We start from the raw sequence: 1,153,433 nt of genomic DNA, 5'->3' as shown, positions 1-1,153,433 counted from the left end.
TTGACTTGATTAGTACTTGGAAGGCCAAAATTATAACTAGAATGGAAAGAAAGAAAGAAAGAAAGAAAGAAAGAAAGAAAGAAAGAAAGAAAGAAAGAAAGAAAGAAAGAAAGAAAGAAAGAAAGAATTGATCCCAGGACAAGGCAATAACATACCATTTCTGTTCAGTATTATTGCCAAGAAACCTACATGAAGCTGTTGAAGTCATCATGAGTTGAGCTTGAATCAAAGGAGACTTTAAGTTATAGGAATAATTGGCAAAGGACCTCTCTAAAGTTCTAAACAGGTAAAACCATGAAATGCTGTAAGATGGAGCTACATCCTACATGGGGACTACAGAATTCTTGGGACTCAAATGAAAAGGATCTGAATAATTCTCAGAATTCCACTAATGAGGAAATGTAATCACAATGATTTCACTTTAAGCAGTAGTTCCAATGGGAAAAAAGTGAGCATGCAAGGTAGAAACCTTATTTTTATCTATGAATTATATTATAGTATGCCATATTGTTATCTTTTGTTACCCCAAACTTCAACTAGAGTAATACTAAAAGAAGGATCACTTTGAAATCCTACTAAAGTTACTAAGCTTAATATTTTATAAATATTATAAAGTTATATTTTATAAATTTTATAAATCCATAAAATTTTATACTTTATTTAATAAATTATATTATTTAAAGAGGACTAGGAGCTTTCAGCTTCAAGATAATTCCACAAATTCATGCTTTCTGCAATAATGGTTCCACTACAAATAAATAAAATCAATAGTGATCATTAACACATGAGATTCAGAGTAGCTGTTGAATTTTATCTACAAAGGGAACAATGAGTTAAAATAATCATCAGGAAAAAAGGCTGGTATTTTTTTTATATAACATCTAAAACATCAAGCTGGCAAAGTATTGAGTCATACAGCTGCAGTACTTTGCACATTTTTTTTTATGCATGGAAAAGACCACTTTTATCCTTTGCTTTACTGTATTACTTCTCAAGATGCAAATCTCCTTCTAATGTTTTTCAACATTTCTCAGCAAATTGAGATGAGTACTTAGGAAACACAATGATGCACCAGATACATTTCAAATGACCGTCAGTTTGACCATAACTGTGTTGGGGGTACAAGGGGAAGAAAACATTCTGTTTTAAAATTGTATTTTTTTTACTTGTTTACATGTGAGTTAGCATGCTGTACTTCTAAACAGACATTTGGATTGAACTACAAACTTCGTTTTTTCACCGGTATGTACACAGTTTGATTGCAACTCATTAGAGTTGCCAAAGAAATGAATCAACCTCCCATTTTCATCTGGATCTCTTTATACTCCATTATTGTTAATGATTATGCACAGTATTACTAGCCTTTTACCTCAAATACCTGAATATCTTATTTCAACTTTTTATCTCCACTACCAACAATTGTTTCAACAAACTGATATAATCTATAATGTCTATATCAGTTTCATCCCTGGCAAAGTAGATTCAATGGAGCCATCCAAGAGAGCTGGAGAATAGCTCTGCCCAGCTCATTTTGGACTGGACCTTTTCAAACTGAAAGTGACCATTTTAGAGGTGAAGCTTGCCTCTCAGTAAAAATCCAACAGGGGGACCAGCTTTTTAGGATTATTCTAAGATTCCATTCAAAATGTCAACATTGACTTACAAAGCTTGGCAACAAACTCACTTGAAAATTGTCTATTTATTTTCCTGGTTGCTTCTCAAAACTGTCACACATGTTGATGGGTAATCTCCAACCTCCACATTCCATGCAGCCTCCTTGAGGTGTTGGTGAAGGTCTCAGAATGTTGTCCTCCTCTGCCCTTGAAAATGAGGGACAAATAGCTTGGAAACAATATAAAAGGAAGAGGATCAGAGAAAAGAAGTTGACCAATAAAAAAAAATCCAGGATAGAAATTATGATGTATGTATAATTAAACTATGGAAATATTTGGTAGTTCATCAGTTTACCTTTTAAATTTCACCATTCAGTATTTTCAAATATTATATTTGATGATGAGTTGGGTGCATAGTGGCTTGATTATAGATATTACTGAATTAGAACACTTCTTTGCAATGTTCTGATCTTCAATTTTTGGAAAGAAAGGTTGAATTTTTTCCTGCTGACTCCATGGGCCATGTTCATATTGTGTTTAGCAACAAGACAGACATGATTGTTACTGACTTCTTCTGGGATTTTTTTACTTGTCAGTCTAGTATACAACCCTGATATTTTGAGATGCTCTCCATCCAAGTGCTAGGTTTGGTTACTTTCTATGACAAATATCATCTTTTTTCTCTTTCTGTCAACATGTGTACTGTCCAGTCTGCCAAGACTTTAGCATGATTCTTCTGGACCTCTTGGAAACTTCCAGCTATCTTCAGAAGGACAATATTACTTTCATTTGTTCTGTATTTTAAAAAAAAATTTCTATCCCACCTTTATTACTTTTATAAATAACTCAAGGTGGCGAACATACCAAATACTTCCTCCTCTTGTTTTCCCCACAACAACAACCCTGTGAGGTGAGTTGGGCTGAGAGAGAGTGACTGGCCCAAGGTCACCCAGCTGGCATTCATGCCTAAGGCGGGACTAGAACTCACAGACTCCTGGTTTTTAGCCTGTTGCCTTAACCACTAGACCAAACTGGCTCTCTTTAATTTGCTAAATATTAATTCATAGCTGGTTTTTGGTAGCTTGTTTTTTTTTCCTTTGGGCTCTATTCCTTTTCTCCACAATTCTTAAGAGCAGCCCTTGGCTCACCACATAAATCTGACCTCAACTGAAAAAAGTTGCCCATCCAGGGCTTATGGAGTGAAGTCACTTCTAGTAATCCATGCACTGAAAGACATGCTGTGCAGGCTGCAAAGAAGTTGCCATGTTGTTTAATGACCATGGGGATTTAAATCCCTGTTTTCCAGGATGTTTGTGATGGCAAGCCAATGTAAATTACACTTAGTTTGATGGAATTTATTACTCTCACTGAAAGGGGATGATAAATCTTTCAATTAAGCAGCCTGTCCAGATTTTTATGCTGTTTCAGAAAGATGCCCAGGGAGCTGCATGGAAGTGTGACTTACATAACCAGAAGTCCTGCCCAAAGTTTTATATTACTTCCTATAAATGTAGATTGACTCTATGGTTATGGATTCATTACAAGTTACCTTAGGCTTTCTCCCCAGAAGAAAGATGGGATTAAGAATCTCAACTATGCAAATAAAATATAGATTGACAAGTTTTATATCTGCACTCAGATATGAGGAAAGGGGCCTGTTTCTAGACTAGTCAGCCATGGCTGTTTGGTTAGGCTCAGTTGTTCAGCAAAAAAAGGTGAAGTGATAGAAAGTTTTGTGAAGGAAGGGAACCTTTCATTTGCACACAAATCTGTAATTCATGTCTCTCCTCCATATCACACCTTATTGGTCATTTGAACATTCCTATGATCAGTAAAGGGATATATAAAACTCTAATTCTTTGCTGCCATTTAGTGGTTGTCCATATTTTTGCAGCCCAGATAAAATATACCTAAATTCAGAATACAGTACAGAGGAAAGGATCCAGCTGTTTTTCCTACTGAGGGCTGTATTTCTTAGGGGTGATATTTTGGAGCCTAATGCCAATGGTGGGCAGGGCCAAAGCAAGCAGTAGATCAAGCCGGATTCAAAATGAAGGGCCTTTTCAGTGCCTTTTCCTCTTTCTAACACTATCTATTCATTCCCTTCTTCTCTTTCCAGCATTTCTTCTTTGTCTCTCAGACAACAGGCACAGGGAATGGACAGCTAGCTCCTATCAAAGTTCTGAACTGATCACTTGCAGATGGCTTTTGAAATCAGACATTTGTCCCAGATAAAAATCAAACTAAGCTTATGCACTCACCTAAATGCCAACATTTCAGTAACAACGGTGACTTCTCGGCAAACACAAAATCTGTGCAAGAGGGCTTGTAGACTCACTAAAACAAATGCTCCAGTATGTGTTTCTTCTAGAACCACTATTAATTCTCAGGGAAGTGTCAGTTCCACAAAAAAAATTGTCTGTGTTCTCATCTGGCATTCCATATTTTATTTCCCCCAGTTTGGGCTCTTTTAATTGAAACTGAAAAAGAAAAGACCTGCATCATTTACTGGATTGCCACCTCCGATATTCCAGCTCATTACTGTGCTTATCGGCCTTATCTTTCTACACCAGTCGCAGATGTCAAACTGTGAAGATATTTCTCTCCAGCAAATGCTTCTGGCTGCTTGGCAGAATGCTCAGGCATCTGGCTGGCAGCTTTGGAGTTGTCGTTTACTCTGTCACATAGACACTCTGAGCTGATAGACTCTTTGGTCTGTCTCCTTTGCTGACTTCTCTTTGGCATTGGGCACAAGGATATCATTTGTCTTTGAATGTAACTAGTGTGTGCTTGGATACATTTGTTTTAATCTGCTAGTGATAATTTCACTGGTAGCAATAATCTCATGTGATTTAAGAAAAGAGGATTTTAAATTTCAAGCCAGCCAAAGTCAAAGGGATAGACCATTTGATCATGAGCATGGGGATTTTGTTGTTGTTGTTGTTCTGGGGTGGGGGGAGGGGAAGTGACACCAGGATGTACAGCCAACAGTTTTTCTGTTGCAGTTTAAAATGCCCACTTAGGACTTTTGACTAATTGACTAAGTTATGACTGGAATTCTTATAGATATCCGTGTTTAACTTCACCTCTGAGACTGAATTAATGATCTGGTACATGGGCATCTCTCAACACCTTAAGGCCAGATAAACCAGTGATTTTGCCAGTGAGACTCAGGTGTATTGGGCTTTAAATTTAACCAGAACCATTCACCAACAGCTCATTCTTATTACAGTATCAATACCTGGTGATACCTCCTTAATAGGAATGCAGCAGCTGAACAATACACATCCTCTTTATAAGTTTTTACACATGGTACATATTAACTGTAGTAACTGAAGTTAAACAAGGCATGCCATCCTATACTTAACTCCCTAACTGTTAATAGTGCTAGGTTAAGCATTATTCCTCAATTTACTTATCAGAAAATCAGTCATCAAATGCATCAAAGAAAGTCACCGAAAAACTATACTTCTGCTTGCTATGTGACTTGCCCATCCTGTACTTATGAAGTCTATACCTAAAAGTCAGACCCCATGAGTGTAAGTAGGTTGACCTGCAAGAAACAATCAGCATAAGGTCTCCCTTCCTCTGTAATCACAAACTTTGTGCCTTCTCCTCTATGTCCCTCAATCCCCACAACCAGCATACTCATATGGGCATAACACCCATCAATGGCATCTAGGTCCTCAGATACTCTAGCACTCATACATAGGTTACAATCTCACAGTTTCACAACCCTCTCCCACAACACAAACCAGATATCAGCAATTTGGCAATGCCACTCACTCTGGTATCTTCAATGAACATACATACATACATCCTTCCAACACATATCCCAACCTTCAAAATAACCAGGAAGAAACTGTTAAAGGCACCCTCCCATTAATGTCAGTAACATCTTCCATCCCAGTAAACCATCACTGATAACGTACACTGAAACCTTCAGTATTCCTTCCACCCCCTCACTCTAATCACTTGCTAGCTTGCCTCCCACCTGAAATAACCACCTAATCTGATCCAGAGGCTGGCTTTGCCAAGGCACCCACTATTCACCTGGATCATCAGAGCTACCACCATATATTGGGAAAGTGTTGCGGGGGGGGGGGGGGAATCTTCATCTCTCTCTTCCACAGAGCTCTGGTTAATACCTGCACTTCTGATGTTCTTTACAAGTCTCAATGTCACATCCTGGTCCAGAAGATGGACAGATCCAAAAATTCCATCAATTCCACTTAGTATTCAAGTTTCCAGAACTCTAGTGAGGCTCTTCATCCAAGGTTCCAAGCCTCCAGAGATCTTCTCCTCTAATCATCCTATCTCTTTCTGTTGTTGTTCCACCAATATTAGTAATCTCATTAGAGATCACTAATGTCGTGGGAGGACATTAGTGATCTCAATGTCCTCTCATGACTGCAGCTTCACAGAGCTGCATGGCCAAATCAAGACACTCACCCTCTGCCAATCTTGCCACTTCAAATAGATTAAATTGCAGTGTTATAAACTAGAGAAAGAATGCCTCTGATCTTCCATCCCAGTAAATCATCACTGATAATGTACACTGTAACCTTCAGTATTCCCTCTTTCCTCAGCTTCTACCATCCACCTCTGTTTCAGCTCCTGAGCTCTTGATCTAGCTCTATCCAAGCCAATGGATACAGTCCCCAGCTCTATGGGACCAAATCTGGGAGCACTCCCTATGCAACAAAAATATCCATCAGCATTCTCTTCATACCCCAAAACCATCATTTTAAAACTCTCCATCAACAAATGTATCAAGAAATCAGACACAATCTTCAGAAGTGGGGGGGGGGGAGCGTTATTTCTGATGAATCAGCTCCTTAAAGCGGCTGGATCATTTTTCGAGCTTGCATGGCAACCTGAAAAAGAAGATGAGCTCTTTCCATGAAGAACAGATAAGTGTGTGTGTGTGTGTGTGTGTGTATGTTGGTCGTGAGATTTCAATCATTTTTTGTTGTTGCTTTAAATTATTTCTTGGCATTTGTAATTACCCTGCAACACTTGCAGTTATGGGTTTGTCTATTTAACAGTGATTAATCAGAAACTATTTTAAAAAGACAATAAATATACCAATAAAAGTGATTCACAGTACAGAATTAACATGCTATTGCTGGCTTCTATTACTATATACAAAGTTCAATCCACAGAAATGTTTTCATTTCAGTGAAAATTACTGTCCTTACCTGAAAGAAAGAAATAATTTAGCTATAGATTTTCTAAGGATATGGTAGCAGAGGCAGTTAAGCTTTTTCTTTCCAATATTCCTGGGTTATCTTCCACTTGGGTAAATACAGTATATGGGAATTATGTTAAGATAATTAACATGTAGCTTATTAGCACTACATAAAATCAATACTGAGCTTTTAAATATGGCCTATAATCCTTCTTCTAAAACTAGGAATGGACAAAGCAGGTTATTTCTAGTCCATCTCTGTTGTGCATGTATCGAGATGTTAGGCTAGTCAATCCAATTTCTGCATAGCATTAAAAAAAAAAAAACCTCCATGAAATCCAGAATATTGTTATTCTCAGATTTCCCCAATATATGCATCTAGGAGTCCAGGATTCATAATGATATCTACATTTCAAGATTGTGAGAAATATGTAATCTGAAAGGTCTAATGTGCATTCATTCAGGAAATACAAATTAGATGAGTTGACAACAAAATTCAGGCCAAATTAAATACTTTCTCATTCCTCAAACAGAGGAATATTTCTAGCAGACCACACAGGTAAGGGAAAGCACATTTCAATTGTCTTCCCTTGGAAAGTCCATGTATCCTATACGTTGGTATAGAATACAGGGAACCTCCCTGATTTCAGATTGTAACAGTACTTGTCCCTATAGATTCTGAATGAAGAATGTATAAGCAAAAGGACAGGAATAAAATCTGCCGGTGTCATTTTATCTTGTTTGGACAGGCAAATGCCTATATTTATGACAATGGCCATGTCTCTCATATGTGGTTTTTTTCAGTTTTCTTGAAAATAGTGTTTGGACCAAGAGGCTGTGGAAAGAAAGAAAACTGTAACCATAAGCAATATATTATTCATATTGCACTTTGTTTAAGCTAGCAAAGATATATGTTTATTTTCAAAATACGCTAACTTTTTTTTTCTTTTTGGTTTCTTCATGATATTTTTTCCACTTGGAATCTACTGGGGAAAAAAAAACACTAATGCTAATGTGTCAGACCTTATACCAATACTTCTTTATTTTCACACCAAGATGAATTGGGTACACATATGCTTACACCTACTTTTACAGCCGTATGTTGATGACCCATGATATTTATGGGCAAAAGATATATAAGGCACAGCAGTTCTGCAATAAAGTTTAGCTATATTTGACAGTTTTTCCAATTTTAGGCTAGACGTTTCGCTACTGAAATTAGTTCTTCATATTAGATGGTAAAATTCTGGGACAACAGATTTGACCTCAGCATTTGACAGTTGTGATTAAATGAATTAATTATTGAAACTAAGTTCAAGTTTATCCAATTCAGTTGGAAGGAACCTTTTGCATACTGTCAAATGCTGCTGCTGCACAACTGCTGTGATATATTGCCAAACATTGATTGTTCACATGTCAGCCACTGTCAGATAGTCACTTCTTCTGCATGCCAGCACCTGGCCCTCAAGCGAAACTTAGATAGAAAGCAGTTCAAGGTTGACAACCAGCAGGAATAGTAAATCTCAGCAGACCAAGTCATAGATTGCTTCCAGTCATATGAAGTAAAGCTCTTTCCAGTAACCCAGTTTTAGGGGGCAAAGCAACTGGCATTTTCAACTAAGTCAAGGGTCAAGGTTTCTGAATTGGCTTTCATAACTCAATGCACAATACAGAGAATGCTGGGTCCAGGAATTATAGACAGTTGTTCCAATGTCACATTATTCTCAGATAGGTACTTAAATACAGGAAGCTTCCTCCTTTTGTCTGAGCACAGCCAGAACAGGTCAGACTTGCTTCCCCATCCCAGGCTACTTGAGGCATTAATCTAATGTCAAGTAGATTGTCCTGCAATAGATCTCTCCCCAGGTAATTAGGCACTCCTCCTTTTTCCACCTTCTGGCTGGATAAGAGAAGGTTCCCACATGTCAAGTGGACAAGATACTGGCTGAGCTTGTGGAGGCACAAGGAGGGACTAGGGAGTTGTGTAACACAATTTTGCCTCACAGCTGGTGTTGCAGCCTGGTTTTTCTGAATCTAGTTTAATAAGTGTCTCAAGTTGTTTTTCCTCCTCATCTGAGGATGATTTGTAGGCCAAGGGCATGACAACCACCTGTCAGTTACTGTCAAATGTTGTAGTGTCTGCAGAATTTTGGGTTGAAAAATGCTACTGTGGAATATGAAATATTTGCAAATGTTTCTACATCCAAATCACAATTGCCATGCATTTTCTCCATGTGGTACCATCAGCATATTAAAACATACTGCCAAGAGCTGAATATATTAATTGACTTTAGAATGTGAGAACAGAAGGGGTTGTTGAAGAATTTTAATAATGGGAAGGATCAGAAAAAACAACCTCCAGTCTGAAAATGACTGGTACTTTATGTCCAAACAAGGACATGTATATGATAAGGATGGGCAAGGGCTGCACTTAACATTGTTGTCAGGGCTGGGAATCACAAATTGCCTCAGGCCATATCACCCAAATGGGTAGAGCAGGGTTTGGGAAGAGGAGATTCACTCCCAGCTCCATTTTAGAGTGATGACCAGTATAAATCTCTACAGGGATGGAGGACTAGTTGGTTTAAGTTCCTGGCAGACTATTATATTGAAGTGCAAGATTCTGACAGAGGCTTCCCTGGTCAGTTTTATTAAAAGGGAAAAAGGGATTAAGGTAGGTAGGTAGGTAGGTAGATGATTTATAGATAGATGATAGACAATAGCATTAGTCTGTCTGTGTGTGTCTAGATAGAGATCAACAAATGACTTTTTTCACTTGTATGACCCAAATAATCTCTGAGTTCACTAGGATAGAACTTTCTTCAATTTCTCAGTAACAATCCTTTGATGAACAGGAGACAACATATAATGATAAAATACTTGTATGTCCTGGGCTTGCAATGTTCAACTCTTCTTTCCCAAGCTCTGAGAAGTCCATTGCAGGCTATTATGGTCCAACCTGAGTGCTTATGGATCTGGGTGGTTTTCTGAATCCATTGAGAAATTTCCAATGCCATTTGTCAGAAAAATGGTTGATGATAGTATTGACCCTAAGCAACAAATAAGCCTTTCAGTTTACTAGGCAGAGTGATGAAGAAGATGAAACATCAGCTGCAGTGCACGTGGACAGTCTCTCAGAATGGATCAGACTGTATGTGCCTACCTGAACTTGGTACAAACTCCAGCACAGTAGAATCAGTTAAAGGGGCTTCTCTGCTTCCATTCCATTCAAGGGTGTCTGCAGGAAGAGTAAGGGAAGAAGAAATTAAATGTGCATCACAACACCTCCATGCAAGCTATGTCTGTCTAATATCTGTGTCATGATATTGCATGCAAGTACATAAGGGATGATGATTTCATGATTTTGATGAAAGCTCAGCTTGTTGTGGATGTCCCTGATTACATCTTCCCAGAACAGGCTGGAAGGAGCCAGAACAGTCAGTGGCATGCTGTGAACAATTTGCATCATTCTTTGTGAACAGTAATTTGCCATACAATTTACACTATCTTGTCCCTGCTTTCATTCAGCAAGGATGTGAAACACTGCGGGAAACCACCTGGAGATTTTGAGTGGGTTACTATCAGCAAGTTGATGATACCCAACTCTATTACTCCTAACTATCCAATTCCAAGGAAGCGAAAAGTACCTTTGAATATTGTGTAAACTGGATAAGACAGGACAAACTCGAATTAAATCCTGACAAGATGGAGTTGTGGATAAATAAAAAACAGGACTCAGGGACTAAGGTTCAGCAGTCACTATAGCTACCCTTGAAAAGTATCCAGAAAGTGCAACTGGTACTAAATGTGGTATCTAGACTGCTAACCACTGCAAGATACAGGGAATATACTATGCTAAACTATGATATTATGCTAAAAAATATCTGTGTTGGTTGCCAATTGCTTACCAGGTACTATTTAAAGTGTTGATATTGAGCCTTAAAGCCTTCAACTGCTTTAGGGAATGCCTGTCACATTATAGACTTGCCTTGTTATTAAGACAGAGAAGTCATTTTGAAGATATCCTGATTGACAGAACCTCTTCCTTCCAGCATGCAGGAGACAGTCTTCTCCCGCATTCTTCCCAAATCCTCCTTTGGGAGATCTATTTGGCCCATTATCTCCCTGAAGTTAGGAAATCTATAAATAAATACCTCTTTCACCAGGCTTGTATTAATTAGATGACTATTAAACTCTGGTTTCTCTTCAGGTCATATATCAATCTGCATTTTTAATATTATTTTTTAAAAAATTGGTAGCTTCCTTGAGTGCTCCCTAGAACAGAAAAGCTGGTTATAAATCAAATAAATAAAACATGGTTTAAAATAATCCTTGGTTAATCATGACAGATCTACTTTAGGGATTAAGCTGCAGTTTCCTTCTGCTTTTTCTCATAATGGCAATATATATATACATATATATATATATATATATATATATATATATATAATCAATTTTTAGTAATCATGGTCAGAGGAGGCTTAATAGGCCACATAAAGTTGTCAGTATGCACCCATGGGATTAGAAATCCCCATCTCTGATATACAACCCTCCTTAGATTGGGTCTTCCTACACCTACTAAAAAATCTTTAAGGGAAGGGATGGATCCAAGGATTCACAAAGGTGTTTCCCCACCCCACCCCCGAATCTGTCATTTTCCATCAATCCTGGTTGACACTGCAGGTTGTCTCCTCCCTGCAACACTGCTCAAGAGCACAGAGAAGGATGAGTAAAAGGGTGTATGACTGATCCTGAAGAAGCAACAGGGGTGATCTTTGGATTGAAAAATATTGTTTTCCCCCACCCATAGCATAAAATAATAGGAATGCTCTAGCCAGAACCATGGGGATTTTTTTTCTCTCTCTCCAGCCTTGTGAGGGTAGCATAGAAATATGCATTACCAGCTACCTCACTTATGTACCCAAAAACTGGCATCTCCTGGCATAGTAGCAATGTTCAATCTATCAACATTCTGAAAAAGATTCTTCTTTTGAAAAAAAGAGACCTCTAGATACTTTTTTTTTTAAAGCAAACCTTCTATAGTATTCTCTTAGGGACAACATCTGGAAGGCACGCTTTGATTTGACAATGCTTTGAGCACAGTAGCCCTTTGAAGTCACTTCACAAAGCAACACAGGACTCTGCTTCCAAATAGTGAAGCCAGATTCAGTGTAGCTTTGCTTCAGGTTGACAAAGTATCTGCTTTGGCATGTCCATTTGCTGGAAGAGACAGTTGGAAGGAGTGCAAAGTACTCAGTGAGGTGAAGAGCTTTGCTTCTGTGCCTCAACAAGGGAAATTGCATCACTGCTCAGTGCAAAGGACATTGCTGAGGCCAGCTGCAGCCACTTTACGCAGGCTTAGCATTCTCCTTTCAGGTTTGAAAGTATTGTCAAACAGCCTCACTGGACTGTAACAGAAAGAAAGTGCTTGCCTTATACCATGGTTATACTCCCTGAGATATTCAGATAAAATCATAAGCTTACTTCTTGTTTTTAACAGTTGTTCCATTTTGTCTGGCCAAATTGGTCCAGAAGTTATTTATCTCCTAACAAGATCAAACACTATAAATATATGTTCTATACCATTTAGGCACAATGTCAGAACAAATTGATAATTCTGAACTCCAATTTATTCATCAGGTACGGTGGCCAGCATAATCAATTCAGTCTTAAGATGTGTCATTTTCTAACCTGAATCCCTAACAGCTTTGTAGTATAAGCTTAATAAATTGCTCCTTTCACCTTCAGAATAAGATGAATTTAAATCAAAGTCACAGCTCTACCTTGTGTTATTTGACTTTTTGTGCTTAGAACTGTGGTACAATGGCATAAAGAGGGTCTCTGATGATTTAGTTCAAAGCTCAGCATTATATTACCTTATTGAAACCCCCACATTTTACACAAAAGACATCATTATGTTGTTATATGAGGGAGGGAGATGGAGCTTACTTGCTTTAAATGCATTGCATGCATAACCATAGAGAAAGCATGGCAATAGAATTGTTTTGATGATGGCAGAGTTTATTCAAGCCTAGTTTGATGCAAAGTCTGAATCATGGAGGATTTGGGAGGATCTGAGACTAAACTGCATGCAAGCCTCAAATCCCAGAATGTCTTCCCCCACAAGCTGAAAAATATTACCATGTAGAAGGGGAAGCTCTGTGTCATTCTGCCATCCTGCAATCATTCCTATAAGCTTCTAGCACCACCCTCATCATTCTATCACCCACATCATGATTCTCAAGGACAGGGACACTGGTCTTGGTGTCAGACAGCATTCTCCCTTCGGTAGCTTTGTCCATTCCCCTGAATTAGTCTGGGATAGTGGTTCATTTAAGCAGTTGCCAGTTCTTTAACCCGAGCACAGAGAAACTTTTTACCTGACAGTTCATTTGAACTAATTTTAAATTTGCTCAGAGTTATCCAGAAACTGGGCATTGGCAGAGCAAAATGTGGGCAGATCCAGAAGCAAAACTGGATAGATGAATTATAAAGAATTTGTACTTTTCATTTGTTATAAAGCAACAGCAACAACAAACATTTCCTTCCACATTTTGTACAAATCCCTCTCCACTCATTTCTTCCCCCAACAACTGAGAGGACAAACCAGATGGAACAGATCAGTAGGGCAGATAGTGAGGAGGCCTGCTATGAACTGAATCAGGAAATCTGAATCAGCCCTACATGGCATGGGGCCAGTCTACCCAAGGGATTGCCTCTTCCCCATTACGTCAACCTGTCCCACCTGAATATGCAGAGAGGGCATGTTGCGGACCCCGTCGGTAAGAGAATTCCGTCTGGCGAGGTCCAGGAGGCAGGCCTTCTTTGCAGTGGTGTCTGCCCTCTGGAACATCTTGCCCCTGGAGGTGAGGTTAGCCCCATCACTCCTGGCTTTCCAGAACAATTTGAAGGCCTGGCTCTGCCACCGGGCTTGAGGCAGGGAGGGGAATAGTTATGTCTGGGGATGGCTAGTGCCCTAAAATTGCTCCTCCAATGCAAGGATTGAATTGGATCATAGCCATCCAGACTTTATTTTTATCTATATTTATTAGTTATTTGTAACTGTATTTTATATAGAGTATTTTTTATATTGTAATTGGATGGTATATTTATTGTTTTACTGATTATTTTGGTGTAAACCACCCAGAATCCCTCTGGTGGGAGGAGATGGGCAGTGACAAATTAGACAGACAGACAGACAGACAGACAGATAGATACATAAATCTGGACTGAAAGGCTGTGAAGGCCCAGTTGGTCCATAAGACAGATCTTCCCCAACCCTTAAAAATAGATTTCCTCAATTCACCACAATCTTAGTCAAATTGATCACCATGGAGAAAGTGAAAATAAATAACAGAAGTAACCAGACAATTGGGAAGAGGAGCCTTACCTAATCTAATGCCTATAGGTATTCGAGTTTCCAGCTAGCATGGCCAAAGACCAGCAGTTCTTGGGGACACCAGATTAGACAAAGCTGAAGTAGCAAGGCAGCTGCTCCTGGTTGCAGATGATGGAAACAGAATTCTCCCTGGCCATTTACCTTTAATTTGCCACACAACTTCCTCTGAACTATTTTGACCTGCTCTGTATGACTGAAGGAAGATGGTAAACAGTCTCTGCCACCCTGTCACGTGATCTCCCAGGTATATTGATTGTATTTGTCTGATAACCTGAGCAAGACCTGAGAGGACAACCAGATAAGTTTTTTTGTTTGCTCCCCCCTGCTCACCAAGACAATGATTCTCACAGAGGGAGGAGGGAAGAAAAGTTGAAATGGGCTAAGGAAAGGACAGGAAGCAGTTAGAGTCAGAGAGAAGGCAAGGAAGAAAATGCTTTCAAGCAAAGATGGGCTTAAGCAGTGGCAGACCACTAAAGAGATGAAGGGTCCTGGGTGAGTCAATGCATTAAAGAACAAGAAGACACAACAAGGGATTTGCCTACCCAGCACAGATACACAGAGGAGAAGGACTGGAAACAATGAAAGGAAGATCAAGGTTGTGCTAATCATGAAAGGTTGCCAGTTAAGTTTTAATTAAAGCCCTTGATTAATTCTTTGGGGAATTTTGTAGCAATTACCTATTAGGGTAGGAACACTATTATATTAGCAGAAGCATCTGCAGGTAGGGAAATAGTTAATCTCAGAATTGTAGGAGCTATTAGGCAATTCACTGCCCTCTATATTCTTCTGAAGGCAGGAGGCAGCTGAAGCTCTGTTTCCATGTATTAGTTGAATGCTGCTTGCACAGTTATCTGGATGAAAGAGTCAGATTAGTAGACTAATAGAGAAACCAATGACTTCTTTGATTATGCTACAAATAAAGTAAAAAAAAAATACTTGGTTCACAAGAAGGTCCTTGTGTGCTGTCTTGTCCCATCAGTCTTAAGAATGTGGTGGTAGAGGAATGAAAAGGCATGACCAGGATAGAAAGAAAAAGGAATTTGAAATGCAGAAGATCTTACAAGCCTGGAGCTGGGGATGAAGCCAGACACATGATCTTTTGCAGACTAGTTGATGGGCTAATAACAACAAAAGCAGACTTAGCCAAGACAAAGGGAAGAGTTGCAGGATTCACAGACCGCAGTGCTAGGCCAAAAGCTGACAAAACACTTCCTTCAGCCGGGGACAGAGAAAGAAGCCCCTGGGGCTAAACCCAAGGGCATTCCTCAAACTGTAGCCCCAGCTCTGCCAGAAGAGAATGTGGATTGAGTCAAGGCTGTCTATGAAGCAGCTTCTTTCCCTGGATAAAAGGGAACTCTCTAGGCAGAGAATTGAAGAAGAAAGAGGACTGAAGGGGGTTAGAGCTGATGATGTTCATGGTTGCTTGTGGTTTATCTCAGCTGCCTATTATTTTTATGTTGCTGTTGTTGAGGTTTTCCTACTAACAGATTAAGCTACTATTATACCTAATCATTTGGCCGGGTGAAAAGGTTGCAAGTGATTGTCTCCTCTCACGTGCTTCATGCAAAATAGCCTGGGGGGAGGACCTGCCCGGACTTGTCTTCTCACTTCTTCCTCTTTTTCTCTCTGCTGGAAATGTAGCTCAGCAAGGCTTGCTCCAAACGGAGCTAAGTACTTTAAATGTTTTGCTTTTGTTTTTTGTTTTCTGTAAATAAATTAGTTTTATAGAAATGCTTGGTGTGTGACTTTTTTGACCTCTCCTGGGCTAAAGGCTTTCCCAGCATCTGCAACAGGTTATGGGCCCAGTAAACAACGCAGTAAAACCCAGAGAGAAAAGAGAGGTCAGCTCCACACCTCATGCACAGTTTAAAGGCAGGTAGCAAAGACCTGTGAAGATTTTCTTTGGAGCCACCTGGAGATTTTCCAGCAACTGCCGGTCTGCAGGACTTAGAAGCTAGCTGAGGTGACTTGCAAAAGAAGGAAGAAGCCATGGCTGCCTCCCAGCCCTCAGCGATGCCTCTGGAGCGCCTATTAGAGACCAACTATTTGAATTGGGCCCTGAAGATGGAAATGTATCTTCGCAGAGAGGATCTTTGGCTGCAAATTGGTGAGCAAAACCCCCAAAATCCCAGTGCTGAATGGCTGAGACAGGATGAGCGGGCTAGAGCCACCATTATCTTGGGAGTTGAGGACAATCAGCTAGTCCACGTGCGAGGCATGCAGTCTGCAAAGCAACTTTGGGACGCTTTGAGAGACTTATATGTAAAGGCAACAGCAGGGAGTAAAGTTACTCTGACGAAAAAGCTGTACAGAGCCTACCTTGCAGAAGGAGATAGCCTTCCTGAGCACCTGCATTATATTCAGCAGCTGTTTGTTGAGTTGCAGGAGAGAGGAATGGAATTTACACCTCTCACAAAATCCTATATCCTCCTGTCCTCACTAAATGAAACGTGGGACACGCTGATTTGTACCCTGGAGGCTATGCCTGAAACAGACCTCACTCCATCGTATGTTACACAGCGCTTACTCGCTGAATGGGAGAAGAGAGAGGAAAGATCCCCCCCCATCTCTTCTGGAAAGCTGCAAGACCAGAAAATGAGGGAAAAGAAGGGAAAGGAACCTGAGGGCACAGCGCTAGCAAGCCAGAGATGCTTCACTTGTGGTTCAGCTGGACATTTGCAAAGAGACTGTGCCATGAGACCCAAGAGTAGAAAGACAGAGCAGAAGAACACAAGGGCAACACAGAAGAAGGCTCTTCAGACAACCCAAATTGCACAGGTTGCTGAGAAGGGTAATTCTGATGTATGGGTGTTAGATTCTGGGGCCAGTTGTCATTTATGTAATTGTAAAAGCTCTTTTGTGTCACTGTCTAAAACTGAAAGACAAAGTGTATCTTTGGCTGATGGGTCTGTGACCAAAATTATGGGACAAGGTGACTTGTATTTATCCTGCTTAGGAGAAACTGTAAAAGGTGTGTTGTATGTGCCAAATTTACAATCAAACCTTTTATCTGTGGCACAATTGGCTGCAACAGGGTGTATCATAACATTTAAGAAAAATGGTTGTGAGATACGTAAAAATGGGAAATTGTGTGCTACTGGTATGTTAAAAGACTCCTTGTACATTGTGCAAAATGCAAGGAAGCCAAGCTGCAAGGCTGCAGTTGGCAACACACCATATCATGACCAATGTGTACACCTGATGCACAGGAGACTTGGTCATGCTAATTACAAGTATATAGCACAAATGCCACAGCTGTGTGCTGACCTAAAGATAAAACCCTGTGATAAATACTTAGATTGTGTAGTTTGCAAAGAATGCAAAACACTAAAAGCTCCTGTGAGTAAGCACAGTGACAGAGTTACAACTAGACCTTTGGAAATTGTACACTCTGATATTATTGGTCCTTTTGCTCCAAGTCTTGGACAAGCAAGGTATGCAATGACCATCATTGATGATTTCTCAAGATACACATTTATCTACATCTTAAAACATAAAGATGAGGCATTTGAGAAATTTAAAGGTTTTGTGACATGGGCAAATGGAAAATTCCCTAGGCCTGTATCTGCACTCCAATGTGATAGAGGAGGAGAATACCTTTCTCACAAATTCAGAAGGTTCCTAGTGGAAAAAGGGATAGAACAAATTCTTTCTAACCCGTACACCCCTCAGCAAAATGGTGTTGCTGAAAGAAAGGGCAGAACCTTGCAAAATGCGATGGAATGCATGTTAAAAGATTCACGATTATGTTTTAAGTTCTGGGGAGAAGCTTTATCGACTGCTTGTTATGTTCAGAACAGGTTGTATAACTCTATGATTCAGGACACTCCATTCCATTTGTTTTATGGTGTGAAACCAAAGGTAAGCCATCTTAGAGTGTTTGGTAGCACTGCATGGGTTCACATTCCAAAACAGCAGAGAAGGAAAGGAGGCCCCACAACAAAGAAAGCCATCTTTGTTGGCTATGAACAAAGCCAGAGGAGCTACAGGTTCATAATGGGAGAGAAATTAATAATTAGCAAAAGCGCTTCTTTTGCTGAACAAAACTGGGGGAGATTAAATTCTAGCTCTCCAGTTGAACTGACCACCACAAGAGAACAGCAAGGACTTGCTGATGGTGATCTTTTGCCTGATGAGGACATTAAACCAGAAAAGCAAACTGAAGATCTGTCTGATGAGACAGATGCTTCTCAGGAAAGTGATAGGAGTCAAAATTTAAGCCCTGTATTACCTCGCAGATCTCAGAGGAGTAATAAAGGTGTTCCTCCATCACGTTTTCAGGCTGAAACAGTAAAGGCTTTTCACATATTCACAGAACCTGAGTCTTTAGAACAAGTGAATGCTTTACCACCTGAGATTGCACAAAATTGGCATTCTGCCATGCAACAGGAATTAGCATCCTTGAAAGAAAATAAAACATGGAAACTGGTAAATCTACCTCCCAATGAACGCTGTCTGGGTTGTAGGTGGGTTTTCAAACTGAAAAGGGATGCTGATGGCAAAATCCAAAAATATAAAGCAAGGTTGGTTGCAAAAGGGTTCACTCAAAGGAAAGATTTAGACTTTGACAAGACTTTTGCACCAGTTACTAAAGGTGAATCAATTAGATTACTGTTAAAAGTTGCTGCACTCAAGGGAATGTCAGTTAACCACTATGACATTCAAACTGCATTTCTCTATGGTGATTTAGACCACAGATTATACATGCAGCAACCCCCTGGCTATGAAAAAGGGGAGAATCTAGTCTGTGAACTGCAGAAGTCAATCTATGGGTTAAAACAAGCTGCTAGATCCTGGAACCAAAAAGTAGATGAAAAACTGCAGAATTTTGGTTTTGAAAAAGGAAAAGCAGATCCCTGTGTATATATGAAGAAGGACAAACAAGGCTGTATGTATCTCTGCATTTATGTTGATGATTTGCTGCTGTTCACATCAACAGAAAAACAAAGGCTTGATTTTGAAGCCTGCATGAAAAGCCATTTCATATTAAGAAGCCTTGGAATTATAATAACCTAGGTTTGGAAAAACACAGGAAGAAGGATGGTAGCTTTCTGTTAAACCAAAGGGGAGATAATGGAAAGACATATAAAGGTGTCAGAGAAGATTGGTTATGCATCTTAATCTGTAGTGTAAAAAGGGGAGTGTTGAGGTTTTCCTACTAACAGATTAAGCTACTATTATACCTAATCATTTGGCCGGGTGAAAAGGTTGCAAGTGATTGTCTCCTCTCACGTGCTTCATGCAAAATAGCCTGGGGGGAGGACCTGCCCGGACTTGTCTTCTCACTTCTTCCTCTTTTTCTCTCTGCTGGAAATGTAGCTCAGCAAGGCTTGGTCCAAACGGAGCTAAGTACTTTAAATGTTTTGCTTTTGTTTTTTGTTTTCTGTAAATAAATTAGTTTTATAGAAATGCTTGGTGTGTGACTTTTTTGACCTCTCCTGGGCTAAAGGCTTTCCCAGCATCTGCAACAGCTGTTGTGTTGTGTTTTGAACTGTTGTTAGCTGTCCAGAGTCACCATGATAAGAAAGGTGAAGCCAAGTTATTGGCCTGCTGGAACCACAAATATGGAACAGGGCTTATAACACAGCAGAGAAGCTGCACAGAAAAAAGAATATTATCTTAAAATAGCTTCAATGAGCATGCCAGAGAAATACAGGTTATGGATCTTACACACTCAGCCCTCCCAAGCATAAAGAAACACACACTTAGACAGATTAGGTTAAGATAAGTAAAATAATTTCTTACTGACTTTATTGTTGATTCTGTTACATCCATCTTGGTAGAAAAGAAGAAGTTCCTTTGTTCTTCTTTTCATTCTAAATACTTAGTTTGCCCTAAACTCTCAGCCCTACAGCTGCCAAGAGCTGCGTGGAAGAAAGGGGCAGAATCCTTCATCAAGGCCCGTGCACATGGCCATGAAGAAGAGAGCAACCTGCTTGATCAGTTGAAAAAGGGGAGAGAGGAAGTGGGAGTGGCAACAAACAGCTTCCTCAGAGTTGCATTGTGGGACAACTCAATTCACATGCTAATTCACATGCTAATGAGGCATGGTGGATTTGCCAGGACTTCCAAAAAAAGGTGGCCAAACAAATTGAGATAACTAAATAAATCTGAGTCAAGAAAACACATTTGATAGTTACACAATACCCAGAATCAGTGATGTATTACTGTAGATCAGTTAAGTTGGGCTAAATATTTCAGTACCTTGGATTTATCCAAGGGCTAGTGGCAAATACCTCTGGAGGTAACGTTGAAAGCGAAGACAGCTTTTGTGTAGCCTCAAAAACTGTTCCAGTGTATAAAGAATGTATTTCGATTGTCATAGAATATCTGCAAACTTCCATAGACTAATGGACATAATTATTCCAGGCAGAGGAAAGAACTATGAAGCTTTTCTGGATCATATTGTGATTCACCACACTACCTGGAAGGAATATTTGCAGAAATTAAAAGATGTTATTTCCAGGTTTAAAAATGCTGGCTTTAACCATTAACCGACCCAAATGCCATCTGGGTTATTCTGAACTGTTATTTGAGCTACATAATTTATCAACAGGAAATCAAACCTTAAGAAAAGAAGCTCCTTGCATGCTGTGTTTTGTCTGGCTGATCTGAAGAATTCACCACATTTTATGTTCCAAATGTTATAATGTTCTATTGCTGTTAAGCGAATCCGTATGGCGTGGTAGTTAAGGTGTTTGACCAGGACCCAGGTTCAAGTTTACACTTACCATGGAAGCTCATTGAGTAACTTTGAGCCAGGCACTTTTTCTCAACCCAATGAATTCATGAATGAATGCCATGAATTCATGAATGAAAAGTGCAATATAAATCCAACAGATAAATAAATAGATAGCAAAGAGTATATTCTTTAACAGTGCAGCCTCATTAAATATATCAAAACTAGAGCAAAATCTCCTTTGTTTTCTGTTTGGAATTAGCTGTTGTGGAACCTTAAAATAGAATGCCCAAAATAAAATATGTTCTATCATTATGAATGACACACTTACATTGAAAAGTTGCTGCCTGTTCTTGTGGAGTGCAAATTGCTTGTGATTCTATGATCTGTGGAGCTCAGTTGGATGGTTCTTCATTTGTTTATTTTACAACTGAATCCCAATTTAATATTTGTATCTCTATGTAGCAGCAGTACAATGCTCCTTCTCTCAGCATGTGACCTTTCTACATGTGTCTGTATATGTCTGTAAAGGGTGGTAAGCTTCAGCTACCAAGGCCTTTACTATCAGCATGCAGGAAATGATTCTTTGTGCATTCCTGCATTTTTAAAAGGTTGATTAGCCTGTCAATTGGGTGAGACTTCAACTGCCTTCACAGTTGATAGAAAACCTCCATTTCCTATTATCACTGTGCTGACACTGCTTAAATGACTTGGGATTTTATTTTATTTTTTATCAGTGGAGCCAAATTCTTGTTACAGGCATTAAAAGCCAGGTACCTTGATACTCTGTGCTTGATCAAAGCTTCCTTAACTGAATGGTAGAAGATGAGTTATACAATGAAGCCAAAAATTAAGTTAAAATATCATGCATAATTGAAAATTTGATCAATACCTGGAATTTGACATTGTGATAATGATTTCATCTTGGCCTTAAAGCAGCTTCTGTTTTAAGCATCGACATTATCATTCACACATTTTTGCAAACATGAAAAACTGATCTTTGCAAGTAAGGTAAAAAGGGAGAAACAGAAAGAAAGAAAGCTGAGGTTTTCCATAGCTCGCTGGTGGAACTGCCCAGAATATCTGGATCTGAACGTTCACCTCCAAACATGGATTGGCTCACAAATGAGCCACTTGAGTGGTTAATCTGGAGAAAATTGTTGAGAACGCCTTAGTCAGCAAGAAGAACAAATCACTCCGTGCTAAATGAAGTAAAACCAGGCAGCTCACTGGAAGCACTAACAATAACACTACAAACTAAGTGCACTCACTGGACACATGCTGTGGAAGCGAGAGCCTTTGGAGAAGACCCTGATATTTGGACAAATCAAAGGCAACAGAAAAAGAGGTCAGCAGAAGACAAGCTGGCTAGATACTCATATCATGAGCAGGAGCTTATAAAAACTCAGAGGAAAAGTTATTGACAGACAGTCCTGACAAACTAACCTGGGAGTCAGGTGGCATATAAATTTAATTAATTAATTAAACTATTATTCATCACCTCATGAAGAGTCAGAACTGAATCACTAAACAACAGCAACAATAACAGTTAAGCAATCCTAGGTACAAATGGTGTTTGAACTGGAAACCAAATGTATGTGCAGTTCCTGTGGTAGTGGGGGAGTGGGGGAAGTAGCTACAATTGGCATAAAACTGGTCTTTTAATAGCTGATAAAACAACCAGTGCCTGAGCAATTTATCAATCTATTTGATAAATCAATTGATTGATGTTGGAGGTCAGCTATAGATTTATCCAACTGCAGAAATGTGTCCATGGTCACTTCCCCACTAGGAACTGATAGCATTTTCTAGAATCATCCATTAGATCTCTTCAGCAATAGCTGGGTAAGGCTATAAAGTCTTTGTTAAGTCATGGTGAGAAATGGCCTATGATTAAGAAAAAAAATGGGTATACCCTTTCTATCAGCTCTACAATCATGTGCCCATTAATGGTGTCTCTACTTATTTCCTAGTTTACTAGAAAAATCAACATTTGTCATGCATTTTGAGGAGCTTGATTCCTGAAATAGATGTTTGTATATTTATTTTGTGCTCTTTTATTTTGTTTCTATAGCATTGCTTAATTTATATTATTTGACCTATTCCATATAATAACCTCCATCTCCATGCCTGACCCATATCTTTATTTCTACTGACACTTGACATGTTTTAATCCCCAAATGTATTGCTTTAAAGGGGAAATAATTTACTATATTCCATTCGACTAGGTCCCTTGGTACGAAATTTATCACCTAAGCTTATTGATCTGTATACAAGATTTTGTGTATGTTTGTGGGAAGTTAAATTAAACTATTATTTTTTGTCTCTCTTAAATAACCCTGTTGAGAAGCAAAATACACCTTTTGGGAGATTGTGCAGCTCTGCCTAGAGAAAAGCTTTTCTTAGAAATCAGGAAGAAAAACTATTCACAAAACTAGGCATTCCAGTTTACCGTTAGAATTATCAGCTATAGCAGCTCCAATAATGTGATCCTGACCAAAATATAAGCAAAAAAAAAAGGAGGAAGTATCCATATGTAATATATGTGTGCATAGATAAAAATATACACTTCCCAGCTGGAAATATTTCATTTTGAAATGAATCTGTGATATGCTATTCCTTTAGGTATTTTTTTTCACAGCTAAAACAAATACAGAGAATGTATTATCAAAAGCTCAGACATTTCTCCCATGTTTTCTGATCTACTAAAAAAAAAAAAAGAAAACCTGGGTAGCAAATTCTCAACATTAAATATTTACCACTGTCTAAACACTTCGCTCAATGCATCTTCACCCAGCACTTCACTCAGTACCCAAGTAGGGATATGCATAGACAGAATCAAGATGTAATGAATTTGATTCAGTATGTAATGTTTCAACAGAAATGATTTTAAATTATGACTATTATTTACTAATGAGTCATATGGCACATTTAACATATCCTGAGAGTGAAAGGAATAGAGCCAATTGCTTGAGTCTTCCAAATATTTAGAATCACCTTTTCCCATACGTGTCTTCTATAAACTTCAATCAAAGGTTGCAGATCTGTTTTGTAGCCTTTCTTTCACTGAAACAAGATTTGCTAAGACAGGGAGCAGGATTCCCCCCCCCCAGTGGGGGGAGCACAGAGGAGACGAAGGGTCAAGACAGGCATCCTTTAGGAGACAGATTAAGCTACAGATGTGTAGCTTTTGACATACTTGGCATCTTGCTGTTAGATGTTATTGTATGCCACCCAAGGTCACCTTGTGTGAAGTAGGCAGCCATATAAATTTGATAAATAAATAAGTAAATAAAGATCTACAGCTGTCAATTCCTTGTTGTATGTTGCTCTAGCTGCATTTGCATCTGTTTTGTGACTGTATTTTTAATGTTCTGATTATCTGTTGTCTTAGCTACAGATTGGAAAGGCAATGCATATTTTTTTGTTTAAGTCAAATAAAATAATAAATCAAGGAAAGCTTTTATTTATTTATTTATTATTCAAATTTCTATCACTTTCCAACTCCCCCCAAAAGGGGGACTCTGGGCGGTTTACAGTAAAATTTACAGTTTAAAACTATCAAGCACATAAATTACAATACAACCACCAAGATAAAAAATGAATATAACATATAAAATCCAAGTGGTACAGATTTCATTTGGTAGGGAGGACTCTATGACACCAGCCACCCCCAGGAAGAGCTATTGCCCTTCCCATCCAAGGTGAGGCGGCAGAACCAGGTCTTCAAACCCTTCCGAAAGGCTGGGAGTGAAGGGGCCTGCCTCATCTCTGGGGGCAGAATGTTCCAAAGGGCGGGTGCCACTGCAGAGAAGGCCCTCCTCCTGGACCCCGCCAAGTGGAATTCCCTCACCAATGGGGTCTGTGCTGTAGCATGCCCTCTCTGCATGACCGGGTGGAACAGTTTGATGTTATGGGGATGAGACAGTCCCTCAGGTAGCCTGGCCCCATGCCATGTAGGTCTTTAAAGGTCATAACCAACACCTTGAATTGGACCCAGAAGCAAACTGGCACCCAGTGCAGCTCGCGCAGTAAAGGTGTTATATGTGCCTATCTTGAGGCGCCCATAACTGCCCACATGGCCGCATTCTGGACCAGCTGAAGCTTCCGGATACTCTTCAAGGGGAGCCCCATGTAGAGCGCATTGCAGTAGGTGATATTAATCTTAGATATAGTCATGGAGGTAAGTAGTACTTTTCACTGTATTGATAAATACTTCATAGTAAATGAAGTGGAATTACATTATAAGAAACCCTGTGCTTGCAGAGACACCCTTCTGTTTTCTTCCTTTTTGTAAAGTTTGCAGTTGAGCTCAATTGTGGCAGGGCATTGCTGTTATGACATCACACAAATGGGTTTTCCAGCTTTTTGAAGGGGTCTGTGGTTTAATAGAAGGCTTTCTAAAACAAAACCACAACATTTAGGTGCATTCAGCCAACATGATTCTATTTCTTTTTTCCCAGAAACTATGTGATCAGATTTTAATGATATGCTCTCTGAAGGCTCCATAAATGATAAAACTGGACTAAAGTTTGGTAGTTTACAGTCTAGATCAATTGTTTGCATAACACTGTAAAGGCAAACCTGTTCACTGAACAAGTTTATAGGCATTTATCTATGTATAATTTTCCCAATTAGATATATAGTGTATATTCAGACACATAGCACTCTAATGAGTGAGGTCATTAAAGGTAAAATATCACCTCTCCCCTAATGATTTTCTAAGAGTGATCAACTGGTATTGCCTTAGGTATATACTGTATACCCATGCATAAAGTTCAGAAAGGAAAGTGGTATTGTGGAATTATCGTCATTATAGTTATAGTTTAGAGTTATCAGCTATAAAATGTTCCATCCTTGGAAACAAAGCAAAGCTGGGGCATCTCTGAAGCCTCTGGAACTTCTTTAGGTTCAGTAGTTAAGTCAGAACAGTAGTTTGGGGAATCATTGTTTTACTTACCTGGATTTTGGTGTAATTCTAATTATTTGTTTATAATTCTTGGAGGGGTAAGATGAGGAATTGTCAACAAGATCTGTTTTTATTACAAGTCTTGAAAGATTACATGAGTGTTTGCACAATAGTACAGCTTTTACCCCAGAAACAATATCTGGTCTAATAGATAAGTGATTAGGTGATATTGTTTGTTCATTCCCTGACAGTTTCTAAAAAAGTGGAAGTTTGCTGAAAATGTTATAGTATTGCAAAAGCTTAAAAGCTGTTCAAATATCATCATAATATGTTTGTAGTTCCAAGTAAAGCTGGTTTTTGGAAGCTGAATATGAGGTGAAATCATTCTAATATTTTGTTTTGACAGTTTTACTGTTATAGCTCCTAATGTTCCAATAACTTCGGGAAAAACTTTTTCTGGTTTATTCCATAAGCTCTGTGTTTCAGTTGTTATGTCCCAATATTTTACAATCATTTCTAGTTCCCTTTGAGCTACTCTACTATCATTTGGTATTGCCACAACTATAAGTAAAATCAGATTTTCTTTAATTACTGTGATGTGCTACATACTGTATTCTAGATGCCGGTCTGAATTTGGAAGTCCCACAAATGTTTGCATCATTCTGGAGCATATTTTCAATATTATGGTCATACTTTGGGGAATCAGATCCATAGTTTTTACTTAAATTCCAGTGAACTATTTTTGCCACAAAACCATGCCTTGTTTTATAATCTGTCTGGACACTTTTGCTACAGCTGCTTATTAGGCAGTTAACAGTCTTGTCTTTCTCTTTGCATAGCCTACATTTGCTGTTGTTTCCAGTTTTTTTTTTAAATTGTTTTGTGACATTGTTGCTAGTGCTTGTTCTTGTGCTGCAGTATTAATCCTTCCGTTTCCTTCTTGATGAATCCAATCTGAAGCCATTGTCAAGTTTTATTACTGTTCACCTTGCCTTCAGTTTCTTTCATATTTGGACCATGCAGAGATTTATCTCTCACAATTTTCATTAACTATTCTAGCTGTTTAGTTTTGTATGCCACCTTTAATTCTGTCACTTTCAAAATGTTTTCCTTGCAGACATTTATTAGCATTTTCTCTGTGCTTGCTTCTATGTATGTATCTGGGCCTCTGATTTCATATTCCACTGTCTGCTTTATTTGAAACAAACCATGACCACCGATTTTCCTTGGCGAATACACATGAACTATTTCACTTTTTGGGTATAATGCATCATGGATTGTCATATGCTTTTGGATCTTGTGATCTAAAGCATCTGGTCCATTTGGTGCCAGCTGTGTAGCTTATTACAGAGATGGTCCAAGTATTAATGGCTTAGATTGTATTACTTCCATTCACCTACAGTGTTAATTTTTTCCTAACTTGTTTTATATATTTGGAACTTTTCTAATCTGTTTTATATATTGTCTTTTTCACTTGGGCATGCAAGATATTACTTGCTTCTAAAAGACCATAATATTTGTATTTTTTCTCCAGTGTTAATGCTTTGATTTTAGTGCCATTCTATAATTCAATTCCATCTGAGTATGGAATTTTTTCATTGTTTAATTACCAGTGTGGCACACTTGTTCAATCCAAATCCTGTTTTGAGGTCATCATTAAAGATTCAAACTGTATTTAAAAGTAATTATACTTTTACATATAGTTTCAAATTATCCACATAGAAAAAATGGATTTTTTTGTGCATTGCTTGGATAGTGTGTAGCCTAATGGCACTCAACATTAATTTTCAGTTTTTTACTTAGGCCTGTCCTATAATTCATTCTTTTGATAACTTTACTCTGCTTTCCTCTATATCATTCTTACACTTGCCTGCTCCTTATGGCTTTTTGAACTGGCCTCTGTGTGTTTCTACTTCCCTCCATAAGGGAAGAGTTAAAAAAAGGCTTTTGAAGAAAGGGATCAGGCTGCATCACAGTCCTTTCCATTAAGCGAAGGTCCCCAACCCCTGGGCCGCAGACCAGTACTGGTCCATGGCCTGTTAGGAACTGGGCTGCACAGCAGGAGGTGAGTGGTGGGTGAGCGAGCGAATTTACAGCCTGAGTATTTACAGCCGCTTCCCATCACTCGCATCACCGCCTGAGCTTTGCCTCCTGTCAGAGAAAGCAAGCCCATTGGCTGTTATCTCCAAACGGCACGAAGAAAAAAGAATAAAAGGTCAGGAAAAAGAGGAAGCACTTGAATCATCCCAAAACCATCCCTCCCCTGGTCTGTGGAAAAATTGTTTTCCACAAAACCGGTCCCTGGTGCCAAAAAGGTTGGGAACTGCTGCCTAAGCAGATCAAGGAAAAACTGCAATCAGCAGCCTGGCTAAAAGGGAAGAGGTTTGTTTGTTTGTTTGTTTGTTTGATAAAGCAAATAAATTCTTCCAAACAAGGATTAGGTTGGTTTGTTTCAGAATCATGCTCCAGATCTGGAGATGAAGTCAGATGTCCTGACATAAATTAGGTATTTCTAGATCTCCAGATACAATTCTCCAAGCAAATCAGTCTCTGCCAAGCAGGCAGAATAGATGAGTATATCCTAACAAATATGCTATATTTACAAATTGCAATATCATATATGCAAATATAGATTCAGTCCTCTCCCTGATCTCCAGAAAAATGCTGCAGACATCTATAAAAGCCAGAGAAGGGAAATCAGTGTCCTCATGCAGGAGATAAGACTTTTTTAAATTTGAAGTATCCTTTTCTTGCCTTTTCCCTTTTCCTGGTCCAAAAGCACAAAAACTTTATTTCAGTAAGGTCGAAGGAAAAGCAGCTAGGGTACTGCTATAGGTAAGGAGGGGAAAGAAGAGAAAGTAAAATAATATTCAATTATATATTTTAAACCAATAAAAATGCTTTTAACTGAAGATACTACTGATATAAATGCATCAAAGTAGGTATATAGTAAAAATGTCATTTCTTTTCTTCAAAAACATTTTAAAGAGTGTTTTCTAGGTTCTGATTTAACTTATCTTACCTTAATAATAGCTGTCTTAGATAAAGTATGGTCTTATTTTACTTTTTTAGCTCTGTACAAGAGTCAAGGCTCTGATAAATAGTTTTATCTGTCTGCCATAGTCAATCTTTCCTTATTATTATTATACATATAAACAATAATGCTTATAATTTATTCTGCATCTCATATAATTAATATGTGAAGTGTGAAGGCATTAACTCTTGACAGTGAATTTCATGTATTTACTGATATTTTGGGGAGGAGCTGTGCTTTACTCAACAATGCTTTAATAGAAACAAATGTACTAAAATATCACTATGGCAAATTGAAACAAGAAAAGGAGGAGGAGGAGGAGGAGGAGGACTTGATATCTTACTTTTCTAGCACTTTCTTTAGCACTGAAGAAATCTTGCAATCCTCAATTTTCTACTTGAGTATTAACTAGTTGCAATTCATGAAGGTACTAAATGAAAATAAAATGAGTCACTGTTATTTTGGGGATAAGAAACAAAATTAGAAATGATGCTATTATATCAAGCTGTCAGCCCTATGAGGCAGACCAGACCAAGAGATAGGCTCCACAGAAGGCTAAAAACTACTTTTATTTAGATTGGTAGATTAGTAACATAATCTTGCAAGGCTGATTGTGCTTCTCCTCCTCCATCTTTTATATTCCTGTGAATTAGTGGAGTGTCTGTCTGAGATGTTTTTGTAATTCTCCCACATCGTTTGGACTCAGACAATGTTTCACTTTTTGTTGCTTTGGTACAGATCTTCCTTTTCGTTGTCAAGGTCATCCTCTTTACACAAGCTTGACTTTTGGGGGGAAAGGATGCATGGCTATCATATCGAATGGCCATATGAGCCCCCTACATTGGGGATATGGGGGACCAGGTCCCATGTGTTATATCAAATACTGTCCCTGCAAGTCATCTTAATTTCCAAAATGATTTGATATGTATATGTATATGTATATGTATATGTATATGTATATGTGGGAGCAGGGCTTGGGCAATTATTGTCTTAAAAAAATCTTAAAGTCTGTAAAACATGAAGACTTACCCCAAAGAATTCTTCAAAGTGTTAGCTTTTATGTAATAACTGAAATGACTCATGTTAAGATCTAAATTTAATCCACTGCATGCAGCCATTCAAACCATTCAAACCAAACTACAGAGAAATCTATCCAGAAGTAAAGTTATTTTCTATGTGATCAGTATGTTATATCCTTACAACCATTAGTGTATTTTGTTGGTGTGGTTGGGTGCAATATTTCATCAATAAAAACATGTTAAAGCCATGTCATGTTCTTGTTAAAGCAGACATTTCCATGTATGGTTTACCATCGTTAGATGAGAGATAGACTAAAATGACTTTCAAAATACTTTTTTTATAAAACCTGAATTATATTAGAGATGTACAAAATTTGTCAGTCAGTGAATTCTGCAGAAAGTTTCATTTCATCTGCACCACAGTGTTCCCTTAAACATGGTATTCTGGACAAAATTGAGCACAAACTCTGCCCTTTGGAATAATAATGTGATATCAAATAAGTTCATATGGAAGAAAGAAAGTATATTTTATATGAACAAAATCCTTGCCAGTCAACTAAACATTGTTCTCAGATATATTTCCTGGATAAGAGCTATTTGGAGCTTAAAGTTCATAGTTAAAAACCTGAAGCAAATATAGCTGTAAATCTTGCTATGTAAACTCAAATTTTATTCATTTCTAATCGAAGGCAAAGAACAAATAAGAAGCAAAAATTGCTGAGCACAACCACCAGCTGGCAAATAGATCAAAGTAATATTCTCCTAAAACACTTTTTGTGCATATTCAGCATTTGCTTAATCAAAGTGCGTAAACATTATTTTTTTAAAAAAATATTCTTCTGCCATTTATTACAGGGGTAGAAGAAAGAGACAAATGATCTGAGAAGCAATGCTGCCAACCATATGCAAGTACAGAATAAATGGAAGGTTGGATTATGTGGGAAGGGGAACCCTTTACTGTAAAGCATTACTCAGGCTGATGGTTATACACTTTGGCAAAACACCATTTTTCATGCCCTGACACTGATAGACTGTCCCTTTTTTTTTTTAGATCTCAGCCTGTAGCAACCAGTTACAAAAGTTGAAAGTGTCTTGCTTGAGGTTCAGTGGTATGGAGTGGTGGGAAAAAGGTTTCGCAAAAAGTATTGCTGACACCTGTCAGAGAAAAGAGAACAACTGTTCATTTGGCTGCCCCCCTCCCCCACTTAGCAATTCACTTTAAAGTAATACAAATCTACTGTATGTGATAGAAATCCTTTCTAATGGATTGTGTTTACAAGAGGTGTATATACTGTATACAGTATATATAGTATATACATACATACACTATCTATATCTATATCTATATCTATATCTATTCCAGAACTAGCTATATGTCTTCTTTGCACAGCCCAATCCGTGCCTTGTTTAACAAGAAGGATTAGAAGTTTGTTCTGGAGACATAACTATGCAGGGGAGGGAGTTGTTTCTTTCCCCCAAATCTGGATCTAGCTGATGGAGGAAAAAGAAGAGGGAGAATTCTGAAAAATAAAATGTCACCAGGCCAATCTTGCATTCAAGTGTGTTTCAATAATAAAAATTGATTATCAGTACTTTTATCCTTTTTATGAAAGGAATCATAATGCAAAATTGAACAGAGATGGCAAGAAAAGCACAATATATAGTAAAAGTTCTCAGTTGTATTGTTTCTACTGTCATCTTGCTTAGAATACAGTCCTAAAAGGTAAAGGTTTCCCTTGACGTAAAGTCCAGTCGTGTCCGACTCTAGGGGGCGGTGCTCATCTCCGTTTCAAAGCCTTGGAGCCGGCGTTGTCCATAGGACACTTCCGGGTCATGTGGCCAGCATGACTCATGGAACGCCGTTACCTTCCCGCCGAAGCGGTACCAATTAATCTACTCACATTTGCATGTTTTCGAACTGCTTGGTGTGCAGAAGCTGGGACGAGCAACGGGAGCTCACCCCGCCGCGCGGTTTCGAACCGCCGACCTTCCGATCGACAGCTCAGCGGTTTAACCCGCAGCGCCACCGCGTCCCTTAGAATACAGTCCTGATGACACCCAAAAGCTATAAAAGTGTCTTGTCTTCAAGCCATCCTGGCCAAGTCATGGCACTGATAAGACAAGAGATGTTGAAACAAGTGCTTGAGACAGTTTATCTTTGTGAGTTCCAGGGAGAAATTATCTGATCCTTGTACTAATGTGAGCTTTGGAGTATAATTACCTTTTGGCTGTCACACTTTTCTAAATTTTGTAATACATGTCTCAGCTCATAGAAAAAGCAACCAAATATTATAACTGTGATGAGCTTCCAAGAAGGAATTCAACTGGAAATGCTGAAATAAAAACTGATCTGGATTGGAGTCGACCCCTTCCACTGGATCAAAGCAGCTGGCCAAATCAAGTCACCTCTGAGATTGAGTGATTAGAATATCCAAAATCAAGGTACTGTTTCAAATCAATGGTTTGGATTGAGGTAATATGTTGAGACGAGGTGGAACCACTTCTAGCAAGCCTACTAAAGATAGGCATATTTTATATAAATATATGGAGGTAAATACAGTGATAAATTATTATTTTGTGAGAAAATGCACATTTAAACAGGTTTAAATATGTGTTTACTCTAGGAATCCCACCTCCTAAAAATGTAGGCTTGCTCAATTAAAAAAGGAGAAAATATAAATTATTTTGCCAAACTGCAGTGATCAGTTGAGGGAATTTTTGTAACTCCCACCACCACCCCAACTGATTAAATGAAACAGCTGAGCTCCAGATAAGAAATCTAAAAGTTAGACAATACTTTTGTAATTTTGAAGGGTTTTTTTATTGCTCACAGCTAATTAAAATGGAATTAAGTATTACTCTGACAATTGACATTTCCCTTTGAAAAAGTAATTTCTTTTGTAATTAATATAAATGTGTTATTATTCTTTCCTTTAAATTATCATTGATGCCATTTGTTAGCAGATTAATATAAGAATAATGAAGCCATTGCGGGGGGGTAGGGGGAATGACAGAGAGAAATGATCAGTGGGTTAATTTTAACTTTCAAGTAAATTCTCAATAAAAATAGATTTATCAGAGAAGCTTATATTTGTCAGATTGATTTCAATATTTTTGATCAGTTTTCTCAGTAGCTGGTTGTTTTCTTTCAAATTTTCAAAGGAATTAAAGGATTGATGCAAAGTTAAACCTTAATACTGCAAACTGGGCAAGCCAAGTTGGTTTTGGCACAAAGAGAAGCTTGACCGTACATGTGCTTGTTTTTAGCTTTAATAAGAGTGTCACATCTCCCCCCCCCCCTCTGTTCAGCACAGGAAACAAAAATGAAACCTTGTGATGGCAAGTTTCCATTCAGTTCACCAAGGTCATGATTTCACTTTCAGCAGCAGAACGGTCCATCAGCAAAAATAAAACTGAATTTGAAAAGCAATTTCAGAGATGTGCTGCCATGCAAGGGAACTTAATGCACCACCGTAGTGACATACTGGAATATTTGCTAAGATTCTGTCACAGAAGATAGAAAGAACTAGCAAAATGCTTCCCTAAATTTCAGATACATCATCTCTTTGGATAATGTTCCCTTGGCGTGACAAGAAGTGACTCGCAACTCTGGGCACATGTTTCGATTTTGAGATGGAACAGATCACTCACTGACAGGCACTTTAAGTCATCTGCCTCCATGTTGGAAATTGAAAGCGACAATATTATCGACTGTAAGTGTAGAGCTGTTAGTAAATACAATCAAATGCAAGGCAGGGGAAGAGGAAATCTGCCTGACAAAGGAGGATGCCCCCTTTTCTGACAATAGTTATTAGAACACTAATTACAGCTTCCAGAAACTTTGGAATTTAATAAATAAGTTCAGTAGGAATCCCACACAAATATTTGTATTGGATACTTGCAGATTTATTCTGAATGATAACTTCTCCCAAAACTTAATGGCCAAGTACTATATGGTGCAGACTTATTTGGCAATTTACTCCTGAGTAGCCAATATCCAGAAGCCGTGGCTTCTGTCTCTGGGTTGTTATTTTACTTTTATAATCTGTAAAGCCTCCTTCAAAACAAAGTTTTCCCAAGGTACTGTAGCTGACCTTGTAAAAATGCAGTTTAAATTCTGAAGTAAAAAATAAACTAAAAATAAAAATAACAGGTAAAAGGCATAAAGGATAAAGAGTAAAACTGAAGAAGGAACCCTATTTTTAAAAAGTCAGGTTCCCCGTGACTATGAAGATATTTCTCTGTTAGCATCCTGAGAGAACTGGAAGAATCAAACTGTTTTCACCTACTTCCAGAAAAATAATAAAGGGGGCATCAGGTGTACCCCTCTGGAACAATATGGAAGGGCTGGGGACAGTGCTAAGAAAGTAAGCTGTTTTCTGCAAGCATCATATTGTTTTCTACAAGTATCATACTGTTTTCTGGCATCATATGAGCATATGGCCCAGATCCAGTGTAGAATTCTAGCAGTCATTTTTTATTCTAAATGAAATTGCTGGGCATCTTCAAGGGAGGCCCCATGTATAAAACACTGCAGTATCTTGTTAAGAAATGACCAAGACAAGAATTACTGAAGGCAGCCTATTTATTTCCAAATAAACCAATAATTATCATGCTGTCCTAAACACTGAAGGTCATTAATGCCCCAGTGGATTGACTGATTCTGTGCCATCAAGTCAGTATTAGTGACCATATTCAGTAGAGAGATTTTCTCCAGGATGACCTGTCCCCAACCTGGTCCTTCAGGTCTTCCCATGGTACACTCATCACCACTATAACTGAATCCATCCACCTTGCTGCTGGTCATCCTCTTCTTCACTTTCATTCCATCTCTCCTAGTGTTATAGACTTCTCAAGAGAGCTAGGTCTTCATGTAATGTGTCCTCAGTATGATAAACTAATTTGGTTATTTGTGCCTCAAGTGAGGACTCTGGGTTGATTTGTTCAACGATCCTTTTTCTTTTTTTGGTCTATGCATGGTATTCTCAGGAATCTTCTTTAACACCAAAAATCAAAATCATTCATACTTTTTCTATCCTGCTTCTTCAGAGTCCAACTTTCACTTCCTTAGAGTGTCAGAAAACCACTGCCTGCACTATTCTGATCTATGTAGGTATAGACACATCACAGCATCTGAAAATATCTTTCAAGGCCTTCACTGCTACTCTACCAAGTGCTAGTCTGTGATATATTTCTTGACTGCTGGTTCCTTTATTGGTGATAGTTGATCCTAAAAGGCAGAAGCTATCTATCACATTACTATCTTCATTGTCAGTTCTAAGGTTGCTTGTTGCATTTCTTGTCTTTGGTTTATTCTTTTCATTTAGTCCCATTTTTTCACTGTGCTCCTTGACTTTCATTACTAGAGCTTCCAAATATTTGCATTTTCAGTTATAAGTGTAGTATCATCAGCACAGCATAGGCTATTGATGTTTCTTCCTCCAATTTTAAAAATCACGCTAATCTTCTTCCAATCCAGCTTCCTTCAGTGTATATTTAGAGTATATTTTGAATAAATAAAGGAGAGGGTGTATAGTCTTGTTTCACTCTGTTCTGAACCTGGAGCCAGAGGGGCCTTATTCTGTCTGGGCTGTGGCTTCCTGACCTGTGTATAGGTCACCAGACCCTGCCCACCCTTTTGTACAGTCTCTGGGTGTTGGACTTGGGGTGGAAACATTGTGAGGAGCTTCTGGGTCTTCACATTGGCAGCCTCCATGTCCTCCTTTGGCCAGTTCACTATACCTGCAGGGTATCTGATGACTGGCAGGGCATATGTGTTGATGGCAGGGATCTTGTTCTTCCCTTTGAGGTGGCTCTTCAGGACCTGTCTTATCTTTTGGGGTTACTTGGATGTTGCTATCTACCTTCCATACATACATACACACATAAATATACACAGCCTACCCCCTTTTGGAGCACAAATTAAAACATCTGTCTTAATCTTGAAAGCACTATACAATTGGGCCCAGATCATCTGAAAAATAGCTTCCTTCCATTTCCTATTCAGAACTCCCATTATCCATTGAGATCCTGAGATTTTCTCCAATTATCTCTCTAATGAAAGAGCCTTTCCAGTAGCAACTGAAATGGTGATTCTAATCACTAGTTATTCAACTAGTGCCTATCTCATTTTTTTTAAATCATGAAGATCTTTTTGTTTCTTTCAGATATTTTAAGAACTTTGGTGGGTAGGCTATTTGGTGTCTATGACTTATTTAGAATAGAATAGAATAGAATAGAATAGAATAGAATAGAATAGAATAGAATAGAAGAGTACTTTTTATTGTTATTCCAGTATATACCAAGGTGCACATTAAAATGAAACCTAGTTGCAATTGGCTCACAAAAAATAATTACTATAATATATAATACATATTCTTTTCTTTTCCACTCCCCTAATCATTATCCCTAATAAATATCATGGTCCTACACACAACATGTGCCACAATGAAGTAAGAGGGGATTATATTCAGGAGTCTAATAGCTCAGGGGACAAAGCTATTACCTAATCTAGCTGTTCTGCATTGAATGCAGCAGAACCTCTTCCCAGAGGGTAACAAGGAGAACAAGCCACAATGGGGGTGGGAGGGGTCACTGACAATATTTTGGGCTCTGGACAGACAGCGTGTATAAGCTTTATCCTGAATGGAAGTGAATTAATTTACTATGTTTATATCCCACCCCAACCTGACATCTCTTGGCAACTCATGTGATATAAGAAGAAAATATTAAACTATCCACAATATGATGAAAATAGCCTTGTTTCTAGTGCTTCATTTCCATAATAAGCCAAGACACCAACCAGGATCGGCTTCCACAAAAAGGCTGCTCAGGAGCCATTGTGTCCTGCACCTGGCTTGCCTTCTGCCACCGGTGGTTCATGAGGTACTGAACCAAACTGCCCATCAGGAAGCTGGGAAATTCCCCAGGTCTTCCCTGGAAACCATTTGGATCCTTTAGGCACCTGAGGCAGGCCTTCCGAATAGGTTGCTTTACCCCATGGAGATCACATGTGGCTCTTGATCACACCTGGATCAGGGCATGATCTGACCATAAGAATGGGCTGATGGAAATCCTCTCCAGATCACATAATATTTGCTCCAAAATAAAAATAATATTTTTATATGGTCACCTACATGTGTCAGAGTTGAGACTATTGAGACAAGGCCATGGTTGCCATGGAGGCCATAAAGTCCTGGGCCTTACCTATGACAGTCCCCAGGGCAAGGAGACTGAAGCCCCCAACACCAGAAGGTAGGGGTTCTCTACCAGCAGCCCAGACACCAGCTCCAGCAGCTTGGGGAGGGATTGTGCTGGGAAGTATGGCAGCTGGTACACTAATAGGATCCCGAGTTTGTCTCTACAGCCCAATCTAACATACCACACCCTGAATTTCAGGAACATAGAGGCTAATCACAGGTAAGGTGTCACTCACAATCAAAGCCATCCCCCTTCCATGACCTTGGCATCAAGGTTGCTGATGGACCAGAAACCAAGGAGGGGAGATTTCTGACAAGGTAACATCATCATCTTAATCCATTAATTTCAGTCATACATGTCAGATCTGCTGCCTCATTCACCACCAAGTTGTCTTATTATTGTTGATAGTTTTATTTATTTAGTTTGTGCTGTGGTTCTATTTAATTTGTTTGAAATTAGGAATTTCTTTCATAGCATATACAGTTTACTGTATATATAATAATACATATGTAGTAATAATAATACGGTTTACAAAATATGTAATAAATATATTTTATTACATGGGGAGATTACATGGAAATCTAAACAACACTGCTCAGGAAAAAGGGGACGGTGTGACACTTACAGAAAGAGATTTTTATTATAAAGATACTCATGATCAGCTAGAGAAGAAATAGTAGCAGCTATGAAAGGAAGAGCTTAGCATTTCAGATCCAACTGGATTTTGGAAATTACACAGACATGTTCATTTCTTGCAATATCTTCCAGGAGAATTCAGTGACTAAAAGCATCAAGCAGTCATCCAGATAATCAAAATTACTTCCATCTCCCCAAATTACCTCCTAGAGGAAGAAATCTGAACTTGGAAAAAAATAACAATATTTCTAGTAGAATAATGATTTATGAAGAAATGATTTTCTTCAAAAAACAAGATGGGATTAAGAGATCCCAACTTGTACTGTGTCAAAATCAATTTGAAAGACAAAGTTGACTCCCAGGATTATCTTCTTTGTGCTGTTCAAATTATTTATGTTGGAAGAAAAGTGAATATGAATTGCATGAATTGTTCAAGAACAGCTGGTTCTACAGAAAAATAATTGCTGCCAAGGTCAGAAAGATCAATGGACATTTGCTGTATAAATACTGCTTGTGCAAGACGAAGCAACCTGGGGCTGGCTGAATTTATGGACCACATTTCCCCAGATTCCTATCCATTTTAGATTGGAGAGCTTTGCTTGCATATTCAGAGCCTAGTCTTTCTTCCACTGAAGGATGGCAGTCCTTCCAATGACTTCACTAAAGCATTCATAAAAATTTTATTCCTCCTTCATTCTGCCGATTATTCTTTTCATCTAAGGTCAGAGTAAAATATATAAAAGATTTGCACTCAGGAATGCCAAGAAAATATTAATGTAGAATAAATTTAAGAAATAGTCTAGAAATAAGCTCATATTAGCACTTCCAGAACTAAGTTCAGACATCGCCATACTACACGCATAGCACTGTGCATGGGAGTCACAACGTTGCAAATTTATTGTGTGCTCCTCTTCGATCTCTCACTGCCTGCTTTTGGTTTGTGAGTTTGCTCACTTTGGAATGTGCCTTTGTCTTCCCAGAACACCTACTCTCTGACTTCCTACCTGATAGGATGTAGGCTTCAGCTGTTTCTTCTGGAGGACAATGTTTACATTCTCCATGTGTTTTACTTCAGATCTTATTATATGACATTACTGAATGTAAGACTGGTACCCTTAAAGATTACGTGTAATTGGTTTAGACGATCATCACAGGAGTATCATGGCAAGAAGGATTCAAATGAGAGCTAAAGTAATTGGTATTTGTGATAGCCAACTGGGCTGAAAACTAGTGTTGTAGAGATAGACAAATCTACTAGTTCCTGTTCCTCTCGCTTTTGCGTTTCTGCAATAGTCCGTAATTTCTTTCAACTTTGTATGAACATCCATAAACCTATTCTTCTGCATTACTTGAGATGTATGCATTTTGCCCAACATATAAACTCTTCCAAAGCTATTTTTTAAAAATATGTTTTTTCTTAAATCAGTTGGTACTATTTTAGGGCAGTGTAGAACTTCAAAAGAGTCCCTCACATAAAGTTCAAAGGCCCCCAAAGAAAACATGTAGTGTCTGGAAGGGGGAGTGAGGGCAGAGTTGCCCAAAAAGTCGAGATGGGGGTTGCAGCAGCACAATCAAAGCCATGCCCCTTTATACCTTTCTTATTGTTTCTGAAGACTACTTTGCATTCTTCCTCCATTTTCTATACATGCCCTTTTTTCTCATCAGCATTTTAAAGTCATCTGCATCTGTATATGCTGCCTTTTTGGATTTTTCCCATTTTTCCTTCTTGTGGGATTTTTTGTGATTGTGCCTTCAGGATCTTGTTTTGTAGAATTTCCAAACCTTCCTGGACATTTTTCTTTTTCAGGATTTCAAATAATTAGATCCAGCCTACTTTGCCTCAAAATTCATCAAAATCCATTCTTCTGAAGTCCAGGGTGCAGGTCTGATTCTGCTTAGTTCCTCCTCCTCTGGATATCACCACCTCAGACTGTCATTTTAAAATAATGTTGCTGATGACTACTTTATATGCCTGAATGTTTGCATTTCATATAAAAACCTGAGAAACAACTTAGCATAGTAGAAAGAACTTCAATGTGAAGTGTTTATATTTCTCCTATGTGTGTATAGTGTGTGTGTATATTTAATTACTTTCCCCCAATTTATCTCTCAGTGGGGGATTTTAATATAATTTACTATACATGGACGCACACACATATGTAAGTTCTATTGAGTTAAGTAGGGCTGTTTTCTGGCAAAATTGTGTAAGATTGTAGTTTTAGACTGACGTGTTATTTTCATGTTGATTTCTACTTTGTGAGAAAAAAAACAAGTTAAAAAGTTAAAAATAAAATAAATGATTTAGGTATTCATCACTGATTCCTTTGGGGGGATTTTTTTGAGGTACAGAACACATGGTCAAGATATAGAACATCAGAGCTTGAATTAAACTAGAATAATATGATATTTTTCCTACATTATTTTTATTCATTTTTAATTGCAGCAGATTGTGCCTTACCAAGTGATCCACAATGAGATGTTACATAATTATATTTGGCTTGTCACTGATATTTCTACCATCACGCATTTACAAAAAAAAAAGGCATTAGCTCTGTCATTCATTACATTTATATTCCAGGCTTGTGCAAATTCTCTCCACTTCTTCATCCAAATTACCAATACAAATGCTGAATAGAACTGGGCCCAAGATTGTATCTTGGGACACTCTGCTTGACATCTCACTCCGGTTTTATGGGGAACTACAGATAAGCCATAGTTATCTGTCAGCATTTTACCGTTTTTATTGACCAGCTAACATACCGCTTCTTTTCTGTTCCTTTTATTCTGAAGATACCCAAAGAAGCCCTTGTTATTATTTTTAGCGTCCTTCACTAACCTGATACCATTTCTATCATTGTGGCATACCAGAATGGTTCCTTGGTCAACTGTCCCTGTTTCCACTTGCAATATGTTTGTTTGTTTGTTTCAGATCTAGAAATGTTTGCCATTTACCATTTAATATCTTCTTTTTGAGGAATTCCAGCTCATTTTGAAATCCTTTTCGCATTTGTTTTTCCTGATGTGAAATCCTCCTTATCATTGCTCTAATTTTTTTAGAGTTCAATCTATATATTTGATGACACTCAGTTTTTTCTTCTTTTGGAATCAAGAACTTCAGTAAAACATAGCCATTCTTCCCAATATTTCTGTTATGTTTATTTCCTCAATTATGTCTTATATCTTGATGAGTATTCAGTTAAATATAGTTGATCCTCTTGGGCCTTCTTCCATTCTCTGAAAGAGAATATTGTCAGCAAGGTAAGTATGGAACTTTCTGGAAGGACCCTGGTGGCAGAGTTCATCTTATAAATGGTTAATTAAAGGTCTCCCATCACTACTACATGCCTGTCTGGAAGATTTACAAATTGCTTTTGGAGGCATCATCTTCTTGGTTGGGCAGATGATGATACTTTTATACAGCCACAGAGATGACCTTGGAGAAACTAGGCAGAGACGACAGTTACATAAACAAAAGCATACTTTAAGCCCCAGAAACAGAGAACACTTGAAAAAGAAGCTCAGACTGGCTCCAGCCTAATTCTCCAGGATATAAGAGGGAGGGAAGGGAAAACTGAGTCAGGTTTCAAGCGTCTGTCACTATAGCCAATAACAATAAAGTGTAGTTCCAGTCAAACATGTAGAAGCAGTTTCCTGGTCTGGCCTACCTTGAAGGACTAACATGATAAACACCAATAGTGGTATTGCTTTCATTCATTTCTCTACTTATTTTAATCCAGACGCTCTCTATAATATTGCTACATTCATTCACTTAGATTTTGGAGCAGATGGGAATACTGTGCAACACCTCCCCGATTTCTATTCTTTCTGTTCCTTTTGAATAAACTACATCCTTGGATTGCTTTCTTCTAGTCACGGGAGTCAATCCATCAAGTTTCTATTATACTTAATGAATTATATTCCCAATTCTGGGCTGCTTTATTTTTTTAATCCTCTTATAGGGATTGGAAAGATAGCTAAGAAGACCTGTTTCTCATTCATTCATTCATTCATTCATTCATTCATTCATTCATTCATTCATTCATTCATTCATTCATTCATTTGTGGTCCAAGACCAAGTCACAGAATTTAAAAATACAGCCCACTATTAATACATGCATAAGCAACTATACTGTATATAGTATATACATATATAAAAGGAAGACACCCTGTAAAGTTAACATTTTATGATTTATAGAAAATGATTTCTATAACCTAAGTGTCATGTTCACCATTCCAATGTTGCCGGTACATCGTAACGTTTCGCATGTCATTTGGCTGATGCATGTTTCGTCTGGGAGGGGAGGAGGATTCCATCTCGTGGGATTGTTATATGTTAGCAGCTGGATTGGAATGTGTTTGGGTTATCTCGTGTGTTCAAGGTTCCTTTCCCAGGACATCAGCAGAAACGGTTACCAGCACCTGGGGCGGGGGGAGTTTGCAGTGGCAGGGCGAGGGGAGGGATTACGTTTGAGCCAAGGGTTTTTAGTTTGTATTTGGTGCGCTTTTGCTCATTCTCAGCTTTCTCTGTATTTGCATACTATTCTTTAATAAATCAGATATCGTTAAGTTCCTGCTTGTGAGTCTGAGTCTATTAGAGTAGGCAATCATTACATAAAGCTGAGAATCTCAAAAAAAATTCCGTTAGCCCCTTTCCAGATTTATTTTGTGAGGGAGAAGTGCTAGCAATGAGCAAACCAAATCCCCAAACCACGGAAAGCGAGGAATTGAGTGAGGGGGAACCTTACTCCACAGTGATAAGAACAGAGAGTCCCTCCTCGAGAGCTCTCAGAAGTTCAAGAGGGGTCGAGCTCCAGCCTAGGAGAAGAGGAGGTGGGAGGTAAAAGAGCCCCTGAACCGACTGGTAAGTCACCAGACAAGCTGATCACCTGGGATGAAACACAGGGATCCCTACCAGGGACGTCCAAAACGTCTTGGAAGCAGCGATACCCAATGTCCCCAACCGTGGTGAGGCAGGAGGGAAAGGAGGATTCCTAAACTCCTGACCGTATAAAACTGGTGGAGGCCAAATTGGAGTGACTAGAATTTATGTTTCAGAAAATGTCCATGGACTGGGGTCCCCGGGAGAGGAGGAGAGAGGAGTCTAGTAATAGGCATTCGACTCCTTCTTTGCCCCCACCTTCCCCGGAGGAAAGGAGTAGGACCCAGCGCAGAGAGGAAGCAAGGGCATCAAGGGTGAGAATTTCAAGGTCTCCTCCTTGAGAGCGGAGATCCCTGGGAGCTAAAAGGAAGCCCGACAACCCAGCTGTGGCGAAGGGACTGCCCGGATTGGGGGTTACAGACTTTACCATTAAATTTGATGGAGATCCAACTAAGCTATGATTCTTCCTTACCAATGCAAGGAGTTATATGGATGAATGGGAACTGTATTTTCGTTCAGAAAGAGCCAAAATTAATGCCATTGCTACTAAGCTCAAGGGGCAGGCTGCCGATTGGTATGTGCAGTTATGTCAATTGGATGTCCCTGAGCTGGAGGAGTTTGAAGAATTCCTGTGGGCATTGAAACTACACTTTGAAGACCCATTAGCTAAAGAAAGAGCAAAACAGGTGCTGAGGGAGCTTTGCCAGGGGCCACGATCGGTGGCAGACTACGCTCTGGAATTTAAGGCTCTGGCTGGGAAGGTTGAGGATTGGTCCCAATCTACATTAATAGAACTTTTTAAGGATGGTCTGAATACGGAGGTCCTGAGGTGGTCGCTCGGCAGGGACGACCCAGATACCCTGTATGAATGGATACAGCTGGCAGGGAAGGCTGAGCATGCCCATGAAACCTTCACTCACAGGAAGGTGATGAGATATTCTGGGCTCAGCAAGGGTTCCCGCACTGCTGCGCCCACTGGCAAATCCAGTCAATGTGCCTGGGAGGAGGAGAGGGAGCGCCGCTATGTGAAAGGGCAATGCCTCTGATGTGGGAAGGAAAGTCACCGAGCGGTGACGTGCCTGAAGGGCAAGACCAATGATCATTCGGGGAAGCCGACGGGGAAATCTCCCTCCCTACCCAGGAAAATGAAGGCAGCCATGGCTGAAACTGAAGTGGAGGAGGTTCCTTACTTCTGGGGCGAGGGAGAGCCCGATCTACACCAGTCGGTGGGAAATGCCAGCCACCTGCTCTAAAGAGTGCCTGTGGGCAGGTGGTGGAGGATGGGCGCGAACATATTTTGGTGAGTACCAACTATCCCACACTGACCGTTAAAGTGAAGTTAGGCTCCCGCACAAGAACCATTGAAGTTTGGGCATTGATCGATTCAGGGTGTTCACGTTGCTTGATGCACCCTGACATGGTGGCTGCTTTGGAGTTACCCAGCTTTCCACTGCAACGTCCCATGATTTTCACCCAGTTCACGGGCATGGTGGCATTGCAAATGGGCAGCCACCGTGAGGGGCTGCCGTTTGTGGTGGCGCCTGTGGGGCATCCCTTAGTCATTCTGGGGATTCCTTGGTTGGTCCAACAAAATCCATATATAAATTGGGTGCACAGGACTTTGACTTTTGGGGATGGTTTCTATCAAGCCCCTGGGGAGGACGATGCTCCAGAGGCTGCAGTGGGGAGGGTGGCGGCAGCAACCTCGCATTTCACTGTCACACCACTGGAGGGGTTGCCAGAGCAATACCAAAACTTTGCAGATGTGTTTGGTGAGAAAGAAGCGGACCAACTTCCACCCCATCGAAAAACTGACTGTGCGATAGAGTTGGTCCCCGATGCTCAACTGCCCAAACCAAAAATCTATGCCATGACGCAAAAGGAACTGGCGGCATTGAGGGAGTTTGTGGACAAAAACTTGGCCAGGGGTTTTATTGAACCAGCAAATTCGCCAGTGGGTGCCCCTGTCTTGTTTCGAGCGAAGAAGGATGGGACATTGAGACTTTGTACAGATTACCGCAGATTAAATGTGGTCTCGATATTAAACAAATATCCTCTGCCATTAATAAAAGACATGTTAGCATATCTGGCTAAGGGGAAAATCTTCTCTAAGCTGGATTTGTGGGAAGCCTATTTCTGTATTCGCATACGGGAGGGGGATGAATGGAAGACTGCTTTCAATTGTCCACTGGGTTCTTTTCAGTATAAAGTTTTGCCTTTTGGGTTGGCGGGGGCACCAGGGGTGTTCATGCAATTGATCAATTAAGTTTTACATGAACATTTGTTCAAGGGTGTACTGGTCTATTTGGATGATGTTTTGATTTATACTGAAATGGAGGAGGAACATGAGCGCTTGGTGAAACAGGTGCTTAGCAAACTGAGAAAGGCTGAGCTTTATGCTAAGCTTTCTAAGTGTGAATTTCATCAGACTCAGCTTGACTACCTGGGGTACAGGATCTCTGACAAGGGCATTGAAATGGATCCTGTGAAGATTCAAGCTACTTTGGGGTGGGAGCGCCCGTGTACCCGCAGGCAGCTCCAAGGTTTTCTTGGGTTTTCCAACTATTACCACCAATTCATCCAGGGGTTCACAGAAATTGTTTTGCCTCTCACTGACTTGTTACGTACAAAGGGGTTGGGGGACACACGTAAGGTAAAGAACTCGGGGGCATTGCTCAATTGGACACCTGAATGCCAGTTGGCTTTCGACAAACTTAAAAGCCTGTTCACTGCTGAACCCATTCTTCAACACCCTGATCCCACTAAACCCTTTGTGGTTCAAGTGGATGCTTCCGATTTCTCAATTGGAGCGCTCTTGCTGCAAGCGGATGCTGATGACCACCTGAAGCCGTGTGCGTATCTGTCTCGAAAATTTTCCAAGAGGGAAAGGCGATGGCATGTTTGGGAGAAAGAAGGTTTTGCAGTCAAGGCTGCTTTGGAGGCATGGTCCCACCTCCTTTTGAGGTTTGGACTGACCGTAAAAATTTGGAAGTGCTCAGCACGCCCCATAAGCTCAGTCCTAAGCAGATCCACTGGGCTCAATTTTTCAGTTGCTTGACTTTAACTTAAAATTCATTCTGGGCAAGAAAAACTTCCTAGCTGATGCGCTTTCCCGTCTACCCCAGGATTCAGTCCAGGCACCTGACGTTGTGGGTACAGTGTGGACAGCACCCCAATTGGGGTTGCAAGCTGTCACATGCAGTCAGACTCATGTGCAGCTGCCCCCAGCTTCGGTTTCACTGGCTGGGGGAAGGACGCCAATTCCCTCGCAATTGCAACAACAGTTCCTGCTAGAGCTGAAATCTGACACTTGGTTGCAAGCGAATAGAGACAATGTTACATTTGACAGAGGCTTAGCTTGGAAGCAAAACCACCTCTATGTCCCTGACAGTTTGCGAAGGGAAATTTTGCTTAGGTCTCATGATGATAAAGTGGCTGGTCATTTTGGGTTTGTCAAAACTTTGCATCTGGTGTGCCACCAATTTTGGTGGCCCACATTCTGTCATGTTCCTTGTTTCAATGGTTTGAATCCATCGTAACATTTCTCATGTCACTTGCTTGTTCCGTGTTTGTCATTTGCGAGGAGGGGAATTTCAGCCCTGCCGGGCTGCAATCTCTACGCTACTCTGCTGGAATGTGTGTTTGGGTTATGACATGTATCCAAGGTCACTTTCCCAGGCCGATGTGGGACGGTTGCTAACACCTGGGAGGGGGTGGTTGCCATGGTGGGGTGAGGGGCGGAATTGGGTTTGAAGCGAGAGTATTTGGTTTGTATTTCGTGCGCTTTTGCTCATTCTCAGCTTTCTCTGTATCTGCATACTATTCCTTTAATAAATCAGTTATCTTTAAGCTCTGGCTTGTGAGACTGAGTATTTCGGAGTAGGCAACCATTACATAAAGCTGAGAATCATAATTCAATTTTCTGCTAGCCCCATCCAAGTCTGGTGCTAGCGATGTCAGAACTCAGGCTGCAAGAGAGCGAAGGGGGCGAGGAAGAACCAGACACCACAAAGGCGCTTGTGGCACCGAGCTCCCGAGCTCAGAGGGCAGCCCGCCGGGATAAGCGGGGCACTCAGAGGGAAGACCAGGGGTTACCGTCTGAAGTGAGTGGCGCTACAGGGGATGACTATCGAACCGGGGAGGAAGGAAACTCCGAGGTCGAATCACCCCAAGCGTCCTGGGAACCGGAGATCCCGTTGTCACCTACGGTTGTGGTGACCAAGGGGCCGTTGGAAGAACTGGTTACCCCCGCACGCATAAAAGCATTAGAGGGAAAAATTGAATCCATACTTGCCCTACTAAAGGAAACCCCCCGAGGGTCGGGGTCCCCGCGAGAGGGTTCGGAGGAAATGCCAACCCGACAGCCCAATCCGGGGGCGAGGTCCCCATCACCCAGGGGAAGAAGTAGGACTAGGGTTTTCTGACAAGCGAGGGGAAGAGAGTCGGGAGTGACCAGGGAAGGGTCACAGATTGTGGGCAGGCGATCGTTGGCTTTCGCCGAACCAGTTGAGCCAAAAGAGTCGACAAGAACCCCTCCACCTTTCATGGTAAAGTTTGATGGTGATCCCACCAAGTTGTTCTTCTTCATTACCAATGCCAGGAATTATATGGAGGACTGGGGGTGAAGTTTTTGCTCAGAACATGGCAAAGTCAATGCCATCGCCAACAAACTAAAGGGGAGGGCAGCGGATTGGTATGTGCAGCTATGCCAAGCTGAAGCCACGGAATTGGAAGAATTTGAGGAGTTTTTGTGGGCACTAAAACAGCACTTCGAAGACCCCTTGGCCCAGGAACGAGCAAAATGGGCGCTGAGGAAACTTTCCCAGGGATCTCTTTCCATTGCGGACTACGCCTTGGAGTTTAAAGCCCTGGCTGGAAAGGTGGAGGATTGGTCCCAGTCCACTCTAGTGGAAATGTTCAAACAGGGACTGGAGACGGAGGTCCTCCGCTGGGCTTTGGGACGCGACGATCCGAAAACATTGTATGGGTGGATTCAGCTGGTGGGCAATGCCGAAAACACCCTAGAGACGTTCGCACATGACAAGGGAAATCAAGTAAAGGTGCCCGTACCTCGGGATTCCCAAGCCGGCCCAAACCGAAAAGTTGGGAGGAAGAAAAGGAACAGCGGTTTGCGAAAGGTCAGTGCCTAAGATGCGGGAGAGAGGGACATCGTGCAGCTGCGTGCCCATGAAAGTGATCCGAGGAGCGGCCAGGGAAGTCATCCAGCAAGTCCCCTTCGGGGCCGAGGAAGGTGAGGGCTGCCCGCGCGGAGGTCGATCCTAACGACAACCCATTCAGGGGAGAGGAAGAAGAGCTGGATTTCGAACAGCCGGCAGGAAAAGGCAACCACCTGCTCTGAAGGGCGCCGTAGGGCAGGTGGAAGGAGATGGGCGTGACCACGATTCGGTGAGTGGGAATTTTCCTACCCTGACGGTCAAGGTGAAACTGGGATCCAGTACTCGAACTGTGGAGGTGTGGGCTATGCTTGACTCAGGCTGCTCGTGCTCGTTGATGCACCCCAATCTCGTAGCCGCCTTAGACCTCCCCAGGTTCCCGTTGAAGCGGCCAATGATTTTCACACAATTGGACGGGACTATGGCTGAGGGGAAACCGGTCACCCACTCCACAGGACTGGTGGCACTACAAATGGGTAGTCATTGGGAAAAATTACCCTTTGTCATAGCGCCGGTGGGGGGCCCATTAGTCATTTTGGGGATGCCCTGGTTTGTCAAGCAAAATCCTGTTATTAACTGGCTGCATAGGACTGTGACATTTGCTGATGGATTTTATAAGGTGCCAGAGATGGATTTATTGGGAGACAATGAGGGTGGATGGGCAGCCACAACCACAGTACAGACGCTGGAGCCGCTGCTGGAGCAATATCAAGACTTCGCAGATATGTTTGGAGAAAAGGAGGCAGATCGCTTGCCGCCTCACCGAAAGACGGACTGTGCTATTGAATTTCTGCCCAATGTAAAATTGCCTAACCCAAAAATCTATGCTATGTCCCTGAAGGAGTTGGCCACATTGAGGGAGTTCATTGACAAGAACCTGGCCAGGGGTTTTATTGAGCCAGTTAACTCTCCGGTGGGGGCACCTGTTCTTTTTAGACTGAAAAAAGATGGGTCCTTGAGGCTATGTACAGATTTCCATGGGCTCAATGCAGTTTCAATTTTAAATAAATATCCTTTGCTCCTCATCAAAGATATGTTATCACATCTGGCCAGAGGTAAAATTTTCTCAAAACTGGATTTAAGGGAAGCCTATTTTCGTGTTCGCATAAGGGAAGGGGATGAGTGGAAAACAGCGTTCAACTGTCCCCTGTGGGCTTTTCAATATAAAGTGTTACCTTTTGGTTTGTCGGGGGCACCTGGGGTTTTTATGCAGCTCATCAATGAGGTCTTGCATGACCACCTGTTCAAAGGGGTATTGGTATATTTGGATGATGTATTGATTTATACTGAAACAATGGCAGAACATATTCACTTGGTGCATCAAGTGCTTGCTAAACTGCGAAAGGCTGAGTTGTATGCTAAACTTCAAAATGTGCTTTCCATCAGTCGCAAATTGATTATCTGGGCTACAGGATTTCCGAAAGGGGCATTGAAATGGACCCTGCAAAAATTGAAGCCATTGTCACATGGGAACCCCCACGCACGCAACGCCAATTACAAAGTTTCCTTGGTTTCGCCAATTTCTATTGCCCAAAATTTTGCAGAAATTGCCCTTCCCCTCACTGACTTACTGAAAACTAAAGCTCAGGGGGATACGCGGTGTTCAAAAAATCCAGGCGCGCTACTTAAGTTGGCTCCAGCCTGCCAACAGGCGTTTGACGTGCTTAAACAGCTATTCACAACTGAACCCATCCTAAGGCACCCAGACCCGACTAAACCATTTGTGGTGCAGGTCGATGCCTCCGACTTCTCTATCAGAGCCCTTTTGCTCCAAACCGATCACTCAGGCAGTTTGAAACCCTGTGCATATTTGTCTTGCAAATTTACAGAGACAGAGAGGAGATGGCATGTTTGGGAAAAAGAGGCGTTCGCAGTAAAAGCAGCCTTGGAAACTTGGCACCATTTATTAGAGGGGGCTTCTCACCCTTTTGAAGTTTGGACCGACCATAAAAACCTCGAAGCCTTAAGCACTAGCCGGAAACTCAGCCCTAAGCAACTCAGATGGGCTGAATTTTTCAGCCATTTTGATTTCTCGCTTAAATTCATTCCAGGGAGGAAAAACTTTTTGGCAGACGCCTTATCCCGCAGACCCCAAGATTCTGGCCCTGCGGCACTAGTTCAGGGTACAGTGTGGACTGAAAAACAATTGGGCTTGGCTGCGGTGATGCGCAGTCAGACGCGCGCCCACCCGGCTCAACGGCCGGCTATTACTCTGCCTTCCAGTCCGGGACGTTTGCCAATTCCCTCCGATTTGCAACAACAATTTCTTTTCCACCTGAAATCTGATACTTGGTTGCAGGCAAACCTAAACACTGTTACTTTTGATGGGGACTTTGCCTGGAAAAATGATCGTCTTTATGTACTGGAGGCCTTACGAAAGACGATATTGGTGCGCTGTCATGATGATAAACTGGCTGGACATTTTGGGTACCTTAAGACCCTCCATCTCACCCGCCGTCAATTTTGGTGGCCAGCTCTCATCAGAGATATTAAAGCGTATGTAGCCGCTTGTCCTGTTTGCGTGGCAACCAAGCGCAAGGTTGGAAAACCCCAAGGCTTGCTGCAACCTGTGGCTAACCCTGCCTATCCTTGGCAGGAAATCTCCATGGACTTTATAGTTGACCTACCCCCCAGTCAATGTAAAACAGTGATTTGGGTGGTCAAAGACTTCTTCTCCAAGCAAGCGCATTTCATCCCCTGCGCGTCCATTCCCACCACGCAACAGCTGGCCCGCCTATTCCTTGTACACATGTACCGCCTTCATGGGAGCCCCTCCCATTTGGTGAGCGACAGAGGCTCACAGTTTACGTCACGTTTTTGGCAGGCATTTATGAAACTGGTAGGAACCACACAAGCCCTATCTACGGCGTGGCATTCGGAGACAGATGGATCTACTGAGGCTGTTAATTCCACACTGGAACAATATCTACGTGCATTTGTTAATTATCAACAAGACAACTGGGTGGACCTACCTCCCTTTGCTGAGGTTGCTTATAACAACGCAGTTCATCAAAGCACTGGCCAGGTTCCTTTTAAAGCGGTGTTCGGCCGTGATTTTGTCCCCATTCCAGAACTCCCGCACCCGCAATCTCTACCTTCATCTCTAATGGATTGGGCACAGAATCTGACGGACTCTTGGCAGAAAATCCAACAAGCACTGCAACATGCCCAATCCTCTTATAAAAAACATGCGGATGCAAAGCGCTCCCCCCAACCTACATTTAAAGTGAGGGATAAAGTCTATCTCTCCACAAAGTTTATCAAATCACCACAGCCATCCAAGAAGCTAGGTCCTAAATTTGTTGGTCCTTTTCCTATTGTTGCACAAATAAACCCTGTAACCTTTAAATTGGATTTGCCACATAATCTTAAACGTTTGCATCCTGTTTTTCATTGCAGCTACTCAAGCCGTTTCTCCCATCCGACCAATGGCATCCCCAACAATCACCTCCCCCACCCATTATGATTGATAACCAGCAACACTTTGAAGTCAAAGAGATACTCAATTCTCGACGCCAGCGGTCTGCCTTACACTATCTCATTCGTTGGAAGCATTTTCCACATCCTGAGTGGGTCGCCGCTCACGATGTCCGCTCTCCGGACCTGGTTGCTCAATTTCATGCTGCTTATCCGGCCAAGCCGGCTCCTTAGCAATTTTTTAGGGGGGCAATATATCATGTTCCTCGTTTCAATGGTTTGAATCCATCGTAACGTTTCTCATGTCACTTGCTTGTTCCGTGTTTGTCATTTGCAGGGAGGGGAATTTCAGCCCTGCTGGGCTGCAATCTCTATGCTACTCTGCTGGAATGTGTGTTTGGGTTATGACATGTATCCAAGGTCACTTTCCCAGGCCGATGTGGGACGGTTGCTAACACCTGAGAGGGGCTGGTTGCCATGGTGGGGCAAGGGGCGGGATTGGGTTTGAAGCGAGAGTATTTGGTTTGTATTTCACGTGCTTTTGCTCATTCTCAGCTTTCTCTGTATCTGCATACTATTCCTTTAATAAATCAGTTATCTTTAAGCTCTGGCTTGTGAGACTGAGTATTTCAGAGTAGGCAACCATTACACATTGAGACATGATGTAAAAAGTTATGTTGCTTCTTGTCCTGTCTGTGCCATGTCAAAACGGAAGGGGGGTAAACCGCAAGGGCTGCTGCAGCCGGTGGCCAGCCCCTCCTGTCCTTGGGAGGAGGTTTCTATGGACTTCATTGTGGATTTGCCTCCTAGTCAGAGAAAGACTGTGATTTGGGTGGTAAAGGACTGCTTTTCTAAGCAAGCCCATTTCATTCCATGTGCTTCTATTCCGTCTGCTCAGCAATTGGCCTGCCTTTTTCTAATCCACATCTACCGGATTCACAGGAGCCCCTCCCGCTTGATCACGGACCATGGGACACAGTTCACTTCTCACTTTTGGAAGGCATTTTTGAAGCTGGTGGGCACCAAGCAGGCGTTGTCCACTGCGTCGCATCCAGAGACTGATGGATCTACGGAGGCTCTTAATTCGACCCTGGAGCAATTTTTGAGGGCATTTGTCAACTATCAGCAGGATAATTGGGTTGATCTGCTACCTTTTGCTGAGGTGGCTTATAACAACGCCATCCATCAGAGCATAGGACACACCCCTTTCCATACTGTTTTTGGGTGGGATTTTGTTCCCATTCCTGAGTTGCCTCAACCCCCCACACAGCCCTGCTCCACTTCTGATTGGGCTGCTCAACTGGCTGATTCGTGGCCAGTGATTCAGCAGGCATTGGCTGATGCCCAATCTGCCTATAAACTGCACGCTGATAAGCGACGAGCCCTTCAACCTGCTTTTAAAGTTGGTGATAAGGTCTACCTTTCCTCTAAGTTCATTAAGTCCCCTCAGCCCTCGAAGAAGTTGGCTCCTAAGTTTGTTGGTCCTTTTCCCATTGTGGGAGTTGTGAACCCTGTCACGTTTAAACTGGATTTGCCACACAATCTGAAATGTTTACATCCTGTTTTTCATTGAAGCTTACTCAAGCCTGTCAACCACTCAGAACATTGGCATCCACAACCCCCACCTCCTGCTCCTATCATGATTGACGGACAGCAACATTTTGAGGTGAAGGAGGTCCTTGATTCTCACCGACTACGTGGCACTCTGCAGTACCTTATTCAGTGGAAGCACTTTCCCCACCCTGAGTGGGTGTCTGCCCGTGATGTACAATTTCCTCTCTTAGTTCGACGCTTTCATCTCACTTATCCTCTCAAACCTGCTCCTTAATGTTTTTTGGGGGGGCGGTATGTCATGTTCACCATTCCAATGTTGCCAGTACATCGTAACGTTTCGCATGTCATTTGGCTGATGCGTGTTTCGTCTGGGAGGGGAGGAGGATTCCATCTTGTGGGATTGTTATATGTTAGTAGCTGAATTGGAATGTGTTTGGGTTATCTCGTGTGTTCAAGGTTCCTTTTCCAGGACATCAGCAGAAACGGTTACCAGCACCTGGGGCAGGGGGAGTTTGCAACTGCAGGGCGAGGGGAGGGATTACGTTTGAGCCAAGGGTTTTTAGTTTGTATTTGGTGCGCTTTTGCTCATTCTCAGCTTTCTCTGTATTTGCATACTATCCTTTAATAAATCAGATATCATTAAGTTCCTGCTTGTGAGTCTGAGTCTATTAGAGTAGGCAATCATTACACTAAGTCTATAAATAAAATTGTGCTACTGCCTTTGAAACACCTGGGTATTGGTCATTTTATAAGAATACCTCAGTCTCCTCATCATGAGTGGTGTTTATCAGACTCAAGAGCTGGTATATAAGATCACCTAAGCATCCTTTCTAGATCTTTACCATACATTTGTCCCCACATGGATTAGCATGGGGTACCTATTTTCAATGGACTTGATAACTCTGACAGCTGTTTTGTCATATCCTTGTTCTGTGCTTCTGGAATTCAGCACACTTTTCAACTGATGGATGTGATCTGCACATGTTCTTTTTCTTTTTTTTTTCTCATAGCAGTGAGCCACCATTTATCATGATTCTTCTCTTTATATATTTTAAGAATGCAGTTGTAGCAGTCCACCTTGTTTTCAGGCAGAAATATAAATATGCATGAAGCATAGCAGGTTACAACTGCAGTTCTGTTCATCTTCACTTTTGCTTCTTATGGCCACACGTGTAGAAGACTTCGATTTCTGTGGAGTCCTTGGTGCTCTCTGAGCATTGTTTTTTTTTTTTTTTTTTGCAGATGTTTCATTGCCAGACTAGACAACATCTTCAGTGTGAAGAGGAAGCAGGCCTTGCTCTCTGTTTATATACCGTGGCTTGTCCAGTTTGTGTTGGTGGAGGTGTTGTTCTCTTCTTGGGAGTTCCTTGACTGGGCTGTTGTTTGCTGCTTGCTTGATTGACTGAGTTAACAGTTCTTTGATTAAGGTCTATTGTGCTGTTTGATTGTTCATCTGGTGTTAATCCTAGTGTTAATCTTTGCATATCTGGGTGTTGATTGCTGGAGAAGAGGTGTCCTGGTCTTTTCGCTTTTCTATTCTCTTTTGAATGGTATGTAAATGTTGTTTACCTCTATGTGTCTGCTGATGGCTGTCTTGTCTGAGTGCCAGGCTTCCAGGAATTCTCTAGCATTTTTGGATTTGGCTTGCTCTAGGATGCTCATCTTCAGCAAAGCATCGTTACCTTGTCATGGTGCTGGAGCTTGAGCACCTCAATGATGCCATGAGCTAAACTGTGAAGGGCCACCCAAGAAGGGAAGGTCATGACAGAGAGGTCAGACTAAATGAGATCCCTGGGGAAGGTAATGGCAACCCACCCCAGTATTCTTGCCATGAAAACTAAATGGATCAGTACAACCAGAGATATGTCGGTATTGTTAATGTTTCCTACTACAGATTAAGGTTGCTATAGTAACTAATCATTTTGGCCGGGTGAAGAGGTTGAATTTAATTCTCTCCTTTTCACGTGTTAATGGTTGCATCGCCTGGGGGGAGGATCTGCCTGGACTTGTTTTAGTTTCTTTTTCTCTTCTGTGCAGACATGTAGAGAGTCAAGCTGCTCTCACTGAGAGCCCAAGACTTTTAAATATGTTTTGTTTCATTTTGCTTTCTGTAAATAAATTATTTTTATAGAAATGCCTGATGTGTGTGACTTTTCTGATCTCTCCTGGGCCAAAGGCTTTCCCAGCAATCTGCCAACAGGTTATGGGCCCAGTAAACAGCCCAGTAAGCTCAGTAAAACCCACAGAGAAAAGAGAGATCAGCTCCACACCTCATGGACAATTTAAAGGCAGGTAGCAAAGACCTGTGAAGATTTTCTTTGGAGCCGCCTGGAGATTTTCCAGCAACTGCCAGTCTACAGGACAAAGAAGCCAGCTGAGGTGACTTGCAAAAGAAGGAAGAAGCCATGGCTACCTCCCAGCCCTCAACGATGCCTCTGGAGCACCTATCAGAGACCAACTATTTGAATTGGGCCCTGAAGATGGAGATGTATCTTCGCAGAGAGAATCTTTGGCTGCCAATTGGTGAGCAAACCCCCCAAAATCCCAGTGCTGAATGGCTTAGACAGGACGAGCAGGCTAGAGCCACCATTATCCTGGGAGTTGAGGACAATCAGCTAGTCCATGTGCGAGGCATGCAGTCTGCAAAGCAACTTTGGGACGCTTTGAGAAACTTGTATGTAAAGGCAACAGCAGGGAGTAAAGTTACCCTGACAAAAAAGCCATAAAAAGCCTACATTGCAGAAGGAGATAGCCTTCCTGAGCACCTGCATTACATTCAGCAGCTGTTTGTTGAGTTGCAGGAGAGAGGAATGGAATTTACACCTCTCACAAAATCATATATCCTCCTGTCCTCACTAAATGAAACATGGGACATGCTGATTTGTACCCTGGAGGCTATGCCTGAAGCAGACCTCACCCCATTGTATGTTACACAGCACTTACTCGCTGAATGGGAGAAGAGAGAGGAAAGATCCCCCCCCCCATCTCCTCTGGAAAGCTGCAGTACCAGAAAACAAGGGAAAAGAAGGGAAAGGAAGCTGAGGCCACAGCACTAGCCAGCCAGCGATGATTCACTTGTGGTTCAGCTGGACATTTGCAGAAAGACTGTGCCTTGAGACCCAAGAGTAGAAAGACAGAGAAGAAGAACACAAGGGCAACACAGAAGAAGGCTCTTCAGACAACCCAAATTGCACAGGTTACTGAGAAGGGTAATTCTGATGTATGGGTGTTAGATTCTGGGGCCAATTGTCATTTATGTAATTGTAAAAGCTCTTTTGTGTCACTGTCTAAAACTGAAAGACAAAGTGTATCTTTGGCTGATGGGTCTGTGACCAAAATTATGGGACAAGGTGACTTGTATTTATCCTGCTTGGGAGAAACTGTAAAAGGTGTGTTGTATGTGCCAAATTTACAATCAAACCTTTTATCTGTGGCACAATTGGCTGCAACAGGGTATCTCATAACATTTAAGAAAAATGGTTGTGAGATACGTAAAAATGGAAAATTGTGTGCTATTGGTATGTTAAAAGACTCCTTGTACATTGTGCAAAATGCAAGGAAGCCAAGCTGCAAGGCTGCAGTTGGCAACATTCCATATCATGACCAATGTGTACACCTGATGCACAGGAGATTTGGTCATGCTAATTTCAAGTATATAGCACAAATGCCACAGCTGTGTGCTGACCTAAAGATAAAACCCTGTGATAAATACTTAGATTGTGTAGTTTGCAAAGAATGCAAAACACTAAAAGCTCCTGTGAGTAAGCATAGTGACAGAGTTACAACTAGACCTTTGGAAATTGTACACTCTGATATTATTGGTTCTTTTGCTCCAAGTCTTGGACAAGCAAGGTATGCGGTGACCATCATTGATGATTTCTCAAGATACACATTTATCTACATCTTAAAACATAAAGATGAGGCATTTGAGAAATTTAAAGGTTTTGTGACATGGGCAAATGGAAAATTCCCTAGGCCTGTATCTGCACTCCAATGTGATAGAGGAGGAGAATACCTTTCTCACAAATTCAAAAAGTTCCTAGTGAAAAAGGGGATAGAACAAATTCTTTCTAACCCTTACACCCCTCAGCAAAATGGTGTTGCTGAAAGAAAGGGAAGAACCTTGCAAAATGCGATGGAATGCATGCTAAAAGATTCACATTTATCGTTTAAGTATTGGGGAGAGGCCGATGTAGAGAGCATTGCATGCTATGCTGTTGGCTGGCAAACCACGACAGCTGTGCAAGATGTTTATTTACATTGAACCTTCCTTGAACTTCCATAGTGGATAAGGTTGTACCAAAAACTTTCCTCACAAGGCAACCCGAGCTGTAACCTGAGCTGTGCCAGGAGGCTATCAGATATGCATTGGTATGCATTGCTAGTTAGACCAATCAGCCTTCTGCTATGTGAATTACTGTTTTAGTGTACTTGCTTAGCTGGGGGAAAATAAAAGAGAGCTTACGGCTTGAATCGGGGCTCTCATCCCGAGGAAGTTGTGTCTGTGCATTCTTCCTACATTCTTCATGAGAGACCACAAGCTCTCATCCCGAGGAAGTTGTGTCTGTGCATTCTTCCTACATTCTTCATGAGAGACCACAAGCTCTCATCCCGAGGAAGTTGTGTCTGTGCATTCTTCCTACATTCTTCATGAGAGACCACAAGCTCTCATCCCGAGAAAATTTGCAGCCTGTGTATCCTTCATGAGAGACCACCACAGGCCATATCTACTGCCTCTTATGTACAAAACAGATTGTATAACTCTGTGATTCAGGACACTCCATTCCGTTTGTTTTATGGTGTGAAACCAAAGGTAAACCATCTTAGAGTGTTTGGTAGCTTGGGTTCATATTCCAAAACAACAGAGAAGGAAAGGAGGCCCCACAACAAAGAAAGCCATCTTTGTTGGCTATGAACAAAGCCAAAGGAGCTACAGGTTCATAATGGGAAAGAAATTGATAATTAGCAAAAGCTCTTCTTTTGCTGAACAAAACTGGGGGAGATTAAACTCTAGCTCTCCAGTTGTTCTGACCACCACAAGAGAACAGCAAGGACTTGCTGATGGTGATCTATTGCCTGATGGGGACATTAAACCAGAAAAGCAAACTGAAGATCTGTCTGATGAGACAGATGCTTCTCAGGAAAATGATAGGAGTCAAAATTTAAGCCCTGTATTACCTCGCAGATCTCAGAGAAGTAATAAAGGCGTTCCTCCATCACGTTTTCAGGCTAAAACAGTAAAGGCTTTTCACATATTCACAGAACCTGAGTCTTTAGAACAAGTGAATGCTTTACCACCTGAGATTGCACAAAATTGGCATTCTGCCATGCAACAGGAATTAGCATCCTTGAAAGAAAATAAAACATGGAAACTGGTAAATCTACCTCCCAATGAACTCTGTCTGGGTTGTAGGTGGGTTTTCAAACTGAAAAGGGATGCTGATGGCAAAATCCAAAAATATAAAGCAAGGTTAGTTGCAAAAGCGTTCACTCAAAGGAAAGATTTAGACTTTGACAAGACTTTTACACCAGTTACTAAAGGTGAATCAATTAGATTACTGTTAAAAACTGCAGCACTCAAAGGAATGTCAGTTCACCACTATGACATTCAAACTGCATTTGTCTATGGTGATTTAGACCACAAATTATACACACAGCAGCCCCCTGGCTATGAAAAAGGGGAGAATCTAGTCTGTGAACTGCAGAAGTCAATCTATGGGTTAAAACAAGCTGCTAGATCCTGGAACCAAAAGTTAGATGAAAAACTGCAGACTTTTGGTTTTGAAAAAGGAAAAGCAGATCCATGTGTATATATGAAGAAAGACAAACAAGGCTGTATGTATCTGTGCATTTATGTTGATGATTTACTGCTCTTCACACCAACAGAAAAACAAAGGCTTGATTTTGAAGCCTGCATGAAAAGGAATTTCACATTAAAAAGCCTTGGAAATATAACAAATAACCTAGGTTTGAAAAAACACAGGGAGGAGGATGGTAGCTTTCTGTTAAACCAAAGGGGAGATAATGTTAAAATAATGTGAATGGAAAGACATACAGAGTTGTCAAAGAAAATTGGTTGGTATCTTAATCTGTAGTATAAAAAGGGGAGTGTTAATGTTTCCTACTACAGATTAAGGTTGCTATAGTAACTAATCATTTTGGATGGGTGAAGAGGTTGAATTTAATTGTCTCCTTTTCATGCGTTAATGGCTGCATCACCTGGGGGGAGGAACTGCCTGGACTTGTTTTAGTTTCTTTTTCTCTTCTGTGCAGACATGTAGAGAGTCAAGCTGCTCTCACTGAGAGCCCAAGACTTTTAAATATGTTTTGCTTTCATTTTGCTTTCTGTAAATAAATTATTTTTATATAAATGCCTGGTGTTTGTGACTTTTCTGATCTCTCCTGGGCCAAAGGCTTTCCCAGCAATCTGCCAACAGGTATACCATCAGAAGATGAGACCCCCAGGTCAGAAGATGGTCAAAATGCTACTGGGGAGGAACAGAGGATAAGTTCAACTAGCCCCAGACGTGATGATGCAGCTAGCTCAAAGCCAAAAGGATGGCTAGTGGCTGATAGTGCTGGTGGTGAACGGCGAATCCGATGTTCTAAGGATCAACACACCATTGGAACCTGGAATGTAAGGTCTATGAGCTAGGGCAAATTGGATGTGGTTATTGGTGAGATGTCAAGATTAAAGATAGACTTTTTGGGCGTCAGTGAACTGAAATGGACTGGAATGGGCCACTTCACATTAAATGACCACCATATCTACTACTGTGGACAAGAGGATCACAGAAGAAATGGAGTAGCCTTCATAATTAATAGTCAAGTGGCTAAAGCAGTGCTTGGATACAATCCAAAAAACGATAGAATGATCTCAATTAGAATTCAGGGCAAGCCATCTAACATCACAGTGATCCAAATATACGCCCCAACCACAGATGCTGAAGAAGCTGAAGTAGAGCGGTTCTGTGAGGATATGCAGCACCTACTGGACAACACGCATAAAAGAGATGTTATTTTCATCACGGGAGACTGGAATGCTAAGGTGGGCAGTCAAATGACACCTGGAATTACAGGTAAGCATGGCCTGGGAGAGCAAAACGAAGCAGGACATAGGCTGATAGAATTTTGCCAAGACAACTCACTCTGCATAACAAACACTCTCTTCCAACAACCTAAGAGACGGCTTTATACATGGACTTCATGAGATGGACAACACCGAAATCAGATTGACTACATCCTTTGCAGCCAAAGATGGCAGACATCCATACAGTCAGTAAAAACAAGACCTGGAGCTGACTGTAGTTCTGATCACGAACTTCTTCTTGCACAATTTAGGATCAGACTAAAGAGATTAGGGAAGACCCACAGATCAGCTAGATATGAGCTCACTAATATTCCTAAGGAATATGCAGTGGAGGTGAAGAATAGATTTAAGGGACTGGATTTAGTAGATAGGGTCCCGGAAGAACTATGCACAGAAGTTCGCAACATTGTTCAGGAGGCGGCAACAAAATACATCCCAAAGAAAGAGAAAACCAAGAAGGCAAAATGGCTGTCTGCTGAGACACTAGAAGTAGCCCAAGAAAGAAGGAAAGCAAAAGGCAACAGTGATAGGGGGAGATATGCCCAATTAAATGCAAAATTCCAGAGGTTAGCCAGAAGAGATAAGGAATTATTTTTAAACGAGCAATGCATGGAAGTGGAAGAAGACAATAGAATAGGAAGGACAAGAGACCTCTTCCAGAAAATTAGAAACATCAGAGGTAAATTCCAGGCAAAAATGGGCATGATCAAAACCAAACATGGCAAGGACCTAACAGAAGAAGAAGAGATCAAGAAAAGGTGGCAAGAATATACAGAAGACCTGTATAGGAAGGATAACAATATCAGGGATATCTTTGACGGTGTGGCCAGTGAGCTAGAGCCAGACATTCTGAAGAGTGAGGTTGAATGGGCCTTAAGAAGCATTGCTAATAACAAGGCAGCAGGAGAAGACGGCATCCCAGCTGAACTGTTCAAAATCTTGCAAGATGATGCTGTCAAGGTAATGCATGCTATATGCCAGCAAATTTGGAAAACACAAGAATGGCCATCAGATTGGAAAAAAACAACTTATATCCCCATACCAAAAAAGGGAAACACTAAAGAATGTTCAAACTATCGAACAGTGGCACTCATTTCACATGCCAGTAAGGTAATGCTCAAGATCCTGCAAGGTAGCAATTCATGGAGCGAGACTTGCCAGATGTACAAGCTGGGTTTAGAAAAGGCAGAGGAACTAGAGACCAAATTGCCAATATCCGATGGATAATGGAAAAAGCCAGGGAGTTTCAGAAAAACATCTATTGCTGTTTTATTGACTATTCTAAAGCCTTTGACTGTGTGGACCAGAACACATTGTGGCAAGTTCTTAGCGGTATGGGGATACCAAGTCATCTTGTCTGCCTCCTGAAGAATCTGTATAACGACCACGTAGCAACAGTAAGAACAGACCACGGAACAACGGACTGGTTTAAGATTGGGAAAGGTGTACAGCAGGGCTGTATCCTCTCACCCTACCTATTCAACTTGTACGCAGAACACATCATGCAATGTGCTGGGCTTGAGGAATCCAAGGCTGGAGTTAAAATCGCTGGAAGAAACATTAACAATCTCAGATATGCAGATGATACCACTTTGATGGCTGTAAGTGAAGAGGAACTGAGGAGACTTATGATGAAGGTGAAAGAAGAAAGTGCAAAAGCTGGCTTGCAGCTAAACCTCCAAAAAACCAAGATTATGGCAACCAGCTTGATTGATAACTGGCAAATAGAGGGAGAAAATGTAGAAGCAGTGAAAGACTTTGTATTCCTAGGTGCAAAGATTACTGCAGATGCTGACTGCAGTCAGGAAATCAGAAGACGCTTAATCCTTGGGAGGAGAGCAATGACCAATCTCGATAAAATAGTTAAGAGCAGAGACATCACACTGACAACAAAGGTCCGCATAGTTAAAGCAATGGTGTTCCCCGTAGTAACCTATCGCTGCAAGAGATGGACCATAAGGAAGGCTGAGAGAAGGAAGATCAATGTTTTTGAACTGTGGTGTTGGAGGAAAATTCTGAGAGTGCCTTGGACTGCACAGAGATCAAACCAGTCCATCCTCCAGGAAATAAAGCCAGACTGCTCACTTGAGGGAATATTAAAGGCCAAACTGAAATACTTTGGCCACATAATGAGAAGACAGGACACCCTGGAGAAGATGCTGATGCTAGGGAGAGTGGAATGCAAAAGGAAGAGGGGCCGACCAAGGGCAAGATGGGTGCATGATATTCTAGAGGTGACGGACTCATCCCTGGGGGAGCTGGGGGTGTTGACGACCGACAGGAAGCTCTGGCGTGGGCTGGTCCATGAAGTCATGAAGAGTCGGAAGTGACTAAACAAATAAACAACAACAAAATAAACAACAGGATGCTCATAGTTTCCCAGTTGAAAGTGTAATTAAGTCTGTCCATGTGTTGTGAGATTAAGTTTTCATCATGTCTTCTGACTGCTAGTTGGTGTTTGTGGATGCGCTCTGCTAGTCTTCTGCCTGTCTGTCCTACATAATGGCTGCTACAGTCCTTACACTATATGTTGTAGATAACTCCTGTTTTTTTTCTTCTTGGGCTACTGGGTGTCATGTTCACCGTTCCAATGGTTTGAATACATCGTAACGTTTCACATGTCACTTTCCTGTTCCGTGTCTGTCATTTGTGGGGAGGGGAATTTCAGCCGTGCCAGGCTGTAATCTCCTTGCTGTTCTGCAGGAATGTATGTTTGGGTTATGACATGTATTCAAGGTTGCTTTCCCAGGCCGATGTGTGACGGTTGCCAACACCTGGGAGGGGTTGGTTACTATGGTGGGGTGAGGGGCGGGATTGGGTTTGAAGCGAGGGTATTTAGTTTGTATTTCGCGTGCTTTGGCTCATTCTCAGCTTTCTCTGTATTTGCATACTATTCCTTTAATAAATCAGTTATCTTTAAGCCCGAGCTTGTGAGACTGAGTGTTTGGGATTAGGCAACCATTACACTGGGTCTTTTGGGTTACTTAGGATGTTTTGAAGAGTTTTAGTTGGTTTATGTGCTACGGTGATGACGTGTGGTTGTAACAGTCTGTTGGTAGTTTCTGAGATATTTCTGATGTATGGCAGTGTTATCCTTCTCATAGCTTCTGTTGGTTGGGTTGTAGTGGGTTGAGTGGTCAGGCACTTGTTGGTTTGGTAACCTCCCCAACCTCCCACAAGAAGAGCTGCGTAAGAACATTATTCAGATGAGCACTAACACACTGCAGCAACCCAGAATACCACAAAAAGGAAACATCACCTATACAGCATCTTCCAGCAAAATGGATGCCCCCCCCCCACTTTATCAAAAAGTGCCTACTCTCTCTTCTCACTGAAGATGTTGCCTAGTCTGGTAATGAAACGTCTGCAAGAAAACAACAAGGCTCAGAGAGCACCAAGGACTCCACAGTTCAACCTTGTGCTACAAATATCCGCTTTGATTTGTACTTTGATTTCCTCTTGTTTCCTTCTCAGGCTCTCGAGTTAATCAAGTATACACCATAAGAAGGAAATTTTGTTTAAGTCCTCTTTATATTTCCTTTCTGAGTTCTACTAGCAAACTCTTATTTCCCCCCTTAGTGTGTTTACTCGCTAGAACCGATGCCCTTTTCCTGATATAGCAGAAAGCTTCTGTAATCGGAATTATAGAAGTGGTAAGCTTCTCTAATTCTCTGATCTACAGTAATTGTAAAGTAATATACTGTACATTTGGGAATAACTTCATTGTGTTAACCTTTTCTCCTATGCACTTACTGCATTGAGACTGACATTCTCTTTCATACAGAAGTTAAATGTAAAGTTTGATCCAAGAGTATGTTGAGGAGTAAGAAATGGGGCTAGATTTAACATTAGCCTTGCCTTTTTATTCCCAGAAGAAATAAACTATTAAATGTAAGACATAAAACCTAAGAAGTTATCTTAATATCTTAAATCTCTCATTCCTTGTCAAGAGATTAAATTTTGCCCTGAGAATATAGTTTTGATCCAAGAGTTCATCATGGAAGAGACAGTCCATTCTTTAAGAGAAAATAGCTCTGAGAGGTGTATTAGCAGTCTGGTGTGTAAAACACCCAGTGATATAAAGAAAAGCGGTATTCTCTGCCCAGTAGTCTAACATCAGACATATTATCCAAGAGCCACAAAGACAGCATTCATTCAGCTGAGTAGCAAAGGAATCATTTTGCTTTGCTCTTAAAAATATGGCAGAGTGTGGGGCGAAGTAGAAGGAAATGAAAAGGAATGAATGGGGAGCTGAGGCAGACAACAGAGAGACAGGGGTCTATGTGAGGATTAATAATATATGGATTTAGGGAAAGGCAGAGAAGCTCATACACACAAATGAACAAGCCAGGGCAAAAAAAGAGCAACTGAATAATTTGTCTTTCTCAGCCTCTCTTCAAATGAACTTTCAGCTTATTACAAAAACGTTCTTGCAGGGAGAAAAACATATAACATACATACACACACATGCACACACACACACTTGCAGATAGTGCAGATAAATAACATAAAATCATATCTGCCCCCCCAAAAGGTATAGGATTTAATTAGGTGATAAAAGTCATGGCCAGCTAGTGCCATCATACCACATAACTCCATCTCCTCAGATCTGTCCATATTGGAAGGAATAATTGCTAAATTGTTGCCAGTGTCAGACACACCCCAAACAACACTGAATCACTGTATCATTTAAAATTGCTGCAGATCAGTTCAGATGCTTCTAATTTGATTGGACGTTTCAAATCAATTCAATGGCTCAATTTAGAAAATTGATTCAATTTGGCAATTCTTTGAAATTGCTGTCAAATCGCATCTTCAAGGCTGAACTTTGCATCACCTTGATATCTACCGTGTTCTTATGCTCTGGCTTTTGGAACAACCCTGTCAGAAATTTTCATAGACTGCCTAAATAGTATGATATGATTTATCAGGAAGCAAATGGCAGGTGGGTGGAATGTCCTTCCCTGTGGTTAAACTCATGGGGCACTTGCCATCTCTCAGCCTAAGAACTTTACAGAATGTTTGCCTTGAGCTCATCTGCCGATGTCATCAGTTTACTTTTCATGCCCTTTATATGTATGATTGATTAACATATTAAAAGGCACAGAATCCCTGGAATGTTAAACTGTTTAGTTTTCCTCAGTGCAAACTTTGACTCCCTTCCCTCAGCCACTGTTTCGGTCTTTCTGAAATAATGAAACAAAAAGTTTTGTTTTATTTTAAAAAAGGCTTTGGAGTGATTATATCCCATGTGTTTTGGTCATTCTATCTAGCCCTACATTTCTATTGTCCTTCACTGGCATGGTACCTATGACTGCTGTATAAGTGCTTATTGCATTGTAATACATATCACTTCACAGTAAAGATGATAAGCCTGTGAGATTGGCTAGTGAACAGATGGTGATTGGCCTATTAGTGAATTTCTGCCTATGGAGAAGTAATTCATTCTGTGAAATTAAATATGGCATTTACTCACTCTTCCAAAAAAAGGATCAACCTAGACAGTGACCGCCAGTTTATAAAACCATGGTTAACAATTGGGAGCAAGCTGTCAGCCCCAGTTGGTAGACTAGACCAGAAAACCAACTCCACAAGAAGGCTAAAACTACCTTTGTTGAGACTGGCTACAATAACAGAATATTGCAAAACTGATTGTGGTATACTTCCCTCCCCCTTCTTATACCCCAGTGAATCAGGGAAGCAGCCTGAGCCAGTTCCAAATATTGTCTTATTTCTCAGGACTTTTAAAAAAAATGTTTCTGCCCTTTTCCTAGGTAATGGTTCTTGCACATCAAGGTCATCTTCCTTATACTCTGCTCCAGCCAAGGATTATTCCTCTTTACTCATTTTTTCCCCCTTCCTCACTTGGGGTCCTAGTTGTCATGAATCATCACTGAATAGATTATAAAAGGATCAGAATTTAAAATCATGGTTTGGCACTACAATCATATCCTGCTATAAGCTGTCCATAAATGTTGGCTTAATGGCCAATAGTCTTGAGGGCAGGTAGAATTTTGTTCAGGGACAGGTTGTAAGAGAGGGGATCACTGATTCTCCACCAACTGTTTCCCTGGCATTAAGGACTGGCATTTTTACCACTCAATTGGGCCAAGGATATGGCAGGAGCGAAATATCCTCTTCCATGAAATGACACCGGCCCTCTGCCCATTTTGTAGCTAAACACATTCAGTTTCTGCATCCAAAGACAGAAAGAGCTGTCTGATGACGTTCTCCACATTGCCAACTAAAGTTTGACTTCAATAGATGGCCTGTGCCTTTTGCTCCATGTAACTCTCAACTACACATTTGTGCCTTGCCATGTGGAATAGCAATACCTGAGCTAAGAGTACTTGGCAACAAGCCTCCTGCAAGTTTTTGTCATGTTTAGATTGCTACTTGTTTTGCCTCTTTATCACTTCTTCAGCAATGGAAATGTAGTGTTTTGCTGAATTAAACATCTACGCCTGCTTACTTTTTAAAGGTCCCAGCTACTGGATTTCTTGGCAGAATTTCAGAATCTCCTTTGGGATAATGCAGTTGGGGCAAAATGAATGGGAATGATTAAGTTTTCCAATAAAGTAGAAGTAAAAAACCTTACCTACCTACCTACCAAAACTGGGTGGCAGTAGATTAATAGGTACCACTTCGGTGGGCAGTCAACGGCGTTCCGTTTAGTCATGCCGGCCACATGACCACGGAAGTGTCTACGGACAAACACTGGCTCTTCGGCTTTGAAACGGAGATGAGCACCGCCCCCTAGAGTCGGAGATGACTGGACTTAATGTCAAGGGAAACCTTTACCTACCTACCAAAACTGGGTGGCAGCTGAGGCAAAACTGAGAGAGCACTGAGTCTTGTGGGCTGCAGGCTGAACAACCAGGATGTAGGTAAAGAGAGTCATCTAGGCAAGAATGTCCACCTTAGAAAGTATTCAGAAGCAGATCTCTGAGATTTTTCATATGATTTACTAGCAATACAATCCCATAACCTGGCCCAAATCCAGAGATCAGCAGGTAAAACTCTTCATTTTATCTTTTTCTCCCCTTCCTCTTTTTTTTTTAAACCAGTAGCTATTTGTCTTGAATTATTATCCAAACATTCTGGCCAGTCTTATAACCTCTGAGATGTGTAATCTGTAGCATTTATAATGAAGTTGCAAGATCCAGGAGGAGAGAGACTCCCTTTCACAAAAGGAGGTGGCAACACATCAACTGCCCCAACAAAGTAAAAGGTAATGTTAACAGCATGAATTAACACACCAGTACAAATAGATTTGTCTGAACATTTACTCCATAAACACAGGCTTCATGGCTTCAAAAGTTATGGCCTTGTATGCCATTTGGAAGGATGGTAATAGGCTTAGACACAGTTAGGTGGTATAAATTGCTTATCTTGTTTTTGATCCAGGCCTTCTTTTGATAATTGGCATAGCATGATGTGTCAGGGAGCAATTGCTCAGAACAGCTCACTTTTGACTCTGAAAATCTCATTCCCCTCTTTTGAAGTCCATATATAATTCCTATTAATGTAACTGAGCCTTCCATGTGACATACAGTAATTCGAAAAGGATGAGGTCTCCTTTCAAAAATGTCAGAATAAGCATGCATGAGCTCTCATTTCACTAACCAGAAAGTGGCTTGAATCTCTTTCTTTGCTCTGTGATGGGTTTAGGCAAAGGAAGAAGTGCAGACATTTGCTTTTGAATGCAGCAATTTACTTTATAGACAAGCTGAATGGCTCTTTGTGCTTCACAGATTATCATCCTAGACTAATCCTAACTTTGGTTTGAAGGTTCCATTTAATTGAACAGCATCTAGGTTTCACTTCACAATGGATTCCACTACTCTCCCTTTCCTTCTGATATTTATGTACACTTTAATATATGTGTTAGGGCCTAGCAGGCAGAATTTTTGGCTGGTATTTTCTAGTCAGTATGTGAATTCGGCATCTTTCCCAAAAGCTACTAGTATGGGAATAATGGAAACAAAAAACATTTTCATTTAATTTTCATTTTAATTGTTTGCATTTCATTCATACATCCCAAGCCTACATGCAAAGTGGACAACTGATAGCTGCACTTTCTCCCATTCTGGAGGTCCAAAAGGGGAAAAAAAAAGGAAAAAGTCTAGCAACGGATACAAATAACAGGAAAACTGTACACAAAATACGTATCTTAGGAAAATGCATACAAATGCATACAAAAATTCATACAATGTTTGTTCATTTTTTTCTTAAAAAACAAAACAAAAACCCAAACTGCACATTCACTGGGTGTGAATGTCTTAGCAGCGTAAAGCTGTAGGCAAGTTGGCTTCTCTCGTAGTAGTCAACCTGGCAGATACTCAGTTTGAACAGCAAAGTAAGTGCAGCAACCAACATCATTTGAGAGGCATCAGCAGTGGACAGAAGCAATTGATCTGGATTGCTTTTGTGCGAAGGGTTCCAACTAATGAATGCCTGACTGGGGTTAGGCTAACAATAGAAATGAGATACAAGGTGCCCATTTTTGTTGACAGTTTTATGTTTTAGATAATATGGAGATCTAACTAGAAAAGGAAACTATAGAAGAGTGTGGGAACAACATATTTGGGCTAGACTTTTTAAAAAATCACATGGGCAATTTTGAAAAATTATAGTAATTAACTGCAGTAACACCCACTACAAATTAGAGCTAATCCTGGTGGAATTGTAGTATTTATACCATCAAGCAAGGCAGCCCTGAAAAGTAATTATATTCTAAGTTATTTCTCATCATTTTCAAAATGGCCTGCAGCCATCCAGAATATACTGGCTCTAGACACACATATATAAATACTGTTAAAAGTGGGCAACATTCCCTAAGGATATAACTTTACCAAAGTAAATGGATTTACACCAGCAAAGCATTTTGCCCAATATAAACTTTAACAAGGATCTGGGGAGTAGAATATCCATCTTCTAAAGCCAACATTGCCGTGGCAGTTGTGTGCCAGTTTGACCTCTGGGTGTTTTGTGAAGCATTTAGAAATGTCACCATAACTCTTTGAACAAGGAAAAATGAGCCAGTAGGTATTAAGGATCTATTTTCTTGTTTAACCAAGCTTAGAAAGGACCTCCTGATTTAAAAATTCTGAATAGTAATCCTTCATATTCAATACTTTTTTTGGAAGGCAAAGGCAATATTATCCTTATTCTAGAATATATCGTCTTTCTCTCCAATTTGTCCATCTTTTTAAAATCAGATTGAATGGTATGAAGGATAACAGTTACACCAGAGTAAGATATCATGCAGTATATTGTCAAACTAGAGTTCTATCTGGTTTTGCTACACTGTACAGCTTTGTAGATGCTTCTTTGTCTGGGTCCTTGTTAAGCCTCTCATATATACTTGAACTTAACTTTGATTCTATCCCTTTTACTAGAGTAGACAAAAATATGGAGATACTCTTACAACTATTCTTTTCTGTTTCTGTTTACTTATTTTTAGCAAAAATCTTTCAGCTCCAATTGCTTTTTCAGGAGCAAAAATGCTATTCACATCCTCCCACTTCCCAAAAGCAATCTATCAGCACTGAGACTTTTCTTTGAAATCATAATGCTGACCTGCAGGAAACTCTCAACATGTTCAGTAAATGTCATAGCCAAAAACATTTGAATTAAAGTGATTTACTTAAAATGCCTTTAACTTTTTATTGGGGAAGAGGTTGAATTTACTCCTTCCTTCCCTTAAAAAGATTCCCTGATACAAGACTAGTTTTAATCTGGGTGCCCCTAGGATTGCCCTACTGATACTTCTGATTTACTCAGTATATAATCTGAATATTCCCCAGCTAAAACAGCTTTTTCCTACCTCTCTCTCACAGTCATATTCAGGGAAGGCACAAGAGGGCTGTCTCAGGTCTTCTAAGGGGTAGAGTAGACCTTTGGTAAATCATTGCAGAGAATCTCACTGGTTACTACGCCTTTCTTAATGTACAAAAGAATAGGAGTACTCTGGGATCCTGCAGGTTGCCATTAGCACTCCACCTTTGAATATTAGCCCAAATAAGGTCATATTAAAACCCATGGCCTCCTAAAATATATTTTTTCTAGTTAAGTATGCACTGATTAGATTTGATCATGTTTTATCTTTATTTCCTCACAATAACTATCTTATTAAGTCCTTAGAACCTTCCTCTACCCTCTCTTTTTTCTGATGGGTAAAATTGTCTTGGTCATAGTAATTACTGTTGCCTATGTTATATGTAGGATATGTGATATTATTCGTTGGTTTCTTTTTATTATATCATTTTAAATACAATTTACAGAGGCTGACCTATTCAGTTCAATCATGTCCAATTCTCGGAGACTGCCTGGACAAGTCCTTGCAGTTTTCTTGGCAAGGTTTTTCAGAAGTGGTTTGCCATTGCCTCCTTCCTAGGGCTGAGGAAAAGTGACTGGCCCAAGCTCACCCAGCTGGCTTTGTGCCTAAGGTGGGACTAGAACTCATGGTCTCCCGGTTTCTAGCCTGATGACTTTAACCACTACAATAAATTCATATCACTGCCCATCTCAGTAATGACTCTGGGTGACATACAAAAAGTTAAAAGCCAGACTATAATGAAACAATGATCCATATACCTGAGATCCAGGTTCAAGAGGAAACACTCCCAATTTGCCAAGTAACAATAAATCAGTCAACCATTCAACTGACAGAGTTTGTTAATGTGCTAGCCCAAATGCTTGTGGGAACAGCCAGGTTTTAAGTGCCATATGAAAGGCTATGGTGGGGGGTCATCCAGGCTCCAGAGAGATGCTGTTCCACAGAGCAGTGCAACAGAGAACATACACCTTCTGAAAAATAACATGGCTTGATAGAAGGGACCTGGAACATGTCCTCCCTGCCAGATCTGTAGAATACTCATACGCAAACCAAGGAATTTCATTGCCAAAGCCAGATAGAGTGTTCAGCAAGGAGAGAACAAATCAAATCAATAATAGTTACTTGGTCAATGACCAGCAAAGAGAACTATGCTCTATCCCAGGCTAGGGAATCTTTTAAGATCAGTTGGCCCATTTTTAATGTTAAGACCATACAGTAAATATTCTCACAACGTAACTTTCATTCAAAGGCTTGCCAATGCACAAAATGGCTGCCCTGATGGGCATGGGAAGACCCAGAACAACTAATAACCAGAATACAAACTGGTAAAGATATTACTCCTAAGGCCTCTAGCCTTTCCCTTCCCAGTCCTACAAGACACTTCTGGTCACATTTGTCTCTGGGGTCTAGCTTCCCATGATCCTCCATGTTGTGGAAATTCTCTCTTCCTTTCCAAATTGACAGCTAACTCTCTCTCTCTTTTTCAGAAACAGAGGTGGTGCTAATAAGCTATGAAAATATAGGACTTCTCGAGGCATTCTACTCTGTCTCTTAATTTTTCACTAACCCTCATGGCCACAAAGGGGTAGAAAAGGGACCAAAATGGTTACATTTCCTTACCTGGGATAATAGAAACCACAAACTACATGCAGCCATGCAGCATTCGAGATTTTTCATCTGTTCTGTCCTCTTCTTCCTCCTTTACCAGAAAGGTAGAAAATGGATATGTTAATCATCTGTAAGGTTCAGTTGCCAAGGTCAAGTTTCAAATTTTAGGATGGCTCAGATGTATGATTGGTGTATAAGAACATGCCACACTGTCAGATGATCATCTTTAGGGAAGGAAAATCATCCACATTTACTGAAGTTCTTCTCTTCCACATTACTAAAGACACCATCTAATGATTTGGCCACCTATTTAGTATGGTCTGAATATAAATTCTGCAGTGCTTGAAACAGCAAGTGTTAGGGCCTTTTGTAACTGTGCCCATTGGCTATGAACCAGTTTCCTACTACAGGTAGTCCTCAACTTACAACCACAATTGGGACTGGAATTTCTGTTGTAAGTCGTTGAGGTCATAGGTTGAGTCACCACATGACCAGACCCAATTTTATGACCATTTTTATGACAGCTGTTAAGTGAATCACACAAATCACAATCACTGTCGTAAATGTGAGCCAGTTGCCAAATGGCCAAATTGCAATCACATGACCATGGGGGTGGCATGACAGTCATAAGTGTGAATATAGGTCATAAAGCACGTTTCCAAGGCTGTCGTAACTTTGAACCATTGTTAAATGAACGGTCATAAGTTGAGGAGTACCTGTATTAACCATAATTTTAACAAATGGAGGAAATTAAAACTAAGCCAAAAATTATATACTTGCTGTTTCATTTAAATGTCCTTGAATGCTAACAATGTTCATTTCTATGTTCCCCTGATTTTTTTTCCCTATCCTAGAGGGTATCCTATAATTATAATACAGTTGTTTTCCATAGTCAAATGTACTATATTTGTGTTCAAATGCTCACTAAATAGTAACTGGCATTCTTCAGTGGGCAGATGGGAATGAGGGAAGGACAAAGATGCTATTAGGGTTCAATTTGTAGTTGTGGGGAGGATGGGGATGCATGAAAAGGAGTAGGACATGCTAATCAAGGGTAATAGTGATCATCCTGAGACATTATAATGTATGAAGGGAGGAAAGGACAAAAACTTCAGAAATGAGGAAAGAATTGTGGGAGGCACAAATGAGAATTGCTTTATGAACAGTTGAAATTGAGAAGTGGGTGGAACAGCAAAGTGCCATCCAAAAAGAGAGAGAAAGTTTCAGAATCATAGGGTATTGAGAAACAAGTTGAATCTCTAGCACTACTTAATGATTACAAGACAGAGAGAGACAGAGACAGAGAGGTCACACATGTATTGGAAGCCAAAGGATGTAACATAAAATATATAAGATAGGTACTAAGAATTCTTTCCCATTGGCTTTCTCCCATGAGGAAAAAGCACCCATTGTCTCCTCTGCATGAAGAGGGAGGAAGAGAAGAAAGTCCATCAGTGGAGGGATCCTCACAAAGACTTAATTGTGCAAAGGGGGTTATAAAAATCTCCTTCAAATATTGCATTTTGAATATATGCATGCAAAGTATTTTAAATCATCTGGACTAGTGAAATAAGGCTGATCAAGTATCCTGTAAATAAATGGGATAATCCACAATGCTCTCCTCACAACTATGCTTGGGAAAGGGTAGGTACTCACCACTGAGGTTTTTTTCACCTCCATATCCAGTTTTTACCCTGGAAATAAAGGTGTTTCCTACAAGGGGCTGAAGCAGGTAAAAAGGAGCCAGCTGTGCTTAGGGCAGACTAGGCCATTCTGTAAACGCTGAGCAATCTCAAGGCTGAAAAAAGAATAGCCAACAGTTCTGTCTTGAAAAGGCAGGAGGAAAAGACTAAACCGTGCTTGTGTGTGTATGAGAGAGAGAAGAGACAGAGAGAGAGAAGTTTTTGTGTTCTGGAATAGAGAGGACAACTTTTCTAAGCCACGTCAGACATGATGAAGTCTCTTCTGTCAGTTCCCTCCTGAATGACAGCTTAAATTCCTGGAGTACAGAGATTTACTGCTGTGTCTGGTGTGAAATCTGACGTCAGCAGCAGTACTTCACTCTGGAGCTATGCACAAAGTCTTCAGGCCTGCCGTTTTTCTATGCTCAACCAATCAAAACTTCTCTGCAAGAGAAACAGAATCCAGTATATAGTATTTCCATTCAGCTCTTGCCAGCCTTGCCCCTTAACTCTTTGCAGTGTTTCTATACTATGTGAGTATCCTTGATTCTGCTTTCTGTATATGGGAAGAAGGAGAAGGATTGAAAGATTATCCAGTTGGCAAATTGGGGAGAAGAAAAATCAGGACTTCAGCCAGCCCTTATATATGAATCAAGCCATGCATTGGAACTGCAGTGCATATTTTAATCAGTTTTTTCCACTCCTGAAGACAGATACTAGCCTGTGGGTTCAAAGTAAATATGGAATTGTTACTGGGATTTTGTTAGCTGTGATCCTTTAACACGTTTATATTATTATTATTATTATTATTATTATTATTATTATTATTATTATTATTATTATTATCAGCTTCCTTAAAGAACTTTGTCTGATCTCCATATTATAAACTTGTGGGCATATCTCAGTAACAGTCAGAATTAATCTGGGGAGTGGAATAAATTCAAAGTACTTGGCTTAATTCATCTGATATATCATGGCAAAAGTGAACATGAATTAAAGGATTTGGCATAATAAACCAGTCTGAAACTTTCTGTAGATCTAATAAGTATTTTTTTTATAACTATTTTGTTGATCCCTTTTTTTATTATTATTAACATGTCTCTGTGTATTTTATTTTTAGATTTTTTTATCCCACTTTTATTACTTTTATAAATAACTCAAGGTGGTGAACGTACCTAATACTCCTTCCTCCTCCTATTTTCCCCACAGCAACAAGGCTGTGAGTTGAATTGGACTGAGAGAGGGTGACTGGCCCAAAGTGTATCTTTGAATAGATAGATATAGATGAAAATATGTTGTTGAAATGAGAATTCTTTGACTATTAGAAACCCACACATTCTGTTTTGATTCTTCTTTCTGTTTTTCTTTCTTCTACATGCTTCTGGTGTAACTGAGGAATACTAAAAAGGAGACAGCCATCTTATCAGCCAATCAGTTGTTCTGGGGAGGGAGGACACAGGAAGTTCCAATATTCAGAATGCCTCTGCCCGTACAACTCTGAGCAAATTGTGTCTATTGAGCATGTCCTTCTACTGTGCTGATTCTACACAGAGATTCAAAGTGAGGTTCTCTCTACTTACAACACTGACAGGTGGCTGAATCATGTGTCTTCTTGTAATACCTCCATAACAGCATGCAAAATTCACCAAGAACTGTTATTAAGAGTTACTAAAACAGAGATTGATTATACCCATATATCTGTTTATATAATTTCTAGTTATTTAGCTGTTTATGCTTTACTGCTTACTACTTCTGAAGCAGACTTCCAAAATCTTGATTCAGTTCTGAATAGTCCTTCTCCCATCAACATTTTCTGAAGTGAAAGCACAAGAATTCTCTTATTGATTTTGTGAGTCAAACTGTAACCTATCTTCTTCTTTAACAACAAAATCTTATACAAAGTTTATTCATTATACTGTGGTTTGAGTGAGATTTATTCCAGTTTAATGTGTTTGGTATATGTTTGTAATCTATATGTTTGCAGGCCTATGCTCTCTCAAAAGAAAACCTCTTACGTTTAGCAAAAATTATGACCAGTAAGTATCAATAGAATAGCAGCCTGAGTACCCTACTCCCAAATTATTCAGGACAGGAGCATGCAATTTGGGGTTTGTTTGTTTTTTGGTGAGAAGTCCCTAGAAGTGTGCCAGAGGACACACTCCTAAAAGTACTCAATAGTATAAAGAAAAATACTACACTTACATTTGCATTTACATTAAATAACAGTCTTCAGTTGCAGTGGGTCAGATTTGCAACCCCTTTTACTCTCACTATTCTGGCATTAAGGACAAGGGGAATCTTCCTCCAATACAAGTTTGTGTGTCAGCCTTCTGTGCGAGGCAAAAAGAGGAGACCAACTAAAATGGAACAATTGGCAACTCTATCAACTAACTGTGAAATCTGGAACCTGGAAAGAAACAAACTCTGCAGGTTATGTTCTACCTCACACTGTATAAGACAGTCTTGCATCTTTTTCAAAGGCCTAAGTTCCCATTAGGTCTTTGGGTTGCTAGAGGGCAGAATAAAATCTAAATGTTAATTAGTTTAGCTTACTGTATATTTAAATGTAATTAAAAATATAGTTAATATGATTACTCTCCATTCATGGATATACTAATTTCCCTTTCTGTCACATTGACAATTACCATTTCAGGAGCTTCAGATTGTGCATTTCTGATTGACCTTAGAGGTGATGGGTAGAACTTTGAACTGAACCCAGAAATGAACTATTAGCTGACCTCGATATAGAATTAGAAGAATAGCCCCTAGGTAAGCATTTGCATATTTATGCAAAAGGGAAGAGAACTGGAATGGTTTCCCACCAACAGAGGATGATGAGACTTGGGGGGGGGGGGAAGCTTAGCTGCTTCCATTGCCATATTCTTAGATTCTTAATGAATCTTCATGAATCTAAGAGGATCCTTCCATTTTAAAGGTAAATTATTGGGGGGAATCTAGTTCTTCCCTTCAGGTAAATACAGTAATCATATTAGCTATCAGAAAATAACCAAACCAAACCTGGAAAACTGTCCAACTTCATATTTATCATGGAAAATCCGAAACTGTGAAATTGTTACTGTGCACTGTTGGCATTTCCTTGTTTTTGCAAGGAGTAAGCCATTAAGTTACCATGGTAACAAATCACTCTGGCAGAGTCAGAAAGTCAAACTTAAGTATCCTTAGTTTTGCGTGTGAAAATATGACCATATTAGGTAAAGCTTTTAATTGCCCTGGAGAGGTATTTGCCTGGGCTTGTTAGTTTTGGTTTCCTTTCTATCTGCCTTCCTCCCACTCCTCTCTGAGTGCGTGTCAATGCACAAACTTGTAAATATGTTTATGTAAGAAGCTTTCTGTAAATACATTTATTTTTACAGAAATGCCTGGAGTATGATTTTTTTTCTGATCTCTTGGGCCAGATGCTTTCCAGCACTCTGCCACAGGTTATGGGCCCAGTAAGCAGCCCAGGGAAACACAAGAGAGAGCAGAGAGATCAGCTCCACACCTCATGCACAATTTAAAGGCAGGTAGCAAAGACCTGTGAAGATTTTCCTTGGAGCCGCCTGGAGGTTTTCCAGCTGCTGCCAGTCTACAGGACAAAGAAGCCAGCTGAGGTGACTTGCAAAAGAAGAAGCCATGGCTGCCTCCCAGCCCTAAGCGATGCCTCTTGAGTGTCTATCAGAGACCAACTATTTGAATTGGGCCCTGAAGATGGAGATGTATCTTCACAGAGAGAATCTTTGGATGCCAATTGGTAAGGAAACCCCCCAAAATCCCAGTGCTGAATGGCTTAGACAGGATGAGCGGGCTAGAGCCACCATTATCCTGAGAGTTGAGGACAATCACCTAGAGCACGTGTGTGGCATGCAGTCTGCAAAGCAACTTTGGGAAATTTTGAGAGACTTGTATGTAAAGACAACAGCAGGGAGTAAAGATACCCTGACAAAAAAGCTCTACAAAGCCTACCTAGCAAGAGGGAGATAGCCTTCCTGAGCACCTGCATTACATTCAGCAGCTGTTTGTTGAGTTGCAGGAGAGAGGAATGGAATTTGTACCTCTCACAAAATCCTATATCCTGCTGTCTTCATTGAATGAAATGTGGGACATGCTGATTTGTACCCTGGAGGCTATGCCTGAAGCAGACCTCACCCCATTGTATGTAACACAGTGCTTACTTGGTGAATGGGAGAAGAGAGAGGAAAGATTCCCCCCCCCATCTCTTCTGGAAAGGTGCAGCATCAGAAAACAATTCCCTTCCCAAAAGAAGGGAAACGAAGCTGAGGCAACAGCACTAGCCAGCCAGCAATACTTCAACTGTGGTTCAGCTGGACACTTGCAGAAAGACTGTCCCTTGAGACCCAAGAGTAGAAAGACAGAGAAGAATAATAAAAGGGCAACACAGAAGAAGGCTCTTCAGACAACCCAAATTGAACAGGTTGATGAGAAGGGTAATTCTGATGTATGGGTGCTAGATTCTGGGGCCAATTATCATTTATGTAATTGTGAAAGCTCTTTTGTGTCACTGTCTAAAAGTGACAAAGTGTATCCTTGGCTGACAGGTCTGTGACCAAAATTATGGGACAAGGTGACATGTATTTATCTTGCTTGGGAGAAACTGTGAAAGGTATGTTGTATGTTCTGTGAACTGCAAAAGTCAATCTAAGGATTAAAACAGGCCGCTAGATCCTGGACCAAAAATTAGATGAAAAACTGGAGAATTTTGGTTTTGAAAAAGGAAAAGCAGATCCATGTGTATATGTGAAGAAAGACAAACAAGGCTGTATGTATCTGTGCATTTATGTTGATGATTTGCTGCTGTTCACAGAAACAACAGAAAAACAAAGGCTTGATTTTGAAGCCTGCATTGAAAGCCGTTTCACATTAAAAAGCCTTGGAACAGTAACAAATTACCTAGGCTTAGAAATACACAGGGAGAAGGATGGTAGCTTTCTGTTAAACCAACGTAGTCAAATTCAAAAGCCCCTAGAGGATTTTAACATGAAAGACGGTAAACCAGTCTCTAATCCTATGATACCAGATTTTCAGAAAGAAATAGGAGAAACTCAATTAACTGAGGCAGAGAAATATAGATCTGCAATTGGAAGTTTACCGTACATTGCAAATCACTCTCGCCCAGATATCTCAAATTCTGTGGCCATTTTAAGTAGACAGGTAGAGAAGCCTACATCTACTGGAAAAGCAGCATTGAAGAGGTTAATCAGGTATTTGCAAGGAACAAAGAATTACTGCCTGAAGCTAAATGCCTGTGGAACAGAGAAATTGCAGGCTTCTGCCAATTCTGACTGGGGAACAGATGTCAGTGACAGGAAATCCACTTCTGGGATTTTAATTCAATTTGCTGGGTCAAGCTTAGGCTGGCATTCTAGAAAGAAAACACTTGTTGCTCTTTCCACTGCAGAAGCAGAGTTTTATTCTCTAGCACAAACCTGTAACGAGGTTGTATGGTTTAAACAGTTGTTAAAAGACATAGGCATGGGAGTGAACCAGCCTATAACTGTTTATGAGGATAATTAAGCTTGCATTGCAATGGCAAAATCTGAAGCTTGCAGGAATAGGACAAAACATATAGAGATTAGATATCAGTAGATAAAAGATATGATAGCCAAAGGGGAAATAATATTAAAATATTGTGAATCAAAAGACATGATTGCTGATATTTTAACCAAACCTCTTGCTCTACCAAGACATACAGATTTGACAAAGGAAATTGGTGTGTGTCTTACTCCTTAGCAAAACAGAGTGTTGGCATTTCCTTGTTTTTTGCAAGGAGCAAGCCATTAAGTTACTATGGTAACAAATCACTCTGGCAGAGTCAGAAGGTCAAACTTAAGTATCCTTAGTTTTGGGTGTGAAAAGATGACTATATTAGGTAAAGCTTTTCATTGCCCTGAAGAGGTATTTGCCTGGGTGTGTTAGTTTCGGTTTCCTTTCTATCTGCCTTCCTCCCACTCCTCTCTGAGCATGTGTGAATGCATAAGCTTGTAAAAAATATGTTTTTGTGCTTTCTGTAAATACATTTATTTTTATAGAAATGCCTGGAGTGAGATTTTTCGGATCTCTCGGGCCAAACGCTTTCCAGCACTCTGCCACATGCACTAAATGCCATTAACATTATCATTGTTGTATTCCTAGCAGGGAGCAGTAGGTTTGTGATGGCTGAATGACTCTTCTATTGACTGTGCCCATGGTTGGGGCTGGGGTGAGGAGGAAGCGTGGGAAGTTTGAAGATGCAGATCTTCATCTACATACAATTGATGTCAAAGAGGAATAGAACAACCAGACTTGGACTTGACAGCTGAACTTCACTTGAGCTTCTGCTCTTGCTCCTTCAGCTGTCTAGTTTATCTGGATTCACCCAGCAATAGCCCTGCCCCGTTGCTTTACCAAAAAATGGCTTATAGAAAGGGAGGTGGGGTTTGTCAAATCATAGCATCCTCTAATTATTCTCTCTGGGAAGTAGGAGGACTGGGAGGTCAGGAAGCCTAATCACTATTTGATTAGATTACACACTGATAATTTTTACTGTCTGCCTTTTCTTATTCCTTTTTGGAGAGTGCTGAGGGAGCTGCCATGGTGTTGATCTCCCCCTCTGGACAGCAGCGAGGATAATTTGTTCCTTATGTGTACATCTGCATATGATATTCCCACCACCACCACCACCACCTCACACACAGACGCTTATACACAGAGATCTACAACACAGAATAAACTACCTCTGATACACACTGAGGAAACAGCCAGCTGGTCAAATCTTCACTTTCAGGATAACTTGGACAAGATTTATGCTTAAACTCTAGTGACAAGACATATGTTTGCAATTCAACATGTCCTGTTCAGTTCAGCTTTGAAAATGTTGAAAATCTCATTCCCCCTTCCCCACCCACCTACCTTTTGGCTTCTTGTTTATGGCTTTTGTGCTGATACAATTCAGCATGCCTAAAAAGTACTAAAACCTTCAATTTTATGTAATAACTTGTTAGCAGATTGCTAGGAAAGCCTTTGGCCCAGGAGAGATCAGAAAGGTCACACACCAGTCATTTCTATAAAAAATAATTTTATTTACAGAAAGCAAACATATTTACAGGCTCTCAGTGAGAGCTGCTTAACTCTCTACATGCCTACACAGAAGGGAAACTGAAACTAAAACAAGTCCAGGCGAGTTCTTCCCCCCAGGTACAAAAATTAACATCCGAAAAGAGGACAATTAAATTCAACCTCTTCACCCGGCCAAAATGATTAGATACCATAGTAACCTTAATCTGTAGTAGAAAACATTGACACTCCCTTTTTTATACTACAGAATAAGATGCAAGCCAATTTGCTTTGTTAACTCTTTGTGTCTTGGTACAGCAAGAGGTTTGGTTAAAATATCAGCAATCATGTCTTTCGATTCACAATATTTCAACATTATTTCTCCTTTGCTTATCATATCTGTGATATATTGATATCTAATATCAATATGTTTTGTCCTATTTTTGCAGGCTTCATATTTTGCCATAGCAATGCAAGCTTGATTATCCTCATAAACAGTTATAGGGTGGTTCACTTCCATGCCTATGTCTTTTAACAAATGTTTAAACCATATAACCTCATTACAGGTTTGTGTTAGAGAATAAAACTCTGCTTCTGCAGTGGAAAGAGCAACAAGTGTTTGCTTTCTAAAATGCCAGCCTAAGCTAGACCCAGCAAATTCAATTAAAATCCCAGAATTGGATTTCCTGTCACTGACATCTGCTCCCCAGTCAGAATCAGCAAAAGACTGCAATTTCTTGGTTCCAGAGGCATTTAGCTTCAGGCAGTAATTCTTTGTTCCTTGCAAATACCTGATTAACCTCTTCAATGCTGCTTTTCCAGTAGATGTAGGCTTCTCTACCTGTCTACTTAAAGTGGCCACAGAATTTGAGATATCTAGGTGAGAATGATTTGCAATGTACAGTAAACTTCCAATTGCAGATCTATATTTCTCCACCTCAGTTAATTGAGTTTCTCCTATATCTTTCTGAAAATCTGTTATCAAAGTAGAGACTGGTTTACAGTCTTGCATGTTAAAATCCTCTAGGGGCTTTTGAATTTTACTATGTTGGTTTAACAGAAAGCTACCATCCTTCTCCCTGTGTATTTCCAAACCTAGGTAATTTGTTACAGTTCCAAGGCTTTTTAATGTGAAATGGCTTTTCATGCAGGCTTCAAAATCAAGCCTTTGTTTTTCTGTTGATGTGAACAGCAGCAAATCATCAACATAAATACACAGATGCATACAGCCTTGTTTGTCTTTCTTCATATATACACATGGATCTGCTTTTCCTTTTTCAAAACCAAAAGTCTGCAGTTTTTCATCTAACTTTTGGTTCCAGGATCTAGCAGCTTGTTTTAACCCATAGATTGACTTCTGCAGTTCACAGACTAGATTCTCCCCTTTTTCATAGCCAGGGGGCTGCTGTGTGTATAATTTGTGGTCTAAATCACCATAGACAAATGCAGTTTGAATGTCATAGTGGTGAACTGACATTCCTTTGAGTGCTGCAGTGTTTAACAATAATCTAATTGATTCACCATTAGTAACTGGTGTAAAAGTCTTGTCAAAGTCTAAATCTTTCCTTTGAGTGAACGCTTTTGCAACTAACCTTGCTTTATATTTTTGGATTTTGCCATCAGCATCCCTTTTCAGTTTGAAAACCCACCTGCAACCTAGACAGTGTTCATTGGGAGGTAGATTTACCAGTTTCCATGTTTTATTTTCTTTCAAGGATGCTAACTCCTGTTGCATGGCAGAATGCCAATTTTGTGCAATCTCAGGTGGTAAAGCATTCACTTGTTCTAAAGACTCAGGTTCTGTGAATAAGTGAAAAGCCTTCACTGTTTCAGCCTGAAAATGTGATGGAGGAATGCCTTTATTACTTCTCTGAGATCTGTGAGGTAATACAGGGCTTAAATTTTGACTCCTATCACTTTCCTGAGAAGCATCTATCTCATCAGACAGGTCTGCAGTTTGCTTTTCTGGTTTAATGTCCTCATCAGGCAAAAGATCACTATCAGCAAGTCCTTGCTGTTCTCTTGTGGTGGTCAGATCAACTGGAGACCTAGAATTTAATCTCCCCCAGTTTTGTTCAGCAAAAGAAGCGCTTTTGCTAATTATTAATTTCTCTCCCATTATGAACCTGTAGCTCCTCTGGCTTTGTTCATAGCCAACAAAGATGGCTTTCTTTGTTGTGGGGCCTCCTTTCCTTCTCTGCTGTTTTGGAATGTGAACCCATGTAGTGCTACCAAACACTCTAAGATGGTTTACCTTTGGTTTCACAGCATAAAACAAATGGAATGGAGTGTCCTGAATCACAGAGTTATACAATCTGTTTTGTACATAAGTGGCAGTCGATATTGCCTCTCCCCAATACTTAAAAGATAAATGTGAATCTGTAAGCATGTATTCCATCGCATTTTGCAAGGTTCTGCCCTTTCTTTCGGGAACACCATTTTGCTGAGAGGTGTAAGGGTTAGAAAGAATTTGTTCTATCCCCTTTTTCATTAGGAACCTTCTGAATTTGTGAGAAAGGTACTCTCCTCCTCTATCACATTGGAGTGCAGATACAGGCCTAGTGAATTTTCCATTTGCCCATGTCACAAAAGCTTTAAATTTCTCAAATGCCTCATCTTTGTGTTTTAAGATGTAGATAAATGTGTATCTTGAGAAATCAGCAATGATGGTCATTGCATAACTTGCTTGTCCAAGACTTGGAGCAAAAGGACCAATAATGTCAGAGTGTACAATTTCCAAAGGTCTAGTTGTAACTCTGTCACTGTGCTTACTCAGAGGAGCTTTTAGTGTTTTGCATTCTTTGCAAACTACACAATCTAAGTATTTGTCACAGGGTTTTATCTTAGGTCAATTTTCCATTTTTTCGTATCTCACAACCATTTTTCTTAAATGTTATGAGATACCCTGTTGCAGCCAATTGTGCCACAGATAAAAGGTTTGATTGTAAATTTGGCACATACAACACACCTTTTACAGTTTCTCCCAAGCAGGATAAATACAAGTCACCTTGTCCCATAATTTTGGTCACAGACCCATCAGCCAAAGATACACTTTGTCTTTCAGTTTTAGACAGTGACACAAAAGAGCTTTTACAATTACATAAATGACAATTGGCCCCAGAATCTAACACCCATACATCAGAATCACCCTTCTCAGCAACCTGTGCAATTTGGGTTGTCTGAAGAGCCTTCTTCTGTGTTGCCCTTGTGTTCTTCTTCTCTGTCTTTCTACTCTTGGGTCTCAAGGCACAGTCTTTCTGCAAATGTCCAGCTGAACCACAAGTGAATCATCGCTGGCTGGCTAGTGCTGTGGCCTCAGCTTCCTTTCCCTTCTTTTTCCTTGTTTTCTGGTACTGCAGCTTTCCAGAGGAGATGGGGGGGGATCTTTCCTCTCTCTTCTCCCATTCATCAAGTAAGCACTGTGTAACATACAATGGGGTGAGGTCTGCTTCAGGCATAGCCTCCAGGGTACAAATCAGCATGTCCCACATTTCATTCAATGAAGACAGCAGGATATAGGGTTTTGTGAGAGGTGCAAATTCCATTCCTCTCTCCTGCAACTCAACAAACAGCTGCTGAATATAATGCAGGTGCTCAGGAAGGCTATCTCCTTCAGCAAGGTAGGCTTTGTACAGCTTTTTTGTCAGGGCAACTTGCTGTTGCCTTTACATACAAGTCTCTCAAAGCGTCCCAAAGTTGCTTTGCAGACTGCATGCCTCGCACATGGACTAGCTGATTGTCCTCAACTCCCAGGATAATGGTGGCTCTAGCCTGCTCGTCCTGCCTAAGCCATTCAGCACTGGGATTTTGGGGGGTTGGCTCACCAACTGGCAGCCAAAGATTCTCTCTGTGAAGATACATCTCCACCTTCAGGGCCCAATTCAAATAGTTGGTCTCTGATAGGTGCTCCAGAGGCATCGTTGAGGGCTGGGAGGTAGCCATGGCTTCTTCCTTCTTTTGCAAGTCACCACAGCTGTCTTCTTTGTCCTGTAGACCAGCAGTTGCTAGAAAATCTCCAGGTGGCTCCAAGGAAAATCTTTACAGGTCTTTGCTACCTGCCTTTAAATTGTGCATTAGGTGTGGAGCTGATCTCTCTATTCTCTCTGGGTTTTACTGGGCTTACTGGGCTGTTTACTGGGCCTATAACCTGTTAGCAGATTGCTAGGAAAGCCTTTGGCCCAGGAGAGATCAGAAAAGTCATACACCAGGCATTTCTATAAAAAATAATTTTATTTACCGAAAGCAAACATATTTACAGGCTCTCAGTGAGAGCTGCTTAACTCTCTACATTCCTACACAGAAGGGAAACTAAAACAAGTCCAGGCAAGTTCTTCCCCACAGGTGCAAAAATTAACAATTGAAAAGGGGACAATTAAATTCAACCTCTTCACCCGGCCAAAATGATTAGTTACCATAGTAACCTTAATCTGTAGTAGAAAACATATTAACATAACTGTATACAGAATGTTTTCTCTCTTTCTTCCAGGGCCAGACTATGTGAAGTTAAAAAAAGGAGCTTAATGTCTTTTCCTTCTTTCATCTTCATGTTTAACGTTAACTTGCATTTTACAAACTCTGATATCAATGAGATATTTCTTCTCTGAATACCTACTTCAGATGAGTGAATAACAGAACTGAGGCAGGAGAAGAAAGGATAAACCTCTCCCTTCCTGGCTGCTTGAGTCAACCTAGCTGGAAAATGTAGATTAAGTCAGATGTTATAGATTATGTGTAATATGACTCTGTGCATATAAAAATGGAAGTACTGTGCCCTCCTTTCTTTGATTTCAGTACATTTATAGATCTAGACTTGCTGATTCTGCATATTGAATGGCAATCAGCACAGAGAATTGCTGGGGTTGTTTACCAGGTACATCCATACACATAGTACATATTCTTTTGCTTTCCTGTCCAAAAAAGTTATCCATCTGAATTGTGCTGATGCATACAGTATACTGTAGGATTTACAGAAAAAGACGTAAAATAACTTCAGTGAAATTCTCATCTCATGGATGGATTAGGGTATTCTTGCACATACTTTACTTAAGAGGTAGTTAAGATATATGTGAGAATGTGTGTTTATGAGTGTGCAAGAGAGAATGTGTAGTCTTTCATTGCATAGCCATCACTCCAACACCCATAGTTTACAGCCATGCTTCCATTAAATCCCAAAGGAGATGGTCATGAGGGAACTCCCTTATAGGGCTTTTTCAGAACAGAATGGAGCAGCAGTGAGAGAGAAATATATACAAGAAAACAGGGAAAAAATCCCATTCTTTCTGCCTCCTCCAAATAATAAAGCAAGCTCAGGGACATGCATGAAACGAATTCCAAAGAAATCTTAAAGCACCATGAGAATGAAGTAGGAAAAAAGAATCTATTTTCATAGGGAAGAAAACTTTCAGGAGTTTGGAGGTCAGCTTTACACATGTTATTAATAATAATCCTGAAATCTAACTAGCTAGTTTATTCCCACCATCAGGAAGGCTGAGAGAAGGAAGATAGATGCTTTGGAACTGTAATGCTGGAGGAAAATTCTGAGAGTGCCTTGGACTGCAAGAAGATCAAACCAGTCCATACTCCAGGAAATAAAGCCAGACTGCTCACTTGAGGGAATGATATTAAAGGCAAAACTGAAATACTTTGGCCACATAATGAGAAGACAGGACACCCTGGAGAAGATGATGATGCTAGGGAGAGTGGAAGGCAAAAGGAAGAGGGGCTGACCAAGGGCAAGATGGATGGATGATATCCTAGAGGTGACAGACTTGTCCCTGGGGGAGCTGGGGGTGTTGACGACCGACAGGAAGCTCTGGCATGGGCTGATCCATGAAGTCATGAAGAGTTGGAAGTGACTGAACAAATAACAAACAACAAGCTTATTCCCACAACATCATCCAAGCTCCTAAAAATGCTGAGAATGGAAATAACCATACGTAGTCCTTTCACACGATCTTGATTTTATTTCCTTCATGCAGTATGTGTCAAAAATGCTGCTTTGAAACATCTACAAAGGAGCTGAGGTAGTATAGATTGGGGACTTTAAGGTGAGGAATGTCATGAAGTAGTTCACCACACTGTTAAGCACTACGTCACCATGAACCTTTTTTCCCTGCTTATGAAGGTATAATTGAAGTAGCAGCAACTAGGTTGAGAGATTGGTTTACATGTCTGGCAACCATGTGGAGTAAAAGCCAAACCATTATTCCCTTTTAGGGAAAAATCATTTTTTTCTGCTCAAAGTTATAGCCAGAGCAAGAAGATCTTGGGTATTGTTGAGTAATAAAAAGAATGATACAAGGAAGCAACTCATTATAATATTACCAAAACTGTTCCACAATGACTTAATTGTAATTTGTGCAGCATTTCACAATGATTTAAACTGGTTATGTACAGACTTGAAGCATTTTATATTTTATAATACCAGGAATCAAAAGAGAAATGCTACAACATTGTCAGTAAAAATAATAATGACCATCACTGAATCAATTGTCTCTCCTTTGGTAGTTTGTTATATGGATATGATCCTAATTCCATATGAAGATAATGCACTCACAAATAATTCATAAGTAAGCTAGCAGTAGTCACTAGTTGGTGAGTAATGTGGAGACTGGAAGCTTCATAATTTCTTTGTCCTTTAAAAACAAACAAACAAAAACCCTGTAGATCTAATAGAACGTGGAGATAAATAGCAGCACACTTTCTTCTTCTCTGGGCAGAAGACTCTAATGTAGAAAGAAGTAGGAAGTAGGCAAAAGAGGTTATGATTCAGAAATTGGTACAGTATTGGAGAAAGATGACCATCTCATGGTGGCCATTGTTCTGAGAATTGTGGAGAAGAAGAGGCTCCCTGAATCTTATCAGGCTCCATTTTCAATGCAGTATTTTAAACTCTAACCCAGAGAAATGATGAAGGATAAGACACATAAGAGATAGTATATGTTAAAGATTCTAAAACCCATGAAAAGCCTTCATAAACTGTATTGTTTTGAAAGTGCTGAGCCAATAGAGAGTACATTCCACAGCTGAGCCACAACTTCAGAAAGTAGAGCCACTTTGAACAAGCTAAAGGTCTTTCTAATTGGGTGAATGATGTCTTTCGCTGAAAGATTCCACAGAAAGGAAAAAAAAATACATTTTCAAAGTGTTTGGGAAATTTATTTTATTTCTCCAGTAGCAAAGAGATAAAAATACATTTTTGGCACAGTAAATTCTGATGTACAGTATTTTCTAATATAAAAAAAAGCATTGTGTATAATTATCATGTACAGATCAATTTGCATCCTTGAGATAGAGTCATATTTGGAAGAAAAAAAAAAAAGATGACCTGTTCATATATTGCTGCCCTCCAAAGAACTGGGCATCTTGTGCTATAGATTTCTAAATAACCTTTCTCCTTCCCCACTTGTCCTGTTCCATCTGGAGCCTATCCTAAAATGAGTTCTATAATTGGATTCTGTTTGTATCTTGTCTTTATTTCCTTTTTCTTTTTTCTTTTTGTAAAATCATTAACCTTAGCTACCAATACTGAACCTCATAAAGAAAGCTATAGATAGTCTATCATCTAATAATAATAATATAATAATAATAAACTGTTACTCATCACACATTTTATGCACAAATAAAAATTTGAGAATAGATCCTGGTTTGAGCAAGGTCATCAGGACAGGGGTAAAAAACTTCCCTCACTACTTAGGATATGAGCAAAACATCTTCTATTTCTTTTTAATACAAAGGTATGTTCACCTCCTGAGTCAGAGCAGGAAAGAGGGGAAAAACTGTCATGCATTTGAATGCAGGTATTTTGAATGGAAAAATAATTGTGCTTAATTAGTGGATTATGAATCATAACATGCATTATGCTATCTCTTACGTATTTCTTTTTTTTAAGATAGTAATTACTCACATCCCTGTTCTTAATAATACTTTGATTCTTTTTATCAATATTTTGCTTATTTCACCAGTACTTTATTTTTTAATTATCTAAAACAAAGTGACACATATTTCTTTATTCAAACATGACTTTAAGAAAAAGATCTCTATCACTGTAAAGTCTTTTTTTCTACTTCAAAGGCCAGTGTATTCTGCATCAAAATGTTAACACTTCAGTCTGTTCTTCTTAATCACCTTAACCCTCTCTCATTACAGTGAATCCATTTCTTTTCACCAGTTCTTCAAAGCTTGTGCCTTCGTAGGTTGCTTTGAATTTACAAGGACCTTTCAAAAAATTAGCTTTTAATGGCCTCAGAGAATGTTCTAGCTTCCCACGTGAAAGTAATTCTTGTTTAAAGTAGGTGATATTTACCTTGCCAATCACCAGAATTATTGGTAAGCTTAAGAGCTGTTGTAGTTAATGAGGTAACAGATGCTTAGATGTCTTAAACAACTCAAATGGGCAATGTCAGCCTTCTTCAAGCTGAGATCTTTCAGATAAGTCAGGGGCATCTTCTCCAGCCAAACGGATGCCCTTGAGATATGTTGAATTGCAATTCCTAGTTCAAGCTAAAGGAAGTACATGTTGGGCTAGGATATCACACGTGCAATTCCAATTCCATAATATACCATAAACAGGATTGATCATGGCTACACTTATCTGACAAGGCAGATTCCTTTTGCAGTTTTTGTTTACAGTAGAAATGTCCCTCCCCGCCCCGCCCCAGTTCTTGGAAAATGTGCCTTCCAGAGAACAGCAGAGAGTGAGAGAGAAGACAATACTGAGTGAATTTATGTACTATGGTAAACACTGGTTTATTTAGCACAATTGGTTTATTTATTAGATCCAGCACCCAGATGGTTTCCATGCCTACAGGAGGACTAGAACTTACAGTCTCCCAGTGTCAGCCAACTACTGTAGATAAATCAGACCAGGAGACCAACTCCACAGGAAGGCTGTATTGTGATTGGTTAATAATTATATAACTGAATCTTGCAAGTCTGCTTGTGCGGTGCCTCCTCCCACTTTTTATATGCTAGTGAATGAGGGAGGTATCTGCCTGAGCAGCTTCCGAGTGTTATTTCATTGCTCTGGACTTGAAAAATGTCTCAGCTCTTTTTGCCTAAGTACCAGTTCTTGCATATTTCCATCAAGGTCATCTTCCTTACTCTCTACACCCAGTTTCTAGTCCAGCACCTTAACTACTGCACCAAAAAAAAAAGCATACTAAGCCATAAACTATGATATACAAACCACATGTGCTAGGTTCCCACAATACAATAAAGAGGCTGCTGCAGCTGGTCTGCATGTGTTGCTAGCTCATTGTTTTTCCTGCTTGCATCCTTCATAGGAGAAAAGAGAAAATAATAATGTCCAGGAAAGGATGCTGGTGGCTATATATAACATTATACTAAGAAATCTAGGCCACAGTAGTCTGACTGATTCACTTATTAACACTTAAGGTGTTGAACTAAGGAGTAAGGAGTAAGTAAGGAGGCCTAGGTTCTAGTCCACCCTCAGCCAGGAAGCACGTGATTTGGTGCCAGGTGCTCTGTCTTAACCCAAACTACCTCATAGGGGTGTTGTTGTGGGGAAAAACGGGGGGGGGGGACACTGCTATGTATGCTGCTTTGAGCTCCTGAACAAACTGATATAAATCTCATAAAGAAACTATTATTGGCAGCAGTTAAAATAAAGCACAGAACCAAGCTTAAACCAGAGAATCAGAAACAATTAAAGGCAACAATTAAAAACAACAGTCAAAATCAGCCATTAAAAGTCTGCCAATGGTTGGATGCTTTGCATAAATTTGCCACTGAGGTCTTGGATTTTTTTTTTTTTTTTAATAAAGAACAGACTGGTGAGATACCAGAAGATGATGCTTGTGTCGGCACTCACATTGCCTCGCCTGGTTACTGGGACCTGGGCAACATGAGTTTTCTTTCAGTTAGCATAATCCTTATGAACACATCCTAACCCATTCCGGGATGTAATGCCTTTAGTCTCATGGCTACAAATTGGTAACTACCTACAGGCAATCTGCAAAATGATGCACAGGACCTAAAACTGTGTAGAAAATATTGCTGAAAGCCTGAACTGCCAACAATATGGCAGATGATAAAATAAGCTTGACAAATGCTGACCTCCTTATTACAAATAAGTTCTTGAAAATATGACAGAATGCTGACTGGAAGCAACAGCAAAGAAAGGAAGGATTTGTTTTAAAGACATCTGAAATAAAAAGAGCACTTTGTGGTAAGTGGAACAAAGATGTTGGATAATTAAAGGATAATCCAGCATGTATGTCTTTTATGGAATATACAAGTGTACCATTTAGTCTGAAGTGAAAAATTAACATGAATTCATTCACAGATGTTGGAGAATATGCTGGGATCAGAAAAAAAATCCATTTGTTTTATTCGTCTGCTTTTAGGATAGAGTTCCAACCAAGCCATTTTCCAGCCTGAAACTGTGTTGGAGTCACATGGCCATTCCTGGAAGTGCTGAAAAATTAGGCAGTGTCTGCTTTCTTTAAAGAGCCTAAGACTCCTCTTAATGGACCAGTTTTTTTCAACATGAAAAATAGGAATATCCCCAACAGATAATTACAGATAATTTTAGGAAATTTGGCTCATTCATAGTTTCAGATAGATCAACTTTTGTATTTCACTGCAATCTCAGCAGTTAGAATACAAGGGACTTTGGATATGACCAAATGTGAAACTAGATTAAATTTGTCACCTGATAGGAAGAAAAGGAGAATCTCAAAAACATATAACGTTCTATTAAAAAATAAGACAAAAAATTTAAATGGGTTGAAAGCAATATGGGAATCAGATATAAAAGCTCCTTCACCTATGACTTTATGGTTATCCACTTGGAAGAGAAAACCATTGCAATCATTTTCAGCCAAATTAAGGAAAAGTCAGTGCAAGTATTTTATAGATGGCATTTAAACCAAGGAACTTACCATTATAAATTCTAGGATAAGTCCCATGTGTACCAGAAAATGCAAAGAAATAGATACATATGTGGTGAGCTTGGAAAGTTGTTCAATTATTTTTGGCTAATGTTTTCATTAAAAATAGGACAAATCACAACACAGGCTATTACAGTAGACCCTAAGCTGGCCTTTTTGATAGGGTTTTGTTTGTTTGTTTGTTTGGGGGGATAACTCCAATCATACCACAGAGCATAAAGATTTAACAGATTTTGTTGTTGATGAAGATGTAATAGATGTCATGAGTACCGATGGGGAGCAGGAAGGGGCCCCTATCCAGGGGGGGAAATGCACATGTAGTTTAGAGGCTTTGAACGTTCCTTCAAAGGAACTCAGAGCAGACCCGCCTTGAGTTTTGGGTTCATCTGTGTGGGTTTCTCAAGCTCATTCAATTTGGCAGGACTCTATCTTCTGGAGCATTCAATAAACACTAGAGACCAACTCACTGTCTGGGTGTGGTACTTCGCTCTAAGTTAGGACAATAGTATGTGGGAATGACCTTGGAAGACTGGGCAAAGAGATGCTGCCTAAGGAATGGTCAGTTAACAGGGAGCATAGCCCACAGCTGCATAGTGGATGGAGCAAGAAGCTCAGGAGGGACCCTCCCTAAGTTATTGGGCTATAAAGGTGACAGCAGGAGAATTGTACTTTTAGACTTGCAAGATTCTGTTAATGTAGCCTTACAATAAAGTAGAATTAGCTCATCTGGCCGTGTTTCCTGTCTGGTCTACCTAGGAAGGTGACACTAGATGGAGAAGTAGAAGGTTGCAGCCAGATACTATAGGTAGTGGTAATATTTTGGAAAACAAAAGGATCTGAATATTTCCATATGGTGGCAAATATGTTTCCTCTAATGGATATGTTATAGACAGAAAAAGACATAAATATTATGGCAATTCAGAAGAATTTATTTATTTAACTAATTGCTACAGCTGCTGTTCTCAGCACTCAGAAAAAAAAATAATGACTTTTTCTCCAATCATATAATGATTGTTTGTTACAAGCTCCCTTGATGACTTAATTAAATAAGGTTATGTATATTTTGCTTTTATATTCTCTTCACTGTATTGTAAATAGCAGTAAATAAAGCAGATTAGAAAAAAGTTTAGATGAGAAAAACCTGTCTATTACTTCTTAAAGCTTCTAACATAAGGTCAATGTCTATCTGCTTGATCATGGATTTTTTCCTTAAGGAATGATGGATGCTACCTGGAATTAATTCTGATTAATATCTAGCTATCCAGGAATCCTTGTGGAATGAAATACAGAAATTCAGTCCCACCAGGATCCTTGGCAGCTTTTGTTTTAACCTATACGGGAAAATTTAGAGCAATTTTTCCATTATAAGGACAATTTAATTTATAGAGCTGTAGAGAGTGCTATACATTAGACCTGAATAAATTTCTTGACAAATTCTTCAAGGAAAAAAGTTGGCTTGGACAGCTTTATATTTGTCTTTTCTTATGATTTTCAGCTGCCTTACTAAACAAATAATCATATTTATTCTAGTCATAGCAAGAAACGTGATTTAAAAAAAAAAACTTGTCTCAGGGAACAATCATTAAGGCTTTGACTTACAATAAGTCTGGTCCCTGGCATTTAACTAAACCTGTCAGTTGTATATTCATTCCTGACATGGCAAGAATCAATGTAACATTTTGTTTTTCAGAAGTTGAGAAATATGGTGTGCATAATTATATGTGACATTACTGTGCCTACAAAACGTTTACTCTATTTTTTTATTTCCTTTTTAAGGAAAGGAAAGGAAAGGAAAGGAAAGGAAAGGAAAGGAAAGGAAAGGAAAGGAAAGGAAAGGAAAGGAAAGGAAAGGAAAGGAAAGGAAAATAAGAGAGAGGGAGAGCAGACTTGATGCTTGAGTAGTTCAACATTTTAGCTGTTGCTTGGCAAAACACTTGACAAAATACATCCTATGAGAGCAAAGCAAGTACTCTGCTGGATTAGATGAAAGATAGGGGGCTGAATCAGTTTATTTCCAGACTGTACCATTTTTGCAAGTAGAAAGCCTAGCATTTTTTTATTTGCTATGAGTAGTTAAAGACTATTTCTCTTGATCAGATAAAAAATATTAAAAGAATATTGTCTGAATGTGACCTAAAATGCCATCTCCTGTACAGGCTATTAGTTCATATACTTGAGAACACTAGATTAGGAAGGCTGGATGTCCATTTTCCTCCAATTGTACAACTTTTTTTGCTCTGTCACCAGTCAAGATACCAAGGGAGTTCCTTATTAATTCTGCTAAAAGTAAAAATGATGGTGATGACCTTCTGGATGATCTCTATAGAGGTCTAGTTTCAGAGTTAGCAGCTCTCAAACAATAATGCATTCAGAAGGGCCTATCTCCAACAAGTATGTGGTACGGTGGTTAAGGTGGGCAGACTAGAGCAGGGGAGACCCAGATTCAAGTCTAACTTTAGCTACTCAGTGATTTGGGGCCAATCATTCTCTCTCAGCACAACCTATTTCATAGAGCTTTTCTTGTGGATATAAAATGAAGGGACATCCCCATTTAAGCAGCTTCAAGATCCTGGGGTAAAGTCATAATATAAATCCTACGCTTAGCACAGAATTGGACAAGATGACCTCTGAGGGTCTTTCCAGTTCTATGATTCTGTGATATTATAACAAGTAACAAATTAAAAATAAACTGTTCTAATCATGCAGATAGTGATGCTTCTGAATAACAGCCAAGTAGGTGCTTGGTTTGTACTAGATTCTTATCATCTCTGATTACTCTCAATGCAATGTTCAACTCGCCATCAATATTCAGAATGACATTTGGGATAATCTAAAATGGTAGCCAGCCAGCTTGGACTAGAGCCAATTGCAGACTCAGCTCCTGATCAGATGTTCTTCTGGGGAGGGGGCAGCACAGTTTCTGAGAGAAGGCCAAGTTAGCACTCCATTCTGGACTTGTTTGTTTGTTTGTACAGTTTGGAGGCCACCCAACTCTCAGGGATTCTGGGCAGCTTACAGTGTAAAAAGTAGGAAAAGTATAAAGGCAAAGGTGCCCCTTTCCCCATCTTTGAAGAATGTTAAGCATCTGTGATTATCTAATGTAACGGAGAAACAGCAGAGATTCAAAAGTGTGGGTGCCATTAACTTTGAATATGTGTTCATTTCATGGGGGAGAGGAATCAGGAGTGGTTCGACTGTGTGAAGCAGCTTTGGCTTGCACTAAACAAAGTCTTTCCCACCATGAAGGCCACATGATGCAGTTCATGGGGAGAAAAGAGGTGATGCAATTTGTCTCAACAAAGCACACTTTATCAACAAAGCACACTTTATCACTTTGCAGCATCTTTATCACTTTGCAGCATCTTCCAGCTATTCTACATGTGATTGTATGCTTGAAGCAAAATAAAGCAGTTTTTTTTTTTTTCATTTGGCTTTTAGAAAAGAGGGGGCCACCCTGCTTCATGAAGCCATTTTGAGGGGTTTTTTTTACTTAAGGTTTTGTTGATGCAGAGAACTCCTTTAAAGAATTGGACAGCCTTCGTGGTGGTGTTAGTGGCTGGCGGGTCAGGGTGGAGAACAGCAATGCTGAAACTTGGCTGGTGGTGATAACCCTTTCACCATCTCCATAAGGATCAAGGGTTTGATAGCTACAGCATCATACTGAGGTCTCCACTCTGACCCTGGTGCTGAAGCTAAGAATAGCCCAAGCTTTAGAGAACAGGGATAGGGTGAAGTAATTGGCTAGACTAGGCAAAAAAATATACAAATGTATAGCTAGAGTTATAGTATAATACAGCAATGAAATTACTGGTTATTTTCAATATACCAAACTAGTGCTGTATAATGTTTATGAGAAAATATGTTTTCATTTTGTTTTATTCTTCATTGATGATTCCTGAAACTTTGTATACTTTGTATACTTTGTTTTTCAGCTAAAGGTAAGTATACATATATGCTACAATGAAATAAATGTTTGACCAGTAATAAAAAGCAGAAAATTACAGGGTTTTTCTCTTTGATAGCAAAGATAAACAGTATTGTCTGCTTCGCCACTTCCTATTAGCAGAGCTAGCAGTATATGCTAGCACGTTTTCCAGGGTTAATAACAGAGATTTTTTTTAAAAAAAGAAGTCTATGAGTTTGATTGCAAATCCTCTCCACTTTCTAGGACAGTGGAAAAGTTTGGACTGTGATTTGATTTTCAGAGGATACAAGACACCTCAAAGAAAAATGAGAAGTTAACAAGTAGCATCCAATTACAGTTAACATCTTAATCTAAAAATCATGTACATATGTGCCTATTTGATATATCTGAGTTGAATCTATCCCAAGCTTTCCACTTTAAGCCTTGTTAGATATTTTTTTCTGGTCCACAAGAATCAAATTACACATGTATTCCAGCTTCCTGAAGCAACATCGGAATACAACAGCTATTCTTTGAGATTCTGCCAACTTCCTCCATCGAGAAATTCAGTTGTATAATATCTTAGACGTTGCTGTGCAAGAAATGTGTGTGGAATTTAAAAGCTTGATCAGGAGAAAGACCTTACTAAGTAGTATTGAGCTCCTTTCAGATTAAAGAAATATTTTGCAATTGGCAGATGTTTCAAAGACAAATTTCAGGTATAGTCATGCTATTTGACCTGTCTTAAATAGAAGCCCTCCAAATCATGCCCTGGTCATCCGCCATATAGACTACTATAATGCACTCTACATGGGGCTCCCCTTGAAGAGTATCCAGAAGCTTCAGTTGGTCCAGAATGCAGCCACGCGGGCTATTCTTAGCGCCCCTAGATTGGCGCATATAACACCTTTACTGCATAAGCTGCACTGGGTGCCAGTTTGCTTCCGGGTCCAATTCAAGGTGTTGGTTATCACCTTTAAAGCCCTACATGGCATGGGGCCAGGGTACCTGAGGGACTGTCTCATCCCCATAACATTGGCCCGCCCCACCCGATCATGCAGAGAGGGCATGTTACGGACCCCATCTGTAAGATAATTTCATCTGGCAGGGTCCAGGAAGCAGGCCTTGTCTGCAGTGGCCCCCGCCCTTTGGAACATCTTGCCCCCGGAGGTGAGGCAGGCCCCATCGCTCCTTTAGGAAGGCCCTGAAGACTTGGCTCTGCCATCTCGCTTGGGACAGGAAGGTGGATAGCCATCCTTGGGGGTGGCTTGCACCTTAGAGCCCCTCCCACTGAATTGGCATCTTACAGCCACTTGGATTTTATATTTATCTGCATTGTATTTTATACTGGTAAATTGTTTATTTATTGGGTTTTAATGTTTATTGTTGTGGTTTAAATTTTATTGTAAACCGCCCAGAGTCCCTCTTGGGGGAGATGGGCAGTAACAAAATTTGAATAACAAATAAATAAATAATAAATAGCAATTCCCATACTATTAAATAACAAACATTACTACTATTGCTGCTGTGGCAACTACTATTACCACTGCTACCACTGTTCCTATCTTTTTTATACAATAGCTATAACCGCAAAGTGTTTTGTTTGGTTTCAGCTTAGGATCCTACAGAAATTCGTCCATTGTGATTTAGCTCATAGATCATGGTGAAACAAACAGGGGCATTTGCAGGGGGTTCAAAAAAGAGGCCCAATGCACAAGAAAGTGGTAGGGTCACTGCTCACCCAATCACACAGTCACTGCTGCCATGTTGATGTTTTTAATGCCCTCTGGACACCCCTTCAAACAAACCATGGTTCAGTAGTGTCAACCCAGCATGATCATCTCTCTCTGTCCCATAAGCTTGATGAAACCAGAGCCTTGATCCCTACAGAATATTTTAATAATAATTTAAGAATGAGGAAAGTATAGATCAATTGGCACAGCAAGTGTAAATGGCCTCCCTAGCTTTTTATATATAGAGGGGGGGGGATCTACTGATATGTGCAGGATCACAGTTCCACAGTATATACCGAGATAGACCCTTTCAGATACCCTGCACTGTGTGGAGATGGCACTGAGAGAAAAATGGGGATGAGGCATTGAAGACACAGTTTAACAGTAGTACTGTTTTTTCCTCAATAGGCAATTATAGGGGAGAAGTGGGCTCAGTGGCTACTCAAACATGGAGTGCCACAGGGATCAGTCCTCTCTCTCCTCTACCTACAGCTTCACTTTTAAAGAAGAGGAGGGAGAGAATTGATCCCTGTGGCACTCCAAGTCAGCTTGGATTAAGGAGTATAACCTTGAAGAAAATAGGCAGAGCTGGTGGGAAAACATGAACTTAGTTCAGGAAACTAGGAAGGTGTGAGGAAAAAAATACACCTCATGATTGCCCTGCTTTTACTCTCTTTGGTATAAAAGGGAGGGAAGCCTTTCAAGATTATGTTACTGTAGCCTGAATCAATCGAGTAGAGTCCCAATATTTCTTGTGGAGTGTGTTTTGTGACCTGATCTATCCTGAAGGCCTCCTACTCTCTATTTGGAGAGGCAGAGAACCTTGCCTTTGACCATGTGTATGGCATCCTGTCCTTGGGGCAGTCCACTGTCCATTGAACAACTTGTTGAAGCTTTATTGCAACATAAACAACAAGTGGATCACTGGTCACTCAACACACAGAGAATTGAATGGAAGTGGTTCCAACCTTGCCCAGTTCTATATTCAACATTATTCCTATGTAGCTACTTACTCTTTCTGTATTGCCAATGAGCTGGTGGTCTGTCAAAGCTCACCAAGTTAAGTTATGCTTGAGACACCTGAACCAGAGGCCTTACAGGTCACACTCTCATACTACATTAGTTTTTATTATTTCAGTTTTAAGGAGCATAGCAATCAGAGGACAGTGAGGGACACATTTGACAAGCACAATAGACTGCCTCTCTAAGTTGCAAACTTGATTATACAGTATATAGCAGTGTCCATAAGTAGTAGTAGTTGTTATTATAATTTGATATTTATCCTGCTTTTTATATATATAGCTCAATATTATATACAGTAAATATCATTACATCATCAAACAAAGATCCAACTTAGAACTCTCATTGTGACATTAGACAAGGTACATAAGTCATGGCATTTGCATCATGATGCTTTAACAGAAATAATCTAATGTTAAGACAATTAACGTTTTGCTCTCACATAATTATGATAGTTGTCTTTTTGTTCTTTCCTACAAAGAATGTTGTCCTTTTGATTGTATAAATCCCTGAGACTGTTTGGCAGTTTTAGACAGTCAAAAGCCCTCTAGATAAGAAAGCCCTGTTTGATCCTCTGCCATTTTCAATATGTCAGCTGACAAAATTTGGATGTATTCACCACAAAGGGAGAATATTATTGTTGTAGTTATTTATGAAGACTAATACAGCTGTTTGCCGGCCATTATCTCACAGACAAAATAATAGAAAGTGTTTTGGAGAAAGTGTTCTTTAATCAAATGCTCTAATGTTGCTTTTCTAACAGTGTATCTTCATTGCATTTGGGCAAATTCAGCTAAATAACAGATTCCTCTGTTTCACATGTATGGCTGCATTCAGAGAATCACCAGTGGTGATTTCTTTTAACAAATGGTGATTTGGTTTTGTTTTAGCTTGCACTCCTTTGTTCATTAATTAAAAATCTGGATTGATATTATAATTTGGGTCTGCATTTAATTGATCGTATATTGCTAATTGTTCTGCATTCCATTCCTGTGCAAGTAATAAACAGCTTTTTGTGTGTGATTACTTGTTTACTTAGAAATACATACTTTGACAACAGAAAAGAAGGCCATCACTACAACTCACTGCACTCATATATAAGGCTCTCTGGAAACAAGTAAGCTATCTGGAAAACTCCTGTATCTCAAGATGACTTCTTTAGCCAAGCATCAGACTGATCTGACAAATACGGTTCTCTGGATTGTATTCTTTTCACCCTCCCATCTATTCATCCTGAAAAATGCTGGGCCTGGCATCTTCTTAGCTAGAAGATGAGGGTGATGATGGTTCCCCATTTTAATAGGTTGCACTGTGACAAAGGGCACCCTGATGCTCAGTGTGAAAAGAGCAAGGGCTGAGTAGCCCTCACTTGTTGTCTTCTGCAGTATTTTAAGGCACCATATCTCCTAAGTAGTTTTTGCTTAAGTTCCTGTTTGGCTTTCAATTGAATTATCGGCCTATGTGAATTGGCAATACCTTGTCAAGTTATACTGGCAACTAAATTCATCTCTGTGAGGCACTTTGTCTTTTGTTAGGGTGCAAAGGGAATGCAATTTCCTTCATTGGGCATTTTGCTTCACTTTTTGGATGCAGGGAACTGTGTCGCTTCATTAAGTTTTTCAAACGTTTCTTTGGTTTGAAATATCATTAAAATAAATTACCTCTTTGTAACTTTGCACATCCCTATTGAATGATGGTTCAGTGCCATGTAGACTAGACCTACATTAGCAGTTATATATCCCTTTGGATCATTGTGACTGATTATGTTTGGTGAATATTATGAAACCTCTTAATTGCAAAGGCACCTCATGGCAATGTCAGTGGAGGTGGGTTTTGTGGTAAGGCTTGGCCCCAGGTCCCCTTTTTGCAGTCCTCACGTCTCTTCTCAAATGATGATTTCTGAAAACCAGTCATACAGCTTCCCACTGTGTTTTGTGAACAAATGGATGAAAGCTGTAATATAAACCCTAAAGTAACCATTTCACAGTTAAAAAACAAAGAGAAGCTCCAAAATTCCCCCACAAATCTCTTGTAATATCTGATGCACCCCCATCCACTTTGCAATTCTTAGCTTCTCCCAAATGCTTAGAGTGGTCCTTTGGCACCAAAAGATTGCCCATCCCTCATTGGTTTTACCATTATTTATTGAATATCTCATAACTGGCTGGTTCACAGAAAGCACTATGCCATTACTATAGCTTTCAAACTGGAATGATTTGGGTTAACACAAAATGCTAAACCCAAACCCACTATTATGGCTTAATGTGATGTTTAAACCAGTCACAATCCTCTTTCTAAACAGAATATATACAGATGGTTAATGGTCTGATCTGCAAAATGCAAGTGTATTTATGCTTGCCAGCTTAAAATTTAGATGTAGCAAATAGTATAAGCAAGATGAAATTCAAGAGGGAGCCAAAGTAGGGAAAATGGAATTCAGATAAATGAGGAAGGGGTGAAAACAATGAAAGAGTCTCAGAATCCAACTGAAATATTTCCCTGTACATTAACAGGTATCATACAATAAAAGTAGTCAAAACCTCTTTTTTTTTCCTTTCAAATGCCAGCTATATCCATGTTCTTGTGAGGTCACAGGTCTATTTATGGAAGCTTCTCACACTGGTTGTTTCTATAGAAGACTTTAATTTTCACTAGGCTGGTGGTATTAAGAAATCAAGATTTGTTGTACAAATAGAGCTATGAATTCTTACAATTTCAGTGGCAATTAACCATTTCATTTACCCTTCTTTTCAAAAATATTTTAATGAACATATCATATTTTGTTAAGAACAAACTGGAGGAGAGAAGGCAATACATTTATAACACCTCTGCAGTAAAAGTTCATGCATACTTTGCATTTATCTAATGCATCTGATAGCCATTTATCTGTATAGGACATAATATACCTATGCATTTGATCTGAATGTATAAAGTCCACTGAATATAGCTCAAACACAGGTCTTTCTCAGATATGATAGCAGTACATTATTATACTGAGATCCAGTTTGGTGTAGTGGTTAAAGATGCTGCATTAGAAACTAGGAGACCATGAGTTCTAGTAACATCTGAGGCACAAAGCCGGCTGGGTAACCTTGGGCCAGTCATTCTCTCTCAGCCTTGGGAAGCAGGGAAGGGCAAACCACTTCTGAAATCTTGCCAAGAAAACCGCAGAGACTTGTCCAGGCAGTTATCAGGAGTCAACACTGATTTAAAGGCACACACATACATTATTGTACTACTTATACTTGTACCCTTTCACATATCAGTGCTAAGTAACACTATGTTGAATACAAAGTCAGTAGCTGGAGACTCAACATTTCAAAGTAATTCAAGCTGAAGTAACCCAGGTTTACTACATCTCCTTTTGCTTGAATAAAACCTTGTGAAACACGAAGGCTTGCAACATCCTTGTGGGGGGAGATGGGCGGTCATAAAAAAATTGATAAACAAACAAACAAACAAACAACAGCTGTACTGATGGCCTCAAAGATACCATCTTGCTGCTGTTATTCTCAGGTTCTAGAAAGAAAAGAAAAGAAAGCTATAAATGAATTTATAACTGGGATTTGACTGCAGAATACAATAAAAGACCAAAAAGGTAGAGAGGACAGACTTTTAAAAGTAAATGAGTCATGTGCTCAGATCACTTTGAAAGCTTACATTTCAGAAATTTAAAAGAAACATACAAGGAAAGAATATGCAGTTGAAAATTAAAATGTATATTCACTGAGCACTGAGGAAATAACTTAGCTTAAAACTTTTTTTTTTCTTTTTAGCATGGTGTGTATATATATATGTATATGTATGTATGTATATGTGTATGTATGTATGTATATGTGTATGTATGAATCTATATGTATATGTATATATGTATGTATATACCATTCTTTAAGCACCACAGAACAAATTTAGAAGGTTTCAAGGGTAAAGGTGTAATCTTCCAGCCACAATCTTCAAAACACTTATTATCTAGATTAGTTTCACTGATGCACCGCAAGGCCATATGATTCAGACCCTACCTCCTAATAATTATCAACAGTTCCTCTCAACAACTATAGCTAATTGGGGAAGGAAGGAAAAAATTTAGACCTGAAGATATATTAGAGAATTAATTGAATAAAGCAGAGTCTTTAAACAGAGAATTAATTGAATAGAGCAGAGTCTTTTAAATGGGATATATTCTGATCCCCCCCACTGCTTCCCCCCATTTTTCTTAAAAGTCTCCTCATAGGAATTCAACTTCATCAGCATCTGAAGCAAAGATTGTGTCCATTGGCAGTAATCATTTCTCTGCAGCACACAGCCCACTAGTTCTATTGTCAGTGACACTTAAAAACTGTTGATGTGGAAGGGATAAGGTTATTTAACAAGTTATCTGCTTTGGGCAAAGTTAATAAGTGTCCTCTGGAATCACAGTACCAGAGGGACCTTTTAATCTTCTTGCATGTTTTATTCTGAGGGAGCTCTTTCAGAAAGTACATCACAAAATTATGAATTATCCCCAAGTAAAACCATGATTGAAATATACAGTATGTTTTTAAATTTTAATATCTCTGGAATCTGCCTCTCTTTTAGAAAGTCAAGATGGCATGCATGTTTCCCCCTTCCTGTTGTACTTTTATCTTACAACACAGCAAGGTAAGTTAGGCTGAAAGATCATTATTATGCCCAGTGAGCTTTATGGCAAACTAGAAATGTGAATGTAGGTCTCCCCAATTGTACTGTATTCCATTATAAGCAGCAGGGTTCATCAAGACAGCATTTTCTAGCCCACCTAATTCTGCTACTCATGCATACTGACTAAGAAGATGCTTGCTTTCCTGAAGTGGAGCTCTTCTGCTGCTTTGTAAACAACTTCTATGATTAATATATCTCCCAGCTTTTCATGCATAAATTGTGATGTCTAAGATTTCAAATTCACTATATCCAAGATAAGTAGGAGAGCCATCATATTTGATATACAGTATATGTTCTCAGCTGTGGGAGGAAAATAAAAATGGAATGACCTATCCATAGAGAAATGCCAACAGCAAAAAAAGGAAGATTTGCCATTAATAACCTTCACTTGTTGAATAGGAAATATGTTATAGTGGTTAGCTAAGTAAGACTGCCCATTTCTGCTGTGTGATGAGCAAGAATGGCAAGGAATTTTTTTTCACAACCCTTAAGGTAAAGGTAAAGGTTTCCCTTGACATTAAGTCCAGTCATGTCCAACTCTAGGGGGCGGTGCTCATTTCAAAGCCGAAGAGCTGGCGTTTGTCCGTAGACACTTCCGTGGTCACGTGGCCGGCATGACTAAATGGAACACCGTTACCTGCCCGCTGAAGCAGTACCTATTAATGTACTCACATTTGCATGTTTTCGAACTACAACCCTTAGATACTAGGAAAAGGTGAAGAAATATAATAGGTACTTCTAAATATTTAAATGTATTATTATACACCACCCAAAGAGATCATGGTGTTGACCAATCTTATCAATGTAATAAATAAGTTCCCATTGGATCAGCAACAGGCCCATACTTAGCCTGTGGATTGGTCGCCTCTAACTTCACTGAATATCTATCCTAGAAATTACATGACAAGAGTGAGTTTGCTGGGTACTTTTATCCTGAAGGAAAGGAGAACACAGCACAGGCCCTGCTATTTTATAGGACTTCGGAAAGAATTAATCATGTGTAGACTTCTACTGTATGATCAGTAAATAATAACTCCTGAGCTGATCTGGTCTCATCATCACTGGGTGGCAAATTGAAATCCCCAATCATCAAAAGCCTTAGGGACTCTATTACCAACCCAGCAACAGAATTCAGCAGCTCAGGCAGGGATGCTGCTGGGCAGCAGGGAGGACAATACACCAGTAGCAATCCCAAATGTTCCCTTGAGCCCAACTTCAGCCAGAGCACCTCACATCCAGTTATCTGCAGACTGGATCCCTTGAATGCCTATAACAACTCACAGATGGCAGCCACACCTTTTCCCCTCCCCTGGGCTCTCGGCTGGTACAGAACCAAAACCTATGTGGGCCATATCCAAAAGGGGAACACACACACCCCCGTGATGTTATCTTGGATATGGGCAGTTTTGTTACACATTGACCTGCCATTCAAAAGCAGGATCTGGAGCCCAGGTCCACCGAGAAACCAATAGGCAGGTACTGAGGGTAGCAGCCAAGGACCAGACAGTGGGACTACTTTCAAGCAGTGGACCCAACATCCCTAAGTGCAGCCCAACATTGGATTCCCACCATATCTCCCTCTGCCTGTCATCATCATCCTTCCGCCTTCCCCCTTCCCACTATCACCCACTACTCTTCCTTCCCAGGCCTAGGCATATATATCCAATCTCCCTCACAAACACCCCATAAGACAATCCCCCTATAACCTACACAATCCCACCAGGAACTCAGGTCACCCCCAACTGCACCTGCCCATAGCACATGGTGATTCAGGGGGAACTATCCAGGTTCTACCCCCTGAGCAAATACCCTTAGCAAAAGGCTCAGGGCAGCCATAAAGCCAATGTCCAAGGGGAGCAGGTGACAGACAACTGAAGGCCACAAAAGCCAAAAGGTCCACTGTACTAGCCATAAAGTCCACCAGGTTGGCTGTCCTCCACTGTGATACTGATGTCAGAGTCCTCACTGGGCCTAAAGGACTCACCATGATTTCTCTCAAGCCCATAAGCCATGCCCAAGGTGCAGCCTCAATCTCACCACTGGTGCCAGCTCCACCAACCCAGGCACGCCATCTCCAGCCTCTGGACTCCAGCATTGCTGCTATCCAGGTCCCCAGAGCTGCCATGATAGCCCCTTGTTGCCTCCATAGCCCTCTATGTCTTCTGTGGTTGCCAGATCTCAACAGCTCTGCTTCTGTTCTCTCCCTTGCTCTCTATGACCTCCAGCAGCCACCAAGACTCCGGGTGTCTCCAGAGCTCCATGACAGGCTCAGGAGCCAGTAAGGACCATACTGCCCCCAGAGTTCCTGCACTAGCACTGTGGTGGCAGGGGCAAACTCACAAAACACACACAAACATACAAATCACAGGACAACATCCACAGCCTCAGCACACAATCCATCCGGTCATATTTTTGATTGTACAGTAAATTGATGTACAGTATCTGTAGCATTTCTTTTCAAGCCAATGAAGTGTTCAATTATACACAGGGTTGAGGTGGGGGACACTGTTGTCACCAAAGATGAATCCAGCAAGGAAAATCCAAGTCCATTCCGCTGAAATCTAGGGGGATGAGCTGGAGGTGTTTTGCAAACCAGAGGCAAGTTAAAGAGACTTTTATGACTTCCAGAATGATAGATTTGTCCCATTCCTGTCAGACTTCACTCAACAGGAAGGACTAAAACCATTTAGGTGGTTTCATAAGAAATCCAGAAACTTCATTTTGGGTAATTTTTATGGAAGAAAGTTAGGACGCCATAACCAAAAACTGTCAACAACTGCTGTCTTTCAGAAACAAGCCTGATATGGAAACAATATTCAAACCTTCTTGCATCTCTTTCTCCTTCCAATCCTATGTAAAGGTCTATTTAACCCTCTCTTTTGAGCAGGGTGGCCTTCTCAACTGTCAGATTTGTTATAATTTGCAGCCATTAGATTTGTTATGACATGGTTTGTCACTGCCTGTATGAGAACTAATTCTCACAACTCCAAGCATGATAGTTTCCTTGCTTTCAGGGAAAATGAAGGTCTGGGGGAAGGAATAGGCCATTTCAAGAAAAAAATGGAAATAAGAACTTTCTATAGCAGGGACCCAATCCATATTCTCTCATATAGGAGGGAGAGGTTTTTTGACTGAAGGCAATCTGATCATTAGAAGCAGAGAGAGTTTGTGATGGTTGTATAGATCATACTGGTGTGTAGATCATATGGTTTATTTATTTAGTTATTTATTTACTGATTATTTATTTAATCACAACTGTATAACCACCCATCTCACATAGTGACTCTGGGCAGAGTACATAATAATAATCAAAAGTACAAAAGAACATTAAAACAACCAATTTGAATTAAAAAAAATAAAAACAAGATAAAAACAAATAAAAAACAAAATGGCAGCAAAACATACAGAGAGTGCATTCCATTAACTGTCACACAGCGATCTAGCAGGCTCCAGTCTATCAGGGATCCCTCAGCTAGTTGGCAAAACCATGTCTTTAGGGCCTTCCGGAAGGTCCTGCAACATGCCTGTCTTGCCAGACCTGATGGGACTGGTAGATGTAATCTGGGAGAGGGGTCCCTCAGGTAACCTGGCCCCATGCCATGTAGGGCTTTAAAGGTTATAACCAACACCTTGAATTGGACCTGGAAGCAAACTGGCACCCAATGCAGCTTGTGTAGAATGTTTGCAGAACTTGGAGCACACATAACTGCCTGTGCTGATGCACTGTGCACCAGCTGAAGCTTCTGGGCAGTCCTATGTAGAGCATGTTGTGGTTGTCCATTTGGGAGGTGACTAGGGCATGAAAGACTGAGAGTAGAGACTCCCAATCCAGGAATGGGTGCAACTGATGCACAACATGAAGCTATGCAAAGGCCCTCCTGGCCATGACTGCTACCTGCTCTATGAGCAGATGTTGTGAGTCCAGAAGAACTCCCAAGATGTGCACAGTGCAACCCCATCCATAGGTGTGTTTGTATGTGTATATAACAATATGTTTTTGTTGTTTCCTTTTTCCTTATTTCTGCTTCGTTCTGTATCATTTGTCCTTTTTTAGTTTCCTTTCCTTCTTAATTTTTAAATATTATTTAATATTCCTTTGTATATTAAAGCAATAAAATTAATATATCTTTACAAGACATTTTAAAAAATCCATTGGAAAATATAGTTGGCCAGTTCTGGAAGCCAAATTCAGGGTCTCATTGTATAATGAGATAGTTCTGCTAGGCATAACAGTTAGATTTGTTAAGTGCTGGGGAATATTTTTGGGACAAGCCAAACTGGTACATTAGAAATGGAACCAAGCTACTGACAAATAACATCAAAAAGGTGGCACAGCAACTTTTAAAATGATCTCTAGGGGAAAGTTGACAGGTTCTGGGCACATTCAGTTAAGAAAAGAGTGGATGGTTCAGAAAATATTATACAGGATACAGCCAATATTGAAAGGGGTTAATGGGTGGGCATGACAAACAGAAAATGGAAAGGAGGCAAAAAGTCAATGAAAAAGGCTCACAATAACAACATTTGCAAAAGCACATAGTGTATAAATTTTTCTATGCCAATGTTAGAAGACTCAGCCAAGGTGGAAGTGTTAGAGTGCTTGGTTGCAAATGAGAACACAGATGTAGTAGGCATATCAGAAATATGGTGGAATGGAAACTGTCAGTGTGATATAGTCATTTCCATATTAAATAAAGATTTAAATCATTATAAAAAAAATAGGGAAGGATGCACAGGGGCAGGAGTTGCTCTTTATATAAAAAAATGTTACAAAATCCAACCTATTAGAAAACATTAGAAGACAAAGTTCTCCCACAGAGTATAAGTGGCTATATAAGATATAAGACTTATAAGATATAAGTGGCTATATCTAGCCATAAATTCAGAATAGATCTCAGGATATGCTATCACCCACTTGAGCTTCACATAGATTGGGTCTATACGACTCTAGCTCAGAAAAAAGGTAGCCAAGGGAAACATAACCAAGGTGTAGAAAATCATGCATAGCATGGTAAAAGTAGAGATGTTTTTCTTCCTCAAATCACTAGGAACAGGGCTTATCCAATGTAATTGATTGGAGAGTGATTTAGAACAGTAAAAAAAAGTGCTTTTTCATACAGTACATAAAAACCTATGGAATTCATTACCACAAGACATACAGTAGCAACGTCCATTAACTTGGCTTTAAAAGAGGACTGGAGAAATTCATGGAAGAAAGATCTATCAATAGCTATTAGTCCTGAAGATTTAATGTTATCCTTGGGATGGGGGCAACATGCCTTCAAATACCATTTACAAGAAAATCAATATAGGCAAGCCACCCACAGATACCTAGCTGACCACTGGGAGAAACAAAAGGCTGGACTAAGATGATCCTTATGTTCTTAAGATGGCAATCTTGCAGGAGAAGTGATGTTTCCATATGGTAATAAAACTGGACTGTGCTTAATTGGATTTGAACTAACCATGGCAGGTGCCGATATTGGAAACATAAAGGGGGCCTGGTTGATAATCCTAACTGTGACTGTGGGAACATCCCGCAAACTTTACATCACATCATGATGGAATGTCCCCTCAGAAGGTTTCCTGGCTCCCTGCAAGAACTACATCATCTCGAGGGTACTGCTGTCCAATGGCTGAACGATCTAGATATCCGGCCATAGGCTTAGATACTTTAGTAACTGCTCATACATAATTTATTCATCATTGTATTCATCATTTGTATTGTGTGTTTTTTTAAAATAATTTATGTCCCAATGTCCTATATTTTATACACTTTTATATACTGTTTCTGTGATTTTTATGCAACAACGCTGCATTCTGCTATGCCATATGAAATAAATAAAATAACCGTGGTAAAAACTGCAGAAGAAATGATAGTAGAACATGTAGAAAATAGGTGCATTTTCTAACAACTAATAGTGGAACATGCTTGGAAGACTGCCCGAAACCTACCAAAAGAATAAGCAAGAACATAAAAGAATCTTGTTAGGCAGAAAAACAAATCAAGGGTAAATTTCAAGAAGTGGAGAAAAACCAGAGAGAGATGAGCTAATACTGCACAAAATTTAATTGTTTCAATTCCCTCTGTACTATGATGGTTTATATACTTGTGTTAACTCCTTCTGCACAATGTTTTTAGCTGTAATGGTCCACATAATGCCATGATTTACATTCCAAAAGCACTACTAGTTGTTTAAAACCTGTTGTTATAAATCTGTTTTATGTATGTATGTATGTATGTATGTAACAAAAAGACCAAATTTTGCATCCCTGATTTGTATCTTATCCCAAAGGTTCTTCTTGGAAACAAAAAGTGAGATGGAAACTTATGACCCTCTAGATATTTCTCAGTACATCTTCCAACAGTGTTACTCAGAATTCTAACACTTAGAGTAAGTTGTTGGTCCACAATATTTGGAGGACCAGAGATTCCCTATCTGTACTGAAAAGTAAGCAAGGCATCGGATAATATCAATCTCGCCTTAAAAATCATGCCCCAGCATTACCGCAATCCATTCCCTTTGGGCTATGACCTTGGATTATTGTTCCCAATTAAACAGCAATACTTACTTAAATATATAAAACATCCACCCAGGAGTCCAGAAAAGTAGCTAGGTCAGTGCTTATAGTTGTTCAGCTGGATTTCTGAATTAATTTGTAATCTGGAAAAACACTGTTTTTTCAGAGACTAAACTCATGAGCAGAAAGTGCCAGTGGTCATAAGTATCCAAGGCAGATTTGAGTTTGTCAAAAACAATTGATGCCAGGGCTGATTTTCAAATATATATTTCAGACCTTCTGGCCTTGACACAACTTCTCCCTGCAAAAGCATAAACATGAGAGAGAGGGATGGGAATAACTGATTGCTTTCAAAATGTGGACTCTAATTGATAGTGCACTAGACAACAACTATAACATATGTTTCTAAGGTGTGTTCAAGCCAGTAAATTCATGACAAAATGACATTACTGGCCTATAATGGACTCTGGTGGTTTTCTTCATGTTGAGTTCTTTGGGGGCTTCAGTTTAATGAGATGCTGGAAACAATGTTGTCAACACCGCTTACCGGAACTCAAACTGAGCCAGTAAATATTGCTTGCTGCTATTTGGCCAAAGTGATGATTTCAACACCCTGCCCTCCAGCCAAGCTCTTGGTCTGCCTGAAACTAAGATTGGGGGATGACAAGGAAGAGAGTTAATGGGCTACATGTTGATTAAATTGCAGGTGGCAGCTGAACAAAAAGCGCAAGTTATGCCACAGGTCAAGGGTCCATTAAAAAGAAGGTAGAGAAAACCCTAGCCAGTGAAACAATTGGATTTATATTTCCAACAAAAGAAAAAAGAAGTGAAAGAATCTCATCTCAAGCAACAAATCTGTATGGTTGGATAGTGCTGTTGCTGAGCCTTCCCCCAGGTGTGCACTCCAACACAACTGTCCCTATTGCCTCTTCATCACACAAGTAGTTAGGTATATGGTAAAAGTGTGAGGAGAGAAGGAATGGCCATTGCTTTGCTTGCTTGTCTGTGGTAGTTTAGGAAAATTGTTTGCTGTTCTTAGCGTTTGTCCCCTTTAGTTGCAGGATCTGCTTGGTTTTACACTGTGTTTATCTAGTTCTTATAGAAAAGTGGTCAATGCATGATGGGAGTTTTGTTGCTTTTCAACCAGCTTGTCACATACCCTGACACTGAGTGGGACCTAGAGGAAGTGACTTGTCCAAGGTCAACCATCCAATTTCCATGTCTACGAGAGGGCTGGACCCTGGGTCTCCCCACTCCTAGTTCAGCACCTTAGCTGACCACACTGGCTCTCTGGTAATTCAGAAATGTCCTCTTGATTGTTCAAACCATAGGACTTGTACAAACAGTTCTTGCAGAAAGCTCATCCTGGAAGCTCTTTTGCTTTTATGTTTGTGCTATGAATTGTTAGAATGCTCTTCTAATCATCGGGGGATCTGACAGCTCTCCTTTAATGATTTTCAGATATTTTAGGCCAGATGCCTAACTACAAGGTTTATATTTGTGCTCAGAGGTTGTCAGCCCACAAGGTAGGCCAGACCAGGAAATCAACTCCATGATTGGTTATAATAACATAATCTTGCAAGTCTTATTGGGCTGTACCTCCCCTCCTTATACCCCAGTGAAGCAGGGGCAGGGGGGGGCACTTTCTGAGTTATTCAGATATTATCTTGTTTCCCAGGACTTAAAGAATATTTCAGTCCACTTTGCCTAGGTAACAGTTCTTGCATATTTTCATCAAGGTCATCTTCCTTATTCTCTAAGAGATGTGGCCTAAAATACAAGGTGGTATATTTTCAATCATTTTTGAGGGAAAGAAAAATATGCATCATCATATATGCAATGCAGAGTCACTTTTCACAGATTAACTGACAAGCACATTTGCTCACCATCTTGGGATTTGTTGGGCAGGTATTGGAGGTAAATAGATGTTGACCTGATTATTTTCACACAAATACCATGTTGAATATCTACACTGTTGTTACTGAAGGAGAGTAAATATCTGGATAGTATTTTCGTTTTAGTTTTCCTCTTCACATTCATTTTTTTCTTTGTGCCAGTTACATAGAGTTGGGGGACAGGGACAGTCAGAACCAATAATCATACATATTTATTTGCTAATTTATATAGAATACATTTATGCAGCCTTTTTTGAAAACTACCAAAGGATCTTAAGCAAAGGATCATCGCCTTGCCGTACTGCTGGAGCTTGAGCGCCTCAATGATGCCATGAGCTAAACCGTGAAGGGCCACCCAAGACGGGAAGGTATTGACAGAGAGGTCAGACTAAATCGATCCCTGGGGAAGGTAATGGCAACCCACCCCAGTATTCTTGCCATGAAAACTAAATGGATCAGTACAACCAGAGATATGTTGGTATACCATCAGAAGATGAGACCCCCAGGTCGGAAGATGGTCAAAATGCTACTAGGGAGGAAGAGAGGATGAGTTCAATTAGCCCCAGACGTGAAGACGCAGCTAGTTCAAAGCCGAAAGGACGGCTAGCGGCCGACGGTGCTGGTGGTGAACAGCGAATTGGATGTTCTAAGGATCAACACACCATTGGAACCTGGAATGTAAGATCTATGAGCCAGGGCAAATTGGATGTGGTTCTTGGTGAGCTGTCAAGATTAAAGATAGACATTTTGGGCATCAGTGAACTGAAATGGACTGGAATGGGCCACTTCACATCAAATGACCACCAGATCTACTACTGTGGACAAGAGGACCACAGAAGAAATGGAGTAGCCTTCATAATTAATAGTAAAGTGGCTAAAGCAGTGCTTGGATACAATCCAAAAAATGATAGAATGATCTCAATTCGAATTCAGGGCAAGCCATCTAACATCACAGTGATCCAAATATACCCCCCAACCACAGATGCTGAAGAAGCTGAAGTAGAGCAGTTCTATGAGGATCTGCAGCACCTACTGGACAACACGCCTAAAAGAGATGTTATTTTAATCACGGGAGACTGGAATGCTAAGGTGGGCAGTCAAATGACACCTGGAATTACAGGTAAGCTTGGCCTGGGAGAACAAAATGAAGCAGGACATAGGCTGATAGAATTTTGCCAAGACAACTCACTCTGCATAACAAACACACTGTCCTAACTACCAGGAAACACACTGAGACAATGACTTGGTCTCTAATATTTATTACTAGTACTTAACAAGAATCCTAACAAACTGAGGAAGCGTGGGAAAAACCCAGCCATATAAACCCCAAAGGTTAAGGCGGTCCCGATCTGTGTCTCTTTGAATGGCTGAACAGTTCCTCAGTGCTACGCATGCGCTTGACAGTCTGGGTGGGAGCCCCCTGCTCGCCATCCTTACTCATGACACACACTCTTCCAACAGCCTAAGAGATGGCTTTATACATGGACTTCACCAGATGGACAACACCGAAATCAGATTGACTACATCCTCTGCAGCCAAAGGTGGCAGACATCTATACAGTCGGTAAAAACAAGACCTGGAGCTGACTGTGGTTCCAATCACGAACTTCTTCTTGCACAATTTAGGATCAGACTAAAGAGATTAGGGAAGATCCACAGATCAGCTAGATATGAGCTCACTAATATTCCTAAGGAATATGCAGTGGAGGTGAAGAATCGATTTAAGGGACTGGACTTAGTAGATAGGGTCCTGGAAGAACTATGGACAGAAGTTCACAACATTGTTCAGGAGGCGGCAACAAAATACATCCCAAAGAAAGAGAAAACCAAGAAGGCAAAATGGCTGTCTGCTGAGACACTAGAAGTTGCCCAAGAAAGAAGGAAAGCAAAAGGCAACAGTGATAGGGGGAGATATGCCCAATTAAATGCAAAATTCCAGAGGTTAGCCAGAAGAGATAAGGAATTATTTTTAAACAAGCAATGCATGGAAGTGGAAGAAGACAATAGAATAGGAAGGACAAGAGACCTCTTCCAGAAAATTAGAACCATCGGAAGTAAATTCCAGGCCAAAATGGGTATGATCAAAAACAAAGATGGCAAGGACCTAACAGAAGAAGTAGAGATCAAGAAAAGGTGGCAAGAATATACAGAAGACCTGTATAGGAAGAATAACAATATCGGGGATAGCTTTGACAGTGTGGTCAGTGAGCTAGAGCCAGACATCCTGAAGAGTGAGGTTGAGTGGGCCTTAAGAAGCACTGCTAATAACAAGGCAGCAGGAGACGATGGCATCCCAGCTGAACTGTTCAAAATCTTGCAAGATGATGCTGTCAAGGTGATGCATGCTATATGCCAGCAAATTTGGAAAACACAAGAATGGCCATCAGACTGGAAAAAATCAACTTATATCCCCATACCAAAAAAGGGAAACACTAAAGAATGTTCAAACTATCGAACAGTGGCAGTCATTTCACATGCCAGTAAGGTAATGCTCAAGATCCTGCAAGGTAGACTTCAGCAATTCATGGAGCGAGAATTGCCAGATGTACAAGCTGGGTTTAGAAAAGGCAGAGGAACTAGGGACCAAATTGCCAATATCCGCTGGATAATGGAAAAAGCCAGGGAGTTTCAGAAAAAACATCTATTTCTGTTTTATTGACTATTCTAAAGCCTTTGACTGTGTGGACCATAACAAATTGTGGCAAGTTCTTAGTGGTATGGGGATACCAAGTCATTTTGTCTGCCTCCTGAGGAATCTGTATAACGACCAAGTAGCAACAGTAAGAACAGACCACGGAACAACGGACTGGCTTAAGATTGGGAAAGCAGTACGGCAAGGCTGTATATTCTCACCCTACCTATTCAACTTGTAAGCAGAATACATCATGCGACATGCTGGGCTTGAAGAATCCAAGGCTGGAGTTAAAATCGCTGGAAGAAACATTAACAATCTCAGATATGCAGATGATACCACTTTGATGGCTGAAAGCGAAGAGGAACTGAGGAGCCTTATGATGAAGGTGAATGAAGAAAGTGCAAAAGCTGGCTTGCAGCTAAACCTCCAAAAAACCAAGATTATGGCAACCAGCTTGACTGATAACTGGCAAATAGAGGGAGAAAATGTAGAAGCAGTGAAAGACTTTGTATTTCTAGGTGCGAAGATTACTACAGATGCTGACTGCAATCAGGAAATCAGAAGACGCTTAATCCTTGGGAGAAGAGCAATGACAAATCTCGATAAAATAGTTAAGAGCAGAGACATCACACTGACAACAAAAGTCCGCATAGTTAAAGCAATGGTGTTCCCCGTAGTAACATATGGCTGTGAGAGCTGGACCATAAGGAAGGCTGAGAGAAGGAAGATAGATGCTTTTGAACTGTGGTGTTAGTTGAAAATTCTGAGAGTGCCTTGGACTGCAAGAAGATCAAACCAGTCCATCCTCCAGGAAATAAAGCCAGACTGCTCACTTGAGGGAATGATATTAAAGGCAAAACTGAAATGCCTTGGCCACATAATGAGAAGACAGGACACCCTGGAGAAGATGCTGATGCTAGGGAGAGTGGAGGGCAAAAGGAAGAGGGGCCAACCAAGGGTGAGGTGGATGGATGATATTCTAAAGTTGACGGACTCTTCCCTGGGGGAGCTGGGGGTGTTGATGACCGACAGGAAGCTCTGGTGTGGGCTGGTCCATGAAGTCACGAAGAGTCGGAAGTGACTAAACAAATAAACAACAAAACCAAAGGAGTAGATAGGATTATTGGATTATGTTTTAGAATTTTAACCTTTAAAAGCAAACTTATACAACCAATTAAAATGACTAAATTAAAACATTTGTCTTGCTACAAGAAAGGCAGGGAAAAAAATCTGATGAAACTAATTACAAATGTATGTAAAATTTGTTCCCAGACCCATTAACCAACAGCTGATCAGTCCATAGCAAGATAACAAGTGACAACATTTATAATGGGCACAGCAAGACGGCTGCATTAAAAGACATTCCCCCAGTGCCTGATTTGGCAGAAAAATACGCCAGCATAATTTGTGCTGCTCTTACAGCCAAGATCTAATCTACCACAGTAACAGGATTTGCAAGGAGTCTGGTCCTTACAGCTTTAATGCAGGACTATTTGAGGACAGACATCAGTGGATTCACCATACATTTCTTTTCCCACCCACCAATTGCTCTCTTAAATGTGGTGGGGCAGTTTGAGCGAATGTGGAAAGCTGCCTGGAATGAGGGTTAAGCCAGATTTCAAGTTGCTGTAGTGATTGCTTGCTAGCACAATATTGCTCCCCCTGGTTGATCTGTCACTTGAGCTATTTCTCAACTTATTTATTTATGTATTTATTATTATTTTAGTAGATTTATATGGCTGCCCATCTCAGATACATGACTCTGGGTGACTGACAATATTAAAATAGTAAAATATATACTTTATATATAGAGATAGAGAGAAAAAAAAAATAACCCATAGCAACTGGAAAAAAATATATATAAAGCCATAATTTAACCAAGAAGTGGGCTCTGTCCTACACCTGGGGCCCCAGACTCAAGCACAGAGACATGACTTCAAGGTCTTATAGAATTCCAAAAGGATGGGTCAAATCTAATCTCTATAGGAATCATAATCCAGAGGGTAGGTGACACAACAGGAAAGGGTCTCCTCCTGGGTCCCACCAGCTGACACTCCTTAGCCAACAGGACCTAGTGCATGTCCCTCCTGCTAGACTGGATGGGATGGATAGAAACAACTAGAGAGAGAGAGTCCTATAAGAAACCTGGGCCAAGCCATGAAGAGCTTTAATGGTGACTACCAGCACCTTGAACTGCACCCAGTAGCATACCAGTAGCTAATGCATCTTGCATAGCAGCGGTGTCACATGTACCAAGAAACAGGCACTGCTAACTGCCCATGCTGCCACATTCTGCACCAGCTGAAGCTTCCAAATGCTCTTCAAGGACAGCCCCAGGTAGAACACATTGCAGTAGTTCAATCTGGAGGTCTCTGGGGCATTAGGCCTCTCAATCCAGGAATGGACACAACTGTTGCACAACCTGAAGCTGTGCAAAAGCTGTCCTAGCCACAGCTGCTACCTGCTCCTCCAGGAGGAACCATGTGCACCAGTTCTGTCTGAGGCAGCGCAACCCCATCCAGAGCCAAGGATGGAAGGACCCCAGAAACAGGAGGTCCAAAAACCCAAAGCCACTCAGCCTTGCTAGGCTTGAGCTGAAGCCTGGTGTGCCCCATCCAAACCACCATAGCCTTTAGCCACTGGGATAGAACCTCCATGGCATCAGTCATGGGACCTGGGTGCAGCTATAAAGCTAGGTATGATCAGCATATTGATGATACCTCACCACAAATAACTGGTGACCTCTCCCAGCAGTTTCAAATAGATGTTAAACAGAAAAGCTGTGAAGGTCAAGAATTGGTCTTGGTCTCCTCCAAATTTTTCTGATAAGCTCACATAAGAACAGGGAAACACTGGGTGTGCTGCTATGGGTTGGGGCAAATTCTGTCCAACTGTTGTGTTAGTTTCATCATGGCATTTTGTAAATTGGTTATTTATACATCCACTTGCTGCTGGTGTTGCAACAACACTGCAGTGAGATGCTTGGCAGATAGCAATGTAAAGCTAGCACAAATTATTCTGGCATAGATTGGAGGCCGTCTCCAGAAGCCAAAGCAGGATTTTCCATAATGGGTTGGGAGAATGACCTTGAGAAACAGGAGAGGGAACTGCAACCAAGACAATGGTCAGATAAAAGAAATTTGAGTCCAAGGCAGAAATGTGATTTGAGCACCTTCCCCCTCCCTACCTTTATCTACAAGAGAACTAGGGAGGGTCAAGTCTGAAACATTTTCTCAAATAACATTTCTGCTTTGGACTCAGCTTTCTTTTATCTGACCATTGTCTTGGTTGTGACTATTCCTCATGTTTCTCAAGGTTATTCTTTCTGTCCATCACAAGTAAATACTTTATGGATTGGTGCCTCAGAGCTTTTTTATAGATTATTTTCTGGATAATTTGGAAGTTGCTGTGCTGTTCTTTCCTCATGCTATTATTTATGTTGTAAAAAAGGAGCATGGAAAATATTTCAAAAATGTATTGTAGTGAAATCCAGGAAACCTGTATCTTAATCCCATTCTGCTGAAGGAGAAGGAGAAGGGAAGAGAGAAGGAAAAGAAGGAAATAGTGATTTATTATAATCCTAGACGGAAACTTTTATCAGATCAAATATCTGCTCTTGGATCAGTTCAGAATGTCACCAGCTTTGAATCTTAAAATTCAATTCAAACCAGATCTTACTGGATTTACAAGCTCCTAGCCAATAACTTACAGCCAAGCCATTATCTGATGTGCCAAACTCATCCATGATAATGCATGTGACTTGGCCAGTCCAGAGCCTTTGGTAGACAAGCAGTTCAGAACAGCTGGTCATCTGTCATGATACCTCAAGTTTTGTATTCTCTCCTCTGTATCATTGCGTTTTTAAAAAAATGCAGCCAATCAAGTTTAAATCAATCAAACAGCCAAGAAACTCCCTGAGGTTTCTTTTCAACACACCTTAGAAGTTCTGTCTGTTATTATTTCGGCATCAATCTCTCCTCTTTTACTCACTCAGTCACTTACATAGGGACATATGCTGAATGACTCCCAGCTCCATTAGCTTATGTTGTAACTACTTAAGCTGTTCCAAATCTATGATCAGGGACACAAAATAAAAACAAATGATCTCTTTTTTAGGTGGAAAGCAGTAACTCAACGGTAAGAGACAACGGCCTTGAAGAATTAATTTCTTTTTGCTGATGTGGTAATAATAAATGAAATAGAAATAGAAAAATAGAAAATAACAGGAAAACATTGCCATTGTGACTGAATCATTTTACCAGTTTGGAGAGGAATACAAATTCTGTGATTTCATCTCAGAGAAAATGAGGCTATATTCTTAAGTCACTAAATCATCAGAAAGTGTTAAATTCTTACTGTCTATTAATAAAAATAAAAGGGTTGCAAAGGAACATTTCTTTAGCTGATAAAGAATGAATAACATATGTTGTAAACCGCCCAGAGTCCCTCCAGTGGGAGGAGATGGGCGGTGACAAATTTGATAAATAAAAAATAAAATAAAATAAACATTTTCTGCAGCAGTGGGCAATTCCTTCTGTGAGCACAGAAATGCATAGGTACTGTAAATCCTATTGACTTTTACTGGAATTTCTTCCAATATGTGCATGTAGGATGGCATGCCTGAAATTTCTTCCTTTAAAAACTTTGTGGAGATAGTGAAGTTGCATAGATTTGCATTGTAGCACAAACATTTTGGCATAAATATTTTGCACTTCCAAACAGTAGAATGCAATTATTGGTTGCTGCTCTTCTCCAAATTCTGCAATGTTTAATTTAATTGAAATGGTTACTGAAAAAAGTGTAATAGGGAAAAGCTGGTTACCAGCCTTCTTCTCAAGCGTTAAGAGATATTTCCTTGGAGCATTCACCCTGGATGCTTCACTCAGAAACTATTACAGAACTAGAATAATTCTTTCAAGGCTGTCTTAATCATATCTCACATGAGTACTTATTAAACCAACAATTTTACTTCCCTAATAATGGTCCTAGTCACCCTTTGTAATTTGGGATAGGAATCCTACCAAGTTATAAGCATAAGGCTGTGCCTCAGAATTATTTCTCCAAATGCATTACCTTTATTAAGACTCAGGTGCTTTTCCCATTCTGTGATTTTATTAAATTTATTGAACTTTTGTTGGCTTTACTCAAATACAGTTACACACACACACACACCATTTTAAATTTAGGTCTGGGGGATGGTAGTTGCCACAGAAACGTCTTTTAAAGCAAACTCCAAAAAATGTTAACCTCTTGTGCTCATCTGAAGAACATCTTATGAAAAGTGGCTTGGAGTTTTGCTTGTGCTGCAATTTTAGTGACCTCTCTGAAAAGATGGAGTATAATCTCTTTTTTTCTGACCTTCTTCTGGAATGTTCTGTACAAATGAATGCTGCAGTTGGCTCCACTGACCCGTCCCCCACAACCAGCAGGGTCAGCACCTAACCTATGTGCCTTTAAACAAATATTAGTAGGACCTTACATATTTTACTCTAAGCTACTGAAAGTCCTCAGATGCTGGAGTCATAACAATATTCCTAAGCAAATTAAAACAGATAAATCTGTTTTTACTCTTCTTATACACTACTCTGATGCATATTTCTCAACATGGGAAGACAGATTAAAGTGGATAAATACATAATTCTTGAATAAAGTAAGAATACTGCATATTGGGAATTCTCTTCAATGGGGACATATGTAACATAATAATAAACATTTTTATTAGTTGTACACAAATTATTGGTACACATGATCTAAGCAAAGTTCTGTAGGGTACTTCCCTGTACAAGCATAGGCTAAACTATAATGGTAGATGTTGTGAGCATATAGCAGGTCCAAACCTTAATATAAATGCTCATCTGGTTACATGTAAAAGGCTGTGAGCTGTAAGCATGTACAGTACAATGTGGGTGAAACCACATTTCTGTAGCTAAATAGATCCAAATACATGACTAGGCATGCACACATACAGACACACATGCACAGATATAGCAGTCACAATGGCTCCTAAAAATCACCCTATCTGCAGTAATCAGTCTTTAAAACAACTTCCATTGACATACTGGAGTTTACTATAATTTTATTAAAGCTCTATTAGAATGATTTGCTTTCATTTCTTTTTATTACAACTAAACTAGATACTCCTTAATGAAAATTAATAGTGGCAGTTGGTAAAATGCAAATGGTTCTTAAATATACAAAAGAAGAAGACAACAGGGCTATTTAATGAAACATCTCCCAAATAACTCTAAATATGTTTTACTCAATTACCTTTGCATGCACAAAAGATAACATACAAAAAGCTGATAACTGCAAAATGAATACACTACAATCATAAATTCAGAATAAACAGACAGATATTATTACAGGTATAACTCAATCCTATGTTCTGTCCTACTAGAGCAGATTCATTTAGCCCCATATACAGTGCAAAGTCAATATTTATGGAGCTGTTTGTTATATAGATTGCTATCCAAGTTTTTTTTTCCCCTACTGTTTCAAAATTTGGTCTGAAAATCTGTAAATCAAAGTTGCTAAGAAAGAACATTACTGATCAAACTGGATTGATACTGGTTGTTCAACACATTTATAGAAGCATATAATGTTTTAACTTAAAGCAGATGGTAGTGTCATATAGGAGCTTTTTCTGTTCCACAGTCTTACATGAATACATAGTATAAGGGGCTCCACTATTCTGCAGCAAGAAAAACACAAATGTTTCAAATATAACTGCTCCACACTTTGTAAAATTTGTATAAACCATTTAAATATCCCCTTTGAGACATTATGACCATTCTTAGTCTTTCTATATGAGCTCCAAACATTTATTAGTTTGATTACTGTGTTCTGCACATTTTCAGGCTTTACAATATTGATTTACAGATGGAGTCACTCTAACTATCCCTGGGATTTCAACCATGGATATATACCATACATTTGTATCAGAACTTTATTCAATTCCACTCCTGTTAAACCTTTGCATGGAATTGTCCTGTTCATTCTATTCATGTGTTAAGTTAGCAGAGTCATTAAGTTCCGGTTAGTACAAACCTTCTGCTTGGTTTTGCACCCTCCTGAAGCACTCAAATCCCTACACACTTACTTGTCTTTCTCCTTGCCCAGATTCCAAAGCATGCTTGAATAAATAGGATGGATTTCAATAATGCCACAATATTTCTTATTTCCAATATTAGAAATGACAATTTACTCTTACCCTGCATTAAGTTTCACCATTAGTTATGCAGAAGAGGATTATAATTCTTTATTCTGTAATTGTTAGGCTTTCAGTGAAGGTCCTTAATAAAACCTTTCTGGGCATCTAGTATATAATATCCTGGAAAAAGGCACTAGCAAGCTCCTTCTGTATTGTTGCCAAGAAAACTATGTGGATGTATATTCATTCAGATCTCCAGAGTCAAGCTGTTCCTGAAATAGTCTTTACTTTTAATATATAATGTATTGGATCACCTCCATCTACATCTTGGTTGCAATTCTCAAAAATGTTGGTGGGGCAGTACTTCCATTTGACAAAGCTGTGATTTTTTTTTTTTTTCCACAGCAACATTTGTTCTTCAGTCAGTCAAAAATCCTATAGTATTTTTATTATTAGTTTAACAAACAAGAGGCAAACAAACTAAGGGGTAGTGGTACATATATTCATAGATATTGTAAACTTAAACACTTCTTTCTTCACAGATTTAATTTTTCAATGTTTTCCACAGATGTACTAGGAAAAAAATAGTGAAGTGACCAGGCCTTTTAGTTGACTCCTTTTCTCTCTAGAACATTTTTAGAAACTTAACTATCTTCCAATAGACCAGGAAAAGGCCAATTGGATTGACTTTGCCTGTTTTGATTTGCTTAAAGGATTGCATTCATAATGGCTAAATGAAATTTAAGTTACATGACTTTACATGCATGACTTTGAAAGGTCAACTCAATATACTACTGAATTCTCTACAATATAATCCTCTCCTGGTTTGTACTGTCTCTTTTTGAAACATTCATATTAGGTGTTCTGTACTTTCTCTTGGTTCTCTCTTTTAAAGAATTAATAGGAAGGAAGGAAGGAAGGAAGGAAGGAAGGAAGGAAGGAAGGAAGGAAGGAAGGAAGGAAGGAAGGAAGGACATAGCTTGTATTGACCATCGATATTTCTCTTTGCATTACTTATGGTCCCCAGACAGCCTGGAACAATTTCACTTCTACTTTTCCCATTGTAGTGTTTAAATGGTATGTTAGTTATAAACACAATACATGTCCTTTGTTTTGTAGGTACTTTATTCAATTGTATATATCCATCACTCTGGTGTTCCTCTATTAATTAAATATTTTTCCAAAACACAATGCAAATACTGCTATATTTATACTTCCCAACATTTTCTGGAAAGAGCAGATAAGTAATTTTTATTTTACTTTGGAGAGAAGTCAAATAACCTTTCACAATTTATCATTACTATAAGAATAAATACTTGATGTTTCTTGTGTCTTTTTTTTTTTAATCGTTTCAATTGTGTCCAGTCCTTGGAGATTGCCTCGATAAGTCCTTGCAGTTTTCTTGGCAGTTTTTTTCAGAAGTGGTTTGCCATTGCCTTCTTCCTAGGTCTGAGAAAAAGTGACTGGCCCAAGGTCACCCAGCTGGCTTTCTGCCTAAGCAGGACTAGAACTCACAGTCTCCCTGTTTCTGATGCCTTAACCACGACATCAAACTGGCTATCCTCATGTGTCTAAGAAGGCTTAAATAACTTTAATCAGGATCAAATCAAGCCTATCGGAATCTGAATTAAAATATATTTCTTCTTGTTAAATCTGTTAAAATCTTGTTTGGATTATGGAGCTCTCTACCACATTAGTTTAAGGGGTTAAGAAATGCTGCCTTAATGGGAAAGTCTATTGTAGCTGCTACCAAATTAAACAACAACAACAAACTAACCGTTATAGCTTGGTTTCATGATATAGCAACAGTACAACAATTATAACTGCAAGCAAGTATATAAAGCAAAGAAAAATAATATGTTTATTAAGGAATGATTTACATAATGGTATAACATTTTGCTTTTCAACTGGAAATGTTTTTTTAAGTACTCTACTGTTTTTTCATCCATAGCAAAAGGGAAGAATAAAACAATAACTAAATACAATAATAAATGATAATATATTAAATAAATAAATAAATAAAATAGCCCACGATATAACTAAAGCATGGGGGGGGGGGGGAGAAATGAGGACAAAAATATTAAAACATACTGCATATACAGTAGCATATATATGAAATTAAACCTTGACCACTCACAAATAATAGTATTGATCAGATTTCCCATGACAGTGGGAAAAAGTCTCTCAGTTCTTATACAGACAGCATAAACATGTTTTCCATCCAGGATTTTAGGATGGGTACACTAGAATCTGTCCACTAGAGTAAAACAATCTTTTTAGCTTCTGCCCAAAGTTGCCCATGCTTTAGTAAGTGATAAAATTTTGGTATTATAATTACCAAAATGATAATGGTATATAAATCAACATCACATTTACATCTTTGATTCTTATTGATTTTCTGAATACACTGTTTACAGCCTTATGAATATTAAGGTAAGACAGTGTCAGTGTAGAAAAAGCCCAGAACGTATGAATCAGTCTGTCTGGACATGTTGCACATCCAACATACCAGGTTAAAAGCCACATGTATAAAATCCCATTCAGATTTAATGAACTTTTAACAGGCACCCTTTTTACCCATTCATTCATGAAATTGAGGGTTTACTCTGTATTTATTGTTTATGATACCATTCATTTTTGATGAAGGACCATTTATAAATATCCTGAGATCTAAAATAAATTATTTATGAAGCAAAGCTTGGACAGTACAAGAAATTGAAAGACTATCCCAAGAATTGTAAGTAGAAATTTAGATGGAATTCTTCAGCCATTTAAAACTCTGATATTCAAAATGTATCAATGACTTTGGGGGGCTCGAGGAGCCACAATCGTAAAAGATAATGTGCTGAAAACAAAGAGATAGATAAAAACAACAATAATAACAACAACAACAACAGGGCATTGCAGTACCTGGAGACAGCAGAATAGAAGAGAATGAACTGGAGAACATCATAAAATATAAAGACTTGCAAATAGAAGTAGAACGACCATGGCAAAAGAAAGCAAAGGTAATACCAATAGTAAGAGGTGCCTTGGGTTCAATTCCAAAACATCTGGAGCACCACTTGAAAACCATTGGAATCGACAAAATCACTATCAGTTGAAAATGGCAGCTTTACTTGGAACAGCTTACATCCTGTGACAATACTGTTAATATTATTAAACAACAACATCTGCTTATCTCAGGTCCTTCAGAAGGACTTGATAGGGGACAAAAATGCCAAATCCTGTCCTGTTCAGACTATGAGGTGGCCAGACAGGTTTATTATCAAAACCACTCTTTATTAAATAACTATTTACAATAAATAAGTCCTTATGGTCAAGAGGTAGGCTGGTTCCAATCAATACCACCTGGATAACAACAGAGGAACCAGCAAGGTTGCAGGAGGAGTCTGTGGTAAAACAGCTGAACAGAATTTGCTGACAGGAGCTGAAAAACTGGAAGGAGCTAGGGCACGTGGCACAACTGGAACTGGAGATGATTGTCCACGATCTGAAACACCACTTGAACTAGGCTGGCACCAGGAAGCTGGGTGAGACCAAACTGGAACCACTGGGCAAGGCCTGGCTCTAGAGGCAGGACTGGACTGAACTAGGTGACTCAGGCTGGACTGGGTACATTGGGCTGGAGACTCAGGACAAGGCTGATAACTTGAAGCAAGGCTGGAGCTTGCTGAAATTCCCAGGCTGGGCTGGGAGCTTGGCACACGACTAGGCTGGACTGGAGGTTCTTGACTAGGCAGAGAGCTCGAAACATGCCTGGACTGGACCACAGGTTCTAGACAAGGTTGAGAACCCAGTTCGCAACAAGATAGATCTGAAATTCCTGAACAACTTTGGGCAACCGGGACACGACTAGACTGGACTGGAGATTCTAGGCAAGACTGGAGGTCGAAAGCATGACAAAACTGTACTGGAGACTCTGGACAAGGCTGGGAGCTGGAAGCACAGTAAAGCTGAACTGGAGATCCTGGGCAAGGCTAAGGACTTGGAGCACAACGAAGCTGGGCTGAAGATTCTAGACACAAGGCTGGAAACTCGAAACAAGGCTGGAAGTGCACCTGGAATGCACAGGATGACAACAATGAGGTCTGAAGCTGGACATGAGGCTGAGGTTGCTGGGTTTGGCAGGGAGAAGATCCTCTGTGGCAGCTGTTGCAGAATCCAAGTCCTTTCCAATAGGAAACACTGGCACTGATTCCCCTCCAGCTACAGATGAGGTTTCCGATGTGGGTAAGGACTCTTCTGCTGGAACTGTGAGCTTGAAGGATCGATTGTCTCTGGCAGCTTGCTCTTTGCACGTCAGCCTTTTATGTCGATCCCTTGTGCTCCTATTCCCTTCTGCAGCCAATTGGGCTGCCTTCTGCTTTTCATGCTTTTCTGCATGTCATTCATGTGCGCTGATTGGAGGATTCAAATCCTCCTCCGAAGACTGGCCAATCAGCATCTGTGGCTTTTCCTATGCTGCTGAGTCATTTCTGGGTTTTGCTTTCCTGGTTTCTGCCCGGTAAGTTTCTGTTCCCCTTTCTGACTCAGAAAGAGTTTTGTTTTCTGAGTCAGAGGTTGGCCAAAACCTCACAAATCCAGTCTAAACATCTGGATGACTGTATAATCAACTATAATACTTTCATTAATATTAAATAAACACAGTTACTATGTTTACTCCTACAGAATTTAATAATCTCTCCTAAGCATCATATTACAAATTAAAATTTAGCAGCAATTTTTTGAGGAACAATGAAGGCTAAGTTAAGCCCTGGCATCTCAGATTGGGCAATCACATCAGAATACAGTTCCTAGATCATTTGCCTGGCTAGATGGGTGTTCCTATTATAGCTTTGGCTCACTAATACTAACACTTTGTAATATGTGATCCAAGATATGGGAACTTGTGCATTTTTAACAAGGGCTATGAATTATCTAAGCAAATATTTTTAAGAGATAATACTTCTATTATAATTAATTAATTGTGGCTTATTTTCATGGTTTTTATTTTTTTTTTATTTTTGTTTCAGTAGAGTGATATAAATGAATGCAATCTTGATGTTCATTTATACCTGCAGGCCAAATCAATGAATCCTTGATCTAAGCATTAGATCCACATGAGTAGGTCTATGTAATCAGCTTTGTTAGAGAACTCCAGTGCTGGAGCTTCTAAAATGAAGATATCTGTACATCTTCCTTTAGTTATGTTTGAATGAAAGGTTTCCCACTGAAACCAATAGGAGGCAATAACTTTATTCTAGCTTCACCAGTCTGGGAGAAGAAGTGAATCATTTATTCATAGCACAAGCCTTGATCAAAGATCCGTTGCCTGTTCCTGGACTTTGACTTTTTGAGATTAGAGCAGCCTGGCTCCTCTGCCTGGTAGGGATCAGAGGGAGCTTTATTTACTGGGTATCTCTCTCCAGCCTGATGTTTTTCTCCAGATGTGGTGGGAGAAATCTAAATAATCATATGGTCACTGGGATGACCTCCTAGAGACCATGAAACTGCAATTTTAATCATACTTCAACTAGAATAATTTAAATCAATGGAAATTAAATCAGACATCATTCAACAAAATCCCATCACATTAGTTGATTAAACTGATATAGTGGTTGCTCAGATCCTAAAATCCATGGTAATCCTGAGAAAGCAAGGATTTTGATCAAATTTCCCAATTTCCAAAGACTTCTTCAGTTATTTCTGTGGATTAAGAAAATCCATAGAATGAAAAATACATCCAGAAACATGCATTCATTGAGACACAAGTTCTTCAAGATTTGGGCAAAATCCTGCTGTCAATTGTATTAAATTATTTGTTGTTTTGCTTCAGTTAACTGTGATAGACATTCTGATTTGTGTTGCCTCTCTTTCTCTCACAGTAAGGCTGGCATCCTCCTTCTGCACTTTGCCTTTTCTTTACCAGATACTGAGATGCAAATATTAATTCTCTGTTTTATTCCTCCCTAGAATCCATCTGCTTGTATTAGATGCAGCATAAACATCGACATCTATTAATCTAAATAGTTATTTGTGACTTCCAATGGCAAACACCCATTTATACAAAATCCATAAATTCCAGAGATATCATAGAAGCTACTTATGAGAGCAGAAGAATAAATCAATTAGCACTTTGTAAAGTGAGGTTTTTTTGCACCAATTGGCAAAATTAAAGTTACCATATCTTGGTTGCAAAAAATCTGGACAAGCAGTAAATAAATGGCAATAATCTCATTTCCACATTCCTATTTCTTTGAAATTGGATGTGATACTAGACATGGATAAACAGTGGGTCTATACACAGCAACCTCCTTGTTGTAGTTACCAAATCTTGCTTTTAACCAATTATTAACCAGAAAAATATTGTTCTAATAATCAAAGCATCAGATAATGATATTTCCACTATTGTTCCACTTCAGGCATTTTAAAGAAAGAGATAGGGAGCTCAGGAGAAGCTTTACCAATGTTCCCCTTCCTAAAATTCCACATTTAGCATTACCCTCTTGGATTTTATATGTATTTATTGCATTTTATAATAATTGTTATGTGTTTGGTTTTATGAGATTTTAACGTTTAGGATTATAGTTGGATTTTATTGTAAACCACCCAGAGTCCCTCTTCTGGGGGAGATGGGCAATAATTAAATTTGAATAATAAATAAATAAATAATAATAAATCACCACTGGTAAGAATTCTGAGAGTTGAAGTCCACACATCTGGAGGGTGTCCGGGCTGGGGAAGGGTCATTTAAAAGAAGGAAAAAGGATGACAGGAATCCTAGAAGTTAATTATATGGTGAACATCTAAGTCTAGCTCCCCCCCCACATTCCTTTGTGAGCATTCCAAAAACCTCAAATTCTTTTTTCCAACCCAACTAAACTTCACCTATTATTAGAAATTAACTATACACAGTATATCCACGTTAACACTTAAGGTATATAGTGACAAATTCAAATACTTCACTATGGGAAAGAAAGGGCGAGATAATAGGCTTTCAATTAAGTTGTAAGTTTTTTAAAAATATGTATGTATTCTATGGTACACACATTGTCTCAGCAATGAGATGCAGGGCATTGTTCAAAACTAGTTAAAAACCTTTCAGTCTCCCCCTTCCTTCCTTTCCATATTTTTTTCTCAGATTAGATTATTTTGATGCTATTTTCTGACTAATGAATGGCAATTTAACACAACATTTATTGGAAAATAAAATCACTGCTTTTATACCCTAAAACATAGCAGCTAATTACTTTGTGACTTCCGTGAGAAGATGTCAATTCTGAAGTTACAATATATTTGACAGCACTTGGGAACAATGAGCATGTAGGCATTTTCCAACAATTAGTAATTTTGTACATTAGCAATATATTTCATAATTGCATATCTTCCTCTTATTAAAACTGGTCTGTTAGAGGCAAAAAAATTAGTCACAAAGTGGAAAAAATGTATGAATATAATTTTTAAAGCTGATATTCAACAGTAAGTATCCTATGGTTAAGATAAATAGTTAACAGATATCTACTGCTCTTATTTGAAGATTGGAGGAATCCTAACTAGGCTTTTACAATTCCTGAAATTTATATAAGGCAAGTTTCACTAAATTTATTTCTTTTGCTAGTAAAAATTGTAGAATTATTTGAAAAATATGTAAACTGAACCACCATTTTGAAGAGAGAGAGAGAGAGGGAGAGAGACATTTACTTATGATTGAGGCAATAACTTCATCAGGCTAATGGAGGTTTATGAAATTGAAAGTTGAAAAATTCATGTTTCCAGGAATATTTCATTAGGCAAGACAGTTTAAAAAGATGCCAAATGAGGGGTCGAAAGGGGGAGAGAGAGGGGAGGGAGAGAGAGAGAGAGAAACAATGTGAATTGTACTATAATTTAAAAAATTGATGGTAGGTTGCAATTTAGTAGTTTATCAATGAATCTGTACGCAGGACAGAGCGAATTTGATACCATCTTCACCGGGATTATATTCTCTGAAGATACATACATTCCTTCTGTTAGATAATGCTGCTTGATTTCTATGATTTTACCTGGTAAACAGTGTAGATTATTTGCACTTTGGTTAATCCCTAGTTGAATTGCTTTCCTCCAACCAAGTGGTTTATGATAGAAGACAGAGGCAATTCTATCTTTAACAGTTGGGTTCTATATATTTCTAGGAATAAGAAATATTTCATTGGCTTTTGTTTGTTTGTTGTTGTTTTTCCCCAACTAGCATGTTTTGGAAGAACTGTGATAGCACTTCTAATGGGCCTTAATTTACACAACTGCAGCTTTTCACAACAACCTACCTGATAATATCTCTTAGTACAGTTATAGCCTAAACATCAGTTGCATTTCTCTTGCCTTCCTCTGCTTCCTTTCCCCTCTATTTTTAACCATCTTTTCTATTTGATTTCCCCCAAAGATTCTAAAGTTTATAAAGACTCTCAATTTTCAGTTGGCCTAATAACAATTTGGCTTGTTATAAAATTTGGATTTTTTTTTCTGTCTGAATCAACATAGCTGCTTTTGCTTTTTATTTGCCTAAAATATGTTCTTTCTGCTAGCCAGCTGAATAGTATTAGTATCTTAAAGCTGCCTGAATTACTCTATCTGAAGAAATGTTTATTCATGAATCCCTTAACAACAAATTTTGTTAAGAGACTGGATAACAACAGAAAGTTTGAAGGATTTCAGTTTGATGAATATAAGCGCTTTCAGTCTGCTAGCCCAAGAAAAGGAGAATCAGTTGGTGTTTAAAGATTATGGACATAACATTGACATTAAAAAGTGTACTCTTTTTTTTTTGAAGTATCATCTTCAATCTTTCTAGCATAAAATAAAGATCAAGTATTATTTTTTCTCTGTGTGTCTCAAATCTCCACTACTGAAATCTGCCAGAAGAATTGCGGTTTAAAAAAATATCAAGTATTCAATAAGAATGCTGTAGTGGATTGGAAAAATGGAAATGCTTGCCTCTGAAACCTTAAGGGGAAAATATTTCTTGCCCTCCTTTTAGTAGAATTGTCACTTGGATCATGACTGTTATGCTGAAAGCGAATTCCTGTTCCAGGGCAGACTACTGATGCATTTATTAATGTCACTTTCTAACCCATATAAAGGAGTAAGACAAAACAGGCAGGCTGAATAATCATTTGCCATGTCCTCTTAAAAGATTAGATATTTCACTGCATCCAAATCAGATTTATGGAGATGGATGGTGCAGAAATGCTATGAAAAGCTGGTGCTCTACATGGCCTTTCAAAGGTTTTTATTATGGAAAAGGCTGTGACCAAACCAATCTCCATCCAAAAAGATTAAGTAAGTAAAAACAGAAACTGAAGATACTTTGGCAAACACAGATATACACTTCAAAGCAGATGAAGAGAAATCTGTCCAAACGGGTGAGTAGCCAGCACAACGCCATTACTTTAAAAAGGCCTATGGAGAAACAGGGCAAGTAAAACCTACTTTGTGATTTTCCAGAGGACATGCTGTCATCTTTGACAAAAGCAGCATGCATACTACACACTTTAATTTTCAATATAAATATACAACAAAATTCTACTTGTGGCTTTTTTCTGAGATGCCAATTCAGGAAGTAAACTGGAAACAAGCTGTCAAGACTGAATGAAACAAAGACCCTCATATATGTCACCCAAAGCAACATTTAACAAGGTGATATTAAAGCCTGTTTTTTGTTTGTTTGTTTTGTTTTCTAAAAACCCCTTTTTGGATTTCAACCCATTCTTCTGCTTTGGGTTTGGTGATGATCTGATATTCTGTCTGGGCCATGTTTACTATGGCCCCCGATTCCTTGCTTCTTTTCCTGTCCTGGACCATTAAACAAACAAGCAAACAAAAGAACATTTTTACCAGTTTGTGTGTCACTTCATCTAGAAGGGAAAAGTGGTAGAACTCTGGTCAATTTCACCAGGAAGAAGAAGAGGAAGAGGTTTTGGCTAAGGCTAGTTTTGGCCATTGAGGATGGTGACCAGAAGCAAGATGGCATTTCTGCCATAGTGCACAGTAACCAATTGGAATATAAGTGCTTATTACGATGAAATACCATGAACCAGATTGTGCTGCTTAAACTGGCATAAGTCAGAAAACATTACTTTTGTCATGTAATAAGGAAAGACAGGAAGAGGCTGTCTCCTCAGTGGGCTGAATGCAGGTAGAGTATGTGTTTCATTATGTGTTCCTACCTTTGAAAATGGACAATAGGCTGTACTTATGCTGGGATAAGTTGGTCATGCAAATTACTCCCCCCACACACACACATATATGGAATGCTAATATGCCAACTCTATTTTCTTCTTCTGTTGCTCCCTCAGAGATACTTACTTAGTATTTGGGTGTCCTCTAGAAAGCTGTATGCCTGTACTGATGATTCTTAAAAAAAATAAAAATAAAAAGGTTGCATAATTCTATGTCCATTTACCTGAGGGGTGATCCCATTGAACTTAGTTTGGGATTACTTCACATAGACATGTACTGGTGCTCCTGTTCAGAGTTTTGAGAAATACTGTAATGCTGTCTGTCCAGCTTTATTATCCAGTTAATTTGTATCCAACCTTTCTACTTCGGTAGTTCTCAAACTGGACAGAGAGAGAGAGAAAGAGAAGAAAAAGCAGGGACAAGTACAAATGCACTACAGCAACCCCGAATGCAAGAAAGGAAACAGACCACCTATACAACATCTTCTAACAAAATGGATTATCTTCTCCAGAAAACCTCAAAATGGATACCCACACAACTTTATCATGCCTGACCACTCAACCCACTACAGCACAACCAACCCAAGCTAGGAAAAGGATAACAATACCATACATCAAAAATATCTCAGAAGCAACCAACAGACTATTACAACCACATGACATCACCGTAGCACACAAACCAATCAAAGCCCTCCAAAACTTCCTAAGTAAACCAAAAGACACAGTAGCCCAAGAAGAAAAATACAGGGGTCATCCACAACATACAGTGTCAGGACTGTAGCAGCCACTGTGTAGGACAGAGAGGCAGAAGACTAGCAGAGTGCATCCACAAACACCAACCAGCAGTCAGAAGATATGATGAAAACTTCTTAATCTCACAACACATGAACAGACTCAACCACAGTTTCAACTGGGAAACTGAGTATCCCAGACCAAGCTAAATCCAAAAATGCTAGGGAATTCCTGGAAGTTTGGCATTCCGATAAATCAGCCATCAATAGACACATAGAAATAAACCATGCTTACACACCATTCAAAAGAGACAATAACGAAGCTATGAAGAAAACAAAGAGACCAGAACACGTCCTCTCCAGCAGCCCACACCCAGATAAGCAGGGATTAACACCAGGCAAACAATCAAACAGAAAACTATGCCCTAATCCAGGAGCCACCAAGGAGAAAAACCACAACCCCACCAACACTGGAAGGGCAAGCTACTGCATATAAAAAAGGAGCAAACCCCATACTTACTAGCACTGATGATGTTACCTTGTTGGGTAATAAAATGTCTGCAAGCAAACAACCAAGCTCAGAGAGCACCAAGGACTCCAAAAAGAGTGTCTGTGTGTGTATGCATAAATTAAAATTAACACTAAAATTGATACTAAAATCATGTAATAATTAAAAACCTGGACAAAGAAGTGCAAACCGTACACATTTTCTAGATGCTGAGAGAATGGGGACCTTAATAAAAAGGCTAAACATAATTCTTTTCTATGCAACTTCCCTTAACATATTATTATCCTACTTTTATATGTATATAAAACTCAAGGTGATGAACATACATAATACTCCTGCCTATTTAATATATGTTGTTTTCCTATGCATCTTGTCAATGTACATTTTTGCACAGTTATCGTTGCCTAAACAAGATTTTGAGGCTGAAGCCCATAAATCACTTCAATTATATGCCCATCCATGCCTTGACATATACTACTTTGGCTGATCAACCCATTTGTTTGGAGGAGCAAGCTATGGAAAATGCCTTTTCTATTCCTAGACAGATGCCACGATGCTGTTGCTGGGATGGTTAAGAGGTTCAAGGTAGCTCCACCCTAGAGCCTTTCTGGGTTATTTTCCCTTAGGTTAGTTGAGCAAGATTCTGTCTATAAGGTGAGAACAATAAGTAACTAGTGTTAGAATACTGGCTTAGCATGGTTCTTGGCCTGGTTTCCTGACAAAGAAGGAGTATTAGGTATGTTCACCACCTTGGGTTATTTATAAAAATAATAAAGGTGGGATAGTAAGTAAGTAAGTAAGTAAATAAATAGAAAAACAGTCAAGACTCAGATAAAGAAAACATGCTTCTTACTATCCAATCTCATAGGCTGCAATATTACAGAAGGTAAAGAAAAGGTATACATTATCCCAGTACTGTCATTTATATAACTAATAATGTAGGGGAGTATTAATATAAAATGCAGCACATGTGCAAGACATACTTTGAAATCAATGAAAAGAGAGTGGATGAAATCAGCCATTAAGCTAACTGCCCATAGGAGATAAACTGAAGAAAACAAAAAGGGGGAGTGTTTAGACACCCCCCCCCACAAAGAGATGCACAAAGCTAACAAAGTTGCATGGATCTGTGAGAAAGATTCTCCACACAAAGACCACCATACTAAAGTATACTCTGTCTCAAACCCATGTTTTGTTGTTGTTTACAAATGACCCTCCTATTTCTAAAGGCGGGGGGAGGGAGGGGAAGATGGAAGAAAATATGGAAGGAAGAAGCTAAAAAAAGAACTAGCATTTTGGAAATATGTGACCTTTACAGGATTACCTCATTAGCGAAGCTTGCTATACCCAGGCCTGTTGCTCAGCCAAATGGGTCCACTGCTTACAGTTCGATTGTGTTTGTCTCACCAAGTACTCAGTGATCAGATGATGTGGAGATATCACGGTTAGTGGAGCTTGGCACATTGCTACTCATCTAAAGCTGAATTTTCTAGGCTCTTCCAGAATAAAAAAACCAAAGCATTAGATGTGTGTCAAGTAGGAATTCTGCTCACACACAGTCTACCAGTCTAAAAAGTGACTACTCTCTGCAGCAGTACAATTTTGTCCCAAATACTGCAACTTAGAACTGCCCAAAGATCCTGCTTGCATTTTAATTCCTGTTCATATCCTATATGTGGATTTTTTTCCCTTTCTGTTTCATTTATATGTGACTGCAAATGAGCCATATATGTGAGAAAGCACTTGAAGCCTTTGTGATTGGCAATCCAAATGCAATTAACAGAATTCAGATGCATAGCTGATGGTTTCATATCTCATTATCAAAAAGATGGATTGCATTACTCCTTCTGAATGATTTACACAACACTAATATGATCACACTTTATTTTCTATACACATAACATTGAGAGGAACTATTAAAGTTATATATTTTATAAATACAGACATAATGATAGTGAACAAATGGATCTTCTCTGTTAAATTTACTATATTGAAATGATTCCACAGTTGAAATTATTTAACTAAGCTTTGGATTATTAACTCTTCTCTCTTGAGGTGACATAAAATAATTCTCACTCAAAAAATTATGTTGCCTGCAACATAACAATATATAACTTGCTATCAACTTCTTTAATACTGAATAGTAGGAGAACTGTAAATCCATACTGCTATCAGTAAATTTTTGTTTTGTTTACATGCTTACCATCATGCAATCAAATTTAGACAAATGGAGATTAATTAATACAAAAGACAAATTCCAAGATGATAGTAGGTGTGTTATGGTTTCCACCTCTTGCAAAATAACTTGAATGTCATTTAATTGCAACATTTAGCAAATGAAAACACAAATACATTGATTACACTAAGCAGACAAGTGGTTTAAAGCAAGATGTTTCTCAATAAGTAACTGGTGTTCTGTTCAAAATTATAGTATCAAAGTAAATGGGCTGTATGGCTTTTTCAGAGATGCTTATTCTCAAGATTGTTGCACTGGCTAATTTTAAACCAATTTAGGATTTATTTCCCCAATGTCATCAGAGAAAGCAGCACAACATATTTTAATAATTGCATAGGTTTACTGATTCAAGATTTGATGCAACTGCCCCTTCAGTACACTTCTCAATATCTGCACAGTGCCCCCAGATATTTCTTCAATCACACTGTTGTAGTTGTTGTTTCCAGGCAAGTATTTATGTCCTAATTGGGGTTACTAGGACAGTATCCTATTGTTGTCCCATTCTAGAGAGGCTACATATTCATGTTTCTGTAAGTTAGTGCAGGAGAGAGGAATACAGAAGTTAGCTCAGAATGATAAATGGAACAGAATTATCTAATCTTGTTCTCCATCTTCATCCATTCATGCCCTCCCCTACATACTGTTCCTATGATCCTGATGCTTTGGTGAATGTAAATTGCCACTGGAGGGATGGGCCACAAGACCGCTTTTGCCCTTGGATCATTACACTGTAGGATCAGGGCAGAGAAATCACCACTGATATCTGAGTCAATCTGCAACTGAACTTCTGGGATCATGTCTTTGCCACCCAATCCAGTCTGTGCTGGAATCCTAATGTCCAGAGCTTTAGCATATGGCTCATTCACTCTTATAAGGAGTGTGGTTCCCAATCCTTTCTCTAGTTCTCAATTGTCATCATATGCATTATCATATGCATCACTCACATCAGCAAAAACAAAAACAGATCATAGTTATTTTCATTCACTTAGCGATTGTTCAGCTACAGGTTATATATATAAAGAATAATCACACTTGTAACCCTGAATTTCCTGCCTAATTGTTTCAACTGAAGGATTAAAATAGGGTAGTAGTAGGCAATTTGCTCCAGGTGTAGGGGCAGGTATAAGAAGAGCTGGTGGCAGTCAGCTTCTTACCTATTGAGATAAAAGCCAGTAGCAAAAATGTTAAGAGCTGGGCTACATTGTTGGAGAGTAAGTTGTATGAAGAGATAAATTGACTAACTCCTTTTCCTCCTTCTTATACTATTCATCAGAACAGGATGCTAGTTTCTGGTTAATCTAAATCTGGACATTTTTATATATTATATAAATTTTATAGGTTTATTTCCCATTTGGAAGTGAGATATTGGGATAAAGTGCTTTCTTCTTGTCTCAAAAATGTTATCTTTGAATATTAGCCTTCTACAATACCTTCATCCATCAGATTGCACAAAAATTGGCTACTGATCACTGGGTCACATTTCTCATATTCTCCCTGCCATTCAGTGCCCATCTTTGATGCCATCATGCTGGTCTGTAATACAGTGTCTTTTTATTCATTTTGGTATGCCTTCTTACATTATTCATGTTTGCAAACAGATCATTCTAATATTAGTTTTCATTAAGCTGACCATTTGTCATGTAATACACAATCATTGTGAACACATTCTAAAGTTACTTTCTGCTCAAACATGGATGTTTTCTAAAGTTTGGTCAGGCTCTATATGTCCTTTTAAATTTTGTCTTATCGTGGCCCAAATACTGTATTATTATGATTGATCCCTCAGTCAGCCAGTTGTTTAGACTGGATTTGGCATTTTGGTCCACTTATCGAGTCCTTCCCAAGTACCTGGGATAGGCTGATGTTGAATATTGAAGGTATCGTTGCAGGATGTAAGCTATTCCAAATAAAGCTGCCTTTTGCAATTGACTGATAGTGATTTTGTCAATACTGATGGTAGTATCTTTGCTTTCTTTTGCCACAGTCATCCTACTTCTATTTGCAGGTCTTTATATTTTGTGATTTTCTTCAGTTCTTTCTCTTCTATTCTGCTATCTCCAGGTATTGCAATGTCTACTTTTTTTGTCTTTCTTATCAACAGTTGTTAAGTCTGGGGTGTTGTGTGGCAGATGCTTGTCTGTCTGAAACTCCCAGAGCACTTTAGCTTCTTCATTTTATGTAACTTTGTCTATTTTGTGGTATTTCTTACAGATTTTCCAATGCACAATTGTTGCTATTTTGTCATGTTATTTGTTGTTGTTGTTGCTGTTATTGTTATTGTTGTTGTTATTGTTATTATTATTATTATTTAAACTTGTATGCCACCCAACTCTCAATGACTCTGATGGCTCACAACAATCAAACAAAGAAACTACAATAAAATCAATAAAACATACAAGATAAAAGATACAGTAAAAGATGGCAGGCATGATGAAGTGAGGGGTCTCACTCTCCTTTGCCATGTTAATGTTTTGAGCAGCAATAAACAACATACTGATTCTGTATTTAGGAAAAAATAAGCATGATACTCTTAGCCAACCCCTTTTCATGTGTATTTCTAGTTCTTCCCTAGGACTACCAGTTCTGGACTGCAAAAATCTGGATGACCACTAAATAGAAACATTTTCTGCACAGGGTGTCCTTGTTTAGTGACTGCCTCATTTAGCAACCATTTTCAGTTATGATAGTGATGAAAAAGTAACTTTATGACCAATCCTTGCATGTATGACCTTCACAAGTCTGTAAAGCAAAGGAAAGCTGAAGTAAGATATAAGCGCAGTCATGGTTTCAACGGGCAACTGCTTCACTTAATGGCTGAGTTGCCTGTCCCAACTGTGATCACTAAATGAGGACTACTGTATATCTTTCTGTATCTGGATTTTTTGCAGCTTATATTTGAGGCCTGTTGTCAAGCTATATGTGGAATAGGGCCAGGTTATTTGAGGGACCACCTATTTTCCATGATTTCTGCCTGGCCTGTAAGAGCTGGCTGAGTTGGGAAGATCCAGGTCTTGTCAGTTAAACAATGCCATCTATCAGACCTAGGAAGTGGGCCTTCTCTGCCATGGTGTCATCCCTCTGAAATAAGTTCCCTCCATAAATCCATGTGTCTCCCACTCTGCTGGCATTCCAGAAGACCTTGAAAACTTGGCTGTTCTCCCAAGCTCCCCCCTCCATTAGATGGGTTTCTGTATGAGTTCTGTATATATTTATATAGCTATATAAATTCTGTATGGGTTTTGTATACATGGGATATATTAATTGGATGGACACTATCTTGTTTATTTATATTTTATTGTGTTTTTTATCTTGCTTATTTGTTTGATATTGTGAGCAGCCCAAAGTCATTTTGGAATTGGGCAACACCTAAATATAAATAAAGACAGACAGACACACATACATACAGCAAGCCCCATGCAGCTTGCATGGGCAAGTTCAAGGAAACAAGAACCATACAATTTTCAGTAAGGTCTTTTCAATGGTAGTTGTGGGTAAATGCAGAATCTTGGAAACTGCAAGAACTAATTTACCACCCAAATTTATACTGATTTCCTTAAGGCAGAGACTCTTTGAGTGACTTGAAATGCTCCTTCCCAGATTTAGCTCCACCTGGGCTAATTTACTGTTTATTTGATAACATGTCCTCTGACTCATCCAATGCTCTCTCTTGACTGTGTGTATCTGTGTTCTGTTCCATTCCTTCCCCAGCTTCTCCACAATCATTCACAGCTATCCTCCTCACCATGGTTTCCACACCTATTCAGAAATAGAACAAGGCTAACAGCAATTGGGCAGTTTTAAAAAACTACCCCATCTGAGAATAGCCCATTGGAAATACCTGGCAATCCTGACTACTGTTGCCACACCTATAAAGAGCATGGTTACAACAAATACTCTGTGATGTGACTTTTCAACAATTTCTAGCAAAAGCTCCTATGACTCAGAATTTGGTTCTGACTCAGAGGGTTTGTTTACATAACACACAAAACTATGATTTACTTAACATGGTTTATTGAATAAATCATAAGTTGCTGGAATGCTCAGAACAGCCAAAGATTTAAAAAAAAATCATCAGTGGGTTCATATAACACACTAAACTATAAAACATGGTTCAAAAACCATAGCATTCACACAACAGTCTAAGCCATAAATAAGCAAACTATTTCATGGGTTAGTGGTGTTTTGTGAAAGCAGCAAATCTTCTAAGCATATTTGAAGCCAACTATATCTGAAGAAGTTAAAGAGAATAATTTGCCACATGGCTAACACAAACAAACTTAAAGTAAACTCTGATCAAGCAGAAAAACTTTGTGTTGGCAGACAACTCTGTGCAACTGTTGCTTCCTTGACTATATTCTGGAGTGGGTGGCTATATTAAATCTAACAGAGAAATAATAAATAATCCTTAAAATAATGCAGTTGGCTCTTTCAGTGCAATGCATAGTAATAATGCATTTGGATAGGTATTGGGATGAGATATGCTCCTCAATGGCAACACCCAAATGGGCAGAAATATGCTTTTTTTCCATTGATTCCCCTTTTCATTATTTTTGCAGGCAGAAGAAGGCATTGTTCAGGTTCTTTGATGACCAGTGGCAAGGTAGATGGACTCAGTTACATTGGTGACAGGTGCACCATTGAAAGACCCAAAAGACCAAGTTAGAGACAGAACTTCATGAGCAAAAATCTATCTATGGGGTCACTAAGAGTCAATGCCTACTTGAAGACCCATAATCAATCCATTGACTATCCAGGTTTCCTTTGTCATTCCCTTTTTTCTGTTGTATCCCAGTCACATTTTTGCTAACTGCAAAAAGAAAAAGAGCTTTAGGATCACTTAACATGGTTTTGCCAGGTGTGAGGAATGACCTCATGGCCTTGTTCCAATAACACTGAAGTGGTGCATTTGGTTTGGCCTTTTTAAGGATGGGAAGAGGTGCCCTCTTCCACACCATTTAATTATACTTCCATGCACAACTTCTTTTATGGATCTCAGAAGATGAGATGGCTTTTAGGATTCATATGAGAGAAAGGTATTAACTCTGGCCTTCAGAGAACCATTGGAGGAGGTTTCCCAGTTCAGCAATTTGGAATTAGCGGCTCATACAAGAAAAACCTTTCTAAGCAAAGGAAAAGTTGATGGGGGGGATCTCTCATCTTCTGAGATCCAAAAAAGAGGTTGTGTGTGGAAGTATAATTAATACTTCTGCAATCTCCCCACAACATTCACAAATCTATTGTGGTTGATTTTTTCTGATCATCTTTCTTCATACTCTGCTCCTGACTTTACATCTCAGAGAGATTCTAAATTTTGTTCAGAAGCTTGCAGCATATGAAAACAAGTTGTTCATAAAGCTGTATAATTCAAATAAGCAAGATTCAGGCATTTAGCAGTTAAGGAAAAAAGGACAACTGAAATTGTTTAAATATCAGTTAATTGGATAATTAGATATTAAGGAGTATAGTTCCCTTTTTATTTCTTTATCTTTCCCTTTTACCTTGCCTTCCTTGTATGTAAACATACGCTACTTTTAAAAATCAATAGTTTTAATGCATATGCTTTTTTGGATATCACCAGTCATAGACTGTAATGAACATTGAGTGATTGCTATTGACTTGTTCATACTGAATATATTTTAGCAGTAACATTGTGTATCCTCCAATCATTCTCTGCTCTGTGCCTCCAACGGTTCTTAGATTTGAACTGCTCTACAAATATTTGATAACAAATTATCCCATACTCTGAAGTTTCTTTCCCCAGAAGAGAACTTAACTTCCTTCGAATTGGAAAAGACAATTGCACCAATGCATCAGTACAACCCACTTACAACCTGGAAAGTACAATTTTCCAAGAAGAGCAATACTGAAAATAAAGTCGTATGCTTCAGGCAAACATGTTTCAATCAGCTATGCTCAGCGGTGAAAGATACACCAAGACAAGCAAAGAGAAAGGATTGATAACTTTTTTAAAATGCTTGACAGATCTAGGCTGAAAGTTACTAGTGTTTAGACTTAAGCATTATTCAAAATATAAGTGGAAATTACATTATTTCAAATGGAGAGGCCTAGAGGCACCACACTGGGGGAATTAAGAAAATTAAATATCATGGTAGAGTCACAGTAGTGAGATGGGCAGCTACATAACTTAAATAACCAAATAAATAAATGCTATATTTATGTATTTGTTTGTTTGTTTGTTTGTTTCTCAAGTTTTATCACCACCCATCTCCCCCCAAAGGAGGGGCTCTGGGTGGTTTACAACAAAAGCAAAGTTTAAAATTCAGTACCATTATAAATACAACAAATATGAATATAAATAGACAATAAAAATATATAATGTGATAAAATCCAGATGGCTAAAGATTGTATCTCAGTCTGGGAGTATAAAGGGCCATTCTAGGGCACTAGCCATCACCAGGAATGACTATTCCCCTTCCTACTCCAGACATGTTGGCAGAACCAGGTTTTTAGTTTTTTATGGAAGTCCAGGAGTGAGGGGGCTTGTCTCATCTCTGGGGGGAGAATGTTCTGGAGGGCAGGAACTACTGCAGAGAAGGCCTGTTTCCTAGACCCCATCAGATGGAATTGTTTTACAGATGGGGTCCATAGCATGCCCTCTCTGCATGACCAGCTGGGATGGGTCAATGTGATGGGGGTGAGATAGTCCCTCATGTAACCTGGCCCCATGCCATGTAGGGCTTTAAAGGTGACTAACCAACACCTTGAATTGGACCCAGAAGCAAATAAGTAATTACTTAAATTTGCAAAGTTCTCTGCTGTTTGTAAGTAATTAGTCAACTGATCCTGTACTATGTAGCACATTTTTCCTGTATTTTTTCATACACACACACACTTCTTGGACTTGGGGCATTTAATATATATTTTGCCTTATATTAATTAAACTCAGCATAAGGTAAAGATTTCTTCATCCTGAAAAGAGAAAAAAAATGCAAGATTTTGTTAGGTAAATAGTTGTTGCTTTATTAAATTTATTATTGCCCCCCATTCAAGAAGATACTGGGCATCTTACAGTATCCAAACATACAATTAAAAACAATTTTATAAAAAACATGAAACAAGACATGGCAGCCCAGACTAAAAACAAACATACTAATAAAAACACAACAGGGCTTCCACAAGCACACTGACCCTGGGCCTGGGAACAGGCTCCAGAACACAGGAAAGTTAACTTATTCTTTTCCTACCACAATCTCAATATAATTTGCCTTCATTTTTTAAGAAGGCGGTTAGTTTTCATAATGAAGGAATTATAATTTTGGCAACTGACATATCTAGTTTCAAATGACTAACTTGAAATGAATGTGTCACAGAAGACAGTAGTAGCTGTAGACTCAGGGTAGATTCTGAAGGCTTGTTTGAAAGATATTAAAGTCTATTTCATTATTATGAAGGAGGGGGAAGAAGAATAAAAAGTTGTGGAGGTATTTATTTTGCTTTCACTCCAATGTAACCAGACAACATCTTAAGGAATAATATATAAGGCAATGATGAAACCCATATAGGGAACCTGTGGCTCTCTAGATGTTATTAGATGCCAGTTCCCATCAGTCTCAGCTCCTCCAATTAAAAAAAAATGCTAGGTTTTTTTTTTTTTTTTATCCCAATGACAGCACACTCCTCAGACCTGCTACATGAAATATTGGAGACATAATTTGCTCAGTGATTCCTTTCTCCATCTGGATAGCAAGTCAGGTATGATAGTAAGTTAGATTGTAGGCTAGAATCTGGCTCTCAGAATTAGATGAAAGCATATGAGAAGCAATTCTTGACTTCTGCTGAAATGAAAGTATCCATGACTGTTTTAAAAGGGATGTTAAATAAGGATATACGTTTAACATAAAATGTAGTTCTGAATATAGTGATTTATATTTATCACAATGATTAATTTGTCATGTAGGACCCAGGTACATGAAGCTGTTTGGTTTTGTAGATAAGAACATATCTATAAATTTTAGGATCAGGCCAATAGCCCACCTATTCGAATACCTTGTGTTCACTGTGCCCAATGTAGATGAATTCAGAAAGCTCAGAAATAGGAACAAAAAGTTTATGTAGCCCTCTTCCATTGTTAATACTGAGCAGGTGGTATTTAAGACATGTGTAACCGGTGATTAAGGAGGTCACCATTGGTAGATGTAGCATAGGAAGTAGTGGTAGAGTCCTTGGTGCTCTCTGAGCTTGGTTGTTTGCTTGCAGCTGTTTTATTACTCAACTAGGTAACGCCATAAGTGCTACTACTTCATTGTCTACATCTACTACATCATCTACTACTCAGTGCAGTTGTAGGTAGAACCAAACAACTTAGTTCAAATCAATTCTCAGGCAAGTAGTTCATTGGATAACCTTGGGCAAATCATTATTTTTAAGATTATCATATAATCTGAAAAGAGAAATGGAGATCCATATGCTACCCTTCATTCCTTGGTGAAATGCAAATGGCCCTGAAAGCTAGACTATCAGAAAGACTTAACAAAGAAAAATTGATGCCTTTGAATTATCATGCTGGAGAAAATTGCTGATAATACCTTGGCCTGCAAGAACAAATCATTCAACACAAGATGATGTAAAACCGTACTACTCATTGGAAGCACTAATAATGAAGCCAAAGCTAAAGTATTTTGACCATGTAATGTGAAGGGAATAATAGTTGGGAAAGACCCTGATACTCTGAAAAACTGAAAAAGAGGCTGACAGAAAATAAGGTGGCTAGATACTATCCCTGATGATACAAGCAGAAGTTTAACAAGAATTCAACAAAGCAAATGCTGACAGGAAATCCTGATGAAATGATGTCAGTTGAGTCAGAAACAACTGAATGACTGAACAACAACAAAGGCTGCAATCCATAGGGAACAAGCACAATTAAACACAATGCGACTTATTTCTGAGTAAAGATTGCATTGTTAATCATTCATTTTACAATTCCTAAGGTTGTTTCAAAAAGCCACTTTAGGATATAGTAATAAGACGAGTTGAAGGCACTATAAGTAAGTAAATATGAGCAGATCTGTCTGTCTGTCTGTCTGTCTGTCTGTCTATCTATCTATCTATCTATCTATCTATCTATCTATCTATCTATCTATCTATCTTCTAACTTCATGTCACGATCCTTTCCTCCAATTTCTTCTAATCTGAAGCCTAAAGGTAAGAAGAAATCTTGCAATGAACTAGATCACTGTCTATCTTGTTTAGTAATTTCACTGGAAAACAATTGGGGCAGTCCACTCCCATAAGACTTTGCAGCAAGACAAATGCTAGCATCAAACTCCAGCAGTGGTGTGTAGCAAGTGTGTTACAATTGACCAATGGCCAGTGAATTATGGAAAAATGGTAGATATCTCAGAGACTGGCAGGTTGAAAACATGTTCTTCTTCTTGATTCACAATTTTTTTTTAATGAACTGTATTTTACTTCATGTTGAATGTACTGCCTTTTCCAAAAATCTCATGGTACACACTATGAAGTGTTTATTATTCATCCACTTCTAGGACATTGAAATGCCATTGACAAATTAGTTTGTTAGAGTAGAGTGGTTTACCATATTTAATATTTTTGTGAATTATTCCTTGAGTCTATGTCTACATATTATCTTAGCAACTAAACCCTGCCATTTCTTTGAGAGGAGATCAAATACTCTCAAACCAGGTTATAGGAATGTTAGACAACTCTGTGTGTGTTTACTGTTTCCTTGCTTTTAATATACCTGTGCTGATTTCTGGGTATAGATAATTGACTCTTGGGATGTAATAAACTTTTAAGCGTGTATTTCATTACCACCAAAGAAAGCTATTTATGGTCCAATTGTACTGCGACAACTCAAGGAGTTATGGGAGCTATAGATAATAAGACAAACATTTAGGTTAAAAATGCCATTCTCATAAAAAGACTTTGCTATTTACTGCAAAACAACAACAACAACCTGAAAGATTATTAACAAGAAATAAAGCCAACAGTCTGCTTGAAGACATTCTGGGGTATTGAACATATAACACACAAGTTGATTTTATAAGTACACTGAAACAAATCAAACTCTCTTCCAGCAATCAATTTCTAAACAAAACCGGATAATGCAAGAGAGGCATAAACAGAAAAGGTTATATATTATCTTCAAAGTAATTACCATATACAAAAATTCCATATATATTCAATATATGGTATCCACCATCTTATATTGGGAGACCTAGATTCAAGTCTATCTACAGTTATAGAAACTCACTGGATGACTTTGGGCCAGTCACACTTTCTTAGTCCCACCTAAATGGAGGAGCAGGTATTATGTGTACCTCCTTGACCTCCCATGAAAAAAGGTAGATTAGAAACCTAATAAAATAAAAAGGCCTCTTATTTGGTTGATTACTACTGATGACAGAAATAATGGAAACTAGGAAAAGAGGGAAATAATGCACTATATTTCCAATTCACTCAGCTTTTTCTGTTTATTTATTTCATTTATATTCTGCCCTTTGGTGAATCATCACACAGACACATGATGAGTTCCTGTCTAAAAGAAGCAGGGCTTTGGGCTACTCCTTTATTTATTGTTTGATCTCTATATGGAAGAAAATGTCTTACTATTTTTGATCAGACTGGAAGTAAGTTCACAATTCTTTTCAGACGATGGCTGAAACACCATGATGGAGAAACTTGGCAAGCCACGGATCCCATTACACTGGTGGCCTGCACCATGAATTAGGCTCCCTGCATTAATCAGTAGTTGTAGTTGCTTAGTGAATTCCTACTTTGCTTCTCCTTAATTCCTACTTTATTCCTACTGTGATTCCTGATTCCTTCCTTGATTCCCCTTAAAAAGAAAAGGTCATACAAACTACTTGTGTAGCCAAAGACAGACCTTACAGAATTTATATATTACAGACCTTATAACTTATATACAGAAGTTATATATTGTTGCTGCATGTTGGAAGGTGTACTGGAATTTAACTATATATATATGCCCAGACAAACCCATATCATCATTATTGTATTGAAAAGAAAGCCTGTGCTAGCTTCTCCCAGCCTGGCACCCCCAGAGGTATTGGGGTTACAACACCCAGCCAACACGAGCTGTAGGAATATGGAAAGTTTTAATCCCAAGGTCTGGAGGTCACCATAGCAGATTTGCAGCTTTCAGTTCGTTGCTCTTTGATTTCCTTTGGTTTATTGAGTATTACCTTCTTAATGGGTAGGCTTCTTTTAAAAGAAAATTGTGAACTTCATAATAGATAAGCATTTTACTAGTCATCCTGAGGTCTGAATCCACATTGACAGCTCACTGTATTGTCTAAATTGACCTGAAAAGACAATTGAATTCCTGGGAGGAATCTAAGAAGAGACATGCACAGTGATTTCCATGAATGCAGTGGGAAGGAGGATGAACAACAACAACAAAAAATCAACTATTGACATATGGATAAAGGTAGAAAAAAGTATGCTAAGGAAATTTACTGTGAAAGATCACAACATTTCATATTATTACAGTGCATAAATGACACTGCAGTTTTCTCCAGTTCAGTAGAACTGTATAAGTAAAATGTATTTATAACATTTAAGAATATGTAAAATGGACAGTGTGGGTGAAAACAGCACCCAAGGAATCTGTCTGATTTCCTAAGCCTGCAGAGAAGGCTTTACTAAAGGTATAATTACTGCTCATGTACCATAACTAATGAGTGCTAGCTATTCATTATAAGCACTGTTTACTTTTTGGTTTTCATAGCAAAACTAACCACATACTGCCTGCTTTCAAAATAAATAATTCATGGGTTCACTCCATAATTACCATGTTATGTTTGTGACGCCAAGCCCTCGCTTGTGTCTCAATTGTCATTAAAAGAGAGTATACATGGATGGGTGATACACATTTCAGAGAAGCAATGGTAAAAAGTACACAGCTAAAATGAACAGAAAAAGTATAAAATGTAGCAGCTAGAATTGGACAGAATATTCCTTCCTTCCTTCCTTCCTTCCTTCCTTCCTTCCTTCCTTCCTTCCAGCAGAATTACCTCCATACTACTGATGTTAAATTTCGTAACCTAATCTGCACATTTTAGATCATTGTTGTTGTTGATTTCATCCAAGCACTGTACAGAAATTAAAATATGCATTTACTTAGCAGATTTATGTTCTAGATTTCTTCCATCATGGAACTCAAGGTGGTTTGGATGAGTTTCTAGGATGTCTTGGAAACTCAGTGCCTGAGGTAGTTTTATGAGATGGGACGAGGGAGTAATTGTTAAAACTTTTGGCTCTTGCTCAAGAAAAATGCCTGGTGAGGAGAAGGAAGAGGAGGAGGACTATACTTGGATTCTACGTGCAACATGTCTGTCCTCAGATCAGAATAACCTTTGTAATTGGCCATGCCAATTGAGATAAGCTGCAAAATAGGAAGAGATTTATATGCATGTACATATATATACACACACACACACACCATTCAACATACCTCTCCATACCGTTCTATCCATGCAAACTATCCTTGCTTCCATTGCCTTTTGCCCTTTATATTTCTCACATCTCTCTTTTGAGGACCTCATCAACTCCAACTAACTATGACTTCTTCAGTCTTCCCCTTCCTCTCAACATGTTCACTCTTCCTTTATATAGTGGTCTTGTGATTCAGTCCTCATTCTTTCTCTCTATATGACCAAACATCTCAATGTACTTATTTTGTACTGGTCACTCATTTTTATATTCAATCCACATTTATTCAGCATCCATTTGTTCTTGATGTTAGAGTTTCTTAAGTACAGCCACTCCTCATTTAGTGACTACCTTGGTTAGAGACCATTCACAAATACAACAGTAATACATGGTAATTAAAAAATCATTTTCTGACTAATGCACACATTTATGACCAAATTTTGTGCACCTGATAACAAAACTCTTCAGTGTGAAACTGATTAAGTATCACTGTATCTTTTCTTCTCTATACATACTATATGTTTCTCATTTTTCATCCTCATTTTTGCAGCACATATTCTTTTATATGCATTCTTTCTCATCCACAGCTTCTTTCACTTCATCCCTCCACCAAGCATTGATTGTCACACTATCATTAGCATAACTCCATACATTTCATTTCCACTCTGTAGCATAAGTATTTTCACTCTGTTCCAAGTAGTTTCCATAGTTCCACTTTCTATTCATTCTGTTGGGAGATTAATTTATCTTCTTTCATACAGGCCTCATACTTTTTCTTCTTCCAGTTACAGTATTTGGGTTTTGGTTCTTTCCTTTTTCCTTTTTCTACTCTCATGTTTTCCCAAGATCTACTCTTGACATTAGCAAATGATTAGCAAATGATTCCCAATATCTACTCTTGATATTAGCACATTCAGAATCTCTCATCACCCTTCTATTACTTATGAATTGTCCTAACAGCCAGGAAACACACTGAGACAAGGAACTGGTCTCTAATATTTATTGCTAGTATTTAACAGGAATCCTAACAAACTGAAGAAGCATGGGAAAACCCAGACATATAAACCCCAAGGGTTAAGGCGGTCCCGATCTGTGTCTCTTTGAATGGCTGACCAATTCCTCAGTGCTACGCATGCGCTTGACAGTCTGGATGGGAGCCCCCTGCTCGCCATCCTTACTCATGACATGAATTCTCTCATTATTTCATTATAAAGAATCAAATCAACCATGCAGATGGATTTGTATTAATTCCTTTGCTGTGCAAATTTATGAATAGTTTAATGCTTCAGACAGATATCTGAAACAATAGATTTTTTTAAACAGATAACCATCAGTCACCTTTCTCATTCTCATTCATTCTTGAGTCTCCAAATAGTACCATTCAGTTGTGGTATATTTTAGCCAGAATGGTGCAAGTTCAACAGAAGTTCAGTTTTCTTTCAAACATACTTTAGCTGTTCTGCATTAGCTACAATCTCCCATATCGATACTCTGTGATTCTGTGCTACAGTCTCCCATGCTAGTCCCAGCTGTCTCTTAAGTCAACTTTAGAAATTCCAGTCCAGAATGGAATGGGTTAGTAAGGGACTTGATTGGTGCTTGATGTGGACTATGGCCACCTCAACATCTGATTGGTTGTTCCATTGTTTGTTTTTTCCCCTTTCCATCTTTGCCAGGAAAGCAAGCCTTGCTGGTTGGCTGCTGCATGGACCCATCTACCAGTGTCTGCCTTTTCCTTTGGGACTTCTTCTTTCCTCACTAGTCCCTCTGCCTTTACTTTACTTTCCAAGATGTTTACACACATGGATGCCTTCAAATCCATACCCACACACCTTCCCACACTATCTCTTTTAACACTAACACAGATCCTTATGGTATCTTTGCATCTCCCATGCTACAATTATCAAAGCAATAAGGAACAGTTTTTTCTTTCATTCTTAGGTTTCTCTGTAGGTCCATGGAAACTCTGTAGCAAGGAACAACTGATAGTTCAGCTTAATAGAAACAAAATAGTAATATTCCTGCATTGCGACTTAAAGATGTTAACAAGAATTAAGAGAAGGGAAGCTGATAAGGGGAGTACACTTCACCCAGCCTCATTAGAAAACAAAAGGGTGCTCACTGGGAGATGAAATGTTTGAATGGAACATGAGGTTCTAGAATGGAAGGCCACTGTTAGATCAACTCCAAGATTATTTTTTAAAATGTGGAAAATGTAGCCTTGAATCCAGGGTAAAATGGTTGCAGAAGGAAGTGATCTGTCGCTGGAAGTGAGGTGGCATGCCAGGCACTGCAGTAGTCATAGCTTAGGCTGTTATAAGTGCTGGAGAAGATACACTCTGAAGGGCTTAAAACATCTCAGGTTGAAAAAAAATTGAATCAAAGTTCAAAAACATGAGTTACACCCTGCATTTGCAATGGGGTGCAAATGGGAAGACGATAACATCATTCCTGCACCCAGGAAACAGTGAAATGCTATGCACTGACATATTTAATATGCTGAACTTTATATCAGGTTAAAATTCAACATTATTTCAACATTTGACTATTTATGTTTTAAATAGCCCCTTTTTTTCATTCTTTCATACGTAATTTGATGTCAAAATGGGTTGGATTTACTGGGTTTGTTTCATATAAATGTAGCTATAGTTGTGTTGGTATTTGTTTTTTCTGCTTTTGGCTGTAGAGAAATTAAGGTTACTATGGCAACAAATCACTCTGGCAGGGTGAACAGGTCAAACTTAAGTATCCTTAGTTTTGGGTGTGAAAAGAATGACCATATAAGGAAATTGCCTGGAGGGAAGCTTGCCTGGGCTTGTTAGTTTCATTTTCCTTTTCTACACAACCTCTCTTCCCAGTCCTCTCTGAGCGCATGTGAATGCACAAGCTTGTAAAATATGTTTGTGTAAGAAGCTTTCTGTAAATACATTTATTTTTATAGAAATGCCTGGTGTATGATTTTTCTGATCTCTTGGGCCAAATGCTTTCCAGCACACTCTGACAAGTTGTAGTTACTGAAAGATATGTCCACTCTGCTTTTTAAGTGAAGTCTTTACTATTTGGTAAAGACTCTACAACATTGTCCAAGGTGTAAAATATAAGTTTGTTCTACTTCAGTTAGGTAAATATGGGGTGGGGGGTTATATCTAACCTATTTCCTGGATATGAGGAGCTATCAGAGAAGAAAAAAGGATCTATCTTCATGTTCAGTAAGTCACTCATAAGGAAACAGACTAGATCAAGCTAAGGCCTATCTAAGTATGTCACCCAACCAGTTATTGAAAATCTACAAGCCAGGCCTGTGTAGCTATAGTTGTATTGGTATTTGTTTTTTGTTTTTTTTCTGTTTTTGGCTGTAGAGAAATTAAGGTTACTATGGTAACAAATCACTCTGGCAGGGTGAACAGGTCAAACTTAAGTATCCTTAGTTTTGGGTGTGAAAAGAATGACCATATAAGGAAATAGTCTTCTCTAAAAAAAGCATGCTACCTCTGCATACTGAAGATCTCTTCTCTAAGGCTCTGAAATTGATCTACCGTGCAGTTGTATATAGTCTACCATTGTAAGGGCCTCTTCTCTGGTCTGCTTTTATGGTACACTGGTGTTCTTATGGAACTTGTAAATTATTGTCCAAGGGTGTAAAACATTGTGCCAGTTACAGCATTGTTATTATGTTTTAACTAGAACTAACTTGAATGAACACAACTTCACACAGAACATTACAGGATATTGAATTGTATCCCTTCAAAAAACTTGAAAACGAAAATGGTACTACTAAGCAAAGTGAAGTATATGATTAGCACAGAACATTTCATGGCTTCAGGGTCAATAAAATGAACTAATAAGGAATAATTATTTTAACACATTAAAGTAATAGTACAAAAGCCTCCAAAAGGGCTTTTGTGTTGATTGTTTTGTTAAGATTACAGTTTTGGCAGCTTTGGTTTTATTGATCTGATTCTTGTATTTATAAATATTAGGATTATACATTACATGTACCATTGCTGCTGAATAATAAACCAATAAATTATAAATTCAGATCACCAGACTTTTGCTAAGGGCCTTTCCCCAGTACTAAGATTTAGTACTATTCACCCACCCTTGAGTTTGCAGACGAGTCAAACATGACTTACTGACTGAACAACAACAAATACCAGGATATAAATTGTTGCCCCATTGCCAATCAGTATCCTGATTCCAGGGGGTCCATTCTGGGTGATGTTTTGGTATTATGCATGGACAGCGCAGGATAGACAAAGTGATTGGTTGAGTCCACAAATCAGCTTGGCTGGCTAAAACAATCTAGTACAATTCTGGTTGCTGAACTGAGGGGAGGCTGGGTAGATGGGACCTAAATCATGTTATTGTTGTATATCAGCAAAGAAAGTAATTCCAAGCAGGCGTGTTTTGAGAAATGTCTCAAGATACATCTTCTGTGGGATAAGAAGAGCTATCAGAATCCATATGGAGTTTCTGGGTCAACATAGTGCAAAAGAGACATACAATGTGAGAGCAAAGTTGGTAATACAGGTGGGAGAGGTGTGATTTTTTAAAAAAATATTATTTGATAATCCCAAATCATGGGAAAAGTACTCAAATTGTTATATAGTAGGGTTTCCATAGCAGGCTGAAAGAAATAGGCTGATTTGATGAATAGCAGAGAAGTAGTGTACTTGAATGAGACCCAAAGCACTTCTTCCAAATAATTCCTAAAAAAAAAAATAGATTAGATTAGATTAGATCAGATCAGATTAGATTAAATTAGATAGAGATAAGGGGAGAGAGGGAGAGAGGGAGAGAAGGAGAGAGAAGGGGAGAGAGAGAGAGAGAGAGAGGGACAGATTGATTTAAAGGGAAGGTTAAATCGATTTTCCACCCTTGGTAGAGAAAATAAAACTGGATCAGAACAGGAGCTTTCTCTGGATCTTTCCAAGAATATTTTTCTATAGTTAGAAGAAGGTGAGAGAGCCAAGCAGATGGAGCAACCAAATGTTTTGATATAGCTACATTCTAGTTAGGCAGCCAGCCGTCATATTTAATTCCTGCCTCTACTCTTAATCATTTCACTTTCACTTTGCAATAGTTCTGGAAAAATGGGGATGGACAAGCTAGATGTGTGGGTGAGTCACTTTGTATGGCAAAAAAGCCTGGGTGAAGAGTGATTGCCTGGAGCCCAAAGATCTCATAGGTAGCCTCTGTCACCATCAATGCTTCAGCTATGAGTTAAGTCAAAGATATAAGGACATTTGTAAAACCATTTGCGAGTGACCCTCTTTAATCTGATTTTCTCCCAGATACATGGAAATAGATTGGAGACATAGGGGTAGCAAAGAAAAGGATCAATGGCCTGCTTTTCTATTGAACTACCTTTGCCATCAGTCAAAAGATATCCAGTTTTTTCTATACTCTGCATCCTGAGGTTTCTTTTCTTAAAAATAAAGAGTGAAACTGACAAAATTAGGCTATCCAGGCTTAGAAGAAAAAGGGAGGAGGAGGAGGAGGAGGAAAGGAATATAAACCAGTAATGAGGAATCTTGAAAAACAAGACTCTTAATATTGTCCTTGATAACAAAAGGAGGTTTGCTTCTCTTTGTTCCTTTACTGGAATACGTTCATTTCAACTTAGGTAATCACGTAGGGAAGAATACAAAGCTTCTCCCCATAGGCTGAAATACATAAAAACTTTTCTCAGCATAAAGGTGAAAAAAACAGCCTGCTCTTGTAAAAGAGTAACCTCAGTCTCTTCTTCCATTTAAAAGTGTGTGTGTGTGTGTTTGTGTGTGTGTGTGTGCGTGCACACGCACACGCACATTTGTCTAGTACTTTCAGGACTGACTTTATTTATATTTCATGTTTTGTCACTGCCCATCTCACTAAGAGCAACTCTGGGTGGTTTACAATAAAATTAAAATAACTACAGATTAAAATACAATAAAAGCAAAATTCTTCATAAAAATATAAGTATAAAATATAAAATCCAAGATGGCAAATCCAAAGATCTTAATTTAAATACATATAATTCCTTGGGGCCTCTTCAACCACCCCCATGATTGATTACCCCCCTCCCACCCCAATTGAGATGGCAGAGCCAGGTCTTCACCCCCTTTCAGAAGGCCGGGAGAGGCTTGCCTCACCGCTGGGAGCAACATATTCCACAGGGTGGGGGCCGTGGCAGAGAAGGCTCTCTTCCAGGACCCTGCCAATCAACAATCTCTCATAGATGGGGTCTGTAACATGCCCTCTCTGCCTGACCAGGTGGGATGGGTCAATGTAATGGGGGTAAGGCAGTCCCTCAGGTAACCTGGACCCATGCCATGTAGGACTTTAAAGGTAATGACCAACTTTCTGAATAACAGAATGGCAGCAGGGAAAGCTAACCAGATCGGAGGGGGCATGTCCACCTCAGCCTGAAACATCCAACAAGCACATGTGTGTTCACCCCCACTCATGGTCATCAGATTTCCTAACGAACAGGAACAAACCCAAATGGATATTATACTACATCTTGAGGCTTCCCTTGTATGATACCGAAATAAGGGGGAAATACTTCTTTAAAATTGTACAACTAAGGATGGCTCACTCATGAGCTGGGAAAAGATGATGGGGGCTGGGGAAAAGATAAAGGCAGCATCATGGTGTGGGGGACTACTGAAGCCTTGGCTTTGTTAAGTGCAAGTCAGGAAAGACATTAAGATAGATGATGGCAAAACACATCCTGAAAAAAGGATGCTTAGGTTCTGCATTTAGGTACAGAAAATCCCAGACATAGGCATAATATTAAGATTAAGAATGGAAGGAGGAGATATTCCTGCTGTGGCAACTATCCCCACAAAAAAACCTGAGGCAACTTATTTGATAATAGGCAGGATGCAACCAAACAGTGTGATGTGGCTGATGAACAAGCAAACACAGAAACAGAAGCATGATTTCCATAGCATTGTATGGTTCTACTTGCCATTCATTCACTGTATTTACAATATGGAGTCCACTGCTGGATGCCAAAATTTAAGGACATTGTTGATAAACCAAAGCTTTCCAAAGACAGTATACTGTAATGATACTTCTTGGAACTACAAGGAATGATTGAAAAAGCTGGATATTTGTAACCTGGATAAGAAAAAGAGTAAGGGGAGACCCAATAACCTTGTGTACAGGTCTCCCATTTGGGTCAGAATTATTCTCTCTTTTTTTTTCCCAGAACAGATCTTTGCATTTGCAACCATTTTTTTTTTTCTCAAAATAGATCTACAAAACAGATCTACAACCAATAGATATAAAGATGTCAAGAAAACAGATTCTGCAGGGATTTCCAGTGGGGACATGGTGGACTGAACATCTGTGACCATGAGCTCAGTGGGTGGAACTGACAATGCAGCAGCTTTTGGGGGCTCAGGCAGGTTTTTCCTGAAGCCCAGGAGTGTTTTTCTGGATAAGGAAAACACCTGGAATCACCCCATCTGTCCTTGGGATGGCTGCTTGCAACCAAAAGATTGCAAACAGCGTTCATGCTCGATTGGTAAGAGCTAGCCGGGAGGCTGGGACATCACCATTTCCAAGCCATGCTGTAGTTTTAAAGGGACATTAAGACCAGCCACCTCGTTTCTAAAAGTTTATATTACTTTTAAGTATGTGTAACCTAAGAAAGGCTTTCTACAGCAAGGAGAAGCTGGTTCTCCTGGTGCTTATCATTATTTTTGGGATTAATTTTTTTAAAAATATATCTTTTTAAGTTTTGGACTTTGTTTTCCCTCCTAATATTAAGGAGGATTGAGAATAAATAATTGTCTCCCTGTTATTATTTTTGTACTAAATTTGAAGATATTAGAATTTTCTAACGCATTGAATCGGCTGTTTTGAACTTTCAGTTTTCTGCTTCTATTTTCCCTGGGGAACTGTCTGCATATCTCCTTTTTGCTTATGTATTAGATTAAGATTATTAAGGTATAATACAAAAAAGTTTGGTTTTGGGTTTAATATGATTAAGATTATTTAAAAAGTTGTATTATCAATTATACATCTCCATCCCGGGTGAAGTAAGTGATGCTGTGGCCACCCTTTCCAAGTGCCTGGGGGCTGTGGGGGCCTGGATGGGGGACAACAGGTTGCGGCTGAACCCGGGGAAGATGGAGTAGCTGTGGATTAATGGCTCCTCGATTTCTGGGAAATTGTCACCTTTAGTTCTGGATGGGGTTGCACTGCCCCAGACAGACCCGGTGCATGTTAATATGTTTTCTACTACAAATTAAGGTTACTATGGTAACTAATAATTCTGGCTGGGTGAAGAGGTCGAATTTAATTGTCCTCAGTTTAAGTGTTAATGGTTGCATTCCCTAAGGGAGGAACTTGCCTGAACTTCTTTTACTTTCAGTTTCCCTTCTGTGTAGGCTTGCAAAGAATATGCAGCTGAGAGAAATCTCTTCTCTCAGCAAATAGCCTTTTGTTTTTTGTGAATAAAATTATTTTTATAGAAATGCCTGGTGTGTGACTTTTCTGATCTCACCTGGGACAAATGCTTTCTGGCACTCTGCCAACAGGTTATGGGCCCAGTAAGCAGCCCAGTAAACCCAGTCAGCCCAGTAAAACCCAGAGAGAATAGAGAGATCAGCTCCACACCTCATGCACAATTTAAAGGCAGGTAGCAAAGACCTGTGAAGATTTTCTTTGGAGCCACCTGGAGATTTTCCAGCAACTACCAATCTACAGGACAAAGAAGCCAGCTGAGGTGACTTGCAAAAGAAGGAAGAAGCCATGGCTACCTCCCAGCCCTCAGCGATGCCTCTGGAGCACCTATCAGAGACCAACTATTTGAATTGGGCCCTGAAGATGGAGATGTATCTTTGCAGAGAGAATCTTTGGCTGCCAATTGGTGAGCAAACCCCCCAAAATCCCAGTGCTGAATGGCTTAGACAGGATGAGTGGGCTAGAGCCACCATTATCCTGGGAGTTGAGGACAATCAGCTAGTCAACGTGTGAGGTGTGCAGTCTGCAAAGCAACTTTGGGACGCTTTGAGAGACTTGTATGTAAAAGCAACAGCAGGGAGTAAAGTTACCCTGACAAAAAAGCTGTACAAAGCCTACCTTGCAGAAGGAGATAGCCTTCCTGAGCACCTGCATTATATTCAGCAGTTGTTTGTTGAGTTGCAGGAAAGAGGAATGGAATTTACACCTCTCACAAAATCTTATATCCTCCTGTCCTCACTGAATGAAATGTGGGACACACTGATTTGTACCCTAGAGGCTATGCCTGAAGCAGACCTCACCCCATTGTATGTTACAAAGCGCTTACTCGCTGAATGGGAGAAGAGAGAGGAAAGATCCCCCCCCCATCTCTTCCGGAAAGCTGCAGTACCAGAAAACAAGGGAAAAGAAGGGAAAGGAACCTGAGGCCACAGTGCTAGCCAGCCAGCGATGCTTCACTTGTGGTTCAGCTGGACATTTGCAGAAAGACTGTGCCTTGAGACCCAAGACTAGTAGAAAGACAGAGAAGAAGAACACAAGGGCAACACAGAAGAAGGCTCTTCAGACAACCCAAATTTCACAGGTTGCTGAATAGGATAATTCTGATATATGGGTTTGAGATTCTGGGGCCAATTGTCATTTATGTAATTGTAAAAGCTCTTTTGTGTCACTGTCTAAAACTGAAAGACAAAGTGTATCTTTGGCTGATGGGTCTGTGACCAAAATTATGGGACAAGGTGACTTGTATTTATCCTGCTTGGGAGAAACTGTAAAAGGTGTGTTGTATGTGCCAAATTTACAATCAAACCTTTTATCTGTAGCACAATTGGCTGCAACAGTGTATGTCATAATATTTAAGAAAAATGGTTGTGAGATACGTAAAAATGGGAAATTGTGTGCTACTGGTATGTTAAAAGACTCCTTGTACATTGTGCAAAATGCAAGGAAGCCAATCTGCAAGGCTGCAGTTGGCAACATTCCATATCATGACCAATGCGTACACCTGACGCACAGGAGATTTGGTCATGCTAATTCCAAGGATATAGCACAAATGCCACAGCTGTGTACTGACTTAAAGATAAAACCCTGTGACAAATACTTAGCTTGTGTTGTTTGCAAAGAATGCAAAACACTAAAAGCTCCTGTGAGTAAGCACAATGACAGAGTTACAACTAGACCTTTGGAAATTGTACATTCTGACATTATTGGTCCTTTTGCTCCAAGTCTTGGACAAGCAAGGTATGCAATGACCATCATTGATGATTTCTCAAGATACACATTTATCTACATCTTAAAACATAAAGATGATGTCATGTTCACTGTTTCAATGTGCACTGTACATCGTAACATTTCACATGCCATGGTGCTGACGCGTGTTTATGGTGGGAGGGAGCTGCTGTGAAACATTGTGCCAAGCTCTGTATCTGTGGAATGTGTTTGGGTTATGTGGTCTACTCAAGGGCTTTTCCTGAGGACCATCAGGAGCCATTAGGAGCACCTGGGATTGTGAGCCTGAGAAGATTCTATGGGGGGAGGGATCTCATTTGTACCGAGGGTTTTTTAGTTTGCATTTGGCACGCTTTTTCCATTCTCAGCTTTCTTTGTGATCCTGCATACTATTCTTTAATAAACGAGATATCTTTATGAACCTGTTCATGAGTCTGATGGTGTTTTAGGATAGGCAATCATTACATAAAGCTGAGAATCACCAAAGTTGTACCAATAGCTCCTGCCAAGATTAGTTTCTTGTGAGGGAAAACAATTAACAATGGCCAAAGCCAAACACACGACCGGGAGACTCGAGGAGCCAACTAGCGTGATGCCCAAGTCAACGGTCAGGAGCAAAGAATGGAGCCTCACCCCAGAACCTTCAGCTTCACGGCAGCATTTGAGTTCCAGCCCAGAGGGAGAGGGTTCCAAAGAGGGGAGAGCACCAAAGCAACCGGCACCCAGCGAATCACACGCAGAGTTGATCACCTGGGATGAAATGGCAGAACCCCAGCCAGGGACGTCCCAGGCGTCCTGGAAGTATCGGTTCCCACTGGCACCAAATGTAGAATCTACCATGGTATCAGAAGGGAGTCAGCCTACCGCGCGAGGGAGGGAGGAATCTCAAACCCCTGAAAGGCTAAGAGTGGTAGAGGCCAAATTAGAATCGATGGAGTACATGCTAAAAGCCCTGTCATGGGAGGGGGGGGCAGCCAAGGCGTGAAGGAGATTCCAGCTCCACACAATCATCCTCCATCCCCTCACCCGGACCACTGGCGGAGCGGAGCCAGAGATGAAGCCGGGATGAATCTCCACGCTGCAGAGCCCATCCATCAGTGTCCCAAGACAGGAGAACTGCTGTAACCTAGGGCCCAACCACTCAAGCAGCCACTAATTCAGCTCCAACAGGAGCGGGGGTGAAAGACTTTTCTGTCAAGTTTGATGAGGATCCAACTAAGTTGTCTTTCTTCTTCACTAATGCTAAAAATTATATGAAACAGTTTGGACCCTGCTTCCCTTCCGAAGAGGCTAAAATAACTGCCATTGCCACCAAGCTGAAGGGACAAGCAGCTGATTGGTATGTTCAATTAAGTGAGGCCAGCTCCCCTGAGCTTGAGGATTTCGAGGAATTTATGTGGGCGTTAAAGCTGCATTTTGAAGATCTGCTAGCCAAAGCAAGGGCTAAAAGGGCACTGAAGGATCTTAGCCAGGGCCAACTGTCTGTAGCTGATTATGCCCTGGAGTTTAAGGCTTTAGCTGGGAAAATTACCGACTGGTCCCAGTCTACCTTAATAGAACGATTTAAAGAGGGACTCAATAGGGATGTCCTGCGGTGGGCGTTGTGCAGAGACGACCCAGAGACATTGTATGAATGGATCTGCCTGGCCGGCAAGGCTGAGCATGCCCAGCATACCTACATGCAAGCCAAACAACCTGAAAAGCCACCAGCCACCATAAGGGGACCCCGAAGTGCCACAACTGCTGCCCAGCCAGGCTACAGAGCCTGGAAAGAGGAGAGAGATCGGTGCTATGCAAAGGGTCAGTGTCTCTGATGCAGAAAGGAAGGACACCGAGCAGCTGATTGCCCAAAAGTCAAGGCTGGAGACCGAGCGGGCAAACTGCCGGCCAAATCACCGCTTTCATCGCGGAGGATGATGGCAGCCAAGGGGGTGGCTGATGCTGAAGAAGTACCCTACTTCTCGGGAGAGGTTGAAGATGACTCCAAGGAACTGGCGAGAAATGCCAGCCACCTGCCTTGAAAAGCACCTGTGGGCAGGTGGAGGAGGATGGGCACGAAGATGCTATGGTGAGTGCTGACTGTCCAACTCTAGCAGTAAAAGTGAAATTGGGCTCCCGCACAAAGACTACAGAGGTCTGGGCTTTAGTTGACTCTGGGTGTTCCAGGTGTCTGATTCATACTGATCTGGTTGCTGCTTTGGACCTGCCTAGCTTTCCCCTCCAGCAGCCTTTGATCTTCACACAGTTGGATGGTTCAACAGCGGGGGGGGGGGGAACCCATTTCACTGGAACTGTCATGATGCAAATGGGCAGCCACTGTGAGTCTTTAAAATTTGTAGTGGCACCTGTTGGCAATCCCTTGGTAATTCTGGGGATTCCCTGGTTGACCTATCGAAGCCCATATATAAACTGGAAACACAGAACTCTGACTTTTAAGGATGGGTTTTACCAAGCCCCTACAGTGGAGAGAGCTTCACGTGCGGGGGTTGGAGGGCTGCAATCGCCATGCCGCGCCCTATCTTGGCACATTTAGAAGGCTTGCCTGATCGATACCAAGACTTTGCAGACATTTTTGGGGAAATGGAAGCAGATCAGCTACCCCCCCCCATCGGAAAACTGACTATGCAATAGAGTTGGTTCCCAATGCTCAATTGCCCAAGCCAAAAATGTATCCAATGACTCAGAAGGAGCTTGAGGCATTACGGGACTTTATTGACAAAAATCTGTCAAGGGGGTTTATTGAACCTGCAAATTCCCCAGTTGGGGCCCCTGTGCTTTTCTGGGAAAAGAAGGATGGCACACTTAGACTTTGTATGGACTATCAGGGGTTAAATTCCATCTCGATCTGCAACAAATATCCTCTGCCACTAATGAAAGGCATGTTAGCCCATTTGTCCAAGGGCAAGATTTTTTCCAAGCTGGACCTTTGTGAAGCCTATTTTCGCATCTGCATATGAGCTGGAGATTAATGGAAAACTGCTTTTAATTGCCCATTGAGTTCATTTCAGTACAAAGTCCTCCCTTTTGGGTTAGCAGGGGCACCCGGGGTCTTCATGCAATTGATTAATGAAGTGTTACATGATCATTTGTTTAAAGGGGTCCTGGTTTATTTAGACGATGTTCTCATTTACACTGAAACCGAGGAAGAACACGAACGCCTCCTCAAATAGGTGTTAAACAAGCTTAGAGATGCCAAACTCTATACCAAGCTTTCCAAATGTGAATTTCACAAAGCCCAACTTGACTATCTAGGCTATAGGTTATCTGACAAAGGCATTGAGATGGACCCTGAAAAAATTCAGTCGATTTTAAATTGGGAACGCCTGCGCACCCGGAGGCATTTCTTAGGGTTCAGTAATTACTATTGGCAGTTTATCCAGGGATTTGCTGAGATTGTTTTGCCCCTTACTGACTTACTACATACCAGGGGTTTGGGAGAAACACGCAAGGTGAAAAATCCTGGGGCAGTGCTGAATTGGACACCTGAATGCCAGGCAGCATTCGGAAAGTTAAAAACCCTTTTCACTGCTGAGCCTATTTTACAGCACCCCAATCCTGATCGCCCCTTTGTGGTCCAAGTTGATGCTTCTGACTTCTCAATTGGGGCTATATTGTTACAGAAAGATTCTGAAGATCACTTAAAACCCTACGCTTATCTGTCCAGAAAATGTTCTGAAACTGAACGACGGTGGCATGTTTGGGAAAAAGAGGCTTTTGCTGTAAAAGCTGCTTTGGAAGCCTGGCAGCACCTCCTGGAAGGCACTAAATGCCCTTTCAAGGTTTGGACCAATCACAGGAATTTGGAAGCCCCCCGCACTCCCCAGCATCTCAGTTCTAAACAAATTTGCTGGGCTCAATTTTTCAGTCGCTTTAACTTCCAGTTAAAATTTATTCCGGGAAGGAAAAACTTTCTGGCTGATGCTTTGTCACGTCTGCCTCAGGACTCTGACCACATGGCAGATATAGTTGGGACTGTGCTCACTGAACCACCACTGGGCTTGGTTGCCATCACCCGGAGCCAGACCCATGCGCAGGCAACCCCGCCCCTGGCTCCATCTGGGAGGCAGAAAATGCAAGTTCCTTGTCAGTTACAAAAGGACTTTCTCCATGCACTGAAATCTGACACTTGGTTGCTAGCTAATAGAGACAATGTTTCTTTTGAAAACGGTCTGGCATGGGTGGAACACTGCCTTTATGTGCCTGAAACTTTGAGGGCTGATGTTTTGCAGTGTTCCCATGATGGCAAACTTGCTGGACACTTCGGTTTTGTCAAAACCTTGCATTTGGTTTGCTGTCAATTTTGGTGGCCGAGCTTAAGGCATGACGTGAAATACTATGTTGCTTCCTGTCCTGTTTGTGCCATGTCAAAGTGGAAAGGGGGTAAACCACAGGGGCTTCTGCAGTCAGTGGCCAGCCCATCCCATCCCTGGGAGGAGATTTCTATGGATTTTATTGTGGACCTGCCTCCCAGTCAGAAGAAAATTGTCATTTGGGTTGTAAAAGATTTTTTCTCCAAACAAGCCCATTTCATTCCATGTGCGTCCATCCCATCAGCCCTGCAATTGGCCTGCCTCTTTCTCATCCACATCTACCATCTCCATGGTAGCCCCTCCCATTCAGTCAGCGACCGCGGGACACAGTTTACTTCCCAGTTTTGGAAATCATTTTTAAAATTGATTGGCACCAAACAGGCGTTGTCCACATCATCGCATCCTGAGACTGACGGGTCTATGGAGGTTTTGGACTCTACCCTTGAACAATTCCTTAGGGCACACATAAATTACCATCAGGACAACTGGGTTGACTTGTTGCCCTTTGCTGAGGTAGCTTACAACAATGCTGTCCATCAGAGCACTGGGCATACCCCTTTTTGTGTGGTTTCTGGTCATGACTTTGTTCCCATCCCTGAGCTGCCACAAACCCCTCCCCAGTCCTGTTCTGCCTCTGACTGGGCTGTTCAGCTGGCTGATTCCTGGCCAGTGATTCAGTAGGCTTTGGCTGATGCACAGTCTGCTTACAAATTCCAAGCCGACAAACGCCATTCTGTGCAACACGATTTCAAAATTGGGGATCATGTTTATCTTTCTACCAAATTCATAAAGTTCCCACAGCCCTCGAAGAAGCTTGCTCCCAAGTACATTGGTCCTTTCCCTATTGTTGGGATTGTCAATCCAGTTACTGTTAAGTTGGATTTGCCTCACAATTTGAAATGCTTGCACCCTGTTTTCCATTGCAGCCTTCTCAAGCCTGTCCACACTCTTCCCACTGGCATCCCCAACCTCCTCCTCCTGCTCCGATCATGATTGACGGGCAACAGCACTTTGAAGTCAAGGAGGTCATTGATTCTCACAAGCTTCGAGGCACCCTCCAGTACCTGATCCATTGGAAACACTTTCCTCATCCTGAATGGGTGCCTGCTCACCACATTACCGCTCTTGATTTAGTTAACCGTTTCCACTTAGCTTACCCTTTGAAGCCTGCCGCTTAGAGTTTTCTTTCTTTTGGGGGGGCGGTATGTCATGTTCACTGTTTCAACGTGCACTATACATTGTAATGTTTCACATGCCGTGGTGCTGACGCACGATTATGGTGGAAAGGAGCTGCTGTGAAACATTGTGCCAAGCTCTGTATCTGTGGAATGTGTTTGGGTTATGTGGTCTACTCAAGGACTTTTCCCGTGGACCATCAGGAGCCATTAGGAGCACCTGGGATTGTGAGCCTGAGAAGATTCTATGGGGGGAGGGATCTCGTTTGTACCGAGGGTTTTTTAGTTTGCATTTGGCACACTTTTTCCATTCTCAGCTTTCTTTGTGATCCTGCATACTATTCTTTAATAAATCAGATATCTTTATGGACCTGTTCATGAGTCTGAGAGTGTTTTAGGGTAGGCAATCATTACAGATGAGGCATTTGAGAAATTTAAAGTTTTTGTGACATGGGCAAATAGAAAATTCCCTAGGCCTGTAACTGCACTCCAATGTGATAGAGGGGGAGAGTACTTTCCTCACAAATTCAAAAGGTTCCTAGCTGAAAAGGGGATAGAACAAATTCTTTCTAATCCTTACATCCCTCAGCAAAATGGTGTTGCTGAAAGAAAGGGCAGAACCTTGCAAAATGTGATGGAATGCATGCTTACAGGTTCACATTTTATCTTGTAAGTATTGGGGAGAGGCAATATCTACTGCCTGTTATGTACAAAAGAGATTGTATAACTCTGTGATTCAGGACACTCCATTCCATTTGTTTTATGGTGTGAAACCAAAGGTAAACCATCTGAGAGTGTTTGGTAGCACTGCATGGGTTCACATTCCAAAACAGCAGAGAAGGAAAGGAGGCCCCACAACAAAGAAAGCCATCTTTGTTGGCTATGAACAAAGCCAAAGGAGCTACAGGTTCATAATGGGAGAGAAATTGATAATTAGCAAAAGCGCTTCTTTTGCTGAACAAAACTGGGGGAGATTAAATTCTAGCTCTCCAGTTGATCTGACCACCACAAGACAACAGCAAGGACTTGCTGATGGTGATCTTTTGCCTGATGAGGACATTAAACCAGAAAAGCAAACTGAAGATCTGTCTGATGAGACAGATGCTTCTCAGGAAAGTGATAGGAGTCAAAATTTAAGCCCTGTATTACCTCGCAGATCTCAGAGGAGTAATAAAGGCGTTCCTCCATCACGTTTTCAGGCTGAAACAGTAAAGGCTTTTCACATATTCACAGAACCTGAGTCTTTAGAACAAGTGAATGCTTTACCACCTGAGATTGCACAAAATTGGCATTCTGCCATGCAATAGGAGTTAGAATCTTTGAAAGAAAATAAAACATGGAAACTGGTAAATCTACCTCCCAATGAACGCTATCTGGGTTGTAGGTGGGTTTTCAAACTGAAAAGGGATGCTGATGGCAAAATCCAAAAATATAAAGCAAGGTTGGTTTCAAAAGGGTTCACTCAAAGGAAAGTTTTAGACTTCGACAGGACTTTTGCACCAGTTACTAAAGCTGAATCAATTAGATTACTGTTAAACACTGCAGCACTCAAAGGAATGTCAGTTCACCACTATGACATTCAGACTGCATTTCTCTATGGTGATTTAGACCACAAATTATACATGCATCAACCCCCTGGCTATGAAAAAGGGGAGAATCTAGTCTGTGAACTGCAGAAGTCAATCTATGGATTAAAACAAGCTGCTAGATCCTGGAACCAAAAATTAGATGAAAAACTGCAGAATTTTGGTTTTGAAAAAGGAAAAGCAGATCCATGTGTATATATGAAGAAAGACAAACAAGGCTGTATGTATCTGTGCATTTATGTTGATGATTTGCTGCTGTTCACATCAACAGAAAAACAAAGGCTTGATTTTGAAGCCTGCATGAAAAGCCATTTCACATTAAAAAGCCTTGGAACTGTAACAGATTACCTAGGTTTAGAAATACACAGGGAGAAGGATGGTAGCTTTCTGTTAAACCAACGTAGTAAAATTCAAAAGCTCCTAGAGGATTTTAATATGCAAGACTTAAACCAGTCTGTACTCCGATGATAACAGATTTTCAGAAAGATATAGGAGAAACTCAATTACCTAGGTTTGGAAATACACAGGAAGAAGGATGGTAGCTTTCTGTAGTATAAAAAGGGGTGTGTTAATACATTTTCTACTACAGATTAAGGTTACTATGTTAACTAATCATTCTGGCCAGGTGAAGAGGTCGAATTTAATTGTCCTCAGTTTAAGTGTTAATGGTTGCATTGCCTAAGGGAGGAACTTGCCTGAACTTGTTTTAGTTTCAGTTTCCCTTCTGTGTAGGCTTGCAGAGAATATGCAGCTGAGAGAAATCTCTCCTCTCAGCAAATAGCCTTTTGTTTTCTGTAAATAAAATTATTTTTATAGAAATGCCTGGTGTGTGATTTTTTTGATCTCTCCTGGGCCAAATGCTTTCTAGCACTCTGCCAACAGTGTGTAACTTGGGGGTCCTCCTGGACTCACAGCTCCAGCTCGAAGAGCAGGTGGCAGCCATGGCTAGGAGGGCCTTTGCGCAACTTCATGTTGTGTGCCAGTTACGCCCCTTCCTGTAGCGAGAGGCCCTTGGAATGGTCACTCATGCCCTGGTTATCTCCCACATAGACTACTGCAATGTGCTCTACATGGGGCTACCCTTGAAGAGTATCCGCAAGCTACAGCTGGTGCAAAATGCAGCCACATGGGAGATCTTGGGTTTCCCAAGATCAGTACACATCACTCCTTTGCTCCGCAAGCTACATTGGTTGCTAGTATGCTTCCGGGTCCAATTCAAGGTGTTGGTTATCACATTTAAAGCCCTATATGGCACAGGTCCAGGTTACCTAAGGGGCCATCTCCTCCCCATCACATCAACCCGCCCCACCCGGTCATGCAGACAGGGCATGCTACGGACCCTGTCTGCAAGAGAATTCCATCTGGCACAGTCCAGGAGGCAGGCCTTCTCTGCAACAGCCCCTGCTCTTTGGAATATCCTTCCCCCAGAAGTGATATTGCCTCTCTCCCTACTGGACTTTAGGAAACAGCTAAAGACCTGGTTCTGCCATTATGCCTGTGGCAGGAGAGAGAATAGCCATTCTTGGGGATGGTTAGTTTCTTAGAAGGACCCAGCTCTGCCTGCAAATCATAAAGAACTTCTAGCCATCAAGGTTTTTATTTTATTTATTGTATTATGTATTATACTGCTTTACAGTTTTATATTTTTATTTATGTTTTATTGTAAACCGCCCAGAGTCCCTTTTGGGAGATGTGTGGTGATAAATTTGATTAATAAATAAATAAAATAAATAATGGCAGACAATTTATATATATATATTAGCTTGATCTTTATTATAGTAGACAGGACTATATAGAATAGTAGTAGGAAGGAAATAATAAAATAAATTATATCTTTGGCGGGGAAGATAAAGGAAGATATATATATAGGGAGAGAACAACTGCATTTAGTGATTTTTATAATGTGCCAATGGAATGATTTGTAGAAATAATGTGATTTTGGTTTAATATAGAGTAAGGGATTGATTATGGAAAGTTGTTGTGTATTCTTGCTGTTAAAAGTCAGAAGTCACCTCTTTTTTGTAATTTTGAAAATTTTCTCTTGTTTCTACACTTTTTTAGTTTTTTTCTTTTTTTTCTTTGTAGTTTTTTTGTTTTTCTGTAGCTTTTATCTTTGCTTGAAACTTAATAAAATTCTTATAAAAAAGAAAAAAGAAAACAGGTTTTGCACAGAAACAGTTGTTCAACAAGGTAACAGACTGCTCTGGGAAGTTGAGGGTCGGAGATCCTTTGCTGGAGATCCATAAATAGAGGCCATCTGTCAGGGATGCTACGCTTGCATCCCACACAAAAGATGCTACCTCGAATGAGAGATTGAACTAGTTCTAACTTTATGCTTTTGTGGACTTTTATGGAAAAAGATATCACTTTACACAGAGATCAGTAACCTTTTCTTTCTATAAAAGGGCTCATTATTCAGGAGTAATATCTTGAAGCCATCAATCAGTTGCCAGATGGAACTGAAATGCGTTGTGGGTAGAACAAGAACCCAACAGAGGGAGACCACCTTTTCTCTTTCTGTCTGACATCCATTACTTTCTGCTTCTGATACCTTCCCTTGTCCTTGTTCTTGTTCTTGTTCTGACTCTCTCTCTTTTCTTGTACAACAGGTTGCCAAGAAAAGGGCAGGTCACTTTTACCACAGGACTTAATATATTGCTTGCAGAGTATATCCGAAATTAGTCAAAGGACTGCATGAAATTAGACTGACAGTCTCAAGTGGCCTGAAAGCCACAGATTGCTCACTTCTGGTTTAAGACCTCACCTTTTATACACATTTACATTTTCAAGTGCATTTGAAGAATCAGGGAATGATGTAATTATTATTAATGCATCCTTTTATGTCCTTCTGTGGCTTTACAGAAATTTACTTTCTTGTGCTCTTTTTAAACTGTGAGTACAGAGAACTATTTTTCCACCCTGCTGCAGCAACTAATGACAATGAGGATAATGACAACTATTAGTTTTCTTTCCAAGTCCATTCAGCGTTGCTTACAATTGGTAGCAGAAGTGGTAGTATTTCATTGTCAAATGCTAGATGTTTTTCTAATACTCAAAAGGGCAATCACTGCTCTAATAATCTCATAGTAAATGAGGGGCAAGGACAGGAAAATTACATCCAAGTGAAATGATTTACCATTGGCAGCATGACAGAAATTGATCTTATATAAATACTTAACCATGTAGGAGCTTGAAATATAAACTAAGAGAAATTGTGTGATGTATGGAAAGAGGTTTTTGGAAGAAGTCGCAAGATTAATTCAAAGCACTCACATCAAGCTGAGCCATAATGTCATTTGTTTGGATTTGACTTAGTGTGAGACATTTTGGTTCCTTAACACTAATATTTGACTTCACTCATCCATTGTGCTCTATTTATCAAGTCATGTGTGAATGATCTCACTGGGTGAGATGCTGACAAACAGAAGAGGTGCAATGATGGTTCTGCTCCTCCTTCCTCAGAGGGAAGTTCCAGTCTGTGGGGATGAGGAAGGAAAGGTTAACCTGGTGGCCTCTGATGTGTGGGGTGCCAGAGGGGTCAGTTCTCTCCCCCAACTCTTTAAATATGAAGCCCCATGTTGAGGACATCCAAGAGTTGGAATACAGAATCATCAGTATGCAGATGTCCACAACTGAGTATTGCTATCCTGAGCTGTAAGGGAGATGCCACTGACATCCTTTCCCACCGCGTAGAGGGAGATAACAGGCTGAAATTGAACCCAACTAAGAGAGAATTCTCTGTTGTCACCAGGGTTACTCCTTGGATGGGCAGGCAATACCTGTGAAGGAGCCAGTTCAGGACTTGGGGATTCTTTGGACTCACAGCTCCTGCTGGAATAGCAGGTAGAAGCCGTGGCCAGAAGGGCCTGTGTCCAGCTTTGAGTGGTATGTCAACCTGTCTACAGTAACTCATGCCTTCATTACCACCCAGTTAGATTACTGTAGTGAGTCTTACATGGGGCTACTCTGAAAGGCTACTTGGAAATTGTGTCTGGTCCAGATACACGTACTTACTAGCCCTTAACTTTTAGAGCACATAACACAGATTTTTGCAGAGCCTATGCTTGATTAGTACTAAGAACAGTTTAAGGTGCTGGTTTTCACCCCTGAAGTCCTTTATGGGATAGCACATGAATGCCTACCAGACTGCTTACTCTAACCAGCACCAGCCCAACCTATTAGAATTTCCAAGGAGAAGCTACTTATAATTCTATATTTCTGAGACTTTTGGTGGTTTCCTTAATTTTTATTGTTGATCATTATCTTTATTTCTATTTCTTGTTTGGTGTTTTAATCAGACTGTGTCTTTTTTATATAATATTTTTTAAAAAAATTAAAGTTTAAAAATACAAAGATAAAAAACAAATACAAACCAAGAAAAAGATAAAAAATAAAAACTGCAGTGAGGTAAAAAGAGAGGAAGGCAGGAAATATAAAGAAAAAAGAAAACAATAAATAAAGAAATGACTTCCCCCTTCATCAAGACCACTACAAACAATTTCAGTAACTTACCACCTTCTCTAATATTTCAGCAAAGATCGTTTCATCCCATTTGTTGTTTATTCATTTAGTCGCTTCCGACTCTTTGTGACTTCATGGACGAGCCCACGCCAGAGCTTCCTGTCGGTCGTCAACACCCCCAGCTCCCCCAGGGACAAGTCCATCACCTCTAGAATATCATCCATCCATCTTGCCCTTGGTCGGCCCCTCTTCCTTTTGCCTTCCACTCTCCCTAGCATCAACATCTTCTCCAGGCTGTCCTGTCTTCTCATTGCATGATGTGTTCTGCATACAAGTTGAATAGGTAGGGTGAGAGTATAGAGCCCTGCCGTACTCCTTTCCCAATCTTAAACCAGTCCGTTGTTTCCTGGTCTGTTCTTACTGTTGCTACTTGGTCGTTATACAGATTCTTCAGGAGGCATACAAGATGACTTGGTATCCCCATACCACTAAGAACTTGCCACAATTTGTTATGGTCCACACAGTCAAAGGCTTTAGAATAGTCAATAAAACAGCAATAGATGTTTTTCTGAAACTCCCTGGCTTTTTCCATTATCAAGCGGATATTGGCAATTTGGTCCCGAGTTCCTCTGCCTTCTCTAAACCCAGCTTGTACATCTGGCAATTCTCGCTCCATGAACTGCTGAAGTCTACCTTGCAGGATCTTGAGCATTACCCTACTGGCATGTGAAATGACTGCCACTGTTCAATAGTTTGAACATTCTTTAGTGTTCCCCTTTTTTGGTATGGGGATATAAATTGATTTTTTTTCAATCTGATGGCCATTCTTGTGTTTTCCAAATGTGCTGGCATATAGCATGCATTACCTTGACAGCATCATCTTGCAAGATTTTGAACAGTTCAGCTGGGATGCCATCATCTCCTGCTACCTTGTTATTAGCAATGCTTCTTAAGGCCCACTCAACCTCACTCTTCATGATGTCTGGCTCTAGCTCACAGTCCACACCGTCAAAGCTATCCCCGATATTGTTATCCTTCCTATACAGGTCTTCTGTATATTCTTGCCACCTTTTCTTGATCTCTTCTTCTTCTGTTAGGTCCTTGCCATCTTTGTTTTTGATCATACCCATTTTGGCCTGGAATTTACCTCCAATGTTTCTAATTTTCTGGAAGAGGTCTCTTGTCCTTCCTATTCTATTGTCTTCTTCCGCTTCTGCGCATTGCTTGTTTAAAAATAATTCCTTATCTCTTCTGGCTAACCTCTGGAAATTTGCATTTAATTGGGCATATCTCCCCCTATCACTGTTGCCTTTTGCTTTCCTTCTTTCTTGGGCTACTTCTAGTGTCTCAGCAGACAGCCATTTTGCCTTCTTGGTTTTCTCTTTCTTTGGGATGTATTTTGTTGCCGCCTCTTGAACAATGTTGCGGACTTCTATCCATAGTTCTTCTGGGACCCTATCTACTAAGTCCAGTCCCTTAAATCTATTCTTCACCTCCACTGCATATTCCTTAGGAATATTAGTGAGCTCATATCTAGCTGATCTGTGGGTCTTCCCTAATCTCTTTAGTCTGATCCTAAATTGTGCAAGAAGAAGTTCGTGATCTGAACTACAGTCAGCTCCAGGTCTTGTTTTTACCAACTGTACAGATGTCCGCCACCTTTGGCTGCAAAGGATGTAGTCAATCTGATTTTGGTGTGGTCCATCTGGTGAAGTCCATGTATAAAGACGTCTCTTAGGTTGTTGGAAGAGAGTGTTTGTTATGCAGAGTGAATTGTCTTGGCAAAATTCTATCAGCCTATGTCCTGCTTCATTTTGTTCTCCCAGGCCATACTTACCTGTAATTCCAGGTGTCGTTTGACCGCCCACCTTAGCATTCCAGTCTCCTGTGATGAAAATAACATCTCTTTTAGGCGTGTTGTCCAGTAGGTGCTGCAGATCCTCATAGAACTGCTCTACTTCAGCTTCTTCAGCATCTGTGGTTGGGGCATATATTCGGATCACTGTGATGTTAGATGGCTTGCCCTGAATTCGAATTGAGATCATTCTATCATTTTTTGGATTGTATCCAAGCACTGCTTTAGCCACTTTACTATTAATTATGAAGGCTACTCCATTTCTTCTGTGGTCCTCTTGTCCACAGTAGTAGATCTGGTGGTCATTTGATGTGAAGTGGCCCATTCCAGTCCATTTCAGTTCACTGATGCCCAAAATGTCTATCTTTAATCTTGACATCTCACCAATAACCACATCCAATTTGCCCTGGCTCATAGATCTTACATTCCAGGTTCCAATGGTGTGTTGATCCTTAGAACATCAGATTTGCTGTTCACCACCAGCACCGTCGGCTCCTAGCCGTCTTTCGGCTTTGAGCTAGCTGCGTCATCACGTCTGGGGCTTGTTGAACTCATCCTCTGTTCCTCCCCAGTAGCATTTTGAGCATCTTCCGACCTGGGGGTCTCATCTTCTGATGGTATACTGACATATCTCTGGTTGTACTGATCCATTTAGTTTTTACGGCAAGAATACTGGGGTGGGTTGCCATTACCTTCCCCAGGGATCGCATTTAGTCTGACCTCTCTGCCATGACCTTCCCGTCTTGGGTGGCCCTTCACGGTTTAGCTCATGGCATCATTGAGGTGCTCAAGCTCCAGCACCACGACAAGGTAACAATCTTTTGCTGAAGTTTCATCCCATATCTCACCTTTTACCTATTAACAAATAAAGCCTCATCATTCAGTCTTAATCAGCAAAAGTCCATTAAGAGTTTCTCTCTCTCTCTCTCTCTCTCTCTCTCTCTATATATATATATATATATATATATATATATATATATCTTAAACAGCTAAATCGATTTCATATTCCTTTACTTTACACAGTAACTTATCATTTTCTCTAAAAATAAAACAAAAAAACTCTTCTTCCCATGTCATATCTATAAACAAATCTTTAAAGCCTTGTCATTCAAGCTTAATCAAGAAAAATTCATTAAGAGCTACCAGAAACAAGACATTTAAAATCTTGATTTTTAATCTCTTCAGATGGTGTTCCACAAGTTCATTTCTTACCATTTTCTCTTTGTCTCCTCTCAGAAAGTCCTTTGCAAGTTTAACACTTTCCTTCAATTTTAACCCCGTAACTTATCACTCTATCTAAAAATACAACAAAAAAATCTCTTCTTCCCATATCTTGTCTATAAACAAATCTTTAAAGCCTCATCATCCAGTCCTGGTCAAGAAAAACCCATTAAAAGCTACTAGAAAAAATATTGTATGTGTGTGTGTGTGTGTGTGTATTAACTTTGATCAAATAAGTCAACTTTATATTCCTTTATTACTTTTAAAAATCTTGATGTTTATGCCTTTTAAGTAATGTCCCAAGAGCTTATTTCTTTTCATTTTTTATTTATCTTTTCTCAGGAACTCCTTCATAAGTATAACACACCTCTTTTGTAAACTCAAGAAAGTTATTCAAGTCACTCTTTTGAGTTGAAATCCATACATTCAAGTCATTCTTCCAATTTATTATTTGTGTGTCCCTTTTAGCTATTAAAACATCAGCTGGTTCCATCTGTAGCCTGCATAATATCTTTGTCCTTATTCTTGTAGCCTGGCCTTTTTAAATTCATATCCAAAACAGCCTGATTCTCAGTTGTATCTTCTTCTATCTCCTCTTTTAAACCATTTTTTATAGTAGTAGACAATCTTAAGAGAAAGTTCTGAATACATTCTTGCCAAAAATCCTTGAATTCTTCCAGAGTTAAAATACTTTTCTCCATTCTGTATTAGTGGGTGTCTTCTCCTTTAATTATAATCTTTAATTCTTTCTGGTTGCCTCTAATGACCAGCCTTCAAGGTCTCCTTTTATTATGTTTTTTCTCTAATTCACATTTTCCATGGAAAGATTTCTTACACTTAGATTCAAAATCATCATATATTTTAAATAGGGTTTTAAACAACCCACAGGAAGGATTCTTATAATTTGTTTCAAAATCTTATTTCCAGTCAATCTGGCCCCTTTGTCCATTGTAACTTTCAAAAATCAACATTCTAATCACACTTTTACTATTTATGTCAGAATTTTTTTTTTTCTTTTAAGTTCTTAAACTTACGTGAAACTTCTTTCCAATAGAAGAGAATATATGTAGCTTAGGATTGACCTGTGGAGTCCTTGGCACTCTCTGAGCTTGGTTAATTGATTGCAGACATTTCATTACCCAACAAGGCACTACCAAGGAGAGACCCACACCCCCAGCGACACTGACAGGGCAAGCCTCTTCATATAAACAGGGAGCAAACCCCACACTCATTCACACTGAGGATGTTACCTAGTCAGGTAATGAAACATCTGCAAGCAAACAACCAACTCAGAGAGCACCAAGGACTCCACAGAAACCTCTTTCATTGAGGATTGAAGAAGAATCACCTGGTGTAATGAAACTTGCCCATCTGAAGGTTCTTAATATCCAAAAAGCAGTTAACAAGCCATTTTCAGGAGTGATTAACAGAGGAAGTGGGTGAACCCAGTGTCCATTTGAAGGCGCTGAACTCTGACTTAGGCAAGATGATTTTCTCCCAGATCCCAGAGCTCTGAAGCCTACCAGAGACTGCTGTTTTATTTTCTCCTCTCAGGGAGCCTCTGTAAGGAGCACTTGTGAGCAATCCTGGTCCTCTCCTTGATCTGGAGAGGAGTTTGGGTAGCCAATCCATTTACCAGCTCCTGTTTCTGCCACGGCCGTCTGCTTTGCTATCTGCGGAGCCATCTTCAGTCCACCATTGCTTCTCCAGAAGTACCAGCCTGTGGCTCTTTTAACTATTTCTGTTCTACATAAGACATCAAGAGTTGTTTGATTGTGGTGTGGTAGAAACTTGATAAATAAATAAATTCCTCTATTATTACATTTACCCAGTCCAAACTTTCTTGTGCTTCCATGTTTCTTCATTTCTCTAACTTCTGCATTCTAGTCACTATTATGTCCTTTCTAGATGTTGTGTTTAGCACTTCTTACAATACACTGTAGAATTCTTCAATGTTTTCCACTGTTATATCTATCAAAGGTGCATAATCTGTATAATAGTTATATTATATAATTAAATATCCACTAATTGAGATGATCCTGTCATTCACTGAGTCACAACTAAACACATACATACTTAGATATTCATTCCTTTATATGGATTCATGTCCTGTATACACACACACACACATACATACACATACATACCCACATACACACACACACACTATATAAATAAAATAGTACATATATAATTGCCTATATAATCATTTGATTTAATGTAGCTCATTCTTGCCCACCTAAGTTTGCTTATTCCGTGAAATATTCATTTCTGCTTTGACAATTTCAAGTTTTTCTTGGTTCATGCTTCTCACATTCCATGTTTCAGTTGTACATGTCCTTGTAAAACAAGGCATTTTTTCAATACTGGCACTATGGGCGCACTGTTGGTTTGATTTCCTGGGGGGAGAGCAGATTCAGGCTGCAGCCAAGTCATAGGTGTCCCAAATTCCATTCATATGCCAGGTGAAAATCCAAAACAATGCAAATAGATTTTCAGTTACAGCATCAGAATGAAACCGGGGGTATCTCAGCCACTCTGGGTGGCATATACACCAAACAGAGGAGATATATATAACAAGGATGAATAACCCGATCAAGATCACTATCAAAAAACCAAAAATATACCAAAAAAAGCCCAAGATGAAACTCAGTAAGGTGCCCACTATTAGTTAATCATGTGGAATCTGGTCTATATTTTTGTTTTGGTTTTTTAAAATAAAATTATTAGCTGAATGATAAATTCAGGTAGGTTCAGGAAAAAAAGTCTTCAGATTCTCCTTGTTGTTTTGGTTCCCCCCCCCCTAATTTGCAGATAAAGATAGGTCTTTTATTGAATCAATACATTTGCCTTATTGATTATATAAATAAGATAAATGAAAAGTAGAAGGAATGAGAGGATATCGTATTATTTGCAGATGGCATAAATAAGTTTTGTTTACTCAAAGTCAGTGAAACAGCACATCTACTGATTTGCTCTAAAAACTGTAAGGAGTAAATAAAGAAATTTGGCCAGACAGTTATATTGTACATTTCAGTTACACATTTCATATCTACCATCACGTACTGAAAGTAAATAACTGTTTTACAATTAAAGTCTCAGATTATACAGACAATCTGACTGGGTAAGCTACAATAAAATCCCTGTTATTCAAGAAAATCACCTTCCCTATGGCCAGATTGCTCCCGGTTTTGTAAAAGAGGCCATCATAAGCTGTTGTGAATGTAGTCTTTATGTCAGTTCATATACACTGCCACATGCCCATGAATGAGGGATGGCTCCTGATCATACACAAAGTCAGATTGCCCCAGCCCTTCCATATGCTGGAGATAGAAAGGATGCAGGTTTATAAAACAAAGGGTAGAACTCTGGAGCGGTTTGTAGAGAGAAGCTGATAAAAAGCAGAATTTTCCATCTCCCAGGCAGCCCCTGATTAATAATTTGAGATCTCCAAGAAGCTGGAGAAGTCCAGGTAATTAAAACAAAGGAACATCCACTTCAGGAAGCTTCTATTTCTGCAGAAATAGTTAAAACATATAGCCAGGAATTTGCTGTAGTTTTCTATTTCTCTTTTCTGTTTCAGGTTATGTCTCTATGTATTTGTTTGTTTATTTATCTGTCAAACTTCTATCCTGCAGTAATCCAAGCAGACTTCAGCAGCTTACAACAAAACAAAACAATACATGTAATCATATAAAAAGCTAAATACCTAAAACACCTAAGCATCATCATACCCCAAACATCTTCTGGAAGAATTCCATCTTCAGCTCCTTCCAGAAGGCAGACAATATCAGAACTAAACAACCCACCAACAGGAAGCCATTCCAGAGTGCCAGCCCTCAATGGAAAATGTGTCTGAGCTTCTGAAAATGGGGAAGAATAATCTGTTCTCTCAGCACAATCAAATGGATCAGGTTGACTCCTGTGGAGACAGGTGGTCCTGAAAGTTACTTGGGACAGTGCCGTCAAAGATTAAATCCAGCATTTATAATTGCACTCAAGTGAAGAGGAAGACAAACAGGGTCTACAATATAGGTGCAATATGATCCCATCGATTAATGCTGGTGAGCACCTGGGCCACTGCATCTGGCACCAGTTGAAGCTTCCAGGTGGTTTATATAGGCATACCCATGTACATTGTGTGGCAGTAGTCTAAGCAAATGGTGATGAGGGCATGAGCCACTGTATCAAGGACTCATGTCCCAACCTCTCACACAAGGGGCTGTCCAACCACAGGTAGACCAAACTGATCCACCCTTCCCAAGGGGTATAGTGAGATGTAATCCTCTCTGCTAGGCCCCAGGGTCATCCTTGCATCAAAAATAACCTCTAGCAGTGATGCAGCAGACCTCACTGCACCAGAGATCCTAACTGTCTACTCCATCACAAAACCAAACCAAAAAGCAGCCTCAAAAAGACCATCCATACCCCCAATAAACCACTCCATTCCTATCATTTCCTAAACCTCACTCAAACTGACCACCCTCTCTGACACCGTCATATTTCTCCATAAAGTTTAGGGAACTGGGTACAGTTTCAGCCTTTATTCATTCTTCAGGCTACAGTCACAAAGATACAGTGTTTTCTTTAGCATCTTCTTCTGATCTGTCATACTTTAAAACTTCTCCAGTGACTTTTTGGAGATTCTGACCGAGAGTGTTTTTGTTTCATGGTTTGTCCAGTGTATTCTGTTTTCTTTAGGCTTTTTTCTTATTTAACTAATGTATCACCATAACCTGGGCAGCTCTGGGCAGACCCAAGCACCAGTCAACTTCTACAGTGTAGAAGAATAAAGACGAATATTTAGAATTAAAAGGGAATTTTATATTTTATGTTTTCTTCTTTTAAAAAAAAAAAATGAATATTTATTTGTTTGCTTATGTTTACTCTTCTGTGAGATCAGTTTATCTTCCAAACTGGGAGAAGAAGGGCTGAACATTCTTTCACTTAATGTGGCCAGAAAATGGCATTATAGAAATTATCAGGTCTTGTATTATTATCTTTTAATCACCAGAAAAGCAGCACCAGGTACTGTATAAGAGTTCTAGGTCAGTCATACATTGGAGTTGGGGGGTGAATGCCAAGTGAAGCACCCCCTAAAAGATTGATGGTGCAGCAGGAACCACCAAAGTGCTTTCCCAAAGCAGGAGGCAAGACCAGAGTCTGAAGACCCAGTAGGCTTCTAGAGCAGGAGGATTTAGTCACCAGTTTTCCCCCCTGCAAGTCTCAGCCACTTGCTACACAAGCTATAACATAATATTATCCAGAGCAAGCATTTACTACAGTATTCAGATAAAAGGTATGCAATTATTATAATTTGAATAGTCTGATATTTAATTACCAAACTTATTACACAATACCTCCACATTTAGAATGGTGTGTACCATAGGCCTTTGGCATCCTACATGACCATCTGTGTCATGACTATCATGGCAATATAGTCTAGTTGCAAGCATAGTGTGCACAAATTGGGCTAGTGGGAATATGTAGGTTTGGGAGGCTAGTAATTCTTTCCCTAAATAATCAACTGAAACAAAGTCACCTTCAGTCTTTGGTGTTCCAGCTGGGTAATTGTTCCAAAGTGTAGAACTGTTTAAATGACAAGGCTTTCCATCACCCACATTTCCTAATTTCACACTTGAAATCGAGCAAGACTTGAGTAGGCTGTTTAACTGTTAAAGTTACCAAGACTCTATGGGTATTTCTGTACTGCAGAAGTGCAGTGCTTATAGAGAACCAACAGTCAATACCTTTCCTAGAGGTGTCTCAACCAATCATTCCTTAGCTATCGTCCAACAACTGAGATCAAAGCAAACTAGAACCACATCTGCTGCAGCAGTCACTACTTGTAAATGGGCATGTCCTATTTGCAAAAAACAAAACCAGCCCAAATCTGGTGCAAGAAGAGGTCATGACTTGGCTCAATCAAATGTTGAGCATGACTGAACAGTAAATGTCTATGTGGAGGAAGTGGGGTGTCAGGTGTCCTCAGGCAAATCTGAGTTCTCATCTGGAAGTGTCCTTTGTCTCTGCTTATGCCTCAAATCCTGATCCCTCCTTTGACTGGTATTTCAGGCTCCCATCATCTGCATATGGTTCAACCATCTCCACTTTAGATTCTCCCTGCTATGTTGTATGCTTCCAAACATACTGAAAGTATGCTTCTCTTTGATAAGATTAAATACATACATACATACATACATACATACATACATACATACAGTTGTAACTTGTTCCTGAAGTTTGGTGATAAGTTAGTCCTATTACTTCTTTCCTGTCTATATCTGTAATGTTTACTGCATGAGCTCAAAGCATTTAAGCATGATACATACTATTAACGATAAGACATGTTTAAAGCACTTTTTTAGGGGGACAGAAACCACACCACGGTTGGGTGGGGAGGACTCCTGTACATAATGAATAGAATATAAATTACATAGATCCATAAATATAAATGAATCTATAAGAAAGTAGCTGAAGCAATGAGCTGAAAAACAAAACCTTGAAAGAAAGCCATCCATTTTAAAAAAGTAAACAAAATAGGTGAGATCTGAATCACAGCCTCTGTATACAATCTATACATCTAATTTTGTTTCTTACCATATATACTATACCATCATTTGTTTCAAGACTTTCTCATAGTATATTAGTTTGAGTATTCTCTTATTATATTAGAACTGAGCTTCACGTTCATCAAACTGCTTGTAATGGGAAGGTACTGAAAGGCAATGGCAAACCACCTCTTAAAAAGCCTTTCCAAGAAAACTGCAGGGACTTGTCCAGGCAGTCTCTGAGAATCAGACATAATTGGACAGATTAAAAAAAAAACTGGATTACATAGTGATGAAAGAAACTGCGTACAGGTACTCCTCAATGAAAGACAGTAAGTGGGACTGGGAACTCCCTTGCTAAGTGACACAGTTGTAAAGCATGACATCACAAGACAGTGCTAACTTAAGGCAGTTCCAGCAGTTCCAGTTGCGGTTGTTAGGTGAATTCCACACAGTCATTAGGCATGACATCACATGGTCACCATTTGCGACCTCCTGCTGGCTTCCTCATTGACTTTGTTTGTTGGAAGCCAGCTGCGAAGGTTGCAAATGGCAATCACATGACTGCAGGATGCTGTGACTGTCGTAACTGTGAGCTGATTGCTAAGTGCCCAAATCACAATCACATGGCAACGGGGTCACTGTGATGGCTGCCACTTTGAGGACCAGTTATAAGTCTCCTTGTTTAGCACCGTCATAACTTCAAATGGTTGCTGAATGAGTGGTTGTTAAACAAGGACTACCTGTATTAGCTGTACACTAAAATATGTGCTTAGTTTAGGAAAACATGTTATAGAAATGAGCTCTTTAGGGTCTGATCAGAATGTTAGTCCACACTATAAACAGTCCTTTCTCTTGCTCTCAACCAGTAGTTTGTATCTTTAAATAAGGCCGTTAGCTCTGAGTCTGTACCAGCATTAGAAGTCTTCTTGCTTGGTAAACTTTTATAGAATCAGATTATAATTATCCCTTTGCATGTGAACAAAACAGTACAATGTTATACATATTGATTCAGAAGTTAACTCAGTAATGGGGAAAAATATCTTTGGTTGAAGGGCATAATTTAAGATGCCTATAAATCCTGGGCCTTTTAAGGTGTAAAGACTTGTTCACTCATGTATATTTTGATGGCTTTATATGTTTGGCTCCATACATTCACAATGAGCTGAGGAGGAATGCATTCAGACAGATATTAAATATAAGGAACTTTTCTAAGTAGTTAGAAGCCCTGATGAGTTTCCTTTAATGATTTACCATAAGGCACTTCTTCAAATTCCACCAAAACAATAAATGTGAGGCAGGAACATATAATCTAATTGATCTGTACAATATTTCAGGATAATGAACAGGATTATTAAAAGCAATAGAATGCTGGCACACTGTAATTATGAAATGTTGGGGGGGGGAAACTCTCATCTTAAATATGAGCACTCCTGTGCTTTTATAATGCTATTGATATTGACAGCATTTAGTAAGTAGCTCAGGAATTCACCTTAAACCATCATTAGCCATAATTAGAGGAAGTTATAAGATGTCAAAATAAAAATATTATGGAATTAGTTTGATCTTTATTCACATTGGCATATAGGGTTTTCATTGGCATCTTCAGCAAATTTCAAGGTAAATATTAAAATTGTTCTTCTGATAAAATTGAAAATGTTTAAAAGAAGACTCAAATACAGACACACACAGAGGGCATTAATATGATTAGAAACATTTCTCAAGGAGATCTCTAAGGGCAGAAGCTCACCCAAAGCAGGCGTGCAGTGCTTATAATGACAACACTTAAATTGCCAGGGACTGTACTCCAGAAAGCAGTACATAGTGCTAGGAGAAAAACTAAATTTGATTTTTATAACTAATTAACTACCACTACTATTTTTAAAAAATCCTGCCTTTTCAACGTAATTTGGTAACATTTGGCAATCTCTGGGGGCTTCCCCTGAAATTTATGCAGCACAGAAGGGATGCTATGTGCAACTCTGACTTGAAACTCAGTATCTCATGCTCAAATAAAACATATGTAGCATTTTTACTTAACAAGATTAATAAAATTTCCCAAGGAAATCCTTACTTTCTCTTCAGAAAGGTTCAGAAGTAAGAAGAAATACAGCTATGTAGCTCTCTATAATCTGCCAGACAAAAAAGCACATTTTAGCTTATTGAAAACAGTTAAAAGGTAAGCATACCAAAGTATTTCTGCTGGACTGTGGTCATAATCTACAACAAGTAGCAGATGAGAAGGTGAGAGCATCACTCCATATTAATAACACTGCAATCATGCACTGTACATACTGTAGCTGGAGATCTGCCCTCCATGCATAAAAGCCATGATATCAAAAACAACAAGCACACATTTGAATTATGCTGATCTTTCTTTTCCTCTACAATAGTAAGAGAATTATACTTCATCCGTTCTCGATGGCCTATTGTGATGGCTGGCAATGGGATAGAAAAACTGTCAGGAATGATGCAAGACATCAAAATGTAAAACCTTGTTACACCCATAAAAGGATCTCTGCTGCCTCCATTCATCTGCACTGTTCAGAGCAGATCTGTGTGCTACTTGAAATAAATGCTTGCCAATAAACCTGTTCTCAATTTCTTTCCTATTTGAGATTAACATTTATAGCCACACGTGGGAAGCAATGTTCTTCTGACTAATATCAAATGTCTGCTTTTCCCCCACACTCCAGCCAGCCTCTTACCTGACAAAAACTAGAGCCTCTCAAGGCTACAGTTTCACTATTCCCAAAGATTAATGTTGCTAGGGAGGAAAAGAGGAAAACATTATCACTCCCCCCCACCATGTTTGATTACAAATTAAAGCAAAGCTAAACATGAAGTATCAAGCCCCAATAACAAACCATTTCAGCATGCATAACTGCTCACAGTGAGCATGATCAGTAGGAGAAGCCAATATTAAACATGCAGTTAAGAAAATTGAGATGGGATCAACACTGATAAGAACATCGTAAATATGACAAAAGCCATATTTGCAGTTTCTCTGTTGTTTAAATGTACAGCTCTGTGAAGAGGAAGTATGCTCTTGATATCTAACACTGTGTAGCAATCCAAACACGGCTTTTACTCTAGAAAAAGGAAAACACAGTGGTTACTGCAACGTAATATAGGGAGAAATGGGGATAATACCTGGTGAGGACAATACTATTTGATGGATCACAAAAAATCTAACTATGTTCCAAACATATTTAAATATACCTCAGATCACAGCTGAGTCTGTCTCTTCCTGCTGTGAAACCTTGACCACATCTTTGGGACCTCTACAATTCAGGTTTTCAGTACTTCTTAGTTACCCCTGTTCCTAGGATGAGAGAAACTGCCAATAGCCCCCAGACAGTTGCTTCTTTGTAGGTTTTCCTCGATTAAATTTGACTTACCCTCCCAGAAGCCAGTAGATTCCTAGCAGACATGGTGTTGCTTAGAGATTAGTTTCCTAAAGTGCAAAAAAAGAAAAAAAAGCATAGATAACATTTTTTGACTTCATTCAAACTGAAGTCAGTTTCAATACAACTTAAGCCACCTATGTTGTCACAATCAGTCGGAAACCATCCCCTCATTTGGGCAGAACAGAGGCAATTGATTTATTATTTTGATTTATATGCTGCTAATCTGACTACAGGGCAGTCAAGATAGAGCATCTCTCTGAAGTCTGCAGATATGCAGGGTTAGCTATGACACAGAGAAAGTGAGCTAAGACAGCAGTTCTCCTCTGTCTTTTTCTACCATATTGCAGTTCAACAGACATCAGATGGAAGAACTAAATGAAACTAATATTGTGCATTGTAAATCGGCCTAAGCATATTGGGTCACCCATCCTTTAAAAACGGTATGATTGGTACCAGGCACTTTGTCAAAGCAGGTCATAATTTTATTCTATCTCCATGAAATATGAAATAAAGAAAAGGGTGGAGGAAGAAAAAGGGAGCAGCAGGAGCTCAGGAGCCTCAGATTGTATACACTTATGCACCCTAAACCTGGGGACCCATTCTCAAACTAGGCAACCAGAAGGAAAGACAACTCTATTTTGAACTGAGTCTGTGACTGACATTGCTTAGGTCAGGGTTTCTCAACCAGGGTTCTGTGGCACCCTAGGGTTCCATGAGAGGTCACTGGGGTTCCCTGGGAGATCACGATTTATTTAAAATATATATTTCAAATTCAGGCAACTTCACTTTAAAGAGGTATGCTTCATTCTTTATTTTTAATTTAAGAACACTATTAATGCATATATACAGGCCCTGAAAAACGTTTCAAGGGTTCCCCCAGGATCAAACAGTTGAGAAAGACTGGCTTAGGTAGACAAAATAATGCTATCAATGCACAAAGCAAGGGAAGATATCAAATTTGGAGGAAAAAACTTAAGAATTTAACTTTTGTTGGGAAATATTAAGTGCTTTGCTCAAATTATCTTTTTTTTTACTTTTTTCTTTCTTTTTTTTTTTTTTTTCTTGAGCTTGTCTGGGTTTTATTTTTCTCCAAGCTGCTATTTTCAGGTTGAAGAATGGGTATAAATGCTTTAAAATGCAGTGTTTAAATAAGTATTGAACTCTGGTATTTCAGAAGTGCAAATAATATTTAGGAAAAATAAACCCTAAACAGGTACCTCTCCTCCCTGAAACAGCTCACCCTGGGATGCTGGCTGAGATTAAGGCAAGACAAGAAGGCAAGGGAATAACTCCATCTAACTTAAGAAGAAATAAAAATACTAGCCATAGTTCACATGTGAACTTAATACTTTGCATAATTCATGAATCAACCCTGTGACTTTTTTTCATGGAAATTCTTTCTGTCTTTTCTGTGGCTGAGCCAGCCTTGTGGAATGGCCTTCCTCTGGGAGATCTGGAGGGCCTCAACTCTGTTAGCTTTTCAGAGGGCATTAATGATTTGGGCTGGGAGGTTGAACGAACCCAGTTGTCTGGTTGTTTGCAAATGTCTCAGTAATCAGAAGTAAAATGGCTTTTTCAATCCCAGGCATAAGTTATGGTATGTTTTTTTTTTTAACATTGATTTTACAAGTCATGTTGCTGTTTCTAGTTTTAATTCTGTATGTCTCTCAGAGTCACCTTGATAAGATGGGTGGCTATATAAATTGTTTCAAAAAATTAAGTAAATAAATAAATAAATATGCAACCATGCCATTATATTCCTTATAAATGTATAATCTGTATTACAGGGAAGATGTGCTCTTCACAACTATTACATCATATTTGGGTTTAAATCTTTTGATAGTTTTTGAGATCTGGGCACTATGAAAATGAGTTTATTTTGATCCAATTGATGTTACTGCTTTAATGAAGAAAAAGGTAAAGGTTCCCGTTTAGTCATGTCCGACACTAGGGGCGGTGCTCATCTCCGTTTCATGGCTGAAGAGCCAGCATTGTCCGAAGACACTTCCACGGTCATGTGGCCAGCATGTCAATCATGGAAATGCTGTTACCTTCCCACCGAAGCAGTACCTATTTAGCTACTCGCATTTGCATGCTTTCGAATTGCTAGGTTGGCAAGAGCTGGGGAGATTGCAGGAGCTCACTCTATCATGTGGCACTCTGGTCTCGAACCGCTGAACTTGCAACCTTCCAGTTGACAAGCCTGGCATCTTAACCGCTGAGCCACCACACACCTTTTTAATGAAGAAAAAGCCCATCAAAATAAACCTAATTTGATAATTATACATTATCAATACAGTATATTTCAGAAGTTTCATGTGATTCATTCCTTTAATGAGGGAGCTGAGCTGCATATTTCAACATGGTCAAAAAGTCAAACTAGTTTTTCCTATTCTAAAGTCACTCTGAACAATTGCAGGTTTTGGTGAGAAGTTTCAAGGACACAGGGAGGGAGACTTAAATTACCAACTAATGTTACAGCTTGTCTTTATAGTTACTTTAATTTTGAATGTGGATAATTGATTTGATGGGTGAGAGAAGAGATAGGAATGAAGAGTATATATCACACAAAGGTAGACCTGAAAATGTCACGACCTGATACGGTCAACATATTGACACACTAAAGTACATGTGGGAGGCTAATTTTTAACTGGCTTTCATGGAAGAGATATTTTAAAATAGGTTACTAAGTGTTGGAGTGGGGTTGGGCAGGGGAAAGTATAACAGCCATTTTGTACCTTTCTGCTGCAAACCTGGGTCATGGGGGGAAAATAACCTACTGAAAATCAGTGGTTTTGCAACCATATTTCTGCAGCACTCTTTGTTCTGGGAGCCATCAAATGCTTGCTGAAAAACTAGCAGAAATATTGTGTTAAAAGGAGTAATATCCCAAATGCAACCTTGATTTGTAATCTCTCACATTTTCCCAGACAGCAATATAATAAACATACAAGGACGTACTGACAGACAGAAAGAACATCTCGAGGCTGTGCAACTTTGTGAATCTTACAAAGGCAAAGCGGTCATTGCCCACAATCCCACTTAGGACCTGGTTTCATTTAACCTATTCAGGCCTCCAGTGAAGTTGTGATTCAGATCACCAGGTTAGTGCAGTTACAACCTGTCAGTTAAGGAAGATCAAAATAAATCTAATGGTTGACTCTAAGCCAGGGCTTGTCACATATATACTTGTACTTAAAACTATTACATCTAGAGACGGTGTAGATGTTTGCTTCCTAAAGACTTGAATATATATTCTGTATATTAATCATTTTCTATCCATACACCTGATGGTGTGTCCATTTTCTATCCATACACCTCATCCAGATATAAATATATGTAATGGTAAGCACACACTTTCATTTTTACAGGGATGGTTTGCAGAAAAATGTGATGTTAGAGCCCCACTGATTTTTCATGATAGGAAAAAAAAGTGTGTGTGTGTGTGTGTGTGTGTGTACCTCCACACTCAACTCTTTCCTGCCATCAACTCTATTACACCTATTTTTCCTCACTAGTTATTTTTTTTTTCCCTATAGGATTCCACCCATGCATATCATAACCACATTTCTGAAACTTCTCGGAGTAAAGCAGTTTGAAGAAACAACAGCTGAACTGCAAACTAGGAAGGGTAGGAGAAGGTTATGCAAGTTTTCTCTTCCCAGCTAGTTTGTCTACCAAAATCTGCCTCTTTCAACTACTCTTTCAGCAAAGCCATCCATTCAAGCGTGTATATATGCATTTGTGTAAACACACAGGCATCATGTAGAAATGTTCATTTTGAGTTGAAAAGCACATATGCTGGATGAATGGCTTTTACTGCTGCATTGCTGTTGATTTGTGTGCTTGCTAGACCTTTGGGCTAGGAGTGTTGACAGGAGAAAGGGAGAGTCAGCTCTATTCATTAGGTCTCTAATCCCATGAAACTGATCCATGGCACATGAGACACTACAGGTAAAGGGCTGTTTATCCCCACTTTGCCAGCTGTTTACCAAACCTGGCAGCTGATCCCCAGCCCACTGGAGGAGGAAGCAACTGAATCCGTATTTCTTAGCATGACTTAAAATCATCTGATAAGCTCTAATCCTGGTGGGTATGGTGGACAGCCTGGTCTGAAACAACTGAACTCTCTCACTTCCCATAACAAAATGGATCTGGAAGACCCCAGGAATCACCTGACTAACACTGACCAAATGGTCAGCGAAGTATGTCAGATTGCATCCATGGCAAACCTCCTACATCTTGTTCATTGCTCAACAAGAAAAAGCCACCTTTAAGCTACTTTAGGAATACACTGGTGATGACATAAAGGAAACAACATAAGAATACAGCAAGGGAAAAAAAAGGAGAGAGAGAGAGAGAGATTGCCAGGGCATTATGTGATGTGGATAGCTGCAGGTAGGGAAAAGTTCTCAGGAATGGTCAGCAAAGCTGACTTATATTTGGGAGAAATTCAGCAGAGAAATGACTCCTGAACAAAGGTTGGCCATTGAGCATCGAGATCAGGGAGCCACCTAATTCAAGCCAAAACCAATATCCCATTTGCTGTAGAACTCTGGCTCATAGTTTGCTGCTGTGAAATTTTAAAAACTGCAGTCTTCTCCCCAATCCTTTAGAGATAATATGTTTAATCAGAGGAAACAATGAACCCCAATCTGAAACTGTAACCCTTAAATGAGACAAAGCTTCATAGGACTCAATGGGACTTCAAGAGAACAGGAGGAGGGCTGTTGTACTGACTCATCACATATCAGGCTTTTCAACCAAAAGTAAACCTGCAAGCATTTATCTAATGTTCTTTCCTGTCCACGAAAACATTATTGCTTTCATTGATTGATGTCCTCTTCTTTTGCTGGTTTAAAAAAAAAAAAAGTTAGATTCTACACAAATTTATTTTGATAACTCACATGATCAGACATCGTAAAATCCACTACCAATCCAGAGACTATAAATACTAAAAAGTTGTCAAGTCCTATCATGGGATTGTTATATACTGTATATTTCCCTCCTTTATTTAAAGCTGCCTGTTGCTAGGTTTCACAAATTGACTCAAAGAAAGGGGAAAACATCAGGCCTGTCAATTGGAGCTGATCTGTCCTTCTAAAGCTCCAGCAGACTCCTGATTTTCAGTACCTGTCTGGATTTAGATAATTCAGCTCCATGCTTTCCTTCATTTATAAGCCAATCTTATTTGGGTTTACTTGGAAGAAAGCCACAGTAAGTTCCACTGAGTTGCTCATTAAATAAATGTACAAACACAAGCAAAGAAAAAAAAAATGCAAGAGAGGAGAAGGGGAAATGTCTGTCATCAGTTGTTTAGCATCTCATATGACTGTGTATTCAGCAGCTGGAGAGAGATGAGTATTTATCTTTGAAAGACAATGTTGATACATACTTTGTGTTTTAATGGGCAAAAGAAAAAAAAATCTGTATTGCAAATTATATAGGTAGAAAGGTTAAACTGTTAAATGGATCAATAGGAATACAATGGTTCTTCGCTATTGTGTTGTAATAGGTTTGTATGTATGTGAGTTACATCACATTTAATCCTTGTTCCAAGCCATAGATTGGCAGATTGCTCCCTGATCCCATTATACACACACACATATGTTATTATTATCATCAGCCCAAATCAATCAACTATAGGATGAAGGCCTCTTCACTGATTTTTTTTTTTGGATTTAGAGGCTGTGTGATTCCCAGAGACTCTGGGTAGCTTACAAAAACAATAAAATGAAAAAAAGGACATGTATTTCCAGAACAAACAACCCAATACATCAAAAGAATATTAACAGAGGTCCACAGCCATCTCAACACTAGGCCTGGGAACAGAGCCAGGTTTTCAGTGACTCATGGAACAGCTGCAGGGTGGAAACTCTACTCATCTCCAGAGACATACTATTCCAGAGGGCAAGTGCCATGACAGGGAAGACATGCTTCCTAGGTCTTGACGGATGACATTTGTTAATTAAAGGGATCAGAAGCGTGCCCAAATTTTCTGGGCAGGCAGAAACCTTCAAATAACTAGGCCCCATGTCATGAAGGGCTTTATAGATGATAGACAGCAGTTTGAATTGCATCCAAAGCAAACTGGCATTCAGTGTGCCACTTAGAAGATACAGGTGGTCCAGAATGCAGAGTTGTTTGCAATAATATTCCAGACAGTGGGAGCCACAGCAGAAAAGGCACATCTCCTGGGTCCTGTCAGATGGAACTCTTTATTGGACGGGACCTGTAACATACTCCTCTTGCTAGACCTGATGGGGTGGGTAGATGTAATTGGGATGAAGAGGATACAGAGGTAGAAATTGATAAAATATATAGAATAAATACAAGATTTGCAAGAATAAGAAATGTTCCAAGGGATATTTTAATGCATTTTGCCAGGAAGAAGACAAGTGTTCAAGTTTTGCAGCGGCATTTTAATACAAAACTGAAGATTGATAATACAAATATAATTGTTCTTAAAGAAATTCCTATTAGAATTTTGCATAAGAGAAAAAAAATATTCTTTTTTGACCGAGAGATTAAATTTTTGATGGGACAAATTGGAAGGTGTGATTTTTACTTTTAAACCGCAAAAGTTTCAATTGATTTTTGTCCAGAAGGCAAGGGAATTTCTAGAAAAATTCAAAGAGGAATTGGAGGAGTTTCAAATGGAGGTGTCAGAGGACACTATACAACAACTCCAAAAGATGCAACAGGAAACTGAAAGGGATGACGCTGAACTAGGTGCTAGAGGTATCAATTTTTCTAAATTCCTGGTTTGATTATGGATTACAAATGCTTCACTTGGAATCTAAATGGAGCAAACACTCCCCAAAAGAGGGGAAAAAATCATTATTTGAAAAAATAAAACAAGATATGATTTGCCTACAAGAGACACATATTAGGGGGAAAAGAGACATAAATTATTTGATTTATAAAGAATTTGGTGAAGAATTTATTTCAGAGAGAGAGAGATGTTTTGTATATAAATCCACAACAAAAAAACAGAACTTTTATTGACTGATGAGCATGGTAGATTTGTTGGAGTGGAAGTTAATATGCATGGGACTAAGACTTTGATACTGGTAATGTATGCCCCAAATGAGGACAAAGTATTGTTTTATAAATGACATATGGAGAGTTTAATAGGTTTCCTCTTATGAAAATTGGTGTTTGATGAGAGATTGGAATGGAATGATTTCCCCACAACTGGACAGAAGTTCTGAGAAAAATATTAAAATCACTCAAGGCAAATTACCAAAAGTTTTCTTTGAGTTGATGGACAATTTAGGGCTGGTTGATATATGGAGACAGAAAAATGGCAACTCAAGAGAGTATACCTTCTTTTCTGAAAGACAGATCCTTTTCAAGAGTAGACATGATCTGGACTTCAAAGAACTTGGCCACTAAGGTTTCTAAAACAGAGATATTACTAAAGACTTTTTTGGATCATAATCCTGTGAGTTTGGTTTATAAAAGAAAATTTAATTCTTTTAGATGCAGACTAAATGAAATGTTGCTACAGAAAAAAGTAACAGTGGACTGTAAAACAAAATTAAAAGATTTTTTTTCAAAATAATTTAGGGAAAGGCATTGATTTAAGAATGGTTTGAGATGCAAGAAACACTTTTATTAGAGGTTATTTTATACAACACAACAGTGAACTTGAAAAGAAGAGTCAAGAGAAAACACAAACTATTTTGGATGAAATAAAGAGAAAAGAAGAAATTTTCAGAGAAGATAAGTATTTCTCAACAAATTAAGCTTTTACAGTGACAATTATCTATGTTAACAGTAAGTGAAATGGAAATAAAAGTGAATGATGTAAAGCAAAAAATAAATTAAATTTGAAATAAACCAAGGAAGCAGCTAGTATATAAAGATGAAAAGAAAAAGAAAAGAAAATGGTATTGAAATTGCAAGAGGGAGATACTGTATTAATGGGTAACACAGCCATACAAAAACCATTTCATCAATATTATTCCAATTTGTATAAAGGAAGTGACATCGCTCTAGAGAAAATAGATGAATATCTAAAGAAATGAAATTTCCCAAGGATTACAGAGGAACAGAGACAGATTATGAATGGACCTATAACAACAAGGGAAGTTTCTGAAGCTATGAAAAAGATTAAACTAGGAAATGTGCCTGGACCAGATGGATTATCAGGTTCTTATCATAAATATTTTGTGGATAAACTTTTACAACCTTTACAAAACATGATGAATTCTATCCTAGAGGGAGGAAAGATGCCAGAGAGTTGGAAAGAGGCCAGTATAGCATTAATACTTAAAGAGGGACAAGATTTGACTTTAACAAGAAACTATAGGCCAATATCATTACTGATTAATGATTACAAGTTGTTCACAATGATTCTAGCTGATAGACTGAAAATAATTTTGTAAGAATTTATTCATGAGGATTCATGTGGGTTTTTACCCAAAAGACAGTTAAATGTTAGAAATGTGTTGGACATTTTGGAATATTTGAAGCAAAATAATGAAAAACAAGCTGCACTTATTCTTTTAGATGCAGAGAAGGCTTTTGACAATTTGAACTGGGCTTTCTTGTTCAAGGTTTTGGAATATATGAATTTTGGAGAGAACTTTATAAAATGGGTAAGAACGATTTATACTTCACAGAAGGCACAAATAATTGTTAATGGAGATCTAACAAAACCGTGTGAGATACAAAAAAGGAACAAGACAGGGATGCCCACTATCTCCTCTTTTGTTTATTTTGGTTCTTAAAATATTGAATAGAGATAGAAGACAAGATGAGAGGATTGTGGGAGTAAAGATTTAAAAAGAAACGTATAAGTTAAGGGCTTTTGCAGATGACTTGGTATTGGTTTCGAAGATCCTTTAAAGGGAATTGAAATATTAATGGGCAAATTAAGAGAATTTGGTGCATTAGCAGGTTTCAAGATTAATACACAGAAGACAAAGATGTTAACAAAAAAATGTGAAAATAGAGGATCAAACAGAATTGATGAATAAAATGGATTTTAAGATTGAGAAGAAGGTAAAATATCTGGGCATCACTATGACCAATATGAATTGTATGTTATTTCAAAATAACTATGTTAAGAATTAACATAACATGTTAAGAATGAAGTTTAAAAAGGTATGTTAAGATGGGAGAAACTACAACTGTCATTGCTGGGGAGAATTTCTGTGATAAAAATGAATGTCTTGCCTAGAATGATGTTTTTGTTTCAGACAATAACTGTTCTGACAATTAAACAGTGGCAGAAGGATATATCTAAATTTGTGAGCAGGGGAAAAAACCACAAGTTAAATATAAGGTGTTACAAGATGCAAAGGAAAGAGGAGGATTGGGTTTACCTGATTTGAAATCGTATTTTTCAGCTTGCTGTTTGATGAAAGAGAGGATGTTGCTGAGAAATAGAAGGCTTTTGGAGTTAGAAGGACATGACTTGAGATTTGGACGGCATGGATTTTACTTTATTGGTACAATAAAGTCAAGGTTAATGTGGATTTTAAAAATCATTATGTTAGATGTGCCATATTGAGAATATGAAATAGATACAAACCCAGTTGTTCCTGAAAACACCTTTCTGGCTCTCAGTACAAGAAGCATTTTATAGGCAAAAAATAATAGGCAAACACAAATGGCTAACTTATCGTGAAATATTAGAATTTTGTCAAGGGGAATATGAAATAAAATCAAGAGAAAAACTGGTGGCAGAGGGATATAGTTGTCAATGGCTCTATTATTTACAATTATTAGAAAGATTTAAAGTAGACAAAATAATGTATGGTTTTGAACATTGTAAGACAGAGTTTGAAATAGAACTGTGTACAAATGATGAACAATAAACTTTTATTAAAATTTGAAACAGAAGAATAAGAAGTGAAAGAATCTATGATGGTGGGCTAAACATTTTGGTTATAACATATAGATGGAACAATGGGAAAATATGTGGCTGAAAGGATTGAAATTTACACGATGTCATAATCTTAAAGAGAATGTTTATAAAATATTGTGCCATTGGTTTATTTCACCAGAGAAATTGTCTAGAATGTATAAAGGCACTTCAAATACATGTTGGAAATACAAACAAGAAGGGACATTATATTGTGTTTGGTGGATGTGTAAAAAAGCTAGAAATTTTTGGATTCAAATACATATACTGATTTACAGGATTTTAAAAATTAATATATAATTGAGACCAGAGGTTTTTCTTTTGGCATTGATGGACAAACAGTTGGAAAAAAGTCATGGAACTTTGTTTTTGTACATGATAACTGCAGCAAAATTATAGTATGCACAAAGATGGAAAGATTCCGCGTTACCCACAATGGAGGAATGGTTGGTGAAGATGATAGAACTTGCTGAGATGGCCAAATTGACTTCTTTGATGAGGGAAAAGACAACATCTATATGTATTACTGACTGAAAACCCTTTATAGATTTTTTTGCGTGAAACAGAAAGAAAATGAACTTATGATTTATGGTTTTGATGATTAGACAGGACATTGTAACAAAGAGTAAGAATTAAATTGTGATTGTACTTATAACTGCTGTAAAGAAGATGGGAAGCTACTCCTTTGTATCTTTTTTCGTTTTCTTTTTCATTCCTTTTCCTTTTCGTTTTTTCTTCCTTGCACTTATAGCTTTCTCCTTGATTCCTCTCCTCTCCTTTCCTTTCCTTTTTCTTACTTTATATTAGTTTACATTAGTTTTTATCTTCCTTTTTAAAAATATATATATTTGATAAAATTATTATTATTTTATTTTTATTTTTATTTAGAAAGAGCTGGCTGTCAGGTTGATAAGCAACCATTGTGTATACAACCCATAGCTGCAGACTCCTTCTTTATCAGAGATTAGTACAATCTCTGGTCCACTGTAAAGCTGTGAGAAAAGGACTCAGAATGTCCCAATCTACACATAGCTATATTGGTTCTAAACTGAAAATAGTGCATTTGCTGGAATTCTTGGATCACTAATACTTTAATCTTAATTAAGTTTGGTCAAGAAAACGCTTCAAGATTCATGCTTGGGAAAATAATTGCTTTTGGTTCAGACAGCTACCAAAAGGTTGACAAGGTTTTCCCCAAAACTGGGATTGTCCTAACAAACCCAGAATGTCTGGCCACCCTGAGTTAGGAAGGCTGTACCATGTCAGAAATGACTCTTCTGAATCTCTTCTTATTTACTGTATCTGAGAGATTTGGAAGCACAACTTGACCCTGCAGGTCACAAGCTTCAGCTGGAATATATCTAGTAGCTTAAGGGAAATCTGTATTGGAATCTGCTCCAAGTTATTTTTGCTGTTCCACAGTCTAATGGTATCTTATGTGAGTGTTAAAATTGGGTTCAGAGGTCTCCATGATCAAACAGACTCAACCAGTATTGTACATTGAGCACTGATTTGGTGTGCAGTTCTTCTTTGAGAAGTCACAATGGGAGCTGCAGGACATTCAGTGCTTTTGTGACAAGCATGTTAAAAATCCAACTGCAAAGTCTTTGAAAAATCTACAGTAGCTTACCACTTGCAAATTTGATTTGGAAGGAAAAGAGAAGATGTGAGGCTGAAGCCATCTCAAAGTCGTGATCATCACAGGCTGCAGCCATTTTGTTATTTGTACAGACAACCCAACCACCCATGATGATCCTGCTTAATGTGTGAAATCCAGTAGTTTCACAATATAAACGAAGTACAGCTACTGGTCATAAATCATTTTTGTCAATCATCAATGTGTATCAGTATGCCTTTGCTTAGTTAGCATTTTTCCATAGATAAAGGAAAACAATAATTTTAGTTTACCAGCCTTAGTGGAATTTAAATGTCTCAACTGCTACCTCAATTATACCTTCAGACATATTAAATAAATTTATGAGGCCCATTTTAAACACTTTGGATGACTCCACCTGAAGTTTTTAATGGGCAATCACCTTGCATCACAAGCCAATTTTTAGGTGTGGGGGATTTCAAATGATGTTGTCTTTCACTTGTCACAATGCAACACTTGCTATATAATCCCTCCCCCTTAAATCACAAAAGGAGGAGGAGGAGGAGGAGGAGGAGGAGGAAGGACATTACAAATACTAGAAATTGTTTGGCTGGAAGAAACTTGAAATCTTTAATATGCCTGTAACCCAGGGAACAATTGAAGCAATATAGCATTGACTAAATGATAGAAGATGCACATCTTAAAAAGAGCTAGACTAGAGTCCTCCTTGATATGTTAGTTTTCTGGGTGCACTGATGTTATTTTCTAAGGAAAAATCCTTATTTATGCAAATTCCCAACTGATACACATTCTGGACACAGAATTTGCTTCTTTAATGAGAAGTAAATTTATTTATTCTATGCCTCATTTTCAAGATAACGTATACTGAAGTACAATAGATGATGATGATGATGATGATGATGACGACTATATTTTCATTTCATGTTCAGATTTGGTTTTTGAGTTATTTTTCCCCCAAAAATAAAATATTCACAAAGCCTTTTGAAGATCTGTCAAGATCTGTCAATACTTACCTTTGTTAATCAGTGCTCCTGACTTTATTATTAGGTAAAATCAGCAGAAATTTTAGCATTTTGGAATGGTGGCAATTTGTCAGTTATTTATCTTGGATTTATTTTTACTATCCAGGTGTCAAGATGGCCTGCCTCTCAGGCATCATAAAACTCACCTAGTCTTGTGTATTGTGCACTTTGACTTGAAGGTGATACTGGCTGTTCCACATCTGGCAGCAAAATCTCTGAGGCAGACCTTGGTCAGATTGTTTATGGTTCTCTACTACTTGGTAACAGATTACAAGAGACAGAAATCTGTCAGATCAAATACCCGAGCCAAATGTTATGATTACATTCATCACAACTATATGTGATTTATAAATTAATTCTGTTACGCAGCTGGTATCTGCCAAAACAAAACAAAATTCTCTGATAGTGTAATGCCTAGCGCTATGCAGATCTTCAAAATTTTAACGAAGGTTAGAGGAAAACTTACCTTCCAAGTTGCTTGTAAAGCAACATGGCTCCCTCCCTGTTAATAGCAACACAGAGAAGCTGTGCTTTTTGCTTCAGCTACTTTGCTGGCCAGAATTTGTTACAGCCAGGAACTCAGGAAGCCTCTTCAATTCCTGGAAGAAGCTTCTGCCCCAGTACAGCAATGGCACAGAAGCCTTTTCCAGCTTCTTCAAGTGCCTGGCAGAGGCCAGGAAGTGATGTGAAGCCCCTTGCCAAGGCAAACTGCATCTCCTCTTCATGTCACACAGTCCTAGTAATATCAATGTGTTAGTACAATACACTAATTTGGGTCATTTGCATTCACCCAATTGCTTGGGTTTTAACAACAGATGGAATCATAAATGAAGTACACTGGTAGGTTGGCCCAACACACTGAACCCAAATTAGCCAATCATATTTTAGCCTAATGTGTTGTGTGAACTAATCCAAAGCAGGGCTCCAGAGTGGGGAAAAATACAAAATTTCATCTATATTTACAGAATGGCTTTCCTCAGTTGAATTTTGCACTTTCTCTCTCTCATTTACCATGTATTCAGAATATCACTTGGTGGCCATGAAGTATAAGACATGCTTCTTAGAAGGTAAAGAAAAAAATGAACTCATTTAGGTTCTGTGATTTTAATGGTGGAAAGTTAAGCAGATGATCGTGTCCCACAAGAAAAAGCAGCATGAACACCGAACTACTATGCCATACGATTAAAAAAAAAAAAAAAGCAGCAGGTTTTAAATGGGCATAATTTGGTAGGATTTCACCATCAGTGAATTGCATGCAGTTCCATGCAAGTAAACTCCTCCAAATTCAGTCAGACTTGATGTCTGTTCAAGTTCTATTGAGGTCATTAATGCTTACATTCATGTATTATGAGCCTGCAGTGGAAAGGAAGCAAGCTCTTCATCCCATAAGTATCTAAAATCCTTGTGCAAGTACATCCTTCTTTAAGAAACATCAGATTTTTTTATTTATTTTTTTAAATACAGTTTTCCAGATGAGGTATCTGATCTTTCTATCTGTTACTTTATACAGTGCTTCATTTAACTGAGCCTCTGAAATGTTATTATCATTTTAATGGTTTCTCGGCAGCATGCGTGCTGCTTGACAGGCTGGTATAGTTAAAATACAGCAAATTGTACTTCAGAGGTGCAGAATGAGTGTAGCTACTTAATTTGCAAGGTTTCACATTTTTTCAGGGGATATGCTATCCAGGTAAAAATAAAGAAAACTATGAAATAAACATGCAATGGCTTAACCTTTGGCAGTGTCACTTGTTCATCAAGGAGTGACACCTTGTATTTTTTTTTTTTTACCTTAGCTATTATGTGTTCAGTCCATCATTGTGGCTTCCTAATGAACGCTAATTAGTGGTATTTTACTATGTGTTTTATCTCTACTCTTCAGTTAATAATACACCTTTAGAAAGCCATTGATCTGCTTTGGCTTGAGGATGCAGAAATAAAGTCACATATGGCCACTAAACGGAAGACATAAAATACCCTGGATTTTATAGAGATAGAGCTGTTACTCCAACTGACATTGTTATAAAGCCACAGTACTCCACCAGCAACTCCCAGTGGTCCCCATAATAATCATGTTAATGTCAGAATCCTACCTTCCCATTGCTTTTTATAGGACTCATCTTAACCATGCAAGCCTTTTAGTACTACCAGAGAGTATTAACAGCATGTTTCTGCCACCTGAAAGAAAATTTGATTTTCCCCCCTTTTTTAAAAAAAAGTTTTGTTTCTCAGCTGCCAATCTAAGTAGCTACTAGAAAATGAAAGTGACATATGTAGCAGAGCATAGAGGTGTTTACGTAGTTTACATAGCAGTTTCAAGGTGTACAACAACAATGATTAAAGCGTGGAATGGTTTATTTACTTGTTAGAATGCGGCTGGGCTCATGCGTTATGCAAAGGAAAGATAAACTTTCACTTCCAATTACTCTCATGGGAGTTAAGTATCATTCAATATTGATAGATGGAAACAACAGCTAAAACAACCTGGCTTGCAAATTACACAACTTAATTACCTTGCACAATAACTGGGGCACAACCAAATGATAATGAGCATGAAATGAGAAGGTGACTTTCTTGGAATTCCAGGGCTTTAAGGAAAAGGGCTCACACTCGGTCATTGTCGGAGAACCCTGGGTCAATGCCTTCACTGTTCAGATTGAAAAAAAGGGGGGATAATATAATGAAGTAGCTTTAAAACAATGGATAGAGAGAGAAAGAGAGAGGGAGGAGGAGAAATACAGAGGTATCCACAAGGGGTGGGGTTCAAAAAGGTCAAGATGGCATCCATGACCAGACAAAAAGACCTGCCCCTTTTAGTGTGCAGTGAAAGATGATAGATAGATTATATATATATATATATATATATATATACACACACACACACACACACACATATACACGCACATACATACACATACATACATACACACACACATACATACATACACACACATATACACGCACATACATACACATACATACATACACACACACATACATACACACACATACATACACACACACACACACATACACATTCACATACATACACACACACACAAATACAATATTGATGTGAGCCATACCTTAATAATTCACACACTGCAAGAAGGAAGTGATGAAAGTGAACAAACAGAGCCTTTCTATTTTTCTGCTTCCAAAGAAAACTGCCAAGCTTACCCATCATTGCCTATTTAAGACTCTCATTTAAATCAATGGATTTTGAACATGCTTAACTGTGGCTGGATATTCCATCACTTTAAGGGAGAGAAAGAAGGGGACCAGTGAGCTAAGTCTTATACTGTAATCTGGAAGAAGTTCAGAGGATGGCAACCAAGGCGATAGGGGTTCTGGAATCTAAGCCCTATGAAGAATGGTTAAAGGATCTGGGTAGGTTAATTCCACAGAAAACATGACTGAGGGGATAAATGAAAGCCATCCTCAAATATCTGAAGTATAGTTCTTAACTTTTATCCTGATACAAAAAAGCTGGGAGGGATGGCTAAAACTAAGGAGAGAGCTAAGAGATTCAAAAACATCTAGACAGGCTTAAGCAGTGAACTGAAATTTTACAGGGACAATGTAATATTCTGCATCTGAATAAGAAAAATGAAAGACAAAATTTAGGATGGGGAGACCTGGCTTGTCAGTAGTATGTGTTAAAGAGATCTGGATGTCCTCACTGACCATAAATTAGACATGAATCAATAGTGTGATAGAGCTGGAAGAAAGGCAAACACTATCTTGGAGTGCATTAATAGGACACAGAGTCCAGAGCACATGAAATAATCTACTCTGTCCTGGTTAGACATCCTTTGGAATTCTTTGCCCAATTCTCCACACTGCTGTTCAAAAAGGACAGTGACCAAGAACAAGCTGAGAGGAGAGCTACCAAGATGTTGAAGGGTCTGGATTCCATGACCTACAAGGAATGGTTAGAAGACCTTTAGCCTATAGAAGTGATGACTAAGGGGAGTCATGATGACCAAGGGGAGTCATGATAGCAGTTTTCAAGTATCTAAAAGTTGGTCACTTAGAAGAGGGACTGGACTCACTTGCCTCAAAAGGCATCACCAGAACCCATGAATTAAAACTACAAAGAAGGAGATTCAAGCTAGACATCAGGAGAAACTTCCTGATCTCATGAACTGTCAGCCAGCAGAACAGCTGTCAGATGAAGTGGTGACTTCTTTTCTGGAGATCTTCAAACAGAGGCTGGATGGTCACCCATCAAAAATGCTGTAATGGATCTTGCACCAAGCAAAAGATTGGCCTAGATGACCTCTCAGGTTGCATCCAACACTACGATTCTATGAATGTTCTAGGCAACATCTTTTTAGACTTTCTAGCAAATTAAATGAATATGAGGCAAGGTAGCTTCTTCTTCTTTCTTTCTTCTTACTTTTTCTCAAAACTAAAAACTGGAAGTACAAATGATAATTTGATTCACTTTCCTATAGTCAGCTTCAGCACAAGTACCCTCCCCTGCTTTACCCACTTCCCTTTTTTTTTTTATCCAACCTCTTCTTGTCCTAGTCACTCAGCCTGGATTCTATCTCCACTAAGGCACAGTTTGTCCTGTGCACATTCAATTTCTAAGGCTAATTTTCCTTTCCAATGAATCCTTCTCCCCCAAAATCCCATTCATTAAACCATATTTTAGCCATAGTAGATCATTTTATATTCCACCTTTCCACCAAACATAATGTTCAAGGCCACTGACAATAACACTTGTATCAAGTTTGGAAACCATGCCTCCTTCTGCCATGAAACACACCTCCTTAGAGTTCACTTGAAATATGAAGATCTTTAAAGCAGCAATTTCATTTAAATTAATTTCTTTCCCTTTGGTTTTCAGTGGTCTTTTAGAATCCACTTGCCTTGACATGGCAAGTGGATTCCAGTTGATGTGGAATCTTAATGCTATGCAAGGTGGAGCACATAACCTCTGATGCTGCACTCTGAGTGCTGAGGAAGACTGTGTCACCTCCAACATGCAAACCAAAGGGCCAAGGCAGATTACGGCTGCTTTGTGTGGTATTTACACCTGTCTTGAAAGCCTCAAGAGTGACAAAGGGATGAATCCCACCCCTGCTCTCAACCTTTCAGTGCAGGTTTTTCATACTTTTTCAAGTATCAAATTAATTCTTGGCTACAGTTACCAAAAATTCTAAAGCCTTCTGCTTTCTTGAATCCAGCAACTCAACTTGTCTCTTAGAGGAAAACTTTTTTTTTTCCTGTAAAAAACTCCAAGTCCATCAGGCTTACAGCCAGAGAGTTAGATAGTTCACACATGAGTGCACTGCACCACAGCATGTAAAACCTTTAATAAAACAGAATTTGCCAGAGCGACACAGCATGCCAACCCTCCCCAGTCTTATGAATTACCCAGCTATTTTGTTCTGAACTTCCTGAAAAGTTCACAAGCCTTGAGCCCAGCTTCCACCGTTCTCGTTAAGTCCCTGCTGTGTTGAGGATGTCAAAATACATTAAGCTGCTAACTACAGCTGGCTTGATAAACTGAGCTATTTATTTTGGTGGATTTTATGTATTTGTCCAGTTTTACATTTTTAATGAAATGCCTATGGCTCAACTGTAAAAGCTATGAGGTTGATTCATCCTTGGCTTAAGCCAATTTTTACATTGCTTGCAATTCCATGGAGTTTGACTGCATTATTCTTGGTTTACATTGCTTAACTGAAAACAATATTGAGTTCTTCCCTTTAATATGAGGCAGGAATCCATCTTTTTAAAAATGCACAAACACCATTCCACGGTGTTATCTCAAAAATTCATTAAATACTTAGCTAAATGCATAAAGTTAATAGCACATATAACACTGTTCTCCTAAGATCTGGTTCAATTTTCTCCATCTGATTAGCTGGCAATTTGTACAATTACACCTCAATAGATGCAATGCTGATTTCACTATTTATATTATTACAGCACTAAAGCAGGTACAGTTCACAATTGCTTCTCTGCAATATTAATAATCAACCATTTTTGTACACCTTTTTCAATTCCCCAGCTTGATTAGCTAACAATCTACACTAAAATGCTTGAGTTAAAAAAGTCGAGCTAATTGCCAAGGATCTTTTTCCATTTTTGTTTTCTTTACTTTAAAAGCCTACTTTACATTCCACTGGTTTTATTAGCATTAATGATGTTCCAAAACAGTGATTTCTTTCTGCCACAAAGATACATATTTCTTCCCATCTGTTAATATTTGTCATAGTTAAAAACCATCATTTAAAAAAATAGCTCTAAAATATCAGCCTTGGGAGCAAGCATCCAGGGAGCTGTTGGTAGAGCTGCTATTTTTAACACTTTTCACTGCTGTAGAATGGACCTTCTTGACATTAAAGCCATTGTTTCTGATGCATGGTTGGCCAGACAAAATGTCTGGGGCCAATTTCACTGCAAGGTGGAAGGATATACAGTATCTCTTCTGACTGCAGATGGCAATTTACATGAGTTAAAGGCCCTCAATATATAAATGTCCTTGCTGGTATGAAGAAGTCATGAATGCTTCATGAAGTTTGGAAGGAGTCAATGCACCTAGAAAAAGGGAGGGCCTTCAGTTCTGGCACAGATTTTGACTCCTCCTGCACATGCTAATACGATGTTACCTTTGCCAATGGCTTCTGGAAACTTGGTTTTTAATATTCTTATCATGCCAGGTTACACAGAAGCAAGAAGAGAAACTCCTCCTCCTTTCCACTTAGTGCTTAGTGAAATTTATTCCAAGACAGTGAAGAATTTAGCAGTGGTAATATTCTGTATTTCATGTGAGTATTATGATCCCCCTTTAAGTTCATCTGTCTAATCTTGGAGCAATATGTTTGGTAATTATCCAGCTTGTTTGGCCTGTATGGATCGGAAAATATTTATTTAAAAAATGTGAAAATATCAGTTATCATTCCTCCCCCAGGTCCAGTTTGTAAATTATCAATCCACTCAGCCCTCCATCTTCCCCAAATTCCAAACAGTCTCCTGCATGAATGATCCATTTTGGGAAGCTGCTTTCACAGCAGTTGGGTGTGAAAGAAGGAAGGAACTTTTGTTACTGTCTTTTCCTTCTACTACTTGCCATGAACTCACATCCATGCCTCACCTGATTGTGTTACTTTAGATTAGATTCTTCTAATTAAATAATAACAGGAGCTTTTAGCTTGCTGAAAAGTTGGCAGCCTTTTGAGGAAGGCCAAGTCAGGACACCAACACCACAAAGGTGTCAGTAATGCTACTTTATTGTTGTAGGGTAGGCTTGAAAGCCTCTCCAAGTTTCTCTCTGTCCTATCTTACACTAAACAAAATGAGGTCAGGATCATTTTGATTTTTTTTTAATCTCACATTTTCTCTTTTCTCTTTTGTTGTAGGGTATAACAACAGAATCTTGAAAGCCTGTCAGAGCTTCCCTCTGGCCACACATACCAAACACAATCAAAGTGGGGTTATTTTGAGTTTCTTTATCACACTTCTCTTTCCCAGGACTGAGTTGCCATTTTTCCTCCTTTAACAGTTCCTGCATACTTTCATCAAAGTTACCTCTACATTCCTTTACAAAAAAATAAACCCAGAAAATAAAAGTAACATAAAATAGCAAGAAGCTGCAGCAAGGTACCTATAACTAGCTATTTATATCCCATGGTAGAAGCGTAGAACATGCTGTTTCAAAGATTTCCGCATTTTGATAGGACAGGATACTTCCAGTTTTTGATATTTTATCAACTTCATAACTTTAGCAGAACTTACAACTACAGTATGTCTTAGATTCTCCCTTTTGCTCTTTTGCTCTTCCCCAAAGCCTTAACTTTACAGTAAGACAGGCAACCTGAAATTCAAAATTTATCATCCATAACCTGACCATGTTCATTGTATTCATTTATTACCATTATTTCTAACTAGCCTTCCAGGAGAACAGTTCTCCCAAAGCTGATTACAGGTGATGTAATCGTTTGCAAACAAGAGTACAGTAACTGTTACTTACAAGTAAAGAAACTCTTATGATCCTTCTGATAGAGCAGTTGGCAGCAATGACCCTGTGGGGGGACAGAAGTGACCAGTTAAGCAGGCTTCTGTGATAACTCCTTACCTGCCTACCAACCTCATTCTTCAGGGATCCTTCTCATAGGGAGGATAGAAAAATCATTATTTTTCAATAATTACCATACTTTGTTCTACTTAAGTCTGATTAAATCCACACAGCCCTACATATATTTATCTGTATAAATTAAGTACAAATGATTGCAGTGTTACTGTCTTCAAAATACTGATGCCCGGTAGGCCTCTGCAAAGAACACTGCACTTTGTGCTCTGGGGACAACTCTCTTCTCCTTGTTGAGGTGATGTGATTTATCTTGATGAGATGCTTCATGTTGTCTCCTTGGGCCTTTCCCTACTGTTGAGTTCAAATGCTATCCATTCACCCTTAATTTGGCAGCAAATGATACCTGCATGAAACATCTTGCTCCCCTTCCCAGGGCATCTGTTGGGAGTCACCACCAAATATTGCTGTTCTGATTAAGCAAGTTCAGGGCTTGGTAGGCAAAGCAATTGGTTGAGTCCTCTGGTTTTTCTGCTCTCTCTTATGATCACATGATCAGTTGGTAGAAAAACCATCTGCCAGCCAGGGCACTGTACCTGGAATGGGGTAGGTCTATCAGCTCTAGGAGCCTTTGTCAGTACTTCCTCCTGTTCAGGGCCAGCTCTAGACATTTTGGCACCCTAGCAAAGTCATACTCGGGCAGCCCCTAAGGTTTGGCTCATCTTCTGATTTTGTTAGGAATTTCAAAAAGGCACCCTCTTGTTTTTTTCTTCAAGTTTTTGAGCTTTACACTTAACAATTTTCAGCCCTGGATTTTATTTTTTTTTCCTTTTCTCAGACATTTTCACACAATTTACACTGCAAAAGTATTTAACCCTTGAGCACCATTATTGCTTTTCACTTTTTTATTTTGTTTCTCAGAACTCTGTTCAATTTTGGCACCCCTTAATGGTGGCTCAGTGGTTAAGACGCCAGGCTTGTTGACCGGAAGGTTGCAAGTTTAGCGGTTCGGGACCCCAGCACCACATGACAGAGCGAGCTCCTGCACTTGCCCCAGCTTTTGCCAACCTAGCAATTTGAAAGCATGCAAATGCAAGTAGATAAATAGGTACCACTTCAACAGGAACATAACAGTGTTCCATGACTGTCATGCTGGCCACATTATCACGGAAGTGTCTTCAGACAACACTGGCTCTTCCACCATGAAATGGAGATTAGCACCACCCTCTAGTGTCAGACATGACTACATGGGAACCTTTACCTTACCTTTTAGGCCAGTGCCTACTGGGCCTTAGGCTAGAGCTGGCCCTGCTCTTGTAAATCGGGTTGGAAAAAGGAAGTTTTTTAAAAGACGGATGAGAGACACAAAGTGGGATGTCACAAGCAGGACTTTTCTCTAGAATTTCTTCCCCTTTCTTTTCTTCCTCCACAAATGCTAACTTCCAGAATCCTCCATGTTTTGTTGGAGAGCAATGGTAGTACTTGTTGTTATCATTCTACTGTTACACTATTTCAGCCTTGTGTTAAATTGGTAAGGGCTATAGAATTAAAGTACTTACAGTATTGCTGGATGACCAGTTGAAAGTTATTGCAGAATTCTGGTAAATTATCATGTAAAATTATTGACTGTCTGTTGCTTCCATAATTCCATGGAGGATATAAAAGGGGACATCCATAAACCATACTATGCTAACATGATTTTATGTGGAAGGGAACTACTTGCACCCAGATAGACCAAGACTATTTGCCAAAATACAGCTCTGCCATTCTTGTGCCAATTGAAAGGACCACCAACACTGTACTATGTCCTATTCTTTAGAGAGACAACAGCAGAATGGTAGTGGGCAAGGCTGGCTGGGGACTTGGGGAGGCTGAAATAGTTAAAAGTGGCTCTCTGATCCTACCAGTTACTGGTCACCTGACTTAGTTTTTAAGGCGCTGGGCTAGAAACCAGGAGACTGAGAGTTCTACTCCCGCCTTAGGCATGAAAGCCGGCTGGGTGACCTTGGGCCAGTCCCTCTCTCTCAGCCCAACTCACCTCAGAGGGTGGTTGCTGTTGTGGGGAAAATAGGAGGAGGAAAGAATATTAGGTATGTTTGCTGCCTTGAGTTATTTATAAAAATAATAGACAGGATAGAAAATAAATAAATAAATAATGGTAGCTGTAATGGTAGTATAACAATCAGATATATCTTGGACTGTCATGGACTGTAGGTTTCAGGAGGGGAACACTACTTAAACCTGTCTTAATCATGAGCTGGGAATGGAATGAAGGGAACATCATGGGGAGATGGCAGGAAAAAAAAATGCTAGGACATGTAATACTATGGTTAGGGCAAGTGGGACAGACCCAGCCAGTAGTTTCAATAGCTGAAAGAGGCTTTTGCACATCTGCTTCTTCCAGCTGCTGGAACAGTCATCAAAGGCCTGAGAAAGGTGAAGTGAAGCATCCCTTCAAAATTCTGCACAGCTCTGTTTAGCATCCTAATCTTGGTCTTATGATCCAAAAGCCCACATTCCATATTAATGGTTTTCTGTGAAATTAGAATGGCACAAGATAGATGGATTACCTCTGAACTACAGCTCAGCAATTGAGAGAAGTATAACTACTCATAATGGTGATTATAATATTAATGCTTCCTTAATATTATAATTGGGAACCTGTTCTTTATCTCCAAAAAGCTGTAGCTCACCAAAGAAAAAACATAAACAGGAGGCAATTATACCAGGATTGGAAAGTTGCCTTAGGGCAGATATAATTGGTAAGCAAGGCTTATATATGAAGCCAATTAAGTGTTTTCCAAGGCTGGGTTCACACAACATACTAGGTAGACCTACTATTTTCTTGGCTACAAAAATACAATTAACCACCACATGTGGCTCTCTTTCCTACTATCTAGTGATCGCTCAGAAATTCAACTAGTTTTTTTCTTTTTTTTTTTAAGTAAGTTAGTAGTATGTGCTACAAGCCAGAGTTGATACTGTGGTTTTCAGTTAGGGAAAGGGAAGAGAGATTTAACAATCCTACCTACTTAAAAAAAAAAAAAAAAAAGCAATGATGGAAATATCTAACCTATTGCTTTTCTGTCAGCTCCATTTACTCTATTTATTTTAATGTTTATACTATATTCTGTTTTTTTAAAAAAATGTGTTTGATTGAAAAGAAGAAGACAGGCAAGACAATTCGGCAGCTAGAAAAATATGAATAAGAAACATATATTGATGAAAATGCTATACTCAAGAGCAAAATCTTGTGTGATGCAAAATAAATTCATAGCATGTGCTAATTTAATTCAATTTCCCAAATTCAATTTACCAATTTATTGTTTATATAGACCTTTCATTATATAGAGAAATAAAATGCAATCACGATCTGTATTTACTCAGCTGCAGTTTTTAAATATTTTGTGCTGTCCCAAATCAATGCATTTCAATAGGTTCTGTTGCAACTACCTATTTAAGGCATCTTGCAGTTTATATTCATTTAGTACTGATTTATATTCATTTAATGCTGATTCATCTTCCAAAGTAAACAAGTTGCTCCAAAGGGCAATAACAGCCCACTCCACTTTAGATTAATACGAAAGCTCCTATGAAGCTTCTTCAAAAGCATTGTGTGTGTTTTTTCCCTTCTCATTTTGAATGGCATCATACTTATACATTTAAATTCACTGTGATTCAGGTGTGCATGTAAGGGGGAAAAAAAGAGTAGATAGCTTGATCAGCATCATAGAACTAGATTTGTTACCTTTTCTTACCCCATTTTATATAGGGTAGATTGAAATGCAATAGTTACAATTATGGGAAGCTGCTGTATTAGTTGATTTTTTTTTCTCTAATCATTAACTATCATGCTTTATCAGCTCCTGTTTTTTTCTTTTAACAAAAACTTGATATGTAGCAATCAGTGCTTCCTCTGAGAACAGATTTGCACATGATCTACATAAATTCCCTGAAACTGGTATCTATTTAGATAGAGAAAGAACATCTCCAGGGGCATCTGTGTCAAAAAAAGTCAAGTTGGCAATCACAGCTGTGCAATCAAAGGGAATGGGATTCAACTGAGTGGACATAGCCTCCATCTTGATGTTTTTTTACACACACACCCCAACACATCTGTTGCCTCTCATGCTGACTGTAGAAGAAGAATATTCCTTGGGACCACTGCTGGGGAATCAGAGTTAAATTCCTCTTCTCCATTCCTGCTCTGTCCTCATTAACAGTCTTTCTTCCAGCTGATGCTTTTTACATTTCTCAAAAGCTACCCATAAAACTCTAAAATTCATTAGTTATGTATGTCATGTGTAGTAAAAGCTTTTGGCCCATTGCAGCTAGAGCTATTAGGCAAAGTTTTTATCAGCAGCCTTAACAAAGAATATGTTAAGGTGTTTAGATCCGTGTGCATTGCTTCAGTTCTTTCACTACCACATAGCCTATCTTGTATTTAGCCTCAACCTGTTTCCTGTCTCTATTTTCTAACATGTACAGACCACTTCTCCCTGAGAAGTAGCTCATCTATGGACCTCTGGGTGAGATCTGAGCAGGACTGAGAGCAAGCACCTTTATTAGTATGCAGATTAATTAATCTGAGTATATACAGCCCATCACATTCTTGCTAATCGTAGTTGCCAATATGTAGCTGTGGCTTCAACAGCAAATTGATATGATGCTGGGAAATTATATTGTTTATCCCACAAGTATAAAACCTTGAACTGCTGTTTTGAAGGCCAAGCTATGTTCTTTCATTTCAGTCTGGTGAGATCAACCCATTACTGCACAATGTTTATATTTAATTCATGAGAAAGTTTCTTCTACTTGGACATGAAATGATGTGAGAGAGTTCATAGAAGTAAACTGCATATGTCAGGGCTCACCAGCCGAAGGCCCCAGAGTCACATGAGATATCTGCTCCTTGCATACCCCACACTCACTAGCACTGATGATGTTACCTAGTCAGGTGATGAAATGTCTGCAAGCAAACAACAAGGCTCAGAGAGCACCAAGGACTCCACAGTTCAACCCTGAGCCTCATATATTCTGTTCTATTGGAACCATCTCCCTCTCTTACCCCTCCATTTGGAATAATGCCCATCACCCAAAGATCAAATATATCCTTTGACCAATGAAGTTTTCATATCACTGAAGAAAGTTGTTGGAATATTCCAGATGTTTTGTAATTGCTAAGCTAATTGAACAGGTATTTGGAACCAGGAATGAACTAGATAAAGACAAGAAGAAAATAAATTTGGACAAAGAAAAAAATATTAACTGCTTCTAGATGTGGTTGCATTCCTCCATAATGGTCAGGATTACAGTTTATGAGCCTCCTGGATATATTTATAATTGTAATTAAGAATATAGGGTTTTTTTCTTGTATTATATTTTCTCTACCTTTATGACCCCTATGCCTTCTCAATGTATTGAAAATGCAATTCCCAGAATTCCCAGTCATTGTTTCTTTATCTGTGTTAGTTGAGAAGTCTAAAAACTATAGTCCCAACATAATCGATCATGATTATGTACCATCAAGTCGTTTTCAACTTCTAGTGACCACATAGATTTTCTCTGAGGGTACAATTGAAATGGTGAATGTTGTAGCAGCTTGACTGCATACTAACTTAACTGTTTACTAGTTTCTTTCTGTATTCAGTTCACAGTATCCAAATATTAAAAAGAAAAATTGCAGCAAATTAGACTTTTGTGTAAATGTACATGCAAAGGATTGGATCCTTAAAGTTGTAAACAATCTTGGGTCATAGTATCTCAAGGATTCATTGGCCAAACACACCTGCTCAGAATATTGATCTCTTTTGAATTCTTTCCTCTGCAGAAATATAGTAGATATGCATGAAAATAGAAGCATTTGGTTTGCATCACTCTGATTATAGTGTAGGCTCCAAAGGGGTTAGCAGACATATGGTTAGGTCACTGCCTGCTTTAGATAGGTGGTGAAAATGCTTTAAATAGATTTCCCTACTGAACATTTTTCTGCACTGGAATTTTTGACACACATTTTATACTATGAATCAGCTTGAGTGTAGGACCTATTTTAAGGTACCTGGAGAGTGTGTGGTTGGACCCAGAATTGGTTAGAGGAGTTTCAAAGGGACTCAGATGCATACTCATTGCCACACAGCCTGCCCCCCTCCCTCTCTCTCTCCCTCTGTGTGTGTGTGTGTATCAGTCTGGAAGCCAATCAGTGCTGGGATGATGGGATTTGTTTGCTAGCAAGTGAGCTTCAGATTATGGTCTCAGTCTGGTTGCAAGCCATTTTCCACAGAAAGATGGAATATAATTTAAATAAGATTTTTGGTAGACGGGGTCAAAGAAGGGTTTGTGGGTTATTTTGTTTTGTTTAGTGGGGTGGGTTTTTTTGTTTTTGTTTTTTTGTTTTTGGGGGGATACAGCTTTTGCAGAAAGAAATGGCTAGTTGGATTTTATTTCTTCTCCCTCTCTCCCTCCCTCCCTCTCTCCCTCTGTGTGTGTGTGTTTGTGTGTGTGTTGAATTATATACCTTGTGTGTGTGTTAGTTTTGCTGTAGTACTTGTTTGATGGTTTTATATCTCCATGGGGGGGGGGGGTAAGCTGCCTTCATGATTCTTTCAAAGAGGCATATTTAAATAAACAAACTTGGCATCTCTTTTCCTCCTGATAATAGTCAGCCAAATTACCTATTGTCACCTGATTTACTGAGCTATTTGAGCAGAAATGCACTGATTAGTTTTATCAACTCCATTAAGTTTTAGCTCTTATTTGTGCATGTGGGGCTGCTCTCGAGCCTACCTCCTTACTCTCTTAATCTGTGCATGAATTCCTGCAAGAGTTGGATTAGTGGTGAGTTTTGACTGAAAGGAAGGCAAGGGACAGAATGCCAAGCAGCATTATTTCCAGCCACACATCCCAGGGGTTCAGAAGCACCACAGTCTCATGTTCTGGATGACCTAACTCTATTGCCCTGACAATGGATTTCCAGGGCTTTAATTTAGTTTCACAGAGATGCTGCCTGGAACAGCCTTCAGCTGTTGGTAAGCAGTGTTTGAAACTCTTGTGCCATCATTCTGGCACGGAATCTAGGGGAAATCTTTCTCTGCTATGCATTTCTGGGCCATACAGCCATGGAAAGCAGCAGACAAAAGGGGAAGGGTGCCAGTAGGCCAATCTCTCAGCCAACTGCAAGCTCTTGAACCTGTGTAGGACAAATTCTGCATTTCATTCCATAACTGTCATTAGGGAAGATGGGTATGCATGGTTTGGGGTGAGTAGGTTAAGGGTCAGTTTTGGCTCTTTGGTGATGAGTGATAGGAAAAAAACTAAATTTATTTATATTTATAATATTAATAGGGTTATGCTTAGTATTTTTTCCATTCTGTCACATTTACAATTCCAAATCGGTACGACCTTTTGGAGGGAGCGGGGCTCTTGGGGCTCTTGCAGAGCTGGGGCCTTGGGTTGTACAAGGACAAAAGAGTTTTCGTAGAAAGACGACCCAAGCCAAGAAAAGCCAATCTTTTCTTGAAGCTTTCACAGCAAGCTGAATTGGCTAATATTGTCACACAAATACGATGTAAAAAGATATGGACCTTTCTATGCTCAAGTTATTTATTGTTTATTAACAGGTTTTGAGATTTAAGCAAAAGAATCTTGGAAACCGATCCCTTCCAGTTATGTGATGGACAGATGCCAACCACTTCCTTTGTTTCCTTTCTTGGACTCTTTCCTTCAGCCCAATAATGTACATTTGGTTGTGTAAACTAAACTGCTAACAATAATCACTTCCATATCTACAGTATTGATTTTATCTATTAATATTTTATTATGGAATTGCTAATATAATTGCATATATTATATTCACAGACCCAGAGAGACATATTTAGAACTTTTTATTTATATTACTAAAACTCCCTGTTAAATCTTGATCATTTTATTATGTTTATCCTGAGAGTCTGCCTACCTGATTCACACATGGCTATTTTAAAATCATAATGAAATGTTTATTTGAAGCAGCACTGAAGGATCTACCGGTTTTCGGTAAAACCTCACAAGTGTGCTAGTAAAACTTGTGAACTCATCTAGTTTACCTACGTTAATGGCATAATAAGAAAGGACATCACTTGATTGGAAATGTTACCTTTGTAATGTGTGCATACTGTAATAATGCCTCGATCCCAAAGCACTGGCAACTAATGAGAGAATGAAAACTGTATGGCCCCTCTGAAGACATAGCTGTCCCCTAGACAAAGAGTGTAATATGACAGCAGATTAGTGCCACTCCAAATGATTATCTGTCCAGTCAAAAATAATTGCCAACATCTAATCAGCAGTCATTACCTTCTAATTTCACTCAGTATCATTCTCATGCAAGATTGTCAGAGGGGAGGTATCTGGTATTTATATGTTCTTAATTTTTGTGACATGCATGAGAGTTTTTTTAGCAAGGAGATTTGCTGACTGACAGAAGAGGCTTTGTAGGTGCAAGTCTATTTGGTACTCTGTCTGTGAATAACATGGCAATCTTCTTAGTTTCAGAGTTTATGTCCTGCAGAAACTCTCAATTATGAAGCTCATCTGGCCATTTTTATTTTTTTTTTATTTTGCTAAAATCTTTAAGACCTTTCTTCTTCATTCGCATTGTCTCATTTCTGGTTGATTCACTTATTCTGAGCTACAAGTCTTAAAATACGATTTTCTAGCTGGTCTTTGCCTACCTATTGTAGTCTTTTCATTATTTGTTTCCTAAATAAAATGAGCCCTTGAGAAATCTATGGCTACATTACATTATGCAGAGCCAGGAATGTGCCAAAATACTTGAAGGGGGACTTCAGGTGAGCATGAAGTTGAAGCAGGCTTTATTCAGGCAAAAAACCTTCAACGTTAAATTTGGAATAACCATTTAAAAAGCGGAAAATATTATCATTCCTTTCTTTGAAAATTCCTGGTCCTCTACAACAAAAGGAAATAGAAATAGAAAAGGTGAATATTAAAAGAAGGTTCTTCCCTTATGCTAGAAGCTAGCCTATAACCCATCAACATGATACAGGTTGGGGATCATACTGTATGATAGGTTGTTGTCATACCATTGTAGCCTTTTGGGTGGGACAGAAGACAGAGAAGAAGAAGCATTTTTTTTTTCCTGAGTTGTTATAACATCAGGAAAGGTGTGTTTGATGTTCCAATGTGGGTGGTAAAGGAGAGAGACAGCAGTGGTGCATGATGGAATAAAGGGAGGGGAAAATCGGAATGTCCTTTGAGTTTTACTTCCAACTTGAATGATGTGAATTCAACCTCTCCTACTTGCTTTGTCTCAACTGTGCAGCTGGTAAATGTCAAGCTGCTAAAATTAAGCACCCTTTTGAATGATTCAGAAAGACCTACGCTGAATCCTGTTCTATGTGTGAAGCATTTTGCGGGCAGTATAAAAGACTGAAATAAAACATCCTGCTGATAAGGATTCATAAATGTAAAGAATGCAGAATGGGAACATGCAACTGCTTTGACAGAACTCTACATTCAAAAGGTTTGCAGACAATATTTGGATTTCATGACTTCATGTAATGCAGATCAATTTAATTTGATCTGAGAGTCAATCAGGAGCCAGTCTGGTCTAGTGGTTAAGGTGCTGGGCTAGAAACCAGGAGTCTATGAGTTCTAGTCCTGCCTTAGGCATGAAAGCCAGCTGAGTGCCCTTGGGCCAGTCCCTCTCTCTCAGCCCAACTCACCTCACAGGGTTGCTGTGGTGGGGAAAATAGGATGAAGGAGTATTAGGTACGTTCATCACCTTATTTATAAAAATAATAAAGGCATAAAAATAAATGAATAAATAAAACTTTACAGACTATAAATTTGATATGATGTCAGATCAACTATTTTATTTACATGCACACTCACACATACACACATAAAAATAAGAAGGCAAACTTTTCATGTACTGTTATAGGAGTTTCAAATTGGGAACTTTGGATTGCTATATGTAGATCTTAAGTGCAATATTTTATACAAATGCATGAGTGAATGAGTGAGTAGCTGCTGTTTGCAATGTAATCTGTTGGATTTTCAAACTGGAAGAAATGAGAGGGAGAGAAAAAAAGCTGGAATCGTTTTTGGAAGCATGCTGTCCTGAGGTAAGGAATGCTATTAGAGAAATGTTGGAAGCCTGTAGGATCATATACAGTATGACTGTGTGACACTTGTTGTTTTCCAATGATGTAGGTTTTAGGAGCTAAATTGAAAACTATGGCAGAATATCTGGAAGGGAAATACATTTTTGATAATAGGAAAGGAAAGCTTTAGGGGGAGGTGTTTGTTTTTCTGGGACTGATCAACACTAGTATTTGTGAAAACAGCAACAATAAACTTCCATGATACCTTTTAGATTGACACATTTGTTATACTAAGAATTTTTGACAGGAAAAGCAGACTAGGTGGAGAATGTGATGATATGCCTATTTTTCCAACAGCTAGGTTGACCAGCCAGTTAAAGAACATATAACTCATTGAGCATGTTCTTTTCATGCCATTTATTGATCAATTCTGCAAATGAATAAAATAGGTGTTCAATTGTTTCTGAGGAGAAAAGGCAGTTTCCTAGAAAAGGCATTCCATTCTGGGTCTGAGAGAGAAGGAAATTATTCTGTTACTGTGGCATTTGCCACATATGGTCACAAAAACTTAAATTAAAAGTAGTTAACTATGGCTTGTAAATCTGTAATCCTACACATTAAGAGCAATTTTCATGGGTCTCAATAGATCTTACTTCTGAGTAGAAATTAATAGACTCCATTATAAATAATTTGCAAATAAATAATTATCAAAGTCAGCTTCTTCATTAAAAGTGTTGTTTTGTTTTGTTTTGTTTTGTTGGTTTTGTTTTCTGAATGTCACCTAGACATGTTGCGGAATATTTTTCAGCATGAAGAAAAGAAATGTTATGGCATTCTCTGGTGACTGGCTTTACATGAGCTGCATACTATCTGTCGGTGGGGACAAAACAGGCACCAAGTTAGACCACCAACGTATACAACATGCATGCCTGCACACATGTAACATTCTCCCACACCAACCGTAAACATAGCACATGTAATTCTTGCCATTGCTACTCAACATTTCCTGGTCAGAAAAAATGCCATTACCTTGACAGTTTAGATGATTTAGGGCAATATACTGTATTCCTGCTTACCAATTCACTTCAGGTAACTTCATAATTTCTACGTCTTCTTCATTTTTGGCTTTTCTTCTTTGTCCCATTGCACAGAAATCTTCAAGGCTTTAACACGCCTCTTTTGTAAATCCAATAGGAGAAAATTATCCAGGTCACTGTCTTAGTTTGTCATTTATATTTTCCTTTTAAAACCTCAGCCAGTTTCTGTTGTAAATCCAATGAAACATCCTTTTTATAAGTCATCCTCTTGGCCTGTCAGCCGTAAATCCACTTTCGATACCATCTCTGTCTTGTCAGATAAGATTTGTTCTACATCTGTCACTTCTTCAATAACATCTTTTGGACATAGTCTATCCATAGAAGCAGACTTCATTACTGACATTGTTGATATCATGGCTATTTTCTGACTCCATTCCTCAAAAGTCCCCTTCAATATTTTCATCGTTATAACATTTTGCAACATTTTACAGGCTTGTGAACTTTTTCACTACCTAAAAACTTTAGTCCCTCTAGTGTGTAGTTTTTGAAATCATGAAATTGCTTATCTTTGTTTTGTCTTGTAAAAACCGAAATAAAATCTATTTCCCATGAGAAGATGTTTGTTCTTTATAAATTCCAAAATCTTATTGTAAAAGTTTCAATATTCCAAGTTTATCTGAACCGTTAGTCCATTTATAACTTTCTAAGATCAAAATCTTATTTCTCATTTTCCATTTCTTGTTATTTTCCTCTTTTGTCCTTAACTGAGATCCTTCATTCCTTTGTATGGCCTCATGCTTTGAATAGTCATGTAAATATTCCAATGTAAAGTGGTCCATAAGTTCACTTTATGGTGGTAAAAGGTACACCCATTCCCCCATACAACACATGTGGATTCTGCTGATTGACTCTGCAAAGGGCACAATTACAAGCAATTTTCAAGTCTATGTGGGTATATGTAATTGATGTGTTTTCTGTTTGTAAGCATGTCTGTGTATATTTATGTGTGTATTTGTCAAGGGAAATGGGTGACGTGAAGGTTGCTTCATTTTACTCTCAGCTATATGGTCTTTGTGTCTGGATGTGTATGTGTGTATGTTGAAGATCCCAGATAGGCTTCCAGATTACAGCAAGATTGGTTTGTGTACTTAATTTTAAGGAAGCTGTACTCTGGAGTGGCCTCCTTATCTTAGAAAATCCTTGCTTGAATTACAACAAAGGAATATTTATTTATTTATTTGTTTGTTTGTTTATCAAATTTTTATCACCACCCATCTCCCCCACATGGGGGACCCTGGGCGGTTCACAATAAAAACAAATTTCAATAAAATCATAAATACAACCATTAATCAGTCAGCATAAAATGCAATAAAAGTCCAAGCCATGGCAGATCTAATTCAAACGATAAGGGCATAAAGCTGGTCCCCGCAGAACTAGGGAATCAACCAGCCCCAAGAATGGCTCTTCCCCTCCCTATTCCAGGCAAGGCGACAAAACCAGGTCTTCAGCTGTTTTCTGAAGTCCAGGAGGGAGGGGGCTAACCTCACTTCTGGGGGAAGGATGTTCCAAAGGGCAAGAGCTGCTGCAGAGAAGGCCCACCTCCTGGACCCCGCCAGATGGAATTCTCTTACAGATGGGGTCTGCAACATGCTCTCTCTGCACTCTATCGTGGATGGGCTGATGTAATGGGGGTAAGACAGTCCTGTAGGTAACCTGGACCCATGCCATATAGGGCTTTCAAGGTCATAACCAACACCTTGAATTGGACCCGGAAGCAAACTGGAACCCAGTGCAGCTCGCGCAGTAAGGGTGTTATGTGTGCTGATCTCGGAGCACTCATCACTGTTCATGTGGCCACATTTTGAACCAACTGAAGCTTCTGGTACTCTTCAAGGGTAGCCCCATGTAGAGCGCATTGCAGTAGTCTATATGGGAGATGACCAGGGTGTGAGTGACCGTTCGAAGGGCCTCTCGCTCCAGGAAGGGGCGTAACTGGCACACAACACTAAGTTGTGCAAAGGCCCTTCTGGCCACAACTGCCACCTGCTCTTTGAGCAGGAGTCATGAGTCCAAGAGGACCCCCAAGTTACGGACCGAATCTGTCTGGGGCAGTGCAACCCCATCCAGAACTAAAGATGGCAAATTCCTAGAAGCTGAGGTGCCGTAAACCCACAGCCACTCCATCTTACCAGGGTTCAGCTGAAGCCTGTTGTTCCCCATCCAGACCCCAACAGCCCCCAGGCACCTGGAAAGGGCAGCTACAGCATCACTTACTTCCCCCGGGATGGAGACATATAACTGAGTATCATCAGCATACTGATGATACCTCACCCCATGGGGACAGATGATCTCACCCAGCGGTTTCATGTAGATGTTAAATAGGAGGGGAGAGAGTACTGAACCCTGCAGAACCCCACAGAGGAGGGGCCGTGGACCTGACCTCTTCTCCCCTACTAACACCAACTGGGACCAGCCCTGGAGAAAGGAGGTGAACCAGCATAAAACTACGCCGCCCACCCCCAACTCCCTGAGCTGACCCAACAGGATACCATGGTCGATGGTATTGAAGGCCGCTGAGAGATCAAGGAGAGCTAGGATGGATGCACTGCCACCATCCTGCTCCCACCAGAGATCATTCATAAGTGAGACCAATGCTGTTTCCATTCCATATCTGGGCCTGAAACCTGGCTGAAAGGAGTCTAGATAATCTGCTTCCTCCAGGATCCTCTGGAGCTGCAATGCCACCACCTTCTCAACCACCTTCCCCATAAAGAGGAGGTGGGAAACTGGACGAAAATTATCCAGTATAGTAGGGTCCAGTGATGGTTTCTTGAGGAGGGGGCGCACCAGCACCTCCTTAAAGTCCACTGGAAACACCCCCTCCTGCAAGGATTTATTTACTATCAACTGGACCCAACCACATGTCACCTCCTGAGCTACCTTCACCAGCCAGGAGGGACATGGATCTAATTGACAGGTGGTGGCATTTACAGTTCAGAGAATCTTGTCCACTTCCTCCAGTCCAACAGGATCAAACTGTTCTCAGATAACTGGTACATTCCCCAGGCATCTCCACAGACCCTGTCTCACACTTGGAGTCCAACTTAGAATGAATCCGAGAGATTTTATCCTGCAGATGCTCTGAAAATTCCCCCGTATGGCCCTGTGGATGATTTTCCAGACCCCCTTTCCCCAACAGGGATCGGGTGATCCTAAACAGGGCTGCTGGGCAGCATTCTGCAGATGCAATAAGAGTGGAGAAATACTGATGTTTCTCCGTTCTTACCGCCACAAGGTAGGCCTTAATCGCAGCTCTAGCTTGTGTCCGGTCAGGTTCAGTCTTTGTCTTTCTCCAGCGGCACTCCAAGCGTCTCTTAATCCTCTTCAGAACCCTCAGCTCCTCCGTGAACCATGGGGAGCATCAAGTTCGATGGGATAAGAGAGGCTGCACAGGCGCGATCCTGTCCAAGGCCCCGGCTGCCTCCCTATTCCAGGTAGCGGCCAGGGCTTCCGCTGGACTGTGCAGCAAGTCCTCGGGTATAACCCTCAGCTCCCTCTGAAACCACACTGGGTCCATTAGTCGCCAGGGATAGGCTGATCTAATAGGTCCTGCCTCCCTGCAGAGGGGGGTGGCATAGGAGAAACTCAGGGCGACCAGGGCATGATCTGACCATGACAAAGGGGAAAGGTTTAACTCTCCCCTCAGATCACATTGCCACTGCTCTGACAAGAAAACTAAGTCTGATGTGAGGCCACTGCTTTGAGTTGGGTCCCGAATAATCTGAGTCAGGCCCATGGCTGCCATGGTGGCCATGAACTCCCGGGCTGCCTCTGAGGCCTGCCCTAGGAATGGCAGATTGAAGTCCCCCAGAACCATAAGTCTGGGGAACTCCACCACCAAACCCGAGACACCCTCCAGCAGCTCAGGCAGGGAGGTTGCCACGTAGCAGGGAGGCTGGTACAGCAGCAACACTCCCAACTGCTCTCGGGCACCCAACTTGAAGAACAGGGTCTCACAACCAGTTACTTGTGGAGCAGGGCCCCTGAAAGGCACCAGAGACTCTCTGATGAGGACTGCCACCCCTCCTCCCCTGCCCTGGCAATATATTGTTTTGAGAATACTATTGTTCCATAAATTGCAGAAAACATCAATACATTTTTAAATGTAGAACTGCTCTCCATAATCTCACTGACACTAAAAGTAAGTCAAGAAAAATACCTCAATAAGACTAAAGTATGGCCCTTCAGTGAAACTGTTATAGTATACAAACAGGCACAGTATTTTGCTCAAGTAGGTATTGCACTAAGTGTAGAAGCTGGTTTAGAACATAAGGTGTTATCATATGTATCTATTTTTTTTGTGCTTCTATTTAGGTTTATTGTATATGTATGTCTCATGTTGGTATAAATTGTGTTGTTCTTTCTTCTCTACTCAATGTAGGCATTGCTATCACAGTTCTCATTACCCCTTTTGGTTGCTTTAACCTCTCCACCATTTTGCACATCTGAAGGGGAGGGAAAGAAATCGGGGAATGTGGCAGTAAAAGGTACCCCCACACACACACATGTCAGCAGCATTCTCTACCAAACCTATGAGATTCCCCCCCCCCCCCGGTGTGAACTGCTTAAAGTGGTCTTGTAAGAAAGCATTCACAGTAAGCTGAATTGACCCTGAGTGGTGACAGGAAGAAGAATCAGTCTGGAACCTGTGGTCCAGTAAGCCAATTTATTTCTATTCACTGACCATATCTCAGAGGTAGTATAGCTGACATGCTGACCTCATAGGGAAGGTTGAATAATAAGAAGGTAACCCAGATGGTTTTATCAAAAACATTCCAACATTATGCTGTAATTTACACTGTCTGCCTTTTCCTTTGTCTTGTCTTTGCAATGTAGTAGGCTAAGGATATTGTCTGCCCCAGCCCAAGAACAACCAAGAATCAGTCCAGTCAAACTTCAGTCCTTTATTTGCTCACACCATATAGACAGAATCTTGCCAGAATAAAGCTACTCTACCTACCCTAAGGGGAAATAACCTGAGAGAGCTCTAGGGCACGGCTATTCTGAACCTCTTTGTTTTCCCACCATTGCTTCCCAGACTGTGCCTCCTTTTACCTCTTCCACCTTCTTGGAATGTGCTCCCTCCTTCCTGAGAAGCAGTGGCACCGCCAAAATCCACCACAGGTATATAAGCACTGGTTCAGCTTTTGCTCAGGGCTGCTCAGCAAGCTGCCAATGCTTTGCTGGGATCCCGGTGTACACAGTATTGTATGCATGCTAATAAAGTTATGTTGTATCTTCAAAGTGATTTGGTTGCTTTAGGTGAGCCAGGTTTTGGCCACAACTTAGTCTTAAAATATCCAACTTAGTAGAGTTTGTTTAATGTTGTAAGTTTCAGGTTTTCCATGGTTTGTACCACTTAAGCATTCCACGTTCCAGTTGAATGTATCCTTGTAAAACAAGGCACTTGTAATGATTGCCTTATCCCAACGAAGTCAGTCTCACCAGTGTTTAGTGAATAAAACTGATTTATTGAAAGGATAGTATGCAAATACGAAGAAAGCTGAGAATGAGCAAAAGCACGCCAAATACAAACTAAAAACCCTCGCTTCAAAACCAACCCCGCCCTTCCTCCCTCCTAGCAACCACCCCCTCCCAGGTGTTAGCAACCGTTACTCACATCGGCCTGAGAAAGTAACCTTGAACAGAGTCACTAACCCAAACATATATTCCACAGTTGCAGTAAGAAGATTACAGCCCAGCACGGCTGGAAATTTACAACCTGCAAACACGGGTTAGAACAGTGACATGCGAAACGTTACAATATATACAGAACATTGAAACGATGAACATGACAGCACTCCTCTTTCAGACTTCATTATGGTGTGGCCACATCATCTCCTCCAGAATGACTCATTAAAGTTCTACATTCTTCACATGTAACTAGAGGAGTACTTGCTGACTAGGGAGCCTCATCATCTGGCACCCACACTCATCTAAATGTTATATCCATGTCCATACAGTTTCCTTGACAACAACAGAGAAATGTTTTGCCATTGCATTATTCCTGGTTTGATTTTGAAGTTCTTTCTCCTAAGTAAGCTGGCTTCTCTCAGATGTACAGAGCCACAACTGCCTTTACATTGTAGATTGTTCCTAACTTCACTTCCCCCCTCTGGACTTTATCAGCAAGGTTAAGTCTACCAGGAGCTCATGTTCTCATCAGCATCAGTCTCAGAGTTATAGAAGTCATTGGGTAATTCCCTGAGATGATAAATTGTAAGAGATACAAAAGATGTTCCTGTGGATTTGTTTTCTTTTTTCTTCCTCCTCCTCCTCCTCCTTCTTTACAGGGAACAAGCTTAATAAAAATGGGAGAAAAGGGAATGGAAAGATTAGGAGCAAGGGAGCCTCAGAAAATGTATTTGAAGGTGCACCAAATGGTTGGAGATAGCTATTCCTAAAGCAGCCATCTTTCCTGAGAGGCACTTCTTGGCCAGGGATCTGTTAGGGAAATAAGACCTGAAGCTAGAGACTTGTCAACAATGCCCTAGTTTGTTTTATTTAGGATTGCACTCCTAAAGAGGTGAAATACATGTTACATTAAGCAAATTACTCTGTATTAGTGCCAATGTCTGAAATTTCTACTTGGGTAAGCTTTTTTTTTTTTTTTAAAGTTATTGTTTGAGGAAATGTCCATAACATAAAATGAAAACTAATCTCAGTAAAGTATTTACCCCAAGCAGAAGGCCTAAAATGTAGGCAAATTGGCTTTTTAGATTTCAGTAAACCAATCCTCATCATAATCTCAGTATCATTTGTTTTATTGGTACAATCTGTAGGGAAGTTCTTCTGTGAGAAAACAGGCAAAGAGGGGCATTTTCTTCATGCAGAAAAGCATCTGCACAATTTAACTTATCAACAGCAACAGTGCTATCAGTAATTTGTGTTTTAAGCTTTCACTTAAAACAAGAATTTTGATGGATTGGGTTGTTGTTGTTTGAACTAACCATTTCTAATATTTACAAAGTTAAAACGTTTTAAATATCTCCATGCTATTTTTTTTTTAAAGTGTGATTAGTTTAGGTGTAGGTCCAGGAGCATCCACAGTGATAATCACTAGGTTCAAAATGGTATGTATGTGATGCACATTAAAAAGAGGTAGAGTTTCAATTGTCTGGTTGTACCTGCCATTTTGAAGCCATTGATCATCACTGTGGGTGGCCTTGTGTTGGTCAGTTTAATTTTTTTTCCCTTTAATTTGGATCTTTAATGTTATATGTTTGTTTTTAATTAAAGTTATAGTGTTTTTCATCTGGCTGTTAGATGCTTCAGATGTCTTGTCAAAACAAATGGTATATGAAAGGTTTCTAGTACTAAGTACATGACATGTTCTTGTAATAAAGTATCTTTCATTGTGGCTACCAACCTGTGTCTCGTGTAACACAAATGAAGCAGAGGCATTGAAAGTTATCAACAAGACTTCATAGGGAAATGAAAATAAAGAGAACACAGTATCTCTTTATGAAAGCTCTCTTGATCTTTCACAACACATGCTTAAAAGGATGTTTTGAAGTACAGCAAGCAATGTGAGATGGTAGGTCAAAGTTTAATAATTGCACTGTTTGTCAGGAGTACAGATGGCCATAGCTCATTTCCTCAGCAGCTGATAGTCATTTTGATTACAATGACATAGAAATATATTTAATAAATAAATAAAAGATACTAAATGCTTTCAAAGTTTTGGTATGTTGAGTTTCTTTGGAGGCTATTGTTTCTGTACAGAATCTTCAAAATTTCTTCCTAAAAGTTATTAACAAGTTTGTAAGCTAAGTTCACGTTCAGAAGGAGCTAAAATATTTGTCTCACAACTGCTCTCCATTTTTCTTTTATATTCATCATTTACTGCCAAGTATCATACTTTATTTTAGAATTGTTACATTGTTCTCACTTTAAAAAAAATTAAGCAGAACCAATCAGGAATTTGTCAAGTAATCCAGGCTGATCCACTTTAATCCTCATTTTGTGGGCCAGATTTTCTTCAGCAGTTACAGAATGCCGCAGATGAGGAAGCAAGATGTGCCTGGTGAATATTTGAATATTGTGAAAAGATCAATATTCATTTATTTATCACTTTTATACTCTGAAGGACTGTCAGCAGTTCACAAAGATACACTATGCAATTGCAGTTAAAATTTACACAGTCTGATTAAAAATTAAACCAAAAGCTATATAAATATGTAAACATAACCCCAGTAAGAACCAATCTATGAACCTCAGCCAAGATGACATCACAACCCAAATGTTCTCAGGAACAGCTCTATTTTGAACTGTTTCCAGAAAGCAATTAAAGGGAGACCCAACCTGATTTCTACCAGTAGGCCATTCCAATGTACTGGCACTGCCACTGAGAAGCAATGCCTCCAAGCCTAGACTCCATACAACAGACTAAACCTATAAAAAGAGCCTAGAACAGATAGAGTCATTGGTCTACCTCCAAATGGATGATATTAAAGTATCAGGTAGTATTAAAAGTAGGGTGGACTCGTTTTTTTTAAAGAATACCACTACATTAAAGCATTATTGTCAGCATCTTAATACATAAGGAGTTCTACTTAATATTGATCAAAATCACTATTATCCCAACTGCTAAATAAAATGCTCCTCTTATCCCAAACCCTTTCTACATATTCATGATACCTGTCTCTGCCTCAATCTGCCCCTTCTTGACCAAGTTAATTACATTTTCATAAGTAAATATCTTTTCATTGTTATAAGTGTATTGCAATAATCAAGACAGGTGGTGACAAGGTCATGAGTCACCGTAGCACTACCATGGTAGTGCTCCTGCCATCCCTCTCAAGATACCAGTTCCACTCACTCTGGCTTCTCCTTCCTAGGTGATCTCTAAGCCAAACAAAGTCCAACCTTCCAGACTGCAGGCCCAAACTCCACCACTCCTCTCTGTCATCATCACCACAGATCCCGGCCACATTCCACCACTGCCATTGGTGTCCAGCCACCAGGACCCAGTAACAGTGATCACCTCATTCCTCTGTTTCACTGCCAGTCCAACCCCACCATTGCTGCTGCTTCACCAATGCTGCACTCTTCACCGGCACTCAATTCTGCAGCGTTGACAGCATCATCAACAATGGCATCCATTATACCCAACTGTTCTATTGCTGTCACTACCATTGTCTCCAGTCAGACTGGCAATGGTGGTTGCTGCAACCAGCCACCTCAACAGCAATGTCATCACCATCGCTGCTGGTACACCTGAATGTCAAAATTTACATTTGCTGGCACAAATGTCTGTAGCCAGCCACACTGACATCAAAATGATGGCATATGTATTGTAATATCATCACTGAAATTATGTAATTAAGTACTTGCACCATGCTATTTGATGCAAATATGTATGTAGTATCATTTGCATCATGATGAACATATCATTTGCTGCTGTGCTCACTGAAACAATTTTCTCTACAAAGCAGAGAATTGTATATACTATTTGTTGCCTAAAATATTCTATATACACACAAATTGTTTTGCTTATTTCAGATCATTCTTTTAATAAATGTTCTCATACTGTTGTGTAAGAATGTAAATATCCATGTGGTAACCATGAGAAATAGTTAACCCATACTTTTGAGCAGGGTGGTTCCTTTTTTTGGCCATGAGGCTAGAGGTGATGCCAGGCAGTAACTCAGAGATCACACATAGGTACACACACACACACAGAGACGTACATGCACCAAAATGTATTATCTTCTAGGATATTCAGTGAAAAGAAATGCTTTCCACCCCAATCAGGAGAGATCACATGCCTCCCAACTTGCCAAACATTTGTTTGGCATGCTTATAGGAGTTCTACAATCTGGTGAATGAGATCATGCCGGGCCAGGAAATTAAAGCCAATCATTCTGACCCTCTTTCTCCAGCATGAAGGCAACGCTGAATTTTAACCACCAGAGGATAGAATACACAGAAACAGAGAGAAACTTCATCATCCAGCCTTAACTAGAAAGTTTTTCACACCAGTCTAAGCCTCAGTTCTGCGCTATGTAGTTTGGTCTCCTGATTCCATTGCACTCTTGCTCTATCCAGCTTCTCCCGCTGAATGCTTCTCTGCCTCACAGACTGCTCTGCCAGATGTGCATCTCTGTGGCAGGGCAAAAGCAGAGATGGAAGAAACTTAACAGTTTTTATTGCCGACATTTCATGACCCTGCAGTGTATATGTATCACAGCTTCTGTGTCTGGCATTTCCTGTTCCTACAAAATATACAGAAGCAGTAAAAATCCTTTTTATTTAAACGCTAGGCCGTAGCTATTTCAGAGAAGAGTGAGCATGGATTATAGTGACATTATACTAAAAACCTATTGAACCAACAGAATTTTTTGCCTTAGGTTAAAAAAAAATTCCCACAGCAATTCTGGCTACTGTAACTTAGAACTATGCTTCATTAGATAATGTGTATCCCAGCAATGTAGATATCTATTAAATAATAAATTAAAAAGGAATAATGCTTCACTGAGAGCAAACTATTTTAAAAACTGAAGCACTCTGTAATTGCTTAACAGTTGGCTTACTAAGTATACAAAGATCATCATAAACTTGTAAGATGTTTCAAATATGTATACATACGTATTAGATGCCATATTTTTGACCATATCTACTGTGGGCTGAAACTAGAATACGAACTGAATATTTTTGCTTGACTGCACAAGGAGAAACTGTTTGAAGGTTCTGTTGCATGTTTCCTTGATCTTTCAAGATCTAGTTCTTGAAATAAGTCAGGGTCGAATTTGAGATATAGATTACCAACCTTAGAGTTGGTAAATGCCTCTTTGAGGGAAAATGCAGTCTTTACTGTCTTGAAAGAAGTGATGGAATACCTTTACTGAAGAAACATAATTTAGATTTCATTATTGTTGATAATTAATTAATTAATTAATTAAACAAATATATATGGCTGCCCAACTCACAAACAGTGACTCCAGGCAACTTACTAATTGCTATCAGAAGGTAAATATGTTACTTTTTGCTAAGACGTAGGAGTGTATACTGGCTTCAGAACTGCTAGGTAAAGCTGATTATTCAGATCTATTCCAAACCAGTTTCAGGCCTGGTCTGGGGACTGTCAACTAAGAAATGCATGAGGTAAATATATGCTTACTAATGTTTTTGCTTTCAGGGCTCCAAGACATGAGCACCTATAGGTCTGCTTACATATGTTGATATAAAAAAAAAGAAAGCAATGTGCAGTCCTTGATTCTCTCTGAGCTTGGTTGTTTGCTTGCAGACATTTCATTACCTGACTAGGTAACATCATCAGTGCAAATGAGTGTGGGGTTTGCTCCCTGTTTATATACAGTAGCTTGCCCTGCCAGTGTTGGTGGGGGTGGGGGTTTCTCTTTGGTATTTCCTTGATTAGGGTATTGTTTTCCGCTTGATTGTTTGTCTGGTGTTAATCCCTGCTTATCTGGATGTTGGTTGCTGGTGAGGATGTGTTCTGGTCTTTTTGCTTCCTTCTTAGCTTTTTGCTGTCTCTTTTGAATGGTGTATAAGTGTGGTTTATTCCTATGTGTCTATTGAAGTTTCATTTGTGTGAATACCAAGTTTCCAGGAATTCCCTAGCATTTTTGGATTTGGCTTGGTCTTAGATGCTCACAGTTTCCTAGTTGAAAGTGTGGTTGAGTCTGTCCATGTGCTGTAAGATTAAGGAGTTCTCATCATGTCTTCTGACTGCTGGTTGGTGTTTGTAGATGCTCTCTGATAGTCTTCTGTCTGTCTGTCCTACATAGTGGCTGTTACAGTCCTTACACTGTATGTTGTAGATGACGCCTGTGTTTTTCTTCTTGGGCTATTGGGTCTTTTGGGTTACTTAATTTGTTTTGGAGGGCTTTAGTTGGTTTGTGTGCTACGGTGATGCCGTGTGGTTCTAATAGCCTGTTAGCTGTTTCTGAGATGTTTTTGAAGTATAGTAGCATTATCCTTTGCATAGTTTGTGTTGGTTTTGCTCTAGTGGGTTGAGTGATCAGGCACTTTTGATAAAGTTGTGTGGGTATCCATTTTGTGGTTTACTGGAGAAGATGACCTTTGACTTAATCCAGCAAGTTCTTGTATCATGGGTCTTCATTATCAGATCTTAAAGGAGAAAAACCACATAGAGAGAAACATTGTTGCCAACACATTTATTTATTGTTGACTAATTTTATGCAGATAAGGAACAGAACTCCAGCTCATCCCAGAACTCATCTTCTCTAAGTTGATAACTTATTGAAGGAAAAGAGGCAAATGTATTGCACTTAACTTTTATATGCTAGAGAATAAGCAATTGTAAGTGTGCATAGCTTTTAATGTAGAAGCAAGAGACTTTTCTCAAAAGGAATAGGTGTAAAACAAGCCCTAGCCTTCCCCACCACCAACACCAACACCACCCGCCTCAAAAGCCATGATCTACTATAGAATAGTAGATAGTATACTACTATACTATTTTCATGAAAAGTCATTTTTGATCCCCAAGTTGTTATTTGGGAATGCAGCTTATTTAATGCTTGCAACAGAACAATAAATTGCCCATCAGCTAAAAAAGAAAACATGAGCAAAGACAGTTTGAAAAAGTTACTGTTTTTATTAACTAATTCCTAAAGAATCTGGAACTGGGGAGAACACAAGAAAAAAGGGATGATCATTCCATGCAATTTAAATACTAATAGCCAATAACATCTGAAAAGGGCAGTTTCATCCTGGTTTTACAAAGTGAGTCCAATATATACCAAATTGTCTCCTATAATCACTTTCCTTCCTTGAAAGCAGGTGAAGACCCTTTTCTTGCTCTGTCTTCTCCTGTTGGCTGGATGAATGTTGTAAGCAAGAGTGGCCTCTGCCTAATCCCATCACCTGGCAAGGAGATGTGCTACCAGCCTTCATGTTGTGGTGCCTCAAGATAATTATCAAATATATACATTTGTTAATATATAACAACTGGTGTAACAGCTAGAGTGTTTGAACCTCCCATCAGCTCTGACAAAAGCCATGTTAGCTGAATGGAACAAAAAATGGAATGGAACCCAAACTGGAGTAGTGAGAAGTAATTGGAAAAAAGTTACTGTCAAAATCCATTAAGATATATTCATGTCCAAATTCCTACTTGGCTCCCAATAATGGCCAACTAACTAATCACCCAAAGAGAAGATGGGAAGACAACCAGACCAAAAGAGATTGGAGGGGCCCTATACCGTCCTGATAGAGAGAGGAATTGTCAAGCTTTTGTTGGATGTACACTTTCATATGTTCAGTGAAGGCCAGCTCATATATTGTTCTTAATCAAGGAGACACCAACACTATCTTTATCAAACACCACTTATTTGGGGACCTCAGTAGTAACTCTTACAAGTTCCTCATCCCTCTGAGGTAACAAAAATGCTCATCAAAATGGATGCTTCGACCCACTTTCATCCTCACCTAGTTGCTTCAGCAATAACATATTATTCTTCCATGCTAACACAATTTTGCATGCTTTCACAGGCAAATATGAAACATGATTAAATCTGCAGATATGTTTCATATATCAAATTCTAGATATTGGGAGATGGAACTATTGGAACACCTTTTTTACATCTTTAGCACTAAGGGTGCTAAAGGGTGATAAAAAAAAATACAAGGAGAAATCAAACATGCTTTCCATACAATCCAGATTTTATTTTCAAAGGAACTGAACAATTTACCAATCAAAATCTGGGAGCACTGATGCACAAATAAGAGGGGAGACAGCATTTGCAAGATGGTGGAGCATTGATTGAAGAAAAATGGTAATAAAACCAGTTGTAATAGCTTGATGGCTGTGGAATTTAATTGCTACAATTAGGAATAAGTGTACTTCTCCCATTCTGTTCCTATATTACTTCATGAGGTAATTCTGTGTTTTAAGTTGCACTTCCTGATTTTCTGTTTAACTGGGAAAGTATATAAAACTAATTCCAGAACTGGAATATTTACTTTTGTGGTTTTCTCAATGTAGTCCCAGGAAATATTGTTTGTGTAAAAGTGTTAAGGAGATTATGACAGTGGTGACATGTTATCTTACCCTGCCACCACCACCTAATATCTCCTGAACTGTATTTTCCTGGGACTGCTTCTTAAAAGTACTGCAAGTATGTACCTTTCCCACTTTGGATCTTAATTCTTGCACATCCCTGCTGATGCATGTCAAATAACTTGACTTCTCAGGCATTTGTTTGTCCTCCAAGAAATGACAGTGACAAGAAGTACACAGAACTACACTGAATGGCTTGCAAATGGATGCACAGGCTGGCCCACTTAAGTCTCAGCTGGATTATAATTCATGACTTTCCCAAATGGACTTTATAATAAAGACCATAAACTGGCTTTATTCTATGTTAAATGCTCCTGGATAGTATTTATCTTGAACATATTTATCTTTGAAAAGTGTTTTCACAGAAAAAAGGAACACAGCATCTAAAGTCACTTAGTTTATCAACATTGCCATCACCAAGCAGAAGGGCACAAAAATGGCAGGCAAAGGGTAGTGTAAAAGGAGTCATCTTATAATAATGAAGGAATGTACAGTAGGTCGGGGTGACAGCAGAGACTAATGTGCCAGCCTCACAGTCTGGATTCAGGTTATTACTTGCCTGAATAGATCACTTGCTTCTATAGATTTGGTTTTTTTCCTGACTATGCAAAAAGAATTAATTATTCATGAATGATAATGCATCTTTGTACATATAATCTTTTGCAAATATGGATTTGGGGCTTTTGGTCTGGTTGGCTAGGAGCCCAGTGATCTCTCATTTAGGGTATTTTAATAAAGAAACTTGTTTCAGATCTCCATTGTTTTGGTTTATGTCTTGGTAAATCTCTTTTTTCCAGTACATGGAAAACACATACATAACCATGACTTTTCTGAAGAAAGTTGGAGTATGTGTGTGAATGTGCGTGTCTGTGTGTATGTATACATACACATACACATACACACATACATATACATATATACATACTGTATATATGTATGTATATGCTTTACATAATATAAAACCAGAGCTTTCCTGATTTTGATGGTCCTCAACTACTATACCCTTTTTCAAAATTGGAGACTTCGTGCCTCCACCCAGTTTTGGACTCTGAAGAAACCAAGTTCCAGCACCCTCCCCCGGGAAATCCAAAACAACAACAGCAGCAGCAACATGTTCAGTTCTTGGTTATGAGCAACAAACAGATTCACTATTAATACTATTCAAACTGCTTTGCAAAAGTCCACAAGCAGAAAAACCCTATTATGGGGGCCTCTCTGTTCTCTGACCCTGGAGTGAGAATAACATTCAGTCCATATCTTGTCCCTATAGCAGAGGCCTGTGCTGAGGAATGGGCAACTAGCCCCCTTCCCTGCACACACATTCAATGAATACTGTCACATGCTCCAAGTCACCTCCTTGCCCCAGATCCTTTTGGAGCCAGCCTCTCAGTGGAGGCTTGTGTCTGAAAGCAAGAGGGCATGTTCATCAAGCTGATCAGCCCAACTTCTCTTCTCTCTCTGGTTTGTGTTTGCTCATCACTACCTTGAGATCTGCTGCCATTGAGCATGCCAGGCCTCCCCCCGCTTGAACTCTGCTCTTCGTTTCACCATTCTTCCTGTGTGCCTTGGCTCTCTGGCCACCATCCCTAGCTATTCTGCAAGGGACTCCCCCCACTTCCAGCTGCCTTGCCAATGCCTTCCCTTGGTTGACTCTTCTCTGCCAACCAAAACTTCTGCTTCTTTGTGCTCCCATATGGCTGCAGAGAGACGAATTCCAGCTAAGTATACTCTCCGCACTCCTCATTGCTGTGGAAAGAAGAATCTCTGTCTCCCTTGCTCAAGCTCCTTTTTCTCCCAACTCTTGTGTCCCTACATCTCTTCCCCACCCCTCTTCTTTGCTATGGCTCCCATTTCTTTGTCAGGCTCTACATTTGCTGAGCGTGCACAATCCTAATCCCAACCCCACCCTTTTTTCCTCTCTCCTCTTGCTCACTCCCTTTCTCTCTCTCCTTATTGCAGCAACAGTCTATCTTTTCCTCTGATCTATTTCATCCTAAATACCCTGTCCTATCTCCAGAGTCCCATTTCCTTTATTTCTTCTACAAATTAACCTTCTTACAACCTCCTAACTAAGGGGTTGCAGTTATAAATAAACCAAAGCAAAGTTACCTTTTAAGCTACTGAAAATTCTCACTAAATATGCTTCTATTAGTGTATAGCAGGGGTGAGTAACACCCCATTCCCCCAGTTTAAAACCAGGGGCATCCTTGAGAAGAGTCACAAAAGTCATTGTGGTGGACGTAGCTGGCTCTTTTCATGTGTCACACAGACTTTCGAAAGGGCAGGGCTTCAATCACACAGTCCCAACCACCAGCTTGACTTTTTCTGCCCCTGAAGACACTCCTGTTTACTGGCTTCTTTTTTGCATTTAAGTCCATCCTTTTTTTGTTAAAAAGCAGTATCACAGTATTCCACCATTCCACACATATTTGTGTGTAGGCATGTGTGTATATGTGCAGAATCCTAAAATTAAACTTCATTTAATTACAAAAGCAAAGAATGTATATGTATATACATATTTTCTATTTCTGAAAAAATAGAAATTTTTGTTTTGCCCATTAGTATCACAACATCCCCATGCCCCAAATGGGCAGTGTAATCTTTAGTACTTCCCTGTTCAAAAGTATTTGATACTCCTGGTATGTAGCAGAGTGCATTCAAGTCCTTTAATTTAATTTAATCTAATCTAATCTAATCTTCAATTTAGGTGCCATCTGAATCCAGTCGACTCTGGATGGCCCACAATATTACAGCAATAAAAACAATATGAATAATAAAAAATGAAAGAAGAAAAATAAGAGGAAGAAAAATAAAGAACAAGGTAGCACTCCGGCCAACAACACACACAAAGCATCCCACAAGGGGCTGAGAAGGTCAAAAACCAAAGACTGTCACAAACTTGCATTTTTAAAAAACTGTACATACGGGAGTTGTGAATAAAATTCTGTATATTATGGAGAGCTACGTACAAAACGCTGTATTAGGTAAAGTTACAAACAGCAGCGAATGCAGATTTCCCAAGATTGTGTTGCGAAAGTTTCTGCAGTGAGCTCCTCTGTGCTATTCTGGGTAAGGATTTGTCTCTGGTGGCTTTTTCTTCTGCTGCTTTTCTTGAATGCCTGAGAAATGTCAGGAAGAAGTTTACGCAGGCAGTTTCTCCATCCTCCTTGGACATGTTGAAGAGCTGTAAACTCAAATGCTTCTACCTCTTCCTTTGGGATGAATGGATCAGTTATCAAAGGATCTTCTTACAGTTCTACCAAAACTACAACACATATGATTAATAAAAGTAATTTATTCTGGAAATTTTGTGTGGATTAGAAGAAAAACTTGGATCTGAGTCTGAATGCAAAATGTATAGCCAGCTGGATTTCCAAAATTCACCATAGACAGACAGACAGACATGGAGCGAAAGAGAGGGAGAGAACTATATCGTAGGATTAGAATATATGAAAAAAAGCTAATGATTATATTTCAGATCCCAAATTCCCAAATTGGTCTAAGAGTCTTCAATTTAATAAGACAAATTTCATTTAACATTTTTACACCTAATGTTCCACTTCCTAAATTTGGAATTGGGCCACAGACTAGTTTTAACACAAGCCTTTACATTTTTACAACCACACTGTATTCTTGATTGAAATATAAGTTTTACTTTGAAAGATAAATGGCATGATATAAAACTTATATTGGTCACATTGAAACTTGGCTTCTTGAATAGTAAAGAGGCAGCATATAGATGGGGGTATAATAATAAATAAATATTGATAGTAGAAATAAAGAAAAATGTTTATGACAGATTTTTCTTTAAAAACGTGTAAGCAACCTCAATTATATTGACACTTTCTCCCATTCTCTGTTGGTCTTAAATATTCTGAGAAACACTCAGATGAAATGAAGATAAACAAGCTGTGTTCCTTGTCAATTCTTTTTAAAGAAATCCTTAATAGTGGTTTAGAAAAAAGATCTGAATAAACAAGGAGGGTGCATTTCTCCATAGGCTTCATGGACCCTGTTCTTCTACCTGGGGGTTTAAGAGGCAAAATGGATGCCACGATGTTTATGGCACCCATTTTGCCCCTTAAAGCTCCCTTGGGAAAAACACCACCCACCCCAAAAAGGCTAAACATTTCAGCCATATCCACTTGAGTACCAACAACATAATATAGCTGGGAATACCCCCTATGGTTTACTGGGAAGCCACAAAGGCAAATGTATCCTGGGTTGCCTATGCCTGCAAATAAACAGGTTAATGATTAGTGGTCATTATTCAAATATAATTATGTGCAATATTGAAACAGCACTGAGAAATATACTCCCCTTCACATTTATAATTCAGTTACAAATACATGCCCTGTTTATCCATAAAATAAAAGGCTGGATGTTTGCATCCAGATGAGCATTTCATTTGTATTTGAGTTTTCAATCAAGCCAGGGAATCCCTCAGCTGGGAAGCCTGGTACGCTGAAAAGGTTTCTTGGCCTTCTTGGAATGACTGTTGGCTGTACTTTGGGGGGCAATATGATTGCAGGTCCAACCAAATCTAATTATGGGTTGGACTAATGACATGTTAGGATAACCCCACTATCATCATGTTGGCTTTCAAACTGTAATAGTATGTGGGAATAACCTTGGGAGACAGGAGGAAGAGCTGCAGACTGTACAACTGTCAGGTGAAAGATATCTCAGCCCACAGAAGGAGGCATGGGAAACATTTCAGTAGGGACCCTCCCTAGTTTTCCAGAGAGTAAAAAGGAAAGAAGGGGAGAAATGCTTTCAGTCTTACAAGATTATTTAATGTAATCTTACAATAAAGTTGGAGATAGTATTCATTGTTGTGCTTCTTGTCTGGATACCTTCAAGGGCCAATAAAATAAAATCTGAGCAGCTTTAGAAAAAGGTGCCCAGACATGAATACTGAAATTTTCTGGAGCAATCATTCCGTGGTCCCTTCTGGCAATTCTAAAGTTGTGTCTTTCAATTCAGGCTGATTGGAAACAAGATAGATGGAGGATCAGTAGAATTCCAAAAATATTCTCAGAACCCAACAAAGCCAAAGGCACAGAAAAAGAGAGAAAACACAGCTGAAATTCCAGTAAATGGGAGCAACTTCCTCAGCTTTCTGTCTATGACACTGATCTGAGATTCACTCACTCTCTTAAATGCATATCTTTCTGGATTTTTAACGGTAAGAGAACTCACCAGAGAAGTTAAAATAATAAATGACAGGGATAATTTAAATAATTCCATTATTTCTCTAACTGCACATAGAATGATTACATATGTGGTTAAGTTATACCTTGTTTATAGGGTCATCAGTACTACCCAGTACTGAAATGGAAATGCAGGGAGGAAGTTACAATATGTAATCCCTGAAATGGTCAGGACCCTGTTGCAAAGTTTTACCAAGGGCTGATTTGCATGACCAGCTTGGCCCAATGCCAGGACAGACCACTGATCATTTCTTGAAGTTAGGAATGCATAAGGTCACCTTTTTCCTGCACCAAGTGCACGAGGAAGGAAACCTCCACCTGTCTTTTTCTGCTATGCATCCGAAATAACTTTTTCTCTGTTCTTCTTGTATTTTTAACCAGGTGAAATTGACGATGGTTCTTCCACTTTCTCCTTCCACCACAAGCAACCCGAAAAATGGTAAAACTGAGGTCGTGTCTTTTTACCACTCCAGGTAAAATAAAGAAGCAGGGGAATCCACCAATCAAGGGCTGTGCTTAGTGCAGTCTGGTACGAAAACCTGGTCATCTGTCTGGCCAAAGTGAAGGAAAAGGCTGAAATCGAGAAAGGTATTTCTTAAACCAGGTACATTTCCAGCCAGCTTACATATGGGAGAGAAGCAGCTGAAGGCTGTGGTGTAGAAAAGCCCCAAGAATGCAAAGAGGAAATTGCACATGCTTTTGTTATTAAAAGAGAAGAATCATGTCTTGGTGAATATAGGAAGCAAAAGAGAATGATTTATATAATAGAGACCATTTCACCAAATATATAAAGCACATTCCAGTTTTACCCAGCATATTTACAACAAGTGGCTTCTTATAATGAGTGCATGCAGGCAATCATTTCTGAGACAGCACTAGGAAGGGTTATTATTTACAATATCCATTCCTTACAAATGAGACTGAACCAATATGCATATAATTTGAGAGGAATGAGATGATATTAAAAAAAGAGGGAGGGAAAATGCCATGGTATCCATTTACCAGCACATTAAATTTAAGTTGAATGCCTGACAATTCTCTGTATAAAACATTTTTTCAAGAGATATGAACAAAGTGGCAACATTAATTCTATAAATAAATTTTGCAGATTATTAGGAAGTAGTTCTTATAATAAAATGCACTGCAATTAATTCTCTGTGATATAATTTGTAATCCATAGACATTTTTGAAAAGGAGTATCTACTTTATTAGAGTAACTGTGCCTTAAAGAAATCTTACAAGATGTTTTCCCATAGTTTCTCTCTAATATACAATGAAATGGAGGATCTGTGGCCCTCCAGCTGAATTACAATATCTAGCATGGCCAGCAATGATAGGCACATGTAGTTCTGGAAATGGTAGGATTGAATCTGGGACCTTCTGTATGGAAAGCAGGTACTGAGCTCCTGAGTACCAAGTTCTTCATTCATTGGGACAGTTCCTGAGATAGAAGACTATGGAGTTTGACAAGATGCTATTTAATGTGCGTGTGTCGAGGGGGGGGACCAGATTGTGGTGCAAGTGGGCAAACAAAATCAACCTCATTATTGGAAAAAAATCTGTTTGATTTTGATCTAGTCCTTGGCCTTCTTGAAGATTTCTTACTATTCCAGATCAGGGGGTAAATTACTCTTGATCAGCATCTATCTTTTGAAGTACATGCACCTTGAAATAGCTAATAAGAAATGGAGCTTTGTTTTGAGAAGGAGGTAGGCAATGCTATTAATTCCATCACCTCTTTCAGGGTTGTTGCCATCAACAGACTTGTGAAAGATCCTAAAAGTTTCTTTCTTGGTTTGGTTTTACATAATATTTATTGCATTTTTATAAACTGTTTATATTGCTTGCAAGCTGCTTTGGGGGGATTGCTATCTTGAAAGGCAGGATATAAATCATTGTTAACTCATACATATATAAATAAATCCATGCTGTGTCTTTATGGATTCCAAAGTATTCTGTCTGAGTGGAGTTGAACAAACTATTGTGTGCCATCCCCAGTTATTTTCCACCATCAATCAAATGCAGACACAATAGATTTTTTTTTTTTGTCAAAGCTGATAGAATCCAGAGGACAATGAGATAAAATTGAGAGAACAATCCCATGCTAGTTTACTCAGAAGTAAGCTTCTTTGAGTTCAGTAGTCCTTGATTCATATATAAGATTGCAGCGTTGGGCCATTCATACTTATTGTTGAATTTAGTGGGATTTCGTTTTGGTTGACTGCATGTGTCTACTCGGTGAAATCATCCTCATGTGACTATTCAGTTGCAAATCTCATTTAACTCAATGAGATTTATTCCTAGTTAAGTCTGTAAAAATAGATGTTTATCCATTTCTGATTGATTGATACTTATACATACTGTACATACATTAAACACTAGCACTCTAAGCAAGCAAAATTCTCCTTTATAACTGTTTAGCTACTATAGGTTCATTTTTTATGTCAAACTGAAATGCTGAGCTTTAAAGGTGTGTGTGTTGAACTGGCTTCCTAAAAAAGAAAACACAGGAAATATATCCCTGCTACTCTTTTAGCCTTAAGTAACTTTTTCCAGTTTCTGTATTCATTAGTTCTCAAGTGTTTACATAGAATATAGTAGGTAAAATTTAATATAGCTGAAATGCACTCATTAAAAGTAGACCAAGTAAGAAAAACCTGGAGTTTGAGCTGATTTATTTTGAGTCATAGGAGAAAGTATCACATTTCTGAATCATCAGGCATATGCTCCTCTTTTCTGTCACAAAATCAGAGCATAGGATAAAGACAGATGCATTTATGTAGAATAGCTGCTTTCCATGTCCATTTGCAAGACATTATCTGTAAAAGCAGAATTTTGGTGATTTGCCATTAATTTCTTTTGATTTCTGTTTCAGCACTCATGCTGATTCATAAAATTAGGCTTCACTTCTGCTGAAACAGGTTTTGGTTTTGCTGAAATGCATTCTTGATCTGTCACTAGTCCATTAATTCCATTGTGATGGGCAGCTGTTCCTCAAAGTCTCCGACAGATATCTCCCACAATCCCATGTGAAATCTTTAGTTGAAGTTGCTGGATACTTAAGTGAGAGTTCCATATGGATGTAATAGCATGTACTCCACTACCAAATCCAACTCCCTCCCCTACTGTTTCTCCCCTGTGTGTTGAGATGTCCACCCAAAGTACATATACACATCTGCAGAGCCTAAATTCAGCTCTGGGATTCCCATCCGGTACATGTGTAATTATGACCATCCCTAACTGATTCTTTTACCTGTAGTTCCTTTATACAAGCTGCTCCAGAAATTCAGAAGCCTTTTCAGAACTATTTAAGAAATCCTACTGGAAAGCGAATGGTTTAGCACCAACGCCTTCCTCCTCAAGAAATCCTGCTAGAATTCTCCATAAAGGGATCCTACACATCATTTTCTGAAGTAAAAAAAATGAAAGTAGGTAGGCCACGCAGGTTATTATCCATAAGATGATTTCCTAAATATAAAGAAAGTAGCTGCAGATACAGTAAATGTAGTACAGACACAATAATTACAATAAAAGCAAAGGTGATGGCTACTCAGGTATGGGAAGCTCCATCCAGTCTTTCAGTCTTTAAAAACAGACACACTTGCAAACCTGGCCATGGTCTACTATGTGGCTGGCATGTACCCAAAGAGGAACTTAAGGCCTTGCCTTGGGCAGCATAACAGGTGGGAATGCAACCATTGGCAGAAGCAGGCAGATAGCCCCAGTGCAAACTGATTAGGGCAATGCTACCTTTTAACAGCCCAAATCTGGTAGCCCTTCTACTGATGCCATCTCCCATCCCTTTTCCACCCTGAGAATGACTTGTGTGGGCAAATCCTGCCACCAGGGCAACTCTGTTCCCTTGAAGGTAGCCCTTCATTTTTTAACTGATCACTAATGTTGGAACGAGAGGCCCCATCTGAGAGGTTCATCTTGTGGCCCAGGAAGCTCTCTGGACACTCCAATGCAGGCAGTGTGAATGGACGACAAATGAGGTCGTGGCCCTTTCTTCCCCAGCATATTCCACTCCCAATTCAACCTCGATTTGCTAACCTACCCATGGTCAGTGGGGTTTGACCTGTCCCCCTGCAGAGGCTATTGGATGCATTTAGTGTGGAGCAACCTGATATTTTGCCATTAAGTATTTAATCTGAATAGACAGTTTAGGATTGTACTGTGCATAAAGCCCAGGAAATTCAGCATGACTTTCTCCTTTAGGAAATGTGTATACTCTTGCTGTCTTAGAATGATGAAAAATTATTTACCCACTAAATGGTGCTCTAAATGAAATGTCACCCTGCAATAGAGGCTTTTACTCTGGAAACATAGTATTGCATAGTTGAGAAATCAATATTGTTTTTTCCCTTGTTGCCTACTTCCAAGAGGACATCAAATCTGCACAACACATGATACTTTACAAAAATGCTGACAAATCTCCTCTTTGCCACCCAGCCTAGAAGCATTCACATCTTAAGTGCACCATAATAAAATGGCCCAGATTTCTTTTATCATTTGTCAAGTAAAAAAGCATATTTTAGCTCTTACTCATTTGGAGTAAAACAATAATTGATGAACACTAGAACAGCTTTCTGGGGCATGTTGAACATTTGACAAAGTCTAAGTAAACTAAGAAACCATCTCAGATATTGATTTTCCATGAAAGGGTACAGACTTATCTTTCTTTCTTTTTTTTGAAATGTTCTACTTTTCTACCAAATATAACCAAGAAAATCTAAAGGAAGAAGAGAAAGCATAAGAAAACTGTGGAGAAAAAAAAGATAAAAGACAAATGGTTGCTAATTTAAATGGCTCAGCTTGCTGTTCTGACCCTTATTAGTGGAAGGGTGGGGAGATGGCTTCAGAAAGCCTGCTTAACACCAATAAGTAAGACATTAAGATTAAGTATTAAAGAGAAGTATTAAAGATTAAGCCCCCTTTGTAATCCTATAGATAAATGTTGCACAAATTGCTTGAGGATTCTTTCAGCATTTGAGCAGACCCCCTGTTGTCAAATGATCAGGAACTTTTCTGATAGGGTATCCTTGCTTGTTGTAAGACTGAGCCACAAGCTTTTTAACATGATAGCAATCACAGTCGCTGGAAATACTTGATCGTAATTGTAAAGAAAGACATTGCCCAGCTGCTATCTTTAGCTGATAAGTTTCATACAATATGACTGCCTGTGGGGTGTTTCAGCCATTGATTTTGGGTCACATTTCCTCTGACAGCTGCACCATCCCTTATTTTGACTCCTTTATAAGGAGATTCCAGACGTTATCAGTCTCTACTTGATTAGATTGACTCACATCTGTTCGTTTTAGAAATGTATATGGATGCACAACTGTACAGTGACTCTGGTAGCATAAATTAAAACATTGATAGAGTTAGGTTTAGGATAGGGACACAGACAGACAGAACCCACCACCCATTCTGACCCAAAGCCTGGGGACAAGCCAGGTTTTCAGAACTCTTTTGAACATGGCCAGGGTGGGGGCCAGATATATCTTGGGGAGTGGGCATGCTCCAGAGAGTATGTGCTGCCACAAAGAAGGCATGCTTCCTAGGTCCCATCAGATGACACTGTTTAATGGATGCGACTTGGAGCATGTCAACTTTGCCTGTTCATGCAGGGCTAAATAGTGCAACTCTTGTGTATTACTGTGTGGTTTCCACACAGGCAAATTGTCACAATTGATTAAGTTCTTATAGGATAGAATTGCTTTCATTCAGAAGAGTCTCTTTCTCTGACTTCTAACACAGCAATCACACACACACAGATACACACAGAGAGAGACTGAGAAGGCTGGGGAGCAAATTTGACTGAATTAGAAAATTTATTCATTAATATACATCCAGAATATTGAATAGTTAATATGGAAAAGCAACCTAATATTCCTTGGTAACTATGTCAAACTATTCTAAGTTAAGGAACATGAATTTGCTACAAGAAAGTGATTTGGGCCATGGAGGCCACCCGATTCATTTAACCAAAGCATAGAGAAGCAACCTGATTTGCTTCAACAAAACAATGTGCACCTCTGAACCCTCTCCCCCAGGCCTGGCTTAAGTGTTTCCAAGCAACTGCCCAAGTTTCAGGGCATTTGCCAAAGTTGATCAGCCCAGGATGAGCTTGAATATGTGTATTCCATGGGGGTTGCAAACCAGAGTAGTCTGAAACCTCCTCAGCAAATGTCAAAGCTGGGGGTTTGAGAGCTGGGCAACAGGAGCTCCATGGGCAGGGAACAGTGTCCTATGCATACCAAAGGCACTCCAAAGACCCTGGAACTTTCTTGGCATGTGCTGAGGGGGCTCCAAGGCTGGGCAATATCAGTGCAGGGTCTGGGTGATGTTGCCACACATGCTTTCTTCCTGGCTGCTGAGAATGCTCCATGGACTTCAGGGAGGCTCCTGGGCATCTGAAGCCCAGGCAAATCCTTTTTTACTGCCCCCACCATCCAGTCTGGGAGATCCCTGTACTGAGCCTCCTTTTCAGCCTTCTCTTGTTGTAGGAGCTTTTCAGGAGAAAGTCAAGAGGGAATCCAAAACAGACCAAAGTGGAACTCTTTGTTTCAGTGGGATTTGAAGGGAGAGAACAGTGTTCACTGCAGAAAACAGTTCCGAGGAAGAACTTTGTCCAAAGCTTTATTCAGCCCAATATTGAAGCAATCCATTTGCAGCAGTAACTGCATTTCTGGGAAAGTGTTTTTTCTAGTTTGCCCAGATGTGATCTGTAGCAAGCTCATCATTTTTATTTTTATTTAATGTAATCCATCCAGGGAACTTTGATTATTGAGTAAATTATAAATACAATAGATAGATAGATAGATAGATAGATAGATAGATAGATAGATAGATAGATAGATAACATGTTCCAGCTATGACACGGTTCCTTACGGATCCTATTGATTGGATTTTACATTATGGGAAAAATCATATCTTTATTAATTTGTTGACAAACTATAATGGCTAGATGGTTTGCTTAGGTAAGCTAATATACCATCCTAGTATGTCTTGTAGTAAAGATCAGAATATGCAAGTTTTAAATCAATACATATTTTTGAGCCAGGTCAATATTTTCATTCCAGCTTTATTTATCCATTTTAGAAAAATAGCTAAACCCTTAAAGTCATGTCAGCAATAGGTTAATTTTGGATTGTAATATATCAGTGACAGTACATTATTACATTATGCATAATATTATTCATAAGTAATACTTGTCCAGTTTTGTATATGTTACACAATGTTTCCAAAAGAAAGAAGCCCTGATTATTGGGCAGCTTATTTATTTGTTAAATTTATATATAGTACTGCCACATCCTGTGATTCTTGGTGGTTCTCTTCCTATTGCTAGTTCCAAAGTATGCTTTTTCAGAAGTGGCTGTGTATTTAGAGAGTTGATTTATAATAATATCCACCAGTAAACTAGAAAACAAGGGTGTCTATAGGGAGGATCAAAGAAAGTCAAAATGGCAGACATGGCCACATGATCAAAGCCCCGTGCCTCATGTGTCCAATGCACATAAAAAGGGATAGGGGTTCAATTGCAGAGTTATGACCAACATCTTGACTTTTTTAACCCTCCTGGTAGACACCCTGCTCTACCACCTAATTTGCAGTTTAGAAAACAGACTGATTGGGGGGCTCTCCCACCAACTTTACCATTTAACTTGGTAATCAAATCTGAACTGTGCTGTGGAAATCCAAATTTCTGTACCTTCCATAGTCGCTCAGTGAAAACCAGCAAAGTTTCTGTGATAGACATATTTAACATTTTGATTTTTTTTTTCCTTTTGGAAAAAAATACATTCCTGATTCCTTGTTTATTACTTTGCACACTTGAACTACATTTGCAGTCTAAGTTGTCCCTTGTGGGGGAAGAATCTTAAGCCTGACAAGTTTCCTTCCTGTTATGAGTTGCTATGAGTAATTTTTATGGAAAAAATGATCTGTAAAATAGAAACAGTTCTAGTTAAGAAAGCTGCAAAATGTCAGGGAGATAAGTGCAGAGGCTAGAGAATGATCACACGACTCTGCCTACTTTGTCTCTGTGCTCAGTTAGCTTCACTTTTGCTCTGGGTGCTGCTTCAGTCACTTCATCTCCTAGTGAACAAGACATGCCAGGATTGGTGCTCAGAACAAGGTCACCCAGGTGCAATTCCCCAGGTTGCCTCCTAATGCCACAGGTTAACCATACAATGAATGAAACTGCCCATCAGATCATTAGGAAACTCCTTAACACCCTCCTTAAACCCTCTGGCTCCATCAGGCACCTAGTGAAGACCTCCATAACAAATCCTGATCTGGACAGGTCCTGGAAGTAGTTCACCTTAGTTGAAATAGGAAATGTCCTAACCATCACAACAAACTAGATGTGATGCCCTTCATATTCAGGTTCCAAAGTAAACATGAGGTCCAACATAGAGGAATCAGCAGAATCCAACAGTTTAGTCAGAATGAAGAAATGAGCAGGACAATGCAAGCTCCACCCCTTACATGTATGGATGTGTTATCACAATGCACATAAAAAGAACAGAGCTTGCAATATGATGTTACAGAGGTTGTTTTGTCATTTGCTTCTCCCCACAGATGCCTGTGATCTAACATATGACCATCAGTAACTGTCAGGACACAACTTTCTTGGGACAACTCCATGGTCACTGTGGAAGCCATGAACTCCTTACATTTTTTCTGATCTGGCTCCCAAGGCATAGAGATTGAAGTTATCCAATTCCATATGTTGAGGGGAGTCCAGTACCAGCAAGAGACCAGATCAAGCAGCCAGGAGAAGGATCCACTGTGTTTGTCCTTATAGCCTAACTTAATTCAATCACTTATATCCCACCACCTCAAGAGGAGGACCCTTGATAACAAACAAGTTTTATTTATTTATTTATTTATCAAAAATAGAATTTAAAAGCCATAAAGTTTCCCCATAAGATCAACACTACCTTCCAGTCCTCTTCCTAACTCCCTTACAGTTTTTGGCAGACCCCAAACCAAGGATATCTTGCCCAAACTTCTCTTGGTTATACAAGCCAGGTCCACCCACTCATCTACAGTCAAATTGTGACTAAATGTGGTCTTATTATCCAAATGTGGATTTGGAGTTTACTAGTAGCAACTTAAGGTAAAAATTGCCAACAATCCAACCACTAGGACCAAGATAAGGGTGTCTGGGCAGGAAGTGAAGATCAACATCACATTGTTGATTTCCCATCCCCTCAAACAGCTGACCCAGCATGGTCCCCATCCTCCTTGACCTGTAACACCAGATAATGTTGCCTTTAGCCACCAAGAATGTGGTCTTACACTGGAAACCAGGAGATAATGAGTATTACTCCTGCCTTAGGCATGAAAGCCAGCTGGGTGACTTTGGACCAGTCACACACTCTCAGCCCAACTCACCTCAAAGGGTTGCTGTGGGGAAAGTAGGAGGAGGAAGGAGTATTAGGTATGTTCCCTGCCTTGAGTTATTTGTAAAAATAATAAAGGCAGGATAAAAAATAAAAAATAAAATAAAAATAACACAATCATCAACCACAATACCCATAACATGGTTAGGAGATTATTCCCAACACCCTCAATATTTCCAACCAACTACTCATAAAACAATTCCCCCAAACAAAAATACTCAACCACCCAATAGTATCATTCACGCACACCCACTTTTCCCCTAGAGCTACCAGCCGTACTACATGTCAACCTCATAAAGATGGATTCTCCTCCTCAAGAAGCCTCCTTTTACTAGACTCCTAGGTGAGGATGGAAATCTCCTATCCACTCTCATTTCTTCCAACTCTCCATCTCAAGTTCAATTATATTATTATTATGATTTCCAATGTTCTACCTCCCACACAGATGGCAGGATTGAAAATCCAGTTCTCCTTTACCTGAGTCTACCAAAACAATCCACTATGAAGTTCTGCCAGCCACAATCATGCCAATCTTTTAGTGGGCATCCTGTAGTTCCAGCAGACTTCACACAGAACTTAGTCCCAGTTGGGGATACTTGCGGCCCTGAATCCAACATGATCATCTGGTGGCGTTCCAAATAGGATTCCAGAACTAGACATGCTGAGGCTATCTTCTTACTTCTGCCAATGTTCTGGGATACTTCAGCTGGGCCCTCTAGCCTTCAGGGAGCAGCAGATCAATGGCCTATCAGTCAGTTCTTTCCCAGCACACAAAGGCTGTCCTCTCCCTGCCAGCCATCAGTGGAGTATACATGTTCTTCTCACAGACACAGAAATATCAGCCCCCAAGAAAAAAGCATCAGTTCTGCCACCATCAAGGCACCTACTCTATCAGACCCAGAACCACCAAACATGATCCAGGCAGGTAGCTTCAACTACAACTGTCCTTTCTTTTTTCACTACTTTCACTCTTTACTTGTACTTTTTACCACAGGTTCTATTCTCCATTCTCCTCATTTCACCTTGTCTCTCTGATTAACTCTAATCCAACAAAATAACTATAAAATAATCCACCAATAATAATAACCTGACATTGAAACAAAACTTCTAAACTCCCCCAAACACTTTCCTTCCTCACTCACATCAAAAAAGGGCTAGCATACCAATTGCCATCTTTGGAAAAAAATAGATATTTAAAATAACAAATAAATGTTGTAGATGCATACCTTTTGAATTTTTTGTTTTTGTTTTGTTTTTATTGTATGGCATAGCTGTTCAGTGTTCATGCTGCTTTTTCTTGCTGGGAAATCCTTGTGAGGTCCAGCAGCCAGATATGTAGACTATTTAGCCGTGACAAGTCATGTTGCCTGGGTTGCACCACGAGGAGGCTGGTCTACATTGCACCGAGCTGGGCTGAGAGAGAGGGGCTGGCCCAAGGTCACCCAGCCGGCTTTCATGCCTAAGGCAGGACTAGAACTCACAGACTCCTGGTTTCTAGCCCAGCACCTTAACCACTAGATCAAGCTGGCTCTCATAGAAAGGTATGAAAAGAAAGTTATTCTTCTCCTTGTCTCACTTTCACACAGGCTCTCTTCCTGAGTCCCAACCTGGTATTTCAATAACTTATAGAGAACATTATGTTTCCAAAACCTTTTCATGCTTAATAACAATTAATTCTTTGTTCAGAGAATTGCTTGTCTAGTTCCAGCTGATATTTGACACTGGTCATTCTCTTTTAAACAATAATTTTACAAGTAAGTCACCTTAAGTCCCAGTGGATTGAAAATATGGTAAATAAATACATTTTTAAAATCCTATCACCTTACATAAAGTCATCTTACAAGAACAACCCCTTCCATCCCTTACTCAGACTGATCTTATTCATTTATTATTCCACTTCTCTATTCCTAAGACATTCATATTACTATCAACCTAAAGTAAGATATGGACAATTAACCAATTAACCTCCATCGCCCAAACATGGATTAAAAGATTGTTGGTAGACCGTAATAATTCTGACTGAAGAGGAAGCTCTTAATTTTGTTCCTTAAAACAGGAAAGAGTGAGAACTAAACACAGCTCCAGTGCAAAATAAGCGCAGCTTCCAAGTGAACTATTTCCTTGTTGTGGGGGGAACTGTCATGGCTGAGCAGAGATTGAAACTTTGTAATCAGGATAGACTTTGCCCTAATTTCTGTGGGCCTTGCAATAAAACACTCCCTGATGCTCTGGATCAGTCTGTGGTATAGCAAAAATAATCCTGTCCCTGTCTGCTGCCATAAACGTTTTAGTGAGTTTCTCCTTGTAATAATTAGGTATTCCAAAACTTGTTCAGCCTTGAATAGAGGTGATTTGTCCTGTTTTGTGAAAAACGTACGATCCCAAGTCTAAATGGTGGTCTTTATAGTTCCATATCACATCAAGTTTGCCTAAAAGAAGGAGGATGTCAGAATGTCAAACTCATTTAAGTTCCATGGACTTGAGTTAGCTTTGTGCTACCGAACAACAGACTGCAGTTCATGCTGTTCTAATGTTTACCAGCTCTTTCTTAACACTTAGCACTATCTCTTGAGTTGTATGGAGGATTTTCAAAGGTCTGCTCAACGTTATCACAGAAGCAGCGTTGATTTTGTATGTGTTGTTTCCTTTAGTTCACTCATTTCAGTACATTATTGGTCTGTGGATATATGTGTCTCCATCAGGAACACCCTTTTATTGGCAACTAAATATCTATTAATATAATCATCACAGAGAGCAAATCTCTCTGTTTACAATCCATATCAAATGCAAACATGAATGCTTTTGCATGTATTGATCCATCTATTTATCCTATCCTATTTTGCATGAATAGATTAATTTAAAAAAAAAACCTTCACCATATTGCATCATATTGATGCAAAGATACTCCACTTACCATTTGTAGAGGATACATCCAGACAGTGTCACCTCCATCTCATTGCCACCTGCTGCTGAATTAGCCTGGAGGACACGTTGTGGGGGGCAGTGTGATTTCCATGGACTTGATTTCCTGCCCGCTCTCAAGTGGGAAGAAATCATGACAAAAAGATCTTGCAGGTGAGTCCACAGATTGAACCAGTGGCCCAGAGGAAGTGAGAGTCTGGGTATCTTCCAGTAAAGATGGGAGATAATAGTAACCATGTCAGTTTGGGGAAAGGAGAAATCTCTTTGTGAAATTCTGAATTAGTTCATGTACCACGGTGATGGATTGGGAAATACAGATTTTAATTTGGGTGGTGGTGGTGTTGTTTTGTTTTATTTTTAAACATGACAAAAACAAATTGCTCTAAACTGAGTAAACCTCCTTATTTGTGGATTATTGACAAGGGAGATTGCAACAGTTTTTCCAGAGCTCTAAAGGCTTGTTATTTCAGTACAGCCATTAAAACTCTACTAAGCCTGTCTCTGTGATTAAAATACTCACTGTTTGTGGAGACAAAACCTCTGGTGTGTATATCTGATGGAAACCAGATCTGGGCTGCAAAAGTGAGAATCAAAGAAAAAAGCTACAGTTTTTGGTATGCCTTGCTACCATCTGGTGGTCATCCAGATTATTGGAGTTCCCTTTGGACTCTTTGGGGTCTTTGCATTGCTTTAGAATCAAGAGAGAATCACTCTTCTTTTCGAAAAGGTAAAGGCAGTATGCAAAATGCCAGGATGCTTTTTTTTTTTAAGGCAAAAAGGGTGTGAGTACTTTTTCTTTCCCTTATATGTTGGGTATGAAGTGAGTGTATTTTATTCCCTCCTCCAAGAACATCCCACTGCCCTCCACTGCCCCAGCTCATGGTGATTTTCTGTAGGCCTTGTTTAGTTTTACCTTTGCCTCTCCCCCATTCTACACACCACAACAATACGCAACCATACAGTACCTATGGCATAGTTACATAAACAGCCAGTGTGCTATTCCCTGTTAAGATAAACAGTGTTTTGTAGAAGAGAGAAAAAGAATAAGAAACAGTAAGCCAAATAAATTAAAAGCAAGAAAAAGAGGAAATAGCAAGATCTATTCAATTCGTTCTTTCTATGTGACTAAATGATCTCACCATGCTTCTTTCATACAGGTCACTGACATTTGTATTCAACATATATTCCTTCAGCATCCATTTGTTCTCTTTATGACTTATCGTACACTTCTTAAGTACTACATTCCCAGTGCATTCAGCTTTTGTTTATCCTGATGTACCCATCTCTCACCTTCATTATAACAAGTGGGCAGAGGCACACTGTTTTCCATTTCCCTGTTTTGTTTTGTTCAACTAACCTTTGTTCTTCACAGTGGGCCACATGCTCCCTACTATCTTTCTACCAGCATTTGCAGATCTCAACACTTCCCCAGCTTTAGTAAACATTCATGTTTACTTTCAATAAACTTTAAATTCATTTACTTTTTTCTAGTTTATCACCATTTATGTAGAGCTTGCGATCATTCACTCCATTTTCAAATTCAATAAGCTTGATCTTTGAAACAGTAATTTTCAGATCCATACTCCTCCTTGCATCATTCACAGTGAGTAATTCAGGTTCTCAGCTAACAAATAATACGGCATCATCTACATACAAAAGTGCAGGCGCATTTATGTCCCCAGTCATCCGTCCACCACAAGCATTTGTTACACATTTATCTAGAAATACATTCCAAAACCAAGCAGGCAACTTGCTTACTCCCTGCTCAGTTTTGAACCATTTGCTAAGCATTCCATTTGGTCTCACATGTACAGTAGGTGTTACTTCCATCCTATACTGCTCTTATCACAATCAGCAACCAACTTCAACATGATACTTACACAAAGCATTCCGTAATACAGTCCTATTCACTTTACAGTATACTTTCTCTAAATCAACAAACATACAATACATTTTCCTTTTCACATTGAGTCATTTCTCAGTGATTTGCTGAAGAGTAAATACTTGGTCTGCACATTCCTTGTCCTACATATAACTGCACTGCACTTTCCAATTTTGCTCATAGTTACTTCTTGTACCTTTTCCATCAGAATCCTGCCAAATACCCTCCCAAGCACACTTAAGAAGTCAGTCCTTCAGCAGTTATGACATTCATTCTTTCTCCCTTTATCTTCATGTAGCAGAACAATAAGATCAGGTACACATTCAACAGTTGCCGATCATAAGCAGATCACAGCTATATTTTAACATATCTCCAGTTAGACCATCTACATCAGCAGCTTTCTCTTTTTCAACATCTTCATTGCATTTATTACTTTTTTCATCATTTTCTTTTTTTCTGGGGCACTAACATTTACATCATTTCTTTCAGTTCCACTCTTAAACATATCATTACCATATACATTCTGTACATATCTCTAAAATGCTCCCTCCCCCCCATTTTATTTCAAATAATTTCATTACTTTTAATTTTAATTCCATTCATTCTGCTGGAGACTCCTTGTTTAGCCTGTTTCACCCACTTCCAAAACATTTTTACTGCCACCAAAGGCATTCTCTATTTTACTGTTTTAATCTCAACCATCCCTTGCTCTCTTTGATTATATTCATTGCAGCTAAGTTTTTTTTCTTTGTACACACCTCAGTATCTTTCTCTCATCCTCACTGTTGCAGCAATTATTGCCTTGTATTCATTTTTTTTGCACTTACAGTCTCTTTCATTATTTTACCAAGCATCCTTTTTTCATATTTCCCATTAGCTTACTCCACAAATTTCTGTAACATAATTGTTTCCACTATGTTTCAAGCAGCTTCTGCATCCCCTTTCCTTACATCCTCTTTTCATTCATTCTGTTGGAATCTTCTAATTGTTTTTCATTCAGGATTTATGCTTACTTTTCTTGCAGTCATTTTACTTTTAATCTTATTTCTTTCACTATTTGCTTTTCTTCATGTCCATTTTTCCCAAGATCCACTTTTGACAATATCAAATAATGGTATGTCCACAATCAGAATCTTTTATCAGCCTTATGCTCCACTAATTCTCTCAGTCTTTCATCATAAACAAGTTAATGTTTTTGCATATCTATTTATTCCTTTGCCAGGTATAGGTATGAATAGCTATGTTACCTATTTAACACTGATCTTTTCTAAGAAGATACTCACCAGAAAACTCACCATTCTTATTCACTCTTAGGCTTCCAAATGGTCCAGTCTTTTTATCTGTACATCCTTCTTTCATTCCCACCTATCATTCATATGACCTAACAGACTTCTTCCTCCTCCTGGATGACATTCATTCACAATAGTGCATAATTTTCCCAAAAGCTAAATTCTGGTCTTCCATTAGCATTCTGTACTACAGCATACTGTAATATGCAACTATCACCAACTTACTGATTCCTATTTTCTTTTGCCATGTCAGCAAAGGACATGAATTCATACTTTCTGACATACATTTTAATCCTTTCATTCAGAATTAAACTTAAACTTTCACTTCCCTGCATATATTCCTCAATTTTACCTAGTATCTAGTTGAAAATTGCCAGGATGCGTGTTGTTTTACTATCATAGCTAGCAAGAGGCTTTTAAATGCAACTGAGAATTGCTATTAGTAGCTTCATGACCATCCATGTATAGCGACTCCTTTCTAGAGAGAGAGCAGAGGATCAGTAAAATAGATAGTATATATTCGTAAAAAGGAGAGAGGAATTGTGAGGATGTTGTTTGTTTCATTTTATCCCCTTTTTGCAAGAAGTGGGGATGAGGAATTTTTGTTGCTCCAGTTTATTTTGAACAGAAAGGTAGCATATCAATCAATCAATCAATCAATCAAATGAGTTGTACTTTGCATCTGTTTGCATAGACATCCAGTACAAATGGTAAAGACATCAAAATAACATCCTCATGTCATGCACACAAATGATGCAAATTACATACTTTTGCTTCAGCAAAGGATCGTTACCTCGTCGTGGTGCTGGAGCTTGAGCACCTCAATGATGCCATGAGCTAAACCGTGAAGGGCCACCCAAGACGGGAAGGTCATGACAGACAGGTCAGACTAAATGCGATCCCTGGGGAAGGTAATGGCAACCCACCCCAGTATTCTTGCCGTGAAAACTAAATGGATCAGTACAACCAGAGATATGTCGGTATACCATCGGAAGATGAGACCCCCAGGTCGGAAGATGGTCAAAATGCTACTGGGGAGGAACAGAGGATGAGCTCAACTAGCCCCAGACGTGATGATGCAGCTAGCTCAAAGCCGAAAGGATGGCTAGTAGCCGACGGTGCTGGTGGTGAACGGCAAATCCGATGTTCTAAGGATCAACACACCATTGGAAGCTGGAATGTAAGATCTATGAGCCAGGGCAAATTGGATGTGGTTCTTGGTGAGATGTCAAGATTAAAGATAGACATTCTGGGCATCAGTGAACTGAAATGGACTGGAATGGGCCACTTCACATCAAATGACCACCAGATCTACTACTGTGGACAAGAGGACCACAGAAGAAATGGTGTAGCCTTCATAATTAATAGTAAAGTGGCTAAAGCAGTGCTTGGATACAACCCAAAAAATGACAGAATGATCTCAATTCGAATTCAGGGCAAGCCATCTAACATCACAGTGATCCAAATAAATGCCCCAACCACAAATGCTGAAGAAGCTGAAGTAGAGCAGTTCTATGAGGATCTGCAGCACCTACTGGACAACACGCCTAAAAGAGATGTTATTTTCATCACAGGAGACTGGAATGCTAAGGTGGGCAGTCAAATGACACCTGGAATTACAGGTAAGCATGGCCTGGGAGAACAAAATGAAGCAGAACATAGGCTGATAGAATTTTGCCAAGACAATTCACTCTGCATAACAAACACTCTCTTCCAACAACCTAAGAGACGGCTTTATACATGGACTTCACCAGATGGACAACACCGAAATCAGATTGATTACATCCTTTGCAGCCAAAGGTGGCGGACATCTGTACAGTCAGTAAAAACAAGGCCTGGAGCTGACTGTAGTTCAGATCACGAAATTCTTCTTGCACAATTTAGGATCAGACAAAAGAGATTAGGGAAGACCCACAGATCAGCTAGATATGAGCTCACTAATATTCCTAAGGAATATGCAGTGGAGGTGAAGAATAGATTTAAGGGACTGGACTTAGTAGATAGGGTCCCGGAAGAACTCTGGACAGAAGTTGGCAGCATTGTTCAGGAGGCGGCAACAAAATACATCCCAAAGAAAGAGAAAACCAAGAAGGCAAAATGGCTGTCTGCTGAGACACTAGAAGTAGCCCAAGAAAGAAGGAAAGCAAAAGGCAACAGTGATAGGGGGAGATATGCCCAATTAAATGCAAAATTCCAGAGGTTAGCTAGAAGAGATAAGGAATTATTTTTAAACAAGCAATGCATGGAAGTGGAAGAAGACAATAGAATAGGAAGGACAAGAGACCTCTTCCAGAAAATTAGAAACATTGGAGGTAAATTCCAGGCCAAAATGGGTATGATCAAAAACAAAGATGGCAAGGACCTAACAGAAGAAGAAGAGATCAAGAAAAGGTGGCAAGAATATACAGAAGACCTGTATAGGAAGGATAACAATATCGGGGATAGCTTTGATGGTGTGGTCAGTGAGCTAGAGCCAGACATCCAGAAGAGTGAGGTTGAGTGGGCCTTAAGAAGCATTGCTAATAACAAGGCAGCAGGAGACGACAGCATCCCAGCTGAACTGTTCAAAATCTTGCAAGATGATGCTGTCAAGGTAATGCATGCTATATGCCAGCAAATTTGGAAAACACAAGAATGGCCATCAGATTGGAAAAAATCAACTTATATCCCCATACCAAAAAAGGGAAACACTAAAGAATGTTCAAACTATCGAACAGTGGCAGTCATTTCACATGCCAGTAAGGTAATGCTCAAGATCCTGCAAGGTAGACTTCAGCAGTTCATGGAGCGAGAATTGCCAGATGTACAAGCTGGGTTTAGAAAAGGCAGAGGAACTAGAGACCAAATTGCCAATATCCGCTGGATAATGGAAAAAGCCAGGGAGTTTCAGAAAAACATCTATTTCTGTTTTATTGACTATTCTAAAGCCTTTGACTGTGTGGACCATAACAAATTGTGGCAAGTTCTTAGTAGTATGGGGACACCAAGTCATCTTGTATGCCTCCTGAAGAATCTGTATAACGACCAAGTAGCAACAGTAAGAACAGACCACGGAACAACGGACTGGTTTAAGATTGGGAAAGGAGTACGGCAGGGCTGTATACTCTCACCCTACCTATTCAACTTGTATGCAGAACACATCATGCGACAAGCTGGCCTTGAGGAATCCAAGGCTGGAGTTAAAATCTCTGGAAGAAACATTAACAATCTCAGATATGCAGATGATACCACTTTGATGGCTGAAAGTGAAGAGGAACTGAGGAGCCTTATGATGAAGGTGAAAGAAGAAAGTGCAAAAGCTGGCTTGCAGCTAAACCTCAAAAAAACCAAGATTATGGCAACCCGCTTGATTGATAACTGGCAAATAGAGGGAGAAAATGTAGAAGCAGTGAAAGACTTTGTATTCCTAGGTGCAAAGATTACTGCAGATGCTGACTGCAGTCAGGAAATCAGAAGACGCTTAATCCTTGGGAGAAGAGCAATGACAAATCTCGATAAAATAGTTAAAAGCAGAGACATCACACTGACAACAAAGGCCCGCATAGTTAAAGCAATGGTGTTCCCTGTAGTAACATATGGCTGCGAGAGCTGGACCATAAGGCAGGCTGAGCGAAGGAAGATCGATGCTTTTGAACTGTGGTGTTGGAGGAAAATTCTGAGAGTGCCTTGGACTGCAAGAAGATCCAACCAGTCCATCCTCCAGGAAATAAAGCCAGACTGCTCACTTGAGGGAATGATATTAAAGGCAAAACTGAAATACTTTGGCCACATCATGAGAAGACAGGACACCCTGGAGAAGATGCTGATGCTAGGGAGAGTGGAAGGCAAAAGGAAGAGGGGCCGACCAAGGGCAAGATGGATGGATGATATTCTAGAGGTGACGGACTCGTCCCTGGGGGAGCTGGGGGTGTTGACGACCGACAGGAAGCTCTGGCGTGGGCTGGTCCATGAAGTCACAAAGAGTCAGAAGCGACTAAACGAATAAACAACAAAAACATACTTTTGATTGCAGCAGTATTACAGTCTAATAAATAAATGATACATGTAACATCACTTGCCCCCTCTTCCCACCTTTCCATGTCCATGTCTGATTATTAGCTCTTTGAATTATTAAAAAGTTGATTCCCACAAGCTTGAGGTCTGCCCCTATTGTAAACTAGTTTTTCTTAGCTCCAAATGGACTAACTCAAGTGGCTTGTATTACTGATACTAAGCTCCACAAAGCAGCTAAAGGGTGATGTGGAAAGGTAGCTCTTTTTGTTTTTGTTTGTTTGTTTATTTATTTATTTGATTTCTATGGCCACCCATCTCAAACAAGTGACTCTGGGTGGCATACGATCATAAAATTAATTAAAACCAAATATAAACACAATACAAAAAATAAATATATATAGCAACTGAGAAAAATCATAACCAAAGATGTTAAGATAACTAGGAAAGAGGGCCCTTAACACACTTGGGATCCCAGGCCCAGGCACACAACCAGGTCTTCAGGGCCTTATGAAAGGCCAACAGAGTCAGGGCCATCCTAATTTCAGGAGTGAGAATATTCCAGAGGGCAGATGCTACGGCAGAGAAGGCACATCTCTTGGTCCACACCAGCAAACACTCCCTGGCTGATGGGACCCAGAGCATGTCCATCCTGCTGGACTGAACTGGACAGGTAGAAACTACTGGTAGAAGACAGTCTCTCAGATAACCAAGTCCCAAACCATAAAGAGCTTTAAAGATGACAACCAGCACCTGGAAACACACTGACAACCAATGCAGCTCACGAAGTAGTGTTACATGTGCCAAATATCCAACATGATTTACTACCCATGCAGCTGCATTCTGCACCAGTTGAAGCTTCTGAATGCTCTTCAAGGGCAGCCCCATGTAGAGCATGTTGCAGTAATCCAGGTGGGAGGTCACAAGGGCATGAGTGAACGTGAGCAAAATCTCTCGGACCAGGTATAGGCGTAGCCCATTTAATATTTTCTTAAAGCATTTACTTCTGCTGTTACTGTTTTGCTCAAACATTTCAAAGTATGTCTCAAGTGATGCAGCAGCAGCAGCAGCCTGAGATTTCATCCTAGGAAAAGGATGAAAAGCATCCTAGGCTTATTGATTACAATCCACAGAGACATCATGGCATAAAGAAACTATTCAGGGTACAATTCCCCCAGGATGAAAGATGCTCTGATGCTGTGCACCAAGAGAGTTGTTCACCACCACCTGCTCCCTCTGCTGTACAGGAGCCCTTTAACAGGGGCATTTCATGAGGGAACTGCCTGAGCCTTAGCAAACAGCATGGGCCTGAACCTATTCATTCACTGCTTTGTGCTGGCCTCTAGAGAGAACTGCACAAGATTTCCACTGTCTAACTTGGTCTCACCTGACTTCACCACCCAGAATATAAACAACTCCGTCAGTGCAGCAGCAGTCGCCAAGAGGCATCATTTAAATGGTGCTCTAATTCCTATGGCAACCACTTATCTATCATTTATCATTTATCATTTATCTATCATCTATCTCTATCTATCATCTATCATCTATCTATCGTCTATCTCTATCTATCTATCTATCTATCTATCTATCTATCTATCGAAAGTGTAGCTTACAGACAGTGAATCACACAATGTAAAAAGGCAGTTGCTAGGTGTGTGGGAGGGGAAGTGTGTGTGTAAGATAGCTCTGAGACATTGAGTTCCTGATTACATTAAAAGCAGCAGAAAGACTGTATCTTGCTAACTGACATTGCCCAGTATTCAAACAATATTGTGTAATTTTTCCCTCCCCACCCATGGCTGATAAACTTAATTCAAATAAAGGCCTGTCTCCCTCTCTCACACATCTGGAAAAACAAAAACTGGAATAATAAACAATGTTGCTCTGGGCTGCTACCACCTTTCTTCCAATCCTCCTACCTGATATGGGGGGGGGGGGCGATGAAGAAGAGTTACTTTAATTTTCTATTTCAGAGTGGATCTGAAGAAGATTAATGCTGTGTCCTCTGAAGATCCAGAGATCTGTATTGATACAGTATTTATTACAGAACTCTCTGCTGCTGTTTGCAAGCTTTCCCAGATGTTTCTTCCATTCATCTTAGGGATTGGTGTGCTTTATTTTAGCTCTATCTTTCATCAAGACTCCAAGTCACTCACATTTTTTTAGAGCAGCAGGATGATGTCCTGCTAACCAACCTTTTCCCTTAAGCCACCTTCTCAGCTAGTTGGCACTATTAGATGCAGAGAGGGCAAAAGTGAAGGCAGAGTGTAGATTTATTGGGGAGCTGGTTTCCTCCCTCCTCCTTTTGCTTGTCTCAGTTATGTACACTGCCTCAGGCATGTGTAATTGAATGTGAGGTGAACCTCCACATGGCTTAATGAGTCATATTACTGCCCAGGCAGCAGAAAGGAAGTTGACAGAGCAGTCAGCTAGGCCCCAAATTATTTCATTAATCGCGGCCCAGACTTCCGTTCCTCCTGGGACAAGAATGCTGCAGAGTGTGGAATGATGGCAATTGTAATGCTCATCCTCTCCCATCTCATCATTAGGATGCAGAAGAGGAGGAGAACATGGAGGCAGTGTTTCTCTGATGAGTGAAAACAGGTCTCTTCCTCTGGGAGAGCAGCACATGCTTTCAGAAAGAAAATGATGGCTCTGTTTTAAATGGTTCATTACTGTATTTTACAATTACAGGAAATGCATGGATTTCTCTCCCCCCCTCTCCCTTCCCCTTCCTGGTAGCTATATACAGTATCAAAGCATCCCTATTACCAATTTCACACCATGGGCAAAAAAAATTAAAAGCCCAAATTTGGGGCTAAATGTTGCCTTGGGAAGAAGTTGCCAAATATCATTTGGGGAGTCTCGGGAGGCACATATTGTCCTGGGGTCTCCTTACGTGCCCTTCTGCATTTCAGGATGCTTTTTGCTGTGCTTGGATCAGCACAGTTCTACAGTCCTAGGGAAGTGGAGATGACTCATTTGCTGGAATTCTATGGGCAGAGAAATGGCTGCAGATCTCCCCTGCCCATTGATTTTTCCCCAGCAATAGCCCTCAGCTATTTGCAACTTTTTCTTTCCCCACTCTATCAGGAAAAGCACAAGGCTGGCTGGGATTCAGAGATACCAGGATTTATAAATTTCAATTTTGCTGTGCATCTGAATAATTTCAAGTAAGTGACTCACTTTCAATCAAACGTAGAGGTTATTACAAGGATCAAAAAGTCTATCCTGAGCAACCTGAAGGAAAATAAAAGAATGGAATACAAATAAAATGAGTCTGCCTGAGGGAAACACATATCACCTTGCATATAATTGACCAAATTTGCATGTTGCTTTTATAATCAGTTAATTTTAATATATTTACTTCAATATGTACCTATATTTGCTCTGTTACTAAAACCTTTGCTTAAAGAAAAATGTAAAACCGTTCCAGTGTTAACTTGTGAAGGCTTTAAAACTCCAAGAATTATTGCCCAAAGAAACATGCTCTGTCATTTTGTTAACTATTACAATTTGCAGTTAGCTATAGTAATTAATCTGTAGTATTATCTAGTCAGATGAAGAGCTATTGAAGTATTTTTTAACTATTATATTGATTGTTGTATAAAGAGCTGAGACGTGGTAGAGGTATGACTCCAATACACTGGACTACTTTTTAGAAAAGGTCTGTAGTTCATTGATTCAGCAGGTGTGAATTTGTATGTCAATGCCAACATAGGTTTGACAGAGCTGCTGATGCTCTAGAAGCTGGAGGGAACAAGGGTTTGATTCAGGAATAGGATAACTTTTTCTGATATCCCCATCCTTGCTAACCACTTTCAGGTGCCTGTTATGGCACTGCAGAGCAGAATCATAGAGAACAATGAGAGCCAGTATGGTATGGCAATGGATTAAGAGTGGGATGAGCCAGGTTCTAGTCCACCTCAACCTTGGAGCCTTGCTGAACGATTTTGGGCCAGTCCTCTCTAGCCCAACCTACCTCACAGGACTTTTGTTGGGAAAAAGAGGAGGAGGGAGCACCTTGTATTCTGCCTTGAGTTCCTATAAAATTGTTAGCTGATGATGGGGTTGTTCTTGTTTTACTCCCATAGAGGGGACAACAAACCTGCATAGTGTTCTGTCTTAATAGCCAACATAATCCTTTAGGTATTGTACAATTTGACTTGAGTAGGGACCTGTAGAAGGATAGAGCTGCCATATCTGGACTATAAAAATCTGAGTTACACCTAGATGAGAAAAAAAAAAAATATTGAGTTTCCTTTACCTCTTTATTGCCATCTTTTTTGCAACCAAGATATGGTCATCCTAGGAAAGGAGTTATTATTTATTGTACTGTCTCTAGCATCAAAACTTTGGGCTGTCTGTCTTGTTTTGCATTCTTCAGAACTGTAGCCTCTACCAACTCTTTAACTGAATTTTATTTATAATACTATTGGATGAATGCAAGCTGACCATAGAGAAATGTATTTGATAACCTTTATCTTTTAGACTGCAGATCTTAAGAAAGCAGTGATTGCTGCTGTTCATTTCTATATTGCAGGAGCCTAACATCAGCTTTTGGGATCCGACAAGGTACAAATGAAAATGAAGAGCTAGGCAGAAATGCACTTTTATTGTGAATATTTCCATATTTTTGAGATGACTGCAGTGCTATCAGCCATAGAAACTCACTGGGTGACTTTGAGCCAATCACGCTAAGTCCAGCCAACTAACAGTGTTGTGGTTATGGGTTAAAATGAAGAAAGATCACTATGTAAGTCATTTCAATCTAACAACAACAACAAAATTGTCAGTGGCCCAATTCTGTTGCAATATGTTGGAACATTCAGGAGAAGCCCTTTACTGTAATGTAATGTAAATAGGTTCGTTGTTGTAACCACGTAGGAATGCAGTAAAATAGAATAAAATAACAATAAAATAGTGAAATTATAAAATCGAGTAAAAGAAGAAGTATTAGATGTAAAAAGGTTACAACAAAATAAAGCCAAAGCTACAACTAAGAACTTAAGTATTCTTTTTTCTAAGTTTAAATGACAGCAGAGCAAAAGCGGCAATTTGGTTGCTGACAAATGGAAACACATTTGCAGGAAGTTAGTCCAATTTTTCAAGGTTGGAACCCTTGAGTTCATCTGCCATTAATAATTTCGCCCTGATCTCACTGTAAATGAGGCACTGGAGGATATAATGGATAAGGTCCTCCATTTGACCAACACCACAAGGACAGAGGCATTGTTCGACAGGGAGCTTTACAAAACCTCCCTTCGAGATATGCGGAGGGGATTGTCTGTAGGAGAAGGGATGTTAAAGCCCTTCTCAATGAAGCACTGGTTATGTTAACCAGGTTTTGGGAGAGGTTTCTATGTTTTTTATAATGATGATACCAAGATGAAAATGTGGATGATTGTACTACAGTAGTATCTTTATTACCATCCCTTTCAAAAAACCAATCTCTAATATTTCCTCTAGTCTAAGATCTATGTTCTTCCAAAGGTGGTAGGGAATACATTTGTAGAATGTGTGACAAAATTTTAGTCCATTGATTCCCAGCTGTGTAATGGAGAAAACAGAGTTTGGCAAGATGGGATTCTTGAAGGCTTTCTAGTTTCTTATAATGCCCCAACAATGCAAGATGTATTCTAATGGCGATGGAAGGTAGCCCTACCTCCATTCTTAAATAGACAGCAGGAGTGATCCTTAAATAGGCAGCAGGGGAAGAAGAAGAAACTTAGGCAAGACCCGCCCTGACCACTCAAGTGATAATCAGGGAGGGCAGGAGATTTGTACTTTCAGACTTGCAAGATTCTGTTAATGTAACCTTACAATAAAGTGGAATTCGTTCATCTAGTTGTGTTTCCTGTCTGGGACTGACATCAATCTTGCAAGTCTGAAAGTACAAATCTCCTGCCCTCCCTATTTATTGCTTGAGTGGTCAGGGTGGGTCCTGCCTAAGTTTCTTCTTTAGGCCATTACCCTCTCATGGACTCCCTGTCCTTTTATGTGATCATTCCCTAGGCAGCATCTCTTCCCTCTGTTCTCCAAGGTCACCCTCTCATTCCATCACAGGGGGAATGATGTTCCAGAGGGTGAGTGCCATGACAGAAAAGGCTTGTCTCCTGGGTCCCACCAGCTGTAACTCCTTAACAGATGGGACTCACAGCATACCCCTGCCATATTCTGCCAGACCTGATGGGACAGGCAAACATAATTGGGAGGAGGTGGTCCCTCAAAGAACAGATAGGCATGAAGTTATCTCTGGGATATTGGTGGCTTGGATTGGGAGAAACCCACCATGGTTAGCTTTTACCCTAGAATCTCAGTACGTCCTGGCCATTATAGTACAGCATCAAAAAGTAATTGGAATTTAAGTAGATGTATCATCATCTTTGAAGATCATGAAATACATTGTGATACTTAGGCAGGTTTTCTGGGTTTCGCTGTGATTGATACAGAGGGCTTTAGATGTTTCCTGTTCAAATGACAATTGTTCAAAGAGCGTTTACAGTTGTCTTTGCCCATTATACTAGCACTAATGCTCAATGGTTGATGAACCAAATGAGCTTATGTATAAAATAATTACTCCATAGAAAACTTCAAATACAAATAATTGGCACAAAGGCTTGAAGAAAGACTTTTTCTAAAAATGTAATAAGATTAAGCAGATCTTGGAAGGAACACTTGCTGCAACAAAGATTTGAGCAATGCTTTGCTTTGATGCATAACTGGAAAGAATACCAGAATACCCCACTTCCAAGGGGCAGAATGGAGTAGCTGCATTACTGTATTTCACTCATAAAAAGTAGTCGCTGACAAAGCAAAGTAGCCATCTGAGCCATTCTAACCCCAACCAGCTGTTTTACTGCATTGAGACACACTTCTGCAAGGCTACACCTTATTGAGGCAGATTGGATGCAGTCCCTACAGATATATATTTTTAGAAAAAAATATACTGCATGCACAACCCTTCTTGTGTTTTATCTCATGTTTATTTGAGTACAGTCATGGTGTTAAATGTGTGTTCTGTTTTCCCTTCAGAAACTGGTAAACAGAGCAGACTGATTTTAGAAATCCTTTTTATAAAATCTTTATTAAAAAAAACAATGCAAACTTTCATCATAAATTCAGTTGGATTGGCTCAGCAAAATATCCCATAGACTGCAGTAATTGTAGTAAAGTGAATCTAGATTTACTCTGCCTGCTCACTGTGATTGTATCTTGAAGCTCACTGTGCCACAGCCATTAAAAGGTAAAGGTAAAGGTTTCCCTTGACATTAAGTCCAGTCGTGTCCGACTCTAGGGGGCGGTGCTCATCTCCGTTTCAAAGCCGAAGAGCTGGCTTTTGTCCAAAGACACTTCTGTGGTCATGTGGCCGGCATGACTACACAGAACGCCGTTACCTGCCCGCCAAAGTGGTACCTATTAATCTACTCACATTTGCATGTTTTCGAACTGCTAGGTTGGCAGGAGCTGGGCCTAGCAATGGGAGCTCACCCCGTCACGCGGATTTGAACTGCCAACCTTCTGATTGGCAAGTTCAGCAGCTCAGCAGTTTAACCCGCAGCGCCACCGCATCCCTGCCACAGCCATTAGGCCCATGAAAATTAGGTTTCATTGCCAAGAGAACATAGTACCACAACCATTGGCTTCTGATGGCCCAAGAAAGACCCACAGGTAGGAAAGCAGAGTTGTTTCCATTGCAGGCCAGATGTTATCAGCAAACTCCAGTTGACAGACATTAGAACCAAAGCACTTCTGAACACACTGGGGATTTTTTTTCCTCCATGGTCTCTCTTTATTTCACATTCTAGTACTTCGTTCTTACTGGATGCTTGCAATAGGAATCATTCTGGTTTGCTCAGAACATAAATAAAAATGTATTTAAACTGAACATACAAACAATATGGATATGCATGAAATTGATGTGGGAAGGAAGGGAGGGAGGGAGGGAGGGAGGGAGGGAGGGAGGATCACTCTACGTGTGCAGTCATGCAGTATTGGCTGATACTAGCACTCAGCTTTCTACATATCTCATATTCTTAATCAGATTTCTCTCCTGCAGCAGAGAACTATATCTGAAGTTTCCCTAACCAAAAATATGTTTTAAAAGCAGTAACCCCATTGGGTTTCATTCCCTTCTTCAGGGATTTCCCCCTTCCAGCTGCTAGTTTCTATGCTGAATCCAAGGGCTCTCCTGATGAGAAGCTTGTTGACAGCCTGATAGCTGCAGTGAGAATGACATGTCATTGCCATTGTCTTTCATGTAATACTGATGCAGCCTCTTAACTTTGAAATGTACTATGCTATTTTTAAAGGCTTTTCTAAAAAATTTGAATGTAGAAAAGTGTTTTTTTTTCATGTTCAAAACTTTAGATAGAACTGGAAAGACTTCACCTTATCATGTCAGTAAACCATTGGCATTCCCAGGAATGGGGAAGGGTAGAAGGAAACAGGAGAGGTCTGAGTGTTGTGACAGTGCAACACAAGCCCTGCCCCTTTTCTATATGGGTCATGATCCTGCCCCCACATCCCAAAGGGGCGGGGCTTTCAAAAGCTGATAAAATCAATGAAAGCCTGCAGATGCTGCTGCAGTAAACAGCAAAGCTTTCTCTGTTAGCCATGTTTAATTAAATACATGTGTGTACAGAAGTAACATAGGGGAATGGATTCAAAGGTGCCTTTGCACTCAGAATTATAGCTCCATGAAATATGCCATCAACTAACATATTATAGATATGCGTATGTAAGCTTTTTTTCCTCCAACCTTGGGAAAAAATACTGAAAGCCATTTTGCAGAAGTCAAAAACTACAAATGATTCACTGAATTATATAGACACTATACTCCTCATTTTCTTGATTCAAACTGCAATATGACCTCTGACTTGAATATAAACTGGGTTGGATTCCTTATTTTTTGTGGGGGATGTGGGAGGGAGGAAGAGGGACCAGTAATAAAGCTGAGGGTCCTCTTGACTGCCAAGAACTGAATTCTAAATCACTAATTTAGACAATGCAGCCTTTGACCATGGTGCATTTGGTATTAGTTTGGTTAAGGAGAATAGTAACTGGAAACTAAACAAGAAAGCCAACTTGATGCCTGCTTAGCTTCTCTGAAAAACCTTAATGGGACAAAAGAGAGACCACTTTTAGTTACAAAAGCAGAATGTGTCTCTTGTGCTTCCCTCTTCCCTTGTCTGCTGAAAAAGACTAAGAACAGGAAGGAATAAGCAAATGGAATGTGCACCATCCTGTCACTTCCTATCAAAATAAGCCTGAGAAACAGCTAGCTCTGGGCTTCATGTGCATTTACATGTAAACTGAATTTAGAGAAGCCTTATTGATTTGGTTTGCCTTTCTTGCTATCTTTTCCTAGTCCTTCTCTTGATGATTTTATTTCTTCTGAACAGGAATCACTCCGAGAGATGGCAAGGGGATGGAGATGCTACCTTACAGATTACCCGTTCTTCCTTTTGCTCCTGCATCCAACTGACTGAACCTCCCAGCAGCCATCATACAATATAATCATAGGATATTATGTTCCTGTAGCTTGAATCAATTATTTTAAAAAGCCTTGGTTTTTAAAGTAGCCTGTGATCCGTTCTTACTAGCAACATGTAACAACTTCTAGCATCTTTTGTTTGCTTGTTTGTTTGTTGCATTTATATCTTGCCACTATCCAGATCAATTCTTTTGGCCCAACCATCATTGGTTCAAATAAAACAGCAATGAGGAGAGGCTATATATCACTTCAATGTTTGCTAGGCAATGCTGCTGGGGAGAAGTGAGTTTAGTCAGTGAAGCCACATAAATACAGGTTATCTCCAGCCTCCCAGTAGTTTGTCAAAACTTGAGCAGGAATTGGTTGGGTGAGACCATGCATAAGGCCTGAGGTTTGTTACACAGGTATCCATTAGAAGCCACAATGATATCACATACACAATCACACAGGTGACAGGACTCATGCAATTTGTGTTAGCTGCACATGGCTTCTAACAAATAAAGATTGTTAGTCTTCATTTGCACAAAGACATAATGACACAAAAGATTTCCTTCCACACTCTCCTTGCGTGGATGTCCAGGGTCCAATACCATGTGCAATGACCTCACCTGCAGATTTCAACTGACCTGGTACTGCCTTCTTTGTCAAGACCCATCCTTCCCACCCAATGATCACTGACAGGAAGAAAAAGCTGGTTTGGAAAGGAGACCAGAAAGCTTGGTCTGATTCAAAACGTTATTCTTTTTCTTTCTTTGGTTTTCAGAGGAACCCATCCCATTTTTTCTAAAATAACTTTGAAAATGTCAAGCAAGCAATCACTGACAATTGCAGATCTTTAGATGAAACAAAACAACCCCCTGAAAAGCAGATAGATTCAGAGAAACACATTCCATTGCAAAAAACATCAGTAGGAAAGTGTTCTGCTTGTTTTTGAAAAACTGCATGGCAAAATTTCTTATCTGAAGAAAATTGTAAAGTCATTTGTTTCTCATCACAGTAAGTACATGAAGTTGTATTAATAAGTTAAGAAAACTAACAATATTAGTTACCTCCATAATTACTTAATGTAGAGGTAAATTCAGACAAAGACTGAATTCAACCAAACACAGGTTAGAGCCGCTATTAAGGCCTACCTTGTGGTGATAAAAGCGGTGAAGCATCAATACTTCTCCGATCTTATTGCGTCCACAGAATGCCACCTGATGGCCCTGTGTAAGATCACTCGATTCCTTTTGGGGAAGGTGGGTTCAGTGACCCACCTACAGGGCTGTGCAGAGGAATTTGCTGAGCATCTGCAGGACAAAATTGCTCGGATCCACTCCAAGTTAGACTCCAGGAGTGAGGCTTGGTCTGAAGAGATACCAGGAGAACAGGCTTACCCAGTTATCTGGGAGCAGTTTGATCCTGTTGGACCTGAGGAAGTGGACAGGAACCTACGGACGGTGAATGCCACCATGTGTCATCTAGACCCATGCCCCTCCTGGCTGGTAAAAGCAGCCTGGGAGGTGACATATGGTTGGGTCCATGCGATGGTTAATACATCCTTGGGAGAGGGGGTGTTCCCAGCTACCTTTAAAGAGGTGTTGGTGCACCCCCTCCTCAAGAAGCCATCGCTGGACCCTACTGTTCTGGACAATTTTCGTCCAGTCTCCCACCTTCCCTTTGTGGGAAAAGTGGTTCAGAAAGTGGTGGCTTTGCAGCTCCAGAGGGTCCTGGAGGAAACGGATTATCTGGACCCCTTTAGTCAGGTTTCAGGCCCGGTCATGGGACAGAAATGGCATTGGTCTCACTTATGGATGATCTCTGGTGGGAGCAGGATGGTGGCAGTGCATCCATCCTTGATCTCCTTGATCTCTCAGTGGCTTCCAATACCATCGACCATGGTATCCTTTTGGGTCAGCTCAGGGAGTTGGGGGTGGGCAGCATAGTTTTGCACTGGTTCACCTCCTTCCTCCAGGGCCGGTCCCAGTCGGTGGTGATAGGGAGCGAGTGGGGTGCCGCAGGGTCCGCTCCTTTTCGACATCTACATGAAACCGCTGGGTGAGATCATCTGTCACCATGGGGTGAGGTATCATCAATGTGCTGATGATACTCAATTGTACATCTCTATCCAGGGTGAGCTAAATGATGCTGTGACTGCCCTCTCACAGTGTCTAGGGGCTGTAGGGGTCTGGATGGGGAACAACAGGCTTCAACTGAACCCTGGTAAGACAGAGTGGCTGTGGGTTAATAGTTCTTCCATATCTGGGACATTATCATCTCTGGTTCTGGATGGGGTCGCACTGCCCCAGACAGACCTGGTGTGTAATCTGGCGGTCCTCCTGGACTCATGGCTCCTGCTTGAAGAGCAGGTGGCAGCCATGGCCAGGAGAGCCTTTGCACAGCTATGTGCTGTGCACCAGTTACACATTTTCCTGGATTGGGAGGCCCTTCAAACAGACACTCACACCCTTGTTATCTCTCATATAGACTATTGCAATGCACTCTACATGGGGCTACCCTTGAAAAGTATCCAGAAGCTTCAGCTGGTCCAGAATGCAGCCGTGCGAGCTGTTTTTGGTGCCCCCAGAAGGGCACATGTAACACCGTTGCTGCACGAGCTGCATTGGGTACCAGTTTGCTTCCGGATCCAATTCAAGGTGTTGGTTTTCACCTTTAAAGCCCTACATGGCATGGGACCAGGTTACCTGAGGGATCGCCTCTTCCCCATTACATCAGCCCGTCCCACCTGATTGTGCAGAGGGGGCATGCTGTGGACCCCATCTCTAAGACAACTTAATTTGGTGGGGTCCAGGAAGTGGGCCTTCTCTGCAGTGGCACCCACCCTGTGGAACATGTTGCCCCTGGAGGTGAGATTGGCCCCATCGCTCCTGGCCTTTTGGAGGAATCTGCAGACCCGGGTCTACCACCTCGCTTGGGGTGAAGAGGGGAATAGATCTACATATTGACCACTCCTCCCACACTTGGACTGCTTTAGATTCTTTTGCCACTTGGACTTTTTAAATTTTTTACTCTTATATTATTTATTATTGTAATTTTATATTGTGGATTTTATTATTGTTCTTTTAATTGATTACTGTAAACCGCCCAGAGTCCCCCAAAGGGAGGAGATGGGTGGGGACAAATTGGATAAATAAATAAATACATACATACATCTTCATGCTCCTAATAATGTTCAATATCACTTTTATTTTCTTAAATGATTTGTTCTAGAACCTATACTGCTTTTGAAAAGCCTTGAGAATTCTTTGTTATATGGCATTCCCAAAACATTGAGATTCCCAAAACACTGAGAATCCAACCCTATATCTATTTCCTTCAATGATATTCATACTGAAATTTCTGGTTCTTACTTTGGAGCAATCATGTTCTTCTGTCCTGCTGAAATTAAATAAACTTTTATTAATCCTTCATCTGAATTAAAGCTGAGAGCCAGTCTGATGTAGTGGTTAAGGCACCAGGCTAGAAACCAGGAGACTGTGAGTTCTAGTCTCACCTGAGGCACAAAGCCAGCCTGGTGACCTTGGGCCAGTCACTCTCTCTCAGCCCCAGGAAGGAGGCACTGGCAAACCACTTCTGAAAAACCTGCCAAGAAAACTGCAAGGACTTGTCTAGGCAGTCTCTGAGAATTGGACACAATTAAACAGATTTTTAAAAAATTAAAGCTACAATCCTATGGTTCCTAATGCCAGAGTAAACCACAGTGCATCAAACAGGACTTACCGTTAGAGATATATCTTTAGTTTAGTTAATAATATTTAGTTAATTTGGAATGTACTGTGTTCATTAATAAGTCATTCTTTATAAGAAAATGGCAAGTATATATAGTAAAGGTATGGATTTACCACTTTTATCCCATTTAGACTATATGATAAATAAATACATACATACATACATACATACATAAATGTTATATAATAACAATCTCATACTTTATTTTTATTAAGTTTACAAAATCACAGACTTTGACAGTCTATTTTATTAGCTTCTTCATTTATTCTTGTTGAATACAAAAGTAATCCAAAGTAATTTTCTATGTAAAATGCCTAAGCATCTAGTGAATTATTTTAATACAAAGGTAGGTAACATTTTTGCAGCCAGAGGCTGAAATCTTCTTTTAGAAAATGTTGGCCTTCAGGGGAACATTAATATATCATTGGAATGAGTCCATATTTCTGGTCCTCTTGGGTAGGGAGGGGGGTAGGGAAGGGGGGTTAAGTGATAATACTAATGTTTTAAATCTCACAAAATCAAAAACATACAAAACTCCCTCAAAGATTATTCCTCCCTCACAGACGTTGCATTATTTCTACCACTCATTTTTGACAATGCAATATAAAGTGCTCAGGGATATGCAGAGAATGGGTTGAGGGCTGCATATGACCAATATGGATCAGGATGCCCAATCCTGCCTTAATCTAACAGTAACCTAGTTCTATACTTTCCTATATTATTAAAAAGCATTTTATGAAAGCCTTAATTGAACAACCCATGATACTAGAAGATTTATATGGCCACTCATCTTACGAAGCACAACTTAGGGCAGATAATAATAATAATAAGTGCCTCAACCAACATTCTAAAAGACTTACAACAATAAAATCCCTGGGCTCCAGCCTCACCCTATCCCAAAGCTTGGGGGAAGATAGATAGCAGAAGTCAGCATCTATGGGCACATATGGGAATGACCATGACATATGGAAGATTGTGACTTGGAATGTAGAAGTAAATGGTAAATAACATGACATAAGGAATAACATTTTAAAAATAAAAATAGGTATGCTATGCAGGTATATGTAGAACGATGTAACAGATTTGAATGAAGTGGTTTGATCTTAAGGAGTGGATGAGCTCATTCAGAAAAATGCAAGTATAAGTTTAATTATGAATGCATGTGCTAAAATGTATTTTAGAAAATATGAATTGGAGTCATCTATGTCAGGAAGGCCTGGCGTGCTATGCTCCATGGGGTCACAAAGAGTTGGACATGACTTAATGACTGAACAACAACAAAAATGTTATTGTGGGTATATATAAAACTAAAAATCCATAAGTTGATGACAGTTGTAAGTTAAGTGATAATAGAGGAAAAATGAGGTTTGAGGGGGAAAAAATAACATGCAGCATTATGAATGAATGAATGAATGAATGAATGAATGAATGAAACTGTAATGATTGCCTACTCTAATAGACTCAGACTCACAAGGAGGAACTTAATGATATCTGATTTATTAAAGAATAGTATGCAAATACAGAGAAAGCTGAGAATGAGCAAAAGCGCACCAAATACAAACTAAAAACCCTCGGCTCAAACGTAATCCCTCCCCTCGCCCTGCCGTTGCAAACTCCCCCCCCCCCGCCCCAGGTGCTGGTAACCGTTTCTGCTGATGTCCTGGGAAAGGAACCTTGAACACAGGAGATAACCCAAACACATTCCAATCCAGCTGCTAACATATAACAATCCCACGAGATGGAATCCTCCTCCCCTCCCAGACGAAACATGCATCAGCCAAATGACATGCGAAACGTTACGATGTACCGGCAACATTGGAACGGTGAACATGACAGAAACAAAATATTATGTCGGTGGTATGAATGGATGCATGGGAACTCTTTTTTCTTTAGTGAAAGAATGAGACACTTAGTGAAGAATATGACACATTCTGATTTTGGACAGATCATTAGTTGAGAGTATCAGGAGTGATCCTTGGAGAGAAAATGGACATGCAAGGAAAGGGAAAGGTGAAAGTAATTAGAATGAAAATGGAATGTCTATAAAAAAGAGTATTTAAGAGATGTGTACAGGAATGTTAGTGACATGTTAAACAGTAGAATTTAAGCAAATGATATAAATGTTTATAGGAAAAAAATGATGAAAAGGGTGCTGTGAGGGTGTTAAAATAGCAAAGCTGAAGGTTTAGACTGTAACTAGAGAAATATTAAAATATAGATATAGTTTCTCAGAGAGTAGCTGATACTATTTAACATGTCTATGAATACTGAATCTGTGCCCAATTATTAGAAGAAAGCTGTTATTTTGTTCTGTAAAAAGGCAGTATAAATAAAAGACAAATAATCCTATAAAGTTAGCAAAAATCAATGCAAAAACGACAACAGGATTAGTTTGTTAAGTGTTCCTGGGTATGTGTTTGGCAGAGTTCTGACTGACAGGCACAAGAGGTGACAATTAGTAACATTTGGGAACTGCGATGTGATTTTATGCCAGGCAGGAGATATGCACAGCAGATTTTTAGTGTTCAGCAAGTCATAGAAAAATGTATGAATGTGAGAAAGAACATCTACTGATTTACAAGATTCTATTATTATAGCCAATCTCAATAAAAGCAATTTTAGCCTTCCTGTAGAGTTGATGTCATGGTCTAGTTTATGTAGTGGGGCTGGCATCAATCCTGCAAATCTCATTGTGCTATATCTCCTCTTTTTCTTATAGTTCAGTGAATTAGAGAGGGGTCTGTCTGAGCCACTGTTCTAGACATCCTGGACTTAAAAAATGCTTCAACACCTTTTGCCTAGGCAACAGCTTCTGCATATCTCCATCACAGTCATCTTCTTTACTCTCTACAGGTAGACATACATGTGCACAGTAAAACAAGAAGACATACAGTAGCTTCAGAATTAATGGGTGTTGAATAAATGTGAACTGAATACAAAAGTGAGAGACCAGAACAAAAAAATAAATTGAAGTGGCTTGTTCTTATAAAGGGAATTACTGAGAATCAAACTTCAGGACAAATATATGAAGGAGGAGTAAATGGGTTGAGAGGAAGGGGATGACCAAAGAAGTTATGATTGGAAGAAGCGAAGGAGATTTTTAAGAGTATTTCATAAAATGGGTAAAATCAATTTACACGGAAAGCACATATAATTTTTAATGGAGTTCTAACAAAACCATGTCAAATACAAAAAGGAACAAGGCAAGGCTACCCACTGTCTCCTCTTCTGTTTATTCTGGTTCTTGAAATACTGAATAGAGATATAAGACAGGATGAGAGTATTGTGGGAATAAAGCTTTAAAAACAGACTTATAAGTTAAGAGCTTTTGTAGTTGATTAGTGTTGGTTTTGGAAGATCCTTTAAAGGGAATTAAAACAATAATGGGTAAATTAAAAGAATTTGGTCCATTAACAGGTTTTAAGATTAATAAACCGAAGATGATGATGTTAATAAAAATATGACAATACAAGATCAAACAGAATGATGACTAAAACAGGTTTCAAAATTGAGAAGAAAGTAAAATATTTGGGTATTACTTTGACAGATATGAATTGTATGTTATTTCAAAATAATTATGTTAAGGTATGGAATGCAGTTAAAAAAGATATACTGAGATGGGAGAAAATACTATTGTCATTGCTGGGAAGAATCTCTGTGATTAAGATGAATGTTTTACCTAGAATGTTATTTTTGTTTCAGACAACTGGTTAGGCTGACCATATTTCCTTGAGACAAAAATGGGACATTGGAAGGCAAAACAGAATGGGGCGCAGGAATGAAGGTTGACAGCAGGTGGAAGGGCGAGGCAGGTTCAGAGGTGACGGTAACCTGGGAAGGTGCAGGAGTGGGAGGTGTGACAGTGGTTGGGTCCAGAGAGGCTAGTCCAGGGGTGGCATTGGGCAGAGAGGTTGCAGGAGGGCTGAGGGCAACAGCGAGCTGGGACAGGAGGACAGGAACGGAGGCAGCAGGGGGCTGGAGAAGCGCAGGAGGGCTGCAGGTGGCGGCGAGCTGGGACAGAAGGACAGGAATGGAGGAGTCTAGTGAACGGTTGTCCCTGACAACCTGTTCCTCTCTGGCGCACCCTTTTATTTTATTTTCTTCCCACCGTTTTTGGCCTGAGAGCCAATCGGCTTCTTTTCTACTGGGCGTGCTTTTCAAGCCATCTTCCACTGCACTGATTGGCAGCAGCAACTCTTCCTGTCACTTACTGCCAATCAGCTGTTCCTGTGGTTCCTGCTCTAGGTTTCCCACCAGATTGAGAACTACTGCCAATGGGTAAGTCAGCCTCCTTTTCAATTTCAATTTCAATTTTTTCCCGCTTGTCCCAATAACGGCTCCAACGTTTTTTAAAAAACAGGACAAGATTGACATTTATATTAAAATGATGGGGCAGTCGGGAAATGTCAACTAAATGGGACTGTCCCATTCAAAATGGTATGTATGGTCAGCCTACAACTGGTGCACCATATAAACAATGGCAGAAGGGCATATCTAAATCCATATGGCAGGGGAAAAAACCACGAATTAAATATAAGGTGTTATGCAAAGAAAAGAGAAGGATTGGATTTACCTGATTTGAAATTGTACTTTGCTGCTTGTTGTTTAGTTTAGATGAAAGAATCAGTGTTGCTGAGAAATAGAAAGCTTTTGGAATTTGAAAGACACGATCTGAGATTTGGGTGGCATGGATATTTGTTGTATGATAAAGCTAAGTTTAATGTAGATTTTAAAAAACTTTATGTAAGATACGCCATATTCAATATATGGAATAGATACTAACACAGGTTTTGTCCAAAAATGCCTCTGTGGCATTTTATAGATGAGAAATGATAAGTAAACCTACATATATGGTTAACTTACCATGAGATGTTAGAATATTTTCAAAGGAATATAAAATAAAGCCATCTCCTTTGGAGGGAGATGGGCGGTGATAAAAAATTAATACATAAAATAAAATAAATAAAATAAAGAGGAGATTTAATAGCAGTGGGATACACTTGTCAACGGTTTGCCTATATACAATTGTTAGAAAGGTTTAAAATAGATAAAAGAACGTATGGCTTTGAACATGGTAAGACTGAATTTGAAATAGAATTGTGTACAAATGATGAACATGTGATTGCTAAAACATATAAATTGTTATTGAAATATGAAATGAAAGAAAAAGTGAAATAATGTATGATAAAATGGGCAAAAAATATTGGTTACAACATACCAATGGAACAAAGGGAATATGTGTCGTTGAAAGAACTGAAATTTGCATTATATTATAATCTTAAAGAGAATTTCTATAAAATGATGTATTGTTGGTATATGTCACCAGAGAAATTGTCTAGAGTGTATAAAGGTACTTCAAATTTATGTTGGAAATGTAACAACATGAATGGACATTTTTTTCATCTCTGGTGAACATGTAAAAAAGCCAAAAAAAATTGGATACAAATACATATACTAATGCAGAAGATTTTGAAGATTTACATACAATTGAAACCAGAGGCTTTTCTTTGGGGATTGATGGACAAACAGCTGGAAAAAAGTCATGCAACTTTGTTTTTATATATGACAACTGCAGCAAGATTATTGCATACACAAAAGTGGAAAGGCTCAACATTACGCACAATGGAGGAATGTTTAGTGAAGATGATGGAATTTACAAAGATGGCTAAATTGCCTTCCTTAATTAAAGACATTTTCTATATTCATTGCTGACGGGAAGCCCCTTATAGACTTTTTGTGTGTAACAGAAAAAAATGAACTTATAACTTATGGTTTTGATGATTAGAAAAAAAATAGAAAATAGAAGAAAGAGTGTTTTTTGTAACCATAGAATAAGAGGTAATTTTGTATTTGTAATTATACTTGCTGTAAAGGAAATCATAAGCCACCTCTATTTCTGTTTTTTTTTCTTCTTGCACTTTTGACTTTCTTCTTCTTCTTCCTCTTCCTCTTCCTCTTTCTCCTCTTTTCTTTTTGCTTTGTATTAATTCTTGTTTTTTTTTTAATTTTCTGTTTAAAATTCTTAATACTGTATATGAAACTAAGGAGATTTTTAAAAAAGAAAGAGATGAGAACTTTAAAGAAGAAAAGCAATGTATGAAGTGTTGTATGGATATGAGGGAAACAAGGATACCTTGAAATGACAGATAGGTATGGGCATGCATCATGAGTGGTATTAATACAAACTAGATTTGCTTCATCCCATTTCCTTTTCTTATCAATTAGAATAGGATGATGGATATGTACATATACGTTGTGTATGAGATGACATGGAACAAGTTTATACATGAATTGCAACCACAATCCAACTATCCAGAATGAGACCGTACAGCTTTGGCCAAAAAAAAAAAAAAATCAGCAGCAGTGGTATGATGCTCTCAGTGCCTGTGACCTCTGTCCCTTGTTAAATATTGGACAGTTCTGTTTTCTGATACAGCTCCCACTGGAAACTCCCGCTTTTGTGAATATGTTGGTCAACTCAGAAAGGCCTGAACATTTGATTATGATTCAGTCTAGGAAACTCGTTTAGCCCTGAATAGGTTCTAGAGTTACAATTCGTAAAGAAAAAGGCATTCCATTTAGATATGAATATACTGTTGCATATTGAAGAACAGAATTGGTATTTGAATTCCATAGCCTGGATCCAATATATTGGAATCTGGGGGAGGCAAGTACTGTATGGAGGAGTGAGAAATCAGACATTGCTGCATCTGCTAAACTAGAGACGGAAAGCAATCCTGCAATTATTTCCAAATATGTTGGCATTCTTTTATAGTTTGTTGGAAAAATAAAACTCAAAAGCTGCAAGTCTGAATTATGTATTCAGTGTTTTGTGTTGGGCAATATCTGTGAAATATTTGTATTTTTAGAAGAATAAATAAATCCAAACATTACAGGAAAAAGACACAACTTTGGTATATCTAGTGTAATCTCTTCAAAGTGGTGGTTCCTGAAGGCAATGATCTTTCCCAGCTCTGACATCTTAAATTCTCTTTTTAAAAAAAGCATTCAAGGATCTGTACACTTTTTTACAAAATTGTAAATAAAGAGCTACAGGTAAAATATAGAACAAGAATCTGAACTCCTTATCTTATATGAAGAAAAACAAATCCAAACAAACACTTCATGAAAAGTGTATTTTGGGGGTTGGTAAGCAAGTTTGGAGTTTTGAAAGTACATCATAGGGTTACAAAATGGCTGCCATAGGGGTCTTGCCCATTCACAAAATGGCTGCTCTTCTTGATGTGGCAAGTTGCAAAACAGTCTTGTATCAGAAGGCAAACTGATGAAGCTGACTCTTATCATTCTTATTATGTCCCCAGGATGCTTCCTATTTCTTCAGTTTGCCTGACTTTTTTCTTTTAACTGAGTCTTCTGAACATTTAGAACATTTCATTTTCTAAGAATACCTATGGGGCCTATATGGGATGCAAAGGCATTTTTGTAAGTAAAAGAAATGTAGTGTTATGCCCAACTTTGGTTCCAGGGTAGACTCATAAACCTTCCCTCTTTTCTGCTCACACAACATTTAGTGGATCCATGTTAAGATTCAGTTAACCACACAACACTTTGAGATTCCATTACAAAGGTTCTTCATGAGCCCTTACTTGGACTCTATTAGACAACCCCACGCTCAGGCTTCCCACATTGGAGCCCATAAATCACCACCTAGTCCAGAGATCTCCCTGTTAAACTCTGGTTCAAGAGTTTATGACAATTAATTCTATCAAATTAACCCTGGGAAATTCTGTACTTGCTCATGGATATCCCTACCAAGTCTGGCCTCTGGTATTGCAGCCACACTTTTGCCAGCTGAGACCATAAAGACCTGTAGGTCTTACTCATACTTCCCATTCCTTCTCAGCACAGCAAGCTACACCCCTTTATGCTCCTTGAGTAAGCTGTGCTTAAGAACCAGACCACGTTTAGTGCTTAAATACTTTATCTGGCTGAGTAAGAAATTACAAAAATTACTATCTGAAGTTTTGTAAATGATTGCAAAGCTCAGTGTTCTTATCTAAAGGAAGGGAAAGGAAAAGAGAGTGGAGAGGGGAAATAGAGCATAAGGAAATGTCTCTAATGACATTTCTAGGGTGGAACAGCTTCCTTTCTGCATTCTGTTGTGCTTCAAGCTCCCAGAGTCAGGGTCAGGTGGAGAAGGGGCGCTGACACAAATTTGCCAATTCTTGTGATAAGGACTCTACTTCTTTGCTAACCATAGTTAGAGGGTTTCTCCATTATTGTGAACACTTTCATTTTCAGGGCTGTTTCTGACCAAGCTGAAGACTTCCCTATGGTTTTAGCTTAGTGTGTTAAATTTGTGTTGTGAAATCTGTCTGTCCTTTGAAATAAAACTTGCTCCTACTGAAGGGTATTGTAATAAGACAGAATTACTCACTTTACATGTTTATAAAGGTTAACAAAAGTTTTCTTCAGAGCTGTAGATAATTTAGCCACTATGATACAATGTTGGGTATAATGCAAGTCTAAAAATAAAGAGGGGAAAGTAGAAGATACATATGTCTTTACAACATGTGATGGTTTTAAGTGTGTATGCACACATACTTAAAATTATCATATGTTGTAAAGACATATGTATCTTACATTAAGGCCTAAATCAATCAGCAAAGTCAGGGAAAAAAAATAATTGGTTGGAGTTTGCCCAAATTACATTGGCTCATGAAATCTAGCATCAAACACAATGTAATGTCAGACAAACCAACCTCGATTAATATATTTAGCGTTCAACTAGTATCTATAAATCTTGAATTTACAACAGAAGCAGAGCAGTCTTAAAATGACCATCTGATAAACAGATCTTCTAAACGGGCAGCATCTGTTTTCAACTCCTTTACATATGAGCACCAGATAAAGCTGAGAGAAATGCCTTGATTACAGTTTCTTTAAGCCTTTTTAATATTTTAAAAAGGCATCAATTTTGCCAGATAGAAGATAGATATTATGTTCTTTGAAAGTTTATTGCCAGCAATAGAGAATGTATTTCAGTCAGAAAAAGCAATATACTAAGCATGTCCCATTTTGTCTTAGTACATAATACATGAAGGAAGGAATGTTTATATTTGCATGTCACCCTGTGGAAGGCCTAAATGACACATTGATAGAACACAGGACATATACATTGTGCATCAGGAAACCAAAGCTAAAAATACTTAATCCAGTTTCTTTCAATGGAAGAATTAAGTACCTACTTGACACTCCCTTTTTAAAACTTATTAGGTATACATTTGCTTAACTTGGTTGGATCACACACCATGAATCATTTGAACTGAATAGTTGCTGTAACTGATGCCTTATCAAAATCAGATTTTTTTAAAATTTCATGTTCATATAATCCAGTACAAATGTGATAATATGCTAGATGTAAAACAAACTGAAAACATAATTTCACATACCATTGTCAACAGCATACTGTGAAGATAATTTAACATTTTTCTGTTTTATCTACAATTTTCTTCCCATGATTGGCTGCTAAAAACATGTTTATTTTTCCATTTTTCCCCAGAAGTATTTTTAGACTTATATTAAATCACATACCTTTCCAGAAATGTGGTATGTGATCCTAATCGTTAGCTGTAATTAAAATCTTCATTTTAGTTCTGGACATAGTAAGACAATAATATGTAAGTTTAACTAAAAATACCATTAAATTGTATACCGAAAGCCCTTAAGGTGCCACCTGGTTTAAAATAAAAGACAATAAAGATCCTACACCATAATTAAGCTCAATTGTAATTTCAAGATATTAGATTCCTTTAAATATAACTTAAATCTCTATTGCTCAGAAATGAGATTCTTACTATATATTCATGATGACTTTATTTAAAACATATCTTGGAGGGGTTGCTTAAATTAAAGATAATTAGTTGAGAAATTCAGCCTCCAGATTCAGTCTAGTCATATCTGGAATACATAAATGAGAAATCTCTGACTAATTGTTAGAACATTTTTGAGATGTGAAACATAACAGGGTTAATGCACCATTGCAATGTGATGCGTGATAAAACATTGATAATGTCTTATAAATCACAGATGCCTCCTCCTGCTTTCGTACTTTGATCTTCAGTTTGGTTAAGCACTCTCTTGCCGTAAGTGCTATCTCATGCTGTTCTCAGAAAGTCCAGAATCTGAGAGCAGTGATTTGCTCTGCTGAACTGGAAACAATACTGTCCCCCAAAACGATATTCAAATATCATTAAAGCAGAGCTCATGTGAAAAACTCTCATTTCGCCATTCTGTTCAAGGAGGCTGCAGCAGGGTCAAGGAGGAGAAAAGCCAGGATACCATCTGCCTTCCTGGTAAACCAGTGTTTGGCTTTGGGGTTACTAGACAGAGGTACAGGTCTAGATTTGCTGCAAGAACCAAATTGTGTTGAGACAGGGGCTTGCAATTCTTTGGAATCTGGATTTATCCTAGTGTTTCCATGGACAGGAACTTTTTATTTCAAGGCAGTGGCTTTTCCCCAAACCGGCAGGTCACACTAACAAAAGAAAAACAAAACAAAACAATATAAAACCATCAGCCTGTGTCAGGCTCCTAGTTTGTTTCTGCAAGACAAGGACATTTTTCACCAGCCTACATGGAAGAAAATATTGTAGTTCCAGCTGGTCTCTTACTGAAAACTGGAGTTAATGTCTTCCCTCCCTGCTTTGTCTGGGTAATATTATATGGGAAGAATTGCAAGGAAGGGACAATTCAGAATAGTCAAAACCTTCTGGATCATCTTGGGTTGTAATCAGAACAGTTGGGATACAGAAGCTGATCAACTGGAAGTACATCCTCCTCCTCCTCCTGTCCAGCAACTCCTCCAACAGGCAGCAGAAGAAAGGGAGGTTAAGGACAAGGCATTAAACTGGTTCATCTCTTTCTTTTGAGGTTTTCCACCTTGATGATATCTGCCTATACTTCAGCCTTCATAATGCTACATCTATATTGCATCTGAACATTGTATGAGTCATATTACATTGCAAATTGATGCCTGAGTTCTCTTGTTTTTGTTCTTGAGTTATCTTGTTCTTCTTATTATTCTCTTCTCTACCCTGCTTTCTTGTTGCATTGTCTTTTTAGATTGGAAGTCTGGGATTGTAAATCTGTTTTGTTTTTTGTTTTCTTTTTCTGATACTATTATCAATACTGACTGGTCAAAATCACCAGGTGATTCTTTTGATGCCTTTGAAATGTATTAGGTGTAACACTGAAATTTCTCTGATACCTTGTGTAGCTATCCATTTAGATATGGATATTATGCTTCAAAGGTTCAAAAAGGCACATTGTTGAGGTGGTGAATAGACAGTAACTTATATTTTTGCCAAAAGCAGAAGACTAGCCTAGTTGCTTTAGTAAGTGGCTGGATTTGCCCAAAAGGTTGATTATTAAATTAACCTATTTTCTGAGTTCATATAATATACTGGTTAATTAATCAGCCAAACAAACTTGGATCATGTAACCTACGAAGTTTAAAATTAATCAAGGTCAACGTATTGTACACTGCATCTTCCTGCTTTCCTTCTTTCCTTCCTTGCCTGAAAAAGAGAAAAGTATATCTAATAAACCAATCACCAAAAATTATTTCCGTTCTTCAGTAATCAATATTATCATATAGTTCATAGTCCTCATTTAGCGACCACAATTGGGATTGGCAACTCCATCATTAAGCACCACAGTTGCTAAGCAGAAAATAAGAATTTAGGTATGTATGTACGTTTATGCCTACCTACTTAAATTATGTGACTGTGACAGGCTTATGACCTCATTTCCAATTTGGTCATTAAGCAAATCACTGCAGTCATTAAGTGAAACATCATGTGACAGCAACTTACAATTTTACTTCTACATTCTCCATTAACTCTACTTGTTGCAAGCTGGTTGTAAAGCATGTGAATGGTGATCACATGACTGTGGGACGCTGTGACAATCATAAATGCGTGCCAGTTGCGAAGTGCCCGAATGGCAATCATGTGACTGCAGGATGCTGCAATGATGGTAAATGCAAGGATTGTCACAAAGGTGTTTTTTTTACACCATTGTAACTTTGAAGGTCACTAAACACAGCAGTCGGTAGGGGAGGACTACCTGTATTTTAACTGGGATTGTGTTAAATTCCACAGGGATTGTGTAAGAATGTTTGAAAAGCATAATCTATCTGTCTATCTGAAATAAGAATTTAGGTAGGTAGATAATATAGAGATAGAGATAGATAGAGATAGAGATAAAGATAGGTACATACCTAAATTCTTATTTCTTATTGTTAGGCTTGCAATTTTTAACATACAGAAGGTTTCATCTAGATAACATATAGCCTACTTACAGAGCTGCTGGTAACTGCCTCTACATTTCATTTGTAGTGGATGAAATCAGCAGAGTCACACAGGGTCAACATATATATTTAAGTGATAAGAAACTAGAAGAGAAATAGATGGCTAAACGAAAGCTAGGCTGAGTGAAATCAAGGTACAGTATCATAATGAAACTCTTGGAGTACATCAGACTAACTTTCCCAATAAAATGATACATTTCCTTTATGTGAAGCCAATACAACTACTGTACTTCAGACAGCAGAATAGTTTTATGCACATTCAATGTCTAGATGTACGTTAATTCTGATAAACAAATGATCTGAGGAACAAGATGAGCTTCAACAAATCAGTTTGTTGTTCTAGATCCAGATCTGGCCATGTTTAATGCTCAGATAACACCCTCCCCCTGCCCCCCAAAAGCCTGGAAGGACAGCTACAAAAGACTGTTTGTTTGTTTGTTTACATTTGAATTCTCCTAATCAGAGTTCTGTTGGAAGATTACAAGGTCATTTAAAAATGCTGAAAGCAATAAAATAATTATTGTTGTTTATTTGTTTAGTCGCTTCCGACTCTTCGTGACTTCATGGACCAGCCCACGCCAGAGCTTCCTGTCGGTTGTCAACACCCCCAGCTCCCCCAGGGATGAGTCCGTCACCTCTAGAATATCATCTATCCATCTTGCCCTTGGTCGGCCCCTCTTCCTTTTGCCTTCCACTCTCCCTTGCATCAGCATCTTCTCCAGGGTGTCCCGTCTTCTCATTATGTGGCCAAAGTATTTCAGTTTGGCCTTTAATATCGTTCCCTCAAATGAGCAGTCTGGCTTTATTTCCTGGAGGATGGACTGGTTTGATCTACTTGCAGTCCAAGGCACTCTCAGAATTTTTCTCCAACACCACAGTTCAAAAGCATCGATCTTCCTTCTCTCAGCCTTCCTTATGGTCCAGCTCTCGCAGCCATATGTTACTACGGGGAACACCATTGCTTTAACTATGCGGACCTTTGTTGTCAGTGTGACGTCTCTGTTCTTAACTATTTTATTGAGATTGGTCATTGCTCTTCTCTCAAGGATTAAGCGTCTTCTGATTTGCAGTCAGCATCTGCAGTAATCTTTGCACCTAGGAATACAAAGTCTTTCACTGCTTCTACATTTTCTCCCTCTATTTGCCAGTTATCAATCAAGCTGGTTGCCATAATCTTGGTTTTTTTCAGGTTTAGCTGCAAGCCAGCTTTTGCACTTTCTTCTTTCACTTTCATCACAAGGCTCCTCAGTTCCTCTTTGCTTTCAGCCATCAAAGTGGTATCATCTGCATATCTGAGATTGTTAATGTTTCTTCCAGAGATTTTAACTCCAGCCTTGGATTCCTCAAGCCCAGCTTGTCGCATGATGTGTTCTGCTTACAAATTGAATAGGTAGGGTGAGAGTATGCAGCCCTGCCGTACTCCTTTCCCAATCTTAAACCAGTCTGTTGTTCCATGGTCTGTGCTTACCGTTGCTACTTGGTCGTTATACAGATTCTTCAGGAGGCAGACAAGATGACTTGGTATCCCCATACCACTAAGAACTTGCCACAATTTGTTATGGTCCACACAGTCAAAGCTTTAACAAAAAAATAGAAAAATAAATGAAAAAAAGTACAAGAAAGAATATGAAAATCAAACAATACAGGTAGTCCTCGGTTAACGATGGTTATTGGGACCAGAATTTCCATCACTAAGTGATGTGGTCCTAAAGCACAATGACACATGACTGCATCACTTAGCAATGGCAATCCTGGCAGTCCCCATTGCTGTCGTGAACCAAATCCCATTGGCCATTAGGCAAGGAGCCAAGCCATTCCTGGCTTGGTCCCTCCCAGCCTCCAGCCTTGGTAAATAAGGACTGCCTCCTCTGCCTCCCCTTGAACTTCCCCCACCTGCCTATCTCCCTTCATCTTTGTCCTTTTGGCCACTCACTGACTGCTGCCAGCTGACCCTGCCACCCAGCCCTGCCCACCGCTGCCCCACCTGCTGTACCGTACACCACTTCTGTACCAGCCAGGGCCTTCTTTCACACTCCCTTCTTTCATGCCAGTAGAGCCAGGGCTTCTCTCGCACCCCACCCAGGGCCTCTGTTTGCACCCCGCCCAGAGCCTTCTTTCGCAAAAGAAGGCCCTGGATGCACCAGCATGAAAGAAGGACCCAGCTAGAAGGGTCCTTCTTTTGCGCAGCTGCAGTTGGGGTCTTTTTTTGCGTGGGTGGGCTTCTTTCGCAAAATACAGGTTTGTTACTGATTTTACAATCAATGTTTGAGCCATACCAAAATCATGGCAAAATGTACTATTTCTTCCTCTCCTCGTGCTTGTCAACCTTTTCTTCTACATGATGTGTGCAGTGGGTTGAGGGAAAGATTGCACCCAAACATTCCATACAAAAGGATTGCTCTAATTACTTTCCTCAGCCTTCTCTCAGATGAATTGCTTCCATTCAGAACAAAATGCAAACAGAATAAAAGCGCTGGGGCAAAGTTATGTCAAGCAGGAATAAGGCATCTAAATGCACATGTGTAAATGACTAGCATTTAACAAACCAGGTATGTATAAGAATTATTCTTGGAGGATGTTAATCCTATATTTTGTGCTAGATGGGATCTCTAACCTATTCTGACTGATCTCAGGAAGCTAGGCAGGACTAAACCTGGCTAGTGCTAGCAAAGGAGACCACCAGGAAGTCCTTAAAGTGTAGAAACATCCCAGAAGAAGGCTAACAATTTCCATATTATTGACTAGAGAATCACATAGGTGTGCCCAGGAAATCCCTAGGAATCACACTCAAGAGTTTCCACTGAGTTCCAAGGGGTGATGGGCATCCACAGCAGGAGAACAAGGGAAGGCAAATTATAAATTTTGCCTTGCAACATTGCAGTGCAAATTTTGCCTCTTATAAATATGTATGTGATGTCATAACAGTAGTATAAAAAGGTGGAGCTTGTGTCATGTACATATGTTTCATCCTTCTGGCATCTTCATGACTAGCTATGAGTTATGCCTCTAATGGGAATCAAGCATCTATGAATAGATTCAGCTTTGCAGCCTTCAGTTATACATCCAAAATCATCAGTGGACCTTCTTTTAATAATATCTCGAAGTATTAAGTTCCTTCATAAATTATTGTCTTTCCTTTAGATGTATACCTGAGATCAAGATCATGCAAAGAAAATTCATATGAAGTAGAAGAAAAATCAAAACTTTAACCAAACTTTAAAACTTCCTTTTTATAAAAACTACCAATTTCTCCTATATAACAATGTATTTCCATTTCTCTCTCCCCACAGCTTAATAGCCTTCCAGTAACATGCCTCTCCATGACTTGAATTGTAGATATATGAAAGCAATACCTTTCAGCTGTTTAACATTCTAAGCGAAATAATCAATTTGAATGACAATCAGTTATTCACCCATAAAATGTATTGACTAATGAAAAATAGGCATTTCTCAACAATATTGCTGTCACTTTTCAGAGACAAGTTTAAAATAACTGAGACCTCCCAAGCTTTAGATCCAATTAAATATGTGTATGGTTAAATCAGCCCTAAGTGAAGTGTTTGAAGTCTATCAAGGCTCTGAGCAAGAACTGCATAAACTAACCTGAAGAAGAATAAAATTAAAGAGGACAAAAGGCATGCAGATTTAATAGCTAAGAAATTCTTAGGTGAAAGGAGTTCAGTACTCTGATTCTATTCATGTATTTATTTATTTATTCATTCATTCAAAATTGTATAAAGAAATGTGGTGTTTGCTTAGAATACTTTTTTTTTCCATTTAATCAAAAGGGTTATTCATCCATGCTCACTTTTCCTGTTGTCCCTAGACTGCCTGTTAATTGTGTTTTATTACTTCTTTTAAATTCTACGTTTTAAATTATTTTATTTTATTTTACTTGGCTTTATAGTTTTATTTTGTATGGATGGATTGTAATCCACAAGAAGATCCTCTGGGTAGTGGCTGAGCAGTAAATATTTTAATTAAAGTAAATTAATGGTTGCATCTGATCATACATAATGCCTTCTATTAGTTCAGCAAGAGAATTTAAAGAAAGAAGGCCTCTTATTTAATCGTTGGTTGCTTATTTAAGTTCATTTTCTTATTCTTTATTTAAAGATGCATTCTTCATGAGCATCCAAAAACAGAGACTTGTATCTCACAGTGGCTCTGCACTAGCATGCAATGACAATTGGCTGTTCCTAAGGGCTGAACCCCCTGGAACAATATAGGAAGTGAATAGAAGATTAACAACAAGCAGGTGTCCCAGCTTACATGAATCCAAAAAGATTATTATTTATTACTGAAAATAAACAGATTATTGTATATTACCTTTTCTGTGGACATAGGATTTTTAAAAAAACAAAAGTGAATTAGAATAAATAGATACAGCATGTGAGGAGTGAGTTTCATGAAGGGCGAATAAGGCAGAATTCCTTTACGCAGTAGAGTTGAATCATGTTTACATCAGGTGATCAATAGATGATAGGTAGATGATAGACAGATAGGGCTATACTCATACAGTATGTGGACAGAGAGAAAGAGAGAGAGGATGAGAGAGAAAGTTGAAGTGTATTGGTGACTATAGCACTGAACAGGCTTTCAGACAAAAGCATGTAGAAAAAAAGAGAATAAACAGAAACCAGACTTTCGACATCTAATAATAGCCCTGTTCTTTTTTATAACTCACAATGAAAATCAGGTCTGTAGAGTTAGAAGCATATTCTGACGAACATTCTAACAAGCTTCCCCCTAAAACAACAACAACAACAACAACAACAGAACTCCCAATGATTTTGGGTCTTCTGATAACCCTGCCTTTCATTACCATCTTTATTATGGCCATGACCATGAAGTCACCAAGAGCTGAGATCTCTACTGCCACTAATAATGGCAGCCCCACTGCAAACTTTAGCAGGCAGTATGTGAAGGACTTTAGAGAAGTTTGACCCCCAGAGATCTTTTTGCAGGAATTTATTTGCACATCCTCACCTCCGCTAAAAACTTTCACACGTTGCCTGCATTTTTAAATAAAGAATAAGGAAATGGGCTTAAATAAGCAACCGACTATTAAATAAGAGGCCTTCTTTCTTTAAATTCTTTTGCTGAACTAACAGAACATATTCCCCATGTGTGATGACTGAATTGTTGCAGAGAGATTTCTCAACAGATGACATTCTAGAATTAATTTAAAATGCTAGAGTTCTCCTAGCTTCAGTGTCATTATATCAATACAGATTTGCAGAAAAAATTGTATAAAAGCCCCAATAGGCAATACTATGAGGCTACGTATTAACAACCATGATAGGAATTGGTGTCTGGGTAACCATTTTTAGTTATATTATACTGGTTGTGATGGTGGGAGGGGGTTAGTTTCATAACTGGATTGTTCATTTTCAATTTTTTTTTTCCCCTCTTGCTAACTGTCTAGAATTGATTGATCGGGGTGGCATAAAAATGTAAATAAATAAGTTTGCATTTCTGTTTCACTGGTGTACTGAAATAGAAGTAGGAGAGAATGAACTCTTTTGAGCTGTATCCGTGGAGGGAGGGCGGATGGATCAGACCGTTAAAAGCAGTGCTGCAAAGTCATGACACAAGCCCCGCTCCTTTTTGACAAGCAGAGCTTGCTTCATGAAACTGCAATGAGATCCTGCAGGCACTGCCAGCCGTACTTACATTTTTCAATATTTAACGTAGCATATTAAGAAACATGGGCTAGCATTTTTCATTCATTGGCCATCAGATCTACAGTATACTTGGGGAAATTCCTGGGGGCATTCCACTGAGAAGACCTAATTGTTTGATTTAATGGTTCTACTTGGTTTAACAAAAATATGGTACGTTTAATAAACGGGTGACCTTTATCTGCTTATTCCTAGTCTTGTGTTAGAATGACTCATGGTGTATCAGTGCACAGCATATACTTAAAAAATTAAATGCAATCTAAAAGCAACAATTAAGATGATGTATATAACAAATGAAGCTGTCTTAGTTCCCTTTGAATTTCATCTCTTGCTACAATGAAAGTTGCCATGACTCTAATCATTGACTATTTTGTTCTCTAATTAAAGATCTCTGTTTTGGGAAGCGGAAAAAAAAAAAAAAAACCACTGCTCTTTCTTGGCAATAATAACACTTGACTTAGTTTATGTAACTGGAGAAAATATTCTAAAATGTATGGCACAATGCCAGACCCAGCCTACTAGTTTCCATCTTCTATGACTTTCCTTTCACAAGTGCTTGGAAGCCATCCTATCTGTAGAGTTCTAGGAGGGCAGAAGACACAAGAGGTAGGTTTACATACATAGTTCACACACACAGTATGGTTCAGCATAAAGCCTAAGGCCTAAGTGACTATTGGGGGAGGTTGTTTGTTGTTTATTCATTTAGTCGCTTCCGACTCTTCGTGACTTCATGGACCAGCCCACGCCAGAGCTTCCTGTCGGTCGTCAACACCCCCAGCTCCCCCAGGGACGAGTCCGTCACCTCTAGAATATATTGGGGAGGGGAGAATAGAATTTTCTGGAATCATTGTGGATTGTCACAATACAATGTGGGTGGGAGGGTAGGTGCTTGTACAGCAGCTCCTTTTAATAGCTAAAATTCTGGAGAGTTCTGTTTTAAAAAATAGGAACAATTGGGGGGGGTGTACCTCAGAATTTTGCAAATCAGCGGTGGTCTCCTCCATTTTAAAATAAAATAATACCATCTGGGCCAGAGAGAAATTTAAATAGAGATTTAGATGTGTGATAAAGGCAAACCTCTGGATTTCATTCTCAGTACCATCTTTCTACAGAGAGAGGGAGTGACTGATTGCTGAGAACTAGTGCGTGGAACTTCTGTGAGAACAGGCCAAGATTTCCTCTTGGTGGGAGGACAGGAAACGAGAAAACAGCCAACCCAGAAATAGATGAGCACCTATGACACAACGGACAAGCCAGCAAGCACTCCTTGGTCCATCTGAAAAGCCACAATGGACAAAGACCTGTGTAATCATGATTCTGAACTACTGTAATATAATGAAGTTTGCAATCTAGGGCAGGGAGGTCAAACTTTTCCAGGCTGAAGACCAATCAATCAAACCTTTATTTTATTGTATGCCCTTCTTTCTATCGAGTAATTATCATCCTAAACTTTTCTCCAACCTCGTCATCTCATTTTTAATCCCCAGACAAAAAAACTGAATTTGAATTCATATCATTTACATGCATTTGACCAGGAGTCTACATGGCGTCTGGTGGCATAAAAATAAATAAATAAATAAATAAATAAATAAATGCATGTAATTAAATAATAAATACAATTACTTTCCAGTCATGCATTTAATAAAACATTAACATTTATAGGTTGCTGTTTCATTTTGGAAGTCTCTGGGGCCTGCATCCAAGGCTTCCAAGGTGTGCATGTGCCCTTCCAGAACAAAATATGTTAAAATCATGAAAATCATATGTATATGAAATATATACAAAACTGTGGATTTAGCAGTCTAGGGCTGTCTATATTTTCTCTCTAGGCAGCCCTATGCAGGCAGCTTATCAGCTCTACCCTGTAATATGTACTTCATGGTATTATCATTTGAATTAAATAATTGTTCTAGAAGTTCATGAGATTTTGAAAACTTTCAAAAGCATCACTTTGTTCAGAACTTTCCTTGCAATTTGCTTTCAAAATCCAACTCCCTGAGAAGCCATTAAGAGTCAAAGAAAAATTAATATGCTATGAAATTAATTTATATTACTAACTCTATGGAAAGAACATAGGTAAGGAAGATGCTGAAGCAGTGCATGCAGCACTAAAAAGGCCACTTCAGGTAGCAGGCAAGATGGATAATTTGACAAGGCTCAGGGAAAGCACAAATTGTGGAACTTAGTAGAGTGACTCAACATAATAGCACAGAGACAGAGGAAGAGGGTCACTGAGGAGGAGGACTTGGAAACTGAAGTTTTGGAAGCAGTCTTGCTAAAATAAAGGACTTCATTGTTATTTACTACCTGCCTGACTTAACAATTGCAAATAGAACTTGAAAAATGAACCATTAATTTCATATAGCTTTTTAGTTTTTTCTCAAATATTTGGCTTTGTATCTTAGTGGGTCTTAGCAGGTAGTAGCACCTGGCCTACTTTGCCTGGCCTCAGAAGCAAAACAGGGCCAGGCCTAGTTAATACTTGAATGGAAGAATTTCAAATCTCAGGATTGTAGGTTAGACTGGAAAGCTGAAAAATCATCCCAGAAGAAGCCATCAGCAAACCACATCTGTACTGTTGCTAAGAACGTTACATGGACCTCTCTATGAAGCCACCAGGAGTTGAGCTTGACTTGACTAAAAGGGAATTTTTACCTCTCTCTGTGTCATGTTCATCGTTCCAATGGTCTGGGTCCATCGTAACGTTTCGCATGTCAATTTTCCTGTTCCGTGTCTGTCATTTGCAGGGAGGAGAATTTCAGCCCTGCCGGGCTGTAATCTCCTTACTGTTACTGAGGAATGTATGTTTGGGTTATTGCATGTGTTCAAGGTTACTTTCCCAGGCCGATGTGTAACGGTTACCAACACCTGGGAGGGGGTGGTTGCTATGCTGGGGCGAGGGGCGGGATCAGGAGTGAAGCAAGGGTTTTTAGTTTGTATTTGGCACGCTTTGGGTCATTCTCAGCTTTCTTTGTATTTGCACGCTATTCTTTCAATAAATCAGTTTTCATTAAGAACCTGCTTGTGAGGCTGAGTATGTCAGAATAGGCAATCATTACATAAAGCTGAGAATCCTTAAAACTCTTACCACTAACACCCTACCAGTGTTACTGTGAGGAAATAAAGTTAGTGATGGCTGAACCTACTTCCCGCTCAGGAGAGAGTGAGGATTCCAGCATGGGGGAAATGGATTCCATGGGACAAAGAAGGGAAAGGACCCTCACTCCGGAATCGGAGGAACTGTCAGAGACCTCGGACGCCAGCTCAGCTACTGCGAAAGTGGCAAAGTCCAAGGTGGTCAGGAAGGCAGAGGGAACCCTGTCCGGAACGCCCCTGGCACCTGTGAAGCCAAGGTATCCACTGTCCCCAAGTGTGGCCATAATGGAGAAGAGTGGGTCGGACGTCTCCGAGGCCACTGAGAAGTCACAGAGTTTGGAAGCCAGGGTAAAGTCTTTAGAAGACATGATGGCGAGGATGTCATTTGCGAGGGGCAGCCAGGACAGAGGAAGAAGGGAACATCATTACAGATGGTCGTCCCCATCTGTTTCTCCCTCCCTCCCCCGAGTGTGAGGAGGAAAGACCGGAGGAGGTACTGGGGGTGATCGCCACTGCGCAGTCCCCGGCGGGCGTCTCCATCGCCCTTGCAGTGGGCTGAGGACGGAGGGAGGGGACGAAGCAGAGATTGGAAGAGAAGTCCCAAAGTCGGGGTTGCGAATTCCCGCTCCCTCGAGAGGAAAGGTCTCCAGAGCCCAGGAGGAGGGCTGGGCGGAAGGAGAGGAAGAGCAGCCCACAAAGGGCCAGGTATAGGGATTTCACTGTCAAGTTTGATGGGGATCCCACAAAGCTGTCATTCTTCCTGACTAATGCAAAAAGCTATATGGAGGAGTTTGGGAGGCTGTTTCCTTCAGAAAGGGCAAAGATAAATGCGGTAGCTACTCAACTGGAGGGGAGGGCAGCTGATTGGTTTGTCCAATTAACCGAGATGGATGCCATGGAGTTGGATGATTTCAGAGACTTTCTGTGGGCACTAAAAATGCATTTTGCTGACCCGTTAGCAAAGGAGAAAGCCAAGGTGGCTCTGAGGGAAATGATCCAAGGATCAAAGTCCGTGGCCGATTATGCCCTAGAATTCCAAGCCCTAGCGGCAAAGGTCGATGATTGGTCACCAACTACCCTAATAGAGATGTTCAAAGATGGACTGAGACCCGAGTTACTGAGATGGGCATTAGGAAGAGCAGATCCGATCACCCTATATGACTGGATTCAACTAGCGGGGAATGTCGAGCAAGCCCAGGCTAAGTTCGCACAAACCAGGAAGGGCCCCAAGCAAATGGCCATGACGAGGATGGGTAAGCCACCGGGCACCACTGGCAGAGCGGGATGTACGGCCTGGCAGGAGGAGAAGGAGAGCCGTTTTGCGAAAGGCCAATGCCTCCGATGTGGGAAGGAGGGGCACCGAGCAGTGGCGTGCCTGCAGAGGAAGACCGAGGAGCATCAGGCAAAGCCATCAGGGAAATCCCCCTCCATGCCCAGGAAGATGAAGGCAGCGATGGCTGAAACTGAGGCTGAGAACGCCCCTTTCTATGGGGACAAAGGGGAGCCCGAGCTGTCTCAGCCGGCGGAAAACACCAGCCACCTGCTCTAAGAGGCGCCGCTGGGCAGGTGGTAGAGGAAGGGCACGACCACGCTTCGGTGAGTGGAAACTTCCCTACCCTGACAGTGAAGGTGAAATTGGGGTCCCGTACACGAACTGTTGAAGTATGGGCAATGGTCGATTCGGGGTGCTCGCGGTGTTTAATGCACCCTGACGTGGTGGCTGCATTAGAGCTACCCACGTTCCCATTGAATGGATCTACAGCGGGGGGGAAACTGGTGACTCACTCCACAGGGATGGTGGCATTGCAAATGGGCAGCCACTGGGAGAAACTGCCTTTTGTGGTGGCACCTGTGGGGGATCTGTTTGTCATATTGGGGATGCCTTGGTTCATCCAACAGAACCCACAGATAAATTGGGTGCACAGGACTGTGACTTTTGCGGATGGGTTCTACAAAGCCCCTGAGGGGGATGACGTGGACAACGGCGCTGTGGGGAGGGTGGTAGCAGCAACTCCGCATTTCCTCACCGGTCTGCTGGACGGGCTGCCAGAGCAATACCAAGACTTTGCAGATGTGTTTGGCGAAAAGGAGGCAGATCAGCTGCCACCGCATCGCAAAACTGACTGTGCCATAGAGTTTATCCCTAATGCACAATTGCCTAAGCCAAAAATTTATGCTATGACCCAGAAGGAACTGGCAACGCTACAAGAGTTTGTCGACAAAAATCTGGCTAGGGGTTTTATTGAACCCAATTCCCTGGTAGGGGCTCCTGTTCTCTTCAGACCAAAGAAAGATGGAACTTTGCGACTATGTACAGATTTCTGGGGATTAAATGCAGTCTCAATATTAAATAAATATCCCGTACCGTTAATCAAAGACATGTTAACACATCTGGTGAAGGGGAAAATATTCTCCAAGTTAGATCTGCGGGAGGCATATTTCTGCATTCGCATACGGGAGGGGGATGAATGGAAAACTGCTTTCAATTGCCCTCTGGGCTCTTTCCAATATAAAGTGTTACCTTTTGGGTTGGCGGGAGTGCCTGGGGTCTTTATGCAATTGATCAATGAGGTCTTGCATGACCATTTATTCAAAGGGGTCTTGGTGTATTTGGATGATGTGTTGATTTATACTGAAACAATGGAGGAACATGAAAAACTGGTGAGGCAAGTGCTCAGCAAACTGAGAAAGGCTGAACTGTATGCTAAACTATCTAAATGTGCATTTCATAAATCTCAAATTGACTATCTGGGCTACAGAATTTCGGACAAGGGTATTGAGATGGATCCAGCTAAGATTCAAGCCATCCTGGAATGGGAGCGGCCACGTACACGTAGGCAGCTCCAGAGTTTCCTGGGGTTTGCTAACTATTATCTTAAATTTATCCAGGGGTTCACTGAGATAGCATTGCCCCTCACTGAGTTACTCAAAACAGAAGGGTTGGGGGATACCCGAAGGGTAAAGAACCCTGGGGCATTGCTTAAATGGACGCCTGCATGCCAGGTGGCTTTTGACAAACTTAAACAGCTATTCATTGCTGAACCCATTCTGCAACATCCCAATCCAACCAAACCTTTTGTGGTTCAAGTGGATGCCTCTGACTTTTCCATTGGAGCACTCCTGCTGCAGGCAGATGAGTCAGGGTGTCTAAAGCCCTGCGCTTAACTATCCCGTAAATTTTCTGAGACAAAAAGGTGGTGGCACGTTTGGGAAAAAGAGGCTTTTGCAGTTAAAGCTGCTTTAGAATCTTGGCGGCACTTACTGGAGGGGGCTACCTACCCTTTTGAGGTTTGGACTGATCACAAGAACCTTGAAACACTCAGTGCACCTCAGAAGCTCAGCCCAAAGCAAATCAGATGGGCTCAATTCTTCAGCCGTTTTGATTTCAAGTTAAAGTTTATTCCGGGAAAGAAAAACTTTCTAGCCGATGCCCTTTCCCACTTGCCCCAGGATTCAAGCTCTGTTCCTGACATGGTGGGTACATTGTGGACTGAACCCCAATTGGGCATGGCAGCTGTGACTCGCAGCCAGACTCGTGCACAGCAGCCCGACGTTTCACTTTCACCCCATGCAGGAAGGTTGCCAATTCCCTCTAACTTGCAACAACAGTTTCTCTCCAAATTGAAATCTGACACTTGGTTGCAAGTGAATATGAACAATGTTACTTTTGACTGGGGCTTTGCTTGGAAGCACGACCATCTCTATGTCCCTGACGATTTGCGCAAAGACATTTTGCTCCATTCCCATGATAAAGTGGCTGGTCACTTTGGGTTTGTGAAAACTCTCCACTTGGTTTGGCGCCAGTTCTGGTGGCCCACGCTGAGGCATGATGTCAAAAGCTACGTTGCCTCCTGCCCAGTGTGCGCCGGGTCCAAAAGGAAGGTTGGTAAGCCCCAGGGGTTATTGCAACCAGTGGCCAGTCCCTCTCAACCCTGGGAGGAAATTTCTATGGATTTTATCGTGGATTTACCTCCGAGCCAGAGGAAAACTGTGATTTGGGTTGTAAAAGACTATTTCTCGAACCAAGCCCATTTCATTCCGTGCACTTCTATTCCCTCTGCTCAACAGCTGGCCCGCCTCTTCCTTGTACACATGTACAGGTTCCACAGGAGCCCCGCCCGTTTGGTGACTGACAGAGGCACACAATTTACTTCCCAGTTTTGGCGGGCTTTTATGAAATTGGTGGGCACTAAACAGGCATTGTCCACTGCGTCGCATCCTGAGACTGACGGATCTACAGAGGCACTTAATTCCACACTGGAGCAGTATTTGCGTGCTTTTGTTAATTATCAGCAGGACAATTGGGTCGATCTCCTTCCCTTTGCTGAGGTCACCTACAACAACGCAGTGCATCAAAGCACTGGGCAAGTCCCTTTCCATACCGTCTTTGGCCGGGATTTTGTTCCCATTCCTGAGCTGCCTCAACCAACATCTCCCCCCTCGTCCCCTACGGATTGGGCAACACATCTGGGGGACTCCTGGCCCAAAATCCAACAGGCTCTTGCAGATGCCCAGGCTGCTTACAAACGCCACGCTGACACCAAGCGGGCGCCACAGCCAGCTTTCAAAGTCGGGGATAAAGTCTATCTCTCCACCAAGTTTATCAAATCCCCTCAACCCTCTAAAAAGTTGGCACCCAAGTTCGTGGGCCCTTTTCCTATTGTGGGCCAAATTAATCCTGTTACATTTAAGTTGGATTTACCTCATAATCTTAAACGTTTGCACCCCGTTTTTCATTGCAGCCTGCTCAAGCCTTTCCACCAATCGGATCGCTGGCACCCACAGCCTTCACCCCCTGCACCCATTATGGTTGATGGTCAGCAGCACTTTGAAGTGAAGGAGATTCTTGATTCTAGACGATTTCGTTCTACCCTGCAGTACCTTGTCCGTTGGAAACATTTCCCTCATCCTGAGTGGGTTGCTGCCCGCGATGTTCACTCCCCTGTTTTAATTACCCGTTTTCATACTGCCTATCCTGCTAAGCCTGCTCCTTAATTTAGTTTGTTTAAGGGGAGTGGTATGTCATGTTCATCGTTCCAATGATCTGGGTCCATCGTAACGTTTCGCATGTCAATTTTCCTGATCCGTGTCTGTCATTTGCAGGGAGGAGAATTTCAGCCCTGCCGGGCTGTAATCTCCTTACTGTTACTGAGGAATGTATGTTTGGGTTATTGCATGTGTTCAAGGTTACTTTCCCAGGCCGATGTGTAACGGTTACCAACACCTGGGAGGGTGGTTGCTATGCTGGGGCGAGGGGCGGGATCGGGAGTGAAGCAAGTGTTTTTAGTTTGTATTTGGCACGCTTTGGGTCATTCTCAGCTTTCTTTGTATTTGCACACTATTCTTTTAATAAATCAGTTTTCATTAAGAACCTGCTTGTGAGGCTGAGTATGTCAGAATAGGCAATCATTACACTTAGGAGAATTTCTGAATACTGTGGCCTTCTAGATGTTGCTGAACTATGATTCCCAGCAGTTGTAGTTACTATGGCCAATGATGAGGGTTGCTCATTATTCAATAATACCTGGAGACCATTGGTTCCACAACTGCACGTAGGATTGATAGAAGATATCAAAGCTGCTTAAATCTTTGTCAGTGCTTTTGTTTTATGTACTGCTCATTAAAGTTTGATTCCTCCTGAGAAATGCTGGTAGATGAAGATGTTTCTCTAGCCACAAAATAGCAGGGTCTAAGTCAATGCAATCTGTAGGCTTTTGAAACCAAAACTGACAGTGGTACCTTTAGTTCTCTGAGGAACACAGATTACCCCACCTTCTAGAGTAAAACAAAGGATCAGGCAAGGCAAAGATGAATGGAATAGCTCCCTGATTTACTTATTTCATTTTTCTGCAAAAATAAAAGGCTTTACAGTAATTGTGATTTACAGTCTTTCCCTTTATTCTTACACCAGTGATGAGATTTGTCTAACCTCCTGAAAAGCAACTACTCTAAGGTGAAGCAATGCAAGTTCAGCAATGCATACATTTCCCATTAGACTTCGAAATATGTCATGGATGGAAAATTAGTGCTTTCTACCTGTGTTTTTTTTTTAATCTCTCTGAACTGCTGCTGAGTAATTTGGTGCAATTTAATTAGCATGTGTTAACATGCTGCTGATGGCACATTTTACTGAGTGAGGAAAGATGACATCTCTACAATGGTTAGGTTCAAGCAAAAACAACACGTGTAACAACACAGGCTGCCTTATCACTGGGGGCATGATCAGGAACTGAAAAGGAACTTTGTCAAGCAAAAATTCAAGAAAAGTTGATAGAAGTCACCTGCAGAAATAAAAACTTCCAACAGTTTAGATAATTAAGTCTGTTACTATTCTGCAGCAAATGTTATTTTTAAACTGGAAATTCACAGAGTACTGAAATTGCAAGCTATCTGCCGGTAGAGGGGTTAGGCATAGGATGCAGGATTTTGGCTGTACCTTTCACAATAACCTTGCTCTGACTTCATGCCTCTTTTGACACATGTACTTCTTCCAATTTTAATATGGATTTTTATCCCACATTTATGCTTCACGAAAGCTATGAGCTTTATTTTATATGTGTTTTCTTAAAGCACCCTTTTCCTTATAATGGGAAAGGTCTCACCATAAAGTATACTTCTAGACATCAGACAGCTGACCTGAGAAGAAGGGGTTACCTCCTGATCCATGAGAGGCAGAGCCAAAGACCTTGTCCTGCCCCATGAATAGAGGGCTTTTCAGTTGCAGATCTGTTCTTCACCATTTTTTTTAACAAAATAATGCTAACCAAATCTCAATATACACCAGATCTATGAGCAAGAAGAAGAACAGAAGAGAAAGAACAGAAGTCTAATCTATCTAGGGAAACAGAAAAATGCAAATGGTCCATCCCCCGCAACTATCACTTACTAAAGCAGAAGGGATCATCTGGTCTGTGTTCCAACCAGAAGGACAATGGATACCAACTTTCCTCTCCAGAGGAATAGGGCTGACAAGAAAAAAAAGACATGTTGTAACATTGTGCTCAGATGCAGAAGGAGTGAATTTTGTCTATTTTGTCTATTATAAACATTGATAGAGTAGCCCAAGTGGCAGCCCTATAAATTTACAATAAAGGAACCTTTGCCTTAAAGAGTATAATTCATGAGTACACCATAATCTTAAGGGCAGTAGGTCATTCTGAGGAACACTGGCCAGATTGATTTACTCAGTGGCCAGTGGAAAGTTGAAATACAATAAGAGAAGCCACTTCAGATAATATGCCTCCAAATAGTAGTTATAGGAGAAAAATGGTGGAGATAGGCATGTCTCCATCTTTTCCTTGGGAGCATCCTACAGGCATCTAATTGGCCGCAGTGAGAAAATGCTGGACTAAGATGGGTCTTGGAATCATGAGGGCTATTCTTAGGCTTTACAATGTGTAAGAATCAGGAATAAAAAAAAGCCATGGAAACATTATGGCTGCTATCATCCTTTGGAGTTATGCCAAGAACATCAACTATGGAAAATAGTAAAGAGAGAATCTCCCTGTTACAATTCTGGAGTTTGACTATTCACTCCTGAGAAAGGAAAATCTTGCTGTGGGTTGTATCTACAACCACCACCACCCATAGTGTCTGAGAGGGACAGAGATGATTTCATTTTCCAAAGAGAAGCTACTATAACTTGGAGGTTCAGGATTGCCCTGGACAGGGATAGTCCCCTCATCAACAAAACATATAGGTAGGTCTATACATCCTCATATTCTACTAATGAATTGATATGTGAAGGACCGTCTTAGAACGTATAAGTTCAAGGACTCCAGAAAACAAAAGGCCTCCCCACCTGATATAGTGGGGAAGTACCAAACCAACATCTTGCAAAAGGCTTGTCGACGAAATGCAAAAGCTAGCCAAAGAGGGTCCTTGACTGTCATGAATGCCTATAATGTCTCTTTGCTGTATAGCTATTCTGTTGCTTTCCCCTCCAGTTGCCTCCCTGACCCTTTTATGAACAGTTGTAGAAGGAGGAGGAAGAGGAAAAGGCAGATCCAGAAAAGGCAATTGATCACAAAGGTGCATTGGAACCTGAGAAGGCATCTGGAGTCCAGGATCTCAGATTGCTAAGTCTCTTATTTGCATTTCTACTCTGGCATCTTCCTCAATTAGTAACTACATTATGCAAAATATTGCCCAGACTCACTTAACAACCACAACTCTGAAAAGGCCAAAGGAAGAGAACTACTTGCACTGATACCTCACAAGCAGCTGAACAGGGAGGGAAAACTATGAAATACCAACAACAACTAGGAGAAGAAAGTGCACTCCACCACATTCTACTTCCCACTATATGACTTGCTACCCCACCAAGCTATAACATTATCCTAGCCTCTGTTGCCACATCAGGAACAAGAAAAGAACAGTCTGATATCAGAATGCACTGCTTCAAGACCATGCTGGGAATGCCAAATGCTGACCATGCCAAGATACCTAGTATCAAGATGCTAGTAGCTGCTTTGCTGGGATTCAGAAATCCTGAAGATAACCAATATCAGCACCCAACTAATGCTGGAAGCAGGCTCTACACTGTCGGTGAATACATTGTACAGCAGACAAATTTTCCAGTTGTGGAAGGGAAGCCCAAAGGTATTCATCTGTGTAGGTACCCAATACAGCTGTAGGTTTTAGAGACCTCCTTGCCATATAAATTGAACATTCTAAAACAGTGAAATTTTTAAAAGGACATTCTGTGGGGAGAGGAAATAAGTGAATCAGTACTTGAGCTTCATTGATTACAACATTATCAGCACCCATGGAAATGAAGCTCTCATCAGATTCCATCATAACTTCAACTTCCAATCCACCATTAACCTTAGCTTAGACCTACCTACAGAACAAGTCCTCTTCCTTGACATCACTGTAAAACTACACAATGGACACACAATACACCACTATAGAGGAAACCTACAGATTGCCATGCATGTCTACATGCTTTGAGCTTCCACCCCCCATGTACCACCAAATATATCATCTACAGCCAGACTCCACGCTGCAACCACATTTCCTCTGACCCTCTTGTTCAGTTGATGGAATTAAACTAAGCATTTAAGGAGACTGAACTACCCACTCAACAAGATCAATAGACAAATCAATAGAGCCAGATAAATTTCCATGGAAGACCCATTAAAAGACAGACTACAGAAACAGAACAATAGAACTCTACTGGTTGTCCCCTACAACTCACAGCTCAAACACATTATTAATAAGCTACAGCCGGTACTGGACCATGTACTTTTACTTTCTCAAGCACTAGATAGCAGACCCATACTTGCATACAGACAACCACTCAACCTGAAGCTGATGCTCACAAGCAACGAAAAACAAAAGGACAATGACACCAACATGGGAACCAGACCCAGCTACAAACCCAGATGTCTACTTTGCCCCCCACATCTATACTAACAGAACTATCACAAGTCCCAGCAAGTACATACACGAAATTAGAAGTGCCTTCACATATCCTTCCTCTAATTTAATATGTGCCATCATGCCCCTCTAGATTCTACATAGAACAAACAGGACAAACTTAATGCAAACAAATTAATGGACACAAGTTTTATATCAGGATGTAAAACAAAGCCAGGGTAATATCAGAGCATTTCAACCTCCCAGGATGCTCCATAGCAGACCTCAAAACGACTGTTTTAGAAAAGCAAGAGTTTAACAGCACAATCAAGTGAAACATTGTTGAATTCACATACATCAAAAGGTTTCAGGCAATCTCAGAAGGTCTCAGCAAACACATTAACACATTATAATTGTTAATTGGTAAAATACTTGTAATCTGTCTCACATGTAACCTGCATCTACATAACCAACCTATCTTCCCCTCCCTCCCTGCTCTGCTAATTTCAGTTAAAATCCTGCTGTACAACAGTCTTGCCAACTGTGCATGTGAACTGCAGCCCATGAAAGCTTATGCCTTTTAATACAAATTGTTAGTTGCAAAAGGTGTTGCCAGACACCAGATTTTTTGCCAGCATAGACTAATGTGGCTCTCCTGCTACAATGAGGAGAGGAAGTGAGAGTCAGTGTTTCTGAGAGCAGTGGGCACTGGGAAAGGAATTCTCGCCACCCACACTACAGAAGCACAAGAGCCAAGTCCTTTCTTCAAGTAGTCCTCACTTAACAACCACAATTGGGACCAGCAACTCCATTGCTAACTGATAGTCATTAAGCAAGACATCACATAACAGCAATGGACTTACAACCTCACTTCCACTTCAGTTGTTAAGCAAATCATCTGCAGTCATTAAGCACAACATCACATAACCATGACTTGTGATTTTACTGCCAGCTTTTCAATTAATTTTGCTTGTCAGAAGCCAGCTCTGAAGCTCACAAATGGTGATTATGTGACTGCAGGATGCTGCAATGGTTGTAAATGTACACTGGTTGTGAATTGCCGGAATGATGATTGTGTGACCACGGGGATGCTGCAACAGTCATAAGTGTGAGGATTGGTCGTAAAGTTACTTTTTCAGCACCATCATAACATTGAATGGTAGCTAAATGGGGCAGTCATTGTGATGGACTTCAGTAACACTGCTGGTTCTCAAGAAGGAGGGAGCACATTCCAAGGAGGGGAGCAAGATAAGAGAAAACAGTCTGAAGCTGGAGTGTGGGAAGACTAAGAGGTTCAGACTAGTCCCACCCTAGAGCCATCCCAGGTTATTTCCCCTTAGGTTAGGTGCAGTAGCTTTAGTCTGGCAAGATTCTGTCTATACAGTGTGAGCAAATAAAGAACTGAAGTTTGGTTGGATTGATTCTTTGTCCTTCTTGGGCTGGGCCTGACAGTCATTAATCAAGGACTACCTGTATTACACTTTCAGTTACCTTTATTCAGCTGGGGACATGGTAGTCAATTTCACAGCTTTACACTCTCTAGGTCAGCCTTTCTTACCTGGGGTTCTATGGAACCCCATGGTTCCATGGGAAGTCACTAGGAGTTCCGTGAGAAATTGTTACTTTTTAATTTTTTAAACTTAGTGTAGCACACAATGCTAGCATTCACAGTGGAGGGAACTTTTAAGCTTTGTGACTCAACTGCTGGCCTGCCACTCTGCTCTTGTTGAAAATGTTGTAAAGCATGGATTGTGTAGTAGGTTGTAGTCAATGGTATTGTGAAGTTTTTCTATTTTTTGTGATTTTTATGCAGGGGTTTCTTCAAATTATTCCAAGGGTTCCTCCAGGGTGAAAAGGCTGAGAAAGTCTGCTCTAAGTCAATCAATGGCCCAACCATTAAAAAAAAAGAAATGGAAAAGCAAAAGCTGCAGTGCTGGTCTTTCTCGCAGCCAAAGCAGCACTGCAGAACAGCTACCCTTTTTAACTGAAGGGAAGGGGGCAATCCTCTAAAACACCTTTCAACCCAGTTTAAACTGAGCAGATCTCTACCCTTCAACCTGCCACTTCAGGCCTCCTCCACCATGCCCCATAGATTGTTCAGATGGGAGGTCATCTTCAATTTTCTCAGGAAAAACACTACTTTCATGCTGGGACACCTTAGACAGTCTTCTGCTCCACTGTGAGGACATATCCTCAGCAAATGGTAAATGGGACAACTTTGAGCCGCAATAAGTAGACTGTGTAGATGAACCCTAAGTTTATGGTAGGCTGAATTCATCTCTGTCAGCAGAGAAAGACAGCAAAAGGGACTATGGGTTAAAGTTATGCAATGCTTAATTTTGATTCCAAAAAGGGGGGTTAGACTATGCAGGGATGTGAACTACATACCTCTCTTCACCTCTTTAAAACATCCACATCTTTTCCCAGGATTAGGCAGATACTATATTCACACTCCCAAGGTTTCCAAGTCACATTTTCTCAATTCTTTCTGAAGCCCTATTGTGAATCTCATCTGGATAGGTAGATGCTCAAATAACTAGTACTTTGATGGAAAGGACCAAGACAATCAGAATGAAACTCAGGAGGGAAATATTCATTGCATCACATCTAGGTCTAACCAGTCACAACTTTCTACCCAACTCTTCACTGGGTTTGCTGAACCTATCACTGAAAGGCTGATCACCTTCAAATATCAGAATAGGGATAAATTAGTTATATGCACACTTATTTTTCTATTTATTTAATTCTGACACCCAGTAAGACTTATATGAGTAGTAAATTTAACTCAATTCTTGCCCTGAGAATCTCTTTCTCCCTGAACTGAAACCTATAAGTAAAATGTAATATATGTGTATGTATGTATTATTTGTGATAGTACACCACAGCACTATTCTTTATCTAATCTTATAATGAAATCATTTTTTTCCACTTCTGTTGGTTAAGTGCTGGTAATGATTCTTAAGATCAGTGATAAAATAAGAAACAGGACAGTACATTATGCATCATATGAGAACTTCAGGTGGCTTGCATTGCTTTAGTCTCACCATCATCTACTCCCATTCTGTGGTGTATGTGGTTAGGGGTGTTAAATGATAAGGGCATGTATTTCCTGATGGGAGAGATGATGAGAAGAAAGAACAGAAAGGGAGAATTAAAAGTGAACTATTCTCAACTTCCTAAATAGGTTTATCTAGCTAGGCAGTTTTTTCCAGCTCAAGGATCCAGTGATGCTAAAAGGGAATGTATGGGAGACAAAATGGGAAAACAAAGGCAGAAAATGTTGTTTTGTTCCCCCTTTTTAGTCCATCTGGAAAGCATGGCATTTAGATGGTATTTCCCAGTTGATGGAGCATTAGCATGGCCCCAAAAGTCCATTAGATCCAAGTATGCATGAATGTATCCGCATGCATGCAAGCAGGTGGCTGGTGGGTATATGCACATGCATACGCATCGTCTCTGAAACAAAAAAATGTATTTATTTTATGCATACACATGGGTGCAATTACTGTAGCCAAAATGAATGAAAGAAGATTACAGGAAAAGACATTAAGGGGGAAATCAGCAAAAACTACTTGAGAAGGAAGTATTAGCACATGGAATTGATTCCTAAGAGATTTTGGATACTTCAACCTCAAACCTGTTTGATGACACTGCACAGGTTAGGAAACGGATGAGGTGTGTGATATGTCTATGGTGCAGGTCTTGTTTTTTAATGTCCCAATGAACTTTTCTTTTCTCTGTTTTAACAGCTGTGTCCACAAATAAGCACACACATTTCTTCCCATATAATTTTGTAATTATGTACAAAAGTTATCCTTGCATTTTAAGGAAGTTGTTCAAAGTTAAAGTAATGTTAACATCTTATGTTCAATAATGTATTGACAGATGTCTTCATAAATGTTAATATGATTAAGAAGGAGAATATTGGCTCTCTTTTGCTTAAGGTTGAATAAAAAATCTGTGTTATGTAAGACAGGATGAAGAAAATCATTTAGGTAAAGACTAGAACATTTTGTTATAAGCCATATGCTGTTTTAATATTGTACTTTACTTTTTCGTAGGAGAGAGACAAGAAACAGTTTACTTTAATAAAGACTGAGAGTATGTTGTGATGGTCACTTGGGGAATACCTCACGAGGAGTCCTATGATTACTGCTAAAAAACCCCTTATCATTACAACAGAGAGGTGGAATATATTGTGGGCAGCCTGAAATGGAAAAAGGCACTCTGTCAAGGATCAGAATCTCAAAACGTTTAGGGCTTGAAACCAAATATCAGCATCTTTAATAAGACAGGGTAGCGGAGAAGTAGCCAACGTGGGTGTCTTTGTTGTTTATTCGTTTAGTCGCTTCCGACTCTTCGTGACTTCATGGACCAGCCCACGCCAGAGCTTCCTGTCGGTTGTCAACACCCCCAGCTCCCCCAGGGACAAGTCTGTCACCTCTAGAATATCATCCATCCATCTTGCCCTTGGTCGGCCCCTCTTCCTTTTGCCTTCCACTCTCCCTAGCATCAGCATCTTCTCCAGGGTGTCCTGTCTTCTCATTATGTGGCCAAAGTATTTCAGTTTTGCCTTTAGTATCATTCCCTCAAGTGAGCAGTCTGGCTTTATTTCCTGGAGGATGGACTGGTTTGATCTTCTTGCAGTCCAAGGCACTCTCAGAATTTTCCTCCAACACCACAGTTCAAAAGCATCGATCTTCCTTCTCTCAGCCTTCCTTATGGCCCAGCTCTCGCAGCCATATGTTACTACAGGGAACACCATTGCTTTAACTATGCGGGCCTTTGTTGTCAGTGTGATGTCTCTGCTCTTAACTATTTTATCGAGATTTGTCATTGCTCTTCTCCCAAGGATTAAGCGTCTTCTGATTTCCTGACTGCAGTCAGCATCTGCAGTAATCTTTGCACCTAGGAATACAAAGTCTTTCACTGCTTCTACATTTTCTCCCTCTATTTGCCAGTTATCAATCAAGCTGGTTGCCATAATCTTGGTTTTTTTGAGGTTTAGCTGCAAGCCAGCTTTTGCACTTTCTTCTTTCACCTTCATCATAAGGCTCCTCAGTTCCTCTTCACTTTCAGCCATCAAAGTGGTATCATCTGCATATCTTAGATTGTTAATGTTTCTTCCAGAGATTTTAACTCCAGCCTTGGATTCCTCAAGGCCAGCTTGTCGGATGATGTGTTCTGCATACAAGTTGAATAGGTAGGGTGAGAGTATACAGCCCTGCTGTACTCCTTTCCCAATCTTAAACCAGTCCGTTGTTCCATGGTCTGTTCTTACTGTTGCTACTTGGTCGTTATACAGATTCTTCAGGAGGCATACAAGATGACTTGGTGTCCCCATACTACTAAGAACTTGCCACAATTTGTTATGGTCCACACAGTCAAAGGCTTTAGAATAGTCAATAAAACAGAAATAGATGTTTTTCTGAAACTCCCAGGCTTTTTCCATTATCCAGCGGATATTGGCAATTTGGTTTCTAGTTTCTCTGCCTTTTCTAAACCCAGCTTGTACATCTGGCAATTCTCGCTCCATGAATTGCTGAAGTCTACCTTGCAGGATCTTGAGCGATACCTTACTGGCATGCAAAATGAGTGCCACTGTTCGATAGTTTGAACATCCTTTAGTGTTTCCCTTTTTTGGTATGGGGATATAAGTTGATTTTTTCCAATCTGATGGCCATTCTTGTGTTTTCCAAATTTGCTGGCATATAGCATGCATTACCTTGACAGCATCATCTTGCAAGATTTTGAACAGTTCAGCTGGGATGCCGTTGTCTCCTGCTGCCTTGTTATTAGCAATGCTTCTTAAGGCCCATTCAACCTCACTCTTCAGGATGTCTGGCTCTAGCTCACTGACCACACCGTCAAAGCTATCCCCGATATTGTTATCCTTCCTATACAGGTCTTCTGTATATTCTTGCCACCTTTTCTTGATCTCTTCTTCTTCTGTTAGGTCCTTGCCATCTTTGTTTTTGATCATACACATTTTTGCCTGGAATTTACCTCCAATGTTTCTAATTTTCTGGAAGAGGTCTCTCGTCCTTCCTATTCTATTGTCTTCTTCCACTTCCACGCATTGCTTGTTTAAAAATAATTCCTTATCTCTTCTGGCTAACCTCTGGAATTTTGCATTTAATTGGGCATATCTCCCCCTATCACTGTTGCCTTTTGCTTTCCTTCTTTCTTGGGCTACTACTAGTGTCTCAGCAGACAGCCATTTTGCCTTCTTGGTTTTCTCTTTCTTTGGGATGTATTTTGTTGCCGCCTCCTGAACAATGCTGCCAACTTCTGTCCAGAGTTCTTCCGGGACCCTATCTACTAAGTCCAGTCCCTTAAATCTATTCTTCACCTCCACTGCATATTCCTTAGGAATATTAGTGAGCTCATATCTAGCTGATCTGTGGGTCTTCCCTAATCTCTTTTGTCTGATCCTAAATTGTGCAAGAAGAAGTTCGTGATCGGAACTACAGTCAGCTCCAGGCCTTGTTTTTACCGACTGTACAGATGTCCGCCACATTTGGCTGCAAAGGATATAGTCAATCTGATTTCGGTGTTGTCCATCTGGTGAAGTCCATGTATAAAGCCGTCTCTTAGGTTGTTGGAAGAGAGTGTTTGTTATGCAGAGTGAATTGTCTTGGCAAAATTCTATCAGCCTATGTCCTGCTTCGTTTGTTCTCCCAGGCCATACTTACCTGTAATTCGAGGTGTCATTTGACTGCCCACCTTAGCATTCCAGTCTCCTGTGATGAAAATAACATCTCTTTTAGGCGTGTTGTCCAGTAGGTGCTGCAGATCCTCACAGAACTGCTCTACTTCAGCTTCTTCAGCATTTGTGGTTGGGGCGTATATTTGGATCACTGTGATGTTAGATGGCTTGCCCTGAATTCGAATTGAGATCATTTTGTCGTTTTTTGGGTTGTATCCAAGCACTGCTTTAGCCACTTTACTATTAATTATGAAGGCTACTCCATTTCTTCTGTGGTCCTCTTGTCCACAGTAGTAGATCTGGTGGCCATCTGATGTGAAGTGGCCCATTCCAGTCCATTTCAGTTCACTGACGCCCAGAATGTCTATCTTTAATCTTGACATCTCACCAATAGCCACATCCAATTTGCCCTGGCTCATAGATCTTACATTCCAGGTTCCAATGGTGTGTTGATCCTTAGAACATCGAATTCGCCCTTCACCACCAGCACCATTGGCCGCTAGCCGTCCTTTCGGCTTTGAGCTAGCTGCGTCATCACGTCTGGGGCTAGTTGAGCTCATCCTCTGTTCCTCCCCAGTAGCATTTTGACCATCTTCCGACCTGGGGGTCTCATCTTCCGATGGTATACCGACATATCTCTGGTTGTACTGATCCATTTAGTTTTCACGGCAAGAATACTGCGGTGGGTTGCCATTACCTTCCCCAGGGATCGCATTTAGTCTGACCTGTCTGTCATGACCTTCCCATCTTGGGTGGCCCTTCACGGTTTAGCTCATGGCATCATTGAGGTGCTCAAGCTCCAGCACCACGACAAGGTAACGATCCTTTGCTGAAGGTGGGTGTCTTAGAATGGCAAAAGTGCACAATTGTTTTTCTGAGCCAAGATCCATGTTTTGCTTTCAAAACAAAACATGGTCTTCTGGCAAAAAGTGAGCAGGACGAGGACTACCAATAACTTTGATTTGAATATGTTGGATTTTAATTTAAATGCCAATTGAATTAAATGAATCATATACAATTAATGTGACTCCTTGCAGTTTCAGCTGCCAGAATTATATCGTATGTAGAATATAACATCTCAAAAATCTTTAAACAACCTTTATAAATCAACTTGTCTGGCCCATAATTTCCAGTAAAACATCTTCCCTGCTATCTTCAAACGTGGATTATTCCACAGCATCAATTTCACATGTGATTCTGGGTCAAAACTTAACTGCTTACCTATTAATAACCAAATGTATCTAGCTACTTTCAAGGCTCATCTAGCCCTACTGAATTGAGACAATGGTTTGTTGTACCCTTAGTATCAACCTTAGTATCACCTGATACCAAGAATTAGAGCTTGATGTTATCACCGTACTGGTATAAAAAAAATGTAGATGTGCTGGCTACCTGTAGTTTGATGTCTTATGCTTTGTCTCACATCATTCAAGGACTATGGTTTATTTTATTCTGGAGAAGGCAAACCAGATGGGAGAAGTTGAACAGAATGCCAGGAACAAAAGGGATTTGATTGCTTTGTTCAAAAGCCTCCATGAATTATTGAATTAAGAAGCACTTGCATGCTTCAGAAGGAAAAGTTACCTAAGAGATAATAGAATCATCCATTGAAGATTGGGTTGATACATATGTCTAAACTTGCACAAAGGTGAATTTCTGAATTCACTAATCTAGAAGCCAGGTAGGAAAATATGTATTAATGTCATGTCCATCAGAGATCATAGCAGTATCATGGTTCTCAGTGACTCTCTCTTGTTTCTAGCTTCCTGTCCTTTATTTGAGGGTTATATTGGCAACCAAACTGCACGGTTTAGCAAAGAGTTATTTTATTGGGGAGAGTGAGTGTGTTATGGTTAAAAGGTTTGGGTTGTACTTACCTGGGCTTAAGACATTTTGTCTCATATAAAATTTTGCTTTAAATTATTGAGATTGTAGAGAGTAACCTATATGTAGTAATCATTTTCCATCCCCCATGAAAACCTGAAAGTGAAGACTTTTTGAGGTATATCTACTCTGGTATAGGTAATTATAACCATTTATGGCTCAGTTTTCTCCTGTTTATCCTCAATAAATCTATCCATTTCTGCTAATATTATTTGACATAATGTACATCCTATAAATTACAGCAGGTAAGATTCTGAAGTTAATGAAGACAATAGGCAGTATATTGGGCAAGGAACCATGATCCTCCCCATGGCTGAACTCCTCCCTAAAAATGAACTTTTTTCCTCCTCCTTTTGCATTTATTTATTTATTTATACACCACCCATCTTGAAAAATGACTCTGGGTGGCATGCTTCCCTTCTCATATATGCCAGCTAGCTAATTCCTTTTTGCTAATAGTCTCCTATCATGGTTTGGAAGAACTAAAAATGTACAGACATTAGAACTAATTGAAGTAATCAGGGCATATTCAGGATCCTGAAGTTCTATCTGTTCATTTCAGGGGACGGGAGGGGGGCATCATTCTGATTTCATTAGCTTTTAGAATGAGTGTTCATCTCTGATTTTGAAAAGGCTACAGGCTCTGTGCTTTGCATTTAAATGTTCCCCTGCCTGTTTAGTCATTCAGTTTTAGTCATTTGCATGATGCCATATGTTCTTGCAATGAAATAATCTGGTTTGCCATTCAAGTGAAGTGGCTATTAATATTTGAGGTGCTTGGCCTTTCCTGCCTCAGTTATGACTGTAACTGTTTCTGTTCTTTCCAACTGTGTGCAAAATAAAGGGTTAAGTAACACCACCCACCCAGATTTGCCTGTGCCAGCTAATATAATTTATTCAACCAATGTAGGTTAAATAAAACATCTTAGTGCTGTTCATGACCCAAGTGATCAGTGATTCTGTCTGGCTTGCTTTTTCTTTGAAAACTGATATATTACCACTTTTGCTATGACTTAAGTTCAGGATTATTCCGTTCAGTTTATTAATAGTATTTGCCATGGCAGGATTATAACAACAAAGATGTTTAAGTATGTCTGCATTTTAGCACTGTAAACTTTTATCAGTTCCCTATTTAAAAGTAGACTGCAGCACAGGATAGTACATTTCAATAAAATTCAAGTTTAAAACAGGCAAGACATATTTAAATCCTAAATATAAAATACAGGACAATATGCAATTTAGGGTACAATTAAACGAAGGAAAACACATTATAAGCACATTTTAGGATAAATATATTTCATAGTGGGGGGCAGGGTTTGGGAAGGAAAAAAGGGAGGAAATGTATTTGAATAACTTAACAAGAATAACATCATTAATACCATATACAAATAGAACAACATAGTTAAATAAAGAATTTATTTTGTTTGATATTTAAGAAATGTAAAATATATTTATGGGATGCTAATAGGTTATGCTCAGTGGTCATACGTAAAAGAATGGCAGAAGTATTGCAATTAGACCAACCTGACTATATAAACCCGGGCAAATGGATACAAGCTCCAGGAAAATCTAAAGCTATGCATATAGTTATTTGTATGTAATGATTGCCCCAGCCCCAAATACTCAGACTCACAAGAGGATGCTAAATGAAATCTGATTTATTAGAGTACTAAAAGCAATTACAGAGAAAGCTGAGAATGAGCAAAAGCGCGCCAAATACAAACTTAAACCCTTGCTTCAAACGTATCCCGCCTCCCTCATAACAGCCCCGCCCGGCACAGGTGCTAGCAATCGTCAGAGTTGCTAGCCTGGGAAAGTAACCTTGAGCGCAGTAGATAACACAAACACATTCCAAAGCAAAGCCAAAATATAATCGTTCCCATCCTCCCTAGACAAATGCAACACGCATCCAATTAATGACATGTGAAACGTTACGATGCATCGAATACATTGAAACGGCGCACATGACATACCGCCCTCCAAAAATACCCCTAGGGACCTGGTTTCGAGGGATAAGCGGAGTGGAAACGGGCCACTAAAACCGGGGAAGCCACATCTGATGCAGCGACCCACTCAGGATGAGGGAAATGCTTCCAAGGTACAGGCTATCATGGACTGGGAGAGTCCCCGTACCCGCAGGCAACTTCAAAGTTTCTTGGGGTTCAGCAACTATTACAGATTATTCATAAGGGGGTTCGCTGAGATTGCCTTGCCCCTAACGGACCTGCTTCGAACGAAAGGGGTGGGAGATACTAGGCGAGTCAAGAATCCAGGAGCGTTGTTGAGGTGGACGCCTGCTTGTCAGACGGCGTTTGAGCGGCTGAAAGCAGCTTTCGTCAAAGAGCCCATTTTACAACACCCTGATCCTTCAAAGCCCTTTGTTGTACAGGCTGATGCCTCCGATTATTCTATTGGCGCATTGTTGATGCAAAAAGACGAGGCAGGATGCCTCAAGCCCTGTGCGTATTTATCCCGCAAGTTCTCCGAAACTGAGAGGCGTTGGCATGTTTGGGAAAAGGAGGCATTTGCAGTGAAAGCTGCATTAGAGGCTTGGCGGCATCTGCTGGAAGGGGCTAATCACCCCTTTGAGGTATGGACTGATCATAAAAACTTGGAGGCACTTAGTACCCCTCGAAAACTGAGCCCTAAACAGGTTCGTTGGGCTCAATTTTTCAATCGATTCAATTTCGTTTGTCTTCCTTGGACAGGGGCCAGCGGAGTTAGGAACTGAGATTCTCAGCTTTATGTAATGATTGCCCCAGCCCCAAATACTCAGACTCACAAGAGGATGCTAAATGAAATCTGATTTATTAGAGTACTAAAAGCAATTACAGAGAAAGCTGAGAATGAGCAAAAGCGCGCCAAATACAAACTTAAACCCTTGCTTCAAACGTATCCCGCCTCCCTCATAACAGCCCCGCCCGGCACAGGTGCTAGCAATCGTCAGAGTTGCTAGCCTGGGAAAGTAACCTTGAGCGCAGTAGATAACACAAACACATTCCAAAGCAAAGCCAAAATATAATCGTTCCCATCCTCCCTAGACAAATGCAACACGCATCCAATTAATGACATGCGAAACGTTACGATGCATCGAATACATTGAAACGGCGCACATGACATTGTATATCAAACAGTATAGTTTTCTTTTTAAAGACAGTATTATTCATCCCAGTGGTAGGTCTGTTTTCGTTAAAGTTACAATTACATTGGGTTCAATCTATTGCCTAAATTCTAACCAATTAGAATTCCTGCAAACAAAATTACATTCTTTAAACTCCTTCTCTGAAGGTAAAATTATTATTGAAGTAGATTTAATATGCTTCTAGACATAAACATGGATTGTTCTAGTTATACGTCTGAATTTAAAACATAGCAATCTTTTAAGTTTCAAAAACTGATGAAAAATAATGGTTTGATTGATACTTGGCAAGTAATGAATACCAATTTTAAGGGATTTTCTTTTAACTAGTATTACTCAAAACCATATGGATTCTTTTAACATCTTAACTAATTCAAACAAATATAATGAAGCCCTATAGAAGGTAATCTGGGAAATCTTCAAGTGTCAATGGGTTTCCTGGAGAATTCTACAAAACATCTGGTAATATTGTACCAAGCATGCCACTCATTTTACCAACCTCAGAAGGATGGAAGGCTGAGTCGACCTGAGCCAGCTATCCAAGAATCCAGCTTCTGCTGGGATCGAACTCAGGTCATGGGGAGAGTTTTGGTTGCAATACTGCCACCTACCACTCTGTGCCACATGAGGCATTTATTAGTATACTTAATGCATTTTTTTTTATTTTATGTTTTATTCCTGCTTTTATTATTTTTACAAATAAGTCAAGGCAGAGAACATACCTAATATTCCTTTCTCCTCCTATTTTCCCCACAACAACAACCCTGTGAGGTGAGTTGGGCTGAGAGAGAGTGACTGGCCCAAGGTCACCCAGCTGGCTTTCATGCCTAAGGCAGGACTAGAACTCACAGTCCCCTGGTTTCTAGCCTGGAACCTTAACCACTAGACCAAACTGGTTCATTAAGAAGTTTTGTTGTGCAACAACAGAATGATCTCACTATATTTGTGTGTGTGTGTGTACACACACACTTTGTTCCTTCTAGTCAAAAATTCCTTCTGCGGAGAACAGGTACAATATATGAATTGACCCCTCACACTGATGTGAATACAGGAAAGGCCACATCAATTATGTATGAACTGAAAAGTACATTAATTGAATTTGTCATCAGGAATAGACAATCTGCTATATTTAAAACAAGAGCTCAGAATCTTCCAAGTAGGTTCCACTGACTCTGACCTGTTTTCTCAAGATGAAACTTACTCTCTAGATAAGCCTCATGAGAACTGACAAGTTGATAGCCCAGAAAAGAGAAAGAGTAGTGAGTGGTTGGTTCGAAATCAACATTTTTACAGAATTCACACATTTGTTAAGACTCAGCAGAATCATTTCTGGACAAATTGGCATGATTGCTTATTGCCACTGAAGATTTTGCAGGTATAAACTCTACAAGAAAGTTGTCTTCTTGCTACAATGTAAGAGGCAGCTCATAAATTCAGTTAGGAGAAAGACATTCTACTCCAGTAAGCTAACGTTAAAATATCATAATAGTTGCATCATGCAGAAACAAAGAAAAATGGGAATTGTTATGTAGGAATTGTTTCCACTGAGGATCTTTATAGCTTATCTTATGATCTAAACCAGTATATATGGTCTCTTCATTCATACGTTCAGGGATGCGGTGGCACTGTGGGTTAAACTGCTGAGCTGCTGAGCTTGCCGATTGGAAGGTTGGCAGTTCAAATCCGTGTGACGGGGTGAGCTCCCATTGCTAGGCCCAGCTCCTGCCAACCTAGCAGTTCGAAAACATGCAAATGTGAGTAGATTAATAGGTACCGCTTCGGCGGGCAGGTAACAGCGTTCCGTTTAGTCATGCCGGCCACATGACCACGGAAGTGTCTACGGACAAATGCCAGCTCTTCAGCTTGGAAATGGAGATGAGCACCGCCCCCTAGAGTCGGACACGAGGACTTAACGTCAAGGGAAACCTTTACCTTTACCTTTACCATTCATACGTTCAGTAATACTTACTTGATTAAAACAGTAATCAGATGCTTGTTCACACACAAGCCAATCTTCACAACAAGTGATAATAGATTGAGAATCCTCAGAAAATTATTTAACCTGTAAACTAGCCCAGTTCATTTCAGAGTGGGATAATCTATTAAAACATGGTGTAATAGGACACAAGTAAGTGATAGAGTTTAGACTACAACATTATAATGGCATATGTCCTAATAGCCAGGAACCACACTGAGACAAGAATAGGTCTCTAGTGTTTTATTACTGCTACATGACAGAAAATCCTAACAAACTGAAGAAGCGTGGGAAAAACTCAGACATATAAACCCCAAAGGCTAAGGCGGGCCTGATCTGTGTCTCTTTGAATGGCTACCTAATTCCTCAGTACTACGCATGTGCTTTACAGCCTGGATGGGAGCCCCCTGCTCGCCATCCTTACTCATGACATCACCCTCCCCTCCAGATTCACATTCCATTTCAGCCCCCTCCCCTCCAGAGGCTTGATAAGAGTCGACGTCTCCTTCTAAGGTCCCATGGGAACTGGGCAACGATGGAAAGTCTTCAAAGGAAAACTCCTCCAAGGACGAATCACTGCTGCTCTCCAGGTCTGATAACGCTTCTGGCCCAGGTGGCCGCTGCTGGAAAATAGCTAGATAATTAGAAGAGTCATCCCCCCTCCCCCCTGGGAAATGCACGCCTGAGGTGGAGGGCTGTGCCCCCCCCTCCTCTGTAACTGGAGTCAAGGCTTCAGGCGGGGGTGGAAGGTGCAAACTTACGAATTCCTCTGCCTGCTCATCCAAGTGAGGAATCTCTGGTAGAGTGTGAGGCTTGGGTTTGTGAGGGAAAAGCTGATGGAATCGATGAACCAGTGCTGGAGCATGTACATCTCTGGCATTCTGCCACATGCGCTCTTCCTCAGGGTACCCTTTCCAGTGTATGAAATATTGGATGCCCCTTCCCCTCCTCCTAGAGTCCAGAATTTCCTCAACTTTGTATTCCTCCTCCTCCTCCACAATTACTGGAGGTGGGGGGGCAGTTGCAATCGTAAGGCACTTGGGGGAGGGTCTTTGGCTAGCAATGATCTGTGAAACACTGGATGGACTTTCATGGATGCTGGTAGCTGTAAACGATAAGCCACTGGATTTATCTGCTGTACCACAGTGAAAGGGGCCACAAACTTAGAGTCCAACTTCTTGGAGGGCCTGGTAGAGGTCAGAAACTTGGTAGAGAGCCATACTTTGTCTCCTACCACAATCGCTGGCCCCTCTTGTCTGTGAGCATCTGCAGCTCTCTTGTAAGCACTCTTTGCCCTGTTCAGCTGCTCCTTTAACAACTCCTGTGCAGCTTATTGCTCTAAGAAAATCAGCCGCGGCTGGAACAGTTCCCTGCTGGGAGGAGGTGGGCAACACCCAAGGGTTAACCCCGTAGAGTGCCTGGAAAGGGGACATCTTGGTAGAGGACTGTACATAATTATTATATGTAAATTCTGCCATGGGGAGTAGGGCTGGCCAATTGTCTTGCTGATAAGTGGTGTAACACCTGAGATACTGCTGTAACCATTGGTTAATTTTCTCAGCTTGCCTGTTACTAGCAGGATGATGCGATGATGACAGGTGGATCTGGACCCCTAATGACTGGAAAAGGGCCCTCCAGAACCTGGAAGTGAACTGCGGGCCTCTGTCACTCACCAAGTGATTCACCATGCTTCTATACCTAAAAACATGGTCCATGAACAACTGCGCTATGGCTTGTGCAGATGGGAGGCCCTTGCAAGGAATAAAATGTGCCATTTTTGTGAAAAGGTCCACCACCAATAGTATGGAAGTCAGCCCCTGGACCAGGGGTAAATCAGTGATGAAATCCATGGAGATTGTATCCCAAGGCCTACTGGGGGTGGGTAGGGGTTGCAAGAGTCCTGTGGGCTTCCCTGGGAGAGACTTGGCTTGTCTGCAGGTGTGACAAGAAGCAACGTAACCCTTTATGTCTGCAGTCATCTTAGGCCACCAGTAGTCTCTCAGAGCTCTATGGAGAGTTTTGAAAACACCTCCATGGCCTGCCGTTTGATAGTCATGGCAAAGTCTCAGTACTTCTTCCCTCAATGAAGGGGGAATATATAATCGCCCATATGCCAGAGGATTCCTGCCTCCACATTGAATGGGGGGGCAGTGTTTTGTGGGCCCCTCTGGAGGTCATTCATCCTGGCCCTGGCATACAGGTCCTGTTGCTGCTGAGCTCTGACTCTTGTAAATAGGTCCTCTGCTTGTCTGCCTGTTGCTAAAATCTCTGTTTGGTTCCCCCTCATAGAGTGATCAAAGTTGTGATGTTGTAATAAAGTAGCCTGAACCTCCTGGTGAGTGGTGGGGGTTGCCTGAAAGGATCAAGACAGGGTGTCTGCCAAGCAGTTTTGCACCCCAGGCACATAAGAAATAACAAAATTGAAACAGGAGAAAAATTGGCTCCATCTGATTTGGCATGGGGTGAGGAATCTGGTGTTTTGTAGAAGCTGTAAATTCTTGTGATTAGTACAAACTTTCACAGGAAAGGTTGCACCTTCTAGCCAGTGCCTCCACTCTTGGAATGCTGCTTTAATTACCAGCAACTCCTTGTTAAAAACATCATAGTTTCTCTCTGCTGGTGAGAGCATGCGTGAAAAAAAGGCACACGGAAGCAATGTATTCTTGGTTTTGTTTGTATATTGCAATAACACTGCCCCAATGGCAATATCAGAAGCATCTGAATGCATTATGAATTGCTTCGTGGGATCAGGGTGTCTTAACAGCAGCTGGGATGCAAAGTGTTGCTTAAATTCTTGGAAGGCTGCTTGCTCTCTCTCCCCCCAAATGAAGTTTGATCCTTTCTTCAAAAGCTGTGTGAGGGGTCTAGCCCTTTCACTAATTTTTTTATGAACCGCCTGTAGAAATTGCAAAATCCTAGATATCTTTGTACTTCTTTAACATTTTGGGGAGGTGGCCAAGAGAGAATTGCCTGGGCCTTAGAAGGATCCATGGATATGCCTTCTGTTGATACCTTATAGCCCAGGAAATATAATTCAGTTAAATCAAAGGCACACTTCTCTAGCTTGGCGAATAGCTTGTTCTCTCTCAGTCTTTGTAAGACATTACGTACATGGGTTACATGAGTTGTAGCATCCTCAGAGAAAATTAATATGTCATCTAGATAAATGACCAGATACTTATCTAGTAAATCAGAAAAAAAATGATTCATAAATCGGGAAAATATGGCTCCTGCATTAGACAAGCCAAAGGGCAAAACAAGGTACTCAAATTTACCAAACCTGGTGTCGAAGACAGTTAGATATTCGTGCCCCTCTTTCATCCGGATCAGATTGTACACATTCCTGAGATCCAACCTTGTAAAAATGAGTGCTTTCTGTAAGCAATCCAGCAGATCAGAGATTAGAGGCAGCGGGTAAGGTTCTTTTTTTGTGAGTTTATTTAAAAAACTGAAATCGTGGACCACTCTCATGGGTGTCTCCTGGTTTGCAGGTGCCAACAGGTCAGGCTTCTTTGGTACAAAGAAGGTAGGAGCAGACGCTGGGGAAGTAGATGGTCAGATGAACCCCTTTTGGAGATTAGAGTCCAAGTAATCCTTTAAGGTGGCTAGTTCCTTGGGAGACATGGGATATTGTTTCCTTGCTGGAATCCTGGCTCCTGGTATCAACTCAATGGTGCAATCACAGTCCCTATGGGGGGGTAGTGCTGTGGCCTCTTGTTCGCTGAAACTGTCTGCGAAATCTGCATACTTGGCTGGCAACTGGACCCCCCCTGCTTCCGTGACTGCGTTGGTTGCTGGAGAGCGGAGAGCGGCTTGAATCTTGTTGTGCTGGCATTCCTTAGCTGGGAAAGAGATTGCTCCTGTAGTCCAGTTCAGCAATGGGTTGTGGATCCTCAACCAAGGCGTGCCTAGGATTACAGGCACATTAAGTGATGCAGTAACATAAAGCTGGATCCACTCAGTGTGGTCTCCCGTTCTCAGTTGCACCGGTTCTGTGAACCTTCTAATCGGCCCTGCCTTGAGGGGCTGGCCGTCAATGGTCTCCACTTCTATGGGACATGGCAATTCTATGGTCGGGATGTTGAAGTCTTGTACGGTCTGCACATCAATAAAATTGGTTGAAGCTCCGGAATCCACAATGGCCTCTAGCTTGACCTGGTGCTCTGGGTTGACGTGCATTATTACTGTTAAGTAGTAAAAGGATTGCCTGGAATCCTTGGAATGAGCCCTCCTTAATTGATTGATGGTCTCCCTGCTGAGCTCTGTGGAGGGAGACCGACAGAGTTTCCCTGGTTGGAAGCAGAGGCGGAGATGGCTCTTGTTTCAGCTGCTTGCCCTGGGGGTCTTACTGAAGTTGCTTGGCTTCTCGCTGGGCAAGCTCTCACCATGTGCCCCTGGGCTCCACAGTAAAAACAGAGGGCTCTCTCTCTCTGCCTCTCAGCCTCAGAAATAAGCCTCCTGTTCACCCCGATCTGCATCGGCTCCTCTGGTCCTGAGTGAGTGGATGCTACGGAGAGAGCTGGAAATCCTGGAAGCGCTCTGAGGGCCCTGTTTCTCCCCGGCTGCATCTGTCTGAGCTCTTCTAGCCTGGCATCTATGACCACAGACAACTGATATAAGGCTTCTAGGTTAGCTGGTGTTCCCTGGCGCACTAATTCATTCTTAATTTCTTCATCCGGCCCCTGTTTGAATTGGTCTTTTAATGCACTCTCATTCCAGTCCATATCTCCTGCTAACAACTTGAAATCAGAAATGTAGATTCCCACCCTCTTATTACCTTGCTTGAGCTTCCGAATTTCCTGGCTGGCAGTGACCTCTCTGATCGGGTCGTCAGAGTGTGCTCGGAATCCTGCCAAAAAGTTCTGGTAGTCGTTGAGAATCGGGTCGTTGTTCTCCACCATGGTAATAGCCCATTTGGCTGCTGGTCCCTTTAGCAGACTTAGGATGAAGGTGACTCTGGTTCTGTCTGTGGGGAACTCTGCCGGTCTGCTGTCGAAAAACATTGTGCACTGTGTGAGAAAAGTTCTCAACTGTCCTGCTTCTCTTCCAAACTTCTCTGGTAGACTTCCCTGGGATCTCAAGACTACTGGCGGAGCTGCTGCTGCTGCTGCTGGCGCCGGTTGTGGGTTAATCGGAGCTGGTTGTTGTAACTGCTGTAGCATGGCAGCTTGTAATGTGTTGACCTGTAGATCTACCTGTTGTTGGTGTTGTTGCAGGGCTGCTGCCAATTGTTGGATGGCGAGCCAAATTTCTTGGTTTTCTGAAGACATTTCCAAATGTCTCCCTTTTAATTTCTTTGTTCCTCTCTCTTTTGATGGGAGTATCAGTTTGTTAGGATTGATGTCCTAACAGCCAGGAACCACGCTGAGATGAGAATAGGTCTCTAGTGTTTTATTACTGCTACATGACAGAAAATCCTAACAAACTGAAGAAGCATGGGAAAAACCCAGACATATAAACCCCAAAGGCTAAGGCGGGCCCGATCTGTGTCTCTTTGAATGGCTACCTAATTCCTCAGTACTACGCATGTGCTTTACAGCCTGGATGGTAGCCCCCTGCTCGCCATCCTTACTCATGACAGCATAGGGCCATTGTAAGTGTCATAGGGCCAGGTTACTTGAAGGACCATCTGTCTTCCACAGTATCTGCCCAGCTGATTCAATCTGGCAGGGTTGGTGTGCTCCAGGTCCCATCAATTAAACAATGCCATCTGTCTGGACCTCAAAGCACACCTTCTCTGTAGCAGCACCAGCCCTCTGGAATTTCCCCCGAAATTCAAATGGCTCCCACCCTACTGGTATTTTGAAGGGCTCTAAAGACCCCAGGCCTTTGGAGAGAGTGATTGGCACTCCTTTCTTCCTTTTTGTTCCCCTCCAGGTTTGTTTTCTTTGCCATTGTTGTTCTTTTGTGTTGTACTGTTTCTGTCTTTTTCCTACTGTTCTTTGTTTTTAAATGTTTTAACCATTGTAAATCACCCAGAGTCACTGGGTGAGCATATAAATTTAATAAATTAAATTGTTGTTCTTGTTCTTGTTCTTGTTATCGTTTGATATAAGATTATAACTAAAGCACAATATAAATAACTGATAAGACATACAGTATTTTCTTTTAATTTATAGTGGCTACTGCATGCTGTAAGACATTATAGGAGATATATATGTCCAAACAACAAATCAAATCCAGAAACTCCCCCCTTTTCTTTTCTAGCTTTCTTTTGGTCTTTTTCTGAGACCTTCTAGACTATCAGCCTTGCTGTCTTCCAGTTCTGTTCAACCTAGTTCATAAGGCCACTGAGATGGGTATGGACTGTTCTGACTATATGTAAATATTTTCAGATATTAAAATACCATGGACATGAGCATAGCCATATCCCTATGAGTCTAGAACTCATAGAGAATTGTCAGCTAATCAATGCTAGCCCTTTATGCCATGACAATGGCTGTTAGCTAAGCAAGAGATCCATTCACCCATCTGTGCTTGCTTGCTTTCCTCTCAAAACAGCCACTGGTTTCTGATCTCAGCCTCTCAGGTGTTACTAGGTTTATGACTAAATGTCTTACTTCCTTTATGAAAAATAAAAGAAAATGTCAGTTTCTCCCCTCTCCTGCACACCATGTAGTACAGCACCTAAAATTGTGAACTTTTATCTGTTGTTTTGCACACAATCTCAGAGGAAGTTCAAAGTGCAAAAGAAGTTCAGATGAACATTTCCCCATTGTGTTGCTAGCAAATGTCTGTTGCTTTCTGAACCCCTGCGAACTGTGATGCAGCCATTCAAGCAATTCTGCCTTTGGGCAAGTTTTCCAAATAGCTATGGCCATGCCGGCCCTTTGGCATGCCAAGTAAGGCAAGAACATGGAAGAAAGGAAGAAAGGGTTGGTTGTATACATATTGGAAGATCAGGTGCTGAACTTGGGAGGAAGGAGTAAAGCATAATCCCTGGAAGGGAAGGAAAAGCAAGAATGCCCTTCAGTGGGAACATACACCATCCTTGAAACGTAAGGCAGTGATACATGCCCATTTGTGAAGCAGCAGTTGTTGGGCTGTTACTAGGATTTCCCTATCCATAGATGCAAATAGTACTGGCATAAAAATATATCACAATTGTAGGTCCCTAGCTATTATGCTAAGCAATCAGTAAGGGGCACGTTTTACCCCAGTGTGGAATGGCATCTTCATCGCAAAGGCTTCTCTTCCTTTCACTGCCAAGGACTGCAATGAGCTTGATCCTCAGTTCCTTCCTCCCTCCCTCCCTCCCTCCCTTTCACACTGCCTCTAGGTACCTCTTAATGACAAGATGCCATGTACGGAGAAGCTTCTGTGTACATACCTTGAAATATGCTTCTGAATTTTCAACTAGTGGTTCCAAGGCTTACCTCATCTGCAGAGCAATCACCATTCTTCCAGCTTGGATTTCTACAATAAGTGGAAGCAAAGATAAACATAAACTGTTTGCTGCCCATCAATTTTCCATTTTTATTAATATGTATGTATGTATGTATGTATGTATATTCCCACTAAGATAAGCTATGTACATACTTATATTAAAATATTGGCTTCAAGAATGAAAAATTCCATCAACATTCTTTAGTTAATGGAAATACTTATTTCAGTACTAGGTCAGTTATTAATGTCCATCCTTCTCCATTGGCTTAAAGGCAGAGAGAATATAGGTTAGAGACCCTTAGAGCACATTTTGAGGATACATAAGGAGTCTACAGGAGGCAAGATGGGATAAATTGGGTGATGAACTAGAACCTTACAGCCCTGTATGAGTCTAGGCAGAAGGAGAGCTATTATTTGTTGTTCAAAACTGGGTGTAATCAGATGCCAAGTGCACTAACTTTGCTTTCAGTCCACTTCCTCCCTATGGGAATGATATGAAACTACGAATCTTACGGCCTTAAAAATCCAGCCCACGTTTTTGAACTGTTACCATTTTAGTTTGTTCCTACTTTGTTTGATGAATGATGAAGAGTTGTGAAAAATCTAAAAGCTTGCACACACTTCAGCATTAATTTGATTGGTGCTAATTAAGCATTAACTGATTATAGATTTTTATATTTTTTCTGTGGAGCAATATAGCAATTATTGTTTTTATCTACCTAATATAGACAGAAACATGTAGATGATAAAACCCGAACTTTCCCAGCCTGGGTTGCAGAACAATCTTCTAACATTTAAAATATTTACATTCATGTTTATTTCTGGGCTTAAAATGATGGGGGAATAATTCATATTCATATCTGAATTGACATGTAAACTCATTTGTGTATACCACTACATGGTTTTAAAAAATGTTTGCTTGCCTAGCTTACTAAATGGGAAAAATGCTAACCCAACCTAGGGGGTTTGATCAGAATCCAAATATTATATAAAATATTATATAAATAATTATTTATAATATACTGTATATAATGTATAATACATATTATTTATGTATGTATTTATTTATGCAAAATATTATATGAGTAATTATTTATTTATATAGTTTATATATATAATTTATAGCATATTATTTATTTATTTATATAAAATTATATAATTGATTGTTATATAAATAAACAATAAATAAATAAAATATAAAAATATTATATTAAAATAGAGTCAGTTTGGTCTAGTGGTTAAGGCCCTAGTCCCGCCTTTGGCATGAAAGCCGGCTGGGTGACCTTGGGCCAGTCCCGCCCCCTCAGCCCAAGAGCCAATCAGACGTAGTAGGAGAGTTCTAGTCCCGCCTTTGGCATGAAAGCCGGCTGGGTGACCTTGGGCCAGTCCCGCCCCCTCAGCCCAAGAGCCAATCAGACGTAGTAGGAGAGTTCTAGTCCTGCCTCAGTCATGAAAGCCGGCTGGGTGATCTTGGGCCAGTCACTCTCCCTCAGTCCAACTCACCTGACAGGGTTGCTGTTTTGGGGAAAATAGGAGGAGGAAGGAGTATTAGGTATGCTTGCCACTTTGAGTTATTTATAAAAAAATATAATAATAAAGGCAGGATTAAAAAATCTAAAAAATATGTTGTGGACCATTATTCTGAGATTAAATATAGACATTCTGTATAAAAATTAGAATACAGGCAGATAGAAAGTGGGAACAGAGAAAGCCATCTAGAAGTAGTATAAAATGGATTTGTGCAGCTCTGTCAAACTCTTGTGCTATACATACATACTTCTGTTTTATTACTGATCCCCTTATAGTACTGCTGCTTCAGGAAAAGGTTTAGGCATTTGAACATAGATCCTGAATACAAGGCAATACAATACAAGGCAAGGCAAGGCACATACTGTTTTGTTGCAGGGGATCAATTTTATTAACTTCAGCAGAGGACATCCACCACAAACGTTGAACTGCAGAGCTGGCAAATGTTTCTTAGAAGGCAGGAAGTGCCTGGCAAGTTGCTGTCTTCCCCCAATTTATCAGCAAAATTGACCCCCAACTTGGAGTCTGAGAGCTACTTGCCCATCTTTATCTATTTCTACCCACATTTATCTTATACTTTTGTTGAGTAAGTCTTGCCTGCAGCATTACCACCTTCCTTCAAATCCCAGGACTTAGGATGTGTGATGCAGACTAGCCACAAAGACAACCTTCCTGGGCCTAAAACCCAAGTGCCAGGTTTATGGAAGACTCTTCTTCTCAGCACCTCCAGAGTGTTCACTATTAATTGTGAACTCATTCCTGTTTGCCTTATTGATCATCCACACATTGCCACTAACATTAATTCTGCATATCTATGCAGGGCAGGCACAGAGCCAATCTCAGGCAAGGGGAAAGGGCAATAGGGAGGGAGGAAGATAAGCAAGTACAAGTCTTTCATAAACCCTTCCTACCAATAGCCTTATTAGCCACAAGTAAAGCATGGGCCATGCCTTTTTTCTCCCCAGGCCAAGCACTATGTTGCATTTTATTAAATCCCAGGAATGTTTATAGGGAGGACAAACTTGATGATAACCTAATAAAATTTAGGTGACTTAAAAGTGCTGCTGGGGGCCCAATAGATGCCACTGTCTGGTAATAGAAGGTGAGAAATTAGTTGTGACAAGCAGGGCAATCCAAGGCATAACTAAAAATTTTAGGTATGTTGCACAGAGAAGACAGTTATCCATATATTCATTGATATCAATATATTTGCACTTAAGAATGGACCATTTAATTCCATTCACTTTTTCACGCAGTTTATTTAATTCACACTTTCTGAACCTAAATATGAATCAAAACATAGTTCTAAACCTGTATTTGTAGTTTTCCAAATATTGCCGTACAGCTTTCAATATAAAAAGATCAACAAAAAAATACCTACAATAATGGATGTGGAAATATCCCTGAAAATCCCTATGTTAAACAAAATATTAATACTAATATTATTAAATAATGACAGTGATAATAGTGGTAGTGATGGTGATTACAATTCTTGGACAATTTTTAAACTTTGGGATAAAACTTGAATTGATCCTGAATTACCAGCATTTGCTGAACATTCTTGTCAGCCCTTCCAGGTAAACCAGACAAGAAACACAATTAGATGAACTAATTCTACTTTATTGTAAGGCTACATTAACAGAATCTTGCAAGTCTGAAGGTACAAATCTCCCACCCTCCCTATTTATCACCTGAGTGGTCAGGGCGAGTCCTGCCTAAGTTTCTTCTTTAGACCATTACCCTCTCGTGGACTCCCTGTCCTTTTATGTGATCATTCCCTAGGCAGCATCTCTTCCCTCTGTTCTCCAAGGTCGCCCTCCCATTCCATCACAATTCTTCAAGAAATATATGCATGCATGTATGTACGTGTGTGTTTGTGTGTGTGTGTGTACACACACACACAAAAAAACCATGAAGAAGTATCATTTTAAGTTTGTAAAAATGAGACTCTGAGTGAAACAAAACTTGAGCAATTTACCCATCACCATCTTAAGGTACAACAAGATTCCCAAATGGTTTAATTCTGAGAAATTAAAAAGCCAATTTTAGCCTGCATAACATAAGGCATTAGTGCCACAGTTCCCAGACTGTGCTTCAGTGCTGTGGGGCACTGCAACAAACTCACAAGGGAACTGTGGGATACTTTACTACTTAATAAACAGAACTGTTAATGAGTTTACCATATAAGTTCGTATTTAAGACACTGTCAGGTGGATTAGGCTCCTCACATTTTAAGAGCATCCTAAAATCTCTGGAGAAGGCTCTAATGTTGGGAAAGGTAGAAGGAAAGAGAAGACAGTGTCCAGCAGCAAAGTGGATAGTTACAGTGGTGATGGGTGCAAATTTGGAAAACCTGAAGGACCAGAAATTCTATCTGTGTGGTCGCAAAGAGTCAACACCAACCTGATGGCACATAATCAATCAGTATGCACAGTGAGTTCCACCATTGCCAATCCTAAGCTGGATGAGAAGAAGGGAGGCTGGGTGTTGAGCTAACAACCTGAGCCCATAAAAACTGAAACCACTAAATAAACAACTGAGGTACAATCAAATACACAAAATCCTGGCTCAACCCCTGTGACAATGCTGGATGAAAACCACAAGGATGTTCACTGACTTTTGAGGAGCTTAATTCTAAGCGCCAAAATCATCACAAAAATTGGAACAAGGGCTGTATTAACACTATCCAAGTGTAAAAAATTAGCAAACTAATTTCATGAATTTAACAGCCATCAAACCAACTTCCAGGGTGTTAGTGAGATGAGATGGGTAGGAAGTGACAGGCTACTCTGCAATGACAAAACTGTTTTGTTCTCTGGGAATGATGATCAGCATGGGATTGGTGTTGAGCAAGGAAAGGACAAGACATTGATTGGATGGAAGTCAGTGAATGAATGTATTATCACAGTGAGATTCCAATCAAAGTATGTGAATACAATGGTTATCCATGCATACACACCATCCAAGGATGCAGATGAAGCTGAAAAAGACACTTGTACAGGAGCTCAAAACCGCATACATAGTATTCCCTCTATTTTCTCCACAACAACAACCCTGTGAGGTAGATTGGGCTGAGAGACAGTGAGTGGCCCAAAGTCATCCAGTAAGCTTCTGAGGCTGAGGGTGGAGTAGAACCTGGGTTCCCCCACTTTAATGAAACACCTTCACAAGTGTAATGCATTGTATTTTATACATAGGTGGGAAAGAATAGTCTGAATTGGCTAATTAATAGAGAAAGATAGTTTTCCATATCTGGCTGGGGGAAAAAAGGAAAGAGTGATGGTAATGATGATGGTATTGGATGCTGGATTTGAATGGGGCAGGTTCAGTAATATTTCCCTCCAGAAATAGATATAATGCTGGTTTATTTAAGCAAAACTCAGTTTCCTCTTGTATATGCCTTTGCAAGTGAACACATACAATACTCTTAAAAGAAATATGATAAAATAATCTTGCCATCCCAAATATACTCCAATGAATCCAGTAGGATTTACTTCTAGGTAAGCACAAATAGACTTACACTTTAAGTAACTCCAGTGCTAATACTTTAAAGTATTAAGTTATACTTGTTTTGAAAGAAAAATGTTAAATGCAGTCTCTCTTGCATTGGAGCAAATTGATATTAATTTCAAGTGTGGTCATCACAGAGAGGTGAAAATGTTCAAAGCACATTCAAAGCATTTAACTGGATGTCTTCTTATGGATATTCATTGTGAGACACATTTGCATTAGCTAGCAGAAGCCTGAGTGGGTTAAAAAGAATCATTAACTAAATCCCATTTTGTAAATGTGAAGATGTACAGGTTGGGTTAGGGAGAAAAACTGCTCTGCAAAGGGACTTAATGGAATAACTACTGTTGCTTTCTACAGACATTTTCCAAGTAATTCCCAAATCAATGAGCTAAAAAGTTATCCTCCACTGTGTGGTAAAAAACCAGCCTTGAAACTATTAGCACCACTGATTGCAAAAGATTCTGCTTTTCTTTTTCTTTCTTTCTTTCTTTTTCTTTCTTTCTTTCTTTCTTTCTTTCTCTTTCTTTCTTTCTTTCTTCTCTCTCTCTCTCTCTCTCACACACACACACACAGAGACAGAGAGAGAGAGAGAGAGAGAGAGAGAGAGAGCGCGGTGGGATATTTAAACAGAAAATACACACAAAAATCAAGCAGTTTATTCAAGTGGGAGAGACTTAATACTTTGTTCCTGTTCTATCTATCTATCTATCTACCTACCTACCTATCATAACTTTATTAATTTTTTAAACAAGAAAGATAAAAACTAACAGAAACTAATGTCTAAGATAAGGAAAAGAAAAAAAGTAAAGAAAGAATGATGAAACAAAGCCAAAAGTGCAGGGAAGAAAAAGAAGAAAGAAAAGAGAAATATAAAGAAATGACTACTGATTTTCTTTTACAAGAGTTATAGATATAAATTTAAACTGAATTCTTACTCTAAAGTTTCTAATCATCAAATCCATATATCATAATTCCATTTTTTTCCTGTTTCACTCAAAAAGTCCAGAAAAGGTGTCCAATCAACATCAAATTTAATCAGTGTCTTTTCTCTAATCAGAGATGTCAATTTAGCCATCTCAGGAAGCTTCATCATCTTCACAATTCATTCTTCCAATGTGGGTATTGTCAAATCTTTCCACAGTGTACATATAAAAGTCTTGCTGTTATCATATATAAAAACAAAGTTCCATGAGTTTTTTCCAAGTCTTTATCAATCATTCCCAAAAGAAACATCTCTGGCTTCAGTTGTATATTAATCTTCAGAATCTTCAAAATTAATGTATGTATTTTAATCCAATTTTTTTTTTAGTTTATTTACATGTCCACCAAGCATGATAAAAAGTCCCCTCTTGTTCACATTTCCAGCACAGATTCGAAGCACCTTTATACATTTTAGATAATTTTTCCAGTGACAATACAAACAATACATCACTTTATAAAATTCTCTTTAAGATTATAACATAATGTAAATTTCAGTCCTTTCATCCACATATTCTCCCATTGTTCTATTTGGATGTTATAATCAAACTTTTTGGCCTATTGTATCATACATCCTTTCAGTTGTTCTTCTTCTGTTTCAGATCTCAGTAAAAGTTATACATTTTAGCAATAACATGTTCATCACTTGTACATAATTTTGTTTCAAATTCAGTCTTATAATATTCAAAACCAAAAGTCTTTTTATCTACTTTAAATCTTTCTAATAATTGTACATAAGAAAACCATTGACACGTGTATCCTTCTAATGTCAAATCTTCTCTTGAATTCATTTTGAATTCTCCCTGGGAAGATTCTAATATATCAGCATAAGTTAAGTTTTTATGTGGTACTTTATTCCTGTTCTTGAATGGTGCTGCATACCATTTTTCCCAACTGTTTTCCCCCTCCTCCACTGGCAGTCCCTGCCTCTCTTTTTCTGTTGAGGATGCTGCAATAGCTTGCTGCACTTTTATTGTTTATTATTCCTGCTAGCAACTCTGGTCAACTCACTTCCCTCTGGCACGCAGCCTAACAGTATCTGTGCCATCTGCTCCCTGCTCTTTCAGGCATGCTCTGAGCAATGGGAAGCATTGTATAAGATCATTGAGATCGGTCTGGCAATATAATAATATGAACTTTGGCAACCAGGTAGGGCTAACTATGTCTTCAGCTTCAGCTGAAAGAAGTTTGAAAGACATCCCCTGGTTTCATTTAGCTTTGTTAGTTCTCACTTTTTTTCCAGTCCAAAGAAGCAACAACACTGGTTTGTGCAATGCAAGAGCCTTAAAACAAGCTGTAAAGAGGTGTGGTTGTGGATAGATTTGTTCCAGATATGTTCTTTAAGAAGTCTCTGAGGTAGTTATGTTCACAACTGAATTCCTTACCCAAAAGAAGTGGCTCTTTAAAGGGACATCTGCATGCATCTGTGTTCTTTTTCATCCTGATGCCTTGACTGACATGTGTAGGTCAACTTGGTCATATAAGAGCTGACTGTACACATCAGAGTACAGAGTATAGATTTAATTCCAAATCAGAGCAGATAGGATTATGGTATAAGAATGATGTATCCTCCTTCCCCTCCTCCTCCTCCTCCTCAAAAAAACGCTACTAGGAGTTCTCCATTTTTTAACCACGGAATACATATCACTTTCTTTATTGCAATGCTAAAATATTGCATTAAAATTATTCCATTTCATTTTGTTTCAGCCCTTTGCACACTTGTAATGGAAAAAGTTTATATTTATTATCAGATTTTATGAAGGTTCATTTTTCATCCTTGATTTCTGCACCTCTCTGAGATTTCATAACAAGCACCATTGTCACAGTACTGGCTACTTTGAGTGTAATTTGCAATTTTATTCCTATTTTAATATTTCTTTAATCAAGGTGCACCATACCTCACTCATGTTAGTATCGATCATGCCGATGACTTGAATTTTTATGGAACTCTGCTATTTTCATTTTAAGTCAGAGAGAGGGGCTTCTTAGAGCTTGCCCTTGGAAGCAATCCTAAATCAAAACAAAGGCACTAATGTGTACCTACTTTATGTCCAACAGCTGCAGCTCACCGTATTGTCCACATCAGATAGGCAGATATCTTCAGGCCTGAGTAACTCTTGTTACTTCAGCTAAATGCTGGCAGCAAAACTTCCTGACTCTAGAGACTGGGAGCATTTTTACATCAACAGTCTTTTTACCTTATTCTCACAAGGTAGTTTGATATTGACCCACAATTGTCAATATAAAATGACCTCAAAATACAGAGAACACTAGGATCCAGTGTGCTTATTCCCCTCAGCTTGCCCAGTATCTTTGCTTCTCACTATACTTTTGTCTGCATTTGTCTATTGGCTTGCAAAGCGGAATCTGAAAAGTTACCTTGATGGGCAGCTATGAGAGGAAAGACTATCTGTAAAACAAACAAACAGACAAAAACATTAATATCCTCCTATGTCTTCCTAGCTACTTCACTACCATTCCTCTATTGCATGTTAAAGCCCCATGAGTGATAAAGAAGAAACAAGAACATGCCAGCCTTTTGGCAACCAGTCATATTCGCCTGGATAAAGGAAATAGTTCTTAAAAATGCATATAAGAAGAAACAAGATGAGGAACAGGAACCAGAAATTCTGTGGAAAAGAAAGTAACAGGCTGATGAACTCATGATCTGAGGAACAAGGCAAAGCAAGAGTTCCTTCCAATGAGAAAACAGACTTCCCACAATATCTGCAAAACTGTAGTGATTCCAAAGGAAACATTGGTTTTGCTGTGGCTACAGATAAAGAAAAACAGAGTCAGAAATGGATTAAATAGACAGTCCAGAATAATCACTTCAGAACCATTCTCAAAGTGGTGCAAAGCATTCATAGATAGACAGACAGACAGACAGACAGACAGACAGAGATAATGCTGATGATGAAAGGTGAAAGGTCCCCTGGGCAAGCACCGAGTCATGTCTGACCCTCTGGGGGACACCGCTTTCATGATGTTTTCTTGGCAGGCTATAGCGGGGTGGTTTGCCATTGCCTTCCCCAGTTGCCACCTTCCCCAGCAAGCTGGGTACTCATTTTACCAACAACCTCGGAAGGGTGGAAGGCTGACTTGACCTGAGCCGGCTACCCGAGAATTCAGCTTCCTCTGGGATCGAACTTGGGTCATGGGGAGAGTTTCGGTTGCAATACTGCCGCCTACCACCCTGCGCCACACGAGGTTCATGTATATGTATATGTATACGTATACGTATGTAAATGTATATGTATATGTATATGTATATGCACAGTATATGTATATATATAAATTTTATTCTTCAGTAAACTATCGTTACCTTGTGCAGAAGCTTCAGCACCTCAATGATGCCATGAGCTGAACCATGAAGGGCCACCCAAGACAGGAAGGTCATGACAGAGAGGTCAGACTAAATGCGATCCCTGGGGAAGGTAATGGCAACCCACCTCAGTATTCTTGCCGTGAAAACTCAATGGATCAGTACAACCAGAGATATGTCGGTATACCATCGGAAGATGAGACCCCCAGGTCGGAAGATGGTCAAAATGCTACTGGGGAGGAACAGAGGATGAGTTCAACTAGCCCCAGACGTGATGACGCAGCTAGCTCAAAGCCGAAAGGACAGCTAGCGGCTGACGGTGCTGGTGGTGAACGGCGAATCCGATGTTCTAAGAATCAACGCACCATTGGAACCTGGAATGTAAGATCTATGAGCCAGGACAAATTGGATGTGGTTTTTGGTGAGATGTCAAGATTAAAGATAGACATTTTGGGCATCAGTGAACTGAAATGAACTGGAATGGTCCACTTCACATCAGATGGCCACCAGATCTACTACTGTGGACAAGAGGACCACAGAAGAAATGGAGTAGCCTTCATAATTAATAGTAAAGTGGCTAAAGCAGTGCTTGGATACAATCCAAAAAATGATAGGATGACCTCAATTTAAATTCAGGGCAAGCCTTCTAACATCACAGAGATCCAAATATAAGCCCAAACCACAGATACTGAAGAAGCTGAAGTAGAGAAGGTCTATGAGGATCTGCAGCACCTACTGGACAATACGCCTAAAAGAGATGTTATTTTCATCACAGGAGACTCGAATTCTAAGGTAGGCAGTCAAATGACACCTGGAATTACAGATAAGCATGGCCTGGGAGAACAAAATGAAGCAACACATAGCCTGATAGAATTTTGCCAAGACAACTCACTCTGCATAACAAACACTCTCTTCGAACAACCTAAGAGACAGCTTTATACATGGACTTCCCCAGATGGACAACACCGAAATCAGATTGACTACATCCTTTGCAGCCAAAGATGGCAGACATCTATACAGTTCGTAAAATCAAGACCTGGAGCTGACTGTAGTTCAGATCACGAACTTCTTCTTGCACAATTTAGGATCAGACTAAAAAGATTAGGGAAGACCCACAGATCAGTTAGATATGAGCTCACTAATATTCCTAAGGAATATGTAGTGGAGGTGAAGAATAGATTTAAGGGACTGGATTTAGTAGATAGGGTCCCAGAAGAACTATGGACGGACGTTCGCAACATGGTTCAGGAGGCAGCAACAAAATACATCCCAAAGAAAGAGAAAACCAAGAAGGCAAAATGGCTGTCTGCTGAGACACTAGAAGTAGCCCAAGAAAGAAGGAAAGCAAAAGGCAACAGTGACAGGGGGAGATATGCCCAATTAAATGCAAAATTCCAGAGGTTAGCCAGAAGAGATAAGGAATTATTTTTAAACAAGCAATGCGTGGAAGTGGAAGAAGACAACAGAATAGGAAGGACAAGAGACCTCTCCCAGAAAATTAGAAACATTGGAGGAAAATTCCAGGCCAAAATGGGTATGATCAAAACCAAAGATGGCAAGGACCTAACAGAAGAAGAAGAGATCAAGAAAAGGTGGTGTCATGAGTACTGATGGCGAGCAGGAGGGGGCCTCTATCCAGGGTGGAAAACGCATGCGTAGTACTGAGGAATTAAGCAGCCATTCAAAGAGACACAGATCAGACCTGCCTTAACTTTTGGGGTTTATCTGTCTGGGTTTTTCCCACGCTTCTTCAGTTTGTTAGGATTCTGTTTTATGTAGCAGTAATAAACACTAGAGATCTACTCCTCATCTCAGCGTGATTTCTGACTGTCAGGACATCATGCATTTTCCACCCTAGATAGAGGCCCCCTCCTGCTCGCCATCAGTACTCATGACAGGTGGCAAGAATATACGGAAGACCTGTATAGGAAGGATAACAATATCGGGGATAGCTTTGATGGTGTGGTCAGTGAGCTAGAGCCAGACATCCTGAAGAGTGAGGTAGAATGGGCCTTGAGAAGCATTGCTAATAACAGTGCAGCAGGAGATGATGGTATCCCAGCTGAACTGTTCAAAATCTTGCAAGATGATGCTGTCAAGGTAATGCATGCTATATGCCAGCAAATTTGGAAAACACAAGAATGGCCATCAAATTGGGAAAAATCAGTTTATATCCCCATACCAAAAAAGGGAAACACTAAAGAATGTTCAAACTTTCAAACAGCAGCACTTATTTCACATGCCAGTAAGGTAATGCTCAAGATCCTGCAAGGTAGACTTCAGCAATTCATGGAGCAAGAACTGCCAGTTGTACAAGCTGGGTTTAGAAAAGGCAGAGGAACTAGGGACCAAATTGCCAGTATCCGCTGGATATTGGAAAAAGCCAGGGAGTTCCAGAAAAATGTCTATTTCTGTTTTATTGACTATTCTAAACCTTTGACTGTGTGAACCATAACAAATTGTGGCAAGTTCTTAGTGGTATGGGGATACCAAGTCATCTTTCTTGCCTCCTGAGGAATCTGCATAACGACCAAGTTAAAACAGACCATGGAACAACAGACTGGTTTATGATTGGGAAAGGAGTACGGCAGGGTTGTATACCCTCACCCTAACTATACAACTTGTATGCAGAACACATCATGCAATGTTCTGGGCTTGAGGAATCCAAAGCTGGGGTTAAAATTGCTGGAAGAAACTTTAACAATCTCAGATATGCAGATGATACCACTCTGATGGCTGAAAGTGAAGAGGAACTGAGGAGCCTTATGATGAAGGTGAAAGAAGAAAGTGCAAAAGCTGGCTTGCAGCAAGCCTCAAAAAAACAAAGATTATGGCAACCAGCTTGATTGATAACTGGCAAATAGAGGGAGAAAATGTAGAAGCAGGGAAAGACTTTGTATTTCTAGGTGCAAAGATTACTGCAGATGCTGACTGCAATCAGGAAATCAGAAGATATTTAATCCTTGGGAGAAGAGCAATGACAAATCTCAATAAAATAGTTAAGAGCAGAGACAGCACACTGAGAACAAAGGTCCACATAGTTAAAGCAATGGTATTCCCAGTAGTAACATATGGCTGCGAGAGCTGGACCATAAGGAAGGCTGAGCGAAGGAAGATCGATGCTTTGGAACTGTGGTGCTGGAGGAAAATTCTGAGAGTGCCTTGGACTGCAAGAAGATCAAACCAGTCCATACTCCAGGAAATAAAGCCAGACTGCTCACTTGAGGGAATGATATTAATGGAAAAACTGAAATACTTTGGCCACATAATGAGAAGACAGGACACCCTGGAGAAGATGTTGATGCAAGGGAGAGTGGAGGGCAAAAGGAAGAGGGGCCGACCAAGGGCAAGGTGGATGGATGATATTCTAGAGGTGACAGACTTGTCCTTGGGGGAACTGGGGGTGGTGATGACCAACAGGAAGCTCTGGCGTGGGCTGGTCCATAAAGTCATGAAGAGTTGGAAGTGACTGAACAAATAAACAACAAAAATGAATTTTATTATATCTCTAATATAGTTAAAAAATACAAAAACAAAGTGTACAATAAAGATAGAAGTAAAGGAAAAAGAACAAAAACTATAAAAGTGAAAATAGCTAGAAAATAGAAACAGAAGGTGGCTTCCAACTACTTCCAATACAGATATAAGTACAATTTTAAAAGATAATCTCTTACCATTAATTAATCCATTTTAACATTATTTCTATCAAAACAAACCATCTAATCATCAAAACCCATAATCAAAACTTCATTTTTTTCCAACACAAGCAAGTAACCTAAAAGAGATTGCCATAAAGAGACAAATCTAGAAACAGTATTATCTCTTATTAAAGCTGTTAACTTCGCCATTTGAGCCAATTCCATTAATTTAATAATCCATCCTTCCACTGTAGGTATTTGTGGATCTTTCCATTGTTTTGCATATAATAATCTCACAGCAGCGCTCATATACAAACAGAAAATTCTGTGTTGTTTTTCCAAATCTTTCTCCATCAAACCCAATAAGAACAATTCTGGATTTGTTTGTTTTTTTGTATATTCACTTTAAGAATCTTTTGAATACTAATACATATCTGATCCCAATTTTTTTTAGCCTTTTCACAGGTCCACCAAAGATGATAAAAGGTTCCTTCACCCTGCAAACATTTCCAACAAACATTTGTTATACTATTAAACATTTCTGACAACTTATCAGGAGTTAGATACCAATGACGCATCATTTTTAAAAAAATTCCTTTAAGTTATAATTTAACGTAAATTTCAAACCTTTAGTCCACATATTTTCCCATTGCTCCAACATAATATTGTATCCAAAGTTTTTAACCCATTTAATCATACATTCCTTGACTTGTTCATCTTCCAAATTCACCTGGTGGTGCAAACCATTCTCAAAGTGGTGCAAACCAATGACAGCAGGTGATGCTTAGCCTTGTTCATTTTCTACTGACCCTGTGTTGAGGCTGCCACAGATTGGATTCCAGAGAAAGAATGAACAACAGATGCCAATATAATCAAAATGAATGCAACTTTTTTTGAGTGGTGTAGTATATTTACATAGGAGAGGTGAGCCATGACAATTGTCCTTGTCAATAGATGGTCGTCTATTGAGGGTAGAGCAATCACATATGGAAGCCAGGCAGACTAGACTGCCCAAACACCATTGGGCTCTTTTTGCAATATGCCCCTGCTACTAAGCTATGTGATGGTTAAGGTGGATTCTCCCACTAAGATGACAATGTATATAGGCTGGCTTAGTGAAATCCGGGGGATTTCAGTGGATCTATCAATACAATATGAGGCCATGTCCTAAGGTTATTCTGAAAGAAGAATGGTGAGAATAGTTAAAGCTATGCAGGAGATAATAAGTTTCATAGACTGAAAATTGTCATCTGCCTAGCATCCATTTTTGGAATGGAGCCCTTGGTATGCTTTCAAAGCCTAGCTGGCCCATAAGCCAACAAAAGTTGTTGCTGCCATTAAAATTTGGTTCAATCAAACTTGATTGGTCAAAACTGTCTCAGCACTCAGTGTGACACATCCTTTCCTCTTCAATGTCTTTAAAGATGTTGTTGGAATACTGCTCTTGTCTTTTCTAAAGGCTCTCTAAAATTCTTTTTTACGTTCCTTCCTGAAATCTTTGTCCTTCTTGGCTTTGGCTTCTCTTTTCTTCTCTTCTTGGCAGTTTCCACTGTTTGTTCTGACATCCAGTTTGCTTTCTTCTCTTTCTTGATCTTTGGCAGTCTCTTTTCACATTCATCCTTATCTTTAAGTTCATTCCACAGTTCCTCTGGTTGACTATGTATGAAGTTCAAGACTTCAGAGCAATTCCTGCTGTTCTCCTTGAAAATGATGGGTATATGCTCAAGATCATATTGTGGAAATTGGTCAGCTTTGTTCTTCCACTTTAACTTAATTTAAAATGTGCACATGAGCAGTTCCTGATCTGTTCTATAGTCAGCCCCCAGCCACACCTTTGCTGTTAGAACTGAGCTTTTCCACCTCCTTCTACCAATAATATAGTCAATTTGTTTTCTATGTATTCTATTTGGAGATGTCCATGTTATATGTAGGTTTCATTTTTTTTTTTTTTGAAGACTAGGTTAGCAATGAAGAAATAATTTGATTGGCAGAAATTGTTGCCAACCTCCTTTGTTTTGTTTTTCTAGAGCCCAACTACATTTTCCTCCTTAATATTTCTAATCTTGGCATTCCAATCTCCAACCACAAGCAGCACATCTTGCTTGTGTGTTCTGTTGCTTTCAAATTGAACTTGATCATAAAACTCATCAACGTCCTCTTCTTCTGCATCAGTAGTTGGAACATAAACTAGGATAATCATATTAAATTGTTGTACACAATGTCTAATTAATATATTCAGTCACTGATTGCATTGTAGCCAAGTACTCTTCCTAGCTAGGAAAGCAATGCCATTCCTTGTTTTTTGTATTCTAAGCAGTAAACAATGTGATCTTCTGACTGAAATTGTCCAATTCCAATCCACTGCAATTTGCAGATGCCTGAGATGTCAATATGTCATCAATTCATTTCATCTTCCACTATATTGAGCTTTCCCATGTTCATGCTTCTTACATTCCATGTTCCCACAGTAATTCTGTCTTTGCAGCTTTGGATATTTTCCCTGCATGGCAACATCAGAAATGAGACATCCCAAAGGTTTTATCTAGCAATGCCATAAATACCATTAGTATTCTGAAAGATCCTCAGTTCTTCCTCAGTAGCATGTTGAGTGCGATCCAGCCTGAGGAGTCCATCATCTGACACCATACCATTAATAAGTTTATTCTCTATTCCTGTGGTTTTCTTGGGAAAATACAGGAGTGGTTTGCCATTGCCTTCTCCCACATGGTATGAAACTACGCCTTTGCTCTTGCTGCTAAATGATCTTCTGCCTCAGACATCTTGTTATATCACTGCTACCCAATATAGGAGTCTTCTTGCTTTAGCTGGGCAGCTGGGATGACCTTTGTTAATGTTTTCTACTACAGATTAAGGTTACTATGGCAACTAATCATTTTGGCCGGGTGCAGAGGTTGAATTCAACTGTCCCCTTTTCAGATGTTGATTTTTGCACCTGGGGGAAAGAACTTGCCTGGACTTGTTTTAGTTTCAGTTTCCCTTCTGTGTAGGCATGTAGCTGCTCTCACTGAGGGGCTGCAAGAATGCAGAAGCCTTTAAATATGTTTTGCTTTCTGTAAATATAATTATTTTTATAGAAATGCCTGGTGTGTGACTTTTCTGATCTCTCCTGGGCCAAAGGCTTTCCTAGCAATCTGCCAACAACCATCATACTTTGTGTGTCCCTGTTGGGGTTATATATTCTCGGCATACGCTCTTGGTGTTCTTTGCTTATCGCTCCCAGGAACACCCCCCCACCAACATCACATACATACAGACATACAGACATACATACACATCCTTCTATCGCCTACATACAGACTTACACACTTTCTGACAACTAATCAGCCCTAAGAAATTAAATATTGATCCTGCACACATGCTCTCTTGCTTTCTAGTTTTTCCTACTTACATGGCCATATCACATATATATCGCATGTCAGTGATTGATTATTCAATTATTCATGTATTCACATAAATCAGTTACCTGACTATGCTTTTTATCTCATGAATAAGAGAGGACGCAAGTGGAGAAAATAAAGTTTTTATTACCAAATGAATAGCACAGCAGGGTACAATTTGATGAATATAACATTTCATTTTACCTCATGGGTCCTTCCGACTGCAGCCCAAGAGTCTCCAGAGTAATTTAATGAACTGTGATGTTTGAACTGATGCCAGTTTGAATACTCAACATTTTAATCACACAGCAAAATAAGTTATAATTGAACCACACTTGAAAAGCACTAGAAATTAGAAAGAAATATTGAGAACGGTGTTAGCAAGCATTCTGGAACTGGGCAAAACTGCTGCCGCTAAGAACCTGAGCATAGGAGGAGATAAAATTATTACCTAGCTATTACATCAGAAGGTAGGTGGCACATGCTGTTTCACTTTTACCAATTTAAAATAATCTGTGAAGTAGAAACCATTTTAAATACAGGAATGATGTCCCAAGTTTAGCAGTGGATCTAGTGGAACAATTTTCCTGTAGGCCCACCTTGTCACTAAATGGAAGGAATGTATTTTAATTTCCCATTAGCACCCCATTCATCTTGCTTAAGAAAGAGCTCCCCAGCTCTTCTTCTTCAGCTCAAAGATGAAGGGAGAAGAAGATCCTTACACATTACACATTCACACCATTCTCTTATTTGGGCAGCTGAAATTTGATTCAAATATTCCCTCATGAAAGCACCCTTTAATAAATCCAGAGGTGCATCATGTCATCATTTCCCCAGTCACCTGAAGAAGAAGTTTGCAGGCTCAGCTCCCAAATAGCTCATATGTGAAAAGATGTTTTATAAGACATTGCCAGTGAAGATAGCATTTGTTAAGAAACTGCTTGCTGTTCTGCATATACTGCCCTTTGATGCTTTAACTTTGTATATACTGTACAGTATAAAGTTTTATACAAATATAAAATATTATGTGGATGTCCATGAAAACCTGCCCACAGGAAGGAAAGCAGCCATTGCTCTGCTGGAGGGAAAAGGTGAGAGGGCACCATGGCAGAGGACTGGGTACCCAGACAGAATATTGGGCAAACTGTTGCCAATGTGTCTTAGTTCAGAGGTGATTGTCCTAACTCATTTTAGAGCCAAAACAATATAAGTTCAAGACCGGAGCAGCTTAAAGGTTAAATATAGATATTCCCTGGCTATGGCTTACATCACTGGAGCTTTACACTGCCAGCCTATTCCTGAGAAATACAATTCAATATTGGCAGCATTCAGGCATGTAGAAAGTCATCGCTGTAATTATGCATACTTGAAAACATTCTGTTTCAATCTCATCATTTCTGTGTTCCATGTCAAACAAAATTAAGTGTAGTGATTGTAATTGTGTTACTTTAATGGGTTAATGGGTTACTGATGTGTAATGTGTGAACTTTTGCAGCAATTTGATGACACCTATCTGTAGATGACTAAAGGAAGACAGCTGCTGTACTGTTAACAGACAGGTTAATAGAGAAGTTTTTGTTGCCAAAGAATAAAGCTCTATATTTAAGCAATCTTATAAAAATGTCAAAAATCCACTGGTAACACCTAACACACCAATATGACCATGGCAAAAAGCTGCTGTAACAGAATGCTCAGAGCTGGAAAAATATTCCCATTTTGGCCACCTGGACATTCCTCTTATCAGTCAAATTGGTCCACCAATTCACACAGAGGCCTTGAATAAGAGGCTGAGGAAATTCCAGCCTTACTAATCTGTGAGATGAAATGGCTTCAGAAAGTTAAAGCAATCCAGGTGTTAAGATTTCCGTAGTCTAACTTCTTTTCCTTTCCTTTTTTTAGATTAATTTTATTAGATATTTTAAAAACTATTTTAAAAAAAGCAAAAAGAAAAGCAAAAAATGACTAAGAGAGCAATGTGCAATCATTATAAAGTTAAATAAAAAATTCAGAAATTTCAGAAGTAATATTAGTATAGTTCTGCATATTAGAATACTTTGTATCAGATTAGAACTTCAAATCATTATTAAAATCAAGTTAATATACAATGATGAACAACAAAAACCAGCATGATATGAATTATAAATCAAAATAAGAGATTATAATAATGTCTGTCTCATCTAAGAATTCTATGCCAATTTAGAAAATCAGAGAAAAATGTTAAAGCCTTATGTTAAAAGAAACTTGGATAGAGTACAAGCCCTTATGTAAAATTATAATCCAGAAAAAGTTAAATTCTGTATCAGATTTGTTTTTAGATACAAGATTATTTTTTACATTGATGCATACTCCCAAAACTTAATTAGCGTGTATGTATGTATGTATGTATACACACACAGCCTTCGTACATTGTTAGGAGCTTCCAGGTCTTCACATCAGCAGCCTCCATGTCCTCCTTTGGCCAGCTCACTATACCAGCAGGGTATCTGATGACTGGCAGGGCATACGTGTTGATGCCATGGATCTTGTTCTTCCCATTGAGCTGGCTCTTTAGGACCTGTCTTATCCTTTGGTGGTACTTGGTTGTTGCTTTCTTCCTTGCCTCCTCCTCATGGTTCCCATGTGTCTGTGGGATACCAAGGTACTTGTAGCTGGTTTGCATGTCTGCTATGTAGCCTGCTGGTAGTTCCACCCCATCAGTCTTAACTACCTTCCCTCTCTTTGCTACCATCCAGCCACATTTCTCCAGTCCGAATGACATCCCAATGTCCTCACTGTAGATCCATGTCAGGTGGATCAGTGAGTTGATGTCTCGTTTACTCTTAGCATACAGCTTGATGTCATCCATGTAGAGGAGGTGGCTGATGGTAGTTCCACTCTTGAACTTGCATCCATATCCAGTTCTTGTGATAATCTGGCTGAGGGGGGGGGGGGGGAGGGCAGTGGTTCAAGCTCATGCAGAACAGCAGTGGGAACAGTGCATCACCTTGGTATATGCCACATGTGATGGCCACTTGTGCAAGCTGCCTTGAGTTGACTTCCAGTGTTGTCTTCCATAGTCCCACTGAGTTCTTGAAGAAGGTCTTGAGTGTCCTGATGTCTTTGTATAGTGCCAGGCATTCACAGATCCATGTATGTGGCATTGAGTCAAAGGCTTTCCTGTAGTTAATCCGGGCTGTGCTCAGATTGGTCTGTCTAGACCTTGAGTCTCGGGCGACTGCTCTAACTATGAGCAACTGGTGCTTGGAGCCTCTGGTGTTGTTCCCAATGCCCTTCTGAGCTGTTTTTTATGATGCTTGGTGGCTATGATGCCTGATAGGACTTTCCATGTTGTGGGGAGGCAGGTTATTGGTCGGTAGTTGGATGGTGTTGTTCCCTTGTTGTGGTCTTTCATGATCAGCACTGTCCTGCCTTGTGTTAGCAGTCTGGGTGGGAGCCTGCTGCTAACAACTGGTTCATCTATGCTGCTAGACATTCATGCACTGCTGTTAGTTTCCTTAGCCAGTAGCTGGGAATCATGTCTGGGCCAGGAGCTGTCCAGCTCTTCATGTTCTTGACCTGCTGTTGGATGTCTGCTACTGTGATGGTGACTGGTTCCTGCTCTGGGAGATTGCTGTGGTCTGCTCTCAGGTCCTGCAGCCACTTTGCTGCAGTTATGTGTCTTCTCTTTCTCCCATATTTTCTTCCAATACTGTTCAGTTTCTGCTGTTGGTGGCTCTGCTGTTACTGTGTTGTTGCACTGCAGTTGGGAGTACACCTTGGATGGTACTTTGGTGAACAAGGCATTTATCTTCTTGGCCTCTGCTTCTCTAGTGTATCTCCTTAGCCTGGTAGGCAGTGCTGTGAGCCTTTGTTTAGTAGTCTCTAGGGCTTCAGATGGAGTCAGGCCCTTGCATTTTTTCAGTAGCCAAGTCTTATCCTTAATCTCCACACCCTTCTATAGTACTACCAGCTGACTAACTTCTCTCTGAGTTGCCTTGATCTTAGCCTCCAACCTCATTTTCCAGGGAGGCTATGTACTCCTGTTCTTTTTGATCATGTAGCCAAGCATCTCCAAGATTACCGCAGCTGTAGCATATACTAGTTCACTGGTTTGAGTTATAGTGGTAGTAGGGATTGTTGCGAGTGCTCTATTGGCATCTTCTAGCATATTATCTGATGGTACTTCTCCATTTAGCCTTGGTAATCAGTCTCGAGAGTTGACTGTAGCTAGTTTATCCATGATCTTTGATCTGGTGGGTGTCCATGATCTGGTGAGTGTCAAAGCCACTGTCCTGGATGAGACCCAGAGCACCCAGAAGTAAGATGGCACCTAAAGATGAGCTGTCAAGAGAATGCCTGAGGCAGCAGCAGACATGGAAGGAAGATCAAGCAGAGGAAGTGCCATGGCAAGACAAGACCCTGCATGGAATGTACCATCAACAGATAGTTGAGGTGGCTGACACTGGGAAATCCTACCAGTGGCTGGAAAGGGCATTTCTAAAAGACAGTACTGAGGCACTGATCATAGCAGCACAAGAACCAGCACTAAGTACCAGATCCATAGAAGCAGGGGTCTACCACACTAGACAGGACCCAAGGTGCAGACTGTGCAGAGAGGCGTCAGAGACAGTCCAACACATAGTGGCAGGGTGTAAGATGCAGGCAGGAACAGCATACACTGAACAGCACAACCAAGTAGCTGGTATTGTGTACAGGAACATCTGCATGCTGTATGGGCTAGACCCTCCCAAGTCCTGATAGGAGATTCCACAGAAGGTTGTGAAGAATGACAGGGCTAAGATCCTGTGGGACTTCCAGATCCAGACAAACAGGCAGGTACTGGCCCAATCAACTGGACATCAGGGTAGTAGACAAGAACCAGAAGACTGCAGTGGTGATAGATGTAGCAGTGCCAAGTGACAGTAACATCAGGAAGAAGGAGTATGAGAAGCTGAAGAAGTACCAGGGCCTGAGGAAGGAACTAGAGAGGTTGTGGAAAGTGAAGGCCAAAGTGGTCCCAGTGGTGGTCAGGGCACTTGAGGCTGTGACTCCCAAGCTGAGAGAGTGGCTCCAAAAGTTCCCAGGAACAACATCAGAGCTCTCTGTCCAGAAGAGTGCAGTGCTAGGAACAGCTAAGAGACTGCGCAGAACCCTCAAACTCCCAAGCCTCTGGTAGAGGACCTGAGGTTGAGGAAGACACATACCACCCATAAGGATGAGAAGGGATTTTTTTTATACTGTGCATTTATGTATGCATGTGTGTGTGTGTGTGTGTGTATACACATACATACATACACACACACATACACATACACACACACACACACACATAGTATATATACGGTACATATACAGTACATATACATATACTTATAATCTGCTGAAGTTGTTGCTTTGGATATCAACACTATCTGGATGAATATGATGATAAAGCAAACGTGACAAAGTGATGATGTGGTTTAATGTAAGACCATAAAGAGCTACAACTGAACTGTTCCTTTTAGAAAAGAGCCAGAATCACAGGTATAAGAAACAGAGTAAAATGTTGCTATTGATGATAGAGAAATGGATCTGGATTTTGTAAAACCAATTATATCATCTAATGGAAGCATAGTTAGAAAACCAAAAAGATATGGCTATTGAAAATTGAATAAATAAGATGTAGCGATTGGTTACTCGTGTGTACATGTGTACATTGTTGCAGCAGTTTGAGGATAGTTGTGTTACTAACGATACCGTGCTTGGTAGATGAATATATGGACACAGCTATGTTGTTTACAGAAGCTTTTTTTCTCAAACAAAAAACATCTTCATACTGGACCTGACTTCTTAAAATACATATCTAAACAACATGAATTACCTATTCATACCTTTAAAAAAAGAATAACATGAGCTATTGCTATCCAGACTTCTGGACTTTGTGTAAAAATTGTTGATCTTTCTCCTTTCTAAACTCGTATGGAACTGACAGGATTCCTTGCCCTCACTCTACAGTGGTAAGACTACTGGTACTGTGTCTGGAGAATTAACTCTGTAACTTGCCTCCATTTTTGGTTCTCAGGACAGAAGGAAAAGCTGCTTCACCAAAATAAGTTAACTGCAGCTCTAAAATTAAGCCTGTTTCTATTATCAGTATTTATGAACTTCATTGATGCACCAGAAGGCGTTATGATCAAGGAAAATTACTTTGAAGGAAGATATGTAGATCAAATGTTGCCATGACAGTGGTTAATTTCATAGAAGAATTAGATATCAATCAAATTGAATCAAACCTTCACCCATTACAATTTCTTGTAGCAATACCATTTATTGTTGATCTTTCATGTTGTGATTTATTACATTGGAGACCCATGCACTTGTTGGACATGTGCAATAAAATGTGACTCTTTTGCATATTTAATCTTGTAAAAGCCTTGTATGTTGTGAGTAACAAGGATTTTTACCAGTTAGCCTACTTCAGAGAGCCATTAAAAATAATATATCAGAAAGAGAATTATATAGATTTTAAAAATAGAACTTCAGGCTCAGTCTTGAAATCTCTGTTATAGGTATCATTATAGCCATGTTCCTCCAATGAGTTAGAGTACTTCTCAATGGCTTCTCCATTTGGTTTCCCCACTTTCTCATTTGTTGTTGGATTCTGTGCCATTTTTGTAAGTTCACCCACCGCACTCTGCAGCAGAACAGCAATATGTCTACCTGTCACACCAGGTCAGGCAGGAGGGGTATGCTGCAGGTCTCGTCCCCAAAGGAACTGCATCTGGTTGGACTCAGGGAATGCCTTTTCTTCTGTGACCCATGCCCCCCAAGGTTAGATTAGCCCCATCTCTGTTAGCCTTCTGGAAACACGTTTTTTTCACCAGCCTTGGGGATCCCAAGGCGATTAAGTTTTTGTTCTCCCGTTTTCTTCGGTCTTATCTGTTTATTTTATCTGTTTATTTTTTATTGTTTTAGATTGTTACGGAGTTTTTAACTGTTGTGTTGTATGCCACACAGTCACATGTTTGTGAGATGGGTGGCTATATAAATATGCTCAATCAATCAATCATACTCCTGAGTGGGATAATTCAGGCAGATCCTTCTGCCTGTCTCTACTACCCCAACACATGGGACAAGGTTAAAACGATTTGCATCATCATGAAAACACCTTGGGAATATAAATATAAAAGAAAATTAAATTAAGTTTTGTATCAAAGAAAGAGCATTGGTTCCCTTATTTTTAATTTCCTTAATTTGGTTGATTTTACCACCACAGGCACCAAAAACCATTTCTTTTCATTTCTTGTACCTGCCTTATTAATTGAATTCAGAGTGAGTAGCATTTAGGAGTCACTGAAATCCATGTGATTTAAGTTCAGCTATGAATAACTTTCACACTGATACCCGACTAAGTCCTACTGAGGTCAGTTTAATAGTTTCCATAAATCAAATTAAAATATTAAACTCTAGGCCTTTTTTTCCCATTAAGGAGCTATCAAATCTGAGCTGCAAAATTCTAGATGACCACTAGATGGTAGCAAAGAGATACAGAAAATGAATTATTTGCTGCCATCTGGCTGTTGTCCAAATTTTTGCAGCCCAGATCTGGTAGCCCTATTTTAGGATGATGGTGATGATGATACCACCTGATTCCCAGCAACTCAGGGCAGTTCACAAAGTAAAAACACAGAAAAATATAATAATATAACAATAAGGACAAAAGAACAAAAAAATGGGCAACAATGAAAAAACATAGGCACACCACTCAGAAGGGGCTTCACTCACTTCCTTGCCAAAGGCCTGGGTAAAGAACCAGGTCTTCAAGTCCCTCCAAAACATGAACAGGGTGGGGGCCACCCAGATCTTGGGGTAAACCTTGTTTCAGAGGGCAGGCACTGCAACAGAGAAGGCATGCTTCCAGGGTCCCAATAAATAATCAAAGGAACCTGGAGCACACCAACACTGCAAGATTGGATTGGCTGAGCAGATACTATGGGAGACAGACAGTCCCTCAGGTAGCCTGGGCCTATGCCATGTAGGGCTTTATAGGTAATAACTAGCATATTGAATCACACAGATGTTTTCTAGTGGCCACATTCAAATAGTTTGACCTCACCTACTTCTCTGATAGGGCATGTTCATTAAAAAGGGCATGAACGTAGATTTTTCACAGATTATTAAATATCATAGTTTCTTTACATGGTTTCTGCACTGAAGAGTTGATGAAGTATAGCTAAGAAAGACTAGGCAGGATGTGTGGCTGAATCATTAAGTGGCCTTAGAAAAGCCAGCCTCCTGGTCTCAGTATCTCTATCTGTTGTCTGCAGGACTTTTACACATATTGTTATTAATAGGCTTTTGTAAAAATTACCACTAAATAATGCTTCTCAAACATCTTGAATTATTGGAAGCACTGTGAAATTATTGTTATTCCTATTATCTCTGCCTTATTGAGAAAGCTCCTGACTCCCTCTGAGCAACTGGGAGTCTACATCAGGGGCTCTCAGGTAACCTTGTTGGACTGAGGGCACATTTGGCATTTCAACAGCAGGGGGTGGGAGTACTTACCAAATGGGAGATTTGCCTATTGACAAAATAGCTGCTAGAACAAGCAGGATGGTCAAAACAACAACATAATTTACTGAAGCCAACTAAGCCCACCAGGATGCTCTCTGGCATCCTGGTAGAGACTTTCTAATACCCAAAGGCATTCCTGTAAATGAACAGAATGTTAGAGGTTGCTGCTTTGCAACATGCCAGCTTTCTATTTATTTATTTTTAATGGAAAAAAAGAGAGATCTTTTTAAAAAGTCAAGTGGGCACCAAGGGAGTACATTGGTGCCTGCAGGCATCACATTGCCTACACTCTAGTCTGCAACTAAGAACATGCTGTGCTACTTTTGGCTGTATTAACATATTGGCAAAACAGCCTCCAGAGTCTCTTCTCCTTAGAATGACTGCTGTGGGCAATCTGAGCATCATCTCTTTCTGTGCATTGGCAGTTTGCTGCTATTGAAAACAAGATGATGTTCTGGATTAAGATAAGGTGAGAGTGCAGAGAAACACTTTGGCTGTCGTCCAAGCCACCTCAGTAGAGTCCATAATTTCAGTACCTGCATTACACTGCTGGGATCAAAGGTTTCTCTTTAACATTTCCATGCCATAGCTGCTCGAGACTGAGCAGTCCCACTATGTCTCCAGACATACTCATGTTTCTTATTAGATGATGATTGATTAAGCATTTAATTTAGATAAAAAGATAAATCATTCATGAAAAAAAAAAAGGATTAGCAAGAAAGAACTGCAAAGGACACTAAAAAGAAGAGGATATAGGCAAGGAGTTAAGGAAAAGATTCTCCAAATGTACAGCACATAATAATCTTTACATTGCTTCCTACTCATATCCTTTTGTTTATTCTAGGAATTTTTTCATGGTATTATATAGACTTGTTCATATTCAATGTCATATTTTGGCATATGCTAGATATATTAATATCCACTTGTCCTTTTTCAGCACAAAGCCCACTTCCAAATGGAGAAGCAGATAGCAGCTTTTCTTCACTGAGGATGGTTTCTCCACTTTTCCATCCTACAAAACTGATGTTTGTGACAGTGGAGAACTTCCAATACCTTGAAAGGACCCACTTATCAGATACAGAGCATAACATTGCTTTGAGGGTTGGAATTTCTATACAATGCTGTCAGTGTTTTTTCACAGCTTATTCTACAATGATAAAAAGGTATTCCATCTTTTCACTGCAGAGACCACCGGTAGGTCAAGAAAGTGAAATTCTGGTGTTCTAGAAGGCTGACTCATATTTCACTCTAAAGTATCAAATGGTTTGTTTGGGTTACAATGTGGTATGAATGTTCACTGTGATTTATAAACCATGGGTTATGTCTTCATGTGTAACGTGAACTCAGAAAAAAATATTCACTAAACTATTGTTAAATCAAGACTTAGCATGATTCATGAAGTGGACTGTAGGATTAAATTAATATTCAGATTCCTGGAAGCAAGCTAAGTCTGTGTCTAGTTTTAGCAAACACTGTACTGGGTCCACAAAGCTCATTATTCTTTCAAAGAAAAATGCACTCTTAGCTGAACATGTTGATGCTCTCTCATCATCACTGTCAGAATCTTCCAACTCTTTGAGGAGTGCTGGCCTAGAACATAAGACTGGTCTCTCTAGGAATTTATCCTGGTTGCAGTTGTTTTCTTCCCTTCTGCCATGCTAGAAATACTGAGAACAATTAGTGAAAATAACTTGCCACCACAAGCAGTCTCAGGCTCTGCATAATAATATGCAGTATTTCTTAACAATTGTCAGTTGAACTCTATCCACAGTATATCCTCATCCTGCACAAAAGAACAGTAAAAATACATGGTTTGCAAAAACACACATTATTTACTGCTATATAAATACTATCATATTTAAATATTGCTATACCAGCCTTGAGCATTAGTGCATCTCTTTACAAGACATCTTGGGATAGTTTGGGCCAGCAGCACCTACTTCCTTTCCCAAATGACAATTGACATTTACAATTGACTGTAAATGTCATCATCATAATGCAGGCTGTGATTTCATGAACATGAAGTTGAGCATTGACTTAATTACAGCAGGTGAGTAGATCTGATTTATTTTGACATTTTATAGTTTACAAACCATAATGGCAGGATCCCCATATCATATTAAGTCAACAACAGGTAAACTTGGGTTAGTGTCCTCTATGAAGCAAGCCAGGAGTTTGCACTACTCCCAGTTCAAATTGAGACTTCTGTGATCTCTGAATGTTGTTCCTGTTTGGCAACTTTCATTATCCACCTCTAACATACAAATTCACTACTATTGTCAGAGCTGACAACATTCCATGTGGACCATTATTGCAAAGCAAGTATTTCAATAGTTTTCTACTCTTTTGCATAAGGCACAAGGCAGGGTTATGGGGAATTGCTGGGGAAAGCAATCTAAATGTTCCAGGAGAGAGGAAATTTAACCTGAACAAGGATTAGTGGAACAATTCTTTGTAATTTTGATATAAAGAAGGTGTATTATAGAAAATTCATGAAGGATTCAGAAAAGCACCTAGCTAGCTATGTTCTACCAGGCAGAGGGTACTTAGGAACACAAAGGCAGGAAGAAAGTCCTTGGGATTGGCAATCTCCTAAACAAAGAGCAGCCATGGGCAAGCTAAAGGCAGAACAGAAAGAGAATTCCTAATTATCTATAACCTGCTGTCCCTCCTGGTGGTTGGTTGTATGGTGCTGAAGAGTCAGTACAACTGAAGTCACTATTCCCCCCAAAATGAAGCACGCAATGTTTTCTGATATGAAAACCAAGTTCTCCTAAATTTGAAAAATCCAGAATACTGTACAAGAATCCTTTGTATACTGTCTGGTTAATATATTCATTAGGATAAATCCAATCTTCTTTCTCCAGGCTTTAGGCATACCATAGCAATATTTCAAACAAAAAGTATTTACATTTAATACTGAGGCTTACCAATTCCAAATCAAACTACAGTATCACGATAAGGATAATATCAAAAGACTTCATTAAAAAAATAAGGGAATTTGTTAAAATAGCTATATTTCACAATAAGGACAAGGCTGGGTTTGATTCTATTGATAAAATGAATCACAATTTAAAAAAAAACTGCAGAAACCCGCAGATAATGATAGATTTTATCATTTAAATTAAAAACCTTATACACTTTCATTTAGTTGACACTGACCTCACAATGGCAGTGCCAGCTTCAGGTTTACAAGATATTCTCACAAGGTGAGTTTATCAATACAACAAGCTATTTTTTTAACCTATTTGGGAGCTGCTGCCCTTTGATCAATTCATTTGAATGTATAGTCACAAATGGAATAAAAATAGGCAATACATTGTTGACAGTCACCTTCAAAGATGATATCTAGAGAAAGCATAGCCTTAAAAACTAGAAGCCAAAAAATATTGTATGTGGTCTGCCAGAAAGCTAAGATGATAAAATGTCATTTACAGCTTTATTAGCTAAACCTGGGGTCTTTTATTTGCTTTATGCTGGGTTGCTCTGGAGGGTTTATGGAAATGGACTACTAAATCAACTGCATGATGTAAAGGAAATTCTGTTTGCAGTTTATCTGAATAATAGGCAAAATGGTGTCAGATCACTGAAAGAGTAAAAATGTGATACCTGTTTGATCCACAATGAATCAGTTATAATATCAAATTATTAACACAAAAGTAGATCAGACCTAATCCAAACATAATCAATGGCAAAAGGCATATTTAATCAGGAAATATATTAATTGCTAGCTGCATCACTAGGGTAAGGAAGTTAATATTCTAACTAGCTTGCCCCCGCCAACCCCAACCCCAAGAGCAGTGTTTCTCAACCTTGGCAGCTTGAAGATATGTGGACTTCAACTCCCAGAATTCTCCAGCCAGCATGCTGGCTAGGGAATTCTGGGAGTTGAAGTCCATACATCTTGAAGTTGCCATGGTTGAGAAACACTGCCATAGAGGTATAAGTGGCTCTTACTTTCAGGGCCTTCCAAGAACTTGTTAAAACTTTTTTTTTTTTCCCTAAAAGACCTTTGGAGACTACAGTTGTGGAACTCTTTGTACCAGACCGGGAGAATGTGATAATGTATTCGGAAGAATGTGATAATGTATTAACTGATCACTGTTTCCATTATACTGATACTGTATTATCTTTGTTGTTTTGCTTATTACTGTATATTCCTTACAGTCCCATTTGGATGAAAGCGTATATAATTATAAAAATAACTTGATAAATAACATTTAAACATAAAGAAAGACTCATGTCTACTGCTCCCCCTTTTTTTTTTAATTAGATGACTTTTAGGATTAGGTGAAAAGTTAAAAATCCACTAATCAAATTTAGGAAAAAATAAGAAAGTTTTATATTCTGACAATATAAAGGTTTTCTGCTAGTTAAAGGAAGTCAAGGGGTCTCCCTCTCTCCATTCTGAGACAGAAGTTAAAGGCTCATAGACAGTAAGTGGCCCAAAGTCACCCAGTTTGCTTCTGTGTCTGAGGATGGACTAGAAGCTGGGTCTCCCTGGTGCCATCCAAATCAATTTTATTTGATCTTATGCTTCTTAATGGGCATTCTTGTATCCAGCCTCTCCTTTTTTTTTTTTTTTTGGTACCTTCAAGTCAGTTTCTGACTCCTGACGACTTCCTGGACAATTCCTGCAGTTTTCTTGCCAAGATTTCAGAAGTGGTTTGCCCTTGCCTGCTTCCTAAGGCTGAGGGAGAGAGTGACTAGCCCAAGGTCACCCAGCTGGCTTTGTGCCCAAGGCAGAACTAGAACTCCCAGTCCCCAGTTTCTAGCCTGATGCCTTAACAGCTACAGCAAACTGACTCACCCTGTCAATACCCAATAATACATTGTTTTTCTTCTTGGTACAAAACCTTTTGTTTCCCTAGGTCAGACCACATTTTTCATCCAGAGCTCAGAATCTTTTGTTTAAGATAAAACTTGAAATATAAATTAAAATAATTCTATAACAATATAGAAGTGAACTGTCACTTAGCATGTATTGTCAGTGATACATAACAGGACCAGTCAAAACTGATACCAACTTTCAAAATTACAGAAACTAGATGCAATTTAGAATCAAGTCACACTACCTGTTATTGCTACAGAAAAGCTTTTCCTCTGTGACAGTATGATTGTGAAGAGATCCTGATTCAAAGGGCAAAATGTGATTCCGAGTATGTCTGAAATATCTTAAAACAGATCTGTATTTTCCTGAGTTTGTGTCGCTTCACTCCACAGCTGACATGCAACTCTGGAAGAAGATATATTGGTTTAAGGTATCGCTATATGCACACCCAAGAGTGCTCTTGTCCGTTAAATCTTTACCTGCACAGCCTTATCACACAGTATTACATTACAACAAAGATTGGATGCTCCTGGTTTTATGAATTGTGGTTTGTTAGCTATAGGTAGTAGGCAGTCTGTAAATCTATGTAGTAAATAAATAATGAAACTGTGTGAGAAAAAGTGGTATCATACGATTACACAAAATTAAATGGTTTTAAGCAATGGAAGAATAAATCTTTCTCAATATTATCTCTGTATGTTCGTTTTATTCTTAGTATGCTCTAGAAAGTTTTTTTATTCTCCATGGTCAGATAGAGGGAAATTTTATTTGGAAGAACTGGGCTATTTTGCATCTTCATTCCTATAACCATGTCTAGCTTCAGATTTCAAAAATAATTTTCATACTCATATTCATATTCCTATGGCCATGGAAATGGAAATGGAAATGGAAATGGAAATGGAAATGGAGATGAGCACCACCCCCTAGTGTGTCATTAGGCATGACTAAACTGGAATCTTTATCTTTTTTTTTTTAACCTGCCTAAAATACCTTTGTGATTTGTGGTCCTTCAAACTTCTTCAAGAGCTCTCCAAGACATTCCAGTCTCATTTTCACAACTCTGCATTTTTCAGCTGGATAGAAATTCCATATGCATTCTTAAAAGCAATCTCTGACCAAGCCATGGTTCCTGTGCAACCATGCCATAATTCTTCAAAGCAAGACTTTTGGTTCCTGGCTTAATTTGGATTCCATTTAATTAAGGCCCTGGCAGGCCCAGTTCTCTAGTTACATCTGGTTCCTTGCTCACAGCATGCTTAAAGCATGAGTTTGATTCAAGATTTGATCCAGAACTCAACAGGTACTGCTGTTGTCTCATGCTCTTTACTCATAGCATTAAAAAGTGACTTCCAATCAAGATTACCATTCTGTGGAGTTAGATACAAATCCATCCACATATTGAATTAATATACAATGGTATACAGCTATCTCTGACCAGTAGAATCAAGTGTACTACTGCCATGTTCCAACATGTGAGAATATGCCATGTTTAATTAGATACCCCAACTCAACCTCTAATCCCTTAATTAGGTACTCCGGTTGGCCAAGGACACTCCTCACATATAGAAATTCCCCAAAGGTAACTTCTGTGGATATTCACTGAGGGGAGGTGGTAATAGTATATAAAGATTACAGTGGCAGATTAATCCACATAGCCCATGACCTTGTCCACATAAACATGAATAATATCATATATACTGCATACATTTGCTGGAAATAATTTGTGTCAAATGTTCTTATTCTCTTGGCAATACCATTAAACAATATGCTCCAGAAGATTCTAAAAATTAGAAGAGCTGCAAAGTCCTTAAATACTGACTTAAATACTTTACAGCTGATCTCCTTAACTTCAGTTATGGAGTATGGCATCTATGTTTCCTAAACAATGGATGAAAATCAACTATTTTGCTACTTTTATATTTACATTGGAAATTACAAAGATATTAGTAAAAGTAAAATGAACTCCTAAATAATTCACTTCAATAAAGGTAGAGAACCAAAAGCATTGTGAGAAAACAGTAAAATTGACACTACATAGATGCATTCATCATGGAATAACTCTTTTGATTATATTCTTGCAAATGAGGGAATATCTAAACTCTGCAGTTGATAGGCTTAAAGAGAACTGCAAACATATTTGAACTGATGATTCAGACAACAGGAATTCTTCCAGACCAGAGTATATGTAGACCGTACTTAGTTTATCATTATATGCAAGACTGGTGTGCTATAGACATCAATTTCCAAATTCCATAGAAAGTAGAATATTTGAAAATGTATGAATATATATATTAGAACATGTATTAATACTGCACATCTTTTAATCTCCTCTGCCATGTGTTGTTCTTTGTTACCTCATATTATTTTAGAATTCAGAATAGGGGGGAACATAAAAAGGAAGTATAGCCTATGGTTAATCAGTTAAACTTTGCATTATTTATTTGAGGGGGAGAAGAAATGTCTGACTGTATCTCATTTTCTCAGAGATAATTTCTTTTACCTCCTGTCACCAAGAAGCTCATTATCTGTACAGCTAGAACTAGTAAAGTAAATGGATGAATATAGAGATAACCATTTGGGCATTATCATTATAGATGTGGACCACATTCACAAGATCTGTCCTCACAGAAAATTGCCTTACCCTTGGGGCAGCTCCTTTTTTTCAATGTAAAAATGTGACAAGAGAACTTCTTCTCTGCAGGTTATTCACTTCGACGCCATTTCTTGCCCAATTTGATGCCTTAGTATACAGTATGTTTAGCAAGCTCATGAAGACAGGCCCAATAGAAAGAGTTTACAAACACCGAAACAGTCCAAAGCTATAAAGTATTCTTTTCTCAGAACTCAGAATCTGTATGTGAGTCATATTCTGGGTGATGGAAAGGAGGATAATTTATTCATTAAAAAAAAGCACATCTCCTTCAGCAATGTTGCAAGCTAGAAGATATCCTTTACCTATTTAATTTCCTCCCCAATTGTGCAGAGTCATTTTCTTAATCATGATTTTCTGAGTATACGACATTGGCTGAATTCATGCATCATTCTAAATCATCCTTCACAAGGCCTAATGGCTGGGTTTGTACAACATGCTTAATCACAAACTAAACCACATAATGGCTTTGCAGAATGTGTGAACATTTTACTACAGTCATGAAAATTTCCAGGGCTGAATTTGGGAAGCTATAGACCAGGAAGAATGTCATGCGCTGCAAGTCTGGCAAGCTCAGGAAACAAGAATCACTTGGATTCTGAAATTATCTTTATTGCTGATAGGCTAACATAACATAATCCTGAAAGCCAGACAGAGCCAGCCTGATCATTTTATGTCTAGCACAACTAAGACAGACTTACTCTGAGACCCTTTCTCATGCTTCCCCTTTTCCTTGGTCTGCTTGACCTCAAGAATTTATTCTGTAATGACCCTGCTTCCTCCTTTAACTGTCTTGCTTCCCGCTCTGTGTTCCCAAAGTCTATTAGACATTCCATAATAAGGAAAGTTTGACTTTGAAGAAGCAGGATAGGAAGAGTTTTGACACTTTTGAACTTTGGCATTGGAGAAGACTCCTGAGAATACTGTGGACAGCCAAGAAAACAAATCAATGGATCATTAAACAAATCAACCCAGGATTCTCACTCGAGGCACAAATGACCAGGCTCAGATTAGCCTAATTCAGACACATTATGTAAAGACCTGCTCTCTATAGAAAGCCTTAATGCTGGGGAAGGTGGAAGGAAAGAGAAGAAGAGGATGACCAGCAGCAAGGTGGATGGATTTAGTTACAGTGGTGATGAGTACACAATTGGAAGAGCTGATAGACCAGGTTAGGGGTAGAATGTTATGGAGGAAATCAATCTATGTAGTTGTTAAGTGCCCACACAGACTTAATAGCACATCATTATTATCATCAATTTTGCAATGTGTGATGAAGCTTAGAATTCCTGGTTTAAAGAACTGCTGAGAGAAATGTGTTGGACATGTAAGCATTTCTCTTAATACAGCATGAGTAGCAATTCCTAGAACTTGAGCCTAGCCATGCTTTTTCAATAACATTCCTTCATAACTAAGACAACCCCCTAATTGTGGTATGGCACAAGAATTGAACCCCTGAAAGGCTAAAATGCCAGAATAAATGAAATTCACCTTAAGTTTTCACCAAAGTATCTCTCATGTAATTATTACTAATCCCATTTAGGTAAAGACATTGGAAAAACCAGACTATAACTTTATAATATCTCCAAGGATCATTAAGAATAAGATTTAGCCCCTAAATAATTTATTTATACATACATACATAAGATTTTGATTATAATAGTAAAAACCAATACAAACTAAACTTTAAAAAAGTGAAGAGAATAGGAAGAAAAAAAGTGAAAGAAAAAAGAAAAAAGGAAGAGTAAAGTGAGAATATAATAAAGAAAGAGAAAAGAAATATATAAAGAAGTGACTTCCAACCTTCATCACAACAAATATAAACAAATTTAATGGCTCTCCACCCTGCATAAGGTTACAAACAAATATCTCGTCATCTCATATCCCATCCCTTAACTATAGACAAATCCATAAAGCACCAACTTTTCAGTCCATACATCAGTAAAAAGTCCATAACGGGTTGCCAGCTTTGTTACAACATGTATTTTAACCTTGATCAAATAAACCAACTTTATATTCCTTCCTTTTACTTCTAACAGTCTCAATCTTTAGGTGTTTCCTTTGTAAATCCACTTTTAGTACCATCTCTATCTTCTCAAACAAAATTTATTCCATATCTGTCATTTCTTCAATAATATATTTTGGACATAGTCTGTGTATAGAGGCAGACATCATTACTGACAGTGATGATATTGTGGCTACTAATTTCTGGCTCGATTCTTCAAAAGTCTCCTTTAACATTTTAGTTGTAGCAAGGGATTTTTCAGTAAAATTGTCTTCATGTATATGATTATACAATTCTGCACCTAGCTCTTGTGTTTCAGAATTGGTTCAAGGTTTGTTAAGTTCTGTATTCCAGGATTTGGGTGGGAAAATCAAAAGCACCTTTCTGTTTTTTTTCCGAAGATTAGGCTGAAGTGAGAATTCCTGGGTTAAACAGTTTAGCATGCCCCAGTGGGACATACAAGAGGTCTGAGGAGGTTTGATGGCAGTCAGTCAGAATTAACTTTTAAATTATCACCACTCCTGGTTTGTATCAGTAGCCTTCCTCAGAATTTTCAACCTCAGTAGATTCTATCTTTAAATTTGAACAGTCCCATAACACAAAAGATTTAGATAATACCTTTAATACCAATACTATTACCAATATTAGATAATACCAATATATACCAAATATAATACCAAATTTAGATAATACCAATATTAGCATAATTCTGGCTAAAATTAGTGTTGTTTGATTTACCAAAAGAGTTGGGAAGGGTAAGCATATTGCTTTAATGGCCTTCTTTTCTTCCATATTCAGACAATACAAAGACACACTTACATTGTATATATTGAAAAGTGTGAAATATTTAATTTATGCTGTGTGTTTAGACAAGAGTAAGAGAAAAGTATTGCCAAATTCTATACTTTTTTTCAAATAAATATCATTTTTATTACTGTGCTTTGTTATGAAAAGTCATTTTAAAAGTCATTAAAATTTAATAGGAAGAATCTAGGCCAAAAATGCATTTGGATATATTATTTACAAACTATCATATGGGAATATTTTACTTGACATTTTAAAATATGATCTGCTGTAACACTGGAAACTAATCACCATTCCTGCTATTAAAAAGAAGAAAGGAAACTAGAACCAAATTAAAAGAATGTTGTTCTGAAAGGCCCAAAACAATTATTTTACTGTTGAAGCTCTCACTGTAAAAGTTTATGGATTTACTAAGTATATGAATTTAATGAAAAATGTCACATGAAGCATGTACATATTTAATTTAATTACCATTGTAAAAGTCTTGCCAATGTGTAAAAACTTTAAATCCCTCCCCTACCAGGCTGGGTGGAGAAAAAAGCCTATTATGATCTTTTCATTACATATTTTTGATGAAATATAGAAGTTGTCACAAAATTTAACACTTGAGTCTTGATATATATCTCTTTGACATATTTCCCACTAATGTTAGTGCAATTTATTTCATAGCAACATGTTGAGGATTGGTATACATGAGGCCAAGACATAGTGAGCAACACTGAATAGTTTGAAATGTGAAAAGATAATACCATGAAAAAGAGAAATGCTATCCCCTGGGGCAGGGAAGGATGCATTTTTAAGCTTTCCAATTATGGCATAAGTGTTGAGAGACATTTCCTAAATATGCAGTCAAACATTATTAAAATATGCTACCAATGTATCAGAACTGGTTAGGACATGGAAGTATGAAGCACCAGGAAATGCATTTAGAGTATAACTTAGTCTTAGAAGTGGTCAACAGCAAACTAATTTGTAATGTTGACAAGAAAACAAGACAAACATCTCCATGTAGTCATCAGGAGTTAAGCTAAAATTAAAGGAATTTTTACTTTTATACTAAAAAACCTATGCTGAATGGAATATACTCAAAGAGACTTCTATCATGGTTTGAGTTAAGAAGGATGAGTGGGGTTATAAGTTGAAAATTAGATGGGCACTTCTGTTGCCTTCTCAAAAATTGCAACCAAATTATACATTAAACAAATTATACATTTGAAAGCCAATAATTTTAAAGACTCCCTCTGTTTGATCTCAAATGCTGAAAGCTAAATGGGCATATCCTTTAACAATACAGAAGTACTTTGCCATTGTTAATATATTGTTTTCTACTACAGATTGGGGTTACTATGGTAACTAATCATTTTGGCCGGGTGCAGAAGTTGAATTCAACTGTCCCCTTTTCAGATGTTGATTTTTGCACCTGGGGGGAGGAACTTGCCTGGACTTGTTTTAGTTTCTGTTTCCTTCTTTGTAGGCATGTAGCTGCTCTGAGGGCCTGCAAGAATGCAGAAGCCTTTAAATATGTTTTGCTTTCTGTAAATAAAATTATTTTTATAGAAATGCCTGGTGTGTGACTTTTCTGATCTCTCCTGGTCCAAAGGCTTTCCCAGCAATCTGCCAACAGGTTATGGGCCCAGTAAACAGCCCAGTAAACCCAGTAAAACCCAGAGAGAATAGAGAGATCAGCTCCACACCTCATGCACAATTTAAAGGCAGGTAGCAAAGACCTGTGAAGATTTTCTTTGGAGCCGCCTGGAGATTTTCCAGCAACTGCTGGTCTGCAGGACAAAGAAGCCAGCTGAGGTGACTTGCAAAAGAAGGAAGAAGCCATGGCTACCTCCCAGCCCTCAGCGATGCCTCTGGAGCACCTATCAGAGACCAACTATTTGAATTGGGCCCTGAAGATGGAGATGTATCTTCGCAGAGAGAATCTTTGGCTGCCAATTGGTGAGCAAACCCCCCAAAATCCCAGTGCTGAATGGCTTAGACAGGATGAGTGGGCTAGAGCCACCATTATCCTGGGAGTTGAGGACAATCAGCTAGTCCACGTGCGAGGTATGCAGTCTGCAAAGCAACTTTGGGATGCTTTGAGAGACTTATACGTAAAGGCAACAGCAGGGAGTAAAGTTACCCTGACAAAAAAGCTGTACAAAGCCTACCTTGCAGAAGGAGATAGCCTTCCTGAGCACCTGCATTATATTCAGCAGCTGTTTGCTGAGTTGCAGGAGAGAGGAATGGAATTTGCACCTCTCACAAAATCCTATATCCTCCTGTCCTCACTAAATGAAACATGGGACATGCTGATTTGTACCCTGGAGGCTATGCCTGAAGCAGACCTCACCCCATTGTATGTTACACAGTGCTTACTCGCTGAATGGGAGAAGAGAGAGGAAAGATCCCCCCCCCATCTCTTCTGGAAAGCTGCAGTACCAGAAAAAAAGGGAAAAGAAGAGAAAGGAAGCTGAGGCCACAGCACTAGCCAGCCAGCGATGCTTCACTGGTGGTTCAGCTGGACATTTGCAGAAAGACTGTGCCTTGAGACCCAAGACTAGAAAGACAGAGAAGAAGAACACAAGGGCAACACAGAAGAAGGCTCTTCAGACAACCCAAATTGCACAGGTTGCTGAGAAGGGTAATTCTGATGTATGGGTGTTAGATTCTGGGGCCAATTGTCATTTATGTAATTGTAAAAGCTCTTTTGTGTCACTGTCTAAAACTGAAAGACAAAGTATATCTTTGGCTGATGGGTCTGTGACCAAAATTATGGGACAAGGTGACTTGTATTTATCCTGCTTGGGAGAAACTGTAAAAGGTGTGTTGTATGTGCCAAATTTACAATCAAACCTTTTATCTGTGGCACAATTGGCTGCAACAGGGTATATCATAACATTTAAGAAAAATGGAAAATTATGTGCTACTGGTATATTAAAAGACTCCTTGTACATTGTGCAAAATGCAAGGAAGCCAAGCTGCAAGGCTGCAGTTTGCAACATGCCATATCATGACCAATGTGTACACCTGATGCACAGGAGATTTGGTCATGCTAATTTCAAGTATATAGCACAAATGCCACAGCTGTGTACTGACCTAAAGATAAAACCCTGTGATAAATACTTAGACTGTGTAGTTTGCAAAGAATGCAAAACACTAAAAGCTCCTGTGAGTAAGCACAGTGACAGAGTTACAACTAGACCTTTGGAAATTGTACACTCTGACATTATTGGTCCTTTTGCTCCAAGTCTTGGACAAGCAAGGTATGCAGTGACCATCATTGATGATTTCTCAAGATACACATTTATCTACATCTTAAAACACAAAGATGAGGCATTTGAGAAATTTAAAGGTTTTGTGACATGGGCAAATGGAAAATTCCTTAGGCCTGTATCTGCACTCCAATGTGATAGAGGAGGAGAGTACCTTTCTCACAAATTCAGAAGTTTCCTAGTGGAAAAGGGGATAGAACAAATTCTTTCTAACCCTTACACCCCTCAGCAAAATGGTGTTGCTGAAAGAAAGGGCAGAACCTTGCAAAATGCAATGGAATGCATGCTAAAAGATTCACATTTATCTTTTAAGTATTGGGGAGAGGCAATATCTACTGCCTGTTATGTACAAAACAGAGTGTATAACTCTGTGATTCAGGACACTCCATTCCATTTGTTTTATGGTGTGAAACCAAAGGTAAGCCATCTTAGAGTGTTTAGTAGCACTGCATGGGTTCACATTCCAAAACAGCAGAGAAGGAAAGGAGGCCCCACAACAAAGAAAGCCATCTTTGTTGGCTATGAACAAAGCCAGAGGAGCTACAGGTTCATAATGGGAGAGAAATTAAGAATTAGCAAAAGCACTTCTTTTGCTGAACAAAACTGGGGGAGATTAAACTCTAGCTCTCCAGTTGATCTGACCACCACAAGAGAACAGCAATGACTTGCTGATGGTGATCTTATGCCTGATGGGGACATTAAACCAGAAAAGCAAACTGAAGATCTGTCTGATGAGACAGATGCTTCTCAGGAAAGTGATAGGAGTCAAAATTTAAGCCCTGTATTACCTCACAGATCTCAGAGAAGTAATAAAGGCGTTCCTCCATCACGTTTTCAGGCTGAAACAGTAAAGGCGTTTCACATATTCACAGAACCTGAGTCTTTAGAACAAGTGAATGCTTTACCACCTGAGATTGCACAAAATTGGCATTCTGCCATGCAACAGGAATTAGCATCCTTGAAAGAAAATAAAACATGGAAACTGGTAAATCTACCTCCCAATGAACGCTGTCTGGGTTGTAGGTGGGTTTTCAAACTGAAAAGGGATGCTGATGGCAAAATCCAAAAATATAAAGCAAGGTTGGTTGCAAAAGGGTTCACTCAAAGGAAAGATTTAGACTTTGACAAGACTTTTGCACCAGTTACTAAAGGTGAATCAATTAGATTACTGTTAAACATTGCTGCACTCAAAGGAATGTCAGTTCACCACTATGACATTCAAACTGCATTTCTCTATGGTGATTTAGACCACAAATTATACATACAGCAACCCCCTGGCTATGAAAAAGGGGAGAATCTAGTCTGTGAACTGCAGAAGTCAATCTATGGGTTAAAACAAGCTGCTAGATCCTGGAACCAAAAAGTAGATGAAAAACTGCAGAATTTTGGTTTTGAAAAAGGAAAAGCAGCTCCCTGTGTATATACGAAGAAAGACAAACAAGGCTGTATGTATCTGTGCATTTATGTTGATGATTTGCTGCTCTTCACACTAACAGAAAAACAAAGGCTTGATGCCTGCGTGAAAAGCCATTTCATATTAAAAAGCCTTGGAATTGTGACAGTTTACCTAGGTTTGGAAATACACAGGGAGAAGGATGGTAGCTTTCTGTTAAACCAACATTGTAACATTCAAAAGCTCCTAGAGGATTTTAATATGCAAGACTGTAAACCAGTCTCTACTCCGATGATAACAGATTTTCAGAAAGATATAGGAGAAACTCAATTAACTGAGGCAGAGAAATATAGATCTGCAATTGGAAGTTTACATTGCAAATCATTCTCGCCCAGATATCTCAAATTCCGTGGCCATTTTAAGTAGACAGGTAGAGAAGCCTACATCTACTGGAAAAGCAGCATTGAAGAGGTTAATCAGGTATTTGCAAGGAGCAAAGAATTATTGCCTGAAGCTAAATACCTCTGGAACAGAGAAATTGCAGGCTTTTCCCGATTCTGACTGGGGAGCAGATGTCAGTGACAGAAAATCCACTTCTGGGATTTTAATTCAATTTGCTGGATCTAGCTTAGGCTGGCATTCTAGAAAACAAACACTTGTTGCTCTTTCCACTGCAGAAGCAGAGTTTTATTCTCTAACACAAACCTGTAATGAGGTTATATGGTTTAAACATTTGTTAAAAGACATAGGCATGGAAGTGAACCAGCCTATAACTGTTTATGAGGATAATCAAGCTTGCATTGCTATGGCAAAATCTGAAGCCTGCAAAAATAGAACAAAACATATAGATATTAGATATCAATATATCAAAGATATAAGCAAAGGAGAAATAATGTTAAAATATTGTGAATCAAAAGACATGATTGCTGATATTTTAACCAAACCTCTTGCTGTACCAAGACACAAAGAGTTAACAAAGCAAATTGGTTTGCATCTTGTTCTGTAGTATAAAAAGGGGAGTGTTAATATATTGTTTTCTACTAGATTGGGGTTACTATAGTAACTAATCATTTTGGCCGGGTGCAGAGGTTGAATTCAACTGTCCCCTTTTCAGATGTTGATTTTTGCACCTGGGGGGGGGGGGAGGAACTTGCCTGGACTTGTTTTAGTTTCTGTTTCCTTCTGTGTAGGCATGTAGCTGCTCTGAGGGCCTGCAAGAATGCAGAAGCCTTTAAATATGGTTTGCTTTCTGTAAATAAAATTATTTTTATAGAAATGCCTGGCGTGTGACTTTTCTGATCTCTCCTGGGCCAAAGGCTTTCCCAGCAATCTGCCAACAGCCATTGCTGCCTTTTTTTTTAACTACCCATTCTAGCCTATTGCTGTACAACTTCCTGATAGACTCCCATCCGACTACTAACCAGGTTTGAACTTGTTTAGCTTTTTTTGAGATTAGTCAAGGTCAGCTAAGTGGTGCCACCTGCTTTGATGAATTAGGGTAAATTATTGAATACATGGTGAATAATCATATTAATTGTATATCATTGTTTGGATTTAATCTGAAGTCAATTTAAATGTAAATTAAATTTGGTTTTGAGCTGACATTCATATTTTTGGAGTGCAGTCCCTGACATAATCCTCAAATTTTCAATCTGAAAAAATACTGCCCTACATCAATGGAGTCCTCCTGTCAGAGAACAAAGCCTTCTCTAATAACACCAATTTTGTCTGAGGAAATTCCTTCACTTGAAGAAAGCAGAACTTTATTTATTTATTTATTTCTCACATATCTTCACTGCCCATCTCACCAAGTGACTTCAAGTTCCAGGGCAGCATTTGAATTTACATTTACATCCATCTTTGTAATCTCTGTAACATAACTGTTAAATGAAGTAATTGCAATACAACTTGCCTTCATATTCTACGACAAAGGCAAAAGATATACACTTAGATTCAAACAAAGGGTCATAATGGTTGTTATTTCATTTTTCATATAGCTTGGGAATCAAGAAGCAAAAAGAAAGTTCTGGTGGGTGTATTTTTTGCTGGAGCCAAAAAGTCTGAGTATGCCAGGTCAAAAAGTCAAATCCTTTGTCTTGCAAACTGATATGCTAATAGTTACTATGATAACTAATGGTTAGTAGCCTAGACAAAGGTCAATGTTCTCCTGCTTCTGTCCTGCTCTCTGCTTCTGCCTTTCGCTTTTTCAAATGCAGCTACTGTAAGACTGCTTGAAACTGTTTATCTCCCTGCATGGAGAGGCAGAACTGTAAAAATGCTTTTACTCTGTTTTGTAAATACAGTTTATATTTGTTGAAGTTGCTGGCGTGATTATTTGATCTCTCTCAATGGCAAAGCTCTTCTGAAATTCCACTGCTGATCCTCAGAATCACACACACACACCAACAATAACTTTATTAAGAAATTTAATAGTTGAATATGCAATTCAGTTCCAGCAACTTCTACAGTTGCTAATCATTACTGTGAAAACTAGAAGGGACTGGTTCTAGTGCTCCTCAGTCAAAACATCTGTTCTGTATTCCTTGTGGCCACCACACTCCAAGATGTGCCAGACAAGCTGCCTGTGGTCTAGATATGCAATTGCCAGGGAATCAAAAAACTTGATGGTTAATGAAATACATCTTTAAAAGCTAAACATGAATAGAAAATGTCTTTAGATTTCCTAGAAGCAAATAATTAGGGGAAAGAGGGTGAGGAGGTAAATTGAGAAACAAAAAATAACAAACTGAGGGCAGGACTTGTTGGGGGTATGGGTAGGAAAAGGAAACAGGAAGCTGGGCCACAAGGACAGAACTAAAAGAGGGGGTTCTTGGAGAAAAGGATTCAAAGAAATTAGGGTTCAAAGCAGCAGCAGTGCTAACCTAAGAGGCCTTGGTATTGAAGGCTATGGTACCGGAAACCCATCTGGCAAAAATGAACAGATGCTGGGTCTGTCCATTGAAGTACAGTTCTGTTTCCATATATTTTTATGTGCTACCTTCTGGAGCAGTAACAGAAAGACAGAATTGGTTGGATTAAAGAAACATAAAGAGATATGTTACTTTTTATACATTCTCAACTGTAACCATTTTATCTTAGTCTATTAAAGTCTCCTTTCCTTTACCCCATTGTTGGCTCATAGAAAACAGCCAATCAGCCAGAAGAGTCTCCACAGCTGTGAAGTACTTTACATAACTGCATATGGTAGGTCTCTTAGGGATCCAATGCAGAACTTTCCTACAGTCCAATAATATATTTCACAATTTCATCACAGTATTTGTTCATTATGAACCCCAAAGTCACTTGCATTTCCTCCCCCATTCCAGATTCCAGTAAACTTCCTGGCATTCCAAGTATAATCTTTCATTAGTACTAACTCACCTATCCATCCATATCAAGTGCCCATAGAAATAGAAATGCAGGCAACTGAGTCATATATTAATGAATAAGGCTCTTAATGTTCTTTGCTAGAAAAATGTCATTTGTTTAAGCAGAGAATATCAATATTTCAAAATTAAATAATCTCTTGGGTCATAAGTATTCTTCTTTTTCAAATGACTTCTTGAGCAACATACACTTAAGGATCTAATTCTAATGAGAGAGAATTCATCATCTTCCTACAATTCTGGCACAAATAAGTAAAACTTTCTTTAAAAGATGGATGTCTACAAAGAATAAACTTTGAATATACATAATACATACAATTCATACTTACATTTTTTAATGATTTTTACAGCTACATGAGAATGCTTGGAGGAATATAAAATTATGCAGTTGCATAATAATTATTGCAAATTTTAAATGAGGCTTTTGCTTTTTGGCTTATGTTTTTTTTAGCTTGCTTTTCTTATTACCTGTCCCAAATAATCCAGTCTGTTTTTCTGGTCTTGATTTGATATCAAACTTGTCTATGACTTGGTCTTCCATTTCTCTCTCTCTCTCTCTCTCTCTCTCTCTCTCTCTCTTGGACAGCACTATTCAGGATTATTACTTTTCAGTCATCTTTATGGTAATTCGATTCGATTCGATTCGATTCAATTCAATTCAATTCAATTCAATTCAATTCAATTCAATTCAATTCAATTCAATTCAATTCAATTCAATTGATTTAATATGGCCACCCACTCCAAAGACACTGGGTGTCTTACAAAATCCATAAAAAGAGTAAAACAATTAAAACAAAACCCATAAAAACAGATAGCCTGGACTAAAACAATTAGAACAACAAACAGTACAGTCACTACAAAAAAATAATATGCAACCATTTCAGGCTCGACCAATAAATCACACCCACATTAATCCCAGGCCTGTAATCAGAGACAGGTCTTAAGACAGCCTTAAGGGCTTTTTAGAATCCAAGGAAAGTGGGTGCTTCTGAATCTAGGGGGGGAAGAGGATGCTGTTCCTGAAGGTGGGGGCCACAACTGAGAGGACATGCTTCCTCAGTCCTGCAAGATGGCAGGATTACAAAACACTGTAATTGTAATACATAATAATTAACACTGAAACAAATAATATAATATAGTAGAATAAAGCAGTATGATTCTACTCAAGTTCCAGCTTAAGTAAAGCATCTAATATTCTTTGTTGTTACAAGATAAATCTTAGAGGAGATTACTTCACTTACTCGATCAACCTCTGTTGTAAAAGTACAAAAATACCTAAGAGTATGAAACTTATTTAGTCATAAGGAATGGCTCAGAATAATCTGCCAATACAGTTTATATGTGAACTAGGAAGACCTTAATTCAGACTGCACCTCAGCCATGAAGTACAACCAATTCCTTAGGTAGCTTTGAAACTATTATCTGTCTACCTCACTGTAATACAAGGATAATCATTCTGATGGTTGTAAAGAATTGCTGAGAACACAGCAAGGCACACTGAATACCCACAAACATGATATCAATTTGGTCTTCATTCTTATTGTACAATCTTACTATTTATCAGACACCATGGGAAATGTGTGTACTTGGTCATTTTTTACTTCCATGGATCCCATATTAGAAATGTATACATGGCTTTTATTGGGTAATACATCTTGTAATACTATAGCAGGGTTCTCCAAAGTGGTCAATGTTGACTCCCAATGGTCTGTTGTTGTTCTTCTTGTTGTTGTTGTTGTTCATAGTATTAGTTAAAGTAGTATTTATTAAATTATTTTCATATAATAAATGTTTGGAGGTCAATTAACAATTTGAAACTTGATGAAGGAGTCAATGAGCTGAAGAGTTTGAGGACCCTTATACTATAGGAATCCACAAGCAGCACAAGATGCTTCTTCTCTGTTTGAGCAGCAACTCATCTTAGGCCAGCCCTGATGCTATTTTTGCATGTCCTTTCTTGAAGACAGAAGAGGTTCACTTTTGCAAAATAGGAACCAGAGAGAAAAAAAAAAATCTTTCTTTTGATCCCAGGAGACTGTCATGTTCCCATTCCGATGTTTATGGTTCCTCGTAACGTTTCACATGTCATATCTGCAGTTGCGTGCCTGCCTGGCCACGCTGGTAAATTTCCTTTGTGCTGACTTGTGATCTTCTGGAATGTATGTTTGGGTTATCTCTGCTGTTCAAGGTTACTTTCTCAGGCCGATTCTAACGGTTGCTAGCGTCTGGGGTGGGTGGTTGCTATGCTAGCCTGAGGGGAGGGTTTGCAACAGGAGCAAGGCTTTTTAAGTTTGTAATTGGCGCGCTTTTGCTTATTCTCAGCTTTCTTCGTACTTTGCATACTATTCATTCAATAAATTAGTTTTCTCTAGTAACTACTGATGAGACTCCTTTTATTGGAATAGGCAATCATTACATAAAGCTGAGAATCTTTAATATCAGTCCGCTAGCATCCATCCAGTTTCCTGTGAGGAGTTTAATTAGTGATGACTGAAACTGCCCCAACCTCAACCACTGGCTCGGGGGAAAGTCAGCTCTCCAGAGGTGGGGAACAAGAGCCCATGGGACCGCGGAGAGAGGGGACTCTTATGCCAGGGTCGGATGACCTCTCCGAGGCAACGGATTCCAGTTGCGATACGGAGAAGGCAGTGAAGTCAGTGGTAGTCAAGAAGATGGAGGGACCCTTGTATGGGTCGCCACCAGCCCCAGCCAAGCCGGTGTATTCCTCGCTGTTTCCGACCGTGCAGATCACCAAAAGGACGAGAGCAGTGACACCAACGGAGATGGAGACGGAGAAATCCCAGCAGCTGGAGGTGAGGATGAAATCCATAGAGGATTTGTTGGCAAAGTTAACCTTTACCAGGGACACTCAGAAAAAGAAAAAGACGGGAGGTAAAGAAGGTAGTGACTCGCCTGACACCTCCGCATCCCCAACCCCCCCTCCCCCAGTAGACAAACAGGGAAAGCCACGGAAATATTGGGGGGGAGGGCCCCCACCGAGCAAGCCTCCAAAGAAAGCCTCCTTACCTTCCCCAAGTAGGGAGCAGAGGGAGAGAGGACGGAGCCGGGAGGGGGGGAAACATGTGAAAGTTCGACTGGCAGAGGCTCAAGAAATAGCACCAGAGGTGCAGGAGGAAGAGCCACCATAGCCACGAAAGGCTAAGCAAACAAAAAAGAGACACGATAGCCCAACCCGGGTCCGATATCGAGACTTTAATGTGAAGTTTAATGGGGATCCTACAAAGCTGTCATTTTTTTTTACTAATGCACACAGCTATATGGAAGAGTTTGGGAGCGTGTTTCGTTCTGAGCGGGCTAAGATTAATGCTGTCGCGACCCAACTAGAGGAGAGGGCAGCAGACTGGTTCGTGCGACTGGTTGACATGGACGCTTTGGAGTTGGATTGCTTTGATGATTTCATGTGGGCAATGAAAATGCATTTTGGTGATCCTCTAGCTGAGGAAAAAGCAAAGGTAGCCCTAAGGGAGTTGGTTCAAGGCTCCAGATCAGTCTCGGATTATGCGCTGGAGTTTCAAGCACTCTCCGGCAAAGTAGAGGATTGGTCTGCCACCACCCTTGTAGAGATGTTCAAAGATGGACTAAGACCAGATATACTACGATGGGCAGTTGTACGGGACGACCCAGCAACGCTGTATGAGTGGATACAATTGGCTGCGAAGGTTGAGCAAGCCCAAGCTAAGTATACTCAAACTAAAAGAGGTCCCAAACAACAAGTGATGGGGAAACCTACAAGGCCAGCAGCTACTGCTAGCAAACCAGTGAGACGGTCGGGGCAAGAAGAAAAAGAAAGCCGTTTTGCCAAAGGATTGTGCCTGCGGTGTGGAAAGGAGGGGCACCTGGCAGCTGCATGTCCCCGCAGGAAACCAGAGGAACGGAGAGACAGATCGGGGGGGAAATCACCAGTGGCACCGAGGAAGCTGAAAGCGACAGTAGCAGAGCTGGTGGAGGATGTGGACTTGTTTTATGGTGGGCAAGACGAAAAAGAAGCCTCCCAACCGGCGGAAAACTCCAGCCACCTGTTCTAAAAAGCGCCAAGGAGCAGGTGGAAGAAGAGGGGCGCAATCATGTCTCGGTGAGTGGAAATTTCCCAACGTTGACCATGAGACTTAAGCTCAGTTCCCCTACAAAAACTGTGGAACTATGGGCTATGATTGATTCGGGATGCTCACGTTCCTTAATGAATCCTGATGTAGTAGCTGCTTTGGAGTTACCCACCTTCCCGTTGAAACGTCCCATGATTTTCACCCAATTGGATGGATCTATATCGGGGGGAAAACCGGTCACCCAGTCTACACCGTTAGTGGCTTTGCAACTGGGTAGCCACTGGGAAAAGTTGCCCTTTGTGGTGGCACCGGTGGGTGGTCCCTTGGTCATTCTGGGGATGCCTTGGTTTGTTCAACAGAACCCTAGTATAAACTGGGTACACCGAACTGTTACTTTTGCAGATGGGTTCTATAAAGCCCCTCCTGGGGATGATGATGATGAGGATAGCAATGTGGGGAGGGCAGCAGTGTCAACGCTGCATACCCTTGCTGTACCATTGGAAGGGCTACCGGACCAATACCAGGACTTTGCCGATGTGTTTGGGGAGAAGGAGGCGGATCAGCTGCCGCCTCATCGGAAAACTGACTGTGCCATTGAAATTCTTCCCAATGCAAAGTTGCCCAGACCAAAGGTATATGCAATGACCCCAAAGGAATTGGCTACTCTTCGTGAATTCATAGACAAAAACTTACAACAGGGCTTCATAGAACCAGCCAATTCACCAGTGGGTGCTCCAGTACTCTTTAGATCAAAGAAAGACGGAACTTTAAGACTCTGCACGGATTTCTGTGGGTTAAACGCAGTCTCCCTATTAAACAAATCACCCCTCCCAGTCATCAAGGAAATGTTAGCCCACTTGGCGGGGGGGAGAATCTTCTCTAAATTGGACTTAAGGGAGGCATATTATCGCATTCACATTCGGGAGGGGGATGAATGGAAAACAGCTTTTAATTGTGCATTTGGGGCTTTTCAGTATAAAGTGTTACCGTTTGGATTGGCTGGGGCACCTGGGGTTTTTATGCAATTGATAAATGAGGTCTTGCACGACCACTTATTCAATGGGGTTTTGGTCTATTTAGATGATGTGTTAATATATTCAAAAACCATGAAAGAACATGTGCAATTGGTTAGGCTGGTGCTAACCAAATTGAGAAATGCTGAATTATATGCCAAGCTATCCAAATGTGCATTTCATAAAACACAAATTGATTATTTGGGGTATAGGATTTCAGATAAAGGCATTGAAATGGATCCTGCCAAAATTGAGGCTATTTTGGTATGGGAACCCCCACGCACACGCAAACAACTACAATCGTTTCTCGGATTTGCGAATTTCTATCGTCCATTTTTACAAAATTTTGCTGAGATTGCCTTACCCCTGACTGAATTACTCAAAACAAAGGGTGTAGGGGACACCCACAAATCAAAGAATCCAGGAACATGCCTAAAATGGACGCCTGCTTGTCAACAGGCGTTTGACCAACTCAAGCGACTGTTTACCTCTGAACCAATCTTGCAACACCCTGATCCTGACAGACCATTTGTGGTGCAGGTCGATGCCTCAGACTTTTCTATTGGTGCCCTCTTATTGCAAGCCGATGAGCAAGGACAATTAAAGCCTTGTGCTTATCTGTCACGTAAATTCTCTGAGACAGAGAGATGCTGGCATGTTTGGGAGAAGGAGGCTTTTGCGGTTAAAGCCGCTTTGGAGAATTGGAGGCATCTATTGGAGGGGGCGGCACACCCTTTTGAAGTGTGGACTGATCATAAAAACTTGGAGTCCCTTACTGCCTCTCGCAAGCTCAGCCCTAAGCAAGTGCGATGGGCTCAGTACTTTAGTCGCTTTGATTTTAAACTCAGAATCATTCCGGGAAAGAAAAACTTTTTAGCTGATGCACTGTCGCGGCAACCCCAAGATTCGGGAACAGCCCCAGATGTGGTGGGCACCCTCTGGACAGATTCCCAAATGGCACTAGCAGTAGTGACTCGCAGTCAGACGCGAGCGCAGCAACCTGACACTTCTGCCGGTCCTAGCGCGATACATGTATCCGTTCCTGCAGATTTGCAACAAAAGCTTCTGGCAGAGTTGAAATTGGATACTTGGATGCAAAACAACCAGGGCGAGGTTACTTTGAAGCAAGGTTTGGCATGGAAAGATGATCGCCTCTATGTGCCTGTAACCTTGCGCAAAACCGTGCTGTTCAGGTCTCATGACGATAAAACAGCTGGGCATTTTGGCTTTACAAAAACTATTCATCTAGTGCGCCGACAGTTCTGGTGGCCAACCCTGCAGCGAGATGTGAAAGCCTATGTCAAGTCTTGCCCTGTCTGTGCTACTGCAAAACGAAAAGGGGGGCGACCTCAGGGCTTTGTGCAGCCAGTGGCCAATCCCTCCCACCCCTGGGAGGAAATCTCTATGGACTTTATTGTGGATCTACCTCCTAGCCAGAGAAAGACTGTCATTTGGGTTGTTAAGGATTTTTTCTCGAAGCAAGCTCATTTCATCCCTTGTGCGTCTCTACCATCTGCACAACAGCTGGCACGCCTCTTTCTAGTTCACGTGTACAGATTACATGGTAGCCCCGCCCGCTTGGTGACCGACAGAGGAACACAATTTACTTCACGCTTTTGGCGGGAATTTATGAAGCTATTGGGCACTAAACAGGCGTTATCCATGGCTTCCCATCCTCAGACAGATGGAAATACTGAGGCTGTTAATGCCACGTTGGAGCAATATTTACGTGCTTTTGTTAATTATCAACAAGACAACTGGGTAGACCTCCTGCCGTTTGCTGAAGTTGCTTACAATAATGCTGTGCATCAAAGTACTGGGGCGGTGCCCTTCCGTACTGTGTTCGGGCATGACTTTGTCCCTATTCCTGAATTGCCTCCACCGTCTACCTCACCCACCTCCCCGACCGATTGGGCCTCACAATTGGCAGATTCCTGGCCAAAAATACAGCAAGCTTTAGCAGATGCTCAAGCCACTTATCAACGACATGCCAATGAAAAAAGGGCACCACAACCTGTTTTTCAAATAGGCGATAGAGTATACCTTTCCACCAAATACATCAAATCCCCTCAACCATCCAAAAAACTGGCACCCAAGTTCATAGGTCCATTTCCTATTGTTGCTCAGATTAATCCTGTTACCTTTAAGTTGGACTTACCTCACAATCTCAAGCGCTTACACCCTGTTTTTCATTGCAGTTTGCTTAAACCCTTCGTGGAGTCTACCTATTGGCATCCTGAGCCGGCTGCACCTCCCCCCATAATGATTGATGGTCAACAACATTTCGAAGTCAAGGAAATATTAGACTCTAGACGTTTCCATTCCACTCTGCAATATCTGATTCAATGGAAGCATTTCCCTCATCCGGAGTGGGTCGCTGCACGGCATGTGCGCTCTCCCCACTTGGTTGCTCAGTTTCACGCTGCTTACCCTGATAAACCCGCGCCTTAACAATTAAGTTTTTTTTTTCTTTGTGGGGGGGCAGTATGTCATGTTCCCGTTCCGATGTTTATGGTTCCTCGTAACGTTTCACATGTCATATCTGCAGTTGCGTGCCTGCCTGGCCACGCTGGTAAATTTCCTTTGTGCTGACTTGTGATCTTCTGGAATGTATGTTTGGGTTATCTCTGCTGTTCAAGGTTACTTTCTCAGGCCGTTCTAACGGTTGCTAGCGTCTGGGGTGGGTGGTTGCTATGCTAGCCTGAGGGGAGGGTTTGCAACAGGAGCAAGGCTTTTTAAGTTTGTAATTGGCGCGCTTTTGCTTATTCTCAGCTTTCTTCATACTTTGCATACTATTCATTCAATAAATTAGTTTTCTCTAGTAACTACTGATGAGACTCCTTTTATTGAATAGGCAATCATTACAGAGACTGAAAAAAGACGAATATGGCAAGAAAGACTCTAATCCACAATTTTCAGATATTGTATCTCATGTTCCTCTGTCCAGGTTTTTGTGGCATGACAAATGGTTATAAAAGAATTTGTCTTGTCTGTCAGTTGTGCTTTCCTTACATCAATGTCATCCTTCACAGATTACAAGTCTTGTACCACTAACAGTAGGGGAAAATCCAATACATAATCTTCATTCCATGCAATTTACACTATTTTTTTTTTCAATATTCTCCCATCTAGTCCAATTTGGGATGATGTAGATCTATTTGTGACCCACTAGTTCCAATGTGGCTGTCATCCATATAAAGTTCAGACCAAATCTTTTGGTTTTGCAGTTCTGGATTAGCCATAGCATCAGAATGCTTATCAAGATATTGTTGGGCTGAGTTTGTTTTGTTGTTTCTTATGCCATGCAATCCTGTATTGTGTTGCTTGAGGAGGGAGGTTTAGCAAGAACGATAAGCAGGTGTTCTAAGAATGAAATAGATTGATAGAAATATTCAGTTGAATAAATATGGAAAGAAAGGGAGGAGATTTTGTTGTTTGCACTTCTTCATGAAACACTTTCTTCATACTGCATGCCTAATGAAATATGGTAGAAATATTCTTTGTCAAATGTGGCTTGCTATGTTCTCAAAAGTGCTGGGTTTTGGAGCATAAATATATGCATTATATGAATAGACAAGTGTAGTAACCATCTGAGTCCTCCTAAGCAAACAAGCAACCAATCTCTACATTCATAATGAGATCCTTCTTTGTGGAACCATTTTCCTCTAGCTTTGACTGTGAGACCAGTAGGAAAATATTCTTCATAATTCCCTGTGGTATCCAGTGCACCAGTAACAATATCCTGATACCTAGCATCTTAAGGCAATTGGAAAGGAAGGAAAAAAATATCAGTCATTGTTCTCCAGACTTTTCAAGGCAGAGCATACTTACTTTTTCAGCTACAATTGTTATTAGAGGAAAAAAAAAATAGATCAAATAGTTTTCAGAAGATTTTTGAAGTATTGGGAAAAATCTACATTTACTGGCAACCCCAAGTAAAAAGAGGAATATCCAGTGAATTCCATGAATCCTAGGTGGGATTAAATAAGATCTTTTGAGACTTCAGCCATCTTTATTTGGCACTGTCCAGTGCCAAATGCAGCTGTGTATTAGGAGTAAAAATTGAGCAGCCAGATTAATTATTTTATATATATATATGAATTCAACCAACCGGAAGATAAACTTTGTATCACACAAACCGCACAGGGACTCAACTACGTTTCTATCCCAAGGCTTAAAAGGACAACTAAGTTTCTAACAGTCTACAGAAAGTCAATACAATGGGAACAGTATGAATCTCAGAGGGGATGTCATTCCAGACAGAGAGCAAGGGCCGCCATCAAGAAAGCATGATTCCTGGGTCCCACAAGATGACATTGTTTGATTGATGGAATCTTAAGTGTGCCTACTATGTCTGACCTCATTGGATGGGCAGAAACATATGAAGACAAGTAGTCCATCAAGTATACAGACCCTACGCCATGAAAGGCTATATAGGTATAGGTATATAGGTATATAGCCAGCACAACTTGAATTGCACCTGGAAGCCAACTGGTAACTAGTACAGCTTGCAAAGCAGTGAGGACACATGAGCATACCACAACATGCCTATCACTGCCCACACCTCTGGGTTCTGGACCAGATGTAGCTTCAAGGGCAAACCCATGTAGAATGCAACACAGTAAGCCTATTGTGAGGTGACCAAGGCATGAGTGATTGTCTGAAGAACCTCCTGGTCCAGAAATGGGCACAACTGGTGCACCAAATGAACACGTGCAAAGGCCCTATTGGCCATAGCTGTCACCTGCTTTTTGAGCAGGAGCTGTGAGTCCAAGATGACTCCCAGACTGTGCACCAGTTTTGAATGGGGAAGTATATCCCCACTGAAGACTAAACATGGAATATACCTAGAACTGGGAGAATCAAATAAACAGAGCCACATGGTCTTGCCAGGATTATTGAGCTTGAGACTGATCTTCTCCATCCAGACCCCCATAGCCTCCAGGCACCAGACCAAGACTTTGACAGTCCAGGGTTGAAATGGTTATATCAATGGTCAAGAGTATCACTGACATTTTGATGACACCTGACCTCAAACCAATGGATGACCTCACCCAGCAGTTTCATGTAGATATTAAACAACAGAGGAAAGAGCATAAAGCTCTGTATCACCCCACAAGTGAGGGTCTGTAGGAACAAACTCTCCCCGCCCCCAACACCAATTGAAACCAGCCATACAGAAAGGAGGAGAATAATCACAAAACAGTTCCTCTCACTCCCAACATCCAAAGCCGATTCAAAAGGATACCATGATCAATGGTACTGAAAGTCACTGAGAGATCAAGGAGTGCCAGGATGGATACAGCACCATCATCCTGGCTCCACCACAGGACACTGACAAATGCAACCAATGCTGTCTCTGTACTGAACCCTGGCTTGAAACTTGACTATAATGGGTCGAGATAATCTGTTTCCTTCATGGTCCTCTGGAACTGAAGTCCAACTCACCTCTCCACCAACTTCCTTAGGAAGGAGAAGTTGAAGACTAGATGGAAATAACACATGATGGCTGGATCCTGTGATGGCCTTTTAAGGAGAAAGTGTGCCATAGCTTACTCCAATGCTAAGAGAAGCCCCCTCCTTCAGAGAAGCAAATACCACTGCATCAACCCAGCCACAGGTCACCTCCCAAGCAGTCTTAACCATCCAGGAGGAACCTGGGTTTAACAGACAGATGACCTAGCTCACAGACTGGAACACCCTGTTAAACTAGCTCCAGATAACCCTACAAGGCCCTGCCTTGGGCACCGCAGTCTGACCTGTGGGTATTCGGATCTGAGTGAATCAAAGTTACTTTATCCATTAGATAGCAAAAGTATTTCTCACAGCAGTCCTGTAGATAGTACTGTGACCATTCCTCCCAAGCAGGGAGGGGTCACCTTAAACACTAGGGAGCCATCAGCAGATGTAGTAAGGTTGGAGAAAACATGTCATTTTGCCATCCTTCTTGCCACAGTGTAATCCCTAATACAATTCTTACCTGTGTTCAGTTCACTCTTTGTCTTCCTCCAATAATACTCTAGGTATCTCTTCTTGTTCTTCATTTCCCAGAGCATCTTAGAAAAACAAAAGTGCATCCTTGGATCAGTGCACAGCAAAAGGCCACACAAGGAAAATATAGTCTAAATTCCTCATTGCTCAAGACCTCAGCTGAACTGCCCACCTCAAGGAAAACCTGAAGCTTTCTCTGAAACCCATCCAGTCTATCAGATGCCTGGAGTGTCTAATCTAACAGGCCTTCTCTCCCTGATAGGTGGGGTGAGACCAGCAGGTCAAAAAGTCATTAGTGAGTGATCTAACCACAGCAATGGACTGATGACAATCTCCTCCATAACAGATCACATCATGAGACAAAAACCAGATTTAAAGTTCAATCCCCAATATGTGTTGCACCTATGATGACTTGGGATAGGTCCATAGTTGCCATGGTGGCTATGAACTCTTGATCTACCCTAGATTCAATATCACCAGGTGGCAAATTGAAATCCCTGAGAACTAATGATTCAGGGTCCTTATTCCCAGTCCAAAAATGCAGTCCAGCAGCTCAGGCAAGGATGATGCTGGTTAGCAGGGAGGACAATACACTGGCAGCAATTCCCTAGAGCCCAACTGTTCCCTAGAGCCCAACTTCAACTATAAAGCCTCACATCAAGTTATCTGAGAAGCAAAGCCTCTGAAAGCCCTCAACAGTTTGTGGATGACAATGGTTACCCCACCTCCTTCCCCTTGAGTCTTGGCTGCTGCCAAACATTAAATCTAGGTTGGCCCATTTCTGAGAGGAGACCGCCTTTCCAAGCCTACCAGAAGGCAGCCTCAGGGGAGGGATCAAGCTCCTGTGGCAGCCCCCCAACACATGCCATCAAACCATGGGCCTCCCTGCATCCAATACAGGAACAGAATATAAACAGGTAGGCAACCAGATGCCAGTGTCTGAGTTCAAAAGACAGGAACAATGGGCTGGCATGCAGCCTCCATCTGGAGGGCCACTCCACAGTGCTCCAAACTGGTAATGTAGATCTTCAAGTGTCAGAAGCACCTCCCAGTCTGGCACCACATGCCCCATACCAAACCCCTCCAGATCCTCTTCAGGGAACTGCCCTAAATCTCTCTCCTCTAAGCAAAAATATGCCATGGGATGAGGGCACCAAAAACATATGCACATGCCAAATGTCCCACCCAGCCAATGATGCTACTAACTTCATAGCAGTATAGGCAGGATAAGCAGGATCACCAGCAGTGACTCAGGGTCCCCCTTGGTTCTCTCAACTGCAGCCAGCAGCTAGAATGGCCTCCAGAGTGACCAACTGTATCCAGCTCCAGGACTCCCTGCTGGCAGTCTTCCTGCAGCATATCACCCTAATATAGTGATAGCACATCCTATGAAGCATTTATATTTGTGAGTTATTCCTGGGGTGGTTATACGAAGAATGAGGTTAAGAAAATGCTTCATTTTTTCACACTCATATTGTCAGGTTAAATATATTAATGGTATTTTTAAAACGTCTTCAAACTGCATTATTCAACAACATACAAGCTACCCTTAGAACATTTGAATTATTATAATGTACCATATGTGTTTATTTTTTACTACTCCACAATTTCATTTACTTTCATTTGTTGCATTCTGCTTTTTCTGAGGAGAGTAACACTAGACATTAGGCAGCTAACCATTTGCAAAAAAAAAAAAAAAATGAAAACCTTAATTTGCTTTGTTTTTGTGTATTTGGTTCAAAGGGATAAAGATTAAGTTACATGTGTTACACACGTTTGTTAATGGAGATAATTTGGCTACTTTTAGCATCCATTTCTATATTTTCTATATTGCTCCTTATTACTTATGACCTCCAGCTATCATTGATGCTAAATGCTAGAAATGTTTCTATTTACTGTCAAAATTTAAATGAATTTAGGCTCCCACCCCAGGACAGCAGCAATGCTATTAAACACTTTATTTAAAAAAAAAAAATCTAATTTATTTGCAGTTCATACTATTAGCTACCTGTCCCCCAACATAACATTAATTTTAAAAAAGAGGATGTTACAAGCTGGGATGAGGGATAATTTAAAAACTCCCTTGCATAGTTCTCCTAAGGGTTCCCCCAGTGAAGATAATTATAATAGGCTGCTAGCAATCAGGCTGAACTTGCTAACACCCCACCCCCCCAAGGCACAGCCAGATGTTAAAGTGTTTTCCTCCAACCTGTGAGCTGGCAGAAAAGTATGCCAGCATAATTTATGCTGCCCTCATTTCCATTCCCTGCTTTGCCTCAGTAACAAGATTGGCAGGGGCATTGTTCTTCCTGTTTTAATGAGGGACAAATTTTAAAAGGTGATGGTTTGATTCCACTGCTTTGTTTTCCCTTACACCAAGACTCACCTTCTGGCAGGAAAAACCACCTCTCCAGAATGTGTGGTGGGATGAGGATGGGAAGGTACTTAGGACTGCTGGTGTAGCCCCCTGGTGTTGTTCAACTAACAAATTGCAGGCAGGGAGGTGGTTCGAGCCCATTGCCTATCAACTAGGCAGTTTCTGAGTACAGGCCTAAAGCTTTTCTGAAAGAGCGCTAAACCTGTGTTCACCAATAGTCCAGCTGATAGATTACAGGAATGGAAAAGGGGCACAGGGGCTTAGGAAGAAGCAGGAGACAGCAATTGATAAAGAGAACGTCCCCTCCTTGGCCAGTGCTGCAAGAGAAGGGCAGTGATGGCAGTGAGAAGCCATGACTAGCTGCTCTTGGAAGTAACTTAAGAGTAGAAAACATGATGCCCCTCCCCCCCGCAACCAATAATAATAACTGTCAAAAGTACAGCCATTAAAAATGCTTTGCTGGCAGAAGCAGCAGAATACCTGTGAAGCATCCAATGGTGATTGAATCAGCAACACACAGCTGGCAAAACCTTCACCTCTTTCCTGGTTTAAATTGACTTTCTGGCAGCACAGGACTAACACTCTTCCAAGAGTGTTAAACTTGTATTTTAAAAAAGAGCATTGAACCCATTTACAAAAGGAGCTTGCTTAAGACCTGGGGGATGTGGCAGATGACTCTGCAAAAGCCACCAGGTGTCCCATTTCTTCTGCAGCACAGGCTAAAAAGACCATGTCCAGAGATGAAGAGGCCTACCTGCAGCAGCCTAAAATTGTTGATCAGAGCTAGGCAAATCACAGCCTGTGACTGTACTGTTATACACATTCTCCAAGAAGCACGCTAGGCAATGTCCACAGCAAAAACTGGAACAGTTAAAGATGGCTTTAAACTACCTTAGCTGTAAGCTGGGGAAGAGAAAAAGGCAACGTTATGAAGACATAGCTTAAAAACAAGTTACTGGTGCATGTTTGTGCTTCAGTGAGAGGAACATGAGAATGAGCCCTTAGTTCATTCAGTTGGGGAGTTCTTCCTGTATTCCTTCTATCCAGGGCTTCTTCCCTTAGCCAAATTCTAGGAAAAATAGAAAGATGCTTTTCCAACAACAGAAATACAAACCCTAACAAACCTTGTGCCAGTCCTGAAACACAAGTGTTAGCTTTATAACAATGTAGTCCTGTACATGAGGAAGGTTTTAATGAGAAATTCCCTTTTAAAACCAATGGTGTCAAATCTATAGATATAAAAAGGAGTTTATTGGGAAAAGGGAAATATGGGGAAAACAAGGGAAGGCAACAGTCAGACTTAGAATGAAATCCAGTTAAAATTAATACAGTCAAAAATAATTATTTATTCCCTCCTTGATTAAACCCTTGAATGTCAGCACATGTTCATTGCAGGCAGAATGCTTGAAGGGAGATGTTCAAAAAATTAGCAGGCAGGTTCTTCTCCTCCTTTTCCCTTGCCTCCTGTTCTAAGCATTTATCTTCCATTTTGTGAGGGCAGAGAGGGACAAGGTTCCACTTCTGATATCCAGGGTCTAGACAACAAATGCTGGTCTAGGTATCTGAAATTATGCCAGACAGTGAGAATTTTTTTAAAGATAGATCACCATTCACCTCTGGCTTACTCACTTTGCATCTATTTCTTCAGTCTCCTTTCCTGTAGGGCTTCCATATGTGGGCTGCAAAAATCCAGATGGGCACTAAATGGAATCCAAGAAGTGGAGTATACACTTTTTTCTGGTATATAGTATTTGCCAGGTTCCTGCAACCAAGGTACTGTAGCCCTACTCTTCTAACTTCCCTTGGAATGAGACTTGAAACTTTCTGCACAAGACTGCCTTGGCTGAACTCCAAGGAGTTTTCAAAATGGTGAGTCAGATTTCTAAGTCTTTCCTCCCTCCAACTCCACCCCCAGTTGCTGTCAATGCAAATTTTAAAGGTTTACTACCAGGACAACTATTACTATCATAAATTGCTAGTAAAACAGTCCACCGTCACATATTTATGTGTGAACTAGCAGGGGTGGGGGAGTGTGGATGCTAGGGAAGATCTGTCTGTGAGACAGTAAGAAAGAGCACACATGGGTGAGTACACATCTAACATTACCCTAATTGTTATAAGGTTTAAAAAAAAAAATGGAGTGCATTTAGTTGTAATCAAGACAGCAATTAATTATTCATCAGAATTGCTCATCCATCATAAAATAGGTTAGACTACATATCCTCAATATTTTTTGTAACTTTAAGAAGCAATTAATATCAGAGACTGATATATCTTATTTATTTTTTTCAAAATCAAATGGTTCAGCCTTCTTATACTGACACTTTCCTTGTACATGAATTCACAGTTATTTATATTGGAAGTAGCCCTACCAGTGAAGGGCATCAGGGGATTAAGGCTTCCTGTTTAACAACAAACTCTTTTTATACAGCTACCTCCTAAAAGTGAGGTGAGTATTAGAAGCACCTGGATTTCTTCTCCAGCTCACTCTGCACTTCAGCCTAAGAAGATTTATTTATTTAACCCTTTTCTTAAAAAGCCAATCCTGAAAACCCAGCACTGAAGGTGTTTCATTCCAGGTGAGCCTTTGCTCCCATTCATGCTTTTCCCACAGCATTCAAAAAGCTCAGGTAGTAGGTAAAATAATAGGGACCATTGCTTTGTCTATGGAGGGCTCTAAAAAGCTGCCTCAGTCAAACTGCCTAGATTGAAAACCACCTTCAAAAATTATGTTCATCCAAATAAGTAAATAATTCTGTCATCAGATGATATTTTTTCCCATCATGGTGCCAAAGTGGATGCCTATTTGGTAGGCTCACTTTTCTGGTAATTTTGAGGATGATGTGGATGGTGTGTGGAGATGCTTGGTGGTCCTGGTCAGCCCCGGTGAGTGGCCAGCAATGTTAGGGCCTGTTACCTAGGCCAGCAGGAGGAATGGGAAGAGCAGCAGCAGCAGAGGCAGCTGGTGGGGCAGCAGCGGACCAAGTGGCTGAAAGGGGCTGGTGGAACACTCTCAATGTCTCCCCGGGTGGCAGCCAAGTGAGACTGTCTTGGGCTGTTGCCCCTCCATTGCACAGGCTGTTCAGTGAGCACACAGCAAGCAGGGAACTCAGCCTTTGCTCCAGCTGACAGGTATTATGGAATGGACTCCAGAGGACATGGCAGCGTGGCAGAGCAAGCAGCCACAAATTAGCAGCTTAGTTCCTGTCCTCCATCTTAGGTCTGTTGCTGGGCCAGCAGAGGATGAGGAAGTGGCGGTGGTTACAGGCTCTTGGCCATTGCGGTCCTCAGTGGATTGGAAGGCTCAGGTGTCCAGGTGGTTGTGGCAGCAGGAGCAGAAGCAAGGACCTGTTGGGGGAGCTGCCTTAAGTCTTGCAGCTATCACTTAAGCGGCCACATGGTAAAACAGCCATTTCAGTGGATTCCCTTGCCTATCTGGTAGGACTTGGGACTGAAGTTACTGGCACCTGGATTAAGAACACTTGTGTGGACCAGGAATTTTTATATGGTTTGGTAGTTGGAGTGGGGGCTGGGTGTGGCTGGGGCCTTCTTGCTCCCCTTGTGTAATGGGGGTGGGCTGGGGTGCTGCAAGACATCACTGCCCTTTGGGGGTGCATGGCTTCATCACTCCCTGGGTGAGAATGGGGGTGGGGGGTAGGAAGGTGGTGTCATGGTGGGCTTGGGCTCGGAGTCAGAGTCAGGCAATGAGGATGGGTGGCCAGCCCCTCACGTAGGATTGGAGGGCGAGCAGACAGCTCTAGATAAACAGCCGCCTGAGCAGTCCAAGGAGGCGGGGCTGGTCAGCAAGCAGCAGGCACAGGCGCCGCTGGTTAGTGAGGACGAAGACTCTGAGCTGCCGCCCCCTCCCTTTCTCTCCTTGAGAAAGGAGAGCAGAAAGGAGGGAGGAACAGCGGAGGTCGGCGAGGCTACATGCGAGAAAGCCCCGCCCACCTAAATAAGCTCCGCCCAGGTCTGCCCCTATAAAAAAGGAGCCGCAAGCTTTGGAGACAACCGTCTGCTTACTGGACTCCATGTGTCTTGACTCCTGATCAGAAACCTTGTGACCTAACTCTTGACTCTTGGACTCACTTGACTAATCTCGTTTGAATGTGAAAACTCCCTTAAGGCAAGCTCGTGGGACTTTTGGCGGCTTGTTTCTGTAGAGTGTGGGCATTTGTGCTCTCACTTCTTTGCCACCTGTTCATTACCTCACAAGTTTCTCAGTAAAGTCTTACAACTGCCTCCCTGGTGTATTGAATGTGTGTCATGAGCACTGATGGCGAGCAGGAGGGGGCCCCTATCCAGGGGGGAAAACGCATGTGTAGTACTGAGGAGTTGAGCAGCCATTCAAAGAGACACAGAACAGACCCGCCTTGACTTTTGGGGTTTATCTGTCTGGGATTTTCCCACGCTTCTTCAGTTTGTTAGGATTTTCTGTCTAATGTAGCAGTAATAAAACACTAGAGACCTATTCCTTGTCTCAGCATGGTTTCCTGGCTGTTAGGACATCAATCCTAACAAACTCCTACTCCCATGGAAAGAGGGAGGAACAAAAAAAGAGAGAGAGAGAGACATTTGGGAAAATGTCTTCAGAAAACCAGGAAATTCGGCAAGCCATCCAACAACTGGCAGCAGCATTGCAACAACATCAACAAGTAGATCTCCAGATCAACACATTACAAGCTGCCATGCTACAGCAGTTACAACAACCAGCTCCGATTAACCCACAACCAGTGCCAGCAGCAGCAGCAGCAGCAGCTCCGCCAGTAGTCTTGAGATCTCAGGGCAGTCTACCAGAGAAATTTGGAGGAGAAGCAGGACAGTTGAGAACCTTTCTCACACAGTGCACTATGTTTTTCGACAGCAGACCGGCAGAGTTTCCCACAGACAGAACCAGAGTCACCTTCATTTTAAGTCTGCTAAAGGGCACAGCAGCCAAATGGGCTATTCCCATAGTGGAGAACAATGACCCAATTCTCAATGACTACCAGAATTTTCTGGCAGGGTTCCAAGCACACTTTGACAACCCGATCAGAGAGGTCACTGCCAGCCGGGAAATTCGGAAGCTCAAGCAAGGCAACAAGAGGGTTGTTGCCCCCTTGGGAATCTACATTGCTGATTTCAAGCTGTTAGCAGGAGATCTGGACTGGAATGAGAGTGCCTTGAAAGGCCAATTCAAACAGGGGCTGGATGAAGAAATTAAAAATGAATTAGTGCACCAGGGAACACCAGCTACCCTAGAAGGTTTATATCAATTGTCTGTGGTCATAGATGCCAGGCTAGAAGAGCTCAGACAGATGCAGCCGGGGAGAGGCAGGGGCTTCAGAGCACTTCCAGGATTTCCAGCTCTCTCCGCAGCATCTCTTTACTCAGGACCAGAGGAGCCGATGCAGATCGGGGCAAGCAGGAGGCTTATTTCCGAGGCTGAGAGACAGAGAAGGAGAGAGAGAGCCCTCTGTTTCTACTGCGGAGTCCAGGGGCACATGGTGAGAGCTTGCTCAGAGAGAAGCCAAGCAAATTCTGTAACAGCCCCAGGGCAAGCAGCAGAACCAAGAGCCACCTCCGCCTCTGCTTCCAACCAGGGAAACTCCATCGGTCTCCCTCCACAGAGCTCAGCAGGGAGATCATCAATCAATTAAGAAGGGCTCATTCCGTGGATTCCAGGCAATCCTTTTACTACTTACCAGTCATAATGCATGTAAACCCAGAGCACCAGGTCAAGCTAGAGGCCCTCATGGATTCCGGAGCTTCCACCAATTTTATGGATGTACAGACTGTACAAAACCTCAACATCCTGACCATAGAATTGCCACGTCCCATAGAAGTTGAAACCATTGATGGCCAGCCCCTCAAGGCAGGGCCGATTAGAAGGTTAACAGAACCTTTGCAACTAACAATGGGAGACCACACTGAGTGGATCCAACTTTATGTTACTGCATCACTTAATGTGCCTATAGTCCTGGGCACACCTTGGCTGAAGATCCACAACCCATTGTTGAACTGGACTACAGGAGCAATCTCCTTCCCAGCTAAGGAATGCCAGCACCACAAAATTCAAGCCACTCTTCTCTCTCCAGCAACCAATGCAGTCACGGAAGCAGGGGGGGTCCAGTTGCCAGCCAAGTATGCAGATTTCGCAGACATTTTCAGCGAACAAGAAGCCACAGCACTACCCCCACCATAGGGACTGTGATTGCACCATTGAGTTGATACCAGGAGCCAGGATTCCAGCAAGGGAACAATATCCCATGTCCCCCAAGGAACTAGCTACCTTAAAGGATTACTTGGATTCTAATCTCCAAAAGGGGTTCATCTGACCATCTACTTCCCCAGCATCTGCTCCTACCTTCTTCATACCAAAGAAGCCTGACCCGTTGGCACCGGCAAACCAGGAGGCACCCATGAGAGTGGTGCATGATTTCAGTTCCCTCAATAAAGTCACGATCAAGGAAAATTACCCACTCCCCCTAATATCTGATCTGCTGGATCGCTTACAGAAAGCATGCATTTTTACTAGATTGGACCTCAGGAATGCGTATAATCTGATCCGGATGAAAGAGGGGCATGAATATCTGACTGCCTTCGATACCAGGTTTGGTAAATTTGAGTACCTTGTTTTGCCCTTTGGCTTGTCTAATGCAGGAGCCATATTTTCCTGATTTATGAATCAAATTTTCTCTGATTTACTAGATAAGTATCTGGTCATTTATCTAGATGACATATTAATATTCTCTGAGGATGCTACAACTCATGTAACCCATGTACGTAATGTCTTACAAAGACTGAGAGAGAACAAGCTGTTCGCCAAGCTAGAGAAGTGTGTCTTCAATTTAACTGAATTACATTTCTTGGGCTATAAAATATCAACAGAAGGCATATCCATGGATCCTTCTAAGGCCCAGGCAATTCTCTTGTGGCAACCCCCCTGAAATGTGAAAGAGGTACAAAAATTTCTAGGGTTCTGCAATTTTTACAGGAGTTTCATAAATCTAGTGACAGGGCTAAACCCCTCACACAGCTTTTGAAGAAAGGATCAAAATTCATTTGGGGGGAGAGAGAGCAAGCAGCCTTCCAAGAATTTAAGCGACTCTTTGCATCCCAGCTGCTTTTAAAGCACCCTGATCCCAAGAAACAATTCATAATGCATTCAGATGCTTCAGATTTTGCTATTGCTGCTGTTTTGTTGCAATATATAAACAAAACAGAGAATACATTGCTACCTTGTGCATTTTTCTCCCGCACGCTCTCACCAGCAGAGAGAAACTATGATGTTTTTAACAAGGAGTTGCTAGCAATTAAAGCAGCATTTCAAGAGTGGAGGCACTGGCTAGAAGGTGCAACCTTTCCTGTGAAAGTTTGCACTAATCACAAGAATTTACAGCTTCTACAAAACACCAGATCCCTCATCCCATGCCAAATCAGATGGAGCCAGTTTTTCTCCCATTTCAATTTTGTTATTTCTTATTTTCCTGGGGCACAGAACTGTTTGGCAGATGCTCTGACTTGATCCATTTGGGCAACCCCCGCCACTCACCAGGAGGTCCAGGCTACTATATTACAACCTCACAACTTTCAGCAGTCTATGAGGGGGAACCAGACAGAGATTTTAGCAGCAGGCAGACAAGCAGAGGACCTATTTACAAGAGTCAGAGCTCAGCAGCAACAGGACCCGTATGCCAGGGCCAGGATGAATGACCTCCAGAGGGGCCTGCAAGACACTGCCTCCCCATTTAATGTGGAGGCAGGAATCCTCTGGCATAGTGGGTGATTATATATTCCCCCCTCATTTAGGGAAGAAGTACTGAGACTCTGCCATGACCATCAAATGGCAGGCCATGGAGGTGTTTTCAAAACTCTCCATAGAGCTCTGAGAGACTACTGGTGGCCTAAGATGACTGCAGACATAAAGGGTTACATTGCTTCTTGTCATACCTGTAGATGAGCCAAGCCTCTTCCAGGGAAGCCCACAGGACTCTTGCAACCCCTACCCACCCCCAGTAGGCCTTGGGATACAATCTCCATGGATTTCATCACTGATTTACCCCCGGTCCAGGGGCTGACGTCCATACTAGTGGTGGTGGACCTTTTCACTAAAATGGCACATTTTATTCCTTGCAAGGGCCTCCCATCTGCACAAGCCACAGCGCAGTTGTTCATGGACCATGTTTTTAGGTATAGAGGCATGATAAATCACTTAGTGAGTGACAGAGGCCCTCAGTTCACTTCCAGGTTCTGGAGGGCCCTTTTCCAGTCATTAGGGGTCCAGATCCACCTATCATCATCACATCATTTGGCTAGTAACGGGCAAGCTGAGAAAATTAACCAATGGTTACAGCAGTATCTCAGGTGTTACACCACTTATCAGCAAGACAATTGGCCAGCCCTGCTCCCCATGGCAGAATTTACTTATAACAACTCTGTGCAATCCTCTACCAAGATGACTCCTTTCCAAGCACTCTACGGGGTTAACCCTTGGTTGTTGCCCACCTCCTCCCAGCAGGGAACTGTTCCAGCCACAGCTGATTTTCTTAAAGAGCAACAAGCCGCACAGGAGTTGTTAAAGGAGCAGCTGAACAGGGCAGAGTGCTTACAAGAGAGCTGCAGATGCTCACAGACAAGAAGGGCCAGTGATTGCGGTAGGAGACAAAGTATGGCTCTCTACCAAGTTTTTAATCACTACCAGGCCCTCCAAGAAGTTGGACTCTAAGTTTGTGGCCCCTTTCACTGTGGTACAGCAGATAAATCCAGTGGCTTATTGCTTAAAGCTGCCAGCATCCATGAAAATCCATCCAGTCTTTCACAGAGACTTGCTAGCCAAAGACCCTCCCCCAAGTACCTTACGATTGCAAATGCCCCCCCCTCCCACCTCCAGTTATTGTGGAGGGGGAGGAGGAATACGAAGTCGAGGAAATTCTGGACTCTAGGAGGAGGGGAAGGGGCATCCAATACACTGGAAAGGGTACCCTGAGGAAGAGCACACGTGGGAAAATGCCAGAGATGTGCATGCACCAACGCTGGTTCATTGATTCCATCAGCTTTTCCCTTACAAACCCAAGCCTCGCACTCTACCAGAGATTCCTCACTTGACTGAGCAAGCAGAGGAATCCCAAGCAGAGGAGTTCATAAGTTGGCAACCTCCACCCCCGCCTGAGGCTCTGAGGCCAGAGAGAGGAGGAGGAGGGAGAGCCGCAGCCCTCCACCTCCGGCTTGCATTTCCCAAGGGGGAGGGGGGAAGAATCTTCTAATTATCTAGCTATTTTCCAGCAGCAGCCACCTGGGCCAGAAGCATTATCAGACCTGGAGAGCAGCACTGATTCCTCCTTGGAAGAGTTTTCCCTTGAAGAATTTCCATCGTTGCCCAGTTCTCATGGAAGCTTAGAGGGGGAGATGGACTCTCAAGAGACCTCTGGAAGGGAGGGGGCTGAAATGGAATGTGAATCTGGAGGGGAGGGTGATGTCATGAGTACTGATGGTGAGCAGGAGGAGGCCCCTATCCAGGGGGGAAACCACATGCGTAGTACTGAGGAGTTAAGCAGCCATTCAAAGAGACACAGATCAGACCCGCCTTAACTTTTGGGGTTTATCTGTCTGGGTTTTTCCCACGCTTCTTCAGTTTGTTAGGATTTTCTGTCTAATGTAGCAGTAATAAAACACTAGAGACCTATTACTTGTCTCAGTGTGGTTCCTGGCTGTTAGGACAATGTGATTGGGCTGGGACAGGGCAGGTGGAGGGGGTGAAAGAGGAAGGTCTGATTTGGGGTACTGGAGAGTTGTGTAAAGGAAGGTTTGGGTGAGGTGTTTAGGTATGAAGGGTCTGCTTGGGTGGAGGCGCTAAGTGTGTTACTGATGCACTGGAAACTGAGCAGAGTCTGTCTGTCTAGATTGTTTAGGTTGGATGTGGATGGCTCCCAGTGCCTTGGGGATGGGAGGCTGGGGAGAAAGGGAGCTACAGAGGGAGAGAAGGGAGATGGTACATTGCGTGATGGACATGGGAATGTATGGCAGGAGACACGGGGAAGGTGGCCCCAGTATTTAATACTGGTACTGCATCCTGGCCCTCTGTGCCAAGCTCCAGGACCTGGTTTCCAGAGCTTTGGTGGCTCTGGTCTTCAGCTGCTGCTGCTTAATGCCAGGTCAATCTGCCATAAAGCTCACCTTATTCACAACCTGATTGTGGAGAGAGGAGCCAATGTGGCTTGTATCACCAAGACCTGGTCGGACACTGACGGGGAGATTCCCCTCTTTGAAATGTGCCCTTCCTGGGTTTTGAGTGTGGCATCAGCTGTAACTCTGGGGCAGGGGTGGGGATGTGGCAGTTGTTATTTGGGAGACTCTGATGGCCACTAGGGGCCCTGTCCCAGACATCACTGGATATGAGACCCATTTTGTGAGGATGGGCCATAAGGATCAGTGGGGACTGCTGCTCAGTTACCTTCCTCCCTGCAGTGTAGCTACATCCCTCCCTGTGCTCCTGAACTTTGTGTCTGAGCCAGCAGTAGAGTTCTCCAAGCTTATGGTTCTGGAGGGTTTCAACCTGCCACCTCTGGGCCTGGGGTCTGAGGCAGCACAGAAGTTCATGGCCACTGGGCTTCCAGTGGGAATGGTGTTTTGAACAGCATCTCTTTGCAAATTAGCTTCACAAGTAGACCTGGCAGCATGGCATTTTAGGGCTCAGGCAAATATGGATTTTGGAGATAATTTTATTCAAGGAATTAAATCAATTTATGTACCTCAAAAAGCATGTATTATTGTAAATGGCGATTTCACTGAGCCTTGTCATATACAGAAAGGAACAAGGCAAGGATGTCCTTAGTTGCCTTTACTCTTTATCCTAGTTTTGGAAGTCCTGAATAGAGACATTAGACAAGATGATCAAATAAAGGGTTTGAAGATAAAGAAGGAGGTCTTCAAACTGAGGGCCTTTGCTGATGATTTAGTTTTAATATTACAAGACCCTTTGAATATTGTTGAACATTTGATGAAGAAATTAAAGGAATTTGGGTCATTAGCTGGACTTAAAGTAAATAAACAAAAAACAAGGATGTTGATCAAGGATGTTGATTGTGTGTATGACTACACACAATCAAGAAATGTTGATGGGTAAGACTGGTTTTATAATTGAAAAAAAAGGTCAAATACTTGGTGGTGACATTATCAAACACAAATTGTATGTTGTTTCAGAATAACTAGGTTAAATTGTGGAGTGATGTTAAGAAAGACTTGTTAAGGTGGGAAAAATTACAACTGTCAATGATAGGTTGGGTATCCATGATTAAGATGAATGTTTTGCCTAGAATGTTGTTTTTGTTCCAGACAATACTGATTTTGACAACAGATTTACCTTTTAAAAAATGGCAGAAAGATATCTCTAAGTTCATTTGGCAAGGGAAGAAACCAAGAATCAAGTACAAATTGTTACAAGATGCCAAAGAACAAGGAGGTCTAGGTTTGCCTGATTTGAAATTGTATTTTGTTGCCTGCTGTTTGCTATGGATGAAGGATTGGGTGACTCTGAAGGACAAGCAATTATTGGAATTAGAAGGATATGATCTCCAATTTGGTCTACTTGTGGTATGATAAAGCTAAAGTTAATAAAGATTTTAAAAATCATTTTGTTAGGTGTGCCATATTGAGGGTTTGGAATAAATATAAATCAATATTATCTCCTAAAGTACCTATGTGGTTCTCCCCTCAAGAAAGTTTTTTAGAAGAGAGATGGCAGGCAAACCAAGCTGGTTGAGATATGAAGATTTGCTGAATTTTGAAGAAGGGATACCTAAACTTAAGGGAACAACTAGAATTGGAAGGTCATATTTGTCACTGGTTTAATTATGCACAATTGTCAGAACAGTTTAATCTGGATAAGAAAGAATATAATTTTGTTCATGAAAAACACAATTTGAAATGGAATTTTGTACAAACAATGAGCATCTTATTAAGAAAATGTGTAAAATGTTGTTGCAATTGAATTTAGGAGATGAATGTGTTAAAAATTGTATGATTGAATGGGCTAAGAATTTTGGCTATAATATTATGCTTGAACAATGGGAGAATATGTGGAACAAAGGTATGCAATTTATTCTGAATTATCTTTTGAAAGATAATTATTATAAAATGATATACCGTTTGGTATTTAACTCCTGATAAGTTGCCAAAATGTATAACGGGGTATAAAATGTTTATTGGAACTGTTTACAGGGGTGAAGGAACTTTCTGTCATTTATGGTGAACTTGAGGAAAAGCTAAGAAATTCTGGAATCAGATATGTGTTTTGAATAATAAGATTGTTAAAGTGGACTTTCAATTGAAACTGGAGCTGTTTCTCTTAGGTTTGATGGACCAACAGCTTGAGAAGCAACATGGAACTCGGTTCTTATATATGATAACAGCAGCAAGACTTTTATACGCTCAAAGATGGAAGGATGCACAAATTCCCTCAATGGAGGACTGGATGATTAAGTTAATGGAACTGGCGCAAATGGCTAAACTGACAGCATTGATAAGGATACTGTGACTGGATTTGTTTCTATTTGGAAGCCACTTTTGGACTATTTGCTTGTAACGGAAAAAAATGAAGTTCTTATTTTGGGTTTTGATGATTAAATGGTTTGATTTTACAGAAATAATGTTACTAAATGTTTAATTAATAGCAAGATATTAACTTCTTTGTACTTTTATATCTGTGTTGGAGAAGGTCGGAAGTCTCCTGTTTTTATGTTTTTCTATTTTTGTACTGTTTTAGTTTCTCTTGTTTCTTTTTTAGACTTGTATTCTATCTGTTTGGTAATTTGTGTTTTAATTATAACTTGAAAATTAATAAAGCTTTACAAAAAAAAAAAAAAGAAGTTCATGGCCACCATGGCAGCCATAGACTTGGTTCAACTTATTCATGGCCCAGCTCACATGGGGGGCCACACACTGGGTCTGGTGTTTGCCTCGGAGCAGTGCTGCCATGATCTGATTTTGGGGATGTTAACATCAGTCCCCTGCCATGGACAGACCACTCCCTGTTGGCCCTAGAGTTCTCAGCAGCTGTCCCTCACTGCAGGGAGATGGGGCCTATTAGATTAGCCCATCCAGTACCTGATGGACCCAGTGTGGTTTTAGAGGGATCTTGGGGTTTTTCCCAAAGCCCTGGCATATAGTTCAGCCAATGCCGTCATTGCTGCTTGGAATGAGTAGGTGACAGGGCAATGGATTGTGGACTTTCTGTTCACGTGGATCTCATAGAGCTGAGACCTCATAGATCTCATCTTTTACCAAGCAGCTCCAGAGATGAAGCAATGCAAGAGATGCCTAGAGCACCACTGGAGGAAGAAAAAGAATGAAGCTGACTAAGCATAGATAAGAGCCTATATTAGGACTTACCTTATGGCAAAGTGTTCTTATTTTTCCGCCCTTATTGTATCTGCAGATAGGTGTCCAGCAGCCCTGTTTTGGGTGACCAGGTCCCTCCTGGGTAAGGAGGAGCCAGAGGAGCTCCTTCAGGGCCAGCATGAGGGATATTCTTGGCATCTGTTAGGTATTTACTTGACTTTGCTCAGAGTTGGAGTCTGGCTAGGCAGATCCTTTGGAACTGACTGAGACTCATCTGAACCCTGTTATCTGATAGGAGTTTGAGCCATTTGATCTTGGGGACAGGGTCCAAGCAGTGGTTAATGCCTTTTTGCTGGAGGGGATGGTACCATCGGCCTTGAAGGTGCACCCTCTTCTCAAGAGGTCATCCTTGGACCCAGCCATGTTAGACACCTTTCATCTAATTTCCAACCTTCCTTTTTGGGGGAAAATTGTTGAGAGGGTGGTTGGCATGCAGCTTTAGAGGCCCCTGGATGAAGCAGATTATCTGGATCCTTTTCAGTCTGGGTTCAGCCCAGGGTATAGCTCTGAGACAGCATTGGTCACACTTACTGATGACCTTTGGAGGGCTCAGGTTGGGTGGTTCAACTCTCCTGGCTCTCCTGGATCTCTTGGTGGTTTTTAATAGCATTGACCACAATATATCCTTCTGGACTGACTCTGGAGTTTGGAAGTGGGAGACACCATTTTGTGGTGGTTATCCTCTTTTCTCTGTGGCTGGTTTCAGTTGGTGTTGGTGGGTGATGAGAGGTCGAACCCTAGGCCCCCATAACATGGGGTGCCTCAGTGCTTGGGTCTCTCCCCTCTCCTCTTTAACATCTACAGGAAACTGCTGGGTGAAGTCATCTGACAGCATGTGGTATGGTATCATCAGCAGAGTGATATATCTGTACCCCTGGCCAGGCAGGTGATGTTATTGAGGTGCTGACCAAGTGCCTGGAGGCTGTAAGGGTCTGGATGAGGAGGAACTGACTTCAGCTCAACCCTGGCAAGGCAGACTGGCTCTGGGTTTTTGGCCTCCCAGGGTCTGGTGACTTGTCATCTTTGACTCTGGATGGGGTTGCACTTCCCCAAACTGAGCTGGTGCACAATTTGGGGGTCCTCATGGACACTCAGAAGCTCCTTGATGAGCAGGTGGCAGCCGTGGCTATGGGGGCCTTTGCACAGATCCGTCTTGTGTGCCAATTGCGCCCTTTCCAGGCAGGGAGGTCTTGTGGGTGAAGTCACCCACACAGTAGTCGCTTCCCACCTGGATTACTGCAATGTGCTTTACATGGGGCTGCCCTTGAAGACTATGCAGAAGTTACAACTGGTCCAGAATGCAGTGGCATGCACACTATTGGATGTTCATAGTTTCACCCACATTACACCTCTATTGCATAAGCTGCACTGCCTCCCAGTTTCCTTCCAGGTGCAAATCAAGGTGCTGGTTATCACCTTTAAAGCCCTACATGACACGGGACCTGGTTATTTGTGGGACCACCTCTCCCTAAGAATATCTGCCTATCCCACTAGATCAGATAGGGATATACTCCAGATACATTACAGATCCCTTCCCTGAAATCCTGCCACCTAATGGGACCTTGGAAGCGTGTCTTTTCTGTGGCTGCCCCTACCTTATGAAACACCCTCCCCCTGGCAATTTGGCGGGGCCCCACCCTTTTAGCCTTCCGTAAGGCCATCAAGATCTGGCTTTTTACCCAGGCGCTGGGATAGGATATGATAGGATAGGATAGGATATGTCCTAACAGTCAGGAATCACGCTGAGACGAGGAATAGGTCTCTAGTGTTTATTACTGCTACATTAGACAGAAAATCCTAACAAACTGAAGAAGCGTGGGAAAAACCCAGACAGATAAACCCCAAAAGTCAAGGCGGGTCTGATCTGTGTCTCTTTGAATGGCTGCTTAACTCCTCAGTACTATGCATGCATTTTCCCCCCTGGATAGAGGCCCCCTCCTGCTCGCCATCAGTACTCATGACAGGATAGGATAGGATAGGATAGGATAGGATAGGATAGGATAGGATAGGATAGGAATGAGGGTAATAGGAGCTTGCTGTGGGGCATCCTATGGGGAGGATTAAGGCACAGGGGTTTTGTTTTTGTTTGATCATCTTACTGTTTTATTGTTTTATGGTTATGTTTTATAGTTACTGGTTTTATTGCTGTTGTGAGCCACCAAGAGTTGTTTTAAGATGGATGGCCATACAAATCTTTTAAACAAATAAAATAAATAAATGATTCACCTTATATGGCAAAACAAAGTAATCTAACTAAACATGCTTTTTTTTTTACATTTACACAGATCATAATTGTGTCCTCTAAACTTTGCTTCATTTTTTTTAATTAAAGAAGAACTGTTATGAAAAGTTCTGAAAATGAAAAGGTGATTTTTTCCCTACTTTTTCCCCTTTCACAATGCATTCTAATTATTCAAAGCTTATTTTACAAATACTTAATACTATCTTTCCTTTATCTGATGCTTTTAGTAAGCTTCAGATGCATTTAATGACTTCTCAGTTCATTATTCTAAGGTCAGCCATTTTTCTTCACATTCTCAGTACTGTTCGAATCCTTGGGCTTGTTTGCTTGCTTGCTTCCTTTCTGCCTGTGACTATAATACTGCATTTCAGCTTTCAGAATCTAATTAGTTGGATCTTCATTATACTATCATTACTACAGCACATCATACCAGATTTCAGTATGACATGAAAGTGGTCTTGAATGAATGGTTAAGATTTGTATTTCACTGGAATTTTACTTACTTTGTATGACATTCCTGGAAACCTGGTTTTACTATCTTTAGTAATGTATCCTGAAAGCCACCTTCAAGATTTCTAAAAAGAATTCTTTATCTTTTCAGAGTATTCCAAGGCACAGTAGAAAGAGCTTGTCCTCTTGTAATTTTTGCAAGTCATTACAATTTCTGCCCTGCATACTGCACCCTGTAGCAAAAAGATTATCCAGCTATTAAATCTCCTGCTGTGGCCTGTCCTCATCCCAACAAAGCATGATCTGCAAAAAACGTTATCTGCCAGATCATGCAATCTTCAACAGCCATCAATGTAACTATGGATATTATTATATTTAAATGTGAATTTGAAGTGTCATTGGAATAATAATCTTCCCTATTTAGAGAAAAAAAAATACACTAAACATCTACCAAATTACAGACCTGCATCCACATTGTGTAATGAATGCCTTATCCCAACGAAGTCAGTCTCACCAGGGATTAGTGAATAAAACTGATTTATTGAAAGGATAGTATGCAAATATGAAGAAAGCTGAGAATAAGCAAAAGTGCGCCAAATACAAACTAAAAACCCTCGCCTCCAAGCCGATCCCACCCCTCACCCCAGCATCGCAACCACCCCCTCCCAGCGTTGGCAAGCGTCACACATCTGCCTGGGAAAGTAACCTTGAATACATGTCATAACCCAAACACACATTCCTTCAGGGCAGCACAGAGATAACACCCTGGCAGGGCTGGAATTCCCCACCCCGCAGATGATAGACACGGATCAGTAACATGACATGCGAAACGTTACGATGTATGCAAACCATTGGAACAATGAACATGACATATCGCCCCCCTTAAAGAAACGAAACGAAATCAAGGAGCAGGTTTATCGGGATAAGCAGCGTGGAAATGGGCAACCAGAATAGGGGAGTAAACATCGTGGGCAGCAACCCACTCAGGATGGGGGAAATGCTTCCAGCGAACCAGGTATTGTAAGACAGAACGACATCGTCGGGAATCCAGGATTTCTCTGACTTCAAAGTGTTGCTGACCATCAATCATGATAGGTGCAGGAGGGGGAGGTTGTGGATGCCAGCGGGCTGATTCGTTGAAAGACTTAAGGAGGCTGCAATGAAACACAGGGTGCAAGCGTTTAAGATTTGCAGGCCAATCCAATTTAAAAGTAACAGGATTAATTTGAGCAACAATAGAAAAAGGACCAATAAATTTAGGTGCCAACTTTTTTGAAGGTTGTGTAGACTTGATGAATTTGGTGGAAAGATATACCTTATCACCCACTTGAAAAGATGGTGAGGAGGACCGTTTGGAATCTGCATGCCGTTTATAGGTGGCTTGGACATCAGTAAGTGCCTGTTGTATTTTCGGCCAGGCAGCTGCCAGGCGTGCAGCCCAATCAGCAGGTGAAGAGGGGGGGGGGAGGCTGGCTGAGGCAGTTCTGGGATCGGGACAAAGTCACGGCCAAAAACGGTATGGAAAGGCACCTGGCCAGTGCTTTGATGAACGGCATTGTTGTAGGCAACTTCAGCAAATGGTAGGAGGTCAACCCAATCATCTTGCTGATAATTGACAAAAGCACGCAAATATTGTTCAAGTGTAGAATTGACCGCCTCCGTATTTCCGTCAGTCTCCGGGTGCGACGCAGTTGACAATGCCTGGTTAGTACCCAGTAATTTCATAAATTCCCACCAAAACTTGGACATGAATTGTGTGCCCCTGTCCATCACCAAGCGGGCGGGGCATCCATGAATTTTGTGCACGTGTACAATGAAGAGGCGGGCCAGCTGCTGCGCAGATGGGATGGAGGTACATGGGATGAAATGGGCTTGTTTAGAGAAAAAATCTTTTACCACACAAATGACAGTTTTCCTCTGGCTAGGAGGTAAATCAATGATGAAGTCCATAGAGATCTCCTCCCAGGGGCGGGAAGGATTAGCCACAGGTTGTAACAAGCCCTGGGGCTTTCCCACTTTTCGTTTAGAAGCAGCACATACTGGGCAGGAACTGACGTATTCTTTAATGTTGCGCCTGAGCATTGGCCACCAGAACTGGCGCCTAACCAGATGAAGGGTCTTCCCAAACCCAAAATGTCCAGCCAATCTGCCATCATGGGATCATGACAGAATGGTTTTGCGTAAAGCCTCAGGCACATAGAGACAATCATGCTTCCATGCAAAAGCCTGTTTAAAAGTGACCTCGTTGAGGTTTGCTTGCAACCAAGTGTCAGTTTTCAGTTCGGAAAGAAACTGTTGTTGCAAGTCTGAGGGAACAGGCAAGCGAGGTGAAACCGAAGCGTCTGTTTGCTGCGCTCGAGTTTGGCTGCGAGTCACAGCTGCCAGACTCATTTGGGGCTCTGTCCAGAGAGTTCCCACTACATCTGGCACAGTACTGGCATCCTGAGGCTGGCGCGATAGTGCATCAGCCAGGAAGTTGGTTTTCCCAGGTATAAATGTCAGTTTAAAGTCAAAACGACTAAAGAATTGAGCCCACCTAATTTGTTTTGGGCTCAGTTTACGAGACGCAGTCAGTGCCTCCAGGTTTTTATGATCAGTCCAAACCTCGAAAGGGTGGGTAGCCCCCTCCAATAAGTGACGGCAGCTTTCCAAAGCAGCTTTAACAGCAAAAGCCTCTTTCTCCCAAACGTGCCATCTCCTTTCTGTCTCTGAAAATTTACGGGAGAGGTAAGCACATGGCTTTCACTGTCCGAGGTTGTCCTTTTGCAATAACAGAGCTCCAATAGAGAAATCAGAAGCGTCCACCTGTACTACAAATGGTTTGTCAGGATCAGGATGTTGCAGAATAGGTTCGGATGTAAACAGTTGTTTAAGGGTCTCAAAAGCCCTCTGGCATGCGGGTGTCCATTTTAGCAGCGCTCCCGGATTTTTCACCCTCTGTGTATCTCCCAAACCTTTAGTTTTGAGCAACTCAGTGAGGGGTAGCACTATTTCCGTGAACCCCTGGATGAAGGGCCAATAGAAATTCGCGAATCCAAGGAGACTTTGTAGCTGCCTACGTGTGCATGGCGGCTCCCATGCCAAAATGGCTTCAATTTTAGCAGGATCCATTTCAATTCCCTTATCTGAAATCCTATAGCCCAGATAATCAATTTGCGATTTATGAAATGCACATTTAGACAGTTTAGCATACAGTTCCGCCTTTCTCAGTTTGCTTAGTACTTGTCTGACTAGATATACATGCTCTTCCATCATTTCAGTATATATTAAAACATCATCTAAATACACCAACACCCCTTTAAATAGGTGGTCATGCAAGACCTCATTGATCAGTTGCATAAAAACCCCTGGCGCCCCCGCCAATCCAAATGGTAACACTTTATATTGAAAAGCACCCAAAGGACAATTAAACGCAGTTTTCCATTCATCCCCCTCCCATATGTGAATACGGAAATACGCCTCCCTCAAGTCCAGCTTAGAGAATATCTTTCCCTTTGCCAGATGTGTTAGCATATATTTTATCAGGGGCAAAGGATATTTATTTAATATCGATACTGCATTGAGCCCACGGAAATCTGTACACAGTCTCAAAGTGCCATCCTTCTTTGGTCGAAACAGTACAGGTGCGCCTACTGGAGAGCTGGCTGGTTCAATGAAACCCCTAGCTAGATTTTTGTCAATGAACTCTCGTAGTGTTGCCAGCTCCTTCTGGGTCATAGAATAAATTTTGGGACTAGGCAATTTCACATTAGAAACAAATTCTATGGCACAGTCAGTTTTGCGATGAGGCGGCAGCCGGTCCGCCTCTTTTTCACCAAACACATCTGCAAAGTCCTGGTATTGCTCCGGCAGTCCTTCCAGCGGCTCGAGGACTTGCAGAGAAGTGGTTGCTGCCCATCCCACCTCGCTGTCGTCTAGTTGGTCCTTAGCAGGGGCTTTATAAAATCCATCTGTGAACGTCACCGTTCGATGCACCCAGTTTATGGAGGGATTTTGCCGTACAAACCAGGGCATCCCTAAGATGACCAAAGGTCGCCCTACCAGTGCCACAATAAACGGTAATTTTTTCCCAATGGCTGCCCATTTGCAATGCAACCATCCCGGTAGAGTGGGTAACTGGTTTCCCCCCTGCCATGGTCCCGTCCAACTGGGTAAAGATCATCGGCTGCTTTAAAGGGAACGTGGGTAACCCCAACGCAGTAACCATGTTGGGGTGCATCAAGGACCGTGAACACCCCGAATCAATCATGGCCCACAGTTCTATAGTTCGGGTGCTGGACCCCAACTTCACTCTAACGGTCAGGGTAGGGAAATCCCCACTCACCGAAACATGGTCGCGCCCATCTTCTTCTACTTCCACCTGCCCCACGGCGCCCTTCAAAGCAGGTGGCTGGTGTTTCCCGCCGGCTCCTCGGTCTTCTGTCCCCTCTCTTCTCCAAAGAAGGGGATGCCTTCAGGTTCCGCCTTGGCCAGGGCGGCTTTCATCTTCCTTGGTAGGGATGGCGACTTCCCAGCCGGTTTAGCTGGGTGATCCTCGGCTCGTCTTTTTGGGCACGCTGCTGCTCGGTGTCCTTCCTTCCCGCAGCGCAGACATTGCCCCTTGCCAAAGTGACGTTCCCTCTGCTCCTCCCACGAACGCTGGCTGGGTCATCCTGAAGAGATTGGAGCGTGGGCGCTTTTGATGGTTTTGCCTTGCTTTACCGCCTTGCGATGCGCAAAGGTTTCCAGAGCGTTTTCAGCATTGCCCGCTAGTTGAATCCACCCATACAAAGTCTTTGGGTCATCACGCCCCAGAGCCCACTGAAGGACCTCAGTTTCCAGCCCATCTTTAAACAGCTCTACTAGGGTAGACTGGGACCAATCCTCAACTTTTCCGGCCAGTGCTTTGAATTCTAACACGTAGTCTGCCACTGAAAGTGACCCTTGGGCAAGATTCTTCAGAGCCCGTTTCGCCCTTTCTTGTGCCAGAGGGTCTTCAAAGTGTTGTTTTAGCGCCCACAGGGACTCCTCGAAGTCTTCTAACCCTGGGGCCTCTGCTTGGCACAGCTGGACGTACCAATCCACCGCCCTCCCCTTTAGCCTATTTGCAATGGCATTGATTTTCCCCCTCTCAGAGCGGAAGCTCTGCTCCCAGTCCTCCATGTAGCTATTAGCATTGGTAATGAAGAAAGACAGCTTCGTAGGGTCGCCATCAAACTTCACCGGAAAGGGGGGGGGGGTCTCGCCGCCTCCAGAGGTTCGGCTTTTCCAGTAATGTCTAGGGTCCTCCTCCCTTTCGCTGACTGTCGGAAGCGAGTCCGACCTCTTCCCCGCGGAGATGGGGGTGGTGACTCAGGGTTGGCCCTCTGATCCCTAGCGCCCTTTCGTCTTCCCTCAGCTGACCCCGACTTTCTACGGCTTTCCTTTAGCATCACCGCCAAGGACTCCAACTTCTCCTCTAAAGCCTTCATTCGCGCGGGGGTGACCGATTCTTCGGCCTCATCGGTTACCACTACCACTGTGGGTGACAACAGAGGTCCTGGTTTCTGGACCTCTTGGGCATCCCCTACAGCGGAGTCCTCGTCCTCATCCCCCATTCTATATTCGGCCCCTGACGTGCCCGTCGTTTCTGACGTTACCAACTGCTCACCAGGTTGTAGACCCAGCTGTTCTCGGCATGCCGCCCTCTCCATGCAGGTGCTCCGGGCCACCCGCACCATCGTGGTGTCCAGCTCCTCTTCAATCCACTCGGCTTCTCATAGTACAGACATCGCTAGCGCTCCCCGTCACAGGTAAACTGGCTAGGGGCTAGCAGGATAATTTTTTTGATGATTCTCAGCTTTATGTAATGATTGCCTTATCCCAACGAAGTCAGTCTCACCAGGGATTAGTGAATAAAACTGATTTATTGAAAGGATAGTATGCAAATACGAAGAAAGCTGAGAATAAGCAAAAGCGCGCCAAATACAAACTAAAAACCCTCGCCTCCAAGCTGATCCCACCCCCACCCCAGCATCGCAACCACCCCCTCCCAGCATTGGCAAGCGTCACACATCTGCCTGGGAAAGCAACCTTGAGTACATTTCATAACCCAAACACACATTCCTTCAGGGCAGCACAGAGATAACACCCTGGCAGGGCTGGAATTCCCCACCCCGCAGATGATAGACACGGATCAGAAACATGACATGCGAAACGTTACGATGTATGCAAACCATTGGAACGATGAACATGACACATTGTAGAAAACTCAGAAATATGATTCCTGCTGGTTATAGTTCTGTCAAGAAAATACTTCAGAACAGCAACCTGCACTTATCTATGAATTTATCCAGAAGTTGCAACCAACAAAAATTTCCTAGGGACAGAGATTCTTTTCCATTGGCCAAAGAATAGAAACAATATTTGCAGAATGCTTCTTCCTCTGTACCCCCCTTTGCTTCCCTCCCAAATCTGCTCTGGAAAAAAAAAAAGAATAGACCTCCTCCATGGACTAGGAATAACAAAGCATGAAACCATTTGCACCTAAAACCCAAAACACTTAAACATAAAAAGTCTTAAGGGAAGGTTGAATATTTAACCAAATGCCCGGTGGAACCTAATTCTTCCCCTCTGTCATCTGCTCCTAAGGGGAAGAAATTAACTGTAGGGCCCAGCACTCAGAAGAAATTATCATTCCTTTGAAAAGAGGAACAGCACTATGATTTTCTTACTCCTGCACCAATAGCTATACATTCATGACTGCAGCCTGCAGATCATTTGCATTTTCAGCTATCAGAGAAGTGTCATCAACATAGTGCAGAATATTGATGTTTCTTTATCCAGTTTTAAAGCCATACTCATCTTCTCCCAATCCAACCTCCATCAATATATATTCAGCATATAGCTTGGATTAATAAGGTGAAAGCACACAGCCTAGTCTCACTCCTTTACTGACCTGGAGCCAGTCTATTTGGCCATGTTCCATCTGGACTGTGGCTTCCTGTTCTGTACATAGGATTCACACGAGCACAATGAAATATTCTTGGATTTTCATTTTCACAAGAACATTCCACAGTGTGATTGTGTCATTCTCCAGATTTGCTGGCATAGCTTGCTTGTAACCTTTATCAATTATTTTTCTGCTGCTTGCCATATTGCATCAATTCTGATAGTCTTCTGACTTGCTGGAGAGCTGATCTTAGTTTCTTAGTCTTGGCAGCCTCTTTCCATATTAATCCTTAACTTGTTTGACTTCACTCCACAATCTCTTTGTAACCTATCAACGAGATTCAGGACTTTGTAGTGATTCCTGGTGTTCTCCTTGAAAATGATAGGTATATACTTAATACTATATCATGGAAACTGGAAATAAATAAATAAATAAATAAATAAATAAATAAATAAATAAATAAATAACTAACTAACTAACTAACTAACTAACTAACTAACTAACTAACATTATCCGCTTTAGCTTTAGCCTGACTTGGAATTTTCACAAACTGCTTATCTTCGCTGTTATAACTGAGCTCTTCCATCTCCTTGAACCAAGTAACAGAGGCAGAATGGGAATTATCCATGAAGGCAGTGCAATTTATGCCAGCATACTCTTTACAGGCTGGAGAGAAGAACTTTAATGTAGCTGTATGCTCTAAGGCTGCAAGCTAAAATAAAAATAAAAATAAATAATGGATGATTCTGAATTGAGCAAATTCATTTTATGTACTAAGTCATGATATTAGTCCATAAAATGAATTTGCTCAATTCAGAATCCCCGAAATGTGGATAGTATTTCATTATCATGCTTAACATACTTCAGTACATTTTCTTCAAGAACTTAGCATTGAAGGTGTTACCTACACACATAATAAGATGTTAGCAAATGGAAAAACCATGTTCAGAGAATTCCTACAATTGAATATTCCCACACTGAGGTACATACAGTATATTCTCTGTAATCTCAATGCTTCAGTACCTCTCACTTTACATAAATGTTGTTCATTGAGACAAGCTTTACTTCCATTTGTTCTTCATTAGTACTGGATAACTTAGATTTGCCCAGGGTTACTAATCTCAGCTTTTTCCCATATGGATTTTCCATCATACAGTTATCAGCCTGGAGATGTGATGTTCCTGAAGTCTTCTAAAATGAGTAAAGTAACCTATAACAAGCTAACTCAGCTTGACTGAAACTTACACTTATATATAAAGAAATCATGCAGAGATGAAATGCTGAATTGGAATTATATTTATTTGTTTTGTTATAATACATACATAATTTCTCTGTGGGGCTGTAATAAAATCAAATTGGCTAGAAGTCTGACTTTGAAATGGTGTACTGGGCTTAAGCCAGTTATGGTTGCCTTAGGTATGACTGTTTGAGGGGATTCAAACTGACAGTATGGGAAATTGAATAGGTAAGCCAGTTGATAGCTGCTTATCAGTTGAAGGAGGAACACAGCTCAGAGTTGTGGAATGAGCAAGTTTAGAGCTAAAAACCTTCCAGCAGAAGACCTGAAGATCAGAATTAGTAGCTGACTAGAGCTGAAGCCTGAGGAGGAAAAAAAAGCCGTATTTGGAGGTAACACTGGAGCTCCAAGCAGGCAGCAGAGTCCAGTACCAGAAAGTGTCAAAAAAAGTACTGACTAGAGTGCAAGTCAGTAGAAAATCTCTGAAATATCTGAACCATCCTAGCTGCAAGAAGCAGAAGAAAGAGTGGGAAAAAATGGGCACTACTATTTATACTAGATTTACTGGGATGAACAAAGAAAATAGGTTAGCAAGGGAGGAAATTTACTAAGCCAGGAAAGAACTTTTTAGATAATAGAATAGACTTGTAAATTCAAGTGTATTGAATCTACAAACTGTATAATAAAGCAATTTCATCTTTCCAGTTGAAGAGCAACATTTTATTTTCTTTATATACGTATGTGTTCACCTTCTAACCTTGTTTATATTGGAGGTATACTGCATTATCCTTATGCTGATAAGGAACAAACAGCTTATCTGGTTTTATGGTTGATTGTATCCTGAGTATGTGTCAGTACACTGCATGTACCTCCAAGTTGGTGTCATGGAGCAACAGTATATTGGCTTGCAAAATAGTCTCTAGATTAGAGGTTCTATATTCCATAAAATAATGTGAACATGCTTGAAGTAAAAGTGCACTTTGACTGCACTTGTGACAAACTGTCTAACATATGCCAAATCTGATTGGTACTGTCCTTACCATTAGCAGGGAATGCTACTTGTGGCACAGGTACAACAAAGGTAGTAACACAATTTACAGTTTATCCTCTTATGAAAAAGCATTATGTAAACACCCAGATGGACCAAAGCTATGATTAGTTTTGGAGATCAATATCTGGGGGCCCATCTCGTGAAGACCATGCATTTGGAAGATTCCAATGCAGATCATAAGAGTATATGGTAAAAAGCATGAATTAATGAAATGAAATGAGAAGAGAGACACCATGGGTTTAAAAGTAAGAGAATGGGGAAGGATGTCATAAATCTAAATTAAGGTGGTCTGGTCTTCATGGAGCCATTAATGCATTCAAGGAACTGAAGATGTAGGCTTAATTATGAATGAAAATAATAACGTGTCAAAGCATGTCAAGCAATGCTATCTAAGTTGTAGTTGTACATTAAAGTAGGAAACCATAGGTTGGTGATAGCTGTGAATGAATAAAATGGTGATAATGGAAGAAACAAATGAATTTGGGGATAAATTATACAACAATCAGTGTGTCAACTGATAGCCAATAGGATCTTCAGGATTTGGAGACAACAGGCTCAAATCAAAGTGAAAGGCCAAAAAGGATTTCATTGAACAAATATTAACAGAGTTACAGAGAAAAAGATATACCAATTCATGTCCCTTCCGCTTGCTAGGAACACCAAAGCAATGGCAGTAGACAGACCCCTTGAGCTGGCATTTATGCAATACCTTTTCTTCCCAGATCTTTAGTCTACATCAAGGTTCAAAGTGTCTGGGACTTTTGCCACCTTTTTATACTTTTCTTAACAGAAAGGGTATATAAACAATAACACCTGGAGATGGCTTCATCTTATCAGTGACTTCAGTTGTGTTCCTAACAACGTCAGACAGTTGACTCTCTGGCAGAGTTATTTTAAATAAAGCATCATCTCTACACTTGGGGATGATCAGATGACATACCTTGTTAACTCAGTTGACCCTTTGCTAAGAATTTTTTTAATGGGAAACATTATTTTTAGTATGCAGCCACTCCCTACCCAATTAAAAAAAACAGGTATTAGATTACAGAACTCATGTTGTCCTCTTCAATTAGTACAAGTAACAATATAAATAAAAGGCTCAGAGGCAAAAGCAATATTGAAATCCCAAAGCTTGCTAAGCAACTCATTGGTACTGTAAGTCCATATGTGGAGAGATTTAGAATACAAAGCTTGCTAAGTTACAAACAATTTGCCACAGCTTGTTAGAGTATCTGTCTTACATGTGCAGAAGGAAATAGTGGATCACATCACTAGCTCCTCACCACCACATTGGGTCATTTGAAGACTCAACAACAAATGAGGTACTCATATTTGGTGAGTAACTGTTTAATTACTTTTAAAGAGCAGATAAAGATGGGTCACATAAATGGTTATAAATAAATGATGAAGAACTAGAGCAAGAAGATCATGTATCTTTGTAGAATAAATATATGATAATAAAATAAAATGAATAATAAATAAAGCAATATAATAAATATATTACTAAAGTAAGATATGGATGGAAGAATTTTAAAACATGCAACTAATGGTAGTAACGTAGTGGATAATATGTGATCTGTTGCAAGGATGTTTGGCAAAAGAAGTGAAAAAATGGCTATGTATAGAATGTGCCTACTTTGTTACAGGGAAATGAGAGTTGTGTATTTCAAGAGAAACTCTGAATGCAGTAGAAATTGATTACTTAAGAAGTGTGCATATGGTAAAACAAGAAGAGATGAGGTCAAGAATAAAGAAGTGCTGAATGAATATGAATTAAATGCAAAAGGAAATGACCACTACAGTAGAAGTATATTGAGAGAGAATGAATGAGGGTTGAATTGCAAAATAAATATTTGAAGGAAGACTGAATGGGTTGAAAGCAAGGGAAAGACCAAAAGTCGTGGTTGGATGGAACTGATGTGATCCTCTAAAAGAAATTGGTGAGATATTTAATTTAAAGAACAAAAGGCAGTGTTTGAAGTGGTGCAGGCATGTAGTGGAAACAAGAATGGTCTGCAAAGTTAGAAAGTTGTACAGGCTATAATAAATTGGTTGATGTAAACTAGACTTATCTATATTTCTTTTTCCTTTTTTATCTCATGTCTTTAATTCCTTTGGCTTAATATTTCTTATTCCCTTTCTATGCTTTCCATAATATTGTTTATCCCAAAAGGAAATGTGGTTTGTGTGTGTGTGTGTGTGTGTGTGTGTGTGTGTGTATGTATATCCAGTATTCTTTGCTTCATAAACCATGTGACAACAGGTTTCCTAGCCCAACCTTAATATTTTAAAACAGGCAGTGTGGATGGAATAATTATGGAATTTTATCATATGTGTTTATTTTAGTGATAGTTAAGAACTCGTTATGTTGCAGTTCTAAATGTAGGTAATCTATGTTGATGCCACACAGTAGGCAACACTTCAGTAAAGCCTCACTTAAGAGTTTATGAACATGTATTTTTATTTCCTGTTAAGAAGAAGGTGGTCCAGATAATCATTTTAATTTTGTTTTGAATTTTTGGAGGAGAGTGGGGGTGGGGTAATTGTAAGATGGATTGTATAAAGTAACACACCCACTTGTCTTCCCTTTTCTTCAAATAAATTATTTATTTCCTGAAAATACTTTGCTATGTACTCATCCCATTTGTGTTTTCAGGACAACATACCATCACCTGTAATATAACAAGAAGGTCCACAATAAAATCCTTAAAGGATTACAGTTACAAACAAATATTATAGTTATTGTCCATGATCCTAACTTTTCTTCCAGAAATAGAGGCTCTGCTGCCTCTGAAATTGAGACATTTCATTGGAATGATGCAGGATAGGTTGAATAGGCTACAAATGGAGGGAGTGTTGGTAGAAATTGCCTCCCTTGTGTTTATAAAAGAGTCTCTTAAGATCCAAGCAAGTTAAGCAGTAATCGCACGAGTCATTCCGAAAACAACATTCTGAATAAACTCTCCATTAATGAAGGTAATATATTCAGAAGAAAATCAACGAACAGGCATAATACTAACTAAATCATCCTATTTTCTCTGTACACCTTTCAGCATTTCAGATGCATAATGGTAGTGTTGAATCATAAAGTCAGAATGAGCCACCGTTTCTTGAAAATAACTACATGTTTTGCTTAGTATGTTTTTATTCATACTACTGTTTAAAATTGTACAGGAAGTTTGAATAAGAATTCATGTATAGAGCTGCCAGATTTGAGCAGCCAAAATCAGGACAACTACTAGATGGCAGCAAACAGATTTTGAAAATTCTAATGTTTTGCTAGTGTTTAGAGATCGTCCTGATTTTTGAAGTTCAGGACTTTTATCCATATCAATATATAATGCAATGATCTTTTTTTTCTGTAGGCTAAATACTTAGAACACGGTTTTCAAACCATAATATCATATTTTTATGGATCCCAGAAACACATCTAATTTCAGAAATAAAGCAAGATCATCACCCACACATCCTTGGTCCATGTATCACAATTGGTGATAATTCTATTTAATGTCTCCACAGTGTTTTCAGAATATTCAACATGCACAATTCACTATAGATTATCTTTAGCAAGGCTTGCTAATATGGTTCGACTTGTCAGGCTCCTGACTCACTTGAATTTAATATTATCTATTTTTATTTTAAAAATTTAAACTGGAAACTGGCATCCTGCAAAGCAAAGCAACTGCCTCTAGGATCATCTTTATTCACAAGCCTATTACTGCATACTTCTAAAAGTGGTGGGTGGGTGTAGTGTAATGCTTTCATTAGAAGTAGAGTCATTTGCCTAGAAAAACCTATAGGGTAGGAGGACACATCCTAGGAGGGAGATGCTTCCTATTTATTTGTTTAATTAGTGCAGAAATCACATAACCAGGATCAGCAGGAACAGTATTCATCATAACACATTACACTGCTATAGTCTGGGCAGTCATACAATAAATAATTGTCATTTTTGGAATATTTCATCCTACATGGAACTTTGCCCAGTTGTTTAATTTGCTGTGGAGGTTCAGTTTAGACTATCTCTAATGCTGATAAAATTGTTTGAAATGTGAGTCCTCAAATGTGATCTGACACATCACAGCACTTTTTCTTTTTGTTAATTTTAGGAAATGTTAATTATTAGCTCTAGGGTTTAATTGAAAGTGATTCAAATCCATGATTTAAGTTTGTACTCAATTGAGCCATTAGAGTTAGAACATTGCCACGGTTTGCTTAATAGCTAACAATAGCTGAATATATATTATCGGCACTAAACCGAAAGCTGAATCTTAATATACTGACCCCTAAAAATATCTAATTAGCTTTACTTTCGTCATTTGCTGACTTGTAAGATGTATAAGTATACTGAAAACTTAGACCTGGAAAGTAAAATGATCTGAAAAATCAGCATTAATGGGTTATTTATTAGTTATTGTATTAACTTTACTGAAAGTCTGCTGAGATTCAATCAACCTAGTCTTTCTTTGTATATAGATACTTTTCAGTTATTACAGAGAAGTATAGGAGTGTTGCAAGCTTTCCTTGTATAGGTGATCATCACATTTTTTTAAAGGCTTACAAGAAAAATCAGGGTCAGGACTTGTCTCAGTTCTGAGAATCACCATCCAATACCCCCCCCCCCCTTCTGCTCCAAAGCCTACTGGGGCAGGGGAAGGTAGAGGTAGTAATAGCAGTCCCAAGGCATAGTAGAATTTTTGTTTGTTTGTTTTGTTTTTCTTCTTCTTCTTCTGAGTGCTGGAAAATATGAAAAGGCCCTACAGCAGGTTAAGAAACCTTTCTGGGCTAAGGGCACATTTTGAATTTGAAGAGTATTTGTGAACCTATTTACAAACTAAGTTGTTTGGGAGAGTTGCCTATTTTACAAAATGGCTGCCATAGTGGGTTGAGCCCACAGGATTGTGACAGACAGAAACAACCATTCTTATAAGGCAGCATAGCCAAGAGGGTGTTCTGTACTATCCTGTTGGGACCTTCCTAGAGCCTGAAGACATTACTGAAAATAATATGATGCTAGAGGCTGGTGCTTGCTTTGGAAAGGAAGAAGGAAAGAGTAGAAAGGGAAGAATCCTTTCCTTTCTTTTCCTTGTTGCACCTTCTTGCTGTTGCTACTCTTACTCTGAGAAGAAATGGGGAGATAATATGTTCAGTTGCTGAGAGCTGGTAGGGATGGCTTTGAAACTTTTAGTAGGTAGCAGGGTGCTCGGGTAGGGATGGTGAATGGCTTGGAAACATTTCTGGGTTTTGCCCAATTTCCAAAAAAGGGGGAACACAAGATCAAACCTAGTCAACCCAAACATTTAAGAATTCACTTGTTTCCAATCACATGACAGTGCAAATATCTCCAGGGCAGGGCAATCATAGGTGAGGAACTTGCGGCTATCTAAATTTGACTTATTATTTTAAATCTGTTAACCTAATTGTGGAATATATACCACCCCGAGTCATACTAAATAGAGTGGCACATAAGCACTAGAATTAATTAGCAAACAAATGCTGGAGTACAATTCCCAACATTCTTTACTGTTGGCATTGCTGGCTGGGGTGGTTGGAGTTGCAGTTCAGCGACATGAGGAGAGTCAGAGATTCCCTACCTCCCATAAGGAAATTGAATTACATTAGTAGCCAGCCACATAATGTGTTAAAATTCCAACATATCTGTATTGTGGTTTTGCTATTGACATTAAACTTCTCATATGCCATACCCAGTTCTGAATTTTCTATCTTTGATTTACAGGTTTTAATAAAATAGTTTGAGCATTTAGCAGTAATATATAAAATCAGACCTTGAACAATACAATTTCACCATTCTATTTATGCATGGAAATCTGATGAGATGGAATTCTTCTTCAGTCTGCCACTTTTGCTTGTAATAAAATGACTGGTTTATGGGAAATAAGGCAGTGTTCTCAGTACTTGACCTAGATTTATGATAGAACTTGTAAAAGTATTTGGTTTCAATAAATCTAATGGATTAAACACCATTCTTGATAGACATCCTCTTTTGTAAGCATATAATTGCAAAAGAACCAGTGCAAATATGGCTATTAAAATTAAAATTCAGACATGAAATAGTGCTATCTGTCTCTAGCAATATCTCTATCAACCTTTTTATGGTGATCAGGAAAAAAAATGACACCTTTAAAAAAAAACAAAGTGGCTTAATCAAGACCTGAAGTTCTTTTTTAAAGAAGAGGATGTCTAATCTGTTCACCTAAAGCAAAGGAACTTACCTTCTGCAGTATTTAGGTACTGAGCACTCTCTTCCCTCTCTCTTAAGTGGATTATAAAATGTTTTTGCAGGCTTCAGGATAAAAGGAAATATTTAAAAGAGTTATTAAAACTCACCATTTAATGCAAGTAATCTGTCACATATGGCATTAGACATTTCTTCTCTTCAGTGGTTGATATTGTAAATATAATTTTATTTAACTTGAATGTTGACTGGTCATTCTAAGTGAGTATTTTAGAAACTTTAGGCTACTGAAAGTCATAATCCAAGTTTCATTACTTAACTCAGTTTTTGAAGGAAGTGCTGGCATGAAATGCAAAGATATATAGTTTGTTAGGAATGGTTCTTACTCAGCAGCAAAACTCAGTAAGCATCCTGAGAGTGTAAGGCTCTGCCACCAAGTTAACAGTACCCACAATCATATACAGGTACTATTTGTGTGACTTTTACATATATCTCTACTCATTGAAAATTGAAAAGCAAAGGATAGGGAACTTGTGGTTTCCAGATGTTACCAGGATACAGTTCCCAGCAGCCAGCATGGTCAATGGAGAAGGAAATTCTGGTGGTCCACAGCTTCACTATTATTGCTATCAGGTCATGGAAGTCCATCAAGTAAATAAATGCTAACTCATCCGAACGCTGATACTCTACAAAAATGAAAGTTAGACTTCGAAAAATAGTATTGATGCCTTTCAACTTTGGTGTTGGAGAAGACTCCTGAGAATACAAAGGACAGCCAAGAAAACAAGCAGATGGATCATAGCACAAATCTACCAAGAGTTCTCCTCTGAGGCACAAATGAACAGGCTCAAATTATATTTTGGACACATTATGTGCATACTGAATTCTCTTGAGAAGTGTACAATGCTGGGAAAGATGGAAAGAAAGAGAAGAGGACAACCAGCAGCAAGGTGGATGGACTCAAAATGGTGAGTGCACCATTGGAAGACCTGAAGGACCAGGCTGGGGACAGATTGTCCTGGAATAGGTTTTTCTGTGTGGTTGTTAAAAGTCAACACTGACTTGATGGCACACAATCAATCAATAAATCAATAATTCCAACTTACTGTGTGGTCTTGAGCTGACTAATACCTAGCCATAAACCTGGGGGAACTTATAATAATGGCTCACTTTTCCAAACTTCTAAAGCCAGAGGTGCCCATTAGAAATATTGAGATTATAATTCCTGGAATACTGAAAAATCTCACTGAATCATCCGAAAGGCATTAGATGAGGAAGATGGGTATATTCTGTTACAAAGTGCCAAGAGGACTCTAGATGCAAAGGGAGATGTGATTCCTGATGAATTAGAACAAACAAAATTCCCAAGTTTTAAATATTTATCTGTCTCATCAAGGCAGAGTCATCTTAATGGTTGGCCTTTTTAAGAGCACAGCATAATTTCTGCATTTACACTGAGAGATGGTATTATGTCTGTTAGCCCTCCCTTTCCTGGCTCATATTGGAACTGTACAAAGAATGGCTTTTGTGAGCTGTTTTGGTGTTTTTGGTGTCTTCAATATTCCAAAGTATATTTGTGAAAACACAGGATAAGACATGCGGAGATCTTCATAATACATTAAACTGAACCAGAAGGGATTTTTTTTTTTCAGTAAGGCATAAAAGAGTAATGGATTTTTAAAACTCACTAGTGCTGCAATATTATTGCTACAAGCTGGTTGCCTAGTGTTCTCTCCCTCCATAAACCTGAGAAAGGGAAGGCAACCTAAGGAGCCAACTAGGAGTTGTAATCTAAAATCCAAAACCCTCCCTTACACAAGCTGTCTGGACATTCATGTCTGCATTTCTGATCTTTGTTGACATCTTCATCTCAGGGATAGAGGGAGGAAAATATATCTTATTGATTAAATCTGTCAACATTCTATGTATTTTTTTATTATTATTATTATGGGGTGATTGGGCTATAATTAGAAGCGAGGTAGGAATGTGAAACTTTCTTGGTCTTTGCAGAGCTAATCCAAAGAAAATTAAGGCCATGTTGTCAGCGTGGTTCTGATCACTGAAACTCTTACGAAGGATTTTTCCCTCCCGTTTATGGTATATGTGGATAGTAAAATCACTGGGGTGAGTTTAATGATGTCCCAATTCTACTGTGTAGATTAGTTCTTTGGTTTCTAGAGTTATATCAAGCAGAAACGTTGGGGTTGTAGAAGAAAAAAATATTTATTTATTAAATCAATTTATATACCATTCAATGAACATGCAACTTAGGGCAGCATACACAAATACATGCAACAAATAAAATGGTATCAAATTTTACTTGATTTTTTTAGATGGCTTTGGAGGATTTATCCTTCTTTTTTCACCCACTGATGCTGTTCCACCAGTAGCAACCCTTGTATTACTGAGTTGCATATGCTCAGTAGTAGTTTCTTGATTGGAGGGCTCTCTCATATTTTCTTCACAAAGACTGCTGTGCTTGGAGTCTTTAAGTATTTAAAATAAATGCTTAAAGACTCCAAGCTATAAGTAGCCTGGCTTCAGTACATAATGTATTTGGAGAGCAACATGCTTGCATTTTTCACTGCCTAAATTTTCCATCGCTAGCAAAATATTAAGGGCCTGGTCTTAGGGCCTGATTTATGATATACTCTGTGATGAGCATGGCTACCATTGTACGTTTGCCTTGACTCTGACCTCTCTTTATTCATCTAAACTTACCCAATCTCCCAGTGACTCTGTGGCAGGTCAAACGGATACAGCTCTGTGACCCTGCTTTGTACTTGGCTCCAATTTCCAGCTTAATGTCCTTCCATTTCTGTTAAGTTCCTCTATGCCTCTGTCCCTCTTTTTATTCATGATTATCAGATCCTTGTTTTTTGCCTTTTGCTTTCCTCAATGGCTGTGGACTTCTGTTCTCTGTAGTTTTGTGTATGTCCAATTTTTCAGTTTCTTTTTGGATGTTTTGGTTTAGATTTAGGAACCTGTAAACGTTTGGTTTTCTTTGACCTTTGCGGATGGCAGCTTACAGGCCTGCCAGTTAAGATACACAGGCTTTGTGATCAATGTCCACATGTTTTTGTGGTGAAGACTTACCACATAACCTGGTTGTGTTTGGGTGCCAACTTTGCCCCTTCATTCATTATAGTGTCATTCCAATCCTTTTTTTTTGTCCCTTAGATTTGAGTTTTTAGTTCTTCATAAGTTTTTACCAAAATATGCAAGCCAGTTACATTTTATCTAAGTAGATTGTTTTCATTGAATACATATTGCATTCACTATCATTTTATTCTTTATTAAAACTTGTGAATAACTTCTAACTTCAGAATAACAGGACACTTCTGATAGATGAACTTCTAGAGACCCACATAAAATAAGAATGCACACACAATTGTCCTATAGCCAAATCCTTTCTATCCCCAAATGGAAGCCCAGGGAGGCCAGGTAGCAATATTCATGAACTAACAAAAATCCCTCCTTTAAGTCAAATAGCCAGGGAGGGGGTTGCTAGGGCTTTTGTTCTTAGCCAACCGTTCCTTTCCTAGGGAGAGTCAATGTGGGAAAGAAAGAATTTTAGTCCACTTCCAGATTTCAGAAGGAAAATCCAATGTACCAAAACTTCTAGATGTTGTAAGTAATTGGATATAGTGCATTAGCTTTCTTTATTTTATTTTGAATGTGCTCAAAGGCTTTGTCCAATTCCTTGCAAAGGGGTTTTCCCTGAGGCTCAATTTCCATTTTTGATGGACCAACTTTTTTTTACACTTGCTCTTTGAATCCTAATCCTTTTTTCTCTAATTCGAACATGCATCTGTGTTTCCTTTATTGCTTTGTGTTTCTAAATACTATTTAAAACACACATTTTGGTGCTAAGACCTCTAGAGATTGACTATCACTTGTAAGATTTAAGCTGCCCTTGTGTCTTTCAATTAACACAAAGGGGAAGGTATTTTCCTTCTGTTGTCCTTGCTGCTAAATCACTGGTTGAGGGGAGGAAAGGAGAAGGCACAAATAAATGCCAACTGCAATAACTTGTGCATCATCCCAGGCTGTTCTGGTTGGATGGGATAGGCACATTGTCAGCTAAGATCCTTACATGGTGGCAGCAAGGTGTAATCTTTCAATGCCAGAAGCAGCCCTACTAAATGCACAGCACATTCAATATTTTTTTTTCCCTTTTGCTTTTTGGCCTTTTAAGGAGAAAAAAAAGGGAAACAAGGGCAATTAGGCAAGGTTATCACATCTTAATTTTGATGATTAGCTCTCAGGAGTGATAGCTTAGTCAGGGTAGAGCTAGATATAAGCACATGCTCCAGAGAGGAGGAAAAATGACCCAGAGCACCAAACCTGCAGAGGATGACTCGAAAGATTAAACGGGAACTGGAGAAAGAGAACCGATAGAGACATCCAGTCAGGATGCCAGTTAGCAACTGGATGGGGACACAGCGTCAGACCCCCATGATAAAGAACACTTTCATCTCCAAATTGAATTAAGCCCATTGGAATTGAAGAGGGAAACATTCCAAATAAAAGAAGAGCAAGAAAATCAAATAGAACAAAAGCAGGAAGAACTCCAGATGGAATGGGAGACTGAGAGGCTACAGCTAGAGAAAGGAATACAGTTTGCCCACAAAGCTGAAATGGCCAAGATGCAAGCACAAAACTCGAGTCTCCTGCCCATCCCAACACCTGCTTTCATAGAAATACACAAGTTTTCTGATTACCAAGATGGGGATGATGCTGACTCCTTCTTGACAAATTTAAAGAGCATGCTTTGGTGTTGGCAGATACGAAATTCAAGCTAGGGTTTAATCTGAAAAATGCCTGAAAAACTCAGGAGTCTGCAGAAAAGTCTTTATGAGATGTTTGGGAGTGCGTGAGAGAGAGATGTGGAGGGCGAGAACTGAAAGTAGAAGCCTCAAATCTGATTCAGGCAGAGCGATGCTTATAATATCTGTCAGAGATGATATGTGAACTTGTTTTCAGCCAGACTCCTAGGCTTGTTTTAGAAACAATTGAACTGGTGGAGAGAACTATAGAAATGAAGAGAGGCTCCAGGACTGGCCACAACTATTGATTTGGGGATAGCACCTCAGTGAATCTATGTTGTACAAGTGGCAAAAAGCCCTCGGTCAGGATTCATCTCCCCTGCTGTTGTTAATCAGTATAGTTTTACTAAAACTGATCAATATTTTTATTTGCATATCTTGTTGAGAAAACCTGAATGACCAGCCTAGGAACAGATTATCATGGATAATATTTATCTATGCGGTCACTAAGAGTTGACACCACCCTGATGGCACATTATCTGTCTGTCTGTCTGTCTGTCTGTCTATGTCTTCTATCTTTGAATATATCAATATTCAGAAAACCCTCAACTATTTTTTAGGCTGGGGATTCTGACCAAGACCACAACCGACAGATAGCCAGTAGGATAAAGTGCTCAAGTTAATTCCTATTTTAAAAAATGCTGCAGTGCTTCCTTGTTCTATGTTGCCTTTTTTGTGTCTAGCTTTGGAAAGAACTTTATCCTTCATGAGAGTTCAACAAAGTCTAATGCGATTTCACACTAAGTCACTGAAATCTTGCAAGAGTTGACAGTTGCTTGGGATTTACTAGTCTCTGTGTGTGGTTTGTTTATTTATTTATTTTCCACTTTTTATGGCTTATCCAACTCAAAAGATATGGGGGGGGGCATTACAAGAAGTTAAATTTATAAATGCAACAATAACATAAATCAAAATTATAAAAGCAATGATTACAATAAATCAAGACTAATAAATCAACCATCCACCAAGATGGATACCAATAAAACTTAGCTAGGGTTGAAAGCCTGATGAAATAAAAATCTTTGAAAAACCTTGAGGGAGGGAGCTTTGGAGTACGAGTTCCAAAGTATGGAAGCCAGTACAGTGAATGTTTAGTTCTCTTTCTTCTTCAAGAGTTGGAGAAAGTTGTCCATCTCTGCTCTGTCACATGGACAACCTCAGACATATGCAGTATATTACTGGCAAGAGGTGGGTTGAGCAAAGGTGCTAGCTGTAAGTACGTGGCTTGCTGGGATAACAACTCTTACAAAGCTCAAACAACAGGTAGATGACTATTCACGGGAGCGGGGCATAGAGCAAGTGATGTTATGAAGACATCACTATGGAAATACCACAACTTACATCCTTGTATCAGACATTGGGACACAAGGCCATTGCGGTATCTACATGATGATATTACTATCTGAGTTGTCATTTTGGTGCTGTTGCCATTTGCCGCAGAAGCTGCTGCCAGATATAAACATTTGCACATTTTATTTAGTAATAGTTCCTTGCCACTGCCTGAATGTCACCTCCTTTCAGCTCTCACAAATGGATGTTTGGGGAGATGTTTTTGGAGGAGGTGTGATAGTACCATAGAACATCTCTTTGCTTAGGCTTAGGTTCAACTTTTTTTTTCCTGATTGAAAAACGATTAGGAAAATCATGTAGGTTGCGGAAAATATTAGTCCTGATTTTAGAAGACTTTTAAACTACTGTCTATTGCTTTTATCAAGACAACAACTCTTTTTAAGCTGCCTTATTTAATTTAACCTTGCATAATTTTTTAAAAAACCATTTATGCTTGAAATGAATTCCAGTACTGTTTGAATATGTTACTTCTGATTGCTATTTAGTGATAGATCTCCTAATGTTCACTGAGCATTCATATATCTTATGGTTGTTGCTGTATGCATCTTGAAATATTCAAAGCTCCACCAATTTGGTCATTTTGATTTTCGCTGCTGATTTTATAAAAATGTTGCAGTAGGTGTAAATTGCAGTGTGAATCATGAAGGGTGAGTTTGGATGTATAGTCTTAGAATTCCATGAGATTACAAACATGTACGGCAATATTTCAGAAAGCTCTGGATAATTGGTGTTTGTTGAGTTAAAAACAAATAGCACTGCAATATGCCATTATGCCTGCAGTTTTCAAAATATGGGAAGATAGTCATGAGCAAATTTGAGGTGGGTCACACTTGCTCTGCCTGGACTAACTGGCTATCAGCTTGTATGGGCAGAGCAGGAACACAGTCCGGCAGCAATTCAGCTGTGTATTTACAAGCCAGGCTTGTGCACCCAAAAGCTGGATCCCTGTCAGAACTGGCACTTTCAAAGGCCACTGCAAAATTTACTGGACCCTGCTCTGGAGACTTCTTTTTGATGCCTGCCAGCCAGCTACATGTGGCAGCACTCCCACATTGCTTAATCTGGCCTCTCTGTTTGCCTGACACTTACTGGCTTTAGGCTCCCCCTAGTGGTGTATATATGCCCACCCTACCTAGAGAGGGGGCAGCAGAGCAAGCATGGCAGGGTACTTCAGGGCCTCCTAAAGCTCCATAGTTGACAATTGAGGTACAAGATAATGGTCACTTTGGGAAAAAGAGCAGAGGGAAGCAAAACTGGGTGTTCTTCAGAAAGCTTACCTTCCAGGACTCTTCTTCACCCATTGCCCAGAAGCTGCAACTGGATGGAGAGCCCAGCACAGCACTGGCCTCCCCTTTCCTGGTGCTAAGTTATATATACACCCCCAAGACATCCCAAAGGAAATTATCTCAGTTTATTTCCTAGGCTAGATGGTTTCCCTAACAACAGCTCTATGATGTGGATGAGGCCAGACCAGGGCCCCCAGTGAAACCCTGTGACAGCATTGAGTTTTGATGTTATTGTTGGACCTGAGCAGAGCCTGGGCTGGCTGAGGAGGTCTACCAATACTTGTAGCATCAGCTACTGGCATCTCTGCATCTCTTACTGCCAAGGTCAAGGGACAAGGGCTGCCTGGGCAGACCTCTCCTGCCTTGGGGCTCCACATTATCTCTGCAGGCCACTGATGCACCTATGCAAGGTTCACTAGGCCACCTATGGCAGGTCAGGTGCTAAATCTTCTTTTAGATTGCTTGCCAGACATACCTGATTGGCAGTAACTGCAACTCCATAGGAGAAGCTTTTCCAGCTGGTCTAGAGCCCCCAAAAGGGGCTTCTGGGCACAGAAAGGCATTAAAAAGCCACCCAGGGTGGCTTTCTTTTCCAATCAGGGAAAGAAAGTGGCATATTCTGGCTCCTCCACACCCAGTAATAAATGAATTTGCATGACCTCTCCAGGAACAAACTGTCCCACCGTGCTCTGCCAGGCTTCTGTTGTCTTGGCTGCTGGCTTCTGCAGGCAGGGCAGGAAACTTGTCTGATGGCAGGAGCCCTATCAGATCACAGTGGGACAGTTTTGTTCCTGGAAGGTCAAGCAATTTCATTTCAGGGGCTCACAGCACCACAGAGTTTGAGAACCTCTGAATTGGATTATAAAGAAGGCTAGTACACAAAGAATAAAAATCAAAACAAAAAAGTCTTAAGAGACTAAACATAAATTCTATAGTTATGCTATTAGGTATATTTCCATAATTACACTTGGACAATATGGTAAAACATTGCAAAAAAAAAAAAATTAAGCTGACTTGTAAATAAGCAAGATCCCTCCCACGTGGGTTCTTTAGCTCAAACTCCAGTTTGATTATTATTCTGATTCTAGCAAAAATTCTTATTTGTATCTCTAACAACCTGCAAGAGTAAGCCAAAAATTGACTGTGACTATGACTATGAGCAAACCATAGATTACACATAAGAAACTATGAAATGAACTGTCCTGTTTTTTAACCAATGTTTCTGGCAAAAGGAGCCAAGCAAGAATGAACCTACATGGTCATAGGTAAAATATAATACTTTACAATATTCACTTCCTATGACTTCCAAATACCCATTCAATTCACTATGAAATTACTGCCAATATATTATGAGTATACTGTATGTGAACTACATTTTAGAAAATGCAAAGGAATTGACACTGTACATGCCCTACTTCAGAAAGGTGGGGATTCTTCAATTTGTGTAAATGATATTGCTGTGGCTATTATTTATCTATTTATTTGTCAAATTTATCACCACCCATCTCCCCCTCCAGGAGGGACTCTGGGCGATTTACAGTAAAAATACAATTAACCATAATAATACAATACAATACAATACTGTACAATACTGTACAATAATATAATATAAATAAACAATAAAATATAAAATATAAATATACTAAAATGTAACAGAATCCAGATGACAAGGTTATCTCTCAATCAGTAAGCAAAACAGGGCAATTCTAGGGAGCTAGCCATCCCCAGGATGAGCTGTTCTCCTTCCCGCCCTAGGCATGATGACAAAACCAGGTTTTTAAGTTTCTGCAGAAGTCCAGGAGCGATGGGGCCTGTCTCAACTCCAGGGGGAGAATGTTCAAAAGGGCAGGAGCTGCTGCAGAGAAGGCTCGCATCTGCGACCCCACCAGACGGAACTTTCCAGCAGATGGGATCCGTAGCATGCCCTCTCTGCATGCCCAGGTGGGACGGGTCAATGTAATGGGGATGAGACGGTCCCTCAGGTAGCTGAATAAAATGTTTTCTTGTGCTGTTAATCTACAATGTACCTTTGAAATACATCTAAAAGCAAACCTGTTTTGGTGCACAGTCCATGCTTACTGAAATTCAAATTATAAATAATGATGTGGTGTGAAATAAAGACATAACAGTAGTTTTCTCCTGTGATGGTCAACACATGCAAAGTCTAGGAAAAATGGGCAAGAGGAATTCTAGAAGAAACCTTGAAAACAGATAAGAATCTTTGGATACTATGCTTATCAGGAAAGAGATGTGTCACGACTGCATTGTTTGAGTAAAGGGGATATTTTTCAATGTTTTTTTAAAAATGTTTTCATAAAACTACTTCAATGTATTTGATTGACCTACTTAATATTTAATAATTAACTGTTCACAACAAGCTGCTTTCACAATGGTAGCAGCAGCAGAGGTTTGGGAGAATTTATATGGTAATGTGAGAAACACAAGTCACTTTCCCAAGTCATCATTCATATCTATGGCCACCAAGCTGCAACTTTAACTGTCTTTTCAAATCACCAGTCAAAAGGATCATACTGTTTAATGTTGCTAGTTTAATACTTCAGTTGAACTAGGTATATTCTGATTATGAATGCCTTCAGTTTAATTTTATCTAGAATTTCTTCCAGCCCCATCAGATTGTGCCAGACAGTACAGCTGATAGATGTCATTTGCAAAAACATGATGTAGTAGGTCCATCACATTTCTCAATTATTTCTGTCACTTTGAAAGACAAACAACAACTCAATAATAACTCAAAAGGATCCAGAATGGTGTGAAACAGGAATAGAAATTTAATGCAAAAGAGATTTCACAGAATTGCTTTTTCTTTATTTGTTCATCTGTTGTCTGCAGTGCTCAGTCATTCACTGGTGACTGGCAACATCCCTAGAATGGAAATTTCACTTTAATCAGGAATTTACTTTTAACACTCAAAAATCCCTTTCATATCCAATTTTCAGAACACAATCGACTTGCTATATTGGCCACTTTCCACTAACAGGCAAATCCAAACACGTCAGCATATACTTTTTACTGACATAACTAACATCTTCACACTTCAGTTCCCCGTGATTGATTGGCATTTGTCAAAATACTGTGCATCTTGGTAGTAACCTCCTTTGTTTTCTTTGTGCCTTGAACCAAGCTAAGCCATCCCTTGGTGTGTTGGGAAAAGTGTATTTCCCTGCCCATGATCTCTACCTCATCCATTTCAAGAAAGATATTGCTTTGTATCTGGAAAAGGCAAGGGATGCAATCCTATTCTTCTGTTTAAGGGAATAAAACTACACCAGCATGCAGGATTCTAATGTTCAGGGATGAGGAATCTGTACCCCACAACAAAGAATTTTCAGCAGCTCCAACCAGCATGGCCAGTGGTCATAGATGCTGGAAATTATTATTCAGCAACATCTAGAAGTACAGTTCCTTCTTCTTTGGTCTGGAAAATGGAATTCACAAGCAAATATTGTGACGTCTATGTCATGTTCTATTTTAATGCTCCCTGGTCTGTGATATCTTTTTCTCAAATGTCATTTCCCTGAGTGTGTACCCAGTGAGGCTGCATATTCAAAAGGAATTATGGATCCTTTTCAACGCCTGAGGTTACAGTTGTACTAGGCAATATAATGCTTATCTGTCACATACCTACTTAAAAGCAAAAAAAAAAAAAAGTCTGTCTTTTTTTTTAAATAATACTAAATGGCACAAAAATGTGGATTAATTTCAAACACAGTGGATAGCATTAATGTCAGGTTGATGTTTCTGTTTACTCTTGCTATGCTTCCTAAATGAAAAAGAAAAAAATATCTAAACCCAGGTGCCAAAGACAGAAGTAAAACTGGAGGATTAAACTCCTCCATCGCAAATCCCAACTCATACAGCCCAGTTCCAAAAACTGATTGATGAAATTGTCTATTCCAGTATGGCCTTGCCCACAGCAAGGGAAGAAGGACATTTTCCATATCTGCTATTTCCACTATTTCCCCCACATAGGTAGGAATGGGCTCCTTCAATAGTTGCTTAGAACTGTCCAGGGAGGCAATGCAAAGAATTCAGAGCTGAGGACAATCATTGTGGGTTCCTTCTGTTTCATATGGCTGATTTAAATTGTCTATTCCTCTGCCAGCCTTTTTTTTTTTTCAAAGATTATCATTTTCTGAAAACTATCTGCTTCACTGCTCAGACAGTGCCCAAGCCTTCATTTGCATCTCTGTGTGAAGCATAGCATAGCATACTTGTTCCTGGATGCAGATGATCTGAGTTCTATGGAGCATTTCATTTTATCTCGATGATAAACTTTGGTCTCAATGAATTTAGAGCTTTCACTTCTATTTCTTACTGTCAGCATTTATAAACGTTGCACTTAATCTATGAGTAGTATTAAAGGCAGGCGGTAATGTGTACATATATTTGCTTGTTCTTCCCACGCTTCCTTCCCTTCTGTATTTTACGGATGAACAGAACTGATTTCACTTGTTCAGGGGTGAGAGTGAAAAGTGGGGGTGCGAATGGGCTTGCTTAAGTTTTGCACACTTCACAAGGTTCTTATCTCAGCAGGCTGCTAATTAAAGAGGCAAGTGAGGAAGGCTTGTTTCTTACTTGAGCCAAACAGATTATTTGCATCTACTGCTTCAACGTTCCCAAAGCCACAGATGCAAAATGATCACAGATTGCAGTGGTATGCTGAGATATCCCTGCAGTACTTTTTATGGAGGAAATTTGTTCCATCGCTGATAGCTTGCAAAATTATATACTTTTAACATCTAGAATATATAGCCATTTCTGGGGGGAAGGTGTTGGAAAACAAGGGGAAAAGAGTCAATAATGCAAGGCTGCTAATGAAGATCTATTTAAAGAGCATTTGGTTTCCTAGTAACTGCTGTATGAAGAACAAGTATTAAAACTTTGTTTTCCCTACTACCACGTCATCTCTCTGTGTGTGAGTGTGTATGTAAAAGCAGAAAGAGAGAGAAAGACCATACTACAGCACATTGGATCGACAGGCTTTCTGAAAAGGATTTCAACAGTCAGGAGATGTGACTGTGTTTAAGATTCCTATTTCCAGTCACTAGTTCATTGTCAGCAGCAGTTACAGAGCAGCTTTATAAGCATTCAGACACAGTCAGGAAATTAGTCCTGCATGGCTGAGTCGGAGAGAGCACAGAGTACAGCTATCATCACCCATTTCCTTAAACAATTGTTTACTTTGTAGGGTGATAACAGCAACAGTATCACAATAACAGGCCTGGGTGAGTTTCCTCCACAAGTCTGAGAAAAAAAAATAAGCCCGCAATGAAATCTTGTTCCCATTTATTGATGCTGGTTCAGAGATTCCTACTATTACTCTGTGGCTTTTCTATTTTAAGATGAAGCATGCACTAATCTAAGAACATGCTTGATGGTATCTGTGGTGTGTGTGTGTGTGTGTGTTGTCTTCTAGTGCTTGATAAAGCTGCCAGTTTTGTTTTTTTTAAACATTAAGAGCATTTCAATTGACCCAAATCATATCCTTACTAACTGTTCAAGTTTGCTCTGTTTTCGATCCATTCAAACCTGGTCTTGCTGTAGGGAGGAACAGCACAGAAATTAAGGGATTGGAATTGGACTCTGAAAAGCAGGATGAAGACCTCTACATGACCATCACCATTAACCTAACTCTAACCCTTCCTAGACTTCAGCTAGTTCCACATTTTCTTGTGACATGGAAAGCCTTCCAGATGTTTTTCCTGGGACAAAGCTGGTGCTGGTGCTCAGTCCAGACTATGGGCATTGCAAGACCTGATAGACACTCCTCTGCTGCTTGCCCTTCCTATCTATGCAGAGAAAACAAGCTTCACTAGCTGGCTCCAGTAAGAATCATTTCTGTCTTTTCCTTTTGGGAATTGTTCCCTTCTCACCAACCTGGTGACTTTCCTTTCCCAGATGTTTGCACACATGGGTGTGTTCACACTGCCTTCCCTCATTATGCCCTTTGACACTAATGTAGACACTTCTGTTTTTTGTCTTCCTTATAGTACCACCGTTGCTCTGATACTACAGTATCAGTATTATACAATACTGCAGCAATCAAAGCAACAGGGAACAGGTTGTTATTTCATTTGTACAATCTTCTGTAGGTCCAGGGGAATTTGATAGTTCAGCTTCATAGAAACAAAGCAGCAACATGCCAGCGTGCAACTTAATTTTTTTTAAAAAAAGGAAAAGGAAGGGAAAGGAAATTTTTCAATACTGTGGAATAGGAAAGCAGGAGTAGGGCATGCCTCAGCCACAGTCAACAAGAACGAAAAGTGTGTCCACTGGAAAATGTGAGCATTGAATGGAGTGTGAGCTTCAAGGGGTGAGAATAATTCAATGGCTTGGCAGCCATTGTTGGATCAGTCTCAAGTTTGTTTTTTTTAAGCAATTGATGAACAGCAAAGAGTATAGCAGCCCAGCAGCCCACAATGAAATGGCTGTCTAGGGCAGCAACCAGCTGCTGGAAGAGAAGGTCATGCTAGGCACTACAGCTAATCAGAGCTGGAGATGCTACTAGAATGGAATGAAGCATTGGAGAACATCTGCTCTGAATGTCTTAAGATGGGTCAGGTCGGAAAACAACATTTTTCCAATTGAAGATGGAAAACATGGGTGTGGGGTACATGTGACATGGGCTGGGAGTGGGAAGGGGACAATGTTGTCCTTTCTTGCACTCAGGAAGTGGTGAATGGCCCATATAGTAATAGACCAAGAGACACAGTAGATCTGCCCCTAGAGTCTTTTTGATTGGGGCAGTTTAAAGATATTGTAAAATAAATATATTAACATAGGGGGTTTTTTTCCACTTCTACATCTTGTTTCCTTAAGTGGCATATTTCTTAAGGGAAGAACTTCATACAGTGGAGTTGTTCTCTCAGACCATTTAACTGTAAGAGAAAACACAGGAGGGGGATGCTATCAGAAACCAGGGTAAATAATAATTACAGTTTGTTGCATCCATGTAAAATAAAACGTTCTCTTTTGTTACTTGGTTAATTGATTTATTTGCTTATTTATATATCTGGTTAATTGACTAGGCTTGTTTTGTAGCAATAATTCATCTTTTATCATTGCAGAGTGACAATAGTCACAATTTACAAATGTTCTCATACTGGTGTTTTCTTTGGCATAAGATAAGAAATGTGTTTTCATTAATTCATCTTGTCTGCACAAAGCATCAGTCTTCTGTTAATACAACACAACTTGTACAAATCAAAAAAGGTCTGTTGCACAATGTTTTGCTCTGCATTTAAGAATATCCCCTAAGAATATTTTTAATTTATAAAATGCAAATTAGTGAAACCCTAGAAAATGCCATAGTTTATTAAATATGTGCAAATGTTGAAGGATTTGGCTTGTTTTCTCAGTAGTTTGGACTTGAAAAGGCAATTGAGTCACTTAGGCTTTCACTCTTGAATGGGTCAATGGAAACCAGTGAGTAGTGGGAAAAGAGTGATATGTCTTTGCTGCAGAAGATATTCTGGCACAAGGAAAACATATTAAATGGCAGGATGAAGCTAATTTTTTGGAATTTGGGTATATTCTATATTTGCTTGGTTCCTACCTACAGCTTGGTTATAATATCCCGCATGGATGATGGATTATTGTTGATGGAAATGCTGTTAGAATTTACCCATGAAAATGAGATTACTCAGAAGAATAATTAAAAGAAACCATGAAGCAGTATTGAATGCTACCCATAAGAAATTTTCCTCATCCATATATAGCCTTATATAAAGAGGCAGAGTAAGATGCTGGTTCCTGAGCAACCTGGCCATATTGTTTCTCTTGTCTGCAAGAGGACCAGCCCAAACAATAGAGATTCTTCTTGCTTTCCCTGCTGCTTCTCTAACAGTGACTCTAAAACAGGCTGACATAGCCAGTCAAAGAATGTTAACATAAAGACAGGAGAACTAGATGTAACCCTGGCTGAAGACAGGAGTAATCTCTCTTTCAGGTAAGCAGCTAATGGAACGTACTGAAAGTAACCATAATTGCTTCAGTAGTAACAGATACAAATGATATCAGACTAAGAAAGGGTATTATCTGAAGAAACTGATGCAAGTTCTCCTATGGCATTCAAATTGTTCTTTTTTTTTCTTCGCATTAATACATAAATTGCAGCTCTTAGGTGTATTGATGTCATGTGTGAGGATATTGATTATTAGCATCTGTGACCATGTGCTCACATTAGAGTTTTACAAGTGTGTGTTTAATTTAAAAGGAGAGAAAGTTACAAAAATATTGTAGTAAATTTACTATCTTAAATAACGCTAATAGTTTCACAAGGAAAATGATTCATTGATTGCAAGCAATTAACAGCAGGTAGCAAAATTTATTTTACAGAAAAGCTCTCCTAACCCTACCCTCTCCTAACAACACTGAACTGGATAGCTAAGTCAGGCATTTCAGTGGAATCATAAAGTGAGAAACAATGCAAGGACTAGTCTATGCCTATTGGGCCTCTATGCCTGGGGTCAGTAATGTGGTGCCCATAGGTAAAAAGCTCCCAATTCCTCAAGGAAAATTAAATCATATGACATCATACAAAGAATCAACACAGGTATGATGATAAGTGAGAACATTTTATATCATGAGCACACAATATATTTTTCACCCAGTAAAAACAGTTGCTGATTGATGTGATGGGTGACAGTACAGCTCCTCATGACACATGAAAAAGGAAAATTTTGTCTGAGGGCTTTAATTCAATTAAATTGAAAGCACTTCCTCAAGGGCTTTGACACCACATCTCAGTTGGGGACGAGCCCAGTGTTCCAACATGATTGGCTGCCTTGGGCAATTGTCAGACCTACAAGGTAGACCAGACCAAGAAACAGATGCCAAGTGTGCCTAAAACTACTTTTATTAAGATTGGCTATTGTAACAGGCTATTGTAATCTTTCAAGTCTGGATGTGATTCTCCTCCTCTCTCTTTCATCTTCATGTGAATTCAGGGTGGTTTCTGTTTGAGATGTTTTTGGGGCCCTCCCCCCTTGTCTGGGATTCTGCATTGCCTTGGTAATGGATCTTCCCTCTCTCCGACAAGGCCATCCTTTTTACACTCTACATACAGTAGTTCTGCTGATTTACTTCCAGCTCCTGTTGGTGGGAACCTGTGGCCTGTTCTGGTTCACTGCCTCTTTGTCAGTGAGCAAGTGCCTTCCCAGCAACTCTCAATGGATGTTAACAAACCATAGGAGAGAGAATGTTGGTGGTTTGTCAGTAATGATGGTGAAAACACTGATAGATCTGTTTAAAAATGTTTCATGGGGGGTGGGGGATTAAATTGTGATGATGTGGAAGTGCCTGCATGCATACATATCCATCACACTATTTCAGGACAAGCAACATTATTCAAAGTGCAGAAGTAGAAAGCCAATCAGTTTAAAGGCATGAGACAAGAAAAGGAAGGAGATACGGTTCAATCAGATTTATAGCAACAGATGTGATGCCATTCACTGTACCCCACTATACCTATCTAACCTTCTAACCTTCCTTTACAACATGCATATACCAATTCCTATACTTTCCTTTGTTCTTTAAAATTCTCACCTTCTCTTTTTGAGGGTCTCATCAATGCTATCCAGCCATGATTGTTCTGGTCTTCTGGACCCATTCACTCTTCCTTCATAAATTTGTTTTGCAATTTGATCCCCATTCATTCAATCTACTGTATATGAACAAACCACTTCAGTGTACTTCTTTCATTCTGATCATTCACTGTTGTATTCAGTTAATATCCATTCAGCATCTATTTATTTGTAAACTCACTTCTTGTTTTACCACACGCATATCTCAAATAATTCATTCCCACTATGTTGAACTTACTTTTCTATTTCCCCTGACTTACCCAATTCTCACTTCCATATAACTAAGTGAGCAGAAGTGCACTTTGACACACGACCATTTCCACTTCTTTTGACAAATATCCATTCCTCACAGCTTTTCACATATTACCCATTCCTCTTCTACCAGCATTTGCACAACATTTCTCCATCCGTTTCCCCATCTTTAGCAAACATCCGCTTGAATTTTCACCTCTGATGCATAACCTTCAACTGTTCACTCCATGTTCCCTACCTTGATCTCTGATAAATTATTCTTCATTTCCTCATGTAATCTAATATTTTTTACAAATAATTTGAATGCTCAGCTAAAAACATGGCATCATTCACATACAAAAGTGAATATACATTAAGTTCCCTAACTAAAACACCTCTACCATCACAAACATTCCATCTATACATTATACAGCCAAGAAGACATCACATACCCTTGTCTTACTAACTACATAATTCACAAAGCATTATATTTATTCTAACATATTCTTTACCACCCGTACTGCATTCAGCAACCAATCTTCAACCTCACATTTGTGTATGACATTTTATAATCCAAATCTATTCAGTTTATTATTAGTCAACAAATGTACAATACACTTTTTTCTCACATGGAAACATTTTTCAAACACTCACTGGACAGCAAGAAACTGTTCTGCACCAGCATTAAGCCATACTGCACTTCCCAAATTTTGTTCACTTTTACTTTTTGCACACTGGTCAGAATTCCCAGGCACACTGAACAAACTAAGTGCAGTTTTTGCATCTACTCTTGCTACTCTTCCCTTTATAAAGGGGAACAATGATCACATTCTTGCAATGGTTAGAAATAGATGTGATCTTCACATATACGCTAAACAAATTGTGCAGCCACTCGATAAGCAAATGACTTCCATATCTTAAATTTTCTCCTGTTACATTATTATGCATGCAAATGTACCATTTCAATATTCTATGCTTAATAGGGAAAATGGAGTGAATAATTGAAGGTTATACATCAGAGGTGAAAATTCAAGTGGATGTTTACTAAAGATGTTAAGATGTGCATTCTTACTTCCTTTTCATCTTTTTTTTTTATTGATACTAATATGTACAGTAGAACATTTGCTTCAATTCCACTCTTTGACATTCTACCATATTTCCCATATTAATCTCTCAAATATTCCTTCCAGCAGCTCCCAGTTCAGTTTCACCCAAATTATTTGATCATTTTTATTTTTAAGTTCACTGCTGGGAGCTCCTTTCACTACTTCCAAAGCAATTTTATACATACACCAAAATCATTCTGCATTTTCTCTGCCTCTTTTAATCTAACCATTTCTTGTTTTGTTTTGTTTTTTACTATATTCTTTGAAGCCACCTTTGCTTCCAATAAAATTATAGAATATCTTTTTCATCCTCATTTTTTTGCAGAAATCATTCTATTATATAGATTTCCCCTCATCCCAGTTGTGTTTACTTCATTATTCCATCAAACAGCCTTTTTCAAATTTCTCATTAGTGTTAACTCCAGACAATTCTGTGACACTGTGTAATATTATTTTTTCACACTGTTCCAAGCAGCTTCCATATCTTACTTTCTTAAGTCCATTTTCCATTCATTCTATCAGAAGATTAAGTTTCTTATACTTTTTTCATTCAGAACTCTTACTTTCTCTTCCTGCAGTCATTCTACTTCCACTCTACATTCTTTCACTTCTTTCCTTTTCTTTCATGTCCATTTCTTCCCAAGATCCACTTTTGACACTACCAAAAGAAAGGTCTGTCTCACACTCAGAATCCCTCATCTCCTATACACTCTTCACTAATTAATAGTGGTTAATTAGTTAATTAGGCCTTAATAGTGGCTCTAACACTGGTTAGAGCCGCTATTAAGGCCTACCTGGTGGCAATAAGAGCGGTGAAGCGTCAATACTTCTCCGCCCTTATCGCGTCTGCAGAATGTCGCCTGACGGCCCTGTTTAAAATCACTCAATCCCTCTTGGGGAAGGTGGGCCCAGTGACCCCCAGGGCCATGCAGAGGAGTTTTCAGAGCATCTGCAGGATAAAATTGCTCAGATCCACTCTACGTTAGACTCTAAGCATGAGGTATGGTCCGTGGAGATACCAAGGAAGTGGACTTACCAAGTTATCTGGGAACAGTTTGATCCTGTTGGACCCGAGGAAGTGGACAGGATTCTCTGGACTGTGAATGCCACCACTTGTCATCTTGACCCATGTCCCTCCTGGATGGTTAAAGCAGCCCAAGGTGTGATATGTGGTTGGGTCCAGGTAATGGTTAATACATCCTTGAGGGAGGGGGTATTTCCAACTGTCTTCAAGGAGGTGCTGGTGCAGCCCCTCCTCAAGAAACCATCGCTGGATCCTACTGTATTGGACAATTTTCATCCAGTCTCCCATATCCCCTTTTTGGGGAAAGTGGTGGAGAAAGTGGTGGCACTGCAGCTCCAGAGGGTTCTGGATGAAGCAGATTATCTAGACCCCTTTCAGTCAGGTTTCAGGCCCAGTTATGGGACGGAACTGGCATTGGTTGCACTTATGGGTGATCTCTGGCAGGAGCGGGATGGTGGCAGTGCATCCATCCTGGGTCTCCTTGAGCTCTCAGTGGCTTTCGATACCATCAACCATGGTATCTTTTTGGGTCAGCTCAGAGAGTTGGGGGTTGGCGGCGTGGTTTTGCACTGGTTCACCTTCCTCCAGGGCCAGTCCCAATCAGTGGTGATAGGGAGTGAGAGATCTGACCCTCACCCCTTCCATTGTGGGGTGCTGCAGGATTCAGTTCTCTCTCCTCTCCAACATCTACATGAAACCTCTGGGTGAGATCATCCATCACCATGGGATGAGGTATTATCAATATGCTGATAATACTCAATTGTACATCTCCATCCTGGGTGAGGTAAGTGATGCCCTCTCTCAGTGCCTGGGGGCTGTAGGGGTCTGCATCGGGAACAACAGGCTTCAGATGATCCCTGGTAAGACAGAGTGGCTATGGGTTAAGGGCTCCTCCGTATCTGGGACTTTGTCATCTTTGGTTCTGGATGGGGTTTCACTGCCCCAGACAGACCCAGTACATAACCTGGGGGTCCTCTTGGACTCACGGCTCCTGCTTGAAGAGCAGGTGGCAGCCATGGCCAGAAGGGCCTTTGCACAACTTCGTGTTGTGTGCCAGTTACGCCCCTTCCTGGATTGGGAGGCCCTTTGAACGGTCACTCATGCCCTTGTTATCTCCCATATTAACTATTGCAAAGCACTCTACATGGAGCTACTCTTGAAGAAGCTTCAGCTGGTCCAGAATGCAGTTGCGTGGGCTATTTTTGGCACCCCTAGAAGGGTGCATATAACACCTTTGCTGCGCAAGCTGCATTGGGTACCAGTCTGCTTCTGGGTCCAATTCAAGGTGTTGTTTATCACCTTTAAAGCCCTACATGGCACAGGGCCAGTCTACTTGAGGGACCGCCTCTTCCCCGTTACATCAACCAATCCTACCCGGTCATGCAGAAAGGGCATGCTGCGGACCCCGCGGGTAAGAGAATTCCTCCTGACAGGGTCCAGGAGGCAGGCCTTCTCTGTAGTAGCACCCGCCCTCTGGAACATCTTGCCCCCAGAGGTGAGGTTAGCCCCATCGCTCCTGGACTTCTGGAGGAACTTGAAGACCTGGCTCTGCCACCTGGCCTGGGGCAGGGAGGAGTATAGTCATGCTTTGGTTGGCTAGTGCCTTGAAGGACCCCTTCCATGTAAAGACTGAATGAGGTCACAGTCATCTGGATTTTACTCTTATTTATATTTATTAGTGATACGTAGTTTCATAATGTATTTTTAAAATATTTATTGTCTTTGTGATTATTTTGTTGTAAACTGTCCAGAGTCCTTCTGGTGGGAGGAGATGGGTGGTGACAAATTTGATAAATAAATTCTCACAATCTTTCATAATAAATAATCAGTCCTACACTTAAATTTATATTTGTTCCTATGCATTTGAAAAAAAAGAGCCCTTTTGGAAAATACGTACTCATGAAACAGTCATCATTCTTGTTCATTCTTGAGTCTTGCAATCACTTTTCTTTTACTTTGTTCACCTTGTTCTGTCACCTAATAGAATTCCTACACCAAAAACTTCACTGAAATATTCCTAAATCACCAAATGTTTCTGCTGATTCCAAAGATTTCAAGAAATTCAGCTATGTGGAACAGAATTGAATGCCTTTTTATAGACTATCCAAGCCATAAACAAATTTGTTCTTTTTTTTAATTCGATTTAATTGATTTAATTGATCAACTTGTCAATCAATAACTGGTCTTGTTCCCTTCAAATTTTTGCAGCATCCTTTTTGTTCTACAAGGAGTAAATCATTCCTTTTCAAATAACTATAGATTTGATTTGCAATTATGCCTGTAAGTAATTTGAATGTTGTTGGCAAACAAGTTATGGATCTGTAGTTTACAGGCTCATTTCCCTTCTTCTTGTCTTTCTGAATTAGGAATGTCCTTCCAATTGTTAACCATTCTTCATTTTCTAGTGCTTCCAAAACTCTATTCATTGCCAATCTCGAGTGTCAGCTTGTCAGTGATTTTAGCCAGAATCCCTGGAGTACATCTGGTCCAGGAGTACTCCAATTTTTAAACTTCTTTGATTGCTTTCATACCATTTCCTTGGTTATCCTAACGTTTTCCATGCTGGATAATTTTACCATGTTTTCAACTTGCTAGATCCATTTTGTTTTCCTATTGTGACTCCTGTTGTTTTCCCACAAACTTGTCCAAAATTTTAGGGCCTTTTCTTGTCAGGTTTTTCATTATTTGTGGTCAATTCAATTCTTTCGTATGTTCAAGGGTTCTGTAGAATTGGTGCTGATTCACTCTAAACTGATTTGCTGGAATTGGATTATTGTCATATCACAGGATCTTCTGTGCAATAGCCTCAACTCTTTGTTTCAATTGTTCTACAATTTCTGCAATTCCTTTACTCTCCAGATTATACTTCACATACAGGCTAGTTTTGATTTTCGTATTTTTCAAATTTCCTTGCCTCAAATTCTTCAAATTGCTCAAATCCATGTGAATTTTCTTTAACTTCAAATCCAACCAAAATTTCCATTTAGATTATCCCTCCCTAATGACTTCACTCCTTCCTATTTTAAGTCCCAATTCTTCAATAGTTACATAGGCTGTGGCGTACATCAGCTGGTTCATTTGGGTCAATGCTTCAGTTGGAATAATTTGGACAGCTTCATTAGTATCCCTCACTGTTTTAGCCAAAGTCTTCTTGTTAATTTGATTCAATTCTGGCAAATGTATTCTTTCAGGTTTTTTCATTTGATCCTTGATTTTCCCAGCTAATTCTTTCTTAACCAATAGTGCTTGCAGTTCTTTTGCAACTTCAGTTTCTTCTCCCTGTTGTTCTTCATTAACATCAATAGTCTCTTCATTTTCTACTGTTCGTTGCTCACTCTGCAAATTGGTATTATTATTAGTAGTTCTGGATAAACCCGAATTTTGAGTTGCTTGTTTTTCAGTTGCTTCCAATTCAGCATTGGTAAAGAACTTGTTTTTCAAAATTACATGCTTTTGGGCCACAAGTGTCTGCTCATTAACCTCTAAATCCAGATGTCTTTCTTTCCAAAGTTGGTTGATTTGCTTCTGAAATCCACGTTTCAATGGTTCCAATTGATAGGAATATTTCATAATTGAGTAGTTTTCTTCCTTTGACCAATTTTTTCTTATTATTATTAGATTTTTATCCTGCCTTTTAGTATATATTCTTGGTCAACTCAAGGCAACAAACATACTTAATCCTCCTGCCTCCTATTTTCCCCACAACAACAGTCCTGTGAGGTGGGTTGGGCTGGGAGAGAGGGACTGGCCCAAAGTCACCCAGCTGGCCATCATGCCTAAGGGAGGTCTAGAATGCACAGTCTCCTGGTTCTGGGCCCCAACAATGATGTTTGGATCTAATCAGAAAATCAGAAAATATTTATGGATTAAGGAACCTTCCTAAGGAAACTTGATGGAATAATAAATCCATCATTTCTCCCTTTGTATAAACAGGATCACATGAAAAGTGTTCATCCAGAAAACAAGAGGAATTCCATCTAATGAGGCCTCTCAGCATGGATTAAATTATTAGCTATTCTAGGAGGCACTCTTCTGACATATCAAAATGAGGAGCATGTCATTTGAATCCTCTGCATCAGTCAGAAGTAATGGAGCATTACAGATGCATATGGACTTTCACAGCTAATAGGGACTTGATTCCTATGCCCCTGAAATACCTGATTCTTCCTCATGGTCCTCTTCTGAGGAAAATGAAGTGTCTGGCTGGGCAGCGACATCATTACTTCTAGATCACCAGAATTACTCCCTCAGTTTTTATTTTTTCCTTCCAGGAGGGTGGAGGTTGGAGATCAACATATAAGCCACTTACCATGACTCCTGTTGTTGTTGTATTTAAAGTTTCTGGGGGCCAGTGGAACCCAAAGACATTGGAAATAAAGATAGTACTGGAATAGTGCGGGAGTCTTTCAATTTGTCTGGTTCAAACCCATAATTTATTGAATTTCCAGTGGGTATTTTTTACTAATTTACTGTCTAGAAATTCTTATAGAGGTCTCCTGTATCACAGGAATAATATAAGTCTTTGATTTGTCTTGGTAAGTGCCCTAATAGACATGTCCTAGACTTATAACTCTTGAAAGTAATTTCTAAACTCTGCTTGAAAGATAGTTATGGTATTTCAGCCATGGATCTCTGGGTACCTTCAATGTCATATGCACCCTCTGTCACAGATAAGAAGGATATAGTAAATTTTTGACTATCACCCCAAGAAAGAATGGACTACCATATGTGATCAGCTATATACCTTAATTTTAAAACTGATTAGTGTAGGTTGGCTACATATTTCCATACTATGTCTGTTTTTTTCATCTTTAACTTTTAAAAGACCCTATGTTTAAGAAGCATGGATAATTATGAGCAAAAAATTAAGCAGCAGTGGGCTGAAAGTTTTGCTTTGTTGTAAATAATATGTCTAAATATTTGATACATGAGGCATTTTCCAAATAAAAACTGTCAGTCTCTGCACATTTATTTTTAAACGGTTATTCTCTGAAAGAATAGTAGTTTGTCACTAAAATTGTATTTCCTGGAGACTATACTGTAATATTATACACTGCAATAAAAATCAAGGTCTGACTACCATCTCTAATACTATTCAGTCTAGATTGCTGAAGCAGAGAGAATGTCATTACTTTTTAGGATTGAACTGGGCAAATATTTCAGCCCTCAACAGATGTGTGTCAATGTGCATTGGACACATACTCCTAAGCACATTCACAGCTACCTGGTATAGGCTGTAAGTGGCAGGCAGCCCTTCAAACCTCAAGATACAATTCTTTTGTATAAGAATTATAAGAAATTCTTATACAAAAGTCAGAATAACTGTGGCACATTTTAATGTTGGTTTTTGACAAGCAGTCAAGTAAAATTGGTGTGTTAAGACTAAAGGCTTGTCCACACAGATGCTTTATTGTGCTTACCTCTTGGCTCAGAACTCAAAGAAGATAATGGCAGCATGCACTTAACACACATCTGTAATGAAATGCTGCTGTGATGCTCTCTGTACAGCTTCTCCTTTGTACAGCAACACTGTTATAGCAGTGGCTGGGGATTTTCCCTGGCTAAATTTGAACATCACTAATCATGGGGAAAGTGCCAGTAATCATCATGCAGAATATATGCCAGGGTGGTGCATCTAAGGTCAGGCACTTTATCAAATCAGGTTTCCCCCTCTCCCAAGGGGGTGTTGATCTACTGACCTAACAATCACAAGATGACGGAAAAGAGTTTGTTCCTCTTATCTGCAACATAACAATCATGTGAACATGGGTAGCCAAGATACAGATAGTGAATGACTGTTCTTAGAACCAGAATTCAAGAAAGGGGGATTTGGTGTGTAAGAGATGTGATCACCTATGGAATCTTGAGTAACCCTTAATTTTCACCAAATGCTTCCTGACCTGTTGGCTCCCATCTAGCAACGTCCCATATTTGTGCTGCTGAAATGCAATTGCTGGACATGTGTTGCTGAAGTGCTGGGGCTTGAGATATCACTGAGACTTCAGTCAAATCACAACATAAATTCAACTCTGGTCATCCAAAGAAGTAGGAGAGCCTGTCACAGTGGCTGTATGTTCTAGCCATATCCATACCAGATTGCATTCTAACATGGAGTGAACGTGTGAGTGAAAAGCTAGGTCTTCCACAACAGCAGTAGCTATTGGGAAGAGAATTACCCTGCCACTTAGTTTACCAAAGTACAAGGATCCAGTCTTTTCAATTCCACTTTCAATTACTTGTGTTAAACTGGGTTTGGCTAGTCAATTTCTGGGCTTCACACTGGTTAACCATTTGACCAACGCATTTTGAAAAGATAATGAAAAGGAAATGGTTGTGGAAGCCAGGATTCCAGTTTCCTTCATAGAGGAAACAGTGCTGCAGAATTGGAGCCAAGCCCAGAGACTGAACAGAAGCAGGGGCCTCCAGTGCAGACCTGCTGGGCTAACTGTACCCAAGTAGATCACCACCCCCAGCTTGTCTACTCAAGGTTCCTTCTCCATGTACCATGGATAGTCCAGATGGGAGGTCTTTCCATTTTGTCAGGGAAAACACAATTTTTTGGGTTGGAAGTTCTTGGAGTGGCTTCAGCCTGCCTCAGCAGTGGGATGCCTACAAGATAGAGGTTCCACTATGAATATATGTCCTCAGCAAATGAAAAATGATACACACTTGCAACACAGTAAGCAGGTTGTGTCAATGAGCTGTTAATGTAGCTATAAAATGGAGCCAGTTTGGTGTGGTGGTGAAGGTGCTGGCCTAGAACCCAGGAGACTGAGAGTTCTAGCCCTGCCTTAGGCATGTAAGCTGACTTTGAGCCAGTCCCCCTCTCTCAGCCCAACCCACCTGCCAGGGTTGTTGTGATGGGGAAAATAGGAGGCAGGAGTATTAGGTAGGTTTGCTGCCTTGAGTTATATATAAAAAGGCAGAATAAGATGATGATGATGATGATGATGATGATGATGATGATGATGATGATGATGATGATGATAGTGCTTGTATGTTAAACACATACACACACAAGAGGGCAAATTAGAACATTTTAGAAATATGTTAAGTACTGTGACTGCTGCTTTACCAACTTATATTTCTACATTATTTTGGACATTAGTTACTGTTTTGTGGTGTTTCAATTATTGTCTGGATTTTCATTTTTGCAGTTTTGGCATCTTGTAAACTGCCCTGGAAAATCTGGTTTTAAAGCATAGCATGCAAATCTTAAAAATAAAAGAAATAAATGAAATCCAACCAAAATGTTTAGTTTTTTCTCCCCAAAGATATCATTATGTAATTGTGATTATGTAACAATTATATATGTGTCATCGCATCATTATAGTCCACCCGCTGTAGTCCATAAATATCAGAAAAAATGATTGACGTGAGACATATGGCTGAAAAAGGCTGCCCACTTTTACTGCAATATATACCTAGACTCTTTCTTACACATACACATACACACATGTGCGAATGCACGTGCGTGCACATACACACAGAGTCAATCTCCCCCTCAGAGATTTCAGTTGCATCATGATTGCTGTGGAGGGAAAATTGAAGCATTCCTCCTCACAAAGCAATCTTGATGTAGCTAAGATGGTTGGGAAGTGATTGCCTCCAGCAAGTATCTCCTCAGCTGCCTGCTTTCTTAGTGTCTATTCCTGGGGGGATAAAAAGAAAGTCTCCTTCAAGTCAGTCTCAGCTCCTGGTAGTTTTATGGACATTCTCATATTATTTTACTGGCAAAAAGTCAGAAATGATTTGCCATTCATTTTGGGGGGTTATTTTTTTTAAAAAATCCTGTTTGTTTGTTTACATATTCATAAACCAGAAAGACTCCAGAATTTTACAGTATTCCAATTAAAATAAAAGGGAAACACAAATATCAGAAAATCAAAGTCCATAAATACAAGAATAATAATTCTTCAGTGTGCTTCTTTAGCCACAATCTTATAGACTGAAAGCTGTACTAAGCCACTTGGTCTTAACCACTTTCCTGAAGGTCAGTAGAAGGGCACTTTATGAAGCTCCAAGGGAAGGAATGGAGCTACTACCAAGAGACACTGCCCCCCTCCAAAATCTTGTGTAGAACTCTCCTCATCCTTCATCAAAATGTGCAGATTAAATGAATAGGTCCTAGTTGAAGTTCTACTTACAGCTTTCCCTTGTGCTCTGCTATGCAAGTGTGAACCAGCCCTCATCCTGATTAGCTTTTAAGCCCAGACAAAGTCAGTCAGGTGCTGCTACCTGCTGAGGTGTAGTACATATATTACCATTTATACTACCATAAATGGTAATATAAGTGTAGTGACTAGTATATAGCTAGTCAGAACAACTAGAACTGATAACACTTACCAAAGGTGATAGTCTGGGATCAGGAGACTAGTGTCACCAAAAAAAAAAAAAAAACAACACTACCTAAATTATAGGGTTTGAACAGAAATCCTACTCAAGAGCAAGAAGCAAACATTTGCTGTATAGTCAAGAAACCTATGACTACTTCTTCGGTAAGATAACACCAGTATGTCTTTTAATAGAAAAAAAGTGAAGGATACCATTAATTTTAACAGAATAGTTGTGTATACATGCACTGCTGCACAGAAAGCATATTTTGATTGTTCACACTGGAAAGTGTCCCTTAAATTATAGATCTGTACTAGAAAATGAGAAGATTTTCCTTGCATTGTTCTGGATTCTGTTTTTCCCATCATGTTGTCAGATGCAGTGATTGCTTCCAGAGCAATCTGTCTAAATTGAGCAAGCAATAAAGGCAGAACAAACAAAAGTAAAGAGTAAAATATGTATCAATTTAAAAAACAATAATAAACATCCTTTCTTTCCCATGATTTTGTATTTATGGCTGTTTTTAATATAAACTTCAAATGTTTATTTCTTGCTTGAGCTGATTTTCAACATTAAGTGTCCCTTTCTAGATGTAGACCAAATGTACAATTATAATTAAGTATATTAACGGTAAAATAGAGCAACGCATATAAAACAGGTCATATGTATTGCAGCTGAAGGATATCAAAATGCTTGTAAACTGTGTCTCTAAACTTATCAAAATATTTGAAAAAAATGCTTAAAAAACTCAATTATTTCTAAACCCAGGAAAATATATACATGGGAAATCTGAATAAAATCACAGTAGTGGTTTTGCACTGCTTATTTCTTCTGGTCAAAAAAGAAGAGAGAGAGGGAGAAGACACCCTTCAGTACAATAATCACATTTCACAAATGTTTACTACATGTATAACCATGTAGTTTTATAGTACGATGGATGGATGGATGGATGGATGGATGGATGGATGGATAGCAAGCAAGCACTGGGATGGATCTAGATTTAGCCATACTTACATTAGAATTATTGAAATGAAAGGAACTTATAATTAGTCACAATTAACTTAGCCTAGGACCCTTCCTCATCATCTACTGACTGTGTACAAAGCTACCTCACTCATTACTGTAAAAGGATATATCCTCATGGGATTGTCTCATCCCCAACCAGTTGCAGAGACAGCTTAAAATCATATTTAGGTTTTCTGGTGCTAAAGCACTGCTTTTCCCTCTTCTCTTACACAGATATTCCCAAATGAATAAATTACAAAGCCTACTGACAATGCTGGTGATAATGTGGCAGGTCTCATTGGCAACTTTAGGTTACAGGCAAACCTTTTCCTGTCCTGTCACTCTGCACTGCCCTCCATGGCCATTTTAGCTTAGGCTGCAGGGAGAATGGAGACTTAGTTTTGAAAGAGCTAGTGTCCAAATAGCCTTATGTTTAAGAAACAGAGGTGGGGGGTCTGCCTCTAATCAGGGAGGAGACATGAGGATTGTTGTTTTGAAACATGGATTTTTGCAGCCCACAAGATTCATGTTTAAAAATAGCATTATCCACTTCATCTGTCAGCCCTCAAATGGGTGGCAAGCAGGGTAAGAATTAACTTTCTTCCCCTTGCCTGTCACTTTCTTTTCTGGCTGGCAGAGAAGTGGGATGTGTTATTTTTATGCAAGGGCATTGCAGGATCTGCCAAGATGGGTGGGCAGGTTGACCATGGGGTTAGGGAGAATGCACTTCCCACCCTCCAGGAGGTGTGCCTGCTCTGCACAGCCCAGTAATGAACATCACAGAACTGGGGAGAACCACACACACAACTATGCACACATGATTTAGCTAACTCAGGGCCAGGTTTTGAAAGATGGTTTAGCCATCTCTCAAAACTTGCTAGTTGCTTAGGTTGACCAGTGAATGGTTGGTTTTCCCACTTGCAGGTGATACTAGAGAAACATACAAATTGTTTTCCATAAATTGTCCAATATTACATTAGTACCACTCCCTGGCCTCATTACTGAGGGAGAATAGGGATTAGCAATGACCTTGTGAGCCACGTCACAGACTGTAGGAAAACACATTAACACTGCCATGTGGAAAAGCAGCAAATGTAGTTAAATTGGGGTTTAGCCCAGTTTCTTCCTTCTGCTTGGGCCAGAACTGATCTCACTTGATACATCATAAACAGAGAGGACTTTATTGAACAATCATAGTTCATAAGTGCAAACAATAATATTCAAGGCACTTTCACAAAGTTTCTTTGCACTGCTTCCAAATCAGTTCTGGAATGGTGTGTTCCCATGCTGTGTGGTTTCTTTTATTTCCCTTTTGGTGGGGTTGGGGGAGAGGAGTCTTGTTGCTGTAGAACTGCCCCCCCCCCCCGTCGCAACTCCACAGCCTTCAGTCTATTCATGGTATCCATATTTAGGCAATTTAAAATGTATCTTCCTCTCTCTCTCATTCCAGCCACTGTAGCAACATGTAGTCATAATTACAGATGATGACTGGTTTTAGAATTGTCAGAACAGCTGGAAAATCACAGTGAAGTGGAGGTTTTTAAAGTGAATAGAGGAATGGTGGCTTGGCAGCTTCATAGATATCCCCTTACAGCAAATGTTCAGATTATTTTTGCAAATTGGCAGACAAATGCAGAGAACGTGCTCTAGAAATGTGGAGCGGGGAGAAAGCAATTTATTTTACTTTCTTTTTTGGATTGAGTGGGAGGTTAGGAAAATTTTGTTGCTTCAAAACCTATAGTAGTGTGGCTAGGGCATTGTTGAATGACATTGTTGGCACTCCGTTTTTGGTCAGCTGGAGAGAGAACAATGATGGACTTGCAGCCTGTTTTCCAAATTCCAAAGTCTGCAGCTGTAAAGAAAAATGCATAGCTGGCTTGGTTTGAACTGAGGGCGGAAGGGAAATGGTGCCAGACATACCCTAACCATACCCTAACCACATACACTTTGCAAGTACAATTCCAACCTTAAGATAATTCTGACCCCTAGTGAATAGAACTTCTTAAATGAGTGCATGCATTTCATGACCCAATTTTAAAACACCTAAGAATACAGTGCAACCAACAACTGTGTAAGCCTGGCTAACTGAGAACAGGGATATAACACCAATGCAGCATCTTAAAACCTTACATGACCCAGGTTTTCATTTTATAATAAGTAGGAATGTTTAAGAATTGGGTGTTAATCATGGAAGACCAACTATTTTTCCATCACCATGCAAGTCACAAGTGAGTAGCAGAAAGTATTCTCAGTATGACAGTACATTTTTATCTTCTGTAAACAGCAACATGAGTTGGGTATAGAGAAACTAGTAATGAGGTAGTTGGTAAACTTCATTTGTGAAGGAAAATCTATAAAAAGTGTCATTTGTCCAAAGGTAAATGCATTCAGCTCAAAGTTTTATTACTTTTTTAAATAATTTGAAACAAGCAGATGTGGAACCAATTCATTGAGTGTAAATTACTGCCAGCTTTAGCTGAAATAACATCATGCTTCTGAGATTTCTCAGATGTCTAGCCACAGGGAGCTACATGTGGAATATTTTTAACACATCTACAAAATTCAAAATATATCACTAAGGGCCTTTATATGGATTTGTCACAGGGCCTGAAGGAATTTATAATCATAAACTAGTGAATGAATTTCACTGAACCATGTATATAATATGCTCATCTGTGAAAGGTACACACTTACTATCCTTTGCACTGTATCATATTTAATTAATGCATTACTAAGGTTCAGTTAGATTTATGAATTATTATTTTTCATGTGTGTGTGTGAAAATGATAAGGATGAGCACATCAGGATGAAAAAAGGCAGTCATGGTTGGTATCTCAGCAGAAAGTAATCTGTAAAATTATATTCCAAAAGGATATGATTGTGACAGTTCTGAAACCTCAAAACCAAAAGCAAAATGTATACATGTCAGCATCTAGTACCTGAATTGGAGGCCATTATAACAATCATCCCAAAGGAGGGTGGGGGGGGGGGTGTCCAAATGAGCTGGCACAAATGTGCATTCAGAAATACCAGCCTCTATGGTGGGTAATGGTTTGGGTGTGGGTGGCTATTTAGATATACAGATTTGCCTTTTTCATACCTATCACATGTATTACATTACTTGTTTATTAAAAGTGTATTGATTTCATCATCCACAGATTTGTTTCCCTGTTTTCCTTTTCTACAAGGATGATTTGGGCAACTGCTATACCATCTCCAACACAGAAAGTGACAGCACCTAGCTGACTTTGGCAATCTCAAACACACACACACACACACAATTTGGTTACAGTTTGGATGAACGATGGCAGGAACCCCTTGTCTATCCACTAGCCTGAGAAGCAGTGAGAGGAAAAACATGCCAGAAGGCCGTACTGGCAAACCAGTTCCTACTGTTGCCAAGAAAACAAGATGGACATGTCATCACCAGGAATCAAACTGAAATCAAAGGAGACTTCATCTAATTACACCCTTACCTCTTCAGTTCTTCAGCTGTCAGAAATCCAGCTATTTTGCCATTATGGCTTATGAAGTCAATAAATCTTCTCTAAAGAGCGGGAAGAGATATATGTGGAAGTACTCTGAAAACCTTGATTTAATAGATCAATTGAGGGAAAAGAATGCCCATTATTCCTAACTGTTCACTAAATCAGAGGATATATCAAGTGTGTGGATGATGTCATTATGCAAAATATTCAAATTATGTCATTGGTCTCATTTTATATCACTTGTGTGATATCGTTATGCAAATTGGATCAATTGACACAAATAATGTAAATTGCCATGGAAATTTGGTCAGTAATATACGAAATCATGGTCCAGCAAATGAAGGTTTCCCTTCACACCAGTATGAGTCATTCCTACTTCTGTGCATTTATTCTGGAACAGATGAAAACTGGAATTGAAATCTCTTTAATTTTGATTCAGGGTGAAATGATTCTATACAAACGGGCTTCAGTGGTTTTACTGTATACATCTTGTTGTTACCTTTTACCAAACCTCCTGAAATGCCATTATTCCTGGCTTCAACAATACAAGTAACAATCGATTACAAGGATTTTTTAAAAAATCTTGTAGATGCAAATTAGAGCCCTTTGCAACTCTCTGATCTGAAGTGTGAAAGTTTTCTTAACATCATGACTTATGTAGATCATGTTCTATTGCATCCCCCTACCAGGCTAGGTTATGAAACATAATAAATTGTTATACAAGTACACATGAGTGAGTAAGCAGCTGAATTTTGACTTTAGCATTTGTTATATGAAAATTCTTTCTTATTATATTTTTCATATATTCCAAAATCTCTGCAGAGTTGCAATAGTCTGCCTACCTACTGAAGACTAACAAAGATTTCCAAAGGAAGACCATAAGACTGCACTGCATTGTACTATTTCATATTGCATCAAAAATCATATTCTTTCAAGATCCATCTGGAAGAACCCTCATGCTATTGAAAGACAGCTCAAAGTCAGCAGAGGATGGGGCCAAACCAATCTGGCTAGGACTAGAATCAAAGTGAGTTAAGCTGCTGAAGTTTGCAAAGGGAGGCTGAAGTTATAGATGAAAGTCCATTATGTGTCTCTTAGCTTCCTCAGATATGTATTAGAAGATGTACGCAACCGTCATAACAGGCAGTCTCTTAGAAGAGCCATTCCTTCATGTATGAGGCAAATAAAACAAATGTTTGTTGCTTATGACTTGGAGTTTTGGTAAGTATTTATGTTGCTATTTTTTAAGAAAATGAATTAAACAATGAATCAGATAACAGTGCAGTCCTAATTTTAATATCTGCTTTGCCGTAATTAGTTAGTGAAATCAGTGAGATATTCTCAGCCACCAAGAAACAGGGAGAAGACATTTCCTTTCCTCTCCTCTTAGACTGTTATGGAGGAGTTCAGATATGCTGGCAACCTATGCGTCTGGAATTGTGCCTTGTATCTTTATCAGTGCTACACTGACATGAGAATCTATTTTGTTCTGCAAAAAGCAGTAGATCCAGATTCTTGGGAGATTGCTGAAGATGAGAATAATGCTCTAGCCTGAAGGAGACTGCAAAGGGGTAGAGCCTAAGTATTTGTTACCCATTTCTGTCATGTATTGAGGTGGCAGGGCATTTTGGATAAATTGTTAAACTAGATCTCAACACTGCTGGTAATAGCTAAATTATTTAGTTTAGGTTGTGGTGTTTTTCTAGTTAAACCTAAGATTCTCAGTGGAATACTAATGCAAAGAGGAATCAGACGCTGGGAGATTTCTTCAAATGCTTACAGTAAATAATTTAGACCTCTATAATTAAAATTCTTTACTTAACAATCATTGTCCTGCCATGATTTTGTTCACAATTCAATATTTGTTGACAACAAAGATGGGGTGCTGCTGCTGTGCTAGAGAGCTCTCATTCACTTGAACTGAACCATAGCAGGCCATAGTTTTGCAATTTAGCAGGAAAATAATTGGGCAAAGATTATTTGATCCAAATATTTTCCAGGTGGATTTCTAACATTTTGAGAAAATAGGACACCCTCCAAGAACTTTTTGGAAAAGACATTTCATTTTGTAATGATCAGAGAGGACCTGAAACCAACAAATGCAATGGCCTCAAACGTTTTTCATATATTATTGCGGTGAAGATAGTAATCCTCTTCCACTAAAACTGCACAGAGTAGGAGTCAACAGATAAGTCATCTGGAACCCTAGAGAACAGAGCATATATATTAAAGGTTTAGTTTATCTGTATGTTCTGTTTCTGCAGGCAATTATAACTCAATTAGTTAATTTAAATACAATCTTCAGTGTGATCACAGATTGCATCCTGCCAGGCTGAATCTATTTAGGGTCCTGTTTGAATGTTTTGTTAAACTTGAGAACAAAAATAATGACATCTTGTAATGGTTGCCTATCCCAAACACTCAGACTCACAAGAGGTTACTTAAATGAAATCTGATTTATTAGGGAATTTATGACAGTTACAGAGAAAGCTGAGAATGACTAAAAGCGCGCCAAATACAAACTAAAAACCCTCGGCTCCAAACGTAATCCCTCCCCTCTACCGCCATAGCAACCCTCGGCTCCAAACATAATCCCTCCCCTCTACCGCCATAGCAACCACCCCCCTCCCAGGTGCTGGTAACCGTTTTCTACACATCCTGGGAAAGCAACCTTGAATACATGAGATAACCCAAATACATTCCAACCCAGCAGGCAACAGATAAGAGCTCCCTGAAGAGGAATCTTCCTCCTTTCTAAGATCAAACACGTATCAGGCTAATGACATGCGAAACGTTATGATGTACCAAGCACATTGAAACGGTGAACATGACACATCTGTTGATATCATCAAAGAACATTTTGACAAGTCAGATCATGTCTTGTTCATATATTTTCCTGCATTTCAACTGATCAAGAAACTGGATCTTGATGGATCCTCTGGAATTATGAATTTCATAAAACTGGAGGTTTGTGGAGATACCGAGGGAACGTTTTAGCCTTGTTATCTGGGAGCAGTTTGATCCAGTTGGACCCAAGGAAGTGGACAGGATCCTCCGGATTGTGAATGCCACCACCTGTTATTTAGATCCATGCCCCTCCTGGCTGGTGAAGGCAGCTCGGGAGGTGACGTGTGGTTGAGTCCAAGTGATGGTAAATACATCCTTGAGTGAGGGGGTGTTCCCGGTCACCTTTAAGGAGGCACTGGTGCACCCCCTCCTCAAGAAACCATCTCTGGACCCAACTGTGCTGGACAATTTTCGTCCAGTCTCCCACCTCCCTTTTTTGGGGAAGGTGGTTGAGAAGGTGGTGGCGTTACAACTCCAGAGGGTCCTGGAGGAAACAGATTATCTGGACCCCTTTCAGTCAGGTTTCAGGCCAGGATATGGGACAGAAACTGCATTGGTTGCACTTATGGATGTTCTCTGGCAGGAGTGGGATGGAGGCAGTGCATCCATCCTTGCTCTCCTTGACCTCTCAGCGGCTTTCGATACCATCAACCATGGTATTCTTTTGGGATGGCTCAGGGAGTTGGGAGTGGGTGGCATAGTTCTGCGCTGGTTCACCTCCTTCCTCCAGGACTGGTCCCAGTCGGTGGTGATAGGAGAGGAGAGATCCGACCCTCGACCCCTCCATTGTGGGGTGCCGCAGGGTTGAGTTCTCTCTCCTCTCTTGTTTAACATCTACATGAAACCACTGGGTGAGATCATCCGTCACCATGGGTTGAGGTATCATCAGTATGCTGATGATACCCAATTATACATCTCTATCCCAGGTGAAGTAAGTGATGCAGTGACTGCCCTTTCTCGGTGCCTGGGGGCTGTGGGGGTCTGGAGGGGGAGCAACAGGCTTCAACTGAACCCTGGTAAGATGGAGTGGCTGTGGGTTGATGGGGCTTCATCTGCTGGGAAACTGTCATCTTTAGTTCTAGATGGGGTGGCACTGCCCCAGACAGACTCAGTGCATAATCTGGGGGTTCTCCTGGACTCACAACTCCTGCTTGAAGAGCAGGTGGCAGTCGTGGCCAGGAGGGCCTTTGCGCAACTTTGGGTTGTGTGCCAGTTACGCCCATTCCTGGATCGTGAAGCCCTCCGAACAGTCACTCACACCCTGGTTATCTCCCATATAGACTACTGCAATGCGCTTTACATGGGGCTACCCCTGAAGAGTATCCGGAAGCTTCAGCTGGTCCAAAATGCAGCCGCGCGGGCTATTTTTGGTGCACCTAGGTGGGCACATATAACACCATTGCTGCGCTAGCTGCACTGGGTGCCAGTTTGCTTCTGGGTCCAATTCAAGGTGTTGGTTATTACCTTTAAAGCCCTACATGGCACGGGGCCAGGTTACCTGAGGGACCGTCTCATCCCCATTACATCGGCCCGCCCCACCCGATCATCCAGAGAGGGCATGTTGTGGACCCCGTCCATATGAGAATTTCATCTGGTGGGGTCCAGGAAATGGGCCTTCTCTGTGGTGGCCCCCACCCTCTGGAACATCTTGCCCCTGGAGGTGAGGCAGGCCCCCTCACTCCTGACCTTCTGGAAGGCCCTGAAGACCTGGTTTTGCCATCTCGCCTGGGGCGGGAAAGTGAATAACCATTCTTGGGGATGGCTCGCACCCTAGACTCCCTCCCACCAGCCTGGATTTTACATTTCTCTTGGATTGTATTTATTTATTGTGTTTTATTATAATTGTTGTATGTGATTTTAATGTTTATGTTTTATGTGGGATTTTATTGTAAACCGCCCAGAAGAGGGACTCTGGGCGGTTTACAATAAAATCCCACATAAAACATAAACATTAAAATCACATACAACAATTATAATAAAACACAATAAATAAATACAATCCAAGAGAAATGTAAAATCCAGGAGATGGGCGGTGGCTAAATATGAGTAATAAATAAATAAATAAAATAAAATAGGACCTTACAACATTTTTCATTATTTGTTTCCAGTTTTGTTTTTGTTTGCTTGGCTTTATGTACTTAACAGACAGCTTTTTTTAAAAAAAATAACACACTGAGTCCATTCTTCTGCAGTCACAAAAACACTTAAGAAATCAAAGATATATATTGGGGGTTGAACTAGAAGACCTCCTCGGTCCCTTCTAACCCCATGATTCTATGATTCTATATTATGTTACACTTCCTTGATTTAGAATTACTTTTATTTGCACTGCTAGCAGATTAATCATTTTTAGGTTTTTTTCCTTACCATGTAATAAAAATGTTTCCATTTTGTGAGGCTAGAAATTATTTTATATAGTTAAAATTACTGAACTTGGAGTTCAGTAATTATATAAAGTAAATATATAAAGAATCTGGATATACACCATTTTGTGGACATGTCAGAGACACACTAATATTTCCGTATCTGTGGTCACTAATATGTGATAATAGTTTGTCATATCAGTTGTTAATGTCTGCAGAAGTAGAGTTTTTCCATGTGCGATGTGTAAAGAACTCACACCCATGAAATACATTATTCTTTAGTCAAAGCAAATCACAAAACTGCATTGATGTTTTGGACACAATGACAGATTTTATCGGATAAGTGTAAGCATTCGGTAAAATAGAGTATTAAAAAAGTTCATATCAAGATAATATTTTGTAACAAAATAATTTAATGACTACAATATGGTTAGTGCTTCGAAGAACCCTTGTGCCTCTGCTAAGGAAAGGAAGCAGACAAAAACTCATCTGTACATTTAGTAATACCCAACAGTCCAAGCCTGGCTACCGTGCCTGAGGCAATGTTTTTAAGAGAAATGTGACTCCCCTGCTAACTTGCTTGCAACCCTTGGGGGGATCCAAGTCCACAGTCTGACAACCCCTTATCACAGGTATCTAATAAAAACAAAGTAGATCCATCCTACTATAATTTTGCCAATCCCTACTACAACAATTTACTAGGTGGCATCTCTGGTATTGGCCTAAGTATGTCAGAAGAGGCTGGAGGCTATTAAGACTTTTATTCCTCCCATACTGAGCTTGAAGACCATCGAAGTCCCGATAAAAAATAATATTATTCTTCCAAGATTTTAATTGCTTTTATGGCTTGGTTACTTTTCCTTTAAACATCCTTCTGAAAGTCCCTATGAGGTGTTATTTTAATCACCTTTAATTAGTTTGTTGTGTATTTGTAAGATATAACTTCCTAAGAAATTTATTTTGTATTGAAAGATAGAATGGAAAAATACTTTAAATAAAAGTTAAATTAATTATTAATTTTAAAAAGTAAAACCGTATCTTTATTGATTTATACCATCAAGCTGGGAGACCTTGGGCCAGTCTCTCTCTCTCAGCCCAACCCACCTCACAGGGTTGTTGTTGGGGAAAACAGGAGGAGGAAGGAGTATTAGGTATGTTTGCCCCCTTGAGTTATTTATAAATAATAATAATAATAATAAAGGCAGGATAAAAAAATCTTTAAAAAACCCAAAGTTTAAAACAAAATACAGTAGAATATAAATTGTTAGAAATACACATTAGTGTTAATAATAAAATAAATATCAACATCATTGAACAATTAAAAGCCTGTTGAAATAGATGTGGAGAAGCAGTGACCTTCACAATCTGGGAGAACCCTATTCCAATAAGGCATCTTCAGGAAAGACTTCAACCAACTAGTAATTGTAAAGGTTCACAAAAGAAAGAACAGAGTAGGTAGGTAGGTAGGTAGGTAGGTAGGTAGGTAGGTAGATAGGGTTCTATTGGTGGAATTTCCACATCAAAATCTCTAGTTCTGTGGCATGGAGAAGAAAGTTAACCTCCCCTCCACCTGCTGTAAATGCAGGTAGATATGGAATCATACAGTTGCATTACTTTCCCCGCCCCCCTCTCTCTCTCACCCAGAGTACACTGAAAGAAGAGTTTATAACTGAATCCACCAAATCACATTCTTTAATTTCCCAGTCTACAATAGACATCCATCTAATGTTTAGCTACAGTGATGTTCCACTGTTATTGAGAGCATATATCCAACATTAGTCCCTCTAGTAAGAGGAGATGGGTGGAGACAAATTTGATAAATAAATAAAAAAATATGTTTTTGCTTTATGTGTCACTGGTTTCAATAGGGAAAAAAAACCATATGATCTGCAGGCCTAGCATTGTTTTCCTCCTGTTCTGGGTTATATGTCCAAGAAACAAGAGGATTTTCAGATTCCATAGCCACCTATGAGTTGCTCCTGACAATCTTCAGGTCGCTTTTGCACTTACCATATGTTGTCACTGCAGTGGAAGTGCAACAAACATGGCAGATTTTTTCATTGCTAGTTCTACTGGGCACCTTCCCTTGAAGTGATCTCTCACTCTGGACATCCTTGACAAATTTTGCTTAGTGGCCAGTTGTTGAGAAGAGGGAGAGTGGAATCGGCTACAGAGGAGCCTAAAAGAAACAAATTAACAGGATCCTTTTCAGTCAGGGTTCAGGTCCAGTCATAGGATAGAAATGGCATTGTCGCTGGTAGGTGAACTTTGTTGGGATCTTGATGGAAGCAGGGTGCCCCTCTTGGTCTTACGTGACCTCTTGGAAGTATTTTAAATAATCAGTGTTTGAAAAATCATCTGTGTTTCATAAAGTTATATGAAACTTTGGGGAGAGGTCATTCATCAGCTTGGGATGTGGTGTGGTGGTCAACTGTATACACCACTTGGCTAATCTGGAGATGCCATGAATCCTGAACCAGTATCCAGACACTGTTGGGGATTGGATGGCATGAAGCAGGGTCAGATTAAATCATGTAAATATTTGCTGTTTGTCAGTAAACATTGGACAAACCAATAACACTGATCCTGGTAGTTACTCCAAAGAGGTCTGTATTCCTCCAAAAGGAGGTGGTTTGTAACTTGGGAGCCTTGGGTTCACAGCTCCTGCTTAAACAGGAGGGGGAAGCTGCAGCTGAAGACTTTCACCAGCTCTGGTTGTTGCACCAGTTATAACCTTACTTATACCAGGATGTCATGGCTGAAGTAATTCATACCTTAACTTGGCTGGACTACTGTAGCACATTTTACATAGTGTTACCTTGGGAAATAACTCAGAAGCTGCAGCAGGTAAAGAATGCAGGGGCTGAACTGCAGGATAACCATTAATTTGCAGAATGGCAGCAATTTATGATCACTGTACTGGTTGGTAGTAGGCTACCACGCCATTTCTAATTGCTGGTCATTACCTATAAAGGTCTGGCATGGTACTAGGTTAATTAGGAACCACCTTGCCAAAGTCAAATCTGCCCATCCAATCTAGAGAGGGCTTGCTGATGGACCTCCCACTTTGAAAGGTGCATAGGGTTCAGGCTGGGCAGAGGCCTTTCCAGGAGTAACCCACATACTTTCCAGGAGTAACCCCCATACTTTGGAATATGCTTCCCCAACATTTATGTTTGGCCCCACTCCTTCCATGCTTTTCACAAGGCTGTTAAAACTATTATTCCAATGTACTTTTGCTCAAAGTTGATTGGGAACAACCATTGCAATTTTCTGTTTTTTATCACAGCTGTTTGTTGCTTACATTCCTGGTTTGTTGTTCCCTGTGAAAACCCTAATAGATTGAAGCAGCCTACAAATATTGTTAAACAAACAAACAACAAACATATTTGTGTTGGACTTCTGTTCATGGAGAGGAAACCCCATAATATCTTCTGGTAGGATTGCTCTGTGAACTTTTTTAACATAATGTATTTTAGTAGATGCTATTTATTTTGCTCAGCTGGTTTGATTCATTTTAGATTAAATATAGTGCCTTCTAAGGAAAAAAGAAAGAAAAAAAGCAATACCCAAGGAAATTCATATCAAAAATATAAAACATCTATAATTCACTATAGATCAATAAAAGCATACTACAAATTAAACAGGTGTAAATAATAGTCACTGCAGATATTAACTGAAACAATTTGAAATAAATACATTTGAAGACAATAAAACAGGGTCTGTACATATCTCCATAATGAGAGCATTCTGCAAATTATTCATCGATTACATTTATACCCCACTTTTTCTCTAAAAGCTCAAGGCAACATATAACATTCCCTTTTCTAACATTTTTCCACAATGACAACCCTGTGCAGTAGCTTAGGCTAAGAACACGTGATGGTCCATAGTTGTCTGGTCAGCTTCAGAGGCTGAGGCTGGACTACGACTAGGAAGACTTTATCCACTATACAATATATAGGCCAGCTAAGGGATTAATACTGAAAAATCTGTATCTGTCATGCCCACCAATCTTACAGTCTTTATGGAAAAATAACAGGGACTCTAAGGTCAACACTGCCTTGGTAACTCATATAAAACTAGGTTTATACAGATGCAGGCTGGTTTCCAACCACTTAGTACTTCAAAGGTAATTATGAGCACTTTAAACTGGGTCTAGAAATGAATATGCAGCCAATACAGCTTGTCTTATGGTTGTTACATGCTTTGAATATGTGGTCTGTTCAGGTTCCATTAACAGAGTGGGGGAAAAAAGTCTCAAAATACCTCACCCCATTTTTGCATTTTTATACTCTAACCCTTTTCTCTCTTCTCCTATTGCATTCTATTCACCACTATATGCATACTACTGAGGGAAAGAAGTAACTAATGTCAGACTACCAACTGTGATTAATCTTTAATGACTCATGTATGTAGCTGTTTGGATTTATTCAATCCCACTTAAATATTGCATTTCTGTTCTTCCTATAAAAGCTGCTTAACAGATGGCGTTCTCTTAAAACTATATATTGAAATCCATCTACATATTATCTTTTTGAAGACAGATTTACTTGCATTATTTTGATTATTTTAAAAATAGTTGCTATATGTGCTACAGCAATAGCATCATAGCATTATCTAATCCAATGTCCTGTTCCAATATGTGGTCTGCTACATTTAAAGTGTCCCAGATGGGTTATCAGCCTTTTCTTTTTCTTTCCAGTATCTGCAATTATTGCCTAGAAGACAGAAATCCAACTAATGAATTTCTTTCATCATGGGGATACGTTGCTGAGAAAATCCGCACTTGCTGATTTTTATGAAATATACTGTTCTAAAGGTACAAGACCTATTATTAAAAAAAAAAAGTTAAAACTTTAGTTGAGTGCAGGGGAAAATACAGCACGTTCTACCATCAAAGATGGTATGATATCCTGCTAAGAGATTAGGGCAGATTGTCTTCAGTGGCCATATGACTGATTGAGAGAGACAGAGAAACAGAAGTTTACTGGACAAACTGGTATAGGAGTAGTGAGTCATGGTGCTGTGATCTTCCCCAGAAGACTGGGTCATCTAGGTTATTGATCCTCAATCAGGACCATGTTCTTTCTTCCTATGAACACTGCACACAGAGAGGAATTTCTTTCCTATGGTGATTTCCCTGCAATTTGCAGTAAGACCCACACCATTACCCAGAAGATAGGAAGCACATTACTAATCTATATAATAGTACATTCATTATTCATGTGTATGAAATTTGCAGTCAGGAGAGCTATAGAAGCAATAGTTGGACTGTAGCACCATTGCTCTAAATTAAAAAAAAAACCACTGAGATTTCAAATACACAGTGTATTTGCTTGATCATATATAGAGAGTATAAATCAGTGTGAATTAGGCGAAAAGCAGTGAAATAAAAGCAATGTTGCAATATCACTATTACATTATTATACTCCAAGGGTGAACATTTGCTGTAAAGTTTTCCGATTAAAGCTTTAATTTTCATACTGAAACTATTTAAAATTGCACTGTTTTGCTGAAATATTGGACAATATGAATGCCTTTTCTTAGGCTTTTTTCTGATTTTTATTTGTTCCCTGTGATGCAGATTAACATCAACAGATGATGATTGAAAGTAAATCACAAAAACAAAACCCTAAAAAAGGAAAATAGAGTGTGGGTTTTAACTAAAATGATTATAACGAGTAAGGTTGCCACCTTTTCCTGGCACAGCTTCTAGCCCTTAAACTTTCTGATAAAGAGAAATTATGGACATGGACCATGAGTTATGGAAGAGCCTCCCAAATCCATGATCATACGGGAACATGAACTCTGCCAGAAATGAAAGATGGGAATTGGTAAGATCTATGAGGCATAGTAATCATGATGGTTTTTAACACTCATGATGCTTTTATATGTTATGATACTGTGGCTGGGCAATAGAACTGTCACTCTATCATCTGTTCCATTGGTCTGTTATTCCCCTCTTTGTTGGCTAGAATTTGACTTGCAGGTATAGTAAGGAGAGGAAGGAGGACATTGGACATTGTTGGAACAGCTGAAAGTCATTTCCATTGTAGGTGATGCCTCTCTCTTGTATTGTAGGTTTTTACTTATAACCAGGGAATTTTATTTGACATAGTCAAAAGGCCACCATACTCATGATTTAACAATTCATAATGAAAAAGTATATCTATCTATCTCTTTCCTTTAATGATCCCAACAAAGTTTTCCTAATATGTCCCCTGTAAAAGAAATAATTTTTACAGGGATAGTAATATAGACAAGTTAAAGAGCCTTTTTGCTGGACAATAAACGTGATCTGAAAACAGCAATGCAGAAATATACTTCACTATTGATTCTGCACCACTGCAGAATCTATCCTTTGGGAGTCCTCCGTGCAAATGGCTGCCAACTTACTATTTTCTATTGCTGCACCTTAGACACAGCAGGTGGCAAATCAAACAAAGTACAAGAGCTTGTTAATTTGCTAGAGTGCCTGCGAATGGCTATTTTACATTTTTGATTGCAGGCATTCTTCCAGGCCTCAGTAGGATAGCATAATATCCCAGTTCATTTCAACTTTGGTACACACTGCTTTCTTGATCTATACTGGATATACCCAGTCACTTGACTCCCATCTTCTCTGTTCACTGTGTAGCTGGATAAGGAACTATGTAGTGTATACACATCCAAACCCTGGCCAAAACCAAAAACCAAGGCTGCACTGATATTATAATTATTACTTAAGGGATCAATAGGTTGGAAAACAAGAAAAAATCTGAAGCATGTTGTGGAAATTATTCATTTAAGACACAAAGTTGGAGTGAAGTTTTATTCTTACAGTTTTGCAATTTAGTAATCAGTTCTGTCCCAATTATATAACTAGAGCCGTATCCATGTCACCAGTCCCTTAGCTACCAAATCTTCCAGAAGTATTATGAGAGTCCAGCTCTTTACTGCCCTGGTGCAGCATGGAACATGCACCAGCATGGCCAATTCTAGAATGAGGGAAGTTCTAGTCCAAATCAATAGAACAGTTCTAGTTTGACAAAAATTAGCTTGTGTCAGTATCATATACATTAGTTCATCTTCTCAACATTTCTTACATTCTGAATATGCAGGAAAATCTTCATCTGTGTATGTAATTTTCCCTAATATAAATATTTAAATGAATCTTTACTTCATATATACATTTTACCACATTCCTATACACACACACACACATACGCACACACACACACACACATACACACACAAATACATACACAGACATATACATATACATATACATATACATGTCTGTAACCTCTGAGCAGAGAAAATATCCTGGGGTTAATTTTAAAAGTCACTATGAGCTATATCCCATTTACGCAATTTCTATTTTTACAGTGAATATGCTTCAGATTTTTTTCTTGTTTTCCAAACTATTGATCCCTTAAGTAATAATTATAAGCAAACAACCAATGCCTATAAATGATAGATGAATATTGCAGTGTGAAAAATGCTTTAGTTGAATATTTTATGAAAATGGATTTCAACAGGGTCGTCCTAGATGAAAGGGCTTCCCGAATTATGACAAGACATTGCTACTCAAACAAATTCTGAACAATTCTGGAAAAATGGCTTCTTTAAAATCTTTTACGTTTTCCTCTATGCAAAGATTATTTATTCCAATATAGCATAATCAAAGGGTGTCATTACTGGATTCACTCCAACTGATGTGAAAAACAGGTCTACGGTATGTTTAAAAAAATGTAAAAAGTATATCTTGACTTTAGTGATAATTCCATGACAAAATATGTAATTAGTATTTTAGTTTATTTGTGTATTTATTTAATATGGGCACCTCCCGACTCAGGTGACTTAGGGTATGTCACAGCATAAAAACAAACAGCAATATGCAATTAGATAAAACAAACAATAAACAAGATGGCAAATCTGACCAATACCAGCATACATACATCCTATAAGAGTTTCCAACTACCCTAGCCTAAATCCTGGGAAAAGAGCCAGGTCTTTAAGGCCCCCAAGAACACCATCAGATTAGGGGCCACATGGATCTCAGGGGAAACTTCAATCCAGAAGGCAGGCACTGTGACAGAGAACTCATGCTTTCAGGATCCTGATAGATGGCACTGCTTGATCAAAGTCAACCCTGTTGGATCAAACCAGCTGGGCTGATATTACAGGAGATAAACAGTCCCCCAAGTAACTAGGCCCGATACCATGTCGATCTTTATAGGTGATAACCTGCACCTTGAATCATACCCAGAAGCAAACTCGGTCTTGGTAAGATTGAGCCAAAGATGGTTCCTCCCATCCAAACCTGCACAGCTTCTGGGCACTGGGACAGAACCTTGGTAGCTTCACTTGGCCAGCCTGGGCTAAAAGATATAATTGGGTATCATCAGTATACTGATGATACTGAACCCCAAACTGGTGGATGACCTTACCCAGTGGTTTCATGTACATGTTGAATTAAAGGAAAGAGAGAGTCAAGCCCTATGGCACTCTATAAAGGAGGGGAGTAGGGATTGACCTCTGCCCCCTACCAACACAAACTGAAACTGGCCCCAAAGGAAAGAAGATAATCACCATAAAATGTTGCCCCTTATTTCCAACCCCCAGAGCTGGCCCAGAAGGAAACCATGATCAACAGTATCAAAAGCCACTGGGAAATCATGGAGCACAAGGATAGATGTACCACTTTCATCCCAACTCTGCCATAGATCATCTACAAGCGCAACCAAGGATGTCTCCATACAAAATCCTGACCTGAAACCTGAAATGTGTCTAGATAATTCATTTCCTCCAGGGTTCTCACCAACTGTACAATGACCACTTTTCAATAACCTTCCCTAAAAAGAGATTGGAGACAGAGAAATAGTTATCTAGTTGGGCCCAGGATGGCTTCTTGGGAAGAAGGCACACTACTACTTCCTTCAGGGCAGGAGGTACCACCTAATTCTCAAAGATACTGAAACTACAGCATGGACCCAACCGCAAGTCATCTCCCTGGTTACTTTCAAGACCCAGGAGACCCCTGGGTTCAATAAACAAGTGGCCAACTGATAGTACAGAGAATCTGTCCACTTCTTCAGTCCAAACTCATCCCAGATCACACTACAAAACAAGACCCCAACACCTCAATCAGACCTATCCAGACAAGTCCAAATTAAAAGTGAGAAAATGACCATGCAGTACCCAATAGTTCCATATAGAACCTCATATATCCCAAAGTGGAACTTCATTTAAATCAATACAGTAGATGATAATAGATGAGACCACAACTCATCTATCTGAGGGAGAAAGAGGCGCAAGTACTGTAGGTATACTCCAACCCACTTCCTTTCCATTAGGCTGATAAGGATCATCTTTGAATCAGATCTTGCACATAATCCCAAGTATTGGGTCAGAATATGAATTATAAATTAATGACTCATCTGAGCACGTGTTCAAATTCTTTCCAGCAACAAGATTCAAATACAGCTTCCATACATTTAAGACCTTTTTTCTGTTTCAGGACTGACATTTATAGTCTATCTAAATTTTATGTAAATGTTTCAGGACAGTAATAGCCCTGTTCAGAAAGGTTGCTTATAAATTCAATGACGTGAAGGGGTAATGGAACCACTTATGTATTATTCTTTATGCTAAATGTGTTCACTATTATTTTCAGTTTTAATTTTGCTTATATTCATCTCTTTGTTAATGTATCTTGTTCTGAACCATAGAATGTAAGCCTGAAGGCGGAGTCTATTTTTTATTAAATTTTGCATAGTGCTGAGCAAATAAATAATATATTATTGATACCGATCTTGTACATTTACAACTTGATATATAAATATAACTCATGAACTAATTTTCAAATATATATTGAATAGAAATTCCTAACTATTCTATTAAAATGAGTCGAAATTTCTTAATATAGAATTATAGTAATTTAAAAAATCTATATTATATGTATGTGTGTATCTGTACATGTAATTGCCCTTTCTACAAAATCTACCAAAGAGAATATGACAAAAAGTATCAAATGTAATAGGAACATCCTAAAACATTAAAAATAACAATTCAGTTTAAAACAGTTTAAAACACCAAGTTAAGAAGATAACCCTTCATACCTTCTCTAAAACCAGAAAGACTGAGTGCCAAGCATATCTTGGAGTACTGTATATGCTACATTTTATATTTATATTTTTAGAACAATCTCACTATTTCTTGCAAGTCCAACAAATATAACTCTGAGAATTGTCTTTTCAGAACAGCCTCTCCTAAACATCTTAAAAACTTTAAGTTAGAAATGAAACAGGGAGACAGTCTCTTAGATAGACAAGTCCTAAACAAAGGTTTACATATGCCAACACAATACATCTGGACTCAAGAAATAGGCCAAAGACACAACAAGAATTGCTTAACGAAGGAAGAAATCTACCATGGTTAATGTAATTGCAAATAACTAGAAAAATAAAAAGTGATCTTAAAGAAGGAGGGACTTTGAAAAAGATGTCAGAATTTGAAATACTCATAGAGAGTCAGGATAATATATTAGGACATATTTACAAAATGCTACTTAAATATGATACAGAGACAGAATGAATAAAAAACTGTATGATAAAATGGTTGCAAAATCTCAAACAAGCAATAACAGTGAATCAATTCAAAGATTTATGGGGAGAAAAATCAATAAAATTTACACCAAGCTACAATCTGAGGGAAAATTGGTACAAAATGTTCCACATATGGTATATAACTTTGACAACAATTGCCAAGATGGATAAATCATATAACAATAAATGTTGGAAATGCCACAACAAAGAAGGAATGTTTTATCATATATGGTGATTATATATATAAAAAAAAAAAAAAAACCAAAATACTATAAAGAAATATATCAAAACATCCAGAAAATTCTGAAAATAAAATTTAAATTGAAACCAAAAATATCTCTATTAGGCATGATCCCTGAGAACATAAATGAAAGGTATCATAATTTATAAAGATATATGCTGACAGTGGCAAGGATAAATCTGGCACATCATTTGAAAAGAGAAATCATGCTGTCAATATAGGGTTGGGAGACTAATACTGAAGAAAATGTGGCAATGGAAAAACTGTCTGTCTATATTCATAGCAGATGTCTAATCAAATTCAAGCAGGAATAGTTCCCTTATATAAAATGTATCACCCAGCATGGCAAGATAAGACACTTAGAATATGGTTTCTGAAAAAAACAAAAACTATTTTAATAATATAACAACAACACCAATTAAAATGATCCAAACAGAAATGAGCAATAATGTCCAAAGTAAAGTATAACAATATTCAAGTAGCAATTAGTGGCTGGGGGAAAAAAAGGGAGATGGGAGAAAGAGAAGGGAGCTACCAGAATATCTTATTTATATATTTTTAAAAATCCCTTTTTTTTGCTTCTTATTTTATTTTTTTTCAAAATCTTTTAAGTGTGTATATGTATATGTATCCTGTTCTTTTGCTTTTTGCTTTTTTTACTTGCATGTTGCACTTAACAATTAAAAAAGAAGAGAGGTTTAAAAAGCCCAAACTTTCAATAGATTTTTAATTACATCCTTTTCAACAAGAAATAATATTTTAGAAATGACCTCAGTGTGTTTATGTTGTTGGAGATGCAATGAAATTAATGCTTTATTTAAATATATGCATTAATTTAATTTAGAGATTTATTATTTTCAGATATTTATATTCTATCTCTATCAAATGGAAATTGACTTTCAGACAAAGAAAATGGACTTACAATCAAAAGACTTATCATTTTGCATCAGAAACAGAAACATACAGCTTCAATTATTCAGTGGTTTGCAGAATTGATTAATACAGATCAATTATGGATGACTGTTATGAATCAAGGCTTCAATTTATTGAAATACATATATCTGTAAATATACATCTTGTAAGTTTTTGTTTCTTTTTTCAGCTTTCTCCCCCTTTTTTATAATGTTGTATATTCCTTTTCTTTGTTTTTTTGTGTTTAATAAAAACATTAAAAATAAAAAGTTAAAACCATTACGTGAACGGAGTCTGAAAAACAAATAGAAAGCAGACCAAGACTTTCAGTTTGTGGGTAGCATGATCTTGAGACCATTTACCATTAGGAATTTAGTAACAGCATTCTGCTCCAGTTAAAGCTTCTATATAGAGAGCATCACACTAGCCAACAGGTAGTCAACTGGGAAACTGTGAGCATCTTAAACCAAGCCAAATCCAAAAATGCTAGAGAATTCCTGGAAGCCTGGCACTCAGACAAAGCAGCCATCAACAGAGGTAAACAACATTTACATACCATTCAAAAGAGACAACAGAAAAGCCAAAAGACCGGGACACCTCCTCACCAGCAATCAACACCCAGATATGCAAAGATTAACACCAGGATTAACACCAGATGAACAATCAAACAGTACATTATACCTTAATCAAGGAACTATTAACTCAGTCAATCAACCAAGCAGCAAACAACAGCCCAATCAAGGAACTCTTAAGGAGAGAACCACACCTCCACCAAGCCACAGTATATAAACTGAGAGCAAGGCCCTCTCCCTTTTTGCACTGAAGTTGTTGCCTAGTCTGTCAATGAAACATCTGCAAGAAAACAACAAGACTCAGCACCAAGGACTGCACAGTTCAATCCTGAGCTACAAATATTATCTTGGATTGATACAACAGGGAGTCCTTGAGTTACAACCACTCATTCAGTGACCATTCAAAGTTACAACAGTGCTGAACGAAGGGACTTAGGATGATCAGTGCCCCTGCAGTCACATGAACAAAATTTGAGTGCCTGGCAACCAGCTTGCACTTACAACCAGCTGCAGTGTCCTGCGGTCATGTGATTGCCATTTGCAGCCTTCCCTGCCAGCTTTCCGCAAGCAAAGTCAATGGGAAGCTGGCAAGAAATGTTGCAAGTCACTGGGGTAAGTCTCTCCCCCACTTTCTTCGCTCGCACACACCCCACACCCTCTTTCTCTGGCCTTCCTGCAATATCACTCATGCACCATCCCACGCTCTTTCCACGGCCTCCCTGCAATCGCATGCACCCTGCACCCTCATTCCCCAGCCTTTCTGAGCTTGCACCACACTTAGAACCCCCTCCCCCGACTCATGAACAGCCTGTGCCGGGCTTCCCAGGGCCACCCCCATCCCCCTGCAGCACCCCCATGCTCCTTACCTGAGACTCCCTCCACTTCCCACTTCACAACCCACACATCTCGGGTTACAATGATAACCCAGGACTGCCTAGATTACCATTGCTAAGTGACATAGTCACATGATGTGCTTTATGACTGCATCATTTAGTGATGGCAATCCCCGTCCCAATTACAGTTGTAACTCGAGGACTACCTGTAATATGATATAATAATGTGAGTTAATTGTTGCCAGCTCAGGAAATGCTAACTGTAGCTGTATAATCTGAACTACCAAAAATCTTGGATATCTTACACCTTTCAGAATTGTGGAAATACCAGTCCTTCAGCCAGACTTTCTATTGGTCAAGAATGTCTTCATCATGCCTATAATTTCTCACAGCTTCAGAAAAATATCAGAAATATTAAAATACACTTTATTCCCAAGCTTGTGATGATCTCTCCCAGTAGTTTCAAATTACTACTAGTAACATAAGGGAAACGGGGTAGAGGGACTATGGACACTATAGATGCAGATTATACTGGCAAAAGACAGTCCCTTCAGAATCACCCCCTGAACGTAAGCAGACATTACAATACATCATTTCCAAAGCTAATCTTGTCTGATGTTCCATAGCGTATCATGACCGATAGTATTAAAAGCTACTACAACAGGAAGGGAACCTGCAACCACATGATACATGCATTCTAAATTCTTTTTGGAAGAAGGGGGAAAAGCTCCATCTCATTACATTTATTGAAAATATGTGGCACAATTTCGAAGAACATTTATTTATTCATTTATTTAATTTAATTTAATTTAATTTAATTTAATTTAATTTAATTTAATTTAATTTAATTTAATTTAATTTAATTTAATTTAATTTATTATTAAATTTATACACCACCCATCTCACTATAAAAGTGACTGTGGGTGGCTTGCAAACAAAAAGTACAAAACCATTATAAAAACAGAAAGTACAAAAAATAGAAGATAAAAGTGGGAAACTAAAAGGCAGAGAGAGCATCTTAAGCCACTAACCACCCCCTTCCACCAAATTCAGGAGAGCAAACCCAGAAGATCTTGACCAATTTTGCATTATTTCTCCACGTGGTATAAACCCTTAATTCAAATGTTGCATGTGGCCCTTAACATCCAAAGGCTACACTAAGAAATTCAAGATAATTGAGAGAACTTCAATTCCCTGAAGCAGGAACTACATTATCTAGGAGTTAGATTTTTTAAGACAGTTTTAACTGTCTTAAAAATTGACTTTGGCTGTTTTAGCACATGCCCAAGAAGGGAGGAGGCCTATGGCACCAATAGTGGATTGGGGTTTCCCTATATTTTGCCTTGTGATAAGAAGACAATCCAAAGGAAGAGCATGGCTGGCAAACCTGCCTGCATATGAAACATGGGAGAAACAAAAAGCCAGTTCTCTGAGAGAGGCTGCTAATGGGGCCCTGCCAGGTAGTATGCAGTGACTTGAATATGCTAGGGATATGCTCTGCTGGAGCTATGGGATTTTGTCTGGTAGGCCTCATTGCATCAAGATTTGGTACCTTTTACTAAGTTACTGTTGATGTCTACATTGCATTCTTTTTGGGGTAATAAGAGTCCTGCTATCTAAAATACAAAGTTAATCTAGTTTGGCATTCTGTTTCCAACAATGGTCAACCAAATCCCTATGGAAAATGTATAAGCACAGTATTCTTATTTATCATGACACCCTTACAGTCTTTGGTCCTTGTCTATGTATTAATTTTTATATTTATATTAATAATATTTTGGCAGTGGTGATAATAATCACAAGAAAAAAATCTGACACTCATTAACTAAACTGATACGATGATGTGGAATGTTCATGCACTTTCTAAATGCTAAGAGAAATCGTCAAGAACAAAATGTTGATAGGAGTCCGTTTGGTTTGGCTTAAAATGAAAAGTCAATGCAGCTGACAAAAAGAGTCTTTAATAGTTTGGCTTGAAGAAGTCATGTAGTCAAAGTATAAAAACAAAGTTAAGTGGGCAGAAGTCCCAGGTGGAAAGGTTAAGAATGAAGGAAGCAAGAAGCAGTATGGGTGAAGAATTGAAAGAAACAGGCCTGGATTGATCTGGAAGGAAGAGCAGATGAAGGAAAAAGGCAAAAAGAGCAAAAGATTGGAAGAGAAGAAATGGGGACCACTGAACAGCTCTGGTGAAAATGGCCAGCCCCATTCTAACATCTCACACTCCCATTTTGTTACTGCAGTCAACTCCTTTTCTGTGCTTTCTTGATGTTCTGAATTTCTGTTCCCAGAATTCCTAGTAGCATATTTGTTCAAAATTCTGGGAAGTGGAACTCTAACACATCTGAATAGGTTGGGCAAATCTGGGCTACTGTATGTCAGCTTCACTCTCTTTCACTTCTCCTTGAAATATAGGCTTGCTCACTTTTAACTGTTGGTTTTATTATTGTCTTTGTGTTGTGAACTACCAATGATCCATATGTAATTGTGTTGGGATATAAATATGATGCATAAATAAATAACTAAATATTGGCCATTTTAATATTACTAATCAAGAACTGCCTTCATCTCTGTAGATAAATCCAGAATAACTTTGAGAACAAGGGCATTTAAAATGACTAAAACTGAGAATACTTGGATTCTTCAATGTCTCTGAAATAAAAAAGTTATTGAAGTGCAATGGCAAATTCTAAAGGTACATACTGAAAGACAAAAGTGGGAAGAACAGAAAATGCATCATTATGGTGATCCCATTTAAATTCAGTGTGATTTCATTTGCATGAGAACTCAAACAAGTGTTGCCAACTTTTAAAGAATCAGTCTGTTTAAACAGCTTTGACAGGAGTAATGCTAAAATAATTGCTTCTGGGGAGAGATAAATTTCTAGAGAAATACATACAGGCACATATGACATTATTATCAACCAAAAATAATATTTATCATTTTATGGAAGATGAATATACCTGGAAAATGGAAACTGAAAACAATAAATGGGGATAGGAGACAATGGAGCACTTGCTTTTCTTCTCTTGTGTGTGATAACCAATATATTAGAATTTTTGTTCCTTATATATTAATAGATTGCAGAGATGGCCTGAGATGGATTGCACAGGTGACCTGGCACATAAAGGCACATAAAGATTGTGTTACAGTTGTTACAATTTTTCTATGTATTTAGGAGTCCAATACTGCAAAGCATGATTAATCTATGACATATTGTCCTAACCAACATTTTACACAATGCTAATTCACAGCACTGCATTAGAGTATTAATATGGAAACAATCCCCTTCTCTTACCCTTCCCTTCATAAGCCCTCCAACCCAAGTTAGCTTAAATCTGGTTAGTAAAGTGACAATAAAAAATGTTTTCCATTTGGATATAATGGCAACGTTGCTTGATATCATCAGGATGGACACATCAGAACTAGGGTATTACTGAAAAGGAAGAAGGAGGGGGAAAAGGAGTAGTATGCAACAAAAGGCGTACAGGTAGTCCTTGTTTAGCAGCTGCCTCATTTAGCAACTGTTCGCAGTTACGACAATGATGAAAAAGTAACTTTACAACCAATCCTTGCATTTACAAACTTTGCAGGTCTGTAAAGCAAAGAAAAGCTGAAGTAAGATCATAAGCACAGGAGCAGTTTCACTTAGCGACTGCTGTGCTTAACAACTGGGTTACCAGTCCCAGTTATGGTCACTAAATGAGGACTACCTGTATTCAGTCCTTTGGTGGCTACCAGTCTATGTAAATATACATCTGATTTGTGCCAATAAGGTCAAGGTTTTGTTCTTTGCTCTCCACAGGCAGTGCTCATTGGGGCAATTGACTATCATATCCACATTACATAATGAGAATCTGAGAATCAAGGCTTGTACGTGATCCTAATTTTGGAATAGTTTTTCTTTTTCTCTTCCATCTCTTGAAGTACATTTATGACCTGGAATTACAAAAATCTATCTGTAGTATAACATCACTTGCTGAACAAGCTTGTACAGTTCATGAAGGAAAGGGATTCAGTATTTTTCTCAGGTTCTGAAGAAGTGAGCCAAACTCACAGAGGGGAGTTTTGAGGGGAGATTTTATTCATTATACTTCAGGTTGATTAATGACCAGGCAACATTTTACAGAATATGAATAATATCAGAGAAGAAAGGGCATTAAAAAAAAAACCCTCTTCTTAATATAAAGAGGATTTGGGTGCATTTAGAAAATGAACAGGAAAACTGTGGCCTCCATTTTATATTATTCATCTCTATAGAACTGTTCTTTAGTCAGTAAGGTACAGATTTAAGCCAAGACATCCATCTACTGAGTGCAAACTATTTATTTCCAGCTTTTGATTGCAGCTGAATTTTGAGGAGACTGAGTTTTCTATATAATGTGCTATATTGAATGGGTAGAGAATTTATTTCATGGCATCTTAATACAGTAGGTCAAGGAAGGAAGGAAGGGAGGAAGGGAGGAAGGAAGGAAGGAAGGAAGGAAGGAAGGAAGGAAGGAAGGAAGGAAGGAAGGAATCATGAACCTCAAGGAGTTATTCTGAAAATGCACCCTGAGTGCTAGTGCACCCTGATTGATTGTGGAACAGGAGACATAACTGCATTTCATTTATTGATTAGTTCATGTTACTGAACAACCTCTAAATGAAACATGTTCAACAGCATAACCCCAGTGTCATGTTCATCGTTTCAATGTTCTGAATACTTCGTAACGTTTCGCATGTCACTTTTCTAACCCGTGTTTGCGGGTTGGAAATTTCCAGCCGTGCCAGGCTGTAATCTTCTTACTGCAACTGTGGAATGTATGTTTGGGTTATTGACTCTGTTCAAGGTTACTTTCTCAGGCCGATGTGGGTAACGGTTGCTAACACCTGGGAGGGGGTGGTTGCTAGGATTGCTAGGAGGGAGGAAGGGCGGGGCTGGTTTTGGAAGCGGGGGTTTTTAGTTTGTATTTGGCGCGCTTTTGCTCATTTTCAGCTTTCTTTGTATTTGCACACTATTCTTTCAATAAATCAGTTTTCATAAAAAATCCCCTTGTGAGACTGAGTATGTCAGAATAGGCAATCATTACATAAAGCTGAGAATCCTTAAAACTCTTACCACTAACCTCCTTCCAGTGCTACTGTGAGGAAATAAAGTTAGTGATGACTCGGGAGAGAGTGAGGATTCCAGCGTGGGGGAGACGGATTCCATGAGGCAAAGAAGGGAAAGGACCCTCACCCCTGAATCAGAGGAACTGTCGGAAGCCTCAGACACCAGCTCAGCCACGGCGAAAGCGGTAAAGTCCAAGGTGGTCAGAAAGGATGAGGGAATCCTGTCCGGAGCGCCCCAGGCACCTGTGAAGGCAAAGTATCCACTGTCCCCAGATGTGGCCATAATGGAGAGGAGTGATTCGGATGGCTCCAAGGCCAGTGAGAAATCCCAGGGGCTAGAAGCCAGAGTAAAGTCTTTGGAAGACATGATGGAAAGAATGTCATTTGCGAGGGGCAGTCAGGACAGAGGAAGAAGGGAACATCGCTACAGACGGTCGTCCCCATCTGTTTCTCCCTCCTCCACCCCGAGCGTGAGGAGGAAAGACCGAGGAGGTACTGGGGGGGATCACCACTGTGCAGTCCCAGGCGGGTGTCCCCATCGCCCCCGCGGCGGGCAGAAAATGCAGGGAGGGGACGAAGCAGGGATAAGAAGAAAAGTCCCAAAGTCGGAGTTGCGAGTCCCCCTCCCCCTCGAGAGAAGAGGTCTCCAGAGCCCAGGAGGAGAGCCGGGCGGAAAGAGAGGAAGAGCAGCCCACAAAGAGCCAGGTATAGGGATTTCACTGTCAAATTTGATGGGAATCCTACAAAACTGTCATTCTTCCTGACTAATGTGAAAAGCTATATGGAGGAGTTTGGGAGGCTGTTTCCTTCGGAAAGGGCGAAGATAAACGCTGTAGCTACCCAACTGGAGGGGAGGGCAGCTGATTGGTTTGTCCAATTAGCCGAGATGGATGCCCTGGAGTTGGATGATTTCAGAGACTTTCTATGGGTGCTAAAAATGCACTTTGCTGATCCGTTAGCCAAGGAGAAAGCAAAGGTGGCCCTGCGGGAGCTATTCCAGGGGTCTAATTCCGTGGCTGATTATGCCCTCGAATTCCAAGCCCTAGCGGCGAAAGTGGACGATTGGTTGCCAACTACTCTAATAGAAATGTTCAAAGATGGACTGAGACCGGAGTTACTGAGATGGGCGTTAGGAAGGGCAGACACAGGCATGCTATACGACTGGATACAGCTGGCGGCGAATGTCGAGCAAGCCCAGGCTAAGTTCGCGCAAACCAGGAGGGGCCCTAAGCAGATGGCCATGACAAAGATGGGCAAGGCACCCGGGACCACTGGCAGAGCAGGACGGACGGCCTGGCAGGAGGAAAAAGAGAGCCAGTTTGCAAAAGGGCAATGCCTGCGATGTGGGAAAGAGGGACACTGAGCAGCGACGTGCCTACAGAAGAAGACCGAAGAGCGCCCGGCAAAGCCGTCGGGAAAATCCCCCTCTGTGCACAGGAAGATGAAGGCAGTGATGGCTGAAACAGAGCCGGAGAGCATTCCTTTCTATGAGGACGAAGGGGACCTCGAGCCATCTCAGCCGGCGGGAAACACCAGCCACCTGCCCTAAGAGGCGCCACTGGGCAGGTGGTAGAGGAGGGGCGCGATCACGCTTCGGTGAGTGGAAATTTCCCTACGCTGACAGTGAAGGTGAAATTGGGGTCCCGCACACGAACTGTTGAACTGTGGGCGATGATGGATTCAGGGTGTTCGTGGTGTTTAATGCACCCTGACGTGGTGGCTGCCTTAGAGCTTCCCACGTTTCCGTTGAAACGCCCCATGATCTTTACCCAATTGGATGGGTCTACGGCGGGGGAGAACCGGCAACTCACTCCACAGGGATGGTGGCATTGCAAATGGGAAGTCACTGGGAAAAGCTGCCTTTTGTGGTGGTGCCTGTGGGGGGTCCGTTTGTCGTTTTGGGGATGCCTTGGTTTGTTCAACAGAACCCGCATATAAACTGGGTGCACAGGACTGTGACTTTTGCAGATGGATTTTATAAAGCACCGGAGGGGGATGAATTGGACAGCGGGGACGTGGGGAGGGTGGCAGCGGCTGCTCCGCACCACCTTACCGATCTGTTAGAAGGGTTGCTGGAGCAATACCAGGACTTTGCGGATGTATTTGGTGAAAAGGAAGCGGATCAGCTACCGCCACACCGAAAGACTGACTGTGCCATAGACTTTATCCTTAATGCAAAGTTGCCTAAGCCAAAAATTTATGCTATGACCCAGAAAGAGCTGGAAATGCTAAGGGAGTTTGTGGATAAAAATCTGGCTAGGGGTTTTATAGAACCAGCAAATTCCCCAGTGGGTGCGCCTGTCCTATTCAGACCAAAGAAAGATGGAACTTTGAGACTATGTACGGATTTCCTTGGGCTGAATGCAGTATCAATATTAAATAAATATCCAGTCCCATTAATCAAGGATATGCTATCACACCTGTCAAAGGGGAAAATATTCTCTAAGTTGGATCTGAGGGAGGCATATTTCCGCATTCGCATTAGGGAGGGGGATGAATGGAAAACTGCTTTCAATTGTCCCCTAGGCTCTTTTCAATATAAAGTGTTACCTTTTGGGTTGGCGGGAGCACCTGGGGTTTTTATGCAATTGATTAATGAGGTCTTGCATGACCATTTATTCAAAGGTGTATTAGTATATTTGGATGATGTATTAATCTATACTGAAACAATGGAAGACCATGTAAAGCTGGTCAAACAAGTGCTCAGCAAACTGAGAAAAGCTAAATTGTACGCTAAATTGCCTAAATGTGCTTTTCATAAATCTCAAATTGACTATTTGGGTTATAGAATTTCAGACAAAGGTATTGAAATGGATCCAGCTAAGATTGAGGCCATTCTGGCATGGGAGGCACCACGTACACGGAGACAACTCCAAAGTTTTCTTGGTTTCGCGAATTTCTATAGGTCCTTCATAGAGGGGTTCGCGGACACCGCCCTCCCCCTCACTGAGTTGCTTAAAACTAAGGGGCAGGGGGACACCCGGAGATCAAAGAATCCGGGGGCGTTATTGAAATGGACGCCTGCATGCCAGCTGGCTTTTGACAAGCTTAAGAAACTGTTCACAGCAGAACCCATTTTGCAGCATCCAGATCTGAACAAACCATTTGTGGTGCAAGTGGATGCCTCTGATTTTTCCATTGGAGCTCTCCTGCTGCAGGCAGATGAATCCGGGTGCCTAAAGCCTTGTGCTTATCTCTCTCGTAAATTAACTGAGACTGAAAGGCGCTGGCACGTTTGGGAAAAAGAGGCTTTTGCTGTTAAAGCTGCTTTAGACACTTGGCGCCATCTGTTGGAGGGAGCTATCCATCTGTTCGAGGTTTGGACTGATCACAAAAACCTCGAAGCACTCAGTGCACCTCGTAAGCTTAACCCAGAGCAAATCAGATGGGCGCAATTCTTCAGCCATTTTAATTTCAAGTTGAAATTTATTCCAGGGAAGAAAAACTTTCTGGTTGATGCGCTGTCCCGCAGACCCCAGGATTCCAGCACTGTGCCGGATGTAATAGGGACTCTCTGGACGGAGCCGCAATTGAGTCTGGCAGTGGTCACTCTCAGCCAGACTCGTGCACAACACCCAGACGCTTCAGGTTCACCCCGTCTGGGACGGTTGCCAGTTCCCTCAGATTTGCAACAACAGTTTCTTTCCCAGCTGAAATCTGACACTTGGTTACAAGCAAATTTACACAATGTTACTTTTGACAAGGATTTTGCTTGGAAAAATGATTGCCTCTATGTGCCTGAAGTTTTACGCAAAGACATTTTGCTCCGTTGCCATGATGACAAGCTAGCGGGGCATTTTGGGTTTGTTAAAACACTTCATTTGGTTAGACGCCAATTTTGGTGGCCCACAATAAGGCGGGATGTTAAGGACTATGTTGCCTCCTGCCCTGTTTGCGCTGCTTCCAAATGGAAGGTAGGTAAGCCTCAAGGTTTGCTCCAATCAGTGGCCAGTCCCTCTCACCCCTGGGAGGAAATCTCTATGGATTTTATCGTGGATCTGCCTCCAAGTCAGAGAAAAACTGTGATTTGGGTTGTAAAAGACTTTTTCTCAAAGCAAGCCCATTTCATTCCATGTGCTTCCATTCCCTCAGCACAGCAGCTTGCCCAACTTTTCTTTGTACACGTGTACAGGCTCCACGGATGCCCCTCCCGTTTGGTGACTGACAGAGGCACACAATTTACTTCACAATTTTGGCGGGCTTTTATGAAATTGGTGGGCACTAAACAAGCCCTATCCACTGCATCGCATCCTGAGACTGACGGAGCCACGGAGGCTCTTAATTCTATGTTGGAGTAATATTTACGTGCTTTTGTTCATTATCAGCAGGATAATTGGGTCGATCTTCTCCCCTTTGCTGAAGTCGCCTATAACAATGCAGTGCATCAGAGTACTGGTCAGGTGCCATTTTGCACTGTCTTTGGCCGTGACTTCATACCCATTCCTGAGCTGCCCCAACCAACTTCTCCTCCTTCATCCCCTGCAGACTGAGCAGCACATCTGGGAGACTCCTGGCCAAAAATAAAGCAAGCTCTTGCTGATGCCCAAGCCACTTATAAATGCTATGCTGACACCAAACGGGCACCTCAACCACCTTTCCAAGTTGGAGATAAAGTCTATCTCTCCACAAAATTTATTATATCACCTCAACTGTCCTGATTACCAGGAAACACACTGAGACAATGACTTGGTCTCTAATATTTATTAGTAGTACTTAACAAGAATCCTAACAAACTGAGGAAGCGTGGGAAAAACCCAGCCATATAAACCCCAAAGGTTAAGGTGGTCCCGATCTGTGTCTCTTTGAATGGCTGAACAGTTCCTCATTGCTACGCATGCGCTTGACAGTCTGGGTGGGAGCCCCCTGCTCGCCATCCTTACTCATGACACCAACCTTCTAAGAAACTGGCACCAAAGTTTGTGGGCCCTTTTCCTATTGTTGCCCAGATCAATCCTGTTACTTTTAAGTTGGATTTGCCTCATAATCTGAAACGTTTGCACCCTGTTTTTCATTGCAGCTTGCTCAAACCCTGCCACCAGTCAGATCGCTGGCATCCGCACCCCTCCCCGCCTGCTCCTATCATGATTGATGGCCAGCAACATTTCGAAGTGCAAGAAATTTTAGATTCTCGGCGCCTTCGTTCTACCTTACAATACCTGGTCCGATGGAAGCATTTCCCACATCCTGAGTGGGTTGCTGCTCACCATGTTCGCTCACCTGTTTTAGTTACTCATTTTCATACTGCCTATCCTGATAAGCCTGCTCTTTAGTTTTGCATTTTTTTAGGGGGGGGCAATATGTCATGTTCATCGTTTCAATGTTCTGTATACATCGTAACGTTTCGCATGTCACTTTTCTAATTTTTGAGGAGACTGAGAATTTTGAGGAGACTGAGTTTTCTATATAATGTGCTATATTGAATGGGTAGAGAATTTATTTCATGGCATCTTAATACAGTAGGTCAAGGAAGGAAGGAAGGAAGGGAGGAAGGGAGGAAGGGAGGAAGGAAGGAAGGGAGGAAGGAAGGAAGGAAGGAAGGAAGGAAGGAAGGAAGGAAGGAAGGAAGGAAGGAAGGAAGGAATCATGAACCTCAAGGAGTTATTCTGAAAATGCACCCTGAGTGCTAGTGCACCCTGATTGATTGTGGAACAGGAGACATAACTGCATTTCATTTATTGATTAGTTCATGTTACTGAACAACCTCTAAATGAAACATGTTCAACAGCATAACCCCAGTGTCATGTTCATCGTTTCAATGTTCTGAATACTTCGTAACGTTTCGCATGTCACTTTTCTAACCCGTGTTTGCGGGTTGGAAATTTCCAGCCGTGCCAGGCTGTAATCTTCTTACTGCAACTGTGGAATATATGTTTGGGTTATTGATTCTGTTCAAGGTTACTTTCTCAGGCCGATGTGGGTAACGGTTGCTAACACCTGGGAGGGGGTGGTTGCTAGGATTGCTAGGAGGGAGGAAGGGCGGGGCTGGTTTTGGAAGCGGGGGTTTTTAGTTTGTATTTGGCGCGTTTTTGCTCATTCTCAGCTTTCTTCGTATTTGCATACTATTCTTTCAATAAATCAGTTTTCATAAAAAATCCCCTTGTGAGACTGAGTATGTCAGAATAGGCAATCATTACACCCAGTGTCCAAAGAAAGCAAAAGTCACTTGAAAGAAGGAAATAAAGAGGCAATTATTCTACATTCATTTAAATGTCTTCAGCTATTTTAATACCGAATTTTGAAACTTATTTAAAGAGAGTGTTCTTCGATCACCTAAGAAAAAGTCAAAGAAAGAAATATTTCTTGGTGGAGTGATCCTGGGGATGCTGGATGGTGGGCCTGCAATGGCCTGGAGGCCTGGTGGAGCAGCCTGGTGGCACAGCAGACTGGCCTGGTTGGGCGGTTTAGTGGCACAGCGGATGGGTTGGCAGCATGACGGCCCGACTCTGGAGGGTCAGTTTGGCAGAGCAGTTTGGCGGCGCAGCAGACCAGCGGAAAGATAGACCTGCAGACCCACCTTGGAGGACCAGCCAGGCAAAGCGGGGGGGTGGCTGCTCAGTGGACCAGCAGCACAGCAAGCTGGCAGAACTGACCTGGAGGGCTGGCCTGGTGGAGAGGGTCGATGACCAGCAAGACGGCAAACTGATAGACCAACCAGGGAGACCCCAGGATAGACCCAGGGACACAGGCCTTGGCATAACAGACCTCAGGGACATGGAACGGGCTTGGCACTGAGACCTTGGCCATCCCCTTCCTACCTGCCCGGAAGAGATGGAGAGCAGTGGGGGCCCCTCCAGTGTGAATGAGGACCCGCTCCTAGGGAGAGAGACAAGGGGGGGAGTCTGGTAGTGTCTGATAGTGTGGGAGAGCACTCACCTCCTGAGTGAGGCAGGAGGTGAGGGGGAGTGAATGAGATAACCCTGGCTGACCAGTGAGAGAGGCCGAACAGGGAGCATTGTGATTGAAGAGTGAATGACTGAAGAGTGAATGGGTGGGTGATGGCTGGGCCCGAACAGCACCGAGAGCGTGAGCTGGTGGGCTGGAGGGCCTGCCATTGCCCTGTGGATAATTGTGTTTGTGTGAGAGTGTGTGAGTGGATGGAGGGACCTCTATTCCAAGTTGGAGACTCCGGAACTGTAGGAGTGGGGCTGAGGGGAGTCTCCAGGGGGTGCATGGCATGGCAGGTCATATGGTGGTGATGGGTAGGGGACACTATGGCGGGAGCCAGAGGGTAGGCCATCTATGGGGAAGACGCCCCTGGTGTTTGTTACTGGTGGTGTGTTCCGGCCCTCTGTGCTCAGACCCAGGCCCTGGTCAGCAGATCCATGGGGGTCCTGGTCTCCGGCTGCTGCTACTCAATGTCAGGTCTTTTAACAACAAAGCCCCCCTCATATGTGACTTGATCACTGAGGAGGGGGCAGACCTGGCATGTATTACCAAAACCTGGCTGGGCCCTGAAGGGGGGGGTGCCCCTTTTGGAAATGTGCCTGGCTGGGTTTATGGCATGGCACCAGCCGAGATACCAGAGCAGGGGAGGAGGGGTGGCAGTTGTCATCCAGGAGTCTCTGGTGGCCTTCAGGGGCCCTGCTCCACAAGTGGCTGGTTGTGAGATCCTGTTTTTCAAGTTGGGTGCCTGAGAGCAGTTGGGAGTGTTGCTGCTGTACCAGCCCCCTTGCTGTGTGGCAATCTCCCTGCCTGAGCTGCTGGAGGCCATCTCTGGGTTGTCAGTGGAGTTCCACAGACTTATGGTTCTGGGGGACTTCAACCTGCTGTCCCTGGGGCATGCCTTGGAGGCAGCTCGGGAGTTCATGGCTACCATGGCAACCATGGGCCTGACTCAGATTATTCAGGACCCGAGTCAAGACAGTGGCCTCACCCTGGACTTAGTTTTCTTGTCAGAGCAGTGGCAATGTGACCTGAGGGGAGAGATACAGCTATCCCCATTGTCATGGTCAGATTGTCATGTCCCCCATTGTGATGTATACATACATCACAATGGGGAACATGCCTTCCCGGGGAAGGGGAGGAAGGAGGAAGGAATCAGTGATAATCTCACAAACACTTAAAGACAAATACAAATAAAGGACAAAGGAGCCATACCTTTGTCCTGACCTGAAAAGCCATCACCCTATCTCCCTGACATCTCTGCATTACCACGGGGGACACACCTGCTCCGGACACAGGAAGAGGACAGAGGCAATCAGAGCTAATCCCCCCCGATCGCCCATCGAGATTCCGGAATCGCACCCTGATCGCCCATCAAGACTCCGGATCAGGACTTTGGGACAATAGGGGGTGGGGAAGGATCAGGTCCGCACTGCGGGTATTTACCGGATACCTCACATGCCATGTGCTCATTCCTGTCTTTTTTCGTGTATGCATTCTATTCCCAATAAACCAGAAATCCTTAGCCCTAACTAGTGAGTCTGTGTTTCTTTGGGAATAAGGCAACCATCACACATATCATGCCCTGGTGGCCCTGAGATTCTCTTATGCCACCTCCCTCTGCAGGGAGGCAGGACCCATTTGATTAGTCCACCCCCGGCGACTGATGGACCTAGTAGGGTTTCAGAGGGAGCTGGGGTTTATACCCAACAATCTGCTGCATGGTCCAGCGGAGGCCCTGGCTGCCACCTGGATTAGGGAGGTGGCTGGGGCCTTGGACAGAATCACGCCTGTGCAACCTCTCTTGCCTCATTGTACCCGATGCTCCCCATGGTTTACAGAGGAGCTGAGGGTTTTGAAGAAGACTAAGAGACATCTAGAGTGCCGCTGGAGGAAGACAAAGACTGAATCCAACTGAACACTGGTTAGAGCCGCTATTAAGGCCTACCTGGTGGCAATAAGAGCAGCGAAGTGCCAATACTTCTCCACCCTTATTGAGTCTTCAGAATGCCGCCCAACAGCCCTGTTTAAAATTACTCAATCCCTTTTGGGAAAGGTGGGTGCAGTGACCCACCTACAGGGCCATGCAGAAGAGTTTTCAGAGCATCTGCAAGACAAAATCGCTCAGATCCACTCTACATTAGACTCCAAGCATGACACATGGTCTGTGGTGATACCAAGGAAGCATACTTACCATGTTATCTGGGAACAGTTTGACCCTGTTGGACCCGAGGAAGTGGACAGGATCCTCAGGACAGTAAATGCCACCACTTGTCATCTAGACCCTTGTCCCTCCTGGATGAAGGCAGCTCAGGAGGTGACATGTGGCTGGGTCCAGGCAATGGTCAATACATCCTTGAGGGAGGGAGTGTTTCCAATGGCCTTTAAGGTGGTGCTGGTACAATCCCTCCTCAAGAAACCATTGCTGGACCCTACTGTACTGGATAATTTTCATCCAGTCTTCCACCTCCCTTTTTTGGGGGAAGGTGGTTGAGAAAGTGGTGGCATTACAGCTCCAGAGGGTTCTGGAGGAAGTGGATTATCTAGACCCCTTTCAGTCAGGTTTCAGGTCCAGATATAGGAGGGAAACGGCATTGGTCACACTTATGGATGATCTTTGGCGGGAGCAGGATGGGGGTAGTGCATCCATCCTTGCTCTTCTTGACCTCTCAGCAGCTTTCAATACCATCGACCATGGTATCCTTTTGGGTAAGCTCAGAGAGTTGGGGGTGGGTGGCGTGATTCTGCGCTGGTTCACCTCCTTCCTCCAGGGCTGGTCCCAATTGGTGGTGATAGGGAGTGAGAGATCCAACCCTCAACCCCTCCTTTGTGGGGTGCCGCAGGGTTCGGTTCTCTCTCCTCTATTTAACATCTACATGAAACCACTGGGTGAGATCATCTGTCACCATGGGATGAAGTATCATCAGTGTGCTGACGATACTCAATTGTATATCTCTATCCCGGGTGAAGTAAGTGATACTGTGATCACCCTGAGTGTCTGGGGGCTGTGGGGGTCTGGATGGGGAACAACAGGCTTCGGCTGAACCCTGGTAAGATGGAGTGGCTGTGGGTTAAGGGCTTTGCCATATCTGGGATTTTGTCATCTTTGGTTCTGGATGGGGTTTCACTGTCCCAGACAGACCCGATGCATAACTTGGGGGTCCTCTTGGACTCACAGCTCCTGCTCGAAGAGCAGGTGGCAGCCATGGCCAGAAGGGCCTTTGCACAGCTGTGTGTTGTGCACCAGTTACACCCTTTCCTGGATTGGGAAGCCCTTCGGACAGTCACTCATGCCCTTGTTATCTCCCATATAGACTACTGCAATGTGCTCTACATGGGGCTACCCTTGAAGAGTATCCGGAAGCTTCAGCTGGTCCAGAATGTGGCTGTGCAGGCTATTTTTGATGCCCCTAGAAGGGCGCATATAACACCTTTGCTTCGTGAGCTGCACTGGATACCAGTTTGCTTCCAGGTCCAATTCAAAGTGTTGGTTATCACTTTTAAAGCCCTACATGGCATGGGACTGGGTTACCTAAGGGGACACCTTTTCCCCACTTCATCAGCCCGTCCCACCAATCATGCAGAGAGGGCCTGCTACAGACCCCATCTGCAAGAGAATTCCATCTGCAGTGGTGCCTGCCCTCTGGAACATCTTGCCCCCGGAGGTAAGATTAGCCCCATTGCTCCTAGCCTTCCAGAGGGAATTGAAGACCTGGCTCTGCCATCAGGTTTGGGAAGGGAGGAGAATAATCATACTTGGGGTTGGCTAGTGCCTTGAAGTGCCCCTCCTACACAAGGATTGAATGAGACCATAGCCATCTGGATTTTATTATATTTGGTAGTTTTTAAAACTGTTTTAGTCTATATTTTATACTGGAATTTCATTGTATAGTTATTGTTTTATGCTGTAAACCGCCCAGAGTCCCTCCGTTCGGAGGAGATGGGCAGTGACAAATTTGATAGATAAATAAATAAATAAATAAATAAATAAATAAATAAATATTAGACAGTGCTTCGACTAGTATTTTGTGTACTGGATAGTACTACTGTTCAGGTAGTATAGTGCCTCCCTGCTTCTATGTATTCATTTTCATCTTCCAACCTCAGTTTTTTTTTAGTGAAGGTCATAATGAAATCTAAAAACATGGAAGATAGAAATAGGTGTTTAGTTAAAAGCTACACATGGAAGTAATTCCTGGCAAGTCCTTAATCATGTTTATTAATAAACTCCTAATTGTTTTAGTTATTGCATGTATATCTTCCTTTCCACTAAAAATTCAGGTGGTCTTAATAAATATGGACAAAGTCACAAAAGTATAATTAAAACATCAAATAAAACCATACCAGTCCCATATTAAAACCTGCTTCAGCAACAATTAGCTTAAATGCCAAATTCCTTGGCAGAAAATTCCAGTCTAGAAATTTTGAAACGGCCATAGAGAAAAGCAGCTTCTCTATGGCCGGCTGAGGATTTTAAATTTCAACAGGTCCACATGGAAAAGTGATGTTGAAATAACCTAGTCTCAAGTTAGGTAGGGTTTTATAAGTCATTTTACTTTAATTACCAGTGTGCATATGTATCTGATACATGGAGTGCAACATCATCCTAAATTCTATAGCTTTTCAAAATCTATGTTCCTGAAGCTGAAAACATCACAAAATTGCCTGTCTCCATTCACCATTTTGTTATTTTCAATACATGAAAGATGGTGCTGTGTCAGAGCCAGGAAACATTCATTGTTATCAAGGAATATCTCAAGACTTGTGATTAAGTCAGGTTATATTTTCTTTTGACTTTTTTTTCCATTTTCACAGACATTTGGATACCTAGTCACTGGCTGTACACTCAGCTTAGCAAAGTATGTTGCTAGGGCAGGGAGAGGGAAAAAGACTGAGCTGAATTTTTTTTAAGTATGGAATATGTAATAAAAAGGAAGCAGTTTCATTAGAATTAAGTTATTAATCCTCATAAAATTTATAGAATCAATGAATGCAACATCTGTAGTAAAATGCATGTTAAAAATGCTGTGCTTGAATTTTAGAAGGCAGCAGGAGGAGGAGAAAGAGGAGGGGGGGAAGATAAATCAGATTTTTGAAGCATGATGATGATGAGGGCAACATGAAACTTTTCCAAACCTAAAAGCTAAGGAAGTATTTAATGATTTAATTTTCCCATATGCTAGTGCTCATTACTGTAGTAAAATCAACAAGGCTTATTTTTCTTAAAAATAAGGGGAAAACTATTTAGTTTTCCATTTAATATTAAGAGCATTTCTTTAAAATATTTTTAAAGTATTTCAGTATGTCCCATCAATTTCAGTATGAAAGGAAAACATGTTTGGTTATCTTTCACTGAAGACATTTTAAACTTAAAAATGCTTCCCTGAGTATTAGTTGAATACTGAATGCAATTCTTTTTCCTGTTGTTGACAACCAAGATAAATCAAGATTGCAGTGTGAAAGTATGTCATTTGGCTTGGGATGATTGCCCTTCAGTGGATGTCCCCAAGAAATATCCCACCAAAAGAATGTGCCAGGACATAGCAGGATCTCAGAACATAAATATTGGGCACAGTAAACACAAATACTATGCAGCAAGAAGGGGTGTTGCTAGCCCATTCTGATCATCCCAAAGATGAATGGCTATTTTTAGTATGTATATTGAAAGAACTGGTCCAAGATACTTCACTGCCTGAGGTAGAACAGCAGATGACATGCCTCCCTCAAGTCAAGGTGCCTGAACCCAAGGTCAGCCAAGTTATTTTGGTACCTGATAAGAAAACCTTACAAATATCTGACCTTCTGTGGTTACTACAAATATAACTAAATTCACTTTTATTGTTTAAATGGTGGTTTTTCATAATCCCGCAAAATCTGCTGTTTGAGGCTCTTGTTCCATTCTGCCCAAAATAGGGCCCATACTAAATATTTAGTATTCAATGGAATTTTCTACACTGAAGAATATTCAGAAAGATTTACTTAGCTCCTATTCCCTATTTTTTCCCACTCCCACCTAACCCCACCAAAAACAACAACAACCTTATTTTGAAGAAGAGGACAGCTCCATATCAGTTCCTACTCAGGATCTTAAGACTTGCCTTGAATTCCCTTTTGAACGCATACCTGTTCCTTGGCAGTAGTGAAAGTCCTGCCATAAATTATAGCAATGGAATTCTAACATCACTGTATTCACACATTCTTCCTGAGAACTGTCATGTTGCTTCAGACATACACTATGGGCTGTTAAAAGCCCATTTATCCTGAATAGTACAATACAGTCATTACTTCTGTATGTTCAGCTGCAGTGACTGGGTTCCTGAATATAGCAAAAAGAAAATGACTTCCTCAAATCTAAGATTTTATCTGCATTTTATTTATTTGTATCCTACTCTTCTTCCTGAAAGGTCAGGGCAGAGTTCATGAGATTATCCAATATGATTCTTATAACAGCCTTGAAAATAACATGGGCTGAAAGATAAGTTTAAGATGACTGACTGAAGACATGCATCCATATCTTCCATCCTGGTTTTAATTCCAAACATTACTCCCTTCACCAGAGATGTGGGCTTTTTATAGGTTGATGAATTATGACTGCCAGCATCCCTCATCATTGGCTATGGTGGCTGGGACTGCTGGAAGTTGTGATTCAGCAATAGCTGAAGAGCTCCTCTTCTGCAATACAACATATTGGGTAAATCTGATCCTATGCAAGTCACTACTCAGAATTAAATCCCTCTAAATCATTGAGACTTACTTGAACTGTTGTAAGTCTCAACTCAGTTCTTAATACATGCACACACAAACACACACACACAGTGTCTTTGAGTCAGTATTGACTTGTGGAGTCAGTACTGACTTCTGGTGACTGCCTGGACAAATCCCTGAAGTTTTTTTGACAAGATTTTTGGAAGTGGTTTGCCCTTTCCTGCTTCCTAGGGCTGAGACAGTGACTGGCCCAAAGTCACCCAGCTGGCTTTGTGCCTAAGGTGGGACTAGAACTCATGGTCTCCCAGTTTCTAGCCTGGTGCCTTAACCACTACACCAAACTGGGTTTCTTAATTATTACCTAATTTCTATTAATTTTACTATTCTAGCTAAGCGTAAAGCAGGTTGTTTAAACTGAAATCTAGGGCTGACTCTAGCTACCAACATTTGCAAAACTTCCAAATGCAGAACAATGATGGCCAGTTCTCTCCCCACAACCTGCTCCAGCAGTTTGGTGAATTCTCTGAAATAGATTTAGATACTGCACATGGCTGCAGTGGCCAGGAGAACTATCCCCCTGCCTATTCCACTTATCCTTCAGTGAAAGAATGAAAGAACACTACTTGACTCTGCCCAGTGAGATTTGAGGAACTTGCCACCTAAAACTCCTTCTGGTAGGTGGATGGCCTTACGTATTTAGAATTGGGTGACTTGAACTAGATTATGCTCATTGTTTTCGTACTGATGCTATATCAAAGCCCGGGGGTGATATGATTCTTCTTAGTTCTCTATTTAGCATTTCCTTAGATGTCTATTTAGCAATGGCTTACACTCACACTTTTCTGGAAGTGCAAACCTAAATACTGTAACAGCAGAGCAATGTGCGGTTGCTTAATGAAATGGCACTGTTTGTGTAGAAGAACAAAGTTGCCATGACAAAGAGTATGTAAAACATTCAGAAAAGCTTAGTAAGAAGCATTTCCCTTACCTGGGAAAGCAAATTGGGAAAGAAAACGCATGCAGAAACAGGCAGGAATAGCTTTCAAAGTGACCATGCAAATCTTGCAAAAGATATGGCTACTTTAATTATTCAAAGATATGTGCTTTGTTTCCACTCCTGAATGTTACGAGCTGCTTTTTAGAATGCTTTGTACAGTCCTAGAAAGTATCCTAATCAGTTGTTTTTCAAATTTAGATATGCCTGCATCAAAACTGGGTTTTCCATAGCCCATTTTAGGCAGTTGCATGAAAATCACCTATTTCTTTTCCATATGGAAATAATAAATTTGTCAAACGTTGGTAATCTGAATATAAATGATGTAAGGATGGATCCAGAAATTTAGTGTTTTAATGCAGTCCAGCCAAAATCCATTTTAAAATGCAATCATTTCAAAGCAAGAACATCCGTGCAATATTCCCATTGAAAATCATGAGATTCAGGATACATTTTTATTGCCATTTTCTATTCCCCAATCTCTCAAAAGCAGTTTGAAGATGAGCCACACTCATCTTTTCCTCTGCCAGTCTTGCAACAATGAGAACAAGAATCATGGTGCCCTGAGCTTCCACAGGACCTGGAGAAACAAAAATACCCCCCAACTTAATGCAAAAAATGCAAAATAAATAAACTATATTGTACACATACTCACATTCCATATTATGTCCTTCATTTTGTGTGCATTTGTCTGGATTTATGCAAAAATAAACATTAAAATCTTAACAGATCCTATGGGGGTAACTGCAAAGCTGTCAAACCCCCTGTTCCTGTGAAAGATCTACTAAGGCTGCTGTAGGCCAGGAGCCAGAAAGCAGGGTCGAGACAAACATTTCTACAAATGGGGAAACCAAATACCCATAAGCTTGAGAGAGGTACATTGCTTTAAAGAAAACAATAGGTTTTCTGCCTTTTCAAATATACTGTGGCTGAGTCAGAGATAATATTACTTACCTTTATAACATTGTTGGAACACAGAGGTTCAGAGATGGATTTGAACTGTCACGAAGCCCTTGTGTGGAAGTGCTTGTCCAGATTACATCTTCAATGTATCAGTTCTTTTAAACAGCCCAACAGAGAAATACTTACTCTGTATAACAGCAAACTCAGGCCATTTCTACATTAGTGATTTATAGAGTCTTCTAGCATCATCCAACTATTGTGCTGTAGTAATGGTCAGGAGAGCCAACTTTATATTTCCATAGGGATGGCTGGGTTGTGCCAGAAGACATCACAAATCACTTATGAGGAAAATGGCTTCCAGTGGAGAGGCTTACAGGATTGGGGCTAAAATTGAGCCAATGAAAATCAATATAGAACAAATGTGCATCCTCAGGAAAACCTGGAGATTAATATAGCTTTAAATGAAAAAAGCACCTATGGATGATCCTTTTCCACCTCTCAGAAGAACAGTTCAGAACTGAACAGCCAGAATGCTGAAGGTGTCAGCCTTGTGAGGTAGTCCAAACAGGAAGCACACCCTGATGAACTAATTCTACTTTATTGTAAGGTTACATTAACAGAATCTTGCAAGTCTGAAAGTACATTTCTCTCCCATCACCTTTACAGCCCAAGAAAACAGGGAGGGTCCCTTCTGAGACATTTCCCATGCCCCCATTTCTGCTGTGGGCTAAGATGCCTCTTATCTGACTGTTCCCCTGGCTGTGGCTCTTCCCCCTGTCTCCCAAGGTCATTCCCACAAACCATTACAGAAGGTCAGTGAAAGAAGAAAACTGAAAATTCATTGGAGAGAGAAGGAGTACCCTGCATGAGCTCCTTATAGCTTATAATATGCTAGAGATGTTATGACATTTTGTTGCAGACTCCCCTCATCATCATTATCATCATCATCAGTTTCTACCATTTAGTCGTTAACCATTAATTGATTTCCACTGAAGAATCCCTTAGAAATGCAGAGAAGCTTTCAGAGCTGACCTCTTTAATGAAAGTTACAAGGTTGTATTATAGTTTAGATAGATAGATAGATAGATAGATAGATAGATAGATAGATAGATAGATAGATAGATAGATAGATAGATAGATAGATAGATTGCCAGGAGCTGCAATTGCAAAGGATGACTCTAGGCTGTTATTGGTTAATAGGCTGAATTAAACAGGTCATTACAGATACAACGTATCATATTTTACTGATACAAAATTTACCTTGAATGAAAAATGGACCTCATAATTAATTTACAAATGTGACAAATTAACCTATCACAAACCAGTAGCAGATACTAAGAAACCCGATAGTTGATTCAAACTATATACAGTGCAGCTTAGCTTTTATTCTAAAAAGGTGGAACCATTTGACATGAAGCCCATGCATCTTTTTAACATAATAGCCTTTAAAGAGGTCTAAAAGGAAGCATACAAGATATTGTTTAAATGTTTTTCTCTTTCATAGTTTACTAATAAAGTATCTGCTTGTATATATACTTTGGAATGTCTATTATATCATCTCAATTATTTATCCCAAGACCATTATTTCTTGCTCAGCACTGAAATATCCATTAATCTGTGTGCTATTTTATCTAAGATTTCCCTATATATGCAATGCATCCATTTTTCCAGCAGTACTTAAAGAATTGCAGTGAAAAGATAGGTGGGAAAGTTGTCCATCTATGTAAAATGAAAGCAATGCTGCGAGTTACCCCCACTCAGAGTTGTCTGTCTGATGGCATCATTTAATCAAAACTAATGTGATACCATCAAATGTACCATGGAGTGTGAGTAAGATGATGGCTGAGGAAGATATTATTAAATACTTGGTTTATACATCCATTTTCTCAACATCCATGTATTAGATTTATATCCTGCCTTTTGTAAAGGAGGTCAAAGTTTCATACATATTACTTTCTCCTCCTATTTTTCCCCACATCACCATCCCTGTGAGGTAGGCTGGGCTGAAAGAGAGAGTGTTTGACACAAAGTCCCCCAAGGAGCTTCCATGGTTAAGGTGGACTTTCCATTCCTATTCCTATACCTTCACCATTACACCACACCAGCTCTCATATGACCTATTAACACCTACGATGGTGTACACCCAGTTTTAGTCCCCTTCAGTTATGGATTTGGAAACAGTAATTACTTCTGAGGCCAACCTCTGTTGTGAAGATCAAATGAGAGACCCCAATTCACTTTTTCTTCAGTTCTAGTGGAAAAGTGCAATATAAATGTGGTGGTGGTGGTGGTGGTGATAACAAATTAAGAAATGCATCCTATATTTATTCTGTTATGCAAGCAGCCAATGCAAATATCCTCAGATGTTTGCATTTAATAAGTTAAATATTATCAGTAATGATGTACTCTTTTAAGAATTTGGGGGGGAACAAAGAATTCCAATGACAAGGAACTTTGTGGCTGCTGATCACAGATATAGTGAATGTGACTCTGCCAAGTATCCATACAATAAATTATATGTTGCATATAACTAACATCTTGTACTGAATTTGTTTACCAGTGAAAGTCAGTGGAATTCCTAGCGAGCAGATCTTACTGCCAGCTGTTCACTTGTATCAGCAGATGCAATCCACAACTTTTATATCTCCAAAATTATATCTACTGAGGAAGAGTGGAAATATTATCCTCTTTGGTACCCTAGGCCAAAGGTGGTTATGATCAATAACATTATCAATCAGAAATCATGCAGAGTGTAATAAAGGTGCAACAATACCTTTAAAAAAAGCCATTATGATTTCAAAAATAATTGGCTTGTACATTCTCCAGAATGTTAATGCATCTTTTCCTGACATGCAAAAAAAATGCACCCTGCAGCTAACCAATTAAATTTAAAGTGAGTGGCATTGCCAGATTTAGCAAAGTCCCCTCTAAATACTGTGTTCTCTGCGTAAAATTGAGCAAAGTAAACAAGCAACAAAATAATTCCTATTCTAGGTAGCCTTTGTTAAAAAGCTTTTTCTCCAAAAAAGAAGAGTCACTGATGAACATTTCAACACATGGCAGTTGATAGAGAAATAAGAGGAAAGGGAAACTTCACCTAAGAGCAGCTGATTTTCAAGAAATCAAATGTTCACAGTTTCTACTTCCTTTCCCTCACTCCTGCCCACATTGCTTTGTTCCATTGCTTAACTTCAGCCAACCTGAACTAAATAGGAGGGCTGTAAAAAGGGAGATTCTAAACAAATTATAGATGGCCAAATGCCCACTTATAGTAATTGATACATCTGCATAATCACTGAAAACAAGTAAGGAACAAAAAACAAGAGAAGCATGAGTGGCTGTTAAATGCATGCACTAAACCCATATTGGTTAAATTTAAAAGAGCTCAGTGGTCTGTTCAATGGGAAGGCTGGAAGAATAATGCTCTGCAAGATACAAAGTTAAACATGGAAAATATTAGAATGATGCAGACACTTGGTCCATAGTTAAGACTAAGCATTGGTTCATTCAGTCAAATCCTGGATTAGCATTATGTATGAATGCAGGCAAAATTGCATGAAGTGATGTCTTCAATAAGAGTAGTCTCTGTGAAGAATAGTGGCTCCTTTGGCTCCCAAAGGAGAAATGCCATATGTAAAAAATAATAATGGAAGAATAAAATGCCATTTATTTTATGGTGTCATAAAAATAACCAGGGGTCTATAAGATCCTCTCACTTCTTTTTAAAGAGCATTTGTTCACACAGCAACAGATTCCTGAGTAAAACAATGGGTACGTATTTAGGGTGGAGCTCATGAGCCAATCACTATCTCTTGACCAAAATATCTCACTGGACTACTACAATGATAAAATGTTAGGGAGAATATGGTGATATTTCCTGAGATTCTGGAAGAAGGGAAAGATTGAAATATATCCATTACCATGAATAAATCAGTACCTTTAACAAAGACTTCATGTTTTTGCAAAGCAGATTTCTGTTTTCTATTTTCATGGTCTTCTGATATTCTCCAGTTGACATTATGTTTAGAAGCTTGGTTAGTACAATAACAGAACATTTTTCTGTCAGATGAGCAGGAGCAAACATTGCAGCATTTACGCAAGGTACTACTAAAGCTGACTTGCGCATTAACTTTTGTTCACGGAACTGTGGTTACTGTGTTCTGAGTGCATTTCTTTTATATGACTTTCCAACCTACTGCCCATCAGAGGTGTTGAAAGAACCGCAGTTGGAGCAGATGCAGGAAATTTTTAGAGTTGCTCCAACATATCTGGAAAGCACCAAGGAAGAACCTGTATTTTGTGTTCCATGAAATCTACATCGATTATGAGGAAAGCAGTGGTAAGGCTTATTTATTTATGCCTTTTGTAGCTTCCAGTGATGTATACAGTTACCTCATACATTGCTTTTTAAAAAATACCCATCAGTTCTATCTCCTCTTGCACAAAAATCTTTCTCACACACATACAGTATGCACACTTTCCATGAGCCTCACTTTACCTCTTCCAGTGAGATCTGTCTTTTCTGTCAAATGTATTTTCTTAACAGTCTACCAGTTTATGCCCAAGACATTTTTATTATTCTGTCATGTCTCTAAGAAGCCATCAAATAGTTCTGCCAATTTCTTATAGCTCGTTTTCTCATTCTACCCTGTGTCCTTGACATCAACGCTTTCCAACATTATGTAATTCTTGCATTTTCTGTTACCTGTTAAAATGGTGATTAGCTTTTCATAGCCACCCCACAGTATTTCATTCATTCCCAGCAACATTCCTACAAACATTTATTTGGGAGAAGTCCCCTTTAACTCTATGATGCATGTATAAGAGTGTCCCATTGATATGTTCCTCGGGCATTCTGATTTATTTATTTATTAAACAATTTTTTACGGCCACACAACTCACACATGGTGACTCTGGGCAGCTTACAGAATTAAAATCCGCAATACAAAACCCCATCCATTCACCCCCACGGCAGCTGAAAACACAATCAAATCAGCCACTTGATCAGCTCTGTATCAACCTGGGCTCCCCATGCCCACTGACAGAACCACATCTTCAATCAACTCCTAATTAACTCAGATTCCTAGAGTTTCTTCCTCAAAGGCCTGGTGCCAACCTGGGTGCCATTTGTTCTGTGATCTCCTCCATCCTACCCTTCATCCCAATTCCTACCTCCCATTGTCATTATTTTCTCAGTATCAGCCCACCTCTTCCCCAGAAACTCTGCTTTTAATTCCAAGGGATCCCTTGCCATTTGGTCCATTCTCCATTTTCTTCCTTCTGTCATTCAACCTGGTTACTGTGCTGTCAGTAACCTCCACTTTCTCTTTCAACTCACCTTAGTATACTGCTTGCAGTCATTCACCCATTTCCTAGAGCTGCTTCTGAGTAATTGTGTTCATTCCATAGCAGCCATTTATCATCCAGCCTTATTCTTCCACCATTTTGCTCAGCAGCCATATCACTGTACTCTGTTCTGGGTCCAAAACCTCATTAAGCCTTGACAGTGCCACTGTCATTCCACTTTCAATGCTCTTCCCAGTCCCAGGTGTCTTGTTGCCACATGATATGCCTATTGTCATTTCCCATTTGGAATCCATGTTGTTATGTCACATTGGGCAATGACATATCCTTGTGCTCTAGTTACTGTTATTTCACTGTCAAATTGCTACCCAAACTTTTCTAGTATAATTCTACTTTGTCATCACATTGACACTCCATTCTGGACAAGATCGGTTCATACCATCAAGTGTCAACATCATTTCACTGCCATTGCCCTCCAAGCCCCTACTCACTGTGATTCTATCATTTTACTTTTCAATGGGTTTCCATTTCAGATAATACAATTTTGGTAGGGACGCTAACCCTGCATTCTGGATATCCCCAACGCGTTCTTCCGACTTCATCATCCCCACCCTTAGACCAGTCCTTGGTATTTATTCTTCGAAGTTTTACATTTTTCCGGTTGCACATTCTGGTTATGCGCGTACACACACACATAAAGAGACGCTATGTGCCACTCCTTTGGGTTCCCTGAATTCAGTCGACAAACCTCACGGTTCAATAACACGTCTGACCTGCCTTCCCTTTCTTCTGCAGTGCAGTTCTGATGATTTTTTTTTAAGTCCGTTCGTGCCTATTGTCATTCAGCCGCGTCCCTCTTGCTTTCAAGAATTATTCCGGACAGGCTAATCTTACTTTCAAATGGCTATTCAGTTTTCTGTCATTGGTGTTAAAATATCCCAGTGGGGCGGGGGATAGTAGATGTTTAAAAAAAAAAAAAAAGCCAGTCAAATGGAACATCTGGCTACATATTTACGCCATCAGGCATTCCCCTATCGCGACAGAGAAACGAAAGCAGGCACGCTCTATCGCCACGAATAAACCGATTAAAACAGCGCAACAAACAAATAAATAAATAATAGTCCCTTCACGTCCCTCTCTGCCCTCCCACAGACGTTAATGTAGGGGAAAGAGAGAGAATAAAGAGGAGAGGGAGCAGGAATCGCAGGAGTCCAGAAGCACTTGCTGTTTCAGGCTGATTGCATCTTCCTTCAGCCATAAGAACGCAGCCACAATTCTAAACCCAGAGAGCCCCTAGATTTTGGGCAAAGAACAAAGTGTTAATTACAGCCTGGCGGAGAAAATGGCCATTGTTCCCGACTGTGGAAGGCGGCACTTTGAAAGCTGAGACCTGTGATGTTTTTCCCTCGGAGCGCCAGATCATTTAAATCTGCTTCGCGGTGGCGAACTGATAGCTCTCGGGGCTGCGACAGAGGGCTGTACACAAACAGCAAAGACCAAAGGCGGGAGGATTTTTCTTTTTCTTTTTGGAAGAGAAGGTGGGGGAGAGAAAGAGATCAATCCCTACGCTGCCCTACTCCTCATGTTTTTTCCCGCGCGCGTCAGCGCGCGCGCTCCCCTTCTCTTGCCCAGCCTTTGAGGTTCGCTCGCACCCGGTCACACAGCGGTATGGGAACTGACTCTGGAAAAACCTCCCAGACGCAGAAAAAAGACCGGGCTGCTGTGGGGAGGGGGACGGAGGGAAGACGTGCTTAGGGTTGAGTAGCTGTGACGTGTAAAATTGCACCGCGGCGGCCTCCACTTGCCGGAGCTGAGAGGGAAGGTTACTTCACGCGCTCAAACACAGGCACACGCAAAGCCCGCGCGCACATTGGGGAAAGGCGCGGAGAGCAGCCCCGAAGAGAGCGTACCGCGATTGCGCTTAAAGCCCGCGCTGTCTGGTGTAACGGAAGAGGGGGAGGAAGAGATTCCTGGTGAGCGCGCAGAGGCGCGCCCGCGCTCCGAAGAGCGCAGGGCGCACTCACCACTGGGAAGAAAGCGAGAAAGCAGCGCGCGCGCGCGCGCACACACACACACACACACGAAGACCCACTGGAGAGGAAGCCGAGCGCACGGGCGCACACTAAAGCGCACTCACACATTCACGGCAGTTCTATTTTCTCTCACGCGCGCGAGCGCACACACACGCACTCACACACAAACTCGGGCACACATGCACACATACATACAGATACAGTAACTCGCTCTTCCCGCGCTCACCCAGACCTTCATCACTCTCTGTTCTTTCGACGGAGTCCTGCTTCTTACCTTTGAAACAGCTATTCGCCATCCTTGGCCAAGGAGAAAGAGAAAGCGAGAGATTAATTTCCCCATCCTCAGTCACCGTTCTTCCCTCAGGTATTTGAGAGCCGGAGGAGGAAGAAGAAGAGAGAAGGAAGGCGAAGAGAGGAACGAGAACAAGCAATCTGACAACAGCCAAGAGCCAAAGCCCGCCAACAAATCTGCAATAGGGCAAGTGGATCTCTTTGAGTTTGCCTTCTGACTCACCTCTTTCGCCTGGTCTCTCTGCTGTAGGGTTAGACTGTTTTCAAGTAAAACAAAACAAGATAGCTGCTGTTAAACCAAGTCCATTTTATCCCTCTTCCCTTTTCTCCTGCAGTCTCCCTTCCCCCTCAGCTCAATCCGGTTTGGGTTTTTCCTCCCCCCCCCCACTTTATCTTTGGTTGAATTTTGTAGATCTGGAAGAAACCCTTTGACCGGGTTGAGTGCCTCCCTCCCCCCCAGCATTTTAATTTTTATCCTGCCCCCGCCTCTCTTCTGCTTTGATTTTGAATGCCAGCTGAGGAAAATGGGCAACAATGCTTCGGCCAGAAGGGGAATGTCTCCGTGCCTGCTTTTGGGACGTGTGCTTGTGGTGCTAGGATCTTCTTAGAGACATAGCTGCCTGCTTTCGGAGTGGAAGGTAAGGGTCATGCGTGAAATGGGAAGGTGGTAGGATATTAAACTAGGATGGTGGGGTGGGAAGCTTAGCCTGTTTTTTGCTTGGGAAAAAAGGCGAGGTGAGGCAATAGGACTGGACACACAAACCCTAATCTGCAGGATCTCTTACCCTGCTATCAAAAGTTAGAGAACTCTCCTTGGCAAGGAGACAAGTAATTTCAATTGGGAGCCAAGCTGCAGGAGAAATCTTGCCTCCGTAGGAAGGTTTGTGAATGAACAAGGTGATTTCTCTGGAAGAAGAGGAAGAAGGGGATGCTTAGGTTAATGGGAAGTTTCAGGGAAGTCTGTGGCTCTTCCATGGTGGAGCCAATCTGTGGAGTGATGGCGCCGTCTAGGTTTGATTAAACTAGTGTCACCTGGGGTGGGGGCGAGAGAGAGAGAAGCAGATTGCTTTTCAGTGGAAGAGACTGAGTTCCCATGGATGTAAGGTCCTCTGGAATCAGGCTTTTTAAAACAGCTTTCTCTTCCCCCATTCCCTGATTGGATTAATCTGAGAGTCTTGCTTCTGAAATGACCAAGAACTTCTTATTACTGGCATTTGCTGCATCAGCACCCCAAATATTATGTTCTGCTGTTTGGGGTGTCTAAAAGATTGCCCCTATGTAACTGATGGAGAATTTCTTTTTCCTGATAAAGCAGCAAAGCCAAAATGCTGCCGGGTGGACTAAGGTTCTTAACAGAACACAGCTAGCCAGTGCAAGCTCTTGCAATTTTTAAGACATAATTTTCCTGAGGTCCCTTCCTCCAATTCCTCAGGTTTCTATTAAATGTCTAAATAAGGCCAACACACTTGATTCACATTCTGAAATAGGTATGCCTTACTAATGGAATTCCCAAAGTTACGTTTTTATCCCACATTGTCTTTCAATGCCTAGACCCTCCCAAATAATAAGGCTACAGTGCTCACAAAGTGCTCCAGCAACATTGTAGAGCAGAGGATCATTTGCAGGGTTTGCTCATAAGCAAGTTCCTTACTTCTCATTCTCTGAGCCTCATTTTGCAAAGAAGCCATTTGTTGCTTATAATGCTCAGTAAAGAGAAATGGGTTTGGCAATTCTTGGGGAAGCTTATTTTCCCCAATGTACACTGCCCCCTCCCAGCCTAAATTTCCTTTCTTCGTTAACTTACAGATTTAAAGAAAGCTAAGAGTCATTTGCTTTCCTCCTGTTCATGTTTAGAGTCTGTGGTTTATAATCTCGACAGCACGAAATCTCTTGATTTGTTCAGCATTATGCAATTGGGGAGGGAGATGCTTGCCTGGTCATTCAGAGTAGAGATAAGAAATCTAGAAAGAACAAGAGGAATTCATATTAAATACTCCGTAACTCTATGTATGTTGTCTCCAGACAAATAATAGAAGAGCTTACTAATTTGTTTAAAAATATTAACATCACAGAGAACTGGTCACCATTAACTAAAGAAGTAAGCAACTTCACAAATATGACTGCTGAAAATATGTTCTCTCACACACTCTCTCTTAAGAAATGTTTTCTCTTAAATATTCAATATGTAAATATATTTGCAATTCACTTCCTTTAGAAAGATATACATAGATATTGCAGCTACTATGAGGATTAAATACATCTGCTGTTTCCAGGATAGAACTGATAATAGAGAAGAGATGACAGTATTATCCAACACACATATTAAAAAAAAAAAGAAGAAGAAAGAAAGAAAATCAGTATAGGTCTGTTTAAGAGCGAAGTTGTATCCCGAGAAAGAAAGTAGCCTCTTGTTTAATTTCTATTAGAAATTCACTCCATGTATCCCAAAAGCTATTTCATGATACATTTCAGTATTCAGAATTCTGTAACTTGCTCCTACTGATAGCTGGAAGAAAGTTTTTTTTCTAGAATTTCTTTTTAAATGATTTACCCAGATGTTCTTTTTCAAATATTAATTTAATATGCTTAATCTACTATTCTAGTGACAGCCATAGAGGAGATAACACGCCAAGTATAGGAAACAATAAATTGTGCATTTTGAAAATCATGAAAGTAATTCATCATAATTGTTCAAACTGACAATTACACATAGAAAAGATAATGAATATCAATAGCTGCTCCATTTTTCCTCCTTAGTGCATGAAAATTTTATATATAAAAGCTATATAAAAATAATTGCTTGATTGTAATTTATCTGATAAAGTAAGTTTGTAATTGAAATAATCAGAACCTGCCAACCTGAACAATGTGCTAATCAAAAGGACACATTTGTATTAATAATATAGCATATGTTATTTTTAAAAATCTAGAAAGGCAAATTAGTCAGCCAAATTGGCCACATGGTGGCACTATTCACACAGCATCCAATATTTTCTTGAGTTAAAATAATATATTTAAAATTATTTTAAAGGGGGAAATTACATATATACATACATACACACACACACACACACACATTTTAACTTGAATCTTGAAAATATCTGACTGCAATTTTGGAAGGCATTTGAGTTTCACAAAGCATTTGACCTGCATTCTTGATTTCCTCTCCTCTTCTGCAGGCCAAATGACATAGGATGAAGGCTGTTCGTAATTTGCTGATTTATATATTTTCCACCTATCTACTGGTTATGTTTGGATTTAATGCTGCCCAAGACTTCTGGTGTTCAACGCTGGTGAAGGGGGTCATTTATGGATCGTATTCTGTAAGCGAAATGTTTCCCAAAAACTTTACAAACTGCACATGGACGCTGGAAAACCCAGATCCAACCAAATATAGTATTTACCTGAAATTTTCCAAAAAGGACTTTACTTGCTCTAACTTTTCCTTGCTGGCTTATCAGTTTGATCATTTTTCTCATGAAAAAATTAAGGATCTCTTAAAGAATAATCATTCTATAATGCAGCTGTGTGATTCCAAGAATGCTTTTGTATTTCTGCAATATGATAAGAATTTCATTCAGATACGTCGGGTCTACCCCTTTGATTTCATAGGATTATACAAAAAGGAAGATGATAAAAAGTCTTTCTTTGAATTTTTGGTTTTGAACAAGGTGAGCCCAAGCCAATTTGGTTGCCATGTATTATGCACTTGGCTGGAGAGCTGCTTGAAATCTGAGAATGGGAGAACCGAGTCCTGTGGGATCATGTATACAAAATGCACCTGCCCTCAGCATTTAGGAGAAACAGGGGGAGATGACCATTCCCTGGTGTTGCTAAATAATGTTGTACTGCCGCTGAATGAGCAGACAGAAGGCTGTCTCACCCAGGAACTGCAGACCACCCAGGTCTGCAATCTTACACGGGAAGCCAAGCGGCCACCAAAAGAAGGTAGGTGTTCTTCAGAAGGGTTCCATTATCCCACTGCCCTTTTTTATAATAAATGTCATTGATATATAAGTCAAACTGAGTTGCACTCCACACCAGTTGCTGCATAAAAGGATTTCTGAAGGTCTGCAGTTGGTCATTCTCTGGATTCCTTCCAAGAGGGAGGATCTAATTTTGTACATTTAATGTAATATCAAAATATTCTTTTTTCCTCCTAAATCTAGCTAAGGGTTTCTTCTTATATTAAATGTGGAATTCTGATTTTATTCTCCAGTAAACATAGAACTATGGTGACAGGTTGGTTATCAAGATACTTCTCTTTCTTTCTCACTGCAAGAGACCTTCTACACATGGTTACTCACCTGTGACCTTTTGCTTTGGCTTTGCAAGGAAGGTATTTCCAAAGGCATGTGGGTAATCTTAATAAATAATAATGAAAGTTAAAAAATCCAAATAGGCCAGGATCTCAGGTTGAGGGAATGGGTAGTCTTGACTTCCAAGTCATTACAGTAGTGTTTATACTCACAGGATAAATATTCAGATTATATTCATTAGCCATCATTGACATAAGATTAGTGTTACCATGGGGGAAAAAAAGTGTTAAAAGAGGATGACTTATGAGACCTAACCTGTGGTTCACTGAGATTAGGAAGCATCTATTAAAGATCTTTAATGATCGTGAATAAATATCAGATAACCCTAGGCCCTATTTAGGAAGCACCCACATAAAACCTGTTTAACATCTTCTAATCTTAAAACCAGAGGCTCATTTGCTATTACCACAGACAGGAAAAGTTCCAGAAGAAACTATATCCTCAAAATATATATGGAAAAATGGAGACTGTCTTCTAGTAACATGGATCACAGCCTATCTGTTTAATAAAGTGGATGGTTGAAGGTCTTGGGATAATAATAAAGTTTTCTAGATGCTATTCATTTAAAGATTCATTCAATCAATCACCTTTCTCCTTTAACATGCCTGTCCTGGCTACTCATGAACAGGTGCAAAGAAGAGGATGCAGATAATTTTTCAGATAAATGAATAACAGGATCTGAAATCTCAACAGAGTGAAATGTTAGCGATGTAGAATGGAAGCATTTAAATGTGGAAATGTGCCAAGATAAGAGATGTCAATAACATTACCATTTTAAATGACTTGAGTACATAGGTTTATGTATATAGATTTACAGAACATAATTCCAAAAATGAGAAAACTAGTTTTTCTCTCCAAAATACTCAGGTGCTTGGAACCAAAAAAGGAGAGGAAAAATAAGAGATATTGGAGGGTGGGGAACAGAGAAAGAATTTTCTCCCCTATCCAGGCATAGCTCCCTGTGCTAAAGAAGGTTGCATTTTCATGCAGGAAATGTTTTCCTTTTCCCTGGTTTCTACATGGTCACAAAGCTCTCTGTCTGTGGGGAAGCAGAGCCAAGCTACTGGTCTCTGTAATAGAAGTTGTCTTTGTAAAGAAATGCAAAATTGACACGTTGTTCTGTGAGGATTTTCTTTAAGGGCAGCCAAGGCTGAGTGGTGTGGGAGAAAAAAAACTGAAGCTGCTCAAACTGCAGAGGTGCCAAAGATACCCTTCGGGTTGGGCACAGGGGGAGAGTAGCTCAGTTACATTCAAGCTAAAGGACAATGCAGGTTGATGGTTTCAGATGATGGGGTGGAGAGGAGGTAGATGGGGGCACAGTAAATTTGTAAATGAGCCTAACTTAATTTCTAGCAGGTCAGTATTTTATATTGTCTGCAATGGTGAAAGAGACTAGAATATGATTTTAAATTACTCAAATGTTTTTTTTTTCTCCTGCAAAAACTCATAGAAGCCCTTATAATGGCAGGGATGGTATTAACATCATTTAACACTAATTAATGTCCCTTAGAATAAGAAAAAGATCCCTCATATTGTGAAGCTTGAAGCTGACTATTAAGACAGTTAAACCACAGAAAGTGTCTGAGAGATGTGAGAATACATTAGCATCTGAAGGCTTTAATTGTTTGTGGGAACAGTTTGTGGGCTTTAACCCATTCCTGATGGCAACAGGAAAAGCAGTCTTCTTTCCACTCGCCTCACTCACCAAAGGCCGGGTTTTTAATAGAAAAGCAGCAGCTGGCAGGCCAGTTGGCTGTTTACCACAATTGGAGGTAGGTGGATAGATGGATTTACGGTGTGTGCTGATTATGTCTGTGATAGATGTATAAAGTTAGTCTTACATTTGATGGAGATTGTGACTAATAGGCTGGTTTGGTCTGTTTTAGTTCATAATTGGTCTTACATGGAAAAAACCACAACTGCAGCTTTTAAGAATGTTACCCTTGTTGTGAGAAAGACACAAACACTGAAAAAGGGTGTGCTGGCACCTGGAATCTCATCCAGTAGAGGAAGGACTGCATCTTCCATGCTGTTGTTTGAAGTGCTCTAAAGTCACATTAACACTGTTTTACACATTGTGAATATATCCATGGTAAACTATTGAGCTCTCATGTTCGAGAATGAGGCAATAGAGTTTCCTTCAAGAGCTGTCATGTTTGAGAATGAGGCAATAGAGCTTCCTTCAAAGTAAAGTAGGTCTTAAAATAATGTGTGTGGCAATCTAAGTATTTATACAACAGAAGATAGTTGACTTGGTGTTTCCTTAGAAAGTGCTTTAGATTAGTTTGATGGTTATCACACTTTGGCAAACTGGGTATGATTTCCCCCAGAGACCTTTAGGTGAAGCAGTCATTCATTAACCATGAAGGCCACACAGCAAGACCATGCATGTGGCTATTTTGATCTCTATCCCTATAAGGGGTAGTTGTCCTTTTAAATAGTAGTATAACTGAAATAAAAATGAGATTTTCTTAATTCTGTGCTTCATGTTCTTGAATAGTTATCAATACAACTGTTATATATATATATATATGTTAAATATATTTTGATAATAAATGTTTTAATGGCATGAACATTCAGTTATATACAGTTTATTGCCTAAAGTTTTCAATGAAATAAGAATTTTATACAGTGAGAATTCTTGTTTAGAAATAATAACACTGACATATGATTAGATTTGTGAAGTATATGTAGGTAACCTATGTATGTTGCCTTTACTCTGGAAATGAAAAATTCCCTTTGCAATCATCCCATATATTTCAAAAAATTGTTCCAGAAGATCCCACAAAGCTCCAGATTTTGAAGGTTTGCAGGAGTGATTAGATCATTCATTCCTCATTCTTCTGATCAGACATTCCATTTATAAAAGGAATCAAATGGATACTACCTCTGATTATTGATTCACTGATATATGCTCAAGACATGATGAAACTTTCATGTAAGAGCTGGTAATTGTATTCCACAATGATCATCATACCTTAGAAGGGATCTTGTGCATTTAAAAAGTATAAAAGAAAAAGAAAAACCCAAAATGATGAAGATCTGAAGGAACACTCTCATGATAACAACGTGCAAATGTACAAAACAATGTGCAATGATGCAAAAGCAGATTAGTAACTCATATATCTAACTAGGGATGCTGAAGAAAGTGGATAAGGAGAATTTGTTCTCATGAAGTTAAGTGGAAAAGATGAAAATAAATGTTTATTCAGTATATAGTTAATCTATGAATTAGTTTTCAAAACATGTAGTGATGACTAGACAAACTGGGCACCAACCTGAATTGTTTTAAAAAGGGATTAGCACCTTCATAGAGGAGAAGGCTGTCAGTGGATATTAAACTCTCAAGGCCAACTGTGATTTGAGTTACTCTTGCAATGTCCACCTTATGGGTTTCCCATAAGCAGCTAGTCACAGTGGAAATATAATGCTGAGTAGATAGGGCTTTGGCTCTTAAAAATATTCAATTTATTAACACTGTATTGACTGAGAAGCTGTGTGAAATGTAGTTTATGAATATTTTGATCATTCATTTTTATCAGTGAGTTGAGCTTATAAAAATTAATAATTTGTATATGCATTAGATTATGTACTAAAGAGCTAACATTATAAGAATTCTGGTATGTAGCTTTTGAATGGTAAAACTTAGGAAATGATTGGTTACCTATTCAATGACATGCTCTTCTTTTTTCATTGCCTATGTTTGTTTATATAACGATATCTTTAAGATTAAATCTGCAGGGTTGCTTACAGAATTCATAAAAATTCATAGCTGCTTTGAGTATTCACATGAATAGAAAGAAGGGGTATAAATCAAATAAATAACAGATAAATAATAGACCATTAATGTCCAATAAACTACTTAATAACTAATAAAATTCAAAAAGTAGGACTATAACCAACTAAATACAATTAGATCAATCATGCATTTAATCAGTCCATCAAGAAGCCCCATTAAAATCTATGTGTGTCTTGGGGCTCAGAAGCATCAGCATAATGTATCTCAGGTGGGTAATGAGTTCCATAAGGCTGGTACCATCATTGAAACATTCATATTCCTTGTGGTGTTTTCATATGAGCTTGGTTGAAGACTTTAGTAACTGTTTAGTGTTTGCTTCTGTTGCCTTTATATCTTGAATATACTAAAAAATAACCCATGATGCATAATTTTTTTTGGCTTACTAGAGGCATTAACTGTAGAGTATTCTAGAACACATTATTTTACATGGTGCACAAATCTAAAGTCAATTCCTTTGAGAGAATGCAAAAACGTTGCAAAGACTAAACAAGAAAATAGTGGCTTCATTCAGTTCCCAGTTTACAGATACAGTTTTACAATATGCACATAGAACTAGCATTGAATTCCTAGGGGAACTGCATATACTGAATAACAGTACGGTAATCTTTTTTAAAAAAAAAATATTGAGTTTTTGAATTACTTTTACATTCTCTTGAGTTATTTTTAATATTGTCAACTGAAAATATCAGCATTGCAGTGCTCAATTTTCAGTATTAATTTGTACCAGAATGATCTGTTTAACTTTTCAATATACAGAAGTAATTTATTTAGAGAAGAGTTCTTTCTTCCAGGGGAATTAATTTTTATTAAGCTTATTCAGTCATACTACATGGGCTCAATCAAAGCATCCAAAGTCTAAGTTGTTGTGGCTCTTTAAATCTCAAGTTGAAGTTTAACTGTTCCTCTATAAGTCTACATTAATTGCAATAAAATAAAGGTCACAGTATTCTACTGGGCATTATTTATATTTATTGTTAACAAGAAATTTAAAACAAGATGGAGAGAGTGATTGTACAATAGGGATACTCCAAATTTATAAAACATGCATCACTGGTTTAGAAATATATTTGCAATTAATTTTTTAATGTTTGTTTATTTATTTATTTAATCACATTTGTATAACTCCCCATCTCACCTAGTGACTCTGGGTGGTATAATAATAGTAATAATCAAAAGTTATTTATTTATTTATTTATTTATTTATTTATTCCTCACATTTCTTCACCACCCATCTCACCAAAGTGACTCTGGGTAGTTTACAATCAGATTAAAATAATAAAAGATTAAAATACCATAAAAACAGATTCATCATAAAATATAATTATAAAATATAAAATCCAAGATGGAGAAACAACAGTCGCAATAAAATTCCTCAGGGCCTCATCAAGGCACCAGCCAGCTCGATGATTTACTATCCCCCCTCCCACCCCAAGCGAGGTGGCAAAACCAAGTCTTCACTCCCTTTTGGAAGGCTGGGAGAGTGGGGGCCTGCCTCACCTCTGGGGGTAACTTATTTCACAGGGCAGGGGCCATGGCAGAGAAGGCTTTCTTTCTGGACCCCACCAATCAACAGTCTTTCATGCCCTCTTTGCCTGACTGGGTGGGACAGGTTGATGTAATGGGGGTTGATGTAATGGGCGTGTAAAACAATCAATTTTAATTAAAAATAAAACAAGTAAAAACAAGTAAAAAACCCAAAATGGTGGGAAAACATACCGAGAGGGTATTCCATCACTCTTTTTGTTTCTAATTTATACTTTTTATGATAAATACAATGATATTTGTGGTATATAAGTATAATTTTGTTATAATATCATGATAGTCACAAAACTCAACTGCTTATAAGCTAAGGATTACATCTCCTTTATGATTTATAGTTTCTGTTCAGTGTACAGTAGAAAACTTTTATGTAGAGGGACTATTTCATATAAAACAGGTATACATGTGATTATCCAACTTTCATTCATGTACTTTGTTAAAGGATCTGAATGTCTTTGGAAGGTGACCAACATATTGTGATTGGATCAGTGAGACTAAAGTTGCCATCTTGTACACAGGAGTAAGTCTCATGGAATTCATTAGGTCTTAATTCTGAACTGGAATGTGTAGTATTGATACAACCCATATGCCTCTTATACATCTGCTGTTCCATTCTTCTTGATGCATAATATAGGATAAACAGAAATGGCTCTTCTCCATGTGGAATCCCTTCTTGTACTTCAGTATGATAGAGTTGGAGCCCATATCACAAGATAATCACATTTCAGCTATAATTATCTCAAATAACTGTAGGAATAATATTTGTAGCTGTTGATTAGATATTTTATTTATTTATTCATTCATTCATTCATGAGATTTATCTATAGTCTTGATCTGCATGGACTCTGGGCAATGTACAGATATAAACAATTGATTTATAGTGTATAGACAACCAGTTGATTGTACAAGAGTACAAGAGTTGATGCAGGTGGGAGATGCAAGCAGAGATTTAAAGTGTAATGGAATAAATATGGAATCGTGATTCATTTTTATAGAGTAGATGGTGCATTGGGCTGCAGATTGTAAAATAATGGATGATTGCTCTTCAGAATTGTTTCTTGATTATATCGCATCCTCTAGAGAAGAGCAACAGGAGAATAGCTAAAATAAAGAAAAAACTTTGAACTTTCAGTGTTCCAATCCTTAAAGTTCTTTCTGAAAAAAAAAAGTGAATCAGGGAAAGATTGCTGAAAGCTTAATTGTTACTGCTTCCCTTGATTTTTTTATTGTTAAAACTGTACTGTTCAATCATTGAGATGAATTATTTTTTTCTGAATTTGACTAACTTTTGATGAATGAGTTATGGATCAATTGGGTAACCTGCAGCTATGCTGAAACTGCAGCTTTTAGTATTCCTCAGCATATGCATGTAGTAGGTGGATAATGGACAAGGTGCTATATGATCTGTGGTCTGTATGGGTTTTGCTCTACATATTCTCAGGGTTTTAAATTTTTTTTACTCTTACAATATGCCAATGACATATTGATTCATTAACAATAAAAAGGGAAATAAAAAGAAAACAGCTTAATCAAATAATACCATAAATTACTGAATGGCTAGATCTAATCAAATATCAATTGCCATTTGAGATTATTCAATAATCTGTGGTTCTTCAAAATTTCACAAATATTCTATATAAATTTATTTTATATAAATATAAGAATAAAAAATCCTCATGAAAATCCCATACATACAAAACAGAGTTCCTCCCATTCTGTAAAGCCCTTTGCTCTAACCTGTTTTAAGGGAGGAGCAAGACTGCAGCACTTCTCTTTCATCAAATAATAGAGGCACACACCAAGATAAGTATACCTCTGTTTCCCTCTCTGAACCAGTTCCACAAATTCCTGAGTCAAAGAGAGAAACCTCATGTTAAAGGAGTTCACTGCAATTGTTGGAGCCAAACCTACTTTTGCAAAGTGAGACACCTGAGTAAATATGGAAGTAAGAGTTGGAAGTATAGTATACTTCAGAATACATGGGAACTGTTTCTGGGCAAAGAATCTGACTTCTACAATAGTTTCAATCTGAACTTCTTTTATTTGAGGCCCTAAACTTACATAGGTATACACCACACATGAGCTTTGTATGTATATGTTACATTCATTGTACAGGGTGGAGGCTCTTTGTAGCACAGACTCCTATTATTGTGTCAGCGCAGCATTTGGAGAACACCCACACTATTGCAGGTAATGACCCTGGCTTTAATTCCATACCAAAGTAGGCATACTTGAATCCATTGATTTTCCAAGATTGAATTGGACTATGTCCACTTTGCTTGCAGAGCAATCATTGTACATTATTCCAACCCTTGTTTTCTTGTACAGCTGCTCATGACATTGTGCTGTTAGGTTTTTATCAGTCAAAACTGTGTGGCCATCACTAGGAAAAAGATTGCCAGAGGTTTTACTACAATATAACAATGTGCTCATCTGCCCTAAATAAAACAAACATTATCTTCCTTTCTTGGGAAGGCAATTGTCTGCAAGATATAAAGGAACAGTTCCTCATTTTTTATGATCCCAAACTACTTCTTTTGTGTCCTTGATACCTCAACAAATGTTAGTTATATTAAACATCAGAGATATCTTGAATAATCACTGATGACTCTTGCTATTTCTGTGAGAGCCAAGTGTGCATGCCAGAAAGCAAGGTTTGGCTCAGAAATATAATTACAGATCACACATTTAGAGCTGTTCCTTTTAGCGCAGACGACAGTGCTATACCACCTCCCAAAACAGTTTGACCTTCTTTTTCTTTTTAAATATAAGCCATGAAACATTAAGAATGGGTAAGGGTACAAAATAATACACCAATAATATTTGTAAGTTATAAAGTATTCTGAATGAAAATTCATGGCAGGAGATCTTCAGTGCAATTTAATTTTCTCTAAAAACAGGGTCAACAGTAAAATAACAAATTCAATAATTTTTGTACAAAAAGTCTTTTCAGGAGATAAAAGGATTATAGAGGATTCAGGTGAAAATAATAGAAGACTAGTATGTATAAATTTCAGCCATTGCACATATTTGCCTACATTCAGACTACAAAAAACATAAAGCATAACATTGATTTCTATTGCCCTCTATTTACATTTTTGTGACAGAGATGGTAATCTGGCCACATTATGTCAGATCATGGGCACCAAATCCTCTATAGAAATGGCAGAAGAAAGGGGGTGGGTGGGTGAGACCCATATTGGTAACCAGAGACATGCTGCTCTTCCAGCAGAAGGAAGGATAGAAATGGATTTTATTGATTATATATCCATTTATTTTGCAGCTTCCAGGGCTGTCTCCCACAATGAACAATCTGGATTCAATTTTTGCTATAAAAAACACAATATTAAAACCAAAATTATGCTATTACTGTTTGTTGCCTGATGTCTGCACAGAGGATTCCCTCACCTATTTGGTATATTTCATCATATGAATCTGTGCCATATAGCATTAAGTGCTCAGCCATAAGCTTATCACCAAAAAGTATACCTAAAATTACTTGGTTTTCCAGGTAAATGATTTGGACTTATACATACCAATTAATATTTGCCTGAACCAATTAACATTGCCTTCATAGAATTTTAATGCCCTGACTCCATTGTGCAATGTGTTAAATATGTGTCATTTTTTTTCAATATTGGCATGACTCCTTACACATTTTTGCTGTATTTCCAATCACAATATCTTTAAAAGCTGTCACAAAGTGAAAAGATAAAAAAAATATGTATTTTGAAAGAATAATGTAAGTAAAATGACAAAAATTAAAAGTTTTGACAATAACAGCTTTCTACTAAACTTAAACTTGTTCGTCCCTTTGTCAAACGCCTTAATTAACCATAACCATAGCTCATTAAAAAAAATATGATAGAGGCTGTTCATTTATGAAAAAAAAACACTTGCTCCCCAACCATTATTCTGTTAAATGCAAATACATGATGCTTAATATAAATCACAAGTAAACATGTTGGAAGGCAATTAAATTTTGGAAAAATAAAACAAAAAAGGGCAAACACCAAAGCAGCCTGCATACTTAGGCAATCTAAACAAGGCTTTTGAAGCCTTATTTTAGAGCCAGTTGAGTTACAATCTGTACCTTTTAATAGATAGCAGAAAGAAAGAAATACCAAATTCTATCCTCCAAGTTTCCCAAAGTTTTCCTGAAAAAGTAACTTCTGTAACTACCTTTTTTTCTGTTTCATTTTTAAGAGGATGTGTTCTTCTTTCAGTGGCATATAACCTTGTTGCAAGGGGATGCAAGGTGCTGATTATTTTTTTGTTACCTGACTGTTAATTTATTTGTAGCATCCCACCTCCACTTTGCTGCCTGTGCTTATTAATCTAAAAAAGCCTCATGCAAGTAGTTCCTTCCTGATTTCTTTCCTTCAGATTCAGTTGATGCATTGGAAATTAGGGAGGATGCAGATTGCTAGAGAGATGACTGTCTGATGAAAGACAGGATGCTTACATTCACTAAGGTAAATGCAAAAACCCTGCATTCCATCCATGAAAATTTCCCAGAAGTTGTCTTCTCCTTTAAATAATTGAAAACATTTTTGCTCCTATCAGAAGAGTAAGGTTGAAAAAAAATGCAGATAAAACTTTCTGCAAAGCACCCTCCAGAGTTTTTGTCTTTGGCTCAAAGGATCCTTGCTGTTTTCTCTCTCAGTGATGTCTGTACTCTTAAATTTATGGGAGGAGACTAAATGGGTAGATTAATCCATTGGTGACAAAACAGCTTTCTCTTCCTGTTATCTTTACCTTGCTGACATCCTCTAAGGCTTTTCCAGGAGAATCCCTAGAGCTTCAGATGATAATTTTCTGCCTCCTCTCTGTTAGATTATCAGTATTGCTAAAACTATAATCTTAATTGGGAAGCTCTGTTTAATTGTGACACCTTTTGTCCTGTTAATAGGAACTGTAGATTAACAAAAGATAATGTCATTACTAGTAATGTTGTGCAAAGAATGGTAGTTTATTCATGTTTCTTGATTTGGGAGAAGTCACTACAATCTTAGGTTGCTTGCTTCAAACATTTTAAGCATGTCTGCAATTTAGGAAAAAAAAACATGAAAAAGATGTGACTGTTGCATGCATTAATTTTTGCATGTATCTGTGCTTACATATAGTATGCATATTTTGGAAAGCCATGGACTCATTGGAACATAATTAGTAATATGGACAGAAGATAATATGAACACTGGTGAATTAGTGGGATATATTTAGAAGGTAAATATTGGGTTGTGAAGGAAGAACTAATGGGGGCACTCTGTCTTCTCTTCTACCATGTGCATTTAGTAAATACAAATGAAGGCTACCTTTCACATGTCTGTTTCTAATCTGACTTGGAAAATAGGTGTAAGGTGTATGAAAATGTAACTTGCCAACAAACTAGCAAACATCTATTTAGTTCTCCTGACATATTTTATTGATTGCTTTTTGTGAAGTGCAAAATGTATGTTAAATATCTATACATTTCCTGAATGAAAATGGAATTTCAGCATGGAGTTTCATATATGGAAATTAGCCATTCACCTCAGAGCTCTACTCTGCTGATGTAGATGGCAAATAGAACAGGCAAGATAGTTGCCACAAAACCTTGGTCATCTGAAAATGCAAGAGAGATTAGTTGTATATGCAATATATTTTTCAAAGATATAAGGCAATAGCTATGGATGACAAAAGAAATGAAAAAGTATTTATACGACAAGAAGAAATAAAGAATAATGATAAATTGGAGATCTTTGTCACTTGCTCTCTTTGAAGACTGTGGGATCAAGGCTGATAGGAAGGATATTTGAAGGGCAATTATTTCTAAGCAAAGAATACAACCAAGGATTGTGGCATTAGTGTACACATTTATTTGAAAATAAATCCAAGATTAATTTTTAAAAGTTAGCTTTATCTGCTTTTAGGGACATAGGTAAACTTAAACTCAAACATGTGTCATGAAATAAAAATATTCTACTATTTGGTTTTTAGAAGCATGATTTCCAAGAATGTACTAATTAAACATCACACATTTTTCAGCTACTTGTTATGTCTTCTTTTAACTGCATTTGTTTCATTGTATTTTTTTCCTTTTTTAATATTTAAATTTGTATGAAGCAGTTTTTAATATATATATGTATGTATGTATGTTAATGCATAGGTTTTTTACATTTTCCTTTTACTGCTTATATCTTCTCTTGAGTGCATAGCTCATTATATGTCAAAACATGAAAATCCAGTTCAGATGGAAACTAGTTCTCCTCAATAATATAGAGTCTGTAAAGTGAAATACACTAATATGAAGTTCTTCTGATGCATTCATGCGATTTTTGGGATTTGATTAAAGAAATCACGCCCACTTCAGTGAGGAAATGATAGGTAGGTAGGTAGGTAAATAGATATCAAAGTGCATGTACCAACTGGTGCTGCAATATCCACAAGCTGCTATGTGGTCCTGAAAAAAATATGTTATTTCAAATATTAAGTTCATTTAAAAATAAACACATGTTATCTTTCTCCTATTATTTATGTACATAATTTTAAAAATTGGATGTTTTAAATTACAGTGTCTTTATTTACTTTCAAGACAGGAGATTCAGGACACTGACTAATTCATACCCTAGCATTAAGCCATACAGGGCTCTCTACAGAATTGGCTAGCCAAGGTTTTCCATATTATACCCTTCCTTTCTTGCAGTGTGAATTAATTCCTGTTTGATTCTTTGAGAAAAAGTTCTATTATTCAGCTTCTAAAAAGATTTGCTACATTTGCTTCATATTTCTTAAACAATTATTGAAAAAAAGGCTGGTCACTTAGTTGCTATTTAGTTAATAAAAACTGCAATAATATTTCAGCAATACACATTATTACCATCTCACTGGATTGTTTGTTCCCATTAGATTTCGGTGTTTTGTTTAAAAGTAAAATAATGTTAAAGCCTCACTTTAAGTTTATTTTTAATTAATTATACTATCTGAAATATAATACAAGCTACTGCTTAAATTGTCATATTTTTTGTTATCCTGTTTTAAAATTCTCTGAATACTTAGAACAAGACTTTTAAAATTGTTTACTTATTACATAATTTGTCTACATTAAATTATCTGTAATTCCTCTATAATTACATACATTATTTGTCTAATTTCTTTTTTGTTTTGTTTCTTTTTGTTTTTAGAGTCTGTTTAGTTTTTTAATCAGGAGGCTACCATCCTAGTTAAGTTTATTTTAGTAGGGTTTTTTTTTTATTCCTGTTTGTAAAAGATAAATAGAAATGAAGACAATAATTATTAATGCATTGATACTTATGAAGAAATCTAAGGTGTAGTGCTTAAAGTGTTGGTTTGGGAATTAGTAAACTTAGGGTCAAGTTCAGTTTCAGCAATGGAGCTCATAGGTGAATTTCAACCAGTCTATCTCTCAGCCTAACCTATCCTATATAGCTGTTGCTATGGGAAAGACAGAGGATAAAGTAATATGTGTGCTATTTTGAGCTCTGGACAAATGGCATGATTAATTGCAACAAAAACTAAACTAAACAACTAATCTAAACTAAATGCATTTACTGAGAATATCAACTAAAACTTACTATATTATGTTACACTTAAATAACACATGCAAAATCTTAACACTATGATTCCCCTCTGGAAGTCAATTAATGAAACTGCTTCAAATTTATGGCAACAACAATATAAAAATAAATGTCACATCTGAAAAGATTTACAGATTGATTTGTTATGAGTTATTGGTGAAGCAACTCATTTGACCCAAATGTCTGGGTTTCCAGAGACAGAGATATATAGATATACTGCAGATAGATAGATAGATAGATAGATAGATAGATAGATAGATAGATACATACATACATACATACATACATACATACATACATACATACCCACACATTTTTCTCTCTCTCATCAACCTCTTGTGACCAAACAAGAAATGCTCTGACAAATAGGTAAATTTTCACACACTTTCCATAACTATTAACTGGAGATGACAAAGGCTACACTGGAAATTTGAAAATTTCCTGGAAAAACATCCTGGAAGAAGGCAATGGCAAACCATTTCTATACCCCTGCCTAGCAAACTCCATAGACATCTCCATGAACTTATCAGGAGTCAAGTTTGAATCAAAAGGGACCTTGTTTTGTTTCCACAGGTGCAGCACCTGCATGACTTTGTGTTGGGAAGTTAAACAGGGTCAAGCCTGGTTAGTATTTGGATGGAAGACCTACTAGGGCTGTAAACTAACCTGTAACATTGAAAAACCATTCTGGAAAAAGGCTACGGCAAACTTCATGTATGGGCTCATGAAGTCACCAGAAACCAAGGACAATTTGAAGAAGATTTTACTAATGTACAGTATAGTAGCTGTCTTATGTCTGCCTAAGCAACTATTATCTCCTATAATCAGAAATGACTCCCTTTAGTTTCAGACTATAGTTCCTCTAGGACTGCTATTTAAGATCTATTAATGGGAATTGCCAAGAATTCAATGAATTACCTAGTGCATTTAAAACCTATGCTTTTCTGTATTATTTGAGAAAGTCCATTACATTTGTAATGACAGATTTATTTTTTTGTTTTTACTGAGCTCATAAGGACCTGATCTTTATGTACTGTTTTGTCTTTGACCTGACAGTTAAGTTGACTTTAGTTTTATGATCTGTAAATAAGCAAAGGTGGCTTTGGTCCATAAATGAAATTTAAGCTGGAATTAATATTTTAAAATGAATTGGTTTTGAGTTCAGCAAAGCTATTTGTGGAAGACAAAGGGCTGGCTTGCTTCCATCTTAAAATAAGCACTTTGTGATTGAATGGAGAGGCCTCATAAGGAGTGTAACAAAAATGGCTTATTTTAAACTGTGTTTTTACTATAACATTTTGCCATTTATCTACTGCTTTTTCAAGGCACTGAATGTGCTGTGTATCAATAAATTCTTTTTATATAATAATTTTATTAAATATTACAATTAAAAAGATAAAAACTAATACAAAATCCATTCAGGCATGTATATACCTGCATGTATATAGATAGGTATAGGTATAGGTATAGATATACAGAGAGAGCACGTTTTAAATATACTGAAAGCACAAATATATTTTACCTATAGGTCACTGATAAAATTCACTTGTTGGATATACCTGGAATGCTAATTAACTGTGTGGTATTTTGGATTCCACATTCTGACTGTGCCACTCAGAATAAGGGATTCTAAATGAGATCCCATGTTAATTGTTTTGGATTTGACCAGGATCAGGTGGCTCAGTTAGGGTTGCTATTTTGAACTATTTGAAACTCTGTGTAGACTTTTTATTAGAATCAACTGCCTTGCATCTTGAAACTAAGATGCCTTCTTAATTAATTGTACTTAAGTACAGGATCTCAAGTTGTGCAGTTGCACTAACAATAATCATCTTGCCATTTGAACTAAAGGAGATTAAATGAGAAGATGTTTTGAAGCAAATTAAGTCATACAAGGTAGGTGCCTCTTCAATGGAATTTTGAGCACAACACTTACTGGTACAGATGGTATAAATCAAATGTAGACCAATGCAGATGGTGCAGATTAAATACAAGTTAACAGTTTCTGATATAACAAAGAACATAGAAGTCAAATTCATATTGCAGATGTGACAAATCTGTACATATAAACATGCTGATTATGTTGTGCAGCTATAAAATATGATTGATTAAATTTGGTTTTAATGATAGTCGAGTAATTTTATATTATACTGAAGTATCTTTGGTCACTTTCACAGGATTTCTGCAATTGGTTTAATGTCCTACCATATAGACACAATTCACAGCTCAGGCAAAGCATTCATTAGATAATATGTACATATTTTCCTTTCAGTCCCAAGGACTTTTCACTTCTGTCCTTTGGACAAACCATGGAAGCATAGGCCTGTATGGGGCAATGTTTCAATGTTCTCTTGTGTACTTATAAAAGAAGCACTATAGCACTCATGCTTCAACCCCATTAGTAAAGGGACAGTAAAGGTCACATGCTGATATAATGATGTCAGTCATTAGAGAATAACATCCTTCAAGATATGAACAGAAGCCTCCATTGTATATTTCAGAGAAGTATGTTGTGTAAGAAGTAAGAAAAAACTTAAAATTTTGCAAAATTAGAAGAAAACAGTAAGCTTATGATGCCTTCACAGTCTCTCTTTTATAGAAATGTATCTGCTCCAGTATGCTAACACAAATCAGGCCAAACAACTATCTTGTTCAGCATCCACGGTCACAAAATATCCAGGTGTCACAAAACATTTTCATTATTGCACTTGTTTTATGTATTATTTGTTTGTTTAGATATATAGATGATGTTTGCTTTAATTACATTTTACATTCTGTCTTCTTTTAGGTAATGCTTTTATTGGCATATGCTGTGACCACTGTTTGTTAGTGGAAACATATATCTGTGTACATGATCTGCACAATTCTATACAAACTCCTCCCTCCCTCCCTCCCTTCCTTCCTTCCTTTTCTGCATATGCCAATAATTTATGTAGCTTTGGCAGTTTGCCTTTGTCCTCTGCTGCAGTTTTCTCTCTTCTTTCTCGTGAAGAGATCAAGAGTGAACCAAGAAATGTATTTTGTTTCTCCTGTTACTCTGATATGGGTCTGTGATGGTACCATTAGATGGGTGAAGGGTGCAAGGAATATGTGAGAAAACGTTACACTGCATCCTCCCAATATCTGAAACAATTTCTAAGTTGCAACATACAAGTCAAGTGGTAAAGTTGGGTGAAGGATTTTGTGTCTATATTTTCACTAAGTAGGAGATATAGTCTCTCACAAAGGGGCAAAGCAAAGAAGGCCAGAATACATTTTTAGAATTGTATGAAAGAGACACAACTGCGGTGCAGGCAGGGAAATTTATTAAAAGAATATAGAAGTGAATATAGAGAAAATGAAATAGGAACATAGAGAGGATCAAAATAAGCAGTTTTAGATACATGGTTAAACGTAGCACTGAGGAATAACCATATTTCCATTGAAGAATTGTCACTTTGTGTGCAGGTTCTAAACTGGCATTGCAGATAATACAAGTTGCTGCCGGTCAGAATAGAAAATATTGGGCTAGATGGACCAGTGCTTTGAGTTGAATGAGAATACAGAATACTTGGAGACACAGGAATGAATGAGAATGGTGACATGTTTGGTGAATATCTCCAGTGAAAAATCGCTTAGTTTCAGATGTATAGTTTAAGCATAAGTCCATACATATATATTCATGAATAGAGGAATGGATATACATCTAAATGCAAGATTTAATGTATTGTTTATGAGGAAATTTTGACAGTATTAGTGTAGAGTGCAAGGGTTCTGAATGTAGAACAAACCCATTATTTGGTAGCATCAAGAATGGAGCTCGGGAAAAAAAATGGTCATGAAATATAAGGAAATAAGTAAAAGAAACTACAGTGAAAGTAACTGCAGGAAGAGAAAGTATGAGTCAAATGAAAAAGTACTAGAAGATAGATTAATCTCCCAACAAAAGAAATAGAAAATGAACATAAGAAAAGAGGATGGGAAGTCTTGTTTGGAAACTAATAAAAAGACTATGTTTCATAGGGCTACTGAAGTATGAAAAGTTACGCGAATGGCATGTATGAAAATGATTCTTGGTGGAATGATGAAATAAAGACCCTGTAGATAATTGTGGTAAAAAATGAGGGTAAGAGAAATATATTAGATGTTGAGTATGCAGAGAAGCTTGTTGCAAAGAATGTGATCAAAGAGAACAAGGAGGCAGAAGAAATACAGAGTGATTTTAATGGCAATAAAAATTATTTTGAAAGTGTGTGAAAAGGGTTAAACAAGGGACTTCCAGCAGATTGAATGGAATTAAAAGTAATTAAAATATAAAATTATTTGGGGTGGAAATAAAATGAAGAAATGTTGGAAGAAGTATTTTAGGGATTTGTATGAGAATTATTTATTTATTTATAAATTTTTAAATTTATTCACCGTCCATCTCTCCCCAACAGGGGGACTCTGGGCAGCTTACAATAAAACAAGATTAAAATATAAAACCATTACAATTAAAATACAATAAAAATATAAATATTATAACCCCACAATTATAGTGGTATGTTGAACTGAACTGAAATAAACGTTAAACACCTGTTAGAGCCAAAGAAAAAAATGATGAAAATGAAGCTGTAAATGCTGTAAGAATGGTGAAAAATAGTCAGGCTGTGGGTGTAGATGGAAAAACATTAAAATATGGATGTTTGTTCCTTTTCGGGTGGCTATACAATTTTTTTGCATGTGCACAGGACTGCATTTGTATCTGATGACTGGAAGAATATCATTATTGTACTTGTAAACAAAGGAAAAGGTGTAAAAGTGATTGCAAAAACTACAAAGGGATTAGTTTGTTAAGTGTGGCTAGCAAAGTGTTTGGCAGAATTCAGAATACTTGCAGTGATGTTAAAATTATATTGGTGGGTACATGAGTATCTTTTGCATGCAGATGATGCCATGTTGTTGGCTGAGAATGATTTGGTGCAAATGTTAGATTGTATGATACAGTGAGGATTATGAATGCTGAAGGAATGAGGATTGAATACAAAAGTGAGTGAAAGAAGTGTGTAGTCATGTATAGCAAATGAATGACGATCAAATTGCAAAACAGATACTGTAGATGAAAAAAGAGGAAGAAAAGACCAAAGAAGCTGTGATTGATGGAATTGAAATCTTCAAAAAGAGGATTTTTTTTTTAAGTCAGTTTAATATGTGTCATCCATAGAAACAAGAAAATGGAAAAGTGGCCCATGCCTGAAAAAATATTTTCCTTCAATTCGTCCTTTCTGGACTGAAACTTGACTGTGCCTGGCATCAGCCCCTCCTATAGGTGACATTTTCAGATCACTGCCCAAGTGTTATATTAGAATGGTGTTTCCCAACCTTGGCAACTTTCAGATTTTTGGATCTCAAGTTCCAGAATCCCCTAGCCAGTATACCTGCTGAAATCTGGAAGCTGTCATTGTTGGAAAATATTGCATTAAAGAAGGGAAATTAACCTTGAGATCCTGTGAACTGTTTTTATTAATTCAAGTAAAGCTAAATTGTGTGACCCTTTTTTCTTTTTACCAGTAGAAACCAGTTAACAGTTACACCAGATTATCTGTTGTTGTTGTTGTTGTTGTTGTTGTTGTTGTTGTTATTATTATTGCTATTATCTGCCTTTTTTATTTATAACTCAAGGGAGTGAACATCCCTAATACTCCTGCCTCCTATTTTTTCCCCATAACAACCCTGTGAGATGCGTTGGGCTGAGAGTCACGCCCAAAGTAACTCAGCCAGGTTTCATGTCTAACGGAGGCCTAGAACTCACAGTCTCCTGGTTTCTAGGCCAGCATCTTAACCACTACACCATTACTAGATTGAAAGCAAGCAATATGCAGCCTTGTTTTATCTACTGTCAAGAGTTTGAAGATATGGCTCTACAAGGTAGGAAGAGAAAGTTCCTTCACACAAGTCAATGTCTGCTCATATGATGGTAGAATTCAACTCTAAAATATTTTCTATAATAGTGAACTCTGTATTTTTGTGTTAACTGCATTATTCAGTAATAGGAAAAGATACTTAGATTCAGCCCAATCTGCAATAGATATGCTTTTTAAATAACTAACCATATATTGGCTCTTCATAAATTCTTAATTAATTAACCTTCAGAAAATGTTCTCCTATCATGCTTTAAGATGACCTATATTTAAGACTTAATTTTTTTTTAATTATTTTTTTCAGCGTGCTAATATCTATGAGAAATAAAACAGAAATTATAATCACCCATACTTTCTTGGGTTGGAGGAAAAATACAATGCAAATGTAAAAAGAGTATAAAAATTAATTCATGTTTAGCCCTGAAGTAATTGCTGCATGGCTTGTGATTTGCCAGATATTTGAAGATTTTATTGGTTTATTGCTTTTTTAATGAATATATTTGTTTATAAAATAAAAAACTATCTGGATTCCGAATTAAGAAAGAGGAAATCTGTAGTACTCCTTTCTTCGCCTCATCCAAGAACAAAAATACAGCTCTGAGAAAGTGATACCAAATATGAGCAGAGACTCTAATTACTTATACTTATATTAGACATGCTAATCTAGACTAAGTCAGACTGAAGAAATATCTCTGACAGCAGAACTGGAAGGGTAAACAATTTGAGGATTAATTTGGGATTAATTCAGAAACATGTAATGCCTGTGTGACACTAGGCTGTTGAGAACTGAAGCAAATAAGACCTAATCTATGGGTCAAGCTAAGCAAAATGATTGTTCTAAGTGAAAAAGGCTATTGAATTGCCTCAAGTGCTTTGGAATACAGATTCATAGTGATATCAAGTATGAAAACAAGGGGGAAGAAAGATTGAGTAAGATGTTAAGAAAAATATGAAAAAAAATCAGATACGCTGCTTTCTATTCAAGTTTAATGGGTGGACAAAGGAGTGGAAATGGAACAGGTTTTTGGTGGTGATGGTAAAGGAGGAGGTGGAGAGATACCTTGTGGCTGTTCCTCAGTGGCATAACTGGTCTAGTTGATTATAATTGACTTTTAAAAAGCTGCTAATTTCAGTAAGTGCCAGAAAAGAATGTTGCAATCCAGGATTGATTGTGGTTAAACAAAATAATCTGGTATATATTATCAATTTATAATAATGATCAGTTTATAATCTGGTATCAGTTACCAATTCGGGCAGAGACAGAGATCCAGCTCTGCTTAACATATTTTTTTAGTTCAACAGTAAAGAACAACTCATTGGTTGGGTGACTTGAATACAGTAATTTAGCATGAATGCATAATCCATACATCCATGTACTGATGTGCCTTGTCAGTCAGTCAGGTTAATTCATTAATCTATTTAATTTATATGCTGCCCAACTCCCAGTGACTCTGGGCAGTTCAGAGGTCTATGCACATCGTGCTAGAACAGAAAGATAGGAAAAGGAATATTCTGAGGTACCATTTTAGTGCTATATAACTGTCTGGGATGTTATAAATTACCTTAAATGGTATACTGATTTTGCAAAATTTCAACAGTCATATTTATTTTTATTTTATTTATTTAATTTTATCCCACCTTTATTATTTTTTATAAATAACTCAAGGCAGCAAACATACCTAATACTCCTCCCTCCTCCTGTTTTCCCCACAACAATCCTGTGAGGTGAGTTGGGCTGAGAGAGAATGACTGGCCCAAGGTCAACCCAGCTGGCTTTCGTGCCTAAGGCAGGACTAGACCTCACAGACTCCTGGTTTCTAGCTCAGCACCTTAACCACTAGAACAAACCACTAGACGAAACTGTTACAAAATTATTATATAATGTTTTATCCTGGTTGTAAACTGCCCAGAGTCCCCCCTTTGTGGGGAGATGAGCAGTGGCAAAACTTAATAAATAAAATATTTGTTTCATGTGTAGGCCTCTATATATGCATTAACAGTGTTCTTAAACTAAAAATAAAGAATGAGACTTATCTTTTTAATGTGAAGTTGCCCAAATTTGAAATAACTTTTTAAATAAATCATGATCTCCCAAGGAACCCTTAGTGACCTCTCGTGGAACCCTAGGGTTCCATGGAACCCTGGTTGAGAAACCCTGATCTAGACAGTAGCAGACATATTGGTATCTCCCACTCTCTGCTGCCACCTAATGGTCATCTCTGTTTGTAGCCCAGAGATGGTTCTCCTAATCTATTAGATATCTTTTGACTATTTAATACATATTAATAAAAGCCATTATTTATTTAAACAATTTACACTGCCTTCCATCTCACTGAAGTCACTATAATATAATATACAATATAGAATAATAATTATAATAATATGTAACATATTCCCAGTCCTAAAAACAATCTACTATTTATCTGTACAAACCAAACAAATCCACCAACACGGTAGATTTAATCTCCTGGTCCAGGGACCTGGGGGAAGATTTAGATCTGTGATGTCTTACGAAAGGTGAGAAGTTTTAGAACCAACACCCAGATACCTGGGGGGATAGTATTCCATAGGGCAGATGCTTCAACAAGAGAAGGCATTTAAAAAGTGTTTTCCCTTTGAGGTGATGAAATACAGTATATGACAAAGCTTATGTATCTTTAACAATTGTACAGAAAAGCAGCTTTTGCCCAATGCTGATCTTCATACCCTGCCAGCACTGAGACATGATAAATTTCACCTACTTTTTCCTCTCTCTCTTTCCTTCTTTCTCTCTCTCTTTGGTTTTGTTTTTGGTTGGAAATAAGTTGTGATCTAGCTAGAAGCTTCATCCCATTTGCAAAACAGCTGTTTCTCTCTGTACCCTTTCCTGCAAGCGTCTGATATATACTCTTGTCTGCTAGGCATAAGACCATCAGCAATTACTGACATAATTGCTTTCCTGCCAGAAATTAGGGTTTTGGAGGGTAGAAAGTAGTGTGGATGTTTTGGTTTTTTGCTTGCTCATCTTGAAGAACAGCATGGATGATAGGAAATACTCAGCTTAAATGGTCTTCAGCCAAAACACAACAGATTTAATCAGCGGGCAGTGAACAGAAACTGTTCGTTGTCATCACTTGCTTCCTGGAGTCTATTACCATAGGCTTCCTGCTGTGGGTATCCCTCAGGTATGAGAGAAGGGAGGATGCAGTGGATGATCAAAAGCCAAGATGAGGATAATTAACTTTAAACCTCTTTTAAAATAACGTTCATTTTAGAGAATGGCAGGATGTGTAATGCTGATACATTAGATAAAATGTTCAAATCTAGCCGATTCCTTTTTAGGGAAGGCACTCTTTGAAAACCGTTCGGAAGAACTGTTTCAGACCTTGTGTGAGCACAGCACCTCTTTGCTATTCATTAAAGTAGGCTGGCTCAATTGCCCTGCAAGCCTGAAAAAAATAGGCTGCTGCTTTAAGAGTTACCACTCTTTAAAGCCACTTCTCTCTCATTCTCTCTCTCCTCTTTTTTTCAGTCTTGCCAGAAGCCTGCAACAAGACAAGCTTTCTTTAATAAATAAGAAAGAGATGTTGTCCTCTTGCAAGGTTCGAGGCACTTATTCCAAATCACTCCAAATCATTTTAAAAAGGTTCACGGCTGCATAATTTTTTGCCTAAACATGCTGAAAAAAAATGGCTGGATGAATCTTAAAAATGCCAGATATTTTCTTAATGCACCTAAAACTTGCTTGGTGAATGGAACCCTTGACAAGAAAAGTATGCGCCTACGGCATACCTACATCTTTGAGCTTTAGTCAAATACATTTCTGAAATTGCTCAAGAACAGTTCAAAACTGTACTAATATGATCTCCGTAAAACTGCCAAGGTCAACATGACCCAGAATGTTATTCAGGGTAAGAATCAACCATGCAAGTTAAAACTGCTTGCAGGCCTGTCATGTTTTATATTATGCATATCCTTCTCTCAGTTTTTAAATACATTGAAATACATACTAAACTATGTTGAAAAATATTCATATTATGATTTAGGGAATTTTCTGTTTCTTCTCAGTGTAGAATAATTAATAACATATTAAATCTTCTCATTCACATACAAGCATTTCATAAGCATTTTGGGATTAATTCTGAACTCTAGACACAGGCTAATGTTCAACTTTAAAACACAGTGCTCAAAGAATCACTGAAAATACTGATATGAACTTTGTCTAGACTTTATTATAGATAATATAATGCTTTTGCAATCTCATGATTAAGTTATTTCAGCACAAATGCAGTGCAGTATTAGCACAAACAACTTTCCACTCTCTTCATTCATTAGTGTCCAATCCATTCTGAGGGACCATCTCATCCCCACAACATCGACCCACCCCACCCGGTCATGCAGAGGGGACATGTTACAGACCCCGTCTGTAAGAGAATTTCATCTGGCGGGGTCCAGGAAGTGGGCCTTTTCTGCAGTAGCCCCTGCCCTTTGGAACATCTTGCCCCCAGAGGTGAGGCAGGCCCCTTCACTTCCGACCTTCAGGAGGGCCCTGAAAACTTGGTTCTGCCATCTTGCATGGGGCAGGAAGGTGGGTAGCCATTCATGGGGGTGGCTTGCGTCTTAGAGCCCCTCCCACCAGATTAGAATTTTCTAGCCTCTTGAATTTTACATTTATTTATATTGTATTTTGTATTTTGTATTTGTAAATTGTTTTATTTTTATAGGATTTTAATTGTTTATTATTATAGTTTTAATTTTATTGTAAACTGCCCAGAGTCCCTCTTTTGGGGGAGATGGGCAGTAGCAAAATTTGAATAATAAAATTCTTACCTTCATACCAGTTCTAGCTCACTCTGTAAAATATGACATGAATTAAGATGCAGGATAAAAAAATCCATCACAGATCAAGCATCACAAGTTTTAGATCATTACTTCAGTAAATTAGTGGTATTTTCAAATGTAATTCAAATTATTTATTTATGTATTAGATTTGTACATAGTGGTCTTTCCTTCTACTTTTCTCTACAAGGGTGCATTCGATCTGCATTCAGTTGGTTATATCTTTCCCTTTCTCCCTTGTTTTTCACTTTCCTTCTTTCTCAACTATTTGTAAAGCCTCATCAGACAGCCAGTTTGCTTTCTTGCGTTTCTTTTTCTTTGGGATGGTTTTAGTTTCTGCCTCCTGTACAATGTTACGAACCTCCATCCATAGTTCTTCAGGCACTCTGTCTTCCAGACCTAGTCCCTTAAATCTATTCATCACCTCCACTGTATATTCATAAGGGATATGATTTAGGTCATACCTCAATGGCCTAGTGGTTTTCCCTACGTTCTTCAATTTAAGCCTAAATTTTGCAGTAAGAAGCTCATGATCTGAGCCACAGTCAGCTCCAGGTCTTGTTTTTACTGACTGTATAGAGTTCTCCATCTTTGGCTGCAAAGTACATAATTGATCTGATTTCGGTATTGACCATCTGGTGATGTCCATGTGTAGAGTTGTCTCTTGTGTTGTTGAAAAATAGTGTTTGCTATGACCAGCATGTTCTTCTGACAAAACTCTATCAGCCTTTGCCCTGCTTCATTTTGTACTCCAAGGCCAAACTTTCCTGTTATTCCAGTTATTTCTTGACTTCCTACTTAGCATTCCAATCCCCTATGATGAAAAGGACACCTTTTTTATGGTGTTAGTTCTAGAAGGTGTTGTACATCAACTTCAGCTTCTTTGGCATCAATGGCTGTGGCATAGACTTGGATTACTGTGATGTTGAATAGTTTGCCTTGGATTTGAACTGAGATCATTCTGTTGTTTCTGAGGTTGTATCCCAATACTGCTTTTCCCACTCTTTTATTGACTATGAGGGCTATTCCATTTCTTCTAAGGGAGTCTTGCCCACAGTAGTAGATATAATGGTCACCTGAATTAAATTCGCCCAGTCTCGTCCATTGTAGTTCGCTGATTCCCAAGCTGTCAATGTTCAATCTTGCCATCTCATGTTTGACCACATCCAGCATTCCACAATTGGAGCTACTTGTAATTGCCCTCCACTCTTCCCCAGTAGCATATTGGACACCTTCCAACCTGAGGGGCTTATCTTCTGGCATCATATCTTTTAGCCTTTTCATACTGTCCATGGGGTTTTCTTGGCAAGGATACTGGAGTGGGCTGCCATTTCCTTTTCCAGTGGATCACGTTTTGTCAGAACTCTCCACCATGACCTGTCTTGGGTGGCCCTGCACTGCATAGCTCATGGCTTCATTGAGTTATGCAAGCCCCTTTGCCATGACAAGGCACTGATCCAGGAAGAGGACATATACATGTACATATACAGCCTTCAAGTCAGTGTTGACTCCTGGTGAGTGCCTGGACTAATCCCAGCAGTTTTCTTGGCAAGATTTCAGAATGGTCTGCCATTGCCTCCTTCCTCGGGCTGAGAGAGAGTGACTGGTCCAAAGTAATCCAGCTGGCTTTGTGCCTAAGGTGGGACTAGAACTCAGTTTCCCAGTTTCTAGCCTCGTGCCTTAGCCACTACACCAAATTGGCTTTCTGGCCATGATATTTAGTCAACATCAAGGAAAAATTATTGCTTATGATCATTGATATTTAAGATGTATCAAAATATGTTTAATTTGAATTAGCACTTCAGTTACAGTATGTCCTGACTAAGCAAAGACCACGCTGAGATGAGGAGAAAGTCTCTAGTGTTTTATTTACTGCTATTATAGACAGAAAATCCTACCAAACTGAAGAAGTGTGGGAAAACCCAGACAGATAAACCCCAAAACTCAAGGCCGGTCTGTTCTGGGTTTCTTTGAATGACAGCTCAAAGTCTCTAAACTACGCATGTGTTTACGCCCCTGGATAGGGGCCCCCTCCTGCTCACCATCCATACTCATGACCCAGTATGCTTGTAAAAGCCAGTGGAAATAGTAAAATTTAATTTTATGGTGATCCTAACTGTTGATCCTACCAGTTGCAGCATTGATTAGCTTCTTCTCTGCCATTGATTGATGAATTATGTACTATTTGAATGTTTAATTATTTTTCCAAGTGCAAATTCAAAGGTATAAGTTATTCAAGCTGATCCCAATGTACAGTAAAAAGTGCAATCTTGATACCAAGTATCAGGTAAAACAATATTGTTTACTACTATAACATTTAATATTTATGAATTTCAAAGCAATATACCAACAGAAGAGAATATATATAGGGTTGACAGGGCTGACCTGTGGAGTCCTGGGTGCTTTCTGAGCTTGGTTGTTTGCTTTCAGACATTTCATTACCTGACTAGGTAACATCATCAGTCCTAGTAGTGTGGGGTTTGCTCCCTGTTTATATGCAGTAGCGTGCTCTGCCAGTGTTGGTGGAGATGTGTTTTCTCCTTGGTAGTTCCTTGATGAGGGTATTGTTTTCTGCTTGACTGTCTGGTATTAATTCCTGCTTATCTGGGTGTGGGCTGCTGGAGATGACGTGTTCTGGTCTTTTTGTTTCCTTCTTAGCTTTTTTATTGTCTCTTTTGAATGGTGAGGGACGCGGTGGCGCTGCGGGTTAAACCGCTGAGCTGCCGATCGGAAGGTCGGCGGTTCGAAACCGCGCGGCGGGGTGAGCTCCTGTTGCTCGTCCCAGCTCCTGCTCACCTAGCAGTTCGAAAACATGCAAATGTGAGTAGATCAATAGGTACCGCTTCGGTGGGAAGGTAACGGCGTTCCGAGTCGTCATGCTGGCCACATGACCCGGAAGTGTCTATGACAACGCCGGCTCCATGGCTTAGAAACGGAGATGAGCACCGCCCCCTAGAGTCGGATTCGACTGGACTTTACGTCAAGGGAAACCTTTACCTTTACTTTTGAATGGTATGTAAATGTGTAAATATACTAACAAATCAGAGAATCACCCATGGGATCACCATTCTCAGGACTCATAGCAGAGACCATAATGCAGCATCTAGAAACTATAGAATTCCCAGACATACAGAGAAAAGTATGGATCCAGTATGGAGATGACACCTTCATAGGAGGAGGAGGAGGAGGAGGAGGAGGAACAACCAGAGAAGAAACATGAAACAATCAACAACTTCTTCAGAGGAATAACATGCACAAGGGAAGAAGAAAACAAGAACACACTACTCTTCCTGGATATCATCATCAGTAGAGGAAACAGTGGCAAACTACCATACAACAAAAACATCTCAAAAACAACTAACAGACTATTACAACCACACGGCATCACCGTAGCACACAAACCAACTAAAGCCCTCCAAAACATCCTAAGTAACCCAAAAGACCCAGTAGCCCAAGAAGAAAAACGCAGGCATCATCCACAGGATACAGTGTAAGGACTGTAGCAACCACTGTGTAGGACATACAGACAGAAGACTAGCAGACCACATCCAGGAACACCAACTAGCAGTCAGAAGACACAATGAAAACTCCTTAATCTCACAGCACATGGACAGACTCACCACAGTTTCAACTGGGAAACTGTGAACATCCTAGACCAAGCTAGATCCAAAAACACTGGGGAATTCCTGGAAGCTGGGCACTCAGACAAATCAGCCATCAATAGACGTATAGGGATTAACCACATTTACAAACCATTCAAAAGAGACAATAAGAAAACTAAGAAGGGAACAAAAAGACCTGAACAGATCCTGTCCAGAAGCCCACACCCAGATAAGCAGGGATTAACACCAGACCGACAATACACAGATACACATATGAATATCAAGAATGAGTGACTTCCAGTAGTGCTGGGAGTGTCAATCTCAGTTTCAGTACTTATATTATGAAGTGCACTCAGTACTTTTGTCACATCTAAATTCAGTTCATAGACCCATTCTTCAACCATATCCAGTCACCAACGAAGTACCTATACATATGTAAACAGTATATGGAATAAGTGTTGTGCTTATTATTTTGAGATCTGATTTAAGCACTTTTTTTTTTTTGCTTAGCTGTTCTTATTCTCCTATTACCTCTCGAATAAATGTGATGAATCAGGACCCAATATATACTTAACCAAAAAAGAAAAGGAATGTTCTAGGAGATTTTCCTTTAAGCAAAGTGAAGTCACAGTAGGAAAGAGAATAGGAGAGGGAGAAAATTTGAGAGAGGAAAAAAAAAAGCAAGGGCTGAAAAAGAAGTTTTATAAAGAGTCATGGAGAAGGGAAGAAAATTAGGATCTTTGCTGCCTGCTGCCTAAGAGTTTGCATTCTTAATTGGGCTGTTTTTGTAAAAATGTGAATTTTACTATTCTGTTCCCAGTGACAGAGAATATTTATCTCGCCTTGTTCAGTGTATACTGGTAAGCACTTAATACATAGAAATATATCACTCTAGTTTTTAAGGAAAAAAAGAGTCTTCCATAACAGCCTGTGTATGGGGCTTGTATGAAGACATTTCTAGAGCAGAGGTACTGATGTATGGGCCACTGTCAGGATAATATCAACAGTAGCTAATCATTTCACCCTGTTGAGTAGGGAAAAGGCAATGACAAGAAATAGCCAATCCATGATAAATGTATGTGGAAGAAAAATTCAAGAACCCTATCATCACCCTAACCCCTACCCCTTTTCAATTCTGGTGATATATTTCTTTGTTAAATTTATACCCTGCATTTTCACCAAAAATAGCATTCAGAATCCCTAACCATAAATAAAATTATTATTTATTTTATTTATTTTTAATTATTCAGTTTATAAGGTCACCTTTTTGAAACTACTCAAGGGTGTAGAATGGGTTTAAAAGATCATCTTTTTAAAAAAAGCAATACAGGGCCAAATACAGTAACAAAATGTTAGAGGATACATAAAAATTCCAATAGCAATGATTCTAGTGGTTCACAAATCACCCTTGCCTGGGGCCTGCTTCAAAAGCCATATTTTTAATGCTTTCTTGAAGTTCTGCAGTGTTGGTGCGAAACAGATCTTGAGGGAAATGCTATTCCAGAGAAAGCACACCTCCAAGGTCCCAGAAGATGGCATGCCCACCCTGCCAGATCTTATAAGATGGGCAAACATAATTGGAGAAAGATGGCCCTATAAATTTCTAGGCCCTGATCCATTAAGGGCTTTATAGATTATTACCAGTACCAACTGAGAACCAGTACAGCTCATAGAGTAGAGCGATCTTCAAGGGCAGCACCATCCAGTCTGCAGTGCAGTAGTTAACAGCTCACCAGTTAAGAATCAGATAACCCCATCAGTAAAAGAGAAGTAATAGCACCACCAGGTGAAATACAAGTTAGCTTGCATGCCTAGAGCTGGAAGGACAACAGGAGGAGGTACCCTGACTTAAGTAGGCTTAAGAAACTGCCTACTATATTACTGTTCTAGAATAAATACCGAGGAAAAAAACACTTAGGAGAAGCAGGAGAGATGCTGCAGTAGCCAAAGTACGCTGGAAGAGCCAGGTTTTGTAACCATAGAAGGTCAGGGAGAACATTTAAGTTCTTATGACTACCATGAGTCTTGGTTTCACAGCATGCTATTTATTTATTTATTTTTATGCAGGTTATCTCCAGTTGCTTTTCAGCACAGAATGTTAAACTGAATGTTTAAATCTTTGGAGCTGAATGTGAGGAATGTTCTCAGTTTCTTAATTTCCTACATTAATATGTCATTGTACATTTTAGATTAGGTTGCTGTGATACAAAAACTGTGTACATTATTTTGCCAAGTGAATTGGACCATATAAATTATGGATAGAGTGTTCTAAATGTAGCTGAATCAAAATAGACTCAGCCAGCACAGACAATAATAAGGGATCCTGAGGGTTGTAGTTTGCCAGTATCTGGAGAGACACCAGCTCCCCCATTCCAGATATAAATCCTTAGGAAGCAGAACTTCCAGGTAAGAGTAATAAAGTAAAATAAGAATGTGAGTAAGTGAAGCCAAGTCAAGTTCTATAAAACATTGTGGAATATAATCATCCTTTCCTGTTTTTGTGTTTTTTATAGTTTTTAATAATGAACATTTTAATATATTTATTGGTTTTTTTAATTAAGTGCTATATGCTGCCCAGAGTCACTTTTCTGTGAGATGGACAGCTATACAAATTTGATAAATGAATAAATATTGAGAATCATCCAACCACTAATGTGCCAAAATAGCAGTAATGAGGGCAGGCTTTTTGTTACTTTAGTGGTAGTTGGTTGATGCTGTGAAGTTGCTAAAAAGTCACTAGTGGGGCAATGAAACCAAACTTATTTTGGGGCAATATCAGAAAAAAATCATAGACTCTTTTAGGAGCGAGGTTGATTTTTTTTTCTATTCTTTTTTTTAAAAAAATCAGTACAAGCAAAAATTTAAAAAATAAAAAATGTTGCTCTGAAGACCTGTAATAGAGATGTAATGTGGTGTAGAACAATGACAAAATACTATTCTTGCTTTTATTGATTTTCCTTAAGTGGCTTTTATGTTCACTAGAAAAATAATAGTTTGGTAATAGTTCCAATGACTGGACAGAGACATTCTTTACCTTATGAGAAAAAAGTTAATATAGTGATATCTAATGTGATCAGTTTGTTTAGGAAAAGAAGGTAGTTTTTTCTGTTGATTTCAGAAGTATTTAAAAAGAGACAGTATTATTCATTGCAAATATTTTCATGTGCAAATTTCATGGGCTTTGATGGAGTCACAGAAGGCATTGCAATGATGCTGTGATGTCATGGGCTTTTCTAATTTTGGGGAGGACAAGGAAAATTGTACATTAAGTACACAGTGTCTAAATATACATATGCATGCATTTATAATGAGGTATGAGAGAAAAGAAAATGTACTGAAGCTGTTGTTCCTTCTACCCACCATTTAAAATTTACTTTCCTGAGGAGGAAACTGAGTGCTGAAGAAATATACTTGATCAAACTATTCTAACCACACTATATGATAACAATAGGGGTCAGGTGATGGCCACGATTTTTACAAGAATTGAAGAATTATGTTTTGTCCCTTGTCGTCTTCTAGGTCCAAATTCAGAGTGCAGGGGTTTACTATTCTTAGGAGCTCTACTTCCATAGGCTGATCTTAACTCTCTTAGCTATTTGAAGACTGCAAGACTAACCCAGGTCACTTTGCTGCTTAAGACAAAATGGCATCCTCTATCCATTCTAGTGACAAGAATGGAGGAAGATATTACTCTGGCAACAGAATAGTATCTTCCACTATACTATTTATGAGATAGTAGACTGACAAAACAATATAGGATATGACTCAGCTCACAAAGTTTTGTTCTCAAATTCCTTGCCATCACCTTCCTACTTCTGTTATATGCTAACTATGCTGTCTGGCGCAGCCAACTAACTGCTTAAGAGGAGAACTAGCCATGCGGGTTCCCGGTTAGTTCCATCATTATCATCCTACTGGTAGCCCGCCTCCCCTCCCACAAAAAAATTAGGCAGACTTTTGCCTTTTAATTTAATAGGTCTGGATGCTTTTTTTTAAAATCATTTTGGGCACTTCCATAATGTTATGTGCTCATTTCTCAAACCTTCAGAACTAGTTTAAAGGTGATCTATGATTGTCTACCTGTCTGCCCACTTAAAGGGCTGAGAACAAGGAGTAAAAATGATTGCCTTGCCCTTAACGGCATCATCCTCACAAAAATCTGTAGCCTAGAGCTTTCCATGCCAACTCCAGTGTTAAAGAGAAGGGGCAAAATGACAATATTCCTGCCCAATTCACCCCTGCTCATTTACTTTGGACTACCATTTCCCCTTCAGTACCAGACCCAGAGGAGGGATGAGATAAGAGTTCCCTCTTAAAGGCTACATATACACCGTAGCTTTACAGCAATTACAGCTAAACCGCAGTAGAACCAGAAATAAATAATCCTACTTTTCCAACCATAGTGACATTCTGGGAATATCAGGGCTGAGCTGCTTTTAAGTTAGTACAGAATCCTGATATGGAAGTGGCCTTTCTTTGTGGGGTGATGGTGGTGTATTTTTAGTTGATTTTCAATTCCTTTTAACAATAATTCCTACTTCCATTTTCATTTTTATTGTTAACTACTTCAACCATTTAGTGGAAAAGCAGAGATTAATTCACTAAATCAATCTTCAACAGAAAACTTTTTAAAGAATTGCTGGATTTCTTTCTCTTGACTGATTTTTTTAGGATTGGTTAGTGTCATCATTATTTTATTTTATTTTATTTATTTCTGTGCCTTGGAGTCAGTGTTGACTCCTGGCAACTGCCTGGACTAGTCCCTCCAGTTTTCTTGGAAGATTTTGGAAGTGGTTTGTCCTTGCCTCCTTCCTAGGGCTGAGAGTGACTGGCCCAGGATCACACAGCTGGCTTTGTGCCTACGATGGGACTAGAACTTATGGTCTCCTAGTTTCTAGCCCAGTGCCCTAACTGCTATACCAGACTGACTCTCTAGTGTCATAATATTTGTATTAAATCTGGATTTAAAGCATAAATATGGAACAAAATATGATTATGAAGGCTATAAACTTGATAAATTGAATTAAAATTAATTAGATATAGATATTGGGGTTTTTTTCCCCTAAAAAATAAAATCAAACATGGCCAACATAAACCCATCATCAGACAGGAGATTTTTGGCTAATTATGAGAAGTGAAAAACAAAAGCAAAGACATGCTGTGAGGGGGAGTCTTGGAACCATCTAGCATAGCTCAGGCAAATAAATTGCTTCCCACGCTCAGTCTGTAGTATTTGATCTTCTTACTCCAGTAGAAAGAAGCAGCCCATGAGAATTAATGAACCAAAAAAAAAAAAAAAAGCCATAAGTAGGAAAGAAGTGACAGTGTGTGAATGAGGTCTAACTCATTAAAGAACTGAGTGATAAAGACTTTTGTGAAGCTTGACAATGAGGAATTATGTAAAGCCTTATTTTAAAACAATAAAGAGGGTCTGAACCAGAAGAACTTTTAACTTATCTATATTTTCTAAAAGCTTTTGTATGTTCTCACTTTATGTTGTTTCTGGGGTAACTCTGATTATATTGGGTTTTTATACATTATGGTGGAAGCAGATTTAATCAGAGTATATTTATTGAAATCAGTGGGATTTATGCATTTGTTATGGATAGTTTAATCATGATTGGGTGGGATCCAATATTACAGAAGAATACTTCCATTTAGGCAGTATTTTCTTTTACTCTTCTTGTGGCTGAAGGAATCTGTGCATCCCAAATTTGATGCAGAATTCAGTTTCCTAAATTTTCTTGAGCAGATTGGGGAGATGAGGTACATGCAATTCCAACAATTATTATTCTGTTGACAGGCAGAATCTTTGGCAACCCTAAATAAAACTAATTCTACTGAAATCAGTAGGACTAAACATACTTATGAGAAACTGAAGCCTGTTTTGGCTTAATGTTGTGAATTTCTAGGTCACAAAAGCAGATTTCCATTTGGATAATGAGGTTTCCTTTGTGCTTACCCATATAAACTTTGTGCCTCATGGACTTCCCTTCCTTCTAAAGCACATCTGAGAGATGGGTGGGGAAGCTGCAAAGAAAGGGTTAATCTCTATAACCATCAGTTTCTGTTGTGTTTTCCAATGGATACACTGATTTCCTCAGGTCTATTATAAATATGTTTTCCAGACAAGTGGTCCTCATTTGACAACCACTCATTCAGCGACCATTCAAACTTATGATGGTGCTGAACGAGTAGTAGTTATGACTGTTCCTCATACTTACATTGGTCACAGCATTCCCGTGGTCATGTGCGATGTTCTTTGCTAGCTTCCTACAAGCAAGATCAATGGGGAAGCCAGCAGGAGGTTGCAAATGGTAACCATGTGATGTCCTTGCTTAATGACCCACAGTGATTCGCTTAATGATGGCAACCAGGAGTGCCAGAATTTCCATCACTAAGCCACATGGTCATATGATGTTGTGCTTTATGACTGCATCACTTAACAATGGAAATTTTGGTCCCAATTGCTATTGTTAACTGAAGACTACCTGTACATTACATATTACACAGCAAGGTAAATACAAACACTTAAAGTATAGTTTCTAAAGTTTATACCAATACATACTGTAAAAGTTGGAGAACAAAGAAGGGGAAAGTCAGAAATTAAATATCTATTTATATTGTTTTTACTGTTTTTTTCTCTTTTTTCTCTTCTCTTTTTAACAATTATAAATGCAGTAATAATACAGTCAAGATTTTGCTATTAAGGTCAAAAATTCATATTTTTCTTTTTCTTTAATGAGAACAGCTCAATGTACTCTGCTTGGTATCTGTTCTTAATATTATATTAAGCATTAATTATATAACCTCAGTAATGATCAGTCCATCTATTGATATTATCCTTTTTTTGAAATATATCTCTGTTTTAAATTTTAAAAAATTACATTTAAAAAATAGCTAAGGAAAAATCCTGTCGATTGTTATATAGATTTCATTTCATTTTTTTCTAACTTAGTGTGTTGATTGTATACTTCTTTTGAGTTCTTTTAGTAAAAAAAAAAAATGCTTTATCATTTATCACCAGAACTCTTTATGTTGCAAAACACCCTTTTGGTAGCTGGGGGCTGTACTTGGTATTTGCAGGGAGAAAGCTCACAAAGAGGTGAAAAAAATGTCACATACATTGATGAACAGTATTAGTTTCTCTCTCTCTCTCTTTCTCTTTTGAGGGGGAGTTTTCTTTGTTTTATAAAAAAATAAGACTATTTGAGCATGAACTTGACAGTTTTCACATGTTTCCTATGTCAACTTTCAGGCATTAATGATTAATGCTCCAAAATTCAATCCCTTTTTAATCTCAAGAGATTCAGAGATTGCACGTAGCTCTGGGGACAGATGTTCCAACATTTGGTACAGAAGTGTTGATGAAAGCCCCTCAACTTTCTATAGAATAGCAAGTTCTATTGATCCATTGCTGTTTCAGATTGCTGTGAAATTAGGTGACTAGCTTTGGTTATGTACTTGGGTTGAACAAAGTATAAACTGGCCTCCAAATCATTTCAGTACTGTAATATATATTTTTTGCAGAATGGAAGTCAGTGGGGTTCCTATTGCAAAGTTAATGAAATTTGTTTAATCCAGCCCTGAAGTATTTTGGGGGCCCCTAAGGAATGATAAGAATAAAAACATTGTAACATCTGAGATTAAATGGGATGCTATTGCAATAATTACATCCAAAGTGAGGTCCATATAGATTAGAAATTTTATGTCCTGAAGTATTAAGATCTGAAGTGGTTTCAGATATTTAAAGTGTTTTGCATTTTTTAATGAGGCCATTGAATGTCTGTCATCTTGCCCATCTCTCCAGTGATATTAAACAATCCCTGCAAAGGATAATTGAATCAGATTCTGAACCTGATTTGTAGGAGGTATGTCAGCCACAGTTTCAGCCTGGTTTTCCCTGAACAGCACTGTTAAACAGACAAAACGTCTTCACCTTTTTCATGTGACAGATGGTGGAACATTCTAACTCATCAAAGTTATTCAAATAAGACTTGTTTATCAGGCTATCATCAGTAATTTCAAATTATAATAACCATAATCTAAAGAATCATTAATGTTGTAATTTAATTTTTAAGTGGAAAATTGAAAAAAAAATGATTTTTTATAGTCCTGAGTAAAGTAATAAACATCAATAAACATAGTGCACAGAAGTTTCCTTATTTCTCAAAATATTATTTTAATAATTTTCAATAATTTTAAATCTTGTTTTTTCTTCTTTACTTTTATTTTTAATGCCATGAAAACTATATATGATATTTTATACATTTAGATGTTGAAATACATATTTGATCAAACCTTTTTTTTCTGTTATTTTATTGGTATTATACAATAGGTAAAATATTACCTGTTATTTAATTAAAGTATTTTGTGGAGGGGGGCTTTCCCCCATGTTTTATAAAGCTCTTCAGATATGATTAAGAACACTGAATCCAAGCTTGGGGGGAAGTTATATAGGGTACATAAAATTTTCAAGAAACACCAAGAGATTTCAGATAATTCTGTATATTCTTTCATTGTTCCCTTGAAACAGAATTGGTCAGTTCCTTATAATGAATATGTAGAGGGAGAGAGAAATAGTGAAGGAATGTGAAACAGACTAGCCTAGAGCCCCAGGATATTAGCCAGGTCTGTCCCTGCACTGTAAGTGATATCCTACTAATGTACTTCATGCTGTGCCCCATTTTTTCAGTAACAGCCCTAAAATATGAAAATAGAATTATTGGATGATTTATCAATATTAAAATAATATATTTGAAATTAATGAACAATTATTAATGATAATCCATTATTGCAGTCCATAACTAATTCCAATCCAATTATCTCCCTATCTATCTTGTGATCTTTCATATATGGATTATCAGATTATAATATGAATTCTATGGAATAGGTCCTAGATAAAAGTTGGTAACAAAGGAAGGAGCCTCTCTTAAACTATAGGAGTATCAGTAAACTAGGTAAACTACTGAAGTATTGTTTGCTTTGAAAAGTTCTGTTTAAGCTCAGAATATCAAAACACATCACGAAATTATTCTGCAACCATTATAATTATGGAAGCCTGAATGATATGAGATGAATTTCTTATAAAAGTGGGCCTCCAAGGCTCTGACTTTCAAAAGACATCCACATAGATATTCTCTGCACTTCCCTCCATCTTGAAGCCCCTGCTTTCCATGCAAACTCTCCTGGGCATCAGCAATCACAGAAATACTTAACATGTGAGCCAGAAATTAGAGAGTTAACAGAGAGCCAGGAGAAACAGGTGGAGAAAAGTAGCATGCATAAATGGAACTTCTGCAATAGAAAGGAAATCACAAGGAAATACAGGAGACCTTTGCTGGTCTACCAACTCTGGCTTCAGCTGGAACACTCTTACAGTCCACATGGACTGTGGTGTTAAGTAAATCTTATAACTAAACAAGCACATGTTTCCTTCTGCTTACATGGTTCCTTCTGCCTTTTACATGTCTGATGCAAGCCTATGTTTTCTAACAATCTGTCTGGCTCCCCTGAACAGGACTTAGTGGTAAATCACAGATCTCCTGACGCCTCTGAGCTCTTAGTTCAGCTCCTCAACTGGACTTGGTAGAAGTCTAAAATTCATGGCTCAGCTAGATGAGAATCTTTACTGCAGACAAGAATGAAAACTATACAAAAAGTTCATTGCAAATTAGATGGTTCAAATAACTTGTGTACCTGCAGTGATTCAAATACATTGTTTCTTTCTCCCACCCTTAACCCAAATTAATAGACTCTTGATGTGGCATTTGGTGACTGAAAACTACTAGCTCCTGAGTCAATTCACACAACCCTTTGCAGATGCAATGTTGCCACAATTAAAGTGAAACAAGGGCACATTTGATTCATATCCAAGGGTGTGCTGGGCCAGATTGTAGCAGTTAATCAGAGGCAATGGTTATCTTTTCTGGAATTTTGCCAGCTGGTTGAGAGCAGAGCTGAGCCACTACACCTCACATCCTGATCACATGTTTGGCACCAAGCAGTGCTGCATGGCGCTGGCAATGGAGCCAGCAGAGCTGGTTGTTATACATTTATCAGCAAACCATTGTTCATATCCCACCTTTTGTTCAGGAGCTCAAAGTGACATATACTATGTGATGCTCCTTCTTATATTTTTTCCATAACAATATTCCATATCTAGTTCTTGTATAGGATAACAAAAGTACCTGCATTAAATGGGCTACAGCATTCTCCAGCACTGCCCCAAGCAATGAAATGTAAGAGTGAGAATTCTCCTCATTTTATCACACCCAGCAGACTGCTGTTTTGCCTAGTAAACCACAAGGGAAATATTACCAGGGCCACTAGAGGTAAGTGTTCTCTTAACACACCAATGGATCTTGCCATAAATAATGTGTGAAAAATCCTATTTTATTTTTAGATAAAACCAAAAATATTATGTGCCCTGGCTATGTGGATTGGCATTATATATTATATATTATATAATTCTAAAATGATTGATTATCCAGTACTACTCTTCAGTAGTATATTCTAGTCACCATTCACTCTTACTTGCTACTTTTCAGTGAGTTACTATATATATATATATATATATATATATGTATGTATGTATGTATGTATGTATGTATGTGTGTGTGTATGTATGTATATATAAATAAAGATGGGGAGTGATTATTAAAGAGTCATCTGGAAATTTAGTCAGAGTATACATTTAGGTTTATAGAAATGAATAGCTACATAAAATGTAAGTTATGTCAGATTCCAAAAATATGAAGAGACTGTGGACTAGCTGGTGAAAAGTAAGTGTTGGTAACACACTGTGTTCCAGCATTATTCTTCCACTTGGCAAACTCCGCTGTTCTCAGTATTTAAATTTTATTGGCCGCTGTTATAGCCACATTAGTGAAATACTTTAGTGCTGAATGAAAGTGGTTTAAAATGACTGCATCATAATATGGTTTTGTAATAATGTGAATTTTGCTAATATAGCTGCAACGGTCAGGGGAAAATACTGTAACAAAATGAATGATAAATCATTGTACTTTAATCACTACAGTAAGTTACAGAGTCTTTTGTGGAAATGGCAATTTCACTGACACTGCAAGCTTGAAAAAATAAGATAGTTAAGATTCTGCAGTAGCATCTATTGAGGATTGTGCAAGTATATTAAAAATGTATTAAAACTTATATAGAGAGCTGCAAGCTGTGGGTAATAAAAATAATCATGTTGGATATAATATCAAACTAAACAGTAATTCAACATATTTTGCTGCAATAAAAGAGCATCCTGACTGCAGAACTGCTGACATGTTTCAGATATCATTTAATGGCTGGTATCAAAACTATACACATCTCCTAATGAGTAGTGACATGTGAAGATGTCCTCATGGCACTACCAGCTTGAGAAATGCTAGTAGTGGGGAATCTAAGTTGTCCTTCTGGCATCTTAACTGAATTTCTATAGTAATTATACATCTTGTTAAAGCACAACTCAATTTTTGCAGCTACTTTTTGTATTAGCAATTCAGTGCACAATTTTATTTTTTAAAATTAAATTATGATAGGATTGTTAACAAAAGTCTTCTTCATGCTTTCTAATCAGTAGACTTCCAAAATGAGATCCAATCAATCATGTTAGAATACTGTAGGGCACCTGCTTTATGGAAAGTTACCATGAGAAACTAATGAAGTAAACTGATGTCAACTAAAGTATTGTTCTGGGGCAGAAGATATATTTTCTTTTTCTGCCCAGCTGGAAAGAGAATAGAGCATATGTTTTTCAGCTCAGATCAATTCTTTACCCACCCACCACATTACCTATAATTTTTTCTGCAATTCTGTGAATAGGTGGCAAATGTTTGACTTTTAGCATCCCCGTTTAACATCTGAACATTTTACAATACCTGTCACAAAGGGGCACTTTGTCAAATGACAATGGCATCTCTTGAAAGCTTGGCACAGCTGCTCTGAGACCTTGCTAGTCTTCTGAATATGAGTGTGAATGCAGAAAAGTCACTGCCACTGGGATTGCCACCAACCAAAGCAAATTTTGCAGTTAAAAAGGGATGCTTTCTTAAAGAACATGTGCTGGGATGGTGTAGCTGAAAGGGAATGTGAAAAAGACTTTATAAATTGGATCCAGTGGTGTCCTCACTCATATCTGACTATCTCTTAGCACTGTAAACTATTCCTCTTCGTAACTTTTTCCTCTCTGCATTCTCCAAGTTTGTTCTCTAGCAGTGGATTTTGAAAGTATTTGAGTAGAAGGAGGAAAACATGAAGTAGTCCACAAGGTTTGCTCAGTATTCCACATGTCTGTTCATTTGTCAGATTTATATACTAAAGTTCCTTCAGAAGTTCATGGAGATCTTTCCTCATTTTATTCTCACAACAACCATCCTGTTAAATAGGTGGGCTGAGAGCTAATGACTGGCCAAGGCATACCTGAGAGGAGCTTTGTGTTTGACTGATTCAAGAAAGGACTTGAATCAGAGTTCTCCCATTTACAATGTTAATTTGGTATATTTTGAAGGGTTTTATGGTTTGGTAAAATTTAGTAAAAATATCTCAGGTTGCAATAGGATTGCAACTTTCAAAATAGGATTGCAACTTCCATTCTGCAGTGAATCATTTTCCAGTGTTGTTGGGTTTTACATCATTACCACCTCTTATGAAAGAAAGTTCTAACCTGCTTGTAGATTTCCAGTGTTTTTAAAGAAAATAATTATTCATTTTATTAAGCAATACTGGAGTGATATACCAATGGGTAAAACATCAGCTAAACTTCTCAATACTTTTTGTAATTCTTCTGTTGTTGTACTGCTTGTTTGAGAGCACTGAAACCAATTAATTGTAGAAGAGCACTGCAGAGAAAGAGACATTATCTTTCTCTTGTTATCAATGAAATATTGTCACACATACAAATTTAAAGAAGCCTTCTGTAGCCTGTTGCTGTCTAGACTGGCCACAGTTCCTATCAATCTCAGCCAAATGTGGAGGATATGAGATTAAAGGATTTTGTTTTCATTTTTATATGTAACTTTTATTGTTATGTGCGGATGTAATAATGTACAAGGTATGCATATTTAATGGAACAGGATAAAGGATCTCAAACTGCATAAAGCTTCTAGCTTATAGTAAGATCCTTATTTAAGCCTCATTGGATATTGTGAACAAATGAAGAAGCCCAGGAGAACGCTGGCCTAAAATAAAGTTGAAACTCTATCTATTAAAGTATACATAGTATGGTATTAAACATGCAAGTAAGTTAATTGTGCACATTTTAATTACGATAATAATCAGAGGCATCTCAAAAGATGACAGAATATTATTTACATATTTTAACCCAAGTTCTGTTCTTGGGATAGGAGCAGGTACATTGATGTTGAAATTACTCCAATAAGGCTACATAATCACTCCAATTTATATGTCATTCCTGTTACCACTTATCTGACATGCTCCTTCACATAGTTCATGCATAAAATCACAACCTAGAGAAATTTGGTTACATTTATATCTCTCCTCAACATTAATGAAGTAAAAGATTACAGTGAATGGAACACTCTCCACAAGATTTTCAGTTAGCAAAAGCACAAGGCAAGGGTGTCCACTCTCCCCTTTACTATTTGTAATCATTCTGAAAGTTTTGCCCAACAAGATCTGAAAAAATAAATAAATATATGATTGGAATCAAAATTCAAGAAGAGGAATACAAGATGAAATGTACTGATAATGGTAGTATTAAGAATTATGAAACCACAAAGCTCCATACAGCAGGTGATGGAAGTAATCAAAGATATTGGTTGCTTTTCTGGATGTAAAATCAATGAAAAGAAATCAAAGATAATAGCAAGGAACTTAACTTCTGAGGAAGAATGTTTTGTGAACAAAGAGATTAGCTGTGGGATAACAAAATATCAAGTGAAATATTTAGGATTTTACTTGACAGGATGCAGTAAAGACAAATTTAAAAGCAATTATAATAAATTATGGACAGAAATAAGACTTTGAAAGATCTTAAACCTTTCCTGGCCAGGACTTAAGGCAGCAATAAAAATGAATGTATTATCAAAGATAAACTTCTTATTTCAAAGGGCACCAGTTCCAATTCCATATAAAAAATAGCAGGATTGGCAAACAGCAATTAATACATTTATATGGAATGTGAAAAAGCCTAGGGTTTTCAAAATTTTGCAAGACATAAAAGAGGTGGATTATATTATATTATACAGCAAGCTGTCTATAACAGAATGGATAAAATTTCCTAATAACAGAATATCAACTAAAGAAAGAGCAGACTTAGCCAATGGATTTCACAGATATTTATGGTATAAGGAAACAAAAGGAGAAAAGAATATGAAGATGCATACTACAAGAGAAAGTCTTTTCAAAATTTTGAATTCTTTAAAAGCGTGAATAGGTCCAACAATTTTACCAGGAGCATCACAGTCAAATGCTTTTTGATTTCAAGGCAATTAAAGTAAGAAAGATCTGATTACATATGCCAACATGATACATCTGGACTTAAGAAACAGACTAAAGACACACCAAGAATTGCTTAATGAAGGAAGGAATCTACCATGGTTAATGTATTTGCAAATGACTGGAAAAATAAAAAGTAATCTTAAAGAAGGAGGGACACTAAGAAGCATGACAGAATTTGAAATACTTACACACAATCAAGATAATTTCTTGGGACATATTTACAAATTGCTACTTAAATATGATATGTGGACAGAATAAATAAAAATTGTATGATAAAATTGATGCAAAATTTCAAAGAAGTAATAACAGTGACTCCGCAAAGGATCGTTACCTTGTCGTGGTGCTGGAGCTTGAGCACCTCAATGATGCCATGAGCTAAACCGTGAAGGGCCACCCAAGACGGGAAGGTCATGACAGAGAGGTCAGACTAAATGCGATCCCTGGGGAAGGTAATGGCAACCCACCCCAGTATTCTTGCCGTGAAAACTAAATGGATCAGTACAACCAGAGATATGTCGGTATACCATCGGAAGATGAGACCCCCAGGTCGGAAGATGGTCAAAATGCTACTGGGGAGGAACAGAGGATGAGCTCAACTAGCCCCAGTCGTGATGACGCAGCTAGCTCAAAGCCGAAAGGACGGTTAGCAGCCGATGGTGCTGGTGGTGAACGGCGAATCCGATGTTCTAAGGATCAACACACCATTGGAACCTGGAATGTAAGATCTATGAGCCAGGGCAAATTGGATGTAGTTATTGGTGAGATGTCAAGATTAAAGATAGACATTCTGGGCGTCAGTGAACTGAAATGGACTGGAATGGGCCACTTCACATCAAATGACCACCAGATCTACTACTGTGGACAAGAGGACCACAGACGAAATGGAGTAGCCTTCATAATTAATAGTAAAGTGGCTAAAGCAGTGCTTGGATACAACCCCAAAAACGACAGAATGATCTCAATTCGAATTCAGGGCAAGCCATCTAACATCACAGTGATCCAAATATACGCCCCAACCACAAATGCTGAAGAAGCTGAAGTAGAGCAGTTCTATGAGGATCTGCAGCACCTACTGGACAACACGCCTAAAAGAGATGTTATTTTCATCACAGGAGACTGGAATGCTAAGGTGGGCAGTCAAATGACACCTCGAATTACAGGTAAGTATGGCCTGGGAGAACAAAACGAAGCAGGACATAGGCTGATAGAATTTTGCCAAGACAATTCACTCTGCATAACAAACACTCTCTTCCAACAACCTAAGAGACGGCTTTACACATGGACTTCACCAGATGGACAACACCGAAATCAGATTGATTACATCCTTTGCAGCCAAAGGTGGCGGACATCTGTACAGTCGGTAAAAACTAGGCCTGGAGCTGACTGTAGTTCAGACCATGAACTTCTTCTTGCACAATTTAGGATCAGACTAAAGAGATTAGGGAAGACCCACAGATCAGCTAGATATGAGCTCACTAATATTCCTCAGGAATATGCAGTGGAGGTGAAGAATAGATTTAAGGGACTGGACTTAGTAGATAGGTCCCGGAAGAACTCTGGACAGAAGTTGGCAGCATTGTTCAGGAGGCGGCAACAAAATACATCCCAAAGAAAGAGAAAACCAAGAAGGCAAAATGGCTGTCTGCTGAGACACTAGAAGTAGCCCAAGAAAGAAGGAAAGCAAAAGGCAACAGCGATAGGGGGAGATATGCCCAATTAAATGCAAAATTCCAGAGGTTAGCCAGAAGAGATAAGGAATTATTTTTAAACAAGCAATGCGCGGAAGTGGAAAAAGACAATAGAATAGGAAGGACAAGAGACCTCTTCCAGAAAATTAGAAACATTGGAGGTAAATTCCAGGCCAAAATGGGTATGATCAAAAACAAAGATGGCAAGGACCTAACAGAAGAAGAAGAGATCAAGAAAAGGTGGCAAGAATATACAGAAGACCTGTATAGGAAGGATAACAATATCGGGGATAGCTTTGACGGTGTGGTCAGTGAGCTAGAGCCAGACATCCTGAAGAGTGAGGTTGAGTGGGCCTTAAGAAGCATTGCTAATAACAAGGCAGCAGGAGAAGACGGCATCCCAGCTGAACTGTTCAAAATCTTGCAAGATGATGCTGTCAAGGTAATGCATGCTATATGCCAGCAAATTTGGAAAACACAAGAATGGCCATCAGATTGGAAAAAATCAACTTATATCCCCATACCAAAAAAGGGAAACACTAAAGAATGTTCAAACTATCGAACAGTGGCACTCATTTCACATGCCAGTAAGGTAATGCTCAAGATCCTGCAAGGTAGACTTCAGCAGTTCATGGAGCGAGAATTGCCAGATGTACAGGCTGGGTTTAGAAAAGGCAGAGGAACTAGAGACCAAATTGCCAATATCCGCTGGATAATGGAAAAAGCCAGGGAGTTTCAGAAAAACATCTATTTCTGTTTTATTGACTATTCTAAAGCCTTTGACTGGGTGGACCATAACAAATTGTGGCAAGTTCTTAGTGGTATGGGGATACCAAGTCATCTTGTATGCCTCCTGAAGAATCTGTATAACGACCAAGTAGCAACAGTAAGAACAGACCACGGAACAACGGACTGGTTTAAGATTGGGAAAGGAGTACGGCAGGGCTGTATACTCTCACCCTACCTATTCAACTTGTATGCAGAACACATCATGCGACAAGCTGGTCTTGAGGAATCCAAGGCTGGAGTTAAAATCTCTGGAAGAAACATTAACAATCTCAGATATGCAGATGATACCACTTTGATGGCTGAAAGTGAAGAGGAACTGAGGAGCCTTATGATGAAGGTGAAAGAAGAAAGTGCAAAAGCTGGCTTGCAGCTAAACCTCAAAAAAACCAAGATTATGGCAACCAGCTTGATTGATAACTGGCAAATAGAGGGAGAAAATGTAGAAGCAGTGAAAGACTTTGTATTCCTAGGTGCAAAGATTACTGCAGATGCTGACTGCAGTCAGGAAATCAGAAGACGCTTAATCCTTGGGAGAAGAGCAATGACAAATCTCGATAAAATAGTTAAGAGCAGAGACATCACACTGACAACAAAGGCCCGCATAGTTAAAGCAATGGTGTTCCCTGTAGTAACATATGGCTGCGAGAGCTGGACCATAAGGAAGGCTGAGCGAAGGAAGATCGATGCTTTTGAACTGTGGTGTTGGAGGAAAATTCTGAGAGTGCCTTGGACTGCAAGAAGATCAAACCAGTCCATCCTCCAGGAAATAAAGCCAGACTGCTCACTTGAGGGAATGATATTAAAGGCAAAACTGAAATACTTTGGCCACATAATGAGAAGACAGGACACCCTGGAGAAGATGCTGATGCTAGGGAGAGTGGAAGGCAAAAGGAAGAGGGGCCGACCAAGGGCAAGATGGATGGATGATATTCTAGAGGTGACGGACTCGTCCCTGGGGGAGCTCGGGATGTTGACGACCGACAGGAAGCTCTGGCGTGGGCTGGTCCATGAAGTCACGAAGAGTCGGAAGCGACTAAACGAATAAACAACAACAATAACAGTGAAACAATGGGAAAAAATAAAATTTACTCCAAGCTACAATCTAAGGGAAAGTGTTCCATATATGGTACATATATAACTCTGTCAACAATTGCTAACATGGATAAATCATACAATAATAAATGTTGGATATGTTACAACAAAGAAGGAATGTTTAATCATATGTGGTAGTTTTGCAAAAAAAACATACCTGTCAGAATGCAGTCTGACTCCGGTGCGGAGGAGGGGAGTTGACCCTTGGGAATATCCAGGGCGGGAAAATTGAAGCAGAGAATGACTCAGCAAGGTGGGAAGATCTAGAGCCACTGATTGGTGGGAATCAAGGGGCAGACTCACCACTGCCTATGAGTGCAAGAGAAAGGAGAGCTGAAAAATGTGCCAAGCAGAAGGAAACCTGATTGGCTCCTGATAAAAAATGGCAGGAAGGAGACAAAATAAAAAGGTGCCAGCACAAGGAACAGGTTGCTGGAGGCAACTATTCGTTGGGACTTTCGCTGGAGCCTGAACCGGTCGACGAATTGCCGACACCTGAAGCAGTGCCTTCCACCGCCAAGAACCTGGACTCAGCCTTGCCTTGCCTTCCCACGCTCAACTGCAGAGACTTGCCTTGCCTTGCCACATCCAGCCGCAGAGCCTTGCCTCACCTTGTCGCATCCAGTAGAGGAACCTTGCAGTACAGCCAGAATCTTGCCTTGTTACTTCCCTGCAATCCACAGCGAAGCCTTGCCATGTCACCTGGTTGTGCTCTATTCCTGAATCTTGCTCTGCCATCTTACCACATGCTACAGTGGGACCCCAGAGCCCTTCTGTCGCACCTTGCCCAGCCTGGTTGCCAAGTTGGAGCTGAGAGACTGAAGCCTGAGTGAAACTTGAACTCAGTTGCCTTCTTGTAAATAATTCATAATGTGTAAATAAAGTATATTTCTTTTTACCCTGGTTGGTCCTTACTCTGAACAGAACAATACCAAAACATTCTTAAAATTCTGAAAATAAAATTTGATTTAAAACCACAAATGTTTTATTAGGTATGATCCCAGAGAATAATACTTTTTAAAGATACATGCTGACAGAGGCAAGAATAAATCTGGCATATCATTGGAAAAGAGAAATCATGCTGTCAATATAGGGTTGGGAGACTAATACTGAAGAAAATGTGGCAATGGAAAAACTGACAGTGTGTATTCACAGCAGACATCAAATCAAATTCAAGCAAGAATGGTTAGGGAATAGCAGGATTCTACATGTGATACAACATATACAGTACATGTAGTATCACATGTATAACATGTACAACATATCACACAGCAGGGCAAGCTAAGACACTTAGAATAGGGTTTTTGAAGAAAAAGAGAAACTATTTAAATAATTATAACAGAAATGAGTAATAATATCCAAAATAAAGTATTAAAATATTTGAGTAACAATTAGTTGTTGGAAAAAGATGGGGGGGGGGCAAAGAGAAGGGGGCTACCAGAATGCCCTTTTTATAAGTTTTAAAAATCTTTTGTTTGTTATTCCTTTTACTTTTTTTCAAAATATTTTATCTATCTATAAATCTTTTTCCTTTTCCTTTTCTGTTTTTGCTATTTATTTGCTCTGTTTTACTTAACCAATAAAAAAGAAGAGAAGTTAAAAAAATAAAAAAAAATCAATAGATTTTTAGAGTGCATCTTTTTCAACAAGACATTATATTTTAGAAATGACTTCAAGGCATTTATGTTGTTGGAGATTCAGTGAAATTAATGCTTTATTTAAATATATTCTAGTTGGGAAAGAAATTATTACATGCATTAACTCAACTTGGAAATTTAATATTTTCAGATACTTAAATGCTTTTAAAGCTTATCTCTATCACATGGGAGTTCACATCTGGACTACTCTTAGTTGCATTTGGCATAACACCTCTTCGAGTTTTTTATTAATGCTAAGGTAGTATGTTTCCATTATAAGATAGATAGATAGATAGATAGATAGATAGATAGATACATACATACATACATACATATATATATATATATATATATATATATATAATTCAGAACTCATTACATGATCAAAGCTAATGGGATAAGCATAGGTGCATTTTCCTTTGAGTCATTTCATAAGACTGCCAGTTTAATATGAAAATTTCAAGGGCATGAATTCCCAAGGGTGATTGTCTTGTGCTTCAGTAATAGAGATTAAATTTGTGGTAGTTAGTTAGCTAGCTTTTTTTCTTGCAAGCGAACTAAAATTCATTAAAAACTAATTAGAAATGTATAGGAGGTTAATACTCCATGTTAATACTCCATGTTAAGCATTATTAATGGAAGATAAGTAATTTGTAAAGTATCAGAGGACTGTGAATGAACAGACATAAAGAGAATTAATACTTCCAAAAATATTTTTAAGTGACATTGACCAGCTAGCTTAAACTTGTACACACAAAGAAAATAAAGTATAAGTCTTTAACTCCTTTGAAATGAAATGTTGGTTGTTTGGTGATGTCAAGGAAGTAGCCGTTCATGAACAAACTTAAAAGATAAATTACAACTGTATTCACCATAAATCAGTTACAATGTTTGCTAACAGAAAAACCAGCCTATGCGAAATTGTAGGTGATTGACCCAGAGTTCTACAGAATTTATTTCCACATTGTTTTCCTTGGAGGCTTGTGGCACTGTACTTTTTTCATTTTATAGTTTTGAAAATATTCCCAAATAGTTATTTAACAATATTTTAAAACATTTGAAGAGTGAGATATATAACAGTCCCAGCATCTATGTGGCCATCCCATTCTAAGCTACTAAAATTCATTTTTTTCCAAAAATCTGAAGATATCATTGATTTGTAAATATAAAATAATTATATAAATAAGAGATTGCAATTAAATATTAGAAAACATAACTTAATGGTAAAAAAACTAAAATAATGAATAAACCAGAGTTATTTGGGAACTCTGAGTGAAACCTGTGTGCCTGAGGTAACTAAAAATAAGGTGAAATGGTGAACCACTGGATTTTTTTAAAACACATGAAAAAATAATAAGCTCAAGAAAAGAAACATTAAGAAAAAAATAAAGTTCCTGGTGGGTTTAGAATGGGCAACCTTTTATTTACAACAACTGCAACTCTATAAAAGGACATACCTTGCATACCTAATATCTAAAGGATGTTAGAAAGAACAGGAGTAGGATTTTTTTTTTCTTCAGCTGCTTGTTTTACCTGCATGTATCTGCATATGGATTTAACACCCTCCGTCCCTCCCTGTCACCTACACACACATACACAAAAGTGTATATGTCCAGGAAGACCAGACTGCAAGAACAAAAGCAGCTGCTTTCCAGGAGCAAAAAGGTGGGATTACAGAGCAGCAGGGGGGCTGTCCAGTGGGAGGATGTGATAGCCTGTTGTCCAGACTGAATACCCTGCAAGCTGTGCTAAAGTGACTCAAAGAGTTCTCTTAGAGTCAAGCTAGCACGAGCCCAGGATAGGAACAGCATCCCACCAGTGATCCAGGTGGCCCCAACCCTGCTAGCCTTTCCTAACGTCTGAAGACCTGGCTGTTCCCCCAAGCATTTAGGTCAGGCCCTTATGTGAGCTCTGTTCATGATGTGGCTTTCTGTTTGGGTGGTTCCTGTTTAACCAGAACAATATAACAGTTTATATTATTAGGGTGGTTTTCATCTTTGTATGCCACCCAGAGTCATTCAGTAAGGTGGATAGCACTATAAATTAAATAAACAAACAAACAAACAAACAAACAGTAAGTGCAAATATGCCCTCAGGCAACTGCATGGGCATTAATGCTACTGCTGTTCATTTAGTATAAGCTAGATACTACTTACTGGATCAAAGGGAGATGATCTCTGTATATCAGTTGCTGGGAAGCAAGAGGAGAAGTCTATTTCTATGAAGTCCCCCTTATTGGCTTCCAACAGGCATCTAGTTGGTCCCTGTGAGAAACAAGGTATCAGTACATACTTAGTAGTTGGATTCTCTGGGCTTTGGGAGAATTGATCAGGATTGTTTGTTTGTTTATTTGTTTGTTCACAGATGTTTCACCTCACACCCCAGTGAGGCTTCTTCAGGGCAACAGTTTAGAAGTGGAGGTTGCCTTGCAGTATCTGTAGTCTGTGTAACATCTGAACTCAGAGGAATGGACTGGTGATTGGGGGTTTCCTGAGATGTGTTGATTAATTGGTTGCTGGGAATGGTGTTGCCGGTCTTTTGCATAATCCACCTGATGTACTTGTTGTGTAACCTGGATCATGTACCAGACTGAGGGGTAGATTGTATTCAGCTCCATTGATCTCTTGATGGCTCATTCATTTATTGAAGGTGCCAGGCTTCTAGAAATGTTTGGGTACTCCTGCTGTTGTGTGATCTTTTATTTCCATGTTCTCCCAGTCAAATCTGTGATATGTATTAAGGGCATGAGAAGCTGTTATGTTTTTGCAATCCTGGCTTTTTATTGCAGTTACATGTTCTTTAATTTTTTATTCAGCTGGCACCCTGTTTGTCTTATGTACTGCTGATTGCAATCTGGCAATGTTTTGGTTTTCACAGAAGTCTTTATAGTGTTTTTGTAGGTTTGTGGGCTACTTTGTTACCTAGTGAGGTACCTAGTAGTCTGCTGGTGCATTCTGATGTGTTTTTTTATCTATAGGTGTGTTATTTTAGTGGTTTATGGGGTGTCTTTCCATTTTTTGTTTTGTTTCTTAGGGCATTTTTAATTAATGTGGGAGAGAAGGAATAGTTGTTCTTTTTGAATATATTTTGGAAGTAGTTTTTCTGCTTTTCTGAATGTTGGTGAGTGACAGTGTGTTCTCACTCTGTTGATGAGAGTTGTTATGCAGCTGATGTTGTGTGCTGTGGGTTGGCTGCTGTAAAAAATTAAGATTTTGTATGTTTTAAAAACCTGGGCTATATCTATTCCAAGAAATTCACAAGATATCCAATTATATGGAGATTTCATTTGATTCAGAAAGTTTCTTGTTTTCTTTAAAAAATAGAATAAATGATGGATTCAGCTCCTATTTTATATTCTTGCTACATGCTTTTCTTGGTAAAATACAGGAGTGGTTTGGTGTTGCCTTCTCCTGCACAATATTAAATGATGCCTTTGCTGATATCATTAAGGTGATCTTCTGTCTCCAGCATTTTCCCATATCATTGCTGGATCCCATATATTTACATAGATAGATAGATAGATAGATAGATAGATAGATAGATAGATAGATAGATAGATAGATACAGTTTGTATCTAAATCTTTTATTTGTAGTCTCTATATCTCTATCTCTAGCTGGTCACTAAAAGTTGTCAGTGACTTGATGGCACATAATCAATCAATCAATCAGTTTCCATGCCTAACATGTCATATAGTATAATTATCAGTTACAGCCAACTCAGATATTACATAATATGGATGGCTTTGCATCGAATCTGCACCAATGTTTAATTATATCAAGAATGTAAATCAAAAAATTCACGTAACTAGTACAGAGGTTGTGAAAAATGGTGGGAAAAAAAGATGTAGCAATATTTTATTTTATTTTATTTTATTTATATCCTGCCTTTAAGCCACCTCCCAGTTCTGGAATGCACCCACTCTCATTCTGAATGTACATATATTCAGACAAATAAAATGAGATATTCAGCTTATTCAAAGTCAGAGTGTCACTAGTTTGCATAGATTAGCACTACACACACACACACACACACACGGACACACAGGGGGAAAGAGATAGAGAGAGATGTTCCATGCACTTCTTAGCAAAGTAGCAAATAGAGACTACAGAATGAGTTGTACATAAAGCAATGGAACATATTTCCATTCAGAAGCATTAACAGTAAAAGTGATTCAGAGAATAAATTATTTTAAAGTAGTTATTTGAATCAAGCAAAAGTAAGACTACTTGACAAGTTAAAGACATTAAAAAAATGTAGCCTTATATTGTACAGTGCTTTTTATCCCAAAGGAGCCCTAAGCATTTTACAAGCTGCAGAGATGGATTATTTCATGCATCACTCAGATTGGATTACCATTCTAGTTAGAACACATTGTCTGTTTAACAGAGCACAGAAACATGGCACAATAGCACAGAAGGAAAATGCCTGAATATCTTTCATTTTAGATATCTGAAGTTCAACTCTGAGCATGGATGGAGTCAAGCCAAATATGTTCATGTCTATGGTTGGAAGCTGCTCCCTCATTCCTGTGGCTTAATCAGCTGGGAATAGAAATATCTGGAATTATACAACTTTATTTCTGTCACATTTATTTGTCAGCATCTTAGGCTATATCATATGTCATTTGTGCAAGGAAGATTCGGTCAATCAAGAGGTTAATAATACATTTATATTTCAAGTTTAAGCAAATAAAGTTTCTATAGACATGAATGATTTAGTATATGTTTCTTTAACTGTATTTAGAAACAAGAAGACTGGTATACGGTTAGCCATAAAAGTGTTCAGGAGCTCCAGCTTTCTGGGCATCATTAGAAACTATATATGGTTGCTTTTGTGGTTTCTGTGTAGACTGAATGCAGTGCAGCAGTGCTTCTGGTTAAAGGAAGCCAAAGAGAACTCAAAAAAAAAAAAAAAACTTAATTTAACCATAGGTTACTACCTTACAGAAAGATTGAGCACAGCAGTGGGGTTGTTAATGGGGTGGCATTAAACTGGGGATGATGGCAGTTGGAAGTGTTGTCAATGAATGTCTTTGCAGCTGGTGGATTCTGGGTTTCTATATTCAGCAAAATTGAAGTCTGTATAACCCACTCTTGAAGTTCTATTAGAAGTTCAAGCACGGTAACTCTCTTGCTTAGTCATGCTACATCAACTTTCTGTAAGGATTTTCATGATAGCAATTTATTGCAACATCTAGCTATTGCTGGGGTAATAAATAAATAATAGGGACAGACTTTATACCACTACAGTGATGGTTGGATGACACTATAAATCACTAGTGGGGAGATTGCTGTATAAGATTTCTCTTTAATGATATAAGTTCTAGTAATCACTGAGCAAGTAGCCTTTCTGGGCTGTAATGTGTGTGTGTTTAATTTATTGATATTTTTAAAGCAGTTATCTATGAAAAAAAGAAAAAAATCATGTAGAAACCATTATTTTATTGGGGGATTATCCCATTTTGCATAGGACTATGGTATCTGAAAAAAATGAAAATAACAGGTGTAAATGCTGAAGTGTGAAATGGACATGATAAAAGACAGAAAAAATAAATAGGGAGAACTGGCAAACCATATTAATGGTCATTTTGTGAGGTGCACAGTTCAAGTAAAAAGAAGATATGCCATCTTTTCTAGGCTTGTGTGGAGGCCTGAAAAATATTGAACTGCTTTAATGATTAGAGAAAGACCATGCATAGCCCTATTATTTAAATATTTTTTACGTTTCTATATTGCCTGCTCATAACTCAAAGTGGTTATGTGAATAAAATGCACAGATGGGATACATGGTGTGAGAGCTAGAGCCACAGAATTGGAAATAGCACTTTGGACAAGAGAAGACCATTGAACAAATAAACACAGTGTAGGGGCCACTAACAACCCAGGCTGAGAAATGGCCTGGGAAGAGTTTGTTATGATTAAAGCACTAGAGGAAAAGAAACTTAGAATTTAAGGTTTGGGAAACACACAAACACATATATTAAAACCAAAAAAGAACAATTAGATTCTCAGACTCTGTAGAAGCTGATCTTCACCATTATAAAGTCTTTATAGTATCTCCAATAAAATCAATCTGCTTACTCAAGGTGTATCACTGACTTTCCTGTCTGAGATTTTGAGTACAGTTTGAGTTCCTGAAGACAGAATTATTACAGTGGATTGGTTGTAACCCTGCCACATTAATGCTTTTATCTGAGAGGGGAAAAAAATCACAGGGATTGGTTTCAGTAGAATTGGCAATCTTAGCTGATGAGGTAGGAAATCCAGGAAGCACTGAGAATTTTGATATGTGTATAAAGCCATTTTTCTATCTAATACTCCTTTTTCTGAGAGAGAAAACTTAAGCTGCAGATCATCTTCTTTTGAGTTAATATCATAATATCTGCACAATTTATATTTTATTACACCTTACAGGTACTTTCTTGTTGTTTTGGGGACTGCATTTTGCTGTGGCTATTTCTTCCTATTTGTGTGTTGCAGAGAACATATGAAGACTTAGAAGCTAGAAAGAGAGATCCACACAATTTGATTGTGTTCCCCATGTGGATCCATCCTGCCCATTAAGTTCCTTTTTTTCCAGTACTTAATAGCAAAGTGAGGAACTAAGTGTTCATGGAAAGCTGTTCTTCATATGTGGCCATGTTCTTCTGTCCTCTTTGAGCTACCCAATCTTCTATGTAGTACATGAATTGACTATAACAATCCACTGAAACAAAATGCTCTTAATTGATACCTGAATGTCAAATTTGCCCCTTAATGGCAGTGTAATATAAAGCTTGCTTGTTGAACAACAGCAAAACAAAATTCAAAAGAATAAGAGAAGAATCTAACTATAAAAAAATTAACCACAGTCAGAATGAAAACAGCCCCCACTTCTGTCTGCTCAGCTTGGTACGGGATCTCTTAAGGTGTATTGATGAAATTGTTTCTATGTGTGCACAAGTACGAGTTAAAAATTCTAATCAGAGAAACTATTCTGGTCTCCTCTGTGACTACAGATGTATAGCAGATGAAAGAACGATGTGCAGAGATCAAATTAAGGCAAACTTTAATAGGCCCATGGGCTGGTAAGCTAATAGGGTTTGTAACCATTTAAATTTCTTTTATTAAAGGAAATGTTCCAGAAAGTCAATACAACCTAATTTCTTTGTGGAAAATGTGGCTCTTATGCTTAGTTTATTTTGTCTGCCACACATACTTAACTGCTACATTTAGATAAATTAGGTTTGGCAATATTTACATGCACACATCTATTTTCTGGATGCATATGATGAAAGATTCTTATCTAACATTAGAAATTAATTTAGCCAATTATACTTTGTTTTAAGCTCTATTTTGTAGCCTAAGGCAAGATGGAATGCCAAATTACTCACTGTACATGATGCAGGAGATACAAGGTTATGGACATAATAATGAAAATACTTACTCAAAACATGTTGTTGGTCACATCTATCTACTAGGACTGTGAGAAGCATTTGAAAAAAGCCTCTTGCAAAACACGTAAGGCAGCCGCATCCTTTGCATGACTTGCCTTGCTGTTTTGAGAGTGGTCTCTGGCTGTGGCTGTTTTCTCTGCTGGAGGTCTCAGCAGGGAGCTGTTTGGGTATACACAAGCACAGGCAGAGAGCTAGGCGATTGGTGCACAGCCATACACCTACCTGCCTTGCCACACTCCTCAGTTTCTAAAAAAAGTCTGAACATTGCAATAGAATAATATATTTGAGCCACTACAATAACCGTCAAGAATACATGGCATCTTTCTATCAGCTGGCTATCATCTGGCTATCAATACATTTACAATAGGAACAATGCAATTTCTGATTATGTCCCAGCTTTACCAAAATTATTACGGATCTAATAACTTCATCTCCTTATTTTAAATACAGACGGAATAGTTACTGTTCAACATTTGGGTTAAAAGTAACCTTTCAAAAGAATTTCTAAATAAGTTTCAAGTTAATAATCTATGGATATCAAGCTACCTGAAAAAACAGAAGCAAAGATTAAAAATAAAAAAAGACATAGAGTTTAGGCAAATCAGAGGTAACATAAAGAAATAGGGAACTCTATATGGAGAGGTTTCTTCAGATATTGATAGTTGGGAGTCATTAAACCTTACCCTTTGAGGAAAGGTAAACACTCTCAAAATGAACATTATTCCCAGATTAATTTATATGCTGAGAGGAATCCCAGTTTATATATCTGGAAAATATTTTCAGAAAATGAATTGTTTAGAACATTTCTATGGGGTACTTCGATTCTGAGAATATCTTTACAGAAAATGCAATTACCAATTAATGAGGGAGGATTCGGTTTTCCGAATCTGGAACTATATCATCATGCTACCTATTGTCAAGTATTAAATATTGGAAACCAACAATTGGTGTTAATTTTCCAGCTTGGGCAATTTTGGAATATGCATATATAGCACCTTTGGTTGTATGGACATTATTGGGATCAAAATATACTAGAAGTCTAGTACCTCTAGAAACAACGGTGTCAGAAAGTGATGTCCAATAAAAGAAGATTTGACCTTTTTTCCCATGCTAAATTGACTTTATGGAGAAACCCAACTCTAAAAGTTGACAAAAAGATAGTGGTATTGAAAAATTGGATGGAGGAGGGGATATTGACTTTGGACCAACTGGTAGGTGATGAAGATGAATTTTTAACATATGCTGTGTGAAGAGATAAATATCAACTATCAGATGTAGCCCAATGGCAATATTTACAGTTACAACATTTGTTAACAACTTTGTTTGGACCAGCAGCTTTTGCAGCTTTGGAGAGACCTGAGATACTAGAACAACTTGATAAATCCTTTAAAACTAAAAAAAAAAAGGTACTATTTGTTTTTATAGATATTTGTTATCAATAAATCAATTTGATATGCAGAGGCTAAGAAATGAGTGGAATAAAGATCTAGAGGTTCCTATACTGCCTAGACAATGGGAAAGTGTTTTAACTTCTATACCAAGAGTGTCAATGGACCTTAAATTAAATTAAGATTTATACAACAAAAAATAATATTTAGAATTTATTGAACACCATTATGTTTGTATAGAAATGATCTAAGGCAGCATTTTGCTGGAGTTGTAACTAGGATATTGCTTCTTCAAAAGACATGTTTTTACAATGTCCTATACTTACTAAATTCTGGGAGAAAGTACTGGATTACATAAATATGACTGTGCGACAAAAATTAAAATTTTCAGAAGATAATATTCTTTTGAATTATATACCTATTACATGGAAATTGACAACTGGACAATGTTAGTGGATTCTCCATGCCCTTATTATTGCCAAAAGACTGATTTTCAGCATTGGAAAGATAAACTTATTTATTTATTTATTTATTTATTTATCACTTTTCTTCACCACCCATCTCGTCAAATGAATCTGGGCAGTTCACAAGTGAATTAAGGCAAAGAAGAATTAAAATATCATTAAAACAGATTCATTAGAAAAATATAAATGTACAGTACATTACAATAAATGGTTTTATTCTGGTTTTATTGTAAACCGCCCAGAGTCACTCTTTGAATGAGATGGGTGGTAATTAAATTTGAAATATAAATGAATGAATGAATGGCCCCTTTCATTCAATGGATTGAAGACCTGATTGCACTTGCCACTTATGAGTGGATTGCTTATAGACATAGACTTTGTATGCATGAATATAATGAAATATGTTACTCATTTATACAAAATACAGTAGGTTAAAGATGAATGATAGTTACATACGTCTATTAGAAATAAATATATATGTATTTAATTATATTTACACTAGATAAGTAGGTACAGTATTGTAACAGTTGTAATGATATATTATACTTTCATTTTTTCTGTTTCTTTTCCTGTCACCCCTTTTTTAAAACAGTCTTTATGTGTTGTTTTTTTGAGAATGTATGTATTTGCATTATAATTAGTTTTGGGTTTTTTTCTGTTTCCTTGTTTGTCACCATAATAATAATAATAATAATAATAATAATAATAGAAGAAGAAATAGGGAATTCGGCGTTTCCAAAGCTTTAAATATAGAGAGTAAATTATTATTATTATTATTATTATTATTATTATTATTATTATTATTAATTATTTGCCTTTGGGTCAGGTTTCGGCTCTTGGCAATTGGCTAGACTAGTTCCTGCAGTTTTCTTGGCAAGATTTCAGAAGTAGTTTGCCATTGCCTGCTTCCTAGGGCTGAGAGAGAGTGACTGGCCCAATCTCCCAGCTGGCTTTGTGCCTAAGGCAGGACTAGAACTCATGGTCTCCTGGTTTCTAGCCTAATGCCTTCACCACTACATCAAACTGGCTCTCCCAGTTACCACTGGATAACAAAAACAGTTTGTATGAAGTATGCATATTATGCATTTGGAAATTGTCATCAAAATTCTCAGTATCAGCTGCTGCTGCTGTTGCACTAGTTGCCATCTACACATGGGCAGGATTACATCAGCCCATAGTGCAATGTCATTTTGTCTTGTACTAGCTGGAAACAGGGAGTGGGCTAATATGGGGCCTGTAGCCCAGCTGTAAGAGTTGGATCCCTGAAAAACAGAGGTATATGAAACCATTAAATAAACAACCAGCTGCAAATTTCCCCAATAATGATGAAGAGACACACTTCTTCTTTGGTTCATTTTAGATCTAATAGAAAGAGAATCAAAATGTTTCGATCCTAATAAATATGGGGAGTTATTGATACGAAATAGAAAATAGTTCAGTTGCTGGAATTCTTGTAATCCCATCCCATCCATTTCAGTAAATCTTGCTGCAGAGAACTTTGTAAGACTTGTGCTTGAAGAAGAATAACTTTTGATTTAGGCAGCTGCCAAAGAGACAAGACTTTAATGTGCCAAAGCATGCCTGGTGCCAGAACCACTAGCTGGAAAAAATAAAAATGACAGCTGTAACCCAGCATGTGTTGGTGAGAGAAAACAGGCCAGTGTACTTCCTACACTTCAGGAGATATATATTCTATACTTACAAAATTAATTAAGGAATATAAAAATTATCTTAAAACATTACAGAGAATGAAATAAGTAGCTTTATAACAAATGTTTTAAAATGATGGTGCTTCTTGATAACCAAATAAAGTCTTTCAACAGATGTCACTATGCATGACTATTACATTCTTAAATCAATATATAGATATAAATATTCCACATTATTGATTTAAAAATGTTTTAAGCAGTTATATCTTTCCACGTCAATCTTGGTTTGTTCCTAAAATAAATATATCAGACTCTGTTTAGAGGGTATCAGATATAATACATTTTAGTAATACATTAAAATTCTATTAACATTGTTATCAATACATGTTTTAAAGCATTTGGCAGAAAAGTAAATTTCTCAAAAAATATTTTCTTTGAAATGGAATTTAGAGGAATTTCATTTCCATAGTAAATTCTACTTCAACTAAAACTAAATTAATTAGCTTTAGCTGAATGAATACAGAGTGTTTTCTAATAAATATGGGTACCTACAAGTCGCTGCCCAGCCTCATGTGTTTTGTTCAATCTCATTATTAAAGCAATAGTGAAAAATATTATGAAAAGCAGGTTTATTCATTATCTTCATTTTAAAAAGGATCTCATGTAATTAATCTGCTTGAAAACAACTTGCTTATTTTTTAGGCATCAAAGCAGAGATATACCTCAACTGCAATTTGAATTATATATCTTTCTGAAAATGGCAATATAAAGAGTTAATTTTGATAAATCATTTGCTAAGCTAATTAACACTGATGAGGTATCACAAAAACAGCTTCAGGAATTTATTTGATTTAATATTAGTTAATGTTGATTTAGATAACATGAGTAAGTATTACAAAAAGCTTGACAACAGTTTAGAAAGAAAGAGAAAACAAACAAAATTACAACCCTATTCTTCAGAAGACTAAAACTGAATTTAGATTTAGGCAAGATGTTTCATTATTAATGTTTGGCAGGATAGCAGCAGTTAAAAAGATTACTCTCACCAAGATTTTTTCCCCAAAATATTTCCAATTCCATTACATACTATTTGATTTCCTATTTATTTATTCAATTTCAGGCTGCCCAACTTCTCAACAACTTTTCTGTTAAAAAGAAATAGAGAAAACAATAAATATCAAAGAAAATACCTGAGGGAAAGGATATGATAAAGAATTATTGCTTCATTTATACAAAATTATTAACTAGGATAAGACCAGCTATATTAAAAAACAACAAAAGCATGATTGTGTACATATACCAGATTTTGTTTTATTTTTTTATAAATTTTATTAGAAATTTTACAAAGAACATGAAAACTAACACAAAGTAATAAAGAGTAGAAGGAAGGAAGGAAGGAAGGAAGGAAGGAAGGAGGGAGGGAGGGAGGGAAGGAAGGAAGGAAGGAAGGAAGGAAGGAAGGAAGGAAGGAAGGAAGGAAGGAAGGAAGGAAGGAGAAAAAGAATAGAGAAAGAAAGAAAAATAGAAGAAGCTTCTGATTTCTTCTGCAGCAAATGTAAGTACAATTACAAAATTAACTCTTACTCTATGATTACACAAAAAAGCTCACTTTTTCTATTATCCAATGTTTTTTTTCTAATCATCAAAACCACAAATCATAAGTGCATTTTTTTCCATTTCATGCAAAAAGTCTATAAGGGGTTTCCAGTCAGCCATAAATGTAGATATTGTTTTTTCTCTAATCAAAGAAGTTAATTTAGCCATCTTTGCAAGTTCCATCATCTTCACCAGCCATTCCTCCATTGTGGATAGTGTCAAAGCTTTCCACTTTTGAGCATATAATGGTCTTGCAGCAGTTCTCATATATAAAAACAAAGTTCCATGACTTTTTATTAATTGCCTGTCCATTAGTCCAAAAAAGAAAAGTCTTTGGTTTCAGTTGTACTTTAAACTTTAAAAACTTCTAGATTAATGTATGTATTTGTTTCCAAAGATTTTTAGCTTTTCTACATGTCCACCAAACATGATAAAATGTCCCTTCATGTTGTTCATATTTCCAGCAAAGATTTGAAGTACCTTTATACATTCTAGACAATTTCTCTGGTGACAAATACCAATGATACATAATTTTATAAAAATTCTCTTTAAGGCTAGAACATAATGTAAATTTCAATCCTTTCACTCATATTTTCCCATTGATCCATTTGTATATTGTAGCCAAAATGTTTAGCCCATTTAATCATGCATTCTTTCACTTGCTCTTCTGTCTCATATTTCAGCAAAAGTTTATACATTTTAGCAATTACATGGTCATCATTAGGAGATAATTCTATTTCAAACTCTGTCTTACTTTGTTCAAAACTATAAAATATTTTATCCACTTTAAAGTTTAATCCACTTTCACATACCAAATTTTAAATATGATTTTGCTTTTTTAAAAAAAAAAGATAATTCATACTATTCAAAAATCAATATTCACACTGAATTAGAGTTAAACTCTGATTCAGTTAGAGCAAATCAATTTCTTTCTCGCTCTTATTTCAAGTTTGTATTTAAAATTTTCATTAGAAGTTTAGAAAAGGAAGAAACAACTTCTGGCTTGTGATCTGTTTTCATCAGAAAACATAGTTACATCAGAAAACAAAGATAGTATAATGGATGTGTACTATATAAAATATGCTTTATTATATAAAAGTTGATGTGTCTGGAGAAATACCAAAGTCATTTGAATGGAGTGGGAATAGGTCCTTTAAGAAATGTGTGCTGTAAAACAAGAAATAGTTCCAAAAATGAATGAGTAGATTGGATAAAACGGCGTGTAACCAAAACAAAATAAGTGTATTGAGCCGGTTTGGTTATGTAGAGAGAAGGAATTAGAATCAAATAATAAAACAAGTATATGAAGGATGAACAGATGGGTTAAGAAGAGGGGGAGCAGTGAGAAAGTCATGGCTGAACTTCATGAGGTTCTGAAAAAGTTAGAAGTGACAAGTTTAAAGAATGAAAGCCAGTATATGATTGTATAGATATGATGGAAACAAGGTTGGTTTGCAAGGATAGAGAGGTATGGAGAATTATGGAAAGGTGTTGCTATAAACCATATTTAGCTATATTTCCTTTTCTTTTTCTAATTTTATACCTCAATGTATTTTAATTAATATTACCTATTCTTTGCATGAATTGCCTACTAATTGAGTGTGACTAGCATGATGGGTGTGCATTATTTATATATTTTATTTACATAAATTAGGTCCTGCCCAAATCCCCAAACTCCAGAGCATTCAGATAAAAGCAGTATGATAAATCTAACTATTGAAAACAATAGGAATAACTAAAACAATCCAACATGACAGACACCTCAGGCCTCCCAAATCTGATAAATAATTGTATCTTCATTGAATACCTGAATTCTAAAAGTCAGACATATGGAAGATACAGTGCTCCACAGCAGCATTCCCCTGGAAGCTAGACACACTCTGATACTGTTGGCCTTCTAGAAACAGGTTAAGATGCAGCTGTTTTGGAAAGACAGAATGTGTCCTTTGAGAAGAATGGGAGTGGGGGGAAAAAAAGCAACTTTTTGTGGCATGGTATGTGCAACACGGGGTTGCGGGACGCGGTGGCGCTGCGGGTTAAACCGCTGAGCTGTCGATCGGAAGGTCGGCGGTTCGAAACCGCGCGGCGGGGTGAGCTCCCGTTGCTCGTCCCAGCTCCTGCTCACCTAGCAGTTCGAAAACATGCAAATGTGAGTAGATCAATAGGTACCGCTTCAGGGGGAAGGTAACGGCGTTCCGTGAGTCATGCTGGCCACATGACCCGGAAGTGTCCTATGGACAACGCCGGCTCTAAAGGCTTAGAAACGGAAATGAGCACCGCCCCCTAGAGTCAGACACGACTGGACTTTACGTCAAGGGAAACCTTTACCTTACTACCTATGTGCAACACATTGGCTAAAACAACTTCTTTTTAATATCTTCATATACATTACATTACATTAAAAACTACAGGAAAAAATCTTCTATTGAAGGAAAAATCCCCAATTTGTTTATATTGACAAGTGAGAACATACCTACACTTGCTTTTTAAACTTCCATTGCCTGTGGTTATGCCAGTGTGTAACCAAGCTGGCTTAAGAAAGTTGTCTTTGGGCTGAGACCCTTTAGCAACAGGTATTGAGGTTGCTAGCTATTTAGTTTGGAATGCAGGCTACCATGTCCTCCCACTGGACAATTATCCTGTTCTGTGTTTTCCACCTTTCCATTGGCAGGAAAACAAATGTTAATCACTTTACACACAAACATGCATACAAAGTTAAGTTCTTTCTTTCCACTCTGTTCAACTCTAATATGGTCTATACCTCTTTTTACCAGCAATGCTGAAATAGTACATTGATTATAATCTTTGACTAGCAAATAAAAGATTGCTGGTTGGAAACCCTGCGGAAAGATTTTTAATAAAACCATTACTATTTTTCTGTCCCTGAGTAGTGATTTTCCCTTGAGCTTAAAAAAAAAAAGGACTGCACCACTATTGTCCTAACAACCAGGAAACACACTGAGACAAGGAACTGGTCTCTAATATTTATTGCTAGTACTTAACAGGAATCCTAACAAACTGAAGAAGCATGGGGAAAACCCAGACATATAACCCCCAAGGGTTAAGGCGGTCCCGATCTGTGTCTCTTTGAATGGCTGAACAATTCATCAGTGCTACGCATGCGCTTGACAGTCTGGATGGGAGCCCCCTGCTCGCCATCCTTACTCATGGCAACTATATTGTCTTTCAAGTCACTGCTGATGCACTCTTTGTCTTTTTTTTTAAAAAGTCAGGGAAATTAGCTAGCTAAGGAAAAGAGTAATACTATTTAAAAAAAAAAAAAGTCTGCAGAGTTTTGAATCAGTTACCTTCTGTATGGTAAGCAAAGTCCATGGCCACAGTGCTGTATCAGAACTGCCAGTAAAAGGAGACACGGAAAATTCTGGAGTGTATGCTAAGCACTGACTCAATTAAATAGCATCCTTTCCATGTAACCAATGAACTGCTGGGATTAGCCTGTAAGAAACTGAAGCAGTTTTTCCCACACATGGACAGAAGCACTCAAGGTGTCATAACCTGGAAAACTACTTTGGAACTAGAACAGAAAACCACTCCTTAGGTTGCTTTGATGATGAGTAGGTGATTAATAGAGGATGACATTGTGTGTTTCTGCCCTCCAGAAACAGTTGCCTGCCCATTCTGGTGACAGGGCAACTAGACAGTTCAGATGAACCCTAAGACTGAAAGCCCTATCACTTTTAGACATGATAGTATGAATGAGAGAAAAATACTGCTTAATTTTTCATTTGGACTTCCAAATTACATAGAGGTATTCAAATGTACCAGATAAATACATCTTTTTCTCTTAGTTTCTGGTTATCACTTTTCCTTCCTTTTTTTTTTTTTTTCTTAGTTTAGTTTTGTTATTTACATGTTGTTTCTCTATTCTGAGAACTTCAGAAATAATAAACAAGTTTCAGAGTTTTCAAAATGACAGTGTTATTCTCTGACAACCAAGTTAGGTGTTGCTTTCAATCCATCATCTACTGCTATATCTATTCTTCTCTTTTCTTTTTTAAATTCAAAGTAAGTAAAGGAGAACTGATGCAGTTAAGGCCATATCCTTTCTGTCTCTTCTTTCCAAGATGCCTTCTGCATTATTAATCTCTTAGATGGTGTCTGATGGAACAAGGTTTGGAAATATATCTGCAATTTTTCTGCATTACATCTAGTAAGTCATCATAATCTTTCTGCTTCTTGAATCAGTCACCTCTTTGAGCAATGGCAAAATGACAATGCCAATGTCTTCGTTGCAATACATAATTTTGTTTCTGATATGCCATAAGTATTAATTCTTTGTAATGATAAATGGTACAAACAACTACATATTTCAGAGGATCTCTACAGTTCCTCTTTATTTCAGAAACTGATCTGGAATAAGAAATACTAGTGGAAATTGAGTTTTCAAACTTTCTCAGATTCTAAAAGTGCATAAAACTCACTTGGCTCTGTGAGTCAAGTAGAACTATTTAAAAACCTCTAGCTTAGCTCAGTATTTAAAGATAGAAGAAAGTACCTAAGTTTAGAACCTCACCTTTTAAAATGTCACCTGAATCACAAAGGTTTTTCCATGTAATGAGGGAGATTGCAAGAATTGTGAATGCATAATTTATACAACAGATGAGTAATTTTGTCTTGTATAACGATGAAAGGAGAAGTGAGGTAAATTATACTGAGGAGTCATTCAGATATTAAAGGCTGACGAAGTGTATTTTGGGGCTGTGGGAACATACCCCAATATTTTATTTGCTAGAATCTTATAGCAAGAATAAACCAAATTATTTTTTTTAAAAAAAATCAATCAACAATTGTTTATACAGCTAATCACAGCAGGGCACAGATTTCAAATATGATATGGATATGAGTCAAATGTCAGAATACAATATTATCCTGCATACTTGATAAAATTGTTGAGTATGTGGCTCAGTGCTTCCAATGTCTACTCCAGAGGAAGTTGCAGGAAAAACTGATACAGATAAATAAAAATATTCACCAGACCAATAACCAGTAATTTACTTTTGTCTGTAGAAAGCAAAGAGAACAAAGTTTTTCTTCATTATTATTTCTGCTTGTTTGCGCACAGCTTTTTGTTTTTCTCTGTGTATTTTAGAGATGCTTCGAACTTTTTGTTATTAGCTACTTCTTGACAACAAACATTAGTGAAGTTGCAGCCACAATGTAAAGTGTGCCTGAGGATCCTAAAGATTTGGCATTCATGATTTGAAGTAAGATACTCTTCTTTCACTTGAATTAATAGACAGTAAAAAGCTGTTTCATTTTATACTAATTTTAGTACTATAAAATGGCATTAATATTAATAATAACAACCCAACTACATTAAATTGTTTTTAGCAGAAAATATAAATAGGTCTATATTCAAATAATGCAACTATAAATTTTCAAATGATGCTCATCTGAATAATTTAACACTCTGTAAAACTCTAAAACCACCACCTTCATTACAGCTGGAAATACTTCGGGGATAGTTGAATTTTAATAAAGTCCAACTAATTCTCTCTTACTAACACTGTATTATACTTAAATCAAGATTCTTATGGGTGTTTAAAACAAAGGACTGGCACTGTCTGATCCACAGTGTATTAAAGTCTCTCAACAACACTACTGTTAAGTATCATTAGGAAATGCAGATGTGAATACCTAATTAAACTCATATGGTTGGTAATGAACGCTTTAGGATTGCAGGAATAGTGCTTACAGAATTAATGACAAAATTAAAAAGGGTCCTTCTACCCCTTCCCCACCATATACACCTTCTATTTTCTTTTTAGTTGTGTAAAAACAATCAAACCCAATTATACTTGTTGATATTTATTTGTTTACTTTTCTTAAGATATTCTTCTCTAGGTAAAAAATCCTCTGTAGATTTCCCAAAATTGTACCAGAGCAAATCTTACATAAGTATAACAGATACATTTCACTGCTTTCAGCAGTTTCTGTTGCTTCTGCTTTAAGAACATTTCAGCTTTCAGATATTCATACTGGAAGTCCCTTTAATCATGTCTCTTCCTGAACCCTTTTTATGCTAAGCTGTAGCACCTATACAGCTCTGTGATATCTTAGCTGTCAGCATTAGCCTCTAGATCATTCTCAGTTGGGTTATTTCAGACTAAAAGGTTTGCTTGCCATGTTCTGAGATTTGCAGTCTCCATCTAACCCCAGCAATCTAAATTTTTGACAACTTGACCAGTACAAATTGTACTTTACTATATCATAGTCATTTTAAAGTATAACCTTGAACTCTGCCTTAATAGTTATAATTGTCTGAAGAAGTCCTAAATTTCTAGTGACAATAGTGTGTATCCAACCATTGAAAATAGATCCTTGTTTACAGAAAGTTAAGCAACACCAGCAGTTATTGTTCCCTTACATCAAACAGTAGCACATCTCCAAAGTACAGTGTTGACAACTGTCACAGGGAAATTCCTATTGTTGTTCATCAGGCATAGGACAAAAGTAATTTTGAATTAACTGTCCTGTCTCAGATCTCACACTCACAAACACAGAGAGAGGTTTGCAAACTTTAGTAGGAACTTTTCAATCAAATAAGTGGCAAAGGAAAGATGTCTGCAAACCTACATACATACACACAAGAGAAATCAAGTCCCCAAAAGTCCAGCAAGCTTGCCTTGAGAAAGAGAGAGAGCCCAAATCTAAAACAGCAGGCACAAGGGTGGTCAGGCAAAGTCGAAGGGTCTAAATGTCTGTCCTTTTCAGACTATGAGGCAGCCAGACAGAAGTATTATCAAACAACTATTTACAACAGTAAAAGTCTATGAATAAATAGGCAAGCAATCTCAATCAAGACCACCCAGGCAAGGGCGGACAAACAGACAAGGCTGCAGGGTCAGGTTTAGGCGGAACGGCGAGGCAGGATTCAGCTAACTCTCTGATCAAAGCTGTCAGACTTGGTGATGCTAGATTGTGTGGCAAGGCAGAAGCTGAAGGTGAGGTCCCGTAGAGTGGCACGCAGACAGGATCACTCCGGAACGTGGAGGCTAGGCAAGACGGGACTGGAACCCTTAGACAAGGCTTGGCTCTGGTGCTAGGCTGGACTGGACTAGATAGTCAAGGCAACACTGATCTCTGGAAACAAGGTGGGACTTGACTGGAGAGTCTAGGCAAGGCTGAGAGCTGGAAACAAGACTGGACTGGACTGGAGAGTTCAAGCAAGACCAAGAGCTGGAAACAAGGCTGGACTGGACTGGAGAATCCAAGCAAGGCTGAGGACTGGAAACAAGGCTAGAAGCACACCTGGATCATGCTGAAGTGCAGCAACAAGGTCCAGAGCTAAATGCAAGACTGTGCTCAGCAGGGACAGCAAGGAGAGACTCAACTGGAGCAGCTTGTACAGAAGGTGGTTCCACAGAGGTAGAAGACACTGGCTCTGGTTCCACGCTGGCTACCGGCAAGCCTTCTGATGCAGGTAAGGACTCTTCCACAAGTGCTGTGAGCTTGAATGATTTGTTGTCTCCGGCAGCTTGCTCTTTGTGCATCTGCCTTTTAAGGTGATCCTTTCTGTGCCTTTTCTCTCCTGCAGCCAATCAGGCTGCTTTCTGATTTGCGCACTTCTCTGCTGTCCTGTGTCAAGCACTGATTGGAGAATTCAAATCCCCCTCCCGAGTTTAACCAATCCGCGTCTGCAAATTCTCCCACTCTGCTGAGTCACTTCATGGTTCTGCTTCTCCAAGTCCCTCCTGATGAGTTTTGCTTTCCCCTTCTGACTCCGGATAATTTTCGTTTTTGGAGTCAGAAGCAGGCTGAAACCTCACAATGTCTTAGCAAGGTCATTAGCCAGTCCAGGTCCAGAATTATGGTCACAAGAGGCAAGGCACACAGAGCCTAAGTTAACAAAAGGTTGTTACCAACAGAGGGGCTTGGGCTCACTGCTCTTTTTAAATAGAAGCAACCATGGTGTTGCTTATCGGAAAGGATGAGGTTCCTTTCTTGAGAGGAGCCCCACAGAGTGCCTTTGCTCTGCTCTCTGCATGGCGAGTCCTTGCACTGGGAAGGGGTAGCAGCTCAGACTCCTCATTTTTTGAGACTGGCAGCAGCTGTGTCTCCTGGTTACCGGGGAGTGCAGCCTCCTCTGCCTGCAGCTGCTCAGGCAGTGGTTCATCCAGCAACTCTGGGATTGGCTGCTTGCTGTTGGTTTCCTCATCAGAGTCTGAGCTGGCTATGACACCATCTCCCTCCTCAGGACCCTCCTCTCCTGCAGACTGAGGCCTGGGCTTCTTTGGGTACTACCGATGGTAAAGGCGGGTGAGGCGGGGAACATGAACATCATCAACATCTTCCCAGGAGCGTTCCTCTGGTCCCTAACCTTTTCAGTCCTCCAGATACTGGAGGTGTCCCAGTAAAGCTGAGTGTCGAGAATGTGAGCTACCTGATATCCAGTTTTCCTTCTACAATAATGGGCGGTGGGGAGCCGTGTGGAGAAGCATTAAGATTTGAGAGGTGTATCAGGGACCAATAAGGAATTATGCAGTACAAGATGAACATGGAGGGTAACGTGAGCTGGAAAGCAACTGGGCTGATGATAGCTTCTGCTGGAAATGGTCCCAGGAAATGTTGCTCATTTGGAAGGGCAAGGTTCCTTTCTTGCAAGGAGCCTTGCAGAGTGCCTTTGCTCTGCTCTCCTCTCTGCACAGCAAGACCTTGCACTGTGAGGGGATGGCAGCTCAGACTCCTCATCTTCCAAGACTGGCAGCAGCCATGTCTCCTGGTTACTGGGTGCCACAGCCTTCTCTGCCTGCAACTGCTCAGGCAGTGGTATATCTGGCAACTCTGGAATTGGCCGCTCACTGTTGGCTTCCTTGTCAGAGTCTGAGCTGGCCATGACATTAAAAGACTATACCAGTTAGTACATGATTGTTGACTGATTATTAATTCCACATGTACATAAAATATGATATCAGGGCATTGTAATTTCTGTCAGATGAGGTGAAATAAATCAGGGAGAAGGTTCAGGAATCAATAAGAAACTAGGACAATTGATTACAGTATTGTTGTGTTTTTATAGTGTATAGTGAAGAAATCTATACTGCACAAGTTCTGTCAGTTTCAGGGAACAACTAATTATGTAAAATTTTACTTTGTCCCAAAAGCAAGTCAACACAGTAAACTGGATGAAGTTGTTGATTTAAAGTAGAGAGGGCATTTATGTTTCTGTTCAGCTGTGAAAGCCCCTCTTCTTGGCCTCTTCCATGGAGTTTTGAGGATTAAATGTGAAACCACATAATCACATTTTTGAGATGCTGTGATGCTGTGGAGAAATTCTACTTCAAAAAGTCCAATTCCTGAAAGGACTGAAGGAAATTTAGCTGACCTGTCTATCCAAGTAATGGGTGTAGACAACCTAGTGCAGAAAAATTGAACTCTGAGGAATCAATCAGGAGAGTTGGTTTCTTCTCTCAGATGGTTAAAAAAAAAGTATAGCCGTCATTTTGCGTTTGTTGTTGAGGGTTTGTTTGTTTTTGTCCTCAGAAAATGTAGGCAGCAAGCTCAGATAAATGAGGATCAATGAAGGAAAGTGTGGTATCGATTTTGATTTATTACAGAGTGAGATTTGGACTAGTATGTATGCATGTTTGTAGATGAGGGAGCAGCAAGCCCTTGAGCTGACATACCTGAGATCAACTTCTTCAGAAATCCTCCCTCCTTCCCTCCAACTTTCTTTTGGAATTTGACCTAGTTCTATTCAAGAAAGATTTAAATGCTTAATGAACCAGTGGTGCTTATTCTGGAAAAGGGCTCTAGCTTTTGGCATAAGCCTTCTCACCAAGTCATGCTCCTGAAGGCAGGGGGTTGCCACTTGTCTTCTCTTTGGTACACCAGTGGCAGAGAAGGTTTTCTCTGGAGTAAGGCAACTGTTGACAGCATGTCTAGTTGTCTCTTCCCTGGAGTTTCGAGGAGAGTGCAGCAGGTTTCTGAAAGGAAAATTTGGAGACTACTTGTGCAAATCAGCATGGACCCAAACCATCCTATCCTCCATTATGTGAGCTCCCTCCCTCATTAAAGATGCAGATATAACAAAAATCAGTCTTTTTTGAAAAAATAATGGGCATATTCTGGGAAATTGTATTTGCATAATTGCACAGATTTATGTGCTTGCTGATCAGCGGTTCGAATCCGTGTGATGGGGTGAGCTCCCGTTGCTCGTCCCAGCTCCTGCCAACCTAGCAGTTCTAAAACATGCAAATGTGAGTAGATTAATAGGTACCACTTCGGCGGGCAGGTAACGGCGTTCCGTTTAGTCATGCTGGTCACATGACCACAGGAGTGTCTACGGACAAACGCCGGCTCTTCGGCTTTGAAATGGAGATGAGCACCACCTCCTAGAGTCAGACACGACTGGTCTTAATGTCAAGGAAAACCTTTACCTTTTTATGAAAGAAAGACCATTTAATTCAAAAATGGTTCACTAAGCAACTGTCATTACTTTATTATTATTGAGAAATCATTTGTAGATGACAGTCCATTTCTTTTCTTCCAGGAAAGTTTTGTTAGAAGGGGTCCATTACAATATATTTCTAGGTAATTCTATTCATTCTTACAATTCACTACTATATTCTGCAACAGAGTACAGACTTCCTTGTTTAACAGTCTGAATGAGAAATAGGGGAGACAGAATTTTCAGATGGCTGCCAGGAGAGGTTTCCTGGAAGATTGATTTTTCAGTCAGAAGACCATTTGAGTTAAATGGTGCAAGGCACTTGGTTGGTATTTATATAGTTTTCACCTTCTTAGAACTGTTGCATGTGCAGCAAAAAACTCTTAAGCAGATCTGAATTTATCTCATCAATCATTTTATCTGTAGGTGTAAGGTGTTATGTAATAATCATTTGTTAAGATATTTATATAGGAGATGATGTCAAATTATTCCCTCGGATCAAAATAGTAAGATGTTCTGTCACAAATGAATTTGGTTTCTCTTTCTTCCATAGAACTGCTCTTTAGAATACATTGTTAATACCTAATATATTGCATTTGTTCTTAAGAAAGCAGTATCATGGTGATGAACCTACCTCCTTTTTTCTTTTCTTTTAAAACCGAGAAATGACACCTTATGCCTTTGTTTATGCTTGTAATGCATATGTTTCTTTTAAAAAAAGTAGAAATAATCTACTGGTACATAAATGTAGGGCAGGTGAGGGGAAGATATTATGATTTATCTATTTATTATAGTACCTTTCCTCCAGAAGCTTCCCCTTCCAATCAATATCCTTATGAGGTTGGTTAGGCTGAGAGAACAAGTCACCCAGGGAGCTTCCATGTGTAATGGAAGGTGAACTGTCAACACCTTCACTATTATATCACTCTGGCTCGTATTGGGATCACTGTTTATATAGAGGGAGTTTATTCATTCATTCATTCATTTATCAAATTTGTCACTGCCCGTCTCCTCCCACCAAGGGGACTCTGGGCAGTTTACAACAAATTTAACTTTCATTGCTGTACTCCTAAGGAAACCTCCTCATAAATTATTATTTGAACTGTTTATATCCACTACCAAAATGTAAGGAATATATCCCTTAAGCTTTCTGGGACTCTTCTACTACCACGAAAGAAGGAGGAGAATCACTGTCACTTGGGGAAAATGGACATTTCTCTCTCCCTTTTTCCTTTTTGTCAAAAGAAAAAAAAGCAGCCTTAATTTGGTTTCATTCCTGCTCCTGAACTGCACTCTGATCTTGAACACTTGGCAACTAGGATTCTTGGCTCACTTTCAGAATATTATACAACAGTGAGGTGGAACACCTTTGAGAAGGATGCATAGTCATGATGAATATTGATCCTAGAAGCGTTCTGTGCCAGGAAAATTGCTAGGTCTCTAACAGATGGCAAAAGGCTGCGTGAGGCATGGCGATACAGATTTCTTTTTAAGAGGAAATAAATAGCAGCCTAACCTTTAACGGTAAAATTCACCTCCAAAATTATTTTTTAATTCATAATATTAATCCAGTTACCTTATCTCATAAAGATTTCCTGTTAATTACAAACTTAGGGCAAACTTTTGGCCCAGCACTAGAATACATGTATGATACTTTTGCAGATATAATTTAAATGTGTAGATGAAGTTTTGGACCAATAAGTGGAATGGTTTTAGTACAAATTTTCTTTACACTTCATTGAAAGGGGGTGAAGTTTTATTAATCTCTTCTGTTACATGTTTGATAATATGTATAACAATGTGCAAATAAGGTAGAGGTGACCATTGTTAATTACAGGAGAATAGATGCAGAGATTTTGGAGACAGGTTTCTTCAAACTAAATTATTTTTAAAATGCTTTTGTTTCTACACAGAATTAAATGCTATTTACATGTGCAAGTCTCAGCATCCCTCTGCAAGGTTCTGTGACTAGAAGACTCTGCTAAATTGTTCCCTGTGATTTGTTGGCATATCTGTCAGTAATGCAATTCTACTATCTTCCCTATCTTTCCTCTCATATAAAGGATAAGAAAAATGATAATAATTTTTAAAAATGGTCACAGTGTCTGCTTTTCTACAATGCTCAGCCAATCCCATTTCAGTTTGATTTTGCATAGGGAACCCCCTGCACCTTGCAATGTCACCCAAATCAATTCTGCTATGCCTCAGAATTCACCAGAATGATTGAACCAGAATGATCCATTCTTTGGGAAACTATAGGTAAATAATTTGAAACAGCCAGGGAATAATCAGAATTTCCTTGAAATTTTTACAGCTATGATGTAACCTATGTGTGTGTGTGTGTGAACAAGTAGGGACACAGGTACATGTGTGGACCAAAGTATTTGGCAAGCTGTTTTTAAGTAACAAATAGTGTAGTGAAAATGCTCCAAAGAGGAGGAATATGACCTAAAAATCTGTATGTGTCTCAAAAGTCTCTACCGTTTGGCAGATGGCCATATTCCTAACACAGAATACTTAGGAATGGAACAGAGGGTATTGTGAGAGCATGGAGTAGTGGAGAACATATAGCAGCATTAAGTGATACATCAGATCATTCCTCCTTTTTCTCAACTACATTATCTACATAAAATAATTCTTCCAATTACATAATAATACATATATAATATAGTAATGTTTAGGGATTATGAAACATGGTCCAAATATTTCATGGCTCAAGATTTTTTTATATATACAATACCTCTCTGAGCAACCAATTATTATTGTACAAATTATTATTTTACTTGGTATTATTATTCCCATATTGCAGATGAGAACCTGCTAATGGCTCATATAGCAGGCTATGGTACACCACTGTAAATGTATTTTATCTTTGCCTTTAGTAGTACAGAGCATACAGGCTCTGCTTCTAATGAAAATATAATCTTGTATTACTATATTAAAAATAAATAAAATATGACAAGCTGTTATAATGAAATATAGGATACCAACCTGGAAACTACTGGGTCAATGGAGTAAAGATGGCACTCCAAGGTGAAGGTAGGTCTTACTAAGTTAGTCATTTTGTGTTGCAGAAACATTCTGTTTTTGCTATTTTTGTACTTATTGACATGGAATCAACAGAATTTAAAAGCTGATCTTGAAAAAAAAATGTTGAATGGCAGGGTCCACAGAAAAAAGTTTATTAGAAAAAGTCACAGTGGGCCCAGCTGCTCCCTTTGATACAAGATTTCTAAAGAATGTCAAAATAGTTTTTCTTATCAACTTTCTTTACATCTCTTTCTTCCCTGAAACAAAGTATATGCATGGCTCCGTTTGGTTCTTCCAGGATTTAGGATGATGGTCAAAACCAATCCTTTCCCCAAACTTTAGATAGTTAATATTTAAATTATTAGTTTTAATTTTAATTGTATTAATTTTGTTGAAAAACAATTTTGAAAAACTTCATGTTTTTAATTTTTGCTAGCCACCTTGAGTATTGGAAAAAATAGCAAGATATGAGATGTGATGCTGATTACCGGTTTGTTTAGCTTCAAAAAAGAGTTGAACCCGATCATGGAAGTCATGGAGGTCAATGCCCAGATGTCAATGTGATTGCCTCTGAAGGACATCCAGGAAACCAGTGGGCTTCCTTATGCAGTTGGTTGGTCACTGTGAGAACAGACTGTTGGAGGACTCCGATCCAGCAGGGTGCTGCTTATGACAGAGTTTAAATTCAGTAACAATTAAATACAATAATTAGTTCCATGTACCTGCATTGTATGTCAAAATCATGTTTGCACATGTTGCCTGAGACAAAATAGGAATGGCTATAGACTTAAGAGGTTTCTAAAGCATCTAGTTATCCAGTGGTGGAAACAAATATTGGGCAAAACAGACCTTTGATCTGATCCTATGTTTTCATGAAGATATAAAGAACTTGTGGCCTATCATTCCAGCTAATCATTGATGATAGGGTTTCTAGTCCAGCAGTGTCTAGAGAGTCATGGTTTCCTCTCCTCACCCAGTCTTCCATAGTCTGACATTTTAGATTAGCACTGGAGTAAAATTCTCATCATTCATAGTTCAAGTGGTGTAACATCTTGAAAGTTCTTGGTGAGATGGGCGGGCAGCTAGAATGGACTAGATGTGCACAATGCTGAGCTCAATGCTTTCTGTTCAGGAACAGTATAAGCAGTTCTTTCTCATTATCAGTCAATGGCAGTACTTAGTTCCTTACCCTTTTCATTTTCTTGCAAAATATTAAAGCTTTTTAACATAAAACACTGTGCATTTTAAAAACCTAATCATGAAGGTCCTTTTACTGTTCAGAGCAGAAACAGCAGCTATTTTATATTATCAAGCCAGGAACATTTTCTAATATGCCTTTCTCAGTATTAATCCCCCACCCCAAATATGTGAAAACATCCAAGAGAGCTTATCGTTTTAAAAAGGGAATTTGACATGGCAGTTTATAAGGACAAAAGCTAACATCCTTGCAGGAATATTTGCAAGTCAAGTTACTAAATCTTATTAGCAAAAGACCTCTACAAGTTATTTAAAAATTAGCGATTAGTAATGGCAGTTGGTAAAAGGCACTAGAACCAGCATAGAGGTGTTATATGTATTATGACTAAACTAATTATAAAAGAAGTTTGATTTATCATTTTCTGTATGCTAAAGTTGCATTCTCTAGGTTGGAAGTGCCAGGATTTTTAGTGCTCCAAAGTGTGCTTGCATATCTTACACTACTCATTATTTCTAAAATTTGCCTCTCAAAATAAACATCAATAATATGCTAATTTTATGCAAATGTATACTATATTGCCTTTTTTTTCTGATGCACTTCCTCTGCTTGAAGAAACTATATGAAGAAATAATCTTCAGAAATGTTGCTTGGGCAGAAAGAGAAGTATCTCACAATGTAAATTTAAAGGGGAACCCCATTTTGTCCCCACTCTCCCCAGATCCCAAATATGTTTACCATAGAATTAAGTTTATGGGAAACATCTTCAGCCAGTAATTGTTCAACCCAGCTGGCCAATCAGCAGTTACTGCTTCAAACTTAAATTTACACCCTATCCTATGCCATAGTTCTGTAAATCACACAGTGAACAAAACATCCAAAGAGAAGCAGCAGGGGTATGTCAGGCAGTCAGTCCACTAACCATCACATGACCATTGATTTTATCTACAGCAGAATCACAGGAGAGAGAAAAAAATCGCTGGTTTTCAAGGGGTGGTGGGGAAGCAAAGTTTTTACGATTGTGCAGCACATAATCACTGGTTATCCATCATACAATAGGGAGGTGTAGCAGGAGATGTAAAATTGTTGCATATGGGACTTTGCCACTCTTTATCACCCCCAACTGGTAACTTTGGGTTCATCCCTAACATTGGGCACACCCATGTCCTGAAACCATTTTTATAAGCCATGTCCTCAGAACATTGCTTCCCTCTCATCCCCAGCCCACAACTGAAGCAGCTTAAAGTTGTCCTTAGCTGTTCCAGTTTTAAAGCAGTATCTTCAATGTATTTTATCAATACAGTTTTTGCCATGGACATAATCTAGCGTGTTTCCTTGACAATGGGATTGATGATCACAGGCCCCACTGGCCACTTTAGACTGTTGTTGGCATGCCCCATTCCCTCTGATCACTGGGCACTGCTCTTCATGGCCATTTTGGCATGGACTGATTCTTGAAACTTGGCTTCCACAGAGACACTGGCCTGCATAATAGCTTACTGGGGCTTTCTGAAGTGTTTGTCAGGTCTTACACAGGCCCCTTATATACATACATTGGCTTATTCTTTTGAAAAAGTCCTAGACCTCTGTTTGAAAACAGAACTAGCACTCTCTACTACAGCTGTTCTTTTTATTGTTTTTATTTTAGTTTTGGGCAGGTGTGCTGTTTTTCTACTGCATTGGCTACTTCTAGATATTGCTGGCTATGGCCACTTGCTGTCAGTACTGCTGTTCCTTTGTAGCATCAGCTGAAGACAGAGCTTGCACATTATTGATAATTTTGTGGCACTTCACCCCACACTCCTCCTCTGTTCCTGTAAGCTGGACTGATAAATCACAGGCATGGAGAAGAATACTGTGGTAGGATAAAGCAGGAAGGAGTGTCCCTGATGTTCTTCACAAACCTTTTTCCGTGCCTGTGGTCTACAGTATTGGGCTATGTTTGAAAATGGGTCTACAACTAAGATTGCTAAAGACTTGTCCAGAATTGGCTCAGTTGACAGATTGCAGGCATACAAGAGGGTCATGGGATAAAGTGGGAGAGAGTTTTCCTTTCTACCTAAAACCCTTCCAACAGAGCAGTAAACCCATGTTCAGAAATAACCCAAATGAAAAGTCACATATATTTAGCACTCTGCACCTACAACTGCAACTTAACAGTGGTTAGGTCTGCTGTTCAAAGCACCCTACACTTGCCCAGTGCTGTCCCACCACATCTTAATGAGAACTGGTAGCAGTTTTACTTGATGGCAAGGACTGCTCATTTGAAAGGGAAATTAAACCAACTGAATCAGAAAGGTGGGCAGCACACTCAGCCATCAGGACAGTAAATTTTATCCTGGAATAATTTTCTGCCAGCTTAATTACTGCTAGATTGCACTTAGCACAAATGTCTGACTATGCCCTTTGCTTGTATACTACATCAGTTGAGCATTACATTAGGAAGAGATACTTGCAAAGTTACTTTCTACACATATATGTCCATTTTTTTTTCTTTTAGAGAGGACTAGTTATTTACTATTCTGTGATATAATATTTTTGCAGTAATATTGACTAATACATTAGATAATGGGTATTCTGAAAAATGTGAAAGCTGTTTGAGTTACAAATTTTTATATGAATCCCCTAATTATATCTCTGTTAACCTAGCACGCTCGCTCTCTCTCTCTCTCTCTCTCTCTAAATATATATATATATATATATATATATAATATATTATTGTCCTGGCATTAGTAAGTCTTAAAATGTGTTATATTATAAATCTCTTATGGGTAAAACAAAATGGTAATTTAAACATTTTAATGGTTTAAACATGATGAGTTGTGATTTTCCAGGATTGGATTGGAACATATGGGAAAACAGCTGGTGCAAATATATCTTTAATGGAGGGGTGAATATTGGAGAGGGGAAATGATGTGGAAGAAAGCAAGGCAGAAAGAAGTTCTTTCCCCAGTGGGAGAGGGGAAGATCACCAACATAAAATATGTTTATTTTGATATGGGATTAAGCTGCTATTTCAATGAAGTGTAAAAATCTGTAATGGATATTTTTAGAAAGATGTTCTTCTGCTAGGCGTTGGCGTTATGACTCATCACATCAGTGTTCATTCAAAGGAATCAAGGATCTATAAAGCATGGCTTAATATGTGAAATCATGTTCACTGCATATACATATATTCTTTAAATTAGTTTGAATAGAGAATCAAAATATTTTTATACAATCCTGTGTGACAGAAGATAAAAAGGAGGAAATCAGTGTTTTGCTGAAAAATCATACACAATTCAAGAATGCATTTTTTTTTTATTTCTGAGATAAAACTTACCTTAATAGCTTAATAGGTGTGCCATTTTCTTAATCAGTATTTTACGTAGTTGGACAGAAATGAAGGAGACAACATTGTAGTTGCTTACACATCATCTATAGTAGCTATGTTTAAAGTATTTAAACATTGACCTACAAAACATGGCAGATAAAAGTTTAGTTAAAGTGAAAGTTTTTATTTTTGTATGAATCAGGGTCAGCATTTATTTATTTTTAAGAAACAATTAGGAAACCTGTTCTTTAGAAGACGACTGGGTCAAATTTGTAACTTACTGATGTTGAGTTATTACTTTTGACATTTTCATGACAAGACTTTACATTTCAGAGCTTTGCAGAGACCTTGTTCTTCACCATCATCATTTCAACATAACAAAGCTAAGAGAACAGTTACAAAAAACCAAAACAAAGCATTCACAGACAGAGGCAACCACTTTAGGGAGCAGTTTCTGGTGGGCAATAGTGGGTATGTGCTGCTGTTTCCCCTGAAACTTCCACTGGTTCAAGAGAAGAGCTGTGTAAGTCACAAGGGCTCTCAGTGAATCAGTGAGGGTGCTCATGTGTCAAATGCAGGTAGAAGATACTATCTTATTACCACTATGGGGCTATGTGAAACCCCCCTGGTTAAAAGGTGCCAAGAAGGTTAATTTATTGAAGACATAAGACAAAACTGGACCCTAGAGATGGACAGGGTAACTGGGAGGCAATAGATCAGAGGAAGAAACAATGTGTTTATTTATTTTATGTATTTATGTCTCAAATTTGTACTACCGCCCATCTCCCCCCAAAGGAGGGACTCTGAGCGGTGTTGCTATAATAAGGAGACAGATGGAGAAGTAAAAGGAAAAAAAAGGAGGGGGTGATCCAGCACGGGAAAGGAGATAAACAGAGTAAAGATGAATAACAAAGAAATGATGGGGTATGAGGCAAGCACACAGCAGAGGTAGAGCCAGGCAAGCAAATGGAAGCCAAACAAAGAAGAAGTGGAAAAATGAGACTCAGGGGGAAAAGTGTGAAGGGGAAAAGGGAACTTAAGGAAAAATCAAGAATAAGAAGAGAAGCAGAGATTCTTCTCTGTACAGCAATCCCAAGCAGAAAATATATGCTCAGCAGGGACTCTTCTTCCTACAGCAAGAGAGAAGAGAACTTAAGAGCACAAAGAAGCAGGGATTTTATTTGGTAGAGGGCAGCGAAAGGAGGAAAACAGATAACAGAGAGACCGGCAAGAGAAGTTTCTAGCACAGTGGCTAGGGACTGTGCCCAGAGGAGATGAGATGAGCAATTAGAATGGAGACAGGAAGAAACAGTTCAAGTGACAGTGAGGCACAAGGTTGGTGGCTGGAGAAATCAAGGAGACACAGACAAATCAATTGTAGAGTGGAGAGGAGTTTATTTGGGGGATCTGCACAGAAGGAGAGATCAGTCTATTTTAATGCATTTCTTTTTATTTTTGATCAGCATAAAGCAAAAACAGAGATGGTGAGATTAATAATTCTAACATAAGAAAACCCTATAGGCTTATCTACACTGTCTAGTTGTCCTGTCCTTGGAATGGGACAGTAACCATTTCTGAGGAAGAATCAGATGATCTCAGCCTTTACTTACCTCCTTCTTATTGCAAATTTAATCTCCAGGACTATTGCAGTTTAAAAGTATTTCTCTTATTTCAGAGCTCTTGTCCTTTTCACCTGGAGTGCCTTACTTCCTTACAGATTAACCCTAGCAGTTCCCTGGATACCTCATAGATGAAGGAACCTGCTTAACTGAGGCAATAGCTTTCCTAATATATGAACTTCTAAAACTTCCTTTTTTTCTTAGTAAGCAAATAGTAAGTCCAGAGTTCGTATTTCATCATTTTCCCAGTCATTTGAGGTAAAAGCCTCAAACTGAGAGCCAGTTTGGTCTAGTGGTGAAGGTGGTGAGCTAGAAACCAGGAGTCTGCGAGGTCTAGTCCCGCCTTAGGCACGAAAGCCAGCTGGGTGACCTTGGGCCAGTCACTCTCTCTCAGCCCAACTCACCTCACAGGGTTGCTGTTGTGGGGAAAACAGGAGGAGGGAGGAGTGTTAGGTATGTTTGCTGCCTTGAGTTATTTATAAAAATAATAAAGGCGGGATAGAAAATAAATTAAATAAATAAAAGGGAAACGTTTTAAAAATATTGTGAAATAATGCTAACATTAAAGGGAATGTCACAAACATATTAGAATGCAAAAGAGCTAGCAAAAAAGGAATGTTTTGTGGTTGTTGGGTATGCTTGCATCTATGTACATTTTGATACTTTAACTTTGCATATATTCATTATATATATTTTGTATATATAAATGTACTTGCTCTGTGCATGTGTGTATTGCATATATTGTATATCACAGAAGTATATACCATATATACTAGCATATAAGCCCATCTGTGTATAAGTTGACCCTCAAATTTTTAACTAAAATATAATGAAAAATGTGCAGATAAGCCAACCCTCAAAAATTTTGTATGTTTTAATTTGCACAGTTGCCTTATCCATGGGTAATCCTTCAATTATCCATTTTTCATGGTATTCTGGTTAAAAAAATGAGGGTCAGCTTATCTGTGGATGGACTTATACATGAGTATATACAGGATATACAAATACTTTTAAAAAGTATTCCATAAATACTAGTGGATAAACCAAACCCAATATGCTTGGTGTATTTTGGTAGCCAAAATTCTTGGCTTATTTGCGAGTATATACGGTATGTCCAGGAAGACACATCCACAGGAAAGCAATTGGTCATTGCTTTCCTGGAATAGGAAGGGAGAAGGACACAGCAGCAGGAGAATTATCTAATGGGAGGACAAAGCAGCCTATTGTCTGAATACTTTGAAAGCTGTTGCAGGTGTTTTAGTCCGGACATGTTTTTCTTAAGCCAGTTTAGAATTAAGCTACCTTGAACACAACACAGGATATTCCGTATGTCTAAAAACTGTAAGGGTGCTGAATAGATTTAAAGATGGGAAACTAAAAGCTGTAAAACCAAAAGATATTAAAAAGTTAAAATAATAAGCCATGTTAACAAAAGCTGTAAAACTGAGTAAATGGAAAATAATAGTAGCAATATAGACAGAAGTTGTCTCAAACCTAATTGATTCTACCTGGAAGTCCCATCCTGGTGGAATGTGTTGCACAGAACCTGGAAACATTATGTTTTATAAGCAGGTTGGAGTCAGAGAGTAGCATGGAGCTGTAAAATTGTCTGTGTAGAATGATAATCTGCTAAGTAATAGGAAAATAAGGGTACTGCATATGTCTCTGTAAAATTAGCAGGAGTTGAGGGTATGCTTGGTAGTTTCAACTTGCCCATTGTTTCAGCAGCACAGGTGTTCTGAGAGGAGAATTTTTAAATTATTATTTTCCTTCAGAGATATCAGAGAGGAAGACCCTTCAGTGGTTAGGAGTTTCTAGTTGCACAAGGAATGTAACTGGTATTATTGTGTACCTTCAATTTTTAGAGATGGAGAGGTGTAGACCCTTGCCTATATCAGTTTCTCATTCTGCATCATTATATCTTGTTTAAGTGCATATGTCCAGGAAGCCCTGTCCTTAGGAAAGCTTGTAACCCAGAGGATGGGTTATATGTAGGGATTGGGGTGGGGAGGACAGCCCAAGTGATGATAGTTTGTCAGCAAGGTTTCCTTCCAGGTAGATTGATAATCCATCCTTCAATGTTTGGGGAGCCAGTTTCATTGTAAAAAAGGATAGTCTTACTCAAAAACTGAATATGGACAGTGATGATATGGCCTCTACTTTTAGCAAGCCTTTAGTAAGGGGCCAGTTCCAGAAGCAGCTCTGGAAAAGGAGGGTGATTTGAAACATGTGGGCATGGGGCAGAGAGTGTATGTTCAAGGAAAGGTGTTACCTGCAAGCTTTTTTTGACACTAACTCTGCCTTTGAGACAAAAAGGAATTCTTAATCAGGTGCAAAAGGGAACTGTAACAGGTTTTTCTGTTTCTTGTAAACCTGTTTTAATATTAATTATTCCTATTAATAATATTAACAGTAAATCCATCCTGTTCAAGAGATGGTCATTCTGTTATTTATTTTTAATTAGATTTTTCAGGAAGGTTTTGGAAGTTAATTTCCTTAAAGCGGTAAAACGGGGTGATGGTGCACTGCAGCAAAGGTTGTTTAAAGAAAAAGCGTAATGGAACCGAGGACAGCTGGATTTTTGGGAAATCCAGTTCTTGGACTGAGGAATTTAATAGGGACTATATAAGTTTTAACTGCAGCTGGCTTCTGTATATGGAATGAAAAGGGGATATCAACTGGACCTTGTTTTTAGGCTTCAAATATTGTGGGCTGTTCCTGGCTGTGAGCTAACACACCTGCATAGGAAAACATGAGAGAAGCAGAAGGTAAAGAAAGACACCATTGTGTTGAGCCTGTTTGGTATAGTGGTAAATGTACTAGACTAGGACCAGGAAGATCCAGATTCATGTCCACCTCAGCTATGGAAGCTCAATGGGTAACTTTTAGTAGTCACTACCTCTTGCACAATCTACCTCAAAGGGTAGTTATTCAGGGGGGAAAATTCATGAGAGCGCGCCACGGGCTCTGGGAGAAAAGAAGGATTTAAATCTAATAAATCAATAAACTGTCAACTACATGGATACACCATAAAGTTATCTTGGCAAAAATACAGAAGTTACTTTTTAAAAACTTTCCTTTCTAGCTTACAGCTTTAAGATTCTCTGGTAGTCCCCTCCAACTATTCATCAGTGCCAACCCTATTTAGTTTTAAAGCCCAGACAAGGTCAGCCAGATTCTGCCAACTGCTAAGACAAGTTAAGGAGAAAATAGATATAAATATACAAGACTCAAAGGAGTCTTTATCTTTTCTACTCTCCCTAAAGTAGAGTTGGTCTAGAATTTTTTTTAAAAAAAACAGTATATTGACACTCTCACACATATCCCAAAGAACTGGCTTTCTTTTCTGACACTGGAAGCTAAAAAATGAGCCTTTTTTATTTTTAAAAACATGCAGCATTTTATAGTTAAGGGTCTTTAAGGCTGAAATGTTTATGACAGTCATTCTGTATACACTTACCTGAGAACCTCAATTCACCAAGGATTCCTTCTGAATAGGTTTGTATTTAAATATTTCAAAGTAATGTCTGAGGAATGAAGCTTATAGATTTTTTTTCCCTTTCAGTATCATGAGTGACACTCCTTCCCTCCTTGTGCTATAACCATCAGGATCTATGCTTGAATTCTGATTTTATCCTTCACTTTTATCCCAGTGTTTTAGGTGAGCTTTCTACCTTCTCTATGAATATAGATTTATTTGTGCATATATACATTTAAAAGGTAATTCAACATTTTCTTACGATTGTTTGAACAAACATAAGCTAAACATTTATTAAAGCTTAGAAACAGCTCTAGGGTAGGTTAGTGATATCACAAGTCATGATCCATTCAATACAAAGCACAGCCAGCTTCTGCTGCCCACAATCGAAATAACTAGTTTGCTCTGGAGAGAAGATTATCTATCTGTTGACAACCTGAAGAATGTGCTTCCTTTAACTCTGTTCTTACTTTGTATATTTCCCTAAGATGGATAGAGAGAAGACAAAGTCATGATAAATAAGTTGTTCCTAGTTAACTCATTTAACAAAATGATCATCTCCTATGAAATAAGGGAAGGCAAGACAAGGAAAGGAAAGGCAGGGAAAGCTAAGGACTTGCCCCTGAGTATGTGCATCACAAGAAACTGCCAATCTCTATATGCTTGTATTCTGTACAGTATAGTGTTTCTAAAAGGTGGAAAAAGTACAATATTTAGGAGCATACTTTTAAAGGATATAATAGGTGTGCATATTTTAAGCATACAGTGCATAAAACTATATCATTATGATAAATATGTTAAGTTCAAAACAATATATCTAATTATTGATTTTTCTTCTTGAAGCCAGAGGACAAGGTTGTAGATATCTATATAATTTTACTTTATTCAGTGAGGTCCTGAGAGACAGGCAGAAGGAAAGAGAAAGAGGAGACTGCAATTAATAATCACAAGAACATGATACTGCCTGAGGACAAATGCATCACAAAAAACCCTCCAAATTTTTTTTAAAAATGTGACATGGTAGTATCATGCTTTCATTTAAAACTTGCTCTATATATTAAATAAATGGTGATGCAAGCAGTACACTAAGTAATGTAGCAGGTTAAAAAAATTTACATGTACAGGTAGTCCTCACTTAACAACCACAATTGAGACTGGAATTTTGGTTGCTAAGCAAAGCGGTCATTAAGCGAATGTCCCAATTTTATGACCTTTTTTGCAGCAGGCATTAAGCAAATCACCTGCTCATTAAGCAAATCATGGGGGTCCCCATTAATTTTGCTTGCCAGAAACCAGCCGGGAAGGTTGAAGATGGTGATCACGTGACCACAGGATGCTACAACAGTCATAAATGCAAACAGTTGTCATGTGCCCAAATCGTGATCACGTGACTGCGGGGACACCACAGTGGTCATAAGTGTGAGGACTGGCCGTAATTCATTTTTTTCAACACTGTTGTAAGTCCAAACCATCACTAAATGAATGGTTGTTAAGCAAGAATTACCTGTAGTTGCCAAGCAATGTGCTGAGTCATGTGGCAAGTAAGTATATATACAGTGTATGAGGTCATGTGGCCTCAGTGCTTTATTCCCACATCAAAGTACACAATATGTAAAAGAAGTATCATGTTCTATTTTTACTTTCCGTTAGTACATGAGAGCCTGACCCAAATCAGGACCACCACATGAGGGAGGGAGAAGCCTAATAATTCTCCAAGTACCTGGTTTCTTAAAAAAATTAATCCCTTCTTACAGGGTTGCAGAGGTCAAACATAATTTCCATTGGTGTCAAATTGAATTTGCTTTTCTGTTTTTGTTTTTTGAATCAAGTTCATGCAGGTATAGTAGTGGCTGGTAGTAGCATCTAGTCAAACGTGGCTGATCTTGGAAGAACTAAGCGTGATTAATACTTCCACAGAAGACCACTGGAAATCCCAAAGTTACATGAGAAGTTAATCATCCTAAAAGATGACAGTGGCAAACTTTTCCTATACTGTTGCTGAGAAAATACCACATAGTCACTAGGACTTGAGTGTGACTCAAGAGATGCTTTACTTACAAGGGAATTAAGGGCAAACTGGCTTTAAGCAAGCATTTCAGAGGCTACATGCTAGCAGCTGAGTGGGCCACAGCATTCACCCACTATATACACATGCCCTCCACACGCATACACATACTCGCCCAGAGACACACCATATGCACAGAACATTTTCACTACAAAATGCTGTTTTCCTGGAGCATCACTTTCATTTGTCCCTCTTTTTTCCTACTGAGAAAGTGAACAGATGAACAAAGCCATGGAGAAGCACTGCCTGTAAGCATAGACATCCACAGCAAGCCACAATGAGTCATATACCACAATACAAAACGCAACCTTATACCCTTGTGTCCCAGCATATAAATAGCAGTATGATATCATGATGCATATTTCATCACTTGCCCCCAAACCTGGCTCTCCTTATAAACACATATGCCTCTAGGCCCCTCTACTGGTATGAAGTGAAGACTCCTCATTGAAAGTGGGGGTGGAATGAGGTGGGTTTGGGGGGGGCAGATTCTGGGGAGAGGTAGGAACCTCAGTGGAAGCCCTTTCTGGCTTGAAGAGAAGACTTTTGGGCCTGTAGACCTGAAGGCCCTTATCTCTGCAATAGGCAGCAAGTACATACAGTAGACCCTGCAGATTAGTCCAACGGTCTATGAATAACAACAGTGTCCTCTTCTCTGAAAAATAATTTAGTGCCCCATGTTGTTCTCCCTAAATAAAATTCTGAGAGATATATTTAAGTCATCCTTACAGTTTTCCATAAAAAGTTTCCATAAATACCCATTTTTATATGAGCATCCCTTTATTAATCTGTATCTATCCAGTTATTGTTGTTTTTGTCGTGTCTCCTGCTCTCCACTTATGCTAGTCTAGGAGAACAGAAGACTAAAAATAAAACAGAGAAGGTAATTTCACACTCAGGCACATAAGCAAACAAACAATAGGGCAGTCTTACTTTCAATATGAACACACTTTTGTTGTTGGCTTTGAATATAAAGGGTCTGAGCTCATAACACATACACAGCCTTTAGCAATGGTTCAGAATAGCTAGGCTGTGGGAATTATCCTGATGTATTATGCACATAAATGTTTTGGCTCGCTTTTGACGACAAAGAGGACCCGGTTGCTGCTAGGTTAACAAGCAATGCAAACCTGCACCCTCTGAGGTATGTTTTGATTGCAAGTCAGATTAAAGGATTAAGAAGATAAATCTCTCTTGGTCAGATTGGTTTTTATTCATTCACTGATTGATTGATTGATTGATTGATTGATATATATATATATATATATATATATATATATATATATATATATAAATATAAATTAATTCTTGGCAAAAATAAACCAAGCTGAGGTTTAAGTTCATGTTTTATTTTTAGCTTTTTTATAATTAACTCTGGCTTCAAATCAAAATTAGATTTGCTAAACATTCTATTGAAGTATACAGGACTTGAGCAAGTTGAAATTTAATTATGTATTGATTTAAATAAGATGTGTGAAATTAACCTTCTCTGAGCTGAGCTCATGTTTAATTTCAGATGAAAATCATGATTTGCTAAAAACTATTCTTCTCTGAGAGAAGAATTTATTCCTTCAGTAACTTTTTATGGTCATAACTGATTAAACAAAATAGCAGAGAATCCTGCTATTTGTGCACTGTAAAGGGAAAAACAAAATAAATAAGGAAATATATATATATATATAATTATCTAGGATATTTAGTTCTTAGGTTTGTTTTATTGTAGCATTTCCATTTGATTTTTGTTTGAGTCTAGTAAAACAAAAGTAAAGGTAAAGGTTTCCTCGGCACAGTCGTGTCCGACTCTAGGGGGCGGTGCTCATCTCCGTTTCTTAGCCGAAGAGCCAGCGCTGTCCAGAAACACTTCCGAGGTCATGTGGCCAGCATGACAGGCATGGAAAAATATCCCCCCCCAAAATATTAAAATATATATCTCCAAGAATTGGATGCAAAATAATCTGGCATGAGGCCAAATTTATTTAACAAAATTGCCATTTAGGATGGGCCAATTGAAATGGAAATACAGACTGTAGTTCAAAGAAAACAGGGAGAACTCTAAGACAAAATAGTGGGATGCTTATGTATCTCCTGAATTCAATATCCCATTAGTTTTCTACAAATACCTTCTGCTGTCCACTGAATAACCCTTTAGCTATTACTAATAATAAATCTGTAATTGAAAAATACTTGATCTGTGTAATTAATATGTGAGATAGGTGGCTATACAAATAAATAAATAGTATATAGAGTAGTCTCAGCAGATTTTCTCAGCTTGGAAACTAAGCAGGGTCAGGTCTGGTTAGTACTTGGATAGGACACTACCAGGAAATTCCAGGCTGTAACTTAGACTGGGAATTTTAAAAATCATGGAAGAAGGCAATGGCAAACCAGTTCCACATTGTTGCCATGAAAGTTGCATGAACTTGTCTGTGAGCCATGAGGAGTTCAACTTGACCTGAAGATTATTTAGTTTTACTTAGAATAGCTGCTGTCCTTGTATAGACTTGATTGCAGTGTGTTGTCTGCATAATAACCTAGCTTAGTAAACTAGACTGCCAATGAGATTTTTTCCCTGTTCCACTGTTGTCCCCTGACTGCAGATGATATTCTACTGGAACAATTTTTGCAAACCGATCTTTCCAACTTAGAGGGAAAGAGGAAATTGCTTAACTATCTCCCTGTCATACATTTGAGTACTCAGAATGTTTGTCTTTCCTGTCATAGCCTGATTTGCTTTTCTCCTCTATCCAGAATATCAGAGCCTTTCAACCAAAGGATGAAATTTATCCAAAGAAAATCACTATGATTAGTAAAAGTATAGATTTGCAGCAGGAGAAACTTATAGTTTAATGCAAGCATCTTTCACTGGAGTTTGAAATTATATATTTTAAATCTTAGGGCAATCCTTACCATGGTTCTAAATACCAAATCAACAATATTTCCAGTGCAAGCTTTTACTGGTTGCCACCAAACATGGATAGACTGAGAGCACCCCTAAGCTCTCTAAGCCTTTGACATGAAGTCCTAGAGCTCTATAAAGTTTTATTTACAGAAATCAGGGAACAATTAGCTTAGAGAAGTGATAATGTTTGAACAGATAAATGCACAAATCAATGGATTGTGATCATGGTCCATAAGTCAAAGGATACATTACTGTTTCCTGGTTCAAATATGGCATGCTTAAGAACTCCAGGAATACTGAATGAAAGCTGATGGAAGAGTAAACAAAGGCATTCACAGGAATGAAGTTTCAGGCTGACCTGGTTTGTTACATCCAGACAAGCAACTGACTTAAAAGTCTTATTTATCAAAAGTAGAAGCAGTTATCAAGGCTGGGCTTCTCTGTATGACTAAGTTTCCTGGTAAACAGTATCTGAGTAGAACACAGTTATTTGAGCATTGCGGATGCTACAATCAGAAACAGATGACCTCTGGGGAGAGGAACCATTTCACATTTAGCCCTCGCTATATACCAAAGATCCAAAACCATTTTGGATCTTTTGTATGTAATATTTAATAATATAAAACTATAGCTTTATTTTAATAGTATACAGATGTAAATTTCAGCATTAGGTATATCACCATACATATAATATAACAAATATTTTATAAAATCAAGTTTCTGTGAGTCAAAGTTAAATTGCTCTACAGACTGAAGGCTGCTATGATTTATTTTTACCTAAGTTAAGTCACTCCACATTATTGACATAAGCTAAATCTTTTTTATTTTATTTTTTTCTGGTTATATTGTCTGCTGTGCAGATGAAGTGCAAACACATTCTTCAACATTTATAGCTCACTTAATAAGAGGCTATTGTAGGCATCAGTGGTGAGATCTTTGATTTTTCTCCACAGTAAAGAAAAAGGTTGTCATTGAGACCTGTTGGAGATCAAATGAGAAAATTCAGCAGATTATAATCTACTATGATTGATGGAAGCTAAATGTCTGTTCAGCACCATAATCAAACACAGGAGGCAAGAATGAGATTTGTGAGAGGATTGTCTAAGTGGAAGCCATGTGAAATAGGAGTTTGTAATTCTTAGTTTGACTACAGTCAACTGCACACTCTGGATGACAAACAAAATGGAAAACAGTAGCAGAACTTTCTGAATTCATAGGTAGGTAATATTCTTCTTGTCCTTGGAATCTTTTACTGAAAATACACAGAAAGTGGTTCCTTAAAAAAAGGTTAGATTATTTGTCCTTCTGGCCCAGGGTTCCATGCTTTTTAGGCATAGGCCTTTCTAATCACATTCTGAAAACATGTGCTGTTTGTTCTAATGTGGAATTCTGATTCACATTCAGATTCACAATGTATTCCATTTGACCTGGACTTCCATGTATTTGATTGGAAAAGCTCTGAGTGACCTAAAATGGGTTGACCACAATACATGCTGCACAGGGCTGGCCCAAGACATTAGCACCAAAAGTGAAGAACAAGATGGTATAGGCTGATCCAGACTGGAGTTGAATGTTTAGCATGATAAAAGATTGGTCTTCATTGCCTCTGGTTAGCGTAAGGTGTAGGCTGTGCTTCACACACAGGTCTGCCCAACATTTAGCCAATGCTTTCCATCTTCCAGCACTTTTCTGCCTGAGACATCAGCCTCCATGACAAGACCAGCTCTGCATGTCACAAATGCTCTTTCAACAGAATACATTTAAACCGAAGAGGAAATAATTCCCCCTTCACCCCCAGGGATTCATTCCAACTTGATAAAGGTCCAGACTTCTCATGCCTTATGACAGGGCAGAAAAATGAGGGTAATGTATTTACAGACTGACAGTATGAAAGCAAAGAGTATACTGATGCTTGCTCCATCACTTAGTTCCTTAGAGAGCACCTCATGCTTGCCTTGGGTTGGCAGAGATTTTTGGTGGGCTGGTCTACCAATAGGCTAACACAGCTCCATGTTAATCAAGGTGGAGTCATTCTCTAAGCTGGATTTTACTGTGTGGTGGCTTTGTATCCCATACGTTTCTTCCATGTAACATTTTTGATTTTTAGTTCAGGTTCTGATGCTTTTAGTACATGTATAGTTTTAATACCCATTTTGCTGGAATCCAACTACAGTGTTACTATAAGGCTGGGTGAGGCAGAAACTCTTTAAACTCCCACTGTTCCCCAGTATAATCTTATTTTAATGCTTCTGTTTATCCAGGTACCACAAGAAAATAATAATTATTTAAAATAGACTATGGTGAAAACAACTTTTGTAAGAATAACTTTTCAAGCAGGGTCCTAATATGAATCTTCATTTATACAACATTATGCCTACAAAGCATAACAGCAGTAAATATGAAAATAAAGGGATAATTTTTTCACACACCATACACAGAAATATATTTTAAGGTGTAAACTAATTGTGTTCTTATATTACTGGATGCTGATGATGGTTGTTTATCTTATTTAGTGACAACTGTTGACATATTTGGAATTCTTTTGGCTTTGAACATGTGTTTGCTTGCATCTGTAAAATGTTCAAAAACATGTCTCTTTCTTCCTTTTCTAAACAGCTTTGAGCTTTACCCTGCTGTTTGTTTTGTAACTGTGGCAGATCTAGACTGGTATCAAAAATCTTTTTTTTAGAAGCAAATGCAGAGCTGATATTGATTCAGCCCCATGTGTTGCCCTATTAATAATGTATACTCTCCCAGTCTCAAGCGTACTTACCCAAGGAGATCACAGCAGATCCATCTTTCCCCTTGAATTAGTTTATTGTTGTTTATTACATAGACTCAGCAATACGTTAGGCACTTTAGAGCAGAGCCAAGCCAAAAGTTCAACTATGATCAGTAAAAATATCATCTCAACCACCATCAGATTTGTTTATTATTTATTTATTTATTCATTTTTTATAGCTGCCCATCTCATGTTCATGACTCTGAGCAGCTAATGGTATTAAAAATACAAAAGCATAAAAAACCAGAAAACCAAAAATAACACACATAAAGCAGCAGCCAGAGTGAAAAACAGATCCATCAGTCACAAATTAAAATAACCAAAGTTCAGGCTGTCTTATGACTGACATGCCTTTTTTCAATTATTACCTGAAACAGAGACTGCTTAAACAAGTTAGCTCTTCCTATATACTCTTGCAAGCCATGAGATATCAAACTTCCAGCTCCAACCCCAATCAGATATACTCATTAATATCTAAGTTTCCTTTTCTGATGCCTAAACTGAGCAAGCCTGGGGGTTGAGGGGGAAAGAGAGGCTGCAAGGGCTATAAAACTTGCCCAACAAAAGCAAGTGTCCTTCCCATTTGGGCTCACCATGGCAGAAGGAGGGGCTCTGGAGGGATGATGTTCCAAAAAGCAGGCCCCAATTCAGAAAAGTTTCTCTTCCTAGGCCCTGCCAGATGGTACTCTTTAGCAGACAGAACCCAGAACATGCCTCTTCTGCCAGATCTAATAGGACGGGTAGGTATAACTGGGAAGAGGCGGTCCCCAAATAACCTGGCCCCATGCCTTGAAGGACTATATAGATTACAAACAGCACCTTGAATTGAAGCCAGAAGCAAACTGCCAACCAGTACAGCTCATGGAGGAGAGGTTTAATGTGTGCTACATTGCAGTAGTCCATTCAGGAGGTGATTGAAACATGAGTGACCATGAGCAGGGCCTTGTGGTCCAGGAAAGGGTGCAGCTAAAGCACAGCACAAAGCTGACCCTCCTAGCCATGGCTGCCACCTGTTCCTTGAACAAGAGTTGTAAGTCCAGAAAGACCCCCAGATTGAGTGCTGGTTCTGTTTGGGAAGTGCAGCTCCATCCAGACTTAACATGGAAAATCCTTGGAACCAAGGGGCCCTAATACCCAAAGCTACTCATCTTGCTAAACTTGAGCTGAAGCCTATTGTTCCTCATCCAAATCCCAACAGCCTCCAGATACCGAGATAGAACCTCCATGGAATCACTTGGGTGGTTGGGGTGGAGATGAAAATCTGGGTATTGTTAGTGTATTGATCATACCTCACCCCAAACCATCAGATAACCTCACCCAACGGTTTCATGTAGAAGTTATAAACAAGAGAGGAGAGAGAACCTAGCCCTATGGGACCCTAAAGAGCAGTGGCCATGAGCTGGACCTCTGCTTTCCTATCAACACTGACTGGAACTGACTCCAGAGAAAAGAAATCAACCAGTGCAATACAGTACTGCCCACTCCCAATCCCTGGAGCCAATCCAGAAAGCTACCATGATCAATGGTATTGAAAGCCACCAAGTAGTCAGGAAGATCAAAGATGGATGCACCATCCCCATCTCACTCCCATCAGAAGTCATCCACAAGTACAATCAATGCTGTTTCAGTCCCATCCCCAGGTCTAAATCCTGAAGTTTCCAGATAATCCATTTCCTCCAGGGTTCTCTGGAGCTGCTGCATGGCCACCTTCTCCACAATCTTACCCAGAAAGGGAAGGTTAGAGACTGGATGAAAATTGTCCTGTACTGTTAATATAAAACATATGGGATTGCTCTTCTTACAGAAAAAATAAAGACAAAAATAATATTATGGTGTTCTAGAACTAGAGTTATAGAAAATGTTCTCAAGCATTTCTTCCTATCCAATGGAATATGTAAATTTCCCAATCTGTGTTAGAGAGAAATTGCCCTTAGGATATATCCCATAAACTCAATTTACTTTAGTACTGAAATGGATCTGTGAAGGATGACAGTGAATAAATATAAGTTTGCTTAGCTAAATAATTGTAAAGATACTGTTTAATTATGATTCCCTCAGTAAGTCCATGAAGTATCCATATCTTTCACAATTTTTTCAAATGTATCACCAGCTTAAAATGATATGTTATGCTACTAGATTTCTACACTTATTTCTGCAATTACAAAATCTAGACATTTTGTTGTTACAAATGAAAAATGGGTTTCATTTATACCACAGTTTGCATCATTAGCAAGTTCTACAGGTCTGCTTCTTGGGCAAATACATTCTGCATGTTTGGCATAACACTGCAAAGCTTGAGATATCTGTATCACATCTACCTTCATTTCCCTGGAGAAATGAAACTTGTCAACAATGACCCTATGATTATACATTAGTAACTATATAGCTCCAATATGATTTTGTGATTTAATCTTAGCATGTGCTGACTTTGTCCTCTGTCCCTAACTCCATCCATTCTTCCCTTGTTCTCTTCTCTTTGCCTATGCTTTTAAAACATTCAAAATAATGTTTAGATACACAACTTATCTAGCTACTTACATTTTAAATATGTAACACTGAGAGGAGCCAAGCTCCCATTTTATATAATATAAATGATTCATTTCCCATTCTTCATGGTACATCCAGTCTGATGCTAGACTATTTGTTGTCAGAACATAAACATATACCACTCTGGATTGATAAGGTTTATTAAAGTCCTTTATGTCACTTTTTGTGTTTCCTTGTGTTCGGATTTCCTTGGAAGCTGTTTTTGTAATTCTTCATCTTTAACCTTACTTCATCTATAAAGTTAAGTAGTCAAGAGAGATGTATCTACTTGTAATGTTAAGGAAACATAACCTTTCCTCAGCATTTTGTTAACTGTATCACAGCATTTCTTTTGAAGAAGTAAGAGATACATCCAATTGAAATGACAAAATTAAATATATTAAAGTTTATTTTAAAACACACTTTAGAGATTCCATATTTAGACTTTTTTAAAAGCCATGGTGTTATTTGATGAATGTTTATATTCTAGTGGAAAAGTCATCTTGAGTGTCCCATTTGAATTTTGCAGCCACACTACAAATTATACTTGCAAAATTCTAAAGCGAGTGCCCCCAACCCTCATTTCAAGATCAGCCAAGGTCAAGTAGGTACTATTAATCTAGTAGGGTACATAGGATATATAGGAGAAAAATACAGACAATTAAATATGTATTAGCCTGACCATTTCTATATTTACTTATTAGTAATTCTCATTGATTCTAGTAAATGTGCATAGAACTGCTGCTGAAGTACTTTGAGATAATATAGAATTCCGTAAGTCACATACCTTATTCCAAAGCTGCATTGAGTTCCAAATGCCCTGAGTTTTACAAGCATCATACAACATGATACCTGAATAAAGACTATGTTCCTTAATGCTTTCTTGGTTTTAAAATTTTTCAGAATTGTTAGCGTGCTGTAGTAGTTTACTCTTAGTAAATTATTTTTATTGACTACATTAATATATATCGATTTTTAGTTAAAACATGTCAATAATGTTTTCTTTAGAAATTATTTAGTATTGCCTGAACCATACCTTATTTTATTAACATCCAGAGTTGATAATTCAATTCTCACCATTGTGGATTTTTTTTTAGTACTAATGAATGTCATGAGAACAATATATGTATTGATGACTAAAATCATTTAATAATAAGGTCTACAAATCCTTGACAGGTGAAAAATAGGTACAGTTAACCACATTTCAAGTGACAGATCCAAAATGTTAACCATGGTGTAATTGGGAAAATAGCATTAAAATCACTTGTACACATTTTAGTAAGCAAAATTGATTTATTTTAGAGGAAGCTAAACCATCAACCCCATGTCAGAAGATTCCCACAACCTTTATCAATAATTCTATTTAATTGATATCAAATGCAATGAAATCAAACAGTATCATTAAAAAAAAAACCTCATTAAAACTCTTTTGTTCTAGAGTTGTTATAAAAAAGTCAGTACTGTCATTCTCTTAAAATTACCTGTTATCTCACGCTCCTGTTTATGCTTATTATAATTATGAAAATAATTCCCTTCCCCTATTCTAAAACTGTTATTGTAAGGAGTATACCATAGAACAATGTGAACTGTCAAGAATAAGATAATCAATATACAGAGAAAATGAATTAATACTTTCCTCATCTGACATTAATTCTATTAGAATTTTATCTGAAGTAAATCATTAGTTTTCAGTGTATAGAATAGGAATGAGAAATCTGTAGCCTTCCAAATGTCGCAGAATTTCTAGCAGCTAATGTTGAAGAAAGCTGAGAATTGCATTTCATAAACAAATTCTACGTTTCTCTTATACAGTAATTATTCTTTGGGCTCAATAGGCCAAAATATTTTAGATATTATCCAATGGTGGCTTTGACCTAGTGGAAGTCATTCTTTTTTTCTTCCAACCTGCCTCTCATTATGTACCTTGGGCTTCTATAACATGGCCCATTATTTTTTGGAAGATTCCTGATTTCTCTGGAGTGGCTGTTAAAATGAGGTCTTATGAATGGATGACTGAAGAAAATTGGAAGGTCTCACTTTCCACTGAGACAAAGCTATCACTAGATAAATTCAAGGCCAGCAATGCAACTGGGATTTCACGTGACATATATGATGGACTATTAGAGATGCGCAATGCATTTGAAAGGGGCAGTTTGCAAACCATTCTGGTGCAACCTCTTCACAATATCTTAAAGTAGCTGTGTCTTCTAGAAGAATCAGTGCAGCTGCTCTACAGGCCTTTCTGGCTGGTTGCATCAGTATGTGCACGCACAAACAGCATTTCTCCTTGGGGTGCCATAAAATTAAGCAGTTGTACAGACACACAGATGCACACACACATGGGAAAATCTTTGATGCATCTAAACAACTTTCCCAGAAGATGTGGTTGCTTTAACACTTAATGAGAGCACTTGACTTGCACCAGGAATGCTCTGATATCCATACTGATTATATCCCCTACACTGCTTTGTTGAAGAATGGTATTTTATTTTTTTAAGAATGTAGTAGGAAGCCTATGACAGTTCCTCTGTTCAGTATGATATCTAACATGCTGTCAGTTTGACAGTGTCTTCTGAATTTGAATGAATGAGTATGGTTTAGTAGAACTTTCCTTTCTCATGGATGCTGCTGTTTGTATAAAAATAAAACAGAAGTTGTTTGCTCCTGCTGCTTAAGCCATTGTTGCCAGGCCACCAGCTAAAATCTTATCCACACTGCCTAGTTGCCAGCAGACATTTTTGGAGGATAGGAATGGATGACATGGGTCTATATTTACCTTCCTCCCATCACAAATGTAACCTCCAGGCACATTTTCCTACTGCAGTTTTAAAGTACTTTCCCCTCTCCTTACATTGCATCAAGTACTCCTGTCCGTTTTGGCTGGTTTACTTCATTATAGGCTGACTATAGAATTTCACTACTTAATTTGCAGAGACAGAAATACCCCTTCAATTGAGTCAAGGTGTTCCCTGGTCTTTAATTTGCACCACTGGACTTAGTACCAAAAAAAAAAAAAAAAGCCAAAAAAAGTAGCTCAGAGAAAGAAAAATAATTATTAAAAAGAAAAAAAAAATCTGCCAGGTTTTAAACCAACAACCTTCTATTTACAAGACAAGTATTAACAATGATTATGCTATAGGAGCATTGCTGGTGGCTCTAGAAGACATTGCAGACCAATGAGGCAGTAAGAAAGGAATTTGTTTTTGTTTTATTTTATTTTAAAGCTAGTTGTTGCTTGCATGTATGCACATTTTGATGTTTTAACTTGGAATATATACATTGAGTTTATATGTGCATATACAGTATGTGCATGTACAGTATATCCATGTGTGTATGTATATATACATGCACACCCAAAAAATCAATAAATGTTCAGTAAGACTTGCCCACAGGAAGGAAAATAATTGGTCATTGCTTCCCTGGAAGAAAAAGGTGGGAAGGAAAATGATTGGTTGTTGCTTTCCTGGAAGAGAAAGGTAGGAGGGCACAGCAGCAAGGGAAGTGTCCAGTGGGAGGGTGTAGCAGCCTGCTATGCAAGATTGAATACCTTGCAAATTGCAGCTGAAACATCTCAGTCCAAACAGGATTTTCTTAAAATGGCTTAGAATTAAGTTGGCATGAGCATAGGATAGGAACAATGTATAGATGTAGTGTGGATATGCCCTAATTAGGTTATATTTATTTATTTATTTATCGCTCACATTTATATGACCACCCATCTCACATAAGGCGACTCTGAGCAGCGTACAACAATTAAATAAAAACAGTGAATAAGTTTAAAAGACAATCATTATGAAAGATAAAAGTAATTATTAAAATAAAAATACTATCAAAAAAATTTAAAATATACCAACCCCGTGGAGAAAGCAAGAATGTTGATCTTAATAGAGCCATCTAAGAATGTCCCCCACTCCCAAAGACCCCAGGCCTGACAACATAACCATGACTTGACTGACTTCCTAAATGACAGTAGGGTATATAGTTAAAAGCATGTCATTCAGAAATTTCCTCTTGTGTTTTGTAAACAGAGTTACCAAATTCCAAAGTGGGAAACACATCAGGTATTACTTTTTCACAGCTAAAAATAAATGCTACTATTTGTTAAGAATATGAGCTATGCTGGATGCGTGTACATTATTAGAATTCAAATCCAAAATCCCATTGCTTTTCTTATTTAAGAAAATACATAAGGATTTTCATTGAGCCTTCACTTGTAGAGAGGGAGAGTTTAGTTTGTCCTTCCTGAGCAGTGATCCTTAAAGTACACATGTATAAAGTGTATGTACATTCATACAAAACTATTATTAGCTTTAGGAAAAAAATACAACAGAGTAAGTTTTACCATTAGATATAATGGTATTGTAATTTTGTTTTCTTAAGGACGTTGAAGGTGTTGAAATAGAGTATTAGTACATGCAGAATATTTGGCTATTGTTTCTGCCTGAAAAAAAAAATGATGAATGGTTTGTTAGAATATTTATGGAAAACCTTTTTAGGTCAAATTGGAACGGCAAATCTTGGATAAGAATCCTTAACTTTTTAGGTATTATGTTTTTTTCCCCAAGATTTTATGTTTTCTGTATATTGTATATATTGTAAAAATATTTTATAATGGAAATGGGACAAAAGAATATAGGACTAAAACAGTGCAAATATTTGTTGGATTCTTAACTCATTGAGAAAGATTTAAACTATACTTGCATATCTACTATTTATTTGTTGGAAACACAGTACCACATGTTTTACATGCATAAAATACTGCATTTTACTAAGACAATAGCATTTTCCTTGAGAATCAAGAGTAGATAGAGCTTAGAGTCGTGTCATACTTCATCTACCCTAAGTAAGGCCAAAATGTTACTAACCTTTCTAGAAATCAAATTAGTAAAATTGGGCTGCAGGAGTTACTTCAGTCCTTTATAATGTGAAAAGGTTTTTTTTAAAAAAAAATATTAAACATTTAGAGGAATATGAACAGAAAGAGATAAAATAGATGTAAAAAATGAATAAAAGAATAGCATACAAATAGTAAAACAGAAATAACTAAACAAGAGATCTAGGATGTAATGAATATAATTTTCCAATATATTATAATTATTTATGAATCATAAAATGTATTCTATCACATTAAAAATAGAAATCACCATTAAGCTTTAAGATTACATATTAGAATCAGTGATTGAAATTATAAGCTATAATAAATTAAACCAATACTGAGAATCTATCCAAATTTCAATAGCTCATAAAAGAGAGAGAGAAAAAATATATATAGGAGACAAAAAAAATAAGACTAATTTGAAAAAAAAATAGCTCATGAAGTTAAAATATTGTCTTTATATATAGAAAAAACTAATTTTATAGTAATTTATTAAAAATTGCAATTAAAAAGATAAAAATTAATACAAACTAAAAAGAAAAAAGACAAAAAGAGAAAGTGCAGAAAAGGAAAAAAAAATGGAAAAGAAAGAAAAAATAAGGATATTGTAAAGAAAAAGAAAAGAAATATATAAAGAAATGACTTACCCCTTCATCTCAAGTATAAACAACTTTATAAAATCACCTTCTCTTAAAATACAACAAATGATCTCTTCTTCCCATATCCTATCTCTTATCTATAAACAAATCCTTAAAGCCTCATTGTTTCAGTCCTGATCAGCAAAAGTCCATTAAGGGTTACCAGAGATAACAACATACCTATTTTAACCTTCATCAAATAAACCAACTTTGAACAGTCTTGATCTTTAGTCCTTTCAAATAATGTCCTAGAACCTGATTTCTTTTAATTTTTTCTTTGTCCCTTCTCACAAAATTCTTCAAAGCTTTAACAAGTCTCTTTTGTAAATCCAGTATAGGAAAATTATCCAAGTCACTCTCTTGGTTTGTTATTTGTATATCCCTTTTAATTATTAAGACGTCAGCCAGTTTCTTTTGTATGTCCAGTGTAGCATCATTTTCCATATCATTCTTGTAGCCTGTCATTTTTAAATCCACTTTCAGATCAGTCTTAATCTTGTCAGGTAAAACATGTTCCTCTTTCATACATGTTCCTCTTTCAACTTCTTTTAAACACAGTCTATCTATAGAGGCAGACACTCTTAAAATTAACTTCTGGGCTCATTGTTGAAAAATATCCTTCAATATGTCCAATGTTGAAATATTTTGCTTCATTCTGTATTAGTCAAATTTAAGTGTTCTTCTCCATTAATTGTAATCTTTAGTTCCTTCTGGTTCCCTCTAGTGTCCAACCTTCAAAGTTCCATCCTATCATGTTTTGTTTTGTTTTAATTAAAAACAAAAGCATTTTCCCACAGGAAGAATTCTTATAATTAATTCCAAAATCTTATTTCAAATCCATCTGGACCCTTAGTCCATTTGTAACTTTCCAAAATCAAAGTTCTAATCACCCTTTTGCTGTTTATTCCAAATTGGGGGGAGGGGGTCCTTAAACTTGTACTTAAAAACTTTTTTTTGCTAAGGATTGAAAGAAACTCTCCCAGTGCTGTAAAACTTGTTGATCCACAGGTTCCTAATAGCTGAAAAGCATTTAACTATTAGTATCTGAAAGTGCTTAGGAAAGGAAGTATGCAAACCCAGTGTCCTTGTTGAAGGTGCCGACCACAGTTTCAGCAAGGTAGTTATTTCCTCACCCCCCAGAGCTCTAAACCTTCCAGAGACTGCTGTCTTGCAGTCTCCTCACAAGGAGCGACTGTATGGAGAACTTGTGGGTGTTCTCGAGCCCTTTCCTTGTCCAGAGAGGAATTGCAAAAGGCCAGTCTACTCGATGGCTCTTCATTCCGCTGCTGTCGTTGTCTCCATTTTTAGTGGAGCTGCCTTCAGTTTGCCATTTCTTCCCTGGAAGACCAGAAAAAACTAAATTTTGAATGAGATACAAATCTACATATTAATTTAAAATCTAGGAATAGCTTTCAGTTAGAACTGAATTCTATATCAGGTTTATTTTTAAAATAAAAAGTTATTCTGGACATCAAAGTATACTCCCACAATTTGGTTAACCATTTTTCCAAGGAAGGAATCAACTCACCTTTTCAGCAAGAGGCATGTAATATGTTTAAGACATTTAAGATGGTCTTCCAGGATTGCTGAGATAGAAAGAAGCCCCAACCCACCCGAAGAAAGGATATGACCTCCATTTAGTGTATCCCATCTGTTCCAGCATGGCCTTGTTAACAAATGGCTCCTAAGCAGAAAAATATGCTAAGAATGCAAGCTGATAATGTGGCTGTTGCCATCTTGTATTTTTTACTTAGTTCTCCATTCATGTGCTGCCTCAGTTACAAAGTGACGCTAGCTAGTTTAAGCAACAGTAAAGCATCAAGTAAAAATAATTAAAATTAGCAAAACAGAAACCAGCAAAGCACACTGGGGAGGACATACTGTACTTTTTCTCTTCTTTTTTGAATATCCATTAAGGCTTTGAAGACAATGTATGTTTCCAAAAGCTCAATGCAGATGTTTTGAGGGCCCAGAGCTATAAGGGTGTGTGTGTGTGCGTGTATGAGGATCCAGAGCACTCACAACAGCAGGGCTGTGGCTTCGGTCAGTCTAATACAGAATTCTGATAACTAGTGTTGTAAGAACCTTCTAAGAACAGGAAACAGATGGTTGCATAAGCAAAATAATAAGGCTTAAGAGAATTTCATCCTCAGCAAAGTTTCTGTGTATGCTTTCTTCTCTCTTCATCTTCCTCTCTCCCTTTTGTAGTTAGAAAACTTCTGAACTGAAGCAATAATAAAGTCTGCTTTCACTTTATAAAGTTGTTCATATTCTGATTCTTTAAAAATACCTGGAACATGTAACATTATAATATTGATGTTATTAACATTACGAAGGAGTTGCTGCTACATTCAGTTGTTCATATTTTTTTATCCTTGAGATGAAAATAGGGTTTTCTGATTATTATTAGGGCTGGGCAGCTTCAGTTTGATTATGGCAACCAGCTTGATTGATAACTGGCAAATAGAGGGAGAAAATGTAGAAGCAGTGAAAGACTTTGTATTCCTAGGTGCAAAGATTACTGCAGATGCTGACTGCAGTCAGGAAATCAGAAGACGCTTAATCCTTGGAAGAAGAGCAATGACAAATCTCGATAAAATAGTTAAGAGCAGAGACATCACATTGACAACAAAGGCCCGCATAGTTAAAGCAATGGTGTTCCCTGTAGTAACATATGGCTGCGAGAGCTGGACCATAAGGAAGGCTGAGAGAAGGAAGATCGATGCTTTTGAACTGTGGTGTTGGAGGAAAATTCTGAGAGTGCCTTGGACTGCAAGAAGATCAAACCAGTCCATCCTCCAGGAAATAAAGCCAGACTGCTCACTTGAGGGAATGATATTAAAGGCAAAACTGAAATACTTTGGCCACATAATGAGAAGACAGGACACCCTGGAGAAGATGCTGATGCTAGGGAGAGTGGAAGGCAAAAGGAAGAGGGGCCGACCAAGGGCAAGATGGATGGATGATATTCTAGAGGTGACGGACTCGTCCCTGGGGGAGCTGGGGGTGTTGACGATCGACAGGAAGCTCTGGCGTGGGCTGGTCCATGAAGTCACGAAGAGTCGGAAGCGACTAAACGAATAAACAACAACAAAAAGCTTCAGTTTCACCCCCAATATGTACTTTGGTGCACATGGAAGCACAAGTGCACATATGTCTGCAGTGTCTTAAAACAATCATGTTTGCCCATGATTGCACAGCAGCTGCAGAAGGTTGTCATGCAAATAAAATAAAAAGGGCATTTGCTTTAAGGTGTTGCAGACAGATACAGTGTTTGCTTCACCATGCACTCTGATGCATTCTTTGGAGATCAGATCTGAAGCACTGCATGCCTATTAATGTTGTTGTTCTTGTTGTTGCTTCTATTTTATTTAGTCATTTGCAAGTACACTTCCCCTTTCATACAGTTCAGTAATTTAATGTTTGATACTAATTCCATTTTGAATAATTGCATTGAAGACCATCACAGTCCTGTCTTTCTTTTATGTGTCTATTGTCTTATTTGAAACTTAGGGTTTTGCTTATTATCCACAGTGGTGGTTCCCTTAATTTCTTTGAAAATAATGCAGTATTGTTTGTAGATAGATCCTGTTTGAATATGCTTGCATGTGCAATGCTCCAAACACACAGTGATGCAAAATGTTTGGGATTAATAAAAGATGATTGGTGAAGGGATGTGAGTTCAGTCACAACAGTAAAGAGACATAGACAATGATTCCCTCTCAAGTCTTCTAAAGACTACATTCAAATGGTAATACACAGGCATGATTCTCAAAGAGGTAATAAGGTTTCATTGTGAATCCTGGCTGATGTAGTTCTAAGCCAATTACGTCTATTGTGGAATTTTATTTACCTCAATGGAATTTGTACTGTGGGAATCCTTATGGGAAATTTTATTTAGTTTTAAGCCAATAAGTATATATAAATGTACTTCAGCATTCTACCAGTTTTTTGTTTCTGTATGTATTTCAAAACATACACTGAACACAGCCAGTCCAATACAGCAGAACTATCCCAGACCTATCTCCTTACTGATAGGCAGCAGGAAGGAAGTTAGCACAGAGCATCTTGGGAATTCTTGTTTTCAGATGTTGGTATTTGGCTTGTTTGAGCAGAGGTGGGATGAATAGATAAGTCTGTTGCCTGGATGTTATGTCTGGTATTTTGGGGATGGAGGATTACTGCCTGGAATAATGTTATTGGAGGCACTGTTACATAAAGAAATGTTGACATGAGGGATTTGGGGATGTGCTGCTTGTGTATGTGAAGAGGAGAATTTTTAACTGATTATCACCAGATTTTACTTTAGGAAATGATATTTCAAATATGCATATTGGCATCTCGCCCTCAGATTGACCCTCTACTTTGTTCTCTGATAGATCCAACTTGTATCTTACATTCAGCTTCATCAGTTTGAATCCTCAGTTATTCTTATAGGATGTGGCTATTTTTGTATTGTTTTATGCTCTCAGTCATCTTGGATAGGCTGTAGTCTTGAAAGATGGCTAAAAATAACAAATAAATGCCTTTTTGGCTGTGGCACCTGCCCTTTGGAACATCATCTCCTCTGAGATTGGACTAGTCCAACCCTTCTGGCCTTTTGTAAGACCTTAAAAACCTGGTTTTGTGCCCAAGTGCGGGACCCTGAGTGTATGATAGAGCCCATCTCCTAACTATGTGGATGGTTGTTTTCTGATGCTTGGCTACTGTGTGTTTTTATTTTTTATATTGTATGTATTTTATCTATTTTTATTGTAAGCTGCCTAGAGTCATGTATGTGAGATAGGCAGCGATATAAATTGATCACATAAATAAATAAATGTATGTATGTATGTATGTGGGAGGTAGGCCCACTCATTGTAATAATGGGGGGGGGGAGAGTTTTTTTGTAACTACTCAAGGTCACAGGACAACCAACTTTTCCAACTGTGAAGGGCCTCTAAATTAGTTTCTCAGCAATTCATCTTTGAATTTCTTTAAAGGGATTTTTCAACAAATGTTGCTGTGCTGCTAAGCTTTAAAATAAATAGATTAAACTAGTAATGCATTTCCTATGAATGTTCATATAGCTGCTGAAAGATTTTCTTGTTCAGACTAAATTTGTACTGAAATCATAAACACTCCCTATATATTTCTTCATTAGAAAGCATAACTTATCAATCAACCTAATGTTTCATTTAATTGGGTCATTTTTTATTTTCCTGACCTCTGTCAGATTTAAATAACATTGAAGAAACCTCATCTCCTGGGTTATTTAATCAGTCTCTCTCCCTCAAAAGGAGGGACCCCATTTTTCCAACTATACTGTTGCAAACTGTGTGTTCTGAAATAAATTACTAAAGATAATTTTACCTGGTGTTTATAGTCAATTTACAAAAGGGTCGCAAGCAAGCTACATATGAATGTTTTAACTTAAAAGCAGTTTTCTCAATTGCTGAACAATCTGTTTCCTCAATAGAGAGCTGCACTAAGGAGAAACAGTTGGTTTCGCATCACTTGGAAAAGTAAATGAGAAAGAGCTGAGACAGATATTTTCATGCAAACATACACTAGTACATCTTAGATGGGTATCATGACTCTGTAGATCTGAGTGTGCTAAAACAGCACAGTCAATATTTATGGTATTTTTTTCACAGAAATAGAGAAGAATCACCAATTAATTATTCTGTATGTGGGAGGGGCTTACACGAATGGCTTTAATGGCAGTGTTTTCTAATAAAGTTATGATGGTAAGTAAAATAAATCTTTTAAAGAAAGCATTGTGAGAAATAAATCCAATTTAAATAATGAACAAAACACTGGGGATTGTAGAAAAGGGATAATAGGCTTAAGAAAAGCAGCATAAGTAGAAAAAATATTTAATTTGAACCATTTTACCCTATTTTCATCCTGCTAAAATATTCTTCTGGATGTCCTGCATTAAGTTAGCTCACTGGATTCTAATTTTAAAAACAAACAACAATCCTATAACAGGGTGGCCATGTTTAGACACACCTTATTAAATGTATTTCCTTTGACATTAAATATGGAAATGATTTCATAGAAGCTTGTGTATCTCAAAAATGTCATTTAATAGTATCTATGCATAAGAGTGGCTCTGCGGGTTAAACTGCTGAGCTGCTGAACTTGCCGATCAGAAGGTCGGCGGTTCGAATCCGCGTGACGGGGCGAGCTCCCGTTGCTAGTCCCAGCTCCTGCCAACCTAGCAGTTCAAAAACATGCAAATGTGAGTAGATTAATAGGTACCACTTCGGTGGGCAGGTAACGGTGTTCCATGTAGTCATGCCAGCCACATGACCATGGAAGTGTCTACCGGCAAACGCCGGCTCTTCGTCTTTGAAACGGAGATGAGCACTGCCCCCTAGAGTTGGACAGGACTGGACTTAATGTCAAGGGAAACCTTTACCTTTACCTATGTATAAGAGAAACAAACTGTCTTCTTCACCTACCTAATTCCATATGTATTCTTTCTTTAGGAAAACGTTGTTACAAACGTGCACTCATTTTTGATGAAGTGTAGCCAAATATCTGTGACAGCATTTGACATTTCCTCAGTCCATCTGAAACACGGCAGTAATTTTAAGGAGTACAAAATATCTCATGCCCTTGCCATCTCTATGTTAGATTATTGTAAATTGCTGTGTGGGGTTGCCCTTGAAGGTCACCTGGAAACTGGGAGTCAGGAGGTGTACAAATGTAATCAATAAATAAATTTCAACTTAGTGTCAAATGCAAAGGCCCACATGCTTAGGTCTGACAGTCTTGTTAGTGCCATGTAACATTGCTGCTACAGGACATGCACAGGTTACCAGTGTGTTTCCAAGTGCAATTCAAGGTTCTTGTCATTACTTATGAGTACTTATCTGGCTCATGGCCTGGGTATCTGTGAGACCACCTTTCTCAGGTAGACTCTGCCCACTCAATCTGAGCAAACAGAATGCCTGCTGAAATCTCATGCATAAATCTTACAAATAAATAAATAAATGCTAATGTTATAAGAGGATGCATTGTAGTTCAATTGACTTCAGAAAGCTTACACTGTTGAATAATCCACTTGGATCCATTGTGGAATACTTACCTGACTTTTTCACTATAAAATAATAGTAATCTAGATTTAATTACCCATGGATATTAATTTTGAGGAAAGAAATAGATTGAAAACAGAAAGGACTCATATTCCACAAGCTATTATTATTATTATTATTATTATTATTATTATTATTATTATTATTATTATTATTATTATTATAGTTGGTTGCACAGTCAGCCAGATGTTTAGACTGGATTTTGCATTTTTGTCTACCTAGCGAGTCCTTCCCAAGGACCTGTTTTTATTATTATTATTATTATTATTATTATTATTATTATTATTATTATTAATGTCTAGAAGCAATTTACAGGTAATATCTTCATGTCTTAATTTGTGTGTGTGTGTGTGTGAGTGTGTGTATTGCAGTTGGCTTGAAGGGGCTATAACTGTAGAGGGAATCACTAAATTTCTGACTTACATGAATAAAGAAAACCAAATGGCTCGTTTGCAGCCCCAATTTGAACTGAATTAGACATCCAAGAGTCAATAACAGCATAGTTTGATTTGAGTTTATGGTGTGAGTTTGAGATTCATGACCTTCCCTCCCTGCCAAAAAAAAAAAGACCAATGTACAGGTTACAATGATATTTTCATCCCATTTGCAAAGTTCCAGCCAAGAATGGTTTCACTATAAGCATTTGTATAACACTCCCCATATATGAAAAAGTAGCAGGGCTGAGAAAAGGCTTGCAGAGTGATCTCCACATTGTTGCATGAATAAACTAGAGAAATGTGCTGAAATCATTGCAGGAAGTAACTTACACCAACTATCAAACATTGTTTTAACTACTTTTCTGGGATGGACGCCTTGTCACTACACTGAAATTACCTCTGATTCCCACTGTGAGATGTCACTTTCCTGCCTCAGAGTAGTGGGAGTTGTGGGTTACCCAAACAGTTAATATAGCTGGTTGGCAAGCTTTGCCTCCTCATCCGTGGCTTCATTGGGATGCCAGTCTGGTGAGGCACACAGCAAAACTTGGCCTTCTTTGGCCAGAACTCAGTTAATTAGTCCTGACAACAGAAGCAAGCTGGCACAGTGTAATACAGAAGCCATCCACAAAAAAAGAGGCTTATCCAGAGAAAATAACATCTGTAACCTTGCCACCTTCTATTCTTAGAAGCCATAAAGATTTGGGTCAGTGCTTCTGTTAATCTAGCATCCATTCACTCATTGTCATTAGATGCAAACTTGCCCCCAGTCTTACAGAAATTAAAAGTATAGTTTGTCCCAAAGGACACATTGCATTGATCATCCTTGAACCCTTATTCAGAATGCTGTGAGCTGAGTTGAACTCCTGGCTGTATCAGCAAGACCAGCAGAGAAGCGTAACACTTCATTAGCTCAAAAGACAGAAAAGTTAAGGCTAACCATGTTCAAGAAGCTGAAAACTAACCAGGTGAATGAAGTGCAATTCGATTTAATTTGGGTACCACAAAATAGCACTGGTAGGAGAGTGTGAGAATTATGTCACATACAAGGGTGGTCATATAAGTCTTTTAAAATTATTGTTATTGTTATTGTTACTATTAAAAAGACTCAAATCGATTAAATTTGTAAGCCAGCTATTCATGACAATGTCAGAAATCCCATCACCATTCAATCCCCAGCATTCTCCATATGTTTTAGGAAAGTTAACAACAGTAATATCAGCAATAACCCCAGAAGCAGCAGAAAAATCATCACATTGGTTTAGCACTTCAGACACCTAATTTACTTTGCTGCATAAAACAAGATCCCCATTAGTTTCACACCTAGATTGATGGTGTGATTTGATCTAATCTAATCTTTGTCAAATCAAAAAATCCCTTTGGAGGCTTTGCACAGGTCTAATGTATGGGACACAGAACAATTTAGTTTAATTCATGCTGCTTGAGTATTTATTTATTTAGCAAAATACTGCTGTCTTTACTTTATAAATATTGAGTTTTGCTGCAAAAATCACTGTATCTTGTTGCGATGTTTTGTCTGCCTTTTAAGCCTCCTAGTTTTTGGAAGTCCTCTGGATGGCTGGTATTTGCACTGAGCGGATTGTTTGAAAAGACTGTAGCCCTGCCACAGTTACTCATTTTTAACTACAATGAATACATGAAAGACAATGACTGAGGAAAGCTCTGAAGATCCAGGTGATGCATTCTAAAAAAACAACTTGTTTCTTCTGGTATATTTGATTGTAAACGTTTCTGGAAGGTATATATGTAAAATAACTTCAAAGTCAGAGGGGTCATAAGTACCACAGTCCACTTCAAGTTATTTGCAATTTGGGTTTGGAATGGCAAGCAACCATTTTTTTCTTCTTTAAGACAAAGAAATGACATGGACAGTTTAATTTTTATTGGAAGGAAGCTACCCAAAACTGGATGGTTTGGGGTTTTGAGTTCCATCTTTTGAGACCAGCTAACATCTCACCCAGATCTTTCAGCCTTTTTGTAAATCACTGGAGTTCTTAGCTTCAAGTGCTGCCAAGATATCAGAATTTTGTTTTGTTTTTTTAAGAATTGGAAAACTTTCAAATGCTTTATTTGCACCATTTTTGTGTTAACACCTGTTACTAAAACATAGCCAATACTAATACTGAATATTTGTAAATTTACTTTCTTTTAGTCTCTGTCGTTTTTGACAGCTCCTTGCAGAAGATAAAATAGTTATTCCTAAAGCTAAGCATTACTGATTGAGATTTTATATAAATTTTGTTGATAAAGGAATAATAAACCAGTAAGTTTGAATAAGTACAAGATCAGAGCCCCTCTTGTTTACTCTAAAGTAAAGTTGCACCCTACATTATTCAAGTGACAGTTTTATTACCTTCAGATAAGACTTATAGCTGGCAAAATTCGGCAGACTTGTATGCCTGAAAGTATACACATTGTCTTTAGAAAGAAATAAGCAAAACTCCAACGAGGTAGCAAATTGAAGTCTTCAACCAAAAGAGGTAAAAACATGAGTTTTTAGGGATTATCTTTAAAATCATATAGCTGCAATTTGGGATATTTTTATCTGAATTTTTAGTTCTTACAATTTCTCCATTAATGGGATTCTTCAGTTCAGTTAAAGAGAACCAGTTTGGTCTAGTGGTTGAGGTGCTGAGTTATAAACCAGGAGTCTGTGAGTTCTAGTCCCACCTTAGGCATGAAAGCCGGTTGGGTGACCTTGGGCCAGTCACTCTCTCTCAGCCCAACTCACCTCACAGGCTTGTTGTGGGGAAAATAGGAGGAGGAAGGAGTATTAGGTATATTTGTTGTCTTGAGTTATTTATAAAAATAATAAAGGCAGGATAAATACATAAGTAAATAGTGATTGACAAAAATGTATTGAACCAAGGCAAACTCAAAGAAATTTGATTGATTGAACAAAACATCTCTTGTGCCAAGAAGCATAAACTCTGCCTTTTTGTTGCTACATTTGGTTTAATCCCCAAATGGAAAACTTTGCCTATAATGTATAATAAGTGTAGCTCCTCTGGATAGGAATGCAAAGAAAATCCCAATTTATTTTCTATAAGTGGAGCTTGCAAAAACTAAAAGCTCCGAATACTGGATGCAACATAACTCAACAAAAGCTGTTTGGTAGAGTATTACTGAAACTTTTATGTTGCATGGGATTCTTTTCAGTGGTCTAATTTGATACTCTGATTGAAGACCTCAGTGCAACCCCGCTTTTTGAAGCAAAAGGAAGGAAAGATACATCTGCATGACCTTAAAGTTTAAGTTGTGCCAAGTGACAAATGTTTCAGCTATCCGCTCATGATAATTACTGCCCCAAACAGCTGTTGACAATATGATCAAGACAGCTCAGATGTTATTTTGCCCATGCATCTACACCCTTGTGATTTCTCTTAAATGAAAGATGATAGAGGCTATGACCTGGTAAATAAATTAAGTTATATGAATAGCAGTTCTAGATATGGACAGAATTATACATACCACTACACCAGTTGGTTGGGGGGGGGGTATAATATAAATAATGCTTATGTTGAATTACATGGATTATAGCATGTAGGATCTGCAACCAAGTCATACTTCTTTGCCTTGTGTCACAGACAAAGCATATATAACCCTACTGGAGATGGATGTGAGACTGAATGGCTCATACTAAAGCCTTTGGGACAAATTAGTGTGTACAGTTGTTCATGTGCAAAGTTTAACAGCAGCCTTATTTTCAGAGCTGCATGGTTGAATACTTTAAATCACAAAATTCTACTCCCCAGGGGTCTTCATAAAAAATGAATCTAGAAAGAATGTTTTATTATTCTGGTTGTTTTATATAGTTATATCCTTACTATTTTTATAAGAGTAAAGTTCTTCACGTAGGATCATCCAGCACAGATTAGAGCTTTACATGAAAATGGAAGTGCCAGTAAAGGCTGAGAAAGACAAGACATTAATGCTGAAGGCCTTGGAAAAGATATTCAGATTCAGTAATGTGTCTATAGCTACAAAGGTCAAAATCATTCAGGCAATGTTTTTTTTTTTCCTTTGACACTTTATGGAAACAAAAGCTGGACTTTGAAGAAGTTGGATAGAAAGAATATTGACACTTTTGAACTTTGGTTTAGAGAAGACTTCCAAGAATATAATGGACAGCTAAGAAAACAAACAAATGGATCATCAAACAAATCAATCCAGAGTTCTCACCCAAGGCACAAATGCCCAGGCTCAGATGATCATACTTTGGACATATTATGCAAAGGTCTAGTTCTCTGGAGAAGGCTGTAAAGCTGGGAAAGGTAGAAGGAAAGAGAAGAAGAGAAAGACCAGCAGCAATGTGGATAGACTGAATTACTGCTGTGATGGGTGCACCATTGCAAGATATGAAGGACCAGGACAAGGACAGATCATTGCTAAGAGCTGACATTGATTGATGGCACATAATCAATCAAAGTTGCTTTTCTGCTTACTTTCCTGGAGAGTAAGCACTATTGAATGAGACTATTGCTGAGTAGATGTGCATTAGGATTGTACCTCACAAACAGGAAGCCTCCTTAAAAAGCTTCCCTCTGATTTTCCACTAGGGAATGACCCTAAATGTTGAGAGTAAAGGTTTGCAGTCCTACAAATGACTACTAAATTGAATTTTCTTGATAGATTGTTGTGAGATAGAGAGAGAGGTAGAGAGAGAGAGAGAGAGAGATGATCAAATAAAATCAAACAGCAACACTGTAATGTATATGCAAAGAGATCATATACATTACAGGGTTGCTGTTTGATTTGATTTGATTTGCAGAAAAGACTTTCAACTGTAGTTAAAAAAAAATCCATATAAGCAACTAAAATTAACAATGAAAATTACTGGGGTTTCTAGCATGAAAACATGTTAAGCATTTGTTCAGAAACTTCAAAAGCTCATCTTAAAAGTTTAGAGTACAATGAATAGAGAACTATAGAACATGGAAGACAAAAGGTAATTGACATTTGCATAGCAAAAGCAAATTGAGAATTAGTTCATAAATACTGCAAATGAGGTGAAACCTGTTTTAGATTTGCAGCAAAAGCAAAATAAAGAAATTCAGTTTCTTCTATCTGTATTCATTTATTTTGTTTCAGTTAACACTCTACATCATTTATGCACACCTTATAATCTCTTCTCTTTTTGCTATATACATTTTATTAAGAATTTTGATTATAATAATAAAATCTAATACAAACTAAACTTACAGAAAGAAAAAAGAATAGAAGGAAGGAGTAAAAAGTGCAAGAAAAAAGAAAAAAGAGAGGAAAGAGAAAAGTAAGAATATAATAAAGAAAAAGAAATATATAAAGAAGTGATTTCCAACCTTCATCACAACCAGTATAAACAAATTTAATGACTCTTCACCCCCTCTAAAGTTACAAACATTTATCTGTTCACCCTGTATTCCATCTCTTATCTATAAACAAATCCATAAAGCAACATCTTTTCAGTCCTGGAGTCAGCAGAAAGTCCATAAAGGGTTGCCATAAGTAACAACATATCTCGTTTTAACCTTGATCAAATAAAACAACTTTATTTTCCTTTCTTTTACTTCTAACAGTCTTAATCTTTAATTCATTACAATATTGTCACAGGATTTGATTTCTCTTCGTTTCTTCTTTGTCCCATCGCAGAGACTTATTCGAGGCTTTAACCAGCCTCTTTTGTAAATCCATTAGAAAACAATTATCCAGGTCACTCTCTTGGTTTGTCATTTGTATTTCCATTTTAAATTTTAAAACCTCAGCCAGTTTCTTTTGTAAATTCAGTAAAACATCCTTTTCTAAATCATTCTCTTGGCCTGTCAGTTGCAAATCCACTTTCGATATCATCTCTGTCTTGCAAGATAAAATTTGTTCTACATCTGTCATTTCTTCAGTAACATCTTTTGGACATAGTCTATCCATAGAAGCAGGCATCTTTACTGATAGCTTGTTTGAGAGAGAGAAAAGGAATACTATTTTGTAGCTACTATTTTCTGATTCCATTCTTCAAAAGTCTCCTTCAGTATTTTCATTGTTTTGCAACATTAAGAGGTTTGTAAATCTTTCCTCTACCTAAAAATTTAGTCCCGTCTAGTGTCCAGTTTTTGAAATCATGTAATTGCTTGTTTTGTCTTGTAAAACCCAGAACTGAATCTATTTTCCATGAGAAGCTGTTTGTTCTTTATAATTAATTCCAAAATCTTATTGTAAAAGTTTCAATATTCTGAGGGAAAGTGAACTGAAGGCATATACTGTATGCTTTGTCCTCCTGAGCCTTTCTTTTTTGTAAGAAAGGGCTGTTGTGTTGTGCTGTTCAGTAATTTCTAAAATAATGAATAAACTGTCACAGCAATACATCATGCATATACTGATTGGCAAAGGAAGATGCTGATAAGGACAGGAAAATCATCACCATAATCATCCAGGCTTTTTATGTTTACGTATAGACGCGGTGGCGCTGCAGGTTAAACCGCTGAGCTGTCGATCGGAAGGTCGGCGGTTCGAAACCGCGCGGCGGGGTGAGCTCCCGTTGTTAATCCCAGCTCCTGCACACCAAGCAGTTCGAAAACATGCAAATGTGAGTAGATTAATTGGTACCGCTTCGGCGGGAAGGTAACGGCGTTCCGTGAGTCATCCTGGCCACATGACCCGGAAGTGTCCTATGGACAACGCCGGCTCCAAGGCTTTGAAACGGAGATGAGCACCGCCCCCTAGAGTCGGACACGACTGGACTTTACGTCAAGGGAAACCTTTACCTTTACCTTTATAGTGTATGTATCCCATGGTAGGAATTGCTAATATTTCAAACTCCTCTGACCCCTGACCTTACTTGGTGGAATAGAAAGGTAAGTTCTAAAACAGAGACACAAGTGGATTTCTATTTAACTAGCATTTCAATGAACATGCCTAGAACTTTTCTCACGCTAGCCTCTTCAGACCTTCAGGCTATGAAACTCTTGGAAGCTAGCTGTATCTGAGATGTGCAGTTTTAATACACATAAAATATTTTAAAGTAAATTGTTTACACATAAAATGTTTTGCCGATATTAAATGCACAAATCAAATTTTCGCTGGAGGTGTTTGCGGAGCACAGAAATATTTTCGTACAGAGGACTGCAATCATCTTGATGGTCTTTGCTATGGGTCTGCATAAACCCCACAAACATATTTTGTGGGAAGGGGGTATTAGTCTACAGTGACAAAAAATCAGGGGGAGTCTGATAGCACCTTTTCTGACTAATATGTTTTATTAAAAGTCATTATTAGCTCCTGTGAGCTGGAGCTCACTGCGTCGTATGCAGCTGCAGCTCACAAGAGCTAATAATGACTTTTAATCAAATGTGCGGGTCAGAAAAGATGCACATTTTGCTAGTTGAGGCTTTAGGTGGTTCCTGGAGACATAAAAATGGCTTGGCCAGAGATTATACCTTCTACTCAGATAGATTCAAATCATTCTCCAGGATTGATATGATAAGGCTATCTAAAAATCTGGCAAATAAAATCTCTGATGTAACAACCCTCCCTAGATCCTTCTCAGACCATAACCCGATTCAACTGAGCATAAAACTCCACCCAAAAAATTATAGGTGGAGATTAAATGAAACTTTGCTGAGAAATAAAGAATTTGTAGAAGATTGCAAAAAGAAACTAAAGGAATTCTTTGAATGGAATCTAAATAAAGAAGTATTGGTACTGTGTGGGATACTAGTAAGGCCTATATGAGAGGGTTTCTTTATGTATCAAAATAGGTGTTTGAAAAGGAAAGCACAACAAAAAACTCAAATAATTTTAGATCAAATTAAGTTAAAAGAAAAAGAGCTCCAATTAAAGCCATCTGATGAGGAAATAAATCGCCAAATAAAAATTTTGTGACAACAATTAAAAATACTTACAACAGATGAAATTGAAAGGAAACTGAGATATATCAAACAAAGAAACTTCGAACGTGCTAATAAAGCGGGTAAATGGTTGGCATATAAATTAAGAAAAGATAAGGGAAGAAAAACCATTACCAAAATTCGAGAAAATGGGGAAGAATTAGTTGACAATGAAAAAATTAAGAAGGCATTTTATACTTTTTTTACAAATTTATATAAGAAACAAGAAATATCAATTGACAAAATTGAAAACTATTTGCTAAAACACAATTTAAAGAAACTAACTAAAGATCAAAAAGCAACAATTAGCAACCCCATTACAACACAGGAAATTATAGATGCTATTAGAAAACTGAAAACAGGCAAAGCCCTAGGACCAGATGGTTTTTCTGCAGGATACTATAAATATTTCCAAGATCAATTACTACTACCATTTAAGGATTTATTGAATATGATCGTATCAGGAAATCCAATACCTCAATCTTGGTCTGAGGCGAATATTATATTAATTCCGAAAGAGAAACAGGATCCGACACTATGTAGAAATTATAGGCCTATTTCGCTACTGAATAATGACTACAAAATATTTACATTAATTCTAACTGAAAGATTAAAAATTATATTACAAGAAATAATTGATCATGACCAAAGTGGATTCCTACCCCGAAGACACATAAAAGATAACATAAGGACTATCATAAATATAATAGAGTATGCCCAAATTCATAATGAAAAACAGATTATGCTACTCTTTTTAGACGCAGAAAAAGCCTTTGACAATTTAAACTGAAATTTTATGCTTAAAACCTTGGAAATTATGGATTTTGACGACACATTTATAAAGGCCGTCAAAGCAATCTATACATTCCAAAAAGCCAAAATTGTGATAAATGAAGATACAACACAAGAATGTGTAATAGAAAAAGGTACCAGGCAGGGTTGTCCACTCTCCCCCTTACTATTCATATTGGTTTTGGAAGTCTTAACAGAGAATACTAGAAAGGAAAATCAGATTGAGGGAATAAAGGTAAAACAAGAAATATATAAATTAAGAGCATTTGCAGATGATTTAGTTATTACCCTACAAAATCCACTAACATCTCTTGACTACTTATTAAAAATGCTACAAGAATATGGAGAATTAGCTGGTTTCAAAATAAATAAACAAAAAACGAAAATGATAAACTTAAATACGTCACAAAATATTCAGAATATATTAGAAAATAAATCAGGATTCTCTAGTGTTAAAAAAGTCAGATATTTAGGGATAGAGATTACAGCTAAAACTAATGATCTATACCCAAACAACTATGCAAAAATATGGAAGGAAATTCAACAAGACTTAGGGAAGTGGGAAAAACTAAATTTATCACTTATGGGGCGAATCTCTGTAATCAAAATGAATATCTTGCCAAGAATGTTATTTTTATTTCAAAATATTCCAATATTATTAACTGACAAAACTTTTAAATTATGGCAAAAAGACCTATCAAAGTTCATTTGGCAAAGGAAAAGACCAAGGATTAGACTTAAATTAATGCAGGATGCTAAAGAACGAGGAGGCTGGGGTCTTCCAGATTTTAAATTATATTATGAAGCATGTGGATTATTATGGATAAAAGAGTGGAATACTTTACAAAATTATAGATTATTAAATCTAGAAGGCCACGACCTGAAATTTGGTTGGCATGGATTCCTATGGTATAACAAATTGAAAGTAAATAAAGTATTTAATAATCATTGTATTAGAAAGTCCCTTCTTAGAATTTGGGAAAAATATAAATCTACTCTAACACCCACTCTACCGTTATGTATTTCCCCCAAGAAGCATATAGTAGGAGAGAAAAATCAGGAATTTGCAAATGGCTAAGATATTTGGACCTAATAAAATTTGAAGGGGCTATATATAAAATGAAAAGAAGAGATGAATTGGAAAATGAAGGACATCCATGCCAATGGTTTTTGTATTTTCAGTTAAAGGAACAATTTAAAATTGATGCCCAAAGTTACAAATTCACAAAAGATTTAACCTGGTGGGATAATTTAGTTTATGCCAACAATGACCACATGATTTCCAATATATATAAAATGTTATTACAAATAAGAATTGCAAATGTACAAATTAAACATGTATGATTAAATGGGAGAGAAATCTTGGACATCACATTGACTATGATGTTTGGGAAAGAATGTGGACCAAAGGGCTGAAATTTACTTTAAATTATAATTTAAAAGAATTTTTTTACAAAATTATGTACATGTGGTACATTACTCTGGACAAAATATCCAAAATGTTTCAGAATACTTCAAATGTCTGCTGGAAGTGTAAAAAAGAAACAGGAATATTTTATCATATGTGGTGGACTTGTAAGAAGGCGAAAAAAAATTTGGACATCTATACACAATATAATTTGTAAAATGTTGACTAAAGAAATTAATAGAACACCGGAACTCTATTTATTGGGCATCATGGACAAGGATTTGGAACATGAACATGGAAAACTTTTACGATATTTGATCACCGCAGCTAGAATTACGTATGCATCAAAGTGGAAGGAAGAACTGACCCCCTCAATGGAAGAATGGACATTTAAATCCCTGGATCTGGCGCAGATGGCAAAACTTATGGACCAGCTAAATGATAAAAATGTGGAAGATTTTCAAAATGACTGGACCTCCTTCTTCAACTATGTAGAATCGACCCAAAAATTAACGTAAATGTGTAAAACATATGAATATAATACAAGATGTAAATATTATGTATTTGACTTATATAATCCCAATAGAACTGTAGAATTGTTGCAACCAAATTAGTGAATTGTGAAAAGAAGTTATTTAGTTAAGGTATAAAATTGTATTACTTAGAGAGTTGGAAATCCATTTCCTTTCTTTTAAACCTCTTCTTCTCTTTCTTCTTTCCCCTTTCCTTTTTTCTTTCTCTTGCTTTTGCATTTTATGTTTATTGTTGATTTGTCATTCTATGTTTGTATTATTTGTGTAAATAATTTAATAAAGACTATTTAAAACAATTTTAAAAAATGAGGCTTTAGGTGGTTCAAGTTTTAATAATAAGGACCTGTCTTATGTGTCAACTTGCAATCCCAGTCATCAGTAATAATAGCTTTCTCTGAGGCAGTTCCCTGCTCTTTCTCTTTCTCCATGCTTTATCTGACATGTTTCCCCATCTAACCTCATCATTTGGCAACCTCTAAGCAGTCACCTTTCATTGCTTTATAACTAGTACCCCAGGGCAAAGCTGTAATGAACTAGTGCCAGCCCTTGTGATGAGACGAATATGTATTCAGACAGCAGACACTACTTATGTGCATCAATGTTCATTGTTCTGAACAGGTTTTCCTCTCTTAAATTTGGTTACCACTGCATTACTTGAGGATGTTTTTCTTTTCGTCTTTTTCCCGGGCTGACAGTTTATTCTAATGTTGCAGTAATACGGTTTTTAAAAGTATTATCGGATTAAAACAGGAATAAATAAATTAATGATTGCTAGATTTGGCCATGATAGAAGTTAAGTTTACTGCTAATCGTACTGAAAGATGCCTTTCAGCCTATTAAAATATTTCCATTTCAATTAACCAACTGCAAGTTACAAGTATTAAGCTTTTTTAATCTCCTTAATGGGGAAAGGGCTGAGTAAATATAGGATGCCATGTGAATCAAAACTTTCAGCTACACTTGAAAAGCAAATTACTCTGCTTTTGCACACATTTTCTATGGGTTTTCTATCTTAGATGTGATAAGGAAGCATAAAAGAAACTGTGGAGCTAACTGAATAGTGGCCAAGCAAAATCATGTTTTCGGACATGGATTATTTACATAGAGATTATATCTATGTCAGGACAATATAGCTATAATTTATCAGCAACAAAATGCTGATTATTAAACAAATCAATCACAATTGTAAATATCCAAGAACATGGTATTATGTTTGTTCGTTCATTCATTCATTCATTCTTTCATTCTGAAGTGGACATAGCAATAGTATAGTCGTCAGTTTAACAAGCCTGTATTAACTAACTGATTTGGACAATCCACTGAGAATTCAGAGAAAGCCCCAACTTGTGTATCACAAAGGTGGGTGATACAATGAAATTGTGATGAGCAGGAGTTTCGTATTTTTAAAGGGGACCACAATGCCTATAACAATAATGCAGAAAGAACCTGGTTGTGTCACGCACATAGCAGGGCCAGGATTTTCTATATTTTCCAGCTTTGGGAGGGCTTAGGTGTCTGTTTTTTTCTGCTGTGTTGGCTTATTTTATACCTTGAACCACAGTATCTGTAAGTTTTCCTGCCCTAAATGCCACCCTGTTTCCAAATTCTGCCACTACAGTGGGAAATTCGGGATTTGCTGTAAAAGGGATTCAGGAACTCAACGGACATCTATCCCAAATAGAAAAATAGAGCCTTTTTTTGGTGGGGGGTGTATGGCAAACTTATATCTGGAAAATTTTATCTCAGGAAGCCTGACTGGCTCTCACATTGCTGCTGTTTTGAAGCCTACCTAGCACTAAGCTACAGCCCTGAATTTTGCTTGTTGAATTCCCCCTGCCCCCTTGTATTCTATATCTTTATAGTGTGCTTTGATTGTTTTTGGATTGCTTTGAATTGTCTTGATGTGAGCAATCTTAGAAGCCTAATTTTGAGCAAAAATACAGATTTTCTTTTGTTAAATACACTAACCTATATTGGATTTTTAAAATAATATTATGTGCTATTCATTGTTTTATTTTCCTGAATTTCCTTTTTGTTGTGGTTGAATGTTATGGTTGGTAAGAAAATAGCAATTTGGTATGACATGTTGATATATATTCATGTAATAATACCAGTATTCCAAAGCATACAAATAGCCAGGCACTTACTTTAAGTGCCTGGTTAAGGGGACAGAAAAGTATTATTTGATTTCAAGCATATTTTTTAAAAAATCCTACATATTGTTATTTTGTTCTGTTAGCTTAGGACTTAAATTATTTGGATGAACTTTGTACAATGTTGTAGCTTATACACATAGAATACTTTATGCAAAAGAGTTCTTGAAAGACATAACACACACACATACACATTGTTGCTATATGTACTCTCCTCAGGTGCTGGGTCTGTGAAAGGCAGTTCCCTATCATTACAGTATACTGGTAAAGGTGTTGATCTAGGCCTGAAGAGTTCCAGGTCCAAGTCCTCCTTCAAACCTCCTTGGCTAACTTTGAACCAGTCACTCACTCTAAGTCCAACCTACCTCACCAGGTAGTATTTGTGGGGATAAAAATAAGGGAGCCCTCTATGAAAGCTGCTTGAGTTCCTACAGAAATTGGGTAAAATAAATAAAATAATAAAATAAAATAAAAGAGATCAAACATAAAAACAAAAAATGCCAATAAAGTCTGTTCGCATTTTATTGGTGACCACATATTGCATGCTGTTTATTTGCAGAGAATACAGAATACTCGGCAAAAAATGACTGTTTTTTGCCAAGTTAGTCTGTTAGTTCATGTATAATCTCTCTCCTCTCCTATTCAAGATCTACATGAAATCCCTGGGTGAGATCATCTGTCACCACGGGATGAGGTATCATCAATATGCTGATGATACTCAGCTATATATCTCCATCCCAGGTGAGGTAAGTGATGTGGTAGCTGCCCTCTCTCAGTGCCTGGGGGCTGTGGGGGTCTGGATGGGGAACAACAGGCTTCAACTGAACCCTGGTAAGATGGAGTGGCTGTGGGTTGATGGCTTCTCTGTATCTGGGAAGTTATCATCTTTAGTTCTGGATGGGGTTGCACTGCCCCATTCAGACCCGGTGTGTAACTTGGGGGTCCTCGTGGACTCACGGCTCCTGCTTGATGAGCAGGTGGCAGTCATGGCCAGAAGAGCCTTTGCACAACTTTGTGTTGTGTGCCAGTTACGCCCTTTCCTGGATCGAGAGGCCCTCTGAACAGTCACTCATGCCCTGGTCATCTCCCACATAGACTATTGCAATGCGCTCTACATGGAGCTACCCTTGAAGAGTATCCAGAAGCTTCAACTGGTCCAGAATGTGGCCGTGCGAGCAGTTATTGGTGCCCCAAGATCGGCACATGTGATACCACTGCTGCGCGAGCTGCACTGGGTACCAGTTTGCTTCCAGGTCCAATTCAAGGTGTTGGTTATCACATTTAAAGCCCTACATGGCATGGGGCCAGGTTACCTGAGGGACCGCCTCATCCCCCTAACGACCTGCCCCACCGGGTCATGTAGAGAGGGCATGCTACAAACCCCGCTGATAAAGGAATTCCACCTGGCGGGGTCCAGGAGGCGGGCCTTCTCTGCAGTGGCACCCGCCCTCTGGAATATTCTGCCCCCGGAGGTGAGGCAGGCCCATTCACTCCTGGACTTCTGGAAGAACCTAAAAACCTGGTTCTGCCGCCTCACTTGGGGTGGGAGGGCCACCAGTTCATCTTGGGGGTGGCTAGTATCATAGATCTCTCCCCAACAAACAAGATCTGCACTGCTTGGATTTTATATTTTATATCTATTTTATTTTTATAGATCTATTTATATTGTAATTTATATGTTTTAATTGTGATTTTATTGTAAACTGCCCCGAGTCCCCTTTTCAGGAGAGTTGGGAGGTGATAGAAATTTGAAGTATAAATAAATAAATTATAGTACTGTGTAATCAGCTATTTCCATCATTTATTGGAAAGAGGTCAATCCTTAGATCTTATAGAGTATATATTCTACCCCACAGTAGTATTGCATTTCCAAAGTTCAGAGAATATTGTCAGGATGCATCATTTCATTCCATCTCTATTATGTATGCAAGAAGAAACTAGTATTTGTTGGTTGGGTTTTCTTGTAATATGGATTTTATTTATCTTGAAACATACACTTGGAAAATATATTTGGAATAACAGTTTACAGTAGGTAGTTATTGGATGGTTCAGTACATGCTGAGGCAAACTTGATTTATAGTTGGATGAGAGAGTTCCAAGAACTATCAACACTTTAAGCTAGAAAGTTGACTAGACTAGAAAGTTGAGAAAACATCCCAAAAGAAGGCAATGACAACTCTATGGTTGTCAAGGCAGCTATATAGACATATCCATGAAACCACGAGGAGTCAAGCTTGATTTGAAGGAAATTTTATTTCAACTAAATATTAGATGTAACTGAAGTTATTTATTTATTATTTTTCTATACCACCGGGCTCCACAAAGTCTCATGGCAAAGTTATCATCTCATACTAAGTGAAGGTATAGGCTTTCCACTTTAATTTTCTGCCAGTATTCCTTTTAGCCATAGGAATCAGTGTTTGGGAATAGTTATATATTACAAGAGGGTACTGCTACCATCTGAAAAAAAAAATACTGAGTGAGAATGACAAAAATGTAGGAATCCAACTCAATAAACATTTACACTGTGGATTCATGTTTAGAACTTCAAGAAAACTTTAAACTTTGCAGCATAAAGTTGCTTTTTTAAAATCAAAACAGACATCTTTGCAATGTTTCCATAACTAAATGCAGGGAAATGTATGTGTAATTTTGTCAGCCCCCTCCTCCCCACATTTCACACTTCTTAGAACAATATAAAAAGTATTTCCTTGCTTTCCTGTTATGACAACAGACTTATTATTAAATATCTGTGACTGTCTCACTCATAAAATTTTGAGATCTTCCAGGGTTTTTCATTATTGAAAATAACAGTGATAATACTTGTTTGCTTAAATTATGTATCCTGTGCATATGGAATATAAAAACTAGCTTGGAGCATAAATATAGATTTGGCCTGATTTAGCCCTCAATGCTACATCTATTGAAGTTTGTAGAATTGCATTAAAATTTAGCTTAATTTATTATTTATGATTATACTGTGTTAAGCAATCCAAAGTCTATACTTAAAAATGAAAGATGTAGATAAGCTAGCACACATACAGTAGATATTATCTATTTGTATGTGTTGGGTGGACCTGCCTGAGAAGTATCTTGTTTTTGATTCAAAAGTCTATAGGAAAGAATTGTATATAGGTCATTTTGTTAAGTGTTATCAGTTCCTAGTAATTCCTTATTCCCAGTAATTGTTATTTGCATCGATATATCTTCGGCAACCATTTGAAACTGCATAAAATCAGATTTCAGCAGATCCAGCTCCCTAAGATTCACTGGATCTGCATTTGCTGCTTCATCGTTTTTCTGCATCACGGTGCTGTGGTGCATCATTCAAAATAAGGAAGAAAGTTCTCATGAATTACATCTTTCCAGTATCTGGTCATGGTTCAGTTCATACTGAAATGTCAACAAACTGTATGGGAGTAAGACAGATGTATGTTAAGGATAAATGGTGATCCTGTACATATTGCTGTACTGCAAGTACAACTCCCAGCAACTTTCCCAGCACAACTGATGGTGAGGGATAGTAGGAGCTGTACAGTAGTTTAGTGAGATTTGACTACAAATTTCCTACACTGAACTGTATAGACATGTTTTTGGTAATAGTATCACACAAAGCCAATATTTGTTTTTAATAACACAATTGAATCACTTCAGAACATGTATTTATGGTTTTTACTATATTCTTTTATAGTCTACCCGTGAAAATTTGCTCTTTTATATGGCTTCAATAGTATTGCGACCTTCTCTTTTAGTTGCTATTTTTCTAAACATATATTTTTTTTAAAAAAAATTAATATGTAACCATCAAAGAGGAGGCTTATTAAGGACATTGAATATGAAGCTGAAACTGTGTTGGAGGTTATGGATTCTTATTTGTATAATCTTAAGTAGCATTTGATGAGCTTTTCATTAGATTTTGTTTAAATTTGGGGTATGACTATAAAGAGCATAGGACATATGCTCAATTCAGGATTTTTTATTTATTTGTTTTTCTGGAGTAATGCATCATGTTTTTTGGGATTATAGTATCCATTGTTAGTTCTTGTAACAATAGATATTACAATCCCCCCCAAAACATGATGCATTATTCCAGAAAAATAATCTTGCAATATGATATCTGGAATAAGCATATGTAATAAACTAAATTTTTAAAAAATAATAATTAAATTAAATAATTGACAAAAAGTTCTTCCAAAACTTTTGCCAACTAGAACAGGAAAGCATTGGCTAGATGAAATTTTCCCTCTGGCTGTTGAATAACCTGCAATCTAAAGAAACACAAAGACTGATGTGTAACTCAAATCTTTAACTAGTGCATAAATAAAAGATAAAAGGTAACTCAGTATAAAGAAATGGAAGAAAAGCATTTGAGACTATACAAGGCAAGAGGAACCAAAACTAAATTGAGTCTGCATGAGAGAAAAAGAAGAATGATACAAAAAGGCATAGGTTTAGGACCGACAAGAACTTTCATTCTCACTACCCTTGACAATATCTTTTATGTAGAGTAACCCTGCTTTTAGAAAGGAATATAGTATGGATTAGAATACCATAGAATAATATGATACATTAAACTTGCTGAAAATAAGCCAGTGCAGGTCTGGAGAGTGTCTGGATGACAGACAACTTCAGTATTTCTATGGTGCTATTTCTATTTATTTGAAAGAAAAAAAGAGGACAGTTTAGCCCATCCCCTGCTGATTGCATATGTGTGTGTGTGTGTGTCTGTGTGTGTGTCTGTGTGTGTTTTGTGGGAGTGAGGTGATGGCAGTGAAAACAATATAGAAGTGGTTCCTCACTGTTTTTTTTAAGTTTTTTTTTTTTTTTTAATTTCCCAATCTATGTGCTGCTTTTACCTGGAGGTCTCCAACCCTAGTTTAAAGTACTTCTTAGTTGTTGTTTTTAATGAGCCAAATAAGTTAGTTGCTACCATTTAGCAGAGCATTTTAAATAAAGGCATGTTATTAAACATCCCCAGTATACCAGGCACCCAACAGAGGATAAGGGATTATCACTGTGATTTATGAATTCAGATATGAAGAGAGCTATGATAGTCTGTGGTAGCTAAAAATCAGGAGGAGTCTAGTAGCATCTTTTAAGACTATTTATTTATTCATTCATTCATTCATTCATTTAATTTCTATAGCCTTTTAATTAAATTTATTAAATTAAAAGGCTATAGAAATTAAATGAATGAATGAATGAATGAATGAATGAATGAATGAATAAGCAAGCAAGCAAGCTTTCATGAGCTACAGCTCACTTCATCAGATGTATCAAGTGACTAAACTGATGTAGGCCTTAAATTGGGATAATCTGGGGATGGGGAAAGGAGGGAATTATGCAGATGCAAGTTGTGTGAGACAGATTACAAATTCCTTACCAATTAACAGTTAGAATACTGTATGTTAAAAATCTATTGTGTTTGTTGAGAACTTTTGAGATACCCTGAAACCTTTTGATCTATGTGAGTTGAACAATTTCTCCCTTGATGGTGCTGTTAAAGTCCTGCTTTTCTAAAACCATCACTTTGAGGTCTGCTATGAAGCTTTCTGGCACTTGGTAGAGCAGCCATGAAGGTTTTGGAAAAGATACTCAAATGCCATGCTGTGTCTATACCTACAAAGATCAGAATTGTGAAGGCAATAGTATTCCCTGTGATACTCTACGGAAGCAAAAATTGGACTTTAAAGAATAGGAAGAGTATTGATGCCTTTGGTGATGGATAAGACTCCTGAGAATACCACGGATAGTCAAGAAAACAAACCAGTGGACCATCAAGCAAATCAATCCAGAGTTCTCACCCAAGGCACAAATGACCAGGCTCAAATGATCATACTTCAGACATATTATGCAAAGATCTAGTTCTCTGGAAAAGGTTCTAATGCTGGGAGAGGTAGAAGGAAAGAGAAGAAGAGGATGACCAGCAGCAAGATGGATGGCCTCAGTTACAGTGGCGATAAGTGCATTATTGGGAGACTTGAAAGACCAGGTTAGGAACAGATGGTCTTGGAGAAAACCTATCTATATGGTCACTAGGAGTCGAAAACAACTTGATGGCACATAATCAATCAATCATGAAGCATTCTTGAAGGTTGAAATGCTTTGATATTATTTTGTCCTTGTTTTGAGTCATGATGTCAAACTTGTGTCCATTAATTACTTTGTGCAAACTTTGGCTTGTTTGTCCTATGTAGAATCCAGAAGGATGTTGCTGGCAGATGATGGCATATATCACATTACAGGAAAAAAATGTGAAGGCACCTCTAATATTGTGCATGTAGTTGTTGGGGTCTGTGTTGGAGGCAAAGTAGAATCTGGGTTTTTTCTGGGTCTGATTTCCATGTTAGCATTATCTTCCTATTGTTTCTTGTTACTTAGGAGAATCTGCTTCGGGTTTGATGGTAGTCTGTATATCAATATGAGCCTGCCACCCAGTTGCAGTGTCATTATCTAGTATAGACTGTAGCTTATTAAAAATGTGTTTGGGTGGCTTGAGCTGTATGTGACAACCAGTGGTGTTCTGTTGTTATCTTTGTGGTCTTATCTTTTAATAGGTCCTTCCTGGGAATCAATCTAGCTCTTTTGATTTGTTTATTGACTTTGCTGAGTGGGTAGTTCAGTCTCCTGAATGCCTCCTTAATTCCATCAATCAAGCATCTCTGTCAAGTGAGTCAAAACAAATGAAACTGTAGCATAGAACTTAGCTATATATTTGGTGGTGGTTTTAGATGAAAGTTAAGCATGTATGTATGCATGGCAATCTGTAGATTTCCTGTATAATGTGATGTTTATGTCTGTTGTGCAGTTTACTATGACATCAAGGAAGTGGAGTTGTTCTGTAGATAGTTCTAGGCTGAGGTTGATGTTGGGGCAGATGTTGTTGAGGACATGATGGAATTTGATGAGAGATTAATTTCCATGGGCCCAAATGATGAAAATATTGTCAACAAATCTCAACAAAAGGATGAGCTTCAGGGTAAAGAACTGAGAAAGAGTTGTTTTAGATCAGCGACAAACAGTTGTGGATCCACATCTGGGCCCATGGCTATGCCACTGATTTATTGCCAAAACTGAAGTAATTATGGGTGAGTACAACGTCACACACTCTGGTTGCAAGGCATGCTGTGTTGTTATCAGTGATGATGTTCTTGATGGCTTGAAATCCATGTTTGTTGGGAGTGTTGGTACATTGTGCCTCACATATGTGGTGCCTAAAATGATATTACTAGGGAGATTGCCAATGAATTTCTGTCTTCCTAAAAGTCTGTGATATATCTTATGCAACTGGCAGTGTTGGTGGCATAAAATCTGTATAGAGAGTCCATGAAACTGATATACATAGCAATAGCATCACCATAGGCCCCAACAACTTCACACACAAGATTAGAGGCATCTCCACATATTCTTCCTTTAATGTGATATATGCCATCATCTGCCAGCAATGCCCTTCTGGATTCTGTGTAGGACACACATGCCAAGCTTTGCACAAACGAATTAATAGACATAAGTTTGACATCAGGACTCAAAACAAGGACAAAATAATAACAAACCATTTCAACCTCCAAGGACACTCCATTACAGATCTTATAATAGCCATTTTTTTTAAAAGGTACTTTACCAGCAGAATTGAGCAAGAGATTGCTGAACACATTACAATTGTTAATTGATAAGGTACTTATAATCTATCTCACATGTAACCTGCATCTCCATAACTACCCTGACTTCTTCTCCCTTCCCGACCTCCAGCTCATCCCAATTTAAATCCTAAATTACTTTAGTTTAGTCACTCCATGCATCTGATGAAGTGAGTGAAAGCTTATATCTTTTATTGTAACATTAGTGTGAAAAGATGCTAACTGACTCTTTCTGATTTATGTGGTAGTAGTCTATTAATTGATTAGTCTTATGACCATATAAATAAAATAAAATAAAATAGGTAAAATACAGGATCTAATTCCAGGGAAAATGGATAAAAGAAAAAGCAATAATAAAATACATGCATTACTACAAAGAATATGATTTATGAATATAACTATTTCTTTAGTTCCATAGCCCGTCCACTTTTGAGAGTCTAATTTTCTCCTGTTGTTCTCCAAATAGATACCCTGGGAAATAAGACTTACTTACTTACTTACTTACTTACTTACTTACTTACTTATTTGAATTTCTTAGTTGCCCAACTGCAATTGACTCTGTGTACTAAAGGTTGTAATAAAGTCTTATAAGAATCACTTTTTTTTAATATATGTGTAAACCAACTTTCTAAATCATGGGGAACTACCTGAACAGAACATTCTGTGTAGTACACATGCATACACATACAAACACCATGTGTCATATTCACACAGTCCTACAATCATCCCTAAGTTTATACAATAAGTTGGTGGATTGATGAGGTACTGGTATGTGAGATATAATTAAATGTATGATGCTGTTTTGATACTACACTGAAAAGGAGGAGAAAAAAGTCACCCTCATACTTTAGGACTCAGGTACACTAGCCCTGAAACATGATTCAGGATATTGTAAAATTTATATGCATTTAATTTCATCCTTCAACAAGGAGGCACCTCAAGAATTTAATATTCATTTGAAGGACTGAATGATTTTATTTCTCCATGAATATGTGTAAAGTTATGTATAACTCTGTATTCCTAGTAGGACTGTGCCTGCCTACAATTATGTATAGACACACATTCATACATACATAAGCACATACAGATAGAGATCATACATAATACACATACTAAATACTTTTGTGACAGGATATTGGTTACATACAATATACCTGCAGAGAATTGTTGCTAAATGCTTCCATAAATTTTATCTATATATTTTGAATGAGATTTTTAAGAAGAGTAATGTATTATCTGAAAGTACACAGACATGTAATTACTTATGGGGAATAGTTTTTTTAATGAAGTTTTTAAAAGCTATAGTTACTTTTAATTATTTATGGGAAAGGAGGAATGTATTTAAAAGTCTGCAGAGTTTTCTTCAGTCTTAATAAGACATAAACAAAACTTAACTAAAAATTTAAAAAACAGTTCACAAATTTCATGGCATTGAAAGGAAGTTTTGTGTGTGTGTCCGTGCATGATTTCTTTTTAGCTAGCTGAGACACTATGGTGCTGTCAGCAGTTGGTAATAGCCACTAACCTTCATTTATCTACATTACCTAGTCAATTTGGAAAAGGTCACTCTGGGTCTACTGCAAGCCATTTTTCATTTGATTTTATTGTTTCAGCAGTGATCTGAGTTATTCATTCCAGGAAAGCCCTTGTTACACATGGACTTCTTGGTTTACTCATTCTTCATGTGTGAATAGAGAAGAGATGATGGTGCAAAACAGGAAAGATTGTTTTCTACCTCCAACACAATCTTGGCCACAAACCTTAATAAGGGCTGAAGAACTCATTAAGGAATATAATGTTTACAATGGGATACACTTCATCTTCTTTATCTGCTCCTGATTGCATCAATACTTCAAATAAAGTCTAACACTCCAACTCATATGCAAAAAGCCATATTGTATATTAGTGTGTGTGTGTGTGTGTGTGTGTGCGTGCGCACCTTCGAGTCACTGTTAAAAACCTGGAGACTGCCTGGACTAGTCCCTGCAGTTATTATATTAGTGGGTAGCACAGAAAATACAGCCCTTACCTTGGAATGTTGCCCCTGAAATGGTGACAGCCCTTTTATAATGCCACTACATGATAGGTATACAGTTATGAAGGCTCTGTCAGACTGAGCAGAAGGTGGTGATGCTCATATTCCTTATTGCCCATGTTTTAAAATCTATCAATATCATCCTGTCTCCCTAGAGCTGACAGAGAGTTGTACTGACAAAACTTTCAAAAAGTAAATACTAGCCTTTTTTTCAGAAGGTAGATTAGGCAAAACTACAAAGCATCTCCTCATATTTAACAGCACCATCTCTCCAAAACCACCATCATTGGGATGGTGCAACACCCAGTGTTGCATCCTAAAATACTCTTTTAATTTAACATCTTCATCCTTGCTCTCCTTAAAACAACACTAGGTCCGTACTGCTTGTAAGAACTGAAGACATTTCATAGTTACCAGAATTATTAGAAGACACTGCTTGCAACGTCTTCACTGAGTCTAACATTTTTCTTTAGTCACTCTATTTTTGACTGAAATAAACTTGTTTGTTTTGCACATGCCTATTATGCCAATGGCTTAATTATTAGTCTGCTGTGTGCTAAATATTGAATACAGCTTTCACATCTTCATTAAGAAATTAGGTGAGTATTATCTGCAATTGTCTACAGAAATGGTCAAACCAAGCTTTTGCTTGAGCCTGTTTTTTTCTGCTGTCAGATGATTTTGTAGAATCTGTGAGTTAAGCTATGAATACAATAACATACTTGTTTTTCGTTCAATACCCAGAAATGAATGCCTTATGGAGATTTACGGTATTGGTGAATGTAGGCAGATAGATAGGTAGTGCTTACATTTATCAATATTATGAAAGACAGCAAGTCATTCTTTCTGGGCCAGGCCTAAACATCCTTGTGTAGAACATTGGAGCAAAACTGTACAAACTGAGCCAAGAATAATAAAGTATTTCTGTCAGTGCTTATCAGAGTATTCCCTGTGGAACACAAAAGACAAAGAAAAACTCCTGAGAGTCTCTCATGAGCTGAATCCTAATACTTACTGCTCTAACTGCTACATATGAGGCTTCCCACAGTAATATTTACTAAACATGATTCTAAAGGAAAAGCCATGACACAGCCCAGCATGACACTACTGGTTTTACAAACTGTGATTTTTCTCTGGAGTAGTCCATGCAGTCAGATATTTTAATGACACTAGAATGAGAGAAGCAGTGTGTCAGTACAGTATGCAAATACATTAAAAAAATATGGGATGTATATGGCATAGAGGTAAGATTTGCTTCAGGTCTCTGAGTTTGGGTAGTTGGTTGATCGCTGCTTCCATATAGCTACATGTGCCATTGTGTTTTCTCAAAATTAATATTGTGATGCATGAGCATATTATAGCAAGATTAAAAGTGCAAAGAAAATTATGTGAGGACAAGTCTGTGGAACTCTCAAGAGATGGCAGAAAAAGCTGGAAAAGCAAGTCCTTCTCAGGGGTTCAAAGTGTGTTAAATCTATACACAGAAAAATGGGCACAAGGACAAGCATTTCTTTATTTCTTTATTAAATTTATAGGGTGCCCGATTCCGTCACATGCTAGTCTGCCTCTCTTCCCCTTTCACTGTATTCATCAGCTGCTGAAAGTAGCAAATATCAGGATAGAACAGATAATCTTTTCTATTCATAAAGATTCACTGTACAATTTAGAACCCTGGAAAAATTTACAGTTCTAAATCATGCAGAGTCTCCACAGAGAGAAGCACTTGTCGCTATAGACCAGGGTTTCTCAACCAGGGTTCTGTGGAACCCTAGAGTTCCACAAGAGGTCACTAGGGGTTCCTTGGAAGATCATGATTTATTTAAAAAAAAAATTCAAATTTGGGCAGATTTATTTTTAGTTTAAGAACAAATTTATTTTTAGTTTAAGAACACGGTTAATGCATATATACATGAAACCAATATAATAAATTTGTGACTTCTGGCCTCTATTTGAGCCTAAATGTGTAGGGGTTCCCCGAGGCCTGAAAAATATTTCAAGGGTTCCTCCAGGGTCAAAAGGTTGAGAAAGGCTGGTACAGACAATAATCTACTATATTGGAGGGCAATATGAATGCCAGTGGAAGAGGCAAACTAGCATGCTTATTCTCCCCATATTCCATCACTTATAAAGAGAGGGTATATGATTTTTGAATGCGTGAAGCTGGCAATTATCATACTTTGGAAAAAAATATTTTAAAAATCATGACATGCATTCCAACACTGTGATGGTAATATTATTTGACACAAATAATATGCCTTCAAGATTTCCTTCAAGATTCTAGAGATATGTATCCATCACATTTCCTCATATATTTTGCTGTATGTTTTGTCTATTTAGGTGAAAAAGAGCTGTGCCCCTGGACTTCTATTCTAACTAGGCAAATCAAATAGCAATTTTCTACACTTGCATGGAAAAAGGAGGCATTTTTGCTTTACACATCTAACAAAGAGGAACAGCATATGCTACAGCTAGAAAGTATTTTGATCTTTCATTCCACTTTCTGGTGGAATGATTTACAGTATCTCCAAGGTAATTATTTTGATCATGATATAAAGAATTTTTGCTTTTTTTTTCCAATTAGGAAATCCCAAGGAGATGAGTATTACAGCAGTACTCAACAATCATTTATTCAGTCTAGCAGTTTGAAACAGCAGCAGATAGATCCTTTTGCATTTTGTGAAGGTACCAATATCAGATGCTGGTTCTTTGTTCTGGTGAAAAAAGGTTGCTGAGAAACAGCAGTGCCAAGAGCTAATCAGGATTCTTTAGGCACAAAGCAGAACAACATCACATCTCCATGAAACCAAGCCTTTTGCTCTGCAAGTCAATAGTACATATAGATGTTGTGCTCCCTCAATTTATGAATCTAGTGTAAATGTCAGATATTGACCAAGGCTCCAACAATAAATAAAAGCATGAGGCAAGATGTTTCAGATACTTAACCTTCTTTATTTAAACTATCCATATATTACAATTAGGATCCATCTTAAGAAGTTGGATGCATTTCTTTGCACTGCATGCCAATAAATTATTTCAACGGTACAGTGTCAATATATTTAAAACAAAAAAAAAAGTAAGAAATGGCTGGTTATGAGAGCAGTGCTGGACCATAAGGGTCCAATAATTTTGGGAACCAGTGCAATCAATTCATATGTTTTAACAGGAAACAGTCTTATTAAAAGGGAAATGTAATTAGCCTGTATTACATTATTTCTCACACCTTAAATGCTATTAAGTGCTAACTCTGGACTTGTTACAATTTTTTTTTTCCCAGTAGATTCTCTGTAAGTAGTTCTCTTACCAACTTCAGTTTCCAAAACATACATACTGATTTTAATTTGGTATTGGACAAAGGATACTGCCTGCCAAATGAACAATTGCCAATTTGTGAATCAGTTTCGTCTCCTATCTCCTTTTTCATCTTCATATGAATATTAAATGAACTTCCATTTAAGAAAGGATTTAATGCTAATTAGAAGAGCAGCCATGCAGTCACATCTCACAAATGCTTACTCAGGATATAATGTTCTCTCTTTGCTGTATAAATTCATTAAACTCTTTGGAATTTTTTAATTAATATACACTAGAAACCGAAGCACATCTACTGATCAGTAAGAACAACTGAGTTCAATGGGACTTACTTTCAAGCAAATGCCATTACAATTGCTTCTTTAAACTCACGTGTTCACACGGGAATTTCTTACTGATGGATTCCAGGGAATTCATGCCTATAACACTCACTGCTCCCAGGTCATCTCATACGTCCATACTCAAGTTAACTTTTTATTTCCAAAGGCTCGAATAAGTTCCATCAAAATATCCAATGCTCTGAATATTAACAGGAATGCCTCCACCTCAAGAAATGCACAAAGGACATTAGTTAAATTAGTTACATACAAGTTTTTGAATACAGACTTCCTTCCTTGTTGTTTTTTATCTTATTTTGTTTTAATTGTAACCTTCTTTAAGCGGAATTCTGGTCACTGACTATAATAAAGGGCTGACTAACCAACTTCAGTCAACTTCTGCAGACATGCAACATATTTTAAGACTTGCCAGAAAGAATCCTACTCTGAGGAGAAAACCTTCCGCAGCCCTTATACTCCACCTATTTATTTAGACAGTTGCATTATTTATTTGGCTAGTTGCATTAAATGTTGTTATATCCTACCTTTTCTTCCCAGTCTGATGGTGATCTACATACAGGTCTCCCTTCATTTTATCCTCAAAACAACCTCCCTGAGAGAGAATGAGTGAGTGAGTGAGTGAGTGAGTCACTGGCCTGAAATGAATCATTGAATGTCTAGGCTAAGGATAGACTTGAATTGGGACCTTCCCAGTCCAAATCCAACATTTTAGCCACTACATCACATGGGTATCCCACAGCCACTTTTGCCAGGGTGCCAAGGAAGAGGTACATTTAAATCCAAATTTCCAAATGATACTTTTTCAGATATTTCTCGAACAAAAGTAAACATCTGATCCAGACCAACTAAATAAGAATATGATTTATGCTATTGTTTCTTTCTCACAACCATTTTACAAACTCTTGGGTTTTTAAAAAAGCATATTTTAATTTACATCTTCCTAGATAATGTCTGTGAAATATATTTTAAGGACATTGTCTATAGCCAAGAGCTAGGACTAGATGTATTTAAGTGGAACACCATAAACAATTGGCCACACTGAAAAATAAACAATTTGGTACAAATGCAAAATATATGGGAAATATAATAGAGGGTTAAAATATTTCAATACACTGTTAACCATTTTAATTTTAAAAGGAGTGTGAAGAGAAATAGTGTGCTAAATTCCGATTTCCCCCCAAGATCCTCTCAGGGGTCTGCAAAATCAAAAGTATTTGCCAGATATTGAAGATATTTGCAAATATTTAAAACAATGTCACTCTTTTCATTATTTTTATTGTTAAAAATATCGTTTTTTTCATGAAAAATATTTTATTTATGTTAATATCTAATGGGTTTAATATTGTTATTTTTACATGAATCAATAATTAAATATACTAGAAATGTGTCAATTTTAATTTTTAATATGATAAATATCAGTAAATATAAGCTATACAAACAAAAGCTCTTTTGGGGTCTTCCATAATTTTTAAAAGTGGGAAGGAGTCCTGAGAGCAAAACGTTTAAGAAACACTGATTTAGAATACTCCAAAATTACCTTACAGGTAAAACCAGATGGATTATGTTAGTTCTAGATGGTCATACTTAGAATAAGATCACCAAAATGAATGAAGTTTAAATTAGTCATGACAAATTCTGTTGACTCTTATATGTCTGTTCTAAATAGGATTATGTAAGAATCCAACATCATGAAATACATTTGCAATGTATTTTGAATACATTTAGGTTGACTGTTGTGCCCTGAAATCCTAAGTACATTTAACCTAAGAGTAAATCCCATTTCAACAAAATGAACTGTTTCAGATGTTATTCTTATTTTACAGTTCTACGCACAGTTCTCTTCAGAAGTACAGTAACTCCAGATGAGTTCAGAGAGATGCAGTATACTGTCAGGGAAATGTGTCCTGAATTACAGTTGTAGATAAATTTAATGCACTGTGTTTTAGTCCATCTTATTTTGCCTTTATCTTTTTGGACCAGAGAGCAGGTAGATTCATTTCTTGATAAAGTAGTGGACTGCAGCCATCTACCAAGCTTACTTTCAAGGAATGTCTATAAAGTTCCATATATATTCCAGAGACATTTATATAAATGAAAATGAGGCTGAAAGCTTTGCTTTCTAGCATTCAGCTTCTCATTCAGGTCAGATAGGAGAGAGGTCTGTAGAACCCAAGGTGAGTCTCCCTGGCATGTGGCAGCCCACAAGCACCAGACTGCCTTGCCCTGGCCTATATAGGCAAAATACTGGCCAACTGTTTTCTTTTTTGCTATGGAATTACAGAGCATGTATTTTGCATATATATATATATAGCAATAATGACAGCCTTGGCTAGCAGTCTTACAGCTGATCAGCAAATGAACTGGATTTAATTTATATCACAGTAAATAAATCTGGGAAGTGGGACATAGCTATCTTTCAAATCAGTTCAGTAAGAACTGTAGTCTTTCAGCAGTAAGTTGATACAGGGGTCTCAAAAATAACTACAGCAAAAATCAATATATTGGTGGTGGTTGGGGGGGACAATGTTTTTATTATGGCTAATGAAAGTAATATATGATTTGTAGGTGTCATCTATTAATATATTTGGATGTACTCCATTTAACAAAAAATTGAAGAAGAATAAATTAGGATTACAACATATGGTCTGTAAAGAGATATTTTCCTTAAAGACTCAGGAAGCTCTAAGCACCATTTTATTCCAAGGTGCTTTAGATTTAATTTGCTACTATAATTAGTTTGCTTCATTTTGTTCTACAGTTCCTGGCACAAAATTCACTAAGTTCATTTTATGTACTTTTTAGAATTGATTATTTTCCTAATGTCCATGTTTTCTAAATTATTTCTTAACCAATGACTAAACAGATAAGATTTCACCTCAGTTCTGTGGTCTGCCTGCACAGTGTGGAGTTTGCTGGAGGTAAAATGAAGTAGAAATCCCTTGAAACTATTTTGTCTGGTTCCATTTAAATAACAACACATCAGATACAATCTGGTGGTCAGCACATTATTTATTGTTAATATTAATACTGTATTTTAATGCTGTGAATATCACACATTTCTTTTAATTTCATTATATTTCTGTTTAACTTGATGGTCTGGAGCTCAGAAACTTCTGTAGTAGATTAAATATTGATTGATTGCCATCAAGTCAGTGTTGGCTCCTAGTGACTATGTAGATAGATCTTCTCCTAGATTATCTCTAACCTCCCAGATTATCTCTGACCTCCTAGATTATCTCCTGGGTTATCTCTAACCTCCTAGATTATCTCTAACCTGGTCCTTCAAGTCTTCCATTGGTGTACAAATCACGGCTGTAACTGAGTTTGTCCACCTTGTTGCTGGTTGTCTTCTCTTTTCTTCCGCATTTCCCAGCATTACAGACTAGGAAGATGAATAGTAATTGAACATCTAAAGTTATAGACAGGGTGACATATATAAATCGGGCAGAAGATTATGCATGTAATACATTATATTCAAAAATGGAAAAATATAAAATGCAATTACATGTCATATATTAACAGTTGCTGCAGGATACCAGATTAAAAAAAAAAGATGAAATAATGTAATTTAGAACATAAAACTGTTGTTTTCAGTCAAGAATTAGGGATATTTTAAATGCAGTTCTCTTTATGCTTACTCTGAAGTAAGTCTCACTGAATTAAATAATATGTTTAATAATTCTGTTTAAAGAATGAGGAAACTATAGCCCTCAAATGTTTTTGAATTACAAATCCCAGAACTCCAGGCTTTGACGAGGGATGCTACTCATAATGTAGAACTGCAGCTCCCAATTTGATCCTCTCTAGATGTGTTAAGACTGCAACTGCCAGAATTACACAGCCAACATGCTGTTTATAACATCAGGGAGTTCAAAATTTTAATACTTTGGCAGTACTTTCCTAAATTGGAAAATAAGGCCAATGTGTAAGATTGTGAACAGAATATGCGTGACTGTTGCCAGGTTGTCATCAGATATAAAGGATTTTTCCTTGTCTCTGTTTGTCCTGCTAGCCATTTACAATCCCCAATCCTATACCGCCTCATCAAACAATACCACTAACAAAGCTAGAACAAGATCCTAAATCTACCAAATAAAGAACTTAGTTGTTTTAAAGTTAGAAGCCACTGTGATTAGTTCACAAAATTGTACTATCCATTTACAAGCTGTTGTATTTTCTCATCTAGTAATTGTGATGTTTATTGAAATTAAAGGTCTAATTTATTAAATGGCCCTAGTCCTTGTGCTGGCAATCTTTCATGACAGTGAGCACTACTATGTGATTTCACTTGAGATCCTGTGGGTTGGCTAAGAGAACTATGTTTTTACAAAAAAATTAAAATTAAAAAAAACCTGCTTTTAAGAAAATGGCCAACATCTCATGACCTATCATGTGAAAGGAATTAAGTGAGATTTAGCTATCTCATGAAATTTCTGCCCTTTCTGATGTAATTTCTTTTCAATTATATTAACACAGTTTTAGGAATCTTTTTGAGGTCTTAGCTGCCCATTTCCAAGAGTGCTACATCCTCTTGTGCTTATATATAAAAATTCTCTTCTCACCTCTGGTGGTATGTGTCTTCCTCAACCTCGTGTCCTCTACCAGAGGCCTGGGAGTTTGAGGGTTCTATGCAGTATCTTAGCTGTTCCTAGCACTGCACTCTTCTGGACAGAGAGCTCTGATGTTCCTGGGAACTTTTGGAGCCACTCTCCCAGCTTGGGAGTCACAGCCCTGAGTGCCCCTACCACCACTGGGACAACTTTGGCCTTCACTTTCCACATCCTCTCTAGTTCCTCTTTCAGGCCCTGGTACATCTCCAGTTTCTCATACTCCTTCTTCCTGATTCTGCTGTCACTTGGCACTGCTACATCTATCACCACTGCAGTCTTCTGGTTCTTGTCTACTACCATGATGTCTGGTTGATTGGCCAGTACCTGCCTGTCCTTCTGGATTTGGAAATCCCACAGGAACTTAACCCTGTTATTCTCTACAGCCTTCTGTGGAATGGGACTTCCACAGACATCTGGCTTTGGGAGGGTCCAGCCCATACACTGTGCACATACACTTTGTGCGCATACACATACACTGTGTATTTCCTATATACAAAGCCAGCTACCTGGTTGTGCTGTTCAGCATATGCTGTTCCTTCCTGCATCTTACACCCTGCGACTATGTATTGGACTATCTCTGAGGTCTCTCTGCACAGTCTTTACTTGAGTCCTGTCTAGTGTGGTATAACCCTGCTTCCATGGATCTGGTGCTTAGTGCCTGTTCTTGTTGTGCTATGATCATGGCCTCAGTGCTGTCTTTTAGTTCAGCCCTTTCCAGCACTGGTAGGATTTCCCAAGGTCAGCCACCTCTGCTATCTGTCAATGGTACATCCCACACAGGGTCTTGTTTTGCCATGGCAGTTCCTCTGCTTGATCTTCCTTCCATGTCTGCTCTGCTGCAGGCATTCTCTCAACAGCTCATCTTTAGATGCCATCTTAGTGATGTACTCCTGGATGCTCTGGGTCTCATCCTGGACAGTGGCTTGGACACTCACCAGACCCCACCTGACTCTTTCCAGCTGGTGTACAGTCTCTGGGTGTTGGACAATGTAAACATCCGTACATTGTGAGGAGCTTCCAGGTCTTCACATTAGCAACCTCCATGTCCTCCTTTGGGCAGCTCACTATACTGGGAGGGTATCTGATGACTGGCATGGTGTACGTGTTTATGGAAAGGATCTTGTTCTTCTCATTGAGATGGCTCTTCAGGACCTGTCTTATCCTTTGGTAGTACTTGGATGTTGCTGTCTTCCTTGCCTCCCCATCATGGTTCCCCTATGACTATGGGATACTAAGGTACTTGTAGCTGGCCTGTATGTCTGTATGTCTGTATGCCTGCTGGTAGTTCCACCCCATCAGTCTTAACTACCTTCCCTCTCTTTGCTACCATCCAGCCACACTTCTCCAGTCCTAATGATATCCAGTGTCCTTGCTGTAGATCCATGTCAGGTGGATCAACGAGTCGATGTCTCATTCACTCTTAGCATACAGCTTGATGTCATCCATGTAGAGGAGGTGGCTGACTCTTGAAATTGTATCTGTATCCAATATCCAGTCCTTGTGATTATCTGGCTGGGGGGGTCAAGCCCATGCAGAACAGCAGTGGGGACAGTGCATCACCTTGGTATATGCTGCACTTGATGGCCACTTGTGCAAGCTGCCTTGAGTTGACTTCCAGTGTTGTCTTCCACAGTCCCACCGAGTTCTTGAAGAAGGTCCTGAGTGCCCTGCTGACTTTTGTATAGCGCCAGGCATTCACAGATCCATGTATGTGGCATTGAGTCAAAGGCTTTCCTGTAGTCAGTCCAGGCTGTGCTCAGATTGGTCTGTCTAGGCCTTGAGTCTTGGGTGACTGCTTTATCTATGAGCAACTGGTGTTTGGAGCCTCTGGTGTTGTTGCCAATGCCCTTCTGAGCTGTGCTCATGTACTGGCCTATATGGTCCTGCAGCATGGCGACTATGATGCCTGATAGGACTTTCCATGTTGTGGGGAGGCAGGTTATTGGCCGGTAGTTGGATGGTGTTGTTCCCATGTTGGGGTCTTTCATGATCAGCACTGTCCTACCTTGTGTTAGCCAGTCTGGGTGGGAGCCTGCTGCTAACAGCTGGTTCATTTGTGCTGCTAGGCACTCATGCATTGCTGTCAGTTTCTTTAGCCAGTAGGTGTGGATCATGTTGTCACATTCACTGTTTCAATGTGCACTGTACATCGTAACATTTCACATGCCATGGTGCTGACGTGCATTGCTGTTGGGAGGGAGCTGCTGGGAGACCTTGTGCCAAGCTCTGTATCTATGTTCGTTTCAATGGAATGTGTTTGGGTTATGTGCTGTGCTCAAGGACTTTTCCACTGCATCATCAGAAGCCATTGGGAGCACCTGGGATTGTGAGCTTGGGAAGATTCTGTGGGGGGGAGGGATCTCATTTGCACCGAGGGTTTTTAGTTTGCATTTGGTGCGCTTTTATCATTCTCAGCTTTCTTTGTGATCCTGCATACTATTCTTTAATAAATCAGATATCTTTGAATTGCTGCTCATGAGTCTGAGAGTGTTTTAGAATAGGCAACCCTTACACATGTCTGGGCGAGGTGCTGTCCAGCTCTTCATGTTCTTGACCCACTATTAGACGTCTACTACAGTGATGGTGACTGGTTCCTGTTCCAGGAGATTTCTGTGGTCTGCTCTCAGGTTCTGCAGCCACTTTCCACTGGTGTTATGTGTCTTCTCTTTCTCTCATATGTTGTTCCAGTACTGTTCAGGTTCTGCTGTTGGTGGCTCTGCTGTTACTGTGTTGTTGCACTGCAGTTGGGAGTACACCTTGGATGGTTCTTTGGAGAACAAGGCATTTATCTTCTTGGCCTCTCCTTCTCTAGTGTATCTCCTTAGCCTGGTAGCCAGTGCTGTGAGCCTTTGTTTAGCAGTCTCTAGGGCTTCAGATGGAGTCAGGCCCTTTCAATAGCCAAGTCTTATCCTTAATATCCATACCCTTCTGTAGTTCTACCAGCTGACTAACTTCTTTCCGAGTTGCCTTGATCTTAGCTCCAACTTCATTTTCCGGGAGGCGGTACATACTGCTGTTCTTCTTGATCATGTAGCCAAGCATCTCCAGGATTACAGCAGTTGTAGTGTATACCAGTTCATTGATTTGAGTTATGGTGGTAGCAGGGATTGTCACGCAGGCTCTGTTGGTATCTCTTAGCATACTATCTGATGGTACTTCTCCACTGAGCCTTGGTAATCAGTCTCAAGAGTTGACTGTAGCTAGTTTATCCACGATCTTTTGCCTCATATCAGCTACTGTGCTGTGTAATGGAGGGGATGGTAGTGACACTCCAGCTTCAGGTGTTGGCTGCACCTCCAGCTGTTCTTCCAGGTCTTCTTGAGTCTGGGATGCAATGTATAGTTGGTCTATCTCAAGTTGTGAGAGCAGCTTCCTCTTCACTATGTTGAAGCATTGGATAACTAGCTGTTTCTCAGTCAGTGTGGATGCAGGTCTTCTGTCCATTCATAGTTCCTTCATGTTTCATATATACCCTCTCATTCAGTCTACTGTTATAGTAGCATTCCATCAATTCCAGATTCGCTTGCCTCGTCCATGCATGGTTTGTTCCAGTAACCCACTTATCGTCAGAGCGTCCTGGTTCCCCAACATCAGGCGTGGACCTTGTTAGTCCGGGCAATGTCTGAGCTGGCATGGTTCATGTCATTCTCATAACCGAGGTAGGCAGGTGAAGCATTAGGGGTCTTTGCCCAAGGACCCCTACTGGTAAGGTAGGTACCAGCCAGGATTTTAACTCCAGTCTCCTGTATCAAAGGGTGGTGCTCTAACCACTACGCTATTCAGCCCCTTCATATACATTCTCTCTTACACACACACACACCAACAGACAATAGTGGAAAATGGAAAGTGGGAGAGACTTAACCTAACAACCTGTATTAATATTTATCCACATCAGCTTAGTTTTAACATGTTTATTTAATCATGGAAAGATGGGACAGGATGGAATTTAAACTGAGATTGCCCTAACCTGCAGAGGGAGGGAGATTTAAGTCTTCTTCCACCAGCTATCGTGAAAATCCCTCCCATGTTGGAACAGGGGTGGGAAACCCTTTGCATTAATGTCTGTGTTTTGAGGCAGCCAGCCAAAATTAACAAGAAGTTCTGAATAATTCAAAGAAATTGATCCCATCTTCCCATAAAATAAATAGTCAACACTTGCCTTAGATTTGCATGTACAGGAATAAGAACCACAATCTAGCTGTCCTGTAAATTAAGAGGAAAATTTTCATACTTCCAGCTGAATTTATTATGCTGTGAAGCAAAGGAACTATAGCCATAGTTGTAGTCATACTTGGCACAGTTATTTATGTATAGCTTTCTAGTATTTAAATCATAGCTATGTATCAGTTCAACAGTAATGACAACGACTTTGCCAAGTTAGTATTATTTGGATAACCTGGCAGTAGAAGGTAGGATGGGGAATGGAAGAGGCAGGCTTATCTAAGACCATTTACCTGAGATTGTGACTGCAATGAAATTTGAACCAGGGGCCTCCTGGCTCTTCAATCACACTTTTTTTCACTGATGTACACTTATAGCATTATTGTTATGTAATATTTTTTATTATACTAATTCTTATCCTAATTCCCCGACAATTATTCTCCAATGGCCAGGTTGCCACTAAATCATTAATGGCAATGTTAACATGTTATTTTTATTTAGATCTTCACCTTCATGCTATGAATTATTTTACATTTTTCCTTCTGGATAGGATTGTCTTGGAGACAATTACATGTGGGAATATATAAGCCAAGACTTCAGTTTTATGCTTCTGAATGGAGGACATCAGAAGTAGGAAGGAGTAATGATCTGCTCTGACACTTCAATCCTGTCAGTCCAGTTAATTTAGCAAAGCATTTTCTGGATGGCAGAAAGCTCTCAGAATCCCCATAGTTTCCTCATCCTTTGTGAGGTATGTAATCTTAGAATTCTGTTTTCACACAAGCTGTCCCCAGGAGAATATTCTACTGCTAATTTTTGGATTTGATTTTCTGGAACAGGGAAGGAAAGATAGAGGAAAGGTGGTGGGGGGGTGGATAGTAGCTAGATTCTGATTTTACTGCAGCCCATTTGCAGTTCAAGTTAAGGCATATCCTGCCATCTAGTGATGAAAACAAAATTCTACAGCAAAATGCAGATCTGCCTAAAACACATACTGAGATGAAATGTTGGGAAATGGGAAGAAGCTGCAAATGATTCTAGCCATTCTCTGCACTTTCACTTTGTATGACAGAAATAAATTAGATAAATGCAGAAGAAAGGATATGGGTCAAAAAGAATGTCAAATTCCTGTATGCTGAAATGAAGCTTAATAATAAAAGAACAGCAATGGGTGCAGTTTCTACCCTGAGAGCAACATATCAGATTATTTGCAGATAGGATACATTGCAGGTCTGATAACCACAAACATACTATTGTGATACCATATCAGGGACTGTGCTGTTAAAAGGCTTATTCTCATCAGGAATGATTCCACATGATGCTTTCCTCAATGCCTCTGGAAGCCCTTCCTACAGCAACGCCATTTCATTGTTGCACATATTCATTCTGAATATTCTGTTGCCCAGTGGAAACAGGTGAAATTCAAGAAAGAATAACTGCACCCTCAACCAACCATTCTAGTTGCTCAGTTATCAATTGAACAACTGTTTGCTGTTTTTTGCATTAAGACTGCATTTGTTGTTTATTCGTTTAGTCGCTTCCGACTCTTCGTGACTTCATGGACCAGCCCATGCCAGAGCTTCCTGTCAGTCGTCAACATCCCCAGCTCCCCCAGGGACGAGTCCGTCACCTCTAGGATATCATCCATCCATCTTGCCCATGGTCGGCCCCTCTTCCTTTTGCCCTCCACTCTCCCTAGCATCAGCATCTTCTCCAGGGTGTCCTGTCTTCTCATTATGTGGCCAAAGTATTTCACTTTTGCCTTTAATATCATTCCCTCAAGTGAGCAGTCTGGCTTTGTTTCCTGGAGGATGGACTGGTTTGATCTTCTTGCAGTCCAAGGCACTCTCAGAATTTTCCTCCAACACCACAGTTCCAAAGCATCTTTCTTCCTTCTCTCAGCCTTCCTTATGGTCCAGCTCTCACAGCCATAAGTTACTACAGGGAACAGCATTGCTTTAACTATGTGGACCTTTGTTGTCAGTGTGATGTCTCTGCTCTTAACTATTTTATCGAGATTTGTCATTGCTCTTCTCCCAACGATTAAGCGTCTTCTGATTTCCTGACTGCAGTCAGCATCTGCAGTAATCTTTGCACCTAGGAATACAAAGTCTTTCACTGCTTCTACATTTTCTCCCTCTATTTGCCAGTTATCAATCAAGCTGGTTGCCATAATCATGGTTTTTTTGAGGTTTAGCTGCAAGCCAGCTTTTGCACTTTCTTCTTTCACCTGCATCATAAGGCTCCTCAGTTCCTCTTCGCTTTCAGCCATCAAAGTGGTATCATCTGCATATCTGAGATTGTTAATGTTTCTTCCAGCGATTTTAGGAATATTAGTGAGCTCATATCTAGCTGATCTGTAGGTCTTCCCTAATCTCTTTAGTTTGATCCTAAATTGTGCAATAAGAAGTTCATGATCTGAACTACAGTCAGCTCCAGGTCTTGTTTTTACCAACTGTATAGATCTCCGCCACCTTTGGCTGCAAAGAATGTAGTCAATTGGATTTCGGTGTTGTCCATCTGGTGAAGTCCTTGTATAAAGCCATCTCTTAGGTTGTTGGAAGAGAGTGTTTGTTATGCAGAGTGAGTTGTCTTGGCAAAATACTACCAGCCTATGTCCTGCTTTGTTTTGTTCTCCCAGGCCAAGCTTACCTGTAATTCCAGGTGTCATTTGACTGCCCACCTTAGCATTCCAGTCTCCTGTGATGAAAATAACATCTCTTTTAGGCATGTTGTCCAGTAGGTGTTGCAGATCCTCATAGAACTGCTCTACTTCAACTTCTTCAGCATCTGTGGTTGGGGTGTATATTTGGATCACTGTGATATTAGATAGCTTGCCCTGAATTTGAATTGAGATCATTCTATTGTTTTTTGGATTGTATCCAAGCACTGCTTTAGCCACTTTACTATTAATTATGAAGGCTACTCCATTTCTTCTGTGGTCCTCTTGTCCACAGTAGTAGATCTGATGGTCCTTTGATGTGAAGTGGCCCATTCCAGTCCACTTCAGTTCACTGACACCCAAAATGTCTATCTTTAATCTTGACATCTCACCAATAACCACATCCAATTTGCCCTGGCTCATAGGCCTTACATTCCAGGTTCCAATGGTGTGTTGATCCTTAGAACATCAGATTCGCCGTTCACCACCAGCACCATCGGCCGCTAGCCGTCCTTTCGGCTTTGAGCTAGCTGCGTCATCACGTCTGGGGCTAGTTGAACTCATCCTCTGTTCCTCCCCAGTAGCATTTTGACCATCTTCCGACCTGGGGGTCTCATCTTCCGATGGTATACCAACATATCTCTGGTTGTACTGATCCATTTAGTTTTCACGGCAAGAATACTGGGGTGGGTTGCCATTACCTTCCCCAGGGATCGCATTTAGTTTGACCTCTCTGTCATGACCTTCCCGTCTTGGGTGGCCCTTCACGGTTTAGCTCATGGCATCATTGAGGTGCTCAAGCTCCAGCACCACGACAAGGTAACGGTCCTTTGCTGAAGTAAGACTGCATACATTTCTGTAAATTTCCCAGTTCTAGAAAGACTTGTTGATGTGACAGCTAGCTCACTGACACATGGAGCCTCAAAAACTTACTGTTCCCTACTCCAGGCTGCAAGTTTAAATACTAATTGGAAACTCTGTCTTTCCTGGAAGCAACATTGGCTTGCCTGTACCCTCTCCTACTGAAGAGTCTTAGATAAGCTAGCAAGGCATTGACTTGTTATTTTCTCTTCTACAAAGAGAAACAGGAAGGAGAACTCAAGAACTAGCTGAGAGTTCAGGCAATCAATTTGCCCATGTCTCAAAACCTTAAGATTCTTGCTGGTGGGGTTGGGACTTCTGCTTAGGACCAGAGTCAAGAGGGTGAGAAGAGCAGCCTGTTCCTTTTCTGCTTCTTCTTCAACATGTTAGAAAAATAACTAGTAACTTCTCATTCTCTTTGCCCAGAGGAACTGGTCAAAAGAAAAGACAGTGGAAAAAATAGAGATGAGGAACAGGAAGTCACCACACTTCGGAGGTGGAGGTGGGGGTGAGAGACTACCAGAACCTGAAACCAATTGCTGGGTAGTACTAATCTTGGCAGATTATAATTTGTGGGTTTAGAAAAAGATAATTGGAATGAGTCATTTTTTACTCCATTTTCACAATACTTAATTTCAAAGTTCTACCATTGTTTCTAGCAAGTGCTCTATTAAGAGCTACAAAGAAATATAGCATAAACAAATGAAATGAAGGATTTCACACAATATCAAACATATCAAATATGAAACATCTCTTTTAAATAATGCATTCTTACATGATCATTGTTTCTAAAATAAATCATACTGTGAATAAACATATACAGTATGTTATATTTCTTTAAAAATAATCTCTTTGCAATGCAATATAAGAATGATTTATTATCATTATTATTAAAAAACAAAATTTAACCATTAAACAAATTTAAGACTTCTCTAATATTTGCCAAGGATATTGTGTCAATATTAGGAGAAAAAAAAATTCCCAGGAACATGAACTTCATAGCTGTCCTCTACTAATAGGAAGCATTATTCATGAGAACTGATATCTTAAACTGTGAATTCCATATGCAGTAGCTGCAGTGCGATCATGGTAACACAGTTGCTGCTATCATGCAGTTTGTAGTAGCTGTACATCAGTGCAGTATATCCGTATATGTATACATCTAAATGGAACTCTGTATGCATGAATGTATGTATGCATGTATGTAGATATATATTCTCACACTCTGAGACTTCTTCATGAATGCCGTTATAAATGGGTGTGTGGTGGTGGGGGGTTGTGTCTTCAAGTCAGTTTTTGACTCCTGGTGACTACCTGAACAAGTCCCTGCAGTTTTCTTGGTGAGATTTTGGAAGTGGTTTGCCCTTTCCTGCTTCCAAGGGCTGAGACAGAGAGACTGGTCCAAGGTCACCGGGCTGGCTTTGTGCCTAAGGCCAGACTAGAACTTACAGTCTCCTGGTTTCTAGCCTGGTGCCTTAACCACTACACCAAACTGGATCTCTTACTATAAATGTTACCTGGTTCATAAAAGAAGGTTAAGAAAAAGAACAAAGAAGTTTTGTTTAGCTCAGCTACTGCAGTAGGCCTGCCTATTTCTGGGTTATGAAATCTGTGCATGCTACTTGTGGCACTGAACAGTAGAGCCTGTCACGCTGACGCTAATTCTGCTAGAATAGTTGCTTCTATTTCTAAAATAATGCCATATGTTGTGATGCTGCACTCTGAAGGTGTTGGGGCACATAGTTATGAGCAATAACAAATTTTAGGTTTAAACTGCTGGATATTAAGTGATTTGCCAAAGGCACTGAGGAAAATTAGCAGAGCTATCTTGTGTTTTAAATAGCATCTCATGATTTCCATGCAGGAGGTTTTAAGATAGGTTTTCCCCCCCTATTAAAATCAAAGGATGATTCTGTTTTAGAATGAACAGCAGGGAGGAAAATGCCCAGGGACTTCCATGTCCTTTGTAGCAGACTTTTCTGAAACAATGAAAGTAAGACACAGCTGCTATTGCATCCAGATTACATAAGGCATTTTGGTCCCACCGTTATGTAACATCTGTACTGTTCTCATGAAAGTTTCCTTGTCATTCCACTGGTCAGAAGGCTTAAGCAGGAAAACAATTGATCTCAGCATGAAGCGCCAAGTTCTGTCGCAGAATGACAGCACTTAATGCACTGGCGGTAGTTTTCTGGTGTGGTTTGCACTGATTTAAATTATTTCTGAATATAATGTCTCTAGTTTAAATAACTGATTTTGTACCGCAGCTGCTTTTTTTTTATGTATCACAATTCTGGAATATTTCTATATATTTTAAAAATAATTTAAAACAAGTTTAAAACCTCTATCCAAACACATGTTGAGGCATTTAAAATAATATAAAACAAAGCAAAAACAGGCCTTGTAAACTGATGTTCTACTAATGCCCTCTTCAGGTGTTTTTGTCAAACAACTGCATGAGATAGTATGTAACCTTTTGAGAAATGTCTACGCACAAGCTTTCATAAACCTTTATTCTGTCTTTAGAATTTGGAATGATGGGAGATCATACAATTAAAAGTCAGCGACCTCGATCTGTTCATGAAAAAAGGGTCCCTCAGGAACAAGCTGATGCTGCTAAATTTATGGCACAAACTGGTAATACATTAATTACCTTTTATCTCCTTACTGTGTTTAATTTTAGCAATGCCACTGCATGTCTCCATAATCTTTTGCTGCATATTTGTCAGTTTTCTAAGCTGATACTTTAAAAAAGCCATTTATTCTTTTTTTTTAACCACCAGTTAAAATCCATAAATAAAAGAACTTAGACAAGTGTCCAATATATGCTATCAATATGAAGTTCTTAAAACATAAAGTATTTATTTTAATATGAATTTTGTATTAAATTTAAAAGCCATAGTCAATCACACATTCAGAAAAAAAGTATATCTACTGTATATAATATAGTTTGTGTGTGTGTGTTTAAAAAAGAAAATCTGAATATGTAGAGTGAATGGCAGAGGTTTCACAGCTTCAGGTTCAGATTACTGGGTGATAACTTACCTTAAATAGCACAAGTAAGTGTCTAAATTATCTATTTAGACTTTGTATTATGGCACAATGTCAGTGTAATCCTACCCATGTCTACTTAGAAGTAAACCCCATTGTTACCAATGGGACATACATAAAAATGTGTAAAGGAACTTAGCCCTACACCAAAAAGATTAACAATTCAACAAAAATGAATACTGCATTTCTTAAGCACAGTGGCTATACATTTATATTAGAAAATGAGCTATGATTAAAAATGATAAGCTGTGCTCAGTGACAGAACACAATCTTCATAAGCAGATTCATAAGACTGTATCAAATTCAGTCCTCAGCATTTCCAAATAGTGCTGGAAAAATTCCACTCTGAAATCCTGAAAAGCCACTGCCAATCAGTCATTAAATTACATGGACGGTGATGAAGCCTAGTACAAGGCAGTTCTCATTTCATCTAGCCATTTGATTTTCTTAGATGTAGATATGCTTACTGCAAACACATATCATCAATTCACTCAAAGCGTTAATACAAATATCTAGTGCAAAATTAAGACCACAATCTGGCAAATATAAGGCTTCCTCTACACACAGTTACTTCTCCAGTATGGTCCAATTCTGTGCAGCAAGGTCATGCGTACGAACGAAGCAACTGCAAACACAGGACTGGTAAGGTGGACTATCTCCGTGTTGATGTTCTGATTTTTTTTTTGGGGGGGGGGAGAACCATGTGATCAGCCCTCTACACATATTTGTGTAATATTCCCACATGTGTCCTGCAGTAAATTTCAATGTGAAATGTGTCCTGTGCTGTAGAGTCTCTGTGTGTAGACAGTCATGATTCTATAAAACAAACTTCTGATATAAATGACTTTTGATACTCTCACTCTCATAAGGCATACAACAGGGCTCTCTGAACCATACCTTAAGACCCAAAAGACTGGTTATCTGAGTTGGAAGATACCACTATGATCCAATCCAATTAAGTCTTCTTAACTCCCATTGCTTTTATTGCAGTTAAAAACCTTATACAGCTGTCTTAAAGGTGTTTAGGTTTGATCCAACTGAGGCTCCATTCATTGTTGAAAATTTGCTACCTTGATTTTTAAAAGATCTTTAGCCACATCTCTCTTTTGCAATCACAATGGGACTTGGCCTTTCTGAACATTCAAGCAGCCATATAATACCAGCTTCTTATGAGCCATGTGTTCTTAGTCTGATTCATATTTTCACCAAATTAGCATGAAATGGTGCCATAGTCTGCTATAGCAGCCCGTAGATCAAATAGTGCTCAAGCATGTACTTGAACACACTTGCTGTGGTCCTTAGACAACAACAGTATAAATGCACTCGCCCTTCTGAGTAAAATGTTTCTATGATTCAAAGAAAGTGAATATTTAAATCCCCCCGAAAGCATTTTCCAAAATCCTGACTTGATAGTCAAGTATCTTACACCAGCCTTTTCAAACAAAACTGCTTGTCTAATACAGAACAAACCACTTGTAGCTCACATACTGTAGGTTAATCCATTTTGCAAAATATTATGCTCTGTTTTTCAACACAGTTACTAATATCTAGTTCATCTCTTCATTTTTCCATTCTGATTTTCTTTTAGTACTGATCATTGCATATGTGGTTCACTGTGAAGCTTTTCTTTTCTTGTGGTAAAATTAATGTTGTATTGCCTTCAGTAACATTATTAGAATCCTCTAACATGCATCTACTTTTATCTGTACTTGCTCGGAAATTAATAAGATTGATAAGCAGAATTAGAAATGGCGTTCATTTGTTTCTGTAACTTGAAGTTCTTCCTTGCTTATTTTCCTTTATGTATTTTTTTAAAAGAAGCCTAGATGATAAACCCTGGTTCTGTGTCATATCATGCAGTTATTTATGAGCAGCACTTAAAATTGTTCAGAATAATGGATTTGCTCTGATACCTATAAACTCATTTCCCCTTTTTAAAGAAAAAATAATTAAAAATGGGGGAAAAACAAATTTTGGTGTAAGAGAAAGTGCATATATGGATTTGTGCAAATATTTTAAGAAAAAAATATTTTTATGCTGCATTCATGTGCCTACTTATGATAACTACACTACTGACATTGAAATACCTCCATCCAGAATACATTTTGTGCTTTTCTCTAGTGGATGCAGTTTTTCTACTTGCAGACAGCTGCTTTCACTTCAGTGGAGAATGGAAGACCAGTTTTTCACATATGTGTCCTCCCTTTTCCACTAAGGAGAACTGAGAAGCCTTTGTAGATGAAGAAGCTCTAGGGTTTTTATTATGAAACAAATGTGCACATTTAAGAACACGAAAATACCCTTTTCCTGCAGTGATGTGTGGACTGATTTTGCTTCAGTAACCATGTTACTGCATCTCTATCATGTTTCTTACTTTAGTTTCAGTGTAGAGAGGAGTGTGTGGGTGGGGAATGTATTAAATGAAGGTGCTAAATGCATGTTGGAAGAAGCAGATGATCACTATGTTTAAAAAAATGTCTTAAAAAAAAAGTCCACAGCTGTACATTGGCACCAACAGCACATGTCTGCAGCATGACTGTATATATTCTCCAACCATGAGTTATGCTTTCCTCCATATTTTACCCTCTTTAGGTATTAGGAATTTAAAATTATCATCCAGGTAAGTGTTATATAGATTTGTGAGCCATTTTAATCAATAAATTTTACTTTGGCTATCTTAAAATGTACTTTTACATTTATTTATAGCTCGGATTGCTCTTAGTGTTTAGGATGGTAGCAAGGCCTTAGGAATAAGCCCCAGACAAAATAAAGCCATGCTGAATATAAGCAAAAATTTAAAATTCTGCTGTTTTAATGCAAACCATTTTATGGCAACCTGATTCTACAGTGCCCTCCAAAATGTCCAGTATCTATTAGGTCCCTCAGGGAAAAGATATAATTAATTCAGTGGGTTATGTGCTACATGTAGTTCTTTGTACAAAAGTTTTAATACATTCAGTAAATTTGTGGGACTTGGTCAGGCACAATTGACAGCAGCATATGCTTCTAGAATTCTGATGTATATTGTAAAAATAATATGTATTTGTACAACAGATGCCATCTCTGCATGTCTTAGTTATATAGACTTGGTGCAGTCAAGATAGTGCTTCTAATATAACTTTTAATTAGACACAAAGAAGAGGACAATCTCTTAGGTCTTCAATCCCATTAACAAAGCTAAATCCCGGTCCAATCCCATGAATGAAAGCTAAATCCCAGTTGACAGTGAGGCCCAATTAATTCAGTGGAATACAAGAAGCTCAGTACTGGGCTGTATGGAATGTAGGTAGCAGCCTACTGAGATGTGAACAGTGCAGTCAGGTATTTGTTTCACTCTGACTTGCCACAGAGGAAAGCCTATTCCACAATCTAATAAATCCTAGAATTGTTCAATAACAAACCAACTGGTTGGCTCCTGATTTAAGCTAAAAATGTAGCTGGTGCAAATGGACTTCCCATGCTACTCTCTCCTAACAGCTTTTACCCAGTACACAAAACCATACATAGGAACCCCACTGAATAGTTAGGCTATGGGACAAGGGACTGGGAGGGATGGGGAAAAGTCCAAAGTGGGGTGGAACCTTAATTATCCAGGTTCTCCTTTCCAAGAGGCTTCTGTGCCTCAGCTTACATCATTCAATATGATCTCACAACCTTCTTGAAGCATTTGAAGGCAGACTTAGAAGAGCTATCACAGGCAGAGGAGTAGTTCATAAGTCAGTTGTATGCATCTAAATTGGGATCCCTCCTAAAGTCACGTACTGCTTGCAGCCTAACACTCTTTGCATTTAGCACACGTTAAAAGCTTTTTGACCCCAACATGGCACTGGTGTTAGTTGCTGCACTAATGTTGAAGAAGAGAAGTCTTTAACACTTTTGTCACTTAAAAGTTCCTAATTCTTGTGTAGCAGATGAGCAGGCTTCCTGCCTTTCCTTCACTACATAAAACCATCATATTACATAGGCACATTACATAGATGTATTATCCTCCTTCCCCGCTCCCTGTTTTTGGATGCCAAAGAGCATACATATATCTCCCTCCCTTGAAGATTGTTGTCACTTACTTACATGTCTGAAGTAGGCAACGGTGAAAGGAATGAACATTGCAAAAATTTAAAATCCCATGCATATTTGAGATACCTTATCCATCTCCATGCCCTTAAACATAATGACAGTCATATCTTTGATAAGGACTGAGTTCTAGTTAGATAAATTTGGTTGTGTTCCAATCAATCTATTTGTCAACACCTGTCACAACCAATACAGTAAGTGAAAATCCTTGAGTTATCTTATATACCTTCTCCCTACTGAAAACCAAATTGCCAAAGCCTCATTCCCTAAATGTGAAACGTTAAAGAATTATAACATATTAGCACTGGGAGTTCTGTGCAGATACATATGTTGGACATAGAGATGTCTTACTGGAATGTCTGTTAATATATTTCAGAGCACCCAGTGTCATGGATAGTGTAAAGTTTGGTTCCCATCTCAATGCATTGACTACAGAAACCTATTTTACATCTCCCAGTTGGTAAGAATGGCAAACATTCATTCCTATTCGTGAGGAGGAAAGAAAAGGGAAAAGGAAAAGGAACACTATTTGTAAAGGATTAATCTTGATTCCTGCCTGGGCAAACCCTACCAACTCTTCTGTAGTCTCAACATTATTTCCTGGTCACACTAAGGTGTGACAGAATGTTTGGAAAGTTAAGAACTGGCATAAACATAATGGGTAGATGTCATATACCAAAGCAAAGCAAAAAAACCAACCAACAGACATGAGTGATTCACATCACGACTAACACCACTGTATTCATCTTAATGAAAGGAATGGGGCTGCTAGATCTTAGGCTGAAACTGACGTCAGCATAATGTGGATGAAATGAATGTCTTCTTCCACGAAAGCATAAAAGAAAGATATTCTTTACTTTTTTTGCTTCTATGGAAAGACAGCCTTTGGTAAGAGAGGTGACCATCTGTATCATTGTAATTATCCAGGAGTGCAAGACCCCCTCAAATATCACTGCTGAATTTATTTTTAAGGTGACAAAGGAAGACATTGTTCAGTATGTGGAATGTTATCATACTGACTATGTTTAATTTAAATTAGATTTATATTTAATCATATGAAGCTTTGTTCTGGATATATCTATTTCTTTGTCATGGCCCACTCACATTTTGGAATGTGGCTCATTACGCACCATTCAAATACTGAGCTCAGCCCTTGGTCTAAAAATTGTTACATGGTCCTGTCTTAGTGCATAGGAGAAGAGTGGTTTGTACTTATTTAAAAGAGGGTAGGATTCAGAAGCATAGCAGAGGAAAGGACAGCAAGAGAAAAACAGTATAATACAGCATTTCTCAACTATGGCAACTTTAAGATAGGTGGACTTCAGGTCCCAGAATTCCCCAGCCAGCACAACTGGCTGGTATAGTAGATGTGTTCCCTCATTGCCAGGATTACTGGCTCACGCTGGTGAGGGCAGAAGATGTATTCAAGAATTACTTCATGGATGTTTTCAGTATGAGAGATTTTTCTGTCCCAAAAGCCTTCCCACTGACAATTCTGGCACCTCCAGAGTAAGCATAGCTAAAGGTCTAGGACAGACTCTTTCAGACATATAGAGTAGCCTTATACTCAGTGAACTCAAAGCTAGGACCTCCCTACACCTGCAGAATAAACTGTTTCAATTGTCTGCTCACCTGTCCTAACAGCCAGGAAACACGCTGAGACAAGGAACTGGTCTCTAATGTTTATTGCTAGTACTTAACAGGAATCCTAACAAACTGAAGAAGCGTGGGAAAACCCAGACATATAAACCCCAAAGGTTAAGGCGGTCCCGATCTGTGTCTCTTTGAATGGCTGACCAATTCCTCAGTGCTACGCATGCGCTTGACAGTCTGGATGGGAGCCCCCTGCTCGCCATCCTTACTCATGACATCACCTGGGCACATCAGGGGCTTCAAAAGTGATGGAATTCTACTCTGGATGGTGCTCCTTTTGGAGAAACCGCAGTATTATGGATGTGTAGGACTTCAGAATCTGTTCAAAGAAGGTGCTTTGGAGCATGTGGGAGCACAAATATAGCATCTGCCTACTATACTTTAAAGTAGCCACATCTTTCCCTGGGGTCTCACAGCTACCATATGATCCCAAGAAATGATGTAACTGCTGCGGTAGGCACTACATTTCCGTCTTCCAGCCTTATGCACAAAAGGACCTTTTCAGAATTGAATCTGAAGCACTGCACACTCTTAGCCAATACGCCATCTTAGCCTTTTCTTGCTATTATCATTCAAAATAAGCATTATCATTCAGCATTAAAATAATTGGAGTAGGGACTTTTTAATGGAAAAAAGTAACTGTCTGAAAGTAAAACACATATAACGTACTTTAACTTTAAAAAGTCTTTTTCTGCTAACACTCCACCTTCACACTGGTGTATCAGTTATAATTCAGATAGTCATTCTTTTGTATCTAATAAGTGTATGCTTGTACATGGCTAACACACATTTCATAAGCCAACATTTCTCAAGTTTTTAATGAAAAAAAAAAAGATTTTTCTTATTTCTCACTCTCCCATAGGGGAAAAAAAGCTTTGCAGACTTTTCTTGGAATATTCTCCAAGATGTGCCTCACCCTGTCAGAATGCTGCTAAGTCTTTAGCAATTGGATGATACAAAATGGTGGCCAGTCACCATTTTCCTAAAATCATTCATAATGGGGGGGGGGGGATTATGCTTCCTCATCCCAAGAAACTAACACAAATTTTGTTGCTACTGCTCACAATGGGCAATAAAAGTTATGCTTCCCCATCCCAAGAAACTTTTGGAGAAATGACCTCACTTCATTTCTTTGATGACAAAGAGGTGAAGAACTCTAAGATTCTGCTTTCATTTAATTCCGTTATAATTTAGCAAACACTAAAAGAGTTATAAAAATAAATTAAAGTACAAGATTAGGTTTACTTGTTTCTTAATGCCACTTGTTATCTGATTTTTCTTTTACTTTGGAAATATACTTTCTAATTCACTGCATATTTTTTCCAAAAATGCTTAAGTTCAATGAGCTTTTATTTTAAAATATGTTATCCTTTTTTTAAAAAATTGTTTCTTAGCTATTCCTTGCATGCTTTTTTTTTTTAAGTACAGCTCTGGCTCAATACTCATGATTGTATTCATGTTTGTTTATTGTCTTGAATACAGGTGAATCTGGTGCTGAAGAGTGGGCCCACTGGAGTACATGTTCAGTTACTTGTGGTCAAGGGTCGCAGGTGCGAACCAGAACTTGTGTATCACCTTACGGGACGTACTGCAGCGGCCCTTTAAGAGAATCAAGGGTTTGCAATAACACTGCCCTCTGTCCAGGTAGTGTTAGCAGCCAATAAATGAATTTGTGGATATTTTTGTACTGTTGAATGCTAAGCACTTGAAACCCTACTCTTTATATGTGGCTAGTGACAGGAACTTTAATTAGATATTTAAATTATTGGTCATTGGTTCAAATTACTTTCTTTTGGAAATATCAGTGGATTATTTGAGGATATTTTGCATTCCAACATTTTAAAGCATTCTTATAGTACTTACTTTGGACAATGGCTTGACTATTATGAAAATAATTAAACATGTTTTACTCTCTAATTGGTTTACATGATTACAAAGTTCATCTGAAGCTGAAACGATTTAAATTAACAGAGGCCATTTGGTTGTTCTTTATTGTGGTAACTCAAAATAGTCATAATTTCAGAGTAGTTAAAGATGAATGAAGACAGCCTCTTTAGTAATGAGATGATGCTTGTGCAACTGAAGCCCTCTTCTGGCCTTCGATAAATCTAAAAAGGGACTAGCCTTCTGGCTCTGTCCTCTCACACTACCTTCCTTATGCAGAGCATTTCTGGAAGTTCTCCATTCAAGAGAGAATCTCCCCTAACTCCCCTAAATTGTGAGGAGTTAAAAGTTCCCCGTGAGAGACAACTGTGCTTTTCATTTGAAAGGGATTCTGGTGACAGGGCTAGGGTGCTTGTCCCCACTCTCCTTAACCACAAGCAAATTGTTACTGGGCTTCTGAGACCTGTCCCCTCACCCCATGAATAAGTTAGTGTTTAGTTAAGAGAAAGAAAGGTGAATACACAATGTCTAAAGCAACTGTAGGTAATCTAGGTGATATAAGAAAGAGGGATACCGAATTTCCATAGCACTGTTCACTCTAAATTATTTATTTTATATTCATAATTTTATTTAAAAAATTTAAAAAGAAAAATACAAACCAATACAAACTAATATAAAGTAAGAAAAAGTAAGAAACGGAAAAGAATAAGAAAGAAATCAAAGAGAAAGCTAAAAGTGCAAGGAAGAAAAAAAGGTAAAAGAAAAATAGAAAAGAAAGAAAAAAGGTACAGAGAAGTAGCTTCCAATCTTCTTTACAGCAGTTATAAGTACAATAATAAATTTACTTCTTACACTATGGTTACAACATAATTCTCTTCTTTCTATAATCTATCCTGTCTAATCATCAAAATCATAAAGCATAAGTTCATTTTTGTTTCTGTTTCCCGCAAAAAATCCATAAGGAGTTTCCAGTCAGCAATAAATGGACATATGTCTTTTCTCTGATCAAAGAAGTCAATTTACCCATCTCAGCAAGTTCCATCATCTTCACCAACCATTCCTCCATTGTGGATAGTGCCAAACATTTCCATGCATACAATAATCTTGCTGCAGTTATCATGTACAAAAACAAAGTTCCATGAGCTTCCTTCCAACTGTTTGTCTATCAGTCCCAAGAGGAAGACTTCTGCTCTCAATTGTATATTAATTTTTAAAATCTTCTGAATCAGTATTTGAATCCAGAATTTTCTAGCTTTTTTACACATCCACCAAACATAATAAAATGTCCCTTCTTGTTCACATTTCCAACCTAAATTTGAAGTGCCTTTACACATTCTAGACAATTTCTCTGTTGACATAAACCAACAATACATAATTTTGTAAAAACCCTCTTTAAGTTTATAACATAGTATAAATTTCAGTCCCAAACCATTAATTCTTTTATCTACTTCAAGTCTTCCTAATAATTGTAAATAAGACAACCATTGACAACTATATCCCTTTGGCACCAGTTCTTCTCTTGATTTTATTTTATATTCTCCTTGACAAAATTCTAATATCACACAATAAGTTAGCCATACGTGTTTGCCTATTATTTCTCATGTATAAAATGCTTCTTGTGCTGAGAGTCACAGAGGTGTTTTCAGGCACAACTGGATTTGTATCTATTCCTTATTCTCAATATGGCACATCTAACATAATAATTTTTAAAATCCACATTAACCTTGACTTTATTGTGCCAATAAAGTAAAATCCATGCCGTCCAAATCTCAGGTCATGTCCTTCTATCTCCAAATGCCTTCTATTTCTCAGCAACATCCTCTCTTTCATCCAAACAGCAAGCTGAAAAATACAATTTCAAATCAGGTAAACCCAATCCTCCTCTTTCCTTTGCATCTTGTAACACCTTTTATTTAACTCATGTTTTTCCCCTGCTCACAAATTTAGATATATCCTTCTGCCACTGCTTAAATGGTACCTCAGTTGTCAAAACAGGTACCTCAGTTGCCTAGAATGATGTTCTGAAACAAAAACATCATTCTAGGCAAAATGTTCATTTTTATCACAGAAATTCTCCCCAGCAATGACAGTTGTAGTTTCTCCCATCTTAACATATCTCTTTTAGCTTCATTCCATGTCTTAACATGGTTATTTTGAAATAACATGCAATTCATATTTGTCATAGTGATACCCGGATATTTTACTTTCTTCTCAATCTTAAAACCTGTTTCATTCATCAATTCTGTTTGATCTTCTATTTTCTTATTTGTGTTAAGATCTTTGTCTTTTGTTTATTAATCTTGAAACCTGCTAACGCATCAAATTCTTTAATTTACCCATTCATATTTCAATTCCCTTTAAAGGATCTTTCAGAACCAACACAAAGTCATATTGGTTAGGGTTCAAAACAAACTATCCCAACTTATTTGGGATATATGCTCCATCCACACATTTTGAGTTTTCTGCATTTCAATGGAATGAAACATAAACTAGTTTAAGTGTTCTGTGTTTCTTCAAAATAAAACTCAAAATATTTTGAATGTTTTGGCCACTAAAACAATGGAAAAAGCCTCCTAATCCCCTTTTACCTCAGAATCACAAGATCTACCAGCAAGCTAGTTTGCAGAAAAATTGGCAGAAAAAAAAAAATACTTTTAAGAAGTCCCATTAGAGAAGCATCACTTCACCCTTCTCCCATACTGCCTTCCCTGAATTCAAGTAAAAATGGCCTTTCTTCTTTTGCCTAGGGAGTATGCCAACAGGGAAAAAATGGTGAAGAGATATTACTGGTTTTCTCTCTCTTGAACTTTTTTTTTTCAGGAATACAGAGAGCTTCAATTCTCACACAAACCTTTACAGCCAGTTGCCTCCTCTAAGGCAGAAGGACATTCAGGCAGAATTTTTTTTAAAAAGCCAACCAGTGTCGTTTTAAAATGTTTTAAAGTAAGCTCTTTTTTTTTTGGTAATACAAGTATGCCTAAGCCTAACCTTGCAGATAATCAAGAACACAGAGTTTTTCATTTAATTCTAGTATTTAAAGATTTACCTGCAGATTTTCTTTTGGGAAGCCTGGAACTGGCTGTGTACCAAACAAAAGAAAATAGAATTTCAGTTTCTGCCAAGTTTTATTTATTCATGTCAGAAGCATCACAATTAAAATAAGGCATACTATAAAACATAGAATTTAAAATATAAGATATAAAAGTTAAAATATATAAAAGTTACACAGATCTTGCCAAGAAACTGGCAATATTAATTGTGTTCTGTCATGCTGTCATGAGGTCCTCAAATGTGCATTGATCAGGGCACAGAGGACAAGTGTACATATGTGTTGTTGTCTGCATGTCTCCACAGTCACAAAGGGCAGAGGCCACCAGATAGCCCCATTTGCTCAGAGTATCTCTGGATCTTGTTATGCCCGTGCACAGTCTGTTCAGCAATTTCCATACTTCCCAACTTTCACCAAACCCAGGTGCCAGCTCCTCTGCTGGTTCCATCCTGTGTTGGTTCTTTGCAGCTTTCCATAGGTCCACTCTTTTAAATTCATTGAAATCTTCCATCCACCTAAGGAAACTTTTCCTGGATTTTAGTCTCTGAGGAGCTGGTTGTAGGCCATAAAGAGGGTGTTGTTTGGATGTTGATGATTTAAGCCTCTCTCTATATGCTGCTGCTTCTCTACAGACAGCAGGTGGGGCAATGCCGGCTAGGTGGTAGATCTTATCTAGAGAGGTAGGTTTCAGACATCCGGTAATACTTCTGCTAGTTTCATTCAAAGCAATGTCTACTTTCCCAGCATGTGCTGATTTACACCAAAGTGGGCAGGCATATTTGCCTGCCGAGTAGCAAAGGGCGAGTGCTGTTGTTTTAAGGACCCTTGGTTTGGCACCCCAAGTAGAGCTCGTTAGTTTCCTGAGAATGTTGTTTCTTCCGCTGTATAATGGATTGTTTCTTCCGCTGTATATGCTTCTGCCAAGTATAATGGAAGGAAGGAATGGCTGCTGCTCAAGAGAGTAGCCCATCCTGTAAAGCATAAAAAAATCCCTTCTTGCCTGACTGCCAACTTTTACTTCATAATTGCAAATTACATTTACACTCTCAGTAATCAGGAATCAAAGAGAATCAAAGAGTAACCATGAGTCATGCACAAACCTTGGTGGCAAGATGACTCTTCTTTTTACACTTGAAGTGCTAAAGGGACAGAAGGGGTCCTTAAAGGGGTCAAAGCAACAAGCTCAGCCATGCCTTTGGAAAATCATTCACAAGAGCATGAATAGAGTATGCACACATGCCCCACACTAGTTTAGCAGCCCAATCAACATAGACTCCTTTGCATTTTAAAATCCTGAAGTCTCTACAAATAAAAGGGCAGAAGAGACTGCACAATGCAATGATGGATACTAAAAACTCAGCAAGTCAACCATTAGAATTACCCTTTTTGCTTTTTCAAATGCTCAGAATCAGAAACTCCAAAACAGCCAGTGTTCAAGCAACCTACCAAATCAAAGCAAGCCATCAGCATAGCAGACACTGGCAGGAAAAAGATACCACGCACTCTGTACATACTCTTTTGTCCCATTATGGAGTTTTGAGAAGTTGTTCTTCATCTCTTATTTGAAGATGAAGAGTGCCTTTGAAGATGCAGATTCACTGCACTGATAAAGGCATCCGAAAGCTCAAAATCAACAAAGAGCCAAGAACATGCATAGAGTACATGCACACTACCCATACTCTGAACCCCAGCAGGCTAATCAAACCAATGCTGTCTTAGTATTTTTTTCCAATTATGTTCCACCTGTTTTTACTTTTAAGGCCGCACACACACTCATGCATAAGACATCCAACTTCCATATAGGAATCTACTCTCTCCCCCCACCCCAGAAGCAGTCATTTACCTTTTAGTTAGGCAGGCAAGGGATTACAAGAAAAGAAATAGGAAGGTCCAGAAAGCAATGTGCTATGCATTCCTTAGGATGCCTGCTGCTTTCCTGCAAAGCTTCACCCCCAACTCACTCCACCCATCTTAAGCCAATTGCAAGAGTGGGATGATCAGTCCAGGCCCAAGAAGAACAGTTCAAAAGCTAACTCTCCAATAGACCACTGCAGGCAAGACAACTTCCAGTGACTTCACTTGAAACAGCATGGTACAGTTGAAACACTTGTATTTTGTTTTGTGCTCCAAGCAAACCAAGGCATCTTTTGGGCTCAAACTAAAATCTACTTACTCCAAGCTTGAGCTGTTTGGGGTATGAGCTGCTTTGTATATCTCTAGTGCAATCCTATCCATGTCAACACTAAAGTAAGTATGATTGAATTAAGTGAAACTTACTTGCAAGATGCATCCTGATATAGGAGTGAGTAACATAAATTTATTATTTAAAAAAATGCCTATAGCCCTGCATGCTGGCATTGTTTACTGGGGAAGAAATCTAAGGGAAACCAATTTTCATCTGCTCTTTCTGTTCGGTTCCCCTGATGCTTAGGAGAAAGGAAAAAATTGCACGTGAGAAATAGGACTGGTGTATATGTTCAAGTAAGTGAATTGCACCTAATTACCACTAACTCTGGTTGAAAAATGGAGTGTCAACCTTGGAAATATGTTCTTTGATCTAGTGCCTGTTCAAGGGCAAATTTCACCCTCTCAGTTAACCATGGTTTATGACACACCAAACTTAATCATGGATAATGTTAATTAAAGAGTTGGTAGGCATGTAATGGGGGATGCGGTGGCGCTGCGGGTTAAACCGCTGAGCTGTCGATTGGAAGGTCGGCGGTTCGAAACCGCGCGGCGGGGTGAGCTCCCGTTGCTCGTCCCAGCTCCTGCTCACCTAGCAGTTCGAAAACATGCAAATGTGAGTAGATCAATAGGTACCGCTTTGGCAGGAAGGTAACGGCGTTCCGAGTCGTCATGCTGGCCACATGACCCGGAAGTGTCCTATGGACAACGCCGGCTCCAAGGCTTAGAAACGGAGATGAGCACCGCCCCCTAGAGTCGGACTCGACTGGACTTTACGTCAAGGGAAACCTTTACCTTTACCTAGGCATGTAATAAAAATCCAGACTTGCTTTATAATGTTGACCTCCAATCCAGATTAAATTGAAATATTGATTAGAGTTACTTAGATGTAGGAACTTCATACATGCAACAGATGACAAGGGGTTGGAAAGAGAGCTTGCATGCTCTTAAATTTGTCTGCTGATCTCTAAATGGTTTCTCTCCATTTAGGAAAAACTCCATGTAGCTGAACATAAATTTGCAAACTGAAATGAAAATCAGTTAAAATGGACCAAATTATCTAAGCAAGCAATGAGCCTTCATGAGACAATTATTAGAGTGGATAATAATACACTTGGGTTTATTTCAAGTGTCATGTGCCAAATACCATTGGATCAGGCATTTGATGGACAGCAGCAGCCACCATAAATTTAGCAACCATAAAAACAACCACCACCAATTCCTAAGCATTTCCATTTTCAATTTCCCTGCTGATATTATCTGGGGATATATATCAGGATATAGATAGGGATATGGAGAGAGATGGATTATTATTATTATTATTATTATTATTATTATTATTATTATTATTATTATTATTATTTTGCCTGACTCCCTGTGGCTCTGGGATAAACAGGTATTTCACAATATCATTTAAAAGCATCACAATAATTCAGGAATTATGGGAGTGGGGAGTATCCCATATTCTTTCTTTCTCTCCATTTTTTAGTCCCTATCCACTTTTTAATCTTATCAGATACTTTTACCCCAGTCTTAATGTTTCAATTATTGCTAAAATGCTTAAGATAATCCAATCAGAAGAGGGATATGAACTTTGTATTTCCTTCCCCCATTGTGAAGCAGAAACTTTGTGCTTTCTTTGCTTGAAATTAGAGTTCCATTTTGCTAAAGAATTTCTGTGCCTTGTTGCAGTTGGATACCTCCTGTCTGATTTCAGAATTGAGTTAGACTAACTTATATAGCTGCTATAAATTAAAAAAAAACTATATTGCTGCTTTTCATTCAGGAAGATGGAATCCTTGGCAGAGCTGGTGCAATAGTTCTTAGAACTGAATACTTAAAATAAATACCAACATATTTTATAGAGACTGAAGGATTTCACATGGCTGGAGAGATAATTATGGAGTTCATTATTTCATCTACTGAGGATCTAAATCATTCCTTGAAAGCCAAATATTATAATCATGCCTTTGAAAGAAAATATAAGTAGTACATTTCAATGAGCTTCTTGTTAGAAGGACTTTCTGCTAGTCTGATCAACATTTTCAGTTTTTCTCGTCAACAAAAGTATCTTACCTTCATCTGACTAGTACACCTATGGCAAAGCAGCTTCATTGGTGTTCAAACCTCATTGTCTTTATTGAACTTAATAGATCAACAATAAATTCTGTCTCTTCCCCAGAGCCAGTTAAACCAGGTATGGGCAGAATAAATGTACTGGGTTAAAAGAAGAGAGATTTTTTGCCTGAAGACATTATTGAGACATCTGAACCCGGAAGTGAAAAACATGTCCATGGAAGGATACTATAGGGTAGTGCTTTACATTCTGTGCTCATTTTCATATGTTAAGTGACATGAACACCATTTTTTCAAGGTACATTTTAGAGAAAACGGTAATAAAATGCTAAAATCTGCAGCATTTTATGGCTGTAGGGAACTCAACTCCATTTACTGAGGGGGAAAACAAATCCAGTAACTGCTAACATTATGATGGTTTGTGCCCAACACATATACTTTCCGACTGATGCTACTATTGACCAGCTGTGGGTGTCGTGAACTTTATCTGGAAACCTAGCAATTACACTTTGTTTCAAATACACAAAGACTGTCTGGCAGGTCCAAGGCTAGGAAGCAAGATCTTGCTGTTCTACTCCAAACTGCATTAGCAAACACTTCTGTTTAAGTTTGAACAGTTAGCCTCAAGCACATTTGTCCTGCTTCGCTTGATTGGCTCCAAATAGAACTCAAAGTATTCTGTTTCATTTATATTTTATTAAAAATATAAATTAAAAGGATACATAACATAAAACAGATATCTGACAATATTGTATGCATACCTTTGTCTTTTGTTCCTGTTGTGTTCATCTTTTTAGCAGAGTATGATAGTATAGTATTATAGTATAGTATAATTTAAATTATATTTATAGTATAATATAAATATATTTAATATAGTATAGCACTATGTTAAATAGTATAGAGAGCCAGTTTGGTATAGTGGTTAAGGCACCAGGCTAGAAAGTGGGAGACCAGAAGTTCTAGTCCTGCTTTAGGCACAAAGCCAGCTGGATGACCTTGGACCAGTCTCTCTGTCTCAGCCCTAGGAAGCAGACAACAGCAAACCACTTCTGAAATCTTGCCAAGAAAACTGCAGTGACTTGTCCAGGCAGTCAACGAAAGTCAACAACTGACTTGAAGGCACATACACATGATAATAGTATGGTTTAAAGGAAGGAAACTGGGAAGAAACAGGAGGAAGAGAAGACCTTCAGAGATGTTTACCAGTTGTTTCTTGATAATAATTTGTCTAGGCAAGTAGCAAGAAATCTGGTGTATTCCAGATGTTTTAGATTTCAATTCTTACAATCTCTAGCTGGTGGAGCTAATTGCTCCAAAGATCAGAAGGTACATCAGAGCCCACCAACATTTAATGCAGATATTGAGCATAATGTAAAGGATGGAAGCCCTGCATTCTCAGACTTATAAAATGTAGAGGCACAAAGATCTGTCTGGAGAGTATAATGTGCAGATGAAGATTTACAAAATAGGACACTTCTGCCTATTGACCAAAACACCTGCATTTAAAAAACTAGTAAGTTGAAGAGAAAAATAGGATACAGCTCTTAACAGCACTTTTCTTTCCCAGGAGGAATATGTTTTGCATGAATATAAATATAAATAACCATTCACTCATGAGCTTTTCCTTGCAATTTGAAAGAATACAAGCCAGGTATAGATCTATCTCTTGCTAAGACCTGAATCATTTGTCCCATTATAATTGGACTTACCAGTGACTTCTTTTGGCTGTTAATCTCTTTCATAACAAATTCTCAGAGCCATTTGGAGCAGCATAGAAATATCAGCAATCAATTAATAAATATGCCATTTGTATATGAGAGCAAGCAAATACATGCAAATGAAATTTAATGTTGAAGTTGGAAATAAGAAAATAATTTATGTAAACTTGATAAGTAGATGAAACTTTATCATAAAGTGCAATAAAGTGAAACCTGTTTAGGACTCTGTTATAGCATGCCATTGTCATGCTTTGAATTTTTACACACACACACAAATATGAATTTCATTGTCATATGCTTTCTTGAAGCATTTCATTTTGCCCTGGGAAAAGCCAGTTTTGAAAAATGACATACATTAATAAATATTTAATCATTCCCTCCAAGTTTGCATAACCAATCAAAGATAAATTAGTGCATGTGTCTATTAAACTGAAGGAACACCTGATGGGGTGAATTTCAAGCTCATCCATCCACCTGATGATAATCAGTATGCTGTACTGTTCAACATATTGCTACTAAATATACTTTATGTCACTACAGTCACATAATATAGTAGGACTATTAAGGCTACATTTGTGTTACCAGGTGTTTGTTTTAAGAGCACTTTTATATGACTATTACTATGTATTTATTCCTATTTATCAGTAACAGTTATATGTTATTAATCTATTTCAGGCATAAGGTGAAACATTCATCCTTGAAGCTATCTAATGTTAATGTTGATACATTCATTTCTATAGGAATAGCCCATTATGTTTCTACAGTAGCTTTGGGCATGTAGATCTGCTCTCTTCATTGGAATTTAATAAAATTAATGGCAGTCATGAACAAGTTGTTGGTTCTTTAGAATTCTCATAGCTCTCTGAACTTGGTTCAGAGGCTATGATTCTGTCCATATTTACATGCCTATAAGTGCCACAGTGTGTTTAATTTGATTTATTTTAGATAACATTAAATCTGCAGTGATAAGTTGGGTTAATGATCGGTGTTTGAGATAGCTTTCTTCTATCCAGTACCGCAGTGCTCTATAAGACGCATTAACTGGCATTTGTATATGATGGAATTGCTATTCTTTCTTTCTCTCTTTGAAGTTGGCCAAGCCCTTCCATTTCCCTATGTTTGTTTTGAATTCATTTTGTTATTTGTGTTCTTTTCTTTTTAAAGCCTCTTTGCTTTATTACAGTACATGGAGTTTGGGAGGAATGGTCACCTTGGAGTTTGTGCTCATTCACATGTGGTCGAGGCCAAAGAACTAGAACAAGGTCATGTATACCTCCTCAATATGGGGGAAGATCATGTGATGGACCTGAAACACAGCATAAGCCTTGCAATATTGCCCTCTGCCCTGGTGAGCATGCATAGAATAACTGTTTATTGCTTATAAGGTTTGTTTCTTTCTCTTTTCTTAGCCTACTTCTTCTGTGGCTCCTTTTGTCGTTTTGTGCACTTTGAGCCTAAAAACTGCATGAAGGATTCATTACTGGAGTAAACCGGAAAATTAATAAGGATGGTTAGAGGTGGGCAAGCAACCTTATCTTTGTCCTGAAAACCATTTGTGCTTCTTAGACCTTAAAATCACATGCTTGGCAATCCTTGGGAAGGCACAGCGAGCGCTCAAATTGAGTCTCCAAGGACACAAATGTCAGACTTTTATCAGCTCTACCAGATCCCTTGTCCCCAATAAATACAAATCCATATTTGTGAAAGGAAGATAGCTGTGCATTAAATGTACTTCGAAAAGACTAAAGGATGCATGGTATATGAATAAAAAATGAAAACTCAGAACAAGAATGGCTTCCTAATCCAGTAATGATTCCCTGTATAAAAAGACTCTACTGCCAGAAAGGCTGTTCTTTTCAGGACTTCCACTGACTCCTTTGCTTCCCTGAATAGAGAGACTTGCTGATCAGACTAAAATGTGAATAACTAGTTTGTTGTTCAATATCTTAGGCAAACCCAGTCACTTGGGTGCATTCAACTAACCATGGTTCAGCTAACCATATATTGTGAATACAGTCAATGTATGCATGGGGAGAACTGTCAGTTGGTAGAATGGTAGGAACATTCTTAAGCAATTTATAAAATGACATATGACAGAATTCTACTCAAAGACCAAAAAAATCCCATCAAAGTCAGAAATGTCTATAGTTTTGCACGAAGTACCTTTTGGATCTTGACAATTAGATTAAGCAGTAAAATATGCATGGAAACTGACTGTTGTCTGATGATCTGGGATCCAGAGTTATGCTGTTGCAATATAGCTTCCCCTCTTTCTTGCTGCAGCCTCTTATATCCTATAAGCTAATCCTAAAAATCAGGAGAAATTCTAGAATGGCATGGGATGTAACATACAGAACACAGCTCCCTGCATGTCCTGTGTATTAGTTGTGATCTTGTGGGTGCTTGTGGGGCAGAAAATAAGGTTAAGTAGATGAAGTTGATTCTATTAACAATAATGACCACTTTAGAAATGATCAGATAAGGAACATCTTTTTTTTTCATACTACCCAGTGTATTGTCCAGAGATACTTTTAATACTAAGATTATTTTAAAACTCTATTAGTCTATTTATATCAGATATTATCAACAATCTGTATGTTGACCCATTTATATTAAATATTATCTAGTTGCAGTATTCAGTATGTTTGAATCCGAGGCATATTACTGGAATGGAAGCAGCTACACTTCCAAAGTGATTCAAACTAAGTGATTATTTAAGGAAAATCTATGACAACTCTGAGTACTGATGTACTGATGAGTAAGATGGTTAGTTATATCCATATGTGCATCACAGCATGCACTGCTTCTGGTATGGGCTATTAAGGCGAAAATCTCATCTTAAGTTTTACTACCCCAGTGATTTTCCCCGAAGGACAACAGAACAAAACAACGTAAAGGAGATATTGCTAAGAGTGCTCTTGAAATTATGTAGTTTAAGTAGTTAAAACTATTAAATATGGCAGCAACAATCCCTGTAGCTTAAAAACTATTATGTGATAGAATACCACCATAACCATTTAACTGACACAGTATAAGGAGACACAAATCAAGTGTAAAGAGAACAATGTAATCCAAGGCCTACAGTAACAAAAATGTTGAGTGACCCATTCATTTCAGCCAATTTCTCAATGCATAATCATATCTCATAAATAATATTATGTTCTGAGTGCATTATTTAGCCTGTCACCTTTTTTGTAATATCGTTCTGCAGTGGCATTGAACTAGAAATAAATGACATTTGATTTCTATAAGATGTCACATTTGTATAAAGCTGCAAAATAGACTTAATAGATACATCCATCTGGACAGATTTCTTCAGTTTTCTTGTCAATGAAGGTAGTATTTAGGCCTCCATAATTGTCTATGGACTGTTGGTTATTTGGGGGATTTTTTAAAATAGAAGTCTGCATTTACATAGTCACTATTGTTTTCTGTTGTTTTAAAATGAAAATACAATTTCAAGAATGAGAACAGGAGATTGGGATGTATCATACAATTATTTGATCTGTGTTTCTCATAGTTTTCTTTTCAGAATAATTCTGTATAAACTGCCTGAGCCTTTCCACTTATCCAGAGTTCTTATGTCCAACCACTTGTGTCTCCTTTATTATTAAAATAAATGAAGAAGGAGCTTAGTATTTAGATAAAATGCAACTATTTTATATCATTGAGTAAATACATTTTATCTTGTTCCCATGTCATATTTCTTAATGAAAATGGCATAAGTATATCTTGCAAGCATAGTAAGAATACACCTTCATGCCCTCTGATCATGTTTTGCCTTATTGCACCTGAAACAGGATCTTACCTTATTTTTGACCAGCAGGGAACAGTGATCAATGACATGCTTCATATATACCTTGTTTAGAACAAAACTTTTTAAAAGGCTCTAGAACTGCTCAGAGGAACTCCTTAGGTTACATGCATCTGTTGGGCTAATATCAAGTGACATAAAATAAATCCATAAGTAAATTTATTTTGGCAACTTGCCCATGTCTTTGGTGTGAGACAATACCACCCTATGCGTAGATAGATGTATAGTGCCTTGTGATAGAGGCACTTCTGCTTTTCTTATAGGGATCTGGGGAGCATGCAGTCACTTGTTTTTCATATTCAAAATGTTACTCATGATGCCTCTGCTGGCTCGTTCATTGGTGTGGGGTAGCATAGCATGCTACAGAACTGCTTCACCAGAGCATCCCATCTACTTGTGAATCAGAATGCAGTTGTTGAATGGCAAAGTAGAAATGCAAGGCAGTAGTGCTGTGCAGTGCTTCAGACTGGATTCAGAAGAGATGCTTCAGAACAAGAGAGAGCATGAACAAAGCACCTGCCTATGAAGACAGATACAGTTTCTTTAATATGTCTCAGGTGCTGTGTTCACATTCCTGGGCATTCTAAAGCATCTCTTCTGAATTAAATCTAAAACATAGCACATCTCTCTGAAGAGGTACTTGGCCATCATTTCTGACAAGAAATGGATAAGAGGAGTCGCACACCTACCAGGCACCAAAGGTAGCATCTGAAGGGAAGTAGAGGCTAGCAAATGTTCAGTGTTTGCATGCATGTGCAAGTATCCCTTCCAGGCTTAGGAGTTAAATTATCTAGAACAAGGATATCATTTTCACCAATAAATACAAAATAAACATTAAACTTACAGTACAAAAAGTCCTGTTGTTCTCAATTGCAAATGTAAACATAAAATTAGCAAGTTACACAAAGAGGAGAAACTCTCTGGGGCCAATAAGGCAAATGGATTTCCTTTCTATTTTGTGTCTGTTGCAATAGTTGATGGACAGTGGCAAGAGTGGAGCACTTGGAGCCAGTGCTCAGTGACCTGCTCCAATGGCACGCAGCAGAGAAGTCGACAGTGCACAGCAGCAGCTCATGGAGGCTCTGAGTGCAGAGGTCCATGGGCAGAAAGCAGGGAATGTTACAATGCTGAATGTACAGGTAAGTTACATTCTCTCAGTCTCTTCTTATGGGGTTGCATGGAAAAAGACTTCAGTTTGTGGAAAGACTGGGTATTAATCTTAACAGTCTGTGATGTCATATAGTGTGAGAAATATTGTTGGGTCCAAGACTATCCAGTGTGCTTTCCAGCAATTTCTAAGCTGTAATCTAGGCATTTGAACTCAGGTCTTCTGCTCCAATAGTCTAATATGCCATTCTTACCATCCTTGGCTTAAATAGCTGCTTCATGTTTAATACATATGTTTTTTTTCTTCTTCTGCTCATTTGTATTCAGTTTAGAGTACCTTTGGGGGAGAAATAATAAACATAAAGAGCAGTGTTAAAAAAATGGAAGGGGGAGCAGTGAGTTATGGGGACTGAATTTAAGAATGTTTCAACAAGACCCATCAGAATGAAATGCTTCATTTTGATTAGATTCCATCTTCTGATATCAACTATGCATCCGCTGCAAAACCTTGTGGACACAGATATCCTGGTACAGTTATCCATGTTCAGATAATACCTTGTATTGATTACTCTAATGAAAGGGTAAAGATGCAATCCAGGGATGACTAATGTACCACTCCCAAGCACTGATTATGCTGGCTGACCCTGCTAAGAGTTGGAACTCAACCTCCAAAGGACAGCTGAAATACACTGAAAACTATTCAGCAGACTCCACTGGTGCCAAATATACAATAACATTGCTTACTGGGGCCAAGTGCTCAAAACACCTATCATCAAAGTTAAAGTAGTTGTACTGGTTGTTGGTCTTCTTCTGGGCACACTTGCAAAACTCTGGCCTTCTTGACCTCTAAAACCCTAAGTGGCTTATTATGACAAATTTATAGCAGGGAGCAGTAACCAGCTGGCCTTGGCTGACTGTGAAGAAAGCTCAGCAGAGTCTGACTTGATTAGGTTGTGAATGGAAGACCACCAGAAAAAATCTCTAGGACTGTAGCCGAGGGTGAGAATTTGAAAAAAATCCAAGAGGAATACAGTGGCAAACCACCTACATATTGTTCCCAGGGAAACAACATGGATATCTCCTTGTTGTCACCAGAAATCAGGTTGAACTTAAGAGAGATTTCACTCTTTCCCTTTTCCCATAAGCTGCATCCTTTTTGTTGTTGTTTCTTTACAGTTTAATGCTGCTTATAGCAGCATCAAAATCAACATCTTCTGTGTGCGATAAAGAGTCTTCTTTAAGAGAACATTTAGGAAGTAATTCTGTTACTGCTCCCTGGGTAACTGAAGGCTACACTTATATACCTATGGGACAGGCTTCTTTTTTTAATCAGAGTATGAGGAAACAAAAGGTACGTTTAGGCAACCATTGTTTTCCCCATTCAGTCATAACTATCCCAGAAGGAATGTGGCTGAAGTTCCTGCCAGCAACTTTAACTTGTTAAAGGAAACAGGGATCACCTTTTAATTACAGTATATTACTGAAGGAATGGCTCACTATTTCAAACTTCAGAAACTCTAAAGGCCTTTTCTGGAAGGCCTCATGAATATAGGATAGGGTAGGGAATGTCTATTAATCCTGCAGACTGGCACGTTTTAATTGTTCTTTTAAAGAGTTGTTGCATAATAAGCCAAGGATATGTTAAATCTATTTTGAAAATTACTGTGATTTAAGAAGTTCAACACTTGCATTTTACTGAATATTTCCAATATTTTCTAAATAAATTTTCTTCTGCTAATTCTAGCAACTGGGATAGTTAAGATTTCTCTGTTTATTTTGTTTCCTGTATACAATATATTCCCCCCTTAGTTGTTGTTGTTGTTTTAACTCAATTGCCTCAAACACTTCATATCCTCCATACAGTTTACATGCAATCTACCTTTTTTAATTAACTCATTTGCATTCTGAACAACTTCATGTAGCTTCAGTTCTGTATCTTTTGTTTTAAAGCTGCAACAAGTCTTATGCCTGTTAAGGTAATACAATTCCCTTTTGATTGTGTATTTTCTTCTTTGGTTGAGATGAAAAACATTCAATTCCAAAAGGCCCTTGCTGAAACATTGATTATACCAAGTGCAGTAGATAAAGAATTCTTGTCTAAAATAGTTAATTTCAGACATTTTGTAGCAGTACATTTATATTTCACTAGCTACCACCCAGAGCCCCTCTTCTGGGGTGAGATGGGTGGTAGCAAAATTTGAAAAATAAAATAAAATAAATTAAATAAACTTGCCATCTCTCTCTCTCTCTCTCTCTCTGCCTCTTCCCCACCAACAACACTTTCTCTGTTGTTTTTCACTTTTATTTTTTTTTTCACTTTCAGAATTGTACATATACCTCACCCAAGTCTCCTTGCTACAGATTTAACCTCAGCACAAAGCTAGGCTTCCAGAATCTCACCTGCAAGAAGAGGAAGCATATTACTAGTTGCTACTCTGATACTTTTATTTGTAGTAAATCCTCCTGTTTAGATTTTAGGATTGTCTGTTTATTAAAGGAAGTAAAGAAAGACCAGCCTGTTTGGAGCTGAGGGAATTAAACACATTTGGATCATTCCATAATATGTAGAGAGGAGAGAAAAGGATTTGAGGAATGCAATATATGAAATCAGCAAAGGAGAGGAAAGCTTGCTAGCTCTCTCCTTTTCTTCTACTGTCTTCACTTATTTATGTGTTTTTGGCAAGTCTGAGATTATTTTTTCTTACAAGCACTAGGAGGTGGATCAGTACAAAAGACTGGGTAGAGGAGATACCTGAAGGGTACAACTATTGCTTTCACAGGCTTGTTTCTTTCATCTTCTAGTCTAAGTTAGAAATGTATTCAAGTCAGCTCTTATTAGCTTGTCAGGTTGTGATCACACTTAAAACTAAAGATGGGCAGAGCAGCAAAGGCAAGAATAGCAGCTTCCTTTCAAGCCTGCTTTCTAGTTATCTCTACCAGGGACAGAGATGGTCAATTTGGATCTGTATGAGTTAATGCAAGTTCATGAAATGGATGCATCTCATTTCTGCAAGAATCTGCATTTTTTTTAAGAACTAGATAAGAACTTACATTTAAATCATACATACACACAAATCTATTATAGCCCTAAGGTCAGATACATTCAAAATATATAATAGTAACAATCTTGTTGTTTATTCATTCAGTTGCTTCCGACTCTTCGTGACTTCATGGACCAGCCCACGCCAGAGCTTCCTGACGGTCGTCAACATCCCCAGCTCCCCCAGGGACGAGTCCGTCACCTCTAGAATATCATCCATCCACCTTGCCCTTGGTCGGCCCCTCTTCCTTTTGCCCTCCACTCTCCCTAGCATCAGCACCTTCTCCAGGGTGTCCTGTCTTCTCATTGTGTGGCCAAAGTATTTCAGTTTTGCCTTTAATATCATTCCCTCAAGTGAGCAGTCTGGCTTGATTTCCTGGAGGATGGACTGGTTTGATCTTCTTGCAGTCCAAGGCACTCTCAGAATTTTCCTCCAACACCACAGTTCAAAAGCATCTATCTTCCTTCTCTCAGCCTTCCTTATGGTCCAGCTCTCACAGCCATATGTTACTACGGGGAACACCATTGCTTTAACTATGTGGACCTTTGTTGTCAGTGTGATGTCTCTGCTCTTAACTATTTTATCGAGATTTGTCATTGCTCTTCTTCCAAGGATTAAGCGTCTTTGTATTTCCTGACTGCAGTCAGCATCTACAGTAATCTTCGCACCTAGAAATACAAAGTCTTTCCCTGCTTCTACATTTTCTCCCTCTATTTGCCAGTTATCAATCAAGCTGGTTGCCATAATCTTGGTTTTTTTGAGGTTTAGCTGCAAGCCAGCTTTTGCACTTTCTTCTTTCACCTGCATCATAAGGCTCCTCAGTTCCTCTTCACTTTCAACTATCAAAGTGGTATCATCTGCATATCTGAGATTGTTAATGTTTCTTCCAGCGATTTTAACCCCAGCTTTGGATTCCTCAAGCCTAGCATGTCGCATGATGTGTTCTGCGTACAAGTTGAATAGGTAGGGTGAGAATATACAGCCCTGCCATACTCCTTTCCCAATCTTAAACCAGTCTGTTGTTCCGTGGTCTGTTCTTACTGTTGCTACTTGGTCGTAATACAGATTCTTCAGGAGGCATACAAGATGACTGGGTATCCCCATACCGCTAAGAACTTGCCACAATTTGTTATGGTCCACACAGTCAAAGGCTTTAGAATAGTCAATAAAACAGAAATAGATGTTTTTCTGAAACTCCCTGGCTTTTTCCATTATCCAGCGGATATTGGCAATTTGGTCCCTAGTTCCTCTGCCTTTTCTAAACCCAGCTTGTACATCTGGCAATTCTCGCTCCATGAATTGCTGAAGTCTACCTTGCAGGATCTTTAGCATTACCTTACTGGCATGTGAAATGAGTGCCACTGTTTGATAGTTTGAACATTCTTTAGTGTTTCCCTTTTTTGGTATGGGGATATAAGTTGATTTTTTCCATCTGATGGCCATTCCTGTGTTTTCCAAATTTGCTGGCATATAGCATGCATTACCTTGACAGCATCATCTTGCAAGATTTTGAACAGTTCAGCTGGGATGCCATCGTCTCCTGCTGCCTTGTTATTAGCAATGCTTCTTAAGGCCCATTCAACCTCACTCTTCAGGATGTCTGGCTCTAGCTCACTGACCACACCATCAAAGCTATCCCCGATATTGTTATCCTTTCTATACAGGTCTTCTGTATATTCTTGCCACCTTTTCTTGATCTCTTCTTCTTCTGTTAGGTCCTTGCCATCTTTGTTTTTGATCATACCCATTTTGGCCTGGAATTTACCTCCAATGTTTCTAATTTTCTGGAAGAGGTCTCTTGTCCTTCCTATTCTTTTGTCTTCTTCCACTTCTGCGCATTGCTTGTTTAGTAACAATCTTACATTTATATATACAGTATATATATAAAAAAAAAACCCAACCCAATTAGTATGATACTATCTAAAATTATATAAAAATACTAAAATAAATCAATATAAAATACTATGTTAAGAAATTCTAAACCTGTGTAATGGTGTGGTGTATTGTGCAGATGGTAACACAAAACTGGAAACTAGAAATCACACTCCCTGCCTGGAAATGTCTTCAATATTGGATATATAAGAATCTGTCTAGAGTCCTTTTATAGAGAACAGCATAATAACATATGGCTTGAGGTTTCTATTGAGCCGTTACCACATGGACATAACCGAAGGGCAGTGCGTCCAGCCTGGCTAAGGTGAAAGCTTTATGAAATTTCAGAATTGTAATGGATGATAAATAAGCTGGAACGAATCCTTTTGGAAGTAAATGACAAATATTGGGGTGTAGCACCTTACTTAAATTTGTTTGGAGATCTATATCCCAGATTCGTTGTTTAAGGGTGGTTCTAGCATTCTCAAATCCTAATGAGCACAGACTTTCCATAGAGAAGCCCAGCAATTGAATTTTTATCTAAGGCCTATTTTAGCCACGATGATTTAAGCGATGATAATTTATAATTATCCCTAAATCCTAATGGGGCTAAACCTATAGGAAACAGAATTAACTTTAACCAGAAGGTAAGAAGAAGGAACCATGCTCTGGCATCCAATGAAATTATACCTATTTCTGCCTGTAGGATGGCATTTTTGATACTTTTTGGTACCATCAATATGGCTCTAATGAACTTATTCTGAATGGTTTCAGTAATATTAAGCTTTGCAAGGGAGCACATTTGAGACCCATAGAGAAGCTGAGGGACTGAAACCTTCAACTGACAGATCCATTTATTATAATGCCAGCAGTGGATGACAGTGGGGTTTTAGCTGGTTGACATGCCTGAATCAGGCATATCTGAAAAATTGGGTTGCTTCAATCTTCCCATTGTTCATCAACAAGACATCTTGGCAAAAATTGCTGGTAATACCTGTCCTTCCATCTGGGTACCATGGTGGCAATCACTGCAGCAGCACCTCCCCTTCCCCATATAAATAATATTTTTCTCTGCCAGCAATGGCAGGCAGAGGGCAGCATGACACCGTCTTAACTTGTCCCCCATCAACTTCCAAGGATAAAGACTGCACTCCTAAATGCTAAATAGTACCTTTAGTCTTGCTTCAGTTGCTTTTTGGTGAGTTTAATGTGCTACTGATTTACTATTTTTATTTTATTTTATTATTTTTTTATTTTATTTATCAATTAATGGCAACTATGATGGGCACTATTCAGAAACGAAGGGAAGGGTAGAAATGTATGAAAGCTGCCTCCTAGTGATACTGAAAGGGAAATCCAGCATAAATTTCCCAAGAATATGATACATTCCGCAGATAGCTTTTTACCTGAAAGCCATAATTCTTCCAAGGATTAAACAACGTTTATTACTGAAACATTTTTTTCTAATGGACGAATTTCTTGGGTGACATTTGAAAGGTTAAAATGATGAAGATTGTTCTGCGATCTGAAGCAAAAGTGGCAAATGAGAATCCTTTCTCTATTATGATTAGATTCTAAAGATTCTTTCCTAGACTTTTTGATTTGATTTGATGATATTAATGAAATATAGATGAATATAGAGAAAAGAAATTGTTGCATTATACTGCAACAGTAGAATAGCTGTTTAAGTGAAAACTGATAGCTATTTAAAATATTATTATATTTATACTTCCAATCATGCTGTGAAAATGAGGGTGGCATCAATATATGTTTACAGTGCAATCCAATGCATGCCTATTTAGAAGTAAGTTCTACTGAATCCAGTGGGATGTGCTCCCAGTTACTGTGTTTGTGTTTTCAACTGTAGCTCACCTCTCTTTGCTTTTACAGTCATGGTACACAGTATGGACAACACAATATATACTGAATTCAGGTTTATTTAACTACTACATTCAGGCAAACTGCTCTCTCTTGCTCATCCACTGAATTGAAATATATGCTTAACTTTAGCTAGCTTATGCCCATTCTGGAGTATTTTCTCAACTAACTTTGTTCTGTCCTTTTTAAATTGCTGTTTTACCCATTTGGATGGGCCTCTTTGTGGTAGACACTCTTTTGGTATCCTAACTATTATATTTTTCTCCTCAGCTAATGGTCAATGGAATCACTGGGGCCACTGGAGTGGGTGTTCCAAGTCATGTGACGGTGGCTGGGAGAAGAGAATAAGGATATGCCAAGGTGCAGCTACTACTGGGCAACAGTGTGAAGGAAGTGGAGATGAGGTTAGACGGTGTAGTGAACAGCGATGCCCAGGTAAGTAGCAGGTATGTCTAGAATGTGGTTCAGCATGGCTTTCAGGCTTAACGCAATCATGTCTAGGGTTTAAAATTAGGAATGAGAGAACAGTTAATCTCAAAGTCCTAAAACAATTAACAGACTATATTTGTAAATTGCCATCAGGTAAATGCTTGACCATTATTTATTTTGCTTTGAAGAAAAATGGACAGATTTTTCTGAAGAGGCAGATGGTGGTGGTGGTTGTGGGGATCATGGTAGGGGTTGATGATAATGATGCAACTATTTAGTTTGGTAATTGGTTCCAAATAATGCTCAAAGTTACTCCTACTCATTAACCAAATGTATCCTAGTAATCCACAAATTATTTCAGTTTGATTCAGATGACATTTTAATACTTGATGTAAGTATTAAAAGTAGTTGGAATTACAGTGATACGAATAATTGGTTTTCAAAAGGCAAAATCCTTGGGCACCCAGAACTGTGAATTTTTACAACCAAGTTTGAATGCTGACCATCAGATTTGTATTTTCAGGTACAGAACTCAGAGACTGTTGGTAAATTTTGCTCTTGAATTTATATAGTATTAAGTAGAAGCAACAAAAAGTCCAAACATTTCGGAGCTTTCACTTGGGATTAGAAACATTTCAGTGTGAAAGCCAATCACACAACAGGTTTTGGAGAACGTAGGGAACTGCCATATGGGATTCTGCTACTCTGACTGAGAGCACCTCTTCAGGATCTAAATCAGACAGATTTTTCCAATCACCTATCTCATCCTCCTCTTAGTTAATGCTGGAATCCAGATTTGACCTTCTGGCAGACCAAACAAATGCTCTGTAGCACATCCTTTTCATTGCAAATTAAATAATGAAAACTATGGAAGAAAATCCTAATAAAAAGTAAAACTGTTTCATCAAATTACACTGAAATCTCATTGTTTTAATAGAACTTAAATACATGCTGCTTATCAGAATCCTATGCGTAACTACTGAGGACTAAGGCCATTCAATGCAATTTACTTTTAGGGAAGTTTGTGTAGGATTGCAGTCTATATCTTTGATTGAAATAAACTGTGTAAATGTACTTAACCTGAGTACAGTCTGTTCTCTGTACTCCAAGGTAATTATGGAATTTTTCCCTTGGCAAACAGAGGAAGGACAAATGTTGACTCAATCATCTGAAATAATTAATTGGACAAAATTAATTGATGGTATCTTTCTATTCCTCTTGGGGTTTTTGACATATAGCAAATTAGTTCAGTTACATAATTGTTATGTATTTTAGCTTGATATTTTAAATGCTATGCTTTCATTTTTATGTATATATAGTATCTTCATTAAATACATATATTTCATTACCATGACAATAGACAGCCAACCCACCCCCCCTTCAATTATAAGAACACAAATATGACAGCAAATTAACAAAGAAGATGCCAGGGTGGATGACTTAGTATGTAATTTCAAGACATTTGTGATATCTAAGCTAATTTCACTGGGAATGATTTTTTTTTTTCCCAAGGCAAACATGGAACCAGGACTACATAGAGCCTTGTTCTCTATTCCTGCTTCTAGATGCATGTCTATGGCTACATTTTACTCAGCATCACCACCCAAATTGGCTGGATCCATCATGGAAGAGAGGAGTAGACTCATTCTGATGCAGTACTGGCTGCTCCTGGAATGGCAAAAGAATGGTTGTCAATCCCTACAGTAAATTATCAGCAAACTGTGGAGTCCTTGGTGCTCTCTGAGCCTTGTTGTTTTCTTGCAGATATTTCATTGCCAGACTAGACAACATCTTCAGTGCGGAAAGGGAGTGGGCCTTGCTCTCTGTTTATATGCCGTGGTTTGTCCAGCTTGTGTTGGTCGAGGTGTTGTTCTCTCCTTGAGAGTTCCTTGATTGGGCTGTTGTTTGCTGCTTGGTTGATTGGCTGAGTTAATAGTTCCTTGATTAGGGTATATTGTGCTGTTTGATTGTTCATCTGGTGTTAATCCTAGTGTTAGTCTTTGCATATCTGGGTGTTGATTGCTGATGAGGAGGTGTTCTGGTCTTTTGGCTATGTGTCTTTTGGCAGACACATAGAAGTATACAACATTTACATACCATTCAAAAAAAAAAAAGCCAAAAGACCAGAACACCTCCCCCCTTTCCACACTGAAGATGTTGTCTAGTCTGGCAATGAAACGTCTGCAAGAAAACAACAAGGCTCAGAGAGCACCAAGGACTCCACAGTTCAACCCTGAGCTACAAATATTCACTTCGATTGGTATCAGAGAACTATCATCCTCCGCTCCTCATTTCTATGTTGCTCTTCTTTGCTCTACCTCACTGCCAGTAGTTGGTGGCAAGGAGAAAGCATGCTGAAGAATGCTGGGAATCCTTTTCCTTAGCTCAGGTACAAATACTGGGGTAGGCTGCAGCTTCATTGTGTTTCCCAGCCCCCAGGCTAGGAATAGACCACTTCTATTCACAAATCAATCTCTAACTCAGAGATAGGCAATCTATGCCCTTCAGATATTTTAGGCTACAATCTCTAACTAACCTGACTACTGGTTGGGAATTATAAGAATCATACTCCAAAACATGTGGGAGGCCTTGGATTGCCTTTTCTTGCCTAGGTAATAAATAATGGCACACTTGAATGGTAAGTGGATACTACAAAATATCCAGAATAGGATGGATCCTAAAAAGTAAATTTTTTGGATTTGTCAGTCAGGCACTCCAGCAGATCTCTTTTGATTGTGACATAGCTGTGACACAGAGAAGAGTCAGTGCCCCTTATAATAGCTCCAGTTCCGTGTAGTTAATACTTGTTCCTTATCTGCTTGCCATGGTTCTTCCCAGGCATAGGAGATTGCTTAGTATGAGACAGCTGGCCTTGAATGAGAATGTTGGCAAACCCAAATACCCATAAGGCTATCTAAACCAATGTAACAAATAAACATTTGACCATGTTTGGATCACTCCCCATGGGGAAAAGGTAAGTTTCTATCATGGGATAAGACTGTTCCATAGTTTAGTCAATGGTAGTTCTTGGAGGATATTCTGTGAAGAGCAAGTGAAAACTTGCAGAAAGAGCAAAGAGTTAGCAATGCTATATGGGAGATGTATTCCCTAAGCCTGGAGCTTTAGAACAGGGGCACACATACTTTTTCTGGGAGCAATCATCTTCTGGATTGGAGAAGGAACCTGAATCCCACCCCCAATGGCTTGAGCAAGAACATAAGCTAAATTTGAATTAATTTTAATTGTATATAAGTGCATTTATTAAAATGAGTAAATATTTTTTACCCTGTATTATTTTCCTATATTGTTCCATCAAAAAATATTATTTGAAAGCTATTTTGAGGGGTGTGGGTGCTGCATCCAAAGCCTAGGTTGATGTGGATTTTTCATCCTTTTTTTGATGATTGGCTTCCTTGCTGGTTTATGTGTTGGCTGTTAAGATCAGTTTTCTTTCTGGTCCTGGGACTCAGTCCAGTTCAGGAAATACTGCATGCCCAGGAACCCAGTGTTCCTGCAAAGCATCTCTCATGCTTTAGTTCTTGCTCACTTTGTTCTTAGAGGATGAATTCTCAGGATGTCCTGTGCCCTAGGTCTTCAGCCAGCTTTATAACATTGAAAACACACTCGCTCACTTTTGCCCTAATGCTAGCTACAAGAAGCATAATAGAAAAAGGATGACAAGGTCAAAGCATGCAACTCTTGATTAAGAACAAGACAGCATGTAGACAGACTTCCCTGAGCAATGTGCTCCAGGAATATTTCCCACTGGTGATGCATATCCCTTGGAGGCCAAGTAGGTTCTTTGCAATGCTGACAGCTTCTGGTGCTCCATGCATACAGCATGCAAGCTGAAAGTATTTATGAGTTTTTGGAACAGAGGTTAGGTGAATGTAGGTGGGGACTGCAGTGTGTCCCCTATTTGGACGGTATTGCTCTCTAGTGTTTCAAGAGAAAGATCTTACAGCAATAAAAGTTCAGAGAAGCCACAATATAATGCATGAGAAAGCTTAGGTTGAAAGGCACCCTGAAGACAGTTGTGTCAGTTTTGCTTTGTAGCGTCTGTCTACCCCTCCCTCCTCTTGACTCCCTCTTTGCTCTTTCCTGGAACACCTGATTATTGGAGTGGAATTTGGTATGGGGTGTATAGCTTTGGAAGTGACAAGGCAAAGTACTTGTAAGGGTTCTATTGTCCTCAAATTCTTACTTATGTTCTGGGAAGAGTCTATTTTATACCAAGTGCTCCATTTGGGAGAAATGTGCAGTGAAGCTCCCCTCTCCAAGTGTGTGTTCACAGTATGAACCCAAGGAGATCTAGTCCTTTTCTCTGCCCTATAATGCTACCTGCAACTCTATGATTATATAATTAGCTATATACTAGTGGCAATGTGTTGTGAATGCTGAATTGCGTGTATTTTTAATGAACACTGAATTTCAAATATCAGTAATCTGATATATAGCCTACTATATCTACTTATGGTGCATGTCATGACTGGAATAGGGCAATAAGGTATGTAAAATTCACTCCCTGGAGGCCAGAGGGAAGCCCCCAAATTCAGAAAATTAAATCAAACATTGGATTTCCTCTCCTACCTCTCTGCCAGACTTGGAGGTTGGAAGTCTCTGTGGTCAGGACTCCCTGATCAAAAAAAGTTGTGGGCAGACAGTGATAAATAGATCTTTGTAGCTTTGAGGCATTCTCCCCATGCTAAGTAATTTAAGATTACCTCAGTGACTGCTCTAAATTTATTCCTTCCTGGAATAAGTCACTCAATAAAGTATTATTTCTTCCTGCTTTTGCCCTATAATTCAGCAACTGACAAAGGCATTCCAACCAAACAGTAGAATTCCTTTTCCTGTAGTTTATCCATTTTCCTGAAAGCCCAATTTTTGTCAATGTACTCTTTGCTCCAGAAGTAGACACATTATAGAGATGCTGGAATACATCTGCCTTTATCTCTAGCTAGCATGGCCCCCTGCAAAGAAAGTTGGGAAGAATAAAGGTCCAGCACTATTCTAGATTGAATATAGTCATTTTAGCTCATAGTTATTTTGTGTATAATACTTGACAGAGTATTGCATCAGAGTGTAAAGAATGTCTCAGATCAAGTGTGACTCTTGATTACATGGACAAAGCCCTATTATTTTCTTGGCAACCCTAATGAAATGCTTTACCCTGGCTTTCTTTGGGGATTAAACAAAAATAATAATCTAACCTGTATTTCTGGGATTTCCTAGTGATCTCTTATCCAAGCACTAATCAGGACTGATCCTCCATATGTTTTCTTCAACATAACCCAAGTTTGCTCGGTGTCATTGCCTATTGATAGGCAGTCTGTTAATCAATGGCCTTCCTGTTTTATTTTAGTGAAGCACTGTTCTTCACATTTTGTGCAGAAAGTTCCTTTCAGTGTCTCATTACCCCTAGTTTAAAAAAATAGATGACTGTTAAGGTTTATTTAGTGATATATTAACTCCAGCCCCAAATTCAAGTAAAAGCACAATTCTCCTATAGTCAGGTATGATGTTGTTAGTACAGCAGCTCCTGTGATCTTACAGACTAGCAACATTTGAAATGAACATAAATTAAGGATCTAGCTGCCTTAGAGATGTACATTTGTTAGGGATTGTGGCCAGCAATGTATGATTTATAATTATCATATAGTTAAATCAGTTTGATCTTACAAGAAATGTTGTCATACTTAACAGTTTTGTACACAAGACCAATAACATATAATCATTGCTATTTTGGTAGCTGGTGAAGGAGAATAATCTAAGATTACACAATGCCAATTCAGAGGATTCTTCCAGGCATAAAAGCCCAGATGAAAACATGAATGTTTGGCATGCAAAATGGCTGTTCTTTCTATGTATTGCCAGGGACAGCAGTGACTGCGTATCCCCAGGATAGATGCTCTAGCAGAGCTATGCCCTTGCATTGAATTAAGAAATGGGCCCTGGAGTCAGCTAAACAATTGCTCAAATTAATTTGATGGAATTGTTTGTCACAAGGTAGAACAGTTCCTTCTGTGTGCAAAGGGGAAAAACTGAAAATGGATAATCTGTCTGTTGTAAGGTTAAACTGGATAAGACTTGGAAAATCCTTCTTTCTTTGACATCTCCTTTTTTCCTTCCCAAGCAGCAAGCCTAATATGGCTAATATTATTGCACAACTTGGCTAACACTTTTATACAAAAACAAATCCAATGACAAATGTAATATGGCAATATGAAAAATAAAAAATGCTACTCCTACCTAGAAGCAAATTTTGTTTATTTATTATTCCTGGTCAGCTTCTTTCAAATAAGTTCCAAAGCAGTTTATACATTCTAAATAATTTAAAAGATTTAAATGTGTTGTTCATTAATAAATACAAAATATCAGACAGCATGTCAAACAGCAAGTGGATGATAAAATACAAGCCATATTTTAGACCCAAGACTGCTGGCACTGTAATCCATTTGAAGAAATCATTGAAAAAAAGACAAATCCAATTTATCATCAGTAGAAGGTAAGCCTAGCAAAAATACAATAATGATAAAGGCTACCAACAGAGATTACCACATCACCAAAACTCCTCATGTAAAGTCTGCTGTCTCATTGCCAGTTAATATACAGACAGGAAAAGGGTAGGATGCTTAATGTGCCAAAGCATTGGCCTCTGGTAATAAGTATGGCTTTTCTAGCCCAGCACAGCAGACATTCCTAAGGTGTGGCAGACTTCCTTCCACTTGAAAATGGGATGGGAGTACTAGTCTCAGCCATTGTCTAGGTATAAAGGTCTACCTGAGAGTCTGCATATTTTCCCAATGACAGCAAGAAAGTCAGAGACAGATACAGGACACCATCCATCAGCCCACTGGTATATTCAACCAAGAGTAATAGTTTAATAAGGCCCTGTGAAATTTTAGGATGAACTCTTAGCAGGCACTTCATTCTTTTTGCCTTCAGCCTGTGTTCCCTCAGCCACCTTCCAGTTCATTAGATCTGTCATAGCTACTCAAGGCTTTCTCCACTACTACTCCCTGTACTTCAAAGGCATCTCTGTTGGTTTGGTTTACTGAATTTACAGCTAAATATGTGGAAATAATATCTAGCTAAAACAGCCATTTAAAAGATCGCAAACAAGTAATTTTGTGTATCATTCTATTTCCTTTCCTTTTCTTATGGGTAACATGCTTATGCAATAATTAGAAAAACTGATGGCTTTCTATATAAGTATTCTTACAAAATAATGAGTATCATCTGGTGTTATTTGACTGCTAGACATTTCTGTTCAGAGAAAGAGAGAGAGAAACAGAGATTGCAATATACACATATGGTAATACCAATAATTGTGGTATAAAACAGGAGTACTTGATAGTACATATTTTATTTATTGGTTAGATTTATATTTTACCTTTCCTTCAGGAGCTCAAGGCAACATATATCCGTAACATTCTTTCTTGCAGGCTTTCCCTACAGCAACAATCCTGGGAGGCAGGTTGGGTTAAGAAAGTGACTGGCCCTAAGTTACCCAGTGTGGTTCCCTGGTGAAGGATAGACTTGCATCTAGGTCTTTTTTATTCTAGTCCACCACCTTAACCACTACACCACACTGGCCTAATATGTAGAAGGTACGGCTCAGATCAAGCTATAGATCCATGGTGGAATCTTGGTGGATAGCTTGGATTCCATTCTCATTGTGGCTGTACACAGCTGGATAAAATGAACAATGTACTTTTAAAAGAGACTTTTTTGTCCATAGTGCTTCTTACAATATGGAACGAAGTCCGTTTCCTCTTTTTGTTTCTTTCAGTGGCACATTAGTGTGGTTTTGTGATGGTAGATGTTGCAATGTATTTGTTTGGCTCATTTAGTGGACTTATTTGGCCACCCATCTTAACCAACTTCACTTTCAATCTGCTGTTGAAAGCAAAGCCGAGCTCAGCTCACTGTTAGAACTGTGTTTTGCATGTTGAAGCCTCCAGATTCAAGCCCTGGTATTTCCAGTTAAAAAAGAGGAGATAAGAAAGATCTCTGCAGGAACCCTCAGAGTTTCTACTGGTGAGAGAAGCTAATATTAAGCTAAGCAGACAAATGCAGCATGTTGGGATAAAGCAGTTTCCTATTGTTGCACTTACTTCTGTGGCAGTGTACAGCTTTATCCCTTTATTTTAAATAGCTTTTGAAAAGCTGTTTATGAAGCCTGATTATGCATACAGATAACTGCATATATTCATTACTAAGGTTTTTTTGTTTTTTTTTAATAAAAGCAACATAGATCAAAATTGTAAAAGATCAGTCCTAGCACTTTCAACCTGGAAAAATATTTTAACATTTAATGAACTATGTGCAGTCATGCTCACACCCTACATTCAGGATAAGAAGAAGCACCATGTGTGAATCCCAGATGAAAATACAGATATTTCCCCCAGCGCTTCAGAACAATCCTTCTTTTTTAGCAGTTAGGATGAGGTGAAAACAGCTCCCATTCTTAAATGTTTGCCATTAAGATGTATTCTTGCTCTTTTGGCACTGTCAGCTTTCTTGACATTATTTGAAAGAGCTTTGACTGAAGTAAATTTAGCAACCTATTTCATGCACTTCATATTAGCTTCACTGAAACTTCTGCAGGGATATTTTGTCATCTGTTAAGGTGCTCATTTCTTGCTGCCAGAGAACCTCTCATTTCCACCAGATGTGTTGGCAATCTCAGGGCAAAAAAACCAGGGTAGCGTCCTATAAAAATGTTCACGTAGTGAATTAGTGAAGCTGTAACAGTGGTAAGAATGCACAGCTCTGTGTGATGTATTTACAGGCACAAATGTAAATCATGCTTAAATATGCCAAATGAGTTACAATATAAATATATTAAGAGAGTCTTATCGCACCTGAATGACTTTCTGTTGTTGTTGTTTTTTTAGGTAATGGCAGGTATATTCAACCTTTGGGGAATGTGTTCAGTTTGTAATTTTGAAAGCATGTTGTTGTTGCTCTTACAAAATGTTTGCAATTGGGAAGCTGCCCATTTATAAAACGGCTGCAGTGGGGGATGTGGCTAGTCACAAAGCACCAATATACAGAATGTTCTTGGTCATACTGTCTAACCTCTCCCCAAAATGCTTCTTACTATACCTGCTTACTTTTGCCTTACTTTGCAACAGATCAGCATAATACTTCTAAACAAAGCTCCAGGCTACTCATCTATTAAATAATAATAATAATAATTCTAAGGAGTGCCTGGGCCCAGTTGGGGCCCAGAAGCATTCCTGGAAGTAAAAATGATGCTGGAAGCAAATGCATTGTTTGGAAACTTTGCAGTTTCTTATTTTTGTCAAAAAAGAACTATTTTGTCAAAATATTTTTCAGAAAACAATTGCTTAAATATAAAATTCAGGTGGATCAAGGAGTGTGGTAATTAGTCAACCAAGAGTTATGGCATAAGCTTTCATGTTACTTCATCAGATAGATAAATATACTATTTTTTTAAAAAAATGTTTAAATAGATTTAAAGAATGCCCAACTCTAACCAGATCTTGGCCTTGACATAACAATAAAGCCGGAACAATAAATTAAAAAGTGTATGTTTCCAGAAAAAAAAAACATACATAATAAAACAAAATCATACAAGACAAAATCTTACAGGGGCTTACCAACCACCATGTCCCAAGGCCTGGGAGAAGGCTTTTCAGTGCCTTCTGGAGTATCATCAGGGTGGAAGCCATACAGGTTTCTGGGGAAATACTATTCCAGAGGGCAGGCACCACATCAGATTACCTCACCCGCTGGTTTCATGTAGATGTTTCTCAGGAGGAGTGAGGCTGGGTGAATTCAACCTCTTCCCCACCTCATCAATACTGACTGAAACTGAGCACAGAGAAAAGAGAAGAATTACCATAATATTGTGACCCCCTCTCCCAGATCCTGCAGCCAAATGAGAAAGATCCCATTACTGACAGTGTCAAAATTGGCTAAGAGATCAAGGATGAATATACCACCCCTGGCTCTACCAAAGGTCATTGACAAGCATGACCAGTGCTGTCTCAGTACTATATTTGTGCCTGAAACGTGACTGGAAAGGGTCCAGATAATCCATTTCCTCCAGGGTCCTTTGGAGGTATTGCCCATCTACCTCTTCAACAACCTTCCCTCTTAGAGACTGGATAAAAATTGTCCAGGATTGTTGAGTCCAGCAATGGCTTTTTAAGGAGGGCATGTACTGGCACTTCTTTCAGAGCTAAAGGAACCACCCCCTTTCTGAAAGAAGCTGATACCACTGCAGGTCACCTCTTAAAGCAGCTTTAATTACCCAGGAGAGGCCTGGATACAATAAACAGGTAGCTGAGTTCACAGTCTGAAGGAACCTGTCCACTTCATCAGGAGTTACAGACTCAAACCCAACACAGGCAAACCCACGCAAGACCATGCACCAAGCACCCCAAGAGGACTTGCCCAGTTGGAGTCCAACTCTCAGCAAATCTGAATGATTTTATCTGCCAGATCACTAGAATATTCTTCCAGCAGCCCAGTAGATGTTCCTCTGACTCATCCCTACCCAGCAAGGAATGAGTCATCCTGATCAGGGCCACTGGACAGCTATCTGCAGATCCAATAAATGTAGAGAAATACACCATTTTGCCACCATTATCACCACAGTATAACCCCAAATATGGGCTCTTACTCATGTTTGGTGAAACTTTCTCTTCTTCCAGTAATGCTCCAGGCATCTCCTCTTTTGCTTCATCTCCTCATAAAACTGTATCCCAGGATCAGCACACAAGGCTGCATAGAGGCAATAGAATCCAAGGCTTCAGCCATAGCCCATTCCAGGCTGTGACCAAGGCCTTGACTGAACTACCCACCAGATCCTCAGGGAAAATCCCAAGTTTCATCTTGAACCCTACAGGGTCCATACAGTAAGTTGCCTGGGACAGGCCAATTTAATCTTGCCTGTTTTCCAGTGAGCCAAAAGACAATCAGAGAGTGATTTGACCATGGTGATGTAATAATGATGATGTTCTCTGCTGTAAGATCACAAAATGCAATAAATACCCAGAACAGAAAAACAGAACAGAATATCCAAGGCAAACCACTGTATATTCCTTTCAGTTTGGATGCTTATACCATACAGGTACAGTGGTCCTCACTTAACAATCACAATTGGGACCAGAATTTCAGTCACTAAGTGATGTGGTCGTTAAGTGAATCCAACCAATTTTATGACCATTTTGTGACAGTTGTTAAGTGAATCACATAGTCATTAAGCAAACCACGTGGTCATTAAGGAAATCACGTGGTCACATGACCGTGGGACACTGCAACATTTGTAAATGCGAATCAGTTGCCAAGCACCTGAATCGTGATCACGTGACCGCAGGGCTGCTGCAGTGGTCATAAGTGTGAGGACTGGGCGTAAGTCAGGTTTTTTAGTGTTGTTTTAAGTCTGAACTGTCACTAAACAAATGATGATTAAGCGAGGACTACCTGTATTCCCTAGGGGAAGAACCAGGTTTTCAGGCTCTCAGAGAAGGCCAGAAGAATCAAGGCCATCTATGAAAGCCTTTATAAGTGATAACCAGCCCTTTGCATTGTACCTGGACATTTATAGGGAGCTGTGCAACTTGCAAAATGGTGCAATTACATGGTGTTATACTTGTCAAGTCCATAATTCATGTTCCATGTTTTTAAACTGCAGCACCTTATGAAATATGTCCTGAGGATTATTTGATATCAATGGTTTGGAAAAGAACACCCGCAGGGGATCTGGCATTCAATCGATGTCCTCTTAATGCTACAGGTATTGTTTTGTTTTAAATCAAATCTGTATTATTACAAATCAGAAAAGTTCTTTCCCCCTGTATATTTTATATGACTAACCTTTAAACTAAAATTTTCCAATCCTAAATAATGTGTACATTATTTTTAAAAATCTGTATATTTCACACTTAGCCTCCATGTAATAAGGAATTATGATCTGTTCTTTATCTAGTTTGCTGGAAATAATGGCATGCTCGCGTGTTCAGTGTAAAATATTTTATTCTGATCAAGTATTGCAGAGATCCGATTCCTAAGACAATGCTAATGCCTTCTGTTATAAAGTAATACTTGTGTGCATATTCTCAACAAGAATACACAATTATGCTGAACAGACTTCTTTTGTTGATTTTGACTTGTGCTTCCATTGCACTTTTCTCCCCCCTCCCCCGTTCCCCTTTCTCCTTGCTCCTTATGATTCACAGGTACCACTAGCAGGCGCTGCTCTCTCAGTCTTCAAGGAGTGGCCTTCTGGGAACAGCCGAGCTTTGCTAGATGCATATCAAATGAGTACAAACACTTGCAGCATTCAGTAGGTGCAAAGCCAGCTTTAGTACTTGCTCTATTTATTCACTGCTAAACAACAATATTAAGGGGATAAACTATTTGTTCTTCTGTCAGATCGTCTGATGTAAAAGAAAAAGAAATATTGCTGGAGGTGGGGGAACATGCATGCCATTTGTTTTCCTCCTGCTTTATTTTATTCATTTCTATCTATTTTTTTACTCTCCGCAGAGTTCATGTAATTGTTAAAACGATGCATGGTTCCTGGGCTTTCAGTTCTTTCTCTTTTAAAATGTTTACAGGCACTGGATGGTGACAAACTTCTTTGGGTTTAGTGGGAATCCTGATTGTGGATATATTTGATTTCCTGAAGCTATAGAACATTTTATAACTCATTCAACACTTTAATGGTATGCCCATAAATCAGTGGCACTGATACATTTTTCTCAGCTCTACTTCATCTGAGAACAAGCACAACGGCATAAATTTAGCACATGAGATAACCAAAGAGAAATGACGGAAGCTCAATTGCTTTTGAAAAGTGAATCAAAGGTCTTCCCTTCTTTCTTTTCCAGATAATATAAACATATGCAAGTTCATTTCCCCCCATTCGAAATATTGTTTAGACTTGCAATGATTTCATTATTATTTTTTTATGCATAGAGTTTATAGGCTGCTCCAGTCAACAGATTCTGAGTGGCGTACAACTCCTCAGATTCGCTATTGGGATTAAAACAATCGTAATAGTGCTTATTAAGGCAAAAACATCCTGCCCGAGGCTCTCATAGTTTTTCATTCTCCAAATGCATTTCCTCCCTGTTTTTCCCTTTTTACCTCCATAAATGCTACTGTATATCACTTTTGTCTCTATATAATATATGCTGTACTGTGAGTTCATAGCTTTGTATAAATGCGTATTAAGCAGATACCAGTTAGAAATGCTACTCCCGCTGCTGCCCTGCTTCTCCTCCTCCGTAGCCAGGGAAACAACAGGCACACACCTGGCTGGGATCATCAAAGCAGCCCTGCTGTTCTTCCTCACCGCTGCCCAATCAGAGGGAGTATGACCTGAGGAGAAGGAATAGCACCCTTCCTTCTGAGCAGCTGCCACTGATTGAGCTCATACTGTACCTAACAACTGGTCTTGAATACAACAATCTTATGTTTTGAGTTTTCTCTCTTCATTTTATCTTGGGGGGTGGAGGGTGGGGGGTGGATGAAAACAAAAGTATAATACAAGTAGTCCTCATTTAGCAACTGCCTCATTTAGCTACCAGTTGCAATCACAACAGTGATGAAAAAGTAACTTTGCAACAAGTCTTTGCATTTACAACCTTCACAGGTCTGTAAAGCAAAGGAAAGCTGAAGTGATGTCGTAAGTCCAGTTGCAGTTTCACTTATACACTGCTTTGCTTAATGACTGAGTTGCTGGTCCCAGTTGTGGTCACTAAATGAGTACAACCTGTATCAATTCTTCTAAATCATCTTAAAACGTTATTTAAATTCACAGAATTGTATACAAATATAATACACTAATTTACTATTTTAAAAAATAGAAATTAAAATCTGAAAATACATTAAAATATAAACAATGTAATCAATGATAGAGAAACTTCAATTACCAACTTGCCAGAAATCCTTTCCTATGCTGTATATATAAAGGATCAGTTGACATATGTGCATAATCCACTGTGAAAAGTCAGATATAGATTTGTCATTCTAATGTTGCTTAACAATTCTCTTGGCTCCCCCTTTCCAACCTGATTCATACAACATATAACTTTTGGAGTGTTTATATTTTCCATATGTAGGAATATAGCCTAAAAGAATATGTACATCCTCAGTGGGCAGTCATTGTTGTCTTGAAACAACAAAATATTGATTCATTTGTCTTAAAAACATTACTTGATATTCTATTTCTGCATTTCAGATTCCATTGATTCCATTGTTTGCTATAAATAAGAGCATGCAGGGGCAATTAAAGAATTGTAGGTGATGTGTGAGAACTCACACAGAAAATATACATGAAGATGAAATATATAAAGCCAGATGATCCATTAAGTATATCTGCCTGCTCCTTCCACAAAACCTTTAATTCTGTTGGTCATTTGACCATATTCAAGTGTCTTTGGCCAAGAAATTACTGATTTCATAGGCAACATGCTCAGATAAGCTTTTTCTAAGAAGGAAATGAGGAACATATTCATCAGTCTTGTGTCAGTTCAATAATTGAATCATCTACATGAGATGAACTGAGAATAAGAACTCCAGCTGGCATCAAGCACTAGGAATAGCACTCAAAATATTTATACTTTTCTGTTCCTATTTGGTCATGCAGAAAGAATCACAGGATGATTGTGGTGTGAATCTCTCTTTGTGTGCATATACACATGCACACACACACAAACATACATATCCATACACATGCATGCTGAAATCACATCTTTAGATACAGGTTTTATTTGCATCTCCTGACAGCAACTCTGACAAAGATTTTTTTTTTTCTTTTTTGTCTTGTAAGACAAGGACACAAATCTTATTAGGTGTTTGAGAAATGATTTTGCCATCGTAAACTAGTCTATAGTGAGTGGGAACATACTATCCTTGATTCCTCCCTTCCCATCAGCATTACAATCCTGTTCTCTTGAACTATAGTTCCTGTTACATCCAAATGAGGGGGGAATGGCCATTTAAAATTATTATTTGATCTGGATGTAAGAGAATGCTTATTCTGACAAAATTAAATCTCAGTTCCCTATGTCAGACTTGACAGAGAATTATGATTTAAGGACAAGACTGTAATGTCAACCCCTAGCATATGATAGCAGGAATCCATTTGTGGGAGTACACATGGGCCTATGGCACACACTCCCAGCTTAACGACTAGTCATTTATTAAACTGCAACAGTCACAGTTGAACTCACCTATTCTACTACATCACTATGAAATTAGAAATAAAATGTGCCTGTGAACTCTAGAAAGGGGATTAGATTTGCACATTTCTGTGCCATAGAAAACTAATCTCTGAAAAGCAGTTCTCATTGTAACATGTCGGAAGCCAGAAAAAGAACATGTACTCAATGTCAAGAATACTATATGTCCTGTAAAAGAAAGTTCTATTGTTTTTACAAATTCAGGCCGTAAAAGTGTGTTTCCCTTTGCTCGTATTATTGCAACTGCTGCAATGAAATGGAACTTGATCAAAAGAACTGTCAAGTGAATAATCATTGGCTTCTGCTGCAGTTCATTAGAGCTGATTTCAATTTTTTTGTTGTTCCAAAATATATTACAAAGATCACATATCTTCCAGTCCCTCTTTTCCTTGATGAAATTTCCTTGCTCCAACACTGGGAATTGAAGGCTTCCTTCTATACAATTCATTTACTTCCCTAGACAATTCATTATAGGAGTCAGGTAGAAGTTTTGACTTCATGTGGTTATGAAATTGGAATTCCAATATTCCCCTTCCCACAAGGTTTTCAATTTTTGCCACTATTTTCTCTAAAAACCTTTCTTTTCCACCCCACCACACCCCTATATTATACTTATTGTTAAGGACCACCTTATATTTCAATACGTCTTTTTAAAATAACTCTTCCTTACTTGTTTCTCTCTCACTTGTTTCTCAAAATGAGCTGTTTTCTCATGCAGCTTAGTTCAAGAGGGCTACCCCTTTCTCCTTCCCTCCCTCCCTCTCTGAACTCTTCTCTGGTGCAACAGTGATCTGCTCTACTATGACTATTGCCTTACCTGGGTGCATTGAGTATCAAAACCAGACCAAACAATAATCAAATTATGAACTTTTCTTTTTTCCATACACAGAACCAGGATATAAAAGCCCTTCTTTGGAGGTCATCAGTTTGCTGGTGCATATCAGTATGACAGGTGTGAAGGCAGAGTCAGTTAAATCTGTTTTCCTTCCTGGTAATAATTTATAATATTTTATTTATTTATTTATATTTCAAATTTCTATCACTGCCCATCTCTCCTGAAAAGGGGACTCTGGGCGGTTTACAATCAGAATTAAAATACATAAATCACAATATAAATAACTCTATAAAAATAAAATAAATATAAAATGCAAGCAGTGCAGATCTTGTTTGTTGGGGAGAGATCTATGATACTAGCCACCCCCAAGATGAACTGGTACCCCTCCCACCCCAAGTGAGGCGGCAGAACCAGGTTTTTAGGTTCTTCCAGAACTCCGGGAGTGAATGGGCCTGTCTCACCTCCGGGGCAGAATATTCCAGAGGGCGGGTGCCACTGCACAGAAGGCCCGCCTCCTGGACCCTGCCAGGTGGAATTCCTTTACCAGCAGGGTTCATAGCATGCCCTCTCTACACGACAGGGTGGGGCAGGTCGATGTTATGGGGATGAGGCGGTCCCTCAGGTAACCTGGCCCCATGCCATGTAGGGCTTTAAAGGTCATAACCAACACCTTGAATTGGACCTGGAAGCAAACTGGTACCCAGTGCAGCTCACGCAGCAGTGGTGTCACATGTGCCAATCTTGGGGCACCAATAACTGCTCGCATGGCCACATTCTGGACCAGTTGAAACTTCCAGATACGCTTCAAGGGTAGCCCCATGTAGAGCACATTGCAATAGTCTATGTAGGAGATGACCAGGGCATGAGTGACTGTTCGGACGGCCTCTTGATCCAGAAAAGGTGTAAATATCAGAAAGGAATTTACTAAGGACAGTTGTAAGACTGGCAGAGCATTGGAAGTCAAGATATTCTATTATCTTCAGGCCCAGTTGGTTGTCTCCTGCCTACCCCTAAGACCTTGTCCTTTTGGTCCTTTCCGAGTTTTACAATATATGCAAGATGTCTGGCTGAAAGGCAAATACAGTGATGCTTATGCTGGATTTTCCTGAATACTTGATTGAACGCTGTCCCATGGGGCCTTCAGATTGCAGCTATAGACCCTGTTTTATCCAGAATGAAGTCATGTGCTTAATTCCAGAATAACTATGATGGTTTATTATAACAAAAACAAAAGGCATCTCAATGGCCAACTTGATGTGCTATCAACCAAAAGACCCTGTGGAATTATTCCATGATTCCTGGATTACATGTGATGAAGAAAATGATGGAACAAACAATAAGATGACAGATTTACAAGGGGAAGACCATTCCTCATCAGTATCTAATGTCAGAGGAATGGTCATTATGGTCAAAGGAACTACTTGTTGAGTAAAACAATCATTTATGATATAAATACCTATCTTTTGTTTTCACTTCTGCATTAATAAAGAGCAGGCAATTATCAGAAATAAAATTAAAGTCAAATTTCATTTAAAACCACTTGAGCAAGCCTACTGGTGCATTAAAGACTAACCGTATTTGAGGCATGAACTTTTGTAGACAAGACATTATTGTAGTTTATCTGCTTCTCAGAAATTGTTAAGTAAGTAGCAAATGCAACACTATAAGACTTCCATGTATTTAATCTGCTGTCCTTTACTCTGTCAGCAGCTATTTTTCAGCACATTCCTGGTGCCTTTACAAAGCATGCTGGGTATTTGAAGAAAGTGCTGCCCAAACAAAGCATGCCAAACTCTATAAGATGCCCCTCAAATACACAAAAAAGATATGCTCCTAAAAGAAATCAGCTGATCTAATAATTCTAATAGGATAACAGATTGGCACGATTTGATTAGATTAGTATAATTTTCATGGGAAAACAATTACTGAAATTGGGGCCAATTTTTTAAAGTGGTATTTGGTCAGAAGAAGGAGGCCACAAATGAAGGCCAAATGAGGTAGTGATATAGGAAAATCATCCCCAAATTTTGCAGAATTTTATTTCTTTATATCAATGCAGCTGCAAGTGTTCACTAATTGGAAGAAGCAGCAGCTGTTGCTATTAGGCTCGGATGGATGCACAGGGCATGCATATACCCATATTAATTATATCCTCTGGAGGCACTTTTAGTTAGGAAACACTGTGCCAGAAAAAGGATAAGCCCTTCCCTCTGCTTTATTTCTATGATAAAATTAACAGGCCTCTGTGGATATTTTAAATATAAAATGCCTGGAGATCTAATAATATAGTTGCTATATTATGCCTAATTTTATTCACAAGTAAAAGAGAAACAAACCATTATTGAATCACTAAATTCCGGTAGTTTGATACAGAACAAAACATAATAGAGATGCCTTTTTAAGTGATTCCATTACCTGGCAGCCTTATTTGCTATGATATTCCAATGTAACAAATGATTCCACAAGTACATTTTCAAGACAATATGACCAAGTCAGTTTGTATAAGATAATGTTTTGAGCACACATTGTGATTGTTTATTTGTTATGTGTGTGTTCTAGGAAGAATCACTATATAGTAATGGCAATATTGCTGCCACTTCATTTGTGTGATCCTTATCTTCTGCTAACTAGTAAGATTGATTGAGTGCCATCAAGCCAGTGTTGACTCTTAGTAACCACATGGATAGACCTCCAAGTCTTCCAAGTATATACCCATCACTGCTGTAATTGCAGTCATCCACCTTATTGCTGGTCACCCTTTTCTCTTTCCCTTCATCTTTTCCAGCATTATAGACTTCTCAAGAGAGCTAGGTCTTTGCATAATGTGTCCAAAATATGATAATTTGAATATGGTCATTTGTGCCATGGGTGAGAATCTTGCATTAATTCTATAATCCATGTGTTTGTTTTCTTGGCTATCCATGATATTCTCAGGAATCTTCTCCAACACTAATCTTCAAAAGCATCAATAATCTTTCTATGCTGTTTTTAGAGTTTAAATTTCACTTCCATGGAGAGTCACAGAGATAAACATTACCTGCATGATTCATTGATCTTCATAGGTATAGCAACGACATCTGAATATCTTTTCTAAGATTTTCATTGCTACCCCATTAAGTGCTAATCTGTGGCATATTTCTTGATGGTTGGTTCCTTTACTGTTAATCCTAAAATAGTTAATCCTAAAAAGCAATAGCTGTCCACCACTTCTATAACTTAATTGTCAGTTATAAGCCTGGTTGTTGTACCTGTTGTTATTAGCTTTTCTTATTTGTATGTAATCTTAGATCCATTTTTTCACTATGCTCCTTGACCTTCATTCCTAGAGCATCCAGATCATTTGCATTTTCAGCTATCAGAGTACTGTCATTAGCATAACACAGGTAATTGGTGTTTCTTTCTCCAATTTTAAAAACTACATTCATCTTCTTCCAATCCGGCTTCCTTCAGTGTATATTTAGACTTGTCTCACTATTTTGCTAGCCTGGAGCCAATCTGTTTTGCCATGTTCCATCTGGACTGTGGCATCCCAAACTATGTATAAGTTTCATTTGAAGACAATGAAATGTTTCGAGATTCCCATTTTCTTAAGGTCATTCCACATCCTGATATGGTCAATCCAACTGAAGACCTTTCTATAATCAATGAAGCACATACTGACTTATTTTTGGTATTCTATGGCTTTCTTAATTACTTACTGTGCATCAGCAATAATATCTCTTGTTTCTAGGCCTTTTCAAAACCATCTTGAATATAAGTTATCTTCCTTTCCATGTAGGCTCTAATCTGGATAGAATTATTTTGCTAACCTGTAAAAGTAAGAGTATTGTGCAATACTCTTACTTTTACAGGTTAAAAGTAACACTTAACCTGTAAAAGACTTAACAGTTTGCACACTGTTAAGTCTTGTTTCTTTGGTATTGGTATGTAGACTGACCTCTTCCAATCCGTTGGACACTGCGTCATTCTCCAGATTTGCTAGTATAGTTTAGTTAAATATTTTACTGACTCTTCTGTTGCTTGTCACTTATCTGGAGATATACCATCAAATCCTCTAGCTTTCCAACTTGGTAACCAGAGTATTTATCTAACTTCACTAAAGGTTCTTATAAATAGTGAATATCTTCTAAGGTACCTTGGATGTTGACATTTCTACTGTACAGAATTTCAGTACACTCCTTCCATCATTTTTTTAATCTTCTTGGAATTGGTTATTATGTGTCCCTTGATATCCTTTGGCATACTGATTGGAGGTTGGAACCTCCTTCTGAGTTTGGAGATCTTTTAGAATACTTTCCTTATTTTTCTGTGTCTGTTTCCCTCTTCAGTGACTTTACAGATGTCATTGTAAAACTATTTCTTATCTCTTCTATCAGCTCTCTGAAATTCTTTGTTAAATGCCTTCCTGAGATCTTTGTCTTTCTTGGCTGTGGGTTCTCAGAAATTTGCACCATTTGTTCTGACATCTAGTTTGCTTTCTTTTGTTTCTTCATCTTTGGCAGTCTCTTCTCACATTTATCCTTAACTGGTTATTTGATTCTATTCCACATAACTGATATTTCTACTTCCTTGTGCCAATAATTTACTTAATTTGATTTGTGGTGCTCTGTCTGATGATGTCCATGTCCATAAGCATTGTTTTGGTTGTTTCAATACTGTTAAGAATGAAGGAATCACTGGATTGACCAAATTAAAAAAAAAAGCCATTCTCCTGCTTCATTTCTGTTTCCTAGGCCATATAGTCCAACTACATTTTCCTCTCTACTATTTCTAACTTCCATTCTCCAGGCACAAGCAGCACATGTTGCTTGTATGTTCTGTCAATTTCAAATTGAACTTGACCATAAAAATTGAAGTATCAACTTGGATAATCATCATATTAAAGCATTGTCCATGAAGTCCAACTGATATTATTTAGTCACTGCATTGCACCTGTGTTTGCTATATCCTTCCTGATTATGCAAACGGTGTCATTCCTTCTTTGTTTTTCATGCCCTGAGTAGTAAACAGTTTGATTTTATGCTCAAAAGTGTGCAATTCCAGTCAATTTCAATTAGCTGATGTCTAAGATATCTGTAATCAATTAATTACCTTTCATTGTCCTGAGTTTTCCCATATTCTTGCTTCTTACGTTCTATGTTCCTATGTAGCTCAGTCTTTGCAGCTTTTTGTTTTCTTTTCCTGCAGGGCAATATCAGCAACCAGACATCCCAAAACTTTCAGCTAGCCATAACATAAACGCCATTAATTCTCTAAAAGTTCCCCACATCTTCCTCAGTAGCATGTTGAGTGTCATCTGGACAGAGCAGCCCATCATCTGGCCCTATTATTATCAGTCACTTTAAATTGTAATCCATGAAGTTTTCTTGGTAAAAATAAAGGAATGGTTTACTATTGCCTTCTCCCATGCAGTATGAATTGATGCCTTTGCCATTGTCAGTAAAGTGATCATCTGCCTCTAGCATCTTCCTATATCACTGCTGCTCTATATAGGTGGCTGCTTGCTTTATCTGGGCAGCTGGGATGACCTTCATGCCATGGGTGACCCTCTAGGCAGTATATACTCCTAGCATTCTTCAATCATTTCTCCCAGGAACACCCCCCCACATCATGATGTGGCAGCATATCTGGACTTGAGGAGGAAATAGCAAGATGAGTAGCTATATAAATAAATTTATATAGCTTTATTTAAAAAATAAAGAGATAAATATCAAAGTATACTGGGTTTGCAAATTATACTAAATTGCTTAACCATAGTACAATGAATAAATCACAATTGGCTGGGTTCACAGAATTGTCCTGTCCTATGTGGATGCAAGAACTGAAAGGAAGAGGGAAAAAAATCAGCTAGCTAAGGTAAAAAGCCAGAAAAATCACTACTATGGACATGAGGGAGTTAAACAGTTACCAAGTGATTTGGCAAACTATAAATAGTTCCTCCACCTATTCCTGAAAAGTGTTCAGTGTAGCAGATACAGTTCAGAGATTAGCTAATTCTCCCTGTGACTCCATCTGCATACCCACCCATTTGACTGTAATTAATCTTTATATAAATCCAAAGCACCATGGCACAGTTTAACAGACCAAGTTCATTTGAAGTATAGTCACAATGTATAACCCCATGCCTTCATTTCCTAAATAAGAAGAACCATATCATTTGACCCCAAGTTATATTTATCAAAATATTTTTTCTTTAAAAAGTAACCATTCAACTTAGGTTTTTCAAATTCCTTTCTCTTCCACTTGTCAACTCACATTATAGAGAGAAAGAAGACAATCTCTTAAAGACATTCCCCATGATTAAACATCAGCAGCAGGCAGATTCTTCACACAGCATTTCAGTGTCAACAGGATTAATAATGGATAATTACAATATTAAGAGACAAGATTTAAAACAATTATATGCTTACAGTCCAAATAAAAATGGGTACACAGACACTCCACAAACAATGAAGTTAAAGAAGCCCCACATGACATTGCAGGTGACACATTCTGAATTTTGTATTAGGCTGTTGAACCATGAGGGAAATTGAGCTTTTGAATTGATGCATCTATGCAGCCTATACTTGCTGAATAACAGGAGCAACAAGGACATAACAGTATAACATTGTGCATTTGTAATGGCATCCCATAAAACTGGTTCCATAACAGATGAAAGTTTCAAGCATAATGTGGTATTAGTTCATAAAAAACATCACAAAATTTTCTAAACTGTTTTAAGAACTTTGAGCATTGTATAGCTTTTTATAACCAGGCACTATATTTGCGGGGAAAGCTTCTGATGGATCCATCTAGCTATGTGGTGAAAGAGTCTAAAAATCAGCAGCGTGTCATCTGACTGTGTTTTGGGCATAAACCTCCAACAGGGTAAACATATCCACAGAAGGCAGGACTACTTTCCCTATAAGAGGAAAATTGGCAGATACGACTTGCTAAGCCAACATGCCCATATTCTTCTTCTATGCAACTCTTAAAAGTATGGGGGTCTGTCAGCTTTTGTGAATACTGAAGCTAAGAACAAGTACTTCTCTTGGCAATGGTTAATGTTATTAAAAATGACGGGGGGGTGTTAATGTGTTTAAATATTGAGGCTTGTGTAGGAATGGGAACAAGAATGCACTCATAAGAATGGGCTATGGCCAAATGAGTTAGGAAGGACTATCCTAAGTTCCCTTCCTATTTCAATCTTTATTTCCATTGGACTTCCTTTCATTACCCCTGCCCATTTCACAGGAATGAAAGAGTTACTAGTGTTCCACAGTGGTTAGTATGTTGGAGTAATACTGGAGAGACTTGATGCTTCAAAGAGTTGATTAGAGTAGCTTACAAATTAGAAAAATAATTAAAGTACTAAAAGCACCTTTACAATATATCTAGAAATTAAGGGGGGGGGGGGGGAATGACAGTCACTTTATGCAATTAAGCAACCACACAGTAACATACTTGTTTAAGAAGTATATTCAGTTGCTTGGCAGAATTCAAAGAGGAAGATAATTAGTGCATTTCAAAAATTTTCAGTAACAGTTACAAGAAATAACAAAACTATTCATACTGATATTATAATCAAAACATCACATGAATAAAAATATATTTAAAATAAACAATTAAAATTTAGGCTTAAGACTGGAAATACAAAAGCATACATGTAAAAAGAGCAGAAATGTATTTTATCCAAAATAAGTATTGTTGTTTATTCGTTTAGTCGCTTCCGACTCTTCGTGACTTCATGGACCAGCCCACGCCAGAGCTTCCTGACGGTCGTCAACACCCCCAGCTCCCCCAGGGACAAGTCCGTCACCTCTAGAATATCATCCATCCACCTTGCCCTTGGTCAGCCCCTCTTCCTTTTGCCCTCCACTCTCCCTAGCATCAGCATCTTCTCCAGGGTGTCCTGTCTTCTCATTATGTGGCCAAAGTATTTAAGTTTTGCCTTGAATATCATTCCCTCAAGTGAGCAGTCTGGCTTTATTTCCTGGAGGATGGACTGGTTTGATCTTCTTGCAGTCCAAGGCACTCTCAGAATTTTCCTCCAACACCACAGTTCCAAAGCATCGATCTTCCTTCTCTCAGCCTTCCTTATGGTCCAGCTCTCGCAGCCATATGTTACTATGGGGAACACCATTGCTTTAACTATGCGGGCCTTTGTTGTCAGTGTGATGTCTCTGCTCTTAACTATTTTATCGGGATTGGTCATTGCTCTTCTTCCAAGGATTAAGCATCTTCTGATTTCCTGACTGCAGTCAGCATCTGCAGTAATCTTCACACCTAGAAATACAAAGTCTTTCACTGCTTCTACATTTTCTCCCTCTATTTGCCAGTTATCAATCAAGCTGGTTGCCATCATCTTTGTTTTTTTGAGGTTTAGCTGCAAGCCAGCTTTTGCACTTTCTTCTTTCACCTTCATCATAAGGCTCCTCAGTTCCTCTTCACTTTCAGCCATCAAAGTGGTATCATCTGCATATCTGAGATTGTTAATCTTTCTTCCAGCAATTTTAACTCCAGCCTTGGATTCCTCAAGCCCAGCATGTCACATGATGTGTTCTGCATACAAGTTGAATACGTAGGGTGAGAGTATACAGCCCTGCCATACTCCTTTCCCAATCTTAAACCAGTCCGTTGTTCTGTGGTCTCTTCTTATTGTTGCTACTTGGTCATTATACAGATTCCTCAGGAGTCATACAAGATGACATACCACTAAGAACTTGCCACAATTTGTTATGGTCCACACAGTCAAAGGCCTTAGAATAGTCAATAAAACAGAAATAGATGTTTTTTCTGAAACTCCCTGGCTTTTTCCATTATCCAGCGGATATTGGCAATTTGGTCCCTAGTTCCTCTGCCTTTTCTAAACCCAGCTTGTGCATCTGGCAATTCTCGCTCCATGAATTGCTGAAGTCTACCTTGTAGGATCTTGAGCATTACTGTCATGTTCGCCGTTTCAATGTCTTTGATACATCGTAACGTTTCGCATGTCATTAGCAGGATGCGTGTTTCATCTTTCTCGGGAGGATGGGAGTACTTATCTTTTGGCTTTGCTCTGGAATGTATTTGTATTATCTACTGCGCTCAAGGTTACTTTCCCAGGCTAGCAACTCTGACGATTGCTTGCACCTGTGCCGGGCGGGGCTGTTACGAGGGAGGCGGGATACGTTTGCACCAAGGGTTTAAGTTTGTATTTGGCGCGCTTTTGCTCATTCTCAGCTTTCTCTGTATTTGCCTTTAGTTCCTTAATAAATCAGATTTCATATAGCAGCCTCTTGTGAGTCTGAGTATTTGGGCTAGGGCAATCATTACAATTACCTTACTGGCATGTGAAATGAGTGCCACTGTTCGATAGTTTGAACATTCTTTAGTGTTTCCCTTTTTTGGTATGGGGATATAAGTTGATTTTTTCCAGCCTGATGGCCATTCTTGTGTTTTCCAAATTTGCTGGCATATAGCATGCATTACCCTGACAGCATCATCTTGCAAGATTTTGAACAGTTCAGCTGGGATGCTGTCATCTCCTGCTGCCTTGTTATTAGCAATGCTTCTTAAGGCCCATTCAACCTCACTCTTCAGGATGTCTGGCTCTAGCTCACTGATCACACCGTCAAAGCTATCCCCGATATTGTTATCCTTCCTATACAGGTCTTCTGTATATTCTTGCCACCTTTTCTTGATCTCTTCTTCTTCTGTTAGGTCCTTGCCATCTTTGTTTTTGATTATACCCATTTTTGCCTGGAAAAATAAGTATCATCTGAAATAATATGTCTTTAACAATACCCTACCCTGATGGATTGTGGGCCCTTGCAAGGAAGGGCAACATTTTGCAGCTAGAATTAGTCACAGAGCAAATGGAAGTGAGGCAGAGAATAAGAACCAGCCCTGGCAGAAATCACAGCTAGATGGACTTTCTATAAATGTGACCGGTGAGCTTTGAAGTTCAAGAGATGTAAGTCCTCACTGTCTTTCAGGCTAACATACCTCACAGAAAACTATGGTGAGGAGAGAATAATTTATGCTGCTCCTAATGGAAGTAATGGATAAACATGTGGAAGGAAGGAGGAAGGAAGGAAGGAAGGAAATTCCTTAAAGAGTCATAAAATATAAGTCTATCTTTCAGCAGTAGCTGAGGAAAAGGTATCTTTGGACAGCCCATGTGATGGAATCCAAATGGCAAATGACATTTATAGGTAGAAATACATAAAACAAAACACCACTGCTTCCCACTGTGATTAAATTTAACTTGAAAGGAATACTCTTACAGTACTTGGGCCAGCTGGAGTCCCCCTCATAAACTTAGGGCCATGTATAATTTACCTTTAAATTCTCTAGCCCAGAAGATCTAAATTAAATACTTAATAAATCAATAGTTTTGTAGGTAACCTTCTGTGAAAATGACAATTCTCTAAAACTACATTTTTCACAATTCATCTCTGTGAATATTCCTTAGAATATTTTTATGTGCTTATCACCCTACCTTTTTTTTTTTCTTACTATAGTAACTGGAAATGAAGTGGGTGTTTACTGCTCTTAGCTCTCAACTTTACAGAACGTTGTTTTGACAGAAATAGGTCTCTATGGATCCTGCATCAAAGTCTACAAGTACTGAAAGACCAATTTCATGTATATGTCTATAGTGTTGACTGCAGGAATAAGATAGCAACTGAAATAGTGTTTCAAGAACTGCTTTATTTCATTACCTTTAGCTTGTAAAACATTCTTTATCTTAATAAGCCCACATATAAGATCCCTAAAATATGACCTTCGTGTAGAAACAAGAAAAACCTGTGTTGCTCAGAACAGTTTTCTTAAGTGACTAGAAGTTCAGCATTAATGCAATAACCATATATACATATTTGTAGTTAAATATGTATCAAGACATATCTTCTCTGCTCAATAACTTAAAACACAATACATCTTTGCCATTGTTCTCATCACAGGAATTAAAAAGAAGCTAGAGTGGCTAACTGAGTCCAGATTGCTCTTGCCGAAGCATCTTGACAGTACCTTTAACCTACTGACCTATTAAAGAAAGATAATTAATTTCTCCCAGTAATATATTAATATATGCGCTTATCGTTAATAGGTATGCAATGTAAGAATCAAATAGTTTTTTGGTGCATAATTTGGAAATATTTCATAGTCAAAATAAAACCACAAAATACTTTTATCTCTATATGTACTGCTATCAAAATATACAATACACACTGAAGGGACCGCTGACTTTACTGGATTTTCAAGACATTTTCTGCTGCAGTTAGAAGAACAAACATAATCAAGGAGAGAAAAGATACTCTACCTGCTAGATTACCTGTACATCGCCCTTGTCTCATAGATGAGAGCAGTATGAGTCTTTGCTATCTACTCTGTGGACAGTTTTAGGTAGAATGGACTCTGCTGGACTGCTATTCTACATAGTGTTCTCTTTATTATTTACTCTAAGAGGTAGGGAGAGGTTGTCTTTTGTATCTCTTAGCACCTCTCTGCTTCATGTCAATTAATCAATTCTGGTGATTTAAACTTTTCTGTATTTGAAGCCACTGGGTTTCCCTGTGTTTATCAATTATTCTGTTGGTCCTGTTGTGTGTGTTTGAAGTGCTTTTCTAAATAAGATATGTAACATGGGGGCAACAGAGCAGAAAATATGTAATATAAAAGTCCCATATATACACAAGCAACAATTCATAGATCTTCTCTTTCAACAAGGACAGGTTCTTGTTCTTATCACCATTTCCATGTGAAACTGTGACTACCTGGAGAAGTGCTATAATAACTTCAGACATCTAGTCCAGCTACATAGACCAAAATAGGATTATTTTTCCATCCATTACCCTTAACAGTGTTTGGACCACATCATCTACTTAAACCCCAAAGAAAAAGCAAGGGGTATAGGGGAAAAAAAAAAGAGTATCACCTGGAGATTGCATGGAGTTGGATTTTACTTCTTGAAAAATCAACTGGGCAAAATAGAGATTATGCTGTGCTGAAATAAGTTCTAGCATGTTTTGATCCCATCAGTTGCTCATCTTAGGGGAAAAATTGCTCAAAAATATAGCACGCCTGAGTCAGTCAGATTCTATTGTGCTATTCTTTTCACAGTTATCTCTATGGCATACATAATATAAAAGAACCTATAAATCAATGCCTTGCCAGTGACTTGAATAGACTGTAGATTGCTATCATAAAGTGGTTATTTGCTATCATAAAGTGGTTATTTGTACAGTTATTAAGCAGGGTAACATGTCTGGTTTTCATAGAAAATATCTATGAAAGCTCCATATAAAGGCCACAGCTGGGTTTTTTTTTAAATAATATTCTTCCAGATTCTCCAGTTCATTAGCTCTGCACCAGCATTTCATTATGAGACGAGCTAAGTAGCTGTCTTTTTCCAGCCTCCTCACTATATATAAAATCCAGATCCCTGATATATAGTATATATGAAATCTACATAATTTCTGCAAATTGACAGCAATGTTACAAGCCCTATGCAGGTGTTAACCCAAAGCATGAATAGGGCTAAAACTAGGAGGAGCTATGGGCATGCAAATTAGTCTGGCTCTGAACATTTCCATGTTCCTAAATGTCTTAATAAACACACAAAGATCTGGATGGGCAATGTAAATGTTTTGACTTGAAACATTTACTTAGCACCTTACACAGTAGAGCTCCTGAACTTGGGAGGCTTTATAGCAGGAGTTCCTAAACCTTTTGCCATCACAGTTCCCTTTAGTGTAATCTTAATGTACATACCTCCCCTAAAAATCCAAACACCAAAATGAACACAAATGAACAATGAAAACAGTACGATGAAGCTTTGGGAAATGTTTTAACTGTGTGAAGATCTCAAAAACAAGCAATCTAAAAGTGATGCTCAAGTCACAGCTTTAAACATCCCTGTGTCCCTTTCCTGGTTTAGCCCAATGTGTGAGGCAAGCTAATATCTTCATAGCATTTTAAGAAGTGTAGTGGAGTAGGTTCTAATATTTTTATTTTCCTTTACTATTTACAGATTAAAGAACATCTTGCAAAAGGACAGAGGACACTGGCTGGTGAAGGAATGTCTCAGGTGACAAAGACCCTTTTGGATTTAACTCAGAGGAAGAATTTTTATGCAGGGGATCTTTTAGTTTCTGTGGAAATTCTCAGAAATGTTACAGATACATTTAAAAGAGCAAGTTACATCCCTGCATCAGATGGTGTTCAGGTATGTGAAACCATAGTTGTAGAACAATATGAAAAAGACTTAATCTCTTTTATATGCAGAATGGCTCAGGTTCAGTTCCTAACATCTCTAGCTAAAAGAAATTCAGTGTACAGAATGGCTCCTAAGATCTTGGAGAGCTGTTATCATCCAGTGGCTGGGTTCCCTCATCACAGTAAATCATAGATTGCTTTAACACTGGTTATTCAGTGGTTTCTGTTACTTATTGCCATCATCAGCACAAATTGCTCAGTGTTGAACTAGGAAAGCCCTATAAAGCACTGATTTTAAAATCCCACTGGCTCATTCATGCACCCATTGTTTCCCATGACCAGAAATTCCTATGACATGAGATGCATAGAACAATACAACATTGTCCTGTGCCAATACTCACCTTTGTATGCAGACACTACAATAAAGGTCATTTCAGACATAATGATGAAATCCTATTTCAGGATTAAGTCTTGAGTTCAAATTGTCCTTTCCCATTAAATTTGTCAAACCTCTCCTTGATTTCCAGTTTCAAGAAAGCCATTGTTCACCATTGCTTCTGAATGGATAATCATGCTTTGCACTTATTCTCTAAATTAGATTTAGAAATCCATTTCAACTACAGTTTCCTCTTCTGATTTGGAAGACAATCATAAATCATTATTTACAGTAAATACCCAGAGATAGAATGGAACTAGAGGGGTTGGGGTGGGGAGCAAATGACAAAACATGCATGACGATGTAAGCATGCAAATGCCATGATGTCAGGATGCAAGTACATAATTGTGGCATTTACATGATGATGGTATTGTGAGTGTATCATCATTTTGCCCTCAAAATGCTGCCAAAATTGCTTTGTATGCTGCTGATTGGAACCCATTTTTTTTACCGCTGTGTTTGAAGTTCCTGTTTACATTGTCTTGTTTTTGTTGTCACATCATTATTATGCAATGTAGCACAGTAATGCAATGCTGTTTTTCATGTTAGTGAAATCATATTCTAAATACTCACCCTGCTGCCAGCATCTTAGACACTGTTCACATATTTTACAATGAAATATGTGGTACAGATTTGGAAGTGTTATTTCCTTCACACTTGGGGGCTATCAAGTAATCATGCCAGGGAAAGGGTTTGCATTAGATTGTGAAACCTGTAGATAATGTAGCATTATTCCACATCTGAATATTATGACCTTTTAGAATTACATGCAATCCAGATCACTATAAAAATGATGTGCGAGCTATTTTATGTCAATGTCTAGGCTTTGCCTAAAGTTCAGCTAACAGTATTGTAATATAAAAATTAATGCTTTTTTCTCCAAAGACACTGAAAAAGGTTGGAGGAAGTTATTAAGCATGGCTCAATTGACCAGTGTCTTAAAATATATGCAATGCATTTATCAAAACTTTAATAATATAATACCTAAGACATTGGTTGATAGTCTGTAGTTGATAGTTGATAGTATAAAGTGGATTTCCTAGAACTTGGACATAAATATTTTATGTGATTAGCTTACAAAGAACCTCTGTATAACAGTTTTCCATCTCTGTATATCAGTTTCACAAGTTTAACAATGCAATAATAATGAGTTGTAAATTCACGGCAGCAACAACAACAACAACAAAACTCATACACTTAGCAAACTATGCATAACAGTCATCATATTTCACAGTTGCCTGAACAGGGACAAATAAAATAATTACATGAAACCCATCATTTTTGTCATCAACTATAGGGAATGACGCAGGCAACAATAACAACTGTGTTAAGACTTACAAGTTCTCATATTTCCTCTCTTAATATCCCAGCCCGAACTGACTGTGTATCCTATATTCATCTTAAGGTCTTATCCATTCTAGAACTATGTAGGTCTACTAAAAAGAGGCTTGGTTTTGGATGCTTGTTCTACCAAAGTTTGTTCACTTTTGACGACTGAGTCATATAACAAGCAATAGTCAATATAGTTGGGGATTAAACAATATATTGGCCATAATTTGTTTCCAAATTTCTATAAACCACTCAGATGAGTTTTTGTTATATCCAGTAAATATATTAATAAAGCATTTCACAGTGTATCACATTTTTATAGGTGTTCATCTGAAGATTAATTTTATCAAATGACCTTAGGCTTAGAATTGTTACTGAGTATTGCCATATTTTTATGCATGAAAATCACAATCATCTATTTCTTGGACAAATATTTTATTTTAAGAAATAAGCATACAATTGCATATCTGGCTTTGTGAGCAAGGAATGGAAAATTTGTGGTGGGTTACTTGGTTTGTTTCAACATGCTAATTAAAATCACTTTTTCTTGAAACGTTATCTTGCTACATTACACCAATGGAAAAATGATAGTTTCAATACCTCCTCTTGAACCCTATAAATGTGGTGCTGCTTTGTTTAGCCTCTGTCTGGGTAACATTTCAAACTGCTAGAGTATCAGTATAATAGTGTTAGTAGTGCAATGATACATTTTAATATGCCGCAGTTCATCATGACAGTCCTCCATCCCTTCAGCTCATCCCTGCAAGGACAATACAAAATGCAAGCAGCTTTTTATCCAATAATAGCTTCTTGATCCTTAGATGTCAGGATCTTGTCAGGAAATTGCCAGCATTATCAGTCCATTTTTCCAACTGCATTCCGTGTGCCAGCTGCAATTACTCCTCAGCTGGTGGGATTTGGCAAAAGCTATTTCTGCTTTGGTCTTGTCCCATCTTGATCATAGCATTCCATTCTTTGTTGGACAAGTCTTGAAAAGTATCTAGAAACTTCAATTGACACAAAAGTTGGCAGCTAACCTGCTCACCATTGTACACTCCAGGATAACCTACTGCCCATAATCAGTAATCTACATCAATTGCCATCTTCTCCCAGGCCTAATTTAAGGTGTTGAGGTTCATGTTTAAGCCTTGAATAGCTTCAGGTCCAGACAGTAAGATCAGTAGAAGAGGCTCTTCTGAACCCCTACCTCACCCCAATTTTCAGAGACTCATTACTTTGCAAGAAAGATAATCTTCCTTTACAGGAAGTGGTCCTGCTGTGGAATGCACTTTGTATGGCTCTGTGTTTAATCCCACTCTCTCTGTCTTTGTGAGCAATTGAAACACACCTTTTCCAACAGGCTTTTATTTGTTAATAATTTAACACCAGCTTTCATCTTTGACTTCTATATTCTAAGTATTGATAGTAGTCTTGAGTATTCATTGTGAATGAAAGGTGAGATATGATCACATAAAAATACAGTTATACAAATGAGCACCCCTAAATGCTACACAACCTGGAATTCAACTGATTAGGATCAGCCAAAATAGTGAGTTCTGGAGTGCTGCTCATCCATTTTTGTCATCTGCTATCCTCCAGAGCACCATAACTAGGATGTTTAGAATTGTAGTACAAAAGAACTTCCTGCCGTTGCTTGAGCATTTAGGTAATATATGTTTCCTAATTAGCATCCTTTCACTGAATCACTCGTAACTGACTGTAATATCTTTATATGGTATACAAAATTACCCTTGGATAAACTTGCAGTCATTGTATTAGGCTTTTTCAACAAAATGATACCTACGCTTTGAAGAAAAAATGATTATACTGTGTCATTTGTCAAAGGAAACTTAAAGCAAAGTCAGAACCGGAATATGTCTATCATTTTTTTTTTATTTTGCATTCTAGGCAAGACAGAACATAAAGTACATTAAAATAAAATCCTGGCAGGAATCCCAGGTGACTTATTGGTAATTAATTTTTATCATGAAATTCAGATGTATATTTAAATACATACATACATATATACATACATAGTGTATAATTTCAAAGTGAAATTGTAAAGTATCATTCATAAATTGTTCTGTGACTAATGTATAATGCTATTTGAATTGTAATCCAGCATGACCTTTTATGCATGTGTAAGGAATTTTGCAAATACAGCTACAAATATGCTAGAAACAGCTTATATTAAAGGGCTGTAAGAGCTCCCATCAAGCACCCCCAGATATAGGTATATATAAGGGCAATAATAACTCAAACAAATCATTTATTAGAATCTCCTATGAGACATTGAAATTATTTTTATAATTGGAAATTGAGATAACTGGTCTTATATATACAAAAAATTATAGTCCATTTTTGTTGCTAATTCTTAGGCTTGAATTCCACTTACCAGAAAAGATAGATGTGCATTCCAACTATCCCAGATCTACTTTCATTCACATTCTATCCAGCTTCCTTTCTCTTTGAAGAATAAAATATGGACCTTACATCAAACAACTCGAAGTTGGTTTTATCAATAGGGTTATATAATGCAATTGGATATGAATGCACATTCCATCGAAACCAAATGACAGGACACATATTTCATTAAGCATCCACAGACATAAAAGGGAAAGATTTTCCCCATCCCTCTAAGAGTGTACATTATTTCAGAGAAAGTGACTATCTGATTTTTATTACTTCTATATGCATGTGATATTTTTCAATTAGCAATAAAAGAAAGTCAACTGCATAGCTGTAAATGCTGAGGAATTTAGTTTTGTTATTTCAATACAAATTGACCTAATTTTCATTTCCCAAAGTAATATAGTCAGCCTCTTCTTTAGCTCTGTAACCAGAAGATGGGTACTTTGATACATGTTTTGTTGAGAACACAATATATTGTATGATTTTGGTTTTGATTTGGTTTTGAACTTACACAATCAGGAAATAAAATGAGTTTAATCTGATAAGCCTTGTTCTTCACAAATGTATGTGGATTTCCAGGAACCACTCATTGCTTTCAAGGTATTTACAAAGCAATCATTATAAAATTTTCCCAGGTATTGATGTGAAACTGAATGATCTGTGGTTCCTCAGGTCCTCTCCCCACCCCCCACACCAAATTTAATTATATATTACCCAGGATTTGTCAAATATAACAGCTAGATTTTGGGCCAAACAATTTGCAAGATCCCTTAACACCTTAGTATACAATCCCACCTAGCCCTAGAGATTTGAACCCATCCAAGTCATTAGGTATTCCTTGCCATGTTCTGTCAAGCTTGAGCTGGGATCCTGCTCCTTACACTAATTCTTCACAACTGTCTATTGGAACATATATCATCTTCACAAGGAGAAAAAAAAAGATTTGAATCAGAATAGTAGCTTAGCCTGTTCCTTGATGTGTTTCTCTTCACTATCTTCATGGAATAGCTGGTGTATTCTTTTCTTCCTTTTATTTGAATCTACAGTATTTGAAGAAGTTGTTTTTGATGTTGATTAGTGTTCTTTGCTAATCTCAGCTCACTGTGTTTGCTTTCCTGATTTCATCTCTACAAATCTACTACTTATATGAACTCGTCCTTGGTGACTAGTTCCTCTTTCCATCATATCATTGTATCTAGGATTTGGGATTCTTCATAAAACTTCACTAAGCTTTTTTCTTCAGACACATTGGCTGTTTCTGATGTCCTCTATTTTTTTTTCCTCATTAGAATTTTTGTGCTCTGAGTATCTTCATTTTTAGGTACCCTTTCCATCTTGAGCTTCTTTTCCCATTATCTTCTTCTGGTATGGAATCCTATTTATGACTGTGTGTGAAAGGATGAGTCTACATAACTTTCCCTTAAATTCCAGCATCATATTATCATTTTCTTGCAAAGTTAGGATCGTGTCAAGATTAGGATCAAGTCAAGGATCCTTTGTGCTTTCTCTGATTTCTAAAGGAAAAAAATTCAACAAGTCGGGGTCTAAATTTCATGGAAGGACATTACTTAACAGAGTTTGGCCCAACAGATACCTTGGTAATTGTGAAGGACCAAGAAGTATCCTTACTTAGTTATTAATGAAATTTGGAAGCTGTTCAATTCCAGAATGACTCTGCAGCTTACACTAAAAAAGAAAAGAAGTGTACCCTATGTGTCCAGATAACCACACTCCCTATAACATAAAACACAATTGACAAACACCCTACTTCAACGCCTGGAAGAACAGTTTGACTTGTGGAGCAGCAGTGTCACCTGGACATACTGAGGCATGATCAACACAGAGCTATATTCTGGACTAGATGTAGCTTCCAAATGGTCTTCAAGGCAGCCCAATGTAAAATGTATGGCAATAGTCCAACCGTGAGTAGATTACAACATGAGTGACAATTTGGAAGGCCTCCCAATCCAACTTGTGCACAACTGGCACACCAGATGTAGCTAAGCAAAGACTCTCTTGGCTGTAACTTCTACCTGCTCTTCAAGCAGGAGCAGTGAGTCCAAGATGATGCCCAGGTTGTACACCAATCTGGAATGAGGGAATACAGCCCCATCCAAGATTAAGGATGGGAAGTCCCCAGATCTAGTAGACGCAAAAATCAACAGCCACTAGGTTTTGGCAAGATTGAGTCTGGATCTGTTCCTCCCTATCCAGACCTGAGGAGCTCCAGTTAATAGGATAGGGCATTGACAGCATCACTTGGTTGGTCTTGGATTGAGATCTGCAACTGGGTATCATCTGCATATTGAGGATACCAAACCCTGAAGTGATGGATGATCTCCCTCAGCAGTTTTTATAGAACAGGAGGTGATAGAGTACTGAGCTTTAAGGCACCCCACAGATGAGGACCCAAGGATGCAACCTCTTCTGCCTGCCAGCACCAACAGGAACTGACCACCAAGAAAGGAGAACTATTGTAATATGGTGCCCTCAACTCCCAAACTCCTCAGCTGGCCCAGAAGGATGCCATGATAGGCTGTCTTGAAAGCCACTGAGAGATCAAGAAGTACAAGGATGGACACACCACCCCCTCCTGGTTTGCCAAATGTACATGAAAATGCATATTGATTTGCATATAGACTTTAAAAAGTCAGCATGCAAATCAATTGTAAATTGGTGTAAAAATTTAATGGAATGAATTCTTCCTTGTATATTTTATAATGATAGAACATGCAACCGCCTTACCAAATTATTTTGCATATTTCTAATGTTTCTTAGCATTCGACATATTGCCATTCTTTTTAAAATAATTACTCCATTGTCTTTTTAATTATCATATATTAGAATTAGAACCCATTGATTAAAATGTAGAATGCAGTGTCTTATAGAGAAAAAGACTCACAAAACTGATTAGTCTGAAAGCTAACCCTTCCCAATAATATCATCTTATTATAATATAAATGACTAAGAAATGGATGAGGACGTAATTTTAGTTTCATTTGGTTTTTCATGTTATTCTATTTCTCCATCAGTTTGCTTTGGGGAAAAAAATATCTTTGACACCTTAAGCTTTTTGTGTTGATTTTTACTTCATGTATGGATCCAGGGACTGCCTCTTCAGAAGGAGGAGCAACACAGCCACCTTCAAGGCACCTGGGAACTCCCCCTTCTGTAGGCAAGTTTCCACTAATAATCACTGAGATTAAAATAATAAAAAGTGTAATTAACACTAAGGACTGCCCTTGTTTAGCTAACAGCCTTTTAAAAACGTATGTATTATAGCATCACCATAATTTTCTTCTGAGATGAAATAAGAAATAGCTCATTATTCATTCAGTTTTCACTTTTGAAACAAATGTTCTGATTTAAATAACCCTTATCCTGGGCAGTTAAACTGCAGCCAAAACTAACATAACAATTGCAATAATATTGTATCATTAATTGCAAATTGTGTATTCTAGTTCAGCCTATCTGATAAAATCAATTTTTAATTTTTGTTAAATTAAAGAGAATATAAGATGTGTAAAATCAAAAAAAAGGCCTAGAGAAATTACTAATTTTGTTTTTCCATGCTTTTCAAAATGCCATTCTAGGTGGCATGATCATAAACTAGCAGGGACAAGACTTCCTGCAACAAAATCTAAAATATTTTATGTTAGATGGCACAGAGACCAAAAATATGTTTAATTTCTTTTCATTTAGCATCAATTAATGCCACTGTAATGGAGTATAGGTAGTCCTTGTTTAGTGACTACCTTATTTAGTGACCATTTGCAGTTATAATGGTGATGAAAAAGTAACTTTGTGACCAATCCTTCCATTTATGGCCTTTGCAGTTCTGTAAAACACAGGAAAGCTGAAGTAAGACTGTAAGCACAGTCACTGTTTCACTTAGCAACTGCTTTGCTTAATAACCAAGTTGGCAGTCCCAATTGAGGTCACTAAACATGGACTACCTGTATCAATTTTTCCATCTCATCTTAAATGATTTTATAGAAAGGGAATAATGTGGTTCTGAGATATATAATTAAACAAATTAAGAATTAAGAATTTATATATATATGGACTGCCTTGTATGGGGGATGGAGCTTTCTGCAGTTATCTTATTTTTTTGTCTGTCTGAAATACAAACCAAAAAACTCAGCAATATATAAGTCCATGAAGAAACATGAGAATAGAAATTACTGGAATGCATTCCCTTGTTTCAGATTTACAGAATTATAGCAATTCAGGGTTTTTGTTTGCTATGTGCAGCAAAATCTCTCTTCTTGTAGATAAATGACCTGCTTTGTAAATTACACATCTGCCTTTCATTATAGTGGCTCAATTAAGATATAAAATTGTTTAAACATGATTTCATATGGGCTGCACTATTGTATATTCTATCCTAAACTCCACATTTCAGTTAATTGCCATTTTAACATTGTTGTTAACCCAGATTGATTTTCTTGATTAAACCAGTTTGAAGCAATTTGTAATGTTCTCTGTAAAACTCACAGTGGACCATTCTATCCTGGTGTTAAGTACAATTTTCATACTGCATTATAATTCATATTTTTTACACTGGTATTGCTGTTCTGCTGTTTACATTTCCATGTATTTCAACTTTCTCACTTCCTATACCAGAGGCAGAAAATGTAATTTCTTTGATTGTTGTGAACTGCTCAGAGTAATTGAGAGTCAGGCAACATACAAGTTTAATAAATTATTATTATTATTATTAAAACACTTAAAAACATGGGAGGAAAAGTCATGGGAAAATACAAGATTCAGGTTAACATCAACTCTCAATAGCTGCTATTATTATTATTATTATTATTATTATTATTATTATTATTATTATTATTCAGTTCAAGTCCGTTTATGGAATTATAAAAATTTAGATTAGCTTTTCCTAACCTGATAACCTCCAGATGTACTGGGACTATAATGTCTAAAAGTCTTGTTAGGGCAACCTATTTTTGGAAGGAGCAAAAGAGTAACGTTTTGCAGATTCTCTCATCCCTCTCTGTCCTCTGCCCATTTAAAACAAAACAAAACAAAACAGAGATGTTATGGAGAAACCTGGGTAAAGAGAGAATGACTGAAAATTGCCTCTGTACAACCATCAGCAAGAGCTCCCTTAATCAAAAACCTTCTGTGAAAGGAAAGAACTCTTTGATTTGTAGAAAGGAATGCCTAGAAGCAAGCCAGAGTGACTATTAAGGGAAGGCAATTTTTTTTTAAAGAGCTGCTCTGCAATACATAGGAGCACTTACAAAATCATCCTTTGGAAGAATTTTCTCAGCCCTAGATACTATTAATTAAAATGGCCAAAAATATGTAATTACTGATACCAAAGTGGGGAATATATAGCAATGCCTCAGTTGGTTTTGAATAAATATGTATTCAGAATTATTGTGAAGTTATGCATCATCTACTCTGCTGAGTTTGTACAGGCTTGCTCAAGCTCTTCATTTTATGGAAACCATTAAAATACTGTGGATGACAATCAAATAATAATAAAACATATATATTCCTATCCAATCTTTTTAAAAAATTGAACCATGAGTCTATTTTACATATTTATTTTTCCTTATAGTGTATTTTCAAGGTATTGATATTATTCTAATGAAGGGGTAGTTAAAGTTCTTTGAATGAACCTGTATACAAAATATACAAATAAGCAATTGTTCATATTGTACCTCTATTTCAGTGCATCGTAGAATTGCTGGGTGATTTTGTTCTACATCCTCGTGTTCCACAGCATTTATCAAGTCCACATTTATTCTATCCCTTCAGCTCAAATATGATGAAATTTCAAACCTTGGTGATAAACTAATTAGTAATAAATGTCATCACCCAATTCTATCCCAAGTAACATCTGGTAGAATCAATATCCTTAATTTGCATTTTGACCTGGATTCTGAACTGGGACAAGAATTCGGGATGTTTCAGAATATTATATAGTGTAGTAACCTCATACAATGTCCTTATGTTTGGCACATTTGCAGAACTTACACATGTGCAGAAAAGGCATAGCTTGGTGATTGTGTAGCTGCTTTTTATATAAGTAAACATAATCAAGTCCTTGGTATTCATGGGTAGGGTTAAGAAAGACTTTGGTCTTAATCCTGGGAAATGTTGCCAGTTTGACAATAGAAAGGCTGCCCAATGCTAACACCATTGCTGGAGGCAGAAATTGGAAGGAAAATGCTAGCTCATAACTTAATCCCGTAGAGTGGTCTAGTGCTATTTTAGGCCTTTATAAACAATCAATTGCCTTGGGTTTGTTTTTGCTTTTGTTTTTCATTTCTTTGTTGGTTTTGTATCTCAGGTAAATGGATCTGGTTGCATTCTTTATTAGAAGGGAGCTAAACCATGGGGCATGTGAGGTGTTTCTACCCACTGAGTTTAAACCTAAGGAGGCAGAGGGTTTGGGGATGAATTGAAGCTCTCAGGAGTTGCCGTCTTAAGGCTTCAGACTTGAACTCTTTGTTTCATTAGAACTTAAATTTGGCTAGATTATGCAGGGCTTGGAAGTATGAGGTGGCAGAGGTCCTATAAATGGTAATCTTTCATTCAAGAGAGTTGGAATAGTCAAATCCCATTTGTTTACTGCTAAAGTTTCATGCTTTATAGGACCTAGAAAAGCATTTTTCACATTAGTTCTGATTATCCATTAGGCTAGCATGCTTCTGCTTTTCTTGGGGTATTTTCTTCTCCTGGACTGGACAAATGAGTTTTGACATTAATTAGTACATTGTGGCTGTTGAATAAATTGTTCCATCTTTCATCACAATTTTAACTGAAGGGCTAGAATATTCATGGACAAAAGTCTCCTGTGTGGAGAGAAGTTTGAAGCTTGCTTACCTTCCTCCTCAGCTGAGAAAAGTTCCCAGAGCAATTTAACAAGATCATTAATTAGACAGCCTGTGCATTCTAAAGCACATGACAGAGTGAAAGAGAAAGGGAGGAAAAAACATTTGGAATTAGTTGCTATTACAAAATTGTTATAGCAATTAGCTAAATAGTTTATTTATTTTATCTTTGTTTATTGTGGAAATGAAATTTGAAATTTTTCATCATTTGTAGAGATTGATCCAACTAGCCCAGTTCAGGCATTTCATTTCAAGAGGTGACTGAGACCTCAGTCAAAGTGTACACCAGATCCTCGGGAACTTCCCAGATACCCTCTGAAACCCAGCAGGGTTCATCAGGCACCTGAGGCAGACCAACTGAATGGTTCCTACCTCCCTGCAGCAGGGAGCAGATATGAAGTGCTCTGAAGCAATCAAAGAGTGATCTGCCCATGACAAGGAGAAATAGTAACATCTACCAACTCCAGATCATGTTGACAACTCAGGCAGAGAAGGCACTACACATTGGAGGCCAGTGCAATAGCAACAAATCCATCTGTTCCCCAGAGCCCAACTTTACAAGAGGATCTCACATCTGGTTATCTGCAGAATAGCACCTCTGAAAGCCACAAGAGTATACTGAATGACAGTAGCCACTTTCCTGGCTATCCTAGTGTGTTTTCTAGCCACACACAGAGATGCCCAGAAGACATTAGAAGGACTTTGAAGTATCTTTGTTGAGCCTTTGAACAACAAACAGTGCAAGGGGCAGCTGCAGAAGGCTCTTTACATATGAGGAAAGCTCCTGTTAAATTATTTGTCCAGGCTTAATACCTGAATAATATTAAAGGAACAACTTCACAGCTGGGTATCAATACCAGTTTTCTTGAGCACCTCAAAGTGAGGGAGGGGTCCAGCTACCCTTCAGCACTGTTTTAGCTGATGAACATAGACCTTCTTCAACAAAGCTGAACCCATTTCTTTTTATCTGCTCTTTTTTTCCTTCTCCTATGTTAACTAAATTATCTTAAAGTATGTCAGAGAAAGCTTAAAGCCCAAATAAAAGAACAGAAAGATCACTTCTGTGCAAAATATACTTTTCAGAGAAAGTTATTTGATTTGTCTTTTCTATAAGTAGTCTCCATTACAGGTGACAACAAGATTATATTGGATAACATACTTAAGTACCGTACATTCTGATAAACACATTCTTAAACCTTCATGTTTGTTTAGAAGTAAATTTCTGGAAGTCATGTAGGACTTATATTCCAATAATGCACAAGATTGCACCTTATGGAGAACATCTTGAATAGATCATGAAGGAAAGGCATCTATGATAATATACTCTGGAGCTGGTATCATGAAGAGTACACGGAAAAGCACACATTTCAGTGCCATTTTTTTCTCCAATATGGCTAACACATCATCAAATGTTTGAATGTGGAGGATTGTAGGAGTTCTATGAATTAGGATTTTAATTATTGTTCATTTATTCAGTTGTTTCTAACTCTTTGTGATCTGATTAACATCACTTCACCAGGATTGTCTATCAGTAATTACTTCTTTGAGCACTTATAAGCTCATGCTTGTATCATCAAGGATAGGATTCAGCCATCTTTGTCCTCTGTTGTCCTCTTTTTCAGTTGCCTTTGATCTTTTCAAGATCAGGGTCTTCTCTAATTACTGTGCCTTCTCATTTTGCATCCAAAATATTTAAGCTTTAGCTATATTATTAGAGCTTCCACTGGGCAGTCTAGTTTTACGTCATATAGTATTGAATTATTTGTTGTGTTCCGAGGTGTTCACTACTGTTTTCTCTAGCATCACAATTAAAAAACGTCACTTTTTCTTCACAGCCATATGCCACAATTGGGAAAATCATGGCCTTAACAATATGTACCTTGGATGACAGTGTGATGTTTTTGCCCTTTAGTATTTTGTCTAGAATTAATATTATTTTGCATTATCAAAAGAGTTTATGTAGCAATTGCCTCTTGTATGGAGGCAAATGTTATGTGAAAATATCAAACAAAGCTCCAAACAGAAATATGTCTGTTTAATTTTAATTCTATTAAGAATTGGTAAGCTTATTTGTCATATAAAGAAAAAGCATGGTCTAGGCAAAAGATGTAAGTGGCTTCACAAATTTAGATTTCTTTTGACAGTTAATATTTTAAATGATAGCCTGCCATAATGTTTAATGCTATGCATGCCAACTTGCCATAACTTCTGAAAAATAAAGCTATGCATTAAAGCTGTAACAGAGAAGTAGGTGCTTTATTCTTCCCACACTGACTTCTTTCCCCTGAGGCTCCTCCCTTGAACTTTTTCTTGCTTCTCTTGGTTTATGAATGCGACTAAAGAAAAAGTGCTCTAGGGAACAGTTGCAAGTGAAAAGAGGCAAGTGGGCAAAGAATTAAACTTCTTCCATTATCCACTTACTTGCTACAACTCTTCCCACACTGCAACCATTTTGTAGCACTCAAGTCTCCTATAGACCTTTTTGTTCTACTTTCACTAATATCGAACAACCTTAATTTTGTTATTTTTGGAGAAAAGTACAGCAAGAAGAAAGCAAGATCCTTGGTTCAGCTTTAGCCATTATAGAAATGGTCCATTGAAATCAGTGACTAACTGAAGGTCTTCTGGTTTAAATTGGTCTACTCTAAATATGACTATGTTGGGTCCAGTTGATTGCATTCACTGCTGATTCATGCAATATGCAAAAAGTAGTATGATTTTTTTTACTTTGGATCAAGCTGAAGGCCTATATTTTTAAAATCCAAAAAAAAAAAAAAAATCAAGATAACCAATAGGCTAATGATAAACTTTGATTACTTTAAAAATAAAGGATACTTATCAGAATAGAGCCCAACTTTGCCCCAGTTTTCATAAAATGCTTTTTAATAAGATAAAAAATTAGCAGACTTAGTTATTTTGTTATTACTAACACAATATAGAAAGTAACTCAAGGTCAAAATGTTTGAAAAAATTATATTTGCTATTTCAGTTTTTATTTTAGCTAAACACTTTGTTTTACCTACACTTTGTTAATTTGCTAGACAGTAATTTTGTATTGGTTTAACTCAATCAGCATGAAGGGTTCATTCAGAATTAGGCTCTTTTTTGTGGGTCTTGTTCTCAGGTGAATATTCGTAGTAGATATTGTGCACATTTAATTAGAGTTAAGCTTGCTCATCCAAATGAACCAACGTATTTAGGATTATATGTAAAGTTCTATATTGAGATATAAGCTTCACTGAACTTAAGCAAGTGCACAGAAGATATTCTGCACAGCATTGATCCTAATCAAGTTATGTAGCAGTAAATAGCATTGGGGAAGGCAATGGTAAACCACCCCGCTATAGTCTGCCAAGAAAACATCACGAAAGCAGCATCCCCCCAAAGGCTCAGACATGACCCAGTGCTTGCACAGGGGACCTTTCACCTTCACCAGCAGTAAATAGCACTGCTTTTGTGAATATATAAGACACATTTGTTGAAGTTTCCCAGTTTTCCATTATCTTTGCCACCTCTGGTACCTCCTATTAGATGGCAATAGGTATTGTGGGGTGGGGGATTTCAACTTGATTTGCAAAGCACTGATGATTGTGTTCATTTTAAAGGTACTGTATTTTCTGTCCATTTGAAGTAAACGTTCAGGGAATCTGTGCTATTAATCTAAAATTTGTCTTTTACTTACTGGCAGTAAGGCTAAAATTAGTTTTTTCTGAAATTTTACCTTTCCTTTTCTTTAAATAAAGTTCAATGTTGTCTATATCCTCTGAGATTGATTGATTTATCTTCAAGGAGAGAGGGCTAATACCTGTAGTCATGCTGATGCTATAAGATGGTGCTATAGCAATTGTGTGTGTGAGAGAGGGAGTTTTCACTTTTAAACAGTAATTGCCAGAGAGTAACACAGGTAGGAGGACCATATCTCTCTCCTACTGGGATAGTGGCTATATGCCAAGTTAGACTTTCCCTAGAGCCACTATTCCAGTTGGTGAGAGTTAAGGCCAAGATATGAAGACCTCAGAGGGCTTCTTCACTCTTCCACCCTATGGGCTAAGAAGTACCACTATCTGGAAGGTAAGATGGAAAGGAGAAAACAATGAGGAGTAGAAGAGAACTGGAAAAGAGAGGACTTGCTGATAGGGAGGGCACTGGTGGCAAGTGATTTTGCTGCTGATATTTAAGCTGAAATATTTGGGAATTCTGTCCCTCAACAAAGTTTTTCAAAAAGATACAACATCTGACCATTTTTGGGACTGAGGCCAGGTTTCAAAATTCTGCTGTAGTTGAGTTCAAAGCCTTAGCTGTCTAGAAGACTTTTTCCTCAAAAACAGCAGACTTTTATATCATATCACTAACTGAAATAGCTCTCAATTTCAAAAGAACCTTGTTATGTGACATGGTAGCAACGGTGGATGCTATTTCAAGAGTCTAACTTCAAAGGCCCTTTGGTGCATAAAAATTTTGGACATAGTTTTAATAATAATTTAGTAATATGGTTATATTAGAGTATACATCATACAATTTATGTAAAGTTGTCCTGACAGGCAGGAACCACGCTGAGACGAGGAATAGGTCTCTAGTGTTTTATTACTGCTACAGTAGACAGAAAATCCTAACAAACGGAAGAAGCGTGGGAAAACCCATACAGATAAACCCAAAAATCAAGGCGGGTCTGTTCTGTGTCTCTTTGAATGACAGCTCAAATTCTCTCTACTACGCATGCGTTTCCCCCCCTGGATAGGGGCCCCCTCTTGCTCACCATCAGTGCTCATGACAAAAGTAATGATTATGTAATCACAAGAAATACAGGGAGATATTTGAAATTATAAATATCTGGACTACTAAAACAGTACTGAGAACAGATTTTGTTCCTAATCAAACTAGGAAAGAGCACAAGTTTGTGATGCTATTATTCAACAATCACAAATGTTACATAAAGCTGACAAATAAGAGTAGGCAATACACGATGCTGGGTTTCATAATATAGTGTCTGGTAACTTTAGAATTGTATTATTTTATGTTACACATATTTTTAATATGAAACTTTATTATAAGCGTAAGGTCACTTTACATTCTTCAAGCTGATAGCAAAAAATAGTATAGATACAGAAAAGTGAGATACTGAAACAAAATAAGTAAAATATGCACTTTGTACTCTCACAACTTTTTAAAAAAGATTGTTTATTTCTTTAGAGAATTTATAGGCCCACCCTTGTTAAATATATAATCCTAAGTGGCTAAGAACAGTCTACTATATAAGTATACACTATATACATACCTACATACACACATCAGAACACAAATACAAAATTAAAAATAACCATAGTACAATGGCCAAAGCACCATAAAGAACCTACGACACAGCTACACATATATAGGGTTCAACTAAAATCCTGACCCATTGTCTGGGGGAAAAGCCAGGTCATCACAGACCTCCTGAAGACCTGGAAGATTGGGGACCTTTAGAACTTGGGGGGTGGGGGTGTATTCTATAGGGTAGGTGCCATAACAGATGGATCTGATTTCTTAAAATATCTAGCTCACACACAGACTAATAAATAATTGCAACAACAACAGAATTTATGCTGAATAGTAGCAATCATTAATAAAACTCAGTGACTGATGCATCTGATTATCATGACAAATATTCTAGTATTGTCAACATCATTACCATTTATCACATAAAAGCATACCTCAGCAACAAACCCATGGCTTTCCTTGATTTAGGGCAGGAAATCAGGGCATTTCACTTATTTTGGACTTAATCTTTCTTTAGCCCTACCCTACATAGCCAGAGTCAAAGAACCCTGAGATCTATGTCCGTAATGGTTGGAGGGTTCCTGCTCGACCACTCCTGACTTAGGGAAATGGCTTATGATCAGATTTGAGCACCAAAGCTTATCTAGAACTGCATCATATTTTAAATTAATGGTTTATTGTTTAATGCACCATATTTTTATAAAAAATAATTGTCTCTTTGAATTTTCAGAACTTCTTTCAAATAGTTAGCAACCTTCTGGATGAAGAAAACAAAGACAAATGGGAAGACGCACAACAGGTAAATGTCTCATGTGCTGTTGACATTCCCCCTTTTCTGCCTCGAAAGGATTGTTGTTGGTACATCAGTCAGAACCGTAGGAGTTGGCCTAGCCCTCAATGCCTTCTGTGCCTTTAGTGACAATGCATTTACTCAGTCTTACAACAGTCACTGGGAGTGGTCAAATGCATAGGTTTTAATGCTATCAATAATTGCTAGCTCTCTTGAAGTTATAGGACAAAGGGCAACTTAGCTTTATTGGAGAACAAGTACAAGAGAGAAATCAGGCTTCATGCTTTGCTCAGGGCCACAACTAGGGTCTGTGTCACCCGGGGAAAACATGGATTCTGTGCCCATTTTGGAACCCCCCAGTGCTCATTTTGGTGCCCCCCCGTGCTCATTTTGGCACCCCACCAGCGTGGCTCCCGGGGCACATGCCCCGGTTGCCCCCCGCCCTAGTTGCGGCCCTGGCTTTGCTTGTACAAAACTGGTGGTAGATCAAATAGATATTTGGTCTGATCCATCAGTGCTGTTTTCACTTACTTATATGGACATTAACACTGTAATTGATAGAAGTTCCCTTCTTTGTCTCAGCCTTACTATGTTTGCACATATTTAATTCAGAATGCTTAAACAATAACAGAATATGATTGGTTATCTAGAAAGAAACAACCACTTTTCCACAAGTTGCCATTAGATGAAATGTTCATTGTCTGTTACAAACCATATATGCATATTTTATTACTTATGAGATGATATATTTCTCAGGAGGACTTTCAGAAATCCTTCAGTAGTATCTTAGGATGGTATATCACACTGAGTTTTTAAAGATATATTCTGAAGCAGCTAGCACTGAGTCAGTGACATGCATCTAATAATTTCCTAGTTTTCCTTAGATTTTATAGTACGAGGTAATTATTTAAAACATTTCTCCACCTTTTCCAATAGGAAAATCTCTGAACATATGAATATGTGAATTTTATATGTAAACTTAGTATGTAAAGGCCAAATCAGAAAGAATGCTCAATTAACTATTTGCTGCTTCATCTTTTAGTTTTAAGAATTAATAGCAGCCACAAGGATGGATTTTATTTTTTTATTTTTTTTTGAGATTTCAGCATGTGGAGACAGGTGACATCCTTTTTTCCCCAACCCCATACTTAATCCCCTCCATATAACTGCTGTCCATGGATAGGAAAGTCAAAATACTATTCTTTTTATCATAGGTTTAACACATTTTCCATCTGCTTTCTTTCTAAAAGGTAACTTGCTTCGTAATCACTGCAATTTATACACTGCATCAAAAATAACGGTGTGCTAAATTCAGCAGTAGACTCAAGGAATTCCCTACTTCTTGTCCCAGTGGGCTTTCATTTAACCACTCAGTGTATTCCAAAAGGTCCCCTACCTTTCAGTGCAGATATGGGAGTCCATTATAGATGTTTCTGGGGAGGACAATCTGGATCCATGAGTATCATGTTCTATTGATGAAAAGGCACCTTTGGAAACAACCCAAATGTTCTAGGACTCATTCATTTTGTTCTGCTGCTGCTGATTATTGTTTAAATTGCATTGCATCTGAGATCCTGCAGTTACTGAGTGTGAGACCCTTTTTTTTCCCCCTTAAAGATCTACCAAGGCTCCATAGAACTAATGCAGGTGATTGAAGATTTTATACACATTGTTGGAATGGGGATGATGGACTTTCAGAATTCGTACTTAATGACTGGAAATGTAGGTAAGAAATAGGAATGTCTTTTACCACATACATATTTTAAGCTTTCTTAAAAAATCATATCATATAAATATTATTTATGTGATAAATTAGATTGAGATCCATCCTCTGTTCCAATTCTATTTTTTTGTATTGGTCATCAAAGCACATATAATATGTTCCCTTTTGATATACATCTTCAAGCTTAAGTGTGGTTGTGAAGTAAAATAAAATTTCTAATCTGAAGTTTTATCCTGCAATGATTCAAAAGTAGGTGAGAAAAGTGAGAACAAAGGCACACTTGCAGAAATCACAGGAGCAAAGAGCCCTATTCTGAAATTACTTTTGCAGCTATTCTAATCAAGTTTCAATTCTGTTATATGTAACATTACACAAAAAGGGCTATATCATTTCTCCCTCTGAAATATGAGGCACTTCAATACAGACCTGTGTGAGTAAATCAAATGGACTTCATAAACAGTAGTTTATCTGCAAAGTAATAATCTGTTATAATTCAGAGAGCTAAGGGCTATGGCAAGTCACTTCCATGTCACATGAGGGCAACTGCATGGTTATTTCTACATGAGTTGCCAGAAATTGAGTTTGATTCAAAGGTGACTTTATATGTAGCCATATCAAATTAAATTCAAGTATTAGATAGAAGCTCTGTGACTTTTTAAATATGTAAAATTTAAAACATGTAGCATAGTTATTTCTTTTGCATCCATATCCTGATTAACATTTGAATTCAAAAGTGTGCATTCCTCTGTGAGAATTATGCTTTTCAGCACTGGAAGTAAGCATTCAGAGATGTTCTGTTATTTTTCAAATATTAATACCATTTTTATATCATCGTTATTTTTGTTATATATTTGGATGGCCTTAGCTGAGTCAAAACTTGACTTCAGGGTTGGAATAATGTTTATATTATATTATATTATATTATATTATATTATATTTATTAATTTATTAATTAAATTTAAATCACCGCCCATCTCCCCCAATGGGGGACTCTGGGCGGTTTACAATAAATAGCATTAAAACAGCCAGATAAAAATTACATTAAAATATACATAAAAGCAAACATGAAATCCAAGTGGAGATGGATCACTAAGGGGTACTATGGCACCAGCCATCCCCAGGTGGAGCTATCTTTCTCCCCCTCCCAAGCAAGGCGGTAGAACCAGCTCTTAAGTTTCTTCCGGAAGTCCGAGAGTGAGGAAATCTGTCTCAACTCCGGGGGCAAGACGTTCCAAAGGGTGGGCGCCACTGCAGAGAAGGCTCACCTCCTGGACCCCGCTAGATGAAATTTCTTTGCAGATGGGGTCCGTAGCATGCCCTCCCTGCCTGACTGGGTGGGACAGGTTGATGTTATGGGGACGAGACGGTCCCTCAGGTACCCTGCTCCCATGCCATGTAGGGCTTTAAAGGTAATAACCAACACCTTGAATTGGACCCAGAAGCAAACTGGTACCCAATGCAGCTCGTGTAACAGTGGTGTCACATGGGCTGACTTTACAGCCCCAATAACTGTCCACGCAGCTGCATTCTGGACCAGCTGAAGCTTCCGAATACTTTTCAAGGGTAGCCCCAAGTAGAGCGCATTGCACTAGTCTATATGGGAGATGATAAGGGCATGAGTGACTGTTCGGAGGGCATCTCAGTCCAGGAATGGGCGTAGCTGGCACACCACCCGAAGATGTGCAAAGGCCCTCCTGGCCACGACTGCCACCTGCTCTTTGAGCAGGAGTCACGAGTCCAGGTGGACCCGCAGGTCCTGCACGCTCTGAATGGGGCAGTGCCACCCCATCCAGAACCAAAGATGACAACTTCTTGGAATCCAAGGAGCCATCAATCCACAGCCACTCTGTCTTACCAGGGTTCAGTTGAAGCCTGTTGTTCCCCATCCAGGCCCCCACAGCCCCCAGGCACCTGGAAAGGGTGGAGACCGCATCACTTACTTCACCCGGGATGGAGATATATAACTGGGTATCATCAGCATATTTATGATACCTCATCCCATGGTGACGGATGATCTCACCCAGCAGTTTCATGTAGATGTTAAATAGGAGAGGTGTCCTAACTACCAGGAAACACACTGAGACAATGAACTGGTCTCTAATATTTATTACTAGTACTTAACAAGAATCCTAACAAACTGAAGAAGCGTGGGAAAAACCCAGACATATAACCCCCAAGGGTTAAGGCGGTCCCGATCTGTGTCTCTTTGAATGGCTGAACAGTTCCTCAGTGCTACGCATGCGCTTGACAGTCTGGGTGGGAGCCCCCTGCTCGCCATCCTTACTCATGACATCACCCTCCCCTCCAGATTCACATTCCATTTCAGCCCCCTCCCCTCCAGAGTCTTGATAAGATGTGCTGTCTGCTTGTAAAGTCCCATGGGAACTGGGCAAAGAAGGCAAATCTTCAAAGGACAACTCCTCCACGGACGAAGCAGTGCTGCCCTCCCAATCCGATAACGCCTCCGGGCCAGGTGGCTGCTGCTGGAAAACATCTAGAGAGTTAGCAGGGTCAGCCCCCCTCCCCCCTGGGAAATGCAAGCCCGAGGTTGAGGGCTGTGGTTCACCCGCCTCCTCTGTAACTGGAGTCGAGGCTTCAGGCAGGGGCGGGGGGAAATACACACTCACAAACTCCTCAGCTTGGGCTTCTTCGGCCTGCTCAGGCGAAAGAGGAATCTCGGGTAAAATGCGAGGCTTGGGTTTGTGAGGGAAAAGCTGATGGAATCGATGAACCAGTGCTGGAGCATGTACATCTCTGGCATTCTCCCACGTGCGCTCCTCCTCAGGGTACCCTTTCCAGTGTATGAAATATTGGATGCCCCTTCCCCTCCTCCTAGAGTCCAGAATTTCCTCCACTTCGTACTCTTCCTCTCCCTCCACAATTACTGGAGGTGGGGGGGGGGGTAGTTGCGATCGCAAGTTACTTGGGGGAGGGTCTTTGGCTAGCAAGGCTCTGTGAAACACTGGATGGACCTTCATGGATGGTGGGAGCTGTAAACGATAAGCTACTGGATTTATCTGCTGCACCACAGTGAAAGGGCCGACAAACTTAGAGTCCAATTTCTTGGAGGGTCTGGTAGAGATCAAAAACTTGGTAGAGAGCCACACTTTGTCTCCTACTGCAATCGCTGGCCCCTCCTGCCTGTGAGCATCTGCCGCCCTCTTGTAAGCACTCTTTGCCCTGTTCAGCTGCTCCTTTAACAACTCCTGTGCGGCTTGTTGCTCTTTAAGAAAATCAGCTGCAGCTGGAACAGTTCCCTGCTGGGAGGAGGTGGGCAACACCTGAGGGTTAACCCTGTAGAGCGCTTGGAACGGAGACATCTGGGTAGATGACTGCACAGAGTTGTTATAAGTAAATTCTGCCATGGGCAGCAGGGCTGGCCAATTGTCTTGCCGATAAGTGGTGTAACACCTGAGATACTGCTGTAACTACTGGTTAATTTTTTCGGCCTGCCCATTACTGGCAGGATGATGCGCTGATGACAGGTGGATCTGGACCCCTAATGACTGGAAAAGGGCCCTCCAGAACCTGGAAGTGAACTGTGGGCCTCTGTCACTGACCAAGTGATTCACCATGCCTCTATACCTAAAAATGTGGTCTATGAACAACTGCGCTGTGGCTGGTGCAGATGGGAGGCCCTTGCAAGGAATAAAATGTGCCATCTTTGTGAAAAGGTCCACCACCACCAGTATGGAAGTCAGGCCCTGGACCGGGGGTAAATCAGTGATGAAATACATGGAGATCGTATCCCAAGGCCTACTGGGGGTGGGTAGGGGTTGCAAGAGTCCTGTGGGCTTCCCTGGGAGAGGCTTGGCTCGTCTGCAGGTGTGACAAGAAGCAACGTAGCCCTTAATGTCTGCAACCATCCTAGGCCACCAATAGTCTCTCAGAGCTCTATGGAGAGTTTTGAAAACGCCTCCGTGGCCTGCCGTTTGGTGGTCATGACACAGTCTCAGTACTTCTTCCCTCAATGAAGGGGGAATATACAATCGCCCACTATGCCAGAGGATTCCTGCCTCCACATTGAATGGGGAGGCAGTGTCTTGCGGGGCCCTCTGGAGGTCATCCATCCTGGCCCTGGCATACGGGTCCTGTTGCTGCTGAGCTCTGGCTCTTGAAAATAGGTCCTCTGCTTGTCTGCCTGCTGCTAAATTCTCTGTTTGGCTCCCCCTCATCGGCTGATCAAAGTTGTGAGGTTGTAATATAGCAGCCTGTACCTCCTGGTGAGTGGCGGGGTTTGCCTGAAAGGATCGAGACAGGGTGTCTGCCAAGCAGTTTTGCGCCCTGGGCACATAAGAAATAACAAAATTGAAACGGGAGAAAAACTGGCTCCATCTGATCTGGCGTGGGGTGAGGGACCTGGTGTTTTGTAGAAGCTGTAAATTCTTGTGATCGGTGCAAACTTTCACAGGAAAGGTCGCCCCTTCTAGCCAGTGCCTCCACTCTTGGAATGCTGCTTTAATTGCCAGCAACTCTCTGTTAAAAACATCATAGTTTCTCTCTGCTGGTGAGAGTAGGCATGAAAAAAAGGCACAAGGAAGCAATGTATTCTCTGTCTTGTTTGTATATTGCAATAACACTGCCCCAATGGCAACATCTGAAGCATCTGAATACATTATGAATGGCTTCGTGGGGTCAGGGTGCCTTAAGAGCGGTTGGGAAGCAAAAAGCTGCTTCAATTCCTGGAACGCTGCTTGCTCCCTCTCCCCCCATATGAATTTTGAGCCTTTCTTCAAGAGCTATGTAAATGGTCTGGTACGTTCACTGTGATTTTTTATGAAACGGCGATAAAAATTACAGAATCCTAACCATTTTTGTATATCTTTAACATTTCAGGGAGGTGGCCAAGAGAGAATTGCCTGGACCTTAGCAGGATCCATGGATATGCCTTCTGTGGATACTATATAGCCCAGGAAATGTACTTCAGTTAAATCAAAGGCACAGTTCTCTAGCTTGGCGAACAGCCTGTTCTCTCTTAGTTTTTGCAAAACATTACGTACATGGGTTATGTGAGTTGTGGCATCCTCAGAGAAAATTAATATGTCATCTAGATAAACGACCATGTACTTGTCTAGTAAATCAGCAAAAACGTGATTCATAAATCTGGAAAATATGGCTCCTGCATTAGACAAGCCAAAGGGCATAACAAGGTACTCAAATTTTCCAAACCTGGTGTCGAAGGCAGTCAGGTATTCGTGCCCCTCTTTCACCCGGATCAGATTGTACGCACTCCTGAGATCCAACCTGGTAAAAATGCGTGCCTTCTGTAAGCGATCTAGCAGATCCGAGATTAAGGGCAGAGGATAGGATTCTCTCTTTGTTTGTTTATTTAAAAAACTGAAGTCGTGGACCACTCTCATGGGTGTCTCCTGGGTTGCAGGTGCCAACGGGTCAGGCTTCTTTGGTACGAAGAAGGTAGGAGCAGACGCTGGGGACGTAGATGGTCGGATGAACCCCTTTTGGAGATTGGAGTCCAAGTAATCCTTTAAGGTGGCTAACTCCTTGGGGGACATGGGATATTGTTTCCTTGCTGGAATCTTGGCTCCTGGTATCAACTCAATGGTGCAGTCACAGTCCCTATGGGGGGGTAGTGCTGTGGCCTCTTGCTCGCTGAAAACGTCTGCAAAATCTGCATACTTGGCTGGCAAGTGGACTCCCCCTGCTACTGTGACTGCGTTGGTTGCTGGAGAGTGTGGAGCGGCTTGAATCTTGTGGTGCTGGCATTCCTTAGCTGGGAAGGAGATTGCTCCTGTAGTCCAGTTCATCAACGGGTTGTGGATCCTCAGCCAAGGCATGCCTAGGATTACCGGCACATTTAGCGCTGCAGTAACATAAAGCTGGATCCACTCAGTGTGGTCTCCCACTGTCAGTTGCTCCGGTTCTGTGAGCCTTCTAATCGGCCCTGCCTTGAGGGGCTGGCCGTCAATGGTCTCCACTTCTATGGGGCATGGTAATTCTCTGGTCGGGATGTTGCAGTCTTGTACGGTCTGCGCATCAATAAAATTAGTTGAAGCTCCAGAATCCACGAGGGCCTCTAGCTTGACCTGGTGCTCTGGGTTGACATGGACTTTTACTGGTAAGTAGTAAAAGGCTTGCCTGGAATCTTCGGAATGAGCCCTCCTTAATTGATTTACGGTCTCCCTGCTGAGCTCAGTGGAGGGAGACCAACGGAGTTTCCCTGACTGGAAACAGAGGCGGGGATGGGTCTTGTTTCAGCTGCCTGCCCTGGGGGTCTTACTGGAGCTGCTTGGCCTCTCGCTGGGCAAGCTCTCACCATGTGCCCCTGGGCTCCGCAGTAGAAACACAGGGCTCTCTCTCTCCTTCTCTGCCTCTCAGTCTCGGAAATCAGTCTCCTGCTTGCCCCAATCTGCATTGGCTCCTCTTGTGCTGAGTGAGAGGCTGCTACAGAGAGAGCTGGAAATCCTGCAAACGCTCCGAGGGTCTTGCTTCTCCCCGGCTGCATCTGCCTAAGCTCTTCTAGCCTGGCATCTATGACCACCGATAGCTGATATAGGGCTTCTAACGTAGCTGGTGTTCCCTGGCGCACCAATTCATTCTTCATTTCCTCATCCAGCCCCTGTTTGAATTGGTCTTTTAATGCACTCTCATTCCAGTCCAGATCTCCTGCTAAGAACTTGAAATCAGCAATGTAGAGTCCCACCCTCTTGTTACCTTGCTTGACCCTCCGAATTTCCCGGCTGGCCGTGGCTTCTCTGATAGGGTCGTCAAAGTGTGCTCGGAACCCTGCCAAAAAGTTCTGGTAGTCGTTGAGAATCGGGTCGTTGTTCTCCACCATGGTAATAGCCCATTTGGCAGCTGGTCCCTTCAGCAGGCCTAGGATGAAAGTGACTCTGGTTCTGTCTGTGGGAAACTCTGCGGGTCTGCTGTCGAAGAACATAGTACACTGTGTGAGAAAGATTCTCAGCTGTCCTGCTTCTCCTCCAAATTTCTCTGGTAGACTGCCCTGGGATCTCAACATTACTGGTGGAGCTGCTGCTGCTGCTGGTGCCGGTTGTGGGTTAATCGGAGCTGGTTGTTGTAACTGCTGTAGCATGGCAGCTTGTAATGTGTTGATCTGGAGATCTACTTGTTGCTGGTGTTGTTGTAGGGCTGCTGCCAATTGCTGGATGGCGAGCTGCATTTCTTGGTTTTCTGAAGACATTTCTAAACGTATCTGCTTAATTGCTTGTTCCTCCCTCTTTCGATGGGAGTAGGAGTTTGTTAGGATTGATGTCCTAACTACCAGGAAACACACTGAGACAATGAACTGGTCTCTAATATTTATTACTAGTACTTAACAAGAATCCTAACAAACTGAAGAAGCGTGGGAAAAATCCAGACATATAACCCCCAAGGGTTAAGGCGGTCCCGATCTGTGTCTCTTTGAATGGCTGAACAGTTCCTCAGTGCTACGCATGCGCTTGACAGTCTGGGTGGGAGCCCCCTGCTCGCCATCCTTACTCATGACAAGAGGAGAGAGTACCGAACCCTGCGGCACCCCACAAAGGAGGGGTTGAGGGCCAGATCTCTCCTCTCCTATCACCACAGATTGGGAATGGCCCTGGAGGAAGGAGGTGAACCAGTGCAAAACTACCCCGCCCATCCCTAACTCCCTGAGCCGCCCCAGAAGGATACCATGGTTGATGGTATCAAAAGCTGCTGAGGGGTCCAAGAGAGCCAGGATGGATGCACTCCCTCCATCCCGCTCCCACCAGAGATCATCCATAAGTGCAACCAATGCAGTTTCTGTCCCATATCCTGGCCTGAAACCTGACTGAAAGGGGTCCAGATAATCCGTTTCCTCCAAAATTCTCTGGAGCTGCAACACAACCACTTTCTCAACCACCTTTCCCAAAAAGGGAAGGTGGGAGACAGGGCAAAAATTACCCAGTATAGTAGGGTCCAAGGATGGCTTCTTGAGGAGGGGGTATACCAGTGCCTCCTTAAAGGCAGCTGGAAACACCCCCTCCCTCAAGGATGCATTAACCACCGCCTGGACCCAACCACAAGTCACTTCCCGGGCTGATTTTATCAGCCAGGAAGGGCATGGGTCAAGCTGACATGTGGTTGCATTCACAGTCCGGAGAATCCTGTCTACTTCCTCAGGCCCAACAGGATCAAACCGTTCCCAAATAACAGGGTAAGTACATTCCCCTGGCATCTCCCCAGACTCCGCTTCACACTTTGAGTCCAACTTAGAATGAATCTGAGTGATTTTATCCTGCAGATGCTGTGAAAACTCTTCCAAACGGCCTTGTAGGTGGGTCCCTGGATCTACCTGACCCAGAAGAGATTGAGCGATCTTAAACAAGGCCGTTGGATGGCATTCTGTGGATGCAATAAGAGCGGAGAAATATTCATGTTTCACCACTCTTACCACCACAAGGTAGGCCTTAATAGCGGCTCTAGCTTGTGTTCGGTCAGATTCAGTCTTCATCTTCCTCCAGCGATGCTCCAGACGTCTCTTAACCCTCTTCAAAACCCTCAACTCCTCCGTAAATCATGGGGAGTGACAGGTCGAGCAAGGCAAGAGAGGATGCACAGGCGCGATCCTGTCCAAGGCTCCAGCCATGGCCCTATTCCAGGCCCTGGCCAGGACCTCCGCTGGACCGTGCAGCAGGCCCTCGGGAATAACCACCAGCTCCCTCTGAAACCCTACCGGGTCCCTCAGTCGCCGGGGGCGGACCAATCGAATGGGCCCAGCCTCCCTGCGGAGCAGGGTGGCACAATAAAATCTCAGGGTCACCAGGGTGTGGTCTGACCATGACAATGGGGACAGATCTAACTCTCCCCTCAGATTACATTGCCACTGCTCCGACAAGAAAACTAAGTCCAGGGTGTGACCACTGTCTCTAGTCAGGTCCCGGATAATCTGGGACAGGCGCATGGCTGCCATGGTAGCCATGAACTCCCGGGCCATTTCCAAGGCACATCCCAGGGATGGCAAATTGAAATCCCCCAGCACCATAAGACTGGGGAACTCCACTGCCAACCCCGAGACGGCCTCCAGCAGCTCAGGTAGGGAGGTTGCTATGCAGCAGGGAGGCTGGTACAGCAGCAACACCCCCATCTGTTCTCGGGATCCCAGCTTGAAAAACAGGGTCTCACAACTGGCCACTTGCAGGGCAGGGCCCCTGAAGGCCACTAGAGATTCTCTGATGGCAACTGCCACCCTGCCTCCCCTGCCCTGGTGTCTCGGCTGGTGCCACACTTGAAACTCAGCCGGGCACAACTCGGAGAGGGCTACACCCCCTTCCGAGCCCAGCCAGGTCTCGGTGATAATATTATATTATATTATATTTATCATATAACACATATGTGATCAGTGCTATTCCAGATATGATATTGTCAGGTTAAGGTCTAGCAATCTACTACTTCTCAGTCCCTGTCATCCCTGACAGGTAGATCAGACTAAGAAACAGACAGCATGAAGATCTAAAGCTATTTTTATTGGAATAGCTATTGTAACAGAATCTTGCAAGTCTGAATATGCTACCTTTCATCCCTATTTTTTCTTCATGAGGATGGGGGGGGGGAGCTTTCTGAAGCATTTTCACAAATTACTTGTGCAAGTTCCAAATCAAGCTAAAGTGGAAGAACAAAGCCAACTAATTTTCACAATATGATCTTGAGCATATACCCACCATTTTCATGGAGAACATCAGGATTGCTTTGAAATCCCAAAATTTATTAATGGGAACCAGAGGAACTGTGAAATGCAATGCAATGAAATGAAATGAAATGCAATGAAATTATGAAATTTGTTGTTAAGGATGCATGTGAAAAGAGACTGCCAAAGGCCAAGAATGAGACTGGATGTAAGAATGAACAGTGGAAATTGCTGAAAGGGGAAGAGAAGCCCAAACCAAGAAGGAAAAAGATCTCAGAAAAGAACTTAGAGGAGAATTTCAAAGAGCTGTTAGAAGAGATAAAAAGCAGTATTACAATGATATCTGTAAGGAAATTGAAAATGGATACAGACATAGAAAAACAAAAAAAAATTCTAAAATCTTCTAAAAGCTCTGAATTCACAAGGAGGTTCCAACTAATTAAAAAAAGATCAAGCAAAGATGAAAAGAGGATACTGAAATTCTGTACAGTAGAGATGTCAACATCCAAGATACCTAAGAACATATTTCCTACTTACAAGACCCTCTAATATTAGAAGATGAGGTTATCAGCACTGTGATCGTTACCAAGTCAGAAGGCTACAAGAAGCTATGGAATATCAAGCTAGCTTTAGGAAAGGTCAAGGAATAAGTGATATTGTTGCTGATGTACACTACATAACTGAGAAAGCCACAGAGTACAAAAAAGAAGTCAATATGTGCTTCATTGATTATAGAAGAGCCTTCAGTTGGATTGACTATGTCAAGTTGTGGAATGTCCTTAGGAAAATGGGAATCCCAAAATAATTCACTGTCCTCACATGAAATGTGTACCTAGGTTAGGATGCCATTGTCCAGATGGAACATGGCAAAACAGACTGGCTCCAAGTCAGCAAAGTAGTGAGATAAGGCTAAATATATATTGAGGAAAACTGGATTGGAAGAAGATGAATTGGAGGAAGAAACATCAATACCTGTGCTATATTAATGACATTACTCTGGTAGCTGACAATGGAAATGATTGGCAAACTAGGAATGAAAATCAAGGTGCACAGGGAAAAAAGTGGGGCTAAGATTAAATATAAGCAAGACCAAATTAATATAAAGAAGACTAACAGGTACAACAACCACCCTTAGAACGGACAAAGAAGATATTGAAGTGGTGGATACCTTCTGCCTTTTGGGATTGACTATCAACAGTAAAGCAGTCAAGAAATACGTCACATAATAGCACTTGGAAGAGTAACAGTGAAGGTCTTGAAAAAGATATTCTGATGTCATGACATGTCTAAACCTACAAAGATTAGAATCATGCAGGCAATGGAAAGTTCATCTTTGAAAAAGCAGGATAAAAAGAGTATTGATGTTTTGGAACTTTGGTATTGGAGAAGACTCCTGGACCAAGAAGAAAAACCAAATGGATTATCGAACAAATCAATCCAGTGTTCTCACCTGAGGCACAAATGACCAGGTTCAAATTATATTTTGAATACATTATGTGATGACTTATCTCTACTGAGAAATCTATAATGCTGGGAGAGGTGGAAGAAAAGGGAAGAAGAGAATGACCAGCAGCAAGGTGGATGGACTCAACTACAATGGCAATAAGTGCAGTGTTTAAAGACCTGAAGAATCAGATTAGGGACAGATCCTACTGATGAAAATCTATCTAAGTGGTTGCTAAGAGTCAACACTGACTTGATGCACATAATCACCATCGGTGATGGAGAGTATCCTGAGGGCTAAGATTGGGTAGCAGGGAGAAGTATCACCAGTTTACTTTCTGATAAAGTGGTATTTTATGTCTGGCCATGCTCACCATGACAAGTATTTTGTGCATCACCAACCCTCTCTACTGTAGCCATTTTATGACAGCAATCACCGCAATTTCTTTAAATTTTATTTATTTATTTATTATTCAAATTTATATCACCGCCCATCTCCCCCAAAAATACTGAAATACTGTTTCCACCCCCTCAAAAAGACTGTTCGCTTTAATGTAGACTTGCTGATCTTCTTAGCCATATATAGTATTCCCTGTTGGTCATTTGTAATCTATTTTTTTTTAAATCTCCCACCAGAAAGAATCTTCTTTAAAGATTATATAGGAGTGCCAATTCCAGAAAAATCACAAAATTACAGGAACATTGTTTTCACAGGCATAGCAAGAGAAGAACTGATGCTTGATACTTTTTACTGGCTTTATGGATTTGGGGGTGTTTTGAAGGATAACCATTAGTGGGTGCTCTATTTATTCTAAGATGGCTTGGTCTCAATTCATGCAATAAAAAAGACAGAAATTGCAATAATTAAGTAAGTGAAGAAGGCTTTGGTGATATAGCATCTCCTGGTGTGCTGTGGCAGTTCTGCACATGTGAAAGTTACTAAATAAGTTCTTGAATAGCCTTAAACAGATTCCTCAGGTTAATAGCACTTGGAACAGTGCTAATAATAGCACTTGGAAGAGTAACAATGAAGGACTTGAAAAAGATACTCCGATGAAGAATCAATAAGTGTTAGCAGAGAATCTGAAAGAGAAGAGAAGGGAAGGGAAGGGAAGGGAAGGGAAGGGAAGGGAAGGGAAGAGAAGAGAAGAGAAGAGAAGAGAAGAGAAGAGAAGAGAAGAGAAGAGAAGAGAAGAGAAGAGAAGAGAAGAGAAGAGAAGAGAAGAGCTAATAAACATACTGCATCTAGCAATCATACAACATGCTTCAATTGTGTTGAAAGAGCTGGAGGCTGCTGCTCTTATGTCTAACAGTCAAGAGCAAAATTGGCATTGGCACTGACATCTAACACTATTCATAATTTTTATGTCAGCAAAATCAATCCTGAGCCAAAGACATTTCTGAAATGACTGATTAACAGAGTAACAAGAGCTGAGAATCTGCTGCTGTGGACATAAACAAGGAGAGAGAGAGAAAGAAATGAAGAGATGCTGTTTGTTTAACAGCTGTGAGTAAAACACTGATATATTTAACAAGCATAATCACAACTATTGCCTGCAGGAAAAGACTGAGAACTCACAAAACAAATTAATAATTAGCACAAACTAACTGAGATATCACGTCAGTTACTTACAATTCCAAGCAGGCATGTGAAAGCCATGGTAAAAATTACTATTATTTTCATAATCTGTTTGAACTACATAGTCACTATTCTGTTTAGGTTTTCATAAAAATATCATACACATTTTAATATATATGTGTGTGTGTGTGTGTGTGTGTGTGTGTGTGTTCATAGACTTCTTAACCATGATGATGACAAAATGATGACATGACACAACCTACACTCTTGTGTACAAGTACGTAAGGATCGGAGTTTGCATGGCAATATCCTGACATTCTTTTTTGTTGCTTCCCCAACCTTGCCATGCCCTCTCCTGCAGATGCCTATGCATGCTCTCTCTTAAATAAATCTACATAGAATTGTATCTCAAAATAACAGATCCCCACCATTTCAAACATAAAAGAAAAATAAGGATTCTGCACATATGGGTGGGACCAGGAGACTGAATCTGGTCGCTAAATAGTCAAGGTGTTGTTGTATGCTGTTGAACACTTCAGAAAGACAGGAAGAAAAAGAAAGAAAAACTTACTAGAGTGCATACTGGAAAGAAGGGAATTTTTTGAAAGCTACTTGTGCCTTTATGTATCTGCAGTCTGATGTTTTAACCTTGGGTATATAAATTTAACTTAACTTTGTAAATACACATATTTATATGCAAACACACACACACATGTATAAAAGTATATATGTCCAGGAAGACCCTCCCATGAGAAAGAGGCTGGCAGTTGCTCTCCTGGAAGAGAAAGATGGCAGGGCATAGCAGAAGGGAAGTGTGCAATGGCAGAATATGTCAGCCTGCAATCTGAACTGAATACCTTGCAAACTGTTGCCAAAAGTGTCTCTGTTGGGACAGGATTTTTTAAAATCATGGTTAGAACCAAACAGCATGAGTATAGCAGATGAGCAGCTTAAATGATAAGTGTAGCCATACTGGGAGTTGGACAGGAAGGCAGGTGACTGCAATACATTGTTGGAAGAAGTAAGCCTTACCCTTTGCCATTTTTGCAGCAACAAATTTCTGAATTCAAAAAGTGCTTTGTATCAAAAACAGTTCTATAGTACTTTCCATTAGTATAATCAAGGGCCTGCCAGAGTATCAAAAGCAATATAGTCATATATAATTTCTTGTCCTTAATTTCATGTTTAACGTCTTCCCTTAGATCAGGGTTCCCCAAAGTGGTCAGTATTGACTCCCAAGGGTCGAGACTATCCAAGGAGATGATGATGATGATGATGATGATGATGATGATGATGATGATGATGATGATGATGATGATGATTTGTACCACTATTAGTTAAAGTAGAATTTATTAAATTATTTTCATATAATGAATGTTTGGGGGTCAACAAAGAACAGAAACTTCATGAAGGGGTCAATGAGCTGAAGAGTTTGGGGAGCTCTGCCTTAGATCAATCAACCTCCCTCCCTCCCTCCCTTTTTCTCCCTTTCACTCCTAGCAACTTCATGCACATGTAAATGTAGTTTGCTTGGCAGCATTACAGAAGTGATTTGTTGCCCTTGTCTTCTTCAGGGTTTTTGTTTGCTTGTCTTTCAACTTCTCAGTCTATCCTACAACTTTGGTATTCTCAGACTATCTCCCATTCAAGTATAACCAGACATGACTGTTTAGGTCCCAAACTCAGACAAGGTCAGCAATATGCTTCCAACTGCTGAAATATCCATTAAGTTATATTAGGTAAAGGTAAAGGTTTCCCTTGACATTAAGTCCAGTCATGTCCAACTCTAGGGGGCGGTGCTCATCTCTGTTTCAAAGCCGAAGAGCCGGCGTTTGTCCGTAGACACTTCCGCGGTCATGTGGCCGGCATGACTAAACGGAGCGCCATTACCTGCCCACTGAAGCGGTACCTATTAATCTACTCACATTGGCATGTTTTCGAACTGCTAGGTTGGCAGGAGTTATATTACTTTAATCAAAATGTGCTGGAAAAAGGTGAGAAAATGCATTTTTGCATTTAGATTGCCTTGTTGCAGTGGGAATGTTTTGCCTTATTTTTTCTTGAAAAGTTACCTATATCATAGAGTTGTCACTATTATGCTTTTGAAAACTCTAGAATGCCTCTTCATATTTGTTTTCTACATTTTCTAAAGTAAGTCTAAATAGGCCAAGAAAATAATAGATTTGAAAGGCGGGAGATTTTTGAATCAGAGAATTAATTGCTCACAAACCATAAATGTTATAACTATAATTAATAGCATTTTACCTCAAAAATTAAAATTGTCCCTACATATTTATTTTTTGTCTTTACATATTTATTTTTATTTATTCATTAACAATCATTGTAGACTGCCTCAGTTGTGAATCTCTGGGAGCTATACAGCATGGTAGAAAAAGCCAAAACAAAAAAATCAAAACAAAATAACACATACATACTAAGATGGAGTACCCAAAATCAATCATTATGTTTCAGTTTTATAAATTAATATTACAGTTCAAGATCTCCTGCCATTATTTATTGTACATGAGAGGTGTTTTTTTTTTTTAAATCAGCCTTTAACCAAAGCTGACCAAGTGATTCACAAAATACTTTGAAAATATAGTAATAGGAATCTCAGACAAGCTGAGTGAGCTCAAGAAATTTTCTCCAAAGAGTTGTGCATATGTGAATTACTGGGGTAGAATCTAGTAGCATATTTTAAGAGGGGGAGAATATATCTTGTTGAACCTTGTAAGTCTGTACTGCTGAATCGTAATATAGATTACTAAACAGCTCCCAGCATAAACACATTGAAGCAAAAGAACTAAAACATCTGGGTAAAGAAGCACTACTGAAAAGGTCCTGTCACCTTTCATCTTATCTCTGATGGTGTACAACCCAGAAAATATTCTATAATGCTCAAACTGTATAATATAACTGAAGACAGTGAGATAGTATATCTCTATGTGGACAGTGAAATATACTATGTGGATTCACAATTCCAAATTAGGAAGAAAAAAAGGGCAACAGTCAATTTTATCTCGCATAAAAAGCCAGTTGAGGAACAGAATCTCCAAATTAATTTCCTAGTTCAATGCAAAATAGTTCAGAACAACCTCAGAACACTTCCAGTAAGGTCAGAACAAACCATTTTGAATCCAGAAATGTTTTAAATTTGAAATGTTTTGCCTATTCATGCTGTGTTTATACATAAGGAAAAGTTTTAGTTATTTACAGGTAAAGCTTCTGTATTTTTCCTTCATCTTTTAATTTGTGTGATTTAGGAACTGAGACTAGGTTTGAGTATTTGGCCTTCTAATCCTCCTTTTCTGCTTGGTATTTCCTATAGCATTTCTTAGAATCACTCCAAAAGATTTTCTTAGAACACAACCGATCTATGTTCAGCAAATCTCACAAACTGATCTATGTGACAAACAGTTACATATCAGCCAGCTTCTCTTAATCTGACAATTTAATGAGGGTGGAAAAGAATAACAACTGCCTATCTCCTTGCTTGAGGAAGAATGAATATGCATGCCACAAAGAACTGCAAAATGAAGACAAAAGTATATTCATTTTTTTTCTCCTTGATTTCCTGATGATACAATTATAGGCAAGTGCTGTAATCCTAAAAAATCTTTAGCAAGGAAACTAACGAAAACTATCACTGTATTGCCAGTAATGTTTCAAAATTAAAGTGATCCTTGGCCAAGTTACTATCATTAAAATTCAAATATTGATATATAGTTATTAGTCCTTAGCAACTGAACAGTTTGGTTAAAGAAAGACTGTTTTTTCCACTTGACACAATGATTGATGCTATGGTTATTATAAAGCTCAGTTATAGAAGATACCAGAATTCAGAAGCAAGGATGCTTAATCATTCAGGCCGTATAATGTTTTTCTGACTGCCTATAAGACAAGCAATGATGGAAGGTTTCTTTGATCTGTAGAAATGCTATATTTTAAGGCTGGTTCTTATACTTGGAACTTAGTGAATGTATAGTCACCTCTATTTTCTCCATATTCCACTGTGACATTTGCCTTCGATTTGAAATGTTGATTCTTCTAGAGACCTATTTTCTTTCTTCTTACTTTAATTATATCTCATTCTAACCTATCACCTCCCCGCCCATACCTATGAATGCAGGAACCTATAGGTATTCAAATATAATCTGTGTCTCTTTAATGTCTCTTAGATAGATAGATAGATAGATAGATAGATAGATAGATAGATAGATAGATAGATAGATAGATAGATAGATAGATTTCAGCAAAGCAGTTGCAGAGACCCCTGGATGAAATGTGTTATCTGGGCTCTTTTCAGTTAAGTTAACCACCCAGAGTCCCCTTTTCGGGAGAGATGGGCAGTGATAGAAATTTGAAATATACATAAATAAATAAATAAGTTTCCAACTGGGTACAGAACTGATACCTCATTGGTCTCTCTTCTACATGATCTCTGCTAAGCCCAGGAAAGGGGTGGTGGTGCAACATTTATGGTCTTGCTTGATCTGTGGTCCTACCTACAGTACAATTGATAATGGTATCCTTCTAGACAATTTCCAAGGGCTGGGAATGAGAGTAACTGTTTTGAAGTGGTTTCCCTCCTTCTTGAGAGGAATTCTCCAGTTGGTGGTGGTTTCAGGAGAGGTTGTGTCCTAAGGAACTCCATTGTTGGGTGTCACATGGCTTGCCCCTCTTGCCCCTTCTATTTAACATCTACATTAAGACACTGGGATAGGTCATTATCTGGTGAGAGTGACGTATCATGAGTTTGGTGATGACATTCAGTTGTACATCTTGGCTCCAAGCCAAACAGGAGATGCAATCAAGATGCTGTTCTGGAGGCTGCAGAGTCTGAATGGGGAGGAATATGCTTAACCTTAATCCCAGCAAGATGGAATAGTTATGGGTTTGGATATGATTGTCAAGATCCCAGTCCTTCAGCCCTATCTAGATTGTCTTAGGTCTAGTCAAAGTCAAATATTGAACTGATATGCCCTAGATCTATGCCTGTTCAGGTTGGGCTTGAGGGCCTAAATGGCCTCTTCCAATTCTATGATTCTAAACATAGATTGTAGAATAGCAGAATGTCTGGAGAAAAGGCAGAAATCTAGTACATCTTCAAGAAAGTCTATTTCAGATCAAATTTTATTGCTGTATTATTATATCCTATTTTACAAATTAATGTCTAGATTTTCTCTCCTTAGTCATAAATTCAGAGGTAAGATCTGTTGTCTTCAGTGAACTTTGCTCCTAAGAAAGATGATAACAGATGCAATCCAGAATTCAGACTCAACATTCTGTTATGCTGCTACTGTTTAATCAAAGTAAGTGTTGTGTAGTTAGTACTGAGGTGCTGGGAATCTTGCTCCACAAAACAATCCACAGAAAATCTGCAGAAAATTTTCAGCTTTTGGAAGTCAACTGAAACTGAAACTGCTCTGTCTTAAACCTTGGCTGTTGCTCAGACTTCTGATCCTGACAATCAGTGGATGTTGGTAAAGTGGACAGATGGAAAAGAGGAGCTTCCGAGGAAAGGGTCAAGCCGCAGTTCCTCCATTTTCTCTGAGTGCCTTTTGTTTTTTGTTTTAAAGCTCAGGAAAAATTAAATGGAGATGTGAATGATGTCTTATTTGGCTCTTGGCTGTCTGAGCATCATTTAGCTGGCAAATCAATTGACTATGAATCAGAAGAACAGACAGATAAATGTACTTGCTATAGATAGCTAAAAGCAGCAATTTGTTAAATATTGATTGGTGAGAAGGATCCAGCTTCTTGGATATATAGGAATAAATTATGAAAAACATACAGGAAACAGAGTGATTTCCAATGAGATTTTCTTGCCTACTGGTATTCAGAAACATGCTGTACAGTGAACCTAGACAGATATAAATGTTTGCCTCTGATACAGGATTGTCATGATTTGTGATTATAAATGATTCTACCATAAAATGTTGCAGCATACTCTATTCCCTTTGCATCATTGCCCCACCCACCACTGCCTCAGGTTTCCAAAAAATAGTTATGTGCAGTCCCTAGGTACCTAAGTTTGCCTTCCTCTGGTCTAGATCCAACCAATCCATAAATCACATTTATGATTTAAATATATCTGAGAAATCGGGCTTAGAGACATATTCAAAGCATAGAATTGTTCCTAGTTCTGTCTTCTTCTAGAAGAAACCATTCTGCCCTGTCTTCTACATGACACACCTTCAGAGACTTGAAGACAGTTATTGTCTCTTTCTGCAATCTTTTCTTCTCCAAGTTAAACATACCTAACATTCCCAACCATTCCTCATATGGTTCCCCCCCGCCGCCCCTTCCAGGCCTCTTACCATTTTGATTGATCATGTTCAGTTTTTCAGTGTCCTTCCTAATATGTCATGACCAGAATTGGATGCAGTATTCTAGGTGTGGCTAACCAGTGCAAAATAGAGAGTAACAGTGACTTTTCTTGAATTTGACACAGTACTTCCATTGATACTGCCCAGGAGTGCTGGTTTTATTTGTTTATTGTTTTGTTTTGCAGCTGCACCACACTATTGACTCATGTTCAACCTGAACCAAAGTATCCAGTTCATTTCCTCATGTACTCCTGACCAATTTGGTCCCCTCCATTCCTCTTCTCCCTGTTGAAATTTATCTTGCTGGTTTCTGCCCTGTTGGTCCTGAATATTGATATTGTTCTTTGTTTATTATTTTGTATGAACTGAAAATCTGATACTCATATTTTCTTACTCCTCATCCAAGTAAATATGTTGAACAGCACTGAATCCAGAGCCTTGTGGTATGACACTTGACACTTTCCTCCCAGGAAGATGCAGAGCCATTGACATACATTTACTGGGTATTTCTGTTCAACCAGCTCTACATCCATCTAATGGTAGCACAGTTTCAGAGGGAGCTAGGAGTTATTCCTGATGATCTGCTGCATGGTTTAACTGAGGCCTTAGCTGTCGCTTGGAATGAGAGGGTGCCTGAGGCTTTGGATAAGGTCGTGCCCATGTGACCTCTCCTCTCCTGTGGATCCCATCATTGTCCATGGTTTACAGAAGAGCTTAGGAGTTGAAATGGAAGAAGAGCCATCCAGAGCACCACTGATGATCAATGAGGCGTGAACTCAATCAAACATGGGTGAGAGCTGCTATTGAGGCCTACCTTGTGGCAGTAAGGGCAGCAAAGTGACAATACTTCTCTACCCTTACTGCATCTGCAAATAGCCACCTGGCAGCCTTGCTTAAGATGACTAGAGCTCTTCTGGGAAAGAGAACTCAGAGTTTACCTACAAGGCTGGGTGGAGGAATTTGCAGAGCATCTGCCGGACAAAATTGCTTGAAATCGCTTTGATACAGCTCCGACAGAGATGAACGGGGCACAGTCTTGCCCTGTTATCTATGAATGGTTTGATTCTGTTGAGCTGAAGAAGTGGAAAGGGTCCTTATGACTGTGAGCTCAGCCACCTACTCCTTAGATCCATGTCCCTCCTGATTATTTAAGCTGCCAAGGGTGTTGTGTGGTTGGATCCTAGAGGTGGTTAACTTTTCTTTGAGAGAGGGGGTTGTTCCACCACCCTTTAAGGAGGCACTGATTTGTTCCCAGCCATCGCTGGATCCCACCATGCTGGACATTTTCATCCAGTCTCTAATCTCTCTTTTCTAGGGAATGTTGTGCAGAAGGTGGTTGCACAGCAGCTTCAGAAGACCTTGGATGAAATAGATTATCTGGACCCCTTTCAATCAGGATTCAGGCCTGGGCATGGGAATGGAGAAGGCATTGATTTCTGGTGGGAGTGGGACAGGGTTAGTGCATCTGTCCTCACTGTTCTTGACCTCTTGGCAGCCTTCGATACCATCAACCATGGTGTCCTTCTGAATAGGCTCCATGGGTTGGGAGTGGGTGGGACAGTATTGTGCTGTTTTGCTTCCTTTCTCGGTGTTCACTAGGAGTGAGAGGTCCCACCCTCAACCTCTGTTATATGGGGTTCCACAGGGTTTGGTACTCTTTTCACTCTTATTTAACATCTACATGAAGCCGCTGGGTAAGATCATTCATCGCCATGGGGTGAGGCATCGTCAGTATGCTAATGATACCCAATTATATATCTCTGCCCCTGGCAAACTAAGTGATGCTGTTGATGTCTTTTCCTGGTGCCTGAAGGCTGTTAGGGTCTGGATGGGGAACAACAAGCTTCAGCTGAACCATGGCAAGACTGAGTGGCTTTGGGTTTTTGGGTCTTCTAGATCTGGGACTTTACCATATTTGGATCTGGATGGGGTTGCACTACCCCAGACAGACCTGGTATGCAATCTAGGGCTCCTTCTAGACTCACAACTCCTGCTTGAGGAGCAGGTGGTAGTTGTGGCTAGAAGGGCCTTTGCACAGCTTCGTGTTGTGCACCAGTTGCACCCCTTCCTGGACCACAAGATTCTACTTACAGTCATTCATGCCCTGGTCATCTCTAGATAGGATTACTGAAATGTACTCTATGTGGGGCTGCCTTTGAAGAGCATTCAAAAGCTTCAACTGGTATAGAGTACAGCTGCATGGACAGTTATGTGTGCCCCCAGTATGGTGCATGTTACACCTCTGCTGCCGGTTTGTTTCTGAGTGAAATTCAAGGTGCTGGTTTTGACCTTTAAAGCCCTACATGGCATGGGACCAGGTTATTTGAGGGACCGCCTCTTCCTGATTACACCCACCTGTCCCATCAGATCAAGGAGGAGGGATATGCTGTGGGGCCCATCTACCAAGGTGTTCCATCTGGTGGGACCCAGACAGCATGCCTTTTCTGCTGAGGCCCACGTCCTCTGGAACATCATTCCCCTTGAGGTGAGGTTAGCCCACATCCCTGTCTGCCTTCCGGAAGGCCTGTAAAACCTGATTTTTCCATCAGCCTTGAGAATCCCATGGTGAGCTTGCAAGATGTCAAGTGACTATTGTTCTGCATTTCTCAGCAATCACAGAAAGAACTCCATGGTTATACTCAGAAGCTTCTTCAGGTTTCTCTTACTTCAGTTAACAGCTCCCTATGAATAGGGAATATGAATAGAATGGGGTGTAGAATGGGGAATATGAATAGAATGTAATTCTATTTTTGGAATCTTATTTTTGGGAAGTTCTCATTCTTCCTCTCTTCTCTATGATCTGAGGATTTTTTGTCTGTGGCACCCTGTCTTGTTCTTTTCTCAGCTAAACTGAAATCTGGAGTGTATATACAACTATGCTGGAGCAATTAGAGCAATTTCTTTTCTGTAATGCCTTGAACCCCAAGGTGCTGTGGTCACTTCTTCCCAAAGAACTCACTGCTTTTACCTCTTCAACCAGTTCTTTTCTGTTGGAAATCTAATCCCCTTTTCTCTTCTTCAACCCTCTGTAAATGAAACATTCTGCAAGCCCACTGTAGAATTTGGGAACCTTGCAGTACCTGGGCAGAATCACTTTTCCAGTTGATGTCTGGGTAGCTGAACTCACCCATAATCAAAATACATTTCATATACAGCATTAAAAGATCCCATAAGTACTGTATGCAGAATACTTCTTGAAAGTATATTTAGGATTGCTGCCTTTGTGAATTCCTTAGCATATGAAATTTGAAGACAAGTTGGCCTTGTGCAATTAAAAGTTCATTTTGAAGAGTCTGTCATTAGCTCAATGCTTGTTTTAAAATGCCTTCAGAGGAAACAGCCCCATTATTCTCTCACCAGTAGGTAATGCAATATAATTAAAATTAAATGTGTGGTTTACAAATTAAGTTCTATGACTGGTTTAAGTTTACCCTTTGTAAGATCTTCCTCCACCCCATGAATATGCTGGTATTGCAAAGCCTAATTGCTCAAGGGGTGGGGAGCAGGAAGCAGGGAGGGAGAGAGATTAAACAAAGAGAATATCTGAATGCATATTTGTGCCCCCAACAAAGGATTGCAAGAGTCACCGGTTGATGGGTCTCTAAGACTGAGCTTTCAAACAGCAATTGTGTCAGTTGATTGAGTTGAGTATCTTATTCTGCACTAGAGCTTAGAAAAGAGCTCACCAGGCAATTTCTGAATGTGAATTAGGGGACCTTGGGCCAGTCACTCTCTCTCAGCCTTAGGAAGGAGGCAATGGCAAGCCACTTCTGAAAAACTTTGCCAAGAAAACTGCAGGGACTTGTTCAGGCACTCTCCGAGAATCAGACACGATCAAACAGATTTTAAAAAAAATCATTACAGAATTTCATCTGGATTTTTATCGTTCAATTTAATTTTTATTTATTATTTATTTATTTGATTTTTTTTTTAAAAAATCTCACCCTTATTTTTGGTCAATTCAAGAAGGAATACATACTTAATGCCCCCATCTCCTATTTTCCCACAACAACCCTGTGAGCTGGGTTGAGAGAGAGAGAGTGACTAGCCAAAGTCACCTATCTGTCTTTCATGCCTGAGGGAGGACTAGAACTCAATTTATAGAAATGCTGTGCATGCCCATATAGTCAAATGTTTAGGGGTACATTTGAACTAGAAACAGGACACTTTACATTGAAGCATAAATTGGTTTATTGACAGCATTAGAGGCAAAGACAGGCCCCCAAAGAGGTGGAGTTACCATCCCTCTTTATAGATTTATGCAACTTAGAATATACATGTGATTGGATATAGCAGCCAGGTGTGTCTATAATGCACCTAGTGAGGTCCATGAGGCCATTAGGATGTATCTATGAGGTAAAGGGGCAAGATTACAGAGACAGTGGGGTTTTGAAAGAACTAAGAGGCAGTATTTCATGAACAGAGTTTCTAGGGAGTTGCTTGCTTTGGCTTTCCCAGAGCTCTGCTCCCCTCCCAGTATCTTTTCCCAGCTTATTAACATTCCTTGGCCTTCTGTGGCTAAACTGATGACAGCTTTCCTGAGAAAGTGTTTGTATAATAGGGTAGTTCCTGATCTGGCATCATATAGCTAATGTCATACTTTGTTTACCCTAGGTAGATATATTTGGGTTAGGGGCTTTTAATTGGCCCTGCAAAATCTCCTGATTATCATTTTTTAAATTGTTTCATCCATGGCTTCCATTCCCATTCCACTTTTATGTTATTAATACTCACAGATGTTAAAGTATCATAGAAAAGGCAACTGTGCTTTTAATGTTTCTATGAATGTATCAGAATTCTTTTTATTTGCCTTTGCAGGGGGCTCTGCATGAAGAATTTTGATGCAATCTTATATAATACCACAGCATGGTTGTTGCTCTTTTGTGGTGTATGTGCTGTGTTATGAATGTTTATGTGTGTACTGGTAAAAGGAGGGGGAAAAGAGGGATACAAATAGGGTAGGAATGAAAATTGAGGCAATACCATCTGGGATATTCTGGTCCTAGAACATTATTTAGAAGGACTGGACTTACCCAGTACAGTAGAACAACAGAATATTAAAAGGACAGAAGGGAAAAAACCCATTCATTCTTTATAATGGCTGAGATGGAAACAGGAATGGGATTTTAAGATGTCAGCATGATGCTGAATTATACATCAAAAATTATTTACCAATCCCTCTGCCAAAGAAGCATTTACCATTTCTTGAGCATGCTCCCTCTCCCCAGTCTAGGACTAAAGTAACAGTACCTATGGGAATCCAAGCAGATCCAGCGTAATCAATCTACCAACCCTTGCAGAACTTAATTGCAGCCAACAGCCTCAGGCTAACCAGGATCTGACTATGACAAAGGCCTGCATCTTCAGATCACTCTCTGCTATAAAGTGAAAATGAGATCCAACGTGTGCACACCTACTGTACATGGATCAAGCCCAATATCAGTTGGGATATCCCCATAATTGCAATGGAGGCTAAAAGTTCTGAGCCATCCCTCCCAAGAGCAGGATTGCTGAAGGCCCTCAGCACTAATAATCTAGGGAACTCCAGCACCAGTCCCAACATGAGCTCAAGAAGCTTGGGTAAGATTATAGCTTGCTCTTCTAGAACCCAATCATGGAGGACCATGGTCTTATTATAAATAGATCTGGTGTTTAACAAAAACAGGCAGAGACCAAGATGTCCAGTGATAAGGAACCTAGGTATGGGTATTCAAAGGGGGAAGAAAAGAAGCAAGTGATGAAAATTGTGTGGCAATGCAGACTCTGGTCTCTTATGTATTTGTGGGTGATGTTGCAGTGAAAATATAAAGTGTGACACTTGCATTATGGTATCATGATTCATGTTTCCTCATTTTGGAGACATTCTGGTTATGTACAGATGCTTATGAGCCCATAAAACTCCCTTTCTATCCAGAGGTTCTGGATAGAAAGGGAGATTTATACCAAATTGCCCATTCCCCTTCTCTGGTAACAGCCAGCCCAGCACCTACTACCAAACCTCCCTCTGCTAGTCACTGTCAAAGTCTGCCTCCTACCCTCATATCCTTCCAAATAAACTGTTTTCATAACTATTTGCCAAGCCTAATGCTGTAGTCTCTGCACCCAACCTACCTTGAAATAAGTTGGTATTGGCCATAACAGTTAAAGCTGCTTTGTTACTCAATAACACAGAATAGAACACCTCTAGTTTCCAGCAAGTAATCAACCAGCACATCTCCCAGTCTTCTCCCAACCTTCTCACAAAGGCCAACCTGCACTCTTACTCCACCCATCTGTTGCTTCACCTATTTTTTTCCTTGGCCCATTTTGCTGGATGTGTTCTTCAGAGGATCCTGATGGCAGCAATATATGTCTTCCTTTTCTTTCCTTTCTGGTGTGATTTTTTAAGCATCTTTACTTTTTGTATATGAAAACATTTTAAAAAAATCATAAATCAATGGCTGAGGTTGAGCCAGGTCAAGGGAAATGTCAGTAGATCAAAATAAAATTGCTCATTCAACAGCTTCCAATGATGTAGCCATTTTAGTTTTTAACAGCTAAAATAATAACAGGCTGAAGCCTGTTGTTCCCCAACCAGACCCCCATAGCCCCCCAGGCATCGAGAGAGGGCAGTCACAGAATCATTTACCTCACCCGGGATGGAGATGTTTAATTCGGTATCATCATACTGATGATACCTCATCCTGTGTTATGGATGATCTCACCCAGCAGTTTCATGTAGATGTTGAAAAGGAGCAGAGAGAGGACCGAACCCTGCAGCACCCCACACAGAAGGGGCCGAGGGTTGGATCTCTCATACCCTATCACCACTGACTGGGACTGACCCTGAAGGAAGGAGGTGAACAAGTGCAGAACCACGCCGCCCACCCCCAACTCCCTGAGCCAACCCAAAAAGATACTATGGTTGATGGTATCAAAAGCCACTGAGAGGTCAAAAAGAGCAAGGATGGATGCACTGCTTCCATCCCACTCCCGCCAGAGATCATCCATAAGTGTGACCAATGCTGTTTCTGTCCCATATCCAGGCCTGAATCCCAACTGAAAAGGGTCCAGATAATCTGTTTCATCCAGGACCCTCTGGAGCTGCAATGCCACCACTTTCTCAACCACTTTCCCTAGAAAGGAAAGGTGGGAGACTGGATGAAAATTGCCCAGAACAGTAGGGTCCAGAAATGGTTTCCTGAGGAGGGGGTGCACCAGCACTTCCTTAAAGGCAGCCAGAAGCACCCCCTCTCTCAAGGATGTGTTAACCATCGCCTGGACCTAACCACCTATTGCCTCCTGAGCTACTTTTACCAGCCAGGAGGGACATGGATCTAGATGGTAAGTGGTGGCATTTACAGTCTGGAGGATCCTGTCCACTTCCTTAGGCCCAACAGGATCAAACTATTCCCAGATAATTGGGCAAGTACATTTCCCCAGTATCTCCCCAGACCATGCCTCATGCTTAGAATCTAACTTGGAGCAGATCTGAGCGATTTTGTCCTGCAGATGCTCAGCAAATTCCTCTGCACGGCCCTGCAGGTGGGTCACTGAGCCCACCTTCCCTGAAAGAGATCACATAATTTTAAACAGGGTCATAAGGCAGCATTCTGCAGATGCAATAAGAGTGGGGAGGTATTGATGCTTTGCCGCTCTTATCGGCACAAGCTAGGCCTGAATAGTGGCTCTGACCTGTGTTTGGTCGGATTCAGTCCTGGTCGAATAAAATTAAAATAATGCATATTGTGCACTTCAGAGTCCAACCCAGGTTATGGCGTTCACCTTATCAGTATTCCTGTTAGCATCTAAATAGTCCCCTGCTGTATTTGGGGGAAATTTGTTTCATGTAACCCAATTCTTTTAACATTTCTATATCAACAATTTTATTACAGATCACAGACCCAACATACATATTGGAACAATTAGATTAAATCGAATCAAATCGAATTGAATAGAAGGATAAAAGAGGAAAAAATGCAAATGATAAAATGGGGCAAAACAATATAATACTTTATTGCTTTATGAAGAACTCCCCTCTACACAGAACAGCCAGAAGAATCCCCCAAATTAATTTGCTCTTAATGATCCATGAGTTAGAAATGCAAACTTTGCAACAGCTTGTTTCATTTTAGGATTCTTGCCATTCTTAGTATCATTTCCCTACCATATTGCACCCATGTGATATTCACCTGCTTAATGATAAAATTTCATCCATGAAAGATTTTGCCATATTAAATTTGTTAATCCCAAACTGGCTAAGGTGCTTGACTAGGAATGGGGACACCCAGGTTCTTGTCTAGCACTCAAGCCATGGAAACTCAGTGGGTGATTTTGAGCCAGTTGCTCCATCTCAGCCCAACCCACCTCACAGAGTTGTGGTTGTGGGGACAGATATGAGGAAGGATCCCTTTGCACACCATCTTGAGCTCCTGTACAAAAGGCGCTCTAAATAGTTGTTTTTAAGGTTACAGTTATAACTGTTTAAAGGCTATTCTGAAAGATTTAATTCTTGACCACAAGTCTGCTGATTTATTAAGATTCAGGTACATCCCACCTTTATTCTACCTAAGTAAGTTTCTTTGTTCCAGATGAAATGAAGTTTCAGGAAACCTGATTTGTCCATGCACGTGCACCCATGTGTGTATAGGAACAGAAAGAGAGAGAGAGAGAGAATTAGTCTCCCAACTCCATTACAACTCTGGGTAGCATACAATATACAAAATTTAAAACAAAACAATCCACACAACATAAAGTACAAAAAGAACATTCAGAGAAAACCACCACCATCTCACAAATCAGACAATCCACAAGGGGCCCTTACACAAAATGTCTGACTATTTTATTTTATGCTGAAAGTACACAATATAAAAATGTCAAAGCTTGCAGCAAATCTGAAATAACTAAAGTTTTAATTAAAGATATTTCTACAGCTTTAATTAAAGATATTTTATGCTTTTCATTTAGATATTTTTGCATAATTCCTTATTGTGAACACTTAATACAGAATGATTTTCTGCTTTGTATTAGTATATACAGAGCAAACAAATTACTTTTGTTATAATGAAAACTAGTTAAATCTTTTTATAAACTAGTTAAATCGTTTTATAAGACTTGTCTTCATTGATACTGTACAAAACTAGGAATTTATTGTGTATGAAACATGCATATTATTCTGCTTCACTTTTCAGATATGTTTTGCAAATACAAACATGCACTGTAAAATCAGAACAAATTGCATTTTAGGGTCTGGATTATAGTAGCTATGATCCCATTATTATTTACAGGTAGTCCTCACTTACCAACTGCAATTGGGACCAGCAACTCCATCGCTAAGCAACCCGATCGTAAAATGAAAAGTCACATGACCACACCCAACTTACGATGTCAATTCCGGCTACAGTTTTTAAGTGAAGCACTGTGGGTTGTTAAGCGTGACGTCACGTGACCATGACTTGTGACTTCTTGCGGCTTCCCCTTTGACTTTGCTTGTTGGAAACTGGCCTTGAAAGTCGCAAATGGTGCAAATGGCAATCACATGACCACAGGACACTGCAACTGTCATAAATGCATGCCAATTGCCAAGCACTCAAATCATGATCATGTGACTGTGGGGACGCTGTGACAGCAACAACTTCGAGGACCAGTCATATATCTCCTTGTTCAGCACCGTTGTAACTTTGAACGGTCACCGAACGAGTGGTCAGTAAATGAGGACTACCTGTACTCTTCAAAGAATCTCTTGAAGGCAATATTCTTTTCTCATTCTTTTGCTAGATTACATTGGTATGTATCTTATGCTGCCCCCTCCTATAAATTTCCAGTTCTTTTAGATTTATTACACTCCAATTTGCAGTTACTTCTGCATAACTCTTGTTTGCAGAGTGTATTAGGTCTTAATTGCTATCTACCACCATATTCTGATTTCTGCTGGAGTTCTAGAGCAGGGAGGAGGCACAGAAGTTTATTTTATTCCCAACACATCGTAAATGTTGGTAAGTCATTTCAGAGAGCTATGGATACAAACCAAATGGTATCAGATTAACACCAAATACAATGTTATATATATTTTAAAGTACTGTATAGTGTGTAGGGGTGTATGTAGTTTCTACAAAATTGGAGCATAATCAGAGCTTAACCTTAAAAGATAATCAATTCCCATATAACTTACTTAAATATTTTGGGTAGCTGTCCCAAAGTGAAGGTGTGGCAGGTTAGAAAAGATGGATTGATGCCTGAGTCAACTCCAGTGTAGGCTGCACACACCCTTCTCCAAGTTCTGGACCCACTTCTCCCAATCACGCATGGTCTTCTTGCAATGCTTCAGAAGGCTTCTGAGGCCTCCAAGTTACATACATGCTTCTTGAAATCATGTGCAGCCTTCTCACGATTATGGCATTATGGGAAAGCCTCAGCAGCAGCAGGAGGAAAAAGGTGGCAAAGATCAGCTGGGGACGGCAGGGCCAGCAGAGTGCAGGGCAACAGGGGCTTTGCACTGTGGTGCTGGGGTGGTTAGCCACACTGAGGGGCTTGAGGCAGCACTCCTTGTGGTGGTAGCCACGCCAGCAGCACTGAGGCTGAAGTAGAGGCCGAGGGGCAGCAGCAGCCAGCTGAGAATGCTGAAGGCCCCAGGTCTCTACTTCAGCCTCAGCACCTGAAGAGTGCTGCTGTGCAGGGTGGCCAAAAGGGCAGATATGGGGGGGAATATGCAGGTGAGGAGAGTTGAAGTGCCCCTGTGGTCATATGTGTGGGTGGGCTGCCAAGCGTCCAAATTTTGATCACTTGACCACAGGGCCACTGCAATGGCCATAACTTTGGGGACTGGGCATAAGTACCATTTGTTCAACACCTCCATAACTTTGGATGGTTGCTAAATGAGGACTACCTGTAAACGAATCTCTGAAAGACTGCTTCTGTTCAATGCCTCCTTCAAAGACAAACAAGTAAATAATTTCAGAGGTGCAGTCTGGAAGTGTCTGGAAGTTTTGTGATACCCAGAAATTTGAAGTGGTGTAGTAAACCATTTCAGAGTTGTGTGTGTTTGTGCTTGCACTCATGCATATACACCTGAAAAAGCCTTAAATACAACTTTGCTAAAGAGCTAGTTGTCATGCAATATATTCTGGAAATATAATATAATTATTATCTTAATTTTCCTTGTCTCTTGGTTTGAATTATACTTTCCTTTAAAATGAAACCCACTTATGAGAGGTTAAATGGTTTCTGCTGTAATTTTGTTGTAACTGCTTTTACAGATCTTCCTGTTGTCTCTCTCTTTTGCCCCTCTTGGGGGCATTTGCTGTAAATTAGTTATGCACATCATTGCCAATAGATGCAGTGCACAAATAGTATCAACTCTATTACCCTCTTTCTAAGATTATTAAAAAAAAACAGTATACAAAAAAGAATTACCATCCTGGCTCACATTAGAAATTGAGCTCTGGGCAGATTGTTCATCATCTTTGTGAATGTGCACCAGCCTGTCAAATGCTTAGAACTAGTCTGAGTCTTATTTCAGACTGATAATGTTACCATGGAGTCCCACTCAGTTTGTTAAAATCAGAATAAAAGTGATCTCTAGATAACCACTACATTATAAATAGGGTGAGATGAATAAACAAATTTTCAGCTTTGAAAGGAGCTGCTATTATTTCTGTGGTTTTTCCCCCATCCTTGTAGCAATTATAATACACAAATGGGCATGCATTTCCATTAAAAAATAATATCCCATATTTGCATTCAGAGCTATGAAATGTAAGTATGTATTTTCATACAATTCACTTAAAACTGACTGTAATGGCTGAGTTTTGCGAATTAATAGCACAATTCAATATATGTTTATTTTTATTAGGATAAAAATCCTACTGTATTCAGTTGTTCTTAGTCATTAATGTGCTCAGTAGTACAACCTAAACGTTGTTTCTACGGAGTAAGCCCTATTTTAGAGTAGTGGCTTGGCTGAGTTCATTATGTTCTGGTTCAGAATTATCATTAAATAGTGGTTTGCTTAGCTTAATTCTGCTCAATTTATTTCTTCATATTTACCTGTTGTCCTTCAAGCTTTCCCTAAATGACTTACTTACTGGCTTCTGATTTGGAATTTGTTCCGAGTTTCTAACCATGATCTATTTGGGACCAATAAGCTAAAATCCTAAACCTCAGTTTGGAGGTGGTAACTGTTTTCATATCAAAGCTTTCTAGCATTTTTGCAGAGCTCTTTGTCCTAAGATTTTGCTTTGCAAAATGCCTTTCTCTGCCCACATCCTTACCCAGGATTACTTTCTCTTCATCCAACTTCAGAGCAGCCAGATTTCATTGACATGGTGATGGTATAAAAAATCTACAAGGGCATTCATCGTGAATGAGTATACATAAAAAATTAACCATTGTTCCTATCAAGCTATACCAATAACGTAACAGATAAATCTGCATACAGTATCTGTTCTACTTGCTTACTGGTAATATTGCTATTCTTTAAAAAAAGTGTGGGGGGAGGTCTTTGTTGAATGAGACAACTCAGATGGATGAATGGTTTCTAAGTGAGTTGGGAGCCAAGGTTTAATTCAAACAGGCTAGGTACAACTTGATTCTGTCCAAATATGCAAAGAATAACTGTGAGGAGAGAAGTGTTTGGCAAAATGTTCATTTGGGGAGATGAATGCTCATTTGCATCTCCAAAGTGACCTCTTTTCTAATTGGAGTTTATATCCCAGTTGGGTCATAAATGTATTGAAAGACGTGTGTAAAGCACCCTGCTCAGTGAGGAAACTTTGCACACTGAGGACACTCTATAAGCAATAAGTAATTTAGATAATAATCATCTTAAGCAATTCAGACTATTTGCATCTTCCTTCCTTGAATGTCAAATAAAAATATCAGTCACCTACTCTGAAGGATCATTGTGAAGATAAATGAAGTGAAGTGGAATAGTACTTTGCTCTCTAAATGTGCTAAGCAGAAGTAATGAAATGGTCATAATTATTTTTCACATTGAAAAATAATTGAAAATGGCTTCTTAGATACCAGATTTCTGCTTTCTACTTTGTCCAGAAGCAAGCTACAGGCTGCTAATAGTCAATCTATTTAATGGGGTTTGTTTTCAGATCTTATTATGCCTGTGCAATGGATGTAAGAGTTGTTATTGCTTCATTACTCTGGTTCTAGAAATTATATCTCCTCAAGCAATTTACAATATTTTCTCCCTAATTCTGTCATTTTTAATCAGTTCAGTATCTGTTCTGAAGATACAGCTCTAATATGTCCTTCCATATGAATCTCATGTCATGGAATAACAGAATGAATAGTCACTATTAAGATTCTGAATCTAGCTGACAAGCAAGAAAATAAAGTTCACGGTGTTGCACCCACAGTCTATTAGTCATGCCTAAGCTTGTCATCTTTCTGGTTTTTATGTATACAAGGAAGTAATCCTGTATATTCAATGGTCTGACCCCTGAGTCCACATATGTAGGATTGCAGTTGTTCTTTTTAAATGAAATATGTTCCTGTAAAACTTTGACTTATCTTTTTCTCACAGTCAGAATTCTGAAACATACATGCGCTTCTTAATTTGATCCATAATAATAATGCTTTGATTACTAAAACAGGAGTTCTGCTTGATTTTTTTTTCCTTTTGTTATACTTTTTCTTAATAGTGGCTAGCATTCAGAAGCTTCCTGCAGCATCTGTTCTAACAGACATCAATTTCCCCATGAAAGGAAGGAAAGGGATGGTTGACTGGGCCCGAAACTCAGAAGACAGGGTTGTCATTCCCAAAAATATCTTCACCCCTATGTCAACAGGTAAAAACTCAAAAGCATTTTAATCTTGTACTTCACGAGAACACTGTGAGGAAAGCTAACTTGTTAACTCATGCATTTATGGGCTTGTTTCATCAGTATTTTGGATCAGCCATTTGAAGATTAGTATTACAGTCCAATTTTAGACTGGTTCCTTCCGTACAAATGTACAGTGTAAATGATGGTTATTGACTCTTAATGATTAGCATCTACAACTAAACTTCTTTATTATAACATGGCAGGTCTCCATAAAGCATGGAAAGTATATAGCAGACAGAGTTGCAAGCTTATCCCTTGTATAATTCAAGTTCTTAAATCTGTGAACATGAAAGCTAATACCTGGATTTCCCTTTTGGACCAGTGACTACGCCAGTGACTTTCCTAAGACCAAACAAATAGTCTGAGGTTCTAAGATTAGACTGTTAATTGCCAAATTCCTGCCATAGTTTACCCTCTTAAGCATGAAAAAGGAAGGAAGCCCTCCAAAAATAAGTCAGACAGATCTTTCATAATCAAGGCAGACTATAACATACAATGTTGGCTTAACAGCAAATGATGAATTTCACATAATAGCAAGTTTTCAGGGTGCTCTTAATCATGTGAAATGTTTCACTCTAAGACTTGTTTCTTCCCTAAATGTAACATCTTATTACATTATTATAAAATAATGCACTAAAACATATTACAGTTGCAATGTTGATTTGCTTTAAAAAATGTTTTCTACAATGATAAAATACTGGTGCATATATCTTATGACAAGTTGGAAAGGTTTGGAAAGGTGGCAAGTTTCACCTACACATTGTCTTCTTTCTTCCTTTGATTTTAGAACTAGATGAATCCACTGTGTTTGTGCTTGGAGCAGTACTGTACAAAAATTTAGAACTTATTTTGCCTACTTTAAGGTAAGTGATGACTCTAAGAGACAGTACAAATGGAGTATGTCTCTAAGATGTGTTCTGTAGAAAGCAGACAGGAATGCAGTATAAGGCTTCCTTTCTTATTTTTGTCTAAAGAAGGAATAACTAACTCGGTTTAGGTTCTACATCAAATGCACCATTTGCTTTTCCTGCTTTTCCCACTGACCTTCAATAGCAGAACTGAAGAAAGATTTCTTCAGTTTTGTCTGACAACGTCACTCCTACATCTGGCAACAGAGAGTTAAAGAGTCAATAACGGTGGGCAAAAGAAACATAGTGAGGCAACAGTATTGGTGCATCTAGAGCAGAATCAGGCAACTTGATACTCTCCATGTATCTTTGACTCCAATTCCACAATCCCGTATCATTGGCCCTGCTGGCAGGGACTTTTCAGATTTGATGTCCAAATCACCTGAATTACACAAGATTGCTTGCTGATCTAGCCAAAGGAGTCAGCTAGAGATGAGACAGCAATGGTGGAAGGCAAAAACTGGTAATAGGAGGAGAAAATATCCCGCCGGGCTGAACCAAATTACTTTCTTTAGTTTAATATGGGTAATGGGGAAGGAGACAGAGGTGGTCAGGGCTTTCTTCAATGCAGAGAGGAATGGTTAAGAATTAGGAAGCAAGAGAGAATATGTGTGCATGTGTGTATAGGAGAAAGAGAGCAAGGGAGAACTGTAGAACAGTTTATGGCTGTGTCTTTCTAAATTCCACTATTTCAATCTGTCAGCTGAAATTAAAGCATAAGTGTTAGCCTTGAAAGTATGTAAGTTGAGGTATTGTGTCTAAATTGTAGATTGGCTGTAGGTATTTATAGATGCAAACATGCTTTCATCAGTGCAAGATAAGTGCTTCAATAATGACTAGATAATAACCTAAAGTCAAAAATAAAAGGATAGATGACACCATTACTGGGTAAGATATAGATATATCTTGACTCCATACATTTATTTAATATAAAGGCTACTTAATTTCCTAAGCATGTGGGGAAAAAAAATTCTCCACTCTCCCTAAGTTATTTCACGGTTTAGGCACAGCTGAGAAAACATAACTGAAAAGTCTAGCCTCTCACCTTGATGGGGAAAACCTGCGACCATTGGATGTTAGACATTTATCAAAAAATGCTCCATAGAAATCAAAAAGAGATTTGTCCAGGGAGACACAGGGCAGTTTCTGCTGAGTCTGTATTCTGGTCCTTCAACACAAAATGAAATCACAGAAGAATGAAGGCATTACTCAGGAAATCCTCTATACAAAGGAAGAAGTGAGAGAAAGAACTCAATCGCAGCATTGCGTCTTTTCCTTCTGCTCCCTCTGGTGAAGTCTTCCACGTCAACAGCTTCATATGGGACAAGATACTATGTATGCAGAGTAAGAGAGACACTGGTGAGGAAAATTAGTAGATAGGAGAAGAATGTTTCACCCTTCCCCAGCTGTTAAATGTCTCATAGGACCATGAGACACTCTGCTTTGCTCCCAGCCAGGCTTTGAGGTGTATAAAAAGTGTTTTGGACAGTAGGAAAGGATTAATGATCCTTATTTGCCGACTAATTCTCCCATGGAATTTATCTTTCAGTACTATATTACTAATAATCAACAAACACTTGGTACAGAAGCTTGCTTACTGAGGGAATGGCTAATTCTACCCACAGCAGAACAATTTCTTCTCCCAGAAATGGGAGTGGTGCTTCAGCATATGACTTAGCAACCTTACTGAAGCCAAGCAGTTCTTCTGGATGGAGGATTACCTGGAACCCCTCATATATCCTGCTAAGTTCCATCAACAAGATACAAATGTAATAAAGAAAATGTAAAAAATAAATATCATTTAAAACCTAAAGTTGCTCCATGACTAAAAGGAGCATTTGAACATTTGATGTAAATGACAGTATTTTCTCAGATTCACTATCTAGATCAGGGTTTCTCAACCAGGGTTCCATGGAACCCTAGGGTTCCACGAGAGGTCACTAGGGGTTCCCTGGGAGATCATGATTTATTTTAAAAATTATTTCAAATTCAAGCAACTTTACATTAAAGAGGTAAGTTTCAGTCTTTATTTTTAGTTTAAGAACACTGTTAATGCATATATACAGGCCTACCCATGAAATGAATATAATAATTTTGTAACTTCTGGCCTATATTTGAGCCTGAATGTGCAGGGGTTCCCCGAGGCCTGGGGAAAAAAAAAAATTCAAGGGTTTCTCTAGGGTCAAAAGGTTGAGAAAGGCTGATTTAGATCTTACAACCAAAAGTTCCCAAATTTGGTTTGATGCATGCTATGCTCTCCAAATAAGTGCTTGTTGAATACCCATTTAATTAATGGCCATTCAAGTATCAGTTAAATAACAAGATTAAATTTTGTCAAAGACAGTCTGTTTCTTTCCATATATGCAAAATCTATTTTGGATACGGTTCTGAAAATTTAACTTTTTTAATACATTAGGTTTTGATAAGTATAAAACAGCCCTTCATCCTGCTGTGTTTATAGCTTGATCCAGTCGATTCTTTCATGCAGAGAAAGTCAGATATCCACAATGCTTACTATCAGTTTGTAGGATTTTCATTATAATTGTCTGATTAATAACAGACTTTGAGAACCCAATGGCAGCTTGATCAAATTGTAATGCCATGACAACAGTTTCCATGCAGAAAACCTTTTCTACACATACAGTTGTTTGGCAGCATAGGATTGGGCACCATCTCTCTTCAGTGCACATACATTTAATACTCTGACGATTCTTGTTCTACAAAGAAAGATGGGTATCCTCATGAAACAGGGATTACTATGCTGTATTAATATAGAACCTGAAGGAAGGTTTTCTCCCATTGCTTTTCTTGTGCATGTTAAGAACTTTGGCTGATGCTGTTTTACAAATACCATCCCCATCAGAAGTGAAGTTTGTTTCAGAAAGAAAAAGGGCTTTTCTCAGCAGTGGCAACCCAGCTATATAATGTGCTGCTGCCGAGGTCTGCCTGATGTCACCTTTATTGTCATTTCGGTGTCATACAAAAACATTCTGACTTAGATGTCTTTCTTTTTTTATAAATATCTTCATCTTCTGATCTTACACTTTGATCTGTCTTCATTTATACTCACAGCAACGTTTAAAAAAAACTGTGGGTTTTGTTTTAGTAAACATTTGATAATTCAAAATACATTTAGATAAGTCACAAACTTATTTCAGCAGCGTAATTATGTTTTTAGAAATTGTATTAAATTGTATTTTTAATGTTTCAGTTTAAATTAAATATCACACAGTATCTGTCTTAATGTAGTCCTTATCTAAATATAACCTATGCCCTTAATTTCCCTTGAGAAAAGCACACACTGAGTTTAATTTATTATTTTCCTGCATAAATAACCATGGTATTAATCGTTCTCATGAAATTTCCTGTCTGGGTAGCAAAGAGTCCTTCATCATACCTCTGTGTGATTTTGTCAATGAGACAAATTTATAAGACTCTTGAACAATAGTGTGGCATGGCATAATTGTTGCTGCCAATGCATTATTGCTCTCCTAGGTTCTGTTTTTGCAGTCACTGTAGAATTGTTTCCTGTTTAATATAAACTTCATGCCAGAAGTATTTTGAGGCATTTCACAAACCCACAAACAATAAATGGAGGTTCATTAAACAAAAACTCTTCCAGAATAATTAAAATGTCAAATTTTGCTTAAAAGCAGACAAAGGATCAGCAGTACTAGTTTTTGTATATTAAATACTCTGATGAACAGACTATATCTGTAAGCATATAAAATCCAAAGAGGTTGTGATTATTCAGTCATAAGGCTTGACATAACACAAAAATAGTCAATCCATTCATGTATTGAATTGGAACAAATGTGATGGAAACTTTAATGGCTTAATTGGACAATTGTATGTATTTCATGATATATAATAAGAAATCTGTATGGATAAGATTTCAGTCTGCCATTAGCTATTTATTGCATGCTTCTGAGGTACTTTATAAGACAATTTTCACACAATAGAAGGAGATGTAGGTTTAGTACTTCATAATAATAAAAAAAACCAGCAGATGGCAGCATCTAGCCGACCTTAGGTCATCTCAAAAAACCTAAGCAAGATTGGACCTAGATTAGTACTTAGAAGGCTACAGAATCACTTCAGTAGGTGAATTTCATTTTACGGTGGGGTTTTCAGGTGCTGTTAAGTTTAGGAATGGGAACACAAAGCTTCCATAAGGCAAAATGCTCATTCCTAATTACTCAAGACCCACATTTAAGCTGAAGTACATACCAAAAAAAAAAGAAAATCATCTTGCCTTTTCTTGTGAAAACACTGCATTAACTGACAAATGGTAGCTTGCTAGAAGGTCAGGAACCTGAGCTGTATTTTCCAGCTGAAAAGAAATTGCCCACTTCAGCTGTACAATGACAACTATTAAATAGAATATTGCCTCTAAAGATTGCATCGTGATATGGAAATTATCGGTTGACTTTATCATAATGTAGTTCAATTTCATAGGGAACACACTGATAATTTATTTAATAGCCTACACAGGAAAGAAGACATAACTCCTACACTTAGGAGTTTGGCAGGGCAAGATGAGGTATTTATAAAAGGTGTCCTGAAATTTTTACTTCAGTCCTCATCATCAGTGCATAATTTCTAATCCACATTAGAATCACATGCCTCAATTCTGATTTTAGATATTTATTTATTTAATCAATTTATATGGCTGCCCATCTTGCAAAGGTGATTCTGTGTGGCTAATAACACATTAAAACAATAAAAAACGAACAATGTTCACCGAGAATGAACCCAGCAAGACAATGAATGGAAACCTCTCAACAGGCCATTCATTTATGAATATCAAATGGACATTTAAATGTTGCCTCCTTTGTACTGAAATCTCATTACTCTTCCCTTCCCTACCTATATATGGCCAGTTTGGTCTAGTGGTTAAGGCAATGGGCTATAAACCAGGAGGCTGTGAGTTCTAGTCCCGCCTTAGGCACGAAAGCCGGCTGGGTGACCTTGGGCCAGTCCCTCTCAGCCCAACCCACCTCACAGGGTTGCTGTTGTGGGGAAAAGAGGAGGAGGAAGGAGTTCACCGCTTTGAGTTATTTATAAAAATAATAAAGACAGGATAAAAAATAGATAAATAAACACCCTTTAGTAATGCCTATCTCCAAGCACCTTTTAGTACTAAAGTAATAAAATGGCCAAAGGATAAACCATCTCAGATGGGCTAGCTCTTCAAGACTACTCACCTTCAAATCCCTTGTATACTAGAGCTCCTCTAAAATGAAGGGCTTGGCAACTGACACCTAAGTCCAAAGCCAAGGATCTCATATTATGTCTCCTAGTAATTTTGATGAGCATTAGGTCGAGGCTTGTCCTTACAAATTAAGAATCTCAGAGGACGCTAATGAGATCACACCAGTTAAAAGTTCTGTGAATTCACTGCCATTTTTAAACACTGCAGTAACTAGTATATGACACAAAATTATGCTTAAGTCTCTCATGTTATTTGTCAAAAAAGAGTTGATTTTGAGGAAAAATCCCATTGCTGTCATCCTCACAAATGTTTTTCAACAGACATTCAGCAAAATGGCTATATCAGAGCTTTATAAAAATTTTGCTTTGTCTAAAACAAATCTCAGGTTTACCAGGAGATTAATGAGTTTATAGGCCTGTGAATATTTATGTTGTGAATCTATTTTATTTATCAATAAATTGTACTTAGGAAAAGGCACTTGGATCAGCATGAAGACTGTTCTTAATCCTGAACATGTCAGACTACAGGGGCAATTATATTTTTATGAATTTTGTGAAGGAAAATCGATTTAAATTCCCATCTAGCTGGGCCTTTAAAAAAAAAAAAGAATATACAATTTCTCTTTGCTTGATTGCATCAAATTATACTCTTAGTGACTGTTGTGTTTTTAATTGTTCTTTTTCAGAAATTATACAGTTGTTAACTCTAAAATCATTGTGGTCACCATACGGCCTGAGCCCAGAACATCAGATTCCTTTCTAGAGATAGAATTAGCTCACTTGGCAAATGTAAGTATTTCTGTTATTTGACCCATTAGCTGAAGATTTTAAACACCTTTCAATAGTTCACATGCATTATTTTGTTCACTGCTTTTGTAGTTTGTGGCTACTTTTATGTAATTAGAAGCTACACACACACACAGTATGAACAGAAAAGACTCATATAGAATGTCAGATTCATTGATTTTAGGTGCAAAAGCATGACATTTTTGATATCATTGAATGCCTAAGTACTTCCCATGCATTATTAAACTGCTCTTTTTAAACTCTAGGAGACCTCTGATATGGTTTATTTATTAATTTAATTTTTATTTTATTTATTAAAATTTTTAAACCACCCAATGCCAAAAGTGGTGTATAGTCAAATATACTAGTTCAACAAATATAACATACAGAAGAATGACTGCAGAATCTAGGAACTATATGCTGAACCCCATAACACCAAACAACTTATGGAGGCATTAAAGGAAATCCATTAATAACTTTAAAAGTGATATGTAAAATATATCAGTTTCAGTTATGAGTTTGCTTTCTGTAATAATTTAAAAATAATAGAACAATCTTCAGCTGCTCTGATAGCCATCCGAGAGGGAACAGAATGAAAAGGAAACCCTTCTTTTTGGGGGCATGTGCCCGTGGGATCACAGGGATGCCCAGAAAAAGTTATACAGGTATAAATATACTGGTGTCAGTGTTGCTATTGCTAGTAGGTAGCTATATTAGTAGTAGTAGGTGGTATTATTATTATTATTATTATTATTATTATTAAAATTAAAATTTATATACACCTGACTCTCAGTGACTCTGGGCTATCGACCTCAGATAGGACATTCCAAGGACAGAACAGAGGTGACCTTATATATGCTGAATCCAACCCCCACCCCTTAATTTATAGGAAGGCACCAGAATAGGATGTCCCTATGTGCCTGATGAAACTGGCATAATTAATTTTCAGAGGGGTTTCATTAAACATGGCCCCAATCAAGGTAAGCCCTCCTTCCTTCAGTACTGTATATATACACATACTGGTTGCTGTGCATAGGTAAAGCTTTGAAATTGGTGAAAAAACTGTCATTTTGCATACTTCCCCCAACCCCATTTAGAGTCCAGACACTAACCAAAGTTCAGTAAGTTTTATGTTTGATTAATTGGAATGAGTGGAGTTTTAATATATGGCCAACTGTCCCACTGAAATAAATGGCTCATAAAATTAACGTTTCACTGAGTTGTGTCCTAGAATCTGAATGGATCAATATAAAGACTGTGAAAGAATGTAGATTTGGCCTTGGGAAGGGAGCAGTGAAGGAGAAAAGACTATTCAGTCCAGAGAAAGTGGAAAGTGTGAGAAAGAAATTCAAAACAACCCTGTCTTAATTATGTCAGAAATTCTGACAGGCCTTCAAGATTCTATTATTCTCTCCCTCAACACTAAAGAGCATTCCTGGAATTTCTGCTGCTTTCTGTCTTTTGACCTTGCATAGCTTGAAGGGACAACAGAGTCACTTGCAAGCACTGGAAGTAGGAATGGAGGTTTCGTCCTCATATTGAGATACAAGAATGAAGAAATCCAAATATTGCCACTAAACTATATATCATTACTGGGACCAATAACAGTTTGTACAACAATGGCACAATGGCATCAAGGCCGGGGAAAGTTAAATGAACTTTTTGACAGTGACCTTTAGCAGCTCTTTTTTACTTTTTCCCCTTTTATTGTGCTTTTCAGTAATATAGTGACATAGTGTATGGCTCTTTGTCACATCTTTAAAATGTTTATTAGTTTGATTCTGGCAGCACAAGATGAAAGACATTAATTGGCATTTGAGTGTGTCCACTGTTCTGCAATATTAATAACTATTGTGTTAGCTGGAGGACTGGAAGTGCTGACAAGGCAGAAAGGCAGTAGCAGCCTTATCAATAATATCCTCGAGCAGGTGTTGTTTTCTTTTGGCTGGTTTTGCATCTGGTAACCTGAGATTTAAAATATGAAACGGAAGCGAGTTCATTTAGGCAAAGAATTCCAGAAGTGCTCCAAAGATCCACCAAAATAAAATGGAAAATGCATTGAGGATAGTGCCAGCATTCCATCAGAATAGACTGTGTAACTGTTTGGACTGATATCTTGCTATGTTTATGTAAGAGAGTTTTAATAGAATTGTTAAAATGAGACAGATTAAATTAAAAGAAATTATTGAAAGTAGAACTGCCAATTAATCAGTATCTTTTTTCCTCAATGTGCTAATTTAATGGGTTTTTTTTTTCATTTTTCCTCTGCAATAATTCACCTGAATTTAAGACCAGATAGTAATTTTTGTAATTAAAATGGCTTCATTCACACTTTATCTTTGAACTCTGTCATTAATGTTAATAAGGTGAAGACAATTTTGCTTCAGCTATAGACCTTGAATGTTGTACATTAATGGCTCACAAAGTACTCAAGTTAATATTACCAATTAAACAGTTTAATTGTTTAATTAATTCACCAACCAAGAAATAAAATACTGAACTTTTATTCAAATATTCTTTTCTCATTTTATGCTGGTAACTGTGCTCCATCATATGTGATTTGTTAAATTCATTCTTTGTGGTTCAATGTAATAGTTATGATCAGATGAATATCAGAGGCTTAAGATTTTTTTTAAAGTCATAGTTTTAGTGAGAATATTGTTTAAGTGGAAAAAGGAAATACCTGAGTCAAGGGGTAACTATATGCAAAAGTACATGTCCTGGTGTGAATGTCAAACCTGTGGGCTTTCATGGAAGAAGACTGCAATGGACTGATAAGTGCTTCCATCTACTACCTTTAAGGATGGCTCAACAATTTTGACACACCTATTCCTCCGAAAAGGAGACACAGAAATGAAGAATATCAGTCCTTTGGAGAATTTTCTATTTCCTGGTGACTGATTTATGCACTTACTACTAGGATGGCCATGACAATTTCTGACCAAAGCAGGATTGAAATCAGAATTAAAAGGGCATAGTTAATCTTACTTGAACAGGAAGAGGGCAATTCCATATTTCTAGCAAGAGCCCACAGTACACTGTTTCAAACTATCAGCCGGGTTTTTGAAATATACATTATTTTTAGTTCAGAAAAATATCACTTAGTCTCTCTGAATATCCATTATCATTTTTCATTGTTTGTTTGCTAGGGAAAGATGCTTCCCATTTCTTGCTGTTTTATGTCTTACTAATTTTTACTTTTATACTTGTTAAAATGTTACATAGGACCAGTCTTACTTAATCTTGTAATATACTAACAGCAATTCTCAAATAAATGCTTGATAATGTTAATTTCCACAATACCTTATAAAATAGGCATATTACTTTTCTGTTGTAAATGGAGGGCATTACTATAATAGCTTGCCTTAATGCCACCTAAATAAGATTCGAACTAGCAACGTCCTTCTGACATGCTACTGAAACAGACATTGGAATGTCTCAAGAATTTCTTCTTAAATACATGGTAACATCATCAAAGCTGATCATGCCAATAACCTGTCGAATATTTACATACTGTGAAGTCCTTTGTGCTCTCTGAGCTTGGTTGTTTGCTTGCGGACATTTTATTACCTGACTAGGTAACATCATTTGGTGCTAGTGAGTGTGGGGTTTCTTCCTGTTTATATACAGTAGCTTGCCTTGTCAATGTTGGTGGGGATGTGATTTTCTCCTTGGTAGTTCCTTGATTGGGCTACTGTTTTCTGCTTGATTGTTTGTCTGGTGTTAATACCTGCTTATCTGGGTATAGGCTGCTGGAAAGGATGTGTTCTGGTCTTTGTGTTTCCTGTTCAGCTTTTTTATTATCTCTTTTGAATGGTGTGCAAATGTGGTTTATCTCTATGTTTCTATTGACGGCTGATCTGATATTTACATACACACCCAATTTCAGCTCTGATCACAGTTCCAGACTTGGCATGGCTTAAGGGATGGCATATACATCCATTTGTACATATAACTGGGAACTATATTTTAACTATATACATTCTTTGTTATGGATAATATCTAATTGGATCTTCCTGGACCCAACTCAGCAAGGAAATTTTCTTGCGGAACCCATGCTGAATATGGAGTAATGTGTCATTAATATAATATATATGTTCAACATCTTACTAGAATCATTGGTTTTGGAAGGTTTTATCTTGGGATCTATAGAATTCTTTTTCAAGTTGAGATCCTTAAAGAACAGTCTTATCTAAATATTGCAGGCTAATATTTAAAGTTCACAGTGTGGAATAAAGGAAAATCCTGCTATACTGTCAGATTTAGTTATCTACATTTCTAGCTCAGACCCCCTAATTATCTTACTCCTGTTTTTCTATAGTCAGAATGATCTGCTAGGGTTCATGTCTTGTTTGCATATATGCTAAAGAGGAACTGCTGTTAAAAAACATTGTCTGGTTGGCTTGTACATATATGCTGATTTGTCACAAAGTAGCTGTTCCAGAGCAGGCATAGAAAGAAAGATTCTCAACAACCTGAGTATATTGGGCATAAAGAGTGGCAAAGTGTTTAATGTTTTCATACTTATTTTCAGCAGTCTGGTCAGATTGACCTGAGCTGCATCCAAGAATGTTTTACACTGTTTATACACAGCTTCTCAAGAGCTTTTTTTTGCTGATTTCTTAATGATAACAAACTAGACTGCTTCTATGCCATCCTGGAGGCTTTCTTCTATGCCAACCTGGGTATACATCCTTTAGGACCATGAAAACTGTCTTTAACACTTAAAGGAGGAAGCAGAAGCTGAATTTTCATGGAGGTGTACATGTTTGTAGTACAATATATGAAGCGGCAGTCAATAGAGACAAGAGAAAACAGTCTCCAAGTGGCAATGCAATTTAAACATGACAAGTGGTCAGAAGATCATTTGTAATTTATAAAGCAATGTGTAGAAGATAGATTAGGATACCCTGATAGATCTCTAGGTGAATGGCAGTGATTCAGCAAGGATTTATGACCCTAACTGTTCAGACAAAACAAAACTATACATGAACACATGCAAATTAAACTTCTGAAATTAGGAGAAGTTTGGAATAACTGTAAATGGATTCACAGAGCTGTGAATTCAATCAAGTTCTCATACTCAAGTTCAAATCTCTGAGTTCAGAACTGAGTTTTTTGTATTTTGTACTTGGTTGTGGTTGATAGATCATGAAGTTCTAATATAAAGGTCAAGGAAGTCTCAGAAGCTTGAAGCCTGTCCATGTCTGATTTGGAGCATCACATTTATGTCACATAAAATCACATAAAACAACTGAACTTTTCATTTTTATTCAGGATTGAAGAGTTTTTGCTATTAAAATATATGCATATTTTTGTTACATCTCTGAGTAAAGAATAAATTTTAATGGGTATTCTCCTACCTTTTTCAGGGCACGTTGAATCCATATTGCGCACTATGGGATGATTCCAAAATGTAAGTAACAGATGTTTACTACTCTTACTTGGGATTTATAGTTCCAAACCACATCAGAATATCTGGGTAGAGAGTAGATTAAAAGGCATCTATGCTTTTTGATGTTATGCAGAAATTTGTGCTAAGCATGGATTTAAGTATATTACTTACTTACTTACTTACTTACTTACTTACTTACTTATTTATTTATTCAATTTGTCCCCGCCCATCTCCTCTCATCGGGGGACTCTGGGCAGTTATGATGGGTATTATGATGCCAATACACTGCTGTGCCAATTTCAAGACCATGTTTTTACATTATATATTGATACTAGAGAATTGGAAATCTAACCAACTCACCCGCCTTCATTTATTCTGGCAATGATTCGTTAATAATTTATTATTGTCAAAGGTCTATTGGTATGCACAGAAATCTTTACAGAACCATGTGATTTCAAGATTACTCCTAGCATTAAATGTTTGTGCTATTATTGCTAGAGAGCATGTTACTAGGCAACATATTCTGAGTACATTGCCAATTTTAAGCAACAGCGTGTGTGTTTATCTCTGTGTTTGTTTATTTATTTGTGATTGATGAAAGGGAGCTAGTTAATCATTTCAAAGCTAATACTCTAAAACAATTTATCGATAAATTATCTCCAGTTTGTCCAATGAATAATTAATTAACATACTTTATTTTAAGCACAGGTATCTGTGCCACTGTTCAAAAACCTCAAAAGAATTTGTGTCGATATGGTAGGGGAAACTTGGGTGCACTTCTATGAGGATGTTGTATATTCATGGTGGCAATCTGCTACATTACTTTTTCAAGCATCATTGAATATAGTCAGCTGTTTTCCTCATAAAATCATTAAAAAATCGTAAAATCCATTAGGCTGCATTTCTAAGTACACTGACTAGTGAGTAGCCCAAGTGAATGTTGTAGAACATACTTCTGGTTAAGCATAGGTTGAATTCTTATGCACACTGTTTTGAAAAAAACTCTCCATTAAAGCAGTTATTTTCAGTCAAGCGCATGCAACTTTGTGCTGTAAGAAGGCTAGCATTGGAGGATACATTTTAATTAACTGTACTGCGGCCAAAGGTTGTGTGATTGTACCCTTTGTGAGTTCTAAGTACCTTTAGTCTTCATATTCCTTTATTGGAGTCAACCATTTTTTTATCTCTTTTAAGGCCTATTTATAGCTGAGAGTTAGAGATTTTTTATTATTATATTTTATTATTTTATTAGATTATTACAGCTACTCTTGCCAGCCTCCATTTGGGGGTAGTTTTGGTCAAAGACAACTCCCAAAAATGAATCAGTTAAGGAATGATTTGTAGTTTCTTAACGCACTTTGTGAAGTTCTTACAAAGTGCAATAACACATTTATTTATCACGGTATACAATAAATTATTTGTAAGCAACTCTTAAGGTCTCTCTGACATATGGAGCTGATCATGATGATGTTCGTATTTTAGAGACTTCCCTTCCCCCATAATTTGTTATTCAAAAGTATGGATTCTCTGTATTCCAGTGCCAAAGCTAGAAATGTAAAGAATCAGAGTGAAATAGATTTTAAGGGCAAGAATGGGATTGTACAAAAATAACATTTATATACTATTCTTTTCCTTCGCGCTGGTAAAGAGAGAAATTGTGTGCCAGAAATGATTGTATCCCACCAGTTTAATTGTGCTAAAAGCCATGAATTTTGAAGAAACATTTGAAGCTTTTTGCATGTATTTTATAATACTCATTGTAATTGTTCTGCAGCACCCATCTATATTTAAGGCATCATCAGTGATTCAGAAGGCAAAGAATATGGTTAACAGTTCATTGATGTGTATAGATCATTCCTAGTATAACAGGAAGAGTGTGATAATGGAGATAGGTCTCTGTTGTAAGTGTGTTCATGTCAGTGCTGTTGCACTTGGCTCTCTTTCACTTCTCCTCCTTTCTCTGCCATATGCAAGGCATTGCTGGCTTTCAGTAATATATTTTTAGGAAACCTTGAAAATGACTTATGGCAGGAAAGTGCTCCAAATTTCAGGTGAAATATTTCAGTGGTAGTTTTTAAATGGATGTTCCTAAAGCTGCTTAAAGATTTTCCATAATAGAAACAATCCAATGGGAGATGCATTAGTCATCTGAGAGTACAGTATGTGGGATCAGAGAAGATGGATGCTAAGAACGATTTATTAAGGTTCTGTAATTTACAACATGGCTACCACCATTGCATGCTGCTTATACAGTACATTTTCTTCTACTGCCTTGGAGTTAAGCTGATCACTGACAAGAGGTTAGAAAAGGAGTCTTTTTCCTCCATTTTGCTACTGCTTTTTCTCTAAATTTGTTGAGGGAAGAGTGAAGGTAGAGACATAATGTCAACAGAAGTTGTCTTATGATTCATTACCATTTTTTTTTCCTCTGGAGTGATTTAACGTTGAGTATTTACTCTATTTGATTATGTTATGGAATTTGTATTCTAACACTGTAGGTCTTAAATTATAGTGAAAGTTCCCAATGTGCTGGAATGGAAGGATATTTAGGATACATAAATCTAAATAAAATGTGTGACATCGTACTATTAAGAAACTGTGGCATATGAAGGCTGGGATATTTTTCTAGGATTCTATCACCTATACTTACCTTTAGATTCTATTCGATATAACATCACATGTTTCCATAAATGGCAGATTGAAACTATGAACCACTCTTAATAAATCATACAAGTCTGCTATTTCTTTATGTCCTTGAAACAAAAAGACATTTTGGTTTGGTTATATTACAGCTTGCTTTAGCCAGTTTGGGGGACCAATGCAGACAGATGTAATACATTGTTAGGTAGGAGTTCTTGCTTTTTCATTGCTCTCTCCAGAAAACTGCAGAAAGTATAAATTGTTCCTTATATAGAAATGCCTGAATTAGGCAACTGTAATCTGAAGAGTTTATAATATAGCTGAACACCCATATTTACATTATATCTCATTGAAAGTCTTTGCATTGTTACGAATCAGACAACAACCAGAATAAAGAGTAACTGGAAGAAGACCCCCCCCCTTTTTTTTTTTTTGCTTTCTTTAAGAGAGTGATAGCAGCAAAGTTATCATGCATCTCCATCACCATTGCATCTCCAAGCAGTCATTCAGTAAGCTTCAGATCAATGAAGGAACTATCACATCTCAGTCTTGGAAAGAATATACTGTATTACAACCACTAGAGGCTTGCAGTGACAACTTTGCAAGACATTTTGAGGATAAAGATCGTCAGAGTCCCTCAGAACTTGGCATCTTCACTGACAAATCTGCATAATTTAAACTGGAAGGGGATAGAAAAAGATCTGAAAGCATGAAGTAGGTTTGCCCTGTGGCCAATCAGATTATAGCTTTTAGTGAATTAGATGTGTGAGCTAAGCAGTATTCCCTATCTTACATTCACATTGCTGTAGTGACATGCAAAGAAACAGAAAAGAATAGGAGGAAGAGCAGTTTGCTGCTTATGAAGCAGTTTCTCCAGCTGTTCCTGATTGCCTTTTGAGCCATCTGGCTTGCATACAGTACCCATACAGCCATAACCTCAATTCTTTGTAGTGGGAAACATGACATTTTCTTCTGCTATCATTTTCATCTTTGCCATCATGCCATTATTATGCTTCCACTATGTTAGTTGTAGTGCCACATATACTGTCCTGTTATGGCCTCCAAAGCACATCATATCCTTTCCATGCTTTGTAGAGTTAGAAACCTAAGAAACAGCACAATGCCCCATTTCATAGTAGCCCTGTTTCAGACTTCAGTATGGGAGAAACAGTAATATATTTGCATTTGCAGAAGGAAATGCACAATTCAGAAAGTTCCAAAGATCTCCTCAGTGGCATTCAAAGCTGCATGGCAAAACAAGCAGGGAAACAATCACATCTGATCTAATTATAGGTGTGGGTTTTGTCCCTGCACATTGTAGACTGTGCCTCTGCATATACTGTTAAAAAAAATGATTTTGCAAGCCATAAACAGAAAGGGGAGTCTCCAAGAAAAGGGGATTGAGAGATATAGATTGGATGTGACACAAACAGCTCTACAATACAACTCCAATTGATAATTATAAGAGTGGTATGCACATGGCATGTACTTTCCTACTTTTTGTATTTTAGCATTTCGTTAGACCTGTCTTATTTCTTAGTCTAGATCTGTAGTGCAAAAGTTTTGGTTGACCACATATGGATTTTTAGTGGCATGCTGGTGGCAACTTTTCCCCTCAAAATGGGTGAAACAAATTTGATTTTATTTCAATGTGTTGTTGTTAAGTCCTTTAGTTGCTTCCAACTCTTCATGGCCCAATGGATATAATTTTGCCAGAATTGTCTGTCAATAAAAATAGTTAATATGATTACTCCCTCTGTCTTTAATAATCTTCCTCTTCAACAGCATTAAAATCATAATTTTGGAGCCAGTATGGTGTAGCAGTTGAAATATTGGACTTGGACATAGTCCAATTAATTAAATAAATAATTAATCTTACCATGTGCATTCAGGATGACCAACCTCACAATTATGCTGTAGGGATTTAATTAAGGGAGACCTCATATACACCATCTTGAACTCCCAAAGGAAATGTGGCAGATAAATGCAATAAAAAATAAACAAAAAAAGTGAGAGTAGTTCTGAAAATTAGACCCAAAGTTATAACAACACATCCTACTTCCAATGATACAAGTTGTGGGAGAAACTGACCCAGAACTCACTTGGTATGGAAATATGGATAGAGAGAAGTTTTCATCCTTCATCACAATGTTAGGACATGGGATCATTCACTGAAAATAAATATGGAGAGATCCTGGACCAATTAAAGGAACTACTTTAAACAAGGAAAAAATGAACATTGAAATCTGCCATACCATGTAGATAGAGAGCCTTAAAAGGGACCTGGATAGTCTCCTATTGTTAAATCATGGACAGCTTATCTTAAATACCAAATTCTAGGAAGCAAAATGTCATTCTTCAGTCTCTGTTCGCTACTTTCTGAATGTATCTGTGGCCTCTGCAGAACACAGAACACTGGACTAGATGGGCCATTAGCCTGACCCAGCAAGGTTCTTCTTCTGTGAGAATTTTTATTTTCTTTTTTCTAATCCTGCATCAATCATCACATGCTAGTTCTGCCCTGAACTGTTGTGCTAATGCTATTTGTGTTATTTCTCCTGAGAGTGGATTCTAACTTTGAGCAGAAATATAAATTTGGCAGAACCTTGGTATTCTTCAGAACAAAATTTCTAGAGGAAATAATTTTCCTAAGAGGGAAATGGTTTGGTTGGGTTTTTTCCTTCTTAATAGCTGGAGCAGTGTAAGTTTCGTTTAGCATATTGGACCTTCTGGGCGAAGGCAATTTTGTCTCTGTCAGCATACTGCTGACAAAACCATTCTAAACAGTTTTTGATGAGCCTGCAGAGCATTCAGATGATACAAAAAAAAAAGAAGAATAAGAAGAATAAGAAGAATAAGAATAAGCTTAAAGACTCAGTTATTGTGCCCTGAAAGCAGAATCATATTAATTTATAATTAGTAAATAGAAACAGTTTTGTTGCTCCTTGGCACAACCTTAACACAAAATATGAATGGAAACTTGAGAAGTTTTATTCTGTGCAAATTAAATCATGTATAAATAAAAGACAACTAGTAAATACTTAAGTAAATGCCATATTCTAGCAATAAAAATACTTACATAAATGCCACATTCTAGCAATGTTCATACTCCTCTGACTTGTATTAATTCCATGAAGTAAATACAAGTCAGCATAGCATTTTCCCTTATGCGTTGCAATATTTGCGCTGCTACCTTTGTTTCTGAAAATATAGGGGTACTCAGAGTTCAGTAGTATGATCCCACTGTTAGTCAGGAGAAACTTTTTGAAAAGCTAGGAGAGACTGATTTCAGGAGGAAAGGATTCACTCACTTGTCCCTGTGTGAAGTTGTCCCTAACATGCAGTTAGTCCCAGAAGAAATCACTAATCAAAACATATAGTTTGTTCCTTGGAATTATAATTCATCTTCCATGTGGTCTCATCTAATCACAAAGTATCACTTTTCAGTATGTGTAAGTGTAAATAACCTGTTTAAAACTAATCTCACTAAGTTGAGTAAGACTTCCTCTCAGGTAAGTAGGGATGCCATTGCAGCCTGAAGAACATAATTTTGATTTGATCATGCCTTAGGCTTTTCATGTGTACCATATAACTAAAAATTAAAATATCAATAATTTGCATTCTTATTTTCAATAAGAGATTTTAATGCTGATATGCTGCATTGTATACCAACACTGCTATTTTCTTTCTTCATCACTATCATGCATAAAGCTAACTGTAAACAAGTATGTAAGAAAAAAAAAAAGAAGAAGTGCAGCTAAATTAGATGGATTAAAATCCTGAATGAAAGTATAACAGACAGGATTATCAAACTTGTACATAAATGATTTATGAGCAAGCTGAATGGTACACATTTCTGCAGTGCAGAGTATTTGTTAATTTTACCCTTCACCGCATATCATCACAACATGGTCAGGATTTCAAGTAACATGCATATTTTAAGAAAGCTGGTGAAGTCAAGAAAGTGTATTTTCTTTAATATAAAGAATTCAGGTTCCATCTGAATACTATGATCAACAAGTTGCTTATTCTTTGTACTAAAAGCATTTTTATATTGCTGTGTGGTTTTAATATGCCTTTAACCTCATCTTTACTCTAATATCAGAATAAAAATCATTTTCACAAACTGAGGGTGATCTGTTCAGCTAAGATCATATTGTACCTAGCTAATTTGCCTCAGTGGATGTGATGGATTAATGCAATGTTGATCTAATACCATGACTGTGAAAACTAAACTGACACTAGATAACAGTCTTTACCGTCAAAGGTAGAGGATCAAAAGTTAAATTGTGCAGACAATGATAATATGAAAGTATCTTTAAAAAAGTCATTGCTTTAATATAGAGTTAAAAAGAGGAAAGGGGGAAAGGGAAAATGAAAAGAAAAACAAGAAAAAGAAAATTTATTGTAATACATGTGTAAAAATCAGCCATGTTTTTACACATAGCATTAAACCTTGACCACACAGAATAATATTGGTAAATCATTCCATTAGAACAATAAAGAGTCTTTGGGAATGGGTGGCATAGGAATAAAACAAACAAACAATAAAGTTCATAAGCAGTAAGCAAATACATGATCAATCCAAGACTGCAAATCTGAAGTAACACTGTCTTTCTATTGGAAAGGATAGAAAGGATAAAAAGGATAATCTTCTCTACATTCCATGCTGAATAAATCCTTAATTTTTCATATATTTCCAATTTTGAGGATGTAATTCAAAAGTAATTTACATCTTTAAGCCAAAGTATTGTCCAACCCATAAGAAATCCATGAATGTCAAACCAAAACTGAACAATATTGGGGTAACCTGCATCATATGTTCAATTGTCTCCACCATCTTTTGCCCTTCCAACATAATGAAGTTGACAACTAAACCTTTTAAAACATTTTCTGAGTAAACATAAAAGAAAAACTTGAAGTAAACTCATCCTAATACCATAAGCAACCCATTTAACATTCTTTAGGACCCTTAAACATGGATTTGCTAACATGGAGTGTTCCAACTCTTTGTCTTTGCAACTTAAATCCATGTAACAATACTCTATTATTGCCTGCAAATGAAAACTCCGATCATCCAACATGCCTTTCAATTCTGAAAATATTTCAGGTGTTTCAAATACAGCTAATGCATCTGGACCAAATTGTGAAATTAGAAGCCACTTCAATTAAATATGCTTCCATTCCACAATTTTAACCAAGCCAGATTTACCTTGGAACAACTCAAGTTTAAAACCTTGATCAGCAATAAGGTAGTCTAAAGTATTAATGTGTTACTCCATGAATATAGAAAGATAATTGGAAGGGTGGATTTTCCTGCAATTCTCAAACTAGATTATCCATAGATTTGCTTTTAATATTTATGATATTTTCTCTGGAGCTGTTTAAAAGAACAGTATGCTATCTCTCTGTCCATCTGTCTTGCATGCACATGCATACCAACCCTCCACATATCCATATTAAGTTGAAATGTTTATTCTAGAGGATAGTATTTATCAATATATTCTGTTATTTCTCAGAGAAGAGGAGAAAAGTATAGAGAGCCTGAGCCTATTATATTGCTGTCACTGCTGTCAGCATTGCATACTGTCATTTTAGTTATAATGAATAATATGTAAAGCACTACATCTGAACAGGTTTCCATTGAAAGTATCTCCCATCAGCTGGCTGAAATTCCTGGCCTTTTGCCATCCTTATGGTTAAGCAAAGACAAGCCATCTTCTATATCATCAACACAATTGTGAGCTAGGCCTATGTAGAACTACCATAAACATGTCCAAATAAAGGATCTAGAAGAGGCTGTGTGCCTTCCCATCCCAGCAAAATATAGACAGACACTTGGCCACTAGAGCAGAATTGGAAATTAGCTGTGGTTTGCCATTTGGGTTTATTAGATTAGCTCAAACCACACGTAGCCATTTCGTATATAACAACAAATTATGTTTTGGAAACAAATTAAGCTGGTCTTAAGCTTGATTTCAAGGTGCTTTTATGGGTGATTAGACTATGCAGAGCTATATTTCTGCGCTATGAAATGGGCTTTTTGCAAGTGGCAATATTAGAGAGAACAGAACAAATCTCTATGAAGTACAGGCAGTTTATTTCCTGAAAGGTATTTTATTTCTTTTATATTTCAAACTAACACAACAAATTAAAAGAATTCACTTCAGGTAAATTTAATATATCCTGTATAGTATTATTGTTAAATGGGGACCTGAGGCCTAACACTGTGGATGGTTGCTTCAATAAATCTTTTGAACTGAAGTTTGACAAACTGTGACAATGAACAGCTAAAATGTGAGGATTCAGCTGTACATACCCCCACAGCCAATGAACATAGTATTATGGAATCACAGACTGGATTCATAAAGGGGTTGTGTAGAAACAGTTCTCAGTACAAAAACATCTGCATCCTTAATTTCTATCGGGCCTAGTTCATAATTTTTTGGAAAAAACTACCTATTTGGAAAACCTATTTCTATGTGGGAGCAGATCTGTTGAAACCAAAGGGTATATCGCAAATTGCTTAGAATTTTATTACTCAGAAACAGCTGATGCTGGCAACAGAGAATAAACTGAGAATTCAAGAATAAAGTACACATACGCTGAGTTCTGTTTAGTTGGAAAATTAATTTTAAAAAAAGATGTTAAAGGTTTATTTAGACCCTATGGCATGCTGAGCACTGTTAAATAACTTGATGTTTTTCTGCCTGTGTACTATGCTTCTTGATAGGCTGAAATATGCTCCTTGATCAGCCACTAAGCAACTTTGATGAAAAGTTAGGTAACATGAAAGATCATAGGATTTGCTTTTTAAAATACACCTCAGAATACTGTTATATTAAACTTACTGTGGGGACAGAGAAATGCATTGATTAATTCAGTAAATAGGTTTTCCATTGTATTGAAGCTGTTGATTGTGTTTTTTTGGCAAACACTTTCTCTCTTCATTTTATTATACTTACTTGTCTAAGACATACAGTGTTTTATTTCCTCTGAGCTTTATTGCAAAATCTAAATTTTCAGCCTGGATCACTAGGAAGCAATAGAAAGTGTAAGAAGCTCTGTGAAGTAGTGATAAAACCTGGATTAGAATAGAGAGTCCTCCCTGGTCTCAGCAGTTTTGTCTCACTGCTAAAATTATGTAACATGTTCACAGCAGATCATTCCTTTTACAAATTCATTGTAGATTCTACAAAGGACAGGAAACTAAGATTTTCTCCTTTCAGCACTTATGTTTGTTTGTTTATTACTGAACTTATACCCATCACAGTGAAGTGATGCTCAGTGGCATACAACACAATAACAATTAAACCATCCTCAGTAAAAGGAGCAACATAAATGGCCAGAAAAATAAAAATAAATAAAACTAATAAAACTAATGCAAAGCAGTGACTCAAGAACATACCCTCCAAAGCAATTCAGTTTTCAATAACTTCCTGAAGAGCCAGTAGGGAAGGGGGCAAGTTCGATCTCCAAGGGGAGACCATTCCAAAGCAAAACCACCATCATAGAAAAGCAGAACAGCCTAGCTTCAGCTCACCACATCTCTTGGAAATATCTTGCTCTTCCCTGCAAGATATAATGGGTTGGGCTGATTCCAGCTGGAGCAGTTGGTCCTATACATACTCAGAGGTTGCATGAGGGCATGAATTAGTGTAGGCAGGTCCTTCTGCACCAAGCACAGTTGCAGCTGGTGCACCAATTGTAACTGGCAAAGGCTCCTGTAGCCACGGGCTCTACCTGCTATTCCAGTAGGAGCTATACGTCTAGAAGGACCTCAGAACTGTGAACCTGGCTAGGATAATATAAGATTATATTATCTTACTAGCAGTAAAAATCTTTCTGGAACTCTAGTTCATGTTTCCTAAGTTTGCCATCCTTACAGGGCTTGACATTAATCTTGAAAGCCCTTTAAGTAATTCTCCTGCATAACTTATTCCTGGTGTAAATAATGCAGAGTTACTCCAAATCTTTTTCTCATGCTTACCCTTCCTCTAGACCAGCCTTTCTCAACTTTTTGACCCTGGAGGATCCCTTGAAATATGTTTTAGGCCTTGGGGAACCCCTGTACATTCAGGCTCAAATATAGGCCACAAGTTACAAAATTGTTATATTTGTATGCTTTATATATGCATTAACAGTGTTCTTAAACTAAAAATAAAGAATGAAACTTACCTCTTTAATGTGAAGTTGCCCAAATTTGAAATACTTTTTTAAATAAATCATGATCTCCCAGGGAACCCCTAGTGACCTCTCGCGGAACCCTAGGGTTCCATGGAACCCTGGTTGAGAAACCCTGATCTAGACTCAAGAATCTCTTCTGTGATGGCTGTTTCCTTCCTTAAACATTTTGCTGCCTCCTCTGTACTCCCGTGGTCTTTTAGGTACTCCACGTATCTACCTCCTCTATCTCAACACACTTCCCTAGAGAGAGAAGGTTTGAGCCCAGATGGTAGTTGTCCAAAACCACTGAATCCAGGGATGGCCTCTTCAGAAGGGGGCACACCACGGTCTCCTTCAAGGCTGCTGGAAATTTCCCCTTCCGTAAAGAGATATTGACATCTCCCCAAACCAGGTGAGGTTCCTCTGCAGGTTTCTCACAACAGTGAAGATGGGCAGTGGTTTAAAAGGCAGATGGCAAGCAATAGGTGGCAGGCAACACCTATCCACTTCTGCAGATGCAGAAAGGAAAAGAAGTCTCAGGTAACATTGCAAGGTGGTGCCCCAATTACCACTTAGGACTCTACCCACATGGAGTCAAGGTGACAGCTAATCTGGGCAGCTTTATCAGTGAGGTGCTGTGCAGATGGGTTGCACAGCCAGATGGAATTTCTTCAGGTTATCCGCCTTCAAACTGCAACCCTGTATGGCTTGGAGCCTGAGTACCTAGGGAACCGTCTTTCCTATCCAAATTTGGCCCACTTTGTATGATCTTTGAGGGAAGGTATCCTGAGGGTCCTACTCTGTGAAACCATTAAGTTTGGTTTATTGCACACACACACGTGTGTGTGTGTGGGTGTGTATAGGTAGTCCTCATTTAGCAACCACAAGTGGGACCAGCAACTCGGCCATTAAGTAAAGTGGTCGCTAGGTGAAACATGATTTTACAATTTTACTTCAGCTTTCCTTTGCTTTATAGACCTGTGAAGGTCATAAATGTGAGGATTGGTCACAAAGTTACTTTTTCGTCACTGTTGTAACTGCAAAAAATCACTAAATAAGGCAGTTGCTAAACAAAGACTACCTGAATGTTTTAAAATTTTTCATACATTTGAAAAATAAATAGGAACAGATCAAGTTATAACCCAATCCCAACCAACATTAGGAAGGAGGGTATTAAGCTGAAAAAAGAAAAGAAAAGAGACAAAAAAGTAGAGGGAACAGTTTGTTACAGTTTGCTGTATGTTTGCCTTTTACGTTGTTCCAGGAAGAAATGCAGAATATGAAATGTTAAATCCTAAGACCTAGCTTTTGTGAAGGACTGAATGATATTACATGGAACAGTGGGAGATGTATTCAGAAAAATGCCAAGGTTTTAGCAAGACCAACCAAAGCCTGTTTACCCAGTTCAACCCCCACAGAAAATCTTAAAACTGAAACAGCATACCTCACAAACTGGATTTCTATGTGAGAGGAGTGAAATTCACTCTAAATCTGTTCCTCCTTTGTATTTGGCACTTGTAGAAGTTTGTTCAATCATGTTCTCACAGCACTGCATGAAGTCACATATATGGTCTTCTGCAAGCAGTTGGAAACCATGTTCAGCATTCCTCTCATGGTTCTTTGCAATTCTTTGGAATTTTGTAAAGGCATCCCATGAAGTTAGTCCTGAAGTTTTCAGTCCAGAGCACAATGGGGGGTTGACAGCTAACTTTCCACTATTTATGATAGCTTTGAGTACAATTCATGTTACCTGTTACATTTTTTTTAGGAAAACATACAAGAGTTCTATCTTTTGGTTGTCTGAGAACCTTGATATTATGTCCTATGGCTGTGTTTGCAAAATTCCTTTATTTCCCATAATAGAGAACAATTACAGATGTCCAAATTTTAACAGTTGCCAACTTAATATTGTGGGTTCCATGTTATCAAATTCAAATAGTAGCAAATGAGACAATAGTCCCATTATATCCTTTTTCATGACAATCTAACATTAATGCATTTTACTGGTTATTGAAAGCTGTATTCTTGTAGACTTCTGCAAATCTTCTTCTTGGAATTTGGTGGATCTGTTAGGAATTTGGACAATTCAAATAGTAGCAAATGAGACAATAGTCCCATTATATCCTTTTTCATGACAATCTAACATTAATGCATTTTACTGGTTATTGAAAGCTGTAATCTTGTAGACTTCTGCAAATCTTCTTCTTGGAATTTGGTGGATCTGTTAGGAATTTGGACTATTAACTTGCAAAAAGATCCAGTTTCTGGCTTGAAGGATAAATATCTGAGAAATACTAAATCATTTATGTTCTTGACCATGTTGTTCTCCTGCACCTTAATGTCTGTCATAACACATAGGCACCATTCATAAGTTTATATGAGATAGAGGTAATCAAACAATATTGTAGCTTTATGTCTCTCCTGTAATATTTTCTTAATAATTAGATAGCCCAAAATTTGTGAAGAAAAACATCCAGTTTTGTCTTGCTTCACAAATTTTGAAAAATCAAAACAAATCAGTCTTGTCTGACTTATTGACAAAATTGCATCTTGACAGCCTCCTAAGTCAGCACCAAAAGCCAGAAAGTGCACTGTATTATCATTTAATGCTTTCTCTCTGTCTCTTTCTTAATGTTCTAAAATTAAACTAAAATTAAGTATATGCATCGCTTTTTCTTCTATCTGAGCCTGAATAAACTACCAGCTTTATTTGCTTGTTTATTAAACTTAATTTAACTAGCCTGATAAGAGTGGAAACTATTAAAAAGCAAACATTCTTTGCATTAGATTACCTGTGTTAGCTAAAATTAACTCACAAGAAAACATTACAGGTCAATACAACAAGACTTTATTGTGACATATATTTAAATGGGGGTGGGGTGGGATAGGATTAGAGTTCTTTCCAGGTTTATTTATTTATTTATTTTTCAAAATGGTGTCAGTTATTCTCATTTCTCTCATCATAAATCTTGTATTCCTATGTGTATTTATTTATTTATTATTCAAATTTAATTACTGCCCATCTCCCTCAAAAGAGGGACTCTGGGCAGTTTACAATAAAATCAAACTACAGCCATAAACATTAAAATATCATAAAAATCAAACATATTACAATCATAAAATGCAATAAATAAATATAAAATCCAAGAAGCTATAAAATTCCAAGCTGTGGGAGGGACTCTAGAGTGCGAGCCACCCCCAAGAATGGATACCCACTTTCCCGCCCCAGGCGAGACGGCAGAACCAAGTCTTCAGGGCCTTCGGGAAGGTTAGGAGTGAAGGGGCCTGCCTCACCTCCAGGGGCAAGATGTTCCAGTGGCTGGGGGCCACTGCAGAGAAGGCCCTGGACCCCACCAGATGAAATTATCTTACAGACGGGGTCCGTAACATGCCCTCTCTGGATGATCGGGTGGGGCAGGCCGATGTGATGGGGATGAGACGGTCCCTCAGGTAACCTGGCCCCATGCCATGTAGGGCTTTAAAGGTGATAACCAACACCTTGAATTGGACCTGGAAGCAAACTGGTACCCAGTGCAGCTCGCGCAGCAAAGGTGTTATATGTGCCGACCTAGGGGCAGCAAAAATGGCCTGCGCGGCTGCATTCTGTAACAGCTGAAGCTTCCGGATACTCTTCAAGGGTAGCCCCATGTAGACAGCATTGCAGTAGTCTATATGGGAGATGACCAGGTCACGAGTGACTGTTTGGAGGGCTTCTTGTTCCAGGAACGAGCGTAACTGGCGCATAACCTGAAGTTGCGCAAAGGCCCTCCTGGCCACGACTGCAGGAGTTTTGAGTCCAGGAGAGCCCCCAGATTATGCACTGAGTCTGTCTGGGGCAGTGCAACCCCATCCAATTTCCTGGAAGCTGAGGAGTCATCAATCCAAAGGCACTCTGTCTTACCGGGGTTCAGCTGAAGCCTGTTGTTCCCCATCCAGACCCCCACAGCCCCCAGGCACTGAGAAATGGCAGTCACTGCATCACTTACCTCACCCAGGATGGGGATGTATAATTGGGTATCATCAGCACACTGATGATACCTCATCCCATGGTGATGGATGATCTTACCCAATGGTTTCATGTAGATGTTAAATAGGAGAGGAGAGAGAACCAAACCCTGCAGCACCCCACAATAGAGGGGTCGAGGGTCAGATCTCTCCTCTCCTACCACCACCAACTGGGAACAGCCCTGGAGGAAAGAGGTGAAACAGCACAGAACTATGCCGCCCACCCCCAACTCCCTGAGCTGTCCCAAAAGGATACCATGGTCGATGGTATTGAAAGCCGCTGAGAGGTCAAGGAGAGCAAGGATGGATGCACTGCCTCCATCCCGCTCCTGCCAGAGATCATCCATAAGTGTGGCCAATGCAGTTTCTGTCCCATATCCTGGCCTGAAACCTGACTGAAAGGGGTCCAGATAATCCGTTTCATCCAGAATCCTCTAGAGTTGCAATGCCACCACTTTCTCGACCACCTTCCCCAAAAAGGGGAGGTGGGAGATGAAAATTGTCCAGCACAGTTGGGTCCAGCAATGGCTTCTTGAGGAATCGGCGCACCAGTGCCTCCTTAAAGGCAACCGGGAACACCCCCTCACTCAAGGATGTATTTACCATCGCTTGGACCCAACCACACGTCACCTCCCGAGCTGCCTTCACCAGCCAGGAGGGGCATGGATCTAAATGACAGGTGGTGGCATTCACAATCTGGAGGATCCCATCCACTTCCTCGGGTCCAACAGGATCAAACTGCTCCCAGATAACAAGGATAAAACGTTCCCTCGGTATCTCCACAGACCCTGCTTCACACATGGAGTCCAACTTGGAATGGATCTGAGCAATTTTATCCTGCAGATGTTCAGAAAACTCTTCCGCATGGCTCTGCAGGTGGGTCACTGGGCCCACCTTCCCCAAAAGGGTATGTGTGGTCTTAAACAGGGCCATCGGACAGCAATCTGCGGATGCAATAAGAGTGGAGAAATACTATAATTTCGCCACTCTTACCACCACAAGGTAGGCCTTAATAGCGGCTCTAGCTTGTGTTTGGTCAGATTCAGTCTTTGTCTTCGTCCAGCGGTGCTCTAGGCATCTCTTAAGCCTCTTCATAATCCTCAGCTCCTCCGTGAACTACGGGGAGTGTCGGGTTGGATGAGGCAAGAGAGGCCACACAGGTGCGATCCTGTCCAAGGCCCGGGCCACCTCCCTATTCCAGGCAGCAGCCAGGGCCTCCACTGGACCATGCAGCAGATCCTCAGGTACAACCCCCAGCTCCCTCTGAAACCTCACTGTGTCCATCAGTCACCGGGGGCAGACTAACCAAATGGGTCCTGCCTCCCTGCGGAGCGGGGTGGCATAGGAGAATCTCAGGGCCACCAGAGCATGATCTGACCATGACAATGGGGATAGATGTGGCTCTCCCCTTAGATTACATTGCCACTGCTCCGACAAGAAGACCAAGTCCAGAGTGAGACCACTGTCTCGAGTCGGGTCCCGGATGATCTGGGTCAGGCCCATGGCTGCCATGGTAGCCATGAACTCCCGAGCTGCCTCCGAGGCATGCCCCAGGGAAGACAGATTGAAATCCCCCAGAACCATAAGTCTGGGGAACTCCACCGCCAACCCTGAGATGACCTCCAACAGCTCAGGCAGGGAGGTTGCTTCGCAGCAGGGAGGCTGGTATAGTAGCAACACTCCCAACTGTTCTCAGGAACCCAACTTGAATAACAGGGTCTCACACCTGGCCACTTGTGGAGCAGGGCCCCTGAAGGTCACCAGAGGCTCTCGGATGACAACAGTGTATACTGTAGGTAGGACATAATTTCATGTAAAACTGAATCATAATTTTCCATTTTTATTAAATTTGTTCTGAAAGGATATAACATTCATTTGAGGATTATTTTCCACTTCATGTAATGTAATGTAATTTATTTATTTATTTATTTATCCATCCAATTTGTCCCCTCCCATCTCCTCCCATCAGGGGACTCTGGGCGGTTTACAACAATAAAATCAATAAAATATATGGAAGCTCCCAATCTATTACATGAATAATAAAAGGGCCAATTGATAACATGATTTAGAAATTATTGACATAAGCAAAAGAGTCCCCTTATTACTCATGATTAGATAATTCAAGTAGAAGTCTTACACTGAAAGTAAGCCTGCTGAACTTAATACAACTTTGATATAGAATTCCATTGTTAATTCTATACTGAGAATTGTTTTAAGATAGGGAGGTAAAATGAGAAAGGTTGTCTTCAAGATTGATTGATTGATTAGATTTGAGGGCTGCTTGACTCCAGAATGACTAGAGACATATTAAAAAACACAATACCATCAGGGCTCCACAGCCACTCTATCCCAAGGTCTGGGAAAATAGCCACATTTTTAAAGACCTCCAGAACATCAGATCAATTTCTACAGATAGCAATTTTATTTCACCACTGAATTCACTAAATACCCTTAGCCAGTCTATGATCTCTCAACCATAATGCCTGTTCCACTTGCATAAAATGAATAATACTAATTTATTTTACAAGACTATTATAAAGATAACCAAGATAATATTTGTGATATTCTTTGACCCATCTAAATCAGAGGTAGTCGAACATCTTGGCTTTGGGTCTGAGGATTGCTCACATTGACACACAGATATTCACCATAGGTTCTGTGAAAGTTTTGGAAGCCTCAAATTGCTGCTCAAGATTGCTGCTGCTTTGAAAGCGAGAGGGAAGTAGTGATCATGAGCTGAATTATTAGTAGAGAGATAGCTGCACTCATTCATTCATTCATTCATTCATTCATTCATGGCATTCATGCTGCAGGTCAGTGCTTCTCTGCAGCTAGCAGCAGCAATTTTTAACAGAAAGGGAGCCTAATCTTTCTCCAGTAATCTCTTTCCCATCTGGCAATTGTAAGATGATCAGTTGGATGGTTCAGAAAGGTTGATTGTGCTCTAAAAAAGTCAATGGCCCACAAATACAGAAGCAGATTTAAATTCTGTGAAGCCACCCAGAGTCATCTGGAGTGTCATGGCCTAGAAGCTAATTTAGCAAACAAGCAAGCAAGCAAACAAAGTTCTATATGTAACTCATAGGATGCAGGTTGCCCTCTTGTGCTCTAAACAACTATATCCATGCTAAGAATTATTGACTGTACTGACATCTGTATATGATGTACAATAAGAAAGCAAAACCCTCAGATGAATATTAGTAAAATTTGGGTCCTTTCCCAGATCATATATAAAGAAGGGAGAAAGGGCACTCATGGTTGAATTTTCAATTGTTCTGTGCAATGCTTTGCTTTTTTATACTGTATGCCAGTTTGCAAATCTTCAGAAATCTATTGAGATTAATGCAGCTTCCACACAAATATATTCTAAAATCAGATCCAATTTATTTTAGTAGACATTCAAATGAATTAATCTAATGGAAGTGTGATGAACATAGACTCCTGTCCTTACTTGATAGACGATAATTCTAAACAAAGGATATGTCTAGGTATGACCGGACCAAACACTGACCCAGATCCACATCCTATACTGATTTAGACTATAATGCAACCTTGTGCTAAATAGGTACTGTAGGAATTGCCTGGAAGACACCAGATAAGCTCATCAAGGCATTGATTGTTTGAATTTTCTTTCTTAGAAACTACTCAAACCCCCCCTTTAAAAAAAACAAACTGTTATATAAATGTACTTGGTGTTTCAATGGGCTGGCATGGGTCTATAAGTTTGTCTTAAATACAGTACTTGCTTTGGGCAAAAATTATTAGTATCTTTAATTCTTGAACTTGTCAACTCAGTTCTCTGCTTCAAGAATATTTTTTCCATTAGCCCTGGACTCTCAACAATACATCTAACGCTCTAGAGAAGCTGTGGACAGCCACATGATAGCTCTGTATAAGCATCATATTTTCTTTTTGGGCCTACAAGTAAGAAGGCTCAGAATGATTTGTACACTTTTGTTGTCAGAACTCACTTATGTTTCTCTAAAAACTCTTCAGATACTTCGCTCAACCAAGAAATCTAATTCAGATGAACATGCAAATTTACAAACTTACCAACCTCAGCCCACATATGTTATCTTCATGGTATATAAAGAACAGAATCCTTATTTAATGTCTTTCTCACTAAAGTATTTATCAGAGGCAAATAACCCAGATCAAGGAAAGAGAAAATGTATGATACAAGCAATAGACAGTATCCTTTCCTCCAGACCAAGCTAATATAACATATTGAGTTGGCTCTAGATTTAATCTGTTTTAAAGTAGACCCATTGAAACCAACAGGATTTAAGTTATTACTCATTTCAATTGACCTACCTGAAGTTAGAACTATGTCTGGATCCAGCCTATTGTTGGAAGAAGATGCTATAATTCTGTTGCTATAGAGATACGAAGTGTTGTTTCTGCAGAAGTGGCATTTCTGCTGCCAATTTGAGAGCTCCCTGTGAGCATAGTTTTGATGAACTGCAGTCAGCATATCTCATGAGAGGAATTGTCTGCCTTTAATCAAGGAAGAAAATGAGCAGGACAAGTACAAGCTTGGAGCATTGGAAATGTTTCAACTTCTATTTTTTCCTTGGTATATTTGTATTAAATTTTGTCTTCAGTAAAGGAGAACTGGTTATTTTTGGAGGAAAAACAAGCAATTCAGTTCTCACTAGAAACGTCCATCACAATTTTCATTTTCTGTTTCATGAAGCAAAGCAGCGCAATTACAAAATGGTCATCAGGAAGTCTTAAAACCTAAATCCATTCCCAGATTGTATGGTGAATTAAACACAAAAACCTGTGTTGAACTAATAAAGTCAGAGTGTAGCCCTACTCTTGAAAAGTGGTTATGACAAAGATTACCATGCGGTTGAAAATATATATTTGGTATCTCTTTACTTCCTATTTTATGTTAGGCTCTGGAAAAGGTCTTCCTCAAAAATTCAGGAGCAGATAACAAAGCTCATCAAATTATTTGACTTATTAATGCTGGTTGCAAATTCACTATCCCTAGTTTGCTCAAATCACAAGAATTTTTATTTGACTGTCTCAGCAAATTCAGCATAAAAGAGTTGCTCCCAGCATGGCATAATCTACCAGCCTGCCCGTCCCTGTTCTTCCTAGTACCTTCCTTTCCCTCTCTCCCATCAGCTACCATCACTGCCACCACCACATATTGTACTGGCCTGCTTGCTTCTTGATCATCTTCCCTTCCCTCCCTCCCAATCAGCTATTGCTGATGTCCCAGGACAACATGTCCCAACAGCATGCTTTCTGATATTTCCAGCACCTTCCTTCCCTCCACTCCCCTCAGCAGTTGCTGAGGTACTAGCCTTGTGCCTGTTTCTTACTGTGATGGTCTGAGCAGTGAGGGACAGGGTCCCAGAACAGCATATCCCACTGGCCGGCCAACCTCTGGTCTTCTCAGAACTGTCCCTTACTTTCTTCCCTTGCTTCCCCTCAGATGCTATGTCCTTCATTTTTTCCCACAGTTTTCACACACACACACACACACACACACACACACACTTTTGCCTAGGACAACTATATTTCCAGAATAATGCAGCCTTGTGTTTAATCAAAACATCTAAAATTCATGTATTTTGGTTTGGACACAGATCTCCTGAAATCAGCAGTTCTGTGCACAGAATGTTTTGCACATTTCTCCTAGAAGGACTTAATTGATCGACAAAGCTATGAATTATAACAGGGTTTGAAAGAGACTGCCAAAGTAATTAATGTTCTGTCATTTCTTGGCATCATTGAAAAGCTAACAGACAGCAGCCCTTGCTAAACCACTGGACTAATATGCCAAATACAGGAAGTCCTTGCAGCAGACCAACCTACAGATGCAATCATTCAGCATGCAGATGAGTCTGTGATTGGCAGGATCTGTTTGACCTATATTCCATTCCACAAAATAGGAAGGATATTCATAATGTAAAAGTTTTCCATACATTAGACATGACATTTCATTCACATGAATGAAAATAATATAGCCTGGAATCTTAAGAAAGCAGCTGTTACCATGAATCAACAAATTATACTTTTGTCAATATGCAGTAAACTAACATGAAGCATAAGCAATAGGATGGAGGAAGCTATTTACTGAATTGGTGCTGTTGCTGTACAGCCCTAAATCAATGGATTGTCTCACCCAAGGTTCCTTGGTTTAGTATTAAGAAATTTAAGCACAGCATTGTGGCCCCTAAACATGAAGAATTGCTAGTATATGGTGTTTCTGAGCACAGACAATAGCCATTGTAAACCCAGTGGAATGCACAGAACAAAAGAAAATTGACTGTATGGAAATTTCCTGTTTTAACTTGCTACAAAGCAAGCTGATAATCAGTTTGTACATAAAAGGGATTTTTTAAATTGTCATGATACTCTTGGATGTCTATCCTCATACTCAGCCAAAATTATAAACTGCTCAGATCTCACTGAAAATGCTACTACACAATAGTGCAGTAATTGGTCGAGCTCCATTTCATAATGAAATATAGCAGAAGTCCAATATAATACTCTGGACTTGTTTCATACCATAATTGTTTGAATAATTTTGAAACAGGTTCAGGAGACCAGCGTTTATGATCTTTGCAATAAGCAAAATTAGTAAATGGGTTTTTTGGATAACTGCAACTAAGAAGTTAGTTGCTACAAGGGCATTTCTGAAGATATGAAAGGAGATACTTGCTGAGTTAAACTGAATCAGAAGGCAAGAAGCTGGTTTATTTGTTTCTGGAAGAAATAAACTATATATTAGAAGAACTATCTGAAGGTGACAGCTTTCCATATAATTCATCTTTAGGGGAGGTACAAGACCTTTGGAACTGTTTCACGGATTAAATTCTTTGTGACAGTAGAGATCAGTCACTTATCAATTTGCTGGCAGGAAGATAATTGACAATTCTATTTCACTGCTGTGGTCATTACAGCCACATGTTCTACAATCCTAGTATGTTATTTTTATAGCAAAACTATTAAGTCATATACTATAACTTAGCCTATAAAGGTTTTATCAGTGACAGATACATAATAGAGATGAAAAAATGAAAATTACTCATCCTTTTTCAATATGCAGGAAAGAAGGAATGTAAGGTTTCATGAGAAGGAAAGAAAAGAAGAAATAAATAAATTCTGATAGATTTATCCATCCAGACATAGGGGTTTTGAGTTCTTAAATCTTAAAGGTCTAGGTATAAATCTCTGTTTATTTATGTGTATATGAGATGTTTTTTTTTTTTCTGACATCTTTAATAGTTTAATGGTAGACAAATAAAATATGATAGAGGTGGCTATACTTATTCAGTTTGGGCAATGGATATAGATTGATGAAAGGTTCTTTAAAAAAAATCCTTACCAATATTGCTAAATATCTTCATAAACAAGTTAGCAAGAAATTCAAATGTTGGAGAAGATGAAACTGATTAAAGCACTTAATTTCTGTACTGAAAAAGTTGAGGGTTATCACTGAAAATGAAAGGATAAAGCAGAAAAGGTATCATATATACCATTACAAATTTTTATCTATAGTTATATCACATGAGGCTTGGTCCTTCAAGATGGTACCATCTACTTACTTATTTTGTATGAAATCACATTATCTTTAGCTTTGATGTTTAGTGATAATTTTTCCAGATATCACTAGAATACTTCAGAAAAATAATTTCTTCTGGATTTAACTGAAAGTTTGCTATCTGTATTTCATGGGCTTCACTCTAGATTAGGAAAACAATCCACTAATTTAAGGCAGATTCCTCCCAAGAAACCAGGGACTTAACCCCCTGTCCCCCCCAAATTGAAAGTCCAGATTACATACCTGTTATTTACACTCAACTAATTAGGCAAGGGCTGCTGTCTTAAAGAGAGAAATACCTGTTTTAACACTGACAAAGAACTCACTGGTATTAATTAATTAAATAATTAAATAAATCTAGTTAAACAGGCTTCGACTTATGCTTCAGTGATTGTTATTTTAGAATCTAGGTCGTGGTACTTTACAGTCTGATTCAATGCACAATCAAAGTCATTTCCATACAGTCAGTTCTTGCCCCACTTAACTTTTTCTGCAGATTCATGGCAGTGTCAGACATTCTCACTGCTGGAACACTATCCTCCCATGTTTCAGGCCAGGACTCCCTCCAGCTGGCTCAGGGAGGGAGCAACAAATGTTGTATGTTTTTTCTTGCTCTGCTTGTGTATTGAAATGAGAGGGGGGAAGTATTAAAGTACAAGCAGCTGATCACTATACAAGAAAAGCAGCAAAACCACTCCTCAGACTGGTTGGTGGTAGAGTGGGAAAATGAGGTAGAAGGCAGGAGGTCCTTCCCAGGAGAAATCATCCATCCTACACCTACATAAACCACCATCCTATGCTACCGATAACATTTACAGTGCTTCCTTTGAAGCAGAATTGTAACTAATAAGTAATTGACTCAGTTTTCTAAGCTGCTTAAAAGGCCCAGAGCATCAAGGGGACCTAGAAGGGTGGCAGCACCAAACTCAGATTGTGCAATCACAACATGTATGAAATGCCTCAGGCTACAATGCAGTGATGGAGATCCAAACAATGGAGTGATTTAAATAGTTAGATGAGTCTATTTAAATCTAGGAATGATGCAGAAATTCATTTAGTCATCTTTTAGTGGAATTTTTCTAATTCACAGTTCCTCAATCTGTAATAAAAACCTGCTTTTTCTGTAATTTATGAAATAGATTGCAACTTACAGAAGTGCATGCAAAATTTGTAGATTTGAGAAAAGTTTGTACAAAGCCACATAATGTTAGGGAAAATCACCTGCAGAAATGTGTAGAAAAATACTTTAAAATGCATGTATTATGTGTTATGCACATGAATCAGAATATTTGTGTGACATAGAAAGAGGCTAAGGCTGGATAAGCGAAAAACTGAGCAAAATTTAACTTGGCAGTTTTGTCTACATTGTTCCATTTCTTATAAAATGAAGCTATAACAATTAGGTAAATTTGTTAGCTTCTTTATACCTACCATTTTCCTACAGTTGAATTTCCTCTCTTCCTCCCCCTTCTCCTTCTTTGTCCTCTTGGGCTTGCTAGTATGCAGGGTCCTCAGTAATATACCTTTCTAGTGTTATAACTGAAAAATGAATAAAGGAGGGCAACTTTGCCTGATCCATAAGCTTCTCATGCTGCTTATTTTTATTTTGTGATCGTGAGTTCTTCTGTCCTACTTCTTGCAAGGAAAGAGTCAGCACACAAGGTCATATTATGCCTGGACTGGCATTTCAAGACCCAAAGTTAAGGCTTTGGCCTTACAGCAGCGAGAGCATTTGGCTTTGAGGTTGGCTGTACAAATAGATATCCTGGTGATTGGGATGTGGCCAGGGGAATCTTTCAGGTTCAGTCTGCTGCAGCATTGCCCAAGCTGTGTTATCCTTCTCCACTTAGTCGATGTTTTTCAATCAAAAATGTTATTGTACAAAAAAAAAAAAAGCACAGTTGTTGTTTTTATCATATCTTTACGAAGCAAAAGGCAATTTTATTCAGTTTCTATTCTCAATATAGTATTAGTTTAGTTTTATCATGCTATGCTGGCATTACAGATTCCCTAAATATTCTTGAAGAGCTCAAGGACTGCATTTATGTCTAAAGTCTGCTAGAATGGGTTTGTTGTTTTCCTGTGATTATTAATGAAGATATTTTCAAATTTCCTTTAAGGAAGATACTGAAATACAAAGAATTGATCCTCTGTGTGCAATCTATAAAACAGTGCTTCAACACTTAGTTTCACAGGAGAGAAGTTATCAAAAAAAGGCCCCTGGGCAGAAGTCCCCATGCTATTGCTATATTCAACTCAGCTGTTCAGAAGCCATCTGGAAGCTTGTGGGGTAAGGGAGGACACGAAATTAAAAGTGCATTGATTAAGAGATAGTAAGACAGTAAAAAGAAAATCCATTGTCTAAAGTGTCTACCTATGAAAGGATGACAATGAAATTTATTTCCCGCCTTTAATTTTAAAATGCCATCAAGGCATTTTAAAGATATGAACAAATTCATTAAAAATAAATAATATGTAAACACTTAAAAACTAGACTAAGGCTGAGATCTTATAGACTTTGGGAAGACATCTCAGGGACTGTCAGCTCCCAAAGGAAGACCAGACCAAGAAACAGATGCCTAAAACTACTGTTATTAAGATTGGCTATTGTAACAAAATCTTGCATCAAAATCTTTCAAGTCTGAATGTGCTTCTCCTCATCTCTCTTTTATCTTCATATGAATTTGGGGGGTTCTCTCTCTGAGACATTTTCAGGTCCCTCCCTTTTATCTGGGCTTCTGAAGTGTTTATCTACTCGTTGCCTTGGTAATGGCAAGGTTGTCCTCTTTATTCTCTACAGGACTATCGAATTTTTCACAGCCTTTCCAACAACATCAATTATAGAATACTGACAAGAGAAACAGAAATCCTTTGTTAAAAGTCCCTTGATGTCAGTACTTTGAGGTAGACAAATCAGGGAAGAGACAATGCAATGTAATGGTATGTGGGAATAACCTTGGGAGACAAGAGGAAGACTGGACAACTGGCATGTAAAAGACAGCTCATCCCATTGAAAGAGAGATGGCATGGGAAACATTTCAGAAGGGACCCTCCCTAGTTTTCTGCAGAGTAAAAGGAAAGGAGGGGAGAAATACTTTCAATCTTAAAAGATTATTTTAATATAACCTTAGTACTCATACTTGTGCTTCTAGTCTGAACTACCTCAAAGGGCTAACACATAAGGACTACTGGAACTCAACTTTATTGTTATAGGGTATAGTAACAGACTCTTGAAAGCCTTTCAGAGTTTCCCTGGATGGGTTATCTTGGGTTTCTTTCTCACCTTCTCTTCCCTCCCAGGGCTAAGTTGATACTTACTTAACAGTTCTTGCATTCCTTCTTCAAAGTTATCTCCATATTCATTTACACTTCCTGCCTCCAGTGATTACTAATACCTATTTTTTCCCCAATATGTGAATTCTAGTCTCAGAGAGGACCAAAAGCAGATACTGGATGACTCCCATAATCTGTACTGCTCTTCAGGAAATAAAAGATAGAAGTAAAGAGTAAAATGAAATAATAAAATAAATGCTATAGCTTTACTTTCTGGCCATAAAGCAACAAGGTGTGTGACAAGAATTGTCAGCCATTCCCACTTTGGAGATAAAACAATCTTGCAGGAGATAAACAAAATCAAATTTTATTAAAAAAAGTAAGTACATAAGATCTGTTGGGCAGATGGTATCCTCCAGCCCAGGTGCAAAGTTCTGCTCCATGTCCCTGGAGTTCTGCCCCTCTCTTTTAAAAACACAACACTTTTTTGTCTATCTAAGAGAAGGAAGAGCTGGGAGGATCTCTCTCTACGTGCCAAAATGGAAGTCTCATCTGTGTTAACTTATATTCAGACTCAGATACTTTCTGATTCTCAAGGCATGTGAACTAGCTGAGAGGCTACCTCAGAGCAGGGTTTAAGGAAAGTAAAATGATCTATCCATCCGTGTAATAAGTGGAGACATCAGAACCCTGGAAATTAAATGCCAAGGACCGAATTAAGTGAATGGGTTCCCTCTCAGGTGAGCTTTTCAAAAAGAGGAGAAAGCGGTGTGCTTTTGCCTTTGCCTTTTGGGAAGTGACTTTTCTTCTCCAAGGCTGGCTGAAAGAAGGTAAATGGAAAAGGTGGTGGCAACAGGACTAGCCCTAGTAATCTGGACAACAAGCTAGGATAAGTGAAGAAAGAAAGATATGGTATAAATTGTGTTTTATTTCCTGAATGCAGATCAGGGCTTTGTGAATTAGTTCTGGTGGATAAGTTTATGAGAGATCCTGGGGCTGAAGGAGCACATAATCCCTGGGTTGATAGTGACTGAGATCAACTTATTCAGGAAGCAATAATTCTTTCTTTTGTTTTGTTTTCTGGCTTTATTATATACAATAAAATTTTAAAGAACCAGTACTGTTTCTCTGCCCTTTGGTACATGCCTTCCCACTAGGTCAGACTACTAAAGAAGGGGAAATGCCAATTGCTTTTTCCCTGGTAAATGAGTGGGTTTTCTCTAGAGTAAAGTAGCTGGTGGGTGTCTCCAAGGAGTTGTGAGGAGGGTGCAGCAGGCCTGTGGGGGGAGGATTTGAAAAAAAGTCTCATGGGATGCAGCAGGAGAGCTCATTCCACTACATCCCAGGTATTACTGTGCCCCATTACACATTTTTAGTGTTATGAGTACAAACACAAAATCTAATTTTCAGAGTAATGTTTTGTTTTCAAAATAAAGATGGTAGTAATATTTTTACAACTTGCCTAAATACTTTTTGCAACAAAGAGAAAAACCAACCTTAACTATTATTTAAAAGCATTAGCATTCTGTTGAACCTATTTCAATAGATAAGATAATGTGGAGGGGATAGTAAACAATTGCTTTCTTTTTCTGTCTGCACTCTAATCAGCCAGAAATAGCAAATAATTTCCCATTTGAGAAAAGAACTGCTTTTTTTATTTCTATCCAGGTAAATTGAGAATTCAAAGGCATATTTTATGCAGACAGTTGAATTACAAGTTGAAACTATTTAATTTGAAAACAGTAACACTTTGTAACTCTAAAGTAATGTTCCATAATCTGGTGTCTTCTAGGCATATCAGATACATGTTGCCTCAACCACATGTTGTAGAGTTGTGGGGCGGGGGGGCTTTATTCTTTTACTATGTATGGTATGGACTAGATTATATACCAAAGAAGGAGCAGACAGATTTCAAGATTTTGGTCAGAAGCATCTGCAGTTGGGGAAGTGGTCAAAAAAGTCAGGATGGCAACTACAACTGCAAGTTTGAAACTCTGCCCATTTTCTGTGTGTGTAGTTTAGTGGGTGGCACACATTACGAATATCTATCTAAGAATGAATGAAAGTGGGCCATCAGAAACAAAGCTTGGGGCATCCCTTGAACAATCCAGGCACAATGGAAAGAGGCAAACCATGATAACCCTAACCCAGTTTTCATTCCGGCTGCCTCCTACACATTGCAAGGGGCTGCTTTCACTTTTATTTAAAGAAAATGGTGGAAGAGTCATTTGAGTTGGCAGAAGAGTTGGTGCAGACAACATTTGTTTATGGTTTTAAAAATGTGGGGAAGAGGAATGTACTTTATCCCCAGTGCCATTTCTAATGCTTCACTTCCAGACCTCATGACTGTACCTCATAATAAGGTTTTGCCTGCAGAACACCAGAAGCCTAAAATGGAATGAGACTCAGGGATAAACAAGGTGTGTACTTCTAATGGGAAATGGCAGAGCACTCCAAAAGTAATAATCTATCATTAGGCCATCCATTAGAAAAGAGTATGGGTGTACATGCATATAGTGCATGAGTGGACTGAAAGGGTACTTGAGTGCTATAACTGAAAGAGAGTGGAGAACATGAAGGGAATAGTGTACAGAAAAAGACCTTGAGCACATAAACACAATGCAGGCCATCATCAATGCTCACCTTCAGAGAGGTTTCCATATGTTCATTCATGAACCCACAGATGTTTACCTCCAGAGACCATTTGTTTAAATGTAATGTCAGGCATTTAAATAAAATGAGCTTTTATGAAAGTCTGTCTTTTTAATGTAAGAGGGAAATATATTCTGCAAGACCCATGCCACTAATATATTGCAGTGCTAGGGACATTAATATATAGTAGCTACAATAAAAGACCTGCTTCTATAGTCCCCTTTTTTTAGTTGCCTATGATAAAGGAGGGAATGCAGAAATTAAGAACTCCTAAAGCTAACTGATCTAGTTTGATTTAACTTACCTGTCATGACTTGTTTTTCTGTGAGCAAAATATTCTAGAATCGGGGTAGATTTTCCAGATGCTTGCTTTATTGAACCTTTTAGAAGAATTAACTCTAGTGAGTCTGCAAGAATTATAATATATTCAGAGAGCTCAAGTTAATCAAATAACAGTAAAGGAGCACAGGCATGTTTAATTAATGATAACAATAATTCAATTCACTATACCTCTCCCTGGTGTTAGAAAATTACTGTGGGTAATTTCCAGTTTAGCTTGCACCCAACACACTCCCAGTCAATCCCTATATTCATGTCATAGCAAGCATGAACACCACTTAGCTATAAAAATATAATTTGATGTTTATTTATTAAGCATTTGCAAACATCAAGGGAAATTTCATCATGACATTTGATTAACTCTATATTATATTTATAGTTTTCTGATAATGATCTTAATAACAGTTCCTTGATTAAGTCATCAGAAAGGTTCACATTATTTTGTTTTATTTTCTTCTGAATAGAGAGATACTTTGACATATGTTCCATTCCCTGATAATTTCAGATGTATGAGATTTCTGAACATTAAAGCGTTATTGCTCATTCTTGGTATGCCCACATCTGTCTTAGCCTGTTCCAGATTTCCTTTCCTGAAGCACAATTCTGAATCAATTTACACTTTGCTGAGTTCAGCCTCACAATTCTTTCAGACTTAAGAAGTCCATTTTTTTTTATTCCAAGCTGTTCTGGCTCAAGCTTCTTCTGGACATCACAGCTCCCAGGCTTCTGAGAAGTCCAGTTTTTCAAATAGTGCCTTCATTCTTATGCACCAGATGCTGAATGCTCTCCCATGCTCAAGCAAGAGATTTTCCAAGGTCATTGCCATTTTCAAGAAAGTTATGCTTGCTTTGCAGATGTGAAGACAACTGGTCCTCAATAAAATGCTTTAAATCCTAATGAATATCCACAATGTGTGGGCTCTAAGTGCTGGTTCAGCTGCATGATTGGCCAAGTGCCTGAAAATAAATAAATATTTTTTGTGACTGGGGTGTGTGGGATGCTCGGGGTATTCAGTGTTTAGTGCTAGCTCCTTGTTGGGCCTGTAACGTTTTTGACAGAAAATTACTGTGGGTAATTTCCAGTTCAGTTTGTGCCCACCACACTCCCAGTCAATCCCGATATCCAAATCAGAGCAAGCGCACACATTACTTAGTTCAGCTAGAAAAAATACAGCCTGATGTTTATTTATTAAACATCAGCAAACCTCAGAAAAGCTAACTGGCAAAATGGGGAAAAAAGCATGGCAAAAGCAGGGAGAGAGAAAGACATGAACATCATGCAAGAGTTTACATTATCTACCTATATCTTTCAAAAGGAGAGAAGTTTCCAGAGCCACTGGAAAGAATGCTGTGCTTAATTAGCATGGACATCCCAAAAGGAGTGACCTTTGGTTATTCTGGGCGACCCATGCGGTGGCTTTCAGATACAAATGGAATGACATCTGTTAACACTAACAGGAATGCTGTGTGTGTCTGACCATGCTAGGGACCACAGAGCAACTACTGGTTTGTATCTAGTATGGGAGTAGGTTGGAAAGGGTGTTAGCAGACTTCTGACTTTTGGTGGTTACCCAGGAATTAAGTTGAATTCCAACCATGTCAGGTGCAACTTCTTCTTTCTGTACCTCTGTTCTGTTCAGCTAGCCAATGTGTTGTGTCTTAGTGTGAAAATACAATGTTTGAGATACAATTTGAGACGATCCAATCTTGAAAATAAGGTACAACTCCATTGGTGTTTGATTTACTGTTGTGTGCACTATGTTGCAATATACAAATAGAAACTTTGCAAGCTTTTCATTTGGTATAATGTTTTCCCCAGATATCACTCACAAGACATTCTTGAAGCTTTGGACAAACTTTTAGCCAATCTGTTTGTAGCTGGATGATATGGTGCTGATATTATATATCTGATTCCATTTTGTTTCAGGAACATCTGAAACTGTTCAGCTACAAATTGTGGCCCATTGTCATTCATTAATTATACTGGGATATCTGTTCTCTCAAAGGGTTCTCACAATGCATCTGTGGTATGTGAGGCTGTCGTTGAAGTCATTGGAAACACTTCTGGCCAAGTTCAACATGCATTCATCACAACTAAAATGACTGTGCTCATACATGGTCTATATGAATTCTTTGTCATGGCAAGGCAAACCATTCCCATGGGTGAAGTGGGTGCTGCTTTTGGTATCTTGGCAACATGAGCAACTCATGAAAAGTTGTTTGATTTGTTGATCTATTCCTGTCCATCCAGTAACTCTATTAATGTCCTCATCTCTACTACTCCAAGATGCCCTACATGTATGGAGAACAGTGTGGTATAATAGTTAAGTTGTTAAACTGGCACTGGGAAGACCCCAGTTCAACTCTAACCTCCACCACAGAATATCTAAGGAAGCCCCATCTGATGTGAATTTTTGTTTGAAGTAAAGATGACAATCTGTCTGCATTTGCATAGCTGTATGTATTTTTGAATTTTATTTTATATCTGTGCCATCCACAAAATAAAGCGCAACACAGCATTTGAGCAGCTGCTATAAGCACAGTGTAATCCTTATGGATTGAAGTTTGACATTAATGGCTGATGATCACTTCTGAGGGTAAACTTCCATCCATATAGGTACTATTGAACTATTTATATCCCCAAACCAAACTCAATACTTTCCTGTCTATATGTGCATAATTATTTTCTGCGGTTATAAGGGAGAATAATGCAAAAGCTATTGAGTATTCACTGCTGTCTTTAATGGCATATGGTAAAACCACACCAATTTCACACGGTGAGGCATCAAAAGCAATTTGGGGATATGATGTGTGAGCACTTCATTTGAAGCCACCATTTTCTTTGCTGCTGTAAAAGTATGTTTTGTCCACTGCCATGCCCTCCCCACTTGTAGTAAAGCATTCAAGGGATGCAGCACAGTGGCTAATTTTGGGTGGACTTTGTAATAATTAACAAATCCTATAAAAATCATATCTGTGCCACATCTGATGTCCTTAGGGCATTCATGCTTGCTTGAATTTATATACCCCTCTATATATGTGCCTAGACCTTGTATAATATGTAATACTAGGTTTAAAGAACTCAGATTTGTTGTGTCTGCTCCATGGCCTTAGTCCACCAGTCCCTGCGGTGTTGCCTAGAGTTTTTGCATACAGTATATGAACTTCATTGTTTTGTCTGGTGACAGTGATATTATCTAAATAGCCCTGGGTGTCTGACAGCCTGTAAACATTTGCTCCATGACCCTCTGCCAAAGCATTGGTGTAGAAGCTACTCCAAAAACAAGCCTGTGAAAACAGTATAACCCTTTGATATACATTTGTGCAGGAAATTGTGGGGAGGCTGGGAAATGAATGAAGAGAAAGTAGACATAAACAAGAAATAGAGGGTAGATTAATTGGCAGCTTATCTCATAAACAGCAACTTAGCCCAGGGGGAGGAAAGCTGAGAAGAAGTTCCTCAGATCATTCAAAGAGACTGTGCCTTAAAGCAGTGTTCCTCAACCTCAGCAACTTTAAGACGGGTGGCCTTCAGCTCCCAGCTGGCTAGGGAATTCTGGGAGCTGAAGGCCACCCGTCTTAAAGTTGCTGAGGTTGAGGAACACTGCCTTAAAGAATTCAGTATAAATTCCTCTTACAGTTTCCACGATTCTGTATTTACTCCAGACCAGCATTGGAAATATTTTACTGAAATCTGTGTAGTTCTTGCTTCTGTGATCTTGCCCAGCTGTGTGGGCTTATTTTGAAATCTTCCTCTTTCCATATGTAAATAAACCTCTATTAGGTCTATTTTGCTGACATGTTATTCCCCCAATGAAATCAGCAAAATGTCCTCAATTCTAGGTAAAGGCCACTGTTCAGACTGTGACGGTGAATTAATGGCAACTTTAAAACTGCTATGGATCCTGATAGTGGCATTTTTAACAATTGGTACCACAAGTGTAGCCCATGGGCTCCAGTCAAATTTTGAAAGCTTTCATCCAGTTTAGCTTCCATCCGTATGGCAAACGGAATCGGATTTGCTTTATAAAACTTGGCTCATAACACTATTTTACCACTGATATGTCTGAGGTTACCAGTGCCGTCTTTGAAGTTAGATGCAGCAGCATCCAATACATTTTCCAGTTTACTCTCAATGGTTTCCATGACAGGAAATGTAATGTGCAGGCTGTTGATAGAACTTCAATCCAGTGACAGCTACCTTAGCCAATCACAAGTTTTTAATTGTATTACATTATCTAATATCTAAAAGGCTGCTCAAATTCAGGCAGCGATATACAGATTTGTTTGTTTGTTTGTTTGAATTTATTAGCAGCCCAACTCCAACAGATTCTGATTGTAGCTGATACAGATAGATTATATACCATCAAGTTGGTGTCAGCAGTTAGCAACCATATGGACAGATCTTCTCCAGGATGAGATACAGGAGAACTTATGTCTAATTGCATTCATATGCTTTGTCTTTTAATTCTGGTGTCAGCTATATTGCTGGTCTCATTCCACCTTTTATACTATCAGGCCAGCTAGCTGTGTTTCACTTTCATTAACAAATTCTTAATCTATAGCATGGACTGATGTACTCCTTTTAAAGGAATGGTTGGTTGCTTATGTTTAATTTAATTTAATTTAATTTAATTTAATTTAATTTAATTTAATTTAATTTAATTTAATTTAATTTAATTTATTTATTCGATTTAAGCACCACCTGACTCCAAATGACTCTGGGTGGCTCACCATACAACAAAAGAATAATATGCAGTGCAATGTAAAAACAAAGCAGCAAATAAAGCAGATAAATAACAAGACAGCAAATCTAGCCAACAACATAATTCACAAGGGGCTTCAACCACCCTAGCCCAAAGCCTGGGAGAACAGCCAGGTCTTCAAGGCCCTCTGAAACACTATCAGGATGGGAGCCACCCAGATTTAAGGGGTAGCTTCATTCTGGAGAGCAGGCACCATGACAAATAATTTGCTTTTCCCTGATGAATAGGCTACTGAACATGTCCCTCTGTTTTGCAGTTTCTGCAGGTTTCTTATTTAAATCTGCATTGTGCAGGTGTGTTTGAACCTCTGCCACAATGATAGTGCAGTTCATTTTGACTTGTTAACATCTGTTTGTATGTCAATGCAAGCTTATTTACATTTGCTCTTACTTCTGACTACAGCTTTACAGGATTTCTAGCAGCAGTTTCCATGGAAATAGTGATTTCACCTGTTCTCTTAAATGTTAAATATGCCTTTGTTAAAAGCTCTTTTTGAATGTTTTATTTTAGAATTCTTTTAACTAGTTAATCTCTCAATGCATCATTTAGACCATTGAGGCAGCTTTTAAGTTCAGCAATATACATTTCAATGAACTCTCCCTCTGTTTTGTTTGCAGTTATGAATCACTCTGCAGTCAACATTTGTTCTTGCATTATTTTTTACTAGTTCTTTAAAACTGAATTGGGGGCCAATGTCTTGGGACAGTCTGCCTTTTCTTCCCCTTTGGAGATTAGGCAAGGCGCTTTCTGCTGCTTGCTTTCCTGAAACTTCCAGAAGAAGAGTTGGGTGGTACCTAAATTGAATCAAATAAATAAATAAATAGTGTCTGCAAGAATTACAATATATACAGGCAGTCCAAGTGAATCAAGTAACAGTCCAGGATCACAAGCTTGTTTACTTAATCAATTACAGGTAGCCCTCACTTAACAATGGTAATTGGGACTGGCAACTCCATTGCTAAACAATGTGGTCAAGGTGTGTCACATGACTGCGCCAATTTATGACAGCAGTTGCAGCAGTTCCAGTTGCCATCATTAAGCAAATCCTGCATAGTTTTTAGGTACGATGTCACTTGACCACCATTTGCAACCTCCTGCCAACTTCCCCCTTGACTTTGTTTGTTGGAAACTGGCAGTGAAGATTGCAAATGACAATCACATGACTGCAGGATTCTGTGACCATTGTAGTTGTAGGCCAGTTGCCAAGGACCCAAATCAGGATCACATAACAGTGGAGATGCTACAGTGGCCACAACTATGAGGAACAGTCATAAGTCCCCTTGTTCAGTGCCATTGTAACTTTGAACCATCACTGAACATTTGATTGTTAAACGAGGACTACCTGTATAATAACAACCCAATACAGTACATCTCCCATGCTACAGAAGCAACAATACTTCCTTCTATGGCACGAAGACCCAAATTTAGAACCCCATTTATTTACAAGGCTCCATAGCCCAGACATGCTCTTTCTACACCAGACTGCTCTCATCTCCCTCCTTATCTCTAAAGTTAAAGTTAGGGGGAATATTGTAAGATGCTAACCACCTGGCTGAAGGGTGGAATGAAATTCTATAAATAAATAGGTACCAAAAGTCATTGTAGGAAGTCAAAAAAACCAAGTTTTTAGTACTAATGATTATTTATCCATAGATTTAAAAAAACCTTCTGAATTAGACTAATTTAATCTTCATTGTTGGGAAGGAAACCTTCAAGCAAAATATCAGCTTTATAAAGCTTTATAATTATGTACTATTTAGGAAGGTCATGGTTTTATTTATTATTTATTTATTAATCAAATTTGTATAGCTGCCCATCTCACAGAAAAGTGACTCTGGACAGATTACATTAGCATTAGTTTTAACTGCTAACTCTTTTCTAACTTTTTTTCTTTTGTATTCTGTATTTTAATTAATGTTAGGCACCAGGAGTAGAAAGATGAATAAATAAATTGACATTTTTAATATAATTACTATTTTATTATCATCACTAGTGGGTAAGTTTTTATTTTAAAAAAATTAGCAAACAAAACTCCTTTCTACAAGTTTATTTCCAGCCTATTCTTTGAAAAGAATAAGCTACATATAAGCTTCTCATAGGTTTATTTCTGCACTTTGCATGCCCAGTGGAGACAAGAGCAGGAAATATTGGAGAATTCCTTCTCCGATACTACTGCCAGCACACCTGACCCATTCAGCAATTTTCTGTGCACATGGAGCAATGAAAGAGAGAATCTATAGCAACTGTCTTCCTATCATTCTCCAGTGGAAACCTCCACTTGAGCTAACTCCCTTCCATAAAGGGAAGGACTTTTCCTTTGTTTGTTTGTTTATTAAATTTAGCCACTGCCCACCTCCCCGCAAAGGGGGGACTCTGAGCAGTTTACAACAAAGATCATAGAAAGCCTGGATTCAATCCAGTAGTTGGAATGTTGCATTTGAAATGAGAGGCTATTGCAAAAATGTCCATGACAGTGTTGAAAAAGCACAGTCTGTTGTAACCCCTAGTAGCCCTTTTTGAGTCTGGAGAGATTTTAAGGGGTGAAATGGATGTCTTAGGACTTGCAGAAGAAAGCATGTCATATTGTGTTGATGTAAGTATCTCAGGGTTTATAATACAAGAGGTTCTTCAAGAACCTCTTCCATGCAAATTGCTTCAATAGTATAAAGGTAGCTTTCCTTGGTGAAATTATTAATGTATGCATATGCATATACATGTGTGTGTGTGTGGACTATTTTTGATAGTGGCATCCTGGTTGTAAAACAGCCTTCTTGGAACAGTTCCTTTTTAAATGAAAAATATTGTTTTAGCCTTTAAAATATAAAGTCTGTATTTTAATTTTGGAGTAACTATGGGTTTAATTCTCTGTTACTGTTTTTATGTTGATCTGTCTTATTTTGTATTTAATTTGTGTTTAATGTATTTATTATATGTTATTCCAAAATATTATGGTATAGAAATAAATAATAAATAAGGATATTTATCAATTATAGTTAATAAATCTTTCCAAATTTTTTAAAAAAATCAAAATGCACTTTTGGCAGGGTCCAGAATCAGAGTCATAGTGCAACAAAGCAGAAAAATAAAAGACTATATAAAGAAGTTTTTTTTAAAAAAAATTAGAGTGCCTATAAAACTGATATACATAATGGTAGATGGATGAAATATTTTCTAGGTTCCTCCACATTTCCTGGGCTACAGCCATCTTAGTTGGGTTTGAAAAAGCTTGATGAACTGGATAACATTTATGTTTCAATATATTTTAAAAAATAACCTTAATAAATAAATTTTAGTTGCATGACTATGTTTTTTTTTATTTTGAAGTACATCTACAAAATTCAGAACTGCGTATTCCCAAAATGTAATTTATAAATGTATATTCCCAAAATATAGGATATAAGATAAGATTGAGCCTTAAACTGATCTCAGAATCTTTATCAATGATTAATTTTTTTTTAAAAAAGTGTTCCATCATGCAGGCTTAGCAGCTATTTGGAAAGAACTGTAAAATTAATGGATATGTGAAAAAATTTATATCTAATAATATGTAGTTAGGACTTAGAGTGTACCTAGAGACTCCTAGGTAGCAATGCAAGCAATTTATAGATTTAATCAAGATAATAAAATATTCCTACATAGCCTAGGAAATACTGGACCTCCTTGTACTTGTCAGCTTCTATTTCAGACAGAGCTAATGTTTACCCTTTTTGTACCAATAGAAGGCTCCCTACATTATCTATTTCCCAATATCACTAGGCCTGCTGTTCACTGTAACAGTAGGGAACAGAGAGAAGCATATCTACCTTTTTGGGGGGCCTAGATCCTAAAGCAATAGAGTAAGTAAAACTAGTGTAGATGTTAAATATTTTTTTTAAAAAATAGGGTCTCCTCTCTTATCTTGCATTCTTGAGTGAGAGGCACTGGGATAAAAATAACTATCCTAAAAAGATTTATATATAACCGCACTTTATTCAATATTGTTTTGCATAGCTCTTTGCATTCTGACTTAGTTTCTTTTGTTTTTCTGTATAAATTGGCCAAGAGAGAAAAAAGAGAATGAAGTTCCATGCACAAAAGCTACACAAGGAGAATACTGCCCCCAGAATATTTGCATGCTAGTATGATACCTGAACAGGAAATTCCCCATCACATCTTGGTACAGAGATATTAAGGGGCACAGCCAATGCAGTGTACAACATAGGTAGGGCCCCAGTGCCTTAGTCCCATTGTTATGCTTTTTTTTCCTATTATGTTCCATGAAACAAGAATAATTGAAGATGGCTAGAGACTGTGAGAGGTCCCTATTATAACCCCAAAGGATATGGATACACTATGGGTTAAGAAGCAACTGGTGCAACAGAATCCATTACATAAAATGAAGTTATTTCCCTAAAAGTTCCTAATATAACCATGTTGTCTATTGTTAGCTCTTTTGTAGAGTCATGCTTCACTTTTTTAGAAACCTTCAAGGCAATTAAGGATCCAATAAAAGTAAAGATGTCCTTCAGTCAGACTTGATTCCTAGTGATTTCATGGACACAACTATGAATTTCTTGGCAACATTATGGCAGTACCTTTCATTGCTTTCTTCTGGGATGTTTTTCACCTTCCTGGTTGAGCCTGATAGTCTCCTATCCAGTTACTAACTCAGCCTGGGTCTGCTTAGTTTCTCAGGGCAGACAAGGTCAACCAGGTGCAATAAAAATAACAATATATGACAATATAGCAGCATTTAGCAGAATCAATAAAACAAACTATATGGTAGTAGGAAACTGAGTCCTACAATACTCTTTACCATTCCTATGGATACCTAATATGATACACAGACTTCTCATGCTTCATATCATACCTGGCAATATTTTTGGACAATGCACTCATCACTTACCCAAATTGAGCCTATATACTAGTAAAAACAATCCTGTTGCTTTTGTTTGAATGGCCATATTAACCTGACAGGTTGAGTGCTCTTATTGCCAGAGTTTGTGAAAGTGGAACAGCAGTATTGATGTGGCACAAGCTTGTTCTGATTACAAGGCTGTGCTTTGAAGCAGCATTAACAAGTGTCCTGCTCAGAAAGGACAGATAAGAATGGGAGTGGCAGACTCAGATGGCTCTTAAAGAAGACTGTGGTGAAGGACACTGTAAAGGCAGATAGATTTTTCAGACAAAAACTTTAAATGTGTGTCAAAAATATTTATCAACCTTACTGGCTTGAACTTGTCAGAAAGTTCTTATGCACTAGACACAGCACAGATCAGTTCACAGGAAAAATCTAGATCAGTGTTTCTCAACCTTGGCAACTTTAAGACATGTGGACTTCAACTCCCAGAATTTCCCAGCCAGCCATGGAGTTGAAGTCCACACGTCTTAAAGTTGCCAAGGTTGAGAAACACTGATCTAGATTGTTACAAATAGGCTTCTTACAGGTGAGGCCCCACATGCAGAATTACTTCCTTCTTCCTCTTCCCAGTGGCAATAAATTGCATGAAAGTCTAGTAATAAAGCTTTGAATTCAGATTATAGTATTCATGAACAGAAGGGATCTTTGTGCCCATAGAAGGTTTTTGGTTCCTTATATCACAAAATATAAAGGAAACTTCTTCCAATTCCACCTTCCCTCTTCATTTTCCAGTGCCATTTGCCACACAATTCCAGAGAGCCTGCCAACCTTCCAGAACTGCATTTGGGAAAATATAAAGGCTGTGTAAAAATGAGAGAATTGGCAAAAATCATAACCTCGCATCTATTTCCAACTTTTGTGAAAAGAAAAATCAGGATCCATCTCATACTTAATCAAAAGTGCTTTTTAAAAACTATTTTCTAAAGATATTAAACCAAGTGAGCCTTATAAGGAGGATCAATAGATTCAAGGCCAGCTGAGTTTTCTTCTGATTGTGTTTTTAGGACTGTTTTTTTTAAAAGAAAAACTATCATTTCTAAAAGAAAAAGCTGAGTAAATGAAATATGGTTCCCTTCAGCTGAGAGATGCTTTATTGCTTTGAGATGTACACCTGTTTGTTTGTTTGTTTTCCTACTCATTTATGTTCCAGAGGTTTCACAGCCAAATTGTTTTCAGTCTCATGTACCCATTTAAATCCATCATCTTAGTTCTAAATTTGGGTCCATATGATCTTATAAATATTTAAAGAAAGGAGCAAAGAGTACAAGATCAATTCTGGCTCTCTTCTCCTGCCATTTTTTTTACCTCCTCCTTTTCTGCTGAATCCAGTTTGTCCCTTTAAGTTCCTGTGTCACGTAAGCAGGATCTGTTTCTTCTTAGGTGCCAGATGGTCTTCTCCCTCTAAACACACTTTGCTTGATATTAATGTTCCTTTTTAGTAATACATTTCCTGAGTAAGTGATTCAATGCAGCAATTATTTTACTAGAAACTGTTGTATATAAGTCTGCATGACTATCATCATTTTGGCACCTTATTAAAACATTAGTACAGTTACAGATTTAAATGACTAAAGACCTTTATTTTATTTCTCACTCCTTAACTTAATCAATACTATCTAAAATGTTAAGACCTTAACATGAAGTATCAATAAAACATAAGTCAGAGTAATTCAGTTTACAAAAAGCAATTACACCTTTTTCTTATAAATGAAGACTATCAAGCAATTTTTCATGTGGTACACATAGTGCTACAGACAAGTAGAAAAAAGAATTGGAGGAAACAGAAATAATATGTAGTGATAAACTGTTTCTTGCTTGCTTGCTTCTGTGCTTGATCAGTATGCTGTGATCGGTTCTGAATCAGAGTACAAAAAAGTTTATTTCTAATCCTTATCACAATCAATCAATCCGTCTGTCAATGCTGCATCTTTTATTTTAAAGATGTTGTATTTCAGATTTATGGCATCACTCCTGATGTTACTATGTTCCTTTTATTTTTGAACTGCTGTCAAAAAATAATAATAAAATAAAATAGAACAGCGCATATGCCCAATGTCATGGTCACCAAGGTGCTCTCCAGGGTGTTTCAATATCAAAACAGTTACTATGCTTTTAAAACATGCCCATTTTTGCTAAAGGGCATCCTTGTTCTCTAGCATTTATGCTGAGCTGTATTTTTTTCTCCTTTGCCTTCTTTGTCCAGCATACCATACAATTAGGGCTAATGGTATTGCTGCATATTGTAATGGCTAATTGTATTTTATTCATATTTGTACCTAGTGGATAAAGTATTTTTCCAAACCAGTTGAAACATGTTGACTCAGAATTATGTTTCTTTTAATTAAATGGAGCTAAGTAACCCATATATGCACATTCCAATTTATATTACCATTTTATTGATCTGAGTAACATTTTAGATACCAGATAATAAGTGATTAGAGTCTGACCATATACTGTATCACTGGTGTACAGCAAGCTTGCCATACTAGTATGTATTCCAAGATGCTGGTTTCTATCAAACTTGCTCTTGTCACTGCTTGGATAGGACTTTGACAGGCTGCATGAAATAGGTGGGTGCACAAGTCTTGCTCAGAGATATTGGTTATCTGTTAATAAAACCTGGTATTCCTCTTTAAAGTATTCTGTGTTCAGAAGCATATATCACGACAAAAATGCTATGCTGGAAATCAGAACAAAATGCTAGTTATTTTCTAATGCAGCTTAGAATAGGAGAAGCAAAAAAAACCTTACGCTGTGAGGTCATCCAGCACTAATGATATCACTCTTAGTTTTCTGGACAGTAGTGTTTGAAAGGAAAGGCTGCACCTTGTCAGTTTATTGTCAAGGCATGACTGCTGAATATGTGCCCCAAATGCTTTTAAAAGTAGGTTACTGTTGTCAGGATCTTCCTTAGTTTGGTTCTCAAAACAGAAAAGTGATGGAGTGAGAGTTTTGTTCAATTATTCCACATCTTTTCAGAAAAGGAAATGTCTATTTTGAAGTGAACAACCTGGTATGGTTTGGAGCCTAATTCACAGGCAAAACTTCTTTTTTTTTTGTACTATTAAGACTATCTAAAACTACTAATCACACCAAACATACTTCTTTAGTTATTATATATTTATTTATTAATCCAATTCATATGCCCCCCATTTGTCTAAGAAACTCTGGATGGCAAATGAATGTATAACATTCTATTGAAACCAAAAGGAAACTGATATCTTAATAAAATTTCAGTCCCCACTTATCAGATATACTCATGCCAGACCTCCAGTGCCTAACATCCCAGCTCCAGTGCCTGAGGGAAGAGTCACATTTTCATGGCCTTCCAAAAGGCCAATAGAGTCAGGGCCATTTCCTATCCAGACAGTAAATGTATTTACTAGCCTTCTCTCTTGAAAGTGCTCAGTGGAGTCCCACACATTGTTTAGGCTGATCTAGGTCATCCTATGAGGCAGAGCAAGGGCACACATTTCCTTGTTACAACCCAACTTTTCCACTACCATCCTAAGCTGATCCTTTCAAGTAATATTCAATCCGAATAGACTTAGGTTGCATTGTTGAGCCTCCAGATAGGCATATTGAATTTTATGTCAGCTTTAGGACACCTAGTATTGCAGGAATGAAGAGGACACTCCATTCCTTAGTCTGTATCTTGGCCAGAATTATTCTTCAAACTTGGAAGAAGAGGATTTCTACACTACAGTTCATGCATTAAGAATAAAGACTGTGCAGTACTTCCTATATTGGGAAGAGGTGCTTGGAATGAGCAGAAGAGTGAACTTAAAACTTGTCTGCAATCTATTAAAGCACCCACATGAGCACGACCCCCTAGTGTCGGACATGACTAAATGGGAACCTTTACCTTTACCTTTGGAATGAAACAGGGCTACTATACTTTAATGGTGTTGCAGACAAGTGCTATGTTTGTGCTTCTGCAATTCCTGAAGCGTCTTTTCCCAAATGAAACTAAGGCATTGTACACCTCAGGTACATATTCATTCAACTTCCAATGAGGGAAGATCTGGGACAGATTAGTTTTAATCATTATGTTCAGCTTTTTCTGAGCTAAGTCTTCAGTCTTTGAGTCACATGCTGGAGGCTGTTCTCCCAAAATAATGAGCTGCACCAACTAAGTCAAACTAAATTTCATTACATTTTATTTAAATTTAATTAAAATTAAATATTGTTAATATAATTTTCTTCTATCAAATATTTTCTCCTTTTAAAAAGTCTATTAGATAGCTTTTGGAAATCTTTCAAGTCATTGCAAAGACCTTGGAAGCTGTATGCTAGGCTTTAAGTCTGGGAAACTTCAAACAGCTTGAATACTACATACCTTTAGATAAATATTTCCCATAAGAAATTTTAAAAACTATAAGAATTGCTGAGATCTCTTTGTTAAAATTAACAGATTTGCACTGAGTTACAACAACTCAGAGAGTATTAAAATGTTATTTTTATTTTTGCCTCATAAGTATGTAACTCTCTTTGGAAAAAGGATTATCAGACCCAATTTTGTAGGGAGGCAGAAGGTTAGACCCCCACAATCCGTGATGTTTTGCATTGGCTTTTAATTAGGAAGGCTTTATGTATCAGTAGCAGCATCCAGATCTAAATTTTGGGAAAGAAGGCTAGTAGGTTCCAAGGGGTGTAATAAAAGGCCATCATGTGGGAGAGGTCTCAGGTCCAAAGAGTATTGTTCAGCATCTGTCTGTGGTACGGGAAATACTTCCTCCTCAATAGTTAGCAAGGTCTGGCACTCTCCAGCAGGCTCCCCATTCATCCCATAAAGGATGAATAAATAAGAAATAAGGTTTTTTTTAATGAATTACTTCAGAATTGGTCTGGTTTTAAAAGCTGTTGTGTTCCCATTTGCTAATTATTCAAATTCTTTCTTTGATCAATTATGAGCCATATTGAGTTCTTGGAAATCAGCTGGGTAGAAATATAAGTAAAGAAGTGAGACACGGTATGTGGAAATCTGGCTGATGTCTTGTGTAGGTACCTCCCCCTCCCACCCCTGCCTCTACTATCAGTACTTCTTTGCTTCCGAGTACAGATTGTCCCTGTAGAAAACAGAACAACCATGTCATATTGCACCTGTATTTTATGTATGAAGAAATGGGTGAAATGCCTACCTACTCCCCATTTGTTCATGTTATATCTGCATCAGGCAGAACAGCAAGATAGTGGGGATGAAATGTACCTTAGTACACTTATAGGAGGTTGCAGCAAATGACAATATGTTCTCTGCACATCACTTCATTGAAATACCAAAGAATTGATGGAATAGTTTGCTCTTTTCTAATGTACCTTTTCCCTAAGGGCATATTTTTCTCCCTTTATAAAACATAGGAACTGTTGCTAGGTAGTACGCCTTAAGTTCTCTCCGCATGTTCATTGCTGGTGGATTGCAACCTTTGTCATTAAAGAAACTGTGAGAGTTTGATAATGCTTCTGGAGCATAATCTCTGAAGATACGAGTACGGGATAGGAACTTCTTTCCTATCAACTGTTGTGCCACTTAAAGGCAAACATGTTTATTGTGCCATGAACTTTTAGGCCAAACTTCTATTTCATTAAATGCAGCAAGTCGAAATCTCATTTTTCTAGCTGAGGAGAAATAACCGTAACAAATACTTACTGAAAATACAGATAGCATACATAAATCAATTAAAGTGAAAAAGATAGAGCCACAGGGAATTTACAGGGTTCTACACAGACCTTTCCCTAGGACACTAATTATGCTCTCTGGGAATTCTGGAAACTGTAGACACCATATATTGGAAGGTTAACCACATTGGGGAAGTCTGTCATAGGTGTATACAGGTAACTTAAAACACATCAGACTCCAGGAACTCTCCATCTTATTTATGCTGCCTGGGGCAAATTTGATCTTTTAGATTCTCTAGGCCTTCTACTTCTTTGGAATAGTTTTTGAGTAGTGAAAAAGATCGCAATAATGAAGAAGAGACAAGGTAAAGCAATATTCTGGGCCTCTATTGGCTAAAATCCTCTGCACTACAGGGCAGTTTAAATTCCAATGTCATCAATGGGCTTTAAAAGGCTTGACTAAGGACAGGACTATATCATTTAGCATTATGTATTTGCAAGTCACAGTCAATGTTACTGCAGACTCATTTTCTAGCTGAAGTTTTGGAAATTGTATGCTAGTTTTATTGTACTTCGTAACAGAAGGAAAGTTATGTACTGCAATTAAAGAGTTGGACAATATAGCATAATGGGCTGTTTTCTAATCTTCCTAACCTATGACACCTTACCCACACTGCAGAATGCAATTTAAATCCCAGAGGAGGCCACATATTTTTCTAAGTAGACTCCATCTCCTCTGGCCACCTTGTTTCTTCTGCAAAGGTTGATTTAGTCCATAGACATTCTTACCTCAAGGTTATTGATTTTTGCTGACATTTGCTTTAACCTGTTAGCAGTTCTCTGAATAATTCCTCTAAAAGAATAATGGAGAAATAATCTCACCATTAACTTCCACTTCATTTTATAATAGCCACAGACAGAATGCATATACTTATGGTAGGGAGGAAACACTCTGACAAGAAAACTATCTGCTATGGTTCCAGGCTTCTAAAGATTTAAGGCTAGAGTGAAGGAAGGTGTAATTTTTCTTACTTTAGTGTAAATTGCTAAATATGTACTGTTTATTAACTAGCTATTTTAATTATTTTTCCAGCTCTATCAAAGAAGGTCTGTCAGCAAATTTACTGTACTTTTTGTAAATGAATTAAACACTTTTAAAAACTCATTATAAATATCCAGAAAATGTATGAGTCACGTATATATATATATATTAGATATAAGCATATCTTCCAATATCTACATTTTAGTGCTAAGCTAGCAAAGCCACAACCAACTCCTATTGAACTAAGGGGCAATCCTATATGCATTCCTTAGCATTTGTAAGACAAAAATGTGTAACTCTGGGGGATCAAGGGTGATGCTTGCTTTTGAATGACTTGCTGAAGCCACGTTCCCTCAGATAGATGGGTCTTGGAGAAAAGCTAAATTGGTCTAATCTAATCTAGTCTAATCTAATCTAGTCCAATCTGATCTGATCTGATCTAATCTGATCTGATCTGATCTGATCTAATCTAATCTAATCTAATCTAATCTAATCTAATCTAATCTAATCTAATCTAGATGTTTAACTATTTAAATTAATGCATTGATAGAAATATGTCCCATGTATTTATTAATGTCCCTTTTCCATCATATTAAAAACTACAATTGGTGGCAACTTTTAGATGGGTAATGCCCAAGACTTTGAAAAGCTTCATGAGGCCTTGTGGCCTCTGGTGATGCTCCTGTTCTAAGGAGCCATACATAAAATTAGACTGTTAAATTTTGCTTGTTTGTAAACTATGAATCCAAACTGATTTCAAAATTTCATGAGTCATTGTCTTCAATCCAAAAGCATATTCAACTGGTTTAATGGGTAGATGGTTAATGTGTTTTAAAAGGGGTCAACTGACTCACTCAACTAACCCCTGATAGGTTAAATTTATCCATAAGCATATCTGCTGATGCACAAGGTAAAGCTAAGTACACCAAGTAAGTGTGAGTAGAAACACCTAAACCAAGTCAATAGACTCTTTTGACTCACTTGGATACTCTCGGCCTTGTGGGGTAAACCAAATAGGAATCAAAACCAGATGAGCTAATTCTACTTTATTGTAAAGCTACATTAACAGAATCTCACAAGTCTGAAAGTACAATTCACCCCATCTCCTTTACAGCCTGAGAAACTAGGGAGGGTCCCTTCTGAGCCTCTTGCCCCACCCACTATCCAGCTGCAGGCTATGCTGTCTCTTATCTGACAGTTCCCTTGGAAGTGTCTCTTGGCCCAATCTCCCAAGGTGTTTGCCACCTACCATTACAAATACGTAGTCCTCCAAGGTATCCAAGAATTGGAAAGAAAAAGCCTCTCTTATAGAACTCACTGCCAGGACCTAGAGGCACAGATGATACTTCATAAACACTGCTTGGTTGCAGGGGTGAAGCCACACCTACTGACTCTTGCTTGGTTAGTGCGGAAGAGGTGAGTAATGTGATGAAGTCCTAATAGGCTCCTGCTGCAAAGGCTTATGGGATACTAGATGACCCCTGGAGAAAATAGATAGGGATTCAGATTCTTGTACAGAATATTCTTTTGTACTCTGGGGCATATAGAGCACTGAGCATCTTCATATTCATTTATTTTATTTATTTGACTTGGCTCATGAGCCACTCCAGTTGAAGCCAACTCTCATACACATACAGTGGCAAACCCCATTACTGATCACATTTTCTTGACAACTTGTACTGTGTACATTTTTTGAAACATACTGTATACTCATGTCTACAGCATACATTTTATTTTCAACTTCATAGGTATACACTAAAATGTGATGATTACAGATTCTTTCATTCCAAATATGCAGAAATTCCCCATTGTTGTCATCAAGGAATCTTGAGAGTATGATCATTTGAATATTCTCATATAGAGCTTTGCAGATATTTAAACAATCAAAAAGAAATTAAAGAACTATGGTTTGGACTACTGACATGTGCTCAACTGCTCAAGAAAATACGTGCACAGTCTAATTCTATTTTATATTTATTCCAAACAAAGTTCCTACTTTTACAGGCTTAATTAAATATAGTCAGATACCATTTTTTTAAAAAAATATGTATTATTTTCAAACAACATTGTAAATACTTATACAGTATTTCAGATTTGAATCAAAAGTTGTGCTTTGGAATACCAGATGGTGCAAAAGCAGACCTGTCTGTGACTCATTAAAGCAGCAGCATCTGTATCTAGGAGTTTAATACATTCATGCTTACATACATTTCCAAGCCACTGCTTCTGTACTGAATCTGAAGCAGTGTACATCCACAGTGAAAAACAAAATGTTGTTCTTGTTTGAGAATCGAGGACTACACTTCCAAGTTAGCCAGAGGTACATATTTATTTATTTATTTATTTGTCCAATTTATCCCCGCCCATCTCCTCCCTTTGGGGGATTCGAATATATAGAAAGACATGTATGCTTTGAAAATAAGACTTTTGAAGTTTGCGCTAGCACAGCAGCTTTCTGCTATTAATTAAAGCAGAATCTTTTTCCTCCCAGATTTATGTGTGATGAAAAAAAGATGCAGCTGCTTTAAAAAGCTGACTCAGCTGCATTGTTTTCAATCTCACATGGAAGACTGGTAGAAATGCTACTGAATTCCTAATTTTGATGCATTGCTATTGCTATAGGTTCTAGTGCCCAATCCCCACATTAGGTATCTCCAGACTAAGACCTAGTTATACATGGGAGTCTGCAATATAGAAAGACAGGAATTCATAAAATACTTTGATTTATGTATTTATGTATTACTTCAACTTATATAGCTTAAATCATACAGGATATTACTTTAGCCAGATCAGCCTGAAATAATGTATTTTGCACTTTTATGTTTATGTTACATTTTCCATGCCAAGATAGTAATATATTATTTCACAGGCCAAATTATGAAGAAATCACACTATGCTTCTGAAGGATTTTAAATTTGGGAAATAAAGTCTAGGCACAAGTTAGAATCAGGGCTAGGTTGTTGGAATGTGCATCACAATAGACAAAACAGCATATATTGACTAAAATTAGAAGGAAAACAAATGTAGGACAAATTAATTAGCAGGTGATATGAATGGCTAAAGCAATAATTAGATGTTTAAAACTACAATGTAAGGAAGAGCTGCATCAACTCATTCAGGCTATTTATCTTACATTGACTTGGAATTCTGGAAACAGGGGATCATGTTGCAGTCTAAGTCCAAGCATAGCATGAAAAATACAAGGGTAATAGTTGATAAAGCCACAAATACTGCAAAAAATTAGTGTTGCAAATAGCAAGGTAGGAAGCGCTGCAGGATTCCAAGTTTAATACCAAAATCCTCCAACTGGGAATACTGAAAGCCAGTCATAGTTAGAATAATTAGAAGCAGCAAAGTGACAATGGCAAAGACATAATTCATACTGTGTGGGGTAGAAGGCAATGGTAAACCACTTTAGTGACGATAGCAAAGACATAATTCTGTTGGCGTAGAAGGCAATTGTAAACCACTCCTGTATTGTTACCAAGAAAACCATTTGGATACAAAACAAAGTTATTGAGAATATAGTGCCGGATGATGGACCCTTCAGATAAGATGGCACTCAACATGCCATTGAAGAAGAGCTGAGGATCTTTCAGAGTACTAATGGTGTTTATGACATTGCTAGATTAAAGCTTTTGGATGTCTAGTTTCCTGATGTTACAGAAAAAGAAAATCTGAGCTGCAAAGATAGAATTACACTGGGAACTTGGAATATACAATGCATAAACATGGGAAAACTCAAATCAGTGAAAGATGAAAAGAAATTACTATACCTTGACATCTTAGGCATCAGCAAATTGACATGGACTGATTGATTTGACATTTTTAGTCAGAAGATCACACTGTTTATTACTTAGGACATCAAACGTAATCAAAGAAGGAACAATGTTTTATAGTTAGGAATGGTATAGCAAATACATTATTTGGCTACAATGCAATAAGTAACCAAATAATATCAATTACACTTTGTGGATAACCCTTTAATATGAACATTATCCAAGTTTATGTTCCAACCAATGATGCAGAAGAAGAGGAGGTTGATTAATTTTATGACCAAGTTCAATTTGAAATTGACAAAACTTGCAAGCAAGATGTGCTGTTTATGATTGGAGACTGGAATGCCAAAATTGGAATTATTAAGGAAGAAGGAAAATGTAGCTGGAGTGTATGGTTTACGAAACCAAAATGAGGCAGGAAAACATTATCCATTTCTGCCACTCCAATGTTTTCTTCATTGCTAACACTGTCATCAAACAACCAAAACAATGCCTGTACACATGGACATCTCCATATGGAGTACATAGAAATCAAATTGACCAAATTATTGCTAAAGGAGATGGAGGAGCTCAATTACAGCATCAAACACATGACTAGTTGCTGACTGAAACAGATCAGAAACTGTTCACGTGCAAGTTTCAAGTTAAGCTAAAGATGAAGAAGAAAGCCAACCAGTTGCCACAATATGATCTTGAGCATATACTGTACCCACCATTTTTTAGGAGAATATCAGAAATCTCTTTGAAGTCCTGAACCTCATTGTTAGAGAACCAGAGGAGCTGTGGAATGAACTTAAAGAAGTTAAGGATGAATGTGAGAAGAGACTCCCAAAGATGAAGAAACAGAAGAAAGCAAACTGGATATCAGAACAAACCATGGACATTGCCAAGAAGAGAAAAGAAGCCAAAGCCAAGAAAAACAAAAATCTAAGAAAGAACTTAACAAGTTTCAGAGAGGTGTTAGAAGAGAGAAGAAGCAGTTTTACTTTAAAGACATTAAAGATGGAAACAGACATGGAAAAACAATGATCTTTTTGGATCTCCAAAAAACAAGGATCTTTTTTGGATCTCCAAAAAGATCCAACCTTGAATTGGTATGCCAAAGGACGCCAATGGACAGATAGTAACTGATTCAATGAAAATCAAATATGGAAGGAGTATACTGAAATACTGTTCAATAGAGATGCCAACATCCAAGTTACCTTAGAAGAATTCCCTACTTACAGAAACCTCTAGTAGAAGAAAATGAAGGTAGTTCAGGTCATTACTAAGTCAGAAGGATACAGGAACTGATAGAATACACACTAAAATATGGCAAGCCACAGAAGAAGAATCAATCAAGGTTCTAACCAAGCTATGCCAGCAAATCTGGAGAATGACACAGTGGCCAACAGATTGATCTTTTCCAATCTACTGTATATTCCAATATCAAAAAAAAAAAAAAAAAAGGAGACTTCACAGAGTGTGCAAGCTATTGTATAATACAGTATCCTTAATTTCACATGCTTGAAAAATAATGCTTAGGATCATCCAATGCAGATTAGAGCCATACATGTAAAAGGAGATGCCAAGTGTTCAAGTTGTCTTTAGAAAAGGCTCAAGGAACATGAGGCATTATTGCTGATGCACACTGGATAATTGAGAAAGCCAAAGTATATGAAAAAGAAGTCACTATGTGCTTCATTGATTACAAAAAGGCCTTCGCTTGTGTTGTTCAAGCTGTGGAACATACTTAGAAAAATGGGAATCCCAGAACATCTCATTGTGCTCATTGTGCTCATGTGAAACCTACGTACAGGTCAGGAAGCCACAGTTCAGACAGAACATGGCAAAATAGACTATATCCAGGTTGGCGAGGAGTGCAACAAGGCTGTACATTCTCCCCTTATGTATTCAATCTGTAAGATGAATACAGTACATACTGTATTAAGGGAAGCTGGATTAGAAAAAGATGTGCATGATTTTAAAATTAGAAGAAGAAACATCAATAACCTGTGCTATTCTGATAACACTACAGTCAAAAATGCATATGGTCTGCAAGCTCTAGTAATAAAAGTCAAGGAGCACAGTGAAAAAATAGACTAAAATTAAATATAAAGAAGGCAAAACTAATGACAACAGATACAACAATAAGCCTTAGAATTGACAATGAAGATACTGAAGTAGTGGATAGCTTCTGGCTTTTAGGATCAATAGCATAAGAACAAGCAATCAAGAAATATGCCATAGACTAACCATAGTTGAAGGCCTTGGAAAAGATATTCAGATGCCATGATGTGTCTATACCTACAAAGATCAGAATTGTGAAGGCAATGGTATTCCCTGTGACACTCTATGGAAGCAAAAGTTGGACTTTGAAGAATCAGGATAGGAAGAGTATTTATGCTTTTGAACTTAGGTGTTGGAGGGAACTCCTGAGAATCCTGTGGACAGGCAAGGAAACAAACCAATGGATCACTGAACAAATCAACCCAGAGTTCTCACTTGAGGCGCAAATGACCAAGCTCAAATTATCCTACTTTGGACACATTATGTGAAGACCCAGCTGTCTGGAGAAGGCTCTGATGCTGAGAAAGGTGGAAGGAAGGAAGACCAGCAGCAAGGTGGATGGACTCAGTTACAGTAGCAATGGGTGCATCATTGGAAGATCTGAAGAACCAGATTAGGAATAGATCATCATGGAGAAAAGGTACCTATGTGGTTGCTAGAGTCAACACCAACTTGATGGTGCATAATCAATCAGTTAGTCAGTCAGTCAGTCAACTGCAGTGCTGATTATTGCCGTTATTCTTATTTCCTAGCCCTTTATGTAATAAAGGTATGGACAAGATTTTTGGGGGCCAGCAGCCAGCCAACCAGTCAGCAGATTTTTATTTTTTTTTCCAGTGTATATGTTACACAAATGCAGCCATGTTTTCTTTTCTGGGGAATTGGTTTGATATTTCAGGTGCACTGTGCTTTAATTTATTTGTTTCCACAAAGCCCTAGTTATCCTAAAACAGGACTTTAAAGGCCAGAAGTGGCCTACAGATTGCTGTAGTTCTACCAGTGATTTAATGGTACTAGGATATCAGCTTTGATTCATTTTTCTTGCTATCAGTTATAATTTACCTTAAAACATATCTTTCCACATGAATTTGTATCTTAAAGCATAAGAATTATCTGACCATTGCAATGCTTTGTGAGCCTCACAGCATGTACTCAACTATAAATTCTTAATTTAGCCAAAAGATATTATCCTTCTTAGAGAGAATTATCAACAACCTTGAAAACCCAAAGACTTGTAAAAGACATACAGAAGCATCTTTCAGAAAAAAAATCATAAAGAGGCAGCCACAAATGGCTTACTCAGTGGGCATAGAATCCTGATTGACTTTTTTTTCAGGGGGGAGAACAGTATTAGAAAAAGGATATATCTGGCCAGCTTGAATTCCAGAGACCACAGTAGTCTGTCTCAATTCTATTTGCATTTTTTTAAAAAAATTCTGGGTGTAAAGAGGTTCCTCAGATTTTTCCACCACTTTCTCTTGGGCCTTGTTGCCTGAAGGTTTACTTAATTCTGTTTTTAAAGTGTATTTCCATCCAGGTGATACTCCTGCTATTTTGTGAAGTAAATTGCAGCTTGTTAGATATACCTGAGAACCTCTCATAAGTGTTCAGTCATATTTAGCTCACTCAAAAGTTATTAGAGAAAGTTTGCTAGGTGTTTCTAGATAAAGATGTAATGATTGCCTATTCTAGAACACCATCAGACTCATGAGCAGGATCACAAAGATATCTGATTTATTAAAGAATAGTATGCAGGATCACAAAGAAAGCTGAGAATGAAAAAAGTGCGTCAAATGCAAACTAAAAACCCTCAGTACAAATGAGATCCCTCCCCCCATAGAATCTTCCCAAGCTCACAATCCCAGGTGCTCCCAACGGCTTCTGATGGTCCACGGGAAAAGTCCTTGAGCAGAGCACATAACCCAAACGCATTCCATTGAAATGAACATAGATACAGAGCTTGGCACAAGGTTTCATAGCAGCTCCCTCCCAAACAGAAACGCGCATCAGCGCCATGGCATGTGAAACGTTACGATGTACAGTGCACATTGAAACAGTGAACATGATGTACTGCCTGTAATGATTGCCTATTCTGACATACTCAGTCTCACAAGGGGATTTTTTATGAAAACTGATTTATTGAAAGAATAGTATGCAAATACGAAGAAAGCTGAGAATGAGCAAAAGCACGCCAAATACAAACTAAAAACCCTCACTTCCAAAACCAGCCCCACCCTTCCTCCCTCCTAGCAATCCTAGCAACCACCCCCTCCCAGGTGTTAGCAACTGTTACCCACATCGGCCTGAGAAAGTAACCTTGAACAGAGTCAATAACCCAAACATACATTCCACAGTTGCAGTAAGAAGATTACAGCCTGGCACGGCTGGAAATTTCCAACCCACAAACACGGGTTAGAAAAGTGACATGCGAAACGTTACAATGTATACAGAACATTGAAACGATGAACATGACATATTGCCCCCCCTAAAAAATGCAAAACCAGGTGAGCGAACATGGTGAGCAGCAACCCACTCAGGATGTGGGAAATGCTTCCATCAGACCAGGTATTGTAAGGTAGAACGAAGGCACCGAGAATCTAAAATTTCTTGCACTTCAAAATGTTGCTGGCCATCAATCATGATAGGAGCAGGTGGGGAGGGGTGCGGATGCCAGCGATCCGACTGGTGGCAAGGTTTGAGCAAGCTGCAATGAAAAACAGGGTGCAAACGTTTCAGATTATGAGGCAAATCCAACTTAAAAGTAACAGGATTGATCTGGGCAACAATAGGAAAAGGGCCCACGAACTTTGGTGCCAGTTTCTTAGAAGGTTGGGGTGATTTAATAAATTTCGTGGAGAGATAGACTTTATCTCCAACTTGGAAAGGTGGTTGAGGTGCTCGTTTGGTGTCAGCATAGCATTTATAAGTGGCTTGGGCATCAGCAAGAGCTTGCTTTATTTTTGGCCAGGAGTCTCCCAGATATGCTGCCCAGTCTGCAGGGGACGAAGGAGGAGAAGTTGGTTGGGGCAGCTCAGGAATGGGTACGAAGTCACGGCCAAAGACAGTGCGAAATGGCACCTGACCAGTATTCTGATGCACTGGATTGTTATAGGCGACTTCAGCAAAGGGGAGAAGATCGACCCAATTATCCTGCTGATAATTAACAAAAGCACGTAAATATTGCTCCAACATAGAATTAAGAGCCTCCGTGGCTCCGTCAGTCTCAGGATGCGACGCAGTGGATAGGGCTTGTTTAGTGCCCACCAATTTCATAAAAGCCCGCCAAAATTGTGAAGTAAATTGTGTACCTCTGTCAGTCACCAAACGGGAGGGACATCCGTGGAGCCTGTACACGTGTACAAAGAAAAGCCGGGCAAGCTGCTGTGCTGAGGGAATGGAAGCACATGGAATGAAATGGGCTTGCTTTGAGAAAAAGTCTTTTACAACCCAAATCACAGTTTTTCTCTGACTTGGAGGCAGATCCACGATAAAATTCATAGAGATTTCCTCCCAGGGGTGAGAAGGACTGGCCACTGGTTGGAGCAAACCTTGAGGCTTACCTACCTTCCGTTTGGAAGCAGTGCAAACAGGGCAGGAGCCAACATAGTCCTTAACATCCCGCCTTATTGTGGGCCACCAAAATTGGCGTCTAACCAAATGAAGTGTTTTAACAAACCCAAAATGCCCCGCTAGTTTGTCATCATGGCAACGGAGCAAAATGTCTTTGCGTAAAACTTCAGGCACATAGAGGCAATCATTTTTCCAAGCAAAATCCTTGTCAAAAGTAACATTGTGTAAATTTGCTTGTAACCAAGTGTCAGATTTCAGCTGGGAAAGAAACTGTTGTTGCAAATCTGAGGGAACTGGCAACCGTCCCAGACGGGGTGAACCTGAAGCGTCTGGGTGTTGTGCACGAGTCTGGCTGCGAGTGACCGCTGCCAGACTCAATTGCGGCTCTGTCCAGAGAGTCCCTATTACATCCGGCACAGTGCTGGAAGCTTGGGGTCTACAGGACAGCGCATCAGCTAGAAAGTTTTTCTTCCCTGGAATAAATTTCAACTTGAAATTAAAACAGCTGAAGAATTGTGCCCATCTGATTTGCTTTGGGTTACGTTTACGAGGTGCACTGAGTGCTTCGAGGTTTTTGTGATCAGTCCAAACCTCGAACGGATGGATAGCTCCCTCCAACAGATGGCGCCAAGTGTCTAAAGCAGCTTTAACAGCAAAAGCCTCTTTTTCCCAAACGTGCCAGCGCCTTTCAGTCTCAGTGAATTTACGAGAGAGATAAGCACAAGGCTTTAGGCACCCGGATTCATCTGCCTGCAGCAGGAGAGCTCCAATGGAAAAATCAGAGGCATCCACTTGCACCACAAATGGTTTGTTCAGATCTGGATGCTGCAAAATGGGTTCTGCTGTGAACAGTTTCTTAAGCTTGTCAAAAGCCAGCTGGCATGCAGGCGTCCATTTCAATAACGCCCCCAGATTCTTTGATCTCCGGGTGTCCCCCTGCCCCTTAGTTTTAAGCAACTCAGTGAGGGGGAGGGCGGTGTCCGCGAACCCCTCTATGAAGGACCTATAGAAATTCGCGAAACCAAGAAAACTTTGGAGTTGTCTCCGTGTACATGGTGCCTCCCATGCCAGAATGGCCTCAATCTTAGCTGGATCCATTTCAATACCTTTGTCTGAAATTCTATAACCCAAATAGTCAATTTGAGATTTATGAAAAGCACATTTAGGCAATTTAGCATACAATTTAGCTTTTCTCAGTTTGCTGAGCACTTGTTTGACCAGCTTTACATGGTCTTCCATTGTTTCAGTATAGATTAATACATCATCCAAATATACTAATACACCTTTGAATAAATGGTCATGCAAGACCTCATTAATCAATTGCATAAAAACCCCAGGCGCTCCCGCCAACCCAAAAGGTAACACTTTATATTGAAAAGAGCCTAGGGGACAATTGAAAGCAGTTTCCATTCATCCCCCTCCCTAATGCGAATGCGGAAATATGCCTCCCTCAGATCCAACTTAGAGAATATTTTCCCCTTTGACAGGTGTGATAGCATATCCTTGATTAATGGGACTGGATATTTATTTAATATTGATACTGCATTCAGCCCACGTAAATCCATACATAGTCTCAAAGTTCCATCTTTCTTTGGTCTGAATAGGACAGGCGCACCCACTGGGGAATTTGCTGGGTCTATAAAACCTCTAGCCAGATTTTTATCCACAAACTCCCTTAGCGTTTCCAGCTCTTTCTGGGTCATAGCATAAATTTTTGGCTTATGCAACTTTGCATTAGGGATAAAGTCTATGGCACAGTCTTTCGGTGTGGCGGTAGCTGATCCGCTTCCTTTTCACCAAATACATCCGCAAAGTCCTGGTATTGCTCCGGCAACCCTTCTAACAGATCGGTAAGGCAGTGTGGAGCGGCCGCTGCCACCCTCCCCACGTCCCCGCTGTCCAATTCATCCCCCTCCGGTGCTTTATAAAATCCATCTGCAAAAGTCACAGTCCTGTGCACCCAGTTTATATGCGGATTCTGTTGAACAAACCAAGGCATCCCCAAAATGACAAACGGACCCCCCACAGGCACCACCACAAAAGGCAGCTTTTCCCAGTGACTTCCCATTTGCAATGCCACCATCCCTGTGGAGTGAGTTGCCGGTTCTCCCCCCGCCGTAGACCCATCCAATTGGGTAAAGATCATGGGGCGTTTCAATGGAAACGTGGGAAGCTCTAAGGCAGCCACCACGTCAGGGTGCATTAAACACCACGAACACCCTGAATCCATCATCGCCCACAGTTCAACAGTTCGTGTGTGGGACCCCAATTTCACCTTCACTGTCAGCGTAGGGAAATTTCCACTCACCAAAGCGTGATCGTGCCCCCCCTCTACCACCTGCCCAGTGGCGCCTCTTAGGGCAGGTGGCTGGCGTTTCCCACCGGCTGAGACGGCTCGAGGTCCCCTTCGTCCTCATAGAAAGGAATGCTCTCCGGCTCCGTTTCAGCCATCGCTGCCTTCATCTTCCTGTGCACAGAGGGGGATTTTCCCGATGGCTTTGCTGGGCGCTCTTCGGTCTTCTTCTGCGGGCACGTCGCTGCTCGGTGTCCCTCTTTCCCACATTACAGGCATTGCCCTTTTGCAAACCGGCTCTCTTTTTCCTCCTGCCGGGCCGTCCGTCCCGCTCTGCCAGTGGTCCCGGGTGCCTTGCCCATCTTTGTCATGGCCATCTGCTTAGGGCCCCTCCTGGTTTGCGTGAACTTAGCCTGGGCTTGCTCGACATTCGCCGCCAGCTGTATCCAGTCATATAGTGTGCCTGGGTCTGCCCTTCCTAACGCCCATCTCAGTAACTCCGGTCTCAGTCCATCTTTGAACATTTCTATTAGAGTAGTTGGCGACCAATCGTCCACTTTCGCCGCTAGGGCTTGGAATTCGAGGGCATAATCAGCCATGGACTTAGACCCCTGGAATAGCTCCCGCAGGGCCACCTTTGCTTTCTGCTTTGCTAACGGATCAGCAAAGTGCATTTTTAATGCCCATAGAAAGTCTCCAAAATCATCCAACTCCAGGGCATCCATCTCGGCTAATTGGACAAACCAATCAGCTGCCCTCCCCTCCAGTTGGGTAGCTATAGCGTTTATCTTCACCCTTTCCAAAGGAAACAGCCTCCCAAACTCCTCCATATAGCTTTTCGCATTAGTTAGGAAGAATGACAGTTTTGTAGGATTCCCATCAAATTTGACAGTGAAATCCCTATACCTGGCTCTTTGTGGGCTGCTCTTCCTCTCTTTCCGCCTGGCTCTCCTCCTGGGCTCTGGAGACCTCTTCTCTCGAGGGGGAGGGGGACTCGCAACTCCGACTTTGGGACTTTTCTTCCGATCCCTGCTTCGTCCCCTCCCTGCATTTTCCACCTGCCACGGGGGCGATGGGGACACCTGCCTGGGACTGTGTAGTGGCGATCCCCCCCAGTACCTCCTCCGGTCTTTCCTCCTCATGCTCAGGGGGGAGGAGGGAGAGACAGGTGGGGACGACCGTCTGTAGCGATGTTCCCTTCTTCCTCTGTCCTGACTGCCCCTCGCAAATGACATTCTTTCCATCATGTCTTCCAAAGACTTTACTCTGGCTTCTAGCCTCTGGGATTTCTCACTGGCCTCGGAGCCGTCCGAATCACTCCTCTCCATTATGGCCACATCTGGGGACAGCGGATACTTTGCTTTCACAGGTGCCTGGGGCGCTCCGGACAGGGTTCCCTCATCCTTTCTGACCACCTTGGACTTTACCGCTTTCGCCGTGGCTAAGCTGGCATCCAAGACTTCCGACAGTTCCTCCGATTCAGGGGTGAGGGTCCTTTCCCTTCTTTGCCTCATGGAATCCATCTCCCCCATGCTGGAATCCTCACTCTCTCCCGAGCAGGAAGTAGGTTAAGTCATCACTGACTTTATTTCCTCACAGTAGCACTGGAAGGAGGTTAGTGGTAAGGGTTTTATGATTCTCAGCTTTATGTAATGATTGCCTATTCTGACATACTCAGTCTCACAAGGGGATTTTTTATGAAAACTGATTTATTGAAAGAATAGTATGCAAATACGAAGAAAGCTGAGAATGAGCAAAAGCACGCCAAATACAAACTAAAAACCCTCACTTCCAAAACCAGCCCCACCCTTCCTCCCTCCTAGCAATCCTAGCAACCACCCCCTCCCAGGTGTTAGCAACCGTTACCCACATCGGCCTGAGAAAGTAACCTTGAACAGAGTCAATAACCCAAACATACATTCCACAGTTGCAGTAAGAAGATTACAGCCTGGCACGGCTGGAAATTTCCAACCCGCAAACACGGGTTAGAAAAGTGACATGCGAAACGGTACAATGTATACAGAACATTGAAACGATGAACATGACACTGCCCCCCCCCAAAAGAAAGAAAACACTAAGCGGCAGGCTTCAAAGGGTAAGCCAAGTGGAAACAGTTAACTAAATCAGGAGCATTAACGTGGCAAGCAGGCACCCATTCAGGATGAGGAAAGTGTTTCCAACGGATCAGGTACTGGAGGGTGCCTTGAAGCTTGCGAGAATCAACGACCTCCTTGACTTCAAAGTGCTGTTGGCCGTCAATCATGATTGGAGCAGGAGGAGGAGGTTGGGGATGCCAGCAGGAAGAGTGGTGGACAGGTTTGAGCAGGCTACAATGGAAAACGGTGCAAGCATTTCAAATTGTGAGGCAGGTCCAACTTAACAGTAACTGGATTGATAAGACCAACAATAGGGAAAGGACCAATGAACTTGGGAGCAAGTTTTTTAGAGAGTTGTGGGGACTTGATGAATTTTGTAGATAGATATACTTGATCCCCAATTTTGAAATCGTGTTGCAAAGAATGACATTTATCGGCTTGAAACTTGTAAGCAGCCTGGGCATCAGCCAAAGCCTGTTGAATCAATGGCCAGGAATCAGCAAGCTTAACAGCCCAGTCAGGGGCAGAACAGGATTGGGGAGGGGGTTGTGGCAGCTCAGGGATGGGAACAAAGTCGTGACCAGAAACCACATGAAAAGGGGTTTGCCCGGTACTTTGATGAACAGCATTGTTGTAAGCCACTTCAGCAAAAGGCAGCAAGTCCACTCAATTGTCCTGATGGTAGTTAATTTATGCTCTAAGGAATTGTTCAAGGGTGGAGTTCAAAATCTCAGTAGATCCGTCAGTCTCAGGATGCGACGCTGTGGACAGTGCCTGTTTGGTTCCAATCAATTTTAAAAACGATTTCCAAAACTGGGAAGTAAACTGTGTCCTGTGGTCACTGACCAAACGGGGGGGGGGGGGGGGGGGTTAACATGGAGATGGTAGATGTGGATGAGAAATAGGCGGGCCAATTGCAGGGCCGACGGGATGGACGCACATGGAATGAAATGGGCTTGTTTGGAGAAAAAATCTTTTACAACCCAAATGACAGTTTTCTTCTGACTGGGAGGTAGGTCCACAATAAAATCCATAGAAATCTCATCCCAGGGACAGGATGGGCTGGCCACTGGCTGTAGAAGCCCCTGTGGTTTCCCTCCTTTTCGCTTTGACATGGCACAAACAGGACAGGAAGCAATATAGTCTTTTACATCATGCCTTAAGGTTGGCCACCAAAATTGATGGCGAACCAAATGCAAGGTTTTAACAAAACCAAAGTGTCCAGCAAGTTTATCATCATGGGAATGCTGCAAAACATCAGCTCTTAAAGTTTCAGGCACATAAAGGCGGTGTTGCACCCACGCCAGACCGTTTTCAAAAGAAACATTGTCTCTATTAGCTAGCAACCAAGTGTCAGATTTCAGTGCCTGGAGAAAGTCCTTCTGTAACTGACAAGGAACTTGCACTTTCTGCTTCCCAGACTGGGCTGGGGGTGGGGATGCCTGCGCATGGGTCTGGCTCCAGGTGACAGCAACTAAGCCCAGTTGTGGTTCAGTGAGAACAGTCCCAACCACATCTGCTACTTGGTCAAGGTTCTGAGGTAGACGTGACAAAGCATCGGCCAGAAAGTTTTTCTTTCCTGGAATAAATTTTAACTGGAAGCTAAAGCGACTGAAAAATTGAGCCCAGTGAATTTGTTTAGGACTGAGACGCCAGGGTGTGTGGAGGGCTTCCAAGTTCCTGTGATTGGTCCAAACCTCGAAAGGGCATTTAGTGCCTTCCAGGAGGTGATGCCAGGCTTCCAAAGCGGCTTTTACAGAAAAGCCTCCTTTTCCCAAACATGCCACCGGCGTTCAGTTTCAGAAAATTTTCTGGACAAATAAGCGCAGGGTTTTAAGTGATTTTCCGAATCTCTCTGTAACAAGATAGCCCCAACTGAGGAGTCAGAAGCATCAACTTGGACCACAAAGGGTGTTCAGGATCGGGGTGCTGTAGAATAGGCTCAGCAGTAAAGAGGGTTTTTAACTTCTCAAATGCTGCCTGGCATTCAGGCGTCCAATTCAGCACTGCCCCAGGGTTTTTTACTTTGCGTGTCTCCCCCAAGCCCTTGGTACGGAGTAAATCAGTGAGGGGCAAAGCAATCTCAGCGAACCCCTGGATAAATTGGCGATAGTAATTACTGAACCTGAGGAAACTTTGCAATTCCCTCCGGGTGCGGGGACGTTCTCAACTTAAAATTGCCTGAATTTTTTCAGGGTCCATTTCAATGCCCTTGTCAGACACCCTATAGCCTAGATAGTCAAGTTGGGTCTTGTGAAACTCATATTTGGAAAGCTTGGCATAAAGCTTGGCATCTCTAAGCTTGCTTAACACCTGTTTAAGGAGGTGTTCGTGTTCCTCCTCGGTTTCAGTGTAAATGAGAACATTGTCTAAATAAACCAGGACTCCTTTAAACAAATTATCATGTAATACTTCATTAATCAATTGCATGAAGACTCCGGGTGCCCCTGCCAACCCAAAAGGGAGGACTTTGTACTGAAATGAACCCAGTGGACAATTAAAAGCGGTTTTCCACTCATCTCCAGCTCGTATGCAGATGGGGAAATAGGCTTCACGAAGATCGAGCTTGGAGAAAATCTTGCCCTTAGACAAGTGAGCTAACATGTCCTTCATGAGCGGCAGAGGGTACTTGTTGGAAATTGAGATGGAATTTAACCCCTGATAGTCCGTACAGAGTCAAAGCGTGCCATCTTTCTTTTCCCGGAAGAGCACAGGTGCCCCAACTGGGGAATTTGCAGGTTCAATAAACCCCCTTGACAGATTTTTGTCAATAAAGTCCCGTAATGCCTCAAGCTCCTTCTGAGTCATTGGATAAATTTTCGGCTTGGGCAATTGAGCGTTGGGAACCAACTCTATTGCACAGTCAGTTTTCCAATGGGGGGGTAGCTGATCTGCTTCCATTTCCCCAAAGACGTCTGCAAAGTCTTGGTATTGATCAGACAAGCCTTCTAAATGTGCCAAACTAGGGCGCGGCGTGGCAATTGCAGCCCTTCCAACCCCCGCACTTGAAGCTCTCTCCGCAGTAGGGGCTTGATAAAACCCATCCTTAAAAGTCAGAGTTCTGTGTTCCCAATTTATATGTGGGCTTTGATAGGTCAACCATGAAATCCCCAGAATTACCAAGAGGTTGCCAACAGGTGCCACTACAAATTTTAAAGTCCCACGGTGGCTGCCCATTTGCATTGCGACAGTTCCAGTGAAATGGGTTGCTGCCACCCCCCTGCCATTGAACCATCCAACTGTGTGAAGATCAAAGGCTGCTGGAGGGGGAAGCTAGGCAGGTCCAAAGCAGCAACGAGTTCAGGGTGAATCAGACACCTGGAACACCCAGAGTCAACTAAAGCCCAGACCTCTTTAGTCTTTGTGTGAGACCCCAATTTCACTTTTACTGCTAAAGTGGGACAGTCAGCACTTACCATAGCATCCTTGTGCCCATCCTCCCCCACCTGCCCGCAGGCGCACTTCATGGCAGGTGGCTGGCGTTTCCCGCCGGCTCCTTAGAGTCATCTTCAGCCTCTCCCGAGAAGTAGAATACTTCCTCAGCATCGGCTGCCCCCTTGGCTGCTGTCATCCTCCGCGAGGGGGGCGGTGATTTGGCCGGCAGCTTGCCTGCTCAATCTCCAACCTTGGCTTTTGGGTAATTCACTGCTCGATGCCCTTCCTTTCCACATCGGAGACACTGACCCCTCGCATAGCACTGATCTCTCTCCTCTTCCCAGGCTCTATAGCTGGTCAGGCAGCAGTTGTGGCACTTCGGGGGCCCCTCATGGTGGCTGGTGGTTTTTCAGGTCGTCTGGTTTGCATGAAGGTATGCTGGGTGTGCTCAGCCTTGCCGGCCAGACAGATCCATTCATACAATGACTCTGGGTCATCTCTACACAATGCCCACCATAGGACGTCCTGGTTGAGTCCCTCTTTAAACCGTTCTATTAAGGTTGACTCAGACCAGTCGGGGATTTTCCCCGCTAAAGCCTTAAACTCCAGGGCGTAATCAGCTACAGACAGCTGGCCCTGGGTAAGATCCTTCAGCGCCTTCTTAGCTCTTGCCCTGGCCAGAGGATCCTCAAAATGCAGCTTTAACACCCCCATAAAGTTCTCGAAATACTCAAGTTCAGGGGAGTCAGCCTCACTTAATTGAACATATGAGTCAGCCACTCGACCCTTCAACTTGGTGGCAATGACAGTTATCTTAGCCTCTTTGGAAGGGAAGTATGCTCCAAACTGCCTCATGTAACTTTTGGCATTGGTTAGAAAGAAAGATAACTTGGTTGGATCCCCATCAAACTTAACAGAGAAGTCTTTCACCCCCACTCCTGTTGGAGCAGAACCGGCAGCTGCTTGAGTGGTAGTTGTCGCTCTGCGGGGTGGAGATTCATCCCGGAGTCGTCTCCGGCCCCGCTCTGCCAGCGGTCCGGGTGGGAGGATGGGGGATGGTTGTGTGAAGCTGGGACCTCTGTTGTGCCTCCCCTGCCCCCCCAATGATAGAGACAGGTTTCTTAACATGTACTCCAATGATTCTATTTTGGCCTCCACCACTCTTAGCCTTTCAGGGGTTTGAGATTCCTCCCTCCCTCTCATGTTAGGCTTTCTCTCCATTGACACCATGGTAAATTCTACATCTGGGGTCAGTGGGAACCGATGCAATTCTCCCATTGCAATCCAGGTGATCAACTCTGCGGGCGATTCGCTGGGTGCCGGTTGCTCTGGTTCTCCCCCATCGTTAGATTCCTCCACCTCAGGGCTGGAATTCGAATCTGAAGGTTTGGGTTGGGGGAGACTCAGTTCTCCGCTCCTGACCATCAACTCAGGCATCAAGCTAGCCAGCTCCTCAAGTCCCCCAGTCGTGAGCTTGGACTCGGCCATCGTTAACTATTTTCCCTCACAAGAAACTAATCTTGGTAGGAGCTAACGGTACAACTTTGGTGATTCTCAGCTTTATGTAATGATTGCCTATTCTAGAACACCATCAGACTCATGAGCAGGATCACAAAGATATCTGATTTATTAAAGAATAGTATGCAGGATCACAAAGAAAGCTGAGAATGAAAAAAGCGTGCCAAATGCAAACTAAAAACCCTCAATACAAATGAGATCCCTCCCCCCGTAGAATCTTCCCAAGCTCACAATCCCAGGTGCTCCCAATGGCTTCTGATGGTCCATGGGAAAAGTCCTTGAGCAGAGCATATAACCCAAACACATTCCATTGAAATGAACATAGATACAGAGCTTGGCACAAGGTTTCATAGCAGCTCCCTCCCAAACAGAAACGCATGTCAGTGCCATGGCATGTGAAACGTTACGATGTACAGTGCACATTGAAACAGTGAACATGACAAAAGAATGCTTAGAATGTATTATCCCTTCCTCTATGATTCTATGAGAAATATGCATAGTGGTTGTTATAAAGCAGTTCTCTATTTTCAGAAAGTTACAATAAATATTATAGGGATATTTATATTGAAAAGGAGCTTTACTTGCTAAAATGAGCAAAATGGATAATTTTTATGGCATGGCTTATAAAATGCTGTATGAAGGAGCAATGCAGTATGTGATTTTCAGTGCTTCTGAGTACAAAAGTATTGCATAAAAAGTTATTGAACAAATAACCTGTGATATAAAGGAGGACATTGATATTGTTTGATAAACAATATCAAACATTTAACAATATCAAACATTTCCCAATTAATATAAGCATTCTAAAACAACACCTAATATGAGTTTCATAAGCTGATTGTCATATTTTCTTCTCTTCCTAAAGTTATGAGTTTTTTTAAACCTCAAAGCCTTTTCTTTATTAATTCTTCATGAAGTATTCTTTAGGTTTATTAAGATTTTGTTCATCTCTGGAAGCATAGAAATAATCTCTCTTCCTTGTGGTAGAAATGCAGGTAGCTTGAAAGGGAACCCACATTTATATCTTATTTCTCTTTTTAGTAATTCTTCTGTCAGAGGTTTGAAGGCCCTTTGCTGTAGTGTGGCAGGATTGATATCTTGAAAAAATATCCCTTTATCTCCAGTCCAATTTATCTCTTTCAGTCCATCAGCTTTTTGAAAAATTCTTTCTTTCACCTGTTTACAAATCTTATTGGTATACAGTATCTCTTGACTTTTGCATTTGATTGGCCTTAGGAGAGAAGACTCTAAGGGGGTGTCCCACATCATTATCTGAAAGCTTTAAATCTGGTAGATTGTTGTTCAGTTTTGAGATGATATCCATTTAAATTAATATTTTCTGCTTTTTCCCTGATTCCTCTAATTCTCAAATTATTTCATCTATTCCAATCCTGTATATCAGCCAAATCCAGTCTAATATATTTTTGAACTTTTCCAGTATCAAACTCATTTTTCATAACAACACTGTATGCTTTGCTACCAGCCTGGGCAACCTCTGAATATTGAGAAGACAAATCTTTTAGTTGCTTATTAACTTGTTCAAACATATCTGCCAAGTCCTTTTGAATCAAGGTGGCTGATTTATCTCACTCCTCCTTTAATTCTTGTTTAAGTTGCTTAATCAGATTTCCTATCAAATCAACCTCATGGCTTTTTTTCAGGCAGCAGTCAGATTTGTACCTTCTGACAGGGCTTTTTCCTCCTCCACCACCATTCCTTCTTCACTGCCAGTGCTGGATGCTGTCTCGACTGTCCTTGATTCATCCATAAAAGCCTTAATTCCTCTGCTATTTTGAGGATTGCCCTTCTTAGATACCTTTTTTGTTAATCTTGCCAATTAGCTGGTTATTAGCTCAACTAAATGGCAAACTTCAGTGACAAAGGTAGTTTGGGAGGAGAGAAGTCAGCTCAGCACACCATCTTCTCCACTGGCCAGCCACACCTCCCCACATGACTTACCTTTTTGGTAGTATTGTTTTTTAAAGATTATCTTATTATCCCTTCTCTCTTTTCCCCTTCATTTTGTCTTTGTATATCATGTCTATTTTGGATTGTAATTCTGCAGGTAGGATCTACTTACTTAGAATATCTACTTACAAGGGTTGCATGATAGATATTATTTACTAATTATGATTATTAATTTTGATTATACTGCATACAAATTTAAATTTGGTTTAAATGCTTTCTGTGCTGGCTTCAGATCATCAATGCAGCTTTAGCACAGTCCTTTACTACAGGCTATTCTCTCTGAGCAAGAAGCCCTGTGTGAAGGTAGATCAATGCAATGAGAGCAAGAGTGATAGGAAGAGTGAACACCCAAGTCATTACAGATGCACCAGAAATAAATTTTGCCAACATTTAAGACCTATTTCTCTTCTCAAAGGCATACTCAATTACTGAGAACAGCCATAACAGAATCCAAATGACAGGAGTGGGAATTAAGAATTCTAATGGTCACATTTAACCCCTTGCAGTCCTCTGACTAAAAATTCATTATGTGGAATCTCGGCTTAAATATTTATATGCACTCCAAAGGAGTTTCTTTAAAAGGCATAAAAAGGGGGAGGACTTCAGTCTCCAGTGTTACCCATCTTTCAAATAATAATTAATATAACATTTCTAGAGCATCCAGAACTCATTAGGTTGGGAAGTACATGTTACATTAAGTGGCAAAAAGAAGATTATGAATGAATTCTTGGAGCATGCTCCAAGTATATTAATATAATTGCAAGACTGTGTTGATAAACTAGGTTGTCAAGGGAAAACATGCAAAGATTAAAAAGCAGGGACCAGAATGTGACATCTTGTAAAAGTTGCTTCACATGGGGGAAAAAAGAGACTTTTCTAGGCTTAACTTACAGAAGCTGCGATGATTAGACTAAATACAATGACTTGAAGGCTAACGCTAACCTGCCCTACATCATAATGCTGATTGTCTGGGAAGACATCCATGCATCGAACTGGTGAGGAAAAGACACTCTGCATATGTATAGATAACCAAATGTCATTATTGCTTCATATACTCCAAAGCTGTGTCAGGTATGCACAAATAAACACCCGGATCTCCTCTCAAGTGGAGAGGGATAATCCATTTCCCCATTCCCATTACCACCCCCACCTGAAATAGAGGATTTTTTTTTTAAAAAAAAAGACTTAAACCTTTAGCTCCAATCCAATTTTGCTTTTCCTCCACCCAACAGTGACTATACTTTTAAAAATATTATGGTTGCCATCTAGTTTGATTGTTGTTGTTTATTCGTTTAGTCGCTTCCGACTCTTCGTGACTTCATGGACCAGCCCACGCCAGAGCTTCCTGTCAGTCTTCAACACCCCCAGCTCCCCCAGGGACGAGTCGGTCACCTCTAGAATATCATCCATCCATCTTGCCCTTGGTCGGCCCCTCTTCCTTTTGCCTTCCACTCTCCCTAGCATCAGCATCTTCTCCAGGGTGTCCTGTCTTCTCATTATGTGGCCAAAGTATTTCAGTTTTGCCTTTAATATCATTCCCTCAAGTGAGCAGTCTGGCTTTATTTCCTGGAGGATGGACTGGTTTGATCTTCTTGCAGTCCAAGGCACTCTCAGAATTTTCCTCCAACACCACAGTTCAAAAGCATCTATCTTCCTTTGCTCAGCCTTCCTTATGGTCCAGCTCTCGCAGCCATATGTTACTACAGGGAACACCATTGCTTTAACTATGCGGACCTTTGTTGTCAGTGTGATGTCTCTGCTCTTAACTATTTTATCGAGATTGGTCATTGCTCTTCTCCCAAGGATTAAGCGTCTTCTGATTTCCTGACTGCAGTCAGCATCTGCAGTAATCTTCGCACCTAGAAATACAAAGTCTTTCACTGCTTCTACATTTTCTCCCTCTATTTGCCAGTTATCAATCAAGCTGGTTGCCATAATCTTGGTTTTTGTGAGGTTTAGCTGCAAGCCAGCTTTTGCACTTTCTTCTTTCACCTTCATCATAAGGCTCCTCAGTTCCTCTTCGCTTTCAGCCATCAAAGTGGTATCATCTGCATATCTGAGATTGTTAATGTTTCCTCCAGTGATTTTAACTCCAGCCTTGGATTCCTCAAGCCCAGCATGTCGCATGATGTGTTCTGCGTACAAGTTGAATAGGCAGGGTGAGAGTATACAGCCCTGCCGTACTCCTTTCCCAATCTTAAACCAGTCTGTTGTTCCGTGGTCTGTTCTTACTGTTGCTACTTGGTCGTTATACGGATTCTTCAGGAGGCAGACAAGATGACTTGGTATCCCCATACCACTAAGAACTTGCCACAATTTGTTATGGTCCACACAGTCAAAGGCTTTAGAATAGTCAATAAAACAGAAATAGATGTTTTTTCTGAAACTCCCTGGCTTTTTCCATTATCCAGCAGATATTGGCAATTTGATCCCTAGTTCCTCTGCCTTTTCTAAACCCAGCTCGTACATCTGGCAATTCTCGCTCCATGAATTGCTGAAGTCTACCTTGCGGGATCTTGAGCATTACCTTACTGGCATGTGAAATGAGTGCCACTGTTCGATAGTTTGAACATTCTTTAATGTTCCCCTTTTTTGGTATGGGGATATAAGTTGATTTTTTCCAATCTGATGGCCATTCTTGTGTTTTCCAAATTTGCTGGCATATAGCATGCATTACCTTGACAGCATCATCTCGCAAGATTTTGAACAGTTCAGCTGGGATGCCTTCGTCTCCTGCTGCCTTGTTATTAGCAATGCTTCTTAAGGCCCATTCAACCTCACTCTTCAGGATGTCTGGCTCTAGCTCACTGACCACACCGTCAAAGCTATCCCCGATATTGTTATCCTTCCTATACAGGTCTTCTGTATATTCTTGCCACCTTTTCTTGATCTCTTCTTCTTCTGTTAGGTCCTTGCCATCTTTGTTTTTGATCATGCCCATTTTTGCCTGGAATTTACCTCCAATGTTTCCAATTTTCTGGAAGAGGTCTCTTGTCCTTTCTATTCTATTGTCTTCTTCCACTTCCGCGCATTGCTTGTTTAAAAATAATTCCTTAATCTAGTTTGATTATCATGTTCAAATGTAGCCCTTTCCTCCCACTGGACAGAGTGGATGATCTTTTCTCTTCTGGTCACTTTTCTACCCCAATCAGTCACCTCCAGCAGTTTTTCACTTTAGGAGGAAAAATACTGGGAATCCATACATTCCCATAAACCTTTCCCTGTAGATAAAAAGACAGCTTGGGGAAGGTAATACTGAGCTGGAAAACACCAATGATATATTAAGGGACAGACTTTGGAGCATCTAAGAACTCTCTAAGCAGAAGTTATTTATCTGTTCGTTTATAAAGTTTGTAACTCGCCCTATATCAACAGATCAGACTATAGCCTTGTCAGTTGATCTTTTTCTAACACAATCCATAGCCTATCCAGACCTTTTCAGCTAAGTAATACTGAGAAAAAGAACATAATTTCCATGCTATCTCTAGCTACAACTTCATCAGGATTCACTTCCTTTCCAATAGAATGAACCAGAATATAGATTCTGCACATTCTGAAAACATTTAGTGCCCGTTTATTGTTTCGTGTCTTGATCTATGGCATCTTATATGAAGCACAGAACTTAAACATATGCTCTTGAATGATAATATAACTGAATTTCAGTGAGAAACCTCATTCTCCATCTGCCAGGGATGCAAAGTAAGATTTTATGAAATCAGGGAAGAAGCTTGCAATGGCGTCCCATGTTAGCATATGCACGTAGCTCTGTCTGTATATGTATATAGCGGCTTGCCCTCAGTTGCTTCCCACTGGAATCTACTGTATTTTCCAAAAAAATGGAAAGGAGATAGCTGGGGTTAGAATTTTTTTATTGAACCCAATACAGTCTGTTTGATTAATGGTGTAGAAGAATTTTGTACCCACTTAAATCAGGGTCATATATTTCAGGAAATATCCAGACCAACAACAAAAATCCCTTTTCATTTACTTTGTTTTCCTTTACCTTATTTGTTTTATTAAAAGCCTATATTCTTAGAAAACCAAATCTACAGATAATTCAGATTGGTATCTAACTAGTCCCAATAAAGCTGTACTAAAATTCATTTGGTACCACAGTATTTGCTCAACAAATCCTTCTGCAGTTCATTAACAACAAGCTGGAAATGCAGGGTGAAATAAGAACAGGAGTCATGAAATAAACTCTTCTCTTGGATTTATGATGGAGACTTCTTCACTCTTACATCTTAGATCTTCACTTTCTAGCCATAAGGTAATGACCAAGTCTCTTCTTGATGAAACATTCTATATCCTGTTAGGAAATTTCACTTAGCATTATATTTTGTGTGACAACAAAATAACTGCAGGGGTGCTTTGCCAGCTCTGGACTGATGTATCCGTGGCCTGGTAAGAGAAAATATTTTCCAATTTGATGATACAATTCATGACAAGCAAGAGAGGTAAGTCTCAGGATTAATTGGCATTAATTGGCAAAGAAATTTGCTTTGATTCAAATTATAAATATGTGGGCTTTTTATATAAAATGTTACTTGTGATCTTAAAATGATCAAGTATGCAAATATAAAATAGGCTTTAATGGAATTCCTTATCAAATTTGTTTTTAATGAATACTCATTGTTTGAGGTGTGTAAGATTACAATTAGGCTTGTATTCCTCTGCAAATTTAGCAACTATATAAACAACATTAGCATATGTTTCTATGCAAATTTTGCAGTGTGTTCACTGTTGATTTTGCCCTTGAAGAAAACAGTAGGAGAAGAAATAATAAGTAGCGCTGAACAAAAGTGTTACACTGTCATTCAGTGTGGAGAGAAATAGAATATGTTGTTTGTTATATAATCTTATAATACTATATGATACTTATCATACTATATGAATATATAGTAGGCCACACTATATATTTATATATTAGCTACTTATGTGCATGTGAAGGAATTCTACAATTACTCAATCTGCTTAAAATAAAAGGTAAAGTCTATGAGCTGAGTTTGTGACTTCATAGTCTTCTTGGAAACAATACAGAAGTAGTTTGTACTTGCCTTTTTGCTGGATGTTTTAGCCTACAGCTTTAGTATTTCCTGGTGGTCTCTAATCCAAGTACTAAACAGATTTAATCCTGATTATCTTTTCAAGATCAGTTATGGCTGGCTAGGTACTGTCTGTTATTTAATGATGGATAGAATTCCTCATAAATAGATGGTGAATAGCAGACAAGACATGCTTCTTCTTGAATATCACTTGAGCCTAACACAAAACTTCCATATATTAATAATCTTGTGACATTGGTTCAGTTTTGGTTTTCCGCAGGCGACTGTTGTGTTTTTTCTCAATATGATGATCAACTCTAGTGATTATCTAGAAATCTAGTAATTCATTTTAAATTACTTCCTCATTATTCTGTAATTCAGACAATAATTCTTTCAGTTGTAATGCCTATTGGAAACTCCCAGAGCATGGACTAGCAAAAATATGGTCCATCAAAGCTGCTTAGAGTATTACTACCAGCCTCCCAAATGTATCCCCTGCCAGTATGGCTATTGTGCTCAAAAGAAAAGATAGAAAAATAATTCCTTTTGCAAATGCTGTTCCCCAACACAACTATATTCCTGATACTCCACAAAAAGCAGCTACCAACATCTGGCCAATCTTGTCTGGGATCAAAAGTTAAACAGGGTTGAACCTGGATGCTCTTTTGATAGGACAACTCTAAGGAATACAAGTGTTGTGAGGCAGATTAGGGAGTCCAAATACCATCCTAGGAGAAGATAATAGCAAACCACTTCCATATTATTATCAAGAAATTTCCATGGATATGTCCATGAAGTCACCAAGAATTGATTTCAAATTAAAGGCAACTTTATTTATACTTTATTTATACTGAGTAGATCAATAGGTACCGCTTCGGCGGGAAGGTAACGGCGTTCCGTGTCGTCATGCTGGCCACATGACCCGGAAGTGTCTATGACAACGCCGGCTCTAAGGCTTAGAAACGGAGATGAGCACCGACCCCTAGAGTCGGACATGACTGGACTTTACGTCAAGGGAAACCTTTACCTTTACCTTACCTTATTTATACTGTACAAACCAAAGAAGTAAAAAAGAGGTGCAAAATTAAGCATTTGTTTTCTACAAGAAGGAGTGGGGTGATGGACTGCTGTAACACAGCTGGTTCTCAGGAAGGAGGGAGCATATTCCAAGGAGGCAGTCAGGACAAGAGACAACATAGCCAGAGATAAAACATCGGGTGTCAAAGAGATTCAGAGTAGCCCCACCCTAGAGCCTGCCAGGTTATTTCCATTAGATTACAGTAGAGTAACTTTAGTCTGGCAAGAGTCCCCTTTTTGGGAGAGATGGGCGGTGATAGAAATTTGATAAATAAATAAATAAATAAATAAATTCTATGTGGTGTGATCAAATAAAGAACTGAAGTTTAGCTGGACTGATTCCTCATTGTTCTTGGGTTCGGCCTGACAAGAGGTCACTTATTCTTTTTTTGTAAAGTTATTGAATGTAGACATGAAAAAATATGAGGAATCCCTAGTAAAAATCTCAAAAATTGAAGAACTTTTCTACTGATAACGGAACAGTTTTGCCATTTCTTGGTTCTGCCTTCATTCCTCCTAGTTTTGTTGCAAATTCAATTATGGAAAATAGAAAATCTATGTGATTTACAAAGTTTACAGAATTCAGGTATTGGTGTGTGTGTGTGTTTGTGTGTGTTCTTACTCAGAGATGATTTATTGTTGTAAATATATATAAGATTACAGGTAGTCCTTGCTTAACGACCACAATTGGGACTGGCATTTCGGTTGCTAAGCAAAGCAGCCATCAAGCGAATCTGACCTGCTTTTACAACCTCTTTGTGGTGATCATTCAACAAATCACCATGGGCATTAAGTGAACCATGTGGTCGTTAAGTGAATCACGTAGTTCCCCATTTTTTTGCTTGCCAGAAGCCAGCCGGGAAGGTAAAAAATGGTGCTCACTTGACCACATGATGCTGCAACAGTCATAAATGCAAACCAGTTGCCAAGCACCCAAACTGTGATCACCTGACTGTGGGAATGCTGTGACAGTCATAAGTGTGAGGATCGGTCATAAGTTGGTTTTTTTCAGCACCATTGTAAGTCTGAACTGTTATTAAACAAATGGTTGTTAAGCGAGGATTACCTGTATATGCCTGAAATTTTAAACATACTTTCTTGCGAATCACTCCCAAGGAATTACTTTATAATTCTTGTAGCCCTACTTCATGGTTAATATGCATGTAATGTGAGTTGCAAAGTCTCCCATTTAAATCTCATTTGCCATGAAGTTCTTCATGCAACAGTCTCTCATTCTCACTTACCATAAATAGTACAATTGTCCTAGGAGACCCAGCACAAACATATTCATATGCAAAAGCAGAAGTAAAATGTGGCCTTATGTTTCACCTTTTGAATAGTAAGTAGCTAATCTGTACCCATTGTCATGGTGGAGACCCTTCAGCTTCCATGTATTATATGCTCTGGATTGCTTATGCGTCATGGATATGAAGAATAATTTATAACATGATCTTCCATATTGGTTCTGATACATATGTGATTAATATTAAGGCCAGCAGCTATCTCCAAGCATATAGATCCTATCTTATCAAGCACTCTGCAACGTATACAAGACAACTCATAAAGTTCATGTGATAAAAATAAACCCCAGCAAGAGTACAAATATGAAGTGTTGCAATGACTCCAGAGATAAGAGTATTCTATCTGGACCATATGTGAGATAAAAATCACCAAGAACCAATTTATCACGACTTAAACCATGGGGCATCCATTGAAATGACAAAAAAGGGAAGAAAGAAAATTTTGTAAATAATTGAAGCTTATCTCCAGATCTCTGCTGTCAAAGGAAAATGCAAAGTTATGCATTAGAAACCACAATGGCAGAAACAATTACCATCTGGATGAGCTCAGGTCTAAAATGATAACATACATAACACCTATGTATACACATACACGTGTGCACATTCAAAAAGCACAGAATTGAGAACAAGGGAATCATAGCACTTCGCAAAGCCAACTATAAGGTGGGAAAGGTTTACACTTTCCAGTATCGCATCACATGAATACTTTCTGAACTGGCCCTTGAGTGTGGTTAAGACTCACTTACAGATTTTTAAGGATTTTTTCTTTGTTTTTTGTTTTTTGTTTTAGAATTTGAGATGACACTATACAGTAGAATCTCGGTTAACCGGCACCCATGGGGATTGGTAGATGCCGGATAAATGTAGTTTCTGGTTGCGTGAGGGTTACTATTAAAAATAGGTGTGCCAAGTTTGGACTTGCCTTTCTGCTAGAGAGGGATTGGCCAATCCCTTTCTGGCACAGGGGTGGGTTTGGGCTTGGTACACTGTGCTGGTCCGGTCCCTTTCTAGTAGAGAGGTGGGTTTGGACTTACCTTGAAAAAGGTGGGTTTGGACTTGCCTTTCTGCTGGCGGGGTTGGGTTGGCAAAGCGTGGTGCAGAGTGGAGAGCTGGGTTTGGACTTGCCTTTCTCTTGTGGGTGGGATCGGATCAGCACAGCAATAGCACAGCACGCCAAGTTTAAACTTATCTTTCTGCTAAAAAATTATTTTATTTAAATTTTTATTTAACACATTATTTCTTCATTTTTGTGCCAGTTGCCTGAGAGCGCCTGTTGCTTGAGTTCCTGTTAACCAAGATTCTACTGTATTATGAGCATGCCAGCTCAATAACCCAACCATATAAAACTCCTATATTATGACCATCATCTGAAACTTTAGAGTGGTTTAAGTAGTACACTCAGATTTTTGTTTAGGGGAAAGAAAAACAAATACTTTCTTTGGTTTATATATGTATAGGTCATTTCTACACAGTAGAACATTATTGAAAGGAGCTATAGGAAATAATTTTGGGGAGGTGAAAGCTAATACAGAAAAAGAATGGCCTCAGAGGAAAAATAAATCACTACCTTAGTTTTAGAAGCAAGGTATCTACTTGCCCTTCTCTATCTACCTTGATCATTTTTCTTTGCACAGCTTTAAGCCAAGTCGACGTTAATCACGTGGAATAGTAAGCCTTTTCTAAAGGAAACCCCTGTAAGAGTCTTCCTCCAACTAATCTCAGAGACACTTGGTCTTCCCATGAAAGGACAGATTATTACATCAAAAAAGGACACGTTTGAGTAAATAATACCCTCAACAAATAGAATTAGCAAGAATGATTGATTAATTTAGGCAATGCAATTTTGGGGAGCTTGAGGGTCCCACAAATTGGTCACATACATTCACCCAGCACTTGATTTAAAAGTTGCCTTAATTATTTTAATTATTAAAATTAATTAATTAACATTTAATTTAAAAGTGTGTTAATTATAAGTTGCCTCATTTTAAGCACCATATTCTGAAAAACCTTGCCAATAAAACTGTAGGGACTTGTCCAGACGGTGTTCGAGAATCAGACACGATTGAATGGGGGGGGGGGGGAGTCATTAATGGTGTATATGTCTGTTTCTCTTTTGCTAAGAAAATATATAGACAGACTCTTGTCCTGGAAGACAGCATAAAATGAAATTATGACATTCAAAAGAGCAGTAAAATCCCATAGGCATCCATGGGAGACACCAAGTGGGGACAGGTGATAAAATGTGTGTCATGACTAGGGTGAGGATTTCTATGACCTAAAATTGTTAGAAATATGCAAGCATTCATGACCTTAAAAACGTTTAAATATGACCAATTAAACTAAAAATATGACTTTTAAAGCAAAAATATGACTTTACAATTTTTTTTGAAATTAGCACCCAATTTTTAAAAATCTGTGCTTACACACACACACACATTAAAAGGTTTATTCTTCTTCACTTCCAGTGCAGAAGTGCTAGTACTGAAGGAATCAAATGAACATTTTGAGAGTAAAATGGTCATACCTGGATTAGTTTCCATTAAAATCAGAATTGCATTGGATGACCACCTGCATCTTGAGGTTATCAAACTCAAAAACTCCTTCTGTTGTCCACCAGTATGTTCTTGTATCTTGAGAAACTCCGTTTGACATCACAAGAGGTTATGGGGACAAATTTGAAAAAAGCTAACTCATCTGGAGAAAATTCTGGCTCAAAGTCTTCAAATTTTGCTTCGTGTCCATTTAGAACATTACTTATTTTGCAAAGTGTTGAATAACCCAGATTAGATTGCAGCACTCTTTGCAGTTTATCACTTTCTTTTTCAGCCACTTTCCCCTTTGCTTGCTTTAAATCACTCTGTTTGTTTTACAATGTTCAGTGCATTACTAAGTTCCATTCCTACAGTTTCAAGATGGGTGACTGCTCTTGATAATCCACTGAAGTGAGATCCTATATATGCTAAGTTTCCAGCCAAAGTTTCAGAAAAGGAATCTTGCACAATCTTGGTGAAGGAAGATTCACAACAGTCAAATTCTTTAACTATCCACTACAAGGAAGCATAATTTGTGAAATAATGCATAGCCGCATCCAGCCAAGTCCCCCAGCCTGTCACGACAGGTTGGGGAGGGAGAACCAAAGTAGAAGCAATTTCTTTGAACTTTTGTACTTGAAGTGGAGCTTTAATTAACACTTTTTTCCCATTCGAAATTATCTTATCTACATCAGGATAGTTGCTTTGAATCTCTTCAGCCACTCTGTGTAAACCATGTGCAAGGCATGTGATATGGGACATTTTTGGATAAAGAAGTTTAAGTCCCTTGGCTGCTTTAGTCATGTATGGAGCAGCATCTGTTACAAAGAGAAGGATATTTCCCCTTTTTATACCATCTGGCCAGAGTAGTTTCATAGAATCATCAAAGAGCATAGCAATAGTAGAATTGCTTACTTTTTGTAGAGTTTCACATGTTAGAAGAAATACTTCACCAGGCTTGTCACATTTCAGAGTCCCAATAATAACACTGGCTACATAACTTCTGTTTACATCACTCGTTTCATCTATTGAAACCCTATCTTCTTGTTGTCAACAGCAGATCTTATCTTTTCTAACACATCTTCATAGCAGGCAGAGATGTAATTTTTCCTTACAGTTGATTCATTTGGAATCAGGTGACTGGTGTACTCTCCAAAAAATGCCTGATGCTACCACTACCTAATTTCCTTAAGGGAATATTTGAAGTAACCATCATTGTACAGAGATCCTTACAAAATTCTGACTGGGTGTTTGATGAACCTGCAGTTGAAGAAGAAGCTCTCTTGAAAAGGAGGCATTGCCTGTTCTCAGTGAAGGTAAATCTTGCTAAACAACTCTCGTGTTTCACAGTGTCACAATGTTGTTGAATGTTAAAATGCTTTTGGGCTGATACCTTAACTTCACGCAATTTAAAAAACAAAATATTACCATCGTTACTGAAAATCTGCTCCCCAAATTCTTGAACAAGACATTGTAATTTCACACTCGCTGAATGTCTACTTTTAGGCATGTTGAAATCAGATAGCAGCTCTCACATGACTCCACCACCTCAAACACACACACACACCTGAGTTGGGGAGCAAATGAGAAAAAGAAAAAGAAAAAAAAGGCAAATTCTCACTCCTTTTTTCAGGCCTGGTCAGGGGAGCAGCCTCTGCCTGCTGAAGTCATTTTAAAAAAGGTTGTTCTCCCTCTCTTACACACACACACATACACACAGAGAGAGCCCTGAGTTGGGGAGTCAATAAGAAAAAGAAAAAAACAGGCAAATTGTCAGCTTTTATTTTAGGCCTGGTCAGGGGAGAAGCCTTTGTTCCCACCTCTCTCTCTCTCTCTCTCTCTCTCACACACACACACACACACACTCACACACCTCCCTGAGTTGGGGAGCTAATAAGAAAAAGGAAAAAAAAAAAAAAACAGGCAAATTCTCACTTTCTTTGCTGGCTCAAACTTGCTGACTTATCAGGAGGGTTGCCAATGACCAAAATATGACCAAAATATGATGTTTGTTACAAAATTAAGCAGAAATATGATATCATACCTTTAAAAAGTCAAAATATGACTTTTCAGGCAAAATAAAAAGCATCTAATTCTCACCAGATTACTCTAAAACATGTTTTCACTTACTTACAAATTCAAATAAAGGTTCCAGAAAAAAATAGGACATGTCATAGAAATCCTCACCCTAGTCATGACATTGTAGCTAAAATGTCTTCCACTTACAGTATATATTTGAATACAGTGTCATGACACAAGTACAAAAGGGCAGAGTTTTTATCCTGCATTCTTGTACCATGCATGTTTTGTGATTTTGGCATAGGAATGGAATCTCTGTGTAGCCCACAAAAAATTCATAGCCCAGGAATACAAAGAGTCAGCCTCCTCATCCCTTCCCAACCCCTTCCCACACACTTTTACCATGTTTTCAGCCCTCTCTACACAGCACTGCCCTATTCTCTCCCTCTGTCTGGCTCCAATTTCCGATCTACTTTCTTCCTTTCAATGTTCCTACAGTGCTAACTTCTGTGTTTCCTTATATTCCTTTCTGCATTTCTACTTGCCTTTTCTACCTTTTGCCACCTTAATTGCTGTTTTCCTCTAACCACTGTCCAATCCTTCCCAGCCTGTCCACTCTTCCCAGCCTCTCTGGGCTATCATTCCAAAATCCTGCTGGATCTTTCCCAGTCTATCCTCCTGCTCACCAGCCTTCTTGTGTTGCCTTCTCCATCACACATTCTCTGATCTACCTGCTGAAAATGCTAAAGCTTCTCTGTCCATTCCCCAACATAAAAAAAAGCTGTAGCATTTTTCTTCTCTTCAGTACAGGACATCATGATTTATGTTTCATCACCTCCACTAGTAATGAAAAAATGCTACCCCTTTTTTCCTCCTTCTGGAATAGAAGGAAGAATAGTCTGCTGCCTTCATTTGTCCCTCTCCCCCCACCCCACCAAAATGCAGTGGTTTTCTTCATCAGTAGAGAAGGCTATGAAATCATTTCAGTGTCATAGCACCCCATACTGATGAAGAAAAGAAGCTGCAGCTTAAAAAGATGCTACTGCAACATCCCCAGTAAAGATTAATGTTTTAAATGGAAATAATAAAATCGCAAATAATAAATTAAAAATAAGGAAGTAAACATAAAATATAATAATAAAATAAGCCATTAAAGTGGTCCGGTATTTTTTTGGATTTATTCTCCAAAATGCTGCATAAAGTCTGGTGCTGTCCAGAAATTGTGTACTTCTTACACGGATGATACCAGTTTACTGTCAAATTTTTTTTATTTGAATAAAATATTTTTGTTAGCCAGCAAATCACCTGAATCACAGATGACCTCTCTCTAAAGAGAAGTTATTCACAGTATGGAATTCACCATGGAGAAGGTCCTCCTTTATGTCTTCACCAGATGTATCTGTGCTAAAATTAACATGACCACAAGGGCATCTTCCAATCTTCTCTAAAACCAAGCTGGTCTAATCCCTCAGATATCTGGAGCTGTTTAGGTCAAAAACAACAGTGTGCCCTGCTAATCACAGTAGAACCACGTTAGTGTATGTGAAATATGAACTATCTGGCAGTTTCTTCAAGTTTCTAGGCATCACAAACTCTCGGATACAGTTCTCAGAGAAACAGTAAAGGAAAATATAAATAACATGAAAAGCATTCTCTGTAAAAGCTACTTCTATAGAAATTTAAGTAAATAATTCTGTACACAACTTCTTTAAAATGTAAGAGTGTTTATAAGCCTGCATAGTTGGAAACTATGATTTCTCAAGGATCTTCATTTTAAAAATTGGATCTTCAGCCCTTGTAAGACTATTAGATACAGATCTTTAAAGGAATAAGCATTTTTAGGAGTGGGAAGGATAGCCGGCCCAGGCAGAAGACTTGTCTGTTCCAGCTTTCATGGAGGTATGACTCTGAAGAAAATTTGCTTTAAAATACATGCTTAACATAAAATGCCCTTTCACCCTTCAAGACATCTCTTAAGAAGAGGCAGGCAGGAAAGATTTCATGTGTGCTTCCCACTTTATAAAAACAGAAATGCCTAATTTCACACAAGGTCAATCTTGATAGGCAGAATGCAAAGTAGAGACATTGTTTAGCAAATAAGCTGCATATGAATTCAGATTTCATCACTCTGTAGATAATTTCTTACTATAACTGGTCTTGTTCTGCTTCTGCACTACTGCTATTTAATTTAAGCACATCACTGTAAATCCACAAACATGTTTTCCTTTTGGATAAAATGCATTTGACAAGGGAGCATTTTGTGAATACAAGCAATTTGGCCTTATTTGTTTGAAAGTATTAACATAAAGTCACTGAACAGAATTGTTATTCTGATTAATTTAGAATTCACAAAAACCAATAAGATGTGTCCTTGTTTGTTAACTAACAATCCCCAGCCCTGAATTAACCATTAAGCAAAATAAGCATGTGTTTAGGGCACTAGGTGGAGGAGGGCGCCACAGAGATTTTTTCCCCCTAGTTATCATGCCCTTAACTCTTTCACTCGTTCAGCCAAACAAGCAAATCTCCTTGTAGTTTAGTTGGAGTGTTTCTAAGATGATATAAATTGTCTCAGCCTATTTAGGTTATTCTAACTGTGACTAGACCAACTCAGAGGTCCAAGGCTACCTTTTGGAAGCAATCAGCTTCTCCACACATTATTTATTAAACTATCGGAAATACCATAAAGCATATTCTGATTTCAGTGGCATTGTATGACATGCCCCAGAACAAGACAAAAAAGACATAGATTTGCCAAACATTATTATTTGCAATGTACATACCTATGCAAATGTTCAAATAATGGTTGTAGTTTACATAGAACTTTAAAATACATCATCCCCTTTTGTGGGGAAGATATGACCTGGGAACAGGTGATAGTTAGTGATAAATGACTGTGAGTCTCCTTCTCTTCCTCTTTAAAGTAATTGGATTTGGACTGGGAACACTTCAAACAGAGGCTATATTCAAATAGAAGGCCATCCCTCCTTAGCGTAGAAGACATAGCTACAGTAAGGTATTTATAGTATCTTGCTTTAGAATTCACAGGAATTCCAAACATGAGTGGCCCAAATGCCTGTCAGCTTGAATATTTTATTTGATTTATTTGACTTATTTGATTTATTTATATGGGTGCCCATCTCAGAGAAGCAACTCTGGGCAGCTAACAATACATAAAAACAACATTAAAAACATCAACAAAGCATTAAAAACCTACAGGGTTGCCAAAAACAAACCCCATAGGCACTCAACAATGTAATAACATCTCGTCTAGTGGGCCATCTAGCTTCCTTACCCCCATGCCCTGGAGCATATCCATGTCCTAAGTGTTTTATGAAAGGCTGACAGGGTTAGGGCCAATGTAATCTTGGAGAGTATGGTGTTCCAAAGGGTAGGCACTGTGACAAAAAAGGATCATTTCCTAGATCCCATTAGATGACATTATTTAACTTAAGGGACCCAGAGCATGCCATCCCTGTTAGACCAAGGGGTATGGGTAGAAACAACCAGGGAAAGTCAATTCCACAAATAACCCAGCCCCATGCCATGGAGGGTTTCATAGATGACAATCAGCACCTTGAATTCTACCTGGAAGCACACTGGGAACCAATGCAGCTAGCAGAGCAGAGGTGTAACACATGATACTGAGGCATGCCTATAACTGCCTGTACCACCACTTTCTGGACTAGTTGCAGCTTCTGAATGCTCTTCAAGGACAATCCCATGTAGAGCACATTGCAATAATCCACTCAGGAGGTAACTAAGGCATGAGTGACTGTGAGCAGTATCTCACTTGTACAACTTTGTTTTGTGCCACTGGTTGTTGTACAAAAGCACTCCTAGCCATGACTGCCACTTGCTCTTAAAACAGGAGCATAAGTCCAGAAGGATCCCCAGATTGTGCACTGGTTCTGTTTGAGGTAGTGCAAACCCATCCAGAACCAAAGATAAAAAGACACTGGATCCAGGGGGATCTAAAATCCAGAGCCACAGTCTTGCCAGGGTTGAGGTGAAGCCTGTTTTTCTCCACCCAACCCCCCACAGAATCTCTGTGGCATCATTTGGTCAGCCAGAGATGTAGAACTGGGAATCTTCAACATACTGATGATGCCTCACCCCATGTTGTTGGATGACCTCACCCAATGTATTCATCTAGATGTTAAATAGGAATGGGGAGAGCATTGACTGTTGACTGTACCTCCCACTCCTAATCCCTGAAGCTAGTTGACAAGGACACCATGATCAATTATAACGAAAGCCCCCAAAGATCAAGGAGAGCCAAGATGGATGCACCACCTCCATCCCACTCTTACCAGAGGTCATCCACAAGTCTGATAAACACAATTTTTGGCCCTATGGGGGCCTGACTGAAAAAGGTCCAGATAATCCAGGTAATATAATACCTACAAGATGTTAAGAATGTAAAATAATGTCACAAATTCGACTGGGAGGTGATTTGTACATTTTGCTCCCATACCACTTTGCAGCAGCACAAATGTTGGTATCAAGCAAAATCTTGCTAGCATTGAACTTTCCCTGACCAAAGCACTGCAAAAAAAGAAAGGGGGAAGGGAGTGAAAAGAAGGTAGATTGCTGATAATTGCACTAAAACAGGGGTAGTTGTATTTTTTAAAATATTATTGGAGAAATCTATGTTTAAGATTTTTACATCAAGAAAATATATACAGTATTTCAAAGAATAAAAGTAAAGCTACTTATGTTAAAAATTTCCTGTGAGATGGGTGGCTATATAAATTTGACAAATAAATAAATAAAAAGTTTTCCTAGACAATTTGCTTAAACAGCTGTGCACATTAGAGGAGGATGTGTACCATGATTTAGTAGATGTTGTGACTATAGATACTTATAAAACCTATTTTTTAAAAAATCGATACTTCCCCCCTCCCATTTGACTTGAATAGTATCCTATTGATGTTGTCAGTAAAATGGATGTGGTATTTGCTGTCTACACGTTCATGTTGGATAAAGTAGCTATAGAACTATAGATGTTCCAAGCATGTTACAAATTTTTAGCATGCACAAAAAAAAAGGGGGATTAAGTGGATAATTCCATAAATTGATTACAAGGAACTGATCCAAAGTCAGTATTCCAATCCTTGGAAAAATAGGATTCCTCTATCAGAAGCATACCTACACATCTCAATTATTCCATCTCACTGGGATAGCCACTGTACATGTTTCCTAAAGCACATGCAATTCTGATTTAGGGCAATATTATTTGTATTCATGTCATTTTTTTTTAATTTTGTCACCATAGAATTGTATCTCTGTATCCTTTGGATTGTACATAAGGAGTTAATGTGTTTAGAAGCACATGTTTAAGAGAATAAATAATTATACTGTGATAGATGATAGGGTTCTGAACATGATGTCAACATAAGCATTCACAGGGCATTCTTTGAGAAGCCTGGAAACTTCCATCACATTCCAATGTTTTTCTTCTCTGAACATCAACATTCATTCTTCCCTTCATGCCATTGTCTTTCTGAATTATAAGAGTATGTGGGAATGCATTGAAAATGCTCAGGGAAGTACTCCATGCCTTTTTTTTTACTCTAAATAACAATTGTGTTACTGTTTGACCAGGACTTGATCAATTAGGGTATTTTTAAAAAACATTTTTATTGTTAATTATTGTTTTCATGGGTTTTTGTCTGAGGTAAAATAGGACTTCTCCCAAAGAGAAGTTAATTTTCAAGATGATGTAATCTTATAATTATGTGGGGGCATGGTTGTTCAGAGGATAATGATTGCCATCATGCCTTGTCAAGAACCATTTTATATTCATTCAAACTGAGTTTTCTGAAAAAATTATTTAAGATAATAAACTTCATACATTAAGCAATTAAAATATGATTTTAAAAAAATAGCCTAATGTAAATTAATTTCATTTTGCATTTTATGTCCCTCTCACAAAGTGTCATGCATTGCAAGAACACAGCCGAATGTCAATTACTTGTATAATAAAAATAGAGACAATTAATCTTCTTCTATATGGAGCTGGTACTCCAGTGAAATATTTTGCTATGCATTCTAAGCAACTGTTTCATGAAATTAACTTTCACTAAGTTGAGAGGAATTAAGAAGACAATCAGTTGTGTTACTGGAGATCAGATTCTGAACTTTTTTGTGTTCTCCACAGCAGTCCTAACAGACTGCTAATTTGATAGGGATCTAATGCACTGAAGGAAAGCATTAATTTTGCTCTACCCTGCAGTTTCTTTGGTTTAAATATTCCTAAGCACTGAAACTGTGTAGAAAGGCAAAGAAGAGACAATCCAAACATCAAAATAAGCTAAAAGTGCCAATTACCAAAGACAAGTGGAACTTTGATAAAGTTTTTCAACATAATATTGAATGTTCCTAGCACATTAACATTTATTTCTGTTTCAAAAGAACATACAAGTGTCACACCTGATGAAAACTTTATCAAAATATAGTGAAAAAACTGAAATAAACTTTCATTTAATTTTGGCAATTATTTGTGGGTCATCTGAGTTATCCTTAAAAGAAAGAAGCTTTACTTTCCTAGTTGTGGCTAAGTAGCAGTTTAGGAGGGAAAACGTTAGTGTTACACTAATAATGTTGAGAAAGGATGAGTGCTTCCTCCCAGGGCCACATTATCTGCCCCTGTTTTGTTTAGCAATCCAATTTTGACTTGAAATAAAAGGGGAGAAAAAGTTAGGGAATCACATCATGGATGTTCCCTGGTGCCTCTCTTTGAGGCTATAGATAAGACTAGACCTGGCATTAACTGCATCCTTGGAAGAGTATTAGAATATATTAGGCAATTATAATTTTGCAAATATTAAAAGCAATGCAATTTAACAGTGGAGTGGATTCTTCTCCTGCAGCACATTTTGCACAGCCCTCTGACGGATGTTTCAAACAAATTATAACAATTTGTAATATTTTTTTTAAAAAAACTCCTAACACTTATGAAATTTTACAGATACCAGAAGGCTTACGAATGTAGTAATTGGCATCCAACTCCATCTGTCACTGTTCTCTTCAATCAATGTATTGTGAGTTTAATTTCCTACTCGAGCTATAGTAGTGTGTATAGTATGAAGAACTACAACTGGTGATGAGGGAGTTGCAAACATATGTGAGAATCCCTTCAGGATGGTAGGAGAAGAGAGAAATTTATAATCTCTGTGTATATCAAAGACTGCCTCTTGTTTGCAGTTGTCTATCAGTGGAGAGCATTTTTTTCACCAAGGAAGATGTGGAAATCCGTATATAGCAGCAGCAGCAACACAAATTCTTTAGTTTGCATAAAGAATATGACCCACAGGCCATAGATTTTTAGATTCTGTCTATAAAAGCTCCATGAGGTAAGATGAGAAAATAAAATGTATTATCCTCAGGGCATTGTGTATGTCTGCTTAAAATTTATCCTCAGCTATACTATACTACAAATGCAAGATTAGTGGTTTATTGACTCTGGCAAGTTTTACAGTCATCCATATTAGGGTTTTTAATATACAACATTTTATGTGATGGGGCAGGATTAACAACAGCAGCAGTCTTTTGTTTATCATTGATAAACAAACACGTTTTAATTTCAAGAGAGACTGTTGATGTTTCTGTTTTAGTCTCTGGTAATGAGCCTTTTAATAAAGCAGCATATGACTAGACATTATGACAGATGATGACCAAAATGTATAGACTGATTGCAAAAAGAAAAAAAATAGTTAAAACAACTCAGAACTGGAATGTTCCCAAATTCAAAAGGAAATCATAAAGGAGATAATGTTTAGATGCACACCCATTTGAGACTGATGCACAGGTTCATCCTGCACTCAAAGAACAGGTGGCAACTGTGGCCAGGAAGGTCTTTGTGCCCATTCCTAGAGTGGAAAGCCTTTAGATAGTCACTTGTGCCTTAGTCACCTCACGGACTGTACCTGGGGCTGCTCTTGAAGACCACTCATAAACTACAGCTGGTCCAAAATGCAGTGGTTTGGGCAGCAACAGGGGTGCCTTGTTATGTCCATGTGTCATTGCTGCTTCACAAGCTGCACTGGTGGGCACTTCACTTCCAGATGCAATTCAAGTGCTGGTTATCACTTTTAAGATTTTCATGGCATTGGGCATGGTTATTGAAGGGACTGCTTGTCTCCAATAGTTTCTGCCCACCCAGTAAGATTGGGTGTGTCCTTTCAGTGAAATAATGTAAAGAGTAGATGTATAGGAACCTAGACTGTGCACCTTCTCTGTTGCAGTGACTGCCTTCTGGAATTGCATCCCCTCCTCACCCCCACCCTAGAGATCCCTATAACTCCCACTCTGCAGCTGATCTCAAGTCTCTGAAAACTTGGCTCTGCTCCCAGGCTTGGGGTGCAGGTAGCTATCAAGCCTCTGGTAGTTTTCTTTTGATGTATTAGATTGTTTGTTCCAGAGGTACTGTACATGTCTTTTTTCTTTCATTTTACTATTTCCAGTTTTAGACATGTAACCACACAGAGTTGGGCAGCCTCTAAGCCAAATAGAAATAAGTGTTTTTATTAACACATGTTCGTCTGAGTTTGCAAGAGATGCAATAGGATTCCTTTGGTTTGAGAATTATACAGTTCAGTTCTACATAGTACCTGTCTAACTGAATTCATTTGGTTTACATTCACTTGTGTTTCAGATTACAGTACATATAATCAAGGGCTAATTCATTTTCAGAGGAATGTTAGCAGTGAACAGTCAGTGTGGAAATTCCAATCCATGGGCCCACTAGCAGTTTAGGGAGGCTTCACTGCATCTCCTGAAACCTCTTCTCTTTCCTTCTCAAGTCTTTCATTCCCACTTCTTATTCCTGCAGGAAACAGGGAAAACTCTTCTGCCTAAATAGCAGCTGCTTGGTGATAAGAACTCTTCCCTTCCTTGCAAAGCTTCAAAATAGCTCCATGGAGGACAATGGAAGTTATTTTAAAAGCTCATTGCTGTGAAGATTGACCCACCGCATCCCTCAAAAAAATCATCCCACAATTGCAATGTGGCTGCAATTATTTAATCTCCATTTATATCAGTCTTAGATTCTTTTAGGGTAACTTCTCTATGGACTAATAAGTTTGAATCCTAACCTTTCACTCCATGAGTGGAAGAGTTTGTGTTTGTGAAAAAAGAGTTGTGCTTCAAGGTGAAATCCTCTTCAGAGGGGCCTTTCTAGAAGCACAATACTTTTTGAATTTTGTTGAAATGATGAACTGAACAGTTCAGATTCAAGCCAAAATCAGTATGATTGAATGTTGGAGTTTTCTCTGCTCTTTCAAAATGTATCCTGAATGAAGTAAGGATTTTAACCAATATTACTGGATTGAGAAAATATAGATATTGTGCCCTTGATTCCCTAAGATGGGTTGCACTTTTAGGCATTCAAGGCCTAAGCAAGAAAGAAGTGTGTTTAACAAGAGATTTTTTAAAGGTTTTAATTCATCCAGAAGACCAGAAAAGCTGACTTTACATGGACAATTTGACATGCATCTCATCTACATGCAATTTTATACAGTATATACTTTCCATTTTCTACTATAAGGTCTGCTTTTCAATGTCATAATCTAGCCAAATTAATCTTTCTCCTCTGCATATCTGGCTTTCACTGAAATCTCCTGTTTTTTTAACCATTTCTTGATGTCTATTCCTGCATCATTTCAGCTTTTACATCCTACTTTGAAGGGGAACTTAAAAATCTCCGTGCTCAGATGTGATGGGCACCTGTAGTTTAAATAACCTGAAAAACCCTATTAAAAAAATAGTTGCAACAAGTGTATGAATGCATATTGAAAGCAGTGGAAATTAGCATTTGATACCTATCAAATTGAATTGTAATGCTTCCTTCAGTCTCTAAACATTATTTGCTAAGATATGATAGGATGGTTTATTTTCAACATATATATTTTACCTAGGGCAGTGTTTCTTAACGTGTGGTCTGAAGGCCCCTGGAGGTCTCCAAAGACCCCCTCATGTGTCCTCAAAATCAAAATTATTTGCCAGATATTAAAGATATTTGCAAAAATGTAAAATGCTGTCACTCTTTTTATTATTATTTTTATTTGTAAAAAAATATATAGGGTTTTTCATGAAAAAATTATTTATGTTAATATCTAATGGGTTTAATATTGCCATTTTTACATGATTCAATAAATAAATATTCTATGAATGTGTCAGTTTTAATTTTTAATACAGTAAATATCAAGAAATATAGCCCATACAGACAGAAGCCCTTTGGGGGTCCTCCATAATTTTAAAAAAGTGGGAAGAGCTCCTGAGAGCAAAAAAATTAAGAAACTGGCCTAGGGTACTTTCATTTTGGCATAAGTTGTTACTTCCTATTTCCAAAATTACTAGTCATTAGTAATTAGATTTATGTATAACTTTCTTTCCTATTTATACACCATCCAAGTCAGCTTTATTGTTAATGGCTGTTTTTTTGGAGTATCTTGTATAAACATGACACAAGTGTTAAGTGATCAAATTTTAGGGGTGATCCAAATAGAAATGACAGCCATCTGGAAGTCAGTTACTAATGTGTCATGGCAAATTGATATGGGTATATATTTATCTCACTTTGAAAGGTTAACTCATTGTTTTGGGAAATTGGAGTCCAGACTACAATGATATGTTTTATTTATTTATTAGATTTATATCTTATTTTTGTACTCTGGGACATGCTCAAAGTATCTATCAATATTTGTGGATATTTGGTTTATTAATTGCTCTACCATTGAACATCTGGAGACCCATCTTTTAGAAAGATTTCTTCTGGATTGCTTTAGAATGTGTTTTATGTCAAACAGATTTATTTTGGTATAGTTCCTTTTCTAAATTAAATTTATAAAAAAGGAAATGGGGAATCTTCACTGAAGCCAAATGAAGCAGAAGTAACATTTAAAAAAGAGGATGTTGACTTGCAATTTATTCCCAGTCCAGAAATATCTATCTATCTATCTATCTATCTATCTATCTATCTATCTATCTATCTATCTATCTATCTCTATCATATCTATCTGTCTCAAACCAAGATCATGATGTCAGAATATCTTAAGAATTGCCATTGAATTCCTTGTGCCTGGCCAAGGCCCCTAAGAGCAGCCTTCAGAGGCTATGGGTATAACAGCCTTATTGCCCCCTGGTGGTTGGAGCCAACAAAGCAGTGTCAGATGAAATCCACATCAAGGCTTGGCCTCAGGCAAGATGTATACAGCTTACTCTGAAAAGGCAGATGACAAGAAAAATCAAGGAAACCCTGTCCTTTCCAGTGTTCTAGGTTTATACTGAATTTGCACATCAGGCAATTTACATAAGTCCAGAGGGGAGGAATGCTACTCATTTAATACAAACTCAGGCTTGCAAAACTTATAGCATCTTGGCTGGCCAGGTGTTATTACTGAGCTACTGCCATAAATAACACCTCCTTTTTATTTAGAGTGATAAAACCTATGGTGGATAGGGATTACTATCTCATTGGGTTAAAATTTGGTTCGAGCCAAGATGCACATTTATTCTGCAAAAATAATATTTAAGGGCAATTAATTTTTTATTAAGACATCAGCAAGGAAAAATCTCAGAAACCCTCCGCCATATATACACATAGATACATATATACACACAAATAGACATACACAGGTGTAGACATAGACACGGGGGTGGGAGGGGGGAGAAATATTTAATCTTCAACAAATATTTTAACAGTCCAGAGCCTAGAATGGAGCCCAGCAATGAACTATTTGACACTTCCTTTCAGTGTGGTATGGAGCCATTGACATGCACATATTGGGTGTGTTTTTTCTACCAGTGCTGCATCCATCTAATGGTAGCATAGTTTAGCCCACATTTTGCCATCTTATTTACTAGGATATCATGGGAGCTTTGTCAAATGCTTTGGTGAAGCCAAGGTATACTATGTCCAACACATTTCTGTGGTCAGCTAAATTGGACAGTCTTTCCCAAAAGAGATATAATAGTAATTGATGTGAAAAAGTAAGATGACATTGTTGATCCTTTAAATATGGGATCAGTGTAAACATTTCATTGCCAGTCTTCCTGTCCACAAGTTTACACAACAGTACAACCATGAGAGCCAGTTTCGTGTAGTGGTTAAGGCATCAGGCCAGAAACCGGAAGACCATGAGTTCTAGTCCCACCTTAGGCATGAAGCCAGCTGGGTGACCTTGGGCCAGTCACTCTCTCTCAGCTCTAGGAAGGAGGCAATGGCAAACCTCTTCTGAAAAACCTTGCCAAGAAAACCACAGGGACTTGTCCAAGCAATCTCCAAGAAATGAGAGAATGGATTAAAAAAAACAACAACCATAAGGAAGAGTGTGTCTCTATAATATGCATTTTAAGCCCATAGCACATGTAAGAATAGACTTTATATCCTGTAAGCACACTGTTGTGCTATTACTCAGATAATTAGATTCTGGAATCAGGAGTGTCTAGAGTGAGTAAGGGCATAACAAATCTATTCAATAATAAATAAATCTCACACATGCACACCCCCATATTGGTGAGGTTTCATCAGAGAAGAATAATGCCGCAATTAGTGTACATTATGTGATAAGTTCATTGCTACATGAATAGTTTTTGCAATAGTGTCCTGGCACGTTCTTAGTAATAATTATTTTTAATTGCACAAAATAGTGCTGCAGTTCAGATGGCATGCGTACCATATATTTCAACAGGAGTTGAGAATCATGGATGGAATTGCTCTGCCACATTATTTCTCACAATATTATATGATGCAGACTTACAGAAATGTTGCTGCAAGTGCATCATGAGCAGTTGGACCATTGTTCTGGGATCTGCTTTGGCACTACTGCCTCTTCTGCATGATTCTTCCTATACAAATACTCAGAAGTAATATTTAATGCACCAGGTCTCACTGCAATCTAAAATGGCTGCCCCAGATGGAGTTGAATGATTGTTCCAATTGCAGTCTTAGCACAACAGGGGAGAACATAGCCAGCAGGTGAACTAAATAAATTAAAACAAATGTAACAGTTGATGAAAGGATGAGGCTGAATGAGCCTTCAGTACTGGAATTTTGTAGCAAGGGAGTACACAGACACTGAGGATATAAACCTTTGCATTTTAAATAAAAATTCAATGTTCACAAAATTGAAGGCGTTTTTAATACTGCTGAAGCCCCAAGCAATTACATGAAATAGATGGCTACTTTTATAGGTTCATGCCATAGTCACAGCAACAAGAAGTGAGCACATTTCTATGGAACATGGTTCTCTAATAGATTTATACCAGATTGTATTATTACCAGATTATTTATTAATATATTATTTATTCATTAATATATATATATATATATATATATATATATATATATATTAATAGATTTTTATTATATTATTGTCTTTATTATGGATGTTACTGTGTTATTATTGGTACGTGACAAGACATACTGTCAAATTGCTAAACAATTAACTTGAAGTAGAATTAGGATGAACAGCCTGCAGAGGATATAGCATTTGTACAGGTCCAAAGTAGTATTTATCTACTAGCGGGGAGCTGCATTAATCCCCAAAGAAATCAATTCAATAAAACTGAAGTACTGGAAAGAAAAACAGAATGATTGGAAACACTGTAGATGTTTGGCCTGGAGAAGAGAAGATTGCAGGGAGACAGGATAGCTGTATTCAAATATCTAAACAGCTGACAGGTTTAATATTGGGAAGGAGTGTTCAGTGTTCTTCAAGAAGACAGGACAAGAAACAATGGGTTTAAATTACAAGTAAATAGGTTTCTGTTGGACATCAGGAAACATTTTCTGGTAGTAAGAGCAATTCAGCAATAGAACAGGCTGCCTTGGCAGGAGGTGATTGGCAGAATGGGAATCTCCTTCACTGGAGGTGTTTCATCAGAGGCTGGATGACGACTTGTAGGGGATGCTGTAGTGGTGGATTCTTGAATTGGAAAGGGAGTTAGACTAGGTGATCTCGAAGCCCCTTACATGTTATGATTCTGTGAAGGTGCTATGAAGATGCTATGGAAAACCTGAATATTTAAAAAGATGACCTGAGGACCACAGTTCTTGGTAATGGGGTAAGTTTTAAATATAAGTATGTGCACTATACTATGGAACTTAAGATACATAAGCACAGTTATAGATACAATTATAAATCTATTACATCTGAATGTAAAGTGACAAAACAGGGCTCTTTGATAACTTTTCAGAATCCCAATTTGGAATCCTGTCACCTTCGACAAGTATTATACAGTAGTTCATTCCAGTCATAGGAACAGGGCAGTTTTTAATGGAGCTGGACTATTGTGTGAATGTGCTAAGTGTGTCGTACAACTAAAGTTAATGAGGTATGGCTAGTATGTAGTAAGACTTGTTCCTGTGCACCTAACATTATATGAACTTTATCCTAGAACAGAAGAGAATCCAAACAAATGTATTCCTGGCTGAGAATTTGATCCACTATTCTGAAACTGGCCAAATAAATTTAGCTGAACCATTTATGGTTTTTTTTTAAATCTGGGAAGAAGCCCAGCATTTAATATCAATAGAACGGAGTGACTTTTAAAATCAGTAGCAGAACAGGGAAAAAACAATGCCCAGGAAGAACACTACTGAAGCAGCCTGCTCTGATCTATTGTTCTGCAAGTTTTTTGAATTTATATATCCCCCTATATTGGCTAAGGATGATGGGAAATATAGTCTAATGCATCTTGATAATACCATGTTTGAAGGCTGTATTAGATAATAAAGATAACAGGTAATAGCCCATTGTTTCTTCATTGTACTTCCCCTGTATTGCTTTAGCAGGTAAATACGAGTTTCAGAGTTAACTCCCACATTCCAGATAAATAAAAGCTTAGCTGTGTACAAAGAGGAAGCATATGCTTCTATGCAATTTGTATTGTGTTACATACAATTTGTATTGTGTTACATCTCTGGAAAGCAAGTAATTAGACAATCAATACTTTGTCATCCTCTGAGATGCAGAATTATCAAGGCAACTGGTTCCATGTAAGCATATAATGGGCAACATCACTTCCTTCCTTGCAGTAGTTGTGAGCTCCAGCTGAGAGCATTAAAGAACAGCAACTGCTACTGAGTGAGATCATAGTTGCAAACCTGAACCCTTGACTCTACACAGGGAGGTTCAAAAAGAAAGCAGGGGGTGGGTGATTGTGTAGCCTTTGTGGAAGATAGGAAAATGCTTTAAGAGCTGAACCATCTAATACCTTGAAAACTTAGAACCAGATTTATACACAAGCTGAGAAATAAATTGCACCTCTCTTAGATCAAATAGAACTTGTGAAGATCCAGTTAAATCAAATCACAAAGCATTAATTCTGGTGTTCTGCTTTATAACTCATAGCTTCTCTCGTATATGGTTCTGTGAATTACTTTGCACCTTAGAAAAGATATGCACTCTAGAAACTATAGAATTCCCAGGATTCTTTTGGGGGAATACCACAGGTAACTTGAATATAACTAGGTTTCTTGTAAGCCACCCAATTCCCTATGACTCTGGGCAGCTCACAACAATAAAAGAAATTATGATAAAATCAATTAAAAGATAAAAAATAAAGATAAAAGGTAGCAAGCGTGATAACGTGAGGGGTCTCACTCTCCCTCGCCAAAGGCCTGGGTGAAGCATATGTAAAGACTGGCTTTTAAGCATCTATCCAGCTATTCCAAAAGACAACAATTTTATCAGCAGCCACAGTGGCAGGAGTATATGTGTGCATGTGTGTCAAAAATGGCAGAACAAGGGAAGTGTTATCAGTGATGCAAGCCCCGCCCCCTTTGTACACGCATGCAGGGTCAGTGCACATATAAAAGAGACAGAGCTTAAATCATCACACTGCTTCTGTCATCTTGCTGTTTTTGATCTCCCCTTCCAGATGCTGATAAATTCCAGCATATCTTGTGTCTTCCAAATAGGCTCATTGTACAATTCCCAGAATTTCTAGCCAATGTGGCCATTTTTGGAATTCTGGGAGCTCTAGTCCCAATATATCTGGAGAGCACTAGGTAGAGAAAGATTGGTTTAGAATATATAAAAAATAGTGTACGTTTGGTGAAACCAAAATTGCCATATGATTGATTGATATAAAGAACAGAAAAGACATAGATACAGGATCATATAGAAGTAACAAGATGCACTTGGGCTAAATTAATCACATATATCTCATTTACTCCAGATTTGTTTTCTTCTTTTAATTTATACATTATTTAGTTTATTTGTAATTGTAGACAGATCATTTGGAAAATACATAGAATTCAAGGGGGATAATTAAAAAGTTGTTCTGAATATATACTCAAAAATATATTTTGTGAACACTGAAATAGCATGATAAATTTAACTAGTCATGTTATTATGCAAACTTAATTATTCTCTTTGGCTTGGCTCCAGAGTCAGTCTTCTGTGAACAGGAGTGTTTCTTCCATCCACAGAAAATTTCCAATCCAGTAGAACTTTTCTGCTGATATGATGAGGAAGGAAGCAATTTTCATTGTTTCCCAACCTCTACAGTCCCCTATCTTTTTTCTGGCCCTAAACTTGTATTTGGGAAGGTTAAAGGACTCTCCAGAACAACAATGAGGTAAGACTGGAGGTTGCAGAGGGAGCAAAAATCTGACAATTATTGCTCCCTCCCATTATGGTAATGAAAGCATTCCAATCATAGCTTTGCTGGGGATGATCCCACCAGTTCAGTAAAGCTCTGGATCCAAAACATTATTTTATCAGTATGCTAGGCTTTGCAATGGTTTTGCTTGACTGTTTATTTTTTTTGTTTTTAAAGAGGTCTGTTGTGAAGTTTTCCATACATTTCCCCAAATAGGGGATTTCTTCAAAATCATTTTTATGATGAATAGTTGAAAGTATCCAGGTAGAGGCTAAAAATACAGGTTGCCTGCCCTTACTTCCTTTGAACTTATATGTTCCTTTCTAGACCTTCATTTATTGAATGGGCCTTAGGTTGGAGCCACACTAAAGCAAGATTTATTCCACTCCATTAAGAAGACTTTTCTACTCAGTCCCTTGTGATAACCATTCCCCAAATTAGGTGGTGAAACTAGCAGAGTAGGATCAGAGGCACCTGTGTAAATGCAGAGGATAGCATAGTCCTTCATTTTCTAATTTAATTGTTGTTGCTGCTGCTGCTGCTGCTGTTATAGTTCTTTGATATATTGGGTGCTTCCCATCATCAAATGGAAAGTGTCTTGTGTGGAAATATGACTTAAGCCTTAGACATAATCCTTTTCAGTGTTAGGTTTTTGGGAAGGAAGAAGATAGTTTATCAAGAATACAGATGGATTCAGGCAACAATAGGTGGCACAATTTTTCAGGAGCTGCTGCTGCTGTGCATCCTAAGCAAATTTCATTAGGACTTTCCTAGTGCAGTGTAACACTTAGGGGAATAGCAGTCAAGCAAAGCAAAGGTGATTCTTAATGAAATTATACAAGGAAAAAACTTTGACTTGAAAATAAAAAGATTTTTTTTAAAAAAAATCCTGTGTTAATCTATTAAAATTGCAATTATAAACAACTTTAAGTCTTCCCCTCATCCTGTTTTTATAATATGTTTCTTGAGATACCCTAATCTCTCTCATCCTTCACATGTGCAATGCAGTGGTTAAATCAAGAGCAAAAATTATTCTGCATCATTTCACAGTTTGCCTGTAATCTTAATGGTTGATCTGAGGCAAGCCTAGCTTATAGGGAAGCACTGATATAATGTTAGTATACAGTACTAAGTGTACCATTTCACTTAAATAGAGGAAGACCATTTAAATAAATGGAACAACCTGGTTGTCTTCCAAGTTTCATCATTAATGCATCAAAGTCACATAACAAATTGACTGATTTGATTGCATTTTCATGTCTTTCTCAAGGCCTTTGAGATTTACATGGGAAGTAACTACATATATTTTAGGCAACCCATACAATATGAGAGATATATGTGAACCAACTATAGGAGAAATGGTTTTGGAAGAGAAAGCTATGCCACAAAAACAACATGCAAATTAGGCCTTTGCTCATTTGAAACCAATAACCATTTAACCAATGGATTTTATTAGATTCTGCAGAGCCAGGGCTGCTTCTCCTCCTGTTTTCCTTTGGGTTACCAAACACACCATTACCATCACTGGAGAGAATGGCAGAATTGATGTCCAGAGCAGTACAGTGGAGAAAACTAGACCACAAACATCCAGGTTATATAGGCAGACCTTTGCACATGCCCAAAGGAGCATCCTGAATTGTGTCTAACGATATTAAACTACTTTCTAGATCTCTATCCACTCATCCAGCCAGTTTCTGTGCCTACAGGAAGACTGGAACTCATGGTTTTCCAGTTTGTAGTCCAGTACCTTAACCACCAAACTGATTCTCTAGGAATTATCTAAGCTTAATAAGTTGGACATGAGTGTGCCTCATAGATTATATTATTTTCTTAAGTAAAAAAAAAATCTTGTATCTTCTTCCTTCTTCTCTACTGGCTGAGGTTTATGTAATTCACAATGGACTGGGTTTGAATTTTAAATATGGTGGCAATCAAATAAGCTCTGCTAGATCTAGCCATTACATCCTGAAAACAGTAGCCTTCAACCAAACTATCAGGCTGTTGCCCAGTACTTTCCATGCTTAGTCCAGCCATATTAAGCATCCCTCTGAATTGATAATAACACTGGTTTTTTTGTGTTAAGCCATATCAGTTTCCCTTAAACTAGCATCTTCTTGAATATTTAATCACCTCTGATAAATGTATTTCATTTGTGCTTGAACAGCAAGATAAAGTAAAACAATATTCAGGAGAACAAATACAATGAATGTGTGAGGTTCATCAGTGGCAGATACATTTGGTGGTAGTAGTTTCCAAATTTTTAATAAATAGACAATAGTTTTATAGGTGAATGACTTCTAGGGCTATGCCTTGTTTATGGGCTGGCCTTGAAAATATTTATAATGCCAAATGATGAACTCCCAGGGCATTGAAGGGCAAGTGATGCACTGTGGGTTGGGATGGTATACATTTTGAAGAAAAAAAGGGCCAGTGCATAAGGACTGCAGTTTACAGTAATGGCCATGAAATAACAGGGAAGTCCAAAGCAGGTGGTTCAAAAGGAGAGGGAAAGGGATGGTATTTGAAGGCAAAACCTTTCACTCCTCCACTCCGGGAATGAAAGTAAGAGAGTTTGCTGTTCCTGGCAAAGTCCTCCCACTAGTGCACAGGCAGAAGCTTAGGCAATATGTGAATAGCTGCATAAGACGCCTGGCAATGAACCTGAGGTGGGCTGGAGGAATTATTTATGCAGAGGCATGCAAGGGAAAAGAAAATACCGTTTTGATATACAGTACACAAAATAAGTGATAGCGATTTTGAGTTCTCTCAAAGCCCCCCTCAAATGTCTTTAATTCACATGAACACAAGATTCATCTTGCTCTCTCTTCACTACCCCACCCCCACTCCTGCCTCGCTCTTTTTCTCCGCACAAGGAAAACGTGGGTTGATACCATTTTATTGTTCAGCTGGGGAAGATTTGAGCAGGAGCTTTTGTCTTTAAATGGCTAATCTAATCAGGGATAGGTGGTTTTTAAAAAGCAAAACCCAGAAGGTTGATGGTGGGTTGAGCAAAAGATCCCTTGATACTTCCAACCGCCCCTCTCCCCCACCCCCCACTCCCATATACCCCTGGACTGAAAGGGGAGGGGAGGGGAGGGGAGGGGAGGGGAGGGGAGGGGAGGGGAGGGATGAAATCGAGTTGGACAGGGGGAAGTCTGGAGGGCGACCGGGTGTCTCTTTGAAGATGAGGTGCCCTGATGAAATCCACCCCACTGCTAGAGGCGAGGCAAAAAAAAAAAAAAAAAAAAGGAAGAGTTGGAGGAGGAATGCTGTTGCCGGTTTCCAGGGTGAAATCCTCAGGGTTGAACGTTAAAACCAACAAGAACAAAATCTCTACCTTAACAGCAGCAACGAACGTAGCAAGCAGAAAAGGAAGACCTAGAATCGGCCAATCTAAAATCAGTGTTAATCAGGCAGATATTTCACAGCCATCTGCATTTAAATTGCACACACATCCACAAGAGAGAGAAAGGTTATAGCCTCAGATAAACGTGAAGCCAGACCCAGGCAGAGATGGTATGTACTGGGGGAGAGGGAATGCCACAAGGGGCTTTTGTTTTATTCCCCCCGCGATGAGTTTTTGCAGTGATCTGAGCTGTTAGAAAGCGGCGGACAGCGGCGAAAGCTTCCGCTTCTTTCGCTAGCAGAAAGGACTCTGAAGCTGGATGTGGCTTCAGCACCAAGAGCTTTGGACAGCTCACTGCGTTCGGCAGAGCTGCCTGCTTGCCTCTGCCCCCCTCCCACGCCGTCCCTACTCCCCCCCCCCGCATTACTGTACAGCTGGAGATGCATCTAAATTAAGTCCTATTCAACAACAAGTAGATCTCTTCTGTCCGGGAACCCACACTAGACTCTGCTCTCAATTAAACTGCCTTTTTTCTTCACGCAATTGACCGCCAGCCGTAATTATCCCGGTTTTCTCTCCCTTTCTCCTCCTCCTCTGTCTCTCTCCCTCCCTCTCTCTTCTTGCAGGAACGACTCTTTGGGAACCTGGTCCACCCAGGGATGTAAAACTGTGCTTACCGATGCATCCCATACGAAATGCTTATGTGATCGTCTCTCTACCTTCGCCATTTTGGCTCAGCAACCTAGAGAAATAGTAAGTAACAAAGGAGGGGAGGGAAAATAAAAACCCTGAGTTTAATGGAAAGGCTGGGAGGATGTTTTAATGCATTCAGTATTAACTCCAGAGATATTTCAGTAGCCTGTATTCAGGAATTGTATCACTGCTGCAGGTCAGAAAGAGACTGGGTCTTCTCCCTCAGTAGCTTACAGTTTATGGAAATGAATTACAGATTTTGCCATATAAACAACTACTGTCAGTTTCAGATGTGGAGCAGCTCCTATTTGTAAAGAAGAAACTTAGCAACTGAATAGATTACATTTGAGAATAAATTAATAAAATAGGAATGGGCGAGATATTTATTATCATTAGCGCCAGTAGAATAAGGAACCTAGCCACTCTTGTTAAACAGATTGCAGTTGTGCATTTTCAGTACAGGGAATATATATTGTTTGTTGACACTTATGAGAGGCAATTCTATATGCATGAAACAAGAAAAGTAAATGTAAAATAACTAAAAATAACTATTTATGGAATAAGTTAAAAAAAACAACCCTGCCTATTAAAATAGATTTTAAAGTACCTGGGCAACCTAAGGGAAAGACTGTTAAGTGTACAGTCAGCAATCATCTTACCTGTAACCTAGATGCGTCTGACTGAAATAAACTCAAAATCCATTTTAAGCAATACGTTTTATATTGCCTGGATGACACATCATATCTAGATAAAATGTAACTTACACTGGAGCCTTTAGTCTTTTCAGCAGCACATTGCTAAATCAAGTAGTGTATCTCTGAAAACTTCTTGGTTTAATTGTTTAATTAGCCAATACCATATACATTTTGCAGTTTAAAAAAAACTGATTAAAGAGGGTAGAGGTGTGTGGCGGGGTATGAGGTATATTTGATTGCATTAAAAAAGGCTTTTCTTCCTCAAGGTCATTTATTTACCACTGGTAAAGATATTAAACATAAGGACTTTTTGTTTGTTTATTTAGAGGTCCAGATTTTTCAATTACTAAATCATTTTGTTAATTTCTCCCATTGGTGTTTCTTTTATCCATTTAAAGACACAAGAAAAATGAATGCTGACTTTAAAGCAAAGTTATTGTACAGTCAAAAAGTTTGGTCATAAGTATCAGATAAGGAACTGGATGGCATTTAATTTGTCAAAATAAGGCAATGCTTAGCACATTGCTTTCTAAATACTTTGGCTATCAAGGGAAAAGGTAATTCCAGTATGTGTTGTTGTTTTTCTAAAGGTAAGAAACTGTAATGGCAATATATATAATGGCCTCCTATGAAACTGTTGATATCACTAGCCTTGTTTCAAAGAAACAAAACTATGTCTTTGTTTGGTGAGTGAAACTGGCCAGTGGTGATACTATTCAAGGGCAACAGAGTAGGCATTAACTTGGTATTCTGAAATCCCTGGGCCTTAAAAGCATTACAGTCTCAAATTGAGGCTAAAGTAGAGAGGAATGGCTGCTTATTGGTGATACCATTGAGGTGAAATAGCTGTGTACCAAGTTAGATTTGTAACATCTTTTTTTTTATCCTTATGCTGTGGTTATTGGAACATGGTTTCCTCTGATAGATATTTGTTATGATCCACAGATCATGGAATCATCTGGTGCTCCCTCAGTAACCCTTATAGTAGGCAGTGGCCTTTCATGCTTGGCTTTGATCACCCTAGCAGTTGTCTATGCAGCACTATGGAGGTATGTAATTGATATGTCGCTTTGTAAAACCACTGTAGAAGCTTTTCTACTCTAAGCCAAAGAAACAGTATGTCTCTCTTATATAAGGTTTGTTAATTAGGCATTGGAATATGCAGATAATTCTGTTTAAGATGTTAAGTTTTGTTGTTAAGGTGGTCCTACTCTTGATTTTCTCTTCTCACTGGCATTAAAGATGGCAGTTCTGATCAAAATATCTTTGTGAGTGCTGAAGTTGTAATGCACATTTAAATTTCCATCATATTCCATTTCATTTCTATGAAGATGTATATGTGTACCTTTCCCCTCAGTTGAGAGCTCTGATCTGTGACTGTCATTCACTATGGTAAATAAAACAATTGAGTGACAAGTACTCCAAGAACTTCAGTATTTCCACTAATGTAACCCTAGTTCCTGTTGATTCAGTAGCACAATATTTCTTATCTATAACAGGCCCTCAGTAAGTTCTGTCTTTGGACCACTGAATGTATTCAATTTTGTCTTAACATAGAGCTCTCTGAATGCTCCCATGAATACATGAGTACAGAGAATGCCTTACACAATCTGAGATACCCCATAGTGATTTCCACACATCAACAGCAATTGTGGGGATGAAGATTTTTTTGTATAGAAGTTCACTAACTGAATGCATCCTCAATTATCATCTGAGATGAAATTGATTGTATGTGCTATCCTTAAGTCACATTCACACATGAAAGCAAGGGAAAAATCCCAGTTTGAGGGAGATTATCTTTTGCAATCTAGAAGAAAAAAATAAAGTAACCATTGAATGGAAAAAATGATACTGAATTATGCTTACAGATTATTCTTTCCCATGATATCTGAACAAGTAGATGCTTCATACAATTATTAAACAGTCAGAAGAAACAGAACACTTCAGAACTAGTTTATTATTAATCAGTACTATATATTGATGCATGACACTGAGGAAACAAATACATGAATACATCTACATACATTAAAATGTATAGGTGAACACACAAATATAATTTTATCAGAAGCTAAATGCACATAATAAGCATAACAGCATTAGCTTGAGAAAACTGTAAAACACTATTACTTCTATGCCTTGATATTTAGAAGAACTGTCCAGGACAATGTGGATGACTTCTGTGGAGTTATACACTAGTTGTGGTCCAAATGGCTGTAAAACTGAATAATAAATACTGTATGGTGTGTCTATGACTGTACATTCTGGCTCTGTTAGTGTAAAAATGAAACTAATGTGAAACTGGGAGTAGGGGTACAGTACTAGAATGACCAGATGGAGGAAAGTGGGTTAAAATCAGTGGAGGGGAAAAAAAAAAAAAAGTTATCTTGGGAGGTCCCCTGAAAGGAACATTGCCAAGGTCCTTTTAAGATACAGAAGTGGCCCATCATGTCTACAATAAATTGATTTGATTTCCTACTTCTGTAAAATTACTCATTATGTTCTTTAGTAACCATGTAGCAAAATTGCTTATCTGGCAATGATTCTTATTAAAAGACTTGTAAATCTGAAATTATTGATTGAGCAAATCAAATGGTAACATAGTTCCCTGATAAAAACAAATTTTGTAACAGCTTCAGGATACACTCAGCTTGGTATATTACAAAATAAATTTTCCAACAAAAATGAAATCTTTTATCATTCAGAATTAATGTAGGATTTGCATAATTTGGAATTTGGTCAAATGTGTTTGTATACATAAACCACAATATCCAATGTGCAGTATCAAGGTGGTTTAAAAGATATTTTACTGAACTATGAGAATAAATTATATTTCTTAGTATATTTATTTTATAAAGCATAGCATTTCAGAGAATTTTCTACTGTAAGTAGACTCTCTGTGAACCTCTGCAGCATTTTAGGAGCAGATATCTTGGGTCAAAAATATGCATGAGTGGAAGCTTGCTTGTGCAACAGAACTATTCTACTTCTTTCTAGTATAAATTTGAGTGTCCATTATCCTCTAAAACAGTTTGGGATGAGGCATGTGGCTGCAGTAGAAGGTGGAGTTTGTGAAAATCAGGCAGATACCTTACAGAGAAGCACAGTTTACAGAGCTTAATTTGTAAACTTTTGCTTGATTGACCAAGCAGTAAGTTCTGCTAACAAATATAAACTATATCTATAAATATATTACTATAATTTTTGAGGCTGTGCTTACTCCAGGCTCGGTTTTTGGAGGTGATTTGAAACTTCAACCCTCACCAGAAAAAAAAATCCTATCAAGATTTGTAACTTATTGGAATAATTATCAGATGGGATGAAGGTGCATACCTTTCATAATATATTTACAAACACATACAAAATATTATCAAGTTCCTTTTAAAGTGAACGACAAAGCCATGACTGTCGGTCAAGTGAATGAGTTGGTATTATTTTCTAAAAATTAAGTTTGTGCAACATTTATTATTCAGCAATGGAATGAATTACCTTGTCTAGTGTTGGTATACTTTGTAAAACATAATTTAGCAATACTTTAGTTAGTGAACCAAATCTAGCCCAACAATATTCCATTTCGAATCAGAATAATCCATTTCTATACAAACATTAATTATAGCTCTGTTAATCATATGAACATCCACTCAGATATCCCTGCTACATCTGTGGGCATAATCCTCCAGTAATGTCCACTATACTGTATGTCTCATGGGAATGAGTGGGACATGAGGAAATTCACAATTCCTAGTGAATTCAATTAATAGTCATTTCCATATGGCATCTGTAAAAATAATTCCCAGGGTACTGCAACCACTCAAACAGCTGCTTCCTCTTCAAGTGGATGGTACAGTGTCTACTAATTTCAGTATCAAAATAATTCAAGATTACAAACTTCAAAAAGTACCACATGTGTATCTAGTTCCTTAGCATTCTTGGAACATTGTTCTTTTTTTTTCTCTGTTACCCAATGCTGATATTAATTATTATTAGCCTACAATACAAAATAAAAGAGGTTTAAATATTCATTTAAATGTTCATTTAAAAAGTTAATTTCAGACTACTGAAGTGATCTTGATGTTTTAAAAGTGCTGTTAAATGTTTAAAAATTGTCAGTATTAATGATTTGTTTTAATAAGAATTTACAACATTGACATGGAATACATTTTTTAAAATCTTTTGTGTCTGTGTGTGTGTTTACTTGGACAGGTACATCAGATCTGAGAGATCAATAATTCTAATTAATTTCTGCCTATCTATTATATCATCAAATATTCTCATATTGGTTGGACAAACACAGACACATAATAAGGTATGACTAAACTGCCTTTATATTTTAATTGCTTGCAATCTGTTTTTGTACAGCTGGGTTCTTTTTGGTTTTGGCAATAGAAAAAAAGCAGAAATTGACAGTTTTCTGTTGAAATATTAGGAAGCAAAAAAAAAAAAGATTCAACATGTTCTCTTGAAAATCTTTGCTTTCCAAACCTGCATTTCCTTAATTCCTTCTGGATAATTAGTGTTTGTGGTAGCAAACATGTGTACATTTCAAAGCTGAAATAATTCAAAGATACAATACATCAAAATCACATATTCTGGCTATAATGGGATTGTGTTACAGTGTTTTTCTGTCTTTTATTAGCATACTGACATTCAATAAGAACATAAATTCTTAGAAAGTAAATTGTACCTGGACATCTGAATGTACATATATATTTAGTGAATGTCAAAACAAAACTAGATGAACTGTCATGATAGGGATTATTGGTGTGTGCTGTGCCTGCATTGTTCAGTTTCTTTCTTTTTGTCTTAATGGTGTTTACTTAGTTTTGGCAACAAAAAAAGAGGGTTTTTTTGTTTTGTTTTTAATGAGACACGCCCTCAGACATAAATACAGTTTCTTGACCTGAAGTACAGGCAATCCATTGGCAAGACTGGTGTTTTAATTCTCAACTCAATAGTTTCACTGACTTTAATAGCACTTACTTTCATACATACTATTAGTTTCATACATAAGCAACATGGATAAGCTTAGTTTCAACTATTTTGCTATTAGTTTATGGATCAGACTAAGATTAACTTTGTACGAGATATTCTAAGTAGTCTGCAAGTCAATCACAGTAATTTGTGCAAGCATGAAATGAACTATTTAGTGTGAGTTCAGAGCTTAAACCCAAATATAATCTCAAGAACTGATTCTTCTAACCCCTTTACTGTTTATAAAGACTTAGGGAAATCAGTACTTCAGATTGCATGTAGACTTAGTATGTGAATCCTGTAATCCGTGGCCTTCCAATTGTCAGTTCTGTGGTTCACTAATCATGTTAATATTTCCAGTTGTTGAGAAACTATTTAGCTAAAGATTAGATGTAGAAAAAGAGTAAGAGTGATTTATATTCTGTTCCTAAGAGCTGTTGTGCTATCAAAGACATAATTGGATGGGCTTATCATTAGAGCAAACGAGTTGCAAGGATCCTGTGTTGCAATGCATGAACCATAGCAAATGTCTAGGATTGTATTGTTACTCCAAGTAAAGCTGAAGAGCCAAGATAAATGTTTTAACATTAACTGCACTGTTGATCTCGATCTCTCATTCTCTCAAAATAATTAACAATTTTAGGTATTTCTTTATAACATTTACATTCATGTCTCACATTATTTCTTTCATGTTTATATGTCAATGAGATGGTGTCCCAGTATATTATAATCAGTGGTAATTTCACGATTGACTTACCATTGTTCAAGGAAAGAAAATCAAATTCTTTCATAGACCTGTAGTGTTTTGATGATGCATTTGTGGATGCAACAGAGTTAAAGTTTATTATTCTGCCTGGACTATTCGGGTCCTTAATGTCATAATATCACAAATCATAGGATAGACTTCTTAATTAAATTAGCACATGAGGACGTATATGCAAATGACAGTACAATGTAGAAGGAAGAACGTTAAGTAGTTGTCCAACAATAATCTCTGTGAAAGAAGGATGGCCCAAAACTATCCCCTTTTATAGAAGTCACTGCTGTGGCAAAGAGTGTTCATTTTTACTGTTCACTTAAATCACTTATCTACATGGATTCTTAAATATAAATGCATGAATCAGGTGTTAAGAAGTGTGCCACCTTCTTTCACCTTCGTGCTCAATTTTATATACATGCACAGGAGCCATTTTGCTATGCATTATATCACATTGCTTCAAAGCAAATGTGAATATATGACATATATACTGTCAACTGTGGATCTTTCCCACCTATTATCTGCAGCCATGTCTGTGTGAAAGTCACTGAATACACAGTTGAGGGAGGGAGGATGTGCTTATAAACAGCTGTGCCTTCTCATGTATTTCTCCTTAGAGAGTATTTTAAATATTTGTAGATTTCCTTCACCCCTCTTCTTCACCATTCACCCACTGAAAAGGTAGCAATGAAACCAACATAAATTTACAATCCAATACATCCTATTCTACCCATCATATCATATTGTATCGTATCCTATCACATGACTTCACAAAAAGGCTTATTTTCTTCTTGATTCCTCAACTTCTTCTTTGATCTGTATACTCTCCTTATAATTTGCTGAGAAAGTACTTTGTATGGATAAAGGATAAAATAAGATATTCTCTCTAACAAGTATCTTTATTAATTAGCAGCAAAATGCAATTTAAATTAGTAGTGTTACTTCTGAGCTCATGTACTCTCATACCAGGCTTAACCTTGTGCTTTGTGCTGTCTTACTTATTTTGTACCAGATTTTCACATATAGCCATAATTCAGCCATGTATTTAACTTTGGGAGAGGTTACTACTCCATCTAATGAATAGAAGTGTGTGTTTAACAGTTCAAAATGCAGAAGTGAAACTAGATATATGCTCATAGTTCTCCTACATGATTTATTTGACTAAGCACTTCAGAATATTTAGATTGGCTCTTAAGCTCTCTGCAGAAGATATACTGTATACCTGGACAAATATAGGTTGTGTGTGTATTACACTAACCAAATCCTTATCCAGGATTACAGTTTAAGTGACTTTGTATTTTTATTCATAAGTGAATAGAACAGTTACACATCTTTCCTTTGTGTCTTTCAATAGCAGTTTTGGGAAGAGACATCTTGTTCTGTTTTTCCTACTTGAAAAGAATGATGGCCTTTTTGAAGAACATCTTCTCTTAGAGCAGGATTATACAGATTCTAGTGGCTCAGAGGCCATGCCAGGCTTTGCATAGCATGTCAAAGGCTTCACTTCAAACCTGGCTGGGTTTGAATATTGGTTTATTGTTTCGAGATGTTTTTCATTGTTACAGATGTGCTTGGATTTTGAGTACGTGGTTTTTCCTGGGTTTGGTGAAGTTGTGGAAAGCACTGGGTCTGTCTGTCCAGCAACCCAGATTCCAAGGGACAAGGTGATTTAAAGCATAAGTGGGCAGTTACACACATCCATTCCTGGGATTGCATGTCTGTGTCACGTGTATATGGCAGTGCAAAAGGTGTGACATGCCTGTCCCAAAATCAAGTGCATTTCTGATTATGAATAACATCTTAGAGCAAGCAACTAATACATTGTCTAACCAAGGTTGACTAGTAAATCTATGAATCAGGGTTAAAAAAAACATTTTAGATTTCAGGTCACTAATCAACAGGTAAGAGGAATTTGTAGATTAGGATCTTCTTTTGAGGTAGCAGTTAACATAGAAAGGCTATAGGGTATACTCTGTACTTTTACAGTGAAACAGGTGAGGTTGGAATTAACCATTAATTCTCATTAACAGGCTTTATGATTATGTATCATAAAATTTCAAGGACTTAAAAGGACTGTACTTTTCCATAACTAAATTATGGAAAATAGGTTGAGATGTTTTTATACCACAGAAGAAGCCTACTTCCGAATGTATATTGGGCTCTTGCAGAACCATTGTGATTTCTTCAAAACTGATATACCTTTGAAAATAGTAGGAACAAGCAACATTTTCCATGGAAGGCACACATTTATTTGTTTGTTTATTTATTAAACCTCAGAGCATATGAAAGTAACACAATTATATCGCTAGGAGAGCCCATAAAGAAAATATAATTTCAACCTCAGATGTTGTTGGAATCCAGAAATTGCTCTCTAAGGCTGCTGTGCATATTTTAGGAGCTTGAAATACTTGTAGCGTCTGAAAAATTTCCTGGGCTCAGGCAAAAATTATCTAGAGGCTAAAGCTATGAAATAAAATGCAATAAAAGAGCAACAATATGTGGTTTCACAAGTGCATGGGAAAACCCCCTCCTTCCATAAACAGGTGCCACTTGCAGGACACCTGTGAAACATATGTTGGCATGGTGCTGGCTGGTATATTAATTTACAAAAATCTTTAGCATATAGACAAATCCAATATTCAGTGTTAAACAGATGGAAGTCCTTTGATGGAACTGAACTGGTTTAAATCCACTAAAGTAAATTTGGGTTGGAGACTGACAAGTGTATGGCAAAGCCGAACAATGCTGGGTGGCACTATGGCAATGCTGTCTTCAGTGACAATGACTAGTAAGGATTTATTTATCTCTTGTCCAGAGTTACTGCTCACTGTTGCAAACATATGCAGGCCATGAGCCTATGATGGTCCCACCCAGAGACTCATCTGCCTATTTATTTGTTCTCCACTTTTCAGCAACTCCATGTACTGTTGCAGAATGCTGGGAAAGCCTTTAGCCCAGGAGAGGTCAAAAAAGTCACACACCAAGCATTTCTATAAAAATAATTTATTTACAGAAAACAAAACCAAAAGCAAAACATTTAAAGTACTTAGCTCCGTTTGGAGCAAGCCTTGCTGAGCTACATTTCCAGCAGAGAGAAAAAGAAGAAGTGAAGAAGACAAGTCCGGGCAGGTCCTCCCCCCAGGCTATTTTGCATGAAGCACGTGAGAGGAGACAATCACTTGCAACCTTTTCACCCAGCCAAATGATTAGGTATAAAAGTAGCTTAATCTGTTAGTAGGGAAACCTTAACACTCCCCTTTTTACACTACAGATTAAGATGCAAACCAATCTTCTCTGACTTTATATGTCTTTCCATTCACATTACCATTATCTCCCCTTTGGTTTAACAGAAAGTTACCATTTTTCTTCCTGTGTTTTTCCAAACCTAGGTAATTGGTCACAACTCCAAGGCTTTTTAATATGAAATGGCTTTTTATGCAGGCTTCAAAATCAAGCCTTTGTTTTTCTGTTGATGTGAATAGCAGCAAATCATCAACATAAATGCACAGATACATACAGCCTTGTTTGTCCTTCTTCATATATACACAGGGATCTGCTTTTCCTTTTTCAAAACCAAAATTCTGCAGTTTTTCATCTACTTTTTGGTTCCAGGATCTAGCAGCTTGTTTTAACCCATAGACTGACTTCTGCAGTTCACAGACTAGATTCTCCCCTTTTTCATAGCCAGGGGGTTGCTGCATGTATAATCTGTGGTCTAAATCACCATAGAGAAATGCAGTTTGAATGTCATAGTGGTTAACTGACATTCCCTTGAGTGCAGCAACTTTTAACAGTAATCTAATTGATTCACTTTTAGTAACTGGTGCAAAAGTCTTGTCAAAGTCTAAATCTTTCCTTTGAGTGAACCCTTTTGCAACCAACCTTGCTTTATATTTTTGGATTTTGCCATCAGCATCCCTTTTCAGTTTGAAAACCCACCTACAACCCAGACAGCGTTCATTGGGAGGTAGATTTACCAGTTTCCATGTTTTATTTTCTTTCAAGGATGCTAATTCCTGTTGCATGGCAGAATGCCAATTTTGTGCAATCTCAGGTGGTAAAGCATTCACTTGTTCTAAAGACTCAGGTTCTGTGAATATGTGAAAAGCCTTTACTGTTTCAGCCTGAAAACGTGATGGAGGAACACCTTTATTACTCCTCTGAGATCTGCGAGGTAATACAGGGCTTAAATTTTGACTCCTATCACTTTCCTGAGAAGCATCTATCTCATCAGACAGATCTTCAATTTGCTTTTCTGGTTTAATGTCCTCATCAGGCAAAAGATCACCATCAGCAAGTCCTTGCTGTTCTCTTGTGGTGGTCAGTTCAACTGGAGAGCTAGAATTTAATCTCCCCCAGTTTTGTTCAGCAAAAGAAGCGCTTTTGCTAATTATTAATTTCTCTCCCATTATGAACCTGTAGCTCCTCTGGCTTTGTTCATAGCCAACAAAGATGGCTTTCTTTGTTGTGGGGCCTCCTTTCCTTCTCTGCTGTTTTGGAATGTGAACCCATGCAGTGCTACCAAACACTCTAAGATGGCTTACCTTTGGTTTCACACCATAAAACAAATGGAATGGAGTGTCCTGAATCACAGAGTTATACAACCTGTTCTGTACATAACAAGCAGTCGATAAAGCTTCTCCCCAGTACTTAAAACATAATCGTGAATCTTTTAACATGCATTCCATCGCGTTTTGCAAGGTTCTGCCCTTTCTTTCAGCAACACCATTTTGCTGAGGGGTGTACGGGTTAGAAAGAATTTGTTCTATCCCTTTTTCCACTAGGAACCTTCTGAATTTGTGAGAAAGGTATTCTCCTCCTCTATCACATTGGAGTGCAGATACAGGCCTAGGGAATTTTCCATTTGCCCATGTCACAAAACCTTTAAATTTCTCAAATGCCTCATCTTTATGTTTTAAGATGTAGATAAATGTGTATCTTGAGAAATCATCAATGATGGTCATTGCATACCTTGCTTGTCCAAGACTTGGAGCAAAAGGACCAATAATATCAGAGTGTACAATTTCCAAAGGTCTAGTTGTAACTCTGTCACTGTGCTTACTCACAGGAGCTTTTAGTGTTTTGCATTCTTTGCAAACTACACAATCTAAGTATTTATCACAGGGTTTTATCTTTAGGTCAGCACACAGCTGTGGCATTTGTGCTATATACTTGATATTAGCATGACCAAATCTCCTGTGCATCAGGTGTACACATTGGTCATGATATGGAGTGTTGCCAACTGCAGCCTTGCAGCTTGGCTTCCTTGCATTTTGCACAATGTACAAGGAGTCTTTTAACATACCAGTAGCACACAATTTCCCATTTTTTCGTATCTCACAACCATTTTTCTTAAATGTTATGATATACCCTGTTGCAGCCAATTGTGCCACAGATAAAAGGTTTGATTGTAAATTTGGCACATACAACACACCTTTTACAGTTTCTCCTAAGCAGGATAAATACAAGTCACCTTGTCCCATAATTTTGGTGACAGACCCATCAGCCAAAGATACACTTTGTCTTTCAGTTTTAGACAGTGACACAAAAGAGCTTTTACAATTACATAAATGACAACTGGCCCCAGCATCTAACACCCATACATCAGAATTACCCTTCTCAGCAACCTGTGCAATCTGGGTTGTCTGAAGAGCCTTCTTCTGTGTTGCCCTTGTGTTCTTCTGCTCTGTCTTTCTACCCTTGGGTCTCATGGCACAGTCTCTTTGCAAATGTCCAGCTGAACCACAAGTGAAGCATCGCTGGCTTGCTAGTGCTGTGGCCTCAGGTTCCTTTCCCTTCTTTTCCCTCATTTTCTGGTCTTGCAGCTTTCCAGAAGAGATGGGGGGGGATCTTTCCTCTCTCTTCTCCCATTCAGCGAGTAAGCGCTGTGTAACATACGATGGGGTGAGGTCTGCTTCAGGCATAGCCTCCAGGGTACAAATCAGCGTGTCCCACGTTGCATTTAGTGAGGACAGGAGGATGTAGGATTTTGTGAGAGGTGTAAATTCCATTCCTCTCTCCTGCAACTCAACAAACAGCTGCTGAATAAAATGCAGGTGCTCAGGAAGGCTTTCTCCTTCTGCAAGGTAGGCTCTGTACAGCTTTTTCGTCAGAGTAACTTTACTCCCTGCTGTTGCCTTTACATATAAGTCTCTCAAAGCGTCCCAAAGTTGCTTTGCAGACTGCATGCCTCGCACGTGGACTAGCTGATTGTCCTCAACTCCCAAGATAATGGTGGCTCTAGCCCGCTCATCCTGTCTCAGCCATTCAGCACTGGGATTTTGGGGGGTTTGCTCACCAATTTGCAGCCAAAGATTCTCTCTGCGAAGATACATTTCCATCTTCAGGGCCCAATTCAAATAGTTGGTCTCTGATAGGCGCTCCAGAGGCATCGCTGAGGGCTGGGAGGTAGCCATGGCTTCTTCCTTCTTTTGCAAGTCACCTCAGCTAGCTTCTTTGTCCTGCAGACCGGCAGTTGCTGGAAAATCTCCAGGTGGCTCCAAAGAAAATCTTCACAGGTCTTTGCTACCTGCCTTTAAATTGTGCACGAGGTGTGGAGCTGACCTCTTTTCTCTCTGGGTTTTACTGCGTTGTTTACTGGGCCCATAACCTGTTGCAGAATGCTGGGAAAGCCTTTAGCCCAGGAGAGGTCAAAAAAGTCACACACCAAGCATTTCTATAAAAATAATTTATTTACAGAAAACAAAACCAAAAGCAAAACATTTAAAGTACTTAGCTCCGTTTGGAGCAAGCCTTGCTGAGCTACATTTCCAGCAGAGAGAAAAAGAAGAAGTGAAGAAGACAAGTCCGGGCAGGTCCTCCCCCCAGGCTATTTTGCATGAAGCACGTGAGAGGAGACAATCACTTGCAACCTTTTCACCCAGCCAAATGATTAGGTATAAAAGTAGCTTAATCTGTTAGTAGGGAAACCTTAACATGTACTACATTGCTGCACCTGATATTTCAAAATAAAAAAAAGTAAGGTTAAAAATAAAAATATTGCATAACTGTTTCCAAATTGGCTTGCTGTCTCTTTCTGTGCCACAAATAATTGGATTTTGGATTTTGCTACTTGCAACTTAAAACGGTTTGGTCATGTTCTCATTTTAGCATATTATGATCAACATCCCTTCCCACTTCAAGTCAGTGATTGGCATCAGTCATTGTTGGGAGGGGAGGGATACATTAGGTCATGGCTTCATTTCAAACAAAAAAAAAAAATGTAAAGAAGCTGATTGAGATGAACCTGAATAATTAGTGAAAATAAGTAATCATAAGAAAGATGGTATGTATGACCATTATTAACACTCCAAAGTAAGCAGACATCATTTCCTATTTATTCTGGAAAGGCAAGAAGACTATTTAAAGTAATGGCAAAAAAAAATCAAGGGAGATCAAGGTAGCTAAGGGTCTTTCCTTATTTCTTGGCGTTAGTCAATCAGTTGGTGTGTCCTTTATGTTAAACAGAGTTTGCCTGACACATTACCCTTTGAGAAACAAGGCAAAGTAGTTTGTCACAAAGCATGTAGAATATTGTTGACATCCCTAAATAATACTTTTTGTAGTGCTCTAATTAAGGCTACAGAAGGATAATGGATTCAGAAACTAAATGCTAAATGGGTCATCCAGATGACTCTTACAGAGGTTGCTAAAGTCAGAAGGCTAAAACAACATTCCCAAATAATTATTTCTATCATGCTATAGAGACTTGGCTTATCAGTAAAAGAAAAGACAGCACATATTAGAGATCCAAATCTGATCTGATTAACTTAAGATACCAGCTTCTGAACCTCCATATTTACTTCCATCAGAGAAACATCCAGAAACATACAAAATTGCCTTACCTAGTTAGACTGTTGGCCCATCTGGTTCGGTATTATCTATAATAACTAGCAGTGATTCTCCAGATTTTCATTTTGAGATCTTCCTCAACTCTAGCTGAAGAGTCCTAGGGTTGAACTGGAATTATCTGCATGCAAAGCTTGTGACTTGATACAGAGGTAAGCCCCTTCCTGACCTGAATCAGTATAACTCTTCATGGAGTTTATCTGGTCAGCCTGTTAACACTTCATATATGGATAATTTTTAATGCATTATTTAGCTTTGTGTTTCTAACCAGTGAGAACTAAAATCATCTAACTACATAATCATCTAGTTCTGAGAGAGAACTAGTGAGAACTGGTTAGAACTAGATGATTATGTAGTTAGATGATTCCCCTTCCCCCATCTTAGACAGTGGGGATAAAAATAGATGAGAAAGGTTCATCATGCTTTGACTGATATTGCCCTGAGGCGGATAGTCTATTTAATATCACATATAGAATTCTTCTTTATCGCTATGCCAAGACCCCAGAACAGAAATTGTACAGTTCAGTAGTATCCTACCTTTGTTGCATAGTTGGATGGTGTTAGATCTTTTGAACTTTTTCTAACTAATGAAGAATCGTTTATGGAAAATAGGCATGTGCTAGGGAGCTGTGCTTTGCTTTGACATGGTATGTTACATGGAGGCAACTGTCCATGTCATTTTGGGGCCTCTAGGATCTCCAGTAGTTGGAAGAAGGTTCAGTGTTTGTGTTAACTTTTCCAGTGTTGTTGCTTTGGCAGGTAAAATGAATCATAATGAAGCAAAGCATGCCTTCAAAGCTTTGTTCAGTCCTAAAAGAGAATTTGTGGGCCTCCAGTCATTGCTAAACTGCAGTGCCCCACGCCTCAATGCCAATGCATATTTGAAGTTCTAGTTTATCATAGACTCTCCTATCCATGTCTTATTCCTTAACTAAGTATTTTCAATTGGAAAAGCTGGGCTGAAATGTGGAGTTCTTTCTCCTTCTAAGTCCTACAAATGGGAAAAGAAAGTGGTTGTCAACTTGTTCTCCCAAAAGTTCATGGGAATTTGAGAGTATAGTGGCAGAACTAAAATGAGCTCAGAGGGGAAAATGGCATTTCTGCCTGAGTGTTGGCCTTATTTTGGAAACAAATGGTAGGATTTAACCCTGGCTGCCAAATGTAACTGAGGAGGAAGAAGAGTTTCCCACTAAGAGTTTCTGTACCTTCTTTTAGAAGCAATTTTTGTTCAGCTTTTTCTCTTGTCTATGAAGTATACCTTGTATGTTGTGGTTATCTGGAACTGAATATACTTTCTATGAATGAACACAGAAAAATATTCTGATAGTAGGAAACAGATGAGATATTTTGATAATTATGTGATTTTAAACACAGAAAATTGAAAAAGGGTAACAGGTCACACCAATAAAAATAGCCTGTAGTGCACTGTCATCTATTACTCCACCATGAGTTGATTGCTTTTTGCTTGTGCTATCACCAGATGAAATCTAGATTTCCAGAATCCATAAAAGGGATGTGGAAGCACCTCACACTATGGAATACCTTTCCACTAGAGAGTTTTTAGTAAGATGCAAACTATAATACTCCAACTGTCCTGTTCATAAAGGTTTGGGCATATACTGTATGTCACAACAAAATGGCTTTCAATAGATCATTATATATTTCAATTTGATTTTGGTAATGATAATTTTCCAGTGAAGGGCAGGCATAATATTATAAAAGAATGACTACATTCAGCTTTTCAGTCCATTTTCCATGCTACTCCATTCTGTTCACCTTCACACTGAGGTTTCCTTTCTCTCTCTCCAATGCCCCCTGGAAATCTATAGCTTCTGAGCACACCCACTCCTCAGTGGGTGGTTGGGGACTCTATTTTTAATCTTCTTGTGTTCTTGCAAAACCCAGATTCCCTTCTGAGCCTACTTATACTACTGTTTTATGCTCAGAGGTTTTGCTATTATGACTTATTTATTGTACATTTTAATTGTTATTTTTGGTTCTGATTTGTTACACATATAACATTGTGTTATGATGTTATTTGTGGGTGTGGTTTAGCTCTCTTACTATGAGTGTTTTGTTATAGTAATGGTAATTTCCTTACTGTGGATGTTTTATTGAGATATTAAGTGCTATAAAACCACCGTGAGTCTAGATGATTCAGTGGCATACAAATTTAATAAACAATAGCAATAATCATTGCAAGGACTGGTACTCACATCTAAACTTCAAAAATAGAGGGAACAATATCCAGTATTAGCTGCCATGGGAGCCTCTCCTATTGTGAGCCAAAGCAAGTCTTTGAAAACCATGTTTCTGTAATGAAAATATATAATTTCAGATCCTTACCTGATTGGATTCAGGCTCTTGCTTGAGCCACTTCAATCTCGTCCTGACACGCTGTTTGGAAAATAGAATTTGTTGTTGTGCATTTTCGGATACCAATTTTTTAATTTCATTTTCCCTCTGGAAATCACCCCCATGTCCCAGCACTGAAAAGTGATAACACATCACAGGCATCAGTTAAAGCAGTTTCAAGCAATCTGTTGGTGAGTCAAGAAAATTATTCCTGGCATCACATTCTTTCCTCCCACCCCACCCTCCAGTACTTCTATACTTGGCTGGATTCCAGTTCAAATAATAGATACAGTAAATGAGAAACTGGACAAGCTCTGATCCTATGATATTATCCTCTCTCTCTCTCTGAGTTTCTTTAAGGAGACAATTCATAATTCTAATAATATTACCTTTTCTATCCATATACTCCAGCCTCTTCCACCTTCCGTGTTGGTTGGGAATTTTGGGAGTTGTCACTGAAAACATTTAGAGGGGATCAGACTGGGAAAAGTTGCTGCAATCATTGTTACCTCTTTCATGTACACATATAATAAGGACAAAGTAGACAGTTCTGGTCATTATCTGATTAATTTTTTGGAGATATGATAGCTAAGGAAGGATTGAGACAGGTATGGAAACAGATGCTAACTAGAATCTGAGCTAGCTTCAGTCATGTGCTATCAATTCACTTTTATTTTGCTACACAAAAACACACACCAAGTCAATAGGTGATGGTGAATAACAATAACAACAAATGGGTCTTAAAATGAAGGGCAGATTCTTAAAAGCAAAAAATGTCTCAACAGACATAAGAACTATTCTAGTAACAAAGCCCATTTTATTGGAGTGCACAAGATAAGGTTGTTTTTTTTTAAAAAAAGCATAGAACTTGTCTGTTGGTTCCCTATAGCTTCACCACCAGTGAAAGTCCCTATATGGCACAAATACTGATAAAAATACATGGCTGTCATCTTGACTTTTTTCATCCCCTCCCATGGTCACCCCTGATAGATTAAAAGGACTGATGGCAGTTTACAGTGAGATAGAGTAAAAGTAAAAATGCAACAATGAAAAACAATCAAAACTATCAGTGAATTAAGGCAGCCCAATATGTAGCCAAACACCTTGAAGACTGAGAATATTGTAAAGGTCTTTAGGTTGGTGGCATTCCATATCTGAGGAGGCAGCTTCTTCCAAAGGACAGGTGGCATGTCATTGAGTCCCAAATTCTGTACCTCCCATGGGTGGGAACCCTTAACATTCCTTCCCTTAAATTTCTTATTGGACAGGCTGAATCTGGGTAGATAAATGGTCCAGTAAGGACCAGGTGCCAAGCCATGTTAAAGCAACTCAGTTTTCCAAGTCTTGGAAATGTTTATGAGAAACTTACTGAAAACTAGCTCTGAATGTCATAAAATGCAAATTTATCATTACAAGATTGAGTTTCATCTTTTTGTGAATGTCTAGAGAGTTTCATTGCTGATGAAACAAATCAAGTCTGTCCATGTCTCACTGTTGAGAATGACAAAAATTCATTGTTGATTTATGTTTCATAAGATTACTTTCTTAGAAAGCTGATCTTGTCATTGTCAAGTGATTAATGGCATAATGGGTACATTAGAAGATTAATTATGTGGGATAATATTTCTCCTTTCTAATAAACATTTGAATTCCTGTGTCTTTAAATATTCAGACTGATTAAATCCTGAATCATGCCACCGTTATATACCATAGATCTTAAATAGTAAAGATGACTCCTTTCTACTACTCCTATCCTGGCAGAGGTTTGATAAATATATATGCATGCATGCATGCATGTATACTGAAAAAGCAGGAAGGATCAAGCACAGGCATTTTGACAATTTTGTGTGAATTGTATCAATGGCAGTGTGGCGGCAGTTCTCAGGGATTTCACTGCTGTGCACTCAAGGCTCCAAAGAGACTGGGATATCTCTTGCAGCTCTTTTAATGCCTGTATTTGTATAGGAACAGTGGCTGAAAATTATTTCTCAATGCTTGATAATGGAGTTGTCACACTGAGGAAGATATGTGGTCATATCTTTGCGTTTAAAGGCTAGCTTCAGTAAGTTAAATTGAATGTGATATTTTGGCTATAAACAGAATTCTATGTTCTCCCTGGCCTGCTCCTCTCCCCATCGCATTTCTTATTTTTTAGTCATTTAAAAAAGGCAGTGAAGCTTCATCCTTGTGGAAAGTGTAGTAACACACTGGTAGTGTTATATAATTGTATCTGTTTTGCCTGTACCAGAGAGGGGGTTTTCAGTGAAGGGCCTTTAACGCATTGGAAAAGTCACTTGTGGCCACCACTAATAGTAGTTGGAGCAGAAATGTGCTTCCAATTTGCTAAGAACAGGCTATCCAGTCAGAGTTGGTGGGGGCAGGCAGACAAGAGAAGTCTATACCTAGTGGCCTTGAAAAGCAAAGGCGTCCTGTTTCTCTTGCTTTCTCTTTGATGCTTTTTGTCTGGAACCAAGTTACGAGAGGGAGAGGGAGAGAAGAATGTGATTAATGCTGTCAAGCCACAGTGTATGATCCCATTCTCTCTTGGATCTCCCTCAAAAGTTCTCCCATCTGGCTTCCCTTACATGGGACTGAGCTGCGGCCCTGGCAGTGTCTTCCTTAGTTCCTTCACCCCTGCAACCACATAATCAGTCCTGTGAGTGGATCTTTCTTTGGTGCTCTTCTCTCCTTCCTCCATGGTCACAACAACATATTTTATCAATCTATTTGTTTTTATCAGAGCTATGATAATCTACAAGGATTTAACAAGGGGCTCTTGTGGGTCTTGTCAAAGAAGCGAGTAAGCAGAGCCAGATGAAACTGTGTAGAACCACTCCTTTTCTCCCTCCCTCCCTCCCTCCCTCCCTCTCTCTCTCTCTCTCTCTCTCTCTCTCTCTCTCTGTCACCCTTTTTCTTTTTTCTGTATACATCTGTCCTTTTCCTGCAGGCATGGTTCTGCAGAAACTCTCCAAAGTGCACCTACTTTCTGAAATAAAGTTGCAGGTCCATCATTAGTCTACTCTATCCTGGCATCACTGATATCTTCTGAGTATCAGGCAGAGAAAGCATCCCTATCACCTGATACCTGATCTTTTTAAATGAAGATGTCAGCCTTTCTACCTTCAAAGCTATGCTTCCTCTGTATAAACAATGATGTGCTATCATAGACTAGTGTGATGTAATGGAAACAATGATAGATATGGACTAAAGAATCATCATTCCAAATTCATTCAGTATGAAGCTCATCAACAACACTAGACTTTTCACAATCTATTGACTGAAATGACCATATAGGAGCTGTTGGGATCCAATGGAATAGCTTCCACATTCCCTTTATTCCATTCTGAGCTTTGTGGAGAGTGGCGGGAAAGTAGTGCAAGTGAGGGAGAGAAAGGGAAAGAATTCTGTATGCAACTTGTTAAAAGTTTAATCAAATATGCTGTTGACTCTCATAATACTGAAAGACTGCATCAGCAGTCAGTGTGCTGACAATGAATTTAATAAGATATGAGCATATAGAGGTGGCCATTCTACCACGCATTTTACTAGAGAACTGCATCACAATACCTGCTTGATTATTGACATAGGCTCTGTCAGAAAACATCATCATACTGGAAATTTCTTAAATTTCCAATAGTTTCTGGGAAACAACTAGATCAAGGGTTCTCAAAATAATAATACATGAATTTGTATGACTACCTACATGATGGAGGAGGAGGCATGGCTTGGCTTGGCTTGGCTTGGCTTGGCTTGGCTTGGCTTGGCTTGGCTTGGCTTGGCTTGGCTTGGCTTGGCTGCTGGACGAATTAGGATTCATAAGGATATCATTAGCTGTGCAATCAGACAGGGCATGTGTCGGTGCAATCCCCTTTCAGTCCTCCTGTGGCTGTTATGCCCTCAGCAACAGCAGTGGTGGTGGAAGTCCTAAGCAAGCATGCCACTTCTATCAACAGCTACCCAGAATAGTAAACTTGGCACTGCACTCTCTTCCCAGCTCTGAGGACATACACTCCCTGCCTGCCCACCTTTTAAACCTTCTGACCTCCCAAAGCTGGAGTTTCCAATTTCATATGTTGGCTGCATACATGCAGTGTCAGGTGGTCCCAGCCCCAGTGTTCATTTTCCATCCTTAGTAAATCTCCAGGGAAAATACCAACCAGGCTGTACCTCTCCTCTCTGTTGGCTATGTCCTATGCATGATGTGGACTCCTGCTTTTCCCAAATGTCAAAGCTTTGGTGATACTTTGTTCCCTGCCTGCCCACTTTCAACCCTTCTGGACACGCAAAAATTTGTGACTCCCCACAATATTGGTTGCAGCTCCCCAGGAGATCATCACACACAATTTGTGAACCTTGTCCTAGATTATTCTATACAGTAAACACTGACACATTATCCTGGGAATACATTATTGCAGAGGACTGTAATTTATTAAAGTTTATGCCATAATAAATGTATTACAAAGATTCTTTGTAAGATTATCAAGTTGTGGAATTCAGGAGAAAGGTATATATGGCCAAGCTAAGGTGGCTTGTAGTTACAGACTAAAGCCAAAATTATGGGCAGTACCTAGGATTTATATTTTGCTTCTCCTAAGGAATACCAAATTTGATTAGATTAGCAGTGAAGATGGATTCCTTCAAAATGATATGTTAAAAGTATGTATTCAAAATGGAATATCCATAGGACCTGAATTAAACTTTAAATATTTATCTAGAAGTAACACTGGATTCAAAAGTAACCATGCCATAAAACCTTCCTTAGAATAATGATCCCATGTGCCTGATCTACCTGCTTGCCAACACAGCCATCTCAAAAATCTCATCAGTCTTATCTACTGATTGGCTGACAAGGAACTGTGTTAGCCTGAGGGTGGACCTGCCCCTACAAATCCCCTCAGCCCCCTCTGCCATTGGCTAACATGCAGTTGTGTTCATCTTGAGGTGGACCAAAATGCCTAATTAGGTCATGGAGAAACCCTGTCACTCCAAACTATTGCCTTGGGGACAACCAATGTCTCTGCACCTTTGTTTACCCATAATTCTGCCACTCTTGTGGGACACAGTGCAGCTGTGTACATTGTGTCCCTGTTCTGTCCTGTTTGTCTGCGCCCGTTATGTTCTTTTCATCTGTGCCCCTGTTACATCCCATTCATCTGTTCTCAGTATGCAACTATTCAAAGAAAAACTGTGTAAAGAAAACTATAATGTTAAGAAGCAATAACTTAGTAATCATGGCCTTTCTAATAAATGTAGCAGGCAGATCGTACAGAACCCAGAAGGAAAATGTTACCCTTGTTATTACTATTCCTCAACTATTTGTCTGATGAATTTCTGCCATGTCAGAAGTTTGTGAATTTTAAAGCCAGCATAAAGAACACATTTTAAAATCTTTTCCCAGATGAAAAATGAATAGTGTTTGGCATGAGAAGTCCTGCAGCTGGATGAAAATGCTACTGAACTTGGCACAATATTGCCAACTGACAGCGAGTATAGTTATATAATTTGACTCTGAAACAAATAGCTGTATTTTATCTGAAGTGGGACTTTCCATCTACTCTGTAATTATTAGATCTCCCAACTTACGGTCCCCATTAAAGCACATCTCAAAGAACCGGAGGCTGGGTAACTTTCCTAGGCTTCCTTCATGGTTAGCTGAAGATTTTGAAAATCAAAATGTTGCTGTTATCACAACCTTCAGCTCAAGCCTCTCAAGGAAGACTGAACCATTAAGGCAGAAAAATACATTGCTGTTGGATCTTGAGTTTTAAGATGGGATTAATTTAAGTCTGTTGTTCTTTGTGCTGGGATTTCATGTATCTTGTATTTCAGAAGGACTCTAAATTCTCTGCTTTGGTTCTCTACCTCTTATGTCATGTCAGTCCAAATTCAAACTTGAGTGTTACCAAAGTAATTGCTATAAAAAGCTTTGTTTTTTGGTTGTTAATGATTGGAAGTAGGTAAGAGTTATGGTGTGTCATTGAGCTAAGATATCCCAGCAATGGGGCACGTCCTTACTAGAACAGAACAGGAGACCTACAATATTTATTCAGTGTGTTGATTGATTCTTTTTAATATGTAGAGCATCTACAGAAGAAATGCACAATCTGAAATCCCAGTTTTGTATTAGGCCCTTCAAAGCCTTGTGTGTGACTCTCTGAAATGTATAGGAGTTATAATTAAAGCAATTCTAATGTTATAGAAGATGAAATGTATTACATTTATTTCTGGGAAGCAATCATATTAACTGTAATTCGTTTTAATTTCATTTAAACTTAAATGAAATCAAAATAAATTTCATTTTTGTCCCAGCTTCATGCACTATTTTTTTTAGAGTTCAGCTCCTAGCAAGCCATAGAAAAGTGTGCTTTTCAGCCCAGAAAAATTTGCACAACCCCAATCCGAAAAACCTTTCTCCATGAGATGTTCAAGAAATTAATTAAATACAAGAATGGCACCTTGCCCTTAATAATTTCCCTAGACAAATATTACCAACCCAACTATTCAGACAGACAGAACTGGCTTACAATAGCATCTTTGCCTCAGAGGTTAACCAGCTGTCAATTCTACAAAAATCCACACCTTCAGCCATGGATATTCATGGAGGGACTTTGGGCCAGTCACTCTTTCAACTGAATCAATCTCACAGAGTTGCTGCTATGGAGGTATATATGAAGGGAGATCCCCATGTAAGATGCCTTGAGCTCTTATTGGAAATGCAGGATAGAACAAATCCATGTGTTTCGCTCTGCATGAACACTAGAGGGGAGCTGAAGTAGGGGAAGCACAGTTTTGCCAAATGAACAAAAATGCACCTTTCCAAAAAGAAACAAAATTGGATTTTAACAGGAAGCTTGAAAAGGTGCTTAAGTGCTTGGGAAACAAGAGCAAAAGGCTTCATGTCCCCATCACAACCGGGATGAGATTCCATGTATTTGACAAAGAATAGTCTGGCAGCGAAATTTCTAGAAAGCAGCATAGTAAGGGGTGTCTGCCAAATTTGTGGCTGGATATGAATCAGCGTGAAACCCTTTGGAAGCCTCACTATGAGAGGCACACTTAAATCTGAAATCCAGAGCACATTCAGAAGTGCATCTCAGTGTAGGGAAAGGAACAGGTAAGGTTTGTCAAGACAACCGGGCAATCTTCCCCATCTCGCACTGCTCTGCTCTGAAGGAGGGAGCTGTTTAAGCAGATGTTCTGCTCCTGCACCAAGCCCCCACTAGCTGGTACCTCATCTTGGGGAAGTCCTCATATTTGGGAAGGAGGAAAGTGTAGCAGGCAAGAGAAGACTCCATGGGCTTTTCTTCATTCAGCCAAAGGATATGGCCTGTGTTTTTGCACAGCCAGTATGCCTGAAGAAGAGACCTATTTCCCCTCCCCAATAGAGGTTTTTGCCCTTGGGGAAATAGTGAGACAATAATGGAGGGCTGACATCAATTAGAGCCTTTGTTTCTTGCAAAGGTTTGTAACCCCTCAAGGAACCTCAAGGGTCCCATTTGATTTTGCAGGTGAGCAACAGGCAGTTTATCCATCATTTCTCTGAGGACAGTTTGACTGCCTGCTTCATAGCGGAGGGGAAAGCCAGGTGGCTTCTATGGCAGATGGAACACAGTGCTGAGTTGTCATGGCAACGAGATGATAGTCCCTATCTTTTGCTGCTATGCTGCAAGGATGAGTTTGTTGCCTGCCCTTGTAGCACAGCTTTGCAAAACAGACAACAGATGCCTTCATTTCCAAAGAAAGTGGTTTGTGCTTCTGCTGCAGCTTATAGATCATACAAGGGCAAATAATGAAATTGCCCTCAAAGCTGGACTACAACACTTAGACTGCATAAATCTGGATGACCCCCAGAGGGAAGCTAAAAGATACAAATGTCTAACACTCTGCTGCCATCTACTAGTTGTCTGGATTTGTATACTCCATGTTTGTTAGTGGTAACATTATCCAGTTGACTATGCAATAGAGAACAGGTTTGCTTCTTCCATTATCACATAAATTTGGTTATATTTCTCCCTTTCACCCAAATATAATTGGCTACCCAGTGCCATTACATCATCTTACTTGCTATGTGTTCCCTAATGGTTTAAAATTGCATAGTGAGGACTAAAATAAGAAAGTTGTACTGGGGAAGCAGCAGAGAAAAGGGACATTTTTTTTATTATTATTATTTTGCAATGGAGAAGATTTTTTTCTCTTGTCAATTGACATTTCAGAACTATTTAAGAATCTCCTCTTTTGCTTGATTTTTGGTTGGTTTGTTTGCTTTTGGTTGTACATTAATATTTAGCACAGCACTAAAGAACTTATTGCTGAAGCTTTCCTTAGCTAAAAGGCCCACATTACATTTAATATAATTCAGTGGCCATATGAGCATTTTCCACCTACATTTTTTTAAATTGCATAATGAATTAATAACTAATTCCATAAATATCTGAACTCTGTATTCGTTAGCCAGCAGTCCTTAACCCATTTTTCTATTGCTTATATATGAATAAAACTTACATTTTTTAAAAGGCGAGGGAATTATAATATTCTGAAGATGGGAATCTTTAAAAACAGCAATGTGACTTCAGTAAATACTTCTATTCAGGAGGGAACAACTTGTCATTTTAGTATAGGGGGAACAGGAAAGACTTTCAATGGAAATTTCTCCTCATGTCCAAGCATATAATTCTGCTTTTACCAATTGCTTTTTGTACATAGTATTTGCCCATTGCTCTTAGTAGCATAGTTTCTTCAGGTATTTCTCAGTAACTCTGCAAATCTTTGGTTATGTGAAAAGAATGAAGTTCACAGCTTTTTCCCATGCTAGTGTTGCGATTCCTGGGAACCGGAACAACACCAGCATGGGAAGCGACTGCATTGTGAACTCCTCCCCTGCAATCATGGATTTCTTGTATGGTTGGGCAGTCAAGGTACTTTGTTCCTCTAATCTAAAGATAATGCTGCAATGGATTCTTATCATGTAAGGTAACCAACAATCCATGTGAGGCTAGCCCAGCATAGTTAACCTGAAGTATTTCCTTTTTAACCAACTGAGTTCAGTGTTGAATAACAGCCAGCCTAATCCCACTGTAAAATTAGCTTAAGCAAAGCACACATAACTTGTTTAGGTGTAGGGAGGTTAACTTCAATGATTCGCAGAGCAAATCCAGCATCATGTTTGCACACTGAGTACTGAGGAAAGCACAAACAGTATATGGTGTTTTGCCAATTTACATGTAATTATTTTTCAGTGATTCAGGAGTATTACTAAGAATGACAATACATGCAAAAGACTGCCTGCTGATTATCATATGGTGACCAGAAAAGTTCATGCATATGGTGACCAGAAAAGGTTAAGCAGCACCTGCAGATTGGCAGGTTCAAATATAGAACTTCTGCAAAATGTGTCATTTGTCCTCTCACTCATCTACTGTATGCGAGTAGAATAAGCTCTTCTGATAAGGCTCAAAGTTGGCCCTATAATAAAAAGAGCTTCATCAAGTGTTAAAATGCATCTTTAGAGAGTACAGTTCACTGGACATCAAAACAGTTTTTGTCTTGAAAGCCATAGGTTAAAACATTGCTTCTCACTCCCCTAACCTTGCTGTTTTGAGTTGTTTACTTAATCACCCTGATGTGCCTGAAAAAAGGTAGCTGAAAGCACAGGTGTACAAAATGTTTCCCATTCAAAATATTTTGAGCTTGAAACCCTCTGTTTGACCTTGGAAAAGTTGTTTTGAATTTCAAATAGGTTATTCTGACATTACAAGAAGATCCAACGTATTGTAGCCATTCTGGAAGTTTATTGAGCTCAACACCACCCTGTCTTACATTCAGAGCAGGTGCTTGAATAGGGCGGTTAGAGTTTAGAAGAGCCGATTCCAATTCTAAACAAGGCATGTTGAGCTGAAAGGAATTTGAACAACATGTTTAGCACATCCCTAGCCAAATGTTCATTCACTATTTTGTAATGTTTTGCTTGTTTCTAATATTATTGTCTTCCTAAGGATCTTAGAGTCATATTGCTACTAATAATTTCATAATGTTCTAATAGTATTCTTAAACTTTTTGTTTTTTACCTGCTTTAAAAACTTCCCACTTGCAAAACATGGTAACCTTGCTCTTCGTACATATAATAATGCAACCATTTCTTATAAGAGGTTTTTTATTTTAAAAAATTGCCTGAACAGTAAGTTTTGAGTATTTAGTTCAAGAGACAAAATGGAAAAGATACTAAGGAATTTGATGGCAGCCCACAAATCTTTATATTGTTGGGGGGAAAGAGCATTTTTTTTGCATCTCCAGTGCTAATCCTTCTTCTTCTCCTCATGTCATTCCCTCTGAACCTGTAACATAAGTGCACATAATCAGTCAAGATAGTTTGTTCCTCTAAGCTAGAGGTAATGTCACAATGGATTCTTACCATGTAAAGTAACCAACAATCCACATGAGCTGAGATGCCTGAAGTCTTATCCAGCATAGTTAATGTGAGGTATTTAATTTTTAATCACTTGGTTCAGTGCTGAGTAACAGCCAGCCTAATCCCACTGAAAAATTAGTTTGATTTTAATTTTAAATTTATTAAAATAAAATTATTTTAATTTTTATCTCCAATGGTAATCCTTCTTCTCCTCATGTTATTTCCCTCTAAACCCTTAACATATGTACACATAAACAGCTGTATCTTCCCTGAAGTTGCATTTATTTATTTCCTTAGGATTTTTTTAGATTGTTTTATCCCGCCTTTATTATTTTTATAAATAACTCAAGGTGGTATACCTAATACTCCTTCCTTCTCCTCTTTTCTCCACAATAACACTGTGAGGTGAGTTGTGCTGAGAGAGAGGGACTGGCCCAGCCGGCTTTCATGCCTAAGGCGGGACTAGAACTTACTTATTGCAAGTGTTTGAATCTTATCCTTCCAGTACAGTACAGTACAGCATTTTTTACCAAAAGAAAAAAAAAGTTAAAAATGTGTTCATAGATGTTTATTTAATTTGCCTCCAGATCCAAACCCAAAAAAGTACCCAAAAAATACAGCTAGGTAGAATAGACTAACTAATGAAATATAGTCCAGAAGTTCTACCTAGTAGCCCACAGGCTCATTTAAGATTTTCAGCTCTTAACTTGGACTTAAAAAAATATGACAGAAGGCCGAAGCACTTGAAAGGATTCAAAATATAAATGGTGGACATTGTCAACCACACATGCTAATATGCAAGTCCTAGGAATACAATCTAGGAAACATGACAGAAACCTTCAGGCTACAATTCAAAAGCCAATTTCCTGGGAATAAGCTCCAAGTTGCTCAGTGAGTATTGGATGGTGAAAGGTTATTTTTTAATTTCAGTAGAAGATTTGGTGATAGCCACGACTTTTATTTTAATTTTAATAGATCGTCTTTTTTTCTCATAATTATTATTAAAAGGGGTTTGTTTTTTGGTGGGAGTGGGAGAGTTGTTCCACTAATGGATAGAGGAACGTATTCTCCTTTGAGAAACTGGAAAGAATATTAAAACAAACTGTCCTTGTTAGAACATTATATTGGCTTAGTCAATCCTTTCTGAACAGTGCAAAACTCAGTGGAGAATAAAACATGACAAGTTAATAGATTTTCATGGTTATTTCTTTTGCATTTGATGGACTTTGCAATAATTGCATTATTTTGCATTTTGTTGGGTCCAGACAATATTTGGTTTCTGTAGCTTGTTCAGAGTTTTCTATATTGGATTAGAAAAGCCTAATTTCTCATCTTAACCACAGGTTCCCACCAGAAAGATTTCTAAAGGTTTATTTATTTATTATTTATTTATTTATTTTATAAATTTATTCACCGCCCATCTCTCCCCTACGGAAGACATAAAGGTTTCCCCTTTCTCCATTTGTAACCTTCCAACCAGTTCTTCTCCTCCTCTTTTTTTTTACACATGTTCTTCAGTAAAACCATTCTAGTTTTTGTAATGTTTCAATACATCCCTGGCTTGACATCCATTCACAAGGTCTGCTTCTATCAAGAACCCTGTATTGCTTGCCAGAGATAACCAGTTTATATCCAGGCTGAGAAGAAACAGATACATTTCTAAATTTTGTACTTCTCTTTGTTGTGCATTCAACAGGAGAGGGGGCTTAACATAAGAGGGCACAGATGACCTTCTTGAAAAAAAATTGAACCAACCTTTTTAGATTATGGTTGTTTCCTTCCTAAAGCAGCTAGATCCAAAGTAGGCAAGGGCCTCAAGGAGACATTTGCTAATGACTACTAAATAAAAAAGAGAATGAAAAGCCTGGCTAATAAGAAGCCATCCTAAAAGATCCACTTGACTTCTACTGCACAGACAGTAGATGATGAATGCCCTGTGAGTCACAGTAACCTAAAAGGCTGGATCATCTTCTACTCCTGTCACTTCTGGGAAAAAAAACTCTCAGGTACACTGATGGGAGTACTGAAGCATGGAAAAGAAACACATGTTTAGTCTCCTGCTGCTTTTTCTGCAGTGTTCATTGGCTGAAGCACTCTGTATCAGGTGGCCTCTGTAGTCGGTAATTCAGAGAGTTTATATGTATTGTAGTTTCTTTTGTGGCTCCTCATACACAAAGACACAGAGTATATTTTCAGTCACTAATAGTCATATTATTTAATTTTCCATCAACAGGTGGGAATAAGTACATATCAACCATACTGAAAATAGTTGTCATTATTATTGTTGTTGTTGTTATTATTATTTAGTGTCAGTCTTCTACGATTCCATTTTCAAAGTAGTCCTCAAGCATGATGATGTATTTATTTGATGTGGTCTGTCTCCAATTAATTAAATATCAATCCATTCATCATTAGTCTTTTGGGATCAATTGTATCCCTATTTGAGTAGTGGGATCAAGTGAAAAATTCATAAAGTGCTAAGAATCAAAATCACCCTGTGAAATGCTGTTTAAAGTTATTAATTATTTCTCCTCCTACAGATGATTAACTCAGAATCTGTTCTGTGTAATGTGAGCAAATAGCACAGAAGATGAAAAAAACCCCACCATTTTTGTCTATTTTCATAATAGCACATTATTTGTTTCTTTCAACAACAAATAGTATACTGATGAGGCCCAGCTCTACGTACATCTCAATCCCAAGCTGCAGAGGTGAAGTTGTTGATGTATTGACCCAGTGTCTGGGGGCTGTTTGGGTCTGGATGGGGCAGAACAGACTTTGGCTCAATCCTGAGTGACTGTGGCTGTCTGGACCCCCTGGGTCAAGGATGTCACCATCTTTGGTCTTGGATGAGGCTGCACTTCCCCATTCAAGATTGATGCAAGGACCCCCATCCTTCTAGACTCGCAGCTACTGCTCAAAGAGCAGGTGGCAGCTGTGGCCAGGAGGACCTTTGCACAGGTTCATCGTGTGTGCAAGTTGCACCCTTTCCTTGACCGGGAGGCCCTTCAGACAGTCACTCATGCCCTGGTCACCTCGTGATTGGCTTATTGCAATGTGCTCTACATGGGGCTGCCTTTGAAGACCACCCAGAAGTTACAGCTGGTTCAAAATGCAGTGGTGCAAGCAGTAATGGGCCCCTCTTGGGGTGCCCATGTGTCACCACTGCTATGCAAACTGCATTGGCTGCCAGTTGGCTTCTGCATACAATTCAAGGTGCTGGTTATTACCTATAAACCTGTGTATGGCACAGTGCCTGGATATCTGAGAGACTGCTTATCTCCAATCGTTTCTGTCCGCCCAGTTCATTCTGACAGAGTGGGTGCACTCCAGGTCCCTTCTACTAAACATTGTCATCTCGTGGGACTGAGGAAGTGTGTCCTCTCTGTCACTGCCACCATGCTCTGGAACAGTATCTCCCCAGAGATAAGGACAGTGTCCTCTCTCCTAGGGCTCCGGAAAGCTCTGAAAACCTGGCTTTGGTCTCAGGCCTGGGGCTGATGTATTACTGTTTGTCAAGGGTCCCTATCTTGTTTGATTTTTGTTGTCTGTAAGATTATTTCAGTCTGGGCTGTTTGGTTTAATGTTGTTATATGTTTTTGTGGGATGGGCTAGGCATAGTATACCACCCAGAGTCAACTGGAGTTGGGCAACTTACAAATTAAAATATATTTAAAACTAATAATAAATATCCAAGATCAATTCTGCTCTAGAAAATTTGAAAATCCCTTATGTACTTGAAAAATAAACTTTCTATTTAGAATATTCCTTATGACCCTGCAAAAGTGGCTTTCTTCATAGCTAACTAGCATTTGCACAAAATTACTAATCTGATTTTTGAAGTCAGCTCGATCCTAATTGTGGGACTCTCCAATAGGCTTTCCCACCATGTAAAAGTGTTACAAATGATGAACAATTACTTCTAATCAATGGAAAGCAGTAATAAAGCAGTACAGTATAGATCCTAAAGAATGGCTTATTATTCTGGATATACTTTGGTTGCAAAACATCATTGCTGCTATATATAAAGGGGTCACAGCAATTTAAAATTTAGGACAGGGGGTAGCACCTCATTTACTGTGTTCCTGAAGTGTACAATAATTGATATTTTTACTAATGAGCCACTAGTGAGGGAGTTACTAAGAAACCTTGCTTCTGGTTGGCACATTGAAAAGAAAAACAGTGTGCCTTGCCAACAGGTTCATTTTTGGTTTTCAAGAAGTTTTGACACTTTCCAAGTGAATGAAGAAATCTGAGCTGCTCAGAAAGCGCGTGCTATGGTTGTGATATTTGAGAGATTTCTTGTTGAACTATGATATTAAGAACTGCCCTGTCACTAGGCAGAGTGAAAAACCACTTCAGATGGCAAATAATGGATCTTGGACTGAGCCTGCTTATATATATCAGTGGCACAAATTTTCATGTTGCACATACCTTTCATGTCGTCTTTTTGTACTACGCACTGAAGAATGCTGCTGATTCCAACTGTGTCGGTGATATGCTTTACTGGAACAAAGAAAGTTTAAGAAAGACATGGTTTTAAATAACTTTCACTAAGTATTTTATCTGTATAGCTTTCTTGCTGGAATATATTTGACCTCAGTATTGAATTGGAACCACTACTTTTTTCTTCTGGTGGGCAATTAAGATAATATGTCATTGACAAATAGCCTTTATGTGATATGTTTTTAAGTGTGTTACCAAAATGCACCGGGCTAGACTTTAAGCTCAGATTTTGATATATACGAGGAGCCTATTACATTTTAAAAAGCAAGCTATTATATTCCATAGTATTCAAATTCTTGCTTGCTCCTAGCAGACACGATCCAGTCAATCTACAATTGCCTAAAACCAAGAGATATAAAACAGAATGGAGGAAGTTGTAGTAAGCTAGAGTTTACTAATATTTCCTGTGCTTGGAGAGGAAACAGCAATTTGCTTCTAAAATCCAGTTTAAACATTCAGTTAATTGCCTTAATTTGGCTTTCCTATTTATTGCCTCTGAATTGTAAATTTTATAGTGATAGCAATGAAAACTTATTAATTGCATAGGACTAATCATATTAACTGTGTTTAATTTTGATTGAATCTGAATTTGAATAAAATCAAATTAAAATTTACTTTTATCTGGTTCTACCATGTCCTTATCCTGCCACTTGTGCACCTCTGATGCAGGGGGAAAAAATGAGAGAAAGCATAATCATTAATGGAATAGGGAGCGGTTACTTGAGGGACCACCTGTCTTCCGTATTTCCTGCCTGCCCTGTCCTGTATAATCCAGCAGAGTCAGCATACTCCAGGTCTAATTGATTAAGCAATGCCGCCGATGGGGACCCAGGAAACAGGCCCCCTTTATTGTAGCCTCTGGAATGACCCCCCAGATACATATCCCCACTCCCTGCTTTATTTAGAAAAGGTCTTAAGACCTTGCTCTTTTTCCTGGCTTGGGCTAGATTGGGTGCCAGTCCCTTTGTTGGTTGTGATATTTGTGCAATGATGGCTATTTTTCTCTGGACATTGGTTTTGTACTGTGTGGCTTGTTTTATTTTAAATTTTGTATATTGTACACTGCCGGAGTCATAGGTCAGGCAGCTTACAAATGTAATAAAATAACTAAATACTTCAGGCAAGGCATCAACATTTGCATGCTTTTACAGGTAGTCCTTGACTTACTACCATTCGTTTAATGACTGTTCAAAGTTACGATGGTGCTGAAAAAAGTGACTTATGACCAGTCCTCAGACTTATGACCGTCACAGTGTCCCCACAGTCCTGTGATCAAAATTTGGGTGCTTGACAACTGGCATTATGACAGTTGCAGCATCCCAGGGTCATGCGATTGCCATTTGTGACCTTCCCAGGGGGCTTCCGACAAACAAAGTCAATGGGAGAAGGCAGATTTGCTTAACAACCGTGGCAAAAAAGGTCATAAAATCGGGAGGAACTCAGTTAACAACCACATCACTTAGTGACAGAAGTTCCAGTCCCAATTGCAGTCATAAATTGAGCCCTACCTGTAGTTTACATCATAAACATTCTGCATGAAAGTACAGAAATTGTACTTTTCATGGGTTTGCTCTATTAAATAAGTATTCAGTTTTTGCATTCAGCTTAGTAATGTCCTGTTTCTTTTTAGTATTGTTTTTGTGGGGAGGTATGTTAGGTCCTATTTTAATGGTTAGGTCATGTGTTCTGATGAGTATATACAGGATTAAGAAATAAGACTCATAAAGGGTACTATATTGGTTTATTCAGCAGCAGCCCATTTGGTGCTTTTTTTAAAAAAAACAAAACTTCCTAAAATTATATAATATTTTCAAATATTTCCTTTTCAACAAGGAAAATGCAAGATATACAGTATATTAGGATCCTCCTCCTCCATATAATGTCCCAATCCATTATACTGTTTGCTCATTTTCAACAAAGTCAAAAGAATATGCCATTGAATTAATGTCAAAATAAAATATTTCCAGCCACAAACTACTTCCATTGTACTTTATTTTGCACAGTGAATCTTCTTTTGGGGACATGTCCTTAGATGGTCAAGAAAATGTCTTTACACTAAATAGTTGTGAGGTTATATCCACCTGGATGATTGTTCTTTTTTATTAAATGTGTCTCTGAACAGTCTCAATATTGATAAGACTCTAATATTAATGTTTGAGAGTGGTTGAGGCAGGGGGGTTGCTTTGCCAAAAAGCCCCTGAGGCATTGTGGATATTCCAGGCCTATTGCAAGGAGGAATGACAGGTTTGCTCCCCAGAGCAATTGTATTCTTCACTGTTTTCCAAAGCAATTGCTCCCCTAACACTCTGGAATATAGCATGAAATCTATTATTGGAATAGACATTTTCTATTGATTTGCTATGAAACATGAACCTGATTTAACTGCGCAGTCCTTCAGTTACAGCTTTGAGTTACCATACATGAAAATAAATTAATTTTCCATGTCATTCTTACCTTCCAGCTAAAAAGAACTGATGTTTTTCTTTAATCTGAAAAATTGGGTAGGATCGCACTGAGAATTTTTATCAGTACAGCAGCATTCTAATAATCATTTATTTTGACTAAATGAGGCCATGTTAGTATGAAATAAACAGTGAAATATTGTACAGATTTTCTTAGAATGGAGGCTGTTGGCTTTGGTAGGCTTCTCTCAAATCAGTACTCATACAATTGCAGTGGTAGTTTTGTTTGAAGACCTTTGTTTGTATGATTATAATTTGTCTTGTTATTCTGGTCAGATATATGACTTCATTTCATGAATAAACAATGAAAGCATACAAATAGATTTGGGGTGTGTCTTGTAATTTTTGGGTTTTCCTGTCCTACAGATAGCTAAAACCATATGTATAACTGGAAGTACAGGGCTATAGGCATTAATTCTGAGACGAGGTGGCTACACAGTTTGATGAGAAATATATTATATTAGTATGTTATACTTTAATGGCCCAGTGTAACTTCATGACATCCATTTTTAAACCCATGTTACACCTCTATTTTGTCAAACTTTTAATTGTCCTTCCTCTTTTGATCTGTAACATCTTTTATGTATACTTTGTAGCCCAAACCCCACTGTGCTGAAGATTTACTCCTCTGCTAGGTCTTCACCCATAGAAATAAAGAAAGATTCTATAGCCGTGGTGGGGGAATTGCTAATGGTTTTTTAAAGATGTATGAATGTGCATACATTCGTGATGATGAATGTATATAGATGAGGAATATGTAGAAATATTTATACATGTCTTGAGGAAGCATTTTAATCTTTAATATTAGCTGGAGCAATATTCTTTCATCAGAACAGTCCATTTTTTTATCCAGCATGTATTCCTACACCTTCTTATGCATTATGTATAGAGAGGATATCCATGTTGATCAACTGTTAGCTTTTGTTTTGGCAAATAAAATATTTTCAGTTCTGTTGTTTCTGCCCAGTTCTCCTTTGTTTATATGTTTATAATCACATTCACAATTATGAATCCATTATCACAATAGCTGAGAATAAATAACATCTGCATATGTGTTTAAAATGTTGGCCTTCTGCTGTATATCACATCATGGCAAAAACAAAGAAAACTCTCAAAACTCTCCATCAAAAAGCCTTACACGTGGCCCTTTCCAAAATATTAAGTACAGCTCTTGACCACAAAAGATCACCCACACACTTGAACATAGGAAACAGCCTTAGCAGTGGCTCATTTAGTGCAATATAGCCTTTCCCTGCTCTTCAGAGTCTTGGGCATAGCTTCTTCCATCATCTATAGCTCAATACTTTTAACTGGATTGAATGGGGGCCGCGGTGGCTCAGTGGTTAAGATGCTGGGTCAGAGGACCATTAAGGTCGGCAGCTCGGCAGTTCAAAACTTGAGAGCGCGAGCCGCGTGACCGAGTGAGCTCCTGTCAACTTGTCCCAGTTCAAAAGCGTGCAAATGCTAGTAGCTGAATAAGTACCACTTCAGTGGGAAAATAACAGGGACATGAAAGGAGCCCCCACAGGCATCCCCCGGCCAACAGTGATGTCACTGGCAAATCCTTTCAATACAGAAGCGCCTTGGTAGGTGCTTCTGACACGGGAAAAGAAACTGGATTGAATTTGAAATTGATTGAATTGATTGAATTAAATTTGGTATGTACAACACAGCTTCTTTCAATACACATGTTGCCTGCCTTATCTACTTATCAGTGTTCAAAGGGACTAGGTCTAACTATGGTGATAGTAACAATGGTACAGAATGGATCATCCAAGGCAAACAATATATAATTGCTCAGCAAAAGCATAGTCTAAATCTACTAAATCTAAGTATAAATCTTATAAATATAAATTATATATATATATATATATATATATATATAATATAAATAAGTATAAATGCATCACCCCTTTATGTGTTTGACTAATCAATCAATAGAATAAAAATTATTTGATTTGATTAAATATTTTATCAGAGGCTAAATGTCTTTTGTTCTGAAAGCAAAATCTACTCGGGATGTGAGTAATGGAAACCATTATCCAGTGACCACATTCTAATCCATTGAAATTATTATTATTATTATTATTATTATTATTATTATTAATTAAATTTATATCACCACCCATCTCCCCCAATGGGGAACTCTGGGCAGTTTACAATAAAATAACACTAAAAACATAACCACCTAAAATTACCATTAAAATATAAATAAGATGTAAGATCCCAGTGGAGATGGAACACAATCACTAAGGCTCCAGCCATCCCCATGTGGCAGCAGAACCAGGTCTTCAGTTTCTTCCTACATATTAGTTACCTACATATTAAGAGGAATGTTAATGTGGATTAACCCCATTGGCTCTGTAATGCTCACTGGCAATGTTTCCCTCCCCCCAGCAATTCCTGTGTTCTTTTCACATTAGTAAGGCCACCTTACTGCTTAACAGTCTCTCTTCCTCATCAGGTCCTGAAAAAGGTGGGGGATGTGTGACACTTGTGAAGAGCCACACACTGGAGTTTGCTTTCTCAAATAGATGAGAATATGGTGATCAGAAAGTCAAGGATACTACATCTATTCCCTTGCCATGGTTGGATCACCTCTCTTTACAGTGTAGGCTGGCAATGGTTTTATACTCTTTAAAGATAGAAGAGCCTTTTAAGATGGTTGTTGCTGATAGACTAATAGTTTCTGAAGGACCCTCAAAGGCACTGGGTTATTTTCTGCTGGCATGGCTGGAGCTCCTGCTGAAGCTCTAGTTGCAGTCTGGAAGTCTGCAGTCTGACACAAATGACCTCTTCCATTTCGCAGAACTCACACATCTCTTTAGCATTTACTTGAGGTGCGGTTAATCAAACAAGCTGGAAGATGGCTGGTTGTAAAGTGAAAGAATATTCATAATGAGTCTGAGCAAATGCAAATTAGAAACATTTATGGAGGAAGGAAAAGAAGGATTTCTTCTCCTTATCACTGCATATCCTCAGTGTCATTCAGCGGAATTTTTCCAATTCATATGAAATCTCTTGCAATTGCATTCAGGGGAATATATAATGCATTTATTGGTTGCATTTGCTAGGATAACGTTGCTCATAACTCTGTTATTAATGCAATGGTCAGATAACACAATGTCCATTTGTTCCTGCTTTTTCAAAAAACAAAACAAGTGTTCAGTTATTTGAATCTGAAGATGTGAACAAGGAGTTTGGTTGAGTCTGGCCAGTCGTATGCATGCTCATTAAGGTCTAAATTGGAATGTCTGTTGAGATGGATTTAAATGCTATTTGAGATAGAGAGATGACCCTTCCTTCTATATTAAAGAATAACCCAGCTGTTTCTAAAAAAAAAATAGCCGGATCCAAGGATAAAATGCCATTCATTTTATGAAATATGCTTGGGGACAAATAGCTGTTGTATTCTAGTCATTCTTGTATGAAACCTTTTTTTTTAAAAATCCATTTCATTGACTTTGGATCAGAATTTAAGATAGAAATTGTCATAGACACACTGTGAAGTAATCTTTGCTGAAAGAGAAATGGGTGATTCTGGTGATTCTTTGGACCACTCCAGGGCTTTCATACCATAATATATTATATCCTTTTGAACAGGCTCTCCAAGTTGGGCATAGGAGGCATAAATCTTGGCCACTCATTCAGGAAGTATTAGATGCCTTCATGTGGAAATCCAGCATTCTCTGCAGTGCTCTTTCCTGCAAAAAAGAGCAGTGGGGATTCTTAATGACAGCTTCTCATAGGAAGCACTAAGCAATATTTTACAGCACCCAAGCCTGGCAAAGAAGTCCCTTTTCTACAGGAACCTCCTTCATGGGTGCTATTAAATGAGATGGGACAGCAATCTGGCAACCATGGACAGCGGAAAACACTTAGATCTCTGGAGTCCTAGGTGCTATCTGAGCTTGGTTGTTTGCTTTCAGACATTTCATTACCTGACTAGGTAACATCATCAGTGCACTGATGATGTTACCTAGTCAGATAATGAAATTCTGCAAGCAAACAACCAAGCTCACAAATCACCAAGGACTCCACGGTTCATATTCTCTTCTACTGGAACATAGACCTCTGCTATCAACAGTGTCTTTCCTTAGTCAAAATTAATTCTTGAGAATTTGAATGATTTCAGATTCCTTTGCTACCTCATAAAAAAAAAGATAATGTATTTACAAGTTCAAAAGAATTATCCTCCTCCTCTACTATATGTGCAACTGTTTTTTTTTTGGGGGGGGGCATTTACAAAGGATCTATTAGCTTTACTGATTTATTTTCTTCAAGAGGTTACAGTAACTGCTCAAATATCATCATCAATATAATGGAAGCATGTGACTCATGCCAGGACTGTGAGTGAGATATCTGAAATGCATTTGCTTCAGTTGTAATAGATATCTTGCCACTGTGCACAAACAAAAACATTGGGTTTTGTTTTTGAGTAAGTATGGTGTATGATAGAAATACCTTTGTGTTCTTTTCCCCAACTAACGCTAACATATTTCTTGGCTTAAATTCTTTGACACTACAGTGAAATGATATCAACCAGCTCCGTGATTATGTTTGTGTCTAGTAATTAGACGAGAAAGTGAGAAGTAGAGTTCTTAGATGCTGAATGCCATCTAAAATAAACATTTATTAGAATTAGTAGCAGACCAGTTTCCTGATTTGATTCAGACGTGTATATTGTATATATCTGGAGTCACTGTTTCTGGAGTTAAACTTAAATCAATATTTCTTGAAACCCAGAACAAGACTGCAGTTCTCTCTTCTCAGATGTCTTTGCCCTAGTTTCAGCCCCTAAATTCTTCTAACAAATATGAAAGGACATGCATAACCTTCTGAGAATAAAGTTTATTGAGATTCTCATAATGACCCAGTCAAACTTGACATTATAAATCAGTGCTCAGGCGTCATCATTTGTCCATTATTTATGACAACAAAGGGTACTTATTAGGAGAGAGGATACATTATAATTTAGTGTAAGAAGCAGTCAGACATTGCCCATTGTCTAAGAAATTGAAAAATGATCGTGCTTACATGCCTCATCATGGCTTGGATCCCAAGTTAGCATGTCAGTAAAACTGAATTTCAGATTTGTAACAACTTGTCCAAACCTGCTAATACCTTTTGATCATTATTAATTAATTAATCCTGGATTATGGTTCTTTTCTATGTATAGGGAGATGTACTGAGAAGCTATATAGTTAAGACTTACTGTTATAACCAACAAAAATGTCAGTCAGATCAGTCAGATACAGAAGCATATTGTTTTCAGTCTATCCTTTTATGAATTTCATTCTACATTCATTTTTTCCACAGTCATCTGTGAATAACCATCACTCCTCCTTCTGTTTTATCAATCAATTAAACATAGTTTTGTTAGTAAGACAAAGTATCTGTACAAGGGGAATTGATGTTCTCTTCTATCACAATTTGCTAAATTCAGTTTGCAATATTTAAAAATACTTGGGTTGATTCATAAGCTCAACTCAATAGTTTGTATTCTTGTTTGGCATAATTGCTCCTATTAACTGGAAGAACATGGATTTCATATTGGTACACTGAGATACTAAGAAAAATACTGGTAGTCAAAATAAGGGAGGATGAATGTGATACTTCCCTGCATGAGAAACCAATGCAGAAGGATATTCCTAAATTGTTGGTCCCTTCTTCTGTCTGGTGGGTTCACATGGAAACAAAACAGTAAGGCACCTCTCTCACCTCTTTGTCAAGATCTCCCTGTCTGCTATGTTAAAGTTACTACATTTATTAAGGATCCAGATGTGAAGAAGAAGGGTTGGGCCATAATGTTCTGGCATACTGTTGCTGAGCTTATTTATCCACATGCACTGAGATGGGATTAGGGGATACAAAGCCTTTATAGATTCCATGCCTCAAGCAAGAAATTATACACATAAAGTAATTGGCTCTCTTTTTTCACAGTTTATAGATTTATAGTACTGAGCTTGCAGTCCTATGCACACTTACTTGTAAAGATTGTCACGTTATAGATGAGAAACTTTAGAGAACTGCCATCTATCTGAAGGCACCATCTATTTCAGCCTTATCCAACTTGCTATCCTCCTGATGTATTGGATTACAAACTCATTAATCCCAGCCACAGGGAATACGATCAACACCTATTTGGTTTAAAAATCTATCCAATCCAATACAAATCTAATAATTACAAGAAGGGAGAGAAGCCAGTTCCAGTTATTTCTGGAATATATATATATATATATATATATATATATATATATATATATATATATATAAATACATACACACACACACACACACACACACACATACATACATACATACATACACACACACACACATACATACACACACACACACATACACACACACACATACATACATACATACATACACATACATACATACATACATACAGTACGTATGTATGTATGTATGTATGTGTATATATATATAATATTTTATAGAAAACCTATATTCTGCCCTCGCTTTTGTTGATGCATTTCTTCTCTCCCTACCAACACTTTCTCTTTCTTAGGGAGTGGGGGAGACAATGCATGATTTGCCAACTACTGAGCATTGGAGCAAGCCCCATTAAAGTTCATTGAACTTTTTTCTTTTTTTCCTTTTTGCATTGGATTAGTTTTATTATTGCTTACGCATTGTACAAAAGTTTTTTTTTTAAAATTATAAAAAGTGTTCAGTAGGGCACTCTCTCCCTACCTTTGGTTAGATTTCAGCTGCAAATATGTACAGTAAATCAATTTCTCCACTGCAGCATATTCTCCCATTTTGGTCTCCCTGTCTTACATTGTCAGCAACATTTTTCTTTTCTAATATTGTGCCAAATTGATTTTTGCCATCATCAACATATATCTCAATAAATTGTGATTTTTTTTCATTTGTAATATCTGGATCATTCTAATAAAAATATTTGTGGTTTCAATTCAGATTTTATTTCCAAAATTCCCTGAACATTTTGGTGTATTTCTTTCCAGTACTTGATTTTTCATTTTTCTTTTTTCTTTTCTTTTCTTTTCTTTTCTTTTTTGCATGACACCACATATGGTACAATGTTCCTTCCTTATTATGACAATTCCAGCATTTATTCTTATATTATTTGTCCATCTTAGCAATTGTTGGCAGAGTTTTATACCATCCATAAAATATTTCATACCAATTTTTCCTTAAATTATAGTTTGATTAAATCTACAGCCACCCAGAGTCACTTGCTGAGATGGGCGGCTGTAGAAATCAATTAAATAAATACGTAAATACATAAAATACATAAATATCCACTGTGATTACTACTTTTAAATGTTGCATCCATTTTATCACACAGTTGTTTAAACTGATCTGTCTCCATATTGTGTTTCAGTAACAATTGATAGATACAACCTCATAACTTATTTTGGTTTTGTATAAATATTTCAAATGCTCTCATTCTCCTCATAGTTGCTCCTTCTTTTTTACGGTTGCTTTTTACCTTTCCAGTAATTTGCAAAGACATTAACCATGGTAGATTCCTTCCTTCATGGAGCAATTCTTCTTATGCCGTTAATCTGTTTCCTGGAGCAGAAGATAACATATTGGCATATGTGATAAAGCCTTTCTTACTGTAGTAATCCTTAGAGCAAAAAGCCTTTGATGGTGATGCTAATGATGAGGTCACTGGACTTGTCCTTGCCTTTAAAGGATTCCAGATTTTTAACAAACTTTGTCTTATATGTCCCTTCGATTCTTTTCTTCTTTTGTTTCTTTTTACCATAGATACCTATGAAGTCAATTAGCTAGGTCTGCTCATTCTATAATGGGTGTTTTACTATTTGGAAATGTTATCTATTCTCTTACCCATAATTGACAACTTGCTTTATAATACAGTCTAAGATTGGGAAACACTGGTCTACCTCTTTCTTTTGAGTCTTGCAAGATTGTGACTCTTACTCTTGGTTTCTTCCCACTCCATATAAATCTGTTAATTGTTCTTTGCCAGTCCTGCAAATTTTTGTATGAAATATGGGACTTTTCTGAGATATGTAGATAGGATTTATTTGTGAATATGCATGTACCTATCTTAATGCAGGAAACAAAATCGGGAGCTATTTACAGAAATGTATACTGTACACAGAAGACTTACATTTCTAGGATGACTGGAAGCACCAGATGATGCATGGAGGTGGATAGTTAGATCTGGCTTTCAGTACAGTCACAAAGAAAGAAAAGATATTTCAGATTGTTTTATTCACTTTAACCATCGTGTTAAAAATTAAAAGTGGTGCTTATTTAGTTAATCTATCAAATTTGTTCATTAGTAAGGAAGGAAAATACGTAATGCAGTTGAAACAAAACATAATAAGTGGCAGAACAACTGGGGTAACAAAGAACACTGTTACTTCAGTATTTTAGAAAACCTTTTTTGGTAAAGGCTAGAAAGGCATTGAAATATTAAATTTAGTCTGCCGTACAGAAGAGAACAAGAAAAAAAAGTAAAATTTAATGTAAGAGGTAACATTGATACACAAAAAAAGCTGATTACCAAGACTAAAGAACCACCAAATAGCAATCAATGTTACAAGTTACATCTTGTCAGGTTCTCCTGAAGATATTCTGGATGGTTTTTGGTTGTGTTTTAAAGTGTTTGTGTGACTTATAGCGTTAAGTCTACATTTACCACCACTTCTTATTTCCTCTTCTACTATATAGAATTCATGTGATTCAATAATATTCCTGCATTCTGAGTATCAACACTTCCCTAATTGGAATAATGTTCAAAATGAAACTTTTGGATTTTCAAACCAAAGATCCTTCACTATATATTCATTAATTTAACTTGGCCCAGCAGAATCTTTTCTGAGGATATGAACTCAAGAGACCAAAGGCTTTTAAATTAATTAATGAACTAAATTTCTCTTTGGATATCTTACTGTCTCAGTCATCCTTTATAATATCTGATTTTACTTTTTTTAAAACCCACTACTAGAGGAACTAATATTAAGACTACAATAAGGACAATTCACAGTATGTTTTAGCATTTCTATTGCCAAGAATTCCCTCTTCCCCAATATTTAGTTTAATTTTCTTCCCTTATAGCTGAAATTTCTCAAACGAATGAAACAATTAATCCCAGTTATTTCAGCATGAAAAACCATAGTCCCTTAGCTTCCAAAGTTTGATTAGCTAGCACTTTAATTCTGTTTGCATGATGTCAGCAAGTACAAGAAGTAGTAAACCATATAAGTTTACACTAGTGCCCTTCCAAAGTGTTAGTACTACTGGCAATGCTATGGAACCATTCATTGTTGACGAAGTGAATAATGTTCAGAAGATGATGAAGATGAGGCCATTTTAAGTTTCCAGATTTACTGTTTCTGTACTAGGAACCATGTAGCACAAATTATTATAACAGAGGACACTCAAGTAACTTGTTCCCTCAAGTAATCATTTACAACTAGTAATAAAAGAATAGACAAACTTTTCCTTGTTTACAGGCCCTGTCCTGCTTAAGTAGCAAGAGCCGCAAACTAAGGACTTCAACCCAGATCTCCTAGTCTTACAGTTCAATACAATATGACAATCTATGTGAATTTATAGTGGGGATGCAGCATAGAGGTAATAGCTGGAAGGTGCTTCTGCCACAGCTCTGTTTCACAATACTGAGTGTTTTTAGGAAGAAACTGGCATGAGGTAATATAATTCTGGATTTGGATTCAGAGATAGACAGACAGAACTTAATTCATGCAGTGATATTCAGTAGTTTCAGCATTTATATTATCTCCTTACTGCTGATTGGGGGAGCTCAAATCATTTTCAATTCAAAATGCCTCCTTTCAGGTTCAAAACTCAGATGGTAACTGTCATTATAGCAGGATGAAAGCAAATGCTACAGGGATCTATTTAAGCTCCTTTCTATGGCTGGAAAGGAGCCACAAGAATCAGTTTTCCAATTCTATGAATATAGAATCACACAGGCTCACATCCAGCTTGGTGTGCAATTGCATAAACCCACAAATCATTTACATTGGATGCCTGCCCAAAATACGATCAGTCCAGTAAATCATTGAATCATAAAGTTGGAAGGAGCCATTTAGGGCACTGAGTCCAACCTTCTGTTCAATACAGTACAGAATCCAAACTAAATCACCCCAGACATATGCCTCTCTATCCATCTCTTGAACATGGGCAATGAAAGGGAGCCTCTCTGGGTAATTGGTTTCATTTTCAAACTGTTCTTACTGTTAGAATTTTATTTTTCTGATATTCAGTCCAAATCTGCCTTCTTTTCACTTTAATTCATTATTTTGGAACAGCTGAAAACAATTCTTTAATTTAATTTAATATTGCAATTTTAGGCTGCCCAACTCCACAACAATTCTGGGCAACTTAAACGAAATAAAATTAAAAATTATCCAAGCCAAAAAAAAAAGATATAGCTGACCAAAGACTGACCTCTAACACAGAAAACCTAAAAATACCTAAAGTAAAACTAAACAAAGTGGCTTGTGACTTGTTTTTCAAATATGTGAACTGTGTGATCATATTCCTTCCTCGGTTGTCTTTTCTCAAGGCCAAACATACCCAGCTCATTTAATCTCTCTTCATAAAACCTGGTTTCTAGTACACAATCATCCTCATTTCAGTCTAAGAGTGATCCTCAATCTAACAAGCAGCCAAAACCTTGGTTTGGTAGGGAGTGTATATCAGCTAGAGCACAGGTAATCCTAGCTTACAAGAATGCTCACAACCTCATTGCCCTTATCTAATCCTTTCTGAACTTCTCTGAATCCTTCTGCTAAAGTCTGGTGCTCAGAACTGGACACAGCCCTGAAGGAGGGATCTGACCCGCTTTGAAAATTACTTGCTGTGATTTGGAAATTATATTTCTGATGTTGTAACCTAAAATTGGATTTGCCTTTTTTGTAACCAGATGATACCGCTAGCTCATATTCAGTTTGCAATTAATCAGTATTCTGAGACCTGTTTCTAAGTACCATTACCAAGACAGGTATTCATCATCCTATACCTGTGCATTTGCTTATTGTTTCCTAAATGAATGAACTTTGCACTTCTCCCTGTTACATTTCATTTCAGCCCACTTCTTGAACCTATAAAGATCATTTTATTATATTTCTGCCTTCTATGTTATTAGGGATCTCAATTCTGTTTCTTCTGCAAATTTGATAAGCATTTTCTTTACATCTTCATTGTCATTAATAAACATTGAAAAGGAGAAGACCATGGCTGACCCTTATGGCACATCCCTCCCCCTTGATATACCTCTCTCCAATTCGATGAGGAACCATTGCTGGGCATTGTCTGAGTTACGACTTTCTAGCCAGCTATATACCTACTTAATTGCCATGCTATCCAGCCCAACTTTAAATGCTAAAAATAATTTCATGGTGTACTTTATCAGATGCTTTGTTGAAATCAAAAACTAATAAAAATGGGATAAAGTCATTTAGACAAGCTTTGTTCTTAGCATATCCATGGTGACTTCTGGTAATTACTGCATTGTGTCAAGATAGTTACAGATACAGTAGATCTGTTTATGATCTGCTCTACAATTCCCAGATATCATTGTCAGACTGATTGATTTGTAGTTTCTTGAATCCTCCTTTTTTTCCTCTTTTGAAGATATGGACAACAGTTTGCCTTCTCCAGTCATCTGGCAGTTTACCAGTTCTCCAGGATTTTTCAAAGAAAATACATGGTAGTTTGACCATTAACTAGTTTATTCAGTACCTCTGCATGCCGTTCACTGAGTTCTATTCTGCAGTTCTTTAGCTAAGTCATATCTATTGATTACTATGAGTCAAGGATAGCTGATTCCCTTGTCCCATCCTTTACCTTCTGAAGGGGAAATTTGTCAGCAAGACAAGTCCTGTAGGGATGATACCTAGCAGATTTGTCTCCTAATATGTAAAACTTTGTGCCTCTTTGAAACAACTGCAATTACAGGAAGCATCTATTGAATCAACACCCTTAAGTTTAGAGTAATATTCTAAATTTTAGAGGCCCAGTTAATATGAATGTACAATATATGGGGAGGGAAGAGGGAGAAATAATAATTTGCCCTAAGCTGCTGAATACTACCATCCTGCTCCAATGCCTTGCTGTGAGAGCTCATGTGGAAGCTCATGTGCTCTGAGAAATCATGTGGAAGAAAACCATGCAGGGGGTTACCTCCAGTCTACCACTCTTTCTGGGTCCACTGGGACCACCTTATTTAAAGGGTAGAGTTGGCTCTGGAAGTGAAGACTGCTTTTTCTGTAGAAAGATTAAAGAACTGAATTTACAGAGTATAATTTATTATCACCAAAATGGTTGAAGAAGGCCATGACTCCCAGTTCTATAAGTTGTGAATACTGAAGAAAATTCTCTGTTTCTTCTCTTCTCTCAAAGCCTTCAATCATCCCCATTCCTCCTTCCTTCATATCAAAGGACAGTTATGCAGCAATTATCCCAAGGGATAGAGAAAATTGTACAAGGAAAGAGCATTTGATGTGCTTCTGGAGAAGTCAGTCACTGAATTCTTTCCACATCTCTTGCCACTTCATTGGGTTCCTTACTTTCTCAGATGCTGAGTATATCCCCTCCATCAGCTTAGTCATCAGCAAAGTTGTTCTGTCTTACATGAAGGTACTTTTGGCCTCATCAACATGAAGATTTTTTAATGCTCCAAAATGGAAATCAAATTCTTTTGCTTTCTTACTTTAACATGCTGAGGCTTGATGGATCTCATTTGTATTTTCCCCATTATGATTGACATGAGGCTGTAACCTATATCAGCGCACAGGGTAGCGTTATGCCTTTGCCTGAATACATTTCAGCTTTTAGTACTACAAATCTGCTCAAAACCCTGAATTTCCTTAATTAGAGGTTTCATATTCTGCATGTCAGTGATTTGTGAGTCAGAACAAGGAGACTGTAGGGTCATGTTTAAATGGTTCTGCCAATGCAGGCTACAGAGATTAATTGATTAATTGAGTGCAGTGTCATTAGCATAAGAGTATGGGAGGAAAAAGAAAAATCAATTCATGCACAGTGATACCAGCCAATGATAATGTACTATGGTATGGGCAGAAAACAATCATGCAGCCAACAATTCAGTGCAACATGATATAGTGCAAAACTCTGAGTCAAGATTTGTGGTTAGCAGCTAAGAATAGGAAGGTTAATTATGGAAAGAAGGAAGAGTGGTAGGCAAAATCTCAGCCACATTCTGATGTTGCTGCAGCTGTACTTCTAAAATAATTAGTAACAAGGACGTACCATAAAGCTGTCATGATGTTAACACCTTGAAGGATTGAGAGCAATTTATCTCCTGAAACGGTATGCTTGTCATGCACTGGGAAGAGAATATTAATGAGGAGAGGAAAAAGGATGGAGCAGGAAAGATAGCAGAATATTTAAAGGGGGGGGGGATTAAAAATCAACAAGGGACTCCTAGAAAAACAAATAAGTCATTTATTTGGAAGTGACAGGTTTTTAGCTAAGCATCTACTGAAAATTCAGACCTCATCTGAAAATCCACTTTAGACCTCAGGAGAGAAACCTACAAGGATAGTACTTTGGTGTAAGGGCTGAGTAATATATAAAGCAGATCATCATGCCAGTGCCCTGTGACCCAGACTTTAATTGTCTTTCAGTTTTGGGTTTGGGTTTTTTGCATGGAAGAAGATGCTGAACTTAAGCAGCTGTTACCACAGTACTCCAATTTATAGCATTTCTTTTTTATATATAAGAATTTTATTAAATTTCAAGCAAAGATAAAAACTACAGAAAAACAAAAAACTACAAAGAGCAAAAGAAAAAAACTAAAAAGGTGTAGAAACACAAGATAATTTAAAAAAAAAAGTTACAGAAAGAGGTGACTTCTGACTTTTAACAGCAAGGATATACAACGATTTTCCATAATCAATCTCTTACTGTATATTAAACCAAGATCACATTATTTCTATAAATCATACCATTGGCACATTATAAAAATCACTTAGTTGCTCCCTCCCTTATATTAAAAGAGAAAAGACTGTGTGTGTGTGTGTATGTGTGTATGTATGTATGTATGTGTATGTGTGTGTGTGTGTGTATACACACACACACACACACACACCTCCTAATCAACTTGCCCCCAAAAGATAACATTCATTTAGTTATTTCCTTCCTACTATTATTCTATACATTCCTGTCTACTATAATAAAGCATATGAATTGCCTAACATTATACTTGATAATACAGCAATTTTAATAATCTCAATCATGTCAAACCCAAAACCAGACATTATTTTTATTATACATTAATAATCTTAAACCAAGTCGTTAAAAATAAATGAAATCAGCCAAACCCTTAAAGCAATCCAGTTAAATATTCTTAAACCCTTATCCCACTTCAAAATAAACCAGAGCATTTACATGTCCCCACAATATGTACAGAGCCTTTTTCTTAAAGAAATCAAACAGCCCAACTGTCCCCCTCAAAAAATCTGATTTAATTTCAGGAAACCTCCCATACATAATAACCCCTTCTTTTCCATGGCACTCCACCAGAAGATCAATTTCACTTGTGTCTTGCAACTCGGTCTCTGCCTTTAATTTCTTCAACTCAACTATCCAATCTTCATCCAACATCTCAGCAGAAGTCAAAGAGACATTCCTGTCACTGTTAAATTCCTCAGTTTCATCCACGACATCCCCAACCAAATGGGACATTTTAGAGCTCATATTTTCCACAATGTCCTGACTGCCTTACAAAAAACTTGGTAAGAATTGGAAAGAATCTGCTGAAAATCTCGATAGAAGTTAGAGGAAGTCTGTTAAAGGTCCTCCGTGTCTCAAGCAGTAGATTATGGCAGCCCCTAGGAGCTTAACCAGTGAAAGTCAAAGATATGAAAGAATGTGTTTACTTTAGTGAAAGTGAGATTAGCAGGCAATTCCCCAGGGAAAGTAGAAGAAGAAAACTGAAAGTTCAAAACAGCCAATTCAATGTGTAGGAAAATGCTAGTTTCTTCAAATTTAGTACAAAAATAATAACAGGGAGAAAATTATTTACTCTCAGTCCTCCTTAATATTGGGATGGAAAACAAGCCAAAACTTTAAAAGATTATTTTTTTCAAATGAACCCCAAAAGTAATGATAAGCACCAAGAGAACCTGCTTCTCCTTGCTATAGAAAGCCTCTCTTAGGGTACGTATACTTAAAAAAATATATAAATTGGGTGATTTATAAATGGAGTGGCTGGTCTTAATGTCCCTTTAAGGCTACAGCATGGCTTGGAAATGGTGACGTCCCCACCTCCCAGCTAGCTCTTACCAGATGAGTGTGAAATGCTGTTTGTGATCTTCTGGCTGCAAGCAGCCATCCCGAGGACAGATGGGATGATTCCAAGTGTTTTCCTTACCCAGAAAAACACTCCTGGGCTTCAGGGAAAACCTGTCTGAGACCAAAACAACTGCCATGTTGTCAGTTCTGCCCATTGAGCCCACAGGCACAGCTGTTCAGTCCCCCATGTCCCCACCGGAAGTCAGTCCAATTTATAGCATTTCTGATGAATAACACAAATGTAACAAACATACTGAATTATTTTGCTATATAACAGAGAGGGGATATTCTGGTCCTTCTTCAAGGTGACTGCAATCTAAGTAAGAAACAGCCAATAAGATGTGATTTGAAATTCTTAAGTAAGAAACCACAGATATATCAATGCATTCACACAATGGCATAATTTAGCATTGTGACCAACCAACTGCAAGATCTATATTTCCTTTCCTTCCCATACATGATAGCATAGATGTGACTAGAAGCTATAAATCACACTTTCACATTATGCATTTTTTAACTTGCACTTTCATGCAGTCACATCTCTTTCAACACCCAGAGTCATTGAGAATTGAGTAGAAGTTTAAAGATGATGATGATTATTATTATTATTCACAAACAGAAAGCAAAATACTCTTTAAAAAACAAACAAATGGGGCGGGGCAGAGTATCTATACATTCCAATTGTGAATATTTACCTGTAATGTAATGTGAAGGTAAGACAAACTAGCACACAATTCTACAACCATAGTTCTTTGAGGATTAAAAAAAAAAGCACTATACTTTGCAATGAGTGGCATGTGGCCCATTGCTTTTGTTGGCTGTTTCTGAAATGGCTGGTTTTGAAGACATAAAAAGTGCTCTGCTGAATCAGAATGTGCATCATCCTATTTCCAGAGAGGCAAATAGCTCGCAAGCAAAACATGCTTCAGCAAAGGATCGTTACCTTGTTGTGGTGCTGGAGCTTGAGCACCTCAATGATGCCATGAGCTAAACTGTGAAGGGCCACCCAAGACAGGAAGGTCATGACAGAGAGGTCAGACTAAATGCGATCCCTGGGGAAGGTAATGGCAACCCACCCCAGTATTCTTGCCATGAAAACTAAATGGATCAGTACAACCAGAGGTATGTCAGTATACCATCAGAAGATGAGACCCCCAGGTCGGAAGATGGTCAAAATGCTACTGGGGGAGTTCAACTAGCCCCAGACAGCTAGCTCAAAGCCGAAAGGACGGCTAGTGGCCCATGGTGCTGGTGGTGAACGGCGAATCCAATGTTCTAAGGATCAACACACCATTGGAACCTGGAATGTAAGATCTATGAGCCAGGGCAAATTGGATGTGGTTATTGGTGAGATGTCAAGATTAAAGATAGACATTTTGGGTGTCAGTCAACTGAAATGGACTGGAATGGGCCACTTCACATCAAATGACCACCAGATCTACTACTGTGGACAAGAGGACCACAGAAAAAATGGAGTAGCCTTCATAATTAATAGTAAAGTGGCTAAAGCTGTGCCTGGATACAGTCCAAAAAACAATCAAATGATCTCAATTCGAATTCAGGGCAAGCCATCTAACATCACAGTGATCCAAATATACGCCCCAACCACAGATGCTGAAGAAGCTGAAGTAGAGCAGTTCTATAAGGATCTGCAGCACCTACTGGACAACACGCCTAAAAGAGATGTTATTTTCATCACAGGAGACTGGAATGCTAAGGTGGGCAGTCAAATGACACCTGGAATTACAGGTAAGCATGGCCTGGGAGAACAAAATGAAGCAGGACATAGGCTGATAGAATTTTGCCAAGACAACTCACTCTGCATAACAAACACTCTCTTCCAACAACCTAAGAGACGGCTTTATACATGGACTTCACCAGATGGACAACACCGAAATCAGATTGACTACATCCTTTGCAGCCAAAGGTGGCAGACATCTATACAGTCAGTAAAAACAAGACCTGGAGCTGACTGTAGTTCAGATCATGAACTTCTTCTTGCACAATTTAGGATCAGACTAAAGAGATTAGGGAAGACCCACAGATCAGCTAGATATGAGCTCACTAATATTCCTAAGGAATATGCAGTGGAGGTGAAGAATAGATTTAAGGGACTGGACTTAGTAGATAGGGTCCCGGAAGAACTATGGACAGAAGTTCTCAACATTGTCCAGGAGGCGGCAACAAAATACATCCCAAAGAAAGAGAAAACCAAGAAGGCAAAATGGCTGTCTGCTGAGACACTAGAAATAGCCCAAGAAAGAAGGAAAGCAAAAGGCGACAGCGATAGGGGGAGATATGCCCAATTAAATGCAAAATTCCAGAGGTTAGACAGAAGAGATAAGGAATTATTTTTAAACAAGCAATGAGTGGAAGTGGAAGAACACAATACAATAGGAAGGACAAGAGACCTCTTCCAGAAAATTAGAAACATCGGAGGTAAATTCCAGGCCAAAATGGGTATGATCAAAAACAAAGATGGCAAGGACCTAACAGAAGAAGAGATCAAGAAAAGGTGGCAAGAATATACAGAAGACCTGTATAGGAAGGATAACAATATCGGGGATAGCTTTGACGGTGTGGTCAGTGAGCTAGAGCCAGACATCCTGAAGAGTGAGGTTGAATGGGCCTTAAGAAGCATTGCTAATAACAAGGCAGCAGGAGATGACGGCATCCCAGCTGAACTGTTCAAAATCTTGCAAGATGATGCTGTCAGGGTAATGCATGCTATATGCCAGCAAATTTGGAAAACACAAGAATGGCCATCAGATGGAAAAAATCAACTTATATCCCCATACCAAAAAAGGGGAACACTAAAGAATGTTCAAACTATCGAACAGTGGCACTCATTCCACATGCCACTAAGGTAATGCTCAAGATCCTGCAACGTAGACTTCAGCAATTCATGGAGTGAGAATTGCCAGATGCACAAGCTGGGTTTAGAAAAGGCAGAGGAACTAGGGACCAAATTGCTGGATAATGGAAAAAGCCAGGGAGTTTCAGAAAAACATCTATTTCTGTTTTATTGACTATTCTAAAGCCTTTGACTGTGTGGACCATAACAAATTGTGGCAAGTTCTTAGCGGTATGGGGATACCAAGTCATCTTGTCTGCCTCCTGAAGAATCTGTATAACGACCAAGTGGCAACAGTAAGAACAGACCACGGAACAACGGACTGGTTTAAGATTGGGAAAGGAGTACGGCAGGGCTGTATACTTTCACCCTACCTATTCAACTTGTATGCAGAACACATCATGTGACATGCTGGGCTTGAGGAATCCAAGGCTGGAGTTAAAATTGCTGGAGGAAACATTAACAATCTTAGATATGCAGATGATACCACTTTGATGGCTGAAAGCGAAGAGAAACTGAGGAGCCTTATGATGAAGGTGAAAGAAGAAAGTGCAAAAGCTGGCTTGCAGCTAAACCTGAAAAAAACCAAGATTATGGCAACCAGCTTGATTGATAACTGGCAAATAGAGGGAGAAAATGTAGAAGCAGTGAAAGACTTTGTATTTCTAGGTGTGAAGATTACTGCAGATGCTGACTGCAGTCAGGAAATCAGAAGACACTTAATCCTTGGAAGAAGAGCAATGACCAATCTCGATAAAATAGTTAAGAGCAGAGACATCACACTGACAACAAAGGTCCGCATAGTTAAAGCAATGGTGTTCCCCGTAGTAACATATGGCTGCGAGAGCTGGACCATAAGGAAGGCTGAGAAAAGGAAGATCGATGCTTTTGAACTGTGGTGTTGGAGGAAAATTCTGAGAGTGCCTTGGACTGCAAGAAGATCAAACCAGTCCATCCTCCAGGAAATAAAGCCAGACTGTTCACTTGAGGGAATGATATTAAAGGCAAAACTGAAATACTTTGGCCACATAATGAGAAGACAGGACACCCTGGAGAAGATGCTGATGCTAGGGAGAGTGGAAGACAAAAGGAAGAGGGGCTGACCAAGGGCAAGGTGGATAGATGATATTGTAGAGGTGATGGATTCGTCCCTGGGGGAGCTGGGGGTGTTGACGACCGACAAGAAGCTCTGGCGTGGGCTGGTCCATGAAGTCACGGAGAGTCGTAAGCAACTAAACGAATAAACAACAAAAAAACATGTAGACACTAAACTTCTCTTGCTATTATTTCCCAAGAGAGCTATGTTGTCTCTGATCCTGGAGATTGCATATAGCTAGGCATTGATACCCTCATTTCTGTGTTAGTTGCAAATCACAGTTGCTGGCTGTCTTTGCACATGAACTGAGAAGCGTTCAATCCATAGTGTCTTCTATTTTCTATTCTTCCTGACTTCCTTTCAGAATGGTGTCTACCTCTTTAAAAGGATATGAGGTTTCAGAGTCTTGGCCTTTCATGGCCATTGTCCTTTAGTGACTCCATTATTAATCTTTTTACTCTTTTTAATATGTGTGAATTTGAATTATGGATCGCTTTGCTTTAAGAAAACAGATAAATGATTAAAACTGCCTCCCCTTGGTACATTGCCTTGGTTTCAGGGGGTGGTGGGGGGATATGTTTACAAGATGCATGAAGCAAAGCAACATTGTACAAATTTAGCATTTAGTAAGTGAAAAGTATGCAAAGCTAGGAGAAGGAAGTTTCTGTATAGAAGAAATATACCACAATCTCCCAGTTTCTAGCCTAATGCCTTAACCACTACACCAAATTGGATCTCTAGCCTTGAAGTTATGATGAATTAAATTAATACCAGCTAAGGGCTGTTGTGTTTGTTTATTTCCTGAACAGTAAGTATGTCTTTCTTTAAAAATCTGTTAAAACAATATCCGTCTAATCTTGCCAGATATCTTCTAGCTGACATTATCAGCACAGCCATCCCTTTGCAGGTGCTTCTGTTACTTCATGACAGATTATTGCAGATTACAGGAATAAAGTTAATCACAAATGAGTAAATAGATGTATTTCTTTTCATCATTCTTATGCCACCTCCAAGACTTGAGTTGGCTGACAACATAACAAAAACAATAAAATACAAAAATCCATTAAATCACCATATCAGAATAAAAAGTATCTTAACTATCATACAGCAATAATCTTGAAACCAATATCTCCTTGGATTTATCCAATGCATGCCACCATAGTCTGCTAATACTCGACAGGCAGTTTCTACTTAAAGTAGATGGTCTCAGATTTAACCAGGACCCTTAGTATTTATTTATAGTACATAATATTCATAATATTATTTATACACACACACACACACACACAGAGTATTTATATAAATAAATATATAGTATTTATAATATTTTTATAGGACCTTAAAGCTTTATAGGTGATAAACAGCACCTTGAACTGGGCCCAGAAACAGACTGGCAGCCAGTGAAGTTTACACAATAACACAATATCAGGGTTATTCTACAAAAAATAGCTCTTACCCACTAGGAAACAGGTAGCTGCATTTAATAGCAACTCTAGCTCCTGAGTTGTCTTCAGTTTGCCCTTCCCACTAAATGGAACCCCACTCAGGAAGAGTGCAAAATAGTGCCTCTTAACCCTTGCAGGCATTCCAGAAGGATACTATATTCAATGGTACCAAATCTCGCTAAGGTTCATCAAGAAAACAAGGATTGCACTTCTTCCATCAGACTCTACTTCAGGTCATCCACAAGAGTGACCAATGTAATTTCCATCCTATGTCCAAGCCTGAATGTGGGGAATCTAGACAGTCTGCTTCCTTCAGAGTCCTTGCTAGATCTTAACCTGTCATAATAAGGGAAGGTGGGAGATGGGGTTGGAAGTTGTCCAGGATGGCAAGTTCTAGGAATAGCCTCTTGAGGAGGGGGTGCACTGCCACCTCTTACAAAGCTGGTGGTACCACCCTCTCTCTCAAAGAGGCATTTACCACCTCTTAGATTAAGCCTCTTGTCCCTCCCTGGCAGATCTAATAAGTCAGGAGGGACAATGATTCAGCCCACATATGGTGGAGCTAATCTCACAGAAAACCCTGTTCCTTTTCTCAGAGTCCACAGGTTAAAATGAATCCTAGATCATCTTGCAAAATGTTAACCCTGGCGTCCCAACTTTGGACTCTGCTCTACTGTCTCATAAATCTGAGCAAATATGAACGATTTTATGTGCAAAGTGCCTAGCAAAACTGTCACAGTGTGTGAAAATTGTTCTTCCAGCCCATCATTCTCTTACAGGGACCAAATAATCTTAAACGATGTCACTGTATGGCATTCAGTTGACATAAAAAGGGCAAAGAAGTATTGGTACTTTGCTGCTGTTATCACCATGATGTAAAACCGAACATGTCTGATCAATTTTGCTTGTTGATTTTCACCAGCATCACTCTAGGCATTTGTTCTGTCCCTTCATCTTCAGATCTCCTGGGTGAATCAGTGAGAAACCCTGGAACAACAGGGATAGGAATTGTGTTGTGACAGCATGAAGTTTCTTTTATCATTTTGATGAAAGCACTTGGTCTTGCAGATGCCTCTGCACAAACCAGAATGTTATGTCATGACATATGTTCTATCAGAACTGAAGAGCTTATAATCCCTTCGCACAAAAGGCCACTTCTTCTTCCCCTGATTTCTTCTTTTCAGCACTATAATTTGAGGCTGGTTACTTTCATCCTATTGTAGTTTAAAAAAAATGAAAATCTGAAATTCCTGCAAACCTACTATAAATCACTCAAAGACCTACCAATAAATTTGGAAGAAGCTTCTGCCTCCAGTGTGCATAGGAACTATTGGTTAGTTACTGAAGGCTATTGGCAGAAGATACAGTTTTCCATAGAATGAAGGCATGTGGAAACAACAGATCTATGGTGTAGAAACCAAGTTAGGTGAAGCACACAGTGTTCAATCTGTTCTATATGGATAGTTGTTAGCATTACATTTATGTTCTACCTTTTCTTCCTATGAATACATACTGTATGCAAAGTGCACTAAAACGTCCCTTTGCAAATGGTGGATTGCCTCTTTTTTCCCCCCTTTTTAGGTGCAGGATTTTGAACCGCTGTAAAGTGGACAATGTAAATCAATACACTATTTTAATTCTCTACCATGGCAAGTTGCCATGCAGTAAATTCATATTTCTGCTGCTTCAATTTATTTTAATCTCTATTAGTGAGAAATAGAATTGCTGCTGATTTTTCCCTTTCCAACGACCATTCTGATAATCAAGGAAACACCCTCTGATTGCAGAGTTCTGCTTCTAAGATCCAATACCAAGCTGGAGCAGATATTAAATTAGTAGTCCTTGAAAGATGAATGCCAATTAAAAGGAATGCTGATGCCCCCAAATATTTGTCAAATATGATTGAGGGCATATATATTTTTATGCAACCTAAATTCAGCTGAAATTCTCATGCATTTTAAGCTCATGCACATCTACTGCTTTATTAAGCAACTACAGTATATCTGGCATCTCTATCTTTTTCAGAAGAAATAACAGCTGAAGTGTGGGTGTGTGGAAGCTCATTGGAATCAGAAAAGAGGATGCTATCTGTATTGCACAATTATGCTGCAAGATGTGTATATAAATAAATAAGTATCCAGCATAAAGTTTTTATTTTTGTTAATAGTGAAATACAGAAAGCAACAAAATCAGCAGAAAAATAAGTAAGTAAGTAAGAATGCATAGTGGTTATAGAGTTTTTTTTAAGCTCCATATTATGGTGATTTAAATAAGCTAAATGTGACAAAAAAGTGAAAAAAGCTAATTGACAAAAAAAGGAGTATTCTTATAATATCCATTCTTATCAATATAAAATTACTTAAATCATTAAACTTATCATTAAATCTAGATTATATAGAAACATATGCCTTTTTTCATCTCATTTTAGAACACAAACTCATATCCTGAATCTATTCTTTAATATTTTCAGGCTAATTTTCTCTCCATATACATAGAATTATCCTCTTTGCTATGCCCCAGGCTCAGTAGAACCAAAGCTCTTCATGAGATGATGAATTCCATGTTTTAGGAATATAATTCAATATCACATAGTCAAATCCAATATTTATTTCAGTCATTGACCAGCACACATTACACATTCAGCCCAACAATTTAATTAGAACAATATTTCTTCCCAAAGTTGTATTAAGGTATGTTATGATCAGAAACCAACTACTTACCTCAAAACGTAACTACTTACCTATTAATGACCAAATGTCCCTGTCAACTTTCAAGGCTGGAAACAAAGATCACTATGTATTATAACTAAACCCTAAAAATTGCCAAGATTTCAGAGTTATGCATTTATTATCCAAACAGGCCTAAAGAGGCAAATACTAATACAAGGTCTTCTTCTAAAATAATATAGATATTAAAATAAAAGCCCAATGATATAGATAAAAATCTAGTAGGTTAAAGCTGCTACCATCATGAGGTAACCTCAATTTGCAAGGATATTTGAAGGGATATTTGCCAGCCATAAATATTTTCTACCTAAGTAAAGTGTCCAATGGGGATTAACATTGGAATTCCTCTTAAAATATGCATGTGTCTCAGTGTAATAATCATTTTAATCTTACCCCAGAGTTTTAATAGAAGTTTTAACCATCAAGTTATGTGTATTGAAATTGCATTTATACATTTAGACATATTCAGCATTGTGATATATTTCAAGAAAGCTATATACCACTCAGAGTCCCTCCTCAGGGGGAGATGGGCAGTAGTACAAATTTGAGAAATAAATAAAATAAAAATAAACACATGCATTTTATGGCATCTGTACAAATTATAAATCCTAAACTTTTTGGTATAGTCTATAGACATACAGTAGTAGCTCAGAAAGGCAGCAAATGATTTATTCCAGTTAACAGTATAACCAGGGTATAAACTGTATGCTGTATGACTTCAATAAACTTGGTAATGATACTGTGTAATGTCAACTTAGTTATGAATTTATTTAAACTGCTGAGCTGTCGATCGGAAGGTCGGCGGTTCGAAACCGCGCGGCGGGGTGAGCTCCCGTTGTTAATCCCAGCTCCTGCTCACCTAGCAGTTCGAAAACATGCAAATGTGAGTAGATCAATAGGTACCGCTTCGGCGGGAAGGTAACAGCGTTCCGTGTCGTCATGCTGGCCACATGACCCAGAAGTGTCCTATGGACAACGCCGGCTCCAAGGTTTAGAAACGGAGATGAGCACCGCCCCCTAGAGTCGGACTCGACTGGACTTTACGTCAAGGGAAACCTTTACCTTTACCTACCTACCTATCTATCTACCTATCTATCTATCTATCTATCTATCTATCTATCTATCTATCTATCTATCTATCTATCAAATTTTATCACTACCCATCTCCCCCCTCAGGGGGGAGATAATATCATCAGCATGTAAGAACAATTTATATTTAAGTATCAAATGCCACCATACATTTAATATCTTGAGATTGTCTAATAGAAGAAGCCAGAAGGTTCAAGAACCAAATTAAAGATTAAAGGAGACAAGGGGCATCCCTGATGGGTTCTATGATTTAAGTTGACAGGTTGAGAAACAAATCCACTTGTGATAACTCTAGCCACTGGGTGAAGGTACCAATTTGAAATCCAGTGAACAAAAGATGTATGGAAGTGAACAAAAGATGATGGAAGCCCATAACTTCTGAGAACACAGTTCATAATTCAGTCTGAACCATATTAAAGGCCATTTCAGGGCCCACTGAAATTAGAACAGCAGGTTCAAATTTATATGCCTTGATATCCCAAATATCAGTTACCAGGTAGATATTGTCAGAAGCTTGTCTAATTTTTATAAATCCAGATTGAGATGGATGGATTCCAGATTTCAAATTTTGACCTTGCTATTGTTTCAATAACATTCCATATTTCTTTTCTGATTCCCAGTGGTGTTGATTAATAATTGCAGAAAGTACTCAGATTGTTCTGAGTGTTGTAGCCTTAATTTAAATTCTGATGCTACATATATAATTTGTGAGGTTTCTGGAATATACATCTTTTTTTTATAATCACTTTATTAATTTTTTAAATAAGAATGAGAAAAACTAACAGAAACTAAAATTTAGGATGAGGGGGAAAAGAAAAAGTAGAGAGAGAGAGAGAGATAAATCAATAGTGCGTAAAAAAAGAAAGAAAAAGAAATATTTTATTTATTTATTTATTTATTTATTTATGTGTCCAATTTGTCCCTGTCCATCTCCTCCCTTCAGGGGACTCTGGGCGGTTTACAGTAATCAATTAAAACAACCATCATAAAATCCACAATATAAAATTACAATAATAAATGATATAAATAAGAGTAAAAAATAAAATTTTAAAAATATATCTTTATTTATTTGTCATATTTTTAGTACCACCCATCTCCCCTGCTCCCCCAATATAAAGAAATTACTTCCAATTTTCTATTGCAACAGTTATAGATAAAAAATTAAATTAAACTCTTATTCTGTGGTTACAACATAACTGACAGGGAGATGTTTTCCTGGATGCATTATTTCATGTAAATTAAGAAAGGCTTCTGCTACTCAACATTCAAAAGTAGGCTAATTATTTTTAAATTATTTCTGATGAGTTCCCAGAATTAAATAATTCAGTTTGCAAATCCATAATGAATTTATCATTAGATTGTTCCTTTTCTTCTAAGGTTTTAATTCTGGTTTCATGAGAAATAATAATTCTCTTCAGTTCCCCCAAATAGTTGTCATATTTGAGAGCTTGAGCTTTCCTGATTTTAAGGTCTCTATGAACTTATGATTTCACCATTAAGTGAAAGCTCATTATTTGTTCTTGTTGGGATAGCAATCATTCTGTTTCCCTAAAATTAAGGAGGAACTTCAGCTAGACCCTGGCCAATAATACCAATCTTGTTAGTTTTATTTGATCACAATACTCTTCTTCATCAGCCCAATTAGTAATTTGTAAAAGATTCGGGATTTCTTTTCTTATGTTGGTTGCCCAGAGCATCTTTCTCCAATCTGGTTCTTCCAGCTGTATTAGAGTACAACTTTAATCTCCAGCCAGTATGGTCAGATGCTTGTGAATTATAATCTTTGTCGGACATGAACCTTAGAAATTTGGTGTAAAGTACTGAAGATCTGAAAATCAGCAAAAAAAAGAGAAAGAAGTGTATATCTGCAGTTGTTGAGGAGCGAGAATTTTGCACTAATGAATTGTTACCGTTAAAAATCCTCGTTCTTTTGCTTTTGTTGATGCTAGTGGTGCTCTTGCACTGTTCTTCAGTCTACAGTTATACACTGAACAAAATCCCCTATTTTTCAGAATGACCAGACCTTTTCTTTTCTTCTTAGTTAGTCCTTTCTTTAGCAAATCACAAAAACATTTGGTTTCAAACTGGCAATTGACCACTGCATATAGGTTATAAAATAATTAATATTCACAAATATCTTCTGGTCTGTAGTATTCATAGTTAAAATAGACATATAAGTGTCTATTTTACCTGTGAATATTGCAGACCAGAAGATTTTTGTTGCTGTCGTTAAATTAATCAAACTAAATGGTGATGCATTCCCAATATGCTGTTGTCAGCCATCTGCAGCTCTAATATTTTATTATGAAGCTTTAAATAAAGTTTCTAATCTTGTTAAGGACATTTTCTTTAGTGCATTTTACCATTAAAAGGGAAAAAAATGTATTGGCTGCTTCCAGAGTTCCTGAAAATCAAATTGTAAAGGGGAAGAGTTAACATGGCGTCCTTTGAAAAATGACTCATGCCTGATCCAGTTCTAAGATATATGTAAGTGGGAGGAGGTTGCCACGTGCACATGCCTAGCTGGATAAAGAATTACATGTGCACACAATGATTATAGTACATGTGATTCTTTAATCCATTTCAATGGGTGATAATTAATTCTAAAAGCCAACATCCTACTGATCATCTGTTCATTAGTGAAAGCTGAAATTTGGATTCTATTTTCTTATTAACCATTGTATGTCTTAACAAGATAAAGGTGTTTTAAAGGAGGAGGAGGAGGAGGAGGAGGAGGAGGAAGGAGAAGAGGAAGAAGGAGGAGGAGGAGGAGGAGGAGGAGAAGAAGAAGAAGAAGAAGAAGAAGGAGGAGGAGGAGGAGGAGGAGGAGGAGGAGGAGGAGAGGAAGAAGGAGGAGGAGGAGGAGGAGGAGGAGGAGAAGAAGAAGAAGAAGAAGAAGAAGAAGAAGAAGGAGGAGGAGGAGGAGGAGGAGGAGGAGGAGGAGAAGGAGAAGGAGAAGAAGAGGAAGAAGGAGAAGGAGAAGGAGAAGGAGAAGTAGTGGTAGTAGTAGTCGCTGGATTCAGAGCTGTCAAGAGCAGAATTCTACAATCCTGATAGTTCCATGGAAACATGGAAGATTATTTTCACTGAAAAGCCTTCCCTACTGCTGCCTACTGTGTGCTCAGCTGAAAGATTAGACTGTTCTTCAGGATAGTGAGTTAGGCAGCACTGAGGGCTTGAGGCATAAGTACTCTGTGAAAATCCCCTCTCCTGATTTCTTGCACTAACAGAAGAAGCCTATTCATGAAAGGTCAACTCAGAATCAGACATTGTATGCACAGAGCCTTATCATCTTTAAGCAACTGCTGTGGCAAACCTGTTGTGTTTACAGTCTCATTTTAATTCAGTACTTATTTTTCTCAGTCCTTTTAGCTCCATTTGCTCAGTCTGAAAATTATCTATCTGCTACCCCTTGAATGTTCTGTAGTTCAATCAATTCAGTATTTATTAGTCTCATGCCTATATAAAATAAGGAGGAGAATACTTCTAAAAAGAGCTTCAGGAGGAGTAATGACCTAATTTCCCATATACAGATCCATGTGGGTGAGGATCCATGTAAATTCTAGATTTAGTTGGTTAAATCTATGCATTTCCTATTTGCTTGTAGTGAACTAGGAAAGGAAGGGGTTCTTTGAGTCTGGCATGGACAGCCCTCTACCCCAGAGAGGAATTTACCAATGAAAACTAGCCATCTTTTTTGGAATTCATTAAGTGGACTGTTTTTATTCTATCATTTTACTGTTTTATGGTTTTATTGTATTTTGGTTAATGTTTTACTCCTGTTTTATATAACCCATCCAGAGTCTCTCTGAGTGAGATGGGTGGGGAATAAATTTGATAAATACATACATACATACATACATACATACATACATACATACATAAATAAATATGATTTACAAGAAATGTTTTGGGTTTTGTGCAAGCACACCTTTCTGTAAATTCATTAAATCAGCCTTTTCTTTTCTTTTCTTTTTTTCCAGGCCTTGTCATGTGTCTAAAAAAAGTTGCAGCTCCTTTAAGAATCTTGCTAATTTTAATGAGTTGATTCTTTAAGCTCCAGCATCTAACGACAGGCTGCTTTAATGATAGCAGAGAAGAGCCATGTTTATGAGGGGCCTGAAGCCCTATTATTAAGAAAGAGAGAACAAATGTGATGGGACTATGTTACAAAATGGGTGGGTGGTCGGGATTTTCCATTTTTTCTGTTGTTAATGGAAAAGAGATTGAGAAGGTTCTCCTTTTTAAAAGCATGTTAAGCCATACCATCAATTTTCAGCACTCAAGTCACAGAAATTCAATAGGCAGAGTTCTGGAAGTCATACCACACCCAGATCACTGAAACCGATGCTTATTACTATTATTTCAGCAGTAATTTCTAAATAAATTCTAAATTTACTGCTTCACAATGTCTAATGGGGATCCTGCCTTTCAATATATCTAATTGAATGCAATCAAATGCACTTTTTTAAAGGTGAACCCAATGTATTCCTTCTAACTGGAGAATCATATCTTTATTTGATGGCATTAGTCATCTTTATCCTAAAGGTAGTATATAAGTATATTTGATTGCAAGGATTGGGATATACAGTGTATCTGTAACAATGAAATTTTAAAAACTGTCCATCACACCTTTAGAATAACACTTTTCCCTGAATGGCTTATAATTGATATAAATATTAGTAAATAAAAATGCAATATAATTTAATTATATCCACAAGAGAGAAGAGTCCACCTAAGCAAGCTTGTGGGAGGGGGGCACCTTACACTCGCATATACACATTTTCCATTTTGAAAATTCTGCCAGTCAGTGTGTGTGGTGTTTCATCTGTATTATCCTCTGTAGAGATTCACTTCACATACAGATTTTGGTCATGGAGTTAGCCTCTTTCCGAAGTGTGCTTATAAATGTAATGTGGGCATGTTTTTCACTTAGGTTTATCTTGCCATTGACCTATATATTTTACAAAGCTGGTGCCAGGGAGCAAGAAAGGAGTTCTTAAGTTAAGATACTTAAGTTCTTAAGTATCAAAAGTAATCTACTCTTCCCTCTTTCGCTCTTAGCTCTCTAGTATAATATTAACAGCCAGAGCCACTCTAACAACATGGGAATTTTAATTGCCTATCTAGGCAAAGAGATCATCCTGCTTTTAAACTAATGCCTAACTTTCCAATAGTGACACATTTGGATTTGTTTTTATTTTGGCTTCTCCCTATGAACCAAAGAGTCATATCCATTTTATAACACAGCATGTTAACCAAGGAAATGCTGGTGCTATGCTAGCTTTGCTCCATTCTAAGAGCGTTGACACTTCCCCTGTTAGCAGAAGTGTTTAATGTAGGACAAAAGAAAAGCTATACCCACATCTGTCATATCTGCTCAAAAGTGAAATTATTAACTGAGCAGAAGTGATGCTTCAATCCTGTTGAAGATAAACATATTTTGGTCTGTCAATACCTGGAGAAGACACCACCTGTGAATCCTGTTGCTATACTGTGCTAAGTTCCAAAGACATTAGATGCATAAAATAAATATAACCGGAATCAACCAATTATATCCAATTGTTTCAAAGAAAAAGGGGGCAAATATTGTGAGCTATCTTTAAGAGGAATGCCAGCCTTCTCACAGCTGATGTCTCTCACAAGTAATTTTGTAATACACCCAGAGATGTGGCCATTCAGAGGCAATGCTTATCTTTTACCCATTTGTTCTTGACCTTCCTATATATGTCCATTATACTTGATATATATCCATTCTATACCAAAACTCTGCTGTGCTTGGAAGAGGCTTTCACTTTGTCAAAGGTCTGTGTCAAGCTGCTTCAATAAGCAGTACACTCTCACTTCTAAAAGTGAAGCACAGGATTTACATGACTTCATTTGAAGTCTTTGTCTGACTTGGAACTGTAGGACAAGGCTTGAGGTGAATCAAAGCTGCCCAAGGTGGTCAATCATACCTCAGAGAGATGCACAATGCTTCCCTGAGGTGACATGCAGCTGCCTCACAACCCTCTGCTCTCTCTCTTTCTCTCATTTGTACCCACCTCAAAATATGAGTAAAGAATTAAATATTCTGCTATATTTGCTGCTCTCACTTCTGACAAGCAATCCAATGACAATATTCTCCTGCTCTTGACCTGTTACTTCCTCCAAATGTTCCAATAAAAATGTTCTTTGTATTCTTTCCAACCCAACAAATTTTGGAAAGAAATTGCATAAAGGGGCCTTAGTAGTGAGGAGAGGGTTGTCAGGTTCAAATATGGGCCGGATCTGACCAGGAGGTGTGGAGGAAATTAAAAAAAAAAAAACTTACATTTTTCCCCAATTCATCCCTATGGCAGTGTGCAATGGCTTGGCATACTGCCACCTGCTCTATTCTTAAGCTTCCCTCCTTCCTTCGTCCCTCCCTTCTGGTCATGTGACCAAGAGCATGGCTATTATTAAGAGGTGGAAAGAATTCCAGAAGCCATGTTCTGGATGCTTTTACTATCTTGTTTCAAATCTATAACTTGCTAAACCTCTGGAAAGAGATCCAAATGGAACGGGAATTTGCCTTTCCATAAAGTCTACAGCAGAATCAGCAAAGGTATTTCACAAATTTCCACAAGAGGTGGCAGTGATGGAAGCACTGCCATCTATTAAAGACTTAAATCACATTTAATTGATTAAGCTTACATACATTTGTATGCATGTACTCTCAGAAAGTACATTTTCAGCTGAGACATTCCTTCCCCTCCAAGGGAAAGCTGGCAAAACACATATTACTTGCTGTCTTTATTTTTAACTAATTAATTAATTTATTTATCTTTATACTAAAAATTAACCATATATATATATGTTATGTTGCCTGATGAATTGGAGGTACTTTTAAAAAATTAATTCATCAACAGTTATTTGACTGAAGGTTATAGGACTGTCTCACTGGGCCCGCAAATCTATGAAGCACCAAACTCCAAGTCAGAAGTAAGGAACCCTCTTCCTATGGGCCAAAAGTGGCCCATAAGCCTTTTGCATCCAAATAATTGTATCTCTATCCACTCCCTAATCCCCTTTTCTTGACTCCCCTCTAATTCCAGACTGCTAAACTGAAAGGCAACAACTGGTCCAAAGTTATTTAGTGAGCTTCATAATTAAGTAGGGACATGAGCCCACACTTCTCCTAAGTCCCTAGTCCAATATTCTCCACCCTGGCTCTCAATATTACCAGTTATGTTGAGGTGGAATTTATCTGGTGAATTTAGCACACACTCTCAGAGGAGTCACAGAATCATTTTAGTATTAAAACACTAAAAATTCAGTCACAGTAATACAAATATATAAATGCATGCAGAGATATTCTCATTGGGCAAAGAGAACTAGAATGGAGACAGTTTTCAAAAGAAACAAAGACTCTTTATTGTATACCAGATGGTCCATATCAGAGTAATAATTAAGTAGGTATCTAGTTTGTGGAATAGTTCCCCCCATATGTATTAAATGGTCAACTACAGAGCTGTTCTGCAGGAATATGAGATTCTTGTGACAATAATTGAAAATGCAACCAGAATCTTCACATCCCTGCAAGAAGCAACATGATTAAAAACTGAAGCAAAAGATCTTTGCTTGTATAAAAGAAATGGCTGCATTTAAAAGAAGCCTGTGGAAACAGAAACTTAAATAGAGCAAAGGCCCCAAAGGGAGCTTGCATGAGTCTCTTGAAAGCTGGATGGTTAATACTGCCTAATCAGCACCGTAAAAGAAAATACTCAGTGCTCCCATTGAATCCCTCACCTGGTAGATGCTGTTTAAAACTCTGTGGTAAAAATTTGGAATTCTGTAGCCTAAATTCTAATAGGCTAAACTGGGGAACTGAATTGGTATAAAAACACAATCTGAAAGATTCTCCTCCCTTTCAAAAAATGGATCCCTCTTTAGTGAGAACAAAAACCAAAGCACCGTAGAAGAAGGAGGGAGAGGTTGTGGGAATAGTAAGAAATAAGTGGGCAGCACTTTCTTTCCAGCTGGAAGGAGCACCTGAGATTTTGTATTTTGTTTTGCTTTGTTTCAGATATGCCAGCAAACAGCCTGGTAGTTCAACAGTACAGGCTGTGAATTCATCACCAAGTTGTGAAGAGTAATTAAAACTCTCATGTTTATTTTCCAAAAGTTAGTGCAGAATTTTTTTTTTATTGGAGAAGAGAAAAAACCAAATAGCAAGAACATGTCCATGTTACTTTTAATTCACCATCTTTATGCAATCACTTCTAGGGATGGGGAGAGTCTTACTGCTGAATATAAATCCAATACAATATTGGAGGGAAACATGAATATCAAAATCAGCACCAAGAACCAGTATTAAAGTCAAGGCTCAGGTGATGAGTTTGTGTGTTTGTTGGTTGTATGATAAATGTAGGCTGGCTCCTTGTTCCATCAGTAGTTGATCAGACATCAGGGATGTGGTGCCTATTGTATTATGTGGGCCATTAAAAAGGAGGAGGAGCCAGAAGTCCCAGGCAAGCAGGCTGGCAGATGTGTGGAGGTTGCTGCGGGCAGGCATTTCAAAGTACAGGCGGGTGTGTGGGTGCTGCAGGGGCATGTGTGCCGTGTGCAGGCACTACAGAGTGTGGGCACAGGTGCCATGGGGGGGGTGCCACAGACAGACACTATGGAGCATGGGCAGGCAAAAAAGCAGCAGGAGCAGGAGTGACTTCTGACTTCCTGCCTGCTTCTCCATTGACTTTGCTTGTGGGAAGCCATCAGGGAATGTCAGAAATTAGGATTATGTGACCACGGCTTGCTGTGATGTTGTAATTGCAAGCCAGGCAGTGAGCGCCCAGATTGCAATTACATGACTGCAGGGATGCTGCAATGGCTGGAACTCCGAAGACCAGTCTTAAGTCCCCCTCATCCGTGCTGTCATAATTCTGAACAGTTGCTGAACAAGTGGTCATAACCCAGGACTATCTGTCAACAATGGGGGAAAACCCTGACTTAGCTGAAGTAAGCTTAGTAAATTCCATTTCCTATATCCTTTGTTATTCTACCTGTGTAAGGAGGGCAGATGTCCTATTTCACCAGGAATGGTCCTCTTTTTGAAGCCCTTCCCTATTTCAAGATTTCAAGGATGGCTTACAGAAAGTAACCATAACCATTAGACAGGCACACAGGCCTTTGGACCTAGCAAACATTGCCTTCCTCACTATGGGGAAATTAATTGTCTTTCTGTTTAAATTATATGAAGTGATAGGCATGTTGATTTCATTCCAAAAAGCTGTTTCAGAACATGCAAAGGGGTGCATGTGGGAGTGTGAATCTAGCAGCTGCAGCTCTTTAAACTAGCCACATGCAGCTGCTTTAAAGAATTGCAGACAGGTGCTAGGTTCACATTCCTACCTGCTCCAAAGCATCATTTTTAAACAAAATCCAAAGCATAGCAGAAGCCTATAAGAGTTGAGTCTGACTCTGAGGCTGAGGAACGAGAAATCGAAAGCTACGCTAGGCAAAACGGGGAAAACGAAACCCCGAGTGACTCAGCAGAGTGGGAAAGCCTTGAGCAGCTGATTGGATGGAATCAGGAGCCAAATTCAAAGCCCCCAATCAGTGCAAAAGAAAGGTGAGCCAAAAGTGCGCCAAGCAAAAGGAAGCCCGATTGGCTCCAGAGGAGAAACAGCGCAAAGGGAACAGCTTAAAAAGAAGCCAGCGCAAGGACCGGGTTGCTGGAGACAAACGTTCCATCGAGCTAACAACTTCTTTCAGAGGAGAGGAGCCAGAACTGTTCTCAGAGCCTCACCCTGTAGCCGCTATGGAACCAGAGCCTCCCCAGTCTTCTGCGCCTTGCCTTACCATCCTGCCACGAAGCCAAGCTGAGTCAAGTCCTGACACCTTGCCTCTAAGCCCAGTCAAGTCTTGCCTTGCCATCCTTCCACAGAATTCACCCAAGCCGAGTCCTGTCGCTTTGCCTCAAAGCCCAGTCGAGTCTTGCCTTGCCTCCCCACCACGAAACCAAGCTGAGTCAAGTCCCACCATTTTGCCTCGAAGCTCTGCCGAGCCTAGCCCTGCTGCCTCACCATATGGTCTGGTCGAGTCCAGCCTTGTCACCTTGTCACGGAACCCAGTCAAGCCTAGCCTTGTTACCTTGCTAAGATCCATAGCCAAGTTTTGTCTTGCAGTCTTGCTGTGTTCTCCAGCCAAGACGGATTCAGCCACCTTGACGCCAGTTCCTGCCAAATCCTGTCCTGCCTCTCTGTCACGGTCTTCAGTCGAGTCCTGCCTAGCTACCTTGCTGCAAATCTCAGTCAAGCCCAGTCCAGTCACATCATCATGTTCTCCAGCAGAACCTGGCTTCGCTATCTTGCCAGGCACTCTGCCTTTGCCCAGTTGGACGTGAATCGAACTGAACTCTTATTTAAGAGACAATTGCTAATTGTACATAGTTGCATTGTAAATAAAAAGAATCCCTTTTTATTTGTCTGGTCGCCTCATAGTCTAAACAGAACAGAGCCATTATTTTTTTTTTAAATTTGACTTTATGGCTATAGCCTATGTATACCATGTGTGCCATTATGCAAATAAGTATATTCCTTATACTCCTGCTTTTTAATGATGAATTTTCTCTTTTCCACTGTTGTTGTAGCCTCCACCCAAAGCTACAATACTAGTCCAGCTACTATCATGCTGCTTGTGCTGAGTACTTGTCTGACTAGTGCCTAAGGCTGTCCAGGGTCTTAGGCAAAAATTTCCCCATCCTTCTAAGAAGGAATTCTATGTGATCTCCAGCACGTGTCAGACATCTTACAGTGCTACATTAGTTGCTTCCCTTGTGCTCAGTCTTTTATTCCCTCCTCTATAGTCTGCCAAGAAAACGTTGCACAAGCGGCGTCCCTCCAAAGGGTCAGACATGACTCAGTGCTTGCCCAGGGGACCTTTCACATTTTTTCACTCCCCTGATCCATACCTTTAGATTGCCAAACATTTTACTTAAGCATAAGTGCCATTTTGCTTCAGAAAATTGTGTGTTTGTATGTGTGTGTGCATACATGAGAGAGAGAGAGAGAGAGAGAGAGAGAAAGAAAGGGAGTAACAGACTGAGCCTCTACAACTATATATATGACCAGCCAGATGCCCCCAATTATAAAATGAGGACAGAAGAGCTGGCATCTGGAGTCCTGGAGAGTTCTAGAATGCCTACGTGGCCGCCAACCCTGTTTAATTTTAGTTTAGTTTTATTTTAAAATACATATGGCATCCACTCCCATGTTGTAGTTCTAGGCAGCTCACAAACTTGTATCTCAAACACACAAATGACAGTAGTTTATGCAAATGACATAAAAACATCTATGATGTAATTACACAAATTACATACATGGATGCAAATGAAGTAAATTATGTAAATTGTCCAGCCTGCTTTGGAAACAATGGAATATTGGAGGTAAAATCTGAATAAAAATTTGTCTATTGCAGCCAAAGTCTACAGAATGGAGGTCTGGAGAATGAAAGTTTTTTATAATGATAAATACTCCGGACCAGCATGTACACATATTCAGAGAGAAGTTTTGTTGAAATGTGGGCTTTACAGCTTGGAAACATTTTCCTCAGTTTTATTATGAAAAAGAAATGGAGAAAATTTTCACCACCACCACCTTTTTTTTTTTGCAATTGCTTAGGGGCTAGTGAAGAATGATAAACAAAACAATGGGAAACCAAAGACTTATAAATTAGCACAAAGACCAAAACTGTAAGGTGGGGGTGGGGGCAAAACAGAAAGAGAACAAAAGCAGTCCTTTAACCCTATTCTTTGTCTTCATGAAGACAACATGCTGGGCTAACTTCAGTTAGCAACTACATGTGGTGTACTGTATAATCTCCTTCCCTGAATCAATCTTTGGGGCGTAGCGTGTCATTTGGGCCCTAAATGACTACAGCCTTGATTCTTTTAACCTGCATGCTATACATTATGTTTGTTATAAATTGAATTATCCAGATTAAAGCAATCAAAACAGTTGTTTTGTGGAATCAAAGGGATCAAAAAGACTGTTAGTCAAAATCTTCAGTAAAAGAACAGTGCCTGGGGAAGCTAACAGTGGTGCTCTGCATGAGCACACTAACAAAGATTTGTGTGTATTAGGATGTTGTTGACTTAAAGAAACGCAGCCTGATTCTGATAACTTTTATGAGAATATTCATCAGTCTGGAATTTCTATTACATTCAATTCATGGAAATTTATGTTTAGCCTACGTGTAAACTATCCACTGTTCCTCCCTCCTTTTATTCCTACTGTCCTGTGAGAATAACAACCCTATAGTTACCCAGTGAGCTAAGTGGAAATGATGAAAATTGTATTGTGAGTTTCTGCAGGGGGGAACTTTCAGTTTCACTGGATATGGTTACATTCTTATTTATTGGTCAAGTCTTAAAATAAGATGTTGAAACAATATTATTTCTAAAAGACTGTATTATCCACAATTAATTATTGTGTCCTTCCGGGCACAGTACTTAGCACTGAGGGAGGGGAGCAACAAACCCAGGATTAAATAACAACTTACTGACCCTTCCTCTATCTGCTCTCCATGTTGCTTGTAACATAACATGAATATATTATAGTTCTATGATCAGTCTTGAACTTGTAGAGGGAACTGACCAAATTATTTAAAGCACGTTCACACATACCCCCCAACACATATACTTTGTTATAGTAAACAACAGCTGGGTAATTTTCTAAAAAATGAAAAAAAATGAAATTCTAGTTGAAGAAGTGGAAGATTTAGAAACTGATTTGACTCTCTCGTCTATTCTTCTGTTTCTCACACCACATACACATACACATCACTTTCACAAACACCAACATTTCAGACCTTTCTGAAGATAAGGCTATGCATATTGTTAGTGTGTGTGCATGGAATAACAATGCCGTACTTCAACTATGTTAGAGAAAGCAGTACATTTCATGATCAAGCAACTGTCTCTTGAAGAACACAGTTTTCTACGCTGGACTCACCTGAGCTCCCCAGCGAGCAAGCAATTGTTGTTGCCAAACATTTCCCAACTCCAAAGAAAGCTACCTTCTTCAGTCAGAAGAAACAAAACTGCTGCTGTCAGATGAATCTATAATGTAATTTAAACATCTTCCCTCTGGAACATGATGCTCTTTGGATACTCTAGGGGGCAATATAGGCATGCTTGTAACTTCTGCTGTGGTGGGCCTTTTGACCCCACCATTAGTCTAGAACTTCTACTCTCCTGGTATGCCAGCAGCATAGTGTTCCATAGTCACGTAAATTTAATTGGTCAGTTACTCAAGAGGATGTCCCAGTTGCCAGCCTTTTTCCTTCTCCCAACATTCTTCTGAGTTTGGAAGAAGCTTATAGTTAATCATCAAGCAGGTAAGAAAATTGTGTATGGTACTTGTATCTGCCAATGTCTGATAATGAACATGTTTCCCAAATCATCTCAAGGTGGAAAATCCAGATGATTAAAGCTGTTCTGGCTTCTGTTTTATATTCCATGCATTTTTAAAAACCTAGTTATTGCTAAAACATGATATACTCTTCAAGATTTTGAAGGGGGAAATGTGTTTCTTGAACAAGATCTTGCAGTTCTTGCTATGAGATTCTACCAGACAGAACAAGCTGCTCGAAAATTTAAGCCTTAGAATCTGTGTCCCACTGAGACTCTTGCCTTTCATGCACATCATCTTTGAAAACAGAAATACCACCCACTTAAATGCTACCCTTGCCTATGTTGCACAGTAGCCAATGCCACCTATTGATATGAATAATTTTACCCCACTCTCATTGTGCCAAGTATTTCTTCATCACCATCCTCCTAAGAACTATGTGAGGAAAAGCATGATGTTCCATTGCTACAGAGTGCTGAAAAAACACTGTGGTTCTTTTGTCCTGCAGAATTCAGCCCAGTCACTTCTCTCTTTAATGCAGACCAGTATAATGAAACAATTTGCATTCCATGTTCAGTTTATATAAAATATTCTAACAATAAACCAATTTTTCTCTCTATATATGAGAATGTGCATGTATGAATAAAAATCAATTCTGTTTTAACAGAAGTATAATATGTTCACATATATGTGATTAAAACATGAACCAAAGCATGATCGGTGTGCTTTCAACAATCCAAGTGATTGGATTGGTGATATTTCAGTAAAACATTCTGCATTAGTTCTTTTTTTAGTTCCTTTACTGGAAAACTCTTTGATGTTGAAAGAAAAATTAAATTAAACATAGCACAATCCTATCTTTGTAAACTGATTTCCGTGGGACTTATTCCTAGTTTTATGTGGAAGATTGCCTCTTTAACTTCATAAAATTATAAAGGGAAATTCAAATGACAACTGTATTGGATGAATTGAAGATGTAGCTACTCATTCAGGTTATCCACCCTAAGATAATGTTTACAACTGGGGGGCAGTGAAAGAGATGGAGATTAGTTGTGTTGGCTTTCCTAGTCCAGTCTGGACAGGGAGTTTATTTCTTTCCGTGGGAGAAGTCCATGTGATTGACTGTGTCAGCTGTCCATGGCCTGGTGATATCCCAAAAAGTTTTGGAAATTCCTTTGGGAAAAAAACAGGATTGAGGTCAGAAGCTTCCCTTTCCCTGGCAAAGAGAAGCAGATCCAGACCCAACCCATGAACCACAAAAAATGGAGATGACAAGATGTACAGTCATCATTGCAGCTACAGAAAAAGTTCTCCATGTGTGTGTCTCTCCAGCTGTGTTGTAAACAAGCAAAATTCAAAGCCAACTCACCATGCTGGCTTGGAATTCTGATGCTCTGGAAATAGCAGTTTGGGGAAGGCTGCTATAGAATAAAAGAAGCTTGCTGAAAATAAAGTTGTGTTTGTGTGTGTGTGTGTGTGTTTGTAGAAAGAGAAAGAGAAATGAGAAATTCTTATTAAATAAGCAACATTTAGCTTTCGATTTATGAAACTTTTGTGCTTATTAACTGAGTGTTTATTAAGAAAGCATAGCTTCGTGTGGCACAGGGTGGTAGTCAGCAGTATTGCAGCCAAAACTCTTCCCACAACCCAAGTTCGAACCCAGCGGAAGCTGGATTCTCTCTTGGGTAGCCCGCTCAGGTCAACTCAGCCTTCCATCCTTCTGAGGTTGGTAAAATGAGTACTCAGCTTGCTGGGGAAGGTGACGACTGGGGAGGGCAATGGCAAACCACCCCACTCTATAGTCTGCCAAGAAAACATTGCAAAAGCGGCGTCCCCCAGAGGGTCAGACATGACTTGGTGCTTGCACAGGGGATCTTTCACCTTTCACCTTTATTAAGAATAGCTATATTTCCACTTTATTACTGATTTAAAAAACTGCATGTAGAAGTATATTTCAAATATATTTATAGAGGAAAAAATCTGAAAATGCACATTTAGTCTTTTTTTTTTTTTAAGCCATCACTGTTATGCTTTCAGAAATGTCTGCATTCTGGGTTTGATCTGAAGGCTGAATCTTATATGTTCAGAACCTTAATAACTGTAATACATGGATGGATTCTTTTGTTTGTTTCTTGTTTAGCTTTCAGAGTCTTCTCTTTATGTGGGCATAGTTTTATATTGCACTGTTTCACCAAGTCAGGCACAAAACAAAAGGCACAAAAGTGCTATCATGAAAAAATTATTAAACTTGAAAATTAACAACAATAAAGGGAAATACTGTATGACTCCATGGCCATTTGCTATGGCATTTTCTGAAGATCAGTGAAAATATGACTTCTATAAATGGGCTCTTTTTGTTATTCTTACTTGTCTATTCCTGTAAATGAAAATAATCCAGTTAGAAAATTAAAAGCATCAGATCTTTTCCTCTGCCACTGAACACCAGAATTTACAGAGAGATATTGGCCCTAAGTCTTTAATCATCAAAGTCAATAAGACTTCTGTCCCTAATTTCAGGAGGATTAACACATGACTGTTGTGTAAAGATGGCTATGATAAAGATTAAGCAAAATCCTCAGCATAAATTCTCAAATTAGTCCAACACTGTAATCAAAGCTGAGCACAAAAGGCTTTTCAAAATTTTCTACTATATTTATGAGCAAGAAAACCTATATCAGCAATTTCTCCATTTTTTTAGTGGAAAGAGATACATTCTAACCATTTTTAAAGGGTAGGAGGCTCCATAGCAGTGTGGAACATAACTAATGAAAAGGTCCCGAGACAGAGTTCTTCCCTTGGTATTAATGGAAGTGAGGCAATTGTAAAGGGATAACCAAGTAATGGAAGCAGGATACTCACACCCAGACTGTTTGGCTGCCTTATGACTCAATTAGTACAAGACCTTCCATGATATTTTCTCTGAAATACTTTTTTCCTTTGAATGATTCACTAGACGAGATTCTCTGTCAAGTAACTGAATGAGACCTAGTTGGGGGGGTGGGGAGCGCAAAATAATTTTTTCTACCCAGCATCAGTAATCAACACAACTTCAGCAAATTATATGTCTCTCTTAGCTGTAAAAGCAATGACTGGAGAGGCATGGGGTGAGGAAGACTAATGCTTATTCCAAAGCTTCTCTATTGTTTACAGGCTGGGAGCCTCTGCTCATCATGGTGGTGCAATTAGATAATGGGCATGGTGGGCAGGAGAGGGTCAGATGCTCATGTACCTTACTTCAGTTGTGAAACACATGGCTAATTGAGAAAAAGCACCAGGGGAGTATTTCTGTAACAGTATACATGACCAGTTGGTCAACTATTTACTATAATTGGGGCATTAAACCATAACCAAAAAAAAAAAATTAATACAGGATTGCAGTAGTAGAGAATTTTCAGTCCACTTTTTTCTCTTGAGTCAGAAGCAGGTCATTGTGGCCATTCAGATGTTGCTGAATGACGACTCTCAGCAGCCCCACTTGGGATGATGGATAGTGAATGATTCTGGGAGTTGTGGTTCAGCAACATCTTGGAGGCGACAGATCACCACAGGCTACTTTGCTGCTCCCTTATGACGATCAGAATGGTTTGCCAACAATCCCATCAGAAAAGCAATTGTTTTAAAGTTTAGTTCTTGAGCAGTGCAAACTGACTCCTTTTATCTATTGCCTTGATGTAGTCTTACTACTTAATTTCAATATATATGTGTGCCTGTGCCTGTATGTGTCTGTGTGAACAGTATCAAAATATGCTTGTAATTTTTATGAGGATTTTATATTGTTTATATTTAACATGCATCGTTAGATTTTCTGTGTGCGTGGTGAGAAGGCATGGTCTTACACCTGTGCTGCTTGCAGATTCATCACTTTTTGTACTTGAGCTTAGGATGTCAAGTAACACTTCATGATAAAATTAGATCTGAAGCTGATTTGGGACTGCAGAAAATGAAACATTTGAGAAAAGTGCTTGGCTTCTAAAAAAAACCAAACAAACTGTCAAGCACTCTTTTGTCTCTGAATGCATAACAACCCATAGCACAATGCTATCCTACAAGAGTATCCAGTCCATCCATGTATCTTGCTAAAGTATGGCTGCTCAGTCTGCACTTGCATTTACATGTTTTCTCCTACTTTTTCCACTGAAGCCATCAACTTGGAAAGGTTTAATTCTGATTTCAATTAACCTTAATTTAACACATTGTCCAAACACTACAGTGTTGTTAATGCTAGCTATAATTTGCTAGAATGATAAATAGTTCTATAATGCAAACTATAATACATAATTTGCATACACAGGGGTGTTCACAGGGTATGGTCAAAAAAGTCAAGATGGTGGCCATGATGGTTGCACATGCATAAAAAACAAGCAGAGCTTGAATCACACCATTGTGGCCATCATCTTGACTTTTTTGACCAGACCTTGCAAATACTTCTATGAATATGGCTTGCTTTAAACAATTTGGATATAGTTTGTTTGATTCAGTTGATGTCATTGATTGCAGTAATGTAAGTGGAAAGGGAATGTTTGCAACCTTACAGGTGTGCAGGGAGGTATGTGTTGGTGTCAAGGCCTAGGCTTTCAGCTTCTTTTCTTATGCTGAACTGTGGCATCCAAACATATCCCTGTCTGTACCCACAGAAGACATATTCTAATGTCTTTACCATTTTAAATGCATTCTTATATTGCAGGTAACTGTTAGTCCTTGGAATTGTAAGCAGTGTATGATCAGATTCTGATAACAGATTGCTATGTGATAACATAAAACAGACTTCCCATGCTATAACATAAATTCTACAATATCAGGGACTATGCACTGAGTGCTAAGCAGGGAAATGTATAAGCCCATCCATAGATATGCTGACACACACATTTTTAACCAAAATACTATGAAAAATACACCACCCATAGATAAGCCAACCCTTGAAATTTTCATGTTTTAATTTTCACAATTGACTATTCGTGGTAATCTACAAATAATTCATGTTTCATGGTATTTTGGTTAAAAAAATTGAGAGTCATTTTTATCTGCAGATGGGCTTATATATGAGTCTATACAGGATATGTAGGTACTTTTTAAAAAGTATTACCATATATACTCACAGATAAGCCCATCCATGGATAAACTGAACCCAATTTTTTGGATGTATTTTGGCACCTAAAATTCTCAGATTATTTCTGTTGAAAGGTCCAGCTCACTTATACAGTACATACCATCATTTAATTAAGCCAAAATTATAGCTGAGAAAATCTTTTGTCACTGGGGTGAAAGGCTTTTAGATGACAAGCACTTGACATGCATAGGAGTCTTAATCTCACAACTGAGATTTTCTACATTACTTAAACTAGACAGACAGACAGACAGACATTAGCTAAATACCAAGACAAATCTCTGTGCATTGAGATTATTCAAAATATACAGTACATCAAAATCAATCTAAAGCAAGAAGCTTCATAATTCCCCTGAGGTTTACACTTGCAATATATTGACATAAAAGGGACTGGTAGCAGATATCATTTTCTGTACCAGAAAACACATTCTGTGTCTTTTGCATGGCTTGATAGGTAAAGTGAAGTCAAAAGGGGGAATTTCAGCTCCTACGTGTCCCATTGAAATCCAAGATACAGAGCCAGCTTCTTATTCTTAAGGCAATCATGAGCATACTTCTCTCACATAAAAGTGGCAACATGATGGTTTTTCAAAGAGCGGAGGAAGAGAGACACAGCATCCCTTTTGGCTGCAGTCTTTTGAAGCAGGCATGGCTGTTCCAAACATTATCTGGACAGTGGAAATAGTCCTCATGGAATACCGCATCAGTTTAGAAATACCTATGAGGAACTGCACATTGGAATGTTCCTTAACATCAGAACATCCCAAAACAGGTTGGACCCTCTAGATGGATTCCTGGTTGGCAATGTGCTGTTTTTCCATTGGCCTGGAGCTTGGGATAGAAGAATTTGAGTTTGATCAGGCAGATACCATTTCTCTCTCCAAATCTCCCATTTAAAAAATATCAGAATTAAAAACATGTTTATTCTGTTCCTTTGTTATCAAGCTGCTGCATTTTCATTTTTCCTACTGTAGGAGAATGGCCACTGTTTCCACCAGTGTGGCTAGAAGATAGCTTTCATAGAGATAATTATAAAGGAGGCCATTAAGATTGCATACTTAAATCTCCCTCTCTCTTAGGCACATGCAGGTACACACATGCACCAACACATATTTTGGCTATAGATCTGTATGGGAATTCCTTTAGTATTATGTGTAATCTTTCTCTGGCGTAATGAAAGCAGAAGCCAGGCTAATGGAATGTAACTTCTTCTCTCTGAGCCTTCAATACAATTCTTTTTTCTTTGTCTACAGAACATTTGTACCACGACCACTGCATTTTTACATTTCTTCTTCTTAGCTTCCTTTTGTTGGGTTTTGACCGAAGCGTGGCAGTCATACATGGCTGTTACTGGAAAAATCAGGACACGACTCATAAGGAAACGCTTTTTATGCCTTGGATGGGGTGAGCTCCTGTTACTCAGCTGAGACCTTTCTTTTTCCAGCTTAGTGTTTTTGCATGGATAACCTTTGGAACATGAATGCTTGTTCAGTAATCTTGGCAGGTAGTAAGTAGATTGTACTGTTTCTACACTGAATGTCAACACTGGAATATTGATAGAATAGCAAGCAAGCATATTATTTAATTCCGTTGATTTTCTTTGAGATCTCACTGGTAATGAATGCTCCATGGTTTACTAGAGGTTACCTAGTGTAACGTAGTCTTTAGATAATTTTCTGTAAAGCATGGTAATATGCAGACTTTTTGAAGCATAACTGTGACTGTAACCAAAATCAATCCATTTTTATGCTATATCTTCATTATATACTATATCAAATACATTGGTCACTTAGCAACATCAAAATTATACATGATGGGATAGCAGGAGCAGTTGACAAGCTACTGGTAGGTGAAGGATATACTTGAGTTATGCTGGTGAGAAGATTCTTTCCATATTATCTTTATAAATTAATATCATAAAGCTTGGTTTTTCTCATCTAAGCATGAAAAGCAATAAGCACTGTGATTCTGACAAGTAATGACTTCTATGGAAATCCTAGTGATGCTGCAGTAAAACTGTAGCTAGAGATCACCTATTCCTAGAGCTACCAGATGAGGGATGTAAAAATCCAGATTAACACTAGATAGCAGCAGAGAGGTACAGAAAATTTGAATGCATTGCATTCAGTTCTCTTCGCCCACCTCTGGTACTCTTATCCAACCTTATTTATCTTACAGTGGTGAAATTATTTACCCATTATAACTATGTTCTTAAAGCCAAAAACGATATGGATATTAAGGCAACCAAACAGATCAAAGAAAGAGGTTTCTGGCCCAGGTAACACTATTTACACACCAGAATAGAGTACAGATAGGAACCAAATAGGGAACAAATCAATAAGCTGAGAATAATTACTGGAGTTGTAAGGTTTCCAGACATTTTAATTATTTAAGAAATAGCTGAGAAGTGCTGTCCTTGTACTGTCTTGACTTCCAAACCACTTCTTCAGAATCAGTTGCAAAGTATCCCTAGCTGGAGTTGCTTGTCTTCTGGATATAGGCATTATAATGATCTGATGCAATAAATTAGCTGTACTGTATATCAGAGTCTTTCTATCACATCACTCATGACACTAAGTGAATACTCTTCTTTATATATTATTTAAAATATACAGTATTATTAGGAAAAAATTCAGAATCCCATTTTATTGCTTTTTTCCATTTTTTTTTCAGAAAGCAAGGATAATACGGCCTTAGAAAACAATGGGGAAAATGTTTTGTTTTCTGGGGAATGTCAAGTAAACATAGGGACCAAATGGATCTGAATAGAGAGGCAGCATGCCTGAGCTTCTGTGTAGGAAACCCCATCCACATGTTTTGTAGCACCTTATGGGTATGAAATGTCTAGTAGGATGGTCTTTAGATGTACAGGTCATTAGATACACAGGGAAATAATACTGGAGTTTTTCTTGCAGGTTTACCAGCATTGGTTGTGGCCATATCAATAGGTTTTACCAAGACAAAAGGCTACGGAACCACACAATAGTAAGTCATTCTATCATAATATATCTTGTTTTCAAAGAGAGTTCCTACATTCCTGTTTATCACATTGCCCAGTTTTAGTTATTTGACTTCATCCAGATCTAGGCTGACACTGAGGGTCTTTAAAAGTAGCCCCTGCTTCCCCAATTCCTTGCGGGAAATGTGGATCTGTGGCACCAAACAATCATACATAGTACGAGTCTCTTGCTCTCTACAGAATATGACATGCTTTTACCTTCATGTGCAACAGATCATAGAGTGAGTATCTTCTTCTTTCAGTTATTTCTGCCCTCACCTTTCTGTCTTTCCAGTGGCTCAGTCTGAATATCCATCGAGAAAAGGAAACCCCCACAGCATTCACACCTTATAATAAGCCATTGCTTGATTAACAGTGGTTTCCTGAATTACTGTTGGTTGGGACTTATTACATTCTTAGCATTATAACATGATTTTCAAACTCCAGTGGCTAGGCTTGCACAACAAGCAGAGCGAAAACCGACCAAACAACATCAAATAGCTTAATACAGTAGATGAAAAAGGCAAGAGTAAGTCATTATGTACCCAGGCATAGCATTTGTTTCTCCCTGTATTGTTGTTTCACAGGACTTGGGGTGGAAGGGAGAAGGCTTTACTATTATGGAAATAATAAGTTGAACATTATGGCCTCTTTGCATTCAGAACAAAGGTGATTGTGAACATGGAAAGAGGATGTATTCCAGTGTCCTATCAAATATAGATGAAGTTAAGACTGGAAGCATTAGAACACACTGATGAATAAACATCCAGATCAGCTTTTGTAGCCTTGGATAAAAACAGCACTTAACTGGATTCATCTTTTGGATTTAGGTAAAGGATCAAGGTCCAGAAGCTTGTCAGGACTCCACCTTATATAAATTCTGATCAAATCGATTTTTTTTTCTTTTTAATTGAGGGCTGAATCATTCCTTCAGGGCTAATCTGTTAGGTGGGTGGGTAGAGCTAAAGCAAGAAGTAGGATCATAACAACTCTTTTTAAACTGTCTTTCTGACAGCTTTCACTTTCTTGAAAAGATCAAGTTGCAGAGAAGGGAGAAAATAGCTTCTATCAGAAATTGAAACTGACCTCTTCTAAAGTGATTCTGAAATTAGGCTGGAAACTATATATAGTCCTAGCATTCCAGAAAGCAATGAGTAGACTTCTTTTCAAGCAGGTGCTTGATACATACTGCAATTGGATAGTGACTGGACAGTCACTGTGGGTTATGCCTTGATGCTTTTTTCACATGGAGTTTGTCTGGGAAGATTTTGTGGGAAGTTGGGGGCTGTTATTAGGGATCATGTTTTATTTTGATTATTTTAGATTGGGCACCAAGCAAAGTTGCTTGAGTGATTGGAACAGAAGATAAAGATAGAAGACGATGGATAGAGAGAGAGAGAGAGAGAGAGAGAGAGAGAGAGAGAGAGAGAGATGGATGATAGATAGATAGATAGATAGATGACAGATAGATAACCTTAGCACTTTAGTTCATCTGCTCCTGCCTGAGATGAAGAATGACTTGATCCTCATCCCATCTGCAGCCACTAAGTGAAAGAATGACAGTTCCTAAAGCATGGGGGAGAGCAGTATCTCCCTAAAGGCAATTCAGTTTAAAGGGATTAACGGCTCCTTATCTTGTGAAGAATATTGCATGTACTCTGTGCAACTCACTAGCCTGATTTCATCATATTAATAACTTTAATTTAATGCCTTGGTGTCTTAAGTCAGGAAGTGTTCTGAATTGTAAATTATAATCAAAGAGGTACTGTATTTAAATATTTATATGGAATAAATTCAAGACTGCAGCCCTATATCTCACATTTACCTGAAAATTTCTGGAATAAAAACTGAGTGACTGCAGTGGGCCTTCTGAGTAAACGTGCATAGGTTTGCATTGTTAACTTACCAAATGCGTTTAAGATTGTATCCTTTGATTTTGCCAATGAAACACAATTGATCTTTCTCTTCCTTTTTTTTGTCCTCAATACACTTCCATCCTCCAAATGTACTGTAGTAAGGAGGGAACCATCCAAAATCAGGTGGTAGGGACTTGCACTCACACTAGATTACCCCTTTCCATTTTAAGTGATTCTCGATTTTAGGTGATTCATACTGCCTTTCCATACAATACAATCCTTGTTCAGTAGGGTGGGGAAAAGATTGGAAAGCCTGTGGGGTGAGAAGGGGGAAAAAGATCAGGTGTGGCCTACCTTTTACCTGTGGTAATTCTACTCTTTAAAGACTTCATCGGTTGAAACCCTTAAAAGATGTTTTTAATATGTGGAGGATTAGTACTGGAATTGGAATTTTAAAGACTTTTTAAAGAAACCCATACATCCTATCCCTATAAAAGGTTCTTTAAAGATAGCCAGTATTTTCTTCAATCTGTAATACCTTGAAAACTGTTTAATGGAAATAAGGGCAATTTTTTAAAAAGCAGAGAATGCAAACTCATGATGAACAAACTAACTATCTTTTCTCAAATATGATTATTCCACACAGAATAAAATTATGCCACAGATTCCCTAAGAAGTGCACACAGTATATTGTAACAGTATAGGTTGTATGTATGTGTTGGCCAGACTAGGTGGCAGGACCTAGCCTGCTCTGGCTGAATTTGAAAAGTTACACAGGATCAGATCTGGTTAGTACTTGGATGGGAGCCTACCAGGAGATGCCAGGCTTAAAGGGCTAAGTTGGAAGGTTGAAAGCACATCCTAGAAGAAGGCAGTGGCAAATTACTTTTGTATTACTGGCAATGAAATTACATGGATATATTCACAAAACCACCGAGAATCAGGCTGATCTCAAAAGTGACTGGAGTTGTAAGTAAATTGCATTTTGCAAGTTTGAATAAATTCCTGACTGCTGCTGCTTGGCCAGTCTTAGAAGTGTTAAAAATGATTCTGGAGCATTTATTCTATGAACTGGAAGTTGGTTTAGGTCATTCACAGCTCAGCAAGCATTCTCTTCTGTGCCATACCTTATCATCTGCTGCAGTGTAGGTCTCTCTTATAAATGAGATATATTCCATATTTCCAAACAGAGGGATGAAAATGGATTATTTTTAAAATTTACTGTTATTAAGATGTGCTGGTCTGTGTTGTAATAAATTATATTTTTTATATTTGATGAAAGCATCTTAAAAGTTTGCTAGTGCTAGCAGGGAGGGAATCAGTAAAGCTTTGCAATGGATAAACATACAGATGCTACACCTTATTAATTTATATTAGTTCTTTTCTAATATTCTTTCCAGTTGCTGGCTGTCTCTTGAAGGTGGACTTCTCTATGCTTTTGTTGGACCTGCAGCTGCTGTTGTCCTGGTAAATGTTTTTGGCATTTTAAATAGCCATGGATGGATGGATAGCTAGAAAAAGAGAAAACCAGATGAGAACAGCTTTTTTTTTATTTACATCAATTGTACTGTATAAATTTAAATGTACTGCTGCATATAATGTCTGTGTCTTTTTATATGTTTAATATGTGCAGTTTTATTTGTGAAAGAGGGTAGTGCACTATTTTTTTCTTTACAAGAAGAAAATCTAGAAAAAATATTAGAATACTTAGAATACAAGTATAGCTTATTTCTAGTACTATATTATGAAACTACAAGGTGTTTATACCAAATGCTTTACATTACAAAAACAAACATTCCCACCTTAATAAATTTCTAGCCACACCTCTCCATTTCCAATACAGTATATATTTTAGTGTTCCTTTCAGCACATCTTTTCGCAGCCAGGTGCCCTCCAAAACTACTAGACTTTGAATTCCATAATCCCCAGCCACCATGGGAACAGAAGAGATGAAGTCTGTACCAGCCCTCTTTCAAAAGGAGCCTTGCTCTTTTAATTACTGAAAAGTCTTCTATTTTATTTTGTTCATGACATAAAACTGATAATGAGTCAACCTACTGAACTGCCTTTGTCCTCCATGTTCAGTCATATAAACTGGGTTTGCCCTTCCCCCCTGGAAGGGAGACCAGGGGTCAGTTTACTCAAAGAACAGTCATTTGCTTCACACTGTTGTGTTAGAGGACACACAACTGTAAGCAAGAAGCTTGCTATGAAGCAATCCAATGCACAGAGAGAGTTTCAGCCATTTCTGAGCTCAAGGCAGTCTGAGCACAAACAGCAGTCTGAGAAAAGGCAACCGTTATTTTTATTTTATTTTATTTTATTTTATTTTATTTTATTTTATTTTATTTTATTTTATTTTATTTTATTTTATTTTATTTTATTTTATTTTATTTATTATTCAGATTTAATTACCACTCATCTCCCCCAGGATTTATCCCTGTGTCAGGAGCTAGTTTTCATGTGCTTAAATCTCCATGTATACAGGGCAAAAAGGTGTTGGTTGTGTGAATACACCTTAGGCCAGAGTCATTTTCAGGGTTATACAAAACTGACGTTTAAATTTACCCGGCTGACAAAATAGTTCTGCTGGCATTGTAGCACGGTCTCCACCTGAAGATGCAGCTTCCTTGACACCTCTCATCCATGTTGAGGTTCCATCTCCTCTTGGCACAGGTGCAGGAAGGGTGTAGTCGAGCTTGTCCCCCGCCCTCCACAGCCGGACTTTGTGATGGGAGGCACAACTGTCCGTCCCTTGCAGCTCTTTCTGTACCAGTTACGTAAATTAGGCTGCCAACAAAAGGAGTGTGTTAGCTGGGCAATGTAATCTCATATTTATCCAGAAATCCCTCACTGGCTTTAATGGGGCTTCCTCTCTAGGAGTGGGGTTTAGACTTGCAGGCTGACCTGAACCTACGGTAAGTAAGGACTTGCCGTCCCAATTGGGATTCACTTCCTTTAGCATAAAGATCAGGCAGAACACCCTGTGGGGTAACATTAAGAAAAGTCCGGGAAAGGAAGGAAACAACATATGAGATTATCTCCTCCCCTCCCACCCTCCCTTTGCAATAACGAGCCCAGCGAGAGGACCAGAAATTTAATTTTAAAAGCTTCCAGTTTTCACCTGCTTATTTAATACTTACTCCTTCTTCTTCCAAACACACACACACACACACAAACACACACACTCCTGACAGTGTATTATCAGTCCCCTAAATGTTTGAAATACAGATTTGCCTTCCATCATATTTATTTTATTTTATTTTATTTTATTATATTATATTATTATTATACTATACTATACTATTATCTGATAGCTTTATAATGGATATACCCCCAAAAGTATCATCCTGAGTATCTCAAATACTTCAATAATTTCAATAAAAGAAAATAATATGTGCCCTTTTAAAAAAATACCTTTATATTTTTTCCCCTCATTCATAAAATCTTTATATTTTGGGAGAAAGCAAAGTACACCTATTCTTTTAAACAAGTGAATAAAAATGGTCTAGGTCTCTTGAATGGCATCAGTCTTAGTCTACTCTGATTACTCAAGCCTTATTCTCAAACTGGGGCAAATCTTTCCAAGCAATTGAATGTATACATTTACAGTATATCTGTGTGTGTGTATGTATGTGTCTGTGTGAATCATAATATTCCATTCTTGCAGTTGTGTCCTTGTGTGAACTTTTTGGCCTTTCCTCTCTTTTGCATGTAGGTCTTTGAAGGCTGGTTAGTTCCCCTTCATTTCTTTCTTCAAATTACAAATATAGGTTAATATAATATGCTAACAAATTAACACCCCATTAATTGTATAAGGAATAGATAATCATGTCCAATCAGAACAAGTATAAGAATATACTGTATGACCCTTCTAGTCCAGCATTCTGTTTTCCTATATAGTTCCTTTTCTGGAGTTATTTTTGTGATTCTGATCATGCCCATGTTACAATGTTTGCCATGTAGGCAGTTTTATTTTATAGATTTTATTTGCTGGTTGATCAGAATGTGAGCATTTCCAGCAGTATACCATCACTTGTTTAACATCCTATCTGCTGGCACATGCAAGTTAATATGTCCTGATTTGATAGAGATGTGTATATATTTTAGAAAGTTAAAGCTACATTCAAGATATCTTAGTTTAATCATGATAAAAATTATGTTCTCAAAATGGCCAAAGAGATGTCAAGAGAAATCCAAAATTAGGACCCTTCCCTTCCCACTATTTCTAAGAGTCATAGTTGCCTCTAAAATCAATGGTAATCTCTAGTTCCATATTATGATAAAGCCTGATTATGCAATCTTTTGGACTGGATCTTATGGCATGTGTGAAAGTTTGCCTGTAATGTACCAAGGGGGAAAGTAGGTATGCTAAAACAGAAAGCGGACATGTCCAGATCCAAATGTGCTAAAACCACATTTCTCCCCATCCATCCTCTTCCATTTTATCTGGTCTTTAAACCACCACCTTTATTTTTAGCTTATTTATTGGATCAGTGGCAGCTGAGTAGAGGACTGGCACCCACCCAAAAGATTGGAAGAAGGAGGGGTACACAGGAAACTCCTCAATTGCAAATTGTACTCCTATGAGTTCAGAGGACATCCCTCACTCATTTTTCAACCTCTGGGAGAGGTTCTTCATGATTGAATTTCAAACATACTGGTATACATTATATTAATGTTTTAAGACCTGCATGATGTTATCAAGATATCCACAGTTACACATTTATTAGGGTGATCAGTTTATTTTCAATAGATAGCAAAATTTTAAAAATAATTTTCTTCCTTTCACAATTGTATAGAAGATTATAAATCAAACAAAGAAAAAGGTTAGACTCTTGGTGTAAAGCCAAAATAAAATATTACACTCTTAATAGGGGTGTTACTTTTGTCATTGACCCAGCCTTCCGTGCATAAAAGTGTAATGTGGCAAGAAGTTTGAAGTGTCAGAATCTCAGTTTTGAGACTGACTCACACCACTGTTCAAAGTAGGAGCTGCAAATTTTTTGACCACCCATGATTTTTCAAGGAATTTTACATTTCTGAGTGTTGAGACCTCTATGTACCCTAGCTGAAATTAATGAAATCTTTATGAGATAAATTCCAGTTGGAACTTAGTTGCAGTGTATCAAATTTAACAGTCAGTCAAAAAGGGATTGATTGTGATGTTTGAATGTGCTAAAATGTATAGGAAACGTATTGGAAAGTTTTCATTAATAATATCTTTTTGGAATATTAACTTAGTATAACTCAGAAGTGGGTTCATGAGAATTGCTGACCTATGATGATCTGTGATGGAAATAACAAAACAGAACAAAACCCTCAGTAACTGAATAAATTAAGCTGGTTTAAAAATTAAAACTAGACTTCTGAGCCCCTTGATAATCAAGCTTGCAGGTTACATGTATTACATATCTCAATTAGCCAGGGGTCTCTTAAAAAAACACAGCTTTGAAATGGATTGGATGAGATGTTGAGCTAAACTCTGCTTTGCCTCAAGCTTTTATTGTAGGCTTATCTTTCTTTTATAATTTCTCTAGATTAGGGTAAGCAACATGTTGGTGGCCAAGGGCCACACAGAATATATAGGTGGTTTGAGGATGCCAAATGGGTGGAATCATATCAGGCACATAGATGTACCGGAATTGCTTTTCCTTCTGTTTGGAGGCACACTTATATTCTTAAAGTATGATAAGCTTATTTTAGAGTGCACATTATAATTTTTGTGTGTTTCTTGCCTTAAACCACAGGAAACTATGCCACCGATTTTTGACTTTTGTGGAGAGAGGGGTTTCAAGGGGATGCGAAACACAGGTTCAGGGCCACTTGGAACTCTGGAGCCCTTGATTCTTTACTTATGCTCTAAACTCTTTCTGAAGAGATAAATGTCAATTAACAGTACAATCCTATACTTGTCTCGATAAAAGTAAATCAGAGTTAAACAGGATTCACTTTCCAGGTTGTCTTTACATCTACATAGGTTTGCAGATTTAATACATTTAATCTTATTTAAAAGTTGTATTCCCAGTAGAATTAGACTATAATATTATTAGATATCTTCTTCATCATTTGCTCCTAGAATCTAGAGATATCCAAGACTGAGTCTGTCCCTTGTTGCATGCAAAACATGTGAACTATGATCCTTCCTACCCTGTTTCTATAAACTTAGAATTACAGTTCACTGTCCTATCTAGAGGTAACAGTGCAAAACACTGAAGGGAAAGTGTTAGAAAAGCAAAATTCTATGCAGTAATGCTCAACATCTTACAGTTGTATGTAAGATCATGTATGTATGTGTGTTCCCATATATATCAAATGCAAATAGGAGGAGGATGGGGACTGTACATGTCCATATCTCTCTTGGATACCATTGGCAAGGATCACATTGATGGGCTGATTTACTGGTGCATAGCACCTCTCTGGAATAGGTAGTTCTTTCCAGAATACATGTCCTTGCACCTGTTTGCTTTGTAGGAGCCACCAGTGCTGGGATATGATACCCAATTGTTGTTCCTGTTTCTTTAAATTAATATCAAATATATTAGGGTTCATGTTTCATTCAGTGTCACTAAAGGGACAACTGTTACCTTTTTGTTTGTTTATTTCATATTTAACAGGTCAACATGGTGATTGGCATCCTTGTGTTTAATAAACTAGTTTCGAGAGATGGAATCCTAGATAAAAAACTCAAACACAGAGCAGGGTAAGCAAAAGTTGGGATATATCAATGATGTATTACTAAATTCTGTCTATCTGTTGTTATAATCACCACATGTATATTTATTTAATTTCACTTTGAATTTTTTCTCTTAATTTAACTTCCAGTTTTGTTCATCTCCAAATTGCAGTTACCTTATTAATCCTGACGAAATGTGACTAAGCAACAGAAAAATAATAAAACACAAGTACAGTTGTATTAAGTCATAAAAAAAGAATGAATAACCATGCATGTAAACTCTTTGAAAGTTTCTTTGATTTTGTATAAGTTGAGCATTTAGAATTATATTTTTATTAGTTAAAAAAAAAACACTTTTAGAATTGCCAGAAGCTCTCTAAGATAAAAAAAAAAATTAGACATGGGCCATTTGTGTGATTGCTTATGGGTTATGAATCAAGAAGTATTAGGACATACCACCAAGCAAGCAAAATATTAGTGTCTCTTGTTTTCTGCAGATCTGCAATTATTGGATGTCCAATGCACATGTGAAATTTGGATTAGAAAGTCTGTTATATGAATATAAAAACTTATATTTATTCTCAGAGAAATGGGGGAAAAGATTATTAGTCTAAATTTGATTCATATCATTTCCACATGTACTCATTCTGTTTCATTATTCTTTTTCCACCTTGGTGGGATTCCATGCTCTAATCCACTGAGAATTACTACTTACCCTAGCACTTAAATGGAAGGATAGGTCTGAATTTTTCAGAGACTTTCATTCACAGGAAAAGAGAGTGAGGAAATTTTGTCAATTTGCCTTTGCCCCCACATTGCCCTGCACCACCTCCCTTATTGTTCCAAAATAGATAACAAGCTGCAAGGGAAAGAAGAGGTCATGAAAAATGACTCTCCCCCTTGCATTTGCCAGAGCATTCTGGGAAATGAGGTCTAATCTCAGGACCTATGAATTTAAGCCAAGGCATTTCTTCACACACCAATCACTAGAAGATGTGGTTAATGTACCAAAGTCTGGCTTTCTGAACAAAAATTATTTCCACCCATAAAGCTTTTTTATTTATTTTTTTTGCATATCTACTCAAAAGCAAATACCACTGAGATGAGTAGTGCTTTCTTACAAGAAAGTTAATGCAGCCTTCCTTCTCTGGTAAAAAGAATGGTTTCCTCTCTTTCTTTCACTAGGTTAAACTCAAGTGTTATGAATTTGAATAGAAGCCAAATTTTGTCTATGTGTATGTTCTCCTTTTTATTCTTGATTTTTCTCTGGTATAATTGGTATACTGTAAATCTATAATGCTATCTCCCATTTTTATGATTTGCTTTCGATCTTCTCTGTCTGAAAGGTTTTCTGTATCACCACTCCATTAATGCTACCTTGCATATAATGAGCTTTATCCAACCAGAATTAGGCCCTATTAATTCCCAATTTAATTTGGGGCTGTATTCTCTCAGGAGCAGGCCACCATGCAGTTACCCTGTCAATACAAGAACTATATTTATTTATTTATTTCTCATATTTCTACACCACCCATCCTGCAAGCAACTCTGGGCGGTTACTATACACATAAATGAGTAGAGCCAGAGGCCAGATTTCTGTCAATCGTTTGTTCTGAAGGGGCAGTAGGTGCTAGATTCATCATCTGTTCCTTCTCTCAAAATACTTGATTAGCAGGATTTCGTCATCTTAATCAGATAATTCCCCCAAGAAGAATTAACTTTGGCTAGATCCTATTATGTGATATTTTGTTATTAGTTATTAGTGCTTCATTTGATATAATTGCATCCTTTGAAGAATATTTATTAATCTGATAAGATAGGTTGGTTAATCAAACTAGTCTTTCATAGCCTTCTGATCAAACTGCCACATGATAATTGTTTTAGAACATTTTTTTTTCTTCTGTGTATACCAAGTCTGCCAAGTAGGGATAGTATTTCAAGGATCTGAGGAAGTAGATTGTGCTTTCCACGAGCACACACACACACACACACACACAGAGAGAGAGAGAGAGAGAGAGAGAGAGAGAATCTTAGTCTGAAAGTGCTACAAGATGTGACTGTGGAACTTACCATCTGAAAACACAGGATATGGGATTCAGAATTACAAAGTAGGAAATTGTAAGGATAATGAAGAAGAATGCCTAGCTTCTCTGCTTCTCCCTATATGCTCTCCACATTAATCTCAGTTGGATAAAAAGAGTTATACCCTCCTTACAGAATTTTCCCATCAGCATAGGAAAGAGAGCAGGACTATATATACTGTATACTGTAATGCATCTCTATATGATTCTCACGTCTTCTATTTTTCATCTCCTGAAGAGGGCTTTTGAAGGGCTTCTAGGGGCTTGCATCTTGTCAGACTGAGAAATGGCTAAGTTTCCAATTATTCCTTAAGATGGCAAACTCTTCCCTCACAGGCTTTCATACAGTTACCTCCTCTTTTGTATCAACTGATCAGTGTTCCTCTAACAAGCAGCATTCTCTATAATAAGAGTAAGGATGGGTACATCTGTTCAGTTTCACTCCCATTCTTATTTTCCCAGCCATAAGTTTGTTTTGACGCTCATTCATCAGTTTGAAAATCTGGCAAAATATGCCTACACAAAAATTCCAAAATCTCCAGATGAATAGATTTTGTGTATTTTGTATCTATTTTGTTGTTGTTGTTGTTGTTTGCATTTTTTTCTGATATAACACGATTCATACATTCTTTCCCCTGTTATATTCACTGAGGGGCACAGAGACACATACATATACACCCATTTTGTACACATTTTTAAGCTATGAATTGCAAAATTTTTGAAGAAGCAGAATTTGTATACAAATAGATTTCATTCACTTGTAAGTCAAGGGGTATGAAGTAGTGGACATAATATCAAAGTTCTTTATATTATCAAAGCTGATACTATCAATTTACAACATGTCATAGTGCAAGAATCTCTAGTCTATATCATTATGTTCTACATATAGAACAGTTTTTATTATGCTGCTTTATGTTCCTTTGAACAAAAACAGACCTGAAAATAAAAATAGCCAGTATATAATATTCTCATTTCCCACACCATGTTTATGTGTATAAAACTAATGAAAATCTGAATATTTTTAACATTATTTGTGTGTTCTCTTTATTTGTATGATTTGTTCTAGAAATAAATGATGCATTATTACAAAGCAAATTACAAAAGTCTATACCTTCTGCTTGAGAAGAATTTTTCTTTTATGGTTTCATCCTAAGGCTTTAAAATAAAACTATAAATTACTATAAATAAAGGAGTTAGAAAGGGCAATATCTTACAGGTCAATTGAGAATGATTTTTTAACACTCTTCTTTTTTGTTCAGTATTTAATAATTGCTACTTTCATTGGTTAGCAAAAACAAAAAACAAAACTTCCATCATATAATTAAATTAAGGTGAATGGAAGGATGAAAATAGTTAATGAATTTGTCATAAAACAGTGAAAAAAGACAGAACCAGCTACTAGGTGTTGTGATATAGAGCTCTATATCAATATCTGTATAAATATATGTTAATCTTAATGCTTGTGTACTGTGTTTTATTAAATTTGAACAAGACTGTCATATTTCTAGCCTGAATTAACACTTTCATTAAATTTCATACATTTCAAACTCTATTCAGACCAGCATTAAGCTTAAATTCAGAGGAAACTAAGAAGGGAAGCTGATTTTGTTTTGTATCGAGTTTACTATAATCATTCCCATAACAGATTGACATATCTGTACTAATTCATGGGCATTTTCCAATTTCAATGGAAATGTGTGTATTTTTGCCCTACCAATCTGCTAGGCTATCCTATTGAGAGCAAATCCTTATTCTTCTGAATGGTCTGACTAGAGGGACCATTTTGTTGTTTGTCTTACCCTAGCACATGCTTGTTTCCTTCAGTGTGATGAAAGGACATTTATGTATGAAGATTGAGGGGTGGGGGCTTCAAAAATTATTGAGTGGAAGAATTAGACCTTGGATAAAATGAAGCCCCTCCCCCTCCAATAGAATTAACATTTTAATGTAAAATTTTAAAATGTATGGTTTTTATATAGGCTTAAAATCAGAGCGTTTCATCCTGAATAAGTCAATTTGCTATTTTTTTTTCTTGCATGACATCATATTTAAAAAGCAAAATTTCAGTAGTGACCAAAAATTCAATATTTTGTTCTTTTCTGTGGGTGTTCTGTTTGTTTGCAGTCAGATGAGTGAGCCTCATAGCGGTTTGACGCTCAAATGTGCCAAGTGTGGAGTAGTTTCAACAACAGCTTTGTCAGCCACCACCGCCAGTAATGCCATGTTAGTCCTAATCATTTACATCTTCTTGTTACAAATCTTATGCAGTGCATGTGAAAAAAAAAATACTACCGTGATGAAAGATTAAAACTACTAATATTGAACATAATTAATTGTTTAAAAAAAAAAAAGGAAAAATGGCAACCACACCTTATAATTCAACTGGGTAACATTTTGCAAATGAAATATCAGTCTTTCTATATCTATTTATTTGTCTTTAGTTTCCACATTAACAAAAACGTTGCCATCCTTAAGTAAGATTTATGTATTTGGATATGCCTGTCATTCTAAAGCTCAGTTTGTCTTTGTTGTTCAACAGTCCTACAATCTCGTTGTTGCTGTTTTCTTTCCTCTGCCCCCGTCTAGGGCATCCCTTTGGAGTTCCTGTGTTGTTCTACCTCTCCTGGCTCTCACTTGGATGTCTGCAGTTCTGGCAATGACAGACAAGCGATCCATTTTATTTCAAATACTCTTTGCTGTATTTGATTCGTTGCAGGGGTTGGTCATTGTCATGGTTCACTGCATTCTCCGACGGGAGGTAAGGAACCATTTCCTGATGTTGTCTTACAAATCTTCTATCACTATGAAATTGTACAACAATCTGGAATGTTTCCTAGACATCTGGCTTGAACCTAAGAATCTAAGTAGCCCTGAAATGAAGGCTGCAGTCCTACACAAATTAACTGAGGCCGTAACTCTTGTTGTACTCAGCGCTGATCCCCACTGAGCAATGGCAGCGCCCTTTCCTCCCTTCCTAAAAGGCAGGAAGAATATACAGTAGAAAAGCTATGACCCCCACAGTTGACCTGCCACCACATGTCAGCCACATGGCCGGAAGTGTTGCTGCCCTCGTAGAAGGTAGGGCAGGTTACATTCAAAGCAGGGATTGGTTCTCCTCTTCCAAGCCTTTGCTGGGAAAAGGCAGCTCCATCTGTGGAGAGTCCCCCCATCCCCAGCTGACCCTGTATACATTAGACCAAATTTGTTGCTTTAATGAGTAGGCCTTGAAAAGTGTGCAATTTTTGCTTCTTAACCCAGGGAGTCACATACCCAGCCTTGAATTCAGTGTGGCTTCTGCCAAAGTGGTTGGGGTTTTCCTCTTTCTTGGGCCACTGAGGGATCATTCAATGGACAAAAAGAAGAAAGGGGAAAAATACATAGCCACAGGATAGAATGGGAAGAAAGATGGGGTCTGTCCCACCCACCTCCAAGTCACACAGAAGCCCTGTGTTTACTGCCCACCAAATAGTATTTCATTCTGGGAATCAAGGGACCAAGCAAGTGGCTGCAGGTGGTTGTTCAATGAGAAAACGGTCTTCCACAAGGTCCATCATCTACCACTGGGAGGTAGTGAAGGAGGAGGAGGAGGAGACAGGCTGCACCAGTGAGGCAACAAGGTGCCTGAGGCAGCCACAGTGGAACCAGACATAACTTTCATGCTGGAACACTTTGGGCCAGCTTCAGCCTGCCATGGCAGTGGGCTGCCTTTTAGATGGAGGCTACCTTGTCCTCAGCAAATGATTAGTAGGGCAACTTCATGTCTCAATAAGCAGAAGACAAATTGGGATCTGAGGGTAGATCTTTGGGTGACTGATAATAGAGACTCAAGCACTGCTAAAGCCCAATAATTTATCAATAAATATTTTCACTGCCAGTGGATTAGATCACTATAAAAAAGAAAGCCAAGGAGTCCTATGCATGAATCATCATGAATAAGAAACTGTCACTGATGAAAACTAACTCTCAGGTTGAGCATGTGTCCAGAAGCACCTGGGTCCTTAATTCTAAATATATAAAAATTTCATTTGCTACCATTTAAAGTCTGATTAGTAGATTTAAAATTCTAGCTTTTAAAAAGTGAAATAGATTTGTCAAACCTGCAATCTGTCTATCTTAATAAGATTGCATTTTCAAATCTGTATCAAAGAAAAAAAGTGGGCTCAAAATCAGGGAATTTGAATAGCATGATGAATAACTTCAGTGGCTACATATGATTTCAAACCTTACCACCATTGGGTGACTACAAGTTTAGGACTTTTGCTGCCCTATTTCCATCAGCCTCAGCCAGCATGAGAGCCATCAAAGATTATGGGAGTTGTGCTCCAGAACAACTGAAAAGTGTCTGGTTGGCAAAGGCTCTATAATGTTGCCACAATTCAACACAGATACTTCAAAGCAGGTGATACTGACTGCTACTCAATTTGCCAGCCCATATGGACGGATGCTATAGAGAATGAAAGATTCAAAACATTTAATCTTATATTAACCACTTTTAAAATTCACCTTTTATACAGATGAATTGAAAAGGCTACCACATCACCTGCTTGGCAATTAATATTCATGGCACCAAGCAGCTATCTATCCAGAAAACAACTCAATGTTATGTAGACTGAAGCATTTTTTCTTAGGAGTTCCACAAAATACTGATTTCCGATTTTGTGCATTTAGGACTTTAATTAGGCTTCTTTTCCATTTAAGAAGATACACTAGTTCCAAAATGCTTTAGATGGTTCATTGTTTTAGTAAAATTTTAAAACATGCTTATACTGTTGGATTAAAGGATAATGAGTTCCATATCTCATGCCTGTCAGTTATCCATATGAGATATGGAATCTGCCTCTACCAGGCAAAACAATAAATCTGAGTGTCAAATGACTTGTCATAGATAATGTCAAATCTCAGAGTAAAAATCACAGCTGTTTGTTCTGTCATTGCAACAATGTAAAACATATAAAGCATCAAAAACAGAATCAATCATGTACTTCCAGACTAAATATTTGGCATATGCCTTTTATCTCCAGCAAAGAATAGCCCGGCATCAGCAAGGTCAAAGTGAGGGTACTTGTCCTCTGCCTTGCCATCTCCAACAGTGTCTATGCCTATGCTCCCAAAGCTTCATATTTGAAGAAGGCAAATGTCTGTTTCATTTGTGATAACCTTGCAAAAATCAACTCAACCTTTCCAATCCTTTGACTAAAGCTCACAAGGGAAATCACTCACCTTTCTTGTCCCTCATATCCTGTCATAAAATGCCCCCTTCCCTGAAACCACTTTATAGTCTATTTGTTTACAGTAAAAAGACCCTTTGTTTAGGACCTTCCCATGTTCTATCTTCCTTCTTAAGCTCCATTCAAAAATCTTATACCCTTAAAACATTTTCCTTCTATTCAAAGTCCACCTCTAAAACATTTGGCTTAGCAGTCCTAACCACCAACTAAGAGGCTATGTTTCATGAAGTTGCACACCCAAACAATTATATTCCCTGTACTGCAGGAATGGATAACGTGTGGCCCTCCAACTCTTGGTAAACTGCAGTTCTCTAATCCTCCACCATTGGCTATGCTAGCTGGAAGTTGGGGCACAGTAATATCTGGACATTCACACATCCGTACTTTTTATATCCCACTAGCAAAAATGTAAATTGGGAAGAGATCTGACTTTTTCTGCCATTTGTTGTTATTAATATAATGGACATTGTACAGTGTTAGTATTTTGATGATACCGTACAGTACTGATGTAGTTGCTTTAGTGATGATAATCAATCATTTGAAGAACGGACAAGGTATGGATGAGAAAAAGAGCTCTAAAATTATTAGGGACTGACATTTAATTCATCTCAAGATAGGAAAACCCAGCTTGAATCAAGATATACTCAAATATAGAGTGAACCCAGTGATGCCATTTGGCTAGCTAGACATAGCTCAGGGTAAAGGGGTAGCATGATCACTAATTCAAGAATAAATTACTCAGATTGATAGATATTGATATGGAGGAAGGAGACAGGGAATGCAACAGAAAGATAGTTAGCAATCCTCAATTTACAACTCTCTATTCAATATATTGCATTCTTTTATTGAGATGGGGACAGTATTCTTATGTAAAACTAAACCATGATATGCAAGTGAATGCTCGTACCTGATAACCAGCAATTATAGTTAAATGTGATTATTTCTTAAGTCATCAAAACAACTCAGAGTTTTTGCTGAATGTTTGGCAATTGATCAGATTGTTTTTATTACCAGAATTCCTGATTTACCTGTAACAATAAACCAAGAACCTGCTAGAATGAAACTGAATTCTGGATTGTTCCCCATCTGGTAACCAGACGGGAGAGAGGAACTGAGAGCTCCAAATTTCACATGTGCTTCCTTTCAGTTACACATATAGAGTAAACCATGGCCAAGTATGTCGTGTAGTTGCTGAGGAAAGAAAAAAATCAATTTGAACCCAGTTTGACCTATGTCATATCCTAAAGATTGGTGATAAAGGGAGGTGTTCTTTATTGTTCGCTGTTTCTTTTTAAATTATCCTTGGCATTCAAATATGCCACCTCCTCCCCACACCCTCAGTATCTAAATGTCATGGACTTTTTTCAAAGGGACATGTGAGGAGAGAAGGCAACTTTTAAGAGGAGTTTTGAATTGGTTACTGTTGCCAGGGAAACCATTTCCCTGGTATCCGCACGTTCAGCACATCTCTCTCTCTCTCACACACCCTGTTTGGCTCTGAGACAATCTTGCAGCTTCATGTCATCTGGGGGGCGGGGGCAGAGAGAGAACCAGTAGGATGGAGTAGCCCATTTTCACTGAATATGTGTGGGGGGAATTTCAAGACAGAATTGATGATGCCCTATTCTTCTGTTAATAGGGGAGCAACACCCAGAGCAGGGCAGTTGTGGCTGGCTTGAACTTGACCTCTGGAAAAGACCAATAAAGAAACAAACAGTCAAAATTACGCCCCTCCTGCAACATAATTTTAATTCCCGGCTTGGGTTATCAGGCTGTTCACTGCAGTTAAAAGCTTGGGCAACCACACTAGCTTAGAGTGCCTTTGACTGTCTTTGGTTAGCTCACCTATGGTGACCCTTCCCATAAAAACTGGATTTGATCATTACTATTCATGCAATTGTTCATGAGCCATTAAGGCACAGTCTACAGGCCACAGAGAGCCCTCATCACTTTCTGTGAAGCTTTTGTGCAGGATCTTTGGAGCCCTTCCTGCTCCCCCCCCCCCATTTTCCAAATGATCGGTCATCAGCTGAGGCATGGGGACCAAGATCATTGCTTCCCTCCACTAGTAGTGGGTGGTGAGGGGGATAGAGCAATGCTGTGTGAGAAAAGCACTAACAATCATTCTATACACTTGGCTAGTAAGAGATAACATCTTGTTTCATCAGGCTGTAGCTGAATGTATTATTGTTATAGGCAGCTCAGTATTGATCCTGTGCTGCAAGTGAGATAAAGCAAATTTGCTTTGCCTTCTCAGCCAGCGCAACTAGTCCATGACATTTTACTGCTGAAATTTACTGCCAAAATTCATGTGAGATGGAATTACATTGCTTATGCATGTTACTAAAATGTGCCAGAAAAGATTTGTGCAGCACCCATTTCAGCGCTAGTCCAACCTAGAGAAGCCAGAATCTTTTCCTGGAATAGCAGTGGAACAGGGACAAGTCTGCATGTTTTAGCTTTCAGCAGATTAAGTCCCAACCAGTTTTCTTCAAACTGGTGCCATCCAGAGATGTTGAGAATTCTGGAATTTGGAGTCCAAACACATCTGGAGTAGTTCAATTTGTTACATGACTAACAAAAATAAACAACACTGAGATAATAATTATAGCATTGCTCTCCAAAACAGAGCCATGTAGTATAGAGGTTAGATTGGTGGAGTAAAAAAATGAGGAAATGTGATAACTAAAGAATTACAGTGAGCAAATAACACAAAACGAGGAAACCAAAGATAGCTCTTTCTAAAATCCATCTTTAATGACATTTTTTGTTTTGTTTGTTTATTACAGTTGCTTTTACACTGCATCAGTTATCTAAAGTGGCTCACAGCAGCAATGTAATACAAAGTAAAACAATAACTTTATACATAGAAATATTTAATAATTGCTAAAAGTTAAAGAATCGTAATATTCTAGTCACAAACCATCACACCATATATCATCAGAACTTAAAACTAACTGAGGTGCCTCTTAAAACCCACCGAGGTACCTCTGTCCATTTACACCTCGGTTCCCAAATGGTCTTTGAAAGAGTTGGGTTTCTAACATGCTCAGAGGGAGGGTGCAGATCTTATATATGATGGGACAGCATGATATAGGGGAGAACTTTGGCAGAGAGTCCTCCTCTCTGATTCCCTCTCATTGTTGTAATTCATGAGGAGTGGAACTCTCAGCAAGCACTTTCTACAAGCATGCCTTGGGTGGACAGCTTTTATTTAATGGTGGTAGTCTCTCCCACACAATAGAAGACTTGAAAGGTGATTAGGACCGCCTTGAACTGCACCCAGAAACTAAGTGGCAACCAATGCAGCTTTTGTAATATTGGCGTTACATAGCAAAATTGGTTGTTCCAACAATCATGTGGCCACTGGTTCTTGCATTAGTTTAAACTTCCAGGTGGGTCTTCAAGGGCTGTCCCATGTAGAGTGCATTACAGTAAATCATGCATGAAGTGCCAAGGGCATGAATGACTGTGGCCAGTGACTTCTGGCCTAGGACTGGGTAGAATTAGGTCACCAGCTGAAGTTGGGCAAAGGCTCTCTTGGTCACAGCTTCAACCTGCTGTACCAGCAGCAGCTATGAGTTCAAGAGCACCCTCAAATTGCACACCTGCTCTTCCTGGGGGGAAACAACACCATCCACTGTTAAAGATGCTGTTGTCCCAGAATCAGCCAGTTTTTGAACCCACAAGTACTCATACTAGGGTTGAGCTTTAACCTGCTCCTCTCCATCCAGACCCTTATAGCCTCCAGACACTGGGACAAAATTACCGCCATATCTCCTAGACAATCTGTGGTATATTAGACCAACTGAACATCACAAATTAACAAGGCTGGAGATATTGTTATAAGCTATATTGCAGACCTAGGCATGATATATTATTGTTCAGAATTCATCTGAATATTTTTTTCAGCTAGAAGCATTCAGGTAGCTTTTTTTCCTTAAAGGACCACCATGGTGCTATAGTATTTGTTTATTGTGTTTCTATATTGGTGTCAGTTCTGGCACTACTGTTAGTACTCAGAGTTGTCAGGTAAAGGATCCAGATCCATTTTTATGGAAAGAAACTTGCTGGATTTCTTCCCATTAATCGTCTAAGTGGTCTTTACCATTATACTCAATAAGATTGGATGCATTTATTGTTCTACTCTAGGAGTCATAAAATAGCTTTGGCATTCTGAACAAAAAGAATTTGTGACTTCAGTCCAATTCCTACTTCCCTGGGAGTCTCACTGAAATCAATAGGACTAGCTTCTAAGGAACTGTTCATAGGCTTGTGCTAGTCCAATTTAAGTATTTGCTTTTATTTGCTTACTGTATTTGCACTATTACCATAAATGGCACTATAAATATCATTTGAAACCAACAGAGAAAATAATGATGAATCAAGTATTTGTTTATTATATGTTTAATAATATTGTCTATGACTATATATTTTTAAGAAGTATATTAAATATCTGATATATCTTGCCAGGTTCAAGATGCATTTAGATGTCGTTTAAGAAACTGCCAAGATCCAATCAATGCAGATTCATCAAGTTCATTTCCTAATGGACATGCTCAAATCATGGTTAGTTTATATTTTACCCTTGACTACTATTTGCGGGCATATTGTGCACGTGTGTGTGTGTGTGTATTTGTGTGTGTGTATACATACCTACATACATATCTGGCTGCAAAATGCTGGATGACCACTAGATGATAGCAAAGAGTTAGAGTTTGCTTTATCTTTTTGTTTCCATCTAGTGGTAACACAGATGTTCACTCCCCAGATCTTGTCCCATATTCAGAGTTATAAAATGAACATATTCAGTACTTAAATAGAAAGGAAACATTATAAAATATAATTACTTACATTTTTACTTTATTTTTTTTAATGTATGGATATGCATTAAAGACTTCTATAAGTTCCAAGCATACATTTTCTTGTCTTTTTAATTGTTTTTCTTTATTTAAATTGTGTAAGCCACCCAAAGTGCCTCATATGGCACAGAGTGGTAGGCAGCAGTACTGCGACCAAAAACTCTTCCCACAACCCGAGTTCGATCCCAGCGGAAGCTGGATTCTCTCTCGGGTAGCCGGCTCAGGTCGACTCAGCCTTCCACCCTTCCGAGGTCGATAAAAGGAGTACCCATCTTGCTGGGGAAGGTGACGACTGGGGAAGGTAATGGCAAACCACCCCGCTATAGTCTGCCAAGAAAACATCATGAAAGCGGCATCCCCCCAGAGGGTCAGACATGACTCGGTGCTTGCACAGGGGACCTTTCACCTTTCAAGCCACCCAATCCCATTGGGGAGTTGAGTGGCCTTCTAAATCTAATACAATAAAATAAATCTGATTCATTTTCTGGTGCATATTTGAGCTATTTTCCTGCATGCAAAAGAGGTTATTCAGAGGATACCTTTCAGGTCATGCAGGAATGAAGATGATGACTGCTAATGGTGATGGTGGTGATGATGATGAAGATATTATAACATATTCATTGTATATTTAAGGTGTTCAAAGTGTTTTGTTTGCATTATTATAGGCTTGTAAAATGGCTCCAAATTATAATCCTGCATATTGCAAACTGGCCTTTTATGTAGGATTAATTATGAGGTCAGCTGCTTTCTTAACAAGATTTCCATAACAGGGTTTCAACTGTTCTACATTTTGTTTTCTCTATTAGCTTACCTTGAGTGTGTTAGTGATGAAAAAGTGGCATATAATTTGAAATAAAAAATAATAAATGAATAAATGAGACTGAGATAAAAGATGTCATGGCCACTTTCTAGTCATTACATTAAAATGATTTTAAAGGCACGGTTGTGTAATTACAATTAATTGCATATTCCATATTCCATGTTTGTATTTTTATGTCTTCAAGGTTAAGTATGTGAAATACCACATGTGGATGAAATGTTATTATGTGGAAAAACTGAATTAGCCAGTATTGGTATCAAGTCTGGAAATTTAATGTAGGCGATTCTTGTGCATGTGCAAATACAGAATGACAAGGGAACATCAAGTGAAGGTCTTTTTCTGACAGACCTCGCAACAGTATATCTTGTACTGAATCTTTATACTGGTGCTAAATGTTTCTTTGGCATACCTCTACATCTGAAATAAATGGGAGTCATCCTTCCAATGGGTTATAGTAGATAGGAGAATTAAGTGGAACGAAGACATTGGATAAATAACCAGTAAATCAACACCCCAATCTTAAATTTGAATAAAAGTCACCACATAAAATAAGGAACTGGTCAGCGGATTTCCTAAGCTTTGTCATCCCATGTCAGAGAGTGCATGCAATGGAGTTGTCACTTCAAGTTTTTTCTTATATCAATTTCAGAAATGTGTGAACATCATCCCTCTGTGACTGAAGCTTCTTATGTTTCATGACTATATCCCAAGTACCCAACCTTTATTTTAAGCACTCTCTAAAACTCAAGCATGCATGGAAGAATTCTATTCTGTATTTTGTACTGTAATTACAGATAATTCATAATAAGTAAGTGTTAGATGTGCAAGTGTGACAGGGCACTGAAGATTTTTAATGGTTTTAAAGTAATTTATTGTAAAAAAAATTAATCATAAATTAATTTAATTCATTCTATTCCTGCTCTGGGATCATTTTAGTAATAAAAAGTAGGCTAAAAGTTTTACAAATAAAGAAATCATTAATAAAACAATAGGTTCTATCCAATGCTCCATCTATGAGTGGGATAGACACTGCCGGCAGTGAGAATTCTCCTTCTACTCTGAATTTTCCTACATGCTCCTCAGATGAGCTCTAGAGCAGTGTTTCTCAACCCTGGCAACTTGAAGATGTGTAGACATTAACTCCCATCACATGCTGGTTGGGGAATTCTGGGAGTTGATGTCCACACATCTTCAAGCTGCCAAAGTTGAGAAACACTGCTCTAGAGAATTGTGGGAACCGCTGGAGAAGATTAGAGGAAGGGAAATTTCTACTACAAGAACAGAACTCTGTTCACATGGCACTGAACAGCAACGATAATACACCTTGTTCTTCCATTGGCTAAACTTACCGCTACTTTTAAATTCCAATGAAATGGTTTCAGTAATTTAAAAAAGTTCTCTGACAATAATGTTTCTAAAGACCAGCCTTTTCCAATCTGGAGTCTTCCTGGAGCTTTGGGTAATCCTTGCCATAATTCTCACAATGGCTGAGAATTTGAGTGGCAGTCTGGAGGTTTCCAGACTGAGAAAGACTGTTCTAAACTAAATTACTCTTGTCCTAATTCAGTTGTGGTCAGGCAATAGGAATGTGTAGTTGGGTATTAGTGAGGGAGATGTTAGCAGGAAATGCTATAGCTGAGGTCAGAATTGGATGCTACGGCATCTTCTTTCTTGGTATTTGTTATTACTGCTGACACTTTTCTGTTTTTCTGTAATATTTAATTACCCAACACATGACATGGTGTCATCGGTCGGTACATCATCTTGCCTCTTATTTCATTTCATATCATTGGCTGGCAGAGATGGAAGAGTGAAGGTTCAATGCTCTACAGCGGGGATGTGATGCACACTGTTAGATATTATGGAGTCTGAATGTTGAGATGGCAGCTCTGGGTCACATTCCACATTTAGCTTGACCTTCAGCTGATGATTGCTAACAGTTGTCTCATTTAACTTGTATTTCTTATTGTTACAGACAGATTTTGAAAAAGATGTGGACATTGCTTGTCGGTCAGGTGAGACTGTCAGACCACCATATGAAATTAAATTAAAAGTGGCTTTGTCCTTTTGAATGAAAGCAACAAATCAAATTTCAAGCATGCCTTTGATTCCTTTTTAACAACATGGGTGTATAAAATTCTTAAGAGGATGTCAACATTTGATAAATATAGTGTTACAGTACAAATCGAATATGAGAAAATGTAGATTTATTTTTTTTAAGCAAGCAGAGGTTTAGGAAAACTCAGGTGCTACCAGGTTTGAAAAACAACTTCTCAGGGAGAGCATCTGAGCCTGTATACATCAAATCATCTGCATCTGCAAGCATGAAATGATTAAGAAGAAAAAGTACTTATAATTGGAGCAGCAGTTAAATTGGAAAATATAAACCCATCTTACTCCCACATATACATATGTATCTTTTTCAATATACAATTAATGCGGCACTTGATTAAATATGGCTATAGCTGAATAAAATGCAAATTGTCATCAGTCACAAAGTACTGAATGTTAAAGTGTAGAAAGTTCCTTTTTCTATGAGCTAGAAGATTTGCCACCAAGTTCTTTAATAAAACCTAAGTCAGGGAGTGAGGATGTTCCACCGGATCTTCTCTTCAGTTTTTATTCATTTTATTTTTATTTATGTATTCAATTGTATAGCTGTCCATCCCACATTTGTGACTCTGGATGGCTCACATAATTAAAAACAACCAAACCTCCTTTAAAACCAAATTAAGAACCCAATTAAAAACCAAAATTACAACCAAGAAACAGAAAAAGCAGGCAAGTGAAAGTCATGAATATAGCTATCTGGCAGGCTCCAAACCATAACTGGATCCTCAGGCACATTGGCACAACCATATTTTAGAAGGCAAGTCAGGGTCAGGACCAATCTAACCTCTGGGAGGGATGATGGTCCAAAGGGTAGGGGCTGCAGCATAGAAGGCTGTCCTCCTGGGTCCCAACAGATGACACTCCTTAATAAACGAGACCTGAAACATGCCTCTTCTGCTGGACCTGATAGGATGAGTAGATGTAACCCGGGAGAAGCAGTCCCTCAAATAACATGACCCCATGCCATGTAGGACTTTATAGGTTATTACCAGCACTTTGAATTAAACCTGGAAGCAAACTGGCAACCAATGCAGCTCATGGAGCAGAGGTGTAACATGTGCTGATCTTGGAACACACATACCTGCCTGCACCAAAGCATTTTGCACCAGCTGAAGCTTCTGGATGCTCATCAAGGGCAGCCCCATGTTACAGTGATTCATTTGGGAAGTGTACAGAGCATGAGTGACTGAGAGTAGAGCCTGCCTGTCCAGGAACAGGTGCAAGTGGCACACAACTTGAAGCTGTGCAAAGCCCTCCTGACCATGACTGCCACCTGCTCTTTGAGCAGCAGTCATGGGTCCAGAAGGACCCCCAGATTGTGCACAGGGTCTGTCTGGGCAACCCCATCCAGCTCCAAAGATGGTAAATCCCCAGAAATCGAAGGCCCCAAAGCCCAAAGCCACTCAGTCTTGTCAGGGTTGATCTGAAACCTGCTGTTCCCCATCCAACCCCCTACAGCATCCAGACACCAAGAAAGGACAGCCACAGCATCAGTTAATTCACCAGGGTCAGAGATATACAACTGAGTATCATCAGCACACCGATGATATCTCCCCCATGGCAACGGATGACCTCACCCAGCAGCTTCATGTAGATGTAAACAGGAGCAGAGACAGTAACAAACCCTGCAGCACCCCACACAGTAGGGGCTGAGGGTGGGACCTCTCACTTCCGATCAACACTGACTGGAACCAGTCCCAGAGAAAGGAGAAGAACCAGCACAATATAGTGCTGCCCAGCCCCAACCCCCATAGCCTGTCCAGAAGGATACCATGGTTGATGGTCAAAGGCCAGCAAGAGGTCAAGAAGAGCAAGGGTGGATGCACTACCCCCATCCCACTCATGCCAGAGATCATCCAAAAGCATGACCAATGCTGTTTCCATCCCATGCCCAGGTCTGAAACCTGACTGAAAAGGGTCCAAATAATCTGCTCCATCCAGGATCCTCTGAAGCTGTTGCGTGATCACTTTCTCAACAATATTCCCTAAAAAGGGGAGCTGGACACTGGACAAAAGTTGTCCAGTATGGTGGGCTCCAGTGATGGCTTCTTGAGGAGTTCCTCTAGTGACAGGGTATACATGGCAAGCTGTAAATTGTCGTTATTCTAATATATCACTGCAAACAATACATTGATATTGTTTCATTAAGTTGAAATGGCTTTACCAGTTTCATCTGAACATAAGCACTTGTTAATTACATCTGCACCTCACAACTACAGTATGTCTTTAGCTCCTTTATCTCCTTCCTTGGCAATTTAATGATGCTGTGATTTTTAGGTAGATTTTAGAAACAGAGTCATTAATTTGAATTCCTTAAAACCAAAGGAAATGCGATATTACTTTCCAAAGCATTTATGCTCAAAAAGTGTAGGGAGAAGCACTTTATTGAAAAAGACAGTTATATGACCAGGCTTCACAATAAAAAATTGAGGGTTTTAAATATGACCCTCTAAATGGAAGATTAATAAAAGGTGGCTGGGTGAAGTGATTTAACACATGCACTTAGGAAGAACATAATGACCATGTTCTCAAATGATTTTTCCCCATTTCCATTAAGGATTACATTGTAAGGAGATCTGAAATGCTCTAGTCTCTCATCTATATCCTTGCTTCAAGGCAAATAGTTTTTTGTTTAATTGAAAATAGAAAGGCAATTGCACATCTCTTGGTAGAATAATTTGTCTCCATGTATAGCTCTCAGAAGTTATACATGTCATAATGTCAGGACCACTCTTGATTTCAGCTACCGTGAAAGGAAAAAAAGAAAGGGAAAAAGGAGCAGATCCTAAAATAAAACAATACTTTGGGGATTTTCCTTCCTCTCACAATTTAATCCTAAATGATCATCCTTTTCTTTGATATATAATGTCATAATTACTTTGTTTAAAACTTGCTTGAATTCTCACCCTTCCTCAACTTGGTCCCCTCCTTTGTCGGAGTTGAAAGCAGGCTGAAAATTCTGCGAATTGCAGTTTCCACCCATCTTGTGGCCAAGTTGAAGAAGGTTGTTCAGCACCAATATGAAGACATTCTTGTGGCTGGAGTCCAACTTCTAGCTTTTGAGGCATTTATCAATTTGTGCTCCTGCTCTCTAATTCACAGTTCTCCACAAAGACATTGGGCCATGCCGAGCAGCTACAATTACAGGCACCCTGTCTCGAATCTCCCTGAATGATGATGAAGAAGAGAAACCAGCAAACCCTGAAGGCATGAACTATTCCACATTGCCTGGGAATATAATTTCTAAAGTGATCATTCAGCAGTCTGGAGGCATGCATATGCCCATGAGCATGAGTGAATTAGCTAACCAATGTCTTAAAAAAGACAACGCTGAGCTGCGGCGAACTGTCTATTTATGTACTGATGACAACCTGAGAGGTGCAGACATGGATGTAGTCCACCCTCAGGACCACATGATGGATAGTGACTACATTGTCATGCCCAGAGGTTCAGTGAACACACAGGCATCTCTGAAGGATGACAGCAAGCTGAATATAGGCATGGAGACCTTGCCTCATGAAAGGCTTTTGCACTACAAAGTTAATCCCGATTTTAGTATGAACCCAAATGTAATGGACCAGTTCAGTATGAATTTAGATCAACATCTCCCTACCCAGGAACACATGCAGAACTTGCCTTTTGAACCTCGCACAGCAGTAAAGAATTTCATAGCTTCCGAGATGGATGACAGCACAGGACTAGCAAGAAGCGAAACTGGATCAACCATATCAATGAGTTCTCTGGAGGTTAGTGATATAGAAATGGAGTGCATGCATCCTGTTTTAGTTGTGTCAAATACAGATGGGGATGACTTTCTCACACCCCTCCCACCTAACCACACACACACACAAATAACAAGCAGCATGCAACTGTTTTCTCTTGGTACTAGGTCATGCTGCTGGACTGTCAGCCCTACAAGGTAGCCAAATCAGGAAACACTCCACAAGACTAGAACTGTACTGTATTAAAAGAGGCTACAGTAACAGAATCTTGCAAGGCTACCTGTGTTTCCCTTCCTCCTGTCTTACACCCCAGACAGTCAGGAGGGAGCCTGTCTGAGTCTTTTTCTAATATTTTCCTACCTCTCTGGGCTTAGCGCATGTTTCTGCAGCTATTGTGGTGCTAATGGCTTCTGGATGGCTTCTCCTTTTTTGATAGCAATTTTATTAAAGATTATAATTACAACAGTAAAAACTAATACAATACATTACAATACAATACAATACAATACAAAAAAAAAGAAAAGAATAAAAATTAAAAAGTTAGAAGGTGCAGAAAAGAAAGGAAAAAAGGGAAAAATAGAAAGAGATAGAAAAGAAAGAAAAATAAGAATAAAGAAAAAGAAAAGAAATATATAAAGAAGTGACTTCATCACAAGTATAAACAATTTTAGTTACTTACCACCTTCTCTTAAAATATAACAAATGATCTCTTCTTCCCATATCCCATCTCTTATCTATAAACAAATCCATAAAACCTCTTCATTTCAGTCCTGATGGACAAAGTCCATTAAGGGTTACCAGAGATAACAACATATTGTAACTTCGATCAAATAAACCAACTTTATATTCCTTCCTTTTACTTCTAAAAATCTTGATCTTTAGTCCTTCAAATAATGTCATAGAACTTGATTTCTTTTCATTTTTTCTTTGTCCCTTCTCACAAGATTCTTCAAAACTTTAGCAAGCCTCTTTTGTAAATCCAATATAGGAAAATTATCCAGGTCACTCTTTTGGTTTGTTGTATGTATATCCCTTGTAATTATTAACACATCAGCCAGTTTCTTTTGTATATCATTTTTTTTCCATATTATTCTTGTAGCCTGTCACTTGTAAGTCCATTTTCAACTCAGTCTTGATCTTGTCAGGTAGAACTTGTTCCTCTTCCATAACATCTTTTAGACACAGTCTATCTACTGTATAGAGGCAGACACTAATAAAATTAACTTCTGGGTCCATTCTTCAAAAATATCCTTGAATATGTCCAATGTTAAAATACTTTGCTTCATTCTGTAATTGTAAGTCAAGTTTGAGTGTTCTTCTCCTTTAATTGTAATCTTTAGTTTCCTCTAGTTCTCTCTAGTGTCCAATTTTTAAAGTCTTATTTTTTAAAAAAAATCAAAACAAAAACATTTTCTCACAGGAAGGATTCTTTATATTTAATTTCAAAGTCTTATTTCAAATTTATCTGGACCCTTAGTCTGTTTGTAACTTTCTAAAATTAAGGATATAATCACCCTTTTGCTGTTTATTAATTTTTTTTTAAGTTCTTAAATTTGTAGTTAAAACCTCTTGCACTAAAGATTGAAGGAAACTCACCTGGTGCTGTAAAACGTGATGATCCAAAAGTCCCTAATAGCTGAAAAGCAGTTAACAAGCAATTTCCAGAAGTGATTAGAAAAGGAAGTATGTGAACTTAATGTCCTTTCAAAGGTGCCAACTGCAGTTTGCGCAAGGTGGCTATTCTCTCATCTCCTAGAGCTCTAAACCCACTGGAGACTGCTATCTGGCAGTCTTCTTGTGAGGAGCAGCTGTCTGGAGCATTTGTGGGTGATCTCAAGTCCTCTCCTTGTTCAGAGTGATTTCAAAGAGCCAATCTACCCACCAGCTCTTCATTCCGCTGCAGTCGTCAGCTCTGCTTTCCGCGGAGCCCTCTTCTGTCTACCATTTCTTCCCCAGAAGTCCCTTGATGGCTTCTCCAAGGTCATCTCCATGGCTCCCTAAATCAACACAACTACATGAATGAGACTGATCATCCTCATGATACAGCAGTGATTAATAAAAAAGACTTACCCAATCAACCACAACCTCCTCAACAAAAGTGGAGGAGCAACAGGAACAGGAAGAGCATCTACTTTGTCCTGAAATGTCAGGCCGGCCATACTGTTAGGCAGCGTGATGAGGCAAAATGTGCATTGTTTAATTAACTGTTGTATTTTTGCTTGTATTTTGTTGTATTTTGGGCAGAGGTTTCTGTGATTTGGGGGCTGGGGCTTGCCTCTTGTGCAACCTGACTGGCTTTGCATATGATGCATCTTGAGTGCTTTGAATTAACCCTGTTAAGCAGAAATACAACTGGTCAAGGGAGGTGCTAATGTGTTGCTTACAGTTATCATAAATACCCATTTCTGTATATACAGTATATGGAACTTCTTTCCATGCTGTACAAGGAAGTCTCTTACAAACAATGAATGACTGGAGGAATTTGGGCTGGGCTGTTGGGGTATCATGTAGTACCTGAGTGATTGCAGGTTGCTCCTGCTTTAGTAAATTGGGCTCAGCAGCTAACAGACAACCTCAAAATTAACTGAAAGGCAGTACAGGTAACTTCAAAATAGTTTTTCAACTAGCATTAGATAGTCAGTTATCCCCACATTCTTTTTCCCAAAAGAAAAAAAATGACATAAGATTTCAAGGCTTAACTCGACTTAAAAAAACATGTTGTTACAGGCTATAATAGACAGAATTAAGTCAGACCGCTGAGGGCTGTGCAAAGGAAGAGTGGAGGGGTTGGGAAACTGGCAGGAAATGGAAAGCCCTTCTAGGCAAAGAAGCAAAGAGAAGCAAGTCAAGGATGTCAAGGTAGCAGAAGAATGGAGGAGAGAGACCACAGTATCTCTGGATCTGCTGGGATGCCTGAAAGAAGGCAAGAAGAGTTACAGGAGCAGTTAAAACCCAAGGCAGGGAGAACAGCCCTTCCACCACACACTGAGAGGGTTTCCTAGCCAGAATCACAGGAAGCAAAGGTATGAGAAGGAGCACCAGGCTTGGACTTTCCAAGAGCAAGTCCAGCAGAGCATCTGCCTCCAGGAATGCTGTCAGGAAGTATAGTTACTTCACCGTTCTGAAAACAAATAAGACCTTAAGACGAAAAAAGAGATACCCCATGCAAGGTTTTGCCTGTACGTATAGATGGGACTAAATGGGCATGAGTGCTGGGAAATGCATGCATAACTTATCCTTAATGTTTTCATGCCCATGGCCTCTTGCAAAGCTCTTGCGCCACTCCAGATGAACATCTAAAAGGGGTTCAAAGTGTGTTGTGCTGAAGTGCTGAAAAAGTGCTGAAAAATCTTACCATCCTCTCTCCAGCCATGAATCTAGGATTTTCAGTTGTGGCTCAGAGGGAAAGCACCTGAATGTTCTGAAGTCTCTATTCTGATTTTGCACTGAATAGAGTTACCTATTACCTATTACCTAAGTGCAAATATTAGGGCAAAACAATATTTGGAAAAGAGAACAAAACAGGAGAAAATGTGAAGTCTTGTTTTCTGAAAAAGAGGCATAAGAGCTGGATGGATTGATAGGTAGCAGCCTATGGAAAATGACAAAGTTCTTTTCAATTAATGAGTGGCTGGGAATTGCAATATAGTTTAATTTTTGCACATCTTGCAGTTCTGAAGCTGAAAGTATTTCCTTTTCTCTGTCAGGTGAATGTGAAAGCCAGTCCTGGCTCAAGAATCTCTGTCTCAGACTTTTATTTATTTATTCCTTTAAAAAGTGAAGAGAATATCAGTAACCTTCAGAAGTGTATGTTTGCTTTCATATGAGAGAACTAAAGATTTATTTTTTTTCATTTTGCTCTTTTACCATGTGTATGTACAGTATGTGTCTATCATGTCTATCTATCTATCTATCTATCTATCTATCTATCTCTATCATCTATGTATCTCTGGTTGCCTCACTGCCAAGTTTTTCTTAAACTGGAATTAAATGGCGGATTGTAAACTCCAGTGGAATTTCTACAGGACTCACCAATTTAATAGTGCTTTCTGTTATGCATCTGATAAGCCTATCATAGGGGTCACTAACAGCTAAGCAAGATGGTGACATTCCTTTAGTTTACATTTTAATAATATTTTTTTATAATTTTGCATTTGCAGTTAATTTGTACTCTGAATTTTGCAAGGCTGTTGCAGTAAATACACATGCACACACACTGCTTATATGTTGAAATAACATCTAAAATGCCTGTTTTAGAGAAGCTATCGCAAACAAATATGAATATGAGGCATTACATACAAACATTCATATTTAGGAAAAAGCATATAACAATGCTTTTCATCTTCTTTTGGGGGGGGGGTGCCCATGTGTGTGTCTTTGAGTCATTCTTGACTCCTGGTGACTGCCTGGACAAATGATATTTTAAAAAATAGATAAATCCCAGAATTAGTGCAGAAATCTAAGACTAGAACACTGAGAAATCAAAAAAGAGTATTGGACATAAAGATGTCTTCTGCTATGTCCCTAAAATCATTGATGATATTGAAAATCTTATACAGTAAGTTTATTATCTGTTTCCTTCACAAGGGTAACAATGAGGCATCTCATTGTCCAGGAAGACAGTAATTTCTCCGTTAAGAGAAAAGTTGCTGCTTCTTTGATCCGGCAAATATTAAGTGATGGTTAAACATTCTCCGCCATTCATATATTGGCATTTGAAGCAATAGCTGGCATGGCAGAACTATATCTGTGTCCCTCTTTTGTCTCTGTGTAACATCCCTTCTGTATAAATGCTAATCTATTAAAGCAAAGTTGGTGGTAATAAGAGACAAGATATCTAGAGAGCAAAGTATAACACTAGAAGCAGCTCTATTTCTGCATTGCTTTGCATTTAAATTATCTTGGCATTCATTATTTTCTTATATCTTTGGTTTGCTCCACCTAGAAGGTTAGAAGTAATGGAATAATTCAATCAACATATGAGAAGAAAGAAAATATTCGGATTTTTTAAAGATTGGCCTATTCCATTTGATAGCACACTAAGGACGTAGGTACAGACATCTTAAGCTGGAATTTAGCGTATGGATAGATATGCCACATCTGCAGGAATGTCCATTTTTGGCATGTTTCTCCTTAGTCAAACGATGGAATCCCTAGACATTGCCACTGGGCGTGCTTTTAGACAGATGACATGTTTCTCAATGTACATTCTAATCATAACTCCAACTATCTTGATAGCTTTTTGCATAAATTACATTGCCATATTATCATTACTTCTGTGTAATTAATTAGTCATGTTAGCAAAGGGCACTGGTGTGATTTGTGGCCTCTGCTCATCAATTTTAAAATCTGAAAATGCAATACCAATGATTGTTAGATGCATAATAAAAGTGAGGAAAGAGTGCCAAGGCAATTAAGGGAATTGTTTAACTAGGAAATTACTTACCAAACCATCATAATACAAATAGTTCTTTCAGTTCCTGCTTTCAGTAGGGATTCTGATCAAATTCTGATTTTTCAGGATGCATTCAGAATATTTTCTACTTAAAGAGGCAGAACATAGAAAATGTGTGATTTAGTATTATTTACAACAAGTATTGGATAGGTTGTTAGTGACTAATCTTTGAACCTTTATTTTTACTGTAAGTATCAAATGGACATTGGTGAATTAGACATAACTGCAGAAAATGTAGGTTTATTATTATACATATAATCACATACAGCAGAAAATACTAGCAATGTGACTCATTTAAAAGCCATTTCACCCCTGTTCCAAGAAATAATTGAAATGGCTCCAAAGAATCATCAGCTGGAAGAAAATAGTATCCTATAAAGACTTGTACATATGGAGGTGTAAATATTCACACAGTGCTTTAGTAAGCATATCATAAAGCAGGGATAGACAACTCAAAGGCCCCAACACCTCCTAAAGTCACCCAGAGTGGGCAAGACTAATGTTTTTGATTTTTCAAGAGTGTGTTAAGGGTCAAAACAGGTGCCTTACACTGACAAAGGTTGCTCCCATTACAAACCTTGAAAATCCCGCAGATCAAGATGATTTTTCCAGTGGACTATTTAAGTAACACAATGGTTTCATAAACTTCAGGGATTCTAGCCTGCAGTTTCACAGGAGCTCACCAAAAACCTTGCATGGATCCTTCCAAAAATTGTAATTGTTAATGTGGTAGCTGGGATAAATCATTAAATGCATAGAATGTGACTATAATAGTTACATTATATTACATCACATAAGCAGTTACATTGCATTACACATAATAATTATAATATAATAATTATATTATATTAATCAAATTTAATTTTTGCCCTGGATCCACAAAATGACTGTACCAAAGATCAAATGGGGCTCTTAGCTCAAAAATGTTTTGCAGACACACACACATACATGATGTGAGATGCTAAGTAGGTCTTTTTAAATAGAATATACTTCTGAATTCAACCTAGAGTTTTTAGAAATTTCAGTTGGACTTTTTTATAGGTAGATATCATGAAAGGACACGTTAATCAGGAAATGAGACAGGAAACTTTGTAAAGTAAAAAGAAGCCCCTAACAATATTCAGAGAACATCTAAGTCCAGTACCATCTCCTACTCTTGGATTTACCTATACAGCAGGATTTGCCCTGATTTCAGGGAACCCAGGTGAACCTGAAATCAAGAACCTAATTCAAGCAAAAGCTATGTTGCTCCTGCAAAGGGTCCATCCTGATTTTTACTGGTGACCTCTCCATTTGCACATCCGCTGACATCATAGTCTCTCTCTCCTCAGGATAACTTTTTGGGCTTGCAAGGTCTGCAAGCAGAAATGGGCAGCTAGAAAAACACTCATGTTAGCAGAATTTTATTTGGGGGCTCCAAGCCAAAGACTTGTATTGATATGCATGTGTATTAAAAAATAATTTTAAAAATTTAAATTAAGTTTTTTAGAAACTTAAAATGTATACAGTGATCACTAGGATAACTGGATACTAATTAATTAATATTGCTGTTAGTAAAACTATCTATACCAATCTGTTATCAGTGCTAAATGTTTCCCAAGAAAGTTACACCAATAAAATAACTGATGAGACCATCATTAACTGTGGCAGTATCTGAAAATAATAACTTTAAAAACATGCCATTAAGGGGTCCTTCCTGTTTCCAGGAAACTGTATAAATATATGTAAGCAATCAGGGTTAAATGATCTATCATAAGGCAAAGTGTACACGTTTATACAAATAATAAATAGGATCTGAACCACAAATTAAAAAAAAAACACTGCCATTAACCTATATCTATTTATAACAGCTGCGTAAGTACAGCAGTAAAATAATCATGAGTTATAAATGAATGCTAAACAATAAACAATAAATCTAAACAATAAATAATAAATCTAAAAGAATATAGTGCACACTGCCCAAGTGCCCTATGTATAACCACTTGAAGATCCAAAGGAAAAGATGAACATCAGCTGTGGGTTATCATTTGTCCATGACTTTATTGCTATGCATAGCAATAATTATGTCAATAATTATTTAGAAAGAAAAGAGGGGCATTCCAGCCAATCTTCCTACCATTCTACCATACTAAATGGGAAAGCCTGGCTATCTATGTTCATTTCTCTTCTTGGTCACTCTGTCACGCCCAGACCTATACCCCAAGAGGCCTTAGGCTATTTTAAAAAAAAGATATCAGAATTTAAATACAAGTTGTCCAAAATCTGCTGGATGACCTCATATACATTCCTCTAAGGTACTAGGAAGGGAGGGCAGAAACACATTCATGTTCACTTATTTTCTGGAATGTGAATGTAATTCCTTCCCAAGACCCAGTTAGATAATCAGTGAAATGTATTTGACAACTCTGACTATCTGGGGTGAGTCACCGGAATGAAATCAAGCCATGTCTCCCTGTTCCACTCTTACAAGATGTTGCAGTTTTACATCTCAAACATTCTAATAACTGGATCTTTGGATGGATGCAAGAGCACTGATCCAACTAGTCCAAACTAGCTCCTAGGGGGTGTGAGTTTTAACAGAAGGACCACAGTCTGAAATTGAGGAATCTCTTTCAGACTTCCTTCCACACCATCCTGACCTGATCAAAGAATAGTCAAACTAGTTAAAGAGTCTTTAAAAGAAGTAGAATGGATTTGTAATTATTACATTAACACATTGCTCTAGCTTGTGTTGTCTGCAGAGACAACAAACAACCTTTCTCTTAGCTTGATTTCTGCGGTTTCAAAGGAAATCTCTTGAAGAAATCTCTTTTCAGTTCAACTTTGCACGCTTTTAAGCTGGAGAGTGCTTTGAAGGAATATAACTAGACAATTGGACTTGTCAAGCAACTCATAGCAGGAACTAGCTGATTCTGGCTGATCTTGAAAAAGCTAAGCATGGTGAGTCTAGTAAGTCCTTGGATGGGAGGTACCAAGTACCCCCACATCTGCAGACTGGACAGGAAATTGAAATAAAGCATCCTAGAAGAAGGCAGAGACAAACCACTTCCATACTATTGCCAGAGAAACAACATGTAGTCACCGTGGAGATATTAACTTTGCTTTTACTTTGATGAAGGGCAGAACTTCCAGGTGTTTTGGTTCAAAGATGAAAGGAGAGGGGTACTTATGGAAGAAGATATCCAAATTCAATGCATCTCCCTCTCCCTCTCCCTGAAGCAGGAAATCATATAAAATATGGGGACAGTCACAGATCTGTCATCTGTACTTTTTCAGGACAGGCATCCTCCAAGAGACATCCTGAGAGAAAAGGAAAAGCTTGTTCTCTCAAAGTGTGCAAAATAATTTTTCAAGAAAAATTGTACTACCATACACCCATTAAGGCTTTGAGCAAGAACATTTATTTCAAATAATTTTCTATCTCAACAAGTCAACAGGGCTTACCAAATGTGTTCGGTATTGAGATGAATAAAATCTGGTAGTGTGTTTGTTTAAAAGTAGGCCCTGTTTTGTATGTTTAATGGGGGGGACCATTGGAAAATCAGCATGAACACTTCCTTCTATAGAGAATCCCACATGAGCCAAGTTTCTTCCACCATTCAAACAGGGAAACCTGATTCCATTTACTTTTTACCATCAAACAAGCAAGGGAAAAGAAGAGTCTATTCACAGAACTCATGCTATTTCAGCACACTTCCTAACTAAAATCAGGAGCAAGTCTTCTTCTGATTGTATTTCCACGGAGTTCCTACTTTACCAACATAATTCCTGAATCCTTTTTTAAAAAGAAAGACAGAATTATGAGAATGACATAGGAATAATAATGCACAAGCCCTTTTGAATTTTTTATTTGCATGTCAGCAAGCGGTGTCCAGTCCACAGCAAGACCACTATGTGGGGAGAAAATTTGGTACTTCCCTCCAAATGCCTTGTTTTGAAAAAGTTCTACAAACAACGTGCTGCCAAAGTTTGAGTAACTAGCTAAATGGAAGTCCTCATGTGGTATTCAAAACAATTTAGAATTGATCCACCCCCACATATATTTCAAATATATAATAGGCTGATCTAATGAAACTATTAGGAAGCAGCAATTTTCACTACATGTATAGTATGTTTAATCATACCGAATAATACTTCTGTGACTACCTATACTAGGGATTAATCACCTGCAAATCTTGCATTCAGCCCTCTTAACTGGGATTTCAAAAAGAGGAAGACATATATAAGGATATTTAAGGCAGAAGAAGAAGCTACAGTATGTGTACTTCTATCTCTAGAATACCAAAAGGGACTGAATGTGTCACTTCCACTTTAATTTTGTGGAGGGTAAAGTAAATTCCCTCTTGACTCTGGGATGGGGCTCCTGGACATTAATCTCTGAGTGACTTATAAAACACTGGTGAAAAGGATTTATATTAATGAAAATGCAGGTACAAGCTTTACCAGAATATTATATTTTCTGTTTCTATTATGGCCTCTACTGCCTAATGTATTTTGAGCCAATGTCTGATGTAATGATTCAGGTTGCTGATTAGATGAAAGCCCACGGGAGGCATTTATCCCCCGTTTCACCCAAAAAGGGCTTTCATGAGTCACTACCCTGGGAACACATCTTCCTCCTGCCAACAGGTTAGTGCAGGTTGGGCTATGAAAAGAATCCTTCTGTGCTCTTCTATTTTTGTTCTCCAGTGATCCGAATCCAAAGCTCTCCTAGAATTATGCTGAGATAACTTCTATGAGTGGTTCAAAGCCACCAAATGAACTCTGCTGCAGTGGTTTTCTCCCCATGTTTTAGATTCCTCCCCAGCCTTTTGCCTTAATGTAAATTTTATCATGGTTATACTATCTGGGTAATTAAAGGAATGGGAAAGTGTCATCAGTTTCTTTTTTTCCAATAGTCTGGGCCTGGGAATACCTTACATTTGATATTAGGCCTCTATCCCAAATAGCCTAGTATTAAATACATTCTCACATTAATCTGTTCCACAAGCAAACTTTACCCTGGCATTCAACCTGTATCCTTCTGTCCTGATTTTGCCCTATTATTCTTAATAAACAGCTTTTCAGACATCAAACTTTCAAACAGAGCCTGACTGATTAATTCACTTCTAATGCTTTTTCCACATTCAGGGCATTAACTTAAAAATGACCAAAGCTAGACTGCACCCATAGCTGTAAGTAATCATCAGGATTTCAATTCCATAAATGGTATTGATAGATCTCTAATTTTATATAATAAATTTCAGTAATAAATAAAATACATCATAATTCATGAGCATGGTGATATAGGGTTTGTGGGTGGCTTTACTGCCAGGAATATAGGCACTGGATAACAACCATGTATATTGGCTACGCAATCAAGGTACTTAACTGTGGCACATAAATACTGTCTTGATCTCTTTTGACCCTTAGATAGTTTCCCTATTTTCAGATATTTTGAACATATGAAGTAGCCCTAAGATTCTCCACAAAACGGAGCTGCATATCCAGCTCTTCCCTTTCCCAGTCGAGGTAACAGTTTAGCCACATTGTGACAACACATGAAATCGTTTCTTAAGAGTTATCCTATTGCTTATTCAAACAAAAAGCATTTGTGAATGGGGTTAGCAGAAAATGTGTGCTTCTGGGGGCTTGGGGGGGGGCTGCAGTCATAGAATATTACTTGCTGTGAAAGTAATGACTCTTGGAAACAGTAAATTGTAAATTATGCTATTTGTGCATGATCCATTTACTCTGGAAGTAGCACCAAATGTAAAATACCTGATTAGTTTCTGTGCTCACTTTAAATGGAAGAGAGAATGCAAACTCCATACAGCACCACTGCTACCACTATCCCTCTCCTATATGCTTTTTTAGGATTCACTTTGAGCATGTCTTTAAAGTTGGTTCCAAGTTTCCCAAGTAAGACTTATTCTCTTAATTAATTAATTAATTAATCAATCAATCAATCAATCAATCGTATATACTGTATATCCTGTACATGTCCTTTTGCAAAGAATATCAAAAGTGTTATATACCTAAGAGAGTATAAAGTAACAAATAGGTTGAAGTTTTAAAAGTATTCTGGTTTTTTATTATTATTATTATTTGCTACAAATAATAATGTATATGGTTGCTATATACATTGCTAAAATTAAATCAGAAGTGTCTCTACCACTTAGTCCTCTTTTTCTCATAGTTCGACTCTATTCAGATATAACAGTAAATTATGTTTAATTGTGTCAGGCACAAGCCTCATTTTTGTACACTTTCACTGTACTCTCTTCCTGTGGTCAAGTTACAAAGAGTTTAGAACCTTTCATTTCTATCTGCAGTCAACTACAGTGTAGCATTCCATCACATGGCTAACTTTAACAATACTGTGTTGAAAGAAGCCAACATTATGATTTGCATCTTTGTCATTCCATTAGATGAAATATTTAAAACTTAGTTCAGTTTTGTTTACTTCTTGCAACATCAATCTGTTTTTAGTTAAAAACCAAAGCAAATGCTGGTAATCCCCACACACACATCTTTCCAGTCCAGGCCATTTGCATTTTTTTCCTGTGACCATTTCTTGACAGCACTCTAACTCTGTGTGTGTGCAGATAACACACACACAAGAGTGTTATGTGCTTTAAGGCAAAATTTATTTCTCCCCAGGTATGAAAGAATGTGCATTTGACTCAGAGAAGGAGGAAGGGAATGCCAAGCCACTATAGAAAATATACCTGTATCCTGGAAAAGTAAAAAGTATGAAAAAGAAACTCAAAATTATACCACTTTGATTGTGTTAGGCATAAGTTGAAGTAGAGAGGAGCTTTGACAGGCTTTCAAGATTCTGTTACAGTACCCTAACTACATTAAAATACATTCCAAGACTCCTAGTACAATAATCCCTGTTTTCAGATATGGCCTACCTTAAAAGTCTGACACTTAATTTGCAATGCAAAACAAATGTCCAGGAGGAAAAAGTAAGCCCAGTTTGGTTTTGCAAATAAAAGCCACATTATCCAATCAGGTGACTTCCAGATGTATTAGACTGCTACTTTCATCATCCCTGGACATGGTGGCTGAGAATAATAGGATGTAGTTCAACACATCAGAAACAATTTGCTCAGAATTTTGTAGCAAATAATGTTTGATTACTAATTTCGTTGCTTTCAGTTCTTCCTTTCCTTCCCTATATTTTGGAGAATGGTCTTGGCTCACTGTGTGCAACTTTGAAAAGCAAAGTAAAGGTGCATCTCTTTGGTTTAAGGCAGAGTTGAATGGATGCATGTCAGATTGTGTTGGGTTGAAATGCATATACAAACCTTTTTCCTAAGTCACAGGCCCAAGAAAATGGCACTGTCCATAGGCACATCGTACTTATACCCTCTATCTAAATATATTGCCACTTGAATGAAGTGAGTTCTATGTGTATATTTTTACTCTACAGCTTACGCAGATGGCAGTGCAATTTCACTGCCTTATTCTGGCCATATAGATGGCATTTATTTGATTATTAAGGGAACCTGCTGGAAAAATGGATTTGGACCACCTTGTGCTTAATTTTCCAAAGGACAAACTTCAGCAGATCACACCCTTCTATTTTTGATTTGGTGACCACTATCAAGGCAACAAATAAAAACAAGTTATGGTCACATAATAGGTTTGAAAGGATGAGTTCAATTAGCTGTTAGCCATCTATTTCTTTTTCCTAGCTAATCTTTCACCTCCTCTTTTAATGTACTGATAAACCACCAAGATGAACATTTGAAGGTTAAAAGTAATTTCTTCCATTCTACTGATGAAGTTTGGAAGGAAGGAAGACAGTTTTTTATATTATGAAGCAGTCTGGTCTGTTTTATGTTATTCTTACATTTTCTATTTCTTTTAAAATCAGCTGAAAGCAAGTTTCAATATTTGAAAAACTCAGATTCATGAATTCTTCATCTTAATGGGACAATAAAAGCTAAAAGATAGTTGAGAAAAAAAATCTGTCAAGTAAACCTAGGCTATATTTTCAATCTGAGTTTGTTCTGCAAAATTTCAAATGGCAATTTTAAGGAAATAGTTTTTTGGTGTAGCATAATGAGCAATTAGAATCTGATACATTGACCTAATGCTGGATTAGCTTTAATCATATTTAGAGTGGATCCACTGAAATTAGTAGGACTTCTAAATCACTATTACTTTGCCTAGTAATGGATCTATTTCATCATACAAATATGATGAAAACCGGATCCAATTCAAATTTTCCATCAAAGACTGGACAGAGTCCTGCTAGATTGGAACAGCATATAAGATCCAGTAAGTAAGTAAATAAGTAAGTAAATAAAGAGTATCTGAAACAAGTGCAGCACTGTTATTGTATCAATGCTCAGTTAAATTAATATGTTATTTTGTTTGTTTTGTTTTCTACCAATATTTAATAGAGGAGAAAATCACGTTATTCTGACCTCGACTTTGAAGTAAGTGTTACCTATTATACTAGCTGTATTCAGCCAGTTTGCATTTGATTCAAATCATGATGAATGTGGAATGTTTGTTTAAATATATTTTAATTCAGCATTTACAGACAATAATCCACGCTTTAATTATATGGTAAACATTCTGTTGTGTGTTTTGTTAAATCTCTGTCACTGAAATCTCTTCCCTAACTTTTCTTTTCCTTTCATGCTGTGTATCTTTTTTGGATGATGATCCTTTAAAAAAAATTTTTTTCTTTTGTTTTGGCATTATCACAGCTCTACTTCCTTAGCCCATTTCTTGTATATTAATTTGGGGCTCCCATCGTACCTACAAAATTCTCAGGGCGGGAGGGGTGGACCATGGACTTTTAAACTTGCTCACCTATTTAGACACATGAATATAGAGATAATATAATTCCTCTCCTCCCAAGTAACTAGAAGTCAAGTTAATTTAAAAGCAATCATGAGAAAGCCCTTCTGGCACCCTGTGATAGACAGGTATCAGCTAGGGCAAAGATCAAGTATCATCATATACTTCTTTATTTTCCACAATTTGAATGGAAGACCTTCCCACTGACCAACTACAGGCATATGAGGACCTCGAAGGCACCACATTGCTGAAAGTTGCTATGTATAACAGAGGCACCTACTGATAGTTCAGTTTGGCATATACACAGAGTAATATTATCTCCAAATGTATCCCAGGAGGGTACTCCAGCTGAAATTGTACATGGAGTGGTTATGATTGGACCTAAAGTATTATTAGTTAATCAAGTGTCATCTATTAAACTCAGACATTTGCAGGCAGACTAAATATTCAGTCACTGAATTATGGTTTTCTACATAGTTGCTATTCTAGAATTTTTAAGTTTTTGGAGTTTTCAATCTCGCAGGGCAATTTTGAATTATGTAGCCTTTATGTTTCTAAATGTACATGTTTGGTTTTGCTTAGTTTGTGCAGAATTTAAACTTACGTGAACAAATGCTTCAGACCTAGACATACTCTCTCACTATGAAAGATCAGTGAATGTGATTAGTGAAATGTAAAGGGTTAACACCTAACAACTTGATTCTGTTACTTAGAAATAAATGCCATTGGTTTCTTTAGATGATGCACTTAAGAAATAGATTTAGGACTGAGAAGCACCTTTATTTATTGAGAACAGAGCATTCTTCTTCAGTTCATTGGAATATTAAGAATGTGTGAAATCTTGTTTTATGCATAACACTTCCTGTTCATGCTAACCGGAACAATCTGGTATAATTAATTACATGAAACTGAAAACTTGCATACTCAATGACTCTTAGGACCACTTTATCATCATTTATACTCATTAAACCCAGGAGAATCATTCATATTAACGTGAGTGGACAGATAGCAGTACATAATAGAAGGTAATGCTATGAACAGATACTCCTGCAGTTGAGAGAAGAATCTAGCTGATCATTACCATTTATCTGATAATGAGCTGTATTTTTTAAAATACCTTTACTCTAAAAACAAATAGTATTCTAATAATTACATTATTAAAAGCTTGCAAGAGAAGTAGACATTTAATTAGGGTGATTTGAAAAAAATGCACTGTAAATCTATCAAACATTTTAATTAGCTTATATCACCTTTCTATATCACCTTCCTCCTGTATTCAAAACCATGGCTTGGATGTGAAATGTTTAGTCTTCCAGGCAATCTGTCCCCATGGTGAAAAAGAACGGCAAACCTCTCTCTATGGCCCCAGCATCAATTACTCCATTCTTCCAAAGGTTCCCCTCAGTCTCAAAATATTTCAGTTTCCTCTGAGGTAAAGGCAGGGAGGCAATCCACACAGTCCCTATTTCCGTCTGGAAATAGGGACTGTGAGGATGCCTCCCTGCCTTTACCTCAGAGGAAACTGAAATATTTTGAGACTGCATTTAAAAGACTAGCCTTCCCAAGGGAGCTTTCATAACATAACTCAGGGACATTAGTTCAGTGAAAACCATTCTGATGATGTAAGTGGAGAAGGGTTGCAGGGGAATGAAAATGTTATTGTGCCTGCTGGTCCCATTTTCTGATCTCCAGTATTGATGTGTTCTTATACATAGTGACCAGTCACATCCAACATCCCTCTCCTCCTTCCCACTCATACTTCCATATACCTGCAAGCATTCTTAATTTTTTTTTTAAAAAGGGAAAAAAGTTTTATCTGGAAGATGTTTAAATTTCGAACCCTTGGTCCCTATTTTTACACATATTTTGCATGCGCCCAAAGAAAACTAAACATAGGAGGCATCCACTTAACGATCTTCACAAAATGGCATACTAAATACAAAGACTATGAGACATTAAGTACCAAATCAAGTACCAAAAGGCAATTATAACTTTTTTTGTGAGCATATCAGGATAAATTATATAATCACAACACTAAGCAAATCTTGTGAGTCATACAGTTCCACTTAAAAGGTCAAATATTCAGTGTGGTTCTCTTTCTTAGCATTTTTCTCTATGGCAACTGATTTGAAAACATTCTTCTTATCACTAAAAGAGCAGATTTCTGTACCTGATAAACACCACCGCTCCTGTGAACATATAAAAACAATCTGTTCACCTTTATCTTTCATCCTCTTCCATATTCTACTTGTCAACCAACGTGTGGATATTTCTCCAAGCTACCAACTACTGCTGTAGAATTTGGTGTTTATGTATATATCACATGTATATCACATATCTGTCCAGAATCCCACATATATCATGTGCTCAGCAAGGAGGCATATGTCTCAGTCAGGCAGAAGAAAAGCACAGAGCTTCACCCAATTGGCCAAATAACCCAGTTTGTCAAACAAGGAGCTCCCCATATGTTATTTTGTAATTTGGATCAGATAGAGAGAGAGAAATGCCTTCTCTATCTCAGCAAATGCCCTTTGAAACACCATCCCTGCTGAAATACGTCTGGCCTCTTCTCTGGCCATGTTTAAATGTAGCTGGTCTGTTAGACTTTTTGGTTGTGGTTTTTCTTCTGACCTTTGGATTCTTTAATTGTTATATTGGCTTCTGACCAGTAGGAGACACTACATGACTTGTTTGGTCCTTATTGGGACTCTGGAGTACAGGTATACTCCATACTAGATATTCTATGTTCAGCCCTTGCACAAGATTTGAACCCACAGGCCTTGTACTTGTTGACTATACGGTGCATTTCACTTTTATAGCTATCTGGACCTGGCTCTCAGTAGAGAGCTTTTAGGAAGAGAGGACTTACAGGTTCACCTTCCTTTAATCATTTTAATCCTTTAATTGTATTTTATGATTGCTTTTATTGTACCCTGCCTGGAATCATCACAGAGGTGGGCAGTCTTACAAATTTCTAAAACAGATAGATAATACATCTCAGTTTATTTGCTTAGGTTCACACTGTAACATTTATAGTCCTTGTAGCTTAGCATATCTTCCCCTGGTAACAGAAGGCCATCAAGGATGAGATGCACTTAGTCAAACCCCTTTTGGATTTTAAAAAAATGGTGAAACACTAAAAAAGGTTCGCTGTACCAAAGCGAGTGTTTCCTAAACAAACACATACTGCAGGCAATAGTCCCTACATCAGAAACTCCTTCCTTGTGACTTACTTCAGTGCTGCACATATGATGCTGTGGGGCCATAAAAAGAACGTCCAAGTAAAGCAAACCAGTGAAAAGCCATCACCCAAAAAGAGGAGAGGAATTGTCACCTGACTCCACAAAATTTGCATCTGATAATTTCTATATAAAATATTTTGGAAACAAATATTGCACTAATGGAAAGTCGCATCCAGAAGGAAACACCAAAAATGTGCTGCTTGAATGTAGGAGCTATGATGGTTCCTCCTCTGTACCCTGGAACATCATAGTGAAATAAAACGCATGATGCGACCTCCATTCACGTCCACTTCACTCAGACGTGCCCTGTTAATGGCTCACTGTGGAAGAACTGGCTTCTGTTGTGTGATTCCTCTCTAGAGAGGGGAAAGGAAATGCCAGTTTGCTATTTTCAGTGCCAGCCCCAAATTTACAAGAGCAAGTATTGTGTATATTTGGTATGTGGACTGAGTTCACGTATTGTGCTAAGCCAGAATAGAGCATGCTTAATTTTGCTTAGCATTATGGGAACCCAGCCATTATGATTTGCAAGCCATATATACTAGAGGTGGGCAACCTGAGACCCAGGACCAAGGCAGGCCCTGAGGCATTTTTTGAAACTTTAGAACTATCACTAACTAAAATTGCTTGCCGATGAGGACACTGTTTCTCACTATTTTGAAGTGGAAATACCCAGAAACGGTGATGTAAAATTTAAAATATACCTAATGCGATGGAAAGACAAAGAAAATTCCCAATTCTCTACAACCTCTGGAAGATACAAGCTACTCATTTATTTTAAAGCATGGTGAGAATAAACCGTGGTTTAGTATATGTGAATGTAGCCATAATCCATTTGATTTCTGCCAAATATATCCTCCACTTACCAAACTCACTTAGCTTCCTTCAAAATCAATAATAAAAAAATATTAAATGTAATTGATTAAGTAGTTAATCATTTTTCAATAAAGTTCAGTGTAGACTTAAAATTGCCTTAGAGATATAGTGCTAAGAACTGAATATGCAGTGGTAAATTGGTTCCCAATCACAGATTTTTCAGTCCTTTATGGTGAAGGCAGCCAGGCCTGCAGAGAACTTGAGGATGAGGCTCATATACTGTTCTGTCTGCCTTGATTCAAAGCTCTTTGCCTTGTAGGTCATTAATTCCCATCTTTTCCTTTTAAGTAGGCCAAAAGCTTATAAGGATCAGACGTAAGCCAGAGATTGTCAACATGATGCCTTCAGGCACCATTGCACACATGATGCCCTCAATGATGTCAATTGTATCCCAAATTAAATAACGTTTAATTTTTAAAAAAGTGATTGTTGTCATATGAAATCACCACATCTTGTATGATTTCAAGCTAGAATAGACCTTAAATTTCATAATCCTTATCCTCCTTACAGCTGTTGAAAGTGATGTTTTCATTCTAAGAAGTATGTATAAAACTACAACATTTGTTCCACAGTAGTTCTAGTATCCTTGTTTATGTTCCTTTGCTAAATTTCTTTCAAAGCTCATTTCTTATAATGGGGCTTATTTAGCAAAGAATCAAAGTGCTGTTGGTTATTTCAAACATGCACATATGTGTGCATGCATATCTCTAGGGCTGAGTGTGGTCCTTGCTATTCTTGTAAATCTCCAGAAAGTCATTTGGATGAGACTTCCATAAATTTAGGTCAGCTGTCTCTAATGCATATTCTGCTCTGCAAGAAGCATCTCACAGTTCTAGTGAGGTTAATTGGTTTATAAATGCCTCCTGTGTTCTCATGCCCATATTATGAATCAATATGTTACCTCCTTCACCATCTAAGATTAAGATTTTAATCCTGAAATTTAGTGTTCTGATAACCCTGCTCGTCCGCTACTTGAATCAGAAACACTATTCATAATTTAATTATGACCTTATTAAAAAGTAGATGAGTAGCCATATCCTATACTGGTATTAAAGACAGACAACCCACTTCTGAGTACAGTAATGAGAATTTTCTGGGGAGTCAATGATTATTGAGAAAGAGGTCACTGGAGAATAATGCCGTTTCTGCTCTACCTGTCTATACAGAGTGAGCCTGAGATGAAGGTTCCCAGCATTAACATTTTCTGTTCCCCATCTCTTTTCTAGCAAAACCTCTAGTGCTGTAGGGATTTCTGTCAGACACAGTGCCAGGAGACACTGTCTTCTTGCTTTGTTTCAAGGAAGCCAGGGCAAGGAGTGGGAGGATTCCAATCTTATGCTAAGTGGTTTCCTTTGCTGTTTCCATGGCACTAGAAATGTGGCAGCAGCAGGAGTTCTTTCCTTGCTGTTGGCTAAATCCCCCCTTCAATATAGTCCTTCATGCCATGGGTCTCACAATACTGGCTGTTGTTCCTGCTCCGTAAAATTTCAGATGGATATCTTTCTGATCAGAAGCTATACAACTACTGAATCTTCCAAGTTCTGCCTATCAGTATGGACTTTCTCCCAGAAAAAGCTCATTGCTTTAAAACTAATTTTAACAGACAAGCAATGAAGATTATTCGTAGTGACGCTTCTTTCTTGAGATGGTGCATCTTCAGAAACACAAAATAGATCAGGATTATTTTTCAGCAATTCCAGAAAGGGAAGGGGAGAAACAGTCCTCCAATTCCAGAAAGTGTACAACACAGACTAAATATGACATGGCCTGTTTCATTTCCACTTCTTGTGTCTCGAGCAAGAGACAGCCCAGCCAAATTCAGTTTGCTTTATTATGTTGGAGGAAATTGTTTGATTGTTTGAAAAATGTGCTCATTATAAAATATTAAGCAATTATATTCCATTTTGCAGAAGGTCATGCATACGAGGAAGAGACACATGGAACTGTTTCAAGAATTAAATCAGAAATTTCAGACACTAGACAGATTTAGAGATGTACCAAAATCAGGCAGTATGGTAAGTATGGTATATATTATTTTTAAGCTCCACTTATGAACTAATACCCTATTTTTTTGAATTATTGGGGGAAAAAACATACAGTTAAGATAATATATTCAAAAAAGTTTATATTATTGTTTGTTAATGAGAAATATCCAAGAAGCAGAATATTATTAATAAAGCTCAGCTGCTAATGATGAGGATAGGTTTAGAAAACATTGTTCAAATCTGTTGGTTAGTGAGTACTTAGACGTTTTTTGGTCAAGGGAGCATATCACAACTGAACAGCTTCTAAAGTTGTTCTAATATTCATAGTTGTTGTATAATGCTATGAATATTAGATTATACTTGTTCTAATATTCATAGTTGTTAGGCTTTGGTGACATCCAGGATTAATTAGCACACTGAACTATGTATATAATGGTGTTTGAAAACTGTTCAGAATTTTTAGGTAGCTTAAAATTCAGCTGTCAGATTGTTGTTTAAAAATGTCATTTATCTGTGCCAGAAGATATCTCACCAGAAGTAAACACATTTCACTGACTTCCAGTCAATTTCCAAGCAAAACTCAAAGAGTTGGTGGTTATCTCCATATACAGTAATTACTTGAAATAAAAGAGTTCTTCCATAAGGAAACAACCATCTTTGCATTATGATCACCTTTAGAAACTTTCCTCTGAGTGTCCCTGCTTTAGAGATAAATTGATAGAATCTTCTCGGTAGTGGCATTCTGAGTTCCTTTGAGTGTCATGCCAAGTACCTTATTCTCAATTATTCAGGTGTTTAAAAATCCTTATTCAGCCTTTTAATGATACATTAATTCCCTTCATTTTTAATATGTGATAAAGATGATAGATAGATGATAGATAGATATAGATAGATAGATGATGGATGGATGGATGGATGGATGATTGGATGGATGGATGGATGGAGAGAGATATGGCAGGCCCTGGCATAGTGGTATGGCTGATCAAGAGATTCCTAGTTCCCACAGATCCCTCACACAGCGTGTCAGCAGAGAGTATACAGCAGGGTTGCTGGCCACTGCCACTCTCATGAACAACCTACAGGCATAAATGCCAACAAACCATGCAAGGGATGTGTAGCTCATGTTACATTAGCGCATCTTCCATCATCCCAACCTGGCTGATCAAGCACTCAGTGGATGGCCAGGTCCCAGTACTGGGAATTCCCCCAGCATTTAATCATGAGTGGGGCAGACAGAGTTCTGTCAACCCATCTCTCTGTATCAGGCACTGGAAGTAGCACAAGGGATGAGTAAGGATCTCCTGGTAAAACAAGAGGGAAGAGCCTCCTCTGCTTTACTGGGACCACTCCTCCAGATCAGATCAAGTTCTGACAGATGACTAAGCTCACCATTCTTCCCCCAGCACCACCACCCCCAGATTAGGGAGAGCAATTGATGGATGTTTTGCCCATCATCAGGGAGACCAATTTATTGCTGCACCTTAACTAGCTCCACAGTCAATTGCTAGGACAGCACCAGTCTCAAGCTTCACTAATGAAGTAGACCTGAGATCAACTACAGAGGCAGAGCAGATTTGTGTCAACGTACTTGGTGTTACCTGGAAGACAGTGATGAAACTGGTTCTTTGAATATGCCTAAGGATCTGTCCTTCTCAGTTTAGGAAATGCAAATATACAAGAGAATATATCTAGCTCAGGGTTGAACTGTGGAATCCTTGGTGTTCTCTGAGTTTGGTTGTTTGCTTTCAGACGTTTCATTACCAGTACACTGTACACTGATGATGTTACATAGTTGGGTAATGAAACTTCTGCAAACAAACAACCAAGCTCAGAGAGCACCAAGGACCCCACAAATGCAAATATAAATACAGCCTAAAACTTTGACAATCAAATCCAAAAACTACCACCAATATTAGTTATTGCGATCAAATAGTTAGGTCAGGTATTGATAAGTATATAATATTAGCAAAAAGAATGGTACTTTTTGATAATTTTCATTCATAAATCAATTTACTATTACAATGTAATATACAAATAAAATAAACCAAACCAATTCTAAATGAATCTGCATTTCTATATTGTGTTGTATCACTAAGCCACAAATTTAGGACCAGCTAGAGTGATATGTGCCTTCATTATCACGTTAAATTAAACAGTGTGCTAATATCAAGCCTCTCTAACAGATTCCTAGCAGGGGATTTATTAGCTTTGGTGTAAAATAGAATCAGATTCCATGTTAATAGGAAATCCTTAGGATTAGCGAGGCCTATTTCTGGTTTTATCTGATGTAAGAACGTTTCCATATAAGAGCTCCCCTGCTTTGCATCATTGTTCCTTCACCGTTAGTATTATCAACCTTTTCTTCTTACCAGCTCTGTTTCAGGCAGTTTATCTAGTAATGCATATTGTGCCCACATAAAAAGCTGAACAGAAAACAACTGAGAATCTTTTTAATTTCATGGCTAGCTCTTTTAAAAAAAAAAAATCACCAAGGGCCACCAAGAAGAATATCTAACTTCATCATACATCATTGGCACGCTTGTGCAATGGACAAAGCAAGCATTCTTGCTTCATCTCAGTAATTGTAAAGGAAAATAGGAATCTCCAAGATCTGCAAGACTGTAGTGACTGAGGGTTTTGTATGTTAAAAAAATAAATTATTAATAAAAGTAGATTGTGTTGCAACACTTATTTTGTAGTCAAACTGGGTGATAATCCAGTCCATATTGGAATCGTAGTGCATGCAACAGAAATCCTAGTTCCCTTATTACTCCCTGCCACTGGTGTCTTGTTTGGAAAAATGTCCTTTTCCTTATGGGAACAAGAGATCTAAAAGAAGTATTCCATTGGCACCAAAAGATTAAGACAAAATAAAACTACATGGTGCAAAAGGACTAAGAAAAATTAGGCTTCTCCCTCCCTATATATGTGTTCCCAAGTGAGACTGTATGTGTATTGGGATTTTCTTAAAGGGAGAATTTGTACAAAGTGATAAAAATGTAGATACCGTTTGCATCACTTAATCTTAAGGTCCAAAGCCTGTTCTTCACATATTATTATTCAATGGGCACTTGCAGTGGTTATAACCATCCAGAGAAGAGAAGCTTTGCTACTTGTTCTTGCAGGGCTTCCCAAGCCATTATCAGCCTTGATTTACAGCAAAGCATAAAATCTGTAACTTCATATAATTTGATTGGAAGTGTTCAATCATTCCTTCTCTATTATGACTGCTTCCTTTTCCTGAAAATGTCAACTGACCATACAGTCTTCAGGGATGGTCAGGGACCTCTTAATTTGCTCTGTTTTAAGCTCAGTGCTGGGAATTTGTTGGCAGCTTTGGTGGCAAGCTTTCCAGGGTATCCATGCCCCCCCCAGAAAGGAATGAGAGAACAGACACTGAACACAGTCCAGTCTGAACCCCTTCAGAGATGGTATCTTATGTCAAAGAGAGATAAGCCATCTTATCTCTCTGATGACTGGTTTTCCCATGCGATTTCTTGAATAAGCTAAAATGCAAGAGGAGATTTTTTTCTTTTCTTTTCTTTTCAATCTCTTTCTCCCTCTTCCCACCCTAAACCTCCCCATTTTCCCAGGAAAATCCAACAGGAAACAGCAAGAGTCCCTGGGACAGTTTCAAAACCCCAAGTGACTACCAACATTACACAACAATCAATGTATTAGATTCAGAGGCAAAAGATGCTTTAGAACTAAGACCAGCAGAATGGGAAAAGTGTCTGAACTTGCCTCTAGATGTACAAGAAGGTGATTTTCAAACTGAGGTTTAATGAAAAGCGAAATAAACTGAGGCGCAAGCTTATTCTAGAATCATTTTGTTTGCACTGACACTCCAGAGACGTTGGGAAGCCTGACCCAGCCTGTTTGGACACCGTGGCTAAGGCAAATCAGCACCTTCCTGGGCCAGAAGTCAGTGGTTTTCTTTTCATACAATCAATTTCCACTAGCCAACCTAGTGGAGGCCCCAGGTGTACAATTCTTACCATCGTGTCTTGTAAGTACCCGTGGAATGGATTTGTAAGGTCAATCTTTATAGATAAACCTCAAGCAACGGTTCATGTTGTAACAGCTTCATTTGGTTTAGTTTTCAGAAAACTTCACCATGAAGCACAATGTATATATTTATGCAGTTTTTAAAGTTTATAACAGTCTGTTTGGCCATTACTACACTTTTTACTTTATAATATAAAAAAGAAGAGGAAGAAGAAAAAGAAGAAGCAGAAGAAGCAAAGTTTTGTTGTCATTAAATGAATGTCTGTTGAGCTACATTCTTCATTGCTTTAAATGCAATAAAGTAATAATCTCACTTTTATATGAATAATATATTTCACATCTTTATTATTGCAGTTTTCTCTGGAAAGCTCAGAGTAGCTTTTCCTGCTGCAGCTGTGTATAAAATATTTAAAATGTTGTATGGTGTAAATAAACTTTTGTCTACATATCAGTATTTTCAGTGCATTTTATTTTGGATTTGTTGATCTGAAATTTGCATATTTATAAAGTTTTCTTTAACAACACAGAAGCCAAAAAATGTATTCAGAATGTTAATAGTGTACTGTTATTACTCCTTTGAGACTAATGATTTCTCAAATGTAATAATAGGTTTGCGGAGCTGTTCTTTTTTTCTAATCTATGAAGGCAACATACAATGTAAATTGGACTTGTCAGAGCATTGCCACATTCGTTCTATTATATGTAAATCGTAGTCCTTTTCCATCTTGCCACAGGAAGAAAATTTCTAGACAAACACTGTGCAAGTTTCAGAACACAGAGCCTGAGAAAAATGTTCTTTTTATTTACTGCCATATTAATATAATGACATTTTTGATGCTTTCTCCTTTTTTCTGTAGCCAACAAAGATGTATTATCTCCTTCAGGACTGGGGTACATAGCATGATGCTCTGCTAGAAAAAGAATGACGAGAGGCTATAGCAATCCATATGTGATTGACCACTACCTAAATCATACAGTAGGCAATGGGTGAGGATCCTGATGTTTCTAACTTCAGCTCCCAGCAACCCTAATTCTGAGCATCGATGAGGAATTACAGGAACTGGAGTCTAAGAACATCTGAAGGACCAGCCATTGCCTACCTTCTAAGATAGTAGCAAATCACCTTTTAACCTCAAGCAGAATGAAGATATTTTTACCCAATATTTTGTATGCTGGATTAAATTTTATAGTATGTAAAGAAGGCAGTATTAAATAAATATATGAAATCCAACTGGCCTGCGTGGTACAATAAAGACATTTTTAAATGCAAATGTTAGTTAAATGCAGAATCTTCCACCTAATGGTATCATTTAAGTGTTTCTCATTGTGATGATTGCTGACACACTTTTAAAGCATCCCTGGATTGGGAAAAGTCTATCTGCTTACCTAATGACAGGGAAGTGTTTGATTTTCTCTCATGACTGCCTTTTACTCTGAGAACCACAATCCCACTTTTTCAGGTTCTGGAATACTTGAGCATTATGAGAGTCCAAGCAAAACATGATGTGACAGAGATACCTTTCCTGTAAAAAAAACAGTTGTGCAGTTGGATAAAGGCACTAGTGCAAGGAACAATCTTTGTCCTTGTTGAAGTCTCACTCAGAATTAGTCATCTTGGGCCTATTGCTAAGAAATTTCCTCCCATTGTGGCAGGGAGCTCATTCTAGTTCAGCCACAGTGGGCAAGGTCTTAACCTCTTCTCTTCCACTGTGGCACCGGTAAACCTAAACTCCTCACTACACACCTTTGCTACTGATTGCCAAAACAGCATATACACCAGGACCATTTTTGTTAAAGCTTTACATCTAGATTGGTCCCAAGTTTTAAAATGTACGATTTTGAAATAATCTAATTTGTTTGAGGTTCTCCAAACATGGATTGGTTTACAATCACCATTATGCCTCTTAGCCTAAATGCCACAGTACGATTCTAGTAAATGTAGGTGAAGTTGCTCAGCAGCATTGAATAAAGGCAGAAGAGTCCCTCCTGTTCTACCACTTAACATAACTAGTAACCAAACAGGCTATTTCTAACAACTCAAACACCACTGTATGCATTATAACGAACTAGCTAAGACAGCTGCTGGTTCTGGTTTACACCTGCACATTCATCCTCTAACTGCTGCAGCAACCTGTGGTGAGGGCCATTAGTGAATGAACAGTAGCTGATACGACAATCACTGAGAAAGTGTCCATATCACTGTGCCAATAACTTATCAGATCACATAATGAGAGAAGTCATTGTGTATAGAGCACACTAGCAACAGATGAACCATGCTTCCATTCAAAACCTGCTGTAAGCTCTTGGTGTCAACTGATTAGTTTATTGCATCATAGTTGTATATAACTAATGCAACTTTCAAAGAGTAGGTGTTTGTATCATCACTACAGGGCTATGAAGTTAAGCCAGCCTGACATTTTCCCACCAAGTTTCTATCCACTCCATGCCCATAGTTTGTGCTCCTCCACATCTGCTGTCATTTCCCATGTGGCATTGCAACTTCTTCCTTGCTAAGGTTGGACTGTGGCAGCCTTCAAGAGATGAACAACCCACCAAGGCTTTGTGCAACAATGCATTGGCAGGAACAGTTGCTCGACCTTGAGAACAATCAAAGCTACACTTTCTTTTTCACTAACCATTTACTGTGCTACCTTTCCCCTTGAAAAACAATTAAAATACATTAATGCACTTATAATATAGTCAATATTTATAACTACTTTTTAAAAGCATGTCATAGATTACAAAACTGTCATTTATTTAGCTGAATTAATAAATTGCTTGCCTTCAAGGACACAGCCAGGTTCATGAAAAGGATTTTTTTTTCCCAAATATAGTTCAAGTCAGAACTATATTGAGGTGTTTTGTTTTTGTTTTTACTTGCTGTATAATATAATAACAACGAGTTAATTTTCTAATTTTTATTTTTTATTGCTTTATGGTTCAAGACAAAACCAACATGCATTGAAACATACACAACAGTTAAAACGCAGGCATAACACTGACATAAACCCAAGTCAGTGAAAACTGTGAGGGAGGCACCAGTCAGTTTCTATAGGCTAATGCTACAGATAGGAATTTCTCCACTGACCTTGATACATCTAAACATTGGTCATTTAAAAGAAAAACAGTGATCTCATCATCATGACGGTAATTTAATGTGGTTATAATTTCTGATCACTAATGTGAATATAGTAGATATTTTAATAAGAATTGAGATACAGATTTAACCTCTGTGCTTGAACATATGCAGATATGGGAGATTGCAATATCTTCTGGTTGTTGCCTTGATGGGTAATGCGTTGACTCAGGCCAGAGAAAAAGCTTTCCTATGCATGATCTTGAAAAGCTCATTAGGAAGAGTGCAAGGAGAAGGGAAGATTCTACTATAATAAAGATGGGAAATTTTAGCTCTAGCTCCCTGAATATCTAAGTCCCAGACCCTCTGCTTAAATACTGCTAAGGTTTCATCAAGCCCTAGGATAAGTACAGCTGGCTTTGACAAACCACAATGTATCAATTAATATTCTAAGTCTGATAGGACTAGGCCAATGCTGCTAGGCAACACACATATTTGGAAACAGATTTTTCCCAGGTGGACCCCCAACTATAGAGATGGGAAGTAGCCAGAGGTATTTGGAGCTCCCCTAAAGCTAGAAGCAGTAGCTTCAGGAGATGGGAATGGTTGGGTTTAGCATTACCAGTGATTGTTGACTGACTGTAGCATCAATCAGTTGTCTGAATGAGAAAGCAGGGATCTCTTTCATTTCTCCTCCCTGGCTCTCCCCTTTCTATGAGACAGCGGCCTCATGATCTACCAGTTTGATCCCATTTGCCTGCTGTGGCATTTGTGGAGATTCTTCTCTGTTGGTCTCCCAGTCAGGGCCAAGGTGCTCAGCTCAGGTCTCTCTTTCCTTCCCTTGTAGCTCAAGAGAGGAAAAGAGTTTTCAAATAATTAAATCTTTTGAATATCCAAAATTATACCTTACCAGATTTATTTTAAAAAATTATTCAAGTCAACCTTTTAAAAATATTTAAAAGTTTGAACTGCTAGCCAGCATTTATAATCTCCCCCTGGAACAGCTACTGAGTTGGACACCTGGTCCTCCAAGTTGGTTGCCATTGCACAAAGGCATAATCATTGTCAGAGAGTGAGTTATCATTGTTCATAAACCAGGCAATTATAGAGAACACTGCTATTATCCTTACTTAGTCTGGAAGAACCTGCACTATACTGGGTATTCCTATGCCGACAACAGATTACAGTCTTTCTCTGCTCCACTCACTATTAATTCTATACAATTAGCTTTGTAGAATGCCTTGTTCTAAAAATATATAGCTAGGATCTTCCCAGATATAGATACTTTTAAAGTGCAAGAATTAATAACTCAAAGTTGTAGTCTTACCTGGGAATGGAAATATGCTCCACTAAGGTCAAGTATAGTATTGGGCTATACAGCCATGTGGTTTAAAATGCTTGTCTGAACTGGACTGAAATGCATTTTCCCAGCATCCCTGACTTAATAATATTTCTGTGATATTTAATAAGTGTCTAATGACACCCTGTCCTCTAAAGTGGTTGTTCATCCATTATACTGAAATCAAATAAAGCCAACTATGAAGGGGTCACTGTGGAAATGTCAGAGTTATGTATGTCATTATAAACCACAATGCTGACAAAAGAATGCCTTCCCTCAGGAAATTGCTCCAGCAAATATCTGTTTCTTCATTGATACTTTCCTCTACCGCAATCTTCATGGGCATTATACCACAGCAGGAGTATAGTCTTGCTCTGAAAATCTGCTACTTTCACTAAAGATTCCCACTTCATCTTCTTGCATATACCATAAAGCCGTTGGATTTCAATCTGCATCAGGAGCAACTCTTTGGATATATTTTCTGAGGACAATTCAACATCTCTTGCCATTTCACAAGAAGAAATTGCATTTTCCTTTCCACTGTCTCTCAAAAAGGAATCAGCAGTTCTCCAAACCAAGTTCTGTCTTTGATAAGAGAGATTCAGGCAACAACGCAATATTATGCTTCATTATTGTTGTGCTCTTGCAGGTGTGCCCATGAAGTGAATATCATGAATACTGTTATAGCTAAAACTGGAAGCTGCAAGCAGTCAAGCATGTTGCAGTGGTTTTATAAATAAATGTTTGTGCAAGTTATAAATAAATGTTTATTTCTTCATGTTTAAATGAGATAAAAGGTGTCTGAGCATCCTCCTCAAGGTAGCATTGTAAGCTACAACTTCTTCCCCTACTTTTTTATGTGACTATAAATCTGTATCTGAGGTCCAATTTCCTATGGACACTGGAGTAAGTGCTCTTTCGTGATATGCATTTTGATATTTAAACAAATTAGATCTTTCTGTTTCACCTCTTGCTCTGGGAAGAACAAAGAACTTCGTTTGTTTTCACATCCTCCCTCCCCTATCACAGCAGATTTGTATAGCAATTTGTTCACTGTCCTGACCAAACGTGGTCTGGAAATACAGCTTATGCAATGAACTTAGGGTTCTCTGTTGTGGTTTTCCACAGGTTGACTATTTTGGGCAGACACCAGGGAGTAGGAATATCAACAACCTGATTCTGTGAATTATAGAGCTGCTCTGCTACAGCAGAGTACAGGAGCCATGGTAATGCTTATGTTTGTTGTTGGGCTACAGAACAGGGAAACCTACGTGCAGAATATGGAGGGTTTTACTTAGTGTATCTGTGAATAAAAATTAGATATTTGGTACTCCTGATGAGGGAGGAAGATTGATTTATAAAATTCAATTGTGAGACTATCTTCATCTGTCATATTACTATATTCCTCCTTTCATTAATCAGGAGACCTAGACATTTAAAAAATAGTATATTAAAAATAATACAATACTTACCTAATAATTTCATCTGGAAAACCAGGGATTTTCTTGCTTTTAAGTGAATGAAATACAGAATCATAGAGTTCAATCAAAGGCTATTTAGGCCATCCATCCACCACAGATGGCAGTCTAGTTTCCTTGAACATATCCAATGAAGGGCAACACTGGGTAAATGATTCCACTGTCAAACTTCTTATTGTTAGGAAGTGTGGCTGTTTTTCTCCTAACATTCAAATAGAATCTGCCTTCTTTTAACCTAAAACTATTATTCTATGGCTTGCATTCTAGACTGAGCGAGGACTAAGTTTGATTCAGTAGGGCCTCCTTTGAGGTAGATGAGGAGTGATATCCTAAGTGGCCTTGGTTTTCTCTTCTTAAACTCAGTTTATAGACCCCCTTTGAATCTCTTCCTATTTCTCTTCTTAAAAGTGCAATGCCTGGAACTGGATACAATACTTAATAGTATCTGATCAACACAAAATAAAATGGAAGTATCACTTTCCATGATTTGGCAGCTACTTGGATTGGCTTCTATTTTACTGGATGGTTTAAATCACACATGTCCACAGTAAGAAAAAAAAAGTGTAACTAAAAGATGCCATTTGTAGCAGGATTCTAATAGGATTTTCTCATACATTTAGCTGCTTCAAAATGAGGAAAGCATATAAAGAAAAAAAAGAAAATAAACTTACTAACTGTACAGTGTAGAAGAAGATGGAGATTCTTTGTTCATTTAGTTTTAAAGGAGCATAGACTGTCAGATCAGCTCCTTTTGACAGAAGCCATCTGGTTGTCCCCTCTAAAACATTTCTCAAACATTTGTGAAGAAATTGCCCAGACTGCTCTCAGAATTTAGTGCCTCAATCACTTCCCTACTATGATCAGCTGTTTACCAGATTTTTGAGCAATAGCAGAAAGGACAGCATTCAGCAGCTAAGAAGAACACAGACAGCAGACATCCATCTTAGAAGGCTAATTTCATTTCATCTAAGAAACATGTTGAAATGTACATTCTAATTAACAAAATATTTATCATACCATTCACAGCTCAGGAAACTTCTTTAAAAAAAAAAGGAAAAAGAATGAAAGCCTACTTAAGTATTGCTTATAATGAAGGAGCTCAATAAGTGATGAAGTTTCCCAGTCATATTTCATTACTGATCATCTTCAGTCTGGGGGAAAATGGGAAGAAGCACCCAAAATCTCTCCATTTTCTAACACCATTTGCCAGTCTCTAAAACCTGATAATGAAGAGTAACACTGTCTTATGACCAGAGGTACATAACTGACATGTCCTGAGGACAGAAATATGTTTCACTATGAATTGTGTTAATTTTGAGGCCACATATGAACTACATTAATTGACCTTACTTGTAGGAACATCAAGTACTAATGAGGCTTTACAGTTTTCAGGGCCTCATCGTGTAACAATCTTCTATTTTTCCTTAACTATCCTTTATCCTAGCTAGGCATACAACCGCAGACAGGGAAAATAACAAGGAGCACCATAGTATTCACTGTGGTTCTCCAACGTTTTCTGGCAGAAACTTTATCCAGGCTAAACTTCTGTAATGCTGCCTAAATGGAGCTGCCTTTCAAAACAGTTCAGAAACTTCAGCTAGTGAAACGGTCAGTGGCCAGAATATTTGTGGGGTTAAACAGTTTGATCCTTTTATTCAAATTTAGCATCAACTGGATTGGTTGTCCAGGAGGCATATTAAGGCCTTAAATGGTGTGGGATGAAATTAAGGATGACTCGTATCCCTCAAGAAACATATGGCCCAGTATAGGGATGTTCTTAGAATTTAAGTTGTAATTAGATGGCCAATCGCCTCAGTGGTGCTTGCTTCATCATTTCTAGTCTCTTCCAGACAGCATTAGGCCAGCTAAAGTTACCTCCTTATAGTAAGACTGTAGATTATGCAGTCCTACAACTGTACCACAACATTTTGGGTCTAAGGGTGTCATTGAATGGTGTGCCTGTTGGCTGTGTTCCAGCAAGAAGGCAAGTTTAAATTCCTATTAGCATTCAATTAAATTAATACAGTTAATATAATTATTTAATATTTTCCCCTAGAAATTAGATACCAGAAGTTACAATTCAGTAACAAGATTAAGAGGAATGTGGAGGTTGCACTGAAGGCTGTGGGGCAGTATTTTATGCAGCTCTAAGACTTCAGGTTATACGTCATCTCTTCTGCATAGAATTTATCTCCTGAAATTCTGGCTCATTCATCCATCTCTAGTGCTACTATCTTGGAAGCCCTGGGAACCCACAGGTTCTCACCCTTAACTTATTTATAGTCATGATTACATCAGTTCTAAAGAAATCACAATTAGCTCTCTGTTCATTACTGAATCCCATTCAAGATGCCAGTATTTAAAATTTTAAGTGGGACAAGGACCATAGACTTGAAGGAACTTCTCTTTCAATATCACTTTAACCCTAAAGTCATAAGAAAAAAAAAACCTTCCCATTTTCCATATGAAAGAAAAGAGAAATGTCCATCTTGAAAAGAGAAGTCCTACCTATGAAGGCCCTCTGCCTTTAGAATCCTTCCCTGAAGGAGGTACATCCACTGTGATTCAGAAGTGCTGGGTTTGGGGTTGGTTAGTCGCAGAAGAGCACTCAGATTGTTCCAGTGCAGGTGCTTCTTACACCTATCCAAGATTTTTTTTTTGCAAAACTTAATTGTTGCAGTGCACCCAAACAGAAATAAGAGCACAACACTGTGAAACTGCATTTAATTTCTCACATTTGGTAAAGGATGGTGGGTTCTAAAGCCATCCAGAAAAGGATTTGTATGTTCCCTGACCTCCAAAATGCTCATAGGGTGGAATTACGGATTATGGAGTAAAGAGCCTTACAAGTAACATCAACCATGTTAATGCAGAAAATCCAAAACGTTTAATATTCTCCTGAATGCCTTTGGTCCAGTCTGCACAGCAAGTGACAGAAAATAATCACACAGATACTTTTTCAACATCTTTTTTTACAGCAGCATAATTTGCCACTTTTGGTGAATTAGGGTTTTGCTAGATTCTTGCCAAAAATCTCTTGTTTATGGCAGGCAAAAAATGTAATAAACAGACAAACCAGAAAACACAGGTTAATCAGCTGTCACACATCCCTGGCTGATTTCCTAGTTTGGATTGAGAGAAAATTACTCCCACAGGGCCACACATAACTTCAGCCTCAGTTCCTAATGGCCAGGTCTGCTGGGTCTCTCCCTTTAGAACGGGAGAGACAATGCAGGCAAGGGGCAGGGAATGAAAGGAGCATAAATAAATAAATCATCACATCACACTGCACACAGCACATTGATTATGCTTTTTGCCTAATAATGCTATTTTCCTGATGTTATTCATCGATTCTTTTGACAATTGTTAAAAAACCAGAGTAGTAATATATTATGGTATTATTCTCTTTAAAAAAAAAGGTAAGAGCTGAGGGTATTTTAAGTACAGTGCAGAACTGAACCCAAAACAATGGCAGGGAAGGGAGCAGAATCCACTGTAATTGCACACTAACATGGATCATATATTGGCCTACAATTCTCCAAGTTGCATGAGATTATCAGAAATGGCAGCTTCTCACACAATACAGTAAAGTGTTCCAGCAGTGCTGAATCAAGAACAATCCACTCATTCTCCAGTTTTACAGATGAGGTACACTCAGGCTGAAAAATGAGCAACAAGATAAGACAATGGCAGAAAATTCCTGTTCTCCACTGGTCCCATTGAGTAATGGGAAGCCCTTAGGAATTTGCTACCTCAGCTAATAGTAGCAAACTCCTGGAAGTGTTTGCAATCTGATGAGGATCAAATGAAGAAAAAGCAAGTAATGTTTAATGTGCATTGGGAATGACCTACAAATTGAATGGGCTGTGGTGAGGCTCAATATCAGGGCCTTTTGCCCTTTATTCTCTGACAATTAAAACAATTTCCACAAGCCATTCAAATTTGTGAAATTATCATTCAGCCTCATGGTCACCTCAGCAACAATTACAAGCCCTGTCAGAGTACAATTCTGGAATAACTCTTCTAATATATACCAATATATACCATGCAAGTGTGATAAGGTCAAAGTCAGCCTTTCTTATGGTCCAACTCTCACAGCCATACATCACTACTGGGAAAACCATAGCTTTGATTATACGGACCTATGTCAGCAAGGTGATGTCTCTGCTTTTTAACATGCTGTCTAGGTTTGCCATAGCTTTCCTCCCAAGGAGCAGGCAGTTTTTAATTTCATGGCTGCAGTCACTGTCTGCACTGATTTTGGAGCCCAAGAAAATAAAATCGGTCACTGCTTCCATTTCTTCCCTTTCTGTTTGCCAGAAAGTGATGGGACCAGATGCTATGATCTTAGTTTTTTTAATGTTGAGTTTCAAGCCAGCTTTTGCACTCTCCTCTTTCACCCTCATAAAGAGGCTCTTTAGTTCCTCTTCACTTTCTGCCATTAGGGTGGTATCGTCTGCATATCTGAGGTTGTTGATATTCCTCCCACCAATCTTAATTCCAGCTTGTGATTCGTCCAGTCTGGCATTTCTCATGATGTACTCTGCATATAAGTTAAATAATCAGGGTGACAAAATACAGCCTTGTCGTACTCCTTTCCCAATTTTGAACCAATCAATAGTTCCATGTCCGGTTCTAACTGTTGCTTCTTGACCCGCATACAGCTTTCTCAGGAGACAGGTAAGGTGGTCCGGTACTCCCATCTCTTTAAGAATTTGCCACAGTTTGTTGTGATCCACACAGTCAAAGGCTTTAGTGTAGTCAATGAAGCAGAAGTAGATGTTTTTTCTATATCTCACCACAATTACTTACTCTATAGAATACTCACTGAAGAGAGAGCAAATTCTATAGGTGAATGCATCTTATCCTACATTACCTCCACTTAAAAAGTCTACCTACGGTTCAGCTAGTATGCTTAAGCATGCTCTTCTTGAAATAGTCTCACGTAGCTTGAAAGCTGAGATGAGACTAAAGGGGATATAACTCATGCAGCAATAACTCACACCAGCTTTGGGAGGACAAGGTCTACCATACCACTCCTCCTTTTCTGAAAGGGCAGTCATCCCTTCAATTGGCAATCTAGCATTTCTACTTGCATGCAGTCCTGGTTTTTATTAATTCTTTTAAAAAAAACATGCAGTTCTTCATCTTGCTGCTCCTTAGGCAGGCAGAGATAAAAGTTGGTGGAAGTTCTCCCCAACCAATACAACTAGAGTGGACAATGATTGAGTGGCGAAAGGCTTAATATGTGAGGAAGGTGACTGATGGCCACCAAGTTCATGATTGAATGTTGGTGGAGCTAGATTTCTGGGGAGAATTTTGAAAGCTTTCTTCTTGTTTTTTTTAAACTGCGATATGCCTGTTTAAGAGCTTATCTTATCTTCTTATTTTAAGAACTTAGCTTTTCTTCTATTTCCTGTCTCAAAATGTCATACAACTTTGCTGTCCATTTTTAGCAATCATAGTCAGAAGAGGCCATACGCTGCTTATTCCTGCTGCACACAGCAATCTGATCCAAATCAGGACTCCAAGCAGTGTTCAAACCAACACTTTGTTAGGAATGCAAAGGAGGGTGAAAGAAATATTATCTGGCCATTCAAATAATGATAGAATAATTATGGCATGATTTAGTAGCTTCTGCTGATTTTTTCCCCCCCATAAAGTGGGTTGCTTGAATGTCATTAGGAAACACTAAAATAACTTTTGGTCTGATTGACCATATTTTGATCTGCCAGCTGATTATCCTCCCAGTTCAAAGCATTAATATGTGCTGCTGCTAAATGACAACCTTTTTACAAGACAAGATGGTAGGTAGGTTACAAGGACCAGCCAGGATCTCTGTACAAGTACAACCTGTGGACAGACTTAGTATTGTTCTAGTAGATTAGTAGGAGTTCTGTGTCTGCACAATTTGTGTATTCAGTGTGATGCCCAGAAGATTATGGACTATGAAATCTATCATTAGGCTGCTGTGTTTCCTAAATTTAGTAATGCAAACAAATGATCAAACTACAGTGGGATCACTGTTAAAGAAGTGCATATAAATTTAGAAAAGAAGATTGATATCTGAACCTGCATGAGATTACAGTTCTGATTAAGTTAAATTGAGTTGATAGGTGGAAGGGCCAGGAGGCTTCACAGATTATGCTTCCTGAGGCTTTTGTCTCTATTCTGGGAAGCCCTGGGGGAACGGCCAAGGCCATCTTATTAAGTTCTGCCAAATCTGACAGTGAATCAGTGAGCTGCATGCGAAAATCTGTTCTACATCCTTCTGCTGACTACTGAATACTAAGAACAGGTAAACTGATGACAGACATAGTTATTTTGTCAAATAAGAAACAAAACCATTCTTCAACGATAAAGCAGTTATCTTTTATAATGTACTAAGTCACTGGTTATGCTTTGGTTAATATAGGTGTCTTATGAAGGTTAACACATGCACGTATACCTGCCCCAAAACAAATGTGCATTGAGATCTTTTCAAGTATTTGGAGAAGGAGAGACAGACTTATGCCTCAACCACCAGAGATCTGTATGAAGGGCTGCACAGAGCCCATATGCATAAAATGGCAAGTTGCTACCTTTTGCAGGGTCCCCAAACCACTGAAGTGCGGAGCATCAACCTTACCTAGTTTGATGCATTTATATTCATTTCACTTAGGAGCCTCATCTCATCATTCTTTCACTTGTATTGCATGGTTTACCTAATCCTGGCAAGCTCTCCCTCTCCCCCTCCCTCTCATAATAGATATAATCAAAACCAACATTCTTTGTCACATATAAGCCAAAAAGAACAATCACTGAAGGCAGCAGCAGTACATTAGTATCTACCTCTGTGCTCTGTGTTGGTCCTTCCACAATTTTATATGCTGAAGGCATCTCCACTTCATTCCCAACCATGGTTTGGAAGTTGAGAAAAAGCCCATCTTTTCTCTATTTTTAACAGCAGCAGAATGTTTAAATGGCATTATGCAATAATGAATCCTTGTTTAATTATCTAACTTCAGCATAGTTTTTTGGCACAAAAACCTGTTCTCAGATGGAGAGTTTCATCACACTCCTCCAGTGTCAGTTTTTGTGACAAGAGTGGTGCCAATTTCCATAAGAAATAATTTTAGCTAAACACCCATCTTTCCTATATGTGTAAATATGATATCTGCAAGTGTACATTCAATGAAGAGTTGAGAATGTAGCCACCAGATGTATCCAGCTGTAATGGGAAAAAAGAATAACCCTGAAGAACAGAAGAGCCACAACCAAGGCAATGGTCAGATAAAAGAAAGTTGAGTCTGCAGCAGAAATGTAATTTGAGAAAGCTTCTCAGACTTGACCCTCCTTAGTTCTCAGGAAGATAAAGGAAGGGAGGGGGGAAGCATATTCCGACTTGCAAGATTATTGTCAACCCTTCAAGGTAGACCAGACTAGGAAACCAAAGTTATGAATACTATTACTTTCATTATAAGGTTAGAGTAACAAAATCTTGCAAATCTGAATATGCTTCCTCTCTCCCTCCCTTTATCTTCATGAAAACCAGGGACGATCAAGTCTGATGTAACATAACCTTTCGTGAATTTACTGCACCCGCATTTGTGCATGTTTGATTCTGGACTGCATTTAGGGTCCCAATCATTCCAGTAACAAAACCAGTGCCATCAAAGCAGAAAAGTGAGTGTTAATTATGACTACAGCAAGAAAGTTACAGAATTTGGGCTCTGTTGCATCCATGAGACTAAAGAATGATACTGGGGGAATTAGGACCTTTAATAAAAGCTGCTACTCATTGCTAGAAATAAAGGTCATTTGTAAATCATCCTTTTTATTCTATTATTGTGGTACCCAAATTGTACCAAACAATTATGCTATTAACTCTGAGCCTCACCAATAAAAATTTGCTTACCCTAATTAAATTTGGCCCTCTCTGATTAATCAATGAAAACCATAGTTAATTAACTGGCCAATTAAGCTTGCAGCCCTAATTAAAAATATGTATATTATGGGTGGTTCTGAGACTGCAGTGTTGCATGAGTCCTACTTCCAGATATGAAATGGAAGGCAATGAAGGGCTGGGACAAGGCTTTTCTCATTACTAAGTGCACATGTCCAAACATATAGGGGATTTGTATGTGTAATGTAACATAGCTGGGAACTCTTTGGTCCAAGTTATATGTGGCTTGGGAACCATTCAGGAAGTCTCCTGATTTTTTTATTTAGGGCTTAAAATCAAGAGGGAAAAGTCCTGTTTTTTTGTGACAGCAACAGTAAGCAAGGAGCTAGTAACTAGTAACTCCTCTCTTCTTGTGATTGCATTGAACTCACATTTACACAGCCTGCAGTTTACCTCATGCTGGGCTCAGTGAGGACTACCATCCTACTAGCTTTACAAAGGGAAAGTATTTTCACAGAGGAACTAGATTTAACACCCCAAGTGGATCTAGTTTTACCACTATCCCTGCCATCCTCACAGCTAGCTTTTGAAAAAGGGCACTGGGAATACATCAAGAAGACAGCGAAGATGCCAACCTGCCCATTACAGTTGAGACATAAATGCAACCCTTGAAAGAATTCTAACCCTGCAGCTGTGACCTGCAGAGTCTAACTCTGTTCAAGTAGGAGGGTACAAACTTTGCCTGGAAAAGGGTCATCACCCCATTTTTGGCACCTCCAAAAATGTTTCTGATGGGCTTTATATTGGTCCATCCTTGATCTCTGAGTACAGTTGGCTTCCTGATTGCACCAGAAGTCAGTGGTTAATTTTCCTAGTTCTTTTCCATAACCATTTGTCTACGCCTAACTATACAATTGCTACCTTCATAACTTTCCTCCCCACATCGCTTCTCCCCTCTCAAATCTTTTGTTTCATTGAACAACTGAATTGTTGCTGCTTCATTTCTTCAACATACATGGTTGAAAGAAGAAAGTGGAAATGAATGTGCTACTTCTGGGAAAACATTTAATTTTTAAAAAATCATGCACACACATGCACACACAATCCAAGGTGACAGAATGTAATTCAGTTATTAGCTACAATCTTACACTGGTACTACATATATCTGAAGGTGAAACTGAAATCTTTATGCTTCATATTCAGAAGGGACAGAAGTAATTTATTCTATAATAGATCCTTTGATCAACCTTCATAAAGCTAATGAAAATAGTCTATTTCCAATTAAGGAGTCTAATTCAGCATGAGCCTGAAATTTCACCTCCTGAGGAGAAATAGTATAAGCAATCCCTTGTGGTCCAAAGTAACGTTGCAGTAACTGGCTCTAGTGATGGATGATACATAGCTTTTTCTATCTTTTCACGTCCTTGCAGTAATTTATTTTTAAAGCTCTTGTGCTTTAAAACTGCCTCATTCTATCATATCTGCATTCCATTCAGATGGAGGACAAAATAAATAAACAGATACAGTGCGTACATTCAGTCCTGCTCTCAGAAAACCTTTGCTATTTCTCAACTTTCCATGTCTACTTGGAAGTTAGTTAATTAGTTCATTAGCTTGTTTTACCTACAGGCTATTTTTAAAAAAAGAGTTACCAGCCTTGAGCCCACCAGGCTCCTATACTTTTTAATCTGCGATCCTATCCTTTTACTCCTCAGTACTGGCTGAGGTTATTCAGTGTTAGCTGACCTTCCACAGTTCATATTTCTCAAGAAATCAGAGCTTGTTTTCTGATTCCAGAAGGATAGGGGGAAAGTATCATGAAAGAAAAATGGATTTTGTATACCCTTTTATTGCTTTATTGGCTCTACTGCCAGGTATGGTAAAGTTCCTATTTTAAGCTACAAAAAGGTCTCACTCCACTCAAGTCTTATCTATGTGGTTGCTAGGAGTCAAAACAATCTGATGGTACATAATCAATCAATTAATCAATCCACTCCAGTCAAATCCAACATCTTCATTTTCCTAGAGTGCCCACCATGGGCACATGAGCAAAAAGAAGATGCTGGCTGCTGCAGCCATACAGTGCATCTGGCTATTGGTGAAGACTTTAACAGATGAAAGACTTGACAACCACTTTTGAAGAAGGTGCTGGTTGCTGCAAAACCCTTGCTCATCTATGTAGGAGGAAAGCTCTGCCTCTGCAAGTCTAAAAAAGAGGCTGTAGTTTGAGACAAAGGCACACTGAAAGAAGGGAGGTACAGGATGACAGATTGTTTTGAACACTGGGAGGCTAAAGGCATCTTGACAGGCAAGCTACCCGGTAGGAAAGCTCCTAGAGGAAGATGGGTTTGCTGCAGAGAAGAGCATTACTGTTATTTATTACCTCTCTTCTCCAGTGACCACTCCTACCAATAGACCAAGCTAACTGCTCCCCTGGAAGTTTGTACCAGAAGGAAATGTAGAGCAATATGAGTGCAAGGAAAGATTTTGGAAATGCCAGGCTTGAATGCAGAACCAAACAGTGGGCTTTAGCCAGTGTAGAAAGATGCTGATGCAAAGGTCCACTGCAGCCAAGTTTTGTGGACTGGGGGGCTGAAAACTTTAAATCAGGGAGAATAACGCATGTTTGCTCTCAGAGACATCCCCAATGCTTCATACCATCAGCTCTAATCTTGCAGTGGTCCAACACAAGCAGATAAAAACTATCCCGGAAACCAGCTATTTGAAAATCTCCTGGTTCTTTTCTTCAAGTCAGGTGTACCTTTCCTCCTTATATTCTCTTTTTTTTATTATTTTCCAACTCTACCTCTCCAAGATTTATTTGAGCTTATGTTGTGTACCAAAGCCAACCATGACCAGCAAGCAGAGCTCAGTAAAGGATCAGCTTTTCAGCCATGAGAAGCTATTCCACTTTGGGGTGTATTTCTCCTATGTTTCCATCCTCTTCACTGGAGACGCTGACTGGCTGATTTTCCTCCTGCCTCCCACCTCATAATTCAGAGGCAGCAGCTGCGTTCCTAAAAATGCAGTTCCTGAGAACATCACAGAAGAAAAGCAAGTTGGGTATACTGGGCAGCTTGCCAATTCCGCACACTGTGGTATGGAGTCCTTGGTGCTCTCTGAGCTTGGTTGTTTGCCTGCAGACATTTCATTATCCAACTAGGTAACATCCTCAGTGCAAAAATTACCTAGTCTGAGGTTTCAGCCCGCATCTGACTCCAAAAACGAAACCTATCCGGAGTCAGAGGGGGAAAATGAAACTCATCAGGAGGTACTCAGACAAGCAGAACCAGGAAGTGACTCAGCAAGGCGGTAGAAATGGCAAATGCGGATTGGACAAACTCCAGTGGGGGATTTGAACTCTCCAATCAGCGCACGAGACAGGAGAGCTGAGAAGCACGTGAATCAGAAAGCAGCCCGATTGGCTGCTGGAGAGAAAAGGTGTAGAAAGGATCGGCATAAAAGGCAGATGCACAAAGAGCAAGCTGCCAGAGACAACTGGTCCTTTGAGCTCACAGCACTTGCGGAAGAGTCCTTACCTGCATCGGATGCCTCAACTGTAGCCAGAGTGGAACCAGTGCCAGCGTCTTCTACCTCTGCAGAATTGCCTTCTGCACAAGCTGCTCCAGTGGATCCTCCTCTTGCTGTCCCTGCCGAGCACAGCCTTGCGTCTAGCGCTGGACCTCGTTGCCACATTTCGAAGCAATCCAGGTGTGCTCCCAGCCTTGTTCCCAGCTCTCAGCCTTGCCCAGGACCTCCAGTCCAGTCCAGTCTTGCTTCAAGCCCCCAGCCTTGCTTAGGATCTCCAGTCCAGTCCAGTCTCATTCCAAGCCCACAGCCTTGCCTAGAATCTCCAGTCCAGTCCAGCCTGGCTTCCAGCTATCAGCCTTGCCTGGGATCTCCAGTCCAGCTCAGCTTAGCATCCACAGCCAAGCCTTGCCCAGAGGTTCCAGTTCAGCCTTGCCTAGCCTCCAGGTGTCAGTCCAGTCCTAACTGCGTGCCAGTCCACAGAACCTTGCCTCCAGCTTCTGCCTTGCCACGTGCTCTAGCTTCACCAAGCCTGACATTTTGATCAGAGGGTTAGCTGAATTCTGCCCTGCTGTTCTGCCACAGTCTGATCCTGCAGCCGTGCCTGTTCATCTGTCATTGACTGGGTGGTCTTGATTGGAATTGCTTTGCTTTTATTCACCAGGACTTTACTACTGTAAATAATTGTTTTACATAAAGAGTTTTGATAATAATTCTGTCTGGCCACCTCATAGTCTGAACAGGACACCTAGTTGGGTAATGAAACATCTGCAATCAATCAACCAAGCTCAGAGAGCACCAAGGACTCCTCAGTTCAGCCCTGAGCTAGATATTTTCTCTTCTATTGGAACACTGTGGTATGGCAAGGCTCACTGGTTCATTCTTCCTCTCAGAGAAAGGAAAGGTCCAGCCTGAAGTTAAATCATTGTCCCGTGTAAAGGTAGATCTGCACTTTTTGCTTGCTCATTGCCAGTACGGGCCACCCACCATTTCCTGAGTGGAGAAACAGAGATCACCCTTCCAGCCCTCTTGTAAATGCACCTCATGCCTGTGTTTTTCACCTTCATTTCAAATCTGAGCCATCTTAAACCTCTCAGAGGACAGAACTTCCTTCTGAGCTAGTGGCAGACCCAGCTTTGATTGGCTGCAGGGCCTGGTATGCCCCCTCCCCTCCAGGAGCTGTTGGCTGCTTTGTGCAGCCATGTTGGTCTGGGATGCCAGGCTGCTACGTTCTCCACATTTTTAAAAATAGTCTTGCGGTTGATCCAATCATGGCCTGTTAAGTCCATGAACTTTCCTCATGGTGTTTTTCTATGCCCTCTAAATTGAATTTTGAATTGCTCCGTTCAACCCTTACATCTTCCAGTGGATACCCTTAGGGTTCTGCCCAGGCCGGGTGAAGCTACCTTTGCTTTCCCTGTCTACAGTCCTAAAAAGCTTCCTTTCCTCTCCTTTTATTGTTTTAACATATTTAAGTTGCAATATAGGAGCATTGCTATTTTGTTTCTATGGAGGTGACTTATCAGTTCTTCCTTGGTACAGAGTTTCCATGGACCTATAGAGGAATCTAAGAAAGCAATGACTACTTCTTCCTGATTGCTTTGATTCTTGTAATTTAGGAGATGCAATGGTACCATAAGAGTCTGTGTTAGTCCCAAAGCAGATATTATAATGTGGGAAGGTGTCAGCCCTTCAAGGCAAATCAGACTAGGAAGCCAGTGCCATGTAGGTCAATACTATGTATATTATAAAGCTATAGTAACAGAATCTTGCAAGTCTGAATGTATTTCCCCCTCCCTCCCTTTATCTTTGTGTGAACAAGGGAGGAGCTTGTCTGAGACATTTAATCATGTTACATTCTTGCCCCAGGCTCAAGCCCCTTTTACCTGACCATTGCCTTGGTGGTGTTTCTTCCTCCTGTCCCTCAGGGTGGTGGATGAAGGCATCCATGTGTGCAAGCATCCTCAAAAGCAAGGGAAAGGCACAGGGACCAGTGTGGAGGAAACAGTCCCAAAAGGAAAAGGCAGGCACTGGGAGCCAGTTGGTAAGGCCTGCCTTCCCTGAATGAATGAGAAGGACAAGCAGTAGGGGAATGACCAAACAAGTCCTGCAGTGGTCATAGTCCATACCGAGCAACAAGCTGGCCCTGATGCCACCCCACTGCATTGCAGCCTGGAATTTCTAAAATTGACTTAAGAAATAGCTGGGAGCTGCATGGGAGACGAGCAGTCTGGTCTTGTTTGTGTTTGCAGCAAAAGATTTACAAAATGCTAATGGAGTTTTCTCACCTTTGCCAACATTACATGCTCATCGTTGCCATGCATTCATATTTCTAAAGCCCTGGTGAAGACCCCATGAGATTCTCCAGCTTAAGAACCAGCTGCTGAATCCCACTGTTCATATGGGCAGAACAGAGAAACAAGAGCCTATTTCTTTTCTTTTCTTTTTTTCCCTTCTGGTGGGTGGGAAAGTTGTTTATGCTTAAATGCTTTTGAAAACTATTCTCTCAATGGATTTTGCCCTGTCCCTTCCTGGAGCTCACATATCCTATCTTCAAATACGGAGCACTAGGGGATCATCTATGTGCTTATTATAGTATACAAGCAAAGCTCAATTTTCATCCAATAAAAACAAGGGGACCATCTTATAGGAAGGTTCACTGCTTGCAGAACTACATGGAGGCAAAGCTACCTCTCCTGATTCGCAGGTCCTTGAATCAGTGAAGTCAAAAAAGACTGGGAGAGAAAGACAAGCATCACTCTCCATTGCAATACTAAGAATGACCTTTAAAACTGGTATCACCCCATCTCCTCCCAGATTATTTAAATGACTTCAATTTGTTCAGTGTGAAATAAGAATGCATTCAATCATGCATCCTAGACCTTTGTAGGGCTTTTACAAAGATTTGCAGGTATAATATAACTGGGGTTGGAGGTGGGAGGAGGAAACGTTCAGTGAAAAGCTGTTTTAAATCTACTTGGAGAAGGACCTTCCACCTCAATTTGCACTTTTCAAACAAATGCAAATGAGAACAGTTCATGCAGTCCTTCTGGTGAGATGCCAGAAGACTTTAATGTTCTTCTAGGCAGTGAAACGAATGAGAGCAAATGAACACTGCCTTTGCATTCAGCCAAACTTTCCACATACAATTAAAGATATGGATTGTTGTCTATGCAAAAGGGATTCATTTCAACTTTGGTTGCTGAAAGACCTTGACCAAGCTGACCAAGTTCTGCTAAGTTTAAAGCACTGGGCTCTGACAAGCTTAAGTTTTTCCAGGGTCTGCCATTTTCCTACCACATCATTGCCTATCTTGTCCTCCAGCTCTGACTACTAAACTACATTTCTGAAATGACATTTTGGTTATTATTATTTCAGAATCATTCATCATTATTGGCTCAAAACAAGGGGGAAGCAATGGGATGGCTTCCAGATGTTTTGGACTACAACTCTAACAGTCCCTGGCCCCATTCTGGCGTCAGCTGATGGAAAAGTCCTGGACACCTAAGACCAAGGTAGTGTAGTGGTTAAGGTGCTGGCCAATGACCAGAGAGATCCAGGCTCAAGTTCACCCTCAACCATGGAAACTTACTGGGTAACTTTAGTTACTAGGGCTAAAGTGAAGGGAGATTCCCCACTGAAGCTACCTTGAGATCCTGCAAAAAAGATGGGGTAAGTCAACTCAATAAACAATGAGGCTGTCTGTCACTGGATTAACCAAGAATCAGAAAACGCTAACCTCAGTTCTCCAGTTCATCAATTCAGTCTCTTCCACACTGCTTAATCTATCTCATACAATTGTTGCGCTGAGAAAATGAACAGTAATCTTTCACTGTCCTTCATCCATATACATTTAATGATAAATATCCCATAATATTCTTCAAGTCTTGCTATGCTGCCTTGTCATGGGGGGGAGGGTTTGTTCCTAGGAGGGAAGAGAAAAGAATGTCAAGAGTATATACTACCAGCACGGTCACCCAAGGCATGAAGTATACAAGCAAAGTTCAGTTTTCATCCGATAAGAACAAGGTGACCATCTTATAGGAAGGTTTGATGCCTGCAAAACTACATGGAGGCAAAGCTACCTATCCTGATTAGCAGGTCCTTGAAGGTACCTATATTGGGCAGCAGAGATATCAGAAAATGCTGGAGATGGAAGAACATTTTAGTGACAAAAGCAAGGCATAATTTCATACTGCTCAGAAATTCTCCCAAGAAAACCACATGAATAGAAAAATTAAATGATTGACAATATAGTAATGGGCCCCTCAGATCAGATGGCACTCAACATGGTACTGAGGAAGAGCTGAGGAAATTTCATGGTGTTTATAACATGAGTAGATTAAGGCCTTCAGGACAACTAATTGATCCAAGATGGCAACCATGGCGAAGAACATGCTGACCGCGGCTCCCTAGGGGGTGAATTAGCCTCCACGAGCTTCTGTGACCCCTGTAAATCCTGCCTTTGGCTTTTGGTTCCCAGGTCAGCTGAGGGGGGGGATTGGTAGGTCCCCTGACTTAAACCGGGGTAGATCTGGACCTGGAGATGAGCGGAATCCCCCTCTCCCGAATGAAGCGGCAGGCAACAGAGGTTTCTGGCAGTGGCAGTGGCAGCGACAGTATATGTGGGTGGGTTTGAGCAGACCTCCTGTGGACTCTGGAGGACCCCAGTGGATCCCAATAGACCCCTGTGCTCCCCTGGTGGCCTGGAGACAACAGAATCCCCCCCCCCAAATGAAGCAGCAGGCGGCGGCAACAGCAGAGGTCTCTGGCGGTGGTGACATACCTGGGTGGGCTTGAGTAGACCTTCTGTGGACCCTGGAGGACCCCAGTGGATCCCAATAGACCCCTGTGCTCCCCCGGTGGCCAATGGATATTTCTGGATGGGCCGGATGGCGCCCCGTGATGGCAGCCCCTGTAATAGACTGACAGCTGGCAGCTGGCGGCTTCAGCGAGGTGATGGAGGACAACAGGCCTCGCGGCGTCACAGACAGAGCCCCAGGTTGGAGTTTGTGCCAGCAATGTGGAGTGTAACTTTACAGCCACAGAGATTCTGGGCACCCTCAGGATCATCAAGGAGTCAGCGGAGAGATGGAGTGCACCAAGTCTGGGGCAACAATGGGCTCCGGAAGGCTCCAGTGGTCCTCAGTGAAGGGCAGCAGGCTTTGAGGCCGTTATGCCTTCTGCTTGAAATGGAGGGCCTGTGAGGAAAAAAGGAAGACTGGCCGGACGCAACAGACTGAAACCTGCTGGGGCAATGGACTTGTGGGGGAAGTGTGAAGGACTGGGGGGTGAAGTGGCTCTGGGAGAAATCCCCTGGCTTTTAAGATCTTAGGGGATTCCGGTGGGAGGGAGGGAAAGGGAGATTTCCCATTCCCATTATATTAGGTGGCAGAGGGCTGCGGTCTCTTGGTGTGAGTGTGTGAGTGTGCCTGTAATGGTTGCCTATCCTAAAATACTCTCAGACTTCCAAGCAAGAGCTGAATAAAATCTGGTTTATTAAAGGATAGTATACAAGTACAAAGAAAGCTGAGAATGAGAAAAGCGCGCCAATTACAAACTAAAAACCCTTCAGTACAAACGAGATCCCTCCCCCGTAGAATCTTCCCAGGCTCACAATCCCAGGTGCTCCTAATGGCTCTTGACGTTGCGGTGGAAAAGTCCTTGAGCTGAGCACATAACCCAAACACATTCCATTAACATGAACATAGATACAGAGCTTGGCACAAGGTCAGCAACATGGCATGTGAAATATCACGATGTACAGTGCACATTGGAACAGTGAACATGACAGTGCCACTCCTCCCATGTCTGAGAAGCTCGGGAGGAGGTTGAGATTGGCTCTGGTGTGAAAGTCTACCTGCCTCTGAGTGAGAGTCAGGGGTGGTTAGGAGTGGCTGGTGTCCCACCTCTCCTAGTGAGAGAGGTTGAGGTGGGGCACTGTAAGGGTGTGGATGGCAGTGGTGTCCGAGAGCAGAAGCTGGTGAGCTGGAGGGGATTGCCACTGCCTAAGGTGGATGTTGTGGGAGAAGATGGATGCGTGGGAAAAGGGACCCTGGGTTAAGCCCAGGAGTTCCGGAGGTCCGGGATTGGATGCTACTGGACTAGGAAACTCTGGGGGCTGTGGGGCGGGCTATTCCATTGAGGTGGTGATGGGCTGGGGATGTTATGATGGGACCCCAAGTGCAGGCCATCTTCAGGGAAGACGCCTCGGGTGTTTATTACCGGTGGTGTGTTCTGGCCCTCCGTGGTCACACCCAGGCCCTGGACGGAAGATCCTTGTGAGCCCTGGTCTTTGGCTGCTGCTCCTTAACACCAGGTCAGTGAACAACAATAATTTCATACTGCTCAGAAATTCTCCCAAGAAAACCACATGAATAGAAAAATTAAATGATTGACACAAATGATTTAATCACAGAGGAGGAGGCAGACCTGGCGTGTATCACTGAGACCTGGCTGGGCTTGGAAGGGGGAGTAGCCCTCTCCAAGATGTGCCCGCTGGGTTTCAAGTGTGGCACCAGCTGAGACACCAAGGCAGGGGAGGAGGGGTGGCAGTTGTCATCAAAGAATCCTTAGTGGCTTTCAGGGGCTCTGCTCCACAAGTGGCTGGTTGTGAGACCCTGTTTTTCAAGCTGGGATCCCGAGAACAGTTGGGGGTGTTGCTGCTGTACCAGCCTCCCTGCTGTGTAGCAACCTCCCTGCCTGAGCTGCTGGAGGCAGTCTTGGGGTTGGCAGTGGAGATCCCCAGGCTTATGTTTCTGAGGGACTTTAATCTGCCATCGCTGGGGCATGCCTCGGAGGTGGCTCAGGAGTTCATAGCTACCATGGCAGCTATGGGCCTGTCCCAGATTATTCGGGACCCGACTCAAGTCAGTGGTCACACCCCGGACTTGGTTTTCTTGTTGGAGCAGTGGCAATGTGATCTGAAGGGAGGTTAGATCTGTCCCCATTGTCATGGTCAGATGACGCCCTGGTGACCCTGAGATTCTATTGTGCTCCACAGAGAGGCTGGACCCATTCGATTGGTCCACCCCTGGTGACTGATGGACCCAGTAGGGTTTCAGAGGGAGCTGGGGGTTATTCCTGAGGGCCTGCTGCACAGTCCAGCAGAGGTCCTAGCCACGGCCTGGAATAGGGGCCTTGGACAGGATCGCGCCTGTGCAACCTCTCTTGCCTCATTCGACCCGTCACTCCCCGTAGTTTACAGAGGAGTTGAGGGTTTTGAAGAGGGTTAAGAGACATCTGGAGCGTCACTGGAGGAAGACGAAGACTGAATCTGACTGAACACAAGCTAGAGCCGCTATTAAGGCCTACATTGTGGTGGTAAGAGTGGCGAAATGTGAGTATTTCTCCACTCTTATTGCATCCGCAGAATGCCGCCCAATGGCCCTGTTCAAGATCACTTGATCTCTTTTGAGTCAGGTAGATTCAGGGACCCACTACAGGGCCTTTCGGAAGAGTTTTCAGACCATCTGCAGGATAAAATCGCTCAGATTCATTCTAAGTTGGACTCTAAGTGTGAAGTGGAGCCTGGGGAGATGCCAGGGGAATGTATTTACCCTGTTATTTGGGAACGGTTTGATCCTGTTGGGCCTGAGGAAGTAGACAGGATTCTCCGGACTGTGAATGCAACCACATGCCATCTTGACCTGTGCCCTTCCTGGCTGATAAAATCAGCCCGGGAAGTGACTTGTGGTTGGGTTCAGGCGATGGTTAATGCATCCTTGAGGGAGTGGGTATTTCTGGCTGCCTTTACGCAGGTGCTGGTATACCCCCTCCTCAAGAAGCCATCCTTGGACCCAATTTTTGCCCGGTCTCCCACCTTCCCTTTTTGGGAAAGGTGGTTGAGAAAGTGGTTGTGTTGCAGCTCCAGAGAATTCTGGATGAAATGGATTACCTGGACCCCTTTCAATCAGGTTTCAGGCCAGGATATGGGATGGAGACCATATTGGTCGCACTTATGGATGATCTCTGGCAGGAGCAGGATGGAGGCAGTGCATCCATTCTGGCTCTCTTGGACCTCTCAGCAGCTTTCAATATCATCGACAATGGTATCTTTCTGGGGCAGCTCAGGGGGTTGGGGGTGGGTGGCGTAGTTTTGCACTGGTTCACCTCCTTCTTCCAGGGCTGTTCCCAATCAGTGGTGATAGGAGAAGAGAGATCTGGCCCTCGACCCCTCCACTGTGGGGTGATGCAGGGTTTGGTACTCTCTCCTCTCCTATTTAACATCTACATGAAACCATTGGGTGAGATCATCCATCACCATGGGATGAGGTATCATAAATATGCCAATGATACCCAGTTATATATCTCCATCTCAGGTGAAGTAAGTGATGCGGTCTCCACCCTTTCCAGGTGCCTGGGGACTGTGGGGGTCTGGATGAGGAACAACAGGCTTCAACTGAACCCTGGTAAGACAGAGTGGCTGTGGATTGATGGCTCCTCAGGTTTCAAGAAGTTGTCTTCTTTGGTTCTGGATGGGGTGGCACTTCCCCATTCGGAGCCAGTGCAGAACCTGGGGGTCCTCCTGGACTTGCAACTCCTGCTCAAAGAGCAGTTGGCAGTCACGGCCAGGAGGGCCTTTGCACATCTTCAGGTGGTGCGCCAGCTCTGCCCATTCCTGGACCGAGATGCCCTCCGAACAGTCACTCATGCCCTTGTCATCTCCCATATAGACTACTGCAATGCGCTCTACATGGGGCTACCCTTGAAGAGCATCAGGAAGCTTCAGCTGGTCCAGAATGCAGCTGCGCAGACAGTTATCGGGGCTGTAAAATCAGCCCATGTGACACCACTGTTACGCGAGCTGCATTGGGTACCAGTTTGCTTCCGGGTCCAATTCAAGGTGTTGGTTATCACCTTAAAAGCCCTACATGGCATGGGACCAGGGTACCTGAGGGACCGTCTCGTCCCCATAACATCGACCCGTCCCACCCGGTCAGGCAGGGAGGGCATGCTACAGACCCCATCAGTAAAGGAATTTCATCTAGCGGGGTCCAGGAGGCAAGCCTTCTCTGCAGTGGCACCCGCCCTTTGGAACATCTTGCCCCCCCCCCCCGAGTTGAGACAGGTTTCCTTGCTCTCGGACTTCTGGAAGAAACTGAAGACCTGGTTCTGCCGCCTTGGTTGGGAGGGGGAGAATGATAGCTCCACCTGGGGATGGCTGGTGCCATAGCACTTCTTAGTGATTGTGTTCCATCTCCACTTGGATTTTACATTTGTTTTATTTATATTTTAATGGTAATTTTAGGTGGTTATGTTTTTAGTGTTATTTTATTGTAAACTGCCCAGAGTTACCCATTGGGGGAGATGGGCGGTGATATAAATGTAATAAATAAATAAATAATTGCTGATGTTGCCATGTAGGAAAAGAAAATCTGAAGCTGCAAAGACAGAATTATAGTGGAAACACAGGAACATAAGAAGCATGAACATAAACATGGGAAAGCTGAACACAATGAATGTTGAAATGATTCACATCAGCAATTTGAAATGGATTGGAACTGGATGCTTTCAGTCACAAAATGCTCAAGATCTGAAAAACAAAGAAGGAACAGTGTTGCTTTCATAATCAAGAAGGAGAGTACTTGGGTAAAGAGAGTACTTGGGTACAATGCAGCCAGTAACCAAATGTACTTCACAGGCAACTATGACAATTTTCCAAGTTTATGCTCCAGCCACTAATGTACAAGAAGATGGGGTTATCAAATTTTATGGTTAAGTTCAATCTGAAATTGACAGAACATGCAAGCAAGATGTGATGGTCATAGTTAGAGACTAGAATATTAAGGTTGGAAAAGTAAGGAGGAAAACATAGTTGGACTGTAGAAAAGAAACAGAAATGAAGCAGGAGAAACTTAGTTTCTGCCCATCTGATGATATCTTCATTGTTAACATTATTCAAACAACCAAAATAATGCCTATACTCACCAACATCACTATATATCAAACTGACTATATTATTGGCACAAGGAGGTGGAAAAGCTCAATTATACTGTAACAGCAAAGACGTGGCCAGGAGCTGACTGTGGAACAGATCAGGAACTGCTCATGTGCAAGTCCCAAGTTAAGCTAAAGTGGAAGAAAAAGCCAACCAATTTCCACAATATGATCTTGAGCATATGCCCACCATTTTCAAAGAGAACATCAAGAATTGCTTTGAAGTCCTGAATCTCAATAATAGGGAACCAGAGGAACTGTGGAGTTAAATCAAATACATTATTAAAGATGAATGTTAAAATAGGCTGTCAAAGACCAAGAAAGAAAAGAAAGCAAACTAGATGTTAGAGCAGACAGTGGGAATTGCCAAGAAGAGAAGCCAAAGCCAAGAAAGACAAAGAATTCATGAAGGAATATATTGAAATTCTGTACAGTAGAGACCCCTCCAAGATATCCTAGAAGGTATTCCCTACTAAGAACCCCTAGTACTAGAAGATGAGTGCTCTGGCCATTACCAAGCCAGAAGACTACAGGAATCAATCTGTTTATCTACAGAAATATGACAAGCAACAGAAGAATTAGTAAAGGTTCTAACAAGATGGATAGACTCAATCATAGCAATGATGGATGCACCATTAAAAGACCTGAAGGACACATACATGCCTTCAGGTCAGTGACTCCTGGCAACTGCATGGACAAGTCCACGCAATTTTCAAGGCCATATGGGCATCAAATGCTTCAGAAGGCACACATTTGTAAATGTCTCTCCTGGCATTTTCCATTATTCCAACCCAGAATAGAGGATCTTAAGTATGGGCAGTAGAAACGCTCAGTTTTGTTTATGGATATTTGTACTGCATTTACTATTTAACACTATAAAATGCAAATTGTCACCACATACCTGTGGGATGAGTAGTAATAAGAAATCTCCTGATGGGAATAACATGGGGCAGAGATAAAAGGACTCCAGAAGGAACCCAGCCTTTTGCCCATTATGCCATTTTTACAGCTTCTCCATCACTGCAGCATTGTGATTTTGCAAGTCTAAAGAAGGAGCAAGATAGTTAAATTTTAAATATAGATACAACTAGCTAGCCATTTGCTTGTCAGGAGATTTGTGGCACTGAAATAACTTTTCACACATTGTTGCTTTGGGGATTAATGCACCAGAGATTCCAAAGCACTGTGCCTAAGTGAAATGCGCAGAAGTTATATTTTTTAAAAGTGCCCTGTCTCATTAGTATCCCCAACAAACATACCTGATTCAAATTAATTTGGAAGGGGAAACAAGGGGGAAAAAAGATGTTGATTGCGTTCTATGTGGACAAACTTGCTCAGAACTCTGAGTGCAGCATGTGGCCCCTGCTTTAAGAGCGACAAATGACTGACTAGCTCCTAACATTAATCTACATTAATTTCAGCAACCAAGCATTTATCTCCTTTCAAGGCTGCATGCGCTAAATCCAAACGGAGCCCATTTACTGAACCAGAATTTATCAACACAACCTATTTTGCAAGCCAGACAGGGATGAGAATTATCACTCCAAAGAGTCATTAATAAAGAAGTGAATTATCTTTAGAACATATTCATAGTTTCATATTAGCCCTTGGCACTGTAAGTAAATATAACCTGCTGCGTGGTTTGAAAAAGGATGTCTCCTGGAGATGCTGTCTTGCACTATTTATAATCCCTCTGTCCTGTAGTGCGTTCTTGAAATGGCCCTCAACAAGCAGTGAGCTGCTTAAAAATCTGACTTATTTATGGCCCTGGCATTCCTAACAAGAACATGGCATGGCTTTTGGCTCCTGCGTTTTGAATTAGCAGCAACTTAACAAGACCTTGGAGGTCAACGTCTCCCCTGTTTCCCCTTCTCCTTTTTCTCCACGCAGAATCTGCCTTGCATCCCCCACCTGACTGCTCTTCGTCCTGCGAGGCTGCCGCTCTTTCTTCCTGGGCCCCAGGTTGGGCAGCTGAGCTTTGTCCAGAGACAGCAGCAGATCAGTAAACCTTACGAAATGGACTTTTGCTCCTGGATGCAGCAGTCACAAGCAAAACCCCACTCCTCCCACAGCTTTCTGACAGACATAAAGGAACAAACAGTGGCTGAAATTGTCAAAGGTGGCATAATTATGGCTTGAGTAATTCTTGGTACTGACTAAGGCATCAAGGGGCCCCACACGAGGCCGAACAGGAATGAGCTTCTGACAACCCCTTCAAACTTAAAACACCGAGGCAGCTCCTTATACTATTCATTGTAGGCAGAGAGCCATGTTAGTTTATGGTGGCAAAAAATCAGGAGTCTCGTAGCACATTTTCCAACTACACATTTTATTGAAAGGCACAAACTTTTGTGAGTTGCAGCTCACTTCATCAGATTCATCAAGTGGCTGGACTGATTGTGGGGAGGGGAGGGGGGAAAGGAGGGGAAGACAGGTTGGTTTTGCAGATGCAGGTTACAGAAGGGACAGATTTTCAGTATCTTATCAATTAACAATTGTACAGGTAGTCCTTGGGTTACATCCATTCATTCAGTGACTGTTCAGAGTTACAACGGTGCTGAAAAAATGGACTTATGACTGGTCCTTGAAGTCTGGCTGTCACAGCACCCCTGTGGTCACATGATCAAAATTCGGGCCAGCCCGCATTATGACCACCCTGCCACCTCCTCCACCACTTGCCGTGGCACCCACCCCTGCCACCGCTGCCCCCTGTGCTCCCTAGCGCCTGCCCACAGCACCTACCCTCCACCTGTGGCACCCCCCCATGCTCCCTAGCACCCACCAATGGCACCCCCCCACACCCACAGCTCTCACCCGCCGGCCTGCTTGACTGGGACTCCTGCCTCTTCCCTCTTGATGACCCACGTGGTCCTGGGGTTACAACAGCAACCGGGATTACTACGACTGCTGTCACTAAGCAATGTAGTCTCATGATGTTGTGCTTTACAACCATATTGCTTTGCAATGGAAATTCTGGTCCCAGTTGCCTTTGTAACCTAAGGGTTACCTGAAATGTATTTTTAAAAAAAATACTGTGTTTGAACTTCTGAGGCTGCCTGAAATCTTTTGATGTGAGTTCAGCAACCTCTTGCTCAATAGGCGAGTAAAGTTCCAATTTTTTCCAAGACAGTCACTCTGAGGTTTGTTTCAGAGCAGAAGTTCCCAAACTTTCTCAGTTTACATCATCCTTACTGTGTCAGTCATTTTTTCATGGCACCCCAAGCAGTTCCCAAACTATACACTGCAACACTCAGGGGTGCCACATGAACTCACTAACAGGTCCATTTATTAAGCAGTAAAATATTCCACAGTGCCTCTGTGAGTCCACTGCATGGCACACAGTTTGGGAACCATGGCTGTAGTGTGTTCTGGGAGGTTGAAGCGCTCTGATATTACTTTGCTGGTCTCGTCAGCCAGAGAATTTTGTTGGGTGGGACCTTGGAAGAAAGCCTTTTTCTGCCATAGCCCCCATCTGTGGAACTTCATTCCCCTGAAAGTGAGGCTGGCCCCAACCCTGTTGGCCTTCTGGAAGTGTAACGATTGCCTATCCTAGTATACTCAGACTCACAAGCAGGTACTTAAGGAAATCTGATTTATTTAAGGAATAGTATGCAAATACAGAGAAAGCTGAGAATGAACAAAAGCACGCCAAATACAAACTAAAACCCTTTGGCCTGAAACACGATCCCGCCCCTCACCCGGCCGTAGTAACCACCCCCTCCCAGGTGTTGGGAACCGTTAGCTATTGCCCTGGGAAAGCAACCTTGAACACACGAGATAACCCAAACACATTCCCCACTAGCAGCCAAGAGATTACACCTCCGCACAATGAAATCCTCCTCCCAGCTGAGACCAAACACGTATCAGGAAAATGACATGCGAAACGTTGCGATGTACCCAGAACATTGAAACGGGGAACATGACAGGAAGGCCCTTAAAACATGGTTTTGTCAACTAGCCATGATAGATAGAATGGACTCTGCCAGATGGTTATATGATAGTTAATGGAATGTACTCTCTTGCATGCTTTTTCACCATTTTGTTTTTTATCTTTTTAATTTAATTTGGTTGCATTTTAATGGTTTTTAGCGATTTGGACTGTTTTATTATGTATACCACCCAGAATCACTACGTGAGATAAGCAGCTATAAAAATGTGATAAATAAATCAATAATGCTCCTGAAAATGGTGAAGTGTGTAAGAACTCTTTGTAAGTTACTCATGCATAGGTCTTTAACAAGTTCACGCCTTTAACTCTCCATGTAGTTTGAATGAGCTACATTTCTTGGCTTGACCTTTGTCAACATTCATAACAATTAATTCAGAAAAGTTAGTTGTGTTTGGCCTGCGTGCATTGCTTCAGTTCTTTCTATGACAATGATTTGTTATGGCCAATGGAAGTCTAATTCATTAGGAGAAGCTTGCATACAAGCAGTTGTCAATCAATTCTTTTTGCAATGTGTGGCTGTGCTCCTTCACTGGAAGGGTAAGGCCCTTTCTGTGAAGTAAGCATAAATGTGGCTGAAATAGGTCCTTCATTCTCCAGGCCTGTGGAGAGTTACACTCCTCGAGGAAAGCCACTGCAGATGCACAAAAGAGCACTATTACCTATAATGCCAACAGAGCAACGGCCTGGAAATAAACATGGATTCTGCCTGGGGTTGGAGGAAGCTTTGAGTCTGGAGATGGAGGGGCACTTATTATTAGAGGGAAATGAAACTGAGGGGAAGAGCAAGCAGAGAAGGGAATAAGATTCCCCTCTCTTGGTTTCACTGGACAGTGACCATGTGGCCAACGGCATTAAAAGGAGGGCAAAGGTTTCAAAAAATGAAACCCAAACTCTTGCACTCAGAGAGGAAAGTGCTTCATTTTCATTCCGACAAGTTACAGTAGCGGAGTCTGTGAAGGAGTTTCTCGGAAGTGCCTTCTTTTATGAGCAAGCACCACCATAGGCCCTTCAATCCAGCAGTCAAAAGGGAATGGCACATGCTTTTAAATGCAGAAATCACCACAGCATTTATGTATCTGCCTATGTCATATCACGCCCCCAGTATTTATGCTAAAACTCATAGCAGAAAAATATGGGTCTGTGTTTGTAAAGGCAGAAATTGTCACAAAACTTTGTGCTGTAAAATTGATTCATGAGACTTTTGCATCTCTCTCCCTCCCTCCCAGAGGGAGAATTCTTGTGAAAGCAGATGAAACCATTACTGTAAAGCAGTTTGTAATACCATCAGTCCTGTGGAAATGATCAAGAATTATTTTCTTACAGCTTTCCCCATTCTGCAGAATACTTGCATGGTTAGCTGGCTACGACTGCTGTGCATATGGATTTACCATGTTAAATGATTGTTCACATGCCCACCCACCCCCAAGCTGGTTCTGCTGAGCTAAAAGCAAACTAACGACATTACTGATGAGTCAACCAATTCAGAACCTACCAATTCATTCAAATGCAAATCTTCAGTTTGAATATCATAACAGAATAAGAAGGGACAAGCAGGTAGGAGGACATATCAAAGTGAGAAAATGTTGGGTTTAGCAAGCCTATCCTTTCTAAAATGGAGTGAGGTGGTTCAGCATGTTGTAGGAACCCAGAGATTGTCTCAGTCTGTTGGGAGAATTAGATACAGCATTTATGTCGAAACAACTATTGTATTGTATATTATTTATTTATTTATTTATTGAATTTATATTACCGCCCCTCTCCCCCAATGGGCGGTTTACAATAAAAAAGATAATAAAAACATCTAAGCCTCAGTCACAATTTAAAAAACATAAATAAGATTATTTATTTATTTATTTTATTTTATTTTATTTATCAGGTTTGTCACCACCCATCTCCTCCAAACGGAGGGACTCTGGGCGGTTTACAGCATAAAACAATAACTATACAATAAAATTCCAATATAAAATATAGACTAAATAAAATCCAAGGGGAGATGGAATCCCGATCAATAGGGGTGCTATGTTTGTATATAATAATTCCCCCAATATTTTGTGTCTTTAGTACATACAGTACCTAAGTAAGACAGATAATGCTTTCACATGCTAATCAAGACTGAAAACATGTAGGAATTTTTAGAAACAAATACTTGCTTTTTCCTTTTCCTAAAAACCTTGCTTCTGCACCATTTTCCTTTCCCAAACACTCTTTTCTCCAGTCGATTCCTTATAAGGAAAATACAGTTTATAATTGAACTTTCCTCTGCTGATCGCCATGAACTTTTCACCCTGCTGGCATTCATAGGCTCAACCTTTTTCTGCTTGTAAGAATGCCTCAAGCATTCTAGATCTATTAGTGCCCCAGCTTCTGGGAGAAGAATGCAGTCCAATTCTATTATACTGCTTTATTTTATCCCCAAAATGTTATCAACACTGGTTTCTTTTGCTTTCCTGGTGTTATTGTGTTTCATATCAAATCAAATCTGTCTGATAGAGAGACAGACAGACAGACAGACAGACAGACTGACTGACTGACTACCTTTGGATTTTATATTATTTGAGTAAGACCTGGTTAGAGAGATAAACCCTATTCTTCTCCCTCCATTGAGAAATAAACTGCTTTCACCCTGCAGCTGTGCATCCGGAGCTTTAAATCTTCCTTAACAATAGCATTCAGAACAAAAGGTCCACAACTGAAAAACCAAAAACAAAGTTTGTGGATGTCTATCTTAGTTCAGGAGGAAGAGGAGGTGTAATTATGCAGCTGTAGAATTTCTATAGAATAAATTCTGAAGAGGTAATTGTGCTGTTCTTGCAACAGACCAAGAAAGTATCTGTCATCACCTTAAAAGTGAGCATAATTTCACTGAGACAGTTTTTATGGTCAGATATATCATGCAATTTAACAAATCCACATGTATTCACATAGCACCGTTAAAAGATGGTGAAGGGGATGAAAACTGAGGCCAGAAGACACTTTCACAAAGATATGATTTGCAGAGAGCCCAAATGGGAATAAAAGATCAAATCAGAATGAATTTGACTTACTGTCAACAGACAGAAGAATTAGCAAAATAAGAAGAATAATGTTTTCTGGCTTTAAATATCATAATGACTCAAGTATACTACCAGCCAGGGGCTGTTTAAAACTGTTGCATATAATAATATTCCTTCCCCTGCTGCTGTGGCAATGTTTGAATGTGAGCAGAACCTTTCTAACACAGTGGCCCCAACCCACAAATCTCACAAGCAATCCAAAAAGATACTACAGTCAATGGTACCAAATCCTACGTAGTGGTCCAGTAGGGACAGGAGAGCTGCTTTCTCTCCATCCAGGTCCCACTTTTGGTCATCCACAAGAGTGATCCCATGCATAGACGCTATATAATCTGCTTCATCCAGGATACTCTGCAACTGACACCTGACCACCTTCTCCAAAACTTTTCCCAAAAAGGCAATTGAAGAGACTGGGAGGAAATTGTCCAACATGGTTGGATTGCAAGGTGGCTTCTTCAGGAGAGGGCATACCACTGCTCCCTCAGTCAGAGATGTAGTACCATCACTCAAATCCAGCCTCTACCCCAAGAAGCCAAGAAAGACAAGGATCCAGCCCATACGTAGCAGGAAATATGTTGTCACTTGCTGCTATCTGAGTAAGGAGGAGACTCCCTTGAGATCATAGCAGCCACACAACTCCTACCATTTTCTTGAGGTAATGGCAGAACATACAGATTACTGCTGTAAAGAAAGAGTGCAGACAAAGGCTTTGTTTTGCACTTTTCCCTCTCCTCCTCTGTAAGAGAACTTTAATTAAAACTTCAAGTTCCCAAAACAAGGAGTGGAACTAGTTACATACTGAAAGATTTCCCTGCATTATTTTCCTCCCATTCCCATTCTACTTTCAAAGTAGAAGAGGATTCCAGCTGTTCTCATGGATTAGGTATGGTGCTTCTTTACTTACTTAGTTATGAGCTGACCATGGGATGTATATGAATATCCAGGCTTTAATTGTATGATGACTGTGTCTGTAGTTTTCCTGGCTTCCCAGACTTCAGTGAAATCCCAAGGGAAGACCAGCCACTCAGTTTCTGAGGGGGGTAGCAGAAAAACAGATACACCCATATAAATAAATGGATGTAGGCAGCCACAAGGCCTTCCCAGAAATAGAAGTGTGTAACAGAAAACAATTCAGTCATTTCCAATGACAACGCAAGCTCAAAATTACAACTGCAAGAGATGTTAAATGACTAGAAATAGGGAGAAAAATCTGAGAAATTGCAAAGCAGACTTTGGTCCAATCTTCATTGGAAGTGATAATCCAACTGTCCTGAAACAATCCTGTCCTTAGTTGCCTAATTTCAAGACAGACCATTGTTCAATCTACTCATTACACTCTGCGCTGGTTGGCAGCAGTTCCCCAGGGAGAATCAACCTGGGAACTTTGCTGGCAGTACCTGGAGATGTCAGAGATCAAACATGGGATCCTTTGCAAGCAAAGCAGAAGCCCAAGTGAAATCCCACTGACCTCTAGTGGCTATACTATTGTATAATTTTAACTTGTACATTTGAATTGTTTCCCCCCCCCCTTTGATACAAAAATGGAGAAATAACATTTAGTTAACATATTTTCCTGACTCAAGATTTAAGCAATATAAATATGATATTTTTTAAAGGAAAGGTCTAAATTTTATAAAAAGCTTGGCCAGACTCCGGATCTTGTTATCTGAGATGCAGGCAGCTTGTGGAGTAAAGGTATCCTTTAAAAGCATACAAACAAAACACTCAACTTGTCCTCTGTTGCAGAAAGCTGATCAAAGGATTCATCATAAAAGGATTCATACTGAATTAAATCACTCCCTTCTACTTCAGAAAGGTAGCTGAGCTTTTAAGAAAAAACTGTGACGAAACTTAATAAAATTAAAGATAGTGATAGGAGACTGGACAGTAATTAATTAAATTACAAACCACTGCTCAGGTAACTGATTGTGAGAAATTCAATAGAGCTAAAAGCCTGCATCAGTGTCTTAGCAACTGACAATTTGAATAAGCTTCTTGGTTGATCTCTAGGTCCTTCCTAATGGTTGTTTGAAGGTTAACGTCAGAAATCATATGTAGTATACATCATGCACCCAAGCTAAGCATAGAGTTGTTAGAGAAGGGTCAGCCGTGCTCAATGGATCTTCCCCCTGAGCAGGTAGAATCCATTAGTCTTCTCTGAACTGAGAGTAGCTGCTGCTTGGGTTTGTTTCTCCCATACAGACATTGATGTTTACAGCATAGAAGTCCATCTCTAAACATTTAATTCCACCCCTGAAGGTAGGCCTGTTAGTCATACCCTTGATCAAGTTGGGTTCACACAACTTGTTTAAAGCGTGATTGGCTAATTTGTGGCTCAGCCTATGGTGTTAACCCAGCCAGCATGGGTCAGGTTATGATTCTGTGTGTGTGTGTGTGTGTGTGTGTATGGAAGCAATTAAGCTAATAAGGTAAACCATGGTTTGGTTTGCTATGGGTTAGTGCAGCCTTTCTCAACCTTTTGACCCTGGAGGAACCCTTCAAATATTTTTCAGGTCTCAGGGAACACCTGCACATTCAGTCTCAAATATAGGCCAGAAGTTTCAAATTATTACATTTGTTTCATGTGTAGGTCTGTACATATGCATTAATAGTGTTCTTAAAGTAAAAATAAAGAATGAAACCTATCTCTTTATTGTGAAGTGGCCAAAATTTGAAATAATTTTTAAATAAATCATTCTCACAGAACCCTAGGGTTCAACAGAACCTGGTTGAAAAACCCTGGGTTAGTGTATTGTAAAAAAAAAAAAAACAGCTTATGTCAAGCTCTGGATGTTTTAGAACTCTTGCAGTGTAGAAAACCTCTTATATATGCTTTTATAACATTTAAGAGAACCTGCTGTTGTTTGCTGTAGTGGTGAAGGTGCTGGCCTAGAAACCAGGAGGCAGTAAGTGCTGGCCTCCCTTAGACATGAAAGCCAGCTGGGTGACTTTGGGCCAGACTCTCTCTCTCTCTCAGCCCAATCCACCCCACAGGTTGTTGAGGGGGAAATAGGAGGAAGGAGGATTAGGTATGTTTGCCACCTTGAGTTGACCAAATATAAAAAAGGTAAATAAATATCTAATAATAATAATCTACAGTAAGTTTTAGTTTTATTCATCAGAAAATAATTCTTTCCCTGCACTAAAGCACTGGACATTCAAGACATGATTTCATTGACTATGAATTCTAAACTGTAAATCTAAACATTTAAATGAGAGTAAAATCCATTGGATATGATCAGATTTATTTTTTGAATAAATCTATGATTGTTCAGTTACTGTAGCTGTTAGAAAAATATTAAATTTGGGGGGTTCAAGAACAGTAACCCAGACTATAAATCAACCTGGCTTATGGGCTGGGATGAGAAGAAAGCTGCATCACATAGACAAGTCCTGAAAGAATCCCTAAGAAACAACTTTGAGCGGGCTTCCAGTGGGGAATGGCAGACTGAGCAGCTGTGCCTGCGAGCTAAGTGGGCAGAGCTGAAAACGTAGCAACTTTTTCTGGGCTCAGGCAGGTTTCCTGAAGCCCAGAAATGTTCTCCGGATAAAGGAGGATGCCTGGAATCATCCCATTTGTCCTGCAGACGGCTGCTTGTAGCCAAAACATCAGAAACAGTGTTTCACGTTCAACTGGCAAGAGCTTTTAGCTGGGAGCTGGAGCCATCATTTTATTTTATATTTATATATTTTAATTATTTTAATTGTAATTGTTTTAACTGTTTTTATAGTTTTATTGTTGTAAGCCACCCAGAGTCACTTGATGAGATGGGTGGCTATAGAAATCAAATAAATAAATAAATTTTCCAAGCTGCGCTGTAGCCTTAAAGGGACACTAGGACTGGCCACCCCATTTCTAAATCATATGTATATATATCTGTATCTGTATTTGTATCTGTATCTGTATATGTATATGTATGTATATGTATAAAGTATGCTTACCCTAAGAGAGGCTTTCTATAGTGAGGAGAAGCTGGTTCTCTTGGTACTTATTGTTATTTTTGGGATTACTTTTTAAAAATTCTTTTTTAAGTTTTGGACTATTGAATATTTTTTAATCATAGAAGAATTTCAGAGGCTTGAGTTTTTAAAAAGACACCTCACAGGAGAAAAGGTGGGGGGCACTTTTCTGAGTGGACCTTTGGTGCCTGGCTGTCTGGGTCATATTCTCAGGAACCAAAGGTTATGTCCTTATAAGGTCAAGAAGCCCCTGACTGGTTGATGTACATAGGACAGAATATATTAATGATGCACACCAGCTTCTTGCTGGCAGTCTCTGTAGTTGTTAGCTAGCTAGCTGGTTGTTTATACTATGTTGTTTTACTTCTAAGTAATGTTTTTTATTTAATATAATATTTTATAAACAAATGCCTGGCCTCTCATTCTTATTTACTTCTGCTGCATAAGCAACACTGCTACATGGACTTCATTTTCCTTGAAAATATAAAGGAGGATTGAGAGTAACAATTGTCTTCCTGTTATTATTTTTGTATTAAGTTCAAAGATATTAGCATTTTCCTACACATTGAATTGGCTGATTTGAACCTTCAGCTTTCTGTTTCTACTTTCCCTTGGGAACTGTCTGCTTATCTCACTTTCGTTTGTGTAAATAAATTTCAGAACTTTTCCATATTTTTGACTTTCACTGGTTAAGCTCCTAGGGGGCACCATAATCTACTGCGTAAGACATGGAAGATTTTAAACATTTTTTTTTCTGACTTCCACCAAGATTTTAAACAGATTTCTTCTGACTTCTACCAAGCTTTTATGCAAGATATTCAGGACATCATGGAAAATATGAGATCTAAAATGTGCCATCAGGATGGGGATGTGGTGGATGAAATCAGGGAATTCAACAGTGATAGAAATGTTTCTTCAAAGTGTGAGATCGGGATTTCTGTTGAGATGCTGGATGAAGATCGGATCGTGGAGTTGGAGAAATTTAAGGGAGAGAGGGATCTGCAAGCAATAAGTGAAACTGACTTTCTGGTGGAATGCCATGAAAAAGAAGGAGTCATTATCTATGGGAGGTTTTTTGAAGAGAAGCTAGAATTTTTGAGGGGGCCAGTTGGGCTGTTTGATTTTTTTCAAGAGAAAAGCTTTGTGCACATTGTGGGGATATGTAAATGCTCTGGTTTATTTTGAAGTGGGATACGGGTTGAAGAATGTTTATCTAGTCTGCTTTAAGGGTTTGACTGATGTTAACTATTAAATAATGGCAGACAATTTATGTGCTCTTCAATTTGATTTTTATTATAGGAGACAGAAATGTATAAAATAGTAGTAGGAAGGGAATAATTAAATATGTGTTATCTTTTGGGGGGGAAAGTTGTTTAGGAGGTCTATATGATTTTTTTTTTTTAATATAAGGGAAAGGAGTAACTATACATAGTGATTTTTATTAGGTGCTAAAGTGGAATGACTTATAGAAATAATGTGGTTTTGGTTTAATACAGAGTAAGAGATTGATTATGGAAATTTTTGTATATCCTTGCTGTTAGAAGTCAGAAGCCACATCTTTCTGTAATTAAAAAAAAAAAAGAATTCTCTTGTGTTTTCACACCTTTATAGTTTTTTTTTTCTTTTTTGTAGTTTTTTTGTTTTTGTCATAGCTTTTATCTTTGTCTTGAAACTTAATAAAATTTTATTTAAAAAAAAGAAACAACTTTGAGCCAGCGTTAGCGGGGTGGGTAGATGTGTCATGTATTTTCTATTCTGAGTGTGAATCGGAAGTACTGTAGGAGCTTAAGTCTAGGTTATAGAAAATAATATATGAAGGTCCAATGTAATCACCTCTCTGACATGCCAAGAAGTCCCCAATATATAGTAAAGGTAACATTTACTATATAACATCCTGAGGGTATGTATATTAAGATTTTGTGATAATTTAAATATTTGTGGATAGAGTATATTTATGAATAGAATTCCAGTATGATAAGGAGAGGCAGAATCGTTTGAATGCCAAGCACAAAGTTGGTGTTTGCTTTAGTTTGGTTTTGCGATAGAGTAAACAATCACAGGATGGGCATGAAATGATGTGCCCAGCTTGACAGCTTGACACTAAAGCAAGGTGCTTTCTTTTCTGAGACACGTCACTTGCTCAAAGCGATCCAAGCTCACATTTCCCTTTTCTGAGGAAGAGCAAGACTGCTTACCATATTATTGTTTCTGGCACTGATGTTGATATCTCTTCTGCCTGTGCAGCTTAGCTATTTTTCCTGGGGTTCTAGCTCCCATTTACAAACATTTGGAAATCTGCTTTTAACACATGAGCAGTCCCTTCTCCCTTGGAACCACAGAATAGTTCATTATGGCTTTCTGCAGCTCATGAGAGGCGGAAAGTGCTTTCTTCAAAATGAATGAAAATCAGCTCACTTCCTCCATCTGGAATTATCAGTGGCTAAAGAAGATGCAGAAAACTGCTCACATAAAAGAAGCAAAAAAAAAAAAGAAACCTTTTAAAGCTGAGAAGAAGGAATATTAAATTGCTAAGATAGGATGTTCTAATAGTTTCCATTTTAGCAAATCATGCTCTTTTATTACTTTTTACAAATGAATCCCTAAGCACATGCTATTGACATGTGCAGGGGAAAAAAAGACAGAAGGTTTAACTTGTTGTCCTTGCATGTTTCTTTCTTCACCTCTTTCTTGCTTTCTCACCCCATCACAATTTGGAGTACAAGCTGTTTTGGGCTTCTATCTCTTATAGCCCTGGATGTACACTGGTAACATAAGGATAATTCCAGTCTGGTCATCTTTAGAGTAAAGCCACTGAAATCAATGGGATTTAACTTAGTCATGATGAATTTGTCACATGGATTTTAGTGGACTGTGCTAAAAAGACTACATTTGGATCCAAGTCCTTCTCCCCACAATACTAAATAGTAACATCTTCCAAATAGAACAGTAAGAATAGTACAGGTGTTAGTGCTTATAGCCCATAGTTATCCCCATATTTCTAAGAAAAATGAGAAGTTCAGACTATATTGAGAGAAGTACGCTATCCTTAGCTGCACTATCAAAAACCTGAATTATAATAAAGAGGATAAAACAAGTAATACAAATGTAGATATTTTGCAACTAAAGCAAACCACCAACACAGAAAATATTTGAGGGAGAAAGATACTATATTGTTGGCTTGCTGAATTTATATGTGCACATATTCTTTATGCAGGTTCTTTTGCTGTGTTGATTGTTCAAGCTTTCAGAGTTCCTTTGAAGGTTCCAACTCAAGGAAATATGTAACACCCAGGTAGGATCTGATCCAGTGTGAATATTGCTCAGGGGCTGCTTCGAGACTGGACGAGATAGCCAGCTGAGCCATTTGGAGTCCACCCAATGTCATATCTTGGGTCATGTGAGCCAGGGAGTTATCATTCCCAGCATGGCTCATTCAGGTGAGTCAATCACTGTCTCAAAAAGAGATTCAGGTGAATTGATGTCTTAGTTTATTTTTGTTGTTTATTCATTTAGTCACTTCCGACTCTTCGTGACTTCATGGACCAGCCCACACCAGAGCTTCCTGTCGGTCGTCAACATCCCCAGCTCCCCCAGGGACGAGTCTGTCACCTCTAGAATATCATCCATCTGCCTTGCCCTTGGTCGGCCCCTCTTCCTTTTGCCCTCCACTCTCCCTTGCATCAGCATCTTCTCCAGGGTGTCCTGTCTTCTCATTATGTGGCCAAAGTATTTCAGTTTTGCCTTTAATATAATTCCCTCAAGTGAGCAGTCTGGCTTTATTTCCTGGAGGATGGACTGGTTTGATCTTCTTGCAGTCCAAGGCACTCTCAGAATTTTCCTCCAACACCACAGTTCAAATGCATCGATCTTCCTTCTCTCAGCCTTCCTTATGGTCCAGCTCTCGCAGCCATATGTTACTTAGTTACTTAGTTTATTATTATCAGCTTAGTTTTCTTCCTAGAGCAACTTAACCATGCTGAGGTTGAGGCAGCCCAATCAATTTCACCTCTCCACTGCATGTCGCACAGCATGAACCCCAGTGGTACTCGGGAGCAGGGTGTCTGTTATGGCAACAGTCACTCATTAGGTCAACTGGTTGAGCTAATTTTTTTTAAAAAAAGCATTGAAAGTGGCTGCAAAAACATAGTTCCATTGTCCATCACACCAAAAGAGAAATGAATTATGGGCACAGAGCCCAGTGAACCGCACCCCACCCTGACTTTATCATTTTGACTTACCTCCTCCATGGGATTTAGGATGTCCACATAGGAAGCTTTGTCTCCTTTTCTCATGGAAATCACTGTTTCCACCTTGATCCAGCTTTAGCTTGGCTCAGCAGGGATTGGCACTAAGAGGGAGGCTCCATGGTGAGAATATGTCCTCTACAAAAAGTAAGTGGGCTGTCTCTCTTCTTTCCTTGGGCAAGGAGGCTGTATGGATTTATTCTAGGTCTTTACTACTTTTTAAGAAGTGAAATATTTCTGTTTCTTAATTTGTAAGGTCCAGGCCTAAACTGCAGCAAGAAGAGAAGTGCAGGGAAAAGGCTACATCTGGAAGGAAGGAGTTAAGTCTTCCATCCCTGTGTACTTTCTTCCTAAATGCAAGTTTAGAAAAAGGCCTTCCATGGAAGCTAATGTGTTATATCTTGGGGTAGGATCAAGAACGCAAAATCTAGCTGGCTATTAGATAGCAACCAAATGGTAACAAAACTCTTTCTTTGCTCCCCTCTAGTGGTCAGCTGGATTTCTGCAGCCCAGCTATGGAATCCCTACATAAAGGAAACAACCACAAGGACATTGCTTCAGGCATTCAACAACGAATCTGGTACTTGAGGACCAAACATGTCCTGAGGATAGCTATGCATGGTGGATGTTGTAATATGCAAAAAGTAAGACAAACACGCAGATATCTGGAGCACCTAAGACATACCAGCTTGTGTTGTATTGGTATCTCATGAAATTAGACAAAGGTGAACCCATGCATGGGAGAAGCAGTGCTCTGCATGGCTCAAGCAAAAGCCAGTGCATACAGCCATTTACCTGGCCACAGGCTGCTTTCCCAAACACAGTGCAAGTGTCGCAAGAACGAACACTGGATTAAATGTGAATTCTAATGGTTCGGTCTACCACACTTTATGAAGTTACATGAAGTCCTCCTTTGATCTGATGTGCCCAAACTATTGCCACAGACAGTATCATAGTTGCTAAGCAACTCTCTTCATCTATGCAGAATTGCCTTTTTATTTTTTATTTAGAAGAGTCCGAATTTTTTGTCACAACCTAAATAGCATTCTTCAAAGAAGAAAATGTTAAGAAGAAGAATTGCACTGAAGGATTCAAACATTTTAAGAAGTTAATTCCAGATGAATTACAGAGTTAATGGAGTCTTTGATTATAGTGTTTTGCTGCAGTTTAAGCACCAAGGGTTATTTTAAAACTTTTATTCTATGTGGAAAAAATCATGGTATGGAAGAGGAGGAGGAAGAGATAGAGGAAGAGGAAGAAGACAGGAGCACTGTGATGTCATTCTGTCACCTAGTGCCTTCAGATGTACTGTATTGGATAACTTCAAAAATCCCTACCAGCTGCTATGCTATATTCTAGCACATCTGGGTAGCACCAGGTTGGGCAAGGCACCAGGATCTTTAAGTTTAAAAAAATAATTAATTAATTAAAGCAGCGACAGAAATATGGTGCAGAAGATGAAACCAGTCCTTCCATAGCAATGCATTACAATTTTCCCACTTAAAAACTTCCCAGAGCTGGCATTTGTTCATCCAGACATTTCTCAAGACTAGGACTCCACCTTGGTTATAACAGCATGAAGGTGGAGTGATATGGCTTTTGTCAACAGCTGTTAAGAGAACAGAACACTTCCAGAATAAGAATTTCTTCTGTGGATCATGTACTTACAGTATATAAGAAAAAGCAATACATTATCTAGGCCAGAGGGAGCCAAATTGTGGCTTCCAGATGTTGTTGAACTACAATTCCAAGAATGCCCAGTCAGTCTAGCCAGTGGTGAGGGATGCTGTGATTATAGTTCATCAACATCTGAAGCACCAAGGTTGCCTTCTCTTTATCTAGGCTGTAAGTATACTTTGCATACAAATTTTCATTTTGATCTCTTTTTTTCCCTGTCCAAGTTACTGAAAGAGAAGAATTAATACCAGTGTTAGTGGGAAACTAGAGCAAGACTGGGAATATTAATGTTCTAATTATAAGCACAAAATTTAATATGTTCAGTGAAGCAGATCTGCAGCAGACCAGTCCTTGAAAAGAGAATAAAAAGTGGTTGTGGTAACCTGAGATATTTCTCTCTCCTTCACACTGTCTATTTTTTTTGAATAGAACAAATCATTTATAGGAATGGAGGCATTTCTATTATAAGCTGTTATTCTTAATGAGAACATGAAGTCTTATTGGGAAGGTTAAGAGAGGAAGACCTGAAAGAAAAATAAATCTGGAAGTTCTCCCTCTTCAAGGCCAACTGAACTGTAGACAAGCTGTATTCCCAGACCATGCTCTGAAACAAAGATTAGCAACGGGTGCCCATGTCCATTCAGCATGTGCAGGGATATTTTTCTTGGTGGCTGCAAAGTTCCTTGTCTCATTTGACCTTCATCATTTTTAAGTTACTTTTAGAAATTAAGTGAAAATAAAAGGATGTAACACATCTAAGCTGCAAGATGGGAATCCAACATTTATTAGGACCAAACAAAATGGAACAAAAGAATACACAAAGTGAATATAATTCATTTTCAGGTAATAAAACCACACATTATCCCTGAAATATGCAATAGCTCTACCTGTTGTGCAAATGATAAAATGTTGGACAGGGACTCCAGCTTCAAGCATTCCATAGAGTCAAGCCTCACAACATTTGCAGACGCAGGAAGTGCAACATGTTTCACATATCCAGAGAGGAAGTTTGAGCCAATATTCATTCATTCATTCAGTTGATATGGCCGCCCATCTTAAAAGTGACGCTGGGCAGTGAACAGAATTAAAATAAATTAAAAACAATTACAAGCATTACAAAAATTAAATACAAAGTAGCTGAGAAACATCCAGTCCAAATCACTAATACAAGTCATGGAACAGCACGGGGGCTCCTACTGGAGAGTTCGCTGGCTCGATAAACCCCCTGGCCAAGTTTTTATCAACAAAATCCTGCAGCGCCTCAAGCTCTTTTTGAGTCATTGCATAAATCTTTGGCTTGAGCAGTTGAGCGTTGGGGACCAACTCTATCGCACAGTCAGTTTTTCAATGAGGAGGAAGTTGGTCTGCTTCCATCTCCCTGAACACATCTGCAAACTCCTGGTATTTTTCCGGCAAGCCCTCCAGTGGTGTCACATTGAAATGCGGGGTTGCCGCCGCAGCCCTCCCCACTGCAGCACAAGGAACTTGTTCCGCTGCAGGGGCTTGGTAAAAGCCATCAGAAAAAGTCAAAGTCCTGTGTTCCCAATTTATGTAGGGGTTTTGTTGGACCAGCCAGGGAATCCCCAAGATGACTAGGGGATGACCCACAGGTGCTACCACAAACTGTAACCCCTCATGGTGGCTGCCCAATTGCAACACCACCGTTCCCGTGAAATGAGTCACCGGTCTCCCTCCTGCAGTTGACTCATCCAGCTGGGTGAAAATCATGGGCCGCTGCAGGGGAAAGCTGGGTAAGTCCAAAGCAGCCACCACGTCGGGGTGCATTAAGCATCGCGAACACCCCGAGTCAATTAACGCCCAAACCTCAGCAGTCTTAGTGCAGGAGCCTAACTTCACTTTCACATTCAGTGTGGGACAATGTGCAGTCACCAAAACATCTTCGCGCCCGTCTTCCACCACCTGCCCACAGGCGCTTTTCAGAGCAGGTGGCTGGCGTTTCCTGCCTGCTCTTTTAGATCATTTTCCTCCTCTCCCCTGAAGTAAGGAACCTCCTCCACTTTGGTTTCAGCCTTGGCTGCCTTCATTTTCCTGGGCACTGAGGGCGATTTGCCCACCGCTTTTCCAGACCGATCTTCTGCCCTGGGTTTTGGGCAAGCAGACGCCCTGTGGCCCTCTTTCCCACACCGGAGGCACTGCCCTTTGGCATAACAGCGCTCCCTCTCCTCCTCTCAGGCACGTTGCCCAGGTTTCCCAATCGTGGCAGTGGATTGGGATCCCTTGCTGAGCGCCGCGTGTCTCAACGCCTTCTTACTGTGTGCGAAAGTCTCATGGGCATGTTCAGCCTTCCCTGCCAACTGTATCCATTCATACAAGGTATCTGGGTCGTCCCTGCCCAACAACCACCGCAGGACCTCCATGTTCAGACCCTCCTTAAATTGCTCTATTAAGGTAGACTGGGACCAGTCATCAACCTTCCCAGCCAAAGCCTTAAATTCCAGGGCGTAGTCTGCTACGGACCTTTGCCCCTGGCTGAGTTCTTTTAGAGCCCTCTTTGCCCTTTCTTTGGCTAATGGGTCTACAAGGTGTAACTTTAATGCCCACAGGAATTCGTCAAAATCCTCAAGCTCAGGAGCATCCGCCTCGTTTAACTGGACATACCAGTCAGCAGCCCGCCCCTTGAGTTTGTTGGCAATGGCATTTATCTTGGCCCTTTCAGAACAGAAATACAGTCCAAATTCGTCCATATAACTCCTTGCATTTGTAAGGAAGAATGACAGCTTAGTTGGATCCCCATCAAATTTGACTGCAAAGTCTTTAACCCCTGCTCCAGGCAGGCCCCTCGCCACATCTGGGCAGCCGGTCTTCCTTTTGGTTATTGGGGATCTCTGCTCTCGAGGAGGGGACCTTGAAATTCTCACGCTGTGAGATTTTGGCTCAGCCCTGTGCCGTCTCCTGCCTCTTTCCACTGAGGAGGGAGAGGGGGAGAAGGGGACGAATATCTGGTGCTTGATTCTCCTCTACACCTCTCCCAGGGCCCCCAGCCCATTGACAGTTTCTTTAGCATATATTCCATCGACTCAAATTTGGCCTCCAATAGTCTTATCCTTTCAGGGGTTTGGGAATCCTCTTTCCTTCCCCTGTCCTGCCTCACCACAATTGGGGACATCGGGTACCGCTGCTTCCAGGATGTCTTGGACGTCCCTGGTAGGGGTCCCTGTGCTTCATCCCAAGTGATCAGCTTGCCTGGCAACTCTCCGGTGGGTTCAGGTACTCTTTGCTCTCCAACCTCCTCTTCCTCCAGGCTGGAACTTGAAATCTCCTGTACTTCAGATAGTTTTCGCGTAGGGACCCTCTCCGTTCTCCTCACTGTGGAATTGGGTTCCCCATCGCTCGTGTCCTCACTTCCACTGGTTTGGGGTTTTGGTTCAGTCATCGCTAGCACTACTCCCTCACAAGATAAATCTGGAAAGGGGCTAACGGTAAACTTTTAGATTCTCAGCTTTATGTAATGATTGCCTACTCTAATAGACTCAGACTCATAAGCAGGAACTTAATTATATCTGATTTATTAAAGAATAGTATGCAAATACAGAGAAAGCTGAGAATGAGCAAAAGTGCACCAAATACAAACTAAAAACCCTTGGTGCAAACGTAATCCCTCCCCTCTCCCAACCGTTTCAAATTCCCCATCGCAGGTGCTGTTGACCATTTCTGCTGATGTCCTGGGAAGAAAACCTTGAACACACAAAATAACCCAAACACATTCCATACAGCTGAATACAGATAACTAACCCAGGAGAAGAAACCTCCTCCCCTCCCAACCGAAACACGCATCAGCAAGTTGACATGCAAAATGTTACGATGTACCATGCACATTGCAACAGGGAACATGACACCTACATACATTACATTACATTATACATGCAAGCACTTCTAAAAATGATTCAGACCAGATACAGAAACTCATGCAAAATGCTGTGAATGCTCAGGAAGAAACACACCAAGAATGCAATGATTCCTATCTAGCAGGAATCAATCCACCTTGTTTTTGGACTCATGAGGACCTCTGGAATTTTGAGAAAGTACAGTAAGTGTTTTCACAAAAGGCTATCCTGCTAGATTGCACCTATTTCCCAGACAACAACCAAAATCAATAAGAATAGTACATCATTTATGCTTGGGCCTAAACATCCACTATTAATCCAACCAGACCAAACAACAGAAATCATCAGCAATGATGACTTTCAAAACTAAAAATACAAACAGCAGGAAAGGAAGAGGGCCTTGCTGGTGTTAAGGGAAGGGTTACTAGCCATACTGACATGCAGGAGCACCAGGATCCCACAGAATGCCTCAGGGTTTCAGCCAGGAGATTATGCAAATCATTTTACAATAATCTCGGTCGTCTGGACTGGCGCAGATATATAATAAAGAGGCTTCATCAGATCATCCATTTGTCTCTCAATCTTCAAATGCATAACCAATTAATTAATTAATTCCATAGAAAGACCAAATCAGATCACTTATTCACATACTTTATCTTTTCCTTTTTTTAAAAAAAAATCCCTCTGATTCTAGTCCAGCCTCTCTATTAATCATAGTTGTCCTCTATTAAAGCTGACTCCGGGGTACTTTGGATTCAGCTCATTGGGTAGCAATTAACTGAGCCTGACTTCAAACTTTTACCTCCAAGTCTTATCTCAATATATGTTTCAACTAGTTCAAGAAACTAAGTTTAGTTTCAGATTCATGACTGAATGAATAGGATCGAAGCTCTTCTATTTTTAAGCTTTTCCAATGAAAAAAGCACCCTCTGCAACCTCTCGCTACATTTAAGAAGCCATATTAACCTAGCAACCCAAATGCTCTGCTTTTAAAGTAGGGCATCACGTTTAGTTAAACAAAAAACCTGCAGTTCAGATCTCTAAGCAACAAAGCTCTGCTCTTTTATTTGCAAGTCAACCTTGCCAGTTCAGGGAGACTTTATCTTCAAGTAATATATGATATTACAATTTAAATTTTTCCATTACATAACCCTGGGAAACATGGGTGTGAAAGGTGGATTTCACCAAAATCCAGAAAAAGAGTGAATGCAGTCTATGCACATTTAAAGTTCTGTTTAGAACAATGAAATAAGGAAACACTGTTGAGCATAATGGAGTTTATTGTAAACTGATTTGTATCTAAATGGAAAGCCGTATATAATTATTAAAGCATAATAATACCTAGTGCTAAAATTTCAGAAAACAGAAATGTCATCTTGCTTCCAGCATCTGCTTTGTGAGGTCCACTATGATTTATCAGGTTTGATCTACAGAAAGCTGGAATGGAAGCAAAAAGTTGGAGTTTCCTGGAGGTCTTTGCTGCTCACTAGTGGGCTTCTGGATTGTTGCAGCTGAGATTTGGTTCCTTTAAATTACAGTCTGGATTGATAGAATTGGAGCAAAGTTATTCTAAACCAGGGTTTCTCAACCTTGGCAGCTTGAAGATGTGTGGACTTCAACTACCAGAATTCCCTGGCCAGCATGCTGGCCAGGGAATTCTGGGAGTTGAAGTCCACACATCTTCAAGCTGCCAAGGTTGAAAAACACTGTAATCTAAGCCATTCTCTTTTTCTTAAAAGAATATAACTCTGATCTATGTCTATCATGTAAAGTCTCTTGGATTCTTGAGAGTGAAAAGAAGCATTTGACATTCACGGAACCTACACAAAAATCCATTTCAAGCAGTTCCCCAGGCACATTACTGATGGTTGAAGATGGTGGAAGAGAGTGGTAGACTTTTCAATACAAGAACAGAAATCCATCTCAGGCTACTGTGACCTAGACAGAGCACATGGAGTGAATATCTGTAGAACAAAATGTACAAAATTAAATAGTACACTTACCTCATAGCTTAGATAGATCTCTGACAAGCATGTACTGAACATTTTTAGTATATACCACTTCATAGCCTGTGTGTTCACTTTTTGGTTTTTTGTTTAGAAGTATTTTAAAAAATCAGTGGCATCCACTGGTGAACTTCTGTTGACAGGATTTCCACAGTGGAACTGGAGGGGGTGCCCCTAATGGCTGGGCCCAAAGGGGTCCAAATTTGGATCCCTGGTGGTCAGGGGAATTTGCTGGCTGACTTTGGACCATTCACATTTTCTCAGCTTTCTCAGTCTCACTGAGTTGCTGTGGGAATAAAATGAAGAGGAGGCCCTCAAGTACATCACTTTGAACCCTCCGAGAAAAAGCAAGTTATCAATGCAATAAATACATAATAGAAGTGCATTGCCAGGGGAACCTCAAAGGATACAGTGGGAAGAAAGGTGCTTTCCTGTTCTACAAACAAAAGTAGCTCCAGCCAATAAAATCTGGCACTGGACTGTATACAAAGCAGTGGTTTCTGCAGGAGGGAGACCAAATCTGAAAGAGGGCATTGCACACATGTACAAAAAGGGTGGGGCTTTGATAGTGAGGCCACGCCTGCCCCCTGGCAGATTTTTACAGACACACACACCCCATAGATGCCCATGACCCCAAAGCAGATTTCATGTCCTTCAGAGCATCCTCTGGATCTTAGAGCTCCCTATAAAGAGTGGTTGAGGCATGCCTCTTTAGTTTGCTTGTTATAAAAATATGCTGCTAAGTAACACAAACTTGCTTCAAAGCCAAAAAAACGTGACTGAAAGCTATCTTACTGGAAGTCTGGGGTATAAACCCTTTTTTAGACAAGCCAACAAAATCTGGTGAGTGGGAGAATGCTATTGGATGTAAGGAGTCCAATGTGAATTCTGTCTCTCCACACTGAGACAGTTGTATTCTAAAAGTTGTCTCATGGTGTTCTTTACCTTGTGTAGTGAGACTGAGTCCTACAGAGTGAAAAGCAGAGGTTCCAAATCTCTTCTCCCAGAAGAGCTCCAGGTTTTCTCACCCTAGTCTCATCGTCTGCTTTGGGGCAGCAGCTTGGTAGTTCCTGTTGCAATCACTTATTCTACAAGATGTGCCTCATTAACCCTGGCGTGAAAAAAAGATGGGGCTCACATTACCTGATGATTAAAACATCAAAATGCAAATATTGAAATAATTTCAACAGTGCCATCTCCTGACTGTATAGCATGGTAACTAGAGAATTAAAAAAAAAAAACTTGCAAAAATTCCTGGCTACAGGTATTTATCTATCTCTACAGAAATAAAACTGTTCCTGAAGTGGAAGATCCCCTGCTTCAATTTTCTGTATTTCTCCAGCTTTTTAGAAATCCCATACCTTAATCAGAGGCTGCTGGGAATGAGGGACTAGTCCCTGCAGTTTTGTTCGCAAGATTTCGGAAGTGGTTTGCCATTGCCTCCTTCCTAGGGCTGAGAGAGTGTGACTAGACCAAGATCACCCAGCTAAGGTGGGACTAGAACTCACAGTCTCCCAGGTTCTAGCCTGGAGTATTTAACCACTGCACCGAGCTGGCTACAATGCTTACCGAGTTCCACATCCCTCTAGGTTTTTGAGGGCCTTCTCCACACCAACACTGGAGTTGTGAGGTCATTCCAACCACAGGTATAGGCCACAAGGTTTGTAGAACTCTTGGCGTCTATACCAAACGCTGCTGTGACTTATGTACTTGTGTGACACACATAAATAAGTAATGGTAGTACAGTATTTGCATTACGAAGTCCCCATGCACATGTGTTGTCATTTTGGCATCATCATGGTTTGATGCAACAAATGAAGGCAATCTGATTAAAGTTTAATTATGCTGCAGACTTGCAGGACCATTTTTTCGTTACTTCTAGAATTTGTTCTGGGTAAAACAGAACCAGTTCATTCCTGAGACATCATCAATAACCTTAAAAATTTGTCTGATTCCAACTGTGTGACCAAATGGATGGGTAGACAGTGGAGAGCCTGGATATGAAAGCAAAATCAACTGTGGCTGTGTGTCATATAACATACAGGGAGAAATCAAAATATTGGACTAGAAAGTCTCTATTAATGATGTGTGTTTGATGGTTGCCTTCCTGCAATGGAATAGTCATATGCCCAGGGCATCTTTTAAGTCTTTTTCTTAGCCAGAAGCTACATTCAGTGAAGATGAAGACCAATGAAGTTACCTACAAAATATTGAGGTTTTTTTCAGGGGATGAAATGTTTTCCCCTCATTTTACAGGTGGATGAGTATCGTAGTGAAACACATCTAGAGGGACTCGGTTACAGAAGTTGCAATATATACAGTACAGAACCATCTGCTGGTACAGCAGAATGCTCTCCTAAACATTAAAAGATGATCCAGCAGTAACAATGCACTTTGTTGTTGTTGTTGTTTACTTGTTTTAAAACACATAATTCATTAGAATATTGCATGCGGTGAGAATATATTAGAGAATTTTGCTTGACTCATGAATATTAATGAGGCGCTATAAAAGTGTTTATACCGCACATGTGATGATCTTAGGATGCAGTCCTGAAGAAACTATCAAGTAAATCTCATTAAGTGCGCAATAGCAGTCACATCCCCTTGCTTCCCTTGCTGGCTGGCAATACTTCCCCACCCCCTCGCTGAAGACGAAACACGTTGCTCTACTGCATTGCTTCCACATCACTTCATCAGTCAGTTCAATCAACTGAAGTGCACAAATAACACATTAACCTAAATTTCCTCAATGCTTTTTTGGTTCTACTGTAGAGAGCACAATTTTAATGTTAGGTATAAAGGAAACCTTTTTTTAATAGGTTGGATGCCATGTCAAGCATTTTTTTTTCTTTCTGAAATCTCTGGGAAATTGTCTTTCTTTTCTCTGGAAAGACAGCTGAATAAATGGATAAACATATACCCACAACTGCTGAAAATACATCACACAACCCAGAACAGAGAAATTTGCTTAGAATGCTTATCTCAAAAGGATTATCTTCTAAAAATTACCAGCAAATCTTATCTGTAACACAGGATTCTTTGTAGTTTGTAGGTGATTTTTTTCTCCTAAAAGCAATGGTGAATCATTGCTTCATCAGTCTATTTCATGCACTATCAAAATATTTTAAAGATACAATGAGCATATGAGAATACAACAAGTGGAGCATGGAGCATGCAAACCATGCATACAGGGTTCTGTCTTTAGAACAGGGTTGGAGAGAAGGTTAAGACTGGGATCTATTGGTAGTCCTCTGGTTGATTTCCAGCAAGGCTTTTCTGATTCCAGTGAACTGCAAGGGGAAAGTCAAAACAGGTGAGGTGATGTCACAGCATCACGACTGAATCCCCACCTCTTTCTGCATGTGTTCAACAACAATGCATATAGAAAAGGGGTGGGGCTTGGATTGCACTGCTGTGACTGCCATCTTGCCTGTTTTGACCTCCCCTGTAGAGCAGCAGCAGCAACCATAAAATAGTTCTCCACCTACTCTCAGTGATACTGCTGAAATAAAGGTTGGGCAAGGGGAATTACCCCTGGAGAAGATGCTGATGCTAGGGAGAGTGGAAGGCAAAAGGAAGAGGGGTCGACCAAGGGCAAGATGGATGGATGATATTCTAGAGGTGACAGACTCGTCCCTGGGGGAGCTGGGGGTGTTGACGACCGACAGGAAGCTCTGGCGTGGGCTGGTCCATGAAGTCACAAAGAGTCGGAAGCGACTAAACGAATAAACAACAAAGGGGAATTACAAAGCAATTTTTATTTGAAATAACTTTGCAAACTGTTCCATACCAATACTCAAAGCAAATTTCTGGATTAGGAATTCTGCAGCCTTTGGTTCTAGTTGGTGAACAACTGAAGCTCTAGTGGTGAAGAACATTGATCGCTAGCCTTTGAAGTCTAGCTAATTCTGCCTTACAACAGCTGGAATAAGAAAGCCTGCTTCTGGCTCATATATCCAAGCTAAAAAAATACAAGGTCTTAATCTGCTTTGCCCTTGTTATCTCTCATCCAGACGTCATTCCAAGCATAAGAAGAATCATGCATTATCTGAAGTAACTTTAGTTGTTCTTCCCCTGATATTTTATTTTTGTACCTCATTACTGAAGATGGTGGAATCTGACCAACACAACATGCATTTATTTTTATTTTTTAGATTTATACTATGCCTTTCCTTCAAGAGGCCAAAGCTGTGTGGATTTCCCTTTATTCCCACCACAGCCACCCTGTGGCACTGGTTGGACTGAGAATGGATGACTCAAAGTCACGCCATGAGATTCCATGGCCAAGGGTGGACATGAACCTGCGTCTCCCTAGTTTTAAACCTTAAGGTCTTTTTAAACTAAATTTTCTACCCCAAAATTTAATGCAAACTTTGATATTTATTTACCACTTGCATAATTTTAGGTAACCCATCCCATAAGAACAAATGCTTAGTACAAGCATGCTGGTCAAGAATGTTCTTCAACAGAAATTTCTGAATACAAGTGGCCAAAGAATAGTGGAACTCCAGCCCAAGGCAATCTCCTTCTTAGATACTACTTGTTGCATTGCCTTTTCACACTTTTCTTTGTGAGTTGCTTGCATTTCACCACAGTTCCATTTTGCAGAGTGCATGTGGACTTACAGCCTTTAAATACTCTGGAGACCTGCTCTCTCTTGACAGTTTTCTCAATTTTTGTACTCATATTGCTAGTTGTATTGTAACTTGTACATTTCAGTGAAACAGTTTGCAGCCACTGAAACATTTTACAAACCAGCTGACTGGCAGTGAATGTGAGGAGGTTGTGGTGAATTTCCACAGACCATAATTTGAGAATCACTATCCTGAGACCTGGGTGGTCAATGTATATCACTGTCTTCTAGTAAGATGTGCCAGATTTTTTAAAAAAGCTGGATTCGGAAGACCTCTTCCAGGACAAAGGATCTCCTTCAGTTGGTGAAAGGACCTAAGATTCATCAGGGTCTTTCCTTGGTCATAGGAAAGGGAGGAGCAATTGCTCTCTTGCTTTCTGCAAGCCCCATACCTTCCCAGCACTCTAGGGCAGCTTGTAAGGGACACAGGAAGCTGCAGAAGGAGGGAGATTCAGTTAGAATTGTTTCCCCTTTTTCTCCAGCAAGAATGTGCCATGAATTCAGTCCCAGTTGGGGGAATTCTGGATTCAGCTGGGATGTTTCCTATGTATTAATTTTTACTTGTCTGGAGGCCAGCTGCCAGAAGAATGGCAGGATATTAATTAATTAAGGGGCTCCTAAGCAAGATAAAATGCACAATAAATTGTTAATGTATTCTAGGCAAGGCAGATGTCCCTTTGAATATTTTCCCAGCATTGTTAAGCCTCATCAGCTGAAAATAAATAAATAAATATTGTTTTATCTCTTGCATTTATGTAACATATTTCTTCCATAAGGATACCAAGTCAGCTGACATAAGTATCCTCCAGATGTTTTGAGCTTTCACCCCATCAGCCAGCACAATCAGTGGCAAAAGTTATGGAGGCAGTAGTCCAAAACACCTGGTTGGCACTAGGTTGCCTGTTGTTGTTTATTCGTTTAGTCGCATTCGACTCTTCGTGACTTCATGGACCAGCCCATGCCAGAGCTTCCTGTCGGTCGCAAACACCCCCAGCTCCCCCAGGGACAAGTCCGTCAACTCTAGAATATCATCCATCCATCTTGCCCTTGGTCGGCCCCTCTTCCTTTTGCCTTCCACTCTCCCTAGCATCAGCATCTTCTCCAGGCTGTCCTGTCTTCTCATTATGTGGCCAAAGTATTTCAGTTTTGCCTTTAATATCATTCCCTCAAGTGAGCAGTCTGGCTTTATTTCCTCAAGGATGGACTGGTTTGATCTTCTTGCAGTCCAAGGCACTCTCAGAATTTTCCTCCAACACCACAGTTCAAAAGCAGCGATCTTCCTTCTCTCAGCCTTCCTTATGGTCCAGCTCTCGCAGCCATATGTTACTACGGGGAACACCATTGCTTTAACTATGCGGGCCTTTGTTGTCAGTGTGATGTCTCTGCTCTTAACTATTTTATCAAGATTGGTCATTGCTCTTCTCCCAAGGATTAAGCGTCTTCTGATTTCCTGACTGCAGTCAGCATCTGCAGTAATCTTCGCACCTAGAAATACAAAGTCTTTCACTGCTTCTACTTTTTCTCCCTCTATTTGCCAGTTATCAATCAAGCTGGTTGCCATAATCTTGGTTTTTTTGAGGTTTAGCTGCAAGCCAGCTTTTGCACTTTCTTCTTTCACCTTCATCATAAGGCTCCTCAGTTCCTCTTCGCTTTCAGCCATCAAAGTGGTATCATCTGCATATCTGAGACTGTTAATGTTTCTTCCAGCGATTTTAACTCCAGCCTTGGATTCCTCAAGCCCAGCATGTCGCATGATGTGTTCTGCGTACAAGTTGAATAGGTAGGGTGAGAGTATACAGCCCTGCCATACTCCTTTCCCAATCTTAAACCGTTGTTCCGGGGTCTGTTCTTACTGTTGCTACTTGGTCGTTATATGGATTCTTCAGGAGGCAGACAAGATGACTTGGTATCCCCATACCACTAGGAACTTGCCACAATTTGTTATGGTCCACACAATCAAAGGCTTTAGAATAGTCAATAAGACAGAAATAGATGTTTTTCTGAAACTCCCTGGCTTTTTCCATTATCCAGTGGATATTGGCAATTTGGTCCCTAGTTCCTCTGCCTTTTCTAAACCCAGCTTGTACATCTGGCAATTCTCGCTCCATGAATTGCTGAAGTCTACCTTGCAGGATCTTGAGCATTACCTTACTGGCATGTGAAATGAGTGCCACTGTTTGATAGTTCGAACATTCTTTAGTGTTTCCCTTTTTTGTTATGGGGATATAAGTTGATTTTTTCCAGTCTGATGGCCATTCTTGTGTTTTCCAAATTTGCTGGCATATAGCATGCATTACCTTGACAGCATCATCTTGCAAGATTTTGAACAGTTCAGCTGGGATGCCATCGTCTCCTGCTGCCTTGTTATTAGCAATGCTTCTTAAGGCCCACTCAACCTCACTCTTCAGGATGTCTGGCTCTAGCTCACTGACCACACCGTCAAAGCTATCCCCGATATTGTTATCCTTCCTATACAGGTCTTCTGTATATTCTTGCCACCTTTTCTTGATCTCTTCTTCTTCGGTTAGGTCCTTGCCATCTTTGTTTTTGATCATACCCATTTTTGCCTGGAATTTACCTCCGATGTTTCTAATTTTCTGGAAGAGGTCTCTTGTCCTTCCTATTCTATTGTCTTCTTCCACTTCCGGGCATTGCTTGTTTAAAAATAATTCCTTATCTCTTCTGGCTAACCTCTGGAATTTTGCATTTAATTGGGCATATCTCTCCCTATCGCTGTTGCCTTTTGCTTTCCTTCTTTCTTGGGCTACCTCTAGTGTCTCAGCAGACAGCCATTTTGCCTTCTTGATTTTCTCTTTCTTTGGGATGTATTTTGTTGCCGCCTCCTGAACAATGTTGCAAACTTCTGTCCATAGTTCTTCTGGGACCCTATCTACTAAGTCCAGTCCCTTAAATCTATTCTTCACCTCCACTGCATATTCCTTAGGAATATTAGTGAGCTCATATCTAGCTGATCTGTGGGTCTTCCCTAATCTCTTTAGTCTGATCCTAAATTGTGCAGAAGAAGTTCATGATCTGAACTACAGTCAGCTCCAGGTCTTGTTTTTACTGATGTCCGCCACCTTTGGCTGCAAAGGATGTAGTCAATCGGATTTCGGTGTTGTCCATCTGGGGAAGTCCATGTATAAAGCTGTCTCTTAGGTTGTTGGAAGCGAGTGTTTGTTATGCAGAATGAATTGTCTTGGCAAAATTCTATCAGCCTATGTCCTGCTTCGTTTTGTTCTCCCAGGCCATGCTTACCTGTAATTCCAGGTGTCATTTGACTGCCCACCTTAGCATTCCAGTCTCCTGTGATGAAAATAACATCTCTTTTAGGCATGTTGTCCAGTAGGTGCTGCAGATCCTCATAGAACTGCTCTAATTCAGCTTCTTCAGCATCTGTGGTTGGGGCGTATATTTGGATCACGGTGATGTTAGATGGAGTGCTCTGAATTCGAATTGAGATCATTCTATCATTTTTTGGATTGTATCCAAGCACTGCCTTAGCCACTTTACTATTAATTATGAAGGCTACTCCATTTCTTCTGTGGTCCTCTTGTCCACAGTAGTAGATCTGGTGGTCATTTGATGTGAAGTGGCCCATTTCAGTCCATTTCAGTTCACTGATGCCCAAAATGTCTATCTTTAATCTTGACAGCTCACCAAGAACCACATCCAATTTGCCCTGGCTCATAGATCTTTCATTCCAGGTTCCAATGGTGTGTTGATCCTTAGAACATCGGATTCACCGTTCACCACCAGCACCGTCGGCCGCTCACCGTCCTTTCAGCTTTGAGCTAGCTGCGTCATCACGTCTGGGGCTAGTTGAGCTCATCCTCTGTTCCTCCCCAGTAGCATTTTGACCATCTTCCGACCTGGGGGTCTCATCTTCCGATGGTATACCGACATATCTCTGGTTGTACTGATCCATTTAGTTTTCACGGCAAGAATACTGGGGTGGGTTGCCATTACCTTCCCCAGGGATCGCATTTAGTCTGACCTCTCTGTCATGACCTTCCCGTCTTGGGTGGCCCTTCACGGTTTAGCTCATGGCATCATTGAGGTGCTCAAGCTCCAGCACCACAACAAGGTAACGATCCTTTGCTGAAGACTAGGTTGCCTACTCCTGCAATATGCCATATATGGAGGTATTGCACATGGATGCCCATCCAGATACTGGAGTATCTACTGAGAATGCATGCTCCAGCATGTACCATGAGGTAATGTGTGCTCTAACAAGTACTTATTTCCGTCTGCCAGCTATCTTCATTTGCTATTCCCTCTTCCTCATCAGCGTGACTACAAACAATGGTAGCCCTTATTTTCTAGATGCAGCTAACTAGCCCATCAACTTGGAGAAGAGGCTTGTCCACCATATGCAATCATGAGCTGGCAGCCAACCACCCATTTTGCTCTCAACCCAGTGCAATATTATCAGCCCTGGGAAAGGCTGGCAGTTGCAACATTGCAACCAAGGGGAACCAAATAGTGGCACCCAACGTTATGGGGACCTTTCACCAAGAGCAATTCTTCTCTTTCTGACACCACCCTTGGTAATTCCCTGTTCCCTGGAGAAGGGAATAAAGGAAGAGTGAAACAGATCATCTATACTAGTATTGTGTTAAATCTTTTTTTATCTTAGCAGGTTAGAATTAAGTAAGTTTGTGATGCATTCTCACTCTTACCTACTACTTATCCTCTCTTGGGATAATCAGAGCTATGATTTTTCTCTTGCAGGTGACTGTTTGTTTGTTTCTGAGAATAGCAATACAAAAAGAAAAGTGTGCTCTTAGGAACCACTATAACAAAGTGATTTAAAATGTCATTTGGGAGGGAAAAAGGTGTACTTTGATGTAAGATTGTTTAGAGCTCTTCAGAATAAAAAGTAATTGAATTGGGGGCAGAAGACAGAAGTAGAATCCTGCACCAAATGTGAGGTAAAGCTGGATAAGCTGTTTAGAAATCACTCAGCCAGGCCTGTTTTATCAAGGCCAAGTACAGGGCTTCGTGTCACTACAAAATGTCTCTCTAAAGTACACTCTTCATATTTCTCCAGAAAGCTTTGTTTTCTTTAAGAGATGGAAGAAATAATAAAACAGAGGGTGTCATTACTGAAAGGATATAATTCTTTTTTATTTTCCCTGGAAGAGCAGCTGTAATAAGTCATCTGTGATAGTTATCTTCCAGTAAATATCTAACTCAATAAAAAGAAGAAGGTGACAAGATATGAATCTAGCAAAGCAATGATATAAAAAATCAATATTTGCAACTACATGGACTGTATTTCCCACCCCCATACACCCCCACAGAGAGAGAGAGAGAGAGAGAGAAAAAAAATCAGCCTCCATAGTATTCCAGTCAAGTAAAAGCAACATTTCAACTTATCCTGCAACTTCAAACTTCTGTTAATGGTAAACAAGAAAAGCTATTTCAGTTCAGTGAGCATAAAGCTAACAAGAATGCTTTCACTGAACATTTCATACTGGAAAAAGGCCACAAGCCTTATAGTATATAATTGGCACTTTTTGCATGGCTGGATTTTCCCTCAAAAAGAGGAGGACAGAGTGAGGAAGACAGCATATCTTCCTGTGGATTAAGCTATGAAAAAGTAGCTGCAATGCTTCAGTTGACAAAAGGAAAAGGTGATCTTCTATTTATCGGTATGAGAGTCAAATATTCATTCATTTGTAATGTTTTCATGTTTGAGATGACAATCTGCCTGAAGCAGCCATCTTCATTCCCCCCTTCCCCCCTCCCACCCCAGCGCTTGCCTGCTATGTCAAATGTAAATGTGAAAATCACAAGGCATGGGGAACACAGCATCAGAAGCATTTCTGTGTAGTTTGGCATCACTTAAGCTTAAACTTCTAATAATTATCCAATGGAAATCAATCCTATTTTTAAAAATTGTCCAATACTTGCAGCTACTTTGATACACCTTTGTTTACTAGTTAAGTTTTTTTACCCTATCTTTCTACTGAAAATGGAGCTCAAGGCAACTACCAATACATTATCCATAGATCAGAAAAACAAATGAATTAAAAACACATCAGCCAACTTACATGGAAAGCATCTGATAGGCTGAAACTTTTTTCAATACATTTGAAGCAGAGGTTTTCCAGTTCTGTGGGCAAAAAGCTGAAACAGCAAATCCTCCTTCATTATCCACCCCAATCCCCATCCCTTCAGTTCTTCTTGGAGGCCTTTTAAGACTATGAGAGGCTCAGTGGCAGAAAGTTTATTAGAGGAACTGGTTGATCATTTCAAATACTGGGCCATACCTTGTTACAGGTACTCCTTGACTTATGACCACAATCGGGACTGGAATGTCCATCGCTAAGCAAGGTGGCTGTTAAGTGAGTCACACTTGGTTTTACGACCTTTTTTTGCCAAGGTTGCTAAGTGAATCCGACTTCCCCCATTGACTTTGCTTGTTGGAAGCTGGCTGGGAAGGTTGCAAATGGCAATTACATGACCCTGGAATGCTGCAACTGTTGTAAGTGTGAACCAGTTGCCAAGCGCCTGAATTTTGATCATGTGATGGCAGGGACACCGTGACGGTCATAAGTGCGAGGACCAGTTGTTAGTCATTTTTTTCAGCACCATCATAACTTGGAACAGTTGCTAAACAAATGGTTGTAAGTCAAGGACTACCTCTATTTGAGGCATAGAGACCTTCTTTGTCATGGCACCTGCCTATTGCCCAGCTTGCCCCCCAAGATTGAGATGGTCCCAACCGTGTTGGCCTTTCATAAGACTCCTTAGACTTTGGACATTAGGCCAAAGCACTGAGTGAGCCATCTCTAGGAAACATAGTGATATATTAGTGAGCAATTTGTTTAGCTGTTTTGATATGTATTGTTTTCATTTTATGGTTGTTTTTAATTTGTATACCACCCAGAGTCACTATGAGTTGGTGGCCATAAATAAATAAATAAATTTATTAAATGAATACAGAAATAAATAATTTTTATCCAATTAGAAGTAATTTATTTCATACTAACTTCCTTCTTTAGAGTACTTCAGTGGCTTCTTTGTTTCCTTTCTTATGAAATGCTGGCACTTGCCTACCTGAAAAGCAGAACTGCCCAGTGTTTTTTAGCTGATTCTGTTACCATGATTATTTTCAAATGCATTGTAAGCATTGACACAGCATAATCACATAATCTTGTGTGACAAAGAGAGGGGGCTGCAATTCAGATGTGGCCTTATCAGTTCTATGGTCATGCATTATTGGGAAGATGTATTGGGATGGGCTATTGTTAAACATAGAAACACCTCCTTGAGACTCAGTCTAGATATGTCTCCTCTGTTCTGGATATCCTGACTGGAGGAATTGTCCCAACGTATGTTTATATGTCTTTTGTCTGCAACTATATTGTAGTTAAATATTCTGCATGGAGCTTAATGTCAGGGCAGCCACGCTCTGAATAAGACACAGACTCACTTAGAAGGTCTAAGGATTTCTGGTTTTATTAGAACGGTGTGCGTGCAAAGAGAAAGACGGGAATCCTTATGTGGTGACAGGGTGCCCTGTTTATACTTTGCTGGCGGACGTTGTGCTTCTCTACCCTCGGGCCAGGACCGGATGGGTGCTTGAGACTGTGATGCGTCAGCTGATGGGCGATCCTGGCGATCTCCTTTGTCTCCCTGTCTTCGTCCGGACCGGGTACGTCCCCTGAAGGTGTTTCCCCGATCTTCCGATAGGCGTTAACTACTGCCTGATGGGTGCTCCCATTATGTTGGATATTCCTCTGTGGACATGCGTGCCTGAGGGAGGTGTGAATGCATCCCCGGGGGGAATGGGAAGGGGTTCCCTTTATCTCTTTATGGGTGCTGAGTTTGGTCTGAAGGGCTTATCTATTGTGTTGGGGGTTCCCTTCTGGATATGGGTGCTTGAGTGATTTAGGGATTTGCTTATCCCTTCCTCTTACCTAATGTGCATGTTCCCCGTTGTGATGCACATATGCCTTGCAACGGGGAACATGACATGCTGCCCCCCAAAGAAGATCTTAGGGTGCTGGTTTGGATGGGTATGCTTCATGGAAGTTCTTTACCAACCGTTTAGCTGAGACATGTTGGGCTTGGACCCACTCTGAGTGTGGGAAATGCCTCCATTTGACAAGGTATTGTAGTGTGCCCCTTTGCCTCCTGGAGTCAAGTATTTCTTGGATTTCAAAATGTTGTTGCCCATCTATCATGATGGGTGGGGGCGGGGGGGTTTCTGTGTGCCATTTCGAAGGGGTGGCTGGTTTCAGGAGGACACAGTGGAAAACTGGGTGTATGCGCCTTAGATTGTGGGGTAAGTCCAGTTTGAAGGTGACTGGGTTAATAATTTCTGTGATGGGGAATGGTCCGATAAATTTGGGTGCCAGTTTCTTGGAGGGCTGTGGGGATTTGATGAACTTAGTGGAGAGGTAGACCCTATCTCCCACTTTGTAGTTCGGTTGCACCGCCCTGTGATTGTCTGCAAACTTCTTGTATGTTGCTTGTGCATCGGCCAGGGCTAGCTGGATGATGGGCCAAACCGTACCCAGTTGAGCTGCCCAGTCATCTGGAGAGCAGGGTGGGGTGTCTGGTTGGGGCAGTTCCGGGATTGGCACAAAGTCTCTGCCATAAACCACCTTGAAGGGGGTGTGACCTGTGCTTTGGTGTACCGCGTTGTTGTAGGCCACCTCTGCAAAAGGAAGCAGGTCCACCCAATTGTCCTGTTGGTAGTTAATAAACGCCCGCAGGAACTGCTCCAGGGTAGAGTTGAGGATCTCTGTAGAGCTGTCTGTGTGGGGGTGCCAAGCCATTGACAGTGCTTGCTTCGTGCCAATGAGGTTTAGGAACTCTTTCCAGAACCTGGAGGTAAATTGTGTGCCCCTATCTCCCCCAAACGGTAGGGGGCACTGTGGATTTTGTAGATATGGGTGAGGAACAGGCGTGCCAGCTGCTGTGCAGAGGGGATGGATGCACAGGGTATGAAGTGTGCCTGCTTGGAAAAATAGTCTTTTACCACCCAGATTACGGTTTTCCTTTGGCTGGGTGGCAGGTCGACTATGAAGTCTATGGAAATCTCCTCCCAGGGATGGGAGGGGCTTGCTACTTTCTGCAGCAGTCCTTGGGGTTTCCCCACCTTCCGTTTAGACCTTGCACATGTGGGGCAGGATGTTACGTAGTCCTTGACGTCTTTTCTTAGGGTGGGCCACCAGAATTGCCTCCTAATTAAGTGTAAAGTTTTTACAAACCCAAAATGTCCAGCCGTTTTATCATCGTGGGAGCGGTTTAACACCTCCGCTCTCAATGGTTCTGGTACGTATAGGGCTTTTTGTTTCCATGCGAGCCCGTTCGTAATAGATACATGGTGTTGGTTGTTTTGCAACCATGTATCTTTTTCGAGGGCTTGGGCAAGTCTTTGTTGCCAGTCCTGTGAAATTGACCTGCACCTTCCCCCGTTTGCCGGTGGTTGCTCTGAGGCGCGTCGGGTTTTAGTCTGGCTGCATGTGACAGCAGGGCAGCCCAGCTGTGTGTCTGTCCATACAGTCCCCACAATGTCCGGTGCTTGGCCAGCATCTTGAGGTCGTTGGGAAAGGGCATCCGCCAGGAAATTTTTTCTCCCCGGGATGAACTTAAGTTTAAAATTGAATCTGCTAAAGAATTGCACCCAGCGTACTTGCTTTGGACTGAGGCGTTTCGGGGTGCTGAAAGCCTCCAGGTTTTTGTGGTCAGTCCAGACCTCAAAAGGGCAGGAGGCCCCTTCTAGGAGGTGCCTCCACGTTTCCAGGGCTGCCTTGACCGCGAACGCCTCCTTCTCCCACATGTGCCATCTCCTTTCCGTTTCCAAGAACTTGCGGGAGAGGTACACGCAGGGCTTCAGCTGATTGTCAAAATCGCGCTGAAGGGGGAGTGCTCTGATAGAAAAGTCTGAGGCGTCTACTTGTACGACAAAGGGTCTGGCAGGGTCGGGATGCTGTAATACTGGCTCTGCCATGAAGAGGCTTTTTAGGCGTTCGAAAGCCGTTTGACAATCAGCTGTCCAGTTTAACAGCGCCCCCGGGTTTCGTGATTTACGGGTGTCTCCCAGGCCCTTTGTCCGGAGGAGGTTAGTCAGCGGCAGCACAATTTCCACTAGCCCCTGGATGAAACCCCTGTAGAAATTCATGAACCCCAGGAAACTTTGAAGTTGTCTCCTCATGCGCGGACGCTCCCACGCTAGTATAGCCTGGACCTTACTGGGGTCCATTTCGATCCCCCTTGCCGAGATCCGGTAGCCGAGGTAGTTGATTTGCTCCTTGTGAAATTCACACTTGGAGAGCTTTGCGTATAGCTCTGCCTTGCGGAGTTTTGTGAGCACTGACTTTACAAGGCGTTCGTGCTCAGCTTCATTCTCAGAATAAATCAAAACATCATCAAGGTAAACAAGCACCCCCTTAAACAAGTGGTCGTGCAAGACCTCATTGATTAGCTGCATGAACATGCCCGGTGCCCCAGCTAACCCAAAAGGCAGAACCCGGTATTGGAACGACCCCAGCGGGCAATTGAAAGCCGTCTTCCATTCGTCCCCCTCCTTTATTCGAATCCAGAAGTAAGCTTCCCTGAAGTCTAATTTTGTGAATATTTTGCCCCTTGCGAGGTGGGCTAAAATGTCCTTTATTATGGGCAGGGGATATTTATTTGAAACGGACGCGGCATTGAGCCCGCAGTAATCTGTGCAGAGCCTGAGGGACCCGTCCTTCTTTTCCCTAAAGAGGACCGGGGCTCCGACTGGCGAGTTAGCCGGTTCAATAAACCCCTGTGCCAAATTCTTGTCAATAAAGTCCCTTAATGCTTCCAACTCCCTTTGAGTCATAGCATAAATTTTCAACTTTGGTAAGGTTGCCCCCAGGATCAGTTAAATGGTGCAGTCTGTTTTTCTATGGGGAGGGGGAGTTTGTCAGCCTCCTTTTCCCCAAAAATGTCAGCAAAGTCTGCATATCTGGCAGGCAGGCCCTCCGGGGTTTCTGCCTCCAGGTGCATTGAGGTCGTTGTCGCCCTCCCCATTGTGACACAGGGAACCTGATCTCCTGTGGGTGCTTTGTAACGCCCGTCCGAAAAGGTGATCTCTCTTGTCGCCCAATTTATTTGGGGGTTGTGATGCCCCACCCATGGGATCCCTAGTATGAGTAGAGGTTGGCCCACCAGTGCCATGATGAAGGGGAGGCTTTCCTCGTGGTTGCCGAGCCTCATTGCAACTCTTTCTGTGTATTGGGTGACCGGGGCCCCCTCCCGCTGCTGATCCATCCAACTGCATGAACACCAATTGGTGCTGAAGTGGATAGCAGCGGAGGTTAAGCGCGGCCACCAGGTCCGGGCGCATGAGGCATTTCGAACCACCCGAGTTGATCAGCGCCCAAACCTTCTCTGTTTTCCCCCCGTGGGCCAGGGTGACTCTCACATATAGGGTAGGACAGTTGTCACTCACCCCAAAGTCGTTGCGCCCTTTGTTATCGTCCACCTGTCTTTTGGCGCTCTTCAAGGCAGGTGGCTGGCGTTTCCCGCCGGTTCGTCGCTTCCACTTTCCTCGTCATCGGTGACGTCAGGGAATTCCCTTGCCGAGGTTTCCCCCTTCGCGGCTGGCCTTTTCTTTGGCGTTGGGTTTGGCTTGTTGGGAACCTTTCCCGGGCTGTCTCTTGCCTTTGCTTTCGGGCAAGCCGCCGCCTTGTGGTTCGCCTCTCCACACTTGAAGCACTGCCCCTGGGCAAACCTGTGCTCTCGTTCCTCCCCCCAGGGTCAGGGCACCGGTGTTGCTGGAGCACCACCGGATCGGGGTCCTCTTGCTGTTGCTGTGGGTTGTAGGGACCTCTGGACGTGCCAAAAGGTTTCTTGAGCATTCTCTGCCTTTCCCGCCAGCCAAATCCATTCGCGGAGGGTGGTGGGGTCATCCCGGTTTAGCGCCTATCTTAAGACGGTTAAATTAAGCCCCTCCTTGAATTTTTCCATGAGGGTGGATTGTGACCAGTCCCGCACTTTGCCCGCAAGCGCTTGGAACTCGCTTGTGTAAGCAGCCACGGCGCGCTGTCCTTGCCTGATTTGCCGTAGTGCTCTCTTCGCCGTTTCGGTCTCGAGGGGGTCTCGGAAATGGGAGTCCAGAGCAACCAGGAACTCGTCCACATGCTTGAGCTCTGGGGCGTCTGCCTGGCATAGATGGACGTACCAGTCAGCCGCCCTTCCCCTGAGTCTGTTGGCAGTGGCGTTGATCTTTCCCTGTTCCGTCCGGAAGCAGGGTCCATATTCAGCCATGTAGTTCCTCGCGTTGATCAGGAAGAACGACAACGTGGCTGGGTCGCCGTTGAATCTTGCCACGAGGTCTCTCACTCCCATCGTGGGTGGGCTCCAGGGCACCTCCAGATGCGTGGTCCTTCCCCCCTCTGGTAGGAAGCTGTCATTCTGATGTGGGGATTCCCTCAACCAGGCTCCAGGTGGTGTCAGCTCAGTATCCACTCGCCTCCAGCCTCTTCCCAGCTGACACCCTGCGGAAGAGGGGGGGGGACCCTCTCCCAGGCAACCCAGTACAGTGTGCTGCGGCATGGTCGGCTCCCTCCTCCCGTGCTGTGCCCTGCCGCTGCAGCCACCATGCTTCGGGGTCAAGCGGGGGTGGGGACGAGCTTCTGGCGCTCTGTTCGCACTCACCCCGGTCGCTGCCTCCGCGCTCCAGCGCTAGTTCTGTGAGTAGCCACTCGATCCGTGCCAGGCATGCTTCCGTGGCTCCACAGCACGCGTTCTCCGGGGTGCCTCCTGTGGCTTGCCCGCTCTGCTGGCGATCTCCGCCTCTCGCTGTGGGTGCGTTCCATTGCTCCCACGCCGCTTCGACCATCACGGGTAGGGATTCCCCCGTTGCGTCAAGGGTGGCCCATTCCGCCTGCGACTCACTGGTGGTCACCCTGGTCATGTTGTGGTTTGGTTCCTCCCCCGCTGGGCATCCGCTGGTCTTTACCACGAGGTTGCGGGTGCTGTCACCAGTTCCCGGGTGCCGCTTCATCGCAGCGTTGTTCCCTCACAGAAAAGTCTGGAAAGGTGCTAGCGAAAAAAATTGTTTGGGATTCCCGTCTTTATGTCAGGGCAGCCACGCTCTGAATAAGACACAGACTCACTTAGAAGGTCTAAGGATTTCTGGTTTTATTAGAACGGTGTGCGTGCAAAGAGAAAGACGGGAATCCTTATGTGGTGACAGGGTGCCCTGTTTATACTTTGCTGGCGGACGTTGTGCTTCTCTACCCTCGGGCCAGGACCGGATGGGTGCTTGAGACTGCGATGCGTCAGCTGATGGGCGATCCTGGCGATCTCCTTTGTCTCCCTGTCTTCGTCCGGACCGGGTACGTCCCCTGAAGGTGTTTCCCCGATCTTCCGATAGGCGTTAATTCCTGTCTGATGGGCGCTCCCATTATGTTGGATATTCCTCTGTGGACATGCGTGCCTGAGGGAGGTGTGAATGCATCCCCGGGGGGAATGGGAAGGGGTTCCCCTTATCTCTTTATGGGTGCTGAGTTTGGTCTGAAGGGCTTATCTATTGTGTTGGGGGTTCCCTTCTGGATATGGGTGCTTGAGTGATTTAGGGATTATGCTTATCCCTTCCTCTTACCTAATGTGCATGTTCCCCGTTGTGATGCACATATGCCTTGCAACGGGGAACATGACACTTAAGATCTTAACATGTTACTCAGTATAGTTTTTGTGTTTGTGTGTCTTGTTGAGTATATGGTATTAACAGTCAGAAAACATGCAGTGCACAGAGCTCATTCCCAAATTGTAATTTCTAGCCAAGACCACAGATGATAGATAGTCTGTAGGAAAACTGCTTAAATTGATTTATATCCCTGGATGTGGCCCTCTCCAAGTTGTGAGGCCATGGTGACTGGCCCAAGCTGCTCTGTCTCATTGCAATTGAAACACCAGTGGCCTCTGGTCTACTGATAAGGAGAGAAAAAATGGGTGAGGTTATCTCTCTCCCTTTTTTCAGGCATGCACAGAGGTTAACTACAGAAGAATATAAGCACATAAGCAGTGCCCTGCTGGATTGGACCCCTGGCCCTTCTAGTCCAGCAGTATGTTCTCACAGTGGCCAACCAGCTGTAAAAGGAAGCCCACTAGTCTCCCAACAGGTGGCCTTCAGAGGCCATCACACTGCCATCAAGGCTAATAGCCATTGATCCCCATGACTTCCATGAATTGGTCCAACCCTTTTTTGAACCCAGCCAAGCTGGTAGCTAGCACCATGTTTTTGGAAACATAGTTTGCATAAGAGCAGCTAGCTACCAGACCTGAGTTATGTTTGGCAAATATGACACACTATTTCTGGGGAAAAAAAAAAAATTAAAGCTGCATTTTAGCTTATTTTCCAAGTAATTCCACTGAGGACAAGGACGATCACCCATCTCTAATTCTTACATCCTCCTCCTCCTCCTCTATTTTATTTCCATATTAAAATAGGATTTATGCTAAAGATAGCAAAACAGTCCTAAGGAGGAGAAGTGTGCTTTCTGATATAAAAAGACACAATTGACTAAATTTTGTATCTGGACATATGTTCTTAGAGAATCTTATCCTTCTATAATTGAATCAATCCATTCTTGCAGCATATTAATTTACAGCTGCATATCGAGATAAATACCTATCTCCATATTGAGGTTGAAAGGTTCATTCTAAAATGAAAACGTGCTCTTGGGTCATAATGATGGGAATGTATGATAATAGTTAATTAGCAACAGCCTGGAAATTATAATTTCTGGCCCCCATAAGTGGGAAAAATGTGTATATTATGCAGTTTGAAAGTACTGTTGGAGATAATTCATTGGTTTTGTGGCAGTTCACATATTTTTGGCGTACTTATTCATTAAAGTTTTTTATTGTTTCCTGATTCTCATTCTTATTGGAGCAAGAAGCAAAATGACAATTACCACCATCATACAAAATTAGAAGTGTACCTTTTTAGCAGATGGGGAGAGGTTATTGGTGGTGGTGGGGAGATAGATTTTTGAATTCTTCCTCCATATAAAGAAAACCTTTATTGGCATATAGCATACCATGCCATAAGGAAGAGAAATCCCATGACAGATGTGGATTACTAGTGTTTTCTCTTCCCTAGACTGCAGCTTCTTTGCTTCTTTACATGGACCTGAGGAGATGCCACAAAGAAATGAACGCAGCTGTCTACATTTACTGGAGAGCAGGCAACTGAAGCAAATTCAGTCAGTGTCCAGGTTTGTCAATAATCATGTAACAAGTATGTTAGCTGCAATTTCTTAGCTTTGATCTTGAAATTTATAACTGTCAGAACAAGCAACTAAATTAAAGTATCTAGCTCTGTTAGCCTGGAGAGTGCTTTATAACCTTTACCACATTTATCTTCAAAATGAAAGTGTGAGGCAAGCTATTTAAACTCTCACTTTGAGGAAAAAACGAATGTGAGAGTCAGCAATCTGGGACCTAAAGCCCATTCCCACTTCTACTATTAGACCTTATTGGTTCTGACCACCAAGAACTTCATAGTGTACTTCTGTAAAGTATTGTAAGACTATCTGATGTTGTTGCTGAAAGTACATAAACTATGGTTTGTACCCATAGTTAATCCTCTTTAGAGTAGACACTGAAATCAGTGGAAAGACTTAATCATGATTAAATCCCATGGATTTCAGAGTTTTCCACTCTATGCAAACATAGATTTGAATGCCTATTGTTAGGACTTCATTTGTGGCAGGAGATTGTCAAGGTAGGAATGCAGAAAATGTAAATACGCAACCACCTCCAACAAATAGGCCTCCTGATATACACATGTTTAGAGTTCTTTTGACGGGGTGCTAGACCTGTTTCATAAACATGGCTTTAGCAGTCTTTTGGTAGAGCACTACACCTGTGTTTACATTAGACTCTGCTGTTTGCTGGTTGTGTTGCATTACAGGTTTTGGTCAACAAGGGGTTTTGTGTGGTGATACTCCCTACTCTTTTGACTACTGTGAAGGGTGGAGGTCCCATTTCGCCTACCACTATGCCCATTTGCGTACTCTGTGGACTACTTCTGGATTCTGCAATCCATGGCAACTTGCTACCAGCACTGCAAATACAGTCTTCTGACATTGTGAGAAATGGAAATGATGAAAACTGTAATAAAATCCCTAAAATGGTAATTGCATGGTTAAAAACAAAAACAAAAGAAAGCTTCCAAATGTCCCTTCCCAAGCCCAGCCCTATTAATGTGTGTGATGGCCATATCCTCTTTAGCCCTCTCTGAAATATTAAATATGGCCTTTGGCCACCCAAAAGTTACCTTCATTTGGCTTAATATAATGATATGGGTTTCCCATACCAAGTACTAGCTGCATTCTCAGAATAAGTGCTGGGCTGGGGCAAATCATCAACCCACTGTTTGCATTTTAAGTTTGTATTTCCCCCTGGTGTGGTTGTTTTACTGTTTTATTGTTGTATCAATTTATATTTTTAATCCATTATTATTTCTTTAATTAATATTTATTGAATAATATTGAATAAATAAATTGAACTACCCAACCCAGTTTTAGCCTAGTCTTGTATATTTCATAAATACAGCCAGGGAATTGAACAGAAGAAACAGAACTACCCCATCTTCCACTGCTTCCACTAATGGAAATGTACAGTTGGATCCCTTTCCTGGATGATAAGCATAATGTAATCCAGAAATCACAATTCTTTCAATATTTGAAGGATCAAGTAAGGGTTTACCATATACTTAAATGCTATAGCAGTGAAATTCATAATTAATAGAAATAAGACAAGTTAAATTGTATTGGTAGGCAACTGACATAATCAAATCAGAAACAGAAAAGCTTTAGCTGTGAGTAATAGAAGGTAGCTTTGTTGAGATATGGCATTATTTTATTAGCTGCAGAACTAAAAATTGGACTGAAGCTTCTCAACAATTAAGAATGAAACCCATTGTTTCCTAGACAGCATACGAGGGACCCCAGAACTGGTGAATCTGTCTACCTGCAGAAAGGGAGGTTCTCAGATGAAGAAACAATATGAGATCTCTTCCTTCTTGTAGGATGCTCTACATCAAAAGCTGGACAGATCAAGTCTCATAGTGTGGAGGGTCAATTCTTACATAGCTCTTTCTCCACACTCCCTCCCAAGTTCTCTTCCTGCCAGAGAGAACTAAGCAAGCTTTGGGGTCTGACAGCTCCTCTGCGTAGGCATTCATGGGATGGGGGGGTGGGGGTTGGAGGAGGGGGCAAGTAATGAAAGATGTTGCAGCCTCAAAATGTCTACAAGCTCTGTCTATAAACAAGAAATTGAACCTTGGCCACATGAAATCACATTGTCCACTCTTTCTTTTCCATTGATAAAGCAATTTTTTCCCTCCCAGGACCCAAAGTTTAGGAGGGTGAAGCAAGGGTTACTTTTAATGGGAAACAAAGCCACAGCGACAAAAAGCTAGTTTTGCAATGGTTTCCACACTGTACCACAGATGAACCAAAAATAATTTCTATGGTCTTTTACAGACTGTTGACACTGTGCAAACAGAGGTCTGGAGTTGTGGAAATACTGTTTTCAGGAACTTGTGGGCAACTAATTCAAGTGATCCTGTGTTCTTTTGTGCTAATGAAAGCCTGCTAGGAAAAGAGTGAATCTTATGGTTGCTGAAAATATGAAATGGTACGTCTAAAAATACTGGGAGCATTAGATCACTTGATATCTGAAGGTGCTTTATTCCTCTTTAAAATCAGAACAAATTCTATCCTGAATACAGACAGCACAGCCAAGTTTGGGGGAAGACTGTTGAGAGATCAATGGCTTTTCTCCAGCTTTAAATACGCATAGCTACCATTTATTTTCTAGATTCTCAACAAGTTTACTTTTTGACCCAAATTTGGCACTCTCATGGCTTCAATTGACTATGCAATTGCTTAGAGATCTCATAGAGGGCATCTCATTAGATCTTTGATTCCATTATCATGAGGGATTTGGGGTTCACCATGGAATTTGTGATAGTATTTCAGAATATTGCTGCTTATTTCTGGCATAAAGGTCAGAGTACAGATGTGACAGGCAGCATCTCATCTTCATTCTGGGGTGCTACATAGTCCTCCTCTTCCATGGAGTCTGTGGAGGCTTTCCCAAATGGAAGGGGGCATAAGATTTCACCCACACTGCCCAACACATCCTTCCACAGGAGGTGTCTCCCAACCCTGCAGAGCATTTTATTTGAAACATAAGAGCCCTGGCAATAGCCTACTCATCTGCACAACTTTGGATCCACCCTGTTCTTCATCAGCATTCTAAAACTCACTACCTGAATTTTAAACTGAAAATGTATGCTGGTGAATGTAGAAAGAAAAATCTGTCTTTACCTAAATCACTTTTTCAAAATGCCTGTTCTACATTAGAGGAATTCCATTAATGATTTTGTGCCATTATAACTGATGCAGGAGGTGATGCCTCCCTAGAGTGCTTCCCCCCTCCCCCCCAGTATCTGTTTCCTGTTATCCATCATTTATATCAATATGTCTTTGCTCTTTTTTCCTGTACAAGGTAGTAGCCATGAGAGTCGGAAATAATTCAAGAGTTATTTGCTTTAATTCTCTTCCAAGATTTTTAAAGAAATTGGAGCTGTTATTGTACTAATGGTTGCATCTTACTATTAAGGATGCTTATTTGTGACTGTTATTTCTTGCATTATGATCACAAAATTCACCGATAGAAGCATAATACAATTATAGGTAGTCTTTATGCAGCAACCATGTTTAGTTGTTCCGTTGTAGCCTAATGCTAACTTTAATGTTTCCTTACCCCAGATAGCAAACTTTGCTTATCAGGACTAAGTAGTTCAAAAAGTCACTTTACATGCAAAATCTTCAAAACCTTCAGGCTATGATCATGACATTTTTACTGAGCATGCAAATATCGAGATAAGCCTTGCATATTATGTCAGCATGTTACTTTTAGGAGCCATGCAAGTTACTGTTTTTTCAGGGTGTTTGTTCCCATCAGGAGAGGCTTGAGAGTTTTCTTGGCAAGATTTTTGGAAGTGGCTTGCCCTTGCCTCCTTCCTAGGGCTGAGAGAAGTGACTGGCCCAAAGTCACCCAGCTGGCTTTGTGGCTAAGGTGGGACTAGAATTCACAGTCTCCCAGTGTCTAGCCTGGTGCTTTAACTACTACACTAAACTGGGTCTACTGTATATTGCTATACTAGCTCCATGCTAATTAATCTTTCCCAATTGGGTACTTATTTTCTTATGATAAGAAAATGCAGGATCAGGCTAACAAAGATTCTGTCTTACCTAAGAATGTTCAGTCCCAGCAAACTATGAAATCATTCCCATTTTTTTCTTGAATGGTTAAGCCACTGATTTGGTGGCCAGAAAGGCTTTTTGTACTTTTAAAAGATCTCTTTTGGGATAATGCAGCACTAAAAGGTCCAAACAAATACTAATCTATGAAAAACTAGAGGGCTGCAGCCTGGAGTCATCAGCTATCTAGCTAATCATTAAGTACGTGCATGGAAAAGAGCAAGTTTTAATCAATTCTAAATCCTGAATCTGCTTTTCTTTAGCTACTTTGCCTGATCTCTCCCACAGAAATGCAGGAGTTTCAAAGAATCGCATGAGAGAAGTTGACAAGTATAAAGTGAAAAGTATAACTCTGCTTGGCTAATTTTACAACCCAACTGTAAAGAGGTCAAAGAGTTATTTGAGAATTATTCACCCTTTCCCTGTCTAAAATAAAAACTGTTACTATGATAGTCCTGGTTCATCTGCTTTAGATGGGAGCCCAAACCACTAGTTAAAGGATAATTATCCAATCTGAACTTTCTGCCCTTCTAAATTCCAAGGACATTAAATGTTAAGTTTATAAGATCTGGCTTTAGTTTGTTCCCCCCAAATCCCCAAACTGCCAAGGAACAAAGAATTTCAGGATATACATAGCATCATAGGACAACTAAATGAACATAAAAAGTAACCTCCAGAAAAGGAAATGGACTGGGGGCACTTTGAAATATTGCATCTCTGATTGGTTAACACATGGGTCAGGATCAACTGCAAGAATGCCAAGAATATAAATGGCACCTTTGGGAGAAGTGGGCATGCCAGTTCTGGAAGATCCCATACAAAGTGACACCTATGTCCAGAGTAGTTTCTGCACGACTGGGGGAAAACTATCACATCCAGGAGAGGAAAAAGTGTGTCCTGAGTTCAAGCAGGATGTCAAAAACACCTCTTACTTTTGTAGGATATGTAATCAGACTTAGCAACACTTTTGCGAATACTCAAGATGATGCCAAATTAAGGGGAGGGTCTTGTATAGATACTGATAGTAGCAAAAGTTGTGCTGTTGCTTCCTACTGGTATATGCAGATACAGGTAGTCCTTGGTTAATCACTGCCTCATTCAGTGACAGTTTGAATTTATGACAGTGCTGAAAAAGTAGATTTACGACCGGTCCTTGAACTTATGGCTGTTGCAGTCCCATGATCATATGATCGCCATTGCAACCTTCACAGCTGGCTTCTGACTGGCAAAGTCAGTGGGGAAGCCAGCAGGAAGTCACAAGTCATAGTCATGCAACATCGCGCTTTATGACTGCAGGTGATTCGCTTAACCACAGCAGAATTGATGTCATAAAACTGGCGCAGTCACGTTTCACTTAATTACCGTGTTGCTTAGCGATGGAGTTGCCAGTCCCAATTGTGGTTGTTAAGGGAAGACTACCTGTACACCTCTAATAAATTAATAAAAACTAGAATAACCTATTTCTGGGTGGCTGATTTGTAAATTATGTGCAAGGGAATATTTTCAGCCATTTTTTAATTTAGATCCTGAGAAGAAAATTAAATTAATGCTTGATCTGGCTAGGGATTTCAGAACTGGAGCTGAATGGCTTTGATGGCCATAAAATGGCTTGAGGAATGTTAGATGTTTAATTCTAAATACCTAAATCATCTTAAACCTCTAAACGGGATTTAAATTAAGGTTTTCCAGGTGCACCAAGTAAATTCTAGAGAGCAATCACAGAGAACAGTGTCTTGATCTTTTTGCCTGAGATGGAATTGAACCACTTTTAGGCAAGTGCCTTTTGCCATGTATTAACTGCTTCCTTATGTCTCTGATGTCATGACACAGGTGTTTTTTCCTAGTTCTTGTTGAATCTATTTCATTTGTCTGTGGACCTGGACAACTGTTTTATGTTATGCTCCCTTTTGCAGGGAGGTTGCCTGAAAAAAGCAAAGTAAGAATATAGAAGGCAAGTAAATGTAAAGTAGCATGTGAGAGTATTCATGGACTGTTCTGCTTCATGCACTGAAGTTGTCAATGCGAGCTGAGATTCTACGTTATAATGCAACAGCCATTACTAGCATCATTCTGGCGGCTTGAGTTGGTTTGCTGAGCTTTGGTGTTTGTGCGCACATTGGGCATTACATCACAGGCTATGCTAAATTGTAGAGTCTGGACATTAGGGCTTTTGTTCTTTTTGCCCTTCTTGTGTTCCCACTTTACAATAATCACTCAAAGATTTTGAAGGGGGCTGTTTTGTTCTGAAGTTGGAAACCAAAAACACACTTTCCCTTTTGGGCGTACCCCTAGGAAAAATTCCTTAAGGAAGAGATTGTCATGAAGCGAAAAGGATTCTCCCTATCTTCCTTCCCCTCATTAAAATTGCCTTTTCCAATAAGCATGTTAAACCACACCTTTCTGCCTCTCTTTAGACCACATCATCCCTCCCAGGATTTCTGTAATGAGCAACCCTAGAAAAGAAGCTGGGTTAAACCAAATAATAATTTAAAAAAAATTGTAAGCCTAAAATATTATTTCATAATTATTTGTGGGGAGCAGATATATGACATTGCTGCTGTCTGGAAAACACTGAGAACACCCTCAGAAGTTTGTTTTCTTTGTCTGTAATTATTTAGGAATGACAAATCTAAGAACAATAAAGACTAAGATTAAATAATAGATTTTGGGTTACAAGAATACTTCAGAACAGTATATATTTAGGATCCTGATTAATTTATTTTACAAAATAAGGAACAAAATGGCATGATTTTAAGCATTTGTGCATTCATCCATTATAATTAAGCAAAATGATAATGAATAATTGTTTCAGTGTTTAAAACTCAGTTCAGCGTATTTGGTATTATTATGCAGACACAGTAAACAGAAAACAGTAACTAAGCTAAGCGATTAATATTTAATGTATTTTAAAAATCTATACATTCATTTAGTTTAAACCATGAAATTAAAGCTCACAAAGTATATGAAAAATGGAAAAAGTATCTTTTTTTACATTGTTATTTTGAATTAGAAAGTTCAGGACATATTCTATATTGCTGATCTGCCCAGATCTATTGTTCTCTATCCAACTGGGCTTAGAACAGTATATGTGGGCAGATACCAAACTGAGTAACAAAACTGAGAATGGCATGCATACTTCTCCCACTACTTTACTGCATGTAATAGCTGCACCCCATCTCCCTCCCAGTCATACCACATTCACATTTGATACGGGAGGGATTCATTCTGATGACCAGACCTGGTGTTTTATTTAGTTCTAATGTCTTTAAGCATCTCTTCAGATACCAACAGGTGTGTTTCAGATATTAGTTGCGTATCAACAAGCACTGGTAATTTTAGATTTCCACAAGATGTATGATGCATTTGTCAGTTGGATTACGATTTGTCAATAGTCCAAAGGAACAAAAAGCATAAACAAATTTAAAATTCAAGACTAACAGAAACTAACTTAAATGGCATTCAAATGACTTCACAGTTTTATAGCATATACTCAAAAAATAGCTCTTTTTAATTTTTCTTTCATAAAATTAGCTCTTGTGCCTATGTACAAATGAACTTAACCAAATATCAGTCAGATTTGCAGAAATTCCAAATCCTGTTTTATATTACTTCTCCTTTCAATATTGGCAAAGGTGAACTTTTCCAAGAATAAAGTCAGAACCAAAAGTGGCATTTTCACAGTTTTACACTGGACGCTTTAACCTTCAGGACTGCAGGCTGTCAACCATAATAGAGCGATGGCTCATCATCACTTATATCTGAATCATCTTCGTCCACTTCACCTTCAATGACTGATTTTTTTCCTTTGCAGCATGACACAATTAATCCAATCAAGAAAACCTGTGAATTTACATTAACACACCGTATTACTGGAGGTCAGCTGAGGGATGTAACAAATTTATGCAAGGCAATCTTGCCATGATGCACATACTATAAGTATAGTAACACTAGAACACTAAGTTGTATTTATAATCATCTTCAAATACGATTACTTACTGCAATAAAGGCCCAATTGCCAAAGTAGTATGCAGCACTGAAGAACCAAAATTTGTGTAGAAACAGGTATGTCCGAGTAACAGTGCACTGATCTGGAAAAAAAAAAGCAGCAAAGAATTGCTCTTAAATTTTAAAATGGATTTTAAAAAGGTCGTAATACTTCCAATTATACATGGATTCTCTTTTTCAAAAGGACAGTGAATTACAGCTGAAATTACTGCCAATACTTAGTTATCAAATACCATTCATTTTTCAAACTGAAAGGATGAAAAAGGATCCATAAACACAAGTGTATACACATGACAGTTTGTCAAAATCTACATTTATTAAACTCATTTTTTTCAAAATAGCATGTCTTGCAATTTTATATCTGAAATCCATATATGCTGAAAAAGCCCACCCTTTTTTCTCAACAGAATGTCTATGTGTGCATGTTAAAAAAAATGGACATTGTTGGCAAACTGCAGTAAGGCTTAGCCACTTCTCACAGGCAAGGCCTTGTTCTTCTACCATTTCATTTAGGAGGATAGTATCAGTAGAGTCAACTTACTTCACTGACCCTACTTTCTTAGTCCTCCAGAAGATTTCAGAATGCAGTTTATATATGAAGTAACAATTCTCATAAGCTAGCTAAGAAATAAGTACACAAATACACATTTGTTCTCAAACACACAGATCCACAGTACAGAATTTAATAGTTAAGATGCAATTTTATAATTTCAATATCAGAACTTGATTATACTTATATAGGTCTACTTATATGGGACATGACTGCTCTTTTCTTATATTGGAATTGTCAAATGCACATAGCCAGATCTTTTCTACGGGGTTCAAACCCTCTACTGGGAATTGAACTCATGGAGCACTGAGCTTTAGATTACTGTATACAGTGCATTAGCATTAGGAGCTATCCAGGCCCTGGCAGCATGGCAGGAAGGGATATGTAGAATCTGTCAGAATGGTATCTATACAATCCACCTTCCCTTAAGGTCTCAGAGAAGTACAGATTTTACATTAAGTCATGCTCCTGCATATAAGGTTTTACATGATTTCCACCAACATTTGGGGGGGGTGGATTTCTCAAACTAATGCACTATATATGGTCATCTAAAGTGCAATGGTCTATGAGTTCAATTCCTGGCGGAGGGTTTGAACCTGACAGAAAAGACCTGGTTGCATACATCTGATGAATCCCAATATAGGACCAAATGGGTCACATACTGCCTTCTGGTGGTCTATATAAATAACAACACTACAAAAGATATGTGGGTTAGTGACTATTTGAAGTTACAGCAGCACTGAACAAATGGTACTTATGTCTGGACCCCGAAGTTACAGCTGTTGCAGTGCCCCTGCGGTCACGTGATCAAAATTTGGGTGCTTGGCAGCCCACCCACACTTAAAACCACAGGAGCACTTCAACTCCCCCCAGGTGCCTATCTCCCCCTGACAGGGCTGGGGTGGGCTAGATGGCTGCAGCTTCACACCATGCTGTTGGACAGAGCTGGGGTGGCTGGGGCTTTGTGCCATGGTGGTGGGCTGGGCTGGGGCAGCAGGGGTTTTGCACTGTAGTGCTAGGCCAGGATGGGGTGGCTGCAGCTTCCCGGGGTGGCTGGGGCTTTGTGCCACGATGCTGGGCCAGACTGGGGTACATGGCAGGGTGCAGGGTGGCCAAAAGGGCAGAGGTGGGGGGAATAGGTGCTGGGGGGAGTCGAAGGGGAGGCAGTCCCTTATCTTGGAAGAACTGAGGCTCGGGGCTGGGTGGGACCAAGCCAGGAATGGCTTGGATTGGGGTGGGTCCTTGGTTGACAACCGGTGGGACTAGGTTAACAATGGCAACAGGGAGTGCTGAATTGCCATTGCTAAGCAATGCAGTCACATGATGTCAGGCTTTACGACCGCATAGCTTAGTGACAGAAATTCTGGTCTCAACTGCTGTTGTAACTCAAGGATTACCTGTAAGCTGTGTAAAAATAGAGAATTCCCTCCCCTCCAAGACGGGAAAGGTGGAAGTCACCTAAACCTTGTTCATGGAGATCTGACATAATCTAACATTCATATCTCCCTTTCTGAAAGCTTAAGGGAAGGTGGACTGTATATATAGCATTCTGATAGATTCAGAACTTGTTTATCTTGTTGTCTACTTCAAGCCTCAAGAAAAAACAAAGCACCCATTCCCCCCTCATCCATACCCCATCCCAAATTACTCATTTGTTTTCACTTTCACAAGCCACCATTGATATCCAGAATTAGCACTAGATTTAGCCACCTGCATCACTTACAATCTACTTTCATAAAATCACAGAGCTGGAAGATATCTTAGAGATCAACTACTCTAACTCCCCGATTATGTTAACAATCTTTTGGCATTATTCCTTAATACTATCTTCATGAGTTGCTGCAGCCTCAGCTTTCTCCATAGCCTCTTGTTAGTCATTCCAAATACAGGTAGTCCTCATTTAGCAACTGCCTCGTTTAGCGACCATTTGCAGTTACGACAATGATGAAAAAGTAACTTTACAACAAATCCTTGCATTTACAATCTTTGCAGGTCTGTAAAGCAAAGGAAAGCTGAAGTTAAGATCATAAGCACAGTTGTGGTTTCACTTAGTGAATGTTTCACTTAACGACTTGATGGTTGATGGTCCCAAATGTGGTTGCTAAACAAGGACTACCTGTATTTAGTACCCTTATGCTTCAAGCAAATCCTACCTGACTTTTTCATGTTCTAAAATACTTTTACCTATCTGGGAAAAGAAAAAAAGCTTGCTTTAGTATCAACAAGGCAAATCAAGAGCAACTTGCTTTTGAGATTCTTAGAGTCATTATGAGTGCACACAACAAAAGCAAGAAAGCATGGTCCAAGTGAATCTTCAATATGCTCTATTAAATGAGGAACATGACTCAGAAATCCAAATTAGCTCTGAGAGACATATAAGGTTGAGAGAGAATGACTGGGCTAAGATCACAGACAGAGTTTTGTATTTGGGAATTGGAATGTGCTTCTCCATGATTTCTATGGATTATACTGAGCTTGATTTTCAAGTACCATCACACGAAAAAAATAATTAAACTACTTAAAAGAGCCAATATAAATCAATACAAAGGAGCCAGACAAAAAATAATCTTCCTTTAATTTAGCCTGGGATCATTCCCTCTTGCGCATCTTGCTGCAATTCATAGAATCAAAGGAAGAGTGGAAAGGTCCTTTGGAGATCATCTAGTCCAACACCTTGCCCAGTGCAACAATCTCCACTATGGCTTCTCCAACAGATGACTATTCAAATTCTGTTTAAACATTCCCACTGAAGGACAGTCCACCACTCCTAAGGCAGTGTGTTCCTTCGTTGAGCCGTTCTTACTTTAGGAATATTTCCTGATGTTCAACAAAATCTACTTCCTTGTAATTTAAACTCATTGTTTTCTGTCCTGTCTTCTGGAACAACTCTGAACACTTCTGCACATGACGGCACTTCAGATAATGTGAAGACAGCTATTATGTCTCCCTAGGGTTTTCTGTACTCCAGGCTAAACATACTCAACAACTCCAACTGTTCTTTGTAGGTTTTTACGCCCAGGCCCCTTATCTTTGCTGCTCTCCTCTGGACCCACTCTTCTACAGCTCCAGTTTGATAACTGCTTCTCTCCAGCCTGTATTACTTTCCTTGTTTTGGCTGGTCTGCCAGACCCTACAAGCCATCTTCATAGAACAAACATCCAGAGCATCCACTCCCACAATGAAGTATCTTGTGTGTTAAGCTGTTGACAACATTAAATGCTTATGTTGATCAGAAACCTACGTGTTTCAGAAAGAAATCTGTCATAGTACATAATACTATGTCAGGTTCTTTCATTTTCCTCTACGAATTAGCAAAGAAGAAAATCAGCTTGATTATCTGTTACACTTTCACTTAAACAATGAAGAGCAACGAACTGTTGCCATGGGAATATAGTGCACCCACACTACTGATGCGATGAGAGAATGTCCTGTAAAGCCTGACAAAAATATTCTAAGGTCTTCTGTTCCTTACCCTTATCAAGATATAATATTTTAAAGAGCCATTTAGCTGGCTTGAACACATACTAGAGATTATATACAACACAGACATAACAGAGCAGTATTAAAAGAAAGATTCTATGACAGATTTCTCAAGAGAATATCTCAAATGAGTAAGTAAAGTGCAAATGTTTCCCAGACAAGCTGGATTTAGGGAAAGCAAAAACCTATGCTGGATATGGGTAGCAATCTCAGCAAGATGCAAAACAATGTTGGGGCGCCATTAATATTTTATCAAGCAGTGTTGGTCTAAGAATAAAGTCAAAGAATCTAAAGTTAAGGAACAAATTCAAGAGGCTAATTATCTATATGCTATTTTCTTTTAAATTATAGGATAAAACTACAAAGAATCACTGGTGAATATTGTTGACACCTTGCTTTTAGAAACAATTTAAAATCAAACGGATTTCAGTACTGAAGATGCCATTCCAAACTTCTTTCAGAGACCTTGTGAAAAAGGTAGAATCTCTTTCAAGTCAATCTCTAAGTACTAATCAGTTTGGATTCTGCTTCAGCCCAAACAAGGATGGCTAGCTGCTGCCATTTGTAAAACCATTCTTAAAGACAGGAAGTTCTTATACTGATCCTAAGTCATGAAAATATTGCAAGCTAAATATGTTTTTAGTTTCCTTATTTCAGTGATGAGGCATGTTGGAAATGTACTGCAGGAATACCAAGTACTTTTTAATCTTGAAACACATATATAATTGCTAAGAATGATTTTAGCATAATTTTTCTTTAACAGTGACCTCAGACTGCAAGACTGACTAACATAGAATATATGAAATGATATCATAGTATTTTATATTTCACAACGTACTATCTGACTTTCTACATACCAAATAACATTAAGTAATTAATATGATACAGGTCATCCTCACTTACCGACAGTAATTAGAACCGGGAACTGTCACTAAGCAACCTGTCATAAGGCATTACATCACATGACCACACTGACTTAAAATGGCAGTTCTGGCAGCCCCAGCTATCGGCATTAGGCGAATCCCGCACAGTTGCAGTGTCCTGTGGTCATGTAATCACCATTTGCGACCTCCTGCCGGCTTCCCCACTGACTTTGCTTGTCAGAAGCTGGCAGTGAAGGTCACAAATGGCGATCACGTGACTGTAGGACATTGCAACATTGTGACTGCAAGCCAGTTGCCAAATGCCCAAATCGTGATCACATGACTGTGGGGATGCTGTGACGGCTGCAACCATGAGGACCTGTCATAAGTACTCCTCGTAAGTACCCCTCGTTCAGCGCCGTCATAACTTTGAACAGTTGCTGAACGAATGGATGTAAAACGAGGACTACCTGTAAAAATTACAGAATGCATTTGGGCTTCATTCAAAGATCCAATGACATTTTAAAAAACAAAGTGGGTATTCCCAAGCATTCAACCAAACCTTTCCCTGAGGACAAATGGCCAATTACATAATTAAGAATAAAGTTATTCTGAATTGCAAGTATTTGCAACAAAGATATATATTTCACTCACCAAGGGCATTAACTTCTAATTCACCCAGCCTCAAGACCTCATTACTCTACTTCCCAAGGTTAGGGATTGTATCTTATGCCAACTGGCCTCATATCAAACATGGAAGTGCCCTAACATAATTCAAACAAAAACTTACTCTTTTAAAAAAATCTCACAGCATAAAAATAAAAACTAAGAATACTTGCTGTGGAACTGTCCAGACATGCCTGACATTATATACTGAACTAGGTCAGGCTATTAGGTTACACCAAATAAAATCCCCTCTTTGCCAATCATTTAGATGATCCCTTAAGACATTTCTGTTTCACCAACCCTTTAGCTTGCTTTACTTTTTTTCTTATAAATGGAGTTCTTTTTGCTGTTCTTATTATTAAATGCAGACCCCGCTTTTCTGCTTATATAACAATTCAAGATATATTATATGCAATATATAATACAAAATTTTAAATATGACAGTAAAGTCAATAAATTAAAGTTAAGCAGTAAAATAATTAACAATTAAGAACTTGGGGAAAGAGAGGTGTTTTTTGTTGTTGTTTATTCGTTTAGTCGCTTCTGACTCTTCGTGACTTCATGGACCAGCCCACGCCAGAGCTTCCTGTCAGTCGTCAACACCCCCAGCTCCCCCAGGGACGGGTCCGTCACCTCTAGAATATCATCCATCCACCTTGCCCTTGGTCAGCCCCTCTTCCTTTTGCCCTCCACTCTCCCTAGCATCAGCATCTTCTCCAGGCTGTCCTGTCTTCTCATTATGTGGCCAAAGTATTTCAGTTTTGCCTTTAATATCATTCCCTCAAGTGAGCAGTCTGGCTTTATTTCCTCAAGGATGGACTGGTTTGATCTTCTTGCAGTCCAAGGCACTCTCAGAATTTTCCTCCAACACCACAGTTCAAAAGCAGCGATCTTCCTTCGCTCAGCCTTCCTTATGGTCCAGCTCTCGCAGCCATATGTTACTACAGGGAACATCATTGCTTTAACTATGTGGACCTTTGTTGTCAGCGTGATGTCTCTGCTCTTAACTATTTTATCGAGATTGGTCATTGCTCTTCTCCCAAGGATTAAGTGTCTTCTGATTTCCTGACTGCAGTCAGCATCTGCAGTAACCTTTGCACCTAGGAATGCAAAGTCTTTCACTGCTTCTACATTTTCTCCCTCTATTTGCCAGTTATCAATCAAGCTGGTTGCCATAATCTTGGTTTTTTTGAGGTTTAGCTGCAAGCCAGCTTTTGCACTTTCTTCTTTCACCTTCATCATAAGGCTCCTCAGTTCCTCTTTGCTTTCAGCCATCAAAGTGGTATCATCTGCATATCTGAGATTGTTAATGTTTCTTCCAGAGATTTTAACTCCAGCCTTGGATTCCTCAAGCCCAGCTTGTTGCATGATGTGTTCTGCATACAAGTTGAATAGGTAGGGTGAGAGTGTGCAGCCTTGCCGTACTCCTTTCCCAATCTTAAACCAGTCCGTTGTTCCGTGGTCTGTTCTTACTGTTGCTACTTGGTCGTTATACAGATTCTTCAGGAGGCAGACAAGATGACTTGGTATCCCCATACCACTAAGAACTTGCCACAATTTGTTATGGTCCACACAGTCAAAGGCTTTAGAATAGTCAATAAAACAGAAATAGATGTTTTTCTGAAACTCCCTGGCTTTTTCCATTATCCAGCGGATATTGGCAATTTGGTCCCTAGTTCCTCTGCCTTTTCTAAACCCAGCTTGTACATCTGGCAATTCTCGCTCTATGAACTGCTGAAGTCTACCTTGCAGGATCTTGAGCATTACCTTACTGGCATGTGAAATGAGTGCCACTGTTCGATAGTTTGAACATTCTTTAGTGTTTCCCTTTTTTGGTATGGGGATATAAGTTGATTTTTTCCAATCTGATGGCCATTCTTGTGTTTTCCAAATTTGCTGGCATATAGCATGCATTACCTTGACAGCATCATCTTGCAAGATTTTGAACAGTTCAGCTGGGATGCCGTCGTCTCCTGCTGCCTTGTTATTAGCAATGCTTCTTAAGGCCCACTCAACCTCACCGTCAAAGCTATCCCCGATATTGTTATCCTTCCTATACAGGTCTTCTGTATATTCTTGCCACCTTTTCTTGATCTCTTCTTCTTCTGTTAGGTCCTTGCCATCTTTGTTTTTAATCATACCCATTTTGGCCTGGAATTTACCTCCGATGTTTCTAATTTTCTGGAAGAGGTCTCTTGTCCTTCCTATTCTATTGTCTTCTTCCACTTCCGTGCATTGCTTGTTTAAAAATAATTCCTTATCTCTTCTGGCTAACCTCTGGAATTTTGCATTTAATTGGGCATATCCCCCCCTATCACTGTTGCCTTTTGCTTTCCTTCTTTCTTGGGCTACTTCTAGTGTCTCAGCAGACAGCCATTTTGCCTTCTTGGTTTTCTCTTTCTTTGGGGTGTATTTTGTTGCCGCCTCCTGAACAATGTTGCAAACTTCTGTCCAGAGTTCTTCCGGGACCCTATCTACTAAGTCCAGTGCCTTAAATCTATTCTTCACCTCCACTGCATATTCCTTAGGAATATTAGTGAGCTCATATCTAGCTGATCTGTGGGTCTTCCCTAATCTCTTTAGTCTGATCCTAAATTGTGCAAGAAGAAGTTCATGATCTGAACTACAGTCAGCTCCAGGTCTTGTTTTTACCGACTGTACAGATGTCCGCCACCTTTGGCTGCAAACGATGTAGTCAATCTGATGTCGGTGTTGTCCATCTGGTGAAGTCCATGTATAAAGCCGTCTCTTAGGTTGTTGGAAGAGAGTGTTTCTTATGCAGAGTGAATTGTCTTGGCAAAATTCTATCAGCCTATGTCCTGCTTCGTTTTGTTCTCCCAGGCCATGCTTACCTGTAATTCCAGGTGTCATTTGACTGCCCACCTTAGCATTCCAGTCTCCTGTGATGAAAATAACATCTCTTTTAGGCGTGTTGTCCAGTAGGTGCTGCAGATCCTCACAGAACTGCTCTACTTCAGCTTCTTCAGCATTTGTGGTTGGGGCGTATATTTGGATCACTGTGATGTTAGATGGCGTGCCCTGAATTCGAATTGAGATCATTCTATCATTTTTTGGATTGTATCCAAGCACTGCTTTAGCTACTTTACTATTTATTATGAAGGCTACTCCATTTCTTCTGTGGTCCTCTTGTCCAAAGTAGTAGATCTGGTGGTCATTTGATGTGAAGTGGCCCATTCCAGTCCATTTCAGTTCACTGACGCCCAAAATGTCTATCTTTAATCTTGACAGCTCACCAATAACCACATCCAATTTGCCCTGGCTCATAGATCTTACATTCCAGGTTCCAATGGTGTGTTGATCCTTAGAACATCGGATTCGCCATTCACCACCAGCACCGTCGGCCGCTCGCCGTCCTTTCGGCTTTGAGCTAGCTGCGTCATCACGTCTGGGGCTAGTTGAGCTCATCCTCTGTTCCTCCCCAGTAGCATTTTGACCATCTTCCGACCTGGGGGTCTCATCTTCCGATGGTATACCGACATATCTCTGGTTGTACTGATCCATTTAGTTTTCACGGCAAGAATACTGGGGTGGGTTGCCATTACCTTCCCCAGAGATCGCATTTAGTCTGACCTCTCTGTCATGACCTTCCCGTCTTGGGTGGCCATTCACGGTTTAGCTCATGGCATCATTGAGGTGCTCAAGCTCCAGCACCACGACAAGGTAACGATCCTTTGCTGAAGGAGGTGTTTTTACCTTTTCCCAATACCTGGAAAGTGGGAGCCACACACACCTCCTTAAGCAATGCATTCCATATTGTGGGAACAGCCATGGATGCATCATTAACAGGCTTCTCCTGCTAGTTGAAATAACTAAATAGATTGGTAGAGACCACGCCTCTACAAGATAATTTAAAAGGGTTCACACTGTTCCCATTATTAGGGGTACTCATTGTTCCCATTATTACTCTATAATTTTAGGCTTGTAAACTACCTTGGAGGCCCCTTTCAAAGCTAAAAAGGGTGGGACATAAATAAATAACACATGCAGAAAAAAGCCCAAAATGTAAACTGAGATCTAATTTTGCAGCAAAGGAGATTTACATCCAGAGCCAACTACTAGGCTCTATGTGACAAGAAACAACACACAAGTAAATCAAAGCAGCATATTCTATGCCATACGCAACCCCCTCCAGCTGCTTATCTGAATTAAAGAAAATGAACAGGCCTACAGATGGCTCTCTACAGTAATCTGACAAAAGAAATTATAGCAGATTTTTTGGACCTGTTTGGTCTTCACAAAACCTACCCTGGGAAGGGAAAGAACAAATTTGGATAGAGCTGAGGGGGAGGGAAAAGATACCCGGACATGGAAGGGAAGAAAGAAGTCCTATTCAGGGGAAAAATGTTAAATTCATCTGACAATAAGCTTGCCCAAGCAACATGAATCTTTAAGGAATCCACATTTTGCAGCAGTTCTTGCCTGTTCCTTTATCTTCAACAGCTTTGATTCTTACCAGTGAAGGTAAAATACCACCTGAGATCACAGGTAATTATTGGAGGAAATAACTATTACCTTCCTATTGGATAAAAATGGTGCATCCATGTTCAGAAATGAGACCAGGCCATGGGCCATTAAAAATGTCTACTATTAAAACTGCCTATTAAAATTATTGAGAAACTGGCTTGATAAATTTGGGTTGATATTGGTGGATAATTCTCCACTGGTTCCAAGACAGCTCTTTTCACAACTGTCCATTTCTTCTTGATCTGTACCTCATTATGAAGACTACAATGAATGGGAAAATTGTCTCAGCTGACATATACTTTCTAACAACTCTCTTCTGCCTGAAAATCTAAGACAACATATAATTAAAAGACTTTTTTTTTCCCATTCAACCATGTCCGATTCTCAGAGACTGCCCGGACAAGTCCCTGCAGTTTTCTTGGCAAGGTTTTTCAAAAGTGGTTTGCCATTGCCTGCTTCCCAGGGCTGAGACAAAGTGACTGGCCCAAGGTCACCCAGCTGGCTTTGCGCCTAAAGCCGGACTAGAACTCATGGTTTCCCAGTTTCTAGCCTGATGCCTTAACCACTACATCAAACTGGCTCTACACCAAATCACTACACCAAAATATACCAAAATATTATGTGCTTTTAAAGAACACAATTAAAGCTAAGCCATGCTGAAAACAGAAGGAAGAGTTCCATGACCTACATTTCTAACATATTTGCAGCATTTTTAACAATAAAACAGATGAATGAAGCAAAAAGGCATGTTACAGTATTTCTGTATTTTCTATAGAAAAAGGGGTAGATACTATATGCTAACGTGTATAAATATCTAAAGGAGAGGTTGCTTTAGATATATTATTATTCTACTCTTCCTCTAGAAAGCTCAATTTAGCTGGCATAGGATTTTCTGAAGTCTCACACTTAAGCAGTTAGTAAACATCTGCATAGCTTCAACAATGCTGCAACATTAGGCACAGCTAAACTATTTACTAGCCATGATTCAACATGCATTCTAGTTCTCAAACTGAAATCATTTCCAATAGAAGAGAATACAATATATATAACTCAGGGTTGAACTGTGGAGTCCCTGGTTCTCTCTGACTTTGGTTGTTTGCTTGCAGACATTTCATGATGATGTTACCTAGCCAGGTTATGACATGTTCACAAACAACCAAGCTCAGAGAACATTAAGGACTCCACACTGAACTAATTTCTTCAGCAGTTAACAGAATCGTTTTTTGAAGAACTGGCTTAACTCCTCTTCCACAGGCTTCTCTGCTGTCCATTTAGCTTGAAAAGAATCTCCGACATCCTATGACTTTTTTTCTTATTATTTCAAAGTTGATGGCTGTAGAAATGACTGGCTAACAATATATACAGTAAATTAGTTTCTGTCATATTTAAATCAAAATATTCTTGGTATATTATTTGTGACATAAGCTGAGGACTAGTCAACTATATTAAGATGCTAAGCCAGGAATAGGAAGCTTTTCAATGGATAGAAGCCACACTTAAAAAAGGCCACAGCAGGCAGGCCAACAATGCATTAATGTCAGGGTGAGTGGACACAGTTGAAGTTTTTGCTTTTTGTATGTCTGTTTTATTCTATATTTTAGCTTTGTGAAGCCTATCCACTGGCTGATACACCTTTTGCTCTTTTAAATTTGAAAAAGTGGCAGGCAATCAGACATCTGCAATTTAGCATGTTGCTTCTGAATTTCAGCAGTATGATCTCAGCTGGCTGCAAAATAGAGATTTAGGGGCACATTCTATCATATACACACTAACAATATTTTTTTATCTGGCATTCACCCAAACTATAGAAATTAGAGATGTGGTTTTATACTACAGGTAACCTGAAGTGAGTCTAAATTTATACTAAGTCAGAATTGTTCCCATCTATAAATTCCACTAGAAATCTTGTGTTCTCTAAACACAGTGATGTTATTTTTTCTGAATTATTATTAGCTTTTCTCAGAATTGAAAATGAATATTTCTGTGGTAAGCTCAAAGTTATTCTATGTTATAAGCATGCAAATAGTGCCAGTTTCTAGTTTTAGAAAATAATTGTATAAAGTGAAAGCTAAGGATATATACAGTAAGATTTTTTTTAAAAAAAAACTTTATTTCAAAGATCTAAGGAAAATACTTCATAGCAGAAAATGAAAAATGATGGAAAATACAGATCAAAATCATACTATAGCTTCTTAAGACACACAGAATTAACTGAGATATCAAGATAAACCAAAATGTTTGGCCCTTTGGAGGAGTGAGGTAAGATCTGTGGTGTTTTGACCTCACCTAAAAGCCTGCTTGCTCTATTAATGTCATATTATTGGTCATGCACCTATGCACCTCACAGGCCTTTTTCATTTTTTTTTTTAAACCTGACTTCAAAACCTAACATAGAACAAGGAACTACAGAGATTTTATGTGTGGGTAATATTTTCTTATTATTATTCTTATTCTTATTCTTATTCTTATTAAAGGGACGCGGTGGCGCTGCGGGTTAAACCGCTGAGCTGCCGATCGGAAGGTCGGCAGTTCGAAACCGCGCGGCGGGGTGAGCTCCCGTTGCTAGTCCCAGCTCCTGCTCACCTAGCAGTTCGAAAACATGCAAATGTGAGTAGATCGATAGGTACCGCTTCGGCGGGAAGGTAACGGCGTTCCGTGTCGTCATGCTGGCCACATGACCACGGACGGGTCCTTACGGACAACGCCGGCTCCAAGGCTTAGAAACGGAGATGAGCACCGCCCCCTAGAGCACCTTTACCTTAATATTTTCTTGCCATCCCAAGCCTTAGAATTATTTGCTATACATCTCACTGCATGTTCTTGCAGTAAAAGAATGGTAAAAGATGCTTTAAGAATTTTGTTTTTATGCCCTCCTTCTAGCTGCCCAGAGTTGTTGAGAGTCAGGTGGCATATAACTTTAAAAAATAATAATGAAGTACGTTCAATATACTGAATATTTAATGCTTATTAAAACATACAGTGGCTTATTGTAGAGGAGGAAGTCTGTTTGGTTTTACCTTAGACATCCATTCTACTACCACTTGCAGTGGGTCAGTTATATTAAAGCTCAAACTCTGAAACAGACTTTTTTTTTGATTTTTTTTAATGAATATAAGTTCTCCACAACTTCTGTGAAGAATTAGAATCTGATAATTCAAGCAAAGTATTAATAGATTTTGTTGCTCTCTTAATAGGTATGTTTTCAGTTTTTGAAACAAAACTGTTTACTGCTGGTAATCTAACAGAAGATCACCTAGGAAACCCAGAGCAGATATCAAAGATTGAACTGAAGATCTAAGGCAAATATACTAGTAACAAGAGAAGTTCTAGACCACATTGGAAAAATCTGTGAGATAGGTATCTAGCTGATAGTTTAAAAGAGGTCAATCATGGAATTGTGTATACTTCCAGAAAACGTATTTCATTGGTTACCAAGACTGTTTGTTTTCCAGTTCTCTGTACTAGGCCCCAACCACTGATTTTTAAAAAGGGATCAAGGAAATATAGACCAATTAAATATTTTGCATTGTAGTAACATTAAGAACTAGAGTATGTGAAGAAAACAAATACCGCTAAATCAATATTTATTATTTATTTATTTATTATGGGTGGTGATTAAATTTGAGTAAATAAATAAATAAATACGTTGATACAGCTGATTTGGTATATGCTGCATAGCTGGATTTTGAATCTGCCTTAAATACTTGTTACAAAAAAAGTAGAACATCAATCAATCAGCTTTTCGATTAACATCCCTTGCCAAAACCTCCTGAATAACTTTAACAATAATTTTAGCATTAATATGTTTTCCTATGATATATCATTGCCCTGGAATATAAGCATACACATGGTATGCCAAAACAAGGATTGCTTTGGGGCCTTAATCATTTTGGTTGCTCTTTTCTGTAATACTACTTTTTGGATATAGTTGCGTCTATAATACTATTTTTACAATACCATACAATATTCAAGAGTGTGGCCTTATACACCTGAACCAAGTTATTATAGAGTTGGTAGTTTTATCTTTGAATTTGCTCCTTACTATCCTTCCCCTCTTTTATACCTGCTGCAAATGTTTATTTTATTGATTTATAAACTACTACATTCTCAAGGCTCTTGAAATTTTCATTATATATAAATACATACCACAACCTTGAGATTCTTTTTTGGTCAATCCTTGCTAGTTCAGATGCTATTGCTTATGTTACAATATTTTTGTGAATAAGGATACACCTTATTATCCCATTTACTATGTCTTTTTCATCTGAACTGAATCACCCGTTTTCATTTCCTAACAATACCTTGGAAGACAGGGAAGACCCAGACTACCTTCTGAAGATAAATATAGCACTGAGGGCTAGAGTTTTGCTTTGCAGCCTGCCAGCTTTACAGTTTAACACCATTTTATTTTTTGCAGAATATTTTAAACATATTATCACAAGGCAAAGAATGTTTTGTACATTCTTATACATGGTACACAGGGAACTACTTTCCTTCTTAAAATAAGAAACTGATATCATTCCATGATGGACATTCAGAATAAAGCATTTTTTTCCTGCAGTACATAATGAATTCCATAGTTTTAACTACCATAAGATATGATGATGGCTCATAACTTAGGTGCCTTTAAAGAAATATTATACAAATAAATGATGGATAAATGATGAGTAGTTGTAATCACTGAACAATACTTCCAAAGTTCAGTGGCATAATGCTCTAAAATACCACTTGCTGAAGAATACAGGAAGCTAGTTATTTCGGCAAGCATCAAGTTAAGTACTGTGGGAAATCGGTTGCTGAGGTAGATAGGCTTTGGTCTAATTCAGCCAGGTTACTCTTCCATTCGAGATAATATTTTTAGAAATGTAGTTGCCATAACAACCTCTTCTTAATATTACCAAAGAAACTGGAATTCACATGCAATCATATCAGCAATGCTCTTGTTTCTAGTATTCTTCCGTCAGTATAACCACATAATCAATATATATTGGTATATATATTGGACTGGTAGCAGAATGTAAATTAGAAAGTAAATTAGACTGCTAAAATATACTGCGCTATAGAACAATGAACATATTTAAGAGAACATTCTAGCTGAACAAGTAGTTACAGCCAAAACAGTTTATTACAAATGAATTAGTGTGTTAGTTTCTTTATTAAAGACTCCCTCTTCTCAGCACATTTTTCCTTCCCAAAAGCTGGTGGGGAAAGTAATAAATTATCTAGTTAGTGGCCAAATGCTCATCTCTATTCCTGAATACAACAAGTTACTGTAAACTTAGTCTGGTCATTAACACATTACTTAGCAGTAGTTCTATCGACAGGAAATAAGCATGCTTAAGACTACAGTCACAGTTTTATAAGGCAAAAAAGAATGGTTTACACATTTTTCCCAACAGCTTTCTAGAAATTATGTGCAAGGAATTGGCAGCCATTCCGTGCAGAAACAAACAAACACCTCTAGAGAGTAAGTGGCAAATACCTTCTCATTCACTCATGGCTAGATCTTCCTTCAAATAACCTATCTCCCTAATGAATGAAGTGGAGAGTACCAGAACCCCTGGACTACTTGAGAGGAAGATAATACAAAACAGTTGTCTGTGAGTGAACATCCTTCTGAATGTTATACTTGTTTAAAAACTGCTCAAGAGTGGGAAAAAAAAACTTATTTCAAAATGGACAACAGAAATATAGTGATAATCTAAGAGTGTACTCTTTGAAAATAACAGCAAAATCAATATGGATGGGGAACTTTGCTGAGGGAAATCTCTTTATGATGGCTCTTTTCTTAAAGAAGCCATTATGTCCAAGCATCAGCAGGTTTCTAACTTCATAATAGATAAGCAGCATTTAAAGGAATTTGATGGCTCAAGTCAAAGCCTTCATATAACATCAGAACAGACTATGGAAACAGAAACACAGTTCACCAACAGCTTTAATGGTATTTTTATTTCTTGGAAATTCATGAGACGGTAGATGTTTTATCATTACTGCAACCAAATTTGGGGACTCAGAATCAAATTAATGACAGTTACAAGGCAAGCTCTGATAGCAGTTAGTAGCAAGTTTCTTTTCTGAGTAGAGTCTTCAGTGAAAAATCAATACATTCAAATATGCTAATTACTGGTTAGGTTATCTTTCATTGTATATTAGAACTGGGCATGAAGTTATCTCACCTTCGGGCGCATCTGCATCACACTCTTTGGATACATATGTTGTTGCATTGTTCAAGTGTCCTTCAAGTGTCTTATTATTCTGCACAAAGAAGACATTAATTGAAGGTCATTTCATAGTACATTTAGGATACTAGTGCCAGAGACACATCATGGACTTTATTTTGGTGCAACAGGCATTAAAGAAGTCTTATGAGTCTTTTTCCTTTAAAAAGAGGTATTTGGATAACATGCAGTATTAGAAGAGCTACATTTCAATCCTTTACTATTTGAAATGCAAACAGTTTTGTTAACAATATGTAAAGTGTTTTGATAACTTTCCATCAGCTGAAAAACTAATAATTTCAGTCTACTATCAAGGCCATAACCTTATCAAGAAACTGAATGAACAAGATCTGGGAAAAAGTGATTTTCCTAGGTGACATGGATAGACAGATGGGGAATGAGATAAGAGAGTACAGAAAAAGTGACATCAAGGAATGACTGAAAATGCTTAGAAAAAGGTCTATTTTGAATCCATGATTTAAGTAACAGATTTTCAAACTTTGTAATACTGTGATCCTCTGAAAGTATAAAATAAATCTGTGTGACACCCTCCCTCAAGAATACAAGTAGAGAATACTTTCTTTTGGGACTGATGGATAAATAGCTGAGAAAAAACCATGGAACTTTGTATATGACAACTGCAGCAAGATTATTATATGCACAAAGGTGGAAAGATTCGACTTTACCCACAATGGAGGAATGGATGGTGAAGATGATAGAACTTGCTGAGATGGCCAAATTGACAGCTCTGATTAGAGATAAGACATTTATTTATCTGTTTGTTTATTTTTCAAATTTCTATCACCCCCCCCATCTCTCCCAAAAAGGGGACTTTGTCTAAATTTAATGCTGACTGGAACCCCTTATTGACTTTTTGTGTGAAACAGAAAAAAATGAAATTATGATATATGGTTTTGATTAGAAAAAAATAGATATAGAAAAAATGTAAGTAATGCTGTAATCTTAGAGTAAGAGGTTAATTTACATTTATATTTATAATTGCTGTAAAAGAAAATCAGAAGTCACTTCTTTATATATTTTTTTCCTGTGTTAATAGTTTTGTCTTTTTCTTATCTTTTTCCTCTTCCTTCTTTTTTCATTCTAAATATTAGTTCTTGTTAGTTTTTATCTTTCTGCTTAAAAACTTTAATAAAGTTATATTTAAAAAAGAAAAAAAATAGAGAATTCACTGAGGGTAGGCCTCGGCAAAAAATAAATATATCACTTATTTGCAGTTATTAATTTTTAGTTTTTTCTATCAAATAAAACAACTATTGAAACTTACAACTGTACAAAATAAGCAAAACAACAAATCAAATAATATATTAACAGGAAGGATGAATGTGCTTATTTCTGCATTATACCTGAAACCTGGTTTTCATTTTGAAGATAGCCACAGTCATTCATCAAAGTAAGGGCTAAAAAATTCCCTATAACCTTCCCTTAAATTAGCTTCTCTTAAATCGCACTTAAAACACTGCAACTTGCACAATATTGGCAGGCTGTAACTTCCTTCTGGTGCTCCCTCGCACACTGCATACAATCATAGTTCCACCTCTCCTCCCTTCACCTACACTGCGACTTCCTCTACAGAGTAAACCCCTGGTTGGATGGTCAGAACTTGCACAGAAGCCTTGTGCCCTCCACATCTGATTATTTCTCCTCTGAAAGACAAATGCCATGTCTGATATAGCAGTTAAAGTGCTGGACTAGAAACCAGGAGGCCATGAATTCCAGTCCTCCCTTAGGTGTGCAAGCCTGTTGGATGACTTTGGGCCAGTCATTCTGTTTCAGCCCAACCCTCCAAACACGGTTGTTGTTATGGGGACAACAGTAGGGAATATTATATATGCTGCCTTGAGTTGTACAAAATAAAGTTGGGATAAAAAGCAAACAAACAAACGAACAAACAAAATGTGCTAAAGCAAAAACAGAAAGAGCTCTCAGGCTTCATAGAGCTCCGGAACTGTTGTACTGATTTTTATTCAGCATACATCAAACTGGTAAGCCTCCTCAAAAACGAGCAATAGCAAAGCATTCTCTGGCAACCCTCGCATCTGTTGTCAGAACCCATACTTTTAACAAATATCACTTTAAGTATAAGTTTATGCATATGTACACAAGGTAAAGAAATAAATATACATCTAAAACATGACTGTTTATGATGAAAGGCTGAGTATATTAGTGAGGATACAAAGGAGATGAGAGATTCTGAATGTTGGAAAGACCATTATTTGACAGCATCAAGAGTGGATCTTGAAAAATAGACATGAAAGAACGTACTGGCAATCAGAGCTAATACACCCTCTCTTTAGTCTGATACACTCCACTCTTGAGAAGGAGATTGAGGTATTCTTATAAAATCACCAATACCCAGGTATTCTGAAGGCAGTAGCAAAAGCTTTATTTATAGCCTTAGCTTACAGAAACTGGTCTCTTCCATGAAATGTTAACTTTACAGGGCTTCTTCCTTTTATATATGTACGTACTATATAGAATTACTTATACATGTATTAATGGTGTGCTGTATTTTTTTAAATTCTGTGACTTGGTATTGGACCATAAATATGTATGTAAGTAAATAAGTCAGACATGAAAGGAAAGTACAGAAGTGAAACACATAGAAGTGAAATTAGAACTGTAGGAAGAGAAAGTACAAGTCCTGTATGAAACCTGTTTGGAACACAATAAAACATTTATGTGGTCAGGTCCAAAGGCCCACTGAAATAAAATTGTTTTGAGGCCCTTCCTGAACACCAAGAGAGTGAGAGCTAATCACACCTATGTGGCAACTGTGATCCAAAAGGGAGGGTCACTACCAAGAAGGTCTGTCCCCTAGTCCAACCCCTCTTGATTTCTGGGGTGGGGGAGGAGGAATATGGAGCAAATCCACTCTCGATGTTAGAAGAATTTTAGGCACTGTTATGAATATTGAAGGACGGAATTGGAAAAAAGTAATGAAAAGGAAAAAGAAGAAAATTATATTTTGTCCTTCATGTTATGAAATTACCACTATAATGCTTAATATATTACACAATTGAACACTAGATTTATTACTTGAACTGATGTTGAACAAAACATTAAAAAGTGCTTGTTTCAAAATCATGATGGCTGAGACCAAATTTCCAAAGTCTTACCGTAATTAGATACTTTTGACTCCCATACATAACATATTGAGGGGCCAAACTGTAGATCATATAACTGGTGTGAAGAACGATCAATAGAAGTATCATACAAAGAAAGAGAAGGGCCTGAGGTCGTGTCCTCCCCCGTCTGATCTTGTACAGCTAAAATTTAAAAAATGTTGTTGTATTAATACACTTTGAGTTAGTTTTTGACATTAAAATAAGAAGTCTCTCAAAATATCATTTAAACAGGCTATCTATCCTTTCATTAGCAATTTCTGTTATAGGAGTTTACTATTCTATACAAACAAAATATTGCTTTGTATATATTACAGGTGAATCGATGCTTTAACTTATCTAAATATGCAATCACCATGTTAAAACATATTCCTCTATAGGCAACCCAGTTATGCCAAGCCAAATTATGAGTACATTTACCCTGGTGTTAAATATTCCTGTTCTTTTCCACACAGAGCATTATCCCATCTGCTTAACAGCAGAGGACAAAACAAGGAGAGCAAAGAAAGAGAAAAGAGAAGAGAGAGAAGTGCAGCAAAACATGAATGAGGTATTTGGCATGTGGCTTGAGATCTTATGGGTGGGTGATGAGGGCTCCACTGGAGGATTATACTAACTGCTTCTCATCCTTTCTGTGGTGCTCATAGTTGGAAAGGAACTTAAAAGTCATCTAGTCTTTTCTTCTGTATTTAATCTTTTTAAGCTGCCCAGAGTTACTTGTTTGAGATGGTGGCTATCTAAATCCTATAAATAAATGAAGAATAAATAGTACAATTTCTGCAAAAATCTGTTGCTATAGTGTTCAGTCTTTGACTAAAAACTTCTAACAAAGACGTTTTGAGGTATTCGTTCCAATGGGAAACAGCCTACCAGACAGTTTTACTTATAGTCAAATCCAATTTCTTGCAATATGAATTTGTTGTTACTGATTCTATCCTCTACAGCAGAGGTTCTTAACCTTTTTATGCCATGGACCCCTTTGAGAGTCTGGTGAAACCTATGGATCCCTTCCTAAAAAAATGTATTTAAATGCAAAAAATACAAAGAAACCAATTATGCTCAAATACAGTTATCAAATATTAAAACATATAAATGTCTAATATAGTAATATATGCAAAAATAAACTTGTAAGTTTTTTCCCCATCCAAGTTCATGGATCCCCTGAAATCTATCCACAGACACCCAAGGGGTGCATAGACTACAGATTAAGAGCTGCTCTAGGACTAATGAAAAAAATGGAGTGCTATCTCATCTACATCTTAGCCTTTCAAACATTTGAAGAGAAAACTGACGACAATAGCTAAGAAGTATTTCTTTTAAGCCAGGGACAGAGAAATTAGGTAAGAGCTGTTTCTTTTAAAAAAATACCAGCATCTAAACATTCCATTTCTACCAAGCATCCATTTTCAAAGCAGCCCTGCTTAAGTAAAAACATACATCTAATACAATAAAAAATGTTAAAAGTTAAAACAACCTATAAACAATGCTTTAAAACTGAATCCATACTTAATGGCATATTATGAAATGCAGTATACTTAAATACAACTACTACTACTATCTATGTTTTGAAATTAAGCATTTAAATATAGCAAAATTGCCACATAGTTATTCTGGACAAATTCCAAAGGCAGTAAGTTTCAGAACAATTCCTGCATATGTTACCTGGATGTAAAGTGAAATGATTTACTTGAGCTGATATAAAACTGACAAAATATGTATTTGGTCTAATATTATACATAATACAAAACTCTCTGCATATTTTCTAATGTGCATTTGCAATGTTTTATTTATTTGTGAAACATACTAAATTATTTGGAAAGTAAGTGAAAGACACAATAAAATTTACCCTTAGCCAGAAGAACCATACACCCATATTGCGAATTCCTGCCATTGAAGTAAATAGGAAGTACATGATGATGGTAGTAATAAGTATATAATCTAGGGGAAAGACCTAAAAGATAAATGCACTATATTTATACATCAGGAAAAATTAATACTTTAAATATTCATATTCCATTTCTGCTATAAAATTTTCAGGAAAACCCAAGCAATAAAATTAAAAGCAAAAATAAGAAGTTACTAAATCCAATATACTCAACAATGACAAGACAATGACAGAAAGTAGTATGTTATCCAAATTTTGAGGTATTAATAGTCTTAAACAAGTTCCTAAAAAGACAGGGTTGATGTATTTACCCAAAAAACTCTTTTGCACTCAACACTCATTTAGTTTAAGGAAGGTGGCACAGCATGAATAGGACCCCTAGTGAATGGTGTGGGATGGAGGTCATCAGATTCCCTGCTCCAAAATATCGATCCAATAGCAACTTCTTAATATCAGGTCAGAAACAGATTGAAAATCATTTACATTTAAAAAAACATTCTGGTAAGATACAACCCAGCTAGAACATTTTTGTTTATTATATTTAATTTATGAGATTCTGAACTAATAATAATTTGAGTAGTTTTCAAAAGATAATTGTCATTTATTGGAATTTCAGAGCTTTCATTTTGTATCAGTCACTGTCAAAGGTGTACTTACTAATTCATATATATCATTAACTCATTACTGTTCAATATTGTTTATTTTTAAAACTCATTTATTTTATTAGCATTCAAGTCCTTTACATCCAGTAGAAGCAAATTAGGAATTTTCCCATAATGAGGCTTCACCATTGTCTTTCTAGATAAAAGTAACTTTTACTTACTGTCTGTAGAATAGGTAACAGCATATTCAATGGGTTGGTCAAATTAGTTCCCAGGATTATAAAACCAGAACCTATACCAGTAGAATGAAGTGCTTTATCCAAACTGTAAGAATTTCAGACATAAATTGTTATTCCTTGATTTTCTGAAAACAATCATGTTCAAAGTACATTTACTGTATAAAGCACTTAAAGATAAAAAGGTATACACTGACATCAACATTTTAGAAATCATTTTATAGCATTTGATGGTGATAATGATTAGGAACACTGCAATTTTTAAATTTTAAGTTGTACACAAACCAGGATTGATATTCTAAGTAACTTATCTATTCTAAGTAACTTTATCTCTTCTAAGTAACTTATATATTCAGAAAAGGTACCATTTTGTTAATGCAGGAAAGTTCAGGAGAATCATGAAGTAGACATTAATCTGATAATTATCACCCATGTTTACATTACTATGAAAGGTTGCATTGTGGAACTTCTCCAAGCTTGGTTTTGGGATTGCTGACATTTCACTACCTTACTAGGTAATAGGAGTTTTGGAAGGGCAGGTCCCCGGCCAATCAAGAAACCTCTCTCCAAAACTCCTGCACTGAAGATGTTACTAATTAGGGTAATGAAATATCAACACTAAACTATACATATTTGCTACCATCACAATAAAATGAATTCCCTGTTAGTGCAGAAAATTTTGAAGAGCCAGAAATATATTTGGGTTTTTATTTTTAAGTTCTATGTACTATATGCCTTTTTTTAATAGCCTCTGTTCTATCCAGAACATATTATGCATTACAATTCACACTCCTCCACTAGCATCCTATATATTTTTGCACATTATGTCACAGACATCTGTTTTTTAAAACCCATGTATTTATATATGTTCACACTGCCAGCAACTCAGGAATAGTTCTCTAAAAACACTACAGTCAGGAGAGGGATATATAGACTCTGTTTATTTCTTTGTTTTAGGCTGCACAAGTTTCATCCCAACTGTTTCATCTTAATATATATGAAATAGGGATGTATATATATATATTTTAATGCTTTCAAGTTAGTCTTGACTCCTGACAACTGCCTGGAGAAGTCCACACAGTTTTCCTGGCAAGATTGTTTTGCCCTTGCCCCTTTCCTAGGGCTGAGAGGGTGACTGGCCCAAAGTCACTCAGCTGTCTTTGTGCCTAAGGCAGGACTAGAACTCACAGTCTCTAGCCTGGTGACCTAAACCACTACACCAAAATGGCTCTTATCCAAAACATACTGATTTGAAAAATGAATGTTCTAAAGAATTTCATAGTATTCCAATCTCTCTCCAGTTCATTCCTAATCTATTCTGGAGTATGCCTTTTCAGGATTGTTCAGCTATTTCCAGAATAAATCTTCCAGAATATAAGCAGTTTGAAGTGTCTCTAAATGAAGCAGGCCTGCCTGGGGGCTGGATCAACCCAAAGCACCTCAAACCATTTATCGTCTGGAGGATTTAGTTTTAGAAACTGGCAAAACACCCCCAAAACAGAATGGTCCAAAGTGGGAATGTTCCATTCCCCAAATCAGTAATTTTTACACATCCCCTGATATGAAGATCATCATGAGTTAAACAGGGGCTGCAACAAATGTTCCTTCAGAATTTGACAAACAAACAAACAAAAAACCCAGAAAAATATAGTGATTATAATATCTCTATCAAGTCCAGTATATAAGCCGTATAGTGTTGGCTGTAAAAGGAACAAGCTAATTGCAAACATTAGTTCACAGACTGATAAGGATATGGTTTCTAAACAGCTACCTGCATGCTTTTCCATTATCAGTGAAAACTACTTCCCCGCTAGTTCAATGGAAAACCATTAGAAAGAAATGAAGAAAGTCTCCATCATAATATACTGGGAGATAAATGTTAATATGTTTTCTACTACAGATTAAGGTTACTATGGTAACTAATCATTTTGGCCGGGTGAAGAGGTTGAATTTAATTGTCCTCTTTTTGGATGTTAATTTTTGCACCTGGGGGGAAGAACGTGCCTGGACTTGTTTTAGTTTCAGTTTCCCTTCTGTGTAGGCATATAGAGAGTTAAGCAGCTCTCACCGAGAGCCTGTAAATGTGTTTGCTTTCTGTAAATAAAATTATTTTTATAGAAATGCCTGGTGTGTGACTTTTCTGATCTCTCCTGGGCCAAAGCTTTCCTAGCACTCTGCCAACTAGGTTATGGGCCCAGTAAACAGCCCAGTAAAACCCAGAGAGAATAGAGAGATCAGCTCTACACCTCATGCACAATTTAAAGGCAGGTAGCAAAGACCTGTGAAGATTTTCTTTAGAGCCACCTGGAGATTTTCCAGCAACTGCCGGTCTACAGGACAAAGAAGCCAGCTGAGGTGACTTGCAAAAGAAGGAAGAAGCCATGGCTACCTCCCAGCCCTCAGCGATGCCTCTGGAGCACCTATCAGAGACCAACTATTTGAATTGGGCCCTGAAGATGGAGATGTATCTTCGCAGAGAGAATCTTTGGCTGCCAATTGGTGAGCAAACCCCACAAAATCCCAGTGCTGAATGGCTTAGACAGGATGAGCGGGCTAGAGCCACCATTATCCTGGGAGTTGAAGACAATCAGATAGTCCACGTGCGAGGCATGCAGTCTGCAAAGCAACTTTGGGACGCTTTGAGACTTGTATGTAAAGGCAACAGCAGGGAGTAAAGTTACCCTGACAAAAAAGCTGTACAAAGCCTACCTTGCAGAAGGAGATAGCCTTCCTGAGCACCTGCATTATATTCAGCAGCCGTTTGCTGAGTTGCAGGAGAGAGGAATGGAATTTACACCTCTCACAAAATCCTATATCCTCCTGTCCTCACTGAATGAAACATGGGACACGCTGATTTGTACCCTGGAGGCTATGCCTGAAGCAGACCTCACCCCATTGTATGTTACACAGCACTTACTCGCTGAATGGGAGAAGAGAGAGGAAACATCCACCCCCCCATCTCTTCTGGAAAGCTGCAGTACCAGAAAACAAGGGAAAAGAAGGGAAAGGAAGTTGAGGCCACAGCGCTAGCCAGCCAGCGATGCTTCACCTGTGGTTCAGCTGGACATTTGCAGAAAGACTGTGCCTTGAGACCCAAGAGTAGAAAGACAGAGAAGAAGAACACAAGGGCAACACAGAAGAAGGCTCTTCAGACAACCCAAATTGCACAGGTTTCTGAGAAGGGTAATTCTGATGTATGGGTGTTAGTTTCTGGGGCCAATTGTCATTTATGTAATTGTAAAAGCTCTTTTGTGTCACTGTCTAAAACTGAAAGACAAAGTGTATCTTTGCTGATGGGTCTGTGACCAAAATTATGGGACAAGGTGACTTGTATTAATCCTGCTTGGGAGAAACTGTAAAAGGTGTGTTTGTATGTGTCAAATTTACAATCAAACCTTTTATCTGTGGCACAATTGGCTGCAACAGGGTATGTCATAACATTTAAGAAAAATGGTTGTGAGATACGTAAAAATGGAAAATTGTGTGCTACTGGTATATTAAAAGACTCCTTGTACATTGTGCAAAATGCAAGGAAGCCAAGCTGCAAGGCTGCAGTTGGCAACACGCCATATCATGACCAATGTGTACACCTGATGCACAGGAGATTTGGTCATGCTAATTTCAAGTATATAGCACAAATGCCACAGTTGTGTGCTGACCTAAAGATAAAACCCTGTGATAAATACTTAGACTGTGTAGTTTGCAAAGAATGCAAAACACTAAAAGCTCCTGTGAGTAAGCACAGTGACAGAGTTACAACTAGACCTTTGGAAATTGTACACTCTGACATTATTGGTCCTTTTGCTCCAAGTCTTGGACAAGCAAGGTATGCAATGACCATCACTGATGATTTCTCAAGATACACATTTATCTACATCTTAAAACATAAAGATGAGGCATTTGAGAAATTTAAAGGTTTTGTGACATGGGCAAATGGAAAATTCCCTAGGCCTGTATCTGCACTCCAATGTGATAGAGGAGGAGAGTACCTTTCTCACAAATTCAAAAGGTTCCTAGTGGAAAAGGGGATACAACAAATTCTTTCTAACCCTTACATCCCTCAGCAAAATGGTGTTGCTGAAAGAAAGGGCAGAACCTTGCAAAATGCGATGGAATGCATGCTTAAAGATTCACATTTATCTTTTAAGTATTGGGGAGAGGCAATATCTACTGCCTGTTATGTACAAAACAGATTGTATAACTCTGTGATTCTGGACACTCCATTCCATTTGTTTTATGGTGTGAAACCAAAGGTAAACCATCTTAGAGTGTTTGGTAGCACTGCTTGGGTTCATATTCCAAAACAACAGAGAAGGAAAGGAGGCCCCACAACAAAGAAAGCCATCTTTGTTGGCTATGAACAAAGCCAAAGGAGCTACAGATTCATAATGGGAGAGAAATTAATAATTAGCAAAAGCGCTTCTTTTGCTGAACAAAACTGGGGGAGATTAAACTCTAGCTCTCCAGTTGATCTGACCACAAGAGAACAGCAAGGACTTGCTGATGGTGATCTTTTGCCTGATGAGGACATTAAACCAGAAAAGCAAACTGAAGATCTGTCTAATGAGACAGATGCTTCTCAGGAAAGTGATAGGAGTCAAAATTTAAGCCCTGTATTACCTCACAGATCTCAGAGAAGTAATAAAGGTGTTCCTCCATCACATTTTCAGGCTGAAACAGTAAAGGCTTTTCACATATTCACAGAACCTGAGTCTTTAGAACAAGTGAATGCTTTACCACCTGAGATTGCACAAAATTGGCATTCTGCCATGCAACAGGAATTAGCATCCTTGAAAGAAAATAAAACATGGAAACTGGTAAATCTACCTCCCAATGAACGCTGTCTGGGTTGTAGGTGGGTTTTCAAACTAAAAAGGGATGCTGATGGCAAAATCCAAAAATATAAAGCAAGGTTGGTTGTAAAAGGGTTCACTCAAAGGAAAGATTTAGACTTTGACAAGACTTTTGCACCAGTACTAAAGGTGAATCAATTAGATTACTGTTAAAAGTTGCTGCACTCAAGGGAATGTCAGTTAACCACTATGACATTCAAACTGCATTTCTCCATGGTGATTTAGACCACAAATTATACATGCAGCAGCCCCCTGGCTATGAAAAAGGGGAGAATCTAGTCTGTGAACTGCAGAATCAATCTATGGGTTAAAACAAGCTGCTAGATCCTGGAACCAAAAATTAGATGAAAAACTGCAGAATTTTGGTTTTGAAAAAGGAAAAGCAGATCCATGTGTATATATGAAGAAAGACAAACAAGGCTGTATGTATCTGTGCATTTATGTTGATGATTTGCTGCTGTTCACATCAACAGAAAAACAAAGGCTTGATTTTGAAGCCTGCATGAAAAGCCATTTCACATCAAAAAGCCTTGGAACTGTAACAAATTACCTAGGTTTGGAAATACACAGGGAGAAGGATGGTAGCTTTCTGTTAAACCAAAGGGGAGATAATGTGAACGGAAAGACACAAAGAGTTAACAAAGCAAAATGGTTTGCATCTTATTCTGTAGTATAAAAAGGGGAGTATTAATGTTTTCTACTACAGATTAAGGTTACTATGGTAACTAATCATTCTGGCCGGGTGAAGAGGCTGAATTTAATTGTCCTCTTTTCAGATGTTAATTTTTGCACCTGGGGGGAAGAACTTGCCTGGACTTGTTTTAGTTTCAGTTTCCCTTCTGTGTAGGCATGTAGAGAGTTAAGCAGCTCTCACCGAGAGCCTGTAAATATGTTTGCTTTCTGTAAATAAAATTATTTTTATAGAAATGCCTGGTGTGTGTCTTTTCTGATCTCTCCTGGGCCAAAGGCTTTCTTAGCAATCTGCCAACAATAAATTGGTTCTAAATTGAAAATAGTTACTTGCTGAGGTTTCTGTAACCCCGTCCCTTTCATCTCAATAAATCTTGTTAAAGCAGTGAGAGAGAATCTAATCTGGAAGAAATACTTTCAGTTTGAAGCAACTGCCAAAAGCTTGCACTAAAGCAGAACATGAAAAATTTTCTTCATGTGTGTATCTGAATATATGAGGATTTGAGAGCAGATAGAAATCTGGTGTGCACACTGGTCATGCACCCTACTCTAATATTCTCATGCTCAGACAGAAGGTCTGAAGAACTGCTTGCTTAAATGTGAATAGTACAGTCTCACAATCAATTCCTCTTTCATTATGCAAATAGCTGACTTACATTCAAATAAACATCAGAAGATATTTTCAGTCCTCTGTGTTAAACAAGAGGAATGGTGGATATGACTACATACATGAACCATGTTCTGCTCACTTTCAAGCTCTCATGGGTTTCTGGTGGGTACCTGATAAGGACATTCATATCAAGTATTGGCCTGAGTTTGCCTGAATGATTTTCAGCAGATACATTTTAAACTGCAAAACACATATTATATACTTACTTTGACAAGAAGAGAGAAATAGTGAACAGCAGGGCCACAAGTATAAAAAATATTCCCCATACAACCTAAAAGACAAATAAGTTTGAAAAACAGTTTAGCAAGTTTCTCAACAATGCATGGTCTGGTCTGTCATAATATGAGATAAATATGAGAAATTTGTTAGCAGCGCACATTCCCTTGCAATTAAAAATGCAGCATCTATTTCCCAAACCTCTGCTAATATCAGAAACTGTTCTGAATTCTGCACAGCATATTTGCTCATGCAAAGCAAAACAAGAAAACTAAAAATCTAAGGTCCAAAACTGCAATTAGGAAACAAATTACAAGTTAACCTGAATTTCTCAATTCATTTTCTGAAAAAAAAATTGTCCAGATATAGGCAGACTTAATTTATTCAGCTGATCATTTAGGAAAAGATCTGCTCAAATGACAACATACATTTAAATATTTCTAAAAAGTGGAGAAAACAACTAAAGCACATATTCATGTATTTTTATTGATATTTTAACATTTGTAAACCATCTAGATTGAGGCAATGGATAAAGTGCATAAACACATATTTATTTATTTAATTAATTAATTTTTATCCCGCCTCTTCTTCTTCTTCCTAGCGTTATTCCTGCGCTATGGCAGGGTCCACTTGTCATCATATCCGTCTCCATTTGACTCGAGCCAAGGCATCTTCAGGGGTGAGGTTCACTATTATTTTTATAAATAACTCAAAGTGGTGAACATACCTAATACTCCTTCCTCCTCCTATTTTCTCCACAACAGCAACCCTGTGAGGTGAGTTGGGCTGAGAGAGAAGGACTGGCCCAGTCACCCAGCCGGCTTTCATGCCTAAGGCAGGACTAGAACTCACAGACTGCTGTTGCTGCCTAGCAAACTGAGTTCATTTTTTAAAAGTAAGTATTTGAATAATTAAAGCAAATAAGATCAGAGCTCAGTGCAAGGTTGGAGTTCTAATGTGTCCATACATGCTACAAGAGTGTTATCTAAATTTAAATGAATTGGAATAATGTATTATTCTGTAATATGATTATTCATTTTTATTAATATTAATAAATATTACTTATGTTTTAGTAGTTTTTATTTAAAAGTAGACTTGATTTTATGATTTTCATTGTTCACAGCAATGCAAAGCCTATTTAAATACTGTACTCTGCTTACATTATATTCTATGGTAGCTATAAGATTACTCCTAGTTATCTACTAGTACATCATTACACCATTATTTACAAATACTTGATTCAAAATCTTGACTCTGATTTTTATACTAAATAAACCTAAGAGGCCTTGACAAATACAGACCGCTAAACAAGTTTCCAAGTCTTCCAAAAGATATACATTGGATCAGGATATTGCAAGATAATCTTCTTAAGCTACATATAACCTTCATATCTTTCACTACAAAGAAATTATTTTTATGAAAAAACATTTTCTGGTAGAAATTTAGTCCCAATATGAGAGTGATCTTTGCTATCGAACATGCCTATTACAAAGTAATGGTGTATTTTCAGCATCATTCAGGTACAATTCTTTTTATGGAAATTTCAAATCCCTAGTGTCTTGGCTTTTTTGTTTCTACATTCTGTTGGTATCTTTCCTTTTTCCACATCCATACCCTGATGGTTTTCTAACACTAAATTGAATTTGTTGCTTATTTGTTCATCCTGCAAATTTGTTCCCACATTTCTCGTTTACTCGTTTTACATTGATCCATTATTTGTCCAATTGTAACAGTAACTTAAACCATAAATCTTTCTCCAATTTCTAAGTTAGTTTGTACACTTGCTAAATAGAATCTGACCCCATGGCACTATACAACTGTATGAGACTCTACTCCCAGCATATTTAATGGGAGCCATATTTCCAAGTAAATCAGCAAATAAGAGGAGAATCAAACTGATGTATGATCTCATTTAACACACTGCATTAGAATTGCCCCATTCTCTACATCTTGATTTTAGCTACAGTTCTGAACCATGATATATTTTAACAATAAAGATGTGGAAATATAGCAAAAGGTTATCTATTAATATGGTATATGTAGAGATTTGGTCAGCTCAAAAGAAACCCAAGGCACAATATGCTACTTCGCATTACTTTTTCAATCATAAAATACAATTATTGAACATCCTACTTTTGTTCATTATAATAATTGGATAATTCACTCAAATACCATTTTATTTCTTTACATCTAAAGAAATGAATATTTTACAAAAATTGATAATTTCTATCCATTTTACACACACAAATTTGAATTAGCAAAGACTATCTTTGGATCTTTCTTCAAAAAAGTTGTATTAGGGCTACGTGAAGCACCTCGTCAAAGGGGTTGCTTGAAGCAACAAGGCTCCCTGCTTCTAAGCCGCAATTAAGAGTGAGGCAAAGGATTCCACACCAGCAGTCTCACAAATGCATAGCTACTATCCAGTGTTTTTTGCAGTTGTTTGAAAAACGTTTATGTTTACAGAACAGGCAGTGTTAACATTTATGAAATACAATAGCTGGGATTAAACTTTGGTTTAAATTAACCTAAGGGCCTGTACTCCCCAACAGGATTTTAAACCATTATCATCATTATCATCTTCATGGCATAGCCACTTTTTCAACACTATTCTCTTTCAAAACATTTTGTTGCATAATTTCATGCAGTGGAAAAAGAGATGCTCACTGACACACATATATTCAAAGTATCTCTGGGCATGAGGTCTAAGCAACTGGGTTTGAAAAAGCCCTTCAAAAACCATGGTACCGCTTGGCTCAGTTTGTGGTACCAGTAGAACCATTCTGGTCTTCTGAGTGGAGTTTGTCTCTTAATAATTTGAACATTTTATGAGATATTGGTAGGATATCAACAGGTTCTGGTACGAACAGAAAGTTTTCCTACAATACAAAATGATGATCTTTACTTTTAGGGGCCTCATGGCACCACAGAACTTTGTCCAGCAGCTTTTCTCAACATATTCCAGACGCCGTCCTCTTTTGCGAAGTGTTCTTAGTTTGTCTTCAAGTTGTTGCAGCATTTGCCTCTCTCGAATTGGTAAAGGTCGACCATCTCTGCACTAGTAACAGAATTGTAAGAAAAAGTACAATTGCACATTAGTATTACAATCTTCATGTTTGTTTTAATTCAAATCCTTACTCATGGAAATTGAGTTCAAATTTCATTTCAGTGTAATTTAAAAAAATCTTTTAAAAAACTAAGAATGCTTGTTTCTAACAGGAAAGGGATTAGTTTTCCAATTCAAAAGTACTGTAAACAGAAATGTTACACCAAAGTCTGAGGGATTACTACTCATCCACTTTTAATACAAACTCCATATAAAGAAACAAAAACTCACAGAATAAACAGAATAAATACAAATTAACAATCCAAACAACCACATAGAGTAGAGTAGTAACTTTTATTAGTTATTGAAGTTATCAGCAAATTAGATACTTTATTGGGCTTACTACAGTGTGAAGTAAATGAAACTCTATATTAATATATACTGCATTTGGAAATGATAATATGAAATCCTACTTTAATATATATTGTATTTTTCAGGTGTCCAAATGTCCAAACTAATAACGAGTTAAAATTAAGAGATCTTAGAAAAACACAGAATTAAAGTTTTAAAAGTAATTTCAAAGTAGCACCAGACCTTTGATTTAATTCTTTGAATATTTTGCTCAACATCTTCAATATCTTCAGTGTTCTCCAAACGTTCATAACTAGCATTTCTTGTGCCCTTTATAAGGTTTAGAGGCAAAGCAGACATACCGTAAGCCTAGAGAAAAATGAAACAGAGCGTTAATTGAACCTATCACTTCTAAATGGTCATCTTAAATAGTGCAAAATCACTATTCTAACATCAAAATATTTAGCCATATTCTTTTATTACATAGAACTTTACACTTATATGATTTTGCAGCAAACAATCACAAAGCATAATGACAGTTTCTGAACCCATCTCTCCTTACCAGAAAGATGCGTAAACTACAAAATACAGAATTCACCCCATATGCTGGCAAAAACTTAAATACATCAAATAAATAATCAACCAAATAAATAATCAACCAAATAAATAAATAAAATAAGAAGAGAGAAAATGAAATGAAGTTTTTTGGTCTACAGTACAAGTTATTTGGAACTGCTGTGCACTGATTAAGGTTACATGCTGAATGGCAGCCCAATTTTTAAAGAAGGTGAAGGAGGAAATACAGCAGCAGAGCTCATATAAACACAAGGGAACACAACTATAAAAAGCAATGAGAACAATGGGGATCTAAGGAGACAAACAAAAAATATGAGAATACCTGAGATTGAAGGAAACAAAGTAAAGAAAATAAAACACTATGAACTTATTGTACATGTTACCAAATCAATAATTTCTGAAAAAAAGTAATAAAGTTAGAAAAAAACTTTTAGGAGCTTCAACAGGTGGAAGTAATAAAGTTAGAAAAAAATTTCTAGGAGCTTCAATAGGTTGACAGACAGACAGACAGACAGATGTGCCATCAAGTCATTTTCAACTCCTAGTGACCATGTAGATGGATTTTCTCCAAGACGCTCTATCCCTAACCTGTTCTTTTATGTCTCCAAACAATGGTGCACTCATTTCCTCTGTAACTGAGTCCATCCACCTAGTGCTGGTTGTCCTCTTCTTCTCTTTCCTTCTACCTCTCCCAGTATGAGAGCCTTTTCCAGAATGCTGGGTCTTCATATAATGTGTCTCAAGTAGGATAATTTGAGCCTGCTCATTTGTGCCTAGAATGAGAACTCTGGGTTGATTTGTTCAATGATCCATCAGTTTTCTTGGCTGTCCACAGTATTCTCAGGAGTCTTCTCCAGCACCAAAGTTCAAAAGTATCAATACTCTTCCTATCCTGCTTCTACAAAGTCCACCTTTCACATCCATAGAGTGACACAGGGATTACCATGATTTGCACGATTCTGATCTTTGTAGGTATAGACACATCATAGCATTTGAATATCATTTCTAAGGTCTTCAATGACTGCTCTACCGAGTGCTAGCCTGTGGCATATTTCTTGACTGCTTGTTCCTTTACTGTTGATGGTTGATCCTAAAAGGCAGAAATTATCCACCATTTCAATATTTTCATTGTCAATTCTAAGGCTGGTTGTTCTACCTGTTGTCATTAATTTGGTCTTCTTTATATTTAATTTTGGTCCAATTTTTTCACTGTGCTCTTTGACTTTTAGTACTAGGGCTTGCAGATCCTTTGCATTTTCAGTTATCAGGGTAGTATCATCAGCATAGCACAGGTTATTGATGTTTCTTCCTCCAATTTTAAAACCACGCTCATCTTCTTCCAGTCTTGCTTCCTTTTATATTCCACATATAGGTTGAATAAAGAGAGAGGGAGTATGCAGCCTTGTCACACCCCTTTGCCAACCTGGATCCAGTCTGTTTCACCATGTTCTGTCTGTACTGTGGCTTCCTGACCTGTACATAAGATTCTTATGAGGACAATGAGATGTTCTGGGATTGCCATTTCTCTGAGCACATTCCACAGCTTGATGTGATCGACACAATCAAAGGCTTTTCTATAATTGATGAAGAACATACTGACTTCTTTTTGGTATTCTTTGACTTTTTCAATTCATCCAACGTGCATCGGCAATAATGACTTGTGTTCCTTGATCTTTTTTTAAAGCCAGCTTGAACATCTGGCATCTTTTTCCATGTAGGGCTCTAATCTGTGTTGGATGATCCTAAGCATTATTCTGCTGGCTTGTGAAATTAACGATACTGTATGATAGCTTGAACACTCAGTTAAGTCTCCTTTTTTTGGTATTGGAATGTATATTGACCTCTTTCAATCTGTTACCCACTGTGTTGTTCTCCAGATTTGCTGGCATAGCTTGGTTAGAACCTTGACTGATTCTTTTACTGTTCCTTGCCATGTTTCAGTGGGTATTCCATCAGTTCCTGTAGCTCTCTGACTTGGTAATGACTGAGTACTGATCTAACTTCTTCTTCTAGTACCAGAGGTTCTTGTAAGTAAGGAATATCTTCTAAGGTATCTTGGATATTTATATGTATGTATGTGTGTGTGTGTGTGTGCGCGTGTGTACACACGCACACACATATACACACACAAACACTGCAGTTCTTATTCTTTAAAAACAACTCTTAGAGCACACAAATATTGTTTCTCAAAATAAAAGAAGCATGTTAAAGACAGCAGTCACAACACACACCAGCAATATTCACAGAAAGTCTGAGCAAATAATGTAATTTTGATCTGGCAGCTAATCTCAGTAATCAGGGTGTCAGGCAATCCTCTTTAAAGAGTTTGTTCCACAGCCAAGGCACTATCACACAGAAGATGCAATATCATATTAACACCAGTGAAAGCTTTTGAAGGCAAAAGTATCAAGAGGAAAATAAGCCTTTAATGAAATTAACGAACACTGAAGACAGAGAACTACTAGCACTTCTGAAAAAAACAGTCTATGCACCAATAAGTTATAATGGATGGGTGGGTGGGTAGAAGGAAGGAAGAAAACCTTAAAGGCAAGACATTAAACTGCAGTGTCAACATGCGTGGACAAAATAAAATAGAGACAAGGAGAGAGGAAGTAACATTTCTAAAACAGAAACAAATGAAGTTATTATTTAGAGATACAGACAGAAACTGCAGAACTGACTGAGATTAAGTGGCAAATGAAAGTTGCTTATATCCAGAAAGCCTAACAATTAAATGATAGGAAAACACCAGAAGCAAAGAAGAAAGGACATCCAAAACATATACACCTTAGTGAAGAACAGAATGAGGGGGAACAAAACCCTGCAGCAGTTACTAAAAAAAAAAAACAACCCAAAAACAAACAAACCGTGAATGTATATTAACAGAAAAAATCCTCAAAATAAGCCCGATCCAATTTAAAAGTACTTCTGGAATAGAGTCAATGTGTTTCCTTGCAAGATACTCCACTCTACTCCTACCATACTGTTTTCTGGGCCCCAGCTCAGAGTTCATATTCTGTAACCAATCCACGCAGAAGGTCTGAGTGGGAGGAGGTTGTTTTCTTAACACGCTTTTCCTCTAAATATGTGTGCTTTTACTACTACTACTATATTTTTCTTCCACCTTTTTATATATAACTCAAGGTAGCGAACTTACCTAATCCTTTTGCCTCTTATTTTCTTCACAACAACAACCCTGTGAGATGGGTTGAGCTGAGAAAGAGTCTGGCCCCAAATCATCGGGCTGCTTTCATGTCTAAAGGAAGCCTAGAGCCCTCTCCTGGTTTCTAGGCTGGCACCACTTATTGCACCGCTTCCTCATCTCCTTTATGGCTATCAAACAAAAGGCTGAAAAATTTGGCTCCATCATGGGGAAGCCTCTGAAAGCCAAAAAGAGGGGCAGCGGAGCACATGGCCCCTGGGCCATTCTTTGTCTCCTTGTATTAAACCAAACTCCATGAAACCATTTATACAGTCAGGACCAGAAATCCTGGAACAAGGATAACTGTTTTGGCATTTGGCCTCTGTACACCACCACATTGAAGTTGAAAGGAAACACATCCAGATGGGAGTGAAGTCAGGATTTTCAGCTGTAATTCAAGGGGTCTGACAAAAGTGGGGCATTAACCATTCAGGAAGTACAGCCAGTGGCATACACACACACACCCATTGTAACTTAGCCTGTGTGATTTCAGCCAGTGGGTTAAAATAGTTTTAACTAAGGTCTAAGTTCTTCTTAACTAGTAATCATATACATTATGCTTTGTTTTTAATTTTACAGAAACTGAAATTATACATCTCAAAACATTTTTAGTACTTAATAGAAAGAAGAACTAAGTTTCTAAATGGCTAAACAGCTAAGTTATCAGTGAGGATAACCAATGAAACTAAAATCTTAGTAATTTTCGAGTCCTGAAATAGACTGATGACAACTTTCATGAATGGGGAAAATGTCTTGTTTAAATAATTTCTAGACTGCCCAAAGTTGCTGGGAGTCAAGCAACATATAAATGTAATAATAATAATAATAACAATAATAATAATAATAATGCTTTGCTTCCACTGTATAGTATTCAGCATTACTGCCCATCAGACTTTAGAAGCTACACAAATCATCTTCTTTTCCAATGGGAAATTAAGGAGTTTAAATTAGGAGACCTTATAGGACACACTTCTCCTGCAGATGCAATTAGCTCCCACCTAATTCAGGAAGGACCTCAAACCAGTTTTTATTTCGACAAGCGTTTGGGCCTAGAGTGGTGCAAGCATGTATCTCTCTTTTTTTGCTTTACTTGCATGATCATTCTTATTCTACTTTTGTATGGTTGTTTTATGGATGGAGGTATTCATGCTGTTGGTTTGCATATATACATCACTGTCAGTCCTTTGAGGTTGGCAAGGTCAAGACACAGGGACAGCAGGGATTCTCGGAGTGCTCTTTATTGTAGTAAAATAGAACAACAGAATTGTGAAAGCCTATCAGAGGTTCTGTCTGCCTCATCTTGTACCAAACAAAATCAAGAACAGGTTATTTCAAGTTTATTTCTTATGCTTTCTTCTTCTCAGGCTGAATAATCTTTTCTGAAAGTTACGCTTAACCGTACACTCATCACTTTCCCATTCTCAAGGCCAGGGCTATCTAGCTAGCTAAATACATAAATCTTTTCACTCTGTTCCAAGCAGATTTCATATCTTCTTTCCTGATTCTAAAAACAGCAACTTATCAAATAACCTCCAAAGAAAAACAACCAGACTCCAAATGCCCAGGAAAATAAAACTGTGCTGCCCACATTCAGTGTGGGACCCCCACCCCTAGGAATAGCCAGGGTTATGACCTTTTCTTCCCTATTACAGATAGTCCTCCTTTAATGACTGCCTCATTTAGTAACCATTTGCAGTTGTGACATTGATGAAAGAGTAACTTTACAACCAATCCTCACATCCTTCCCAACACCCTTAATATCTGCTCTGCAGATTAAGGATTTTCCAAACAAATCTGGGCACGTGAAGGTGGATAAGAAATTTTGTCGCACAGCTTCTGCTTATGTAGTAACAGCTGTTACTGATTTATCCTTATTTGTTATAAGTCCTGCATATAGTTTTAAAAAGAAAAAAATATTTAGCTTTGCAAAACAAATATTGGAGTCTAGAATCACTGTGGGGCCCGTGGCTCTTCGAATGTTGTCTTCAATTCCTAAAGCACACACCAGAAAGAACAAGTATTATGGGAAGTGTAGTCCAACAACATCCAAAGGACCAAAAATTCATCATTCTTATTCTAGAACTTCTCTTTTAAAGAATAAACGATATCATCCCATTAAGTCTCACTTTACTTGTTGACCTAAAGCTGAGAACATGTAAAATATGCTATTTAGGGAAGTATAGGTTTGCAGTTTAAATCACCTGCTACCGCTTAACCTTGAGAACACTGGATTTGATCCTAAATTAACATGTGACAGAATTCAAAGTGTTAAAAAATGAAGCCAGCCTTAAATGGAGATAAGACAAAAGCAGGTTGCTTACCGTGTAGGTAATAGCTGCCAGCATTCCAATAAGGGTCAAAGAACTTATAGAGAAGGAGAGGGCAGCTAAACCATCTGCAAGGGAAAAGATAGAGATACTTTGTTAAAATGCATACAACCAAAGGAGAACGAATCAAATGCAATCCAGTATCATAGGGAAACATAAAGTATCAAAAATTGGTAGCATAAACATTGTTAAAGGCAGAATAGAATATCAAATGTCAGTGGTCATTCCCCCACCCTGCAAAAAAAAAAATGTGTTAGAAATTGATGTTGGCATTGATTTAAACCCTTAATTCAAGCAGTGAGGAACTGGTGACCATCCAGACCTTGTTGGATTGCAATATCCATCATCCTTGATATGCAACTATGCTAGGTAGTGCTGATGGAAGTTAGAATCCAACAAAATTGGGAGGATCACTAGTCCTCTATTACTCTATTACTTAAGAAGTTAAGTAATAATGTTAACACCAAATACTAACAGTACTTTTGGCTTAAGATTGTATACCAGCCTGCATTTAACCGTTCTTTATGTTGTTAATTCTGGAGTGTTTATACTTTTTTATGATGTAAGATTACTAAGTTTTATCACCCAAATATATCTATTATTTCTTCACTGGGAGTATGCTGCCTGGAAAGGGCTATAACCCAAAAGAAAGAATAGGAATACTTTAAATAAACCATAGAATCTAAGGAGATCAAGGAGATTAAGTAGTCCAGCCCCATGATCAATGAATGATGTCTCTAAATACATCAATAAATGTCTGTCCAACTTCTGCTTAATAATTCCAGCGGAGCAGAACTACCACTCCATGATGTATTTTTCCACAGATAACCAGCCTTCTCTGTTAGAAAGTTATGTTCAGCAATGGAACAAACCTGGGTCTAAATACTGGCATGCCTTAGAAAATTAGCTCCTTAAACAAAATTTTAGAGCTGTCCAGCTGTTTCTCCCAAATTATTTATAGCTGTTTCTCAGAAGACTCAGAATCAACTAGCATAAACACAGTAACTCTGTATAAGTGATATCTAGGTCTTCAAGTTTCACTAATACTGAAACTACCTCAAATGTAGTATTTCCATACTACCTCAGATTATTCCCTCAAGATTAGCAGTTCTTTAATTCACACACATTGAAATGCAAGGTACCAATCCAGTGGAATTTAGAATAAGAAAATACAAAATTATCCAATTGATTCACAAGGAAAAGAAAAAATCTTACGGCTGCTTCCAAGTTCTTCAAACAAAAGTTTTATTTTCTCCCACTCTGTTGAATTTTTCTTGTTAGGAATATCCAGTGGAACAAAAGCTCTGAAACAGGAATAAATGAAACATATAAAAGCAACCTGTATGACTGTTCTAATAATACTGGAATGATTAAATGACTGAACTTAAAATACGAAAAAAAACCCAACAGTGATTATTTATTTGTTTGTCTGTTTATTCAATTTGTATAGCCGCCAATCTCAAACAAGTGACTCTGGGTGGTGAACAAACATAAAATCAATTAAACCAATTAAAAACACAATACAGAAAGAAAAGATTAAATACATATATCAGCCAAAAGAATATTATAATCGGTAGGTGTTAGCATAACCAGGAAATGGGGCCCTTTGCACACTTGGGACACCAGGCCCAGGCACACAGCCAAGTCTTCAAGGCCTTCTGATAGGTCAACAGTGTTGAGACCATCCTAAACTCAGGAGGGAGGATGTTCCAGAGGGTAGGTTCTACGGCAGAGAAGGCACATCTTCTGGTTCCCATCAGCCAACTCTAGCTGGCTGACAGGACCTAGAGCATGCCCATCCCGCTGGACCGGATTGGATGGGTAGAAACAACTGGCAGAAGACAGTCTCTCAGGTAACCCGGTCCCAAGCCATGAAGGGCTTTAAAGGTGACAACCAGCACCTTGAATTGCACCCAGAAACACACTGGTAACCAAGGCAGCCCACAAAGCAGTGGTGTTACATGTGCAGAATAATTGACACCATTTACAACGCATGCAGCTGCATTCTGCACCAGCTGAAGCTTTCAAATGCTCTTCAAGGGCAGCACCACGTAGAGCATGTTGCAGTAGTCCAGATGGGAGGTCACAAGGGCATGAGTGACGGTAAGCAGAGCCTCCTGGTCCAGGAATGGGCGCAACTGGCACAAAATCCAAAGGTGTGCAAAGGCCACCTTAACCACGGCTACCACCTGCTATTCCAGCAGGAGCCATGAGTCCAAGAGGAGCTCTAGATTGGGCGCCAGGTCCATCTGAGGCAGTGCCACTCCATCCAGGACCAGAGGTGGAAAAACCTTGACACTGGAAGGCCCAAGCACCCAAGCCACTCAGTCTTGCCTGGGTTGAGCCGAAGCCCATTACGCCCCATCTAGGCCCTTTCAGCCTTCAGGCACTGGCAGAGGACATCTGTGGCATCACTCAGGCAGCACAGGGTAGAGATATAAAGATGGATATCATCAGCATACTGATGATAACTCACCCCAAACTGTTGGATCACCTCACCCAGCTGCCTCATATAGATATTAAATAAGAGGGGAGAGAGCACTGAGCCCTGTGGCACCCCACAAAGTAGGGGCCATGGGCTGACCTCTCCCCCCATTAACACTGACTGGAACCAACGCTGAAAGAAGGAGAACCAGCACAACACAGTGCCACCCAACTCCAATTCCCAAAGCCAGTTCAGAAGGATACTATGATCGATGATATTGAAGGCCGCTGAGAGATCAAGAAGAGCAAGGATGGCTGCACTACCCCCATCCTGCTCCTGCCAGAGGCCATCCAAGAGTGTGATCGATGCGGTCTCAGTCCCGTAGCCCAACCTGAACCCTGACTGAAACAGGTCCAGATAATCCACTTCATCCAGAGCCCTTTGAAGCTGCCATGCAACCACTTTCTCCACAAACTTCCATAAAAAGGGGAGATTGGAGAATGGACGAAAATTGTCCAGATTAGTTGGGTCGAGCAATAGCTCTCTGAAGAGGGGGCGCACCACCACCTCCTTAAGAGCTGGCAGGACCACCCGCTCCAAGGAAAAATTTACCACTGCCCAGACCCAATCATGCATCTTCTCCCAGGCAGCCTTGGCCAGCCAGAAGGGGCACGGATCTAACACAGAAGTGGCTGAACTAGCAGCTATAAGAACCCTGTCCATTTCCTCAGGTTCAATGCGATCAAAATTCTCCCAGATAACTGTGCAAGACTCAGCCCCCATAACCTTCATTGGCCCTGCACCAAGGCTGAAATCCAACGCAGAGAGAATTAGAGTGACATTATCCACCAGATGCTCAGCATACTCCTCACGTACTCTGAAGATGAACCCCAGAATTACTCCCTCCAAGGAGGGTCCAGGTCACCAAAAACAGGGCCACTGGGTGGCTATCTGCAGGCATGGAAGGGACAGAGAAATATTACATTTCACCACCCTTACCACCACAAGGTAGGCTCTAATTGTGGCTCTACTCATGTTCAGTCGTCTTTGCTCTTTGTCGTCTGCCAGCAGCTCTCTAGGCATCTCTTAGCCCTCTTCAACTCCCTTAGCTTCTCTGAATACCACAGTGTGTTCCGGGATCCATGGGCACAGAGAGGCCACTCAGACATGATCCAGTCCAAAGCCACAGCTGTTCTCCCACTCCAGGTGGTCACCAGGGCTTCACCTGAACCATGTAGCAGACCTTCCGGAACAACCCCAAGCTCCCTCTGGAACCCAGCTGGGTCCATCAGTCATCTGGGGTGGGCTGAGCTAATAGGCCCAGCCTCCTTGCAGAGGGGGTGGCATCAGAGAACTGGAGATTCACCAGGGAGTGAATCTGACCATGACAGGGGGAAAAAAACAATATCTCCCCCAAATTCAGAACACCCTACCACTACTCCAACAGGAAAACCAGGTCAGGTGTATGATCACTTTTATGCGTTGGGCCCTGGATGACTTGGGACAGGCCCATGTCTGTCATGGTGTCCATGAACTCCCAAGCTATGCCACCACCCCCACAGAAGGCAAGTTGAAGTCCTCCAAGACCATAAGCCTGGGGAACTCCATCGCCAACCTAGCCACAGAGTCAAGAAGTGCAGACAGGGAGGTTGCTACGCAGCAAGGAGGCCGGTACAGTAGTAACAGCCCCAATTGATCCCTCTTAGAGCCCAACTTAAAAATAGGGTCTTGCACCTGGCAATCTGAGGAGCAGACCCCCTGGATGCCTCCTATGAGTCTCGGATAACCACTACCACCCCACCACCCTTACCCTGGGGTCTTTATTGGTGCCACACCCAGAACGCAGATGGGCATATCTCAGAGAGGGGAACTCCCCCTTTCTCACCCAGCCAGATCTCAGTAATACACTCCAGGTCAGCCTTCTCATTAACAATCAAGTCATGAATGAGGATGGCCTTGTTGCAGATTGACCTGGCGTTCAGTAGCAGTAGCCGACAGCCCAGGGCCTTGAAGATCTGCCATCTGGCACCTGGGAATGAGCTCAAGCGGCTGGAACATACTACAGGAACAATATACCTCTGGCACAGTTCCTGTGAGCGGCCTGCCCCATCTCCCACCATATCTCCCCATACCCATCACTACTGGGATATTATAGACTGCCCCCACCCCTTCAAGCCTTCCCTTTACCCTGCCCATAATGGTCCACACCCAAGCCTATATCCCACTCCCCATACATATACATCCAGTCACAGCCTCTTCCAGGACCATCAACCCAGGATGCTTCTGCATAGCACTCAGCACCCTATATTCTCATTCCCCCACCACCAATCCACTCCCACTAGACTGGCAGAGAGCCCATATAACCAACACTAGATAACGTTGAGTATGAATCAATCAATCCCCCTCCTTCTGGCTCTTACCCATAGGAAGGGGAACAACCCCTATTCAGGGGAAGAAACACCCTCTCCCACCACAAACCCTAATCCATCCGTCAACGGAGTCCGTGGATTTGCAGAGTCCTTCTGTTCAATCAGTTCCCCAGCCCAGAAGACAAAATGGCTGAATGGATAAATGGGGGCAGGGGAGCTACAGCCGCAAAGACCAAGCCAAAAGCAAAACCTTGGCCCATCCTCATGCCTGCTGAAGCCCACACCCTATCCCCAAATGCCCCTCAATATTAATTCCCAAATCAACTCTGTCACCACCACACTGGAACTTTCCACCTCTGCACCAGCCACAGGCCTCCTCGGTCGCTGCCAGCACACCCTTCTCCATTGCTGTGTGACTGAACGCTGCTCAGTGTGCAAAAGCTGATCTACACACCACAGCTGCTCCACATACCTGATACATCCAGCAATCCAATCAACCGACTGCCAGTCCCAGGGAGACGATGGTCTAGCCAACAATCCAGCCAGCAACAGTCCAGACAAGGAGGTAAGTTCCAGGCATCACATGCGATTCTGTTCCAAGCTGCTACACAGCATTACAAGGGAGACGAATCGCACCGGCACAGCAAGAAGCATCATCAACCAGGCCCGATAGAGGAAAAACCCAAATCTGCAGAAACTCCACCACCTCTCAGTCCAACTCTCCACACTACCAACCAGCAGCAATATATTAAAACCAGCTACCATTGTCACCTGCTCCGCAACACACCTGGCCTCAGCACCATCTTAGGGGAAAAAAATTAGCCAACTTCTTCGCTCCATATAAGAGCAATTTATTTAAAGGCATGTCTATGTCCAATTTTAAATATAATTTTAAAAATTAATGCAATATTACAAGCTTGGGATGAGCTGTGTGATTTTTGTGACAAATCAGAAAGTCAGAGAGAATAAAGAAAGCAGGGAAACAAATAAGCAGGCAAACTAGCTGTTCCAAGTGATGCTTAACTCCTAGTGATTTTGTGGACCATTTGTGTAGCTTTCTTAGCAATAACACAGAAGTGGCTTACCACTGCCACCTTCTGGAATGCTCTTAAACTGCTTAGTGTAGCTTACAGCTCTCAGTGTCTGGTGTCTCCCTTTTAAATACTCCTCAAGCCTGATCCTCTTAGCCTATGAACCTAGACAAGGTTAACCAGGCACTGTCATCTGCTGAGACAATCAGCCAAGTACAAAATGTGTAAGCAAGTTATTCTGATATGCTTAACACGCACATATTGTGTTAAATTCAAGAGCATGTAAAAGAGAAATGAATCTGAACTCACAACAATTTACTTTTAAACATGTTGCTTCAAACAAGTCTTCATTCAAAATTTACTAACATATACAGCATTTGTTTCCACAGAAAACTCCAGGGGCCACATAATAAAGAATGCTGCTTCTCCATACCTTTTTCAAAGGTTGATAAAGGATTATCAGGAAATAAGCTATTTTAATTTCACCATTTTCCACTATTCTCACAATCAATTAACAATCAGTCATGCAAGAGGAAACAAAATGAATGGGTTACTGGGACAGAACCACACAGGCTGCACAGGTGTGAAGATGCAAATAGAAGATGCAAGACAGCATTATGGCTCCTGCTCCAAAAGAAAATTATTCCAATTGGGCACCTAATCCCTTGGTTTCTGTGAAAGTATTTTTTAATTTAATCATAGTTTAAAATATATTTTGTTTTGAATCTTGGTTTTCAGGGATTCAGCATTTGCTATAAAAACATAACATGAATAGTAGAGGAAGCTTATATATGAATATTCTGTCTTGCCAATTCAGATAGCAGAAACATTTATTTCAAAATTAGTGGTCTTGCATAGTTTAACATCACTTTTACACAAAATGCACTGGCTTCTAACATGCTTCCAGTTTGAGTACAAGGTATTAGTGATCACAGCTTGGGATTTTGATACTTAAGGAATTGTCTTTCTTTGCATACACTTATGTGGGTGTTTATCAATGTATCCCATCTTTGGGAGGTAGGTTTCTACAACATTCCATTTGGAGGGAATTTAAATAAAAGTCTGACCTAGAAGAAATCTGGTTCAATGTATTATCTTAATAAGAATATGCAGACACTGTTTTATAATCATTGGCAATATTCTAATGAATTCATAGCACAGCTCATGTAACCCTATGAAATCTAGAAAAAAAAATAGAACAATTTTAAATCTTCAATCTTGGATTTCTAAAAGCTAACTTTTCAATGGCAGAGAGAAATGTTCATTTTACTCCCGCATGGAACTACTGTAGTACCTCAATTTAATCAAAATTATTAGTTTCCCATAGAACTCAAATGTCAAAGAAACATTAAATTTATCAAGCAAAAATGCATTAGCTTTGAATTTTTGTTATCTAAATATCAACTTTCTCAGCTAAAAAATCAAATAATGAGTGAATGTGGAGATCAAGCTAGCAGTAAATATTCACCAAATACAAGCTACATATTAGAGACCCGAGACAGTGACATTTGAGTGGGGGCATGCACTGTATTTAATTAATTTGGGTGAAAGATTGCAGCTTCATACAGTAATCTTTCAGGTCTCACACATGATTCATGATTTTGGAGTCAACACAAATTATATGCATATTTTTAGGCTGAACAGGAGATAAATTGTCCTGTTTTACATTCTAATCAAGACTGTTACCTACACATAATTTCTAAATAGTTTGCCAGTGAAAAAGTTAAAATCTAATGGTCACTTTATCTTATTGAGAAATATCCATTAGCACGAGTACCCAATTGTAATAAATTCTCTTTGTATATTCAGCCATACATTAGTCTACTTTGAAGAGTCCCCTCAATCCTTAGGAGCAGGCATAAGCCTAACACAGCAGTTCAGGGGAAACAGAGTAAACCCAACAACAGTGTCAACTAAATTCAAGATGTTAACATCAGGTATTCTTCAAAAACTGACGAAAAAACTATGAAAGCAGGAATGTTCACGAAGAGTTCCAAGATTTGCCTTCTGTTCCATTTCAAAGACACTTTCATTTCCATTTCATAGTACTTTTCTTCTTCAGTCATAAAACAGTATAGAAGCTCAACTGTGCTACACCCTCATGACATAAACAATTCCAAACTTCCTCTGAAACAGAATTTATTTCCAACCTTTTACAGCATTTCAAAATGAGAGGTATGACTCCACCAACCTTCAGAAATACCAGGGCATGGAACGTACTGATTTTCACTGGCTACTGATATTTGCAATTCCTTTGTAGTCTCAAATAAGAACCATTTAGCAAACATAAAAATATGACCCATTCGTATTTATGTATGTAAGACACTTTCAATAGGATTAAAGAATGTATACTCGCTGTTGCTTTTATGAACAAATCTGAAAACTGCAAGGGCAGTTAAATAAACCATTCTATTGTAATGTGTGTATATTTATGTTTGTGTGTATGCATATTACTTACCCAATCAGTAGAAGAACTGAACAAACCAGGAGGAATCCTAGTGTATACTTGAATGCAGTTTTAATCTGCTGTAAAAATAACGTAAGAAAAAAGCATATGGGAAAAATAATAACAGCTACGTGCTAAATTATTATGATTTTAAAGGATTTCTTTTAATATAAAATGAAGTTAGTTTTCATATAATGAATATAACATTCCACACCCTGCACAACAGAAAAATATCCAATATTCATTAGCCATGTTTTCTTTACTACATCAAATGCTCCCAATTTTCTTCCTATGTTATCTCTGTATTTTTCACATTAAAATTAAGACTTCTTTTAAATCTGAATCATGGATCTATAGTATTTTTAAAACCACAGACATCTACAACATATTAATAGATGGGAACTGATTAGTCAAACAAATTTCTGAATATTTTCCATTAACAGAACATGGACATATCATGAAGATCCTTTTTCTACAGAGGATCCAGGACATTCTATAGTGGATATCATTGTCCTCTAACCTCTGGAATCACTGCTAGAAAAATTCTGACATTTTTCCTATAGGAAGGGACAGCTCCTTCCCTTCTTTCAGAAAGATGAGCCAGAAAGAAGGATCAAAGAACAAATGAGAAAGGTAGAAACAGAGGAGAGATATGTCAAATTATGTATAAATGGTTGCCAATATCGATATGGTCTCTCATACATTTTCCCTCTTACTGTTAAAACTTGGGTAGGCCCAATGCCCTGTCTCTGCTCTAGAAAAAGCATCGTTAAGTCCACTGTGTCAACATAAAAACCTTTCATGGTAAGTTCAATGTATCATTTTCCTACAGGGAACCAGAACATTCTATAGGGGCATATACAAGAGCTATTTCTGTGATGTGATTCTACATCTGGAGGACTTTTAGTCCTTGCTAAGAAGTATTTTCTTCAGCAGCTGAGGCATAAGCTTACCAGTTAATATTACCAAGTGGTAGTCCCATAGATGTCTTCCAGAGGCTCTGGTAGAAGACCAAATTTACTAATGCAGAACTGCTACCTGGCAGAGAGTGCTCCTATCCTTAGCACAAACCTGGATGAAATGGCTATTATGCATACCACTTTCTTGGTAAGTGCTCTACATATTATTTGCACAATGCTTAAACAGGATTCAGGTTAGGGCTTGAACTGAATTAGAGCTGGAGGATCTTTGGATACAGTAAGCGCATTAAGTCATATATGTAAATGGTGGAAGCCCAGCAGGATGGTATGAGGGTCTGTATGGATTTGTTGTTGTATTCTAGACTGCTGAAGTGCTTTTGTTAATCTTTAGGTGCGTAGTCCTAACTTGCTGGAACTTGGATGGCTGAATCTCCTTTGGTTATGCAGGTTTGAATGGCTGGGAGCTGCTGACAGGTTGACTAGATCTGGGTCTCCTGGGCAAACTGGGAGGTATTGATATTAGTTCTGCTCTCCAGTCTCACACTAGGTACAAGGGTTGAGGGGAAAGCAAATAATCATTGGGACGGTTGATAATGAACACATCTGTTGTCTCTGCTTCCTGAGCTGGGAAGTCTGGGATGAAGTGCATCACTATGTAATTGGTGGATGCTACTAAAAAGTCCATTGCTGGATTTCAGAAAAGCAAAATTATTTATCTGAACATCCTGGGAATGAGGCTCCATTCACCCAACTAGGTTTTAGCAACTGAGCCAGTCAGCTACATGTTGTGGATTCCCTGGACACATTCTTCTGTGAGAGACAGTACATTTCCTTTCACTCGGCAACTTGGCTGTTTCCTTTCTTAGCTACTTTGATCTGCTGCCTCCCACTCTCCTGATGTGGGTAGTCTGAAAGGAGCATATATTTGCCTTTTAAGAGAATCTGGAACTTGGTCAAGGCTAGTCATACTGGACACAGCTCCAGGAAGTTTATGCTGCAACTTGCTTCCTCTTCCATTCAGACTCCCCTAGTCAACCTAGACAGCGTCCCCATCGATTGAGGAAGGCATCTATGATGACCGGGATTGGATGATAGGATTTCTGAGAGGTAGCACTTGAAACTCCTAATTTTTGTTGGGTGCACAGGGAACCTTGGATATCTTTGAGCTATTAGGTTCTAGCAGGGAAGAAGCATCTATTGGAAAGGATGTGTGTTGAATTTCGCACATCTGGTCATCTTGTCCTGGCAACTGATGAGAGTCATGCAATCTAAGCAGTTGGTCCAAAGAACTGATGTGACTTCTTGCTGGATGGTCTTTCTTTCTTCTGGTAGGGAAATCAGATTGTTTTCTGTGGTCTGGATTCAGAACTGAACCCAGCTATTATAATCTATGCACTAGTTTGAGAACACTCTTCTCTTTGTGGATCAGGAACCCCAGGTCCTCAAGGATTTCCTTTTTGTCTTTAGTTTTAATCAGTACATTGTCTGATTAACAACATTTGCAAAGCTTGCCGTCCTTGAACAGGTCCAATTTGAGGACCAGTTCACAGGGGCATGCACCAAGGAGACCTAACACTGTTAGCAGTAAGCTTGGTAGCCATTGAGATGCCACTCTTTGACACTGTGGGCCTCCCTCAGACTTAAGGATTTTGTTAAATGTCTTTGGAAATGGGAAGCATATGGTGGGATTGTTATCTACTGGTTATACCTCTGCTACCAACAGATCTAACAGGGGATCCTTGGAAATGGATGGTTCTGGCTCTTTCAGCTTAGAATCGTATAGATTTCTCTGGGTAGTTACGGGAAATCTGCTTCCTAGAAAAACTTTGTGGCCCTGTCTGCTGATCCTTTTCCTCACCTAGGGACAATTCCTTTTCTCCCCTGACTGGTTCTGAGATGTCTGAGAGATTGGACATCTGTCCTTCACTTGGGGGCATATATCTTTACCATGAAATCCTAGCCTAGAGACTTTACTGTCTGTGGTGGGGATCTGGAAAGGAGGCCTCCAAGAAAAAGGAGGTGATGGGAATCAATGCTGTTTCGTCCATAGGGTCACCCTTTGTGGTCCCTCTCAAGTGAAGCACACAAGATAGTAATATATTTCCTCTACCTCAGGGGAAAGCTGTAGCTTGTTTGAGATACTATGGTCACCCTGGGAGACCTCTACTGTTCGGAAAGGCATGTGGCTGGAGTGGGGATTTAACCAGGCACAGCCAAGTATGCCATTCCAGTACTGCCATTCTTTTGATAGGGGTGGGTAGATTGGACATCCAGCACTGCCCATTCTATCTCCTTTAGTGCCCAAGCCATCCAGTTCTCCAGAGGAGTGATAAAGGACCCAGCTATTTGTAGACTGCAGCTGAGGGCTCAGCAGCCAAAGCCTAGAATATGGCAGAAAGGTGAGGTTGTATGTTACCATGCTACCAGGGTCCAGCCACCTTATTTGTCTCCATCTGTCAGAGGTCTACAGGGAAACTAAAGAAACAAAGAATAGAAGGAAAAAAGGACTATGTTGCTAGATAAGAGAGTCCTGACCATTTGGAAGTCTACCCAAGTGCTGGGTATGCACCCTGGCTGGAGCAAGACAGAGGCAGAATTAGAAAAGGATCCATTTCTTTGCACAGAAAGAATGTCAGAATTTTTGTAGTCCTAACATTTGAGCATGTGAGAAGGATCTACCCTCTATGGAATGCCCTGACCTTCTACTGGAAAAATGTGAGTCGTCACAGTAGACATCTCAATATTTTTGTCTACCCAAAAAAACTATTTTACTTTAAGGTCTGTTAAGCCCCATTCTCTTGTTCAATCTCTGCACAATTTATATTTTAAAATAATGTTTCAGTCCACTACATCAGCAGGAAAATTCTGGTTCCCTTTCTTGGCTACTGCTGTCCAGCTGGAAAGTAACATTTAAATGCCAGGAATTATTCATTTTACAATCACAGTGATAATCTGCTTTCAAACCTAGCTTCTAGAGAAGAACAGAAACAAATCACTATGTAGTGGTAACAGCTTTTGTTTATAAAAAAGGAAAAAGAGGCATTTTGATAATTGTAATTGTGGACAAATGTTAAGTAGTTTACTATATTACAGTGAACCCTCAATTTAACAGACCTCAATTTAGTCGATGGACAAAATTTGCTGAATCTTATCATTTCCAAATTTTAGGCAACAGCAGACTTTGTCCCAAGCAAAACATGTTGTTTGGCAAATCAGTGTGGAAAATATTAATTAATCACTGTAATTAGTAGAGTAAGCTCTCATGAACAAGCATAATTTGTGGGTTGAAAAATCCCATTCTCCATTTAATGGACATTCAGTTTTAATTAAAACCCCTTCCCTCATTAGTTAAGCTTAAGGTTTACTGTAAAGTTTGTCTCCAGTTCTGCCTTAACAGGCACATTTGCTAAACAGAAAAAAGGAGCAATTATTCTAAGAGGCTACAAGTATTATATAGTAATAATGGTATTGATGTTAATGCTAGTTATATATCAACATACATCTATAAGCATTTATAAACATAGTCCATTTCACTTTGCTATAATGGATTAGCAAACCTGGCCAAAAACACAGTATTTTTACCGCTTTTGATCATTAATGTGATATCTAGAAACAATAGATTTCATTTAATTCTCTGAACAGATTTAAGAAACCTACAGCTGTGGACACAAGGCAGAAAAATCAGTGATACAGCATATGCTTTGCTCAGAGAAAGAACCAGATAATCCTGACATTACAGTTAAAAGGATAAGTAAAAGGTAAAAGCAAAAGCCTCAGTATGATTCGACACCCCCTTCCCTGCTGGAAAAGCTATTGCTAGTCAAAGCAGATTTTACTGAACTAAACAGATAAAAAACCTGATCTATATGAGGCAGCTCTCTATGCTCCCATGATTCAGAGAGGGGAAGGAGCCACAGGTTAAGCCTAGTTTCAAGCTACATAAGAGAATGTGGTTTCCTTTCACCATGATACAGTTTTTGATGTTTCAACTACTATTAGAACAAGGAAATCGAACCCATTTTATTCACTAGATATCCAACCAAGCATTCAACAGCAATATAAGCATCTTACCAAACACGTATTGCCATCATCTTCATCTTTCTCCTCATAGTAGAAGTAGACAAAAGGGATCCATAAAAATACACAGAATAATATGATGGAGTAAAGGGCTAAAATGAAAGAATGAGAGAACAGGGACATTCTGAAAATCTACAAAATAATTCACAAGATACTTCAAATTCATTTTTACTACAATGCTATTATAATGAAGTAATAAAGTAGGGGTACTAAGTAAAAGTAGAATCCTGTTGAAGTAGGTCTCTCTACTTCAATCTACAAACTACTAAAATAATGCATGTTTTTATTATGTCATTAATATATGCAATGTTTTACAAACTAGCAAAAGAACAAAAACTTGTACTCTAAATTTAAACCAAAAAGAATGCAGCCAGAAATGCAATGTCATGTTCTCATTCTAATGTCTGGTTAACATTGTAACGTTTCACATGTCATTCTCTGTTCCGTGTTCCTTCACCCGGAGTTTTTTCATTCTTTCGCCCTCCATTGTTTTGAGGGCTTGGAATGTATGTTTGGGTTTGCGCTCCTGTTCAAGGTTACTTTCCCAGGCGCGTCTAACGGCTTTCAGCACCTGGGAGGGGGAGCGTCCTGACGAGCGACGGGGCGGGACCTGCTTACAAGCAAGACTTTTAAGTTTGTATTTGGCGCGCTTTTGCTCATTCTCAGCTTTCTCTGTATTTGCATACTATTCCTTTAATAAATCAGTTATCTTTAAGCCCGAGCTTGTGAGACTGAGTATTTGGGTTTAGGCAACCATTACATAAAGCTGAGAATCATTTCATCCATTTTCCGCTAGCCCCATCCAATCATTGGATAAGAGGGAACGCTAGCGATGACAGAACCTCAACTTCGCGCAAGTGAGGGAAGCGAAGAAGAGCGGGAGGCGGCCAAAAGCCGGCCAGTGCTAACTTCGAGAGCGCAAAGAGCAGCACGTCGGGAGTTGCGAGATATCCAATTGGACGAGCTGCTGATATCCATGCAGGAGAGTCTCAGGAGTGATCATAGAACCGTTATGGAAAGAACACAGGGGAGGGGGTCTCCACAATTGACCTGGGAGCACGAAGTCCCCTTGTCACCGAGGGTGGTGGTAACCAACCAACCCTCGGAGGAGCCAGTCACTCCGGCCCGAATGAGGGCATTAGAAGATAAAATGGAGTTAATAGTGACGATCCTCAAGGATCTACCCAAAGAGGATCTACCCAGAGAGGCAGAGCCCACCCTGGAGGATTGGGAGGAAGAGCCGTCACAGTACCCCAGGCATAGTACCATGTCGACCCGGGGGAGAAGCAAGACTCGATCAGCCCGTCAAGGGGGGGAGCGAGAGGCAAGACCTCCTAGGGATCGACCACCCATGGGGGCTCGGCGCACGCTGACATTCGCGGCACCGCCACAGCCAGCTGAGCCGGCAAGAACCTTCCCACCATTTGGAGTGAAGTTCGATGGGGATCCCACAACGCTCTCCTTCTTTATTACTAATGCCAAGCACTATATAGAAGATTGGGGTCGAAATTTTCGGTCTGAACATGGCAAGGTCAATTTCATTGCCAACAAGCTGAGAGGAAAGGCAGCGGATTGGTATGTGCAACTATGCCAAGCTGAGGCAACTGAGTTAGAGGACTTCGATGAATTTTTGTGGGCACTTAAAGAGCATTTCGAAGACCCCCTAGCTCAAGAAACGGCCAAAAATGACCTGCGGAAACTCTACCAAGGGTCCCTCTCAGTTGCCAAATATGCGTTGGAGTTTAAAGCTTTGGCAGGAAAAGTGGAAGACTGGTCTGAGCCAACAATCATCGAATTGTTCAAGCAGGGGCTTGAACCCGAAATCCTTCGATGGGCTCTGGGCAGAGATGATCCTAAAACGCTATATGGGTGGATTCAGTTGGCGGGCAGCGCAGAAAATGCCCTACGAACCTATGCCCATACCAAAGAGCTTAGACAAACACGTCTCGCTAGAGGAGCGCGCACATCTGGACTTGCCAGCCGCCCCAAACCAAAAACCTGGGAAGAAGAGAGGGAGCAACGGTTCTCCAAGGGTCAGTGCCTCAGATGTGGGAAAGAAGGACATCAAGCCACGTCGTGCCCAAGACGCCGTCCAGAGGAACGACAGACGAAACCCACGGTAAAGACACCTGCTCCTGCTCCACCGCGAAAACTGAAGGCAGCCCTCGCGGAACTGGACCCCCCAGACCTTCCTTTCGGAGAAGAGGAGGAAGAGTTGCAATTCGACCAGCCGGCGGGAAATGCCTACCACCTGCCCTGAAGGGCGCCCTAGGGCAGGTGGAAGAAACCGGGCGTAACCATGATTCGGTGAGTGGAAACTTCCCCACACTGACTGTTAAAGTTAAACTGAGCTCAAAAACCAAAACGGTGGAAATGTGGGCCATGCTAGACTCGGGTTGCTCCCGTTCCCTAATGCACCCTGATGTCGTAGCGGCTCTGGAACTGCCCACGTTCCCTTTGTCAAGACCCATGATTTTCACCCAATTGGATGGAACTATGGCGGGAGGGAAAGCAGTCAATCTTTCCACGGGACTGGTCGCCTTGCAGATGGGCTCCCATCAGGAAAAGCTGCCATTTGTGGTAGCTCCAGTGGGGGGTCCTCTGGTAATCTTGGGGATGCCTTGGTTTGTGCAACAAAACCCTTTTATCAACTGGCTGCATAGAACTGTTACGTTTGCAGATGGATTTTACAAAGTACCCGAAAAGGACCTACTGGAGGACATGGAGGGTGGAGGGCTAGCGTATACCACTGTGCAAACGCTTCAACCTCTTGAGGGACTACCCAATCAATACCAAGATTTTGCTGAAGTATTTGGGGAAAAGGAAGCGGATCGCTTGCCACCCCACCGAAAAACGGACTGTGCCATTGAGTTTTTACCAAATGTAAAATTGCCTCACCCAAAAATATACCCCATGTCTCCCAAAGAGCTTACCACGCTAAGGGAGTTCATTGACAAAAATCTGGCTAGGGGTTTCATTGAGCCGGCAAATTCCCCGGTAGGAGCTCCTGTCCTATTCAGGCCAAAAAAGGATGGGTCATTAAGGCTTTGTACCGATTTCCGCGGGCTCAATGCGGTCTCAATATTAAATAAATATCCTTTGCCCCTGATCAAAGATATGTTATCACATCTGGCCAGAGGCAAAATTTTTTCAAAACTGGATTTGAGAGAAGCCTACTTTCGCATTCGCATAAGGGAAGGGGATGAGTGGAAAACAGCGTTCAACTGTCCTCTTGGGGCTTTCCAATATAAAGTCTTACCATTCGGTTTGTCCGGGGCACCTGGAGTTTTTATGCAACTGATCAATGAGGTCTTGCATGACCACCTATTTAAGGGGGTACTGGTATATTTGGATGATGTATTGATTTATACTGAAACCATGTCAGAACATATCCACTTGGTGCGTCAGGTACTGGCTAAATTGAAAAAAGCAGAGTTGTACGCAAAACTGTCCAAATGTGCTTTTCACCAGTCGCAAATTGATTACCTAGGGTACCGCATTTCAGCCCAGGGCATTGAAATGGACCCTGCAAAAGTAGAAGCCATCGTGGCATGGGAACCTCCCCGTACCAGGAGACAATTACAGAGTTTCCTTGGATTCTCTAATTTCTATCGGGCATTCGCCCAAAATTTTGCAGAAATCGCCCTCCCCCTTACTGAGCTGTTAAAACTTAAAGGACAGGGGGATACGCGACGTTCAAAGAACCCAGGCGCGCTCCTTACATGGACTCCAGCCTGTCAGCAAGCGTTCGAAGCGCTCAAACAAATCTTTACCACAGAACCAATATTACAGCATCCAAACCCCTCTAAACCCTTCGTTGTACAAGTCGATGCTTCTGATTTTTCCATAGGAGCAATTCTCTTACAATCTGACCAATCTGGCGCTTTAAAACCCTGTGCCTACCTCTCTCGCAAATTTACGGAAACAGAGAGAAGATGGCATGTTTGGGAAAAAGAGGCTTTTGCTGTAAAAACAGCTTTAGAGACATGGCGACACCTATTGGAAGGCACTTCAAACCCTTTTGAAGTCTGGACTGACCATAAAAACCTGGAAGCTTTAAGCACCAGTCGGAAACTCAGTCCCAAACAGCTGCGCTGGGCTGAGTTTTTCAGCCGCTTTGACTTCACTCTTAAATTTATACCCGGCAAGAAAAACTTTTTAGCTGATGCACTTTCGCGCAGACCCCAAGATGCTGGCCCAGGGCCAACGGTCCAGGGCACCGTCTGGACCGACAAACAATTAAGTTTGGCAGCAGTGACTCGCAGCCAGACCCGAGCGCAATCAACTCCGCCTCCAGCCGCTCCGCCTTCCAGCCGCCCGCCGCCCTTGTCAATTCCCTCCGATTTGCAACAACAGTTGCTTTCCCACCTTAAAACAGATACTTGGTTGCAAACCAATAAACACATTTTAACTTTCACCAATGATCTTGCCTGGCGCAACGATCGTCTCTATATACCCGAAGCAATGCGAAAAACCATACTCCAGCGCTGCCACGATGACAAGCTAGCTGGACATTTTGGCTACGTAAAAACTTTGCACCTCGTTCGCCGCCAATTCTGGTGGCCAACTTTACTCAAAGACTTAAAGGAGTATGTCACTGCGTGCCCTGTATGTGCGGCGATACAGCGCAAACCAGGCAAGCCCCAAGGTCTCCTTCAACCCGTTGCCACTCCATCTGTCCCTTGGCAGGATATCTCCATGGACTTTATCGTTGATCTACCCCCTAGTCAACGAAAAACCGTCATTTGGGTCGTTAAAGACTTTTTCTCCAAACAAGCTCACTTTATCCCGTGCGCTTCTATCCCCACCGCACAACAGCTGGCACGCCTCTTCCTCATCCACGTGTACCGCCTCCACGGTATCCCCGCCCGTTTGGTGAGTGACAGGGGCACACAATTTACGTCACAATTTTGGCGGGCATTTTTGAAACTTTTGGGTACGAAACAGTCGCTGTCTACCGCCTGGCATCCAGAAACGGACGGATCTACAGAGGCGGTTAATTCTACATTAGAACAATACCTCAGGGCTTTTGTTAACTACCAACAGGACAACTGGGTCGATTTACTCCCATTTGCTGAGGTCGCCTACAACAATGCCATTCATCAAACCACCGGTCAAGTTCCCTTTAAAACAGTTTTTGGACGTGAATTTGTTCCGATTCCCGAACTTCCACATCCTCAACCGCTACCAGCCACCCTCGCTGATTGGGCAGACTCTCTCAAAGACTCATGGTCTAATATTCTACTCGCTCTCAGCCATGCCCAAGCTACCTACAAACGACATGCCGATGCGAAGCGTTCCCCAGAACCATCCTTTGCGGTCGGGGATAAAGTTTACTTATCAACTAAGTTTATCAAGTCCCCTCAACCCTCTAAAAAACTTGGTCCTAAATTTGTCGGTCCTTTTCCAATTGTTGCTCAACTAAACCCTGTTACGTTTAAACTTGATTTGCCTCACAACCTTAAACGTTTACATCCTGTTTTCCATTGTAGCTTACTCAAACCCTGCCTGTCGTCAGACCGTTGGCATCCACAACCCATTCCTCCACCTCCCCTCATGATTGACAACCAGCAACACTTCGAGGTGGCATCTATCCTCGACTCCAGACGCCAGCGCTCCGCTTTACAATACCTCGTCCGCTGGAAACATTTCCCTCATCCTGAATGGGTTGCTGCTCCAGACGTGCATTCTCCTCGTCTCGTAGCCCACTTTCACTCTGCCTATCCTGACAAACCGGCTCCCTAATTTCTTTTGGGGGGGCAATATGTCATGTTCTCATTCTAATGTCTGGTTAACATTGTAACGTTTCACATGTCATTCTCTGTTCCGTGTTCCTTCACCCGGAGTTTTTTCATTCTTTCGCCCTCCATTGTTTTGAGGGCTTGGAATGTATGTTTGGGTTTGCGCTCCTGTTCAAGGTTACTTTCCCAGGCGCGTCTAACGGCTTTCAGCACCTGGGAGGGGGAGCGTCCTGACGAGCGACGGGGCGGGACCTGCTTACAAGCAAGGCTTTTAAGTTTGTATTTGGCGCGCTTTTGCTCATTCTCAGCTTTCTCTGTATTTGCATACTATTCCTTTAATAAATCAGTTATCTTTAAGCCCGAGCTTGTGAGACTGAGTATTTGGGTTTAGGCAACCATTACATGCAAACACTTTCATATGTATTTGTCAGAACTAAGCTTGCCTCTGACTGACAAGTGAAACTATTTCTGAGTCAGAGGAGGAATTGGAAACTTACCGGGCTGGAATCAGAGAAAAGAATCTTCAGCATGACTCAGCAGAGTGGGAAGAATCCACAACGCTGATTGGGCGAGATCCAGAGGAGGATTTGAATATGCCAATCAGCACGCGCCAGAGACGGGCTGAAAAGTGCCTGAAGGAGAAGGCAGCCCGATTGGCTGCAGGAGACTCCAAGAGCACCAAAGATTGGGATAAAAGGCAGCCGTACAGAGAGCGGGCTGCCAGAGACAACTGATCCTCTACGCCTGCAGCTTTGGGAGAAGAGTCCTTACCAGTGTCAGAGTCAGCATCTGTGGCCAAAGAGGAATCAGCATTTGAGATACACTCCGACGACAAATTGAATCCTGCATTTGCTGCCAGTGAAGAATCAGCATCAGCCGTGCCTAGCAGCCTTTGCCTTGCTTCCAGCCATGAAACTCCACGATCTCCTCAGCAGCGTGGGCAAGCCTTGATGTTCCAGCGCTGCCATTTGCGTTCAGTCCTGCGCACCCATACTTCACATGCTCCTTTGTGTTCATGAATTTCACGTCTATTGTGTTCAGGATCTGGTTGCCAGCTTAGTCCAGGGCTTCCAGACAAGTCCAGCCGAGTTCCAAGTTCCAAGCCTTGCTCCGACTCTTCAGTCCAGAGAATCCAGCCTAGTCCGGGGCTTCCAGCCGAGTCCAGCCTAGTTCCAAGTCCCAAGCCTTGCTCCAAGCCTCCAGTCCAGAGAGTCCAGCCTAGTCTGGGAATTCCAGCCGAGTCCAGACTTGCTCCAGTTTCAAGCCTTGTCTTCAAGTCTTCAGTTCAGAGTACCCAGCCTAGTCTAGAACCCCCAGCCGAGTCTAACCTTGATTTGAGTTCGAGTCCTGATCCAAGTCTTCAGTTCATACCTGTCTGTTGTTTGTAGTCCTATCCCAGATCCAGTGAATCAGAGATTCAGCATCAGTGTCATTCCAGTATTGTTCCAGTTCAAGAACTGTTGCCTCCAGCCTTTGTGTTCCAGTCAGATCCAGTCAGCCCAGTTGGGCTTGCTCAACCCGCTCTCACCTATCAAGGACTTACTTATTGTAAATACTTATTTAATAAAGAATATTCTGGTGCTTAGTCTGAACAGGACAATATTTTCTTCTAGAACCATCAACTTGTCAGAGTAAAGCTTTTACAAACACTCAGTAGCTAAAACAGATAATGTAATTTCCATAGCGTAACACTGTTCTAGGACAAGACATCATAGAAATGTAACATTTAACAGGAATGCAGATATGGTCCAGTTTATTATGCTAGATACATTAGGGAATAGCAAGATTTCTCATTCTGTCTGTCTGTCTCTCTCTTTTTGCCATAATAGTCAGTATTAAACAGCAGTGGCTCTACAACCAGTAGCTACTGCAATAACCTTCTTACACCTTTATTTATTTATTTACTCATTCATTCATTCATTCATTCATATTTCTTCACCATCCATCTCACCAGAGCAACTGTTACATTAGCAAGCAACAAGCATGAGACTGTTTCCCACATTGTGATTTGTGATTTGTTCAAACTAAGATAAAGAGATCTCCTCTCTCATACTGTCTTCTTAAAAAATGTTAAGTCAGTCTTCATTTGAACTGTCACAGGTAATCTATTAAATAAATAAAAATCTATTTCATTTTTATTTATGTTGGTTGTTTGTGTGGCAATTTATGTGTTCGATGGTTTTTCATTGTCAATTTTATTGTAAACCGCCCAGAGTCCCCCTTCTTGGGGGAGAAGGGCAGTGATAGAACTTTGAAAAATAAATAAATAAATAAATAATCATAGCAACTCTATAGGGAAGCCCCCACATAGCTGGCTTCCCAGAAATCAGCTAAGAGAATACTTTTTTGTCAAGCATTTGGGGTATAATAGAGGGTCTTGCAGGACTGCTGTTAATTTTATTTAATTTTAATGGGTTTGTTAGCCTGGATTTTTAAAGAGACTTGAATTTATACTGGACTGTTTTTAGTTTTTCATACATATGAGCTGTCCAGAAGTTTTGGATTCAGATGGGATACAAATGTTGTAATAAATAAATGTTTATTAAATAAAAATAAACATTTGTAATTGAAGAAATCCAGATATAATCACACTGCAGTTCATGACTATATCAAGAGATGGAACAAAGCATGTCTTCATCTACAGTCATTTTGGTTTATCTGTTAAAGATTCTTTAGAAGTGATACTTGCTTCATATAAAGCACATTGTCAAGCTGTCTTGATATTTTATAACTCATTTTGTTTTATTAATAAGGTTAAGTGTCTGTCACTCAAAAAAACAGATGTTATTTAACTGACAGAATATTTTTATATACCTTTGTTAATCCTCTAAAGGCTCACAAAGAATATATACAAGTCTGTATACAGTTATTGTTTACTTTAACTACAATTTGTCAAATAAGCCACAATAGATGGGTTCATATGTCATGTTAAAATCTAAATCATGATTAACAAGCCATTATGGTTTTTGTATAAATAACTGAACCAAAAATAAACAAACTACACTGTGGCTTTGTATAATGTGTTAAGTCCAGTCTATATGTACAGTGGATACACACCCGTTAAAATGCCAGGTTTTCGAGATGTAAAAAATCAGACCAAGATAAATCACTTCAGAATTCTTTCCATCTTTAATATAACATATAAGCTGTACAATTCAATTGAAAAACAAACTGAAATCTTTTAGGGTGAAAAAATAAAAATAAAAAAACTAGAATAAGTGTGGTTACATATGTGTGCACATGGCTGCGTAAGTGTGCACACCCTTAAACTAATACTTTGTTGAAGCACCTTTTGATTTTATGACAGTATTCAGTCTTTTGGGGTAGGAGTCTATCAGCATGGCACATCTTGCCTTGGGAATCTTTGCCCACTCTTCCTTGCAGAAGCGCTCCAAATCTGTCAGATTGCGACGGCATCTCCTGGGCACAGCCCTCTTCAGGTCACCCCACAGGTTTTCAGTTGGATTCAGGTCCGGGCTCTGGCTGGGCCATTCCAAAACTTTGATCTTCTTCTGGTGAAGCCATTCTTTTGTTGATTTGGAGGTATGCTTTGGGTCGTTGTCATGTTGAAAGGTGAAATTCCTCTTCATCTTCAGCATTTTAGCAGAGGCCTGAAGGTTTTGTGCCAAAATTGACTGATATTTGGAGCTGTTCATCATTCCCTCTACCTTGACTAAAGCCCCAGTTCCAGCTGAAGAAAAACAGCCCCAAAGCATCATGCTGCCACCACCAGGCTTCACTGTGGGTATGGTGTACTTGGTGATGCGCAGTATTATCTTTGCACCAAACATACTTTTTGGAATTATGGCCAAAAAGCTCAACTTTGGTCTCATTAGACCATAACACATTTTCCCACATGCTTTTGTCAGACTTGATGTAGTTTTTTGCAAAATGTAGCTGGGCTTGGATGTTTTTCTTTGAACTTTTTGGGCATAAGATTGGTAGGAAATGGTTGAGGCCAGATGAAAGGAGCAGAGGTGACCCAAAAACAGGCCAAAGGGCAGTAGAATTGGCTGAGGATTATCTGGCAGCAAAAAGGGCAGAGGATGATTGAAAGGGAGATACAGAAGGAGAAAGGAGAGTGAGAAAGCCTGTTTTAGAAAGCAGGAATCATAAAGAGCAGGAAGAGTTGAAGGAAAAAGGTATAAAGAAGCCTTTGGCTCCTGCCCAAATGAAAGGAAGACATTGGGAAGGTAGAGAGACCCATAGTTGTTACAACTGTGGGAAAAGTGCACATTTGTCGAGGAGCTGTAAGAACCAGAGGAAAAAGGGAATGTCTGCAGTAACAAGCACCTCTGGGGACCAAAATTATGGTTCCAGCAAAAGTCAATGGGATGTCTGTCAGGGGTTTAATAGATACTGGGAGGAGAAGGACATTAGTACTTCCTCACTTAGTAAAAAAGGCAGTATACATAGGAAAGGAGCCTCTCACAAGTGTGTTTGGGCAGACTGAGATGGTTCAATTGGTTAAAGCCAAGATTCAAGCAAAGGGAATTGAGAAGGTAATGGTAGCAGGAGTAATCCCTAAATTATCATGTAATCTAGTGATTGGAACAGATTTCCCAATTGCTGAGGGTTGGATTAAGAAAGGAGGCTGAGGTGGTGGGAGTAACCACAAGAGCTCAGTCTATGGCAGGGGTGAGGAAGGAGCAAAAGCAGGAGGGAAAGGAACCTAGAATCCTTCCTAGTCACACTGCTTTATTAGGAGAGGTGGGATGTCCTAGAAAAGATAAAGCTTTAAGAAAGGCTGATAAAGTTGGAGGTGAATCCATACAAATAGACATGCCTAAATGGGAAATTGACCAGGGCCCTTGCAAAAGAAAGATCCTACTTTAAAACATTGTTGGTTAGCAGCAGAACAGGAGGGAAACAGGGAAGCAACATCCAGATTCCAGGAAAAATCAGGGTCGCTGTTTCAAATTAGGCTCCATCCATATACGAAGGAACAAATTGAACAAATAGTAGTTCCCCAGGAATACTGCAAGGTGATACTGGAACTAGCATATGAAAATCCATGGACATATGGGTAGAGATCAGACCACATTTAGAATATTAGACAGGTTTTATTTGCCAGGGATTAGTAAAGATGTAGCCCATTACTGTAGATCCTGCCCTGTGTGTCAATTAGTGAAACCAAAAGGGGAACAAGATAAAGTTCCATTGGAGAGAGTGCCTCTAATTCCCACTCCTTTTTCTAAAATAGCCATGGATATTGTAGGTTCTTCACCCCAATCCAGTAAAGGCAATGAATATATCCTAGTAGTCTGTGACTACGCAACTAGATATCCAGAAGCAGTTCCATTAAGGAATGTAACAGCCAAAAGAATAGCAGAGGAGCTGGTAAAAATCTTTAGTAGGTTAGGCATACCAAAGGAGATCCTCCAGATTAAGCACCTAACATCAATCAGTGCTGCCTAAATATTTGTACGCTGATTTAGGGATAAAAGAGGTACGTACCAGTCCTTATCAACCCAAGGCAGATGGTCTGACCGAGAAGATAAATCAGACCCTTAAGGCTATGCTTAAGAAGTATGCAGGCCAAGACCCAAAACATTGGGATACCTGGCTCTACTCACATCGAGACAGCTGGTGAAGTTGTTGCTAAAATGGGCGCCTGTGAGTGCTCTCTCCCTCTTGTGTAGGCCAAGTGAATATATTTCTTTTTGGGACCATAGGATGGATGATTTCGGGTGGAAGACCGTATCTGGCCCACAAGCTATAGGTTGCTATCCCTAAGCTAGATATAATTATTAAGATTACACCTAGAGTAAAACCAGTATTAGTCTAAGCCATTATGGATCTCCAAGGCTATAAGATACCTAAAAAACCTTGAAATTCTATGAAAGGCATCTGCCTTTCTTCTTAATAAAGTAAGTGCCAATAAACAAGTAGCTGATTTTACAGTAAATGACTTAGGTTCTAATAAGATGGTCTCACCATTCTACAACCACAAATCTCCTAAAGGCTCTGCCATCCAAAATCTCCACTATAGCTAAAAGTGGATTATCAAAATATTCATGTTAGAATAAGGAGCAGGCATTTCTCAGACAGATTAATGCAAGTTGAAAGTGTCCACTGGTCAATGGCACTGACACAAAAATGCCAAGAATAACTTTTTGCACATATTCTTTAACTTTGGCAGAGTTAATAGTCCAATAGCTCATAAATAATTCTTGCCTTAGAAAATGGAGAGTCCATTTTCAGAAGGACTTATCTTAAATGGAAATCAAGGCATGCACTTTGCAAGTTGCTCTAATTCTAGAGTTCCCCACTGCAGCAAATGGTTAAAAGCCTTTTCTGCCAAGATCGACAACATCAAAGATTCTTCAATATCTTTGAAACAGCTCTTCTTTCACTGTTGCCAACTAGTCACAAATCAGCTGAAACTTGCACTATATCTCCAATCAAACACATTCAACTTTGAACAAGACGAACAAATTTTCTCATATACCCTGTCACACCCACACTTGCAAATGGCTTACCAACATTTGCCAAACCATAAACTAAAGATAAAGCAAAAAATATAAAAGCAGGCAAATATAGCAACACAGAGAAAATAGCAGGAGTCCTTCAGAATAATCTAAAAGTTAGGACTCTTCTTTTGGAGATGGCAGAAGGATAGGAGGAAACTGCTCACAGTGATCTGACTGCAGTAAACTGAAACAGAAATGGTTTGACATGCTGGGTTTTCTTAAAACCATAAAAATTAGGCCCCAAGATTTCCATGATGAGAATCATTTGCTTTAACATCTGCTTGTATTATTGCCTATTTTGGTACCTGTTTTATTAAATCATGGTTCAGTTCAACATAGAATGAGTAACTGAGATCTACCTCATTAATCTGATTTACTTAGAACAAAAAATCGTAACTTTTTGTATACAATTAAATCATTACCACCATCTGGAGGCTGGTTTCTGCAACAGCACCTAACCTATACACTATCAAATACTTCATGATTTTATATACTGCACTAAACATAATTCTTCCAAAACAGGAAATATTTATAACTTCCATGATTGATTTCAGCTTTTTACTATATATTTTTTCTTTCATAATTTCAGACCTGCATATTCAAAATTCCAATGATTCAAATAAACGTGCAATCCATAACAGATAGAGAGCCATTAGTACAGAGGAGTATTTGCAATACTCACTGTAATACGCATTTAATACGGTGTCTTCAATTTGTCTTGTAACATTGGCATCAGCCCACTCCTACAAATGTTCACAGAGGAAGAAAACACCATTAGCGTAAATAAGCAGCAATTTGTATGCCCAGCTAACAAGAACAATTTTTATTTTTTTAAAAAAAGATCAACCTCTGCTACTATGCAAACAGATAAGACTAAATGTATTTGATTAATCACTTTTACAAATAATATTCAAGCCCATTTACAAGTAACATTCAAGAATTCTTCATATGAAGAAATGCATAACATGGTAGTAAAAAAACCAACAGGCCTTGTATGGTGATGAACTAAGCAACATCCACAACAATTCTTCAAAAAATATTAAGACGCATTAATTAAGCTGGAAGCAAAGCACATGCTGAAAATGTGTTGGTCACCCTGGCATTTTCCAGTAAATGATATTTTCCCTATTCAACTATTTGTAGCCACTATCTCTTATAGTTATATTAATATATCTTAATGAGAAATTACAATGAAATAAATCATAAAAATAGGTAGGTGATATATTTTAATGTTGTAGAGTGCTTCCTTTATTGTGTTAAATTTAGAAACTGCCCAGCTCCAAATGACACTGGGCAGTCTACAATTAAAAATAAGGGAAAAAACCCTATAAAACAGCAAAAAAGAACAATGCACGTCTGGCAACTGTACAACATAACAAAAAACTGACAGGGATTCAAAACCCACCCCAGCCCTAAGCCCCGGGAGAACTCCGATCTCAAATGGGGAAGCGCCACCCTATCCAAGACTAAAGATGAAAGGTCCTCAGATTTAGGGGGCCAAATATCCAGAGTCACTTGTCAAGACTGAGCGTGAGCCTGTTACTCCTCATCCAAACCCAAACAGCCTCCAGAACATTGACAGCTTTATCAGTTAAAACAAATATGAAATAAATAATGCTGTAGGGTGCTTCGAGAAGCTTAAAGTTATAGAAATACCTAAAATAACAGTAATCCATGCTGAATAAAAGCTCTCATTGTGTAATGACCATCAATTTGTAGAATTATGGTTTTATCTGTAAAATCTGTCCCATCCTTATGTTGTTGCTATTAATCACTAAGGAACTACAGAACTTCTTGTAATCTCTTGGATTTTAGAAAGCCTGCACTGAACAGCTTCTGACATATAGCCCTAAATCTCAAGAGCAGATCACATTTGGAAAGAGTTCAAATGTTACTTTCTTTTACACTAACAAGGTTAGGAGTACAAATTCTGAGCACAATACTTGCTATTGCAGCAAACATGCCCTGATGTCTCTAGACAGTCCCAAGTGCCTGGAATATATCCACAAGCCCCTGTGAAAGACTCTGTAAAACTGGCAGCCTTTTCACCTCTGTAGGGGTTAAAGACCTAGATGAGAATTTTCTGCAATATCATACTGAAGGAAATTCTGTACTGCATTTACCAGGTATTGGCAACAGAACTCTAAGTTGCTTATCAGTTTTAATCGTTCTGATTCTAAATCCCAAATACAATTAAATAATTTATTAAATTATCCTAAATTGGTTTCAGTGATCATCTGCAAGGCATATGGTAAACATCTTTTATATAGCCCCTATAGCACTTGCCTGATCTCAAAAAGCTAAACAGTATTGGATATGGCTAGCATTCAGATACATGCTGGTTACATCTTACAATTTTTAACACTAAAGGTTAGTTAATTTCCTAGCCTCAATGTCACCCAAAAACAGTGTACTCAGCTTATAGGTACTCTCAGGTTGCCCTTATTAACAACCAGTGCAAATCACATCAACTTGATGAGCAAAAGCAAGAATTCTTGCATTGAAGAATATAGGCAGCTTCTCAATACTTCTTGCTTTCCCAAGTTACGTATGCATGCGACTCCACCATTCTTTTTTATGAGCACCAAATGCTTGGGAATGACAGCCTATAAGATTTCACTTGCATGAAAGTCTGGATAACATTTCCCTTCCCATGGCAGAGTTGTTCTTTAATTTTTTTATTAAAAAAAAACAAGCTTAAAAAAACCTTCACTAAATCTTATTATCTAAAAATTATAATACCTTAAAAGGGTATTGTTATTGATTTAATGGATTAATAAAGCAGCATCTATATTACTATATTATATATTTGTTATTTTAAAAAATATTTTGATAACCTGATTAAGCATAATTGGTTTCCTTTGTAATATAATCTATGTATTTTATTTTATGCATTTAATGTATTTTTCTGCAAAGGGGTCCTTAGGTTTTACCAGACTGTAAAAGGGGTCCATGATACAAAAAGGTTAAAAACCCCTGCTCTAAAGACACAAAAATTAAATTGAATGCTCTCTGAACAGCAAATTACCTTCTCCCAACCCAACTACCCCCACCGGCCCCCCGTTTTTTCCTACTGTATCTGGTAAAAACTTATGTTTAGTTTGGGGTGGGTGGGTGAAGATAGATGTTTTAAAAAAAGAACTCATGTATCCACAGTTTATTTAGTAGAGTCAGTCATACCAATCTATACTATAAGGCTAAATCCAGCTTCAATTATAGCAAATTGTACAATATCAATATTGATATTAGAAGTTCATAGAAAGAGAACAGGTCACAAAATCTATGGGGATGATGTGGAATTCGACGAATATGAAATGAAATCATTCAATAATGGGGAAAAACAGAACTTAAGAATCTGAAAGAGAATAGCTATTGAGAAAATGGTCAAATAGACTAATCCTAGCTCAGTTTTGAGAAACAGCATTCAACCTGTTCAAGAAGAAGTTGCACTTCCTCTGACAATTTGGGGTTCTTAGCTCTTGCTTTATCATTCAAGTCCAAGTAGTTCCAGTGGCAGAGAGGCCTTCTACTGACATTGCTAATTGCCAGCTACAGCCTTTCCAGAACAGGGATAATTTAATCACAATTATTAACAATCACAAAACACCCTAACTGCATTACTGCAATGCATTATACATGAAACTGTCTTTCAAGACCATATAAAATTTTCATTTGGCAGAGAATATACAGGGCTATTTCACCAGACACTGCTGGCCAATCAAATTCTTCTTCTTCCATGCTCCTCCCAAATCTCCTCCAGAGGTATCATGAACATTCCTGGACAGATTTGGGGGTGTTCAAAGAGTTATAAAGCAAAAGATACTCTTATGCACAAGTCGAAACATGCCTGCATAATTCTTATTTTAATACACAGCTGCCAGGATTTGCAAATCAAGTTTAATGCAAATCTCTACTCTCATGCTCCCTTTCCTGAATTCCAGGGTATCTGAATGTGACTATTCCCCAGGTGAAAGGGTACCAAGATATAAATAATTACACTGCAGCCACCTGTTCTTGGAAGGGGAGAAGTTCTACCCCATTCCAGAATCCAGCTGGGGTAGAACAGCAAACCCCTTTCCTCAGAAACAAGATTTTAAATGAAGAATCCGATTTTAAATGAAGAATCCAGTTTCCCCCTTACAGTGGTGCTTCAAAGTTTGTGAACCATTTTGATTTTTCAATATTTCTTCATAAATATGACCTAAAGCATGATCTGTTCTCCACACAAGTCCTAAAACTAGATACAGAGAAGCCAATTAAAGAAATGTGCCAAAAACATTATACTTGTTCATATTTATGCAGAAATATTGAAAATTCAAAAGGATTCACAAATTTTTAAGCACCACTGTATACTAGGTTTATTAGGCCCAAGCAATTCTGGAGTATGTGGTGCTAGATTACAAACCCAACAATAGATTAAGAGGAAAAGAAGGATTTTTATTCTAATAAAAAGCAATGGAGTAGGGGATTAGAGATAATAGTTTAACTATACAAAACTATAAGATGCTGATATCTGCATTTCAAAGTTAGCATTCAGTAATCAGTAAACTGTCTGAGCAAACAGATGACTAGAACAGATACAGAATTGCCCAAAATCCAGCATCCAACACTAAACAAGGGAGAAAAACAACTCAAACCTCATTTGACTAAACAAATGTTCCCTGCTGACTTAATTTTACTGGCTCCTGTTTCCCAGGGTTTTCTATGCTTTAGGCCAAAATCTTCATAACCAGTTAATACATTGTTTTTCAGCTAGCTGCTTATCTCAGGAGCTCCCAGCCCAATCTCACCAAGAACAAAGAAACAGCCAACTTCCTTATCCCATGAAACCCACCCCTTTCCTCTCACTGGGGAGAGCAGTATTGCATTTTGAGAACACAAGTAAATTTTTAACAGACTAAAGGAGGGAAATGGTGCTTGTTAAAGTAGAATGTCCATTATATCTGAATATGCATGCCTATTCTACACCTCCTTAATCATTTGAACAGGATTTTATGCATGTGCAGAAGTATACAAAGCATGCAGAGTTTGTTGTACCTGAAGTCCAGTAATTTGAAGTCTGTTAAATCAAGGATGTATTGTTCTTAAACATCCCCAGCTAGCAACTAGGCCACTCAAAATTTAGAGTCCCCAGACAGCTATTCACCCAGGCACTCAAGTTTAAGACTCCCTGTTAATCCACTGAAGTGTGTTATCAGCTACTAAAATATTTTCTTGTCCCTTTCTACCTGAACATGAAGTAGATGAAAAGATGGGAGTAGGCCTTGTAGATGAAGGTTAATAGTAGCAATATGTGTGATATATATAGTAAGGAATTGAAAGTCTTGGAAAATCAATCTTTAAGTCATCTCTTATTATTTAGGGATGAAGTTAATTCATCAGAAAATATTGTTCAATGTTTATTAGATTCTCCAAAGAATGTTTAAAAAAGAATGGATTTTTTAATGTGAGTTGCCATTGTAAGAAACTCTCCTTGACCATATGATTTGGTTGTGTTCCTTTATGGATTCATTTTGGTGTCACATCATTATATATGTTAATATAACTTGATTCTACCTTCTTGTTTTATTCCTGTGATTACATGCAGAACCAATATTTTTCAAAATATTGTTCTAGAAAACCAGTTTATTCCCAACATTATTCATCTGGTATCAGATGCCTTACACTGGAGTTCACACTAGAATAATCTCTTTTCTGTTACCAGTATTAATCACTTCATTTAAAAATCAATATTACAATCTTAATGGCAAGAATGAAACAAAAAGATGGAACCAATGTGTTTCAAAATATTTTTCTACAAAGCCAGTTTATACCAACATTATACAGCTGGTATCAGGAAATGCCTATTCTGATTAGTCTTCTTTTAATATAAACTGTACTGAATTAATTTGTATACCTCAAGCAAATGAAGTCCAGCTTTGCCAGAATGAAACCAGGCTTTCTGAGAGTTGGTTCTGAAGACTGACTTACTTTATTCTTTCAGCTTCTATCCTTCCTTTTACCTCTGGCAAACATTCAGACCAAATGTTTTAAACAAAATCCACATTTTATATGTAACAAATGTTTTAGTATTTTTGTAAAGAAAGAAACAAGCAGCTATCTAATTATCACAGTATAAACATCACAGTATGATTCATAATTAAGTCAGTCTTACTGCAGCTTGCTTTCTAATGTTTAGAACGATAGCTCAAATAATTCTTACTTTTCAAAACAAAACAAAAACAAAAAAGCCACAGGAACAGAAATTATTATAAAAATTATATGGGAATAATAGTAAGTGCGGGATGAATAAATACCTTAAAGGTTCCATTCTGGTCCTTCACATAAGAAACTAGAAAAATGTCCACAGGAAGGAGAGCCGATGTAATAAGTGCAATCGCCAAAGCAAAAATAGATGTTATGGTGGAAATTACTTCACTTTCCCGCCTACTCTGGTATTTGCGGACATAAACCCAGCAAAACACCAGGATGACCTAAAAAAATAAAACAAGTTATTGTGACAAAATAATCATTTCAGCCTAATTTTGCTTCTTCATACACACACACTGAAATAACTCTATCTTTCAATTATGCTTATTTGGGGAAATTTATTCTCTAACTCACACTTGTTAGAAAAATTACATAAACATTAATGAAGTGCAGTTTCAACCTATGAATTGGCACATCTCTAAAGCAGATAGCTTCCTCACCTCATTACTGTACCGGCCGTAATATATTCAGACTATCTTACACATAGCACCATAATGATACAGCATCTTCTCTGTATCTTTACTGATTTATGAACTTATATAGCTAGTATAAACTTTATAAACTATAAACTTTATATGGACCATCACAAAGGGATCTGGAATACCCAATTATAATAATTTCCTACCCTTTATGCAAATCCAGACACATGGATTAATTGAATAAGCTATGATTCATCTTAACTAGCTCAGCTAAGTACCTAGGCACCCCTGCCTAATCTTAAAAAGTTAAGCAAAGTCAAGGCCTGAACAGTACTTGAATGGAAGACACTCAAAAGCACTGAGCTGTAGGTTAGACCAGGAAGACTAAAAAAATTAAAACAGGAAGGGAGCAATGGTCAATTCTTCTACAATGTTGTTAAGAAAAGTGCAAGGATATGCCAATGAAGCTAGCAGGAGACAAGTTCTATCTGAAATAAATGTTACCTTTTTTCAGCTAATTATGGGTAAGAATGTCATGAAAATATAGGCAATATAAAAAGTTCCCTTTTTATTAATTAGCATATCAGAGGAAACTTACTAAACTGTTTTCTGCAGCATATTAGTTTACTAAATAAACAGTTTCATTCAACATATTAAAAAATTATGTAGTTTGGCTTTGGCCTAGCCCTAATGTGTTGTGTGAACACTGCTGACTGGATTTAACAAACCAAGGCTATGTCCAGATTTTCCCAGGCACTTATGGTCCCCCATTGTCTGGCTCTGACCAGGAAGCAAGATGGTCCCAAAGTGTCCAGGATGGAGGCAATGGAATTATAGGTGTTAATCTGAAGAAACAGAAGCACAACTTTCTAGCTGCATTTTCTATAAAAAAATTCCCTGCCTGCAATGACTCCTGATGTTTAGTCTTTTTGACAACAGATGGTCTTTTTTGGTAAGAAATAGATTATTTATTAATGCTGGCTTAGCTTATGCAGACTTGGAATATCAGAGAAACATATGATTTCATACCAGAAATACTGGTGTAGTGGCACAGATTTGCGATTTCATACAGGGAACACTGCTTTAGAAATGGTAGAGGCTTTTGATTTTAACCCTGCTTCAGGGCTAGTCAGTTCTGGTGAGCATAACCTCAGTCAGTTAACCATAACTGATATAATGAGTTGCTCTGTACTAGAGGAGCATGACTAAGTTGTGTACTTTATATGACGTTTTGCTAAGTAAAAAGAAACCAATTCGGCTCCAGTACTGTGCAGTTCGCCGTGCTCATCCACTACAGAGTCTCATAACAACTCCACAGGCTGAACTCCTGCAGCAGCCCACGCACTTTCCAAAACAACCTTGTTAACGACGGCTTCATCCGTAGCTAAGTTTACATGAGGAGTAAGCCTGACTGGGCAAAGGGCAGCTCACTGCCAGAGTAAGTCCAGGGCCGGTACTCAGCATGAACTCAACCGCCTCCCCAGAAACCCTTTCGGGTCAGATATTGAACTATTTCGTCCCACAGCGGCTCTGAGAGCGCGGAGAAGTGTATCAGCTTCGTCAGTGGCGAGGAAAGGACTGGGACAGGGAGGAAAATAAATGGAAAGCCGGAGCCCTCGTTTACTCCTCCTACCAGCAAAGCAAGGCCGAAGAGACACCATCCCGTAACAAGGTCCGCCTCGGCAGTAAAGGCCACCATCTTTACTTCCGGCAATAGCACTAACGCGAAGGGCAGCAACGACGAGGACGTCGCCGTGACGGCAGGAGCTAACTGAGGGGCATGGGGCCGTTACCGTAGGAACCGATAAAGCACGCCTTCCCCCGGATGGCCCCGGCAGCATTTGGAATGCTCCAATTGGCTGATGCCATGAGGCATCAGCCAATGAGGGAAAGCGAGCTCAGCGAGGTTCTCAGAAGATAGAGCTGTGCTGAGGCTTCCGGGCAAGGCAGATTTGTGGTTCAGCCTGAGGGAGGGAGGGAGGGAGGGAGGAGGGAGTTGCACGAAGCTCCTGATTTAAAATCGGAGAAGAACAGATCCTCCTGGGAAAGGATGCCCACAGGATATCTTCCCGACGCAAACTTAAGTTCCAGTAATATTGATCACTTTCTAGCTTCAATTACCATACGTGTGCGGGTGCACGTGCACCCTCCCACAAACATACACAGAATGTCACAGGTACAGAGTTGGAAGATGGGTAGGCAACATGTGCCATTCTTGCTAGAGTGAATCGGAAGGAAGCCAAACCACCTGCCAGCACAGCAATGTTAAAAATGCACTAACCTGCCATTAAGTCCAGCGTGGGGTTACATATAATCTTAGCTTACAAGGGCTGTCCTAACACTGCATCCTCTGTGGGCAAATCCACAGAACCTCCTTGCCCTGATACCTGTTTCCAGAGGGCATTTCTACATGCCACTGTGTCTAAGTTGCTTCTTGTGTGCAGCTGTGCCACCCTGAGGAGGAACTGAGGTGCTCCATGCTGGAAATGGTGTTTTCTGTGATGGGCTGCCTCAGGACACCCTGTGCAGGCAGTAGAGGGTGTGTTGTGCGTCCTGGATCCCAGGCCTGATGGTTTTGTCACAATCCCAGCATGTCCACCTACCCTCCCTACTCTGTTCCTGCATTCTGCTCCTACTATGTCTGTGACCAAGAATGCTTCTCAGGCACTAATAGCATTTTTTCTGGGCCATTTTTCCTGTAGTCAGCTACTCTGGCCAATCTCAGAAGTTACTCAGCAATTCAACAACCCACAAAAGCAGGTTGGCTGCCACCCTACAGTATACTGCTGTTGATTTTTCTCTTCCTTTTCTGAGATCTCTGCACTGCTTTGCTTGTTTTTTTTCCTTCTTTTTCCTTTTATTTCCTTGTTCAGTCAACCACTCCAGTATAGAAATGCTGAATCCACCAAGGATTTCTCCCATGGCCAGTGTTCCTTTCAGTTTCCTCTCTGGTGGGAACTATCAAAGTCACCAAAGTGGATCAACTGTTAATTAGTTTAAAAACTAAACATATATAAAGACAAAAATGTGGCTGTGGGCCACACAGATCTTTGGGGGAAGTAGAAATGCAAGAGGAGCTCTGCCTTGGCCACAGAAACAAGAAACATTGACATCTATGAAGGAATCGCAGCTGAGCTGGGTAACCAGGGGTATCACTGCTCTGGGACAGAGTGCTGGACCAAGACAAAGGTGCTATGGCTCAGTTAAAAGCTTTTGGCTCCTGCCTTTCTATCACCACATGCACTGGATTCTGCATGGTGCTGCCAGTGGAGCTCCAAAGCGCATGTCCTGTAGCATTCTGCAACAGGAGGCAAAATGAGTGTATGAGACATTGCAGGGGAGTACCAAAGAACCAGAGGTTTCATTTGCATGATACCAAGGACTACGGATCTTCAGTGTTGAGGACATTCTGCTAGGTCCATCAGTAGGTATGTCATGGCCACTGATCCAATAGTCAAACATGGTGTTAAGCATCCCTGCAATCCAGTGGCAGAGAGGGTGGCCATAATGAAGTGGTGGCTTGCATTCCAGGGCTCCTACCATGAGGTAACCCATGAATTTGGCTTGGGAGGCATATATGCCAAGTTGTGTCTGGCAATACAACACCTGCTCTTGAGCACCGTGATGTGCCTTGGCAACTACAAGATAAATGGGAAGCCAGGAGTCTGGTCTCACCTGCAGTTCATGCCAGAATGGCCAATGAGGGCAATGCCTAGTGGCCAGATGCAGTCCTGGCACACCACATGTTAAAGTCTTTGTTTTTTCCCCTCCAGATATTATGTTTAACGGGGTGGAAAATGAAGCCATGGAAATCCACCAATTGCTTGCTCTAACTTGTCCCATACAAGTTAACTGTAAGTCCCTAATTGTAAGGTCAGTACTGCTCACCAACCATGTTTCTGAGGAAGAGCTCAGCTGTCAGTGCAGTGTGATTTATTTCTGCATAGTTTTCTGCCTACTCAAGGACTGGAATTATTATTATTATTGATGTTGTTGTTCCTTCAAGTCAGCACTGACTCCTGGTGACTTCCTGGACAAGTTCCTGCAATTTTCTTGGCAAGATTTCAGAAGTGGTTTGCCATTGGCAGACCAAAGATTGGATAAATACACATTAATGCAGCTATGAGAAAGAGCCCTGAGTTTTGTTTTTCTATTTTGTTAAGACTCCTGATAATTCCAAATATGATCAGTCTGGTCATGCATATTACTTTAGAAGCCAGTGGAATTTAGACATTCAGAAACTAGAAATAAAAGATAACCATTAAAAAGTTCTGTTAGTAAGTGGCAAAATAAGGAAAATATTGCATGTTGTCCTGGGTCCTTTGATTTTGACAGGCTATAAAAACAGTAAAGTAAAGAAAGAATAATTAATCATCTTGTATATGTCAGTCCAGAATTCTTCTCTGTAGGTTCGCTTAAAGTATTTGCATGACATGCTATTCCTTTACCCATTATCTAGTTAACTGTGACATGCAAATGGCCAATATGGTGTAGTTAGGGTGGTTCAACCAGTATTAAGGTGACTCAACTTCAGCTCAAAGAAGTTAAACAGATGATTGGGGACCAGTGACTTTCTCTGTACCTAACCTACGTCATAGGACTTGTAACGACTGCCTATTCAAAATAGTAATCAGACTCACACAGGTATTCTATGGATATCTAATTTAATAATGAATAGTATGCAGAAACACAGGCAAAGCTGAGAATACTAAGACCGTGGGATTTCTCCCAATTAATTCACAAGCAATCCCAAGCCTCTCCCCCCAAAGTCAATACAATTCCATCCCTTGCAGGTGTTCCTAACGGTTGCTGCCAGTCTCTGGGTAACGTCCTTTAACAGTCAAGATAACCCAAACATGCATTCCTCTGTACTCGCATCACCCAGCTCACTGCCTGGCACCAAGGAACAGTAGCAGCCCCCTCCTGTGCAATAACACGTGTCAACACCAGCATGGCATGGGAACTGGTTACAATGTTTCAGGAACATTGGAACATTAACCATGACAGGACTGTTGTTATGGAAATAAACTTTGAGGGAAAAGTATACTTAGAGAAAAGGGAGAATATTAATCTCAATGATTAATAAACATTTCTAATGGATAATTTTTTAACTTCATGAGTAAACGTAATAACATGTCTACCATGAAGTTATGTTAGTCCAATGGTTCCTACTCAATGGAGTGTATGGATAGGAATCTAACTGACTTCTAGTATTGTCATAGTTTTATTAGTAAGAATTACAAATTAAAGTATTATTATTAAGAAACTCCCAAATAAGTCAAATCTAAGTTGTATTCCATAATTATTTTCGTTAAAGTACTCAGCAAATTATTTTCATTAAGATCAGCAAGATCAGCTAAAAGGTGAAAAGATCCATTGTTATCTTGAAAACATTTTATTTTTTTTTGGTTAACTCCTATCTGGATTATCATTGTCTTCCACCAAGCGTGCAGCTTTGGGAGGGACGCACATGGAACTGTGAGGGAGGAAGGTCCAGTCAGATCATCCAAATCATCCTGAGAGCAACAGGACATGACCCCCAAGAGCATGGAGACCACTGGATACAGGTCTGCAGGTATCTCGGTGATGGAGTTTTTAAAGGTTAATAAAAGAACTCCAAGCAGCTAACAACAATCTTGCAAAGTAGAAGTGTGAACCAAAACTTGCACATTAAGCTTAATTACATTCAGGAAATAAATTCAGTCTTCACACAGTAGTTAGATGAAGAGAAAAAAGGTAGCTTACATTTATTCAGTAGATCTGGATACAAGTAGATTCATAGTGGAAAGCACTTATTCATCACTGGTTGTTTGTAGACACATTTCTATGTGGAATAGAAATGTCTGCATGCAAGTGAGATAAAAGGACAAGAGCTGCATTCTGCAGCACCTCCTGCTTGCAGGTGTGCCCAAGAGGTAATGGAGATTGTTAATCCCCAAACCCAAGAAGAAGGAATAAGTGGAAATCAGGTGACCCATGTGACATCCCACAAGCACAATAGAGATGCATTTACTAGAAAGACCCCCTTATGCTTATGAGACAATGTTGAGTTGACCCCTGATAATTCCAAGTCCTAGTCACCAGTCTGAGGGTACCAAGGGATCTAGAGAGGAGCCTGAGGGAGAACTGGGGTGCACCTGCAGAGGATGTGGTTAAGATGAAGCCTTGTGGTTGAGCTACTGAAGCTTTCCAGTTGAGCTGCAACAGGCAACAGTGCTTGGCCACGTCCATCGCAGCCACGAAAGCTAGCTGAAGCCAACTAAAGGGGGGTAGGGATGCTGAGCATGTGCAGAAGGTATAAAAAGTAACTGAAGGTAACCTATTAGCATAGTAAATACCCCTCCCAGCCAAACATCATTCCACGCTCAGAGGAGGAGCAGAAGGAAGTGTAGCCCAAAGAAGGGCCCCTGGGGAAGGTCAGGAAGTGATATGACCATGATGTATGGAAGGGGGGCCAATGGCTAATTTCTGCTTAAAAGTTTCCTGCTTTGAGTATGTATAAATATCCTGCACAGGCTCTGCTCAAGTTCCCTCTTTTGTATGAGGGATCCACCTTTGATTGGTACCAAATAAACAATGTTATACCTTCTCTCGTGTACGGTGTCTTCATTGGGTGGTCCCCAGACCCCAGACAACATCTGTGGCCAACAATCCCTGGCAATCAATGGGGTGAAAGATGTTGCAGCCAGATCGCCCTCACTATATTTTAGGTTTCAATTCATATATTCTGTGACGTTAAATATAATTTTTACTTTCAATTTCTGCTCAATAAATGCATCACTGAGGGAGGTCTTAAGCTTTGGTGGAGTGATACAGAACTTCCTTTGAAGGGGTGCAATTCTAAGACTAAGGTGACTCAGACTAATGTGCTTCAAACTATGTGGTATCTCAGATTTTTCATTTGGAAACCATCTGAGAAAAATTTTACAATGGTAAGGTTAGTATCCTAAATAAATCTAGAAAAGGCTAGAATTTGATGCCAGAAGCAAGAATGCTCAAAATACAATATGGAAAATTTCTGCTCAGACAATTTCTGCTCCTCTCAGATAGCTATTTAAGGGAAAATACATTTGTAAGGAAAAATGAATAGTTTAAATTGTGCATCCTGTGAAGCCTCATTAAATGTTTACAATAATATTTCAGGGATTTTTATTGCATTTAAGTTAATAGTGATACTGTCTGTCCATGGGGTTTCTATACATATCTAAACTGATCTCTAAATTGGAGGACTGCAGAGTACAGGAAAGGTCCTTTAAGTTGTTTTACAGAAAAACAATTGGGGAAAGTTATTTTGTGTGCTAACCAAATATGTCAGCTACTCTTCATTTTTATGTTATGCTTTATGTAATTTTTAACTATAGCCAAAGTAACTCATGTTCTTATTGGTATGTTGTGCAAACCTGGTCAGTAAGTCATAAAACATGGTTTAAAAGCCAGAGTGGCTGAATAGATAAAACACACTGAGTGAAAGTGAAATACATGCTTTTGAAATCTGTACTGTTTACAAACCTCTTTTAGGACTTTTTCTTAAAGATAGACTTATGTCTTTGATTATATCACCATATGTACAACAGTAGAAGGCTGGGTTGTTTTGCATTGAAGCTGTCTGCTACTGCAAGATCTCAAATTATAACATGCATCTCCAATGGAGGTTTTGATGTGTAAAAGTCCTTCAGGCCCTCCATGTTATCAGATTCAAGGTTAACTTTATATGCTGTAGTAGTTTTAAATTGGTGCTGTGAAGTGGCCAGTTAGAATTAAAGAAGAATTAAAATATCCTGCACAGGATCTGCTCAAGGTTCCTGAAGAATTAAAACTATTTGGAAGCAGCCATGAGAAGCTGTCTACAGTACATATATACTACGTCTTTGTGGGGAAATGGTTGACTTGTATATATTTTATGTAGCTTATTCAGAAATCATATTTCTGAATAAATATTATAAGGGTTTTGAATTTTAACCTTGTTTTATTGTAAGCCGCCCAGAATCCCCCCGTAGGGGAGAGATGGGCAGTGAATAAATTTATAAATAAATATTAATAAAGCTCTGGCTACAAACTGTGTCTGTTAGCATAACCCCCCTCAAGGGCACCTATGGAGTGATCCATGGAATGACCAAGAAGACTTCATAAAAAATCCATATTGATTCCGTTGGGCCATTCTAGGGCGAAAATGTAGTATGCTCATATTCAACATTTTTTAAGAGCTGAGGATCTGTATCTGCGTGTGTTTCTTCCACTTTCACTGAAGTCACTGTGCTTGTGTCATTCAATATCAAGAATTACGAATAGAACACTTGGCATCTCGGTTAATCAGCAGAGAAGCTGTGCTTCCACAGGGACCTGAAAATAACAGAAGCACCTGCTAATGTTCTATCAGGAGTTCCCTGTCTAGGGCATGCCAGTTACTGGAAGGAAGGAATCCATTTTTATTTTTTTTCTTCAGCAACCTTCACATCTAAAAATCTATTCCAGAAATTGGGTGAGAGGAGAAACTGTTTGAAACTGCAGGAAATGCACATCACAGTATTTAGGATGGAGGGAAAATGTATAAAAATTGCCTACAACTGAAATCTCTTTCTGCATTAGAATTCATGGATGGAAGAAACTCTTCTGCTCATTTTACAGAACTTAGGATCTAACACTTTATTTTTAGTAGAGTTTTAATTTTAGGAAAATGTGGTTTTTATCAATCACATTAATTTTGCAGCTGAATACCAATGCTATCGCATTTACTTAAGTTCTATATAGCGTACTGTTATCTATCATCTTTGCAGTCTGACGTTACTGCATTTGGTTGCAGCTGACACACTCATCATTCATGTTGTATGAATCTCAGGCATACATCATCCAATCAAGGTTGCATTTATACAGCATACTAAACTGAAATCAAAGAAACTTTGTTATTATTTAGAGTATTGTGGGGTTCCAGCCACTCTGGTTTCCAAACTATGGTTTATGATTTAGCATAGTATGTGAACTCAGGCCTTGTTCCTTACTAACAAACTGTGTCTTAGCATACTATGTGAATCCAGTGACTTTCTCCTAGGCATACCTACCTTATGGGATTATTGTGAGAATTAGAGGAATAGGTGGGATTGTCTTTAGCAGGAAGCAGGCAGTATACAAATAGAAAAATAGATGATAGATGGATGGATGGATGGATGGATGGATGGATGGATGGATGGACGGATAGATAGGACATTGGTCTCTGAATTCAAAGTTGTGCCACCTACCCAGTTTAGAGAGGAAAATCAAATATAAGGAAGGCAAAGCTGAGGGAAAGTAGTAAACCAGTAGGAGACTGGTAGGAAAGGAGGATAGAGACAGAGGGAGAAATAGAACTGAAATTGTTATTGGCATGCAAAAGTTAGTAGGAAGCAGAGTGGTTTGGGGACAAGCAAAGCCATACCACACTAAGCCAGGCCAGGGCCTTGAGAAAAATATAAATATATAATTTTATTCAACTTTTTTGTTACTATTGTTGTTTATAATCTTTTAAAATTCTGCCTCATCCATACTCCTATATTGATTAATATGTTTTCCAGGGTTTGAAATACTGAATGTTAACTTCTTTTTATGGGTGAAAGGAAGATGGTAGCTGTCAGGCCTCTCAGAGGGGAACAGCCATAAATCTCAGCTTTCCAGACCCTAAATCCTCTTTTTGGCACAGGCATACTTGGCAGAAGTCTGGCTGACACAACTTTGCTAGATTAGTTTCTCTACTACAGTCAAGGATTAAGCTATATTCAGATAGTCCTTGTTTAACAACCACAATTGGGACTGGCAACTCAGTTGTTAACCAAAGCAGTCGCTAAGTGAAACCACAGCTGTGCTTATGATCCTACTTCAGCTTTCCTTTGCTTTGCAGACCTTCGAAGATTGTAAATGCAAGGATTGGTCACGAAGTTACTTTTTCATTATTGTCGTAACTATGAACAATTGCTGAACAAGTCACTCACTAAACGAGGACTCCCTGTACAAATATGCAACACAATTTCTACCTACTGCAGTTCACAGTAATTAAAGAGCCTAGATAGATAGACAGACAGACAGGCAGGCAGACAAACAGATTTTCCAAGATTTAAATTCTAGGATGTTTCCTCCTGCTTTTGCAAATCAATGAATATTTGTTGTTTTCACAGCCTTGAGATTGGGAAGCAAAACAGACATAACCAAAATTCTGTCTGGCCTGAGAACAGCTAGTTTATGCCAGCTTTATTCTTTACAGATATGAATATTGTGTTTTAAGAAAAAGGGGTGGGGGGGATACTTTTTGTGGGAGAGATAACAAAGAAGAAGTCTTTGAGCCAAGAGAAGGGTCCACCCCAGTAGGAATTTTGCAGTCAAAAATGCCAAAAAAGTCAAGATGGTGGTTGCAATCATGTGATCAAAGCCTTGTCCCCTTTTTATAGTTATGCAGTTCACAGCTGGGTGACTTTGGGCCTGTCACTCTCTCAGCCCAACCAACCTCACAGGGGTGTTGTTGTGGGGAAAATAGGAGAAGGAAGGAGTATTAGGTATGTTCGCTGCCTTGAATTGACCAAAATATATTTTAAAAGGTGGGATAAAAATATTTATTACTGTTGTTATTATTTATTAAATGTATATGCTGGCCAACTCCCAGCAACTATGGGTAGTGTTGTTGTTGTTTATTCGTTTAGTCGCTTCTGACTCTTCGTGACTTCATGGACCAGCCCACGCCAGAGCTTCCTGTCGGTCGTCAACACCCCCACTCCCCCAGGGACAAGTCCGTCACCTCTAGAATATCATCCATCCATCTTGCCCTTGGTCGGCCCCTCTTTCTTTTGCCCTCCACTCTCCCTAGCATCAGCAACTTCTCCAGGGTGTCCTGTCTTCTCATTATGTGGCCAAAGTATTTCAGTTTTGCCTTTAATATCATTCCCTCAAGTGAGCAGTCTGGCTTTATTTCCTGGAGGATGAACTGATTTGATCTTCTTGCAGTCCAAGGCACTCTCAGAATTTTCCTCCAACACCACAGTTCAAAAGCAGCGATCTTCCTTCACTCAGCCTTCCTTATGGTCCAGCTCTCGCAGCCATATGTTACTACGGGGAACACCATTGCTTTAACTATGAGGGCCTTTGTTGTCAGCGTGATGTCTCTGCTCTTAACTATTTTATCGAGATTTGTCATTGCTCTTCTCCCAAGGATTAAGCGTCTTCTGATTTCCTGACTGCAGTCAGCGTCTGCAGTAATCTTTGCACCTAGAAATACAAAGTCTTTCACTGCTTCTACATTTTCTCCCTCTATTTGCCAGTTATCAATCAAGCTGGTTGCCATAATCTTGGTTTTTTTGAGGTTTAGCTGCAAGCCAGCTTTTGCACTTTCTTCTTTCACCTTCATCATAAAGCTCCTCAGTTCCTCTTCGCTTTCAGCCATCAAAGTGGTATCATCTGCATATCTGAGATTGTTAATGTTTCTTCCAGCGATTTTAACTCCAGCCTTGGATTCCTCAAGCCCAGCATGTCGCATGATGTGTTCTGCGTACAAGTTGAATAGGTAGGGTGAGAGTATACAGCCCTGCCATACCCCTTTCCCAATCTTAAACCAGTCTGTTGTTCCATGGTCTGTTCTTACTGTTGCTACTTGGTCATAATACAGATTCTTCAGGAGGCAGACAAGATGACTTGGTATCCCCATACCACTAAGAACTTGCCACAATTTGTTATGGTCCACACAGTCAAAGGCTTTAGAATAGTCAATAAAACAGAAATAGATGTTTTTCTGAAACTCCCTGGCTTTTTCCATTATCCAGCGGATATTGGCAATTTAGTCCCTAGTTCCTCTGCCTTTTCTAAACCCAGCTTGTACATCTGGCAATTCTCGCTCCATGAATTGCTGAAGTCTACCTTGCAGGATCTTGAGCATTACCTTACTGGCATGTGAAATGAGTGCCACTGTTCGATAGTTTGAACATTCTTTAATGTTCCCCTTTTTTGGTAGGGGGATATAAGTTGATTTTTTCCAATCTGATGGCCATTCTTGTGTTTTCCAAATTTGCTGGCATATAGCATGCATTACCTTGACAGCATCATCTTGCAAGATTTTGAACAGTTCAGCTGGGATGCCATCGTCTCCTGCTGCCTTGTTATTAGCAATGCTTCTTAAGGCCCATTCAACCTCACTCTTCAGGATGTCTGGCTCTAGCTCACTGACCACACCGTCAAAGCTATCCCCGATATTGTTATCCTTCCTATACAGGTCTTCTGTATATTCTTGCCACCGTTTCTTGATCTCTTCTTCTTTGGTTAGGTCCTTGCCATCTTTGTTTTTGATCATACCCATTTTGGCCTGGAATTTACCTCCAGTGTTTCTAATTTTCTGGAAGAGGTCTCTTGTCCTTCCTATTCTATTGTCTTCTTCCACTTCCGCGCATTGCTTGTTTAAAAATAATTCCTTATCTCTTCTAGCTAACCTCTGGAATTTTGCATTTAATTGGGCATATCTCCCCCTATCGCTGTTGCCTTTTGCTTTCCTTCTTTCTTGGGCTACTTCTATTGTCTCAGCAGACAGCCATTTTGCCTTCTTGGTTTTCTCTTTCTTTGGGATGTATTTTGTTGCCGCCTCCTGAACAATGTTGCAAACTTCTGTCCGTAGTTCTTCCGGGACCCTATCTACTAAGTCCAGTCCCTTAAATCGATTCTTCACCTCCACTGCATATTCCTTAGGAATATTAGTGAGCTCATATCTAGCTGATCTGTGGGTCTTCCCTAATCTCTTTAGTCTGATCCTAAATTGTGCAAGAAGAAGTTCGTGATCTGAACTACAGTCAGCTCCAGGTCTTGTTTTTACTGACTGTATAGATGTCCGCCACCTTTGGCTGCAAACGGTGTAGTCAATCTGATGTTGGTGTTGTCCATCTGGTGAAGTCCATGTATAAAGCCGTCTCTTAGGTTGTTGGAAGAGAGTGTTTGTTATGCAGAGTGAGTTGTCTTGGCAAAATTCTATCAGCCTATGTCCTGCTTCGTTTTGTTCTCCCAGGCCATGCTTACCTGTAATTCCAGGTGTCATTTGACTGCCCACCTTAGCATTCCAGTCTCCTGTGATGAAAATAACATCTCTTTTAGGCGTGTTGTCCAGTAGGTGCTGCAGATCCTCATAGAACTGCTCTACTTCAGCTTCTTCAGAATCTGTGGTTGGGGCGTATATTTGGATCACTGTGATGTTAGATGGCTTACCCTGAATTCAAATTGAGATCATTCTATCATTTTTTGGATTGTTTCCAAGCACTGCTTTAGCCACTTTACTATTAATTATGAAGGCTACTCCATTTCTGTGGTCCTCTTGTCCACAGTAATAGATCTGATGGTCATCTGATGTGAAGTGGCCCATTCCAGTCCATTTCAGTTCACTGACACCCAAAAGATCTTTAATCTTGACATCTCCCCAATAACCACATCCAATTTGCCCTGGCTCATAGATCTTACATTCCAGGTTCCAATGGTGTGTTGATCCTTAGAACATCGGATTCGTCATTCACCAGCAGCACCGTCAGCTGCTAGCCGTCCTTTCGGCTTTGAGCTAGCTGCGTCATCACGTCTGGGGCTAGTTGAACTCATCCTCTGTTCCTCCCCAGTAGCATTTTGACCATCTTCTGACCTGGGGGTCTCATCTTCCGATGGTATACCGACATATCTCTGGTTGTACTGATCCATTTAGTTTTCACGGCAAGAATACTGGGATGGGTTGCCATTACCTTCCCCAGGGATCGCATTTAGTCTGACCTCTCTGTCATGACCTTCCCGTCTTGGGTGGCCCTTCATGGTTTAGCTCATGGCATCATTGAGGTGCTCAAGCTCCAGCACCACAACAAGGTAACAATCCTTTGCTGAAGATGGGCAGTTTACAATCGTTAAAAACGCTTAAAAACAAAGAATAATACAAAAACACAAAAACAGCAGAAGACAAAAGAACAATGGCAAAGAAAACAACCCAGAGGGGAACAAAAAGGAAGAAAGGAATGTCAGTCATCCTCACCAAAGGACTAGGTGAAAAGCCAGATTTTTAGTGCCTTTCAAAATACCAGTAAGGTATGATGGTGGTGATGATGATGATGTAAAAAAGAGGGCTTTGATCACACAGTCATGACTGCCATCCTGACCCTTTTTGAACCCCTGATGCCCCTGTTCACAGATGTGATAAAAAATGTTTAAATAAATTAATAAATCACAAAATAAAATGTCATCAAACCTTAGCATTATAAAGTAAGGAGTCTAAAGAGAAAAATCAAATTTGTTCTTAACTTGGTCTCTTATCAATGTCTACATTATCTACTTCTGGTTAGGCAAAGGAGATATACGCAGGCACATTTGCAAATAACATTTTATGACATTTATTATTACAATCATTATGAAAGCTATTATATATATATATATATATATATATATATATATAGAAAATTTTAACAGCAATAAGAACTAATATAAACGAAAATAGAACAGAGAAAATAAAAAGAGAAATAACAGAAAAAGGTAAAAGTGCAAAAAAAGTAGAAGAATTGGGAAAAAAAGGAAAGGTATAAAGAAAAATATAAAGGTATAAAGAAGTGGCTTCCGATATTCTTCACAGTAGTTATAAGTACAATTATATTTTAACCTCTCTCTAAAGTTACATCATGACTCTCTTTCTATATTCTATCCTACCTATTATTTATTATCATCAAAACCATAAATCACAAGTTTGTTTTTTTCATTTTTACACAAAAAGTCCATAAGGGGTTTCCAATCACCAATAAGCGTAGATATTGTCCTTTCTCTAATCAAAAAAGTCAGTTTGGAAATCTCAGCAAGTTCTGTCAATTTTATCAACCATTCCTCAATGGTGGGTCATGTCGAATCTTTCCATCTTGGTGCGTATAGTACTCTTGCCGCAGTAATCATATATTAAAATAATCTTCAATGGCTTTTTTCTAAGGAAAAGTTCTGACTTCAACTGAATATTTTAAAGCTTTTTTTTTAAAGTTATATAGTTTCCCATCAGACAAAATCAGTAATTGAAATCTGAGAATAAAAAACATTTCCCCCAAAGTAAATCCAAACTGCTGCCATTAGATACCCACTTCCAGATCAACTCAGGGCTACAAAAAATGTGACAATGCCAAATGTAACAGAGCAATTAAGTTTGCAGCATGTTGTCAGCAATAACATAAGTGGGACTACTTCTTGCTTTTGTTTCAGTTTGGCTTTTTGCTTCATAAAAGAAAAGAGCTGTGTTTGTGTGATATACTTACCTTTGGACTTACTTATGGTTACTTAACCCAGCTTTTTATTTTGTTTTTCACACAACACAACTCAGCGAACCATAAACTATACAGGGCGGATTTGCCCAGCACATGTTAAAGTGCAATTGATTAATTTGTGGTTCGGGGTTTCATGCATAGACAGAAATGCCTGCAATAAAGCAGTCATCTCCCATAATTCACTGGTTTTCAGAACACAAGGAGTCAATCTGCTTTTCCTCAAATTTTGGGATGCAGTGCCCAAGAGAGAAAGTGGCTAATTGTTTTCAGGCACTGTACTGTTTTGAGAGGGAAAGTGCTTGCCTCTGTTCTCTTCCACCTTTAACAGGGCTATTTTAGGATGGCATTAAAAGGCACTGTCCATTGATTTGAGAAGAGCTTATAATGCAGAGGGAAGACTGGACTGGCTAAGTTATTCTACCTTGCTTTGTGGCTCAAGTCAATAAAAAGGGATGGAGGACAAAGAAGTATGCCCAGAATTGCAGTGCATCTGGTACATGCTTAGATAATTTGTGCTTGAAGAAAAAGACTGCAGGAGAAACAGAGAGCCTTTTTCTCTTTCTTATGGTATCTTCACCCACAACCCATCATTATGGGGTCATATTTTTTTATTATTGATTTTCACACTTTGGAAAGGGGGCAAGCTACCACTAAGGAAAATGAGGAATTCTGGATTTCAGGACTCTAAAGTTCAAATGATATATTAGATAGTCCCCATATTCCAGCCGTGCTTAGTAAACAAAATCAATATATAATTATTATAGAAGCCTTGATAAGAAAAAATACCAGATGTTCACTTTGGAAACAATCTTGTGTTTTCAGGGAATGGATTTCTGACAACATATACTGTGTATTTTAGATTTTATTTTTATTGCCAGAGACAATTTATAGTGAGCTTTCCATATTTATATTTCTACACTGTTGATCATTGTCATGTTCAGATGCAGACTTTCTTTTACATCAGTTTGACATTTTATTTTTGTATGTGTTTCTTTCCCACACACACATGCACACTATCATTCATTTGGTTTGCTTGTTAATTCCATCAGATGCCCTCTTCTATATTTGTGTAGAATAGTGAGCAGCTGTTCCCTGCTAGCATTTTCAAGAGCTTTTATGGTTTCATATGCCTCTATCATATTTCTAGTTAGCCACTTATTTTTTGAGCTGAAGAGCTGTCGAATTTTTAACATTTTGTGTGAAAATACTTCCATGGTACCTTATACTCTTTCTGGTTTTGTCTCTACCTTTACCAGTTCTGCTCAGTCCTTCTGCAATGCAGCCGTCAGAATGATCTAAGGTAAAGGTAAAGGTTTCCCTTGACGTAAAGTCCAGTCGAATCCGACTCTAGGGGGCGGTGCTCATCTCTGTTTCTAAGCCTTGGAGCTGGTGTTGTCATAGACACTTCCGGGTCATGTGGCCAGCATGACGACTCGGAACGCCGTTACCTTCCCACCGAAGCGGTACCTATTGATCTACTCACATTTGCATGTTTTCAAACTGCTAGGTGAGCAGGAGCTGGGATTAACAACGGGAGCTCACCCCGCCGCGCGGTTTCAAACCGCCGACCTTCCGATCGACAGCTCAGCGGTTTAACCCGCAGCGCCACCGCGTCCCTCAGAATGATCTAGTGAACAAAAAACATAACTACTGTACACCACTTACTGTGAGGAAACACACTCTCAGTTTAGGTTTTATACCTGAACAAAGAGGGATGGTCTGAAGACAGGAGGGATCAAGTGTCTCCATTGTCATGGTCAGGTGAGACTGGTGAGACTGGTGAGACTCCCCTCTAATGGGATCATGAATCAGTTAAGATGATCTGCCCTGGAGACTTGTGAAATCTGGTGAATTCCAGCAGATTTTGTGGAAATTCTGGGTCACTAGAATTGAGGATCCTGTTGTGGCTTTGGCTGGTGAGATGAGATGAACCATTGACAAGATCACTTCTTAATGCTCTCTCCAACTTGGTACCTCTGTACACAGTAGTACTGTGAGTTAAATTATTTGCTCCTTCCCCTCTAAATTGTACTCCCCAATTCAGTTCCAGCTGACTGTGCTCAATCTACACTGATTCCAGGAAACAATTCCCTCATTCAGTCAGAACTGATATCATGCCCAAGGAGACCACAGGCATACCAGTTTGAAGAAAAGTGGGGTGCCCTCAGTAGTCCCAATCCATGATTCACACAGCAGTTCTAGTAGCAAGAGGGAATAAAAATAATATTTAAAGTATCCAAGCATGACCTTTCCAAACTAAGACTGCACAGACACCCCTCTTTAAATCTTCCTATTTTCATGGTTGATTACTGGTTCTTGATAAAACCATGGCAGATATCACAACAGATATCTGCATAAGGCAATATCAGAGCCATTAACTCATATTGTTAATTAGAACAATAGGAATCAGCTAGATTCATTGGCTGTTGCTTTAAACCACTTTGATAACCACAAGGAGTCTTTTTTAAAAAAACTTTTTTAGGGCCATCAACTTTTGGGCAATGTTTTCTGGGGGGTGGGGGAGAAGGAACAATTAACTGAATCCAATCTCTTGGTAGTTTATCAAGAGTGGGATGGAGGATCACTATGGATATTATTGGGTGACTTTTTGTTTGTTTGTTTGTTTGTTTGTTTCCTTGGCAGTTGTCTCCACGGCTAACTTGTCTCCAATAGTGGCAAGGATAATTTGGCTACTGTGATCCATGCATCATAACCTCACAATCTTATTACTGTTATGCACTCTAGGTGGGGCTAGTGCATAGTCTAGCAGCAGACGGGCTATAGGGTGCTATAGTTACTATTGTTGAAAGAATTGCACTTGTGGCTGATTTGCTATGGACCTACATTTACAGTATTTTTTTAACATTAACCTATACCGAATATCTTGGTATCAAGTTACTTGAGAAAATACTTTTCTCTCACACATGACCTTCCCAATCATTGCATCCTTATGAAATGCATGGTTGTAATATAGCCAGTAGGTATTCATTTGATATCAACCAGGGAGGTGACTCTTAGGGAAGTGACACAACCTGCAGAGCTACTACTGTGGATGTAAAATAAAAAATCTAGGAATTTTAAACAAAATTGGGGTCATCACATTTCAATGAT

General features: G+C 39.2%; 2 protein-coding genes and 1 non-coding gene across 3 annotated transcripts; 1 reads left to right on the top strand and 2 right to left on the bottom strand.

Annotated features, from left to right (window-relative positions):
• The first annotated feature begins 484,080 nt into the window (after nt 1–484,080).
• ADGRB3 (adhesion G protein-coupled receptor B3) lies at nt 484,081–987,192 on the top strand. Its single transcript, XM_063313173.1, has 31 exons — nt 484,081–484,202; nt 486,744–487,512; nt 634,565–634,675; nt 642,296–642,457; nt 652,908–653,072; nt 656,513–656,677; nt 663,707–663,871; nt 675,540–675,641; nt 676,084–676,190; nt 692,925–693,119; nt 710,133–710,201; nt 711,810–711,918; nt 744,511–744,657; nt 745,481–745,556; nt 751,502–751,604; nt 756,974–757,017; nt 855,166–855,292; nt 856,873–856,976; nt 860,128–860,230; nt 933,487–933,637; nt 935,149–935,218; nt 938,488–938,554; nt 943,705–943,790; nt 947,969–948,067; nt 948,431–948,602; nt 955,546–955,641; nt 958,730–958,769; nt 961,969–962,612; nt 976,443–976,478; nt 982,877–982,981; nt 986,545–987,192. Exons 2-31 carry the CDS (start codon nt 486,759–486,761, stop codon nt 986,734–986,736), a joined length of 4,566 nt encoding a protein of 1,521 aa, XP_063169243.1. The 5' UTR covers nt 484,081–484,202; nt 486,744–486,758; the 3' UTR covers nt 986,737–987,192.
• A 76,357-nt stretch (nt 987,193–1,063,549) lies between these two features.
• On the bottom strand, nt 1,063,550–1,136,814 carry LMBRD1 (LMBR1 domain containing 1). The gene is made up of 16 exons (XM_063313160.1): nt 1,136,699–1,136,814; nt 1,134,694–1,134,870; nt 1,129,080–1,129,140; nt 1,116,178–1,116,275; nt 1,111,199–1,111,266; nt 1,104,131–1,104,219; nt 1,102,910–1,102,983; nt 1,097,054–1,097,179; nt 1,096,319–1,096,471; nt 1,093,404–1,093,468; nt 1,086,970–1,087,072; nt 1,086,108–1,086,212; nt 1,084,256–1,084,405; nt 1,081,077–1,081,155; nt 1,064,848–1,064,939; nt 1,063,550–1,064,691 (listed from the first exon to the last, which is right to left on the bottom strand). The coding sequence occupies exons 1-16, from the start codon at nt 1,136,762–1,136,764 to the stop codon at nt 1,064,572–1,064,574; spliced, it is 1,626 nt and encodes a 541-aa protein (XP_063169230.1). The 5' UTR covers nt 1,136,765–1,136,814; the 3' UTR covers nt 1,063,550–1,064,571.
• LOC134488693 (small Cajal body-specific RNA 15) lies at nt 1,065,296–1,065,427 on the bottom strand. Its single transcript, XR_010067012.1, has one exon. It is a non-coding gene; the product is annotated as a small Cajal body-specific RNA 15 (non-coding RNA).
• Nucleotides 1,136,815–1,153,433: the final 16,619 nt, after the last annotated feature.

The sequence above is a fragment of the Candoia aspera genome, chromosome 1 (assembly GCF_035149785.1).
Source record: "Candoia aspera isolate rCanAsp1 chromosome 1, rCanAsp1.hap2, whole genome shotgun sequence".
NCBI classification, from domain to species: Eukaryota; Metazoa; Chordata; class Lepidosauria; order Squamata; family Boidae; genus Candoia; species Candoia aspera.
The sequence above is the reverse complement of the archived record's forward strand: the minus strand, read 5'-3'. Positions and strand labels throughout refer to the sequence as shown.

Excerpts from the sequence above, each read along its gene's own strand:
- ADGRB3 (XM_063313173.1), top strand. The coding sequence starts at position 486,759 with ATGAAGGCTGTTCGTAATTTGCTGATTTATATATTTTCCACCTATCTA. Across the intron at positions 487,513-634,564 it reads CAAGCGGCCACCAAAAGAAG|AATTTGGAATGATGGGAGAT; the intron begins GTAGGTGTTCTT and ends TTCTGTCTTTAG. Across the intron at positions 757,018-855,165 it reads CTATGGGATGATTCCAAAAT|GAACGACTCTTTGGGAACCT; the intron begins GTAAGTAACAGA and ends CTCTTCTTGCAG.
- LMBRD1 (XM_063313160.1), bottom strand. The coding sequence starts at position 1,136,764 with ATGGTGGCCTTTACTGCCGAGGCGGACCTTGTTACGGGATGGTGTCTC. Across the intron at positions 1,129,141-1,134,693 it reads ACCAGAATGGAACCTTTAAG|GAGTGGGCTGATGCCAATGT; the intron begins GTATTTATTCAT and ends GAACATTTGTAG. Across the intron at positions 1,087,073-1,093,403 it reads ATTTCTCTCTTCTTGTCAAA|TTTGGATAAAGCACTTCATT; the intron begins GTAAGTATATAA and ends AAATTCTTACAG.